Source organism: Bos javanicus, chromosome 4 (assembly GCF_032452875.1).
Source record: "Bos javanicus breed banteng chromosome 4, ARS-OSU_banteng_1.0, whole genome shotgun sequence".
NCBI lineage: Eukaryota > Metazoa > Chordata > Mammalia > Artiodactyla > Bovidae > Bos > Bos javanicus.
The window spans coordinates 84,991,751-86,048,424 of NC_083871.1; the positions used below are offsets into that span (position 1 = coordinate 84,991,751).

General features: G+C 37.5%; 4 protein-coding genes, 3 long non-coding RNA genes and 1 other non-coding gene across 12 annotated transcripts; 3 read left to right on the plus strand and 5 right to left on the minus strand.

Annotated features, from left to right (window-relative positions):
- Nucleotides 1-82,704: 82,704 nt before the first annotated feature.
- Nucleotides 82,705-120,134, minus strand: LOC133246812 (uncharacterized). 3 transcript variants are annotated; one of them, XR_009736185.1, is made up of 3 exons: nucleotides 120,033-120,134; nucleotides 103,118-103,218; nucleotides 82,705-82,805 (listed from the first exon to the last, which is right to left on the minus strand). It is a non-coding gene; the product is annotated as an uncharacterized LOC133246812 (long non-coding RNA). The 3 variants fall into 3 exon arrangements; XR_009736186.1 differs by having other exon boundaries at nucleotides 82,705-83,006; XR_009736187.1 differs by lacking the exon at nucleotides 82,705-82,805 and adding an exon at nucleotides 98,953-99,787.
- Nucleotides 120,135-249,007: 128,873 nt separating this feature from the next.
- On the minus strand, nucleotides 249,008-259,455 carry LOC133246901 (uncharacterized). Its single transcript, XM_061415465.1, has 5 exons — nucleotides 259,337-259,455; nucleotides 258,828-258,948; nucleotides 258,335-258,766; nucleotides 255,298-257,992; nucleotides 249,008-249,344 (listed from the first exon to the last, which is right to left on the minus strand). The coding sequence occupies exons 1-4, from the start codon at nucleotides 259,453-259,455 to the stop codon at nucleotides 257,669-257,671; spliced, it is 996 nt and encodes a 331-aa protein (XP_061271449.1). The 3' UTR covers nucleotides 249,008-249,344; nucleotides 255,298-257,668.
- KCND2 (potassium voltage-gated channel subfamily D member 2) lies at nucleotides 258,730-822,151 on the plus strand. Its single transcript, XM_061414525.1, has 6 exons — nucleotides 258,730-260,568; nucleotides 804,965-805,127; nucleotides 812,319-812,414; nucleotides 813,777-813,869; nucleotides 817,358-817,605; nucleotides 819,498-822,151. Exons 1-6 carry the CDS (start codon nucleotides 259,454-259,456, stop codon nucleotides 819,673-819,675), a joined length of 1,893 nt encoding a protein of 630 aa, XP_061270509.1. The 5' UTR covers nucleotides 258,730-259,453; the 3' UTR covers nucleotides 819,676-822,151.
- Nucleotides 452,205-466,008, minus strand: LOC133246340 (uncharacterized). Its single transcript, XR_009736014.1, has 2 exons — nucleotides 465,879-466,008; nucleotides 452,205-452,378 (listed from the first exon to the last, which is right to left on the minus strand). It is a non-coding gene; the product is annotated as an uncharacterized LOC133246340 (long non-coding RNA).
- TRNAS-GGA (transfer RNA serine (anticodon GGA)) lies at nucleotides 770,137-770,209 on the minus strand. Its single transcript has one exon. It is a non-coding gene; the product is annotated as a tRNA-Ser (tRNA).
- Nucleotides 822,152-856,933: 34,782 nt separating the features above from the next.
- Nucleotides 856,934-923,301, minus strand: TSPAN12 (tetraspanin 12). Of its 2 annotated transcripts, none has more exons than XM_061414526.1 (8): nucleotides 923,211-923,301; nucleotides 922,131-922,266; nucleotides 907,305-907,387; nucleotides 906,068-906,203; nucleotides 883,655-883,729; nucleotides 879,203-879,310; nucleotides 875,011-875,154; nucleotides 856,934-858,564 (listed from the first exon to the last, which is right to left on the minus strand). In XM_061414526.1, the coding sequence occupies exons 2-8, from the start codon at nucleotides 922,194-922,196 to the stop codon at nucleotides 858,259-858,261; spliced, it is 918 nt and encodes a 305-aa protein (XP_061270510.1). In that variant the 5' UTR covers nucleotides 922,197-922,266; nucleotides 923,211-923,301; the 3' UTR covers nucleotides 856,934-858,258. The 2 variants fall into 2 exon arrangements, with proteins under 2 accessions (XP_061270510.1, XP_061270511.1); XM_061414527.1 differs by lacking the exon at nucleotides 923,211-923,301 and adding an exon at nucleotides 922,743-922,834.
- A 21,517-nt stretch (nucleotides 923,302-944,818) lies between these two features.
- LOC133246344 (uncharacterized) lies at nucleotides 944,819-955,872 on the plus strand. Its single transcript, XR_009736015.1, has 3 exons — nucleotides 944,819-947,770; nucleotides 950,120-950,331; nucleotides 954,632-955,872. It is a non-coding gene; the product is annotated as an uncharacterized LOC133246344 (long non-coding RNA).
- A 63,989-nt stretch (nucleotides 955,873-1,019,861) lies between these two features.
- Nucleotides 1,019,862-1,048,270, plus strand: ING3 (inhibitor of growth family member 3). 2 transcript variants are annotated; one of them, XM_061414528.1, is made up of 12 exons: nucleotides 1,019,865-1,020,036; nucleotides 1,020,282-1,020,353; nucleotides 1,023,014-1,023,114; nucleotides 1,024,979-1,025,044; nucleotides 1,035,338-1,035,434; nucleotides 1,037,342-1,037,413; nucleotides 1,038,166-1,038,285; nucleotides 1,038,545-1,038,702; nucleotides 1,039,169-1,039,362; nucleotides 1,041,106-1,041,298; nucleotides 1,042,306-1,042,344; nucleotides 1,045,814-1,048,270. In XM_061414528.1, exons 1-12 carry the CDS (start codon nucleotides 1,020,009-1,020,011, stop codon nucleotides 1,045,928-1,045,930), a joined length of 1,257 nt encoding a protein of 418 aa, XP_061270512.1. In that variant the 5' UTR covers nucleotides 1,019,865-1,020,008; the 3' UTR covers nucleotides 1,045,931-1,048,270. The 2 variants fall into 2 exon arrangements, with proteins under 2 accessions (XP_061270514.1, XP_061270512.1); XM_061414530.1 differs by lacking the exons at nucleotides 1,035,338-1,035,434; nucleotides 1,037,342-1,037,413; nucleotides 1,038,166-1,038,285; ... (3 more) ...; nucleotides 1,042,306-1,042,344; nucleotides 1,045,814-1,048,270 and adding an exon at nucleotides 1,025,599-1,029,094 and having other exon boundaries at nucleotides 1,019,862-1,020,036.
- The last annotated feature ends 8,404 nt before the right edge of the window (nucleotides 1,048,271-1,056,674 follow it).

The window sequence follows — 1,056,674 nt, forward strand, 5'->3', positions numbered from 1 at the left end:
ATACTATATCTGTTTTGGCTTACTTCTCTTAGCATAGTAATCTTTCAGTTCAATTCAGTCGCTCAGTCATGTCCGACTCTTTGCGACCCCATGAATCACAGCACGCCAGGCTTCCCTGTCCATCACCATCTCCCGGAGTTTACCCAAACTCATGTCCATCGAGTCAGTGATGCCATCCAGCCATCTCATCCTCTGTCATCCCCTTCTCCTCCTGCCCCCAATCCCTCCCAACATCGGGGTCTTTTCCAACGAGTCAACTCTTCACATGAGGTGGCCAAAGTATTGGAGTTTCAGCTTCAGCCTTAGTCCTTCCAACACCCAGCACTGATCTCCCTTAGGATGGACTGGTTGGATCTCCTTGCAGTCCAAGGAACTCTCAAGAGTCTTCTCCAACACCACAGTTCAAAAGTATCAATTCTTCGGTGCTCAGCTTTCTTCACAGTCCAACTCTCACATTCATACATGACCACTGGAAAAACCATAGCCTTGACTAGATGGAATCAATAAGAACAGTAGGGGAAACTGAAAAAAAAAAGTATCAATTCTTCGGCACTCAGCTTTCTTCACAGTCCAACTGTCACATCCATACATGACCACTAGAAAAACCATAGCCTTGACTAGATGGACTTTTGTTGGCAAAGTAATGTCTTGCTTTTTAATATGCTATCTAGGTTGGTCATAACTTTCCTTCCAAGGGGTAAGCATCTTTTAATTTCATGGCTGCAATCACCATCTGCAGTGATTTTGGAGCCCCAAAAATAAAGTCTGACACTGTTTCCACTGTTTCTCAATCTATTTCTCATGAAGTGATGGGACCAGATGGCATGATTTTCGTTTTCTGAATGTTGAGCTTTAAGCCAACTTTTTCACTCTCCTCTTTCACTTTCATCAAGAGGCTTTTGAGTTCCTCTTCACTTTCTGCCATAAGGGTGGTGTCATCTGCATATCTGAGGTTATTGATATTTCTCCCGGCAATCTTAATTCCAGTTTGTGCTTCTTCCAGCCCAGCGTTTCTCATGATGTACTCGGCATATAAGTTAAATAAGTGGGGTAGGTTCATCCATATTACTGCAAATGACATTATTTCAATCTCTTTTATGACTGAGTAATATTTCTTTATATATATATATATATATATATATATACACACACACATGTGTATATATTGATACATGTGTATATGAATACATATGTACCATATCATTTTTATCTATCCATATACTCAATACTGTTTTAATATATATAAGCCACATACACTGTTGTTCTCTAAAAACAGATTGGTTGCCAAATATTTTCTCTACTTTTATTATTGCTAGTGTAAGGAAATGTGCTAATTTTATTCATTTATATTTGTATAATTTATTGTGCCTTTATTTTTTCCTTTCCATATATATTTGGTTTTTATCAGAATCATCATTTAAATTTTCATGCTTCAAGAAAAATTATTAAATTATACAATATTAATAATAGGCTTTGTTACCTTGATTTTTATTTGAATGAGAAGAAGTATTTCTCTTATTTTTAACATAATCTCTCCTCATTCATACATGCTCTATACAGTCAGCAAAAAATAGATTGGGAGCTGACTGTGGCTCAGATCATGAACTCCTTGTTGCAAAATTCAGACTTACATTGAGGAAAGTAGGGAAAACTATTAGACCATCCAGGTATGACCTAAATCAAATCCTTGGCAATTATATGGTGGAATTGACAAAAAGATTCAAGGGATTAGATCTGATAGACAGAGTGCCTGAAGAACTATGGATGAAGGTTCATGACACTGTACAGGAAGCAGTGATCAACACCATCCCCAAGAGAAAGAAATGCAAAAAGGCAAAATGGTTGTTGATGAGGAGGCCTTAAAAATAGCTGAAAAAATAAGAGAAGTGAAAGGCAAAGGAGAAAAGGAAAGATATACACATTTGAATGCAGAGTTCCAAAGAACAGCAAGGAGAGATAAACAAGCTTTCCTCAGTGATCAATGCAAAGAAATAGAGGAAAACAATAGTATGGGAAAGACTAGAGATCTCTTCAAGAAATTAGAGATACCAAGGGAATATTTCATGCAAAGATGGGAACAATAAAGGACAGAAATGGTATGGACCTAACTGAAGGAGAAGATATTAAGAAGAGGTGGCAAGAATACACAGAAGAACTATACAAAAAAGATCTTTATGACCCAGATAACCATGATAGTGTGATCACTCACCTAGAGCCAGACATCCTGGAATGTAAAGTCAAGTGGGCCTTAGGAAGCATCACTGTGAACAAAGCTAGTGGAGGTGATAGAAGTCCAGTTGAGCTATTTCAAATCCTGAAAGACGATGCTGTGAAAGTGCTGCACTCAATATGCCAGCAGATTTGGAAAACTCAGCAGTAGCCACAAGACTAGAAAAAGTGTTTTCATTCCAATCCCAAAGAAAGGCAATGCCAAAGAATGCTCAAACTACCACACAATTGCACTCATCTCACATGCTAGCAAAGGAATGCTCAAAATTCTCCAAGCCAGGCTTCAACAGTACATGAACTGTGAACTTTCCGATGTTCAAGCTGGATTTAGAAAAGGTAGAGGAACCCTAGCTCAAATTGCCAATATCCATTGGATCATCAAAAAAGCAAGAGAGTTCCAGAAAAATATCTACTTTATTGACTATCCCAAAGCCTTTGACTGTATGGATCACATCAAACTGTGGAAAATTCTTCAAGAGATAAGAATACCAGACCACGTTACCTGCCTCCTGAGAAATCTGTATGCAGGTCAAGAAGCAATAGTTAGAACTGGAAATAAAACAACAGACTGGTTCCAGATTGGGAAAGGAGTACATTAAGGCTGTATATTGTCTCCCTGCTTAATTAAGTTATATGCATGTGAAATGTACATGCTGGATGAAGGGTACATCATGCAAAATGCTGGGCTGGATGAAGCAAAAGCTGGAATCAAGATTGCTGGGAGAAATATCAATAACAGATACACAGATAACCCCAAGAAATGATAAAGGATGGCAGAAAATAAGAACTAAAGAGTCTCTTGATGAAAGTGAAAGAGGAGAGCAGAAAAGTTGACTTAAAATTCAACATTCAGAATACTAAGATCATGGCATCCAGTCCCATCACTTTATGGCAAATAGATGGGAAAACAATGGAAACAGTGAGAGGCTTTATGTTTGGGGGCTCAAAAATCACTACAGGTGGTGACTGCAGCCATGAAATTAAAAAACACTTACCCCTTGGAAGGAAAGTTATGATCAACCTAGACAGCGTATTAAAAAGCAGAGACATTACTTTGCTAACAAAGGTCCATCTAGTCAAAGCTATGGTTTTTCCAGTAGTCATGTATCGATGTGAGAGTTGGAGCATAAAGAAAGCTGAGCGCAAAAGAATTGATGCTTTTGAACTGTGGTGTTGGAGAAGACTCTTAAAGAGTCCCTTGGACTGCACAGAGGTCAAACCAGTCTATCCTAAAGGAAATCAGTCCTGAATATTCATTGGAAGGACTGATGTTGAAGCTGAAACTCCAGTACTTTGGCCACCTGATGGGAAGAACTGACTCATTGTAAAAGACCCTGATTCTGGCAATGATTGAAGGCAGGAGGAGAAGGGGACAACAGAAGTTGAGATGGTTGGAAGGCATCACCGACTTGATGGACATGAGTTTGAGCAAGCTCAGAATTTGGGGGATGTTCAGGGAAGCCTGCTGTGCTGCAGTCCATGGGGTCGCAACGAGTTGGACACAACTGAGCAACTGAATAGACTCCTCATTCATGACTGCTCTTGGAGTAGCTTTGCAGAAATAATAGACTTCTCCAAAGCATGAACTATTATTTTGAGGAATATCATTCAAATGCAGGAATTTAAAAATAGTGAAAAGTGATAATTTTCAGAAATATTCCCGAGTTTTGCCCAATCTCATTGCAAAGAGTAGTTTGGCTGCTTCTGAAGTCTTTACCACACCAGATTCTATATCTGTTGGTTCCAGAATCATAGAGCAATTTATCTGGAAGCTGAAACCATTTCAGGACACACCAACTTTCAGATTATTGGCTAAGAATTAAAAAATAAAGAGGAGTGAAGTGGGGGATATAAACTAGCCAAGTGTGATAATTTGAGTGATGAAGAGGAGTCTGTTTACAGACTCACTGAGATATATTTTGAGATGTGTTGAAGGAACACAGTTTGGCTGAGGGGGTTGAAAGGAGAGCAGTAGAGCAAAGGGAATTATTTATGAGATCCCTCAAAGCTAGTGGTTGTACATTTATAAAGCCCAACACCCTGAAGCAAATAATACAGAATCTCAGCTATAATAGTACTGAAGCTTTTGAATAGAACAAGAGAAATTTCTGGTGACTGTGCACAGAAATATAAGCTGCAGCATTTATAAAAATCAGCAGGAGTCATTGAAATCAGTCATGAGTTACAATTAATTCTTATGGGATAGATTCTTCCTATATGTGAAGGGGACTAGATACAGAAAAGAGAATTAGTTTTCTGTTTAAGAGCATCATTTTTGTTGTTTAAAAATGATGTGATGAATAGATAAGTATGTTTCTGTATAAATTATGAAGAAATTTCAAAAAAGGACTGATAAAATTCTTGTATGCAATTTCATAAATTTGATAATTTTCATTTTCAAAAGTTTGTATTAGGCTTATTTTTGTTAACCCTTTTTTATAATAAATATTATTTTTATTTCAAACAAGAGAGTAGTGAAAAGAGGTAACATGTTCACTGTGGAAGAGGACCAGTAACTTGTTCAAGGTCACAGTAAAAGACTTAGAAACAAAAGAAGACATTTTAAAATTTTCTTGAGATTTTTAAATAGAGTAGAAAGAAAGGAGTTAAGTGTGACAATTTTAATTGGGCTTTCCTTGTGGCTCAGCTGGTGAAGAATTTGCCTGCAATGTGGCAGACCTGGGTTCAATTCCTAGGTTGGGAAGATCCCCTGGAGAAGGGAAAGGTGCTCCAGTATTCTGGCCAGGAGAACTCCATGGACTGTATAGTCCAAGCAGTCGCAAAGAGTCAGACATGACTGAGCGACCTTCACTCACTCACTCCGGAAGAGAGGAGTTAAGTGTGACAATTTTAATTGAGCCAAGATACGAAACACAGAAAGCCTTTAAATTGGAATGATTACACATACAAAATTTTCTTTCAGTGTTTGTTTCTATGTTCCAGACAGCGGCAGTGGTGAATCCCAGTTTTGTGAGAGCTTAAACTCAGACAGTTTGCAAGACATCTTTAGGTAAAAAGTAATACAAAATGATTTTCAAAAGTTATATTTGATAAAAGATACATATTTAATGAAAATAGATAATACTAAATTTTAAATAACTGACACAAACATAGTAAAATTAAGGAAAAAAAAAAAACTTTAATTTTGTGACACACTATACTTATTTTGAGGCGGGCATAGCAACCCACTCCAATGTTCTTGCCTGGAGACTCCCCATGGATGAAGGAGCCTGGTAGGCTAATCTCCAATATTCTTAAAGACTTCTCTAGTTTTTCCAATTCTATTGTTTTCCTCTATTTCTTTGCCTTGTTCATTTACAATGGCCTTCTTTTTTCTCTCCTTCCTATTCTTTGGAACACTGCATTCATTCGGGTATTTATTTCCCTTTCTCCCTTGCCTTTCACTTCTTCTCTTTCCTCAGTTATTTGTAAGGCCCCCTAAGACAACAACTTTGCCTCTTTGAATTTCCTTTTCTTTGGAATGGTTTTAGATACTGCCTCATGTATGATATTATGAACCTCGATCCATCATTTTTCAAACACACTCTCTACCAGTTCTAATCCTCTGAATCTGTCACCTCCACCATATAGTCATAAGGGATTATATTTAGATTAAAGCTGATCTAATGATTTTCCCTGCTTTCTTCAATTTAAGCCTGGATTTTACAATAAGGACCTCATGATCTGAGCCACAGTCAGCTGAAAGTCTCCTTAGGCCACAGCAAAAAAAATTGCTGAGTTGTGGAAATAGATCAGAATTTAGGGAAGCTAAGGTGGCAAGAATTCACAAGAAAGAGTACTAAAGAAAAGAAATCTACACATAGGACTCTGGCTGAGTCTTTTGATTGGTATGAAGCAGTATATGCTTATGAAGAAATCACCTAAAGCCAAGACACACCAACAGCAGGACACAAATCCCAGATGTCATGAGGGTGCAGCGTAGGTAGAGTGGAGAAAACCTACCAAGATACTACAGATCATATAAAATACACAGAAGCATTATGCCTTATTAGTGGGGCCAAGTTTTACCTAGGAAAGGTTACACTAGTTTCTGGGAGATTAAACATGCAAAAAAAATCACACATTGAAAGGATCAAATCATTTTTAAGTAATGTAACTAAGTCAAAGCTAAAAATATTTCAAAGAATATTACCATCCTCCCCAATATATCTTGCACCAAGTAAAGTTCAAATGTATGCGATTCAATTATTAAACATACCAAAAAACATAAAAATAACAATTATGCACATCAAGAAATAATTCTAGATTTGGAAATTAAAAAAATTATTAGACAGTATAATTATCACAGCTATTTAAAAGATTTCAGTGGTGACGGTAGAAACAAAACATACACATGATAAAGAAATATCTGAAAGTACCAAAAAGACACATATCAAACTTAGAAGAATAAATATGTAACTTTAGAGAATATCAGCTTATATATCAGCTTAGACATTGCATTCAAATAGAAGCTATCCACAATTTTAAAAAACCTGAGCAAACTAAACTGTGTTCCATCAATGATCTATAAGTCGGCATTAAGCATCTTAATATTTGTGTAGGGTCCCAGAAAGAGAAGTTAAGTGTGTGAAGACAGCAGAAAAATAAACTAAATCATTGCTTACAATTTTCAAAAATTGACAAAACCCCTAAACATAAATTTCAAAACCAAGAATTTCAAACACCAGCCACACTAAACATGGAGAAAATCACACCAATACTCATTATGCTACAAATGTTCAGTGCTAACAATGAAGAGGAATCATAAAAGTGGCTGAGAAGAAAGACATATTGTCCAGAAGAGAGAGACATGTCCAAAGGAGCAGAGGCTTACAGAACATTTTTTTTAAATGAAGTAAGCCATTATGTTGTAAAGCAACATCCTTATGATTTTTAAAGAAACTTTCAAACTTACAACAAATAAAGGGAGAAAAGCCATTGGCTGCAGACCAGGATTTTAAGAAACATGAAGTTCTTCAGGTAGAAGGAAAATGATACCAGGTGGACATTCAGGCCTACAGAAAGAATAATTACTGAAAATGATAGATAATGTGGTAAATATAAAATATATTGTATTTAAAGAATCTTACAGAAATTTCAAAGTTTAAAGCAAAAACCAATACTTTTAACAAGTATTGGAGTGTGTAGCATATATAGAAGTAAAACAGTAGGGCAATGATTGTGTGAGCACCAGATTATGCAAAATAGGATACTCTGATACTATTTTACTGTAAATGAAATAATATTGAGTGTTGACTATGATGACTAACACACTATAAGCCCTAATATAACCAATAAAAATCAGAACAAAGGTACAGCAGTAAGAAAAAGCCAGTGAAATAAAGTGGAATGATATAAAACTCAAGCAAAATAAAAAGAGAACAAAAGTAGATGATTAAAATAGAAAACAGTTACTAATATGGTAGGTTTAAATCCAAATATATTAATAATCACACCTTGTAAATTATTTAAACATCCAAATTAAAAGGCAGAGACTGTCAGTTTAGATTAAAATACTTAAAACAACTACTACAGCAAAAGGCACAACCATTTGAATAACCGATCAGTTTAAGAATGAAAGAAGATACTGTGCCTGTATTAGTGGAAATAAAACTAGCCTGGCTATATTATTATTAAAATAGTTATATATGATTGGTGGGAGCAGAAACTGATACAGTCCCTTTGGAAAATATTTCAACAGTTTCTTTTCAAGCTAAATACATAATTATCATTTGACCCAGAAATTGCACAACTTAGCTATTTACCCAATAGAACTGAAAGTATTTTTGCCAAAAAAACTGTAGGTGTTTATACTATCTTTATACATAAACTCCCTCAACTGGAAACAACCAAAATGTCCTTTAAATGATGAATGGATAAGCAGTGTTACCCTCAGACATTAAAATACTGCTCCACAGTAAATCCAAAGTCCAGATTCAATTTCAACATGAATTACATCACAAATGCATTATGCATAGTAACGGAAAATACACAGTGTTCGGATGATAATGTGTTACTTCACATGCAGTGTAATTATACAACAGCATACTTCTACTTCCCCTTATTTTGTGCTTATGTCGTTGTTGAATATTTCACTTCTACATATGCTCACATATCTGTTGTATAAATATATGGGAATGTTATGGCTGAATAATAGCGTAGGTGCACATCTCCCTTTTTAAGAAACTTCTGCTGTTTTCCCAATGAACTGTACCATTTTACATTGTCATCAGAAGTTTGAGAATTCCAATTACTCCAATTTCTACCAGTTTTTTGGTATAGTCAGTGTTTTTTAATTTTAGCTTTCTAGTGTGTTAAATGGAATGCCATTATGGCAAAACTTTGAACAATAATAATATATTAGAAATTATTTGTATATTAATGCAAATGAATAATGATAATATCTTTCCATTTGGCTATGGCCATTAAATATAAATTACTAGGTATAATAGTGAATTTAGCACAGTCACGGAACATACGATTGGTATTAAAAAGTATAATTGCATTTCTATGTATCAACAAAAACACATAGGAAAGAATATTGTATACAGTGCCATCAAAGAAACAAAAATGCAGTGTCAAATATCTGTAGAATAAGTATAAGGAAATGTACGCAAGATCTCACTGAGAACTGCAAAAATTTGATGAGGGCCAAAATTAGCCAAGGCAATTTGAAGAAAAAGAACAAAGCTGGAAGGATTACATTATCAGATATCAAGCCTAAAGCTATACTTTTACAAGTGTTCAACAGAGCATAGAGAGGAAAAAAACATTTAACAATAATCTGATTCTCGACAAAGGGAACACATCAGAGCAGTAGGTGTTTATAAAAATATTTCAGTAAAGTTGCTACATCAATTGGATATACCAGTGAGATAAAAATAAATCTTGGCTTCTACACTATTCACAGGTTTTGCTATTCACACATTGTAAAAAAAAGTTCTAGATAGATTTAATACTTAAATATTATGTGAGAAAAAATTAAAAAACAAGCCTTCATTACCTAAGATAGTAATGAATTTCTTAAGATAAAAACAGTTGGCTATAAAAAAATGTGTTGAAACAACTTAATCTGAAGAATTTCTGTTTATCAAATAATAGCCTTAAGAGTGAAATAGAAGCAATAGTGTGAGAGAAGATATTTTAATAATATGTCTAACATTAATTATATAGTATCTATAATATTACATTAAATTTATCTACAAATAAATAAGTCAAAGAGAGAAAACCCAGTATAAATATGGGCAAAGGATAAGATCTTTTAAAAGCTTTTCACAGGAAAGGATATTTAAGTGGCCAAATAACATGAAAAGATGTTCTACTTCAGAAAAGGAAGTGAAAACTTCATGGTGATACCTCTCCATACTCAAAAAGATGGCTAAATTTTAATTAGTGAAATCTGATAAGGAAGAACCAACCAAACTCTCATATACTGCTGGTGGGAGATACATACTCTGGTCAATACTGGTACAGTTGAACCACTTTATATGTATACTTTATAGCCTAGAAGTTCCACTGTATGTTTATATACAGAGTACTAAAATAAAAATAGAATAATCCTGTAAATTTATCAAAATCTTCAGAGCAAGACTACCTGTAATAATAAAGGCTATTGACAGCAGACAGAAAATTAAATTCTAGTCATTCCACATAATAGAATGTTATATAGCAAATAGAATGAAAGATCCACTGTGTGTAGGAGTAAAGTTGAATCTCATAAACATAATGTTGAGTGAAAGAAGCCAGGCACAAGACAGTGTCTTAAGATTTCATTTATAGGAAGGGCAAAAACAGGCAAAGCTAACCTGTGCTGTTAGAAGTCAGCAGAGTGCTTACCCTTTGAGTGGTAGGAGTGCCTCAGAAAGGAAACACTCAAGGTTTTTCTTGAGCATTAGACATATTCTTTGTGTATATTTTTACAATGCAAGGGATGATTTGCATGGGTATGTTCAGTTGTGAAAATGTGTCTCCTCTTTTCTTTCTCCTCCAACTTTTCTTCTGTTTGCTAAAACAGAACATCGTATGCAGTATAGAAGAAAATGCAATTTGACCTCCTACAGAACATTTGGACATGAGGCATATTATCTGGCAGTTGATTAGTTGGGCTGTAGTGGACTATTGGCTGATCCCTTGGGGTATCAGCTGTGATTGTCTTATGTAATTCAGTTCATTCTCAGAATCACTGATTAGTGGCTCCACGTTCAAAAATAGATATTAGAGGGAGAGAAGCCATTTTAAAGCTCTCAATTATTATCTGTGATGCCTAGCTCTCTGGGATTAAATTTCTTTGTCATATGCATTGCTTCCAGGTAGTTGGCTGCAAAGTAGCTGTATCATAAAACAATCAAAATTATGACTGAATATATGCAGATATTAAGTCCGAAGCATTCAGGCACTTACAGGCCGGTTATCTGGCACCATTATATTCTTAAATTACTAAGTTTTTAGGGTATATTTTAATTATCACAGGTAATTAAAAATTATGCTATCCAGATAAGATTAAAAAATTGTGGCCTATATTACATGGAAAACTCCTTGATACTCTGTATTAGGTTTGCAATGATGCACACATTTCAGTATCATCCTTTATTATTCTTTGAAGTGCTCCTAGATATTGATTCGTTTGGGGTGTTCAGTAAATTTAATAAATAAAAAATATTGAGAGACATACTGCTGCGGTAAGGAAATTTCCTATTTATATACGCATTAACTTAAGTTATGGAGTAATGGATTCTAGTTCGGTTCAAAGGCAAATCAATGTCATACAGAATGGGGCAATAAAACCATGCCCCATAAAACTTTTCCTGAATATCAGCCAAATCATGGAATATTTGGCAGAATTCCTAGAGTTTTCTTGCAGAATACAGCTTTAGAATTTCTTTAAATGCTCATAAGAACATTTAATGTACATGTTGCCAGTAAACTAGAAAGCTTCAATAACTTTTCATTACCCTGATATTCAGAAGCCAGTCATTATTTTCAGCAGCTCCAAACATTTGGATCAGAAAATAAGTTGTATTCTCTCAGAAAACTAGATTTTTTGTGTCATGAGAGTGCGCTACCATAGAGCTCCCATGGTCTGGTCTGAGTAGTCTGAATGAAATGTGGAGATTACTTAAAGCAGTGAGTGGCTGAAACTGAGAAGAGGTGACAAATGAGAATTGAATGGATATAGATTTAGAGCTTTAACCCTAATTTCCCAAAAGTATGAGGCAAGGAAATGCAGATGAATAGAAGATTCTCAAACAACATGGAAATCCAGAACATTAAACAAAATACTTTAAAGAATTTTGAAGAGAACTAGGACAGTTGTTGTACCTGTTGGGCTTAGATGCTCTAGTATCCTCAGAGAAAATGATAGGTTTTAAAAATGGAGTCAGGCAGAGTAACCAAATTTCCATGATTGGAAGTGAGAAATTTTTAAACCCTAGACAGGTGTAAAGAGCTGACTCATTGGAAAAGACCCTGATGCTGGGAAATATTGAGGGTAGGAAGAGAAGGGGGCAACCAGAGGATGAGATAGTTGGATGGCATCATCAACTCAATGGACATGAATTTGAGCAAACTCTGGGAGAAAATGAAGAACTGAGAAGCCTGGTGTGCTACAGTCCATGGGGCCTAAAGGGTCCGAAGAGACTTAGCAACAACAGACACCCAGAAATATTATCATGGTACCTCTAGATGTTGCGTCTTCATTTATTCATGCTACTATTTATCCAACCCTGATTTCTTTTTTCTTTTTACATTTTGCCAATTTATTTTCAGGAGTTCCTATCTGGAAAAAAATTGGAAATTCTGTATGTTCATTTCAATGCCCTACATTCCAGGGCCTTATCTTCCTTGCATCTATTGACTTTATACTACATGTTAGAAATGGTCTCTTGCCAAGTGGTAAGTAATTCATTCAAAATGCCTCAATCTAAAAAATAATTTTTGAACTCCTCTAAGTGGAAAGTTAAAAGTGAGTACAAAATGGACCTGATACAGTTTCAAAGTCCCAGAATCCGATTCTCAATGTCTCTTGTATCAGCTGTAGCATTTTAGTATGTAGTTTTCCTTCTCAGAAAATATTTCTCCTTGTGATCTCAAGAGGACAGCAGCAACAGCTGCTCCAGACCTCACAGGAGATGGAGGAATTGAGAGTGAAGGAGAGGTGGATTTTCACAAGAAAAAAAAAAAAAAAAGGATGTCATCATAAGATCTAGAGGGTATGGCTACTGATTAAAAAAAAACAAAAACAAAAACAAACACCCTAACAACAGTCATAGAGAGCAACAGTTCAGTTCAGTTCAGTTGCTCAGTCGTGTCTGACTCTTTGCGACCCCATGAATTGCAGCACGCCAGGCCTCCCTGTCCATCACCAACTCCCGGAGTTCACTGTAATTCAAATGAATTATTGGACTCGCTAATTTTTCTGTTTTTCCAATTTTGTTAGTAAGCTCATATTCTATGTTAGATCGCACACAACAGTAACTCTTCTCTGGTTTAAGGGCCTTCCTCATGCTCCTGGATTTCCTCTACCTCTCAGCCAACTCTTCCCTTGATCTCAAACTCATTGACCCTACTACCCTGCTCACCATCATTAACAAAACATAGATTTGCCTGGCAGATTCTACTCCAGCTCTCCAAAGTTGATCTAATCTTGACTCAGTGGTATCTTTTGCATTAGTCTGTTCCTGTTTGTTTGGAGTTGTGGTTTCCTTTTTTATTCAAATCCATATTTCTTTTCATAAAAATATACCTTTTTTTTTTTTAATGTCTTTCAGTTCATTCTTTGGTTTTAGGCCAAGAAGAAGAGGCTATAGTTCTATCTACTGCTCAGATTTTCACATTTTGATTCTTATCCATAGCCCTGAAAAAAAACACCACATTCCATGATCATCCATTCCTCCTGAATTGTGAATTGTGGATTCTTTCTTTCTTTCCAAAAATACTATGAGTTTTCTTTGTTGAGATGAAACCTCTGTTTTTATTTACTGGTAAGAGACAATGCTACTAATTGTGAAACTATCTTTCATAACATTCAATTTATTGCTTTAGCATGTTTATTTACCCTTTTGCATATATGTGTTTTACTTTGAAATATGGCTTTCATTTATATTGTGGGCTAAAATTATATCTGTAGGACATTTTAAATTATAGTAAATGTCAAGAAATATTTTTTTTAAATTGAGATATAAGTTTTCAGGAAAGTAGCCATTTTTCAAGGAAAATGTGTTTAGTTATATAAATATAATTAAATTGTTATTATACTTTAGTTATTACCTAAAATATTTGTGTTTTAATTGTCACAGACGCCACTGAATAATGATGTTTAAGATTTTTGGAAAAAGGAGAGATGTGCTTCCATAAGTTCTTTTTTAGCTGGTGTTCTATATTCTTTCCATGTTTGTTCAACTCAGTTCCAGGACAGTTTTTATATCTAGTATTGTGTTCCCACAGCAGGTGGGAGTTCAGCCTACTCATATAGGTGACATTTGTATAGCATTTAAAGCTCAGCTGGTATAATTCACAATATTCTACAGTATAGTTTCTCTTCATGCAAGTATAGTATAGAAGGTACTTGCCAGAGACACTTAATAATTACCTGAATTTTTAAAAGCACAAGCAGCTAACAATACCATTGCAGCAAGTATACAATTATCACACACTGACTAATCCACTTCTGGCAAATCTTCAAAGACCCCAAAATAAATGAGTAATAAATGGAGGGTCTATTGTACTATTTTCAGTGCAGATAGAAAATTTAGTAAGAATTATTATTAATGACACAGGATCACAACTAAAATATACAATTATATAATCCTTTTACAGTGTTAAAATTGGATAAATTATTGACCATTTTATTTAATGAAATTTCTAGTTAACTTAGAATAAAAACATTTTGAAAAGTATTTCCTCTAAACATCATGTGGAAACGGAGATTTAGTAGACTCTTTCTGACTATAACTCTAATATCTCTAATAGATTTCAGAGCAGAATATGCCAGGAGTTCATCTGCATGGTTTATTTACTTATAACAACTATAAAATCATGTCAAGTTTTTTCTGCCATGAAGAAAGTAATTTCTATTTCCTGATTTTGTAGGAAGTATGTCCATAGCCCATAGTTCATCTATGGTGGAATGGATACATTGTTCTGCTATAAAAGACATGTGACAATTATAGGTGACTCTTTTAAAAAAAAAATGTTTATTTTTATTTTTGGTTGTGCTAAGTCTTCTCTGCTTTGTGCAGGCTTTCTCTAGTTGCAGCAAGCTGGGGCTATTCTTCATTGCCATGCGTGGGCTTCTCATTGCTATGGCTTCTCTTGTTGCAGAGCATGGGCCCTGTAGTTGCAGCTTGTGGGCTCTAAAGCATGTTCTCAGTTGTTGTGGCAGCCAGGCTTGGTTGCCCCATGGCATATGGGATCCTCCTGGACCAGGGATTGAACCTATGTATCCTACATTGGCAGGTGGATTCTTACCTGTTACATCACCAAGGAAGTCCAATCATAAGTGTACCTTAATTGTCTTATAAAATGTTACTATTTAAGCTTTTGGGAAGTTGAATATTTGCTAATAAAAATAATTTTGTAAGAGTGAGTTTTGAGAGCCTGTTGGCACAAAAACCCCATCTGCCCAGTTGGGACCACCAGACTTTTCTTTTATTCAGCAAGCTTGAATCAGCCCAGCACAGATGCTTACTTGAGGATGAGAATAGCACTCTTCTCCCTGCAGCCCTGTAAGAGGAGTGTCAAAACAAGCAAACTGGACTATGTTAAAATAAAGCACCCATTTAAATTGTGCCTCCCTCAGGTTTATTATATATATATATATATATATATATATGGTCCATCAATGTAAAGTGTCAACAACTTAGTCACATCACTATTTTGATACATATCAGGAAATTGCTGGTTTGAATTGCTTAGGTTTTCTTATTCAATTGGTGATTTAGGAGAAGACAACTTAAAAGGAGCAACACATTGACCTGAAATATATTTATTTCTGAAAAGGAAAATGGAAGGCAAGGAAATAAGAAATTGAACAAAAATAAACTTGTGTGAACCCTAATGGGATTTAAAAAAATGAGCCATAGAAGGAAGTACTGGTAAAATATCATGTAAGTAAAAACAGTAATTCATTCTGCTTGACAAACATCTTAGAGCAGCAGATGAAAATGTCTAAGTATCTAAGTCCATATGTGTATTTACTCATTTTAGTGAAAGCATATTATTCCCATAGAAACCAGTAGCAGTAGAGTTACTGTTAAATATCATTCTGTGAATAAAGACCAAAGGAATGAAAGAACTATCTGTACCTTTCCAGGATACTTCCAGAACTTTATGGAAAAGAGATGAAAGACATGATAATCTAAAGCCAATTAGACCCTGTTAAAATGCATCTCTTTATTACCGGTTAATGAAAGATAGACAATTATAGCTGATTTGACTATGAAATGGAACCCCTTGCTGTCTTTTTGAAATGTTTGTCAACACTTCAGTGTGAACTCCTCCCAATAAACCATCTGCTTATAATTTACTTGAATCTCATTACCAGCAAGGTGTACCAAATCAGTGGAACAAGCAAGAGGATTTATGTGATCTGCCTACTGAGATACTGTACCTAATATTTCTTAACAAATCACCTCTTAATAGTCACATACCTTAGTTTTATTAATGATGTAGCTGTCTTTTTTATCTAGAAAATAAACAACATGGCACTATGAAATCATGATTTGCCGAATCATGTAGAAATGTACATTCTTTCACGTACATGGTTCCCAAGTACATTTGAGCTGTGTCAGCTGGCCCATTCTGAACTAAAATGTCAACACCCCTACCAATCCCCTTAAAAAAAATTCAATCTTCTGCAGCTAATTGCCATATCAAATGCAATATATCACTGTGTACTGACCTAATTCTCCGATGTTGATTTTTGAAAGCACAATGCTCTTTTGGTTGCAGCCATACTTTAGTTTGTGTCTTCAGTGGAAATCAGTTTCCTTTATCTCCATGAGCCCATTGTTTCTGTATGACTCATGTTACTCATATCATACAAGCTGAGGGCATGGAAAACGGATGATCTCTATATACAGTGATTTGAATTTGGTAGTGCTTGGATTATTAGGAATGGCATAGGCAAGGTAGATGAGACGATGAAAGCATAATTGAAGCACAAGCTGGAATCAAGATTGCCGGGAGAAATATCAATAACCTCAGATATGCAGATGATACCACCCTTATGGCAGAAAGTGAAGAGGAGCTAAAGAGCCTCTTGATGAAAGTGAAAGAGGAGAGTGAAAAGGTTGGCTTAAAGCTCAACATTCAGAAAACGAAGATCATGGCATCTGGTCCCATCACTTCATTGGAAGTAGATGGGGAAACAGTGGAAGCAGTGTCAGACTTTATTTTTTGGGGCTCCAAAATCACTGCAGATGGTGATTGCAGCCATGAAATTAAAAGACGCTTACTCCTTAGAAGGAAAGTTATGACCAAACTAGACAGCATATTCAAAACCAGAGACATTACTTTGCCAACAAAGGTCCCTCTAGTCAAGGCTATGGTTTTTCCTGTGGTCACGTATAGATGTAAGAGTTGGACTGTGAAGAAAGCTGAGCGCTGAAGAATTGATGTTTTTGAACTGTGGTGTTGGAGAAGACTCTTGAGAGTCCCTTGGACTGCAGGGAGATCCAGCCAGTCCATCCTAAAGGAGATCAGTCCTGGGTGTTCATTGGAAGGACTGATGCTGAAGCTGAAACTCCAGTACTTTGGCCACATCATGCAAAGAGTTGACTCATTGGAAAAGACTCTGATGCTGGGAGGGATTGGGGGCAGGAATAGAAGGGGACAACAGAGGATGAGATGGCTGGATGGCATAACCAACTCGATGGACATGAGTTTGAGTAAACTCCGGGAGTTGGTGATGGACAGGGAGGCCTGGCGTGCTGTGATTCATGGGGTCGCAAAGAATCAGACACGACTGAGCGACTGAACTGAACTGAACTTGGTAGGTAGTTCAGACACAGATTCACACTCCTATGTAAATCAGTGATATAAGTAAATATGAGCATTCTCAGAGATCTTTTAGCCAGAGGTTCTTACATGTATTTATAATTACAACATCTGGAGAGGGTTTTCTTTTTAAAAGTTTTATTGTAGTATAATTGATTTACGGTGTTGTGTTAGTTTCAAGAGCACAACAAAGTTAATCAGTTATACAAATATCCACTCTGTTTAGATTCTTTTCCCATATAGGTCATTACAGAGTACTGAGTAGAGTTCCCTGTGCTATACAATAGGTTCTTATTAGAAGAGTTAGACACGACTGAGCAACTTCACTTTCCCTTTTCACTTTCATGCACTGGAGAAGGAAATGGCAACCCACTCCAGTGTTCTTGCCTGGAGAATCCCAGGAATGGGGGAGCCTGGTGGACTGCCATCTCTGGGGTTGCACAGAGTCGGACATGACTGAAGCGACTTTTCAGCAGCAGCAGATTTCTATTTTATATATAATAATGTGTATATGTCAATCTCAATTTTTCAATTTCTCTCTCCTTCCTACTTTCCCTGCTGGTTATTAAAAGGTTTTTATTTATTTATTTATTTTAAGAAGAGTTATTCTGGGGTTGTACCCTTAGAGATCTAGAGACTCTGGATCAATTAACTGTTACAAGGTCTGACTATCTTTATTTCTAAAGCTCCTCAAATGGTCCTTGTGACTGTCTACAATTGGAACCATATTTTAAAGCCAAGTTTTATCTAGTTAACCTAATCCTTTGGTTCATCTAGGATGTGTGTTTGATGTTTACAATATGCCAGGTTTCTTTGCTCATTTGACAGAAGTTTTCCTACTACATGGGTTTATCATGTTAATTATTCTAAACATGAGATGGGAGGATGACTTTAATTTTATACAAACACATGGAAATAAATGTATGTGTGTTTCCCTTCAATTAATATCTACTTAAAAAATTAATTTCTCAAAAATTTGAAATTGTCGCTGGAAGTGGACTTAGAGAAAAATTTTGACCATGTCTAATACAACATTGCCAGACTCTAACTCTTAGTTTTCTGATTAATTCATATTTAGTCACTGGATTTAACAAATAATGTATATAGCATTTAATATCTGCCAACATGTTTTCCTAGCACTTTACAAATGCTGTCTAATTTGGTTTTCAAAATAACCCTATAAATTAAGTGCTGTTTTAATTCCTGTTTGCAGATGAGGAAACTGAAGCACACAGAGAGGTTATTAAGTGGTTTTTACAAGTCACAACAGCTGATGAATATTAGAACCAGGGGATATTCTCAGCTCCTGAATTTAAACTCTGTTATATAGCTAAATTTAACTTCAAAACATAGATGGACAACTTTATAACATTGCAAAGATTAATACAGTTTTACTTTGGAATGTCTAAAACATTTGTCTTTAAAAATAAAAATTGTCAACTTGCATTTAATTTATAAATTAATAGAATTTAAATACATATGATGGCCCTAGCAAATGATCAAAGCTGTTTTCATAATTCAGGTGCAGGTATTCAAAATTATAACAAATACTACACAGGGAGTCAATGCAGAAGGATAAGATCCGACTTACAATTTTCATCTCTTTAGAAATTCTAAATGAAAGGTAGATTTTCATTCTCAGTGGTCAGTAATTGATGTCACTATGATCAAACTGCTGTAAGTTAATGGAGACTCAATGATCTTATTCTAGCATCAAAAGAAAAGAGCTTTTTATCCTCCAAAATGATACTTCTACTTACTTTGTTATTACTGTTTAGTTGCTAAGTTGTGTCCAAGTCTTTGTAGCCTATCAGGCTGCTCTGTCCCTGGGATTTTCCAGGCAAGAATATTGGAGTGGGTTGCCATTTCCTTCTCCAGGGAATCTTCCTGACCCAGGGACTAAACCCAGGTCTCCTGCTTTGACAGACAGATTTTTTTTTTTTTTAACCACTGAGCCACCAGGGAAGCCCACGTAAACTTACACTATGATTTAAATATTTCTCAGAAACCTCTGACATCTAGAATTCTTATTAGTTATTAAAACATATGAGTAAAGAGTATAGTTATTTGAGTAATTCAGGTTCATGATCAGTAGAGTCCAAGTCAAAAATAGATTTTCTTTTCCTTTTCCCAATTCAATTCTATACCCAAATGTATGTATTTTTAATTTAATATATATTTTTCCACAACTGGAATTTTTTCATATAATGATACTGGGCCATTTTCTTTGCCAAAGTGTATATATGTATCTTATTCCACATAACTGGATCTTATATTCCTTTGAAATGTGCCATAAGTTATTACCATGAAAAATAAGTTCTTGTTTTCTAACGTAGTGATGATGTATATAGGTGTTAATATTTTTCAAATGGCCCAGAAGAATATAGAATTCAAAATAAAAGCCTTCATCTATGTAACTGACAAAGACAACCAGTACTAAAAGTTTCAGTATGCAGGTCAGGAAGCACCAGTTAGAACTGGACATGGAACAATAGATTGGTTCCAAATAGGAAAAGGAGTATGTCTAGGGTGTATATTGTCACCCTACTTATTTAACTTATATGCAGAGTACATCATGAGAAACACTGGGCTGGAGGAAGCACAAGCTGGAGTCAAGATTGCTGGGAGAAATATCAATAACCTCAGATATGCAGATGACACCACCCTTATGGCAGAAAGTGAAGAGGAACTAAAGAGCCGTGGATGAAAGTGAAAGAGGAGAGTGAAAAAGTTGGCTTAAAGCTCAACATTCAGAAAACTAAGATTATGGCATCCAGTCCCATCACTTCCTGGCAAATAGATGGGGAAACAGTGGAAACAGTGGCAGACTTTATTTTGTTAGGCTCCAAAATCATTGCAGATGGTGATTGCAGCCATGAAATTAAAAGACGCTTGCTCCTTGGAAGGAAAGTTATGACCAAACTAGACAGCATATTAAAAACCATAGACATTACTTTGTCAACAAAGGTCCATCTAATCAAGGCTGTGGTTTTTCCAGTAGTCATGTATGGATGTGAGAGTTGGACTATAAAGAAAGCTAAGCACAAAAGAATTGATGCTTTAGAACTGTGGTGTTGGAGAAGACTCTTGAGAGTCCCTTGGACTGCAAGGAGATCCAAGCAGTCCATCCTAAGGGAAATCAGTCCTGGGTGCATTGGAAGGACTGATGTTGAAGCTGAAACTCCAATATTTTGGCCACCTGATGCAAAGAGCTGACTCATTTGAAAAGACCCTGATGTTGGGAAAGATTGAAGACAGGAGGAGAAGGGGACAACAGAGGATGAGATGGTTAGTTGACATCACCGACTTGATGGACATGACTTTGGGTAAGCTCCGGGAGTTGGCGATGGACAGGGAGGCCTGATGTGTTGTGGATCAGCACGTTGCAAAGAGTTGGACACACTGAGTAACTGAATTAAACTGAATGTCCATTATTTTATATATATATGTGTGTGTGTGTGTGTGTGTATAGTTTATAGCTACCTTAAAACTGTTTGCTTATCTGTTTTTAAGAGCATTTGTTGATGTACCATCATGAATTAGAATACTTTCATTAATTCATATTTCCTACTCTTTTCACATGTACTATTAGGGGTATTTTTGTAATTACCTCAAGAGTCGGATACAACTGAGCGACTTCACTTTCACTTTTCACTTTCATACATTGGAGAAGGAAATGGCAACCCACCCCAGCATTCTTGCCTGGAGAATCCCAGGGACAGAGGAACCTGGTGGGCTTACCTGTCTATGGAGTCGCACAGAGTCGGACATGACTGATGCGACTTAGCAACAGCAGCAGCATGTTATTTTCATGATTGAACTTTTACATTAAAACATTTCTTGATTTGCAAATTCTAAGCAGGCCTTGATACCTACGTAAAATGTTGCTTTAGCAACTATTCACATTTATTCCTCCATCTTCAATTTTTTCAGTTTTTACTGCATCATTTCCATGAATACATACCTACTATTTATTCTAAAAAAAAAAAAAATAGGTACTGTTCATATCCTCACTTTTCTGCTAACTACTGTTATACTTTTTTTCAGTTTTCAGCAAGATTCCTTCAAAATAGGTGATTATAATTTCTCTTTCCACTCAGTTTATTCATACTCATTTTAAAGCATTCAATCTGATTTATTTTTTAAATCAAAAGGAATCAATGCTAAGAGGTCAATATGTTTATATTTTTTAATGATTACTGATTTATTTGAAATTACTTGATAGATTTTTTTTCTTAATCCATAAAAGTCTATGGTTTTTAAGTGAGTGTTGCATCTATTCATATTCATTATGATTGTTGATTTATTTGGAATTATGTACACTGTATCTTTCTGTTTTGTATTTAACATTATTTTTTGTGCTTCCTTCATTAACCTTCCCTGACTTCCCTTACACTGACTGGATTTCTTTGACTTTCATTTTTCTTGCTCTGTTGGTTTGGATGATATATACATCTACACATTCTTTTAGGTTTTTCCCTTTAAATCTTAACACAAAATACATATATATGCATATTTTCAGTAAATTACAAGGTTGCCTTAATTTTTCAACTTTCTCTTTGCTAATTTAGATATTTCTAATATCTAAACTTAATTTTAAACATATCAAATTGGATTATTCTAATTAAAGTTTTAAAATTATAGTTGTATGGATTAGTAATATACTTTAATGATTTACTTGCTTGTTCTCCTTGGAGGTCATTACTTTTTTTTTTTTCTGTGGTGCTTTTAAATTTTCTTTCTGAAATATATTCATCCTCTGAGAGTTTCTGTACTCTCAGATAAATCAAAATATATTTATTTTCCTAATGAATAACAGGCTGTTATTCCCTTGTAGGGGCTTCCCTGGTGGCTCAGATAGTAAAGAATCTGCCTGAAAGGCAGGAGACCCTGGGTCGGGAATATCCTTTGAAGAAGGGAATGGCAACCCACTCCAGTATTTTTGCCTGGAGAATTCCATGGACAAAGCACCCTGTGCAGTTACAGTCCATGGGGTCACAAAGAGTTGGACATGACTGAGCAACTAATACACACATTCCCTTGTATGTAATGATCCTTAAAGGTTATCTATATTTTCTTTTCTCCCCCTGTGTTTTTGAGTATTTTTGCTCGGAGATCTTTTCTACTCCATGAAGATCTTCCTTCTTGTTTTCAAGATGCAGTCTGGCTTTTATTCAAATATTTAATCATAAGTATTTTTCTTTTTACAGAGATTGTCTTTGCATTTGAAGTCAGCTAAAGTTTTGAGAATATTTCAGTGAAGTATTCTTACATTCATAGTTAGGAAAATATTCAGAGAAGGTAATATTGCATCTTTTACCATGATACAATCTTACATCATCAAAGACACTCAACATACTGAATAAGTTTCCCTGATAATGTACAGCTTATTGAACTGTTTCTTTTTGTACAAAAAGTGCTAGAAAATTTATTTCTTCTGAAGGAGTTAAAGGGCCAGGAACTTTTTTTTTTTTTTTCAGATATCAGTGTCCTTTCTTGAAAGATAACTCTTTTGTCCTCTTCCTCTAAAAAAATAAGCTGAGGAAACTGAATTAAATCACCTCCTATTTCTAGTCTCATTGTCAACACCATTTCTCAGTTTCCTGAGTCTGCAAAAGTCAGTCCGTTAATCACTACCTCTTGTCTACCTAGTTGAACAAATGGAAGAAACTGACCTTGTTTCAATCACTTGAATCACCAATTTATCTTGTATCACCTGGAAATACCTACAAGTACTCTAAGACTTTTCTTTGGTTTAGGATAAACATGTTACTCAGTTCTTTAACTTCCTTCTCTTATTTCATATGGTATCTTCTGGATTTTCTTCATACTGAGTCTCTATCTATAAGCAGGTATGGCAGAATGTATCAGTGTTCCATAGGATTATATATTTTAGATATATAAATATATACAGAAAATATTGTTTGTATCCTTAAAGTCCCAAACTGTTCCAACTCACAGATTTGCTTATTTATTATCCTTAAGTAGAAATCACCCCCTCTCAGAGAAAGCATGTCACTTGAATTATTAACTATACATTTTCAACTTTGAAATATTCTGATTCTTTAACTTTCCCACCCACTCCTCACTTTTCCCCTACCTCCTTCCTATTGTTTATTTTATTCAAATAATGCTTCTCTTTTTCCTTACATAATGTTTGTATAGGAGACCTGTATACTTACTAATATCTCAACTGCTTTTCCTTTCTTCTTCTGTGGCTAGATTTACCTTTACAGATAATTTTTCAGTATTAGAAAAGATAATAAAGCCATGTGATCCTCCACATCTGTGTTTAAACTATTCTATTTTTACTTAACATAATAAAACCATGTAAAACGTTGTCTAAAAATATTGTAGCAGTGTCTGGGGATGATGCAAAACTCTCCAAATGGGTTTTTTATTGCCATCTTTGTGATAAGGAAAAGATTAAAAATTGAAAAAGGCATCCTTTTAACTTTTGCAAGGAATTATTTAGGCAAAGAGAAATATGTTTATATGCCTGAAGTACAGTGCCCCAAAATAATTATTACAATAATAACTTCATTAAAAATAAAAATGAGCTCATTTAATTGAATTACTTGTAATTACAAATCAATTAGAAACACATCCAGAAAGGTTATGGCATTTTTGGGCTTCAGGTTAGATAACTCTCAGCGGAGAGAAAGCTCATTAACAGTTCCCTATTTAAAGATGAAATAAATTAAGACCTAGGCTTTTAAAGATTTAGATAATTTCTTAAAACATTTAAAAAAATATTTAAAGGAATGAATATGAAACAAATTTCTTCAGGATTCAAGGTTAGAATATAGTTCATATCCGAACAGTATACAGCTATGTAGTATAATTCCTAATAAAATTTATTTTTAAATTTTGCACTTTTTCTTTTTTTTGGTCAAAATTACATCTTCTGTCAATAATCCCCAGTTGTCCTGCCATTCAGAATTTGCAACAAATTTAAGCCCTCTATGCCTGTTAACACCTCAAATACTGTTTTGCACTTGTGTGACTCTAGTGAACTGACACTGTATGTGTTTCCTGATCTGTAAAATGAGATTTGTAATAGCATTTGTTTCTTGGTTATTTTGAAAATTAAATATGTGCAAAGTTCAAATTGAAGAAAATTTAGTAATTTTAGTGGTTGCTGCTGCTGTTATTACAGTAATAGTTACTAGTTAATAGCAGTTACTAATAATTAGGCAACAGAGGATGAGATGGTTGGGTGACATCACTGATGCAAAGGATATGAACTTGGGCAAACTCCAGAAGATGACGAGAGAGACAGGGAAGCCTGGCATGCTGAAGTCCCTGGGATCTCAAAGAGTTGGACACAACTTGGTGACTGAACAATAGTAATTACTATTATCTTTCTTAGCTTTCTACTTGTACATTTCCCTTTTTGGTTTGCATATAAAGGACAGTTTATCATCTAGAGCTCCAGTCACAATCCACAATTTCCCTCAGATTCTTCCCATGTATATCTCTCCTCTAATGAGGCTACATCCTCTTGTAACTATTTTATTATCTGCACCTCTGTCATACAATTTTTCCTCTCTTCTACTTCTTTATAGTCCTTTATTTGTGGAGACTGTACAGCTGAGAATTTAAAACTCATTGTTAACTCCTCCCCAACACACACACACACACTTCATTTATCTTCCATGATTTTTTTCTCTCTTCTGAGAATCGCTACCTTTGAATGCATGTGAAAAATGGTAGGTAACTGAAAGGTCAATACTTTGTCTAAAAGAAAAAGCATCAGCAAACAGCCAACGCAGGTTTGGTTTGCTCAGTTTTCATGTCATAAAGACTGATTTTTTAACTCATTGGATTGACTATAAGAAAAATTTAAAGCACCTTCTACCATTTCCCAAGGAGTCTTTTTATAATGAAAAAGAGGGAAAGAGAAATGAAAAAAAAAAAAAAATGCTGGTTAATAAAGGGAAGCTCAGTAAATTCCTCATAATAAAATTCCTGGGCCTTAGATAGGGAAGCATACAACAATATTCTGACGTTATATAGTTCTCTTTATTCTGATTATTTTTAAAATTGGGTTTTCATCATTATGTATGTACTTATTTTAGTGGAGTGGTAGAAGATAAAATATTGGAGGTTGCTTGTTGTCAAATACTGTTTAAATCCTCAAGACTCAGTAATTCTGTGTAATAATAATTCTAATTCTGAACTTTTGAGTCTAAGGAAATGTCTAAGCTTGAAGAGTGCATTCATGGGCGTGTGTTTGTGAGAGAGAGACTCTAAGTTTTAAGTTCTGTGTATTCATGTTTAAGAGAGGAATAGGAAATAAAGACTGAAAAATTTTAACAATTTTTGGTTTATTGACTGGATCTCTGTCAGTAGGCCTTTCCCTGCTGATGTATATGTTAATTTTCTCTATTATTTTTATACACTGTACCTCAGTTTAAGATATATATAGCTTGAATCAAATTGTTTTCTGTAAATGAAAGCAACTGTGACTTATTCCAAGCAGAATCTGTGATTTTTATGGATTAAAAAATACCTAAGGCAAGACAAATTTTAGCAGAAACATAATCTTGTTACTCAATTGATAGTACACAGTCCTGCTTTCATTAACATATTAAAATAGCAATGTTGGTGAAGGTATCCATTGTGCAGTGTTAGAAGTATCCCAAAGTGGAAAGGGCCTGGTCCTGTTCATACCATAAACATGCTTGGACAAAAGTAATGCCAACATATTTTAAAAAGCATCTGATAACATGTAGAGTTAAAGTAGTTGCCAATAATCATTAAGTGGATTTATAGGTTAAACAGCTGGATTATCTTAAAGATATTTGAAGAGAAAGTGTTAAAGTAGCTACATGCAACCCTAGGTTCTGAATTCTCAGAAAGCTGCATGTGTGTTTGTGTGTTGTGTGTGCATGCTAAATCACTTCAGAAGTGTCCCACTCTTTGACACCCAGTGGACTGTAGCCTGCCAGGTTCCTCTGCCCTTGGGATTTTCCAGGCAAGAACACTGGAGTGGGTTGCCATGCCCTCCTCCAGAGGAATCTTCCCAACCCGGGGATCAAACCCACATTTCTTATGTCTCCTGCATTGGCAGGCAGGTTCTTTACCACTAGCACCCCCTGGGAAGCCCACAGTACTCTAAGATGCAATTAAATGTTTTAGAAAATAAAATTTTAGCAACATAAACTCAGGGGAACAGCTGTCTACAATATCATGGAATTACTATTTCTAAAGTTGGTCTTTATTAAAAAATACATTTTTATGTAAGTTAAATTCTCTTTATAAAGCATTAATGGAGAAACATTTCTCCAAATCTACCACCTAGCTATACCCATCATTAATATTCTTCTAAATAGACTTTATCACTTCATGGGAAATAGATGGGGAAACAGTGGAAACATGGCAGACTTTATTTTGTGGGGCTTCAAAATCAGTGTTGATCGTGATTGCAGCCATGAAATTAAAAGACACTTACTCCTTGGAAGGAAAGTTATGACCAACCTAGATAGCATATTCAAAAGCAGAGACATTACTTTGCCAACAAAGGTCCGTCTAGTCAAGGCTATGGTTTTTCCTGTGGTCAAGTATGGATATGAGAGTTGGACTGTGAAGAAAGCTGAGCACAGAAGAATTGATGCTTTTGAACTGTGGTGTTGGAGAAGACTCTTGAAGAGTCCCTTGGACTGCAAGAAGATCCAACCAGTCCATTCTAAAGGAGATCAGTCCTGGGTGTTCTTTGGAAGGAATGATGCTAAAGCTGAAACTCCAATACTTTGGCCACCTCATGCGAAGAGTTGACTCCTTGGAAAAGACTCTGATGCTGGGAGGGATTGAGGGCAGGAGGAGAAGGGGATGACAGAGGCTGAGATGGCTGGATGGCATCACCGACTAGATGGACATGAGTTTGAGTGAACTCCGGGAGTTGGTGATGGACAGGGAGGCCTGGTGTTTTGTGATTCATGGGGTCGCAAAGAGTTGGACATGACTGAGTAACTGAACTGAACTGAAATAGACTTAATTGCTTAGAAGAATTTTAGATTTACAGAAAGAACTGAGGCAATATAAAGAGGTTTCTCATATACCCTATTCTTAGTTTCCCACATTATTGGTATGATACACTTACTAAATTTAATAAATTATTAGTAACTAGTCTATCTTACTCAGCTGTCCTTAATTGTTACCTAATGTCCCTTTCCTATTCCAGGATCCCATCTAGGATAACATTATAATTAGTTGCTATGTCTCCTTAGACTTCTCCTGACTCTGACAACTTCTGAGATTTTCTTTGCTTTTGATGATCTTGCCAGGTTTAATGATTAATGATCATATATTTCATATAATATCCTTCTATTGAGATCTGTCTCATTTTACACTATGATTATGATTTGGGGGAGGAAGATCACAGAGGTAAAATGCCATTTTTATTATATCACCTTAAGGGTACATACTATTGATATTAATTATAACTGTTAACGTTGACCTCAGTCACCTTGTTGAGATGGTATATGTTAGTTTTCTCTACTGTTAAGTTATTCTTGAGGGCTTCCCAGGTGGTGCTAGTGGTAAAGAACCCACCTGCTAATTCTGAAGACATAAGAGATGCAGGTTCAATGCCTGGGTGAAGGAGGATCCCCCAGAGGAGGACACAGCAACCCACTCTAGTATTCTTGCCAGGAGAATCCCCATGGACAGAGGAGCCTGGCGGGCTACAGTCCATAGGGTCACAGAGTCAGACACGACAAAAGTGACTTAGCACACAAGTAAGTTACTCCTGTTCCCTATTACATGCTACATTCTTGAAAAGAAACTCACTCTAGGAAGCCCACACTTAAGCTGCAGACAATTATAACTCTTCGAAGATGTAGAGTGGACATAAATTACTTAGAATTCTGCAGGGGAAATTTTTCTCTTCACCATTTTTTACATTAAGTCATTTATGTACATCAGTATGTACTCATGCATATTTATTTTGGAAAACACTTTTCCTGCTTTAATTGATATGATCATATGGTTGTTATTCTTTATCCTGTTAAAAAAGGTGGATGGATTACATTATTTCATTTTCAGATGTTGAACCAGTGTTGAGGACCTTCAATAAATCTGACTTGCTTGTAGTATATATGTTTTTGTATATTGATAGATTCAGTTTGCTAATATTCCATTTTGTTAGGGGCCAGCGTGAGGCACTCCGCCAGTGGCAAAGGTCATGAGAAAGGAGGCTCAACGTACGCAAAGGCGGGATCGAGCCTCAGGAGTCCTCCTGGAAATCCTCGAGCATGTACCCCCATAACCAGAGCCTGCCTACTTTACTACTTTGTGCTCTCACCTACACCTCTGACTTTATGGGGGGCTGTCCCCCACCACCTCTTTCGGAGAAGGCGTTAACTTAGAGCTCCAGTTAATAAAAACTCCTGGGCGTGACAGGAGTGTTTCAACCTACAAACTCCTCTGAATGTTCTCTAGCCTGCCTGACAGGCTTGTCCAGCCACATGTGATTGCTCACAGCCTCCCAACCGTGAGAGGCACGAGATGCTTTAAACCTTCTAAAAACAAGTTCTTTAGAGAAGTTAGAAAACTATAAGTATAATGGGCTGATTAGAAATTGTATTGGTGAAGGGTTTTTCGTTTGTTGAGCCAATGTTTGTTGCTAAGTCTCCACATCCCCTGCCCTTACACACATTAATGAATATACAGAAGAAATAAGTATTAACCTTTGATATTAATCACGTTAGACCTTAGGCTAAGTAAATTCTTTCTGGTACCTTCGGAAGGTGGAGTCTTTTTTAAGAATAATCACCCCTGGAGAAATAAGTGTCCTGGTTGACTGACCACTGTCACAAGGAGAGGGTCATAAATTGTCAGCAGGCCCCCTGGCCGGAAGATGATGTAACACCCCTAAGACCTCTGTATACATTTGTATGAAGCACCTGACTTTGATAAAAGTCAGGACTGCTGACCCCACATGACTTTTGCATAACATCTCAGTGTATAAAAGTAGACCATGGAAAATAAAGAATTGGGATCAGTTTCTCGAAATACTGGTCTCCCCATGTTGCTCTCTCAAACTCTGGCTGACTTTCCAGAACCCACCAAACTCTGGCTGAGCGCAGAACCCACCAAGCTTACTAATTTTGCCTGGGCTTCTAAGATCCGACCAGGGAGGCTTCAGTGTCTCCTCTCCTTCAGAACAGAAGGACACCTGCGGCCTACGTAAGTGGTGCAAACTTCTTTTCTTGAAGTTTTACTGGTCTCCCGCGTAAACCAAGCTACTCAGCCTCTCTTCTCCACTGAATTTTCCTACTGAGCTATCCTCACTCTATTGCTCTTTACAACTCTAATTAATATCTAATTGAAGCTATTGTATCCTGATCCTCGCCGACGCCGTCCCCGCTTCGAACTCCCTGGATCAGCCGGGGCTGGACCTCGGCACCATTTGTTGTTCAGTTGTTAAGTCATGCCCAGCTCCCCTGTTCTCCATCCTACCCGCCCCTGCCAAGTTTGCTTAAATTCATATCCATTGAGTTGGTGATGCTATCTAACCATTTCACGATCTGCCACCTCTTCTCCTTTTGCCTTCAATCTTTCCCAGCATCAGGGTGTTTTCCAATGAGTTGGCTCTTCACATCAGGTGGCCAAGTATTGGAGCTTCAGCATCAATCTTTCCAATGGATGTTCATGGTTGATTTCCTTTAAGATTGACTGGTTTGACCTTCTTACTGTCCAAGGGACTCTCAAGAGTCTTCTCCAGAACCAGAGTTGGAAAGCATCAATTCTTCAGCACTTAGCCTTTATGGTCCAGCTCTCACATCTATTAATGACTACTGGGAAAACCATAATTTTGACTATATGGACCTTTGTTGGCAAAGTGATGTCTCTGCTTTTTAATATTCAATCTAGGTTTTTCATAGTTTTCCTTACAAGGAGCAAGCAAGCGTTTTTTAGTTTCATGATGGCAGTCATCATCCGCAGTGATTTTGGAGACCAAGAATATAAAATCTGTCACTGCTTCCACTTTTCCCCATTCTGTTTGCCATGAAGTGATGGGGCAGAATGCCATGATCCTCATTTTTTGAATGTTGAATTTTAAGCCAGATTTTTCACTTGGCTCTTTCATCCTCCTGAAGAGGCTGTTTAGTTCCTCTTCATTTTCTGCCATGAGAGTGGTATCATCTGCATGTCTGAAGTTGTTGATATTTCTCCTGGCAATCTTGATTCCAGCTTGTGATTCATCCAGTAGAGCATTTCACACAATGAACTCTGCATAGAAGTTAAGTAAACAGGACAATATACAGCCTTTTTGTACTCCTTTCCCAATTATAAACCAGTCTGTAGTTTCATGTCCTGTTCTTACTGTTGCTTCTTGACTCACATGCTTCTCAGGAAACAAAGTGGTCTGGTATTCCCGTCTCTTTAAGAATTTTCCACAGTGTTCCATTATTTTTAAAAACATCAGGCCTGGTATACTTTATGCTAGATAATGATCAAAAGATTGATTTATATAAATTGATATTAAAATAGTTCAAGAATCCTATGCTGTACTTAAAATCATGTATCTTTAATGTAACATCAGAAAATAAAGTAAAAATAAAAACATTGTGGATGTTCTAATTAAAAACACGTTTTGTGGTGAATAAAAACGTTATTCTATGGATACGAAAAGCAATTATGGAGCACATTAAGACTAGAATCCTTATGTAATGTTTAGCTGTTTATATTTTAAAATCAAGACTTTACTAAGTCCTTAGGAGTCTTACACAGCTTTAAAATTTTTTTCTTTTTAATCTTCAAATTCTTGTTAGTAATATTATTATTACAATGTAACATCTTATAACATCTGTAGTCTGTTAGGTAACCATTTATATTTGTTTATGTTATTGCTGCTGCTGCTGCATGGACTCATATTTGAAGCTTTTTTTCTTCTTGATTTCTTTAATTAGACGATTTCTTAATTGGTTAGAATTTTATCTTCGATATATCAAGGAAGGTTCATGTGTGTTGTCATTCCTGAGTTCTTCGATAGTTGACACTACCTGTTAGCTTATATCCTAAACTTGGTGGTTTAGTTGCTGAATTGTGTTCAACTCTTGCAACCCCATGGACTGTAGCCCACCAGGCTCCTCTGTCCATGGGATTCTCCAAGCAAGAATACTGGAGTGGGTTGCCATTTCCTTCTCCAATCCTAAACTTGGAAACATCTAAATTGCAGTATTCTTAGGGTGCACTTTCCATTATTCGGAGCTTTCCAGCTCTGTTTTTAAGTATTTTATTGTATGAGAAATGTTTAATTCTAGGCTAACTGGTTCTCCTTTATCCAAGATTTTTTCCCATTTGGTGGCTTTCCTCAAACTTGAAGTTCTGTAATGTTTTTCTGTATTATAAAGGATCATAAAGAATGTATGTGATTTATGTCATTTTTACCTTGTACAAAAACCTGTTTCTTGCTGTTTTGAATTTTATTCTCCCAAATGCTATTTTTGTCCTTGATCTGACTTAAGTCTGCAAAGCTACATTTATATCCCATTTTTTCCCTTTACATTGTCTTAGAGATACTGTTTTTAATTAAAACATTATTACACTATTTAAGTATTTAAACTATCAGAATTTTTTTTCTATTTCAGCATCATACAAAGTAGTCTGCCTTGTGCATAATATGATCCATTTACATTAATTAATTTTCATTGCTACCATTCTGTTTCTTCTTTTTTTCTCGCTTGGGTAACATTGTCCACATCTTTTCTTTTCTCTTTGACATATCCTCACTGTAATCTCATCATATCTATATTGTTTGTTTCCCTGCTTTTTTACTGTTTAAAACTGTCATTTCCTGTTTTAACCACATATCTGTAGCCTGAGAACATGGCAGGTAAAGGAGAAAGCTCAAGTGAGCCACGTGCCCTCCTTGTTAGAAAATTCAAACTCTGTTTTGGAATCTGCAATGATGTTGAATGCTCATGCGATGTGTCCTCAGTGCCTGCCATGGAATCTGGCACATTATAGGTGCTCAATAAATGATTGTTGACTGAAAGAAGGAATAAATATCTTAAACCAAAACACCTGTCATGTAACTGAATGGTTATTACCCTTCTGCTACAGATTATTGCCCCATTCATTATATTTGAAATTCACACTTGAATTAGAATTAGGAGGCTCATGCAACGCTATGCAAAACTGGAATTGACACACTGTCACATTCACTCATAATTTATTAGCCCAAGCAAAGCACACGGTTGAGCCTGATACTGGGGAAGAAATATATTTGCCATCCTTAGGGAGGCATTAAAAACACCAGATGGAAAAGGGTGGATATTTCAAAGAAGCAAATAAATATTCAGGAACAAAAATACAATGGATCTTCAATTGTTCCACTCTTTTCATGCAGGCAGCCCTTTCTAGAGCTCACCAGCCTTAATAAATGTAAGGTAAGGACACAGTCTCAGATTTTTATTCTTCTTATTTGAAGCTAGTATTAAGAATTATCTGTCCTCTGATTGCCTGTCCTATGTCCCTCTAGATATTTTAGGCCTCAGTAATCTTGACTGCCAATACTCTTGGCACCTTTTCCAGTTTCTAAAACCATATGTTAGTTTGCTTAGCAGACACTTTTTAAGGGTTTTCTTTATAATGTTTAATTATTTTAATAATTAAAGAAAATGATAACGTGTTATAGTTCACTTCTGCCTTTTGTACATCCATTCAAACTCAAGTTTTGGCCACGGTCTCTAAAGCAATAATATGTAGTCTGGTATTCTTTCATACTACCATCTCTCAAAATTATGACCTTCAGTGTAATATAGCTTTATCCATTGCATAGTTTCAGATACTTAATATATGATACAACACATTATAGATGGTTAGTCTAGTGTTATGGCTCTGTTATTATTTTCTTTATTACCTATCAATATTATTCATATTGAAGATAAAGAATTTTTTTAAGAATTTTATTTATACTGTTCTTTTTAATATTGAGAAACAAAGACACTTAATAAAATTTGCCAGTATTTTAAATTTTATATTAATTTCTTCACATTCTATTTTTTGAAAACCATTAAATCTTTTTAAAAAATGTACCCTTCAATTTAAACATATTTAGATATATAATATTCTTCACATTTTTGCCATGTTCTGTTAAGATCTGTAAGAAAACTGCTAGGTGGTGAGTTATATTTATGCATCAGAGAGTAATCTCAGGACATGTACATAACCAGAGTCTGCACGTTCAGCATCAATTTTTGTCATTTGTCTTTTTGATGGTAGCCTTTCTAAGAGGAAATGTTAGGTTATATCTCATTGTGCTTTTGATTTGCATTTGCCTAGAAATTAAAGATGTTGACCACCTCGTATGTACTTTGTGGCCATTTGAATATCCTTTTTGAAACATTGCCTATTCAAGTCATTTGCCCAGTATTTAATTAGATTGTTTGGTTTTTTGTTATTGACTTGTATGAACTCCTTATATATTTTGGTTGTTAACGCCTTATCAGATATGTGGTTTGCAAATATTTTCTTTTGTTCCACTGATTGCCTTTTCATTTTATGAATGCTGATTGCTAAGTCACTTCAGTCGTGTCCGACTCTGTGTGACCCCATAGACGGCAGCCCACCAGGCTTCCCCATCCCTGGGATTCTCCAGGCAAGAACACTGGAGTGGGCTTGCCATTTCCTTCTCCAATGCATGAAAGTGGAAAGTGAAAGGGAAGTCGCTCAGTCGTGTCCGACCCTCAGCGACCCCATGGACTGCAGCCTTCCAGGCTCCTCCATCCATGGAATTTTCCAGGCAAGAGTACTGGAGTGGGGTGCCATTGCCTTCTCCGATGAATGCTGATACTGCTGTGCAGAAGCTTTTAGTTTGCTTGTGGCCCTTGTTTGCTTTTTCATGTCTTTCTTAGATGTCATATCAAAAAATAGACTGCCAAGATTCATGTCAAGAAACTTTTCTCCATTTTCTTCTAGGACCTTTGTAAGTTTCAGGTCTTATGTATTTGTCTTTAATTCATTTTGAGTTCATTTTTGTAAGTGGTATACAACCTTTTCATTCTTTTACATTTTTCTGTCTTTACTGTTACTCTATTTTCATTCTTTTGCATGTGAATATTCCATTTTTTACATTAAAGAGATCACCTTTTCTCCATTGAGTGTTCTCGGCTACTTTGTCAAATATTACTGAATTTTGCCACCTTGACCATTTTTATCTCTATCTCTTTTATGAATACATTACAGGATATGAATATATCCAGTTATTGTTCTTTCTTTCCAATTTAATATATATTTCTTCACCATAAAGTACTTGAATTTTATAATTATGAAAATGTGGAGGTGTTTGGTAGGTAAAAGTATGTCAGCATTGTTAAAACTAATTGCCTAAAGATTTACAAGGGAAGACACATTTAAAGGCACAATCATTACAGTAATTGCTGCGTTGAATGCTGTGAACTTTCACTATATTATTAAGCAATGCCCTAGAGAGGTGTCATTTCTAACACATGGTTTCTAACATGGCATCTCTTAAACATCTGCCAGTGAATGCCAAATTTATTGAGTATATATTTCTATAATTATGTATTAAATCATTCATAATCAATGAAAACATTATCATTCCAAAATGCAGATCTCATCTACAATCTACTTAAAAGTGTAGAGAATTAGGTTTTAATATCTAGAGCTATAAAATAGCATAAAATAAAATCAAAGAATTTTACTTTGTTGGAAAACAATTTAAAGAGAAAAATAGGATAAGATTATTAAAAGTACAACAGCCACCTGGTTGTTTAAAGTAAATATAAATGACAGAGATTGCATACTTTTAAAAACCAAATGCAATGCCTTTGTCAACTTAAAAATTAGTCACAATCTGAAAGGTGAGAGTTATTTTATTTGGTGGGAAATTAGGACTTCAAGCCAAGGAGGTAGCATCTCAAGTGGCTCTGAGAGACTGCTCTAAGAAGTCAGGAGAAACTGCTCCAAGAAGTCAGGAGAGGAGGGTTATATAGACGTTTCCAACAAAGGGGGCAGATGGCCTGAACATCAAAGATTATTGTTAATTAAGGAAAACCAGCTATCTCAAACTGAGGAATTCTGTTGTTATTGTTTAGTCGCTAAGTCGTATCTGACTGTTTATAACCCCATGGACTGCAGCACACCAGGCTTCCCTGTCCTTCACTGTCACCCAGAGTTTGCTCAAACTCACGTCCATGGAGTCAATGATGCTATCTAACCATCTCATCCTCTGCTGCCCCCTTCTCCTCTTGCCCTCAATCTTTCCCAGCATCAGGATCTTTTTTTTAATATAAATTTATTTATTTTAATTGGATGTTAATTACTTTACAATATTGTATTGGTTTTGCCATACATCAACATGAATCCGCCACAGGTATTCATGTGTTCCCCATCCTGAACCCCCTCCCACCTCCCTCCCCGTACCATCCCTCTGGGTCATCCCAGTGCACCAGCCCCAAGCATCCAGTAATCATGCATCAAACCTGGACTGGCGACTCGTTTCATATATGATATTATACATGTTTCAATGCCATTCTCCCAAATCATCCCACCCTCACCCTCTCCCACAGAGTCCAAAAGACTGTTCTATACATCTGTGTCTCTTTTGCTGTCTCGCATACAGGGTTATCATTACCATCTTTCTAAATTCCATATATATGCATTGCCTGGAAAATCCCATGGACGGAGGAGCCTGGAAGGCTGCAGTCGATGGGGTCGCTAAGGGTCGGGCACTACTGAGCGACTTCACTTTCACTTTTCACTTTCATGCATTGGAGAAGGAAATGGCAACCCACTCCAGTGTTCTTGCCTGGAGAATCCCAGGGACGGGGAGCCTGGTGGGCTGCCGTCTATGGGGTCGCACAGAGTCACACACAACTGAAGTGACTTAGCAGTAGCAGTATACTGAATTGGTGTTTTTCTTTCTGGCTTACTTCTCTGTATAATAGGCTCCTGTTTCATCCACCTCATTAGAACTGATTCAAATGTATTCTTTTTAATGGCTGAGTAATACTCCATTGTGTATATGTACCATAGCTTTCTTATCCATTCATCTGCTGATGGACATCTAGGTTGCTTCCATGTCCTGGCTATTACAAACAGTGCTGCGATGAACATTGGGGTACACGTGTCTCTTTCAATTCTGGTTTCCTCGGTATGTATGCCCAGCAGTGGAATTGCTGGATCATAAGGCAGTTCTATTTCCAGTTTTTTAAGGAGTCTCCACACTGTTTTCCATAGTGGCTGGACTAGCTTGCATTCCCACCAACAGTGTAAGAGGGTTCCCTTTTCTCCACACCCTCTCCAGCATTTATTGCTTATAGACTTTTGGATTGCACAGGATCTTTTCCAATGAGTTGGTTCCTCACATCAGGTAGTCAAAGTATTGGACCTCAGCTTTAGCATCAGTCCTTCTAATGAATATTCAGGGTTGATTTCCTTTAGGATTAACTGGTTTGATCTCCTTGCTGTCAAAGGGATTCTCAAGAGTCTTCTCTAGCACTACAGTTTGAAAGCATCAGTTCTTCAGCACTCAGCCGTCTTTATGGTCCAACTCTCACGTCTGTGCATGACTCCTGGAAAAACCACAGATTTGATTACATTGACCTTTGTCAGCAAAGTGATGTTGCTACTTTTTAATATGCTGTCTAGGTTTGTTGTAGCTTTTTTGTCCAAGGAGCAATCATCTTTCAATTTCATGGCTGCAGTCACCATCTGCAGTGATTTTGGAGCCCAAGAAAATAAAATCTGTCGTTGTTTCCATTTTTTTCCCCATCTATTTGCCATGAAGTGATGGGGCCAGATACCATGATCTTAGTTTTTTGCATGTTGAGTTTTAAGCCAATATTTTCATTCTCCTCTTTCACCTTCCTCAAGACGCTCTTTAGTTCCTCTTTGCTTTCTGTCATTAGGGTGGTGTCATCTGCATATCTGAGGTTATTGATATTTCTCCTGGCAATCTTGATTTCAGCTTGTGAGTTACACAGCCCAGTATTTCACATGATGTCCTCTGCATATAAGTTAAATAAGCAGGGTGACAATATACAGCCTTGATGTACTCCTTTCCCAGTTTGGAACCATTTTGTTGCTCCATGTCCAGTTCTAACTGTTGCTTCTTGACCTGCATACAGGTTTCTCAGAAGGCAGGAAAGGTAGTCTGGTATTCCCATCTCTTTAAGAATTTTCCACAGTTTGCTGTAACCGACACAGTCAAAGGCTGCAGAAGTAGATGTTTTTCTGGAATTCTCTTTTTCTATGATTCAGTGGATGTTGACAATTTGATCTCTGGTTCCTCTGCCTTTTCTAAATTCATTTTGTATATCTGAAAGTCCTCAGTTCACATACTGTTGAAGCCTACCTTGGAGGATTTTGAGCATTACCTTGCTGCAAGTGTCTGGGCTTCCTGAAATCATTTCTTTTCTTTTTTTTTTAAACGTCTCCCTTGCTTAGGGAATGTCTGTAGCCTGACAGCAAGTATTCTTCTTGAAATCCCTTAGAACTCACTGGTTCACACTGGAGGGCTGTAATCTTTAAGTTGCTAGTTCACTTTAGGGAGTGGCAGATGGCTGCTCTTTGCAGGCATTGTTCCTCCTGGACTTTAATTCACTTTTTGGAGGGCTGCAACCATGGATAGTTGTGACACACTTGTTTATTAATATGGTAGAAGATATTCTCTTTCATATGTTAATGAAGGATAAATATTTTTTACAGTTTAGTAAAGGATAAACATCATTTAGGATAAACATTAATTTAGGATAAATTATTTATCTTTAGAAGGATAAATTGTTTAGTTGAGAAGGATATATTATGTTTTTACTGTTTAGTATCACACTCTGTGTAAGATGAATTGTAGCAAAATAAATTCACTCAGTCCAAAACATCTATACTCTTCCAATTACTAAGATTCAATATGTGTATCTCTGAATATAGCTCAATCTTAAACATCACTCAGGGATTTGAGTCTCATGCTGAGGTTACAAGTAGCATTATTTGGAAGATCTGCTTTTAGTTTGAAATTTTCAGTTTGTATTGATCACAGTGGCCTTAATGCCCACCCCCCAACCTCCAGTTCACTAAACTTTAGACAAGCTTCTTACTAACTATAGGCCTCTGACCTCCCTTTACTTATAGCACTTACTTTAGAAGACTTGTAACTGTAAATTCTTCCTCTGCCCTTTTGAGATGTAAAACTTCTTAAAAGCCTCTTGCAAGTTTTACAACCTAGGAATGTTTTTCTCAAGGAATTGAGAGCCATTTATTTGAAATATAATCATCAAAGGTGATAGTATAGGCATGCCTCCCTAGTTTTAGTGTGCTTCACTTTATTGTGCTTTGCAGATACTGTGTTTTTGTTGCTGTTGTTTAACAAATCGACAATTTGAGCAACCCTACATCCAGAAAGCTTATCAACACCATTTGTCCACCACTATTTGCTCATTTTACTTCAGTGTCACATTTTGGTAATTCCTGCAGTATTTCAATTTTTTTTCATGGCTATTATATTTGTTATGGTGATCAGTGATCTTCGTTGTTACTATTGTAATTATTTTGGGGTGTCATGAACCATGCCTGTATAAGTTGGGAAACTTCAGAAATAAAAATTATGTGTCTTCTGACCTCTCCACCAACCAATAGTTCCTCCTCTCTCTTCCTCTCATTGGGCCTCCCTCTTCCCTGAGACACAGCAGTATTGAAATTAGGCCAGTTAGTAACCCTGCAATGGCCTTTTAGGCGTTCAAATGAAAGAGTCCCAAGTCTCTAAATCAAAAGCTAGAAATGATTAAGCTTAGTAAGGCAGGCATATCAAAAGCATAGGCTGGAAAGTAGGCCTCTCGTGCCACTTGGCCAAGTTGTAAATGTAAAGGAAATGTTCTTGAAGGAAATTAAACTTGCCACTCCAGTGAACACAATTATGGCGAAAGGGCCTTATTGCTGTGATATTTAGAAAGTTTTAGTGGTCTGGATAGAAGTTCACACCAGCCAAAACACTCCGTTAAGCCAAAGCACAATCCAGAGCAAAACCCTAACTCTCTTCAATTCAGTGAAGGCTGAAGAAGGTGTGAGAAAGTGGCGGAGGAAAAGTTTGGAGCTAACAGAGGTTAGGTAATGAGACTGAAGGGAAGAAGCCATTTCCATAATATAACGGTGCAAAGGGAAGCAGCAGGTGCTAATGTAGAAGCTTAAACTTATCCCGAAAATCTAGTTAAGGTAATGACGGTGGCTACACTAAACAAGAGTTTTTCAGTATAGACTCAACAGCCTTCTATTGGAAGAAGATGTCATCTAGGACTTTCACAGCTAGAGAAGCGAAGTCAATGCCTGGCTTCAAAGAAGATTCTTGCTAGGGGCTAACAGAGCTGGTGACTTTAAGTCAAAGTCAGTGCTCATTTACCGTTCTGAAAATTCTTGAGCCTTTATAAATTATGCTAAATTTACTGTTCTCTGTAAATGGAACAACAAAGCCTTGAAGACAGCGCATCTGTTAATACCACGGTTTACTGAAATAGAAGCCCCTGTTCAGACCTACTTTTCTTTTCATTGGCAATGCACCTTATCACTTAAGAGCTCTGATGGAGAGGTACAATGAGATTAATGTTGGTTTCATGCCTGCTAACAGATCTATTCTGCATGAACCAAGGAGTCATTTCAGCTTTCAAGTCATGACCTAGAGCATCATCCAGTAAATTTCCACTAGCTGATTTCAGCCCAGAGAAAACCTGTCACCCTGTATTTCACTGGAGTTGACTTTAAACTCAGTTTCAGCCTCTGTCCTCTACCATAGTAGTCTAGAATGTCTTCATTGTGTGATTAATTTTGTCCAGTTCAGTGTAGAATCAACGTTCAAATATTTTAGTAACTTTTGAAGGGACCTTTAACTTAGCTTATTTAGTTGCACAGTGGGAAACAGAGCAAAATAAAATATCTGACCTTGAATAACATCATCTGGATTTGAGTTTGTTCCTCTCTTTGTAAATTATTAAAGGATGCAGTTCATTTTTTCCTGTAATCACCAAGTAAGCATTGCCGCCGCTGCTGCTAAGTCGCTTCAGTCGTGTCCGACTCTGTGCAACCCCATAGACAGCAGCCCACCAGACTCCCCCGTCCCTAGGATTCTCCAGGCAAGAACACTGGAGTGGGTTGCCATTTCCTTCTCCAATGCATGAAAGTGAAAAGTGAAAGTGAAGCCACTCAGTCGTGTCCGACTCTTTTCGACCCCATGGACTGGAGCCTACCAGGCTCCTCCCTCCATGGGATTTTCCAGGCAAGAACACTGGAGTCCCACTGGAAAATCCCATGGAGGGAGGAGCCTGGTAGGCTCCAGTCCATGGGGTCACAAAGAGTCGGACACGACTGAGCGACTTCAGGACATGATGACGATGAAAGTAAAGATGGAATACATATTGTTTTACTAGCATTGCTATGTACTTGATGTTTATATCTCCCACAACATCATAGATTGTAACCTAATCTTCGATGTGCTGCTATTTGGAGGGGGGACCTTTGGTGAGTGAGTGGGTCATGAGGATGGAGTCTTTTTGTGACTTGGATTAGTGCCTTGGGAAAGAGACCCCATCACTACTAGCACAGCAATAAGAGAGTGTTTATGAACCAGGAAGTGGGCCCTCACTGGATACTGAAACTACTGGTGCCTTACTCTTGGACTTCCCCTCCACCAGAACTGTGAGAAATTAATTTTCATTGTTTGTAAGCCACCCACCCAGTTTTTGCTATTTTTATTTAGCAGCCCAAATGGACTAAACACCTTATACTTACTTACCTTTACCAGATTCATTTTTGTTTTTCTTCTAGTGAATAGACTTAGTGATGGGACAGTGTATGATTAACCAGGAATATGATTAAGTTTGGCCTGAACATTGCTTTTAAATGTTTCTTTAAATCAGTGTCTCTGAGAGTAGTATGATTTTCTTAATGTAGTTTGATGATATTTGGCAAAACTAATATAATTATGTAAAGTTTAAAAATAAAATTAATTAAAAAAATTTTTTAAATATATCAAAAAATAAATAAATAAAGATGAATCAATTTAAATAAACTGATTTATGTAAAAAGCATATGCTGATCATCATTCTAAATGGTAAAGCAGAGCTGTTATGAGACTTCATAGACATATCAAATGGCAGTGTATGATCAGCAGTGACAACACACCTTTAGTCTATACATCCTTCCAAATTGAGACGCCTTTGACTTAATACTGATGTTACAATAATTATAATCACATTCATTCATTTACAATTGCTTTGTAAAAAATATTCTGAGTTGAACTGTTTAATCCAGAGCTCCTGCCACTTGATTTTGGTTAGGAAAAGTGGTAAGATAAAATCAGATGATAGGAAAAAGCCCAGCAGTTTTGCCAACATAAAATGAAAATTTTCTGTATTAAAATATCATAAATACTGTCAGTATACAAGCAATATTAAGGGAAATATTCTCAATATAGAAGGCAAAAGATTAATATATAAAGATTTTCTAAAATAAGCATCTTAACCTGCCTCCTGACAAACCTGTATGCAAGTCAAGAAGCAATAGTTAAAACCCTACATGGAACTACTGATTGGTTCAGGATTGGGAAAGGAGTATAACAGGGCTGTCTGTTGTTACCCTGTTTATTTAACTTACATGCTGAGCACATCATGAGAAATGCCAGGTTGGGTGAGTTACAAGCTGAAATCCAGATAGGTGAGAGAAACTTCAACAACCTCAGATACACAAATGATATCACTCCAATGGCAGAAAGCAAAGAGGAAATAAAGAACCTCTTGATGAGAGAGGAGGAGGAGAGTGAAAAAATGGCTTAAAACTAAATATTAAAAAAACTAAGATCATGGCATCTGGCCCCATTACTTCATGGCAAATAGAGGGGTAAAAAGGTGGAAGAAATAACAAACTTCCTCTTCTTGGACTCTAAGATCATTGTGGATGGTGACTGCAGCCATGAAGTCAGAAGATGATTTCTTCTTGGTTGGAAGCTATGACAAAGCTAGACAGTGTTTTGAAAAGCAGACATCACTCTGCTGACAAAGGTCCATATAGTCAAGGCTATGGTCTCCCCAGTGATCACACATGTTTGTGAGAGCTGGACCATAAGGAAGGCAAAGCACCAAAGAATTGATGCCTTCAAACTGTGATGCTAAGGAAAATCAACCCTGAATACTCATTGGAAGGACTGATGCTGAAGCTCCAGTATTTTGGTCACCTCATGCAAACACCTACTCATTGGAAAAGTCCCTAATTCTGGGAAAGATGGAGGGCAGAAGGAGAAGAAGGCATCAGAGGATGAAACGGCTGGATGGCATCACCAGTGCAGTGGACATGAACTTGGGCAAACTCCTGGAGATGGTGAGGGACAGGGAGGCCTGATGTGCTGCAGTTCATGAGGTAGGGCAACTGAACAACAACAAAATAAAGGAAAATGAAGTAATTTATTTTTTAAAAAATAAACTATATTTTTTCAGTAAAACAGAATAAGATATTCAAAGCCATCAGATTTTAATAAAAATCAAAAGGAACTGTCCATCTATCAGATTGAGTCAGGCACAACTTAGCGACTGAACAACAAGGATTGTTAATATATAGTACTGTTGATATTAATAATATCATTTTATGTAAAATGTTGATCTCTAAGAAATAATCCAAATATCTTGCATATATATGTTTACTGCAACGTTGTTATAATGACCACATATTACTATTAATATAAATGACTTTTGAGGGAATGATAAACTATGATTCACTCATTAAAAATAAAAACTGTGAAATCATTATATATAGTTACCAAGAGCAAAGAAATCTAAAATAATGTTCTAGGAAAAGAGATTTTAACAAAAGCAAAATAGTTCAAAATTATGTATAAGAATGTTAAAAACAATTGTTACTATCTACACACAAATGCACATAAATATTCTGTATATTCATATCAAATTTTTCCTGATTGTTACCTATGGGTGGTTAATTTATAAGATTTTAATTTCTATCATGTATGCTGCTTTAGTTCTTGGTTTTTTGTTCTTTTTCCATTGATATGCTGTTTTCTTACATTGTTTTAGTTCTGAAAGAGAGAAAATGTAAATAGCTAGACATCAAAATTATTTCAAAATTTGTTTTAGGAAAGTTTTACATGGGATAAAAATTTCCATAAAGCTATGTTTTTAAAATTCACTGATGGTAAATAAAATAATTGAATTATTATTAATATTTAGATATGCCATTTCTCCATGAAATAATAGCTGATTCATGTCAATGTATGGCAAAACCCACTACAATATTGTAAAGTAATTAGTCTCCAATTAAAATAAATAAATTAATTTAAAAAATTTGGCAGATTCATTTTGATATTTGGCAAAACTAATACAATTATGTAACGTTTAAAAATAAAATAAAATTTAAAAAAAAAGTACAGAGAGAAAAAAATGTTACACCCTTATAATTGTCATACTATTAATATGTAAATTTCTTAAAATTTATCCTGAATTCATCACTTTAGGTGAAATGATCAAAAGAGATATGAGAGTTTACTATGAATTCTTTTTTTGAAGTATAGTTCATGTACAATATTATGTAAATTATAGGTGTACAGTATAGTAATAATTTGTAAAGCTTCTACTCTATTTGCATTTATTATAAAATATTGGCAATATTCCCTGTGTTATACAGTAAATCTTTGTACTTTTTTTTTTAAGATGGAATAGTTTACACCTCTTAATCCCTTACCACTATATTGCTGCTTCCCACTCCTCACTGGTAACCATTAGTCTGTTCTCTATATCTAAGTCTCCTTTTTTGTTATATTCCCTAGTTTGTTGTATTTTCTAGATTTCATATATAAGTTATATCATACAGTATTTCTCTTTCTCTGACTTATTTTACTTAGCATAATGCCCTCTAAGTCCATCCATCTCTGCAAATAGCAAAGCTTCAATTTTTGTGTGTGTGTGACTGAGTAGTAGTCCATTATCTATATATGCCACATCTTCTTTATCCTCTCACCTGTTGATGAACTCTTAGGTTACTTCCGTATCTTCACAATTGTAAACAATGCTGTAGTGAACACTGAGGTGAATATATCTTTTCAAATTAGTGCTTTTTCTTTCTTTTTTTTTTAAATTTTATTTTTTAACTTTACAATATTGGTTTTGCCATATATCAATATGAATCTGCCACAGGTATACACATGTTCCCCATCCTGAACCCCCCTCCCTCCTCCCTCCCCTTACCATCATTTTTCCAAATATTTACCTAGGAGTGTCATTGCTGGGTCATAATAGTTCTATTTTTAGTTTTCTTGAGAAACCGATATGGTTTTCCACATTGGCTGAATCAGTTTCCCACCAATGGTGTCCAAAGAGTCCTTTGATTTCTATATCCTCACCAACAATTCTTCTTTGTTCTCTTTGGTGATAGCCATTCTAATAGGTGTGAGTTGATGCCTCATTGTGGTTTTGACCTGTATTTTCCTGATTAAGGATGTTGAGCATCTTTTAATGTGCCACTTGGCCATCTGCATTTCCTCTTTGGAAAAATGTCCATTTGAAAATCAGGTTGTTTACTTTTTTGATTTTTAGTTGTATGAGCTGTTTACATATTAGTTCCTATCAATGGTAGTTGATGATGACCCAATGGGATGCCATGATCATTCAGTAGCAAAAACTAAATAAAACTCATAGGTCATTTGTTTTATGAGCAATTATATCATTAACTCCTGGAACTTTAAATTTTCTTAAGTTTATTTTTTCATTGGAAGAGAATTGCTTTATAGTCTTGTGATGGTTTCTATCATACAACAAGGCAAATCAGCCAGTTATACATTTATCCCCTCCCTCTTGAGCCTCCCTCCCTTCCCTCATGCCACCCCTCTAGATCATTACACAGAACCTGTCTGAATTCCCTGGGTTATACAGCAACTTCTCACCAGCTGTTTTACATATATGTTGATGCTTCAATACTGAAATTTTTAAAAATGATCATTGTCAAAGAACTTTAAGGTTTGCTTTGGTTCAGAGAAAAATACTAGATCATTCAGGTATGACATAAATCAAATCCTTTACCATTATAGAGTGGACGTGAGAAATAGATTCAAGGGATTAGATCTGATAGACAGTGACTGAAGAACTATGGACAGAGATTTGTGACATTGTAAGGAGGCAGGGATCAAGAACATCCCCAAGAAAAAGAAATGCAAAAAGGCAAAATGGTTGTCTGAGGAGGTCTTACAAATATCTGTGAAAAGAATAGAAGTGAAAGGCAAAGGAGAAAAGGAAAGATATATTCATTTGAATGCAGAGTTCAAAAAAATATCAAGGAGAGATAAGAAAGCCTTCCTCAGTGATCAATGGAAAGAAATAGAGGAAAACAATAGAATGGGGAAGACTAGAGATCTCTTCAAGAAAATTAGAGATACCAAGGAAACATTTCATGCAAAGATGGGCTCAATAACAAACAGAAATGGTATGGACCTAACAGAATTAGAAGATATTAAGAAGAAGTGGCAAGAACACACAGAAGAACTGTACAAAAAAGAGCTTCATGACCAAGATAACCACGATGGTGTGATCATTCACCTAGAGCCAGACATCCTGGAATGCAAAGTCAAGTGGGCCTTAGGAAGCATAACTATGAACAAAGCTAGTGGAGGTGATGGAATTCCAGTGGAGCTATTTCAAATCTTAAAAGATGATGCTGTGAAAGTGCTGTACTCAATATGCCAGCAAATTTGGAAAACTCAGCAGTGGCCACAGGACTGGAAAAGGTCAGTTTTCATTCCAATCTCAAAGAAAGACATTGGCAAAGAATGCTCAAACTACTGCACACACATCTCACATGCTAGAAAAGTAATTCTCAAAATTCTCCAAGCCAGGCTTCAACAGTAGGTGAACTGTGAACTTCCATATGTTAAAGCTGGATTTAGAAAACCAGAGGAACCAGAGATCAAATTGCCAACATCTTCGGGTTCATCAAAAAAGCAAGAGTGTTCCAGAAAAACATCTACTACTGCTTTATTGACTATGCCAAAGCCTTTGACTGTGTGGATCACAACAAACTCTGGAAAGTTCTGAAAGAGATGGGAATACCAGACCACCTGACCTGCCTCTTGAGAAATCTGTATGCAGGTCAGGAAATAACAGTTATAACTGGACATGGAACAACAGACTGGCTCCAAATAGGGAAAGGAGTCCGTCAAGGCTGCATATTGTCATCCTGCTTATTTAACTTATATGCAGAGTACATCATGAGAAATTCTAGGCTGGATGAAGCACAAGGTGGAATCAAGATTGCTGGGAGAAATAACAATAACCTCAGATAAGCAGATGAGGCAGAAAGTGAAAAAGAATTAAAGAGCCTCTTGATGTAAGTGAAAGAGGAGAGTGAAAAGTTGGCTTAAAGCTCAACTTTCAGAAATCTAATAATGTCATGGCATTCGGTCCCATCACTTCATGGCAAATAGATGGGGAAACAGTGGAAACAGTGACAGTGTTTTTTGGGGGTCTCCAAAAAGATGGTGGCTGTAGCCATGAGAATAAAAAATGCCTGCTCCTTGGAAGTAAAGTTATGATCAACCTGGAAAGCATATTAAAAAGCAGAGACATTACTTTGCCAACAAAGTTCCATCTGATCAAAGCTTTGGTTTTGCCAGTGAGCAAAACTGTATCTCATGTCAAAACTACATGTCTGTATCTACATGTCAAAACTGTATCTACATGTCAAAACTATATCTCACATCACATGTATGGATGTGAGAGTTGGACTATAAAGAAAGTTGAGTGCTGAAGAATTGATGCTTTTGAACTGTGGTGTTGGATAAGACTCTTGCGAGTCCCTTGGACTGCAAGGAGATCCAACCAGTCCATCCTAAAGGAGATCAGTCCTGAATATTCATTGGAAGGACTGATGCTGAAGCTGAAATTCCAATACTTTGGCTCCCTGATGCAAAGAACTGATTCATTTGAAAAGACCCTAATGCTGGGAAAGATTGAAGATGGGAGGAGAAGGGGATGACAGAGGATGAGATGGTTGGATGGCATCACCAAGTCAATGGACATGAGTTTGAGTAAACTCCAGGAGTAAGTGATGGACAGGGAGGCCTTCCATGCTGCAGTCCATGGTGTCGCAGAGATTTGCACATGACTGAGCAACTGAACTGACTGACTGACTTGGCTCAGACAGTATGTGGGAGACCTGGGTTGGATATCTGGGTGGGGAAAAATACTCTGGAGAAGGAAATGACAACCCACTCCAGTACTATAACCTCAAAAATCCCTTGGACAGAGGAGCCTGGCAGGGTATAGTCCATGCAGTCACAAAGAGTCAGACATGACTGAGTGACATCACTTTCTTTCCCTTTCATTCTCAAGTAGAAAGAAAGTATTTCTAGTGGAGGTTGCAGTCCATATTTTTTTTGCAAACCATATGCTAAACTCAAGAAACCCTCAATGAATTGCATCCCCTTCTGTCCCCTGGTTTCTGAACAGACTGAATGGCAATAATAGCTAACACTTTTACAGTTCTTATAATAGATCAGATAAGAGTCCAAGTTACATTCATCTTTATTCCTCACAACTGCATGAAGTGACCGGAATTTTATTTTCACTTTATAGGTTAGGAAAGTGAGGAAGAAAGAAGTGGAATAAGTCATCCAGGATCATATTTCTGGTAAGTACTGGTGCTCTTACTTGAATCTGTTACTAGCCTTCAAAGTTTTCTTTCTTCCTTTTTATTTGTTGTATTGATTATGTCTGCCTTTAAGCTGTACTTCAGATATCAAATTTATAAATGAAGACAATGTTCACAGAGCTGAGATATGAAACCAGGCAGTTTGATTCAGAAGCCAGGTTCTGAACCATTGTTTTCACAGGATCTACATTTATGCTTACATATACCTGTCAATCTGTCTGTACTTACATAGAATGTATATGAATATAGGTGCTTAATTTGTATAGCATCCACAAACACATAAATTATTGTTTTCAGAGAAAATATGTATGTACCTTAAAATTTACATTTTCCCCAAAACTAGCTCATTAAGTCAAATGGAGACTGATTCATGGAGTTCATCTTGTTTGTGATGCAGGGCCTATTGTAGGATTGGTTCCTTCACGTTGAACCAGACACTACTTACTATGGCCATCTGGGATCTAAAATCAACAAATCCCTTTTTCCCCAAACAGAAATGGAGAATCTTTTATGAAACAAGAGAGTCATCTATACCCCACTTTTAGGGAGTCAAGTGAGAGTTTTGCCTCTAAGAATCTGTGGTACTGAACACAGCATACTTCTGTCTTAGCACTCAGGGACCTTGGTCATACATGGGTAGGGATTTGTGGTGACAAGAAAGGTGGTATGGACAGTCAACAGTTTTTCAATTTTGCTAAGCTTAAATTTCCCCTGTATAAATAAGCCATCAGGATTAAACACTCTACTGTTTGTAATAAGCTTCTGGTAAATAGTAGAATAGTGAGTCCCACTGAAAATACAGATTACCACAGATTAATAATTACCACCAACTCAATGGCCATGGGTTTGAATCGGTGTGATGGACAGGGAAGCCTGACATGCTGTAGTCCATGGTGTTGCAAAGAGTTGGACACGGCTGAGCAACTGAACTGTACTGATCACCAGTAACATGATCTTTCTTGAAAGGATGATGAATGTGCAAACCTGATAGGTTTAGGGAGAACAGGAGCATAATCTAAGGGCAATGCTGAGGAAGCATATGACTAGGGAGATAAAACTGAAGAACAAGAGCCCAGGGAATCAAAGGGGAACCAACGACCCAGTTCACCCTATCAGCTCAGTTCAGTTGCTCAGTTGTGTCTGACTCTTTGCAACCCCATGAACCACATCACGGCAGGCCTGCCTGTCCATCACCAACTCCTGGAGTCCATCCAAACCCATATCCATTGAGTCGGTGATGCCATCCAACCATCTCATCCTCTGTTGTCCCCTTCTCCTCCTGCCCTCAATCTTTCCAGCATCAAGGTCTTTTCAAATGAGTCAGCTATTTGCAACAGGTGGCCAAAGTGTTGGAGCTTCAGCTTCAACATCAGTCCTTCCAATGAACACCCAGGACTGATCTCCTTTAGGATGGATGGCTTGGATCTCCTTTCAGTCCAAGGGACTCTCAGGAGTATTCCCCAACACCACAGTTCAAAAGCATTAATTCTGAGCTCAGCTTTCTTTATAGTCCAAATCTCACATCCATACTCTCCACTGGAAAAACCACAGCCTTGACTAGATAGAACTTTGTTGGCAAAGTGATGTCTATGCTTTTTAATATGCTATCTAGGTTGGTCCTAACTTTCCTTCCAAGGAGTAAGCGTCTTTTAATTTCATGGCTGCAGTCACCATCTGCAGTGATTTTGGAGCACAGAAAAATAAAGTCTGACACTGTTTCCACTGTTTCCCCATCTATTTGCCATGAAGTGATGGGACCAGATGCCATGATCTTAGTTTTCTGAATGTTGAATTTGAAGCCAACTTTTTCACTCTCCTCTTTCACTTTCATCAAGAGGCTCTTTAGTTCTTCTTCACTTTCTGCCATAAGGGTGGTGTCATCTACATATCTGAGGTTATTGATATTTCTCTCAGCAGTCTTGATTCCAGCTTGTGCTTCATCCAGCCCAGCGTTTCTCATGATGTACTCTGCATAGAAGTTAAATAAGTAGGGTGACAATATACACCCTAGACATGCTCCTTTTCCTATTTGGAACCAGTCTGTTGTTCCATGTCCAGTTCTGTTACCTCCTGACCTGCATACAGGTTTCTCAAGAGGCAGGTCAGGTGGTCTGGTATTCCCATCTCTTTCAGAATTTTCCACAGTTTATTGTGATCCACACAGTCAAAGGCTTTGGCATGGTCAATAAAGCAGAAATAGATGTTTTTCTGGAACTCTCTTGCTTTTCGATGATCCAGCGGATGTTGGCAATTTGATCTCTGGTTCCTCTGCCTTTTCTAAAACCAACTTGAACATCTGAAAGTTCATGGTTCACATATTGCTGAAGCCTAGCTTGGATAATTTTAAGCATCACTTTACTAGTGTGTGAGATGAGTGCAATTTGGGGGGTAGTTTGAGCATTCTTTGGCATTGCCTTTTCTTGGGATTTGGATGAAAACTGACCTTTTCCAGGCCTGTGACCACTGTGAGTTTTCCAAATTTGCTGACATATTGAGTGCAGCACTTTCACAGCATTATTTTGCAGGATTTGAAACAGCTCAACTGGAATTCCATCACCTCCACAACTTTTGTTCGTAGTGATGCTTCCTAAGGCCCACTTGACTTCACATTTCAGGATGTCTGGCTCTATGTGAGCTATCACACCATCGTGATTATCTGAGTCGTGAAGATCTTTTTTGTATAGTTCTTCTGTGTATTCTTGCCACCTCTTCTTAGTATCTTTTGCTTCTGTTAGGTCCCTAAGTTCACCCTATACTTACCGTTGAAAGAGTGGACACAGATGCTGAGATGTGAAGAACTATTTTCATTTTTAAATTCAGCACTTTTTGGAAAGATGCATGAGAGTTGAGTGACAATTCTCTACAACTATAAAAAACACTCTTAAAAATATTTTTAAAAATTTTTGTATAAGAATGCTGCTGCTGCTGCTAAGTCGCTTCAGTCGTGTCCGACTCTGTGCGACCCCAGAGACATCAGCCCACCAGGCTCCCCCGTCCCTGGGATTCTCCAGGCAAGAACACTGGAGTGGGTTGCCATTTTCTTCTCCAATGCATGAAAGTGAAAAGTGAAAGTGAAGTCGCTCAGTCGTGTCTGACTCTTAGCAACCCCATGGACTGTAGCCTACCAGGCTCCTCCATCCATGGGATTTTCCAGGCAAGAGTACTGGAGTGGGGTGCCATTGCCTTCTCCATTATATAAGAATATTTACATTAAAATCTGGAAATTCTCAGGGCTGAAAGTTTATAATTGGGAAGAGATCATTATCAGCCCTTATGGTGAACTCTGTTATAACTGTTATAATATGTTATAACATAACACCATAACAAGTTATGGTGAACTCTGTTATAACATGGCTATAAAAATATCCATGATATAGACTGGCATTATTATCTAAAATCTCCTCTTGTTGCATTGGCAGTAAAAAGTAGAGTGTCCACAGAGGGGTTAGTGTGAGTATTAATGCAAAGTTTAATGCCTTATCTTTTATAAATTGAAAGCAATCAAGACATGAGAAATATGACATATAAAAATAAGCTAAGGATTAGAAACATTGTATACGCAGGTTTTAATACATTTATAAGTGAATTACTACAAAATCTGTCAAATTTTAAATTGACCAAAGGTTATTAGAAGATTTATATATATGCTTGTTATTGCCCTGTTTTTAATAGGAAAACTGCAATCAAAGTAAAATCAATAGACTTATTGCATTAAGATGAAAAGATATCAGTTACTAATTGGAGAGGTTAAGGTAGATCTAGGTATATAGGCGTGGCAAAAAAGAGGTCTAAAGTAAAATAAGTAAAAAAGATAAATTACAGATCTGTGTATGTATGTAAGTATGTTTGTGTATATTTATGTGTGCAACTCGGGCTTCCCCAGTGACTCAGTGGTAAAAGAATCCCACCTGCCAATGCAGGAGATGCAGAAGACACAGGTTTGATCCCTGGGTCAGGAAGGTCCCCCGGAGGAGGAAATGGCAACCCACTCCAGTATTCTTGTAGGAAAACTGCCCTGGACAGAGGAGCCTGGCAGGCTACAGTCCGTAGAGTTGCAAAGAGTAGGATACAACTGAGTGACTGAGCACACACGCATGTCTATAACCGAATATATGGGTTTGTGTGTAAGAATATATGTTAAACTGTGTGAAAGGTGTGTATATGTAGATATATGATAACATGCACCTGTTTACATTTAGAATATTCCTGGAAATATACAAGAAAATGTAAAAATAAATGACATAGGGACTTGAATGGTGACAATGAAAAATCAGAAGATTTTAAATTTCATTATTCCTGAGTTTAATACCTTTTGAAGTTTTTGCCATGCATGTACATATTGTATCTTAAGGTTACTTTAAAACTTTGTTGCTGTTGTTTACTTCAAGAACTTTATATACTTGATTCCTCTCTGTCACATACAATAGTAGAATCCTCATTTCTGGTAGAGAAAAGGACTGGATATTAACCTTAGTTCTGTTCAGGGTAGGCTCAATAAACTAGTGAGAATGAAATGGAAAACGGTACACAATGGAAAAACCAGCAATTGAAGTTTAAAACTTCCCAATTCTGACTTCCTGAGGTATATTTGCCGAAACTTCAAAGGACTGCACAGGGGAAAGAGTGATAAGTGTATCTATAAAAGAAAATAATAGAAATGTACCTGGAAAAAAGAGGACAATTATATTGCATACTAGAGAGAAAGGGATTTTTAAAAGAATAAACTTTTAAAAAAGAAAATAATTATATAAAAATGGCTATCATGGCCCTTAATAGCAGCCCTGGGGAAAGCAGATACCAGTGGCAAAGGCTGTTAAAGTTGATCTCATCAGGTTGATCAGAAAGTTCATGTTTCTAGGAAGAAATGCAACTCACAGCTGTAATTTCTGCTTCCATAACCACTCTACTTCAGACAGAATGGAAAAGTCACTGTTAGGCCTATTCAGGTCATTCCTTCTCTGCCTTAAGGGCCCTATATTGTGCAAAAGGAACATAAAAGAAATTTTGTCTATCTGTCCAGTAGACCATTAACCTTTCAATCAAAATGTTACATTTAAGAAGCAGGGTGCAAAAAAAAATGAAACATATACAAAGCAAAACTACATAATTCTATGCATTCATGTGAATATGAACAAGAGAATACACAGAAAATGATCTAGACATTAAATTCCTCATTATTACCTGTTGAGTTGGGAAAATGAGATTGCGTATTAGATATGGAGAGATATTAATCTGTTTTTTGAATTTTAATAAGATTTTATTATGATTTTAGATGGTATTTTTAAACGTGAATAAAAAGGATAGATGAATAAGGCAATGGCACCCCACTCCAGTACTTTTGCCTGGAAAATCCCATGGACGGAGGAGCCTAGTAGGCTGCAGTCTGTGGGGTCGCTAGAGTCGGACACGACTGAGCGACTTCACTTTAACTTTTCACTTTCATGCATTGGAGAAGGAAATGCCAACCCACTCCAGTGTTCTTGCCTGGAGAATCCCAGGGACGGGGAAGCCTGGTGGGCAGCCGTCTATGGGGTCACAAAGAGTCGGACACAACTGAAGCGACTTAGTAGCAGCAGCAGCAGACAGGCATACTGCAAGAAAGAAAAGTATGATCCATTAAATTTAAGATTTTATCTGGTATTTTTAATCTAGATTTTAAGTTTGAAGAACTCTTACTTTTGAGAAGCTAAATAAAATGTATTATGGTTTTATTTCCAATGCCAATATAGCCACTTTCTTTGATCCTTAAGCCTATAGAAGATAGGTGAGTTTATCTGCTCTGCAAATCACATTCCTTTGTGTTGGGCTACAGTTAATGCTGCAGAGAAAGAATTAGCAACTATCAATAAATCATTACATATATAGTAATTTATATATTTCAATCCAGCCTCTTGTTAATTAAGTTAGTACTTTTTCTCCATCTGTTTTCTGTCTTAGTTCTCAATCGGTTTAAAACTCAGGGGGGAAGAGAGGTGTGGATTAGTGATCCTCTTTCAAATATTTGACATTTAATAAAGTATAATAATGCATATTTTGTCTCCATGGAAAATAAATCACAATTAATAGTATTTTGAATAACAAATATAGCCTCAATGAATTCCCCTAAATAAAATATGTTATTCACATTCTCTAAAATGAAATAACTCTAGAAATTAAGATTGCATTTAAAATTAAAATATACCAAAGAAAATTTGAAAATAAGAATTTTCCTAAATAAGGAAAATATTTTTGAAAAATTAATGTTTGTCATAGCCAAACAAAATTTTGAGTCAGTGAATTAAAAAATCTTGAAACAGCAAACTTTATCATTTTCAGAAAAATTCATGCATCCTAAGTATTCAGAATTGATATTAATATGTTTTTCAGATAAATCACAGAACAATTTATCATAAATTCTGTATCCAAAAGAAGAGAGAGAAGATGGAGTCCTTATCTTAAAGTTATTACTTTTTTAAGGTCTCTTTTCCAAAGTTGTTTGGAATTAGCAAGGCAACAGAATATCAAAAAATTTTTTAAAAGTTAAACTGGCTAAGATTTGTCAAAGCACTTATCTCACCAAATAGTATTCTCATTTCTTTGTTCTTCATTGTACTTCTTTAAACCTAGTTTCTGTTATACAGTGTGAAACCATTTCTGCTTCGAAGTCAAGTCTGTACTCCTAGCGGAAAGCTATAATTGGAAGTGGTCTGTTAAAGTGGTTCTTTAAAGGCAGAGGACTTGTCTTTTGCTTATGTCCATGATTTCTTGAATGTTGGATATTGTATCAGTCAGATTTCCAACATGACCCTCAAACTGAGTAACTGCAGGAAAATTTAATACAGAGACTGTTTTACAGAGATGTGGGCAGGACAAGAAATGAGGAAAACACAGTAGTTGTGGAGTGTCCTAGAGCTAGCCACTGTGGACAAATAACATACTGAGGCTCAAGTGTTGAGCAGAGAATCCCACAGAATCACTCAAAGAGACCTGCCATGCGACATAACATGCCACAGAAGAGACCCAGGGTCCTCCTTATTGTCCTCCCTCCTGGAGCTTCTGCCAGTGCTCTTTATTCTCTAATCTTAACTGAAGCACGAAGGATCTCCTTGGTGAAGTACGTAGAGGTCAGCCTCCCGGGGCATAAAGCTGAAGAGAGAAGATTAAACATGTATCTAGAGGGACAAATAAAATTAACCTGGCTCAGATCTCATGAAAGAGAGGGAACATGTCACAGGGCATTTGGCATCAACACTAAGCCTCAGAACCAACAGACCTACAATGTTTCATCTTTGGAAGAGCATACCAATTCCTTGGCAAGAAGATAAGGTCATGAGGACACTGATGATATTGAACCAGAGATAAAGTTCAAGGTTTTGCATTATATTTGGTTTTCTCAGTAAGCCATACTGAAAAAAATGTTAGCATCGTAATAAAATAGATTCACACCTGAGTCAGGCAATTTAAGCATGCCTTTCACCTTACCCAAGAGAAAACCTTAAAGAAGCACAATGTGAAAACAAAAATGTGACATCCAAACAAGATCTTACAACACACACCACCGGAGGAGGCAACTGTCTATTTCATGTGCCTCAGGCTGACCTTCTCCCCTGCAGTTCTAGGAATCCCTGTGTCTGTCAGAATGGTGGCACTATGCTTCCTTTTTAAAGGAGAAGTTCCTTATAGATGTCATCAGTTTTGAATTCAGTATGAGGTTGCTTAGATTATGCAATGAATTTCACATTGCATTGTATAAATTGATTTAAGGGATTAAGAAATATGTTCATTGGTAAGTATTAATAGGCTTATGAGTCTAAATAAGATAAGCATTATGACAATAATCATAAAATTCCCTGCTTGTTGGAGTATATCTGGGACCAGAATGAAGACCCATTTCTGATCCAATCAGAGATGTGATCCATTTGAGAGTTGTCCTGCTCTACTAGAGTTGACAGTTTCATCCAAACCAAGAATGACTACAATCGTATGTTTTGGACAAAATTCAGGGGAAAGCTGTGGGGATAAGGTGAACTAGTGTGGTATACATTTTGTTTGATGAGATGATGTTTGAGATTCAACTGGAAATCCATTATTTTCTACATCATCTACAGTAAACACTGGGAAATGAATATAATTTAAGATGGGTTACCAAGACAGTCAAGTAATAATCCAAGAGAAGACATTAATAATAATATCATATAAAAAATAAAAATTAAAAAAAGCTTTTTTTTCATTTTTTACTTAAAAGGATATCTGTTGTGTACTAGACACTGTGTTGCTGCTGCTACTGCTAAGTTGCTTCAGTCGTGTCCGACTCTGTGCAACCCCATAGACAGCAGCCCACCAGGCTCCCCCATCCCTGGGATTCTCCAGGCAAGAGTACTGGAGTGGGGTGCCATTGCCTTCTCCAATGCATGAAAGGAAAAGTGAAAGTGAAGTTGCTCAGTCATTTCCGACTCTTAGCGACCCCATGGTTTGCAGCCTACCAGGCTCCTCCGTCCATGGGATTCTCCAGGCAAGAGTACTGGAGTGAGGTGCCATTGCCTTCTCCAGACACTGTGTTAGGCTCTGAGAATACAAAATAAACAAGACAGATAAGAATCTGACCCCATAGAGTTTACACTCAAGTACCCAAAACAGGTAATGAGTAAATAAAACAGATGGACAATAGAATACAAATAATGACATGTAATATGAAGAAAACTAAAGTAGGATAAGGATATGAACCTTATATCAAAGCTATGGTTTTTCCAGTAGTTATGTATGAATGTGAGAGTTGGACTATAAAGAAAGCTGAGTGCTGAAGAATTGATGCTTTTAAACTGTGGTGTTGGAGAAGACTCTTGAGAGTCCCTTGGACTGCAAGGAGGTCAAACCAGTCAATCCTAAAGGAAATCAGTCCTGAATATTCATTGGAAGGACTGATGCTGAAGCTGAAGCTCCAATAATTTGGCCACCTGATGCGAAGAACTGACTCATTGGAAAAGACACTGATGCTGGGAAAGATTGAAGGTGGGAGGAGAAGGGGACGACAGAGGATGAGATGGTTGGATGGCATCACTGACTCAATGGACATGAGTTTGAATAAGCTCTGGGAGTTGGCAATAGACAGGGAAGCCTGGTGTGCTGCAGTCCATGGGGTGGCAAAGAATCAGACACGACTGAGCGACTGAACTGAACTGCAGGATATAAAGTCATGGGAAATTCTGTTTCAGATAACGTGTCAAGAAGCTGACATTTGAACATGAACTTGAATTAAGTCTGAGAGCCAGTTATGCAAATATCTGGGGGAAGACCATCCCAGATAAAGGAAACATCAAGGACAAAGATCTTGAAATGGATTGATAATTGGCATGTTTGATGAACAGCAAGGGGTCCATTGTATCTAGGCATGGGAGAGAAACCAGGACTGATGGAGTGGTAGTCAGGAGCCAAAACATTTAGAACTGTTCAGGCAATAGGATAGGGTTTGAATTTGTTTTCTAAATGTGGAGTGATTTGGAATAAAACAAGGAGATGATCTGAGTGAAAAAAAAAAAAAAAGCAGTAGTCACTCTGTATTGTTTTGAAAGGAAACGGGAGGAAGATTGATTCAGGGAGACCAGTTAGGACATGATTGATGTAGTTTAGATGAGAGATGATGATGATCTTGTATACCCTTAGAACTTGGAGCCTCTCCTATCAGTACCCCTTCCATGTATTAGTTTTATGTCTGTTTTGAAATCAAAACTCTGTTCCCTTCTATAGTTCTCAAATAATCATACAGCTTTTTCACTTAGACATTAGACAGCCAGTTGAAACACTGGGTATAGAAAACATATATAACCTAAATGTGATTTGACATCTGCAATAAGTCTCTGATGGTTTCTCTTATTACTTGCCAAAACATTCCCCAATTACTACTTTGCATTTTCTTCATAAGACTCAGCATCATCTTCTGTCATCTCTAGACCAGCTGTTCTGATTGTGAAACTTCAAATAGTTTCTCTAATCACCAACCTCCCATGACTGTGTTTTAAGTTCTGAAAACAACCTGGGATAAATTTAGAAATCAAGAACAAAGCACATATGAGTCTGTAGGTTTAACAGCTTGTGGCTTTTAATGGCATCTGTCCTCCTGTCTTTGAAAAGCTATTTATCACCACAATTCCCTACTGTACTGTTTTGAAATGGTGGCCTTTTTATCTTCTTCACCCAAACATTTCATGTAAGCAAAATCACTAGGATGAGAATAGGAATATCATATTTGTTAAATAACTGATTTCTGTGTGCTTTGGGAAAAAGTAAAGGTTTCTGGCATCAGATGTTCAGATAAAAGTAAACTCGAGAGTTCTTCCAATACTTAAAAATATTTACATCCAACATTACCAGGTCACATACCACGTTAGACTTTTTTCAGCTTCACACAAGCGTGAACAACACGTGATACATCAGAACAAAGTGGCTGGTGAGATTAAGAGGGTTCATATTAATGGTTTATTCTGTGCCATTGGGTATGAGCATCATCTGTATGGGTTATAATTACGTCATTTGAGAAATTAGAAATTTCAGTTAAACATATTTAAGCTTCCTTTGGAGTATGAACACATACATGTTTTTGAGCAATAAGCAAATACACATTTTTGAGCAGTAAAGTAGAGATCTATCTTATCAGTATTTCATTGGGTGCTTCCAGGTTTAGTTCCCCAACAAAATGATGGACTGAATCACTAAAGGAAAAGGATAGATTAGATCTTTAGTTCTAGTGATTCAGTACAATCCATTATCAAGACAGATTTTTACTTCTGAAGTGCTTATTAAATTAGTAACACACAATACCAAGTAATTTAGCTTGTAATTTTTAATATTTGCACAATGGGATTCTGTCCTATACTTTTAGAAAAATAAATCATCATTTTTACACATTTTAAGGACACAAGTCTGGCAAGATTTTCTTTACAATACGTGATTTTTTTTCTCTCCCAAATGCATTAATAATACAAGTTTTCCTCTCTCTTTTTTTTTTTTTTCCTAGCATCACCACAGTATTGTTCTCTACAGTGTCAAAGTTAGTTTTGTAGCAGTAGATTATAAAACAAGCTAATGTCATCAACATGAGGTTGTTATTGGGCTCAAAATCTTGCCTGTCTGTGGACACATTTCTTTGTCAGGGTCCTGCCATCTCTTTCTCCACAAACTCTGAAATGAACAAGGGAATTCTGTGAAATGTAACGTCACTTACTACCCTTTCACTTTATATTCACTTTGTAGAAACTACTGGCCACATCAATTTACACTATGAATAAAGTCCATATAGTGAGTAATACAGCAGTAGAACAAGGTATTCTAGTCAACCCTTCAGGCAGCTAAACTGGTGAAGGCAAGTATAGATGTGAACACTAGCAGAGAACTGAGTTATTTCTATAATTTTAGAAATAGTGAGCTCAGTTTCTTTTTTACCCAAGGAAAGAATAAATCATCTGTTAGTCATAGGCATAAATGTGTGCAGGTCAAAATTAACTTTCTAAAGCTTCACCCTACATACTCTGGGGGGAGAAAAGTAGAGGACCAATTGAGACAGTGTAAATGATACATGTATTACTATCCATTTCCAATGGCAAGATATATCAATAAGTTATTCAGATAGCAACCTCTCTTCACTTTCTTTTATCTGGTTAAATACAGCACTGGATGCTTTGTTTAAAAAGGTTTTGTTTGGTTTTTCCTTAATCAGGAAGACTTTCTTCTTTTCGTTACACTTGGACACTGTCATGCATTTCCACAAGAATGTGAAAAATACCCTTATTAAATTAGTTCACAGATAAGAGGTATAAAGTAAGAGAATAGAGGGGATATCACCTCTGTAAGCTGCCTTGATTTAGAGTTACCAGATTTTATGGTGATTTCTATGTTAACTTCAGGTTTCAGCTGTCAATTTTACATTGCCTCTCTTCTCTGTACATATTACACCTGTTAGAGCAGAGTGCCAATTATTTTGTACTATAGCTTGTTAGAATTTAGTAAACCTTAAGTATAGATGAAATAGGAGAAATGAGGATTTATGTGATTTATGAATAGGTTTCAAGAAAAACATACCTAGACATTTATTAAAGTAGGTTTATCTGCCTGCATATCTTATTTGAATTGCCATACTGTTTACAGAAACCACTGAAATTAGTTCATTTAGTCCTAAGGCTCATGAAATAATTTGATATAACTTGATTTAGTGAGAAAATGCATGTACTATTTGCTGTCTCTTACTTATTAATGTGTTTGCTTTTATTTGGCTGGGTTTTTTTGTTTTTTAACTGAAAACTGATGTGTATATGTGTTTTACTGATACTTGATGTGGTATTGTCATGTTTCTTTTAATATTTAACCAGAATCATATTTTAATTCTATCAGATAAATATATTTATGCCTTTATTTGTATGGATTATTGATGCATCTATGTGAAATTTTTAAAAAAATTTTCTGTAAGTTTCTTTTGTCTGCCAGCTACTGTACTGCTCCAAATTATTTTTTAGATGCTCATCTTTTTTCAAGGGTAAAATGAGCCTGAAATAAATATCTTAAATATTAAGATATTCACTTAGCTCTTCTAATTGTCTAATTGGACAGTCTTAAAATGAAACTCAATCCATTTATCTTAGCAAATATTAATTTCAAAATCAATGATAATCGTTCGATGGCTCAAATCTCAGTGTCCACTACTAAACTGTTAGTTTTTCTAATTTATAAAATGTTTTGAATTTATCTGAATTAAAAGAAGCATTTTTAAAAGAGAAAGATATGTGTACATAAAATGTGTACATAAAATGAGATGTTCAGGGATACATTTTTGAAATGTTCTTTACCTTGGAGTGGCCTCAGGTGTGCCACTCCTATTTTATGCCCCTTGCTCTACATGTTGAACTGCTCACCTTTTCCTCTTTTTATTATACTCTTAGGTGGCCCAGCTCTCTGAAGTTTGCATGATTTATATTCTCCTCAACATTTATCTCTATGGGCGCTGCTATACATAAACCCCCTCATTCCTTAACCATGGTGCCAAACTGCAGATTTATGTTGGATTTAAGTGCAATACTAAAAGCACCTTTATGTATATCTTCATATGACCATAACTTTAGAACCAAACAGCAATATATGTGTTGTCACAAATATAAAGATTTTTTAATAAGTAAAAACATATTTAATATAAGGATTAGTTTGAATAGCCAAAAAAGAAAGGATTTGTGTACTAAATTGAATGTAAATCCCAGGGTCCAATCTGGGTAATATTTAGTTTCTTAATGTAGAAATACAAACTCAATTCTAATGATAATCTTTCATTACATTTTTATATCACTTGGACTCAAAGTGAATTATCAAACATTTAAAAGACTTTTCATTAGAGTAGATTTTTAACTTAATTTTGCTATAGTTTTTTAATGAATCATCAACTTATTTTTTACATCTCATAACTAGAATCTTTAGAAATAACAATATTCTAAAAATTGATTAGATGCCCTTTACCACCCATGGCCTAGCAGTTCAAGATGGCCATCATTAGATGAATAAGTTTCCCAGTGGCCATAAACCAGAGATAAATTAGAACTCAGAAACCATTTTATTTTTAACATAATTTGATCTCAAAAGGGTAATCTTAATGATAGTATTAAAATGATTCTTAAGACAATTCCAATTAATTTACCATGTGAGCTGAAGGCAAATGAACTATACTAACATGAAGCTAAAAAAAAAAAAAAATTAGAGTTAATATAGCAAAAATTGTCATACTAAAAGCAATTATTATATTTTCAACAGAAACATATTAGAAAACCTCAAGTGACTTGTTAGTGTGTATAACTATGGAACACATTTTTAATAATCAGAAATATGAGACAGATTGCTTTTAAAATTAATATTTATTTGAAATAAATGTGTTATTAGATAAAACTGGTTAAAAGACCTATCCCTGAAATTACTATTTTTTAAAAAATTATTTCTTGACAATTTAAGACTTGTCCTATACCTCAAGAGCAAACACATTTAATATTTAGCTATTTTATTTGGTAATTATCTCCACAGGTCAACAGAATATGAATATACTGTTGTATCAGTTTAAACCTTAACTGTCAGCTTCTTTTGTAAGGTTTTATCATTTTGACTCAATTTTACTCTCTATTTTCCTATCAATATAATTATGCCTCAATTTTTATTTAAAAACATTTAGGTTTTCCATCATAACTTTTTAAATAGTGTTCATTGCTGAGTCTAGAAGATTATCTGATTACATTTCCTTCCTCTGCTGTTCTTGTATTTAAACTGGAGTTAAAATTTGCCCTCTTTTGATTTGGTTTACTTTCAACCTATGAATATCACCCCAGAAAAGCTCTATAAAATGCCTCAATAATTTTTTCATATGATCATGATTTTTTTATCTCATTTTCAAGCATATTTTATCTTCTGAACACCTGACTTGCTGAGACATCTGACCTTCTACTAAAACAGAGTCTTTGTGTTCTCTAGGCCTCTTATACAACTATCATATGGATACTTCCTTTTTTGCCATAGTCTTGGGAATTTTTTTCGTCTGTCTGCTATATGAGATCTCCTATTTCCTTGGTCACAGTTCTATCTTTGTTCATTTCCTTGTTTTGACAGAAATTATCCTTAGGTAGCTTCCTGCAAAATAGACACCCTAGTCAAATATTCTATACTTTGAAAGTCTAAAAATGCTCTTATTCTTTTCTGTTATGGATTAGGTAGTCTGAAGGGATGAAGCATTTTAGATTGTAAGTAGTTTTTACTCAGAATTTGGAAAACATTGTTCAAGACTCTTTCTTCTGCCACATTCGAGAATTAGTGGGAAAGAATCCGCCTTCCAATACAGGAAACGCTGGAGATGCAGATTCCATCCCTGGGTCAAGAAGATCCCCTGGAGAAGGAAATGGCAACCCACTCCAGTATTCCTGCCTGGAAAATTCCATGGACAGAAGCGCCGTGGTGTCGCAAAGAGTTGGACATGAGTGAGCTATTGAGCAAGTGCACAGGTGCGCGCGTACACACACACACACACACACACACACACACACACACTCTCTCTCTCTCTCTCTCTCTCTCTCTCTCTCTCTCTCTGATTCACCACCCTTTGTATTGGACCTACCTTTTTCTGAAATACTTTGGTGTTTGTCTCGTATCAACCCCCTTATTGAGGGATGGTGGCACACTCCAGGGCTACAGGGATATTTGAATATATGACCCCTGACACTGAGAAGAGGAGATTAACACAGTTCTATTAATTTCATTGCTTACAGTCCCTTGGAGGAAGCTGTTTCTAGGAGTTGCACTTGGGTAAGAAACCAGGGGCTGGGGGAAGCAGGCTTTGTTGTACCAAGAGGGATGTGATTGGCTTATTTAAAGAATTGCCTGGACTGACAGGAAACAGAAACTTAGGGATAGGTAGGAACTCTGTCTGACTTCTTATAATGAGGAGGGTTGTTTGGCTAGGGACCCTCATCTGCAGGAGCAGAGCAGGGTGGGGAGCAGCCATTGAGGCAGTCCAGATTTTACAAAATCAAGGCAGTGAATAATATTAAAGTGGGGACTTAAACCCCATTTAGAAACTTCCTCTTTTTATATTCTACAATTTCATGGTTAAAAAAAAAAGTTTTAATAAGAGACTCTTTTTTCATTCCCTGTGCCAAGCATTTTTTGGACCTTGTGTTTCTGAAAATCCATGTACCTATTTCTGAGGTTATTTTAATTATTGCTTTCAGAAGTTTCCATTCCTTTAGTTTTACTTTTCTCTGGTTGAAGTTCTTATAGTTAGATTTTGGATTGCTTCCATTTCTCTACTAATTTTCTAATCTATTTTCTCCTATTGAACATCATCTTATCTTTTTTGTTTGTTTTCCATGAGAGATAAGACTTTACTTTCCTTACACTTATTTTTCTATATTTGTAGCTATTATATTTAAAATACCAATACCTCTTTTTTCTGTTAATGATTTTTAAGTATATCCTATGGACAGAGGAGCCTGGTAGGGCTAGTCCACGGGGTCGTGAAGAGTTGGACCCGACTGAGCAAATTCATTTTCACTTTTTACTTTCCTGCCCTGGAGAAGGAAATGGCAACCCACTCCAGTATTCTTGCCTGGAGAATCCCAGGGACGGGGGAGCCTGGTGGGCTGCTGTCTATGGGGTCGCACAGAGTCGGACACGACTGAAGCGACTTAGCAGCAGTAGCAGCTGCAATACTTCAATAGCTTTAAAGACATTACTACTAATACACATTTTTTTCTTTCATCATTGTCACCATTTCCTTTTTTCTGTTTGCTTGCTTTGTCTAAATCACTCATCCTTAAATGTTGGCAGCTCATTTATATTTACAAATTAGGTACTAAAAATTGATTGGAAGCTCAGTGTACATTGAATTTACTGTAGGGTAGTCAGGTGTCCTGCCTGCATGCAATAAATCTGGCTGCTGTTTTTCTGGATCTGCTTAGGCAAAAGGGCAGCTAGTCAGATATGAACTTAATACAAAAAAAAAAAAAAACTGCATTCCACATTGTGCACCTACATTGGGTATGAAGCCCAGGGACAAATATAGACTTTTCAAGTGTTCAGTTCCTAAGTCACGTCTGAGTCTCTGTGATCCCATGGACTGCACCATGCCAGGCTTTCCTGTCCTTCACTGTCTCCAGGAGTTTGCTTAAACTCATGTCCAGTGAGTTGGTGATGATATCTAACTATCTCATCCTCTGCTGCCCTCTTCTCCTTTTGCCTTCAATCTTTCCGAGTATCAGGGTCTTTTACAATAAGTTGACTCTTCTCATCAGGTGGCCAAAGTATTGGAGCTTCAGTATCAGTCCTTGCAGTAAATATACAAGGTTGATTTTCTAGACTTCCCCCATCTATAATCAACTTCCCACCAAGCTCTCATTTTTTGCATCAGTACTCATGCTCACACAATATCAAGTATGTCAGATCCTGAAGCTTTCCAAACGTTATGCTGGGTTTTCCTTTAGCTCACCCATTCCTTCACCTCCACTCCAACTTTAAGGTAGTTAGGTATGACATCTTCCTCTTTGTGCAGTCTTTTATCATTTATTTCTTCTCTCGTGTATGCAAATACTGTGGGGAAGGTTTGGAGATTTATTGTACTTCCACTGAAAATGTGAGTGTACAGACTTGAATTTTTTTCTCCTGTTTTGATTTTCTTATTATTAAGGGAAATATTCTTAAGGTTAAGATCAAAGATCCTAAATTTCAAAAATAGTGAAAGTGAAGTCGCTCCATTGTGTCTGACTCTTTGTGACGCCGTGGACACCAGGCTCCTCTGTCCATGGAATTTTCTAGGCAAGAGTACTGGAGTGGGTTGCCTTTTCCTTCTCCAGGGAACGTCCCAACCCAGGGATCGAACCCAGGTCTGTCGCATTGTAGATAGATGCTTTACTGTCTGAGCCAAATTTCAAAAATAGCTTTCTTAAAAAAAAAAAAAAGAAAACAACAACAACAACTTTGTTTTATATTGGAGTATAGCAGATGAACGATGTTGTGATAGTTTCAGGTGGACAGCAAAGGGACTAAACCATACACATATACGTGTGTCCATTCTCCCCAAACGCCCCTTCTGTTGGGGCTACCACATAAAATGGCACAGAGTTCCCTATGCCATATGTCGTTGTTGGTTATCCATTTTAAACACAGCAGTATGTACATGTCGATCTCAAACTCCCTAACCCTTCCCCTCATCCTCCCCCCGTGGTGACCAATAAGTTAGTTCTCTAAGTCTGTGAGTCCGTTTCTGTTTTATAAATAAGTTCATTTGTATCATTTCTTTTTGTGCTGTGCTTAGTCACTCTGTTGTGTCCAACTCTTTGCAACCCCATGAACTATAAGCCAGCCAGGCTCCTCTGGCCATTGGGATTCTCCAGGCAAGAATACTGGAGTGGGTTGCCATGCTCTCCTGTAGGGCATCTTCCCAACCCAGGGCTCAAACCTAGGTCTCCCACATTGCAGGCAGATTCTTTACCATCTGAGCCATCAGGGAAACCTTCATTTATTTTTAGATTCTGCATATAAGGAATGTCGTACAATATTTCTCCTTCTCTGTCTGACTTACTTCACTCAGTATGACAGTCTCTGAATCTCGATGTCATCCTTTTCTTTAAACTCTCTGGGCATCACTTTCCATATATTTAAGCAACAAAAGGAAAAATTATAATGTAGACATCATATGACGTGTTCTGGGGGTTAAATCGGAAGATCATTGAAAATAACTGGCTGCGTGGTTAGCATATAGCAGAAGTAGAAGCTAAATGTCATACTGTTGTTTCCATTTTAAGCACCAACAACATCATCTGGAACATTTTCATCATCACTTCAAATATCTTTATTCTTCAGTCTTTCTTCTCCATTTACCTTGCTTACCATTTTTCGTAAATGTAGTCTTTCTATAATAAATGGGAATGACTTTGAATTTCTCTTTATAGTTTCTATGCTTTGAGTGATACTTCCATTGTTTTAATCATTTCCGTATTGTTGATTATTAATACAACCTCACCTCTAGAAATTACCTTTCTAGAAATCCTGTCCTATAATTGACTTTATTCTACCTAAATTTATCTGTCTTTCATTTGCAATTGAAATTTAAAATGATCCCAAACACCCATGAACCCACTATTTTTAAATAATTTGATTTTAACACTTGTAACTTGATGACTTGTTCTCCATTCTTTAAAATCCTCAGATCAAAACCTTAGAATAAACCTTAATTTTCTGAAAACTACTTTTTTGTTTTCATTAGCACTGTCCTATCCTATTTCATTCTTAATTTCTACTTGATTAGAAAATAAGTCTTCAAACTAGTTTAGTCATCTCTATATATCTATATATCTCATTCTTGCAGTCATGCAGAAAACATTATTTCTTCTCTTTTCAGTGTCAAACACTATACCGGCCTCTGTAAATGAGTGCATTAATGGTGCTGTGTGAGGTGTATGGATAAAGTGATGAACTCAAATTTAGGAGTCAGGACTCTTTAATCTACATAAAAGCCTTTGGAAAAAAGAGTTGGAAAATGGTTCACACAAGTCATTCTATGGACAATTACTAAATTAAGCTGTCTTATTCATGTACATACTTCTTCAATAAGTTTCAGTTTCTTCATTTCCTGTCAAGTTAAATCTTCAGCTTGACATTTAGTCTGTTGACAAAATGAGCCAGTCATACTTTCAGCCTTCCTATCCTGGTACATCTTTAGGTGCTTAGACTATTTTCTAATGTACCTGGAACATTAGAAATTTCTTCATACACTATCCCTCTCTCTCTTTTTTTTAGGGAGTCATACTGTCTTTTTTATATCCTAATTTTAAGTATCTTCCTCAAGTTTTCTCCTCTGACAATTCTGCTTGTGAAGCTCTATTTATTTCTTCATTGAAGCATTTTCTGATATTTTCTCCATATTATTCCTGCTTCCACAAACTTTCTTCACTGCATATTTTAATGCCTTTTGTAGTATTTATGGTATTCAGCTTTTTATTATGTCTATACTGGATTGTAAACTACTTGAGAGCATTCCCTTTCGTTTATTATGTGTCTCTCATAACAAACTGTGTTGTATTTAATGTGTTCCTATATCTGTTGATTTATGTTTGATTTTTAATGTCAAGTTAATAATACAGTCTTTCTTCCCCCAAAACAAAAACTTTTCTGGAAGTTTTTATTTTCATAAATATTGTATCTTCAGCAGTTATGCTGAGTTTAACATCTAATTTTTTTTCCCAAGTAAAATAACAATGAAGCTTCTGTGCCAGTATCATTACCTAGTTTCTTCAGAGGTAGGAATTATGATAAGGTATTTGCTATATAAATTTCATCTTAAGCTAAACTGCCAGGAGTCAGAAAAAAAAATTGTCTTCAGAGCTAAGAAGAGTCTCACATTTTTAATACTTCTTAAAATTCATATCTCTAAAAATATATGCTTGGTTTTTGTACTAATTTTGTCCTATTAGACATGTTAAATAATTAATGCAATGCATGGTTTGGTGTATGAGTACATGTGTGTATAACTCATGCACACATTACTATTTTTAAATTACATATAATAACAATACAAAGTGAAAGTGAAAGTGTTAGTCACTCAGTCATGTCTGACTCTCTGTGACCCCATGGACAGTAACCTGTCAATGCTCCTCTGTCCATGGAGTTTTCCAGGCAAGAATACTGGAGTGGGTTGCCATTTCCTTCTCCAGGGGAACCTTCCTGATCCAGGGATCAAACCCAGGTCTCCTGCATTGCAGCCAGATTCTTTACCATCTGAGCCACCAGGGAATACAATACAAAGTCTGTATTAATACAAATCTTAATAAATAATATTCACATTTGTTTCTCTATAACACAATTATGTAGGTAATGGTTAGGAGGTATGTTTTAAAATAACATAATCCATTAAATTTGAAGCTGTTCATAGAGCATTTACATTTATGTACAATTCTCAAGTTCCTATACTGCATAAATTTAACAAGATGCAAAATACGGTTCTGTTTTTGACATGTACACGCAGTAGTTGTGGTGCTTGGGCTTAATTCCTCCACAGCACGTGGAATCTTCCCGGACCAGGGATTGAACCCATGTCCTCCGCACTGGCAGGCAGATTCTTATCCACTGAGCTACCAGGGAAGTCCAAAATGCAAAATGTACTACTTAACTGAACTTCTTAATAGTTATATTTATTATTTCTATATTTGTTACTTTTAAAATGTGTTATTTGCTTTTAATTTATGTCTTTTCCTGTTTCTAACAGAGATTAGTCATGCGTACACACATGTCAGTTCAAGGTCTTCTTTAGGAAACAAATACCTGAATACATATAGAATGGCTTGAGTGAAAAGTCAGGATGCTACAAAAGAAAGGAATGAATGTGTAGTATTTTCTCCCAGTCAACACCTCTCCTGAGATTAGATTTATGCCATTCCATTTGCCACTTAAGAGGTATTTTAGTCATAAGAATGGACGAATATTGTGTCTTTTTCAGTCTCCATTACAATTTCTGTGATGAGACTATGGTATGGAAATGTTAATGTTTTATATATTTTTGACAGTAGTAATGTCCAATTCTATTTTGACCTTTCCAGTGTGATACAGATCGATTAGCTGGGCACTTTATTTCTTCCTTTGTCTACTGCTGTAATAGTCTATTAAGAAAAAAGGGCAAAATGATCAATCAATCAAACTTTCTAATGTTTTAGATAATAGTCCTCCAGTTTTGCCTAGTTAAGATAGACATATATTCATTGTTTAAATATACCCATAAATATATTTATGTCAGCATAGTGTTCTATTATTTTTAATATATCATTAAAATTTTTTTCTTCTGAATTTTAGTTTTATTTAATATCTAATCTCATGGTCTCCACTGCCAGTTATAGAATTTTTTTTTTAAAGCAAGAAAATAGCTTTTAGCTTCTACTTCCTAGGAAGTTGGGTTGCTTTTTTTGACAAAAAGATTTTTCTAGGTATGTTGGACAATGTAGCAGAGTCACGGGTATTATTCAGGATAGTAAAAGATCTTGAGGTTTCTGCACATACAAGCAACATGACCGAACATCTGAATGCATACTTTCAAGTTATTTACTTATGATAATGCAGACAGAGGAAAGAACAATTCAAGTCTCTCCCTTTTGGAGGATCCACATATTACTGTATAGTTTAAACTGGTTCTTATTTGTTTTGTTCAAAGTTTTCTCTGTTGTGAACACCAAACATTCCTCTCTGAAAACTCTATATGCAATGTCAAAATCACTGCATTACAAGTGGGAGAGAGGTTTAATAAGTAGTGTCCTGCTGGGTCTGGCTCACTCTTAAGGAAATCAATTAATAGCAATACAGTGATTAACAGCACTGTAGGCTGGGTTCCCAGAGTCAATAATTTCCATTTTCACCACTGCAGGGATACATAAAAGAAATACAATCTGTTATCCTGAAGTTAAAACTAGTGTTTTTGCCACCTATTTGGCAGCTTTCAAAGCATTGCAAATTATTGAGGGTCACTGCTTATGTAGTCCAGGTGGCTATTATGCTTTTGATTTCCAGTAGGAACATATTATTTGAATATTTGGAACTTAAGTATAGTGTCCACCTCTTTCCAAAGTGAATTTAAAAATGTAATACAGTCTCACTATTTTGGGAGGACCCAGCATGGTTTGAGATGCTATAAACAAAAAGAACTGGAATTTCTTATCTTTTCCCCTGATAACCTTTTGACTTTCCCTCGATTTTTCCAACACAAGGTAGATTACACTGTTTTGTTAAAGAAAGGAGAAGAAGAAAAGGAGTTATAAGCTGACATTTATTTGTGTTTATGTGGAAGCAATGAAACCATTAAACACGTTAAACTCATAAACCTGTAACCCTGGAGTGTTCCCTTCCTAAGTTATCTCAAGAGGAATCTAGGCATCAGCATGATAACTTTGTCTCACATACCATCTATACCCAATGGATAGTCAAGGCTGCATTTCCCCTCCTTACCTTCTCTGCTACCACTGCCTCCTCCTACATTCAACTCATATCTGTCCAGTTCTCAATTTGTGACAGGCACTCTGTCTTGAATTTCACCTGGATTTTTATACCTATTTATGGTTGCTCACTGGAGAAGGCAATGGCACCCCACTCCAGTACTCTTGCCTGGAAAATCCCATGGACAGAGGAGCCTGGTAGGCGGCAGGCAGTCCATGGGGTTGCACAGAGTTGGACACAACTGAGAGACTTCACTTTGACTTTTCACTTTATGCATTGGAGAAGGAAATGGCAACCCACTCCAGTATTCTTGCCTGGAGAATCCCAGGGACAGGGGAGCCTATGGGCTGCCGTCTATGGGGTCGCACAGAGTCGGACACGACTGAAGCGACTTAGCAGCAGTATGGTTGCTCATGCCTCTAGGTTAGCCTCATCCATGACCTTCACATCCCTGCTGTTAGATCATCTTAATGTCTCTAGATAGAAAATTTTAAAGGATTCACGTATCTTTTAAAGTTTGGATCCATAATCATATTCCTTAAAGAATTGGCTACTAACTCCCTCTCTGATAGAATCTTTTTTCTGTCACCTAGAGAATATTTAAAATTACCCAACAATACTAAGAAATCAGATTCTAGACTACATTATTAGCATAAACTAATCTTTATGCTCAGGTTTCATTTAACTGACTTGCCAATCGCTTAATTTCGTTCTACTCAATCTCTTGAACCTACCAATCTCGATTATATATCCCTACTATGTGCCCCCATAACAACTTGTGCTTCCTTTTATTTTAGCACTTATCACTTTGCATTTCTGTTATATGTTAAAAAATCCCAAGGACGGGGGAGACTAGTGGGAAACCATCTATGGGTTCGCACAGAGTTGGACACGACTGAGCGAGTTTACTTTCACTTTCACTAAACCTTTAACTTTGAGATCACTGTAGGTTCATATGTGGTAGTAAGAAAAAATGCAGAGAGATCCATGAGCCCTTTATCCGATTTCCCCCTCTGGTAATATATGCAAAGCATATTACAGCCTGGGTATTGACACTGATATAATCCACTAATCTTACTCAGGTCTACTCAGGTGTATTGGACTGTGTGTGTGTGTGAGCATGCATATTTGTTTATATGCAATTTTAGCACAAGTGTAGGCTTATGTATCATCCCCATGGTCAAAATACAGAACAGCTTCAACACCACAAGGATTCCTCAGTTTCCCTTAGTGTTATTCCCCTCTTTGATTTAACTTGTTCTGATTGCATAATAAACTCCATGAGATTGGGCCTATTGCTATTTAATAAATATTGGTTATTTTCTGGTTGGATGCTTTTGTGTGGTGCCTGTGTATGTGCATGTGTGTGAGTGTTTGGATGGATAGATAAACATATGTATACAAACAAACAAATATAGTTCTTTGAATTTGCTTTTTATTAAGTTGATCTTGATGAAAGTTCTTGTCAATATCTTTGATTTCACATCCAAATGTTTTATTTCTTTTAATATGATAATTGCTATATAATGGTACAGCAGAGCACTTTGTTGGAAAGAGTGTGTGTGTGGTGTGATGCTAGAAATTTGACCCTAAAATGCTTAGTACAAATTGTGGCACACAGAATACAGTGTTTTTGGAAGCTTGGATATCAGGAAATGTGTGATTTAGCACTTCGCATGATTACTGTGATTCACACATATTTGAATTCATGCTAATGCTCTGTGCTAAATTCAGTTAGGTGCCAAGATTTTGAATTTGGGTGCATCCACAATATTTTCCCCTTTTCTGTTTATCTGCTTATTGTGATTGGCGATTACCAGCAGCTGTTGTGCACATTTGCTGATAATAAGAAATGTTTAGAGTTCTGTATCCAGTTTCTCTTGCTTCAAACCTTCTGTGAAAATCAGCTTATCTCCATTTGGCTTTGACTCGGTAAGATTATGTCTTCCCTGTGAGTTTAGTCCTTCCATCATGGGTATAAATCACTGTGATTGGACACACAGAGATGTTGGCTAGAGAGAACAGGCAAGAACAGGGTTCATTCTGGCTCAGTAATTGGAATCAACCCTCATCTCTTACAATAAAGATTTAGAGTTGGTCATCACACATGTTTATCTGTATATCCTTGCATTGTTAACTGGTCCCTGGGTTAGAAGACTTTTTTAACAGTGCTTCTATGAAGAAGATCCAACCAGCAGACAAAATGCTGCAAATGGATGTTCAGAGATTTCTCATATTTGGATGTTAGTGCGAGTATGAGGTTACCAAAGGAAGATTTCAGAGATAGTCCGTAGGCATTCTTCAGTTCCATTTGTACAGTTCAGTCATGATATGTGATCTAGAATGGTATATCTTGAAGCAGAGTCTAAAAACCCACAGTCTTTTATCCAATTCATGTCTCTGTGAGTATATCTGTGCCAGAGTAGATAATACAAGAGTGGCTAATACAGAATGAAACAGATCCATTGATTGAGAGGAAGTGGTAATCTTAATTCATCTTAAGTAACTTCTTTAGCAAAGCTTAAGTTAACATGGAAATTACTTAAGCATTTACTAAGTTAACATGGAAATATGGTTCCCCACACTCAAGTTTTAACAGATTGTATATTAAACAGTTTATCTGTGTCAGTAGCATCTACTCAGTAATCTGAAATACTTCAAATGCTTTTAAAGCCATTTTTGTTTAACTTTAGGTAAATGAGTTTCATTCTGTTAGCTTTAGGAGAAGCAAGGATATTCATTAGTAATTCCATAATTCTCAGTCTGAGAATTATTAAATAGTTGTAAAATTTTCTGCTTATTAATATTACCTGGGAGGCTTTTAAAACCCTGATGTCAGGTAATACCCTAGACCAACTAAGCTGGGCTTATGGGAATGGGACTCAGGCAGCTGTAGTTCTTTCAAAGTTCACAGGAGATTCGAAGCAGCAACCAAGTTTGAAAACCAATGATTAATCAATCATTTTTAGGTAGTCATATGAAAATAGTCATTGCCTCTGCCTTATTGGGGTAGAAGTCTCTAATTTGTTTGCCCATCACTGTCATATTGATATTTTTCATTTGCTCTGCTTTACCATCATAAGCACCCCCCTTAATGGTGAGGTCTAAATATTGACAAAATATTTTGTCAATAATTTTTTTTACAGAATATCTCAGAGTTCTTATTTCTGTGTCCTAACCCATTTAACAAAACTCATGATGGCTTCTCTGTTAGTTTTAAGTATGAGAGGCATATAGTTACATTTACTAAAATGTAGAGAGAACAGTTTGATCTTTGACAAGTGTATGCAATCATGTTCACCCTTCAATCAAGATATGCATTTTCACTGTTCTTACTTCCATCTCCATGCAACGTAGTTTTTAATGACTGGATAGTTTTGGTTTGTATGAGTACATGTATGTTTGTTGGTGTCATATTGATATACATTTGTGCCATTTCTATTTCCTCTAGTATAAAATTTAAAATCAGTATCTACTTACATATATATCTGTGCATATGTACAAAATTTCTTCAGGGTAGATAGCCAGAAGTAGAAATCTTTAGTCAAAGCACATGTATCTATTTACTTTTAATAATACTTCCAGTTTACCATACAATATATTGTTTTAGATGGCAGGCCAGTTTTCCTTCAGGTTGTGGAACTAAGGATCCAGATGATGACCACTCTGACCATGTAGAGCAGGGCTTTACACTGGACTGTGAATGCTGTAGTGTGTTTCAGCAGAGAAGCTGACTTTCCTTCTTACTTATTGCTCCTCCATATTTATTGTGAAAGTACAGATTTAATTTAAGCTTTGCTACTCTTTCCCCAACCCCAGTAACCATGGAAGAATTTCCCATCACTTTGAGTTTAGAAGTTTATTTAGAGGTAAACATAACAGTCCAGCTATTCTTATAGCCATGAGTGGTTAATCTATTTCTCAAGCAGCTCTTCAATTAAGTACTTATACTCAGCTGACTTTTAGTTGTTTCTGAACTTTGAGTTTCTTAGCAGCTTCTATGGCAAAGCCTGTTCTTACTTATGCAATAGTTCTGTTTTGTGCCTGTTTGGGCTTTTTTTTCTTTTCAAAATATGGTATCATTGGAGAAGGCAATGGCAACCCACTCCAGTACTCTTGCCTGGCAAATCCCATGGACAGAGGAGCCTGGTAGGCTGCCGTCTATCAGACATGACTAAAGCAACTTAGTAGCAGCAGCAGCATGGTATCATTTGTTTTCTATTAAGTTCTGTTACCTTTCCATTTCTTGCTTTATTGCTATTATATATTTAAAAGCAGGTAGAAGGAAATAATAAATGCATGTGTCCTGTCTGTCTCCTGCAAACAGAATCCTTATTTTGCCTCTAAGAATCACAACTCACATAATTTCAATAACTGTGATCAACTCATAGTATAGAATACTGAATATCTCCTCAAAATTTTATTCTCTTCCTGAAGCTAATAATCACTATATTATGCTGTTCACTCTTCTTAATCTTTAACACACAAAAAAGGAGCCAAATGTAAAAAAAAAAAATATATATATATATATATATATATCATTTGATTTAAACTATTTGCTAATATTGGTATATTCTTGCTGAGCATTTTTGATTGTTTGTATGTGCATGCCTGTATGGATGGACATCTGTTGGAGTTCAGAGGGAACTTCAAACTAAGATAATCCTTGACTCAGAGTCATGGCTGAAGAATGGATAGTGCTTGATTCTATAAGAAGATTATGCAAACCTTTGCTGCCTTCTCTGCTTTTCTGAGATTCCTGTAACTACCTTTTCTGGATAAAAACATAAAATTAAAAAAAAAAAAAAAAAAGACTCCAGATTCTCAAAATCTTTAGGCACCAAGGCATTTCTGCTCCTAATCTCATTCAAGGTGTGAGAAGAAATGGGGTGGCATTAAAATTGGCTTAGATGAATTGTAACAAGTCACAGTAAAAACACAAGAAACCACTGACTTAAGAGAAAAGCAATAGAATTTAGTGTGTCGGAAGGCCCATTTCCAATTTTTAAATTGTATGTTAATCCAACTATTGCACAAACGTTTTGCAGGAAAGTGAGCATTAATAAAGGTCTTCTTTAATAGAAGATCCTTCTAGATATTTTAGTATTTTGATCATGGCTAACCAAAAAAGAATTTGGGGGTAGGTTTTTTGCTTTCTTTTGATTTGCTTTTGCTTATTTGTAACAAAAAGTAAGATAATGAAATGGGAAGAAATTTGCCTTGGCTTATTTAGTGGCAACCCATAGGACTCCTTCATATGCATAGCCCTTAGACCAAAGGAAGTCAGGGACTTTGACCTTGAATGTGCGTAGCATAATATATACAGCTTGATAAATCGGAGGTCTCCAGAACATCTTGGGAAATTTTAGTAACTTTAGAATCATGACCCTTATTAATAATTTTCCAGTTAGGTACAAAGATATAGAACTATGGCTTATTTATAGGTTTTACATTTTCTAAATGTTTAAAATTTTATGTAAAAATTTTGATAACTGTGCTTCAAAAGAACACACTAAATTCAGCATACATATATGTGTTGAAATAGAGAAAAGTTCAGGTCCAAATTAGGGTGTTATCATTTTGAACCATTATTGTAAGAGTTATAGAGAAGTATTATAAAAACTTGATTTTCACGTATTTGAAATACATGATTAAGAATATTAGGGCACTTCAACCAAAAAGTGGTACTTTAAAAGAACTCTCCATTAAAATAGAACATTTTTCCTGGGTTAATAATGGTGCTACTAGTACTTTTAGGTTGTTTGCAAAGTATAAAATATTATTAACTATAAAGCAAAAATAAATATACAGTTGGTTAATTTTTGACCTTATCAAATGAATTTATTTGATCAAAAAGTAAGTGAATCATATTAATACTTACAGGCTGTTTACCTGTAATATATACATTTCATAAAAATAGAATGAGAACTTGCAGATTCTGTGCAAGGTAGGGTAGGATAAGCTGCAGTAACAAATATATACAAAATGTTAAACACTTAAGCAAAAAACAATGTATCTAATAATCTAGGACTGATATTCCCAGTCAATGAGAAAAGATGTGTGCATGTGTAATAGTTGTCACGGCGAGATGATCATGGGGGTTCTTGCATTTGAATCCCAGACTAATAAAACCTCTTCCGTCTTCAACATGTGGCTTCTCTAAGCAACAGAAACAACAACAATAAAAAAAGAAGGGGAAAGTTTAGCACATTGAAGAGTGCTCATAGGAAATTTTATACGTCTGTCCTAGAGGTAGCACAGAGTACTCCCTTCTCATTACTTTGTAATTTAGTTTTGTAGCCACATTTCGCTGCAGTAAAGGTCAGGATGGTAATCTCTGCAATGTGCCCAGGTGAAAAACAAGAGAAATAGTAAAACAAAAACAAGAAAAACAGTATGTATGATTAACTGATTTCTGAATTCAACTTTGCTTTCTTTATGTCCATGGATCTTAAACACTTGAAAAGACTATTTAGTTTCCTCATGAATATGATCTGTTACTTCTTTTTAGAATGCAACATGCCTTTTAGCTCTTACGTGTTGCATATATGAATATATGCATGTGGACACACACACACGTACACAGATTGATTTTGTACTTGGAAGAAGCCAAATTTGAAAATTTGAAAGGTAAACTTTCTGACTCTAGGGTATTGGTTTGGTTTCCTCTTGAACAATCAGCTGTCCTGCATCCTGCCAAGGTAAGACATGGAGACAGGGAGGTCTTAGGAATGGGAGAAGCTGCAGGATGTGGCCCCAGAAAGAAGCAGCCCATTATGTAATCACTTGTGCTCTAAGTACAGTCACAGCTCAGACAGACTTCCCCTTTTATGAAAAAAGGGTGCTGCCAAACAGTAGAAACAAGGGACTTTTGAGAAATTAGGAGCCCAAGACAGCACTGCTGCTGCCAAGTCAGAAGCAGGTAAAAGAACCTTTGTCATCTTACACAGCTGTGGTTGCCTCCAGGCCTGTTTCTAAAGCTTCTCTATCCTTTGCAGAAGGAATTACGAAGCACAGAGATTTCTGACTGAGCACAGTTAGATTTCAAGGACTTAACCACCTACTCATGAATCATCTTGCAAGAATCTTCATACACTTTGAAGACTCTCCCTTCCATTTTCTGTTTTGCAGTCCTTGAAAGTATTATGCCACAAGCTTGGAACGTTCTCCTTTTTTCTACCTCTGCCACCCCCTCCAGTCTGTTTAGCTGAAAATTGTTTTCTTCAGATCCCAATAGTCTTGATTCTTTGAACATCCTAGGCTGAATGAGCTCTGCCAAGTCAGAGTTGCTCCTTTAGCAGTCTATATTTCACCTTGGAGACAGATGCTGTACTGCCATTGTTCTGTTCAATGCTTACCTTCCCCTATTAAACTGGAAACTTCCTGAGGACAAGGACAATCCACATTACACCACCCAGAGCAGAGCACAGACACCCCTTGGCAATAGTAGGTGCAGTAAATAGGGCAAAAAAAAAATGTTTTGTTATATATCTTCCATGCATGCATGCTAAGCCACTTCATTCCTGTCTGACTCTTTGTGCCCCTATGGACTGGAGCCTACCGTGCAGCTCCTCTGTCCATTGGATTCTCTAGGCAAGAATACTGGAGTGGGTTGCCATGCCCTGCTCCAGGGGATCTTCCTGACCCAGGGATTTAAACTACGTCTCTTAGCTGCACTGACAGGCAGGTTCTTTACCACTAGCACCACCTGGGAGGTAGCATATATCAGTCAACACCTACCATAGACCATTCACATATCTGAAGCAGTTATTTTAACCTACAATTCCAGGAAATTGTGAGGGCTCAGAATTGGAGGTATCCTGCTTTGTTCTGAAATCAAGTGTTTCCTGTGTATATTTCAGTTGACCAAGTACATGAGTGGCCAAGACTGTAGCATACCTGTAGATTATCTTGCTTGTGTATGTTTATGCCTTAGAAGGTTATAAATATGTGAATGGACATTGCAGTTCCATCCGTATAGCCGAAAACAAAAGGTAATTTAAAACAAATATTCCTTCTATGGATCAGTAGATTCACATGTTAAAAAGAGGTCTGCTGCTGCTGCTGCTGCTAAGTTGCGTCAGTCGTGTCCGACTCTGTGCGACCCCATAGACGGCAGCCTACCAGGCCCCGCTGTCCCTGGGATTCTCCAGGCAAGAACACTGGAGTGGGTTGCCATTTCCTTCTCCAATGCAGGAAAGTGAAAAGTGAAAGTGAAGTCGCTCAGTCGTGTCCGACTCTTAGCGATCCCATGGACTGCAGCCTACTAGGCTCCTCTGTCCATGGGATTCTCAAGGTAAAAGTACTGGAGTGGGGTGCCATCGCCTTCTCTGTAAAAAAAGGTCACAGAGCTATAAAGATAAGGTGTTAGGATGGCAGTATGTTCCAAAGTTATAGAAAGGTGACATATCTAAGTATTAATAATTAAGAACATAGATTGTGGAGCCAGATTGTGCGTGTGTGCTAAGTCGCTTCAGTTATGTCCGACTCTTTGCAACCCTGTGGACTGTAGCCCACCAGGCTCCTCTGTCCGTGGGATTCTCCAGGCAAGAATACTGGAGTGGGGTGCCATGTCCTTCTCCAGGGGATCTTCCTGACCTAGGGACTGAACCTGCGTCTCTTATGTCTCCTGCATTGGCAGGCAGGTTCTTTACCATTAGCGCCACTGGGATCTGGATCTCCCAGATCTGGAGTTCAGATCTCAGTCCCACTGCTTGTTTAACTTTTAGGGAGTGATATAGCTTCTCTGTGCAACTAGTTCCCCATTGGTGGTAAAAAAGAATGAAAATAGTATCTTTTATATAGATTAGATCAAACAGATTTTGCTCCTTCCCCAACAACTCATCCTTTTTCATTTGCTTATTAATTTTCAGAAGCATTGTACATAAATATTATTATTTACTTTGGGAAGCATCAACAGAATATGATTTCTGAAATTGTGTAGTAAATCGGCCATTGAAATAAGAACTCTACTGACTTACAAATTCAATATTATTTTTGTTAGATTACAATTGAGTAATGGTTGTATATATTGCAAAACTTAAGCCAATACCATGATTGTATTTTTTTTTAAAGATACCCTATAAAAACTAAAATTTAGGCCTGAGATATTTCATCAAGACTGTGTTCTTACTTTCAGATGGAGAAATGTTGAACAGCACTAATAATATGCAGTAATAGCATTAGCATCTCAAACTAGGAAAACTCTATCACCAAGCAACATTTTGCTTTGTTCAGTTTATTTTTTTCCTAATAAATGCTGATCCATTCTACTTGAATCAAACCTGTAGATAGTGCTTACAAAGTATAATATTTTTCAGTCTTTTAAAAATGAAAGGGAAAAAATGTAGACAGCACACAAGAAAAGCCATTCTTAGTGCTAGCCAGAAAACGTTAGGTGTTAGGTGTGAAATGATGTGTATAATAGTTAAAAGACTATGTTGCAATCAGAATGAACAAGCTGTGGGCATGGATCATAGCAGAGTGGCTCTGCTCTAATATGCTAAAACATAGACCAGTGACATAATTTGCTCTGATTGTGACAATATTGCCTCTTAGTTTACAATTTTATGTAGCACTATTCTGTGGAAGCCTTTAATATTATTTTGAATGCTCTAGAGTTTTCCTATAAGCTTCACATGTATTGCTTAGAATTTGGTCATTGTAATTATAACCTGAAAGTCAATTGCAATATCCTTTAAATTAAGCTTGGCATCTGTAGCTTAGCTACACTGTGTAGAATATAATTCTATTTTTTTTAGTCTAGATGGTCAATTATAGTGTTCTACCACATGCAATCATTGTGATCAGTTTATTCAGGTCTGCTTATAAAAGAAATATGTGATCATCTATGGGGGAGGGGAGCAAATTTTATACTGTGAATCTGAAAAATGTTCCTTCCTTAGTACATAGGAAGGGAGAGATTTGGCTTAATAGTGTATAAATAACATTGGAAAATATAATTACTAAGATACAATCTCAATATTTTGCCCAAGTTTAGCCCAGCCATTTTATAATGCAGACACTATCACCAGTGTCTTACAGTCCAGGCCTAAGATTTCCTTATCAAATATTGAAAAACAAAGTCATATTTTCACAGTTTCATATTCATTGACTGCAGGGGAGTGGAACTATCCATGGTCCTTAATCTATTCTCATGACTGAAATGCCTCATGGACTCTATTTACTTAGTAAGTACAATCCAGTACTGTGTTCACAACCCAGGTCTGCCACTTAATTGTCTTTTTGGGTAAATTACATTTTTACTTTATACCTATTTCCCAAATGCATACATATATAATGTTAACTATAGTATAATGTCTATACCACAGGATTCTGAGGATTAAATAAGCAGGTACTTAGAAAACATTTACCACATGCCTAATAACTTATTGCTTACTAAATATTAAATGTTAGTATTACTGTTTTAAACAAGAAAAAATATATATTAATTCCTCTTTACTAGTATTCTTTCCACAGAACTCCTCTGCTGGGTAGTAAGTAGTATTTCTCGAAATAATCAATATGTGCAAATGTTTTAACTAAATTGATGATGAAATAAGAATGAATATAGGCAAGATAAAATTTCAGGTAAAAGCTTTCAAAAAGAGCAGTTATGTGATGTATCTTAAGTAATTTCACTTTTAAGCAATAATTTATTTTTTTTAAGTACAACATGTAAAACATTAACAGTTCTCTTTTCAGAGGATTAGATTAACTCACAATAAGCATTTAGAATTCTCTATGAACTATTTAATTACTATTTAATATAATGATCTTAACTTTATTACATTATAACTAAGGAAACACACACATTTCCAAGAACTCTTAAATTAAAAGTGTGCATCTGTCAAGTATTTTTTGAAAAGGCAATCAAAATAACTGAGAAACTTATTTTTTATGGATGATATAACCCAAATGCAGATGCAGTAGGACATTCTCTGAATATTCTGGAGTTTAATGACCAATCTCATCTTCATTCACCATTTTTCAACTACTTCTGCTTAAAAGGATAGAAGTAATTCTAAAATCATCTTTCATACAAACACATATACTGCTACAAAATAGAAGAGCTGTAGGAAATGCAAATGTAATACATTTCCTGAGCAAAACATTAGCCCCTTACCTCTGATGTGTCTTCACAGCTTTACCTTTGAAAGGCACTGCCAATTGGAAATCAGCAAACTGTGTGAAATCTTTTTATAGTGAAATTGCACAAAATCCAGCAATTATTAAAGTTAGATAAAATTAAATATAAAAAAAACCTGCATGATAAACAGAATGACACATGATTTTTATATTTATTGGTTGCAGATAACATATTGAAGTTACTTTTTGGCCCTTTCTGTTTGGGATAAAGACCATCATTGACTTTGGGATACTGAAGGATCAGATGTTACCATGCCAAATGGGAAATAGTGATCTTCTTATCCAGAAATTAATTGCCTTTTATAAAACAAATACATTTCACCATAATGAAAAATGTTATATTTCCTGAGCAAATATCTCATAAGTCATTGCAGAAGACCAAGATTTGAGTCAATTTTAGGAGCCATAACGACTGTTTTTTTTTTTTTATTAATTGATCTGTGTATGCCTAAATGGCAACCTACTCCAGTATCTTTGCCTGGAAAATCCCATGGACAGAGGAGTATGGTGGGTTCACAAGTCCATGGGTTCACAAGGCAGACACGACTTAGTGACTAAATAATAACTTCCATCTAGCCATCTCAGTTACATTTTTTTTTTTTTAATGAACTAAGTTTGAGTTAGGGGCATTTTTGTGATTTGAAATCTAGTGCTCTCAGGCAATGGTCAACCAGACAAATCGTTTTAAATTTATTATCACAGAGCATTCATATGTTAAACTAGGTGAAGAAGTGGGAATTTTTACTCCACTCTCAGGATTTAAAGTTTTTTCTGAGGAGTCCCAGCTCATCCCCAACCCTTTCCTACTTCTTAGAGTAAGGTAATGAACTGAAAGTATTCAAGTTGGCAGCCTACTCCCTTCTGATTAGTTCAAAATAAATGGGCTCCTCATCATTATTTTTCCTGTTCAACAATCTATTCAATTCCAGGATTGTGATAATGATGTTTTCTCTTATAGAGCTATTGTGCTACTTAATTAATGTTTGTTACATACTTGGAGATCCTTGGATGGTAGATGATATTCTGGTGCCAAGTACATTATTATTTCATTAAAATTAATGCCAAGATGAAACATAATGTGGAAGGTGATGGCCTGGAAATTATTTCCTATTACCAAGTGGAAAGAATATATTTGTTTGGCAGCTTTCTAAGTACAGTGTAAGCAGGTGCCCACCAGCAGAATGATACATAGAAGAGAAATATTTGATCCAGATAATTTAAATTTTAATTGAATATTTACAAAGTATACAAAGTCTGGGTTTCATTTGCAAAGTGGAGATTCAGACCAATTACTTTGTGAGAGGACAAATAGAAACCTGTAAAAAACAAAAACAAAGTTTCAAGTTAAATCACTAAGAAACACTTACTGTAGTGAAAAAGTGTGAGCCTGTGGTCCATAAGATGGGCTTGAATCCAGGGTTCATCAGTGTTGATGTTGCTTGACACCCAGAAAATCTGTCTGGTTCACTCTTGCATTCCAGTAGACACAACACTGGGCACATACCAGGGACCCACATCTATATGTAAATGAATAAATGTGTTCATGACTTTGGGCAAGACATGTTATAATGTAAATTTATACTACGAAGTATTACAAAAATCAACTTGGATAATATATATAAATGCTTTAAAAGTATGAAAGTGAAAGTGTTAAAGTCGGTCAGTCATGTCCAACTCTTCTTAACTTCAAGGACTGTAGCCCACCAAGCTCCTCTCTCCATGGAATTCTCCAGGCCAGAATACTGGAGTAGGTTGCCATTTCCTTCTCCAGGGGATCTTCCTGACCCAAGGACTGAACCCAGGTCTCCTGCATTATAGTCAGATTCCTTACCGTCTATTTAAAATATTCTATTCTAAAACCTTATTATATAAAATCTCCATAAAATCAAAAATAAACTAATTTACTGACTTAGATAAGGATGCTTTCTATTTACCCTCTCTAGTTTAAATTTCCACTTTTTAGTTTTATGTCATGTACGTTCAGAACAAGCCATACTGTTTCTGACACCACAAAACATAACACAGATTAATTTATAAAATTTTGATTATAAAATTCTGAAATTCACTAACATTTATCTTACAAGACATGGAAAATATAGCCAAGGATAAATAATACATTTTAAATAAACTCTGTTACCACTACTTGGAGAAAATACAGGGGCATTTTCAATGTATTTCTTTCCTCTGCTGCACATATACACACATTCTCACACATATAAATACATAAATACATGCATGCTACATTTTAATTTCATATTCTGAATCAGTAAATATCCTCTAAATATTATTTTGAGTGGTTACTAAACATACTTTATAAAACCATTTATTTAAAAATTAATGGCTTATCTCTCCAGTGTTTAAAATAAATAGTGTGATAAAATGCATATGTGTAAAACTTTCATAACCATTGCTTTTTATTTCCCAATCAATTGATGAGAAATTATTGTTTAAAAGATCATTAATAAAAATTAAATGTTCCTATACAAAATGTATAATAGCTCTCAAGACTGTAAGAATTATACTGCCATCACTAGTTCCTATACTTATGCTTATTGCTAATTTATATTTCATATTTTCTGACATATGTGTCCATATCCTTTGCCCATTTTAGTGTTTTGCTTGATGCCTTTCATTTTGTTCATAATGAATTATATGTAACGTAGAGAATGCTTTTTGTGTAATAAAAACTTTAATCGTCATATATTTTCACATTTGGAACAAAGTGTCTTAGGCAGGAACATGCCTGGAGTGTTAGAAGGAGAGGAAAGTGGTCACTTGAGTGGAAAGGAATGAAGCAGGTAATTTTAAAAAATGATGTCTGAAGTTGGGGATTGAGGGCATATAGGCCTAGCAGGATATGTAACATCATTAGCATTAACTTGAAGTAATGTTGGAAACTATCGCAGGGTTTTGAGGAGAGAAGTCACGTAGCTTTTTAAAGCATGATTCAACTTTGGCCACTGTCTTTTTACAATAAATTTTTATTGGAATATAGTTGATTTACAATGTTGTATTAGCTTCAGGTGTACAGCAAAGTGAATTAGGGAAACACATACATACATCCACTCTTGTGTAGATTTTTTTTTCCATACATCCCATTACAGAGTATCGAGGAAAGTTCCTTGTGCTGTACAGTAGGTCCTCGTTAATTATCTGCTTGGCTACTGTCTTAAGAATAGTCTGTGAAGGAGGCAAAGTGAAAGCAGAAAGACAAGTTAGGAAATACTACAGAAATCAAGGGAGAAATGATGTAGCCTTTACATGATGTAGCCTTTTAAATAGAGAAGCAGTAAAGATGGTAAGAGAAAACCAGGTTCTGGAAATATTTTAAAGATATCGCTAAAAGGATAGTTAATTAGACATTTATTCTGCTGTGATATTGGTGATTATATATACAAGTCTAGATTTCAGGGGGAAAATCTGAATTGGAGATGTAAATCTTAGAATTGCTGGCACAGAAGTAATACTTAAAACTCTGGGAAGGAATGAGATCCCACAAGAAAAATAGGAGAAAAGGAACATGCAGTGAGCTCTGGGCCACTTTAATACTGAGAGGAAAGAAAGGAGGGAAGAGACAGCAAAGGAAGCAGGAAAAAGGGCAGAGGAAATGAGATATGAGGCAAGTCAGGAAAAGTGGAAGGGGAATGGAGAAGAGCATGGGCAGTTGTGACAAACGCTAATCCTCAGGCAAGTGTGCTGATAATTTAACATCTTAGAAGACAGGATCTCCATGTCTGTGGGGCACACACTTAATTGGATTGGGTTTCAGTGAGAATTTGGAGTGGAAGAGAGGAGGGGAGACAAGTCATTCAAGGACTTTTGCTGTAAAATGGGAATAGAACAATGATTAACCAGCAGGCTGGGTAAGTCGGTTCAAGACAAACTCTATATTTTATTTCATACTTAGAGTGAGAGAAATACAATCTACTTGTAAACTAATGAGAATTATCTAGTAAAGAGCTAGGATTTGAATGTGTAAACTAAACAGCAAGAATTACTGTAGCAAAGATCTCAACTAAAAACAGCAGTAAGAAACCTAGTGCAGGAGTACAGAGTTTGGTTTTACAAAGGAACAGGAACAACTGAGTTTTGAGTCACGAAGTTAGGTGCAAATGAGGAAGGTGTGTAGACATGGTAATGAGAGCCTGGGGAAACTGTTCACAGTGTCTGATCCTTATTCCTTGGTCATGTGTTTCCTTGAGTGAACATCCTTAGTTTTTTTTTTTTTTTAAACTTTACAATATTGTATTAGTTTTGCCAAATATCAAAATGAATCCGCCACAGGTATACCTGTGTTCCCCATCCTGAAACCTCCTCCCTCTTCCCTCCCCATACCCTCCCTCTGGGTAGTCCCAGTGCACCAGCCCCAAGCATCCAGTATTGTGCATCGAACCTAGACTGGCGACTCATTTCATACATGATATTATACATGTTTCAATGCCATTCTCCCAAATCTCCCCACCCTCTCCCTCTCCCACAGAGTCCATAAGACTGATCTATACATCCGTGTCTCTTTTGCGGTCTCATACACAGGGTTATTGTTACCATCTTTCTAAATTCCATATATATGTGTTAGTATACTGTATTGGTGTTTTTCTTTCTGGCTTACTTCACTCTGTATAATAGGTTCCAGTTTCATCCATCTCATTAGAACTGATTCAAATGTATTCTTTTTAATGGCTGAGTAATACTCCATTGTGTATATGTACCAAAGCTTTCTTATCCATTCATCTGCTGATGGACATCTAGGTTGCTTCCATGTCCTGGCTATTATAAACAGTGCTGCAATGAACATTGGGGTACATGTGTCTCTTTCCCTTCTGGTTTCCTCAGTGTGTATGCCCAGCAGTGGGATGTAGTCAATTTTACTAATCATTTCCTATAGGATTTGTAGTTTTCACATCTTTCATTAAAAGGTTTTCCTTTATTTGATGTGATTAAAATATATTCCTCAACAGTTCACCCTTGAACAACATGGGTTTGAACAGCATGCTGCTGTTGTTGTTCAGTCATGTCTGACTCTTTGCAGCCCCATCGACTGCAGCATGCCAAGCTTCCCTGTCCATCACCACCTCCCGAAGCTTACTCAGACTCATGTCCACTGAGTCAGTGATGCCATCCAATCATCTCATCCTTTGTCATCCCCTTCTCCTCCTGCCCTCAATCTTTCCCAGCATCAGGGTCTTTTCTAAAGAGTCAGCTCTTCACATCAGGTGGCCAAAGTATTGGAGCTTTAGCACCAGTCCTTCTGAGAGAGCCAATTCCTAGGCAGGTTGATAAGAAGTCTAGGGTCCCTGAGGAGGAGAAAGGGGTCTGGAATTCTCAAGGAAGAAGAAAGGACAAACATCTTTTTTTCCTGTACATTTCTTAGTCTTAGTCACATAAAATGACTTTTTCTTTAAGCCTGGAACTGATGATTACACAACAAACAACTCAGTTTAAACTCTGTACTAAGGATTATATAACACCAATGTATCCTTCTTGAGGACAGTTTCTCCTTCCTGAAAACCTTCTGGCTAATCCTGTTATCCTAAAATGTAAGTTATGGGAGTGGGTCTAGTAAGATCTTTACAACCTGGAGACGTTCTTTTGATTTATTGTAAAAACTAATTGAAAAGTACATAACTCCCTTGCTAACTAACACTAGTGAGGGGGGCACTCTCTGTCCCCTTCTGATGTCTATGCCAGAAGCTTTCCCTGTCCCTTTTTCACTTTAATAAAACTCTGCTACTCAAAATCTCTTGAGTGATCAAGCCTGGTCCCTGGTCTTGAAGTTAACTCTTCTTCTTCAGAGATCACTTCCAATGAATATTCAGGACTGATTTACTTTAGGATTGACTGGTTTGATCTTGCTGCCCAAGGGACTCTCAAGAGTTTTCTTTAACACCACAGTTCAAAAGCATCAATTCTTTCGTGCTCAGTTTATGATCCCAGTGCTCACATCCATCCCAGTGCTCACATCCATACATGATTACATCCATACAGCTTTGACTAGAGAGACTTTGTTGGCAAAGTAATGTCTCTACTTTTGAATATGCTGTCTAGATTGGTCATAGCTTTTCTTCCAAGGAGCAAGCACCTTTTAATTTCATGGCGGCAGTCACCATCTGCAATGATTTTGCTGCTGAGTTGCTTCAGTCCTGTCTGACTCTGTGCGACCCCAGAGATGGCAGCCCACCAGGCTCCCCTGTCCCTGGGATTCTCCAGGCAAGAACACTGGAGTGGGTTGCCATTTCCTTTTCCAATGCATGAAAGTGAAAAGTGAAAGTGAAGTCGCTCAGTCGTGTCCGACTCTTCGAGACCCCATGGACTGCAGCCTACCAGGCTCCTCCATCCATATGATTTTTCCAGGCAAGAGTACTGGAGTGGGTCTAGAGCCCCCCAAAATAAAGTCTGTCACTGTTTCCATTGTTTCCCTATCTATTTGCCAGGAAGTGATGGGACCAGATACCATCTTCACTCTTTGAATGTTGACTTTTAAGTCAGTTTTTTCACTTTCATCAAGAGGCTCTTCACTTTCCGTCATAAGGGTGGCGTCATTCATCTGCATATCTGAAGTTATTGATATTTCTCCCAGCAATCTTGATTCCAGCTTGTGCTTCATCCAGCCTGGCATTTTGCATGATGTACTCTGCATATAAGTTAAATAAGCAGGTGGACAATATGCAGCCTTGACGTACTACTTTCCAGATTTGGAACCAGTCTGTTGTTCCATGTCCAGTTCTAACTGTCACTTCTTGACCTGCATACAGATTTCCTAGGAGGCAGGTCAGGTTGTCTGGTATTCCCATCTCTTAAAGAATTTTCCACCGTTTGTTGTGAGTCACACAGTCAAAGGCTTTGGCATAGTCAATGAAGAAGTAGATGATTTTCTGGAATTCTCTTGCTTTTTCTATGATCCAACGATGTTGGCAATTTGATCTCTGGTTCCTCTTCCTTTTCTACATCCAGCTTGAACATCTGGAAGGTATCAGTTCAATAGCATGGATCTACTTATATGCTGATTTTTTTTTTCTTCTCAGTAAATAGATACTACAGGACTACACATCTACAAAAAAGTAGGAGTAATCTAATTTACAATCTAATTAGTAATCTAATTTGAATTTTAAATATTAGAAATGTATTTGAGGGAAATTACTAGTACTGTCTCATATGTTTTCATTTATTGTGTTTTTTTCCTTCAGTAAATTCCTACACATACTTTGTTAGAGTTATTTTAGGTACTTAATTGTCTATTAATACTGTAAGTGGTATGAAGTGAAGTGAAGTCGCTCAGTCGTGTCTGACTCTTTGTGACCCCGTGGACTGTAGCCTACCAGTTTCCTCCGTCCATGGGATTCTCCAGGCAAGAATACTGGAGTGGGTTGCCATTTCCTTCTCCAGGGGATCTTCCTGATTCAGGGATCGAACCCAGGTCTCCTGTATTGCAGGCAGATGCTTTAACCTCTGAGCCACCAGGGAAGCCCCTTGTAAGTGGTATACTTTTTAAAATTTATTTAGATATCTGCTTAACTTGGAAGAATAATCAGGAAGTCTATATTTATCCAACACCTGCCCCTTGAATAGCTCCTAAGACAGAAGCTATTGCTTTCAAGTCATTGTTCAATATTAAAATGATGGTTCCAGTAGAGTGCAATTGAAAATTTCAATCTGACTCCCAGGTCATAGATTTTTCTCTTTCCCTACCTCTGGGCTGACACATACAATGAAGCCCTGGAGAAGATTATTTTACTCTTCCTTCCTTGTTCATTACTTTCCCAACTTCTCTGCAACTTCTGGTTTCCCTTCCTTCTTCAAAGTAAGTTTAGTGTCAAAGCAAAGAATTTTACTGGACAAAGTTAAACAGGTAAGGACAATTTACTCAAGACTATTGTAATAGAGGTGAGAGGCCACAGCTCAGTCTCAAATAAACGGTTGGAGAGTTTTTAAGAACTGGAGTGGGGAAGTGTTAGGCCACCTGTTTCCTATAATTGGCTCTACCCAAGGGATAAGTAGACTTCATAAGAGGAAGCAGGTTTAAAACTTGGAGCAAGGCTCCAATTGAAATCAGCCTCCTATCATCCCACAGAAACTAGAAGATAGATGCTCTATCCTCCGTGATGACTGCATTTTGAAGGTTGGCTCCCAGGTCCTTCAGAAAGAAATTTTAGGTAGTAAAACTGGCAAGAGGCTTTTAAAAAGATTTACATGTCAATGTGGCAGAGGAAGAATTTACAAGTACACTTTTTTCCTAAAGTAAATGTTCTAAGTAAAGGGAGGTCAGAGCCTTGAGTCAGGAAGAAGCTTGTCTAAAATTTAGTCAAAATGAGTGGAAGATTAAGGCCATCTTGATTAGTGAGTGCACGTTTCTTTTCCCTGTCTTGTGCCTTAGCCAAAATTTAGAGACTATAGGAAAATCCCCTTCTTTCATTTGTAACTTTTTCTAATTGTTTATACTGGTGTTTATAAATACAAATGATCTGTGTAAATTTGTGTATCAGGCCAAAAATTATTTTTTATAAATTATCTTGCTAGCAAATTACGACAGTTTTCCTTTTTTGAGATCAATATTTTTCTTTTTTCCTTAGATGTTTTACTTCCTGTGTTTACCCAAACCTCCCTTATTCAGTATATGCAGGGATAGAAGGCATTCTTTTCTCCTGTCTGACTTTAAAGAGAGTACTACTAACATCTTTAAGAATGGGTAAATTCTGTTAATTAACTCTGCCTGTATTATTTCATTCACTCAAATCAACATTATAATATATGATAGTATCTGGCATAATATGTACTCTCACATTATTTTTCTTTTAAAATATGTTCTTGGATGTTCTTATTTATCCTTCATCATTCTGTCAAATTTAAATCACCATTGGGATTTCACATGTATACATTTGAGTCTATCAGTACAATTTTGCGGATAAAAATCATAGATTTCTAAAACTAGATTATTGTTATTAAATATGTTTTGTGCTTTCTAAAGATTTACTTTTGCTCTTTCTCTCTTATATACCCATGTTTATATTACCTTAAATCAACTCTCCTTTTCATTTTCAAGGATGCATGTTATATTTTGTTTCATTTCATTCCGTTTTTCATGTTATTTATTGTCACATTAATACCCTACATTTAAATATATTAATTATATATTGAAGTGAAGTGAAGTCGCTCAGTCGTGTCAGACTCTTCGAGACCCCATGGACTGCAGCCTACCAGGCTCCTCCGTCCATGGGATTTTCCAGGCAAGACTACGGGAGTGGGTTGCCATTTCCTTCTCCAGGGGATCTTCCCAACCCAGGGATCGAACCCAGGTCTCCTGCATTGTAGGCAGACTTTTTACAGTCTGAGCCACCAGGGATGCCCTTCTTAATTATATATTAATATATCTTACATTCTAATTATTTGTCCTTATTCTCTAGATTATAAGAGAGAGTCCTACAGTTTTCATCTGTAATACTAATTTACATAGTTTTCTTTCAAAATAGACCGCTTTATAACTTTTTAGTTTTCCTTATAATATTTTCATATCCCTATGAGATTCCTTTTCTTCTCTTTATTTTTATCAAAAATTCTCATTATGTTATCATCTTATCTTTTATCTATTCTCTACGGTCAGCATTTTGAGTTGTGAGTACACAGTTATATTTTTCATATTTGTCTTCATTGCTATTCACTTTTCATGTTGGCTTTTTATCAGTTTTATTACAAATTCAAGTGCTCTTTGTTTCCCAGTCTTAAATGGAGAGGGCTCCAGCTTGGCTGAGGTTTTGACATAAATAGAATGGGTAAATTATTTCTGCCCTCCTAATTCTCTGAGTCAGAAAGCAATCTGGATTGTAATATATGTGTACCCAACTGTCTGTTGTTTAAAGTTTATATCTGATATGATTCTACTGAAATTAAAGGGCTTTCATTTTTTCAATGACAAGAATTTATTAGTGGAGTATTTGAAGCAGGATGCAATTCTTTCCTTTTCAGAAACAGCACATGAGCCTCTGAAGCCCCTCACATACCAACACTCCAGCTTTTTCCATCTCTGTCTTGGCTTATGATGGCCTTCACATCCTAGGGATAACAGATCACTGAATGTCTAACTCATTCCTGAGATGGAATGAGAACCAGAGCATTTAATGTAGTCACATTTGAGGGGACTAAGAACAGAATATTCCTGTAAGGTGTATTCATGTATATTTTGGGTGGATGAAGGATCAGATATTTCCCCAGTCTAGTCTGGGAAGATTCGTTTTCTTTGTGATTGCATGGAAATCTACCATCATCATCTTAAAGTTTTTCATTTTTTGCTGTAGGTCTTATGATAGCTCAGTTGGTAAAGAATCCAGCTGCAATGCAGGAGACCCCGCTTTGATTTCTGGGTAGGGAAGATCCGCTGGAGAATGGATAGGCTACCCAGTCCAGTATTCTTGGGCTTCCCTTGTGGCTCAGCTGGTAAAGAATCCTCCTGCAATGAGGGAGACCTGGGTTCGGTCCCTGGGTTGGGAAGATCCCCTGGAGAAGGGAAAGGCTACCCACTCCGGTATTCTGGCCTGGAGAATTCCATGAACTATATAGTCCACAGGGTCACAAAGAGTTGGACATGACTGAGTGAGTTTCACTTCCACTATCTCTGTTATGGTTCAGAACTGTTTATTCAGGGACCTTGCAAATCCTTGTCTGGTGTTCACAGGTTTTATTTAGTATTATAACTCTGTGTCTCTTGCTGTGTTTTCATAGATATTTCAATTGGAGTTCAGTAGCCTCAGCTAGCAGGCATTATTTCAAATTGTACTCAAATTTGGCATTGTTTGTGCTATATATTTCATCAAATCAATAGGTAGCAGAACATCGTGGAAGATTTTGGCAATAGATTGACTGCTGGCCTTTCCTTTTGAGGCTAAAATTTGGGTATTAGTTTATATTTTTACAGGTATTTGAAATATTTTATGAAAAGTAGGTAATGCAGTGTCTAGTAATAGCTTAAATTCTGAATTTCACAGTTTCATTTTTCTTAATCATATTTTCATTTTTATGATCATCAAATAAGCTAACTCACCTTTCCATATATTTTCAAAGTATTTGGTCACAAAAAAGATGTTTTTAAAATACTGCCACATTTAGTTATACTTTTCAGGAGAGAAGTACTTTATATTTCAGTAATAACCTGATGGGGCTTCCCAGGGGATGCTAGTGGTAAAGAACCCACCTGCCTATACAGGAGATGTAAGAGACACGGGCTCAATTCATGCCCTTGAGGAGGGCATGGCAACCTGCTCCAGTATTGCCTGGAGAATCCCATGGACAGAGGAGACTGGTGGACTATAGTCCATAGGGCCACAAAAAAGTCAGACCTGACTGAAGCGACTTAGCACACAAAAACCTGATGGATAATGATATGAATGTGCACTGGCTGTCTTATTTTGGTGATGTTTTCCCAGTACAGTGCAGCCACATAATAGAATTCCATACATCTGCAGACCAGGAGACTACATGTTATTAAACTCTTTTGTGAACAGTTGACATCAAGAAAGTCTCACACTTTTCACCTGTTTTAAGTAACTCACAAAGATATTTGTCACCCAGCTTCTCGGTTCCTAGTATTGTTTTTCTGTCTTATTCTTTTAAAAATAATTGACTCTCACGGATCCTTTCATCTTTTTAAAAGCAGAAGGAGGGGCTTTAAAAGCAGCAGACTGGGCCAAAAGAAAGACAGAATAATGCTTCAAAGGAACAGTGAAGTGCAATTTGAAACTGTGTTACAGCACTGGGAGCTGCTCAAACACAGAAAGTGTGCTCAGGCTTATGAGAGCTGCCTGCATGCACCACGACTCCTCCAGTGACTCCTATGGAAAGTTATAAGCAGCGATGCAATCACTAAATCACAGCTTTGAACCCCAAAGAAGTGTCTCTCTTTCAGGGCAGCGCTACTGATATTTGGCATCAACTTGGCTAGCTTTTGACCCTTTCCTCTCTGACAGACCTCTTATTTATATTATGCCCTCCTGTCTTAAGCGTGCTTCTCTCACTAAAATCACAAAGGAAGGGGAAAGAGAAATATATCAGGGGTTTTGATGCAAGAATCTGTTCAGTGCTCTCTCCTCTTTCCTCAACTCAGAGCCACAGGATAGAGATATGAAATGTTATTAACCACCTAGAAAATATACAGTAGCCACATAAATAAGCAGAAGACTACGTAGATTTTTTTTTTTCTCATGTCCTTAGAGAAAACATGATCTCTTTGTCTGCTGATAAGCAAGAGACACCTGAACACACAGGGCTTTAAATAACCACCACTTGAACATGTCTCACTGTTTTGTGAGGCATAAATATGCACACAGGGATGATTCTTCCATTCCATGCGGCATCAACTCCTTGGTAACTGTATTTTGCTGGCACCTAGACTGATTTCAATGGTCTGTGATTTTACTCATCTGTCTGACAATCTTGAGAAGGAGAAAAGGCTGAAAGCTGAACTCAGCTAGATCCCCCTGCAATGTAATCTTAGGACTTCTCCAGCTCGTCTCCCCAAATAGCTGGCCATCTTTCATGGTGACTCAGACTTCCAAAAGGCTAAGGGTAGCACTTGCTGCATGTTTTAGAGCTTAAACACAGAGTGTCACCAGAGCAGTCTTGAGCCAGGCCACAAGGAGAATAAGAATATACCCAACTCTCAAATGGAAGAACTAAAGAATTTTTGGCATTCTGTTATCCATTTCAGGACACCATGTATTTTTAGGGCTTAGTAATAATATATGGAATAATAAATGTCCTTCACATTAGTTTCATGCATGCACTGAGCTCAGTAGTGTTTACTAATTCAACATTGCAGGTGGCAGACAGGAATTCACATGTTAATACAGTCATTATGTATTCCCTGTCTTGTGTGTGTGTGTTTGTGTATGCAAGCAAGCATGCAAGCCTCCCCTTCTCCACCACTCCCCAAATCATCTGTGTTACAGAATAAATTTGAGGCAGCTAGACTGGATTCCAAAGCATTTTAAAGTGGTCTGTGGTAAGAGTCAAAGAAGATAATTTATCTCTAGGAAACAACATGGCATAAGCACCATACAATCAGCAGTGGGTTAACCAAGTGTTATTTTAAATTATAAGTGAAAAACAAATTGCCAGTGGTTTATGAACCAAGACATAACCTCTCTGAGCTCATCCTCTCTTTTACCCTTAGCCAAAGACATCGGAGGGAAAGGCAGCAAAACAAGAGCTAGTAAAGCTGAAAGCAGCGATAAAAAGAGGGAAATAAGGTACCTGACAATGCTGCTGCTGCTAAGTCACTTCAGTCGTGTCTGAAGCTATGCGACCCCATAGCCGGCAGCCCCCCAGGCTCCCCCGTCCCTGGGATTCTCCAGGCAAGAACACTGGAGGGGGTTGCCATTTCCTTCTCCAATGCATGAAAGTGAAGTCACCCAGTCATGTCCGACTCTTAGCAACCCCATGGGCTGCAGCCTACCAAGCTTCTCCGTCCATGGGATTTTCCAGGCAAGAGTACTGGAGTGGGGTGCCATTGCCTTCTCTGGCCTGACAATAATAGAATAGAATTATTCAAAGGAAAGGAAGTGGGAGTAAAACATGAAAGACAAAGATGAAAGCAAGGGGAGGAAAAGAAAAATATAAGGAAAATGGAAAAGAAAACGGAGAGAAAGGAAGCAATACTAGTTACTTTTTTCATCTCCGATACAGATAATTTGTATCCTACCAGGTATCCATCAACACAAAATGTGCTTTATTTCCATGATAGCTATCTTAAGGTAAATTATTAAGCAGTTATTAGCTAAATATTAAGATGGAAGAATTCTTTGTGGGTTTTTTTTTTTTTGTGTGTGGCCTTTCAAGTACTTGATATAATGCTAGAAATTGTATCAGTTCAGTTCAGTCGCTCAATCGTGTCCAACTTTTTCTGACCCCATGGACTGCAGCACGCCAGGCTTCCCTGTTCATCATCAACTCCCATAGCTTACTCAAACTCATATCCATTGAGTCAGTGATGCCATCCAACCATCTTATCCTCTGTTGTCCCCTTCTCCTCCACCTTCAAAATTTTCTAGCATCAGGGTCTTTTCCAATGAGTCAGTTCTTCGCATCAGGTGGCCCAAAGTATTGGAGTTTCAGCTTCAGCATCAGTCCTTCCAATGAATATTCAGGACTTATTTCCTTTAGATAGGACTGGTTGGATCTCCTTGCAGTCCAAGGGACTCTCAAGAGTCTTTTCCAACACTGCAGTTCAAAAGCATCAATTCTTCAGCACTCAGCTTTCTTTATAGTTCAACTCTCATGTCCATACACGACTACTGGAAAAACCAAAGCTTCAACTAGATGGACCTTTGTTGGCAAAGTAATATCTCTGCTTTTTAATATGCTGTCTAGGTTGGTCATAATTTTCCTTCCAAGGAGTAAATGTCTTTTAATTTCATGGCTGCAGTCACCATCTACAGTGATTTTGGAGCCCCAAAAATAAAGTCTGTCACTGTTTCCACTGTTTCCCCTTCTATTTGTCATGAAGTGATGGGACCAGATGCCATGATGTTAGTTTTCTGAATGTTGAGTTTTAAGCCAACTTTTTCACTCTCCTCTTTCATTTTCATCAAGAGGCTCTTTAGTTCCTCTTCGCTTTCTGCCATAAGGATGGTGTCATCTGCATATCTAAGGTTTTGGATATTTCTCCCAGCAATCTTGATTCCAGATTTTGCTTCATCCAGCCCAGCATTTCTCATGATGTACTCTGCATATAAGTTAAATAAGCAGGGTAATAATATACAGCCTTGAGATACTCTTTCCCCGCTTTGGAACCAGTCTTCCATGTCCAGTTCTAACTGTTGCTTCTTGACCTGCATACAGATTTCTCAGGCAGGTCAGGTGGTCTGGTATTCCCATCTCTTAAAGAATTTTCTACAGTTTGTTGAGATCCACACAGTCATACTGTATGCTTAACATTAAATCCAGGTTACATGAAAGGAAGATAATTCAATCTAAATATTTGTCCAGCTTAGAATGAATGGATCATAGGTATTGGCTTTTTATATCACCTTTGTAGATATCGTCTAAGTAAAGAAATGAAAAAATTAAAATAAGTAGATATTGGTCCTAATTATTAGATAAAAGCCCATAAGGTCATTTTCACTTCCTTGATAAAAACTTGCAACTTGGTTGAGGATATGTCTACAATGAAAAGGTAAGTATTAATATTAACATATATCTAATGAACATCATCCAAAACAAAACAAAAAATGTCTTTTTTTTTCATAATGCACATTTACCATATTCATCACAATGCTTATGACACACACAAAGCCATTATTGCCCTGTGGCATAACACTACCCATAACTGCAGTAACACTGTAACTTGTTTCCAGTCCTTTCTTTTAGGAATCTAAAGTGAGACTGCCATCTTAAGAAAGGCTTTTCTTAGAACCTCAGCTCATTAAAAAAAAAAAAAAAAGTCTACACAAATTTATTCTGGGATTCTAAGGGCACCTTCAGTTGAACATAAAGAACCTCTTATGAGTCTAGCTTAAGAAATACACCACCTCTAATTATACACTATTTCTCTTTTATAATGTAGTATATAAAGTTTAGGAACATATACATCCAAATTGTATGCAAATCCAAAAATGTAGCTTTACAGGCGTTATTATGTATTTGTATGTCTAGTAGAAATGATTCCTGGAATATAGTTATCTTGTTTATATGACCATGATTTTGTATTTGTTTTGTCAGTTTCTGGAATCAATTATAATGTGTATATAAATATTATAAATAGCTCTCATTTGAAATTATCAAATTATAATGGCTGTGTGTGCATGCTACGTCGCTTCAGTCATATCCAACTATTTGAGACCCCATGTACTGAAGCCCTCCCGGCTCCTCTATCCATGGGATTCTCCAGGCAAGCATACTGGAGTGGGTTGCCTTGCCCTCCTCCAGGGATAATGGCTGTATATCAACATTATTAACTACTAGAGAATTTAACTAAAGCCTCTACTTCAAGTGTTTGAGTGTGTGTATACATGTATATGTAGTATATGTAGTAATTTTCTAGGGATGTTTGAAGGTGTATTAGTGCTATAATATTATGTACCTTAGTAGTAGTTTAAAAGTTTATCTAGAGTAATCTACATCAGATATTTCAGAGAAGAAGCAAAACTATAAGAAATACTGTATTTATATAGAACAACAACTATATTGTTCTATTAAAGCTCTTCTAGGAAGGAAGGGTCTCCACTATGTATTCAGACATTTCTGATTTTTCATTGTTTCTGGTTCAAATAAAAACAATCAGAAGAAGATAGATACTTCTTTAACTTATTATATATATTTCTCACAAATTTATTTTCTCCAAAATTCCCTGATATTTGTATACAATATATTTTATATAGGACATTTCAGAAATTGTGTTTTGGGCATGCCTGCCCCCTACCAGGGAGAAGGCAATGGCACCCCACTCCAGTACTCTTGCCTAGAAAATCCCATGGACAGAGGAGCCTGGTAGGCTGCAGTCCATGGGGTCTCGAAGAGTCAGACACGACTGAGCGACTTCCCTTTCACTTTTCACTTTCATGCATTGGGGAAGGAAATGGCAACCCACTCCAGTGTTCTTGCCTGGAGAATCCCAGGGACAGGAGAGCCTGCTGGGCTGCCGTCTATGGGATTACAGAGTTGGACACGACTGAAGCAACTTAGCAGTAGCAGCCCCCTACAAACTGTCAACTTCAGAAGAAATAGCATTGTATTAAAATCTTTATTACGTAATGACTTTCAATTGCAAAATATTCTCAAATTTTAGAATCAAAATTCCTTTTTCTCGTCTTTAAACTCTGAACTTAATTTCAAAATTTAAATATATGTGGGAGAAAAATTGCATGCATAAATGGCTTGTTGACAAATATGAAAATTTAAATATTAATCTAATACTTTCAAGATATTTAAATTAATGTTTAAGTTCATACATATGTATTTTGGACAGATATTGTAGTGTGTATTGTATATCTGGTATTATTATAGGGGCTAGAAATTTAATAAATATATGCTGTTTACATAGTTTTAAGATATGTCCACCTTGAATCAGAGTATGTTCTTTGATGAGATGAAATATTTCAAATATTATTCTTTAATTCCAAAAGGGGCTAACAATTTTTGCAGCTTAAAGAACCAAAACAAATATTAAAATTAAATCAGTACTCCTCTTAAAGTCAGAAAAGATTTGAATTCTCATTTAATCTAACATCTTATTTAATCTACTAATCATTCTACATTATCCTTGATATATAAAAATTCAACTATTTAAGAGCAATCTGTTTTATCGTTTTCAGGTACCTGTAGGGCAAAACTCTTGCTTAAAATTAATAAAAACCTGCTGTTTGTCATTCCCAGATACATGGAGGTGGGGAAGGGGGATGTAGACAACTTATCTAAATTCTAAATATTTATATACTTAAGAGATATACATAATTAATCATTTACTTTTTATTTTAACATCTTTATTTTCCACTGGAATAGAATTTCCACAAGGATAAGGATTTTATTTTGTTGACTGCTGTCCGTCAAACATTTAGAACAGACCTTGCTCACTAAAAAGAAAGGAAAAAAAGAAAGAGAAGTCGCTCAGTCATGTCTGACTCTTTGCGACCCTATGGACTGTAGCCTACTAGGCTCCTACATCCATGGGATTTTCCAGGCAAGAGTACTGGAGTGAGTTGCCCTTTCCTTCTCCAGCCCACTAAAAGGTGTTCCATAAATAACAGATGAACAGATACAGTGTAATAAGTATAAAGGAGAGCCTGGCAGATGCTGTTGAGGAAGCAGAACATTGCCCTGGGCCACGTGACCCACCTGTAGCTACAGTCTTTTTCCAACAGACTGCATCTGTATCCCTTCTCTAACTGAGAGCTTTCTCCAGCACCAAGGACACTTAACTCCCCATGTCAAATACAGTTCTATAATTATGGGATTCATCACTCTAAGAGCTGTGCTCCACCAGTGCAGGACGAGTGTTAGTAGGTAAATGCTGGAGTCTGTTTTCCTCTGGCAAAACAGTCCTGGGGGTTTGTTCCACTGTATTTTTCAGACCTTCCCCACACCCAGAGAGGATTGAGCCTTAGTTGTCCTTATGAGCGACTCCCTTATTAATATAATTTTTATTAAATTTTCTCTGTCCTATTTCCCCCAGATATTCACCTTTGCCTGTAAGGACTACACTTGGGAGAACCCAAACTGTAGACACTTAAGTCATCAATGATATTTCCTCTTGGCAGTAGTTAGTATTACATCAAGTTGAGTTAATGAGCAAGCACATAGGAATAAATGGCTTGTTTGTCTGAATTAGGAAAAGAGCAAATTTGAGAGTCATCAAAATTATGCATTAAAATAACTTAGTCAATACTTAAAGTACAAATAGATTTCAAATATGTTTTGTACAGCAGTGTGCATTTATATTGTCTTTATGTCAGCGCCTGTCACCCTGCTACTTCTAAGTACCTTTCTAAGTTTAAATTGTAGAGAACTCATCTTATAAATAACAAATAGTTTATCATTTCATATTTAATAATTATCTTTCCTGAAGCTTAAATAATTACATTTCAACACATAGTTAAAAACAACAAAATCTTTAATCTTGTATATTTCTTGTCAACAGGGTTTTCAGACTTTGTGTATAAACATTCCAAATATCATTCTGAGTATTATTTGTTTCCAGTAAGTTTTCAACTATGTTTGATTTTTGAAATACCTCTTTTTGAAAATATGAACTTTAAAAAAGTAATATGGAATAATTTATTTTAACCCTAAATGAGGAACAGCAAAACTGACATATGTTTTTACATATATATAACTTAGCAGTGGTACTTTTTGATATTGGGTATGTTTATTTTGTATGATTTTGTAAAGTGATGTAAAATGAGATGTCTTCTCTGTTACCCAAGACATTACCTAATTTATGTGATGAAAAGTGAACAAAAGAGGATTTTACATTTAGTGAGAGATTCTATCTTAACATCTCTCTGTGTATATGCTATTAATATATAAGAAGGTATTATTACAATGACTATGCCGTATTGCTAAGTCAAATGACTATAATGGGTTTGTTGGTGTTAATGTAAAGCACCAGTGTTTGAAAAAGACAGGCAAATTTATTTCACTTTTCTGTACTAGTTCTAAATTAATAGTGTTTACAAGACAATTCTTATAATTCTCTACTTACATTCCACTGACAATCACTTGTGCATTTCACTGCAATGGAAGTGAGACATAGAATCTAATCATGTTACCAGAAAGGAAGACACATTTTGAAGTACGACTCCCTCTTCCCTAAGGAAATGGTTAGGGCTTAGTCACTTACAGGTATAAAATCATTTCATGTAAATTTAGAATTCTTGAGATTGGTATAAGTTTAAAAGACAATATATATTGTATTCATCCCCACTGAGTTTGCTTAGTAAGTTATGTTTGACCAGCTATTATGAACAAAAATAATTAGTAACAGATTACTAATTAATTACTAATTAATTCTTCTAAAATTCAAAGAAGTTTAGAAGTAGAATGTCTCATGTAGGCATGTATAACTGCTTGAACATATATTTATTTCAGAATTATTACAGAATCACTCATTCATAACATTGTTAAATTTTTTTCAAAAGCTGAAATATAGAAATTGCAATTATTGCACATATTCCTCCCTGGTGATAAAATCAGTGGCATTGAGCCCATGCCCAGCAAAGACAGCTTCTTTTTTCAGTGAGCTTATGTGTACATTAATAACATAACAAACAAATAAAAATCCCAAACCCTTGCCTACTGCTACTCCTTAGAGAGTTGAAAATATCTAGTAATTTCATCTTTCAACATAACATAATATGTTGAACAAATTGTTTAGCCAAAACATTATCGTTAGAAACATTTACCTGATCTTCATATTGTCATAAACTTTAAATATTCATCACCATGATTATTAATAATAATTGTCTCAGCCTTTAGTTTCAGAAACATCAGGCTTCTTTGCATTGTTCTAATATGTGGAGATAGAAGAATATATAAAATTGATGATTTACAAAAGAGAAAGCCAGAATGAGTCAACTTGATAAAGTTTCATCTAGCTTAGTGAAATATTTTTGAATAGTGCTTATTTTTGAAAGAAAGTAGGCTAGGCAAGGACATAAAAATGCAAGGTATTTATCTAGTTTACTAGGTTTATAAATTGTATTGTTTAACCATGGTTCTTCTTCCTCACTCTTGCAAAGGTTTCATATGGAAAAAAAAAAAAAAAATATTTCCCACAGACTTTTTCCTTGGCCAGGTAATTTTTTTGACCAATAGAAGGTGGACAGAACAGAGTTTGCCACTATTTCCTTTCACCACCCCAGTTTTTCCATCTTCTACTTTGAGGGCACATCATATGTAAGATACACTCCTTCATACTGGTTCCCAAAGCAAGGAGACATGTGAAGCAATATTGCATCCTGCATCAAAATCTAGCAAAGATAAGCCCAGTAGAGCTCTGAAGAGTCACAACACATTGTTAAACATGAAAGCAAGATAGAAATGCAAGGCATTGTAAATGGCAGTGTTGTCGATTGAAGGTTATGCATGAGTATAATAAAACTTGCCAATACAGACATTGATATCAGATGTAAAATGCTGCCATAACAAAACGTAAAGTATGTGGCATTGACATTAGAGATAAATGGTAGTTAGCCATTAGGCTGCTATTATAGACAGAAAAATTCAACCTGTGTATAACAGTGGAACTAAATTTGATAAAATTCTATCCTGAAATAACTTGGGGTAGAAATGTTCTTAATGGATTTCTGAAGGAGGGCACAGAAGTCCCTTGAGCTAAAGTGATATGTGCTAGTTCTGAGCAGAAACCTTAAGATGCATGGCATGTTTCTATTTACCCTTCTTGCACTCTTCCTTCCTTCATGAAAACCCCAAGTCCCAGATGAGAGGTGTGTTTTCCTTTCCGCAGGGAGGAGGCATGTGGAACTGACTGACTCCTAATACTTACCCTGTAGCCAATCTCAGCAGAATCCAGCAGAGATAATCTCAAATCCCAGTGCACATATCTACATACTAACATGCCATCCCTGGTTTACTTGTCATTATTAGCTTTGTGAACTTAAAGAAAAATGAACAATGTAAGAGTTCAATTTTATTCAGGGTCATGACAATAGCCAAGGACATAGTCTCTCACTAACTCTGAGAGAACTGCTCTGAAAAGTCAGGGAGAGGACCATTTATGTACGGTTTTTGGCTGAGGAAGACACGCATCCAAGCATATATTCCTAGTAAAAGATTACTGCTAATCTCAAGTTAATGATTTTTAGTGATATTCTGTGTATAGGAAGATGTAGTTATCTGGGTTCATTAAAATTCCTCCTCCAATCCATATCAATCTATCTGTGGAACCTGTTTTTCCAAACTACAGAATGCCTTGTCCTGTTTTTCATCCTGAATTCCTTTAAGGGTGTTCTGCTGATTAGCAACCACACAGGTTTCAACTCAATTTTTGTCGAACTAGGAAGTAAAATAATGCTCCTTGGTCTTTGCTTATCCCTTAGTCATCACTTTTACTTTATTTTGACCATTTTCTCTTAGAAAATACCTTATTTCCTAACAGTATTTACTCTTCCACAAAAATAATTGCACATACCTTTTATGGACAGTACCTTTCAACATAAGTTAGAAGTATTTGCAAACAGGATAGATTCTGCTTCATATGCATCCACTAAAATTCTTGTTTCTTGGTTTGATCTAAAATGTTAAAGTATAATCTTAAGTAATCTTCAGTGTGCATTAGGTATCCGCAGGCGTTCTAACTGTATATTTAAATTTTTAAGTGATTTAATGGATAAATTTAAATACTCAGTCTTTCCAGTTAACTTCTCAAAAAAAATCAGAAACTTGATTTGGTTTAAAAAGCATCAAAATATAAAATAATAAGAAAAAGAAACATAGTGTAGAGTTTTTTTTTTCCTAAACTTAATTAGATATCCTAGAACATTAGATAACTTTAGTAAAATCCATGCAATTAGTAATTAACTTGAAATAATCTAAACGTAACCTAAATATAAAGGCTTCCCAGGTGGCACAGTGGTAAAGAACCCACCTACCAATGAAGGAGAGGTAAAAGGCACAGGTTTGATCCCTAGGTCAGAAAGATCCCCTGGAATAGGAAATGGCAACCCACTCCAGTATTCATGCCTGGGAAAATTTCATGGACAGAGGAACCTGGTGGGCTACAAGTCCATGGGGTCACAAAGAGTCAAACACAACTGAGGACACGCTCACAACCTATACATTAGAAAACAGCTTGGCACTTTGTTTCTTTGGCAAGCAATTTAACCTTTATCATTCTTGGTTAAACCGGAAATCTTTGAATGATCTCACGATCACTTTTGGCTACAAGGAATACAGTGAATTAGACACTGTATAAGAGAAGAGATCTACTACACAACTTTGTAAAGAATCCGAGCACTGTTTCACGTACTATTGGGCCATACAGTACACACAAATTTAGGGGGAAAAAACTGAGGTTTTCATCATCTGAAAACTTACCACCATGATAGAAATTTTATTACACAGATATGGCATGACCAATGTAATCAAATAATTAAAATTCATTTTCACTGCCAAATATGTATTAATTTTGTTATTAAAATATTTTGAAAACAAAGTTTTTTCCTTTTCTACAGTAATACTTTTAAATTTATGAAATGATTACACTTGTAATCCATTTAAATATTCATCCTATTATAATTTTGTCTTTATATTGCATGCGTGCTGAATCATGTCCAACTCTTTGCAACCCTATGGACTGTATGTAACCCGGCAGACTCCTCTGTCCATGGGATTTTCCAGGCAAGAATACTCAAGTGGATTGCCAATCCTCCTCCAAGGGATCTTCCAGACCCAGCAATCAAACCCACATCTCCCGCTTCTTTACCTTTACCTAAAGGCAGCTTCTTTACCTCGGAGCCACCTGGGAAGCCCCAGGTTGTCCTGATATTACTGCCCTGTAAAAAAAAAAAAAATATATATATATATATATATTTTAAAAAAAAAAAACTCTGTATTTTAGAGAGCTTTGATATATAAATATTTTTAAGTACTGTTTCACCTAATAGATATATGTCTCTGGGAAATCACTTAAGTTTCTTGTAATAAAGAAATTAGTTATTGGTTTCAGTTAGCACTTTCTGCTAAGTTAGCTGGTATTTGAATTGCATATAATATTCTCATTAAAAGCACACATTAATAATTTATCTAGAGATAATATTTTAGCAGGCAGTGTTTAAAAGAGTTTAATGAACTACAAAATGTTTCACAAATCAGTCATCTATAAATGACTCCTTGAATATTTTTCCTGATTTCAGATTTTAGATTAGTATAATAGTTACGGGGTTTTAAAAATCTCTACAATCAGCCATATGCCTCAGAATCTTTCCAAAGTACTGTATACTAAATCACACTTTTCATGATGCTTAAAAAGGTAAATGTTTTTAAAATGCATGTTATAAGTAGCTATTATGCAGTATTTTAATCTAAATTTCAGGCTACAGAAATACTGGTAATGAGATAAAAATATATAGTTGAAATAATAGTTTCAACTCTTTCTTATAAAATGATTCTTAAATAATTTCTGTATCCATTTTGAGTAACCTGATTTTTCTGAAGGTGGTTTTGTTCCTATATCATCTTTATTTTGGATCGAATCAGTAACTCTTCCACTCAGAATATTTTAAATCTATTAGAAATAGATAAATCTCAACCTATTATTACAGTGCAAAGTGAAAGGAATTCATTTTTGTTTCTATTGCCTTAAATGTTAGCAGTATTGTCACTCATTTAGTTATTATGAATAAAATTCACACACAGCAGAGTATGTAATATAAGTATTATGTGAATATTTGTGCATTTCCATTTCACTGGGAAATCCTCATTTCATCCCCATTTGATCACCGGCATTGTTTCCAAAAGTCCTATTTATTAGTAAAAGTAATTTTATCTTCATACTTAGCAGTGCGGTAAAGAATCCGCCTGCAATGTAAGAGACCCCAGTTCAATTCCTGGGTTGGGAAGTTCCCCTGGAGAAGGAATCGGTTACCCACTCCAGTATTCTTGGACTTGGTGGCTCAGATAGTAAAGAATCCACCTGCAATGTGGGCTACTTGGGTCCGATCCCTGAGTTGGGAAGATCCGCTAGAGGAGGGCATGACAACCCACTCCAGTATCCTTGCCTGAAGAATCCCCATGGAGAGAGGAGCCTGGTGGGCTACAGTCCATGGGGTCACAAAGTGTCAGACATGACTGACTACGCACACACATGAAAAGTAGGCAAAATATTCTGATGCTATGTTGTATAAAGGAGACCAACATATATATATATATATGTACACATATAGGTTACAACAATTCTCAACATGTGTGTGCAGCTGTATTCTTAGAGAAATGTACATGGATGTATGTTTATGTATCAGAATATTATGAAAAAGGGAAAGGACATGCATTTTATTTTTAAATATTAATTGGCTATCCTGGGTCTTAGTTGTAGCCCATGGAATTTTTGATCTTCGGCTGTGGCATACGAACTTTTAGTTGTGGCATGCGCGATCTAGTTCCCTGACTAAGGTAGTCCAGTGTATATGCTTTTTAATAAATAAGGCGGGGTCTATTAGAGTACAAATGATAAAGAAACAGCAATAATGTGTAGTTTTGATGTGTGTGTGTATGTGTATGTTAATCACTCAGTCCTTTCCAACTCTATGACCCTATTCTCCAGGCAACAAAACTGTAGTGGGATGCCATTTCCTTCTTCAGGGAATCTTTCCAACCCAGGGATCAAACCCAGGTCTCCCACAGATTCTGCAGGCAGATTCTTCACCATCTGAGCCACCGGGGTAGCCCTTGGACATACCTCAAATGAATATTTCGAAGCATGCCATCTTCAGAATTGTACTACCTTTAAAACTTACTGCTCATGTAAGACTCAAAGTCTAAATGATTCCAAAAGTCAAAGGTGTTTTTAGTTTAGCCTTATAATTTCTTTACTAATAAGAGTCCTTTACACAATTACTGGGCTTCCCTTGTTGTTCAGCTTTTAAAGAATCCACCTGCAATGCAGGAGACCTGGGTTTGATCTCTCGGTTGGGAAGATCCCCTGGAGAAGGGAAAGGCTACCCACTCCAGTATTCTGGCCTGGAGAATTCCATGGACTGTATAGATCATGGGGTTGCAAAGAGTCAGACACGTATGAGCAATTTCGACATTCACACATTTACTCGGCATTGCATTCACCACTAAGCACACCCAAAGTTCTTTCTTAATCATAGATCTCAAATCTGCATTATTTTTCTATCGCTTTGCTCCCATGTGTCCCACTTGAGCTCAGTCCTCAGAGTGGTCTCTGCTTCTCCCTCCCTCCACCCTCTTTCTTTCTCACTTTTTTTATCTGAGATATTTTATCAAAAGGTTGGTTCCCATGTCCCATTGTTTGGAGTTAGAACCAGTGGCTTTTCAACCCTGAAGAACTTCTTACCCTTCATCTCTGACTGTAAACTGGCCCGTTCCTTCATGTGTTCACTTATACCTTACAATGTGTTTTAAAATCTATCTCATAGAAGCCAGCACACCCTAACAAGTTATGTTCTAAGTCCTGCCTTCGAGATGCTTCTCCTCAAGTGGCTGACCCAGCAAATACATGTTTATTTCCTTATTATTTCAGGTGATGATTTATTAACTCTTGTAGCTTAAAACATGGATTGCCATTTTTTAAATCCCCAATATTAATCCCCCATGTGGCTAAGTCAATGCCACATTTTTGGTTTTTGCCAAGGCAAAACCCTGCTTCAGAAAGTCACTTTCTGTATCCGTTGTGTGTGTACACATTCAGTCATGTCTGACTTTGCAGCCCCAAAGACTGTAGCCCACCAGGCTCCTCTGTCCATGGAATTTTCCAGGCAAGAATACTGGAGCTGGTTGCCATTTCCTACTCCAGGGGATCTTCCCAATCCATGGATTGAACCCATGTCTCTTACCCCTTCTTCATTGGCAGGCAGACACCACCTGGGAAACCCCTCTATGTTAGTTAGGCACCGTATTTAATAATGGGAAAGAAAAACTATTCATCAAATAGCCTTTTTCCTGGTATTTCAATGACATTAAAAAGAATGTTCAAGAACCAGTTATTTTAGGTAAACATGTAGAAAAAGAAAAATATGAAAGGCTGCTTGAGAAGTAATAAGAATGAAATACAATGACGGTGACATCCCCACCCCCCAAAAAAATACAAGATAAATCATCTCTTTAAAATACTTCCATTGCATTTTTTACAATTGCGAATTAGGGGTTATGTTTCCCTAACTAAATCCTCCTCCAGATATCAAAGAAAGATGAAAAAAGATGAAAAAGGAAAGCCTTCAAATAGAACAAAGAAATTGTTTCTTTACTACTGAGCCAACATCTTCACACAATCCTGACTTTTTAGATGAATAATGAATCACAAAGAAGTTTACAAATGAATGATGCCTTTCCCTCTGAATCAAATAAAAATAGAAAACAACTGTAGAATCGAAGTTGTATAAATAACAAGGGGTTAATTAAAAACTAAAGACACCCACAGCATTTTATTCAAGGGTGGAGAGAGTGGCAAGTTTGAGTAAGGATTTCCTAAATGTAAACAGAGGGGGGAAAGGAAACTATTTTGTTGAAATGAGCTTCAAGAAATTGATTTTTACTAATGATAATAAATAGAAATGTTCTCAAGAAGGCAAGTTCAAAAGGTAAATGAGTCCAGGAAATCACAGCCTCATTCAGAAATTATTCCAGCTGTTATTTTCTCCATGTATATAAAGAATAGAAAAAAGAACAATAAACCATCTCAACTCAGATCTACATCATAATGTGAAATTTAAATTCACTGACATGGAAATAGAAAAACAATCAGGATAAAGGTATTTCAAAGATATACTTCTAGAATACAAAATAGAGTAACATCCTTTAAACTATACTTTGCATTTATGACCAACTAAAGCATCAACATTTTATTTGGCAGTAAATGAAACAGATTAGATACTAATGATAGCAGTTAACATGTACAATTATTTTTAATGTTTTATTTACACATTTATTTTTCCATTAGTAATAGTAATACAATACGTGCAATACAGAAAAACAAACCTGTATGTTACCCCAGCCCTGGGTTCTAACTATCTTTCCAGGGGCCACCACTGTTGTCAGTCCTTGTTCATGCTTTCAAAGATGGTCTCAAAGATATTTCAGGTATGTATAAGCATATATGCATATACAGTTATCCACATATGCATGTTTAGACGGGCAAAATGTAGCCCACTGTGCACAGCATTCTGCATATTTATATATATTTAATTTGCAATATATCTTGAAATTTTTACATATGTAAATATGCAGCTTCTGTATTCAATAGCTACATATGTAAGCATATATATGTATACCTGTGTATGACTGTGCTATAGTTATTGTCAGCCTTATAATAATAAAGATCAGATAATACAACTGCCATGTCAGCCGACATGGGATATCTTGATTTCAATTAATATTTCTAACTGCTAAAACATAAAAGGACAACAGTGCCTATTGCCTCACTCTGTCAGAATATATTATCAAAATGTGATTGTGCCTAATGAAACTGTGAAAAATGGCATCTCCTGATTTTAGGTTTTTATTTTTTTATGAATGAGATCAAATACTCATATGTTTGAAAGCTATTTATAGACTTTTAGTTGAATTAACTGTCCATGTTCTTTGTGTTTTCATTACATTAATGGATATATCATGTTGACATTTTGAGTATATTTAAAAATTGGAGAATTTAACCCTTTTTATGTGATATAAGTTGCAAATATATTCTCATTTTTCAACTTGTCATTTTTATGTATTTCTTCTTCATGCAGATATTTTACATGTATTTGAAATTATCAGTTTTCTTTTATGATACCTAGATATTGTATCAATTTGTTCACTCTAATATTATTATAAAATCCGATGTTTTTGAAAGTTAAGATTTAATTTCTCATGTTTAAGTTTCAGATTTATGTAGAAATATGAAATGTGTAAGGTAGTAGAAAAGAATAAAACTTTGATTTTTTTAACTATAGTTGCTATACATTATTGTATATGTATACATTAATGTATATACATTAATGTATGTATTGTATGTATGTAATTACATTATTATTGTAATGTGTATATATACATTATATATTACTGTATGTTTCTGCTGTACAGCAAAGTAAATCAACTATGCCTGCTTCAGGTGAACAGGAAAGGGACTCAGTCATACATATACATGTATCTATTCTCCTCCCATCCAGGTTGCCACAATGAGTTGGGAACTTGGCTTTTTTATGACGACAATCTGTTGTCCCCGTTGTCTCTCTGGTGGCTCAGATGGTAAAGAATCTGCCTGAAATGTGGAAGACCTGCCTCCAATCCCTGGGTCAGGAAGACTCCCTGGAGAAAGGGAATGGCTACTCATGCCAGTATTCTTCCCTGGAGAATTCCATGGACAGAGGAGTCTGGCAGGCTACAGTCCATGGCATCACAAAGCGTTGGACATGACTGAGTGACTAACACTCAACATATATTGAATAATTTTTACCTACTGATACAGTACATTAAACTCAAATATGTTTTTCTAGATTTTCTATTCAGCAGTGTAACACTTAAACATATTGTACTTTGAGTATCAATTTTATTTCAAACTTTGATAAGCCAACATAATGTCTCTTAAGTTTATATACTGGCTTGACTTTTCATGTTTTTTTGTTTGTAAGTTTCTAAATTGAAAAAGTTGGTTTTGGTGTTAAATCCACAAAAATTTACAAACAAACTTAGGGAAAATTAAAATCAGGAGGTTTAAGAGTTCTATCAAAAAATATGGTATGTTTTTCTGTTAGTTTATATAATTTGTGTTCCAGGGTAGCATTTTCTCTTTCTGATGTTGTTTTTGTAGTTGAGCTCAGATTTATATGCAATTGTAAGAATGCTTCTTTTTTGCCAGTTGATATTATGTTTTTTGATCCTTATCCTATTGATGTGGTAGATTACATTAATTGATTTCTGAATGTTAAGCCTGCCTTCTACACCTAGAATTTTTATTTTAAGTCGCTCAGTCTTGTCCTACTCTCTGCAACCCCATGGACTGTAGCCTGCCAGGCTCTTCTGTCCATGGAATTCTCCAGCCCAGACTGCTGGAGTGGGTAGCTGTTCCATTCTCCAGGGGATCTTCTCAACCCAGGTCTCTTGTGGGATTCACCACCCGAGCCATCAGGGAAGCCCAAGAATACTAGAGTGGGTAGCCTATTCCTTCACCAGGGGATCTTCCCAATCCAGGAATCGAACCGGGGTCTTCTTTTGCAGGCAGATTCTTTACCAGCTAAACTACCAGGGAAGCCCCATACCTAGGAAAAATTCCAGTTAATTGAGTACAACATCTTAATACATTTTTGGATTTCGTTTACTAATATCTTGTTAAGTTTCTGCACGTATATTAAAGAAAGATAATAGTCTGTAGATTTCTTTTTTGTAGTGAATTTATTTGCATAGGTATTCATTATTGAATCAGATTACTTAGTAGATAGAGATAGTCATATCATTGATTTCTCCTTATGTAAGTTTTGGGAGTTTGTGTTTAATTCTGTTTCATCTAAGTTATTACATTTGTAGGCATGGAGCTGTCTGTATTATTCTGTTATAATCTTTTGTGGGATTATAGGTTCATGAGGTCAGAAGTGAGAACCCTCTCTCATTTCTGATACTAGAAGTTTGTCTCCTCTCTTCTGTTTACTTGGTTAGACCAGCTACAAGTTTTTCAATATTTTTCACCTTTTCAAAGAATCAGCTTTTAGTGGTGGTGATTTTCTCTCCAGTGTTTTATTGTTTTCAATATCATGTGTTCTGCAGTATTTATTATATCTTTCTGCTTGCTTTTGACTTAAAATTGCTCTTCCTGCTCTAATTTCCTAAGGTGGAAATGTAGACTATTGATTTTGGATCTTCTTTTGTCATATATGCATTCAATGATATAAATTTCCCTCTAAGCACTGCTTTTGCTGCAACCCACAAGTGTTTGTAAGTTGTATTTATATTTCTATTATATTCAAAATATTTTTCTCTTGAGAATTTAAGTCAAATATTAAAATTGTCGCTTAATGTCTAACTGAGGATTTCTCAGCTGTCTTTATGTTATTGATTTCTAGGTTAAATCCATGTGTTCTGAGAAAATTCATTAAGCTGTTTTTTATGGTGCAGAAGGTGGTCTCTCGTGGCAAATGTTCCACATGAACTTGAGAATAATGTGTCCTTTGCTACTGTTGGATCTTGCTTTCCTTAAGTGTTATTTTCAGATAGCAGGAATTTTCTGTAGGAGAGAGTTCCTTTATTCTTTGCTTTCCTCAAACTAGCCGAGAGCAACAACTGTCTGGCTTCTCCCCTGCACTCTGGTTCATCACCCCTGCCTTTCTGCCTCACTGAGGGATTGATTTCCTTCACAATTCCTTGTCTGTGTAATTCCTCAGTAAACATCATCGCCTTTGCTGTAGAATCATCCCAGACCATGCACAGTTATAGCTATTGTTTTATACAACATGAGAATACTCCACTTTTCAGAGATGGAAGATCCTGTTGGTTCTATAGGATTACCTAATCCACAATGGTAAGTAGATCAATATACTGTATCAGATACTTCAAAGAGTTTGTTCAGCAGGGCCACTAATTTACATGAGAATTGCTTGATATTACTCTAATAAGAGTAATTTTCTAAAAAGCATTCTAAAATAAAGTACTTGGAAATGGTATTTTTAATAAATAGCCTAACTAGGTGCTAAATATATAAAAGTTTGGGGAAATGTGTTGATAAACTGCAGGGTACAGAATAAGTAATCAGGAAAAGAATTTGTTCAAAATTAAACAAACACTTTGTAATAATATGCTAATTATAAAACCAACATTTGAAATCACCCATTGTATGTTTTGTATGAAATGCTTGTTATAATGAGTCTAATTTAAAAGAAATTGAGATGCTGATGAGGTAATGGAGCTGAAATGATCTCAGTATTCTTTCTCTTAAGGAAATGTGCTCAACAATCATTTATAAAATGCATATCAACCTCCGGTAAGCCAGGACTGTGGAAGAAAACTATAAATGTGGTAGAAATTAAAACAGCTGGTTCAAAAAGATACCTTTAATATTTACATAATTGTCTGGGACTGAAGTGTATATATTTCAAATGGGTGTTATTTACCTAATAATCTATAAAAAGTCATCTGATCTATCATAGATTTTTTCCTTATGCCTTATGCCAAAGCCTATTAGAGTCCTTCCAGCGAAATATTAAACCGTTAGGTTATAAAACTTACAAATGAGCCATTACTGTCTATTAGGTCAGTACAGGTGCTCTGTATGGGCCATCTCTAGGTTAAAATGGCTTATAATATTTCAGAGATAAAAATATCAAGTCTGTATTACAATGATTTACTATAAAAGATGCTATAAAAATGAAATACATTTTCCAAAAAAAATACTTGAGACATTTTTGAAAAATGTGTAATTTCTAAACTTTTTAAAAAACATATTTGAAAGAATTATTATACAGCTCTGTAAATTTTTTAGAAAAGTCTATATTTATTCAGATGCTATTCTAATATATTCCCAGTTATGTGGGAATAAAGCTGGAAGAATTATCCTAAATTATATCTGAGACTGGAATTCAAGACCACAGATGAAGATGGAGAATTAGCCATGTCTGGAAGAGGAAAAAGCACAGAATTTCAGAGTTCAGAGATCTGTGTTACAATCTGAGCTCTGACACTAACTGTAGAGGCATTTTATTCATTGTGTCCTCAGTCTTACTGTTTCTGAAATAAGGAAACAGTATAATTTCAAAGGACAAAATATGGGTTAGTTAAGTATCCTCAAAACTTTCCTAGAACTCTAATTTTTCTAGATGAAAAAAAAAATTCTTGTTTGCCTAGCTAGCTTATCTATTTCATTGAAATTTTCAAAGACCCAGCTTTAGGGTTTGTTAAGGTTTTCGTTTGTTTGTTTGTTTGTTTTACCTTTCATTGATTTCTTCTAATTTTTGTTGCTGTTTTTCTTCCACTTGCTTTAAGCTTATGGAAGAAATATTCTTATTTCTTTAACCTCCCAAGGTGAAAGCTTAGATTATTGATTTTAGATCAACCTTATTTTCCAGTATATTAATTTCATCCTAAAACATTTAACCATTCCTCTGGCTTCATCCCAGATTTTTATACATTGTAATTTCTCAATTACATACTTCAAAATATTTTACATTATACCTTTGTCTCCTATTAGTAGTAGTATGTTGATTAATTCCCAATTATTTGGAGATTTTCCAGTTATCCTCCTGTTTTTTAGCTCTTGTTTAATTCCATTTTGTCCTGAGAACACAATTCGTATAATTTATGTTTAAAATTTGTCCAGGTATGTTTTATCACTTTGATGGTAGTAAATACTAATGAACACCTGGGAACTTAAAAATAATGTGAATACTGTAGATTCTGCTGCTGTTGGATGGAGCATTGTATAAATGTCACTTAGAACAAATACATTTATATTACTGTTTAGGTCAACTATATACTACTGATTTTCTTTTATATTTGACCAATCATTTCCTAAATGAAAGATGCTGAAGCCTCCAGCTAAAATAGTAAATTTGCCTATTTTATTTCTATCATTTTTTTCCCTCATGTTTTACATTCTTTTTTGAGTGTATATACATTTCGGGTCATTTATTTTCTTGGCTTTTGAACTGTGGTGTTGGAGAAGACTCTTGAGAGGCCCTTGGACTGCAAGGAGATCCAACCAGTCCATTCTGAAGGAGATCAGCCCTGGGATTTCTTTGGAAGGAATGATGCTAAAGCTGAAACTCCAGTACTTTGGCCACCTCATGCGAAGAGTTGACTCATTGGAAAAGACTCTGATGCTGGGAGGGATTGGGGGCAGGAGGAGAAGGGGATGACGGAGGATGAGATGGCTGGATGGCATCACTGACTCTTGGACGTGAGTCTCAGTGAACTCTGGGAGCTGGTGATGGACAGGGAGGCCTGGCGTGCTGTGGTTCATGGGGTCGCAAAGAGTCGGACACGACTGAAAGACTGATCTGATCTGATCTTGGAGGAGTGAACCCTTTATTATTTAACATGCCTCTTTAACTCAATAATCTTTCTTGTTCATAAGTGGGCTTTGTCTGACATTAGCTAATTTAGATTTCATTTTGATTACTGTTAGCATATTTTTCTCCAACCCCTTGCTATCCTTTTGTCTGTTTCTTTGTATTTAAAGTAAGTTACTTTTAGACAAGACACAGGTCTCTTGGACCTTTGTATTTTATCAGTTCTAACAATCTGTTGGTGGTGGTGTTTTTAGACCATTCATATCTAAAGTAATTATCATCATGCTTGAATAAATATATGTCATGTGCACAGCTATTTTCTATATGTCACATTTGTTCTTTGTTTCATTTTCCTCTGCTTTTTCTGTTTAACTTATTTTATAAGATTGTCTCAAGTACACTGCTTTTTAAAAAAAATTTAGTGGTTGCTCTAGAATTTTCAATACAAATTTCTTACTGTTAAAAGTTCACCTTCAGTTAACATTATACTGTTTTATATATTACTTAAGACAGAATTCCCAATTCTTTCCTCTCATTCCTTATAACATCACTGTCATTTCACTTATCCATATGTTATAATCCTCCAAACACTGTCACTGATATTAAAGTAAGCAGGTACCTTTAAGATCAATTCATAATTTAAAAAAATTATCTTTATTTACTCCTTCGTTTTCTTTTTATTGATCCAAGTTTCTGATCTATATTCTTTTCTTTCTGCTTTGAGAACATCTAAAATTTGCAAGGTAAGTCTCTTGAGCAAATACCTCAGTTTTTGTTTGTAAGAGAAAAATCTCCATTTTTGAAGGATGGTTTCAATATATGTGGGCATTTTTCAAATCTTTGTCTATATATTTACTCCATTCTATTCTCTCTCAAAATTTCTGATGAGAAATGCCCTGTAATGTTAAATTTGTTCATAAATACATAAGATTTTTTTTTTCCTTTGGCTGAAGATTTTTGCAGTCTGAAAATAATATTTAGCTGTAGTGAGTTTGGGGGGATTGTTTGTGTTGTTTTCAGTATTACTCTGGTGTTATCTGAGCTTCTTAGTTCTGCGGCTCAGTGTCTGGAATCAGTTTTGAAAACTTCTCACCCATTATTACTTCAAATATTCTTCTGATCTTTTCTCTCCCCTCTACTCTGGCATTCATTAAAAATAGTTTACACATTTGAAATTGTCCCAGAGTTCTTGGATATCCTTTTCTATCTTTCCTTATTCTGTACATGTTTCACTTTGTTGTGTTATAAATTATGAGGAGTAAGCATTCTCGAATATTCCAAATAAATCTTTTATTTTGGTGATGGACAGGGAGGCCTGGCATGCTGCGATTCATGGGGTCGCAAAGAGTCGGACACGACTGAGCGACTGGACTGAATTGGTAGGGAACTATGTTCTGCTAAAGTCCTTTTCCCTGGAAAGTATGCCTTTATTATGGTGAAGGTCTGGACATATTATGTACTGTTACTCCTGTCTTCTCCCTGCCAGCGCCATGAAACATCTTTCTTGGATCCTCAATGTGAGAAATTGGTACATTTTCTAGACATATTGGAGTCTCCCAAAACTGTGATAATGAGGACTTCCTCATTCTCACACTAGTCACATTCAACAATCCATCAAAATTATCTGGTGTTTCTACCACTTTAGGGCTCCAGTATCATCTGCACCAAGTAAGCAGATCCCAGTCATTAGAGCTCTCTGGAAACATCTGTTTCTACAGATTGGGGGTATTGCAACCTCAGTTCTGTGATTTCTTAGAAATCATTGATCTTCTCTTTTCCCTATTTTTTTTTTTTTTTTTGATATAAGGATGGGATAATGATTTCCAAGCTCTTTACATGTAAGAAATGAGATGTAAAGTATAACTAAGTGCTTTTAGCATAAAATTCTTAACTAGGGGGTCCCAGATGGCTGGTCTGTTTTTCTTTTATTGGTATGCCTCTATAAGCCCCATTCAGGAAAATTCTTAGAAAAACAGATCTCTAGAGATTTTATCAAGTTTGGGATCTAGACACCGTAATATTAAAAACTACCCTTGGTGATTCTTTTGTACAACCAGGTTGTAGAAACTAATGTTCTCAAAAATGTTATTGTTGGCTAGAGCTATCAATTTATTATTCTATATTTTCTAACTTTTAAATGTCTAATATATTTTAAAGCAGTTATTATTATCTTAAATAGTCTATTTTCCATTTTTCTTCAAGAATCTGATCCCACAAATTACTATAATCAAACTGTTGGTTGTCATCAGTGTCGCAAACTTGACTGAAATTGAGGTATGGTATCGAGGTACGGTATAAAGGTATCCATTAAAATTCTAGAAAGCCCTTAAAAATGATACATGGAAGTATTAATCAGTTTCCTTAAATGATAGAGCAATCCATTCAAATCATTAGAGGGAAGGAAATACCCAATGACATATTTAAAATTCTGTAGTAGAAAGTGATTTAAATTAATTAGGAAGATATAATTGGGGGTCTAGAAAATTTGATATGTAAAATGAAGTTGGAGACCATGTTTAATATTAATAAAGGAATTCAGATCCCGGAACACCTTTGACCTGTCTCTAATAGTGCAAAACTGAACAAATAGAACCTTGGAGTATTTGATAAATTTCTCTCAAAATTGAGGCTAATTTTGATACAACTTTTATTTATAGATATAAGCAGTATATGTACATTTATATGTTGATAAATATATTCTCTCACAAGATTAAAGTTATAGAAGATTAGAGGAGACTAAGTGAACTAGAAAGCATTATTATTATGTGAGAAGTCTAGATCTGTATTTTCTTCCAAATAAAGTTTCCTGGAAGAGATAAACCTGGAAGATGCTGTTCCTTTGAGCTCTGAAGCTTTCACTCCTGCAGAGCATGTTATCTTTCCCAAAACTTTGATATGAATAAGGGAAAATTTTTAAATCAAAGTTCGGTGCTACTAAAATATTAATATCCCAAAATTCAGAAGCCTGAGCAAGATATGTCGTCACTGGGCCACAATGTATATTAAAAAACAAAAAAAAAAATCTTAGCCAATGACTTATTGTTCCAAATAAGAATATAATAGTAGTATCCTTACCTAAAACACTTAAAGACTCATGCCTTATACAAAGTGCCTAAAATGTAAGCAAAGTGTACTGGTGCTAACACATTGAGCCATTTCCTAGGCAATATTCCTCAAAATAGGGAGTTAGGATGAAACACAGCTGAGTGTTTAAAATAGCTAGATAACAGTATTTTTTCCCCTTCCCCAAATTTCAGTTCATATTTTTCTCATATTGATCTCTGATCCCCTCCACCCAAATTAAATGTATTTTTCCACTGCAGGAGAAATGATATAGTAGGCTTTGTGTGGTTTGCTGCCTACCATTTACAGTATTAACCATGAAAGTATAAAATAAACTGTGAATTCAGTGCATGTTTATGTGTAAACTATCTGCGTTGAGAAGATGCTTCACTTGGTCCCATAGGGTTAGTACAACCTCATTTAAAGTCAGCTTAGCTAGCAAGTAGTCTTCATGTATATAATAAGATTTCTGGTACCCTGGATAAGAATAAGGAGATAAAACTTAAATCATAGTACATGACACTTCAAAAGGTTTTTTATCTCACCTAATTTAAGATTCATAACTAAAGCCAGGCTATGATTTTATTCTGACATTTCATCTGCTTAGCATAAGGAAGAGTCATCATGACCTCAGAATCTGAGCCAGCCACAGCCATCCAGCAATCTAATTTTATACTCAGTAGGCTAGAATATTTTTCATCATTCTGGAAATGTTCTGGTTCATCTAGGAAACACTCGTCTTATATTTTACCTTCTTAAATAGATAATGGAGTAATAGTGATCCTCTAGATTAAGTTTATTTAATGGTTTTAAAATGTAGATTCAAAAAATCTTGTCAATGAGAATAATCCTCTTTAGGTGTTTTGCCAGATGCTTGGTAACAACTGTTCTGTAGTGCAATTTACCCTGAGATATTTGCTTCTTGAAGTTTTCCTGATTAAGTGAATCAGAAGTAAACAGAATGCATTTTATACTCCTCTAAGTTTCAGATTGATGTGCAACACAAATTAAATTACTGTTAACTGCTAAAAATGTTCATTTTCATGCTTTAATTTTAAATTCTTGTGTACATAATACTTTCCCACTGTTAATTTAGCTTTAATCTGATGCAGTTCTATTTAACATATAAAAAACTGGTGACATAAAAATCTATAACTATTTTAAAGAATTATATTTCAAGATTCTGCCTTTTCTGCAGGTAGATGAGTAATACATTTTTGAATGGTGCTATTAATACTACTAAATTCTAAATAAAAATTGAGGCCCACGTATGATTAACAGAAGCATTAGGATACTTTGTGGGCTTTAGGCAGAAGGTGAAAATCAGCAAATTATGTGTTTGTGGGTAAGCTTTCTAAGGAAAAGAGAATTGAGAAAATATTTGATTAAATGATCATGCTTCTAAGAATTACATAGATCTGAAATCCTATAGTCCTTTTTAAAAATATTTTTAAATTCCCCACCACAAATCTCCAAAAAGTAGAATGTTACGACTGAAGCAGAAAATCAGGGAGGAATACCTTCCTAGGATTATCTGCTCATTTCCCCTTTAAGAAGCCCCATAAATATCTCCAGATCACCATAGATTCTGAAAAACTACATTTTTTTCACATTTCTATAAGCTTATCTGCAGTTTTCCCAAATTATTTTTTTTTAGTATTATGTCTCTCAGCAATGCTTTTAGAAGTGTCTCTTAAAGATGATGAGGTCAAAGAGAGTTAAGACACTTATTAATAATGTTTAAAAGGTCAAAATCATTGAGCATGTGAAGCATGAAATAAAAGAGCATTCTAGGGGTATATCTATTAATACCTTACAGTTAAGAGCTGAGTTGGCTTGAAGCATGACATCACTGAAAGTACAGGTATAAAAAGACATAGAAGCTAGCTAACAGACATGCCCTGAACAAGATTAATGGTTCTCCAGATGTGATTTACAGGAAACTGACTGTCCTCAAGGACATTGCTGGTTGTCTGCCAGCCCAGGTCTGTTGAATTAATGTTTAAATTATTGAGTTGGCCAAAAAATTGAACATCTTATGGAAAACTCTGAATGAACATTTTTGGCCAACAATATTTACCTACATCCTGCCTAATTCAAAGGTGACTTGGATTTGAACTTCATACTAGAAGAAAATTGAGTAAATGAGTAAATTAGCTAAGATTCAAAGTATGATACATCCATAGAGATATCACTACTTAATACAGGAGGTCCAACATCATTGTCAGAATTGATATAAAAACTGAAATGAGTTCACAAATGTCTAACATAAGGAAAAATAATTGTTAACTATAGTGTCCATGACATCGTACCTGTCTTCTCAGTACTTACAGTCCAATCTGTGAAACAAATATGCAGTTTCAATCCAATGCCTTATGGAAGCCTATTAGGTCAAAATATGTGGCCTAGTTTAGTACAGTAAAGGAGGGCATGACACACAATGGGAGTGAAGTTCTAGTATCCAGGCAACTAAGGCACTTGTAGTGGGACTAGAGAGATATAGGAGAAGTAGATATTTGCAATATTCAATGATTGCTTTTATATGGAACATGGAAAAATAAGAGAAACCAAGAAAGAATATCTTGGCTGACTGCATATCTTTGGCTGGTGCACTGTTGTCTAAGATTAAGAAACAAGAGGAGGAGTGTGTTCTGAGGAAGGAGAGATGAGTTTCATTTTGGACAAATGGGGTCTGAGGCTGCCCAGAAGAAACAGATCTCTGAAACTAAGGACAGTGAATTTTTCCCTCTGGGTCTTCAAGAGAAGACATATAACAGAGGAAGCAACTTCCTCAAAACAACATTTTTATATAAATAACATACCAAATTTCTTAGGTCATTTCTTATGTATTCCTCTACAATAGTCCAGAAGTAATATTTAAATATAGTTAACTGAGAGCAAATTTAAAGGTTTTTAAAGTATATATCATCCAATGGATGCATGTATATGTATGCCTGAGTCCCTTTACTGTTCACCTGAAACTATCAGAACACTGGTAATCAGCTATACCCCAGTATGAAATAAAAATTAAAACAAAAGTATATATCATCCAGGTAGAGACCTTGAAGGGTTAGGCTGTGGATAATTTTCTTCTCAAAGTCTTTTAGTTATTATAATGGGAACTTCATCTCTTTGGGGACTATTGGGAAAACTACTTTTGCCTCTGCCTTCATCCTTGTAACTATTTATTCTGATTTCTGATTAGTGGAATGACAAGAATCTCACAGCTACTAGTATTCCTTCCTCTTAGTAAGGATTGAAGTGTTAAAGATGACTGTTTCTATGTTATTTTCACTTTTAGGCTAGAAAGAATAGCAAGAAGACATAAGAAAGCCTTCCTCAGCAATCAAAGCAAAAAAATAGAGGAAAACAACAGAATGGGAAAGAATAGAGATCTCTTCAAGAAAATTAGAGATACCAAAAGAACATTTCATGCAAAGATGGGCTCAATAAATGACAGAAATGGTATGGACCCAACAGAAGCAAAAGATATTAAGAAGAGGTGGCAAGAATACACAGAAGACCTGTACAAAAAAGATCTTCACAACCCAGATAATCACGATGGTGTGATCACTCACCTAGAGCAAGACATCCTGGAATGTGAAGTCAAGTGGGCCTTAGAAAGTATCACTAAGAACAAAGGAGGTGATGGAATTCCAGTTGAGCTATTTCAAATCCTGAAAGATGCTGCTGTGAAGGTGCTACACTCAATATGCCAGCAAATTTGGAAGACTCAGCAGTGGCCACAGGACTGGAAAAAGTCACTTTTCATTCCAATCCCAAAGAAAGGCAATGCCAAAGAATGCTCAAACTACCACACAATTGCACTCATCTCACACGCTAGTAAAGTAATGCTCAAAATTCTCCAAGCCAGGCTTCAGCAATATGTGAACCGTGAACTTCCTGATGTTCAAGCTGGTTTTAGAGAAGGCAGAGGAACCAGAGATCAAATTGCCAACATCCACTGGATCATGGAAAAAGCAAGCGAGTTCCAGAAAAACATCTATTTCTTCTTTATTGACTATGCCAAAGCCTTTGACTGTATGGATCACAAACTGTGGAAAATTCTGAAAGAGATGGGAATACCAGACCACCTGACCTGAAACCTATATGCAGGTCAGGAAGCAACAGTTAGAACTGGACATGGAACAACAGACTGGTTCCAAATAGGAAAAGGAGTACGTCCAGGCTGTATATTGTCACCCTGCTTATTTAACTTCTATGCAGAGTACATCATGAGAAACGCTGGACTGGAAGAAACACAAGCTGGAATCAAGATTGCCAGGAGAAATATCAATAACCTCAGATATGCAGATGACACCACCCTTATGGCAGAAAGTGAAGAGGAACTCAAAAGCCTCTTGATGAAAGTGAAAGTGGAGAGTGAAAAAGTTGGCTTAAAGCTCAACATTCAGAAAATGAAGATCATGGCATCCAGTCCCATCACTTCATGGGAAATAGATGGGGAAACAGTGGAAACAGTGTCAGACTTTATTTTTCTGGGCTCCAAAAAAAGGCAGATGGTGACTGCAGCCATGAAATTAAAAGATGCTTACTCCTTGGAAGGAAAGTTATGACCAACCTCGATAGCATATTCAAAAGCAGAGACATTACTTTGCCAACAAAGGTCTGTCTAGTCAAGGCTATGTTTTTTCCTGTGGTCATGTATGGATGTGAGAATTGGACTGTGAAGAAAGCTGAGCACAGAAGAATTGATGCTTTTGAACTGCAGTGTTGGAGAAGACTCTTGAGAGTCCCTTGGACTGCAAGGAGATCCAACCAGTCCATTCTGAAGGAGATCAGTCCTGGGATTTCTTTGGAAGGAATGATGCTAAAGCTGAAACTCCAGTACTTTGGCCACCTCATGTGAAGAGTTGACTCATTGGAAAAGACTCTGATGCTGGGAGGGATTGGGGGCAGGAGGAGAAGGGGACGATGGAGGATGAGATGGCTGGATGGCATGACTGACTCAATGGACGTGAGTCTGAGTGAACTCCGGGAGTTGGTGATGGACAGGGAGGCCTGGCGTGCTGCAGTTCATGGGGCCGCAAAGAGTCGGACACGACTGAACGACTGAACTGATAACAACAAATCATTCCTCATGGAATTCAGGTTTCATAAAATAAGCACGTCTGGATCTGCCTTTTAGATGCAGGTTTGAATGGGAGCCTAATTTATCCCAGTCTCAGGACAAGGTGCGTATGAAACTGTGACTTTTTCTTAGGCTGCCTAAGTAACTGTCCAATTGCAGACCAAATCTCCTTTTGCATAGGTCTCAGATGGATTTTGGAAAAAGTGACAAATCTTTATTTTTGCAGCTTTTTATCTAATCTACTTTTCCCAGAAAGAAACATTTATATTTTGATGCCAATTTAATGTTTGTGTGTTTTAAGTCTTCAAGAATCTGTAGCAGCTGGGGTACAATTTTACCCTCAAAAGAACACACACAGTCTCTCATTGGGATGATTTTTGGAGTATTCAAATACTGAAGAATGGATGGTATACATTTCACTTAAAGTATAGAACAGCATTTTGGTTAGTGTTTCTAAGTGTTTTGGTACTTAAGATTTACTGGAGAAATAATTAAAATGCATATTTTCCAACACAAACCACAGATTCCAGATAAAACAGATTTGGAGTAGAATCCAGCATGTATTCTGAATGGATCCAGTAGAATCCATTCTTTAAAAAGAATGGTAGAATATTCTGATTGAAATATTCATGAATCTTACTTGTAAGAGACAGTTATCAGTTTAGGAGCAAAACAGCAAATGTCTCAAGTTTTTGTTGAATGTTATCCATCTTGGAATCTAAAACTTTACAAAAGTTACATAAAAAAATAACTTTACTCATTGTTAGTTGAAACAGTGTTGCTTATCTGACAAACTGATGGTGATCCATATTGTAGACTGAATAAGAAAAAAATAAAACCATACTTCCCTTAATACTGAGAATTGGAAAACACAAAAAGAGTATGCTGCAATAGGATCAAAAGCCACAGAGTCATAAATTATCGTCTTTCGACTGAGTTTTGAGGAATCAAAAATCAGAAAACATGCATATACTGTTATAAAACTGAGAAAAGATATCAGACCAGAAAATAAGCCAGTTGGTAATAGGATAGAAAGATCCCATGGAGTAATGGAATCATACCCATATTCAGTAATATTCAAAGCAATGGCCAATTTTCACCCTGCAGTTCCTGCTCTAAATCTTTGTCTTTTGTGTGTGTGGTTTGATGCCTATTAATTGTTACATTAAATTCCAAGTTGTTGTTGTTCAGTTGCTAAATCGTGTCTAACTCTTTGTAACCCCCATGCACTACAGCACACCAGACTCCTCTGTCCTCCACTATTTTAGATAAATTGTGTTATGTTTACTTTTTATAAAAAGAGTTAAAATAGATACCTCTCCTGGGCATTGTTTTATATGGTATCAGAGTGCCAAAGAAGGAAATGGCAACCCACTCCAGTGTTCTTGCTTGGAGAATCCCAGGGACAGGGAAGCCTGGTGGGCTACCGTCCATGGGGTCGCACAGAGTCAGACACGACTAAAGCGACTTAGAAGCAGAGCGCCGAAGAATTGATGCTTTTGAACTGTGGTGTTGGAGAAGACTCTTGAGAGTCCCTTGGACTGCAAGGACATCCAACCAGTCCATTCTAAAGGAGATCAGCCCTGGGATTTCTTTGGAAGGAATGATGCTAAAGCTGAAACTCCAGTACTTTGGCCACCTTATGCGAAGAGTTGACTCATTGGAAAAGACTCTGATGCTGGGAGTGATTGAGGGCAGGAGGAGAAGGCGACGAGAGAGGATGAGATGGCTAGATGGCATCACCGACTCAATGGACATGAGTCTGAGTAAACTCCGGGAGTTGGTGATGGACAGGGAGGCCTGACGTGCTGCGATTCGTGGGGTCGCAAAGAGTCAGACATGACTGAGCAACTGAACTGAATCCAGAGACCATGCACTTTATTTTATTCACTTTCTGTTTACCTACAGTGTATATGATATATTAACATGAATACCTTAAAATCACTCAGAATACTTTATTACTATTAATACTGAATAAATAATACATAACTCAGTTTTCAAAATATTGCAAGAGAACTTCTGTTAACTGAATTACCACCTAGTCATTTGCTCTCGTGCATCTGCCTCAGGTGTCTGTCACCATCTTATTATACCTTCCACCTAAAATTGTGGCTTGTTTCTTTAATTTACCCTATCTGTGGGGTAATTCTGAACCTTTCTAGGCATGTTTTTATATTACTCTTGGTTTTCTTCCTTTAATAGAAATTGGATCAGTTGGGATCTATCTAGAAATTGGAAACCACTGTGGTGGTAAAGAATCTACCTGCAAAGTAGGAGACCGGGGTTCAATCCCTGAATGTCAGAAAGATCCCCTGGAGAAGGGAATGGCAACCCACTCCAGTTCTTGCCTGGAAAATCCCATGGGCAGAGGAATCTGGTGGGCTACACTCCACAGGTTGCAAAGAGTCTAACATGACTGAGCAACTGACAATTTCTCCACTTTCTTTACTTTCCTAGTCATTTCTAACAGGAAATTGGTTACGTGGTGGCTGGAAGAGCAAAAATAGGACTTTCTCAAAGAAAATGGAGAATTAATAATTACAAGCAGCAGCTACCACTTTTAAGTCTAAGGGAAAAGAAGAAGAGATAGAGTCGTTAAGAACCTAATAGTTCAGAAAGAGTTGGTCAGAGCGGGTGCTCGGACCTCTGTAAAGTTAACCTGTCTCGGTGCTTCTGCTACCTGGGGTCATACAGTCAGGTTGGTTCTGAAGATGGAGGAAAAAAAAAAATGGAGATTAAAGTTTGTCACTGCTTCTACAGCAACACTAGGGGAAGAGAAGTAGTAAATACTTTCTTTACAACTCCCATATTCCAAGCTTTCTCTGGTTTCTACTGCCTGACCTAAATTAAAGTCAGCTCTCAGTGAAATGAATCCCAGTAACAGAATCAGAGTATAGAGGGTTTAATTTAGTGCTGAGAAACAATAACTTTCACTGAAAAAATTAATCTTTTATATGTGCTTTTTAATGTAACTTATTTTGTACTTCTCATTATAGTAATTAACTTCCCTGTGTGTAATAAACACGTTTTCATTTTAAGACTGTGACAACAAATGTATATAAATTATAAATAAAATTATGATTCTTGCTCAGAGAATTACCATCCTATGCATTGAATGAGACTCTCAAACACAGAGTATTTTATGACTATTCAACTTGTAGCTCCTTGAAATGTTTCATTCTTTTTTGTCCTGCATATGCATTTAAAGCTGTAAATGTCTCTCTATATAGCTTTGCTTCAGCTGCATCTCCTAAGTTTTATAAGCCATGTTATTTTTCAGTGCAAAGTATTTTATAATTGTTATTCCAATTTTTTGACCCATTGGTTTTGAAGTTTATGTCTAATTTCCAAACATTTGAGGATTTTCTAATTATTATGTTGTTGCTTTCTAGTTTAATTCCTCTCGGATAAGAAAATATTCTTTGTATTATTTCAATACTTTGCAATTTGTTTATACTTAAGTGTTTAGCATATAGATTCATTTTGGAAAAGTGCCGCATTGTTACTAAAAATGATGTACATTTTGCTTCTTTTGAGTGTAGAACTCTGTAAATATCAAACAGGACAGAATGGTTATATATATTCCTTACAGCTTTGTGTTAGCCTTTTCTAACAGTTACTAAGATTTGCGTTCATATAACCAAGTGTGACTGGTAATTTTTCTGTTTATTTCTTTAAATTTTTGCTTTTTGCATTTTTAAGTAAATTAGGATTGTTGTATCTCCATTTTTATAAAGACCATTTATCCACATAAAATGTCTTTCCTTTGCCTCTAATATTTCCTATATCAAACTTTTTTTATATTAGTATAGTTATATCAAATTAATTTGGTTAGTATTTAAATATTTTTACAGTATACTTTTTAAAAGTCACTTTCTATATTCTCATCTAAAATGTGACTTTCATACAGATAGGATGGCAGAGCAGAAAGACATGAGCTCACCTCTTCTTATAGTAACATGAAAATCACAACTAACTGCCAAACATTGACCAAAAAATTGCTGGAAGAAAGAAAGTGAAAGTGAAGTCACTCAGTCATGTCCGACTCTTTGCGACCCCGTGAACTGTAGCCCACCAGGCTCCTCCGTCCATGGGATTCTCTGGGCAAGAATACTAGAGTGGGTTGCCATTTACCAAAAAAGATACCTTCCATACAAAGACAAGCAAAAGCTACAGTGAGATGGTAGGAGGAACACAATCAAGATAAGATCAAATCCCATAAATGCTGGCTGGGCAACTCGCAAAATAGAAAATAATTATACCTCAAAAGTGCACCCACAGGTGTGAGTTCTGAGCCCCATGTCAGGCTGCCCAGCCTCAGGGTCTGGCAACAAAAGGAAGAGCCCCTAGAGAATCTGGCTTTGAAGGCCAGTAAGATTTGATCACTGGGATGAGGGAAACAAACTCCACTCTTGGACAGCACCCACAGGGTCTCCTTAGGACCCAGGGCAAAAAGCAGTGATCTCATGAGATGAGGCCAGACTTACCTCCTGTGAAGGAAGGGGCTGGCTGTGGCTCACAGTGGGGACAATGGAACTGGTAGTGGTAGTGCTGGTGAGTACTCCTTGGTGTAAGCTCTCTTGGAGGCTACTTGGTTTTCTAACCAAGACCTGGCCCCACCCAGCAGCCTGTGGGCTCCAGTGTGGGAATGCCTCAGGCCAAACAACCAACAGGGCAGGAACACAGGGCCACCAATCAGCAGGCAGGCTGCTTAAAGTCTTACTGAGTACATGGCTACCTGATAAACATACCCCCGACACAGATTCAATAGCAGAATCTAACAGATAAGGCAGACTAACAGGTAAGTGAGCTGAAAGAGAATGGTGGAGACCACTACTATGGAACATAATAAAGAAAAGAAATGAGTACAGCCTAAGAAATATCTGGGACAACTTTAAATGTACCAATATTCACATTATAGGGGTCCCAAAAGGACAAGAGAGAGAATCAGCCTGAGAAAATATTTGAAAAGAAAATAGCTGAAAAATTCCCTACCATGGGAAAGGAAAAACTCACCCAAGTCCAGGGAATAGTCCCACACAGGGTGAACTCAAGGAAAAACATGGCAAGACAAATACTAACCAAACTGACAAACACTAAAGACAAAGAAAATATTAAAAGCACCCAGAGATTATTATACTAAGTGAAGTAAGTTAGACAAATATCATACGATGTCACATATGCAGAATCTAAAAATGATACATATGAACTTACTTACAAAACAGAAACAGACTCAGAGAACAAAGTTCCAAAGGAAAGGCTGGAGGGAGGGACTGATTGGGAGTATGGGATTGACATGTACACTCTATATTTAAAATAGACAACCAGCAAGGACCTACTGTACAGCAAAGGGAACTCTGTTCCATACTCTACAATAACCTAAACGGGAATGTATAACTAAATCACTTTGCTGTATATCCCTGTAACTAACACAACATTATTAATCATCTATACTACAATATAAAGTTAACATTTTTAGATAAAAATTAAAAAACGTGACTTTAATAAAAATAAAATGGCTCTTTAATGTTTTTAGTCCTTTGACAATTTTTGTCATTTAAATAGATTTCTTTTATGTTTACTTTATTCTGATACAGGTAGACTTAGATCACCATCTTGCTATTTATTATCTAATTGTTCCATGTATTTTATTCTTTGCTAACATCCCTTTGAATAATGAATTATCTTTTACTATTTTATTTCTTTCATGCATATGTTATTTATATTGTTATATATTATTCTTTTCGTGGTTAGCTGCTAGAGATAATTATTTTACCACATCTCAAACAACATGAGAACTTTACAACAGGTCAGCTCCATGTATTGCATTCTGAACTTTGTGCAATTATCATAGGTTATTTGCTTTAAAAATCAAACATTTTCTTCTTTTTCTTTTAAATATAAAAATACTTTTCCAGTTTGCCTACATATTTTTCACATATACTGCTGCTGTTCATTCATTTCTGATTATGAAGTTTCCATCAGAATCTTTTTCTTTCCACATTTTCCCTCACAGGTAATTCCCCAAAAGATTGTCTCAAGTGATAGTTAATTTCCAAAGGAATAGGAAGACCCTACCCAGAAGTTACCTGCAGATCTTGCCTCTCTGTGCATCCCTGCCCACTCCCTTCCTCGTGAAAGATAGGTAGAGTAAAAAAGCATTAACTTTTGTAGCACCCTAACAAAAGAACTGTGCATACAGACCAAAAGAATATTTAATTTAAAAAATCCCAAATGCAAAGAAGAAAGTACAGTCAATACTGAGCAAATATATGAAGAAAGCCAAAAACATAAACATTTTACAGCTGAAACTGAGCAGGACCCTGCAAGTCTTCCTCGTACAAGCCCCTCCGATGTCCCAGACTCTTGTTTGTGGGACAAGCTTTATCTCCCAGGCATCCCTGAGTTCCAAACATAGGCTTAAGCAGTTAACCATTTAAGTAGGGACAGGAATGGGAACAAAGAAGCAACTGAGCAAGGAAGGAGATAGTAATATAAGCAGTAACTTAAACTGTGAGATGGGTTCAGAGGACCTTAACTCTCCTTTAGCAAAATAGATAAGAATGTTCATCAGAAAGTCTTGTGGAGACTAGACTCCCCCACCAAGTGCAAACTGCCAACCTCAAACTTGTAGACTCTGGACTGGTTGGAGTCGGAAGGTTAATAGTCAAGATTTCTAAAACACCACCCTACTACTTCACCACCAACCAATCAGAAAATTATCCATGAGCTGATGACACATCCTGTGACCCTTTTCCCATAACACTGTCTTTAAATAGCCTTGCCTGAAAACCATTGGTGGTTTGGGTCTTTTGAGCACTAACTGCTCATTCTCCTTGCCTGGCACCCTGTAGTAAATGTTGTATTGATACTTTCCTTCACCACAGCCCGGTGTGAGTGGATTGGCTTTGCCATGTGTTGAATGAGCAGACTTAAGTCCTGTTCCATTTGGCACCATATCAACAAATGGAAGTACTTACAAGTTCATAAAATATTCTATCATGGGCAAACAGTTAAATCAATCCCTACATATTATAATCTCAAAGTTTCAATTTGGACCTTTTCTGCTGACTCTACCTTAGAACTTTCCTGTACTAGTTCTTCTTGTTTCTCCAAATTATACCTACTTCTGTCTTCCAGAACAGAGGTGGAGAATTTTACTTTGCCTCTTCAGGGACTTAGATAAGTTTTGATTTTTTGTAAGTGTTCATAACTTTAAAATCTGAAATAAAAGTGATTTGTGATATTTACAATGAATACAGTTTTAAATGAAGTATGACAATAAGACAGAAGAAATAGCCTATCAAAGAAAATATAAACAATGGAAAGTTTTAAATAGTTGTTGAAGTATTTTTGAAATATTAAAAGAGAAGCTGTGCTGCTCTTACATGCTGCTCTTACAGAGTTAAATAGCATATTACTTTTCTAAAAGATCTGTCCAAGGAAATCTATCCAGAGTGTAGCACAGAGGAATTGACAGTGAAAAGTATGGGGAGGAAAGACAAAGGAGGTAGATAAAAAAACTGACATTCTAAATCCTTATAAAGGTGAACAAAGGAGAAAGGAGAAAGGGAAGAAAGCTTCTCCTTAAAGAAATAGAATATACTCCAAATCTGAGGGAAAAGCAGTAGAACAGATTGAAAAGACCAGGAATTGATGGGAAGAAACATACCTACATACAAATAACTATGTGCAGTAGAGCTACTATTAACATAAAAAAGAAGCCTGAACCATCGCCCTCGTTAAAACTTCTACAAATGACAAATGATGGGGATGGTGTAGAGAAAAGGGAATCCTCCGACATTGTTGGTATGAATGTAAGTTGGGGCAGCCATTATGGAAAACAGTAAGGGAGTTTCCTCAAAAAACTAAGAATAGAGTTGCCATATGATCCAGCAATATGACTCATGGGCATATATTTGGAGGAAACTATAATTTAAAAAATATATATATGCACCCTTATGTTCAGAGCAGCACTATTCACAATAACCAAGACATGGAAACAACCTAACAATGTGCATTGATGCATGAATGAAGATGATGTTATGTTTTACATACATACAATGGAATGCCCCTCAGCCATTAAAAACAAATAATGCCATTTGCAGTGATATAAATGGACCTAGAGATTAGCATACTAAGTGAAGTAAGTCATAAAGAGAAAGACAAATACCATATGATATCATTTATGTGTGGAATATAAACTGACACAAACTTAACTATGAAATAGAAATAGATTCATGTAGAGAACAAATTTGTGGTTGCCAGTGGGGAAGGGGGATGGGAAGGGATAGATTGGGAGTTTGGAATTAGCTGATGCAAATTACCATATTTATAGTGAATAAACAGCAACTTTGTGGCTCAGATGCTAAAGAATCTGCCTACAGTGCAGGAGACCTGGGTTCAATACTGGGTGGCAAACCACTCCAGTATTCTTGCTTGGAGAATTCCATGGACAGAGAAGCCAGGCAGGCTGCAGACCATGGGGTAACAAAGACTTGGACATGACTGAGAGACTAACACTTTTAACACAAACAGTAAGACCCTACTGTATAGCACAGGGACCTATATTCAATACCATCTGATAAACTGCAATGGAAAACAATATAAGAAATAAAATATACATAGGTATAACTGAATCACTTTTCTGTACAGCAGAAATTAACATTAGAAATCAACTATACTTCAATAAAAAAAATTCTGAATGTTTTCAGATAAAAGAACATTAAACTTTTAATAAAGCAGAATCAGGGCTAATTGGAAGACGACTGACTAGAAAGATATGACCTTCTTCCTCTAACAAAAACACCAAAATCACAACTATATAACAAAACACTGGAAGCTACAAAAAAAGATATTCTACAACTAAAGATGAAGAAGCCACAATGAGATGGTAGATAAGAGGGGGTGCATGCTAAGTCACTTCAATCATCTTCGACTCTATGTGGCTCTATGGACTGTAGCCTGCCAGGCTCCTCTGTCCATGGGATTCTCCAGGCGAGGATACTGGAATGGGTTGCCATTTCCTCCAGGGGATCTTCCCAACCCAGCGTCTGAACCCTTGTCTCTTTCCTCTCCTGCACTGGAAGATGGGTTCTTTACCACTAGCACTGCCTGGGAAGCCCAAGGAGTGGGTACAGCTGTGTTAAAATCCCATACCAGTGGGCAGTGAATAACCTACAAACTGGAAAATAATTATATCACAGACATTATCCCACAAGAGAGTTCTGAGCCCCATGTCAGGCTCCCCAGCCTGGGGGTCAGGCATCAGGAGGAAGAGCCCCCAGAGCATTTGAATTTGAAGGCCAGTGGGGTGTGATTACAGAAACTCCACAGGACTTGAGGGGAAAGAAACTCCACTGTTAGAAGGCACACAAAACATTCCATGTGCACCACAACCCAGAGAAAAAGAAGTGACTCAGTAAGAGCCTAAGACAGACCTACCTGCTGGTCTTGGAGAATTCCCTGGGGAGGTTGTGGTGGTGGAGTGGGGGACAGCTGTGGCTCACTGTGGGGACAAAGACACTGGTGGTGGTAGTTCTAGGGAGTACTCATTGGCATGAACGCTCCTGGAGGCCACCATTTGAGACCTGGCCCCCACACAATAGCCTGTAGGTTCCACTGCTGGGACACCTCAGACCAAACAGTTGATACGATGAGAACATTGTCCCTAACCTCAGCAGACAGGTGGCCTAAACTCTTCCTGAGCCCACAACCACTTATTAAACACACCATTTACATAGCCATGCCACTTAGAAGACAAGACCCAGCTCTACCCACCAGTGGCCAGGTGCCAATTCCTTCCAATAGGAAGCCTACAGAAGCCTTTTAGACCAGCCTCATCCACCAGGGGCAGACTGCAGAAGCAAGAGGAACCACAGATCTGCAGCCTGCTGAATGGAGATTGCAAATAGAGAGTTAGACAAAATGAGATAGAAAATGTTCCAGATTAAGGAATAAGATAAAACCTCAAAGACCAACTAAGTAAAGTGGAGATAGGCAACCTTCCCAAAAAAAGAATTCAGAGTAATAACAGTAAAGATGAAGCAAGATATCAGAAAAAGAATGGAGGCAAAAACAAAAAAGTTAAAAGAGATGTTTAACAAAGAGCTAGAAGCTCTAAAGAACAAACAGATGAAAAATACACTGGGAAGTATCAATAGAAGAATAAACAACAAGAAAAGATAAGTGAGCTGAAAGAGAGAACAGTGGAATCACTGTTGTGGAACAGAAAAGAAAATGAAAAGGAATGAGGACGGTCAAAGAGATCTCTAGGAAAACTTTAAAGGCATTCAGTTCAGTTCAGTTACTCAGTTGTGTCCGACTCTGCGACCTCATGAATTGCAGCACGCCAGGCCTCCCTGTCCGTCACCAACTCCCGGAGTTCACTCAAACTCACGTCCATAGAGTCGGTGATGCCATCCAGCCATCTCATCCTCTGTCGTCCCCTTCTCCTCCTGCCCCCAATCCCTCCCAGCATCAGTCTTTTCCAATGAGTCAACTCTTCACATGAGGTGGCCAAAGTACTGGAGTTTCAGCTTTAGCATCAGTCCTTCCAAAGAACACCCAGGGCTGATCTCCTTCAGAATGGACTGGTTGGATCTCCTTGCAGTCCAAGGGACTCTCAAGAGTCTTCTCCAATACCACAGTTCAAAAGCATCAATTCTTCGGCGCTCAGCCTTCTTCACAGTCCAACTCTCACATCCATACATGACAACTGAAAAAACCATAGCCTTGACTAGACGGACCTTTGTTGGCAAAGTAATGTCTCTGCTTTTCAATATGCTATCTAGGTTGGTCATAACTTTCCTTCCAAGGAGTAAGCATCTTTTAATTTCATGGCTGCAATCACCATCTGCAGTGATTTTGGAGCCCAAAAAAATAAAGTCTTTTAATTTCATGGCTGCAGTCACCATCTGCAGTGATTTTGGAGCCCAAAAAATAAAGTCTGACACTGTTTCCACTGTTTCCCCATCTATTTCTCATGAAGTGATGGGACCAGATGCCATGATCTTCATTTTCTGAATGCTGAGCTTTAAGCCAACTTTTTCATTCTCCTCTTAACATTTGCATTATAAGGGTCCCAGAAAGAGGAGGGAGAGAAATAGGGCCTGAGAAACTCCTTAAAGAGATATTAGCTAAAAAAATCTTCCTTAACATGGGAAAGGAAGCAGTCACCCAAGTCCAGGAAACACTGAGAGTTCCAGGCAGGAGATATATTTATATATGTATGAATATATAAAGTGAAAGTGAAAATGAAGTCACTCAGTCATGTCTGACTGCGACCCCATGGACTGTAGCCCACCAGGCTCCTCTGTCTATGAGATTTTTCCAGGCAAGAATACCAGAGTGGGTTGCCATTTCTTTCTCCAGGGGATCTTTCTGACCCAGGGATCAAACCCAAGTCTCCTGCATTACAGGCAGGCACTTTACCCTCTAAGCAACCAAGGAAGCTTTATATATATATATATCAGATCAGATCTGTCGCTCAGTCGTGTCCGACTCTTTGCGACCCCATGAATAGCAGCACGCCAGGCCTCCCTGTCCATCACTAACTCCCGGAGTTCACCCAGACTCACGTCCATCGAGTCAGTGATGCCATCCAGCCATCTCATCCTCTGTCGGCCCCTTCTCCTCTTGCCCCTAATCCCTCCCAGCATCAGAGTCTTTTCCAATGAGTCAACCCTTCGCATGAGGTGGTCAAAGTACTGGAGTTTCAGCTTTAGCATCAGTCCTTCCAAAGAACACCCAGGGCTGATCTCCTTCAGAATGGACTGGTTGGATCTCCTTACAGTCCAAGGGACTCTCAAGAGTCTTCTCCAACACCACAGTTCAAAAGCATCAATTCTTCGGCACTCAGCCTTCTTCACAGTCCAACTCTCACATCCATACATGACCACAGGAAAAACCATAGCCTTGACTAGACAGACCTTTGTTGGCAAAGTAATGTCTCTGCTTTTGAATATGCTATCTAGGTTGGTCATAACTTTCCTTATAAGGAGTAAGTGTCTTTTAATTTCATGGCTGCAGTCACCATCTGTAGTGATTTTGGAGCCCAGAAAAATAAAGTCTCACACTGTTTCCACTGTTTCCCCATCTATTTCCCATGAAGTGATGGGACCAGATGCCATGATCTTTGTTTTCTGAATATTGAGCTTTAAGCCAACTTTTTCACTCTCCACTTTCACCTTCATCAAGAGGCTTTTTAGTTCCTCTTCACTTTCTGGCATATATATATAATGCAACAAATAACATACAAGGGAATTCCCATAGGATTATCAGCTGATTTTTCAGCAGAAACTTTGCAAGCCAGAAATGGCATGATATACTTGAAGTGATGAAAGTGAAGAAAGTACAACCAAGAATACTCTGTCCACAAAGACTCTTTCAGATTTGATGGAAAAATCAAAATCTTAACAGACAAGAAAAATGTAGGGGAATTCACCACCAAACCAGCTTTACAACAAATGTTAATGGAACTTATCTAGGCAGAAAAGGAAAGGCTACAACTAGAAATAAGAAAACTATGAATAGAAAAGCTCACCAATAATATACAGTAAGGTAGGAAATCATTCACACATAGATATGATATCAAAACAATCAATTGTGAAAAGAGGAGAGGACAAATGCAGGATATTGGAAATGCATTTGAAATTAAAAGACCAGCAATTTAAAAGTCTTGTTTATATATAGATGGCTATTTTAAAGCCTCACAGTAACTGCAAACAGAAAATCTACAATCCGTAAACACACAAAAAAGAAAAAGAAATCCAAACAAAAACAAAAAAAGAAAAACACCTATAAAACAAATCCAAAAAGATTAACAAAATCACAATTGGAACATACATATCAATAATTAACTTAAATGCAAGAATATCAATGCTGCAACCAAAAGACATAGACTGAATGGATACAAAAATAAGACTGATATACAGGTTGTCTGCAAGAGACTAACTTCAGATCTAGAGATATTTACAGACTGAAAGTAAAGGAGTGGAAAAGGGTATCAAAAGAAAGCTGAAATAGCAATACTTATATCAGATAAAATAGACTTTAAAATAAGGACTACAAGAGACAAGCAAGGATACTACGTAATGATCAATGGATCAATCCAAGAAGAAGATATAATAATTACAAATATTTATGCATCCAACATTGGAACACGTCATTACATACACAAGGCAAATAATAACAGAGGAAATTGATAGTGACAATAGTCGGGGACTTTAACACCCCACATAATCCAATAGGGAGATCATGCAAACAAAATTGACAAGGAAACACAACTTTTAAATGACACATTGGACTAGATAAACTTAACTGATATTTATAAAACATTCCAACCCAAAGCATCAGAACACACTTTCTTCTAAAGTGCACATGCAACATTCTCTGTGTGATAGATCACATCTTGGGGCACAAATCAGACCTCATAAAATTTAAGAAAACTGAAATTATGTTAAGCATCATTTCTAACCACAGTACTATGAGATTAGAAATCAATTACAGGAATAAAAGCTGTAAACATACACAAATGCATGGAGGCTCAACAATATGCCACTAAATAACAGATCACTGAAGAAATCAAATCAGAAATCAAAATATACATTGGAAAAAATGACAACAAAAATATGGCAATCCAAAACCTGTGGAATGCAGCAAAATCAGTTCTAAGAAGGAAGTTTATAGCAATAAAATCCTACCTCAAGAAAGAAAAAAAAATCTCAAATGAACAACCTTATCTTACACCTAAAGTAACCAGAGAAAGAGCAACAAACAAACCCCAAAGTTAGTGGAAAGAAAGAAATCACAAAAATTGGGGCAGAAATAAAAGCAACTAAGAAAACAACAGCAGAGATCAGTGAAACTAAAAGCTTGTCCTTTGAGAAGGTTAACAAAATTATTGGTAAAGACTCCTCAACAAAACAAAAGGGAGAGGATAAATTAGAAATGAAAAAGGAGGAGATACAATGGACAAGGCAGAAATACAAAGGATGATAAGACAATACCACAAGCAACTATATGGCAATATATATTCCAATCACAAGTACTGAAATTGAAACTGAGATGTAAAATCTTCCAATAAACAAAACTCCAGAATGAGATGGCTTCACAGGCAAATTCTATCAAAGATTTAGAGGAGAGCTAATACACATACTTTTTAAAGCTTCCAAAAATTTGCAGAGGAATGAACACTCCCAAGCTCATTCCATAAGACCACCATCACCCTGATACCAAAGCCAAACAAAAATATCACACAAAAAGAGAAAATTACAGACCAATATCACTGATGAACATAGATGCAAAAATTCTCAACAAAATACTAGCAAACAGAATCCAACAACACGTTAAAAGGATCATGCACCTTGATCAAGTGGGATTTACCCCAGGGATGCAAGGATTCCTCAATAAATGCAAATCAATAAATCTAATATGCCATATTTTAAAACTGAAGAATAAAAATCATATAATCATTTCAATAGATGCATAAAAACTTATGACAACATTCAACAGCCATTTATGATAAAACCTCTCCGGAAAGTAGGCATAGAGGGAAACTACCTCAACATAATAAAGGTCATATATGGCAAGACCACAGCAAACATCATTCTCAATGATAAAAACAACAAAAAGCATTTCCTTTAAGATCAGGAACCAGTCGAGGATGTCCTCTCTCACTACCATTATTCAACATAGTTATGGAAGTCCTACTAAGTGAGTGAGTGAGTGTTAGTCAGTCATGTCCAACTCTTTGTGACCCCATGGCCTGGAGCCTACCTGGTTCCTCTGTCCATGGGATTTCCCAGGCAAGAACACTGGAGTGGGTCACCATACCCTTATCCAGGGGATCTTCCCGACCCAGGGATCAACCCAGATCTCCTGCACTGCAGGTGGATTCTTTACTGTCTGACCCACCTAGCCACTACAGTTAGAAGGGGAAAAAAGAAATAAAAGGATAAAGCAATCCATATTGGAAAAGAAGTAAAAGTGTCACTGTTTTCAGATGACATGATACTATACATAAGAAAATCCTAAAGATGCAACTGGAAAACTACTAGCACTAATCAATGAATTTGGTAAAGTTACAGGATACAAAATTAATACACAGAAATATTGTGCATGCCTATATACTAGCAATGAGACAACAGAAAGAGAAATTAAGGAAACAGTCCCATTTACCACCAGCAAAAAAAAAAAGAATAAAGTATCTAGAAATAAACCTACCTAGGGAAGCAAAAGACCTGTACACAGAAAACTGTAAGATACTGATGAAAGAAATCAAAAAGACACAAACCAATGGAGAGATCTACCATGTTCTTGGAGTGAAACAGTCAATATTGTGAAAATGATTATAGTACCCAAAACAATCAACATTTTCAGTACAATTCCTATCAAATTATCACGGCATTTTTCACAGAACTAGAACAAAAATATTTACAATTTGTGTGGAAACACAAAAGACTCAAATAGCCAAAGCAACCTTGAGAAAGTCAAATGGAGCTAAAGGAATGAGGTGCCCTGAGCTGGAACTATACTACAAAGCTATAGTAATCAAGACAGTATGAAACTGGCACAAAAACAGAACTATAGATCAATGGAACAGAATAGAAAGACCAGAGAAAAACTCATATACCTGTGGTCACCTAATCTATGACAAAAGAGGCAAGAATATACAATGGAAAAAAGTCCCACTCTTCAGTATGTAATGCTGGGGAAACTGGACAGCTCTGTGTAAAAGAATGAACATTCTTTTTACACATCTGTGTAAAAAATTAGAACATTCCCTACCATCATATTCAAAATGGACTAAAGACCTAAATAATATAAGACCAGACACTATAAAACTGTTAGAGGAAAACATAGGCAGAACACTCTTATATAAATCACAGCAAGATCTTTTTTTTACCCAACTCCCAGAGTACTGAAAATTTAAAAAAAAAAAAAAATCAGTGTACCTTATTCAAAAGTTTTTGCAAAGGAATTTTGTAAAGGTTTTTTACAAAGGTTTGTAAAGGTTTTTGTAAATTTTGTAAAGGAATTTTGCAAAAGCTTTTGTAAAGGAAAGTGAAGTGAAATCCCTCAGTTGTATTCGACTCTGTGCATCCCCATGGACTGCAGCATGCCAGGCTCCTCTGTCCATGGGATTCTCCAGGCAAGAATACTGGAGTGGGTTACTTCTCCAAAAGTAAAGGAAACCATTAAAAAATGAAAAGACAGCCCTTAGAATGGAACAAAATATTTGCAATCAAAGCAACTGACAAGGGATTAATCTTCAAATATACAAACAGCATATGCAGCTCAATGTAAAAGAAAAAAAGTCAATCCAAAACTGGGAAGAAGAACTAAATACATATTTCTCCAAAGAATACATACAGATGGCCAACAGGCACATGAAAAATGCTCAACATCACTAATTATTAGAAAAATACAAACTGAAATTACAGTGAGAATGGCCAGCATCAAAAAGTCTACCAAGAATAAACGCTGGAGAGGGTGTGGAGAAAAACCAATCTTCTTATACTGTTGGTGGGAATGTAAATTGCTACAGCGATTATGGACAAGAGTATGGAGATGCCTTAAAAACTAAAAATGGAACTACCATATGACCCAACAATCTCAATCTCACTCCTGGGCATATATCCAGAGAAAACCATTATTCCAAAAGATACAGGCACCCCAGTATTCATTGCAGCACTATTTACAATAGCCAGGACATGGACACAATTTAAATATCTATCAACAGAGTAATGGATAAAGAAAATATGGTACAAATGTACAATGGAATATTACTCAGTCATATAAAGGAACAAAACTGTGCCAACTGCAAAGACATGGATGGACCTAGAGACAGTTATACAGGGTTAGTAATTCAGAAAGAGAAAAATATAGTATAATAATGAATATATGTGGAATTTAGAAAAATGGTATAGATGAATGTATCTGCAGAGCAAAACAGAGACACAGATGTAGAGAACAAACATATGGACACCAAGGTGGGAAAGGAGGATGGGGTAAATTGGAAGGTTGGGATTGACATGTATACACTACTATGTATAAAATAGATAACAAATGAGAACCTATTGTAAAGCACAGGGAAGTCTACTCAATGGTCTATGATGACCTAAATGGGAAGGAAATCCAAAATATGGGATATATGTATACATACAGCTGATTCACTTTGCTGTAAAGCAGGAATACAACATTGTAAAGCAACTATACTCTTATAAAGAATTTTTAAAAGAAATATTGACATCATACCAGGCATCTTTTCTCACCAGAACCTTTTGAGACTAGAAATCAACTATAAGAGAAAAACTATAAAAAAACACAATGAATGGATGCTAAATAATATGCTACCAAACAACCAATGAATCATTGAAGACATAAAAGAGTAAATTAAAAAATACCTAAAGACAAAGGAAAACAAAAACACAGTGACCCCAAACCTAAGGGATGCAGCAAAAGCAGGGCTAAGAGGGTGGTTTACAGCAGTACAATCTTACCTCACGAAACAAGAAAAATATAAAACAAGCAACCTTAGTTTTACACCTAAAGCAACTAGAAAAAGAAGAATAAACAAAAGCCAAAGTTAGTAGAAGGGAAGAAATCAGAAAAATCAGTGCAGAAATTGAAAAGATCAATAAAACTAAAAGACGGTTCTCTGAAAGATAACGAAGATTGATAAACCTTTAGCCAGGCTCATCAAGAAAAAAATTGAGTGTTCAAATTAATAAAATTAGAAATGACAAAGGAGAAGTTACAATGGACACCAGAGAAATACATGGAATCATAAGAGGCTACTACCAGCAGCTATATGCCAATAAAATGGACACCCTAGAAGAAATTGGACAAATTCTTAGAAAGGTCCAACTTTCCAAGACTGAACCAGGAAGAAACAGAAAATATGAACAGACCAATCACAAGTAATGAAATTGAAACTGTGATTTAAAAACTCCCAACTGCAATTTTAAAAATCCCCACAAACAGATGGCTTCAGCAGAAAATTCTATCAAACACTTACAGAAGAGTTAACACCTATCTTTCTGAAATTATTCCAAAAATTGCAGAGGAAGGAACCCTCCCAAACTCATTCAAATGAGGCCACCATCATCATTATATCAAAACCAGACCAGGGTACCACACAAAAGAAAATTGCAGCCCAATATCACTGTTGAACATTGGAGAATAAAAACCATATGATCATCTCAATAGATGCAGAAAGAACTTTTTATAAACTTCAACATTCATTTATGATAAAATCTCTCCAGAAAGTGGGCATAGAGGAAACGTACCTCAGTATAATAAAGGACATATATGACAAACACACAGCTTACATCATACCCAATGGTAAAAAGCTCAAAGCATTTGCTCTAAGATCAAAAATAAAACAAGGATGCCCACTTCTCACCACTTTTACTGAATACAGTTTGGGAAGTCCTACCCATCACAATAAGAGAAGAGAAAGAAATAAAAACATATCCAAACCAGAAAGGAAGAATTCAAACCATCACTGTATTAAGATGAAATGATACTACCCATAGAAAATCCTAAAGATGCCACCAGAAAACTATTAGATTTCATCAATGAATTCAATAAAGTTGGAGGGTACCAAATGAATGCACAGAAATCTATTGCCTTCTATACACTAACAACAGAAGAGCAGAAAGAGAAATTAAGGAAACAGCCCCATTTACCATCACATCAGAAGGAATAAATTACCTAGGAATAAAGAAGGCTACCTAACTTCCACAGCAGTTCAGTAGTAAAGAATCCACCTGCAATACAGGAGACATGGGAGACACAGGTTCGATCTCTGAATCAGGAAGATCCCTTGGAGGAGGAAATGGTAACCCACTCCAATATTCTTGTTTGGAAAACCCCATAGACATAGAAGCCTGGGAGGCTACACTCCATAGGTGCAAACAGTCTGACACAACCGGACATGCATGCATGCATGCATGCAAACCTACCTAAGAAGGCTTGAGAACTATACTCTGAAAATTGTAAGACACTGATGAAAGAAATCAAAGATGTCGTCACAAAAAGGAAGGGCATACCGTGTTCTTAAATTGGAAAAAAATCAACACTGCCAATTGACTTTACTACCCACGGCAATCTACACATTCAATGCACTCCCTATCAAATTACCAATGGCATTTTTCACAGAACTAGAAAAAAAAATTTTTTTAATATGTATGGAGACACAAAAAACTCTGATTAGCCAAAGCAATCTTGAGAAAGAAAAACAGAGCTGGACATAGCAGGCTCCCTGTCTTCAGACTATACAACAAAGCTATGGTCATCAAAACAATATGGTATTGCACAAAGACAGAAATAAAGATCAATGGAAGAGGACAGACAGCCCAGAAATAAACCCATGCATCTATGAACTCTGAACTTAACTGGTCTATGGTCAATTAATCTACAACAAAGGAGGTAAGAATACACAATGTAGAAAAACAGCTTCTTCAATATCTGCTTCTGGGAAAACTCAACAGTTACATGGATGAAATTAGAATATTCTTTAACACCATACACAAAAATAAGCTCAAAATGGATTAAAGACCTAAAGGTAAGCCTGGGTATTATAAAACTCTTAGAGGAAAGCATAGGCAGGACACTGTTTGACATATATCACAGAAATAACTTTTTGGATCCACCTCCTAGAGTAATGAAAAATTGAAAGAAAAAAAAAAAACTGGACCTAATTAAACTCAAAAGCTTTTGCACACAAAGGAAACCATAAACAACCCACAGAATGGGACAAAAAAATTGTAAATGATGCAATCAACAAAGGATACAGCTCCAAAGCATAAAATCAGAAATGCAACTCAATATTACAAAAAAAGCAAATGGCAAACAACTCAATCAGAAAAATGAGCAAAAGAACTAAAAGACATTTCTCCAAAGAAGACATCAGGGTCGGATCAGCTCAGTTGCTCTATATGTGTCTGACTCTTTGCAACCCCATGGACTGTAGCACTCCAGGCTTCCCTGTCCATCACCAACTCCCAGAGCTTGATCAAACTTGTGTTCATTGAGTCAGTGATCCCATCCAACCATCTTATCCTCTATCGTCCCCTTTTCCTCCTACCTTCATCTTTTCTAGCATCAGGGTCTTTCCCAATGAGTCACTTCTTCCTATCAGGTGGCCAAAGTACTGGAGTTTCAGCTTCAACATCAGTCCTTCCAATGAACATTCAGGATTGGTTTCCTTCAGGATTGGTTGGATCTCCTTGCAGTCTATGGGACTCTCAAGAGTCTTTTCCAACATCGCAGTTTAAAAGCATCAATTCTTCAGTGCTCAGCTGTTTTTATGGTCCAACTCTCACACCCATATGTGACTACTGGAAAAAACCATAGCTTTGACTAGACAGAATTTGTCAGCAAAGAAATGTCTCTGCTTTTTAATAAGCTATCTAGGTTGGTCATAGCTTTCCTTCCAAGGAGCAAGTGTCTTAATTTCATGGTTACAGTCACCATCTGCAATGATTTTGGAGCCCAAGAAAATAAACTCTCTCACTGTTTCCATTGTTTCCCCATCTATTTGCCATGAAGTGATGGAACCAGATGCCATGATCTTAGTTTTTTGAATGCTGAGTTTTAAGCCAGCTTTTTCACTCTCCTCTTTCACTTTCATCAAGAGGCTCTTAGGTTCTTCTTCACTTTCGCCATAAGGGTGGTGTCATCTACATATCTGAGGTTATTGATGTTTCTCCCAGCAATATTGATTCCAGCTTGTGCTTCTTCCAGCCTAGCATTTTGCATGATGTACTCTGCATATAAGTTAAATAAGCAGGGTGACAATACATGGCTTTGATGTACTCCTTTTCCTATTTGGAACCAGTCTGTTGTTCCATGTCCAGTTCTAACTGTTGCTTCTTGACCTGCATACACATTTCTCAGGAGACAGGTAAGATGGTCTGGTATTCCTATCTCTTGAATTTCCACAGTTTGTTGTGATCTACCCAGTCAAAGACTTTGACATAATCAATAAAGCAGAAGTAGATGTTTTTTAGGAACTCTCTTGCTTTTTCAGTGATCCAGTGGATGTTGGCAATTTGATCTCTGGTTCCTCTCCTTTTCTAAATCCAGCTTTAACATCTGGAAGTTCTTGGTTCATGTACTGGTGAAGCCTGGCTTAGAGAATTTTGAGCATTACTTTGCTAGTTAGTGTGTGTGATGAGTGCAATTGTGCTCATTATACACACATAGTTTGAACATTCTTTGGCATTACCTTTCTTTGGGAATGGAATGAAAACTGACTTTTTCCAGTACTGTGGCCACTGCTGAGTTTTCCAAATTTGCTGGTATATTGAGTGCAGCACTTTCACAGCATCATCTTTCAGGATTTGAAATAGCTCAACTGGAATTCCATCATCTCCATTAGCTTTGTTCATTGTGATGCTTTCCAAGGCCCACTTGACTTCGCACTCCAAGATGTCTGGCTCTAGGTGAGTGATCACACCATTATAGTTATCTGGATCATGAAGATCTTTTTTTGTATAGTTCTTCTGTGTATTCTTGCCAACTTTTCTTAATATCTTCTGCTTCTGTTAAGTCCATACCATTTCTGTCACTTATTGTACCCATCTTTGCATGAAATGCTTCCTTGGTCTTTCTAATTTTCTTGAATTCCTTCTATTTCCTTGCATTGATCCCTGAGGAAGACTTGTTATTATATCTCCTTGTTATTCTTTGGAACTCTGCATTCAGATGGGTATATCTTTCCTTTTCTCCTTTGCCTTTAGCTTCTGTTTTGTGAACAAGTTCAAGAGAAGCTAAAAGCAAAGAAGACATACATATGGCCAACACATATGTGAAAAGATACTGAACATTGCTATTTATTAGAAGAATGAAAATCAAAACCACAATGAGATATCAGCTCACATGCATCTGAATGGCCATCATCAAAAAGTCTACAAACAATAAATACTGGAGAGGGTGTGGAGAAAAGGTAACTCTCCTACACTGTTGGTGGAATATAAATTGGTATCGCCACTATGGAGAACAGTATGGAGTGTTTCCTAAAGAAACTAAAAATAGAGCTACCATGTGATCCAGCAATCCCACTGCTGGGCATATATCTGAAGAAAACTCTAACTCAAAAAGATACATGCATTCTATTGTTCATAGTAGAACTATTAACAATAGCCAAGACATAGTAGTAACCAAAATGTCCATCAACAGATGAATGGATTAAGATTTCATGTGTATATACAATGGAATACTACTGAGTCATAAAAAAGTGAAATTATGCCATTTGCAGCAACATGATTAGACCTGGAGATTATCATACTAAGTGAAGTAAATTAGACAAAGACAAATATGATATTGCTTATATGCAGAACAAAAAAGTGATACAAATGAACTTGTTTACAAAATGGAAACATATTCATGAATTTAGATAACAAACTTATGGTTAACAAAGGAGAAAGGTGTGGGGGAGGGATAAATTAAGAGCTTGGGATTAACATATACACTACTATATTAAAATAGATAACCAATGAGGACCCACTGTATAGCACAAGGAACTGTACTCAATATTCTCTAATAAATTACATGGGAAAAGAATTTGCAAAGTGATACATGCATATGTATAACTAAATCACCTTGCTGTATACATGGAACTGACAGAACATTGTAAATCAACTACTCTAATGTAAAATTAAAAAACAAAACTGCCAGTGTTCTCATTAAAATAAAATCTTTGGAGACAATGAACAGCATTTTAAAAGAGGAATAACAGATTCTATTTCTAAGTAAATATGAGGTTTGAGTGAAAAAACATTTAAACATGAAAATTCTCAGAAACTATATATAACACCTATAAATTCCCAATGGAAGAAATTCTAGAGGACATACTTCTTTAATTCAAGAGAAAGATAATTAGGTTGCAGGAAGAAAATGTGAGCGATGTAGTTAGGAAGGCTAAATTTTTTGGACTTCCCAGGTGGTGCTAGTGGTAAAGAACCTGTCTGCCAATACAAGAGACATAAGAGATGCGAGTTTGATCCCTGGGTTGGAAAGATCCCCTGGAGAAGGGTAAAGCAACTCACTCCAGTATTCTTGACTGGAGAATCCCATGGACAGAGAAATCTGGTGGGCTATGGTCCATAAGGTTGCAAAGAATCGGGCACGACTGAAGCACGTTTGCACACAGATTTTATGTATTAATATGCATAATGGGACAAATTATAAATCTATAAACAAATTTATGTAATCAATAAAGGAAGTGAAGACTGATGGTAAAGATTGATAAAGACTCCCCCTTAGACCAAATTTGACAGAAGATAGCTAAGAGAATGAAAAAAAATGAAAAGAATGATTAGTCATTTGTTTTTTGAGACACAGACTATAGATGCTGATTAATTCTATTTGTACTTGGAAAACATAAGTTTAAATATGTGTGCTAAATACTGAAAAGAGACTTCTGATTCCTGACCATAATGTATAAAGAAAGATTCTCCTACTAAAATATAAATAGTCTTGAATTGAGACATACTTTGTAAAGCATTTGTGGGCTCATAGGAAAATAAAAATAAAAATCACCAGAAAGAACAAAATAAACAAAAAATAAGCTAAATTCAGACTAGGATAATCACTGCAAGTAATTGTTTTACCTTGGTTTAAATGTCAAAAAGCAAGTTAAGCTATGAAATTAAAGCCTTGAGTCTGTACCAAGGTGTGAGAATATTAGGGTAGAACTATCAAAGGTAATAAAGTTGGTCCAGATAAGTAGAATCCTTGTTTCCTGGCAAAAGTAAAAGTAATTTTCATCTAAGCTGAAACTAAACTTGTCTCCAACTCAACTTCCCTGGGTCCCCAAAAGTCCCAGCAGGCACTACAATGCCGTTTGACAAGAGGGACAGTCTAAAGAAGTAGAAACTAGACTGGGATATTAAGGATCACATATCTTTTATTTGAAATATTGACAGAAAAAGCTGATCAGGAAAACACTGCTAAAATTCCTGTTACTGGAAAAAACATTTTTCCTGCAGAGGTCCAGTCAGGCCAGGGGTCCTAAAATGTAAGCCTATCTAGCTTCATGGTTAGTCTGTTACCCTGCCTTCATTCCTGCTCCTCACATACGCTTCCCATCCATGTACACTTCAAGTTAGCCTAGCTAGCCTATCATTGCAATGATACTGGAAGGAGACTAAGTGTATTAATCATCAGTTTGTCAGAATATGTACAGAGATATTCCAATTCAGATGATGTTTATTTTATTGTCCATGGCTTGTAATTGCTTTGCCCTCTGAAACAGAATAGCAAGATCAAGCTCTGACAAGAACATAAAATGGTAGCATAAAGCCCACACTAGAAAAAAAGGAGGCTTAGGTTTTAATGTCATTCTACATACTAGAATGATATTACAATTCTACATACATTTCTAACAAGTACCTTACCTGACTTTTACTGAGTTTTTTTTTTTTAAAAAAACAAAGAAAAGATGCATAAACTGAATGAAGAAAACATTAAGAAACCAAGTATATTTAAAGGGAAAAAAACTCCTATAATGCCAGTTCTTTCAGACATGTTACAAAGAGAGCAAAGGAAGCATGTTATAAGCTCAAATGATAAAGTAGCTGATCTAATAAAAAAAAATTTGAAACAGCAAGGAAGAATAGTTATTGCTGAAATCTATATTCTCACTTTAAACACTGAGGAAAGGGATAAAAAGAATAGTGTGATAAGAATGAGATAATAGGTACAAAGAGACTGATGATCCAACAGAAATGTCTTAAAATGGAGACTACATCAACGGAAATCTTAAAAATGAATTCAGAGAAATGACACAGCAGAATTTCCCTGAAATGAAAAATTGCATAAGTAGATTAAAGATGCCAATTATACCAAAATGAATTAAAAGATAAAAATCAACATTGAGTTCTCTACTGGATGTTAAAAAGGTCATATATTTTAAAAGTATATTTTGTCTAGGTAGAAAAAAAGAAAGCTAACCACAAAGGCAAAATCAGAGTAGACTCAGGCTTATTCATAAAACCAGAAACAGAACAGCAAAATTTTGAAAGCACTGAGGAAATATTGTTACCAAGAAAAATATATTCATACTAATTCTCATTCAAGAATAAAAGCCAAAGTAATATATTCTCAAATATGAAGAAACTCAGAGACAGCATTCATAAGCCCTTTGGGGAAAATTACTTATTGAAATTTAGCTAACCGAGAGACAGTCAAAACATACAATTCAGAAATGAGAAGCCATTTAGAAGAACTGGTGGTGTTTATTCAAATCATATAACTAAAATTTGAAAACACAGAGAACTAAAGAGATAGACCAGAAGTGTAAGCACTGCAAACTTGGACCAGGTCCAGATGTATTCCAAAACACAAAAGTTGTAGAGAGTGAAAGTTATGGTGATAATGACTTCATCTCTGATAGCAGGGAGTTAATAATAAAAAAATTATTATGAAACAGAAATACAATAGAATTATTATAAAGAAATAACAATGCATTATTAGAAAATAGACTTTATGAAGAAATGATTTCAACATCCCCTAGAGCACAACTTTAAAAGTGTTTTTTCTTTCCCTCCTGAACCCGATACAATCAGTCCTTCACTCCTCCTATCACATAGAAACTGCTTTTGCTAACATCACCAATGACCGTGTTGTCATACCCCACAACCGCTTCTCAGCCTGCATCTTATCTGCCCCGTGTGCAGCATTTGACACTTGAATTACACCCTTCTTCTGACAAGACTTACTTTCTTCACATAGGATATCAGAGTATGTCCTGATGTTGCTTTGACCTCACGGCCTACAGCTTTTTAACATTTCAATTAATCTTTCTCATACTAGAAGCTGTAAAAGTTACAGAGTTCCTAGGTTATGTCCTTAAACAACTTCTCTGTCCATACTGACTACTTTGGGAATCATGTGTAATTTCCTCAAAACACACAATGAATTTTAAATTTCTGTATCTAGCCTAAACATGTCCCTGAGTTCTAGACTCAAGTATTCAACCACTTTCTTGACATCTACATGTAGATATCTAATAGATATCTCAAAGTTAACATGTCAACAGTGAAACTCCTGATACCACATCCTACCCCACTCCCCTTTGGTTCTCATTCTGCTCATCCAGTCTTCCCCATGTTAGTAACTGGTAACATTATCTTTTCCATTGGCTCCTTGTTCTCATATCTCATCTCATATCTCATCAAACTCTGATTGTTTTATCTTTAAAAGACATCCATCTTCACTGTAGCTAGTACAAGCCACTATTATCTTCCAACTGTATCATTCCAATGACTCCTTACTGGCTTCCCTGCTTTTATCTTTGTTCCTAAAATCTACTCTCAGCAGAGCAGTGTGTGTTAGTGGCTCAGTCGTGTCCAGCTCTTTGTGACTCCATGGACTGTGGCCCACCAGGCTTCTCTGCCCATGGAATTCTTCAGGCAAGAATACTGGAGTGGGTTGCCATTTCCTTCTGCAGGGGATCTTCCCAATCCAAGGACTGAACCTGAGTCTCCTGCTTGGCAGGCAGATTCTTTACCATCTGAGCCACCAGGGAAGCCCCCAGCAGAGCAGTGAGAAGGAGCCTATTAATATTCAATCATTTTATTTCCTTTTGGGCTCAGAAACATTATATTCTTACCTGTCTCAGAGTAAAATACAGTAACACTTTCTTTGGTTTTTTACCAATGTGAATCTGATTTCCATTACATCTCAGCGTCATAGGTAATAACTTTTGGTCAACTGGAAAGAAGGACTTTTGGAAGGCAAGACTTTGAAAGACCAATAAAGCCACTATCATAGAAAAATATGTAATGGGTAATAAGTAAGCTAAGAAAGTGTTAGTTTGCTGGTTGTTTGTAAACATACTAAATTTTTTTAAGAAAATGAATTATAAATTTGAAGTCCAAAATTCTTGGCTCAAAATCTAACTAGATGAAAGATTTCTCTGATTCTGTGTAAGAATTCAGTGCAGTCATTGCATTATATATATTTTACCAAACTACAGTATCAGCTGAATTCACAGCTTTGAGCAGACTCACATGTGAAAAGAAAGAGCCTGTAAAGAAACATAACAGAGGAGTCAGAGTCTCCCTTAGAAATGGAAAAAACTACTTTATGAGGGTCTTGATACCTTCCCTAAAGACACTGTGATGATGTCTCTAAGGCACTTTATTGGCCAAGGAAAGCACATTTCTTTCTTTACCTACTGCCAAACAACCTCCAGGCTCCTAGAGTCAGAGTCCAGCATTCCTCAAAGGACCAATACAAGTTTAAGCTCCCAAAAAAGTATAAACTCAAATCTCAAGATATCTATCACCTTACATAATTACTACTTTTTGTGGTGAGAAACTTTCAAGTATATATTACTGTTGACTACAGTCATCATGATGTACATTAGATCCCCAGATATGATTCATTTTATAACTTGAAGTTTATATCCACTTGACTATTGTCCCTCCTTTGTACCCATCCCCAACCCTTAACAACCACAATTATTCTCTTGCTTCTATAAGCTGGGCTTTTTTTAGATTCCACATATAACAGAGATCATATAATATTTGTCTTTCTCTGACTTATTTCACTTATTACAAAGGCCTCAAGGTCCCTACGTGTCTCAAGGTCCATACATGTCACAAATGATTTCTTTCTCTGATGGCTGAATAACAAACATCTGTGTGTGTGTATTATATATAGACCACATTTTCGTTATCCATTCATCTGTTTATGGTCACTTAGGCCATTTCCAAGCCTTGGCTATTGTGAATTAATACTATTAATACACTGAACACGGGTGTATAGATGTCTTTTCAAGATAGTGATTTCCTTTTCTTCATATATATATACCCAGATGTGGGATTGCTGGAGTATATGGTATTAATAGTTGTATTTGTTATTTTTTGAGAACTCTCCAAATTGTTTTCCATAGTAGCTGAGCCAATTTACAGTGCATCAACAGAGTACAAGGATTCCATTTTTTTTACATCCTTGCCAGCATTTGTTATCTCTTTTAATAACACCCATTTTAATAATAGGTGTGAAATGATGTCATTGTGGTTTTGATTTGCATTTTCCTGATGATTAGTGATGTTGAACATCTTTTCATATGCCTGCAGGTCATTTGAAATATCTTTGGAAAAATGTCTATTCAGTTCCACTGCCAATTTTTCAGGTTTTTTTTTTTTTTTGCGATTGAGTTGTGGTTTGTTTACATATTTTGATTAACAACCCTTATCAGATAAATAATTTGCAAATTTTTTTCTCATTCTGTAGGCTGCTTTTTTATTTTGTTGTTTTGTGTTTTTTTTTTTTTTTTTTTTCCGCTATGTAGAAGCTTTTTATTTGATGCGGTCCCACTTACTTACTTTTGCTTTTGTTGCTTGTGCTTTTAATCTCATATCCAAAAAATTGTTCCCAGGACTGATGTCAAGGAGCTCCTTCTCTATGTTCAAATGGCTGTTTCTGGGAAGGGATGAGTGTTAGAAACTCCTGTATTACCATTTTTCTGATGTCACCCTTACAGTAGTCTTTTTGTTATAAATGGTTAAGCAGTTTCTAATATTTACATGAAAATTCACAGGACATAGGATAGGCAAAATAATCTTGAAAAAGAAGAACAAATGTTAAGGATTTGCACTATCTGATCTCAGTACTTCCTATAAAATCAAGATAGGGTGGAAATAGTGTAGATATAGACAAATAGGTCAATGCCAAGAACAGAATCACTAGAAATAGAGCCACAGGTAAACAGTCACTTGCTTTTTGACTCAAAACAATTTGATAGGGGAAAAACGGTCTTTTCAAGGTGGTGTTGAAATAGATAAGTGTATAGGAAATAAATGAAACCTCATTCCATAATAAAAATTAATATGAGCAGTATCATAGACCCAAATGTAAAAGTTAAAATAATGCTTAGGAAGAAAGCAAAGGTTATCTACACCCTGAGTTATACAAAGAATTCTTAGGGACAGCACAAAGGCACTAACCATATAAGTAGTAACTAATAAATATGACCTCATCAAAATTTAAAATTTCTATCAAAATAAATTTTAAGAAATGAACAAGCCATAGATTAAGAGAAAATACCCCTCATGTGTCTAATGACCAACCTGTATGTAGAGTATATTTAAACAACCCTAAAACTTAAGAAAAAGTTTGGTACTTTTTTTTTCTGTGATGACTTATGATTAACTGTAAGCTGAATTATGATCATGAGAGATGTCATAAATATTTCATTACCTTTGGCACTATGACTTGAGAACTCCTCCCATTGAGGGGGGCTGGCACTGTGACTCCCATGGACCAATAAAATCCAGGGTAATCATCATGTGCCATTTCCAAATTCATGCACCAGAAAACCTGCCTGGTTCTTCACTCATGTAATTCTGCCTACTTTCCATATGAACAAGCCCAAGCATACAAGTGGGGGATTAAGAGACCACAAGAGGTGATGCCCTTTCACACTTAAGGCTCTCCTAGACCAGCCCAACTTCACTTATTCAGCAGCTGACTACAAATGCATGTGTGAGATCAAGCAAAACCAAAAAGGCACCAAGAGAGCCCATCATAAATTGTTTACTCAAAGAATTATAAGGTAAATAAATGATTGTTTTTAACCATCTTTTTAAAAACTGTCTACTTGTAAGATGTCTACTCATATTTTCTGTTTTTCTTCTTAGAATATTTGCTAGAATTCTCTAATGAAGTCATCTGGGCCTAGATTGTTCTTCATAGGAGCAATCATCCTTATTGACTTGGATCCCCCACCCCCACCCCCACACCATGGGGATATATTCCCAAGAAGTTAAAGCAGAAATAAGCAATTAAAGCAGAGAAAAGCATCACCATTTCCAAGGCAAACTGTTAAATCTCATATTAATCCAAGTCTAGGCCCTAACCACTAAAGCCAAAGAAGATGAAGCTGAATGGCTCTATGAAGACCTACAAGACTTTCTAGAACTAACAGCAACAAAAGATGTCCTTTTCATCATAGGAGAATGGAATGCTAAAGTGGGAAGTCCAGAGATACCTCAAGTAACAGGCAAGTTTGGCCTCGGAGTACAAAATGAATCAGGCCAAAGGCTAACAGAATTTTGCCAAGAGAAGACACTGGTCATAGTAATCACCCTCTTCCAACAAGAGATGACTCCATTCATGGACATGAGCAGATGGTCAACAACAAAATCAGATTAATTATATTCTTTGCAGCTGCACATGAAGAACCTTTACAGTTAGCAAAATCAAGACTTGGAGCTGACTGTGGCTCAGATCATGAGCTCCTTATTGCAAAATTCAGACTTTAATTGAAGAAAATAGAGGAAACCACTAGGCCATTCAGGTATGACCTAAACCAAATCCCTTATGATTATACAGTTGAAGTGACAAATAGATTCAGGAATTAGATCTGATAGATCTGAATAACTATGAATGGAGGTTTGTAACAGTGTACAGGAGGCAGTGACCAAAACTATCCCCAAGAAAAAGAAATGTAAAAAGGCAACATAGTTGTCTGAGGAGGCCTTACAAATGGCTGAGAAAAGAAGAGATGCAACAGACAAAGGAGAAAGGGAAGAATATACCCATTTAAATGGATAGTTCCAAAATATAGTAAGGAGAGATAAGAAGGCCTTAAGTGAACAATGCAATGGAATAGAGGAAAGCAGTAGAACAGGAAAGACTAAGAAAATTAGAGATACCGAGGGAACATTGCATGCAAAGATGGACACATAAGGGACAGAAACGGTATGGACCTAACAGTTGTAGAAGATATTAGGAAGTGGCAAGAATATACAAAAGAACTATACAAAAAAGATCTTAATGACCCTGATAACCATGATGGTGTGATCACCCACCTAGAGCCAGACATCCTAGAATGTGAAGTCAAGCGGCCTTAGGAAGCACTACTACAAAAAAAGCTCATGGAGGTGATGGAATTCCAGCTGAACTATTTCAAACCCTAAATGATAATGCTGTTAAAGTGCTGCACTCAAAATGCCAGCAAATTTGGAAAACTCAGCAGTGGTCACAGGACTGGAAAAGGTCAGTTTTCATTCCAATCTCAAAGAAGAGAAATGCCAAACAAAGTTCAAACTCTCACACAACTGCACTCATTTCATATGCTAGCAAATTGATGTTGAAAAATCCTTCAAGCTAGGCCTTCAACAGTATGTGAAATAAGAACTTCCAGATGTACAAGCTGGATTTACAAAAAGCAGAGGAACCAGAAATCAAATTGCCAACATCCGTTAGATCACAGAAAAAGCAAGGGAGTTCTAGAAAAACATCTACTTCAGCTTCACTGACTACACTAAAGCCTTCGACTGTGTGGATTACAACAAACGGTGGAAAACACTTAAACAGATGGGGATATCAGACCATCTTACCTGCCTCCTGAGAAATCTGTACGCAGGTGAAGAAGCAACAGTTAGATCCAGGCATGGAACAATGGACTGGTTCAAAATTGGGAAAGGAGTGCGTCAAGCTATATATTGTCACCCTGCTTATTTAATTTATGTGCAGAGTAAATCATAAGAAATACCAGGCTGGATGAAGCATGAGCTGGAATCAATACTGGGGGTGGTGGCTTAGTTGCTAAATCATGTCTGACTCTTGTGACTCCATGATCTGTGGCCTGCCAGGCTCTGACCATGGGATTTTCCAGGCAAGAATACCAGAGTGGGTTGCCATTTCCTTCTCCAGGGGATCTTCTGAACCAAGGAATCAAACCTGTCTCTCCTGTAGCTCCAACATTGCAGGCAGATTCTTTACTGCTGAACTACGAGGGACATAGCAAGAAGAGATAAGAAAGACTTCCTCAAAGATCAATGCAAAGAAATAGAGGGAAACAACAGAATGAGAAAGACTAGAGATCTCTTCAAGAAAATTAGAGATACCGAGGGAACATTTGATGCAAACATGGGCTTGATAAAGGACAGAAATAGTATGGACCTAACAGAAGCAGAAGATATTAAGAAGAGGTGGCAAGAATACACAGAAGAACTGTACAAAAAAGATCTTCACAACCCAGATAATCATGATAATGTGTTCACTCACCCAGAGCCAGACATCCTGGAATGTGAAGTCAAGTGGGCCTTAGAAAGCATCACTACAAACAAAGCTAGTGGAGGTGATGGAATGCCAGTTGAGCTATTCAAATCCTGAAAGATGATGCTGTGAAAGTGCTGCACTCAATATGCCAGCAAATTTGGAAAACTCAGCAGTGGCCACAGGACTGGAAAAGATCAGTTTTCATTCCAATCCCAAAGAAAGGCAATGCCAAAGAATGCTCAAACTACCGCACAATTGCACTCATCTCACACGCTAGTAAAGTAATGCTCAAAATTCTCCAAGCCAGGCTTCAGCAATATGTGAACCGTGAACTTCCTGACATTTAAGCTGGTTTTCAAAAAGGCAGAGGAACCAGAGATCAAACTGCCAGCATCCACTGGATCATCAAAAAAGCAAGAGAGTTCCAGAAAACATCTATTTCTGCTTTATTGACTATGCCAAAGCCTCTGACTGTGTGGATCACAATAAACTGTGGAAAATTCTAAAAGAGAAGGGAATACCAGACCACCTGACCAGCCTCTTGAGAAACCGATATGCAGGTCAGGAAGCAACAGTTAGAACTGGACATGGAACAACAGACTGGTTCCAAATAGGAAAAGGAGTATGTCAAGGCTGTATATTGTCACCCTGCTTATTCAACTTATGTGCAGAGTACATCATGAGAAACGCTGGGCTGGAAGAAGCACAAGCTGGAATCAAGATTGCCGGGATATGCAGATGACACCACCCTTATGGCAGAAAGTGAAGAGGAACTGAAAGGCCTCTTGATGAAAGTGAAAGAGGAGAGTGAAAAAGTTGGCTTAAAGCTCAACATTCAGAAAACTAGATCACAGCATTGGGTCCCATCACTTCATGGGAAATAGATGGGGAAACAGTAGAAACAGTGTCAGACTTTATTTTTTGGAGCTCCAAAATCACTGCAGATGGTGACTGCAGCCATGAAATTAAAAGACGCTTACTCCTTGGAAGGAAAGTTATGACCAACCTAGATAGCATATTCAAAAGCAGAGACATTACTTTGCCAACAAAGGTCTGTCCAGTCAAGGCTATGGTTTTTGCAGTGGTCATGTATGGATGTGAGAGTTGGACTGTGAAGAAAGCTGAGCGCCGAAGAATTAATGTTTTGAACTGTGGTGTTGGAGAAGACTCTTGAGAGTCCCTTGGACTGCAAGGAGATCCAACCCATCCATCCTAAAGGAGATCAGTCCTGGGTGTTCATTGGAAGGACTGATGCTAAAGCTGAAACTCCAGTACTTTGGCCACCTCATGCAAAGAGTTGAGTCATCGGAAAAGACCCTGATGCTGGGAGGGATTGGGGGCAGGAGGAGAAGGGGACGACAGAGGATGAGATGGCTGGATGGCATCACCAACTCGATGGACATGAGTTTGGGTAAACTCCAAGAGTTGGTGATGGACAGGGAGGCCTGGTGTGCTGCGCTTCATAGGGTCGCAGAGAGTCAGACACGACTGAGAGACTGAACTGAACTGAACTACAAGGGATATAGCTGAAATCAATATTGCTGAAAGAAATATCAATAACCTCAGATATGCAGAGGATACCACCCTTAGGGCAGAAAGCAAAGGAGACTTCAGAGCTTCTTGATGAAAGTGAAAGAAGAGAGCAAAAAAACTGGCTTAAAACTCAGTTGCAAAACCTAAGATTGTGCATCTGTTCCCACTGTTAAGTCGCTTCAGTCATGTCCAAGTCATTGCAAACCTATGGACTGTGGAGCCCACCAGGCTCCTCTGTCTGTGGGGTTTTCCAGGCAAGAAGGCTGGAGTGAGTTGACATGCCCTTCTCCAGGGGATCTTCCTGACCCAGGGATCAAACCTATGCCTCCTGTAGCTCCTGCACTGCAGACAGATTCTTTACCACTGAGCCACCTGGGAAGCCCTGGTCCCATTACTTCACGGCAAAAAAATGGAAACTAGGACAAACTTTATTTTCTTGGGCTCCAAAATCACTGTGGACTTTGACTGCAGCCATGAAATTAAAAGGTGCTTGTTCCTTGGAAGAAAAGTTATAAGAAACCTAGATAGCATATTCAAAAACGGAGACATTACTTTGCCAACAAAGGTCCATATCGTCAAAGCAATCATTTTTCCAGTAGTCATGTATGGATGTGAGAGCTGGACCATAAAGAATGCTGACCTCTGAAGAACTGGTGCTTTCGAACTGCGATGCTGGAGAACTCTTGAGAGTCCCCTGTAATGCAAGGAGATCAAACCAGTGAATCCTAAAGAAAATCCACCCTGAATATTCATTGGAAGGACTCATGCTGAAGTTGAAGCTGTAATGCTCTGGCCACCTGATGCAAAGAGCCAACTCACTGGAAAAGACCCAGATGCTGGGAAAGACTGAGGACAGGAGAAGAAAGGGACGACAGAGGATGAGATGGTTGGAAGGTATCACCAATTCAATGGATATGAGTTTGATAAAACTCTGAGCGAGAGTGAAGGACAGAGAAACCTGGTGTGCTGGAGTCCATGGGGTTTCAAAGAGTCAGACATTACATAGGGAATGAACAATAAGAAACAATTAAAATACTCTTGGATCACTTTCTCAGCAGGAATCAGGTGGCACACACTCAATTTAGGGTAATCAAGGACTGTTGAATGATGGATCAAATGTGATCAGGAGAGAGAGATCACAAGGGACATTTGAGTTCTCTGAGTTTAGCAGTACTAATACTCCAACCCTGATACCCAAAGGATCAGGGAACAGTGATTACTGGAAACTGGCATAAGAGAGGAGGCGTGCTCTCCTTTTAAGGGATGCCCTCAGCCTAAAGAAACCAGAAAGGGAGCCTCAGCTTTACATTCCTCCCTGCCTTAGATCTTTTGTCACATCTCTAAGGTTGAACTCAATTGGAAACCAAAGAGTGAGAAGCCTATTCATGTGGTTAAATAGGTGATCCTCCCGGAACAAAGAACAAGACACAAAAAAAGGTTATATAATGATGTGGGACAGCAAAATGATGTTACAGCATGTAGAGCACTCAAGAAAATATACATTTTTAATTTATAGATATATTTTTTAATCAATTGATGTATGGATGAATGTTGCTGTGTCAATTGTTGCAGTCACTCTGAAGGCAATTTTGAGGCATTCATTGGCATTTAAAATACTCAATTTTGTATTTCTGAAGTACTAAAAAAGTACAAATGCACCGAGGGCTGAACTCTGGAACAGTAACTAAGAGAAAACTTTGGTCACCATCTGGAATTAGTGTAAGCTTTAAGAGAATCTTTACATCTATCTATTGTTTTCTAAACATTAAAAAGCCATTTTGTATATGTACTGCTTTGATAATGGAAAGAATTTAAATTTTAGAAAAACAAATACACTAATTATACAAGAGTCAAGATAAAATAATTCTTGCCATTAATCATTCCACCCTTGTGGCTTTTAGGTTCTTGGTTGCCAAAGGAAAATGAACAAGATTATATAAGATTGTCTAATGAAACATTCTATTTGAGATGTTTTATTTCTACAAAGCTCCTCCCAGTATTAAATACTGTACCTCTATAAATTCTTCACATAAATTATCATAAATGACAGAAATAGCATTCATGGTACTATCTTATTAGAAGTTTTAATCAAATTGCATAAGCATTCTTCATAAAACATTTTCTTTTACCAAGTAGTTAAAAATATAGACAGTACTATTTGAAGGCTCAGTGAAGAAATTAATGATGTAATCCAAATACATTATATTCAAGTAGTATAATCTGAATAAGAATAAAGATATATTTTCCATTATTTTTATATAATGTATTATTTAAAGTGTTTTCATAATGACAAGTATATAAACTTTACCTTTTTAATACAATAATCTTGCCAAAAATAGTGATCGTCCAACAATAAACTCACTAGAAAAGACCCTGATGCAGAAAATATTGAAGGCAGGAGGAGAAGGGGATGACAGAGGACAAGATGGTTGTATGGCAGCACCAACTCAACAGACATGAGTTTGAGCAAGCTCTGGGAGACGGTGAAGGATAGTGCTGGCGTCCATGGGGTCACAAAGAGTCAGTCACAACAGAGTGACTGAACAACAAACAAAAATATAAATGATCTGTTGCTGTTTTTCAATTATTCATCTTTCAGGTATGGTTAGAAAAATTAATAAAGTAACACATGGACCAAAAAATATGATTTATAACAAAATGAGATAATATGATTTTTTAAATGTATGCACCTCTTCTCACCTTTATCAGTTCACATTTAAGCATTCTTTAATATAATGCGTTTCTAAAATTTAGAGAAGAGATATTTTATACTCATTATACATATTTTGTAGCCTCACCATGGCCGAACTAGTTTTGGCATAATATACAAAAGCAATTATATTTTGATGCCTTTCAAGGGTTTTATTACTGAAAGCACCAGATGGAATTGTTGTTGTACTTATAACATTACTGAGGCATGACTTTTTGTAAAGGGTTGTATTTGATCTGCTTACAGATACCAGAAACACAAGTCAAGTCTAAAAAACACAAATAGGAAAATCTAAAAGGAAATCTGAATAAAAAAGATTATGAATATTTAATCCACAATTCTTGGATTTCCTATAAGAATGATGAGGACTGATTACATTGACAGCCATTTTGGTCAGAATGTGATATTAAAAAAAAAAAATACACACACACATATAGATCAAGGAAAAGAATGGATGGATTAACAAGTGTCCCAAGAAGCAATGCAAGTTTTAGTCCAGTAGGTTGTTACTCCAAGGAGACCTACAAGCAATGGTGAGTCATCCATTAGCAATAACTTTCCGTTTCTTTAAAAATCCCCCTCCAGATCACACCATGTCATTATTCCAGATAAATAAAAAATGAATATTAACTGCATTATTGATGCTTGATTTACCTCTGGATGATGAGGTCAATCTCAACAGTGGGGAGTTTTAACAGAGTCTTGACAACTTCAAGTCTTAGGCCAATGCTTAGGAGAACAAGACTTTTCTGCATGACATTTGTATTCCCACTCTGAAGGCAGAAATTTTTCCTGAAAAATTATTTTACTCATGTAAAATGTGTTATTTGCATTTTCTGCATATGTGAACCCAGTCCAAATAACTTTACAATGCTGCATTATCTTCTCCAATTTGACACAAAAATCACTTCTTAGTCTCTGGGTAGGTTTGTTATAGCCTCTCTTCCTTTGGAGATACAGAGAAGACAGAGATGGCATGTATTTGCCACTGCTTGGTTTTAAATGAATCACTGTATCTGACATCACTTCAGTTCAGTTCAGTAGCTCAGCTGCGTCTGACTCTGCAACCCCATGGGCTGCAGCATGCCAGGCTTCCCTGTCCATCACCAACTCCCAGAGCTTACTCAAATTCATGTCCATGGAGTAAGTGATGCCATCCAACCATCTCATCCTCTGTTGTCCCCTTCTCCTCGAGATAGTTTTTATCCAGATATTACAAAGGACAGTGGATCACTAACTGGCCCAAGGTCAAAGAGAAGGATGGAGTTTTAACCCAGGTTAAAACTGGTTAAAACTCTGATTCCAAAGTTCTTCTACTAATAAGTTACAATTTCTCCTAAAATAAAGCATTGAATTTAGTATTTCAAGCTATAAATAATGTTTTACTGGATTGAATATCTTCCTATAAAAACCAACATCCACCCAGAATCTCAGACTGTGACCTTCTTTGGAATTAGAGCCTTTGCAGATCTAATTACATCAGATGACAACATTATGGATCAGTGTTGTTCAGTCACTAACACGTGTCTGATTCTTGCATGTCCCGGACTGCAGCACACCTGGCTTCGCTGTCCTTCACTATCTCCCCAAGTTTATTCAAACTCATGTCCATTGAGTCCGTGTTGCTCTCCATCTCATCCTCTATCTCCCCCTTCTCCTTTTGCCTCTAGTCTTTACCAGCATCAGGGTGTTTGCTAATGAGTCAGCTCTTTGTATCAGGTGGCCAAAGTACTGGAGCTTCAGCTTCAGTCTTTCTAATGAATATTCAGGGTTCTCCTTTAGGATTGACTTGTTTGATCTCCTTGCAGTCCAAGCAACCCTCAAAAGTATTCTACAGCACCATAGTTCTAAAGCATCAGTTCTTCAGTGCTCACCCTTCTTTGTGTTCCAACTTTCACCTCTGCACATGACTACTAGAAAAACCATAGCTTTGACTATAGGGACCTTTGTCTGCAAAGTGATGGATCTGTTTTTAAATATACTGTCTAGGTTCGTCATCACTCTCCTTCCAAGGAAATCTTTTAATTTCTTGGCTGCAGTCACAGTCGGCCCTAAATGATATCCTTATCAGAAGGTCTTGTGAAGACACACAGACATGGACACATGGCACAGAGGGAAGAAGGTCATATGAAAAAAGAGGCAGAAACTAGAGTAACGCAGCTACAATTCAGGTACATCAAAGTTTCCCAACAGGCCCCAGAAAGTAGGAAGGAGCAAGGAAGGATTCTTCCCTCGAACTTTCAAAGGAAGCATCGCCTAGCCAGTGCCTTGGTCATAAGTGAATAAAGCGGTTATTTTAAGCCACCAAGTTTGGTGCATTTTGTAAGCAACCCTGGAGAACTAAAACAAAGGCCAGTTAACAAAGAAGGTGTGACATTCTTGTCACAGGGCTACTATAAATAAATGTTATTTAATAACTTAGAAGGGGCTCAGAACCTAATATTTCCTCTAAATCATAATTAAAGACAGTAGCCACCAATTTTCTGGTTTTTGTTTCTTCAGATCAGATCAGTCGCTCAGTTGTGTCCGACTCCTTGCGACCCCATGAATCGCAGCGTTACTGTCTTATTTGACTACCACATTCCCCCTGTAGAGCCAAACCCAAGCATTCAATATTCTTAGTGCTCAAGAATTTGTTGGAGAAATGATTTAATGAAAGGTTAGCAGAATTCATCATTGAAATGCCCAGAGTAAATATATGGAAAAGCTGACTAGTTGAAGGCCTTGATAAAATTTTTGACAAAACAATCACAGCCAGTATAGGACTTATGTCATGGACTTTTCCTTTTACATATACAAAAAACGTATAAAGATGATGAAATGGCTAAAGAACTAAACTCCATTTTTGCTCACTGCCACTTGAAAGAATACTTGCCAAAGTGGAAGACAACATAAGAATGGAATATATGGTTTGTGAAAAATAATTCAGATTGCCCCATCTTGGTAAAAGAGAAATTACCAGAAATATCTGCACACGGGAGTCATGTCTCCAAAATCCTCAGTAACTATAAAAACTAGAAAACTAAAACTATTCAATACAAGCTGATAAACTTTCTGCACATTAATATCTAAATTTTAAAGAACTGCAAAAAAAATCATTTGCAATGATGAAAATATCCAAGAATCTACCTGGAAAGATGTGAACTGATTTGAGCTGGCTTCTTATTAAAGAAGCCAATTTCAAGAATAAAGGAAAAGGAGCTCTTGACAGATCCAAGATAGAAGAGGTCCTTTGTCCATTGTCCTTAATTTGGTAATTTATTTTAACAACCACAACTTTAGATCTATCTACATGCTGTATTTTTTTTTTAACTTTTACCTTTATGTTTCAGTCATATGCTTAAGCATTGTGTCTTTCACACCATGTCTTTTCTGTGGTCAGTAAAACATTTTTCTCACCAAGCAAGAGGAAATAAAACCTACAACCTTCGAAACAGGGAGAAGAGATCAGCTGAATCTACTTCTTATATGTTTTATTTTCTTGGTTCTGCTCTTTTGTGAAATAAAGAAAGCTCTTCTCCTCCATCCATATATTGAATTTATGCAGTAGCCACGAGCCCTGCACCGTGCAACTGAACACTTTTAATCAAGAATGAACAAAAAGACTGCGACATAACTGGACATATGACCCAAGAGTCTAAATTGTCTTTGGTTTAGCCCTCTTGTTTCCATAGCTTCTCTGAATCCTGGAAGCTGAGTCTGAGGAGTTGCTAAGCATGGCTGACATTTCACAGGTGTTCAGAGCATCCTTGATATTAACAACACAGGACAAGAAAGATCCACCCTTGTGCACAATGCTGAATTCCACAGAGACAGCTCATTTCCTTTTGTTTTCTAACTTGCCATAAAACACATTTTTTCTACAACTTGGTTTTTTTTTAAAAAAAAGATTAAGTTGTCTGCAGTTGAAAATTAACACAAACACTGCTTATAAATTTATTGAACTTGATTAGATCCTCTCAAGAGTCTCAATGTTTTTGACAATTTAAATAAGAATTATTAAGTGGGTGAATTTGCTCATCTGTTTTGGCATACAAATACTTCCATAATGGAAACAAAGCATTGTATATAGACATTTCCAATAAAATATATCTTTATATAGAAACCATATTAAACAAACAACCAAAATCTTAATAGCAATGTATTTAAATAGAATACAAACTCAAAAGATGTTATACTTGCAACACTTATGAACATGTAACCTGAGGCAAGTTATTTAACCTCTTTGAGCCTCAAATTCTTATCTGAAAACTCTGAGTAGGAAGATATGCCCTACCAAACTTCATGGGCTAATAACCATGTTATTAGAATTAAGTAGGATTTTTTTTGTTGTTGTTGTTGATAATAGTCTCTTATGATCCTTTGTATTTCTGTGTTGTCTGTTGTGATCTCTCCATTTTCATTTCTAATTTTATTGATTTGATTTTTCTCCCTTTGTTTCTTGATGAGTCTGGCTAATGGTTTATCAGTTTTATTTATCCTTTCAAAGAACCAGTTTTTGGCTTTGTTGATTTTTGCTATGGTCTCTTTTGTTTCTTTTGCATTTATTTCTGCTCTAATTTTTAAGATTTCTTTCCTTCTACTAACCCTGGGGTTCTTCATTTCTTCCTTTTCTAGTTGCTTTAGGTGTAGAGTTAGGTTATTTATTTGACTTTTTTCTTGTTTCTTGAGGTATGCCTGTATTGCTATGAACTTTCCCCTTAGGACTGCTTTTACTGTGTCCCACAGGTTTTGGGTTGTTGTGTTCTCATTTTCATTCGTTTCTATGCAAATTTTGATTTCTTTTTGATTTCTTCTGTGATTTGTTGGTTATTCAGCAGGGTGTTGTTCATCCTCCATATGTTGGAATTTTTAATAGTTTTTCTCCTGTAATTGAGATCTAATCTTACTGCATTGTGGTCAGAAAAGATGCTTGGAATGATTTCTATTTTTTTGAATTTACCAAGGCTAGCTTTATGGCCCAGGATGTGATCTATCCTGGAGAAGGTTCCATGTGCGCTTGAGAAAAAGGTGAAGTTCATTGTTTTGGGATGAAATGTCCTATAGATATCAATTAGGTCTAACTGGTCTATTGTATCATTTAAAGTTTATGTTTCCTTGTTAATTTTCTGTTTAGTTGATCTATCCATAGGTGTGAGTGGGGTATTAAAGTCTCCCACTATTATTGTGTTATTGTTAATTTCTCCTTTCATACTTGTTAGCATTTGTCTTACATACTGTGGTGCTCCCGTGTTGGGTGCATATATATTTATAATTGTTATATCTTCTTCTTGGATTGATCCTTTGATCATTATGTAGTGACCTTCTTTGTCTCTTTTCACAGCCTTTGTTTTAAAGTCTATTTTATCTGATATGAGTATTGCTACTCCTGCTTTCTTTTGGTCCCTATTTGCATGGAAAATCTTTTTCCAGCCCTTCACTTTCAGTCTGTATGTGTCCCCTGTTTTGAGGTGGGTCTCCTGTAGACAACATATGTAGGGGTCTTGTTTTTGTATCCATTCAGCCAGTCTTTGTCTTTTGGTTGGGGCATTCAACCCATTTACGTTTAAGGTAATTACTGATAAGTATGATCCCGTTGCCATTTACTTTATTGTTTGGGGTTCGAATTTATACACCATTTTTGTGTTTCCTGTCTAGAGAATATCCTTTAGTATTTGTTGGAGAGCTGGTTTGGTGGTGCAGAATTCTCTCAGCTTTTGCTTGTCTGAGAAGCTTTTGATTTCTCCTTCATACTTGAATGAAATCCTTGCTGGGTACAATAATCTGGGCTGTAGGTTATTTTCTTTCATCATTTTAAGTATGTCTTGCCATTCCCTCCTGGCTTGAAGAGTTTCTATTGAAAGATCAGCTGTTATCCTTATGGGAATTCCCTTGTGTGTTATTTGTTGTTTTTCCCTTGCTGCTTTTAATATTTGTTCTTTGTGTTTGATCTTTGTTAATTTGATTAATATGTGTCTTGGGGTGTTTCGCCTTGGGTTTATCCTGTTTGGGATTCTCTGGGTTTCTTGGACTTGGGTGATTATTTCCTTCCCCAGTTTAGGGAAGTTTTCAACTATTATCTCCTCAAGTATTTTCTCATGGTCTTTCTTTTTGTCTTCTTCTTCTGGAACCCTTATGATTCGAATGTTGTAGCGTTTAATATTGTCCTGGAGGTCTCTGAGATTGTCCTCATTTCTTTTAATTCGTTTTTCTTTTATTCTCTCTGATTCATTTATTTCTACCATTCTATCTTCTAATTCACTAATCCTATCTTCTGCCTCTGTTATTCTACTATTTGTTGCCTCCAGAGTGTTTTTAATTTCATTTATTGCATTATTCATTATATATTGACTCTTTTTTATTTCTTCTAGGTCCTTGTTAAACCTTTCTTGCATCTTCTCAATCCTTGTCTCCAAGCTATTTATCTGTGATTCCATTTTAATTTCAAGATTTTGGATCAATTTCACTATCATTATTTGGAATTCTTTATCAGGTAAATTCCCTATCTCTTCCTCTTTTGTTTGGTTTGGTGGGCATTTATCCTGTTCCTTTATCTGCTGGCTATTCCTCTGTCTCTTCATCTTGTTTAAATTGCTGAGTTTGGGGTGTCCTTTCTTTAATACCACATAAGCTGTTATAATTTTAGCTTTTACCATAGTTCTGTGTTTGCCGTGAGGGCTGTCAGGCGGCTCCATCTTGGTGCCCCACTGCTGTCCATGGGAGGTCATCCTTTTTCTCCCTGGAAACTAACAGAATGCTGCTGGCGAGGCTTCTGGTCATGCACCTAAGTAGGATTTTTAAAAGCAATATGAAATAAAGGTATCCTCAAAATTTATAGACTGATACTTTACTTTAAAATTATTTTTTAATAATCAAGCAATTACATACTTTTAAAAATTCATCAGTGTTAAAAAAAATGCTAAAAATAATAATCTCCTTCTCCACACTTCTTTATCCTACTCTCACTTCCCACATCACCAACCTATGATACTCTTGAGTATTTTGGCTGTTAATTTCTGTATTTCTAAATATGCTTTTATAATTTATTTCCACTTTTATAGTCATAGATTATTGATATTCTGTTATGAATCACTTAGCTTTTGGGAATCTTCTGCTCCCTACTCAGCAGTAAAGAATGCACCTGCAATGCAATAGACATGGGTTTGGTCCTTGGGTCAGGAAGATCCCCTGGAGGAGGGCATGGCAACCCACTCCAGTATTCCTGCCTGGAGAACCCCATAGACAGAGGACCTGGTGGGCTACAGTCCATGGGGTGGCAGAGTCAGACATGACTGAAGCAATTTAGCACATGCACACATGATGTAATACACTAGGAGTAAGTTTCCATACTTGTAACATTTTGTCTAGAGTTATTATTCATTTTGTTTATACCCCTGTAGCTAATATATAATATGCTTTAATAGATCTGTAAAAGCACAATAATTGTTCCAAATGCCCATGTACCTCAGATTCCTTCCATAGCTGTCTTCAACTCTAAATTCACCTGGACAGTTGTCAATATTGGGAACTGCTTCTATGATTCACCTTTGGGAATCTCTTGTTTCCTGAATGCCATCTTTTTAATGTTTCTTTCTTAGCATATTCTCCTGTCTCTTCTAAAAGAGGAAATTATAAAAAATGTACTGTTTTCTAATTATTTGTGTATTTTACAATGTTATAACGCATCCTGTCGCTTGAGTGAACCTGGCTGACTTTAGATCTCTCCTGCTCTCCAACCTCACTGTGCGGTCTCTCCTAAGAGGCTATCAGCAACATTAGGCTGTTGAGTGCTACAGGCCTGATTCACCTGATAAAAACACCCAAAGGCATAGATTCTAGTGCCTTCCAGCATAAACCCTGTCCTTGCAGTGATACAGATAATGTAGCAGACAATGTGAAATCTGATAACACTGAAAAACATCTCACTCACCAGACTCCATGCCAGTGAAAAAAAAAGTTTACAGTACCCAGAAGTTCCCAAATGCACAGGCTGGAATTTATCTATACAAACCATTCTGTACCAGATTTTGACCTTATCTAATTTTCCATCTAATATCTCTTTCAGGATAGGACACAGATCCTGTTTACTTCTCTCCCCAAGTCAGCCTGCTCACCTATAATGTCAAAATATACCGAGTGAGCTGGGTTTTTAGGCTATATTTTTCACATCTCATCACTTCTTATTATATTATGTATCTCTTTAAAATCTTTGCAGAGAAAGAGCACATCCTTTTCTTAATATCTTATAGACAACAGTTGTATTAAATGGAATCCATCTGTTTTTTTTTCCCCCTATTCTCAAAACTTTGGGTTCCATTTTTTAATGCAAACCATTTTAGCCTCTTCAGATTGTTAACATACTTCTAAAATGCTGTTAAGCTGGATTTGCTTAGTAAATTTTATTGTCAATTTTACTCCTCTACAATTTCCTCTCCAAGGTAATGAAATACCTTTAAGGATTTGAAGTCATTATTCCACTGATTTCTAGGACCCAATATTGCTATTCCACTCTGATTCTTAATTTGGATGGCTGCTTGTTGTATCAGCGTGGACTTCACTGAAGCACAGACAGTAAGCAGATCTTTTTTTGAGGGTGTTCAGAAGCTTCAAGGTAAAAGGGTGAAATAAACCATTTAGAAGTAGAAATATCTTTGTAAGAAGACCTGGGGTTTCAATTACTTCCCTATTTTTGCAGTTTTACACTTTAATATTTTATAAGTGTACTAGGAAATAAAATTTATAAACCAAACAAACTGATACAGAGATGCTTATGAGAAAAAATTCTCTTTGGTAGCTAAAGGATTCTGAATTATAACTTAAATACAGAAATGTGATTCCTTAACATAAAACTTACTGTTTATTATTAAAACACAAAATGCCAATCATTCCAGCTAAACTGCAACAAATATGATATCAAGGTCTGCATATTGGCATGCTTTCCTTTCCTGCTTCATGGTAATTACCTCTGCTTATCCATTTCCTTTTCTCATGAATCCAACTCAAATTGTATCTTTGAGCCTAAGACTATTTTAAACAAATGAAGAAAATGTGTAATTGTCAAAATGAACTAAATATAAATATATAATCAAGAAAACTGCCAAATTAAAAAAAATACATAAAAGGACATGTCCAAAATCATATATTGATCATCTGCACAGTTTTACCACACCAGACAACAGGTCAGATTTTAACCTCATTTTCCAACATACTTTCATTGAGTAACAGTGAAGATAAAAGAAATTTCCAAGTTCCTGTCCTTTCTGACCCATTGAGCTGCTCTATGACCTTCCATCTTGACATTGTCGGACCCCAATTTCACAATCTATAAAACCATTCCTGTTAGATTTACTACTAGACCAATCTTCTAGTCTTCAAATACTTTAGAAGAAGAAAAGATGACATATCCATCCTCTCACTTTATAGTATGTGATTCAAAAGAACACATGCTTCTCTGTTACTTATGTCACTCTGTAATCCAAATTTCACAGATTATATTTTTAAATATTTTGATATATTTTATAAAACTTTAACATATTGTGTTAATGTTGATTGAAAAAAGAATCTTCAATCTATAAATTTAAGTAAAGTATAATTAGAAAGTTACAGAAAACATGAAATATATAATGGCCACAATTATATTTCTACAATAAATTTTTCTTCTTTGAAAAAATTTTTATTTTAACAGAACTGAATAAAAAGATAACATCTGGAATTCTCAGTACAAAATACAACATTCATGGACCACTTACATAGACTGGATATACTATTCTCTTTGCAGATATGAGCATTTTTAGTTCTCTAGTAAAATGTATTATAAAGTAAAGAAATTGAAAAGCTTAGTAATAATGAAGATTGGGATTTTACATAACTTTGACACAAAATATATCCAAGTTGAGATGTGCTATCATCTCAACTTCTTTAGTCTTCAGGTCTTTAGATGGCCTTTGCAAATACTGTTTTGGAGACTGTTAGCATCTTCTCCAAGCCTTCTTTGCTCACCCTTCTTCAAAAAATATTGTACATGAATATAGCAATATTGTGAGGGGACTTAAAGATTATTTCAATCATATTTCAGGAATGTTAGTCATTAGATCAGTGTAATTGAATGTTTCAATATTAGCCACTTGATATTGTGATAATGAAAAAGTTGCCTTCAATTTTGTTTAAAAAGTGAAAAATTCACCTTTACATTTATTGTACTTATCAAATTTTTTTCTTTGAATATGAGTCAATATAACCAGATGGCAGGATTGTTAAATTAAGAAGGTCAAAAGGAAGCACATACACATCCTCAGTATAACCACCACTCTAAGGGTACTTTTGAGAAAGCCTTTCTCACTAACCAGAGAAATAGAATTAAGGCAGGCTGAATTCAAATTTCCTTACCCCACACCTAAGAATCTGAAATCCTTACTGTAAGTGGGAAGGGAGCTAATATCTCACTTGTCTTCTTCAAATAATTATAGGCCATTTATTAGAAACCAGAAAAAAGACTTAAAGTCAAGACAGTTTGCTGCTGCTGCTGCTAAGTCGCTTCAGTCGTGTCTGACTCTGTGCGACCCCAGAGATGGAAGCCCACCAGGCTCCCCTGTCCTTGGGATTCTCCAGGCAAGAACACTGGAGCAAGCTGCCGTTTCCTTCTCCAATGCATGAAAGTGAAAAGTGAAAGTGAAGTCACTCAGTCATGTCTGACTCTTAGCGACCCCATGGACTACAGCCTACCAGGCTCCTCCATCCATGGGATTTTCCAGACAAGAGTGCTGGAGTGGGGTGCCATTGCCTAATGTTAAATATCTTATGTATAATTTAGCAGAAGCTGGATTTCATAAAACAACTGTTGGTTGGGACATTAACTGTACATTAATTTTATGGTTAATGTACAGTGAATAAAATATATTTGTATAGAGTATATTCGTACTAATACAAATGCAACATAATCAGTACAACTGAATCAAACAATTGAAATATAGTACAATGAAATATATAACTAATACAATATATTTAGTAAAATAAATTTGGGGAGCAAAACTTTGCATTGAGGAGAATATCTCTGGGTTTAAAGACCTAGAATTATTTCCTAAAGGGTTCCTCTCAAAACATCTAGTTGCAATTTTGTAACCCTAAGAAATAAACTGTGTGTGTAAAAATCAATTTTAATTATGACCTAAATTTGTTTTAAGGGCTTCCCTGGTGGCTTAGTGGTAAAGAATTTGCCTGCCAATGCAGAAGTGAGTTCAATCTCTGGGTCAGGAAGATCTCAGAGAAGGAAATGGCAACCCATTCCAATATACTTGCCTGGGAAATCCCGTGGGCAGAGGAGGCTGGTGGGCCAAAGTTTACAGGGGTCTAAAAAGAGTCAGACATGACTTAGAGACTAAATAACAATAAAATTTGTTTGACTCTTAAATATTCAGGTGCAGTACCCCAGAATCTATATAAAAGAGCTGTTCAACATTTACCAAGAGGAGTGACTATTTCTCTCAAATAGACATTTTAAGTTGTTTGATATTTGTTTAAAATGTTATTCCTTCAGTTCTAATGAGGTAGATGAAACTGGAGCCTATTATACAGAGTGAAGTAAATTAGAAAGAAAAACACCAATACAGTATACTAATGCATATATATGGAATTTAGAAAGATGGTAACGATGACCCTATATGTGAGACAGCAAAAGAGATACAGATTAAAGAACAGAGTTTTGGACTCTGTGGGAGAAGGTGAGTGTGGGATGATTTTAGAGAATGGCACTGAAACATGTTTATTATTACATGTGAAATAGATCGCCAGTCCAGGTTTGATACATGAGACAGGGTGCTCAGGGCTGGTGCACTGGGATGACCCTGAGGGATGAGATGGGGAGAGAGGTGGGAGGGGGGTTCAGAATGGGGAACACATGTACACCAATGGCTGATTCATGTTAATGCGTGGCAAAAACCATTACAATATTGTAAAGTAATTAGCCTCCAATTAAAATTAATTAATTAATTTAAAAATGAAATAAAATGTTATTCTTTATTTTATCCTCAATATTCTACAAATCTCATTTTTTAGATTGACTGGGAATTAAAAGGATTTGCTGCTGCTGCTGCTAAGTCACTTCAGTCGTGTCCGACTCTGTGCGACCCCATAGATGGCAGCCCACCAGGCTCCCCTGTCCCTGGGATTCTCCAGGCAAGAACACTGGAGTGGGTTGCCATTTCCTTCTCCAATGCATGAAAGTGAAAAGTGAAGTGAAGTCGCTCAGTCGTGTCTGACTCTTAGCGACCCCATGGACTGCAGCCTACCAGGCTCCTCTGCCCATGGGATTTTCCAGGCAAGAGTACTGGAGTGGGGTGCCATTGCCTTCTCTGTAAAAGGATTTAGATACAACCATTACACTACCACACACACATACACACACACAAAATATATATATGTAAGCAATGTAAGATTTCATAATTTATTGAGCTAAGATTCACAGGCTTTGATTAAATGATCAGGAATGTCTATCAGTTTAGCAAAATGACTTATACATCAGGTTATTGATTCCTTTATGTTTAACTCATCCAGGCCAAGAATAGGAGTGAAGAGAAGATAGTTCCTGGTAAATGAAATTCCAATCAGCATATTGGTGTTGTTTCAAGAATAGGAGTGAAGAGAAGACAGTTGATGGTAAATGAAATTCCAATTTCAAATAGTGTAGTTTAAGGCTGAATTATCACTTTGCCGTATTTGACCTTGGTGTCTTAGATGGTAGAGAATCTGCTTGCAATGTGGGAGAGCTGGGTTCAATCCCTTAGTCCGGAAAATCCCCTGGAGAAGGCAATGGCAACCCACTCCAGTATTCTTGCCTAGAGAATCCCATGGACAGAGGTGTCTGGCAGGCTACAATCCATGAGGTCGCAAAGAGTCAGATATGACTGAGCAACTAACACTTTCACTTTATTTGACCAAGCAATTAACACATTAAGATACAATATTTTAAATGTGTTGGATGCTTGCCCTCTTGCCATTACATAAAGAATGTCATCAATGCTGCCTACATGGTTTTATCATTTTAATTGTTAACAGCCTCAGAAAAGAGCCTAGCCATCATCTGTCACCTCTATGCTGTATTTCCATCCTGCCCCTTTGTGAACCCCCATCACATTTGGGACACTTCTGATGGAGGGAACAGCACTGTGGCTTTCTTTTCTAGGCATCTCTCTATAAGCAACTTGACTTGCTATTTAGGCTCTAGTATCCTTGCAGAGTATATTTAGCAAGTACATGAGACAATAAATTGTGAGGATTTCTGTGTATTCCTGCTATATAACAGGGCAACAGAAGGCTAAGAAGATTCCAGTTTTATATGATGTACTGCTAAAAATCAAGATTTTTGGAATTGACATGAATCTACATTAGCTCCAGATTACAATTCATGTTAATTGCATAAGATGGCAATTTTGTTGAAAATTTGGCAATATTGTGTAATTTAATCAGTAAGTGTTTTGATTTTGATGAATCTTTATAGATACTTTACAGGGGAAAAAGCACAGAAGCAAAAACCTATTATGGTTAACTAGCTATCAAAAAGGAGTGATTCCTCATCCTTACTGACTGCTGCTGACACCAAGATTAAAGTACTATATTAACATATTATATTAAGTACTATAGTAATATAAAATGGGGTGATAATCTTTAACCTGGGCAAATATTGGGATAGAAAGCTATGTGTTGTCTAGGGTATATTTCTTTGAAAACATTCACATACATACACTCACAACCACACACAATGTCCTATTTAACACACATTACATCTGAAATCTTCATTGACAACAGTAAATAACAAAAGTTTTACTTGAATCAGCAGCTGTCATGAGAAAAAAATTTGTGGATTTCTCCAACATGGAAAGGAAAATGAAAATTAAAATAAATGCAAGTATGCCAAAAAAGATTAATCAAACAAAAAGGTTCCAAATAATTATAGATATATCTCAGGAAGAATCATAATAAATCCCTAGAAATATACAACCTACCCAAACTGAATCATGAAGAAACAGAAAATCTGAAAAAGACTAAGGAGACTGGAATAGTAATCAAACACCTCCCAACAAAGCGAAGCCCAGGACCAAAAGACCTCATTGAGGAAATCTATCAAATATTTAAAGAGAACTGATGTCAATCCTTTTCAAACTCTTCCAAAAATTGAAGGAAACACACCTAAACTCATTTTAGTAGGCCAGCATTATCCTAATACCAAACACAAAGACATTACCAAAAAAAAAAAAAAAAAAAATTACAGACCAATATTCCTGTTGAACTTAAATGCAAAAACCTCAAGAAAGTATCAGCAAACTGAATTTTCCTTCACATTAAGAGGACCATACACCATGACCAAGTGAGATTTATTCCTGAAATCAAAAATGGTTCAATATTTGCAAATGGACTGACCTAATGGTCAACACCGAAATCAGATTGATTATGTTCTTCGCAGCCAAAGATGGAGAAGCTCTATACAGTCAACAAAAACAAGACCAGGAGCTGACTGTGGCTCAGATCATGAACTCCTTATTACCAAATTCAGACCTAAATTGAAGAAAGTAGGGAAAACCACGAGACCATTCAGGTATGACCTAAATCAAATCCCTTATGATTATACAGTGGAAGTGAGAAATAGATTTAAGGGCATAGATCTGATAGACTGCCTGATGAACTATGGAATGAGGTTTGTGACACTGTACAGGAGACAGGGATCAAGACCATCCCCATGGAAAAGAAATGCAAAACAGCAAAATGGCTGTCTGGGGAGGCCTTACGAATAGCTGTGAAAAGAAGAGAAGGGAAAAGCAAAGGAGAAAAGGAAAGATATAAGCATCTGAATGCAGAGTTCCAAAGAATAGCAAGAAGAGATAAGAAAGCCTTCCTCAGCGATCAATGCAAAGAAATAGAGGAAAACAATAGAATGGGAAAGACTAGAGATCTCTTCAAGAAAATTAGAGATACCAAGGGAACATTTCATGCAAAGATGGGCTTGATAAAGAACAGAAATGGCATGGACCTAACAGAAGCAGAAGATATTAAGAAGAGGTGGCAAGAATACACAGAAGAACTGTACAAAAAAGATCTTCACGACCCAGATAATCACGATGGTGTGATCACTCACCTAGAGCCAGACATCCTGGAATGTGAAGTCAAGTGGGCCTTAGGAAACATCACTACGAACAAAGCTAGTGGAGGTGATGGAATTCCAGTTGAGCTATTTCAAATCCTGAAAGATGATGCTGTGAAAGTGTTGCACTCAATATGCCAGCAAATTTGGAAAACTCAGCAGTGGCCACAGGACTGGAAAAGATCAGTTTTCATTCCAATCCCAAAGAAAGGCAATGCCAAAGAATGCTCAAACTACCACACAATTGCACTCATCTCACATGCTAGTAAAGTAATGCTCAAAATTCTCCAAGCCAGGCTTCAGCAATACATGAACCGTGAACTTCCTGATGTTCAAGCTGTTTTTAGAAAAAGCAGAGGAACCAGAGATCAAATTGTCAATATCTGCTGGATCATTGAAAAAGCAAGAGAGTTCCAGAAAAACATCTATTTCTGCTTTATTGACTATGCCAAAGCCTTTGATGGTGTGGATCACTACAAACTGTGGAAAATTCTGGAAGAGATGGGAATACCAGACCACCTGACCTGCCTCTTGAGAAATCTGTATACAGGTCAGGAAGCAACAGTTAGAACTGGACATGGAACAACAGACTGGTTCCCAATAGGAAAAGGAGTACGTCAAGGCTGTATATTGTCACTCTGCTTATTTAACTTCTATGCAGAGTACATCATGAGAAATGCTGGGCTGGAAGAAGCACAAGCTGGAATCAAGATTGATGGGAGAAATATCAATAACCTCAGATATGCAGATGACACCACCCTTATGGCAGAAAGTGAAGAGGAACTAAAAAGCCTCTTGATGAAAGTGAAAGTGGAGAGTGAAAAAGCTGGCTTAAAGCTCAACATTCAGAAAATGAAGATCATGGCATCCAGTCCCATCACTTCATGGGGAATAGATGGGGAAACAGTGGAAACAGTGTCGGACTTTGTTGTTTTTTGGGGGGGGGCTCCGAAATTACTGCAGATGGTGACTGCAGCCATGAAATTAAAAGATGCTTACTCCTTGGAAGGAAAGTGATGACCAACCTAGATAGCATATTCAAAAGCAGAGACATTACTTTGCCAACAAAGGTCCATCTAGTCAAGGCTATGGTTTTTCCAGTGGTCATGTATGGATGTGAGAGTTGGACTGTGAAGAAGGCTGAGCGCCGAAGAATTGATGTTTTTGAACTGTGGTGTTGGAGAAGACTCTTGAGAGTCCCTTGGACTGCAAGGAGATCCAACCAGTCCATTCTGAAGGAGATCAGCTCTGGGATTTCTTTGGAAGGAATGATGCTAAAGCTGAAACTCCAGTACTTTGGCCACCTCATGCGAAGAGTTGACTCATTGGAAAAGACTCTGATGCTGGGAGGGATTGGGGGCAGGAAGAGAAGGGGCCGACAGAGGATGAGATGGCTGGATGGCATCACTGACTCAATGGACGTGTGTCTGGGTGAACTCCGGGAGTTGGTGATGGACAGGGAGGCCTGGCGTGCTGCGATTCATGGGGTCGCAAAGAGTCGGACATGACTGAGCGACTGAACTGAACTGAATACAAGATGGCATGGCAAAGAAAGAAGATCCCTAGTTCACCTCATCTCATAGGTACACAAAGTTACAATTATTTACAGAAAAACTATTGATGAGCAGGACAATCTACCAGAAAAGAACTTCTAAAAACTAGAGATATGAAGAAGGAACCACAAGGAGACAGGAGGAGGAGCAGATTCACAGTGTAGTCAAAACCTATACTTTCTGTTGGATGACTTGCAAATGGAAGAGTAATTACAATTCCAATAGGTTTTTCTCAAGGAGTGGGGAGACTGAACCCCACATCAGGCTCCCCAGTCATGGTGTCATGAACCAGTTAGATGAGCTCTGACAATGTTTGGCTTTGAAGGAAGCAGGGCTTACTTAGGGAAGATCCAAAGGGCTATGGAAAGTAGAGATCCCATTCTTAGAGGATGCACACAAAATCTCATATACTCCTGCCCCTATGATAGAAGTAATTTGAAAGGAGCGTGGGTCAAATGAACCTGCTAATATTGTACAGTCTCCCAAAGAGACAGGAGGGAACTGGAACTCATCTGGGGGCAAATACACTAGTTACTGCCATTTTGGAGAGCTCACTCTACAATGTGGACGCTGGACTAGAAAGTGCCATTTTGGAATCCTCCTTTGAACTTATTAATTTCAGGACACAGCCCTGTGCATGCTAAGTCACTCAGTTGTGTCCAACTCTTTGTGAGCCTATGGACCATAGCCCACCAGGCTCTTCTGTCCATGGAATTCTCCAGGCAAGAATTCTAGAGTGGGTTGCCATTTCCTCCTCCAGGGAATCTTCCTGACCCAAGGATCAAACACATGTCTTTCATGTCTCCTGCATTGGGAGGCAGATTTTTTACCACTAACGTCACCTGAGAACCCAAAATGAAAGAATTAGTCACTCAGTTGTTGTCTGACTCTTTGCAACCGCATGGACTGTAGCCTACCAGGCTCCTCTGTCCATAGAATTCTCCCGGCAAGAATACGGGAGTGGGTAGCTGTTCTCTTCCCCAGGGAATCTTCCCAACTCAGGAATTGAACCTGGTCTCCTGCATTGCAGGCAGATTCCTTACCATCTCAGCCACCAGGGAAACCCACCCCCTACAAACTAACCTGTAGGTTTGTTACTGGGAGGCATCAGGTCAAGCAACTACTGGGCTGGGACACAGCCCCACTCATCAGCAGGAAGGCTGCCTTAGGACCCCATGAGTCCACAGCCACCCACTGACATGTCTGTGACAGCAAAAACAAGACCAGGAGCTGACTGTGCCTCAGATCATGAGCTACTTATTGCAAAATTCAAACTTAAACTGAGGAAAGTAGGAAAAAACACTAACTCATTCAGGTTTGACCTAAATCAAATCTTTATGATTATACAGTAGAAATTACAAATAGATTCAAGCATTGTATCTGATAGACAAAATGCCTGAAGAACAATGGACCAAAGTTTGTAACATTATACAGGAGATGGTGACAAAAACCATCCCCCCAAAATAGAAATGCAACAAGACAAATGTCTGAGGAGGCCTTACAATAGCTGAGAAAAGGAAAGACGTGACAGGCAAAGAGGAAAGAAGATATATATCCAACTTAATGCAGAGTTCCAAAGAATAGCAAGAAGAGAGAAGAAAACCATCTTAAGTAAATAATGCAAAGAAATAGAGGAAAACAATACAACAGGAAGAACTAGAGATCTCTTCAAGAAAATTAGAGATAACAAGGGAACATTTCGTACAAAGAGGGGCACAGTAAAGGACAGAAATGATACGGACCTAACAGAAGCAGAAGATATTAAGAAGAGGTGGCAAGAATACACAGAAGAACTGTACAAAAAAGATCTTCACGACCCAGATAATCACGATGGTGTGATCACTGACCTAGAGCCAGACATCCTGGAATGTGAAGTCAAGTGGGCCTTAGAAAGCATCACTACGAACAAAGCTAGTGGAGGTGATGGAATTCCAGTTGAGCTATTTCAAATCCTGAAAGACAATGCTGTGAAAGTGCTGCACTCAATACGCCAGCAAATTTGGATAACTCAGCAATGGCCACAGGACTGGAAAAAGTCAGTTTTCATTCCAATCCCAAAGGGCAATGCCAAAGAACGTTCAAACCACTGCACAACTGCACTCATTTCATATGCTAGCAAAGTAATCCTCAAAATTCTCCATGCTAGGATTCAACAGTACATGAACTGAGAACTTCCAGATTTTCAAGCTGGATTTATCCATTGGATCACAGAAAACCAAAGGAATTCCAAAAAAAGCATCTACTTCTGCTTCATTGACTATACTAAAGCTTTTGACTGTGTGGTTCACAATATACTGTGGAAAATTCTGAAAGAGACGGGAGTACCAGACCACCTTACCTGCCTTCTGAGAAACCTGTATGCAAATCAAGAAGCAATAGTTAGAACAGGACATGGAAAAATGGACTGATTCCAAATTGGGAAAGGAGTACATCAAGCTGTATATTGTCACCCTGCTTGCTGTACCGTTGTAAATATATATATGTGTGTGTGTGTGTGTGTGTGTGTGTGTGTGTGTAAGCACTGCACATTGTATTTATATGCAGAGTACATCTTGTGAAATGCCAGGCTGAATGAAGCACAAACTGGAATCAAGATTGCCAGGAGAAATATCAATAACCTCAAATATGCAGATGACACCACCCTCATGACAGAAAGTGAAGAGGAACTAGAGAGCTTCTTGATGAAGTTTAAAGAGGAAAGTGAAAAATTTGGCTTAAAACTCAACATTCAAAAACAAAGATCATGGCATCCAGTCCCATCACTTAATGCAAATAGATAGGGAAAAAATGGAAACAGTGACAGACTTTACTTTCTTGGACTCTGAAATCTGCTGATGGTGACTGTAGCCACAAAATTAAAAGATACTTGGTCCTTGGAAGAAAAGCTATGACAAAGCCAGACAGCATATTAAAAAGCAGAGACATCAATTTGTCGACAAAGGTCCATCATGTCAAGGCTGTGGTTTTTCCAGGAGTCGTGTATGGATGTGAGAATTGGACCATAAAGAAGGCTCAGCACCAAAGAATTGATGCTTTCAAACTGTGGTGTTGGAGAAGGCTCTTGAGAGTCCCTGGGACTGCAAGGAGATCCAACCAGGCAATCCTAAAGGAAATCAGTCCTGAATATTCATTGGAAGGACTGAGGCTGAAGCTCCAATACTCTGGCCATCTGATGTGAAGAGCCGACTGATTGGAAAATACCATGATGCTGGGAAAGACTGAAGTCAGGAGGAAAGGGAATGACAGAGGACGAGATGGTTGGATGGCATCATCAACTCAATGGCTATGAGTTTGAGCAAACTCCAGGATATAGTGAAGAACAGGGAAGCCTTGTGTGCTGCCATCCACGGATGACTTAGTCATCCGTGGATGGCAGCACACAGTTTTATCTGACTTTTTGCCATTTTCAAAGAGTCAGATAAAACTGTGTGACTGAAAAACAACAACAATCAAAACCTACCAGAGGGCCCAGGAGCAGTCCCCCATAGCAGCATGCAGTTTCCAGACACAGGGTCCACAGGGCCCTACAGCCAGAAACTCTGGGACTCTGTGGTATCCACCAGTGAATAGGCACCAACCACAATACCCCATGGGCCCTGGACCCATTCAGCAACAAACACACACCAGCCACAGAAATATAGCAGCCCTCCAGCCTGCCTTCTCAAGACCCAGTCAACACACCAGCAGGCCAACCAGAGTCCTAGGACTCCCAGACTCCAGCCTGCCCACAAGCATGCCACTTCAGGTCTGAAATACTTCTGATTCACCAGCAGCCAGCCAGCCATCCTGGGATCCAGCCCCACTAGCCAGTGGGCCAGTGCAAGCTTTGGGATGCCCTGGAATCCAAAGCCAGCCATGTCAGAAGCCAGCCGCACATAAGAGCAGGCCAACAACAGATGTGGGAACACTGCCCCCCTCCCCAGTCGCCCACCCCAGAACCCAGCTTTCCCTGCTGGTGAGCCAGTTCTAGTCCTAGGAACCCTCAGGTTCCATACACCTTGTGATTCAGTCCTACCAAACACTGGTCATCAGCCTCTACACAAAGTAGGGCCTGGCAAGTAACTGGACAGGAGCCAGTCAAACCCACCAGATAACCCATAGTAGTCAGACCACAACGACAGACAGACTCACTCAGCCCACATAGGGGCACCACTAGAGAAGAGAGTGTGCTGATTGGACACATATGGCTTCTTCTATAAAAGGCCATTCCTCCAAGGTCAGGAAATATAACCAACCTACATGATACATAGAAATAAAAGCAGCAAATTAGAAAAAATGAGGGGACAGAGGAATATGCTTCAATGAATGAACAGGATAAGACACTAGAAGAAAAATTAAGTGAAGTAAAGCTAGGTGATCTACCCAAGAAAGATTTCAAAATAAGAATCATATACGTGGTCAAAGAACTTGAGAGAGGAATGGATGCATAAGACTAGAAGTTAGAAGTTTTCAACAAACAGAAAATATAAACAACCAGAGAGGAATAAAATAACTGAAATGAACAATACACTAGAAGAAATCAACAGTAGATTAAATAGTTAAATGATACAGAGGAATAGAGTGAGCTGGAATATACAGAGTAGGGGGAATCAAAGAAGCTGAACAGAAAAAAAAGAATAAAGAATAAAAATATATGAGGACATTTTAAGAGACCTGTGGGATAATACCAAGCATAATAATATTCTCATTATAGGGTAACCAGCAGCAGAAGAAATAGAAAGGGGCAGAGAACATACTTGAACATAAAATAGCTGAAAACTTCCCTAACCTGGGGAAGGAAACAAACATCCAGACCTGGGATGTGTCTCAGAATCAACCCAAAGAAGAATATTGTCTGCCCTCTGATGGATGAGGATAAGAGGCTTGTGCAAGCTTCCTGATGGGAGGGACAGGCTGTAGGGAAAACTGAGTCTTGCTTTGACGGGCAGGGCCTGCTCAGTAAATCTTTAATCCAATTTTCTGCTAATGGGTGGGCCTGTGTTCCCTCCTTGTTAGTTGTTGGGCCTGAGGCTGCCCAGTCAAAGCCTCTGCAGTCCAAGTACTTATGCCAACACTCCGCATCTCCCAGGACTACTGCTTCTGCCCAGTGCCCCTGTTCCAGCAGCAAGCCACTGCTGACCCAGGCCTCTGCAAAAGACCCTGAAACACTCACAGGCAAGTCTGGCTCAATCTTTGTGGGGAACACTGCTTCTTTCCCCTGGGTCCTGGTTGCACACAAGATTTTGTTTGTGACATCCAAGGGTCTCTGGTGCCTTTCCCACAGTTTCTCCTTTATCTTTGGATGTGGGGTATCTTTTTTTTGGTGGGCTCCAAGATGAGTGCATATCCCTCTACTCTAGCATCTTTTACAAGCCTCTTATCCTCATCCATCAGAGGGCAGACAGAAAAAGCAAGAACTACAATCCCATGGCCTCTAGAACAAAAATCACAATCACAGAAAACTAACAAAAATGATCACATGGATCAAAGCCTTAAGAAATTAATGAAGCTATGAGCCACACTGTGCAGGGCCACCCAAGAGAGATATGTCATGGTGGAGAGTTCTGACAAAATGTGGTCCCCTGGAGAAGGCAATGGCAAACCTCTTCAGTATTCCTGCCTTGAAAACCCCATGAACAATATGAAAAGGCAAAAAGATATGAAACTTGAAGATAAGCCCCCCAGGTCAGGAGGTGTCCAATATGCTACTGTGGAAGAGCAGAAAAAAATGAAGAGGCCGGTCCAAAGCAGAAACTTCACCCATTTGTGGAGAGTCTGGTGGTGAAAGTAAAGTCTGATGCTGTAAAGAACAATATTTCATAGGAACCTAGAATCAAGGCAAACTGGATGTGATTAAGCAGGAAATGGCAATAGTGAACATTAACATTTTAGGAATTAGTGAATGAAAATGGATGGGAATGGGTGGATTTAATTCAGATGACTATTATATCTACTACTACTGTGGACAAAAATCCCATATAAGGAATGGAGTAGCCCTCATAGTCAACAAGAGAGTCCAAAATGCAGTACTTGGGTACAATCTCAAAAACGACATAATGATTTCAGTTTGTACCCAAGGCAAACCATTCAACATCATGTTAATCAAAATCTATGCCCCAATCATTTATGCTAAAGAAGCTGAAGTAGAACAGTTCTATGAAGACCTATAAGACTTTCTAGAATTAACACCAAAAAAGGTGTCTTTTTCATCATAGGCAACTGGAATGGTAGAGCAGGAAGTCAAGAGATACCTGGAGTAACAGGCAAGTTTGGCCTTGGAGTACAAAATGAAGCAGGGCAAAGCCTAACAGAGTTTTTCCAAGACAGTACACTGGCAATAGCAAACACCCACTTCCAACAACACAAGCGAAGACTCTACACGTGGACATCACCAGACTGTCAACGCCGAAATCAGAATGATTGCATTCTTTGCAGTCAAAGATGAAGAAGCTCTATACAGTCAGCATAAATAAGACCGGGAGCTGACTGTGGCTCAGATCATGAACTCCTAGTTGCAAAATTCACACTTAAAGGGAAGAAAACTGGGAAAACCACTAGGCCATTCAGGTAATGACCAAAACCAAATCTCTTATGATTATACAATGGAAGTGACAAATAGATTCAAGGGATTAGATCTGGTAGACAGAGTGCCTGAAGAACTATGGATGGAGGTTCATAACACTGTACAGGAGGCAGTAACCAAAAAATCCTCAAGAAAAAGAAATGCAAAAAGGCAAAATGATTGTCTGAGGAGGCTTTACAAATAACTGAGAAAGGAGAGAAGTAAAAGGCAAAGGAGAAAGCGAATGATATACCCATTTGAATGCAGAATCCCAGAAATAGCAAGGAGAGATTAAGAAAAAAAAAAGCTTTCTTAAGAGTATAAAGAAATAGAGGAAAACAATAAAATGGGGAAGACTAGAGATCTCTTCAAGAAAACTGAAGATATCAAGGGAACATTTCAGGAAAAGATAAAGACGAGAACAATAAAGGACAAAAATAGCAAGGACCTTACAGGAGCAGAAGTGATTAAGAAGAGGTTGCAAGAATACACAGAAGAACAATATAAAAAAGATCTTAATGACCTGGATAATCACGATGGTGTGGTCACTTACCTAGAGCCACCCATCCTGGTGTATTAAGTCAAGTGGGCCTTAGGAAGCATTACTATGAACAAATCTAATGTAGGTGATGGAATTCCAGCTGAGCTATTTCAAATCCTAAAAGATGATGCTTTTAAAGTGCTGCGCTCAATATGCCAGCAAATTTGGAAAACTCAGCAATGGCCACAGGCCAGTAAAAGGTCAGTTTTCATTCAAATCCCAAAGAGCCATGCCAAAGAATGTTCAAACTACCATGCAAATGTGGTGATTTCACTTGCTAGCAAAGTAATGCTCAAAATCCTTCAAGCTAGGCTTCAATAGTACATGAACCGAGAACTTCCAGATGTACAAGCGAGATTTAGAAAAGGCAGAGGAACCAGAGATCAAATTGCCAACATCTGTTGGATCATAGAAAAAAGAGAATTCCAAAAAGAAATTTGTTCTTTTTCATTGACTACACTAAAGCCTTTGACTGTGTGGATCACAACAAACTGTGGAAAATTCTTAAAGAGAGGGGAATACCAAATCACCTTACCAACCTGAGAAACTTGTTTACAAGTCAACAAGCAACAGACAGAACCTGATATGGAACAATGGACTGGTTCAAAACTGAGAAAGGACTAGTGCATCAATGCTGTATATTGTCACCCTGCTTTTTTAACTTATTTGCAGAATAAATCATGAGAAACCCCAGGCTAAATGAAGCACAAGCTGGACTCAAGATTGATAAGAGAAGTATCAACAATGTCAGATGTGTAGGTGATACCACCCTAATGGCAGAAAGCAAAGAGGGGCTAAACAACCTCTTGATAAAGGTGAAAGCTGAGAGTGACAAAGTGATCAAAAAACTAAGATCATGGCATCCAGGCTTATCACTTCATGGCAAGTAGATGGGGAAACAATGGAAACAGTTGCAGATTTTTTTTTTCTTAAGCTCCAAAATCACTATGGATGGTAACTGGAGCCATGAAATTAAAAGATGCCTGCTCCTTGGAAAAAACTATGACAAACGTACACATTGTATTAAAAAGTAGAGACACCACTTTGCTGACAAACGTCCATCTAGTCAAAACTCTGGTCTTTCCAGTAGTCATGTATGGATGTGAGAGTTGGACCATAAAGAAGGCTGACCACTAAAGAATTGATGCTTTCAAACTGTGGTGCTGGAGAAGACTCTTGAGAGTCCCTTGAACTACAAGGAACCAGTCAATCCTAAAGGAAATCAACCCTGAAAATTCAGTGGAAGGACTGATGTTGAAACTGAAGCTCCAATACTTTGGCCACCTGATGCAAAGAACTGACTCCCTGGAAAAGGCCCTAATGCTGGGAAAGACTGAAGCCTGGAAGAGAAGTGGTGACAGAGGATGAGATGGTTGGATGGCATCACCAACTCAGTGGATATGAGTCTGAGCAAGCTCTTGGAGATAAAAAAAGGAAAGAGAAGCCTGGTGTGCTGCAGTCCATGATGTCACAGAGAGTCAGACATGACATAGAGATTGCAAAACAACAAAGTGGACTACACCAAGGAACATACACTTTTATTGTAATGGCAAAAATTAGCGATAAAAGAATATTAAAAGCAGCAAGTAAAATCCATAAGTTACATATATAAGACAATTCACATAAGGCAATCAGCTGACTTTTCAGCAGAACCTTGCAGTACAGAAGACAGCAGCATGATAATGTTTAAAGTGATGAAAGGGAGAAACCTACTACCAAGAATACTCTTCCCAGCAAGCCTTCTATTCAAAATTAATGGAGAGATCAAAGTTTTACTGACAAGCAAAAGTGAAAATGATTCAGCACCACCAAATCAGCTTCACAAAAAATACCAAGAGGACGACTCTAAATGAAAGACAAAAAGGCACACTAGAAACATGAAAATTAGGAAAGGAAAAACCTAACTAATAGAAGCAAATATACATTCAGTTCAGTTTAATTCAGTCGCTCAGTCATGTCTGACTCTTTGAGACCCATGGACTGCAGCACGCCAGGCTTCACAGTCCATCACCAACTCCCAGAGTTTACTCAAACTCATGTTCATTGAGTTGGTGATGCCATCCAACCATCTCATCCTCTGTCATCCCCTTCTCCTCCCTCCTCCAATCATTCCCAGCATCAGGGTCTTTTCCAATGAGTCAATTCTTCGCATCAGGTGGCCAAAGTATTGGAGTTTCAGCTTCAGCATCAGTCCTTCCAAAGAATCTTCAGGACTGATTTCATTTAGATAGGACTAGTTGGATCTCCTTGCAGTCCAAGGGACTCTCAAGAGTCTTCTCCAACACCACAGTTCAAAAGCATCAATTCTTCAGTGCTCAGCTTTCTTTATAGTCTGACTCTCACATCCATACATGACCACTGGAAAAACCATAGCCTTGACCAGACAGACCTTTGTTGGCAAAGTAATGTCTCTGCTTTTTAATATGCTGTCTAGGTTGGTCATAACTTTTCTTCCAAGGAGTGTGTTTTTATTTCATGACTGCAGTTGCCATCTGCAGTGATTTTAGAGCCCAAAAAATGAAGTCTGCCACTGTTTCCAGTTTCTCCATCTATTTGCCATGAAGTGATGGGACCGGATGCCATGATCTTTGTTTTCTGAATGTTGAGCTTTAAGCCAACTTTTTCACTCTCCTCTTTCACTTTCTTCAAGAGGCTCTTTAGTTCTTCTTCACTTTCTGCCATAAGGGTGGTGTCATCTGCATATCTGAGGTTATTGATATTTCTCCCAGCAATCTTGATTCCAGCTTGTGCTTCATCCAGCCCAGCGTTTCTCATGATGTACTCTGCATATAAGTTAAATAAGCAGGGTGACAAGATGCAGCCTTGACTGCATCCTTACCCAATTTGGAACCAGTCTGTTGTTCCATGTCCAGTTCTAACTGTTGCTTCCTGACCTGCATACAGATTTCTCAAGAGGCAGGTCAGGTGGTCTTGTATTCCCATCTCTTTCAGAATTTTCAATCGTTTATTGTGATCCACACCATCAAAGGCTTTGGCATAGTCAATAAAACAGAAATAGATGTTTTTCCAGAACTCTTTTGCTTTTTTGATGATCCAGTGGATGTTGGCAATTTGATCTCTGGTTCCTCTGCCTTTTCTAAATTCAGCTTGGACATCTGGAAGTTCATGGTTCATGTATTGTTGAAACCTGGCTTGGAGAATTTTGAGCATTACTTCACTAGCATGTGAGATGAGTGCAATTGTGTGGTAGTTTGAGCATTCTTTTGCATTGCCTTTCTTAGGAATTATAAGGAAAACTGACCTTTTCCTGGGGTCACTGCTGTGCTTTCCAAATTTGCTGGCATATTGAGTGCAGCACTATCACAGCATCATCTTTTAGGATTTGAAATACCTCAACTTGAATTCCGTCACCTCCACTAGCTTTGTTTGTAGTGATGCTTCCTAATTCTTGCCGCCTTTTCTTATATCTTCTGCTTATGTTAGGTCCATACCATTTCTGTCCTTTATTGAGCCCATCTTTGCATGAAAAGTTCCTTTGGTATACCTAATTTTCTTTAAGAGATCTCTAGTCTTTCCCATTCTATTGTTTTCCTCTATTTCTTTGCACTGATCACTTAGGAAGGCTTTCTTATCTCTCCCTGCTATTGTTTGGAACTCTGCATTCAAATGGGTATATCATTCCTTTTCTCCTTTGCTTTTGGCTTCTCTTCTTTTCACAGCTATTTGCAAGGCCTCCTCAGACAGTCATTTTGCTTTTTTGTATTTCTTTTTCTTGGGGATGGTCTTGTTCCCTGTTTCCTGTACAATGTCCCGAACCTCTGTCCATAGTTCATCAGGTACTCTATCAGATCCAGTCCCTTAAATCCATTACTCACTTCCACTGTATAATTGTTAGGAATTTGATTTAGGTCATACCTGAATGGTCTAGTGGTTTTCCCTACTTTCTTCAATTTAAGTCTGAATTTGGCAATAAGGAGTTCATGATCTGAGCCACTGTAGTGGTAATAAATAAACTACATACAATGCTAGCTGAAATGTTATAAGACTAAAGTAGGAAATATCTGAAATATGTAGTGAGGGATATATGAAGCAAAAATATGCAAAGTATGATAACAAAAGCATACATAGGGGTTGGGGGGAGAAATACAAGGTTTTAAAAATGCATTTGAAGTTGAGAGAGGAACAACTTAAATAATCACACACACACTGCTATATATAAACATCATGGTAATCACAGACCAAGTCTATAAAAGATCAACATACAAAAGAAAAATGAATCCAACATAACACTAAAGATAGTCAATAACAAGAGAACAAAAAGAACTACAAAAAGAACTACAATAACAACTGCAAAATTATAAACAAAATGATGATAAATACATATATATTAATTACATTAATTGTAAATTGACTAAATGCTCCAGTCAAAAGACAGAGTGACTGAATAGATACAAAAGCAAAATCCATATACATGGCGCATACAAGAGATTAACTTCAGATCTAAAGAAAGACCAAGAATGAAACTCAGGATGGAAAATGGTATTTCATGGAAATAAAAATGAAAGTAAAGGCAAGGAAGAAATACGTATATAAGACAACTGACTTTAAAACACAAACTGTAACATGTAACAAAGAAGGACATTACATAATGATCAAGGGATCAATTCAAGAAGATAAACAATTGTAAATACAAATGTACCCAAAATAGGAGTACCTAAATACATAAAGCCTGTCCTAACATCTGGCTCAGTGGTAAAGAATCTGCCTGCCAATGCAGGAGAGACAGGCTTAATCCCTGGGTTGGGAGGATGCCTTGGAAGAGGAAAAGGCAATCCACTGCAGTCCTCTTGCCTAGACAATCCCATGGACAGAGGAGCCTGGCAAGCTGCAGTCCATGGGGTTACAAAGAGTTGGACATGACTGAGCTTGCAGGAGAAGGCAATGGCACCCCACTCCAGTACTCTTGCCTGGAAAATCCCATGGATGGGGGAGCCTGGTAGTCTGCAGTCCATGGGGTCACAGAGAGTCGGACACGACTGAAGCAACTAGCAGCAGCAGCAGAGCATGCATGCATGCACAATACATAAAGCAAATGTTAACAAACATAAATGGAGATAATGGTAACACAATAATAATAAGGAACTTTAAAACCCCTCTTACATCAATGGACAGATCATTCTGACAGAAATAAACATTGGCCTTAAATGATACATTAGATGAAATGAATTTAAGGATATATATAGAAGATTTCAGCTAAAAGCAGTAGAATATACATTCTTTTCAAGTGTATATACAATGTTCTCCAGTACTGTTATATGCTAAGCCACAAAACAAGCACCAATAAAATGTAAGAAAACTGAAATCATATCAAGGGTCTTTTCTGACCACAATGCAATGAGCATTGAAATCAAGTACAAGGAAAAATATGCCCCAAACACAAACAGCCTGAAAACTATGCTACTAATCAATGTATCACTGAATATATCAAAGAAAAAAATAAAGTACCTAGAGACAAATTAAAATTAAAACACAAATGAAAATATACGGGATACAGCAAAAGCAGTTCTATGAAGGAAACTTAGAGCAATCTATGCCTACCTCAGGAAATAAAAAATCTCTGATAAACCTGACCTTACATCAGAGGAACTAGGAAAACAACAGGCAAAACCCAAAATTTGGAGAAGGAAAGAAATAATAAAGATCAGAGCAGAAACAAATGAAATGGGGACCAAAAAAAAAAAAAAAAACTAGAAAAGATGAATGAAACTAACAGCTGGTTCTTTGAAAAGAACAAACAAAAATTGATAAACCTTGAGCCAGACTCATAACCAAAAGCAGGGCGTGGGGGGAGTGGGTGCAGATCAATAAAATCAGGAATGAAAAAGAAGTTGCAACTGAAAGAGAAATAGAGTATTGTAAGAGATTACTATGAACCATATGCCAATAAAATGAACAACTTTGAAGAAATGGACAAATTCAGAGAAATGTTCAGTCACCCAAAACTGAACCAGGAAGAGAAAATAAGAACAGACCAATCCTGAGGATGAAAGTGAATCCATACTTCTAAAACTCCTAAAAAACAAAAGTCCAGGACAAGATGGTTTCACAGGTTAATTCTACCAAAAATGTAGAGAAGGGTAACAACTTACCCCTTTCAAACTATTCCAACACTTTGTAGAGAAAAAAATGCTTCCAAATTCATACTATGAGGCCAACAGTGATACCAAAACCAGACAAAGGTATCGCGAAAACAAAAACTACAGGCTAATATCACTGATGACTACAGATGCAAAAATCCTCAACAAAACATTAGCAAATAAATCCGCAATATGTTTAAAGGGTCATACACCATGATCAAGTGGGATTTATCCCAGTTATGCAAGGATGATTCAATATCTGAAAATCAATGTGATGTATCACATTAACAAAATGAATAAAAAGCATATGATCATCTCAATATGTACAGAAAAGTCTTTTGATAAAATTCAACATTCTGTTATGGTAAGAACTCTCTAAAAAGCTTGTATAGGGGTAACATACCTAAACATAATAAAGGCCATATATGATAAACCAACAGCTACCATCATGTTCAAAGGTGAAAGGCTAAAAGCATTTCCTCTAAGATCAGGAACAAGACAAAAATGCCCACTTTTCATCACTTTTATTCAACATAGTACTAGAAGTCCCAATCACAGCAATCAGATAAGTAAAAGAAAAGGAATGCAAATTGGAAAGGAAAAAATAAAACTGTCACTGTTTGCAGATTACATAATATTATACAAAGAAAATCCTAAAGACATCACCAAAATACTACTACTAGAACTTAACAATGAATTTGGTAAAGTTGCTGGATACAAATTAATATACAGAAATCTGCTGTATTTCTATACATTAAAAATGAGTTATTAGAAAGTGAACTTAGGGAAACAACCCTATCTGTATAATCTCATCAAAAAGAATAAACTACCTAAGTATAAATCTGAAGAGATAAAAGACCTGTACTCAGAAAATTCTAAGATGCTGATGAAAGACACTGAAGATAACATCAACAGATAGACAGACATACCAAGTTTATGGATTAGAAATTATTAAAATAATCACACTGCCTAAGGCAATCTATAGGTTCAATGAAATCCCTATCAAATAATCAATAGCATTTTTTTTTTACAGCAATTGAACAGTGATTTTAAAATTTCTATGGAGCCACAAAAGGTTCTGAATAGCCAAAACAGTCTTGAAAAAGGAAAACAGAGGTGGAAGTATTGTGCTCCTTGAGTTTAGGCTATACTGCTACTGCTGCTGCTAAGTCACTTCAGTTGTGTCCGACTCTGTGTGACCCCATAGACGGCAGCCCACCAGGCTCCTCCGTCTCTGGGATTCTCCAGGCAAGAACACTGGAGTAGGTTGCCATTTCCTTCTCCAATGCATGAAAGTAACAAGTGAAAGGGAAGTCGCTCAGTCGTGTCCAACTCTTAGCGACCCCATGGACTGCAGCCTACCAGGCCCCTCCGTCCATTGGATTTGCCAGGCAAGAGTACTGGAGCGGGGTTCCATTGCTTTCTCCATTAGGCTATACTAGAAAGCTTCAATAATCAAAACAGTATGGTACTAGAATAAAAGCAGGCATGTAGATGAATGGAACAGTATGGAAAACTCAGAAATAAATCCATGCACTTATGTCTAATTATGACAAAGGAGGCAATAACAAGCATAAGGAAAGGTGTTTTTGTTTTGTTTTTTTCCCCAATAAATGGTACTGGGTAAACTGGGCGGCTACATGTATAAGAATGAAAATAGAACATTTTCTCACACCGTTGACAAACTCAAAATGGATTAATATCTAAATATAAAACTGGAAACTATAAGACCCTTTTAGAATAAAATATAGGCAGAACATACTTTGACATAATCACAGAGTTTTTTTTTTTTTTTTTGACTCTTTCCTTACACAAAGGAAACCAGAACAAAAATAACAAAGAGACCTAATTAAACTTAGAAGATGTTGTATCACAAAGGAAACCACCAACAAACAAAAACACAACAAATTGAGTGGGGGAAAATTTGCAAAGGATATTACTGATAAGGGATTAGTAGCCAACAACTATAAACAGCTCCTACAACTCAACATCAAAAAACAAAAAACCTGATTAAAAATGGGTGGAAGATTTGAATGGACATTTTGTTAAAGACATACAGATGACCAACAGGCATGTGAAAAGATGCTCAACACCATTAATAAGAAAAATAGAAATCAAAAACACAATAAGATACCACCTCATGCATGTCAGAATGACTGTCATCAAAAAGACCACAAGTATTTGTGAGGATCTGGAGAAAAGGGAACCCTTGAATATTGTTGGTAGCAATGCAAATTGGTGCAGCCACTGTGGAAAATAGTATGGAGTTTCCTCAAAAAACTGAAATTAGAACTATCATACAATCCAGCAATTTCACTCCTGGGCATATATATCTGAAGAAAATTAAAACACAAATTTGAAAAGATATATGCATCCCAATGTTCATAGAAGCATTATTTACAATATCCAAAATATGGAAGCAATCTTAGTGTCCATCAACAGATGAATGGATAAAACTCATGATATATATGTATAATGGAATACTGCTTAACCATAAAAAAAGAATGCAACTTTGCCACTTGCAACAACATGGACGAACCTGAAGGGTATTATGCTTAGTTAAATAAATCAAAAACAAAACTTATGTTATCACCTATTTATGGAATCTAAAAAATAAACAAATGAATAGAACAAAACAAAAAATAGATTCAGATATAGAGAACAAACTAATTGTTACCAGTGGTGAGAGGTAACAGGGGAGGGGCAAGATAGCAGTAGAAGATTAAAAAGCACAAACTATTGCTTATAAAATAAACTACAAGAACATATTATTCAGCACATGGGATATAACTGATATTTTATAATCACTTCCAATGGAGTATATAAGGTAAAAATTTTGAATCACTGTTAAAAACTTGAAACTAATAATATTGTAAATCAACTATGCCTCAATGAAACATAATAAAAAAATTTATTCAATTGATATAAAAAGCATTTGCCAATGAGTATTGTCACCCTGCTTATTTAACTTATATGCAGGGTACATCATGAGAAACGCTGGACTGGAAGAAACACAAGCTGGAATCAAGATTTCTGGGAGAAATATCAATAACCTCAGATATGCAGATGACACCACCCACCCCTATGGCAGAAAGTGAAGAGGAACTAAAAAGCACTTTCTTGATGAAAGTGAAAGTGGAGAGTGAAAAAGTTGGCTTAAAGCTCAACATTCAGAAAACAAAGATCATGGCATCTGGTCCCATCACTTCATGGGAAATAGATGGGGAAACAGTGGAAACAGTATCAGACTTTATTTTTCTGGGCTCCAAAATCACTGCAGATGGTGACTGCAGCCATGAAATTAAAAGACACTTACTCCTTGGAAGGAAAGTTATGTCCAACCTAGATAGCATATCCAAAAGCAGAGACATTACTTTGCCAACAAAGGTCCATCTAGTCAAGGCTATGGTTTTTCCAGTGGTCAAGTATGGATGTGAGAGTTGGACCGTGAAGAATGCTGAGCGCCAAAGAATTGATGCTTTTGAACTGTGGTGTTGGAGAAGACTCTTGAGAGTCCCTTGGACTGCAAGGAGATCCAACCAGTCCTTTCTGAAGGACATCAGCCCTGGGTGTTCACTGGAATGACTGATGCTAAAGCTGAAGCTCCAGTACTTTGGCCACCTCGTGCGAAGAGCTGACTCATTGGAAAAGACTCTGATGCTGGGAGGGATTGGGGGCAGGAGGAAAAGGGGATGACAGAGGATGAGATGGCTGGATGGCATCACAGACTCAATGGACATGAGTCTGAGTGAACTCCAGGAGTTGGTGATGGACAGGGAGGCCTGGGGTGCTGCAATTCATGGAGTCACAGAGTCGGACATGACTGAGCGAGTGAACTGAAGTATAAGCATCACATTAACAAAAGAATAAAAATTACATAATCATCTCAATGTATGCATAAAAATTATTTGACAAAACACCGCTCCTTTCATGATAAAAATTCTCAACCACTTAGGTATAAATGCAATATATTTCAACACAGTAAAGGTCATATATGACAAAACCATAACTATCATCATTCTCAACAGTGAAAAGCTGTTTTTCCGTTAAGATCAGGAACAAGATAAAGATGCCACTCTGCCACTCTTTTCAATATAATATTAGAAGTTCTAGCCTGAGCAATTAGGAAAGAAAAAAAGATATCCAAATTGAAAAGAAAAAATTAAGATTGCCCATTTTCAGATGATATGATCTTATATTTAGAAAACCATAAGGACTTCACCAAAAACTGTTAAAAGTAATAAATTCAGTAAAATTGCAGTATACAACTCAATGCAAATCAAAACACAAAAATTTATTACATTTCTACACTTTGAGGATGAAAATGTATCAATCAATTAATTTTGGTATCTTTAAATGGGGTGTGATATTGGAAATCTTGAATGGAATAGACTGAAGTCTATGAAAACTGAAAGATTTAAAACCTATGGGATATTCCAAAAGTGTCATTTAGGAAGGGAAAAAAAATAAGGAAATTCAACAGCATGATAAAAGGCAATTACTGTAGACAAAGAAAACCATTTATTTTTTTGCGGTCCACTGATTAAATAGTCTAATAATTGTTTAAAGTAATAGTTTGATAAGATGAATAATGAAAAAATAGCCTAACATTAGCACTTATTCCAAAACTTCACCTAATTTCTGCTGCAGTCTAGGAAAGGACTATGCTAAGTAATTTCATTCACATAGGCTAACCTAGGTATGGGGTGAAGAGATCTCTAGTCTTTCCCATTCTACTGTTTTCCTCTATTTCATTGTATTGTTCGCTTAAGAATGCTTTCTTACCTCTCCATGCTATTCTCTGAACTCTGCTTTCAGATCAGTATATCTTTCCTTTTGTCCTTTGCCTTTCACTTTTCTTTTCTCAGGTAGTTATAAAGCCTCCTCAGACAACCATTTTGCCTTTTTGCATTTCTTTTTATTGGGATAGTTTTGGTCACTGCCTTCTATACAATGTTATGAACCACTGTCCATAGTTCTTCAAGGCACTCTATCAGATTTAAGACCTTGAATGTATTTGTCACTTCCACTGTGTAATCATAAGGTATTTGGCTTAGGTCATACCTGATGGCCTAGTGGCTTTCCCTACTTTCTTCAATTTAAATCTGAATTTTGCAGTAAGGACTTCATGAACTGAGCCTCAGTCAGCTCCTGGAAAGACTAGAGATCTCTTCAAGAAAAGAGAGATATCAAGGGAACATGTCATGCAAAGAGGGGTACAATTAAGAACAGAAATAATATGGACCTAACAGAAGCAAAAGATATTAAGAAGAGATGGCAGGAATACACAGAAGATCTATACTAAAAAGATCTTCATGACCCAGATAACCACGATGGTGTGATCACTCACCTAGAGCCAGATATCCTGGAATGCAAAGTCAAGTGGGCCTTAGAAAGCATCACTAAGAACCAAGGTAGTGGAGGTGATGGAATTCCAGTTAAACTATTCCGAATCCTAAAAGATGATGCCGTGAAAGTGCTGTACTCAATATGCTTGCAAATAGGGAAAACTCAGCAGTTTTCATTCCAATCCCAAAGAAGGGCAATGCCAAAGAATGTTCAATCTACTGCTCAACTGCACTCATTTCACAGGCTAGCAAGGTAATGCTCAAAATCCATCAAGCTAGGCTTCAACAGTACATGAACTGATAACTTCCTGGTGTTCAACCTGGATTTAGAAAAGGCAGAAGAACTAGAGATCAAATTGCCAACATTCGTTGGATCATAGAAACAGCGAGAGTTCCAGAAAAACATCTACTTCTGTTTCATTGACTAGGCCTTTGACTGTATGAATCACAACTAACTTGAAAATTCTTAAAGAGAGGGGAATACCAGACCACCTTACTTGCCTCCAGAGAAACCTATCTGCAGGTCAAGAAGCAATACTTAGACCCGACATGGAACAATGAACTGGTTCAAAAATTGGGAAAGGAATATATCAGGACTGTATATTGTCACCCTGCTTATTTAACTTACATGCAGAGTATATCACACGAAATGCCAGGCTGAATGAAGCACAAACTGGAATCAAGATTTCCAGGAGAGGTATCAATAACTTCAGATATGCAGATGACATCACCCTCATGGCAGAAAGTGGAGAGGAACTAAGGAGCCTCTTGATAAAGGTGAAGGAGGAGAGTGATAAAGCTGGCTTAAAACTCAACATTCCAAACACTAAAATCATGGCATTTAGTCACATAACTTGATGGCAAATAGATGAGGAAAAAATGGAAACAGTGGCAGATTTTATTTTCTTAAGCTCCAAAATCAATGCAGATGGTGACTTCAGTCATGAAATTAAAAGATGCTTACTCCTTGGAAGAAAAACTATGACCAACCTAGACGTTGTATTAAAAAATAGAGACATCACTTTGCCAAGAAAGGTCTGTATAGTTAAAGCTATGGTCTTTCCAGTAGTCATGTATGGATGTGAGAGTTGGACCATAAAGAAGGCTGAGTGCCGAAGAATTGATGCTTTCGAACTATGGTGCTGGAGAAGACTCTTGAGAGTCCCTTGGAAGCAAGGAGATCCAACCAGTCAATCCTAAAGGATATCAACACTGAATATTCATTGGGAGGACTTACGCTGAAGCTCCAATATTTTGGCCACCTGATGTGAAGAGCCAACTCATTAGAAAAGACCCAGATACTGGGAAAGATTAAGGACAGGAGGAGAAGGGGGTGACAGAGGATGAGAAGGTTGGATGGCAGCATCAATGGACATGAGTTTGAGCAAACTCTGGGAAGAACAGGGAAGTCTAGCATGCTGTAGTCCATAGGGTTGCAAAGAGTTGGACACGACTGAGTAACTGAACAATAACAATGGGAGTGAAACTTTTTACATCTTATATTTCATGATAGGCCCTAAGTTTAATGCTTAATTGATTTCTATTTCAACTCTGGCTGCTAATAACTAATACTTGGCTATAGAATTTTAAATATTAAATTATCTATTCAAACTGTGACATTAAAATTGATGTTTTTCAACTGATTATCCAAATATATATACAGATACTTCTTAGAATAGTTGTGACCTAATCTAGAGACCCCCTTGATATCTTTTTTAGGTTTAGATAATTCTTGAAAGCAAATGCAAATTATGTCTTAATTTTCTTCATTAAAGTAAAGGTATCACCCACTGGTTAGTAACCAGAATATGAATTTACCAATATCCTAATGATCCATGACAGAAGAAAGCACAGAAATCTGAGGCAATGGCTCTAGAGGAAAACCATCAGAGACCAAACTTGAGCTTTGCCTCTTCCTGTTTATGTTACTTTGGGCAAGTTATTTCACAAACCTGTCCCTCAATTTCCTTGTTTTTTTTTTTTTTTTTTTTTTACATAACTGGCTAATAGCTGTTTTATTGCATAAGATTATTATAAGAGGGAAAATCAAATAATGTACAAAAGTCATCAGAACATTAATATTAACTAACATACTAATTTTGAGTTTGCTATAAGTGGCTCATGTGAAAATCCAAATAAGCATTCTTTGGGACTTCCCTTGTGGTCCAGTGGCTAAGACTCCACACTCCCAGAGCAGGGGGCCCGGGTTCAATCACTGTTCAGGTAACTAAATCCCATATGCCACAACTAAGATCTGGCACATCCAAGTAAATAAATACTTTTAAGATAGCCATCATTTGAAAAAAATAAGGGGAAAAGGGTAGGTAGACATTGTCCTTCCTTCCCCTAAATTTTATTGTTCTCATCTTCCTGCCTCAAGCACATTATGTTAACACCTTGACATTTTTTCTGGATTATATTTTAATATCCACCTTAGTATAAGAAATGAGTAATAAAGATTGCCTAGCCATGCCCTTTTATAAAAATATACATAAAACATCTATAACTAAATAGCAGTGAAATTATTTTTCTTATCCAAATGAAAGAGTATATACTGCCTTTTAACAAGCAATATAATTATATCCTGTTTTTCAGTTTGATAAGTGGGAAACAAGATGTATTGATCAGTTCAGGTCAGTCACTCAGTCATGTCCAACTCTTTGCAACCCCACGGACTGCATCACGCCAGGCTTCCCTGTCCATCACCAACTCCCAGAGCTGACTCAAACTCATGTCCACTGAGTCAGTGATGCCATCCAATCATCTTATCCTCTGTCATACCCGTCTCCTCTCACCTTCGATCTTTCCCAGCATCAGGGTCTTTTCTAGTGAGTCAGTTCTTTGCATCAGGTGGCCAAAGTATTGGAGTTTCAGCTTCAGCATCAGTCAGTCAGTCAGTTCAGTTGCTCAGTCGTGTCCAACTCTTTGTGACCCCATGAACCACAGCACGCCAGGCCTCGCTGTCCGTCACCAACTCCCGGAGTCCACCCAAATCCATGTCCATTGAATTGGTGATGTCATCCAACCATCACATCCTCTGTCTTCCCCTTCTCCTCCTGCCCTCAATCCTTCCCAGCATCAGGGTCTTTTCAAATGAGTCAGCTCTTCACATCAGGTGGCCAAGGTATTGGAGTTGCAGCTTCAGCATCAGTCCTTCCAATGAACTTTCAGGACTGATCTCCTTTAGGATGGACTGGTTGGATCTCCTTGCAGTCCAAGGGACTCTCAACTCTTCTCTAACACCACAGTTCAAAAGCATTAATTCTTAAGCACTCAGTTTTCTTTACACTCCAACTCTCACATCCATATATGACCACTGGAAAAACCATAGCTTTGACTAGACAGATCTTTGTTGGCAAAGTAATGTCTCTGCTTTTTAATATGCTCTCTAAGTTGATCATAGCTTTTCTTCCAAGGAGCAAGCGTCTCTTAATTTCATGGCTGCAGTTGCCATCTGCAGTGATTTTGGAGCCCCCAAAACTAAAGTCTCTCATTATTTCCATTGTTTCCCCATTTATTTGCCATGAAGTGACTGGACCAGATGCCATGATCTTCGTTTTCTGAATGTTGAGTTTTAAGCCAACTTTTTCACTCTCCACTTTCACTTTCATCAAGAGGTCCTTTAATAATTCTTCAGTTTCTGCCATAAGGGTAGTATTATCTGTATATCTGAAGTTATTGATATTTCTCCCAGAAATCTTGATTCCAAGTTTGTGCTTCATCCAGCCTGGCATTTCACATGATGTACTCTGCATATAAGTTAAATAAGTAGGGTGACAATATGCAGACTTGACATACTCCTTTCCCTATTTGGAACCAGTCTGTTGTTCCATGTCCAGTTCTAACTGTTGCTTCCTGACCTGCATACAGATTTCTCTGGAGGAAAGTCTGATATTCCCATCTCTTTAATAATCTTCCACAGTTTCTTGTGATCTGCACAGTAAAAGGCTTTGGCGTAGTCAATAAAGCAGAAGTAGATGTTTTTCTGGAACTCTCTTGCTTTTTTGATGATCCACCAGATGTTGGCAATTTGATCTCTGGGTCCTCTGCCTTTTCTAAAACCAGCTTGAACACCTGAAAGTTCATGTTTCACGTATTGTTGAAGCCTGGCTTGGGGAATTTTGAGCATTCTTTTGCTACCATGTGAGATGGGTGCAATTGTGCGGTAATTTAAACATTCTTTGGCATTGCCTTTCTTTGGGATTGGTATGAAAACTGACCTTTTCCAGTCCTGTGGCCACTGCTGAGTTTTCCAAATTTGCTGGCATATTGAATGCAGCACTTTCACAGCATCATGTTTCAGGGTTTGGAATAGCTCAACTTGAATTACATCACCTCCACTAGCTTTGTTTGTAGTGATGCTTTCTAAGGCCCACTTTACTTTGCATTCCCAGATGTCTGGCTTTAGGTGAGTGATCACACCATCGTGGTTATCTGGGTCATGAAGATGTTTTTTGTATAGTTCTTCAGTGTATTCTAGACTCCTCTTCTTAATATCTTCTGTTTCTGTTAGGTCCATACTATGGACAGAGGTCCGTGACTTTGTACAGGAGGCAGTGATCAAGACCATCCCCAAGAAAAAGAAATGCAAAAAGGCAAAACAGTTGTCTGAACAGGCCTTACAAATAGCTGAGAAAGGAAGAAAAGCTAAAGGCAAAGGAGAAAAGGAAAGATATAACCCTCTGAGTGCAGAATTCCCAAGAATAGCAAGAAGAGATAAAAAAGCCTTCCTCAATGATCAGTGCAAATAAATAGAGGAAAACAACAGATTGGGAAAGACTAGAGATCTCTTCAAGAAAAGTAGAGATTTCAAGGGAACTTGTCATGCAAAGATGGGCACAATAAAGGCTGTATTAATCAGTTGAAATGATATTAAGAGTAGAAGTTTTATAATCTCTACCCTTCTTCAAACACTTTACGTTACTACAATTATAGAAGTTCAGGTTAACTGTCAATGCAGGAGGAATTTAAATTACAAAATTTAGAGAACTACTATTGAGGTAGACTTTTCCATCCTATAGAACTATCATGTCTCCGTACAGTGAAATGTAATCAATTGCATTTACTGCTGCTGGTAAGTCACTTCAGTCATGTCCGACTCTGTGTGACCCCACAGACAGCAGCCTACAGGCTCCTCCATCCATGGGAGTTTCCAGGCAAGAGTACTGGAGTGGGTTGCCATTGCCTTCTCTGTAGCATTTACCAGTAATCTATATAAAAATGTGGGTCAATATCTAATACAATTTGATTATGAAAAGAAATCTACCTAACTCCTCTATTTTTGGTAGCCTGAAAGTCAAATAAAATGAAAAGTCCCTCAGTCTCTTTGCAACTCTTTGCAATTCCATGGACTATACAGCCCATGGAATTCTCCAGGCCAGAATACTGGAGTGGGTAGCCTTTCTCTTCTCCAGGGGATCTTCCCAACCCAGGGATTGAACCCAGGTCTCCCGCAGTGCAAGCAGATTCTTTACCAGCTAAGCCACAAAGAAGCCCAAGAATACTGGAGTGAGTAGTCTATCCCTTCTCCAGAGGGTCTTCCCGATCCAGGAATCAAACTGGGGTCTCCTGCAATGCAGGTGGACTCTTAACCAACTGAGCAATCAGGGAAGCCCCAACAGAAACAAAAAAAGACAGACTGAGGGAGAAGAGAGAGGGAAAGGAGGTGTAGTGAGGAAAAGGGGACGGGAGAGGGGTTTAATGATTCTGTGCAAATACTACAGATCACAGATTCACAGTCAGTCATGGGCAAGGGGTTAGTGGGAGTAGACTATCTTTGTATCTCATTGCAAACTTTCTCAAGAACACAGCCCTTGGGATTATTTTTAATTGGGAAAATACCACATGATTATACATGATTTGCTTTCCATAAGAAAAACATATTTTTAAAAAGTTAAATACATTAAATATAAGCCCTGAGTGTTATACAACTACTGACTCAATTTCTATTTGTCCTTAGTTGGGAATCAGAAAGAAGATTCACTGGATTCAAAACGTACCCAGTTCACATAAATTCAAAGCACACAAATAAAGTAGTATAGCATTCAGCCAGACAGCAGCTGCATCCAGAGTTCTTGAAATATCTCAGGTGCAAATGTTAGGTCCTCTGCCTCAGGAGGAATATTTCATTACAAGAGATGAAGTTGAAGTGCATGGGGACCACTTCAGTTTAGGATGGAGCCTCCATCATCCCTCACTAAACTTTTATACTATTCCAAATAACCCTTGGAGCATGTGCCAACTCATTATAGCTGAAACCCGCCAATCAGAGGTTTAACAATGCACACTTTTGATTCCTGAGTACAGCTGGCTTGATACAAATGAACAAATCAATACTCTACATGTATCTTCACATATAATTGACTAGAGACATATTAATATATCCTTTGTTATGTAAATGTGATTGACCAGAGATGTATCAATATGTTTTTAGACAGTGATACAATTAACATCACAGTGCAAAGTTGTTAAGAGCTTAATGTTCATTATACAACTTACGATTGTCACTATGTCACGTTTTGCTCTGTAAGTTTTCTGTTCCAACCTTGTGTATATTAATGCAAATTTATTATCATAATTTTTTAAATGATGCACTGTGAAATTTCTATTTTCCACAAGCAACTGTAAAAGTGAAAGTCACTCAGTCGTGTCTGACTATGCAACCCCTTGGACTATATGTCCATGGAATTCTCCAGGCCAGGATACTGGATTGGGTAGCCTTTCCCTTCTCCTGGTGATCTTCCCAACCCAGGGATCAAACCCATGTGTCCCTCAGTGCAGGTGGATTCTTTACCACTGAGCCACAGGGGAAGCCACGCCAATAAAATGGACACCCTGGAAGAAATGGACAAATTCTTAGAAAAGTACAACCTTCTGAGACTGAACCAGGAAGAAGCAGAATATATGAACAGATACATCACAAGTAATGAAATTTAAACTGTGATTTAAAATCTTCCAACAAGCAAAAGTCCAGCACCAGATGGCTTCAAAGGCAAATTCCATCAAACATTTAGAGAAGAGCTAACACCTATCCTTCCAAAAAGCTGCAGAGGGAGGAACACTCCCAAACTCACTCTTTGTGGCCACCATCACCCTGATACCAAAACCAGACAAAGATATCACACATAAAAAAAGAAAACTATAGGCCAGTATCACTGATGAAAGTGAAAGTGAAGTCACTCAGTTGTGTCCAAGTCTTTGCGACCCCATAGACTGTAGCCTACCACACTTCTTCATCCATGGGATTTTCCAGGCAAGAGTACTGGAGTGGGTTGCCATTTCCTTCTCCAGAGGATCTTCCTGACCCAGGGATCAAACTTGGGTCTCCTGCATTGTAGGCAAATGCTTTACCATCTGAGCTACCAGGGAACATAGATGCAAAAAACCTCAACAAAATACTAGCAAACCAAATCCAACTATACATTAAAAGGTCATACACCATGATCAAGGGGGATAAATCCCAGGGATTCAAGGATTCTTCAGTATACACAAATCAATCAGATACACTATATTAACAAACTAAAGAATAAAAATTATATGATTATCTTAGTAAATGCAGAAAAAGCTTTCAACAGAATTCAACACTGTTTTATGATTTTAAAAACTCTCCAGAAAGTGGGCATAGAGGGACCCTATCTCAACATAATAAAGGGCATATATGACAAACCCACAGCAAACATTATTTTCAATGATGAAAAACTAAAAGCATTTCCTCTAAGTTTAGGAATAAGACGAGGATGTCCACTCTTGCCACTATTATTCAATATAGTTTTGGAAGTCCTACCATGGAAATCAGAGGAAAAAAGAATAAAAGGAATCCAAATTGGAAAAGAAGTAAAATTGTCAGCTGTTTGCAGATGACATACTATACACAGAAAATCATAAAGATGCCACCAGAAAACTACTGGTGCTAACCAATGAATCTGGTAAAGTTCCAAGATACAAAATTAATACACAGAAGTCTCTTAAATTCCTATGCACTAACAGCAAAAGATCAGAAAGAGATATCAAGCTAACAATCCCATTTACCATTGCAACAAAAATACCTAGGAATAAACTTTAAGAAGGCAAAAGCAGATGAATGGATAAAAAAGCTGTGGTACATATACACAATGGAGTATTACTCAGCCATTAAAAAGAATACATTTGAATCAGTTCTAATGAGGTGGATGAAACTGGAGCCTATTATACAGAGTGAAGCCAGAAAGAAAAACACCAATACAGTATACTAACACATATATATGGAATTTAGAAAGATGATAACAATAACCCTGTATATGAGACACTGATGTATAGAACAGTCTTTTGGACTCTGTGGGAGAGGGAGAGGGTGGGATGATTTGGGAGAATGGCACTAAAATATGTATAATATCATATATGAAACGAGTCGCCAGTCCAGGTTCGATGCATGATACTGGATGCTTGGGGCTGGTGCACTGGGATGACCCAGAGGGATGGTATGGGGAGGGAGGAGGGAGGAGGGTTCAGGATGGGGAACACATGTATACCTGTGGCAGATTCATTTTGATATATGGCAAAACCAATACAATACTGTAAAGTTAAATAAAATAAAATAAAAAAGATTAAAAAAAAAAAAAAGAAGGCAAAATACCTGTACACAGAAAACCATAAGATACTAGTGAAAGAAATCAAACATACAAACAGATGGAATATACCATATCCTTGGATTGGAAGAATCAGTATTGTGAAAATGACTATACTACCCAAAGCAATCTACAGATTGAATTCAATCCCTAGAAAAGTGCCAATGCCATTTTCACAGTACTAGAAGAAAAAAATGCTTTAGTTTGTACAGAAACACAAATGACTCCAAATAGCCAAAGCCATCTTGAGAAAGAAAAATAACACTGGAGGAATCAGGCCCCCTGACTTAAGACTATACTACAAAGCTACAATAGTCAAGACTATATCAATAGTCAAGACTATATAATAACAAGACTATAAGATACTTGCACAAAACAGAAATATAGATCAACAGAACAGGATAGAAAGCCCAGAGATAAACCCACACACCTATGGCACTAACCTATGACAAAGGAGGCAAAACATAAATAGAGGAAAGACAGTCCCTCAATAAGTTTCACTGGGAAAACTAGACAATTTCATATTATAAAAGAATGAAATTAGAAACCCCTAATACCATACACAAAACATAAACTCAAAATGGATTAAAGACCTAAATGTAAGACCAGACACTATAAAACTCCTCGAGGAAAACATAGGCAGAACATAAATTGCATCTTTGACATAAATTGCATCAAGATCTTTTGACCCACCTGCTAGAGTAATAAAAATAAAAATGAACAGGACCTCATTAAACTCAAAAGCTTTTGCACAGCAAAGAAAACCATAAACAAAATGAAATGACAGCCCACAGAATGGGACAAAATATTTGCAAATGAAGCAACTGAGAAAGGATTAATCTCCAATACTTACAAACAGCTTATGCAGTTCAAGATTTAAAAACAAAAATAAAAAAACTGGGCAGAAGACCTAGATAGACTTTTTTCCAAATATGACATACAGATGGCCAATTAACACATGAAATGATGCCCAACATCACTAATTATTAGAGAAATGCAAATCAAAACTACAACAAGGTACCACTTCACACTGGTCAGAATGGCCATCATCAAAGTCTACAGACAACAAATGCTGGAGAGGATATGGAGGAAAGGGAACCTTCTTACACTGCTTGTGAAAAGGTAAATTGATACAGTCACTATGGAGAACAGTATGGAGGTTCCTTAAAAAGCTAAAAATAGAACTATCACATGACCCAGCAATGCCACTACCGGGCATATACCCAGAGAAAGACATAATTCAAAAATACACATGCACCCCAATGTTTATTGCAGTGCTACTTACAGTAGCCAAGCATGGAAGCAACCTAAATGTCCATCAACAGAGGAATGGATAAAGAAGATATGGTACATACACACAATGGAATATGACTCAGCCATAAAAAGGAATGGCATTGGGTCATTTGAAGAGACATGGTTGGACCTAGAGAGTGTCATAGAGAGTGAAGGGAGTCACAAAGAAGAAAACAAATATCATATATTGATGCATATATGTGGAATCTAGGAAAATGGTATAGATGATCTCATATGCAAAGCAGAAAGAGGCACAGAGGTATAGAACACATGGATACCAAAGAGGAAAGGAGGGTGAGACAAATTGGGAGATTAGGATTGATGTATACACACTATTGATACTATGTATAAAGTAGATAACTAATGAGAACCTATTCTGTATCACCAGGGAACTCTACTCAGGGGTCTATAGTGACTGGCTGGCTCAGAAGGTAAAGAATCTGCCTACAATGGGGGAGACCTGGGTTTAATCCCTGGGTCGGGAAGACCCCCTGGAGAAGGGAATGGCGACCCCCTGGAGAAGGGAATGGCAACCCATTCCCTTCTTGCCTGGAGAATCCCATGGACAGAGAAACCTGGTAGGCTACAGTCCATGGGCTCTGAAAGAGTTGGACACAACTGAGCAACTAACACTTTCACTTTTCATGGTGACTAAATGGGAAGGAAATCCAAAAAAGAGGATATAATATGTATATGTATAGCTGATTCATTTTGCTGTAAGCAAAAACTAACACACTATTGTAAAGCAACTATACTCCAATAAAAATTAGTTTAAAATATGAAAGTGTCCCCCTCCCACAAAGGTCCAACTTGTTGACTATCAGGTGAAAGAAAAGAACATATTTTAGAGGAAATAATACCCATAGGACTAAAAAAAAAAAAAAAAAGCGGCCAGTACCTGCAGTCTGCACTTCCAAGTCAAAGCACAGTAAAACACAGCATTTTTGTAATAGACCTTCTGTTCCCCTGCACAGAGGTGCCTGCTATCCGCCTATCACACTCTAATATTAGAATGCTTCAGCAAGACATTTAAAGTTTCAAATAAATGCCTTAAGTACAAAAAACAAAAAATAGTTGTTGATATTTACTCAAACATGGGTGTTTCAACATTCACTTACATAACAAATCACCAACCACAGGTGTTAATTTCTGCAAAAATCCCCGTCAATAATGTGTTAACTCAATACTTTGCAGAAGACAGAGTTACAAGAAAGCAGACCCAGTTATATTGCCAGGTCCTCCTGGAGTTCATACCAAATGAATGAAACACTGAAAACTAAATTCTTAAGTATTTAAGCACTATCTACAGATTTTTATTAATTTAAAATCCCTAGACAAGTTTAACGGAGAAGGCAATGGCACCCCACTCCAGTACTTTTGCCTGGAAAATCCCATGGGCGGAGGAGCCTGGTAGGCTGCAGTCCATGGGGTTGCTAGAGTCAGACACGACTGAGCGACTTCACTTTCACTTTTCACTTTCATGTATTGGAGAAGGAAATGGCAACCCACTCCAGTGTTCTTGCCTGGAGAATCCCAGGGACGGGGAAGCCTGGTGGGCTGCCATCTATGGGGTCGCACAGAGTCGGACACGACTGAAGCGACTTAGCAGCAGCAGCAGCAGACAAGTTTAAACTGAATACAAACTTTTTATTCTGAGTACTTTTTAACATTTCAAACATCCTAAACAGCAAATAAAACATACTGAATTAACAATACAAAAAAGATTTAAAATATATAATTTACATATAAACACAATGTAAGTGTATGTCTTCATTATATACAAGTAAAGTGAAGTGAAAGTCACATCCAACTCTTTGTGACCCCAAGGACTATACAGTCCATAATTCTCCAGGCCAGAATACTGGAGTGGGTAGTCGTTCCCTTCTCCAGGGGATCTTCCCAATCCAGGGATCAAACCTAGGTCTCCCACATTGCAGGCAGATTCTTAACTATCTGAGCCACAAGGGAAGCCCTAGAATAGTGGAGTGGGTAGCCTATCCCTTCTCCAGGGGATCTTCCCGACCTAGCAATTGAAATGGGGTGTCCAGCATTACAGGCAGATTCTTTACCAACTGAGCTATCAGGGAAGCATATATAATAGTTTATAATTTTGCTTATAGCTTTATTTTAGTATCATTTATGGTTCTAGTAGGGCTTCCTTGGTGGCTCAGTGGTAAAGAACCCACCTGCCAATGCAGGAGATGTAGGTTCGATCCCTGGGTCATGAAGATCCCCTGGAGAAGGAAATGGTAACCCACTCTAATATTCTCGCCTTGGAAATCCCACAGACAGAGGAGCCTAATGGTCTATAATCCATGAGGCACAAAAGAGTTGGATAAGATTTAGCAACAGCACGGTTCTAGCAATATGAGTTACATACTTTATAAGTTGCTTGCAGTATTTTTACTAGAAGTTAAAAGAATACCAAATCCAACTAGCCAAGGATCTAAATTATCCATCTACTGATTTTTGGCCAAAATACAGGATTAGGATTCTTTTCCTTTGGAGATTCAAACTGAAGACTCTCTTGACATCAGCCTGACATTTATTTTAATGTTTAAATTGATTAAAATGTATGGTGTAGGCACCCATATCCCAAACACAGAGAAGAAAGTCTAAAAATCAGTGAATCTTCAAAAGCAAGTATTTGTTAAATTGTTATTAATAATTACCTTTTGTTCAACAAGTTTTGCTTTTTGAAACCTAGTTTGAATCTCAAAATATACCTATCATCCATTCCCAATTTTGTTTTACCTTTATTTCAAAATCATTGCCCTAATATCATGATATGTTGACCTGTTCTGCTAGCACTATTAAAATTTTACCTCATTAGCATTTTATGATAATTAATAGTATTGAGGCAGGATATAGAAGAGCCCCAAGTTAAGCAGCCAGAATTAGTCCCCTGTGGACAGGTATCCCCAAAATAACAGGAGCGAGAGAGGAGCTTAGTCCTGCCCAGATAAGAGATAAAAGACCACATATTCCTCAAAGTCAAGAAGACCGTCCTGACTACACATGTACAGAAAGACTCCTTGAAAGTCATAAGAGAGGTGGCATCACTTCATAGTAAGTGATGTCAACCTACCCATAAGCCTCTGTGCTAGAATTCATCTTGGCTAAGAAATGAACACGCACACATAGAGGACTCAGAGTAATGCCAAATACGAACTCAGAACCAGGCAGAGCAAGAGGATTGGCCAAACGAAACCTGGGAGAAATGCCCCATAAAAGTGATTCAAACTACAATGAGGGTGTGACTCTCTGAGCCCATCTGGGTGCCCATCCACACACATCCTTTTTCCTCCTGATATATACTTTTCTTGTTTCTCTACTTTCTGTCTCGATGTGGAAATTTATTTCTACACAGCACATAGGCCAGGGCCTTGTCATTGACTACCAGTCCCTCTTGGCTTAGTGGCTAGGACCGAGTGCTCTCACTGCCGCGGCTTGACTTCAGTCTCTGGCTAGGAACCGAAATCCTGCTTCAAGCTGTTGCAGGTCAAGGTCACCGGACATCAGTATCATTTAAAAAACTCATCTCCTAAGAGATGAGGACTTTGTGTCTTATCAGTTTTCCTTTTTTGAAACATTTGACCAAGGAAACACTTTGATCTCAATATTTAAACTTTTTCATTTTTTCTCACTGTGACAACCAAAGCAATTAACTTTGACTCCAGTATACTTTGTCTTAATTGATATTACCACTACTTAACTGAAACAGTTGTTATTGCTTCTGAAATACTGATCCTGTTATACTCAGTTCCCAGTCATTTCTGGTTCCTGCCTATATCCTATGTTTTTTGTATCACAATTGCCTTCTGTAATCACAAGTACTATTACCTCTTTCTATCTGAGTATTATTAGTCAGGTAAGTAATGTTAGCTGTGTAACCAACAACCCTAAAATCTTGGATGATTAACAATATAAATGTTAACTGGTGGCTGTTGGCTTATGCCAAAGTATAAAATGGTCCCCAAGTGTGGGAAGAAAAGGTTCTAATAAACCTTTGCTTTATAAAGGGTGCAGAATTTCAGAGAGCCTGTATAACTGACGCTTGGCTATTTCTAATATACAGCTTCAAATTCACATCCAGTCAACAGAACAAGGAAAGAACGAGATCGTGGAGCAATTCTTAACTGTCTTTTGCCAGAAGTGACACATCATATCTGCTCACATTTCATTGGTGGCAACTAGTCTTACGACTCCACTTATAATCAAAAGAGCTAGAAAACAATTTATACTCAAGAAAAAGGAAAAGCCAAATAAACATCCGGCCAATCTCTGACACAAATTTCACATAAACATGAATCTTATAGACTCAAATTGTTCCAAATAATGATTGTTTTTATCATTATCATCTTAACACAAAAGCTGCCATGACATTTCCAGTGTAAGCTTTCACTTCTTCCTAAAAAAGATGTTGTCTGAAAAAAAATCCTTTTATTGTAGGCAATACAAATACATAAAAGAACCCTACTGATCTTTTCTATACTCAAGACAGGAAGTCAGCTAAGGTACCAATTCCTTTCAAAAAGAGTAGTAAAATCCAATATAAAGACACTAGGGCTGGACAGGGGCCAGTTTCTGGGTGAGTTTTAGCAGCAACATAATGGAAAATGTATATGTAAGATTATAACTTGAAATTTATTTTTTAAATTTAATATATTGTTATATTATTAACATATTATGTCACTGTGCTTTTTTCAATATAGAAATGGGGTTTTATTGACAAAACTAGGAATTTATACAACTTTGACTGTAGTTACTTTGTACTTCAGGTAAAACCTCTCCAGGCTCAGTTGGGAGCCAAATCAAAGTATTTCCAGGTGAACGATGCTTTGGGTCCAGTTATTTCTGAAATACACCTTTCTACTTATGACTATGATTTGAAAATTGGTCTCACTTCAATAGCTAATAGGCAAACTGTGTCAAAATTTCCTTATAAGATAAATGGTAAATTGTACTAAAGACACACTACATTCTCTTATAAGGAGAACTCAGCTTACCATGCTATCACAAATCGTTATAAAAATCTTAAAACTTTATGTAACTAAATTTCAGGTTTCCAATTCCCTTCACACTTTGAGCGGAAAAGCATCATCATTTATTTTTATTACTGACTCCTGAAATTCTAAGTTATTTTGCGTATTTCATTTGCTGGGCCTTTTCTGTTGCAAAATTCATTCATATGCAGAATTACCCATGATATTCTGAAGAAAACAGGATGTCATTCTCTAAATGAAACACTTGGAAGGAGGAGGGTTATTTCTATTTCAAGCCTCCAGTTTATTTTAATTTATTTTGCTGATGGAGCCAAGATCTGCAAGAACAGTCCCACATTCTCATGCTGATTCTAAGTGCAAAAGTCTACATCATGACCTTTGTATCAACAGACACAATATATCTTTAAAAATAGAGTATTCCAGCTGTATGTGCCAGGGCCCTAGTGGCTTCAAACCTAAACAGATAACATCACTACAGAAAAGCTTCAATCTTGAGGAGAATGGGTTTCGTACAGTTGAATGAGAATTTTTGTGGTTTTTTTTGGTTTTTGTTTTTTTAAAGCAAATGCTGAGCTTAAAATACATTGCCAGAGTACCAGCATCCAAAACAGAGTGAAAATGTATGCCTCAACTTAAGCAGTTTTTGTCTGTCACTCATTTCATGGTTTATAATCATTCTCAAGTGAATATTATCAAGAAGGTGCTTTTATCTCCATCTCCCTTGGGTACCCTTCTGTACCTCCATGAATGACCCTCAGAGGAGCTTTAGAGGGAGACTGCATTTGCTATTCACATTTGATTGTGCAAGTTCCTGCTGCTGCTGCTAAGTCGCTTCAGTCGTGTCCGACTCTGTGAGACCCCATAGACGGCAGCCCACCAGGCTCCCCCGTCCCTGAGATTCTCCGGGCAAGAACACTGGAGTGGGTTGCCACTTCCTTCTCCAATGCATGAAAGTGAAAAGTGAAAGTGAAGTCGCTCCCTGGGATGGGGTCAAATCAGTGATTTAGGAGCCTTCGTCTCTGCTGCTCATGCTTTCTCCCTCTTCTAGGACCACAGAAGACGATAAACAGCCACTAGCACGTTTAGAGCAAGCTATATGATGTCAAAATAATCAAATAGCTGATATTTTTTAGGATATATATTGTCACTGATTCATATGTCCTTGGAGGCCAACATAATTATTGTAAAGGAGAAGGAAGTTTTGAAATTGAGAATGTGGTCAATGCGGGCCAGGGTGCCCTTAAAGTACCTAGCAGTTTGGATGTTTTTCTCAAGGTGGGTAAATAGATATCCAATGCAATATCAATTAACACTGTATATAACATTGTAGAGTTTTCTACGGTTGACATCGCATTTAATAACTGAACCTTCTAAGTTTGATGGTATACGTATTATGTATACTTCTCAGCTGAAGAAAGATTTGGAGAATTTATTAATACGTGATTTATTCCATCTCCAAGTTAGTATGTGCTAGAATCAGCATTTTATAAAACTGATCCTTTGATTCCAAATCTTATGCATGCTTATTGTACTACATTAGTGATTTTGTTTCAGATTATATTCTGCAGTGATATGGATCTCTATAAAGGAATTTTAAGGATCACTCACCATAAGGGGAAAGCAGAGAATCCAAGCCAGTGGGACTGCCAGCAGCATCTTTTCTTGCTTCAATCAAAGCAACCCTGTTTCTATTGCTTAAATTGGTATTTGATGTTAAGATTACATTTGAAATTTTTTTAAAACATCATAATTCCAATAAGTAAACAACACAAACAAGTTTACAATACGAAACATTGTATATGTCATGTACAAAGACTGCTAAAAGTGATTCCTTACATTAAAAGTTCATATATCAAGCTTACCTCCAACTCAAGACTTCTGACTTCAGATTGTGAGATGGATGGAGTGCTGGCTACACCAAGATGGCAGCTCAAGCTTTACCTACAGAAATAGGAACTATAAGGTTAGAATATTTTTGAAAGGCTACCAAATTTATGTATTTATTATCTCTGCTCATCTTATGTAAAGATCAAGTTGTATGTGTTTTAAATTATTAGATTTAGCAAGTGTCCTTGGCACCTAGGACACCAGTTTTTCTATGAGAAAGGTGACTTATCCTTCTATGACAGGATCCTGAATCCAGGCCACAGCTGACTGAATTAAGGTTAACCTCTAATTCAAGTTGGGCCAATTTCATTATCTTCCACAAAAACAAACAAAAAACACATAACTACAGGTAGGTATCTCAAGCTAAAGGTGAATCATATTAATCATGTAGCTACAAAAACTACAAAACGTTCCAAGTTTCTTCTCAAACTTTTCTTTAATATTTCCTCTAATTCCTTGACAATTTTTTGTATTGGGGTATAGCCAATTAACAATGTTGTGATAGTTTCAGGTGAACAGGGAAGGGACTCAACAATACATATACATGTATCCACTCTCCCCTACACCTCCCTCACATTCAGGCCATCATATAACATTGAGCAGATTTCCATGTGATATACAGTAGGACTCTGTTGATTATCCATTTTAAATATAGCAGAGTTTTCATGCCCATCCCAAACTCCCTAACTATCCCATCTTTGGCATTTATTTTTATTGTTTAAGGTAGTTCAAGCTTTTGTACATTTCATGCAAAGATAGGCTCAATAAAGGACAGAAATGGTATGGATCTAACAGAAGCAGAAGATATTAAGAGGTCGCAAGAATACACAGAAGAACTATACAAAAAGACCCAGATAATCATGATGGTGTGATCACTCACCTAGAGCCAGACATCCTGGAATGTGAAGTCAAGTGGGTCTTAAGAAGCATCACTACAAACAAAGCTAGTGGAGGTGATTGAATTCAAGTTGAGCTATTCCAAATCCTGAAAGATGATGCTGTGAAAGTGCTGCACTCAATATGCCAGCAAATTTGGAAAACTCAGCAGTGGCCACAGGACTGGAAAAGGTCAGTTTTCATTCCAGTCTCAAAGAAAGGCAATGCCAAAGAATGCTCAAGCTACCTCACACACTAGTAAAGTAAGGCTCAAAATTCCCCAAGCCAGGCTTCAACAACATGTGAACCATGAACTTCCGGATGTTCAAACTAGTTTTAGAGGAACCAGAGATCAAATTGCCAACATCCATTGGATCATCAAAAAAAGTAAGAGAGTTCCAGAAAAAACATTTATTTCTGCTTTATTGACTATGCCAAAGCCTTTGACTATGTGGATCACAATAAACTGTGGAAAATTCTGAAAGAGATGGGGATACCAGACCACCTGACCTGCCTCTTGAGAAATCTGTATGCAAGTCAGGAAGCAACAGTTAGATCTGGATGTGGAACAACAGACTGGTTCCAAATTGGGTAAGGAGTATGTCAAGGCTGAATCTTGTCACCCTGCTTATTTAATTTATATGCAGAGTACATTATGAGAAACACTGGGCTAGATGAAGGGTGGTGTCATCTGCATATCTGAGGTTATTGATATTTCTCCCAGCAATTTTGATTCCAGCTTGTGCTTCATCCAGCCCAACACTTCTCATGATGTACTCTGCATATAAGTTAAATAAGCATGGTGACAATATACAGCCTTGACGTACTCCTTTTCCAAAATTATCTCTCTGTGAAGCTTACTAAATAAAATCACAATTAAGTGACAAGGATTTTAGGATATTTCAATTCAGTTTCTCTTTTATTAATTTCTACCTCTAATCCATAAATCCATTTCTGTATTTTAAGACCCTTCAGTTTTTATGGTTATTACTCTAAAACATTTGAAAACAGACTACTTAATTTTATAATCTTGTCTCAGATATGATCATGACTGCATATGGGTTTTTATCTGAGTACATACTCTAAGACTTTTCCTAAATGATCAAATGAAGTAAAATCCCTATTTTACACCACACTCTATTAGCAGAAACGTAGACTCTACAAAATGAGTGGCCATATATAAAGGAAGATTTTACTGAAGTTTAAACTTCTGAAATTGTATTGTATTTTGCAGTGTATTATTTTATTAACCTGGGGAAAGAGGACACCTTGCAAATCTTTTAGCACCCATCATTATTGAATTAAACAGACTATTTGAAAAATAAAATCCTCATGGTAAACTGCTGAATTGGACCATTCTGAAAGCCTTCTAATCATTTTTATGGTTTGTTCTTAATAGTTGTACATTACTGCCTTATGTTCCCTTGGTTCATGTACCTATCAATTCATAATTACAATAACCTCTCGCCTGTCCTCCATATCTCTGGCTCTTTTCTTTATTGTCACCCCAAACCCAATTCGACCTATACCAAACTTATAAATTAATCCTCATAAACACTGCATTCTCTTCCCAGCTTGTTAAAATGAGATCAAAGTACTTTTTAAAAAATTAATTTTAACACTTTTGGGAGACATTCAAAGATCTCCAAGTTGATACTAGCTTGCTCAATAGAAACTACTTTTATGGAGCCAAGCATTAATAATGTATTTTCTCTAATCTTTATAGTACACTTGGTTATTCCAGTTTTACAACTGAAGACTGAGGCCTAGAGAATGTAACTGATTTTCCAAAGTGATATAGCTAGTAAGTAGAGTCATCTGTTCTTGGACCCAAGTGTGTCTGAATTTCATAAAATATTTCATTAAAAATAACTTCCAATTTCACATAAATTTGGAAAATAATCTATAAGATCCATCTTTCAAAATCAAAATTTTTATTAGTACATTCACATGCCTCTTTTCATGGTTTCACTAGGGATTTTTTCCTTTGATGGTCCACAGTTGTGCTTCAATATCTCCTCTTTCCACTGCAATGGGTATATGCACTACTCAGGTTTTTAAATAGAGTACTACACACCGTGGTTACTTCAACACTAGCAAATGACCTAGGCATGGCCAATTCAAATCTTTCCTAGGCATTAGAAAAGTTACATTTACAGAGACATTTTTAAATGTTTATGGGTGCTAAGGTCACTTCAGTCATGTCCAACTCCGTGTGACCATACGGACTGTAGCCTGCCAGGCTCCTCTGTCCATGGGATTCTCTAGGCAAAAATACTGAAGTGGATTACCATGCACTCCTCTAGGGGATCTTCTTGACCCAGGGATCAAACCCTCATCTCTGACATCTCCTTCATTGGTAGGTGGGTAATTTACCACTAGCACCACCTGGGAAGCCCCTTAAATGTGTACTGCTGCTGCTGCTAAGTCGCTTCAGTCCTGTCCAACTCTGTGCCGTCCCCAGATGGCAGCCCACCAGGCTCCCCCGTCCCTGGGATCCTCCAGGCAAGAATATTGGAGTGGGTTGCCATTTCCTTCTCCAATGAATGAAAGTGAACAGTGAAAGTGAAGTCACTCTGTTGTTTCCAACTCCTAGCGACCCCATGGACTGCAGCCTACCAGGCTCCTCTCCAGTACTTTGCCAGGCAAGAGTATTGGAGTGGGTTGCCATTGCCTTCTCCTAAATGTGTACAGAACAAAGCAAATAAAGCCAAAGGATATAGAAAGTAAGTAACAGAAACCTCTAGGTCCAAATATGTGTAAAGTAAACTTGACCTTTGAATTTCACAGACAGAAATGACAATGAATTTTTTTTGGACTAAGAAAATTTGAATTGAGGTTCTATACTTGCAATCAAAATAGTCCTGACATAAACTGTAAGATTTATATACCGTCCAATGTACTTTGGCAAAAACTGCACAGTCCATACTAAAAAATAACACTTTTAATTTTCTTCATAACATTGTAGACTTCGATAAGCATTTTTTTTCTGGACTGTGTGGTTTCATTTCTCTGATGTGATACATGTTTAACTACATGTCAAGAAGCTGCTAGGTTTTTTCTTTGTATCATTATATTTGCCCATAAGTTTGATTCATATTAATATTCAGCTAGTTACTACAACCTAATCTTAGATTCTCAAGAAGCTTAGCCCCTGGATGGGATTCTTGATCCAGTAACTAAGATATTCTCAGATGAAACATTTAAGGAGATGAGAAAGACAGGAGAGAGGAAGAAGCCTACAATATGTACATGCAGATGAAATCCACCTTCAGCCTAATCTGATGAGGAATTCTAAGCAGAGGAACATCCACAGGGCCATCTTATCCTGAAGCAAGTTGTCTCCTACACTTTAAGGGGAATTCTAGGGAGAGGAGTTTACCTTCAACTGTTAGTAGCCAACTCTCACAGGACCTGGGAGATGGGTGATCTCAGATCAGGAAAGGAGATCTTAGCAAGGCAACTGCAGTCTACCACAACCACCAACTGCCTCCTAAACTGCACAGTATAATCTAGAAAGAACTCAAGTGTTACAATCAGACTGAATTTTTTTAAGTTAAATCCAGTCCTTGAATTTCTGGGTTAACTTGAACAAGTTAGCTCTCATCTACTGGCCTAGGAAACTCCCTTTGTCATGACTTCGCTGTTCTTGTTCAGTCCCTAAATCTTGTCCAAATCTTTGCAACCCCATTGACTGCAGCATGCCAGGCTTCTCTGTCCTTCACTATCTCCAGGAGTTCGCTCAAACTCATGTCCATTGAGTCAATGATGCCATCCAACCATCTTATCCTCTGTTGTCATCTTCTCCTCCTGCCCTGAATCTTTCCCAGCATCAAGGTCTTTTCCAATGAGTCAGCTCTTCGCATCAGGTGGCCAAAGTATTGGAGCTTCAAGCATCAATCCTTCCAGTGAATATTCAGGACTGATTTCCTTTAGGATTGACTGGCTTGATCTCCTTGCAGTCCAAGGGACTCTCAAGACTTATCCAGTACCACAATTAGAAAGCATCCATTCTTCAGTGATCAGCATTCTTTATGGTCCAACTCTTACATCCATACATGACTACTGGAAAAACCATAGCTTTGACTATATGAACCTTTGTCAGCAAACTGATGCCTCTGCCTTTTAATATGCTATCTAGGTTTGTCATAGCCTTCCTTCCAAAGGGCAAGCATCTTTTAATTTCATGCTGCAGTTATAATCTGCAGTGATTCTGGAGACCAAGAAAATAAAATCTGTCACTGCTTCCACTTTTTCTCCTTCTATTTGTCATGAAACGATGAGATCAGATGCCATGATCTTAGTTTCTTGAATGTTGAGGTTTAAGTCAGCTTTTTCACTCTCCTCTTTCACTTTCATCAAGAGGCTCTTTAGTTTCTCTTCACTTCCTGCCATTAGCATGGTATCAAAGTTGTCATAACTAGAAGTAATGTATTTGAACCTTTTTCATATGATAGGTGCTCAACAGCTAGTAATTGTTAATATGTACATTTGAAAGCAAGCACTTGGTGCCTTTTTCTAATCTCTACCAATTCAGAGAACATTTGATATATACAAATAATTTTAAATAATTTAAAATTTTTGTTATAACTTCTCGCCCCCAAAAAGGTCAGGTGAGGTCATATACATAATAAATGTCAAACTACCTTACAATCTTCATTCTTACACTCTGTCCTAACTCAAACCACAAGCAGCTTCCCCTAAAGTTGTAGTCATTCTTTCTTCTACAATACTCCAAGCTACCTCCCAGAAATGGCCTTACTTGGCCATTTTGAATTTTTCCTTTTGTATTAGTTTACAAGGTCTACCATAACAGATTCCCACAAGCTGTGTGGCTTAAAATGTATTCTCTCACAATTCTGGAGTCTGGAAATCTGATATAAGACGGCTGTCTTCTATATTTCTTCTCATGGTCTTCCCTGTGAGATGTCTGTATCCTCATCTCCTCTTATTAGGACACCATTCATGTCAGATTAGGGACCACCCTTCTTATCTCGTTTTAACTTAATTACCTTCTTAAAGTCCCTATCTCCAAATAGGGTCACATTCTGAGGTACCAGTGTTAGGACTTCAACATCTGAATGGGGGAGGGTACATGAGTTCGGCCTTAACACATTCACTTGTTTGTAGCTAATATTTACCAGACACACCGTTCTTTACAGTGTAAATCCTACTGGCCTTTCTGGCTTCCTGACACTGCTTGTTGCTCTTCAAGGTATGTGTCCAGTAACTACTCTGGCAAAGTACTCTATTGAGTACTTTTCGGGCAGGTAAGAGTAATATGAATGGTCATGAATTAACATTTCTATCACATTTTATTTAAAAAATTAGTTAGAAACATATCTTACCATCAAACATATCATTGAGATTCATTATTGATAATAATAATGTTACAGCAGGCAGTGGTCATCTTACCAGAGATGTGAGGGCAAGTTGAAAGAACACTTACTTTGTGAACCTGAGATTATTAGTTGAAGATAATACGATGACTTCACTTTCTCCTCAGTCAAGGTTTTGGTTTTATTTAATTTCAAATTCAGAGTAGAACATAGACTGAACTCTTAGAGAGATGGTATTTACTTTATAAATGTAGAGCTCTTGCAAACAGATATGGTTACTAGAAAGAAAATTACTAGATCAAGATTCTGTTTGCCTGTACATCACACATATCACATCACAGTTTTAGAGAGCTTAGTGTTGTGTTTGCCTCTAACTGCTGCCTGAACACAGTGTCAGGGCTGGACAAACACAGGTCGAGGAGAAGATGGCTGACATTTTTGTAGTAGAGAGTCAGCTGGTGGGCTGCCTACCAGGCAAAAGGAGTCACTTGTCTACTGAGAATCATGTATCCCCCAACTCAGAGAACTGGAAATCACAGTTGAAATAGCCTTAGGTTCAAAGTCAAGAGCCAGATAATGAGGTGATGGGAGGTATAGGCTATAACCTTACAAATTATTTAAAACAGAAAGAGAGAAACTTAAGACCAGTTAAGATTTTTATTTAACTCTCAGTTCTATAAAGAACATATTCATCATATTTTCTTATTATTTAATAAATAATTTTCCAAGATCTGCCTGATTACTGATAAATAACCCAAAGCTTTCCATTCCTTTCTTTTGTTCCAGTATGAATTTTTAAAAATGAGCTCAACAGCTCAGAACCTTCAGAGTCATCATTAACTTACCAGTCTTTATTTATTAATGTTCCTTCCTGACATCTTGTGCTCCCTTGTATCTCAAGTATTTGTAAAATTCTATTCTCTTCAAACCCTTTGGCTACCATGAATTATTTCTGCCTTTTCCTTGTACTGAAGACACAAATAATGTAACATATCTTTAAGTTTCTTTTTTTCCTTTCTCCTATTTTGAATATCAGCTTTTATTAAAACAGAACCACAATCAGATTTTTATAAGATACTAATGCCTAATAGTGCAATTTGTGATAATATATTTTCAGACAACCTGGAAATATGTAAACATAAGACCTATGTAATTTATGATGGATATATCTGTATATATTTATACATAATGGTACATTCACATGTTGGTGACATTATATACTAATACTAGCAATATGCTAGTAATATTTGACAAAGTATTTTAAGACAGATCCTAAGTCAATTTTAAAGTATATTTTCTGTAGGAATTAATCACAGAATATAGGAACTAATCATTATATTTAGTTGGCAACTAAATGTAACATGCCATTCTGAAAGAATATAGAAAAGGGACATTAGAGAAAAACTAGTGAAATCTGAGTAAGTACAGAATTTAGTTAACAGAAATGTACAGTGTCAATTCCTTAGTAGTGACAACCATACCACAGTAACATAAGTTGTAAACAATAAGAACTGGGCAAGGGATAAATGGGAACTTCTGCATTACATTTGCTACTTTTCTGTAAGTCTAGTTATCTTAAAAATTTTTATTAAAAAAGAAAAATATACATATATTTTCTGGAGTGGTGGTGTGTGCCACCTAGATTCCCCTTCTAGCCTAAAGCACACCTTCCTCCAGTTGCTGGGTGGGTTGGCTACTGTCAGGTCTTAGCTGATTCCATCTCAGGTAATTGTTCTCAGCTGAGAAGAATATACTTGTCCAAGGTCCTATCTCCTCCTGAAGGTCAGTGTGCAGCCAACACCTGGTTGATCCTGGGATATTAATAGCTGGTGCCCTTACTTTGAGTTACAGCAAACTAAAATACTGTTCCTTCAGCCTAGAGCTCCCCAAGGATAGACTGAGACCTATGGGTTTACATCACAGTTCAGTTCTTCTCTATTTAATCTTGTTTTCCTTTACTCTTCCACAGATGTTGACCCTGAGGGTAGTCCCTTATAAATTTTTAGCATAAAAATTTTTGCTTCATAATCTATTTTGCAGGCAAACCACCATAAAACTGTTGTTACCAGGAGTGCTCCAAGGAAGCAGGCTCTAAAACAGAATGTTAAAATCAGATCACCCAACAACCAGGTACACAGTGCTATCCCCATCGGTTGCAGGCAGTTGAAATGCAACTGTTAAGCTTTGTCAATAGTTACTGTCTTTTTTTGGTGAGATAAGACATATACACTGGCAGCTATAATATTTAAGTTCCTTGGAAGAGCAAGTTATAAGAACAATCCTACCTTGACAACTCTTACTGGAGGAAGACATTAAAAAGTAGGTGACTAATCACTGAATCAAAGTGGGTGTGCAAGGCAGAAGTCCTCTTTAGTAGCATAAAAAGACTCATTTCCTATAACCAGAGACCAGTAAAGGTAAGGAAGAAACCCACGACTTAATTATGAAAGGTAGTAGAGTTCCTACGGAGGAGAGGAAAAAGAAATCTAAAAAATTAGACCAACAATTCAATGTAATTCAATATAAGTAGCAAAGTTCAGGAACAGTTAACTCTTAGCCCCAACTACACACCCCACGTTTGCTATACGGAGCATGCTTGGGACAGATGGAGTAAAACTTGGCTTGAGGAGAGTACACTGAACTCTGTCTGGACCTGCCAAAGTGGCCCACTCCTTACTGTTAGAGGGTAGAGCTACTAAAGCTACAGCAGAAGCTCTGGTTTTCAAGACAATATGTGTACTCTTTCACTTCCCCTCATGGCCAACCACTATTACCAAAGCTATGTCACAACATGCTTGGGGATTGGGGAAGTACTGGGCATTCTCCTAAGAAACAAGGTATTATGCTTTGGCAGGGATCTCAGGAAACAGTATTACACATACTGCTCTTGAAGCATGGAGAAAGTAATGGTCCACCCTAAGTTAAACAGAAATACCTGTGGTAGACACTGAAAGGATCAAAACACTCGGAAACAGGCATGTTAGAGTACATATGCTGTGTAAGGCTGGAAAATCCACTAGTGATGCAAGAACTTGAAGAACCAGAATGGTACAGAATGCACTAGTGAGAGGAACACAAGCAAGACTATAAACCACAAAGGTTGTTGACACTTGTAACAGGCACAATTGTAATATGTCATAGAAATAAGCTCACTGATAGTAACATGGATTGTTCACTCCCTCTCCCTCATACCAGAGACCAGATGGAAGTATTTAACCAGTGAAGCAAAAAGAATTACCATTGTCTTAATAAGAGATGAAGTTGGCGTAAAAGCCAAGAAAGCTGATTGCAAAGAGGTATGGATATAGTTAATATTCAGTGTCCCTAGGATCAAAGTTGGACAGGCAATGAGGTCATTGTCCAGTTTATATAATAGATGGGGAAAGAAGGGGAGAGTGGAGAGGGAGGTGGAGGTTGAGGAGATAGAGGGTCCAGATACCCATGGCATTTAGATAGATACCCATGGCATTTAGCACTGTTGCACTCATGGGGGTAGAGTGCAATCTCTATCACCAGGTGACAGAGGAGGGAAAGTAGTAAGCTTTGTTCAAAAGCTATGATTAAACCATAATCAAAGCTATGGCTTTTCCAATAGTCATGTATGGGTGTGCGAGTTGGAGCATAAAGAAAGCTGAGCACCGAAGAATTGATGTTTTTGAACTGTGATGTTGGAGAAGACTCTTGAAGAGTCCCTTGTACTGCAAGGAAATCAAACCAATCATTCCTCAAGGAAATCAGTCTTGAATATTCATTGGAAGGACTGAAGTTCCAATATTTTGGCCACCTGATGCAAAGAATTGACTCTTTGGAAAAGACCTGATGTTGGGAAAGATTGAAGGCAAGGAGGAGAAGGAGATGACAGAGGATGAGATAGTAGAATGGCATCACTGACTCGGTGGATATAAGTTTGAGTAAGCTCTGGGAGTTGGTGATGGACAGGGAAGCCTGGCGTGCTGCAGTCCACGGAGTCACAAAGAGTCAGACACGACTGAGCTACTGAACTGAACCGAGGTGGGTTCCACATGTGGAAAGTGCTCATGTGCTCAGTTGTGTCTGACTCTTTGTGACCCCGTGGATTGTAGCCCATCAGCCTCCTCTGTCCATGGAATTTTCCAGGCAAGCATACTGGAGTGGTTGCCATTTCCTTCTCCAGGGGATCTTTCCAATTCAGAGATTGATCCAGTATCTCTTGTATCTCCTGTACTGTCAGGCAGATTCTTTTACCACTAGCATCACCTAGGAAGCCCCCCAAAACAGAAGGGTTTTATTTGTTTTTGGTGTGTCGCAAGACCACAGGGCATGTGGGATCTTAGTTCCCTGACCAGGACTAGAAACGAAGCCCCCTGCACTGGAAGGCAGAATTTTAATTACTGGCCCACCTGGGAAGTCCCCGCACTAGGAGGCAGGCTAAAATGATCTGCTGCTGTACTTCTGCCCTACCCAAGACAGCAGTAAGGGGACCTCTCCTATTGAATAAAGCTTCAGGCAGTATGCTTAGTTGTCATCTTGTGAGGGGACCCAAGATTAAAACACTTAAGACACGCAGTAACAAAAGACGGGTTTTTGGACCATGCCTAGAAAGAGAAAAACCTGAAGGCCAGGGATAAGGAGGTGCCAGGATTAAGCATGTGGAAGGCGCCAAAGAAGCGGGAAGAAAGAGTGAGGTTCTTTATATTTCTTATTAACCCCTACCAGAGAGTATCCACTACAAAAGGGGCACTCAACAACCAAGGGGACAGAATTACCTGATCCGTTATTCTGACATGATCACCAACCCGTGACATTGTCTACCCCACGGCAGGCATGTTAGGTTCACAAAAGACTCATGGTGGTAAAAATATGCATGGCTCCAACCGCCTAAGTTCCTGCTCAGCAAAGCTTATGTAGCCACTACAGTTGCTAAACGTCCAACTTTTAGCCAGAAACATCAACCCTATGTACTAATGTGGCATCCTACCTAAAGGAGAAGAATCCGCCGCTTGATGTTATCAAACCAGGTTCCTCTGGCTCCACACGGCAAGCCAGCCGAAATGCCAAGACATCGAGGTTTGCTGCAAAGCGCAAGTTTACTCGCAAGGCAATCAAGCCAGAAGACTGGAAAACAAGTCTCAGTTGGAGAAAGGTGCCACGCGATTGTCTTTCTGGGCAGGCGTAACTAAGCTAAAGGTGGGGCTTTTGAAAAGTCAACAAGCACCGACACTTGCGCATGCCCAGTTGAAGAGCCGGTGGTCCTATCCTGTCTTAAGCAGTTCAGCTGAAACTAAACGCAACTGATTTGAAGTTTCTAGAAAACAACTCAGGCGCACATCTTATTATTTAGCCTACCTGCTCTTTGAAAGACGTAAGTCTTCAAAGATGTTTGATTAGTAAAGGCAGGTGAAATGGATTTAACCCATGGTTTCAGTGCCACGTTAATTACACTCAACTCCTTCCACCCCGAAAAAGCCAACAGTTAATTTTGGACAGAAAGAATACGTATCTAGGCATACATTTGCCTTTTTCATACCACTATTTTAAAAAGTAAAAAAACTATTTAATCCGCTAATAGACCCAGCATGACACTGCCTCGGACTTGGACTAAGGAACCATTTCATGGCAAAGGGGTGCCATAGTACACACATGACCACTGAATTCCCTGGTCTTATCAGATATCAAGGCCTCCCAGCAGTTCCTGACCTGCTGTGTCCTCAGAGGGTGGAATATATATATATATATCCAGCAGCCATGCATGGGACAGATAAAAAAAAAAACAAAAAACTATAACCTCAAGCACTTACATTATTATTTTAAGAAGGATTAAGTATATTCTCAATGTTGAAAACCTAGAAAGAAGAGGGGCTTCCCAGGTGCCACTAGTGGTACAGAACCTGGCTGCCAATGCAGGAGACATGAGAGGTGGGTTTGATCCCTAGGTCAGGAAGATCCCCTGGAGTAGGGCTTGGCAATCCACTCCAGTATTCTTGCCCAGAGAATCCCATGGACAGAGGAGCCTGCCTGGCTACAGTTCCTAAGGTTGCAATGAGTGGGAATCAACTGAAGCAACTTAGCAGCAGCAGAAAGAGTGATGTTTTTCAACCTTGAACTCTTTAACTTAACCATTTGTCTGTTCACCTTGCATCACTAGCTTTCCATATTTGCATGGAAATCAAAGGACTGAACAAAGAGAATACAGCACCAAAACAGCACGTACACACCACATAAGACACTTACCATCCTAAACTGGTTTTTCTTACTTGAAACACATTGTTGCTTAATCAAACCTGGACTTGTCTTAGAGAGACAGCACTGTGCATCTGTGAGATGGGAACCCATGACTCTAGGTTGACCCAGGAATCGAGAATCTTAAGAATATCAAAGAATACAAATGTTTTCACATGAGCTCTTCACAAACCAAGAAGTCCTTCAATAAGGAAAATCTGGCTTCCAGCAACCTGAGTAGCTTGTTTACCATATATGGGTTGATCATTGACTAGCCAATCAACTTCTGCCAAGTTTGAACTTCCCCTAACTCCTTAAATTTTATCCCAACCTTGGATGGAGGAGACAGGGTTGATGATCCCTGCCTCCTGTCTCTTTTTGTCTATCAACCTCACAATAAAGCTATCACTTTTCTCAAAAGCAAGTCCCATAGTATTGGCTTCTAAGGGCTTCAGGGAGCAAGCCTTTGCTAGGAATCCACAGCAGGAAATAGTCTCTTAGGAATAGGTGACTAAGGTTGCATGTTAGAGCCTTATTTATACACAACAATGTTCATATTTGTTTCAATATTGACAAACTGGAGTCAGCCTAAACATCCATCAATAGGGAATTAGTTATATAGGATATGGTATATTTACATGATGGATGTATTCTAAATGTAAACGGCAGTCATTTCAAATTTTTTTTTTCTATTGACTGATTTCCCCAGATTATAGTTACTCATAGCACCTAGCCTAGAACACAGGACATTTACTGTCTAATCCAACGAGCTATTGCCCATACAGTATTTGTCTTGATCTCCTTATATAGAACACGCTAGCACCATTGGAGAATGCAATGGCACCCCACTCCAGTACTCTTGCCTGGAAAACCCCATGGATGGAGGAGCCTGGTGGGCTGCAGTCCATGGGGTCGCGAAGAGTCAGACACAACTGAAGCGACGCAGCAGCACCATCACTCTCCCATCCACAATCCATTACCTGTTCTTCCAAATTATTTACTTTAGGTTGAAAGATGTAATCAAGTCCTGATGTATGTGCCTATAATTCACAAATGTTTAATATATGCCATTGTTAAGAATAAATACATTTTATCTTGCTTTTAAAATATATAATGGCATAATTATCACTTATAACATTTTGTAGAAAATCAGAATAAACATAAAATGTAGCATAGTCTGATTTATAAACATTGGGTATTAACCATAATGGGCTTCCCATTATGGCTCAGTGGTAGAGAATCTGTCTGTGATGCAGGAGACCTGGGTTCAATTCCTGGGTTGGGAAGATCCCCTGGAGAAGGAAATGGTTACCCACTCTAGTATTCTTGCCTGGAGAAGTCCATGGACAGAGGAGCCTTTCAGGCTACAGTTTATGGGGTTGCAAAGAGTCAGACACGACTGAGCAACTAAGATTTTCACTTTCATTAACCATAATATGATAAAACTTGGTGTGTACATTTGTTGGGTACACCCCACAGGCTTTGTAGGGCCCAGCATCAAAACAAGTATCAAGACTGATGGAAGAGTCTGGATTCAGCAAGAGACATCTGTGACTTAATGAATAGGGGACCTTACATATCTGAAGCAGGGTCCTGGAACGACACTCCACTGTATGCAGCAGATGACGGGCAGGATATGGTGTCTGACTTTGCTTGAGGTGGGTGGAGATTACCCGTTACAGGGGAATTGATTTCAAGTGGGCGCATCAATGGGTTTCCCAGGTGGCGCTAGTGGTAAAGAACCTGCCAGCCAATGCAGGAGACACAAGAGACACAGGTTTGATCTCTGGGTTGGGAAGATCCCCTGTAGGATGGCATGGCAACCTGCTCCAGTATTCTTGCCTGGGGAATCCCATGAAGAGAGAAGCCTGGCTAGCTACAGTTCACAAGGTCACAAAGAGTCAGATGCGACTGAAGGGACTTAGCACTCAGGCACTCATGCACTCACACAGGGGCTCATCTGTTGCCAGGGAAACCAGTAGAGGGACATGCCCGCCCATTACCTCCCCTTGATAAGAACAATCACCAGCTAGGGCCCGGGGCAACTACGCAGGATGGTCAGTCCTGTGCTCAGGGTTTAGGTGAAGCAGGCACTCCTCTGCCAGGGGATGTACTGAGGACAGGAGAACAGTCATCCTGAGTGGCCTGACCATACATTATTTCCTTCTTATACTTTTCCATATTTTTCAAATAATTTTACAATTTTATAATCTGAAAATAAGAGCTACATTAAGACAAAATAAAGAAAAGTAAGCAAGAAAGAATGCAAAAAATAAAAAAGTTAAATGATATAAAGCGCTATCCCAAATCTCTTGTGTACCTGATTTGAAACATTTTAGAGGTTTTTAGAAATAGTTTTTCTTTGTTGAGCATATTTCAAAATCTCTAAGTGAATTGAAGTAAATAACATTTAGCCTAAATGAATGCTAGCAACGTTGTTCTCCAGGGAACAAAATTTGCTTGAAGAAAGGCAGGGTCCATTAGGATTTAGAAAGAACACACAAGTTAGTACACTAGGCCAAACAGAGGCAGAAATTGCTTCTAAGGCCTGCTATTGCCTCCTTCAATCTCACTCCTCCTGGTTCTTTGTTAATTTACCCATGAAGTGGATATGAATATTTGTCTTTCTCAACACTCTTTCTCAATTAACAAGAATTAAAAGTCTACCTTGATATATATATAGATATAGATATAAATATATGAAAGAAAGGACTTACATCAGGCAATTTATTACTTAGAAAGCCACTTTAGTTAACACTTTTCTGTGTTCTACCCAAGTGATACAGCTACATTAAAGACAAAGCCATTCCCTCCAAATTTAAACAGTTGGCATAAATAAATAATAAATCTATAACGCATTGGACTTGATGTGTGATAATTATGTGCCTTCTCTTTTCATGCAGCCATATCAAAGAGCCCAGTCATTCCCTGTTTTACCTCACCATTTACATGCAGTAAATTACTTCAATTTCTTGGCTCATTTATATAGTTAACAAATCTTGGTATACTAATAAATACTGTCTGTTACCTGAATTGGAGAAGGAAATGGCAACCCACTCCAGTGTTCTTGCCTGGAGAATCCCAGGGAGGGCGGAGCCTGGTGGGCTGCTGTCTATGGGGTCGCACAGAGTTGGACACGACTGAAGCGACATAGCAGCAGCAGTTACCTGAATAGCCACATTAAAGCTCAAAATGGCTTTGAAATTGCTACCTATATTAAAACAAGCCATACAATCAGAAGGCAAGGGAGTGGTTGTTTAATGTCTAATATATTTCATCATATTTTAAATGAGTATATGCCCAACAGAAAGCCATTAGCACACTCAAAACAGGCTATACTTTAAGGACTGTTTATAGAGGGGTTATTTACAAAGCGTGGGAATTGGGAAAGCAAGGCTAGTTCAGTAAACTGGTTAGTAGTAAGCTTGGAGATCAGAGGGAGGAAAAGACTAGTAACTAGAATCTGGGAGGAAAGTGTCCTACAGAATCAATAGCCTTGGGAACAATAGTCATCTTCCACTGAGAGGCAGCCAACTCAAGGCATCCTGGCAGGAGCAAAGCCACGTCACACTCCCTGGTCTCACCCTCCTCCTTCTCTCTAACTTCCTTCTTTGCTTGCCCATGATCAACATCCAATCTGATACAGAAGGTAAGAAAGCTTATAGATACAATCTATAAAGTTCAACTTGCCAAGACAGAGAGATGAGGAAGAGCCTGATATGTGTACCTGGAGGTCAGAAAGAAAACATTCCACATGATCAGTGAACTTTTTCTCCTTCAAATTGAATGTAAAATATAATGATATTAATAATAACAGCTTATATTTGGGTAGATCTTTAGTTAGTTTAAACATATGTTATCTAAACAGAGAGTTCAGACTTGCTTTTTATGATCTCTTCATCCACTACAACGTGAAATGATATTCAGGATGGAATTTCATTTTCTAGAGGCTCATCAATTCAAAGCCTCCTAGATTCCCAAGAATAAAGACATAAGATAACTTGTTTTATATGTTCAATCATTTAACCAGTGAAGAAAAGTCGACACATTTTAAGGCTCAGTTTTAATTTCTGTCAAAATTATTCATATTAATAAGTCAGTTATATAAGGTTTGCGGTGAAAAATAGTGGTTCCCACCTCCACACTCGTATTTACAAAAAGTGGGAGTTTTTGTAACTCCCACTCTTCTAGAATTTATCTTCTTTGTTCTACATAACATTCTTGTAAAGTGACTTTTTGATCATTTAATTTCAGGTATTCACTCATTAGTTTGCTGGGGTAGCTGTAACAAAATGTCATAGAGCTGGTGGTTTAAACAACAGAAATTTATTTTGTCATCCAAAGAACAGAGCCTGACTGTCGGGATTCTAGGAGACAAGTCAGGGAAATGAGGGGATGATGACTGCAATTTTTTATGCTTTTATTTCCTTAACTCTCTTGCTTTCTGTACAATACAACGACCCTTGCTTATCCTCGTGGGCACCTTCCAAAGGTCCTGCTGTTGTACCTGCTTTTCTCAGGGTCTGGGAAGTCACTCCAGCTATGAAGAGTAGAGGAGGGTTCTATGACTCTGACTGCTTGTAAAACAGATTTAAAGGAATTCTCCTTTCAAAATCCTCCCACTTTCAGAGATACCTGGTCATAACAATTTCTGAGATTTTGGGGGTATTATGTGATACAAGTGTGATTATTTCTTGGTTTTTAGCATTGCTGGATTAATTCTCACTTTTGACAATATGCTGAGTAATTTACCACTTAACTTTGCATTTCAGCTTTGAAAATTATCCTGCTCAAGTTTTTTTTTTTTTTTCCTTTTCTCTTGACTGTGAATTTGTGTTAGCCATTACATACTTTCATTGTTTTAGTGGGTTTTCTAGAGAGAGCAAAATTATATGTGATCAGTCTGCCAACTTTAACTGAATGTCCAATATTTTTTTCTTGCTGTTTTCTTAAGAACTAAATAAATTCATAGTTAGCAAAATGCTAAAGCAATATTGCACTCCATTCAGCAACCATCATCAATGTTATATTTTATTACTAATGCAACTAAGATTTTTTTTAAGAGGGTTAAATTGCTCACAAACTCATTCTGCTTCTTTTCCTTACTTACTTCATTTCTAAAATGCAGCAACTCATATTTTCTGATAACATAACCAAATCATTCAGAATTACTGACCTGAAGCTTAGTAAATATAAACTGTGACTTGGTTCTCTTTTCTAATACTTTTTCATTTTCTTTCCTCAAAAATATACTTCTGCTCTGACATCACTTTCTTGGATCTCAGTTTTTTGGCTTTTTTATAGTTCTTTTTTGAAAATTTGCCACTTCTTTGTGTTTGATTTTCACTTATGTATGGATGATGTCATCACATGTATATCCCTTTCCCTCATTGGTCATTCAACTTTATATTCACAAGACTTACGTGATGTTGCCATATTAAAAATAAGCTATTGAATACATAAGCATGTCCATACATTAACCCTTTTTATCTCCCAGGATATGTATCTTTCCCTATTTCTCAATTGTCCTTTAAGAAACTATCATGTTTCTGATTATTGAGGTTAGACAGTAGACTTCTTCCTGTCTCCTTCATTGTTTTGCCGCATCTAATATGCCAATCAATCCTACCATATCGTTCTTTAAATAACCTCAAGATTTCTACTTCCTCTGCTTTCTTGGTATTGCTATTCTCATTCATCTGCATGTCATAGAAATCTGTATTCAGTAAATATGAGGCCATTTAATAAATTTGTATTGTATTGTCCAAATGATAGATTTTGCACATACAATAATCCAAAATGAATGCTGGAAATGTTTCAACCCAAATTAAGGTAAAACCTGCTTCTATTAATCTACATAAGTATCACAATATATTGACATCTGAAAGTGAGAGGAGAAAAAACAAAGTGAGTAAATAGTGTTTTATTACTATTACTACATCATCGATTTAATTCATAAGGACTTTGGAAAACACTTTCCCCAATATCTATTAAGGTAAAAGCATATTAATATTTATTCAACATTGATTAGTTTATTTAGTACGTACTATGTGTTAGTTGTTGGCTGGGTTTTGGTTTTGCTTGGTTAACAATACAAATTTATTATTTTTTTTAATCTTTTTTTTTTAATTTTATTTTATTTTTAAACTTTACAATATTGTATTAGTTTTGCCAAATATCGAAATGAATCCGCCACAGGTATACCTGTGTTCCCCATCCTGAACCCTCCTCCCTCCTCCCTCCCCATACCCTCCCTCTGTGTCGTCCCAGTGCACCAGCCCCAAGCATCCAGTATTGTGCATGGAACCTGGACTGGTTAACAATACAAATTTAAATAACGAAATTAGAATGTGACTTCTTCATGTTCAAGGTGAGCAGGTTGACAAGGTTTTATACAACAGAATATGATAGTGCTAAAATAGAGGTAGGGACAAGGCAGATGGGGATTGAAAGGGTGCGATTTTAAACTACATCCAACTAGGTCTTGGACTTCCCACATGACGCAGTGATAAAGAATCTACCTGCCAAGCAGGAGATGCAGGTTCAATCCCTGGGTGGGGAAGACCCCCTCGAGGAGGAAATGGCAATGCATTCTACTATACTTGCCTGGGAAATCCCATGGACAGAGGAGCCTGTCCTCTGGGCTACCATCCATGGGATCACAGAGTCAGACAACACTGAGCAACTGAGCACGCGTGTAACTAGGTCCTGCTGTTAAGGAAGTCTTCTCAGAGGAAGAAGCACTTTAAATGAGTATGGATTATTATGAGAGGACCTTCCACAAGAAGACATCAAATAGACAGGATGACATGTTTAGGAAGCTGTGTATTAATTATCTTTTTTCACAATTCATCTTTGTATTAGGATAGATCACAGCTCATACTATGCACTGATTAAAATGATTTTGAAAATGCATTGCTTTTTATTAATTTAAATGGATGTACCATACATGTTAATTTAAAAAAAACATATACTACGGGGTAACTAACACCCTTGGTGTTTTGATAGGTATAATTCACCATTGTTCTTGGAACTATGCTTTATATACTGTAGTTCCCTCCTTCTGAATGATGAATATCCCTGTTGAAAATGACTGAGAGTCATGCAAATGGCACATAATAGAACAGTCTGTACAGTATGTATGCAAAGCAGGCGGCTTTGTAGAAAGAGCTCTGAACCAGAAATCAAGAAACCTAAGTTCTGTTTCCAGACTTCTCTCTAATTAGCTGTGTGACCTTTTTAGAATCAATTATCATTTCTGTGTCCTATGTTCTTAATTTAAAGAGTGACTTGCACCAGATAATGACTACGATTCTTTTCGGCCAAGTTATATATGTCAGTAAAATGACAAATGGACAATTCCCCTTGCCTCTCTTCCTTCATAATTGTGTCTGGCAAGGTTTGACCTTTGTTTCTAAGGTCAGCACAGAAGCCAATTTGTCTCTCTTCTCTACTCCCATAGAATTGTATTTCTAGCTTTCGTAAAATTCAGTATAGAATACAATTTAGCATATAGCTTCCGGGGCCAGACGGCTTGTTTTTTTTAACCCAGTTTTGCCACTTACTAGCTATAAGATCTTGGAAAAGTTTTCTTAATCTTTCTGAGAGATTATTTTTATATCATCTATGTATTTGTTAATTTGTTTCTTCAACTATTTATGGGTATTCCAATACTACCTACTTCATAAAGTTGTGAGATTGAAATGGGTTAAGGCTCTAAAAGTGTTCAGAAGAGGACTTAGCATAGAGTAACTGCTCAATAGATGATAAATTATTATTACTTAAGATATTGACAGTCCCAATAACACTCAGCCTACGCCCTACAAAAAGAGCTGGTAAGAGACAGGACAAGTAAAGAGCTATTCTTTTGCAGGATGAAGTAAAATTTTGTCTTCTTTTGCTCTGTAGCACAGGCTTCCCACATGGTGCTAGTGGTAAAAAACTCACCTGGCAATGCAGGAGGCATCAGGAAAATTCCCTGGAGAAGAGTATGGCAACCCACTCCAATGTTCTTGCCTGGAGAATCCCATGGACAGAGGAGCCTGGCAGGCTACAGTACATAGGGTCACAAAGAGTCAGACATGACTGAAGCAGCTTAGTATGCATGCACCCTCTGTAGCACATGTTGTTTATTCTATTAGGTGTTTGATAAAGAAGTGTAGAATCGTTCACCTCTACCATACAAACACACACACACATACACATATACACACACAAAACTGTGAATGCGGCACTGATTTCTTTGTGTCCCTTATAGCATCTAATAAATTGTCTTCATCTCATCCTTCATCCCTATATGTGAGGCAAAGCTGGGAAATATAATTAAGTGAACAGAACCATCTATATAATCTGTGGGCCCTAGTACAAAATGCAAATATAATCTGTGGGCCCTAGTACAAAATGCAAAACCTTTGTTCAAAAACATAAAAAGTTATTAAACAATAAAACTCTTTCTTCTGCCTACTTTCTCTGTTCATGCATATGCACCATGTTGCATCAGATTTCAGTTGAAAAGCACCAGTTGAAAGATAAAATGAAGAATTTCAAAACAGTTACAGGGACAGAATTAAGGCAGAGAATCAAAATCTGCAAATCCATACAGGTGAGATTCCCAGAAGGATGAAGTTTACAGCTGAGAGAGAAGAAGTGAGAAAGACAGAGACAGAGAAAGAGAGAGAGACCAAGAGATGGAAAGAAAGAAGACAGAATGAAGGGAGAGGGAGCTGATTAAGGTATTCCCTACTCCATAATGTAGGGACTAAAAGGGACTTCCCTGGTGGCTCAGATGGTAAAGCGTCTGTCTACAATGCGGGAGACCCGGGTTCAATCCCTGGGTTGGGAAGATCCCCTGGAGAAGGAAATGGCAATCCACTTCAGTACTATTACCTGGAAAATCCCATGGACAGAGGAGCCTGATAGACTACAGTCCATGGGGTCACAAAGAGTCGTACATGACTGAGCGACTTCACTTTCACTCCATAGTGTGAAACCACACCTATCAATCTAGTGCTTTAATATTGCCAGTCTTGTGTTATCAATGATAATTCACAGGGGGGAAAGATATAAAATTGAACCTAACCTGTAGCATATTAAGTTCATCATGTAGCTCCTCCATTTTTTAATGGTTCGCCAAACACATTTGGGTAAAACTCTAAGCTTCTGAAATGGTTACAGCACTCTGTTGATCTGAGCCTGTTCTACTACTCTCTCTTGCATCCTACCATTTCTTCCTATTTCACTATATTCCAAGCACACTGGCTTCCTTGCTGTTGCTCTAAAATGTCAATCATCCTCTTGTCTCCCTGTTTAACATTTTATCTTATATCAGCCTGGAATATTTTTCCCAAATGTTCATATGATCCATTCTCTTACTTTTCTCTTATTTCTTAATGTACTCTGATTAACTGGTGCATATTAGAGGGGGCCCTTTTTGATATTCGTAGCCAAAACATCTTTCTTTTTCCCTCTCTGCCTCTTTCTCTGTCACTGTCTGTCTCTCCCCACTCCTTCTTGGTTCATCTCCTTTGTAGCATTTATCACTACCTTTCATGTCTATACTTTTTAATTTATCTATCGCCTTTTCACAGTAGACTATAAGTTCCATGAACCCAGAGATGTTACATTGTTCATTGCTATACCTCCATTACATAGAACCCTGTCTACCATGTAATAGATGGTCAATAAATATTTGGGGGTATGAAAAAAGGTGTGAAGTAATATAGTCTATAGTCACTAGAGCTATAAAACAAAGAGAAAAAGAGGTAAAAAATATTTAGTTAATATTAAGTATCAGATCCTGTGAGAGATATGTATGCCATCTACCTTAATAAAACTTAAAAAAAAAAAAAGTAAACCCAAAATAACCATAAGGAAGGAAATAATAAAAGCAGAAATCAACAAAAATGCAAATGAACAAGTAATAGAAAAAGACAATGGAAAGACATTTCCTTCAAAAATCCAGAGTTTCTAAGCCTGTAGCTAGAATTATCAAGATAAAAAGAGGTAAGACACATTTCAATATCATAAATGAAGGTTAGATCATTACAGAGCCTACTGCATTGAATGAAATATATATAAACACTTTTATGTCCAACAAACATTTGATTAACTTTAATAATATAATTTCCTTGAATGACATACACTACTATACAGCCAAAGTTTATTCCATATAAGACAGATGTAACAGCATTATATCTACTTAAAAAGTGAATTTTTAGTTAAATCCTTTCTCACAGAGAAAACTTCATACCAAGAAGTCTTCACTGGTGAATTTTATCAACATTTAAGGAATAAATAATAAAAACCCTATAAAATGATTGTATAACACAGAGGAAGAGAAACTTCATTTTATGAGACCAGCATTATCTTCATAGCAAAGCCAGACACAGTCAGTGTAAGAAAAGAAAACTGAAGATCAATAGCTTTAATGGTCAAGGGTACATAAATCTTTGTTAAAACATTAGCAAATCTTACCCAGAATCATGTAGCAAGGAAAATAAACCATGAAAAAGTATTTTGGTATGGCATGTTGGTTTAATATTCAAAAAAATAATAGTATATTTTACTATATTATTAGAAGAAGAAGTATATAGTATATTTTACTATATTTATATAGTATATATAATAGTATACTTTACTATATTATTAGAAGGAGAAAAATATTTTTTCAAAAGGTACAGAATTTAATTTCAAAAATTGAATATCCATTCATGATAAAAAAAAAAAAAAAAAAAAACACAATTCCCAGCCTATTAAGAATAAAAAGAAATTTCTTCAACCTGGTAATGGTACTCTAGGAAAAATACACTGCTAACATCATATATAGGGGTAAAAGACTGAATGGTTTTTCTCTAAGGCCAGCAAGATGGCAAGCTTATCCATTTTTGCCACTTCAATTGAACACTGTGTTAGAGACTTAAACCACTGCTCTAAGGGAAAAAAAATTAAAATTTTACAAGTTGGAAAAGAATTACAGTCATTTTTATATGCAGACCACAGCAACATTGAAAACCTAAATCAGTTAGTCAGTCAAATAAGCAAGCAAGTGATAAAAAAGCTTGTAGAATACTTAGCTTAGCAAGGTTGCATGACACAGATCAATGCAGACTAGGTTGTGTTGGCATATACTCGCAAGGAACAACTGGAAATGAAAAAAAATTTTAAAAACACTTTACACTAGCATTCAAAGACATAAAGTAATTAGGCATGAATTCAAAATATCCTGCAGCTTACAAAACACTGCTGTGAGAAATTAAAGGAAACCTAAGCAATGGAGAGCTATACCACATTCATTCACCATAAATTGTCAATTTTTGTCAACTGATCTATAAATTCATTGTGGTTTCAACAAAATTTCTATAGTCTTTTATGTAGAAATTAACAGTTTGATTCTAAAATTTATATGGTCATATAACAGATCTGCTATAGACAAAAATGTTTTGAAATTATGAACATGGCGGGAGGACTATGACTACCTGCTTTTGAGACTTACAAGATTTCTATTATAAAGCTACTACTGTAGTCAAAGAAGCATCGTACTGATGCAAGGATACAGGTGTAGATGAGTGGAATGGGACAGAGAATCCAGAGATGGACTCACACATATGGCTAATTAATTTTCAAAAGTTACCAAGGGGCTTTAATGGGAAAAAAGAAGTCTTCAATGAAAGGTCCATGAACAAACTACATATTCATATAGAAAAGAATAAACTTTGACCCTCATCTCATGTAATACATACAAATTGACTCCAAATGAGCCACAGACCTAAATAAAAAAGCTAAAACTAAAATAAAACTTAAACAAATATAGGAGAAAAACTGTAAGGTTTGGGAATAGGTAGAAATCTGTTAGAACAGAAAAAGCATTAACATGAAAAATAATTAAGTTGAACTTCAACAAATGACAAACTCTTTGAAAGGGTCTATAAAGAAAAGGAAAAGGCAATCAATAGAGTAGGAGAGGGTATGCGCAATACATGTATCAAACTGAATATGCATAATGAATACTTTTTTAAATGTTACGAGTGAAAAATAAGTAGCTAGCCCAAGCAAAATAGGCAAAAGATTTAAATAGAGGTATTGCAAAAAATTTTATCTAAGTGGACAAAAGGTATATAAAGATAATATACATCATTTGTTATTAGAGAAATGCCAATAAATCTATAATTAGATACCAATACATACTCATTAAAATGGCTAAACTGTAAAGATTTACCATCCCAACTGTTGGTGAGGTTGCAGAGCAATTAGAACTGAATGAAGGAAAGATATATTCCACAACCACTTTGTAAAATATTTTTGACAATTTACTGAATAACTAAGCACATATATCATAAGTGTTAGTCGCTCTGTTGTGTCCAACTCTGTGAATCCATGGACTGTAGCCTACCAGGAGCCTCTGTCCATGGAATTCTCCATGCAAGAAAACTGGAGTGGGTAGCCATGCCGGATCAAACCCGGGTCTCCTGCCTTGTAGCCAGATTTTTTACTGTCTGAGCCACAAGGGAAGCCCCCAAATTATATATATCAGTACATGTGTATGTTTAGATGCTTAGTTGTGTCTGACTCTTTGTAACCTTATGGACTGTTGCTCACCAGGTTCCTCTATCCATGGGATTCTCCAGGCAAGAATACTGGAGTGGGTAACCATTAAATCTAGCAATTCCAACATTCTAGGTATTTATGCAAGAGAAATGAAGAGGAAATGAAGCTGTATGTCCCCAAAATACTTGTAAACAAATTTTCCTAGGACATTTATTCAGACATCAAGTACATGAATTATGACTGCTTTTATATGAAAATTTGAAGAGAGAAATATAATTTATAATGAAAAGCAGATCAGTGCTTTTCTGGGGTTGATTTTATGGGTTTGAATTGACTGGGAAAGTACATGGGAAACATTTTTGGGTACTGCAAGTATTCCATAGTTTGATCGTGGTTACTCATTAAAATACATATTTATATGGAGAAATTTTATTGTATGTACATCAAACAATTTTATTTCAGAAAAATTTCAGGATGTGTTTTTTGCATATGATCTTTTAAAAATATTTATTTTTATTTATTTGGCTGCAACCAGTCTGCAACAGGCATGTGGGGTCTAGTTTCCTGACTAGGGATTGAACCCTGGGCCCCTTGCATTGGGAACAAAGAGGTTAGCCACTGAACCTTCACGGAAGTCCTGCATATGATCTTAAACGAAGCCAGTTAATCATCTCTGAATTTATCACATTCTTTCATATCCTGTGGTGTGAACTCTACCTAGACAAATCCTGAAGCTGAGCTAGTCTTCTGAGCCCTGTTCTCAAGCATCCTTCTCTTTACTAAAATTTCAAGATGCCTCATAATGGAAGCCTCCAACTTGTGGAGGAAAAAAATCCTTGTCCTCACATATAGCAGTTTTTCTGCTATCATTTTCCTCTGGAAATAAATTTGCTGATATCAAAGTTTGTATTTAGAAGATATACTCTGTTTAAGCTAGTCATGCATGCCACTTTCAATGAGAATTATCTGATTGAATATTTTAAAAATGGCAATGCTTAGAACTCTCGAAATGACCTATGATTATATTTTATACAACCTGAAAAATATTTCAAGGGGATTTAGAAAGATTTATATGGAAATTCTATCAAAAATATAAATTTAAACTAGAATTATTTTTAAATGTTTTCCCCTTCTTTCTACTCCCAGAAATTACCTCCTTTGCTGGGTCCATAAACATGGTATTAATCATAGGGCAATATAGTCTAGACAAGTCATATAATTACTAATCAATTTCTTGTATAAAACATTAACTTTCACTTTATTTCCATCAAGTTAAAGATATCATAGTATTTTTTTAAATGATCACATTTGCCCTTATTAGAAGTGCTTGCACTATAAAAGTCAAAACTCGAGTAAGTTTTACTGATACTCCATCAGAAAATGATGTATGGATTAAAATAGAATATATCCAGTTTTATACCCCATAAAAGTGAGAACCACATGATATGTGATGCTGGCTGACTCTATAGCATGTTATCTAGACAATTTATTGTGATGTCTAGCTGTATGATGCACATGTTAAAGTGACCTTGTTGGACTTTGTGGCTTACAATCTTCTGTATTTGTTTACACATCCAATTAAAAATCTTTGGTAAATTAAACATTAATCATGATTTTCTTGTTATATATTTTAAACATTTACATTTATGACTTAGTATAACATCCACTTGTTCAATTATTCAAACTCCAACATTGTCATTTTGGGTATTATAAATTGCAGAAGTTTTATTTTATTCAAATAAGTATAAAATTGTATGTAGCTAGAGATATCCCTATTGGCTGTATATATGAATAGGCTCAACAGCTTAATGTAATCCCTCTAAAGACTATAAAACTTTGCCCAGATATAAAAATTCAATAATGAGCATGTTTTATAAACTGAAATTGATGAAATAATAGATCTATGTAGAGTCTAGATACTTTGTAGCTTGTTACTTGAAAGTCAAATCCCTTTCCTTCCATAAAATATATTTCTTGATCACAAGCGTCAATCCACTAACAATATTCATGTATATAAGAATAACGCCACCAGAGTAGTGAGGAAAGAGAAGTACATAACAATCTGATGAATTTGGAAAAGTATAGCATCACCATCCCTAATTCCAATTCCAAGTAATATAGCTAATTATACAGCAGAAATTCATATACAAGGAATGTTTAAAAATTAAGCTGGTGAACTATTTTTATAGTGCCATTTAGTTTCCTCAATCAATTCTGAAATCTTTCATTAATATCTATGCCTATAAACATGTCTTTAAAATGATTGATAAAGTCAAAGTTCTTTTAAGATGACATTTTACTACCTTTTTGTAACTTAGCTTGTGTTAAATTATGTTTAGTCACTTAATGGTTCTCATGGTTTTCTTTTCTCAAGGAGTGATAAGGAGTGGAGAGCATTAAAAAAAGCTCTCTTTATGGGCAGAAGACAGCACCTACTGTGGGTCTATCAAGTGAGAGGCAAAGATATTAAATAAATTGAATCCTATTCCATCCTTGAAGAATTTAAAACAGGGTAAATACTATCATAGAGATATAAGGTTCTATTGGAATAAAGAGGAGGAAGCTTGCAGCTAATGGTTTTGATGACATACCTGAGTAAGAAATTACCAGATAGAAAAGGAGAGGAATGGCACTTACAGCAGAGGATCCAGAAACAACAACAAAGGAATACAAAGGAAATCTGGAAATGGCAAACATTCTGACAACATATGTCTGTGCTGGTGGTCGTTCAGGGTTATGGGGAGGGACACGCACAGATGTCAGGAAATGAAATGGAACCATTGCCTGGACTATGGTAACTGTATGACCTGGATAATGATCTCTTCAAAGTTCAGCAGACAAGTGAAGTAAATGTCTTGTTTCATTTTTCTAATTTCCAACAGATCACTGTGCACCGCAGACCTTGTGTATGCATGTTCAGTCATGTCCGACTCTTTGTGGCCCCGTGGACTATAGCTCTCCATGCTCCTCTGTCCGTGGAATTTTCCAGGCAAGAATACTGGAGTAGGTTGTCATTTCCTGCTCCAGGGATATTCCCAACTCAGGGATCAAACCTGCATCTTTTGCATCCTCTGTGTTGGCAGGAGGATTCTTTACCACTGCGCCACCTAGGAAGCCACTGTAGACTTTGGGTGGAGGGAAAATTTGTTGGAATCTCCCTGGCGATTCAGTGGTTAAAACTCCATGCCTCCATTACAGGGGGCAAGGGTTCTTTAGGCCAGTTAGGAGACCACGGACTTGGGCCACACGGAAAAGAAGAGTTTATAGAAAGAATAGCAATGAAATGGTATGCATGCAAGGACTTGAGAGTAATTTTATACTTTGTTATAAGCACGTTATCTTTACTTACCAAAGTAGCTAGTAAACTTTTTATTGACTCAATACAGAGACACTATAAGTACTTCAGTTCAAATTCTTACTTTCCCTATTCAATTAAATTTTCTCATACAGCCAAGAACTACATTCTTACCTCAGGAAGAAATGCTTTTTTTTTTTCTCATCAAAGTTTTCCACCTCATTATCTAAAAATGACTCATCTTGTTAGGGTCACTCACATGCTAATACATCATTATGCTTGTCTTCATTTTCCCACCTAGGACAGAATTTATTTCTCCTTCTTTGCTCTTTTTTGTATTACTTATACCTTCTGTTCTAGCTTTTATTCTTTTTGTTATATTTATTATCACATAGAATCCTCCAGGGTGGGGATCATGCTATGTTTGACCATCTGTGACACGGATTTCTTTGATCATAAATATGGGATAAATGTATACTGAAAATAACTGAGTCAAACTCAACCTTAATTTTTATAATGTTATCTTTGAGTGATAAACTGCCATGTGATATGTTATAACACAGAATCCCTAGTCTATGATTCGTGTGGGCATATTCACCTTTATTCAATATTATACACAAAAGAGAAGTGTACCTTTGAATTCCATCTATATATGTAAGAGTTAATTTTTGTTCTCAAATATTTGCATGTACACGCTTTCACATTTATTATAATATTATAATGAAGAGTTTTATCATAACATCTAATTTTAGATTGATTTATTCAAGTTATCATTACTACTAACAGCAAACTATTGGTCCCATAGAGTTTTACTACATTTAAACATTATTTCAATGCCTAAAATAGAACACTAGAATGAAGTTTACTCTTGATTGGACCATAGTTTATTGATAAGACTTTGAGTTATGAGTCCTAACAAGTTATTCTAACTGTACCTCCATTATATAGGCTATTTTGACATAAGACCTTGATTTTTTTTAATTGTCTTTAACATGTAGTCATCCATTATTTCATAAACACAACAATACTTTGTATGTCAAAAATAGGATAATATTTTCCCATACATTACAATTACGATAGATTAGACTTTTCAAAAATGGCTGGAACAATATTTCTAGTCCCACACAATCTTCTAGAATCTTGCCCTTCTTCCATCAAAGGTTGGAGTCTAGGTTCCATTCACTTGACCTTGGAAGAGCCTGTTGAGGAAATAATGAAGTAGACTGGCTCCGTGTGACAGCCAAGTTTAGATATCACAGCAATAAAACTTCTGTCTGGCTCTTGTGTTGGATGCCTGCCCTGGGAATCCAGCCATCATGCTATGAGGAAGACCTGACCACATGGGGAGGTCTGCATGTCTGAGCCCCCACCCAACAACTAGCACCACCTGTCAGCTAAATGAGTGTATGTCACGTGGCTTAGAGATGAGCCGTCCTGGCCAAGCCCTAACCGCATTACAGATTTAGGAGCAAAATAAAATTTTTGTTATTTGAGACTATGAAGGATTGTCAAAAAGGAATAGTCACATGAACAAAGGTAAGTAAAGTGTTTGTAAGAGGTACATTTTGCATTATAGAGCCTTTCCTTGGAATGTGAATGTGACCTCCAGAACAGCAGTGCTTGCTTGTTTGCTTGGCTTCTGTATTCTTGGTGCTTAGAACAGGACTTGGCTCAGAGTATTTAGCACATAAAGTAATAATAAATTTTTGATGAGATCTATATAAATCAAAATAATAAAGGCTTTTGGAAAACATGAAATAAAAAACTTTTGCAAAGTGAAATTTGTCAGAATGTTTTCCAAATTTATGAAAATGTTACTACACTTAAGAATTAGCAAAAAAAATTTTGGGGTAATTTAGAGCCATAAGAATCTCAAAATATAGCACATACCCTGTTTCTCACATTCAATTCTTGTTTTGTTTCAAATATGCACTTATATTGACCCTCAACAGTATGGCTAATTTGGTATACCAATTTTTTATTTAGTTGTGTGTATTTATTCATTTAACATTTTACTAATACCAGAGATACAGGAATTTATTTAATATATCAATACGTATTTCATATGTTCTTTCAAATATCAGGTAATACCTGTAATTTTGATTCAAAATATGCTATTATTCACCCCAAGGCAACTATTCTTCTGAATTCTTGATTTGTAATATACGTTGGAAGGTAGGTGTGTCTTTCTTAAGGTTTTCTCCTAGAGGAAAAGTTTCTGCAGACATTATCCAGCCAAAGGTCCAGATTCAGCTGTGTTTTTCACTTTACTGACTTGATGCAAAGCATATCTTCTCTAAACAACACCAGGCTTTAGGGAAAATTTCCCTAATATAAAAAAATGTTTTATTATTTACTCTGCATTGTGATGCAGAACTCATTCCAAGTGTGATCGACAAGCAGGAACATTAACTAAATAGGCAGAAGCACATAAAAATCAGTGTGAGAAAAATTACTGAGTAAAAAGTCACTGAGTATAATATTATTAGGCATTTTACATTTCGGTACTGTATATTTACCTATGATGAATCTTACAAACCTCCCACAAAGATATTCCAGTATGTTCTAAAAAATAGCAAAATTATTCATTGATTCTTGTCATTTATAATCACTAGGCTCAGTAAACTCAGAGGAAATTCTGTAATTTAAGTATTTTTAAACTGAAATTTATTAAAATATCATAAACCATTATTCTATTTATAGAATTTATATATTGGACAGAAAGAAATATTTATGAAATAATATAAACTCTTATTAAATAGCTTTGGTTTTTACTTTATTCAAATAATTATCTAGATACAGTCACTATGTTAAAATTTGTCAAATGATGAGATTTGTGTTTTACAAAAACTAGAGATACTCTACAGTAAATGTTAAATTGCAGATTTCATAATGTTTCACTTTGAAACTATATCCTTTGGAAGTCTTTGGAATTAAAAATATAAAATAGCAACATCAAAAGCCTAACACAAATGGTTTTAGTTCTAACCCACTGCTCTTTTATATATTTTCCAAAGGTGGCCCAACAAAGAATTAAAATGAAGAGCCCTATTTTTCAAAGACAAATATTTAAGAACCTTACTCATACAGACATTGTATATCATAGATATTATATTTTAAATTGTTAATACAGTATTTCATATTGCATATAATGCATAAGTGATAAATTTCATTTCATAGATGTATTATATTTTGAAACACATAGGGTGGGTCTTAAGCTAACAAATACCCAAAAGGATGTAAAACAAAATGCTAATTTCACTGGGTAAAGAATGACAAATTTATTGCCTTTTCTAATATTTATCTGAATTATGAAAAGGATAAAAGTAAAAGTGTACCACAGTCTATTATAAGGGACTACTAAATTGAAGAGAATTTCAATGATTCTCTTTTTGAAAATGTAGAATACCAAATAGCTAATGGGTTAGTAGTTTTCCAGACCAATAATTTACAAATAATAACATAAGTAATATTTTACTCAGAAGTGTGAATAAGAAGGATAAAAACATATCCTCTTTCACTTTCCCAAAAGGATTCAACAATTGATTGAATCCTTCAAATTTATTTATTCTCATCTTGAATACTTCCTAAAATATTAATACTAAATAGAAAGGCTTCTGAAATTCACCTTCTGCTTATATTTTCTGACCCCACTTTCCTTAAACCTTCTGCTTAGGAAACAATCCATGAGTTGTAGATCCCACTTGATTCCCATTTCAATACTTTTATTTGTCTTTTTTGTTGTTGTTGTTGTTGTTATATTTTCTTTCCAAAAATCCTCTCAATGCCATCTTCACTTGAACAAATTTGACTCAGAGACCTTAAAACTAAGTTCAAGGGTGTGCTGGGTGTCCCCAGGGCCACTGCCACTATTTCGGATTGGCTGGAAAGATTCACAGGAGACAGGAGATAGAGATATTCACCGCTAAGATTTATTAGAGCAATGGAGTTAGACTACATGGCTGCATCATATGGGGAAAAGGCACAGTGCCTGAAGGAGTCCAGTTTTTTTCTGTCTCTCAATCCCATGAGGTGGCACAGAATGTCCTCTTTTTCAACTAACAAAATGCCCGAACATTTGTGTGTTGTTTCTACTCAGAGAAGCCCATGAGAGACCTAGTTGGGGGACTGGTCATGCAGGCACACTCTGCCTCAGTCCAGTTCAGTTCAGTCACTCAGTTGTGTCCGACTCTTTGCGACCCCATGAATCGCAGCACACAGGGCCTCCCTGTCCATCACCATCTCCCAGAGTTCACTCAAACTCAGGTCCATCGAGTTGGTGATGCCATCAGGCCATCTCATCCTCTGTCGTCCCCTTTTCCTCCTGCCCCCAATCCCTCCCAGCATCAGAGTCTTTTCCAATGAGTCAACTCTTCGCATGAGGTGGCCAAAGTACTGGAGTTTCAGCTTTAGCATCATTCCTTCCAAAGAACACCCAGGGCTGATCTCCTTTAGAATGGACTGGTTTGATCTCCTTGCAGTCCAAGGGACTCTCAAGAGTCTTCTCTAACACCACAGTTCAAAAGCATCAATTCTTTGGCGTTCAGCTTTCTTCACAGTCCAACTCTCACATCCATACATGACCACTGGAAAAACCATAGCCTTGACTAGAAAGACCTTTGTTGGCAAAGTAATGTCTCTGCTTTTCAATATGCTATCTAGGTTGGTCATAACTTTTCTGCCTAGCATGTATTAATATTCAAGACTCTCAGATAGGAAAAAAATGTGTTCAGCATAAAGCATATGGTTTGCATAGTCTAGGCAGAATGAACTTTCATTTGTTAGCTACTGACTGGGGGCCAAGTTTCCACATGCCAATCAAGGGCCAGTCTTTTCAATCAGGCCTTTGTAAAGATGACATCTCAGATTTGCTATGATAAGTCTTGTTTGCACATGAAGTAACCCCTGAAGATTTAATTCCGATTTCTGGAGAGGTAGATGCTGATCTTAAGTGCTCTCCCTGGATATCTCAGTATTTCCTACTTTGGAGTACCATTACATCTAGCCGTCTCACCCATTTTACTCCAGATACATTTTTACATGAAGCCTAGAAAATACTGAGCACTTAATAAAAGTGCTTAGTAAAGAAAATGTAAATAATTCCTGTTGGCTCAGATGGTAAAGAATCGGCCTGCAATATAGGAGACCCAGCTTCTATCCCTGGATCAGAAAGATCCCCAGGAGAAGGGAATGGCTACCCACTCCAGGATTCTTGACTGGAGAGTTCCATAGACAGAGGAGCCTGGCATGCTGCAGTCCATAGGGTCACACAGAGTTGGGCGCTACTGAGCACCTAACTACTACTAAGTCCCTTTACTTTAATGTCTGTATAGTCCATCCCCTTTCTCTTCTGAACAATTTATCCCTAATATTAAGTAAGACTGGATAAATATATGTCCATGTGTCAGGTGGAAAGGAGGCTGGCTGAGCTATGGTGCCCTCAAGCAGGGAGTTGGAAGTAAGGAAGGATTCCACAGGGTAGGAAAACTTGCACAAGATGTTGGAGCCCAACCATAATGAGATATTCCTATGGAGAGGTAACCTGACATGTAGTGTCCCAGCCTAGAGCGGTGACTAGGGCAGCCAGGCAAGGCGCGGAACGGTGGGGATGTGTGGGGGCAGGGTCCAGGAGAGGATCTGACATCTTGGGGCAGGGGTAGAGGGGCCACATGCGGTAGGGGGTGCAGGTAGGCAGTGGCAGCAGTGTCTGGTAGAAACTATTGGAAGATGAATGGGGAAGAGTGGCAGAAAAGAATGATTAGCTCCATAAAGGAGGATCAATAAAACAAATAAACATACCTAGAATAATGAGAGATAGGACTCATGTTCTTTAACCAAATAGTCCACTGATTATTTTGATAAAAACATACTCCTCTGTTAGGGAGAGAGAAGTAAGGAAATAGAATATGAGTACCAGTGAAATGTATTAGGGCTCTTGATTGCTAATAGGTTCTTAAAGTTTTTTATTTTCCCTCTTTCAAGAGTAAGTCATTGCATCTAAGAGAACTAGAAGTGAAATTAGAGATTTGGAAGAGATATTAGTCTCCAAATGTTTAATATCAAAAAATAAACTTGTAGAACCAGAATCATAAACTTGGGTGTTCCATTAAGTCACACTATCTTCTGCATATAAAGCTTACTAGGACATCTGTCTGAACACACCTGTGGGGAGGGTAGCTTCTTTCCCTGAATAAGTTTTCCTTCCCTGTTTTTCATACCTATTCTCCCAATCACTGGTCTCACAGTTGGCAGCACATATCTTTTTCTCCTTAGTTTTCCATATTCAACATTCAAATAATCATATATGTGGTACAATTTTTTTTTCATAATTTGTCTTACGTCCACCATTCACTTACTTTTTATTGTATACTTTATTTGGAGTAGCTAGGGTATTTTTTTTTTTTTTCTGTTGGTCTTTTCTAACTTTCTCCTGCATGTAGCTAAAATGAAATAAACATATTTGTTGTTTTATCCTTAAAACAGTCATAGAACTAGACACAGTCAAAAAGTGTTGAAAAATCTTTTCAAACTCCTTTCTCCTCTAATTTCGCAGTTTCTTTTCCATGCAAGCAATATCTACGTCCCACACAGTAACTTCACCTCTCATCATGCATTATCCAAACATTTTCATATTTCATGTTTTAAATGTGTTTATATATCATAAAATATGTTTTAAATATTTATGTAATTCTTCACGCCTCCTTCTTACCATGAAATCGTCTGCTAGGGTAGAAAGCTAAGCTTTCCAAAATGTACTATCTGGAGTAGATTTCATATTTCAAAAAAAATAATACTGAAAATTAGACACCTATAGATGAAAACATAAAAGGAAATTACTTTATAAAGCATTCCAAGCTTGCTACCCTCCCCAAATCTATACTCACAGAACTCTTTAAAGTCAGTAGGAGTTCTGCCCCAACAAAGGCTTCATGCAAGGGGAAAAGAAAAAGAATTTAAACATAAATAAATAGAACAAACTTTAATAAGCTCTCTCAATAAGTGTTTACCTGAGGGACTGGAACAGCTGCAATGTAGAAACCTGTTTAATAACACTCTATTAAATAGTCTATTTAAATTAAAATCCAATGCAGGCTAAGTTGTAAACAAACAATATTTACATAATATCAATTTCTAAAAGTAGGGTAATATAGTGATCTTCTATTAACCAAATTTTTAAAAATATTGTATTGTTGTGCTTTTCTTTTCATTCTAATACTTTGAATGATTTATTAACACCAACTCTATAATTGTATATAGAAATAATGAAGCAAATATACTTTGTGTAGCAAAGTGGCTTGCTGGAGCATATCAAGTAGTTTTAAAGAAAGTAAACAAATTAATTGCCAATTTTCTCACAGAATGTGGTTTCTTAAATGATGAAAACCTTATAAGACTTTAAGATTTTCAACAGCCATGAACTACTGAAGACTAATTTATCTTCTTTGCCAATGTTAGTAACATATGCAAGAATTTACTTTTTTCCAGTTTCAGAAAAATGAGACTTTTGTTTTTCCGGAAACTTCACTGCTTCTTTCTCATTTGTAGTCACAATTCTAAGTTTATGGCACTGGAATTATTCCATAGCAATTAATCCAAAGTTATAAATATGATAATAAATCCAAGAAGTAAATTTATAGGTTCCTTCTTATCTTCCCTCTTTTCCCATCTTTAACAAACAGTTTCTTAGAATAAAACACTTAGGGAAAATATTCTGAAGTGAAACTAACAAGCAAGGTTATGTTTGAATTGAAAGAGATTTCCATGCTCTTCTTTTTCATCCCAGATATCAAACTTCACCTGAGGGCAGGCTGATCTTGAACAGCTTGGGTCATGCTAATGTCTAACTTGGTGTCTTGCATATCTTAAGTGACCTGTAATAACACCGTGCTAAAACTGATTTTTTCCCTCTAATTTGTTCTCTGCTTCTTCAACCATAGGAACAACGTGCGCTTCACCATTCATGAGATCATGAATATTTTAATAACAAAAGTATATTCTGTATATTAAAACAACACCGTGTTCCTTCTTAATGATGGCCATCCCATGAGGCAGGATTGAAGCTGTAATATGAGGGTTAGATTTTGTATATCTATGTTCAAAATCTGCTGCCTTTTTGGAGTGCCAATCACATGGAATGTGACGGAGTCTCAGGGCAGCACTGCAGGAACTTGGAAAGTCTAGTCCATTTTTATCAGATAAAATATATTTAAGATTTTCTGTATCTGAGGAATAAAGCTTCTGAAATGGGTTATTTTTAATGGGAGATGTTCAAAGTCTAAAACCTATAAAGGGGACAATCCTTTGAAAAGGACTTTGAAAAGGACTTTGATGGTACTAATAAAGGGGAATAGAAGTTAAGCTCAGGTTGCCAACTTATCTTTTTAATAGTGCTCCAAAAAAAGGCACAGGGTCATTGCCCTTTCCTTGATGACCATATTCTAGGGACACTGTGAGGTATTTGAAATCTCAAGTATGTTTTAGACATTTAACTAGCTTTACCTGTGCTGTGACTTTCTTATGTCCCCTGCATCTTCGTAGTGTGTCAGGTTTTATTTCTCTGAGGAATAAAGGCCAGAGAGAGAGACAGCGTTAAAGAGAGACAGTGGTTTTGTATATCTTCCACTGAATCAAGAATCCGAACAAAATCATCATTGAAAAAGTACCTGGGCTAAACACAAAATAATATGGAGCCCAGAAATTAATACAGATAAACTATGTATTTTATATGGAATCATAATTTTTGTGAAATTTTGTAATTTCTATCAAATGTTTGAAGGTGAAAACATTTATTTTTTTCCCTAATATTTAACACTAAAACAAATGTGTTGCTTTAAGAAAAATAACATATGTGAAATTTGAAGTTGCTAGACCTTAAGATCTAACTCACAAAATTTCAATTACACGCTAAAGGTTTTGCTTATTTTTCCTGTTTATTGAATTTCTTTCTTAATTCAGGACTTTTTTTTTTTTCTAATAGGAATGCTGCTGCTGCTGCTAAGTCGTTTCAGTCGTTTCCGACTCTGTGCGACACCATAGAAGGCAGCCCACCAGGCTCCCCCATCCCTGGGATTATACTATATTAAAATAATCTAATACAGGGTTATTTGGAAATGGGTAAAGGTGGTCAGAAGGTACAGACTTCCAGTTATAAGATAAATAAGTCTTGGGATGTAATGTACAGCATGATGATGACAGTTAATAATACTGTAACATATATTTAAAGGTTGCAACAATACAAATATTGTATATTTGAGAGTTGAGAGTTGGACTGTGAAGAAGGCTGAGCACCGAAGAATTGATGCTTTTGAACTGTGGTGTTGGAGAAGACTCTTGAGAGTCCCTTAGACTGCAAGGAGATCCAACCAGTCCATTCTAAAGGAGATCAGCCCTGGGTGTTCTTTGGAAGGAATGATGCTAAAGCTGAAACTCCAGTACTTTGGCCACCTCATGCGAAGAGTTGACTCATTGGAAAAGACTCTGATGCTGGGAGGGATTGGGGGCAGGAGGATAAGGGGCCGACAGAGGATGAGATGGCTGGATGGCATCATGGACTTGATGGACATGAGTCTGAGTGAACTCCAGGAGTTGGTGATGGACAGGGAGGCCTGGTGTGCTGCGATTCATGGGGTCGCAAGGAGTCGGACACGACTGAGTGACTGATCTGATCTGACCAGAACAAGAAAAAAAAAAAAAACACTAACAACATGTGGTGATGGATACAAACTAAATTGAAAATTTTATTGTGGAGATAATTTTACAATATATACATATATCATATTATATATGTCAATCATGGTGTACACCTAAAACTAATACCATATATACGTCAATTATATGTCAACAAAAACACTGCATGCTCAGTCATTTCAGTCCTGTCGACTCTTTGTGACCCTATGGACTGTGGCCCACCAGGCTCCTCTGTCCATGGAATTCTCCAGGCAAGAATACTGGAGTGGGTTGCCATTTCCTTCTCCAGAGGATCTTCCTGATGCAGGGCTTGAACCTGGGTCTCCTGCATTGCAGGCAGATTCTTTACCATTGAACCCCCTGGAAAACAAAACATTAAAATAATCAAACTCTTACAATGGGTTGTCAGAGAAGAGGTTATAAGAATGTAGTTGGATATACTAATCTAGATATTGCAATTTGTTTACATCTGTGGAAGGTTAGCATAACTGGTTAAAATATGGGATGAACAGATGCAATGCTCCCCTTCTCCATGGTCACAGACGGATTTCCTGTCCTGGCCAGAGACCTCCCAGAGATGTGCCATGGGGGATGAGTAAGGTAGTATGTACCTGTCTGTGCAAATTCATCATCAGTATGAAAAACAACAACAAACTGGCAAAGAGAATTAATTATTGCAGATATTGTTGTGTTTATAGACTTAAAGGAATATGTGATTTAGGCTTAGCAGACCTGGAAAGGAAAACTGTGATTCAGATGTAGAATATAATGTTTGAAAAATCTTGAGTTTTGTTTCTTTTTGGCTAAAATAAATATAAGAATAGCAAAGCCCTTTTAAGAGTCAACTACAGTATGTACATTGAGAAAGCTTTTTTTTTTTTTTTTAATAGCCATACACATTTGTCTCATTGTTAATCTGTTTTCCATTTTACATCTTGGTATTAGGTCAGCTTGATTCTCTGACTCTTTTAGAGAGTTATAATAATCTATGGGCTTCCCTGATAGCTCAGTTGGTAAAGAATCTGCCTGCAATGCAGGAGACCCCGGTTTGATTCCTGGATCAGGAAGATCCACTGGAGAAGGATAGGCTACCCACTCCAGTATTCTTGGGCTTTCGCCTGCAGTGCGGGAGACCTGGGTTCAATCCCTGGGTTGGGAAGATCCCTTGGAGAATGGATAGGCTACTCACTCCAGTATTCTTGGGCTTCCCTTGTGGCTTAGCTGGTAAAGAATCCTCCTTCAATGCAGGAGACCTGGGTTTGATCCCTGGGTTGGGAAGATCCCCTGGAGAAGGGAAAGGCTACCCACTCCAGTATTCTGGGCTGGAGAATTCCATGGACTGTGCAGTCCATGGGGTTGCAAAGAGTCGGACACAACTGAGCAACTTTCACTTCACTTCATAATAATCTATAATGGAAAAAAGTACATATTAACTATCAATTACTCATTCATTCACTCAATGAACATTCACTGTATTTCTACTGTGTGCCAAGTTCAATGGAAGATACAGAGGATATAGAGATAAAAAACCACTGCCTTCCCTTAAAGAAGTTACAGTCTAGTGGCTAAGGACAAAAAGGAAAGACACAGACCTTAGCTAAGCTATTACTGCCTTTGATGAGCACTTGAGGTGGACATCATTTTGAAGAGATTAGGAAACAGTTGCTGGAGGATGTGACACTCAAGGTGAGTACTTGAGACATGGGAAAGAGATTCATGAATCAAGACCCAAAATCAAGATAAAATACACCCAAGTGTGAAAACTAAAAACAGCTGAGCAAGACCATGACTAAGCTAATATTAAGATAGCATGAGATGAGGCTTAGCAGTAGAAGTTGAGACCTTGAAGGGTTATATTCTCTGCTAAGGTCTGATTACTGAAAAAGATGGAAGACTATTAAAAGGGGTAGTGACATGATTATAACTGCATTAAAAAAAAAACTAAATAGAAGACAGACAGACTGCAAAGGAAGAAATAATATTGATCCTATCTTCAGGTAACATGATTGTCCACATAGAAAACCCAAGAACTAATAAGGAAGTTCAACAAAATTGCAGCTAGAGATCAATTCACACTAACCAATTGCATTTCTACATACTAACAATGAACATATAGAAACTGAAATTTAAAAAATAACAATACTATTTACAATTGCTCCAAAGAAAATTAAATATTTAGTTATAAACATAATGGAACATCTACAGGATCTGAAAATGCTGATGAAAGAAACTGAAAATAAGAGACCTAAATAAATAGAGAGACATACTGTATTCAAAGATTGAAAGACTCAACATGGTAAACATGTCCATTCTATTAAATTGATTTATAGTTATAATGCAACATCTATTAAAATCCCAGAAAAGTGTTCTGTAAACTTAGACAAGTTAATTCTGAAATTTATATAGAAAGACAAGGACCTGGAATAACTAAATCAATTTTGCAAACGTATAATTAAGTGAAAGGAATAACCTGACTTGAGATTAAGAGTTACGATACAGCTATGGTAATCAGGAAAGGGCTGTGTTAGTGAGGGGATAACACATATCTGTGGAACAAAATAGAGAACCTGAAAATGAACCACAAAAATATACCCAACTGATTTCTGACCAAATAGCAAGAGCAATTTGATACAGAAAGGATACGTTTTTCAAGAAACTGTGTTGAATATGGACCTCTGCTCAATGTTATGTGGCAGCCTGGAAGGGAGGGGAGTTTGGGGGAGAATGGATACATGAATATATATGGTTGGGTCCCTTTGTTGTTCACCTGAAACTGTCACAACATTGTTAATCTGCTATATCCTGATACAAAATAAAAGGTTAAAAAATTAAAAAAAGAAATGTTGTTGAAGTAACCAACTATCCATAGGCAAAAAAAAAAAAAAAAAGAATCTTGCCCTTACACAAAAAATTGACTCAAAAATAGGTGGATTTAAAGTGTAAGACTATAAAACATTTAGAAAAATATAAGAACATCTTTAGAAACCAGGTGTCAGGTTTAAAAATAATAATAATTTTAAAATCCATAAAAAATATAAAAAGTCATTTATATTGTTCACTCTGTTTTTATGTATATTCACAATTTGCATAATAAGATTTTGCTTGCTTTATAAAAAGGAAAATTTGATAAATTGGACTTCAACAGAATTAAAAAAATCTTTTTCTTTGGGAAACACCTTTTGATGAGGATGAGGAGACAAGCTATGGACTAGGAGAAAATAACATATCTGGACAAAGAACAATTATCAGAATATATAAAGAGCTCTCCTAAGTCAATAGAAAAAAATAAAAAAGACACCAAAACAAACAAGCAATCCAATTAAAAAATGGACCAAAAAAAGTAACATACATCTTGCTGAAGAATATACAGATGGAAAATATGCACATAAAAATATGTTCAACAAAATTAGCCATTAGAGAAATGCAAATTAAAACCACAATCAGATATCATTACCCACTGTCAGAATAGCTAAAAGAAAAATTAGTGATGATGCCAAATATCAGTGAGGATGCTGAGAAACCTTACTGGTGGTGTATAAAATGACACAGTCATTCTGGAAAAGATTATGGAAGCTTCTCACAAAACTAAACATATACCCATTACAGAACCTAGCAGTTGCACTCTTGATTTTCCAAAGAATTGAAAACATGTTCACACAGTGACTTGTACATCAATGTTCATAACAGCTTTATGCTAAGTTGCTTCAGTCATGTCTGAATCTTTGCCATCCCATGAACTATAGCCCAGCAGGTAACTGACCCAAATGTCCTCCAGTAGGTGAATGTTTAATCAGAGTGTGACACTAGTCAGCAATAAAAAGGAATGAGCTATTGACACATGAAGCAACCTGGATGGGTCTCAACATAATGGGACTGGGTAAAAAAGACAATCTCTAAAGTGTACATATTGCATGATTTCCTTCATAGAGGATAAAACTGTATGGACCTAACAGAAGCAGAAGATATTAAGAAGAGGTGGCAAGAATACAAAGAAGAACTATACAAAAAAGATCTTAATGACCCAGATAACCATGATGGCATGATCACTCACCTAGAGCCAGATATCTTGGGGTGTGGAGTCAAATTGGCCTTAGAAGCATCACTATGAACAAAGCTAGTGGACGTGATGGAATTCCAGTTGAGCTATTTCAAATCCTAAAAGATGATGCTGTGAAAGTGCTGCACTCAATATGCCAGCAAATTTGGAAAACTCAGCAGTGGCCACAGGACTAGAAAAGATGTTTTCATTCCAATCCCAAAGAAAGGCAATGCCAAAGAATGTTTAAACTACTGCACAATTGCACTCATCTCACACACTAGTAAAGTAATGCTCAAAATTCTCCAAGCTAGGCTTCAACTAAACTTTGAACTTCCAGATGTTCAAGCTGAATTTAGAAAAGAGATAAAAAAAAAACAAGAAAATTCCAGAAAAACATCTACTTCTGCTTCATTGATTACACTAAAGTCTTCGATTGTGTGGCTCAAAACAAATTTTGGAAAATTCTTAAAGAGATGGGAATAACAGACCACCCTACCTGCTTCCAGCAAAATCTGTATGCAGGTCAAGAAGCAACATGTAGAACTGGACTTGGAACAACGGACTAGTTCCAAATTTGCAAAGGAGTACGTCAAGGCTGTATAATGTCACCCTGCTTCTTTAACTTACATGCAGAGTACATTATGTGAAATGCCAGGCTTGATGAAGGACAATATTATTGGGAGAAATGTCAATAACCTCAGATATGCAGATGATACGACCCTTATGGCAGAAAGTGAAGATGAACTACAAAATTGATGTAGGTGAAAGAGGAGAGTGAAAAAGCTGGTTTAAAACTCAACATTCAGAAAACTAAGATCATGGCATCTGGTCCCATCACTGCATGGCAAATAGATGGGAATACAAAGGAATGAGTGAAAGACTTTATTTTCTTGGGCTCCAAAATCACTGCAGTGACTGCAGCCATAAAATTAAAAGACACGTGCTCCTTGGAAGAAAAGCTAAGGCAAACCTAGATAGCATATTAAAAAGCAGAGACGTTACATTGCTGACAAAGTCCATCTAGTCAAAGCTATACTTTTTCGAGTAGTCATGAATGAATGTGAGAGTTGGACCATAAAGAAGGCTGAGTGTCGAAGAATTGATGCTTTTGAACTGTGGTGCTGGAGAAGATTCTTGAGAGTCCCTTGGACTGCAAGATCAAACCAGTCTATCCTAAATATAAGCAACCCTGAATATTCATTGGAAGGACTGTTGCTGAAGCTGAAGCTCAAATATTTTGGCCACCTGATGTGAAGTGCCAACTCACTGGAAAAGAGCCTTGATGCTGGGAAAGGTTGAAGCCAGGAGGAGAAGGGGACAACAGAGGATGAGATGGTTGGGTGGCCTCACTGACTCAGTGGCCATGAGTTTGAGCAAACTCTAGGAGATGGTGAAGGACAGCGAAGACTGGTGTGCTAAAGTCCATGGGGTCGCAAAGAGCTGGACACAACTGAGTGACTAAACAACAACAGAGGATAATAGATTAGTGATTGACAAGAGATACCAAAGGGGGAGTGAAGGAGATGGTTATGGCTGTGGTTTTGTGGATCCTTGTAATGGAAATCTTCCGTATGTTTGTTGTGATGGTGTTCACATAAATTTACACCTGAGGTAAAATTAGAAAGAACTAAGTATACACACATAAAAATGAATGTATGTAAAGCTGATGAAATCCTTATAAAGTCCATGAATCCTATCAATGTCAACTTCCTGGTTGTGGAATTGTACTATAATATGCAAGAGGTCTGGAGAAGGCGATGGCACCCCACTCCAGTACTCTTGCCTGGAAAATCCCATGGATGAAGGAGCCTGGAAGGCTGCAGTCCATGGGGTCGCTGAGGGTCGGACATGACTGAGCGACTTCACTTTCACTTTTCACTTTCATGCGTTGGAGAAGGAAATGGCAACCCACTCCAGTGTTCTTGCCTGGAGAATCCCAGGGATGGGGAGCCTGGTGGGCTGCCGTCTATGGGGTCGCACAGAGTCGGACACGACTGAAGTGACTTAACAGCAGCATGCAAGAGGTCACTTTGGGAAGAAACTATGTAATAGATATAAGGGAAACCTATCATTTCTTACAGCTGCATAAAAATCTATAATTATCTCAAAATAGTTTTACAAAATCAGTCAAGGAGCAGTATAGGAATAGAATGGTAATGAGGGTGGAATACACAAGGGTCACTGGATGAGTGTGCGTGTTTTTAGGAGGGAAGTACTGAAAAACAGGACATGAACTATGATGCCTGTCAGGTTTCTTTCTTGGACTTTACTCACCCAAGGAGAGAAAACAGGAGTAGCTGACTCAAGAAGAAAAGTGATGAATTCAATTTTGATTTCGCTGAGTTTATTTTCTGTCAGCCAAGCACAGTATGTAAAATGTAATACAAGGAGGAAAAACAGGAATTTCTGGAGAAGAGAAAAATATACAGTCTTTTGCTGGAATTTTTTATGTATACTCTTCACATAGCATTTCAACACATGAATGAATATTAAAATATCAGTAACCTGTATATCACAACAGGGGAATTTTTGAACTTAGATGCAAGAGTAAATATATAAAAGTATCTGTGGGGATCTCAAAAGATAGCTGAATAAAATGAATTGCATATCCATTATGCAATAAAATAAAAAGGAACTGAGTTACCCACTATATGCACCAAGTTCCCCATCGATGTTCAGAAGTATTATTCTGCTTAATCCTCATGATAGGCCTCAAAAGTTGTTTTGTTATCTATATTTTCTAAGCAGAGAAGTTAAGTCATTTGCCAAATGAAACAAAGCCAATGAGTTACTTCTCAGGCTAGAATTTGAATCTAGATGTGTTTGACTTCTAAGCCCATTAACTCTCCACTATCTTAAGAAGCTTGTAGAGAGTGAGGGAAGCAGATCATAAAATCTTAAAAATTGCAGTTGTGTTTAGTTGCTCAATCGTGTACTTCTCTTTGTGATCCCATGACTGTAGCCCACCAGGATCCTCTGTCCATGGGACTTCTCCAGGCAAGAAAACTGGAGAGGGTTGCCATGCCCGCCTGTGGATCTTCCCAACCCAGGGATCGAACCCAGGTCTCCCGCATTGCAGGAGGAAAATTGCAGACTCCATATAATGGCTTATTTAGGAGGTTCGTTGGGTTAAACATACACATTTAGATTTGTAAGTTCAGTTTCCTACAGGGAAATTTTAAAGGTTCTATTTAGGTCACCTGCTTCATCTCTAAAGGATGGCATGCTAATTTGGCATCAATTGGTTATTCATGATTACCCATTCTCTGGATGCACCTGGCATGTCTGGCTTGGAAAGGGGTTAATTTTTGTCCTAAGCCCTAAGTAGTCCTAACAACAACAGCCCCTTCTTTTGATTATTTTCCCGTTAACAGGTCAGATGATTGTTGTTTTCAGGTGTGCAGGCTATATAAATTCCTTAACAATCATCTTTCAGCTCAACTAAGGCAAACAGAATAACAGCAGAGGTCTTCAGTTCTGTATTCGCAAATTTACATGCTATGTTAGCTCCGACTTCATTAACTACTAACTAGGGATACCCTAAGCCTCTACAGCAGTAAGCAAGATTGCAATCTTTGCATCTCTACAGAAAACCCTGTGCACTGTGAGGTTTGTTTTTCTTCTTCTCTGGTGATTTTCTATAGACTCTGTTGTTTAGTTCACAACTTTTCTTTGAGGTATTCTGTTTCAAAATTTCAAGATTGAGACATCATGCCTAAGATCTCCAGGGCTTGAAAGTTGATTCAATTTAAGACTATACATCACAGTCCAATCTACTTATTTCGCAAATCAAGAACAGTCAAACCAAATCTCGAAAAGGTAATTTTCAGGCAGAAATTGGGCGTCTCTCCTTAATCAACATGTATGAAGCCTCACTGTTTCCAAACACTTTTATTATTGTTATTCCTCAGTTAATCTAGCTTTAATTTTGAAAGGCATTTCAACGGAAACTCTCCACATTCCATCCCATATCCATCAAAATTCAGGGCAGACGTGAGTAGTGTATCTCCTAGAAATACTAAAAAGGTGGGTGGTGGGTGGATTTGAGGATATCAGCGTGATCTGATGCGCTGTTGGGTCAGTTCATTTTGATTCTTCACCTTTCTAAAGCGTCCAAACCTGAGGTGTGGGTTTAACTTCTCGCCATTCCCGCCACCTAGTGGTTGTACATGTTATATGTTTGGTTTTAAGGAAGATGCCTAAATGACTGGGGGGCGGGGTACACGAAAAACACAACGCTTGGCCGCGACAATTTCCTAGTCTCTCACATCACCTACCCCTCACAGGGACAGCTTTAACTACTTTAACCATTTCAGATCTGTACTCAGAGAGGCGCAGAGAGAATGAAGGGGACGCGGACTCGCGGAGACGCATGTCCTTTGACGCTGACATTTAGAAAAGGGTTCTAAATCCTTCCTGTCATTTGCAAAGGACGGGAAAAGGAGTTGTGGCGAGACCTGGACCGAGGTGACTGTCTGACTTTTCAGCAAGTTGGACAGATGACATATTAACTCCTGCAACGTTAACGTCTGGTGTGAACAAATAAAGACGGGAAAAGCACTTAAAAATTCCGCCGCGGGGCTTTGCAGGTCTTGCTACCCAGTAGCCCTCAGAAGACAGCCAATTCCTGCGCGTTCCGCTCTGCTCACTCTCCTTCCCAGCTTCTCTCTCTCTCTCTCTTTTTTTTTCCCACGCTCGCTCGCCTTGAACCGGGACCCAGGCAGGCAGAAGCAAGGCGTCGGTCCCCTTGCTCCTCTCCTCCACCAAACCACCGCAGCCGAGCGCGTGAAGCTTCCCTTTGTTCAACGAGGCTCCGCTCTCCTCCCCAGCAGATCCACCTGGACGCTCTCCCTCGGTGACATTTTTGCGCCGGGGCTGGTGGGTGGCTGGGGTGGAGCGAGAGGAGCCCGAGGGGGCGGGGGCGGAGAAAGGTCAAGCCGAGGGAAAGGCAGGAGACGCCTTTCATAACCTGCGTGGCGGGGAGGGCGCGCGGTTATTTATTTATTTTCTCCTTATTTATTGATCGCACGAGCAGAGCGGCGCGGGGAGCCCAGGGGAGATGCCGGACCACCCACTGGCGGGGAAGCAGCGAGCCGCCCTCCCGCGCCCCCGCGCTACCGAGCGCCCCTTGCCTCCGCGCTCCGGCGTTTGCCCGCGCCGGCCGCGGCTCCGCCGCGCCGCCGCCACCCGCCCGGCCGCCCCGCAGCCCAGCCGCCCCGCCGCCCCGCGCCGCGCCGCTCCGGCCCCGGCCACCGCCGCGGCGCAGTAAGTTGGCAGCAGCGAGTCCCCTCCGTTCTCGCCTCCCCCGCACCTTTTGAACTTGTTGCTGCTGCTCGGCTCGCCTGCGCCTGGCTTTTGGAAGGTGAAAAGGAGGAGGGAGGCACGGAGTGATGGGGGAAGGGGAAGAAGAGCTCGCTTGAGCTTTATTTATGCTCCCATCGGCGCGTCGGCTTAGGCTGTTCGCGAGCTGCTTTCTCGGGAGCCCTTTCCGGGTGCACGACGAGGAGAAAGTCTCTATGCAACTCAGCCCCGGCGCGCACTTTGCCAGGTATGTACCGCGGGAGAAGCGAGTTCCGCGCGGAAGCAGATGCTGCTGCCGCGGCAGCGGCGGCGCCTGCCAGCTCCCGGGCGCTGTAACTGTCACACTGTACCTGAGCTGAACTTGAAAAGAGAGTGAAGGGGAGATTGGGCGAGCGCTTTCAGCAGAACCCGGGGGGTGCTCGTAGACGCGGGGAAGGAGGATCTATACTAACGGCCCCCCGCAGTCCGGCCCACCGCCCAGCACCTCGTCTCTGCAAATATACGGCCCGAGGAGTCGAGGCGGCCACCGGACTCCCCAGGAGACGTGGGGCAGCGGCTGGGACCGCATCTTGGAGGCTACTACAACAGGTCGCCTTTTTGAGACTCCTTTGGCGGGAAGGGCCACTTGGAAAAGGGAAGGTTTGAAAGAGCTGAAAGGGAGAGTGGAAGGGTTCCCTGATTCTTCAACAGAATACCACTCAGTGACTGTCCTTGTCTCTATTCTACACAACACATACTGACCCCACGTTATCCAGACTGTGTCGGGGAAGAAATCAGAGACACCTGTTTGAAATCAACTGCAGCATCTAAAGTCACCTGTGTACTTATTTGTGCCAAGGCTGGCCCAGTCCAACTGCTGGAAAGGTTTGGTTAGGTTCTGTTGGGCGTGATTATTAAGACATTGTATTTCCCCCTTCCTGTTACTCCAAAAATATTACCTGTCTTTGAGGGAACTTGCCCTTTTGCGAACTGTGACTTCCATCAGGAGCCCTCCCTTGAATAAGGCTGATACGTCTGGACCACGTGTCTCAGTAGTGTTTTCTTTGACGGGCAGAAGTGGGTGATTGTGGCTACACTGAGGGAACCACTGTAGACTTGATTGCCCTTCCGGCACCTGCTTGAAGGAACCATGGCGGCAGGAGTAGCAGCGTGGCTGCCCTTTGCAAGGGCAGCTGCCATCGGGTGGATGCCTGTGGCCTCGGGGCCCATGCCAGCTCCCCCGAGGCAGGAGAGGAAAAGGACTCAAGATGCTCTCATTGTGCTAAACGTGAGTGGCACTCGTTTCCAGACATGGCAGGACACCCTGGAACGCTACCCAGATACTCTGCTGGGTAGTTCAGAGAGGGACTTTTTCTACCATCCGGAGACTCAGCAGTATTTTTTTGACCGTGACCCAGACATCTTTCGCCACATCCTGAATTTCTACCGCACTGGAAAGCTCCACTATCCTCGCCATGAGTGCATCTCCGCTTATGATGAAGAATTGGCCTTCTTTGGCCTCATCCCAGAAATTATTGGCGACTGCTGTTACGAGGAGTACAAGGATCGCCGGCGAGAGAACGCAGAGCGTCTCCAGGACGATGCTGACACGGACAACACCGGCGAGAGTGCGCTGCCCACCATGACCGCTCGGCAGAGGGTCTGGCGGGCCTTTGAGAACCCCCACACCAGCACCATGGCCCTGGTGTTCTACTATGTTACCGGGTTCTTCATTGCCGTCTCAGTCATCGCTAATGTAGTAGAAACAGTGCCATGTGGGTCCAGCCCGGGTCACATTAAAGAACTGCCCTGTGGTGAGCGGTACGCCGTGGCCTTCTTTTGCTTGGATACAGCCTGTGTCATGATCTTCACAGTGGAGTACTTGCTTCGCCTGGCGGCAGCTCCTAGCCGTTACCGCTTTGTGCGAAGCGTCATGAGTATCATCGACGTGGTGGCCATCCTACCATATTACATTGGGCTGGTGATGACAGACAATGAGGATGTCAGTGGAGCCTTTGTCACACTCCGCGTCTTCCGGGTCTTCCGCATCTTTAAGTTTTCCCGCCACTCTCAAGGCCTGCGCATTCTGGGGTACACGCTGAAAAGTTGTGCCTCAGAGTTGGGCTTCTTGCTCTTCTCGCTCACCATGGCTATCATCATCTTCGCTACAGTTATGTTCTACGCTGAGAAGGGGTCTTCGGCCAGCAAGTTCACCAGCATCCCTGCTGCTTTCTGGTACACCATCGTCACCATGACAACGCTAGGGTAGGTGCCATCAAGGGAAATGGGATGGAGGTTAAATATGTGATTGTTGTGCAGATACTAAGTTTATATACTTATTCAGAGCAAATAATCTTTCTCTTTCTTAAATGGTTTTAGGAAAATATTCTTTAAATGTTTTTTAAGAACTCTTTTGATCTATGAAATGAGTATGATACAGTGATTGAAGTGTTTAGGGAGTTGCTGGCCAGTGTTGAATATTAATGCTTGAAAGTGATAAATACATAAAGTTTAAAATTCCTGAACATAAAGATCATTGATATTATATGTATGAACACATAAAATTACAGTGAAAAACACAAAATGTGTGTCCAAGTAAAGGTATGAAAATACAAACTATGTATTGAAATGCCTAGAAAGTGCTTCGGTGCATTGAAATGAAAAGTTTGCATGTATATTTGAAGTATTATTTTCATATGAATACTTTGGCATACACTTTCCCACTAAGAAATATAATTCTCATTTTACAGCATTTTAAAACATAGATTATAGATATTATCAAAGGATTTTGTGATACATATGCACATATCCATCATATGCATTTTCATCATGGCTGATAACTTATGCAGTGTTTTAGAATATCAGAACTGAAACTGATCAACTCAACAAAATGCAGTGGAATGATATTTGCAACATATTTTAAGATTTTAAGTTCATAGTTTCAAATAAAGAAGCAAATGACTTATCCACACATTTGTAAAGAAACTGCAGATCCCATCAGGCAATGGGCCCATGTCCACACAGAGGGCAAAGCAGTAGCTGATAGATTGATGGTCACCAAGGTCTGGTTGTATAAGGGAATTTAGCGTCCTGATTTCCTTCTAGAATTCTTTTCTTCATTATTTTATTTGGCATTAATAGTGCTTTGCAACCAAAGGGACATATTCTGAATTAATATTGTTCTTTAAAATAAAATTTAAGCTAGAATTAAGATTTTTAGATGATTGAAGAAAGATACGACATTATTACTCGTGTTAATTAAACTGCAGAACAATAGCAGCATTTATATGTTAGAGAGTATGGTAAAATAAAATGATAAGATCCTTTAACTTTTATGAGTTCTTAGATAAGCCAGGCTGTGATGTTAGTGCCATTTTTTCTTCAGCTCTATGCTGCTTTTCTTGCATAATTAATCAGTTCAATAAGGATTTGGTAATGGCTGTAAGAAAAGAAGTTATTCCCAAGGCTGCTTTTTAAATTTTGTGTTTCAGCCTAATTTAATTGCCTTCTTTAAATGACAGTGTGGTTAAAGTCAACTTGATTTTATTAGACATATTGTATTGAACAGAATTTCTCATGTTGTTCTATAGCTAATGGAATATTTTAGATGTGATGAATTTCTGGCTAAGTTAAGAAATTATGGTAAAGTAAAATATAGTGACTTATGGTTTTGATTTAGTCTCACATATTTTTGAAGACCTACTGGTGGATTTGTAAAAATGAATCAGTGAAAATTCTATATCCAATTGTTTATATTTTCCTTTTATCTTGTTGGTAATTTTGGGACACATTTTGAAGAAGATGCAGAATACCTTAGCACTGTAGGTGCTTAGTTCTAACCCAGAGGTTTGTTGTGTTTATGTCATTTGAAGTCTGTATTAAGGGCAGTTGGATAGTGTAAATTACTAGAAGAACTTCAGATGAGAAGTACACATGAGTAAAAAGAGGACTCTATGTTAAGAGGAAATGAAAGAAGTATTAAAAGGAAATATATTTTAAAAAATTAGGTGTCTCTGGCAGTGTTTTTCATGAAGTATCAGTAAATCATTTTAATACTAAATGCCCTCTACCTGTTTGAATATAGGCATTATTACAATGAATGTTGATGAGGTGCTAATTTCATCTGGCTGGAAAGTTTTAGTCCAGATATGAAAAGTTAGTATTATTTTAAAGCTTCTTTCCTGAAATGACTTTCAAATTTTTATTTTATTTTGAAATTTATTTTTGTTTTCAGGAAAAGATAAGGAAATGTTAAGCATTAATGACAATTTTTGTTATATAAATAAAGTGCTCAGAAACCTCTACTTTTTGAAATGATTTGAGAAACTAAATCAATGTGCCTGAGTAAAATCTATGAAATTGTTTCAGTTTACAGGTTCTTTATGTTACTACATAAGAAAAGTTAAATAAACACACTTTCTCAGAACTTGGAAGCAAAAGGGGAGTCACTTTTTAGATTTAAGTTCCACTCTAGTTGAAAATTTTAATTTTCAGGAAATTAAGGTATTAATGATCCTGATGAAATATAGCACTCTAATTTTTAAGATGTAGAAATGTTGATGCAATGAAGATACAATCCATTTATTGGACAACATATATGAACATTTAACAAAGCATATGCTTTATAATATAGCAAAGTTTCCTCAAAAAATGTCTTCTGTTTCTCATCAAAATAGATTTATAATGTATTGTACTTTCCTGAAGAAATAGATTTAAAAAAAAACCCTGCCTTTTTGGTGTCTTAACTTTGGTTGCATTGTGACTCAACAGCTTTATTTAAGAGTAGAAAATATTCAACAAAGCCATTACTTGAATTTATTTTTTACGCTGTAGTCTTGTGTGATGAAGTGTAAGATTCAAACTTTTTGGAAAATATGCAGTAGTTGAAGATAAAATCAATCTGTGTCTGATAGATGACCAGGAATTTCCCATTACAGTGTATGAGCTCTTTTACGTGGCTATTATTTTTAATGGAGCTAATGTTCATCAATTAATGATAATAGAAGTGAAAATGGAATCTTAGACAGTGGTTTTCAAAAGTTTAGTTCATGCAAACATTATCTACATAAGAAGAAAGAGCCAAGAATTTGTAATATGGGACTGGCAAAATTATCTGTTACCCTCTCAGGTCATTTTAGGCAATATTCAGGTGGTTTTTAGGTCTGAAGAAATGAGTGGGGTTTACTATTGTGTATTCAGCTAATCATTTTAATCCTGAAATAGCAAATATCTGATTATTCTATATTTTATCCATGCTCATTATATAAGTAGTTAATTAATTTGCCAGTAAAATCAATACTTTATAATTTTAAGCCTACCTACTTCCTATTAATTAAGTTCAAAATATCAAAAGCACAGTTTTCAAAATGAATGAAAGAATGTCAGAAAAGGTGTGTGTGTGTGTTGTTGTTTTTTTTTAACAATGTTTAAATCGAATGGCCCTATATGTCTCTTCCTCCATACCATGGAGGAATTCCATGCTCTTTCTGAGCATACTTGTTGACCTACATGGGGCCCTGATGACCTCTTAACTCTCCTGCCTCCCTCTTTTTCTGTAATGTAATCTCTAGTTCCTACCCTAAACTGCTTTGGGCAAGTAAGAACCTGGAACTCCTCTCTTGTCTTAATGACCTCTGGACTGTAACATACCATTGTCGTTTCTCAGCGGGAACCAGGGATGAACGTCTCCTGCTTTGGTAGGTAGATTCTTTACCGCTGCGCCACCTGAAAAACCACACGCATGAATATTGCTAAGTGAAGGTTACTGCTCAGTCACGTCTGACTATTTGCAACCCCGTGGACTGTGCCGGGCTCCTTTGTCCATGGGATTCTGCAGGCAAGAATACTGGAGTGGGTTGCCATTTCTTTCTCTAGGGGATTTTCCCAAACCAGGGCTTGAACCCAGGTCTCCTGCCTTGCAGGCAGATTCTTTGCCATCTGAGCCACCAGGAGAGCTCATAATGTGTTAATCAAATATGTCTTTACAAGGTGCAGGGGAGGGTACCAAAATTTATATCTTTTGGTGAAGAGCTGTGCTGTGAGTAACATCCATTTTTACTTTGGCATACTACAACACATTTTTACAAAGTTCTTTATAGATTATGTTACTTGAGAATTGAAAATGAATTTATAAAGAAATGTAGAAAATGTGATATATATTCCTCTTTTAGCATTATGGGCAACCAAATCTTAAGTGTATACATTTTGTTCTAGTCACCATCTGAATTAGAGGTAATATTTGACATGAGGTATATATTTTTAAAAAGTGTGTATTTACCCATCTTTCTGCATTATTTTCTAAGAGCATTTTTTTGGTTGTTAGACAAAGATATGTCAGGAAGAGATGATATATGTATTCTGGGTGCAGCATCCTAGAAAAGGGATCATTTTCTAATTTTCAGTGGGTCTGATATGATATTCTTTTTTCTTTTCAGGATTTCTTTTTAAAGTACAGATAGACTTGATCTTATACATATTTTATTTGTTTAGTCACTTCATTTAATTCTGATGTCATGCAGTTTGTTTTTGTGTAAACTTTCCTCCTAATTTTACTCATCTTTGAAGATGAATTAAAGAAGTTCAAATTTCTTATTCCCTAGTTTCTGAATTATTGGTGGAAGGAAATTTAGATGTTATCTATTTAAAATTCATCATTTTACACATACAAGATTTTTTTTTGGGCCTGCTCATAATTACACAGTTAATATTAGTGGTACTTTCTGAAATTTCATTTGTTACTCTTTTTATTCTCTCAAGACCTTAAAACATTATCTGCTGCTAAGTCGCTTCATTCGTGTCCGACTCTGTGCGACCCCACAGACAGCAGCCCACCAGGCTCCCCCGTCCCTGGGATTCTCCAGGCAAGAACACTGGAGTGGGTTGCCAAACATTATCTAGGAATGTGCAATAATAATTATCTGGGGATTACTGCTGATGCTCAGAGATAAGAAAGGAATAAATTTATTCTTTCCTGCATTATTTTAATGCATTTCTCTCCTAGTGCTACTCTCTATGACTCACGTTTTCCACATCTCTCAGTATCACTGCTAACTCTACATTTATTCATACTACTACTGCTAAGTCACTTCAGTCGTGTCCGACTCTGTGCGACCCCACAGATGGCAGCCCACCAGGCTCCGCTGTCCCTGGGGTTCTCCAGGCAAGAACACTGGAGTGGGTTGCCATTTCCTTCTCCAATGCATGAAAGTGAAAAGTGAAAGTGAAGTCACTCAGTCATGTCCGACTCTGTGCGACCCCATAGACGGCAGCCCACCAGGCTCCCCCATTCCTGGGATTCTCCAGGCAAGAACACTGGAGTGGGTTGCCATTTCCTTCTCCAGCATTCATTCATACAGTACTGGAATTCATCATGAGGCGCCCAGTTGACACAACACAAGCATGTATTCTCATCTGGTGAACTATTAAACCATTTGAGGAAAACCTACTTAATGGTGAAATTGTACCTGGCCTGATGGATAAGAAAGTAAATCAGTTATTTTGCCTGAGTTATCTAAAAAAGAGTTTGCCTGTGGATTGTTAAACACTGTACAGTTTAACTTCTCTTTCACTGAAAGAAGGGGAATGGTGAAAAGAACTTCCCTGAAAAGGAGGTATTGTTCTTCTGAGCTGTAAGAATAATTTTGCTCTTTTTTCCCCCTACTCTCGATATGTCTTATATTGTCTTCTGAGCATGAGTGTGTGTGTATATATATATGTATATGTATATATATATGTGTGTGTGTGTATATATATATATATATATATATATATATATATATATATATATATATGTAGGCATTGTTTTCCCACTAACTTCAGCTGCTACATTTGATGGTGTGGGGTATGGTCTGGTATTGAAGAGAAACTCAGGGTGAAACGCCATCTCTACATGTCTGTGTACATCTGCCTTTCTCCTTGTGTTAGTAGATTCCATTGGAATTTTTTGTCCTTTAGTTTTCTCCTTTGAGAGCCAGCTTTTACACTGATCTTCTCCTTGAAGTCTTCTCAGCCTCTCAAACTTACATCATCTGTAATTGCAATTACACTTGACAGTAGTAAGTGCTATTTGGGGGGATATAATTTATGGTTTTATACTTTGCTCACCTAACTACATTGAAAGGCTTTTGAGGTTTGGGTCTGTACCTTTTGGAGACTTGTTACCTGTTTACTCTGTTGATGATCATTCTGTGAGAGGATATGTGGACACCATGGAGAGCTCCTTAGTCATAACTCATACCATTGCAGCATTATCAAGAGTCCACTAATCTAATCTTATGCTTTGTTCCATGTTAAAAAAAAAAAAAAACAAACTTGAAATTTGTTATTTGAACACTTTGTCTTTGGATGTACTACAATCCATCCTTTTAATTTTTCTCTTTTAACTAAGGAGGGCTGTAAGTCATTCTTATCTGCAAAGTTAGAGTTAAAAGCTGTCAATGGCTATTTCCTTAATCAGTTTGGTATCTGGTGAAAGCTGGGTAAATTGCAGATGGCTCCGGGAAGCATATGGAAATATGTTATAATGTACGTGAATCTGTGCAGAGATGTACTGTCTTCTCTTTCAGGCTCAGTCTCTTTCTAAAGATGAGTAACTCAAGGGGCTCATGGGTCAGAAAGATACCTAGATGACAGATACTTAGTCACTAGAAAGGTATTCTCTGTCTTGGTAAACACAAATTGGACTTTTTCCCTTTATTTAGGTTCACTTGTAACATGGAATTGTTTAAAAACAGAGAACTATTGTCTGTAAATGACATATGAGATAAATATATTCTCTATTCAGGAAGAAGTTCTCATTCTAAGTGATTAAAAGGTGGGTTTAAAGAATGTAAATATACGTGTAGATACTTATTCTGGTACGGAACAATCAATTTTGTGCTGAAAAGTTTGACAGATCTGTTATGTAAAGAAGATCCGAATCATAAAAGTGTGGGGAGAGGAGGGAATGAGTTATCAGAAGTTAATAATGAGAAAAACATAACAGAAAACAGTAGGATGACAGTTGAAATAATGTCAAATAGAATGGGAAAGTTTTGTTCTAAAAGTAAAAGGTCTTGTTCCTTTTGTTCTTACGTGGGCCTCATTCTTCCATCTTTCTTACTTTCTTCACGTTTAAGAACACCAGGAACAGTACTTTTGGAAACTCAAAGTCTTACCAGTTATTTATGCTCTCAGGAGATAAAAATGTGACTCATAGGGTTCAATTACATTTAATAGATTTCTGCTGATCACTTGCTACCTGTCAGTGACCATGGCAGTAAGCATAATAGCCAACTTTCAGACCTTAGGATCTTAGGAGAAGCAGAAAGTGAATACAAATATATAATATAGTTCCAGGCAGTGGTGGGTGCTATAAAGAAAATAAGGATAGGAAGTATGCTATTGTGGATAGGGTATAGTAAAAGCCTTTCCAAGGGTGATGATGGCTTTTTGAAAGGATGAAGAGGGTCCTCTGAATATCTGGATGAAGAGTTTAGAAGAGAGAAAGGAAGTACCAAGACTGCAAGGCAGGAGGAATCTTGGTGTGTTCTCCCTAAGGCTGTAGTTGAAGCAAAGCGAGGGAGGATCTTAGGAACAAATACTATCTGAAAGGTAGTTGGGATGACATGACGTAGGACATCATGGACCATAGTAAAGACTTTTTGGATTTCATTTGAGACATAATCAGGAGATATTGGGCTTCCCAGGTGGCGCTAGAGGTAAAGAACCCACCTGCCCATTCAGAAGACATGGTGATGCAAGTTCTATCTCTCGGTTAGAAAGATCTCCTAGAGAAGGACATGGCAACCCACTCCAGTACTCTTGCCTGGAGAATCCCCATGGACAGAGGATCCTGTGGGCTACAGTCCATAGGGTCGCGATGAGTTGGACATGACTGAAACGACTTATAACCCACGCATGAGGAGACATTAGAGAGCTGTGAGCAGGGTAGGAATGGGATATGGTTTCTGTATTAAAATAAGCCCAAGCCCTGAAACATTTAAAATCTTAAAATACTCATTTTAACATTAATTTATTTCCCATGTATAAATTCTCATTCTTTGCTAGATTCATTATACTTACCTTAACTTAAAATTTATATCCAATTATTCATGAGATTTTCCAGAAAAATGGAGTACTTTATGAGTGCATGATTAAATTCTTCCTAGCTGACAAAAATAAATCTAGTTCAAATGAAAAACTGAAATTCCACATTTTAGCTGAAAAGACAAAACTGGTTCTCAATAGAAATGGAACAATCTGGGAAATGACTGAGGATAATTCTTTATTTTGAATATAGATTTGCAGACTTAGAGTTGTCAATGCTAATGTTAGTGTTTAAGAATATCACCTACACTTTGGATTCTATTTAAAGATTTTTCATTTTTTTTCAGTCTTGTATAGGTACCAACCTGAAATACATATATCATCTTCAGGTGTTTTGTTATTTTTGTGAGTTTGAAAGTAAAAATGGTTTACGTGTCTTGAAATCTGTGAAAATTGCCAGAGGATATGTATTTTTAACCCAAGTTAAATTGGAACCAGCTTGTAGCAAATGTATAATGAGAATTAACAGAGGCATTGCTTTGTTGAGAAACACTGTGTTACAGAGTAAAACATAATTATGAATGGATAATTGGAGAGAACTTGGGTTTGGAAGAACAAGAATTGGATTAACAGCATAAAGGTATCTATCTATCTATCTTTCCATCTATTTGTCTATCTCCCCAATAAGCAACTTGTGAAAATACTTCCTGTATCTAAGGGAATTCAGTGTGTCATCTCACTTGGACATGTTCTTTTCATTAAAACATCTGCCTTCCAAATAGTTCTGCATCCTACCCAGAAGTTCTATCCAAGAGATTTGATTCCTGGTGGAACAAACTAGGACTCATGGGGGTATCACAAAGGAAAAAGTCCTGGTATTTACTTTTCTTTGCCTGTGGTGAAAGACAATCACACTCTCATTATTACTATCTTTTGTATATTTTTAATGGAGAACTGGTTTCCTTTCACTGTGCTACAGAAATTAAGCTTTCTAAAGCTGTATCAATATTAATGCATTTTGGAGAAAAATCCTTATGCATATTTTGGATAACACTTTGGGACTTATGAAAATGTTTCCAGTTCTTACCAAATGTGGTGCTTTGGAAATGAAAAATAAGCATATGTATTTGTATTCTTAAATTAGATGGACCTAGTCATTCCATTAGACATTTTGTTGGGTCAGAAAAGAATGTGCTTATGGATTCTCCCTAATGTCTGATTTTCTGCTTTAGTAAAAAGGTACTAAAATCATGGAATTTTGAGGTACAGGGCTCTTTAGAAATCATCTTGTAGATAATTCCTAATTTCCTTGAAGAAAATAGGAAAAATAGAACTAGTTAGTGGAAGAACATAAGCTAGATTTCTGGGGAAACTATTGAGGTCTAATGCTCTTTAGAGCGCAATACACTGGAAGTCTTTTTCCTCCATATTTCTTTCTCTTTAAATGAAATATTGCAAACAAAATCAGGTAGTATATATGCAGACTTAAAAAGACCTTAGATAATTATGGCATTTCATTGTAATATAAATAAAACTTGTTACTTTCAGTGACTTCATATTATATATATGTATGTATATGTTATATGTATATTTCATAGTCCTCCATTAGATTATAAATTATTTATGTAATAATATATGAAATATATATTTGTATCTATATATGAATGAAGGGACTATGAACTGGTAACACAGATAAACAAATTCATGTAATAAGTCTAATTTTTTCATTCTTATCTTGGTAATGTGCTAAATTACCAATTTGCTAATCTGTTAAATCTTGTTGAAACTAAAAAGAATTCATTATTGAAGTTTCAACTTTGAATTTAGACAGTTATCTAAAGAGATGATTTTGTTGTTTTAACATCAACAATTTTGAAAACAGGCTATGAAATCAGTGTTAAATAATTTGCTTGACTTGTTTTGGTCTAAAGAGCAGGAATTCAAAATTTGAAATATCAGATTCATTTACATTTTGCTCCAAAAATATTAAGGTATGTTTTATTCATTAAATGAAAATACATATTAAGATTCAAATTAAATAATACTTTAAAATGTTTTTCAGTTCAGCATTATATATCATATTTCGAGGTGATGTTCTCAAGCTTATTTAAATAGTACATTTCTATTCTGAAAATCATAATAAAAATTGTGGTTTTTTTTCCCCTAGAATTATTAAGGGGACAACAACTCCTTTAATTTCATCAAATTTTTGACAATTAATATTCTAGAAATTTAGTTAGTAAGCAGATACTTGTAACACTTTACAGAAAATCTTCAAGATGAAGCTAAGTTGATAAATTATAACCAAGGAGCTTACATGTCAATAGAAGAAACATTCAATTGAAGAAAGCTAAATGTTTGATACAAATAGCTTAAAGAACTAGTCCAAGATGCAATGCTTTTATTCTGCTTTAGGTGCACAGAATTTAACTAGTTATTACCCTTTTGCATGACATACTTCTGTCATTCATCCATCATGGTCCTCCTTATTATTTTATTTAATAACTTTTATTCGTGTAATATGCACAGGTGAACATACCACCAAACAAAAGCTATTTCATTGGTATTTACCTGAATCTAATCATAAGCACCTCTTCTCTCCATTTTGTCGCATTGTCTTTCTGTACTATAGGTAGTCATTATTTGAAATTATCATTCTGAAAGCTGTATGTTTAGTGGAGGTTTTATTGACTTTATAAAAGAATATCTTGCTATGTGCAGTCTTTTTGGTTCTTTCATGCAATATTTTGTTATTTAGGTTCATCCATGTTGTTGCCATGCATTATAATTCATTTTTGGCTGCTATAAAATATTTTATTCCATTGTGTGAATATACTACAATTTATTCAACCACTCTGTTAATGACATTCAGTTTGATTCTGAGTTTTTCAGAAGGGTGCTGATTTGCAAATTGTTGACATGTACAGTTATCTCTCCTGTGTATATAACTTGGAGTGAAATTGGTAGGTTACAGGTATGAATGTACAACTTTGAGGGATAAATCCAGATTTTCCAAAGTTGCTGCATTGATTGGTACTTCCACTAGCAAAGAGTAAACAAAAAATGTAAATAAGTAAAATTTCCAAAAAGACAATTTCTATGAGGCAGTGGGACCAAGTGAGGAGAGGAAGATACTGGCTAAAATGAAGACATTAAGGATTTTTTTCAATTGATACTTCTGCTTTTACCTTGATCTTTTTAAGATAAGCAATGATTATCATTGTAGCAATTATAACTTGCATTTTATTCAACTCCATGACTTGTGGTTGAATTCTTATTTTTTCAGCCTAAGAAGGTCTACACATTACATTCATATTTTCATAATGTAAAATATTAATTTCTATGTGTTTGAACTCAAGACCAACCATATCCAAGTCAATAATATGAAAAAATGAAACCTGAAAATACCTGACTAGGCTTTGGTTCACTCATCCTTGTGAAATTAAAAATGAGGATTGAAGTTGATATTCAATTGATTCTTCTGATGTTTCATAGTATTTTATAAAATGTTACATATGCTAAGAAAGTAGTCAAATCCTCTCTATTCACATTATCCAATTTATCAGAACTTTGCTGTAGTTAGAGAAAATATGCTAATTTCAAGGCTTCTCAGACATTCAGAAGGGGATACATCATTGTGAAATAGGATATAAGAATAAATGGCAAGAGGAAATTACTTCCATTTCAGGAAATTCTTAATTATGGAAATTAAGTGAATATTATTTCCAACCCTTCATAGATAACTTTGCAACTTCTTACATGTTTTAAATGAAAGACAATTGTTTTGAAAAGCTTAATGAATTTACAGTGTATACATGTTGAATTTTTTTTTAATATAGCAATTATGCTTTAGGCTTTAAAAATTACATGAATTTGATATCAAATACCAGAAATACCAGAAGATATCACTGTAAATATGCTAATAATAAAAGAATGTAATTTAGAAAATTACTATAAACTTTTATTTATGAAAATAGGGTACTTTATTAAGGATTGACATAGTCCTAGAGTAAAGTGCCTATTGATTTCTCAAAGAATTTTATTATTTTTGTGTAAAGAGTCCAAATACCTTCAAAATCACCTAAATGAAAAATAAGATTATTTTATTTCAAAACAGTTGAAAGGAGGTGATTTTTTAAATCAGGTAGCAAATTTTGGCACTATATACTGAAGCATTTTAAGCCAAACTTTGCATAAATTAATAAATCACTTTATAGACTATTCTTTTTTTAATTCTGTCTCCTTGTTATTTCCCACATTATTCAGTGCCCAGTTTCAGGATCTATATCCATTGTTTTAAATATTACTAAAAATATGTCTGAATGCAAAATGCTCATATACATTTCAGAAACACAAACATATGCTATGCTATGCTAAGTCACTTCAGTCGTGTCCGACTCTGTGCGACCCCATAGACGGCAGCCCACCAGGCTCCCCTGTCCCTGGGATTCTCCAGGCAAGAACACTGGAGTGGGTTGCCATTTCCTTCTCCAATGCATGAAAGTGAAAAGTGAAAGTGAAGTCGCTCAGTCGTGTCTGACTCTTAGCGACCCCATGGATTGCAGCCTAAGAGGCTCCTCTGTCCATGGGATTTTCCAAGCAAGAGTACTGGAGTGGGCTGCCATTGCCTTCTCCAACACAAACATATATGTCAATACAAAATGTACAGATATGTATGTATTATACACATTTGCATATGTTGATGTACACATACCTTCTCCTTTTATTTTTCTGGAAGGACATAAAATGAACTATTGATAATAAAACTTTTAAGAAGTCTGGACATGTGGGATATAGAAAGAACCATTTTATATTTCATGGTGTACCATTTTGTATTAAAATTTTTTTTTCATTAGCATATAGAATTTCTCTTAGAAGAGGGCTTTCTAATGATATTTAGGATCTTTTTTTTTATAATTTTATTTTATTTAACTTTACAATATTGTATTGGTTTTGCCATATATCAAAATGAATCTGCCACAGGTATACATGTGTTCCCCATCCTGAACCCCCTCCCTCCTCCCTTCCCATACCATCCCTCTGGGTCGTCCCAGTGCACCAGCCCCAAGCATCCAGTATCGTGCATCGAACCTGGACTGGCAACTCGTTTCATATATGATATTATACATATTTCAATGCCATTCTCCCAAATCATCCCACTCTCTCCCTCCCCCACAGAGTCCAAAAGACTGTTCTATACATCAGTGTCTCTTTTGCTGTCTCATATACAGGGTTATTGTTACCATTTTTCTAAGTTCCATATATATGAGTTAGTATACTGTACTGGTGTTTTTCTTTCTGGCTTACTTCACTCTGTATAATAGGCTCCAGTTTCATCCACCTCATTAGAACTGATTCAAATGTATTCTTTTTAATGGCTGAGTAATACTCCATTGTGTATATGTACCACCGCTTTCTTATCCATTCATCTGCTGATGGACATATAGATTGCTTCCATATCCTGGCTATTATAAACAGTGCTGTGATGAACATTGGGGTACACGTGTTTTCATATGTTTCTATATAAAAACTTTACAAATTTTATTTAAAATTAAATCCCTTCTCTTAAAATAATCATTTGATAATTCACTCAAAAATGGTCTTTAGTATATAGGACGATAGAGTCAAGCCAACATGGATTTAAACACAAGCTTAGCAATGTTGATCAAGTTATGTTAAACTCTACCTGAGATTTCCCATCTACAAAAATAGGTTAGTAATATCTACCTGGTAGGACTTTTATAAAAATTCAATGTAGATATGTAAAGTTCTAAAACATTACCTTCTACATAGATGCTATATGAGGAATTATTATAATATTATTATTAAACATATGATATTAAATGTAATATTACATATATATATTTTTTGCAAAAGAAGAAATAGTAAAGGAGCAGAAGGAAAGTTTGGGAAGGTATGGTATGTCTATGGCTTTGATGATAGTAATGGTTTCATTGGTGTATATTTATCATCCAAATCATTAGAGTTTGTGTATATTGAGTATGTATAGCTTCAGAGAGAGAGAAGGACAGGCAGGAAGAAAAGCAAAGGGAAAAAAAAAAACTCTTAATGAAATAAAAGAATAAGTCTCTAGTCAGTTATCCAATAAACAATTAGGCAAGAAATGACTACTGAAGATGAGGAGTTATTAATTGAAGACACACATTCAATCAGGAGACATTTCCTATTTAGAAGCTGGAATTTAGATTTACCATATGAAACTTTTTGTCATTGAAAACTCAACAGTTAATACATTTGATTACCAAATAATAAAAATCCTGTGTCTCTGGTAAACTTGTTTTGATATTATGTACTTAATTGAGCTCACCTTTATTATTTAATACTCTGCCAACTTTTAAAGAGGATTTGAAACAGTTTACTCTCAAATGGACCAAAAAGATTAAATAAAACAAGTGCCAAGTATTAAAGATGAAGGGGAAATGATGGAGAACAAAAAGTCCTGTTATATAAAGCTTTACCAAGCATAAATTCAGCTCTGGACTTCCTGGCAGCCAAAGAAAGGAGGGGAAGTGTAGCACATTTTACAGCTCTGTTTAGCCAAGAAAGGAAAGTATCTAACTTCATGATCAGTTGTTTTAGAAGAGTAGAGCCCAAGAAAAATTTATCATGTGATCTTTATAAGCAGGTTATTTAACAACATAATGAACAGTATCTGCACCAATGACTTAACAAAGTATTTAGAACTATGTTTGAACTGACCATGTATTATACACATCTTTATAAGAAAAGTATATAATAGTATCTTAAGAATATGAAAGTATTTTCAGAGGAAATATAAACTATATAATAAAGTATATTGCTTCTAGATAATTATAAGATTCATTTGTAAAATTTATAAAATTCTGAGTGATGGAAGACCGTAAGAATTAGGACCACCTGGGACACTCAGGAAGATCCTCTGGAGAAGAAAATGACACCCTACTTCAGTCTTCTTGTCTAGATAATCCCCATAGACAAGAGGAGTCTGGTGGGCTACAGTCCATAGGGTCGCAAAGAATTGGACATGACTGAAGCAACTTAGCACACATGCATGCACAGGACATTTAGAAAAATGTAGCTCCTTAGCAGTCACCTAAAACAAATAATGTCTGGAGGTGGAAACTGTGACAACTGCATTTTCACTTCTGTCATGAAATATTAACAACCAGTGATCTGGAAGAATGTATGTTGAGGATACCTCCCATAGTTTCATCCACCAATATTACTGACCTTGAGCTGATTTTTGAAAGGAGGTAAAAACACACTGTTTAAAACAATGGATCCATGGATGAATTCAAGTGTATTTCTAATAGGCAAGTGGATTTAATTTTTAAATAATTTTGTAAATTCTCTGTAAATAAGGGAACACTGAAAAATGACACTTTGGTCCTTGTTTGTTCATTGTACTGGCCTGTCAGGCATCAAGTACTTAATATCCTTTATGCATTGTATGCATACTCTTTTTCTTAAGAGAAAAATAGCTTTTCATTGGCCTGAAGAACTTTATTGCATTTCCTTGGTGACAAATAGGTGGCATATATTTGTAAGTATGCAAAGTTCATCATATTCAGTTCAACTCACTCGTGTCCAACTCTTTGCGACCCCATGAATCACAGCATGCCAGGCCTGTCCATCACCAACTCCTGGAGTTTACCCAAACTCATGCCCATTGAGTCGGTGATGCCATCCAACCATCTCATCCTCTGTCGTCCCCTTCTCCTCCTGCCTTCAATCTTTCCCAGCATCAGAGTCTTTTCAAATGACTCAGCTGTTCACATCAGGTGGCCAAAGTATTGGTGTTTCAGCTTCAACATCAGTGCTTCCAATGAACACCCAGGACTGATCTCCTTTAGGATGGACTGGTTGGATCTCCTTGCAGTCCAAGGGACTCTCAAGAGTCTTCCCCAACACCACATTTCAAAATCAACAATTCTTCGGTGCTCAGCTTTCTTTATAATCGCATGTGAATTCTTACTTTCATCTTTTGTCCTTTGTCATTCCTTCCGGTTGGGATTTGGGCTATGGAATTTGCATTAAGAGTAACTTGTAAGAGGACAATAAAAACTAGATTTGGAGGTGAAAAAATCAAAACAAAACCAAAAAATAGTGATCTAGATGAAGAAGCAAAAGTGATAGTTTTCAATATTAGCTAAACTAGCACAACTCAACTTTTAGAAAACTAAGATCATGGCATCTGGTCCCATCATTTCATGGCAAATAGATAGGGAAACAATGGAAACAGTGACAAACTTTATTTTTTGGGGCTCCAAAATCACTGCAGATGGTAACTGCAGCCATGTAATTAAATGACACTTGCTCCTTGGAAGGAAAGTTATGGCCAACCTCGACAGCATATTAAAAAGCAGAGGCATTACTTTGCCAACAAAGGTCCATCTAGTTAAAGCTTTGGTTTTTCCAGTAGTCATGTATGGACGTGAGAGTTGGACTACAAAGAAAGCTGAGTGCCGAAGAATTGTTGCTTTTGAACTGTGGTGTTGGAGAAGACTCTTGAGAGTCCCTTGAACTGCAAGGTGATCTAACCAGAAAGAAAATCAGTCCTGAATATTCATTGGAAGGACTTATGCTGAAGCTGAAACTCCAATACTTTGGCCACCTGATGTGAAGAACTGACTCATTTGAAAAGACCCTGGTGCTGGGAAAAACTGAAGGAAGGAGGAGAAGGGGACAGCAGAGGATGAGATGGTTGAATGGCATCACCGACTCAATGGATATGAGTTTGGGTAAACTCCAGGAGTTGGTGATGGGTAGGGAAGCCTGGCGTACTCTAGTCCCTGGGGTTGCAAAGAATCAGACATGACTGAGCAACTGAACTGAGCTAAAACTAGCAAAAGTAGTAGTTATGTATGTATATATATGCATGCATGCTAAGTCGCTTCACTTGTGTCTGACTCTTTGTGACCCATTGGACTGTAGCCCACCAGGCTCCTCTGTCCATGGGATTCTCCAGGAGTACGTTGTCATGCCCTCCTCCAGGGAATCTTCCTGACCCAGGGATCAAACCCGTGACTCTTACATCTCCTGCATTGGCAGTTGGGTTCTTTATCACTAGCACCACCTAGGAAGCCTATATATATATGTGTGTGTGTGTGTGTGTGTGTGTGTGTGTGTGTGTGTGTGTATATATATATATATAAAATACATGGATAGAAATTCAGTAACCTTCAATGTGGGTGATGAATGGATTCTTTTTTGTAAAAGCCCCATCCTATCTTGTACCAAAGGACAAGATGTTGTGGCTAATGGCCATTAGTCCTAGCATTCTGTAGAGTAGCTGGAATGAAGACACAACTGCATCCTTTTGGGAGTTTGAGATTGTGAGCTTTTAAAGTTACTGATTTCCTAAACTCTCAGGAGTGGCTGGCCTGATCTTTCCTCAGTGTGGACACAAGTTAACTGACCAGTTGATAATGAACATAAGGAACATGGAGTCTTAGATCTGGGTCTCTGAAGAAGGGAAGAGCTTATGAGAAGCCAAGACAGCACCCAGTATTAAGTCATTCTAAATCTCATGAGACCAGAATTTTCTTTAGGTACTTTTTTCTCCTTTTTATTCTTTTCTTTTTCTTCTATATAAGCAGAAAATTGGTTCAGAGGATTTACTTTCCAAAGAGGATAATTTTTAATCACATGTTAGGAATTTCAACTGTGGAGAACCTAAAGATAGAAAACAAATTACTAGTGCATTCTTAGATTATAATTGAGCATAAGGAAAGTTTTATGTAAAAATTCAGAGAATGACTGATTTGATGTTGAGGTTTTTAATTGGCTTTTCATGGCTGCTGGCCTGTCCAAAATAACTTTATGTTCTTTCCTGGTAAATATAGGAAAGTATGTAATAAACCTTTTCACATGAGGTGTGGATGCAAAGAGAACATACTTATGAAAGATTGATTGAGAATTCCTATGACAAGGAACTGAAATTTTCTTCCTGCCTTGGAGGGTGCTGTCTGATTGGCTATGAATACAGGATTTCTTGTTATTAACTTTAGTTAAAAGAGGAAACTTTTGGTCAAACCTTATGATTCAGTGATAAAAGTCTTGATAATTGTAAACTCATGGAAACTTGAAAGTCACTTTGTCAGGATTAAGAGACTGGCTTGACATTTCAAAATCTTAATTGGAAGTGAGATTAGTTAGATGGTGCAGGTTTATTCCAAGTCAGGTAAATAGGAAAGACAGTCTTATAAACCCTCCATAATGACACTTTTCCTATACAGAATAGATGTGGGAAGAGAGAGAAAGGGAAGGAGAGAGAGGGAGAATATGAATGAATGAATGAATGAATGAGTGAGTGTGTAAGGAGATAATTTGATTCCTGTAATGGGGCAAGGGAAAGTCTAGATTTATTGACAGGAGTGATAAGTGAAAATAAGTAATTATTTAATTAAGTGTGAGAGAGGAAACCAAAATAAGGCCTCTCCTTTAAAAACATGTTTAATTCAAATGGCTATAACTAGTATCTAAAAAAAAATTAAGCAAATTATTTTAGTTAAAATAGGAAACTGGAACTGAAAACAATAGAATATATTTGAGAAATAGGTCTGAATTTTGATATGAAGTTCTTTTAGGAGAATATCAGAATATATTCAACAGAAATTCATGTTCCGAATCAGGTATCCCAGTAAAAGGATCTTAGGCTTCTATGGAAGATTTGAGCCAGACATAAATATCAACCAAATATCACACATGTCATCCTTCAAAGTTCTGACCTGCTATTGAAATCTGAAATATTTAAAAAAATGGATTTTAAAGTTTTAATCCAGAATATATTTTAATCGGGTCTATAATATTTTCACCTTAGTTTTAGTTGCTTTAGAAGAATCTGTTTAATTGAAGAGCTACACATGCAATTTATTCTTAATAATTTGTTTCTGACCTCACATTGTATTTCTGTTTATTTGTGGTGTTCCTAGGAACCAATTAAGAAAATACCCAGGAACCTATAATGCTCTACTTGTAGCCTTGTTGTGTTTAAGGTGCTTCACTATGCCTGCTGACAAAAGTTCTCTCTTCAAAGAACCTCAGACTTTAGTTGAAATCTCCCCTGCAGCTTTTATAACAATGCCTGGAACATTGTTTTGCGAATTGCAGATGCTGAATAAAGATTTTTATTCCTTTTTACTGTAGAGTTAAGTTTCCAACTCACTTTAAGTACTTGTATCACTCACAATACTTTCTAGCTTCTTCTGTCTCAGCTACATATTCTCTGACACACAGATATCTGCATATAGAAATAAAAATCCCACAGATGCAAAAGTTCAACATACATTAAAAAAATTACACTTGAAATAAATGTCTAGAGTTTTGACACTTTTTAATATGATGATTTATTCCTTTGTAAAACTGTTTTCCAAATCCGTATTCACTTTCCTTAACCTTCTAAAGTAATTGTCTACATTTCTATATTATTTTCTCATCTCTATGCTGTTGGCTCCTAGCTATACTTATCTATCCTGGGCCAGTCTTCTGAGCTTCAGACAACAATTTCCAGATTTATGCTATCAGGAAATATTATGGTCTTGGTTTTTATAGACAGCATAAGAAGTGGCCATTAAGAGAATATTTCCAATGTAATGGAAAACCATTAGATATAGTATATTTTCTAGCTAGCACATTACTCAACATCCCATATACTAACAGCTATAGAAGTGTGTATATATATATATATTTTTTTTTTCTTGTATGCTAACTTGATTAGAGTTTAGATGTTTCCTGTGTGACTGATGAGAAGAATTTTAAGGCACATGCAGGATCACCAGTAATGTATGCCATGGCCAATTAGTGACATTGGCCATAATGGGGAATTGAGGAGCATTTCTTACCTGGCATAAGCAGCCTCAGTGGCAGAAAAATGCAGAGTATATTCTGGGCACAGCGCATAGATTCCTTTGGCACTCAAATATCTGTTGAATGTTGACTGAACAAAAATCTGGAATCATTTGTCACATTTTAAAGCTTAATAAATTCTGCTGTGAATGAATTTGAAAGTAATTATTGTAACACAAATAACAGTCCCTTCACTTGTAAATTTTATTTGTTCTAATATTTGTACTTTTACTTTTCTCATGTGTTTTGACCCTCATAGGTGATAAATATCCCTGGAATAAATGGAAATGAATAAAAAATGTTTTTATGAATGCATAAAATTCTATTCATATTTGCAAAATTGGAGAAGCAATTCTAGCAGGAGAATGGAATAGAGATTGAATTAGATGGCATTTGAATCTTGTTTTATGGTTGTAACACTTGAGCATCCCAAATAATCTGTGATACATAACATATGACTTTATCTCTCTGTAATGTTATTCTCTGTAACTATCTCTCACCATCACCTTAGCATTGGTATTTATTAATAATCAATTGAAACTGGTGTACATCAAGTTTTGCATACAGTTGAATATGCTGGAACATTATTGTGTAACAGAAACAAATATGGTGCCCAGAAAAACAAATCCATAGTCATATACAAAACGTAGCAAGTAAGCATTAGAATATAGATGTCAGTTAACTCAATTTATTAAGTATCCCTAGGTGCCAGAGAATATACTTGGCACTATGAAGAAAAGATAAGTATGAGAGACTAATTTCTGTGCAGAGCTGGAATTTTAAATCCTGGCTCTTCTCACTGGCTGACTCTACAGAGCCTGGATACAGTTTAAAGATACATTTGTGTTTGCCTGGTATAAGATGTGTGAAGAACTTTTTAATCCTCTGAAATGAGCGATTGTTTGCCTGGGTTGGAAAGAACAAGAGTCAACCCTCAATTCTTGTAGTCAAGTCAGAGACTATGGAGTATATGAAATTGCAAGGATATTTGAACACAGTTATTCTATCATGGTCTCCTTTCCTCCTTTGAGGCCTGTCCTAGTCGATAGGAAAGAATGGCTAGGCTATATTAACGTAACTTTTGAGTTGATTTCTATAGCTGTTGTTTTTCTCTTAATGTTTTTGTTGGTAAAACATAGTTGGTATTTGCAATCTTAAATCCAAATGGACATAAGATTGCCTATGTCCCTTGTAGTTTTAAATAATGCAAAACATAAATTGATAAATAATTCAGTGTGTGCTTGCTAAGTCGCTTCAGTCATATCAGACTCTGTGCAACCCTATGAACCACAGCCTGCCAGTGTCCTCTTTCCATGGGATTCTCCAGGCAAGATTACAAGACTGGATTGTTGTGCCCTCCTCCAGGAGATCTTCCCAACCCAGAGATTGAACCTGAGTCTGTTCAGTCTCCTGCATTGGCAGGCGGGTTCTTTACTGCTAGCGCCAACTGGGAAGCCACTTAATTCTGTATCACAATGCTAAACACAAATTGATAAATAATTCAGTATCACCATTGAGAATGTTATAATATTTGCTCTCTAAGTATGTTGCTTAAGAGATAAGTATGCTGAAATATATTAAATGTCTTTAAATGTTCTAGTTGTATTTTGAAGGACCCATTTCTTTGATAAGAGGGCAATTCATTTAAATATTACTTCTTGATTTTCTTAGTGCTTTTACTCCCTTGGTTTGAGTTAAGTGAGAGTTGTCGAACAGTACTTATTTATGTTCTTATAGAATCTTGAAGCTAAAAACTTCCTTGTAGGTCATCTGGCTCTAACTTCTACCAGTCAAAAGCCCCTCTTCTTAATATATTCTATTTATATGGACTTCTATGAAATTTTTGGAATATTCTGTGTATTTGGAAGTTTAAGACCACCCGATTCTTTGCAGCACAGCTCATGTTTTATCAAGTTTTAAAAACTGAGCTGACATGGGACACCTTTCTGTATCATCCATTTAGTCAAATTAGGTTTTAGAGATTGAACAGAGTATGTTTTCTTTTTTTTCCCCTTATAATTTATATATTTTTGGTTGCCCTTGGTCTTCCTTGCTGCATGTGGTTTTCCCTAGTTGCAGGAGTGGGGGCTCCTCTCTGGTTGTGGTGCACGAGGTTCTGGCTGCAGTCAGTGGCTCCTCTTGTGGACACAGGCTCTAGGGGCGGGCTCAGTAGTTACCGCGTAGAGGCTTAGTTGCTCTGCAGCGCTTGGAATCTTTCTGGACCAGGGTTACGAACCTGTGTCTCCTGCATTGGCAGTCAGATTCTTATCCACTGTACCATCAGGGAAGTCCCCAGAATATGTTTCTTTTTCACATTCTTTCCAGGGCTATGCTTGATATCACTGAAGAGTGATATCAGTTCCTCCATAGGCTTTTCTCTGCTGGGGTGAACTTTCTTAAGTCATTCAAACTTTGTCATGTTATGTGATTTCTGGACCCTCTCATTGCCTTGATCTCAAATCCTCTAAAGCTGATCTGACTGGAAGAAAGTACATTGAGATCATGACCTGCAGTGACACTAATACTGTGTATCTCTGAAGAGGGCCTTAATGCAATGACTTGTATCGATCTTGTGGTAAAATAACAGGTCTTTTATTTTTACTTGAAATGCTATAAAACCTTTCTTTCTTCTCTTTCCTTATACTATTTACTACTTGAGCATAAATTCTACCAGATTTTTAGAATCCTTGCTAAATTTCATTCTGTGAGCTAATAAAAATGCATTGTTTGAGTGTTACCTAGCTACATGGCTCAAACTTCTCCATGTGTCTGTTTAATTATATTATAAAAATGAAACAGAACACACAATAGACAGTGTTCTTCTGGAAAAGCTATAAAGGAGTCCACCTCCCTGGAAGTGTTTATCCATATCATTGTACCTGAAGGCATCCATCTAGTGCAGATAGATACTTAGAATCCGGTAGGGCTGGGAGAAGAGAAGCAGAGAGTATATTAAAAATCCTAATTGAATTGTTCCAGCACCCACGGGCTATTCTGGTTCTGTTTGACCAGCAGCTGAGGTTCATTCAGATTTCTGGTGATTTTTCCCTTTACTTCCTAGGAAGATCATCAATAATGAGCCTATTAAGTCAACTGAGATAGAAAGAGGAGAAGGGTCAGACACATGCAGCTTTCCTTATTTGATCAGATTCATTCCGAGGGATAAAAAATGGAGACCATCATCATTATCACCATGACAGAAGCTCTCATTTAATGAGTCATTACCCCGGGTCAGGCGCTGCAATCAGTTCTGTTTTACATACATTGTTTCTCATTACATGTGATTCTACAACATAGGCCTTACTTTTATTTCACAGATATACAAAATGTGACTTAGAAAAAATTGATATTAATTCTGTCTCCAGAACATGTACACTAAGCACATTGGTGTGGAAATTATTGACATTTGTCAAATAACTAGTAGTAGGAAGGTAAACTGCTTTCCTAGAGGTAGAGGTGCTGTAGAAAAGGCTTGGTTCAAAGTGCATCAGGGCCAGCAATGACAAAACTGCATTTCCTTCTCTAGAAGTGTATTTACGAAGACTGTTAGAATGTTCCAAGCATGTTTTTTTGTGATTTGTAGTGTTCCTAATTGGAGTCACTCAGGATGAAACAATCCTTAGACCACAGCCATTCTAAAATAGTTTACTGAAAAGATGGGTAGGTTGTGGAATCTTGCTTATCTTTTAGCCTAAGGAAAAATCTTCTAAGATGTTTTCTTACATCTTCTGTTTGAAGTTATCATCCAAGCATCTTTGAAATAATACATTCCTGGCTAAAATATACATTCAGTACAACAGAGAGGATTAACTATGTCACTACTTTAGAAACAGACTTTATGTTGTCTGTAAGAAGTTAGACTCTCATCTGACTTGCTTGTTATTGATAACGTGTTGCTTTAGCTCTAATGAACATATATTAAGTCAGAAAACTATGTCAGCTGACACTCAATAAATGGACAAACAATATTTTCAACAATATTCATCTCTTTTTTTCTTCCTGGAATTAATTTATTACATTCTATCTCATTTGTAAAATCACTAGATTGTTCAGATCAGATCAGATCAGTCGCTCAGTCGTGTCCGACTTTTTGCTACCCCATGAATCGCAGCACGCCAGGCCTCCCTGTCCATCACCAGCTCCCGGAGTTCACTGAGACTCACGTCCATTGAGTCAGCGATGCCATCCAGCCATCTCATCCTCTGTCGTCCCCTCCTCCTCTTTCCCCCAATCCCTCCCAGCATCAGAGTCTTTTCCAATGAGTCAACTCTTCACATGAGGTGACCAAAGTACTGGAGTTTCAGCTTTAGCATCATTCTTCCAAAGAAATCCCAGAGCTGATCTCCTTGAGAATGGACTGGTTGGATCTCCTTGCAGTCCAAGGGACTCTCAAGAGTCTTCTCCAACACCACAGTTCAAAAGCATCAATTCTTCAGCACTCAGCTTTCTTCACAGTCCAACTCTCACATCCATACCTGACCACTGGAAAAACCATAGCCTTGACTAGACGAACCTTTGTTGGCAAAGTTATGTCTCTGCTTTTGAATATGCTATCTAGGTTGGTCATAACTTTCCTTCCAAGGAGTAAGCGTCTTTTAATTTCATGGCTACAGTCACCATCTGCAGTGATTTTGGAGCCCCAAAAAATAAAGTCTGACACTATTTCCACTGTTTCCTCATCTATTTCCTACAAAGTGATGGGACCGGATGCCATGATCTTCGTTTTCTGAATGTTGAGCTTTAAGCCAACATTTTCACTCTCCACTTTCACTTTCATCAAGAGGCTTTTGAGTTCCTCTTCACTTTCTGCCATAAGGGTGGTGTCATCTGCATATCTGAGGTTATTGATATTTTTCCCGGCAATCTTGATTCCAGCTTGTGCTTCTTCCAGTCCAGCGTTTCTCATGATGTACTCTGCATAGAAGTTAAATAAGCAGGGTGACAATATACAGCTTTGACGTACTCCTTTTCCTATTTGGAACCAGTCTGTTGTTCCATGTCCAGTTCTAACTGTTGCTTCCTGACCTGCATACAAATTTCTCAAGAGGCAGATCAGGTGGTCTGGTATTCCCATCTCTTTCAGAATTTTCCACAGTTTATTGTGATCCACACAGTCAAAGGCTTTGGCATAGTCAATAAAGCAGAAATAGATGCTTTTCTGGAACTCTCTTGTTTTTTCCATGATCGAGCGGATGTTGGCAATTTGATCTCTGGTTCCTCTGCCTTTTCTAAAACCAGCTTGAACATCAGGAAGTTCACGGTTCACGTATTGCTGAAGCCTGGCTTGGAGAATTTTGAGCATTACTTTCCTAGCATGTGAGATGAGTGCAATTGTGCAGTAATTTGAGCATTCTTTGGCATTGCCTTTCTTTGGGATTGGAATGAAAACTGGCCTTTTCCAGTCCTGTGGCCACTGCTGAGTTTTCCAAATTTGATGGCATATTAAGTGTAGCACTTTCACAGCATCATCTTTCAAGATTTGAAATAGCTCAACTGGAATTCTATCACCTCCACTAGCTTTGTTCGTAGTGATGCTTTCTAAGGCCCACTTGACTTCACATTGCAAGATGTCTGGCTCTAGGCAGTGATCACACCATCGTGATTATCTGGGTCATGAAGATCTTCTTTGTACAGTTCTTCCATGTATTCTTGCCATCTCTTCTTAATATCTTCTGCTTCTGTTAGGTCCATACCATTTCTGTCCTTTATCGAGCCCATCTTTGCATGAAATGTTCCTTTGGTATCCTTGATTTTCTTGAAGAGATCCCTAGTCTTTCCCATTCTGTTGTTTTCCTGTATTTCTTTGCATTGATCGCTGAAGAAGGCTTTCTTATCTCTTCTTGCTATTCTTTGGAACTCTGCATTCAGATGTTTATATCTTTCCTTTTCTCCTTTGCTTTTCACTTCTCTTCTTTTCACAGCTATTTGTAAGGCTCTCAAGACAGCCATTTTGCTTTTTGAATTTCTTTTCTATGGGGATGGTCTTGATCCCTGTCTCCTGTACAATGTCACGAACCTCATTCCATAGTTCATCAGGCACTCTATCAGATCTAGGCCCTTAAATCTATTTCTCACTTCCACTGTATAATCATAAGGGATTTGATTTAGGTCATACCTGAATGGCCTAGTGGTTTTCCCTACTTTCTTCAATTTAAGTTTGAATTTGGCAATAAGGAGTTCATGATCTGAGCCACAGTCAGCTCCTGGTCTTGTTTTTGCTGACTGTATAGAGCTTCTCTATCTTTGGCTGCAAAGAATATAATCAATCTGATTTCAGTGTTGACCATCTGGTGATGTCCATGTATAGTCTTCTCTTGTGTTGTTGGAAAAGGGTGTTTGTTATGACCAGTGCATTTTCTTGGCAAAACTCTATTAGTCTTTGCCCTGCTTCATTCCATATTCCAAGGCCAAATTTGCCTGTTACTCCAGGTGTTTCTTGACTTCCTATTTTTGCATTCCAGTCTCCTATAATGAAAAGGACATCTTTTTTGGGTGTAAGTTCTAAAAGGTCTTGTAGGTCTTCACAGAACCATTCAACTTCAGCTTCTTAAGTGTTACTGGTTGGGGGATAGTGTTGGATTACTGTGATATTGAATGGCTTGCCTTGGAAATGAACAGAGATCATTCTGTCGTTTTTGAGATGCATCCAAGTACTGCATTTCGGACTCTTTTGTTGACCATGATGGCTACTCCGGTTCTTCTGAGGGATTCCTGCCCACAGTAGTAGATATAATGGTCATCTGAGTTAAATTCACCCTTTCCAGTCCATTTCAGTTTGCTGATAGTGACTTATAAAATAAAAAGGTATGATTACAAAGTGTATATTTATAAAGACATTATCATGTGACTTAAAATTTAGAGCAACATACATTTACATTATAATGAGCATCTTAGCATGGTTTCCTAGTTTACTAAAAATTAATTAGGACTTGATTAAATGCCATTCCTATGATAAAAAATTTATAAAAGTCATAAATGCGGTAAAGAATATTTGCAAGGAAAATATACTTGTTAGGTAAACACTGCAGCCTGTGTTGTACATTTAACTTCTTTACATTTCTATTATATATACTGTATCTATGTACATAGATATGTAAACATGCAGACATATATATAAAACATATTTGAAAGGCATCTATGTTTATTTATCTTATGCTTTCTCTTCTGTATTAATAACATTTAGAGGTCAGGACTTGTATCTAACTTAATTTGATCTAATATGTTCTTTTGCTGATTTTTATGTTGGTTTTGATTAAAATATGCAGTATATTATTTATAAAGGGAAATTATCTCAGTTTGGAGATAATGATTTTCAATATGTAGCACTAAGAATTCATATTGATGCCAAGGAAGCAAACTCAATAAAATATCAGTTTAGTTCAGTGTTGGCTGCAAGAATATTAAAATGTTCTGTTTCAGTAACTATTATAAAATATCAAGATTCTATTCTTTCCTTTATTCAGCAAGCATTTGAATGCCTACTCTGGACATGCTCTTACTAAGTGTTAAGGATACAAAGATGAATGAGGCATAGGTTCTGCCTTGAAGACATATGCTATAGTGTAATTTGTCTCTCTCACAATACACACACACACACACACACACACACACACGTGCTTATATTACAGTGTGAATGGAATAAAGGGAATAACAATAAAGTTATGCCAGGGAATTGTAGGAGACTTGGAGAGGGACAGCTGATCTAGCTGGGAGTCTCAGAGACAGCTGCTTATAGTGAGTTTTGAATAAAATATATAAGAAGGAATATGAACTCTTAAAAGAAATGAGGATGGAGAATGGGAAGATCATTATAGTTGATGGGGATAACAAAAGCAAAAGTCTAGGGCATTTTAGCAGTAATACAAATATTAGATATCATAAGTTCAGTAGGAGAAGGCAATGGCACCCCACTCCAGTACTCTTGCCTGGGAAATCCCATGGACGGAGGAGCCTGGTGGGCTGCAGTCCATGGGGTGTCGAAGAGTCAGACATGACTGAGCGACTTCACTTTCACTTTTCACTTTCATGCATTGGAAAAGGAAATGGCAACCCACTCCAGTGTTCTTGCCTGGAGAATCCCAGGGACGGGGGAGCCTGGTGGGCTCCCGTCTATGGGGTCACACAGAGTCGGGCACGACTCAAGCAACTTAGCAGCAGCAGCAGCAGTTACTGTGCTAATGGTTTTACATGGATTCTCTAGTTTTTGTCTTACCATAACTCTATAGAGATTTGCAATTTTTATTACTATTTTTCAGATGAGATAGCACAAACTCAAGAGTCCAAATATAGGAAAGTTAAGATTCAAGTGCAGGCATCCTGATTTCAAAATTCCTGCTGGCAAGCACCTTTATACAATCTTGACTTTGGGGTTGGAACACTTCCAGTGCTATAGAGTGGCTATAAACTGTTTCTTTAAAAATGATTCACAAGTGGGCTGGACCCCATACAGTGAGGGTTTATGGAAATTTTTGAGGTAAACACTGAATACTCAAGTATAAACTAAAACAATTGGACTTTTTCTAATGCACAATACTTAAGATTTAATTCTGTTTTCCACACATTTAAAAGGTTGGCATAACTCTTCTAGTGCTGGAGAATTTATCTGTAGTCATTCAGTCTCCTCTTCATAGGTCAGGATTATATTCATGTACAGTATTGACAAGTGTGTTGCATTTGAAGTTGACATTTCTTCCAATTTTGGAAAGCTGTGTTTTACAAGCCATGTTCTTCCAACTGAAGTGTTTGAGGTTATAGTTCTAATTGTGACTTTTGTCCCATGAAATTTTCAAAAAGATTCAACAAGCTGGATCTCATTAAGTTGAATTTCTAAGACCATGGAGAAAGGAAATCTCTATTTCTATTTAATCTCTTAAAAATGAATATCTGATTTCAGATAATTCTCCTGAGAAACACTTTGTCCTAATAATTGGCTCCATATTATCCTTCACTTTTACAAAAGCCTAACTCAGTATGTGTCTATAGTGTGATCATGTGGGAATATTAATTTTTTTGAAAAAGTTTCAAAAAGTCTATAGTGAAGTAGTCTAAGAAAGAATTCTTTATAAGCATCCTAATTATCTAAGTGGTGCTCATCACATAAATTTGGAAGAATACTTTAAGTGTAATACTGTGCTATACATAGTTACTGAGAGATGCAGTTTTCCAGTAGTTAGAGAAATGAAGAACCAAACATATGAAGTAGTCTTTGGATCTGTTGAACTTCCCTGGTGGCTCAGACGGTAAAGTGTCTGCCTACAATGCAGGAGACCCGGGTTCAATCTCTGGGTCGGGAAGATCTCCTGGAGAAGGAAATGGCAACCGACTCTAGTATTCTTGCCTGGAGAATCCCATGGATGGAGAAGCTTGGTAGGCTACAGTCCATGGGGTCGCAAAGAGTCAGACACAACTGAGCTACTTCACGTGGATCTGTTGGCTAAGGTAGAAAAACCCAGAGCTAGACCTGGAAAAGAGGCATTGTTACCAGGAGCCAAGAAAGAGCAATTAGAATTCCCAAACACTAAACCTTTCATCCAGTTAGTAATTATTTTCTAAGAATTTTTTAAGCTGTTAATTTTTTAGAAGTATAATTTTGATATGGTAAGGAGACCTGATTTCATTGTTCTTTTTATTAGTGAAAGCTCTTACTTGACATTTATATTTCTGTGATGCCTCTGTTAAATCAGATTAGTTTTAAATAACTTCCCTGCATCAGTGTTATTTTTCAGAGACTATTTTTTAAAATATTTCTATTCATGGCTGTTTTATGAATAGCTATCATTTCCCATGGATTTCAAGCCTGCAGGCCTCTAACTGAAGTGTTTTGGACGTTTTTGGAGATATTTTCTCTTTGTTCTGTTGAGTAAACATTTCACAATTAATACTCTTTTCAAGTGTGTTGATATACAAAATTTTAGTTCAGTATTGTCCAGTAGAATTTTCAGTGATGATGGAAATATTCTATATCGTTTGTGTTCAAAAGAGTAGCCACTCTTTTGAGCACTTGCATTATGGCTAACATGACCAGCAGTTGCATTTTAGTTGTTGTTGTTCAGTCACTAAGTTGTGTTAGACTCTTTGCGACCCCATGGACTGCAACACACCAGGCTCCCCCATCCTTCACTATCTATATTTAATTATTTAAAATTTTAAAAGTCACATGTGGCTAATAGCTATCTTGTGTAGAGCACTTCTAGTTACTATATATTAATTGTACATTTAACTGTGACTAGTACATTTTTGTATTTCTAAAGATGTATATTTGAGATATTAATTTAGACAAGCAAATGCATCATAAAAAGATCTATACAAAGGTGGCACAAGCTTCTACAAGGACTATCCTCTCCCTGGATAACTTTCTTGTAAAATTAGAACAATCGCCTAAAAGGGAAACTCATTGAAATAGAGTACTCCAGCCATGCCACTGTGCTACGATGTTGTTGAAAACAAAAATAAGTTTTCACGTTGAGAACAACCAGAAATATGAACTATAGCAGTCCACTGACTAAAATTTTCTGGCCGCTGATACTTTTCAGTCTAGCTATTTAGTGATTGATGAGTTCGTGATGTTAAATTGAATATTCAGTGTGATTCAGATGATAAATGATTGAGAGTACTTCCTTATCCAGCCATACATTTCTGGTTCCTGCTAATAAACTCTAAAAATAAATGTCGAGAGCCAGCACAGAAAAGGACATTGATTTAAGCGTTTCTTTTAATTTCTGCTTTAATGAATTCAAAACAATAAATGTTAGAGCAGACTAGGGGATGTTTCTCTCAAAGCCTAATCTTGGAGAAACCACACAGAGGATTAAGATCCATTTTTGTTCTGCTCATGTATGTTAATAATAATTGAGCACTGCTATTAGGAAGTGTAACTCTTAAGCTGTGTTTGATATGGCTACTGACTCTTGATCCAAGAGAAAGGGTTGAGGACAGATTCATGTGTTAACGCATCATACATCGTTCAGCCTTACTTGTATTACTGTTTGGTTCTCTTTCATCTGTTTCCTTAGTAAAAGTTTGTACCGTCAGTAAAAGAAACAGGTAAATGCCATTCATAAACGTAAATAAATGAGTCAAAATATGTGAGTTAAGAGCTTGATAAAGAGTGAGACTGTCATAACTTTTACACTTTCATCCTTCTCTGTGTGTGTGAGAGAGAGAAAGGGAGAGAGAAACTTGCATATGAAAATTCTCCTGGATATGTGAGGTTTTCACTATCTTGTTATATTAATATTTACCCAGTTTTAAACACCAAATTTGTATAGTTTAGACTTAAGTTTAGCTACGAGTAACAGAAAATGAAATGGCTTAAACAAGAGAGACATTTATTTATTTCTCAAATAAAGTCAGTATTCCAGAGCTGTTTTGGCTATTTCTTTATCAGAGACACAGGCTTCTTTTATCAAGTTCTCTATCAAGTTCAATACATGGCTTCTACCTCATGATCAGGTGGCTAACTGAGCTCTTGATATCACATCTGCATTCCAGAGAGTAAAAAGAAAAGGAAAATAAAAATCCTTACATTAGATGCCTTTTAAGAAATTTCTTCCTAGTTTCCATAGGCAGTTTTTCTTTATAGGCCTGATATGAACTGAATGGTCTAGTGGTTTTCCCTACTGTCTTCAATTTAAGTCTGAATTTGGCAATAAGTAGTTCGTGATCTGAGCCACAGTCAGCTCCTGGTCTTGTTTTTGCTGACTGTATAGAGCTTCTCCATCTTTGGCTGCAAAGAATATAATCAGTCTGATTTCGTTGTTGACCATCTGGTGATGTCCATGTATAGAGTCTTCTCTTGTGTTGTTGGAAGAGGGTGTTTGTTATGACCAGTGCATTTTCTTGGCAAAACTCTATTAGTCTTTGCCCTGAACAAACAGCGATCATTCTGTCATTTGTGAGATTGCATCCAAGTACTGCATTTCGGACTCTCTTGTTGACCATGATGGCCACTCCATTTCTTCTGAGGGATTCCTGCCCGCAGTAGTAGATATAATGGTCATCTGAGTTAAATTCACCCATTCCAGTCCATTTCAGTTAGCTGATTACTAGAATGTCCACATTCACTCTTGCCATCTCTTGTTTGACCACTTCCAATATGCCTTGATTCATGGACCTGACATTCCAGGTTCCTATGCAATATTGCTCTTTACAGCATCGGACCTTGCTTCTATCACCAGTCACATCCACAGCTGGATATTCTTTTTGCTTTGGCTCCATCCCTTCATTCTTTCTGGAGTTATTTCTCCACTGATCTCCAGTAGCATATTGGGCACCTACTGACCTGGGGAGTTTCTCTTTCAGTATCCTATCATTTTGCCTTTTTGTACTGTTCATGGGGTTCTCAAGGCAAGAATACTGAAGTGGTTTGCCATTCCCTTCTCCAGTGGACCACATTCTGTCAGATCTCTCCACCATGACCGGCCCGTCTTGGGTTGCCCCACGGGCATGGCTTAGTTTCATTGAGTTAGATAAGGCTGTGGTCCTAGTGTGATTAGATTGACTAGTTTTCTGTGAGTATGGTTTTAGTGTGTTTGCCCTCTGATGCCCTCTTGCAACACCTACTGTCTTACTTGGATTTCTTTTACCTTGAGCGTGGGGTATCTCTTCATGGCTGCTCCAGCAAAGTGCAGCCACTGCTCCTTAACTTGGACGAGGGTTATCTCCTCACCACTGCCCTTCCTGACCTTCAACATGGGATAGCTCCTCTAGGCCCTCCTGCGCCCGCGCAGCCACCGCTCCTTGGACATGGGGTTGGTCCTCCCGGCCGCCGCCCCTGGCCTTGGGTATGGGGTTCGTCCTCCTGGCTGCCACCCCTGGCCTCGGGCGTGGGGGCTTGGGGTAGCTCCTCCTGGCCACTGCCCCTGACCTCGGATGCAGGGTAGCTCCTCTCAGCCGAGCTTAGTGCACCGAAGTGTGCCGGTTGCAACCGCCTGCGCTTATTGACTATGCCAAAGCCTTTGACTGTGTGGATCACAATAAACTGTGGAAAATTCTGAAAGAGATAGGAATACCATACCACCTGATCTGCCTCTTGAGAAATTTGTATACAGGTCAGGAAGCAACAGTTAGAACTGGACATGGAACAACAGACTGGTTCCAAATAGGAAAAGGAGTACATCAAGGCTGTATATTGTCACCCTGCTTATTTAACTTCTATGCAGAGTACATCATGAGAAACGCTGGACTGGAAGAAACATAAGCTGGAATCAAGATTGCCGGGAGAAATATCAATAACCTCAGATATGCAGATGACACCACCCTTATGGCAGAAAGTGAAGAGGAACTCAAAAGCCTCTTGATGAAAGTGAAAGTGGAGAGTGAAAAAGTTGGCTTAAAGCTCAACATTCAGAAAATGAAGATCGTGGCATCCGGTCCCATCACTTCATGGGAAATAGATGGGGAAACAGTGGAAACAGTGTCAGACTTTATTTTTTTGGGCTCCAAAATCACTGCAGATGGTGACTGTAGCCATGAAATTAAAAGACGCTTACTCCTTGGAAGGAAAGTTATGACCAACCTAGATAGCATATTCAAAAGCAGAGACATTACTTTGCCAACAAAGGTTTGTCTAGTCAAGGCTATGGTTTTTCCAGTGGTCATGTATGGATGTGAGAGTTGGACTGTGAAGAAGGCTGAGCGCCAAAGAATTGATGCTTTTGAACTGTGGTGTTGAAGAAGACTCTTGAGAGTCCCTTGGACTGCAAGGAGATCCAACCAGTGCATTCTCAAGGAGATTAGCCCTGGGATTTCTTTGGAAGAATGATGCTAAAGCTGAAACTCCAGTACTTTGGCCACCTCATGTGAAGAGTTGACTCATTGGAAAAGACTCTGATGCTGGGAGGAATTGGGGGCGGGAGCAGAAGGGGACGACAGAGAATGAGATGGCTGGATGGCATCACTAACTCGATGGATGTGAGTCTGGGTGAACTCTGGGAGTTGGTGATAGACAGGGAGGCCTGGCGTGCTGCAATTCATGGGGGTTGCAAAGAGTCAGACACGACTGAGTGACTGAACTGAACTGATATGACCATGCCTCCCTGTGAGGAAGCAGCTTGCTAATCCAGGGGTTTTTGACAGAGGAGATGAAACATTTAGGTTCCAATAATAAGATTTCCTTTTGAAGATTAATGTTGAAGTAGAATAACTTTCCTGCCTAATTGTAGAAATAGACTGTTATTTTGGCACATAGTAGAACTGTTTATGATATGTACAAACCTCTAAATGAAAATCCAGAACTGGCTATCTGTTGTAGCAAAGTTAGCATTAAGAAAAAGCCACAGTAAAAAGTGGCTCAGATGGTAAGGAATATGCTGGCTATGCAGGAGATCTGGATTTGATCCCTGGGTTGGGAAGATCCCCTGAAGAAGTAAAAGGCAACCCACTCCAGTGTTCTAGCCTGGAGAATTCCATGGACAGAGAAGCATGGTGAGCTACAGTCCATGGGGTCACAAAGAATTGGACTCAATTGAGCGACTAAACATTTTCCGTTTCTTTCTCACACAGGAAAAAGAGTTGGTTCCATTGAGGGAAACAAGTCCAGGTCCTAAGAAACACACTTCTTTTAGACAATTTGGGAAAGATTCACTTCACTAGATTAAATTAACTTAGAATGGACTAAATGGACTAATTCATGTTAGTAGGACATTTATAGTTTTGTAATTGCATTGTATTTTGTCCAGAAAATAAGAGGCAGATGATAAAACTTAAACTAATGATGAACTCCTCAGAGCCAAAACATAAAAGAACTAAATGGTGTTTCCACAACAAGGAATCATAAATTCATATAATATCCTTGAGTTCTGGACTTGCATTCTGATGCTGGCTTAGCAGAAAGAGAATGAACTAACAGCATTTGTATTGCTATTTAATAATACTGGTATAGGTTTTTTTTCATTTAGAAATTATCTGAAGCATAGTGTTTATCCTTAAAGTATACAATGAACATGGATATTACTCAAGAAAAAAAGAACACTAAGTAGTGAACATATACTAAAGGTATATTTTCCTTTTGATCAAATTATTTGTATAGTGACAGTTGCACTGTGAATATTCTCACAAATTTAATGAAACAGATTATTATGTTAAATGAAAGTTTTAATTATCATCCAGGAACTTTAACAGCTAAAATCTATCCTCCCCCATATACTTCAAGTTCACCAACCTTATGATACCAAAAGATCAACTTCACATTAAGCACAATAGATGCAGTTTCTGTGGCCCACATTACTTTCTGAAGGTTCGTGGAATGAGTTCACTTACTTAAAAGAATAAGGAAAAATGAAATTTTAGGTCAAAAATTTTTAGTAATTGATATCAATGTATTTATATTTATGCCAACACAGTTATAAAATACCACTTTTAATTATTTTAAGGGAGAGTGGGGTTATAATGTCTCCTTGGATAGCCACATAAGAATCTGAAGAAATACCTCCACTGGACATGAAAAATTGCATATAACAATCATACAACACATAACAAACAATAACCAAAGTTTCTATAATATTAAGTATGGAACCAATGCTATTATGTTTTATATTAATTAACTCATTGAATCCTTACAGCAAGCTTCTGAGGCAAGTATTGTTGTTATAATCATTCCTATTTTGTGTGGTTGATGTTACTCTTTCACAAGATTTAGAAACAGCTGCTTCTGAGCATGTAAACATAAAAATGCACAACCACTACATTAGTATCTGCTCAGTAAAGCAATGAAGCAGAAGTAGTCATCAGGTGAATGTTGAATTTCTCCTGCCAGATTTACCAAAGATCTCATTTTTTGGGTGCATTACCATCCAAAAGCTTAGAAGAGGCTTTAAAGGTTTTTTCTCTGCTGCTGCTATTGCTTCTGAGCTAATGAAATTTAATAAATTTCTGCCAATTTATTAAATCCTGGAATTATTTTCTTTATAAATAAGTGCCACCAAACTACCACCATGTTGGCTCCAATTCTATGGCAGCTCAGTTTCTTCAGAGGAATGTGGTATGGCAACCTCTGAAATTGTATGATTCCACTGTTATTTTTGCTGGCAATAGAATCTGAGTTTTACCAACTTAGAAATTTTGCTTGAATTATGCACATAAAGGTAGCATTTGTATAAGCTAAGATTCAAATAGAGATTATATAAATTGACAATATATTTTAAATTAATTTATTTATTTTAATTGGAGGCTAATTACTTTACAATACTGTAGTGGTTTTTGCCATACTTTGACATGAATCAGACATGGGTGTACATGTGTTCCCCATCCTGAACCCCCTCCCACCTTCCTCCCCATCCCATCTCTCAGGGTTGTCCCAGTGCACCAGCTTTGAGTGCCCTGTTTCATGCATCAAACTTGAACTGGTGATCTATTTCACATACGGCTCCAAAATCACTGCAGGTGGTGATTGCAGCCATGAAATTAAAAGACGCTTACTCCTTGGAAGGAAAGTTATGACCAACCTAGATAGCATATTCAAAAGCAGAGACATTACTTTGCCAACAAAGGTTTGTCTAGTCAAGGCTATGGTTTTTCCAGTAGTCATGTATGGATGTGAGAGTTGGACTGTGAAGAAAGCTGAGTGCAAAAGAATTGATGCTTTTGAACTGTGGTGTTGGAGAAGACTCTTGAGAGTCCCTTGGACTGCAAGGAGATCCAACCAGTCCATTCTCAAGGAGATCAGTCCTGGGTGTTTTTTGGAAGGAATGATGCTAAGGGTGAAACTCCAGTACTTTGGCCACCTCATGCGAAGAGTTGACTCATTGGAAAAGACTCTGATGCTGGGAGGGATTGGGGGCAGGAGGAAAAGGGGACGACAGAGGTTGAGTTGGCTGGATGGCATCACCGACTCGATGGACATGAGTTTGAGTGAACTCCGGGAGTTGGTGATGGACAGGGAGGCCTGGCATGCTGCAATTCATGGGGTCGCAAAGAGTCAGACACAACTGAGCGACTGAACTGAACTGAACTGAATATATGTGTTTCAATGCTAGTCTCTCAAATCATTCCATCTTCACCTTCTCCCACAGAGTCCAAAAGTCTGTTCTTTACATCTGTGTCTCTTTTGCTGTCTCTCATATAGGGTCATCATTACCATCTTTATAAATTCCATATATATGAGTTAATATACTGTATGGTGTTTTTCTTTCTGGCTTACTTCACTCTGTATAATAGGCTCCAGTTACATCCACCTCATTAGAACTTATTCAAATGTGTTGTTTTTAATAGCTGAGTAATATTCCATTGTGTATATGTACCACAGCTTTCTTTATCCATTCATCTGCTGATGAATTTCTAGGTTGCTTCTGTGTCCTAGGTATTGTAAACAGTGCTGCGATGAACATTGGGGTACTCGTGTCTCTTTCAATTCTGGTTTCCTCTGTGTGTATGCCCAGCAGTGGGATTGCTGGGTCATATGGCAGTTCTATTTCCAGGCTTTTAAGGAATCTCCACACTATTCTCCATAGTGGCTGTACTAGTTTTCATTCCCACCAACAGTGTAAGATGGCTCCCTTTTCTCCGCACCCTCTCCAGCATTTATTGTTTGTAGACTTTTTGATAGCAGCCATTCTTACCTGTGTGAGACGGTACCTCCTTGTGGTTTTGATGTTCATTTCTCTGATAATGAGTGATGTTGAGCATCTCTTCATGTGTTTGTTAGCCATCTGTATGTCTTCTTTGGAGAAATGTCTGTTTAGTTCTTTGGCCCATTTTTTGATTGGATCATGTATTTTACTGGTATTGAGCTGCATGAGCTGCTTGTATATTTTTGAGATTAATTCTTTGTCAATTGCCTCATTTGCTATTATTTTCTCCCATTCTGAAGGCTGTATTTTCACTTTACTTATAGTTTACTTCACTGTGCAAAAGCTTTTAATTTTAATTATGTCCCATTTGTTTATTTTTGCTTTTATTTCCATTACTCTGGGAGGTGAGTCATAGAGGATCCTTCTGTGACTTATGTCAGAGAGTGTTTTGCCTATGTTTTTCTCTAGGAGTTTTATAGTTTCTGGTCTTAAATTTATATCTTTAACCCATTTTAAGTTTATTTTTGTGTATGCTGTCAGAGAATGTTGTAGTTTCTTCTTTTACAAGTGGTTGACCAGTTTTCCCAGCACCACTTGTTAAAGAGACTGTCTTTTCTCCATTGTATATTCTTGCCTCCTTAGTCAAAGATAAGGTGTCCATAGGTGTGCAGATTTATCTCTGGGCTTTCTGTTTTGTTCCATTGATCTATATTTCTGTCTTTGTGCCAGTACCATACTGTCTTGATGACTGTAGCTTTGTAGCATAGTCTGAAGTCAGGCAGGTTGATTCCTCCAGTTCCATTCTTCTTTCTCAAGATTGCTTTGGCTATTCGAGGTTTTTTGTATTTCCATTCAAATTGTGAAATTATTTGTTGTAGTTCTGTGAAAATTACTGTTGGTAGCTTGATAGGGATTGCATTGAATCTATAGATTGCTTTGGGTATTATATTCATTTTCACTATATTGATTCTTCTGATCCATAAACATGGTATATTTCTCCATCTATTTGTGTCATCTTTGATTTCTTTCATCAGTGTTTTATATTGTTTTGTAGTTTTCTATACATAGGTTGTTTGTTTCTCTAGGTAGATTTATTCCTAAATATTTTATTCTTTTTGTCACAATGGTGAATGGAATTGTTTCCTTAATTTCCCTCTCTGTTTCTTCATTGTTAGTATATAGGAATGCAAGGGATTTCTGTGTATTAAGTTTATATCCTGCATCCTATATTTGTTGATTAGCTCTAGTAATTTTCTGATGATGTCTTTAGGGTTTTCTATGTAGAAGATCATGTATCTGCAAACAGTGAGAGTTTTACTTCTTTTATAATTTGTATTCCTTTTATTTCATTTTCTTCTCTGATTGCTGTGGCTAAAACTTCCAAAACTATGTTGAACAGTAGTGGTGAGAGTGGTGTTGTTCCTGACTTGAGGGGAAATTCTTTCAGTTTTTCACCATTGAGGATAATGTTTGCTGTGGGTTTATCATATATGGCTTTTATTATGTTGAGGTATGTTCCTTCTGTGCCTGCTTTCTGGAGGGTTTTTGTCATAAATGGATGTTGACTTTTTTTCAAAGGCTTTTTCTGCATCTATTGAGATAATCATATGGTTTTAATCTTTCAATTTGTTAATGTGGTGTATCACATTGATTGATGTGCAAATATTGAAGAATCCCTGGGATAAAGCCCACTTGGTCATGATGTATGATCTTTTTAATATGTTGTTGGATTCTGTTTGCTAGAATTTTGTTGAGTATTTTTACATCTATGTTCATCAGTGGTATTGGTCTATAGTTTTCTTTTTTTGTGGCATATTTGTCTGGTTTTGGTATTAGGGTGATGATGGCTTCATAGAATGGGTTTGGCAGTTTACCTTCCTCTACAATTTTCTGGAAGAGTTTGAGTAGGACAGGTATTAACTCTTTAAAATTTGTAAAATTCACCTGTGAAGCCATTTGGTCCTGGGCTTTTGTTTGTTGGAAGATTTATTATTACAGTTTCAATGTGCTTGTGATGAGTCTGCTAAGATTTTCTGTTTCTTCCTGGCTCAGTTTTGGAAGGTTATACTTTTCTAAGAATTCATCCATTTCTTCCAAGTTGTCCATTTTATTGTCATATAGTTGCTGATAGTAGTCTCTTATGATCCTTTGTATTTCTGTGCTGTGTGTTACGATGTCTCCATTTTCATTTCTAATTTTGTTGATTTGATTCTTCTCCCTTTGTTTCTTGGTGAGTCTGGCTAATGGTTTGTCTATTTTATGTCTCTTCTCAAATAATCAGCTTTTAGTTTTGTTGATTTATGCTATAGTCTCGTTTCTTTTTCATTTATTTCTGCCCTAATTTTTATGATTTATTTCTTTATACTAACTTTGGGGTTCTTCATTTCTTCTTTTTCTAGTTGCTTTAGGTGTAAAGTTAGGTTATTTATTTGGTTTTTCTCTTGTTTCTTGAGGTGAGTTTGTATTGCTATGAACCTTCCCCTTAGCACTGCTTTTACTGAGTCCCATAGGTTTTGGGTTGTCATGTTTTCATTTGTTTCTGTGCATATTTTGATTTCTTTTTTGATTTCTTCTGTGATTTGTTGGCTTCATTCAGAAGTTGGTTTCATTCACACATTTAGAAGTGTGTTGTTTAGCCTCCATATGTTTTTATTTTTAATTAAAGTTTTTTTCCCTGTAGTTGACATCTAATCTTACTGCACTGTGATCAGAAAAGATGCTTGAAATAATTCAAAGTTTTTGAATTTACCAAGGCTAGATTTATTGCCCAGATGTGATCTATCCTGGAGAATGTTACATTTGCACTTGATAAAAAGGTGAAATTCATTGTTTTGGGGTGAAATGTCCTATAGATATCAATTAGGTCTAACTGGTCCATTGTATCATTTAAAGTTTGTGTTTCCTTGCTAATTTTCTGTTTGGTTGATTTATCCATAGGTGTGAGAGAGATATTAGAGTCTCCCACTATTATTGTGTTACTGTTAATTTCCTCTTTCATACTTGTTAGCATTTGCCTTATATATTGTAGTGCTCCTATGTTGGGTGCATATATATTTATAATTGTTGTATCTTCCTCTTGGATTGATCCTTTGATCATTATGTCGTGTCTTTCTTTTAATTAATCAACAAAAATAACAGAAATTGTGCTGCCATCATATTCTGCCTAACCCCCCTGATGCTTCCTTGAATAAGAGAACAGGGCAAATTGAAATAGGTTACTCAGCGGATATTTCTTACTAAAATACATGTTTGCTAGAATCGTATGTATAATTTCAGTATTACTGTATTATGTTTTTCATCTCTAAATACAGCTTTCAGTTACTCATTGGAAGTTAGAACAAATTCTGCACAGGTAGTATTTCAACACATTGCTATAAGATTCTTTCTATATTATACATTTATATACATATTACAAATATATAACACAGAGAACTATTTACCTAGTTAATTTATCTACAATAGCTAGTGTCATTAGTGAAGACACCCTGAAAGTTCAAAGCTGTTCTCTTACAACTTATCTAGCTGTATTATTACTGTAATAAAATGAATTACTGCATATTCTATGTACTTTAAATAATTTTAATTAATACACTAAGCATACTATTAAAAAGGGTCTTAAAATGTTTTATGTATGGTTGAAATGTTTGGGTCTAAGAGAGTGATATAAAAACAGCTTGTTAATTTTATTCTACCAGAAAATATAATGTCGTCTTGTTAGAACTCTTGCCCAAACTGTATTTAAAAGTGTCTTTCTGAACTAAGAAATATATAATCTTTTAACCAGAAACCATCCCAAGACCATAGACAGTTTATCAGAATAAATCATACATTTGAAGAGCTTGAATAGATTTTAGAGGTCATCTCATCTAATGCTCTTATTTTACATATGAGAAAAATGAGATGCCAAAAGGTGAAGTGATCTTTACAAGGTCACTCAGTTGTTTACAGGCAGAGATAGATTAGAAATAAAAACAAGCTGTTAGAACCTCAGTCTCCTCATTCCCATCCTTTATGGTACCTTTTGTTTCCTGTGCTACATGTTGTACAATTCAAAGTTCTTTTTTTAATATACTTTACATTGTTTGGCAAATACGTATTATAAAGAAGAGATGAAAGATGGTTATTATGAGTCAAAATGATTTGAGATTTGCCTTTTGGCAATAAACTTTCCATAGATTAAAATGGGAGAGATGAGGAAATTACTTCATAAAAGAGGTATTGTAGTTTCAAAAAAGAGTAGATAATGAGGTTTATTCCACAAGATCAATGATCAAACTCACATATAGTTGTAAAAAACAAGCTAGTCTTACCTCTGTGGATTACGAAACAACAAAATTAGTGATTTTTTCCCACAGAAGTTGAAAATTTCTTTTCCAAATAGAGCTACTGTTTACTTATTTGGAACAAGAGGTTTTAGAGGTTAAAGATCAGATCATTAAATACTTGTCCTTGAAAACTCAGAAAAGGCATTTCAATCAGGCTTTCACATCCATGGGTTCCATCACTGACTGTCCTACGTTATTTTATTATATATAAGGGACTTGAGCATTCTTGGATTTTGGTATCCCCTGGGTTTTGGAACCAAGTTCCCAAAGGTCCTGAATATAAGTTTGCTTATTGCTTCTGGATATTCGGCCAAGAACAAAATTTTGATTTTGGCAGAATTAGGGGAAATGGCTTTTATGACTTCAACTTCTTTTTGGATGTATCAAGATTTAGAATTATTTTTTGGATATTCATCTGGAGCAGGAGAAAATAAGTTCAGTCTGTCTTCCTAGGCATCCTAAGGTGGGTGAAATAGAAAATGTACCTTTCTACTTTCATTCTGAATATACACACACACACACACACACACACACACTCATATCTCTCTTCAGTGTGTCAGTGTCTCTTTTAAAATAACACCTGCACAAATGAATAACTAAAAAATTGATCTGTCCAAGAAAGGGATCCTTTTTTCTCTTAGGAATGTTGGGAGGATTAACTATTGTAATATATGTAAAATAAAGCACTTAGTCAAATGCCTGGAACAGAGTAAGTGCTCAATTACTGTTATTAATTGTGGTTGTGGTATTACCTTTAGCTGTTGAGTTAATAAGGCTTTTTTTGTATGGCACTAAAAGGTATTCTGAAACAACTGGGCCAAATTTTACTTGCACCAGCCATGAATGAGAATGCTCATTTTATCTGTGTTTACCCTATCAGCATAAATGTATACTACTTTTTTTTATTTTTATTTTTTTGCACCTCTGATACATAGTTAAATATAAAATAAATCCATTTAATCATAGCCAAAATATAAGTAATAATGATTCTATCCTAGGAATAGGTAGGAGAAGTTCAGTGTCTTGAAATGAACATGGCACATAGAAAAAATAATGCCTTTTAGAAAGATGGTTATTGAGAATTTTTGTTTGTTTGTTTGTTTTTAATAATGTAAGGAGCAAACTGAATGACACCTATTTTTTTCTTGGTAAGATTCCACATAGATGGAGGCCTGTTACAGTATTCTCAAAGTGTGGTCCTCAGACCGGCAGCACTGATGCCATCATCCGGGAACTTTTTAGAAATGCAAACTCAGCAGGGCATAGCCTTTAAAAGAATGAGATAGCCATAGGATATAACAAAAACTAGGACCACCTAGGTCCAAGATGGTGGAATATTCGACTTCCAGTTCACCTTGGGCCTTATCAAGCGCTCAGTGTAATACATCAGCATAAGCTATGTGACACACCCACCATGACATGACAGTTCCAAGGCTGATCATCAAAGACCAAAAACTGACCACCAAAGACCAAAGACCTGGAAATCTCTGCCTCTTCCCCAAAATAGTTGGAATAATCCTCCCACTCATTGGTGGTGGTGGTGGTGGTTTTTTAGTCTCTAAATCATGTCCGACTCTTGTGACCCCCGTGGACTGTAGCCCACCAGGCTTCAGTGTCCATGGAATTCTCCATGCAAGAGTACTGGAGTGGGTTGCCATTCCCTTCTCCAGGGACTCTTTCTGACCCAGGGATCAAACCTGGGTCTCCTGCATTGCAGGTAGATTCTTTACCAACTGAGACACTAGGGAAGTCCCACTCATTAGCCTATGAAATTACCTAGCTCATAAAAACTATGCCATATTTTAGAGCCACTCTCACCTTCTGAGATGGTTCACACTCTGTCTGTGGAGTGTGTTTCTCTCTAAATAAATCCACTTCTTACCTTAAAAAAAAAAAAAAAAGAGAGAGAGAGATAAAAGAGAAGAAATGCAAACTCATATGCCCCAGCCCCTCCCCTACCCCCAAGATGATCTACATTAAGAAGTCTGGGGGCAGAACCTATCAATCTATGTTTTAAAAAGCCCTCCAGCTTATTTCGATGCTCCTTAAAGCAAAGGACCACTAATATATAAAAAAGGCCTCTCTCAATTTTTTTCCTTCCATGTCTCACTTTCAGTCTCCTTCCTTTTACCGCTGTCTTTTCCTCTCTCTCTCCACCTATCTCCCTTTTTCTCCCTCCATTCTGCCCTTTCTGTTCCTCTGTCCTCTCTACTGTGAATAGGTGGTCGAAAGTAAGCAGTGAATTATTCTGAAACTAGAGAAGAAGACTAATTTAAACTAAATACTCAGCTGATAATTAAACGAGCCTGGATAGAAGTGCCTGTCTCCTTGCATTCAGCCCCACATTCTTTTCACTGTGCCACAGTCTGCTAATAGGTTGAAATGCTCTTGAAGAAACCTCCTTCTATTGTCAATATTATTGTCCTTGGAGACATCGTCTCCCTGAATATAATAGAATTTCAAAGCTTACTGATTTAATCTTTCATGCTTCAGATCCAGACACTGTGCTATATTCTAGGTGAAAGATTGCTATTTCTTTATTATTAAAGGAGGAATTGTGTCTTCCTAGCTATAATTAGTTACATCAGCCTTCACATCAAAAGGGTAGTAATTTTCTGAACCAGAGCTTTGAAAAGTAGCAAGAAAATAATTTTACAAGTGTCTTTTTCAAGAGCATGAAAATTATGAGGCTGTAGGTTCAAACTGTTCAGTTGAAAATGTGTCCAAGTTAAGCCAGACATAAATTTGAATTCTCTTTTTTTCTAGTGGCCCTATGTTCCTATGACATTTTATCTTACCCTGAAGGCTTCATGAGGAGTTGATTAGATAAGTAAAAAAGTAGACAACCTGTAATAAAGGAAATTAAGTAGGTGACATCTTCAACCCAGAGACAATAAGGAATTTTTTCTTAAATCTTAATGAAGCAATGATAAAGCTGTACGTGATTTTCTGCTTCCCACTTTAGTCTCTTTTATTCTCAACCATAAGCTCATTGTTCTCCAAACTGTTCCACTTGCATTTTCCTGCTCGGAATCCTCAGTGGCTTTGCAGAGTCTATGGTTCATAGCTATCCTCAACCCTCCAAGTAGTTCCTCTCTTGATTTCGATCTTCAAGTTCACTTTCCCTAAATGAGACCAGTCTTGTCTGTACCAAGTGTAGCCCAGGTTTTCCGGAAGGCATCCTGTAATAAACTTTCTTACTGCCAGCTTAATTTTGATTTTATGAGGAGGGTCTTAAATTCTGAATTTGAATGCTTTTTAAGGGCCTAACAACTGATAGCAGATCAGTTTCTGAGACTACTCAAATTCATCTTTGGCAAGGCTCTTAACATATATAAGAATGGTTCAGTTCAGTTCAGTTCAGTCAGTCGTGTCTGACTCTTTGCGACCCCATGAACTACAGCACGCCAGGCCTCTCTGTCCATCACCAACTCCCACAGTTTACCCAAACTCATGTCCATTGAGTCGGTGATGCCACCTACCATCTCATCCTCTGTCGTCCCCTTCTCCTGCTGCCTTCAATCTTTCCCAACATCAGGGTCTTTTCAAATGAGTCAGCTCTTCACATCAGGTGGCCAAAATATGGGAGTTATAGGTTTGAATATTTCCTAACTACATGTTAATACAATTGAATATTTAAGAAAAATCAAAGTGACTATTATTAGTTCACAAATAATATTCAGCATCAGAATTACAAAAATGTATATGTACTGAATATCCCCCAGAGTTTTGTACCCTAGTCTTTCATACAAATTGTGAATCTGAGCCAATACTCTACTCCAGCCCTGGCAAAAAATAAGATATTTTTTCTTAGAGGAAATTAAATTGCTTTTTAAAGAGTAAACAGTATTTCAGACCTAAGCATCATTTGGTCGCTGTAAGGTTTTGATTACAGTCAAAATATATTCATAGGTTCACTTTTAAAACACCTACTGTGTTTAGGATTAGGAGTAAGTTTTCATGTCTTATATATTTCTTCCACTAGATTTTTTTTTTCGCCAAATTTTACGTCATTAGATAACAAGACATAGATCCTTTGGAGAGCTTCACTTTTTACATGAAAAATAAAATTTCACAGCAAATAAAGGGAGCATAGATTATTGTAACTACTCTTTTCCTTGCACTTATTCCTTTTAACAGTGGAAATTGTCAGCAAAAAGTGAATGTTCTTCAAAAACAGCACATGAGAATTTCTATAATTATTCTTTTACAAGGTGGCAAAAGTATACGAATAGGGGATAGTGATGTACCTACCTACCCTGGTGCATCTCTTACAACTTTTCTATAATGTGTACTGATGCAGTCTTCTCTCTTGAGCATAGTGCAATCATAGTGTCATCGCATTTGGGTTAAAACTACAGCACAATATCTTTCTCTTCTTCATCTTGAAAATAGTTTTGAGAACTGACAATTCAATATCTACCTTGTTTCTGAAGTGAGACCGTCTTCCCAGTAGTAGAAGAAGGTTGAACAAGTAGAGAGAAGTGTTTAAACATGCCTGTGCTGTTAGGTATCTGTTGTAGCACAGCATGCATTACTCATGTTGCGTGATCTATCCTGGAAGCATGTCTCAGACAACTGAGTGCAGCATATCCATGTGTAAAATATTGGAGTCACTTTATAGAACAGAAGCAAGCTTTAATAGATGCTGCACAAGTTTCTAAGACCAGACACCGTGAAGATTCTCTGGGCTATTTCATTAACAAATTGTATCTCTGCAGCCTGCATTTCTCTACTTATTTATTGAACAGATAATAGGAAGTAACTACTTTCTTTGTGAAGTCATAAATAATATGGCAGAAGGATATTAAATGCACTGAGATGTGACAGAAGAGCTAAAACTTGTGGGTTTTAGAATTTTATGATGCAACCCCCCTTTTTTCCCCCACAAGAACATGTAAAGTAAACAGATATATTTGAGTTGTTTACGTGGGCAATTACCAATTTAACATTTTAGCTGTTGAAATTCAACTCTCTTAAACCCAAAGCTGCTTAAACTTTTTCCTAGAATATCACTTGCTGAAGGACTTTACTAAAGAGAAAAAGAAAGTTATCCCTTAGCATCATCCATAGTTCAGCTTCAAATGGTATAAAACCTTTTATGATTATAAAGGTGGTTTTATGTCCATGCCTCTCATAATCACTGTATGGCTCCTATAAAGGTGATGGGAGGGCACTGGCTCTTCTGGTCTAACATAGCTTTATCCTGTTTACTGAAATAGTTCCAAGCAGTACCATGCCGGGATGATACATTACCATCCTTATTGCTGTCAGCACGAGAGTTCTTTTGGTTTGTCTTTCGAGGGCTTAGTAGGAATGTACAATTATTTTTTAACAGTAAGTGAGCAAAAACTCAAAGGTAAAATTAGAGAATTAAGAGTTCAGGGAGCATAGGCATTATGTTTTTTATTATCAAAATTATCTCAAGTTCTATTGGTCCATATGATTTGTTGGTTCAGACATTGTTTTTATTTGTTACTGATCGCTGAAACATGTCTCAGTTTCCTTATCAAGAAGTCTTAATTGTTTTGTCTAAAGAAGTACAGGGCAAGAGAAAAATGGCCTCGGAGACAGATACATCTCAAGTTAATTTTGTGTTTGACCAGTTATCAGCTGTGTCAATGGCTAATTACTAACTTCTCTGAGACTATTTCCCTACCTGAATATGACAGATAAAGATTTCTAGTTTGCAAATAAACTTGAAAATAATTATCTCTTTTCCTTTCTAAGACCTTATTAAACTGAATATAAAGCCTGGGTGACAACTAATGAATGTTTATCATATGTTTTTAAGGACTGGGAAATGTGTTGTTATTCAATTGCTATGTTGTGTCTGACTCCTTGTGGACACTGGTAGATGACCCACTAGATCAGATATGCTGAGAGCTAAACGTTTTCTACAGAGAACACCAACAGAAAACAAGGCAGTGTGGTGCGCTTCAGGAAGCCATGCAGCTCAGGAAGTTGAAATACTCTGTATTTTGGAAGAAATGAGTGGAGAATGAGTTAAAGGTCTTTCCTGAGAATGATTCTTGAGAATCCAAAAAGATGATGCTGTTCAAGTGCTGCACGCAATATGCCAGCAAATTTGGAAAACTCAAGAGTAGCCACATGACTGGAAAAGGTCAGTTTTCATCCCAATACCAAAGAAAGGCAATGCCAAAGAATGCTCAAACTACTGCACGATTGCACTCATCTCACATGCTAGTAAAGTAATGCTCAAAATTCTCCAAGCGAGGCTTCAACAGTACGTGAACCATGAACATCCAGATGTTCAAACTGGATTTAGAAAAGGCAGAAGAACCTGAGGCCAAATTGGCAATGTCCATTGGATGATCAAAAAAACAAGAGTTCCAGAAAAGTATCTACTACTGCTTTATTGACTACACCAAAGCTTTGACTGTGGGGATCACAACAAACTGGAAAGTTCTTAGAGATGAGAACACCAGATCACCTGACCTGCCTCCTGAGAAATGCAGGTCAAGAAGCCACAGTTAGAACTGGACATGGAACAACAGATTGGTTCCAAATTGGGAAAGGGAGTTCATCAAGGCTGTATATTGTCACCCTGCTTATTTAACTTATATGCAGAGTACATCATGAGAAATGCTGGGCTGAATGAAGCACAAGCTGGAATCAAGATTTCTGGGAGAAATATCATTAACCTCAGATGTGCAGATGGCACCACCCTTATGGGAGAAAGTGAAGAAGAACTAAAGAGCCTCTTGATGAAAGTGAAAGTGGAGAGTGAAAAAGTTGGGTTAAAACTCAACATTCAGAAAACTAAGACTGGATGCCATGATCTTAGTTTTCTGTGTATTTGAAGAATTTTCTACAATTTCTTCAAATCTTGTTTCAATTGTTACTTGTGTAAGTCCTTTTCTGTTTGCAGAGCGTATGAAACATTTCAGGGAAAGGGAGAGAGACAAAATGAGAAAGAGAATAACATGAACAACACACAGTGTTAATTTTAGGATTAAGAAGAGCTTTAAAATGTGTACATAAAGGATAAATGATTTATCTGAAGCTAAGTCACTTGAATTAAGCTAAAATTTTAAAAATTGTTTATCTTTTATAATAGTAAATATATTAATAGAACTTATAGTTATCTTTTAGTAGCACAGCATATATTATTTACAGTTTCTAAGGACAATGAAGAACAGTTTAACTTGATTTATCCTACATTATATTAATGTTTTCTTTAAAATAAATTTTTCTTATTCATAGATAATTGACCCCTGTCGGTATTATTTGCAAAAAGCTCACTTTGATATCTGGCTTAAAACATATAGAATGAGACAAGCAGAGGATTGAGTTTGTTTTTGTGCCTTTATTTCCCCCCTATAGAGTTTACTGCTAGTATATGTAATTGTCTTTAAATAATGTGGTTAAAGGAAAGCTAGTGTATATTATAGAAAGTTAAAGTATATTTTGCAGTTTGTATTTTGCTTGGTGGATGGGTACCTTAGACTCTTTGTATTCTTACTTTCATAGCATGTATACTTTTTTCTTTTTCCTTTTCTTTATTTAAGTTCCTGGTAAATAAAGCATAGAGGCATCCCAAATCCTCTTGTTAGCAGAACTGTGCTCTTTGGGAATTTTTGCCAATATATCCATAATTCTTAGTTGAAGTTTCAAGAAGCTGAATAAGAATGCCTATTTTAAAGATATTTTAAGTGTTTTATAGATAATTATTCAAGTGGCCTTTGTTATAAGGCAAAATCACAGAGAACAATATAAATATTTAAAATATGTCAGAGTTTCCCATTACAGTGATAGTGTGATTTTATTAATTATAGAGTAAATGGGATAGAATGGGATCTTTTAATTTGAATAAGACTTGGTAATAAGCCCAAAGTTCTAAACTGCCTTCTTTTAGTAATAGCAGTGACTGATTTTGGTTGAGTACTACAATATTACAGTAACTATCCTGAATGGATTATTTCCTTATATCCTTAGAACTCTCTCTCTTTTTTTTTTTTTTAACTGGAGTATAATTGCTGTACAATGTTGTGATAGTTTCTGCTGTACAACAGAGTGAATCAGCTATGTGCTGTGCTGAGCTTAGTCGCTCAGTCACGTCCAACTCTTTGCGACCTCATGGACTGTAATCCACCAGGCTCCTCTCTCCGTGGGATTCCCTAGGCAAGAATAGTGGAGTGGGTTGCCATGCCCCCCTCCAGGGGATCTTCCCAAACCAGTATCGACCCCAGGTCACCCACATTGCAGGCGGATTTGCTACTGCCTGAGCCATCAGGGAACTATCCTCTCCCTCTTGAGCCTCCCTCCCACCACTGCCATGCCTCTAGGTCATCACAGAGCACCGAGCTGAGCTCCCTGCACTATACATCAACTTCCCACTAGATGTGTGTTTTACACATAGCAGTGTATATATGTTGATGTCACTCTCCGAATTCATCCCACTGTCCCCTTTCCCCACTGTGTCCACGTGTCATTTCTCTACATCTGTCATACAGAGTTAAGTAAATCCTTAGAACTCTTAAGAGACAGTGATTTCTTTTACCCACTATTTTTTAGATGAGTAAATGATACAGAATTGTAAAGCAGTTGCCAAGTTCATACAGGTAGAACATGATGGTGTAGAAGATATTTAGAATAGATATTTGATTCAGCTGTGGATATTTAAAAATTCCCATTCATGGGCGTGGCAATGAACATCTTAACATACAACCTCAGACAATTACATAGAGGCTTAACTAATTTTCCCAGGTTTTGCCTAAATATGAGCATTATCATCATGGGAATTACAGAAAGTAAACTCAAAAGAGTGGATATTGACAGTGGTAAGGATAGTAACCACAGAATAAAGTTGAATAAATGAATATATAAATGGTAAATGAATAGGTGAATGGGTCTTCTTCAACTATTTCAAGAATATCCAAAGGAGCTCTTTTGTTCTTTTTATTTTTTGATATGATGGGATCCTTCCCAACATTTTCACAAATCTTGGGCTTCCAAGTCTGATGGCATTACCTGATCTAGAAGGATCTAACATGGCACAGGGCAGTTAAAGACATTCTAAGGGCTTTTCCACTGCAGAAATTTGAAAAAGTGAATTTACTGATGGTAGTTTGTTGATCATTTGGAACTTTATTAACCAATGCTGCACTCAGGAAGCCAGTAATTGTCTGCTTACTTACAAATTTCCATTTTTCTTTGTGATCCCATGAAAACTTCACTGAAAATAGTATATCTGGTTCAGCAGAAGATTGGATTGACGGGAACATGCATAAAGATGCTTGTGGATTAGAAATTTAGCCTCAATTACTGCTGACTAGGGTAGTTATCTTACATGAATTAATAAAGATAGTTTTTTTAATCGTATTACTCTGAAAAATAGTGTATTTCTGTTGTATATGTGTATACATGTATGCATGGAAATGAGATAGAAGATGTATAGCTTGTTCCATTATTAATGTAAGGACTTTCAGGGACCAAAGCGGAAGTGAAATTCGCTCAGTCGTGTCCGACGCTTTGTGACCCATGGACTATATAGTCCATGGAATTCCCCAGGTCAAAATACTATAGTGGGTAGCTTTCCCCTTTTCCACGGGATCTTCCCAATGCAGGGATCGAACCCAGGTCTCCTGCATTGCAGGCAGATTCTTTACCAGCTGAACCAAAAGGGAAGGGACTAAAAGCATTTGTCTTAAATGTTTTCTTGTGAAAAGAAACATTACCAAAATTTAAAAAAATACATTGTTGTAATATTGACTATAGAGAGCATAGCAATAATTAATTAAACTCCAACCACATTTTCTATCAGTTCTGTTTTTCCTTTCAATAGTAATTACAAGACATGGATGGCAAAGACAGGGAAAATTCCTGAAGCTGTAGCAGCTGGGTCTTTGTTGAATGCCTCTTGGCTTCTAAATTGCTTCTAGGTCTGTCCCTGCTGGTGGAGTGCCTAAGTTTAGTTGTTCTTCAGAAAACTCTGCTCAAGATGTCTACAGGGAATTTTTTGTAAATTTAAAGAACAGTGTCCTTCTTTGGAAACATGCAATATTTTTAGAATCTTGTGATATTATATTGTAAGACATAAGCCAACAGTTTACACATCCCTGTCCAGGAAGCTGAATAATAAGTAATCCTGGGAATTTAAACTTCTATTTTAAGCCTCTGTAAAGATACTCTCATTTCTTTTGTATAAATTCAAAAAAAGCAGAGTCTGATCTTTGACTCATTTCAAAAGTATCCCTATACTAGGAAAAAAAAAATGAACAAGTGCAAGTGGAAAGAGCCCTATTCAGATTGAGTGAACTTATTTCCAGTTTTTTTGTAATTACTTTTGTGGAAGGTTATGGATAACATGGGACATTATTTATTTTCCAAATACATTTTTTTGTGTGTGCTACTTGTCAAGCAGATAAGACCAAAGACCATATGGACCTTTTTTTCTTTTTCCAACTCTTGGCTTAAAAGGCTAATTAGTAAGATGAATGATTTATAGACAGTATGAAGGAATAAATGCATAATCAAATTATTACTTAGTAATTCTTTGGCATTTCATATATTTTATTCTGATTATTCCACAACAACATAAAGAAGAAATTATAAATCCCATTTATGCATAGGGAACCAGACTTTAGAGGCTTGACTGGTCATTCATTCAGCTAATATGTGTTAGAGCTGGGATAAGCAATGGATGTATAAACAACATAAAGAATGCCAGAATAGTTACAAATTTGTTTCCTGTATATGTTATAATGCAAACCACTATATAATTATAGCCAAGCACAAAGATATATGATATGTGGTTTGAAATTCATAATAATTTCTACTAAAATACAAGTAATCTATATTAAATATGAAAAATAATGAAATGTTATTATAAAAAGTTGAGTGTGTTAAATTAAAACTGCATCTGTCTATTAGCTACATTGGAAGCTTATGTCATAGAGCTCTTTCTTTTTTTTTTTTAATTTTATTTTATTTTTAAACTTTACAATATTGTATTGGTTTTGCCAAATATTGAAAGAATCCGCCACAGGTATACATGTGTTCCCCATCCTGAACCCTCCTCCCTCCTCCCTCCCCATACCATCCCTCTGGGTCGTCCCAGTGCACCAGCCCCAAGCATCCAGTATCGTGCATTGAACCTGGACTGGCGACTTGTTTCATATATGATATTATACATGTTTCAATGCATTCTCGCAAATCATCCCACCCTCTCCCTCTCCCACAGAGTCCAAAAGACGGTTCTATACATCAGTGTCTCTTTTGCTGTATCGTATGCAGGGTTACTGCTACCATCTTTCTAAATTCCATATATATGCATTAGTAAACTGTATTGGTGTTTTTCTTTCTGGCTTACTTGACTCTGTACAATAGGCTCCAGTTTCATCCACCTCATTAGAACTGGTGCAAATGTATTCTTTTTAATGGCTGAGTAATACTCCATTGTGTATATGTGCCACAGCTTTCTTATCCATTCATCTGCTGATGGACATCTAGGTTGCTTCCATGTCCTGGCTATTATAAACATTGCTGCGATGAACATTGGGGTACACGTGTCTCTTTCCCTTCTGGTTTCCTCAGTGTGTATGCCCAGCAATGGGATTGCTGGATCATAAGGCAGTTCTATTTCCAGTTTTTTAAGGAATCTCCACACTGTTCTCCATAGTGGCTGTACTAGTTTGCATTCCCACCAACAGTGTAAGAGGGTTCCCTTTTCTCCACACCCTCTCCAGCATTTATTGCTTGTAGATTTTTGGATCGCAGCCATTCTGACTGGCGTGAAATGGTACCTCATAGTGGTTTTGATTTTCATTTCTCTGATAATGAGTGATGTTGAGCATCTTTTGATATGTTTGTTAGCCATCTGTATGTCTTCTTTGGAGAAATGTCCATTATCATCACTGATAGTCACAAGTTTAAGGGAAACACACACATGATCTGATCTGCAGAGAATATGAAAAGTACAATAATCAAAAGATACATCAAAGTAAATTGTCAATTTATTAATCAATCAAAGCTTACTCCAATGAATTGCCTTGTAAAGGGGGACAAAAGCATTAGTAAGATTTATTTCAGGCCCATGCAAGCCTTAGAGAATTGAACCTTGTTCAGCATTTCATTACAGCTTCTGCTGTTTCCTCTTCTTCCTTCCACCACCACAGATACATGCTTAACTCCCACTCACAAAAGCAGAGTTTGAGCAGACCCAGCATTTTCTGTGGAAATGGATGAATTCACAGGAAACAGTGTTTGAGTTAATAATTATTACACTTTAATCTGAAAACTCCTGATGATGTGTAGTGTGGGAGGCTTCTCAGGGTCTCTAGAAATTTAAACCTTTACAGGTTACTTTCGGGTGACACAGCAAGATGAGAAACAGTGGAAACCTATGGTACTTGAATTTTCTAAAGCAACGTGGAAGACTCAGAAGCAGAATGGTATCTGAAACTGTCCACTACTACTCCTGCAGTGAAACTCAATGTCCCTTAGCAAGACATGGAAAATAGCACATTTATTGGCTCTGAAATATTTGGCACGTTTTGGTGTCACTCTTCCGTTCTGGAATAGTCCCTTAAGCCCCAGTATGTGGGGGTCACTCTGACTCTGATAGTGACCCCTCGATCACCATGTTGTAGATCACTGTTACAAATGAAAGGAAAGTCAAACAGTGAAATATTGAGGGTCTTGTTTTGTGCTTTTTCCTTGAAAGTAAGTATTTTGGCCTTTTTAAAAAATACTTAGTATTTTTGAATTAGTGATTAGCTTCAATTTGGGGGTAAGCAGATTACTAAGAATCCAATGATAGTATACATTTTAGAACAGACAGATATTTAAGTCAAAGGAAAATACATGCAATAAACTATGGGTCTTTGGTATCTCTTAGCTGTTTGGTTTATATTGAACCAATGGCTTTTGTATATTTGTTGTATAAATATTTATATATATATATTGTGTTTAATCCTTGAAGAGGTATTTCTAGACAAGAACATCCAGTTATAAGATAATTTTGATGATATTTTAAATACAATGACTGTTAACATAATATTTATAATTTCCTTTTACCTTTATATATTCACATAAATCACCCAGTTAGGTAAATCTTTAGGTAAAATTTAAAATAATATTCACCTTAAACATTAGCTAAATTATTATCTTACTCCCAGTGAAAGTGAAGTCGCTCAGTCGTTTCTGACTCTTTGACCCTGTGGACTGTAGCCCACCAGGCTCCTCCGTCCATGGGATTCTCCAGGCAAGAATACTGGAGTGGGTTGCCATTCCCTTCTCCAGGAGATCTTACCGACCCAGGGATCGAACCCAGGTCTCCTGCATTATAGGCAGACACTTTACCGGAATAAACAAATTTAAGCTACAATCTTTGAGTGAATTTCAAAGACTAAGTGATCTCATCAATGATTGCTTAGAAATTATGTTTCAACAGAGATTAAATAATGAATGAATAGAACCTCAATTTTACTCCAAAGTAATAGTTAAGTTTTATTCTCTTAAATAACATGTGGGTTATGACAGTGGACAGTTTGGGAAGTATAGCAGTAAGTTCAAAATGCTGAATTATGTGACATAGTACTCAACTGGTAAACAAATGTATTAACCTGTTGAAACTAACTTTAAAAAATTTTCCAGACTCTGAGAGCTCACACATCTAATCTTCTTTGTTTTTCACCGCTGTCAAGTGGCATTTATGACCAACAAGAACCTATTCTAATTTGTAGCTGACTGAGAAATAGCAAATGTTGGTAAAGAGCTACAAAGAAACTTACTGCGTTCCCTATGACCAATGAGTTTCATGGTGCTGTCTCCCGAAATGATGGGAGAAAAAGTCTTAGAATTGTTCATTGTTATCTGGACTTCTCATATCCAAGAAGAGTGAACATGGAGATAGGTAATGCTGATACATATTCTTAGATAGGGCTTCACTGGTGGCTCAGATGGTAAAGAATCCACCTACAATCCGGGAGACCTGGGTTCGATCCCTGGGTTTGGAAGATCCCCTGGAGGAGGGCATGGCAACCCACTCCAGTATTCTTGCCTGGAGAATCCCCATGGAGAAAGGAGCTTGGCAGATTACAGTTCATGGGGCTGCAAAGAGTTGGACACAACTGAGCTACTAAGCACACACTTGCTTAGACTTCTTTCCCTAACAGTACAAATCACTAGGAGAAAGAAGTTATTAGGACAAATACGGTTTTAAAAGTAAAACACAGATAAGTTGGTTTCTCTAGATGTTACATCATTGTGTTTCTTTATAATGGCAACAATTCTGATCTATTTTTTGACTTTCATTGTTATAAGAACTGCTTTCAATGGGATTGCAGAAAGTATGTCAGATCTCAAGACATTTTAGCTTTAGTATTTAGATAGACCTACCTAAGTTGAAGACTAACAATTCATTACTGAGAAGTGACCATAGCATAAATGAATTTTTGATCTCTCATAGTTGGAGAAAATGAACTTTGTGAATTAGTGTCATGCTTAAAAAGTTTATATAGCACTTTTCCTCTTAGGGAAACTTTAGCAGTGGTGTTTTCTCAGCTCTGTTTATTAGCGTAAATTTCTGAGGGATAGTAAATGAGCATATGTTGGGATTTTATTATATTTGGCATGGATTTCTGAAGCTTTCCTCAACATGTTAGAAATTAGATGGTTTAACAAGATCTGTAAAGTTAGTAAGAATTAGAATTACCAAATCATTGGTAGGTGAGATGCAGAAAGTCAACTAGAGAAGTCAACAGACTACTTGATAATCAGAGTATGAGAGCACATTAAACATTAAGACTTCCTGACAAGCCATTAATCAGAAGAGAATATGTGCACTCACCCAGTTCTGGGCAGGTTCATCGTAGGAAGTGGGACAGACTAAGTACATAGCACACAATCTGCTAAAACTATCTCCTAGAATAGTTTGGAAGAAATAAGAGCAACACAGTGTTTTTTTCTAAAACTGTCCAGATTTCTGTCTCCTACTTAAATCTTCTAAGACTCAGTCTTTCGGTTCATCGTGCCTGATGCATACGTACTTGATGGCACAAGCCTATCCGATATTTCTAACCAACTGCTCTCTGTGTCTGTTTTTCTTTTGCACTTTCACCTAAGCTCCTATGCATGCCAATTTGTGTGTCTGTGTACTCAGTTGTGTCTGACTCTTTGCAAGCTTGTAGATGGTAGCCAGCCAGGCTCTTCTGTCCATGGGATTCTCCAGGCAATTATGCTGGAGAGGGTTGCCATTTCCTCCTGTAGGGGATCTCCCTTGACCCAGGAGTCGAACCCTGCATCCCCGACTTTGGCAGGTGGATTCTTAACCACTGAGCCACCAGAGAAGCCCATCTATGACAATACTTGATGCTTATAATTAGCTTTCTTCAACTCGAGGAAACCTAGCAGCTGTCACATAGCCTCACTGATATATTTGTTCCCCTTTTTCTCCAGTGCTGTCACAGTTATTATAGTTCATGAACCTTGATGTCCTATCAATTGTGCAGCACCAGACCAAGAAATCTAGCCCCTGCAAACTGATGAAAAATAACTAAATCATTTGTAACATTGTCAAAACACAGTTTTTACAAATGCATCAAAATTCCAAACATCTGAAAGGAGTTGCTGCTGCTGCTGCTGCTAAGTCACTTCAGTCGTGTCTGACTCTGTGTGACCCCATAGATGGCAGCCTACCAGGCTCCCCTGTCCCTGGGATTCTCCAGGCAAGAACACTGGAGTGGGTTGCCATTTCCTTCTCCAATGCATGAAAGTGAAAAGTGAAAGTGAAGTCGCTCAGTCGTGTCCGACTCTTAGCGACCCCATGGACTGTAGCCTACCAGGCTCCTCCGTCCATGGGATTTTCCAGGCAGGAATATTGGAGTGGTTTGCCATTGCCTTCTCTGGGTAAGCGTACCTTGAAACAAAACAAAACAAAGTATAAGATAAATGCATAAATACATCAATAATTGGTGTATGTCTTTCTGAGGGGAGAAAAGTTGGAAATATTATTTGTTTATTCCCAAAGTTTAAATATATCCATGGTTGATAAAGTCATAGTATGTTATAATAGAAAATTAAAAGTATCTTCAGTTTTAGAAATTTAAAAGTTAAAACCATATCCTTTTTCATCTGCCTTAATATGTCTTGCAAGATATGGAAATCCATGTGCTCTGGTTTCCATACCACTTTTCCTTGTACCTATTAAAATTCCAATTTTGCTTTGAGAGAAAGAAAAGTGATTCCACTTTTAGGATTATTTAGCTAGCTATGTGATGCAAAGGCAATTTTCAGATTTACATTCTTATCACTGCTTCTGTAAGCTCAATTATTTTAACAAGGTCTTTCCAATTTCCCCTAATGTTTTTCATAACTACCTCAAGCTTATGTTTAAATCAAAACTCATTTTTGAAATAACTTATTTCTCCTAGACTTCTGAAGCTTTCAGCATCGTACTTGTATGAAGTTCCTGTTACTACCTATGAAATACAGTATACAGATTTTCTTTTTCCCCAGTTGGTTTATTTGAGCTACAGCCAAAGTAATTAATGTAAATTTTAGTTTTACATTTAACAGAGTATTTTCAAATCAAGATGATGTATTAGCTTCTTGTTCTGGTTACTATGAAGAAGAACTAATGACATTTTAAAACAATAAAATTTCCATTATATATGATAATATAGCATGTACGGATGTGAGAGTTGGACCATAAAGAAGGCTGAGTGCTGAAGAATTGATACTTTCGAATTGTGGTGCTGGAGAAGACTCTAAAGAGTCTCTTGAACAGCAAAGGAATCAAACCAGTCAATCCTAAAGGAAATCAATCCTGAATATTCATTGGAAGGACTGATGCTGATGCTGAAGCTCCAATACTTTGGCTGCCTGATGTGAAGAGCCAACTCATTGGAAAAGACTCTGATGCTTGGAAAGATTGAAGGCAAAAGGAGAAGCGGTAGCAGAGGATGAGATGATTAGATAGCCTCACTGACTCAGTGTATGTGAATTTGAGCAAACTCCAGGAGTTAGTGAAGGACATTGAAGCCTGGCATGCTGCAGTCTGTGGGGTCACAGAGTCAGACTCAACTGACTCTTTAGTGACTGAACAACAACAACAGCATGCTAAACAGATTCGAGGGATCTGCTTTACAATATAGTACTTACAGTTAATTAACAGTACTGTATTGCACACTTCAAAATTCGTTAAAAGAGTAAATCTCATGTTAATTGTTCCTAGCAGGGGAAAAAAATAGTCTATGGGTAAAGCCTTATATTTGGCAAAGTAATGATATAGTTTTTTATTGTACTAAATTATTGTACCTTATGTCCAAATTTTAAAAAATCAAATTGTGACATGCTACTTGCAGATCATTTTTGTAAGTCATTTATATATTCAGTGCTTTATTGAGCAGAAATATTCAGTTCAGTTCAGTCTCCCAGTTGTGTCTGACTCTTTGCAGCCCCCATGGACTGCAGCATGTCAGGCCTCCCTGTCCATCGCCAGCTCCCAGTTTAGTCAAACTCATGTCCATTGAGTCGGTGATGCCTTCCAACCACCTCATCCTCTGTCGTCCCCTTCTCCTCCTGCCTTCAATCTTTCCCAGCATCAGGGTCTTTTCAAATGAGTCAGTTCTTTGCATCAAGTGGCCAAAGTATTATTATATATCTCAAATTTCTGAAAAAAACAGTTAGGACTACTTTTATATCAATCTGTTTAATGATGAATGGTAGATGTTCTGAGAAAAATAAAGCCATCAAAAATGACATCACAACCTCTAAAAATGCATTAATTATAAATTAGATTATTTTTACATTATTATTTCATTAACCTTTAAAGTATTTCAACACAATTTATACATGTGGTACCTACCTAACACACAGCAAGTTTGTGTCCTTACTTGTAATTACATCCTTCTCCAAAAAAAGGAATGTGTATGTTATGCTTTCAGCATTCAGCTGTGCACAGCCTGGATTATATATTTTCACTGAGAGCATCTCACTAATTAAAAAAATACTCTTTTACCGTATTTGGTCCTAATATGACTTATAAGTTACAAGTTACCAAAGATTTAAAGTTAGGTTTAGGGTTGTGCAAAGTGAGACAGATTGGTTTTCATCTTCAACTTCATCCCAATTTGATTTGTGCAAATCTGTCATTTGGCTGAGATTATAGTACATGGCTTAGAAATTAAATTGCCTTTGGAGATTATTGCTACTGTGCATGTGTAATTAAGTGTTCTCATTATTGTCTATAAAGCTGTACAGACCTGTGGTTTTATGGGAAGAGTGTAAAGCCAATGATTTCAAATCAATCAGTTGGAGAATTCTGAGATGTTCCAACCACTAGTTTTGTGAGAAATTTTAAGAAGCACAATCATCCTACAGTCAGCCTGGAATGACATAAAGTAGTAAAAACTATGCCATATTAATTAAACAAGGATTCATTAAGCACCTGCTATGTCTTTTCCCACTGTGTACTCTAAGGTGTGAGGGCTGTCATGAAAGATGTAGGAGAGCTAGGGAATGTTAGATGTGAGAAGAACTTTAGACAAAATCTTGGTCCAGTTTTCTTACTTTATTGTTGAGACCTAGAAAATGTGAGTGGCTTAAGCTCTCGCATCTAAAATTAGTGTCAGTACTAGAATTAGAACACACAAGAGAAAACACAATTAAAACAAGTGAACCTAAGAACTCAGAGTAGGTGTTGGGTTAACTATAAAGATGTGGTGGTGGTGGTGTGGTAATGCGTGTGTGCTCAACCGTATTTGACTCTTTCTAATCACATGGACTAGGAGAAGGCAATGGCACCCCACTCCAGTACTCTTGCCTGGAAAATCCCATGGATGAAGGAGCCTGGAAGGCTGCAGTCCATGGGGTCGCTGAGGGTCGGACACGACTGAGCGACTTCACTTTCACTTTTCACTATCATGCATTGGAGAAGGAAATGGCAACCCACTCCAGTGTTCTTGCTTGGAGAATCCCAGGGATGGGGAAGCCTGGTGGGCTGCCGTCTATGGGGTCGCACAGAGTCGGACACGACTGAAGTGACTTAGCAATAGCAATCCCAAGGACTATAGCCAGCCAGGCTCCTCTGTCCGTGGAATTCTCCAGATAAGAATACTGGAGAAGGTTGCCATTTCCTTCTCCAGGGGATCTTCCAGAACCAGGGATTGAACCTGTGTCTCCTGCATTGGCAAGCGGGTTCTTTACCGCAGTGCCACCAGGGAAGCACTGACTAAAGATAGTGAAGTGTAACTGTTCAGATTACAGAGTGATGCCATGGAAGGAGCATCAAGGGATGTTTAAATATAGTATTTGGTTTTATTGTTATATCTAGATCATAGTCCTTTTTCAGATGCGATCATTATCACTGATTTCATATGAAAGATGAATTATCTGTTGATTATTTCATAATGACCAAAACATGTGCTGAATTAACACTCTGTAGTACTTTACATCTAACTGTAACAGCAACACAACATTCTCATGTTTCTGCAGCATACCTGTATGCTCTAATGGCTATGCTTGCTGCTCATTTGACTTGGAAATATCTTAAAATAACTTCCCGGTGGTCTAAATCCAGAGGTTGTGGACTGAATAAAAGCTGATGAGAAAGTCTTTCAGTGGTGTATGTAATGTTTTTAGGGCTTCAAGCTCTCTTTTAGGTCTTATATTGAAGAAAATGGAAACACTTTTTATCAATCTACCAAGTAAAATTCATAGTCGATACTAGCATGCCAAATTCAAAAGATGACTTTCAAATATTTGTATTGCTCTTTGTGAAAAATGCTTTAAATGCTTATAAACAGATCATCCTTACTGTATCTCTTAGCAACCTGGAAATTAAATGAAATAACCTTATGTCTACATATGGTAGACTTTAAATTTTGTAACAATCATTGGTGTTTTAAATTATTCACCTATAATTTAGAGACATGATGCTGTTGTTCTCATCCCTGCTAGATAGTTTTCCTTTCACTCACTATTTTTTACTCTTCTCGTTCCCTGTAATGTTACTACATGGACACATCAGAGCATTTAGTTTTTTATTTTCTGAGCTATGGTTCCCTTCCATAAAACTAATTAATAGAGATGATTCTAATACCTTTCTTTCTGAATGAACCTTAAGTTTCTGTTTCATCTTTTTCTTATTTCTTATAAGGCTGTAAATATAATCTCTGGCATTTCTCCAAAATCAGCATGGAAAAACATGGGAAAACCTATATAACTATGTTTTTTTAAAGAATAAATTATAGAATAGTAATACAGTATACCAAGTTTCACTTTTCTTAAAAATCTAAGCCAAAAATAGGACAAAGACCTTACAATTCACTATGCTATTCCATCAACTTCATACATTACAGTAGACTTTCTTATTAACATCAAAAATAATTGGCATGGGCATTTACATTTCTTCATAAGGTGCAAAAGCTTTTCAGAATATTGGTTATGAAACTGAAAGCAAATGGAATATTGAAGCGAGTTCTTACTCTGCTTCTGAAGGTTTGCTTGCTTGCTAAGTTGCTTCAGTCATGTTGACCCTTTGTGATCTCATGGACTGTAGCCCCCTACCACCCCTCTGTCCTTGGGATTCTCTAGGCAAGAATAATGGAGTGAGCTGCCATTTCCAATAAAAAACACTATAGTTAATTCATCTAAATTTGCCATGTTTTTGTACGTTCTTCTTACTTTAAGCCATTGAAAGAACAAAATGATGTCAAAATCACTTGGGAATTATTTTTAAAATATATTTTAGATAATTGTATTGCTAAATCAACACTTTAAATGTTTCAGGAAACTACAAATAAGGCTTAATATAATTATATTCTTGATTCCATGAAGTCTTACAGTATAAATATTTTTGCCCTCCATTTTATATAGAAGTCATAGAATCAATATTACAGTGCACGTTTCATGCTATATATTCTAATTAGCATTATGTTATCTTTTAAGTTATGAAGTATTTTCTTAACACTCAGATTATAGTTGGTCAGCATTAAAATGTCCTGACATCAACTCCAATGTGTGGAGAAGGGTGTTCCCCCCACCACCCCAGGTACATCAAGCAGTGCTCCAGACATCATCAGGGTGGCCTACGGACAGATTCCACAGGTTAGGGAGAAATAGTAGAAGACTCTTTCCCCCACTTCTTTTGATGCCAGGTTCACGCTTGGCATCATCTGTATGACCAACTGGCTGTAAATCAGGTTCCCAAGACCCCCTCTTTAGGTATGATTAGTTTGGTAAGTAGCTCGCAGAACTTAGACATTTTTCTTACTAGTTCACCAGTTTATTATAAAAGAATTCAGGAAAAACCAGAGGGAAGAAAGAGATGTTTAGGACAGGTATGGGGATAGGTACCAAGTTTCCATGCCCTCTGCAGGTACACCCCTCTCTCTACATCTCCACGTGCTCACCAACCCAGAAACTCTTCAAACCTAGTCCTTTTGGAGATTTTATGGAGGTATAATTACAAAGATATGATTGTTCAAATCACTGGCCTTTAGTGATTGAAGTCACTCAGCCTTCAGCCACTCTCCCCTCCCAAGAATTCAGAGGGTGGTACTATAAGCTCCAACCGTCTGATCACAATATCAGTTTCCAAAAGTCATTTCATTAACCTGGCAAACAAAAGACACATTTATCACTCTGAACACTTAGGAGATTCCAAGGGTTTTGGGAGCTGTGAGCTAGGAATCAAAGAAGAAGACTGAATATATATGTATAAGAAATATATTTTGGTCATCTGAATAAACAAATATATATTTTTCTTGTAAATCACAATATCACAGTATTAAATATTAAAGTACATATGTTGCTTTAGGCTGCTGGTGCTGCTAAGTCGCTTCAGTCGTGTCCGACTCTGTGCAACCCGATAGATGGCAGCCCACCAGGCTCCCCCGTCCATGGCATTATCCAGGCAAGAACACTGGATTGGGTTGCCATTTCTTCTCCAATGCATGAAAGTGAAAAGTGAAAGTGAAGTCGCTCAGCCGTGTCCAACTCTTAGCAACCCCATGGACTGCAGCCCACCAGGCTCCTCTGTCCATGGGATTTTCCAGGCAAGAGTACTAGAGTGGGATGCCATTGCCTTCTCCTTGCTTTAGGCTATGAAAATACAAATGTAAGAAAATACTTTTAAAAAATTTTAACAGGAAATATGCTGAAATTCAAGTTTGTTGAGTCAATCAGCCTGCCTGAGTAATTCTGTCCCACCTAGAGCTCCTTTGCCATTTGGTACTATCTGCATAATAACAAACATTGAATAGTTTTCGAACTGCATGTACCAGGCACTGAAAGTACACAGAAGATGAGTAGCTGACAGACTCATAACATAGTAAGATAGGTGTAATAATGGCCGACTGCACAGACTGTAGCCTACGAAGCTCCTCTATCCACGGGATTTCCCAAGCAAGAACACTGGAGTGGGTTGCCATTTCCTCCTCCAGGGGACTTTCCTGACCCAAGGATCAAACCTACATTTTCTATGTCTCCTGAGTTGAGGGCGGATTATTTACCTGCTTAGCCATTGGAAAAGCCCCTTATATAGAGATACACAGGTATTGAAAAGAAAAGAGTAATCATATCTGTAGAGAGAACTTAGAATGAATATGACCCTGCCAGGTGTTCGAGATTGGAAAGAATATCCAGGGACTAATAGATGCAAAACCCAGAAGTATGAGAATTTGGTATGTCTGTGGTTCATTGTGTGCATGTGAAGCTTATAATGCAATCAGAGTGAAATCATGTAGCTGCAAATTAGGGAGATGCCTTTCCACTCTACGCAAGGACTTCAAGTCACTCAGGAATTTCAAATCAATGTGCAGTGTCGCTGCACATTGGAAAACTGATTGAAGTGGGTTGAAATTGAAAGCAGAAAAGTTAATTAAGAGTTTATTGTAATGGCTGAAAAGGAAGGAAATGAGTGAAGATTGTAGTAAAGGAGAGAGGCACAATTAGGAAGTAGAAGCAAAGGGATATAGTGACATCCTGAAAATGGGAGTTGGAGGGAGGAAGGTAATCATTCTGCCTCTGACCTGTGGGGGAGAGCAAGATAAAGAATGCAAGAACAGCAGGTTTGTTGAAGATGAGAAGTTTGTTTTTGGATGTTAAATGGTTTGTGGAAATGTTTGGTACCTATAACACAATATTTTATGAATGAATAAAGGATTGTTCAGTAAGCATATGTTGCTATGCTTAGAATCTATATCTGAAGTGTAGTGTTTGAAAGGGTCCACAGTACCTTCTGTTGATAAGTGCTATCATTTCCATTCACATATGCATACATTCATCAGTTAATTTGTTCAAGAGATAGTCATAGATTTTGCTGGGTAGCCATGTTTCTGCTTAATCAAAAGCCACAGTCTAGCCTTCTACTATTTTAACTTAGCAGAATATACTAACAGGTAAACTAACAATTACAGTGCTCTGTGGCTTACTACATTGGGGAATGGTAATTTGTTGTTTAATTTGCATGTATGTGATTATTAGGACAAATATTTAAATAATTATTACCTAGTGCTGTTTCTTCTGTCTATGGTTTTTCTGTCTGTATCTTTTGACCATCTGTTTGTTGAAAAGCAACAGTTTAAATATCATTTGACTAGGTCCTTTATTTTTGTAATATTAATAAGCTTTGTTTATTGAAAATGTTATTGTCCATATCATATACTTGATTATTATTTGTTGTTTTTTTCTATTATTAAGACCACAAGAATGTGTTTGCACTTTATTTTTTTTAATTAATAATTTATTGTTGGTAAAAAGACTGGTTAGAGGTAGTTTTCAGTAAAAACCTTTATAAGACCTTGCATCACAAATATACAGACACTATAAAAATTGTGTCAGGGAGGTTTTGGTTCTAAACAATTCTGCAGAAGGTCCTAGTTACACTTTCCAATAATGAAAAATGTTTATAATCAGGTATCTCAGAGATGGTGATGACGCATGTGACCAACCTTGCATTGTGCCTCGAGAGAATATGCATATCCACCTTTTTTTCTTCCATTCTTTAACTTTTCTTTCTAGTCCATTTCTTCTCATATACATCTACTGTTCTAGTTAAGTCCGACACACTCTCTTTTCCATACTTCAGTAATATGTCTTGGAAAGAGGAAACCAAATTTTGGATATCTTTCTGTGCTCCCTATCACAAATAATCACTCACACAGTAAGTATTTATTTGGTATAGCATTCTGGAGATGTTAAGATATATAAAATATGCTTAAAGTTCATTACAGAAGCTCAGAAGTTCTGTTCAGTTCAGTCGCTCGGTTGTGTCCAGCTCTTTGCAACCCCATGGACTGCAGCATGCCAGGCTTCCCTATCTATCACCAACTCCCGTAGCTTACTCAAACTCATGTCCATTGAGTCGGTGATGCCATCCAACCATCTCATCCTCTGTCGTTCCTTTCTCCTCCCACCTTCAATATTTCCCATTCTTTTCCAATGAATCAGTTCTTCACATCAGGTGGCAAAGTATTGGAGTTTCAGCTTCAGCATCAGTCCTCCCAGTGAATGCCGAGTTCCAGAGAACAGCAAGGAGAGATAGGAAAGCCTTCCTCAGTGATCAATACGAAGAAATGGAGAAAAACAATAGAATAGGAAAGACCAGAGATCTCTTCAAGAAAATTAGAGATACCAAGGGAACATTTCATGCAAAGATAGGCACAATAAAGGACAGAAATGGTATGGTCCTAACCATAGCAGAAAAGAAGCAGAAAATAATAAGAGGTGGCAAAAATACACAGAAGAACTATACAAAAAAGATTTTCACGATCCAGATAATCACGATGGTGTGATCACTCACCTAGAGCCAGACATCCTGGAATGTGAAGTCAAGTCGGCTTTAGGAAGCATCACTACAAACAAAGCTAGTGGAGGTGATGGAATTCCAGCTGAGCTATTTCAAATCCTAAAAGATGATGCTGTGATAGTGCTGCACTCAATATGCCAGCAAATTTGGAAGACCCAGCAATGGCCACAGGACTGGAAAAGGTCAGTTTTCATCCCAATCCCAAGAAAGGCAATGCCAAAGAATGTTCAAACTACCACACAATTGCACTCCTCTCACACACTAGCAAATAAATGCTCAAAATTCTCCAAGCCAGGTTTCAATAGTATATGGACTGAACTAACAGATGTTCAAGCTGATATTCGAAAAGGCAGAGGAACCAGAGATCAAATTGCCAGCATCTGTTGGATCATCAAAAATCAAGAGAGTTCCAGAAAAACATCTACTTCTGCTTTACTGACTATTCCAAAGCCTTTGACTGTGTGGATCACAACAAACTGGAAAATTCTTAAAGAGATGGGAATACCAGACTACCTTACCTGCCTCCTGAGAAATCTGTATGCAGGTCAAGAAGCAATTGTTAGAACCTGACATGGAACAATAGACAGGTTCCAAATTGGAAAAGGAGTATGTCAAGGCTGTATTTTGTCACCCTGCTTATTTAACTTATATGCAGAGTACATCATGAGAAATGCTGGACAGATGAAGCACAGGCTTGAATCAAGATTGCCGGGACAAATATCAATAACCTTAGATATGCAGATGAGTCTACACTTATGGCTGAAAGTGAAGAAGAACTAAAGAGCCTCTAAATGAAATGAAAGAGGAGAGTGCAAGAGTTGGCTTAAAACTCAACATTTAGCAAACTAAGACATGGCATCCGGTCCCATCTCTTCATGACAAATAGATGGGGAAACAATGGAAACAATGACAGACTTTAATTTTTTGGGCTCCAAAATCCCTGCAGATTGTGACTGCAGCCATGAAATATAAAGACACTTGCTCCTTGGAGGAAACGTTATGACCAACCTAGACAGCGTATTAAAAAGCAAAGACATTACTTTGACAACAAAAGTCCATCTAGTCAAAGTTTTGGTTTTTCCAGTAGTCATGTATGGATGTGAAAGATGGACCATAAAGAAACCTAAGCACTGAAGAACTGATGCTTTTGAACTGTGGTGTTGGAGAAGACTCTTGAGAGTCCCTTGGACTTCAAGAGATCCAACCAGTCCATCCTAAAGGAAATCAGTCCTGAAGCTCAGAAAACGTGACATTTGTAGTAATGAGAAAAGATGAGTAGGAAATTGCCACTAAAGTATCCAGAAAAATGTAAATAAGGATATTACAAGTAGAAAGAATAAGTTCATTGTGTATATGTACCATAGCTTTCTTATCCATTCATCTGCTGATGGACATCTAGGTTGCTTCTATGTCCTGGCTATTATAAACAGTTCTGCAACGTTGAATCAGTTCTAATGAGGTGGATGAAACTGGAGCCTATTATACAGAGTGAAGTAAGCCAGAAAGAAAAACACCAATACAGTATACTAACGCATATATATGGAATTTAGAAAGATGGTAACAATAACCCTGTATATGAGACAGCAAAAGAGACACTGATGTATAGAACAGTCTTTTGGACTCTGTGGGAGAGGGAGAGGGTGGGATGATTTGGGAGAATGGCATTGAAACATGTATAATATCATATATGAAACAAGTCGCCAGTCCAGGTTCGATGCACGATACTGGATGCTTGGGGCTGGTGCACTGGGACGACCCAGAGGGATGGTATGGGGAGGGAGGAGGGAGGAGGGTTCAGGATGGGGAACACATGTATACCTGTGGTGGATTCATTTCGATGTTTGGCAAAACCAATACAATATTGTAAAGTTTAAAAATAAAATAAAATTTAAAAAAAAAAGAAAGAAGAAATTCATAGATTCCTAAATTAAATGCTAAGTATTGATATATTGCCTGGAGAAGAGAATGGCAGCCCAGTCCAGTATTCTTGCCTGAAGGAGTCCATGGGGTCCCTGAAGGAGTCCATGGGGTCGCAAAGAGGTGGACACAACTGAGCGACTAACACTTCACTTCATTGATATTTTGGAGGCAATAGATGATTCTGGTTGGCTGGAGAACTGTACACATAGAAGAATCCATGCAGGGAAAGGAAGGTAACCTAGGTCAGATTGTGAAGGGTTTGTTGTGCCTTACGAAGAAATTTTAATGTTCTTTTGGATTTTTGTTTATTAGACATTGAGAGAGGCCAAGCATTTAAATCAGGAGAATGATATGAATAGACATTAAACGTTAAAAGGTGTCTCCTTTTATATGAGAGGGGGTGACTGAAGAAGAGAGATGCTGACATATTAATACATAGTGATTTTACCTCTAGATGGAGTTTTTTAAACTATCTTATTCATGCTGTGTGTTTGTATGTGCTTGTTGTGATTTCTGAAAAATGCATGTTGAGTATGTGTGTTTTGTAGGGAGGATTGGAGGGTGTATCATAAAGATGCAGAACTTTTATAGAAAGTACATCAAACTTAGACAGTTTTAGTGCCTAAGTTTAGTTTAGTGCATTTAGACAGTTTAGTGTCTGTGTTGATGAAACGTGATTGTTGAGTATTGAGATGGGGGCATCTCCTGAAGAGGAACGGGAAGATTAGAGTCATTTTTCAGCTTTAGAATTCTGTTGTTGAGTCCAACAACCATGTTTTATTTATTTACTTTTTTTCATTATTATCAGTACTTTCAAAAGATAATTACTAGTAACAGAGGGAAGTCTGTGTAAAAGGAGTTAACGTAGATGCAGTTGCTGAAATGTAGGTTTTAAAAATTGAAAAAATACTGGAATTAGTAAAGTGTATGCTAGCTATTGATCTGAAAATTAACAATGACTAAGATTAAAATAAGACAGCATGAAAAGCAAGTATTTTTCAAGCAGCACAGTGGTAGGGTTTTGTGTTTTCATTTTGGGCATGCAAACTATGCTTTTTTGTGAAATTTTATATTTTCAGAAATATAAATGATACATTGAGTTTGAACAAATGAGTATAAGAACCATTTTAAGAATATTTTTTTGAGCTGAGGAAGATACAGATATCGGATAAGAGATTAAGAAATAGAAAAAGGTAATTTGGACAGTAAAACGAGAAAAATAAGGCTGATGGATTAGTTTAATCCACACTCTAGAGATTTTGAGATCTAATCTATTATATGGCATTTCTAAAAGGTGTTAAAGAGAAACTATCGGACAACATCTTGAATATCTGAACTAATCAGTTACTGGAGAAAGGAACTAGATAATGGTAGGAGGCAGTTCATGGTTAATTGTTCCTGTTTTATTTGGTCATTCTTAAATTTTTCAACTTAATAATTTGGCAAAGAATATTTACTTTTCTAAGAACCAACTCCCAACTTTTATTGTAAACCTGGATGAGAACCAATCTAAATTCTCCGTTTTTACCATTAATAAGTTTTTGTTTCTAAGTAAGTTCTAATGAGGTGGATGAAACTGGAACCTATTATACAGAGTGAAGTAAGCCAGAAAGAAAAACACCAATACAGTATACTAACTCATATATATGGAATTTAGAAAGATGGTAAAAATAACCCTGTGTACGAGACAGTAAAAGAGACACTGATGTATAGATCAGTCTTGTGGACTCTGTGGGAGAGGGAGAGGGTGGGGAGATTTGGGAGAATGGCATTGAAACATGTGTAATATCATGTATGAGACAAGTCGCCAGTCCAGGTTCGATGCACGATGCTGGATGCTTGGGGCTGGTGCACTGGGACTGCCCAGAGGGAGGGTAGGGGGAGGGAGGAGGGAGGAGGGTTCAGGGTGGGGAGCACAGGTATACCTGTGGTGGATTCATTTCGATGTTGGGCAAAACTAATACAATATTGTAAAGTTTAAAAAAAAAAAAAAAAAACTTAGGTGAAATGAATCAGTATTGCAGTGAAAAGTCTTTTAAAAAAGGGTAATTGAAATCAATAAAGTATATAAATTAGTCTAGTTAATAACACTTTTTATGTCAAATATAATCTACCTTTATAGGCTTATGAGTTTTAGAACTGTAAGAAAATTCAACATTGAGTCATTCTCGATTATATACTTTCAAGTGGGGAAACTAAGACCCAGGGCTACTACATACCTCACATAAGATAGCATTACCAGATAGTGACAGAATTAGGAGAAGATCCAACTTCCGTTGTTTGTGGTTCTTCCTGACACACAGCAAGGACATGTATGTCATATGTTAAAGTTTAGAGTATTTTAAAGGAAACAGTTCATAAAGCAAACAAAAGTACTTCTAGTTATTATAATGTAACTTTTATCTTGAGATTGTTATTCTAGTTTTGCATAGATTAAATAAGATGCTATTTATACTTCACATAACTTATCCATTTAAGGAATCCTTTTTTTTTTTTAAATTTTGCCACTGACACCATCTAACATTTAGACAATTTCTGTATCTTGTTCTCTGGGTGTTAGGTCACTGTAGGAATGAGAGATGGGTTCTGTGATGATTTAGACAGGTAGAATGGGGGTGAGTGGGAGGGAGTCTCAAGAGGGAAGGGATATATGTATACATGTAGCTGATTCACATCATTGTACAGCAGAAACTAACATGACATTGTAAAGCAATTATACTCTCGTTTTAAAAATTAAAAATAAAGTTGATCAAACATACCTAAAAAAAAGCAATAAAAGATGGCACTCTTCTCTTGGTTAGCTAGTTAGTTGTTGTCTGTGATTTGAGCAGAACTCAGTAGTATTATTGGCCCCAAATATATAATGACTTTCTCTTTTAGTAACAGGTAATGTGTTCCAATAAATGAGTTTTATCTGTTGGATCAATGAATACTTGGCTTTTTATCTTGGGCTATTAAACTAAAAGTTTTAAACTAAATCCTGGATGTTACAAAAGTAATTTTTTATATAAAATAACTTTCTGATTTATAATGCAAAAATAAAACTGTTCTGAAACAAAGTCATTGATCAGCACAATGGCTTTGATTAGTAGGTTCAAATAATGACCTGGAAGAAAAACTGTTAGTATTTAAAAATAGAATCAGCCATTTGAAAATAGCAATGTCAGTGAGTATGAAATCATTGGTGATTAATATTGACATGGCGGTGTTGGCATGTGCTACGATGAGGTGTTGACCTTTGGTCATAATGGAGCCCAATACTCACAGTAGAAAAAGAAAGTGACATCTAAAGGGAAGTGGGAGAATAATAGTTCAATTACCAGGGAAATTAGGAACTCTAGTTTTCAAACTTTTTCTTAATTGCACAAATTGATTTCTTTGAAGATAGGAGTTTGATAAATGACATGGGGTTGGACCCACATAAAAGCTTATAAATGAAACCCTCTCTGGTCACATTCTATTTTCTTATGTTAATATATTATTAAAATATTATCTGTATAAGCATTTAAATATTTATGTTAAGTAAATATATGACTGTTTATTCATATGTTGAATATGTACTTCCTTGATTGGGAAAGACCAATACAGAACACATTCATGCACAGCTGCTGCCTTCTATTCTTTTGAACTGACTGAGAAGAGCACTCTGATAAATTGAATGTATCCTTTTTAGTACAGTTCATTAATAAATGTTTCATTACTTTATGACAGAGTGGAATAGAAAAATGACTCTTGTTTTATACTTTGATCGTGGACATCTGGTCAAAAAAAAAAGTGGAAATTTCTGACTTATACCCAAATGTTCACAAGGAAAGTGATTACATATAATATTTACATTAATCTATTTCTTTAAGTGATTTGTTTAGTCACAACAATATGCATAAGTGAACATAAACATCCATGTATATTTATCGATATGGAAGTAAAATCAAGAATAATTGGTGGCCTACTGCTGTAGGAAAAATGGATTTTATTTTGTCTTTAAAATGGAGAATTGGAAGAACTCTTCAAGAATGTTTTACAGATAATTAAAATCATATTCTGCCAGACTCAGAATGTAAAATAATGGATCAGAATAAATATTTATTCATTTTGTTCTTCCACATATTCTGCAAATATGTATTCAGAGCCTATGTGTGTATCTTCTGTCTTGCCTGCAAGAATGTAAACCACAGGAAAACAGTGACATGGTTTGCCTTGATCACTGCATTATACCCTGTACCCCTCACTGTGCCTCAACAGCAAGAGACAGTCAGTAAACACAGATGAATGAGTAAGTGCCTGGTACTGAACTGCATGATACGTATATGGTGGTGGTGGTGGTGTAGTCACTAAGTTGTGTCTGACTCTCGCAATCTTATGGACTGCAGCCCGCCAGTCTCTGTCCATGGGATTTCCCTGGCAAGAATACTGGAGTGGGTTGCCATTTCCTTCTCCAGGGGATTTTCTCAACCTAGGGATTGAATCCACGTCTCCTGCATTGTAGGGGGATTACCACTGAGCCACCAGGGAAGCCCTATGATAGGCAGATGCCGATGATCAAAACAGATCTATTCGACTGCCTTAATGTCCAGCTGAGGGACTGAGGTAGATGAAAACATCAAATACTTATATCAATAAATATTTAGTGGCAATTGTGTTAAACACTATTAAGGAAAAAAAATGACATTTTTTTTTCAGTTTTGTAAATGTTTGTTCAGTCACTAAGTTTTGTCTGAATCTTAGCAACCCCATGGGCTGCAATACACCAGTCTCCCCTGTCCTTCACTAACTCTCCTGGATTTTGTGTAAATTCATGTCCATTGAATTGGTGATGCTATCTAAACATTTCATCCTTGTCTCTTCCTTCTTCTCCGGCCCTACATCTTTCCCAGCATTAAGGTCTTTTTTAATGAGTCCGCTCTTCGCATCAGGTGGCAGTTTCGGAGCTTCAGCTTCATATATCTTCCAATGAATATTCAGGGATGATTTCCTTTTGGACTGACTGGTTTGTTCTCCTTGCTGCCCAAGGGAGTCTCAAGAGTCTTCTCCAGCTCTACCAAAAGCATCAATTCTTCCATGCTCAGACTTCTTTATGGTCTAACTCTCACGTCCATTCATTACTACTGGAAAAACCATAGCTTTGATTATATAGACCATTGTCAGCAAAGTGATGTCTCTGCTTTTTAATACGTTGTCTAGGTTTGTCATAGCTTTCCTTCCAAGGAGCAAGTGTCTTTTAATTTCATGGCTGCAGTCACCTTTACTCAATGGCTTTGGAGCCCAAGAAAATAAAATCTGTCACTGGTTCCACTTTTCCCTTTCTATTTGCCACGAAGTTATGAGACTGGATGACATGATGTTAGTTTTTGAGTGTCGAATTTTAAGCCAGCTTTTTCACTTTCCTCTTTCACCCTCATGAAGAGGCTCTTTTGCTCCTCTTCACTTTCTACCATTAGAATGGCATCATCTGCATGTATGAGGTTGTTGACATTTCTTCTGGCAATCCTGATTCCAGCTTGTGATTCATTCAGCCTGGCATTTTGCATGATATACTCTGCATATAAGTTAAATAAGGAGGGTGACAATATATAGTCTTCTCATACTCCTTTCCCAATTTTGAGCCAGTCTGTTCTTCCACATAACGTTCTAACTGTTGCCTCTTGACCCACCTACAGGTCTTTCAGGAGACAGGTGTGGTGGTCTGGTACTCCGATCTCTTTTAAGAATTTTCCAGTTTGTTGTGATCCACACAGTGTAATCCACACTTTAGTGTAATCAGTGAAGCAGAAATAGATGTTTTTTTCTGGAATTCCCTTGTTTTCTCTATGATCCAATGAATGCTTGCAATTTGATCTCTGGTTCCTCTGCCTTTTCTAAACCCAACTTGTACATCTGTAAGTTCTTTGTTCATGAACTGCTGAAGCCTAGCTTGAAATATGTCACTTTGTTGATAATTAATTTCTCTTCCATGTTGTCATAAAATATGCATTGTCATAAATCATGCATTCTAAGTTACTTACATTTAGGCTCAAAAGGAGAAGAGATAAAGAATATGAAATCTATGACATTTCTGGCAGTTTATACTCTAGAACTAAGGGTGTGAATTTGAATATTGTCACCTCTGGTGACCTATTGTCATAGAAGGTCTTTTGAGATTGCAAGTGGTGTTACACAGGAGCTGCATCAATCCTTAAAGATACAGATGGCCCTACATGAGTTTTTGCACACCTCAGGAGGGAAGGCTAATGTTCACTAAATTCAGAATGTGTTTGCAACTGTTTTGATCTCCACATTTATCTAAAATATTTCCTGTATAGACTACTTAACATTTAGAATTCCATCTACCTCTCTTCTTGTGTCAAGAATTACTCTCCCCAAACTGTAAATAGGAAGATTTACTATTTTAAGACTAAACTTTGTTTGCTAGAATAAATCCCAAATTATAGCATCTAAATAAATTTATGAACTAATAAAATTATAGGGAATGATCAGTTTTAATATGAGGCACAAAATACACTGTTTGACACTTTATAGCTTTCCTTGTTATTCACTGAGAAAAAATGTGCAACTAAATCTTGAAAAACCTGTATGCAAGTCAGGAAGCAACAGTTGGAACTGGACATGGAAAAACAGACTGGTTCCAAATAGGAAAAGGAGTACGTCAAGGCTGTATATTGTCACCCTGCTTATTTAACTTATATGCAGAGTACATCATGAGAAACACTGGACTGGATGAAGCACAAGCTGGAATAAAGATTGCTGGGAGAAATATCAATAACTTCAGATATGCAGATGATACCACACTTATGGCAGAAAGTAAAGAGGAACTAAACAGCCTCTTGATGAAAGTGAAAGAGCAGAGTGAAAACGTTGGCTTAAAGCTCAACATTCAGAAAACGAAGATCATGGCATCTGGTCCCATCACTTCATGGGAAATAGATGGGGAAACAGTGGAAACAGTGTCAGACTTTATTTTTCTGGGCTCCAAAATCACAGCAGATGGTGACTGCAGCCATGAAATTAAAAGACGCTTACTCCTTGGAAGGAAAGTTATGACCAACCTAGATAGCATATTGAAAAGCAGAGACATTACTTTGCCAACAAAGGTCTGTCTAGTCAAGGCTATGGTTTTTCCAGTGGTCATGTATGGATGCGAGAGTTGGACTGTAAGAAGGCTGAGCACCGAAGAAGTGATGCTTTTGAATTGTGGTGTTGGAGAAGACTCTTGAGAGTCCCTTGGACTGCAAGGAGATCCAACCAGTCCATTCTGAAGGAGATCAGCCCTGGGATTTCTTTGGAAGGAATGATGCTAAAGCTGAAACTCCAGTACTTTGGCCACCTCATGCGAAGAGTTGACTCATTGGAAAAGACTCTGATGCTAGGAGGGATTGAGGGCAGGAGGAGAAGGGGATGACAGAGGATGAGATTGCTGGATGGCATCACTGACTCAAGGGACGTGAGTCTGAGTAAACTCCGGGAGTTGGTGATGGACAGGGAGGCCTGGCATGCTGCGATTCACGGGGTTGCAAAGAGTCAGACACGACTGAGCCACTGATCTGATCTGAAGATATCTCACATTAATAAATGTAGCACTTTTCTGCGTATGGGCTCATTGAAATCATTCATTTGATTTGCATTTTAACTGTCTAGGGCCTATATCCTGTTTTTCTCCATCCTGAATCCCCTCAGGATTCGCAGATGGGTGTGGCTGCAATGGCAGATGGCTTGACTGTTGCAACATCCTTTGTTTACTGATATGACAACATTCTTCATCTACATTGAGTTTATTAAACTCTGTTTATCATAAAAGAATAGAAAATATGCAAACTGAGAGTTTTGAAAAGTACTTTATAGAGATGATCACTCTTCCTATATGAGAATTCTGCTTTTTGAAAGTTTTAAACAAAACCCTTAGGTTTTTTTTTTTTTCAATTGAAACTTTCTATCCAATAATGTGGTAAAACTCTAATTCAAGTCTTTATTACTCTGAATAAATTTTATAGATTTCATGGGAAAAAAAAGCCAAGAGCTAGGCATGTGTTGTTTTTTCCCTAATTATTTATATTTGTTATTATAATGTGTGATTTTTAATTGTCTTGTAACTAGAGATATAACCTTTTAAAAAGCAAACTCTTTCATCATATTTAAGAATTTGGGGGATTTATTTTTTAATTGAATTTATATGAAATTTGTGAAAATATCAATTATATAACATGGTCAAATTCCCATTGAGTCCTTTCTTCCTTAGGTGAGTTTGAGAGCATGCCTCAACAACTGGGTTCCTAAGTCTTCAGATTCAGTGTTATTTCAGATCTCATGGAGCACATCCTAAGATCTGTCACTAATAATCACCCACTAACACATATATCTTCATGTTTCTCAATTACGTCCTCTAATTTTTCTTTCTGCTACAGTTCGTATACTTTATTTGTATTTCATGATTCAATCTCATGGCATTTCCAACTGGACCTCCTGGTAACATCTTGCAATAGCTCAGTCTTTATTGATAGAGTCTTCATTGTTTATTTCCAAAGAATACAACACAGATCTTATGAGGTTTTATAAAAATGTTTCTTAAGTGCTTCAGTAGTCATAGTCATTATTCATTTTTTAGTCAACATTTGATGATATTTTTCAGTATTAACTTTGTGCTATGTTCTGTACATTATCTCCTTTAATTTTTAGAGCCACTATATTGAGTAGACACTATTATTGTTCTCCCTTTATATGTGAGGATGCTGGTGCTTAGAGCAATTAATTTGCCAACAGCCACACAGTATAGCACAGTGGATAAGAAGAACAAGGACTGAGGGCAAGCTGCCTGGGTTCAAATCCCAGGTCCACCTCCTTCCTGTTATTTGAGCTTCCCTGGTAGCTCAGGAGGTAAAGAATCACCTGCAGGGCAGGTGAACTGGATTCAGTTCCTGGATTGGGAAGATTCTGTGCAGAAGGGAATGGCAACCCACTCCAATATTCTTGGAGAATCCATGGACAGAGGAGCCTGGTGGGCTGTAGTCTATGGGATCCCAAAGAGTTGGACATGACTGAGTGACTGACATTTTCACTTTCACACAAGTTCAGTTCAGTCAGTTCAGTCGCTAAGTCGTGTCCGACTTTTTGCAACCCCATGAATTGCAGCATACCAGGCCTCCCTGTCCACCACCAACTCCTGGAGTTCACTCAGATTCATGTCCATCGAGTCAGTGATGCCATCCAGCCATCTCATCCTCTGTCATCCCCTTCTCCTCATGCCCCCAATCCCTCCCAGCATCATAGTCTTTTCCAATGAGTCAACTCTTCGTATGAGGTGGCCAAAGTACCAGAGTTTCAGCTTTAGCATCATTCCTTCCAAAGAAATGCCAGGGCTGATCTCCTTCAGAATGGACTGGTTGGATCTCCTTGCAGTCCAAGGGACTCTCAAGAGTCTTCTCCAACACCACAGTTCAAAAGCATCAATTCTTCGGCACTCAGCTTTCTTCACAGTCCAACTCTCACATCCATACATGACCATTGGAAAAACCATAGCCTTGACTAGAGGGACCTTTGTTGGCAAAGTAATGTCTCTTCTTTTCAATATGCTATCTAGGTTGGTCAAAACTTTCCTTCCAAGGAGTGTCTTTTAATTTCATGGCTGCAGTCACCATCTGCAGTGATTTTGGAGCCCAAAAAATAAAGTCTGACACTGTTTCCACTATTTCCCCATCTATTTCCCATGAAGTGATGGGACCGGATGCCATGATCTTCGTTTTCTGAATGTTGAGCTTTAAGCCAACGTTTTCACTCTCCACTTGCACTTTCATCAAGAGGCTTTTTCGTTCCTCTTCACTTTCTGCTGTAAGGGTGGTGTCATCTGCATATCTGAGGTTATTGATACTTCTCACAAGTGGTTATTGATATTTCACATGAGTTGTAAATAGCAAGTTGGGAATCTAGGATTATCTGTTTCCTAAGTAAGTATGCTTCAGAACTGTGCTGTGAATAGATGGATCTGTTTGATTATAGCATCAATAACAGACATTTTACCTTAAATAATGAATGTATCAATGAATTTATTGATCAGTCAATTGATGGATGAATCAGTGAATCAGTGAGTGAGAGAATTAGTACATAAAATGCATACTTACTGAAATATGTCTCAACAATAAGGAACGACAGGGAATATTATCAAGAAATGTGAAAATTTAATCTATAGTTTGCTTATCTGTCATTTCATATTTTGCTTCTAAACTTAAAAATAAGACAGTAATGTTCTGAGCCTTTGTATAAGATGCATAGACATACTACAATCTTAATTTTCCCTCGAGTATTGAATATACAAATACATTCAAATTTGTTTTAGTTATATGTTCTTTAAATGTGAGTCTTCCCTGGTGGCTCAGATGGTAAAGCATCTGCCTGCAATGCGGGAGACCCAGGTTCGATCCTTGGGTTGGAAAGATCTCCTGGAGAAGGAAACGGCAACCCATTCCAGTACTCTTGCCTGAAGAATCCCACGGATGGAGGAGCCTGGTAGGCTACAGTCCATGGGGTCGCAAAGAGTCGGAAACAACTGAGTGACTTCACTTTCACTTTCTTTAAATGTAAATTATGTAAATTAACAGATGATATTTCAGTAAGTATGCATTTAATATTTGTGAAACTCAGCTTTCAGTACTTTTTAAAACATCATACTTTTATCTCACTAAAGTCATCTGGGAAATACCATAAAAATATCTCACTATAAATTGTTCAGTTGGTTACTTATTTGCCCTGTCATAATTCAGTTATGAATCCCTTTAACCTAGCTAATGGTGACTGCAACCATGAAATTAAAAGATGCTTACAGCCTTGGAAGAAAAGTTATGACCAACCTAGATAGCATATTGAAAAGTAGAGACATTACTTTGCCAACAAAGGTCCGTCTAGTCAAGGCTATGTTTTTTCCAGTGGTCATGTGAGAGTTGGACTGTGAAGAAAGCTGAGCACCGAAGAATTGATGCTTTTGAACTGTGGTGTTGGAGAAGACTTCTGAGAGTCCCTTGGACTGCAAAGAGATCCAACCAGTCCATTCTCAAGGACATCAGCCCTGGCATTTCTTTGGAAGGAATGATGCTAAAGCTGAAACTCCAGTACTTTGGCCACCTCATGCGAAGAGTTGACTCATTGGAAAAGACTATGATGCTGGGAGGGATTGGGGGCAGGAGGAAAAGGGGACAACAGAGGACGACATGGCTGGATGGCATCACCGACTCGATGGCCATGAGTTTGCGTGAACTCTGGGAGTTGGTGATGGACAGGGAGGCCTGGCGTGCTGAGATTCATGGGGTCGCAAAGAGTTGGACATGACTGAGCGACTGAACTGAACTGAGCTGAACCTAGCTAATGGGCAGCTACTGCAATATATTGTCATGGAAATAAAATAATATCATGTTGTAAGACAAAACTACAAGATAATGAAAAAATAACTAACTTAGTATTTATTTATACCCACACATACTTTCTGATTCAGAACCTTAATGTAAATGTTCCTTGACATTTCAAAATGAAATTTTATCTCCCAAGAATTCATTCTGATGCTATTTTCATGAAAATTTCAAAATTTAATGAATTTTAAGGAAAGAATTCTTGCTTTTTCTGATAGAAAATGATGATTTTTGTCCAATAAAATGAGAACATATATGTTTGAATCATCATGTTGTCTTTTCTGAACTCATCTCCTGCTTGCTCAGGTCGTTTTTGACAATGAGTGAACTATTCTGAGCTCCAGAATTAGCAATGATTTGACAAAGAATTCTTTTAAATTATTCTTAAGCTGGCCACTTTGGGTTCAAAGTAACTGTTTCTGTTTCGGGAGTAAAGGAAGTTTTCTCTGCTGTTACCCACACAACTAAGAGGTGTTTTGTTTTTGTTTTGTTTTGTTTGAGTCCAGTGAATTTCAGAATTTCCAAAACTGTAGAAAATGCTTGCTGATTGTGCTGCAGGTTTGTCCAGGACTCATGTTTCACTATTCACAACTTTAAAATTAGCATATATTGCAATTTATTTTACATCCTAAATGATTAAATAGAACTCTCTGTTAATATTCACTACTGAGTACTGGTGAATTTGTTAGTTTCTTTTGTTTTACTATAAATAAATCAAGATCTATAGAGAGAGAATATTGAATATTGATCCAATATCTAGAACTATATGACCTGAGTTGAAACCCCAGCTCCTAATTCACTAGATAGGTAAACCTTGGGCAAGTTACTTAAACTTTTTATGTATTAAGTTTCTTCTTTGAAATGAGAATTGCAAAATATGTACAGTTTTTGAAAAAACAGGAGTCCATCTATTTTAAATATGAAAATGAGTGCCTGGCATATTAAAAAAAAATCAGTAGGTATTTGCCAACATTACTATTCTTCATATAGGCTTTTTTTGTCAAACACAAACATGAAAGCTGCTGAAATAAGAAAAAGACACAAGAAACTGGTCATTTACTCATATCAAAAATGATAGATGAGTTCCATTTTATGGTGTGAAAAATGATAGAACAATTACACAGGTGCAGATGAATTAATTTATGTAGATATTTGGCTATTTCATTATTTTTATGCTACTGTTTCTAAATAAAGCATGGTATTTTCAACACCTTAGAAAGGATTTTAAAAATAGATTATAAAGCATCAATGTTGTTAACTATGTAAAATCCACAGACAAACCTAATTGAAATTAAAATGAGGAATAAAACAGGTTACAAACTGATCTGAAAATAAAAAAAAATATTAAATTGCAAATAATATTTTAATGAAAATTTCACTGTGTTACTTGTAATCAGCTTAATTAATTTTCTTTCTTCATCATTTTTTTAAGATTTCAAAGCAATATAGCTTCCTGTGTTTTAGCTTTTCATACTATGAGAGTTAACAGACATATAGCATGAAACATCTAAGGAAGTAACATTTTTCCAGATTTAAATGTTAACCATATATCTTATTGGGCTTCTTTTTAGTATTAGAGGTAGCTAGTAATATTCAAATAAATTAATATGTTTTAATTATAATTTAGTTATTTTTTTATGGTTCAGATTTGTAGTGAAAAAGGATCAAGGTAAAGAATATTTGCTTTTCCTCTTTTTACCTTATCCTTTTTTTAAAAAAATTCTGTTTTTAATAGTTGAATACTTTTATCTTGATAGTTTTCAAAATTGTTTTGTCCTTGCCCTGGGATCTGAAGAGTGCTTTTTCATTATGAAAAAAGATATATATATATATATATATATATATATATATATAGAGAGAGAGAGAGAGAGAGAGAGAAGTATAAAAATATGTGTGTAGTTCAGGGACGGATTAGATAGGTCAGGTAGATTTTGCTGCTATTTTCTCTATTAGAGGAATAACAGAAAACTGTTTTTGCTTTGTTTTAGCTTCTGTAATGCATAAGTTAATTGAATAAATTAACAAAGATTATAAAGTAGTAGCTATGCTTATATTTATATTCTGTAAAAACATATAAGAATTTGTCATGTTAAAAGAAAAAATGCCAGCATAATAAATTATCTTGTGGTTCTTCAGAAGTAAGTGAAAGAACCCACAGAACCCAAGAGCCATGCTGATATTTGCCTGCATTTAAGTACCACATTCTGAGATTTTAGAATACCTAGATTTTATACCATTCTTTCTAGCCACAGGCATTTCTTTGCTTTTTTTTTTTTTCTTCTTTTAAAATGTCTTTTGTGTCCCATTCTCCTGCTTTATTTTAGTAACTTTACTCCATTATAAGCAATACCTGCTGCAGTGTTATTAGGAAAGTATAAAGTAGTAAACAAGTTAATACCAGAGGCAATTATCTTCCACCAAATTAAAACAAGAATAAAATAATGATAAAATAGTAAAACAATAATAAAAAAATAATGAAATAATAATTTAAAGTATCAGAGAAAGGCAAATATCCACTTGTGGAATCATGTTAAAATGTTCCTAACTTTAAGCCAATTATTACAGCTTATCAAAACTGATTTTTCAGCACTTCCTAATGTGAGACATAAGGCAGTTTGCCAAATATATTTTATTCATGCTTAAAAATCAATGATACATTTACAAAGCAAGTTTGAGGGGACTGATTATGTGGAGTAAGAAAAAGTAGATGTGGCTGACATTTCTTGGAAGGGTCTTTATTAAATGTAAGAAACCCAAATGCAGTTAGCGTTTCATTTAATCAAGTAGTGTTTCCAGTATAAATGAATAGCTATTGAAGCCTTTATATCCCGTACTTTTTCTTAAATGCTTCACTGAATGTTTAATACCCTGACATCCCAGTTTGGAGCTTATTTAAAGGAGTCTTTCATAAAACTTGGGACAGAAACCTGCCCTAGATGACCACATGGGGAGTTGTACAAAAGAGAAACAAATTATAAAAGCTCAGTGTTACTTGGTGTCTTAAAATTTCTCTCTTCCCTCTTTCTCCCTCTTTTATTTTACCAAAAAAAAAAAATGGTATTAATTACTGATCTACTTTAGCTTATGGAGCCTAAATTTGACAATTTTACATAAAGTTTCAAATAAAGTCATTTTATAATAAGTGAAAAGAGAACTTGACAAATCTGAAATTAAGCCATCAGAAATTTGCCCAACATAATAAAGATAACTTATTTAGCAGGTTCAAAATCATTTCACTTCACATGCTATTATAAAATTATGTAAATCAATACACACATCCAGATTTGTTGTGAATGGTCTTTGCTGTTTTTGGTATCTTCTAGACTTTATCTTCCTAACAATCACTCCTTATAGTATTGTCTTATAATCAGAAGAGCATGGGACTGGAGAACAAATACCTGAATCTGATTCTGTTTTAGTCACTTACTTACCATGTTATTCTGATATGTTAAGAAAACTGAGGTTCTGCAGGATTGTCTTAAATTCTTCATAGGTTTATTGCAAGAGTTAATGGAAATATCATTTGTTTTCAAATTAGGAAGGGCTTATAGTAATCAGATTATTATAATGATAGATCAATTGATGTAATTATGTTCAAATGTTTTTTCACTACTTGGCTGGGTCTTATGAAGTCTGAGTTTCTTTTTCCACACAGATCAGCCATCCTGCAGATGGTTTCTGTCAATCATCAGAAGAAAAAGATGATAAAAGATGGGCAGATCCTTAGAAAGTCAACCCCATTTGTTGAAAAGCAACCCAAACTTTTCAGTTTGGGTCAGACCAACAGTCTCTATGGAAGCACTTTAGAACCTTTGCCTTAATGGCACAGTTGGCAGGATAAGAAAAAGAAAATTTTAAAGTTGTGGAAAGAATTTATATATTTTTCCAGATTGTAATCCACTCATTACATAATTTTGACTGAAATTTAATCAATTATAATTATTCTTTCATTTTGATCAATACAAATATTTTAACTAGCTAATTCCATTCATAATAACACTTTGGTACTGGATTCAGTAGAATAGCTATTAGCATGAGTAAAAAGAAATTATTATTGCCAAAATTATACTTTATATAATGTATTTATAGACAGTCTTCAAGGACCATCTTCTAAAGTACTTTTCAAAACATGTCTTAATACCTTAGATCTTTACAATTTGTTAGTTTAAAATTTTTTATTTTTAAATTTCATGTATAGTCATTTTTATCTCATGTAAATTAACTACAGTATTAATTAATGTTATATTAATTTTGTCTACTGACAGAATTCCATGCTATGGTATAAGGGTAGAAGGAAACTAGATAATAGATCTGGTTGACATTTTAAGCTGTTAATACTTTTATTTTGGGATAATAGATCTAGTTGACATTTTAAGCTGATAATAGATCTAGTTGACATTTTAAGCTGTTAATACTTTTATTTTGGTTTTCTGTTGCAATGGACAGTTCTTTAAGAGGAACAGAGGAAAACCTAGGTGTAGAAGAAGAAAGAGGAGGTCATGAATCTATATCACAGGAACATCAAAACAGGTCAAACAGCCATGGCAGATTAGACTAAAGAATAGAATATTTAAGCAACAAAATAGAAATTTTGAAATAGTTGAATAGATGCCATTTTGAAGATTAATGGTAGTTATTCTACCTATTTATAAAGGCTAGAACTAATGGCAGTCAGTGGTGGTTCCAGGATCATTCATTTCATTTTGTGTCTTTGGAAAAACAGAATTTTTTAATCAGTTTAATCACATATCTATAGAATTAGTTGCTTTCTTCTTCTGATCATTCTCATTTTTGGGGGCTAGGTCCACTATGTTTCTGTAGTAACACATATGTGTTCTCACTAGTGGGATGATAATTGTTTCTGACTTGAAGAACGTGCATTTCAATCAAGGCTAGAATAAAAGTTAACCTTCTGAGAACCTGCAAACAAACCAATTGATGATACTCAGTAAAACCATACTTTCCATAATTTAGTGTTTGTCCTAAGAGTCTCGGCAACTTGGTTCATGTGTAAAAAGGTGTGCAAATGTTCCACTTTGAACTTGCCTCTAAGAGGGAAAAAGGATTAGGCACCTCTCTTCTTCAAATTCTGTGTCCTGGGGTTAGTAGTAGAAACATTTATTTGTGTCACTTTGAGGACCTACCATGCTAAAATATCGTGACTTCTTCCTAGTATGTAGGTTTTTTAGGCATACGATTTTAATCTGTGCTTCTGTAAATAAAAACTAGCTTTTCCCTTTTTTCCCAATTCTTTTTGCCAGAGTAAGGATACTGTCACAGTTTAAGACCTATTCTCCAAGGTGAATGTGCCAAGTGCTAGATTGGAGGTGACTCCTTGAAGACTACAGCCTGCCTGTGCTAAAGTGAAATGTGAAAGTCGCTCAGTGGTGTCTGACTCTTTGTGACCCCATGAACTTCCCGATCAAGTCACACCCCTCCTCCCATTGAAGAAGTGAGGGATGGGAGAGTAGGATTGAGTTTCAAGAAGCAATACAAATAGGAGACATTTATAATGACCTTGGTAACAAGTCATGGTGTATCTGTGTCTTTTGTATGTTAGTCACTCAGTTGTGTCTTTGCAACTCCATGGATTGTAGTCCACCAGGCTCCTCTGTCCATGGGATTCTCCAGGCAAAGATACTGGAGTGGGTAGCCATTCCGTTCTCCAGGGGATCTTCCCCGCCCAGGGATCAAATGTGGGTTTCCTGCCCAAATCATTGCAGTTAGATTCTGTACTGTCTGAGCCACTAGAGAAGCCCAAAACATTTGGCCTCGCCCCATAGCATGAGGGATCTTATTTCCTCAACCAGAAATTGAACCCACAGCCTCTGCTTTGGAAGTTTAAGTCAACCACTGGACCACAAGGTGGGTCCCATGTCTTTATTTTACTTTAATTTGTTTTCCCTTCCCTTTCTTGGCAGCAATAATGTGAAGATTGCCTTTTAAAGTAAAACTCCCCCAAAGTTACTGCATTAGAAGCACAATTTAATTGCTACATTCATTTTAATCATGGGATTTTTCCTATTTGGCTCAAATAATTAATCATACTTAGGGAAGCACAAAGAAGCAATATCTCAACCAATATTGCTAAGAGGTAAAAACTTATCCTAATGTAAACTCAAAACTATCTATTCTGATTATTTTTTTTTCCAACCCTATTGTTTAAGATGGGGCTTTCCTGCCAATGCAGGAGACACAGGTTCTATCCCTGGGTCAGGAAGATCCCCTAGAGAAGGAAATGGTAACCCATTCCAGCATTCTTGCCAGGGAAGTCCTATGGGCAGAGGAGCCTGGCGGGCTACAGTCCATGGGGTCACAAAAAAGTGGGAGATGACTTAGCAACTAAACAACAACTTGTTTAAGACAGGATAAACATAGTTATCCAGTATTTTTGCCTGGAAAATTCCATGGACAGAGGAGCCTGGCAGGTAGTCCATAGGGTTGCAAAGGGTTGGGCACGACTGAGCGATATACACACACACACACACAGAGTTACTTTTTTTTTTTTAAAGTTCCCATCTCATTCATTTGTCACAGGAAGTATTTAATCAGAAACCATCAAGGCTTTGTCAAGAATATTATGTAGTTTCTTTAAGGACAACAACAAGGGTAACTATATTGAATAATGGCTGTATCAATTTCCAAACCTTAGAATATACAATTGTGTTAATAGTAACCCTGCTCTCCCATTCCAGATTCCTAACCTAAAACTTCAAGTAAATTGTGCATATTGACATCCAAAGTAGTTTCACCTCCTGTTTTGTTTGTGTGTGTGTGCATGTGTGTGGCTTATATGTTAGTCTGAGTTCTTTCCAGGCCCCTTGACATAGTCTGTCTTGCCCTTACATGTGTAACTTCTTCCCTAGGAAGATGTTCTTTGAAATCAGGTTCTATGAATGGTAAATATGTTTATGTCTATCTCCTACAGTTCAGTAGCATAGGGATATACTTAATGGCAATAATATTATTGTAAAAATATGCAAGTAATTATACAAATCATTCATATTCTGAGTTTTGATCAAACCAATATATGCTTCTCTATATGTAGAGGGAGTTAGAGTTATTGCAGTTCTGAAGTTAAGTACTTTTGTGAAACAATCAGTTTACTAAACGTAGAGGGCAGACAGGTGAGAAACTATTTCCCTTAAATGTACAGTTCACCCAGTGCATTATTACCAGGTATGATGCTTATTAAAATCTCCAAGTAGTGGAGGTTGGAATTGGAATGACAGGAGCCTAGATCTATATTTTTTTAAGGATTATAGGACAATTCTCATGAACACTAAACAGACAAAATAAGCACTGATCTAAGAAATTGTTTTCTCTCCAGCAAGGATTTGTTTACAATCCTAAACTCTGTTTTCCCACATGAACAGGCACGATTAACTATGCCTCATGAGTAATTTTGTTAGCACTGTTTGCTCTGCTTTGTTGGTGGTGTGCTCTTTGTGGAACTTACTAATAAGGAAAAGAAAGAAAAATAATAGGTGTCCTCAAGAGTGAACGTACTTACCATACTGCAGAGTGTGGCCCATATCTTTAAACTAGTGTCTTACTTAGCTTTTCAATAATATAATACTATTTTTATTCACCTGACTAATCAATGGTGGTTCTTTTATTTATTTAACTTTTGCAGGTAAGTCATTTATTTAACCTTTGCAAGTAGGTCATTTAAAACACTAAGGATATTCTGAATGAATTTCCAAGCAGGTAGTAATTTTTGCTGAGTTGGGAAGATCCCCTGGAGGAGAGCATGGCAACCCACTCCACTATTCTTGTCTGGAGAATCCCCATGGACAGAGGAGCCTGGTAGGCTACAGTCCATGGGATTGCAAAGAGTTGGATATGACTGAGCAACTAAGCCCAGAATAGTAATTTTTGCAATTGGAGTTGAAATTATTTTTTAATCTGTTCAAGCCAAGATCGTCAAATCTAATGTGTATATGATATAAAACATTATAATCTACCAAAGATTTGATTTAATGTGGCTCTCTGCACTTTGTGTACATAACGAAGCAATGCAAAGTACTAAGAAGAACACTGCAGTGAAACTCAGGAGATCTGGGTTCTGTTGGTGAGTTGGTTTCTGAATGTCTTTCACTCTGTTCCTCCATCTGTAAAATCAGGAGGTTGAAATACATTCCAAATAAATTCCCTTCCTGTTCTAAAGTCATATTTCCACTTAACTTTCAAGACCCAAGAAACTAATATGCATTTGTGTATAAATTATATATAAATAAATGCATGTGTATTTTATACACACACACACACATATAAAATGACAAAACAAGAGCACACGTAGGTATAGAGTTTGGAAGAAAAATATTCCAGAGAATCAGTTTATAAAAATTTTAATGAGATGTATTTTTTGTTTTGAAAACAAAATTTTTCAGTTTTCTAACACGGTAACAAGAACTTGCTCCTTCTGATAAATGATTTTTAGACACTGTGTTCTTTTGAAGTTCCTAGAAGTTTTTATTGAGCTGCACAGAATAAAGTCTATTAGAACATGATATGCTGTAACATGATGCATCAAAAGTGTCAAGCTGTTTTACATTTCAGAGTCTCACAGTAATAAAAAGTGTCCTTTTATCCGTTAAATATAACATCTTTACAGAAGAACACTGATAGGAAGAGCTTTAGAAATTTGAACAGCTTAATGATACCACTGAGCACATTGAGCTTGTTATTCACGATGACTGTATTGTCTTTAGGCATCCTAATTATGACTGTTTCATTACCTCTTATAAGTTTATTACTGTATTATTCATTTGTATCATAGTGTGTGACAATGAGCAGAAGTCCAAAACATAATTAAAATATGAAACGCTTGCACAGTTCAGACATAATGTGTGGGTTTTGTTTCTTTTTATGCCTCTTTCTACTCACCTTGTAGTAGAATGTATAGTGAAAAGTGATATAGTCAGTCTTTACTTGAATTATTTGGGGAGGGAAACTTTAAAGGGCTTTGTTTTATCTATATTATTTATGTTCTTGCTTTCATTTTTGTCTTCATCTTTCTAATGTAAAGCTGGATTTCTTAGAGTGTTATACAGTGGTGTTTTCAAGTTACCAGTAGAATTATCTACCTCAGATACTTTGTGAATTCTCTTCCCCTAGGCTTAGCATTGCTTGATGGTACTGTCTTATCAACCTTTTTGCCTGATAATGAGAAAACTGACAACATAAGTTCAATTTTAAAATGTGTGTTTTTCAAGTGTGTTTTTTTTTTTTTTTTTTGAGGTGAGGATTGTCTACATATACAAGTTCTTCATAGTATTTTTAAATTGACTTCAGTTATATAAATATTTTTAAACTGCCAGTTATAAAGAAGCATCTGGTTTATTCAGTAAACATATATTTAAATACACTAAAGGTTTTCTATACAGAGCTGAGTGTGATGAAGGGCTCTAGCCTAGTAGGCAAATGACCTGGTTTCAGATTCTGTCATTCCTACTTTCTTTAATTGCTGTAAAATATTAGGCAACATTAACCTTGAATTTCAATTTTCTCATTGCAAACTATGCAAAAGGTCTGCCATTACTGCAGTATTCAGGAATAGACTAGAAAATTATTATGGGGAAACATGTAGAAGAGACATAAACATCACATGCCTGATTGGATTATACCTTGAAGGTTGGTCACAATTTTGAAAGTCTGTTATTCTGTATAGAGAATTATTAATTATCATTTAGATGTATATTAGCATCATATTTCAATTCTCAAGGATACATTTCTACTTCTCTGTAGAACTCTGTGTGATGTGTGTATGTCTGTGTCTATTTGTGTGTAGAATGTCAGTTTGACTAAGCTTATACTTCATTATTTGTTCCTTTATAATTTTACATATTTATTGTACACTTGCAATGTGTCTACACTATTCTAGGCACTAGGGTTTCTTTAGGGGAACACGTGTACATATGGACACTCACAAAATATTTAAATAATTGGGAAGTAATAAAGCTATGGAAAACAAAGCAGAGCTAAGGAGAAGGGAGTTGGTTTGCATTTGCACTTAAATGGCCAAAGTCGATGTCATTGAAGAGGTGTTATCTGAAGTGGTTCAGAGGAATAGGCAAGCAAATATCTGGAGAACATCTCAAGAGAGAGGTATACTAGTGCTAACCTGTAGAGCGTAAGTATGTGTTCGGTGTGTTCAGTGAGGAGGTCAGGTGGCTGGAGGTGAATGAGTGAGGGAGCAATTAGCTCAGAAAGGAAGTGAAGCTGTTCTCGTAGTCACTGTAGCGCCTTCTTGACGCTTGTACTGACTTGAGTTTCACTCTAAGAAGAGGAACTAGTAGATGGTTTGGAGCAGAGGAAAGATTTGATCTGATTTAGATTTTACAAGGATCACTGGATGTTGTATTGAAATCATTTGCACATAGATGGATGTGGGAAAACCAGTTGAGAGATGATTTCAGAATCATTGGAATAATAATTGTGGCTTGGCATCAGTGTGGTACCAGTGAAAATTTTCAGAAGGGTTCTGGATATATTTTAAGATACTGCAACAGGATTTCCCCCAAATTGAATATGAATGTGAGAAGGGAAAAATCTGGAATGAGGCCAAGATTTATTTTAGCAACTAAGAGGATGGGTTATCCATTTAAATGAGAGAGAGAGGAAAAAAAAAAAAAAAAAGCCTGAGTGGAATAGGTTTACAGGACAAAAGAATGAGAAGTTTAGTTTTGTGCATGTCAGTTGGAGATATCTATTGACAACTCAATTCATCTGACATGTAGGTAGTTGTATATATGAGTTTGAGGTTCAGAAGACATGTCTGAACAAGAAGTATAAATTTGGGTGCTGAAGACTTATTGCTGTTATTAAAATTTATCTGCTGATTGAGGTCATAGTGTAGTGGATGCAGACAGAGAAGAAGAGAGAATAGAAGATTGAAATCTAGGGAACTCTAACATTAAGAGATCTGGGAGAAGAGGAAAAACCAACAAAGATTGAGATGTAAAAATAATATTGTTAGACAAGAACCATGGTAGTGTTATCATGGAAACCAAGTGAAAAAAATATGTCAAGCACAATGTACTTGCTGTTGATTAGTATGATAAGAACTGATTAGTATGATGCTATCTCAAGATATTTTGCTGCAAAAATGAGATGATAATCAGTTATAGCTGTTAGGTGAAATGGGGTTTAAAGGACGATTCTTTTAAAATGGGACAAATAACCTTTTTGTTGGTGGTGATTTTCTATACTACATAAAAAAATTAATAATGCAGAGAAAATGGAATCAATTCCATTGTCCAGTTATTGGATATATGATGGAAATCGCGTTTAGTGCACAAGGGAAGGTTTTAGAGAGGAGTAAATACCATTTATTTATGGAAACTTAAGAGAAAGCAAAGTATATGGGTTCAATTGTGGTGGACCAACCTAGACAGCATATAAAAAGCAGAGACGTTACTTTGCCAACAAAGGCCCGTCTAGTCAAGGCTATGGTTTTTCCGGTAGTCATGTATGGATGTGAGAGTTGGACTATAAAGAAAGCTGAGCACTGAAGAATTGATGCTTTTGAGCTGTGGTGTTGGAGAAGACTCTTGAGAGTACCCTGGACTGCAAGGAGATCCAACCAGTCCATCCTAAAGGAAATCAGTCCTGGGTGTTCATTAGAGGGACTGATGTTGAAGCTGAAACTCTAATACTTTGGCCACCTGCTGCGAAGAGCTGACCCATTGGAAAAGGCCCTGATGCTGGGAAAGATTGAGGGCAGGAGGAGAAAGGGACGACAGAGGATGAGATGGTTGGATGGCATCACCGACTCAATGGACATGAGTTTAGGTAAACTCCGGGAGTTGGTGATGGGCAGGGAGGCCTGGCATGTTGCAGTCCATGAGGTTACAAAGAGTCAGACACGACTGAGCGACTGAACTGAACTGAACTGACATGTGACTGTGAGGTTTTCTGGAGCTTCTTTCTAGTCATTTCAGTTTTCTCAGTAGAGGCAAAGCAAAGCTAATTAACTGGGAGTATTACAACAGAAGTGCTGGAAATTTAAGAATAAAGGAGAAAGTATGAAGTCCTTCATGGGTGGAGAGTACATGTACTAGTGAAATATGCTATGATTGTGGGCAGCCCTCAGCGTCCTCAAGCACTTTTTCAAATTGAATTTAACGTGAGATCATTTAGAATTGCTGTGTGTTTCTGCAGGCATATTTAGCTGCACAAGTGTAGGTGTTGAAGAGGCAGAGAGTTAAATCCAAATAGGACTGTAATTTTGCCTAGTGAAGGGAGTTGAGGGACATTGAAATGTGTGTCATTCAATTGATTGAAGATCCCAGTGGGCAGATGGCTTGAGATACTGGAGCAAATGAGCTGGAAAGAGGAGATGATGGTCAGAGAACTGGATGCATAAAACAGATTGTGAAAGTATGGGTATTACTTGTAATGAATAGATCTAGAAATGGCCATGGAGTTAATTGGCTGAGATAACAGGGAGGACAAGATATTTAAAAGAAAGAAGATTAAGCAAGCAAGAGGCCACATGTCAAGAAGGATCATATAAGTATATACTGAAATTGTCAATAATTAAATCAAGAGTCATGTTGGAAAGAGTGACCATTAGGCAGGAGGTAAAATAGTTAGGAGACTTGGAGGAGTTAATTGGAAAGTCATTAAGTGACTGGAACAGTGAAGAAAATGGGCCATATAATCTGATGGCAGGAGACTAGAAGCCAGGATTCATAGGGAGAAGAGGAGAAAAATGATATAGAAAGGATCATCATAACGCGAGTGGCCATCTTTCAGTGTGACCTTTCATAAAAGGCAATTTCTTACATGAGTTTTAAACTTTTTTTCTGTCCAGCTTGCGTTGAAACTCACTGAAATAGTTATAACAGTTTGAACTTTGATATTGATATTTAGAATAGAGAAGAATAGTATTTTGAACACAAAGTGTCATGAAAAAGTACATAGGTGAGAGAGGCTGGAGAGAATTCTGTGTTAGAGAGAAGGATGAAGGAATGACGGAGGGGTGGGCTCCGGTCACGCTCTGCCATCGTGAGTGGCGTGCTCTTCATTAGGTGTTTCACCTCTGCATTGGGGGTAAAAATAACGGCCTCGCAGAGCCCTCGTGAGGGGTAAGTACAATGATTTATGTAAAGCACCTGCCACAGAATAAACCTTCAATTAATATGTGTTCCCTTCTTTAAAGTAGAGATTCAAATATTGAACATATTTACAAGGCACTGGAACAAAGATAGAATTCTGAGGGAAATAATTTCTATTTCTATCACAACTGATAAATGATTCATGAACTCATTCATGTACCAACTGTGTGTTATTTCAGTGACTTGAGAATGTGCTCATGGACTCTTAGAGATTTCCTTTTTTGATTTTCTAGCTTTATATGACTTATTATAATACCTATAGAGAATAACAATCAGAAGAAAATCTGGCCATGATTCTCTTTTCTAGTGAATACTAAACCAAGTGTCCCTTTTTTGTTTTACTTTTTAAAATTATGTGGATATATACTATATATTATGTGATCATGGAACAGTATGTAAGTATATACAGTAAACATTTAGTATTTTGTAATTAAACAATTAGAATATTTTATGAATAATGGAATGCATATGACTGATAATTTGTTGTTCAGTTGCTAAGTGACTTTTGTGACCTCATGGTCTGTAGCATGCCAGGATCTTCTGTCCTCCACTGTCTCCTGGAGTTTGTTCAAATTTATGTCCATTGAGCTGGTGATGCTGTCTAACCATCTCATCCTTTGCCACCCCCTTCTCCTTTTGGCCTTCAGTGTTTCCCAGTTTCGAGATCTTTTCCAATTAGTTGGTTCTTCACATCAGCTGAATGAGAATAGTATAACTTTAAAGACAATATGCATTTGTGATTAAAAATATGCTCATGTTGAATTCCATGGACGGAGGAGCCTGGTGGGCTACAGTCCACAGCAAAGAGTTGGACACAACTGAGCGACTTCACTTCACTTCATGTTGAATAAATGCTATAAAATAATTGTAATCGCTTATATACAGAATTTCAAAAAGCTTTGAGATACATTCTCAGTCATTTAAGATCAACAAGGGAAGTAAAATATCACCCAAGAAAAACAAAGATTCCATATAAAGTTGTATATTGTGTCAGAGGGAGGAGCTTCATTCCGTGTCTTCATTCATGGAGGTATTTAGGACCTTTGACATCACCTCAACTGTTATAGTCCTTGTCAGATCCTCTGTGTGTAGCTGGTAGAAAAGTTCAAAGGAAGAAAGCACATGAAAGATTGTAAAAGTCTTTTTATAGGTCAAGCCTCAAAGTAGTTGAACATCATATTTGCTCACATGGCATTGGCCAGAACTAGTCATAAGGTTCACCCCAGTGCAAAGAGGTTGGACAATACAGTCTAAACATGTGGCAAGAAGGAGAATGTGTATTTATGGGTGAACTAGCTGGTCTGCTCTGGAGCTGCTGTATTACTAGATGTTATATTAGAAGTTAGGTATGAACTCTGTGGTTCAGCAAAAATGTAGAAAATGGATAGGTCATTTTAAGCTATCTGAATACTAGGTAGTAGGTAATGCTTCACAGAAGATAAGGACAATCCAGGTAGGCCTTGCAATGCTCAGGAAATTTGGTTTGTTGGGAAAGGGTCCATTCTGTTTTTCAAGGAGAAAATAGCAATGAGAGTAGAAATGAACTTGCAGTACACTTCAGCAGTGAAATTCATCTGAAGGGGAAATTGGCTTCAATTACTAAGGCATAAGAAATCCTCATACATATTTAGATAGGATAGGTAAGTTGACTAGACTAATGTTTATATGGGATACTGAAATGAGAGATGGTGTGATTATTGAGAAGCTGTATTTGTGGTTATGTTATACTGAAGGTAATATACTATTGACAATATGTTTAATAAAGTTCATAGCAAACACAAGTGTAATCCTCAATTCTAAAGCTTTAATTTTGTTTTAATCTGAATAAAGAACTATTTTAACATGATATTCAGGATAGTTTCTTTTTATTGAAATCACTGTATAAGCTGATGAGGATTTATGTTTATTTCCAGGCAAGGGTTTAGCACCTCAGCTATCATTTTAGATACTACTAGATCCATAATTTTAGACTTGGAAAGAACTTTTGAAGTAATCTAGTCTTAAAAAGTCAAATGACCTTTCTAAAGCATCACAGTTCATCCTAAATCTACATCTGGATATAAGTCTCCTAAATTCTGCAGTTTAAGATTATTATGAAGGAAATCATATTTTCTATTGTCTTAATTATAGCAACTGAAGTGTGCACATCTTACGTTGAAAGGGTCTTGACTAGATTGTCCTATTACTTTGAAAAATAGCTTAATTTAGCTGCAGTTTAAGGAAAAATAGAATAACTAATATGGCACACAAGTGGATATACATTAGAAAACAAATTATGGAGAACAGACTATACCGCCTACTCAGAACTGAACCAGACAAGATAAAGCATGTAAGAACAGATATTGCAGTAATGAGAGCACAGCTGTTTAGGATTTGACGGAAATGTGGGAGACATTATTCATGGAACAAAGAAAAGAAACTTAAGAGAACAGCTTTGAAGCAGCACCTTCATATTTAGCCTCATATTGCATATTTTACATATTTTAATCATATCTCACTTCCTTCCAAAATAGATTTGAGATAGTTTATAGGAAAATAACATTACGATAGCTTGAATGCAAGGATATAAGTGGGGTTTGGGGTATTGGGATAATAATACCAGATTTCTTATACTAGGTTACTAATGCCATGGGTAAACTTTTATTAGGACAAACTTTTGGCATTTAGCTTCTTGGCATTCACATCAAAAAAGAAGAGCAAACTTACAATTTTTGGTAAAATAAGATATTATTCAGTAAAAAGAAGGAGCAGCTGGGCTTTTATCCTCCAATAGTTCTGATCTCTAAGAAGAAATTATTTTGTAATTATTTAATAAGGCAGTTTTACAAGAGTTAGCTTCACCATCATCCTGTAAAAGAATACTAAACTTTTATTTTTTGCCTGACTCTCTGTTGAATTCTTTGGACACAGATGAACAGGAAGCATCCTTACCCTTAAGGAGCTCACAGATAGTAAATAGGTAGTAAACTCCATCAATGGGTTATTTGTAAGCCATAATGGGAGCCCACAGGAAGGAGTGGTCGGCTCAGCCAAAAGAAGAAAACCCCATGTGGGAAGAAATATTGAGTTGATCTTAAAGTATGAATAGATCAAATGTTAAAAGAAAAATGAGCAGGACTTTCTCTTATCTGAAAAAATACATAATTTTGTGCAGGTATTTTTGAGAGAATCTTTGGAGAACCAAAACAGTAATATTCAGATGTTTAAACTTTAGGAGAACTGGTTGGATAAAAAGTACTAAAATTTGAGGAATGGGTGTTTGATTGATACCTTTGACCTTATTTAAACATAACTGGTCATATATTTTTCACCCAGTAGTATGATTTTCTGTTATATAAGTTGTAAGATTGAGACGTTTCCTGCTTTTAAAATGAAAGTCTGGATTATTTTTAATTGTGTTAAAATGTATATTACATTGAATTTGCAATTTTAATCACTTTGTGTGTTATTGTTTTGTTCAATATAAATTTAAATTATTGTGCACCAAGTCTCCAGAATTTTTTCATCTTGCAAAACAAACTATATCCACCAAAAAACAACTTTCAATTTTTAACCTCACCATTCCCTGACAACCACCATGATGCTTTCTATGAATCTGACTACTCTAGATCTCTCACATAAGTAGAATCATAAAATAGTTTTTGATTGGCTTATTTCATTTAGCATAATGTCCCCAAAGTTCAGCCCTGTGATCAGAATCTTCTTCCTTTTAAAGGCTGAATGATATTCTAATGTATATATATTTGTTGTTGTTTAGTCACCAAGTCATGTCTGACTGTTTTCTGACTCCATGGATCATAGGCTGCCAGTCTCCTCTGTCCATGGGATTTCCCAGGCAAAACTATTGGAGTGGGTTTCCATTTCCTTCTCCAGAGGATCTTCCTGACTCACGGATAGAACCTGCATCTCCTGCACTGACAGGTAGATTCTTTACCACTGAGCCACCTGGGAAACCCATTGTATATATATACCACATTTTATTTTATGGATATGGAGAAGGCAATGGCACCCCACTCCAGCACTCTTGCCTGGAAATCCCATGGACGGAGGAGCCTGGTAGGGTACGGTCCATGGGGTTGCTAAGAGTCAGACACGACTGAGCGACTTCACTTTGACTTTTTACTTTCATGCATTGGAGAAGGAAATGGCAACCCACTCCAGTGTTCTTGCCTGGAGAATCCCAGGGACGGGGGAGCCTGGTGGGCTGCCGTCTATGGGGTCACACAGAGTCGGACACGACTGAAGCGACTTAGCTTAGCTATCCATGGATATATCTACCTTTTAACTGTTATGAATAGTGCTGCTGTGAATATGGGTATACAAATATTTTGTAGAAACCCTATTTTCAGTTCATTTGAATATATACCTAGAAGTGAAATTATTGAATATCTGGTAATTTTAGTTTTAATTTTTTGAAGAATTAGTATACTATTTTCCATAGCAACTGCACCACTAATAGTGCAGAAGAGTCCCACTTTCTCCACATTCTAACATTGATTATTTTATTTTTTCCGATAGTAGCCATCCTGATGAATATAAATGACTTTATAAGTGGTTTTGATTTGCCTTTTCCCAGTAATTAGTGACGCATGTTTTCTTATGCGTCTTGGCCATTTGTAATCGTCTATTAAAAAAATGTCTATTCAAGGTCTTTGTCCATTTTTAATTGAGTTATTTGGTTTTGTTTTATTGAGTTTTGGTTCTATATTCTAAATATTAATAACTTTTATATCTATGATTTACAAATATTTCCCCCCATTCTTTATGTTGCCTTTTCGTGCTGTTGATTGTGTCACTCAGAAATGTTATTTGAAGCAACTCAAAGGAAATCCAGTAGTTGAGATGTTCATGGATAGGGAAGGAAAACCTTTGCCCTAGCAGGCAAATGAGAATTTAAGATACTAATTAATTCTGTTTTAAAATATGGGTTGTTAATGCTCATCTTGACAAGGATGAGATTATTGTATTTAAGTCCCTAAATGCAGCACAGATTATGCTGCCCCATGGCATATTTAATAATAAAAAAAAGACAGTTTAAACTGCAAAATTTAAATTTTTCCAAGTATGAGAAAAATGTATACTTACTATGAAAGGAAATAGTTTCTTCAAAATTTGCTGCTTTTATCTTTCATCTCTCTCTCTTAGTCTCTCTCCTTCTTTGTTTCTGTATCTCTCTGTAAATTTCTTTAAACTGTTCCTGCCTTACTGGTGCCTTGGTCTCTCTATTATGAAATCTAGAATATGGTCTTGATGAAAATGTGAGAGAAGCTTCCTTTTAGATATTTCACTGACTGCTATGAGCAGTATTAGTAATACAAGCTGTCATTTCTGTAGTACATACTAAGAGTGGTCGTATGCTCTGCTCTGAAAAGGAGGATAGAACAGTTTATTTCCCAAATAGTTAGTTCTCTCCAAATATTTAGTTCAATGAGGAAATTTGAGGCAATACAACTGGATGAAATATGTTTATGGCCTTCAGTGTTTACTATTTCTGATTGAAACTATAGGATGAGTGATATTTACCCAAATAGGTAAGTCCAAATCTTTACATTGTTTGAATTTTCCCAAGCCAGGAATTGGACTGGGGACTCCTGAAGTTGTTTCTAAGAGGGTTTAAACTCAAAAATGTTAACTAGCTCTATATGATTTGTAGCTTTGATGATTTTCCAGGTCTTTTTTTTTTTTTTTAACCTTCCAATATATAGTTGTTAAGCTCATAATTTGAGTCTCTAGCCCTTAAATACTCAAGTAATCCTAACAGGTTTGGGGCTATGTATACACAGTTATGAAAACAAAGGGACCTTGTTCTTACCCAGCTATTTAACATCTACATCTGGGCCCTTCACTTATATGGATTTGCAGACTCAGTGGCAACTTCATTAAGGAGCTGAATAACCTCAAGAAGGAAGCCCTTATGTTTGCCACTAAAAGGTACATTTTCTAGATGAAGATAAATTGGGAATTATTGAACACTATAATGCTGCCTCTTTGATTTCAAATATGATGATTTCTCTTAGGTATCCCACAAACCACCATTCTACAGAATGAAGTGATTGTTATAGATTAGTCTAGCCAGTTTTCTTCCTGTTATGGACTGAATGTGTCCCCTCAAAGTTTCTTTGTTGAAATCCTAACCTTCCACGGGGATTGGTGGTAGGACATGAGGGCATTTTGGAGGTAATTAGGCCATGATGGCAGAGCCCTTATACAAGGTACACCAAAGAACTAGCTTGCCACTTCCACCACATGAGGTTATATCTGCTGCCACTGCTGCTAAGTCACTTCAGTCGTGTCCGACTCTGTGAGACCCCAGAGACGGCAGCCCACCAAGCTCCCCTGTCCCTGGGATTCTCCAGGCAAGAACACTGGAGTGGGTTGCCATTTCCTTCTCCAATGCAGGAAAGTGAGAAATGAAAGTGAAGTCGCTTAGTCGTGTCTGACTCCTAGCGACCCCACGGACTGCAGCCCACCAGGCTCCTCCATCCACGGGATTTTCCAGGCAAGAGTACTGGAGTGGGGTGCCATTGCCTTCTCCGGAGGTTATATCTAGAAGGTGCTATTTGTGAACCAGAAAGTAGCCTCTCTCCAGACAACAACTGAACTGTGAGAAATAAATTTTCATTGTAATAAGCCACCAGTCCATGGTATTTTGTTATAGCGGCCTGAACAGACTAAAACACCTCCCTAAGAGGGCTAACAGGAAATGCCCACTCCAGTATTCTTGCTGGGAAGTCCCATGGACAGAGGAGCCTGGCAGGCTATAGTCCATGGAGTTTCAAGAGTCAGACATGACTTAGAGACTAAGCCAGAACCAGAAGAAGGCTAACAGAGGCTTGGCTTCTGGAGATGCTGGCATCATTTGAAGTCTTTCTGAATTGAACTTTAAGAAGCCATTGCTGATCCTGTTACTAAAACCTCTCATGATTATTTTGTTGTTCAAATGATGTTAAAAGATTTAAAAGGCTCTCAGTTTTGAACCAAACAAACTAGGCTCATGTGCCTAAACAAAGATAATATATATCTTGCTAGGTAAAACTCCAGTCTTCTTATCTGAGTCAGGAGTTTAGCACTAACCATTTTTGTGCATGCAAAGTAGCTGAGAAATAGTTCCTCTGTTTTGAACAGAGATCAGAACAGCTAGCCTGCTCTATCCTCAATAAAACTGATCAAAACATACTTGACAACCTCATTGTAAGTTAAAGCAGTCTCCCAGATCCAGCATTCTTTCTAACAAAGAATATGAAAGACCAAAGAGAAAGGGTCCTGTCTTGCTGCACCTTAATAGATGCTGCTTTACCCATTATTAAAGATATGTTTAGACACTTCCTTGGAGGTCCAGTGGTTAACACTCCATGCTTTCAATGCAGGGGATACAGGTTTGAACACATGCCATGTGGTATGGACAAAAGTTTTAAAAAAGGTATGTTTAGGGATTAACCGTATCTTTATTTTTTGGATATAAGACTGTGTATTTCTGAGTTTTTGTGTATTTATTAAACTGTTGTTTCTTAGTTCCTATAGTTTACTAGAGTGTCCTTACAGAGACGGATGTCATGCCTTACTCATCAGTATATCACTGGTGGTAGAGTAGGACTTGAACATAAATAACCTACCTAGAGAGTCCATAATAATATACCAAACACTTGATAAATATTTGTTGAAAATGTGAGTAAACATGTTGGCATATATATTTGTGTTATAGGTTCCAAAGAATAATTTTAATTGACCCACTCTAGAATTGGCATCATTCCACTCTGCTAACATCTCACCATGTGTCCCGTTTATGGCAAGTATGCCATAACCTATTTCTCAATTTTCTTAAGAAATTCAATTTTGTTCTTCTACATCCACCTGAAGATGACTCACCATGCTTTCCTGAAATCTCTCATGGATTAATTAGATGAATATCTCACACTGTGTGTGAAATACAAGACCATCACCATCACCACCATCATCACCACCACCACCACCATCACGACCACCATCAGGACCACAATCACCATCACCAACACCACTTCACCATCATGTGTGATCTACACCCTATCCACACACATGTGCACACACACACACACTCACATACATGATGCTTTCCTAGGGAATGTGAACATTTTAATGGTGTCTTTCTAAATTTAATCCACCTACCTTCAGTGTTTAGGCCAGAGAAGTAAATATGAGTAAAATAGCCGAAAGTGCAGCCACTCGTCTCAGGTAATATCTTTGGATGGATGTTCACTGTGGAAATAACTTGATTTTTATGGTCTTTTTTTTTTTTTTTCTGGAGTGCATAGTTGCTATGCTGGTTATGCAAATTTGCCCTGTCACTAAATCCTTTTCATGGAACTTTACTGTCTATAAAGGGGAGCTTTTAAATTTCTATATTATTGAAGATATCATGCAAGTTAATTTATTTGACAAATGTTTTTGAACAGCAATTATAGCCCAGATACTGTTCTGTATACTTTATCACTGAGCAAAAACCCTGCAAAGACTGTGACCCTATTGGGGATTTAATTTTAAATTTTGTTTATCAGTTATGTTATTGTTTCTCTATCTTTTACTGTTTTTAGGCTGTAGTTCATTATACACATCATAAAAACAATGAGATCTTAATGTTATATATTATTCTTTCCATCAAGTGCTTTTTTAGTGCCTTTAAAAATGCAATAGACAGTAATTGAATTAATTATATATATGACAGGTAGATACACTATATTGTATATAAATGTGTCTCTGTTATTTAATGGATAAAAAGTTTTTATAACCTGATATAACATTATATAGATAAGATTTTTACAGATTTTGCAGGTATATAAAATAATACTATTTATGATGTAATTTTATCAGTGTTTATAAAAACTACTAAATTATTAAAGTTTTCATCCTTTACCATCAAGTGAGGTTCTCTAAGTGTTCCATACAAGAAAACAGGCATCATTTTTATTGTTAGCATAGTTCATTTTCTCAACCAGTTTATTTTGTTTAAATTGCAGAATCTCATGCTAATACAGTGTTAAGATTACAGATTTCAACCTTCATAACTTAATAAAATGAAAAGTTAGAGTTTTAATAACAGCATTAATTTCCTTATATTTCTTAAGCCTTATAATAAATTATACATTTAGAACACTAACCAGCAGTACCGGAATTATATATAATCAATGTTGGACAAGTTAATTTTACTAGGAGGATCTAAACTTTCACATTCTCCAATTTGTTTTTAAATTTACAGCTTTATTAGTGCCCTAATGGAAAGATTTTGCATTTAATTTTCTAATTTTTATGAAGCAGACAAGAACAGATAATAAAGGTTGAAAAGTTGATCGTGATTATTTCAGCCTGATGACTATTTTATTAGATAATTTAGAGACAACCCTGTGAATTTTTAATCAGTGTGTTTGATTTCAGAATGCTTATGCTTATAACATGTCCATGATAGTTCCACCTTGGTTTCTTAGAAAATTTCAACTTAGAGACAGATTTCAATTCACCTGATAGCCTGTAGCCGAATACCTGTTACATGTTGCAAGTAAAATTAATTGTCAAGTCCTAAATTGGCATTCCATTCATGCTTTCAATTTGACAGGTACTGATTTAAGCAACATACATTCAGTTCCACTATGTATATTTAATTGTTAAATCACTTATAAACTTCAACAACGTAAAATTGAATCCAAACAAATAGCTACCTTAAGCTGGTATATTCCTACAAAATGTTGTCATAAAGTTATTTGAATGTAGTTATTAAAATAAAAATGGCTTTTAATTATCAATCAAATGATATTTTTTATAAAAATCTTGTGAATTATCTACATTAAGTATGCAAATTATTCTATTATGATGGAAAAGACATAGTTTTTTAGAAAGCATTTCTATGCATTATGCATTACATATGGTTTAAGCTTTATTTTGTATTGCATATTACAGTTTGTATTTTATGTTACCTGTGTTTTATATAGTGTATATTCACGGCTTATTGTGTCCTATGTTATGTATATTATGTATCATAGTTATATTTTTTAAAATTTACTCATTGGTGTAAGTGGGACCACCTAAAAAAATCTGAGAGAATGCACACACACACACACAAAATCCAAGATTATGATCGTCAAGGACTCTTTCTAGGTGCCCAGCAGTGTTGGCAACAAGCAAACACAAAGTATACTGTAAAGAAAAATTGACAATGTGATTTCATGTTTTTATTTATTGACTCTTGTTCAGAGTTCAGGTGCTTGTCTTCAGGTTTGTGGATTTCATTTTTATTTTCAAAGTTCAGATAAATATAGATCTGGTAGGCAGTTGTCTTTATTGTTTGATTTGACATATTCCAAAAATTTTATGCTGAAAAATATATCTCCACCTGTCTGCCATGAACACAGCTAACTCCTGGTTCCATATTCTCTGTCATCTTCTGTAACAATGGTTATTAACCTTATCTGGATCACAGACCTCTTTTGAGGACATGAAGAAAGCAATAGACATTCTTTCCATACATGCTATCCAGTGAAAATGACATATATATATAACTTAATGAGTTTTATACGTCCACTCTACCCTTCCTCAAGCCAATCAGTGGACATGTGATGACTTGCTTTTACAAGTTTTTAGAAGGAATATGTTTGGATTTTTCCAGTTGGGGCAATCTGTCAGCAGGTTAATCCTAGTATATAATTTAACTTGTATATGTTTATATATTACAGTATATTTATATCCAGTAATTAGAATCTTCAAGAATTGAGACATATGACAAAAAATTCAAATTCAAAGTCTACATTTGTAGATAATTCAGAGAACACTTTGCAATCATTACTGATAATTATTAAGCAAAGAGTCCCTTGGACAGCAAGGAGATCCAACCAGTCCATCCTAAAGGAAATCAGTCCTCAATATTCTCTAAAAGGACTGATGTTGAAGCTGAAACTCCAATACTTTGGCCACCTGATGAGAAGAACTGACTCATTTGAAAAGATTCTGATGCTGGAAAAGATTGAAGGCGGGAGCAGAAGGGGACGACAGGGGATGAGATGGTTGGATGGCATCACTGACTCGATGGACGTAGGTTTGAGTAAACTCCAGGTGTTGGTTGGTGATGGACAGGGAGGCCTGGTGTGCTGCAGTCCATGGGGTTGCAAAGAATCGGACATGACTGAGTGATTGAACTGAACTGAACTGATGTTTCAGGGGCTTTCCAGGTGATGCAGTGGTAAAGAATCCTCCTTCCAATGCAGGAGATTCACGTTCAATCCCTGACTCAGGAAGATCCCCTGGAGAAGGAAATGGCAACCACTCCAGTGTTCTTGCTTGGAAAATTCCACGGATGAAGGACTCTGGCAGGTTACAGTCCATGGGTTTGCAAAGAGTCCGATAGGACTGAGCATGGATGCACACATTCTTCATGTTTCAAATGCAGTTCTACACCCTCGGATAAGTGAAGATAAGTTTCTAACTTCAAGGAAATCATAATCTAGGAGTGAGAAAGACATGTCAGATAATGTTTACAGTAAAGGAAGGATTTTAAGGAGGAAATTGACAAAATAATCATCCTTATCATTTATTAAAAACTCACTAGATGTCAGGCTGTGTGATAATGCTCTCTGTGAACTTACTTAGATAACACTCTATGGGAATTATCTCATTCTGTCTTTGCAACCATGTGTGATAAATACTTTTACTAATTTTTTCTTTCATAAAGGCAAAAGTGAAGTTGCTCAGTCATGTTCAACTCTTTGTGACCCCATGGACTGTAGCCTATCAGGCTCCTCTGTCCATGGGATTTTCCAAACAAGAATACTGGAGTAGGTTGCCATTTCCTTCTCCAGAGGATCGTCCCCACCCAGGGATTGAACTCAGGTCTCCTGCGTTGTAGGCAGATGCTTTACCTCCTGAACCACCAGAGAAGTCTTTCAGAAAGGCAAAAGTATAACAAAAAGAGCCTGAGTAATTTGCCAAGGTCACTCAGCTAGGAGGTGGCAGAGGAAGGAATTGAGCTTGATTTGTTGACACAGAGCCTCTATTTCTCAATATTGCATCATCAAAATTTGTAACTTCAGTAGGAAAGTAGAGGTTGAATAGAAGGAGATTAGGGGAAGAAAACTAGTTTTAGGGCAGGTTTTTTTTTGAGATACTGAAGGCTTGAACTAACTCCATCTTCATAGTGTTAGAAATGATTATATAAGACATTGGACTTGATTTTATATATAAACAGTGAAAGTGTTAGTCACTCAGTTGTGTCTAACTCATTGTGACCTCATGGACTGTAGCCCACTACTCTCCTCTGTCCATGGAATTTTCCAGGCAAGAATACTGGAGTGGGTTTCCGTTTCCTTCTCCAATATGTAATCAGTTAAGGAGAAAAAAATCAAGAGTGACTACCAGGTTTTTAGCTTGAGTGACTTGTGTAATGATGGTGTCAGAGACAGGAAATAAAAGATGAATAGCATGAGGAACAAAGAAGAAATATGACCAGTAATCAATTAAGATTCTTGAAATAGCAGTACCCATAAGACATCTAGTGGACCCTTGAACATACGGGTTAGGAGCTCAAGAAAGGGTTTTGAACTTGTGTAGGGCCCTCAAATTATGTTCCACAGCCACCTAGGGGGTCTCTAAGATCACTCAGGGAATCAATGGGGTCTGACACTCTAAATAATGTCTTAAGTCTATGTCTTTTTTCACTGTCTTGATATTTGCATCGATGCTGCAATAATAATAATGAATAGAGGTGCCTTAGCACAAATGAAGGCAGGGACATCAAATTTTCACATTCTTCATGCCATATTTTCACTGCTTAAAAATAAAGAGCCAGTTTCACTTAGGAATGTGGAAGCAGTAATTAGCAATATTAATCTTAGTAAATTTCAACCTTTGAGATTTTAATATTTAAATATTTTGTGTGATTAAATGGTAAATATTCACAGAGCACTTATGCTTCAAACAAAATAGTCTGCTTGTCTTGAGAAGAAATAGTGCACGTGCTCAAGTGGCAGACTGAAATAGCCACTTTTTTCATGCGATACCATTGGGTTTTTTTGAAAGAACAATTGCTATGCCTCCTGTGATTACTGAGATGTGTGTATTTGGCAGATATTTCTTCAGAAAAGAGTGAAGTGAGCCTGTCATAATCACTACCATTAATTTTCCAGCTTTCTAATACATAAGAGACTTTTATGATAGTGTTGGTGGTGATGTTGACTTGTGGGTTGTTTTTTTTTTATATTTGGTGTATAATGAAATGTGACAACAGTTGAAAAATGAATATAACTCAGGGAACTGTGTTTTACAAATGACAAATGTCCAGTGCAGGATGTTACAAAATTATGCATGGGCAAAAGGTGAATTTAAAGCACAAAGTATAGGAATGGATTTTAATGTAAAAGAATATCAAAAGTTCATTGATGGGTTTTCCAATTCCACCTTGGAACTACTTTAAGAAACTGCACTTGTCACGATTTGGTATGGTATCAAAAAAGAATATCCACAATTATCTAAGAATGCTATTAAAATATACCACCTTTTCCCAAATAAATATCTTTTTTTAGGCAGAATTGTCTTCATATATTTCAACCAAGAGAACATATTAATAGATTGAATACAAAAGCAGACAGGAAAATCCAGCTCTCTTCTGTTAATCTAGTCAGTAAAGAGATTTGCCAGAATGAAAAACAAAGAGCCACTCTTTTAATTTATTTGAGAAAGTATAGTTATTTTTAATGATAAAGATGTTATTTATGTGAGCAGATAATGAGTTTATTATTGCTTTTTTAAAGTAATAAAAAGTTTAAATTAAAAAGTTAGAGTGTATTGGTTGATTTAGAAGTGGTTTCACTCTCAGTTCTAACAGAAAAGATATAGCTCAGCCACTCGCCATTCCCTGAGGTTTCTTTTAGATAATCTTGTGTCCCTTTGCATATGACTTCCATTGCAGAAATGTGTCCATACACATAAAAATCATGTGACTAAGGAGATGCTTATTTGATATAGGCACATATACTTTAAGGGAATTTTTATTTTGCTTTGGTAACTTTAATTAAATATATTGTAGACAGAACTCATAGCATTTTATATATTAGATATAAATTTTGTAAACTGCAATACTCTTTAGCTTATATATGTATCCAAAGGAGAAGGCAATGGCACCCCACTCCAGTGTTCTTGCCTGGAGAATCCCAGGGATGGGGGAGCCTGGTGGGCTGCCGTCTATGGGGTCACACAGAGTCGGACATGACTGATGCGACTTAGCAGCATGTATCCAAAATATATTCAAATGAATAATATTGAGCCATATTTTTGAAAGAAATAAAGAATTCTTCAAGTCAGTATCCTGATAAATTTAATCATTCTTCTTAAACCTTATCCATCTAAACAACGTCTTCTTTGCTTCATTGTGTATGGAAGCTCACATGTGTCTTCTAATAAGAAATTCATACAGCAGAAGCCATAGCTTTATCAATTTATATAGTTATTTATAATTTTGAGAAACATACTTGATAATATTTCTAAATCCTCCATGAAAATTTTCTTATAATAAATGAAAATATTTCTTATTGCTTGAGAAAATCTGCATAATTAATTTGTACTTAGGTACTTGGAGAACTTGTTTTTGTTTTTTAAATTATTATAGTAAGGAGCTTTTAAAATGTTACATTTTAGAGGTAAGAGCTGCTATATATCAAATAATTCATTTAGATGAGGAAAAGTTATAAGAAAGGACAAATTTGTCTCAATGGGAGTATGAATTCTGTAATTCCTATGTGTTAACCTTGAACTGAGGGAGGGCGCCTAATTCTATATGCCAACTCCAAATCAGTGATACTCTAATGGAAAACTACTGAGATGTTATATGCTCCCTGAGCAGATAGAATGCCATCCCTGGTGATTATATAATTATAACATTTTTTTATAAAGCCATGAAATAATGTGTGCTCCCAGAGGTATGCCATTAATATCATACAAACTATAATTACACTGCTGAGAGTAGCTGCTTTAAGGATAAGAGCAAATAGTAAGCTCTTTCTTTATAAATATAAAATCTTAATACACTGTAATGGAAATTCTATATCATAGATAAATAGTTTCAACGACCACAAGTCCTACAGTAGTGAATAATGACAATAGGTAAGAAATGAGATGATTGTAAAATTGAAATTCTGTTGCCATGATTTAGTTGAAAATAGTTGATCAAAATAGAGGACCCCAGTTTGCCTCACTGTTTGGGTATAACCAAGTGTGGAATGTTGGTAAAATCAAGAAATAACTAAAATGGAAGGAGGAAAAAAATTCACGATTTTCGTTTCCTCCTCCTCCCTTGCTATCGGCTCCTTTTTGGCTTGTCATATTTTCTTCTCCAGCATAGACTAAGAATCTAATATTTCACAGTACTCTCACTGTCTCTGTGTCTTCTTTTATTTTGGCCACTTTCTCCAGACTGCTCTCAAGCTCCATGTGAATCCAGTCATTCTCTTTTATTTCCAGGCTAGTTAGCATTGCTGGAAAGAATTACATGCTCCTGTGGATAGATATCTATAAAAAGTTAGGGTAACAGACCACATTGTGCTTTTCAGTACTGCTTTGCCCCTAGTAAGCTCTTTATTTATTTATTGTTATTGTCTCTCAACATCTATCAGACTTCTCATAATACATTTACTGCCTTTTGTCATCTTTATTCTTTCCCTAATTTATTCTTTTTCTAATTGTACTATGTAAAATTGTCAAAATAGCCAACATTTATTAAGCAAGTGTCATCAGAAATTAGAGTCAGTGCTTAACAATTTCTTTTAATTCTAACAATAGTTGAAAGTTAAGTGTTATTATCCAATTTTTAAATGATTAAATTGAAGACCACCTACACAGTTGTTAACTAGAGGAGCCAGGATTCAAAGTCAGGGTTTTATGACTCCCAAATCAAAATCATTTCCATTACAGTGCACTCTCCCTGTTTTATACTGGGATTCTTAAGTGATTTTAACACTCCTGGTCTAGCAGTAGTTTAAATCTTCCTTAAAGAGAACTTTCCTCTGTAAGAATCTGAAATTCACTCATTTGTGCATATAAACATCTAATCATCTAGTATTATTGCAGTGAATCAAATACCCTGAGCAATATAAGAGATTTTTTAAAAAATTGGATAATTTTATTTTCTGCCCTGGAGAGCATCAAAGTCAAATAAGGGAGATATGTAAAGTATTCAGTAAGTACGAGTAGTATGTTAATTTTCCAGGGCTGCCATAACAAAATATCCCAAACTGGATGTATTAAATAAAAGAAATTCCCTCTCACAGTTCTGTAAACTGTCATCCAGGATCAAGGTGTTTGCAGGTTGGTTTCTCTTGAGGCTTCTCCCCTCAGGTGCAGACAACTGGCTCCCTTCCCTACCCTCATTTGGCCTTTCCTCTGTGTGTGTACTCCTGGTGTCTCTTGCTCTTAAAAGAACACCAGTTCTAGGATTAGAGACCTACCCTTTGACTTCATTTAACTTTAATTACCCCTTTAAATACATTGTAACCCTTTTTGCTACAACAGCAGGAGCTATTCTGTGGCGTAGGTAATTAAAAAGAGAGAGAAAGTGATCCTCACTAGTCACAGGTGGCATTCATTCATTGTTCTTTAGTGTTTCATCTTTCCCATTGTGTGTCATAAGGGATGGTAGTGGTATTTTACAAACTGGAATAAATCAGGTTATGATACTCAGCGCTTTCTATAATGGAACAGATTGAGCTCTGTCCGAAGCCTACGTTATAAATAGCAACTTTGGAAAAGATTTTATACGCTGTGCTTAAATAGTTTCATGAATTTTCTGCCAATAAAGGTGCCTCTCCTCTCTTTGTAACAACACATTCTGTACAAGTAAAGTTATCCGACAGTATATGAGAGGATGGGAAATTGTTTTATATTCACCTCTCTGGTGACCTTTTAAACACAGCAGGGCTTATACAATAATCAGTGTAGGCCACGGAATGTTGGATGTCTCTAAGCATTTCAGATATTGTAAGACTTCATGATATTTTAAGATCTTCACAATGTTGAGTACCTGTACAATTAAAAACTATATAATGTTACATCTATTTTGTATAAATGGCAAGGTAAATTTTCATTCTCATTGTTTCCCTTGTCTTTTCCATAAAAATAATGGCCAGTATAAATAAGGAACCAACCTAGACAGCATATTAAAGCAGAGACATTACTTTGCCAACAAACATCCGTCTAGTCAAAACTGTGGTTTTTTCCAGTAGTCATGTGTGGATGTGAGAGTTGGACTTATAAAGAAAGCTGAGCACCAAAAAATTAATGTTTTTGAACTGTGGTGGTGCTGGAGAAGACTCTCAAGAGTCCATTGGACTCCAAAGAGATCCAACCAGTCCATCCTAAAGGAAATCAGTCCTGATTATTCATTGGAAGGACTGATGTTGAAGCTGAAACTCCAATACTTTGGCCACCTGATGCAAAGAATGGACTCATTGGAAGAGACTGATGCTAGGAAAGATTGAAGACAGAAGAAGGGAATGACAGAGGATGAGATGTTTGGATGGCATCACTGACTTGATGGACACGAGGCTGAGCAAGCTCTGGGAGTCGGTTATGGACTAGGAAGGCTGGTGTGCTCCAGTCCATGGGATCACAAAGAGTCAGACATGACTGAGCGACTTACTGAACTGATAAATAAGGGAAGCAGACTTTAAGAACTTCTCCTTTGATAATGAAAGTGCTTAATTTGGGAACAAGTTCTGCTCAGAAAAGATTTTAACCAGAGAATGTAAGTGTGGAAATTATGTTAATATGGCCTTTTCCTTTGGGGGCAGTATAACTCCCCATGCAGAATTCTGGTTTAGGCTACTGAGGAAGATGGTAATGATTTCTCACACCAGCTAGCTCATTTCCCTGTGTCAGTTCAATACAATATATTTTACTGACCTTTATTATGTATTAGATCTCTGATAGGTCTTGCAGGGAGAGGACAAAGGGGTACCTGTCTTGATTTCAAGAAACTATATAAGGTTGTCTTTAGTCTAATAATTTTTCTGAACAAAGATTTCCAAAGACATTCTAGTAGAGATAAAGTTTATCAAAGTCTTCTCCACCCACCCTTTATTTTACTATATGTTCTACACTCTTGTCACATCATATCATACTTTAATCTCTGATATGGAAGCTTTGGAAGGCTATCAACTTAAATGTTACAGAAATTTAACAGAGTATACCCAAGCTCTGTTAAAAGATGATGCCTTTGTACTAATATTATTTAGCTTTATTTGACATTCACTTTGAAAGTAGACTGAGTGGCTCTAAATAAATTTTTAATTAAGAATCTGATTTAGATAATTTGGGACAGCCTGAAGCTTAATTTCTTTTCCCTGTCTCATTAACTCTTTTTTCCCCATGTCCTTTCTTCATTAAAGGAAATGTGATTTGGTGCTTACACTAAATATTGATGCTGTCATTGCATATATTTCAATTTAACAAGACTTACATTTTGGATACAAGGAAACAATGAATGGGGCATTTAAGTAAATTCACAATTTTCAAAAAATGGAAATCTCTTTTTATCCATTTTACTTCATCGAAGACTTAAAACAATGTGTTCATTTTGCTTTTTCTTTTTCCACTTTGTGTTATTTTTGAGCCTAATCTGTGTAAGCAACAGGTAAGATTTGTTTAAAACATTTGTGCAGACAATATCATATATCTTTGTTTGACCTCGGACCTGGGGTAGCTCTTCTCGGCCGCCGCCCTGACCTTGGGAGAGGGGTAGCTTAAATGAATTACTGCTACTGCTAAGTCGCTTCAGTCGTGTCCAACTCTGTGCGACCCCATAGACGGCAGCCCACCAGGCTCCCCCGTCCCTGGGATTCTCCAGGCAAGAACACTGGAGTGGGGTGCCATTGCCTTCTCCTAAATGAATTAAGTTCAGCTCAAATACCCACTCTCTTTCTATTGACACACATTTATTGGTAGGCCTTTCACTATTGGACATTCATTGTGGCAGGAAAATCCATGCTTGTCTGTGTGACTACATACAGGTTTGGTGGTGCTTACATAATCTCCAGAGTGGTCCCTCTTTTTGACTGGCACAGTAACCTTTATCCCTACAGGTTGAAAGTTCCCATGTAACCTGAGTGTACACTGAACACCTGAATTAAACCATGAAACTAAGGGCTGCTTAATGAGTTGCCTTTAGGCCACCCTATCCTAAAAATTTTCCTATCTCACTCTGGAAAATGGAATAAAAAAATCTTTTTCACCCCTTGGCATGAGCAGAGCTCAGGCCCTAGAATTAATTTCTTATTGCATTCTAAAGATGAGACCGCTTCTCTTTTTTTTTTTTCTTAATGAATATAGCTTAGAAATAAAACATAAGTTAATTTCTCAGTAGATTATCTGCCTACATTAAGTTTTCAATAAATCACCTTCCTGTGCTTAAAAGGACAATTTGTAAAAGCCATTGATTCGGGGCTGGAGACTTGGGATTTGAGGCGTTCAGGACAGATAAGAATGAGAAAGACCACTGCACAGTGAGTGAGCTGAATGTTAAGTATGTGTGTGAAAATCAGAGAGCCATGATCGAAGACCGAAAAGCAGAAAGGCAGAATCAGAAGTGCTGGAAAACACAGCTTCAACATTTGTACATACTGATTTGCTATAATCTCATTAATCCTTATTTGGCTCATTAATGTAATGAGAGAATCTGGTTGAAAGGAAATGTCAAAGTAAGTTCTAATTCTATATTAAAGATTTTTGTGTGGCTGTTCAATTACCTTGAAGAAGTCTAGTTTATTTCTATACCATCAGAACTATGTAGAGGTATGTACAGTTCCTGAAAAATCTAGTACTTTCTTTGTGAATTCCATAAACATTATGGCTGTATGAGGATTTCCTAAAAGTGATATGGGAAGTACAGCAGCAAAATGATAACCTCACCAATAGCCTTCCATTTTATGTAACTATGTCTGTACATGCGAAGTCGCTTCAGTTGTGTCTGACTCTTTGTGACTCTATGGACTGTAACCCCCCAGGCTCCTCTGTCCATGGGATTCTCCAGGCAAAAATACTGGAGTGGGTTGCCATGCCCTCCTCCAAGGGATCTTCCAGACCCAGAGATTGAACCCGCCTCTCTTACCTCGCTTGCACTGGCAAACGTGTTCTTTACCAGTAGCACCGCCTGGGAAGCCCTTCTATAACTATAGGAATTTATAACTAAATCTACACAGTGTTGTCTCCCTGGGTGGTATTTAAGATATCATTTATTTTCAATTGATCCTAAATCCTTCCCGATGAAATTATAACTAAATGTGTACTAGAAGAAAGTTGCTGCTTTCTTAAGGAATTTAAGTTCTTAAGAAATTTTTTTTTTCTAGATTATGATCGTCCAGCACTTGCTCCATAAATAATTTTTTTGGAACTATTGTAATGTCATGGTCTTTATATAGCCCAACTCTACTCATTTAAATGTCTTTAAAAGTTAAAAGTTACTTATTTTTTCCTGGTTTCAATCTGAGACCATCCTACTAGTATAAACCATTTATTTGCTTGATGGTTTACAATCCATCACCCTGTTCATCTTGAGGTTAACTGAAGGTCTCAAAAAGCATTTAATTAGAAAAGGAAGGAAAAGAAAAAGTTTTGTTTTCAAGGCCAGCAAAGTGGTGACCCTATGCTAATGGTCTGGTATTTAATTATATTTCCAAATAAAAATATGTAAATCGACTGTGAATGTTGCAGCATATGAATAATGGCAAAAGCAGGAAAACAACGGAGAAGCTGTGTGCTCTAATAGCTTACAGGATCTCTGGGTTCTAGCTCTAACTCCGTAATAACTAGATGGCTGACCTTTTGAAAGTCATTTATCCTCCCTGGGCTTCAGCTTCCTCAAGTATAAAATAAGAGGTTGCTGTAGATTCTGCGTAAGTTTCCTAAAGGTCTTTAATTCTCTGACATAGGCTATATATATTATGGCTTCCTATCAGGACCAGTTCAACAAGGAAATACATCTTATCTTTGAAAACTACACACTATATTTTCTGCCTTTTCATTGAGTACTTCCATAAGTTGGACCAATGGTGTACAGAATCAGGAAACATCCGAGTGGAATATTTTCCCAATAAATTATTAATTGGGACATAGAGGGGGAGGGGTGAAAGGAGGGAAGAGAGTTGTCTTTTAGGGTGACTCTGGTATAAATCCTTGAGTGCCTAGTAAATTTCTTTAACTGCATATGCCCAAACTGAAACTTCTGATATTCTACACAAAATCTCCTTTAGTTGCATCTTAGCTATCTCAGGTGATAGATATCACATCCTTCCGATTTCCAGGTGAAACATCTTGGAGGCATCCTTGATTCCAAGCTTTCTCACATCCCACCGGTTATCTATGACTTTTTGTTCTAAATGTATCCAGAAAACAACCACTTCACATTGCTACCACACTGGTCAGAGCCATTGTCATCATTTATCTCCATCATCACACCCACTTAACCAGAATCTCTGCTCAACCCTTGCCCCATTTTCAGTGGCCAGAGTTCTCTTGTCAAAACCTGAGTTTTGTTTCAGAGATGTACTGTAGCTTCCCATTTGAAGCAGAGTAAAACCCAAAGTCCGTATAACAGTTACCACAGCCCTACATGATCTTCTCCCATTCTGACAGTTTTTCCTGACATCTCTTTGCTTTTCTGCCTTTCTGGTATGTCTCTGCAAGCTGTTGCTCTTGATCGGTCTGCCCCAGCCTCATTGGCCTTCTTACTGCCTTTCTTATTCCTGGAGAACATGAAGGACCTTTGTATTAACACTCACTACTCCTTTGACTGGAACACTTTTTCCCAAATGCTAACTGTATCACCTCCTTTAAGATTCTGCATTATTGTGTTATTGAATCCTGCCCCTCAGTTTGGTTTGTTCACTGATGCATCCTGAACCATCTATTGATAGAACAGGTCCTGGCATAGAATAAGGTACTCGGGAAATGTGTGTTGATGTATTAATCTTAACTGCTGTACTTCTACCACTGCAATTTGTCTTACCGTCTTAGTTGCTAATCTCATCCACATCCATGGTGTGCCTAGTTTATAAATCGAACCCTGACATCAGCTCTGTACTTGGTTTTGCCTAATTCTCTTGGTGGGGGGTGGGGCACTTCACCATTGCCCAAAGTGCCATCCACAGCTATGTACTAAGTGTTCTCCAGAAGAAAAAAGCTTAGTTTAGTAAATGGAGGCCTTTTTGATACTCAGGTTTCTCTGGAGAAACACAGCGAGGAAAAGAGTAGATCAACTTTCAAAATAAAACCATCCTCAGACTAGGAGACACACCTTAAGGCTAGGAAAAGCTGAGATGATGATAGGAGGATAACAGAGATTGTAAGAAGCGAAATAGAAAAGGTACAAAGTACACAAAGAACATATCGGAAAACATAGTTGATATTGTCAACAAAGGAAAAAAAAAAGAGGCATTTAAAGATGTAACAAGATGGTGATGTTATGACAAAGCTAAGGTAAAATTCACAGCTGTTACTCATCTCTTTGTATTTAGCTTTGAGATAGCAAGCCAGGAAGGAGGGAAGGAAGGAAAGAGGTGCTAAATCAAGAGTACTAACTGACATGGCCGGCTTTTGAGATGTGTCCTGAACCAAGGAATCACTTTTCGACTTGGGGAGCAAGAAGAGTTCAAGGCTAGGTAGACAAGTGAGGACTGGGTATTGTATCAGATCATAGTGATCAGGACTCCAAGGAGAAAGAAAACTGAAAGGCCCTGTACCGCACAGGCCGGAGGTCCGTGTGTCAGTTAGGGATCTTGTTCCTTTCTTCTGTCTCTACTTAGTGCAGAAAATGCAGGTGTGTGTTTGTCCTGGGTTTGGTCAGTACCCTTGACAATCCTGTCTTCATCTGAGAAAGGTAAGGGCCGAGGTGCTGGGCCTGTAGGGGATGAATGCAGTGATGAGAAAACTACTGACATGTCAGTTGTGCAGTTACTACTTTTTATGCCCTTGGTTAAGGCTGTAGTAAAAGAAGGAAATGGAAAATGCCACCTGCAAGAAAAGAAAAAAATGAGTTTTTTTTTTCAAACTGGGTGCACATGTTCTAAACAGAAGCTCTGTGTACATTATTAATATACATTTCTGTATGTAGGGAAAACACGTGTTTAGGTGAATCATTTGTGTTAATAAGGCAGCCATGGGGATCCTCACAGTGCTGGTTAACCTCTCCTTCTCAAGGACCTCTGGGACAGCCCAGCCTGGGAGACTTTGCAGACAGCAGACGGAGCATGACACGGTGGCATGGTGAGTGACAAGTCAGGAATCTGAGCAAACAGGGCCAGAAAGGACGGAAGCAACCACTGTTACTGAGCCTTGGACATGGTAAACTGGTAAACTGCAAAAAGCTGCCTTTGTCTCTATAATCAGTGTGTGTGTGCATACGTGCTCAGGTGTGTCCAACCGTATGCTACCCCGTGGACTGTAACCCCCCAGGCTCCTCTGTCCTGGGATTCTCCAGGCAAGAATACTGGAGTGGGCTGCCATACCCTCCTCCAGGGGATCATCCCTGCCCAGGGATAGAACCTGCATTTCCTCCGTCTCTTAAATTGCAGGCATATTTTTTACCCACTGAGCCACCTGGGGAGCCCCTTTACACCCACAGCTGAAAAGAAATCAAGCAGCAGATCTGAGAGAATTCAGCAGTGGGCCTGTTGTTACAAGAGTTACCACCTGGGCTTCTCCCCTCAGGCTGGTTTGGTCGATTTTCCTGGTGGGTAACTTTGAGTTGAAGAGAATGAGTCGCTGAGGGTGGCTCCACCTGCTTCCACTTTGCAGACCCACACCACTCTGCAGATTCTGAACACCATTCCCAGACTAGTGGAACATAGTCCATAAATACATGCAGATTCTAGAAACTTCCCATAGTAAACAATTGTGTACCCAGGCAGGGCCCCTGTGCTGGGTTTGATACGACATTGTGACTCCATGAAAGAGGAAGAATCAGAGTCCAGAATCACCTCCTGGTCTCTCACATCTTTCAGATTCTAAACTGAGTGAGGGCCAACAGGTGGAGGGGGTAACCCTTAGACATATCGGTAGGTTTAAGGCACATATTAGTGCCTGGGCAGAGCTTCATGAGTTTAATTTCCATGCAAACTGGTTGTCAGACACTTTATTGAGATGGACAGAAGGAACCCTCATGCAACCTTCCTCCTAGGGCTTCCTGCCTTGGCCTATCAACTGCATTCTACCTTGAAGCCCCACTTATTAATAGCTCTTTCCCACTTATTAATAGCTCTTTCTTTCTATATATTCATTATATATATAGTGAATCTCATATATATATATATATATATATATATATATATATATATAGTGGGAGTCTGTCCCACTACTTTGGCAAGAGTCACATATGCTTTCAAAACAATTATTAAGGCCATTGTTTTTCCTCCTAGTATAACACACTGCACATCGTAGGTGCTCATTAAACATCTGTTGACTGTTGGCCTCTTTTGTTTATGTTTTGAGGAGTATTTTGGGATTTGGCATTAACATTCAAAAATGCCACATTGATTTAGTCCCTCATGTGTCAGAAAATTCAGATGTGGTTTGTGGGATGAAGTGATTGCTATTCAGTACAAATTAGAGCTTTTTATTCTAACTCCAGTAAACGTATGTGTTTAAAAAAATATATTTTTAGTTTGCAATGTGTGATTGCATAATGGAGGCCTAGTAATTTTTTTTCATTAATATTCATTTCACTTAGCAGTTCTTTTTTGTGTCTTTGTTTCTGACTCAAGCTGTGGTTCAGTGTGTTAAAATGACATTCCTTAAAAGGAAGTTCTATAGCAGACTCTTAAATAGGCGATCCCCACCCCTGTACCTCTGACCCGCCTGTGCCTGGGGCTGCTTACTTGTGTGGGGTCAGTGGATTCACCTCCTGTTTTACAGGTGTGTTAACAAAGCTTTGTTATCAAGCAGACCTCCCCACTACCCCCGGGGTCAGCCCTTCGTGGAGAGCCAATCTGGTGCAGAGGAATCAACAGCAGGCTGAGGTGTCTGTGATGTAGGTGTCTACACCAGAACTCAAGGTGTGAACTCAGATCACTTAACCGCCCTGAGCCTCAGTTTCTTCATCTGTAAAGTGGGGATGGTAAGTCTTAGATTCGAAACTGAGCCTGGCACATGGCAGTAAATTATCTTATTGTTCATGGAGCCCACGTGAACGTCATTGGGTGCCTGGCTGCTGCTTCAGCTGATTCATTCTGGGAGTTAAGTTATGTCTACCAAAGCCAGAACTCTCAAGTTCTGAGCAAAGACAACTCCCTGAAATCTGAGTATGGGGCGACACAGCAGGAGCCAGGGCAGTCTACAGAGAGGGAAATGAAAAGCAACAAGAAATGCACCAGAGACAGCACAAAAGATAAAAATGCTACAAAGAATGCCTGCTGGAGAAATGGTTAATACACTCAGCCATATTTGTGGCCAGGACAATCACACCATAGGAATACATTACCTTGTCCTTAGTAAATGTAGAACCAAGTACAGGAAGGCACCAGGAGGGCAGGGAAAAGCATAACCAATAACGATCAAGAGCAAGAAATGATAGGGTGGCTAGTTTTCTCCTGGCTAGGGAAGATTTGCCATCTCTCTTCCTGGAGCCATGGCCAAAGCCAGGCTCACACTTTTCTAGTAGATGTGTAATTAGATGAAAAGCTTAATTTAGCAGTTTGATAAATTCCATTAGCAGTTTATCTAGGGCATGTAATTAAGCCATTTTCAAGAAAATTCTTTTTGGCTAAAGTCTCCAGTTGAGGATTCTAGTGGAAGATGGTTCATAGAATACATTCCCAAATCCATGAAGATTCTAGAAACCTTCTGGACCAGACACTAATGTAACAGTCAGGGCTGGCTGTACTAAATTTTGTATGACATTCCAAACTAGATGAAGTGGGTACAATCAGAGAGTCCAGAATCAAATCCTGGCTCTGAAATTACTATGACCTTGGGTATGTTATGTCTGTGTTGCTGCTCCCTCATTTAGAAAGAGTGGGTGATAATAACTGCTGTATAGAACCTTTGGGAGAAATGTATGTGGTGCTGTATAAATGGCTTAGCAGAGCACAGCCCAGAAGAGTGAAGTAGAGAATTAAACCAGAAAATAACAAAAAAGAGCAGCAGAAAAACTGCCCAAGTGGAGAGGGCATCTGATAGCAAGACCACTGTGCAGAAGAAGGAAATGGAGACACAGGAATATCATGGGACTCTCTGGAGCCAGGGTTAATACCAAACCCTGTCAGCTGGAAGGATGAAAAAAGTTCCGGTGATGGTGGTGGTAATTGCACAACACTGTGGATGTTCTTAAAATGCCATTGAACTGTACACTTAAACATGGTTCAGTTCAGTTCAGTCGCTCAGTCGTGTCTGACTCTTTGCGACCCCATGGACTACAGCACGCCAGGCTTTCCTGTCTATCACCAACTCCCGAAGCTTGCTCAAACTCGGAAATTTTATGCTATGCATATTTTGCTCCAATAAAAAAAGACCAAGTTAAAGAAACCTTGTAAATATAGTTGAAAAAATAAAACATAGCACTTTGTACTAATTTAAATAGGAGTGACCTTGGGTAGTTTATCAACTTTTTTGTCTGTTTCATCTTCTGTTCAATTAAGTGGAATAATAGTTGTTAGCCTCACTCATCTCTCCCTCCTTCCCTTTTTTCCTTCTTTCTTTCTTTATCCTAAGAAGTGGATGAGACAATACACAGGAAAGCACTTTAAGAATTCAAAATGCGGAGGACTTCCCTGGTAGTCCAGTGGTTAAGATTTAGTGCTCCCAATGCAGGGGGCATGGGTTCGATCCCTGATCAGGGAACTAAGATTCTGCATGCTAAGTGGTGCAGCCAGTTTAAAAAAAAAAACTAAAAAAAGAATTCAAACTGGTATATAACCTCAAGGCATGATTTCGGTTTCTAGGGGAAGATAGGTTAACAGCTATTGAATGCGTGTTATGTGGCAAGTATATATTTTGTGTTTATAATGCATCTGTTTATAATATTTCATATTATGATATATAGTTTATAAATACTGTTTCATACATGGTGGTTATTGTATTTTTGCTATCTGGGATCCATGGAAGTAAAGGGATATATTTAAGGTCAAAGCATAAATAGCAGAATTTAGGATTCGTACCCTGGTGTGCCTGATGTCATTCTGCCAAACTTGTTTCCTGTGGTTTTTAGAGAAGCAGATTCATGAGGTGAACCAAAGGGCTCAAGGCAGCTGGGGCTTTCCTGTTCTATTCTGACAGAATATAATGGCTACTCTTCTGTTTTCTTTGAAAAAAAAAAGATAAAGGGGGTCTGAATAGCTTCTTCTCTGGGGTAGAGCTGGGAGATAATTTTGGAAATGGTGTTTCTTTTTCCTGATGATATTAGCATTACTGCAGTATCTCATCACGAGGATCCTGAAGTTTTAATAATTGTTCTAAAGTCAGTGTTAAGGAAGTGCCTCGATGGGGAATTTCAGGACATGAATAATTTTTAAAAGCCCCACAGATGATTCAAACAGACCTTCCTTGCAATGAGAATGTCTATTCAGTGGTTTAAAGCATTTTTTAAAAAGCGGAGCGTGGGGAGAGACCTTGCAAAATTTTAGAAGTGTCATTCTGATTACTAAATAGCTATGGGTTTGCTTTTCTGAAGAAAGCCCAGAGACTCAGCTTGTAAGGGTCAGTTCATTTCAGAAAATAGTGATCAATTATTTTCATAATAATTTTCAAAGGAACACGTAGCAACGAGGACACAGCTGTTAACAGCTAAATCTTTCTCTTTCATTGTCCTGTCAAGGTGACCAGGGAAGGGTCCCATCAATCCTGACAAATACCTGCTTTAAAGGTTGAAGTTCCTTTGGGATCTTTGTTGCCAGAATGTAAAAAGACCTGGGATAGTTGTTTTATCTGATACTAATTCAGCTGGGCAAGCCATAACCAGGCGTGTCACATCCAAATGTCTGAACACACTGCTCATCTCCCGCCGTGATGGGGCTTGGATTGTAGTACTATGTCCAGGTTCATTTGATCCAAAGCATTTCAGCTTTAGCTTTTGCCTTTCACTGGCCCCAGTGAAAGAAATCTCCACAATGTAAAGGTTAAAGATTTCTTAACCTTTAATAATTTGATTATATTACTCTTCAGGTTCTTCTTGCAGATCCAGAGATTATTTTTCATTGTTAGTGGTGAAACTGCTAATTGTTAGTTGAGAATAGGGTAAAGAATTTTTATTTTTAATGAAACTTCATTGGGTATCAAGGTATTGTTTGACAGTTTAAGTATTTTTTTATGTGGAAGCCTAGTTAACTACACTGAAAGAAATCAAATCATGTATCCTTGATGTAAATTTTAAAAGTCTACTTAAAGTGCTTCTCAGTAAATGTGAAAATGACCAATTATCTTTGTTATTCTAAAGGTTAATTTTGTCTACTAGAGGAATTCTGATTGTAACTTAGGAATATTTGATAGCATTTTTATTTCTAATAAAATGTACAAATTTATCCCAAAGTATATAAAATCTCTATGCACTCCATTTGAATTTTCAAAAGCAATCATTTTTACTAATTCTCCTTTATCACTTTTGTTAGTAATATGAAGGTGTTTATAGGAAATTTGACTGCAAGTCAGATCTCTTAGATGTAATTATTAATTTCCATTGAAACCTGAAAGGGGAGAAAACTATAATGGAGACAGAGAATACTTTCCTAGAAGATGAAGGACAGAAGTAAATTAAAGAAGGCATTGCAGAGAAATTGAACCACTAAGTTTCTCCTGAAATATTTTTGTTGTTATTTAGTTGCTAAGTTGTGTCACTCTTTTGCAACTCCCTGAACTACAGCCTGCCAGGCTCCTCTGTCCATGGGATTCTCTAGGCAAGAATACAAGAGTGGGTTGCCATTTCCTTCTCCAGGGTATCTTCTCAGCCCAGGGATCAAACACAATACTCCTGCATTAGCAGGCACGTGTCCTTTACCACTGAGCCACCAGGGAAGCCTCAAATATTTTTACTTCATCAGATTTCAGTTATTCATTGTCCTTAAAAGGTTACACTGAGGACAACCTACAGCTGCTCATTTCCCAATAAAACTGGAGTTCCTGACTGGACACACTTAAGTATGTTGACAGGCACTGCAGCAGAGGCCGTATTTGGTGCTGGTTTTATTATTTTTGCTCCTTCTTTGATCCATGTACTTGAGCTAGAGCTTGAGAGTCAACAGTACTTTGGAGGTTGAGGTAAATTGGTTAAAGCAGAAAGGAATTTTGAAAAATATAACTTCAAGTTAATATTTCATTAGGATCAGTTCAAACTATCCAAATGTGCACCAACCCGCTTTGTTGTTGCTTCAAAAAAAGAAAAAATCCACAAACAACTTGCAAAGCATGTGGCTAATTAGTTATCTCATATTTTGCTTCAGTTTATTTTCAGCTCTGTGAAGTTAGAAAGATGTCACACCAGTGACTTGTTTTATAAGAAAAAAGGCACTATTTTAATCTTCAAAACACAACAGCTTGCGGGGGTCAATCTTTTAAAGTATATGCTTCACTGGTTGCAATTATTAATCAGTTTCCTTCAGGAAATGTATGAAATTAAATATTAAAGTAGAGATCTAAACAGTGCTCCAGTCTCAGGGCTTCTGAGAGCATGATTTTCTTATTAGCCTGAAATAACTGACCTTTCTCAATCTAAATGTAAAATCTGCATGTATATGAAATCCTTATTCTGTCTCTACCTCATCATTTGGCCTTTATTTACCTTTTTGTAGGCACAGTTTCTTAAAAAGTTTACTTTCCATGATGGCATAGTTAACTGCTAAATAAAGATTTTGTTTATAAAAAAGAAGGTTTCACATTATGCTCATTTTGATGTTGTTTCATTCAGCTAACAATATTTATTTACTGCCTATTCTGGGCTTCCCTAGTGGCTCAGATGATAAAGAACCTGCCTGCAATGCAGGAGACCCAGGTGCTATCTCTAGGTCGGGAAGATCCCCTGGAGAAGGAAATGGCAACCCATTCCAGTATTCTTGCCTGGAGAGTCCCATGAACAGAGAAGCCTGGTGGGCTCCAGTCCATAGGGTCACAAAGAGTTGGACATGACTGAATGAGTAACAAACGTAACAAGCATTTACCGTGCCAGTCACTATTGGAATTGCTTGGAATCAGTGAACAAAACAAAGGACCCTACCCTCATGAAACTTACATTTTTATGGAAGATAAAATACATGAATATTAATCGTGCATCATAAGCAAATTACATGGTGTGTTAGAAGGCGATAAGTGCTGTGGCAATAATAAAAAAGAAGATGCAGGCGAGTAAGTGGAGTCATGAGTGCCAAGTGCATGTGGGGATGGAACAGAGAGTTGCATTTTAAAACGGATGATCTGTTTGCCTTATTAGGCAGGTGACCTTTGGACAAAGACTTGAAGGAAGTGACGACCTTAGCAGTGAGAATACTTTTGAGGAAGAACATTCCAGGCAGAGAGAGAAGCTGGAACAAAGACTCAAGAGCAAAAGCTTTTCCTGGAGTGTTTAAGGAGCAGCAGAAGACAGTCTGGCTATAGTAGAGTAAACCAGGGAGTGGTCTCAGGAGATGAGATTAGACAGGGGCCAGAGGGTTGTGGACCTGTGCAGATCCTGGGCATAATTGGTCATGAGAGGAGCTCTGAGAAAAATGAGAAGCTACTGCCACGTTTTGAGCACAGAGTGATGTCATCTGATTTATTTGGATTGTGGATACTGTCCAGAAATTGAGTCAAGAGGAATTTCTACTTGATTAGAATTGAGTTCAAAAAGATGCACACTTATATGTTTTACCTGTGAAAACCACAGATATCTTGGTAAATAATATTGATAGCAAATAATAATAGTAATAGCTATAGTCATAGTAAATATTAATATACAAAGCATTGCTCTATGTCAGATACTTCCTCTGTTTTACATGTGCAAATGCCATAAATTTTCACAACTCTCTTTTGGGTGTAAACTGTTATTCTCATTTTATAGAAAAGAATGTGAGGCATAGAAAATTAAGTTCCTTACCCAAGATCACAGAGCCAAAAAGGGACGAAGTTGAATTTAAATCCAGCATTACAGAATGCCTTGCTCATAACCTGAACTTCTTATGTGTTGATGCAAAGATTATTTATAGGAGAAGCCCCAAATAGGAAAAGGTAAATGAATGCTTTCAAATTGTGGCTGGAGAAGACTCTTGAGAGTCCCTGGGACAGCAAAGACATCAAGCTAGCTGATCCAAAAGGAAGGCAACTTTGAATATTCATTGGAAAGACTGTTGCTGAAGCTGAAGTTCCAATACTTAGGCCACCTGATGCGAAGAGGTGACTCATCAGGGAAAAGACCCTAATGCCGGAAAGATTGAAGCAGAGGGAGAAAGGGATGGCAGAGGACAAGATGGTTAGATGGCCTCATCGACTCAATGGACATGAATTTAAGCAAACTCTAGGAGACAGTAGTGGAGAGGGCAATGGCAATCCACTCCAGTACTCTTGCCTGGAAAATCCCATGGAAAGAGGAGCCTGGAAGGCTGCAGTCCATGGGGTCGCTAAGAGTTGGACATGACTGAGCGACTTCACTTTCACTTGCATGCATTGGAGTAGGAAATGGCAACCCACTCCAGTGTTCTTGCCTGGAGAATCCCAGGGACAGGGGAGCCTGGTGGGATGCCATCTATGGGGTCTCACAGAGTTGGACATTACTGATGCGACTTAGCAGCAGCAGCAGCAGCAGACAGTGGAGGACAGAGGAGATTGAAGTGATGCAGTCTGTGGGGTTGCAAAGAGTTGGACACAACTTAGGAACTGAACAAAAACAATGAATAGCTCTGAGTGTAGAATGAATCTTATTGAGGGTTCAGGATGGGGAACACGTGTACCTGTGGCGGATTCCTTTTGATATTTGGCAAAACTAATACAATTTGTAAAGTTTAAAAATAAAATTAAAAAGAAAAAAAGAAAAAAAAAGCACACACAAAAAAAGAATGAATCTTATTTTGCTTCTTTACAAGGAAAAAATTACAAAGCGGAGAAGTATTGACAGGGCTGAAGAGGAGTAATTATATTACTAAAGATAGTAATATCTTATGTCTGTGTTGTGGGGACAAGTCTGGTGTTATAAATCTCAAGAGCCTGCAGCAGTTTTACTCCTTACTATTATCATTCTAAGGAACGATAAGGAACGGCCCTCATTTGGGACATGTCTGTGTTATAAATAATGGCAAAGAGAATATGCCAGGCCATAGGCTGCCTCTTAAGTCTGTTAGGTAACAGACACACATGGCCTCTGCCCACCTTTCATTGGCCATTGCAAGTCACATCACCACTCCTGAGCTCAACAGAGCTGTGCTATATACACATCCCACAGGAACAGGTCCCATAGAATGTGACAAGAAATAGTGAGGAGATTGTAATCTACCACAGTGGCACTGACTTATTTGAATCATGCTTACATACTTTGTAGCTGCTAACCTGCTGGCATTTTCTAAGGCTGGACCAACCTATATATAAAGTAGTACACAGCACAACTAATGGATTCCTTGGGTTAGGAGATCTCTTAGTCTATTTAAATCGGTGCCTAGGCAGAAAACCATTGTGAAGAAGAGCGGAAGTTTTCCTGATCAGGGCTCAGTGGGGGAAAGGATGGGAGACGTGTTCTTCTGGATTTTTCTCAGCAAGTGGATTGTAAGATTCCATGAAATCAGTTTCTTCTAAGGAAAATAAAAATAGCATACTCTAAAAGGTTGGGAGACAGGTAATCTGAGTTGCATCCAGCTGTATATATCTCATGAAGGGAGAGAATTAGTTGGACCTAAAATAAACTTTTATTCACTATCTTATCTTCTGCTTTCATTAGAAGATACATGTAGTATCATAATGTATCAATTTGCACATTTCTTCCATGAAATGTTTGCTCCTAAAAACAAAGCCTTGGTAGTCAGTCAGAATTCATGAAATGAAGAAGTGAATGAATGAATGAAATGACTAACTTGAAGCCAGGTGACTTTATTTGATCAAGGTTGTCCTAAAAGCAAGTGATATGCCAATGGTTCTAATAATTTAATTTTTGCTTTTGATGCTTCACTTCATAGAATCTTTCTAAGATTTTTTTTATAGAATGCAAGATTCTTTAACTTCTGTGGTACTTTACAATTTTCAAAAATTTCATACATGGATTTCATATAATTTTATAATACACCTTTTTACCCTGTCCCTGTGCTGCCCCTCCTGCCTTCCTTCTCTTCACTTGTAACCACTAGTTTGCTCTCTGTATCTGTGAGTCTGCTTCTCTCTTTGGTTTATTCACTAGTTTGTAGTATTTTTTAGATTCCACATGTAAGTGATTATGGTATTTGTCTTTCTCTGTCTCTACACTTAGTATAATGCCTTTCAAGTCTATTCACATTGCTGCAAATGGAAAAATGCATATATATCTATATATATATATAGATATGCCACATCTTCTTTATTCACTCATGTGTTGATGGACACTTAGGTTGTCTCCATATCTTGGCAATTGCCGATAGTGCTGTTATGTATGTCGGGCTGCATGTATCTTTTAGAATTCATGTTTTTGGTATTTTTGGATGTATACCAAGGTGTAGAATTGCTGGGTCATATGGGAGTTCTGGTTTTAGTTTTTTTGAGAAACTTCCATACCATTTTCCACGGGGGTTGCACCAGTTTACATTCTCACCAACAGTGGAAGAGGGTTCCATTTTCTCGACTTCCTCATCAACATTTGTCATCTGTGTTCCTTTTGATGATCACCATTCTGACAGGTGTGAGGTGATATCTCATTGTGGTTTTGATTTTCATTTCCCTGATAGTTAGTGATATTGAACATACAACTCAACATCAAGCAAACAATACAATTAAAAAATGAGAAGAACTGAATAGACATTTTTTCCAAAGAGGACGTGCAGATGGCCTCTCCAGGAAATCATGAATGGATCTATACGATTGATTTTCCTCCACAAAGTTGAACTGTGCACTAGAAGGTCTTTCTTAGGAATGGGACTGCTCAAGGGGACGTAGCCACTCTAGAATGTCATAAAAAATGTGTTCTATATATCAGAGAACATGTGTTTTTTTGTTGGTTAGTTTTGTTTTGTCCTTTCTGAGTCTCTGGTATTATTTTAGATATCAGTTATAAGCTGTGTGATAGAAATTTTCTTGAGAGTTAGGATAATTTTAAGATATTTTTAAGAGAGTAATTTACCCTGTTTATTTCTTGAATTAATTATTTTGCTAAAGATTCTCCAGTGTTTAAATATTCTACTAGTTTTTCTTCAAACATCATGCTCCCTATCCCCTCATTTCTTATGAATCTAGAATTGCTATAAATCAAATTGATCTGAATAGTGGAAAATTTGGAGTTTTCTCATGAACAGTTACTTTGAAATTTTAATATCACTATTTACTATTCTACAATGCAATGAATAAAGGTTAATATTTAAACATCTGAATTCCTTTTTGTAAAATAATTTACTTCTATATACCTATGTATATGTGTCTATATATGTATATGAACTACATTGTTTCTCTTTCTTTCTTTTTTTTTTTTTTCAGATGAAAATATCCTCCTAGTTTGTAGATCCAGGAGAAAAAGGCACAACATTTGGAATGATCTTCCACTTTTTACAAACAAAAAACTCACTTATTGATCTGTAAACCCATTTTGTAACACCCCTCATTTCTTTTCCTTTTTTAAAATTTTAATTCTAGAACTTTTGCCCAAATAGTCCAAACTTTGAGTGGGAATTTATCTTTTTCTTTTACTGATAAACTTCTTTTGTGATAGGTGTCCTTTTCCATAGAAGAACAGGACTGCTAAGTTTGGCACTGTCAAATACCCTGGAATCAAAGCCCTCTGCTCAGTCTCCAAAATGGAATAGCTGCCACCAGCCTTTCAGCTTTAAGCCTTTATGAACTTGGACTTCTGGGACACAAGTTAGAAGTCTGTCAATTGAATTCCCTTTATAAAGTTTTACTCTAGTTAGGTGCCCTTAGCTTCATTTCCCCTCAGGGATCCTGTGACTTCACTAGAATATTCTCTGAAAAAATTGATACCTTTCAGTGACTTGTGCCTGAGTCCTGTTGGAATTTTCAAATTAGTTGCCAGTGCTCTGGCACTTCTTTCCTTCCCCTAGTTAATTATTAAATTCAGGCAGTAATTTACTCGATTTTTATAGAGCTTGTTTCTACCCTGGCAGTTTTTCATCTTATTTTTGCCTTCCTCTTATCTCATACTAGGTTTTTTAAAATATAACATTGATTTACTTTACTTCCTTTTTCTCCTATAAAGAAGGTAGAAAAATACAATGATCTGATCCTTTTGCTAGGTGGAGAACAGAACTCACACCTAGGCCCTGGTCTCATTTCTGACTGGTGTTAATCGGCACATTTCAATCCAGAATAACCAGTGTACATGTATCATCTCAAGTTAGAAAGCAGGAGATTCTTCTATAAGAAGTGATTCATAATGAAATGTAAAAGCTCTTTACCACCTCCTTATAATTGACTTAGCTTTCACTTGCTTCTTCATTTTTGAAAGTCATAATGCACTTAATTGTTCTTTAGGCCTGTTGGTGCTACTGTAAGGAGGGACCTTTCACAGTTTCTGGGTTTCATCAAGAGCTATCTCCACACTGGGAAGAAATGTTCATGAGTATAAACACTTCAAGCTTTAAATATTTAAGTGAAAGTGAAGTCGCTCAGTCGTGTCCAACTTTTTGCAACCCCATGGATTGTAGCCTACCAGGCTCCTCCGTCCATGGGATTTTCCAGGCAAGAATACTGGAGTGGGTTGCCATTTCCTTCTCCAGGGGGATCTTCCCAAACCAGGGATTGAACCTGAGTCTCCCACATTGTAGGCAGACGCTTTACCAACTGAGCCAGCAATACCTTCTTAATTTTAAACTTTACATCTATTGATAGATTTAGTAATACACAAAATTTAAAATCCTATATGTTAACAAAACTTATTTTACTGACTTTTTCTTTAAACATTTATTTGTGTGGGTATTGCTGGGAAGGAAAATAATTATCTCTCTACTCTTCTAGGTTCTTGGCTGAGACCACACCCTCAGCTCTAAAATACCTTCTCCAACTAAAGACAAGAGAGGATGTTGTGGGGCAGAGAGCCAGTTATGGGAGGTTTTCAGGTGATAGCACAGTAAACAAAGGTATGATTGTTATTTAGATTTAAGTCTATACCTTCTCCATTGATAAGAGTTTCTGGAGATTCAGCCATCTTCGTCTTCTGGTCTAGAAGGGAAGACACCTTTACACATGGAACTTTCCCTTATAAATGTAAATGTCTTTTGCAAAAGGGTAACTTTTACTTGGTATCCTGTGTCTTCTCTTTCTTAAAAAATAAATGACCAGCTCAAGATGATCCCTATGCCAAAGAGATATATTTTGAGGTAACAAATTCTGCTCCCCTTCAGTATCAAGTTTCAGCTCAGAAAAATACCATGGAAAATTTGATGACAAGTTTTCCTGTTCACTATTGAAGAATTTGCTGGTGGCTCAGATGGTAAAGAATCTATCTGCAGTGTGGGAGACCCAGGTTCAATCCCTGGGGCAGGAGGATCCCCTGGAGAAGGGAATGGCAATCCACTCCAGTATTCTTGCCTAGAGAATTCCATGGACAGAGGAGCCTGGTGAGCTACAGTCCATCGGGTCATAAAGAGTCGGACACAACTGAATGACTTAACAGTTTTCACAGCATTGAAGAATTAAGGCAGTGCCATTCAAATTAAACAATTCTGTAGTTTCTCTGAAATCTCATGAAAATGAAATATAGACAGTGATTTTATATTCTATAGTTCTAAATTTTCTGACTAGTGTAATAAGGCCAGAAATATACAACAGTTGAAATAGTTCATTCTACTACTAGCTTATTTGTGGTTAAAAAAGTTTTCATAGTTAGCATAGTTTTGTTGAAAGAGCAGATTGAAAGTATTTTTAAAAATTGTCTACAATTGCCTTTTTGAGTAGGTTTTTTTCTTTCCTTTTTCCATCTATCCTGGAGGAGAAGCCTGTCTGTTTTAGCCTGGGATTACATTTTTTTTTATTAAATGTAATTTTTAGCAATTCTTCATCAATATATAGTTGTTTGACCTGTATATTTGTTTATTATTACTTCAGTGGGTACTCCTTAGTTTATTCAGGTAACAAATATTTAAACAAAATTTTAGAGGGAACTAAAAGGTAAAGTATTTGTGACCAAAGATGTTGTACTGTAAATGAGCATTTTATGATTCTGATTTGGTTATGACCTGGTTTACTTCCTCATACAATATAGTTTAGTGTGTGTACAGTTTAGTGTGTGGGTTGAGAAAGAAGGCAGATTTAGACTAAAGGTTAAGATAATTAATTATATCCCCTATTACTGTTTTAAGATGTTCCTTAGTTGAATTACTGCAAGTTCCTCCATATAGTTCTCTCTCTGCCCTGTGTCAATTTCATCTTCCAAATTGCCAAGAAGTTAAGCTTCTTAATATATACTTTGATCTTAATTAAGAGACTTTCTTTAAAGATCACACATTGCTTTTCAGATAGAATTTAGACTGTGTAATGGGCAACCTGTGTTCTTTCTTATATAGCCTCTGCTTTTCTTTCATCCTCAAGGCCTGTAACACATCTTCTGAATTACTAAAGCACTTCTCCTAAAAGCACTTTGCCCTTTGGCATTTCCATACCGTTAGACTTTGTGTTTCTTTTGTCTGGATGAACATCTCCCCCTTCAACTACCCTACTGTATTTTAACAGTCCTTTAAGATAAAAGTCTGCTAGTTGAGTCTGTCTTCCATATCCCCAAACGTGAAACCCACATATAAGTAGGGCCAGCTGTACTGTGCCACTTTATATCAGGGAGTGGAGCATCCATGAATTTTGGTATCTCTGGGGTCCTAGAATACAGCATGGGGATCTAGGAGCCAATTCTTCCCTCCACTGTATTTGTTCTGATGATCTTCACCAATCCTCATCTATTCAGGCCAAAGTACTAGCTCTTTTCAGGATTTGAAGACCTTGCACCTTTCTGAAAAAGAAACGTATCCCTGCCTTTTAATCATTCCTCACATCGGAAACTAAGCTTATTCAGATGAGCAGTCACTTGCCTCACATCTGACTCTGGCAGAGGGCTGGGAACCTATTAGATGCACGACACATGCTTTGGTTTTGTTTTCATTTTTTATTTAGTTGTTTGATGAGTATTCCACAAACTCTGAATTAAAATCTTGAAAGTCTCTTAGACTATAGTATTTATGATTTGTGTAAATACTCTTTGTTTCCAGTGGAACATACATTTTTGAAGGAATAAGTAAAACAGCTATATTTTCTTCACCAAACACTATTAACAATAGCATCTAAGTAAGAATTATTAATTGAGGACTTCTGTCCATACCACTTCTAACCAGAATATCCTTGGCAATTCAGATTCCTTCTGTCTCCTATATGTAAAAGCTGTGTGGCACATTGCTTATCACATACCATGCAAAGTCTTTTTAGAAGAAAGACTCATTGTTCAGTTCTATTCCTTGTCAGTTTAAACGTACCAGAGCAATGGAGATATGCCTTTTCAATATGGTACGTGAATTTATACCAAGGCTTGATAACTGAACTGTCGGAAATCCTGAATTCATCAGAGACTGCATTATTTTTATGTAGATAAAAAGATATAGTTCTCCACTCTATTACATAAATTGTCATCATAATATTACAGTTAAAATTAATGAACCATTCTCTGGCATTTGAAAAGCCAGTTATCATAGAGTTTTCCTGATGAAGCTCAAGTTTATAAATGAATTAAGTCTGTATGGTTGTTGCAACAATCATGAACTTATTTTTCAACATTATAAAATAACGCCTTTCTGCCCCCAACAAAGGCTGGCATGACCTACAAAAAGTAAACAAGTTTTATTTAATCAAACTAAGTTATATAGGGCTTTAAGGGAAAAATAATCCTATGAGGAATATTAATTGTCATAGCAAATATTTCTTACTTAAATGTGAATATTTGCCTTAAAACATACTTTGTTTTTTCTACCCTTTAATCAGTCTCAACCAAGCATGCACACTGCCATACCCTTGGTATATATGACTGTATGTCGAATTACATCATTTGATATGCCTTTCTTGTCTCTCAAATAAGAAACTGTCTTTTACAGTATCAAGCAATATTCTCAGTGACTTTTATATATATTCCATTAATTTTAGATGAATTTCAAGTTTCAAAAGAAGGCTGTTGACTAGGGGGAAGGTCACACAACATGTGAGCTAAATACCCAGTTACAAATAAATAATTCTTGCAAAAATCTTTTATCAGCTTTTGAGGAAATGCCAGATCTTCTTTGCCTTATTAAGAGAGTATGTTATTGAAAAACCTCATTTATGTTCACTGAATGATAATTGGCATCTCCCTATTGTTATTTTTAAATATTTCTCTTATTTTTATATAAAAATAAATATAGTTAAATACAAAATAATTTGTAACAGGGATATAAATATAAGAGAAGTTGTTATAATTTGTATATATATATTGATATAAGCATTCTATTAGAATCATTAGATCAGAAATATCAGGAACTCTGAAATATTGAGTTTGAGTCTATTGACACCATTTATATCAGTTCATTAGCTAATTCTCTCTGCCTTTCAAGAATCACGAAAAACTTTGGCCTCTGTCAGTTGTAGCTTAACTGGATGCTAAAATGACAGCATTAAAAAATTCAGCAATACTGAGTTTTAAAGAAATTTTTACATGTTTATTGTTCCTTTTAAATGACTTTGATGACTTACTAAATTTTTTATTTTTGTCCAGCTTATCTGGTAGTATGGGCAGAAACTATAGCTCAGGTATTCTCTCTCACACAGGAGATGTGCTTTTTAATGTATGTCTTCTATTCACAGTGTCTCTTAATATTTTGACTTAAGTTGAAGTGAGGATGTTTTCAAATTAGAGTTAGATTTTTTGGCTAACATCAGATGTGGTACTGAGGAAACTGAAAACTTGGGTTCAAATTCTAGCTCAGTCATACATCAGCTGTGTTTTTAGACAGATCACTTACCTTCTGTAAAAGTTAACTTTGTCCTCCTAAACCTGAAAGTAATCATCTTAACTTAATTCCCCCTGAGAGGTTTTAGAAGGATCAGAGAAATATGGGGTATAGGTTTAATTTTTTTTTTCATCATCACACTGATTTTGTCTTTATTACTTTTACAATTTGAAAAAAAAAAAAAACCCTGTGTACACCCGTGGAAGATTCATGTTGATGTATGGCAAAACCAATACAATATTGCAAAGTAATTAGCCTTCAATTAAAATAAATAAATTTATATTAAAAAAATAAAAATTAAAAGAAAAGAAAAAAAGAAGAGACATTTAAAATTCTATTTTAACAGGATTATTAGCTTTTAGGAGGTATTGGTTTTTAAAGCAAATTATATGTAGATGAAGCATTTGTCATAGAATGTTACAGTTCATTCCTTAATTTGGTGCATTGAAAGTACATCCAGAGAAGGCAAACAACTGCAGGTTGATGGACTCAAGATTATAAAGCCAGGAGGGGTTTATGTTAGGATTGGTAAAGTTTGATTTTTCCCATCCCTTGACTAGCTCTTTATCCTCTTTAATTTCCAAAATCAGTGAGCAATATGTTAGTAGTTTTCCTAGACATGACAGTTTTTAAAAATACCAATTTTGTATACCTGGCATTCCCTACTCACTGACCTTAATAAAGACAGGAATGTATAGGGTCAAGGCAGTGTATTAAGGGGTCAAATGTAAGTTTATATTCAGGCTTGCCACTAAGATTCTTAAACTCCCTGTCTTATTTGTATTTATGAGTGGGGTCCAGTATATTTGTTTTGTATTATTTTTTAAATGGCACATATTTTAGGACTTTATAGTATTCTATTTCCATGGCTTTGCCTATACTATCCTGTCTGGAATGATCTTACCCGATCTGTCCACCTAGAAAACCTCTGTATATCCTTTCCATTTTATCTCAGAAGGTGTGGTGTCCTCAGTTTGCCTTCTGTAATGCAGTCAGACAGCTTAGGTGTCCCTCTCCATATGCTACCCTACATATGAGATGTCACCCCCTCTAGAGCTGTTATTATTGGTTCATTTTTCTTTTATTTTTTGCTTACCCTTTTCCCAACTAGACTTTTAGAAGTCTAGTATACTTTTAGAAGAAAGAGAATGACGCATAGAAAGTACTAGATAATTACTTAGTAAATGAATGAATATAAGAAACATCTAATATATTCTGTATTTGTGTGTATATATATGTGTGTGTGTGTATATATATATATATATATAAAATTTGAATTTTAAAATAAGACTTTAAAATCATTTATATATGCAATAGTTAAAAATGTATCTTATGATTACTACATGCCATGATTTCCATTTTTAGGAATAAAAAGAAGACTAGTTAAAAGTGCAGAAATACATCAAAAAACACATATTATATTGCTTTTTTTCAATAAGTACAAATTTTGACAAAGATATTTGGAATAGAAACTTTAGACCAGCAATCACAAGTTTGTATATCTCCTTTGATTAAACTAATATCAACTGAAATGAAAGTTTTTTCCCCATGGAATATTTTGTGGGAATTAGGAATAAACTGCCTTTTAATTAAGGTATCTCAATAAATGGTACATCTATATCAGAAATTTCTTTAGTGGCCCTCCATTGTCACAAATATAGATCTTAAGTAAATGTGTGTTTGTGTGTGTGTGTGTGAGTGTGAGAAAAAGAGAGAGAGTTAGTCACTCAGTCATGTCTGACTCTTTGTGATCCTGTAAATGCCAGGCTGCTCTGTTCATGGGATTTTCCCAGGAAGAACACTGGAATGGGTATCTATTCCCTTCTCCAGGATATCTTCCTGACCCAGAGATTGAACCTGGGTCTCCTATATTGCTGATGGATTATTTACCGTCTGAGCCACCAGGGAAGCCCTTTTAAGTAAATACAGTAACTTAACTGAGTACAATATGATGCAGTATAGTAATTGTATAAGTCTTGCATTAACTGTAAAAGTTGCTTGAAATAATAGATGTTTTTATTAGGAAAAAACTACATGCAAAGCAGGTTTATAGAAATTTGATTTTTTTACTGCATTACCTAACCCTATAAATCTTTTGGTATAATCTGCTTTCACATAACTTTAAGAGCTCACTATTAAGTAATAGCTCAAAAATGCCAACATCTCAAAAATGTGGCAAGAAATATAGAAAGTTTCCTTGAATGTTTTGCCTTTTTTTGTTGTTTGACTCTTATTTCATAAAGAATATGTAATGTCATATACTAGAACTATTCTAAGAATCATTACAAGAATGATAAAATCTTAGTTGTAATATTGCTTTTCTCAGTAGCAAATGGCTCATATCTTCTGTAATCTAGGCAGGAAATTTATATCCATGTTTAAGAGGAGAACTCATTTGTTACTGCAAATATAATAAAACGGAAATAAGTGGCCAGGAAATTTTAATAGTTATTTAAAAGGAGGTAGATCTCTACCCATGCATATTTTTGATATAAGAAAGGTTTAGTGTGCTTTTTCTTCAAGGTTAACTCTTTCCTAAGAATGGAGGAAGAAAGATGATTCTGACATATAGCATAGTCAAGGAAAGCAAGACAGTGTATTTTCTATGAACCATGGAATTTCCAATGTCAGTAATGTAATTGAGTTTGAAAATGCCACTGATAATATTTTGGTTTTTGGCATGCAGCCATGGAAGAAGTCCTTCACCCATATATAATAACCTGTGTCAGGGAAATAAAAATGATTGCTGAATTATTATTATTACTCTTATTTTGTTGATGAAATAGTGGCACAGAAAAATTAGATAAGGTGTCATACTATAAAGTCACAATTGATCAATTTTAGCTTAAGTTTCATGACCCTAGCTTCCTTGCCAATTGACTATACTGCTTTCAAAAATGATATGTTAAATATTGTTTATTTCAATGAAATAAAATATATTCAAAAGTCTTTGGGTGACTTCCAAAGAAATTTTAAATTGGCCTTTCTTGAAATCATCCTTAAAATACCTGGACACATAATCCATTACTGTCTTGGCCTAGAAGTCTTTCTAAAAGATTTGTTTCTTATTCCTCCTTGTTGAGTACACATGAAAGTGAACTTTCCAAATGTCTTGAGTTAGATTATATGATATTCTGCCCAATAAAATGTAATTGGGGGAAATATGTGTGATGTGTGGGCAGGGGCAGAAAACACTACTAGCCGAGCCTCTTGTCCAAATGGGGGATGCACAAAGTCAAGTTGACCTCATGTGTCACAGGCACAGTAGTCCTAGAGTATTGCAGACATCAAGTCTATATCAATCAAATATAAATTTTTCATTGACACTAATTATGATGTTATGATACTGAGCTTTGGTGGGGGCGGGGTTTGTTTGTTCCCAGAACATAATGTATACTACCCTGACATATATCTTACTTTCTGAAGGAAATATGATATAGGATAACTGCAATAAATGTGTTTACTATGTGAAAATATGAATTTATGAGAAAAGAACAAGATGGCAAACATCATAATGCCAGTTCAAATTGTAGATAGCTTTTAGAAATAATTATTGCACACAGAAAAGGACATCAGTGGTCATAACTATTTTATATGGGAATATTATAAAATCCTTACTAGAATTGCTTTACCAACATCATCATATACAGTACTATAAACAGGACCAGTAAGTCACATGTAATCATGTGACTAATCTGTGTTTTGTGGGACAGTGCTGTCTTTGTTATTCGTATATGTCTTTCCTCTACTCATTTATAAAGTACTGTATTTGTTCTAAGGTGAGTAGAGGACCTTTAGGTCAGGGGAGTGTGGGGATGATAAATTGGTGCCTGACAGCTTAAGGCCTGATGTGGCTTCTGGTGCAGCACAGATTCCTTAGTCATATAACTTTGGGAAATAATTAAAAAAAAAAGCTAAAGAGTATAACACAGGATTTTAGAGCTACAGACTTACTACTGATATTACACTAAATATTTTTGTAAAGAAAATGCCCAGTTTTATATTGGCACTGACTACTTTAGAGATGAATCATGGCCACGGTATATATAAAAAGCTGATAAAGAAAAATAGTATAAGTCCATTCCCCAAATCTAAACTGAGACAGCATTGTGGCCTACAACATATAACCAGATTTGCAGATTTATGTATGTGTATATACATTGTTTGGAGAAGGAAATATACATTATTAAAATTGTTTTAGATGCTGCTGCTGCTAAGTCGCTTCAGTCGTGTCCGACTCTGTGCGACCCCATAGACGGCAGCCCTCCAGGCTCCCCCATCCCTGGGATTCTCCAGGCAAGAACACTGGAGTGGGCTGCCATTTCCTTTTCCAATGCATGAAAGTGAAAAGTGAAAGTGAAGTCATTCAGTCGTGTCCAACTCCTAGCGACCCCATGGACTGCAGCCTACCAGGCTCCTCTGTCCATGGGATTTTCCAGGCAAGAGTACTGGAGTGGGGTGCCATTGCCTTCTCCAGTTTTAGATGCAGTTATCTCAAAAGCACTGATTTACCAACAATAGTGGTTTAATTAAATGGATTAAATTGCAAAATGATTTCTCAAGGAATTCTCAAAAGCACCAAAGATTTAAAGGTGTTAAAGAAAGTTTGAAGATATGAAAAATTCCCAGAATATATTGCTAAAGAAATCAGGTAACAAAATATTACACATAATACAATTCTTATTTCTTGAAGGTAATTATATACTATAATTGGTTTTTGCTCATGGGAAATGATTTCAAGTTTCATTGTTAATAATATGATACACAATGAAAATAAAACGTGTCAGATTTATTTGTGGCTACATTCTGCCAAATTCTTTATTATCATTTTAGTTTGATATAATGGGAGGGATAAAAGAAAGCCTTTTTTTAAGTGTTAGATGGAAAAGTAAGTAGTAAATTAGTGATGATGGAATAATACTTAGAAATGTTTATAGTTTCAGATATATCTGAGGAAGATTCAATTGTCCTCAGAAATAAGATCCTCCCAAATATTAGCCAGAAATATAGGCAAGAATTGGGCTTCCCAGGTGGCGCTAGTGGTAAAGAACAATCCTGCCAATGCAGGAGACCTAGAGACATGTGTTCAATCCCTGGGTCAGGATGATCCCCTGAAGGTGGTCACGGCAAAATTATGAGTAAATGGTTTCTATGATGTATAATTGTAAGGTTTGATTAGATTGAAATTTTCTTTCTGGTAGAAAGAATTCTTAGGTATGTTAAAAAATTATATGTAAATATGACTATGCCATAAAATTTTAAGGAAGAAAAAAGAAGAAATTAGTACTTTCTTGTTTGGTTTCCCTAAAACTAAACAATGATAAAAGTCTAATGCATAAGTTTAATACTTATAGAAATAAGACTATAGTCAGTGGTTTTATGTGATTTACTTACTTGACTTTATAGTTTGCCTAGAATCCAATCAACTTTGTCATGCTGAACACATTTTATTTTTCCTTAAGTAGTTTGAAGAATATGTTTAGCTAATTATGAAGCATATTCCAACTAGGAGAAAGTTTTTTTTCTTTCTATTTTAATTTAAGAAAATAGGGAAATATTTTAAGATCTAAAAATATCCAATATTACTTTCCCCAGATAATCTCATTATCTGAATATGAGTCCAAGACCCTAATTGGTTAAATATTGATTAGGTCATTTAAGAGCACAAATTAAAATTTTATATAGCTAAATTTCCATGCTGGGTACAAAAACATGGTAAACTTGTTAAGCTACTGGAAGACTGCAAGCATAGAAAAGCATTCTATCTATTTTAGAATATTTATAACACATTTTTTTGTCCCAAATGAAATAACAATGTTTAGCACTAATAGAATTCAAATACAAATGTAATAACTTGGTAATTTTTTAAAGTCTAACTGCCACATGTTGTTGAAATTTCACTGTGGAACAGAAATATCTGCTCTATTATTCCTGTAAACTTATTACTTTTTGCTACTCTGAGTTAATGACTAAAATTAATATGCAGATATACATGAGTATCTTTCCATGAGTATATTTTCTCATCCTTCCTTTTTTTCTTCTACTTTTATTGAGATATAATGGACATATAGTATTTCATATGAGATATAATGGACATATAGTATAAATTTAAATGGGGTGTCCCTCATAGCTCAGTTGGTAAAGAATCCACCTGAGATGCAAGAGACCCCGGTTTTATTCCTGGGTTGGGACAATCTGCTGGAGAAGGGATAGGTTACCCACTCCAGTATTCTTGGGCTTCCCTTGTGGCTCAACTGGTAAAGAATCTGCCTGCAATGCAGGATACCTGGGTTCGATCTCTGGGTTGGGAAGATCCCCTAGAGAAGGGAAAGGCTACCCACTCCAGTATCCTGGCCTGGAGAACTTCATGGACCGTATAGTCCATGGGGTCCCAAAGAGTTGGCCACAACTGAGCGACTTTCACTTCACTTCATTTCATAAGTTTAAAGTGTATATGATTTAACTTACAAATATCATGAAGTGATTATATGATTCATGAACATTCACCATCTCATATAGATATAAAATCAAAGAAAGAAAAACCTATCTCCTTGTGATGAGAACTTTTAGGATTTATTCTCAATTTTCATATAGTATAACTTACAGCAGTGTTCATTGTATTACTATTTATCACTGTTGTGTATTACAGCTCTGGTACTTATTTATCTTATAACTGGAAGTTTGTACATTTCAACTACCTTCATCCACTCTCCCCACTCCCATTCCCCACACACTGGCCTCCGATAACTACAAATTTGATCTCTTTTTTATGAGATTGTGTGTTCATTTGTTTTTGAAGTATAATTGACCTACAACACTATGTTAGTTCTTTGTACACAACATAGTGATTTGAAATTTCTGTACATTTCAAAATGATCACCACTGTAAGTCTAGTTATCATTCATCCTGACTTTCATGTAACCAGAAAGTAGTGGCTAAGTAATAGTCAAATTGAAGTATATTGTAGTATTAAGACTTTGGGGATATTACTAAAAAAACCCCTATGGAAGCATTCCAAGGATTACTCTTGAGTTATGTTTTAGATCATCTTTCTATGTTCCTCAAGAATATTTGGTTTTAATAAATAGTGTATATTATACATAATCTTTCTTTTTTCCCTCATACTCAGAGTTTTCATATTAGCAGAGTCACTCAATGGATGTGTTTGCCAGCCACACCATGGCCATCGTCTCAAATGACATTACCCATCTGCCCATTAGTCACATCTAGGTTTTGTATTTTTTTAATTTTTTTGAACTTTGAAGCATAGCCTGTTAACAGTGTTGTGATGGTTTAAGGTAAACAGTGAAGGGAGTTAGCCGTGCATATACATACATCCGTTCTCCCCCAGACTCCCCTCCCATCCAGGCTCCCACATTGCTTTGAGCAGAGTTACATGAAGTCATATCTCAGTTTACGGCTCTGACCTGCGTGATTCTAAGGCATACATGCGGTTTTGTTTCTCTTGAAGAAAATATTTTAAGGGTGTAAAGGTTCAGATGTCATAGAATTGTCCTGAAATTTATTTTGAATAATATCCTACCACTTTTTTTTTCAGTAAAATCATTTTCCCTTGAATTCTTAATGCATTATTTAAAGCTTATACTTCATTTTCTTTTCCTTTTTTCCTTGTTTTTTTATCAAGATTTTCTTTTTATCTTGTTACTCTGTGTCAGCCAACAGATCTAATATGCAAAGTTTGCTTTTATACTCACATTTATTCCTTACTGAATAAATAAAGAACTTTTCAGCACATTATGGTTATTTTTTGGAACAGTTTACTTGATAAATGTGAAAATATTAAATTTTTTTCTTTTTTGATTATCAAAGAGTGATTATTTAAACTATTAGAGGCTATTAAGTATATATATGAAACCAAATAGTGTTTCATGTATTAAGCACTAAATGCTCTAAAGTTTAGTCAGAAATCATGTATTTGTTGACATATGATGGCAAAATAAGGGACAGGACTTGACTTTAGCAAAACATCATTGAATATGTAAAAACAGACAAGCAACCTTTGGTCCCACATTTGATGTGTCAGTATAGAAAATGTATAAATATATGTGCATACACACACATACACACAGATGTGTGTACCATATTACCCTCGTATGTCTCATCTCAGAAGAAAAACTAACAATGCAAAGCTTAATTAAAGAGACATTCTCTGGCAGTATTAAATAACCTTTAATTATTAAGAAGACAGCATTTTACCTTTTCATCTTATATTCCAGATCATCATATATGCTGGCTTATATGTAAATTAAACCATATTAGTAAAACTAGATCTATCTACATTACCAATAGATTAAATTACATGAGGCTAAATGTAACAAAGTTTGTATATACAGATCTTCTTCAACTTATGTTGGAATTATGCTAATGAAAGTTGCTTCAGTTGTGTTGGACTCTTTGCAACCCTGTGGACTGTAGCTGCCACACTTATCTGTCCACGGGGATTCTCCAGGCAGAATACTGCAGTGGGTTGCCATGCCTTCCTCTAGGGGATCTTCCCCACCCAGGAATCGAACCCTCATGCATCCCTTATGTCTCCTACATTGGCAGGCGGGTACTTTACCACCAGAGCCACCTGGGAATCTACTTGTATGTTGTACAAGTATGTTGGAGTTAATACTCAATAAACTCACTGTAAGTTGAAAAATATAAGTAGAAAATGCATTTTAATACACCTAACCTGAACATCATAGCTTAGCCTAGCCTGCCTTGAAAGTGCTCAGAACATTTATATAGCCTACAATTGGGCAAAATCATTTAACACAAAGGATGATTCATAATAGAGTGTTGAATATCTCATGTAATTTATTGAATACTGTTCTGAATGTGAAAAACAGAATGGTTTTCTGGATATAGAATGGTTGTGAGTGCATCCGTTGTTTATCATTATGATTGCCTAGCTGACTTGGAGCTGCAGCTCACTGTTGCTGCCTTGCCTCATGAGAGTATCATACCACATATTGCTAGCCTGGGAAAAGATCAAAAATTCAAAATTTGAAGTATGGTTTCTACCTCCTTGCTTTCACACCATCATAAAGTTGAAAATTTCCAAGTTAAACCATCATAAGTCAGGGACCATCTGTATTGCATTCTGCTTCTCAGTTATGTATCTATTGATAAGTTTTATAAATCTTATATAAACAGGGAGCAAAAGACTGTCAACAAGTTAATATTTAGATAGTGGTACAGTAGTAGTTGCTGCTAGGTCTCAGTACAAATTGCTCCCCTTCCCTCCATCCATATGCATAATTTCAGTATGTATCTGATACTCCTGTGCCTGCATAACATGCTCTATAGTTTTACAATAAATTTTAGTGATACTATTTTTTGAAACTGGACATGTGTGTCAACTATCTATTGCTGCATAATGAACCACCCCCAAAACTTCATCACTCAAAACAAGTCACTCATTTTGCTCATGGGTCTGCTCTTCAGGCAGGATTCAGCAGTTAACAGCTGGTCTATGCCATGGTGCTCACCTAGGGCATCTGCACTGAAGGAGGGGGCTGAAGGAGCCATGTCCAAGATGATGCATTCATGTGATTCTTGGGCTGGTTCAAGTATACAGAGTACTGCATACCACTGGAAACTGTCCACTAGTTGCTGCTGCTGCTAACTTGCTTCAGTCGTGTCTGACTCTGTGTGACCCCATAGACAGCAGCCCACCAGGCTCCCCCATCCCTGGGATTCTCCAGGCAAGAACACTGGAGTGGGTTGCCATTTCCTTCTCCAGTGCATGAAAGTGAAAGTGAAGTCGCTCAGTCGTGTCTGACTCCACTAGTTGACTTGACCTAAATCTCTTTTATAAAGACATACAAAATCTTTTAAGAACTTTGATTTTCCTGCCTGGAAGGTATTAGGCACAATATAGGTAACAGGCTAAGTGAATCTTTGCTTAAAAATAACACTCCTAGCCATTCTGAGAGCAAAATTCAGAACTGGTTCATATCACTGCTACTCATATTCAGGCAGTCAAATCTTAATAACATGGCCATATCTACCAGACAAGGCTGGTAGTGTAGTCTTGAGCAGGGAGTCCTTATGCCTAGCCAGAACTCTATTCTTGTACAAGAAAGAATGAATTTTTAGTGAAAACTAGCAGTCTTTCATAAATTCCCAGACTAATTACTCTTTCTTTTGTTTATATAAAGTAAGCAAAGATATTTGTACATAATTTCACTTAAAGCATGGATCCTACCATTTTGTAAGGATGAGTTTTTCTAATACAGAAATTCCCTATGTATCTCTGAATATCCCATGCCTAGATCTATGCCTTGAAAGAAAAAAAAAAGTGGTTGCTTAATAAACATTAGTTAAATGGCTGAATTTTCCAGCTTTCAAAATATCCACATTATCACCAATTATATTTGTTTACTCCCAAAGTAAGGAGACTTAGTACATAGATGAATACTGAAAAGGGGCAAATTTAACTTCTAATTTGGAATAGAAGAAAGACTACTCAATTCTTCCAAATTCTTAGTCAGTAAAAAAACAGCTATCAAAGCCAGTAACTCTGGCAGAAAAAAAAATGCCCAGTTCCAAGGGATTTGATGTTTTCGTATGTAGACTCATTACTGTTCTAGAAATAGCTGAACTGTGAGCAATGCCTAGCCAAAGACAACATTAAAGGTTTTGAGGAGAGAAAAGTTGTCTTGATATACACAGTTTCATTGGTCCTGTACCAGTATTTTCATATGTTTCTCCTTTCCTTTACAATTATAGCTCAGTTGGCTGGTGCACTGGTTTCCAGTCGTTCTGCATTGAGCTATTTTCATTCTAGCTCATAGTTATTTTCAGTCTCACCTGGAAATGAGTGCAGTGACCACCTGATGATACCGCTTCCATCTAGCCTTCTTTGTATTCCAAGATGGAGCACACGTTATTTTTGGTTTGACACTGCTTTGTATTGATTCTAAGAATTCAGTGCAAGACTTTCCTTTTTTTTTTTTTTTTGTCTAGCCTCAGGAGTCTGTCAGAATGACATAGCCATTAAAATGTAGGTTTGACAGTAGCACAAAGTCAGAAGCATTTGTACATTGTTTATGCCAGGAGTTGCTGCACTCAGATTTCAACTTGGAAGATGACTCTAGAATAGTTCAGGATATAGAAGTATTTCTGAAGAGTTAAGCATATTTATTTTTATGTTTGTTCCACATCCATTTGTGAGATGTTTTATATGGTCACATGTAATTAATGTATCACAGGTTAATAGTTTCTCTTGCCAACACCTTTCTCCTCTGGCCCTGGCTGCCTTCTTGCCTCTCCCTCCTCAGTGGCTCTTCAGAGCACAGAATGATCTAAGATTCTTCCAGTATTTCAGGGTTGACTGAAAACCACAGATGACCCCAAGGAGTTCCATGAGAAGGGCTCAAGTAGAAAGAGTAAATACAGATCCAAATATTCCTTGGTACTTAGTTAGGAATTCTTCTTAAAAAGGCAAAAGAGTTAAAATTAAGGCATCCCTTTCTTTTATATTTAGGAATTCTGAAATCTTTGTGGGATTTAGAATGTTTTTAAATCTAAGAAATGCAAACCATTTACATTTATAGTCTACTGACAAATGCTGACATTTCCAGAAATTTCACTGTTGAACAAAACGGCTGATCACCCTTACCTCCCCATAAAGAAGTGTGCCTAACATTCTTAACATTATCTTAACATTGCTTGTATTAAGCTGCTTGCTTTCCAGAGATTTCTTTGAAGGAAATGGAGAGGAAGATATTGAGAAATTATATTCTACTTAACATTTCCATAATCCTCAATCAAAGTATGACAGTAATTAAAGTGTATTTCTGTCCTTACCAACTTCAGTTCTTTATTCAATGTAATTTTTCCAGGGAGGCCATTCTAACTAAACTAAATTACTATGCCCATTACTATAGGCTTTATTTTTCTTCTGAGCACATGTCACTGTCTAACACACTATATACTTTATTTGTTGTCTTGTTTGACATCTCCCTTCCCCCACTAGAACATAAGCTCCTTGAAAGTAGTGACTTTTGGTCTTTCTTGACTATTGGCTAGATTCCCAACAGCTAAAGCAGTATATGCCACATAGCAGACTCTCAATAAATAGTTGTTATATGAATAATTGAATGACATGTTGAATAAATATGTATATTATTTTTACTAAAAATTCCATGTTATTTATAAGATTTTCCAATTTATTGTCAAAGAATTTTGGTATTATTGACATTTATGTTACTTTAGTTTGACTCTTGAAGTAAAGATGATGACATGGGAAAATTGCCAAAAATAATAGAAATTATAATTGTTTTATTTTCTAATGGGCAATTTAATGAAGAGTTTTAATATTTGTAATTATCTTTACATTTGAGTAACTTATTTTTTTGCCTGTAGGTCATTGCATAAGCCAAATGGGGACTTTTGCACTAAATCTAAGCACATGGTTCTCCTTATAGCTATAGCCCCCTCCCCTGAGTCTTTTCATTATGCAATCTATTAAGATAGCAACATGAAATCCAAGTTTTATTTTATAAATTGATTAGGAAAATAATTCTTCAAAATGTCCTTTTGTGAATGACAAAGATAGGGAGACCTTGATCACAAGAAGTTTGGAGAAAATGAATATTCTCTTTTAACTTGTATCCTTTAACAGTTGAAGATTTCCTTTTTCAGTAAGCTTTGAAACTTCTCTTTGTTTTAACATTATAAACCTCTCCCTGAATTACTGTCTGTCTTTTCTTAATAGGATACTAGTGATAATAGATTATTATTTTTGCAATTATTATTATTACTATCACGAATGATAATTTTGTGATGTTTTTGATCATCATTACAGATGAATAACAGTCATCAACATACATTTATATAATCAAAGAAAATATATGAGATTCTTAGGCTAAAACTGGGCTTGTCTTGTGGCTCAGCTGGTAAAGAATCCACCTGCAATGCTGGAGACCTGAGTTCAATCCCTGGGTTGGGAAGATCCCCTGGAGAAGAGAAGGGCTACCTACTGCCTGGAGAATTCCATGGATAGTATTTTCCATGGAGTCACAAAGAGTCAGACACGACTGGGTGACTGTCACTTTCACTTTAGGCTAAAGTTCTCAAGTAAAATTCTCAACGAAATTAGTGTTAGTTGGCCATTACCTGTTTTCCATAGAACTCGATTATTGTAAATGTGTTTAGATTTTTAAAGTTTTGATATATTTAACTTTTTTAATTGAACAGGTTATCTTTTAAGTGTTTACTAATTATTCTAGGATAAATGGAAGTTTAAAGCACCCAGTATCTATTTCAAATTATTGATAAAGTAGAAACTTTTATGGTGATACAGAAATTAACCCCTGCCCCTGGGAAAAGCATCTTTATATAATTGAATAAAAGCCAACTTTTAAATTCAACTGTGTAGAGTTTTCTAGGATCAGTAAAATATACCTGCTGATGCAAATGAGAGTGTAGGAAGAAATATTTTGGCCTAACATCATCAGTATAATCCATCGCCTATGCCTCAGTGCCAACATGAGGCATTAGTATGCAAAGTAGGTGCCCAATAAGTATATGCTGAATGAATGAATGAGTGTGTGCATAAATCTCCTTTCCTCAGTAAGATAGAGGCCTGGGTCCGTGACTCAGATTGTGGTAAGAAAGGGCTGTGATAAAGGTGGAAGGTAAGACCTGTTTGTAGTTTTAGGGAGGGGACCTAAGGGAACCAAAATTAAAGCCCAAGCCAGGAAATTTGGGAATAAAAGGACAATTGGAAAACTTTAAATCCATGGGAGCTGATTGAGAACAAAAACCACCCCAGTGAAGGTTCTGCTATAGACGTCAGTCCAGGTGGACTAGAGCAAAGCTGTTTATATGGGCTTCCATGGGCGTGTTCTCAGAGATGTGAGTTTGCTCTACAGTAATTCTGTTTTTGAATGAGTGATATTTCTTTCTAATCATCTAAAATAAATAAATATAAGCCTATTTCTTGATGAATATATATGTATATATATTCTAGAGTTTATTAGACTTCACTCCTTGCTTTATAATTTTTATGTACAAAATATTGCTTCCATGTTGTTCTATTTAATTATCTAGGGCTACTGAGAAAAGAATACAAGTAGACGACACATAAATAATGCATTTTCAGTAAAGAGAGGCCAATGACCTTAACCCACACAGTAGAAATAAGAATTTACAGTGTCCATTAAGGAAAGTTATTGAACATAACATGTTCAATAGGGTGGGCTTAGTGGATTCAAAGGTTTAGTGGATTCAAAGGGCTTCCCTGGTAGCTCAGTAGTAAAGAATCTGCCTGCAGTGCAAGGGACACAGGAGGCACAGGTTAGATCCCTGGGTCAGGAAGATCCCCTGGAGAAGGAGTGGCAACCCACTCCAGTATTCTTGCCTGGAGAGTTCCATGGACAGGAAGCCTGGCGGGCTTCAGTCCATAGGGTCTCAAAGAGTTGGACACAACGGAAGTGACTTAGCACACACAGTCGATTCAAAAGGTATATAAGATAGCAGTTACTTAATTTGCCATGTGCTAAAAATTATTCAGTTTAAAAATCATCCTTTAACCTAATTTGTTAATTTCATTTAGAATTAACTTGTATTTGTGTTGGTTTCACAGTTTTGTTTTTAAATTGTAGCATTTTAGTTATTTTAAGCTTATGACAATTATAAGCAGAAGGATTGTTTAACATAGATTTATATTTATATAGTTGTGCAGTATAGAAACAAACTTCTCCTGGGTTGTTGAAGCATTAAAATAAAGGTATTTTTCAAGTTTCAGTTTGAGAAGTGGAGTCATGAGAAATTTCTTCAGTCAGCTATTAAGGAGAGAGAGCTGGTTTGGAATTTTAATCTCATTATAAAATTCACAATATATATTAATATTATCTCATTATATATTATTTGGTAAATGGATCAAATGTTTATTTCCTATTATAATATTTAAGTTGGCATTAACTAATAAGGTAAAAATGAGCACATTAGCAATTTCTCAAACCAAATATATATTTTTTATTGATGTATAGTTCATCTACAATGTTGTGTTGGTTTCAGGTATACAGCAGAGTGATTTAGTTATATACACACATGCATCGCCTCTCTTTTAGATTCTATTCCCATATAGGTTATTACAGGGAATTAAGTACAGTTCCCTGTTCTTCACAGTAGGTCCTTATTAGTTATCTATGTTGTGTATAGTAGTATGTGTTTGTGTCAATCCCAATTTCCCAATTTATCCCTCCTCCCAACCATACTTTCTACATTACTTTTCTTTGATTTGATTTCATAAATATAAGGTGTTATACTATCTACTAATTAAAATATAAAAATATATGATACAGAGTTTCTAAAAATGGCATATTCCTTGTTTCTAGGGATACATTCCTTGCGATGATCATTCTGATCACAATGATGATGATTGCTATAGCTTAAGGGGAATTTACCACCTACTAGTGGTGTGGTTTATGTTATATAATCAGCGCTTATATATTTTACCTAGTTTAATCCCCATGGTAGCCTCATGAGAAAGACATAGTTATCATTCCTGTCTTATAGATAAGAAAAACTGAGTCTTTCAGAGCTTAGATAATTGAGCTAAGGGCACACAGTTTTTGCAAAGTGGAACTGGATGGGATTCAATTTAATCCCTAAGCTATATAATTCCCCTCAAAAGTTATATTAAAGCATCTTTATGTTTAAGATCCAGTATTAAATAATATAATAATGTAAAGATAAGTAACTAGAAGATAGTTATGACTTTTAGTTTTCTTCATTTTGTGTATCAATGAATATGGCTTTGTTCATAATTTTTTACTTGTTCAGTAATAGATACAAATGAAGCCTATTTGTCATTCATTATTCCCTGGGTAATTCACATTTAAAATTTGCATAGATTGGAAGTGGATGATATTGCCAATATCAAATATAAAAAACTTGGTTTTTAGAATGTTTTAAAAGAGGATATTTCTTAAAGTTAGACCTATTAATATTTTCCAGATTTACTATGTGGATATTATGAGTAATTTTTTCCTTATATTTAATTTGTTCTCCAGGCTTTTTTATGTAAAAAGGTATTTATCACAACAAAGCCAGTGATAACGACTTTGAGAATGATTTTCTTTCTGGGATGATTTCTTTTGCAATTCTAGAATTGCTCCTCCAGAACTGTCAAAAGTACCATTACTTCTCTTGTAATGTTTATGTTAATATTAGTTTATAGGTCAGAGGTGATGTTGTCATTTCACATAACTACTGTATTTGTTATGGTTTAGTTGCTAAGTTGTGTCTGACTCTCTTGCAACCCCATGGACTATAGCCCACCAGTCTCCTCTCTGTTCATGGAATTTCCCAGGCAAGAATACTGGAGTGGGTTGTCATTTCCTTCTCCTGGGGATTCTCCCTACCTAGGGATTGAACTCGTATCTCCTTCATTGGCAGGTGGATTCTTTACCAGTGAGCCACCAGTGAAGCTCTTTAACTACTGGATATAGAATACTAAAATTGATGTATACAAATATCATAGAATTTAGAGATGTTTTATTAAACCTAAACTATTTGCCAATCTGTCCTATGTGGATTCCAGTGGTAAGAATACATATTTAAAGCAAATATCATTTTTATATTAAATTTATGTTTATTACCATACTGTGTTTCATTCAGTTTTTTCTTCCAAACTGTAATGGAGATGTTTGATACTCAGTATGAAAAATGAGTTAATAGGGTGAAGTTTGATAGTCTCAATTTCTCTTATTTTGTTTTCTGAACTGTCCACAGTACCCAGACTTTTTGAATTAATGGACTTTGAATTAATTTCCCATCTAATGAAACTATGTGACCCTGAAAAAGATTTAATTTCTTTGTGCCCTAGGATACATATATATAAAAAATGGGAGATAAGAGTACATAACTATCAGACTTGAGAGAATTAAATCAGATACCAGTATGTTACCATTTCCTTCTCCCACTCCAGTATTTTTGCCTGGAGAATCCCATGGATGGAGAAGCCTGGTAGGCTACAATCCACGGGGTCACAAAGAGTCGGACACGACTGAGCGACTTCACTTACTTACTTACCAGTATGTTAATTGCCTGCCATAATACCAGGCTCATAGAGACTGTGAATATTAGTTACTTTTACCTAATAAGTACTGAAAAAATCATTTAAAATTATTTACTTTTAATCTTAGATACTGTCACAAGGAGAGATTTCTTAGTATCATCTAGAAATTGACTTTCACTTCTCTTTAAGCAGGTAAAATGCACACATGTACTGTTCAAAGTTTTACCTAATGTTTGCAATGTTTAATGTACTTTCTTTCCTCTTTATTTTGTATCAGTATAACCCTGATGACCTGTAGTTTGTTTAAACATCACATATCCTATGAGATTTGATTATGGAAATTTGTGAGAATATAAGATTTTGATATTTCAGACCAATTACTTTGTTTTGGTGCTTAAGTTACTTAAATTTTTTTTTCATGTGATGATTTTGTCAGCACCTCATTGAAATATCTCCAGATAAAGCCATTAAATCACAGGGTGATTAAGGTGTATTCTTTTCTATTTGTAATGCATGAAATTTATTCTTAGAATTTCTTACAATTCCACTGTGTTTAGTAATCCACAGATTATTCCAATAATTTCCAAAATTCTCCAATCACCATAAACTTCAAATGGTGAAATTTCTGGAAGGGAAGCAACTTTTCACGTTACTTGTAAAAATGTATGATTTCATAAGGGAAACAAATATGATAAATTAATATAGGCAGATAATATATTCTGTTTTAGGACATAAATAATCATTCTAAGTATATGCTATAATGAATTTGTAGGAGGAAAAATAACCAGGAATGAAAGAGACTCTAGTGACTATCTGTTAGATCTTCCTGCTGTCAACTCACCACTTAAACCATCTAAATCAAATGAAATGTTCATATATGTCTTAAGATTAATGTTGCTTTGACCTGCCTTTGACTGAATGAGAAGGAAAGTAGTTTCTTTTAGCTTTATTGGAAGCAGATAGATTCTTCTTTGGCTACTTGATTGTCAGAAATATGCTGTCTTATGTCATTCAAATTAAGGATGCTGTTTATATTCTCCATTAATGAAACTCTCTTACTTCTAAGTCCTCAAACTTTGGTGCTTAGCTATGTGGGATTTTATCCTAAAGATTTCTAGTTTCATATATTACTGCAAGGTCACATTATTTCTGCAAGAATTTGGCTTTGTTTGTATTTTTTAAAAATCTTTAATGTATGGTGAACTCAAAAAAATTATTCCACATTCTTTAGTTACAGTTTTACATTGTACATGGCAAACATATTTGAGACAGTTTTCAGTAACTGTTCTAATATTTAATTTCAAACTCAAGGTTACTCAATATAAGTAAATGTTAACTAGTAAAATGGCTCCAGTTCTTTGACTTCTTATTTAATATTTAAGGTAGAAACTTAACATTGGCTTGGATTATTAAATAATTAGATTTTCCAGTGACATAGAAATTGTATTTTTTTTTCCTCCCTAACCACAGTTGCACAGAATTTGTACTCTATGTATGTAAGTTGCCTATTTTACTTGGGTGTACTTTTTATGTTCACTTACAACTTCCAACAGAGCAAGTTCCAGAAGTTCAGCCATACATTGAGGTAAATAGTTTACCCAGATTTAATAGCTGAACTTCCAAATATAGTCAGATTAATAGGTTCAAGTCCATAGTCTGATCTGGCCACATGCAAGCAATTACTTGTTTAATTTGATCCATGTACATAGCTAAGTTGGTCAGTGTCAAACCCAATATTTACTCTTTGACCTAAATGTACATTCTGTATTGGTCAAATTAATTATAAGATCAATTGGTTTTCCTCCTTATTGTTGAGGATATTATGTGAAGCTCTGTTTAGGGCTTCACAGAGTCGATTGGTATGCCTCAGCTAATAGTTTCCTGATTTATATCCTCAGGGTCAAGAAGTGTTTTTTATGTTAAATGTCCGTGACACTCTGCTGACTTAGCCTGGAACAATTCCAAATGATTTACTCTTTGGGATGGCTGCTGCTGCTGCTGCTGCTGCTGCTAAGTCTTTTCAGTCGTGTTCGACTCTGTGTGACCTCATAGACGGCAGCCAACCAGGCTCCCCCGTCCCTGGGATTCTCCAGGCAAGAACACTGGAGTGGGTTGCCATTTCCTTCTCCAATGCATGAAAGTGAAAGTAAAGTCTCTCAGTCACGACCCCATGGACTGCAGCCCACCAGGCTCCTTGGTCCATGGATTTTCTAGGCAAGAGTACTGGAGTGGGGTGCCACTGCTTTCTCCGTTGGGATGGCTATACCAGTCATATTTTAGCATCCATAATAAGACTTTATTATATGATTTATTTTTCAATAGAAAATTAGTCATCTAACTTGAATTTATATTTTTCACTGAGTTTATATTTTTAACTAACTAGATTATTATTTGTGAGTTTTTATTAACATCAGGAAATGGTGTAACTTCCAGCCAACTCAGTTAATTAGACGGTAAGTATTCAGTATTCCTGAGTTTAATTTAGGTTTTGTGTGTGTGTGTCTTAATATAACACTCTAAATAATTTTTGTGTGTTTAACAAGTGTGAGCCATTAGTCATAGGGTGATTCAGTGGCAAGAGCAAGACACTTTCAGATCCATCTCTGACACCCTATGGAATACCATGACCATGTTATAAAACAGACCAGACATTAATGGGATTTTGTTATCGTTATTTTACTGAATGACCTGTCTTGCTAAATTATTTCACTGTTCTATTTTATTAGTAGTTAGCATGTCCTCTAGGCTCTGGAAAGTCAAGCTATCCACATTTAATTATTTTTCATTTTCTTTAAGTTAATCTTTCTGAGCTATTCCTGTGTTACTTATCTGATTTTCTTCCTTAGTTTATCTACAGGTTGCTAGGAATGAAGACCCTGTGTCTATGTATGCATTTTATTCTCCATTTGACTTTACTTTGTTGAAAGGTGATATAGCAGTCAATATAAAAGTGCTATTTTAACAGCTAAAGTTAGCTAAACTCAAGTTCAATTTGGAGTCTTCTTATTAAAGTCATTCACCAAAGTAGAAAAAATCATTTTAATAAGATTCAAAACACACCCAAGAATATTGCTAAAGACCCTGGTATGTAAGACTAGATATTTTTAACAGATTCCCCACTTATTCAGTCAGTATTTGGTACTTCTTTCCCTTATTCCACTGTTACATGTAAGGTTTTTTGACTACAACTATAATACAAATACAATACAATACAAAGTTAGAACATTCTAACATATGTGTTTCTTTCTCTTGTATCATGGTCCTATTGGGTGATGGACTTTAAAGTTCTCAGTGGTAGTGCTATAAAAAGTCTCTATGTTTGTCAAGTTTAACAGTGGTCCTCATTTTCTTTAAAATGTGCTAGTTAACAACTAAATCCTAACTTTGGTTAATCTGTTTACTTGGTGACTGAGGTCAAACCTCTAATGAAAGGCAATGGAATGAATATTCAAGTTGTAGTTTTAGCATTTCTGTTGGATGGGTTTACTTAAATAATCCTACTGTCCTGGTAATTTGTATCTGTAAGAGTTTGAAATGAGTATAAGGTGCTCTTAGCTATTGCTTCTTTTTTTGTTTATTTTAACTCTATATGAGCAAATCAAGGTCATTTATGGAAAAACAGAAACAGAGAAAGACATATAGACTCAGTCATTTAAAAACTGCTTTGAAGGCACAGAGGTCATTAAGGATAAAATAATAACCAATTTCAATAGTAGAGGCAACTCTATTATTAAAACTGAGTGTGAAAACTTTCTACAAAGGGAAAATTTATTGGCAGAAAAAGACATGCATAGCAAATATCATAATAGTGTGTTCAAATAATCATGGCAATTGATATGACACCCACAGTCTTCAGTATATTCCAGATGGGCAAAGAAGAAAAAATAAACATTATTATCTATGTATTTAATTGATGTTCATAGTGATTTGCATGGTAGTTTTGACCACTTTGGCTTCATTGCTGTGGTTCATCCTTCTATATTTCTGATTGTTTTACTTCCCTAATAGAACCACCAACCAACCAGACAACCACCCAGGAAACCAACCTATCTATCTTCTTATCTACTGCCTCTTGTATAAGCAAACAACAAATAAAAATGTTCTATGGGAAACAAACTAACAAGTGAAAACAGTCTCTAGCTCTTTATTATACAGGATGAAATGAAAATTCGATAGTGTGTTTTGTTCCGTTTTGCTCATTTTTCTTTTCCACAATTACCTCATGTAGTTCTTAGGGTCAATACAAAACCAAATGCAAAGGACTCTTCACTCCTTCCGCCCACGGACTCTGCTGTGCCTCCAGTGCCTCTGCTTTTGCAGCTTCTTTTGGTTTCCTTTGCCATCAGCTCAGCCTAATTCAATTTAAAGTCCAATTCATCTCAGTTCTCTGACCCTTTCCCCTCCTGTGCTGTGCTTAGTCATGTCCAACTCTTTGCAACCCCATGGACTGTAGCCTGAGAGGCTCCTCTGTCCGTGGGGATTCTCAAGGCAAGAATACTGGAGTGGTTTGCCATGCCCTCCTCCAAGGGACCTTCCTGACCCAGGGATCAAACCTGTGTCTCATTCTCTCTCCTGCTATAGAAGGCAGGTCTTTACCACTTGTGCCACCTGGAATGAAGTGAAGTGAAAGTTGTTCAGTCATGTCCAACTCTTTGTGACCCCAAGGACTATACTGCTGTTGCTGCTAAGTCACTTCAGTCGTGTCCGACTCTGTGCGACTCCATAGACGGCAGCCCACCAGGCTCCCGCTGTCCCTGGGATTCTCCAGACAAGAACACTGGAGTGGGTTGCCATTTCCTTCTCCAATGCATGAAAGTGAAAAGTGAAATTGAAGTCACTTAGTTGTTTCTGACTCTTCTCGACCCCATGGACTGCAGCCTACCAGGCTCCTCTGCCCATGGGATTTTCCAGGCAAGAGTACTGGAGTGGGGTGCCATTGCCTCCCCTGATGGAATTCTCCAGGCCAGAATACTGGAGTGGGTAGCCGTTCCCATCTCCAGGAGATCTTCCCAACCCAGGGATCAAACCCAGGTCTCCCGCATTGCAAACAGATTCTTTACCATCTGAGTCACTGGGTAAGCCCAAGAACACTGGAGTGGGTAAGCTATCCCTTCTTCAGGAGATCTTCCAGACCCAGGAATTGAACTAGGATCTCTTGTGTTGCAGGCAGATTCTTTACCAACTGAGCTACCAGGGAAGCCCTTTCCCCTACTACTTCCCTACATTTCCACTGTTGCTGCTAAGTCACTTCAGTCGTGTCCGACTCTGTGCAACCCCAGAGATGGCAGCCCACCAGGCTCCCCCGTCCCTGGGATTCTCCAGGCAAGAACACTGGAGTGGGTTGCCATTTACATTTCCATACTACCTTGTAAATACATATGTTTGTTCTTAGGCACTGCTTAGTGGCTAGAATTTGGAATATGTGGGGGAAGTAAAACATCTTGGTCATTGTGAAATTAGCACAGTATTAACACCTATTGGACTCTTAACCATAGGTTATTTAATGAATAAATGAAAAGAATGAAGGAAGGAATAATATGGTATGTGGAAGTCACTCAGTCATATCCAGCTCTTTGTGACCCCATGGCCTATATAGTCCATGGAATTCTCCAGGCCAGAATACTGAAGTGGATAGCCTTTCCCTTCTCCAGGAGATCTTCCCAACCCAGGGATTGAACCCAGCTCTCCCACAATGCAGGCAGATTCTTTACCAGCTGAGCCGCAGGGGAAGCCCAAGAATGCTGGAGAGGGTAGCCTATCCCTTCTCCAGCAGATCTTCCCAACCCAGGAATCAAACCAGGTCTCCTGCATTCATTGTATGTTTATTAATAATTTAAAGTTACCTGGGGGCTCTTGTTAAAGTTAGCATTTATCATACATCTATAATTATTTTATGGCATGTGGGGCATATTTTTATTAAAGTTATATACACATACACATTCTATAGTGCTTGGGAAAATAATAACCAATTTTTAATCTCTTACATTAAAAGATATGATTTGCTTTCCAATATATGAAGAAACATATTTTGGCAAGCATGGGGGCCACTTTAACACCTTCTCAGTAAGAATTCTCTTTATAATATTTCCTAAATATTTGCCATAGTACTTCCATTTACAAAGAGCTAAGTATTTTTGACCTTAAAATAGGATGCATCGGAAGGGATACAATCATTCTTTTACCCTTCATGTTTTTTCTTCTACTAAATTATTCATTTGTGATCAGGGAAAACGTGAAGTGTGACCTGATTTCTAAGAGCATTTTATTTAGTAGAAATTATGTAGTAGGTCTTACACCTCTGAAGATCCTTGCAACATAACATCTACTTTGATGGAAAACTGATTTTATTATCAAACATGAATGCTATTTAACACTTACCATTTTAATTATTTGATATATTATAACTTTAAAAATTTAATTTTTTCTTTTTAAATTCATTCTCCAGCATTTTCTCTTAAATGTCTTCCTGTACTCCACAGTGTATATTTTATACAAATGTCTTTCAAGCTAGTATATACACTGTTTTGTAATTCATTGTCCACCTAACTATATAATAAACACTTTCCCATATGATGAAATATTCTTCTATATTATGCTGGTTAGAAATCTCAGATAGTTCAGTTAAGCTTCTCAGTCGTGTCTGACTCCTTGTGACCCCATGGACTACAACATGCCAGGCTTCCCTGTCTGTCATCTACTCAAAATCATGTCCATTGAGTCGGTGATGCCAGCCAACCATCTCATCCTCTGTTGTCCCCTTCTCCTCCTACCTTCAATCTTTTCTAGCATCAGGGTCTTTTCCAGCAAGTCAGTTCTTCGCATCAGGTGGCCAAAGTATTGGAGCTTCAGCTTCAACATCAGTCCTTCCAATGAATATTCAGGACTGATTTCCTTTAGGATTGATTGATTGGATCTCTTTGCCATCCAAGAGACTCTCAAGAGTCTTCTCCAACACCACAGTTCAAAAGCATCAATTCTTTGGTGCTCAGCTTTCTTTACAGTCCAACGCTCTCATCCATACATGACTACTGGAAAAACCATAGTTTTGACTAGATGGACCTTTGTTGGCAAAGTAATGTCTCTGCATTTTAATATGCTGTCCAGGTTGGTCATAACTTTTCTTCCAAGGAGCAAGCATCTTTTAATTTCATGGCTACAGTCACCATCTGCAGTGATTTGGGGCCCAAGAAAATAAAGTTTCTCACTGTTTCCATTGCTTCCCCATCTATTTGCCATGAAGTAATGGGACTGGATGCCATGATCTTAGTTTTCTGAACGTTGAGCTTTAAGCCAACTTTTTCACTCTCCTCTTTCACTTTCATCAAGAAGCTCTTTAGTTTTTCACTTTCTGCCATAAGGGTGGTGTCATCTGAGTATCTGAGGTTATTGATATTTCTCCTGGCAATCTTGATTCCAGCTTGTGCTTCATCCAGCCCACCATTTTGCATGATGTACTCTGCATGTAAGTTAAATAAACAAGGTGGCAATACTTCTTTCCTGATTTGGAGGCATTCAGTAAGTGATAGCAATAATAAACATTTGTTATTATCATTGCATTTAATAAACAACCGTACTAAAACTCATCTCAGTTCTTTCCCCTCCATAAAGTCTTCGTTTATCATTTCCTCTAAAGCCAACCTCACCCTTTCTGAGCTCCTTGCTTATATTTTCTTTTAATATCCACCATTCTTTTACTGAGATGATAATATATATGTCTTTGTCTCATCCAGTATATTGGATATTAGAGCTTTATTTATCTTGTATCCTCTTTAGTGTTGGCTATCATACAGAGTAGAGACACAAAATTTAAATATTTTATATATAACACAATACTTAATATTTTCACAGTGTATGTAGTTCAGTGGAAACTATCAGAGCACTTGTAATACTATATAGTCTCCCTTTCACACAGTGGGTTCTGTGGGCAGAATCTATTGTATATTCATCATGCTTACAGTGTGTTAGAAGGAAAAAAGTTAGATCATGGGCTTCTTGCCCTTGAAAAAAATTGAGTCTTGCTTTCATTATTTAAAAAATAAATATTAGATGTCCTTTCACTTATGTGATATGATAGAAAACCTTAAATCTTTATATAGCCTTGTAAGTGTTATATTAAAATATCCCATATTTTTTAGAACCTCATGTAACTCAAACATCTGGAAAAACCTATTAACAAATAATGTATAGATTTGTCAAACGTGTTTTTTTATACTGTCATTCTTCCCATAACAATTTTTGCATATATCTTTCTAATAGGTAATTTGAGCCTAAACTGATTATGTAAATTAAAATTTCAGGGAGGCTGTGTCTATGAAACACTAACAACTCAATCATATTATCTCAGAGCATTATTAAGCACCTCACTGAGTAGGAGCAAAAACAGAGGTCAAGGCATTTTGGTTGTCTTAATGTGGTGCTTCTGTTTTGATTTTTTTTAAGTTACAGCTGAATACAACTGTTTTTTATATTAACAGTGATGCCTTTGAAAAATATCTAAATGCATCAGGGCTATACAAAAGGAAAAACACAGTGATGTCATTGGAAAAAAATTAAGGAAACATTTTATCATTTTTTTAAGTGTGTAAAGTAGAAGGAAAACAACTGGCACCCAAATAAAGGAAATTCATGTTATGAACACATGCAGCTGTCAAACAGCAACATTCCAGAACATCTAAACCTTCCACATACTTAGAGGGCTCTGTGCTTATTTATCACAGAACCTGTAATGCTCTGTTTCTGTCTTTTATTGACTTTCCCTCTGGAAGACATTTCATCCTTTTCAAACCATCTTTACACTCCCAGAGCCTACCTAGTACCTGGCACATGGAACCAATTGTTGTTTATGGATTCAATTAATGAAGTAAATAATTATTTAATTAATTAAAGGATGTCTGTGCTTTCCAAGGATTTTCAGACTTTCAGTGTGGAGAAAAATTATCTGCAAATTTAGTTTTAAAGTGTAATTTGATAACTTCTGCACACATGGATTCTAATTCTATATGTTATATAGCCTAAAAGAGTGCATTTTAACAAGGTCACCAGTGTTTCTGACTCAGGAGCAAGGATCAGTCTTTGAAAACATTGATAGAATATCATTCACCTGATTAAGAACTCTTCCTGATTCAGGTAAGTTTTAGCAAAATCACTGGACCTTGTTCACTGATTGAGAGGATCACAGTGAGTGAGGATTGAATATAGTGTAAGAAAAGGCCCGAAGGGCTCATTGGGCACAATGGTGAAAGCCTTTGCTCAAACTTTCCCCAATTCCATGTCTGTTAGATTTGTGGGATTTGAATGAATAGGAAGTAAAGCCAAAGACAAACTTGAGAGTGTGGGCAGACTTCAGGACATCTTAAGTATCCAGACAAAGTCTAGTCTTCCAGTTGAGCTGCACTGGGGTCACTATCCAATGGTTCAAGCCAAGAAATAAGCAAGGAACAAAATCTAGGCCAGATAACCAACAAGCATCTCATCTCAAGATATAGATCATACAAGGATATTGAGACCAGGAAACTCTGAGTATGACTTCTGATTCCTAAACAGACCCTTTCTTCCTCAGTTGCTGTTTTAAGTTCACTTTCTCAGTGTTACCTGATGGGAGCTAGCAAAGTATCTGCTGCTCCCAGCACTGAGTATACTTCTTAGGTATTGGCCATGGTGGAAGGATAGATTGTCTAAGTGTTTATACTATCAATTCGTTAGAATCTTTGAAAAATATTGCTCAAATCCTTGGACAGTGAGTCACAACTGATACATCAGCATCTCTGGGGAGCACACAGTAGGAGTTGGCTTCTGAGCGTTCTTTAGGTGGTTGGTTCAGATGGTTGGCCTGGTGTGAGAGCCATTACTTTGAAAAGCCTCCATAGGCATTTCATTAGTGAAGAAAATTTATTGTATCTATTAGGAGTCATATCTCTCTGCCCCCATCTTTAACCACATATTTCTGCCTCTTGCACACACCTCCTCTCCTTATCTGGCTCTTAGGAGTCTTCTGTTCAAAATTACTTTGTCATGAGTCATTCTTTCTAACCTTCTAACCATAATAATAATTTCCTCTCTTCCTTTTCTAGCAATTTTCAGTCTAAAAATTTATTTTTCTTTCCTTTTATTTCCTCTGCACAATTTATATCCTAAAGCACTTTCAAATTACATGTCATAATGTCATGTACTCTTCCCCCTTCCATTTTTTCATGCATACGCACATAGGTAGCACATTAGCTGACTTACATTTCTAAAAATAATCAGGGGCCAGTGACTCTGTGTGAACAAGTGAGCAAGGTCATTATTAACCTTAAAATGTAAGAATAAAGTTACAAAATAGGAAAGTTGCTTAGAAAATGGAAAATAAGTTCAGAATTTAAGCAGGACATCTAAGATGTTTTATACTCCAACTTGTTTTAACAAGATTCTACTCTTTGTAATTCATTTATAGAATGGTTATGGCCTCCCATTGAGTCTGTGCTCCCATTTATTCAGCAACTGTAAATAATGACCATCAGCAAAGCTTTTGAAATCTTCAGATAAAAGGAACTAAATTAAGGCAGCTTCCTGTGTGCATCCCTTTCTCACAAAATGGATGTTGACTGGAATACAGAAAGCAAGGAACAGCAAGCACAGTATAGTGATCTTAGCAACCTAGTGTAGTCTAGCTTTTGAGAGCCATAGATGCTTCTTTTCTATGTACTAACAATTGCTTTTTTTTTTTTTTTTTAATAAATACTGTTTTTCTTAATTGGAATGTGGTATAGTGGGTTTTATCTAAAGATATGAGAGAGATCAGAAAAGGCAATATCAAATCAATTACATTGTGTGGATTAATGTCACAGTAGTTTCTTCAGTTATTGCAAGCTGGTTTCTATTTTAAGGTTATTAGTCATGTACTGTAGTACCTGAGAGTGAAAACTTTCATTACCATCCAAAGATGCTTCATTTTGTTGCTTAACAGGGAAAATTTTGATAAATAAATTCCAGCATAATTTTTTTCTACATTCCTGGGAACTTAAAATGAACTTATAATTTAAAAAATTATATACAGATTATCTTTTTTGCATAGTTTACTTTTACAATCTACATATTTTAAATTATTAGACCGTTGAGTTTGTAGTGGATGATGTTATAATGTTAATGAAGTGCTTTGTAAAACCTTCTCTTGGTATTATAGTTGAGTTATGGAGATAGTACTTACTACTCAGGGCAAAGGGTGTCTAATTAAGTCAGTGTGATACATACAATTGGAAAAGATTGCTTGAAATATCAGTTGAGCTCAGTTGTTCAGTCATGTCCAACTCTTTGTGACCCCATGGACTGCAGCACGCCAGGTTTCCCTGTCCATCACCAACTCCTGCAGCTTGCTCAAACTCATGTCGGTGATGCGATCTAACCATCTCATCCTCTGTCGCCCCTTTCTCCTCCTGCCTTCAGTCTTGAAGTATAGAATATACTTAATGTAGATAACAATGGATTTGCAGTTAAAATGTTATATTAAAGCTCTTTGTCATTTAATCACTCTATTATATCTGATGATGTCAGTATTCAGTACTGTAGAATGCATAGCAAAAAAACAATGTTCTTTACTAAGGTCAAGTTATTGCTGGACATCATATGGGCTATAAGAAAAGGAGACATGTTCTCAACCTTCCAGGACCTCAAAATGCATTTGAGGGATAGATAGATAAAAGGATAGGTAAGCTATATGCTTTTGTTTTCAGAAACACACATCTCACACTCCTTATTTTTCATACAACTCAGCTGACAATTATTTATATCTTTTAGGCTCTCCTATTCTGTAGCTTTAAATAGTTATTTAAATTCATGAACTTTTGTACCTCAGAGAAGATGCATTTGCTTGGTTTTTTTGTATTTGTTTTCTATAACAACTTAGGTATTGTGGATAAAGCAAAAATCTATTAAATGCTAAAGTGTTCATTTTATTCCTCATTATCATTTTGTTATTATAGGATGTAAGCATTTTTAAGTGCACTGTTTATTTCCTTGATGTCTTAAAAAAGAATAAATCGAGGTGTTTTTTTTTTCTTTTTTTTTTTTTTCTGTTTAGAGGTGTCATTATGTGCATCTTGGTTTGTGATCATTTCAAAGTAAAATTGTCACTGTTGAGTGGATATGATGGAAATCTCTTGGTTTCCTGGAAAAATGCATTATTGATCTACCTTTATGTCATTTTTATTTTTTCAACTAAAAATGTGTGAGGCAGTTACGTGATTTCCTGTGCCTTTTCTACTAAATGACTACTAAATTAATAAGTGAATCAAAGGCTAAAGCATACTCCTTCCAAGGGGTAATTTCATTCTGTAGAAAGCTATCAACTTTATTATTGGTATCAATGATTCTTAGTTTGTCAGTATCTTTGAAATGTCATCTCATAGTTCCTCATCACCAATGTGTAAGATCACCTACAACACCGCAGTATTCACCCTATCTTCTATAGCACTTGCTTTGATTTTATTTCCAGTGTAAAAAGGAGAAGTATTTTTAACTTCTGTAGTTTTTGATAGAAAATTATATTTTTAAGAGTGGAGAGCTGGAGAGTTTGCAGAATTTTTGTGACATATTGAAAAGTTAATAAGATTAGAAATTCTATACTTAATAGTATGGCAATAAGAAAATTAATAACTACTTGATAATGTCATTTTACCCTGAAATTTTTTCATTCCTAAATTACATTTGTTTTTTGAACATTCCAGGAGTTAGATTGTTTTAAAAAATGAGTTTTCTACAAGATTCATGAAATTCTTTTAAAGCCTCAAGGTTTTGCTTGCTATCTTTGTTTAAATGTCTGATGTAATTATTTCATTTCAAATGCCAAAGCTTGATTCTGTGACTAATACAACTTAGTAAGCTATATCTGCTGCTGCTGCTGCTAAGTCGCATCAGTTGTGTCCGACTCTGCGACCCCATAGACGGCAGCCCACCAGGTTCCCCCTGGGAATCCCTGGGATTCTCCAGGCAAGAACACTGGAGTGGGTTGCCATTTCCTTCTCCAATGCATGAAAGTGAAAAGTGAAAGTGAAGTCACTCAGTCGTGTCCGATTCCTAGCGACCCCATGGACTGCAGCCCACCAGGCCCCTGTCCATGGGATTTTCTAGGCAAGAGTACTGGAGTGGGGTGCCATTGCCTTCTCCGAAGCTATATCTACTTGTTTGCAAAATGAGGTTTTAGTGAATGCGGTAGCAATAGTTATGGTCCCCCCAAAGATGCCTACATTCTGATCCTCAGAATCTATGTGTATGTTGTGTTACATGACAAAGCACTGACCTTAGCATAAGTAGGTTATCTGTATTATCCTGCTGGGCCAAGGGTCCTTACAAAAGGAAGAGAGAGTCAGTAGAGTCAGAACTAGAGAGGGGGTCCTGAGAAAGGCTCAAATCATTGCTGGTTTTGATGCTAGAAGGGAGTCATGGCCCAAAGAATAGTGGGAGTCTCCAGAACCTGAAAGTGAAAGAAAATGGTTTCTTTCCTAGAGCCCCACAAAGCAATATCGCCCAGTGAGACCCATTTTCGGTTTCTGACCTCCAAAAGTGTAAGATGATAAATTTGTGTTGTTTAAAGCCATTTGTGTGTGTGTGCTTAGTCGTGTCCCACTCTTTGCAACCACATGGACTGTAGCCTCCCAGGTTCCTCTGCCCATGAAATTTTCCAGACAGAAATACTGGGGTAAGTTGCCATTTCCTCTTCCAGGGGATCTTCCTAACCCAGGAACTGAACCTGCATCTCCTGCATCAGCAGGCAGATTCTTTACTACTGAGCCATCCAGAAAGCCCTTAAGCCAACAGGCTTAGGTAATTTGTTACAGCGGCAATAGGAAGCTGTTAAAACAGAGTACTGGAGTCAAAGATAGGAGCATTCTCATGATGTTTCATGGAGAGTCAGTCAACCAAAATTGCTGAATTCCCATATCTTGGTGATTGTGTGTAGGGTACCTTTCTGAAATATTGCCTTGTTCAGAATCTTTGTACAGTGCAAATAGCTACACATGTTGAGGCCTAATGCAGAGACAGGGTAGATGAACGACCGCTGCACTGACACATCAACATTTTCCTGTATTTCTTTTTAAAAGTAAAATTGTAGAAATTCATCTTATTTCCGCTCATGTTGACTTTTCAAGTTACTAGACATCAAGTTAGAAGTCTTGTAAACACTCTCTTCCTGTAATATTCCTGTTATGAAATAGTATAGTCACCTAGCTTAGTGTTTCTGTTCTGCTGCTGCTGCTGCTAAGTCGCTTCAGTCGTGTTTGACTCTGTGCGACCCCATAGACGACAGCCCACCAGGCTCCCCCGTCCCTGGGATTCTCCAGGCAAGAATACTGGAGTGGGTTGCCATTTCCTTCTCCAATGCAGGAAAGTAAAAAGTGAAAGTGAAGTCCGTCAGTCGTGCCCAACTCTTAGCGACCCCATGGACTGCAGCCTACCAGGCTCCTCCATCCATGGGATTTTCCAGGCACGAGTACTGGAGTGGGTTCTGGCATGTAATAAAACAGGCCATGCTGCCAACTCTGTGTTGTGGCTTACCGTGTCAGGATGGAAATGCTTTAAGCCTTCAAGGACTACAGTACGGACAAGGCTTTGAAACAACCAAGGTACAATTAAGTTGGATCTACAAATGCAGGCTAGCCATAGACTGAGAAAAAAATAATATTTAAAAACAACTGCAGTGACTAAAAATGCCAGTTGGGAAGTAGACCTTGACTCAGTTAAGGATAAGCTCCTCTCCCCACAACCCTTCTTTAATATCCCAAAACTAATTTATCTCCACAGATGAGAACCAGGAGAACTCTGAACCTGGAGTTTGGAGATTCACCCTGAAGTATCTAAAGATTCCACTTTGAGTCTATATATTGGTTAAGCAAGGTTTTTCAACCTCAGTCCTACTGAAATCCGAGTCAGATAATTATTGTTGGGGGGCTGTCCTGGGAAGTCAAGGATGTTAAGAATATCCATGGCCTCTGCCCACTAGATGTCACTAATGAACCCCTGTGTCAGTCGCTCAGTTCAGTTCAGTTGCTCAGTCCTGTCTGACTCTTTGCGAGCCCATGAATCACAGCACACCAGGCCTCCCTGTCCATCACCAACTCCCGGAGTTCACTCAGACTCATGTCCATCAAGTCAGTGATGCCATCCAGCCATCTCATCCTCTGTCGCCCCCTTCTCCTCCTGCCCCCAATCCCTCCCAGCATCAGAGTCTTTTCCAATGAGTCAGCTCTTCACATGAGGTGGCCAAAGTACTGGAGTTTCAGCTTTAGCATCATTCCTTCCAAAGAAATCCCAGGGCTGATCTCCTTCAGAATGGACTGGTTGGATCTCCTTGCAGTCCAAGGGACTCAATCATGTCCAACTCTTTGCTACCTCATGGACTGTAGTCCACCAGTCTCCTCTGTCCCTGGAATTCTCCAGGCAAGAATCCTGGAGTGGGTTGCCATTTCCTTCTCCAGGGGATCTTCCTGATCCAGGGATCAAACCCAAGTCTCTTGTGTCGCCTGCATTGGCAGGTGGATTCTTTACCACTGTACCAAAAATAAACCCTTACTCTGGTTCTAACAGCCACCATGGTTTCCAGATGTTGCTAGCTATCCCCAAGGGGCATCACCACCTCTGATTGAGAACCATGGGCTTGCAGTTCTTGAGCCATTAACCTTGTTTTCTGCAATGAGACTCCACTTCAGTAGTTGGGCTTTGTCTTAACAGCAGCTTTCTAGGTACCTGTATTTATAGCCAGAAATGGACAGCCCCAAATTTAAATATTGTATTCTCCCTGTGTTGTGGAATATGGAGTCGCAAAACACACCTCAGAGGACACTCAAGATAGTCAAGTACAGTTTATTATGCCAGCAGGTCCAAAGGGAATCAGTTCCCAACAAGGACCCTGATGTTCCTGAGAGGCTGTTTTATACCACCTCCCCTCCACTATGTGACTGGTTACATGTTAGCAACCTCTTTGCTGTATATGATTGACTTTTACAACAAGTAGGTGCTAGGAGAACAAACAATTAAGATTAAAGGAGGGGAACAATGATTATACATCAAGGGGGGGATGTCTCAATGGTAAATCTAACAGGAGCAGCCTGACCTCAACTACAGTCTCCGTTTGCCATCTGTAGGGAGGGAAGTCTCCAGGAGACTGGGCTTTCACTAGCAATGGTTTTCTCCCTCTGGGGCAGGGTTCAGGCCCAGTTCACATCCTGCCTTTAAGATGGATGACAGCTTCAAGATGGAGTCTCTCCTGCTTTCCTCACACTGGCCCCAATACCTGAATCTCAGTCACCGTGAAAATCATATTCTCAGCTACAGTATCCTCCATCCCTCCTCTCTGCACATGAACCATGTTTGTGTAAAACCTCTCTGATAAAATATTCTACCTTGCTAGATTTTACTCATTGACTTCTGGAGGCATCTTCCCCAACTGAGCCAGCCTGATGGATACCTATAATTTTTTCATCCTGTTGATCTGTAGTTTGTCCCATTCTACCAGAACTATGCATCTTGCAGTCCAATTTATTTTAAAAAAGCTATCTATCCTCATCTCATTTTCACACAGAGACCACAACCAATAGTTGAGACCAGGATAACAAATAAGACTATTTACAAGTAACAGAAACCAAATAGAGAGAGCTTAAGTAGAAAAGCAATGCAAAGCAAAGCAAGACAAAAATGGGGAACTGATAAAATATCAAGTATCTCAGAAAATCAAAACAGGCAGAATGACCTCAGGATTGCATGCAAGAACTGGGAAGTGGTCAGGCATCCTGCTTTTGTCTCCATCTCCTCCACATCTTCTTGAGTTTCTTTTTTCCAGCTGTCTGGCTTTCTCTCATGCACTGTCCTCATGTCAGAATGGTGAGCCAAAGCTCCCAAGAGTTTGTAAGTTCTCCTTTTCGGAGATTAATCCAAACCAAACTCTACATTTGTGACCACACGTGTGTGACAAACACTTCTCACTGCCCGGTAAGAAGATGCCCCAGAGATGACAGCCACAGATCAATTCAGAAACTTACCCAAATTACCTGGTCACCAATGCAGAATAAATTCTCTATTTTTAAATATAATGTTTATGATTGAAAACAATTCCTCATGCAGAATTTTAATTGTATGAAAGCAATTAAAATATGAACATGTCCTCTTAGGGAAAAACACACATTAGAATAATTATGTATCAGCACTCATTTCACAGTTTATTTAATCAAAGAGACATTTTAAAGGCAGTTTTGCCTAGATACAAAAAAATGTTTTCTGTTAGGGAAATAGAAATTTAATTTTCTTCTGCATACAAAGAAATAAAAATATTAAGATATTTGAAAAGAATTTCTAAGGGTTTTTGCTCAGTGTTCAGACTCATGTGAAAACAGAAATCTATTTCTAAGATAAAAAAGGATAATATAACCTTTGTGTGAAGCTACGATGTTGATTTTTTTCTTTCTGTAAAGTTTGTTTGGTCAGACCATGCTTGAAAATTTATGTTTCAGCAGAGAGCAAAGAAGGAAATTTCAATGTATTAAGACAAAAACCTGGGAAGTTGGGACATTTATGTTTTCTTAGTAAGGAAGCTCTGCTTTATTTTCTGACAAGTTCACTGACAGAGCTTTAGAAGTAACATAACAGTATCTGCACTTACCTGTCAGCCAGGAATGAATCATTCTTGAATTTACTAAAAATGACATGATCAACGTGGCATAGTAACGAACACTGGGGAGGGTTTTAAGATACCATGTGGCACCAGAGCCTCTCATTAGTGCCATGGGTCTGATCACTTATTAGTACATGTCATTTTTCTAACCTTTACAGCATTGCTGGTAGGATACAGCAAACACTGCATATCTCTACATTTGTGACACGTCTTAATGTCACATCTCTTAATAAAAAATACCATTTATAGCTTGTTAAATTTTCTAAACATGTTTTAAAGATGATTAAATGGTGTAAAGCAAGGAAAATGAGAAAAATCGATAGATTTTGTGAAAAATAAGTATGCTAATACACTGAATGGGAAGAAGTGCTTGTTTCCTGTCAGTTCTTCTGTCCTGGTGAGGCAGCATCCGATAGGGGCAAGAGCGGGTGATTCAGGCTAGGATTCGAGACCCAGCTCTGCCAAAAATAACGTTTCTCTTAACTTCTCTTAGATACTTTTTTGATCTAGGATATAGAAAATAGGATATAGGAAAACAGTTATATGAATCTTTTATTATTACACCTGACTTTTTTTTTTTTTTAGGGCTTTTTCTGAATGTTTTTTCTAGTATCCCTCTCTCTCCATTGATAAATCAAATAACAAGTGTCAGGCGTGGTGATAGGCACCACAGGTAAAATCAGGGACTTCATTGTATAGGTGTAAAGATAATATTGTGATATGTCAGTGGATTCATTCAGCTCCAAATTCATATTTGACTGTATAAAAACTCTTTGGGGAATGAATTTAACAAAGTTTGAATGCTGTTTATTTGTGGTTAAAAAGATGATAGAGAGAAGGTAATGGATTTGTGATTTAAATGCCTCCACCTGAATTTCATAAGTTAACAGGAGAAAGTGAAGGATCCATGTTTTTTCAAAAGGATCAGAAATAAAAATATTTAGTATAGCTTTAGTATTTTAAAGACCAAAGCATTTTATAAAAATTGTGCAAAAGTAACTGTTGGTGGGAATGCAAACTAGTACAGCCACTATGGAGAACAGTGTGGAGATTCCTTAAAAAACTGGAAATAGAACTGCCTTATGATCCAGGAATCCCACTGCTGGGCATACATACTGAGGAAACCAGAAGGGAAAGAGACACGTGTACCCCAATGTTCATCGCAGCACTGTTTATAATAGCCAGGACATGGAAGCAACCTAGATGTCCATCAGCAGATGAATGGATAAGAAAGCTGTGGTACATATACACAATGGAGTATTACTCAGCCATTAAAAAGAATACATTTGAATCAGTTCTAATGAGGTGGATGAAACAGGAGCCTATTATACAGAGTGAAGTAAGCCAGAAAGAAAAACACCAATACAGTATACTAATGCATATATATGGAATTTAGAAAGATGGTAACCATAACCCTGTATACGAGACAACAAAAGAGACACTGATGTATAGAACAGTCTTTTGGACTCTGTGGGAGAGGGAGAGGGTGGGATGATTTGGGAGAATGGCATTGAAATACGTATAATATCATATACGGAACGAATCACCAGTCCAGGTTCGATGCACGATACTGGATGCTTGGGGCTGGTGCACTGGGACGACCCAGAGGGATGGTATGGGGAGGGAGGAGGAAGGAGGGTTCAGGATGGGGAACACATGTATACCTGTGGTGGATTCATTTCGATATTTGGCAAAACCAATACAATATTGTAAAGTTTAAAAATAAAATAAAATTAAAAAAATTAAAAAGTAAGTCCTGTACATTATTTGTTACTTGTACTTCTAAAGTTAACATTTACCATGTGCTACTTCAAAAGTCTATCACTGCTGATACCTCGTGTGGCAAATCCCAGGGGATCCTGACTATCTTCTGATATTTCCTCAAGGGTGATTTGTAGTTGGGCAGGTCCAGTAGGCTGAGTGGAGCAGATTAATATGAATATAAACAAGGATTAGAAACAAGAGTGATGTAAAATACATCTTACTCAAAGATGGCATCTTATTCTGATGACTTGCGAAAAATGCAGAATAATTTTTAATTTTCAGTTAAAGAAAAAACACATTCTATGTATATTTACATAAATGTTTCAAGTAAAAGGAGTAAACAAGCACTAAAATATATCGGTTACATGCATACCATTATAAGGTTCTATCTGCCAAATTTATAACAATAAATGTCACCTTCAAATCAAAATTAAGAGAACAACAGGCTTTTTTAAAAGTCTGATTTGTCAGGTAGTTACTGAACTACCTGTCATCATATGACTAATTTGTCTTTCTAAAGGCAGAATCATGACAGATATTAAATGTAGAATGAAGGTAGGAGTATTCAGTACTTTTCAAGGTAGTGGTTTAGACCTCAGAAAACTCCTGGGGAAATACCATATGCTAGTGTGGCTATACATTGCATTGAGAGTTTATTGGTTTCTGCCATGGTATGGTAGGTATTGGTTAGTGATGAAAGTGAAGGGAAATTCATTTGTTTGTAGCTTTCGTTTTTCAGTTGTGTGCTCTCTGGTAGATGTATTTGTCTTGCAGAGGCAGAAAGGTGTTACTTTAGAATTCAGTTCTAATCACATAAAAATATCTTAATGTAATCTATTTGTTCTCCAGTGGAACAGGAGAGATATAAAATATCTGGTGAAGTAACTATGACGCATCAATAGTTAGTCATAGTCGTAATGGATGAAATTTGCCTTTACTTCTTGAATACAGTTATTTTTCCCTGTCAAAGAATAATTATTTCAAATAAAATTCAGAGCTCTAGCTTTAAGATATGCATTATTTCTTCTAGGAATCTTAAAGTCAGCCTAGTTTGCACAACATAAAATATGTAAATTCCCCATCATTTGAAATTCTCTTTCACTGCATTAATATAAAAGCTTATGATTTTAGTAAATCCCTTCTGCTGGTTTAGAAGCAGCAACAAAAGATGAGTCATACTTGCCCTGAGTGAATAGGAAGAGAATCCAGGTATAGGTCAAAGTGTTTAAAGAAATTTTTTGAAAAGCAAACTTACGCATGGTAAACATTTAAATAACTTCTAGTCAACAGCAGAAATATGTGACAAAGTAGTGCATGTTAATTGCAAAAGTTATGACTTAGGCAATAATTGCCAAGGAGTTCACAGGAAAAGATCACTTCATTGAGGAGGTGAGCCGCACATTTAACCACAGGTAGGAACTGAGCTGAGAAATGAAGGATGGGGTCAGGGCCAGAGAGGCCTTCTTGTCAGAAAAAATGCCCAGAGCTCAGGCAGAGAGATGAGAAAGTAACATGTCTTTTTAGATAAGAGTGAGCATGGATATATGAAGAGCTTCTATATGGAATGGAAAGGCTAGAAAATTAGCTTAGAGTCAGAGAATAATATCTTTTGAATGTCTGGTTAAGTGGTTTTGATTTTATCCTTCAAATAAGTATTTTCCAGATCATAGTCATCAAACAGTTTTATGATATGCGATTGTTACTCCTGGGGAAGGAATAAAGATAGGAATGAAGCTTAGAAGTTCAATGTGTTTGGGAACTTCTCAATTAAAAAAAGTAAGCAACTTTCCATACAACCGATATTCATATAGCCCTTAGTATATTAATGTGCATTGTGAAACTATGAGGATACATCTTCAGATATGCTAGAAATTTAAAAGAATTTGATATTATTGAATAGTACTGTATGAAGACACAAAGGTGAAGGGTGAGGCTAGAAAGTTATACTGAAGAGTTTTCACTTGATCATCCAAGTTCTTGATTATGTAGGTGATGGGGAGTCAAGGGAAGGTTATAGGAAGATTATCATATTCAGATTTATACTTTTGAACAGTCATCCTGGTAACAAGCCAAGAGATTCCTATAATTGCTTATTTAAGTAAGGGGGACCTGAACCAAGGAAATAGAAGCAGAAATGGACAAAAAAGGTCAGTTCAAAAATATTTAAGGAATATAATCTTAAACTCCTGACTATGAAGGTTACAAAGGAGTTAAGAATGAATGTTGAACTTGTAACTCTGGAGATTGAGTGAAAAGCAGTATCAGTAATCAATTCAGGGAACAAAAGAAGAGCTGAATGGGATGAAAGAGAAATAATGCAAGGAGACAAACAGTGAGATATATCTGTGGTGGATGTTGGGTTTGTGGTCCCGGTAGTATAGCCAGAGAAATCTATCAATGAGATAATCAAACTTACATTTCTGGAACCCAAATATGGATTCTAATAGGAAGGAAATCTAATTTAGAGATAAAGATTTGCAAATCACTGCATGCTGTAACACATGTGAAGACATGGGAGGTGATGAGAACACTTAGCAGAACAATAGTGAAGACTGAAGGATCACCAAGGATATCATCTGAGAAAAAAAGAGATTAAGACTAGAATTACCCAAACATGGTATTAGAAATTATTTTATAGTCTACTGCTGTTCAGTTCAAAACCAGACTTCCTCATTATTTCATCAGTTAGTTGTGATCATTGCCCTCTCTACCTACACACACATGCACACACACACAGAGTTTAATGTTCTTATTCACTGAGGAGCATACTCAGATACAGGGCTTCCCTGGTGGCTCAGATGGTAAAGCATCTGCCTGTGATGTAGGAGACCTAGGTTTGATCTCTGGGTTGGGAAGATCCCCTGGAGAAGGAAACGGCAATCCACTCCAGTACTTTTGCCTGGAAAATTCCATGGACAGAGGAGCCTGATAGGCTACAATTCAAGGGGTCGCAAAGAGTCAGACATGATTGAACGACTTCACTTTATACTCAGATACAGATTGCTTTCTTTTTTCCCCTTCTTTCTTTATTTGAATGATACTGTAATTGTTACAGTGCTGTTTGTTGAGACAACTATCCTTTCTCATTGAATTACCTTGCTTGTTGCTGAAAATCGTCAGACCACATGTGTAAGGGTCAATTTTTAGACACTATATTCTATTCCATTTCATTAATGAATATGCCTTCATCCTAGTATTATGTTTGTTTCTATAGCACCACACAATAGCATTGTACTGAGTCTTTAAATGAAATAGTGTAATTCCTCCAAATATGTTCATTAGAATGCTTTTGGCTATGAAAGGCCCTTAGTAATTCCATGTAAGTTTAGATTAATTTTGTCACTTTTTACAAAAATTCCTTCTGAAATTTTGATTGATATTTCACTAAATGTGTAAATTAATTTGGCAAATATGCATCTTAATAATATTGTGTCATCTATTTCATGAACACGGTACATCCCAGCACTTACTTATGTCTCTTTTACTTTCAGCAGTGTTCTGTAGTTTTCAATGTAAATATCCTGAGCATATTTTTTATAAGTTTATTCCTGTGTATTTCATGCTTTTAGATATGACTATAAATGGCATTTTTAACTTTAAGTTTTTACTTGTCTGTCATCCTTGAAGAATGTTGAGACAGTACGTGTGGGGAAAAGCACACATCTTTTTACTGTTACTTTACTTTATACCTGGTTATATGTTAACTAGTTAAAAACAAACAAACAAACAATGTTTTTTACTTCTGTATTTTCATAGTGCACGATTAAGTATTATATAATGTACAGGTTATATTACTTATTATTTACAAAAGAAGAAATTGAAGATTGGAAATATGTGCCATTCTCAGAACTATAGAAAAAGTGGTAGCAAATGGTGTAGCAGCACTTGGGCCTTGTGAATCCTGTCTCTCTCGATTGTTCTATTTTCCTCTCAGGTTACCTAGTTAGGACTTTTGCAACTTGTGTAACTAATTGCATCTTTCAAGAGTTATATATAGATAATTATTTCTGCCTGAATACTATCTAGCAGCCAGTGATCAGTAGGTACAACTGGATTAATGTGTTTTACTTCTAACACTATCATACTACATTTTATTTTTTATTTATGTTTTCCCTGGTCCAAAAGAATATTAAAAACAAGGTTTCATTATCATTGCTTAGTCAGGAGTCAAGTAAAAATGGATTGATTTATAATTATTTAATTCCATTATTAGTAGACTTTAGAACTGAGTCACTGAGAAGTTACACATTTAACTCATGCAAATAAATAAAAATTAAATTCAGAATTATTGAATTGGCATGAACATAGTTTTAATATCCTACCTCTGTCTAGGTAATCGGTGATGGTGGTCTTTTGATTGGGTTGTTCTCAGTTCTGCTCCTGTGTATTCAAAGTCTTGATGTATCACTTCCTTATATGTATTGCAGGGAGAGCTTAAGAATCTTACTACACTTTACTAGGTTTGTGACTCACCTGTTACCAAGACTTTTTTAGTTGGATTCACTTTTCCTATTCCTTTTGAAAAATTCATGTTTAGTACCTACACTAAACCGCTACTTGTGGTCTCCTACATAGTTTCCTTTTCTGTAATTTCTGTTTTTCTTTTCTGAGCCTGAAAATAACTGTGGCTGATGTCACTCTATTCTGAGCTCACCACTCTGTGTCATAACCAAGGATCTTTTTATGTTGCTAGCCTTTTCTAAGACAATGCATTCATTTTGGAAATACTTCTTTACACCAGATCATGTGTTTTTCATTCACATGTTCAATATAAATTCCCTGCTTTCAGTTAGTTCTGTTGAAATCCTAACCTATGAAAAATCTTGGAAATTTCTTGATATGATATAGAAAGGGAAAGTTAAGTTGCTCAGTTGTGTCCGACTCTGCGACCCCATGGACTGTAGCCTATCAGGCTCCTCCATCCATGGGATTTTCCAGGCAAGAGTGCTGGAGTGGATTGCCATTTCCTTCTCCAAAGAGTAATAATTGTGACTACTGGCACCATCCTCCCAATTCAGTAATGAAGAAGAATGTTTATTTAAGAAGAAAAACATTTAAAGGAAGACTTAACATTCACATCAATATGGACCGTGTTGATAGTGGCTAGTTTATAGAAATCTGCTGAACAATCCAGTGAAATGGTAACATGCTCTTTGAGTAAAGTAAAAGTTTGAAGAGTTATTGAAGACTGGAACATTATCTGCAGCACCAACAGTTTTTCAACTAGGAAATAACTAGAAGTAGAAGAATTTTAAGGTGCTAAACAAACCATAGTTTTTTATAGGTTTGTCCAGATATGTCTACATTTGCAATTTATTAGAAAAATATGTGGTTAATTTTTGACATTTCTTTGATATATAATATCAATAATCGTTCATGTGTATTTATATACACATGTATACATGTACACTCATATATCTAGAGAGAGAATAATCTCAAACTATTCAGTACAACATAATGAAATTATATTTCAGTAGCAATTTGATCCTTTTCATGTAAGTTATCCTTGAAATTCTGAAGAAGCATTGTACTACAGTTTATAATAAAACATCAAGAAAAAGTTCTTCAACTTAATAGGAAAAGAGAAATTCATGTTACTGCCTGTTAGTTGGCATTTTCTCTCTGAATATTTTAAATAAATGCTTCATGTTAGGTGATTAACATTAGCTAGCTAGGGGTTTTTCTCTGTGGAAGACTTAGATAAATCAATGCTTCCAGGATGATTTTTTGGCATTATAATATATAGTACTGTTTTATTCCTTAAACTGATTTATTATGTTTCAGATATTTCCTAAGGCAATTTCCTTTTTTTCTGAACATGTACAGTGAGTTAATCTATTAGACTGAAGTTCAATTTTTTCCTCTTGTACTAAATCTGATGATGTTATAATTCTCTCCTGCTAGGGAAAAAAATCTCCTGCTTAAAAAAAAAAAAAAAAGGCAATATAGGGTGAAATCCTCTATTTGGAAAGCTTTATCCTTTATCATTCTTAATAATTTTTTAAATTTCATATTGGGAACAGTCTAATCATGCCAAGCTTTAAAAATAACAATAACAAAGTTTCATTCTGATAGTTCATTTATATCAAAAATATGGTTCCAGAGGCAGAAACCAAGACATTGTATTTTAAAGTAGTTTAAACAGATTATTCTACTTTCAGCTAGATCACAAGCCATTTAGGGTTTTTCCAAAAAATTTTCTTCCAATAATTACCAGTTTTCTAGTTACCATTACCTCCATTTGAGTATTTCATCACTGTGGATCATTTAATTAAATTTATTGAGTCCATTTACTTCCTTTTTCTTCTGCAACCCAGTTCCTGCAGTGATGGTGCAGATTGGTGTGAGTTACCCTCACGATACCCTATTTGGTAGAGTCTATTGCCTCATTTTGACCTCTTCATCTCCCACAAATTTTCTGCCATGATTCAGGCAATCAGTCTCACAGCTGTGCTCTATATTTATCCCTCAGAACCGTATCACCTCCACTAATTTAAGCATTTTACTTTGGAAGTATACCTTTAATTATTGAAATAACCTCCATATAACCTCCACATGTGGAGAAGGAAATGGCAACCCACTCCAGTATTCTGCCTGGAGAATCCCAGGGACAGAGGAGCCTGGCGGGCTGCCGTATATGGGGTCGCACAGTGTCGGACATGACTGACTCAACTTAGCAGCAGCAGCAACCTCCGTATGATGATTTCCCACTTCATCATTACTTCAGTTTCCTTAGTGCTACTGTAATTGTCCTTTCTTCATTCATCAGCTTGGTTGTTGAAGCACCCTCACTTCATCATTCTTCCACCCTATCAGGACATCCAGTACCTTCTTATCACTATCAGATATCTCTCCTTATTGATTACCTGCTCCCACTCTTTCCTTCTATTTTCATTTTTCTTCTTAACCAGCTTGAATTGCATGGATCATAATGTCACTATCCCTAATTCCATTGCCCCACTGGCTTTAACCTTCTGATCATAAAAATCACAAACCCCTGATGAAGGCAACTATTCGTTTTATGTGGCCTGTGTCTGTACATCTGGGCTCAGCCAGATACAATAATAATACATGTCAAATTAGTGCATACATTACTTACACACATGATATGTAGTGTATATGAATTAACTCAACTGGACTATTATTGTCATAAAATCCTACTATATTTTTTTGCTCCTACCTTCTGAAAATATTACTTCAAGCCTGCTCTATTCTATACAAATTAAATCTAAATTTATAGGCTTAGTCTAAGGCCTGCCTTTCCTTTCTATTCTATATTTCATTGTAGGCCAGTTAACCCAGTGAATGGCTTCAGCTCAAAACCAGTTGTTCATGCCAATGACTCTGATTATATTTCTAACTCATTCCTCTCCTGACCTCCAGAGGAGTGTATCAGATCTCTTCTAGATATCACCTGTTAGATGTTCAAAAGCACATCACATTCAGCGTGTTCCAGATTATACAGTATTACACCCCTGTGCTCCTTCTGTGTTCCATCCCTTAATGGAATGGACAGTCCTCTTCCTATTTACAAAACTAGAAAATTAGAATCTGGAGAGTCGTTCTGAACATCTTTATTTCTTTCAGTCATTATTCAAATCATTAGCAAGCCTTGTCAAATATGTTTGAGTCACTCCCTTTCTGAACATCACCCACATTGTCACACCCAGGTATGTCTTCTCTTGCCTGGATTGCTTCAGTAGTATCCTGTCTGGCCTGCCCATGTCTTTTCTTAGGTGTCTATCATTTTTTCTGTAACAGCCAGAAGTTGTTTGAATTATTAATCTTTCTTAAAACTGTTCTACCCCATTTTGTGCTACATCTGCATTGGCTTTTATCAGTTTATTTCATGTGTCAACCCTCTGTCTGCCTCAGGGCCTTTGCAAATACTCTTGCCTCTATTTCAAAGGTACCCCCTCCCTGTCCCACTTTTCTCCCCCACCCCACCCCCCACCTTTGCCTACTTGTTTTTATGCTCTTGGCTCAAATATCACTTCATAGAAATCTCCTTGACACTCTAGATAATATTAATTTCTTGCAATTGACTTTCACAATAACTTATAATCATTTTCCATAAAATCTGGCTTAATAACTCTAAGTATGTATTAAAATAACAGTCAATTTCATGACAATCAGTTCAATTCATCAAAAGATTTCTTAGTGTCTACTTTAACACCAGACCAAGTCTGTGCTCTTAAAAATCTCATAATCAGAGAAATCACACACATTTTTAAAATTAAGCAAAACAGTACTTTCAAAGAGTAATACAGCCCTTCTTTTGATTGAATGAATGTTTCCTTTGTAGCTTACGCCAGGCACAAAAGAAAAACACAACCTGGCACTAAAGGGACTTAGACTATGAGGGAAAATGTTTTTAAAAATTATAGTGAGCTATATATCATGCAGATATTAAGAAAGCTTTCTGATAAGGGAAAGGTCGAACATGCTGATAAGTATTTTAAAGTAAATACCTTCCTAATAGGATATCTAGTACCTAAATCCATGCAAATCATAGGAAATGATTGTGGCCCCTCTCCCCATGCCCCACTCCCCCAGGCAAGAAAAAGTTAAGTCTGTGAGAATGAAATCTCAGAGGGACTTATACAAAGTCATACATTTGCTTTTCTTGGTTGTTGGAATAAATCTGAGCTAATCATAGCCCATCCCCCTCATCCTTCCAAGTTTTTCATTTTTTCAGATGACTGAAAAGATTTATTGAGACCTTCCGGCTGTTCATTCCCTAATAAAGTTCTCCCTCAGTCATCCTGCTAATTTGGTTGACTGGTCTATTTTTAAAAATTAGCAGTTTTCAGAAACAGCCTCCAGTATTGTGGCTATGAAAAATCTGTTGAGAAGAAATAAAAGGCTAAAACAAAATCTAATATGTAAGCAAGTATAAATTTTTTGGAATGATATACGATCCTGTGTTGTGCCACTTTAGTCCCTGAGGCAGGAAAAAAGCAATCTGGTTTTCTGAAACATTCAAATTTCTCACCTAAGCTCAACTAAGAATACATCATTACGGGAAGCAGAGTGGAAAGTCACATTTTATCCTTTAATTTACAGTGTCTCAGTGAGAACAGCACAACACAGAATCCAAAGTTTAAAGAAAGAAGATCTGGCTTATGGTGGATATAAACTTAATTTCTTTGAACCAGGTATCCAGGCCCTGCTGTGTAGATTTAACACTGAGCGTTCTAAGACTTCTTTTACTGGCCTTTTATAAATTTCAGAAATATATGTAATAAATGTTCAGTTAAAAGAAACCACTAAATAGCCACTTGGTAAAAGCTGATCCAAGAAAAGATTTCAGTTGGATTATGAAGTGTTTTACTTGTTTTAAGATAGAACACCTTTTTTTTTAAGATTGTCTTTCCTCTAATACAAAAGGTCAATTCTACTTTCTACCTCAGTTGTGATATTAATCTCTCCTTTTCTTTCTAAATCCTATTAAGAGATCTTAGAACCTTGACTTTATCATCTTAATGCCAAGATCTTGGCAAGCATTTATCTAGATATAAACAAGGATGCCTTTCAGAAGGTTATATTCACATTGTGATAACGAAGAAAGGGGCTCATACATAAATTACAATGATATCACAAAGTGTAGTGTTTGGTTAAGATTTATAAAGCACCTTTTATTATTTTCCCAACCCAATAAGCAAGAAAAGTTAAGGAGAATTTATCTTGTGATAAAAAGATACACCTCAAGAACAGACTACTTTCAGCAACCAAAGTCTGCCTTGAACTGGATTTAATTTGTATCCAAAACACCAACTGATCTCTCAACCCATAGAGCTTATCAGAATCACCCTGTACAGGAAAGGGGTGGCTTTTAGAAATACCCATTCCCCAGATGCCTGACATGCAGAGATTCTAATGAAATTGGTTTCTAATGAGACTCTGGGAAAAATTGAAGGCAGGAAGAGAATGGGACAACAGAGGATGAGATGATTGGATGGCATCATCCGCTCAATGAACATGAGTTTGAGCAAGCTCCAAGAGTTGGTGATGGACAAGGAAGCCTGGTGTGCTGCAGTCCATGGGGTCACAAAGAGTCAGACACAACTGAGCAACTGAACTGATACTGAATGGGACCCTGACATGGGTAATCTTTGATTAGTTTACCACGTGATGCTTCTGTTCATCTAGGCTTGAGAATCACTGGCTTCGCTTGACCTCAACTCACTACTCTCAATTGAGCAGCAGCATTCAGGCTAAAGAAACAGCTTTGAGTAACTGAACTCTGAGAATGCTATCTAGCCTCCCACCCATAAGGGGTTGGACTCTTTTTTTCATTTAATTGTTCCACCAAACGAATCCATTGCTTTACTATCCTAACCATTGCTAAAATAGGCATTAAATTATTCAGGCAGGCAGGTCATTCGGTGAAAAAAGAAATCATGAGTTAAATCACTTGCTTAGCTAATTGACACTTTCTCTCTGCTGAAAATTCAGTCGATTGGCCTTCCCTAAATCCTCTGTTGGTGAAATAATTTATCATTGTATCACTGAATCCCTCTGCCTTTTTAAAATATATAAGTGAATATGAGTGACTCCCTGCATTATATTTTCCTCTAAAAAGTCTTGTTCCTGTTGTCAAATTGGAACATATTGTACTTCCTATATATATCACCCACAAGTCATTTTTAAACCTGGATCACTGTCTATCCTGAAATAAAAGGGCTACTACCAGGGAGGGGCAACTTTTTCCTCCTGCAGCTCTTAAAGCTTCAAATTCCCATCTGCTATGCATTGCTGAAGGGGCTGCTAATGAATTTCTCATAGCTTCTGCATTTTTAGGAAGCAAAATTAAAATGACTGGTCAAAGAAAAAAAAAAAGCCCTTTATTTGTAAGTGATGTCTGTTAAATTTCAGCATATTTAGAATGCAGATGAATCCCATTTGTCCTGGCAACATGTTACAGGCATTTGTATATACAAAGGATTCTCCTTTTAATGCAATTGACTAAGCAATAGGATCTAATATGAAGCCTCTCTTGGAGCTGGAAATGGCAGTGGTAGGAGGTTTTATACATGCAATTGACCCTGGAACAACATGGGTTTGAACTGCATGAGTCCATTAATGGGAGGGTTCTTTTTAAACAGTAAACACAACAGTGCTACATGTCTGCCACTGGTTGAATCTCAGGGCTGAACCTCAGTTACAGAGGAAGCACAGCACATGGATCTTCCTCTGTGCAGGGGACGGCTCCCCTAAACCCTTCATTGTTCAAAGGTCAACTGTAAATGTGTGTGCATGTGCATGCGTGTGTGTGTGTGTGTATGTCAGGTGGTGTGTTCTTTTCCCTCAGTGTGGTCTCCTCACAGCAAAGATCTGAAATAATGGACCAGTGGTTCAGTTACATCTCAAGGTTTTATTAAGCAGACAGCAAACATTACACCACAAAGAGGGGAGGGCTGGCTGACCCAAAGAAGCGGCCTCAACGCTACTGGGCTTCCCTTTTTCTTACTTTCTGTCTCCTCCCACTGGAGCCTGATTGGTTCTGTGTTATGAAGATAGGGCTCATACTTGCCATCAATCAGGGATGTGTTTTTTTCCCAGAAGTTACCACTCTAGTCCTGGAATTTTTCCTATGTTCTCTTTCTCCAGGGCTTTCTTAACCATCATTTTGGACTCACCTTTTTTCTACTGACTACCTAAGATACACACACACACACACACACACACACACACACTCTCCCGCCACACACGCACGTGTATTTAAGGATATAGAAAAAGTTAAAAATACTGTAAAAAATTGATGGCTACAACTTATAGTCGGGATCTCAGAGTGAATTCCATTAATCATCAGTGTTTTGACTGATTTAGAAAAAATAAACATGGCTGGCCTAAGTAAACTTCCCTGCCAGAAAAAAAATTTTAGAAAGATACTTTTTCTCTCCCCTTCCCTAACCCCTACTAACTAGACCCTGAGCAAAGAATCAGGAAGTTAAGGTCATTAGTTTTGCATAATGGTAAAAATACAGTTCTCTGAATTTGAGTTCTGGCTTTGTCAGTTTCTTGCAGCTTGGCCTTAAGGAATTTTCTAATTTAAGTTTCTTTTTTAAAATTTACGTTAGGGTTGTTATGAATACTATACAATTAATGCATTTAAAGCCTATAGTTAGTGCCTTGCATAGAATAATTTCTCTGTGATTAGTAATGATAAATATTGCACTGCAAGAAAGATATTTTCATAAGTAGACATTATACCAATTTTACTTTTATAATATTCAGAGATTTAAAATTACAGAAAACAGAAACAAAGAATTTATTGGAACACAGTACCTCTTTGCAGTTAGGAGGTTAGTAGAGGAGACTTATTATAAGATTGCGTGGTTGGTTTAAAGGGCTCAAGAATTATTTGTAGAATTGATGAAAATAGGTCTTGATAGGATGGGAAGGAAAAAGGAAGACTTTGGCAATGGTGTATCTCAAAAGAGCAGTTTCCCAGGCACTTAATGAGATGAGCTTCACTTAACTAGTTGCAAGCCAATCATACATACACTGCATGCTCAGTAGTCAAGGACAACTTCAGTAGAAGAGATGTGTATCCATCTGGAGTGGAGAGAGAAGTGTCTCAAAAGACATTTGATCAGCCTGCAAGTAGACAGTGAAACAAAATCCATAATCTTGTCATCTGTCTTTTGATGACTAAGGAGGTGGGATACACTTTCATTTTCTGAGTATAGATAAGAAGGAAAAAATAATGTCAAAAAAAAATATAATGAAGACCAAAGGAAGAGAACACTGTCCTCAAAATGATTTCTGACATGTATATGCCATTGAAAACTATTAACATAGGAATCAAGCATTCATTGTATAATTTGACATATATAAAATCATGAGCTTTGTGAGACAGAAATGTATAAGAGAACAAATTCAAGTGCTGAGTGATTTTGTTACAGCAATAACAATATATTATACTATTATTGTAATTATGGTTAATTTAGTGACAGGTATTTGATCCTATAAAAATAAAATATATCAATAAAATACATAATGGTAAGAATGAGATATGACTAACATATGGAAGAATGAGATATGATTGACACATATTCAGTTATGAGATTGTACTTGACACTACTAGATTTCCTAATCGTAGTATGTGCACTTCAAGGATTTGCCACTTTAGTTAGTGACAGGTGTGGCTAACGGAGGGGTGATGCTTAGCCAACAACAATAATGTCAGTGTCCTTTATGTGTGAATTGAGCACTGTGATCATATTGTCATAATAATTGTAAATATAGATAATTATCTCTCTGTTAGAGATGATGAAACTTTGGGTCAGAGAGCTTAGACAATTTATTTTGCATAGAAGTCCAGGGCAAAGACCTTGTCTCTTGTCTGTGGCCAGGAAACTTTAGCCTTTCCTGTCAAATGACTGCCCACATGACATCCCTGCTGAAAATCAGGTTTCTATTTTGAATATAGAAGAACTGGACATGTTCATCACAGCACTGATTTGTAAGGAAAGCAATGTGAAAGTGTTTAAAACATTTACCATATATTATTGGGTCTGACCTTGATGACACTAAGAGCCTTTTTCCAAAACTCCACTGATGATTGTTCATTTTCAGCCAGGTTTAGAGCTTACTGTTTATAAATGCTATTTGATGAGAACCTGACATGAACCACCTTGATCTTAGTTTACAAAGAATTCCTGTTTTTAGTTAGGACCATATGAATACCAGTCATCATCTCAGGCTGCTCCCTCATTATGGAGGTACCACACTTTGAATTGCTAGGCTGGTCTAATTATAGCCTAGATAGCAAGGTAGAACTCCTCCATGCACAATCTTGGAACCAGCCAGCCCAGCACAAATGCTTCTCCCCAGAAAAGGGGTGGGAGCTCTGGACTTGCCCTCACTTTTTAAGGAGTTGTCACGGTGAGGGCACCACCTGTCAGAAGCGGCTTCTGGGAGATTCAGTGTAGAGAAGCAGCAGGATGACTGTGTGGTAGAAGGCTGTTTAGTACATCCTCCCTGCACAATCTTTAGGAAAATTACTAAGTTCAAAGTGCTAAATGTAGAAAAAGAGTGAAGGGGTGGATCCTCTCATCTGGGCTTGGCATATGTACCATGGTTGGAGTTTTGCATACTCTAATACAGATATGCCAAAATCTGTTCCCTCTTTATGTTCTAAAGTGATCTAAATATCCTCATGAGCCTTGCCATTCTGGCTGGTTGAAAATAAATACAAGGTTCTCAAGCTTTCCTTATTTAAAACCTTTTGTTGTTGTTCTTCAAAACATTTCGAAACAGTCTCAAGAAAATATGGGATCAATTCAAATCCAAAAAATCCCACTCAATGCTGTTTTTCCCTTTTCTCCCTCCTTCATCAGTGCAGTTATCTTTATGAGACTGGAAAAAGGATCTGTTTTCCTAGGGCTAACTTCTGAGTTTGGACTGGTTCTACCCTCATGTGTTATGGTGAATCATGTTGTTGGGGTGCCCTTCTCTGGCCTTGGTGACTGCTGAGGCATTTCTGTCCCTCTTTGCTTTTCATATGTTACCTGTTAGTAGCCTCTAATGCTAAAACTATCCAATGAGGATAACCATAATGTTCTCATTCTTCCAAGCTGGTTCTCTGGACTCTGCTTCTTTAACTAATGCTATAAACCTGAGGCTAAGATCCTTCCTCCATCCAGGCTCCTGTTTTGGGTTCCCTAGTCTGTAGCTTTAGGTCCTTGGTTACTCTGCTTGCTGTGAATGTAGCTACTGGGCAACCCTCTAATCTTCGACTCAGTTTCTCCCTCCCTGTACCCATTGGGACCCTGTGAGATTTGGGAAATTTTTTCTACTCCAGGAGTCAACATGGAATGCTTAGTTGTTCAGTCATGTCTGACTCTTCGCAGCATCATGGACTGTAGCCCACCAGGGTCCTCTGTCCATGGAATTTTCTAGGCAAGAATACTGGAGTGGGTTGCCGTTTCCTCTTCCAGGGGATCTTCCTGACCCAGGATGGAACCTGCATCTCTTTTGTAGGCAGGCAGATTCTTTACCACCATGCCACCTGGGAAGCCCCAAGACAGTATATCAGAGTCAATTCACCTCACTGCTCAGGGATGTCATTATCCCCAGTATCTGCCACCCAGTCTCAATCAGAGGTGGAAGAACAGGCTCAGAACAGTTTGTCTCAATTGGCTATTTAATTTTAATAGTAAAGGACTGGTTAATAATAACAATGTATCACAAAATCTTCAGAAGGAAAATTTGTGAACCATTTATTTTGTGTGTAGCCATTCTAAATTATTGGTTTTTCAAACCAGTACTTTTCAGTGGAAACAGCTTGACCAAAAATTTGTCATAGACTTCAAGACCCACTGCTCAGGGATGTTTGTAAGAGCACACTGAAGGCATTCTGTCCTAGGACTGATTCTTTGTTGATGCTTCCCACAGACATTTCTGAATTGTTGCTATGTATGTAGCTTGTGGTCTACTGTATACAGGACTTCTCTCAGAAGTGTGCAATCATTGTGGGTTACACCTTTAGAAAAAGATACAAATCTTTTGCCACGGGATTTTCCCAAACTCATCTGGTTAGTCTTCACCACCTTATAGCTTTTAAATGGAGACCTTAGTGTCAGAGCTCTTAATTGACTTCTCTGCCTCCAGCTACCTCCCCTAGACCAGAGGGCACTCAGTTCCTTGATGTCCTCTTTCACAGAAGTCTTCCTGTTAGTCTTGTTGCCTCGTCTAAAAGTAGTGTGGGCCCTTCTTTCTAACCTGAGACCATACATTTGGAAGGGTTTTTGGCAAATATGATTTATTCATTAGCTCAATACTGTTTAAAAGATTTCCCTAGACTCTGAGGGAGGCAGTTCTTTGGAGATATCAGAAGTCCATTGTCAGACTACACCTTCAACTTAACCCCTAAAGTAAGAGCATCCTGCTGTCTTAAATATCAGTCTCACAGATCACACCTAAATTGATATTTGAGTTTGTTGTTTGTTTTTCTCCCAGAAAGCCGCTTACAGAGTCTCCATATGTTCTAAGCACAAGAACCCCCATCTAAGATGGAAGACAGTTGAAACTGAACTAACTTGTCTTCCTTTACCCTCCTTGACAGACAGGAAATATTTCTCACTCTCAAAGAACCTATTACCATGTTGGCTGGCTCTTATAACAGAATGATACATTTTATCACCTTGTTTACTAACCCTTCCTGTTCTGGTACATACTGCTGGCATTTTAAATTTTGGCTTTCTATCAAAAGCAAACTGCTTCTTATAGTGATTTTGCTCTTTATTTTCTATCAGAGTATTTGAACTCTACTTGAACACAATAAAATATAATAATTTTGGATATATTAATTCCCACATTCTTTTAAGATAAACTTGCTTGTTTCACACTAAGCTTAACTATAAGGCACTTTTCTTAATTCTTCTCATGGATAAAAATATTTAAATGCTGTGTTTGTGCTCAGTCATGTCTGAGTCTTTGTGACCCCCTGAATTATAGCCCACCAGGCTCCTTTGTCCTTGAGATTTCCCAGGTAAGAACACTGGAGTGTGATGCCATTCTATTTCAGGGGATCTTCCTGACCCAGGAATCAAACCCAAATCACCTGCGTCTCCTGCATTAGAGGCAGATTCTTTACCCACTGAGCCACCTGGGTTTGCTTAGTGCTCAGCCATGTCCGACTCTTTGCAACCCCATGGTCTGTCCATGGAATATCTCTAGGCAAGAATAATGGAGTGGGTAGCCATTCTCTTCTCCAGGGATCTTCCCAACCTAGGAATAGAACCCTGGTCTCCTGTATCACAGGCAGACTCTTTACATCTGTGCTACTAGGGAAGCCACCTGGGAAGCCCATTTAAGTGGTAGGTTATCCTATAGGCTTCTGAGAAAATGGTTAATTACTCTGTGTTTCTGAAGTTCTCACGGTATCTATGCCATTGACAAACTGTAATGTCTTCTGTTGATATCGATGCCAAAGTTAATGTTATTTCAATGGAAACTTGACTCTCAAGTCAGTGGAGCATTGTAACTATGCAGCTTTGGGATCAGAACCTTGGGAATTCAAGCCCTAGCACAGCCACCATTGGGTTTGTAACTCTGTGCATGTTAATAATGTCTCTAAAGTTGTCATTTCCAAATTGTAGATGGTATTAACCTCTTGACGAAACTGAATGAAGCCCACATGAGATAAAACATATGAAGAATCTGGTTCAACATAAGACCTATAGGAAAAGAGTGAATATGTTATCCAGTGGTTTGTCAGATACAATTCAGAGCAACTAATTAAGATGATGCTATCACATTGCCTTGCAAATCAATCACAAGTAATTAAAGTGGTGGGATATTTTGGTCATAATCTCTTCTGTTAATGGTGGTGACGCCTAACCCTGAAAGCTAAGAACGGATGCCATAGGAAGAAAGATGCATTTGATCTGGAGGCTTTTTTTTTTTTTTTTGTAATGTCTCTGGAACTAGGTCCCCTCTTTAATAAACAATCCATCCCTACAGATGGATTTGACCTCATCTTTCATTTCATAAGCAGAGACCAGAAATCAGCCCCATATAGGAAATCTGAACCCAGCTACTAAAGAAAATAATTGGAAGTATCAAAGTAAATGGAATTAAAAATAAATTATCAGCTTACTTGGCAATATTTGTGAAGTCAGGTTTAATCTACCACTTAATCTAAAGGCAAATAAGTGAAGGACAGTTTTTTTTCTCCACATCTTTAAGGCTGAGCTAACTATTTTGTCCTTCAGTGTGGCATGCATCTTGCTAGTGTACTTCCACAGTTAATATCTGCTGCTATCACAGATTTGTCTTGAAAAAAAGAAAACATTGCAAGACAAAGTTTACTCAAAGTGGGGACAATTTGATTCAATTTTTCTAGTAAAACTTCACAATTGTTTCTCTCTCCTTATTGTTTTTCAAGGATGGATATAATTAGTTTTCTTTGTATGGCATATTTGTATATTGTTTCCTCTTCTTTATGCTCTTCTCTGCTATGTTTATATTTATGTAACAGGTGCAAACTGAGCATATAATGGAGGGAAAAACACAGTAATAAACAATAATATCTTGGCTTAGCCCCTCCATCTAGGTTGCTAGAAATTTATCTTGCCCTATTCACTCTCATTATAAAGAACATTTTGCAACTTTGCAAAGGGATATTGGAATGAAAATACACACATACATGCACACAGACAGCATTCTCAAGGCCACAGATTTGTAATTCTTGCAGGAGGCAATGTTTCTCAGCATCTATTCAATAAACAACTATCTGTGGGGTAGTTAATATCCAAAGGAATATGGCATACAGTGATGAAAGAGTTGAAGCAAACACTTGAATTCTGCCTTCATGTTGACCCCAGGGCCAACATCACCTATTTAATTTGCACCTACCACTGCTATATGTTCTAGCTACTTTTATACTGAAGACATTTTCTATTTTCTGTCACAGTATTGTCTCAGTAACTTAACTCTCCTAAGATTCTCTCTTTGTTATTTAGCACAGCAAAATCTCACTGTGAGTGTGCTGCAGAGCCCCATCCCGTGATTCTATACTGCACCATTCCCCCAAGTCACACTGTCGTTTTCAGAGATATACTGGAAGCACATTAACCCTGACCCTATTGCCTGGCTGTATCATGTTTCCCCCTGGCTTGTGAGGAGCAGGCAAAATGAAGTGATTTTTCTCAATCACTTCATCTGCTACACCATTCTTTTTTATTCCTTTTTAAATTCCCTACTAAATTTCAGTAAACTTCTTTTACATTCTTCTGTCTCTCCCTTATAGTCTTCCTCCCTTCCTGTTTCATTTTCATTTTTTATAACTTGTCAATTTTATTTTGGAAGTAAGAGAATGACCTGCATATAGTACTGACTTTTGTTCAGTTACTCAGTCGTGTCTGACTCTTTGCAACTCTATGGACTGCAGCATGCCAGGCTTCCCTGTCCTTCACTATCTCCCAGAGGTTGCTCAAACTCATGTCCATTGAGTCAGTGATGTCATCCAACTGTCTCATTCTCTGTCACCCACTTCTCCTTCTGCCCTCAGTCAGAGTCTTTTCCAATGAGTTAGTTCTTCGCATCAGGTGGCCAAAGTATTGGAGCTTCAGCTTCAGCATCAGTCTTTCCAATGACTAATCAGGGTTGATTTCCTTTAGAATTGACTGGTTTGATCTCCTTGCTGTCCAAAGGACTCTCAAGAGTTTTCTCCAGCACCACAGTTTGAAAGAATCAATTCATCAGCGTTCAGCCTTCTCTATGGTTCTTGTCTCACATCCATTCATGATTACTGTAAAAACTGACTTATCTATTTATATGTAAATTATCTTAGGTGTATCAATAATGGATTGTAGTTTTAAAATTAATAAGAAAGTATCTCCTAGGTCTAAAATGAAAAGAACACATAATTAGGTTTGTATTCAATCATAATGCTTCAATGAATGAAGGGAAGAAAAAAATAAAAATTAAACTCTATTTCTTATAATATTTACTTATACTGAAATATATTCTCTACATGTCAACCTACCCAAAATATAAAATCTTATCCAAATTTCATTTTCATAACACTTGTATGTCTTAAAGACAAGGGTATTCATTTAGTAAAAATCAAATGGAAGAAAGAATTTAGAAATTCTTCATGTTCTACAAAACTTCTATAACACTGAAAATTGATTTACATGTTAGCATTTTCAAGATGCTGATGATCGATTTAATTTTGGGCTTGACTCTTAAAACTGAAATTACCAAGCTAAATTTAAATGTTGTAATCATCTTTCCTGCAGCCGTAGAATACACTACTCTCTTTGGAAAATATTGTAAGGGGCAGTGTACTGTTTGTTTACAGGTCTCCCTTGCGTTTATAATATGACTTCTTTTAAGTGGAAAAAGCTCCATGGGAGATACCTTCATTGTCAAGTGTACATGATGAATACAGAAAAGTCCCAGTTTGGCATTTTAAGCTAGTCATGTTCTCTCGTTTGCTTTGATGTAGAGAGTGGCCTCTGAGCAAATCCCCCAGTGTCTCCCAGTGCCTTTGTCACAGTTTGTTTCATGTTTATTTTACCTAAGTCAGTGTCATTGGATGGTTTTGATCATAAACCAGCATCTGCTAATATTTCACACATATTTAAATTACATAAGGACCCCAAATTCCTAGGGTATAGCACATAATTCGCTCAGCCCTTTTCCCACATATTCTGCCACAGTTCAGGAATGTCCTGTTGTAAGCAGGGCCTTGTTACTCTGCCCCGTGGGCTGCACTGCACACTCAAACATCATTCAGCGGACCAGAAGTCTTGATGAATTTTAGTCTGAACCTTAGACTGACCACTTTTTGTCTCCAGATGAGAAAACTCTTCAGACCATTAACATCCACAAATGGGAAAGACTTAGCTGGGCAAATCAACATTTCACCCACTATTCTAAGCAATGCCATGTGCTACCCTAGCAATGCCAAGGCTCCAGTATTAAGGATAGTAAATTGTGAACGAATTATTAAAAGCTGGCAATGAATGTGTATTTTTTACATGTGAAACAAATCTGAGAGTCTAAGAATAGGAAAATGTGTGAGAAAATCTTTATCCATTTTTGTAAGAACTTTTGTATGAAAGAATTCTTTGAATCTGTTAAAAAGATAATACTGATACATTTTAATTAAAAAAATTCAGATTCTTTTTTTGTTTGCTGCTAGAATAATTTTTACTTCATTGGTGTTGTGTCTCTTTTCTCACATAGTTATAGAGAAATATATATATGTATATATTTTACCATATTTATAGAGATACCAGTTATCTAATAATGGAAAAAGACGCCCATCTCTCTCTCTCTCTCTTTTTAGTCTTTGACATGTCTGAAAATCTTTCAAAATTGTACATTTTTGTAACATGTATCCTTCTGTATGATCATACAATCACCCCTGTTTCCATTTTGTATAACAATGAGCTGAATTATAAGGTAAATCTGGCAAGCTCTAGGTACTTCAGTTGGTTTACATCTTATTTGAAAATGTTGGGAATGGAAACAGTAAAAATATTAAGCAATACCTATGAAATTCTCAGAACTATATTTTTCAATTTGAATGATATACATACTGGAACATAGGGCATTTAAACAAAGTGCATTTATCATATTCTAATATGGGTATCAACCCATTCTTTAAACATCTCTACAATTAAAATTCTATAAAACCAAGTCAACAGGTAACTGCCTTAGTTGATTGTGTGACAACTACTAACAGTATGCTGCTTAATAGCTAACAGGGGCTACATTCTGTGGAGCAATCGATTCCAATATACTGTAATAAATGCTATGATAGAAGAGGTACAGATGCTACTGAAGCAGAATTGAACAATGATGAAGTGTCGAAACAATAGCATTAAACGGCAGGAACAGAAAGTGAATATCATGAGAAAAGAAAGAATTTCATTCAAAAAGGATAACATATGTGATGACTAGGAGTCTGGAGAGAAAAAATATGATATTTAAGAAACTGAAGATATGCTTAACTTTATCATGAAGTTTGATGTAGCTGTGGTAAATGACAAAAGAGGAAAAGGTTAAGAGGGTCCAATTAGGAAGAATCAAACTATGAGAAAGCATTTGGGACTTTATATTGAGGGCAATGGAGAACTACTAAAGAACTATAAGTGAATTAACTCTGGCTCTAGGAGGAGGAGTAAATTGGAAGGAGACTGGTGCAGTGCATAACATTCAGGCGCATATTGAAATAATTTGATTGAGAGGTGTTTTCTGAACTAAATAAGAGCATTGGTGATGGATTTTCAATCAAAAGAAAAAAGTTGAAATTAATTTATAACTTGATTTCTTACCTTTAAATGTAGACTATAAAAAGAGCACAGACACACCTGAAACATTTCTTAAAAGTCCTCTGTGTAACTATGTTTTATATGTAAGCTAGTTTGTAAGGTCAGATTCTATAGTATAGAAGCTCCTGTTGCATATAAAATTTTGTATGGTTACATAAATGAATAAATCTATGTCATTTAGTTTGCCAGTTATGAGGATGTGCATTCACATTTATAATAAGTAGTTAATCTAAAATGTGAGACTTAATAGTATTGAGTACTGCCCTGCTAGAGTTAATTGTATACAGGTTCTAGGAAAAATAAAAGATGCTGGAGGCTAAAAAAAAAAAAAAAAGTCCTCTGTGTGCTTCTAAATTTGTAACCTCTATTCCTTATGATTCTCCAACACAACCAAACTCAAAGTGAGGTTCATTGACCTCTAGGGTTCCCCCAGGACATTTCTGGGAATTTACAAGATCAAATCTAATTTCATATTATTAAGATGTTATTTTTTCCCTACTGTGTTGGTCTTTTTACTAATGATGCAAAAGCAATGTTTGTAAAACCCTTGATAGTTTTGTTATAGTCACTTGTGGTCATTATATTCCTCACTTGCAAAAGAAACCTTTAAAAGCCAGTAAATTACTAATTTTAATAATTAGTAATTTAATTAGTAATTTCAACCCTTGGGTACTCATCTTTTTAATAATCTTGTGACCAAATGGGAGAGGTGCAAGAAGAACTTGCACTCCATATAAACTGTCTCAGGGAGGGGAGGTAGAAGGGAAAAAAAAACTTCATGTGGTTGTCTTCAGTTGTGAGCTGAACTAGACAATTTTTTCTTTGAGCTTCATCGTTACCTGAAAGAGCAAGACAGACAAACTTGTGATTGTTCAGATTTGGTTGTCTGGCTGACATATCAAAAAATGAATAAAATGAACCCTTCATGTAAAGAAAAACTACTGACAATATTTGTTACCAATAATAAAATTCACATTTTCTAGTGAAAATCAGAAAGTTGGAAAACTCGTGTCTGTCACTATAAGATTGACATCTAATAAAGACATTCTTGATGGGACTGGAATATTTTTTAAGTATGACTTTTTTATTTAGTATAATGAAATATGTCAACATTTGGAAAATCTGTCTCAATGAATTAATGTTTTCCAAATGACCTAGATATGATTTCACAAACTTATGTGTAGATAACAGATCCATTCAAAGTGAAAGCTGAACCAATGGATTTTAATGTTACAGAGTCCATCTCACTGATGGGTGTGTTTATTTGCTAGGGCCGCCATAACATAATATCACAAACAGGATGGCTTAAGCCACAGGAATTTGTTTTCTCAAAGTTCCAACCATTGTTTGTCCAGCCAAGATCAAGGTACCAGCAGATTTGATTTCTCCTGAGCCTTCTTTCCTTGACTGGCAGATGGCCATCCTCTTGCTGCATCCTCATAGGGACTTTTTCATCCCTGTTATCTCTCTCCTTTTTATAAGGTTACTATTCACTTTATAGCAGAGCTTCACACTTAAAACCCCGTCTAATCTTAGTTGCTTCTTTGAAAGCTCTATGTCCAAAAACAATCACACTGGGGTTAGTGCTTCAAACATAAATTTGAAGGGACATGATTCAGTTTATAACAATCTGTTTTTGGATTCCATATTGAAATCAACTTTTAAGCATCTACCACTTCCCAAGTTTTGGTCTAGTACTGAAGCATATCCATAATTATCTGATAAAGCTGTTGAACTATTATTCCCTTTTTCAAATATATATTTTTGTGAAGCCAGATTTTCTTCACATACTTTAAACAAAACAGAGTATAAGAGATTGAACGCATATATCCAGGTGCCTATATTAAGCCACACATTTGCAAAATGTACAACAATGCCTCTCTCCCACTGATTGTTTACTTTTAAAGATATTTATCATAAAAACATGCTCTATAAATATCCAATGGAATTTTTTCTATTATTTTTAATGCATCAATACTTTTTATCTTAATATCTAGCATGATTAATATCTGTAACCACAATGCACATAAACAAAAGCTGTTTTGGGTCCTCATTACTTTCTAAGTGTCTGAAGGGTTATTTGGACCTAAAGGTTTAACATCTACAGCTTTAGAATATCAGCACAGATGTTAGCTATGAGACTTTATAACTTGTGGTTACCCTGAAGATGATTCATCAAAGTCAAAGAACAAGTTAGAAGAAATCGGCAACCGATTAAAAAAAAAAAATATATATATATATATATTTGCCTGAGAAATACTTGTATTTAAAGGTCAGGTAGAGAAGAATGAGCTGGTAAAGAATGAAAGGAAGACCTACATTTTGTGAGGTGCTATACTGAGATCTAGGTACACTGAAATAAGCAAAACAAATGTGGTCCATGCTTCCACTGAGCTTACAGTTCAATGGAAAAAGGGGGGGAAATTTTGGGGGGAGAGGGGCCAGGAGAGGTTTTAGGAGGGAGAGGTGAGTATTGATTACTGCAGAGAATACATTTAGCTAAGGACAAAAAAGTACTCCCCATGGAGTCAAGGGGGTTGGTCGTGGTGTGCTTGTTGAAAGCAGAGTTAGTGGGAATGGAATGGTTACAACACCCTGAGGATTCTGCCTTTTTAGCATTCAGAAAATGGGTCATCATCCAGTCCTCTCTCAGATGAGAAAGGAGGACTGTCCAGTCTTTGAGGGAAGGAAAGTTTCTGGGTTAATCAGCCTCATCATTAGTGTTTGGTGCCTATCACCCTACGTTTCTCTCACTTTAATCACCGCTCCCTCTCTCTCTCTGTCTTTCATAAACACACACACACACAAGCACACACAATCCTCCATTCACAACTGTTCCTGAGACCTTAGATTAGGATGCAGTGGTAGGAGGGTTATTACTTCATTCAACAACATAAATCCCTGTTGATCAGTTCTAATTCCTAAAGCCCATGGCCTCAGGATGAATCTACATTTAATGCCACTAAATGTATGCTCATTCATCCTAGATGAATCCTAGAAGACATCTCCTGAATCAATCAAAACATTAATATTTTCACTATGACAGATCTTCAAATATTTAAAGACAGTCATTTCTTATCCTTTTAGTATTTTGTTCTTCAATGTAAATATCACCAATTCTTTCAAGCAGTTCTCATTTGACAAGATTTGTATTACTGCATTCATCCTGATAGCTTCCCTCAAGACATATCTTGGTATGTTAATGCCTCTATAAAGATTGCTCAGATTGCATTCTGTATTTCTTCAGGTGTGTTTACAATTATACACGTACATTGGAACTATTACACCTCTTGACATAGAAACTACAGTTTTTTTTAATAACTTAAAGAAACATCATAAATGTACATTTACTTGTCTAGTGTGGCAAGGATAATGCCATGCTAGACAAGGATGATGTTTTGTAGAGACATATAAAATGGAATACCATTCATACCTTATATATATATATATGTGCGTGTGTGTGTGAATATAATATACATATACTTGTATATGTGCATACTTAGCATTTTTAGAGAACAATTTCAAAATAGCTTTTAAGAGAAATGAAAATAGTTGTAACATTTTGCCAAGTAACACCATTCCTGATAATTGATTTTATAGGGATAATTTTAAAAAGGATAACCCCTCTGCCATTGCCTGAGCTTGAACATCTTTGTCTCTGTCCTGGAGAATTGTTCGTTTCATCTGCAGTCTCTTCCTTGTTAGTCTGTCTACTGCTTCATTCCCAGACATGTTATTCTAAGTCCCAATTTAGTCATTTCACCTTTCTACTTCAAAACCCTCCAGTGGTTCCCCATCAATTGCAAAGTCAAATTTCCTAACTCGATTTCCATGGCCTTTCACAGTCTGCATCCTGCCTGTTTCCATATCCATCTCCTACTCCCATCTACCCCTCCAGGCTTCAGTCATACGGTGGGTGGGTGGGTCTTATACCTCCAGCTCTGACCTTTTAGAGGATGCAGGAAGGTGACTTGAGGAGGGTGAGAAGAGGATCATAATCAGTATTATCTGAAAGTTTTTCAAACTGTAGGGGTCCCTCTCCCATTTCTCAGAAATACTCATATCCCCCAACCAGAGGCGGGGACCCCTTGTTGAGCGTCGTGGCAGTGTTAAGCCATTGTGAACAGAGAGTGTCATGTCCTTTGGTTGAATTAAAATAGATAAAAGATGGAGCAGCACTGCTCTCCCTGTCTGTGTGCCGTGTAAAATCCAAATCTCTTCAGAATTCTGTTCAAATATACCTTTTCACTGAAGCTCTGTCTTCTATCACCAGGGGTTCCATACACATTGTATTCATTTGAGCTGTATCAGACAGCTATTATTTGGTCATTTTTAGCCCTCAGGACACTCAGTGTAATATGGTTCAATCTACTAGCAGATCTCTGAGCACATCTCTCACTGCATTTAATCCCTTGTTTATAAATAAGTCTGTCTCCCACTTTGTTACCTCTGGAGCATAGAAAACACATTGTATTCCTGATAGCCAGCACTATTACCCGGCTTGTAGTAAATGCTCGAAAAATGAGTATTGGATGAAATGATCATGAATTTAAATATATATATAGACGAATACTCAATGGTAGAAGTAATATGACATTTTATAATCATCAAAATTAGTTCAGTATTGAGACCATGAGCAAACATGCAGTACTACTTGTAGTATAACAACAGGATTAAAACATAAGATGGTTTATGCAAGTAGACAAAGTTTGAAAAAAGCATGAAATGTTAAGATAAGTGTTGAGATTATGATAATTTTATAATTGAGAAATTATGTTCTTTTAACTTAATATTTTTAAAAGAAATGCATTTTTAAGTTTTGGTTAAATACAGGTGGGGTTTCCCTGGTGGCTCAGATGGTAAAGAATCTGCCTGCAATGTGGGAGATCTGGGTTTGATCCTGGGTTGGGAGGATCTCCTGGAGAAGGGAATGGCAGGCCACTCCAGTATCCTTGCCTGGAGAATTCCATGGACAGAGGAGCCTGTCAAGGTACAGTCCATGGGATCATAAAGAGTTGGACGTGACTGAGCGACTAACACTTTCATTTTTAAATACAGGGTTCAGTTCAGTTCAGTCGCTCAGTCATGTCCAACTCTTTGAGACCCCGTGAACCACAGCACGCCAGGCCTCCCTGTCCATCACCAACTCCCTGAGTTGACTCAGACTCATGTCCATCGAGTCGGTGATGCCATCCAGCCATCTCATCCTCTGTCATCCCCTTCTCCTCCTGCCCCCAATCCCTCCCAGCATCAGAGTCTTTTCCAAAGAGTCAACTCTTCGCATGAGGTGGCCAAAGTACTGGAGTTTCAGCTTTAGCATCAGTCCTTCCAAAGAACACCCAGGACTTATCTCCTTTAGAATGGACTGGTTGGATGTCCTTGCAGTCCAAGGGACTCTCAAGAGTCTTCTCCAACACCACAGTTCAAAAGCATAAATTCTTCAGCACTCAGCTTTCTTCACAGTCCAACTCTCACATCCATACATGACCACAGGAAAAACCATAGCCTTGACTAGACGGACCTTTGTTGGCAAAGTAATGTCTCTGCTTTTGAATATGCTGTCTAGGTTGGTCATAACTTTCCTTCCAAGGAGTAAGCGTCTTTTAATTTCGTGGCTGCAGTCACCATCTGCAGTGATTTTGGAGCCCCCCAAAATAAAGTCTGACACTGTTTCCACTGTTTCCCCATCTATTTCCCATAAAGTGATGGGACCGGATGCCATGATCTTTGTTTTCTGAATGTTGAGCTTTAAGCCAACTTTTTCACTCTCCACTTTCACTTTCATCAAGAGGCTTTTGAGTTCCTCTTCACTTTCTGCCATAAGGGTGGTGTCATCTGCATATCTGAGGTTACTGATATTTCTCCCAGCAATCTTGATTCCAGCTTGTGTTTCTTCCAGCCCAGCATTTCTCATGATGTACTCTGCATAGAAGTTAAATAAGCGGGGTGACAATATACAGGGTAGGCATGTGTCATACCATTTGCTTACTGTTGAGGGCCTAGAATGTTATGTCTTTACATCTCCTTACATTTTCGTTATTCAGGTGTGTTATAGATGATCAACAACTGTTTGTTAAACAAATGGAAAATTTAAGTGCCCAAAGGTTTAGGTAAGGGAAAAATAGCTAGAAAGTATTTGTTAAGGGATTCAAGTGAATCAAAGCTAGACTTGCTTCAGTCGCATTTAGAAGAAGCACTGGTGAAACAATTAAAAATGGGTCCAGAGCTGTTGGAGGTCCAACTCCCTCAGATCCCGGACCTGTGTCCTAAAGGTGGTGATGAGGTCAAGCTTCCTAGGAGAGTTTAACTAAACCACAGGAGGGATCTACCAGAGAAAAGATAGCAAGTTCTTATTAGTTTTACTTTTTTCCTTTTCTCCTTTTGTGCAGTAGGTAAAACTACCAAAAGGAAAAAAAGCAGGAGTGTCCATGCCTGGAATTAATCTCTTTCAGTGCTATCAGTGTAGAGTTTTCACTGAAGCCCAGGGAGGCTGACAAATCACACTCCTGAGCTGCGGTTGTTAGCCCTTTCTCTCGTAAGCAGGACCTTGTAGCACTTGGGTCTGAGCACAGGCTATGGTTCTAGGAAACACCATTTCTTCTTATTTTTCTTTCCTTTCTTGCATTTTACTTATTTTTCTATCCCAATTTTCTCCTCTGTGAATCATGCAGGAATTCATATGCAGTGAACTGAAGAAGAAACTGTACTAAAAAGAGAAATGGTTAAGCCAAGAGCTCCTATTCTGGTTTGGAGTTTATTGCTTGTTTGCCTTTGGACAGTGGCCTCTTGTGGGGACACAAACTATAGAGATTGTTAAAGCTCATGGGTCCCAATGTGATGCTTTGACCTAATTAGTTTATTTTCACTGCTGTGTAGAAAGATCTTAGAGGAAAAAATAGACCTTTCCAGGTGTGAGCTATTACCCTGAAATAGCATTTCCCACCTGTGTTCATCTGCGATCATTGTCCATTAGTAGATGTCAGAGGACACATTGTCTTCTACTTAAGACTCACAGGAGTGGCAGAATTTAAGAAAAAAGAAATGAGATGTATTTGCATCATAGGAAACTATTGACATCAAATCTTTAGGAAGAAAACATGAATAATGTACTGAATATTAAAATTCATATATATAGACAATAAATTTTAGACTGTCTACCTTCCTATTCCTTATAGTTTGCATTATGTTTTCAAAAGCTTGTGTTTCTTAAACTTTGAAAGTAACTGGATATACAGGAAGGACAGCATCTCATTTTTACAGAAAATAGTATAAAGCACAAGGTAATGATGGGTGTCACAAATGGAGAAGCTTGGTAAAAAATGAATTGTGCATTCATACAATTTAGAACCAATCTAACCTTAGACTGAACATTAGTAATAATAATATTAATAACAACAACAGAATTCAGGAGAAATCTAAATAATTAAATTGAACTATAGTTCCTTCTGGAATATATAACACTTGTGTATACACTATGGCTGGCCTCAATGGAATCCATCATCTCTACCCTTTCCCTTTTTTCCCTTTCTCAGTCAAGTATGTTGGTTCCATATTTGGGCAATGGAAGTGTTTTCTCAGCTTTCTTTAGCAGACTTTGCTGCCCCATGAAGGTGCTGTGTGCTATATTAAGGAAAATTAAGATCCAGAATTTAGATCTGCAGCCATGTGATACTTGGTCTAACTAGATGGAAATGTTAGGAAATTACACTTAGAGTATGAGGGCTGAAATGTTGATCATAATAATTTAAAATATGACTACAGACTTGAGAAGTACAGAGCTTAAAAGGAAAAGAGACACACAAACAATAAAAAAAAGGGAAGACCGTCAGATTTTATTATACTTCTGAGATGGATAAACTATTGTTGTTATATATAAAAAGATTACATTATTTCCAGTCAAAATTAGCTGTCATCATTGTTGACAAGTTTAAGGGGAGTACAAAAAAAAAAAAAAAAGTAGAGAGGAAACCCAGGGTAGAGTAGACAAATATTCTCATGGTTGATATTAATATGTACAGTGATTTAGGAATGAAGGGTAGTCTATAAATAAAATAATGATGATATGTAGTTTAGTTAAGAAATATAGAGTAGGAGATAAATAAAATAATTAAGTAGATTATGTTAATACAATAATTAGAATGCAGTATTTGATTAATAAGAGTTGTCCTATGAGTCATTTACAAACTTGTAACAGAAAGAAATTTCAGTGTATAAGCTCAGGTGTTCAAGTATGCAAGAAACAGTTTTCTATATTTTTCTCTAGCTGAATTTAATTTGTATTCTGGGCCCCAGTTCCATCAAGTGGCAGAAACTCAATCTCAATCAGCTTTCCCCGACTCTCCTCCAGGACTGTGTCTACAAATTGCCAGGTGGGGGGCCATCTGGCCCTCCGTGTCATCAACTGTCCCTGCTGGCACCCGCTGAGACGTCCTTCTTTCAGTCTGGTCTGTGGTCACTGGTCCTTGCAGGTTGCCACTGCAGCCTCCTTGTCCTCATTCCAAGGACACATTCAGTCTGCTGGCTCTCTCTGCATTTTTTGCTGGAGAAATTTTGCTTCTCCTGTCCTGCCCTAGGCTAAGGACAACTCTGTGAGCTGCTCTTAGCCTACATGCCTACTCAAGTCTTGCCTTTAGAGAGTCCTGATTCATTTGAAGTTTTTGTCATTATTCTCCCAACACTGGGTTTATTCCGTGGACATTGATAAAGCAATCATCGTTTCTCAGCAATGTCTCAGTGATAGCTAGACTCTTCTTTTTTGCCTCTCACTTTCTTTTTCTTCCTAGCCTATGGAATTTTGCCGTGGAGAGGGAGCTAACATAGGAAAACAGCTTTTATCTACACTTTCTGCATTCTTCCAAATTGTTTGGGTTTTGAAACTCAAAATCCTATGGCTATATTTTATCTCATTTTATTTCTAGCATGTTGGTCACTAATTGATACAATGAGAATGAAATATTCTAACTACCTGAATTAGGGGAAGGAGCATAAGATTAAAAAAAAAAAAGTACCAAAAAGAGAAGTCACGTTGGTAATATGATAATATTCTAACCTTCTAGAGCTAATTTTCAAGTAATCAGATAAAATTAATTAAACCTGTATTATGTATTTACATATATGCTACAGAACAGTATGGTAATTCATTTCACCTGTTTCTTATCAGATACTGAACAATACAGAGAATATGTTTCTAGATTTGAAACTATTGGTTTTTTGTACTAACCATTGGAAACAAACTGAAGCCATCACATTAGACTGCAGGTCTGTGTTGTCAGATTCTGAATGGCTAACAAATGTGACCCAACTTTATCCAGTAATAAAGTTTGGAGTGCCCTTAGGGATACATACCTCTTAGGTAATATTTCCTAAAAATCACTTCTCTGACTTGATGAATTAGAATTTAAAGAGAAGTGATTATGGATTGTGCTACATAGTGAAAGTCTGGAAGATTTGACTTTTAATGATCATGAAAGGTAAGGTATTTATTTTGGAAGTCAGATGAGCAGCTTGGCAACTTATTATGAAGCTGAAGGGACTTTATAGAGGACCAGTCCACCTCCAATCAAAAGTGTCCACAGGCAGCCTCATTTTTTCCAGGAACAATTTAGGATTTGTGGCAGTAGGGGTCAAGTGCTTAATTTAGTACCCACAATCTTGTAGATATTAGTAATAAGTGAAAAATTCAATCTAGATGTTATCATGAGTTGGTCATAGTGGTGGAACAATTTCCTTATGCTCTCCTGGAACATCTTATGCTCATTGTTAGTATTCTTAGTGTATCCACTTGATAACAATGTGTTCAATTTCAGTCAGTTCAGTTGCTCAGTCATGTATGAATATTTGCAATCCCACAGACTGAAGCACGCCAGGTTTCCCTGTCCATCACCAACTCCAGGAGCTTGCTCAGCCTCATGTCCATCAAGTCAGTGATGCCATCCAACCATCTCATCCTCTGTCGTCCTCTTCTTCTGTCTTCAATCTTCAAACACTAGCATTAGGGTCTTTTCCAATGAGTCAGTTTTTCACATCAGGTGGCCAAAGTATTGGAGCTTCAGCTTCAGCATCAGTCCTTCCAATGAATATTCAGGACTGGTTTCTTTTAGGATTGACTGGTTTAATCTCCTTGCTGTCTAAGGGACTCTCAAGAGTCTTCTCCAACACGACAGTTCAAAAGCATTAATTCTTTGGCACTCAACTTTCCTTAAGGTCCAACTCTCACATCCATACATGACTACTTGAAAGACCATACCTTTGACTATATGGACCTTTGATGGTAAAGTAATGTCTCTGCTTTTTAATATGCTGTCTTGGTTTGTCATAGCTTTTCTTCCAAAGAGCAAGTGTCTTTTCATTTCATGGCTGCTGTCACCATCTGCAGTTATCTTGGAGCCCCCCAAAATAAAGTCTGTCACTGTTTCCATTGTTTCCCCATCTATTTGCCATGAAGTGATGGGACCAGATGCCATGATCTTTGTTTTTTGAATGTTGAGTTTTAAGCTAGTTTTTTCACTCTCCTCTTTCACTTTCATCAAGAGGCTTTTTAGTTCTTCATCGTTTTCTACTGTAAGAGTAGTGTCATCTGTATATCTGAGGTTATTGATTTTCACCCAGCAATCTTGATTCCAGCCTGTGGTTCATCCAGCCTGGCATTTTACATAATGTTGAGTTCAATTCAGTTCAGTTGCTCAGTCATGTCCAACTCTTTGTGACCCCATGGACTGTAGCACACCAGGCTTTCCTGTCTATCACCAACTCCCAAAGCTTGCTCAAATGCATGTCTATCAAGTCAGTGATGCCATCCAAGCATCTCATCCTCTCTTGTCCCCTTCTCTTCCTGCCTTCAATCTTTCCCAGCATCAAAATCTTTTCCATTGAGCCAGTTCTTCGCATCAGGTGGCCAAAGTATTGGAGTTTCAGCTTCTGCATCAGTCCTTCCAATGATATACTCTGCATATAAATTAAATAAGCAGGGTAACAATATAGTCTTGATGTACTTCTTTCCCAATTTGGAGCCAGTTCATTGTTCCATGTCCGGTTCTAACTGTTGCTTCTTGACTTGCATACAGATTTCTCAGGAGGCAGGTAAGGTGGTCTGGTCTTCCCATCTCTTGAAGAATTTTCCACAGTTTGTTGTGATCCACACTGTCAAAGACTTTAGCGTAGTCAATGAAGGAGAAGTAGATGTTTTTCTGGAATTACCTTTTTTTTTTTTAATGATCCAACAGATGTTGGCAGTTTGATATCTGGTTTCTGTGCCTTTTGTAAATCCACCTTGAACATCTGGAATTTCATGGTTCATGTACTGTTGAAGCCTAGCTTGGAGAATTTGAGCATTACTTTGCTAGAGTGTGAGATGAGTGCAACTGTGTGGCAGTTTGAACATTGCCTTTCTTTGGGATTGGAATGAAAACTGACTTTTTTCAGTCCTGTGGCCACTTCTGAATTTTCCAAATTTGCTGGTATATTAAATACATCACTTTAACAGGATCATCTTTTAGAATTTGAAATAACTCAGCTGAAATTCCATTACCTCCAATAGCTTTGTTCTTAGTGATGCTTCCTAAGGTCCATTTGACTTCACACTCCAGGATGTCTGGCTCTAGATAAGTGATTACACCATCCTGGTAATCTGGGTCATGAAGATCTTTTTTGTATAGTTTTTCTGTGTATTCCTTCCACCTCTTCTTAGTATCTTCTGCTTCTGTTAGGTTCATACCATTTCTGTCCTTTATTGTGCCCATCTTTGCATGAAATGTTCCCTTGATATCTCTAATTTTCTTGAAGAAATCTCTAATCTTTCCCATTCTATTGTTTTCCTCTATTTCTTTGCATTGATCACTTAGGAAGGCTTTCTTAACTCTCTTTGCTATTCTTTGAAACTCTGCATTCAGATGGGTGTATCTTTCCTTTTCTCTTTTGCCTTTTGCTTCTGTTATTTTCTCAGCTGTTTGTAAGGCCTCCTCAGACAACCATTTTACCTTTTTGCATTTCTTCTTCTTAGGGATAGTTTTGATCATGGCCTCCTGTACAGTGTATGAACTTCTGTCGATAGTTCTTCAGGCACTCTATCAGGTCACATTCCTTGAATGTATTTATCACTTCCTCTGTATAATTGGAAGGGATTTGATTTAGGTCATACCTGAATGGTTAGTGGTTTTCTATTCTTTCTTCAATTTAAATATGAATTTTGCAAGAAGGAGTTCATGATATGGGCCGCAGTCACCTCTGACCTTATTTTTGCTGACTGTATAGAGCTTCTCCATCTTCAGCTGCAAAAAATATAATCAGTCTGATTCCAGTATTGACCATCTAGTGATGTCCATGTGTAGCATCACCTATTGTATTGTTGGAAGAGGGTGTTTGCTTTGACTAGTGTGTTCTCTTGGCAAAACTCTGTTAGCCTTTGCTCTGCTTCATTTTGTACTCCAAGGCCAAACTCCCCTGTTACTCCAGATATCTCTTGACCTCCTACTTTTACATTCCCGTCCCTTTTGATGAAAAGGATATCTTTTTTTGGTGTTAGTTCTAGAAGTTCTTTTAGGTTTTCATAGAACTGTTTGACTTCAGCTTCTTCAGCTTTAGTGATTGGGGCCTAGACTTGAATTACTGATTTTGAATTGTTGGTCTTGGAAATGAACAGAGATCATTTTGTTGTATTTGAGACTGTACCCAAGTAGTGCATTTCAGACTCTCTCGTTGACTATGAGGGCTACTTGATTTCTTCTAAGGGATTCTTGCCCACAGTAACAGAGATAATGGTCATCTGAATTAAATTCGCCCATTCTGGTCCATTTTAGTTCACTGATTCCTAAAATGTGGATGTTTACTCTTGCCATCTCCTCTTGGACCACTTCCAATTTACCTTGATTCATGGACCTAACATTCCAAGTTCCTATGCAATATTGTTCTTTACAGCATCAGACTTTACTTCCATCACCAGTCACATCCACAACTGGGCATTATTTTTGGTTTATTCGGCTTTAAATAAAATCTTTCATATAGATCAATTCAAATAATGTTTGTCAAAGATAAAGACATTAACATAAGGTATAATATTTACATAATATAGATAGATAAGGGAGGAAGGCAAGAAATAAAAGACAGGAGAAGGAAGAAAGGAAGTCATGGAGGACGAAAGAAGGTAGGAAGGAAAGGAAAGAAGGGGTGTGGATGAATGTAGATGAATATTTATATCTTTAGTGAAGAATTTAATAGGTACTAAGAGAAGTTTATTTTTATCACGGCCACTTCTTGATCAAAATAGTAATAAAACCATGTAAGATGCATTTTAAGAATTACTTAAGTCCAATTAAATCTCAAATACCTTGAAATTGTAAAGTCCTACATTAAAAAATATATTTTGAGACTAAAAAGTGATCTTGTAGAACATCTCTCTGTCTGCCTTGATATGTGTATCATTAAAAATCAGATTTTATTGTGTACATGTAACCTGACATAAATTGTTTTTATTCATTTTCAGTTTATTTATATACAGTTACTGAAATTATAAACTGTATTATATTGTTTTAAGGAGATTTCCCCCCATAATATTCATGCAATATTCAATTCACAGATATTTATTAACCTTCTTATTCAGGTCAGAACCTTGATCTAGAAATTTAAATCTTGTTCAGGGTGTCTGGGTCTTAGTTCAAGAAGGTCAATGGTGGAATAGCCATGCCTGATGCTGCTTTGTTCTGTATATGAACTGTTGGGCTGAGAGAATCAAGTCTCCACTTATTTAAGAAAGCAAACATAATGTTTTGAAAAACACTGAACTTTGAATTGCCTTTTAGGGAAAATTAGGGTGTACTGTTCTTCAAATATATGTTGTAGGTGCCATATTTAAGGAAATAACTGAAATAGATTTTTCTCAGAATCTAGAGTCAACCAGTTACAATAGGATTTAAATTGGTTTTGAGTCAGAGGATCTTCAGATAGTGTTTTATTTTGAAATATGTAATCAAAATAGTAGTTTTCAGAAGAATAATTGAGTTCCAAATTTAGCTGCATCTTCGCTCTATAAAAGTAAATAGATACATTAATGTGAATTCTAAGAAATACTCGATTTGCCATTCTTCAGCATCAGTTCAATAATCATTTACACATCATTACCAGGTAAATACTAAATATTAATTGAATCCCCGTTCTGGGCTGGTCAGCATGGTAGACCTGGGTATAAAATTAATGACAAGGCCTCCTCTTCAGAACTTATAATCTTGGTTTTTATATGCGTCTTTCTTCCCCACAAGCTCTCTCCTGAAATTATACCATAAAAATTTACCTTCCTCATTGGTTCACCAGGTATTTCCTATATACTAATTTTTAGGGAAAACATAAACCTTCTCATGAGATTTGAATGTACTTAGTTCCTGCATAGCCTCTTCTGTGTTCTGTCTTGCTTGCTGCCATGCCAAGAAGGAATGTGTGTGTGATGTCAGGGTGTTTTTGTTCCCTCTTGGAATCTCTACTGAATCCAGAAGTTAGAATGGCACAAATAACATTCATAATTCAAACTCTTTTAAATATAATCCAATCTTTGAAGGTTCAGAAGGCATAGGGGTTTTATAGTGATGCCTTCATCATTATGAAACATTATTTTTAAATCTCCTGTAGATGTACTGAGTGTTGGATAGTGAGGAATTCCATTTGGTATGTCACCAGATAAATCATACCAAAGTGTAATTGAATTCTAGGATTCCTGAAATCCTATTTACTTTCAATATAGAATTATATTCATCGAGTATAGAAAAAGAAATTCTTAAGCTAGTTCTGTGATTTTGGTCATTCCTCCTTAAAAAATTGTTGAAAACAAAGATTAAACTTCATACTCATGTTCCAGGGAAGGAAGAATAACAGGAATACAATATAATTTAATCTTTGACTTTTAGATGAGGCTGTTTACAAAATTAAAACAAATGGCTAGTGATTTCAGATGAGAGATGATGAACACTTTTCAGAAATGCAAGAATTTATTTCATTTTATTCATCCAGGTAGAAAACAAGGTTTTCTTTAGTTACTTGTAGGTTTCTGAATTCACTTTGCTGTATAGAAACTGAGTGAATAAAAACAGGTAACAAAATACTAACAAAATATTTTGAAAGGAGAGTAGTTAACCTAAAATGTGTACTTTGCATTTCTACCTCTCACTTATTTTCATTCGTATTTTTCCCAGAGAGGGGCACTTCCAGAGTTCCCTGTATAAGCAGATCCCTACCTGACTTCTGACACACTGAACTGTGCTCATATAAGCCTCCTCCTGAAATGAGGAAATATTTGTTGAATCTCAGAGTTTCTGTAATCCCAGTTAGCTTTAATATATTTCTGGGTTACATCTTTTTCGGATTTTTCTTCTCTGAAGATATGTCTAATTATTCTGTCTTTGCAAAAAAAAAGAAATATCTTAATGAAGGACAGATTTTCAATAAACAGGTAACCAAAAGTGCTCAAATGTTGAGGGTATCCTTTTCCTGTGACTATAGTAATCCTTCAATTCAGTGAAAAGTAGGCAGAACATTTATGCTATTGATTCATCTTCCAGTACCCACACTGATGGCTGCATGGAAATAAAATAATACAGGAGCACCTCACATTATACTACAGCTAGTGATTTCATGGAAGACAAGGTACATCAAACCATTTGCCTAGTTTTGGAAAGACAGGATTAGTTCATGAGGGAAAGGATAATTTTATAGATATTTTGAAATTAAACAATGTTTCTGCATGTAAATCCTTGAGTCTTTTCTTTGAAATTGTGTCCAAGCTATTAAACTTTTCTGTTACACAGATTACTCACCTATTTTAATAAAATATGCCTAAAACCTGTTAGAATAAAATTAGTGTGAAATTTAATAATGTGATTAACATCAAAGGTATGTATGTGGCACATGGTAAAAACTTAATACATATTTATTTTATTTGTTGCACAACAAGTGGGCACATCCTATTCACTTTGTTCTTCAGGAAATAGCTCTTTGGTTTTGAGGCTTGTTTATTGAAGTAGGGGTTGACTTTTAATTCTGTGAACAAATGGCAGGATGAACTTTGTTTACTTTTCCTTTATGTAGAGTGAACATGAACTCTATAATAGTCTGTAAGACAATAAATTACTTGTAAAAATAAATGGGTATCTAACAGGAAACCCAGAGAAAATGGAACAGAAAAATTGTCTTTTATACAACATGTAATTATCCTGCCAGGGGTCTTCAACCTCCAGGCTGCAGACCAGTACCTCCAGTCCCAATAGCAATGGCATTAGATTAGAAATAAAATGCACAACAAATGTTATGTACTTGAATTATCCCGAAACCTACCCCCCACCCCCAGTCCATGGAAAAATTGTCTTCCATGAAATCAGTCCCTGGTGCAAAAAAAGCTGGGGACCTAGATGATTTTCCTACACCTAGTTGGAAAATGAAACTTCTCCATCTTTGACTGCAACCTGTTATCTTAGTTAGACAACAATTAATTGCTAAGTGAGTTTAACAAATGACTAGTTACAGAACTAAAATCAACTAGGGAAATACCATGGTGCTTCAAGGAATAAGCTCATCAGAAAATATATGTGCTCAAAATTTATGGTTACCACACTCTGCCCATGGCTATAAATTTCTTTCTGGCTATTGATGTAAATTTGTGTAAACTGCCAGCAAGTTGGGGCTTCCTTGGTGGCTCATGGTAAAGATCCACCTGCCAGGAGACTTGGGTTCAAACCCTGGGTCAGGAAGATACCCTGGAGAAGAAAATGGAAACCCAGTCCAGTATTCTTGCTGGGAAATCCCATGGACAGAGGAGCCTGGTGGGGGTTCATGGTCACAAAGAGTTGCATTTAGCAACCAAGCATGCACACACGCACCAGCAGGTTGGCAGTCAGATGATATCCAAGCAAGTTCTTCCTATTTTCCACTTCTTATCTTTTCCCTTTGGTTCACTGAATGGGAAACCCATTTAGAATCAAGGACAAGGCCCAATTCTGGTAAAAAGTACCACAGACCCTGGCATATACTTTCTTCTGATCCAAACAGAGACTGCATACCACAGCTCTTCTCCTGATTCCACAGAGGAAGTTCAGAAGTTCCAGTGTCACGGGACACTGCCTATCAACAAAGAGACTCTTCCACCCACTGTACTATGTGGAGCCCCCATTAGCACTAAAAGAATTGAAGGAAGGGAGACCTCAGGATTGTAGTGCATGAGTTTAATGCAGCCAGCATTTACACTGTGTACCTCCAGCATGGTCATGGTTAATAACATTGAATGTGAATGCCTGTAGGCTGGTGTGCTCTTCCTAGTCAACTGCAGTCCATTCTGAAACCTGTTATCTTGAATTTGTGGATTTGTCTTTGCAACTCTTGATACAGAACCAAGAGTTACAAACTCAACTCCTTCTTTTATTGCATTAAATAATTAAAACTTTCTTTAATTGAGAAGGAAAGTAATAAGTGGAGACATTACAGAATCTAAAATACCAAATGCTATGCCAAAAAAAAAAAAAAAAGTGGGAACCTAAAAGTCAGCAGAGTGAAAGAAGAAACTAGCAAATCCATTTTGAAGCAACATGTAATTAACCTATTGAACATCATGGTTTATATAGTTGGAAAGGATTAATTGCTGGGCGTTTTTAACATGACACACATCAAGTAATTTTTATAGAGATTTATCTAAGAAGTCGCAGAACATTTTCAAGAACACAAAACGGCTTTGTGACTGGTTCCAGCAGCAGACTGTACATAGCCAGCAGTTCCTCTGTACAGTGCTGGCTGGTGTGGTTGGCCATGCTTGCCCATCATTTCCACCTTTTGTGTCAAAACAGACAGGAACAAACCATCTTAAGCTATGTGAATTTTTAAAGACAAAGTAAAAGAAGTAATTTAAGGTCTATAAATGTTTTCATGATTATTAACTGGTTGCCATTATTTTGTTCTGGGAAAGAAGTAGTGTGTACAAGAGTGTATATGCAGAGATGTGCATGCTTGTGTGTTTATGTGACTCACTCTGTCATATCCAAGTTTTTCTGGGCGAGTGGCTCTTAGTCATGAAGCATGGGAACTGTGTTAGGTCTAACAGACAACCTCAGGTGTGTAGCCCCAGAGCAGCAGCTCCTGTACTTGCTTTTAACTGCTAATCAGGGTAAGGTGTGCTGCTGAAATTGCATTTTTGACGCTTGCTTTCCCACTATCTCCCTCAAGGCAATGTTATTGTGACAGACCAAAGAGTAGGGGAGAAGAAATTCTGGCTTTGAAAGATTGATAGAATTTTCCTCCCCTTTCAGGTCCTAAGCACTCAGAAAAACTTGAATATCTCACTGGTTAACGATTTCCAAATGGGAAAAAAAAAGAGATTTCCTATGGAGGAAAGGGATATGAGTAAGATTAGAACCATAGCCTCTTTCCTTGGAGAAACTGGCTTTGCATCACTTCTCTCCTATCCCTTCTCACTGCCTATAAACTCTACCTAACACCTGCCCATGGGCAATTTTTCCCCAACTCACCTCGCCAATAAGGGCCAAAGTCTTCTTGTTGAATTGTGATATTCCTTATTCTCAGTGGGCTTCCCCAGTGGCTCTGCTGGTAAAGAATCCATCTGCAATGAGGGAGACCTGGGTTCTATACCTGGGTTGGGAAAATCCTCTGGATAAGGGAACAGCTATCCACTCCAGTAATCCAATATTATTCTCAGTACTTACAAAGACTCATCGTATCTTTCCTCCATTACAAAGCTTTTAAAAACATCCCATTGTCTACCAATTGAGGCACACTTATTTCCATGGCATTTGGTGTCCAGTGTGATGTTGGAACCCACTTTCCAATTTTGTCTTTTGTTGCTTATTTTCATAGACTATATCCTTCAGCTTTTCTCAGATAGATTGCTTTGGTATTCTTGTAGGAGTGTTTTGTTGTGGAGCACTAATTAAATAGCCTTTAACCTCCTTGGGCTTTTAACCTCCTCGGGCTTCCCTGGTAGCTCAGCTGGTAACGAATCTGCCTGCAATGCAGGAGACCCTGGTTCGACTCCTGGGTTGGGAAGATGCCCTGGAGAAGGGATAGGGTACCCACTCCAGTATTCATGGGCTTCACTGGTGCCTCAGAGGGTAAAGAATCCACCTGCAATGCAGGAGACCTGAGTTCAATCACTGGGTTGGGAAGATCCTTTGAAGGAGGGCATGGCAACCCATGCCAGTATTCTTGCCCAGGGAATCCTCATGGACAGAAGAGCGTGGCAGGCTAAAGTCCTTGGGATCACAAAAAGTCAGACATGATTGAACAACTATATATATATATATATATATATATATATATATATATACATACACACACACACACACACACACACCTGCTTAGCTTTAGTGCTGTTAACACCAACATCACCTCTCAAGTCATAGTGACAAACAAAAATGCCTCACCTATTTCTGAACCTTCAGTAAGAGAGCTTTACTATCCTTCAAGATGAGATATGCTCTTGAACTTCACTTGCCTTCATTCCTTATTCATGCTGTTGCCTTGGTTTGAAATGTCTTCATAGCTAACTCATGATGCCTTAATGAAATCACCTCAATTCTTAGTTCAAAGAGATTTCACCTTCCTTTTGAATTCCCAAGGCAATTCATATTCATTGAATGCCTACACATGCCAGGCAGTCTTGCTACTTGCTTTATATGCATTATTTCCCCTTAACTTTGTCCTTCCTGGTTCACAGTGAGTGATATTGAAACTTACTTCACAAAGGCCATCCCTCCTACCTCTTCCATCTTCTTCTCACCAGAGGGCAAGTTAGAGCTTAAATCTAAGCTCTCTAATCTTTTTAGACGTCTAACATTCAGCAGTTTCTATCCTAGATATGAAACACCATTTATTAATTTTCATAAAGGCAATATATTGACTTAGTTCTTGCCTAGACTTGCCATTTTCATATCTTACCCTCTGTAAGGATCCCAGCAGAGTACACTGGGATCTCAAAACAGTCTCATAAAAATGCTTGCTATAAAAATCTGGACTCTAAAAAAATGACTAATGAATTCCAATTTCCAGTGTTTATTTTATAACCCAGGGAAGTTCAAAAGAGTCAAAATCCAGGATATCTGATCATTGGTCTGGGATGAGGAAGATTGGGTGAAAACAGCTGAAAAAATTAAAACTAAAGAAACATAATGAAATTAGCTTTACCTTTTCAAACGAATACATAATAACAATGTAATACTCTAAAACCAACATAAAATGCCAGGAAAAATTTGATATTTTGAGGATGTTAATGGGTAACAATTCAGAGCACATTAAGAGGGGCGACTGCACAATTTCCATTACCATCAATGAAACTAATATGGTAAAATTCACACATATTGCAGTGGAAGCATGACCTCAACTGTCACTGGACATGTTACTTTTTGTGGTGTGTGATTTTCTCCTCTAATTTGAGGCAATTTAATTTTCTGCCCACTTCACAGAGAAATGTCAGGCTGAATGACTGGAGCATTGATGTTGAACATCTTTCTTCACACATTGTATTTACAATAAAACTGATTCTGTTATCCTTGATAACACTAAATAAAAAGCAAAAGCCACAGTATTCCTTAATATATACTCACCTTTGAAAATCAGAATTTGGACACACATTTTAGTCATACTTGGAAAATAGTAGGAATTTGAAAATTTAAAAACAAAGTTTTTTGTGAACAAAGAAGAAAATTCATTATTGAAGAACAACAAGACAACAATATATTAATTGTCTGACTGTAAAGTTTTAGGATTAATGATATATTGGAAAAGTTTCAAAACTTTGATTCTATGTTCATTTTAAAATTTTTCATAAATCAATTATGGAATAGTGGTTAAAAGGACAGTCTCTGAAACCAAACTGTTCACAGACTGATTCTACTGATAATCAGCTCTGTCATCTTAGATAAATTATGTAACATTTCTGGGTCTCAGTTTCCTTAGTGATTAATTGAAAGTATTAGAATTCCTACCTCTTAAGATCATGAAGTTAAAATGAATTAATACCTTTAAAGCACTTAGCTCCTGGGGATGGCCAGTAAATGTTCATTATCGATATTATTATCATAAATATGAAACATATTATATTGGAAAAAACAAGATAAATTCTCATATTTCTTTTATTTTTATGCTCTTTTAAAATATATTTGATGTGATTATTCTATTTTACTCTATATTAGGGAAAAGGATATCAATATAAACATGCTATATGAATAATGATTTTAGAGGACTCTTAATTCCTAACAGTCAGTGAATAACAAAGAATGGGACTTATTGACTAATCCAAATACTATTTTTTATCTCTCTCTCTGCCTCTCTTAATCCAACATAGCTATTCGATCCAATTGCCTGAGTATAGGGACCATTTCTTACTGGATTCTTCATTTTTATCATGTAACTCTGGCTTAGCACATAGTCGGCATTCAGTAAATATGAATCCAATTCTTTTCAAGATAAATATTCCACTTTTTTTGTACATTTATCCAACTAGCCAGTTCACCCAACCATCCTTTATCATGGCCTGGGGCTTTTCATCTTTAATCTTTTCCATCAGAGGAGCCATTTGAGCTCCATCACCTCCTGATTCCTATATACTGCTCTTAGTACACCCTGGAGAAGGCACTGGCAACCCACTCCAGTACTCTTGCCTGGAAAATCCCATGGACTGCAGCCGGAGGAGCCTGGTAGGCTGCAGTTCATGGGGTCGTGAAGAGTTGGACGGGACTGAGTGACTTCACTTTCACTTTTCACTTTCATGCATTGGAGAAGGAAATGGCAACCCATTCCAGTGTTCTTGCCTGGAGAATCCCAGGGACGGCGGAACCTGGTGGGCTGCCGTCTCTGGGGTTGCACAGAGTCGGACACGACTGAAGCGACTTAGCAGCAGCAGCAGTTCACCCTAGTCTCTGTCTCCTTAACACTCACAACCATATTCAGTGCAACAGTATTTAGCCCTGTTTATTTAGTTTCATGGTAAATTTGACTCTTCAACTAGATCATATGCAATTTAAGAGCAGAGATGAATATGATACTTTTTTGTGACATTTTATAGTTTCATTAGAGTGTAATTCTTCCAATCTTAAAGGAAGAGTTGCAATATTGCATTTGTATATTATATGTTTATGCTACTGCTGCTGCTGCTGCTGCTAAGTCGCTTCAGTCGTGTCCGACTCTGTGCGACCCCATAGATGGCAGCCCACCAGGCTCCCCTGTCCCTGGGATTCTCCAGGCAAGAACACTGGAATGGGTTGCCATTTCCTTCTCCAATGCATGAAAGTGAAAAGTGAAAGTGAAGTCACTCAGTCATGTCTGACTCTGTGTGACCCCATAGACCCCCCCAGGCTCCTCTGTCCATGAGATTTTCCAGGCAAGAGTACTGGAGTGGGGTGCCATTGCCTTCTCTGATATGTTTATAAATACACACAAATATATTATCATATGAAGTAGAGGAGTTAAGGAAAGATTCTAGCTTCTAACTCAGGGACACTAAATGAATATGTATTTCCCTTTTACGCATGGGCCAACGACAAGTTGGCCCTGTATGTATTCAACTTCTGCTACTATGGGAGATGCAGGATAGCAAATAAAATACTTTAAACTTTACTCTGAGTCTAATACAGCTATTAATCAGTTATAGACACCCTTAACATTGAATTAATGTAATTTCACAGGCCATTCTAATTTGTTCTACATCTCTCAAAATTTGATGTACCTAGTTCTAAATCTGTAAAGATTCAAAGAAATTCAAAATTATAATGCAGCTAATCAAATAATGCAGTGTTTCACTATATAAAGTGTAAGCAAATGTTTTATAAGCAATAACTAAATTAATTAAGGTAGACACTATTTTATCCCCATAAATATAGGTGAAGAAACTGAACTGCCCACCAGACTCCTCTGTCCAGGGATTCTCTAAGCAAGAATACTGGAGTGGTTTGCCATGTCCTCCTCCAGGGGTTCTTCTCAACCCAAGGACTGGACCCAGGTGTCCCACATTGCAGGCAGACTCTTTACTGTCTGAGCCACCAGGGAGGTCCGAAACTGCAAGAGGTTAAATAATAGTCAAAATCACAGTTTGGAAATGGATGAACCAGAATTCGAACCTAGGAATTTTGGCCCCCGAGCCAATGTTGTAACTACCTTGCCATATTGCTGGCAGACCCCGTAGGTTGCCTACACAAAGCCTCTGCCCCCCAGATCCTTTCTGAGACCCATTCTGTGTGATAGTCACTTTCTTGATCTCCCTGAAGGCAAGGATGGATTATGTAACCTAGTTCTGGCCAACAGGATTAGAAGAAATGCCTTCTGGGTCTTTAATTTTCTACACTGGCAAAAAAATAAAAAGACGTGTTAAAAGAGGCCCAGTTTCTTCCCTAATTTTAGATATTGATGTGTGAGGATGTAATGCTTAGAGCTTCTGTAGCCATCTCGCAACTGAAAAGAAGGTCAAGAGAATTACAGTGTCACTCTGTGGTTGTACATATCTAGGCTTGTGTACTAACCCTGGACCTCCTTCCTTATGAATAGCTTATACTGTGAGAGTAGTAATTCTTTTTTTTTGCTAAAGCTACTTTTTGTTGAATATTGTTAGCTACAGTTCATATCGTCCTAGTGATGAAAGTATAAATCGCTGATTTATTCCACTCTTAGATCTTGTCATAAAATATGACATTTTTACTTCTAATCAGCAAGATTAGTATTCCCATATGAGTATTTATGAGCATCTTATGTTCTTTCAGGTTTTCATATAGGTATGATTGTATTTGTAAGACTTTTTTTCCTTTATATACCAATTTTTTATTCTTGGCCAAATATGAAACTAATGCAATAATTTTATTTTTTCCAGTTTACTTTTTACTAATTCTAAAATTAGATCACCACCTTTGATTCATGAATTACTAGCTTGAAAACATGTTTTAAATTCCACTGACAAATTTGACAAAGAAAACCTTAATTTTTAAACTGTGGATTCATTTGAATTATTTGACTTTTTTCATATCATATAATAGTAATAGTTAGCAAAATGAAAGTATAATTCAGTTTCATTTCCTTCTTTATATTTAAGTTGAACTTAAACTTGTGTTATGTTAGCCTCTGTCATATGAACTTCCCCAGGCCCCTCTCACCTAAACAATCAATCAGACAGGAAGAAACATCTTTCCTTCAGATTTAAAAATTTGGTTTTCAAAGGATACCATACATGTCCACTTTGCCTCACTGCATCTCCCTGATCAGATTGAAAGTAAGAATTAATCACGATGCATGATACTGGATGCTTGGGGCTAGAGCACTGGGACGACCCAGAGGGATGATATGGGGAGGGAGGAGGGAGGAGGGTTCAGGATGGGGAACACATGTATACCTGTGGCGGATTCATTTTGATATTTGGCAAAACTAATACAATTATATAAAGTTTAAAAATAAAATAAAATTAAAAAAAATAATAAATAAAATTTAAAAAAATCAAAATAAAAAAAATAAAAGATTTTAGATTATCTGTAAAAGAAGGTAATATAGTCTCAGTTTGCTTTAATTTTTTTTTGCTTGTTTTTAGAAAACATTGATTCATTAACAGTTAAACATTTTTGATATTTGAAAAATACATCTTTATTTAAGACTAAGAGTTTAATTTTATTGTGATAAGTTAGGGTGTGAAGACAGATTTATTAGCATTAATAGAAGTAGATTCAAAATGTTGTAAACCATTAAGAAAAAAAAAATTATTCCTTAGGGAGTATTTCAACTGAAAGAAGCAAAAAAAAGAGCTTAGAGAAGCCTGCAGTTTAGTCTGTAATTTACCTGTAGTGCCTGACAACTATGATGTCAGAGTACATAACACCACAGCTTGTTGGGCTCATTTCAAATCTGCATCTGTAATGACAAAGTGCCATTTTCAGCTGTTTGTGAATAAGATCATTGAGCAAGACTCAGGTTTAGATATATCACTGCAACCACTCTCTATAATATGAAATTTTGAAAAAAAAAATCAGAATTCCTACAGTGGGCTGTCATAATAGTATCCTCTAAAGATTCCATTGCATGTATTGCTTAAATACATGTGTTCAGTTTAAGTGAAGAAACTACCATTCTCCACCTAAGTATATAATAGGATTTCAATAAAAGTTGGTTGATTCGAATGCATGATCTGATTTTGACGTACCAGGAGAAGAGACAGAAGAAGCAAAACTGGGCTGAGAGTGAGTATAAAATCACCTAAAGTTACAGGCTCAAGGTCATATTTGAGCTAGAGGACATTTCCTTCATCTCATATTTTCATAAAGAGGTTAAGACTTCCCATCCACTGCCTAGGAGAGAAGATATTAAAGTGAAGGTTTCTGATACCTCTTCCTACTTAGCCTTGCCTGGAGAGGAGATGGAGGGATTTACTTGCGGGTGAGACTGAGGACCTAACATGCATTGGGCCATGCCCCAAGAATGGGTAAAATTTCCTTTAACTAAAAGTTGAAAGCAATCCTCTGTAATTCCCTTCCTTCTCATTCTCTCCTCTTCCTTCTCATTCCCTCTTTGTTTCTCTCTCTTGCCTTTTTCTCAAGCAGTGCATTTTCCCTCCCCCTTTGCTTCCTATTTGCGTGTATCTCAGAACTTTTCCAGAGACCATTTGGTTTGAGGTAGGAGGCTGTTTTCTATTGTTGTATGTAACAATAGCAAAGCCAGTGCTGTATCAGCTTGTCACGTGGCTCTCAGTGTCTGCTCACAGTTGTTTGGAATCTATAGGAGGAAACAGGTCGACTACTTGGCTTACATTAGTGTTCAATAAAGCACTAAGTCCTAGGGAGCATCAGCTCTCAAGAAAAAAGTATGTTTAGACAAAGTCTGTGGACAGAATCGGAAATTTAAGTGACAGGCACTTTTGTGTAAGATATCAGTAAAAGTTTTTTTAGCTTATTTAGGTGTTTCTTACAAAAATTAAATACTAAAAATAATAATAGGTATCATTGATGATTATATTATTATAGGCCAAGTGCTGTACCATGTGTTATATATTTTTATATCAATTATTCCCTATAACTTCAAACTATAGATTGACAAACTCCTAATAATAATAATGACTAATACTAAATAATAATGACTACATTATTATAATGTTTCTATAGACTGGTAAAGTTCAAATGAATAACATAAGAAGATTTATATGAAACAGCTAAGCTCATGGCAAAGGTGATGTCATTTCCCCTTCCAACACCATTTCAGATTTTGCTGATCAATCACAACATAATCAATATGCACTGATACAGAGACATTGAATACATTTGCCGTCTTCATGCTGTCATAACCCCAGATGGGTCTAAACTCTCGATTTCCTATGATTAGTTGCCACTTAGACTCCTATAAATCTCAGTGGCTTAGAAGAATTTTCCAAATAGTAGGTCATAAGTGAGGCCTGTGTGTACTGATGAATCAAGAGAATCATTTTCAGTACTCTCTCTGTTTTATGAACTGTTCAGATAATATCTATATCTGAAATTATCTAAACTACAACAGATAGAACTTTGTGCTCAGTTGTCTGACTCTTTGCAACCCCATGGACTGTAGCCCACTAGGCTCCACTGTCCATGGGATTCTCAGGCCAGAATACTGGAGTGGGTTGACATGCCCTCCTCTAGGGGACCATCCCAACCCAGGGATTGATCCTGTATTGGTATGCAAGTTTTTTACCATTAGCCCCACCTGGGAAACCCTGGCATATGGTAAACACTCACAGATACTTTTCAAATACGTGACTGACTAAAGATCCCAGTTGAAGGATAGAAACACAGACAGATTTCCCTTTGTGCCATAACTTTTTCTCCTTGTGTCTTTTAATTTATTTTCCTAGTAATATAACTTTAGAATCTTTTATTTGAGTATATTTCCATCTCCACCCTTGTGAACTCATAGTCCAAGAATCTTCCTTGTGTCCCAAATAAATACCATCATTTCTTGTCCTCCAGATAACAGAGATAAAAGATTTAGGAAATAGTGTACTTAATAAACAGGCTGCATCTTCTACTTGTTTCTTTTTCAATGCCTCCTTCCTTTTGCCTCTCTCTGATAATAATTCTCATCCAAGAACTTAATCTAGGCAGAAGAGAATGTTTCCTTGTTCAAACTTGGGTAAGGGAAATTCTTTTCCTAAGTGTGTCCTAGGCCACCAACTTCCTCTATAGCTAAGTGTAACATTACTATCTCTGTGTATACTTGAAGAGGAACAGTTAAAATTTTACATAAGCTCCTGCTCCTTCTGCCTCTGTAACCCAGCTTGCTCCTTGCAAAGTCTAGATCACGTAGGTCTCAGAAAGTGGGAACTCACAATACTTGGAACTGCAGCTTAACTCACTCACCCTTGTCCTGCTCTTTGCAATCACCCTAGTCCCTGCAAACCCACAAACCTGCTTTATCATGCCTGTCTGTGTATAAAAAACTGTGTAACCCCTTTGTTCGGGGTTCAAATCTTGGAGTGTTAACTCCTCTGGGCCCACAGGCATAATAAACCTAAGTTCTCCAGCTCTCCAAGTGTGGTGCTTGGTTTCTCAAGAATACTGGTTTTGTTAGGGGAAGCACACTGATTGAAACCGCCCACCCTGGCCAGGCACCATAGTAATAATTTGCATGAGTTGTTTTACGACAGGAGGTCCTGGTAAGGAATACGGAACTAATAAGCCACCAACAACTGGAAGAGTTCGGGAAAGGTCAAAAGGAGACACCACATGTCCGACCACCTCCCAGAATCCTTCTCTCTGTCTTCCATCTTGGCTGAATAAGGCGTGCACCACCAGGAAGGACTCTGAGTCAGAATAATTGGCTAAAGACAACCTGGAAACTAATCCCATCACCATAAAACTGGAGACTGTGAGCCATGTTGCAGAGCAGTTCTCCAGGGTTCCCTTACCCTGCTGCTCTCCACCTGGGTGCCCTTTCCCAATAAAATCTCTTGCTTTGTCAGCATATGTGTCTCCTTGGACAATTCATTTCCAAGTGTTAGACAAGAGCCCATTTTCGGGTCCTGGAAGGGGTCCCCCTTCCTGCAACAGTTTCTGCAGCACACTTAGTTGAGCTCTCCTTAGAAAATTTTATTAAATGAAAACTATAGACCAGGCACCCTTTAGGAGCTTTTAAAGGTGTTATGTAGTTTAATTCCAATAACAATATTAGGGCTGTAAATTCTTACCACCATACTACAGTTTAGAAAAATGAAGTTGGACAAAAATAGGCAGCGTGCCTACAGTCAGCTATCTAGTGATGGAGCTTACATCCACTCACATCATCCTGACTCCAGCAATGATTCTTTTTCTGCTGCTGCTACTGCTAAGTTGCTTCAGTCATGTCCGACTTTGTGCGACCGAATGGACGGAAGCCAACCAGGCTCCCCCGGCCTTGGGATTCTCCAGGCAAGAACACTGGAGTGGGCTGCCATTTCCTTCTCCAGTGCATGAAAGTGAAAAGTGAAAGGGAAGTTGCTCAGTCGTGTCCAACTCTTAGCGACCCCATGGACTGCAGCCTACCAGGCTCCTCCATCCACGGGATTTTCCAGGCAAGAGTACTGGAGTGGGGTGCCATTGCCTTCTCTTTGCAAATATTTCTTTGTGTTTCCTATAATTGCAAGTATCTTTTCTTTCATCAAGTGTCTCCTCTTTCATCATTCCAGTTTTATTCTCAGTCCCCAAAGACATCTTTAAGTTACTAAACAGCTTAAGAGAATTTGTTTCATCACCAGGACCTTGTTTTTTTCTTTTTTTTCTTTCATTTTAACATTTGTAATTAGAATCTGGAATATAAACCACAGAAGCAGTTATCCATTTTGAATCCATGAAGGGAGGTAAGTTACCAAAAAAGCTAAAAACAGCCTGTGGAAGTATCAGAGGCATTTATATACTGATGCTGATTGTTAGCGTGCTGATACAGTACGCTAACAAGACACTAGAAACAATCACCGTAATTTGAGGGTTCAGCATGCCTTTGACCACTTTCTTTCATTCCAAACAAAAAGCAGCACAAAGAATACAAAAAAAAAAAAAAAAAAGATTTAAGAGGCTTGACACTCTTCTTTACAAATTCAACCAAGACAAGTAATTCTTTTTCTTATAGACTATCAGAAAAAATTAATACCTTCCTGGAGAGTTGAGACATGTTTGTTTTACTGCTTTGATACATGACTTGGGGGAAAAAAACGTTCTACTCCATGCTTTATTGTTAAACCTAACATCTGACTTTTGTTCTGCAGACACCCAGCACTTTCCTTGTTCCTGGATGCCAGAATACTTAGGAGACAATGTACTGCCCCAAGCCTCCTTGCTGGAGGTTATGGTGTCATTAGCACCTTCTGATCCAGGCACCCCTATTTAAAGAACTCCTGCAGCTCCTACAAGGATTCGTACCATTGACAGAATAGCAGCTAATTAGCTTTGGTGGTTTATCAGATGCCACTGAGGTCACTCACTTCTGTCCTCTTTGTGGAAAATATTCACAAAAGCAGGTGCCTTTTTCACTATGACTCCTAGTGTAAATTCTAATTATGTTTTTTCTCACATTAAAACAATAATAACATTTCTTCCATCACTGCTGTTACCTTCAAGCTGCTGGATATTTCAGATATATAGCTACTGTGCCTTACCCTTTCCCACCCCTCCTGGTTCATTTTTCAGACACACAGATGCTTTCATCAATGCTCTCTTAAAACCTGCTTGACTCTTTCCTTATCATTCATGTTATTCTTTTCAACACATGTATGGTTCTAGGTATTTCAGAAGGTTACTAAATATTTGAGCTGCTGTTTGAAGTTATATAATTGACAGAGACTTTACTAACTGTCAGAGTTTTCTAAGAGATGCAGGATACTTTTTCAAACAAGACTATAAATATGTATGTAGATTAATGGAGATTGTGTTATTTTTGTAATATAGAATGCTATTTTTTGTTTTTTCGAAAAAATAAAGATTTCTGCCCTCATTTAATTCATCTTTTGTTTACCTTTCTAAAATCATAATCTTCCCACTGCAGTACTTGTAGTTTTCCATTGCAAATTTAACAAATAGTGAGTATGCTTAGTAAATTCATGAAATTTTTAAATGTCCTCAAGAAAGTTGGATCCTTACACACTTTCCTTTTTAAAAATAATCAAAAAGATGATTATTTTCATCCATCTAAATGGAAATTAAGGCACTTAGGATATTAAAAATTTCAGAAATAAAATGGTAAGATTAAGTTCTTCTTACAGTGGAATGGGAGAAGAAACTGGCAACCCACTCCAGTATTCCTGCCTGGAGAATCCAATGGACAGAGGAGCCTGGCAGGCTACAGTCCATGGGGTCGCAAAAGAATCAGACATGACTTAGCAGCTAAACAACAGTTGAATGGAATATGTAAGAAAGTTCTGATAAATTTTTAGTATTGATTCATCTTTCTACAAATAATTTCACTAATGCTGTTTCCTTAGCAGATTTCAAAATGTATTGTACAAGAAAAAAAAAATCCCAAGAAAAATGGATTTTTTTTTTTTAGTTTGGTATGCAGTGGTCTACAGAGTTAAAGTCTTTAGCAGATAACTTAAAATTTGTTATCTGAAATGAAATCCTATAAACAAAGATTTTAAACCTGATAAAATTAACACAAACAGAGTATCAACTTTTGAAAAGAGGAAAGTCCAACATGAATACTCACCACTCAACTCTGGTATGGAGTCTAGATTCTGAGATTCATTCAGCTTTGCTTTGTTGAGAATAAATTTGCTGGTAACTGAGCATTTTAGAGCTTAAATAGTGAAAACTCTTAAGTGTAATGAGTCTCTGGCTGGGGAGAAATATCACCATTTCTAATAGTGCCGTTGTAGTAGAATAATACTTAATGATTATGTAAACTCCTAAAATGCTTTTGCAAATGTGTCAATCACTTAAATAAAAGAGTATACACTTTCTACCTTGACTTCTTTCTCTTGTTGGCTTAAATAATCATCTACCTTTTTACTTTATTCTGTATTAAGTAATAACAATCCCTATTTTATCAGACAATGTGCAGCTCTTTTCCATGAAAAGAAATAACAAGGATATAACCAATAGAAAGGTATAAGAAAGGAAAAAACCAAACTTTTCAAATGAGCACCACAATATAAAACCATACCACTGTAATCGATTTTCATGTTTCCAGTGGAGTGTACAAATATTGAAAGTAAAAATAAATGAGTATACTAGTTGTTTCTTGCTCTGCTTTAATCCTGTTTTTTGTTTATGTATTCACCCATATTTATTTTCTTACCATCTGTATGACAAACTAAGATAGATCGTGCTGCTACTAGTTACAAATCACAAAATCTCAAAATTTAGCACAACACAATCTTATTTGTTATCCTGTGAAGTCTTTTGAAGTTCAGTGAAAGCATATAACTTACTAGTTTTTTCTTGTATCTACTTTTTAAATAGAATCTTTCCCATATAGGCTCATATAATTAAATCATGATTTAATTTAAAATTTTGACAATATATTGTACCCTTCAAGACAGAGGAATTCTGTCTTTTCAACTGTAATGATATAATTTGAAAGATTGTATTAATTAAATCTCTCAGAGTAAATGCAACTGATAATATTATTAAAGGCCTCTTTTTAAAAGTTATTTTAGGATTTTATTTTTTACATTTGTAATCTCTATAAAGTCAGATCCATAGGTGTGTAAACAAGCAGTTAGTATTTCTTTTTATTCTTCAAATTACTTTGTATTGCAGAGTATTACAAAGAGCACAGTGTGATAAGCAGAATTCCTCTGTGATTTTGGGTCACTCTGTCTGATTCCTTCCCATTTTGATATGACCTAGTCTAAAATGAGAGACACATTCTTTAAAGTGGCTAATCTGTACAGTTTAAACAAAATCATTCAGCTATCAGTCTTCTCTCTTTACTTTTGGGTTGTAAATTACAGGTTGAATTTACCAGGAGTCACAGTATTTGATTTACAGAAAGAAACAAAGGAGGCCTCTTTGATTGCAACCTCTTTTACCATTTATATCTTGGTTTATAAAAATTGAAGGTGACATTGCTGATTATATTACTCCAAGAAAGGGACCGCTGGTCATGAGTTGAACTTTTTCACCAAGCACATAAAATCTTTGCATATAGAAAATAATGCCTTTCTATTCTTGAAAGGTAAGGAAGGATTGAGGCATAAATATTGTAGTAGAATATCCTGACCAAATTCATCTGGATGTTGCAAAGGTTTTTCATTTCTTTCTCTTGCAGTTGAGCCTGTTTTTTCAAGAAGAGCATGTACAGAGCCACCCCCAAGCATATCAGCACTGCCTGGTTTTCCCTTAGCTGTCAATTAGACTACAGTGCTATATCAAATTGAGTTGTCAGGGGTCCTGGCTCTGGCTGAGTCTTGCAAGCTAGTTGGATAGTTTGATTTGCCTAGTTAAGGTTATAAAACGTCCATTTCCACAGAGCCAAACCAATAGTATGACTATTTGTCACATGAAATTTTTTATCTCATTTGCTTATTTATTCCTTAGATATTACATGAATAATACACAACGCCTGCCTCTAGGAGACTTCAAAGCTACTGGTTGAGGGAGTAGATACATGTAGTGGTGGTTTAGTAGCTAAGTCATGTCCCACCCTTGTGACCCCTAGGACTATATCTCATCAGGCTCCTCTGTCCATGGGGACTGGACAGAATACTGGAATGGGTTGCCACTTCCTTCTCCATGATACATGTAAGAATCATAATAGCTGTTTGAACTATAGTATAGAATAGGAGTGATTCATTCATTGAGACAAGCTGGAGCTTGCTTAGGATATTAGTTTTGTTTACTGCTGCCTAGCATGTCACAGGAAATTAGCAGGTTAAAACAATAACCATTCATTATTTCACAGTTCTCTGGGCTTGACATTCCAGTGGGTTTGCCTGGATTTCATGTTCTGGGTCTCACAAGGCTGGCATCAAGATGTCAGCTAAGTTCAGCTCTTATCTGATGGATCTGAGGAAGAAGGATCTGCTTCCATGCCAACTCAGGTTGTTGGCTGAACCCAGTTCTCTGTGGTCATAGGTCTAAGCTCCTAGTTTCCTGGCTGGCTGTCAGCCTGGGGGCCACTGATTGCTCCAGAGGCCATCTGCCTTCTTTATCATTGGGTCTCCTTCATCTTCAAATCTGGCAATGGCATTTAAAGTCCTTATGCTACTTACATCTCTGACTTTTCCCTTTTGCTACCAGCCAGAAGAACTCATCGGGCACAACTGAGCGACTTCACTTTCACTTTTCACTTTCATGCATTGGAGAAGGAAATGGCAACCCACTCCAGTGTTCTTGCCTGGAGAATCCCCGAGACAGGGAGCCTGGTGGGCTGCAGTCCATGGGGTAACACAGAGTAGGATATGACTGAAGCGACTTAGCAGCAGCAGCAGCAGCAGAAAAACTCATTACTTTTTAAGAGCTCATATAATTAGATTAAACCTACCTACATGATCTCTTATTTTAAAATGAACTGATTAGTAATCTTAATTATAAGGGCAAAATCCCTTTGGCCACTTAAAGTAACATAATCATTGGAGTAACATCAGGAGGCAAAGGTCATGTGGGCCATTCTAGAATTCTGCACACTAAGTTCAAGAAGTCTTTTTATAGATCTAAGGTTGAACCCAGCATTTGAGAGAGGAAGGACAGAGACAACGGGACATTAAAGTTTAGGTCATATTGTGAAGACAACTGGGAAAGTCGAGTGTGCTTGTATCAAAAAAGTCAGGTGATACTCATCTTGGATTCTTATGGGGTAATATTGTGCAGTTTTATAGATTTTGACTCCTGTGCAGCTAAGTGCAAATACCATATGGCAGACTGTGTAATAGATGTATCAAGAGAAGGATACAATAAGACATAGAGAATGAGCACAGAAAAGGGGCATCTTACTCAACTCTCAGCAGATGGAGGTATTCAGAAAGATTTCCATGAAGAAACTTGAACTGAGTTTTTAAAAATAGGCCTATTATCCAGGTAAGTGGGTGGCGATAATGAATGGACCATGAAGAAAAAAACAAAATATCAAAGAGGGAAGAAAGTGGTATGTGCATAAGAAAGAATATGTTTCAATATTAAACTGAGGAGATCAGTTTGTATATGTTCAATTGGAGGTGTTTGAAATGAATAGAGATGCCGGCAATGGCACCCCACTGCAGTACTCTTGCCTGGAAAATCCCATGGACGGAGGAGCCTGGTAGGCTGCAGTCCATGGCGTCGCACAGAGTCGGACACGACTGAAGCGACTTAGCAGCAGCAGCAGCAGCAGCAGTCACTTAGACTTCTTTGTCTGAAGTTTGGAGGTAGTACTGGCTAAATATAAAGATATGAGCGTCACTTGTATATTGGTAGTATTTAAAGTCAGGGGTTTGAAAGAGTCATCCCAAAGGAGAACGTACAGGTATAGGAGTCAAAATCAACGCACTGTAGTAAAGGATTAATGGGAAGTGATAGAGTAGAAAATATGAGTGGAGACTACTCTTTCAAGAAGCTTGGCTTAGAGGAAAATACACGCTATAATATTAAAGAATGATGTATCTTCTCAAACAGGGCTTTCTCAACAGCCAGTAGACATTTGGGGAGGCATAACTTTGTTATGGGGGGCTGTTCTGTGCATTGTAAGATATTTAACAGCCATCCCTGAGCTCTGCCCACTGGATGCCAGCAGCATATTTGTGATGATCAGAATATCTCGTGACAATCAGAATATCTCCAAGCATTGCCAAATACCTTTGAGGGCAAATTTATCCCCAGTTGAGAACCATTGCTTTAGAAGGCATTCATTTAAAATAAGCAATCAGTAAGTATAAATGCAATTAGAAGAGGATGAGATTGAATATTAAGAGATCCATTGGGGAAAGAAAAACAGTCTGTTGATGGGATCGTTGGGAATACAAACATTTAAAGATGGAGGAAAATTTGGAGAGTAACACTGTTTACAGGATTTGGAGGAAAACTGAAAGAAGCTGCCAGCCAATGATATCATAGCCTGTGATATTCTCATTATCAGATATTTTTTTAATGAAAACAATTGTCTCTGTTGCTAGCTGAAGACAGTTCTCCCACTTGAGTCCTGGATTCCCATTGTTCTCACTTCCTTGAGATCATTGCTTTAGCAATACTCTCTTACTCTTCCTCAGCAACAAATTGTCCCTCTCTATGGATTATTTCTGTAATAAAAATAATTCAAGATTCTGTGAAAAAAGCCCTTGAACTCACAGACACAAAAGGTAATGTGCGTTACTTTCTTATTGCTGCTGTAACAAATTACCCCAAATTTAGTGTTTGCTGCTACTGCTAAGTCGCTTCAGTCATGTCCGACTCTGTGCGACCCCATAGATGGCAGCCCACCAGGCTTCCACGTCCCTTGGATTCTCAAGGCAAGAACACTGGAGTGGGTTGCCATTTCCTTCTCCAATGTGTGAAAGTGAAAAGTGAAAGTGAAGTCGCTCAGTCATGTCCGACTCTTAGCGACCCCATGGACTACAGCCTACCAGGCTCCTCCGTCCATGGGATTTTCCAGGCAAAAGTACTGGAGTGGGCTGCCATTGCCTTCTCTGAATTTAGTGTTTAAAACAATGCAAATTTACTTTCTTACAGTTTTCAAGGCCTAAAGTCTGAAATGAGCAATATGCGGTTAAAATCAATGTGCTGTGCTCTTCTGAAGGCTCTAGGGCACAATTTGTTCCCTTGTCTTTTCCAGCTTCCAGAGTAGGCCTACATCTCTTGGCTCATGATCCCTTGTCTGTCTTTAAAGTGCATCACTTCAACCTCTGCTTCCATCATCCCATCTCTTTCTTATGACTTTGACTTTTGTTCCTCTGTCTTAGAAGGATCTTTGTGATTACACTGGGTCCAAGTAGATAATCTAGGATAATCTTCTCATCTCAAGGTCTTTAACTTTATCACATCTCCAAATTCCTTTTTGCCATGTAAGGTAACATACTAAGAGTTGCCAAGTGTTAAGATGTGGACATATTTGGGTGGTCCTACTCTTTAGTGAAAGAAAGACTGTGAAGCTATGATAAGAATTACTGTAGGTTAGATACAGGGAATGGAGGAGGAAGAATTATATTTTCTCTGAAAGTAAATCAAACCTTGGTCATGATATGTGAAATAAAAGAGATCAGCCTATCCATCTGTTGCTTGACTCTCAAGATTGTTCCAGAATAGGACCCATGCCCTAAAGGAAGGGGTAATAAATCCATGGTGGTAGCTAATGTTCACTCCATTTCATTCTCATTTTTATCAATCTACTAGAAAATTTAGCAGTTTAGTTTCTGGTGCATTTGGAGGCCATCAGGTATTTTTTAAATGCAGCCTCTCAAGAAAATGAAGTTTCATCAGAACCATCTCAAGTCTACATTCCCAAGGAAGCTGGGTGGCAGACCCAACCTGCTTAGGATACACATTCCATGCAAATGTGTTAGGGCCCAAATGCTACTGATCTGAGATGGTCAATGGAGGTTGCATTATGGCTGTGCCTTCTATCATTAGCAATATGAAATTTTCAATCTGTTTACTTCCTCTTGTCACCTGAGATCATTTTCATAATAAGCTACACAGAACACCTTCTACTAAGCACTGACTCTGGAAAGGGAACGATTGTAACCAGAAGTGGGTGTTGATGCCTAATACATGTAAATGTAGCAAAAAACCATTAGACAATGAAACTTAGCTCCCAGATGGTACTACCATCTGGAACATAAATCCATGAAGGTACTTCTGTAGTATTTTTGTAATGAAAAATCAGGCCTTACTGAGAATTTTTAATGGCTACTTATGAAGTTCACTGTTAGCGTTAGTGTTGATAAATGACAATTATGCATGTATGTATAAACTTGCATTCATCAAGGTGGGATCTGGAAGCGTTGGGCCTCTGTTAAATAAAAAGTGTGTTCTAAACTAATTGGTCTCCGGGAGAATGCACGCAGCTGGTTTAGTAACCGGGGTGTGAAACATTTTAATTCCATCTAAGTGCAGAAAACAGCATTTGTCTATTAGGACTTTTCTCCTTGTTTTGCATTTAAATCCCTCACAAATATTAACTAAGTACTTTACTTAATTCTCTCTTACATTCTCATTTCACAGCTAGATGAATAAGAGAAAGACAATTAGTGATTTATTTGCAGCTTTAAAGTAAATAACAAATGGAGTCTCCTTGCTGTAATATGATTTTCTCTAAAGCAGATAGGAAAATGAAGATGGCCTTGTCTGAACACTGTTTAAGAAGTGTCCTTCTTAATGTCATTACCTTATCTGTAATATGCATCTGTAACATCCCTCAGACAGTACTGTAATAATGGCTCTTTCCACTGATTATTTTCATGGAAACTCCCCAATTTATACTCATAACCTTCCTTTTTGGAAAAAAAAAAAAATCAAGTGACTTCTACATAAAAACTTAATTTTCTGTAGATATTTATAGAAATTGTATTCTTTTATGGATATTTAAAAGGTCACAGCCACCACAAGCCTATCTATATGCTACAACTTTATTTACATATTTATGTACTCTTTAACATTGAATTGGTTCCAGTGTTGCTGTTTTCTACAGGATGAGAGTTGAAGAACTTTAGGGCTGAATTTCAATGTGATCTGCCTGAGAAATGAGCAATAAACAGCAGACAGATTGATTTCCTAGAAACCTGTCATAATGAGATTGCACAGGATATAGGCCCAGCTTCAGGCTTATTCTTCATTGATCCCTGACTGAAAGCTAGAATACAGCTGACCATGAAATCTTACTTGTTTGCATATTAGAGCCCACTTGGGAAACGTGGCCCCTGGATGATAATGACAAATTCTGGAAAAATCTTTATGTTCATGGCATGTATAGATACACACACACATACACACACACAAAATGTGCCTCTTATCTTCAAAGTTCCCCTCCCCACCTTACGTCCCTATATTTGAAAACTAAATTGAAAACTTACTAACTTTTGATCCATTATGCATTTTATTGGTATAAATTCCTCAAATGCCAAGCCTGAGTAATTCACAAAACAGAGATGAATTGGATTCTCTCATTTGTGAAGCTCGGCACTTCATCTTTGTCATACCTATAATGGAATAGGTTTAGTTATTAGCTGAATATAATCTTATAAAGATGTGTATTTGAAGGTAAAATGGAATTCCTGTTTTCATCCATGAGTGGCATATTTAAATTCTGTTCACAGTGAAGTGCTACATATAATTTCATTTTAGAATTTTAAACGTCTTTAGTTGATGCTTAGCTTTTTAGCATTAAATATGTCCTGCGTGTTCATTCTTAGCTCCCTGGTGCCAGAAAACTTCAACAAAGGGATATGGGAGAGTCTAACAACACTAATATTGTTAGGGAAATCATCATTAGTCAGTGCCCTTTCAGCAGAAGAGGATTGGGAACTCAAGTCCCATTTCCGTTTCTGTCTGTTTTTAACTGCCAGATGCATAGGATATTTCCCCAGAAAGGTTCAGTGGACTATGACAGAGTCAAAAACCAAATTAGCAGCCCTAGACTGTCTCCATGAACTGGGGTGAAATATAGATCAGCACAAATGTCTCCCCTCTTCTCTGTTAGACCAATTGTTTGTATTTTTCTGATAAAAACAATTATAAATCTGATATGAGTGTGCTAAACTGAAAACTACCAAAATAACTGCATGATGCCAGTGTTGGTATTACTTAAATCAGAGGCTGAAAATCTATATTCTGGTTCATAAAAACCAGAAAGTAACAACACTGAATTTTTAGGTCCTATTACTAGTATAAAAATATCACACTTGGCATTTTGGTTCATTATACAGATTAAGAATATTGGTTGAGAATTGCTCTGAAATCTGAAATTATGACCAGTCACTTATCCTTGATGATAGAGGATATTGTAAAGTTTCACTTCATATGCTGACTATTGAGCTTTAGATCCCTAGAGTGACTTACTATCTGAAATGGTTACCTTTTAATAAATAACAAGATTGATACTCCTTCCATAATTGTGTATGATAATTGGTATACATAGTACTTCTCTTCCTAAGAAACACTCATGCAATCACAAAATAATAAAGCTCAGACCTTGCTTTGCACCATTTTACCATTACCACTGTCAGCTATATCTACTCAAAAGAAAGAGATTAAAATGTTATTTGCATTGTTAAGTGAGTTAAATTTTAGCTAACTAAGAATATCCAGAAGTCTGGGACATTTATCCCTGAAGTCTCCAACTTCCTTTTTCACTTAACTAACACGCACTTTAATGTAAGTGCATTCCATGTGCCCTGCCAATCTGTCTTTTCTCTAGGTAAGCTAATGCCAACTTTTAAAATACAGATTAAGAAGGTTTATATCCTAGCTCTAAAAACCTAATAATTTAACATAATTTTGTCAAATTTAACCATGCGAAGGCTATTCTTTCCATCATAGGCTATTCCTTTCACATGTCTCATCAAATTTCCATGAACTTAAAATAGAGAGTGTGGTTGTTCTTGGTGATGTTGTTGGTTGTTTGCTGTTGCTTTCAGAATAATGGTAAATAGAAATGAGAAGCAACTCAATGACCTTTACTTCCCTTCCACAGCCTAGCGAGTTTAGAGTTGATGATTCTGTAAGAATTAATAAATTTGTCTAGAAAAGGCATAAAATGGAACTATCATAGTAGACAAGAGGGAATAGAGAAGGATGGATGTCATGGTAACTCAATACATCTGTTATAATATCATAAATATACTATTATATGACTATGTAATATACTATATAATTAATTGATGTAGTTAATTACATACAATTTACTAATTACCTATTACATATGTAATATAGAATGTAGTTAAAATGCATCCAACTTTCCTTTTGATTGAATTCATGTTGTTGGTAATGCCTCGAAGTTGCTTAAACTTCAATGCATTACCTCACAATGTGTAAGTTGGTCACAGAGTTTAATAATTTCCTGTATATGTTCCATTAACTTAAAAAAAGGAAAATTGTGTGTGTGTGTGTAACATCAAAACCATAAGAAATTATAAGTGAACCATCAATTAATAAACATGGAAGGCATTGGATTTGGTTAATATGCTGATACAATTTAATGTAAATAACTGCCGCAATGAACTACAGGCAAACTGTACTTAATGCTACATGTATATATACACATTATATATCAATCATGTGAATAAAATAGTTTTTGATTGTGCTGCTATATTTTAATATGATAGGAAAGACTGTTTTTGATTGTGCTGCTATAATTTAATATGATAGGAAAGACTATGTTTCTTCATCTGTTAGCAGTACTCCTTGAGAATCTACTAGGAAGTTAGTATCTTTTTAGCCTCACTATTAACCTATCCTCAAATTAAAGATATCATTCTTTTTCTCATATTATAAATCCTCAAAATAAAGATAAATCACTGGGCAGATGTACAAATAATAATAATGTATTGTTTTCTTGACTGGGATTATACATTCCTCCAAATGTTTAATTGGAGGAAAACAATTATTTTTAGAAATCTTCAAATTAAGCCTAAATAGAAAATACATGCTTGGAATATATTGACACCACAGAAATGGAATCACTTGGATACTGCAAGGTACACCTTTTTTGACTTGGGTAGCATTCTAATAATGAGTGTCCAGAAATTTGAGCTCTTTGCTGTCACCATCTGTCCACTTCATTCAGAGTCAAGCTATTTAATCTCTCTGAGACTTTAATTCACTATGACCTCACAATCACCATCCTCAGGGACTATGTCATGAGGAGACTAACGATGACAAGATAACATTAGTCTTTCAAAAGTTAACCCTATTGGATAGGATCCTGAATTTTGCTCTCAATTATAAAATATCAGAGCCCATGTCAAATATTCTTTGCAATACTTTTTAAAATGAGTAAAGTGTTAGAGCGAGTTGTAGTAATATGGTAATATTCAGTAAAACAAAGTGTAGGGAAAGAAATCACATACCTTCACCAGGGTGGACAATCACAATGGTAAAATCTTCAACAAAGCAACAATTAGACTAGAAGAATAAATATGTGTCGTGTGCCGAGTATTTCCTCAGTTAACCCTCACTATATTACTATATTTATTACCCTATTTTAGAAATAAGGAAAACTAAATTCAGATAGGTGATATAATTTACATGAGATTGTAGTGCTGCCGGGTGGCAAGTGGGTGGGAGGTCTTGCTAAAAGGAGTATGTCAGTATAGTGTGACCTCAGGGATGAGTGGAAAGCAGGCCAGGGAAAAAGGCCTCTCAGAAGAGAGAGTACCTGGAGTAAAAGAATCCATTGAGTCACAGTGGAAAGTACATGGATTTTACAATAACACTGTGCTTGTAGCAAATCCCTGTCATCAGCTTGTGATCATGGGCAATTTATTTTATCAGGACTCAAGTTCTTGTAAAATAGAAATAATAACATATTTCTCATAGGATTATTGTGAAGCTTGAAATACATATATGGAGAGACTCACACAGACACTGGTACTGACAGACACACACAGTTTGTTTTTTATTTGTTTATTTGATTTTTTTTTTTTCTTAACTTCATGGAGGAAGCTTGGAATCTATTGAAAAGTTCAAGCTTTAGAACAACCATAACTAGACTCTGCAAACTAGACTCCTAAAACTTAGGAATCACAAGGATACAGAATGCTGTGAACAATGGGAAATCCAAAACTGGCTCTAATTTTATAATTATATTGTTTGTGAAGACAAATGGTGATGCAGGAAAGACACTCAGAAAAAGCTACAGCTGTGAACCTGGGAATCAACATAAGGCTGAAATCCACAAGGTTGAAATTACAAAATCCTTTGTAAGAGTTGATGAAGGATTTTTAATAAAACTAAAAATCAAAACCCAAGAGAAATCCATATGTGAAAATGTAGATGATGATAGTTAGGAGTTCCCTGATAGCAAGGATGGCTGGATCCTGACCCGGAAAGCCTTCCAATCACAATCAGCCTGGAGTCCAGCCTGCATGAGGCCAGCATGCAGCCCCCAGGTTTGCATGGAAGCAGTGCTGAGGTTCAGATGAGAGCACCCAGGGATGGAGGAAACTGGGCTCTGAGGTACATGTGAGACCTGGGTATGGAGCATGTGATGGAGCTGGTGGTTCATAGAATGCAATCCTAAGCAACAATCAAGTGAAGTGAAGGTCGCTCAGTTGCGTCCGACTCTTTGGGACCCCATGGACTATATATACAGTCCATGGAATTCTCCAAGCCAGAATACTGGAGTGGGTAGCCTTTCTCTTCTCCAGGGGATCTTCCCAACCCAGGGATCTAACCCAGGTATCCCACATTGCAGGTGGATTCTTTACCAGCTGAGCCACAAGGGAAGCCCAAGCAACAATGGGTTGTGCTTAATTTAAAGGACTGAGCCTTCCATGGCTCCTCTTATGGGGAATAATATATCTGTTGACAGCAATGAAAAGCATCATTTTTGGAAGGCATTCATGTCAGTTTCATGATGCAGGGGAGCTGCAGTTTCTCTGACTGAAAGAGACTCTCCACCATGATGCTTCAGCTGAGTGTTTCTAACCACTCAGCTTGCTGCTCCAGTGCCATCTTCTTTTAAGGGCCTCCTGTGACCAGTATACATAATAGTTCTTCCTCCACGCTCAGTTATTTTTGTGTCAGGATAGCAAATGTCACTCAATACCAACTCATGCTTAGAAGTAATGTAATTTCTGTTTATGTCATAATTAACCTGCTGCTCTGTCGCTTCAGTCGTGTCCGACTCTGTGACCCCATAGACGGCAGCCCACCAGGCTCCCCTGTCCATGGCATTCTCCAGGCAAGAACACTGGAGTGGGTTGCCGTTTCCTTCTCCAATGCATGAAAGTGAAAAGTTAAAGTGAAGTTGCTCAGTCGTGGCCAACTCTTCGTGACCCCATGGACTGCAGCCTACCAGGCTCCTCCTCCCTCCAGGGGATTTTCCAGGCAAGAATGCTGGAGTGGGTTGCCATTGCCTTCTCCATAATTAACCTAGCTTCCTTTATGCTTAACCTATGCAGTGGTTAATTAAAAAAACAAACAAACAAACAAACAAACTTTTAATCTAACCAAAAATATTTTTTGAATTTAGTAATTTTAACAATGTGGAGGGATATTCAGCGTTTATGGCTAGAAGTGCCCAGTCTTCAACTAATTTTCCCTAACTCTGCTTCCCTTCCCTATCCCTGGGTATATTGGGGGAAGGAGGAGGCTTTGTGACCATATCATGAGAAGGAAGATTCAGTATTCCCGGAAGGAGTCCTCAGGTCTTTGGGACCTCAAGGTATTATTCTTTATTTGACAAGTTGATGCCCATCCTGTATTTACACTTGACTGAAAGCTGTAGTCATGTAACTAGTGATGTGGCTTAATGATGCTCTTTGCCATGACCCACTCATCTCAGTGGTCCCTTCACTATGGCACTCCATGGTTTTGTTGCATCTTGTTGTTAACCCTAGCTTGGGTGATGCCCAGTTCTTTCTATGAAGCCACTGTCCCAGCTATTTTTCGTGGTGTCCTCCACCCACAGATTCACTGGCCATTGCTTCTAGGTGGGTGCTATGGATGCCATATGGGAATGGAGGTCTCCCTGTGCCTGACTGTTCTACTCTGCCACGTTCACATGAGGGCATCAGAGTGCACTGGGGGTCATTTGAGGGTGGCTTCTCTTCAAAATCCTTAATGAGGAATAGAAACAAGAGAGTTCTGTGCCCTTGCTGCTTCCCCAGCTGTCTGACACCCCCTAACCACTATCTCCCCACCCCAACATTGGTGATCTTGATGTAGTTTCTCCAGGGAAAGAGGGTGGGGGAGTTAAGATCATATGCTTCTCTATACATATTCTCATTCTAACCCTTGTCAATCAGGACCTCTGTCATCTGCTCACCTCTGGGCTTTCACTTTTGATCATAAAGGACCTGGCTTTAGCTACGCTAACTGAGCACTGTACATTTCATTCTTTGAGAACTATTGCTATAAGAAATGCCAATTCCTTGTTGACGTTTTTGCTCAGAAAAGTCTTAGGTGCAGAAAGGCAAAGGTGGGACTAAAAGGGATTAAGAGTTTCTAAATATTATGCTCTTAAGAACATGTAGCCTATTCCATAGCAAGCAGTATTTGAGATCCTTATACAGACTCTACTTAAGGGAAGAGGAAATGACAGAGCAGCACCCTGAGTGTATCAGTCCCTTGACAAATGTTAGTTTATCTGTTCCCCTGATACACTAGAATATATTCCTATGTATTTATGTAAGTTTCTAAATATTATGCCCTTAAGATGGAGAAGGAAATGGCAACCCACTCCAGTATTCCTGCCTGGAGAATCCCATGGACGGAGAAGCCTGGTAGGCTACAGTCCATAGGGTCGCAAAGAGTCGGACACGACTGAACGACTTCACTTTCACTTTCATGCCCTTAAGAAGCAAGAGGTAATTACATTTCTATTTTCTTCAATTACACCCAGGGTGCTGCTCTGTCATTTCCTCTTCCCTTAAGTAGAGTCTGCATAAAGATTTCACATACTGCTTGCTATGGAATAGGCTACATGTTATATCCCTTTAAAATTTCATTTGTATCTGAAAATTTGAATAACTTTTAAAAATGTCAAAGCCTTTTAATTTACATTTCCCTATGAGATCCTCACAGTAGCCCTGTTGGTGTGGAAGAAGCTTGTTGGTAGATCTGTTTTGGAAGTAGAAGCTGAGGTTCCCAGAATTTAAATGGCTGGTTCCAATGTCAAATAACAGAGCATGGTGGATGAGAAATAAATTGCAAGGAGGGAATGTCATCTTGCCCTTCTCTTCCAAGCTTCTTCGTGTTCTTATAGCATTAGAGTAAGTGATGGAATGTTTAATGTGCCATTAAAGAATCTGCCTGCAATGTGGGAGACCTGAGTTCAATCCCTGGGTTGAGGGTTTGAACCCTCAACTTTATCCCCTGCAGAAGGGAAAGGCTATCCACTCCAGTATCCTGGCCTGGAGAATTCCATGAACTGTGTAGTCCATGGGGTCACAAAGAGTCGGAGACGACTGAGCGACTTTCACTTTTCACTTTCATTTTTTATCTAAGTTGTGTAGTATTGTGGCAATAATGTTGCCAAATGCTAATCTTAGTACATATCTGACCAATTTACTTAAATTTGGTTAAAATTAAGGACAGAAGAGACAAAATATTATAGAGTTCCCACGAAATCAAATTCTGTTACCTCAAACCATACACTGATAAATGCCATTAAATGGTTTTAGGAGGATGCAAAATGCAATAAGTTTTCAAAGGTGAACATTTATCATCCTAAGAAATGCTCCTTAATTCCACTAGAAAAGAATGTAGTTTTCAGAAAACAGTTGCTTTATGAATGTTAATCTTTATTTCTGTGAGGCCTCAGCTATATGTTGTTGAGTGCATACAACCTAGGGAGAAATTATCTCATCTGTGTTAATAGTTCCTATCGGAGAAGGCAATGGCACCCCACTCCAGCACTCTTGCCTGGAAAAGCCCATGGATGAAGGAGCCTGGTGGACCACAGTCCATGGGGTCGCTAAGAGTCGGACACGACTGAACGACTTCACTTTCACTTTTCACTTTCATGCATTGGAGAAGGAAATGGCAACCCACTCCAGTGTTCTTGCCTGGAGAATCCCAGGGACTGGGCAGCCTGGTGGGCTGCCGTCTATGGGGTCACACAGAGTCGGACACGACTGACGGGACTTAGCAGCAGCATCTGATGAGGTTGTCATGAGATTTAAAAGACATAAGCCAACTTTAACAGTGCCTGGCACAGAGCTGTACTAAACTATAAGCTCTTGAAAGCAGAAATTCTAGTCTGTTTTCTTTACTACTGTAATTCCAGTGTCTATAACAGTACTTAACCTAGAAATATACTTTAATATTTATGTCAATTAATTGAACAATTTTATTTAATCAAATAGGCACTGTAGACAATGTGAAGCTGATCAGCCCATGCCATTGTTTCCTACCATGAATGCTTTAAGTCTATTAGCACTTTAGATTTGACCTGCTCTTCCGCACATTGAATTGTCGTTTTTCTGGTATATGGTGTGTGCATGTGTGTCTGGGTGGGGAGGGTGAGGTAGGAAGTTTAAGTATAAAAGCACTAGGAAATAAGGCTTTTATACATAACCTTACTAATCGCATCCTTACTTCTCCTTTCAAAATATCTATTATACTCTTCCTCTTTTCAAAAGAAATTTGTGCCGACTGATGTTAGAGAACAATACAATGTGATAAAACAGGAGGAAAATTTCGTTCAGTAAAAGGAAAAGAAAGAAATAGCTAAACCATACAAGCCATTGCTATTTGAGCATCACAATGGCCTCAACATTTGTACAGCCCTTAAATTTTACAAATGCCATCCAGCAGGGCTAGCCTCATTTCATGGCTAAAGTGGTAAGTGAGTAGCCATTACACAGGACATTTTTGAGTAGTAGTTAGATTGTTCCATAACACCAGCTTATTTCTCCCTCTGTCCTAACATCAGTGTATAAATGTTAAGATACCGATATGTGAGAGAGTAGCTACATGATAGCTTGAATTTGTTTAGAGAAAGAATTGCATGGAAATGTACTAAGGAGGTAGGTCTGAATAAGGCACTGCAGGCAAGCGTGCTGGACACATTGGGATGGCATTTATTTAGAGCTGACCAAATTAGAATAATATAGGGCCTACAGAATATTTTAGAAACCTTGTTGGATACTCCTTATTTGGGTTCCACACTTGTAGGGTGAGATCCGCATAAGTATCTTTAATTATTAGAAGACACATAGCTTGAAGTCAAAACTAATAGTAAGAATTGCTTTTTTAAAAAATTCTGGTCACTGTTATCTCCATTGATCTCTCATCGCTAGCTTTTCTCTTCAAAATGTTCAGAGTGGAATCTATCCCTTTAAATGAATGCTAAGAATATAATGCTGTTTATTATAATAATTATTTTACATTTATTTGTCATGCATTACACATGAATTCATCAACAATTATTACAGATTAATTCATCAAAAATTTGTAGCAAAAATAACAAGAAATAAACTTTATAAAGTCTGTTACATTTATAATTGCTGTGCTGTTAGGATTGCCATTTCCTTCTGCAGAGAATCTTCGTGATCCAGGGATCACACCCATGTCTCCTGCATTGCAGGTGGATTCTTTACCACTGAGCCTCCAATGAATGTGTTAAAACATACTACTAGTATAAAAGATACTGTGGTATCATATTAAATATGATACTTTTAAAGTGTGCTTTTATCAATTATAAATTTTCACTATGTCATATATTGAAATTTGCCTTACATCATCTGTAAATTGTCACTTAGTCATTCTAGCAACACAATTGATATCAACAATCAGTTCAGTCACTCAGTTATGTCTGACTCTTTGCGACCCCATGGGCAGCAGTACACCAGGCTACCCTGCCTATCACCAACTCCCTGAGCCTACTCAAACTCACATCCATCACGTCGGTGATGCCATCCAACCATCTCATACTCTGTCGTCCCCTTCCCCTCCTGCCTTCAATCATTCCCAGAATCAGGGTCTTTTCCAATTGGTCGGTTCTTCACATCAGGTGGCCAACAATTGGAGTTTCAGCTTCAGCATCAGTCCTTCCAATGAATATTCAGGACTGATTTCCTTTAGGATGGACTGATTGGATCTCCTTGCCATCCAAGGGACGCTCAAGAGTCTTCTCCAACACATCAGTTCAAAAGCATCAATTGTTTGGTGCCCAGCTTTCTTTATAGTCCAACTGTCACATCCATACTTGACTACAGGTAAAACCAAAGCTTTGACTAGACGGACCTTTGTTGATAAAGTAATGTCTCTGCTTTTTAATATGCTATCTAGGTTGGTCATAGCTTTTCTTTCAGGGAGAAAGCATCTTTTAATTTCATGGCTGCAGTCACCATCTGCAATGATTTTGGAGCCCCCAAAATAAAGTCTGTCACTGTTTCCTCTGTTTCCCCATCTATTTGCCATGAAGTGATGGGACCAGATGCCATGATCTTCGTTTTCTGAATATTGAGTTTTAAGCCAACTTTTTCACTCTCCTCTTTCACTTTCATCAAGAGGCTCTTTAGTTGTTTTTCATTTTCTTCATAAGGGCGGTGTCATCTGCGTACCTGAGGTTATTGATATTTCTGCCGGCGATCTTGATTCCAGCTTTTGCTTTATCCAGCTCTGCATTTTGCATGATGTACTCTGCATATAAGTTAAATAAGCAGGGTTACAATAAACAGTCTTGACGAACTCCTTTGCTGATTTGGAACCAGTCTGTTGTTCCATATCCAGTTCTAACTGTTGCTTCTTGACCTGCATACAGATTTCTCAGGAGGCAGGTCAGGTGGTCTGGTATTCCCATCTTTTAAAGAATTTTCAGCAGTTTATTGTGATCCACACAGTCAAAGGCTTTGAGTTAGTCAATAAGGCAAAAGTAGAAGTTTTTCTGGAACTATCTTGCTTTTTCAATGATCCAGCAGATGTTGTCAGTTTGATCTCTGGTTCCTCTGCCTTTTCTAAATCCAGTTTGAACATCTGGAAGTTCACGTATTGTCGAAGCCTGGCTTGTAAAAACTTCGAGCATTACTTTGCTAGCATGTGAGATGAATGTGATTGTGCGGTAGTTTGAACATTCTTTGGCATTGCCTTTCTTTGGTTTGGAATGAAAACTTTTCATTCCTGTGGCTACTGCTGAGTTTTCCAGATTTGCTGGCATACTGAGTGCAGCACTTTCACAGCATCATCTTTTAGGATTTGAAATAGCTCAACTGGAATTCCATCACCTCCACTAGCTTTGTTCATAGTGATGCTTCCTAAGGCCCACTTGACTCCACATTCCAGGATATCTGGCTCCAGGTGAGTGATCACACCGTCATGATTATCTGGGTTGTGAAGATCTTTTTTGTATAGTTCTTGGTATTCTTGCCACCTCTTCTTAAGATCTTCTGCTTCTGTTAGGCCCATACCATTTCTTTTGTTTATTGTGCTCATCTTTGCATGAAATGTTCCCTTGGTATCTCTAATTTTCTTGAAAAGATCTCCAGTCTTTCCCATTCTATTATTTGCCTCTATTTCTTTGCACTGATCACTGAGGAATGCTTTCTTATCTCTCCTTGCTGTTCTTTGGAACTCTGCATTCAAATGGGTTTATCTTTCCTTTTCTCCTTTGCCTTTAGCTTCTCTTCTTTTCACAGCTATTTGTAAGGCCTCCTCAGACAACCATTTGCCTTTTTGCATTTCTTTTTCTTAGGGATGGTATCAACAATAAGTTCTACTCATTTTTACACAAGGAAAAAGAAAAACTTGTCAAAGAAGTAACATTTTCAGTTTACTATAGGGATGTGACTGGAACCAAGTTTTGTTACTGTTTTCATTTTTTCTTTATGCCAGAAGCCCATGGAAAAGTGGAAATAATTTATCCTTAACTTGCGTAATGAATCATGAAAAAAGATGTCTCTTTCCTGACGTAATATGAAAAATAAAGAACTTAAATTTAAATATCTGGTGATCTAGGCAAAGGTTTGCTTAAATATTTTTAAATAGTATAATTATAGCTCTAAGAAAAAATTGAATTGGATTAAAAGCCCTACTAACAATTTATATTTCCAACTCTATAACAATTTCTTTTACTGGCCTCTGGCTATAATGTTTTCTACCAGACTCCAGAAACAGGATATTTTATCCCTTTTTTAGACAATCCAGGAAAATAACCATATGAGGATTTTATAATTATATCCAAGTAAAAAAGAAACTTGAGCCTCTCTTATTTAATAATGTATTAAATATTAAACCATTAATATTTTTCTCCCTCATTATGCATTTTTATAGGAAGGATAGTACCTTAGAGGAGTCTTGATTCAAATGATAATATTCATTTGAATTTGATGCTAACCAGGGAAATAAGTATTTTCTGAATTTTTGCTGTAGGGAACAATTGAAACAAATGTATTGAAATTCATGACTCATACTTGACTACAGGCAATATCAACTTAAAATTCAAGGTTGTAGTGTTCCAGATGTGTTGCGAGGCTTCATGCATACAATTTCATCAACAAGAGACAAAAGAAGAGCAAAACCTCATGAATTTTTTCCTAGGAAACTTAAAATACATTCTTTTCATGTGCAGCTGTATTGGTATTTGTTTATTAGAAAAAATTTAAATGTATGTTACACATTTGTTTGTTTTCATTTCACATGTAGAACGTAGAGTTAAAGCAGTATTTCAATATTAATTATAGATTTAGTAAATCACTCTTATCTACTCAGATTTACCATTAAATGTATTCTAGTAGAATATCTATCATATATACCTGTATGACAATATGTTAAGATAAAAATTATACTAGATGTTCATAAAATTTCAGCTTTTTTGTGTAATAAAATATCCTAATATTTTTAAGAGATATATTATAAATCATTCAAATATATTTTTTATCAACTCACGCATAAAATGGTATTCTCTTCAGCTTAATTTTGAAATACTTTTAATTTAGTGAATTTGTGAACTTTAAAGACAAGAAAGAAGTACAAGTATATAGAGTTACAAAAGAACTAGGAAAAACATATTTAACTACAAATAATTTTTTACCACCTAAAGCAAACCATAATGATCCTCAAAACATATATCATTATTTTTTAAAAATTACTTTATATATGAGTTATTTCAAAAAAAATTTTTTTTAATATTCTGATTTTTTCAAGGGCTTTCTAAAATGTTTATTCTGATAATTCTGTTTGAATTTTCTATTTGATTTTCATAAACACCATTGTAAAAAGAGAAAGAATCGGAATATAGTACTCAAATACAGAAGGGATATATAAACCATTATTACATGGTAGTGTTGGCATGGTGATGAAGGCTGATATCTGCCCAAAACATAAATTTCTGTGCTCAATTGTCAAGAATTTTATTCATAAAAAGACTTTAAGGTTCAAACTGATAATATTACCATATCTTATTGTTGACTATTTTTTTATTTGATCAGTTTTCATGTGGTAATTAAAGGATTACATTTAATATTACTTATAATTAGGTCTGTGCATATGCTAAATTTTCTTTCACCATTCAGAAGGAGGATGTTTTAACACTTAAGATCTGTAGATGACTGCTATACAATAAAAATACATAATAGAAATTACAAACCATTTGCAGAGTGTTTTTCCTTTTTGATAAATACATCATTTGAAAACTTTACAAATACGTTGACAAAACCCCTAGAAGACACATGGTAGAGACACATTGTCAATTAATGATTGCATACTATTTTTAAAAGCTATTGATATCATTTTAGTAATATGATATGCTATAGGAATTTGTTTTAAAATACCTCAGGAAAATTATAGAGAGAGTAAAGTGAATGGGGCAAAATCATGAAAACTGTTGAATCTGTTTGATGATTTTATGAGAATTTGGCTTATTTTTATCTCTACATTTCTATGGTTAATATATTCAAGAAGTTTATTAAAAATATCTTTTTGACTATGAAAAGTCATAAATTTGTATTATGTAAGCATTTGTCATTTTTGAAATCAGATTTAATTCTCTTATCTCTGTGCTAACTTTAACATTTCTAACTTTAGAAATACATGGGGAAAATATGTCTTGAGTTCTTTTTGGTCATTAAAATAAACTCTTTGTGGCATTTTTTGGACATCTAAAAAAGCATGTCCAGAAAACTCTTAAAAATCTGTAAATTAAAATCTTTTCTTCTTAATTTTTTTAAAATTGGAAGATAATTGCTTTGCAACGTTGTATTGGTTTCTGCCATACAATAACATGAATCAGCCATAATTATAAATCCCCTCCTTTGTGGGCCTATTTCCCCGCTCTTCTTACGTTTAAAGGCCAAATTGACTTTTTTCACATTTTCTTTTTTTTCCCATTTCAAATAGCTGTAAATTTGCAGTTCATACATTACTCACATTAGTTCTAAATGTGAATCTAAGGAACATTGATCATCATATTTCTTGGGTGTAACCTATAAGAAAGTGTGAAAGTGAAAGTCACTCAGTTGTGTCTTACTCTTTGCGACCCCATATAGTCCATGGAATTCTCTTAGGTCAGCATACTTCAGTGAGAAGCCTTCCCCTTCTCCAGGGGATCTTACCAGCCTGGGGATCAAACCCAGGTCTCCGGCACTGCAGGCAGACTCTTTAACCAGCTGAGCCACAAGAGAAGCCCAGATATACTGGAGTGAGTAGCCTATCCCTTCTCCAGCAGATCTTCCCAACCCAGGAATCAAACTGGGGTCTCCTGCATTGCAGGCAGGTTCTTTACCAACTCAGCTATCAAGGAAGCCCATATAAACTTATTGTCTTAGGAATAATCACTGGATAACTTAATTGCATTAAGCCACACAGTTGATATAATCAAGTCTATTTGGCTAATCTTGCTAAACTTGAAACTACCATAGTCTTGGGGCAGTGATGTTTAGTTGCTTATCTGAAGCTCTACTCTTTTTTCTCCTTACCTTATTCACAGTAGTCCTCCATTGAACTAAAGAAGCTATTTCACAGGCTCTCTTACAGCTATAGTTTGAGAAACAAAAGTTAGGCAACTTTCAGGAAAACTTTTGAAGAGAGAAAACATACCTTTCTCTGTATTATTTCAATGCTTCTCTAAAGATAGATGACGTTCTCTAACTCAAACTGCCATTTGGGAGCATACCCTATACTCTAGTGACTGCGTTGAATTTTTAATAATAATAATTACTGGCATTTATTGAGTATTTGTGTTCTGAGAACAGTGATAAATTGCCATGGTTAACAGTGATAATTACTTATAATGAACATTACCTAAATTATTATTAATTTAGTTATATTAATAATAATTGCAATTCTTATGTTATTATCTTCATTTAACATGTGAGAAAACCAAGGCTTTGGAAGGTTAAGTGGTTTGAGAAAGTTCACAGCATTACTATGAGGTATAGCTGAGATGCAAACCCAGGGATATCTAACTTGAAAGTTTAGTTTCTTCAACATTGTGCTGTAGGGATTTTCAAAGTAAAGGCTTTATATTTTATTTAAAAACTGACATTAAAAAAACCTTTCATTAACCTATTTTACTTACATGATCAGAGACTTTAAGAAGACTGTAGTATTTGCATCAGATCTTGAAAAGTATGTGGCTTTCAGCAAGGGGAATATTGAGGAGAGAAAAAAATACAAGAAAAGGAAATGTGATGATTTAGAATTTGTGCAGATTGAGTTTGAGATGCCAGAATGACAGAGGAGGACATAACCAGCAGGCAACTGAAATATGAATCTGGATCCTTCAGTTTTTTTAAAAAGTCAATGCCAGACATACAGGTCAGAGAGTCATTTGCTTAAAAATGATATTTTCAGTAGAAATATCTGGGATTATCTGAAAGGAATAGTAGAAAGCTGAAAGAAATGAACACTAGTGAAGAGTTCTTGAAAACATCTACATTTAGAGAAAGGGAAATAAAGAAGGTAGCAATGGTAACTGAGAAGATTCAGAGACATGAGAGGACTACAGTTATGAACTTGCAGTGTCAAATTAGCCAAGGAGAGAAATAGTGAAAGAAAGAAACAGTGGTAGAAAATGTTATAGATACATTCAGTAGGGCTGGAATTCAAAAGTTGAAAATTAGATATCTGTAACCTTGAAGAAAGGAATTTCAGTCTAGCAAATGATTGTTACTGATGAATAAATTTAGTTAAATAATCAAACACAACAGGTGTAGAATATTGTTTCTAGAAGTTTGATAAAATGGAAGAATGGGTATGATCAGGTCTCTGAGTGGGAAGAAGAATCCAGAGAAGATGCTTTTGTTGTTAAGGTTATATTTTGTTTTGATAATTTTTTATTTTTATTTTTTTTGTTTTGTTTTTTTGTTTGTTTGTTTTTTAGGGGTTTTTTTTTTGATAATTTTTTAGCATGGAAAATTTAAAATGTGATAGCTGAAAAAATGTTTAAAATGTTGTAATGTACAAGAAGGTTCCTTTTTATCCACATCCTCCCCAGCGGTTATTGTTTGTAGCTGTTTGATGATGGGCATTCTGACTGGTGTGAGGTAATACCTCTTTGCAGTTCTGATTTGCATTGCTCCAATAATTAGTGACGTTGAGCATCTTTTCCTGTATTCATTGGTGATCTGTATGTCTTCTCTGGAAAAGTGTCTGAATAACACAGGGAGCCCAACTTGGTGCTCTGTGATGAGAGAGGTGGGAGAGAGAGGAGGGAGGCTCAAAAGGGAGGTCGTATACATATAATCATGGTTGATTTGCTTTGTTGTATGGCAGAAACATTGTAAAGCAGTTTTCCTCCAATTAAAAACGATAATAAGAAACTGAAAAAAAGTTTTAATGTGAAGATAAAAAAAAGACAAAGTAAGTATTTATGAGGTGCAAGGTAATTCTTGGATATGGAAGTGAGGGCAAGGCTAGTGTAGACAAAGGACACTCTGATGTGACTATTATAAATCTTGATTTCTTTTTGAGATTTTGTTATCAGTTAATCCTTCATTTCTGCTTCTAGATTTGGAAAGGTCTTATACCTATCTTACGACTTCAGGGAGATGGTCAGCTGTCCCTTGTCCTCTTGAGGCCACCAATTGTGGAATTAATTTCCATAATTCTATAAAGGATTCACACCTGCTTTATTTTATGCAGATACATAATGTAGTTTTGGAGAAGGCAATGGCACCCCACTCCAGTACTCTTGCCTGGAAAATCCCATAGACGGAGGAGCCTGGTAGGCTGCAGTCCATGGGGTCGCTAAAAGTCGGACACGACTGAGCAACTTCACTTTCACTTTTCTCTTTCATGCATTGGAGAAGGAAATGACAACCCACTCCAGTGTTCTTGCCTGGAGAATCCCAGGGATGGCGGAGCCTGGTGGGCTGCCGTCTATGGGGTCGCACAGAGTCGGACATGACTGAAGCGACTTAGCATAGCATAGCAATGTAGTTTATTACATAAGAGGAGACGTATACGTCTCTAAAAAGCAACAAATTTCTAATATGGAATGCATTTCTGCTGAAATACATTCCAACAAATACTTTTTTTCCCTAAAATTAAAATGGTCATTTTCAACATTACCAGTTGAAATTGCTTATTATACTTTTAATACTTTTTTCATTTTAAGTGTTTTTTAAAAATTTCTTTTAGATAACATATAATATGCATAATATAAAGTTCTTGCAGGATCTCCAATTAAAAGATGGAATCTAGTATTTATATGACCATTTTATTTTACAAACTTGTCAAAATTTTATAGTTTTGATAAAAGCTAGCAATATGAGAGTTTTATACCTCTGGGTACTTTTTTATTCATAGTAAAATGAATTATACACATTATTGAATGAATGAATTATACACCCTATTTCTAAGATCCAGGCCTACCTATATTCTATGTGTATATATAAACACACACATTTTCATGTACATATATGTGTGTTAGTCACTCAGTCACGTCTGACTCTTTGTGACCCCATGGGTACTAACCAGCCAGAGTCCTCTGTCTATGGGGTTCTCCCCAAAGAGAGTGGAGTGGGTTGCCATTCCCTTCTCCAGCAAATCTTCCAAACCCAGGGATCGAACCTGGGTTTCCTGCCCAGGTGGATTCTTTGCCGGCTGAGCCACCAGGGAAACTCTATACATATATGTATAAAGAAAAATTAAAACAAATTTAAAATGTTTTGGAGGCATTTTAGTAAACATTGTGAAAACTTCTAAAGTTTATGCTTTTAGGTTTTGTGTTTTTGTTTTGGATGAAATAGAAAATAATCTTTCATTTCATGTAATACTTGTACCCATTAACATTTGTTACAATAACTGGTGTGTTTAGTATTATATTAATGATGAAATTACTGAGGTTGTATTTTGGATGTTATTTCTCTACCCTGTAAAACTTTCATCTAAATCTCAAATCCTAAAATGCCCAGGGTTAATTATCCTAGAGTAACAAAATCTCCGTTGTCCCTTCTAATAATGCCAAGAAGTTGACTCCATGGCAACATGAAATATCAAAGTGTAGAAATGGAAATATGGTTCCTGAATAGGAATCTGGATAATGACATGTGACCATAGCTTTTCATAAAGCACAAAAGAGGAGAAAAGTAGTCCTTGATTTGCTCAGACAGAAGAGTGACCTCAAGGTGTTTCACAGCAGACTTGCCTTGACTGGATTTCCTATGGACAAAAGATGTACTCTATATGCAGAAGACACTAGACAGTTTTTTTAATCAAGTAGGAAATATAGAAAAGAAAATTGATAACAATTGTCACCTCATCAAAGATACTGTTTATTCCGTTTTTTGTAAAATAATCACCTGAAGATCCCTCATGGTGTTCTTCCTAGCATTTGGTATGACTACACGCTGTTCCTTTATTTTTGTATTTTCCATCTCCGTTCTCTAGAAAATAAGCTACACAAGAGGAGGGACCTTGTTTGTGTTGTCCACTGCTTCTTGTGTGTTTGAGTGCTCAGTCATTCAGTCATGTCCAATTTTTTGTGACCCCATGGACTGAAACCCACCAGGCTCTTCTGTCCATGGAATTTTCCAGTCAAGAATCCTGGAGTGGGTTGCCATTTCCTTCTTCAGGGGATCTTCCTGACCCAAGGATGGAATACACATCTCCCACACTGCAGATGGATTCTTGACCACTGTACCACCTGAGAAGCCCTCACTGCTTATTTACAGCCCGTAACATACATGATGTGTTCAAAATAATTTAAATGCATAAATGAATGAAATGAACAGATCTGAATGATTAGAATTCATTCACCCATGAGTATTTTGATGTATATTTATATTAACATAATAATTTGTGAAAAGCTAAATAATTATAAGCTATATGGTAATGAAAATGAAAACTATACCTAATATGTTTGAATGTTATCAACACAACCTTTGAAATGTATTTCTAGGGTAAAGCTTTTTTTGTAAAAAAAAACATTAGATATGTTTGTTATTAATGGAAGATATGTGTTTAACTCTTCCCCCCATCAAGGAGGCCTACCATGGTTTTAATAACATAAAATAAAAAGGCACAAAACTAGAGAAGTCAAAGAGAATATGAAGAACAATGATGAATGAGAAATATCATAGAGATTTTGGAAATTCAAGAGTGGAAGAGAGGAATGATAGTTAACAGACCATAAAACATGAAACCTAAGGCTTCAGAAGGAAGCCAAGAGGGTATGAGGTGATTAATGTTGCAGAACTCTAGAAAAAAACACTCAAGAATTGCAGGTACCAAATTCTTCTGAAGGTGGAAAGGTAAGGTAAGACTGATTGATTACAAGTTAAAATGGGGAGGAGTTAGCCAGCCAACAAGGGTATTAGGATTCAGAGGTTTCCATGCCACAAAGTGGAATCAGAGTACCATTAGGTAGATTCATGGACTCCAGATGGAGGTAGAGCTTTGAAATGAACACAAATAAAATGAGTGAAAATGTCCATGCTGAGTGGTGAGAAATAGCAGGCTTCTTTCTGTGACTGGCCCACTTCTTTTTTCTAGTTTGGCTAACTCACAAATTATGTGAATCAGTTACAGTAATTGAAACAATGCAAAAGGAAACTGTAAAATGCTACTACCAATGCTGTCCTTTTAAACATATATATAAGCTCTAAATATATGGGGCTGGAACTTGAGGAATGCTAGACATTAAAAAGTAAAATCAATGTTAACTTTCAATCCCAATTTAAATGAATTGAACTATTAAAAAATCTAAGCTACAAAGGAAACACACTACCACAGAACAATTTCAGTGCTCTTGACTGACATAAGCAAATTGGAACTATATGAAGAATCAGTGCTGCAAACGGCTTTGAAAGCCATAAATTGTAAAATCAATACACTAAGCTACTGGAAGCCAATGTGAAAAGCACAGTGCAGGAACACTCGTGGTCAGCCTCACTCCCACCAGTGCCTGGCATCCATTCTATAAATTACATTTCAACAGGTTTGGCTTTCTTGCCAAAGAGGCCTTCAGCTCTTACTAGAAATAAGGACTGTTTTTTAAGTAAAAGAGAAAAAAGAAACATACCCTTAATATTAGAGCAAGAAACAATTTAGCTCTTAATATCAGAAACTGAGCTAAGTCACTCTTTTTTGTACAACCAAGTGCCGAAGTCCAAATGGGAGAAAAATGAGCAACTTTTTGAAAAGTAGAATATCAGGGAAAATTAAGGAATTGGAAGACATGAGCTAGAATAAGAAAAATAAAGAGGGAAGAAAATTGAATGTCTTTGTCTATCTCCAATGTCACTAAATTTCACCAAATCTAAACAATAGATTCGACTGCATGGGTCATGCAGGGTCTCCCTAAGCCTTCTCCATCTACGAGTTCATGTAGAAACTCTCTGGACAGTATCACCATCACTAAACCTGATGGCCTTGAAAAGGCAAGGTAATGAAATACTGAAACCATACCTCACCTCAACTGCCTAGACTTCACCTCAGTTAAGACCTTTTTTCAAGTAATATGGAAAAGGTCTAAAGATTTTACATATCAAATACAAAAACAGAATCAAAATTCATTATCCATTAAGCAGACGAAGAATGCACAGTTAAATAGAGGCCCAAGATAGTACTACCAGTGGCTTTATAGTCACTGAAGGACTAGAAGTATATTGTTTAAAATATTTGTGAAAATTGTATTTAAATATTTTATGTAACTATGTATTAATAGTTTAAAAATATTGTTTGTAGAAGATTATGTTATTTAAACATTAAAATAATATTTGTTAATATACAATAAAGTTAGTTCCTTTATTTGGAAAAACAAATGTTACCCTCATGCTTTTTATTTAAGTTATTTCATGTTTTTTTTTTTTTTACTAATTCTATATTCCTTTCATAAATTATCTTTTCAGTCCATTATTCTATATTTGAAAAAAAAAATGAATTTAAAAGCATTATGTCCTTTAAATAGAGTAATATTAATTGGAAAGTCAAATTAATTACTTGTGACTTATTTTAGGTATCTAACATGCTAATTAAAGCCAAAGTATATTTTCCAGACTTTTTCAAAAATAAGTACATATTCAATAAGTGACTGTAAATAATCCGTCCAATTTTCCCCAACCATTTGAAAGTGTAGAATGTTAGATCATTAGGATAAATCAACAACTACAGCTAAATGTTAACAAGTATCCTGATTAAAATTACCACTCTGCTAGAAATAAATTCAGCCTTTCTACATATATATTAATATTCTGTATATTAAACATAAGCCAAAATAATCTTATATTCCCATCTAGAATAGTTTTAATAGCTAATAAATCATATCTGAAATAGCATAAATAGAAATGAATTCATATATAATAAAAATGATCTATATATCTTTAGATTGTTTTATTTTTGTTATAAGTTGTATGTGTGTGTTAGTTGCTCAGTTGTGTCTGACTCTATGCGACCCCATGGACCATAGCCTACAAGGCTTCTCTGTCCATGGGATTCTCGAGGCAAGAATACTGGAGTGAATTGCCATACCCTTGTCCAGGGGACCTTGCCTACCCCCAGGTCTGCTGCATTGCAGGTGCACTCTTTACTGTCTGAGCTACCAGTGAAGCCCATAATTATAAGTTAGTCTCTTTAACTAATATATGAATGACTCAGATATGGATATAAATCATATATGTTTATATGTTAACATTTGTATGTCAGATGTATACAGTAGTATATACATTAAAGATTAATAACCTAAATAGAATAATAGGTCTATTGTTTTGTTAGTGAATTTATTTCTTGTTTTTCTTTTGAACGATAGACATTTATACAATTAACACAAAGTCATCACATGCTCTAAATAAGTAACTTTCAGAGAAATTCCACATCCACTTCAAAGACCTACTCCTCCTATCCCTGATGGATCATCTGACTGCTGACAGAGTTCCATACAGTTATTTTTTCATGTTGCATTAATAGCAATTTCAATAGAGATGAAAGTGCTTTTATTTCAGTTATTATTCATTTAATCAGTTATTAGAATCAGTGTTAATCTGAAAAATGGTGGTACTTTATGTAGTTAAAGAAAGCACTAGGCTTCTTGTCCCATCCTAAAGGGACATAGAAGGAGATTTAAAGCAGTAAACACTGTGGATCCTGTAACTTTAGGAAATTAGTGAAGATTACCTAACTCTATGTGTGCTCTATGATACTTTTGGCCTTTTATACAGTTCATGAGGTTCTCATGGCAAGTACACTGGGGTGGTTTGCCATTCCCTCCTCCAGCAGATCACGTTTTGTCAGAACTCTGTGCTGTGACCCATCCATCTTGGGTGGCCCTGCTCATCATGGCCCATAGCTTCATTGAGTTGTGCAAGCCCCTTCGCCATGACAAGGTAGTGATCCTTGAAGGTGACTGCAGCCATAATATCAGAAGATGATTACTACTTAGCAGGAAAGCGATGACAAACCTAGACAGTGCATTGAAAAGCAGACATTACTCTGCCGACAAAGATCCCTATAGTCAAAGCTATGGTGTTCCCATGGGTCATGTACGGTTGTGAGAGCTGGACCTTAAAAAGGCAGAAGAATTGATGCCTTCAAACTGTGGTACTGGAGAAGACTCCTGAAAGTCCCTTCGACAGCAGGGAGATCAAACCAGTCAATCTCAAGGGAGATCAACCCTGAATATTCACTGGAAGGACTGATACTGAAGCTGAAGCTCCAGTACTTTCGTCATCTGATACGAACAGATGACTCATTGGAAAAGTCCCTGATGCTGGGAAAGATTGAGGACAGAAGGAGAAGAGGGCATTGGAGGATGAGATGGCTGGACAGTACCACCAATGCAATGAATGCAAACTAGGGCACGTGAATGTGAAGGTTAACTCTGGGAGATGGTGAGGTTCTGGGAGCCCTGGCGTGCTGCAGTGCATGGGGTCATAAAGAGTCGAACACAACTGGGAGACTCAACAAAAGCAATGATAATTTTGTCAGAAATACAGAATATATCTGAAAGCATTTTAGATGGCAACTCAGTTTAACACTCACCGTTGTCGATGAACCAGCCAGATGAGCAAAAAAATGGGCAACCAGGCAAGTCATCTTGTCATCCTATAAACAAAGGAGCACCTTTATTAAATTACACTTAAAACCTAGGCTTTTTCAAGGCACCTGGATGAACCCTAGGAAAGCTACCAGAATGCTCTGTCTCCACAGCTTCCCCGGGCAGAGAACAGTTGGGCTTAGAGCATATAACTCCCAGGAATCAGAGATTTCAATAATAATCTAGTGTCTGGAAACTTGGCTGTAAGTAAAATTACAATTTCATTTTCCCCAAAATCTCATTTATACTTAGCACTTCTGTCAAATGTAAATTTAAACAGCATACACGGTAGTACTGCTACCCTTCTGTGTTATATTATATAGCATTATGGTAGTTGCACTCATATAGCATTTAAACTCATTTCTACTTTGTGATCTAGGTACTCAAGAGAACCCAATCCTAGATATTATCTTAGCTAATTTGTTGTTAACAAAGCATACCAGGATTTTAGTTTCTAATACACTTTTAACTGAACTTTGGTATTAATGTTTTTGTTTTAATCCTATATATTTATTTTATGCATTTTAGAACTCTATTCAGAAAAGGAACCCATGTATTTTATAAAAATTCCAAAGGTGTGCATGGCGCATAAATAGTGAAGATGCTCAAAATGCAGACTGCAAGTTAAGTAGCCGCACCAGATCATATCAAGTCTAAGGTGTTGAGTGATTTCTATGCCGTGCCTCTGTGGCTCTATTCTACCTTAAGCAGTCCCTGGAAGATTGCAAAAGTGCTTAATAGCCACAAAGGGATTTGCAGTGATTGGATGAAAGAATTATTTACAAAAAACAAATATGGATAGCTCAGGAAATAATATTTCTCTCCATATTCAGCATTAGTCATCACCATCTGGCATAAAATTGCTAAAGCAAGCAAATCTGTCATCTTGTTGCTGAAGTTATACTGAGGTTTTGAGAATGACTGGGCAAAGTACATAGGCCACACGTACAAACCAGAATGAGGGACTTAGTGAATGCTAAGTTGTTGTTCTTTCGCTAAGTAGTGTCCCACTCTGTGAGCCCATGGACTGCAGCACACCAGGCTCCTCTGTCCTCCGCTATCACCTGGAATTTGCTCAAATTCATGTCCTTTGAGTCAGTGATGCTATCTAACCATCTGAGAATCCCTTGGACTGCAAGGAGATCGAACCAGTCAGTCCTAAAGGAAGTCAACCCTAAATATTATTGGAAGGACTGATGCCATGTTCATCACAATAAGATTGTGAATCATGTTTAAGAAACACATATCTCATGTTGATGTATGGCAAAACCAATACAATATCGTAAAGTAATTAGCCTCCAATTAAAATAAATAAATTTATATTTAAAAAAAAGAAACACGTATCACATGTCAAGTGTTGAGACAAGTGAGTTGATGATACCATGGGAAGCTTTCTTATTGGGTAAGCCTATGTTCCCTGGAATGGAAATGTTTCAATTTATTATAGGACAAGTAGCATTTGGGTGCCCACAATGGAAAGTCAGTAATGTGTCATTCCTACAGCGATAGGATAGACATATGATTACAGACATTCTAGAAACAAAAGAAAAGTTTTCCAGTATTACAGAAAGGTTTTTCTTTCTTTTGAAGAGATGGAATACTGTGGTTGGTAGCATATAATTCATAATTAAAGGTAACTTCCTTTTATGTTTCATGGAACTATAGTAAAAAGTCTTACCTAATGCATATGGGAATAATAATCTAGATCCTTGGTACATAACAGATCAAGTATGGTGCATATTCACAGTAAATAATTATTATCTTTAAGTATTAAAGGCATAGGAGTAATATCATATCTTAGCAAAATATCTGTGTATTTATTTCAGTCCTATAAACCCTTCAACTGATTTAAAAAATGAATTCTTGTAATTCTGTCATCTCTTCATTTTTAATTTTAGTTTTAGTTCTCATTTCATATATTTAAAAATTTAGAAGCAGCTAGGAAATGTTTCAGAGAAGGCAATGGCATCCTACTCCAGTACTTTTGCCTAGAAAATCCCATGGACAGAGGAGCCTGGTAGGCTGCAGTCCATGGGGTCGCTAGAGTCAGACACGACTGAATGACTTCACTTTCACTTTTCACTTTCATGCATTGGAGAAGGAAATGGCAACCCACTTCAGTGTTCTTGCCTGGAGAATCCCAGGGACGGGAAGCCTGGTGGGCTGCCGTCTATGGGTCGCACAGAGTCGGACACGACTGAAGTGACTTAGCAGCAGCAGGAAATGTTTGAAAACTATTTATGTGATTAGTTCAATTACATAATTAATATAAATAATTAGAACCAGCAATCACAGTTTGTTATGTTTTAATAAGGCTTCCCTGATAGCTCAGTTAGTGAAGAATCCACCTGCAATGAAAGAAACCCTGGTTCAATTCCTGGGTTGGAAAGATCTGCTGGAGAAGGGATAGGCTACCCACTCCAGTAATCTCAGGCTTCCCTTGTGGCTCAACTGGTAAAGAATCTGCCTGCAATGTGGGAGTCCTGGATTTGAACCTGAGTTGGGAAGATCCCCTGGAGAAGGGAAAGGCTACCCACTCCAGTATTCTGGCCTGGAGAATTCTACAGACTGTATAGCCTATGGGGTCACAAAGAGTCGGACACAACTGAGCAACTTTCACCTCATGTTTTAATAAAATATCTATAATGCTAAGAAATTTTATGTAACAGTAGAAATTTTATTATAAATCTTTGGCCTTTTAAATCACACCTAATCAAATTTTTAAATCTATAGTGCTATGTAAAATAGCTGTTGCAATTTCATGCTCTCAAGCAGGAAACTGTCTTCATTATACCTTACAGAAGTTGCTTGCAGACATCGGTATTTTCTTGACCACATTATTTCATGGCCATCAATCAAATAAGCAATTCACTTCTCTAGATCTTGGAACATTTCAGTTCCCCACTATACTTATGAGACTCTACTAAAAAGTAAGATATACACGCAGATAGAAAATTATATATTATACATAGTAACTAAATTATGACATAATGTGCGATTTAGAAAGAAAGTCTTAAGGTAGGTGAATTTCTTGAAGTACGTTATAGATAAGCCACATCAAAATTTGCTAGCATCTCTCTACTAAAACATTGTTATAAATACACACATATATATGCATATACACATATGTATATAAATGTGCTTAGAAAGAAGCCTGTTCCCTTCCCACAGCTTTCCTATCCCATCATGCTATAAGCATCCTATAGAGTAATTAGTATTTTTCGTAATGATTTAAGAAGAAATTTTAGCAAAAGAAACATGTCCTCTGCAAAAGAGAGAAATATATATTTGAACCACAATGATGATCATTGGGGATTTAACAGTAAAGAAGGAGTAATCCTTCAAGGAATTTAAAGTTTAATAGGCAGAGACCGACATCTAAAGAAACAATATGTGATTTCATAAAGAATTAATGCAAATACAAGAGAAAGAAACAAATAGAAAAATTGACAAAAGACATAAACAGGCATTTTCTTTTCACATTAGAACAAACACAGAAACACCGTAAACCTATAAAAAGATTCTCAATACTATTAAAAATAGAATATATATGCAAGGAACAATATAAGTTTTTGAAGGTTTAAAAATCAGCAAACAGTATACTGTTTAGGGAAACATATGTGGGGTAAAAGCTACATCTTAAAGCACTAAAGTCATAAGATAAAGCTTAGCATAGCTGTTTCTTTTGGTGGGAAAGATGGAAGATGCCACTTAGAAGACGCAAGGAGTGTCAAGAAGCAGTACTGTCGAGACATAAGTTAATTGATGAGTTTTCAGGTATACTGTATCATTATAATGTCCTGTAGTATGCAGTACATAGGCTGGTTTTTTTCCTACATATTATGACAACATGTTTAAAGGGAAGAATTTAAATAAGGTATTTATGTCACCTTCTGAGGCTGAAGGCAAAAGGAGAAGGGGACAGCCGAGGACTACATGGTTAAATAACATCACCAATTCAATGGACATGAATTTGAGAAAACTCTGGGAGATAGTGGAGAACAGAGAAGCCTGGTGTGCTGCAATCCATGGGGTCACAAAGAGTCCGACATGACTTAGCAACTGAACAATTTATGTCACGTGAAAATGTGTCTTTCAAAGAGCAATATTTAGAAAGCATGGCAGAAGACTTGCCATTGTGAAGGAGAGAGAAATCACCTGGAAAAGCTGTATTTAGATCATGCACTATTATAAAAAATAAAAATTAGGTAAGGCACAGCTCTTTATAAGAAAACATCTCATGGCTTATGCACAGTTTTTGTTTACCTTAAAAATACATTAATGCTCCAAGGAAATGCCAATTTAGACAATTCTAAAAATATCCAAATTCCCTACTAAATAGCCCTGCTGTGGAAGCCAAATGATATTTTAATCTTCTAAAATATGGTTGGGGATGTATTCTGACGCAGTTGAAATTCTGCAGAAATTTGTGTGCCTGGCATGCTATTTTATTTTTCAGTGCTTTAGACTAATGCATTCTTAAAGGAAATGATTATATCACTGCATGTTAAAGTGGATAACATGTCTGAAAATAGTCAAAATATATGTAAATCAGTATTTCAAGTAGGACCTAATGGAACCATTTATACAGGCTTGTTGAAGTTTGACCCATAATTGTGATTGTACCAGTGTGTTGTCAATTTGACTTCCCACTGCTAGTTGATCACCAGAGGACATAAATAGCCATGGAGTATATAATTGGTGCTGTGTTGCCATAAGTAGTTATTTAAATTCAGCTTTTCTCTACTCCCCTGAAATCATGTGCATTAGTAATAATAAGTAGATTCTTTGGAAATATAATCAAATCTTTAAAATACATTTGTTTCATTTTTCCTTCTCCCTAATATATTAACCTGGAAACCCCTCATATTTACATTTTATAAAAGCAAACATTCAAACCTATTCTACAAGCAGTGGGAAAATGTGGGTTGTTTTTAAACAAACTATGTTTTGAAAATTAATGAAATCAAACATCCATTTCAAAAACAAAAATACTGGCGACCCACGCTTGGATATTTTAAGACAGGACAGAGTGACAAATGTTTTTTAACCAATTCAATATGACCCAGCTCTTTGATGAGACCTGCTTTATTTTGGTGAGATAAGAAACAAGCCTGTCAAACCAATTTTCCCAGGTCACTGTGTCCCTTTCAATCAGGAAAGTTGGGGCTCTAATGTTACTGACCCAGAACTAGGCAGATTGTTCATTAGCATAATGGCTGATCACCCTAATGCATTTTAATGCCATTAACTTTTCCCTGTTCCCAGGAAGGAAAAGAAAATGTGGATAGTTACAATTTTAGATTTGTCATGGGTAGATTTTTGGTTGAGATTCTCTTTTCCCTGTATTTCATAGACTTAGTCACTCATAAACCTACTGCACTTCTGGATAAGGTCAAGATAGATAGACGAATTACTAGAAAAAATGAAGACAACAGTCCAAACTACTCTGTGTATGCTTAATTGCTATTAAGCATTGCCGTTATAGCATACAGCATTTGCTCTAATGTCCTTGCTCCACCCGCCTTAGGAGGGATGTCTACCTCAGTTGAGGGAAAAGCAAAGTCTCAAATCATTAACACTTTCTTTCAGGCAGCAAAAAGAACAAGAATTTCCTAGGCTTTGAGGAAATAAAATGTTCTACCTGTTTAACAGGCAGTGTACCAGGGACAGGCAGGAAAACTGTGACAGAGACAAAGAAATTCTGGAAGGGGATAAATTCACACAAGAGAGGCCAAAATCAAATTACTAAAAGTTCAATATATACTGGTGGCGTCAGAACTGATTTCAAATAAGAGGGAATCATTTCCAAAGGTTGTGGGAATCAAGAAGGCAAGACCCACGGCTTTTAGAAGCAATAATTTAATCAGATGAGGAAAAGGGATCTCTTCTGGTGAGAGAGCTCCTTGGGCAATAGCCATTCTATAAAGCACCTCACTCTCCCTGAGAAGTTTCCTTGGTAGATACATGTTGGAGGACTCGGATCTCTCATCTCAGACTTAGTTGATATGGTCACTGCTGGTCCCAGTTGAGGCTACAGGTGGTATCAGATGAGATGACCACGTATTCTAAACTGAATTGCTGCTCTGCAATATGTTGCTGCCACCTGCTTCTTGAAGCTTTTCCTAATCCCTGCCCGCAGGCTTTGACTTTTCTTTTCTCCAAATCTCTGTTGTACTTGATAGCAGATTTCATTCTCCGGTTTCTGTTTTCATTATTTTTGTCTTATCTTACCTATAAGATGTTAACCTCCCTAACAGTGGTGGGGAAAAAAAGTGAAAGTGTGAGTCTCTCAGTCCTGTCCAACTCTTTGTGACCTCATGAACTGCAGTCTTCCAGGTCCTTGTGCATGGAATTCTCCAGGCAGGAATACTAGAGTGGGTTGCCATTCTCTTCTCCAGGGGAGCTTCCCGACCCAGGGATTGAACCTGGGTCTACTTGCATTACAGGCAGATTCTTTACCATCTGAGCCACAAGGGAAGCCCTAACAGTGGAATTCCAGGTGTAGTACTTAGTGCAATCACTTGTTAGCTGGAAGAAAATGCATGGAAGAAAATGCATTACCCAGCTTCATGAAAAACTATTAATGTAGCATAATGATGTTGATGATGGCATTTGAATTTGTCCTGGTTCTTTTTTAAGATAAAGATAATTTACAAGAACTGTCATATATCCGAGACTATAATAATATCCTTTCTCTGTTAATTGTTATGAGTAGCATGTAAAAATACTGATTAATTATTCTCTTTGTTAACCAGACTGAAATGTGAAGTAAAAATAAAGGATGCTGCTAACTTTTAGAGATAAAAATAATAAGCACAGAAGAGCACACAGTTCTATCAAGATCTCTTTAATTGCTTTATCATTAATTGCTAGAAAGCTCCCACGGTTTCTTTCAAGTGATGTATATTTTAAGAGATCATCTTGCCCTTAGGGTCCCTTTGAAGAGTCAATATGGCCACAATTGGAAAATGAAATTATTCACAGGGCAGCATACTGCTCAATCTTGGCAAATTTTCTGAAAGAAGTGAATCCTTCAGAATGTTTAAAAGATAAGACCTAACAACTTTTTTCCCGTAAGATTAAGTTCCTGTGTTTATTTAAGTTGTTGTTGTCTAGTCCCTGCCATGTCTGACTCTTTTGCGACCCCATGAACTGTAACCTGCAACATTCCTCTGTCCATGGGATTTCCCAGGCAAGAACACCTGAGTGGGCTGCGATTTCCTTCTCCAGGGGATCTTCCTGACCCAGGGACCAAACCCCTGTCTCCTGTACTGCAGGCAGTCTTTACCACTGACCACCAGGTTGTGTTAATAGGTTTTAAAAAGACAGAGATTTTGATTTCCCTTGTGTCAGGAGGTAAATATGACTCTGCTCCACAAAGTCCTCAGGGACCCAGGCACCTTCCGTTCATCCCAGGTATAACCATCCTCCTCACATTCCAAGGTGGCAGGTGTAGCTCCATTCATACACTCAGTGTCTATGGACAATGGGAAAAGTGGTCAGGGTTGTAGCACTACTGTGTTTTAAGTAATGCTCCCAGAAGCGCAGAAGCACAGGACATTTTTTCCAACTGCATTTTTTTTTAATTTTATTTTATTTTTAAACTTTACAATATTGTATTGATTTTGCCAAATATCGAAATGAATCTGCCACAGGTATACATGTGTTCCCCATCCTGAACCCTCCTCCCTCCTCCCTCCTCCCTCCCCATATCATCCCTCTGGGTCGTCCCAGTTCACCAGCCCCAAGCATCCGGTATCATGCATCAAACCTGGACTGGCGACTCGTTACATACATGATAGTATACATGTTTCAATGCCATTCTCCCAAATCTTCCCACCCTCTCCCTCTCCCACAGAGTCCATAAGACTGTTCTATACACCAACTGCATTTTATTGACCAGAATTCATTGCATAGTCAAACTTAATGCAGAAGAACAGGAGAAAGTAGTTTTACTTCAAATATGTCCTCAGGTAAAACTCACGGGTTTGAGTCTGGTGGGAGAAGTGATACAGATGTCAGAAGACCCCTAGCACCACTGCCACAAAACAGTACCCATTAAAAAGAAGGTTTTTAGAGAAATGAATGAATGAAACGAGTAGAAGAAGCAACAAGGTCTTCATGAATTTTGCAATTTGCCATGAAGCTTCTTATTTAATAATCTCTTTGAGGAGATCTCCATTGACCAACGTTTTGTAAGTCTCAGATACCACTTTCCTTGAGGTAGGCCTCTTATAAGGCACAGTAGCTCCCAGGGGCTATTAAAAGAGCATTTAATAAACCAAATAAGAACAATACATTAAAAGGCACCCTGGAAACTCAAGCATGTTAATGTCTACCCACAGGAAATAAATTTTGTCTGAAAGACTTAGGCTGCTCAGTGTGTAAATTTTTTTTTTTTTTTAATTGCTTGCAAAGAGGTCAAATGGATTGCACTCAGTACTGTTTCCTAGCATGGTCACTTGAAGATATGAGTTAAAAGTATTAATATATTATACTATTCATTTCCTAGGAAAATTTTTCTCTGGGACTAGTGCAAGAAATCTGTGATTTGACTTGCACTCAAAATTATAGGCAGGAAGCAGTTCATTCACATGAGCCATGTATCATAAATTATATTCTAATTGCCTAACCTGTCAAGTTTCTATACTGCTAAATATTCAGCTGAAGCAAAGGGAAGAAAACCTCATTATATGCTGAGCTGTATTTAAATGGATTCTCTGATAAGGGAAATTTTACAAAGCCATTTCCAACAGAGTTATGGAAATTAATGAATGTTCAAAATATATTCATGTATTTTATTATAAGTAGATTGTAACTCAATTAAAAACAAATCATAAATAATCTATATTATCCTTTTATTTTTATTTTATATTTAAAGTTCCAAAATAAAGGGGAAAACCATACCCTTATTTTTATCATCAGTAGCAAAAAGCCATTTTATTTCTGATTTTATATGCTGTATTTGGGGTCTGTACAAAGTACATTTTAAAAAGTATAGTCTTAATTTTAAGAACTAAAGCCATTTTCAAGTAATAATTTTCATCACAGAATTTCTTATAGTGTGGCACTGTTAATCATTCTGTTTTCTTTATCTAGAATGTCCTTCAATTTGCTCCACTCCTCTCTGCCAATGTCCCCTCCTCATCACACACCTTTCTGAGAGAAAATCATACTTTTAGCATCCAGTTTACATGCTATCATGAAAATCTTTTATGCCGTTTCCACCTAAAAGCCATGCCAACCTCTTCTACCCTCCACAAGTACTTGTCTGGTCTATCATACAGCACACACTTTTATGGTATAGAATCCTGACTTAATCTTTTCCCTCCTGTTAGATGACTCATTTTTGAGCACCAGATCTGTATCTGATTAATTCTGGTTCCACCACTTGTCCCCAGGTAGCACAGGATACCTGGCACATGTTTAATGCTCAAACAATGAATAGTTGTAGATGTAGAATATAGCAACACTTCAATAAATACTGGATTATATTGTCATTTTCATTACATTATGTTTTCTACATGGACTTTTTTAGTTCCAGAGAGTTGATTCACTCTGTTTGTTATCAGTGTTTTACTAGTTACCGTTCTCAGAGATCAGAGAAGGTCTCTAACCTGCATTTCTAGAATTTTTTGATGTGACTTACAAAGGTGGTACTACTGGTGAAGAATCTGCCTGCCAATGCAGGAGATGCAAGAGACGCAGGTTTGATCCCTGGGTTGGGAAGATCCCCTGGAAGAGGAAATGGCAACTCACTCCAGTATTCTTGCTGGGAATAATCCCATAAACAGAGGAGCCTGATGAGCTACAGTCCATGGGGTTGCAAAAAGCTGCACACGACGAAAGCAACTGAGTATGCATGCACAACAAAGTCCAGAGATGGAAAATGATGATTATTTTATAGTTCACCAAATGCTAGCAAGGAAGGGCCCTGCTAGGGACAGCCTCTATTTAACCCATCATCTCCACAAACCATCTTAAACAAGTCAGTGTTCTTATACTTAAATACTTTGCTTTTCCATAGCTGGATTATCAGTTATAAAACTGATATTGTACTGTATTATCAATTATAAAACAAGCTGTATTACTTGTTATTTCGTCTCCCATCAAGTAATAAAAGTACAGTATGTTTTCTGAAATATCTGACTTGATACTAAGCCCTCATTCTAGGATGCTGCTATTGCTTCCTCACTCAGTCTTTTGTGACTCTGTGGACTGGAGCCCATGAGGCTCTTCTGTCCATTTAATTTTCCGGGCAAGAATATTGAAACGTTCTTGAAAATTCCATGAAGAATATAACAATGCCCAAGTGTTAGAAATTCTTGGTGCTTGTACTTCTTTGAAAGGCTTCCAAAGAAATGTTGTTCTAAATAAGAAGTTAAAAAACCTTTAAACAACATCCTAGGGTGATTCAATTAAAAAAATGAACAAAACTGAATAAACCAGAGAGTCTAACAAACAACAATAACAATAGCAAAATAAAACAAAAACTCAAGTTTCTGTAACTTTTCAAATAAGGACAGAATTTCATCATTACATAATTTAAGATTTTGCCTCACTCTGATGCTGGGAGGGATTGGGGGCAAGAGGAGAAGGGGACAACAGAGGATGAGATGGCTGGATGGCATCACTGACTCTATGGACGTGAGTCTGAGTGAACTTCGGGAGTTGGTGATGGACAGGGAGGCCTGGCGTGCTGCGATTCTCAGGGTCGCAAAGAGTCGGACACGACTGAGCAACTGATCTGATCTGATAGATAAACTTTACTTTTTTAAAACATATGCATCTATGAATTATGATGAATATTAGTTTTAAGTATTATTACTAACAGGGTTTTCCTGATGGCTCAGTGGTAAAGAATCTGCCTGTGAAACAGGAGACGTGGGTTCGATCCCTGGGTATGGAAGATACCTTGGAGTAGGAAACAGCAACTGACTCCAGTATTCTTGCCTGGGAAATCCCATGGACAGAGGAGCCTGGTGGCTACAGTCCATGGGGTTCCGAAAGAGTCAGACAGGACTTAGTAACTGAACAACAACAGTATTACTAAGAACATTCCTCTTTAATACCAAAGCATCTCTTTTCGTTCTCTTGTACCACAAATAATGGTTAAATTTGTATTTGACTTCTGCCTAGAATTTGTTCTTTTTGCATCGAAAATAAATGTAATGCTAAACTCACTTTGTTTTGTAAGAACTCATCAAATTTTAGCTTAAAACCTAAAGTCATGCTTTCAGTATAATTTTCAAGTAAGATTAGTTGCTCCAGAATCTGTTTCTGCATGTTCTTTATTTCTTAGTTGCGCTTGTCTTTATACTTTGACATATGTCATCTAGGGGAACAGACTCACAGCACAGTAATGACCTTGCCAAGGACCAAGAGGTGTGTCTTAAAGAATTACAATCTCTTGTAAGTCGATTTATGTGATTACTGTGTAAAACTGAACTTGTTCAGCAATGATGGATGGCAATGCTGCAGGTATTGACTGATCTTTAGAAATATTTATATGACAGGTCCCTTAAGGTTTTGTACATTATGGGAGCAAATAAATGCATACAGAGAAGGAATGAGTTGTGATTCAGGTTCTTAAGCAATGCACTTAATTATCATATTTCTTCCATGCCATCTACAGAGTATTTGCCAGTGTAGTAGAAGCAAGTGGCATGTAAATAAATGCCCTCTGCCCTTTCAGAGCATCATCTTTGTAAAAACATATATGATTTTGCAAAAAACAGAATTATTTCTTCGTGTATAGATGAAGAATTTAAAGTAAAAATCTACTTGAATTATTTAGCTTCTAAACTCAGCATGCTCTCTGATACATTTCCAGGCTGGGAATTGCAGACGGACACAGACACACAAACATAAGAAATTCAGTCTATGCTGACAATTCTACTTTGTTTAGGGAATCCCAACTCTAGTATATGAGATCATGTGTTTCCTTCTGTGGCTTTTTGTATTTCCCTAGGTGATTCATATCTTTAAGTATCTTCATTTTTAAAATTTAATTTTCCATTAAATATTCAGATGACTAGAAGAAAAATGTCTTGACAAAGTTAAAGTTTTTCAGAACATATACATTAAAAATGTTTCATTGAATCAATTAAACAAAGGATAGTCACAGAAAAAAATCTGTAAAAATTATAAAATGTTTTTAAACAGGGCTTTGAATGAGCTGGATGAATGCGTTATAATTAAAAAGCATCTTTATTTCTGTACCTACTATACTTTTAAAATTCACTCAGTGTGTGGAAGTCTCTAGCCAGTGGCTGAAATGTAAGATGCCCCTAACTACTATCTTGGTTAGTAGCAAACTCAGTCCCATGTAGCAGTCAGTTCCCTATGACAATCCCAATACTGATTTAAGAGTAAATTGTTTCATCCCCCAAAGCTGAGGCCTGATAATGGTTGACTACTGGATCTGAGAAGGAAATGACAACCCACTCCCAGTATTCTTGCCTGGGAAATTCCATGGGCAGAGGAGCCTGGCAGGTTATAGCCCATGGGGTCTCAAGAGTTGGACACGACTGAGCTACTAAATAGCTACTAAATAGCTCCAGTCTATTGGACTGGAGAATATAAGAAATTGCCTTTCCTACTACCTTCCCCTCTCCCAATCTTTCACTCCTTTTTCCACCCTATGGTGAACTAAAATTTCTGACTTCAGCAGAGTCACAGAAGGATGGAGAGAGGCAGGCAGAGAGCAAAGGTAGAGCACCTGCTAATATGACTGCCCCTTCCCTGAGCCTCACAGGTATTCAGACTTTCTCATGGGCCATTTAACCTGGGGTCTGTCATCCAAAGTTCCCTCAGTCTGGGTGAAGGTTTCTCTGTTCTAGCTGGTTGCTTCCTGTTTCAGCAGCAACTAAGACTTCACCAATCCACTTCCAACTTTGGTTGGCTGAGGTGCTTCTATCAAAACAGGACTCTGTCCTCCATTTCTTGAACAAACCATAGGAACTAAAGGTAATTTGAACACAGCAGCCATTCTTCAGTCTAGCACCAAAGCGGTGAGCAAGCTTCTTTGCTGTTCGTTCTTCTGGCTGGAAGTTGGACCCTGGTTCTTTGTAATCTCCTGGTAGCTCAGTTGGTAAAGAGTCCACCTGCAATGCAGGAGACCTGGGTTTGATCCCTGGGTTGGGAAGATCCCCTGGAGAAAGGAAAGGCTACCCACTCCAGTATTCTGGCCTGGAGAATTCCATCGATTCTGTAGTCCATGGGGTCGTGAAGAGTCGGAAGTGACTTTCATTGTCACTCTGCAAGGAAACACATAAAGGTTTTCCAAATGGTCCATTAAAATATTTCTCTCTTGACATGCACCGTCTCTTTTCAGAAAACTCTGCTGTGTAAACATCCCATTTCATGGTCACCTTTCTAACCATGTTACATGCTTAAAGTAGGAAAGGCAAAATTGGTTTTTCAGTTTTAATTTATCTATTTTGAATATTTTGCAGGATACGTCCTCTTACTTATCTGCTATTGATTGCCTGAGGGTCTAGGCTGATATCCATTTTAAAATCTTGTTAATATAATTTTGGGCTTCCCAGGTGGTTCAGTGGTAAATAATCCACCTGCAATTCAGGAGATACAGGTTCAATCCCTGGGTTCAGAAGATCCCCTAGAGATGGAAACAGTAATCCACTCCAGTATTCTTGCTTGGGAAATCCCATGGACAGAGGAGCCTGGTGTGCTACAGTCCATAGGGTCACAAAAGAGTTAGATGTGAATTGGTGACTAAACAACAACCAATGTAATCTCTTGCACTATAGCCACTTAGCAGTTCCTTTGCAAGCATCCTAAAATGAATCAAATTCAGAGAAGAAAGAGAAAAAGAGGGGGTTCCCATGTTCAATGCATATCTTGAGGTTTTTCTCCAATTCATACTTTATGAAATGGAAATTAAACAGCATATCCACGATTGTTGTTCTTCAGTCGCTAAGTCATATCTGATTCTTTTGTGACCCCATGCTGGGGAGCAGGGTCTGCAGCATGCCTACTTCCTCTGCCTTCCCAGTCTCTCCCTGACTTTGCTCAAATTCATGGCCACTGGGTCATTGATGTTATCTAACCATCTTATCCTCTGTCTCCCTCTTCTCATTTTGCCTTCCATCTTTCCCACCATCAGGGTCTTTTCTAATGAGTCAGCTCTTCACATCAGGTGGCCAAAGTATTGGAACTTCAGCATCAGTCCATCCAATGAATATTCAGGTTGATTTCCTATAGGATTGACTGAGGCTCAGATCATAAACTCCTTATTGCCAAATTCACTTAAATTGAAGAAAGTAGGGAAAGCAACTAGACCATTCAGATCAGTTCAGTCACTCAGTTGTGTCCAACTCTTTGTGACCCCATGGACTGGAGCAAGCCAGGCTTCCCTGTCCGTCACTAACTCCCGGAGTTTACTCAAACTCATGTCCATTGAGTTGGTGATAGCATCCAACCATCTCATCCTTTGTCGTCCCCTTCTCCTCCCAACTTCAATCTTTCCCAGCATCAGGGTCTTTTCCAATGAGTCACTTCTTTACATCAGATGGCCAAAATACTGGAGTTTCATCTTTAGCATCAGTCCTTCCAATGAATATTCAGGACTGATTTCCTTTAGGATGAACTGGTTAGATCTCTTGCAGTCCAAGGGACTCTCAAGAGTCTTCTCCAATACCACAGTTCAAAAGCATCAATTCTGTGGCACTCAGCTTTCTTTATAGTTCAACTATCACATCCATACATGACTACTGGAAAAACCATAGCTTTGACTAGATGGACTTCTGTTGGCAAAGTAATGTCTCTGATTTTTAATATGCTGTCTAGGTTGATCATAACTTTTCATCTAAGGAGAAAGTGTCTTTTAATTTCATGGCTGCAATCACCATCTGCAGTGATTTTGCAGCCCGAGAAAATAAAGTCTCTCACTGTTTCCATTGCTTCCCTATCTATTTGCCATGAAGTGATGGGACCAGATGCCATGATCTTAGATTTCTGAATGTTGAGTTTTAAGCCAACTTTTTTACTCTCCTCTTTCACTTTCACCAAGAGGAGCTTTAGTTCTTGTTCGCTTTCTGCCGTAAGGGTGGTGTCATCTGCACATCTGAGGTTATGGATATTTCTCGAGGCAATCTTGATTCCAAGTTGTGCTTTATCCAGTCCAGCATTTTTCATGATGTACTCTGCTTATATGTTAAATAAGCAGGGAGACAACATACAGCCTTGACTTCCTCCTTTCTCAATTTGGAATGAGTCAGTTGTTCCATGTCAAGTTCTAACTGTTGCTTCTTGACCTGCATACAGATTTCTCAGGAGGCAGAGAAGGTGGTCTGGTATTCCCATGTCTTTAAGAATTTTCCACAGTTTGCTGTGATCTACACAAAGGCTTATTTAAGTCTGAATTTGGCCATAAGGAGTTCATGATCTGAGCCACAATCAGCTCCCGGTCTTATTTTTGCTGACTGTATAGAGCTTCTTCATCTTTTACTGTAAAGAATATAATCAATTTGATTTTGGTATTGACCATCTGGTGATGTCCATGTGTAGAGTCTTCTCTTGTGTTGTTGGAAGAGGGTGTTGGCTATGACCAGTGCATTCTCTTGGCAAAACTCTTATTAGCCTTTGCCCTTCTTCATTCTGTACTCCAAGGCCAAATTTGCTTGTTACTCCAGGTATTTCTTGACTTCCTACTTTTGCATTCAAGTCCCCTATAATGAAAAGGACATTTTTTGAGGGTGTTATTTCTAGAAGGTCTTATTGGTCTCCATAGAACAGTTCAACTTCAGCTTTTTCAGCATTACTAGTCAGGGTATAGACTTGGATTACCATGATCTTGAACGATTTGCCTTGGAAACGAACAGAGATTATTATTTCGTTTTTGAGATTGCACCCAAGTACTGCATTTTGGACTCTTTTGTTAACTATGATGGCTATTCCATTTCTTCTAAGTGATTCTTGCCCACAGTAGTAGATATAATGGTCATCTGAGTTAAATTCGCCCATTCAAGTCCATTTTAGTTCACTGATTCCTAAAATGTCAATGTTCACTCTTGCCATGTCCTGTTTGACCACTTCCAATTTGCCTTGATTCATGGACCTAACATTCCAGGTCCTATGCAGTTTTGCTCTTTATAGCATCAGACTTTACTTCCATCACCAGTCATGCCCAGAACTGGGTGCTGTTTTTGCTTTCACTCTGTCTCTTTGTTCTTTCTGGAGTTATTTCTCCACTGATCTCCAGTAGCATATTGGGCTCCTGCTGACCTGCGGAGTTCATCTTTCAGGTGTCACCTGACCCTAACCCTAACCCTAACCCTAACCCAATTCCAGTTGAGCTATTTCAAATCCTAAAAGATGATGCTATGAAAGTGCTGCACTCAATATGCCAGAAAATTTGAAAAACTCAGCAGTGGCCACAGGACTGGAAAAGGTCAGTTTTTATTCCAATCCCAAAGAAAGGCGATGCCAAAGAATGCTCAAACTACTGCACAATTTCACTCATCTCACGTGGTAGAAAAGTAATGCTCAAAATTCTCCAAGCCAGGCTTCAACAGTATGTGAACCATGAACTTCCAGATGTTCAACCTGGATTTAGAAAAGGCAGAGGAACCAGAGATCAAATTACCAACATCCATTGATTCATTGAAAAAATAAGAGTTCCAGAAAAACATCTATTTCTACTTTATTGACTAACTCAAAGCCTTTGACTGTGTGGATCACAACAAACTGTGAAAAATTCTTCAAGAGATGGGAATACCAGACCACCTTATCTGCCTCCTGAGAAATCTGTATGCAGGTCAAGAAGCAACAGTTAGAACTTGACATGGAACAACTGACTCATTCCAAATCAGGAAAGGAGGAAGTCAAGGCTGTATATTGTCTCCCCACTTATTTAACTTATATGCAGAGTACATCATGAAAAATGCTGGACTGGATTAAAGCACAATTTGAAATCAAGATTGCCTTGAGAAATATCAATAACCTCAGGTATGCAGATGACACCACCCTTATGGCAGAAAGTGAAGAAGAACTAAAGCTCCTCTTGGTGAAAGTGAAAGAGGAGAGTGAAAAAGTTGACTTAAAACTCAGCATTCAGAAATCTAAGATCATGGCATCTGGTCCCATCACTTCATGGCAGATAGATAGGGAAGCAATGGAAACAGTGACAGACTTTATTTTCTTAGGCTCCAAATCACTGCAGATGGTGATTGCAGCCATGAAATTAAAAGACACTTTCTCCTTAGATGAAAAGTTATGATCAACCTAGACAGCATATTAAAATCAGAGACATTGCTTTGCCAACAAAAGTCCATCTAGTCAAAGCTATGGTTTTTCCAGTAGTCATGTATGGATGTGAGAGTTGAACTATAAAGAAAGCTGAGTGCCAAAGAATTGATGCTTTTGAACTGTGTTGTTGAGGAAGACTCTTAAGAGTCCCTTGGATGACAAGAAGATCCAACCAGTCCATCCCAAAAGAAATCAGTCCTGAATAGTCATTGGAAGGACTGATGTTCAAGCTGAAACTCAATACTTTGGTCATCTGATGCAAAGAAATGACTCATTGGAAAAGACCCTGATGCTGGGAAAGATTGAGGGCAGGAGAAGAAGGGGACAACAGAGGATGAGGTGGTTGGATGGCATCACTGATTGATGGATATGAGTTTGAGTAGACTCTGAGAGTTGGTGATGGACAGGGAAGCCTGTCATGCTGCAGTCCATGGGGTCGCAAAGAGTCTGACAAGACTGAGTGACTGAAACGAACTGACCTGAACTGAAGTGAGAATTGACTGATTTGAACTCCTTGCTGCTCAAGAGATTCTCAAGAGTCTTCTCCAACAACACAGTTCAAAGCATCAGTTCTTCAGTGCTCAGCCTTCTTTGTGGTCCAATTCTTATATCTGTACATGATTCCAGGAATAAACATAGTTTAGGCTACACTGAACTTTGAGGTCAGAGTGGTGTCTCTGCAATATTTGTATGGCCCAGATCCAAGATGAAAGAAACAACAATCCAGACAAATACTACAGAGTTGATGTTTTAAAACTTGAGATTACAAATTCATTTCTAAAGTAGAGAGTGGAAAGCTGTGGCCAAGAATACACATGAGACTCATGTGTCCTCTTTCAATCCCTAAGACTCGAGAGATTTTCTACGTACGTTTTTTAAGCTTTGGCTCTTTTTTCCACATCCCTTCCTTTACCTGTACGTTTCCTCCTCTGTTCACCTTTCTGCCTGCTGTCCTTTGCTTCTCTTTTTTATTTCCTTCTGAAGATGATGCAAACTTTTCTGCAGTGTGGCTCATAATCCTTCAGTTTCCTCTACTAAATAGTCCCTTCTTGATTCTGAGGTCCCCAGCTATTTAAAACTGAAAAGACATCCAGATGGTCACACTTCCACACAGGGTATCCGTTTTGTATGCAGGTTTATACAATTTGGAGTGGGGAGCAAACCACAGTAAGCAGTAGAAATAAAATACAAAATAAAGAATGTAAAATTAAGTTCGAGACCTTGGAAAGGACCCCTGCAAGAGAGGGGCCGTGAAGCTTCATTAGCTTTGCAGCAAGTCCGCCTCTGCATCCAAATATAAAAAGCCTTGAAAAATCTTTTGCTCTTTCCTTCTGTCTTTCTAAAACAGTCATAATTAGTTAGCTGCTTCCCTATGTCTTTCCCCTAGGTTATATAAGAATAAATAATGAAGAAACTTGTTCGTTCAGATCTTCAAGATCTGATTCGTATGTGGGTGTTAAATATAAAAGCTACATCACAGTAATTAAGTAACTCTTTTTGGAATGTGCAAATATATTGTAGTGTACAAAAACATAATTTTGGCTCATTCAACACCCTCACACTTATATAACTAGTAATGATGCCAAAGTAATATTACTATGTCTCTTAAAATAATTCTTTAGTTCAAAACATGCAATAAATAGAATATTTTTTTGAGTTCTTAGACAGTTCCTTATTATACTAACAAAAGTATTTCAACATAGTAAAATATGGAAAGTGTTAGCTTTCTCTTGTTTCATTATTATTTTATATAAACCTTAAAATATAACCTCAAGAATATAAACCTATTTTTATCATCCATTGAAAAAAGCCTTTATGTCGCTTCTTATTGTAAATAACTAAATTTACAATGCTTGTCCCTTGTGTTATATTTGATGGCAGTTAATTGTTAGTTGGTTTTAATTATACATCATAGTCTTTGTTCTGGAGACAATCCAAAGAGTAGATCATCTTGGTGTGTAATTTACTGAAACAGTTTCTAGGCAGGCTGCCATACTAAAGACCATGTGGTACAATTGTCATTAAAATTAGAAAAATATTGGTATACACGTTTGAATTAAGGATTAGGGGGTGGTTCTATAAATTATGGAAAACTCAGCAAAGTATTATGAAGGTTTGAGTTCAGCCAAAGGCCTAATTTCTAAGTATCATTACAATACACAGGTATACTTTTTCTACTTGTGGTAAGACTTTGATGATCACTCTTTCTGCTGGTAGAATTTTGCATCACTCATGGATATTGATATACACTTTTTTAGCAGGTGAGTAGGTGGGTAAATATTGTTGGCATCTGGATATTGGATAAGATACTAAGAAATACTATCCTGTTATAAAATATAGGACACTCTAGCTTTTTAAAATAAAGGGCCCAGATTCTGGTTAATATTTGTTAAAGGTAACATTTTTCCCAATTTAAAAAATAGTAAAAGTGCTCAGGCATTATTTAATGTCATAAATTTATTCTCACAAAGTGTAAAACAGCTACTCTGCTAGCTACCATTGAATAACATCATTAAATGATATTTTATTGTTATTATTTTATTTTTTTGAAACTCAGTAAAAATATGTCAGGCAGAGACTAGCATAATCTAGCTGAAGATAAAAACACTAGACGCTCTTTTGAAATAAAAGACGTGTCTTCTCATTCCTTCTTCCTTTTGACATCTATCTTAGGAATCTTCAAAAACAAATCTCAGAGCAGAGAGCGAGAGAAACAAAATAAGACACAGAAACAGAAGTTGGGTTTGCTGAAGTAAAGCACTGAGCTGCAAATACAAATACAGTAGCAGTGAGCTACAAACTTAGGAAAATATAGAGAAACTTCATGCTTGTAATAAAATAACAAAAAATGCATTTTGGGTTTGTTTTTTTTTTTCTAAAGTGGGATTTTATCATATCAGTGAAAAATCTAAGTTTCAATTAAGTCTCTTGCCCCTGACCCTGTGTCAGCGCACATCCTCTCCAGCTCTGACCGTTCCTCCACCAGGTCAACCTAAACCCAGGGAGCTGTTTGCATGATGTATGAACAGCCAGCAGAGTGGTAAGCATTCTGGACTCAGTCAGTGTAATAGATAAATGAGAAAAGCATACTGATGAAGCAGGGTCGTAAGGACCAAACTGCTTTCTCATATCTAATTTTACCCACCATTCAGTGTCTGGGTGCTATTCGTCCTTTTAACACATCTAATTCCTTGTTTAACCTTGTATGGAAAAAAACACATTTGTCATTAAAACCTATTTTCTCATCAAGAAAAGTAAATACCTTATTTCCTTTTGAAGTTTTTATTTATTATTTGAATTTAATAAAAGAATTTTTAAAGTCACTTCTACATTATATTTGCTACCAATACTTTAAGCTGTTTTTTTTTTTTTTAATTTTAATTGGAGGATAATTGCTTCACAATATTGTGTTGGTTTTTGCCATACATCAGTATGAATCGGCCTTATATATATGTGTGTCCCCTCCATCCAAAGAGAAAGAATGACTATCTTGCCTTCTCTTTCAAAATTCTATTTTTTAATTGTTTGTTTTCCCACAAAATTTGGAAGTAAATAGAAATACACTAAAAAAAAAGTATCTATATTTTAAGTGAAAAGTATGGGGCTATTGTTTTATTCAATAAATATTAAGCTCAATTCATGTGCTGGGACATGTGCTGGATGCTGGGTACACAAAAATAAATACAATTCCTGCCCTTGAACAGCATATATGCAAGGGCAATGGCTGGTTAATTGGATTAGAACAGCATACTAAATGATGCCAAGATCATAGATTCCACTTATGGACCAATTAGCTTGTCTTTGTTCTATGGCCATAGATTGCATACAGATAAGATGCTTTCATGGGTTTGTGCATTTGTACTCTATCTCTTGCCAAAAAGAACTTGAAAGAGCATCCAGCAAAGATATATAGAGTACAGAAACTTGGTGAAAGATAATAGAAAAGGTTTTTTGAGACTGTATTTCATAAGGCTATTCAAACTTACAAAAAGATGTATTTCAATTTTAGCCTATGAAACACATTGAAACTGAAATGTATTGATTAATTCAGCGATCTGGAAAATACTTAAAAATGTAAGGTGGTTTTAATAGAGTAAAGAAATTCAACAGTTCCCTCAAGGAGATCAAACCAGCCCTTATAAAGGAAATAAATCCTGAATATTTACTGGAAAGACAGATGTTGAAGCTGATGCTCCAGGACTTTGCCCACCATTGATGCTAAAGCCACTCACTGGAAAAGACCCTGACACTGGGACAGATTGAAGGCAAAAGAAGAATGGGGCAGCAGAGGACGAGATGGTTAGATAGTATCACCAACTCAATGGATATGAGTTTGAACAAACTCTGGGAGACAGTGAAGGACAGAGGAGCCTGGCATGTTGCAGTCCTTCGGGTCGCAGAGTTGGACATGACTTAGCAACTGAACAACAATAAATTCGTTTATTAGAAACCAAACCTTAAATATAGACTCTAAATTTAGGATAACAGATACAAATATCCAAAGATAATAACTTGAAGAATGAGAGATTTCTTAGTTGTAGCTAGACTATCTATAAACAAATTGTCCTCACTAGAGTTATTAAGTCCTTTTTAATTTTATTATTTAATTACTATCTGCTATTATTTTCCTGTCTTTAATTATTGTGGAAATCATAATAATCATAAGTTTATATATTCATTTGCTGAGGAATCCCACAAAGAAGAAACTAAGGATGGAATTTCTGATAAATAATCAGAGGCTGGTATCTCTGCATTTCTGTATATGTTATATATTACATAATCATTGTTTTATAAATTGGTTCAGTTAAATTTATCTATTCAAACTGGTTATTCAACAGTATTTAGTAAAACCATACATGATTACAGACCTTATTTTTTCATCTTTTAATAAAATGCATTAAACATTTAGGAAAATCATTTTTCTTAGTCTTGTTCTTCCAGAGCAGGAACGTGGAAAGGAGAGGGAGATTTAGATGTCAGAAAAATAAGAGATCCTTTTATGAACAGGATTTCTACTTATTTATCAAATTTGTATTGTATGGTAACATCTGTTGATTTTTCTGTACCCACATACATGGCAAAGACTTCTGATTATCCTGCATATCAGAAGTTCTGGCTAATGGGTTGTAAGCAGAAGTCGTAAGTGTGCAGCTTTCCTTATGTCCATTCCCCTTCCTCCTCTCTCTTGAGTGAAATGCATTTCTGATGACTGCTTCTTCAAAAGTTATCTGAAATATGAGGAGGCCTTGAGAAGGGGAGCCTACATGTTATAGAGTATCAAGGAAGAATGTGTCTGTATCCTTTTTATCAGGGGCTTCTGTCAGTCCTACATCTCTTAATTGTGGACTTTCAGGTGAGAAAGAAATACGTTCTTATCTTACATAAGACACTGGATTTTTCTTTAAATATTTTTTTACTAGCATTTCAAGTGTTGTTAGTGGTAGAGAACCTGCCTGCCAACACAGGAGACGCAAGAGACATGGGTTTGATCCCTGGGTTGGGAAGATCCCCTGGAGGAGGAAATGGCAACCCACTCTAGTATTCTTGCCTAGAGAATCCCATGGACAGAGGAGCCTGCAGTCCATAAAGTCATAAAGACACAACTGAAGTGACTTAGCACACAGGCAGGCATGCACTAGCATTTCAAACTAATTATACCTAACATATAAAAAAAGCATTTTTGACATAACATTGCAGTATTACATGATATGTTTAAGTTGATTTTCATAAAAATAAGATCATTGGGAGTAAATGTCAAATATGTAAAAGTTTATCTTGAAGCTTTGATTTAACAGTAAACTTTTTCTTTTTAGCATTAAGAGGCTGAATCTAGATTGGTACTGTAATTATTTTAAAGAAATTCAGAGTTTTGCTTCCTTATTAACCACAATGCAAATCAAGGCACATTTCTAAGATTTTTAATTAGTCTTTTATTTAAGAAAACAAAAATCATAAACCGATTTGGTCACTTTTTCCTCTTTTTTTTAAAAATTCTTAATAGTTTATAGAACAAATAAAAATTGTTTTTCATAATTAGAAAGATCCCTTCTCTTATGTTTATATATTTTGCTGATATCCACAGTTTTACATTATATCAGAAAGCTAACTTTAAAAAATCGATTGCAATATATTTCTGTTCTCTGGGTATATGAGATTTCCAATCAGAAATGAGTATTTAACATTATCTGAAACTCTAAACAAGAACTCTATTTTTTTTTATAACATCCAAAATGAAGTGATAGATTTTGAAGAGTTCCCACTCAAAGGAAGTTGCCAGAAAGATGGTTTCAAGGAAGGTAGCAGTAGATATAATTCTTGCATTCATTCTGCCCTCTGGCTGCCATATACTACATATTCACAGTAAGGTAGAAAGAAAGAATGTAGTGTTTAAAAAATTAAATTCTGTCTTTCAAATGATTACTCTAGCAGTCTTTTCCTAGTGGTCTTTCAGAAATGTTCTAAAAGGAAGCCATGGTGGCGGATGTTATCTACACTCATCGTGGTGATCATTTTACAATGTATATAAATATTGACTCATTATGCTATACACCTCAAATATGTTACATGTCAATTAAACCTCAATAAAAAATAAATTAAAAAACAAAAGGAAGCTGAAGTAAAAATAAATATGAAAAAACACAGATGCCTCAAGTTCCACAACTGCCTATTTTATCTGTTTTGTCAATTGCTTTAAAAATTGTTCCTAATGGTCTATAAAATCAGTGATCCAAACTATAGAAAGCTTGTGTGCCACAGGAATTGTATATGTGTTATGCCAACTTTGTGGCATCCAGCAATACTAACACCAAACCTAACTAGATGAATCCAGTTTTATCCTCTTCCAAATACATACTTTCAGGTTGTAAGTTACTGTCTATGATTTATTTTTTTCTTCCAATAGTCTCTTCCAAGCTCAAACTGTTTTTGCCCTTCTGTTTCCAGAGAATGGCAGTAATTAACTATTAGGTGAAATATAGGATATTGATAAAATACTAAACATTGATAAAATATTAGAAATAAGACGTATATATGATTTGCATGTGATGAAGTGGGAAAACATGAAAGAGATGTTTCTGTCAAGAAGTTTTCAAATCAGCCCAAGTATGTATTAATTAACTTTTCATTTTACTTGTCATTATATTTATAATGTAAAAATATTATAATCACTGTCAGCACCAAGATGAATCCCAAGAAAAATGGCTACTAAATGTAATGTGGTAACCTAAATGGGATCCTGGAACAGAAAAGAGCATTAGGTAAAAACGAAGGAAAACTGAATAAATTATGAGCTTTAGTTAATAACAATGTATGAATAGCTATTTTATTAATTTTAACAAATATACAACACTAATGAAAGATACTAATAATAAGGGAAATTGAGTGTGGAATATATGTGGGAACTCTCTATATGCTGCTTTTCTTATGTTAATGTAAAGTGGTTCTAAAATAAAAAGTGCATTTAAAAAATATATTAAAATATTATGTTATCTAGAGATAGACATTCAAAAAGAATCTCTTGTTTAGGGTTGGATTCTCAATTCAATTTAAAAGTGTCACAAATATTGAACATTTTAGTTCTTTTGGCAACCTGGAGAGGTTGTATAGCTTGTTGATGTTCAAATGGCACCTTAATTTTATGTCGTTTACTGAACGACAGGCAGGTTGGCAGGTTCACCCAACATATTACTAAGTTACCTCAATGCCACTTTTTATATTGTGTCAGTGTAATGCAAAGCAATTTCCAGCTTCAAAATTACTTGCGAACTTATATTCATTTACTTAAAATGGATTTTGCCTCTTTCTCAGGAAATAATTCCTATCATTCTTTCAATAAGATATACAATACCTACCTGGGACTTAGTATGTGACACCATCTGGGATGACCTTTGGTTCTTTGTTCTAGCCAAACATTTGCCAAGACCAGGAGCAGCAGGATAGGTGTTGTGGTGTGAATGCTCTCTCTCTTAATCCCTTACATACTTTATGGCCAGGAGAAGGCAATGGCCACCCACTCCAGTGCTCTTGTGCCGGGGTCCAGCCCGGGTGGATCCAGGGAATTCGAAGTGGGGACGGCGTTGGCGAGGATCAGGAAACAACTGCTTAATTAAACATTAATTAAGGATATAAAGAGTAATAGAGTGAGGATAGCTCAGTAGGAAATTCAGTGGAGAAAAGAGACTGAAATAAGGATAGCTCAGTGAGGAAATTCAGTGGAGAAAAGAGGCTGAATAATTCAGCCAGAAGGTGAGAGAAAGACCAAGTTTCGGCGAACAAGGCCCACACTTTATTTTCCCAAGTAGTTTTTATACCTTAAATTATGCATAGAGGATAATGGGGGAAGGGGTAGAGTCATGCAGTAAGCCAGGCTTTCTTCCTGCAGACTTATCATATGCAAAAGTTTAGGTGATTTGCATCATCTTCTGGCCTGGAGGCCTGTTAACATTTTAAGACCCTTTCTTCAGAAAACTTATTTTTCTTTAAAGGTGATTAGTCAGGCGCCACCCTCCAAAAGCATTAGATAAAGTTGCATTCCTACAGAGCAAAGGTGTGGTGGGCTGTAACAAGAAAAAGAATTAACTCAAGGGTCCCAGGTTACAAACATTAAAGCTACTACTTACACCAATTATATTAATCAATACACTGCCAGGGACACAGCAGGTAAGGGATATGGAAATTTAGCAGCAAACATTGGCCCAACAAGTGAAAATCCCTTCACCAATACAATTTCTAATCAATCTTTTAACTGCTCAAAGGAATCTGTATTTAGACAGTTTAGAACATCTCATGCCTCTCACAGTTGGGAGGCTCTGAGCAATCACATGTGGCCGGAAAAACCTATTCAGGCAGGCTAGAGGACTTCCAAAGGAGTTTGTAGGTTGAAATACTGTCACACCCAGGAATTATTAACTGGAGCTGTAAGCTAACTCTTTTTTCAGAGAGAGGTAGTGGGGGACAGCCCCCCGTAAAGTCAGAGGTGTAGGTGAAAGCACAAAGCAGAAAGTAGGCAGACTCTGGTTTTGGGGGTAGATGCTCGAGAATTTTCAGGGGGACTCCTGAGGCTCGATCCCGCCTTTGCGTATGCCAAGCCTCCTTCCTCATGACCTTTGTCATGGGTGGAGCTCCTCACGCTGGCTCCTGGCAGTGATAGAATTCCAGTTGAGCTATTCCAGATCCTGAAAGATTATGCTGTGAAAGTGCTGCACTCAATATGCAATATGCACTCAATATGCAACATGCCGGCTCCTGGCACTATTGCCTGGAAAATCCCATGGACGGAGGAGCCTGGTGGGCTGCAGTCTATGGGGTCGCTAAGAGTTGGACTCGACTGAGCGACTTAACTTTCACTTTTCACTTTCATGCACTGGAGAAGGAAATGGCAACCCTCTCCAGTGTTCTTGCCTGGAGAATCCCAGGGATGAGAGCCTGGTGGGCTGCCGTCTATAGGGTCGCACAGAGTTGGACAGGACTGACATGACTTAGTAGTAGCAGTCATAAAACCCTAGAGACAGTCAGTCTCTTTCTCCTCCATCATTCTTTGTGCTTCAGTGTTTGAAGTTTAATGTTTATGTTTTCCTATGTAACAAAAAATTCCCTTGTATACACATCCCTAGCACTAACATTCAGGCTAAGCAGCCTTGAGTCTTTTCTGGCTTCAAAGAATCCCCCAGTCAGCAAAATAGGTTGATATTAGCATATGAAATACTGCATGTTCTAGCTGTCCCAGACAACCAGGCAGGTCTAAGCACTCCACATGTATTAAAATTCACGTTTAACAAACTTTTTGAGGTTGGCACTGTTCTTAATTTTACAGGAAGAGGAAGATGAGGCCAGAAGTTTTTAATTCACTTGCCCAAGATCACAAACCATTAAGTACTGGAACCCGATTTTCAATCCACAGTACCCTAGATCCTGGGACTTTCCTGGTGGCTCACACGGTAAAGCATCTGCCTACAATGCAGGCAGACCCGGCTTTGATCCCTGGGTCAGGAAGATTCTCTGGAGAAGGAAATGGCAACCCACTCCAGTACTCTTACCTGTAAAATCCCATGGACGGAGGAGCCTGGTGGGCTACAGTCCATGGGGTCGCAGAGTCGGACACGACTGAGCGACTTCACTTTCACTTTCACCCCAGATCCAAATTCTCCACTGTACACCACCTTTCAGAATCGTGTCAGTGCTTGAAACTATCAAAAGAAGCCTTGTTGGGGAATGTAAAGACATAAATCCAAGCCAAACCTTAGCTGGAAGTACTTAAAACACTTTATCTCAGTTTATTCATTGATAAATATATGCGATTTAAGTAAATGCCAGTTTCCCAAAGGTTGGTTGGAGGAAGGGACTATTTGACACCCCATCTTTTAACAACCCTCTCCATGACTTTTGAAAATTCTCCACTCAATAAGCACTAAATTCTTTCCCACATTCAAAATTAGTTGACAACTAATTAAATGTATTAATTTTTAGAACATTTTAAGATGTTGGGCATAATGTTCACAAATTACAGATTTAGCCATCCTAAACAGGTTTTCCTACTTTATCCTCTGTCCCCTGTAGCAGTTATCCACACAGCAGCTAGGAAGTCTTTGCAAACCTTAATCACACCCCTATCCACACTTTCTAAAAGCTTCCCATTTTCAGAAAGAAAGAAAAAAAAAAAAAACAACACCAAAATCCTAAAATGCTCTTTAATCCTAAAATACCTCACCTAATGCATCACCTGCCCCCATCTCACACACATACACACACACTTCCCGGAGCTTCTTCTAACTACTGACTCCCTTGCACACTCTTTCCTTACCACTCTTGGTGGTGGTTTAGCGGCTAAGTCGTGTCCGACTCTTGCGACCCCATGGACTGTACCCTGACAGGCTCCTCTGTCCATGGGATTCTCCAGGCAAGAATACTGGAGTGGGTTGCCATTTCCTTCTCCAGGGGATCTTCCCAACCTAAGAGTCAAACCTGGGTTTCCTGCATTGCAAGCAGATTCTTTACCGACTGAGCTATGAGGGAAGCTATGAGATAAGCCTTACCACTCTTATCCCCTCATTATTTTTTTACACGTCAAGAATACTCCAACTCAGGGCATCATATTTCTTCTCTGAAGAGTGTTTCTTCACCTGGAAAGCTCTATGGCTCATTCTCACTTTTTTCACATCTCTTCTAAAAAAATCACCTATATAAAAGAGCGTTTCCCAAATCCGACTCGCCCCATGCATGCAAATCATTGTTACCATGCTCTACTCCCCCCCCCGCCAAAAAAAAACTTATCACCATCCAACACCCTTATACACTATTTTATTTTATTTTTAATTTATCCTGTCCCCCAAGTATGTAATCTTCTTGAGGGCAGAGATTACTTTTGTTTACTGAATATCTCCAGCACTTGGTCCCTCATAGGTGTAAACTACATATTTGTTGTGTGACTAAATGAATGAATGAATCTAAAAAGTATGATATGCCTTATGCAGTGTGTAGTGGGATACACTTATCAATCTATTTTCTTTTCTTCCTTGGCGATTTATACATCCTAAGAATGATTTCTACACTATTTGAATACAATAAGCTGTTACTATCTCAATTTCAGCACAGGAGAGACATATGACAACTTTTTTTACCTTTTTGAGTTTGTGTCCTCAACTGTAATATGGGAATAATAACAGCTATCTTGCAGATTTCAGTGAGGAGACAATACCTAGAAGATACTAATTTAGAGTTTTATAGAAATGTCAGGCTAATATACAGCTGTTCATCATGGAGAACATTTGTGACCATGACAGAAGAGGAGCCCAGACCAGCCTGTTTGTATTATGATAACAGCGCCACCTCCCCACTGCTTTCCCAAACCTGGCACCTACGGAATTTCTTTAATTATGCTTGCTTTTCATTCAGATGATGGGAGCAACCTGAGATAAATTGCCTTCGCCCTAACCTAGGTGTGTGAATTACCCACCACAATTATTTATTCATACCAATGCCTCCCTTCATTGACATTGAATAATTGAGTGTTGATTGTATTCAGGAAGATCAACAATCCCATAGTACAGTTCACTTTTCAAAACAGAATTCACAACCTTCAAATTAATAAAGAAGAATTAATGCATTTCAAAACAATGCAAGTGCAAAATTTTTATCTACATTGAAATTTGATAATGATATTGATAAAAATTATAGATTAAAGATAAATATTGATAGAAAACTAAGAAAGATTTTTGATGTATGTAGTTGCTTATTTTGTTATAAATATTAGATACTAGAGATTAAAGCATTAAAATTTTAGTATGTATTATGGTTAGTTTTTAAATTTTTAAAATTTGTTAATAAACAAAAAATTTATTGTATCTGTTCAGCTACATTAGCATCCTATTAACTTCTTCTAACCTTCAGAAATTAGGAAAAGGTAGCAATTATACTCTTATCAATTCGCTTTAGAATCAACCAATTAATCATTCATTGCCCATGGCACTAATAAGTTATTAGTCTTGTGGGGACTCATTATAAGGAGCAATATGTAGACAGGTTCATTTAGATAATCTTTTCTGAATGTTGATGAGGTTATTTGTAGATGATACATGCATGTTAGGATCAATTTTAACAAATTACTGAAGGTTTTCTTTCTCCTTTTTTAAAAAAGCAGAAAGGACAGAGACTGTCTAAATCAACGAACAATTACAGTTTTGAGATATCTTTGAAGTTTCTTTAAAGTGAATGAATGGAGCAATTTTCTAGTGAAACCCAGTTTTTGTATCTTAGTCTATTAACCTGAGCAGCTCACAAAATTCTAATGATGTGTACACACATTCTGAATCAGGTGTTGTGAGATGCGTATTTGGAAGGTTTTAACTATAGAAGACTTTGAAGCCAACCAAGACAGGTAATCAGTAGTGACATTGCTTTACTATTTTTCTACCTACTATTTTTCTACCCCCCCACACACTCACACACACATTTATTTTTATTATCTTAATTCATTTCACTTTTAAATTCTTTTTGCCACTTACAATTCAGATTTAGGTTGTATCCATGTGAGGTTAAATAATTTAACATTTTTAGAGACTCAGGTACTCCATTCTTAAAAAACAAGTTATTGGACTAATTTATTTCACTGAACTAGCCTTCCAGTTTCATTAACTTAATGGAATTAACCAGTGGCTTTGGTTGGTGAACACAAGGTAAGTAGTTCAATATAAAGATATAGAGAAACCAGATTGTAGTTTAAATAGTTTTAGCACTTGGGAGTTATTTTTTACTAATTTCCAGCTCTTTGTCAACCCGTTTGCACATGTGAATATAGAAAAATGCATCCTTAAGGTAAAAATCACATTTAATGTAGACATTTTTATTTTAAGAAGGCAATAAAGGGATTTAAAATATCCATCCAAAGGTCTTACAAGCTAAACTTACTTATACTTCAGGAATTGTTTTGAAGACAACTTGATTTAAACCATACCATTACTCTAGCAAAACACCAAGGCTGACATTTAATGCATTGTTACTAACAATTTAAACTCACTAATGAGTATTAAATGTGAATTCATTAGTAATAGTGGCCTAGACTTGTCCTTGAATGCTCACATGTTGCTTCCTTTGAGGTCAGTGGAATATATGCTAGAAGGATTAAGCAGCTGATAAAAGGATTTATTTTTTCTGTATAGCATACTCATGGAATAGAACTTCTTAGAAAATATGTTGCAAATATAAACAATATAAGCTAGATCTGATTTTCACAGCCAAACCTGGTATGATTGACGGTTTTGCTTATGACCAATGACCTGCTCATATTCTTACCTGTCCACACCAAAAACCCAAAAGGCAAAGAATGCTTTGTAACTGTCAAAAATATGAAAAAACTGTCAAAAGAACATGAAATCAGCTGTGAAGCAAAAGTCGTGGTTCAGTTTTCTCAAAGACAATATATAAATTGCAAATGTCCAAATTATAAGCACTCCACTAATGCATGTCACACTGCGCCCAGGAAACTGAGACCTTACTCATAAGATTTAAATCAAGCATTACTTAAGTATAATTGATAGTCGCATCTAATATAACTATTTATTAAGTATGTTTAAATAGGACATTCTAGTACCCAATCATGTAAAAAAAAATTAACTTACAATTTACTCTTATTGCAACCAGTTAGATAGTGAATGTATACTTCCACATAAGTTATTGAAGTCAGGAAGTTCACTTCTTTTTAAAATGTATTCTTTTGTTCAATTTTTAAATCTGTTGTTCTCTTGTTACATTATTTTATGAGATCAAAAGGCCTCCAACCAGTACTTTGTGTTTTTTTGCACAAAGAGACAGGTAGTTTTGAGTTGTTCTCACTCTTTCTATTTGCTGATGCTCTTGCCGCCCCCTCCCCCTCCCCGGGCCCCAGTCAAAATGACCAGCTCATTTCCCCCTGATTGGCTCCTCCTGCTTTCCTATCTGCCACTTCCTCTTCTATCTTCCTGACCATCAATCCCAATTCATGTCAGACTTCTCATTCACAGTGCAGTGGAAATACATGTGTTTTGTGGAGCCTCCCCTGATCACTGCATCTGGAAGTATTTATTCCTTTCTCTAAGTTTTTATTGCTCTGTTAGTCAGGATCCAGTCAGAAAAACAATCCATTCCATTTATTTTGCCAGAGAGAATTTAATTAAGAATTTGTTTAAACAGGTATAGGAGGGCAAAAGGAGAAGGGAACCCTGACTTTACAAAGAGACAGTAATTGTAGGAAAAGATACCACCCCTAGAGCTGGGAGAACCTAGCCCTAGAGGTTATGGTTATGAGAACCTAGAATTTTAGAGGAAGTCCCCCTGGGGCTGGGCCCCACATCTTCCGGAGGGGACATCTTCTGCCATGGCTGGTGCCTCAGAAACTCAGAGGAACTCCCCCCACAGAATGAGGACTGAATTCTGAGAATGAGGTATCACAGCTGGCTTCACAGATTGAGGGGAAAATGGAATATGGAACGAATTAATACTCTGAGTCAACTGCTGAGATGATGTTGATAGGTGTGCTTAGTCACTCAGTTGTGTCTGTGTCCGACTCTTTGTGACCCCTTGGACTGTAGCCCACCAGGCTCTTCTGTCCATGGGATTCTCCAGGCAAGAATACTAGAGTGGGTTGCCATGCCCTCCTGCAGGGGATCTTCCCAACTCAGGGAACGAACCCAGGTGTCCTGCGTTGAAGATGGATTCTTTACCATCCGAGCCACCAGAGAATCCCATGTTGATGTTGATAGGGAAAGGAAGGAAGAAGGTAAAGTGCCATCTCTCTTCTCCCTTCTTCAATCATCTACTCTTTTGATTGAAGAAAACTAACAGAGAGCCAGCTGGCAAAGGAGAAGCTAACTTCAGCATAACAAAATAGAGCAGAAGGGCAGATTTGAAACTGAGACATAGTAACTAAGTAACCAGCACTTTAGCATTTTAATTATACCTCTTTCAAATACTTAGCATTAGCATTAGCATTCCTTCTAATATAGTGTTCTAGATTATCTTATCTCCTCTCAGTGTCTAAGGATCCTTGAGAATGGTATGATTCATATCTTGATCTTTCAGATTTCAATTAATAGTGTTGGATAAGTGAACTCTCCCAAATCAAAGCCTTTTCCTTTTCAATTGTAAGTACTGAATGTTTCTTTATAAAGGAAGATCATAGAAAATTAGTTTTTCTTTTCTTTGACGCTTCAAATAATTTTTCTAGGATTTAATTGAGTATTCGTATGATAATACATATATCCAAACAAAAGCAGACAAGAGTCTTCTTTTTAAAATTAATCTTTTAGTAGTCTGTATATAAATTAGGCAAATATTGCTTCAATTTCACAAGAGATGAATTGTTTCTCAGTTCAACCTTGCTGCGTTCTCCTGTCTCTACTAAGAGAGAGAGCAGAACCCAAGAAAGAGACACTGACAGTGTTCCCGAAGATGAGCCAAATGAAGAAGGAGCTGTTAGGATAGGGCATCAAAAAGTTGGAGAAGAAACTGGGGTTCAAGATGAAGATCTTTATGCTACTCTCATCCAGAAATGATTTACTGGTGAAAGTGAAAGTCAATCACAGAGTGAGTGTGACTCTTCATGATCCTATGGACTGTAGCCTACCAGGCTCTTCTGTTCATGGAATTCTCTAGGCAAGAGTACTGGGGTGGGTTGCCATTCCCTCCTCAAGTTTACATATGTATTGCTTGACTCTCCAAGTACTGCAGAGTTAGCTCACAAAGGGGAATCAGCTGAACTCTGTTAATTTAAATGGTCTGTATTTAACTTGACAGAAAATGGGAACTCTGCTGTTGACCCACAAATGCATATCTACTTATACAAAATACACATACACAGACTCAAACCTATGGATCATTACATGTTACACTTCAGAGATTCAGGAAGGCTTCTTAATGCATAGAAAGATTTTACAATGAGATATTTCCTCATCAACTGAAGAAGTGTTGCATAAAGTTCTATATAAAACTCTAGAAGTCCTGATGTTATTCTGAGAGGTATGAAATCAGCCTTATAACTTCTTGTCAAAATTTTATTCACTCGAAAGGAAACCGTTTGTTCCAGTGTAACAATTTTATGTATGGTATGTCAAGTTCTGACCTACAGAACAATGGCAAACTAGGAATTGATTGTTCATTTTACAAATTATTGACTCTACAATTACTTTTATTAATGGGACCTCATTGCATATACAAAAAGCAATTCCATTTATCACAACTGGATTTGCACACAATTTTTCAGATAATGATTTTTTTGTGTGAGTTGATCTGTGCAGCAGGAGGCACAGTCATATAGTTAAATCTGATGAGAGTTAGACCCTGTTAATGATATACTCAATATTCTTTTTTTGAAGAAAATAAGGAAACTATTATTCTCCATATAGTTGTTGAGTCAGAATTGCATCTTCTAGAACTGTTTCTGTAACTGTTGCTCACAAATACTATCCATAGCTGAAGTTCAAGTTATAATTAATGTTAGTAAGCTGTGAAGTGTCAGCAAAATCAGTTTATTATCTGATTGCTTAAATAAGCAGTGTAGCATAACAGTAAAAAAGCAGAGGATTTGTGTTAAAATACAGCCTCCTTCACTTACTAGCATGTGATCTTAGCAAATTATTTCATTTATTCGAACCTCTCAATGTTTCTTAGGTTTGTTATGCAGATTTAAAAAATTTTGGAGCTCAGGTATTTAGCACACAACTTCAATACAGGATGGCTATTATAAAAACACTGCTATTGTCAAATTTAACCATTTTTTGTACGTCTTCATTATGTATTTATGCATGAACAACTTATAAGATACTCATTTCAGGAGTGCATTTAAATATAAATCCTCTTGTATTTCATAATGATTTTCAATATTATTAAGCTCTCCTTACCCGTAACCTTAACGTCCTGGTCAAATAGCTCATTTAAAAAAAATCTGTGCTAGTATTGGCTAGGGCTTCCCACATGGCTCAGTGGTAAAGAATCATCCGCCAGTGCAGGAGTCACTAAATTGTGTCTGACGCTTGGCCACCACATGAACTGCAGTAGTCCAGGCTTCCCTATCCTCCACTATCTCCCATAATTTGCTCAAACTCATGTCTATTGAGTCAGTGATGCCATCCAACCATCTCATCCTCTGTTATCCCCTTCTCCTCTTGCCCTCAATCTTTCCCAGTATCATGGTCTTTTCCAGTGAGTCAGCTCTTTGCATCAGGTGGCCAAGAATTGGAGCCTCAGCTTCAACGTCAGTTCTTCCAATGAACATTCAGGATTGATTTCATGTAGGGTTGACTGGTTTGATCTCCTTGCTGTCCAAGGGCCTCTCAGGAGTCTTCGCCAGCACCACAGTTCGAAAGCATCAATTCTTTGGCACTCAGCCTTCTTTATGGCCCAACTCTAATATCCATCCATGACTACTGGAAAAATTATAGCTTTGACTGTTAGGCTTCTTTCAAAGATAATATGTTAAATCAGCAATTTTGTATAGTTTTTCTCCTTGTATCATCTGGAGAATTTTTACAGTTCTTAACTTCATTTCGGCTCAGTAGAGTTCCCCTAAAAATTGTCACTACACTAAACCATCTGCTAAAATAAAGTTCAGGAATGAAGTTACATATACAGACTATTTTCATTCACTCTACAAACATGTGGATATGATGTGGGAAAATATCATTATAGTGAGTCTAAATTTTCTTATATTTGTTATATGGGTAAGAAATGTGGAATCTGAGGTAAATAAATAAAAGCTGAAGAACTGAAACAACTCTTTGTTTTCTGTGATAGTACTCTGCCATAGATAGATCATGACTTCCAAAGATTCCTACATTCTAATTTTGGACCTTGTGGATATGATACTTCATGTCACAAAAGAGACTATAGATGCCGTTAAAATTAAGGATATTATTAATTATCCAGGGAGTCTCAATATAATCACATGAGCTTTTAGAAGCAGAGTACTTTCTCTGGCTGGAAGAAGAAGCAATGCCACAGAAGAGGAAGACTGAGAGCTTGGAAGCTTGAGACAGACTGGACAAGCTGTTGCTAGTCTGTAAAGGGAGGGGCTAACATGGCAAGGAATGCAAATGGCCTTAAGAATCTGAGTGACTCTTGGCTAACAGCTATCAAGGCAAGAGGGACCTCAGCCCTTCTACAAGGAACTGATATCTGCTCATAACCTGGATGAGCTTGGAAATAGATTCTTCTCCAGAATTATAACTTACCTGGACTTCTAACCTTAGGGAACTGAGATAATAAATTTATATTATTTTAAACCACTAACTTTATGGTAATTGTTAAAGTAACAGTAGAAAATTAGTATATATATTTCCCCAGTTGTCTTTAATATGAAAAGTGTTATTTCTATAACAGAGCAATCAGACAAAATAAAGCTTTTTTAAATACTAAAATCTATTCTTATGTACTTGGAGTTTTACCATCAAGCCTGATTTATTACTTCATATTTATTTAAAATAGTTTCTAAAATCCTTATGTGATTGAAGTTAATGTAATATTTATGCAATCAGAGTTAATGTTAAGACATGTAATGACTTTATCAGGTAAGCCATGAATGTAAATTACAAATTATCATAATTATTTAAGATCATAATATTTTCTTGGTGAAAATATTTTTTCAAAAGTAATGGTTGCTCTTATTAATTTTGCAAGTATACTTTCACAATGAATTTGTTAACAATAGTTCTTTATAATAAATAAGTAATAATAGTCATTTAAGAATAAAAATAATTCCAACATAGGTAGAAAATCCTTGTATAAATGGTTTAGCCTGCCATTTATGCATAATACAAGTTAGCAGAGGATATAGTATTTAACGAATATTGCCATTTCAGTAACCCCAATTCTAAGAATCTATTTTAATGAAATACTTCTAAATATGAAAAAGTTATGCATAAGGATAGTCATTACAGTGTCATTTATGATAACAAAAATACTTAAGTGAACTAGGTGATAGGGAAATGTTTACCCAAATTCTGGGATGAAATGCAATGAAAAATGATGCACTTATATAAAAGACAGCTATGAGTATATAGAAACTCATAAGATTATGGTTTTAAGTGAATACATTAAAAAATATGTTATTAAGATTATAATTACTTAAAACTTTTAATATTTGCAAAGGAAGACAATATGCACACATATTAATACTTTTATGAATAATGGAATCATGGTAGTAGCTCTTTCATTTGTATTTTCAAACAATTTATGGTTACATAATTTGTGCAATTTTATTTACATGTGTTAAAAATAAACATCATACTTATTTCTTGAATCCTATGAGTCTGATTGAAGCCTTTCTTCTCATATAATTCCATAGCTTGATGGAGTCTGAGCTTAAACAGGAATGAATATTGCATATTCTTACAATAAAGTATCAAAAAAAAAATCTTGAAAATGAAGGAGAGAAAAACTGACCCTTTACATTTTGCTCATAGAAATCAGTAGGAGAGCCATTCTCTCCAGTTCATCTTCACCAGTCCAGGTCCAGGCTACAGCACCAGGCACCTTGTCTTCCTTCAGTCCATTTCTCACAGCCCAGTGCAGTCAGAATGATGGATTTCAGCAGGAAATCTGCTCACATTACCTTGCTTAAATTTTCTAATAGCTCTTCTTAGCTCTGAGGCTAAAGGATAAAATTCTTTGCTAACAAAGTTGAGCATGGCCTTCCCCCACCAGACTTTCCAACTGCTTCCCAAGCCCTCACATTCTCACACTCTTCTCTTTGGCTACATCATCCTTCAGACATTGTCCCATACACCGCAGTCCTTTATGCAGGCTCTTCTGCACCACTTTGTAATCTGTTTGTGATATTAATACCAAATTATCCTTCAGATATCAGCTCTAACATGTGCATTACAGCTCAGAATCTATTGTTATGGTATATAACATGAGCCCTTATCTAAGGCTCATTTCTATGGACTGCTTATTTAATCAGTTTGTAATTATACTTTCATTTTTTAAAAGATTTGATTACCTGTCTCCATTAACATATTGGAATCACTAGGAAGATTAGGTCTATCTTTGTTACTTTGTTACTGGGGTGCTAAGAACAGTGACATATAATAGGTGCTCAATGAACATTTTTCAGTGAATAAATGAGTGAGTGAGTAATGGGAAGTGACATTATAAATTAGTTCACAAATAAAATAAAAGGCACCTTTAAATAAAAATCAAATTGCCAGTACAGTATGGCAAATGAAGGTGCCAATGGACTTCGAGAATTATAGTTTCATTGGCAAAGAGCATTAATGCATAAATGAGTCCATCAATCTGGCTTAGTCTAATTCATTAAACATTTGAATCAACAGGTTAAGTCTTCATGTTGTTTTTCAAATAAATCAAAATAAACCTTTTGATTCCAACTTGGCTTTTGAAGTGATTAGGTTTACAGGAAGAAATGTGACGGCAATAAAACATGAATGTGCTAGCTCAGTTGTCAGTTGTGCTCGTGTAAATCAGTAAGTTAATATTCTGATTTATGTAAAATTTTTCATATGTAACCCTGGCCCAAGGAAGTAGGGCTCTTTCAACATGAGGACCCTATTAAGTTTTGGGATTTGCTGGATTTCACTCTAATCCTGAACTGCGAAAGGTCTACCTAACAAAGTTACCTTATAATTTTTTATTGCATATGGTCAACCAGCCTTTCCCAAACCATGTGTGGTCATTTATAATATATTTTAATTTAATATGCCAATATCCATTGGCTTCTGCACAAGATGAGAAAAAAATGCATATATATGTATATGAAAATAGAAATATTTGTTTAACAAACACTTCCTAAAGGTGATAGAGAGATGAAGAGAGTTCTTGCCTTGAGAAAGTTAGAGGCAATAAACATGAATCACTGAAATAAAAGAAAATGCAGTAAAATAAACTACAACTGTGTATGTGCTCAAGGAAGCTTATGAAAAATAATAGAGAATATATAATTTCTGAATGAAGACGTGTGATGGTAACTAGATTATGTGACAGACATGAGGCTAAAGTTATTTTATTTTACTGGACAAATGATGAACTAAACCAACTACACATTTAATTTTTTATTGGTGATAAAATGCCAGCAAATGAAGGAAAGATGAAAATGTAGAATTTAGAGCATTCTTTTTTAAAAAGCAGGATGAGAGAGAGAGAGTTTGGATATGTATACTAGATAAGATAACTGTAAGTGCTATTACAAATAATCTCCAGCTTTTAATGGATACACATATAGAAGTTTTTTGGCCCTCATATGTCAAGGTTTCCTCCATGTGGTGATTCAGGAACTCATGTTCCATCCATCTAATTTTACCATCCTCTTCTGCATTTAAGTAGTTGAAGAGAAAAGAGAACGGAGAAGGTATGCCCACTTCGTGAATACTCTGTCCATATTCCATTACTAGAATCTAGTCATAGGATCAAGCTTGGATGCAAGGTAGGATGACTGGGAAATGTAATCTACAGATGACACTGTGGAAAGAGCGTCATTAAATGACAGTAGTTTTCTACCAGTTAAGCTCTGTGAAGTTTACATTGATGCACATGAAAGCAAAATTTATAATCTCAACACCCTCACATATAGAATACTATAGAACACATATAGAATACTATAAAGTCAGTGAAAGGAAAATAAATATTTTCTACTTTAAAAAACTGCACCCCTAAATGTGCAATTTTCAGTTTCTAGAAAGCATGAAACCTAACAGCTTTACTCTTAGGGTGCAATATAAGGTGGTCAATTTCAGGAAATCATTTCTACGGTTATATTCCAAATGTTGCCTTTAATTTTCACTTGTAATTATGAATTACAGAATGACAGAATGATTACTAAAGCAACTGAGCATGCTTCTTTTACTATATCATATTTACTTTATAAGCATGATTAGATAATCTTAAATTTGTAGAATATTTTTTCCTCCTTGGACTTTCAAAAATTTTAATGCATTGTTTTTTATTAAATAGTATAAGTATTTAAACACTGAGTCACATGCAGCAAAGGAATAGGTAAAACAGAATTTTTAGATATATTTAATTAGTGTTTTTTGACATTGATTTCCCAGTATCTAAATTGAGCATAATAACATATACCTCAAATTCTCCAAGCCAGGCTTCAGCAATACGTGAACCATGAACTTTCAGATGTTCAAGCTGGTTTTAGAAAAGGCAGAGGAACCAGAGATCAAATTGCCAACATCTGCTGGATCATGGAAAAAGCAAGAGAGTTCCAGAAAAACATCTATTTCTGCTTTACTGACTATGCCAAAGCCTTTGATTGTGTGAATCACAATAAACTGTGGAAAATTCTGAAAGAGATGGGAATACCAGACCACCTGACCTGCCTCTTGAGAAACCTGTATGCAGGTCAGGAAGCAACAGTTAGAACTGAACATGGAACAACAGACTGGTTCCAAATTGGGAAAGAAATACATCCAGGCTGTATACTGTTACCATGCTTATTTAACTTATATGGATAGTACATTATGAGATACACTGGGCTGGAGGAAGCACAAGCTGGAATCAAGATTGCTGGGAGAAATATCAATAACCTCAGATATGCAGATGACACCACCCTTATGGCAGAAAGTGAAGAAGAACGAAAGAGCCGCTTGATGAAAGTGAAAGAGGAGAGTGAAAAAGTTGGCTTAAAGCTCAGCATGCAGAAAACTAAGATCATGACATCTGGTTGCATCACTTCATGGCAAATAGATGGGGAAAGAGTGGAAACAGTGCAGAGTTTATTTTTGGGGGCTCCAAAATCACTGCAGATGGTGACTGTGGCCATGAAATTAAAAGATGCTTACTCCTTGGAAGGAAAGTTATGACCAACTTAGAGAGCATATTAAAAAGCATAGACATTACTTTGCCAACAAAAGTCCATCTAGTCAAGGCTATGGTTTTTCCAGTGGTCATGTATGGATGTCAGAGTTGGACTGTGAAGAAAGCTGAGTGCCAAAGAATTGATGCTTTTGAACTGTGGTGTTGGAGAAGACTCTTGAGAGTCCCTTGGACTGCAAGGAGATCAAACCAGTCCATCCTAAAGAAGATCAGTCCTGGGTGTTCATGGGAACGACTGATGTTGAAGCTGAAACTGCAATATTTTGGCCACCTGACGCAATGAGCTGACTCATTGGAATAGACCCTGATGCTGGGAAAGATTGAAGGCAGGAGGAGAAGGGGACGGCAGAGGATGAGATGGCTGGATGGCATCACCAACTTGATGGACATGGGTTTTGGTAGACTCCGAGAGTTGGTGAAGGACAGGGAGACCTGGTGTGCTGTGGTTCATGGGGTCGCAAAGAGTCGGACACGACTGAGTGACTGAACTAAACTGAACTGAACAGATACCTCAGAGGACTGTTACAAGATTCAAATGAAAAGAACATTAAAAGTACTTTATAAATACAGTATCTAGCTCTACCTGTTTATGTGTGTGTAGGTAAGTAGTTTGTTTATGTATGCACACATACACTTATCAGATCAGATCAGATCAGTCGCTCAGTCATGTCCGACTCTTTGCGACCCCATGAATCGCAGCACGCCAGGCCTCCCTGTCCATCACCAACTCCCGGAGTTGACTCAGACTCACGTCCATCGAGGCAGTGATGCTATCCAGCCATCTCATCCTCTGTCTTCCCCTTCTCTTCCTGCCCCCAATCCCTCCCAGCATCAGAGTCTTTTCCAACGAGTCAACTCTTCGCATGAGGTGGCCAAAGTACTGGAGTTTCAGCTTTAGCATCAGTCCTTCCAAAGAAATCCCAGGGCTGATCTCCTTCAGAATGGACTGGTTGGATCTCCTTGCAGTCCAAGGGACTCTCAAGAGTCTTCTCCAACACCGCAGTTCAAAAGCATCAATTCTTCGGTGCTCAGCCTTCTTCACAGTCCAAACCTAGATAGCATATTCAAAAGCAGAGACATACACTATAGGCACAGCTAAAATGTAATGGGGGATTAGAACAGCAGAATAACCAATTACTTCCAATTAAGTACATTAGAAGAAAGGCCTGTTTTCTTAGATGCATCTTGATATCCCTCTGCCCGTATCATCAGCCAATTAGTGCCTGAAGGCAAATATTGCACCCAACAGACTCTTGGGGTGCCATCCGCCTCTATTATTTTATGAAAAAGTAATATCATAATAATGTGTAATTACATTTTACACACAGAGTTACAATTCACTATTTCCAATCTCAGCTTCCACTTTGTTTTTTTTTTTTTTTCCCAGCTTCCTTCTGGGACTCCACCTCTCACTCTTCCTAATCTCTCTTCTGTAGCTTTATTTGCCCTTCTTGTTCTCAGCCTGTTGTTAGGAAGTGAAATTATTTTCCACTCTAGTCCTCTGTGTTGGCTTTCACTTGGACTTTTCTGAAAAGATCTTGTGTAAGCACTATTCAAAAATCCAAGTTAATCTACCCAGTTGGACACAGGGTACAGAATTAGAACAGAATGCACAGACTGATTCCTGAAACCCAGGATTTATGGCATGACCATGAGTGAATCACTTAATCTCATCAGGCTTAGGCTAAAGGAATTACCTTAGTTACTCATTTCAGGATAGAGAAATTGAAAGATCAATGGGATAAAATATGTAAAGTGGTTTTTGGAAAGAAGCAGAGGGGTAAACAAGAATTCTTTGCATCCTCTCCTGCTTTTCTAAATGAATTGCTCTAATGTCTTTTTGTTATGATTGCCTTGTAGGTGGTTCACTTTCACATACTGCTGCAAATCCTAGGAAAAGTGGTCATTCAGTGTAAGTTAGAATAATAGTACTAAAAATTACCCCTGCTGGACCAGAGAGGGTAAATAAAAGTCATGAATATTCAGGTTTTCTATGTTCTAAATACCAATTTGATAGAAATGTTTGGTAAGGTTAGAAAAATCACATTGTGATAAATCTCAGGTTCTGTGTCTCTAAAATCTGATAAATTTAGTGCTGGTTTCAATAATAATAAAACAAATCTCTATAAAGTGCTCTTTTATGGATATACTAAATAATAAAGGGACTCCTTGTATTCTGCTATTTTCAGTAATGCTTCTTGGCTTCAATACTTAGATATACATGTCTTTTTTATTTTTATTCTGAATTCATACTGTTTTTCAATAGACTGTGCCTAAATTGGAGCACTAGAGAGAGAAAAACCCCAGAGCCTATGTAGGTGAATCATTCAGATGAGGAGGAAAAAAGAGTCTCCAATCCGTTGGATTCTGGAGTACCAGGAAATGCCTTTTAAATGCAGGCTTTTGTAGTTCAGTTCAGTTCAGTTGCTCAGTCATGTCTGACTCTTTGTGACCCCATAGACCACAGCATCCTAGGCCTCCCTGTCCATCAACAACTCCCAGAGTTTACCCAAACTCCTGTCCATTGAGTTGGTGATGCCATCCAACCATCTCATCCTCTGTCATCCCCTTTTCCTCCTGCCCCCATTCCCTTCCAGCATTGGGGTCTTTTCCAATGAGTCAGCTCTTCACATCAGGTGGCCAAATTACTAGAGTTTCAGCTTCAACATCAGTCCTTCCAATGAACACTCAGGACTGATATCCTTTAGGAGGGACTGGTTGGACCTCCTTGCAATCCAAGAGACTCACAAGAGTCTTCTCCAACACCACAGTTCAAAAGAATCAACTCTTCAGTGCTCAGGTTTCCTTATAGTCCAACTCTTACATCCGTACATGACCACTGGAAAAACCATAGCCTTGACTAGATGGACCTTTGTTGGCAAAGTAATGTCTCTGCTTTTTAATATGCTGTCTAGATTGGTCATAACTTTCCTTCCAAGGAGTAAATGTCTTTTAATTTCATGGCTGCAGTCACCATCTGCAGTGATTTTGGAGCCGAAAAAAATAAAGTCAGCCACTGTGTCCACTGTTTCCCCATCTATTTCCCATGAAGTGATATGACCGGATGCCATGATCTTCGTTTTCTGAATGTTGATCTTTAAGCCAAATTTTTCACTCTCCTCTTTCACTTTCATCAAGAGGCTCTTTAGTTTTTCTTCACTTTCTGCCATAGGGTGGTGTCATCTGCATATCTGAGGTTATTGATATTTCTCCCAGCAATCTTGATTCCAGCTTGTGCTTCCTCTGGCCCAGCATTTCTCATGATGTACCCTGCCTATAAGTTAAATAAGCAAGGTGACAATATACAGCCTTGACGTACTCCTTTTCCTATTTGGAACCATTCTGTTGATCCATGTCCAGTTCTGACTGTTGCTTCCTGACCTGCATACAGGTTTCTCAAGAGGCAGGTCAGGTGGTCTGCTATTCCCATCTCTTTCAGAATTTTCCACAGTTTATTGTGATCGGCATACAGTCAAAGGCTTTGGCGTAGTCAATAAAGCAGAAATAGATGTTTTTCTGGAACTCTCTTGCTTTTTTGATGATCCAGAGGATATTGGCAATTTGATCTCTGGTTCCTCTGCCCCTTCTAAAACCGGCTTGAACATCAGGAAGTTCACAGTTCACGTACTGCTGAAGCCTGGCTTGGAGAATTTTGAGCATTACTTTACTAGTGTGTGAGATGAGTGCAATTGTGTGGTAGTTTGAGCATTCTTTGGCATTGCCTTTCTTTGGGATTGGAAGGAAAACTGACCCTTTCCAGTCCTGTAACCACTGCTGAGTTTTCTAAATTTGCTGGCATATTGAATGCAGCACTTTCACAGCATCATCTTTTATGGATTTGAAATAGCTCAACTGGAATTCTATCACCTCCACTAGCTTTGTTCATAGTGATGCTTCCTAAGGCCCACTTGACTTCACACTCCAGGATGTCTGGCTCTAGGTGAGTGATCACACCATCGTGATTATCTGGGTCATGAAGATCTTTTTTGTACAGTTCTGTGTATTCTTGCCACCTCTTCTTAATACCTTCTTCTTCTGTTAGGTTCATACCATTTCTGTCCTTTATTGAGCCCATCTTTGCATGAAATGTTCCCTTGGTATCTCTAATTTCTTGAAGAGATCTCTAGTCTTTCCCACTCTATTATTTTACTCTATTTCTTTGCATTGATCACTGAGGAAGGCTTTCTTGTCTCTCCTTGCTATTCTTTGGAACTCTGCATTCAGATGGCTGTATCTTTCCTTTTCTCCTTTGCTTTTCACTTCTCTTCTTTTCAGAGCTATTTGTAAGGCCTCCTCAGACAGACATTTTGCTTTTTTGCATTTCTTTTTATTCAGGATGTTCTTGATCCCTGTCTCCTGTACAATGTCGTGAACCTCCATCCATAGTTCATCAGGCACTCTGTCTATCAGGTCTAGTCCCTTAAATATATTTCTCACCTTCACTGTATAATCATAAGGGATTTGATTTAGGTCATATCTGAATGATCTAGTGGTTTCCCCCACTTTCGTCAATTTAAGTCTGAATTTTGCAATAAAGCGTTCATGATCTGAGCCACAGTCAGCTCCCAGTTTTGTTTTTGCTGACTGTAAAATATGTTTAAAACACAGAGCCACATGCAAAGCTGAGGGAAGCCAAATATTCCCTACCCCAATCTGGCAAGGTTTAGAGTCATGGTTCTACAAACCATCAGCTAGAGCTGAAACATTTTCACAAATGACTATATTAGACTGGACCATAAAAAATAATATATTGGTAGGGACAATTCAATGGGTGGAGAACAACCCTGATTGCAAGGAACACTTGTAAATCTTGCAACAGATACACAGTTCAGGTTTACTACTGTCTGTTTCCCCCCTCCTCATCAGCTAGGTTGGTAGGATCATAAACCTAATCACTGATGTTAATTCACTTTGCCTGCCGACACAGCTGCATTTTTCTAAGACTTGACACAGGAAGTGATTTGAGTATGTATGGATTTTACCAATCTGCCTGTCTAATCCTGTGGTGTAAACTGTAACTTTAAAGTTTCCTTGAATCATCATTTTCAGCACTTACATCTTTAAAGGCACCAATTTATTGTGTGCTTCCTAATATTACTGGTTTTTAAATTCTTACAATAGGCTTCCCGGGGTGCTAGTGATAAAGAACTTGCCTGCCAATGAAAGAGATGTTAAGAGACGTGGGTTCAATCCCTAGGTCGGGAAGAGGGAGGAGGGAGGCGTGGAGGAGGGCGTGGCAACCCACTCCAGTATTCTTACCTGGAGAATCCCATGGACAGAGGAGCCTGGAGGGCTACAGTCCGTAGGGCCGCACAGAGTCAGACGTGACTGAAGCAACTTAGCACAATAGTTAAGTATAATTCGTATGATAGTTAACCAGATTGGTGCATTATTCCTATATGTAAATTTGAGCTGCCTAGACCACTAGATATAAAACAAATGTAGGTCCGGTCCCTAGCTTTCATTCAGGGTCTCCTCAAATGCCACGTCTTCCGCAGAGACTTCCCTGGTTCATGCAGAGGGAAGATTTAGCTAGCCTGAAATTACCATATTTCTCCTATGAAGCCGGTTACTTCTCATCTCATATTATAGATATGTGTACGTCTCTTCTACTTGTCTATAAAGTTCTGGAAGTTCAAGACTATGGTTTATTCATTCTTTAGAGAAAACAGAATGGTGCTTCCTACTGCCTATAGGATAACCACCAAACCTTTATTGTAGTTTATAAGTAGAGTGGGCATAGCATACATCTCATCTCTTTAAGTGAAAGGAGGCATTGCTACTAATTACTTCTGTGATAATAAGTATAAACTGCTATTGTTCTGAGAAAATTGGAGTGTATATCTGCTATACTTCCATGAGTTCTTCATGATTTGGATGGACATTGCTTTGATTTCCAGACTGATTCTCCATCATGCTCTCACATCCACTCTGAATGACAGCCATGCTAAATTATGTGCAGCACACCACAGGTGCAGCGTTCTCTCTCCCATCTAAACCTCTGCAGAAGACTCAGCTGAAAAGGCAGTTCTCTGTAATCTTTTCTCAAATCTCAGAAAGAGCTTCAGCCTCGTAGGACTGTGTGCAGATTCTGATCATCTTTTCTTTTTTTAATACTTTAAAATAGTTTTGATTTATTTTCAGTACATCATTAGTTATGTGTTTAGAGAATTATTTCTTTTTAAAAATTAATTGTAATCCAAACAGGGCCCAAATAATTACATTCTGGTCGGAACATAAAACTAGAACATAACATCAGTTCAGTTCAATCGCTTAGTCATGTCCGACTCTTTGTGACCCCATGAATTGCAGCATGCCAGGCCTCCTTGTCCATCACCAACTCCTGGAGTTCACTCAGACTCACGTCCATTGAGTCGGTGATGCCATCCAGCCATCTCATCCTCTGTCGTCCCCTTCTTCTCCTGCCCCCAATCCCTCCCAGCATCAGAGTCTTTTCCAATGAGTCAACTCTTCGCATGAGGTGGCCAAAGTACTGGAGTTTCAGCTTCAGCATCATTCCCTCCAAAGAAATCCCAGGGCTGATCTCCTTCAGAATGGACTGGTTGGATCTCCTTGCAGTCCAAGGGACTCTCAAGAGTCTTCTCCAACACCACAGTTCAAAAGCATCAATTCTTCGGTACTCAGCCTTCTTCACAGTCCAACTCTCACATCCATACATGACCACAGGAAAAACCATAGCCTTGACTAGATGGACCTTTGTTAACAAAGTAATGCCTCTGCTTTTCAATATGCTATCTAGGTTGGTCATAACTTTCCTTCCAAGGAGTAAGCGTCTTTTAATTTCATGGCTGCAGTCACCATCTGCAGTGATTTTGGAGCCCCCAAAAATAAAGTCTGACACTGTTTCCACTGTTTCCCCATCTATTTCCCATGAAGTGATGGGACCAGATGCCATGATCTTTGTTTTCTGAATGTTGAGCTTTAAGCCAACTTCTTCACCCTCCTCTTTCACTTTCATCAACGGCTCTGTAGTTCCTCTTCACTTTCTGCCACAAAGGTGGTGTCATCTGCGTATCAGGTTATTGATATTTCTCCCAGCAATCTTGATTCCAGCTTGTGTTTCTTCCAGTCCAGCGTTTCTCATGATGTACTCTGCATATAAGTTAAATAAGCAGGGTGACATATACAGCTTGACGTACTCCTTTTCCTATTTGGAACCAGACTGTTGTTCCATGTTCAGTTCTACCTGTTGCTTCCTGACCTGCATACAGATTTCTCAAGAGGCAGGTCACGTGATCTGGTATTCCCATCTCTTTCAGAATTTTCCACAGTTTATTGTGATCTGCACACAGTCAAAGGCTTTGGCGTAGTCAATAAAGCAGAAATAGATGTTTTTCTGGAACTCTCTTGCTTTTTTGATGATCCAGAATATATTGGCAATTTGATCTCTGGTTCCTCTGCCTTTTCTAAAACCAGCTTGAACATCAGAAAGTTTACGGTTCATGTATTACTGAAGCCTGGCTTGGAGAATTTTGAGCATTACTTTACTAGCATGTGAGATGAGTGCAATTGTGCGGTAGTTTGAGCATTCTTTGGCATTGCCTTTCTTTGGGATTGGAATGAAAACTGGCCTTTTCCAGTCCTGTGGCCACTGCTGAGTTTTCCAAATTTGCTGGCATATTGAACATAAAATCACATGGCATCAAATCCGACTTTGAATTTTATATCTGAAACTCCAATACTTTGGCCACCTCATGCGAAAAGTTGACTCATTGAAAAAGACCCTGATGCAGGGAAGGATTGGGGGCAGGAGGAGAAGGAGACAACAGAGGATGAGATGGCTGGATGGCATCACTGACTCGATGGACCTGAGTCTGAGTGAACTCCGGGAGTTGGTGGTGGACAGGGAGGCCTGGTGTGCTGTGATTCATGGGGTCGCAAAGAGTTGGACACAACTGAGTGACTGAACTGAACTGAACTGAAAGTGACCAATGCATGACGTTTATACCCTGACTCACCTAATAATGTTTAATACAGTGTTAAAAGATAAGCAGTGAAATATTGGGTTGGCCAAAAAGTTTGTTTGGATTTTTCCCTACAATCATAAAGAAAAACCCAAATGAACTTTTTGGCCAACTGAATACTTGTAGATGGTCACCATCTGCCCTTTAAATTGAAGCCCTAACATTTCAGATGTGGTAAACTGTGTTTGTTATTGTGCTATCCCTACTATCTATATTATATATTAACTTTGGTTAACAAAAGCTGTGTTCTTTAACACTGAGTACTCAGTCGCTCCATCGTGTCTGACTCTTTGGGACTCCACGGCCTGTAACCTGCTAGCCTCCTCTGTCCATGGAATTTTCCAGGCAAAACTGGAATGGTTTGCCATATCCTACTCCAGGGGATCTTATCAACCCAGGGGTAGGGCACACATCTTTTGTGTCTCCTGCACTGGCAGGTGGATTCTTTACCAACTGTGACAACTGGGAAGCCTTTAAGGTTAACTTCGATGTTATGGCTCTATTATAACTGTGCTTGGTTTCTGCCATTAAAGAGTATTGTGCAGAAATCCAAGGAGACAAAATTTTATGTGTGTTTTGAATAATGAAACAGATTTCCAGATATCTCAGAACAAATTAGTCTTACTTTGTTGAGTAAATAAATATTTAAAATACTAATGACTTTCTCTTGGTAGGTAGTAATCTGTATATGTATGTTTATGTATCTTTACATGGACAAACAGTTTAAGATATATAGAGATTTTTTTAAGCTGACATGATTTTTACATAAAAATTATCATATGCCAGATTATACCAATTCAACATTCTGAGACATATCAACAGGAAGCAGACACTGATATTCTTGGTAAGCCCCCAAAAAAGAAAAAGATATTGTTGTATCAAGAGCCCTGAAATAGAAAAAATATAGAAATTTAATTTAAAAATTGTTGAAAATCAATATTTTTGAAATTATAAAAATTAAAGTGTCAGCTAATGTCCAAAAGGGCAAAATCAGAGGGAACTAACAAAATGTACTAAAACAATAAGACAGTAGGAGCTGAGAAACAGGAGTTGAGCCTGATAGTAAATAATAAAACATGTAAAAATTACATTGCTTTTTCAGTTTTTGTTTCAGTACCATACTAGCTTTTAAAATATTTTCTAAAATGCTTTTACTTTGAAGCTTAGTCTTCAGGCTTTACTAAATATGAATATAACCTCCATTTATTTAGAAATGTAACTTCATTTTCCATAATTACCATCCTAACTGCTATTCCAGTAGGGCTTTGTTAATTCAAACTAATGACAGGGAGACAATTGCTGAATTTTTGCAAATTACTAAGTATATGAACAAATATAATAAAAGTCATGGGTACTTCATCTGAGGATGTACTTTATTCATTTAGCTTGACAAGTTTAGTATAGCTCTTAATTATTCTGATAATACTGTGCATATGCGTGTGTGCTCAGTCGTGTCCAACTCTGCAACCCCATGGACTATATATAGCCACCAGACTCGTCTGTCCATGGTTTCTCCAGGCAAGAATATTGAAGTGGGTTGCCATTTCCTAATCCAGGGGATATTTCTGACCCAAGGGTCAAACCCACATCTCCTGTGTCTCCTGCATTGGCAGGTGGATTCTTTGCCACTGTGCCACCTGGAAAACCCTCTAATATTACTGGGACCAGCCAATATCCTGATGAGTATTCTTAAAATATAAGAGATGCTTTCTTGCCAACAAATTGCTTCGGTTTAGCTAGCCTAGGATTTCAAATTATGCTGCTGCTGCAGCTAAGTCACTTCAGTCATGTCCGACTCTTAGGGACCCCATGGACTGCAGCCTACCAGGCTCCTCCATCCATGGGATTTTCCAGGCAAGAGTACTGGAGTGGGTTGCCATTGCCTTCTCCGCAAATTATGCTAAGAGATAAATAATAGTATTTTCTTGGGAGTGTATTCAACATTAGGATAGCAAAGCTGTTACATACTATAACCTGTCTTTGAGGACCTCACAGTCTAGTATGACTTAGAACTTGCATTTTTTAAAAAATACCTAACACTTCATTTATTTCTGAACTCTTCTTTGGTCATTCTAACTTAATGAGGTATACTTATAATTTGTCTTGAACTATGTTTTAGGCTAAAGGGCATTTATCTTTTGTTACTTACCATTGGTATTAGCATTAGTTTTATAGGATAAATTCCCAGAATTTGGGAGACTTCCTAAATATTTCCCTAAATGTTTATCTGCTCTTCTGTACAAATTCAAGCTATCACTTGAAGAAAACCTTAAAATTATATCTATAAACTATGATTTGGGGAATAAGTTTTAAAGTTTAGACATCCAGAATGGAAACTGAGATTTTTAGATTCCAAACCTAAGTCATAAAATGTACCCAGGCATGAGACTTACCCACTTTGAGTCCCCAGAATTTTAATTAGTTTCTGAATTCTTACCTTACTTTCTGGGAATGTTTTTTTATTTTATTTTTAGGGCACTAGCTTGTATTTGAATGCTATGACTGTTTAGTCTTAAATCAGCATAATAGAAGCTGGTGTAAGTTAAATAACTTCAAAATTCCTGCTTCCAATTCTGAGGGCACAATTAAGTATCTGGCAGGAAATCCTAGTCTTTTTCCCAGGGAGGCACACACACTTGGAGAGTTTAAGATTTTGCAACATTTGAATTGACTCACAAATCTCTCTACACCCTTTATATTAATCTTGCAACATTAACATTATACAGTCTTTACTCACGAATGCAAGTAAACACCATGGGCCTTGTGTAAAGCCATTTATCCATTCAGTAATCATTTTGTAAATTAATGAGTGAAAAAATGAAAACCTATCATAATTGTAAATTAATGAGTGAAAAAATGAAAACCTATCATAAGTGCCCTATTGACCCATACTACCTCAGCAAAGCCAAACTGAGACTTCTTATATTCATTTCTGTGCACATGATCCTGTCTGATTTCTCCTTTAGAAATGTTTTCAGCTTTCCCATGTTAATAACCTCATTATAGCATAATCGTGTTTACTGTGTTATTCTAATACTCATAGTCTAGACAAGCATGTTTGCTTCCTCTTCTCCGTCCTTTCTACTCTCCTAACAGATAATCGCCTCTAATAATCCTGGGATTTCCCAAGGTCTCTAAAGCCTTACCCACAGGAAAATAAAAGTCCCTGCCTTTTTCTTGAGCCAGCACATTCTCACTAGATCATGCTTCTTATCATGCTGACATATGAGTGTAATCTATACACTGTCTTTTATGAATGTTTATGAATAATTCAACCAAGGTACTTTCTGATTCTGATCCATTTCAGAATTCAACTAATCAATATTGATTGCATATTATAGAAACACGGTAGAGTGTAGAACAAGAAATGGATCCCAACTATGAAATCTATGTAGCTTTGAGGGAAAATAATTCCATTAAACTCTCCTGAAGTTGTCTTTCCATGTACAAAAGGAAGGTTATACTCGAAGGTAAAAATGAAGGATGTAGATGTTACCTTACAATAAAATTTTTAAGGAAGTATCTTATTCTTTGTTCTGATTGTACCTAACAAAGAACTCTAGAGTGCTCATTACCCCCACACACCCCCAAAGAAAATAGATTTTAATTCATTTTAGAAATTTGACAAAATCAGTATCATATTTTGATTTTTTTCAACTTTTGAAAATATCATGTGTCCAATAGACCAATCAAATAAATGACTTAGAAATGAAACTTATTGTAGAGGGGAAATATTTAATTAAATCCTTAAATATTAAGGTTTGATAATTATTCATTATAGAAAATGGATATTTAAATTGATAATTGTCCCGATTCTTAGCTTTTAAATGCCAACATATTCATGCTGGACATGCTGCTGCTTCTTAATTTTTCTTTTTTGGAAAAATTTTTTTCCATATTTTTTAAATTAAATTTTCTTAAAATTTTTTGCTTCTTTTTTTTTTTCAAAAAAGGGATCTGATTTTTTTCAGTCTTCCTATTTCTACTGACATCTTATTGACTCTCAGAAGAACAATAAGCTGAACCCCCAGGTAATGCTCCAGAAACAATTTTGAGAAGGTAAAATCTATTTCCTATACCTAAGAGCACATAAATAGTTGACTTTTATTCAATAATAATAGCAACAGACCATTTCAACTTTCATAACCAATAGAGCCCATGCTAATATAATGAAGTACATCAGATTCACTGAGTAATTATGATGGCACTTTATCAGCTCTGAACAAGGTGCTGGCAGAGGAGTCCCATCGATATATTTACCCTGATATACATTGTTATGCAGTATGCAATAAATTCTCTATTTTATAGTCTTCTGGGAACTGAGGGAAATGATTCAATTAGCAAGAACACGTGAACTGGGGGAAATTAAATCAACTTTAATAAAAACATCTATAAAACATGTTGCAAGCAAAGTATAGTGGTCATTAGGGGCCTCATTCCTGGAAATCAATAAAACATTTCAAGGGTCATATTTTTATAACATCTTCTTGCATGTTAGTTGGACTCAGTTCAAGGGCATCCTGAAAACTGCCAAAAACCTGAAGGCTCCTGACTTCAGGGACCCTGCATCTCTAAAGGGGTTGCTAGGTATGCATTCGCCCTATGCATGGAGCTGAGCCTGAGAGAGCACCACAGCAAGTGATCTGTGAATTTAACTTAACGTCAGCTGGAAACTCTTGCAAGAAAAGTGAAATTCGTGAGATTGTTTTGTTTTTCCCTTAAAACCCAAGGATTCCTTGACCAGAAATGGTTTTCATCTATTTTTACCTATTCAGATCCTACTCCTTCATGACTGTGGGAGTGTCCGTGCTTTCTATGGCCTCGTTATACATATATGTATTTTTGCAACTTTTCTAAAATGCCTGTGTATTTGTAATTGCCATTACAAAATAAATAAAATAAAGCATATTTGAAAGATAGCAAAAGTTCAAATATGTACATGTCTTCTTTACCGCTTCCTGCTTCCCCCATCTCCATTTTCAACTACTAGCCTCTCAGGTAATTGCTGTTTTCAGCCTAGTATGTATTCTTCTAGAAATAAGTTATACATATATGTATGTATGTATACACACACACACATATACATATGTGTGCTAAGTTGCTTCAGTCATGTCTGACTCTTTGCGACCCTATAGACTATAGCCCACCAGGTTCCTCTGTCCATGGGATTCTCCAGGCAAGAATACTGGAGTGGGTTGCCATTTCCTACTGCAGGGGATCTTTCCTACCCAGCATTGAACTGATATCTCTTCTGTCTCCTGCATTGGCACGTGGATTCTTTACCACTAGTGTCATCTGGAAAGCCCCGTGTATGTGTGTGTGTGTGTGTGTGTGTATTCCTGCCATCACATATATATTCTCTATAACTGATGTAACATTTTATGTATTATTCTGATATTTTTTCACTAATAGTATATATACCACATTCTTTTAACAACTCCATTTTATTATCTATAATGTATATACTATATTTAACCACTGTTTTGGGTGAATGATTTGACTTTTTTCTGACCCCAAGATTGTACATGTTTCTCTAAAATTATCTAGTATATTTATATATTTTTCTTTTCAGTTAATATTTTTTAATAATCAGACTTTTTTGTATGTAATGAGATTGCCTTGATATAAGCCTAGTTTATTATTCCAATACATTCTACTAATAATTCAGTCAAAAGCCCATGATCCTTTCCCTTTTTCTCTTTCAACTGCCCCCACCTCCTTCCTCCAGGCTATAGACTTTGAGCATTGAGATTTCTTCAAGGAAACTGAGTAATGTTGGGAGCCATGTCCCTCTTCCATGTTGAAACGCAGATTTTTAACTCTGGTGGAACTTGTACTCAGTGTCTTCCAAGCTGAGTGATATCTTCTAGAAACCCTTCACAGTCTGCTTTGTTGAAGGCACATCCTCCCCATTCTAAGAAAAATTAGGAAGAAATTGGCTAGCCCAATAGATATAAACCAAAACAGTCCGTTCATAGACATATTCTTCTATTTCTTCTGCTGCTTCAGATATTTTGAGAGTCAATATAGTCAATCAACCATCTTAAGCCAGTAGCTTGTATTACCTTTATAATCAGTGCAAGTTATAAAAAAAAATAAAAGCTCTATGCTTCTTTCAGGGCCAATTCAGGGGGCCATCTGTCCCTAAAGCATTTTTTTATCCTACTTCTGTTCAGATTGACTTCTTTTTTAGTGGTTTCTAAAGTTTTTTCTTAAACTTCTACTGCAGCATTAATTGTATTCTTTATTGTCTTATGTCTTTCACTTGGGACCCTTGATTAATTAAAAATCAGGACAATGACTAAAATATCTTTACATTAGCAGCCACACTCATAGAAAATATCAGGATATGTTTATTAAGTGAATACATGGAGGACCATATGGCATATCTCAGAAATAGGATAAGTAATGCATGCTAAGGAGCAGATAGGTTTGTAGAACAGGGGTATTTATCCATCTGATTTGATCACAGAGAATTGCTGTGACCTAATTGTGGGAAATGATAAAATAAATACATTTTAAAATGTAGCTGTGGTTTTTATTATTGTGCTACACAATAACATATTACAACAATTCAGATATACTTACTTTTCTCTGTGATTTTATTACTTTTCTGCTACAAAGACAAACATTGTTCCAATACTTTCAGACCCTCAGGGAAGGAAGAATGATTTTCAAAGTAGTTTATATAAACATGACTCTTTAAACTGGATCAGGAAAGCTTCCTTATAAATGACAGCAGTCATAGAATTTAGACTCTTCAACTGCAATATTAAATTAAATTTTCAATTCTTCCTAGCTGTGAAGAATGATTTAGAGGTTAGATTGGAAAGGAGAACTTGTTATATATGTAGAAGAGGTTTTAAAAGTGATTCATTATTGAAAAAAATAAATTGATGACATTTTATTGAATAGAAGGTCACTTAGCAATGAGCTCTTTCAGTTTGGGCTCCTTGAGTCAATCTAAATATACAGTTTGGGCAAAACATTAATTCACTGTCATGTAAGGTATTGTATGTCATTTAAAAAGAAACAAAATTGTGATAGGAGTAAATATCTTCTTTTATTATTCTTTGGACTCTATCCATCTTAATACACTAAGACTAGCCAGCACCTTCCAGAACACGGAACAGAAATTGGCTCGCCTTAATGAGATAAACCCACAAGAAAATGAAACAGAAAGATGACGCAAACTTCCCTGAAATGATACCACTCTTCTCCTATGCAACCATGGCTACAGTATTACAAAATGTTTCCACTCCATGCTGTTGTCAGCTGTTTCGTACTAATACATAATGGTAACCCTTGCTCCAATTTGACTGCCATTCACAAGTTCACTGTTCCTTAGCATTGACCTATGTGGCAAACAAGAGTATAAAGTTGTGGGATTTGTGGGAACCTTCAAATTGACAAACATCTTTATATTTTTTAAGATTTTTCTTTATGTGGGCCACTGTTTTAAAGTCTATTGAATTTGTTACAATATTGCTTCTGTTTTATGGTTTGGTTTTTTAGCTGCAAAGCATGCAGGACCTTAGCTCCCTGATCAAAAGTCAAACTCGTACCCCCTGCACTGGATGTTGAATCTTAACCACTGGACTGCCAGGGAATCCCCAACCAATATCTTTATAAACCTCTTTAGCTAATTATCTCCTATAATTTTTTTTTTTTTCCTGTTAGCGACTAATATCGAGCTTCCCAGATGCGACAGTGGTAAAGAATCCGCTTGCCACTGGGGGAGCCACAAGAGACATGGGTTCTATCTCTGAGTTGGGAAGATCCCCTGGAGGAGGAAATGGCAACCCACTCCAGTATTCTTGCCTGAGAAATCCCACGGGCAGAGGAACCTAGTGGACTCTAATCCCTGGAGTTGCAAAGAGTCGGACGAGACTGAGCACACACAGCAACCAACACAGAAGTCAACGCCGTAAAGATAGATATTGTGAGTTGACGTCTCCTAAAGACAGTATTTAGATAGATTCTCTGCTGAGTATTTTTCCTCCTTGGCTATTGGCAGCTTTCACAAACAAGGGACTCCAGTGAAGGTGGTGTCCAGCAAACGTGCAGTGAATGCATATCTGGGAGCCCGCGAACCCATTTGGAAACTACGTCTGGGCCGTACTCTCAGTCTTCTTTCATATCTTCCCTTCTTACCTTCCCACAAGTGTCAGTTGTACTAAAATTTGAGGCTAGACAGTGTCTACGTTAGAGCTTAAGTGAGCAAGATGTTCTCGTAGTGGCTTATTCAGCAATGAAACTGAGTCTCTGAATTATTGAAATGTAAAAGATGAGGAGCTATTTCACCTTCACCCTGTTCTCTTCTAGAAAGCTTTTCATGGCAACCCTCCAGCTGCTTTTCTTCTAGTGGAATTTGAAATGCTCTATTACCTTGGCTAAGTTTCAACTATGTCAGTAAAATCCCAGAGAGCAAATCAAGCTTAGCAGCTAAAGTGCCTTTCCTAAGTAAATATACCGCTGACCCCCAAATGTGAGAAGAAACACCTACCAGTAGGATTATTCCACAGTCAGTTTTAATAAAGGCAGCCATTTTCTTGTGCAGGGCATTCCACTGTTGAACTCGGTTTAAAGGAGCCGCCAGTCTCCCTAAACTGAACTCAGCTCACGGCAATACTTGAGGAGTGTACTTCTTGAGCTGCAGGCATGACCACCACTACACCAGTCACCAGTGTAAAATGCCAGAAACATGCCTGAAAAGGGAGCTCATCCGTGTTCCCCTAAGAAGCCATCGGGACCAGTCAGTTCACCATATCATACATCTTGGATAACTTCAGCCTCTGTAAACAGCCCCTTCCTTTCTCTTCTGAAACAAACTACTCAAAGCATGTGGCTTCTGATGGTTACATCCGCCACTTTTCTTAGTAGTGCTAAGTAACATTGTCTTCACTCTCAAAGTCATCATTGAAATTACCTGCTTTGTATTTCATCACTTTGGGGGATTTCATGAAGGTCTTCCATCTAACATTCACATCCTAACAAGTTGTGTTTTTATCCCATCTTATGAGCCCGTTTCCAGGGTCTCCCTAGAGCTGGTCAGTATCAGTCATTGGAGGCAACATCTCTAAAATCTCATTTTTAAATATTTCACAGTCTGACCACCACTCACCACCTCTCCACCTCACTTCTATTAGCCAAGCTTTAGCCATTATTCAATCCCATAGGAACCTGCAATTCATTGACACTACTCAGGTTTTACTGTCCCTCACCCCCACTTAACCTTCCTCACTGCCCTTGTACGTATCTTAGATTACATGACTCACCATTATAATTGTCATTCCTTTGCCTACCCTCTCTTGTTCTTTGCATGTTTTTTTTTTTTTTCTTTTTTACCTTATCAAACTCACCTGTCAGACTTGAGCTTTTGTTAAAAATCCATTTCTCCTCCTACTGCCAGCCTACACTGTGCAGTGAACATGGTTGAAGAAACTGACAGTTATACTGACAGATGTTAAATTTATGGCCACAGATTTATGACTCAGCATTGCCCAGAAATCCTCCTGCATTTCTCTAGTCAATCCATGCTCCCACACTCTGAAATAGCTATTTGATGCCTTCTCTTCTCTCCTCAAACCTCAAGTGCCTCCTCCCTCATCCTAACTTTTTCAGCTGATTACCTTTATTTTTATATCCTTTGAAGAGAAGCAATCAGATGATAACTTTCTAATTGGCCCACCACAAATCTACCAACCTTCTTTATTTACCTATATATCAGTACTTCTGTTTACTCCTACTTTAGTGGCTGAACTGTCCCTGACACCATTGAAATCCAGCAAACCAAACTGTATCCTCCTCTTCTCATGCACTCAAAGTCTTGCTCTTATAAATAATTTCACTTTTTTCCTGCACCAGTTAACTGATTGTTCTCATCAGCATACAAATGTTCTGAAATATTCCCACCTTAGGGAGAAAACTCCTTTGATCAAATATCCCTCTCCAGCTGTCACCCTTTATAGAAAAACTCCTCAAAAGGTTTGTTTCTATTACTTTCTCTCTTGATATTTTTATAGATGTGCTTTTAAGCCCACTTTGCTTCTGAGTTCTCTTTCCTGGGTCACCAGGAACATCAACCCTGCTTACTTCAGTGGTCAGTTCTCAGGTTTCGTTTTATTTGATAGCTGCTTTGACATAGTTAATTTACTCCCTCCTTTGCAAAAGACTTTCTATACTTGGTTTCCATGCCACAACACTTTTCTGGTTTCTATCCTATTTGACTAGCTCCTCTTCTAATCACATTTCTTGGTTCTTTATTCCCTTCCTAATAAATGTTGGAGTTTTGCAGCTATCTGACCTTGGGCCTCATCTCTCTTTAATCCACATTCACTCTCCAGATGATCTTATCCAGTCTTATGGCTTTAAATATTGCAAAACCTCTCAGGCCTCAAGCTTCATATTCTCCTGAGTTCTGCTTGCCTGTCCAACAGGCATATCAAACAGAACCCTTGATGTATGTGATGTGCGAATGGAGTCATACTTTTTAAGTTTATTTCTAAAAACCGGAGGGAAGACAAAGAAAAGTGGTGATTCTTGCTAAATCTATGCAATGATTGTATCAATATCAATTATGTTTCAAATTTTCCCTATAGTTTCAACGCATCATTTTTTATTAAAAATAAAAACTATTTTCACATTCTTTAAAAATATCAAATATCAATACCTGTCAACATGTGACATGGCTACAGAAAAAATATATCAAACAAATAGGCTCACATCTAACCAAGTTATAAAGTATAGGCAATAAACCTTTAAATCACTGAAACCTGAGCTAGATTGTTATTTTTAATATCCTAATACAATGGATGATATAATTGATATATCAACATAATTGATGATATATAATTGTTACAGTATTCTAGTTCTAAAATCTTGTATTCTTTTAATGAAAAAGCAGATGTCACAAAGATAGTTGTGACCTATTAGTTTGAGTAAAGCAGGGTTAAGTACTGACAACAAAACTTGAAAGTTGCCCCCTAGCTGAGATACAAAGATAATGTATTCCTTTCAGATTATTACAAAAACAAAAGATATGCAAGATTACTGAACTTTAGTGGCAGGATGATGTAGAAAAGAAGCATAAAACAATAGTAAGAACATGATTAAAATTTGAATGAAATATATTAGTTGTGAAAATTTACAAATAGAACAAAAGACTCATTAAATGCAAATACAACTCACACGCACATACATTCCCCTGGAAAGATACGATGTGCATGTTTATAGTAGTTTACAGATGAAAAGTTGACTCATGATATTGCTGTCTTCTTTTTACTACCCTGTATTTTATATTTTTGTTGGTAAATATTCATTATTTTCATATCAGCAAAGGTTAATAACAGTACATTATTTAAATAAATTACAGCCCATCTTTAAAACCTTAATCTCCATATATTTACAAAGTATTTCACCTTTAATTTAAGGACTTTCAAAATCTACTGCACTTAGCAACTTTCCAGTCATTTTTATGGTTTATAATGTGAAAAATGCTCCAACTAAAGAGATCTGCCTTCTGATCTTCAGGCATTGTGCAGGTTTTCACCTTTAGCTAAACTTGTAATGCCTTCAAGGTCCAGCTCACATTTCATTTCCTCCATGAACCCTTTGAGACCATTATAACCTTTAGAGATTATTCTCACTCTAGATTCTAAGAGCATTTTCTATATACTGTTCAACTTGTCAGAAGACAAAGGACTTCTGACAGTTTTTAAAATTTAAGTAATTGTGTTCCCTAAGTATTTGACATTACTAAAGAAACAAAGTAAGTAACCTGCATCAAGCTGAGAGCTCTACCTACAAAGATCCTTAACAAATGTTGGTATTATTCTAAAGGATGATATGCAAGCTAACATAAATCTATTACTAATGTTTTAAAATAATTTATATTAAACCAAGACATGTATTTGTTTAACCGAAGATAAATTTAAAATATGTTGGTTTTATGAAAAATGGGTCATATAACTAGATAAGTTGATCTTCAACATCCCATTGTTACTGCTTCTTGTCCAGATCTATTCATAGTCCCTTCCATCTTGACATATAAATGTTTCTACAGCTCTCTTTGCAGTCCTTTATCCACTGTAAGTATGGGGAGTTAATAGCTTGATATCAATTACATAATATAACTCTTGTTAAATGATAACTGATGCAGAATAATTAAGGGTCTTCTTTGAAACTGACTAGTTTGAAAAGGATTGAAAAATTCCAGTCATAAAAACAGAGTGGTAAGGCCAAGAAAAATTCTTCATCTGCTTGATGCATTGTCATTCCTAGCTCAAACATTTTGAAAAAAAAATTGTTTTGTTTGACAACATTCCACAGTAGTATAGAAAACAAATATTAAGATGTCTCTTTTATGAATCTGTTGTACAGAAGATGTCCAAATAATTTATGTACATACACCCCACTCAAGGAAGTGAAGTATAGTAATTCCACGCCCTTGAATGTGGCATTAGGACTTACTTCTTAATAGTAGAATATGGAAGGAGCAGGGCATAACTTATATTGGAGTAATGTGTAAAGCAGGACCTCAGCTATGTGATCAAGGCTCACATCTTCAATGTTAGACCTACTGATAGCATGTACCATTATAGGATTTAATAAGAAGGGCATTTTACTTTTGTGGTTTTCCTCTCCCAAACCCTAACTTCAGTCTAACCACAAGAAAAACAACAGACAAACCCAAATTGAGGAACCCTAAAAAATACCAAGTGATATTCCTCAAAACTGTCAAGGTCATCTAAATACAGAAAATCTGAGAAACCACTCCTGTATAAAGGAGCCTAAGGATACATTATGGCTAAATGTAAGGTGGTATCTTAGATTGCATACTGGAACAGAGCAAAAAAGGGAAAAAAGCAGCTAAATCTGAGCGTAGTGTGGGCTTTAGTTAATAACAATTAACCAATGTGGGTTTCTTAATTGAGGCGATTCACTATAGTAACGCAAGATGTTAGCAATAGTCAAAACTGGGATAGGTATAAATGGGGTTTCTATCTTTGCAACTTTTCTATAAATCCAAATCTATTCTAAAATAAAAGTATTATTTAAATTATAAAATGTCTTTTGTACTATCCACTATAAAGTAACATTTAATGTTTACCGGAATATACCACATCAAGTACAGTGATACAAGAAATAATTTTTGATCTTTGGTATGTAATATTCTTTAAATGAAAATGGTGCTGGTTAAAGAAGAATTGTTCTAGAAAGTCATTCTATGTCTCCAGCAAGATTGTGTTTTATGTATAGTCTTTGGTTTTAAAGAGTTATAACTGCTACAAATACAGTTGAAATACATGTCTCAATAAATAAGAGGGAAAGTGGATGAATCCTAGTAAAACCTGACTGTTACAGTAATCTTCTGGAGAATTATGGGCCGTTCTATATCCTTTGGATGTCTCCATTCTTCTGTAGCTAAAGCATGACTTAGTTCCATCATTATTCCCCTTCACAAATAACAATATATATACATTCTGTGTGCTTGTCTAATCTGGTGTATGTAGTTCAAGAATGAAGACTCATTCTGCTGATTTGTATACTTTGAGCCATAAAGGGTTTAATAGTATTTTCTCTCTGCACTTCCATTCCAGTTTCTGGTTTCTTTGAGAAAAGGTAATTATTGGGAGTCTCTCACAAAAACCTTTACTTAATAGGTGTTTTGTGCAACAATTAGATGAGGCGGTGTTGTTTATTTCTAGTAGTTTATTTTGGAGCTGGGAGGTAACAGAGTTCACTTGCCATAGAACCTTTATTATTTAAAGGAAGAAACTGTGGCAAAAAGGGGTAGATGATTTACCTAAGGGTACATAGTACATAACACACATATGCATAGTTCATTGCAAAGCATGTACTGTACATCTTATTCCTGCTATTGTTCTAACATACTTCCCACAAACTAATATTCACAGCTGTTTTTTCCCCAGTGTTTTTGATTTTAATAAAGTTATTTAAATGTGTAGTTATCACAGTTTCTTACAGAATATGTTGATACATTTCTGACAAGTGAAGTAACCATTTAAAACTGTACTGTATCATTCGTGGATGATAATAGGATATACATTCATTTATATTCTATATATTAACCCACAGCAGGATGAAGGATCCAACTGGAGACAGTCTGTGATCCTCAGAAGATCTTCAGCATTACTTGTGTTTTTTTGTGTGTGAGTGTGTATGCATGTGTATGTAGCACAGCTGAAAGGTAATTGAAAAATATACAGTCTAGTAATTTTGTATTTCGCTCATTTTTGTGCTAGAGATCCCCAGGCAATGTGGCCACTAGTTAAGCTAGTCACCCTTTGAAATTATTTTGTAAAACAAACAATTGTTATATGTAATATAAGTAATGTATATCAATTATATAAATTATAGGTAAGAAATCCATACATATAGGTAAGAACAAAGATGAAGATTATTATAAAAAGTCAAATAAATATTTAGATTATCAATTGATAGCTAGTATTACAGGATGCATATACACATATCTTTAAATTCATCTTTTCTTATAAACAGTTCATTTGCATATTTGCCTTAGGAATTCAGGGACATCTATGGAAACTATCTGGATTTGGTTGGCAAAAGCCTCTAGCCGTGTGAAACCAAAGTCACCTCTGAAGAAAGCTTTATGGCTTATGATCAGTTTGCTGATTCCTTGTGCTGTACTAAGTAACTTCAGTTGTGTCCAGCTCCTTATGAACCCATGGACTGTAGCCCACCAGACTCCTCTCTGTTCATGGGATTCTCCAGGCAAGAATACTGGAGTGGGTTGCCATGCCTTCCTCCACGGCATCTTCCCAACCCAGAGATCGAACCCACATCTCTTACATCTCCTGCATTAGCAGGTAGGTTCTTTACCACTAGCGCCATCTGGAAAGCCCTGCAAAGGTTTGCTGATTCCTTACAAGGGTATTGATGTCTGGGTTCCATTTGATAGAAATTCTTGCCAAGGAACAGTGAGCACAGGTGTAGAACCAAGGAAGGAAGATGGGGAGATGAGATTCTTAGAGACACGGACTGGCATCCCCTGTATAGTTCCCAAGGCTATGACTCAGGTATCATCCAAAATGGAACTTGATGATGGGAACCCAGAAACAAACTTTGGCTATGAAGCCTTGACTTGAGCTGGTGGATAGCATAGTGAGACATCCCTATTAACTCTGAACTCCTAATAGCACAGCTCAAAGACATGTGGCACATCCAGAGGTGAAAATAATCGAATGTCTTCAACTAGAAGAACAAGGTTCCACCATAGTGAACCCAACAGAAAGGACTTAGAAATCAAACTAGCAAAGGCATCAAATGAAATTATATTCTTGTAAAATGTTTCAGCAGTAGATGTTATATAACAAGTTAAAATGCTGTTTAAGCTTACCTTATGATTTAAAACTGTCAAAACCTCTTTAAGACTATTTTTATAAATTGTGCTGTTTTAATATGAGTGCATAAGCATTGATAGATCTACGCATTAATGATGTACTTTTTGTATAGGCTTTAAGCTTCATGTCCTAATATAGTTATTTAAATATTCTCCAGCTGGTGTGAGAAGCACCATTTATAGCAACTTTTTGTCATACCTTGTTGATATATATTAGTTTTGACTGTGTTTTTAAAACATGTCAAAATTTGGGAGTGACATTACATTTTTTTCTTAATTAGAGCCTCAGACATTTGGATGATGCCAAAGTCTTAGATAAATATTCATATATGGAGTAATGCTCAAATTTTATACACTTTGTTAGCAGGCCAACTACAAGAGTATTTGTACCCAAGAAAGCTGCTTCCTGGTAGGATATCTGTGTCTGCACAGGCAACTTTTGACCACTATAGTAGATAAGTTGATCAAAATATAATCAAATTCATCAAAATAATATGTTGACTTTTTTGACTGACTTTCTTGAATGGGATTGACTCTGCTTCACTAAATACAGAAATGATAACAGCTTTCATTGGTCAGTGACTGAATTGGCTAGTATCTCTCTATATAGCTAAAACATATTTTATGTGCAAAATAGTTAACATACTGACTTGATAGTTTCAAAATCACTTGAAATTATTTTATTGTTTTTATAAAAATTCATTCAATATGGTAGAACTCAGGACAATATCGCTCATGTATCCTTTCTCCACCCCAGCCTATGCTCTATTTTTACTTTTTCCCAATACATCTTTCAAATGCAGTTAAAAAGATTAATGGAAAATAAAGAACCATAAAGTGCTACCTATTATTAGATTCAAAAGTTATACAAGTACTCATCAAATTGCTGTTAAATTTCTAAATCTGTACTCTCAATTTCTGTCCTTATCTCAACTTAACGTTGGAGGAAGCGGAGAACCCTAGCTCCTTTGAGTACCTCTGTTTTAGAATAGATCTGTTGTTCCCCAATCTGGCTAATGATTAGAGCTACCACTGGGAAAGCTTTATAAACGAGAGATATCCTCATTGAATGCATTTATTCAGATGATGGAGGAAGTGGGAGCACTTCCCATTTAGATAGGAGTATAAAGTGCATCATCTACGCACACAAAAAACATCTACCACAGAACCTCATGAAACAGAGAAAAACTGGAGAGCTTCCAAGTTCAAATTTCAGAATTCTCAGTCTGGAGGAGGATTTTCTGAGCTCACGCGTGAGGCTTGCATGCTGTAAGCACATAAGGCCCATCAGTTGGCAGCCACCAGGATAGGCCATAGTCCTGGATCTGGCCTTTCCAGTTGCTCCTGGTGACAAGCCTGGAAGCACCAGATGACCTGAGAGTAGGAAGAGGAACTTGGCCTCAGTGGTTTGCACAAACACTGGGACGACCCAGAGGGATGGTATGGGGAGGGAGGAGGGAAGAGGGTTCAGGATGGGGAACACATGTATACCTGTGGCGGATTCATTTTGATACATGGCAAATCCAATACAATATTGTAAAGTTAAAAAATAAAATAAAATTTAAAAAAATTTTTTTGTGATAAATATTCTGGTCAGGAGGAAAGAGAAATGGGCCAGATTATGTCATTAATCATCAAAATTGTATCTACATGTATATATTTGATGATAAATTTACAGGCATCTAGGGCAATTCATTTGAAGGTATTTTATAACCAATGTCATATTGGCTCTTCTATTTAGCATTTTTCTGTATGAGGAAGGAAGACATCATTATAACACTCTGAATGTTCACCTTAAATACATGTACCATTTTATAATCGTTTATTGGTTTAAAGAGATGTTTTTTGTGACTTAATTTTGATTAAATATTTCAGATATTTTGATATTGGGAAAGTGAACGTTACTCAGTCATGTCCACTCTTTGTGACCCCATGGACTATACAGTCCATAGAATTCTCCAGGCCAGAATACTGGAGTGGGTAGCCTTTCTCTTCTCCATGGGATCTTTCCAAATCTGGGATTGAACCCAGGTCTCCTGCATTGCAGGCAGATTCTTGACCAGCTGAGTCATATATCAGGAACATGGGTCAATTATTTGTTCACTCATGCTTGTGCTCAGTCGTTTAGTAGTGTCCAACTCTTTGCAACCCTATGGATGCGACCCTATGGACTGTAGCCCGCCAGGCTCCTCTGCCCATGGATTCTCTAGGCAAGAATACTGGAGTGGGTTGCAGTGTCCTCCTCCAGGGCATCTTCCCATCCCAGGGACTGAACCCATGTCTCCTGCATCTCCTGCATTGGCAGGCAGATTATTTACCACTGAGCCACCTGGGAAGCCCCTATTTGCTTACTGCTACTTGATAAATTAATGGAGTTAAAAATATAACCCGAAATTTCAGATTCTCAAGACTCAGTGCTCTGTTTGAAAAGCAGTAAATAAATCAAAGACAGTGTCAGCATCAGCCATCAAACAATAATATCAATATATTTGATTACATTCCAATTCATTACAGTAAGCACTTATCATACATTGGGTAATTTTATTTCATTTTCAAATGTCAGCACCTTTTAAGAAATTTTTAAAGTCAGTTTTATAACTGGTTTTGGGAGAAAGAGTCACAACACTTGACACTGTTCACTTGTATAATTATTTTATATTATGAGAGTGAAGCAGTTTTGAAAGAAGTTGATCATTCCTCTCTAAATAGCACAGGATTTCTAATGTATTGATTCTCCATAACTGTGAGAAAAATAATAAAACTACCCCAATAAGTGTCCTAATTTCTAGCACAGCAACAACATCATGTTATTAAAACCTAATGTGACATTGTTTTAAGTAAAATGCCCTAACCATCCACCATCTTTTTTTCAGTTCACTTCAGCATATTTCCACATTGTTTAATGAAATGTGTCCTGTTAGTGGAATACTTTTATTCCTAAATATAGACAGATATTTACCTTTCCCAGTAATCTGTTGATAGCATCTAATACAATTTGGAGGCCAGAGCACGTGGAAAGCATGACTTAATGTTGAAAAGTTGTCTGTTGTAACAACATTTTGCAATAGGATGCAGTGAATGGCTTCTATTTATTGCTCACTTGCTATGTGTCAGGCAATGTAATAAATAATTCTAGCTGTTATAGCAGTCCAGCAAGGCGAGGATTGTCCCTGTTAACCCAGGCATTTGACCCTACTTTTTCATGACCAAAGTCAATTTTGATAAATTTGCATCCAGAAAAAGATAACACACAGGGGCGCACACGTACATACACACACACACACACACACACACACACACAAATGCTGCACTCAAGAATTTAAAGTGGATAGGTTTCTAAATTTATTTTTTTCACTGCATAGTGCTGTTTATTGTAGAAATTATGTCCAAACATATGAACTTTAAAAACCAAAGATAGTTGTCTAGTATACAGGATGCATCCTATATATGTACTTCCTACTGATTCTCAAAAATCTGCCAGTTCCTTTTATTTTATCTTTCTTTCTAAGCCAAGGTTGCATAGTCCATTTAAGTGTCTAATTTGAAAAGAAGCCTGGGAATTTTTTCTCACCCAGCCTGCCTTCTGAATGATAGACATCATCAAATGCAACTGACATTCATTTCTGATAAGAACCTACATTTTAGACAATTATTATCTCCTAAAAAGGTGTCCCTTTGTATGAGCTTTTTGGTGGCATGTGTAGTTGGGATAGACCATCATTCTAACTAACTAATCTGAAAAACTGAGTCAATAGAGAAGGAAGTGATGATCCCATGACTCACAAGAAAGCAAATATTGGTGATCGCTGTCTACCTTATCAATTTGAGTTGTGGATTTCCATAGCTAAAAGCATTAGCATTCACATGGAAATGTTTACTCCCCTCTGAACTGGCTACCTTCAAAAATAGGTTTTGATTGAGACAGGAGCATATTGTGAAAAATAAATTTCTCAAGGAATAATATTCTATGTTAATGCAAATTATAATAGGTTAGGAGCAGTAGGAAACAGGAAAGCAAAAAAAAACAAAAAACAAAAAACTGCAACTGAGAAGATTAACAGAAATTCTAAGGAATGGCTCATGCTTGGATGCCATCCCATAATAGACACAGCCTTATCTTTTACACAATTTTGAGCAAGGATGTCATTTACTTTATAGGTACTCTTTAATATTTTCACAACAATGGAAATACAAAAATACAATATCATCATTAAAACATCTTTTTCATTTTATCCTAAATAAATTTTATTTAAGGAACTGTTTTTAAATTAATAACCATTATAAATTAAGAATCCCTATGCAACCACAAGATACTGGAAATGTTTTCATAGACAATACATATCAATCTAAAATTAGCAGTGGCCTCTTGACCTTGGCTTTGTAATTGGTTAATCCTTAGGAAAAAATCTATGAATCATGGCTCCATCTACAACATCATTTTAACTATGTCAGGATCAAATTCTCAGCACAAATTTTGCTCTCTTGCATTTCTGTCCTTGATAATAATTACACGTGTTCCCACAAACTCATCCTCAATAGCTTTTGCTCATTTCTTAATTCCTCAGTGACTGAAAAAGTTGAAGTTCAAAAATCACCTGATTTTCTCGGAAAGTCAAATGATAAGCAATGATAAGTGCTGTTATGTGTAAGTCTGCTGAGAATTCCCTAAGTTATCTTAGAAATAAGAACAAGTCTGAATATCAAAAAATAGAGATAACTCCTACTTATAGAAAGCCTTTGAGGATACTCAATACTCTTAGTTCCTTCATGGTTCTGAAAACTACTTTAGAGACCTTTTCCCTCTCTCCTATCCAAGCAAACATGGCCATGGATGTAAACTGAATATTTAGATTCCAATCTGAGACATGTCTTTGAAAGGAAAAATGTCTTGCAAAAGTAACTTGATTCAGGCTGTCATTCTGTGCAGAAATTACTTCTACCTCCCACCCATCAATCTCTGTATTTCTATGTGCCTACCCTGAAGTAGTCGGGCACCAAGAATGAGAGAGTAGAATTGAACAAGGCAGATATCCATCTTCCTAGTCTGCCCTCATTGAAGTTCAGTCAGAACTAAGAGAAAAGATTGGAGAACTTTGACTTATGCAGAATTATTTGAACATTTGAGTATTCAACTATGTCTTACAGGTGTTAAGAAATAACAAAATGGGGATTAAATACCCAAAGAAAGATTTTCATTGTGTAAATTACAGGCAAATGTCTTCCCTGAGTCTATAAAGTTTTATTCTTTAAGACAAACTATTTGCCAAGTTAAAGTTAAATAGAAAGAATCAGAATAATTCCTATATAAATTACCTTTAAACAGAAGTATCTCTTTCAGTTTGTTTGTTTTTTTTCCATTGACCTGATTTAAATTTCAAGTATAATCTGTGTAGAGTCTCTTTGCATCTCCAGTTTGCAGATAGTAGGTCAGCCAGCACAGGACTAATACACTAGTAAATGAAATGTAGGGTTTAGTAAGCATGACTTTGAAAACAAGGTAGAAGTTATTGGTGTTGAAGCAGTTTAAAAAAGTACTCAGGGTTATAGAAAAAAATGTCATTCAGAAAATAAATGAATAGCATGTTCTAACCTCTCATTTTACAACTGCTGTTACCAAGAAAACAATCAAATTTGGAATAAATCATCCTTTGACTAGCAAACCATTAGAGCTCAAAAATCATTGTTTTTAGAATTCAGCATTATTAGCTTCTTGACTCTCTGAACTGACCATATACTGACAAATATACTTAAAGTATGGGAAAAAACATAATCTACAAGGAGAGATTGCACAAGAAATTTAAATAAAACATCCAGAACTAAAATATACAATAACGTATTCACAATATATATATATATGTTTAATTTTCTTCCCCAAATTTTGGCAAGATAAACATCAAATAGCAGTCTTCTGACCTCTATCTCTGCCTCCCAGTAGAACCTGACAATTCAGGAAAGTAATGATCTCTACTTTGAAAATCAAATTTGTTAGTAGGCCCCAATACAAGTTTATTGAACACCAGTTAACCCCATTAATGCAACAGTGCAAAAGGGTTGGAAGAAGGACATGAGTAAAATGGGGGCATCAGCAGTAAATACTCTTTTGTTTCCTTGAATTTGGGAGACAGATCTATTGAAACTTAGCAATGTATGTGAGAGAAATCATTTTATATGTACTTTTCAAAGTAATCCACACCCATTATTTCACTTGATTCCCTTAATAACACTGTGAATTAAGGAAGGTTTACCTATTTCTGTATTTGAAATTGGAAATCCAGAATTCAAAACATTTATTTTCCCCAAATCTCATGACTACTGAGTCATAGATGCAAAAGTAGAAGTCACCAGGTTCATCTGACTGTAAGTTCAGGTCCTTTTCTTTTAAATCCTCTGACACCTGGAAAACATCTCCTTCCACAAGTTCACCCTGACAGTATCAAAATTGGAAGCTGGACAGTTAGCTTGTTAAACTCTTGGGCAATAAATAGTTCATTGAGTACTCAAAAAGATTATTGTCTACATGGATAAGAATGCAATACAGGATACAGATTTAAGTTAACATTTAGCACAGTAAGAGAAATTATCCATTTTACATCAGTGTCTAGTATAATATGTACTTCATGCTATCTACAATGCAATGTTAAAAACAAATCTTACATCCTTGAACATTGTTTATGCTCTCATGTTGTGGCTTCTCAGTCAATATGAAATGATATTTATATTTTTCCCATTTTCATCTTCTATTTCACTCTTCCCATGAAATCTAGATCTGTTGTCAAAATCTGAAATGACAACAGCCATGTTATAACCAATGTTCTTCAGTAATTATAAACTGTTAAGCACTGGTACCAGAGTCAGAATCATTATTTGAAAACAAAATATGTAATATGCATGAATTTATGAGAAATTCACCTGAGTGCTCAATAGTTATGTACAATTTAAATCTTCCTTCCATTCAAATAAAACGAGAGCTAAAAGGCCCAAGACAGATAGGCAAATTGTGAATCAGTCAATAGCCAGCCTCAGAGTTGCCAAAATCCCTCGGACTTTCACCATGAACCTCAATAAGAGCTCAATGACTGAAATCATTGTCCATTCTGCTCTAATAGTATCTGAAGAACCTCTGCTTCTGATTTCACTTTCTAAGAAAATGGGTTTTTGTGGGTCATGTTGTCCCCGAGCCTCCATTTTCTTTTCAGTTTTTACAGCAAAAAAAAATCTTCCCTTTTTCTTATTTCTCTGGCAAAATGACAAAGAAAGACTCAGAGATATGGTTGTTGCAGTCCTGTAGAAGCTATTAGAACTCTCAGTTGCCTCTGCTTTTTCTTTCTGTTGTTGCTATTAAAGAGTCCAGTACATCTAGGGGTGATATGGATTTCAAAGTCAGCCTGAGGATGTGGATGAATTATTCACTCATCTTAAAAAAGTACTTTACTTAAAATAACTCTAGGCAACTAAGAATTATGCTGTTCTTCTATATTTAATTTTAAGTACAAAAAAAAAAAAAGACTAACAGGTTCTTCCTGAATGTTCTTTGTATCGTCAATAGTATAGAATGTCATCACATGATTGATGAAACGTGAATACTGACTTGAGACTTGAGTAATACATTAAGAATGTGAGGCAGTCAGCTTTGTTCACCTTTATGCGTCCTACGGATTTTTAGATACAGCCTTTTCAAGGATGGAAGGAGGCAGCAGTATTTCAAACAGAGCTCTGGCCTCAGATTCTGTCACAAATAAGTGTGACAGTGACCAAGAGGCCTAAATTCTTGGGGACTCAGTTTCCACATTTCTGTATTGAAGCAGCTGTTCCAATGTTATGACCTTAAAAATGCTTCCTCGGTGCTATAAAGAAAAGATGCCTCCTCTAGTCAGCACCTGGGTGCTTCCGAGAAACTGCTGAGAGAAATGACCGGTAGGATTTCCAATAGAGCATGTGTTTACCTGGGTAATTGCCCCCTAGTTCAGGAACCAGAGGAGGAGTCTGGAGACTCATTCAGAATAATCAAGCTTTCTCTTCTGTGGAAGTCTACTTTACTTGTGACTTTTTCATAGTGTGAAATTTTGTGTCAGAATGAAACTGTCCCAAATCACAGTGTTAGGTGGAGGGGAAGGTATGGAAGGAGAAGGTAGAAACTTATTCCTGACTGGATGAACTAATTAGAAGCACTGCTACTAGGGAGGTGAGCAGGAGTCTTCCTCAGTTTAAAATGGTGTGATCAGTTTCTATGTGGGGTGAGTTAGGAGAATCTGAAAGCCCAGCATCCTCCAGAATGGCCCCCCTTCCAGCCTGCCTTTATATTCCTACCCAGCACACCTTCCCCAGAGAGACTTATTTCTTTGAGATCAAACAAGGGAAGTCTTGCCTCCACAAAGCTCTTAGTGGGAAAGCAAGGTTCCACATCAGTACCTTAGCAGTATATGCTCATTAAATATTTGTTGAATGAATGAATTAAAAAGAAATGAAGGAATGGGGCTCTTGTAGCTTTCCCTTGGGAAGTATACTGTCAGATTCAGTCATTTTAGCAGAGCCTGCTGAAGGGGAACTGGAATAGAAGTTATATTTCAGTGAGAAAGAGAGGGGGTTGTTACTGGTGGTGGTCAAGTTCCATGGCTACATGGTGCTAATGAAGACTGTATAAAGGGCTGGACCAGAGAGGCTGCCAAGGGAGGTGGAGAGCCCTGGACAGGAGGCAGAGTGAGGGACGCACCTTGGAGAACTGACCACAGATGAACATCTAGCTCAGTGACAGTGTGACAGATTTTGTTCCTATCACCATTTCTGTTTGGTTGTGGCATTCAGATGTCATCTTTTTTTTTTTTTTTTTATTAACTAGACTTTGAATTCAAATGAAGCACTCAGTTTCAGGAATTGCATTTTAACAGGGTTGGTATCTCAGGGAAATCTGACCCTATATCCATTAAGATGCCAAAAGCCACAGAGACAAGGCTGACCCTTTTGAAGTGAAAGCAGAAGCAGCGTGTCAGCATTAGACATGGAGATCCTAAAGGGAAGGTACATTCATACTGCATTATATTTGAGCCATGTTGGAAATAAAAGGCATGCCATTTTTAAGAGGACCTCTATCCCATCTCTTTCTGTTCTGTAGATCAGTCATCATTTATAGAAATTAGCCATTTTCTAGCGAGGACACAGGGGGGAATATATAGGAAATTGAATGGGAAGAGGACAGAGAGAAAGCAGACAAATGAGAAGAGTCATTCTCTGCAAGCCTCACAGCACACTCCTGCCACCAAGGCTGTGTCTTTGCACACTTGGCATTTGTGAGTTGACTAACACTGCTATAGTGTATCTATTATGACTTAACTGACATGTTGCTGCCAATTACAGCTAGAACCCTGTAGTGGGTTATAGATACAAATAACATTTAAGATAATTTCTTTCCTTGATACCTGGAGGAATTGTGAACTCAACAGCAGGTTTTCCCTTTACTCTAAAAGCATTCATCCTGCTAACTGAGTAAAATAGCTATTTTTCAGTTCATGCTGAGTTTTAAATGTAATGTGTTATAAGATGTTTATTCTCTCACCGATTAGCTCCCATTATCATTAATGGGAGTTGCCTGAACAAGTGCTCCATGAAGAAGTGAAAATATTATCTTCTTAGGCTGCTTTTTAGGGAGATGCTTTCTTTGAGTGAATTCTTTTCTTCACCTCAGCTCTCCTAAGTGTGACATCCTTTGTTGTCCTGTCAGATTTTGTTTTTTTTTTTTTTTTTCTGTAGTATTGGCAGATAGCACAGAGAGAGCCATAGCAAAAACGATTATAATCAAGGACATAGAGATAATAAAGATGAGATGGAAGAGAAGATGGAAGCATGGATAATTCAGCAATCTTCCCCGAGTGCACAGCCAGCCTCGCACAGAGCTGGAATTAGAAGCTGCCTCTGCAGAAGAATGTTTTAGGATTGCAAGGTACCTGTCTTCTCATCCCCCACCCCATTACCAATTCTCATGGGTTCTGCCTGTTCTCTTGCCTTTGGGGGGAATGATACTAAAATTGGAGTTACTTTCCTTTTCTTTTTTAAAGTTTAAATACCCTAAAAAGCAAAGTATATTATCAGCTGATTTAGTAAGGTAGGCGGTGAGTAGGATTACTATCCCCATTTTACAAACTGAGAAAAATGAAGTAAACACAAGATTCAATGCCATTTCAGAAATTGGTCAGAGATGATTATCTCTTAGCAGGATGATCAGAAACAAAATGGTTAGAATTATCCCCATCACTTCGTTACCTATTTTGCTTGAAGCAGAGAGACCCGCAAGGTGTGGCCAAATGAAAGCAACAGAATGAATGATACTCAACTGGTCAGACCTCACTGCAGGCTGATGGATCTGCAGATTTGCCAAATGGTATTTGACTGTACTTGATTCCATTTCATGTTAAGAAATAGTAAATGGTTTTGCAACCAAGCACTTTGTAGTCAACCACAGGAAGCGCCACTGTTTTGTATTCACACATGCTCATCAGGGTCTCCGGGGAGCTGTTTCAGGATAAAACATGCCTTGATAACTCTCTGCCTCTAGAGTAGGAACAATTTGCCTTTATGTTTGTGGAATCTCCCGATGAGTCTGAGAGAAAGCAAATTCTGAGAAAGGAAGCAAAGCAATAAGTCACTTTCCTATGGACTTTCCCACACATGAATGGAGTTGGAAAGACAACCTTGAAATAGTACTTCTCAAATGGAAATACCTCAATTTATAAGATTAAATTGGGGTGTTATAATCAGCAGCAGACCAGCTCTAAGGAAGGGTAGTGTTGTGTTGAAATCCCATGAGGAGCAAAGAATAAAGATAATTTGCAATTATTTATTGTAGAGAACTAAAGATTGATAAATGCCAATCAATATTCAAGTACAATAAAAGGTTTTCTATTCATTAAGATATTTTAATAAACTGGCAGGACTCTAATAAAGTTATTCTTTATGCTATGCTTAAGTGAAAGACTCTAAGAAAGAAAGGAGATGGAATAGTTACTTGGAAATATTTGAATGATTTCCACTCTCAGTGGGCATATAAAAATTTCTTCTAAAATAAATCTATATAATTATGAACCATTCCTATCTATCAAAAATAGATCCCTAAGAACCTCTAGTAGTGAAAAGCTCAGCACATAGCTTCCTATCTATCAGTTCCTTTTTTTGTTCATATATATTTACTCATTCATTGATCAGTTTTGCCAGGCCCTGAACTAGGTATTGGAGATATAAAATTGAATCACACAAGGTATGTGGAGAAAATTTGAAATTGAATTCTATCTGGTGATAAGATTGTACCTGTGAATCAGGGCTTTTTATGGAATATAACTCATCAGATTTTTCTCAGTGCACAGGAAGACACACCATCACATTTGTTTCATTGTGAGTTAGCTTTCACACTTAAAAATATTGCCACGGAATACTATTGTAAAAGCTGCATGACTTCTCTTTAGCTAAACTAGGAGAGTTCTAGATTTTTTAAGGTACTCTTGCTTTTCCTCTTATCAAACTGTGTCTGTGCTATAAAGGATAGATAGCAGCGTCTAATCACCGTGGCCTGTAATCTGTATATCCAGTCATTCATTCATCTAATATTCATTAGATGTTTATTATGTGCCAGGCACTCACTGTACTCAGGTACTGAAGAAATGAAGATGAATGAAACAAAATCCTTGCCCTCAAGTAGCCTCTGGAGTTAAAGCACCTCCAAGAGGATGTCTGATAACCAGGAGATAGAATGATAGTACTGGGTACAGAGCATTTCTCTTTGACCTTTTTCAGGCATCATAACAACTCAGGTTGACACAAGATACAAGAAACCCAACGAGAAACAGATTCCCAGAAAATGGACTGCAATCACTCTCTACCCTCAAGGGAGATAAAAATCTTATATAAGTATATGCAAATCCTAGAATGCAACATTTCCTTATAATCCTATATATGTGAATTATGGTAAGCTCCAAATGTATTAAAATTTCAGTTTTACTACACTGAAAGAATTCATAAAAGTCACTTTCTATTAGCTTAAGAGAATGGGCAGTGTTTTTGTTTATTGGATATAAAGGACTAATTGTGAAAGAATTTTAAAATCCATACTTTTTATACCTCGTCTTACATATTCCTGCCATTAGCCACCCCTCTCAACACCTTATCCTTTTGTCTGTCATTTTTTGAACCTCTGCTTTGCCTTTACAACTGGGTGTAGGTTCCTTGACTGTGTGGCTCCTGTACCTACTACAGTATACTCTGTGCACTGGGTACTCAATATGCTGTTTCTGCTACTGCAGCTGCTGATGAGGTTGATAAATTAACATCTCAATCCATCTCTAAATAGAGAAATGGCCTGCATCTGTTGGGGATGATTTTAGACCATCCTGTAGCACAGAGATTAGATCACTCAGCAAAGGAAAATGATTCTCATAGTACTTATTGACTGAGGGGAGATGTTTAAAGAGATGGGCTGAAATTAAGTACAGGAGAAAAGGAGATTCTAGCAGCTTTTTACACCCACATTATATGGCTCAGAGAATGGTGTGAATGTCAGGTGGGGAGTAGGGGGGGGCATCCTCGATGTTGCAAATTTTCCTTCTCTTCCTTAATAAAAGTTTATTATGCAGATTGCTTAGGGAAAAACTGGAGCTCTTCTGGGTCATCTCCTCTTGTGACTTACTGACCTTGATAAGCAGCTCATACCCTATGGGCCTTTTTTTTTAATGTGCTTCGGGTGGGAATTACTGGTATTTTGTTATTACTCCCTACAGAGTTAGCCTACTTTCCTGCTGAGCTGGAGAGGATTCAAAAATTAGTTTTGGCCACAAGTACACACCAAAGAGTAAAGAGTAGCTAAGGACCCAAGAGGCAGTAACTGGAGTTCAGAGAATTAACTCAATTATATATTTTAGAGTAAATACAATATGTCCTTCTGCTACTGTTATTGAACCATACTTGAATCCATTCACCCATACACAGTAAAGCCAATTTGCTGATGCTGTGTTTTGGTAAAGGGAAGTATAGTGTTTGTTGTAGGTACTGAACAAGGGGTATGAGACAACTAATCTCAAAAAATCCAAACTCTTCAGTGGCTTTTATAGAAGAGTTTCTAAGGGCAGAATGAGGGAGAGGCGTCTCAGAGTGTGTGATCAGCTTGTGTACAAGTCTCTGATTGGTTGATGGTGGGGAAACAGGGCAGTGTGGCAGAGGTTATTATCAATTCTCTGGCTCCAGCTAATCTTGTGGCCATATACTCATAGTCATTATGTAGTTAACTTCTTACGTTTAGTGGGGGGTTAACGTCCATAAAACAACTTGGGAATGAACATTAGATATTTTCATCTGTGTACCTCAGGGAGGGACTGACGATTCTGTGACTGCCACATGACTGATTTACTATTTCAATTGTTACCAGTCTTCCTGGCCCCATTGCTACTTTTGTCCCTACGTGTTCATATCCTTTCAATCATTAATTCTTGAGCCAGGCTTTTGTGACTTGCGGGAGGCCCAGGAGACTACAGATTTTCTACAAACAATAGGTAGGCAGAGACCGTAGCAGGGGTGGGAAGGCTCCTTAGGGTCCTGCTCAATAACAGTAATCCTGGCCAGTTTCACATCATCTCCAATATCAGTCAGAGCCATGGTTCTCAAACATTAACTGGCATTGATATCATCTGAAGGGTTTATAAAAAACTGCTGGCATTTATCTCCGGAGTTCCTGGTTTAGTAGTTCTGGAATGAGGCCAAGAATTTACATTTCTAACATTCCCAGGAGATGCTGAGTCTTAAGACACATTGAGAAACCCCCTGCAATACAGAAAGAAGAAAAGACATTCTCATGGATCTTTGGAGTTAAACACAGAATGAAACCTGGCTAGCTGTGCTTCTTACATGACATGTTTTACCCTCTCTTCTTCATGGAAGAAGACTTCCTTCATTTCTCTTAATCTCTTTCCTCCATTTATTTATATAATTAAAGGCAACAGTGGAGCTAAGAAGGAAACACCAGGAATCTACAAAGTCCTGATTGTGTAAATATATGGTGCTTTTCTTTCATTGTAATGTGAATTTAAATGTAAATGTGTGCCAGGGAACCACAGTGTTGTACAGCTACCCAGAGATCTGCAGGTCCTTCATCCTCCCATTCTCTCACAGGGACAATGATGCCACACATTCCAGGTGTCTGCTGACCCCTGGTGGTTGGTGACGCCATCCCCTATTTCTACACTGAGTTTTAGAAAATAACCTACGGGAGGATTATGGTTCAGGGTCATGATATACCATAATGACATTGACCAATCACTTTCAATTTGGGGAAAAAACATGGACAGGTTAATTATTTTTTCCTGCTTTACATTTTCTTAGTAGAAAGTAACAATGATTGGCAAAATCTTCTACTCCATGAAAATCAAATCTGTCAGGTCAACATCTTACAAATTCAAGACAGTGAGCTTTCTACAAAATCCAACTGTTTGCTCAGGATTTAGCTTCTTAAACTGTAGAGATTAAAATCTGAGTGTAAAGGAGGCTTTGTGTGGTTTCAAAGAAATGTAATTTAAAGGCAAATTTAAACAGGTGTACGATGTAAATCAAGTGTGAAGATAATGACACTTGTTTCAGGGGACATTTAAGTTGGATTGTTTCCAATTGAGTTGCTCAATATTCTGAAATATGAGCATATCTGCTAGAAAATTCACCATGTTTAGTACATAGTTGTTAAGTGAGTGTACCTATAAACAAAATAAAGAGATTTTTTTTCTATAGATAAAGAAAATAGCTTAAAGTGCATTTAAAATACCATGTTGTTAGCATTAAAGAATTATAACTTGTAATATTTTAAAGGGGGGAGTTTAAAACTGAAAAGGAGAGCATTGGAAATGACTGACACTTGAGCAGTTCTTGAATTCAAGGCAGACATGAATAGACACATGAATTACATGAGTGCTTAATTGTTCAGTCATGTCGGACTCTTTGGGACCCCATGGACTGGAGCCTACCAGACTCTTCTGTTCATAGGATTCTCCAGGCAAGAGCACCAGAGTGGGTAGCCGTTCCCTTCTCCAGGGGATCTTCCCAACCCAGGGATCGAACCTGGATCTCCTGCATTGCAGGCAGACTTTACAGTCTGAGCCTCCAGGCAAGCCCCATGTGAAGTACAAGAGAGTGCTGATTCCTTATACACACGCTTTATACCATCATCTTGTATGTGACTTTAAAGAGATCAATAGTAAGTAGAAAATATAGTAAGTTCTCTACATACAAACAAGTTTCATTGTGAGAGGGAGTTTGTAAGTCCAATTTAAGTTCTACAAATTTAGCTCAGGGACCCAACTAACACAATTGACTATTTAGTCTGTCAGTCAATTCAGTCCCTCAGTCTTGTCCAGTTCTTTGGAACCCCATGGACTGCAGCACGCCAGGCCTCCCTGTCCATCACCAACTCCCAGCGTTTACCTAAACTCATGTCCATTGAGTCAGTGATGCCATCCAACCATCTGTTGTCCCCTTTTCCTCCCACCTTCAATCTTTCCCAGTATCAGGGACTTTTTCCGTGAGTCAGCTCTTCACATCAGGTGGCCAATGTGTTGGAGTTTCAGCTTCAACATCAGTCCTTCCAATGAATATTCAGGACTGATTTCCTTTAGGATGGACTGGTTGGGTCACCTTGCAGTCCAAGGGACTCTCAGGAGTCTTCTCCAACACCACAGTTCAAAAGCATCAATTCTTCAGTGCTTTCTTTATAGTCCAACTCTCACATCCATACATGACTACTGGAAAAACCATAGCCTTGACTAGACGGACCTTTGTTGGCAAAGTAATGTCTCTGGTTTTTAATAAGCTGTCTAGGTTGGTCATAGCTTTCCTTGCAAGGAGTAAGTGACTTTTCATTTCACAGCTGCGGTCACCATCTACAGTAATTTTGGAGCCCAAAAAATAAAGTCAGCCACTGTTTCCACTGTTTCCCCATCTATTTGCCATGAAGTGACAGGACCTGATGACACGATCTTCGTTTTCTGAATGTTGAGCTTTAAGCCAACTTTTTTACTCTCCTCTTCCACTTTCATCGAGAGGCTCTTTAATTCTTTTTCACTTTCTGCCATAAGTATGGTGTCATCTGCATATCCGAGGTTGCTGATATTTCTCCCAGCAATCTTGATTCCAGCTTGTGCTTCATCCAGCCCAGCATTTCTCATGATGTAGTCTGTATATAAGTTAATATGCAGTACTGTACTGTAACAGGTTTATACTTTTCACACAAATAATACATAATAAGCAAACACAAAAAAATTAATAAAACATTTTTCACCTTACAGTATAGTGCCTTGAAAAGTACAGGAGTGCAGTACCACGGCTGGCACACAGGGGCACACTCGCATCTTTGAAAGTTCGCAACTTGAAGGTTCGTATGTAGGAAACTTACTGTAGTGACCCCCCTAAAAATCTTGCAACACTATTTGTTGTCCTTCCATTCCTCCACACTTTAAAAGGGAAAGACATAATGAACACTAAATTGAATATATTTTCCTGGTGAGCCACAGAGAAGGAATCTTTACAATGAATAATCTTTAAATCAAGGACTGGCTTGATGCCCCCGAGCCCACTACACACAGAGAGCCTCCTATTTCAAGCAGCTTAAGGCGACCCATTATTCTGCTGATAACATTAGGAAGGAGAAAACAACAGAAGCTGTGAGGAGGCTTGCCTCAAGGAGCACGGAGACGTGTGCTGGGGGGAACAGAAGGGCCTGACTATGTGGACACCGTTGCCACCTAGAAGGCTCTCCCTTCTTCAGAAAAGCTTAATCCTTAGCCAGGAATTTGATTCTGTTTTATCACTATTTCAAAGTCTTTTTCTGGGAAGGTTCTTTTAGGATTTCATCAGATACGTGGCCATTTTGCTCTATTCACTATGACATTTTATTTTATTGGGATGCAAAATGAGGACTTGCTACTAAAGCACAGATTTGTAAGAGAGAAGATTTATTGCACACATGCACAGAGAACAGTATTACCTGAAAAAACACGTACTGGCAAATGTCCTAGACTTACAATATTAATAAAACAGATTTACCCATATAATAGACATGAAATATAAATCGCTCTAAGGAATTTGTGGCATATTAACATTGCATAAAACCAAGTTTCCTTGTGTAGAGGTCTACTGTTTTCGTCCCAGTTGGAGATTTTACACTGTTGTTCACTAACAATTTTTACAGAGGTTGCTGTGCATATTGTTAAATTGATGAGTGTGTTAATCTGTGTTGTTTCTGTTGTTGTTTAGTTGCTAAGTCCTGTCTGACTCTTTTGAGACCCCATGCTGTAGAGGGGGCAGGCTCCCCTACAGCTCTATAGCCCACCAGGCTCCTCTGTCCATAGGATTGCTCAGGCAAGAATATTGGAGTGGATTGCATTTCCTACTCTAAGGGATCTTCCCACCCAGGGATCGAAGCCACGTCTCTGGTGTTGCAGGTGGATTCTTTACCACAGAGCCACCTGGGAAGCCTGTGTTAATCTATAAAAGTCCCCAGTTCTTGAAGTTTGCAACCTAGTATTTCATTTCTGAATCTTGCAAGTTGGCAGCTAGTGTTTCATTTTTCCTGTATGTGAGACAGCACATCACTTGTTCCTATCAATGAGAAATACTTTCCGGAATATTTTATGTCATTTTTAATTGTATATAGATATCTTTAAAACCATGTGTAAAGTGATGGTATAAAACAATTCATATAAGTAGTAGCTAAGATTCTCTTTCATGTCTTTAATCATTCTGTTGGTATTGCTTGCACCATCATTTCCCTCTTCCAACACAAAAGCTCATGTTCTCCAAGAAATACTCCTAAATCTTTCAATGCCTACATTTTTTTTGTTTTTATTCCTAATAACCTTCTTACTGTACTAATAACATACAACTTTCCTACCAAAATATATTATACTTTTCATTGATTTGCATGTCTCTCTACCAATAGCCTAGGTTCTTTGAGAGGTTCAGAACTGTGTTTTCTGTTATTCCTGAATTCCAACTCCAGAACATTAACACTTAATAAATACCCAGTAAAAATCCTTTGCATAAAATTTCAGGTTAACACCCAGAGTAATCCTAGTTTCTATGACAGTTGTAGAGGCAACTGAGAAATAATGAGCAATTAAAAGAGACTAATTCTTATTCTGTGGTATATAAGTACCACAATCCTGAAGAAATATAAGATTTGAATATCTGCAATTGTCCTAATTGGCTAACTTTCTGTGACCTGGGTTAGAAAATTAACAGTATAGGCCTCTTAAAATTGTTATTAATGTTTCCCCCTGATGCTTTTACTACTACTATTTTTCTATAGCACTACAAAATATTCAGAGGCCTTTAGAAAATCATCACATAGATCTTTATGGGATGTTTCATTATGTTTTCATATAGTTGGGAACTCAACAAAACGGTATACATACCTAAAAAATTATGATCTGATTATTATAAGCTAAGATTTTATTCCAGAATTAAATAATAAAATAACCAGAAAACTGTGCAAGGGAGAGACTATAAATGGCCCTGATGAATCACAAAAGGAGAGGCGCTGCAATCATAGGTAGGGGGGTAAGACATTGGAAGGACAACTATCACACCCTTAAATTACAGCATGCTTGGTGACATTCACAGCTCTGAAAACCTTTTCCTCCTACACACAGGCACTCCCTCATCCTAACTGTTCACCCCTAGAATGGAAGGGGACATTAACACCTTATTTTCAGCTCAGAATTAAATTAATTTTATCTATCTGTACATCACTTGGAATTCTAGGAAAAACTAAACAGGAGCTGTAGGATATATGGGAACAACTAATTAGTTGCTCTGTTTCTTACAATATCTTCACTTGAATGATTCTCTCATTGAAAATAATGGTCTATGTCCTATGGTGAAACAGATTGAGTCAGCTGTTCCCTGAGTTTTTCAAGGGATAAACTGATGAATTTGTTCTTTATTTGCAGGATAATTTGGGCCTTAAATTTCTATTTTTCTATAATTGTCTTTTCCCTCAAAAGCTCTACCCTGTTTGTCTATGTAGACTCAGCCTCATCGGGTGAGAAGCAGAAGCAAATATTACAGAGATCATTATATCCAACAGGGCACAATAACGTAAAGGTAGGAGGTAGTCCAAAACATCATGTCATCAGGTCTTGGACTACTTCCAAGATAATAGAAATTATCTGAATAGATAGATAAGTGAATGATAAGTCATATAGCCAGAGTTCACAGAGTAATTTTTGTTTCTTTGCATTACTAACATGTAGAACTAAATAAGGACTTCCCAGGTGGCACCAGTGGTAAAGAACCTGCCTGCAGATGCAAGAGATATAAGAGATGTAGGTTTGATCCCTGGGTTGGGAAGATCCCCTGGAGGAGGGCATGGCAACCCTTTCCAGTATTCTTGCCTGGAAAGTGGGACGGAGAAGATTGGCGGGCTACAGTCCATAGAATCACAAAGAGTCAGACACAACTGAAGTGACTTAGCACAGCACAGACCCAAATATTGGTTAAAAACATTGAAAATGTTGCTACATTCCTCAGAAGTTGAGTCACAAGAATGCAGTTAGCCTTCAGTGTATAACTTTATTCCTTGATAAGTGATGAGTACTCTTTCCCTTTTACAGCTGAGAAACCAAAGGCTCAAGCAAACTAGAAAATCTCAACATTGTGCAGGCAAAAGGAGAAGATCTGACTACCTTGAAATGGTACTGAAGAATTTATTTACAGGGCAACAATGGAGAAACAGACATAGAGAATAGACTTATGGACATGCAGAGAGGGGATGAGAGGTATGGAAAGAGTGACATGGAAACTTACATTCAGTACAGTTCAGTTCAGTCACTCAGTCGTGTCCTATTCTTTGCGACCCCATGGACTGCAGCATGCCAGGCCTCCCTGTCCATCACCAACTCCTGGAGTTTACTTAAACTGATGTCCATTGAGTCAGTGATGCCATCCAAACATCTCATCCTCTGTTGTCCCCTCTTCTCCTCCTGCCCTCAATCTTTCCCAACATCAGGGTCTTTTCAAATGAGTCAGTATCAAGTGGAGTACTGGAGTTTCAGCTTCAACATCAGTCCTTCCAATGAATATTCAGGACTGATTTCCTTTGGGATAGACTGGTTGGGTCGCCTTGCCATCCAAGGGACACTCTAGAGTCTTCTCCAACACCACAGTTCAAAAGCATCAATTCTTCAGCGCTCAGCCTTTTTTATAGTCCAATTCTCACATCCATACATGACTACTGGAAAAACTATAGCCTTGATTAGATGGACCTTTGTTGGCAAAGTAATATCTCTGCTTTTTTAATATGCTGTCTAGGTTGGTTTTAACTTTTCTCCCAAGGAACAAGCGTCTTTTAATTTCATGGCTGCAATCACCATCTGCAATGATTTTGGAACCCCTCAAAATAAAGTCTGCCACTGTTTCCCCATCTATTTCCCATGAAGTGATGGGACCGGATGACATGATCTTCATTTTCTGAATGTTGAGCTTTAAGCCAACTTTTTCACTCTCCACTTTCACTTTCATCAAGAGGCTTTTGAGTTCCTCTTCACTTTCTGCTGTAAGTGTGGTGTCATCTACATATCTGAAGTTATTGATATTTCTCCCAGCAGTCTTGATTCCAGCTTGTGCTTCTTCCAGCCCAGCGTTTCTCATGATGTACTCTGCATATAAGTTAAATAAGCAGGGTGACATTATACAGCCTTAACATACTTCTTTCCCAATTTGGAACCAGTCTGTTGTTCTATATCCAGTTCTAAGTGTTGCTTCCTGACCTGCATACAGATTTCTCAAGAGGCAGTTCAGGTGGTCTAGTATTCCCATCTCTTTCAGAATTTTCCACAGTTTGTAGTGATCCACACAGTCAAAGGCTTTGGCAAAGTCAATAAAGCAGATGTTTTTCTGGAACTCTTTTGCTTTCTCGATAATCCAAAGGATTTTGGCAATTTTATCTCTGGTTCCTCTGCCTTTTTTAAATCCAGCTTGACCATCTGGAAGTTCACAGGTCACATATTGTTGAAGCCTGGCTTGGAGAATTTTGAGTATTACTAGCGTGTGAGATGAGTGCAATTGTGTGGTAGTTTGATCATTCTTTGGTATTGCCTTTCTTTGGGATTGGAATGAAAACTGACCTTTTCCAGTCCTGTGGCCACTGCTCATTTTTCCAAACTTGCTGGCATATTGAGTGCAGCCCTTTCACAGCATCATCTTACACCATAAGTAAAATAGATAGGCAATGGGAATTTTCTGTATCGCTCAGGAAACTCAAATAGGAGCTTTGTATCAACCTAGAGGAGTGGGATGAGTAGGGAAATGAGAGGGAGGTTCAAAACAAAGGGGATATGTGTATACCTATGGGTGATTCATGTTGAGGTTTGACAGAAAACAGTAAAATTCTGTAAAGCAATTATCCTTCAATAAAAAATTAATTATTATTTTTTTTAAAAGGAAAATACCTGGACTCAGGATTAAATATCAGCCACCACTCTTAAAAAAAGATTTACCTTAGGGACTACCGCCTTTGTTATTTTATCTCCAGTTAAGGACTGTGCTTTCTAAATGAAGAAATTTATGCAAATGATCTGATTGGAAAGGAAAAGGATCCTCATGAGAAAGTGGGATAATTTGCTTGAAATTGAGACTGTTGGATAGTCATGGCTGTGAAATAAGTGTGCTATGGAGCACAGGGTAGAATCCAGTCTGTGATATCATGAGTTGCTCTATGCTAGCATTTGATTAGTCACTTTCCTGGTGGCTCAGATGGTAAAGAATTTGCCTGCAATGCAGGAGATCTGGGTTTGATTAGAGGAGGCTGGTGGCTTACAGTCCGTGGGGTCGCAAAGAGTCAGACATGGCAAAAAGCATTTAATTTTAGTTAACTGTGATCCTTGAAACTTGATTTGCTAATCTTCCACATCCAAATTTGAGTTTATGAATTAATTTTCTAGTGACATCAATCAGAAGATTAATCAATACCTTAATACATTGTAACTCTGATCACCTAAGGAGGTATTGCAAAATATCCACAGTCCTTGGAATAAAAAGTTCTCAGATAAAGGGCAATACTAACATAAAATAAACAATTTAATACTGCATTCAAAATAGCTTTCCATGGACCATGATAGAGCTGGAATGACTTTCCTATTCATCTATTGAAATCATAAGGTGACTGTCTTTCATAAAAAATAATTTTAAGCAAACGGTGCATGTGGGCCAAAATTGTTGAGTCGTTCTCAGTTAAAATTTAGCATTAATATGGCTGACTCATAAATAATTCAACATTGATATAAACACTCCTGATTTTCACAGGAAAGTCTTTTTCCCAGGTCCCCAAAATCATTTTTGCAGTCCATTTTTATTACACAAAACCTTGCCATAGATTAATCAGCAGAAAGAAATTCTAGGTATTCAGTAGTTTTAAAAGGCTACATTTAAAAGACTTGCTACTTGAAGTAGAATGATGAATAAAATTTGATTTAAAATATTTGCCTTTTAAAAAACCTCCAGTCAAATAACCAGTGGGAAAAGTGACAGGAAATTATTGGAACTAGTCATTTTATAAAAGCTACTATCATCTTAAATTATAAGAATTCAGTTTCTATAGATTATTTCCTACGCTCAAGGTCAAAACAGTGTGGTAAAGGGCTTAAGCTAAAAATCTTTTACCTTTTGGGGAGAGAAAGGTTTTGTGTTAGAAACAGATGCAAATGAATGCTAAGACGGGGGAAATCTTACAGAATTGCATTTAAAAAGCTGTCTTTTAGAAAATTCTTTCTACCGGCTTGTCTCAGTGAACAAATAAGCAGCAGGCTGAGAAATCAAGATCATTAGTTTGATATCCCCCTGCCTGAAATTTTCCACATGATGTGTTTCTCTCAATGTCTCATATTTGAAATGCTGAATAATTGCTCAAATCTGTTAAAGCCATAAATGTTAAAAGGATCATTGGATAATTCTTGTCCAACTTACCAATTTTAGTAGAGAAGAAAGTGCATCAGAGAAGCTGTATATGATCTGCCCAATGCTATAAAAATAACAGGACACATTGTGGTCAGTTATTACGCTAAATGTTGATTAGCCTGTAAACCAGCCATGGTGGTGGTGGTGGTTTGGTGGTTTAGTTGCTAAGTCATGTCCAACTCTTGCAACCCTGTGGACTGTAGCCCGCCAGACTCCTCTATCCATGGGATTCTCCAGGCAAGAACACTGATGTGGGTTGCCATTTCCTTCTCCAGGGGATCTTCTAGACCCAGTAATCTAACTGGGGTCTCTTTGCACTGCAGGCAGATTCTTTGCCAACTGAGCTACTAGGGAAACCAACCAGAAGTACTGTCAAATTGCAGCAGCTTTACAAAGAGTAAAACTGATTAACAAACACACCAGGACCTCCCTGGTGGTCTAGAGGTTAAAACTTCACCTTCCAATGCAAGGGGTGCAAGTTTGATCCCTATTCGGGGAGCTAAGATCCCACATGCCTTGTGGCCAAAACAACAAAACATAAATCAGAAGCAATATTGTAACAAACTCAGTAAAAGCTTTAAAAATGGTCCACATCAAAAAATCTTTAAAATTAAATAAACAGAAATATACCAACTTGTGCACAAATATACATGCTTGTGCACAAATGATCAATCTTTCAAAACAATTACTTTAAGAGGATACACAAACATTCCAATGATTGCAAAAAAAAAAAGAGTTTTGGAGACCTCATTTGGAGCCAGATCTTCCAACATTTACACATGTGTTTAGTTATTTCTTAACAGTGATTGAGAGTCTACTACACACTGAGTATCTCAAATAAAGATATAAAAGCCATTATGTCCTTGTTCTTAAGGACAGCAGTAGAAGTAAAGATGGACACAAGGAGAATGAGTAGGAAACACTGTCAATCAAACTGGAAGATTGATACGATTCAAGGCACACAAGAAAGGTGGAAAGAGTGAAGGTAAATAATAACTTGCATTCACTGTATCAGGTACTGATTCAAGGATTTATGAAAATTAATCCTCAAGCCAACATATGAAGTATAACTGTTTTCATCTTTATTTTACAGATGAGGAAACCAAGACTCAGATATAATGAACTTGGAATTTCCCAAAGTCACAGAGCTGGAGTATGAACCCAGGCAGTTCAGCTATAGAGCCCACAATTTTCATTACTAAACTTTTACAGAATGGTTTTGACGGCTTAAGTAGCTAAGCAGATGGAAGTATTTCTGAAGTATACTAGGTGTGAAGAAGTCCAAACAGAATTATGAGGAAGGGAGAAAGATAATGTGTTTTTTTTTTTTTTTTCCAAGTTTGGACAGACTCAGGAAACTGCTTTGAGTCAGGCATTTTTACAGTGGTCAGGGCTGCATTTTTCTCTAGGAGTTATCAACACAAAGGTAGCCACCTAATGGCCAACGTTGTTCAGACAGGTTATACTGAGTGATAAATGAAGTTCTCTGAAGTTCAAACACCCACATTTAAGGAAACAGAGCAGAAAATAAACTAGCAAAATTGAATGAGATGGAAACATCAGAAAGAAAAAGAATAAAACATGAGAATACTGTATTAAAAATTTAAAGATTAGAACATGTTCCACAGTGTCAACTTCAAAGGCAAGTCAAGAAGTTGAAGGATGAAAATATAGCCACTGAAATTGAAAACAGGAGGTATTGAGCAAAAAGTAAAAAAACTGTTGTGTTGCATGTTGAACCATGAGTTTGCAGTGGTCAGGAATTAGTTGTGAGATGGACTTCTTGTTGAAAAATATTTATTGTGAAGAGAAGAAATAGTTGGGGTTGAGGGAAGCAAAAATGGGTTTTTTGCCCTGAATAATAATGTCCTGATTTTTATATAAAAAGATGTAAGTTGTTCTCTCACATAAAAAACAGGCTTTTAATTATATTCAAAATAAAAGAGTCTCTTAAAGAACAATTATTTGGCATCATTTGAGACATTAAAAAAATAAATTGCAAACTCTAAGATTAATGCCATAAAATAAAACAGATAAATTTTACAAATGTACATAGCAGAAACTGCACTAAAGATCTATCATGAGCAAATACAGGCAGAATCAGAAATGATATGAGGAACAAAAGTAAAGATGTCAATTTCAAGATAATGAAAGATACTATATGCCAGTAATAGAGTCCATGAGATGAAGTTCCATTGTGAAAATGTATTTGGGAGCTATACTAATATTCAGGAAAAAACTTCAGCCTATCAGCAACATGAAAAAATCTGAAAAGTCAGGCAGTATAAAATGTGTATATTCTTAGTTTACCTGAGACCCCAATCTAGCTGTTTATTATTCACCACCATTAGAGGTTCTAATATTACAAGTGGTTCTCTAAAATAGAACCCTAGCATATCTGTTAGAGGAAAGCTCAATATAATTATTTTCCCTGGTAATCAAAGAATTATCCTTTGAGAAAATGCTGTCTCTTAAAAGTTGAGAAAATGGTACATGAACCTATTTCTAGGGCAAGAAAAGAGACACAGACGTAGAGAATGGACGTGTGGACACAGGGTCGGGAGGAGAGGGAAGGACAAATTGGGAAAGTAGCATTGATATATATATATATATATACTACTATAAGTAAAATACAGCTGGTGGGAACCTGCAGTATAGCGCAAGGAGCTCAGCTTGCTGCTCTATGATAACCTAGATGGGTGAGATAGAGTGGCGGGTGGGAGGGATGTCCAGGAGAGAGGGGATATACGTTTATATACAGCTGATTCATTTCATTGTACACAGAAACTAACACAGCAAACGTTCTTGCCTTTCCACTGTTAGGAAGGATATGCACTTAATAAAGTTAAAAATAATTTAGAAGAAAAATACTTAAGTAGTGACAGGCTTTTCTCTTAAGGAAAAAGCCTTTCCTCCTGAATTTCCTACCTCAGATTACAACACTGTTCCCTCAATTGCCCAGCATGTGAGAGATCCTTCTCGACTCTATTTCCCTGTCACCCACATCAATCACTAAATCCTTTCCATTCTATTCCCTTTTTATAGGCTACATCAATCTATCATCTGTTACTCCAGTGTCCCTACTTAGACTTGAATTATCATTTTTTAAGCCTTCAAACTGGTCATACTGCCTTCATTTCTGCTCCTTCCCAATCCATTCTTCGCATAGGGAGGGATCATTTTAAATGTAAATGTAATTTCCTCAGTGTCTCGCCATCACCAAAAGATTGAAATCCAAATTTGTCAGCATGATGTACCAAATCTTTAATGATCTGATTCATGTTTTCTTTTACCTCTACATTCAGGCCACACTTAACCACTTGTACTCTTTCAAATAGTCCAGACATACTCCTAACTCCAAGCCTTTGTAGAAACTCTTCCCTCTGCCTGGAATTCCTTAACTGTAGCTTTCCCGCTTCTTTACCTGGCTAACCCTCTACCCTTCCATTTGTCTACATAGCTGTGTTCCCTTTCAGGAATCCTCCCCCTCCCCCTTATCTCCCAAAGGTGAATTAAGTATCTCTTATATACTCTCCATGCAGCCCATAATTAGCCCCTTGGAACATTTGTAAAACCACATTAAAATTGCCTGTTTATATATTTATGTTTCTACTTGTAGCTAACTTAAGGATAGACAGCATTTCTTCTATACTTTTAGATATATATTACCAGGAAAAAAGTGAGTAAATGAAAATTTTCTAAAACCCTCATTTTTGTGTAATATGAAAATATGTGAACAAGTAACTTTCTCTCTGTAAGCCTCTGTTTTGCTTATCCATAAAAGCACAGGATCACTGAAAAGATCAAAAGGGATACTTAAGCGAGAACTCATTAATAATAATAAGGCAGATATCTAATGTGTGCTATATTATTGCATTTTGTTGTTGTTGTTCTTGTTACTGGTCCTCTGTGAAACTGATGCCATGGATACAGCTGCTTTTATGATCGCCTTGAGACAGCACTCTATATTCTTCTCCATTTGCAGATCTGGGCTCTCCCATCCACATTTTGACAGCCCATCCATCAAAGGATTCCTTGGAGAAAACCACAACAGTAGCCCATGGATTAATAACTAGTTACTAAGAGTTTGCATCAATAAATTAGAGCTGTTTGATTAATAAAGATGTTATTCAACAAGGATATAAATGCATATACTTCTGCCATACAGTTCTTAGTAGAGTATAATAGAATTAGATTTAACCTCAAACTCATCAGAATTAATTTAACTCTTTGGGGTTTTCTCTATAGAATTGCTTGTGGTTGAAATTTTTAACTCAGGAAGTTTTACATGCATTTAGGAAAACATGTAAAAATCAAAGGAACAAATGTATTTTTATAAAGCATGAGAAATGTCAAGCTTATCTCTAGTAGTCCTTTTGTAGTTGTGTAAGGCCTAAAACATCTGATTCTCAATTTTCAGTGTCTAATTATTACCTAACCTAAGATTTATAATAAAATATCTAATTAATACTCCTACTGCTAGAAATTCTGATTCAGTACTGTAGTTCAGGGCTGAGGAATTTGCATTTTAATGAGAACCTCAGATGATTTTGATACAGGTTTTAATCAGTTTATCCTTTAGAATCCTCTCTACAAAATGTGCCCAACTTTGTTCTTATTTTTAATCGTACTTAATATATTATTGAACATGCCTGTTCACACAGAGTGATGTTTGTAGATGCTTGCAGTGGGGATGAGTTCTCATTTTCAAGATTTATATTCACTCATGCTCAATTAAATTTCAATACCAGGCGGCTCAGTGGTAAAGATGGAGAAGGCAATGGCACCCCACTCCAATACTCTTGCCTGGAAAATCCCATGGACAGAGGAGCCTGGTGGGCTGCAGTCCATGGGGTCTCGAAGAGTCGGACACAATTGAGCTACTTCACTCTCATTTTTCACTTTCCTGCATTGAAGAAGGAAATAGCAACCCACTCCAGTGTTCTTGCCTGGAGAATCCCAGGGATGGCGGAGCCTGGTGGGCTGCTGTCTATAGGGTCGCACAGTGTCGGACATGACTGAAGCGACTTAGCAGCAGCAGCAGCAGCAGTGGTAAAGAATCTACCTGCCAATGCAGGAGCCACAGGAGAGGCAAGTTCGACCCCTGATTCAGGAAGATCCTCTGGAGTAGGAAATGGCAACCCACTTCAGTATTCTTGCCAGGATAATCTCATGAACAGAGGAGCGTGGCAGGCTACAGTCCATAGTGTCACAAAGAGTGGGATGAAATCGAGCTCTTATGCAGGATAAATAATGCATTTTTCTTACATTTTAATGGAATGCTATATATTATGATATAACTATTATCATGTGACTATTATCCTGTTACTGGGATTGTATTAAAAAAAAAAAATAGAATGGAAAGGCCTGAACTGGACACAAGAAGATCTGCCTTGTCACTGCTTCTGTGAGCTTAATCAAGGCACCTCATGGTTGTAGACCTCAAAGTCCATATCTGAGCAAGGAGTTTGTACTAAATGCTCTTGAAAATGCTTTTCAGATTGAAGGCTATAACATTCACATTTTAATTTACAAGTAAAAGATGTTTATATCTGACAATAGCTCTTAATCTGAGTTGAGTGAGAAATAAATATGGGATATTTTCAAAAGCATCATGGCATTATGTATCTTATGTTTCACTTATAGTCTGCCCATCACAGAAAAGAAGGAATAAGACTTAATAAAAATAGACATTCTAGGACTGTAACAGCCCCTCTGGTTGCCTCTTCAGTTAAGGGACTGGTATCAAGGCCATATTGAATATCCATCCAATGAATAAAATTATCAGCTCATAATATAGTTGTGTTGACAGCTTTTCTGTGAAAAGCCTATTTAGGATCCAGTAAGTTCTAACACAGTTGGTTTAGGGACTTTTGTTTGTAAGACTCTTTCTGCCTAGGTGTGAAGTCATGGATCACTTTCTAGACAAGAATGAGAGTTCCTGAGATTCCATAATTTTTAAGATGAAATGCATGCTTGTCTGTTAAATCAGGGGGAAAAAGAGGCCTGGGATTCTCTTCTTATAGTGTTCCTTCTTTGAATAATAAAAATATGACTCTGTATTCTTACAGAATACCTGAGAAGGAATTTGCAAGACTGCTTCTGTTCTATTTAGAAAATCAAAGTCTGCATTGTTGACAAATATTTTTTAACTTTCGGAAGTTCTGTCAAGGTGAGCATGATTAGTCGATTTTCCAGTGATCCACAAGGATTACAGAATTATTCTCTAATTCCTAAGTACACAAGCCATCCTATTCATCAAAGGAAACTTAAAGGTCTTAATATTGAGGGCTCCCAGACCATAAGAGTTGTATCCAGGGGTTAGCTGATGGTTGTCATGGACAGAAAGAGCCCCTGGGAACTTTTAATACTAAAATGGTTGCTTTTGCTCAGGAATATGTAACTTTTTTTTTTTTTTTAATCTTACTGACATGTGTATGCTGAGGGTACTACTTTGTCATTTGTATTCATCTACTCTGAAATAGCAGAACACTGTATGGCTGAGGGGAAAGGGAAAGAATTAATTGGGAAAAGACACATTGTTTTCCTTATTGTCGCAAGTTACCTGGTGTAATGTAACCTAGAAATTTATATGTCTTTTAAAATATTTCTGTCACTTCTTTAGCAAGAATTTCTATTACTATTTTATAAGACCTCCTGAGGCTCAGGGACATTTAACAAATCAACAGAACAGAATATATACATACACACACATATATATAAACACATAAAATTGTGGTTTCCAAACTTCATTTCCATATATATATTTTTTTGTTCTTAAGACATTGCTCCTTCTTAATATTTAAGTTATTCATCTTTTCCCACATGATTTTCATAAAGAACTTTATACAAATAAATTTAAATACATTTACATTTATGCCTAAACCTCTAGCACTTGGCTAAGATGTTGGCTCACTTATGAAGCTTATGATTGTATTTTACTAATGAGTGCATTGAAAAACACTAAACAGTTTGTTTGTGTGTAAGCCTGTTTTGCATTTTTAGAAACAGGAATTTCTTTTTCATCAGTGCATCTATTATCCAGCATGTCTCTGAGGAAAAAAATCCTGTAAAATAATACCCATGTTCTTGTTTTTGTTGTGCTGCTTGTCTATGTTCAAAGACCATTGGAACCAACCCTTTTATTATCTCTTCAGCAGTCACAGTGATTGCTATCCTTCTACATAGAATATGAAGGTTCTTCTTTACAAAAGCTCTGTAATAGATATAACCATAGTCTGATCTGTGAAGAGCCATATATAATTGCATATACTTAATGTAATTCCTTAGTAATCCAGAATTTCAATAGAAATCATATCCAGTTTATCCACTTGATACAAACGACTGCCTCAGATATAGATGTTTTGAAATCCATGTATCTTTCATCTGAAAAAGTAGCCAGAGATCTAAGAAGAAAATAAATCTGTCACAATTTTGAGCTCAGAAGTTGATTTTCTTTCAGGTATACTTACAAAGCTCGAGCTCTAGTCTTCTACTTTAGATGGGAGTATGGTAGAGCCCTCCCAGAATTTCAGCTGCCATGGTGAGGACATCCCATAAACTTCTGCAATCCCTTGTCTTTATATGCAGATATTTTCAGAGAAACACCAATACTGAAAATGAGTAAATGCTTTTCTCCTCTCAGTATAAAGTATCACTTATAATTGCTTCTTGACACAATAATTATGCAGTATAACATTTTCATTAAGATTTATATTGCTGCCTGCAAAGCTGGTTGCAGATATTAAATCTTGCACACCGACATCATATGTGCCATCATGCTGGTAAAGAAAACCAATGCTTAGGGAATCAAATGAGATATCTATAGGTCAGATCACAATCTGTAGGATCAAACCAGGTTAGCACTCATTTCTTTCATCTTTCCAGTTACACATAGGTTGCACCAATGATGCATGTGGTGCTCCTGGAGCACTACAGGAGCATATACATGCTCCTGCATATAGGATTAATTTAGCGTTTCCCTATGTATGTTCTTGGTAATAAACCTACATAAAAAATGGTCAATACAGATCAGTTTCCAATTTAATGCATTGCAAAAATATCCAGGAACATTTACATAAGCCTTTCCAACATAAGTGGAGGAGCTAAGTTTAATGACTTTGAGGCAGGAAACAAATAAACCCTTTTCTAACCCTGAAGATTAATACTGTAGAAAATTCAGTGGGGTTACATGAAGACTGCTCTGTATTAAACTAAAAATCACAGACTTTAAGCTCCATAAGTATTTTGTGATGAATTAAAAATAATTTGACTCTAGAACTACTGAGTTTCTAAAGAGACTGACTAGATTCCAATTTATCCTTAGCAGAATGTAAATTCCCATTATTAGGATAAAGACTAATCAAGTAAAAAGTCTTATTGAACCTCAGATAATTCAAATGACTATAAAAGAATTAGAAATTAAGTGATTACAATTTCTCTCAAAACACAAGTGTATCTTACTTTGGGGCAAGTGAAAAAAGTGAAAGTTAAAGTCACTTGGTCCTGTCCAGCTCTTTGTGACCCTCATGGACTATACAGTTCATGGAATTCTCTAGGCCAGAATACTGGAGTGGGTAGCCTTTTCCTTCTCCAGGGGATCTTCCCAACTCAGGGATCGAACCTAGGTCTCCTGCATTGCAGGCAGATTCTTTACCAACTGAGCTAGCCAAGAAGCCCACTTTTAGGTAAAGGTTTTCTTAAAATCAAACCCCAAGACTTCCAAAGAGTTACTTAAGAAATGTGACAGATGTCCAATCATGGAACTCTGGCTTTAAAGTACAATTAACAATCAAGATTAGAACACCTAGATGAGTGTTGTGAGATGAATTAGCACTTGAATTCTGGGCCAGGCTATCTGATCTCTAACATTCCTTTATTTTTTATCTTCAAGTTACTAAGCTTCTCTGTGTCCTCAAGCCCCTTACCAATAAAATGGTGACAATGAGATCTACCTCTTGAAGTTATTATGAAGATAGTAGTATAGTGTGTTAGTCGCTCAGTCATGTCCAGCTCTTTGTGACCCCATGGACTGTAGTCTGCCAGGCTTCTCTGTCTGTGAAATTCTCCAGGCAAGAACAGTGGAGTGGGTTGCCATTCCCTTCTCCAGGGGACCTTCCCAAACCAGGGATCGAACCCAGGTATCCTGCATTGCAGGCAGATTCTTTACCATCTGAGCCATGAAACAAGTTAATTTAGTAAGTGCTGTGTAAGTATTTGCTATGGTAAATGTCATGAGGATTGTTATGAATGATTTGATATTTTGGAATTGATTATTCATCCAATATGTTATAAAGGCAGGACATGTCTGGTTTTTCTTAATTTTTTGTGTCCCCTGGCACTTCCTGGATAAATGCTCCATAACTTTGGCTGAATGAATGAATGTATCTTTCACTTCTGGTCACTCTATTTCTCACTAGCACCACCAAAAGATAAAAACAGGAAGTGAATAGGAATAGAGTAAAAAACAAAATGTTAATTTGGGGGCATAGTTCTGACTTTAAGTTCATCCAGGAGGACATCTGTATTAAGTACACTTATTTCTCAATTTATTCATGCTATGCTCATCTCTTTCATATAAAAATATTTTTGAAGTGACCACACTATATGCTCTAGTTACCATCTTCCTTATCTATAATAATACTGAAGAATCTTCACACATAAGAGGAACCTCTAATTTCAGACTTGATTCCTTGATTGCTTTAGTTCCTGGATTAATGATAAGAGAAGCAGAATACCCTCCAGTGCTGTGTTCTACAATTTCTAATTGTTAATTATTGCCTCTGAAAATTATTTATCTAATTATTTCCTGATTGCATCCCCTTATTTATAAATAAAGTTTAATAATCCAAATCACTTACTTCACTTTGGGCGATGTCATTATTAGTACAAATCAAAATTAAGAACCCAGACTGGAATATGAAACCTGAGCCTTCTGCTTGTTTACCACCTTTGGCCAACACCCTCATCACACACACACACACACACACACACACACACACACACACAGGCACGCACAATGCTCCTGCATCACCATAAAGAAACACAATCCATATTTTAAAAAAACAAACTAACTTTGCATTAGTAAATACAAAATTCTGCTATAAGGGAAAATTTTCTTGTTTTCCAGTCATATACCCAGCAGGTATTACTTAAAGTTTACTTTGGGGAATAGCAAAACATTTTTTTTAGCTTAAGTAATCTTCCTGGTAAAACAGTATAATATCTCACCAAGGTGATTTTGTAAACTCTTGTTTATAAATTGAGATTCTGTGATAGAGGACAGTGGAGGTGGATGTGTAATTGGAGAGCTTCTGCGCTGGGCCACAAGACTGACAGGTTGATTGAGCTGTAATGGAGGCAAGGGACCTTTCAGGCGGGGGACTGATTTTTATTTGACAAATGCTAATGATGGTTGAAAAAAGATCACTGAAACACTCCCAGCACTGTCTCTGTTAGGTAATAAATTAAGGATGTTTAGAGAAGTGCCAGTCTCCCTCTTTGTGTAAATACTTATTTTAATTGGTGTTCTCCCTACCTCTTAACCTTTGTGTAAATAATTTGTGTTTGTTAGAACATAATTTTAGAATATCTGCATGATATAAGGAAATAAAATTTTTAGAAATTAGCAATTGATTTCGAGTGATAGTTGTTTTCCATTTTCTTCAATTTTTCTTTATTTCAGATAATCTTTGTATGATCTTTTCTCTTGTGTTCTCTCAAAACAATTTATTGCTAAATCCCATAATATCCTCTTTTATACCAATGTATAAATAATATATTATTTTTCTCACTAAAGATGCTTCTCAGTTAAAGATTTGACCATTCTTGGATTCATTATAGTTTTATCTGTATTATAGTTTCCTCACATTTTTACCTTCATCTTCAGATTTCTTAAAATTCCAATCACCAAGCAACATTTCTTTCAAAAATATAACACCACCAGTCCTGTTGTTTTTTAAAAATTTTATTTACTTATTTTAATTGGGGCTAATTACTTTACAACATTATAGTGGTTTTTGCTATACATTGACATGAATCAGCCATGGGTGTTCATGTGTTCCCCATCCTGAACCTGCCTCCCACCTCCCTCCCCATCCCATCCTTAAGTTCTTAACACCAAGTAACATTTCCTGTCCTGGCTAATATCCAAAGTGGCATAAACAGTTGGTATTTCCTAAATATGTCTTGTGTTAGTAATGTTAAAAGGGTTTGAAAAATAAAAGTGCCACTGTGAGACAAATACTGCTGTAACTGCAGATTCTAAGGACTTACACTCCATTGCTCCTACACCCTGTTGCTCTTATCTTGGCTTCCTTAACATTTCTGTGACCACACTCATCCACACCCTTTCCTCCACCACCCACATCTCACCCCACCTCACAGCTTCGCCAGAGCAGAGCCTATAACTTCCTCTCCATTGCCACTCACATTCAGATATTTATGACGTGGTTGATGTATGGACTGTTTGTCCCCAGGCATCTATGCTTCACTCAGCCTTTCCTATATTTAGCCCTTGTTTGTGACTAATACATCTATCTAGATTTACAGCTTTGAATTGAACAGAGAAGCTGAAATATGAATAAAATAGAGAAAAGGATTTAGAAGGACATTTTTAGCTTTAATAAATGAATTAAATTGAATTCAGATAAATAATATGGAATTCTGCCTCCACTTGGGCACAGTTTTTAAAACTCTGTGCAAGGCATAGAGCAGTGACGTAGTATGGGTTTGAGCGAGGGAAGGAAGAAGATAAGGAAAAAGCAGAAGGTAAGGCAGCTTGGCGGTTCTTTGAATCAGTTTCTGGATTGAGGGCAGACTAGCTTTTTATGCCCCTCTTGCTCCACTCTAGAAAAATGGACAGGAAACAATTTCGGTTGAGGTTTTTATTTTATGTAAAGTATCATAGCAAGAAATGACTCCTTAGGGTTCCTTTGCATGTTCAACATCTGCCTTCTCTTTAGAAGCTACATAACTCTTTCTCAATGAACCATCTTCCACAATATGTAGTACCTAAACATCTGGCTAAGTAAAACCAATTACACTATTAAAAATAAACCAGGATTTGCCAACAGCATGATCCATTAGCCTACCCTTCCTCAAAGGCAGACACTAGTACTCCAAGGACAATCATATGAATTTGCTGGTTATGTTTTTCACGTAGAATATTTCTCTTTGTTTTCTCTGATGCCAATGCACTCAATCTCTTCTCTCAGAAACCTGTTTAGAGTGGTAAAACTAGGGAATACTGACTGAAAGGGAAACAATAGTAACAGAAATGCTTAGCTTCCTAACCAGGATTTTCCAGCTCTGTCTTCACGACCAGTTCCTTATTGGTGATGTTTTTCTGCTTTATCTTCATCCATTTGTCACTTAAGTAAATGAAAAGAATAATTTCCCTAATTCTTATCATACAGGCTTAGGTTGAGGATGGATCTGTTGCTTGATTTTTCCCACCAGTACTATGTCTGCGTTTTGGTTTTTTTCAGGTAGATTAAAATACAGTTCATTGATTGCTTAAGAAATGTACAAAGACCATTTGATCAAATATGTTTTTACATTAATATGAGAGTGGTTAATGTGTAGGTGCATACGCTGTGGGATTGGACTGGAGAATGGATTTTCAATGCAATCTCTTCTGTCACTATGTGCAAAGACAGTGCAGAGGTGTACAGATCCTCTTCACCTTCTCCTTGTGATTGCACGAGAGCACGTGAGAGAAGATCTTATTGCACATCACTAGCCTGGTAAAAGATCAAAATTCAAAAAAGTTCAGTTACGACTAAATTTGTATTACTTTTGTACCATTGCAGAGTTGAAAAAAAATCATAAGTCAAAACCTCATAAGTCTAGGAACATCTTTTTTATTAATTTTTATTGGAGTATAGATGATTTACAATGTTGTGTTAGTTTCTGCTGTGCAGAAAAGTGAATCAGTTATACATATACATACATGTACCTACTCTTTTCTTATATTCCTTTCCTATCGAGGTCATTAAAGAGTACTGAGTAGAGTTCCCTGTGCTACACAGCAGGTTGATATTAGTTGCCTATTTTATATATAGTAGTGTGTATGTGTCAATCCCAGTCTCTCAATATATCACTCCCCCCTTTCACCCTTGGTAACCATAAGCTTGTTTTCTACATCTGTGACTCCATTTATGTTCTGTAAATAGGGTCATTGGTATTAATAACATTGTTTAGTTTCCCCATATAAGCAATATAATATGATGTATGTCTCCTCTTACCTCACTCAGTATGCAGTCTCTAGGTCCATCCGTGTTGCTGCAAATGGCATTATTTCATGTTTAATGGCCGAGTAATATTCCATTGTACATATCTACTACATTTTCTTTATTCATTCCCCTGTTGATGGACATTTAGGTTGCTTCCACGTCCCGGCTATTGTAAATAGTGCTGCAGTGAACATTGAGGTACTTTTATCTTTTGAAATTATGGTTTTCTCCAGATATATAAGTGGGATTGCTGGATCATATGGTAGCTCTATTTTTAGTTTTTTCTGTACTACCATAGAAACAAAGCACTGCTGTTTAGGAGTGTGTTTATATGGTTTGTATGTGGTTCATTACTCATACAAATGCTTATGTATACATCAGAGAATGCATTGACTTATTCAGTGTGACAAACTACTATAAGTTCTATTTAAAACCTCTGATAAAAACAGTAAAACTTGATTACTTTAATCTCTCACAACAGGTAAATTTACATATACAAGAAAATTGGGTCACTTATGTTGCTCAACTTTTTTCACTATTTTTTGTTTTATATTATGTATTTCTAATCATATTTCAGGTGCAATTGTAAAGTGGTCGTTGGGAAAGGTAGCCTCAAGTACCATCTTCAAAGTTAGACTGAAATGTTGGAAGTCTATCAGAAATGCAGAAGGAAACAAACTTCCAATCTTAGCTCATCTGAAGTCCCCATAGCACTGCAAATTTAAGTGACGACTTTTCCTGAAACAGTTGTTCTGCCACTTGCAATTTTCCCCCCTTAAATTTATTTGACAATTACTGTTCTTACTCACATAACATGGGCTGCTTCTCCTAGTAGTCCAGTGTATCTAAAGACTTTTTCATAACAAATGAAGGGAAAGGGTTTGGAAAATACATCTTCAGTTTGACATTTGGAGAGAGGTTTCATTCATATAAAAAAAGGCTTTGGGATTCTATCAACTTAAGAGTAATGGAAATGCAAGCCTAGAATAGTAAATAAATATCTCTGTCAGAAAAAGAAAGAGACTTTTGCATAGCTGGTACAATCACAAGGCCAAAACTTTATATATAGTCAAGTGACATACCAAACAAACCCTCAGCAAGATACCAATTCTGTAAAAGTCCACTTTGATAAATTACTTAGAAGTTGTTCTGAAATTAAATCAAGAAAACAAAATTTAGGATCCTGTGAGAAATCCTTTCTTCACTTTCCTGTATAATGTTATCATTTTAAATAACTTAAATTTGGACATTAAAAATATTTGTACCTTGCACCAGTGCTTTGATCTCTGTGATTTTGCCTCTGTGTTAGGCATTTTAAGAGAGATGAAGTGAAAGATCCTCTTAGAATGAGAAAAAAATAAAACTAATTAAAGTAAATCCTAGGAAATATTGAGGTTTAAGATCCTTGACTTTTTCTTGTTCTTTCATGGGTTACTACTACCACTAAGTCACTTCAGTTGTGTCCGACTCTGTGCGACCCCAGAGACGGCAGCCCACCAGGCTCCCCCATCCCTGGGATTCTCCAGGCAAGAACACTGGAGTAGGTTGCCATTTCCTTCTCCAGTGCATGAAAGTGAAAAGTGAAAGGGAAGTTGCTCAGTCGTGTCCGACTCTTTGCAACCCTATGGACTGCAACCTACCAGGCTCCTCCATCCATGGGATTTTCCAGGCAAGAGTACTGGAGTGGAGTGCCATTGCCTTCTCCATTCATGGGTTAGAGAACAATATTTGTATTTTTCCATCACAGAATTTAAAATGTGAACAAAAATAACACTGTTGATAGATGTTTATAATGATGTTAAATGTATTCGGTTTTAAAATCTGAAGGACTTTCTTTTAATTGCCTCCAAAAGAATTGATTTTAGGTGTACATCGACCAAGGTAGCGAGAACTCAGTCAGTCAAGTGTGTTGTGACTGTGCAAATGAACACTTGAATTCTTGACAGCAGCCAGGTTCTACATACCATGCTGCTGTTGCTGCTAAGTCGCTTCAGTCATGTCTGACTCTGTGTGACCCCATTGACGGCAGCCCACCAGGCTCCCCCGTCCCTGGGATTCTCTAGGCAAGAACACTGGAGTGGGTTGCCATTTCCTTCTCCAATGCATGAAAGTGAAAAGTCAGAGTGAAGTCGCTTAGTCGTGTCCGACTCTTAGCAACCCCATGGACTGCAGCCTACCAGACTCCTCCATCCATAGGATTTTCCAGGCAAGAGTACTGGAGTTGGGTGCCATTGCCTTCTCTGTCTACATACCATACATGAAAATAAAAATGAAAGGTGATTAAAAATAGTAATGGCAATACTTGAGAGGGAACACATGATAGCAAAAATGCCACTCAGTAAGGCCTTTGGTTACAATATATGATAAATGACCCAACCATTTAAAAGGAAGAGAGAACCTGGGTGTTAAGTAAATGGCTATTGTAGCAAAAGGACGAAGTATCAAGGAACTAAAATGAATTCTCAAAAACTTCTAGACGAATGGCTCTCAAACTTGGCTGCACATTTCAATCACGTGAGGAGTATTAAAAAATACCAACTACCAAAGCCTGGGTCCTTCTCTCAGAGAACTTATAATGCTGGGAGATGGCCTGTGCTTGGGGATTTTTATGGTTTCTAAGTGATTCTAATGTGGCACCAGATTACAATCCACTGCTCTAGACTGTCTCTCAACTGTGTTCAATCACTGCCTCTCTCCCTCATTCTTGCTCTTTCTGTCCAAATCAACTTTTGCAATACAGATAATAATAATTCCATCTCTGAAGGGGCTAGGAATGATGGTTTTCTGGAGCTGTTTTTCTTTGAAGTATCCAAAATTTCCTTACTTAGAGTCAGATCAGATCAGATCAGTCGCTCAGTCATGTCCAACTCTTTGTGACCCCATGAATCACAGCACGCCAGGCCTCCCTGTCCATCACCAACTCCCGGAGTTCACTCAGACTCACGTCCATCGAGTCAGTGGTGCCATCCAGCCATCTCATTCTCTGTTGTCCCCTTCTCCTCCTGCCCCCAATCCCTCCCAGCATCAGAGTCTTTTCCAATGAGTCAACTCTTCACATGAGGTGGCCAAAGTACTGGAGTTTCAGCTTCAGCATCATTCCTTCCAAGGAAATCCCAGGACTGATCTCCTTCAGAAGGGACTGGTTGGATCTCCTTGCAGTCCAAGGGACTCTCAAGAGTCTTCTCCAACACCACAGTTCAAAAGCATCAATTCTTCGGCTCTCAGCCTTCTTCACAGTTCAACTCTCACATCCATACATGACCACAGGAAAAACCATAGCCTTGACTAGACAGACCTTTGTTGGCAAAGTAATGTCTCTGCTTTTGAATATGCTATCTAGGTTAGTCATAACTTTCCTTCCAAGGAGTAAGCGGCTTTTAACTTCATGGCTGCAGTCACCATCCGCAGTGATTTTGGAGCCCCAAAAAATAAAGTCTGACACTGTTTCCACTGTTTCCCCATCTATTTCCCATGAAGTGGTGGGACCGGATGCCATGATCTTCGTTTTCTGAATGTTGAGCTTTAAGCCAACTTTTTCACTCTCCACTTTCACCTTCATCAAGAGGCTTTTTAGTTCCTCTTCACTTTCTGCCATAAGGGTGGTGTCATCTGCATATCTGAGGTTATTGATATTTCTCCTGGCAATCTTGATTCCAGCTTGTGTTTCTTCCAGTCCAGCGTTTCTCATGATGTACTCTGCATAGAAGTTAAATAAACAGGGTAACAATATACAGCCTTGACAAACTCCTTTCCCGATTTGGAACCAGTCTGTTGTTCCATGTCCAGTTCTAACTGTTGCTTCCTGACCTGCATACAAATTTCTCAAGAGGCAGATCAGGTGGTCTGGTATTCCCATCTCTTTCAGAATTGTCCACAGTTGATTGTGATGCACACAGTCAAAGGCTTTGGCATAGTCAATAAAGCAGAAATAGATGTTTTTCTGGAACTCTCTTGCTTTTTCCATGATCCAGCGGATGTTGGCAATTTGATCTCTGGTTCCTCTGCCTTTTCTAAAACCAGCTTGAACATCAGGAAGTTCACGGTTCACATATTGCTGAAGCCTGGCTTGGAGAATTTTGAGCATTACTTTACTAGCGTGTTTGATGAGTGCAATTGTGGGGTAGTTTGAGCATTCTTTTGCATTTCTTTGGGAGAGTCAGTCCTTACTATAAGATGGATCCCATTCTTCACTCTTATAAAGAGATATTAGTATCAATAAATAACTACTTATCAAGAGTCTCCTAATAAAATGATTCTGATGGTTTAAAATCTGTACACCTTGCCATATGGTGCTCAGAGTTTGGGGAACCTTCAGTCAGGAGAATATGCTTTTATTCATCCCTGAATCTCAAGCTGCATTTGAACAGAAGCAAGCTGATGACTTGGTATCAACACATTATGGATAAGTATACCCCTAACTCTCATACCCTTGGAAAAATCTTTCCCCATCTCTTAACCCAACTTTCTCATTTCTAAAATAAATGAGTTTGACAGGGTCATCTAAAGTTCTTAACAATTCTCATATTGTAGATTTCATTTCTTTTCACATCTTGGTGATTTTTTTTTCCTTTGTATAGACACACGTGTATTGCTATACTACTCAACTAGGATCATGATATATATAAAGTTTTGCATCCTCATTCTCTCAGAACTTTGTATCATGGCTGATTAGACTCTGTCATGCTTATTGTGGCAAACAGCAAAAGTTTAGAATAAAAATATTTTCAAATATCATGCAGTTTTAAACAGTGTTATGTCTTACAAATGCTACTGTTAAACATTTAGGTTGACTCCACTGTTTTTGTATTCATAAATAATGTTAAGAGGAAAAACTCTGTGCCTTTGATTACTTCTAATTATTTCCTTGGGCTAGGTTCTCTGAGATAGCAATTTCAAAGAGTATGAATACTTCTGGAGTTCTTTATTCAAATTGGCAAACTGCATGTCAAAAAAAATTTGTTTGCAAATGTAAAATCTTCTAGCAGCATGAGAAAGAGCACCCGACACCGTACTGTCACAGAAATGAATTGTCTTTTTTTGTCAGTTGTATAAGTAAATGGAAGATTTACCTCTAAACCTGTTTTCTTCTTTCTCCCAAAAAATAGATCACTCTATCCATAGGCCAGTAGTAGAAAGTGAGAAGAATCCACAGATGATGACAGCCTGATAAAGATCGATGTGTTTACTATATAATGTCTTACTGTTCAAAAAAAAAAAAAAAGGGATCTTGGTGCCAATATCCAATATATGAAAATGCAATGATGACTTTTTTTAATGTTAACATTTGGAGATTTTAAATGATCTGTTTCATATTTTAAGAGAAGCTAAATGTTAAATCTGAGAAGAGAGGAAAGAACAATAATAGTATAGTTGAAAGGTCATTTTGATTTTTTTCCTTTTAATTTTTGTCCATAATTTATTATGAATGTGCAATTGTAAAATATGTTTTTCCTGGAACATAAGTCATTCCTACTATTCTGCAAATTGGCTTTCTCTTGGCTGCAGAAATAAGAATAAAGAGCTACTTGCCTTCCATTTCAGCCCATGCTGACCAACACTTACTTAACTATGCCTTCCTGGACTCTTTAAAAAAAAAAGCATTTTTCAGAAAAACATCTTTCAAATAAGTTTTATTCATTCAGGAAAAATCCTCTTGTGAAGCAATGAAACACCAACTTAAAATTCAACCCATTTTATATTGCCATAAAAAATGCTAATTCAGCACGTTAAATCTTATTACTTATGGTTGCTCCACAAACCTACAGTTAGCCAATAATTGCTTTGTAATTATTTTCTATCCTCAGCAAGGTGAGATATACCATTCAAGAAATAAACTTTATGAAATCTACATTTGTTCTTATAAAATGAAAACTATCCCTAGAGATCCACTCCAAAATGGGCAATTTAATAAAGATGTTTTTCCAAAGATGTACAGAGTCCATATATTTCTAATTTTGTTTTGAGTTAAATAAAGAACATTTATTTTAACTATAATAGACCAGAAATAAACTATAGAAGGAGTATAGTATAAAATTGGGCAATTTCCCTCTGTGCTAAATATGCTAGAGTGGAAGAAAAGTTAAGCATTGAGACAATGGCAGAGGGGACCTAGACTTGAGTTATGGTAACAGATCTGGGAATGCCCTCAGTGGCCCAGGACTGGACATCTTGACTTCATCTTTGAGAAGCATTTGGTTAAGAAAGAGTCTTAGAAGTCCTCAATGTTCCCTTGAATATACCCATACCCATATATAGCATTTCACATGACAACCCCACTGCCTCCATCCCATTTCTTACAGATATTAAGCAATCCTTCTGTTACTGTCCAAGTTTGCATATCAGTAGACCATAACCATTATCAGTAGGGCAGTGAAACCTAAAGGAAAAGAATAAGAGAAAGCTACTCCAGTGTACTCTTGCCTGGAAAATCCCATGGATGGAAGAGCCTGGTAGGCTGCAGTCCATGGGGATGCTAAGAGTTGGACTAAACTGAGCGACTTCACTTTCACTTTTCACTTTCATGCATTGGAGAAGGAAATGGCAACCCACTCCAGTGTTCTTGCCTGGAGAATCCCAGGGACGGGGGAGCCTGGTGGGCTGCCGTCTCTGGGGTCGCACAGAGTCGGACACGACTGAAGTGATTTAGCCGCAGCAGCAGGTGGTACAGAAAACAAGTGAACTGTCCCTCCTCTTCTCAATTCTCTCCCCTCCTCCTACCTTTGTTCCTTCCTCTTTCCCAGCTCCCTCCTCCTTCTCCTCCCCAGGCCAACAGATAGCAAAACAGATTTGAAACTTGAGAACCAGCAGAACCCACTGATCAGAATTAGGACAAGGAATCTTCTAAGTGATCATTATTCAGACAGTCTCTCATTGTTTACAAATGCCTGCCCCTGTTCCAAATGTCTAATGTTTTCTTTTGATTCCTGAACACATTTGCAATTCACCTTTTCTTAGAACTTGTATTCTATTAATAAGAAAGACATAGTTTTCTTTTAAATTATAAGAAGCCATATTTTATTTTTGACAAGCTACTTTAATATCTTACGCTGTCTGTTTTGTAATTTGCAACCTGAATCTGAAAATAACTTCCATATAACTTCAGTGTAAGGGCTTGTTTTAATTCTGACACAATGATCAACTTGAAAAGTACTCAAAGGAAGATCAAATAATAAGGATAGCTCTGCAAAGAATCTTAAATTCAATAGAAGACTGGCCTAAACAATTTTTATATTATATATCCACTGTAAAAATTTATATATTGTTTGAGATGACATATAGTAAAATATACTCTGTAAGTCTCCTAAATTGAAACTTGAAACTAAAGCTTCTGAGAACTCAAGATAAATGGTTCCTAATGTAATACCTTATTGAAGTCGTGAAGTTGTGTCTGACTCTTTGTGACCCCATGGACTGCAGCCCACCAGGCTCCTCCATCCATGGAATTTTCTAGGCAAGAGTACTGGAGTGGGTTGCCATTTCCTTCTCCTCACAAGGCAGTTTTCTAAGCTTATTCATACTGTTCTAAACAAATTTGCTAAGTGTGACAGTGTCAGCAGATCATAGTTTTTAGAGTCAGTTTAAGTAAAAGTAAATTTATAGTTTGTTTCTCACTTGCTTGTAGAAGCCCTATGGAAAATATTTTCTGAGTGTGATAAAGTTTATATCGCAGGTGGCCCTTGAAACAAACAGAGCCTTGCCCCCAGTTGTGCTGATATAAAGATGTTTGGATTTAACAGAAGAGCCTAGGACAGAAAGATCTTATCCATTTCTACCTTAAATCATCTTATCTCTCAAGAAAGAGAAATATATATCCTGATGGGGATATAATTAGAGTATAAAAGAGGAATGAAATACAATAAAAGGAGCCAAAATAGCAATGCTTCAGTTTCTATCGATGGGGAGAGAAGCAATACTCCACCTACATTTTTTCATCACAGAAGAAAAATGTGGCTTGTAACTTTAGTATTCTGTTCAGAAAAGTAGGCATGATGAACAAGCAGGAGGCTATTTGCCTGGAATACAAAATTGACAGATCTTAACAATTTACCAAAATGGAAAAGCAAAAGAAAAGAAAACTCTGGGTTCCCTTAATGTTTAAGGGTAATACATATCACTCTTCATCAAGAAAAGCAGTATAATTGCTTCCTGCCTTTCTCTGTGGACTTTTCAGAACCTGGTCCATGGCCTCTCCTAGCCCCAATTCTGCAGCAAAGTTCATCACTCCCTTAGTGCTGCCCCTCCGATATCCAGACGCTTCTCCATCATAATAAAACCAATACAATATTGTAAAGTAATTAGCCTCCAAAAAATAAATAAATAAATTTTAAAAAAATTAAAAATTAAATAAATTAAAAAAAAATCATGTAACCCTTCTACTAGCTCCTGTTCAATTTTTAAACATTATTTCTAGCAAGTTTAACCTTTTCAATGAAGAGTTTTGTTTTACCATCATATTTACCCTCATCATTCTAATATTCTGCAGTGAAGCTTCTGTCTTCATCCTGTACTGAGATTGTTATAAGGATACAAAAACGGTCATCTGCTCCTTAAATTAGTCTGTGTTTTCCTGCACTGTTCTACTGCCTTTTCTGTTATTGGCCACTCCCTGCTTCTGTCACATGTTAGATTCTGTCACACTGCAAGGACTTGAGTCTGTTCCAATCCCTCTGACCACTACTCCTCCACCTCTTTTGCTGGTCTTTCTCCATCCATCCTTTCTATAAAATGGGCTTTTCCCTCAAGATATGTACCATTTCTCTCTCTCTCTCTTTTTTTTTTTTTTTTTTTGCATTTTCTTCCTTAGAGATCTTATCCCTTATCCACTCCTAAACTTCCAAGGATTAAATCAATGTCTCTGAAAATTTTTAAAGGATAATAAAAATATGAATTTAATTAATTAATTAAACCTGAAAGCATCTCTTCATATTCTCATCAATTTTGGGCTTATCCTTGGCCTCAATCTTAACCCATAGGGAATTTTATTTTTACATAGTTTATTTTCTTTCTTTCTAGCCTCACATTCAGCTCCTATATAACCCATAGAACTTTCAAAATGACTTCAAACAGTTTTCTTAGCTTTTAACTTACTCTCTTGTCTCTTGTTCTATCTGGTTTACATTCTGTCAATCTCTTTGTATGTGAGTATGTGTTCTGTGTGTGCCTATCTATTCTTTCCCAACGTCGCTGTAAGCTCCTGAAGGGCAGAAATCATATTATGTATTTGCAGTATAACCTATAAAACTAGCATATTATTCATGGTTCATGTTGAATAGATACTTGTAACCATGATGATAATTGATAAGAATTTAGTCATTGGTGGGGCTTCCCTAACAGCTCAGTTGGTAAAGAATCTGCCTGCAATGCAGGAGGTCATGGTTCGATTCCTGAGTCGGGAAGATGCGCTGCAGAAGGGATAGGCTACCCACGCCAGAAATCTCAGACTTTCTTTGTGGTTCAACAGGTAATGATTCCGCCCGCAATGCGGGAGACCCTGGTTCGATCCCTGGGTTGGGAAGTACCCCTGGGGAAGGAAAGGGCTACTCACTCCAGTATTCTGGCCTGGAGAATTTCATGGTCTGTATAGTCCTTGGGGTTGCAAAGAGCTGGACATGACTCAGCGACTTTCACTTTTATTAGTCATTGTTTCGGAGAGTGGATAAGGAATATCCTGTACCCTTTCCTTCCTTACTTCAGACCTCTACTCTGATCAATATACTCCGCACCATAGGACCACTCCAAGTTCATCACCATTTCCTCTAATTCTTCTTTTATTTTTCTTTTTATTTTATTGAAGTATAGTTGATTGACAATGTTGTAATAATTTCAGGTGCACAGCATGATTCAGCTATATATGTGTGTGTGTGTGCATATATATAAATATTCTTTTTCAGAGCCTTTTGCCTTATCAATTCAGTTCAGTCGCTTAGTCATGTCCGACTCTTTGCGACCCCATGAATCGCAGCACGCCAGGCCTCCCTGTCCATCACCAACTCCCGGAGTTCACTCAGACTCACGTCCATCGAGTCAGTGATGCCATCCAGCCATCTCATCCTCTGTCATCCCCTTCTCCTCCTGCCCCCAATCCCTCCCAGCATCAGAGTCTTTTCGAACGAGTCAACTCTTCGCATGAGGTGGCCAAAGTACTGGAGTTTCAGCTTTAGCATCAGTCCTTCCAAAGAAATCCCAGGGCTGATCTCCTTCAGAATGGACTGGTTGGATCTCCTTGCAGTCCAAGGGACTCTCAAGAGTAACATTGAGTATAGTTCCCTGTGCTATATAGTAGGACATTTTTGGTTATCTATTTATATGTAGTAGTGTGTATATGTGGAGAAGGAAATGGCAACCCACTCCAGTGTTCTTGCCTGGAGAATCCCAGGGACGGGGGAGCCTAGTGGGCTGCCGTCTATGGGGTCGCACAGAGTCGGACACAACTGAAGTGACTTAGCAGCAGCAGCAGTGTGTATATGTGGAGAAGGCAATGGCACGCCACTCCAGTACTCTTGCCTGGAAAATCCCATGGACGGAGGCGTCTGGTAGGCTGCCGTCTATGGGATCGCACAGAGTCGGACACGACCGAGTGCCTTCACTTTCACTTTTCACTTTAATGCACTGGAGAAGGAAATGGCAACCCACTCCAGTGTTCTTTGCCTGGAGAATCCCAGGGATGGGGGAGCCTGGTGGGCTGCCATCTATGGGGTCACAAAGAGTCGGACACGACTGAAGCGACTTAGCAGCAGCAGCAGCAGCAGTGTGTATATGTTAATCCTAACCTCCTAATTTATCCCTCACCCCCTTTCCCCTTTGGTAAATATAAGTTTATTTTCTGTGTCTGTGAATCTGTTTATGTTTTGTAAGTAAGTTCAATTGTATCTTTTTTAATTCCACATAAAGCAATATCATATGATATTTGTCTTTCTCTGTCTGGCTTACTTCCCTTAGTATGGTAATCTCTAGCTCCTTCCATGTTGCTGTGAATTACGTTATTTTATTCTTTTTTTATGGCTGAGTTATATTCTGTTGTATATATGTATATAATATATAAATACCTGTTGTATATATATATGTATACTGAACATTCATCTTTCAGTGGACATTTAGGTTGCTTCCATATCTTGGCTATTATAAATAGTGTCACAGTGAACACTGAGGTGCGTTCTTCTTGATGACTATTTTATTTCCCAAATTTATATTTAAAAATATGAATTTTTTTTATAATGTGCTTTATATTATTGATATTGTGTTATTCAGTTTTTTAAAATTGAACTATGAACTGTTGAACTAGAGAAAATATGTATATATACACACAGTTATGTTTATACATGCAGACACAAAGATATATGTATATGTGTAAATGTGTGTATATTATATTTTGTATCAATATTATTTTGCTAGTGCTGCCATAATAAAGAACTACAGACTGAGTGTGTCTTAAATACCAGAAATTTATTTTCTCCCAGTTCTGGAGGCTGGAAGTCTAAGACCAAGGTGTCAGCAATTTTGATGGCTTGTAGACGACAGTCTTCTCCACGCTTTCCATGGTCTTCCCTCTGTATCTCGTTGTGTCCAGATTTCCTCTTCTCATACGGACAATAGTCAGATTAGAGTCTACCAAAATGACTTTATTTTAACTTAGTTGCTTTTTTAAGGATTCTTATCTCCAAATAGTCACATTCTGAAATACTGGGGATTAGGACTTTAACATATGAATTTGGGGATAACAAATTTCAGCCGTGTGTGTGTGTGTGTGTGTGAGGGTGTGTGTGTGTGTGTGTACAGTGATGTAAACCCAAATTAAAAAAAAAAATTGAGACAAGGATGTATAGGAAGACATTAAGCTTTGAAGAAAAAAAAAAATCACACAAGAATTTAATTAGCCAACCAGACTGATGTCTAAAGAATTCAGCTGGGAAGGTGTCAACCCCAGGGCATCAGGGAGGTTATCAGATTCAACAGTCTCATCTCAGAAAGAGAAGGAAGTGGCTAATAGATCCAGTGGAATTTCAGAGGGTGTTAGTCATTTCAGTTTTTATTCCCTTGAGAAATTCTCATGAAACTGAGGTAAATATCTGGAATGCACAATTGACAGAGACATATGGAGTGCATGCTTTACTCATATAAATAAGCTTCCTATCCTCTTCGGGGGCATACATTACATTCTGAATTACCTCACAGCACATATGCTGCCCTTGTGTATCAACAGCTTAGCCTCCCATGCAGATCCATTTCCTGAAACTGTCCCCAGACATGGGTCATTTATTGATTGTGTTTGGTCATGGCTTTTACTGATAAGTTTTAGTTTCACATTCAGGAGGCTCTTACAGCACATTTGAAAGTTTCCTTGCTGAAATCCCTGTTGTTATTTCTTAGGTGACTCATGTTGTAATTTTCCAACCTGACTCTCTTAACAGAAGAAACGCTTTCACTCAGCGAAAATGGATTTTATGTTCAATGTCATTCTAAACTATCAGTGAAAAGGTTGAACATGTTAGTATTTGAAATTGGGACACATTGGGAACAATATAAAGGGATCCTGTTTGGGAATTAGCTCCCTGAAGAACATTCTTGCGCAGCAAAGACTCCCCCCAATACCCCACAAACTCTCATAGAAACACAATACAACTCTCGACAGTCCCTACTGGTTATCCTCAGGACATGAACCCACTTTCTTCCACATCTCCATGCAAGACATTCTGCACTGTGCAGGCACACTTTGCGTGAAAGATGAGATATTTGCCAACACAAAATAAAGGCTGAAACTGTGCCATTGTGTTGAGCTTGTTAAAAATACCTTATTAGTTCTCATGGTCAGCCCTGAAATAAAGAAAGCAATCGATGACAGAAAAAGAAAGGAACCACAGGTAGGATTTTCTTGGGATATTTGTGTGAGTTAAAGCTGACTTTTTTCATCTGGCTCAGCATAGCCTTTGCAGGATGGCAGCATTTGGGTTGGCAGGACTTTTTTCAAACTGCGTGTACCTCAGTGTTCCTGATACATACGTAGTGTGCCTGTTCTTCGGAATGACCAAGTATGATAGCGGCATTATTAATGATTGCTTTTTGTACACGTGAAGAGCTGGGAAATTTTAAAGTTATGTAAATTCACCTCAGTGGAGACATGTCTAGCTCTTAGATGACTCACAAGGAAACATGGAGGGAAGAACATAGAAAAAAGGGGGAAAGATGGGGAAAGTAAGGAATGTACTATAGTTGACAAAGGCTTAATGTGGTCCAATTTTAAATTCTTAAAATATATGCAAAAGGGGAGAACTGTGAATGTACTCACTACACAGGCACAATGTGGGTAGACAGAGTAAATAGAGGAAAGATGCCAGAGCTTTCTAGAGGAAGCTAGGGTCTGAAATTAAGGTAGAGTGGAAGAGGGTTGGATTGTAACATATATTTAAGGAGATAAGAGATCATTCTCCAGGCAAGAAGGGGAGAAAGGAAGGTAGGAAAGTAGAAGGCAAGTGCCATTCATATAAGCAAGTAAAGAATAAATTCCAGGGAGCAAGGCAGGGAATCAAGAAGCTGGGCCAGGGAACTAAAGACAAGACTTGGTTAGTGATACTGTAACTGGGAGTGGGGTCTGGCTTGCCCGAGCCTCAAAAGCCAATAAAGAGGCAAGACTGATGGAAAGGAAACTTTGATTTATTTTGGATACCAGTAACTGTGCAACGGGTGGAGGAGGGGAAAGAATCTAAAGGCTGACTCCTCCCCCACTCCTCTGAAAATCATTATGCAAGAGATTTATAGGTGAAGGGAGGGGGGCTACATGTAGAAACACCACAGTCAGCGCTGACAGTCGTCTTTCAGTTGGTTATGTGGTGGTCTGACTAGTGTTTATCTTGATTGTTTTAAGTATAGTTAAGCTTCAGTTTCAGAGTTGGTTTGATTCCATTTCTTCAATACAAATTCTCAGAATTGTGGCGGCTTCTGCTATGGCTAAGGCCTGGTCAGTATGAGTTAACTTCTTCCATCCTGTGGGGGTTTTCATATCTACGAGACAGCTCACAGGATATAGTTATCTATAGCTCATGAAGAGGAACTACAGGTCCTTGACTGAACTATTATTATTTAGTCATGTTGGACTATTTTCTCTTGTTTCTGCATTTTCTCACTTCTCTGATTAAGCTTATTCTTTGGCTAACATTTTTCCACAGACAAAAGGCAGGTGGAGGACATGGGGTGGGGACATAGGGTCTTGCTCCATTTTGATACAGATAAATGCTTAGCTGTTGGAACCAGGGACCTCTACCAAAAGCGATATTTGATAGCAATGGCAATGAAACTTAATCTCTTAAATGTTCATTTCTAGTAAATTAGACAATTTTCCCTGATGTCTTTGAGCCATCACTACCTATTCATGGAGTCCACATTAATGAGAAAATTCCCAGATTCCACTGGGTTGAATTGGCAGCTTTTAAAGATTGATTTTTTAATAGTCATATTGCTCAGTCCAGGTCAATGTATAAATTCTGAGCTCATTTGTGTAATCTTTTCTCAAGAAATATACCACAGTCTACTCTCCTTGATATCTATATGGGCTTTTTTCCCCCAGTATAACTATTATATAGTCAGATTCCTAAATATATTAGCTAGCGTACAGTATAAAACATACAGTGATTATCAACACACAAAAGTGTGCACATAGTAGCTTCGTCTTACAATATAATGACATTATACCTTCTTATGAAAATCACACTTACATATTCCAAAGTTAGACTAGTGATATTGGCTCTTATTTAGTTTTTTGCTGAAGACTTTTTCCATTATTATTTTCTCTATTTAAATACTGAAATGCTCATCATTATTGTATTTTTTCTTTGTTTCTGTCAAAGGAAAAAGCAGTCTTTGGTTACACTTAACGTTCACCAAAATCTTTTAGAAGATATGGTGTTGTTATCAAAATTACTATAAATTGAAGTATCAGAAATTGTCAGGTACAAGTAAAAAATGTTCTGTCACTTTTAAGCAGTTGATTCTCTCTTTTCTGTGCTGTTATAATTCTGTACAACTGTACATTTTGTAGACTAACTGTCAAAGAGCTGAAGATGTATTATTAGCGATTTGCAGTATTTTATTGTTAAGATGTTCACTGCTTTCTCAATGGTTTCCTGACTTTCAGAGGATTTTTTTTCTTCTTCTTCTTCTCATTTCCTACCAGAGTAGCATTTTAAGTAGATGTTATAAATCTCTGCCAAAGGCACATTCATAGCCCTGCTTGAATGGTTTCATTTAGGCTAAGACTACCCTTACTTTTCAAGTCTCTTCAAGATCTTTATCATGATGAAATAACACTTTGTTTTCATTCAGTAATCAAGCACAACTTCCTAAGCCCCCCAAATAAATATAGATGACTTCTTTGATTTTGGAATAGATCCAATACTATACCACATTATTAAATTAACTTCAATTTTCTATTTGAAATCCATCATGGGTTTTTAGTGGTTTTTTTTTTCTCTTAAGGCTAGAAGAGTAAAATCTCTGAATATATATTTTTAATATGTCCACTGTTTTAGCTCTATAAATCAAATACCCTTGATGCCCCAATGTTGTAAACATTTTTCTGTAAAGGCAAACAGTTCTGGTATCTTGTTTTGCAATTTAAGTCAAACGTTTTGTAGAATGCTAGTGATGAGTGTGGCATGTTTTTTTTAAAGCTCCCAACACCTCTAATTTACCCCACAGTTATTTCTCTTCTTTGTATTAAAGATTTGTATGTATTAGCATTGTGACACAGGGCAAAGAATCTTCAGGTGTTTGCTTTTAATACTCAAGGTAGTATACCAAATCTAGCAGAGACCTGTGTTGAATCAGATTCAAAATGGAAAGTGGAAAATAGAAATCTTTCCCAAATTCTATTTCTAACTTAGCCAGACAGACACCAAGAATACAATTTATTTGAAAGATGTCATAATTTTTCAAAATTTTAGCCTCAAGACAGTTATATACTATTCTTCTTGATCTAGGTTTCACAGTCAGTAAGAATGGTTTATTCATGTGGTCATAAGTGACAGGAGAATGCATATCATAATGAGTTACAGGATTTTTTTTTCCAAGTGAATAGAACTTCTAAAAGATATGTCTATCTTCTGGGAAAGAAAAAAAGTCAAGTGAATCATAGGTGATATAACCTGTCTCGTCAACGTTTCTTTTGTAACATCAGTCACTCTTTTCTCTCCATATAATGATGAAGAACAACCACTTTCAGGTTTATAAAATCTCCTATCTTCATGATATATCAGTCTCATGAAGTATTACTCTGCCTTTATAATAATGCATGAGGTCCATATTACAGCTCCTCCTGTGTGCTGTCACATATCTTCTTGTAACTTTAACTTTTTAGTGTTTCAAACAGATTAAAAAAGAATTTAGTAGTATCACAAATGCTAATCTATAGGCAGCTCTGATAGATTTTGTAGTAGACTCAAAGGTTCTCTAAAGTCTGAGACCTGTGTTTAGAAGCCAAGGGTATTTCACATGGACTTTATTGTACTTTGTTTTTAATTAATTTTTATGGGAATATGCATGCTTAGTCACTCAGTTGTGTACAACTGTTTGCAACCCCTTCAACTGTAGCCCTCCAGGCTCCTCTGTCCATGGAGTTTCCCAGGCAAGAATACTGGAGTGGGTTGCCATTTCCTTCTCCAAGGGATCTTCCTGACCCAGGGATTGAACCCATGTCTCCAGCTTGGCAAGTAGATTCTTTACCACTGAGCCACCTGGGAAGTCCCCTATTTTATTTATAGTAGTAGTGTTAATCGCTCAGTCATGTCCATATGTATATGTCAATTTTAATCTCCAAATTTATCCCTCCTTTCCTTTCCTCCATGGTAACCATACGATTGTTTTCTACATCTGTAATTCTATTTCTGTTTTGTAAATAAGTTCATTTGTACCAGTTTTTTAGGTTTCACATATAGTTCAGTTCAGTTCAGTCGCTCAGTTGTGTCCGACTCTTTGTGACCCCATGAATTGCAGCATGCCAGGCCTCCCTGTCCATCACCAACTCCTGGAGTTCACTCAAACTCACATCCATCGAGTCTGTGATGCCATCCAGCCATCTCATCCTCTGTTGTCCCCTTTTCCTCCTGCCCCCAATCCCTCCCAGAATCAGGGTCTTTTTCCAATGAGTCAACTCTTTGCATGAGGTGGCCAAAGTATTGGAGCTTCAGCTTTAGCATCATACCTTCCAAAGAACACCCAGGACTGATCTCCTTTAGAATGGACTGGTTGGATCTCCTTGCATTCCAAGGGACTCTCAAGAGTCTTCTCCAACACCACAGTTCAAAAGCATCAATTCTTTGGTGCTCAGCTTTCTTCACAGTCCAACTCTCACATCCATACATGACCAGTGGAAAAACCAAAGCCTTAACTAGACGGACCTTTGTTAGCAAAGTAATGTCTCTGCTTTTGAATATGCTATCTAGGTTGCTCATAACTTTCCTTCCAAGGAGTAAGCGTCTTTTAATTTCATGGCTGCAATCACCATCTGCCGTGATATAAGCAGTATTTAAATGGCAACCCACTCTAGTACTCTTGCCTGGAAAATTCCATGGATGGAGAAGCCTGGTAGGCTGCAGTCCATGGGGTCACAAAGAGTCAGACATGACTGAGAGACTTAACTTTCTCTTTCACATGTACTTTAAAAATATGTTTGTATTCATATTCATTTCTGAGTAGTAGAATATCAGTCAGAGAAAGGATATTCTCTTTGTCTAATATATAACAAATCTGCTTTTAACATGTGTGCTCCTCTCCTTAGCTGAATGTTTATAGTTATAATTTGGACATGATTCTTTGGTCCTTACTGTAATAAAAACTCACATGAAATTTAATGAGATTTTACCAAAGTAAGGAATTAATGACATTTCTGATTTTAAGTGCTTTTCTTATTATTTCATTATATATTAAAAGGTGTATGGAAGGTAATTTAGAAGTCCATATCTCACTATAACTTGCATTTTGTAATCCTGATTCCAGAATTAAAGTGATGGAAATGATAGTGTGTCCCTTTGAAGGGCATAGACAGTAATCATTGGCAAAAATAATCAGATCAGATCAGATCAGATCAGTCGCTCAGTCACGTCCAACTCTTTGCGACCCCATGAATCGCAGCACGCCAGGCCTCCTTGTCCATCACCAACTCCCAGAGTTCACTCAAACTCACGTCCATCGAGTCCGTGATGCCATCCAGCCATCTCATCCTCTGTCATCCCCTTCTCCTCCTGCCCCCAATCCCTCCCAGCATCAGAGTCTTTTCCAATGAGTCAACTCTTCACATGAGGTGGCCAAAGTACTGGAGTTTCAGCTTTAGCATCATTCCTTCCAAAGAAATCCCAGGGCTGATCTCCTTCAGAATGGACTGGTTGGATCTCCTTGCAGTCCAAGGGACTCTCAAGAGTCTTCTCCAACACTACAGTTCAAAAGCATCAATTCTTCGGCACTCAGCCTTCTTCACAGTCCAACTCTCACATCCATACATGACCACAGGAAAAACCATAGCCTTGACTAGACGGACCTTTGTTGGCAAAGTAATGTCTCTGCTTTTGAACATGCTATCTAGGTTGGTCATAACTATCCTTCCAAGGAGTAAGCGGCTTTTAATTTCATGGCTACAGTCACCATCTGCAGTGATTTTGGAGCCCCCCAAAATAAAGTCTGACACTGTTTCCACTGTTTCCCCATCTATTTCCCATGAAGTGGTGGGACCGGATGCCATGATCTTCGTTTTCTGAATGTTGAGCTTTAAGCCAACTTTTTCGCTCTCCACTTTCACTTTCATCAAGAGGCTTTTGAGGTCCTCTTCACTTTCTGCCATAAGGGTGGTGTCATCTGCCTATCTGAGGTTATTAATATTTCTCCCGGCAATCTTGATTCCAGCTTGTGTTTCTTCCAGTCTAGCGTTTCTCATGATGTACTCTGCATATAAGTTAAATAAGCAGGATGACAATATACAGCCTTGATGAACTCCTTTTCCTATTTGGAACCAGTCTGTTGTTCCATGTCCAGTTCTAACTGTTGCTTCCTGACCTGCATACAAATTTCTCAAGAGGCAGATCAGGTGGTCTGGTATTCCCATCTCTTTCAGAATTTTCCACAGTTGATTGTGATGCACACAGTCAAAGGCTTTGGCATAGTCAATAAAGCAGAAATAGATGTTTTTCTGGAACTCTCTTGCTTTTAATAGAGGAAAGTAAGTATGTAAAATTTATGTATATATGTACGGATGTGACAGTTGGACTGTGAGAAAAGCTGATCACTAAAGAATTGATGCTTTTTAACTGTGGTGTTGGAGAAGACTCTTGAGAGTCCCTTGGACTGCAAGGAGATCCAACCAGTCCATTCTGAAGGAGATCAGCCCTGGGATTTCTTTGGAAGGAATGATGCTAAAGCTGAAGCTCCAGTACTTTGGCCACCTCATGTGAAGAGCTGACTCATTGGAAAAGACTGATGCTGGGAGGGATTGGGGGCAGGAGGAGAAGAGGACGACAGAGGATGAGATAGCTGGATGGCATCACGGACTCGATGGACGTGAGTTTGAGTGAACTCTGGGAGTTGGTGATGGACAGGGAGGCCTGTCATGCTGTAATTCATGGGATTGCAAAGAGTCGAACATGACTAAGCAACTGAACTGAACTGAACTCAATATGTAAATATACATAAACCTTAATATATATAATTTATATGTATACATATGTATGTAATAAATACACACACACACACACACACAGAGGACTCCTTAACTCTATCAATATGTCACAAGTGAAGTGGTCCAGATGAAGCCATTGGCAGGAGACTGAGTTCTGCCATCAGGGGCAAAGGCCCTCAGGAGCTGGTTTAGTTCTAGGCTATCTCAGGATTTGCACCCAAGGCTCTTGAGGAAACAGTAATGAGCATGTTGTTCCTGAATGGGTCCCTCAGAATAGAATCTGGGTCCCTTAGGCTAGAATCTAGGATCAGAACCTCAGAGACCAGTTAGTTTGGAATCATCTTAAAACTGAATCTAATAGGAAGTTACCAATAGAAAACAAAGCAGAGCACTGCTCACCCCCCTATTTACTGGAAAGGATGATTCTCTTTCACAGCTGCAGTCACTCACCGCCCTCCTCTTGACATCTGTGGGCTTCGGAAATACAAGCTTGTGAAGAAAACTACATTAACTCACCAATTAAGATGAAAACTTTAAAAGGGGTTGTAGGATGGCATAGCAAAATAGAAACAGGAAGAGGACTGAATTAATTTTGTACCATCGTCTAATGTATATTTTTAAATTATCCTTATCTAATTTCTTTAAGTTTGGAACCTAATTATCCATGTGCCTATCCATGTGCCTATCTGGCAGTATTTTTTTCAATAATGTTTCACGTAGCAATATTGTGGGGTTTTACAGTATTATCTCTTGCAGCAAGTTTGAAAGACCCAAATTAAAATGTCACAAAACAAAATAAAGTATGTGTGATCATAAAGCAAGGTCACAACACATTCATCAAAAACACCTTCTCCTCAACTAGCCCAGAAGCATTCTTCAGAGGACACAGGGTGAAACCAGCAAATATTTAACCCTACAATTAGGAGCTAGGCTCTAATTTATTTGGGCCTATTATATAGCTGACATTCCTAGGCCTTATTTATTTGCACAGTGCTGAATTCAGGCATGCAGTAGCTCAAGAATCTTTCCTTCTAAAATGAGAACTTACGTTAACATAAATGATGGACAATAGATTTTCAGTGTACATTAGACTCTGGACTAGGATATGGTAAATTGATGGTGTGATATAAATAGCTGAGGTGAATGATGACTATGCATGCTGCTGCTGCTGCTAAGTTGCTTCGGTCGTGTCCAACTCTGTGCGACCCCACAGATGGCAGCCCATAAGGCTCCCCTGTCCCTGGGATTCTCCAGGCAAGAATACTGGAGTGGGTTGCCATTTCCTTCTCCAGTGACTATGACTATGCATAACACAAGAATAAATAGAAATTTTGACTTTAAAACATAACTCTTAGTATGTTTTAGTGTATAATATACTAAATATGTTTAGTATATAATATACATAAGCATGCTTTGAACTGTGGTGTTGGAGAAGACTCTTAAGAGTCCCTTGGACTGCAAGGAGATCCAACCAGTCCATCCTAAAGGAGGTCAGTCCTGGGTGTTCATTGGAAGGACTGATGTTGAAACTGAAACTCCAATATTTTGGCCACCTGATGCAAAGAGCTGACGCATTGGAATAGACCCTGATGTTGGGAAAGATTTAAGGCAGGAGGAGAAGAGGATGACAGAGGATGAGATGGTTGGATGGCATCACCAACTCAGTGGACATGAGTTTGGGTAAACTCCAGGAGTTGGTGATGGACAAGGAGGCCTGGCGTGCTGCAGTTCCTGGGGTTGCACAGAGTTGGACACGACTGAGCAACTGAACTGAACTGAACACATAAACATATTGAAGAATTTAGTGGACTATTTTGGGAGGTGACACTGTAGACTTTTTAAGCCATAAACCAATAACATTTAACAACCATTTTCTACAAGCGAAAGCATTTGCAAGGGGACAGTGACTATTGAAGTGCTTTCCAGTTCACTAAGCCTAAAATCCTCAAATGCTAGGACAAGGTAGCAGGCAATAAAATAAAGTTTATGATTGTTACTTTTGTATTTTAGCACCCATTTTAATACAAAAAGTTTGCCTTTTATGAGTTCAATTTCTTTTAAAATAACTTATTCTCTTGGAAAAACAAAAGCCACCATTTCTCTCCTCAGTGGAGAACTGGAAACTTTACAAGTGAATTCTATTAATTCAGCTGTCTTTTCTGGGGTCAGAACTTGGGCACATTACTTGATCTCACTGTGCCTCAGTTTGTTCCTGTGTAGAATGGAGATTGTAATAGTAGTAACTTCCTAGAGTTGACTGGAAGCTTGAGTGGAAGGATCTAAGTACTGAATATACAGTTTTATTATTATTACCGTTATTATTATTATTGTCATTTTATATATTACTTTTAGTCAGAGAGAAGCCTCTGAAGTTTACCTCTTGGTTGTGTTCCTTAGTTTTCATAAAGGTTCTTACCTTCGTCCTCTTCACAATGGGTTGTTTCTCTCTTGGATCAGTCACCAAAAATACACAGATTCTTGTCAGAGACTTCAGCCTTCAAATCCTTGCTGTCAGTTCTTATCAAAAGCCTGATTGTGGTGAATATGAATGGGACATTAAAGCTATGTGTTCCTTTATTGGAGGGATTCTGAATGTGAGGAATATAGGATGCTGCCAGGTCTTTAATTTTATAGATTTTTCATTATGGATATTGCAACTGTAATTTTGTGTCTGTATTTTTGGAGGGAGACATTCCAATCAAAGCTTTCATCTGATTCTCAAAAGGATAGGTGGCCTCAAAGACACAATTTTTGTGAGATATTCTGAATATTCTGATTCTATCTTTGTATCAATGCAGGTCCTTATAAAATTATATATATAGACTATATAATTGATAGTTTGGTCTTTCATAGAACTTTTAACTGAATTAGATTTTGGTGTTATGTCATTGTCATCTGGTTTCAATGACATTTATTCTGTAGATCTTCATTTTGCTTGACCTTTATAATAACTTTCACAATAATCTTGTTATGGGGACTTGATAAGAGAAATATCACTTATGCCTCAGTGTCAGAAAAAAATCTGAAAAGCTGTCTGTGTTTATCTTACAAGAAAAGTAAATATTTTTTTTTCTTGGACTGTTAGAAAATCTCCACTGCAATTTATACACAGGTTTCCCATGTTAAATTAATCTTATTTACCTGCCATTATTCTGCTTCCTCTGACTTTCCCACTCATTTTCTTTGAAAAAGTAAAACATGAGTAGCGCTTTTCCTAGTATATATCACCAACCATTTTTGAGGCCTTTCAGTAAAGTTATGCCTCAGATTTCCACCCATACGGTTGTGATTATAAATGAAACCCTTTTTTACAAATTCAGTGACTGCTCAGAAGATATTTGGGGATTTTAGGTTAAAAACCTGTCACAATATTAAAGTGTACTCTTTTGTAGCTTGCTTTATCCTGAGTTATTGCTAGGTGAATGTCAAAGTAGCAAAAGAATGGATTGGCCTACAAAGGAAGACAGCATGTTTCAGTAGGCAGGGCCCTACTCCTGGAGTTGGAAAACTGATTCCAGTCTAGGCTCTAGGACTTCAGGGAGAAGTTTATCCTCTCCAGGAGTAGAAGACATTACCACTACATTTATACACCTCATGAGATTGTGTTAAGATAAACAAAATAATAGATAGCAGAACGCGTTGTGGAAAATACTATAGAAATACAAAGTACTGACACAAACTATAATTTGAGGAGGTAGATTTATTCAACTTTCTTGCCTAATGAAGAATCACAACCACACTCCACCCTACCTCTTTTTTAAGATTTTTTTTTTTAATGTGGACCATTTTTAAAGTCTTTACTGAATTTGTTACAATCTTGCTTCTGTTTTATGTTTTTTGGATTTTTTGGCCCTGAGGATTGCGGGAGCTTAGCTCCCCCATCAGGGATTGAATCTGCACCGCCACTGGACCGCCAGCAAGTTCCTCAACCTTATCTTTGAACCTGTGGTTAAAGAACTCTCAAACAATATAAATTTAGTTAGTCTTTCATTTAGTCTGCCTTCATCATCTATTATTTATCAGATCTTGGGCAATTTTCTGAGCCTGCCTGTCCCTCAGTCTTCTCACAGCTTTTTGAGAGGATTAAATGAGATAATGCCCTCTGGAATAAATGGAACACTCTCTGCATAGTCTTTTCCTTTGTGGTGAAGTATGAGAAATCTTAGCAATTGTTACTAATACGTAATTCCTTTGCCTTGTCCTTAGAGTTAATGGGCTTCCCTGGTGGCTCAGAGGGTAAAGCGTCTGCCCGCAATGCTGGAGACCTGGGTTCAATCCCTGGGTTGGGAAGATCCCCTGGAGAAGGACATGGTAACCCCACTCCAGTATTCCTGCCTGGAGAATCTCATGGACAGATGAGTCTGGTGGGCTCCTTTGCCTTGTCCTTAGAGTTCATAGGCATTTCAAAATGAAAGCCCATTTCATTAAGCTGAAATATAATGTATACACTAAAGTTAAATGGTTGCCAATACTAGCAACTGGTGGCTGACAAGATTTTATAAACAATAATTAATGAGATCCTAGGCACTGATTAAAATTTAGTGGAAAAAAGTGTAAATTTAAAAATTGCCGTTCAAAGTGTCCTTTTATTTTAACAGCAGTGGATGCAGCTGAGGGTCTTTAACAAGGCAGCTGTTACGTGTTTATGATGTCAGGTGTGTTCATTCACCAAGTACACAGTCCAGGTGTAAACACAACTCCAACAAAATACAGTCCTGTAACAACAGAGCCATGATCCCCTTCCTCCGTAACAATTGTTACGGAAGGGGTGGAAGGATTTATTGTAGTTTTAATTACATACAAAGTTTTAGAGAAAGTGAACCAAGTTTCTTGTAAAATCATAAATTATCATCTTCAGTATGCATGCCACAGCCTTTTTTCACAATCTCTTTATTGCAGCTGTAATATAGTTGGAACAATTATATAAATTGTAAAGACCAGAAAATATTAGTGTGTCTAGGTCTAATAAAAGTAATTTCATTTTGATCTGAAGAAAATTAAGATGCATAGTCATTAAAGTGCTTCTACTGCAACTCAAAATTTCTTCATAGTATTAATTTCTTATAAATGTCTTTTATGAAGATATTTATGGATTTTAAAAGGAGATGGGAATGATTAGTGGAATTGCAACATGATCTTGACAAACACTCTTGATACTAATATTTTCTGGGAGGCCGATGAGTTACCTGTTGTCAGTATGCATTGAGAAATATCAAATATTACAAGCAAACATTTTTTGTTAAAGTGTTCACAGGAAACGGCCATTTCAAATACCAGCAAAAACAGTTAGTCTATATAGGAATAAATATAAAATGCTTTCAAAAACATTTTGTGCAAACCTTGTTTAGTTTAGCTAAGCAGCAAGATGAAATGAAAAGCTCCTACCTATCAAATATTCCTTCCCAGAGCAGAATTGGAACCCAAATAAGATGCAATATGTGACAGCTGATCCAATCACAAGCTAATTTAGCTCTTCATTGTTGCTAAAGAATTCTTGATTTGGAATAGAATAGCCTCTTGATTGATTCTCCAAACAGAATTAACTTCAAAATGCACAAACAAGTAGCTAAGTAAATTTCTCTACTGGATGAGGTCCATAGGCATTGTCCTTTTATATGCTGGAGGAGAATGTCACAGAAGTCTTTCAAATGTAGACTCCCTGTCACTTTCCACTGTTATTAAGACCAGGTCAAATGGTTAATTTGATAGGAAAGCCACTTCCTAGCCACAAATATCCTCAACGATAGTAGCCAGGTATGAAAAATTCATCCAAACAATTTCGTCAGCTAGGAACTTACCTACCACAGGACCTATTACTGATGTTCTATGACCAGAGATCTATTAAATCACAAAATGGAAGGACATTGTTATATATATATATATATATATATATATATATTCTTTTTTTTCTTTTAAATCAGACATAAATAAGCAAAAGATGTAACCAGACCATTACCTACACCCAAAGTACAAATGTGATACCACAGAAACCAAACGTTTCTTCTCCAGTTCTTTCCCCACTTCATTAGAAGTGTAATCAAGACTTTTGCCTGCAGTCTTCCTCTCCACTCAGTTATTCTATGAGGAGGGCAAAGGGAGGTTTGCTCGCATATCACAGAGCAGCATCTCTGCTTGAATGCCCACAGACCACTGTTGCCTCTGGACAGCTGCCCACACCACAACCAGCCTCCACCAAATGGCCAGCTTTGTCACTCATCTCTGTAACTCATGGGGGTCTGCCACTTTTCATAACCAAGTAATTCACAGGGCAGAGATTTTGGAACAGTAATACATGAGGGTATTTTCACAGGAGGCTCCAAACCTCATTGAACATCAGAATCATCTTATATATGCTTTTAAAAATAGATTTGGGAATCTCACCCCCAACCAACCTAACATGAAACTCTAGAAGCAGATCTCATGACGATGGAATTTGGAACAAGTTCCCCGCAATAAAGGCATTTAGTCAGGGTGCAAAAAATAGTTGTTAATTAATAGGCAGATAGTACAACCTCAGTATACAGATTGGCTTTTGGAAATTAACAGTTTGTACCACAGCCTGTTTCTTTCTGCAGTGGAACACCTACTTCAAAGCCCCAAACATACAGGGAGAGTTAAAGAAGTCCTCAAACGTTTAATGACTATCTGGTGGTTGGTGCATCAGAAGTCCACACTCTACCTCTGGAGAGAGATGTTGCCTAAGACTCCCGAACACCAAGCAGAATAATCTCACTTCTGTTCCCATGAAATCTATAGTAGAAATCAGTAATTTAAAAATCCCCTTTAAAGAAATTGTTATGTCATTGCTAATACCTCAAAGATACATTGGGGCTTAGAGATTGCCAAGCCAAAACAATCTCAATGATATTATTTAATCCCCTTCTTTAGAACCCATAGAATAAAAACAATTAAACTTTTAAATGATCAAGTGAATTTCCCTTGAAACTACAATGTGAATTTCTCAAAAGGTAGAGTTTGTACCTGTGAAAGTGAAAGTCACTTAGTCGTGTCAGACTCTTTGCAACCCCATAGACTATACAGGCCAGAATACTGGAGTGGGTATCCTTTCCCTTCTCCAGGGGATCTTCCCAACCCAGGGATCAAACCCAGGTCTTCCACATTGCAGGTGGATTCTTTACCAGCTGAGCCACAAGGGAAGCCCTTGTACCTGTAGCACCCAGCAGATATAAGGCTCTGAAATAATATGATCTGAAAGGAAGGAAGTGAGGGAGGAAGGGAGGAAGCAGAAAAAAGAAAGGGAGCGAAAAAGAAAGAGAATCTAAGAGACAGAGTGAGGGATCACTGAGTGAATGAATGAATGCCTTGTTAATACTGACCTTATGTCTGCCTTTTTGGTAATCTTTATGAAATCAGAAGATAAAGATTCTCACCCTCTTCATTATAATGACATTAAGTGTATTTTTCCAGATAGCCTTTGATATGTGCGACCTTGTCTCTATTAATTGTGTTTCTCAACAGTGTAAGGCAGGCTGGGTCTAATTTTCCCTGAAGAATTCTTTTATAATTATGTAAACTTTGAGGCTTTTTAATGAATTAAATATTAGCCAAACTATTACCAGATTGTTATTCATGTATGGAAAGTATGGTATCAGCCAATATATGCTTAGAAAGTAACAAAGCAGAGATATGGTTCCAAAAATATGAAGGATAAATATGCATATTAGCAGTAGGAAGTTTTATGTTAATAGAGACACTAACATTTTATGTTAGCAAAAATTACACAAATGCTGTGTTGTAGATCCTGTCATGCAAGTTTTTCAGGTAAAGAAAGGCACAGAAAGGGTCAAAATCTCCATCAAGTCCAACCCACCAATCACATGTGTCAAAACCCTATTTTGAACTCAGTGTGTTTGACTTCAAAGCTTATGTTCTTTGGAGGTAAATATTATTAGGAATCTGGATGAGGATTGAAACTGTAAATAATACTACCAAATAAATATTTACTGCATCACATTCTGTTTGCTATGTGTTAGTTCCTGTGTAATCACTACCTAATCAAAAACCGGTTAGATTTTATGTCTACCCTAAAGAATTCTACAGTCTCCACAGAAGGATAAAACGATGCTTATGTGACTAACCTACATGCTGTTAAGCCCTGAGAAGTTAACATATATTTAGAAATTCTGTATGCCAAGCACTGTACTGACCACTCTATGACAACCTCAGAGGAAATTCAGAAAACTGAGACTGAGAGACAGGAAGTAATTTGTCCAAGACTGAAGTTCAAACTTAGACTATTTCTGGTCCTCTTGCCCTTAACTATTGTATTTCTTCCCAGGTTAGAAAGTAAAGAGAGACTGAAAGAAGGGAGAGCGGTTAGGTTACTGCAATAATCCACATGAAAGATGATGAAGACCTGAACTAGAATGGCAGCAGTGGAATTGGAAAGGAATTAGGTGAGAGACACTTGAGAGAGGAGAATGAGAGCCCTCGATGCCTAATTGGATGTGGAAGAGGCAGTGAGAGGTATTGATAAGAGACAGGGAGGAGTCACAGATCAAGGGCTTTAGACCAAATGAAGAGACGAATGGTATGTCCTTAACAAAAATAGAAAATAAGGATCGAGAGAGGTTTGGAGGGAGGAGAAATGGGTTTAACTTTTAAAAACTTTTTTGGAATGATTCTTTAAGTTCTGTAGTGCTTCACAGTTTTTAAAAGTTTCACACACATTATTTCATATAGTCCCATAATAACCTTTTTTCCCCCTAATCCCTCACCCCTGTATTGCCCTTCCTCCCTTCCTTCTCCCCACAGGTAACCACTCGTTTGTCCTCTCCATCTGTTAATCTGCTTTTTCATCTTCTTCACTAGTGTGTTGTATGTATTCAATTCCACACACAAGTGATATATAGTATCTTTCTCTGGATTTAACTTTTGACATGTTTAGTTCAATTAAAAAATGTGTCCTAGATGCAATGATTTCTAATCTTTTAAGACACAGAAATAAAAATGTCCACAAATATAGATTGAGCAGGAAAGTCTGCTGTTAAAGATCTGCTATCTATCCTATTTGCAGTGAAGGAATGGAGATGCAGATATGGACAAAGGACTTGTAGACACAGTGGTGGGGGGGGGGGAGAGTGGGACGGATGGAGAAAGTAGCATCTACATATATACACCACCATGTATAAAATAGATAGCTGGTGAGAAGTTGCTATATAATACAGGGAGGACAGCCTGGCTCTCTGTGATGACCTAAATAAGTGGGATGGGGGAAAGGGAGGGATACCCAAGAGGGAGGTGACATATGTATAATTATGACTGATTTGTAATGTTGTATGGCAGAAACCAGCACAACATTGTAAAGCAATTTTCCTCCAATTAAAAAGATGCTATCTATCACATATGGAAGGGCACACATATTGTTTAGCTTCCTTTAATGAAACTCCATCACCAAATAAAGGGTATTCCTCATTAGAGTCTTATATTTCTGGGAGGTACAGCACTTCCTGGATCTTAACAGTCTCTGCAAGTCTCATTACATGTTGATTGACAAGAACCTCAGTTCAGTTCAGTTGTTCAGTTGTGTCCAACTCTTTGTGACCCCATGGATGGAGCATGCCAGGCTTCCCTGTCCATCACCAACTCCTGGAGCTTGCTCAGACTCATGTCCATCAAGTCGGTGATGCCATTCAACCATCTCATCTTCTGTCATCCCCTTCTCCTCCTGCCTTCAATCTTTTCCAGCATCAGGGTCTTTTCCAGGGAGTTGGTTCTTTGCATCAGGTGGTCAAAGGATTGGAGTTTCAGCATCAGTCCTTCCTGGGGACTACCTTTTGGGAAAGTGAAATAAACTAAAACATTTCCACCCTGAAGGTCCTGGGAGAGTATCCCCACACTTAACCATTGTTTTTATTTTAAATTCTCAGGCTAAACATTATTTGGGAACTATAAATACTTTTCAGTTTGATGAAGTTGAGCTGGTCAGTCTAGTTTCGAGTTACTGTGTTCTTCTTAGAAGACAGCCTGTACTAAACTGCTAGAAGCTATGATTTAGATATAGAACATCATCCTCTGTCCCTCAGGGACTCTTCTTTCAGTCAAGAGGACCATCTGGGTTTGGTTTTGTAGATTTGTTCGCAGATACTAAAAACTGCCTCCCCAAAAGCATTTGGCCTCCTGGGAACAACATTTTTTTCTCCAGAGAGAGTGCTTCAACCCCAAACCATTGGTACTTCTGGTTTTGCAGTAAAAGGTTTTATTTATATTTCTTTTTTATTCATAACTATCTAAATGAAGTAGTTTCGTTGAGGGGGGAAAAAAAGGTTAGTCTTTCCTTTATGACTTAAATTTTAATATGATTGAATTTTGTGTAAATACTCAGGAACATTGATGGAAATACTTATTAACTCTAACCCTAAAATATCAGTAGTTCCTTTTATTACTGAATAGTTATCTTTGTGCTCGACAAGTTTAATGCATTTATGTGATAGCTCCATATTTATTGTTAAATTACCATTTCATACAGGGAAGACACATGGATTATGTAGTTTTTTATATGGGATTGCTAAGTTATTTGGTAGTTATATGTTTAAGAATCTGACAAGCTTTTCCAAAATTTGTCATGCTGACAAACCATGGATGAGTGTTTCAGTTGCTTCACTCTCTATCAGTACTTGGTATTGTCAGGTTTCTTTCACATGGGTGGGGAGAAAGTGGGGGTTATTTTCATCTTAATTTTATTTTCACATTAGTCAAATAGTTGTTCAGAACTTTTGCTCATTTTTTACAGTTGGGTTGGGTGTTTTCTAATTATTGAGAATTGAGAGTTCTCTGTATGTTCTGGATAAAATTCTTCTATAGTGTTATTTTCCTGCAAATATTTTCTCCAAGGCTCTTGCTTACCTCTTTCTTTTCTTAAATATCTTTTACAGAGAAGAGCTTTTAATTTTTATGAACACCAACTTATGTGTTTTTATTCCATTTATGATCATGTTTTTAGTGTCAATGTAATGAAATTGTTCATTTACCCAAGGTTATGAAGGTTTTTTTTCCTTTGTTTTGTTTTACATATTTTGTTGTTTTGTGTTTTAAATTTTAGGTCTCTGACCCATTTGAGTTAATTTTTTACATGGCATGAGGTATAGATCAAGGATAATTTTCTTTTAATCTGGGTGTCATTGTTCCAGCAGTTTGTTCCATTTATTTTTCCATTAAATTGCCTTTGAGTCTCCATAAAAGATAAATTGTCAATGTATGTGTGAGTCTATTTCTAAACTCACTATTTGGCTTTATTGATATATTTGTCTATCCTTTTGCAAATACTACAGTCTTGATTACTGTAGCTTCATAGTAGGTCTTAAAATCAGATAGTGAGTCCCCTAAATTTGCTTTTCTTCTTCAAAATTATTTTGACTATTCTGGATTCTTTGCATATCCACATAAATTTTGGAATATACTTATACCTTTCCATAAAATATTCTGCAGAAATGTTACTGAATCTCCAGACAAGTTCTGAGAAGAACTGACATTTTAACAATATTGCATCTTCCTCAGTGTATTTCCCCACTTACTTAGGTCTTGATTTCTTTCATCAATGTTTTTTGGTTATTAGCATTCAAATCTTGCACATTAAGTGAAATTTGCAGTTATATACTTCATGCTTTTGAAGTAAATGGTGCTTTGTTTCAATTTCCAGTTGCTAGTATATAGAAATGAAATTAATTTTTGTATGTTGACTTCGCATCTGGCCACACTGCCAAACTCACATATCAGTTCTAGTAGGTTTTATGAAGATTCATTGATATCTATATAGATAATCATAACCCTGTGAATAGAAATTTTATCTCTTTGTCTCTGATCTGTGTGCCATTTTTGCTTGCTTCATTCACTGGCCTTCTACAAAATGATGAATTGGAATGATAGGAGCAGACATTTTTACCCTGTTTTTGATTATAATGGAAAAGCATGCTGCTGCTGCTGCTAAGTCGATTCAGTCGTGTCCGACTCTGTGCGACCCCATAGACAGCAGCCCATAAGGCTCCCCTGTTCATGGGATTCTCCAGGCAAGAACACTGGAGTGGGTTGTCATTTCCTTCTCCAATGTATGAAAGTGAAAAGTGAAAGTGAAGTCGCTCAGTCCTTACTGACCTCGTGGACTGCAGCCTACCAGGCTCCTCTGTCCATGGATTTTCCAAGCAAGAGTACTGGAGTGGGTTGCCATTGCCTTCTCCAGAAAAGCATATAGCCTTTCCCAATTAAATATGGTGTTTCACATAGATTTTCAGTAGATGCCTTTTCCTAGGTTGAGATAATTATCTTCTATTTATACATTGAACGTAAACGTGAAGTCACTCAGTTGTGTCCGACTCTTTGTGACCCCATGGACACCAGGCTCCTCTGTCCGTGGGATTTTCTAGGCAAGAGTACTGGAGTGGGTTGCCATTTTCTTCTCCATGGAATCTTCCCAAACCAGGGATCAAACCCAGTTTGCCCGCATTGTAGACAGACGCTTTACCATCTGAGCCACCAGGGAATTTATACATTAAGAATTTTTGTTATGGAATGATGTGATTTGTGTCAGCTTTTTTTCCTGCATCCATTGAGATTATCATATGGTTTTCATTTTTCTTCTTTAGTGTATAAATACTGTGCTTCTTTACTTAAAGAACTTTGTAAGGGTCCACATTGGATAATCACAAGATTAAAGCATTATGTCAGAGGATGGAGTTTCTTTCCTGAAGTTTACACAGTGCATATTTATGAGGTTAAATCAGACTTCAAACATTCAATACCACTTCACCCTTCTGTGTACGCTGAACAGATAGATACTGAAAAGCCTTCTTGGTCTCATTAAATCCTAAAGAAATTATCCAAATATTAATTTTTAATAATTCAGTTCTCTTTTAAGTTAAAGTTTAGAATATCTAAAATTATTATTCTGGCTAAGATTAACAGAATTAAATGTAATTCTATTAACTCAGAGGTTTATTGGATGTGTAACATATTCAAATTTATCTCATTGGAGTGAGTTCTATTGAAACCTTCTATTAACAGAGAATAGATATTTAAGAATGTCAGCATTTCCAAATGGATCTCAAACTTCATTAGCTTTTAATTTCAGATAATCTACTAACTGTTCATTCAAAAGAAAACTAGCAGACTGTGCAAGTAAATTGTAAATTGAATTTTCAAAATAGAGGGGACTAACAATGACGTGTCTAATTACCAGATGAGCATCATTGCTTATATTAAGACATCATCTGCCATTACTTATTAGAGATTTGGGAAAATTGATTATAAATTTCCTTTATTCCTAATTCTAAGTAACTTTATATATGATTTTCAAGTTTAGCATAATATGCAGAAATTGAAAATATCTTAATGTGGTTCATGAATTATTTCAATGAAAGTTTGTTAAATTGAACAGTTAGATAAATCAATGAATCATGTATCATTTTACTGAAAAATGTAAATATTCCGTTATGAATAATTCCATAATCTCTGTCCAATTTTAGTTTTAAATTTTTGTATTTATATATTTTTATTGAGTCACCCTTTATCTGGTAAATCAGATACATTTTTTTAGTACTACATAGTCAATCAGTAAGTACTTAAATAGATTTTTTTTCCTATGCAAATTCTTCTGCTAGGTGCTACAAATGCAAAGATAAATGAAGGCTAGCATGTGCCTTCTTGGAATGAATTTATGTGCTATTCGACTGAGTAAATTAGATTCATAAATAATAGTTAAAATATTATAAATACTTTCAGAGTAGGGAATGCATTATATTTATGCATGCGTGTAGCTATTGTGCTAAAACTGAATGTTGCATTACATGCACTCACAGGCCTGATGCTGCAATAGTAGGACTCTAAACAAATATGGAGACAACACAGAGGCTCTAAAGACCAATTCTTCTCTAAACAACAAAAAATAATCTGTTTAGAGGAGATGATATTTGAACAGAATCCCATGAGTGGGAGAAAGAAAGTCGAATAGTAGAATGGCATAAGCAAAAGTCTCTTCATGCTTGTAAAGTAGTGTCCAAGACTCAACTGACTCTACCATGTAAGACAGTGGTTGCAGAAACTGGCTTTTAACAAGAGCTAACCTGTGGACAGGGAATGGAGATTTAGTCTTTTCGCTTCAGTTCAATTGAGTCACTCAGTCATTTCCAACTCTTTGTGACCCCATGAATCGCAGCACACCAGGCCTCCCTGTCCATCACCAACTCCCAGATTGACCCAGACTCACGTCCTCGAGTCAGTGATGCCATCCAGCCATCTCATCCTCTGTCGTCCCCTTCTCCTTCTGCCCCCAATCCCTCCCAGCATCAGAGTCTCTTCCAATGAGTCAACTCTTCGCATGAGGTGGCCAAAGTACTGGAGTTTCAGCTTTAGCATCATTCCTTCCAAAGAAATCCCAGGGCTGATCTCCTTCAGAATGGACTGGTTGGATCTCCTTGCAGTCCAAGGGACTCTCAAGAGTCTTCTCCAACACCACAGTTCAAAAGCATCAATTCTTCGGCACTCAGCCTTCTTCACAGTCCAACTCTCACATCCATATATGACCACAGGAAAAACCATAGCCTTGACTAGACGGGCCTTTGTTGGCAAAGTAATGTCTCTGCTTTTGAACATGCTATCTAGGTTGGTCATAACTTTCCTTCCAAGGAGTAAGCGGCTTTTAATTTCAGGGCTGCAGTCACCATCTGCAGTGATTTTGGAGCCCAAAAAAATAAAGTCTGACACTGTTTCCACTGTTTCCCCATCTATTTCCCATGAAGTGGTGGGACCAGATGCCATAATCTTCGTTTTCTGAATGTTGAGCTTTAAGCCAACTTTTTCACTCTCCACTTTCACTTTCATCAAGAGGCTTTTGAGTTCCTCTTCACTTTCTGCCATAAGGGTGGTGTCATCTGCATATCTGAGGTTATTGATATTTCTCCCGGCAATCTTGATTCCAGTTTGTGTTTCTTCCAGTCCAGCATTTCTTATGATGTACTCTGCATATAAGTTAAATAAGCAGGGTGACAATATACAGCCTTGACATACTCCTTTTCCTATTTGGAACCAGTCTTTTGTTCCATGTCCAGTTCTAACTGTTGCTTCCTGACCTGAATACAGATTTCTCAAGAGGCAGATCAGGTGGTCTGGTATTCCCATCTCTTTCAGAATTTTCCACAGTTGATTGTGATGCACACAGTCAAAGGCTTTGGCATAGTCAATAAAGCAGAAATGGATGTTTTTCTGGAACTCTCTTGTTTTTTCTATGATCCAGCGGATGTTGGTAATTTGATCTCTGGTTCCTCTGCCTTTTCTAAAACCAGCTTGATCATCAGGAAGTTCATGGTTCACATATTGCTGAAGCCTGGCTTGGAGAATTTTGAGCATTACTTTACTAGCATGTGAGATGAGTGCAATTGTGCGGTAGTTTGAGCATTCTTTGGCATTGCGTTTCTTTGGGATTGGAATGAAAACTGACCTTTTCCAGTCCTGTGGCCACTGCTGAGTTTTCCAAATTTGCTGGCATATTGAGTGCAGCACTTTGACAGCATCATCTTTCAGGATTTGAAATAGCTCAACTGGAATTCCATCACCTCCACTAGCTTTGTTCGTAGTGATGCTTCCTAAGGCCCACTTGACTTCACATTCCAGGATGTCTGGCTCTAGGTCAGTGATCACACCATCATGATTATCTGGGTTGTGAAGATCTTTTTTGTACAGTTCTTCTGTGTATTCTTGCCATCTCTTCTTAATATCTTCTGCTTCTGTTAGGTCCATACCATTTCTGTCCTTTATTGTGCCCATCTTTGCATGAAATGTTCCCTTGGTATCTCTAATTTTCTTGAAGAGATCTATAGTCTTTCCCGTTCTGTTGTTTTCCTCTATTTCTTTGCATTGATCGCCGAAGAAGGCTTTCTTATCTCTTCTTGCTATTCTTTGGAACTCTGCATTCTGATGCTTATATCTTTCCTTTGCTCCTTTGCTTTTTGCTTCTCTTCTTTTCACAGCTATTTGTAAGGCCTCCCCAGTCAGGCATTTTTCTTTTTTGCATTTCTTTTCCATGGGGATGGTCTTGATCCCTGTCTCCTGTACAATGTCGCGAACCTCATTCCATAGTTCATCAGGCACTCTATCTATCAGATCTAGGCCTTTAAATCTGTTTCTCACTTCCACTGTATAATCATAAGTCTTTTTGCTTAGGATCCACTTCTCTGCATAAATGCAAATGGCAGCTAAAGAAATCTAACTATATATTAAGTTGTATATTATAGGACATATTAAGATAGCAACAAAGTGTTATTTATTACAACAGATTCTTAGCACTGCAAAGTCACCCTGATCCATCCTTTCTGCCTCCTTCTCTCAAAAAGCCCCTGTAATAGACCACTACTCAGAACATTAAAACTTCTCACCAACAGTGAACCACAGTATCCCTTGGAACACATAACCCCTTCTCACTTAGCTAATTTACAGGTTCACCTGTTCACATGTAAGGCCAGTATAGAAATCCATTTGGTGATTTTTGCAATTTGATCACCTTTAAGAAGTAAATAAGAAATTTTCCAATATAAAACTGTCTAGTGAAGATAAGAGCATATAATTTAGGACACTCAGCAGCAGACAGTGTTAGTTATTGCTGTTCCCTGTGTGCTGAACAAAGGCTGCAGAGCTCTGTTCCTACTGACGGAATTATGGCCTCCACTTCAAGCTTTTTGTGGTACAGATGTAAATAATGAAGTCATATAAACAACAATAATGGAAAATTTCAACTTCCTCTACATTTTTGAAATTTCCTCACTGTAGAGAATTCATGGATGTTAAATAGCTTATCATGGAAAAAGATTCAACCTCAGTGATTCTCTAAATGGATCAAAATTCCTGGTTTTAGAATGCATCTGTCCACTCTTTTTTCCTTCAAATACACCACTAAGCTTTCATGCACTTTTTTCTTGTTTGTTTTCTTCTTGGTCCTCCTGCTTCAGCTGCAGGTAATCTAGCCAGTATGACCGGACCCCATGACCCAACCTCAACATGAGGAAGTTATGGCAGAGCAAAGAATTGATGCAGGTAACACAGAGGAGGGTGCCCCTCTTAAACTACAGTAATGGAACTTGAATTCTTTTCCAGTCTTTGAACTGTTTTATTATGTGATAGATTACGAATTTCAAACCTAAAACTCTCAGGGGATATGTGAACAGAATCCCCTTTAGAAATTTGTCCTGCCCCCCAAAACAACCATCTCAAATCTTCTGAGGAATGAACGTCCAAAATTCAGAAAGACATCCCTGAGAATGTTACATAGCTCATCATTTTCTTCTCCAGTTGTTTCTATGGAAACAGTTCAGAGGAATTCTTGAAATAAAGTAGAGCAGATCAAAATAAAGACTCAGATTCTTAAACAGTTTGTGTGAGTATTACTCTAGAAAGCTATTAAAATGCTCCCTTCCACCCGTGAGAGAAAGATGAGCAGAAACTCAACACAAATTATGTGAGGCATTCAATTATTATTAACCTCAAAGAAGAATTTAATAGAGCAAAACAATTCCTGGAAAAAATTATGTAGTCTACATATAAGTTTGATGTAATAGAGAGAACATTCCCTACACATGGAACCAGAAGACATACACTTTCCCACTCAATGACATATGACCTGCTTGATTTTGTGTAAATTCTTTGAATCACCATCTCTTCATTTGTAAAATTAGAGCTTAATAGAGTATGGATTTCCTATTTAATGGGTTCGTATGAAGTTCAAATATAATAGCAAAAGTGGAAACACCATTTATAGCTCCTCAACTCAGAAGGAGCCTATGATAGGTGTTCCTATTTTAAAATTTTTTGGCCTATGGCACATGTGACCTTAGTTCCCCAACCAGGGATCAAACTGGCACCCCCTTCATTAGAAAACAGAATCTTAACCACTGGACCACCAGGAAAGTCCTTCTAAGAACAACTTCTCAAATATCCAAGTGGACTGCTCATGTGTCAAACCCCAGACCAGACAATTCCCAGGAATCAGGTTGTCTTCTTTTCTGAGGGTGAATGTGATTCTGAATTCATTAACATACTCTGAGTACACAGTTAAGGTTTTGGGCTGGTGTCCAGTCCTGCATTTGATATATCTTATCTGTTTTGCAGGACTGTGATGAGTGGCACAATACTATAGAAAAAGCAGGTGGTCATTAGTGAGACAAGCACAGGCCCACTCATGACCCCACACCTATTAACCCTCTGTGGCTTTCACCTCCTATTCTTTTTGGGTAGAGCCAGACATCATATCCTGACTTTCTCCAGACCCACCACAAATCCCGGTGTTCAAAGTTTCTCTGTTCCTTGTCCTGTGAAAACTTATTTGCAAAATGTTCATCATAGTGAATTTTATCTCTGGTGGCAAAGTTGGAGTTGCAGATTCACCTGCCTATAATAAGAAATACAATGAATCTTAAGATTTAAGAACTTAAAAAAAAAAATTATGGGAAGTGGTATATTATATGGGCTTTGTAATTAAGTAAGCCTGAATTCAGGACCCCATCTTATTATTTTTTCACCCATTTGTCCTGAATCTTAATAAACCTCAGTTTCCATAGCTATAAAATGGGAGTGACCCTTGAGCCATACCTAACAGGATCATGTAGTTAAGTGCAATATAAAAAAAGGCAGTGTAAGACCTGACGCCTTTAATGAATCAGATCAGATCAGTCGCTCAATTGTGTCCGACTCTTTGCGACCCCATGAATCGCAGCACACCAGGACTCCCGGTCCAACACCAATTCCCGGAGTTCACTGAAACTCACATCCATCGAGTCGGTGATGCCATCCAGCCATCTCATCCTCTGTCGTCCCCTTCTCCTCCTGCCCTCAATCCCTCCCAGCATCAGAGTCTTTTCCAATGAGTCAACTCTTCGCATGAGGTGGCCAAAGTACTGGAGCTTCAGCTTTAGCATCATTCCTTCCAAAGAAATCCCAAGGCTGATCTCCTTCAGAATGGACTGGTTGGATCTCCTTGCAGTCCAAGGGACTCTCAAGAGTCTTCTCCAACACCACAGTTCAAAAGCATCAATTCTTCGGCTCTCAGCCTTCTTCACAGTCTAACTCTCACATCCATACATGACCACAGGAAAAACCATAGCCATGACTAGACGAACCTTTGTTGGCAAAGTAATGTCTCTGCTTTTGAATATGCTATCTAGGTTGGTCATAACTTTCCTTCCAAGGAGTAAGCGTCTTTTAATTTCATGGCTGCAGTCACCATCTGCAGTGATTTTGGAGCCCAAAAAACTAAAGTCTGACACTGTTTCCACTGTTTCCCCATCTATTTCCCATGAAGTGGTGGGACCAGATGCCATAATCTTCGTTTTCTGAATGTTGAGCTTTAAGCCAACTTTTTCACTCTTCACTTTCACTTTCATCAAGAGGATTTTGAGTTCCTCTTCACTTTCTGCCATAGGGTGGTGTCATCTGCATATCTGAGGTTATTGATATTTCTCCCGGCAATCTTGATTCCAGTTTGTGTTTCTTCCAGTCCAGCGTTTCTCATGATGTACTCTGCATATAAGTTAAATAAGCAGGGTGACAATATACAGCCTTGACGAACTCCTTTTCCTATTTGGAACCAGTCTGTTGTTCCATGTCCAGTTCTAACTGTTGCTTCCTGACCTGCATACAAATTTCTCAAGAGGCAGATCAGGTGGTCTGGTATTCCCATCTCTTTCAGAATTGTCCACAGTTGATTGTGATCCACACAGTCAAAGGCTTTGGCATAGTCAGTAAAGCAGAAATAGATGTTTTTCTGGAACTCTCTTGCTTTTTCTATGTTCCAGCAGATGTTGGCAATTTGATCTCTGGTTCCTCTGCCTTTTCTAAAACCAGCTTGATCATCAGGAAGTTCACAGTTCACATATTGCTGAAGCCTGGCTTGGAGAATTTTGAGCATTACTTTACTAGCGTGTGAGATGAGTGCAATTGTGCAGTAGTTTGAGCATTCTTTGGCATTGCCTTTTTTGGGATTGGAATGAAAACTGACCTTTTCCAGTTCTGTGGTCACTGCTTTTTTCCAAATTTGCTGGCATATTGAGTGCAGCACTTTGACAGCATCATCTTTCAGGATTTGGAATAGCTCAACTGGAATTCCATCACCTCCACTAGCTTTGTTCGTAGTGATGCTTTCTAAGGCCTACTTGACTTCACATTCCAAGATGTCTGGCTCTTGGTCAATGATCACACCATCGTGATTATCTGGATTGTGAAGATCTTTTTTGTACAGTTTTCTGTGTATTCTTGCCATCTCTTCTTATTATCTTCTGCTTCTGTTAGGTCCATACCATTTCTGTCCTTTATCGAGCTTATCTTTGCATGAAATTTTCCTTTGGTATCTCTGATTATCTTGAAGAGATCCCTAGTGTTTCCCATTCTGTTGTTTTCCTCTATTTCTTTGCATTGATCACTGAAGAAGGCTTTCTTATCTCTTCTTGCTATTCTTTGGAACTCTGCATTCAAATGTTTATATCTTTCCTTTTCTCCTTTGCTTTTCACTTCTCTTCTTTTCACAGCTATTTGTAAGGCCTCCCCAGACAGCCATTTTGCCTTTTTGCATTTCTTTTCTATGGGAATGGTCTTGATCCCTGTCTCCTGTACAATGTCACGAGCCTCATTGCATAGTTCATCAGGCACTCTATCTGTCAGATCTAGGCCTTTAAATCTATTTCTCACTTCCACTGTATAATCATAAGGGATTTAATGTAGGTCATACCTGAATGGTCTCGTGGTTTTCCCTACTTTCTTCAATTTAAGTCTGAATTTGGCAATAAGGAGTTCATGGTCTGAGCCACAGTCAGCTCCTGGTCTTGTTTTTGCTGACTGTATAGAGCTTCTCCATCTTTGGCTGCAAAGAATATAATCATTCTGATTTCGGTGTTGACCATCTGGTGATATCCATGTATAGAGTCTTCTCTTGTGTTGTTGAAAGATGGTGTTTGTTATGACCATTTACTATTATTCTGTATTATGTACTATTATTCTGTTAGTGATTGCTGCTATTCTTTTTAAGTGAGCCTTGACAAGGATGGTTTACATTTTCTGTCTTTTTAGTTTGGTATTTTTAAACTAAGGTGGTACTCTCTTCTTTCAGAGAATCCAATTTAGATTCAGTGTTCTCCCTGGCAATTAAAGTAGAAGCAGGTGCTCCTTGCATTCTCTTGTCTGGAATATGCCAAAGTTTGATTTATTTTTATTTAGATAATTATGCTTTAATCATTGTGGAAAACAGACTGCATACCTTTCAGTACTGTATTAAGTACAGAATATAACAGAAAGAATATCTTTTATGGTGCATCATTTTTCAGCTAACAATTATAAAAAGAATGACATTGATAAATGTGACCTCTTAATCATTCCAACATACCTTTGACATAGGTAGAACATTACTGCTTATAATACATATAAGAAAATTATCGTGCAGATTATTCCTACTCTACCCATTTGAAATTTACTTCTCTCCTGAATTTCAGGCAATTTTTGAAATGGCATCAATGCAAATTTTGGTTCTGTTTTTTATTATTACAATCATTGATCTCTCCACATTGATACATATAGGTGTACATCAGTGGTCTTCAGCAGGCAACTTTGACCTCCGAGTGACAGTTGTCAATGGCTGAAACAGTTGCACAACCATCATCTAATTCCAGAACATCTTTTTCATCGCAAAGGAAACTATACCCATTAATCGTCACTAAGGCCCTCTCTCAAATCCCTGGCAACCTCTACACTATTTTATTTTGTCCCTATGAATTTGCCTCTTCTGGATATTTCATGTAAATGGGGTCATACCATATGTGGCCTTTTGTATCTAGTATCTTTCACCTAATGTAATGTTTTCAAGATTTATCCATGTTGCAGCATATATTGGTACATCATTCAGTTTTATGGCTGAATAATATTTCATTATATAGTTATACCACATTTTGTTTATCCATTCATCAATTGAGAGACATTTGGCTTGTTTCCACTTTTTGGATTTTATGATTAATTCTAGTATTAACATTCATATACAGGATTTTCTGTGGGCGTATCTTTTCTGTTCTCCTGGGTATATAATTAAGAGTGGAATTGATGTGTCATATAGTAACTCAATGTCAGAATTTGGAGAGACTGCCAAAGTGTTTTTCAAACTGTCTGCAACATTTTACATTTCTACCAGTAAGGATAAGGGTTCCAATTCCCCAAACTCAACCAAGACATTATTTATCATTTTTTAGAGCCATCATACTAGCTGTGAAGTGATGTTGATTTTAATTTTCTTTATGGTTAATGATGTTAAGCATCTTTTCCTGTGCTTATTGGCCATTTGTATATCTTCTTTGGAAGAATGACTATTCAAATCCTTTGCCTATTTTTAATTGAGGTTTTTTTTTTTTTTTTGTCTTTACATTATTGCATTGTGAGCATTATTTACATATTTTATATACAAGTTCCTTATCAGATATATGATTTGCAAATATTTTCTTCCATTCCATAGACTCTCTTTTCACTTCCTTGATAGGGTCTTTTGAAGTGCAAAATTTTTAATTTTGATGAATCCAATTTATCTATCTTTTTCTTTTGTTGTCTATGATTTTGCTGTTATATCTAAGAAACCACTGCTTGATCAAAGATTGTAAAGATTTTCTCCTATATTTTCTTCAGTGAGTTGTACTGTTTTAATTCATCTATTTAGATATTTGATCTACATTAATTTTTTTATATAATGAGCATAGAAATCCAGCTTCATTCTTTATCTGCACATGGATATACAGCCATCCCGCTACTCACTGAAAAGACCATAATTTCCCAGTTGAATTGACATGGCATTCTTGTGGAAAAATCAATTGACTATAAATATGAGAGTTTATTTCTGGACTTTTAATTCTGTTCCATTGATCTGCATCTATCTTTATGCCTGTAGCTCACTGTCTTGATAACTGTAGATTTGTAGTAAGCTTTAAAATCATAAAGTGTGAGTCTTACAATTTGTTCTTCATTTTCAAGATTGTTTTGATTATCTTAGGTCTCTTGCATTTCTGTATGAATCTTAGGACAGATTGTCAATTTCTACAAAGCAGCCTGCTGAGATTCTGATAGGGATTGTGTTGAATCTGTAGATTAACTTGGAGAATTTTGCCACTTTAGCCGTGAAAACACAGGATGTCTTTCCATTCACTAGGCGTTTAATTTCTTTCTATGAGGTTTTGGAATTTTCAGTGTATAAGCCTTATGCTTCTTTTGTTAGATCTAGTCCTAAATATTTTATTCTTTTTGAAGCCTCTTATAAATGAAATTGTTTTCCTCATTTTGTTTTTGGTTTGTTTATTGCTAGTGTATAGAAACACAGTTGACTTTCACTATTAATTTTATTTCCTTCAGTCATCAGAACTCATTGTTTGGTTCTTTGTTTATGTGTGTGTCTATGTATGCATGCCTGTGTGTATTCCTTAGGGTTTTCTATTACAGGATCATGTCATCTGCAAACAGAGATAGATTTACTTCTTCCTTTCCAATTTATATATCATTTATTTTTTTTTCTTATCTAATTGTCCTGATTATAAACTCCAGTAAAATGTCTTTTTCTTAATCTTGGGGAGAAGCTTTCAGTATTTCACCATTAAAGACAATGTTGCTGCTGCTCCTGCTAAATCACGTCAGTCGTGTCCAACTCTGTGCGACCCCATAGACGGCAGCCCACCAGGCTCCCCCGTCCCTGGGATTCTCCAGGCAAGAATACTGGAGTGGGTTGCCATTTCCTTCTCCAAAGCATGAAAGTGAGAAGTGAAAGTGAAGTCGCTCAGTCGTGTCCGACTCTCTGTGACGCCATGGACTGCAGCCTACCAGCCTCCGCCATCCATGGGATTTTCCAGGCAAGAGTACTGGAGTGGGGTGCCATCGCCTTCTCCAAAGACAATGTTAGCTGTAGATTTTTCATAAATCCCCATTATTAGGTTGAACAAGTTCCCTTCTATTCCTGCTCCTGCTGCTGCTAAGTCGCTTCAGTCATGTCCAACTCTGTGCGACCCGATAGACAGCAGCCCACCAGGCTCCCCCGTCCCTGGGATTCTCCAGACAAGAATACTGGAGTGGGTTGCCATTTCCTTCTCCAATGCATGAAAGTAAAAAGTCAAAGTGAAGTCACTCAGTGGTGTCTGACTCTTAGCAACCTCATGGACTGTAGCCTACCAGGCTCCTCCATCCATGGGATTTTCCAGGCAAGAGTATTGGAGTGGGGTCCCATTGCCTTCTCTGCTTCTATTCCTAGTTGGAGACATATTTTTTATCATGAAAGAGTGTTGGATTTTGTCACATAGTTTTCCTCCTCTATTGAGACAATCATGTGTTCTGCTCCCTTAGTTATTGATGTTTTGTATTACAGTAATTACTTTTCAAACGTGAAACTAACCATGCATTCTTGTCAAACTGCTTGCTTTCACTGTAATTATAGGGCTAATGGTTCTAAAGGCTCCTATGAAGCTGGGAAGAATAGACTGGAAATATGTGAATTTAAAACATGTAAAGCTCACCTATGGAGATTCAGCCATTCTTTTCTTAGAATAAATGCTTTCTAGATTATTACAAGCCTTTGGTTATTTTCCAGACTTTTGTAAAAGTCTATTTTGACAACTTTTGTCAGCATTGTCATTGTTCTTATGAAGGTGAGGTTTTCAGAGGTTCTACCTTATCATTCCCACTTCCACCACTCCATTAATGCAATCTTTTACAGAAAAGTTTTTTCTTCCAGTTTTATTGAGACATTAATGTAATCTTAAGGATAGCATTGAATATTTCTGAATATTCCATTTAAAATATCTGTAGGGTAAGACACCTACAGACTCTCAATTTTACTTTCTGGTTCTATCTACTCTCTCATAAACCATGTTATTACTTATCTCTGTTAGTCCCTTTATCCCAGGTAAACATTCATCCATTATATTAATTTTTTCATTATTTATTCAGTAAATTCTATGCTTAAGGCACTGTGATAGACTGTTTAGTGTATACAAGATTATTCTCAGTGTGATAAATAAGACCTGTGTAACTAAAATATAAGTCAAACATGATAAATGTTTTAAAGGGATACAGGTAATGGGATTTAAAATAAGGGTTAAAAGATACTGCTTTCACCTTGGAGAATAAATAGGAGTGGTTCCGCAGAGGCTGTGCTGCTTGTTTTAGACAGTGTGTGAATAGAGGTGAAATGTGCAAGATGGGGCAAGATGATTTTAGACAAAGGAAGCAGTAGAAACAGGGGCATGGACTTTAAGAAAACACTAGTCCCAGCCAGGAAAACGGAAGTAGGTCTGCTTGAGTGTTGCTTAGAGTCTGAAAGAAAATAGTGACAATTAAGGTTAAAGAAAGATTAAGCCTAGACTAACTAAGCAGTGCATTTAATCAGTCTAAGGAATGTGGATTCTTTTTTCTGTAGGAGGCATAGTGCTGTTAAAGATTACATGATTAGATCTGTACTCCAAAAATCTCATTATTTATACATCTGTAATAATTGAGAAATTTAATTGAAGGATATACTATGATCAAATATAATTTAGCATCAAGATAAAAGCAGTATAAAAAGATGGAAATTATTTTTAAAAATCTTATGTATGGATGTGAGAGTTGGACTGTGAAGAAGGCTGAGTGCCGAAGAATTGATGCTTTTGAACTGTGGTGTTGGAGAAGACTCTTGAGAGTCCCTTGGACTGCAAGGAGATCCAACCAGTCCATTCTAAGGAGATCAACCCTGGGTGTTCTTTGGAAGGAATGATGCTAAAGCTGAAACTCCAGTACTTTGGCCACCTCATGCGAAGAGTTGACTCATTGGAAAAGACTCTGATGCTGGGAGGGATTGGGGGCAGGAGGAGAGGGGGACGACAGAGGATGAGATGGCTGGATGGCATCACTGACTTGATGGACATGAGTTTGAGTGAACTCCGGGAGTTGGTGATGGACAGGGAGGCCTGGTGTGCTGCAATTCATGGGGTCGCAAAGAGTCAGACACGACTGAGTGACTGAACTGAACTGAACTGAAAATAGCATAGAATGCAAGATAAAGAGGGGATGGAGACACTAGCTTCCTGATTATTTTGTAACTTACTTGTTTTAGATCTGTTTGCTTTATAGAGGTTCTTAGAACCAGTAATCTTTCATTACATGTATAAGCACAACTAAAAGTCCCAGAAACAGGATACCACATACAAATAACATTATCCAGGCATTCCTTCCATTTGCAAGTATATGGAAAGGTTTTTAATGGTGTTGCCACATTTTCTATTCACAAGACACTTTTAGTTTTTCCAGCCTAATTTATGGTACCTCTGATCCCAGCACAATAGATTATTTGCTGATCATCTTTTGTTTGACAGAGTCAAAAACTGAGCTCCAATATAGTCTTCAAAGTCCCATTTTAAATTTTCTTCTGTTATTTCACTTCTGCTGGTTGGGCTTCCAGCAATTTTCTATTCTTTACTCCCAGCCCTTCGGAGTTAGATGGTTTCCAGTAGTTTATTCAATCAGCTACATCATCAGGAAGACTAGTAGTCTTTTAACAGTTAATGTCAAGTATTACCAGCAACTCCTCCAAATGCCTAAGTTGAAAAATTTTTCACTGTTTGATCTAGTAGCTGATACCATCAATATTGCAGACTTCCAAAGGCCTTGTCAGCTTTCATGATTAAATTCCTTTGTAAAAACAACAAAAACAAGTAACTTACTAATTATATAGTGTGCCCTCTGACAAGTTACCTGTACACAGACTAGTTGTCTATTACACAAAGAAAATTTTACTCTTTATTGAAACTTTCCCTACATATGCTCAGGTATGACCTTGGTTTTCAGCAGGTTTTAATCATCTCAAAACACTATGCTGATCATGCAAAGAGATTCATAATATTCCGAATATTTTTCTTACTCAGTTAAGACTGCAGTAGTACAAAAGCTACTGAATCACTCTCTTAAGGACTTTGATAACATCCATAGAATATTAAGTTGAGGGAAATATATTCTATAATAAAGCTTCCATTTCCCTCATGATGTTTTAGAGCATATTAGATTGACTGAAATTGCTAGCCAACATTTTTCACTTTCATTGATGAGGAGAGGTTTGAACAGCACTCAGTCAACCCTGACATAACTGTGCACACGATTTGGAGTAGCTTTGGGAACTCACTTAATATTTCTTGGCAGTCAGATCTACTGAGGCCTTGCCGGAATCTGATACACCAATATGGTCAAACCAACACTGGGAAAGACTAATGCCTATATTGTGTACCGGTAGTATGGATATCTTGACGTCACCTGCTATTTTTCTATAATTGCTGTACAAAAAGAAAAATTGAGTTTGAGTTTTGTGAACTTTTGAAGTTTAAAGTCACTGACAATTTTGTAGCACAAGCCATTTCTGAAGACTCCTCCAACCTGTTGTGTTTACAATGGGAAAAGTTAAGGCCAAGACTTCTGATTAAAGTTTAAGGGATCTCCTTACCACTAGATCTCTTCCATACAGGTCCAGCTACATAATTTTCAAAATAAAAATGCCAAGCTTCTTGTATAGAAATTATTTTTGAATTTCAAGACATTTACCTGAACTTTAAAACAAGTGTGGTGGCGGTGGTGGTTTAGTTGCTAAGTCATGTCCAGTTCTCACAACCCCATAGACTGTAGCCTACCAGGCTCCTCTGCCCATGCAATTTTCAGGCAAGAATACTGGAGTGGGTAGGGCTGTTCTAATTCTAGGACCCTGTTTGATGGCACAGGTCACATGCTCCTAGAACTGCCCTTCCTCCTTTTGACTATGAATGCAGAACAATATAAAAACATTCTGCCTTGGATTTACGTTCACATTCTACTCATAGAAATGCTAAATGTTTAAATATACAGTGCTGTTTTGTAACAGTTTGGAAAGAGTATAGTAATTATCCCATAAATAAACACACAGCTATTTGAGTGCCTGGGTTTCAGGTGGCTCAGTGGTAAAGAATCCACCTGCCAATACAGGAGACACAGGAGATGTGGATTTGATTGCTGGGTCAGGAAGATCCTCTGGAGGAGGAAATGGCAATCCACTCCAGTATTCTTGCCTGGATAATCCCATAGACAGAGAAGCCTGGCAGTCTACAGTCTATGGGGTCACAAAGAGTCGGACATGACTGAGCAACTGAGCACACACAGATATGTTATCATACTTACTTAATACATAACCCCAGATACTCAATGGAATGGGTGACTAAACTGCTGAAGATGTCCAACTGTATTACAGAAAAGATAATGAAAGTATGAGGCAGGTTTCGATAGCACCTCTTAGCCACATCAGCTATACTTCTTGGTCTCCCTGAGAATTATGGAATCATCTTTGAAACATTTCAAGAATAAGAAGCCAGATTCCTCCTCAGAAACTGAAAACATCACAGCACTAGAACCAGGTGTTTCATGCAGGGTAGCTGGGTTTAACAACCTCCATCCCCAAAAGCAAGAGAAATGAATTTCCTGGACTAGTGATTGTTCCATTCTAATATGCACGTGAATCACTGGGGATATTGGTAAAATGCAGAGTCTGAGTTATGGTGAAGGGGGACCAAGATTCTGAATTTCCTACCAGGTGTCCAGAGATGCCTGTCCTGCTGCTCTGCGGACTATACTTGAAAGGCAGGGCCCTGGAGGAATCAAACAATCACCTGCCCAGAAATAAACCCAGGACAGCTGTGCCACTATGCAGTCACTCTTCATGAGGAAACTACTTTCAGGGCTTTGTATAGTCATTCTGTGGTTATATCATTTTTAAGGAAGCTGTTTCTCTCATTTTTAAAAAAATATGTCTTCATACTAAAGGGGAACATAATAGGATGCTCTTCATCTGCTCATCTTGTTTCTATTGCTTTTTTATGTAGATACATGTGTATTTTCAGGATTGTGAAGCAGCCTGCCCTTTTATCCTTTCCACCGACTCAGCTCTTATTCTTAGAACTCTAAGCTCCCACCTATCAAAAGCTTCTTCCAATATCAGTTTCTGAAAACCCCCATCTTGCTACCCCAAAGAAATCACACAAGATTTGTATGCTTTAGTTTGAGTTTTAGTTCTATCATTGTTGTTTCATTGCTAAGTTGTGTCCTACTCTCTGTGACCCCATGGATGGTAGCCCTCCAGACTCCTCTGTCCATGGGGTTTTCCATGGCAAGAATAATGAAATATGTTGCCATTTCTTCCTCCAGGCCATCTTCCCGATCCATAGATTGAACGGCATCTCCTGCATGGCAGGTGGATTCATTACCACTGAGCCACCAAGGAAGCCCAGTTCTATCCTTAAGGGAGGATAAGGTCCTGCAGCCATCTGGAAGTAGAGAAAGGTGCCATTAAATGAAAGCCAGTGGGAGACAAGATTGCTCTGATGATGAATATCTGGGCTCCGCTATGCTTTGTTGGTTTCCCAGGTGATGCACTGGTAAAGAATCTGCCTGCCAATGCAGGAGATGCAAGAGATGTGGTTCACCCCCTGGGTCAGAAAGATCCCCTGAAGGAGGAAATGGCAACCCACTCCAGTATCCTTGCTTGGAGAATCCCGTGGACAGAGGAGGCTATAGTCCATGGGGTTGCAAAGAGTCAAAAATGCCTGACCAACTAAGCATACACACATGTGCTTTATTACTTAATAAATTCCAAATAGTTTCAGAGGATGTTTCATGATTATACACATAATTTGCATAATTTCTGTGTGTTTCTACAACATGAGGCTACAAAGAGTTTTTATCAATTCAGAACTTCATGTTAATAAGAAACAGAATCTTAAAGAAAACAGGGGTGGCCAACCATGACCTTTCAAGGCCATTTGCATCAGTTCATAGACCTCCTCTGGCCCAGTCATGGAAGACTTGTAACTTGGTGCTTCCCTGGTGGCTCAGAGGTTAAAGCGTCTCCCTGCAATGTGGGAGACCCGGGTTAGATCCCTGGGTTGGGAAGATCCCCTGGAGAAGGAAATGCCAACCCACTCCAGTATTCTTGCCTGGAGAATCCCATGGACAGAGGAGCCTGGTGGGCTACAGTCCACAAGATTGCAAGGAGTCGGACATGACTGAGCGACTTCACTTCACTTCACTTCACCCTATATTTTCAGGGGATGTCAGTTAGCATTGAAATGAGTTTTTACCGAGAGGATGTGAATGGGTTTGGGATATTTATTTGGTTAGATTTGGGGTGAAAAGCACTGGGGAAAATTGTTCTCAAAACTCCTGTCTGTGTCCAGAAGACCATCATTGAATTGTTCAGATTAGAAAGGAACTGATGAATAAAGTTGCAGAGATTAAAACCTGAGAGAGAGAATTAAAAAAAAAAAATTCTGTTCTCCACAATAAAGTGAAAAACAGACTTTGTTCCAAGATGAGTCACCTGATAAGATGACCTTGTAAGACTTCCTTTTAATGATATTTGAAACATCCCCACAGGTTACAAAACCCTGGACTCATCACAGGGCTCTTGCCTATGCTTGCTTGAGAAAACCACTAACATAAGTTAGAAGAGAAAAGGATATTTCATAGGAAGAAATCTTTGGCCCATACTGTTTATTTTTTTCCTCTTTTAAAATATTTTTTTTATGCAGACCATATTTAAACTCTTTGTTGAATTTGTTACAATATTGTTTCTGTTTTATGTTTTGTTTTTTTGGCCTCAAGGCATGTGGGATCTTAGCTTCCCAAGCAGTAATCGAACCCACACCCTCTGCTTTGGAAGGTGAAGTCTTAAACTACTGGACTACCAGGGAAGTCCTGGCCCATGGTACTTAGACCACACAGGTGCGGCCGTGTACTAACAACTCTGTTGAATTTACTCTTACCAAAAAGACAGCATACAACAAATCTGGGTTCTCCAACCACTGAAATGCGCCTGATCCAAAATGAATGCAGCAAGTTGGTTCTTAAAGCTTTCTGAATCTCCCCTATAGAATATTTAGCCGAGAGCTCTCTGTACACAAAATATGTCTTTTGTGAATTGTTGCCTACTAATGAGCAGATAGAGAGCTGTTGTGCCATTGCTAATTTGTCCCTGAATTAGGATATAAAGAATTGATAAACAACTCAGGCTGAATTTAAACAAGCAACTATATCAGAACAAAACACCGCAATTCATCTTTCAAATCCCCTCTGCCCTAACACTTAAACTTATAGTTCATGAAATAAAGAGGTAATTTACACTTTAGTTCCATCACCCTGTCTCCTCATGACACTCATTTTGTGTACACTAGTGTTTCCCATTAAATAAAGTAATTAAGAGTCATTCAGCAGTGAAGGAAATACATAAGATGTTCTGCTAAGGAACTGAATTATGAAAGAATATGTAGAAAAATAAAACAGCCCTGTCTGTTTCACTGCACTGTATGAGACGCATATTTATTTTGCAAAGTCTTTCATACTATTCCTCAAATAATTAAATTTTACCCCTTTTCGACTGTTGCATTGAATACTCAGTTATTGCATGCACACATTAAGATCCCAGGTCTTCATGACTCACTGAGTAAAATGTAAGTCCTAAGAAACATGCATTTCAATCATGGAGGTTAGTTCTAGAAAGAATGAGCCCCTTCTTATTGGATGTGTAATGAGTTTTGGTTACTAGCCTTTATAACTTTTTAATCTATCAGAAACTTGATAAACTCATGAACACTGTAATCACATGTGTCTCATTCAGTTACTTCTTTAGGCATTTGAAGAAGGATGTTAAAATTGAATTTCCACTGATAAATTGGAAGAGGGTTGCATGTTATTCTCAGACCTTGTTTCACAAATCATTTCATAAATTCAAATTGTATTTTTTTAAACTTGTTCATAATTAAATTGTAAAATAAATGAAATTTCAAATAAATTGTTCTTTACAGAATAGTATGCATATGAGTTTAGGAAAAGCAAAGACAGCCATAGAAATTGAGAGGAAATTCAATGCTTTGTATAGTAGAAGACCGAATGTTTACCTTAATTTTCAGTTCCTTTTGGGAGGCCATAATCTGGGTTTGAGGGACATATATGAGCTATTACACAATGACTCAAAACAAACAAACAAACAAAAAATGGCACACCACAGTACCACCAAAGGTCAATTGGTCTGCTCCATGCTTGCAGGTACCCGGAAAATGAAAACCTCAAGAAAGGAAACTTGCAACCATTTACACAATTAAAGACAGTCATGATTTAGCATTTTTTGCTTTTTATTTTCCCTCCATAATGAACAAATTCCTTTTCCTTGAATTGCTCCTTACATTATACCGTGATGTAGGAGGGGAAATTCTGGCTGGGGAGGCAGGTATTTAATTTTACTTATGAGATGTTTTGTCATTTTTAGGAGTAGAATTACAGTCATTTCTATATCTTCTTGATTGTTAAAATCCCTAAAAGGCAGCTCCTTCTTCACAAAGTTGAATTCCATATTTCATATCCCAATACCTTTAAATTATGTATACTCCTATTGTTGTTGGCATCTAAAATTTATTTGTATATAACATGCTTTTTAGGTAGACAAATCTCTAATAAAGCATTTTAACCTTTGGAGTAATTTTTTTTAAAGATTGTACTCAAAGCTAAGTGCCTCAAACAGATGGCACAAACTGTTTCAATGGAGACTCATTTTTAGATTTGCTTGATTTGAACCTCAGGACCCTTTCGTCTATAATAAAGTCTATAGAAGTAAAAATCCACCTCATCTAGTTTTATTTGCAGTTGTAGACTCTGCTATTTCATTCAATTCCTTTGCCAGAACTCTTCCAGATTTTACCTCCCAATATCCTTTCCCCATACACACATATTCTTTCCCACTTATATTTATATGTTCCCCAGCTAAACTCAATTAAAATGTGATGAACATTGGATTAAAACTTCATTTAGTAAGCTAATGTGTGCCAGGAGATAGTCAACATCACAGGAGAAGTATGGTAAAAATGTTTTTAGTGTATTGATTTTTTTCTAATGTTAAGTAATTATATTCAGCACTTTGTACTAAAATGCACAAGAATACCTTATGGAGAAAATGTTTTAAAAAACATTGGCATAGTTTTTAAAATAAAACAAGATACTTCAAAGAAACTTCCAGAGGGAGGTATTTACCATTTTCTGCCTATGAGAAAATGTGGTGGAAAAGTTTAATGAGTACAATATTAGGCATACTATGTTATACCTTGACCTTTCCTTTTCAAACAATATACACTAGCAATTTAACTGCATTCATCATAGAGTTTATTATAGAATTCACAGTAAGAGGAGATAAATAAAATCATTTTAATAAACCTTCATGGACAGATGAAGAAATGAAGTCCCTGAAAACTTGAATGATCTTTTAAATCAAATTCACACAGCTAGATATCTACAATAACCACGTGAGGATTTATAACCCTGACCCTAGCTCATGTTTTCCCAACTACTCCATAATGCTTCATAGACATGTTTGTTATACTCTGCTATTGCTTCAGAAATCCAGAAAAGAAGGATGACTTGGCCAAGTCATCAGTGACAGAAAGTGGCCTTACCATTGAAGTCCTTCACTGAAATCTGACTCCAGGATAATTTATAAACAGAATTTGGATTGGCAGATAAGTTTGTAAACCCCACTGAGAGGGGCACCATTTCTGAGGGCCAGTGGTCTATTCTAATGATCAAGATATTCTCTTGCAGAAAGTGTTTGTTAGGCTAGCCCAGGGAAATAATAATAGCGAAGACGGCCAGTGGTCTAATTATTCTAATGGTCAAGATATTCTCTTGTAGAAAGTGTTTGCTAAGCTAGCCCGGGGAAATAATAATAGTGAAGAAGGCCAATGAATGTTTTATTGTCCAAAGGAGAAATACTCTCCCTTTCAAAGCAGTATGCCCATTGTCTTCCTGGAGGCTGACACTTGTCACTTTCCTGGATGTATCCTTATCTGATAAGGGGCAACTGCAGCTCAGAGTGACAGAATGCTAAAGTGCTGCTGTTTCCTCCCAACAGCCAAAATCTTCTCAATGTTGTTTATTGTTGTTGCTTTAGCATTTCCCCTATAATTCCTGCCTGTGGTTACCAGAATTTAGTTCTATATAAATCACCTTTTTAACCATTCTGCTATTGTAGTAGAAAATAGGAAAGAGTAAAATGTAGCAAATAATTGCTTCTGCAGGGCCTAGGTTTCCTAGAATGATAGCTTCATAGCATGATCTGAAGTTGTGAATTTTTCAGTGAGTTAAAGTAAATAAATTTTCAGAGATAATGGTGAGAAATACCCGAGATGTTATTACACTGGATATCAAGTTGGTTCAATAGATCAGCATGACTGAAACACAATAAACATTATTGTTGAAGAGTTGTGACAGAACAGAGATATTCCTGTGTAATTTTGGAAGATTTTGAGTGTCATTCTCATCTGAGTCCCTCTGACTTTATTCAGTAGGTTAAGGGAAATATAAACAGTTTGGAAGAAATAAAACGATAATATGCTCTAGGAAGATAAACCTGGTAACAGAAAGAGGGTGGGAAGGTAGCGATAACCCAGAAGAGTGGCACATTTATGTTTATGCTTGGTCTCTCAGTTGTGTCTGACTCCTTGTGACACCATGGATTGTAGCCCGCCAGGCTCCTCTGTCCATGAATTTCCCAGGAAAGAATATTGGAGTGGGTTGTGATTTCCTACTCCAGGAGATCTTCCTGACCCAGGGATCGAACCTGCGTCTCTTGTATCTCCTACATTGGCAGGCACATTCTTTACCACCTGAGAAAGCCCAGGGAGGCATTTACCCTTTGCAATAATATAGATAAAAAACAATGATACTCATTCAACAAATATGTGAGTATTTTCATGCTCCAGATTCTGTGTTTTGGTACTATGATGGGAAAATAGACTAATATGACTGTTGTCTTTATGGAGTTTACTTTTCAGTATCCAGGAATAGACAAAAAGAAAATCTAATTAATGCTGGGGAAAATAAACAAATACACAAAATATAAGGTGACCTAGGACAATATACTATAATATGCTGAACAATGGGGGTTCTAAGAAGTTGGTATGTCAGCTAATGTGATCAGCGGGAATCTCAACACAACCACTGCAAAGAAGATATTCAGAGGAATAAGGAAAAAGTTTTGCTTGTCCAAAGTACTCAGAGGGGATCAGGGCAATTGAAACTTAAATGATTCTGGAGAGACCAACAAGGACAGGAGGGAAGTAATCATTAAGAGCCACTAGTGAGTGAAGTGAAGTCGCTCAGTCGTGTCTGACTCTTTGCGACCCCATGGACTGTAGCCCACCAGGCACCTCCATCCATGGGATTCTCCAAGCAAGAATACTGGAGTGGGTTGCCATTTCCTTCTCCAGGGGATCTTCCCGATCCAGGGATCGAACCCAGGTCTCCCGCATTGCAGGCAGACGCTTTAACCTCTGAGCCACCAGGGAAGCCACAGGAGGTGGCAAAGACAGGATTTCATTCTAAGTGAAATAAACTGCAATTGAAAGGATAAGTACAAGAGAACCTCATGCTTAAATTAAGATTGACTTGGTAAAAAGGATCACTTTGCTGCTGTGTTAATACTGGTTTGTGGGAAGGAGGTAGAAAAGAAGAGGTGAGATGGTAACTGTTGGAATGATGTGAAGGAGGCTTAATAAAAATAGACAGGAAAGAAGTTGTTGGATTTGAGATTTCATTTTGTGGATAAATTGCTGATGATTCAGAGTTGTATGTTTAGAAAAAGGGAGTAATACCAGATATCTGGCTTCAGAAACTGAATATATTTATTGAGAAAAATGGGAAGGACAAGTTGATTATATTTTGGTTGTATTAAGCTTGAGATGTCTGGAAACATCCTCAGAATGAGAGAAGTATCATCACACATGTGATGGTCAAGGGACCAGGAGATGTCATCCCAATTTCAGTGGTTATAGAGCCTCATCAAACCCTACACTCAGGCAGTTCTCTTTGTCCCCCTGTTTGTAGGACAGAAACACTCACGTGGAGACCCCTGAGGAGGTTCAGACACTCTTTTTTAAGTCACATCAACTATGCTGAAATGAACATTATAGCAGCATTAAGAGTATATCCCAAAGGAGATGAAGGGCTTTTTTGTCTCATTTGCCTATTGTTAAATGCTTTACAATGCAGTGTTGTCATAGAAGAAATTTTATCAACATTATCAGAGCTTACATACCAAACAAGTTCTTTCCCTTCAAAGCAACCCCTTTAGGAGGCTGCATGACATTATTTCTGGAAACTTCCTTTGAACTTGCCTTAAAAGGAAAGAATACTTTTAAATAACAACAAGTTTTCTTCTCTATCAGATCAGATCAGTCGCTCAGTCGTGTCCGACTCTTTGAACTAATTTTCAGAAACAACCAACATTTCAATAAGCAAAGTATGGTATATAAATTGAGGATCAAAATTAGACAAGGTTATAAAGAGACTATAAATTAAATAGACATATTTTCCCACATGGCTAATAACTGACTGAAAAAGACAATTACAAAAGAAGAATTACAGAATAATTGAAAGTAGTTGAGCTTCCCATATTGACCCTTGGTTTCTACATAATTGACATTTTCTTGAAACCTTAATACTTCAGAATCATACCAAACATTTCAACAGATAACACTAACTAGAGTCTATTCCTGTGAGATGCTTCACCTTCATTCCACATATTCCTAATTACAACCAGCATTAGCCACCATCTATTGCAAAGATGTTTCTATTTAAATTTATATGAAATGCAAAGGAACGTAAGTGAAAGTTGCTCAGTCGTGTCAGACTCTGTGACCCCATGGACTATACAGTCCTTGGAATTCTCCAGGCCAGAATACTGGAGTGGGTAGCCATTCCTTCTCCAGGGGATCTTCCCAACCCAGGGATCAAATCCAGGTCTCCTGCATTGTAGGTGGATTCTTTACCAGCTGAGTCACAAGGACAATACTAGAGTGGGTAGCCTGTCCCTTCTCCAGGGGATCTTCCCAACCCAGGAATCAAACTGGGGTTTCCTGCATTGCAGGCAGATTCTTTACCAACTGAGCTATCAGGGAAGCCAAGGAATATAAACCCTTATCTAATAGGTTGAGTTCTGCTAGCCATTGTAAAAAGGCAATTTAGCCTTGAGTGACTCTTTGTAAAGGGTTCTCTGTTTCGCTGTAATTCTGAATCTTTTTCATACATATTGTCAGGGAAATTGACAGGCACATTGTGAATTTCATGAATTACACCCAGACCTGGAGAATTTGACCTTTACTAAAATTAGTTTTACAGTAAAGAATTCTGCTCTGTACCACCTGAGCCTTTTTCCCACAATGGAGACACTACTAATGACTCTGAAGATTTCTCAATGGGTTGCAGCAACCAGCATTTAATCTTATTACAGCAAACAGCACCCTAGAGTTAACATGTGAAAATTCAAGGGAGTACATCTTAGTTCCAATCAAGGATCCTCCAGGGTGACCCAGTGTGTAGTGTACCAGTCCACTACTAAGAATTCAAGATATGCTCAATGTGGCAGATTCCTAGATTACAGGTTTTGAACCAGCCAACTCCAGGTTGTTTCCTGTTCAATGATGAAATTTACAAAAGAGTTACTGTCTAAAGAAGTTGCCATAGTTTCAAGGTCAAGTTGTATCTATTTTTGCTTTTCTGATTCTTGTTGTTGTTTTGAAATTTCCCTCAGCCTTGACTTCTGTTTATCCTTCACTGGATTATATAGAATATCAGGGCAGTCTTTGTTACATTTGTTTTCAGTGTATGGTAGAGAGCAGATTATGAATAAACATTTTTGTGGGAGGGAGGAAGGGAGCAGGGGAGGAAGTTAAGTTTACTGGATTTCAGAGGCTTGAAAAAAATTGTGACCTGGAATCAAAAGGCCTGTATTAAAAATCCTATTTGCCATTTAAAAACTAAGTACTCTAAGGGAAAAATTATTTTCTCTCATTACACACTAATTTCTGCAACTAAAATTTTTGAATACAGTTTGTACCAATCTATAAAGGCTGTTGTAAGGATTAAATGAGATAAAGCATATAAAGTTGTTAGTATAATGTGCTGTGCTTAGTTTCTCAGTTGTGTCCAACTCTTTGTGACCCCATGGACTGAAGCTCGCCAGGGTCCTCTGTCCATGGGATTCTCCAGGCAAGAATACTGGAGTTCGTTGACATGCCCTCCTCCCGGGATCTTCCCAACCCAGAGATCAAACCCAGATATCCCTCAATGCAGGTGTATTCTTTACCAACTGAGCCACCAGGGAAGCCCTGTTAATATAATAACTGTGTGCCATTATAATTGAAAATAGTTCTATATATTTTAGCTTTTATCTTGAGGGAATATTATGAATTCATTCCAGAATCTGATGGATATGGACCATCTCCTCAAATAATTTTCTGGCTTTAACAAGCTCTTCAAAACTGTCCATGTGTAAGAACTGTTCATTAAATTTTAGTCACTTTCTTCAGCTCCACATCATGACTCAGTGAAGTAAAATCTACCTATTTTATAAGGACCAGTCACATTTTTAAGGAGGAGAATAGAATAAAATATAAAATAGGATGTATCTTACATCTTATTTAAATATGAAAAACAAAGGTAAAAGTTTCATGAAACTTTGTTTCAGGTATTTGTGTGTGTGTGTGTGTGTGTGTTAGGTTTTTCTATAACTTGCATTTTTCAAGGTGGGTTACACTAGAGCATCCTTCAGACTCTAATGCCTAATTATCTTCTTAGCCCTTCTTGTTCTTAGCTTCTCCCAGTGTCCTTGATTCTCAGCCCTTTCTGTTTATCATTCTATCTTGTCTCTTTGCAAACATTTGAGTGCAATGTACACATGAAAGTGACCAGAGGGTTAATCATTTTAAAAATGAATTAACTAACTGCAATGATCATTGTATATTAACCGCATCAGCCGCATAAATGTCGTGTTCAGAAGATAAGACGTATGATGTAAATTCCAGGAGTGCCATGTAGATGACTTATTCTAGTTTCCCTGTAATACTGCACTTAGGCTTTGACCTGGGAGCGTGTTAAACCTGAAATGGATATAACAAGATGCTTCTAGCAACTATGTTCTTCTAGATAACATCCAAATCACTGATTATATTCCACAGCTTGACATGTTACAGTCAAATTTTGCTATGGCGTGATACCTTATAACGAAGCTGTAATGAACGTGTGCTCTAGATGTTTGGAATGAAATTGCTTTAAGCTGATTTGTCCACTTTCCAATCTTGGAACCAGAATCAAACAATGAGTCAAGTGACTCTTCTGTAAAATGTAATTCCATTTCTACATTTAAAATATTTTCTATTTAAATTTTATACAATCATAGAAGCCTTAAAGTTTTGTAGATGATGTAGACATCATCTAAACTCTTTGTCTCAGTGGTCATTAATCTAATTGTCTTCTTCCTAAAAAATTACCTCATAAAAGAGGATAGTTTCTCACTGAGTCTAAACTGAATTATAGCTACATTAACTTTACGGTCCTTAATTATAAACATGTATTATTTGGTGCAGAAGTTTATCAATTATTAATATATAACATTTAGTATTTGTAAGAATGTCATTGTTTCATAAGGAAAGACATAAAAATATTTCAGAAGAAAGTGCAAGCTTTTGTGTCTTCCTCTTAACCTATATTTTCTCTAATTATCACATTAGTCATTGATTTATAGTGAACTAGGATTGGCCTTTTTAGTTACAGTTTAGTTTCGTCTAAATGAACTTCAGTCGGCAACGTTTTGCTGTGTTTCAGGCTAGAGACATCAGTTAAGAAACACATTAAGTATTTCTTTCTGATATCCTCTGTGCTCACATTGAAGATTTTAGGAAGATTTGCTAAAAGAATTCCAGAAGTTGAAGGTCATTATTTACTGACTACCTCTTATCTTAGATGTTTTTTCTATGACTAAAGAATGAAATAGGTGTCATATGATGAAATGAAAACATGACTAAACTTTGTACTCTAACATCACCCGCCTTTTGTACTAAGGATATGGATGTGTCTTGAGGGTAAACAGCTTCAGTAAGCTTCAAAACATTAATGTTCCAGATGTGTGACTTCATATATTAATACACTATATGAATAGTTGAAACAAAACAGCAGCCTGTTCATACATGAATTCAAGAAATCAGAAAACCAACCAGTGGTGCAATAAATATTATTTTGTGCATGCAAACTTAGAAAATATAATTTACAGGCATGAAATAGAATTTGTAACAATGGCAACAGAAACTAAACAACCAGAATATAGTCACATGAGATGGTTCCTTAAAGAGCATTAACTCAACAGTCAGGAAGCCTTAATTTTATTTTTCTTATTGTCATGACGATTCTTGGCTTGTTGTAATCTTTTGAAAACTGAACATCAAATTATGAATTTGTGGAACAGAAATACAAAAGCAGGATTCATATTGGTCCTATTCAAGATCATATGTGGGAGCCAAGAGGCTAAAAAGGATTTGTTTTGCAAAAATTTCAAGCTGTGGATTTATTCATAAAACTAGTATTTAGGCCACATAACTATCCTTCTTTTAATATCTTAAAATTGAACAATTCTAATTATGTGAAGAAAATTATTAAGTCACCTCAAATGATGAGATTCTTGAAAATATTTTTTCAGAACAAAAATAGTAATATGAATTAGGAAAACAAAATGATAATTAAGTAGCCTTTAAAAATTAGTATCTTGAGTTTTTCACTTAAATACTATCATTCATCCTCTCATATGAAAAACTGTCAGAATTCTAACTGCAAAAAAAAAAAAAAAAAGCTCTGTTACTGTTAAGAGGAATTCAGACATTTCCATTTCTTTACAATCTATAAGTCCTCATCCATGAAAGAATATAATCTGAAGATCAGACTCAACATTGAGAGCCGACACCATGCTTATCTTGCTCACTTCTGTGTCTCTAGCACAGTTCCTAGTAGTCAGTTCAGTTAATATATTTTATCCCTGTATTTTGAATAAATGAAAGAAAAATACTAACTCTAGGAAAACTGAACATGATTTTAAAAGTGTTTGTGGTTTTAATACAGAAGAAAAACATTTCTCCTCCGCATTTTTCCCCAAAACATTCTATTACAAAAGACAATTTCTTGGGAAAACTAAGTGAATGTGTTTCAGTTTTAGCCCAGGAATTTGTAAAAACTCATGATTTTAAGAATTAGGCTTCTTCTCTCCTCTGATAGGAAAAGGGATAATTGATACCCTAAATCATAAAGTCTTGATCCAGATAAGTTAACCAATACTGAACAAGAAAACACCATCTTTGCAAAGGTCTAGATCCTGGGCAAAGCCAGGCTCATCTTGGGTAAAGTTAAAAAAGGAATTTTAACATACCTATATGGGTTTCCCAGATGACTCAGTGGTAAAGACTCTGCCTGCAATGCAAGAGACCTGGGTTCAATCCCTGGGTTGGGAAGATGTGCTGAAGAAGGAAATGGCAGCCCACTCCAGTATTCTTGCCTGGGAAATCCCATGGACAGAGGAACCTGGCAGACTACAGTTCAGAAGGTTTCAAAAGAGTTGGACACAGCTTAGTGACTAAACAACAACAATGGTTTCTTGTCACCTTCAGCCTCTCTGATTCTGCCTCGTTATCCTTAATCTTTCACATTTGCTTCTGTTAAACACATTGAAGGATGAAGTGCCAATTTTTGCGGTGATTCTGGAGACAGTGCACCTGCCTGTTTGCTTAACCCAGAGACTCTCAAATACGGGTTAATACATTCTGAAGTCTGTGATAAATATTTTTAGTTATCATAGTAGCAAAATTAAACAACATGGACAGTAAACAAGCTTTTCATTAAAGTATTTTTTTTTTATTTTAAGATCTGCTCTTTATTACAAAATACAGTTTCTTTGATAAAATACCAAGAATACTGGAGTGGGTAGCCTATCCCTCAGATGAGGCGATGGCACCCCACTCCAGCGCTCTTGCATGGAAAATCCCATGGACGGAGGAGCCTGGTAGGCTGCAGTTCATGGGGTCACTAAGAGTCGGACACGACTGAGCGATTTCACTTTTACTTTTCACTTTCATGCATTGGAGAAGGAAATGGCAACCCACTCCAGTGTTCTTGCCTGGAGAATCCCAGGGATGGGGGAGCCTGGTGGGCTGCCGACTACGGGGTCACACAAAGTCGGACACGACTGAAGCGACTTAGCAGCAGCAGCAGCAGCAGCCTATCCCTTCTCCAGGGGATCTTCCCGACCCAGGAATCAAACCAGGGTCTCCTGCATTGCAGGCAGATTCTTTACCAACTGGGCTATCAGGGAAGCCATTTATAAAGTAATGCTGATATTAAATGTTAGGTTGTTTTTTACTAAAAAAAAATTAATAAAGTTGGAAAATTTTGTTGTCACCAAGAACAAATAATTCAAAACATGTAGGCAGCTGGTAATATTCAATAGAAAAACACATTCGGAGACTGAATAAAAAGAAGAAAAAGAGAAAATGTTACATAGTTTAATGCAAGAAGGAAATAAGATTAAAGGGGTGAATTTCAGTATCTCCAATTATAACTGTCATTGACTGTTGAAGGCAGAAGGTCTAGAAGTGCTATGAATGCAATCATTTCCTTTTTTGTTCATCTTTTCTGAAAGTCCTGCTGTCTCTGATACTTCTGTTATGAATAGAATTCAATTATATAAAAAAAATGAAGGAATTTATTTTGGAGAATGAAACTAGCCTTCTTTATCAAATACTTGTTTCTTTATTTGACTAACCTGTTTAGACCTGACCAAGTTATAAAGAAAACTCTTACAGTATACTCTATATGCTGTACTAGACTATAAGAAAAAGAAAATGCCACTTATTCCAAAATAAATAATCCTCTATTTAAGTCAAGTGCTTATTGCCATCTTATATTGGATTTTAAGCAACTTAGAACTGATGTGTCTGAGTTTGTTTTAAGAGCACTCAACATATGTTAAGCCTCTCTAGAAGAATGGTTTAATTATTAATACATAAACTTAAAAGTTTAGAGTTCATGAAAACTAATAAATTTGCAGTTACAGGATTCTTTTTTAAGAGAGGGAGCCTGATGCTACTTCAAAATAGATATGATAATTTCTCTATGGGATAATTGAATGGGAGTTTTTACCCAAAGATTATTTACCAAGGATTATTAGGTAATTAAATTAACTAATTAATTAATTCATGTAAAATCATTATGTATAGTATTATCATTTCCATTAATAAGTAAGCAAATACATTAATAAAATATATTCTACTTTTCCACTGTATTCAAGAGATTATAGTGGAATCATGTAATACTCAGGCTAATTTTATTATTTTATTCTCTCAGGTTTTCAACTTATCTTAACTAACCTAACTCTTCTATTTCCAGGCATACGTACACACACACACACACACATGCACACACACTTTAGGCCCCCTTTCTTTATATTGAGACATTTGTGGCTAAACCAAACCAGTGTATGCCTATGTTGTCAAAATTGAAAAAAATAATCTCCTTTGGACATTGTTAATTTTCAGATACTAATGTAATATTTATTTTGTACCTGCAATCAGTCCTAGAGCAGAATCAAAGAGAAATAAATGTAAAAACTTGAAAAGTCTTTGAAATCAAGTTTAAGAAAAATAGAATATTCAACAGAAAACTAGTGTGTGAGTAATGATATAAATGACAAGTTTAGGGAGAGGAGTGTCAAAAGGAAAGAATTGAGAAAATAGACATGGATTTAAATCCTGACCTGGACAGTAGCTAGTAATCTTTTAAAATCCCTCCATTTTTCATGCATGAAATGAGGATACTAATAACTACAGAGCATGATCATTATGGTGATTGGAAACGAGGCACCTTAAACGTCTAGCACTGGACCAAGCATATGCACAGAGTCAGCAAATAAGTGTTTATTATTAGTAATGATACTTCTAAGAATGTGTGTGCTTAGTGGCTCAGTTGTGTCTGACTCTTTTACAAGCCCATGGACCCATCAGGCTCTCTGTCCATAGGGATTCTCCAGGCAAGACTACTGGAGTGGGTTGCCATGCCCTCCTTCAGGACATCTTCCCAACACAGGGATCACACTCAGGTCTCCCCCATGGCAGGCAGATTACTAACTGAGCCACCAGGGAAGCCTAAGGATACTGAAGTGGATAGCCTATCCCTTCTCTAGGGTATCTTCCCAACCCAGACATCAACAAACCGGAGTCTCCTGCGTTACAGGCAGATTCTTTACCAGCTAAGCCACCAGGGAAGCCCACTTCATAGCATAAAGAGTTGGATTTGTATTTGGTTGTGATCTTTCTCCCTTCAAACTATCCCTACTCGGGACACTTTGTTTAACTTCTCTTGTGACCCTTATGTTCACTCTGCCTTGATTATTTTAATGCTCCATAATTAGTCAGTGATCTGTATGAGGGCAGGTATGATTTGCTCATGTTTGCATCCTCCACTGTGGAGTTCCTCCAACTTTAATCTAGTGAGAGATCTAATTAATCTTGCCATGAAGACTCAATCCTGGCTCAGTAGGTCACGGTAGGATTCTGGGATTCTGCACTGTCAGCAATGCTTCTGGTTCCTGTGACCTCTCTTTTGAGTACCGTGACCCTACAGCACTTATACCACTACTTTGTATGTGGAAGACATTCAATAATGTTTCTTGAAATAAAAAGATACTTTGAAACACACAATTTAAATTGTCAAGTTAATTACAGAAACAATCATTTGGAAGATGTTCAGAGGAATGAACTGCAGGAAATTTTATGAGTATTTGCCCAGGTTGTAAAGAAATATAGAAATACGAATGGTCAGAGTGAACAGCAAGCAATTCTAGGCTTGAAGAAGAACATGAGCCAAATTGTGGAGAGGGCAAAGCACAAACAGGGTTCCTAGATTAGTACAGCCAGTGTGCCCGAAGTGTAAGGTTTAGTTTAGAATGAAAAGAAGTTGGAGCATGTCAGTTGATGCAAATGTTTGACTAATAAGCAATGAACAAATGTAGAGTTTTTGAGCTGCCTGTAAAGTGATCATTATGTTTTTAGGAAAGTTATTCTTGGTGGTGATGTGTAAAATGGTTCAAGAGAAAATGGAAGATGGGAGGTTCAATGATTCTTAACTCAAGCTTCTAACTATAAAATTCAATTAAGCTTCCAAGATTTAAATTTGACATCAAATAAGACATCCTTACATAGCATTCCTTTTGCTATGTTAAATCACATTTTAACTAACCCCAAACAAAATTAGAAGAATCAGTATAATTCAGTCTCAAGATAAAATTGTTTCATGGATCCTTCTACCAAATAGAACACATTAATTATGATGCAACTTTCCTGAATTTGAGCACCTGCAGACTTTTTAGATCTTCAACAACTTTACCACCAAGAAGAAAAACTACAAAAATAACTTATGGCATTTGATTGGGAGACTCATATTTTGGCACATATTGTTATTATTCTCTTGTATTTAATAATGTTATTAAACAGCTAATACATGGAATTACTAATAATCCATGGGAGAGTAAGCCAGTCAGATATTTTCCATAAAAAATTAAAACATAAAAAGAGAACATGGCATTATCTAATAATATATTTAATGAAAGGAGTAGTCATATTCGAGATAGCAGTTTTATTATATTGTAAAAGAATCAACTCAAGTGTTGATCAAATTTATAAAGTTCACAGTTGAGAAAATCACTCACTAATGTATATCTAAAAGCATCTAATTTCAATTTTGCCCATTATGTGATTCATTTCCCTGGGGGGGAACTAAAATGAAACTTGGCCTATATTGTATTGTTTTAACATCTAACTATAGTATATAGCTGCCATAAAATTAACTGAACAGTAGCCCTCATAAGTAATGTCTAAGATCAAGTGATTTAGCATATTGCATCACTTAGAACCAATGAAGCAGAGTAAGTAATTGGCAGAAAAGAATTTTAAAAAACATAGTAAAATAGCGAAGCAAGACTGCTGCCATTAACAGAAAAATGTAATGATTTCATTAAAGACAATGCATGCAGTCTCCATTCCAATTTTCCCATCTCTGGATTTTTCTTAAGCTTTGCAAAGATACTATCTACTATCACACAATTTTTAACTTAATGTAAATGTAAAATAATATATTTTAGAACTTTATTATAGGTTTCTTATTTATGTTGCAGTGTTCCATATACAGTATAGATATTTCAATTGATTTCTTGCTCCCCTCTTTCCCAATCTAAGACAGAATCATTCATTTAATTCAAAAAGAAAACTTCTCAAGGTAAGAATCCATTAATTCATATACTATATGAGGGAGAAAAATTTATTTTACTTATAGTGAACTCAATAGAAGTCATGAAATGTAAAGATTATTGGAATGAGACATATCCAGAAGCATATCTATGCTTTACAAACTGTGAAATATGACTTGGAAATTCATGTTAATTACTTTCTTCTGAGAAAGTTGGGGGAACTGTGAATGTGTTAGACAAAAGCAAGAACAAATACAAGAAACAAAAATTTTGGATTCATTGCTGATTTCACTTTTGCATTTTATCACTGATTATGATAAATCCTCAATATTTTGTCCTAACTGAAAATTGAAAAAGAGACATTTTAAACTACCTTTATAAAATTTCTCTGGGAGAATATAATTTTAAATATGAAGGAAATGGCAAGCCACTCCACTATTCTTGCCTGGAGATTTCCATGGACAGTGGAGCCTGGCAGGCTACAATCCGTGGGGTTGCAAAGAGTCAGACATAACTGAGTGACTAAAAATAAAAAAAAAAAAAAAGGATATGCTAAGGGACAAAGAGACACTTCAAATTTTGTGACTTTTTAATCTAAATCAGGAACTTATTTTCCTGATTATTTTTGTAACAATGCTTATACTTATAGCTTTGCTTTAAGTTTAATATCACTATTAAGAATGTGTGTTCTACACTAATATTTAATCTTTTCTTGCATTTTCTGTTTTATTGCCTTATAAGTAGTTAATAAATTTGTCTGATCTACTTTTATTTCTACATAAAAAACCAAACTCTAAGAAGAATATTTGTGTGCTAGATATATAATGAAAAATTTATTGAAACCTTCCTTGCCATGAAGCATGATAGTGGGGAATCCATAGAAAAAGGGTATGACCTCTTTTTTTCAACTATCATTTAATCCTTTTGAGATGTAACAAGGATTCATAAAAGTAAATGCCAATTATCATTCTGTGTATTTCTAATGAAATGTAGGTTAAAAGAGTAATCATAGCTAGGTGGGACTAACCAAGGTGATCCTGAGGTTAATGAGTTTTGTGAAGAGTTCATGGGTGGATAGTTGTAGTATGAGTACCATCGTCAGTCAACACTATTTATTTCCAATGATAGTACCAAAAACCGGCATATCTCTAAATCGGTCCATATTTAATGGCACCACTCTTTTTTTTTGAATACTGGAATTTATTTAAAAATAAATGTTACTGTAGCTTCCTCTGTACATTAATATTTAACCATCTTTAAGATTCAAAAGCTGATTAATTGTGTGACCTTGGGCAAATCATTGCCTTTCTGTTTGTAAGATTTTCTTCCCATTTTTCAAAATGAAATTATAGTTTTTGCCCTATGCAACCCATAATGTTCTTTGAAAGTCCAAATGAAGCTCACAGTAAATATGTTTTAAAAAGTGTGGTACACAAAAGAAATATATCACTGTGAGACTCTCTTATGGAAAACCTCATGCTTGTTTGTTCATGATCCTCAAGTTCCCATCTGGTCCTGTGATACACGCTAAACAAAGCCTCTGTCTTTTTGAGTTTGTCTAATATTCTATCTAGAGCTGGCCAACATTGACTCCCATCTGTACACAGAACAATTTTCATTATATATACCACAAAGCTATTATATTCTGATATAACTTTGAGTAAGCATTTGGTACAGTAGTGACCTAAACAGAACTGGAAATTGAAGGCACTGTTTCCACGAATCCTTATTAAGTATCTGCAGTGTGTCCAGCTTCACAATTGTCATGGGGATACAGAAAAGACTATGCCTATCTTTCTGGGTCTTTTCAAATAGTTGAAGAGAAAAACAAATGAACATAGGTTAACATCCTATTTTCAATATGATTATTTAAAAAATGACTAAAGGAGAAATATTTATATATTTTAGCAAAGAGGTATTTGATTTAAAAGGTTATAGTAGGATTAGTGAGGTTGATTTATGTCAGTTTTTCAAAAAATGTCTATTTTAGAAGTAAAATTCCTATTAAATATTACCCACTATAGTTTATTTCAGCTCTAAAAGAATTGTTCTTTAATTCGATTCACTTGACTATGCCCTTCTATCAGTCATATTAATAAGCTTTTCAGAGAGCTTAACTCTTCTATGGAATTAAGGTAATATGGTTGGTCTATGCTGTAGTTTAAGGTGGAACGTTAATGGCAATGTCCCAAATAGTTTAATCAAAGATTTTCATGCATATAGAATTATATATACCCAGTGTGCATGTACATTTATAACCAATTACATATAATATTAAAATCACCTATAAGTGTGTTAGAAATAGGTGAGGCAACCATCCACTTATTTGCAGACACCTAATAATTGCTGTTTCCTTTATGTCTTTGGTAGAGAAGTCTTAAGGAATCCAAAGTCAAAACTTGAATCTACAACAGTTGGCAATTTGAGAAATTAAAGAAAAATATTTGTTAGTCCTGAAAGTTTGATATAAAAAATACACACTGGTTCCAGAAATCTTTGACCCTGTAGATATAATGGCATATATACATGCATACATGTATACATATGCTTCCCCTATGGCTCCTCAGATAAATAATATGTTTGCAGTGCAGGAAATACAGGAGACACGTGTGCAATCCCTGGGTCAGGAAGATCCCCTGGAGAAGGAAATGGAAGCCCAGTCCAATATTCTTGCCTGGGAATTCCCATGGACAGAGGAGCCTGGCAGGCTACAGTCCATTGGGTAGCATAGAGTCGGACATGACTAAGCTACAGTTACATAAAACCATTTTATCTATATGTAGATATAGATATTTTAATCTAAGAAGCACTGATGGCAACAAATGTTCAAATATATGGAAAGGAGAAAAGCCAGATTATAAGACATCAATCCATTATAAAGCACTAACTACCTCAAATTATTAAGACAGAGGTTTCAATCACTTCTTTTCATGAGTTGAGAACAAGGTGGGGAAGCTAAAAGTATAAAACCAAACAAATGCACAAGCCAAAAATCCATGCTATTTTCTGAACACAGAGTGGAACCCAGGCACTCTTAGAGTTACTGCATCAAACACAAAGAGAGAAAATCAGTGCAGACATTCCCCAAGCTCAAGGGAATGTGCACATTACCAGACACTGAGGCAATGTTAGCTATGGTGCTGCCAACCAACTGTGACTGTCCCCACAGGAAATCCCTTCTTAGGTAATTTCAAGTTTTTAATAACTGTTTTTCCAGGTGAATAAGTCAGACTTCGAAGCAAGGTACATCTACATACTTGTAATTGAAAGGACTAAGAATGTCATTTCCCTTGGCACCTACCTGTCATAAATAAGAGTACCACTAATGAAATCAGAACTAACAATCTCCCTGTTGGGGAAAAATGTTTCCCTAATATGCCTAGGAATTCTAGAGGCTATATAAGGAGCATATTCCGCAAGCTCAAGTACCCAGTTCCAGCCACTACATAAATGGATATCACCCCAAGGAACTTCTATAATTAAATATGTATTTACCACAGTCTCTACACCATCACTCTGTGCAACTTTTCTGAATTAATTCAATAAATTTTTGTTGTGCTCCTACTTTGTGCCCGGCATTGTTCTTATGTGCAGGTAAAACTACAGTGATAAACCAAAGTCTCAGAATTCAGGGACTTCTATTTTAGATAATGGGTGAGGATTATGTGATGAATATGATGAAACTATTAAGAAAAATGGGTGGGGTAAGAGAACAAATGATATAGGAGCTCATGGAAGAGTGTCTGATAAAGTATTATTTCAGGAATAATTTAAATTAACTAAAAGAAAGAGCCATGTGCATATCTGTGAGAAGAATTTTCAGAACAGAAGTTGTTCAAGGGCCCAGGAGCAAGAAACTGCTCAACCTATATGAATATGAGAAAGAAGGCTCAGGTTCGTCTAGAGAAAGAAAAGAGGACAGGATGAATTAGGGTTGGAGAAGACAGTGCAAGTAAATGATGTAGAACTTGTAAAAACCATGCACAGAACTTTTGATTTTACTTTGAGCAAGGTCAAAATTAATCAGATGTATATTTTAAGTGAATTACTCTGCTCATTGAATGATAAATGTATGTAAGGAGCCAAGATGGAAGTTGTGCATTAGTTGGAAAACTATGACAATAAATAGTACAGGTGAGAGCTGGATGGCTTCCATTGGTATGGTAGCTGACGTGGTTAGACTAAAGCAAGATTCTAGATATATTTGAAGGCTGTTAGATGAACTGTGGTATGTGTGTGACAGAAAGACTAAATAATGATTCTAAAGTTTTTAGTCTGAACAACTGGGATAGTGGAACTATGTTGGAATAGATGGGTGGAAACGAAGTTTGGTTTTCAACGTAGAAAGTTTGAGATGTCAACTGAGCATCTAAAGGGAAATGTTAACGAGGCTGTTGGATATAGGAGTCTGGAGTTCAGAGGAGAAGTTGGGGCTGAAGTTTTAACTGTGGGAGTCATCAGTGTACATAAAATAATTAACAAAGAGGGAGTGCACCAAAGGAAACAAGTGCCAGCACTGACATTTAAAGAAGGTAAGACAGTGAGCCAATGAGCATATGATCTTGGTATTTCCCTCACTGAAGGAGAAGTTCTCAAAGAACAATAAATCAGTTGTTGTGCTGTGTGCAGCATTAGTAGATAGACATGTACATAGGCAATTAGCAAGTCACTTTCATAATGACGGGGCAGACCCACGCATTATTGATCCCAATACACTGAGACAGTTACTCTTTGGCCAATGCAAAATCATTAACATTTGGGAGATTATCAAGGCAGTGTAGTGTCTTATAAAAAGAAACATGATTCAGAATCTAGGTGTTATAGACAGTGATGTAAAGAATCACAGTTGCTGTTGCATTTGTTTAATGTACAAAAAGTTTTTTTTTTTTTCTCATGCTATCCAAAATTTTAGATGTCAGTTTCCATTGCTCTAGTTATAGAAATGAATATTTCTGTGTTATTCAAGCAAGTCTATCTATTCTGACATGAATGGCAGAGAAACTGTTATACCGAAAGTTCAGGTCAGTTTTTCCCAACAACTTGTTTTAAATGCAAGGAGATCCAACCAGTCCATTCTAAAGGAGATCAGTCCTGGGTGTTCATTGGAAGGACTGATGCTGAAGGTGAAACTCCAATACTTTGGCCACCTCATGCGAAGAGTTGACTCATTGGAAAAGACTCTGATGCTGGGAGGGATTAGGGGCAGGAGGAGAAGGGGACGACAGAGGATGAGATGGCTGGATGGCATCACCGACGCAATGGAGGTGAGTTTGAGTGAACTCTGGGAGTTGGTGATGGATAGGGAGGCCTGGCGTGCTGCGATTCATGGGGTCGCAAAGAGTCAGACACGACTGAGCGACTGAACTGACTGAGTGACAGACTGTTTTAAGTATTTTTATAAAGGCACTGTTAGGAAGCATAGTAAATAAAAATATCCGTATAATACTAGTTAAATTGTTTCCTACTGCTTGTATCATTGCTTATATCTTATTGCAGAATCATTAGGGAAATCTCAAACTACTTCAATGATAATTATGGTATCTCTCTTAAAGGGTATTGACTCATACGTATTTTTCACGATATGGTCTTCTAGGATAAATGACATGAGTTTTTAAATATTTAGGTTAAACTTTTGCATTTTCATTTGTTGTCCTGTTAATATGAAAATTATTCTTGCCAGAAGCAGACTACAATGATATTTTAAGGAAGAAATTGAAATGAGGTATATGTGCCTGCTAATGCTATGAGAATAGTGCTAACTACGTCTGCTAACTAAATCTGCAAATTAGAAAATCTTTGGTTTAGTGATCACAGCAGCCTTAAGGATCTGCAGTTTAAAAGAGATTAGATGTATTTCTAACAACTGTTTCCAAAGCTGTTGATAGAAAAGGAAATAAATGCCTATTATCTTGAAAAATGTCTGAAAATTTTTTCATGGTAATATTTTGATCCTTTTTTCATTTGGATGACATTGAATCAAACATAGGGTATCATAAAATATCACTTTTGCAAGCTTAAATAATATATTCTTACAATCTATCAACTGAATCATTATCTATCCAACTCTTTTTTCCTGAGATCCTGACATACTTGTCTAGAACTAAAACCATGAATATACTAAAAAGTAGCCTTGCATTTAGATAGTTTTAACATTTCCATTTGAGGCCCAGTGATTTTTTTAAATCAAAACTAGAGTCTAAAGTTATTGAAGCTCATTACTTTGGAAAGGCTTAAAATAATGTAAATGTGAAAGACCACATTAAAAATGTAAGCTTTTATATTTTTTTTCACATTTTAGGAAGATACACAGAGAAATCAACATTAGAGTTTTCCTCTAGCAGGAAATACAATTGCATAGTCTACTGGATACAATGCTTTCTAAAACACTTATTTAACTATTTTTTGGAGTTGGAATTCTGGACAATATTTGAAAGGAATGACTATTGTTTGGACATAGATTACCTTCTATAGCTATACATAGAAAATATTAAAAAGTAACTTTATGTGTGCATAATTCATTTTATCAGTTTCTAATAAAAGCATCAAGTACCAATTAATTAACCTAGAAATGGAGATTATAAATCCTTCATTATACAAATGTATAAATTCTCTTTTAAAAAACTCTTACAAAGGAACAGAGAAAGATTAAAATGATAGATACCCTTTGTGGTCAATATTGTCCTCATTTTATTCATGTCTTCACTATGTTGTGGATTTGGAAAATCTAGCCATTAGGGCATCATCTCAATTTATGACGTCAGGGCTTCCAATTTGATTGCAGGTTCTTGTCATTACTCTAAGACCTCCATTTTCTTGGAGGATAAATGGATTCCTATATATTTTTGAGATCTCTCTGGGACATAACGTGATTTCTGTATGATTAGAGAAAAGCAGTTCCAGTAAATTGTATTCATGATGCACCATCTGCTATTAAAGTCTCCCGACTTTCTATTTCTTAAAAAAAAAAAAAAGGTACAGAATATCTCATAATTCTGCAATTTGCTATCATTAGGATGTAATTTTAGCAATATATATGCACACATGCTGAACAGTGAGAAACAAGGGCATACTTCCAGAAAACAAATAATTCTGTCTTGCATTTGTATATACTTTGCATCTAAGAAACTGAAAGTGGTTAAAATAAATGCAAATTTAAAGCCAGAGATAACAACCTGTAGCTTACAGTTACTGCTTTCTTTAGAGAGGTGAAGTACATCACATACAGAACAAGTAACTGGCTCTGTCTAGAATTATTTGAAGAGTGAGTTGAACATTCTGAATATATATATATGCCTTCCCTGGTAGCTCAGTCAGTAAGAATCTGCCTATAACACAGGAGACAGGTTTAATCCCTGGGTCCAAAAGATCCCCTTGAGAAGGGAATGGCAACCCACTCTAGTATTCTTGCCTGGAGAATCCCATGGACAGAGAAGTCTGGTGGGCTACAGTCCATGCGGTCGCAAATAGTCAGACATGACTAAACCACTAACACACACACACACACACACACATTTACTACTGAAATATGGAAGTGTTTCCCTTTCATTACAAAGTGAGAAAAAATATTATTTGACCAAAAATTCCCATACCACACCTGTTTTATTTATTTGATTTTACTAAATAATAATAACCATGACTTATTTATTGCCTTCTTTATAATATATGTCTACATAAATTAACCCATTAAATCATTACACCATCACTAAGTGTTGTTATTTACCATCTCACAGATAAGGAAATAGGTATGGAAATTTAGGTAGCATGCCATAGATCACACAGTGAGGATCTGAGGTTAATATTCTGCTCTACTACCTTTATTTTTTTTTTTTTGAATAATTATTTTATTTTTATTTTTTAATATAAATTTATTAATTTTAATTGGAGGCTAATTACTTTACAATATTGTATTGGTTTTGCCATACATTGACATGAATTGGCCATGGGTGAACATGTGTTCCCTATCCTGTACCTCCCTCCCACTCCCTCCCCATCCCATCCCTCTGGGTCATCCCAGTGCACCAGCCCCGAGCATCCTGTATCATGCATCGAACCTGGACTGGCAATTCATTTCACATATGCTAATATACCTGTTTCAATGCCATTCTCCCAAATAATCCCACCATCGCCCTCTCCCACAGAGTCCAAAAGACTGTTCTATTCATCTGTGTCTCTTTTGCTGTCTTACATACAGGGTTATCGTTACCATCTTTCTAAATATATGCGTTAGTATACTGTATTGGTGTTTTTCTTTCTGGCTTACTTCACTCTGTATAATAGGCTTCAGTTTCATCTACCTCATTAGAACTGATTCAAATGTATTCTTTTTAATGACTGAATAATACTCCATTGTGTATATGTACCACCGCTTTCTTATCCATTCGTCTTCTGATGGACGTCTAGGTTGCTTCCATGTATAGAAAACTATAAAACACTGGTGAAAGAAATCAAAGAGGACACTAATAGATGGAGAAATATACCGTGTCATGGATCGGAAGAATCAATATAGTGAAAATGAGTATACTATCCAAAGCAATCTATAGATTCAATGCAGTCCCTATCAAGCTACCAATGGTATTTTTCACAGAGCTAGAACAAATAATTTCAAAATTTGTATGGAAATACAAAAAACCTTGAATAGCCAAAGCAATCTTGAGAAAGAAGAATGGAACTGGAGGAATCAACCTGCTTGACTTCAGGCTGTACTACAAAGCCACAATCATCAAGACAGTATGGTACTGGCACAAAGACAGAAATATAGATCAATGGAACAAATTAGAAAGCCCAGAGATAAATCCACACACCTATGGACACCTTATCTTTGACAAAGGAGGCAAGAATATACAATGGAGAAAAGATAATCTCTTTAACAAGTGGTGCTGGGAAAACTGGTCAACCACTTGTAAAAGAATGAAACTAAAACACTTTCTAACCCCATACACAAAAATAAACTCAAAATGGATTAAAGATCTCAATGTAAGACCAGAAACTATAAAACTCCTAGAGGAGAACATAGGCAAAACACTCTCCAACATAAATCACAGCAGGATCTTCTATGACCCACCTCCCAGAATATTGGAAATAAAAGCAAAAATAAATGGGACCTAATTTAAATTAAAACCTTCTGCACAACAAAGGAAACTTAAACCAAGGTGAAAAGACAGCCTTCAGAATAGGAGAAAATAATAGCAAATGAAGCAACTGACAAAGAATTAATCTCAAAAATATACAAGCATATCCTGCAGCTCAATTCCAGAAAAATAAATGACCCAATCAAAAAATGGGCCAAAGAACTAAACAGACATTTCTCCAAAGAAGACATACAGATGGCTAACAAACACATGAAAAGATGCTCAACGTCACTCATTATCAGAGAAATGCAAATCAAAACCACAATGAGGTACCATTTCATGCCAGTCAGAATGGCTGCTATCCAAAAGTCTACACACACCTGGAGAGGGTGTGGAGAAAAGGGAACCCTCTTACACTGTTGGTGAGAATGCAAACTAGTACAGCCACTATGGAGAACAGTGTGGAGATTCCTTTTTTTTTTAGATTCCTTAAAAAACTGGAAATAGAACTGCCACATGACCCAGCAATCCCACTGCTGGGCATACACACTGAGGAAACCAGAATTGAAAGAGATATGTGTACCCCAATGTTCATCTGATACCTTTAGAGGTAGCCTTTGAACTAAGAAGGACTCTCCTTCTGGAAGTCTGCTGATTAGCTGCTGTCTACTGATTGGCTGTCTATAGTCTGTTTGCAAAGAGACACCAGGATTACCCCATCACTGACCAGGACTCATTTTATTTCACTACATTAATGTGAATCTCCAATCTTTGTATAAGGAGGGACTTTAAAACCTGCAGAGAATCTTAAACTGTTAGTCAAGCTACAAGAAAAATAATTCCATTTGTAACAGCACACTTACAGGCTTGATTATCCAATGTAAATCACATAGATAAAATTTTGATTTATTGTCATTTCAAGTATTGAGAGATATGTCTTTTTTCCTTCTCAGAGAAAAGAGAAATTGAGAGGCTGTAGGGTTAAGAATGTCTCTCTCTCATTTTAAATTAATTGGCAATTTTCTCTTAGAACTAGTTGCTCTTTCACTGGAGCTGTGAAAAGAAGGGTTATCAAATTTCTGTTTTTTGGCAAACTTGGCAGGTAGATCTGAAGAGACTAGTCTGTTAATCTGTTTGACTAGACTAGACTGTTAGAGGAAGCTATTTATCGATGCAGAGAAAATCATTTTTCAAGCACATTAAAGCCCAACCTGAATCTGCAATGTATTTATATAAAGAGAAACCAACTCTAATGCTAGAATTTAATGGGTGGTCAAGAAAGATGCTGTTTCCTATGGCATGCTGTAATATTAGAGTCAAACTTAAGTAAGCACAGGGTTATTGGAATTATCTCATTTAATTCTCCCCTAGAACTCATGAGGGTTATTATTTCTCCTTTTACAGATGAAGAAATTGAAGTTAAGAAAATTTAAGTGCTTTATCAAAATTACCTGAAGACTGTGGGCCCAAGACTGGAACCCAGAGAATTTAATTCTATAGCCCATGTTCTCAACCATTTTACTACTCTGAATTTATCATATGGTATAAATAAGAAAACTAAGTAGTCTCTTCTGACAAAATAGCAACTTTCACATTATGGTCAAGAAAATCTATAGCCTGAACTTCCATCAGCCTTATTAGAGAATATGTTAAGTTTTATATTGAGTAACATAGCAAGGATTTCAATCTGAGCATTGGGCATGCATTTTGAAGCTATTTAACATAAGGAAAATAAATTATCATATATGCATGAAAATATATAGTTATAAAGATAAAGTAAACTTTCTAAATAGTACCTAATATTGCCATATCCTTGACATTTGTAGAATCTTTTTATTTTAGACAATGTAATATTGATCTAATAGATAGGCTACAAAATTTAAAGCTACAAATTCTAGACTTGTAATCCAGCCTTCGGTAAGAAACGCTTTTCAACTCTTTGAGCCTCGGTTTCTTTGTTCATAAAAAGAGGGTATTACACAAGCCATAACAAACATTAATTGAATAACAATACTTATTATAATGCCTTTTTACATCAAGATTTTGTTTATAAGTTTAAGTGAGAAAGCATGCTGTAAACACACTAAAATTTGATCCAAACATTGGAGAGTATTACTTTTCAATTCTGTCCCTACTCGAATGTCTCAAACACATTTCTTACTTAGTAAGACCAATACTGAACTGCTCCATTCACCATGTTTCCTGACACAGGGATTGGTACTATATACACCGGCTACTCAATCCAGAACCCTGGGTGTTATGCTCATGATAGACCTCAGCTTATTTGCCACATCCTGTTCTTCACCTCATCTGTTAAATGAACCCCAGAGAGCTCCCAGAGCTATCCACCATAACTTACTGCCACCATCATTCCTCATCTGACACTTCTGGTAACTCCTAAGAGACTCCTCACATTTTTCTCTTGCTCGCCTCCTGTCTACTCACTTTGCAGCCAAAGTGAAACTTTAAAATTACAAAAGTGACCATGTTACCACACCAGCCATAGGGTGAAGTCCGTCCATGTTGAGATCTCACGACTCTCGATTCCCCCCAGTCCATCCTCACCTCAGGCTGCTCCCCAACCTCCAGATCTGGATATCAGCAATTTTGGAATTTGCTGCAAAAGTACCTCATAGCACCTCTTCCTCACATCTTGGCCACATGATGCTACTGTCTTATCCTGAAATAGACTTACCTATTCTTTACTTGTATTATCCTTGTTGACCCTCAGAATCTATTTATTGACATCATTCCTTAACAGGGAATTTCCCAACCCCTCAAACCAGGTTAGATCCTCCTGCTAGCCGGACTCTAATACCTTCTACTTCCCTGGTAAAAATACTCATGACATTTAAGTTTCTTGTTTCATAAACTTGCCTGTCTTGTTCACATCTGTAGCCCTAGATTCTAGAGCAGATCATTCATAAATATATTAATATTTAAAAACTGTGTGATATAACAGAGAAATGAATGGATAAAATAATACTAAACATTTGGTTGGCTAGGATAAGAATCAGCATATCTCATCTTGAGACACATTGGAAGGACTAAGTACTGGCTGTGGGTGTTACCTTGACTTGTCAAGATTATTAGTGTCTCATTATAAAGTTTGAGGGCAAAGAGAGTATCTTATTCTCTTTATCTTGAGAACCAGAAGATGTTATGAACATTATAAGAACTACAGAAACATTCATAGATGTAAGGGATGAGGTGAGCTTCTTTGTTAAAATATGAAAGAATGAAAATGCAACAGAGGTAACATAATGAGATGAGTGTTTGTTACTTTCCTCAGAATAGACAATAGGAGCATATATGCTTATTCCAGGGATGCCTCCATTTTCATGATACTTGAGATTATTTTTTTAATTATATTTGGGTTAATAAAAATTTTCTTCATAATATCTTTAACAATTTTAAGTATTTGAGCTTCAATTATATTTTTGAATTTTTAAACCATGCAAATTTAAGAGCTGTGAATGGTGAGTATAATTGCAAAGGTAAAATATTGTTTTTGAGATTAAGGAAAAAAGAAAAATAATGAAACTGAATTTCTTGGATGACTCTTAAACTAGGCTCTCCAAGAAAAATTCTTAGAGTTTCAAAAACATTTAAAACAATGGAACATGAAGGCTTCAAATGACAATATTTTTTTGCTTACCCAGGGATGGGTATATTTATTTAAAAATAAATTTCTGGACTAAAGGCATTTATTATTAAGCTTGAAAACACAGCTGTGGTCTTTCTATTTCAGAAGTCACTATCTTCTGTTTGAGTAAAGTGGTTTCTAGGCCTCATTTCTAATTCTACAGCTATTCTCTTAATTGATGGATTTATTTATTCACTGATATATTTAGCAAATACACAGTGATCAGAAATTATCTGTTAGAGATGGGATATGCAACAATGCCCTAAAAAAAATAATCTTACTTTGGGTAGTGGGAATTTGGACAAGATCCAAGATTATAACGACTGACAACAGAAGTCAAGGCACATAATATCATTATGGAAGTTTAGTGAAAGGAAGAGCTCAAGCTAGCTGCAAAATCTTCATTATTGTTATATAATAAGCATTCTTTCTCATTATGAAATATTTATGCTTATGCTAAAGAGTCTAGACCATGTTTCTTTGTATTTTAATAATGCTTCATGGGCTATGTTTGCTGTGGATGCTATTATTTTTTGCATAATTAAGTAATGAAGCAATTAGCACAGCAGGCACATGTCAACTAGATAGTGGTTAAAATTTGTGATTAACTAGATTTTTTTGCTGTGTTTGCCAATATCCTCCTTCTTATCAAATGAAGCTGCACTTTTCTCACTGTGAAAAGACTGAGTTCCCACACAGTTGAAGCTTTGCCTGGATAAAAATGCAGCTAGATGAGATTTAGCAAAATGTCTTGATGACATGAAAGAGAATATGAAAGAGCTCTCTGAATATCTGTGAAGGAAAATACTAAGAACATCATTTAGGTTAAAAAAAATAACATAATAAGCATTTCGCAAGATAGCTCAATTGGTGGCTCACTCCTCTGTAATCCACCTGGTAGTAACACAGTTCTTCATTTCTTTTACATGATGCCTAAACACCCTCTGGCAAGTTGACATCCAAATACTCTACTGTTAAGGGCTTTAGAAAAGGCAGAGGAACCAGAGATCAAATTGCCAACATCTCCTGAATCATCAAAAAAGCAAAAGTTCCAAAAAAAAATCTATTCCTTCTTTATTGACTATGCCAAAGCCTTTGACTGTGTGGATCATAATAAACTGTGGAAAATTCTGAAAGAGATGGGAATACCAGACCACCTGACCTGCCTCTTGAGAAATCTGTATGCAGGTCAGGAAACAATGGTTAGAACTGGACATGGAACAACAGACTGGTTCCAAATAGGAAAAGGAGTTCATCAAGGCTGTATATTGTCACCCTGTTTATTTAACTTATATGCAGAGAACGTTATGAGACACGCCTGGCTGGAAGAAGCACAAGCTGGAATCAAGATTGCTGGGAGAAATATCAATAACCTCAGATATGCAGATGACACCACCTTTATGGCAGAAAGTGAAGAGGAACTAAAGAGCCGTTGATGAAAGTGAAAGAGGAGAATGAAAAAGTTGGCTTAAAGCTCAACATTCAGAAAACAAAGATCATGGCATCCAGTCCCATCACTTCATGGCAAATAGATGGGGAAAGAGTGGAAACAGTGGCTGAATTTATTTTGGGGGGCTCCAAAATCACTGCAGATGATGACTGCAGCCATGAAATTAAAAGATGCGTATTCCTTTGCAGGAAAGTTATGACCAACCTAGATAGCATATTAAAAAGCAAAGACATTACTTTGCCAACAAAAGTCCATCTAGTCAAGGCTATGGTTTTTCCAGTGGTCATGTATGGATGTGAGAGTTGGACTATAAAGAAAGCTGAGCACAGAAGAATTCATGCTTTTGAACTGTGGTCTTGGAGAAGACTCTTGAGTCCCTTGAACTGCAAGGAGATCCAACGAGTCCATCCTAAAGGAGATCAGTCCTGAGTATTCATTGGAAGGACTGATGTTGAAGCTGAAACTCCAATACTTTGGCCACCTGATGTGAAGAGCTGACTCATTTGAAAAGACTCTGATGCTGGAAAAGATTGAAGGCAGGAGAAGAAGGGGATGACAAAGGATGAGATGGTTAGATGGCATCACCCACTCAATGGACATGAGTTTGGGTAAACTCCCGGAGTTGGTAATGGACAGGGAGGCCTGGCATGCTGCAGTCCATGGGGTTGCAAAGAGTTAGACACAACTGAGCAACTAAACTGAACTGAATTGAAGGACTTGCCGAACTATGAACAGGAAACCTGGTACTTACAAATTCTATTTTTGTGGCTCCTTTATGTAAACTTGCAGGAAAGAGAACACGGTTTATCCAGAATCAAGATCTGCCCTATAATTTCATTCAACAGGCATTCCTTATGAACCATTCCATGTGAGCACTTTACTCTCGGAGCCAAAGATTAGTAAGAAGTTGTATCTGCCCTTGAAGAACATACAGTTTAGGCAAAGTAAGTAATTAGATTTGCTTCAGAGTTAAGTCATGTTTCAAAACACGTGTCATAACTGCCAAAACATGTTTGCTAAATTTTGATGAGTCCCAGTTCTTGAATTGGGATGAGATGGCTGGATGGCATTACTGACTCAATGAACATGAGTTTGAGCTAACTCCAGGAGATGATAAAGGACAGGAAGTCTGGCATGCTGCAGTCCATGGGATTACAGAGTCAGACAAGACTGTGCAACTGAACAACACCACCAACAGTTCTTGAATTGAGTCTTCATAACTTGCTATCTGGCCTCTTTTTTCTTTCCATAGACTTCAAAAGAGTCAAATTAAAGAAGAAATTGGAAAGGATAGTATAAAGGGTTCAGACATGAAGGCTGAAAATCAAGCTCCTCCTCTGCTTCTTACTTGTTGGATTAATCCAAAACTTCATTGAGTCCAAAATACATGGATGATAATGCTAACTGTGCTGCCAAAGTACAGCGGGTTGTAACCAAACTCAAAATAGATAAAGAATTTAAAATGGATACTGTTTTTCTTCTAGTTTTATTGAGATATAATTGACACGACTGAGTGAGCGAAAGTCACTCAGTCGTGTCTGACTCTTTTCAACCCCACGGACTATACAGTCCATGGAATTCTCCAGGCCAGAATACTGGTGGGTAGACTTGCCCTTCTCCAGGGGATTTCCTCAACCCAGGGGTCAAACCCAGGTCTCCCACATTGCAGGATTCTTTACCAGTTGAGTCACAAGGGAGCCCCAAGAATACTGGACTGGGTAGCCTATCCCTTCCTCAGCAGATCCTCCCAACCCCAGAATCAAACCGAGGTTTCCTGCATAGCAGGCAGATTCTTTACCAATTTAGCCGTCACAGAAGGCCTATAATTGACATGGAGCACTATATAAGTTTAAGGTGTACAACATACTTATTCAACTCACATACATCATGAAATGATGACCACAAGAGGTGAGCATCCACCATCTCATATAGACACAATTTTAAAGAAATAAATTACTTTCCCTTATGATGAGAACTCTTGGAATTTGTTCTCAATAACTTTCATGTATAACATATAGCACTGGTAATTATCACATTGAACATTCACGACTGGTACTTATTTATCTTAAAATTGGAAGTTTGTACTCTTCAATTATCTTCATCTAATTCCCCTTCCCCCAAACCCAGCCTATGATAACCACATGTCTGATCTCTTTCTGTGATTTTTGTCTGTTTCGGAGAGCTTACCTCATAGCTCAGTTGGTAAAGAATCGCCTGCAATGCAGGAAACCCTGGACCGATTCCTGGGTCGGGAAGATCTGCTAGAGAAGGGATAGGCCACCCACTCCAGTATTCTTGGACTTCCCTTGTGGCTCAGCTGGTAAAGAAACTGCCCACAATGCAGGAGACCTGGGTTTGATCCCTGAGTTGGGAAGATTCCCTGGAGGAGAGAAAGGCTCCCCACTCCAGTATTCTGGCCTAGAGAATTCCATGGACTATATAGTCCATGGGATCTCAAAAAGTCATGACTGAGAGACTTTCACTTGTCTGTTTTTTAAGTATAATTGACCTACAATACTATGATAGCTCCTGGTATACAATATAGTGAATTAATATTTCTATACATTTCAGAATGATCATCATGATAAATCTAGTTGTCATCTGTCACCATAAAAAGGTTGTTGTTGTTGTTCGGTCCCTAAGTCATGTCCCACTCTGCTACCCCATGGATTATAACATGCCAGTCTCCTCTGTTCTCCACTATCTCCCAGAGTTTGCTCAAATATATGTTCACTGAGTCAGTGATGCTACCTAACCATCTCATCCTCTGTTGCCCCCTTCTCCTCCTGCCTTCAATCTTCCCCAGCATCACAGTCTTTTCCAATGAATCATCTCTGCATCAGGTGACCAAGTATTAGAGCTTCAGCTTCAGCAACAGTCCTTCCAGTGAATATTCACAGTTGATTTCCTTTAGGATTGACTGGTTTGATCTCCTTGCTGTCCAAAGGACTCTCAAGGGTCTTCTCCAACGCTACAATTCTAAAGCATCAATGCTTCAGCACTCAGCCTTCTCTATGGTCCAACTCTCATATCTATAACATGGCTACTGGAAAAACCATAGCCTTGACTATATGTACCTTTGTTGGCAAAGTGATGTATTTGCTTTTTAATATGCTGTCTCAGTTTGTCTTAGCTTTTCTTCCAAGGAGCAAGTGTCTTTTAATTTCATGACTACAATTACTGTCCACAGTGATTTTGGAGCCCAAGAAAATAAAATCTGTCACTGCTTCCACTTTTTCCTCTTCTATTTTCCATGAAGTAATGGGACTTGGGGGTTCCCTGGTATCTCAGCTATAAAGATTACACCTGAAATGCAGAAAACCCTGGTTCAAACCCTGGGTCACAAAGATCCCCTGGAGAAAGGATAGGCTACCTACTCCAGTATTCTTGGGCTCCCCTGGTGACTCAGATGGTTAAGAATCTGCCTACAATGCAGGGTTCGATCCCTGGAGTGGGAAGATTCTCTGGAGCAGGGGATGCAACCCACTCCATTATTCTTGCCTGGAGAATGCGAATAGACAGAGGAGCCTGGCAGGTACAGTCCATGGGGTCACAAAGAGTTGGACACAACTGAGCAACTCAGCACACACACACACACAATGAGACCAGATGCCATAATTTTAGTTTTTTGAATGTTGAATTTTAAGTCAGTGTTTTTCACTCTCCTCTTTCACCCTCATCAAGAGGCTCTTTAGTTCTTATTTTCTTTCTGCCATTAGAGTGATATTATCTGCATACCTGAGGTTGCTTGATATTTCTGCCAGTAATCTGGATGCTAGCTTGTGAGTCATCCAGGCTGGCATTTTTCGTGCTGTATTCTACATGTAATCTGGGTAACAATATACAGCCTTGAAGTATTCCTTTCCTATTTTTGAATCAGTCCATTGTTCCATGTCTGGTTCTAACTGTTGCTTCATGACCCATGTACAGGTTTCTGAGGAGACAGGCAAGGAGGTCTGGTATTCCCATTTCTTTAAGAATTTTCCACAGTTTGTTGTGATCCACACTCAAAGGCTTTAGCATAGTCAGCGAAGCAGAAGTAGATGTTTTTCTGGAACCCCTGGCTTTCTCTACAATCCAACAAATGTTGGCAATTTTATATCTGTTTATTCTGCCTCTTCAAAACCCATGCTGCTGTATATTTCATACCTGTGACTTATTTATTTTGTAACTGAAAGTCTTTACCTCTTAATCACCTTCACCTAGGTCTCTTTCTTTGAAAAATATTATTCTTATTCAAAGTTTTTCTTTACGATTTTTGCATTTCTCAACTATTTCTAGGCAACTGTCCACTAAAGGAGTAAGAAGCAACTCCGGTTTGATTCTTTCATTGGGCGTCAACAATAGCATACAAACACAGAAAAGATTTTGTTTCTGTCCATTTCTGACGTAAGCATTAACCCAGAACCACAATCTATCTAGCTGTTTCAATGCCCATTTTATAATATAGATAAATAGATTAACTTGATGTAATCACTATTTAGGTGAAAAAGTCTTTGCTTTTGGTAACTTGGGGCTTCCAAGATGGCCCTAGTGGTAAAGAATCCACCTGCCAATGCAGGAGACATAAGAAACACAGGCAGGTTTGATCCCTGGGTCGTCAAGATTCCTTGGAGGAGGGTATAGCAACCCACTCCAGTATTCTTGCCTGGAGAATCCCATAGACAGAGGAGGCTGGCAGGTTACAGACCATAGGGTTGCAAAGAGTTACACTGAAGGACATGTACAAAGGACACAGCTAAGCGATTAAGCACACGTAGACACACGCATGGTGACTTTTTACTAAGTCACAGTTAGAAAATATGTCTTCCAAATTTCTTAACATAATTAAAATGCTTGAAGTGTCTTTATACCTTAGTCTGGAGAGTTTGATAGCCAACACAGAGTTCTGGAATCTATTCGGAAGAGATTAGCTCCTGGGTGGCTTTTGCTGAGAGTTTGAAAATAAAGACCCAGTGGTATGCCTGCCTGCCTCAAAGCTAAAATAAATATAAAGAGGCAGGCATTGGAAAATAACCATTCTTTAAAAATATAAACACAACTGACATAGGAAACAGTAAAACTGAGATATCAGGTCATATTGGCTTAAGTGACAGAGGAGAAATAAGTGTCTGCAGTGAAGTTAAGATCAGAGCAAAATTTTGACAGGTTCATTTTGGATTAGGGCCTTCCCTCAGAATTTCTGGGTTGTGTGCTGCTAAAGAGCCTACATGCTCTCAAGCTTTTTTATGTTGCTGATTACATCCAAAACAAAGCAATGGGAAGCTATAAAATATCTGCAATGTGGACTCTCCATGACTGCCTCTTTACCTGACCTTTCAGAGACTTAAATCTGTAAGATACACTCAACCACAAGCCAAATGAATGGCAGACATGGTCAGGATAGTAGATTTAAGATGACTTCTAAGTGTACCTCTAGAGCCTCTTGATGAAAGTGAAAGAGGAGAGTGAAAAATTTGGCTTAAAATTCAACATTCAGAAAACTAAGATCATGGCCTCTGGTCCCATCACTTCATGGCAAATAGATGGGGAAACATTGGAAACGGTGACAGACGTTATTCTTTTGGGCTCCAAAATCACTGCAGATGGTAACTGCAGCCATGAAATTAAAAGACGCTTCCTCCTTGGAAGAAAAGTTATGACCAACCTAGACAACATATTAAAAAGCAGAGACATTACTTTGCCAACAAAGGTCTGTCTAGTCAAAGCTCTGGTTTTTCCAGTAGTCATGTATGGATGTGAGAGTTGGACTAAAAAGAAAGCTGAGCGCCACAGAATTGATGCTTTTGAACTGTGGTGTTGGAGAAGACTCTTGAGAGTCCCTTGGACTGCAGTCAGTCCATTCTAAAGGAAATCAGTCCTGAATATTCATTGGAAGGACTGATGCTGAAGCTGAAAGTCCAATACTTTGGCCACCTGATGTGAAGAACTGACTCATTTGATAAGACCCTGATGTTGGGAAAGATTGAAAGCAGGAGGAGAAGGGGATGACAGAGGATGAGATGGTTGGACGGCATCACCGAATCGATGGACGTGAGTTTGAGTAAGCTCCGAGAGTTGGTGATGGACAAGGAAGCCTGGTGTGCTGCAGTCCTTGAGGTCACAAAGAGTTGGACATGACTGAGCGACTAAATTGACTGAACTGAGGGGTATGTCAGTTCCATAATAGATGCAGTTAGGAAACTAATTTGCAGGGAGTTCCCTGGTAGTCCAGTGGATAGGAGTACATCTTCCAATGCAGGGGAAGCATGTTCAATCCCTGGTTGGAGAACTAAGATCTTCCATGCCACGAAGCAACTAAATCTGCAACTGGAGAGCCCACACACCACAAGTAAGATGATACAGCCAAAAATAAATAAATATTTTAAAATACTAATTTTCAAAAAGGAGAACTTTCCCTGACATCTGGGGAGAGATGTGGATTCTCTGCATAATTAATAACTGGACATTTACTTTGTAAACTTTCAAGTTTATTTTCTTGAGTGTTCTATTTCATGTAAATCCTAAAAGGGCCCTTTGGACAGAATATGATATTAGCCCTTAGGAGAGGGATAGAGGTGATGTATGTATAGTTCTCAGTGTGATGGCGAATCATTTCCTCCCTGAGAGTTTGAGAATAATAGGTCCTATTTGGAAACAGTGCTTTCACACTGAGGAGGCTCATGTACCTCCCTCTACTTCAAAATGGAAAGTGCTGTCTGGAAATCAAAAGAGTCCTTGCACCCAACAGGTGCTTCATGCATCCTTTAGGCTTGTATAACAATGAAAGATACCATTAAAAGTGCTAGGTATAGATTATCTACAATCATGCCCCACCCCCCACCCCACCCCCACCCCCACCTTGAGAGAGAGGGCTTGTAGTATTCATGTGTGTGCCTGTGTTTGTGTGTGAGTGTCTGGAGGGAAGGGGGAGACAGAAATTGATTTATGAATATGAAAAACAAAAATATGTAGGGTATCACTTTGCCAGATTCCTCTGTAGAGATATTCTGCTGCAAATGGTTTTTAAGCTTATTTTCCCAGAATGAATTTTATAGAACAGTTTTCCTTTGGTGCCTCATTTATACTTGAAAGAACTTCAAATACTAGCGTGCACACAGGATTACTGAATACGGCCTAGAGAAAGAGATAACGGCAGCAACTTTGATGGCATTGATTTGGGGAAGAGATCTCCTTCTTGGCAGCAGAGGACAGAGAAAATTCTATTATTTTTTCTGACTTTATTCAGAGAACAAATACAAGTGAAAAAGAGTAATTCTGAAACAGCACAGAATCAGGAGGCCTGCTTTTGTGGTGGGATCTTAGGAAACTTTTCCTTTCAGTATGATACATTTTTAAGTAAAAGAGAACAAAGCTTAAAAAAAAATAATGCTGGTCTTTTTATAGTGGATGAAATTATTCCTTCCAAGAAGAGGCAGGACTATGGACCTCTGTCCCTTTGCTTTAAAATATGCTACCATCAGCTCTGGCAAGGAACAGTACAAACTCGTAATTCTCGCATTCTTCTCGTGAACGCTGGTCATTTGCAATAGCATGGGCATAGTGGCTTTTTAAGGATACCTGCCTGTAATGCTGAAATACTAGACACATCAATCAGTTCAAACTCAGGTAGGAGAGATATAAGCAAACTTCACTCCAGTCTTCAGTAGCAGATACAAGTAAAGAATGCATCTAATTCAACTCACCCATCCTTAAAACTGAACAGTGCGTCTGCCTGCTTTGTTATGTGTTTGAGTTAACCAGAGTGAGCATTGAAAACTAAAAAATACTTCACACAAAGAAATTTTTCTACCTCCTGGGTGGAGTTTGTTTCAATAGCTTAACATTATTAATATCCCATTGTATATTTAAATATATTTTGTTTACCTAATAATCTTAATTCTAAAAATATAAAAAGGTAAATGTTCTGTAGAATTCTCATGCACATGCATATGCATTGCACCACCTCTGCCACATTCATTTTTCAGACTTATGGATATTTTAAATGTAGCTTTTTTAATAACATTGAATGCTTTCAAAGATTGATTATTCAGCAGTATTTCTTCCTTCCCTCTGTGGTTTTAGCCTACCCTGTGGAGTGTGTTGATGAAAAGTCTTGTAATATATTGAGCCTTCACTGGAATTTATTGTCCTTTTTAGATGACACATATAAATATCCTAAATGAAATGTTGGCGCCGCCATCAAAGTACTAAAATATGTCATCATTCCCCTCCAGCAATTTCATATTTTACGTGTATTTGATGTTAATGTGAATGTTATATTCGGGCTTAATAAATATATGGTAAGAAGAAAAGTAAATGTCAATAGGATCCTTGAACTCTTTTCATTAAATGGTTGTGTTGCATAAAAATACATCATAAACATAAGAGGCATCATAAATCTTATTTATCAATGGTTTATAGTTCCATATATTTAAGTGATTTATATTTGTATAAATGTATATTTCCATAGAGAAAAGTCTAAAGTTATAATGCAAATATATAAAAACATGTCTCACAAAAGAAAAAAGTTTTATGTTCGTTGCTTTGTGAATTTGGTTATTACTAACAGCTCATGGTATAAATCCTTCATTTGGCTTCTTGCTCTGAAAGATATAGCCCAGTCATTGGAGCCATCTAGCTGAGGGCCAGGTTGGTGATATGATTTGCATTTTTCTGTGTGGGCTATGTTTCTCATAGGAGGATTACAGAGTGAAGGCAAGGGAAAGAAAGAGAGTTGAGAAATGCCCCTTCTACAACGAATATAGAATATCTAATTACCTAGAGAATTAAAATGGAATCTGATTGAGGTGCTCAGGGCTTCATCTAGGCCAACTGCTTAGTTAACCTGGTAGATCCAATTACCTTGACTCTGTAGATCTGGCATCAGCTCATTAGGGGCTGTCATTTAGCAGCCCCCAGCAAATTCTAAACTGTTGAACCCAAGGAGAAAACACGGGGAAAATAAGATGGTCTTTCTGGGATGGCTGTTCCAAAAGGCCCTGTGCCCTCCCAGTTCCCTAGAGCAAGCAGGAAAGATTTCCAAGCAAGCTTTTCCCTTTTAGACACCAAACTAATCTGTGACCTTGTGTAAATCACATTGATCATGGACATTTTTCTCCATGTTATCTGCCTCTCTTTTCCACTGGGTACCTGAATCCCACTGACTTTAATAGGATTTGTGAGTGGGTATCCCAGGAGAAAGGACCACCAGATGCAATGGGCTGATAGAAATATCAGTGTCACTGCTTCATATCCATGCAATGACATGAAATGAAAGAAGACATTATTAATGTCATTATTATATCACTGAATTGGATATTCCTTGTAAAATAAAAGCTCCACCCAGCCCAGTGACTCAGTAGGTAAAAAGAATCTGCCTGCAATGCAGGAGACCTGGGTTTGATCCCTGGGTTAGGAAGGTCCCCTGGAGAAGAAAATGGCAACCCACTCCAGTATTCTTGCCTGGAGATTTCATGGACAGAGGAGCCTAGCTGACTACAGTCCATGGGTTCACAAAGAGTCAGACACGGCTGAGCGGCTGAGCAAATAATAATGTCATTATTATATTACTGCATTGGATATTCCTTGTAAAATAAAACTTTCCTGAGAATTTTTTCTTATTTTATCCATTTGATTGATACTTAAAAATCCAATTGCAAAAATTTTTTGGAAAGTATGACCAGTGTTCTGCATTATGAAGTATAAAAATGAAAGATAATGGTAGGAGGGGAAAAGAAAATGTTCACCTACTAACATGTAGCCTGAAAAATCAGCCATTGTCATTCACTAAGAAGATTAGCGTTTGTAGAACTTCCCTGTCCTGATGGTTGCTGGGATTTTGATGCCTAATTTAACTTCATATAACACAAATATTACTGAATCAGAATTTATTAAAGTACTTCTGAATGTTTGCTCTGGAAAGTGTCTTTCTAAGGGGCTTCGTTTTTTTTTTTTTTTCCATATCTTTTCGACAATTGGCTATTTCCAGGTGTTTTTGTTTTTTGAATCCTTTCCCTATTTGTATCACAAAAAGATCCCAAGATCAAAGATACTGATCTTACGCTCAAAGAGAAATCTACAACCAGATCTGTCCATTCATCTAATTAAAAAAATGCAATTTTTATTGTGTAAAAATTTTAATATATGGATGTCTCAGTGGTAAACAACCTGCCTACCAATGCAGGATATGCAGATTCAATCCCTGGGTCAGGAAGATCCCCTGGAAAAGGAAGCAGAAACCCACTTCAGTATTCTTGCCTGGGAAATCCCATGGACAGAGGACCCTGATGGCTACAGTCGATGGGATCACAAAAGAGTTGGGCATGACTTAGTGACTAAACAACAGCAACAACATAAAATACACATAATTTATATACACTATTTTGTATATTAAATGTTTGTATTTTATAAAATATCTTTATATAAATTTTATTATATAAAATACTATGTGGCTTTCATTAAATACTTTCAAGAGAAATAAAGATACTTTGATGCATTTTAACAGCCTTTTTTCTTTTCTGTTAGATATTCCACCTTTTAAGTCAGGAACCATGTTTTATTATAATAATGAACATTTACAAATCACCTCAGAATTTACAAAGTATTTTCACATATATTATCTTTTTAAATATAACTATCTGTGTATGAAACAGTCATTATAGGTTAAAAAACTGGTTCTCAAAGAGGTTGAGTGTTTTGCCAAGGTTATATATCTAGAAAATAAAATGCTAAGACTTTAAACATGTTTTGTGATTCCAAAATTGCATGTGTTTTTTTCCATACTATACATCAGAAATTCTGTAATAAAACTTTCACTCTTTGAAAATGATAACTTTCGTTCTATGGCATGCTGCAGGTTTCAGAGCACAATATTCCATAATATCTGTCATAAAAATCCTTCCAAACACAACTAGCTTAACCTTTGCACAGTAAGTGTGAAACAAAGTTTGATAATTAAAGGAATAATAGATTGAGTAGTATATATCAGAATTTTTTACTGAATAAGGCATCATCCTCAAAAGCCTTTCTGTATTTCACTTATGCTTTTTTGTGCCTAAGTAAGGAACTAAGAATATTAGCCATGGGAAATGCAGTTTTAATCTCATGAATTATATTAACATAAAAAGAAAATGTAAAAGTAGGCTTAATATGATAGGCTGTGATTTCTGAACATGATCATAGAATAAGAAATATACTGATTTGTAAAGTTAACTTCATCATATAGTATTAAAACTTCCATATATTTGTCAAAACTATTAACTTAGAACATCAAGCTCTGTTTCGGTGTGTATGACTTGATCAAAGTAGTATTTATATCTTTAACTGTGCAATGTTTTATTTTAAATGTCTATGAGGGCTATTTGGGAAATAGAACACTACATCAGGATCAGAGTTTGGGCTTCTCAACAAATGAGAAACCAAAGTCCTTTTTAACACCAAACATAATTGGAAGACTGACAATAATAATCACAATTTTTTTTTCAAAAACTGATGTCAAATATACTTCCTATTTTATATTACACACATGGAACACTACAAAATAATCATACAAAATACTTTATAGAGAAATTTTAAATACTGTTAGGAATTTCCAGGTTGGCCAGTGGTTAGGACTCTGTGCTTTCACTGCTGGATCCCAGATTCAATCCGTGGCCAGGAAATGAAGATCCTGCAAGCTGCACAATATGGCCAAGAAAAACTTTAGCCATGAGTGAAACAGAAAAACATTTACTACCTACTCTCAGAAATAGAGCAAGTTTACATAGCATATTCATTTTTTAGTGATAGAAATCCAAGGAATCTTTAAAATAACAATTTTATAATACAATGCTAGTATAATACTGTTAGTTTTCTATGTTATTATTAGCTATTTTCAGGGCATATTACTGGGGAAAACATAAGTAATCTAGGCTATTTCCTCATGTTATCTTACTCAAAACCATCTCAAAATTAACTGGTGAAAGTATATATGTTTCTAAAGTGAGATATATTTAAATGTTGACTAACGCATATCCTAGTTTTTAAGAAACTGAATGAAATCTCCTTAGGGACACAATTATGATGTCTGAGAGTTTAGAGTAATATTTAAAGGGTAAGACAGGAATTTCAGAATATTATATACTGAGAAAGATAATATGGTAAGTGTTAGATGACTATTAAATACGGGAAAACCATTCATTTCAGGGACATTCCTGTTTTTAGCTCTCCTGGAAAATATATTAGTCACACACAGAACTTAGTTCCATTTCTGAAGCCCAGAGATTCTAGCCAGGCTCTATTAACAAATAAAATTTGATGATTCGAGAATGGTAGATGCTGTAAATGATAAACCTGTTAGCTTTTCAAAGGAAACTGCTTGGATAAATGATTTAAAAATCAATTTCCAAACCCCTAAAAAAGAACAAAGTGCCAGGAAATGGCTGTATTTAATTTCTATATTAATTTGATGTAATATACATCAAAGCAAAGAAATCATTGGCAAAGATTTTATTTCTGGTCAAAATGACAGCATCCAGTTTTGTCTCAACTAAATAAAATGTTCCTTATAGGCAGAAAATGTTTGTCTTTCCCACAAAGATAGAGATATACACATCACAAATACTCACATCATAATTTCAGGATGGCTTTAGGTTTTGTTTACTGATAAATGCTCATTACTATCTGCCTGGAGAGGCCAATGGACAGAGAAGCCTGGTGGGCTACAGTCCATAGGGTTGCAAAGAGTCGGACATACTGACATGACTTAGCACACACATGCACACATTAGAAGCCACGTCCTATCTTTGGAATTAATTAAGAGCAATTTTACTTATGAGTAAGAACTACAGAAATTATTTGTGCATCTAATATATAGTCCCTCTCCTAATACACATGAAACTGCAAATAACTTTTGTTGAGGATTCTTATAAACCCCCTTCAGTCAGTTCAGTAGCTCACTCGTGTCGGACTCTTGCGACCCCATGGACCGTAGCATGCCAGGCCTCTCTATCCATCACCAACTCCCAGAGTTTACCCAAACTCATGTCCAGTGAGTCGGTGATGCCATCCAACTATCTTATCCTCTGTCATCTCCTTCTCCTCTTTTTCCAGCATCAGGGTTTTTCCAATGAGTCAGCTCTTTGCATCAGGTGGCCAACGTGTTGGAGTTTCAGCTTCAACATCAGTCCTTCCAATGAACACTCAGGATGGACTGGTTAGATCTCCTTGCAGTCCAAGGGACTCTCAAGAGTCTTCTCCAACACCACAACTCAAAAGCATCAATTATTTGGCACTCAGCTTTCTTTATAGTCCAACTCTCACATTCATGCATGACTACTGGAAAAACCATAGCCTTGGCTAGACGAAACTTTGTTGGCAAAGTAATGTCTCTGCTTTTTAATATGCTATCTAGATTGGTCATAACTTTCCTTCCAAGGAGTAAACATCTTTTAATTTCATGGCTGCAGTCACATCAGCATTGATTTTGGAGCCCAAGAAAATAAAGTCTGTCACTGTTTCCATTGTTTCCCCATCTATTTGCCATAAGGTGATGGGACCAGATGCCATGATCTTTGTTTTCTGAATGTTGAGCTCTAAGCCAACTTTTTCATTCTCCTCTTTCACTTTCATCAAGAGGCTCTTTAGTTCTTCTTTACTTTCTGCCATAAGGGCGGTGTCATCTGCATATCTGAGGTTATTGATATTTCTCCCAGCAATCTTGATTCCAGCTTGTGTTTCTTCCAGCCCAGTGTTTCTCATGATGTACTCTGCATAGAAGTTAAATAAACAGGGTGACAATATACAGCCTTTACGTGCGCCTTTTCCTATTTGGAACCAGTCTGCTGTTCCATGTCCAGTTCTAACTGTTGCTTCCTGACCTGCATACAGATTTCTCAAGAGGCAGGTCAGGTGGTCTGCTATTCCCATCTTTTGAAGAATTTTTCACAGTTTATTGTGACCCACACAGTCAAAGGCTTTGGCATAGTCAATAAAGCAAAAATAGATGTTTTTTTTTCTGGAACTCTCTTGCTTTTTCGATGATCCAGTGGATGTTGGCAATTTGATCTCTGGTTCCTCTGCCTTTTCTAAAACCAGCTTGAACACCTGGAAGTTCACAGTTCACATATTGCTGAAGCCTGGCTTGGAGAATTTTGAGCATTACTTTGCTAGCATGTGTGATGAGTTCAATTGTGTGGTAGTTTGAGCATTCTTTGGCACTTCCTTTCTTGGGATTGGAATGAAAACTGACCTTTCCAGTCCTTTGGCCACTGCCGAGTTTTCCAAATTTGCTGGCATATTGAGTGCAGCACTTTCACAGCATCATCTTTCAGGATTTGGAATAGCTCAACTGGAATTCCATCACCTCCACTAGATTTGTTCGTAGTGATGCTTTCTAAGGCCCACTTGACTTCACATTCCAGGATGTCTGGCTTTAGGTGAGTGATCACACCATCATGATTATCTGGGTCATGAATCTTTTTTGTACAGTTCTTCTGTGTATTCTTGCCATCTCTTCTTAATATCTTCTGCTTCTCTTAGGTCCATACCATTTCTGTCCTTTATCGAGCCCATCTTTACATGAAATGTTCCCTTGGTATCTCTAATTTTCTTGAAGAGATCTCTAGTCTTTCCCATTCTATTGTTTTCCTCTATTTATTTGCATTGATCTCTGAGGAAGGCTTTCTTATCTCTCCTTGCTATTCTTTGGAACTCTGCATTCAAATGGGTATATCTTTCCTTTTCTCCTTTGCTTTTTGCTTCTCTTCATTTCACAGCTATTTGTAAGGCCTCCTCCGACAGCCATTTTTCTTTTTTGTATTTCCTTTTCTTGGGGATGGTCTTGATTCCTATCTCCTGTACAATGTCACGAACCTCCGTCCATAGTTCATCAGGCACTCTGTCTATCAGATCTAGTCCCTTAAATCTATTTCTCACTTCCACTGTATAATCGTAAGGGATTTGATTTAGGTCATACCTGAATGGTCTAGTGGTTTTCCCCTCTTTCTTCAATTTAAATCTGTTTGGCAATAAGGAGTTCATGATCTGAACCATAGTCAGCTCCCAGTCTTGTTTTTGCTGACTATATAGAGCTTTTCCATCTTTGGCTGCAAAGAATATAATCAATCTGATTTTGGTGTTGGCTATCTGGTGATGTCAACAGATGTAGAGTCTTCTCTTGTGTTTTTGGAAGAGGGTGTTTGCTATGGCCAGTGCATTCTCTTGGCAAAACTCTATTAGCCTTTGCCCTCATTCATTCTGCACTGCAAGGCCAAATTTGTCTTAGTGGTTGTGTTTACTAGCTGGAATTTGATCCTAAGTATATAGAGTAGGATCAGAATCTATTTTGGCCACATTTGTTTTGACAGTTAACAGTATCTGGACCATGATAGACAATGAATATTTGTTGAATGGATTTACAGTTACTCTAGTTTATGTGTTGCTGTGTCTGTGTGTATTAGTCACTCAGTCATGTTTGGCTCTGTGACCCCACGGATTTAGTCTGCCAGGCTTCTCTGTCCATGAATTCTCTAGGCAAGAATACTGGAGTGGATTGCCATTCCCTTCTCCAGAAGTTGCTAGTTTGCATTTTTCGGCTTCTCTGGTGGCTCAGTGATAAAGAACCCACCTGCCAATGCAAGAGACGTGGGTTCAATCCCTGTGTGGGGAAGATGCCCTAGAGGAGGAAATGGCAACCCACTCCAGTATTCTTGCCTGGGAAATCCCATGGACAGAGGAGCCTGGTAGGCTGTAGTCTATGGAGTCTCGAAAGAGTCAAACATGACTTAGAGACTAAACAACAGCAACAACAGTTTGCTTTTTCCTTGTGAAGTTGTTCTAATTCTCTGTAAGCTATGTATATGTCCTATATCTGCCTTGAATCTCTGTGCCTACTGCAGTGATATGCATTCAGGAGGGCACTTGTGATATGTTGTTAAATGACTCAGGAAATTGGTTTAGTAAAACAAATATAAGTTCAGAAGTAGTTCCAGTCCTCACAACTAAATGAAGAGATTGAACGGAACTGTAGCCCTGGGCCCCATTGCTATAAAAGTCTGCCTGTCAGCTGGCCACGTGAAAAAGGTCATGCTGATATATGGTTTTGTGTCCCATGGCTGAATATTTTACATTCATTTGTATAAAGCTATAAACTCAAGGGACACTTAGCAAGGCCCATTTTCCTCCTCTTTTAGGAAGAACTGGAAGCTCTCGCATTTAGTGAGAAGAAAATAGATCCCCTCATGTAAGCATCCACCACCAGGATGTGGCTTTGTCACCTCTGTGTAGATCTGGACCATGAGATTACTTCTGTAACAATAGGATATTAAACTGAGATCTGCTGGAATTATTTTACAGTCCAGACATTTTCCTATGACAATCTGACCCAAGATTTTCTTCCTATAACCACATGTGACATATTTAACAGAGCCCAGTAAGTGACTTTTTTCAAATGATGAAAAGAAACTTAAAAATTATTCACTCCACAACAACCACCCAATATCACTGGCATTCTTGATGGTCTGACTCCTGCCTGGTTCATGCCTGCCACCATGATAGCTCCTGAGTGTGAGTGAGAGAAGTCACTCAGTCGTGTCCAACTCTTTGCGACCCCATGGACTGTGGCCCACCAGGCTGCTTTGTCCATGGATTCTCCAGCCAAGAATACTGGAGTGAGTTGCCATTTCCTTCTCCAAGGAAGGAGCTCCTTCCTAGTTCCTACTTTTCCTGTTTTCCAAGAGCTCAGACTTGTTTGCTGTGAGATGCAATCGTGGCCAAAGATGTCTTTTAAAAAATTAGTTCTTTATTAATGACTTTGTTGATTGTGATTTGAAATTAGACATTTGACTCTCAGTTTTGATTATTGTGTATTAAGTCAGATCTTTCATTAACCTTTCTTTCTGATTTCTGTCCATGCCAACATACAATAACAAACATTTTTCACTCCAATACTCTGTGAATAGTTGCATAGCTTCCTTTTTATGGAGTGGTGGGGTTGGGGGCGGGGGGCGGTGAGAAAGGAAGAAACTAGAGCTCAGTTTCTAAATAAGGAAGCTATTTAAAGCAAAATACAAGGGAATATATAGATATTCTACCGGTGGGGAAAAGAATTAAATAATTTTGTTTTCATCTCAGTAAAAAATTAAAAACCAAATTACTACAAACCATATCCCTTTAGACAACAGTAAGAAAAGTGCATAGTTTTGCAAATCAAAATATAAGTCTCGCTGTGATTTTTGAACTTCCCTTCTTGATTTTATTTATTCGTGTGTGTTCAATCTTATAGAAAGACAGCTCACAGAACCATTTTATTAAACTTTCAGATTCATTTTTCAGATATACAGAGTTTTAAGAAACAGCCTAAATGATAAAGTATTCATTGAAAATATTAGGCCAAGAGTATTGCTTTTATCTGAGGCATTTGAAGTAATAATCTCTATACTACCAGGTCTTGAACTTGACTTCCCCTACAAGTTATATGTTTTCCATTTTTAGCTCTACCCTTACACAGTGATGTGCCCACTTTATTGAACATATCTGAATTCAAAGGTTTGTGATCTTAATTTGCCCTCAGTTAAGCATCATATCAAGCTTTAGGGCATAGAGTTTGCTTTCGGTGTATCAGCCCTAGGCTGCCTGACTGCCGTGACTGCCACTGAACTGAGCTCTCTGTGGCTAGCTACACAGGTGAGGATAGTACCTTTAGTTTTCAATACTTAAATCATAACATCCATGGCTAAAAGGAAAGCAGGAGGATATCATCACCATAGGCAGTCCCTGCCTATACCACTGTTCCTCAACAACCCATGGACCATGTGCCATCATTTTTATTTCACTCCTGATAAAACTGTTTGCCTTCTGTGTGTCCTACACATCAAAATTTCTCTCACCTTTCCCACTCCCTTTACAAACACATGAATGATTTGTTAGGAAAGCAGTCTAATTAAATGTTTGTTATCATATTGAAAATAAAGCTCTTTTTATTTCTAGTTAAGAAAGCAAGAGTTTGTGGAAACATTTGGGTGTGGGGGAAAAAGAGGTTAATTCTTTTCATTTACATGAATTATTTACCATTAAATCCTAATTGTCTTTCAGTATAATACTATTAATATACTTCATTAAATATTTGTCAGATTAACTTTGTTGTAAGTTTCCTTCTGTTTTAATATTCAGTTCTGACTATATGTGTATGTTTGTGTATGTACCATCTGGTTTTATACTTTTATGTTCACCTAGCATGGAAGACTAGTTCCAACTTTTAATTAATTTAGTGGAAACATTGACCAGAATGTATAGATTTTTATTCACATACATATGCTACATATAGACTTAGGTATGATCATGAATATGGCTATGGTTCTTTTGTGTATATGAATAGAGATGCATACAGAAATGTTGCCTTCTTTAAGCAGTCATGTATAAGTACAGGAATATTATCAATGGCATATAAACTAATTAGCCATTAGTTACATTTTATTTTTTATTGAATGCCTAAGTGGGTGAATGATTTCATACTTCTAACAAAAAATATGATTAAAGTATCATTTTCTTCTCACCTAAATTACCATCTGTTTATCTAATGTTTTGTCACCAAGGAGAGAGAGAGAAAACCTGATGGCCCATAGTAGAGGCTCAATAAATATTTACAATTAAAGTAATGAATAAGTAAAGATATTCCAAAGTGGCACAGTGGTGAAGAATCCACCTTCCAATGCCGGAGAAGCCAGAGATGCAGGTTCAATCTCTGAGTTGGGTAGATCCCCTGGAGAAGGGAATGGCAACCCTCTCCAGTATTCTTGCTTGGAGAAGTCCATGAACAGAGGAGCCACACAGGCTGTATCCATGAGGTTGCAAGGAGTCAGATGCGACTGGAAATGCGTCTACACACACACACACACACACACACACAAACACACAGTAATGATCACAGATTGGGATGAGTTTGTATGAAGTAAAGTGAAGTGAAGTCGCTCAGTCGTGTCCGACTCTTTGTGACCCCATAGACTGAAGCCTACAGGCTCCTCCGTCCATGGGATTTTCATAGTGCAGATCAAAAACAAAAAAAGCAGAAGAGGGACTAAAAAGATAATAAAGATAAATGGGTGCTCAACTATGGAGTACCATGGAAATGGAAGCAAAAACTAAATGCAGAGTAGAAGTAGAAGGAAGAAAGAGAAAAAAGTTAAGGAATATATTTTACTAGAAGGACATGGAAATAGAGAAGAATGAGGAGACAGACAAGAAGTGAAAAAGCAAGAGCACAGTTACTGAAGGATGGAGGGAGAAAGAAGAAGGATCTGGAAAGGAGCAGAGAAGGCCCAGCAACACATGTGAGCAAACACAAGCAGAGTGGAATTCAGACAGTGCAGAAATGCAAAGGATAGCTTGATATAAGACAAAAGGAACTAGGCCACTGAGTTAACTCTTGAGCTTCCAGTATGTATTTATGACTTTGGGTTGCTTTTAAATTACAAATTTGGCATCTTCCTCATACTTTAAAAATAACAAAAATTGATGAAGATTAACAGGCCTAAAAGCCCTGAAGAATTAGGCTTCCATATGTGCTATGTATACAGTTTACTACGGCAACCCTAAGACATAACTCGCCTATGTATTTCAACTGGAATAGCATTTTCTGTTTATGGCTACTGTGGTTTTTATCACTTAACTTACATCTCTTAGTAATACTACAAAGTTATTGAAATTGTATTTTAATTTCTTAAAAGCAAATTCTTCCTGGAGATGACATTCATGTAATTAAAAATTAATAATCACATTAATGAAATTTTGTTTAGAAAATTGAAATGCAACTCATAAAAACAAGAAGTTTCATGGACCTGTTGACCCTGGAAGGAAAGGTCTTAAAGATAGACTTATCTTAACCCCTCATTTAAATGTTGAAGACAGTGAGCTACAGTTGTTAAAGGGATACTCCCCGAAGGCATGTAACTAATTAGACATAGAATTGAGTAGAACTCAAAATTAGACTTATTTTCTTTGTTACAATCAAGATACATACTCTTGTGATTTTTTTTATATAGTTCTATATAATGGTGCATAGTAATGCACCATTACTCACACATTAGCATTGATAAGATTTTTTTAATCCTATGGCTTTTTTTTTTTTTTTTTGTACTATGGAGACAGTAAAAAATTGGAATACATTACAGAGAAGAAAACAATCTTCTAAGATAAGTAAGACATAATGTTCAATGGATAAATAATAGGATATTCCAAGAATGTTTACTTTATGTAAATAGTTGGAGAGAAACAGAGAGGGCCAGGGAAGGAGAAAGAGACCTAATAAAGTATCTTTTCTCAGAAAGACAAAGGTATTTCATTGAGGAATAAAGGAAATTAATCAACATTGCACTTAGATTGAATTGTTTCATATTTGTGTTCATAAAAATAAAATAAAGAAAAATGGATCATCAAAATTCCATTTGACTAAGGTTTCATATATGGAGTGTGACCTTTTAAAAGAGTAATGAAAACCATCAGAATTTGGGGGAAGGGGTCATAAATATTTTTAAAACTTTCCTGGTCTATAGAGATTATTCAAGACTTCTGTGATAGTCTTGTCTAGTTTGCCTAACCGTGTCATACTCTTATGGGGCAAAGGGGAATACCAATATACTTCATACTGGAGTTGGCTTTTTGGTTATATTGATGGTCACACAACTGGAGACTGTGACTAATTGTGTTATCATGGTTTATTAGTGTGGGTAAGAATTCAGAATTAACAGTTAATTCAAAAATCTCATTGAGCTGTGACTTACAGACCTATAATGAATAATACAAAATGAATAGCATCTTGTTATTTTGACAACAAGCCTATCAACAAAGCTTGATAGGCTTTGTATAGTGCTTTTATATTCACAATTTTTATAACACTGTTTAAGACAAGTAGGAAAAATCTCAGTTTGAAAATGAGGTTAGACATAGATGAATTTATTTGAAATGTGGTGTTGGAGAAGACTCTTGATGCCTTTGACTGCACGGAAATCATACCAGTCCATCTTAAAGGAAATCAGTCTTGAATATTCATTGGAAGGACTGATGTTGAAGCTGAAACTTCAACATTTTGGCCACCTGATGCAAAGAACTGACTCATTTGAAAAGACCCTGGTGCTGGGAAAGACTGAAGGCAGGAGGAGAAGGGGACGACAGAGGATGAGATGGTTGGATGGCATCACCGACTCGATGGACATGAGTTTGAGTAAACCCTGGGAGTTAGTGATGGACAGGGAGTCCTGGTGTGCTGCAGTCCATAGGGTTGAAAGAGTCGGACACGACTGAGCAACTGAACTGAACTGAACTGAAATTAATATAGGAAGTCTGTTTTGAAGTTAGGATTAGAATCCATTTCACTTAATTCCTAGCTTAGAGCCTCTTCCATCCAGCAGAAGATGAGCCCCAAGAAGGCAGGAATTTTTTTTAAGATTTACTTACTGCTGTATCTCCACCAAACTGCTGGGCACATTGTGGGAATTCAAAAAGTTCATGTTGAATTAATGATAAGTCTACATCATTCTGCTTCTCTTTGGTATCTTGGTTGCTTTTCCTAAATTTTAAGTTTGAGGTCATAAATCATTTTAAGACAAATGATTTATTCTGGACACCTTTACTTCCACCTTAACATTAATATCATTTTTGAGTCTTTCTGAAAGGAAAACATTTGGTCCCCATGAGCACCTTACACATTTCTGATTTTATCAATCTTCTAATGACTCTGCTGATTTCTGGTGAATCATATAGTTCAATTCAGTTTTCAAAGCTGTTGGAAATCTGTTAGTTTTAATGTAAGATACATTATCTCTTTACCTCCCAAATTATCCAAAGCCCTCCCATGACAAATAATGTAATCTATGAGAAATGTATCGGAGCAGGAAAAATAAACAACTAAAAGGGTAGAAAGAATGTTCAGTTCCAGATGCCCTCATGCCTCTTGACTTTAGCTGTCTGTATTTCTCAGTGATTACAAAAACAGAACCAAAAAACTTGGGGCAAAAAAACCATTGTTAACTCATAATTTAGAGACTGTGGTAGTAGAGATAACTAATCAGAAGTCCAGATTCCCTCATGTAGTCCAAGAGAATGGAACTTGAGAACTAAGAAGACATTTTTAAAAATGATCTTAATTGAATCACATTTGGGATAAATGGAGATGTATCATCTCTATGTGGTTCCATGAAGTGAAGTGAAGTGAAAGTCGTTCAGTCATGTCTGACTCTTTGCAACCCCATGGATCATACAGTCCATGGAATTATCCAGGTCAAAATACTAGAGTGGGTAGCTGTTCCCTTCTCCAGGGGATCTTCCCAACCCAGGGATTGAACCCAGGTCTCCCACATTTCAGGCAGATTCTTTACCAGCTGAGCCAAAGGGAGGCCCATGTGGTTCCACAAGCTACCTCTTAAGGTTGGTGTTTGGAAGGCTCACCACTTCAAAATCATTCCCATTTTGACACTGATTTCAGTTCTTTCTGCTAAAATAGGAAACTAGGCATAACTTGAGTTTGGAGAGAGGAAAAGACTAAGATACCATACCATAAAAGAAAAACAACTTTGCAGTTTGCCAGAACGTTTTAAATTTCCTCATCTTGTTATAATTTTTACCTCTTCTTCTTTCTCCTACTGATTAGCAGGAAAATTTAGTGTATGAAAGATGTATTTTTGGTGACAGCAAGAACAGAGATGATTGGAGAAACTTACTCTCTCTATAATCATTGTTCATGGAGAAGAACCACCAGGGAGAGTGTAATAGTCAAAGCTCAATAAGGGAAAGATTTGAGATCAAATCTCAGTAATTCTGCAGAACTTGGATAAAGGGCCACTTGGTGATCTCAGTAGGGCCTGAGAGATATCTTCCATAGTTCATTTATTCCCCAGAAGCAGTATCTTGTCTTTCATCCAAAGCTTGGATTTGGTGTCTGAATGTCTTAAGACGTGAACTCTGCCTTTACAACTAACTAGCCATGTCACCTAGAATGAGCTTTCTCTTAAAGATGTCAATTAGTTTATCTAAAATGATAATATTATTTACATCATATATTTATTGTGAGGATGAAAGGAGATACTGCTCAGCATCTATTAATTCATAATACTCGATTGGTCAAAAGGTTCATTTGGATTTTTCTGTAAGATTTTATGGAAAAACCCAAATGAACTTTTTGGCCAACCCAATATAAGCAATAGTTAACACATTTACTATGTAGCAAGTGGTATGCTAACTACTGAGGATACACAAAGTCTTGAGTTCCTGACGTGAAGGTCTCACAGCTCAGCAAAGTTGCTGAGAGGTCAGCAGATAAACACAATGAGAAGGGCACACAGTGAGAAGGGGCACAATGTAAATAGAGCACTGTGGGAATTGTCTGTGGGAAGGAAGAATCATTAGCTTTGCTTGGGGAAAGTTAACAAGCAAGAGACTTGAAAAAAGGCGTGTTTTTGTGTATATTCCATCTACCCAGCTTTAAACTGTGCCTTAAATGCAGTCAGAGCTTTTCCAATTCCGAGTGCTCTGTACTTTAGAGACATATGCTTCATATATGGTTTGTGCTCAAAAATGTTTCTGATCAGCAATTATTTTAATGCCCTTTCCCATTAAGTTGTATTGTATTATTACAGGGGAGGCAGGGGTGATTGAAATCTCTCACATGGTTCTACAGCCAGTTTTAGTAGCAAATTGTGCTTGATTCTTTCTTCAAATCCTAGGATGACTAAAGAATGCAGTTATTTCCTACTTTCAATGAGAAAAAAAATTTTTAACAGAATGAAAAATATATTTATATTTAATTAAGCAGATGTTGACTAGAGATATAGTACTTTCTATAGAATACCCTATGAATGTGAGGAATAATAGATACTGTATCCATTGCTGGTCGGCATGTTAAATGGTACAGTTTATATGCAGAGTGACTTGGAAATATCAACCATTATTTATAATTCACAGAATATTTGATTCAACAATACTAATTCTAAAAATGTATTATACAGACATATTGGCCATCAGTGAAGTAACGTATGTATAAAGATATTCATTGTAGTGGTTTTAACAGCAAAAGGTATGAAATGACATAAACGTTCAATTGGTAGTGAATGGGGTTTTTTAATTATTAGATAAATTTGAGCATTGTATGAATGTACATTCAAACAGTTACATAGAATGTAATTCTATGCAGTGGTTAAAAACAATCAGATGACACAATAGGTACTGATACAATGTCAAGCAAAATGCAAAGTGCACAATAGTGTGTATAGTATAAAATAATTAATGCAGAAAGATATAACTAGGTTTATAGATAGTTTTGAATATCACTCCAGATAAATACATTACATTTGTAGATTCTTGTATATTAGTAACTATCCCTAAAATGATAGACAAAAAATAGTCACAATGGTTACAAGGGAAGGAGAGAAAACTGAAATATCCACATATCATTATATATACTTTTGTTCTCTTTGGACATGATGTGTATATATTACCTACTCAAAAAGCACTAAATGAGTTAACAAAAAAAATACATAAAACACAGAATGTGTTCCCAACCATATTTATAAAAATTTTCATGGAGGTAAGTTTTTCTGTAAATTCATGAGCTATACATGTTAATTCATTTTTATATTTATGTAGAAGAAAGTTTGAACTTTTTTGTAGTGGAAGAATATTTTTAAAATTCTCTAGGTTACTTTCTCCCCCAGGAAGTCAATAAACTTCAATTACTTTACTCCACAACAAGCAGCATCAGCTATAAAAAAAGGAATGAATCCTATATTTGATAGTATAAATGAGGCATAATAATCAAAGGGAAAATACTTTTGAAAAGAAGAATGTGTAAGCTAGTGGATCCTTGGGACACCAGCCGTAATTTACACACCATTACTTATTCAGGGTTGCATTCCTAATTACTCCTTGAAAAAAAAAAGATAATTATTATACTGTGGTGATTACTGCTTCAATCACATAAAAGAAACAATGCTGATATAGGCACATCTTAAAGAACTATAACTCTAGTCTGTTGATAAAATTATTTATGTACAATATTTTAAGGGGAATATGTTAATAGAAAAAAACACATTTCTTAAAGGAGCATTGAGTTTTCAGTAAACTCTTGTGCTCAAGTTTTTCCAGAAAAAGTACGTAAAGTCAGTTTAATACTAGATTCTAATTGTTCATGACCTACTAGATTTCTCACTGACATTTGTTAAAGAAACATTATTGAACCATGTACTTGAAGATTATTAAGATGATAAAATTTATGTTTTTTTTTACCACAATACTAAAAAACAAAATTAATGTAAGATTGGAAAAATGGAAAAGGAGAGAAAAAATTTGCCTTTTTCTTGTGAATAATTATCTATATTCTAGTTAGAAAAAGTCTAAACACAAACATTAATATTTGCCTAAAATTATAATTGCAATTTTATATCTCTATGTATGTATATCTAATCTAATCAATCTAATTATATAAAGCAAAGCTAAAAAAAGAAAGACTATTGCCTTGATGGCACACATTCAAATCACAAACTCTTCTGGGGTTTTAGCTGTTTAAAATTACATTTAATTCATAATTTGCAGAAGTATTTTAATAAAATGGAGGGAATTTAGTATTGCATCAACTCTATTCAGTTACAGATCATCTATAACACATATTTAATACTTACTGTTGTTCTATACTAGCATGTATTTCTTCCATGACTGATCTGGCTTTCCTGGTCATCAGTTGGGATATATTTATAAATACTTTTTTTTTAAGTTGAGAGTTAAGTTTTATTCAGCAGGCAGAGAAATGGGGTATCAGTAAACAAAGTGTGATACTGCCATATCAGTAAACAAAGTATCAGGCGAGTGTATGCTCCTCGGTTCTGTCTCCTCGCAACAAAAATTTGGGGTGACAGACATTAAAGCCCTCAGCGTGTCACAGCTCTCGGGTCTTGGACAGACCGTGTTATAGCTCTCAGGTCTTGAGCGGACCCTGTTATAGCTCTTAGACAAATCAGTGTTACAGCTCAGTGTTACAACTCTATTTTATTTAGATAATAGCAGGAAAATCTCGGAGAAGGCAATGGCAACCCACTCCAGTATTCTTGCCAGGAAAATCCCATGGACAGAGAAGTCTGGTAGGCTGCAGTCCATGTGGTCGCGAAGAGTCAGACGTGACTGAGCGACTTCACTTTCACTTTTCACTTTCATGCATTGGAGAAGGAAATGGCAACCCACTCCAGTGTTCTGCCTGGAGAATCCCAGGGACGGGGGAGCCTGGTCGGCTGCCGTCTATGGGGTTGCAGAGAGTCAGACACGACTGAAGCGACTTAGCAGCAGCAGCAGCAGCAGAAAAATCTATCTTCAAGGCGTCAAGGCATGTCAACCCAAAGACTTGAAGAGAAGAGCGCCCCAGCTTGCGGGAGAGAGTGTGTGTGAGAGAGAGAGAGAGAGCGAGAGAGAGAGAGCCCTTTGGCTCCTCTTTTTATGTTTTTTTCATCCCCCTGGGCCTGCCCTATGCAAATTGGGCTTAGCCAGGAGTGCTGTTCTACCTGAAGTCCTCACTCTGGTCCTCAGACCTTATTTTGACCTTCCTTTGTTCTGTTTTCGCGGGCTTTTCCCTTCCTCGTCTTTTAGCCACCGCCATTTTGGACTCCTGTTTTCTATTCTATCTACCTAACAAAAGGATGTCACAGTCATCAGGGTTTGCAGCCATCACCGATGGTGAGCTGGTGAGCCCTGAGAGAACACAGGAAGTAAAGAATACCTGCCATCTAGCAACCATCAGACTGCAGTCACTCCCTACAGTGACTCTCTGAGAAGCTCAGAGTGTGCAAACAGGATAATGGCCCCAGATAGCTGAGGTACACATCAAAGGAATGATTTCAGTGAGCCCAGCCTCTTGCATCTTCCCATTCATAGAAAAGCACTAAATTCCTTAACTTGAGATAGCTGGTATTCCTTTAACTCATAATAATCTTTCAACATTCAGACTACCTGCCCTTTATTGTAAAACTTTTGTATAACCTGCTCCCCACCTTCATGTCCTTGGAGCAGTTCTCTCAGGGTTACTTAAGATGCTACCCTGTGGGCTCAAAGTCCTAAAAATTCCTGCCAAATTAAACATAACTCTCAATTTTTAGGCTATGAATATTTTTAAATTCCACAGACATACTGAGAACTTCAAGACTGGGAAATAGCATCTTGAGTAATCCTGAGAAAACTGCTCCAAGGAGGCAAGGGGCAGAACTAGGACATACAGGAGTTTTCTAATAAAGGGAAGGTAGTAAGAACAAAAGATTACTGTTAATAAAAGAAAATTAGATATCTCAAGCTAAAGTATTTAGCATTTTTCAATATATGGGAAGATTCAAGAGTCTGGGCTCACTGAAATCATTCCTTTGATATTCACCTTAGCTATCTGGGGCCAGTATCCTGTATTTTCACATTCTGAGTTCCCTCAGAGCTCACCAGCTTACCTGGTGGCTGGAGGCGGCTGTAGTTGCTGATAACTATGACATCCTTTGTTTACTGATATTGCAAGCAATGTTTCATTTCTCAGTTCCCCCTCTTGGTCTGAAATTTGATCAATGTTTGGGAGACATTTCATGACCAGTTTTTGTCCCATGTTATAAATACAATTTTTCATTAATATCCTAAGTCAAACAAAATTCAGAAGGTGAACATGAGGAAAATACTTACTTTTATATTCTAGAGGCCAAAGAACGTTCGTGCTTTTTAGATTATGCACATGACTGCATCTTTACATTCGGAGAAGGCACTGGCGACCCACTCCAGTACTCTTGCCTCGAAAATCCCATGGTAGGCTGCAGTCCAAGGGGTCACTAAGAGTCGAACACGACTGAACGACTTCACTTTCGCTTTTCACTTTCATGCATTGGAGAAGGAAATGGCAACCCACTCCAGTATTCTTGCCTGGAGAATCCCAGGGACGGGGAGCCTGGTGGGCTACCGTCTGTGGGGTCGCACAGAGTCAGACACGACTGATGCAACCTAGCAGCAGCAGCAGCCACATCTTTACATTACTGTGGACTAGACTTGACTTATAGATATTTAACCAAATGAACCATAGAAAACTATTTCCTTTCACCATTTGTCACTGTAAAGTGTATGTCTAAATCTGAAATGGTAGAAATGGAGCTTTCCTTACATTTTTAAATACACAGGGCTGAGATTAAATATTTAGAATTCATATCCAACGGTATCTATGATGTATTTTAATAAGGTCATGAATAATGAAGTAATTTGATACAATGTGAGAAAAGCTGTGAAGTGTAGCATTCAAGTGATATTTATCTATAAGCTGTATCCATTTTATGATTCTCTTTTCATAAATTTTACTTCCACTTGTGGAGTTGTGTGGCACACTGGCTAATTAATATGACTTATCCTGTGGCTAAGCAGGAATGTTTTTCACTTTTCCTTTTTCCTTTACCTTGTGCAAAATTATTATTCCCCTCAGCACCTCATCTATCTCTCCCATTCACCCTAGGGAGTCCCCCGTGCAGAACAACTAGGAGGTGTATATGGAGGAGAAACAATCTGGCAGCCTCATCATAAAATGTGATATGTTAGCTATTTCCCTTTCCAAGGGACCTATCCAGCTGAGACTGTATGAGGCCTCGGGGCCATACATGCAAATACAGCACACTCACATCCCAAGAAAACTTTTTGGCAAAAAGACAGAGAGAAATGCCTCTTCAACCGTGCTTTCACAGAGGGGAAAGCATTCTGTTTTCTGGAAGTTTGTCGTGTCAGAGAAATAAACAGCTATAGCCACGTGGCAAGAAGAGATATTTTTACTGGACCAGATATGCATAGAAATGGAATTCAGTTCCATGCATTCTTACTGCTGATTCTGGGAAGATTTTTCATCTCTAATACACAAAGGCCATTTTGAAAAATTGAATAGGGTACTGTCAAAACAGTAAAAAATAATTTGAGCATATGTTATTAGAGATAGATTGTTTTTGCCCATAGCAGATGTGAAAACAAGCATTGATATACAACATATCAAATTTTCTCTTTCACGTTATGGTACTGGCCCTCATTTGGGCCCATAGCTGGTTCTTGGTAGACAGGAGGATTTTACTGTTAGTTTATATTCATTATGCATGTGCTTTACCTTGTGACTTATTTTCACTATTTGATAGACTTACATAGGTTTATATAACCTGATTTTACTCTTGACCAGTAAAACACATTCTGAAGGATCTTACTAATATTCATGCTTAAGCTTGTTATAGAACCAAGAGAAGCTAACTGGCCTGGACATTGGTTAACCTAATACCAAATCCATTTTCCACCAAAATTTGATCAGTACCCCTAATCAAGCTCATGTGATATTATAGACAAAAGGCATTTTTTTCAAGGAGAAGAGCTATCAGTAGTATTAGTTGTAAGTCCTAGACAAGCAAGAAATTGAATCTGCTTGGTTCCTACTCTATCCCCAATGTCATAAACTGTTCAAATATTTATATTCTTTCATGGTTCAGATGCCAGACCTCTATGCCAAATCATCCCCAATACATGAAACCATATGAGTGATTTCACTATTTTAATCAAACAAAATTATTCTGGCAAATATTTATGATATACATAATGTCTACCGGGTGACTTGTCATTTAGGCATAAATGACATCATGTAAGTGATCAAAGTTAGCATTATTTAAAGTAACCAAATCAGTTGTCTTTTATGTTATTCTCCCTTCATTGATCAGTTTTCCCAGGTTTATTTTCAGCCGTGGCTGTCTTCCCTGATATTATGTGAAATTAAGTCATTATCTACATCAGCAGCACCATCCAACATTCAAACCTTAAGAGAAAAAAGTCCTGACTCTTGACCTTCAAACACCCAGGGGTTACTTCTCAGAGTTCTAGCCCCAGCACAGCAAGGTGTTTTCTTTGTTCCAGGATTCAGCCTGAATAATTATTATAATCCTCTCATTGCCTCACATTAAGGTACTATATGAAAGTAAAAGTGTTAGTTGCCCAGTTGTGTCTGACCCATGGACTATAGACCACTGGGTTCCTCTGTCCATGGATTCTCCAGGCAAGAATAGTGGAGTGGGCCCTTCTCCAGGGAATCTTCCCAACCCAGGGATCGAACCTGGGTCTCCTTCACTGAAGTCAGATTCTTTACCACTAGTGCCACTTGGGAAGGTACTATATGACAATATATTAAAATGCTTTAAATGAAAGTGTGCTCTTTCCACATGCATTCACTCAACAGTTGTCCAGTATAGTACATGATAAGCATTGTGGGATGGCTCTACAGCAGCAGGAATATATTAAGTAGTGAAAAATTATGAAGATGAATAAAACTGAATCCTTCCTTCAAACTTAAATACCAGTAAGAGAGGTGAAATATGTGCAGGGATTGGAACCTTCCTGACATTGTATGAAATAATCCTCAATATATAACTAATGGAATGAGTAATGACTTCTCCTGTTTTGACTGCTAATAATAAAAATACAATAAACTGGGTGGCCTATAAATGAGAGACATGCATTCCTCATAGTTTTGGAGGCTGAGAAGTCCCAGGTCAAGGCATTAACAGATGCAGTGTCGGATGAGGGCTCCTTCCTGGTCATAGATGACCATCTTTTCCTTGTGTCTTCACATGGCAGAAGGGGCAAGGGAACTCGCTGGAACCTCCTATAAAGGCACTAACCCCACTCATGAGGGTTCTGTCTGCATGACCTAATCACCCCCTCCCCAAAGCTCCATTTCCAAATACTGTTACATTGGATCAATATATAAATTTTTTTAAGAGAAAGCCAACATAAACATTCAGTCAATAGAGGTAATTTTTGCTAAGATAGGGATTTATAAAAACAGGATACCTAAGGTAAATGCTGGAAAGGGAGAGGTATTCTACTACGTTTTTTGGAGAGATGGGAGCAAAGAAGAGTATTACAACTTGTGAGACTTCCCAGTACTCCTCTGGCCCTGCCGTGTTTTCATTTGTGGAAAAGTATGCAGAAGGTTTGTGTATAGCTCTAAGATGAGGGGATCTGAGCCTCCACATGTCCTACAACTAAGCCGATGGGAGACCACTCTCTCAAACGCTTTATTAACACAGCTCTGAGTTATAACTACAGCTGTAAGATGATACAATCACATGGACTCCCTGATCAGAGACCTTAATCCAACAAGCATGTCAATAAAGGCACCACCTGCAAAGCAGTGTTTCTGTGTGGAATTATGTGACGTATTTAAATTCTGTCTATGCAAGGGTGGAAAATGACTGCCAAATGCATGGTTGCCTCCTACATTTAAATTGCAATTGTGAAACTTTTCTTTGATTAAGATGTTGTAGTGTTGATTACATACCATGAAGAGAATATAGTAAGTAAATTTGCGACTGTCCTTGTACGTCAATCCAATGAGTCATTGAAAGAGAAAGCTAATTTCGACAAGGCAAATATAGCAAAAGAAAGATTACTGTTGGATTTTCTTGTTGCTTCGGAGATCTGTAGGAAAGATTATCACCCCCTAGAGATTCTGTAGGTTCCTTGTAGGTGAGATATTATGAGTGGCTGTGGTTGATACAGTATGTTCACAAGGTAAGTAACTTCTTGTTGTAGACATTTCCTCCTACTACAACACATGGGTAAGGCATACGTAAAGTCATGTTATTCAGATTCTATTTTCTTTTTTTTTTTTGAGTTGGTAACTGGTATCCAGGAGGAAAGCACGTTTTGACTCTCATTGCCCCTGAAGTTTTCCTTCCAGTTAAAAGCAGTGAGCATTGTACAGAAAGTCTTTTGATTAAAATGCATACATGCTTTTCTTTTAATTTTCAAAAGAGAAACAATGACTGATCATGTGAAGAAAGCTTCTTAACCAAGAAGAATGTCTTTTCTCTAAATAAAACAAAAGTAGATATGAAAAGGAATCTTCAATTAAGAACGGATCATTTCTTTCCTGTGTGTATCATGATCTCCTATTTCTTTCCAGTTGGTTGGATTTCAATAGAAATAACTTTTATGTTAAGTTTGCTTAGCCTTAATTTACTATAGAAACTCAAACCATGCCATTATTATTGGTTAGGATAGGGCTGTCAGTGTGGCCTTGAAAAACCATTATATGCAAATGTGCAAACACAGATCATTATAATATGAACTGAGGCTTGCTTGCATACAAAAGTATCAATGGTATTAGCATAGCCAAGGATATCTTGTAAAGGTTCTGTAGTTTCTATTAAGAATACAGAATTCTTGGATTCTATTGAATGATGAATTTATTTTAAAAATGTGTTCATGCCATATAGCTTTTTCCTACCCACCATATAAAAATGAAACATCCAAGAGACTTTTTTCCAAAAAATGAGGAGGTAAAAGAAGGAGGGTTTAGTATCACAGTCTTCCAATCCTATTTTATATGGGAAACATTCTCAAATATTTAGACGAGGTTTTTAAAAATCAATACAGTTTATAAAGCAAGTGGACTCAAAAGGTCTGAACCTAAATGATAATTTTGGAGGAGTGGAGAGCAAAGAGGACTGATCCTCCTAACTCTCAGAATGACTGATCTGTACCACTCCTAGAAGCAGAGACAAAAAGCTCTATTTATTTAAAAAATGATTATGAAGAAGCAGGATTTTTTTTTTAACACAAAACATGCAACGGTGCTTCTCGTCATGATACTTATGGCCACATGACACTTACTTTAAGCCTCCTGAGGCTTAAGTGTGTGCATCCTCAAGTCGTGTCCGACTCTGTGACCCTGTGGACTGTAGCCTGCTATACTCAGGGTACGATTTCTATAATAACTTATTGAAGGAAGAAGGGGAGAAAAATGGGAAGGAAGGAGGGAAGAAAAGACAAGAAGAAAGAGGAAGATGTACGTCATAAAAAAATACAGGCTTGGCATCAGCATTTGTAAGTCGTCTCTATAGGTTTTCAAGTAGTACTACAATCATTGTGTGCCAAGGACAATTATGTTGATGAGAAAATGGAACTCATGAACCCCTTGTTCTAGCCCTAAAACTTTGATTCCATTTAATCTATGACTTTTCAGAAGCCTTAGGTATCACATTAGTGATTCGGTGATTATTCTAAGTCAGAGAACGCTGTAGGAGAGATATTTGGAGGTAGGTAAACTCCACAGGACTTCCCTGGTGGCTCAGATGGTAAAACGTCTGTCTACAATGTGAGAGACCTGGGTTCAATCCCTGGGTTGGGAAGATTCCCTGGAGAAGGAAATGGCAACCCACTCCAGTACTCTTGCCTTGAAAATCCCATGGACGGAGGAGCTTGGTGCAGGCTACTTATCCATGGGGTCGCAAAGAGTCGGGCATGACTGAGCGACTTCACTTTCACTTTTCACTTTCTAAACTCCACAGTGGGCTTCTAGTGGCTCAGCGGTAAAGAATCTGCCTGCAATGCAGGAGACTCAGGTTCGGTCCCTGGGTCAGAAAGATTCCTTGAAGGAGGACATGGCAACCCACCCTAGTACTCTTGCCTAAAGAATCCCATGGACAGAGGATCCTCACAGGCTGCAGTCCATAGGGTCACACAGATTCGGAAACAAGTGAAATGACTAAGAAGCAACAGCAGCAAACTCTGCAATAATTTTCCAATCAAATAGTAACAGAATAGTTAGTTCTCATACTCTGGAAAAATATAAGAATATCTATCTTCAGAGATACTGAATGTTATATTTAATTATCATTTGTTCCAGATTACTGCTTTTTCTTGAAAAGATCCTTGAAGCCATGTTTTAATTAGTCAAAGTTTAAAGCTCAGGGACCCCAAATGCTGATGTTTCCAGAAAAGTTGAGTTTTGTGTGGATGGCAGTGACACTGCCATTTAAGTTCATAAACTTAAATCCTTTTTCTATTCAGATTTTAGAGCAAACAAGTGGATATTTAAGGGGATGATGGAGTGGAAAGAAATAAGTTTTGTGTGTCACGATAATAAAATAATTTATTGAGTAATTACTGAAATAATCTAATTTTTTTTGAGTTGGTTGGTTAATGAGTTGATATTTATTTGTCTTTCTGTAGTTCTACATAAAAAAAACAAACAGATATTTCAGTTGAACATGACAACGTCTACCTCTCTCCAAGGCAATACCCACACTCAATTTGTTTTACACTTACAACTTTACTTGATATGTCAATGCACTTTCCATTATCTTAAATTGAGTTAATTCCTCATTAACCATTTTACTGAGTTGCATGCCTATATAGCACAAAAACAGATTCAAGACCCCTATTTTCTTTCAAATATTGCCAACAGCTTTTATTCCTTCAGGATATGGAGGAAAGGTGTTGTGTTTGTCTGTGGACTTGCTAGCAATAAAGCCAACATAAAATTACGTAAGGAGGAAGAAGGAAGATTGGGAGGCTTTTCTGTGCTGCTTTTACTAATCTAAACGGAATCACTGGAGTCATTTACTTTCCATTCTCTTTATGATAATTGACTCACACAGCCCATCTCTTTTTCTTCAAATAGCTCTGAGATGATCAAACTAGATTAGATGTTTCTGTGGTTGTGTCTTATTTTATAAGCACCATTATTCAAATAACAAATGGGAAAATCATCCAGAAGCTTGCATACCCAATCAAGTATAAAGTTGCAATTGCTCTATTAGTAATTACAGATAGTATTTCAAATATTGGCCACATTTTTGCAAATAACTGAATATGCTAAATATTAAGTTCTTGATTAAACAAATAAAATTTCAAGTCAACCAGAAAATAATAGTGGAGGGGAGGACAGAATTATTAAGAAAACTATTACAGAATACAAGTAATTTGAACAAGAAATTTGAAAGGATTGTATTTTAAAAGATCAAACAGGTTTGACGGTTATTCATAAGTGACTGCATAATGCTGGTCTAGCATTACATCACAAAATATTTTTGATATTGGATCAATGTGATAATTGTTAGTCATACATCTAAATATGCCATTTGGCAGGGTGCGGGGGGTGGTGCAGGAAAGGAATATTAAAGAACATTGTGACCTGTGACATTAAAAGGCAGAAATTACTTAAAAGGACCATGATCAACAAGAAAAAAAAATATGAATTCCTACAATATAGGATGGACAACTGTAGTTGGTCAATTTTGAATATGCACTATGTGCCAGGTACCCAACTAGTGTCTAAAAAGTGCTAAGATAAAAGATTCAGTTAATTTGCTTGAGGAATGAATGTGCAATCTAGTACTTATTAGAACAGTGCAATTCTGATAAAACAGGGCCACGAAATGTAAATGATAGTTTAGGTCACCGGTGGGAATTTCAGATTAGAGTTTTACTTCTCTATTTACTCAAGGGTAAATTAGAATATGTGCAAGTGAGAATGTCCCCATTTTCCTGGTTGTAGTCCAGTGTGACATATTTGTAAGCCCTTACGGAATCATCTCTAATGCCTACCATCTGGCCCAACCCAATCTTGCTAAGCTAAGTCAGCACAGTTAGTCTAACTCTTGACCACTAGGTCCCTCCACTTTATCTAAGAGCAAGCTCCAACAAAGGATAATCCTTCAATATGTCTGTTTTTATTTACCATTTACATGTAGTTCTCTGGGTATTTAATAATTCAAGACAACAAAAAAGCACCAATACTTAGGAAATTAACAGTAAAGAAATTTTAGGGTCAAATTTACTCAATAGCTGTCTGATGTTCTTTTTAGCTACACAGAGGGAGAGACAAAAATTGGGAAAAGAGTAGAAGGAAGAAAGAAATAGAGAAAAAAGACTAACTGAATCCTGCAGAAGACTTCATAAGAAGAAAATATATAACAAGCTGAATTCCCATCAACTATCTTTTACTTAGGCATAAGGTGACAGGCTAATTTTAAGCTTAGCTTCTTTTTCCCCTAGTAGAATACGACTCTTGCTATAGCAAAGACCATAGGCTTTGATTTCTCATTTTTAATTTGATAAGGAAAACCTTTATGGTGGCTAGTTATAGGAATGTGGTCTAGTAACAAAGATGCCTAACTTTGAAGGACTTCTAGATTCTACTAAAAACTGTGGATCTCCCCAGAAAAGTGCAGATACACATCCTATATATCTTCAAAGTGGTCTCAGAATTCTTGCAACCATCAGTGAATATAGTTTATCTATTTTAAGTGCATTTCCAATCAATTAATTTACAGTAATGAGAAAGAAAATAATGAACTTTATTTTGGATAGAGGGATAGATAGATAATAGATAGATAAATAGCTATTGCGTTGGCCAAAAACTTCCTTTGGGTTTTTCTGTAAGATGTAATATATATATATGCATATATACATATATACAAAGTAACATAGTAAATCCTGGGTCAGGTGAATGCATGCATATAATAAAAACCCTAAGAAACATCATACTGGATGAGATTAATGGGTCTTCAGCCCCATACTCAGTTTCTAAGAGTGATGTTAAGAAAAAATTGGAGATCATGAGAGTTACCTCATGATTCCCAATTTATGTAAAATGTTAAAATCCTCTCTAATCTAAATATCTCTAACATTTTCACAGTTACCCAGTTTCTGTCTCTGGGCTTACCTGGTGACTTATTTGGTAAAGAATCCACCTGCAATGCAGGAGACCTGGGTTCAGTCCCTGGATTGGGAAGATAGCAACCCACTCCAGTATTCTTGCCTGGAGAATCCCCATGGACAAAGGAGCGTGGCGGGCTACAGTCTGTGGGGTCGCAAAGAGTTGGACACGACTGAGCAATGAAGCACAATTTCTGTCTCTACAGATGTTCATGCAGCAGATGTGAACATGTCTGAGCTTCTCTTTATTGAACTTCAGAAAAAGAAGAAAGAAATAAAAAGGAAACAAAGAAACAGCTGGGCCAGACACATCACTCCACTTTGACCTCAGCTTCTTTCCCTGACAAAAAGCACAAATACTCTTCTCAGATATGAGATGATGACACAGAATACCAAAGATGACATGTGGTGCCAAAGTAAACTTATTGTATACCGACAGCCCCAAATAGAAGCAGAAAGTGCCTTTAAATATGTCAGTAACTAGGAAGTTTTTTTTTTTTAACTATGCCCAAATGACCCAGAGGAAGAATATATATATTAAAATATGTGTCTCTTATGTCACAAAATAAAATCAAAATTCACTGAAGCACTCTTATATAATGGCTTACTAAGGGGAAAATGTGTTAAAAATAAATTTCTCGTGGGACAAAGTTGCACATTTAACCAGTGTTCCTATATTATCAAAATGAATGGATTTTCTTCCTTGAAAAATTTCATACATCAATAGTAACATAGAGTTCAGTAATTATCTTCTGTCTTTTCTCCTTCTAACATGGTGTGGTACAGTAATTCTTCTCTGTCAAGATGTAAAGTCACTGGGACTAGAACCGAAATTAACATACATTTCACATAGGTCATGATCTGAGAATATCTTTTTTTTGAAAAAGTGAAAAGAAATAGGGGCAGGGGGGTGGAGGAGGGAAGAGGAAAGATTTCCTGAGAAAGGAAAGTCATTATTTCAATAGGCCTTTAAAATAATTATCTCTGCATTAAAAAATGCCAAAAACAAATTCTAATGGATTCTAATAGTCCTTTTAGAAAGTGTTTCTGATTTTTAAAATGTTTCTTAACATAAAGCAATCAGGTACCTAGTTGAATAGTAAAATTACATTGTATCGGTTTCAGGATATTAGTTCAAGTCTAATAAAATTTTAATAGAAATATGTTTGATGACTTTAACTTACTGCTGAATGAATAGCACTCTGCAGGATTTGATAGTATATGACTCGAGAAAAGATTATTAAGAAGATGTATAATGTACTTTTATAAAAGATATTTGCAGGAAACCATTAGATGATACAGAAAATCAATAATGCCCTAGTGCCAATTTCAGCAACATTAAAATTACAGAGCTCGTTGATATTTATGATGATAGAGCTACCAAATCATTTCATTTTTATCTTTCACTACATTGGCATTTCTCTTTATTATCTAAGACCAGTTGCAAAATTTGATCAGTTCTTTTTAAAAGTGTTTTGTAGATGATCCTGTTTCTAAACAGCTCTTCTCAAAGAACTTGAACAGTCCATTCTTTCTAGTTCAGCCTGTAAATAGATTAGTAAAGCTCTTTCCTTTTAGGGAAGCCATAATAATTATAAAATATTAAGACATTTTAAATGGATCTTAGCAGAACTAACTAAATAGAATTTAATAAACAGAGTTACTCAGCTTTCTTTATTTGCCAGAGGAAAAAAATAATGAGAGTCTAACATTATTGTCTCCCATGTGTAAAACTGAGGTGATAGTAATAATAATGAATTTTCCAAGAGGAGAATTCTATTTAGGCTACAAATAAATCTTTTGAGTTTCATCCATGCCCTTCCCTAAGGTCGCTCAAATTATCATACAAACAGGATATGTCATACAAACAGGAGCTTCCATTTACTTGGCGTCTGAAGTTACTCTGAGTTTCTCTAAACTGCTAGAACGTTATCACCAGTGGAATTTACATAAATTTATAGAACTAGGAGAGAAAATAATGGATATGGTGAAATACTATTTTGGTCATTTGCTAACTTGGTGCTCTGGCCATAGGAAAATAGAAACTATTTGACTACATATCTCAGTTACTGAGCTTCTCCATAAGTAAGAAGGCACAAAGAGATAACCCACTGAAAGGCTGTCTTTATTTTCTATCTGTAACAAAAAGGACAAGAAACACTTTAATGATTTTCCAAACTCTGAGCCTTTCTAGTTGTAGAATATAGAAATAGCAACTGCCAGAGGCAAAATCTTCACACAGGTGGCTTTCATGAATTGTGAAGTCCGTGACACTTTTAAGAAACTGGGAGAAACCTTTCAGATCTTATCTGTACTAAAATTCTCATGAATCATCCTTTTCCATAGTAATCAGTCTGGTATAGTCAAAGTAATACAACCTCTTTTTGTTCAACTCCAGATCCACAAACATACAGCATTCCAGTTATCTCAAACTGGATATCTTATAACTTCCCCAATATCAACATGTTCAAAATTAAATTCACTGTATTTCCCACAAAATCTGCTTCTCTTGTTTTATTCCCATTCTGATGGTAAGTATCTACATTTAACCAGTTGCCCAGCCAGAACTCTGAGAGTTGTCATGTACACTGAGTTTCTTCAGCCACTATTCCTATTTGTGTTACATCTACAGAGCTCGAAGTCATCCTCCACATCATTATTTCACACTCAAGTGCTTCATCAACCTCCGGACCAGTCCCCTGTCATGTCTCACCCTGCTCTAATCAACTCTTTGCTCCACAGCTGGAAAGGGCTTCAGTTCAGTTCAGTTCAGTTGCTCAGTTGTGTCCAACTCTTTGTGACCCCATGGACTGCAGCAAGCCAGGCCTCCCTGTCCATCACCAACTTCCCGGAACGTACTCAAACTCTTGTTCCTTGGGTCGGTGATGCCATCTAACCATCTCATCCTCTGTCATCCCCTTATTCTCCCACCTTCAATCTTTCCCAGCATCAGGGTCTTTTCAAATGAGTCAGTTCTTCGCATCAGGTGGCGAAAATATTGGAGTTTCAGCTTCAGCATCAGTCCTTCCAATGAATATTCAGGGTTGATTTCCTTTAAGATGAACTGGTTGGATATCCTTGCTGTCCAAGGGACTCTCAAGAATCTTCTCCAACACCACAGTTCAAAAGCATCAGTTCTTCAGCGCTCAGCTTTCTTTATAGTCCAACTCTCACATCCATACATGACTACTGGAAAAACCAAAGCTTTGACTAGATGGACATTTGTTGGCAAAGTAATGTTTCTGCTTTTTAATATGCTGTCTAGGTTGGAATGGACTTACCAAAATGTAAATCTTATGATATCATTCCCTCGTTGTAAATCTCTCAATGTTCCTGACAGCCTACAGAATAAAATACATCTTCATAATGGCATAAAATGTCCTCCATGACCTAGACACAACATCCAACATCATCTGCATTTCCCGATCTATATTCTAGGCATCCTGAATTGCATGTTTTTGAACATTTCTTTCTCCTTCCTCCTCCCCTTATATAGCCTTCCCTTCTTTACCTGCCTAACTCTGATTTTCCTTTCGGAGCCAACACAGATAACACATGCAAAATGCCTTACTTAAATGACCTGCCATTGGCCAGCCTAATCTAGGTGTCCCTCTGCTGACATCCAAAAGTATTTTATTTATATTTGTCCTATAACAGACTCTACCTGAAAATCTAAGGCACTCGATATAAAGTCTGAAAAAAACCTTGAATTTGTATCATAGGGTTTCATATGAGTTCAATCAATATAATTTGATAGAATAATAAATCAAGGAATGAGTATATGAGTGCAGGTTTAGGCATGTTAAAGTTTATCTAGAATTTCCTGAGCCATCAGTAGGCCTGGTTATAGTTTATGTGTTTGAGAATTTTTTAGACAAATATTTTCAGATAAACAACCTAATCCAGCCAATTATTAAGTTTTCCTTTCTCCTATTAAAAAAATATAGCCACATCTTAAAGGTAATTTGTTGGTGTATCTTCCTAGTTCTATAATTGCATAAACTTGTAGTTTCTTGGCCATCCACATGTGCCCACAAGGCTCAAGGCCCTCAAATGCAATGTTAGTGCAGTTTACTTCTAGTCTACCAGAGGTATGTGTATGGGGGGAGGGCTTTTCTTTTCTCAAAAAAGTAAAATAGTAAAGTGCATCTTTATAATAAATTCAAAATAAATGCATCTTCAATATACATCACTTTCAAAAACAAATTCTTTATTTTTATAGAAGTTTGATGCCTGTTTACTAACTTGATCTTATTCCAGCCTTGATTAGAATTTCTAAAAAAGAAAACTTTCCCTACCTGTAGTTCTTTTTTTTTTTTGGAAATTTGAATTTATTTCCTCCTTTTCTTACAAGTCTTTCATCAAATCACATTTCATCTATCTAGTTAATTAGAATCAATACAAAATTTTAACTCCATTAACACTACTGAAGCCTGCTAACTCCTAGAGTTTTTAACCTGATGATTCTTGAGTTGCTAGTTTTTTTCTGTAGTGAACGCATGCTTTCGTGCAACGTATGTTTGAATCTCTGGAATATTGGAATATATATAGGAATGAATCATAGAGAGTTCCCATATGCCACAGACCTGTTTCCATCTCAGATCCCTGTGCCTGCAGCCGGAACTGTAGATGTCAGGAATGAGAACAGCCTCAAAGTCATTGTGTTCTCATAATGCTTTGCTTATTCCTCAATGATTTCATTTATCATGGTATTATAATGAGCTATATAGCTGCTGTCCCCTTGACTACTCTGTAGATTATCTGAGTGTAGCATCCATTTACTCACTTTTCTATTCTCAGCACCAAAACAACATAGCATTTAAGGATGCTCAATAGGTGGTTGTTGTATTGAATTCTTTTGGCCAGTTGCTTTTTTTATTGCCAATGTTGAAACGATTTTATTTTATTTTTTCGTGAAGTCTTGTGTTTAAATGCTTCCCTCTCTTTTTGCCATTAAATGGACTCTTATCATTAGCTGAAACATAGTTTGGATGTATTTCACTTTGTTTAATTGCAGTTTGGGTATTGCTTAGTCTCACCGTGCTCAGCTCTGCATCATTGAATTTAACACATTGACTTAGTTTCTAGACGTCTTTAAATTGTATGGATTGTTAGTCTTTCTCAGTAGTAGAGTTACCTGTAGCATTTTCTTATTTGGTTTAACACTCGGTTCATTCATTTCAGATTATAGGAATTCTAAATACATTGACCACAAACTCATATTTCTTTAATAACGTCTTGAATATTATCATCAGATTCATTTGAAGATAAATGTTTCAAGATATAACGATGAGTTAAGAAGTGAGCAAAATTCCTGATCGATTATTTACATTTCTCTTGGGAAATACTGTATGTATATTTGCCACAGTAACCAGACTTATTTTCTAGTTTTCTTCCAACATTTACTTCCCTGTGTCTCTTGCTATTTCAAAATGCAATACTAAAATGCTTATAAAATCAACTGTTTGGTGATGTAGGATAGAAAGTAGAAAAGATATATCTGGATGACCACAATCAACATTAGAATTTAAAACGGTACCTTCTTTTAGTGATGGACAGGGAATCCTGGCATGCTGCATTCCATGGGGTCGCAGAGTCGGACACAACTGAGTGACTGAACAAAACTGAACTGAACCTTCTTTTAGAGGACTTATCTGTAGTAATCAAATCTGTTCTATTTTTGAAGGACAGAAACCTGAAATCATGAAGTCATAACTAATTGAGTCCTGATTAAATAAGCATTTTGTTAATCCAGTGGGTAATCACTATGGAAAAATCAAGCAATACATGATCAGAGTAAGTTGAAAACTGCTATTCTTATCTTGCAGACCCTGACAGTGATCAGGCTGCCAGGATTTAAGAGCACAGCATGACTATCTAGCAGTGTTTGAAACTGAATAAAAACAGAAATCATAGCTACTGGACCTAACAAAAAATGTTTTTCAAGACTTGATATTTAGTGACAATAGAGACAGTGCTACCAAGACAACATCTGTGAGTAAATGGAAATGTACTTCATTTATTAATACATGTCTGATATCAGAAGGCAGCCAGTCACCTTGGAAAAAATCATTCCCAGGGAAGAATTAGCCAATAAGCCAAGAACTGATAAGATCCAGGGAAGGATGATGAAACAGACCATCTGTGAGTCCCAAAGACTCTCTATCCAGCTAGTTGTTGTGAAATAGTTAAGGACAGAGGTGGACCTGCTATTGAGTGTTTATGACCATATATAATCTGTGGTTAAAACTCAAGTACATATGAAGTATCCAATGTTGATCTGAATGTTACTTTAAATTATATAAATTTGAATAGCCAGAAGATAGAATATAGGAACTCCCACGTCCAGAGACATCAAAACTGTCAATGAGATGAGGTCTGTCAGTCTTTGGGATATCATCTCCAGTTGTTATATGTGATTTCAGTTTTTTCATTTTCATTTTCAAAATGCTAAGTTATTGCAAAGACTAGCCTCTGAAGAAAAGATTGTAGTCTAAGTTGACTAATGTAGGCTTGTGTTTTAAAAGGCGATTCAAGCTTGTTTCTAGGTGAGTAAGACTATGTATAGAAAGTGTTATTTTAGGGTTCATGAAACTAATAGGTAGTCCATATGCTTTAATCAGTGTTCCATCTATATATTTTATCAGAAATATAATCATTAATTTGTGAACCATTTTGTTGAATTCAGTGAAATAGATGGCTTTAATGAATTGAGACCAAGGCTGATCCTTCTCTCCATTTATTGAAAATAGGCATTTTCTGAACAGAACAGAACACATGTACTGTGTTAGTATGGGTTATATTTAAACTTCATTGTGGTTCATGAATATTAAATCTAAGATGGTTAGGGGGATCTGACCTTAGTAAGAACGTTACTTAGATTTATACCAGCAGCTAAATAAGGATTGTGCATTTCCAATTCCCTGTTCATTTGATTGCATAGGACTTAGTTTTACAGTTTTTAATTCTCTAGAATTCTTCTACCATTGATACATATGATACATAATACAAACATATATGTGTGTATATATATATATATGCATTTTAAGATTTTATATTTATAGTCATTGATATGTATATATATTCCCTCTCAATAAGGGCATACTGTGAATATAAAAGCCCAGTTGTGTGTGTGTGTGTGTGTTAGTTCAAAACACCTTTCGGGACTTGATCCAGTTGTCCTTGGCTTTAGAACTAAACATGTAAGGTAACAATACTTTCTAAAAGAATTTTAATGCTTTTAAACCTTAAGTCTTTCTAAAGTACTAAATCTTGTAGAGAATATACACAGATGACATGACTAGGCAGTTACAAAGCTTTTACAAACAGTGAAGTTTCCCTACTTGTATGTATTTCCATCCTGTATGTATTATTCCATCTGGTGGTCTACCCTGAAGCTTCGTTTTATCACCCTACTTGTCCTGTAAAGTTTCTTGAGATTTTTATTGAAAGAAACAATGCAAATGCTAATTAGTTATATTTTTCATCATAATCTCTTTTTTTATATACTAAAGGAGTCCTCTTCCTTTTCTGTGCCTGCTTCTATACTCTACTTCCACTGAGTTTCACAGCCCCAGAGCTATCATTTTTAGGCTTCTAATATTGTTTTCTGTTCACAGGGCTTAATAACTACTTTTTAATGGATTTTGTTTACCTTAGAGGCAGGCGTTTTGGGAAATTCTGCTTACAATAGGGCAGCATTAAAAACTTCTATGTGGCTTTGGGGGCTTCTTCCCTCAGAAAATTAAAATGGTTTACTCTTTTGACTGCAAGAGGAATGGAAAGAATTCCTTTTAAAATGAGACACTTGGAATTTGAAAGGGATCACAAAAGAAGACAACCCTGCATTCATTTAAATATAGAGACAGCACATTTTATGCACATAATTAATTTAGTTCCTTTATTATTATTTTATTTATTTATTTTTTTTTTTACCTACTAAAAGAGAGGGGCTTCCTTCCTGGCTTGTTAAGATTCTGCCTGCCCATGCAGGAAATGCAGTTGAATCCCTGGGTCAGGAAAGTTCCCTGGAGAAGGAAATGGCAACCTACTCCAGTATTCTTGCCTGGGAAATCCCATGGACAGAGACCCTGGTGGGCTACAGTCCATGGGGTCTCAAAGAGTTGAACATGATTAGTTCCTTTATTTTTTTTCACCTGCTTGAAGAAATTGCAGCCTAACCAAGCACTAGAAGTGAAAGCTCCATTGTTCCACTATGAATAACCATGGAGTCCAAGCTGTACATCCTTTTAAAATCTTTTCATTTTAAACTTAAAATTTTCATCATTTTTGTCCTTCATTTTAAGGACAGTAGTTACTAACCCATAGAAGAAAAAGTATTGAGAGGATATGCTATGCTATGCTAAATCACCTCAGTGTGTCCGACTCTGTGCGACCCCATAGACGGCAGCCCACCAGGCTCCCCCGTCCCTGGGATTCTCCAGGCAAGAACACTGGAGTGGGCTGCCATTTCTTTCTCCAATGCATGAAAGTGAAAAGTGAAAGTGAAGTCCCTCAGTCGTGTCCAACTCTTAGCGACCCCATGGATTGCAGCCTAACAGGCTCCTCCATCCATGGGATTTTCCAAGCAAGAATACTGGAGTGGGGTGCCATTGCCTTCTCCAATTGAGAGGATAGTTATCATCTATAGCAAGATTTCATAGTACAAACAAGGCCCAAACAGGAAAGACACTGTTAGAGAAAGTTGAAATACAAAGAAAAAATATATTTCCCCACCTCCTTAATATGTGTTTGGAAAGATAAGATTAATAGAAATGAGCATTGTCTTCATTTTCTTTCCATCCTCTGAACTCCTGGACACATTACCAATATTTCTTTACCACATTTACTATCTGCCTTGTTTTAGTTCAGAGAAGGCAATGGCACCCCACTCCAGTACTCTTGCCTGGGAAATCCCATGGACAGAGGAGCCTGGTGGGCTGCAGTCCATGGGGTCGCTAAGGGTTGGACACAACTGAGAGACTTCACTTTCACTTTTCACTTTCCTGAAGCAACTTAACACTTAGCACTTGTTTTAGTTACTACTATGTATACATGTTATATCTCTGATTCTAGACTGTGAGGCCATGAGGGCAATGGTTTGTGCCTATTTCATGCAGATATGATACCAGGCAGCATGCTTTACAACAAAAGGCACATAGCAAATACTCAATGAATGACTAAAACAAATTACAAGGCAAAATAACTCATACTCAGTGCCACACACATGGGATCTCTGACCAAATGTCATATTACAGAGTTTTTCTCTGGCCACCAGTCTGTATTTTTCTCCAGGCATGATCTCTCTCTCTCTCTCTCACCATTCAATTTTAAAAGTTATTACTGCTGCCTTTCACTCTATTAAATATTAATTTATTTTCAGTCAAATCCAATACTGAGTAAGCTCCTTGGAAGAAAGAAATTTTCTATCCACTGTTGTGAAAATAGTTTCCTTTTAGAGCATTCAGTAAATATTTGTTGAATAGATAAATGAAGAGATAAAGTTATAGTAGAAAATTATAAGTTTAATTTTAGATAAAATGGATTTAAGGCACTGACCAGATATTTTCAGTAAACTCTGAAACATGAGATCAAAAAGAGCAAGTCTCTCCCATGGTCTTGAGGTCCCTGACCATGTCAATGTTGTACTACTGTTATCAAGTCCAAATTCACTGTACTCACAGCATGACATGTGGATGAATCTGAGAGACAAGGTGTTGAGGCAAGGAATACAACTTTATTGGGAAAGGCGGCTGACAGAGAAGATGGCAGACTAATGTCTCAAAGTAACCACCTTGTCGGGGTCTGGAAGCAAGGTTCTTTTATAGAGTAAGAGCGAGAAGGAACGAGGAATTAAAGTCAAAAGGCAGAATGGAGAAGGAGAGGCAGTGAGGAAGTAAAGTAAAAAACATCTTCAGTCTTGCAAAACATCTCCAGGGAGGACCAGTCTTTGGAAGGGATGTGTTAATCTCTTCTTTTTTGTAGCCATTTACAGGTGGGCAGGGTCAGATTATCTCTTTAAGAGCTGAACAGGCACTTTAGTTTAAACAGTCAGTTAGGGCTTCCCTGGTAGCTCAGCTTGTAAAGAATCCATCTGCAATGCAGGAGACCCAGATTTGGTTCCTGGCTGGGGAAGATCTGATACCCACTTCAGTATTCTTGGGCTTCCCTGGTGGCTCAGATAGTAAAGAATCCACCTACAGTGCAGGAGACTCCGGTTCGATCCCTGGGTTGGGATGATCCCCTGGAGAAGGGAATGGATACCCACTCCAGAATTCTGGCCTGGAGAATTCTATGGAGTATATAGTGCATGAGATCACAAAGAGTTGGACACCACTGAGTGACTTTCACTTTCATTGTCAGAGGGGAAATGTCCTTTGATGAAAGCAATCATATGTATATGATTATAATAATAGCAATGAAAAGCAGGTCAAAGAAACAGTTTCCAACATGCAGTCAGAATTGGTTTTTCTCTGTAACGCTATGTGTTGGCACAGCTGTTGGACATCAGTAATGGTATACTTTGCTTGTTAGTGCTTTAAGGTGAAACAGCTACTTCACATTAGAGGACTGAGATTAGTTTCACATTTTGAATGAAGTATTCATGGCTAGTGTGTGTGGATCACAACAAACTGGAAAATTTTTCAAGAGGTGGGAATACCAGACCACCTGACCTGCCTCTTGAGAAACCTGTATGCAGGTCAGGAAGCAACAGTTACAATGGGACATGGAACAACAGACTGGTTCCAAATAGGAAAGGGAGTACGTCAAGGCTGTATATTGTCACCCTGCTTATTTAACTTATATGCAGAGTACATCATGAGAAACACTGGGCTGGAGGGAGCACAAGCTGGAATCAAGACTGCTGGGAGAACTATCAATAACCTCAGATATGCAGATGACACCACCTTATGGCAGAAAGCAAAGAGGAGCTAAAGAGCCTCTTGATGAAAGTGAAAGAGGACAGTGAAAAACCTGCCTTAAAACTCAACATTCAAAAACCAAAGATTATGGCATCTTGTCCCATCACTTCATGGCAAATAGATCGGGAAACAATGGAAACAGTGACAGACTTAGTTTTGGGGGGGGGGCTCCAAAATCACTGAAGATGGTGACTGCAGTCATGAAATTAAAAGACATTTGCTCCCTGAAAGAAAAGCTATGACCAACCTACTACTACTACTACTACTAAGTCACTTCAGTCGTGTCCAACTCTGCGACCCTATAGATGGCCTCCTACCAAGCTCCTCTGTCCCTGGGATTCTCCAGGCAAGAACACTGGAGTGGGTTGCCATTTCCTTCTCCAATGCAGGAAAGTGAAAAGTGAAAGTGAATTTGCTCAGTCGTGTCCAACTCTTAGCAACCTCATGGACTGCAGCCTACCAGGCTCCTCCGTCCATGGGATTTTCCAGGCAAGAGTACTGGAGTGGGGTGCCATTGCCTTCTCCATGACCAACCTAGACAGCATATTCAAAAGCAGAGACATTACTTTGCAAACAAAGGTCTGCCTAGTCAAAGCTATGATTTTTCCAGTAGTCATGTATGGATGTAAGAGTTGGACCATAAAGAAAGCCGAGTGCCAAAGAATTGATGCTTTTGAACTGTGGTATTGGAGAAGACTCTTGAGAGTCTCTTGGACTCCAAAGAGATCAAACAAGTCCATTCTGAAGGAAATCAATCCTGAATATTTGTTGGAAGGACTGATTCTGAAGCTGAGGCTCCAATACTTGGGCCACCTGATGTGAAGAGCTGACTTTGGAAAGTACCCTGATGCTGGGAAAGATTGAAGGCATGAGGAGAAAGGGACACCAGAGGATGAGATGGTTAGATGGCATTACTGACTCAATAGACATGAGTTTGAGCAAGCTCCTGGAGTTGATGATGGACAGGGAAGTCTGGCGTGCTGCAGTCCATGGAGTTGCAGAGTCGGACACAACGGAGCAAATGAACTGAACTGAACTGATTCATGGCTAGTGTATCTCAGGCTATGTAAACAAGCAGTTCCCCCAAAATGGCTTATTTCAAAGTGGCATTTGGATGGCAATATGGCCCCTAATGAGTTCACTGCCTAGGACTATTATTTCAGAGCACTGGACTGAAATTAGGAGTTCCAGGACCTTCATTGCTACTAAATAATTGTGGAACCACAGATTTCTGTGGAACCTTAGATTTCAGTTCTCTCTTCTCTGGATAGAGGTATGGAGGGTGTAGAGATAGCATACTTGGATTTAAAATTCTTTCCAGTTGTACTGCTTCTAAATTCTTTTCTCATTGAGGAAGGTTTGGATAGAGTAATGGGGAAGATGAGGGAAAAAAGCAGACTGATCATGTTCTTACTAAGCACATTTATTCAGCAACTACGATTTTTCACCTGTGCTTACATCTGGTGACATTTCTGTTAGAATTATTTAAAATGTATCAGTAACAAATAATTTCTATATCCGACTATAAAATGAAGGCACAATCATTATAACTTGTGCTTTCTACTAAATTTTTTTATCAAGAAGTTACTTCTATTCAATTTTTCTTATCAAACTATCCTATACATATAAACGAGTTTGGGGCTACATAATTCCTCTCTATCTTTTGGGTATCACTGTTTACATTTTTATTGTTGACTGTCAAGAAACCTATTTGTAAGCAGTATTGATTAAAAATAAACAGGTAGGGTATGTAAATGCTGGTTTTATATCAGAAATTGGGGATCATTCTTAATACCATATGGTAAATACCCTTTACTGAATGTCTGTATCAGTTCAGTCCAGTTCAGTCGCTCAGTCGTGTCCGACTCTTTGCGACCCCATGAATCGAAGCACGCCAGGCCTCCCTGTCCATCACCAACTCCCAGAGTTCACTCAGACTCACGTCCATCGAGTCAGTGATGCCATCCAGCCATCTCATCATCTGTCGTCCCCTTCTCCTCCTGCCCCCAATCCCTCCCAGCATCAGAGTCTTTTCCAATGAGTCAACTCTTCGCATGAGGTGGCCAAAGTATTGGAGTTTCAGCTTTAGCATCAGTCCTTCCAAAGAAATCCCAGGGCTGATCTCCTTCAGAATGGACTGGTTGGATCTCCTTGCAGTCCAAGGGACTCTCAAGAGTCTTCTCCAACACCACAGTTCAAAAGCATCATTTTATTTATCTCAATAACATAATTAGGCTAACTAAGCAACTAATATTAACTTAAAAATAATTAAATGAAACTCCTCAAAAGGTACAGTGTAACTTTTTAGGTAGATAATTGTACAATGGACAAGATACTGGTTTTTAAAAAATGATAAAATCCTACATAATGTAATGAGTATAACTTAGCTTTGATTGCAGTTTGTTGTATCATTTTCAAAAATATAGTCTCAAAACCTGCTAGAACATAAGCTATCATAACTTGAAACAATTCATTTCATCAATGCAATAGTTACCTTTCCTTACTTTCCTTGATCTAAATTAAGAAACATAAACATAATTTTATAAGATTTCTAAATGTTTTATTCAAGTGCATTTTGTTTTCATTGCCTCAGTTATTTATCTCAGAGATATGTGGAGGAATAAAAGATAATATTAACAAATATGAGATCCATAATACATATGTTATTGCAGATAACAAATCAAATTATCAGGACACTTAAAAATTTTAAATTAGCAATCTTTCAGATACATTTTTAGTAATGGTCACTTTTCCTAATTAATAGACTGCAAAGTAAAATAAAATCTAGGACAGTGAATTGGAATAACATATTGGGACTTCCCTGGCAGTCCAGTGGTTAAGACTTTGTCTTTCAATGTAAGGAGTGCTGATTCAGCCCCTGGTCAGGGAGCTAAGATCCTACATACCTCATGGCCAAAAAAACAGAACATAAACAACAGAAGCAATATTCTAATAAATTCAATAAAGACTTTTACAAAATGACATGTAAAATGGGTTAAGATTCCTGTGAGGTGCTTTTCCTTCTATGAAGCATGAATATATACAAAAAGCACAAAGATTCCATGGAAGCAACCAAAAATCATCCCAATTATCCACTCATGGTAAAAAAACTGTTCCTACTGATTAGCCATTTTAATGATTATTAAAAGATACAGCATTCTCTTTTATAACAACACCATACAGCTAAAGCTGAGAAAGGGCTTCAGGAATGAAGCTGTGGCTCAGAATTATGTGAATGGGGAACATGGTTGTATCAGTTAAGATTATTTTTTAGCTATGTGCTACACAATGCCTAGATAGAGTACTTTAAGAAATAGTGAATTATTGTCTCTCTCTTAACAAGAACTCTGGGGTTAGGCTGTTCTGTGTTTGACTTAGCTTAATAATGTCTGTTCCACTTTTCTGCTCTGTCTTCATTTGGTGTGCTGGTGATTTCCCTACTTAGGGTTTTAAGGTCCCTAATAGCTCAGTTGGTAAACAATCCATCTGAAATGCAGGAGACCCTGGTTTGGAATAAGCAACCCACTCCAGTATTCTTGGGCTTCCCTTGTGGCTCAGCTGGTAAAGAATCCGCCTGCAATGTGGGAGACCTGGGTTAGATCCCAGGGGTTGGAAAGATCCCCTGGAGAAGGGAAAGGCTACCCATTCCAGCATTTTGGCCTAGAGAATTCCATGAAATATATAGTAATGGGGTGGCAAAGAGTTGGACATGACTGAGCAACTTTCACTCACTCACTCACTCAATAGCAGCTATAAGCACCATGTCTCCATAGAACAACTTCCAAATGAATAGAAGGGCCAGTCTTCCCAAGTTTTGGAGCTTCTAGCAGACTCTCCAACTCTCCTGTTGGCCAAAACTGCTTCACTTGCTTATCTCAAAGCCAATTATTGGCAAAGACAAATGGGCTTGCCATGGCTTACTTAGACAAGCTATTGGTTTATCCCATGAAACCTGGTTGGATGCCTCTTTTTCAGAGAAAAACATTATCTCATATGTGAGCAAAATTGGACTTCTTTAAGGAAGAAGAAAGACATATGGCTGCAGAAAAAGAAAATATCGATATCTGCCACAAAAATTGAATATGAGTGCAATTTTTCAAATGAAAAATATAATTAAATTCTGACTTTCAGTCAGTCCTGAAAGTAGAGACACTGACGAGATTACTTCCTCCCCCTAGCAATTGGAGTCAAGTTTTATATCAAACACCAAGCATGGTGTCTTTCGTTCAGCACGTGTTTGATGAATAAATGAAAAAGTCCTATGGTTTGTTGAATTGCTTTCTCTGATGATGGCACTGCAAATGGAGATGAACGAGGAACTTTAGTCTACTATCGACATACTAGTTGGCATTTCTTCAACAAGTCAGCAAGAGGACACACTAATAATGATGAGTGCCCTAGAAACTCTGTAGGATATGGGGTTGAAAGATGTCCATGGAACTCAGAAGTGCTTTATCCTCTGTGCAAAGGGATAACATCAAGAGAACTAATTGGAAAGATACTGGTAGCATTTTCATAGTTGGTGAAAGAAGCAGATGCTCAAATGTGAAAAGTTCTATTTTCTAAGATACTTCACAAAAGGGATGATGATTTAAACTATTTAAATAATATTATAACTGGCATGTAATATATGCACACTTTGAACATGTATAGCACAATCAGGACATTCTGTACTCAAAGAAAAAAGATGACTGAGGAGATTGAAAATTTGAGAATAACAGTGTAATCAATGACAGGATCCAATGAGTAGAGGTACGACAAAAGCGAGTTCTTGTACAGAAACTTCAGTAAAATAGAGGATAAGAACTCTGAATAAAAGTTAAATCCCTTTGATATTTGTTTAAGAAGAAAAAGAAATTAGAAGTGGAAATAACACTTTAAACATTCAGCTGACTTGAGAGTTGAGACCTTAAATGCAGATGGAGTAATGGTAGGAATAGTGAAGTAAACACAGATGATTCCATTGCAGCTTGTATAAAATTATTTTGTAATTTTTTTAATGTTTCTATGGCTTCTTACTTGGGCCATTGGGATAATAGGAGGCATTTCCAAATAGAACCTTAATTTAGTAAAACAGTTGTAATAAGAAAATGGAGTACTTTATCATTACCTAAAAGCAAAAGGGATATTGCTCATTAACCTGAAAGCCTCTGTCAAGACAAAGCCTAAGTTTATACAAAGGCTGAACTCTGTGTGCACGCTAGCGTGGAGTCGTCTTACACCTGGGGCCTTCAAATATAGCAAGTTCTTCTTTGCTAACATATGTCACATGAAGTTCAGGTTAGCACACTGCATTTCAGTCCCTCGGGCTTTGTGGCTTATATAACTCCATATAAGTAGAAGTCATTTTTAAGGAGCTATAGATTAATAAAAAAATTATAAGAAGCACTCCTAGAATATCCCAATAGAGTATCTGAATTTACCTCTTGATGATGAGATCTAGCAGACTGGCTAGTAGTTTTCATCCTGTTCCCATTAAGAAATTAAGAGGTTTTGCAATTCTAGCCAACTTTCAGCTACACAGGAACATACATACTCTGTGTAGACTCTGGTTAGTTAGTTTGATGGACTTCCCTGGTGGCTCAGCAGCAAAGACTCCACCTGCAATGCAAGAGACGAAGGTTGGATCCCTGGTCTGGAATATACCCTGGAGAAGGAAGCTGCAACCCATTACGGATTTCTTGCCTGGGAAATCCCATGCACAGAGGAGCCTGGCAGGCAACAGTTCCTGGGGTTGCAGAGTTGGACATGACTTAGCGACTGAACAACAGCAACAGTTACTTTGGTAGATCTTCTCATAGATCTTAAGTCTCAGAAGCAATTTACAGTAAGGCCCAGAGGCAGCAACACAGATGAAGGCTGGGAAGGGGGGAGTCCCTGTGTGTGTCTAAACTAAGACGAGGGCAAAGGTGAGACTCTGTCACTCCACTGCAGGGAATGTCACCTTTAACAATTTCGTTGTTAAAAATTGAGCAGCTGACTCAGCACTGAGAATGTGTACACTCTGAGGGTTCTTCAGCATCATGAGACCTGTCATGGCCCAATATAGACACTGATGTAAGAGCTTGTCCAAGTTCTCACAAACATTTCTTAATATCAGATTACATGTCTAGGGACAATTATCTGACAATATGTGTGGAACACTAGGAAGTAGCTATGATGATATCACAGGCCACAGTGTCAGTTGGCAGAATTTGGAGGTCTGAGATAAATGCACGATCATACAGCTGAACACAGAAATTTCCAAATTCAAGGGTTGCCAACTCTTGCTTTACAATCTATTTGTCACTGCCGAATCTGGTCTTCATCAGCATTGCAATGTCAACTCCGTATCTGCTGTCACAAAAGCAGCTACATTTCTACTCCACAGCTTTATTTGAATCCTGATAAAGTATGTTTTATTCTACATAAGGAAGAGAGCTCTTAGAAAAAGCAGTTTCTGAGGAACATTGTGACAAGCCAATTGTTTGTTGTTTTGTTTTGTTTTTTTTTAGATTTCTTTCCTCCTAAGATGAAGGAAAAAGGGCTGCCTATCTGATTGGAAGAGAACCTTTCTTCCCCATTCCCTTGGTAGTCAGATGTTGTCCTATTAAAACTTGTTTCTACCTTTCCTCTGAGTCCTTTATAAGGAAAAGAAGCAGGAATCCCTGGGTCTCAGAGAACATATGCAAGACACTGCAAAGATTAACGATTCATCTTCTCATCACACATGCTCTGGTATTCAGCAGAAAGCAGAATTTAAAAACTTTCTCTCTAGCAAAGGTCAGGATATTAGTCTCTGAGGGATATATCCTAGAGGATCTTTACATCAAGCATTTTGCATTTCTGGAGCCCCACATAAGAATATCTGGATTCCGAATAAGATTCAATGATCAGATCAGATCAGTCGCTCAGTCGTGTCCGACTCTTTGCGACCCCATGATTCCCAGCACGCCAGGCCTCCCTGTCCATTACCAACTCCCAGAGTTCACTCAGACTCACGTCCATCGAGTCAGTGATGCCATCCAGCCATCTCATTCAATGATAAATCATAATAAACAATATTCTAATCAAGGCACACAAATACATAACCCTTACAGTCAGTGAAACTGGAATTGAAGTTTACCTTTTAAAATACTTCACCTTTTTGTAACAGTTTCAGTTCAGTTCAGTCGCTCAGTCGTGTCCAACTCTTTGCGACCCCATGGATTGCAGCATGCAAGACTTCCTTGTCCATCACCAGCTCCCGGAGCTTACTCACTCATGTCCATCAAGTTGGTGATGCCATCCAAGTTCTCAAACTCTGTCATCCCCTTCTCCTCCCGCCTTCAATCTTTCCCAGCATGAGGGTCTTTTCAAATGAGTCAGCTCTTCACATCAGGTGGCCAAAGTATTGGAGCTTCAGCTTCAACATCAGTCCTTCCAATAAATATTCAGGACTGATTTCCTTTAGGATGGACTGGTTGGATATCCTTGCAGTGCAAGGGACTCTCAAGAGTCTTCTCCAACACCATAGTTCAAAAGCTTCAATTCTTTGGCACTCAGCTTTCTTTATAGTCCAACTCTCACATCCATACATGACTATTGGAAAAACCATAGCCAGTTGTAACAGTTTACTTCTTTCAAAAGAATCTCTTTTGTTATTGAGGTTCAGCTATTTAATTGTACTTTTAATAATAAAATAAGGGTAGACAAATCAATATTGCAGGTAATGGAAAGCATTTAGCATTTATTTCAGAGTGGGTAGGCTGAATACCTACTGAGACTTGGAAAAAGCATTCTTGAATCTCAGCTTCAGATAAGTCCAATGATGAATGTGACTTTCTCAAAACTTAGGGCTGCAAAAACTAAAGCTTTACCATGTAACAGATATAGTTATCCCTGATTTATATTTAACATAAGAAATTGCAATTGATTTATATGTCATTTTAGGTAAGAGTTGCTTAAAGTATACCAAGAGTTCACACACTTCTTCTATAAGATCCCAGGGAATAAATACTTCCAGTTTAAAGACCTCACACACTCTGTGGAAACTACTCAACTCTGCTGTAGTAGCATGAAATAAATCACAGAAAACAGACAAACAATTGAACATGTGTGAATTCCGGTAGCACTTTATAGGCCTTGAAATTTGAATTCCATGCCATTTTCTTGTATTATGAGTTTCTTTTTTTTTTTTTCAGCCATTTAAAATTTTAAGAACCATTTCTAGCTTGCAGGCTGTACAAGAACATGAGGTAGATGGAATTCATCCATGGGCTATAATTTGCCAAACTGTGCTCTATAGATGGAGATCTTCCCAGGCCCTGAAGGTCTGCCATAGAGCAATGAGAATTCATTGCCCTCATCTCTGGGCTTCTGAAAAGTTTGTCATTCTCAGTCTTTGTTTCATTTTGAGACTCCATCTTCATTACATAACATAATTTTTGAAGAAAAAAATTTAAAGAGTAGTATTCAAGCCTGGTTATGATTTTTAAAAAAGAACTACCTGCACCTCTGTGAACATGCTTTGTCTGCATTTCCTGATGTTAATGCTCTCAAAAAAGAAAGATCTTTTATAAGACATAGCATGAGGAAGGGAAGTCTTACCTCCTGTATGGCAATAGTCACATCTTGAATATGAAGGAAAAAGCAGGGAAGTGGTTTGCAGACGGGATAACTCAGTGATGTATCGAAAGGCAGACCCTACATAGTCAATCTTCTCTTCCAACTGGTGCCCTCTCTGCTTTGCCATTCCTCCAGAAGCTAGAGAGAACCTTATTAAGGTTACTATCCACACACAGTGTCATTATATTACAGTCTTATTTTTATGAAAAATGGAACTGTGAGTTGAAACATGCATAGTGGTGAACCTAACTCAGATATTGTCATTGCATTTTCCCTTCTGGACAAGAAAAATACAAGATGGGACACAAAATGAAAAATTCAACAAGTACCATACAGAATACCATGAGACATTGGTACTATTTTCCTTTTCTTTGTCACCAATTTTGAATCATAGTGATAATACTTCAAGAAGTTCAGTTCTCCTTTTTTAAACATTTGCCCCTTAGACACATACATTGAAATAGGTGTTTTGTTTTGTCTCTGGACTAAAATAGCCTCAGCTCAATAATCTCATTTTGTAGTTTGCTCTATTTTTGTTTATAAAGAGTGTGAGTCTAAAATCACCATCTGTATAATTTGGACCTAATACTTACCTGGAATATATATAATAAATATTCAGTCATCAAATTTATGATGCAGGTTGCCCCTCATTTTATTTTTAGATCAATATTCTGGTTTAGTAATTATGATTTATATGAAAATTTGTTTATAAATCATCACTATCCTTCTCTCTAAAATTACCTGGATAATATACTTGAAGATTGCAGTAAGCTGCTTCTTTCTAACATGAAGTTTATGTAAGTTGACTTCATTTTGTAGCCCCCTACCCCTTTTTTTCTCCTTAGAGAAATAAATGAGAGTAGGAGACTAACGTCTTTTTTATCTTGGGATTATCCTCCATTAAGTAAATTCCCCAGAGCAGCCTTCAGATAAGTAGCAGAATTCCTGGTCCTTTGTACCAGTGGAAAGGAATGGAAGAGTTTGAAGGTTATATACTAGTGGCCAGCTCTTGAACCCTTTTACCATTAGCCAAAGGGTGTGTAGTAGTTCTATTCAAATCAACAATGCTTCTAGATACTTCCTGATCTTCACCTTCAAAGTACAAATTTTTTTACCTAATTCTGACTTTGGAAAATATTTCCTTCTTAATAGTAATTTTTTATCAAAAATGAAAATTATTTCTTTTTAGTGACAGACATCCAGTAGACAAGTATATTCCCTGGTACTTGTCCATGAAGAGCTAGTATATTATGCGAGTATGAGACATGCAGAAAAATACCTTCTTTAGAATGACTTTTAAGTTGGCCTTCTTCTTTTTTAAATAAAAACACTTACATATGAATATGATTATATTACCTTTTCATGTAATACTTCTTAAGAAGGAAAGGAAATCCACAAATAACTCCCAGTAGGTCTTGATGACATTTAAATAAAGACCTAAAGGCCTTGAAATCCCATGGACAGAGGAGCCTGATGGGCTATAGTCCATGGGGTTGCAAAGAATCGGGCACAACTGAGCAACTAACACTTAACTTAAAGGCCTTGAAGAGAATTTCAGGAAAGTACAAAAGCTCAGAAACAGTAGCATGTCTGGGATTGGTGAAGAATAACATGGAGGCCAATGGGCAGCACTAGTACAGGGAGTGGGAAGGGCAGGGAATTAAGTGGGTGTCAGATAATGTATGTCTTGTAGACCATCCCAATGATGGTCTACCCAATGATGGTTTGGTTTCATCCTCAGTGAAGTTGGAAGACAATGCAGACACTATTGATACTATGTATAAAATAGATAACTAATGGGAGCCTACTGTATAGCTCAGGGAATCCTACTCAGTTCTCTGCAGTGACCTAAATGGGAAGGAAACCCCAGAAAGAGGGGGTATATGTATATGTATAACAACCACTTTGCTGTACAACAGAAACTAACATAATATTGTAAAGCAACTATCAGATCAGATCAGATCAGTCGCTCAGTTGTGTCCGACTCTTTGCGACCCCATGAATCGCAGCACGGCAGGCCTCCCTGTCCATCACCAACTCCCAGAGTTCACTCAGACTCACATCCATTGAATCAGTGATGCCATCCAGCCATCTCATCCTCTGTCATCCCCTTCTCCTCCTGCCCCCAATCCCTCCCAGCATCAGAGTCTTTTCCAATGAGTCAACTCTTCGCATGAGGTGGCCAAAGTACTGGAGTTTCAGCTTTAGCATCATTCCTTCCAAAGAAATCCCAGGGCTGATCTCCTTCAGAATGGACTGGTTGGATCTCCTTGCAGTCCAAGGGACTCTCAGGAGTCTTTTCCAACACCACAGTTCAAAAGCATCAATTCTTCGGCTCTCAGCCTTCTTCACAGTCCAACTCTCACATCCATACATGACCACAGGAAAAACCATAGCCTTGACTAGACGAACCTTTGTTGGCAAAGTAATGTCTCTGCTTTTGAATATGCTATCTAGGTTGGTCATAACTTTCCTTCCAAGGAGTAAGCGTCTTTTAATTTCATGGCTGCAGTCATCATCTGTAGTGATTACTCCAATAAAAATTTACTTAAAAAAGAGACAATAAAGGATTTTAAACAGAGCAGTAAAAGCCATCAGACATTTCTAACATCAGGGTATCTCTGGCTACTAGACTAAACTTGACTGTGAGGGACAAGGTATAAGCAGAGAGACTGATAAAAAGGCTATAATGATAGTCCTGGAGACAGAAGATGGTGACTTGAGCCAGGGTGTTGTCAGAGGACATGTAAAGAAGAGAGTGGACAGTAAGTATATTTCAGATGTTGAGCTGACATTGTTTGCTGGTAGACTGCACACTGAGTGAAAGAGAAAGTCTAGGATTGCTCTGAGATTTGGGGCCTGAGCAACTAGAGGAGTGATGCTGCCTTTATACTGAGAGAGACAGAGAGCAATAGAACCAGAGCAGAGAATTAGGAGTGGAGGTTGGGACATGTTCATGTTGAGATGCTTACTGGACATCAGATGGACATGACGTATGGGATGTTGGATATGTGAGTCTGGAATGCGAGGACAAGATCTAGTTTGGGCATCACCCGAGTATTAATGTTAGAAAGCCACTCCATATGATCATCAATATAATATGAATATAGAAGAGAAGTGCTGCTGGGGCTAAAGCTGAGTGATTCCAGTCCAAAGGGGTCCATGCAACATGGAGGCTAAGAAGCAGAGCTCAGTTAGGAGAATCAGCAGAACTTAAGGTCCTGAGCCAAGTGAAGAAAGTGTTGCCAGGAGGAGCATGTGTTCACTGTGTGAAATGCTGTGACTGGACCCAGGGAGACCAACACTGTGAATTGACCTTCAGCTCTAGCAATTTAGAGGACATTCAAAGGAGCGATTTTGGTGAAGTAGTGGGGAAGAAAGTTTAATAATGAAAGGAGATACACGATGGGTAGCAATTCTTTCAACGAATGTTGTTATAAAGGGAAGGAGGCAGCCAGAGAGGGAAGTGGAGTCAGGAAAGGTTTTTCTTTTGTTTGATGATGGGGAATTAGAGGAGAGAGAATGTGTGTGTGTGTGGTGTATTATTACAGGAAAGCCACCTCCTAGAGCAACAAAGATCACCACAGCTCAATAATCTACTCCAGGGACTTCCCTAGCGATCCTGTGGTTAACACTCTGTGCTTCCAAGGCAGGGGCATGGGTTTGAGCCCAGGTTGGGAAACTAAGATCCCACATGCTGTGTGGCCTGGCCAAAAAATAAAATTATAAACAACAGCAACAACAGAAAATACTTCCTTAAAAAAGTAATAATCTACTCCAACGATGACTTCTGAAATGATGACCCTTGTGATCATCATTGATGATCATTGATGGCCCTATGATGCTTTGTGAATCATTTAACTCCAAATTTCCTATTAAAGATCCTCGGAAACTAACTTTTCTTTCCTCTCCCAGTTTTGGCCATAAAAATAGTCCCTTACTATAATTAGAGTAAAAGTTATACTAGATTATGTTTCTGTTAGTGATTGGACCCACGTTCCCCAGCCTTGACAGACAAGGACAAGTGAGGAAAAGAGATTTCCCAGGTGCTGTCCTTTAATAAAAAGTTAATTTTATCCCAGACTGCAAGACCTCCTGCAAGGAACCCATCCCTTCTAGGATTAACTCAAAGAGAATTATTATCCAATAAGAGAGAGCCTTGCTGCTTGGGACTGCTGACTTTTGTCACTTCCTGGCAGGAGGTTTTATGTAGATGGGGACTTTGAGTTCTGTATTCTGTTCAAGCCACAGGGCTTGGGAGAGAATTCAGCCCCTACAGGCATTCCATACTGTGAAGCTGCCTCAGCTCTATTCATTACAATGGAACTCCTACAAGCGAAGAAGCTTTATTTCCTATTGAGTGGTTGTAATGTGATTGAACACAGAGTTTCTGGGCAGCCGACTGTTTTGAACTCCGAAGTACATTTTCCCCTCAAAGGAACAAAGGAATGTCTATTCATTTAATCAAAGGAAGAGTAAACCTATAAAAGTCTACTAAAACAACTACTATCCTGGAAAAATGAACCAAACAAGCATAAGATACAAACATAGAATAGAAGTGTGTTTGGTTGTTATGTCTCTTATACATCTTCCTGATTCCAGAACTGCAAAATACTGAAGTATCAGCATTCATACATTTTTCAAGATCAGTTCACCAACACAGATGCATTTACATTTTCTGTCAGCTTTTTGAGTTCTATTCTAGCATAGTCTGTTTTTCTGTTTATACTTACAGAAAGGGGAAAAGGAAAAGATACTAGTAGCCCTGTTATTCACTCTCATAATGCCATCCACCTCTGCTTTGTACTTAATAGTCATAATTCTTTATGATCACCATGTCCTACTTTGATTAAAGTTTGTCTTTTTGGTTTATTGGGACTTCCCTCATAGCTCAGTTGGTAAAGAATCTGCCTGCAATGCAGGAGACCCTGGTTCGATTCCTGTGTCAGGAAGAACCCCTGGAGAAGGGATAGGCTACTCACTCCAGTATTCGTGGACTTCCCTGGTGGCTCAGCTGGTAAAGAATGCCTGCAATGCAAGAGACTTGGGTTCAATCGCTGGGTTGGGAAGATCTCCTGGAGAAGGGAAAGGCTACCCACTCCAATATTCTGGCATGGAGAATTCCATCGACTCTATGGTCCATGGGATTGCAAAGAGTCAGACATGACTGACCTTCACTTTCTTTCTTTTGGTTTATTAGATAGTGAATAGGTAAGGGCAGGGATCACATTGAGGCACCGACTTATCCTCAGTGATAAACATCATACTTAGCAAATGGGAAGTGGTTTAAAAATATTTTCAATAGATAATGAAAAAAGAATGAGAGAAAGGAGGGAGAGGAAGAAGGAGAGATAAAAAGGGGAGAAGAGAGAAAGGAAAGAAGTAGGGAAGTAAAATGTTGGGTTGGCTAAAAAGTTCATTTGGGTTTTTCCATAGCATTTTTTGGAATAGATTCCAAGAGCTTCCCATGTGTGATTATTGCATGTCTAGCTCAGCATTAGCTATTCTATATACCATCTCAAAAATCAACCCTCACAGAAAAGAATTATCATTCCCATTTCACAGAAGGAAAAACTGAGACTCAGAGAAGCTAAGGTCTCACAACCCGCAAGTGGCAGCTAGAACAGTATCCTATCTACTTCTCCAATGCATTTATCCACCTCTTTCCATTCTATTCTCCCGGGACAATGGGGAAGCAATATGACAGAGAAAGGCCAGAAAGGAGATAAAACATCACAACATATGAAAATGGACAAACGTGATCTTCTCTGTCTACTTTCTAGGAATTAGACTCAGAACCAACTCTGGGCAACCCATGTTGATGCCTCCTTTCCCAAACCCGTTTGCGCTGGTGCCTCCAGCTTGATGCAATTATCATCTACATTTCCCCAAACTTTAAAACTTGGTCTCTGTGTCCTCTCCACATTTTGGTAGAGCAAGCCCATGCCAACTTGATATTTTAGAGGCTAGCCCTTCATGTTGGACACCTAGACCTGGGTATAGTCCTCACAGGTGGGCTTTACAAAGTATTTTATGTTCATAAGAACAGTGTGGTCTGGTGCCTGGAATTCATTAAGTCAGACACAATCTATAAATAAATGACTTGTAAATGGTTTCTATTGGAGATGACCATATATACATTCAAGTTGGAGGACAGCTATCTTTTCTTTTATGAGCCAGGCCAGAGATAATGTCAAGTCCAAATTCAGCTGCCCTCTGTTCCAGTAGGCAATAGACAGATTTTCCATAATAATTTCCTATGGCCTCCAATGATTGGAAAAGACTAGGACTAAAGTGAATGAGAAGGGCCACTGCAATTCTAGTACTTGTTGATGTTACTACCCATCATAATGCCTAGGTTGCTCAGATGTTTGCCCTTGTCCTGTGCTGGTTAATATATGCTTATGAAGTTAAAAGCTCAGCATTGAGCAAGTTCAGAAGTCATGACTTATTGTTCCAAGGAAGAAAGTCTCTGTAAAATTTCTGTTGTTGTTTTCTGTTGTGTTATATGAGTTCCTTGTATAGTTTGGATACTAACCCCTTATCAGAGGTGTGGTTTGCAAGTATTTTCTCCCATCCCATAGGTAGCCATTTCATTTTGTTGATTGTTTCTTTCGCTATGTAGAAGCATTTTAATTTGATGTAGTCTCATTTATTCTTTATTTAGGCATCATATGCAAGAAGTTACTGTCAAGACCTATGTCAAGGAGGCTTTTGCCTATGTCTTCTCCTAGGATTTTTATGGTTTCAGGCCTTGCATTTGAGTTCTGAATTCATTTTGTGTTAGTTTTTGTGAGTGGTATAAGGTAGGGGTCTCATTTCATTCTCTTGCATGAAATATCTGATTTCGCCTATACTGTTTATTGATGAAACTATCTGAATTAGCATTTTTTTAAATAATCACCAAGTGTGTGTGCCTTCAAGTGAAACTATAATGAAGAAAAAACAGAAAGTGCCGTGTACATGTGTGAACCTAACAAATGCATTTATTGATGATAATGATAAGAACAGTGAAAATGGAAATTTCATCTTCTTAAGCTTATTCATGGAGCACTGCATTTAAAACTCTTTATTTATTTTTGATAACATTTGAGATCAAAATACATATAAACTATTTCAGGGTAGAAGTTTACTAGTTTATAAATGGAAGTTGATTGACCACAAGGCCATAAGTTGATTTCAAAAAGAGGTGTAAAATGAAATGCCAAAGTAAATCAAAGAGTCAACTAATCCTCATACAAGAAGTACCACTTACTGAAGTCCCATATCATATCAATCCTTTTACTTAATAGTCTCAGTGGAAACCACTTCTGGGGGCATCAAACAAGGCAACCAGCCAGAAATGTCATTATCCCAAGCAACATTTCTATTTCATAAAGCTAGCTAACTCAAACTGTAATTTATCTTTAGAAAAATCTGGTTTTATCTTTCCTAGACAACCCAATATGATGCTGTTTTCCATATGGGTTGCAGACATTCTTGGTTAGAACTGAATGAGTAACAGGAAATCCTTTCACCATATATATATATATATATATATATATATATATATATTTTTTTTTTTTTTTCCCTCAGCAGAAAAAAGTTTGGCTAGGCTGAAGGATAAATTACAATTTTATTAAGGGTTCCAGGACCAAGTTTAATCATTCTCATTGCTAATTAGGAGCGGCCAACAAAGACCCCACCCAACATATAATACTTTAATGGAAGTATGTGGTGACCTCCTGGGTCATTTTTCCATATTAAAGTTGGTCATGTTGCAAAACTGTGAACTGAACTGAAACTTTAAATTGTCTTGTTTGATCCGTAAGTGAAATACTCCTAGATTCTCAAGCAAATATAATTACTTAAATATTTGAAAAATACATTTATATTCATTTGCAAACATTGACATTGTCCCTTTTTTAAATGTTGAGCATATCCTGTTTTGTAGAGCCTTGAACTGCTGATTCAGAGGAAATGTTATCATTTTCACATAGGGCGAGAGAGTATTGAGGGGATAAATCTTCCCTAAGTGCTGATAAATGAGTGAGTTTGCATTCTAATTACAGATATAGTTTATGTGTTTCCTCCTTTCAAATCTCCAGATTACCACAAGGTAAAGTAATCAGAGGAAAACTTTTTATACTGCACCCAATAATTTTTTCATTACTTAACTAAGCATCTTTCCCGTGTTGATTTTGAGAATGCCAGCCTCTAAAAATTAATAATTTTTCCACCTAGATGAATAAAATAATCCCCCTTTAGATTTATCTCTGTGTGAGAGGAATTTTTATTATAATTATTTGTTTCAGAAGCTGCAAAGAGCTCCAGGATATTTTAAAAGAGCACAGAGATACCTCATAATGAAGAGTCCCTAGTCTTATATGCTAAACAGGTTTTAACAGCTTTTGCAGAGTATAAATTTTTCCTATAGACTCTAATATGTAAGTCATGCATGTGGTGATATACAGATGATCCTTTAGAGGGATTTCATAAAAACGTGAGAGCATGTAAAATGCAAAAGAGTAAGGAAGCAACAGATTTATCCCCGTAGACCAACTGCAAGAGAATGAAAAGTAAAAGCTGAGAGGCTCTTGACAGGCTAATGGTAAGAACAATGATCAACAAAGCTGTGAAATATAGTTAAAGTGTAAGTAGCCTGCCTCTAAACAGTAAAATATAGTTAGCAGGGCCTGAGACTGATGAAATATTTTCAGCATCATGTATCAACTGCTCTCAAATAAAATTACTGGACATTTTATAAAATAATAAAGAGCTTTTGTTTATAGTCCATCCAGTTGTGGTTGTGGGTTTTTAAATATCACTGTATTTACACTCTGAAAACACATCAAAGAGTAATTATTTAGGTTACCCACAACTCTCATATTTTAGGGAAGAATATCTGTCTATGTAAATTGACTTTAAAAATATATTTAGAATCAGTTTGTTTATCACAGAGCAACTATTGCAGGTTACTTGAGAGCATGCAGGCTTCAGCTACACCATCCTGCTGGACGTAAGTTTCAGCCCTCCTGCCTGCTAGTGGAAGCAGTGACAGATTTTTCTTGGGCTTCAAAATCACTGCAGATGGTGACTGCAGCTGTGAAATTAAAAGATACTTGCTCCTTGGAAAGACAGCTATGACAAACCTAGACAGCATATTAAAAAGCAGAGACATCACTTTGCTGACAAAGGTCCGTATAGTCAAAGATGTAGTTTTTCCAGTAGTCATGTATGGATGTGAAAGTTGGATCATAAAGCAGGCTGAGCACCAAAGAACTGATGCTTTTGAATTGTGGTGCTGGAGAAGATTCTTGAGAGTCCCTTGGACTCCAGGGAGATCAAACCAATCAATCCTAAAGAAAATCAACCCTGAATATTCATTGGAGGGATCGATACTGAAGTTGAAGTTCCATTAATTTGGCCACCTGCTGCAAATATCTGACTCATTGGAAAAGACCCTGATTCTGGGAAAGACTGAAGACAGAAGGAGAAGGAGGCAGCAGAGGATGAGATGGTTAGATAGCATCACCGACTCAATGGACATAAATTTGAGCAATCTCCGAGAGACAGTGGAGGACAGAGGAGCCTGGCGTGCTGCAGTCCATGAGGATGCAAAGAGTCAGACACAACTCAGGGACTGAGGGACAACAAGTGATGATATCCTAGACAATTTCCTAAACCTCTCTGTGACTCAGTTTCCCAATTTGTTAAGTGATATTCATCATCATCATCTACCTTATAAGGTTGTTATGAGGATTAAATGAGACTATACATATAAAACTGTAAGTAACAGTGCCTGGCATGCCTTCAGTAAATGTCAGCTATTCATGACTACCATGAGTTATGAACTAGTCCACATGCTATCTCAGCTTGAAATAATGGATGAAGTCATTCGTGCAGAAAATCATTCAACAAATATTTAGTGAGTGCCTACTGGTACCAGGCTGTAGATTAATTGGCTAACTTTAGAATAAGTCCAAATGTCAGACCCAATAAGTGGGCTAGGTTTCTAATCACGGTTACTCTATGATAGGAATTTGGTATTGGAATCTGGCATGTATGTCTTCCTCCTCCCCAAGAAAACAATTGTGTTTTGGGTTCAAAATAGAGAGAAACAGGAAAATACTACTATCATTCTTCTGTAGTTGTTTCCTCTGTGTGTGTATGCTTGGTCACTTGGTTATATCCAACTCTTTGTGACCCCATGGACTGTAGTCCACTGGACTCCTCTGTCCATGGGATTTTTTAGGCAAGAATACTGGAGTGGGTTGCCATTTCCCCTTCCAGTGAATCGTCCCAACCCTATAGAGGCAAAGAACAGCAGTGCAGGAGAAGGAAAATCCCCCAGTAAGGTGAGAAATATTTCCAGGCAGAAATGAAACTTGAAATCAGTCTTAGAGGATGAATGAGTTTTTCAAGGTAAAGAGGGATAGGAAAACAAGAATGTTATCACCCAAAAGAGAAAACACTGGTGGAGGGAGAGGTGGAGGCAACAGCTTGACATTTAGGTGGGTGAGCTGAGTCTTAGATTTGTAGATTTTTTCACAATTACAGAAATACAACTCTAAACTTCAGGAAATAGAATGTACAATTATGAGTCATCAGAAAATAGGTAGCATGTGCAGTGACAGAGAAAGAAACTCAAGATAGAATCCTAAGAAAACCAACATTTCAAGCATGGTGGGAGAGAAAAGACACAGCAAATTGAGAATAAGGGGTGGCTACTAAATTGGGAGATTCAGGACCAGAACTCCCACAGAAGCTGGGAGTTAAAAGTGCTTCCCAGGATGATGTTAAAAAGAGAGGCAAATGCCAAAGGTTGGTCCAGAAAATTTATGTTAGAAAAGTCTCGTCAAAGTGAGGATAAAGAGTGAGTTTACACTAATCTTTCATTAAGTTTATCACTAAAGGAAAAGACAGTAAAGTAGATGGATACTGAGTGGTGAGAAATGGTGTGTTTTGTTTTGTTTTTCCATTATGTGTATTTACTGCAAATAATGAGCCAGTAGAAAGGGAGAAGCTTCACATGGCTAATTCATATCAGCCTAACTACACTTCAGAAAAGAACACTTTCCTTTAAAAAGAACACTCAAAGTTATCTGTACCCATAGTAACTCTTTCCCACTAGGTAGCAGCATGCCTTGTGGAAGTAGTGGGAGACATGATCCCAGAGTGATAGCCTGTTCAATTGACAAAGTCACATTTTTATTTATGGCCATCATATGAAATTATGACATGATAAATATGCTACGTCTTAGTTTTTTTGTTTGTTTGAAGTCAATATTCCATTTTGATATGATCTTACAACCATGATATAGATCATAATTAGGCCCCTGTCAACGTGCAAACTTTTAAGCACTTAAAAAATACCAAAAAGAAATGGTAGTTGTGTGATGTGATGGAGGTGTGAGCTAATGCTATGGTGGTAGTCTTTTTACAACATAAAAATTTATCAAATCAACGTGTACACCTTAAACTTATGTTTAAGTTTAATACATAACATGACAATGTTATGTGTCAATTATATCTCAATGAAGCTGGGGAAAAAGTACATAGTGAAAAAAGTTATTTTGTATTGCTTTAGAATATAGTCTTGTGATTGTACACTCTTAGTTGCTATACTGATATACTCAAGGCACAGTAGGGCTACACAAAATATTAAAATACGTTTTGAAAGTCTTACTATTTTTAATGATATTGGAATTTTAAAAGTACTATATAGGAAAATAAAGCAAGTTAATATGTTATATTTATATTGTTAAGGTCCAAGATTTTTCAATGTAAAAGAAGAGAGATACTATTATGAAATCAAGAGATTAAATAAAACCCATATAATGATAAAAAAAATACAAAAATTAATTTTCCAAAGTTGACAACAATTTTAATTAGATTGGCAAGGTCCTCAGTGAATCAAACAAATCAATACTTTCAGTTCTGTAGATGTAGCACAAAACTATCTTAGGATGGTTAAGACTAATTTGCTTTATTAAATGTTTACTGAATGCAAAAATACATGGTTCCGCGGAGTCATAAAGGAAGAGACAATACTTAATAAAAGTTAAAAAAAAAATTCAGGTAACATCCATTATGTTATGTATCAAGACAACAAACAAGATAAGCATGCAACTTAAACAAGATAGAAGTATTTTTGACCCTTACATAAAGGAATAAAAGAAGGATGTAGAAGGCTGATATAGACTCCACGAAGTCTAGAGACAGCCTCCTAGATCACTGCTCCCCCATCCTTACGATGTGTTCTTATCCTCACAGCCAAAGAAGGCTGTGAGAGTTCCATCTATTATATTTATATTCTGGGCAGTAGAAGGTAGAAAGGGGAAAAATAAAGATATTTCCTTTCCTATTTAAGGAAAGTTCCCCTGAAGTTCTTTCTAGCATATGTGCATTTATTTCACTGCTCAGAACTTAGTCACATGATAAAACCTAGCTGAATTATTGCCTAGTTGAAACACTGCAATGCATAGCAAAAAAATTAGGGTCCTGCCCTCCTACATTGTTGGTGGGAGTGTAAATTGTTGTGACTACCTATGGAAAACAGTATAGAGATTTCTTAACAAACTAAAAATAGAGTTGGCATGTGATCCAGCAATTCCACTCTTGGGCATATAACCAAAGAAAAGTCTAGTTCAAAAAGATACATGCATCTCACTTTTCATAGAAACACTATTTACAATAACCAAGACATGGAAGCAACCTAAATATCCATGGGCAGATGAATGGATAAAAAAGATATGGTACATATATATAGTGAAATACTACTCAGCCATAAAAAAAAAATGAAATAGTGTCACTTGCAGCAACATGGGTGGGCTTAGAGAGTATCATACTACAGGAAGTAAGTCAGAAAGAGAGACAAATATATGATATCATTTATAGGTGGAATCTAAAATATGATACAAATGAACTTATTTCAGAAACGAAAACAGGGTCATAGACATAGAGAACAAATTTACGATTACCAAAGGGAAAAACAACAGGTGGAGGGATAAATTAGGAGTTTGGGATTATCAGAAACAAACTACTGTATATAAAATAGATAAATACGAAGCACAGGGAACTATATTCAGTATCAAGAAATAAAACATATATCACTGAATTACTTTGCTGCACATAGAAACAAACACAACATTGTAAATCAAGTTTGCATGCGTGCACGCGTGCTAAGTTGATTCAGTCATTTCTGACTCTTTGCAACCCTATGGATTATAGCCTGCCAGGCTCCTCTGTTCATGGGGAGTCTCCAGGCAATAAAACTGGAGTGGTTGCCATGCTCTCCTCCAGGGGATCTTCCTGACCCAGCAATCAAATCCGCATCTCTTATGTCTCCTGCGTTGGCAGACAGGTTCTTTACCACTAGCATCACCTGAGAAGCCCATAAACTATACTTCAATTAAAAAAAAAAAATAGTGTACCAGTTCTATTAGTGATTAGCTATATTGGCTCTATAGAAATCTCTGCCATACTGTTCTACCCGCAGTGAAGCTTCCAAAAGATCCCTCCTTGCCCAGCAGGGAATGAGATGAGAAGCAAAGTAGGCTCTAGAAGAGTTTAGGGTAGAAATCAGGATGGCGAATAGGTCATGTTCTAAGAGAGCTCATATTCCTAAGTCAATTGCCTGGAAAGTTTTGGTAGTCCACTTTGTGATTGTTCTCTGTCTTAGCTCAGTTAATTCTAATATATCCATGAAAAGAATGGAAAACTTGGCCTCAAACATGGAATGGCAAATTTCAATGTCCTAATTGGTCCAATGATTAGGGGGCTAAGTTGACATTCTTGAGAAACTCTGGAATGGCTGCTATAAAAGAGAAAAAGCATCTGAACATGTAAAAAAACATCTGAAATTTTCACACATGCCACTTTTCACTGGAACGTGAGCTGGATACAACCATCAGGGCCATCCACTGAATTGAATGGGCAATTCAGTGATAGCTGCCTCTGCTGCACATATGGAAAAGGAAATGGCAACTTGCCTGGAGAATTCCATGGACAGAGGAGTCTGGCGGGCTACAGTCCATAGGGTCGCAAAGAGTGGGACATGACTGAGCGACTAAGCATGCACTGCTCATCAGCAACTTCCTTCAGGAATTATCCAAGGTCAGTGTTCTTCCATTCTTACTACTGCATGACAGGAGTCAGCATTTAGCCATCAGCATCCAGATGGTGATATTCAGAACCTTGGCAAACTCCCTTTCAAAGGTTGTCATCCCTCATGAAGTTGCTCAGTCATGTCTGACTCCTTGTGACCCCACGGACTGTAGCCCACCAGGCTCCTCCATCCATGGAATGTTCTAGGCAAGAATACTGGAGTGGATGCCTAGCTGAGTATTGAACTCATTTTTTTTCCACTTTTTACAGTTAAAATTATTTGGAACAATGTGGCTATGTTGACAGAATATTTGGCTGCCAATTTTTTCTTTCAGATAGCTACAACTGAAAAAAGACCTGAGCCTGCTCATTGTAACATTCAGAAGGACAGTGATCACACAGCACTAGAACCTAAATGGGGCCCTAAGTACAAGAAAGAGAAAAGAAAGTTCATCCTCAGGGTGAGAAATTGGATATTTGTTAGAGGTACATGGGACTTGCAGAAAAGTGCTGATACATTGCAGGTGGCACTGGTCGCGCTGTGGTGTCAGCAGCGTCACATCGGCAGGTCAGATCGAACTTGCACGGTAATCGACAAGGGCTCGGACATGGATGGCAAAAAGCCAGGAGCAAACCATTTCCCAGAAATCCCACCTTGTAGCTACACAAGGTCGCTTTATTTCACCACTAGCCTAGCACACTTGTCTTATGAAGCTTTTGACAAAATACTATGTGCATTTTGGGGAAGCATCCACATCTTTGGTGATTTCCCTGGCATCTTTCTGTAGCCAATAATAAAAATAGCAATAGCTAAACACTTATTGAGTTTTTACTGTATGCCAGGCACTGTGCTAAATTTATATTCATTTCATCTCATGTAATAATGGCAGTTGGCCAAATACTATCCAGGCCTGTCTACTTTCCTTCTAATAGAATCCTGAATGAAAAAGTCTAGGTAAGGAATATTACCTTTCATAACCTCTATCTGTTTATTTGAGAAGAACAAAAATCAATATCAAGTGTAATCAACCATAACATATCCAAGTAGCAATTTTTAGAAAAAGGCACTTCTAAAATATCAGAATTTCATAATAAATTCTGGTTTGTTTTTGGATGATGCATTATTCAGGATGATAGAATTCCCAAGATGATCTTTTTCCTAAAGGCTTACATATGCCTTATAAATCCTTGAACTTCAGCTTGAAATGCAGAAGTGATTCTTAAATCTTAAAGCCCGGGTCAGGTGTGTTATTTTTATAATGTATAATGTATCTCTTCTTCAAAGGCTATTCCTGCTCAATGAGAAAATTCACAGTCTTGAGTATTTATTTACCAAGGTTTCTGTTCAAGGAATATTTAAAAGCTGTTGACCAGGTCGTTGATTTCAATGCAAGTCATAATCATTTCACAGTAAGAAAAGAAGCACAAAAAGATAAGGGCATAACACAAGCCATGTTTAAATGCCCACATTTTGAATCTTATATATATACAAACTTCAACAAAATTCATAGAGTATTTGCTATTTGTAGTCAACCAAGATCTGTGTTAAATACTATTTTGCCCCTTATTACTTGAGTGACCACATGTAAGTTACCTAATTTACCTAATTTATCTAATTTTATTGTCCCTATGCATATCATACTACACTATGCATGGATTAGAAATAATATATGTAAAACACAGCAGGTGCTATTGATAGCAAGTATTACTCTCATTTTCCAGTTTTTAAATAATCTAAATGACATAAAGAGTAAACCCTTTAAAATGAATAAACATGTGGAATAAAATTTAAGACACTTTTTAAAGGAATTTAAATATTTAAATGTATTTAATACTGCCTATTGATATTTTCTTTTGGAATAAAACTGTAAAATATTAGATGTGAATTTACCAGAGGTAGATAGTGCCTCTGGTGGTAAAGAGCCTGCCTGCCAATGCAAGAGACATAAAAGACAAAGGTCTGATCCCTGGGTTGGAAAGATCTCCTAGAGGAGGAAATGGGAACCCAATCCAGTATTTTTGCCTGGAGAGTCCAATGGGCAGAGGAGCTGGTGGGCTTCAGTCCATGAGGTTGCAAAGAGTCAGACATAATTGCAGCAACTTAGCATACACAATAGTTTTTATTCAAGGGAAAACGATTCTGAGCTATGACTGGGATTCTTGTACACTATCAAAATAGGCAAAATTTAATAGAAGGAAACCAGGCTCTGCTTCAACACTTATTTAGGAACTTTGAGCTGTACCACTTGTAAGAAATCAATGACCTTAATGTAAAAATGAGGGGTTGAATTATACAATCTCTATGGCTTCTAACATCCAAATGTCATATGTTCGAAAGCACATAAAATTTCACCAGCAGAAATTAATTCCTTTGACTTTAGACACTGGTAGGTAGTGTGATATAACAGATAGAGGTTAGTTTGAAGTCAGCAAAGCTGAGTTCCAGCCCAGCTTTGCTTTCCAGTTACATGATCTTAGCAAGTTATTATCAACTCTGAGGCTATTTTATCCCTTTTAAAATGTGGATGATAGCTACCTGCTGAGGATGTTGTGAACATTAGAAATGATGTTGATATTCAATAATTTACAGTATTCTATAGTCCATGGAATTCTATACAGTCCATGGAATTCTCTAGGCCAGAATTCTGGAGTGGGTAGACGTTCCTTTCTCCAGGGGATCTTCCCAACCCAGGGACTGAACCCTGATCTCCCACATTGCAGGCAGATTCTTTACCAGCTGAGCCACCAGGGAAGCCCATTCAATAATTGTGGTGGCAATTCAATTAATCACAGCTATTATTTTCCAGAGTCCTCCAGTAAAATGCAAATTCATTGAGAAGGATGATTTTTTTAGGACACTTTTTTTTAATCTACCTGGAAACAAGAAACCACTCAAGTCCCAATAAATGAGAGATGTGAAGCAGGGGTATCAGGATGTTTCAGAGAGACCCATGGATCTCAAGGTGGAGTATCTTGGAATGGAAGACTGAAAAGGAATAAGGGTCTTACTCTCTGCCCTTCTTTATCTCTACTCACATGATATTTCCCCTTCTGCAATATCTCTCTTCTTTTCTTTACCCTTTCCCGCCTTAGTATCCACAGCTCCTTGGAGCCCTCTTCTATCTCTTTTATCCCCATGTATGTATGTGAGTATGTGTGTGCTCAGTTGTGTCTGAATCTTTGTGACCTCATGGACTGTAGCCCTTGGGGCTCCTCTGTCCATGGAATTTTCTAGGCAAGAATACTGGAGTGGGTTGCCATTTTCTATTCCAGGGAACCTTCCCCACCCAAGGATCGAACCTGCATCTCTTGTGTCTTCTGCATTAGGCAGCAGATTCTTTACCACTGTACCACCTGGGAAGCCCTTTATCCCCATAAAAATTTCCTTATTGAATAACCTGTATTTCACGTCCAGCTGAGGAATAGAATGTAAAACCAGTAGGTGGTGTTGTGCAGTTCACAGTTCAATCTATGGAGTGTAAGAAGACCCTTTAGAATGGGGATGTAGTAGAGGGTAGTACTCCATCATAAAACTAAAGGTAACATTAAATGCTTGTCACCATAACATTAATTTTCTAATGAGATGTATACAGTTGAAGTAAGGATGGATACAGTTTAGGGGGGGTGCTGAAGCAGGTAATTTTGAGGACCCTTTTAAGGCAAACATGCAAAACGAATGAAACATTTCATAGAAAAATATTTGTTTAGAATTATGAAGGTATAGCAAATTATATACTTTAAGAAAGTAAAAAAAAAAAACATAAATATTACAAAATCCAGAAAATATATCTATGAATTAATCTTTTAACACACATCTGTTAATATTTTTCCCCATATTTTTAGGTTGCATACTTACTGCACACCTCCTTGCTTAATAATAGTATTTGTAGTATTTTCTCTTTTTATTAGCCATGCCTCAGGGCATGGTGTGTGGAATCTTAGTTCTTCAACCAGGGTTTGAACCCATGCCTGCCATATTGGAAATACAAAGACTTAACCACTGGATGACCAGAGAAGTCCCTGTAGTATTTTCTACAGAGAGAATATAAACAGAATTTAGTTTTTGCTACAGCATGGATGATCAATAGAGAAGGCAATGGCAACCCACTCCAGTACTCTTCCCTGGAAAATCCCAGGGACGGGGGAGCCTAGTGGGCTACTGTCTACGGGGTCACACAGACTCGGACACGACTAAAGCGACTTAACAGAAGCAGCAGCATGGATGGTCAAAGTTAGGCTTTATTTCATTGATAGGTGGTATGCATAAAAGGCTTCCCTAGTGGCCCAGATGGTAAAGAATCTGTCTGCAATGTGGAAGACCTGGGTTGGATCCCTGGGTCAGGAAGATCCTCTGGAGAAGGGAATGGTTACCCACTCCAGTATTCTTGCCTGGAGAATTTCATGAACAGAGGAGGCTGGTGGGCTACGGTACATGGGTTCGCAAAGAGTCGGACACTATTGAGTGACTAACACACACACATTTATGCATCAGTTCAGTTCAGCCTGTCAGTCATGTCCAACTCTGTGACACCATGGACTGTACCACGCAGCACAACAGGCCTCCCTGTCCATCACCAACTCCCAGAGCTTACTCAAACTCATGTCCATCGAGTCAGTGATGCCATCCAACCATCTCATCCTCCATCGACCCCTTCTCCTCCCGCCTTCAATCTTTCTTAGCATCAGGGTCTTTTCAAATGAGTCAGTTCTTCACATCAGATAGCCAAAGTATTGGAGTTTCAGCTTTAGCATCAATCCTTCCAATAACTATTCAGAACTGATTTCCTTTAGAATGGACTGGTTGGATCTCCTTGCAGTCCAAAGGACTCTCAAGAGTCTTCTCCAACAGCACAGTTCAAAAGCATCAATTCTTCTGCACTCAGTTTTCTTTATAGTCCAACTCTCACAACCATACATGACTATTGGGAAAAAGGTAGCTTTGACTAGACAGACCTTTGTTGGCAAAGTAAAGTCTCTGCTTTTTAATATGCTATCTGGGTTAGTCATTGCTTTTCCTCCAAGGAGCAAGTATCTTTTAATTTTATGGCTGTAGTCACCATCTGCGGTGATTTTGGAGCCCCCCCAAATAAAGTCTCTCATTGTTTCCCCATATGTTTGCCGTGAAGTAATGGGACCAGATGCCACGGTCTTAGTTTTCTGAATGTTGAGTTTTAAGACAACTTTTTAACTCTATTCTCACTTTCATCAAGAGGCTCTCAGGTTCTTCGCTTCCTGCCGTAAGGCTAGTGTCATCTGCATATCTGAGGTTAGTGATATTTCTCCCAGCAATCTTGATTCCAGCTTGTGTTTCCTCCAGACTGGCATTTCGCATGATGTACCCTGGATATAAGTTAAATAAGCAGGGTGACAATACACAGCCTTAATGTACTCCTTTCCCAATTTGGAACCAGTCTGTTGTTCTATGTCCAGTTCTAACTGTTGTTTCCTGACCTGCATAGAGATTTCTCAGGAGGCAGATCAGGTGGTCTGGTATTCCCATCTCTTTAAGAATTGTCCACAGTTTGTTGTGATCCACACAGTCCAAGGCTTTGGCATAGTCAGTAAAGAAAAAAATAGATGTTTTTCTGGAACTCTCTTGCTCTTATGCCCAAAGGGATGATCCAACAGATGTTGGCGATTATCTGTGGTTCCTCTGCCTTTTCTAAATCCAGCTTGAAATCTGAATGTTCATGGTTCATGTACTGTTGAAGCCTGACTTGAAGAATTTTGAGAATTACTTTACTAGCATGTAAGATGAGTGCGATTGTGTAGTAGTTTGAACATTCTTTGGCATTGCCTTTCTTTGGGAAAACTGACCTTTTCCAGCCCTGTGGCCACTGCTGAGTTTTCCAAATTTGCTGGCATATTGAGTGCAGCACTTTAACAGCATCATTATTAGGATTTTTAGGACACTTATGCATAAAACCTATTTATTGCTTATAGTACTATTACAGGCTTGTTTAGTAAAAAGGCAAGATTCTGTCTTTCCAGAAGTGTAGCTGAGTACAATTCTGCTTTAAGATTCCTATTAAAAGTGTATGATGCAATGTACCCTGCATTATCAATTCTATCCCCAGCAGGAGAGAACTTGTCTTTCACTTTGCATTAATGGGAACTGAATCTTTCGCTTCTTAGTTTACACATGTGATGACTGACAGAATTTTCCTTAGACTAGTTCTGGCTAGTCTAGGAGAAATACACCTATTTCTGTTCCCAGATGATGCAGAACATATTTCTATATTGATAAAGATTGTAGCCTTGTACCTGTGGGTGAGGTACTGGATGACTGACACAGAGGGTGGTAGGTATATACCTGCAAATAATCCCTACACCAAGACAGCGATGACAATAGTAACTATTCTCGGGAGTGGCTATGAATCCCATAAATGTAGCCCACTAAACTCAAACTAAATGTATACCCAGTTTAATCCTTTAGTCAGATCCTAACGTGCTCCAACACTCTCTGACCATAGGGGAAATATGAAGGCAGGAAAGTAGAAGTAGAAAGAGATAGCAGCACTAGTCTATAGACATACAATAATTGACTCTATAAAATTAAACAAATATATACTTGACACTGTGGACACATTGGTAGGCCCCTTCCCAGAGCCCTGAAGTTCATTTGCCTTTGGTGGGGGTGAGCAAGGGGTTGTCGAGCACCAAGGATGCGGCTGAGGGACAAGGCAGGCTGCAATAGGACACCTTTCCATCAGCCTGAGGGCTCTGGATGATCAAGGGAGGAAGCGGTAAGAGAGCTAGTGATGAGGAGCACAGTGACAGCAAAGACCACCTTCCCCATCACAGGATTTTGCCCGGGGACAGTTCTATACTTGCCAGCCTTTCCCAGATGTTTCTGCTTTGGCATGAAGCTAGCTAAGTTGACCTCAGACCTGGGATTCCACCAGGGAAGGTGACAGGGAAGAGCCTGTTTTCAAATAAAAGAGGCATATGGGAGATGATAATTCCATGATTGGCAGAAAGGGAGACACAAAAGTGACAACTCAAAGAGAAGAAAGGCACTTTTTCTTTTTTCATTTTCATAACAGTTGCTAAAATCAATGACATGTAAAAGAAAACTAAAGACAGGAAGGAGAGACCTTCGCTAGCTTTCTTTAATTGAAATGCTCTTATGCCCAAAGGGAAGTGTGCTATCACAATTATAATGAAACAAAACTGAGTCCGACAGCGTATAGATTCAGACCATGAACTACAGCCTCCCAAGTAAATTCATTAGAAACTGATATGCATGTATAAGAAAGAGCTTGGAAACAAAGACAGAATGAACAAAATGGAATCCTATTCCATACTTAAAGTGAAAGTGAAGTTGCTCAGTCGTGTCCGACTCTGCGACCCCGTGGACTGTAGCCTACCAGGTTCCTCCCTCCATGGGATTCTCCAGGCAAGAGTACTGGAGTGGGGTGCCATTTCCTTCTCCAGGGGATCTTCCCAACTCAGGGATCAAACCTGGGTCTCCTGCATTCCAGGCAGACGCTCTAACCTCTGAGCCACCAGGGAAGCCCATTCCATACTTAAAGTTCAGCTAAATATCATTAAAGGAGTGACTATGTCCATAATGACAGAGAAGGCAATGGCATCCCACTCCAGTACTCTTGCCTGGAAAATCCCATGGATGGAGGAGCCTGGTAGGCTGCAGTCCATGGGGTTGTGAAGAGTCGGACACGACTGAGTGACTTCACTTTCACTTTCCACTTTCATGCATTGGAGAAGGAAATGGCAACCCATTCCAGTGTTCTTGCCTGGAGAATCCCAGGGAGGGGGGAGCCTGATGGGCTGCCGTCTACGGGGTCGCACAGAGTCAGACACGACTGAAGTGACTTAGCAGTAGCAGCAGTATGTCAATAATGAACCTTCTAGAAAAATATTTACACACATACTGCCTAATATGAATGGATAATGAGGATAAGGCAAAAAAAATCAACTTTTAGACAGGCTAGTGTCAGCCTTCTAATAATGATAAAGCTCTCTTGTGTTCACTGTGGACTATTATCAGGACTGTCCTGATGTTTTTATGTGTATCAGATAGTCTTCATAAATGCCTTATGAGAGAGGTATTTTCATTTCTTCCTTTGATCAATTCTTTTCCCAATTATCTCCTCCTCATGTCTCAACTTAAGTATTTACTACCCAAAATAAATTGGGTCTCAATACCCTCCGGAAAAGGCAATGGCACCCCACTCCAGTACTCTTGCCTGGAAAATCCCATGGATGGAGGAGCCTGGTAGGCTGCAGTCCATGGGGTCACAAAGAGTTGGACATGACTGAGCGACTTCCCTTTCACTTTCCACTTTCATGCATTGGAGAAGGAAATGGCAACCCATTCCAGTGTTCTTGCCTGGAGAATCCCAGGGAGGGGGAGCCTGATGGGCTGCCGTCTACGGGGTCGCACAGAGTCAGACACGACTGAAGTGACTTAGCAGTAGCAGCAGTATGTCAATAATGAACCTTCTAGAAAAATATTTACACACATACTGCCTAATATGAATGGATAATGAGGATAAGGCAAAAAAAATCAACTTTTAGACAGGCTAGTGTCAGCCTTCTAATAATGATAAAGCTCTCTTGTGTTCACTGTGGACTATTATCAGGACTGTCCTGATGTTTTTATGTGTATCAGATAGTCTTCATAAATGCCTTATGAGAGAGGTATTTTCATTTCTTCCTTTGATCAATTCTTTTCCCAATTATCTCCTCCTCATGTCTCAACTTAAGTATTTACTACCCAAAATAAATTGGGTCTCAATACCCTCCGGAAAAGGCAATGGCACCCCACTCCAGTACTCTTGCCTGGAAAATCCCATGGATGGAGGAGCCTGGTAGGCTGCAGTCCATGGGGTCACAAAGAGTTGGACATGACTGAGCGACTTCCCTTTCACTTTCCACTTTCATGCATTGGAGAAGGAAATGGCAACCCATTCCAGTGTTCTTGCCTGGAGAATCCCAGGGAGGGGGAGCCTGATGGGCTGCCGTCTACGGGGTCGCACAGAGTCAGACACGACTGAAGTGACTTAGCAGTAGCAGCAGTATGTCAATAATGAACCTTCTAGAAAAATATTTACACACATACTGCCTAATATGAATGGATAATGAGGATAAGGCAAAAAAAATCAACTTTTAGACAGGCTAGTGTCAGCCTTCTAATAATGATAAAGCTCTCTTGTGTTCACTGTGGACTATTATCAGGACTGTCCTGATGTTTTTATGTGTATCAGATAGTCTTCATAAATGCCTTATGAGAGAGGTATTTTCATTTCTTCCTTTGATCAATTCTTTTCCCAATTATCTCCTCCTCATGTCTCAACTTAAGTATTTACTACCCAAAATAAATTGGGTCTCAATACCCTCCGGAAAAGGCAATGGCACCCCACTCCAGTACTCTTGCCTGGAAAATCCCATGGATGGAGGAGCCTGGTAGGCTGCAGTCCATGGGGTCACAAAGAGTTGGACATGACTGAGTGACTTCCCTTTCACTTTTCACTTTCATGCATTGGAGAAGGAAATGGCAACCCACTCCAGTGTTCTTGCCTGGAGAATCCCAGGAACGGGGAAGCCTGGTGGGCTGCCGTCTATGGGGTAGCACAGAGTCGGACACGACTGAAGCGACATAGCAGCAGCAGCAGCAGCAATACCCTCCCCAGTTTTCTTTTTCAAAATATCTTCATATTTTTTAATAGCCCTTATCCGAATGTGTAATTATGCACTTATTTTTTATCAGTTTAATTTCTGTCTTCCTCTCTACCATGTAAGTCCCATGAGGGTAAAGAAAGTTACTTGTGTGCCTCACAGAAGCACAGTATGTTCAATAAATATAGGTTAATTAAATAAGCTCAATAAAGGTTAATTAAATAATTAAATGATGAGAAAACTGGAGCTTAGAAAAGTGAAGCCATATCCAAGTGGCAGAACATGATTTAAATCAAGCTCTGGGTGACTTCAAAACGTTTGAAATTAACCACTGTTATACCCTGCTCATGCCAGCTAGGCTACATAATTTGCAGAACTGAGTGCAGAATAAAAATTTGAGCCTCTGTTCAAAAAGCAAGGGAAAAAGTCCCTTAAAAACATTAAAATGCAAAGCTTTGTCCCTTCTTCCATAGTTTATCTTCACTTGTAATTCTTTGCTACTTATTGTGATTCTAAGTAAAGAAAACTTACTTTAAATTACTACCATGAATTTTATTTTTCATCTTTACACTGGGCAATATCAGTGTGAAATGCAAATATGAATATTCCCCTTATATGCAGAAACAGCAAAATTACATAGTTCATATTTCATAATTCAAATACATATGCATATTTTGGTTTTATAAGAATAGTAGAGATGCTAAACAAAATTAACTCAGTTGTTTTTATGTACCTTCATGATTATGTTCTCATTATACCCACATTGTCTACCGAGCTTGCTGATGAGTGAGGAAGCCCTGAGGGAAAAGCTTTGGGTTGCTCCGGATTGCCCTGTCTTTCCCCTTTCCTTCTCGTTATCTTCCCCATAAGTGGTCAGCGAAGGAGGAAAAGAACAGGAGTAAAAAGGGGTGTATGTGGTGAAGGTTCTTTGCTTGTTCATGTTTCTTAGGATGCCATTCCTTCTTTCTATATTAGAACCACATTCTGGTTCAAGAGGAAAGCGTGACTTTGCAGGGCTGTGAGCACCCCTACTTCCTCAGGCGGGGATGTAATGCTCAGAGCAAGATGTACTTGCTCTGTCTTGCTGAACTCCCACATAGTGTGTGTGGATCCCCCAGGAGCCTATGCCCATGGGACGTGTTATATGCAAATAGAGCAGCAAGAACAGCTGACTCCCAGGCTGTGTGCAGCTCCTCTGCTCTTGCGTGTGCTCCAGCATCCCACAGGATTGCACTTACAAAACACAATCTCAGATGGAATTAAGAAGAATTTCAAGACGGCAGCAGCAGAGCATTAAACCCAGCAGGGGGCCTTTGTGAGCACATGACCTTGTGCTCATGCAAGGTCACACACCTGTGAAGCCGGCCCTGTGCACTCCGTGTGTCTACTGTGTTTTGCTGCTTAGTACCTGATGGCACTTTAATCACACTCCAGATTCACAATAATGAATCATTATAATAAAGATCCGGAATTTCAATATACTATGAGGACAAGGAAGAATGACAAATATTTCCTAAGCCTCTTTTCAAACTCCTATTGTAACTGATAAGGAAAGCACATGCATATGTTTGCACACCAGGAATAAGGAATTATTTTTATTTGCAGACATTTATAATTGCTTTGCCATTGACTGAGCTATTAAATATTCAAATCTGAGCAGGGAGCAGGTAATTTAGTGCAGCAATATTTTCTCCTCTGTCTCATTATAAAAGTTGAATAAAAGTTAAATTATACAATAATGCAATTGCAAATATTTTAGCCAGGAGGGCATTGTACACTTCAGTCCCTTTGAAAAGAGAGACAATGATAAACAAAGTTAATTATCATCTCAGTCCTTTTAACCTGAGTTGATTTTGCATTTTGCCTTCAGTGTCCCCTGATATGAATCCCAGTTCTGAAGGCAAGTGCTCCAAACAACAAGTTTTCTTATTTACCATCGTAACTTGTGACTGTCTTGGCTTAAGCAGCCATAATAAGATTGGTACTCAGACTGTATCAAGAAAATTAACAAACTGAGGATTTTAGCTCTGTTTGACAGATGGGAAAATTTAGTCTCATCAAGGTTAATTCACACCCAGGCTACACGGCAGCAGTAGCATTTGCACTCAGGTCTGGCAAAACATGCATCCTTACCTGATCATTCTTGCTGCACTCACTAAAGCAAGGGAGATGGCAATGATAATATCTGTATGGTTTTACAAAACTAGAGATATTGTGCACTTTTCCCCCCTCAGTCTGAGTTTTTAATTTACATTAATCAGTTAACCATGTTCTTAGGTAAGTTTTTTGTCTGTCTACACTGTTTCTCACATACTTTCTGCTTTTCTGCCACTACTTTTCTGAAGATATAAATAAATTGAATATTTCCTTAAAGTGAAACTGAAAATCGCTTAGTCATGTCAGACTCTTTACGACCCCATAGACTATACTGTCCATGGAATTCTCCAGGCCAGAATACTGGAGTAGCCTTTCCCTTCTCCAGGGGATCTTCCCAACCCCGGGATCCAACCCAGTTCTCCCGCATTGCAGGCTGATTCTTTACCAGCTGAGCCACAAGGGAAGCCCAAGAACACTGAAGTAGGTAGCCTATCCCTTCTCCAGTGCATCTTCCCGACCCAGGAATAGAACCAGGGTCTCCTGCATTGCAGGCAGATTCTTTACCAATTGAGCTATCAGGGAAGCCCATATTTCCTTAAAGTGAAAGTGAAAAGTGAAAGTGAAGTCTCTCAGTCATGTCCGACTCTTTGCAACCCCAACTAGGCTCCTCTGTCCATGGGATTTTCCAGGCAATAGTACTGGAGTGGATTGCCATTTCCTTCTCCAAACTATACCACAATTAGAAAATTTTGTACCAAACATTTTCCTAGTTCATATATATGACACAAAAATATAAAATGTAGATTAAATATTATATTTATATACTTTTATATATTGTATGTCACATTCAATGCTTATATAAAAATGATAAATTATCAGTTGTCTAAAGTTCAATCCCTGGGTTGGGAAGATCCCCTGGAGAAGGAAATGGCAACCCACTCCAGTACTCTTGCCCAGAAAATTCCATGGATGGAGGAGTCTGGTGGGCTACAGTCCATGGGGGTCTCAAAGAGTCGGACACGACTGAGTGACTTCACTTTCACTTTTCACTTTCACTTTAAGAGATATCATATCTTCTCATCAAAGATACTGATTTTAGCATTTGATAACAGATTCAAAATACTGATTTCATCAATATAGTGCATATGTACATTTAGATCGCTGTTTATATTCCACATGTTCTGTAACATTTATTATTTATTCAGTAAAACTGAAGGTCAGTATATGTTAAGCAATGAATTTAACATTGGATTTAAATGACTTGTATATACTTTTCCAGGAAGCCTAAAATAGTTCAATGTCTGTTAGCTATAAAGATATTCTTGTCCAAACTTAATTTAAGGAGCACCAAAGAAATTGAAAGAAATTATATTTTCTTATGAAAACGACTAGTACCAGATAGGCCATGGAGAGGGTCATGCCACCAGCAGGGACCCAGTAGGATTCCCTAAATTAAATTACATAAGAAAGTAGCCTTTCTTGTCACTGAGGATTTGACACAACTCCCCTGGATTTCCTTAGGAATAAGTAAAAAATTTTAAATGCTTTTCGTGTTTTATACAAGTTTTGTTCAGATTCAACTAAGAGAATATTCTGGTTCTCATACTTAAGGGTTTAGTTTCTGGGCAAAAGGAGTTCATAACAGATTTTTCAGAATGAGTTCATTTTTTATTTTGGTTCATTTTAATATGAAGGATCACCAAGATCTGTATTTAAAGTTAGGAGCACAACTAATTTTATTTAGTCTCAGGCCATACTCAGACAACACAAGAGACAAAAAATAAAAATATATAAGCTAAAGTGGACAGCAAAAGAGCTGATTGTGTAACAAAGACTCTAAATAAGGTTAGGGAAAATTAAGAAGACTGAGTGCTTGCGCTCCAGAGTTGGCAGCTGATGTCCCAGGTGCTTCCTCCCAACTGAAATGATTAAAAGTCGATGTGATCAGGCAGAACCAAGGCTTTTTGCTCTACAGTTTGTCAGCATGGACGTTAAAAGGACTGAGATTAAAAGCACTTACTCTTTGGTTTGTTGTTGTTGTTCAGATGCTAAGTCGTGTTGACTCTTTGCAACCAAGGGACTGCAGCACAACAGGCTCCTCTGTTCTTCACTGTCTCCTGGAATTTGCTCAGACTCATGTCCACTGAGTCAGTGATGCTAGCTAACCATTTCATCTTCTGCCACTTTGCCTTCAATCTTCCCCAGCATCATGGTCTTTTCAGTGAGTCAGCTCTTCACATCAGGTGGCCAAAGTATTGGAGCTTCAGCGTCAGTCCTTCCAATGAATATTCAGGGTGGATTTCCCTTCCTTGCAGTCCAAGAGACTCTAAAGAGTCTTCTCCAACACCACAGTTTGAAAGCATCAATTCTTCTGTGCTCAACCTTCTTTGTGGTCCAACTCTCACATCCGTACATAATTACTGGGTAAACCATAGGTTTGACTATATGGACCCTTGTCAGCAAAGTGATGTCTCTACTTTTAAATACATTTCCTAGGTTTGTCATAGCTTTCCTTCCAAAGAACAAGTGTCTTTAATTTCAGGGCTGCAATCACCATCCACAGTGATTTTGGAGACCACGAAAACAAAATCTGAAACTGTTTTGACTTTTTTCCAGTCTCTTAGCCATGAAGTGATGGGACCAGATGCCATGATCTTCGGTTTTTAAATGTTGAGTTTTAAGCCAACTTTTTCCACTCTCTTCTTTCACCTTCAAGAGGCTCTTTAGTTGTTCTTCACTTTCTGCCATTACAGTGGTATTATCTGCATTTCTCAGATTGTTGATATTTCTCCTGGCAATCTTCATTCCAGCTTGTGCTTCATCCACCCTGGCATTTCTCATGATGTTCTCTGCATATAAGTTAAATAAGCAGGATGACAATAAAAACCTTTCTGTACCCCTTTTCCAGTTTTGAACCAGTCTGTTGTTCCATGTCTGATTCTAACTGTTGCTTCTTGACCTGCATACTGGTTTCTCAGGAGACAGGTAAAGTGGTCTGGTATTCCCATCTCTTTAAGAAGTTTCCACAGTTTCTTATGACTCATACAGTCAGAGGCTTTAGCGTAGTCAATGAAGCAGTAGACGTTTTTTCTGGAATTTCCTTGCTTTCTTTATGATCCAGTGAATATCTGAAATTTGATCTCTGGTTCCTCTGCTTTTTCTAAACTCAGCTTATACATCTGGAAGTTCTCAGTTCACATATTGCTAAAGCCTAGCTTGAAGGATTTTGAGCACAACCTTTCTATTGGGCTTCCCTTGTAGCTCAGTTGGTAAAGAATCTGCCCGCAGTGCAGGAAACCCGGTTTGATCCCTGGGTTGGGAAGATCCCCTGGAGAAGGAAATGGGAACCCATTCCAGTATCCTTGCCTGGGAAATCTCATGGGCAGAGGAGCCTGGTGGGCTGCAGTCCACCAGGGGTCACAAAGAGTCAGGCATGACTGAGCAACTAACACTTACTTACTTACTTTCTATTAATAGTATGTGAAATAACCTCAATTTTGCAGTAGTTTGAACATTCTTTGGCATTGCCTTTCTTTGGGACTGAAATGAAAACTGATCTTTTCCAGTCTGTGGTCACTGCTGAATTTTCTAAATTTACTGACATATTGAATGCAGCACTTTAACAGTATCATCATTTAGGATTTGAAATAGCTCAACTAGAATTCCATTATCTCCACTAGCTTTGTTCATAGCAGTGCTTTCTAAGGCCCACTTGACTTTACACACTAGATTGTCTGGCTCTAGGTGAATGGCAACACCATTGTGGTTATCTGGGTCAATAAGAGCTTTTTTGTATAGTTCTTCTATGTATTCTGGCCACCTCTTCTTAATCTGTTCTGCTTCTGATAGGTCCTTACTGTTTCTACCCTTTATCATGCTCATCCTTGGATGAAATGTTCCCTTAATATCCCCAGTTTTCTTGAGGAGATCTCTAATTGTTCCCATTCTATTGTTTTCCTCTATTTCTTTGCCTTGTTCATTTAAGAAGGCCTTCTTATCTCCCCTTGCTATTCTCTGCAACTCTGCATTCAGTGGTGTATATCTTTTCCTTTCTCCCTTTCCTTTCAGTTCCCTTCTTTCCTCAGCTATTTGTAAAACCTCCTCAGACAACCACTTTGCCTTCTTGCATTTCTTTTTCTTTGGGATGATTTTTTTTCACTGTCTCCTCTACAGTGTTACATGACTCTGTCCATAGTTCCTCAGGCTCTCCATCTACTAGATCAAATCCCTTGAATAAATTCATCACCTGCACTGTATAATCATAAAGGATTTGATTTAGGCCATATCTGAATGGCCTAGTGGTTTTCCCTACTATCTTCAATTTAAGCTGAATTTTGCAATAAGGAGCTCATTATCTGAGCTATAGCTTCAGGTCTTGTTTTTGCTGACTGTATAGATCTTCTCCATCTTCTGCTGCAAAGTATAATCAATCTGATTTCAGTATTGACCATCTGGTGATGTGCGTGTATAGAGTCATCTCGTGTTTTGGGAAAAGATTGTTTGATATGTCCAGAGTGTTCTCTTAAAAAAGATTCTATTAGCCTTTGCCCTGCTTCATTTTGTACTCCAAGGCCAAACTTCCCTGTTACTCCGGTTTCTCTTGACTCCTTAGTTTTGCATTCCAATCCCCTATGATGAAAAGAACAACTGTTTTTTTGTTGTTTGTTTTTTTGGTGTTAGTTATAGAAGGTCTTGTAGGTCTTCATAGAACCATTCAATTTCAGTCTCTTCAGCATTAGTTGGGGCATAGACTTGGATCACTGTGATGTTGAATGGTTTGCCTTGGAAATGAATGGAGATCATGCTGTCATTTTTGAGGCTGCATGCAAGTACTGAATTTTGGACTCTTATTGACTATGAGGGCTGCTTCACTGAATCTGATTCATACTTGTATCCATGGATTCTATTTAACTTTTTAAAATATTTGTTTTGTTTTCCTTTGAAGTTTGAATTTCTGAATTGTGTTTTTTTCAACTTAGTTTTATAGTCTAGGAAAAATATAAATGAACAAAAGAATATTAGATAAGGAGAGCAAACAGAAGTCCATAATGAAAAGTGCAAAACATTTTCACCCAAGAAAGTAAATTTTATTTGATTTTAAAATAGAAGGAAATTTAAAAAATAAATACAATAAAATAGAAGGTAATCAAAAGAAATGGTTCTCTTAAACTGAAAGTTCGAAAACCAGCTACAGGTCCCTGAAGTGATGGCTGAACCTAAATTTCCTGAAGGGTACAGATTCAGGATATACCTCCATTTCCTTCTTGAAAGACATTTATTCCACCGACAAGGTCCAGAGTACTAGGTTCAGATTTTAGCTCTGCCATTGATAAGCATACATGGCATCTCCTTGCAACTGGCATCATTTGTAAAAAGAGTCAAAAGACCACATGTAAGCCCCTGGAAGAGTGTGAGGTCAGGCCCACCTACACCTCACTTCTTTTGTGATTGTCCCTGCAGATACTTAGCCCTTTTAATCCTACTTTCCTTTATCTGCAAAATAAGGGTAGTAATAATACCTCCCCAATGATGGGATTATGTACATTTTAGAAATATGATTTGTAAAATGCACCAACTCTTCTCCAACAGCAGAGTCCACCTGGATGAGATGATTTAGAATATAACCCCCATCACAAATTGGAAAGTAGAAAGAGTGAATATGCTTATCCCCACATTTTGCAGAGGAGCGGTCTCAGGTTCGGAGAAGGCAATGGCACCCTACTCCAGTACTGTTGCCTGGAAAATCCCATGGATGGAGGAGCCTGGTAGGCCGCAGTCCATGGGGTCACTCAAAGTCGGATACTACTGAGCAACTTCACTTTCACTTTTCACTTTCATGCATTGGAGAAGGAAATGGCAACCCACTCCAGTGTTCTTGCCTGGAGAATCCCAGGGACCGGGGAGCCTGGTGGGCTGCCGTCTATGGGGTCACACAGAGTCGGACATGACTGCAGCAACTTAGCAGCAGCACCAGCAGCAGTCTCAGGTTAGATTATTCACTCCATGTCCACAAATCTGGAAGGAGACAGGTCTGAACTTGACTGCAGGTGTTCTGACTCCCTGTCTTGTCAAGATTAAAATAAAATATCTCACAATCTTGTTGCTTCAAATAAAATTCTGTCAACTGGGAAACACTAATAAGGGGTATATTATGCTAGTGTTTGATAATCAGCAATGGTGGATTCTTATTTTTAGCAAAATCCATGCAGATTTCACCCCTTGGCAAATGTATGCTCAGAGATGGCCATGACTCCTGACAAGAGTCACCAGAATAAACCCTTATTCAAATGTTCCTGTCATCTCTCACTAATCTGAAATTTAACTGCATCTGTTTTTTCCTGAAATGAACTAAAGTGCCAGCTGGGACTCAAAGACCTTATTGTCATTGGGAGATTCTGCTATAAGGTTATTAGTTATGTGAACTGCACAGCTAAACTGTGAGGGAAAGGACTTTAAAAAGCCTGGATAGTGGTGATGTACTCCTCTTGGTTTGGTTAGGTTTAGTTTTTCTGGAATATGTATGTATGTATATGTGCTCAGCCATAGGGACTCTGTGACCCCATGGACTATAGCCTGCCAAGGTCCTCTGTCCATAAGATTCTCCAGGCAAGAATACTGGAGTGAGTTTCCAGTTCCTCCTTCGGGGTCTTCTTAACCCAGGGATTGAACCCATGTCTCCTGTGTCCCCTGCAATGCAAGCAGATGCTTTACCACTGAGCCACCAGGGAAGCTCTAGTCCAATAACAATATTAGCTTGATAGCAAGCATTTTTTCTGTATGATAGCTTATTCCAGGAAAGCTCTAGAATTAAAATAGGTTTTTACTCATATCCGGAGAGTAGTAGATCTTTTACTGTGCTTTCTTGAATACTTAGATTATTATTTAATCTCTAATGCTAAGAGATAGTGAATACAAGAAAATAAAAAATTTGATACATAATTCTGAATCCTATAGTCATAGGACTATAAGCTAAAGGACTTATAAAGGACTACTAAACAAGCTCACATGTTTTCTTCCTAAAAATTGTCCTTTCCTTCCTTCATGCCTCCCTTGAGAATGGTACTAATATGTTCAATCCTCGAGAATTTTAATTTACCACCTAAAGTTAATCAGATAAAGCTTCTTTTATATGATAAGGAAGTTCTGACAAAGAAAGCAAATTACTATTTCTGTCTGATTATGTAAGTAAAAACATGTGTTGTTATAAATACAATGCAATTAACATGTAAAAAATGTTCAGTTATAATTCATAGATTCATTTTGTTATAACCCAGGATGAGCCAACATTGTGCCTGCAAACGGCTATCCATGGAAACAATTAATTACATTGATTTGGTTTGCCAGTTGCTATTTCTCATCTTTAAACTCTTTTTACCCCCAGAATTGTATACTAATTTGTAATCACACAAATTTAGCAATATTCAGATGCATTTTGTCTGCTCCTTCTGTATTATCAGTTTTCTCACATTTAATATTTATGGTACTTACCTTCCCCTCAGAGGTATGTTCTCATATGAAATAGAAGATAAAAATGGAAAATCTCATCACAATAGCCATTTATAACTTTTGGGAATTGAGACATCTTTCTGTTAAGATTTTGAGTTTATAACAAGCACCCATTTTTAATTAGAGAGCAGAATGCCATATATTAATTTTTCATGTGAATTAAATATAAATTAAATCACAGAAAAACTTTTTGGAAACACCAAATAGCTCTTAGGATAATTAAAGTCTTACTGGGATACTAGGAATCAATGATTGTAAATCAAGAACTTAGAGCATGAAGATGATGCAGACCAAATATACCAAATAGACCTCTCATTCAGCTCTCTGGCTTTCTTTGGCATTCACCTTTGGGGCATTAGAGACGGAGCACTGCCATAACTGAGCAAACGACTAAAGAAAGAGGATCTTGACTGATAGAGGTCGTACTGTGGACTCATGTCTCTCTGCTTACTAATAGCAGGGATTTGGCAGAGTATTTAAAGTAAGATTCTCTATCTTGTCCCAAAGTTAGTTCTACCTTGCTTTTTGGTTTGTTTTGTTTTATGTGTGTGTGTGTGTGTGTGTTTAAATATAATTGTTAAGGTTAGCTTATAAAAAAAACAAAATTGGTAGTTGTGTAGCCTGGTAAAGTGAGATTTTTAAGGTTTGTTGTACTTCTCTGCAATTACTTGTACTTTTCACATCCAATTATGAAAGAATAGAAACTATTGCTACACTTAACTCTCTGCTTCCAGTTAATAAATCATAACTGCTGGCTGCTGAATGATTTTTCAAAAAAGATATAAATAATGTCATTTCGATCCCTGGGTTAGGAAGATCCTCTGGAGAAGGAAATGGCAACCCACTTCAGTATTCTTACCTGGAGAATCCCATGGACAGAGGATCCTGGCAGGCTAGAGTCCATGGGGTCACAAAGAGTCAGACACAACTGAAGCAACTTAGCACGTACTTTTGTTTCTTAGTAGAAAAGTTGTACAGTTCAGTTCAGTCACTCAGTCATGTCTGACTCTTGCGACCCCATGGGCCACAGAACCCCAGGCCTCCCTGACCATCACCAACTCCAGGAGTTCACTCAAACTCATGTCCATTGAGTCAGTGATGCCATCCAACCATCTCATCCTCTGCCGTCCCCTTCTCTTCCTTCCTTCAATCTTTCCCAGCATCAGGGTTCTTTCAAATGAGTCAGTTCTTCTCATCAGGTGGCCAAAGTATTAGGGTTTCAGCTTCAGCATCAGTCCTTCCAATGAACATTCAGGACTGATTTCCTTTAGGATGGACTGGTTAGATCTCCTTGCAGTCCAAGGGACTCTCAAGAGTCTTCTCCAACACCACAGTTCAAAAGCATCAATTCTTAGGCACTCAGCTTTATTCATAGTCCAACTCTCACATCCATATATGACCACTGGAAAAACCATAGCCCTGACTAGATGGACCTTTGTTGGCAAAGAAATGTCTCTGCTTTTTAATATGCTGTCAAGGTTGGTCATAATTTTCCTTCCAAGGAGCAAGCATCCTTTAATTTCATGGCTGCAGTCACCATCTGCAGTGATTTTGGAGACCCCAAAAATAAAATCTCTCACTGTTTCCATTGTTTCCCTATCTATTTGTCAGATGCCATGATCTTAGTTTTCTGAATATTGAGCTCTAAGCCAACTTTTTCACTCACCTATTTCACTTTTATCAAGAGGCTCTTTAGTTCTTCTTCACTTTCTGCCATAAGGGTGGTGTCATCTGCGTATCTGAGGTTATAGATATTTCTCCCTGCATTCTTGATTCCAGCTTGTGCTTCATCCAGCCCAGCCTTTCTCATGATGTACTCTGCATAGAAGTTAAATCAGCAGGATGACAATGTACGGCCTTGATGTACTCCCTTTCCTATTTGGAACCAGTCTGTTGTTCCATGTCCAACTCTAACTGTTGCTTCCTGACCTGCATACAGATTTCTCAAGAGGCAGGTCAAGTGGTCTGGTATTCCCATCTCTTTCAGAATTTTCCACAGTTTATAGTGATCCACACAGTCAAAGACTTTGGCATAGTCAATAAAGCAGAATTAGATGTTTTTCTGGAACTCTTTTGTTTTTTCAGTGATCTAGCAGATGTTGGCAATTTGATCTCTGATTCCTCTGCCTTTTCTAAAACCAGCTTGAACATCTGGAAATTCAAGGTTCACGTATTGCTGAAGCCTGGCTTGGAGAATTTTGAGCATTACTTTACTAGCGTGTGAGATGAGTGCAATTGTGCGGTAGTTTGAGCATCCTTTGGCATTGCCTTTCTTTGGGATTGGAATGAAAACTGACCTTTTCCAGAAAAGTTGAAAAGAGGTTAAAAGAGCACCTCACGTGCATCATAAGAAAGATTGTAGAGCTTAACATTAACGCATGGTTCTGTAGCTCCACATCTTTAGTTAATGGTACCATGTTTTAGTGGGGCTTCCCAGGTGGCACTAGTGGTAAAGAACCTGTCTGCCAGTGCAAGAGACATAAGAAGACACGGGTTTGATCCCTGGGTCCAGAAGATCCCCTGGAGGAGGGCATGGCAACCCACTCCAATATTCTTACCTCAGGATCCATTGGGCAGAGGAGCCTGGTGGGCTACAGTCCATGGGGTTGCAAAGAGTCGGACTGGGCCGAACCTACTTAGTATGCACGCACACCATATTTCAGTAGGTACATAGTGATGAGTCCTCATAGGCACCAAAATGTTCCCTGATTACATTAAAACCAACATGTAGCTGTCTGTGTGTTTCTTTTTCTCACTTGCTAGCTTTCCTGAAAGCCACCTATCTTGTGTGAGTTTTGTCATTAATTAATAATTACGGAGTTAAACTTATATCTTAGCTAATCAGTTTGGTTTTTGAAAAACTATTTTGTTTTAAATGTGAAATTTGTTTGATAAATAATTAGCCAAGAGAACTTTCCTACTTCCCTACTCACTTAGTAAGCCTAGGCAAAATTCCACACAAAATTATATTTCCAGGCTAGCAGGAGCTCATAATTACCTAGATTCACCCTTATTTCAAATCTTCTGTAATCTCTGGGTGTTTCAACAAGAAAGTGTCATTCAGATGATAAAAACTTGTTTCCATATCTTATTCCTTCTAAAATATAAAATAATTAGCATCAAACTGTGTATAAACAGTAAATTAAAAACCATGAATAGAGTTAGAAAATTATATTAAAACTTGTTTTTTCTGGTTTCATTTAATCAAATTTCATTTAAGGAAAATGAAACATGTTGGCCACATTCCTTTTTTTGGCTTCCCTAGTTTAATTTGCTTATTGGGTTCTTCACTCTCTTCTTTGCACAGAGCAAGGTTTCATAAATGCATATTGACATGCCCACTGTAGGCTTATACGGAAGGGCAAATTAATCCTCCATTGTGTAGCAGTCAAGTCCTATTTAGTGGTTTGTCTACAAAGATCAATACAGGGTCTCTAAGGCATAATGGCTGGCTCCATTCACTCCTGCTAGACAAACAAATGCCCTTTTAAAAGTCAGTTCACGAAAAAAGCTTTTTCTAGGCACAACCAGCCCTAGGTAAAACTTTCAAACAGTCCAAGTTTGGATTTCAGTGCTGCAGGCTTCATTGCTGGGCCTGATTTCCATATTTGAACCATTTTTTCCCCATTACAAGTGCCTTTAAGAAGCGGTTTGATACATAAATTTAATCCCAAAGAGATACAAATGAGTTCAAAGGCTTAATGTGTTAGCACTCTCAAGAATAGTTGTATTTCAGCCAAGAGAAGAGTTCTTAGGCAGAATAAGTCTCTATGGTGGAATTCAAGTAATTCAAAGAGCATGAGAGACAGGAAGTAGCCAGGAAGGTATCTGAGCATGGTCATAGGCAGGGACTTACTCCACCTGCTTATAAGACCATTCCTGCTGCTAACACTTGTCGGAAAGCCTCTCATTATTAACATATTCTTTCTCTTTATTGTTTGGCTCACTCTTTTTTTAGCCTTCTAGACTCAATTCCAATCGACCTACTTTCCAAATACTTGTGGGAGTATTTCTCAAGTATGCTCAACTCCTGATGAATCCCAGAATTCTTCTTGTTACAGTGGTAATCATTGCATTATTATTTCCTATGTAGCCTCTCTCCCTACTAGAAGTCACCTAGAACAAGGTCTGCCTCTTTTAGTCTCCCTCTGCCTTCCCAGACTTAGCAAAGTGCTTGGAACACAATAAATTTTCCTCCTACCCACTGTACCCCAAATTAGATAAAGAGTTGGCTGCCACCAGACAATCAATCCATTTCCCCTTTGATCTGCTGCACACTCATTGACACCAGGCTTCCAGTCGTGGGTAGAGTGGGCTATGATGGGAAGGGCAGATGAGCTGGGAAAACAGGGGCTCCTCTATTCTTCCCTCCTAGAAGGTACATTTCCTAAAGTCAAGAATTACAAAATATTTGAAGAAATATGTATGACAGTATTGAGGAAATATTTCCTTGAATGATTTCAAGCTCTTCCACAGGAAAACAACACTTAACATTTCCAAAGTGAGTTGATTACACAAAGAATGGCCCCTCTAAGTCAGAGGTTGATAAGATACCACCCACAAGTCCAACACAGCCTATCTCCTGTTTTTGTACCACTTGTGATTTTAGAAGACTATTTACGTATTTAAATAGTTGGTGATGGGTTTAGTCACTAAGTCATGTCTGACTCTTTATGACCCCATGGACTATAGCCCACCAGGCTCCTCTGTCTACAGGATTCTTCAGGAAAGAATATGAGTGGGTTGCCATTTCCTTCTCCAGGGGATCTTCCCGACCCAGGGATTGAACCTGGGTCTCCTGCACTGCAGGCAGATTATTTACCGACTGAAACACCAGGGAAGCCCATTTATTTAAATTGTTAGGGAGAAAAATCAAAAGAAGAATATTTACTGGCACAGAATTATATGAAATTCAAATTTCAGGGTCCATAAATTAAGTTTTTATTTATTTATTTATGAACACAAATTTTTATTGGATTATAGTTAGCCTATTCATTTATGGATTCTCTAGGGCTGTGTTTGCACTTTGAACAGTTGTTATAGAAGCCACATGTCCTGCAAGGCGTAAAATACCATCATCTTGTCCTTTACACGAAGAGGGCTCTAAATGAGCATATAAGGAATAACGTGTGTGTGTGTGTGTGTGTGTGTGTGTGTGTTTCCATGCACACGTGTGCTCAGTCACTCAGTCATGTCCAACTCTTTGCCATCCCATGGACTGTAGCCCACCAGGCTCCTCTGTCCATGGAACTTTCCAGGCAAGAATACTGGAGTGGGTTGCCATTTCCTACTACAGGGAATCTTCCCCACCCAGGGATCAAAATGACATTATTTACATCTCTTTTGAAAAATAGTTCAGACACAGTTGCCTATGAGGAAAAGAGATTCTTCAGGGTTGAATAGAGAAAACCATTGGGACATCCCTTCTTAGTGTGAATAGTAGAGGTATAAACAAGATAATTAATGACATTTCCAGTAGAAGTTAGATAAAACAAAACATTGCAAACAATAACCTCAGGCATCTTGGAGGTAAGAGAAAAAAATACACAAGTATTTAGAAACCTGAAATAGCAAGAGTTCAGTTGTTTATTTATTACTCTAACTTTCTTCCTCAGCTATAAGATCTTTGGGGAAGAAAAAAGAACCAAGTATTGAATTTATTATCAGTACCTCACTCATTATAGGAACTTTATAAATTTTTGAGTAAGAAAGGGAGAGAGAAAAGAAAGGAAGAAAATAGATTTAAGAGGAGCATTTGCTTTTAGCTTTTATCATTCACTTTAACTTATTTTTTTCTTTTTTATATGTGGAAGTTCACTACCTTAAGTGCTTTTATCCAAGCAGACAATTTTATTTGTATGCATAAAACCACTAGCAAATGTATTAAAGAATATTTCAAGGAATGTTACTCATGCTGTTTCAAGTTTCAGCCTCATTTTCTCAAAGTGAAAAATCAAGCACTGTTGATCACATACTGACTGCTCTTTGAGGTTAAGGCCCTGTGTTATAAAGGCTTTAACTCTACAACTGTAAATAGAGTTATCTTAAACACTCATTAGTGGTAGAAACAGCAAGCTGTCAAACAAATTTTAAGAGACTATTCTAGCTATCCATGTTAATGACATCTATAATGGAACCACTATATTCTTTCTTGTTTTTAATTTAAAGCACACATTGTATATTATCATTTTATTGCCAAAACCCACATCCACAATCTTATATTCACTTTTAAACATAAGAATATTTTTTCTGTACTCAAATTTATAACTAACAGCCAGGCTCTATCATGTTTAGCTGTAGACTTTCATTACTATAATAAACAACAACAACAAAAATAACAACAACCAAAGCAGATGCTTCTGCTACAAACAGCCTCACAAACAACTAAATTGTGGAACTCTCTTCATCTGGGAAGGCAATTTGTTTTTACATCTCTTCACCTGCCTTTAAAATATGCTTTAATTTATTACAATGGCATTCCCAATGATCTGCTGAAGGATGCAACTCTGAAATGATTTATTCTAATGAAGAGCCTCTTGTCAGCACTTACTTACCACGAGGCTTGGAAGGCCCAAGGGACCAGATATTATTACATACTGTGCCCAGTATCATACAAGTAGAGCATTTTACAATCATCAGATCTAATTGGACATCTTTATGAGATTGCTTTATGCTTGGCATTTTTTTCCCCTCACTCTGTCCAAACGGACATTTTGGTTCTTTAGTTTACAGTGGGTTGAAACACACACCTTTGATAGAAACTGAAAAGCCTCAAGCCTGCCCTAGCAGGAGGTCCGACTGCCCCTTATTCCTTAAGGTAGGAAGCCTGATGTGCTTATGACATTTCCAAAAGCAGGATGACATGACATGACACATGGCACTGCTATGCAGAGAGGTTCTATCAGTCTGACTACCAGGATTCTAATTCTGGTCAAATGTAATTTGCTGCTTTTAGGGGAGTTCTGGAGTCAGTCAACCAAAAAGCAGGTCTGTGTTTGGGTCGTAATAACTTGAAATCAGGATGGACCTTAGCAGTGTGCTGTGGTGAATGCACAGAGACCTGTTTGGAGGGGAAAAGCCCTAGCTTCAAGTTGGATTTTGCCTTTTATTAGCTAGACCCTGTGTGTGCATGCTAAGTCTCTTCAGTTGTGTCCAACTCTCTGCGGCCCTATGGACTGTAGCCCACCAGGCTCTTATGTCCATGGGATTCTCCAGCCAAGAATACTGGAATGGATTACCATGCCCTCCTCCAGGGGATCTTTCTGACCCAGCGATCGAACCTGTATCTCTTATGTCTCCTGCATTGACAGGAGGGTTCGTTACCACTAGCATCACCTGGGAAGTCCTAGCTAGACCCCATTGTTGTTCAGTTGCCAAGTTGCGTCTGACTCTTCACAACCCCATGGACTGCAGCACACCAGGATCCTTTGTCCCTCACCATCTCCCCGAGTTTGCTCAAGTTCACTTCCAGTGCATTGGTGATGCCATCCAACCATCTCATCCTCTATTGCCCTCTTCTCCTTCTGCCTTCAATCTTTCCCAGAACCTAGTGGGCTTCATTTCCCAGGCTGGCTTGTGATCTGATGTTCTGCAGGGTTGTCCAATGGGAGATTGGAAGGGGATGGGAGAGGAGTCAGGTTTCCTTCTTTGCATCTTCTAAGGCAGAAGCTAACCCTCTTCAGTGGCTCTTTCTTCTCAGAGGCTCTAAGGACCCAGCTTCCATCAGGAATTTGCTCTTGAGGTCAGCAAGCTTTCTCTTCCTTTGCCCCTGGATCAGGAAGATCCCCTGGAAAAGGAATGCCTTCCTTTTCCTGCTACCACCCCCTGGGTTAACCTTTAGTCCTGTCTCTGCAAATCCACCACCCCACCCCAACCCACCCCCATTGTCTGCTCCCCCACCATGAAAATAATTCTGTTCATTAAGTCCTTTCTCTTGTAAATACTTGAGGTGGCTTCTGCTTTCCTGCGTAGACCTTGAATATAAACAGTAGTATTTTAAAAGTAAGATATTGTGCCTATAATCTAATCTCATTTCCAGAAGATTAACTAGATAGGAAAATGCAAAGAGATGTAAGAAAAGTATTAATATGCTTGGAATGTGGGATATATTCTGGAATTTTTTAAACTTTAATTTCTAGTTTTAACTTATTTTTACATAATTTGTTTCCTCTTTTCCTTAAAATGAAACCTCAGGCAAATAATATTTTATAGAATTTCTTCTTAGTTGGTTTATGTTTTAACAGGTGCACCTTTTTGTTTCATTTTAAATTGTTTAAGCTAGATCCTATCAGAATGCAAACACAGGTGAATTTTCATACTGAAATCTGACCAGTTAGGACTATAGGGATAGAGACATGTGTTTATTTAAGATCCTTCATTTGTGTTTATTCAGAATAGGCCTTAACTTACATAAGTAGTAGAAAAAAAATGATCATTTATACAAATGAGCTTACATACAAAACAGAAAGAGACTCACAGACTTAGAGATGAACTTATGATTCCTGAGGGGGAGAAAGGATGGGGTAAAAAATAGAGAGTTTGGGATGGACATGTACACCCTGCTATATTTGAAATGGATAACCAACAAGGACCTACTTTATAACACGTGGAACTCTGCTCAATATTATGTGGCAGCCTAGATGGGAGAGGGGTTTGGGAGAGAATGAACACATGTATATGTATGGCTGAGTCCCTTCCCTGTTCACCTGAAACTGTTACCACATTGTTAATTGGCTATACTCCAATACAAAATACAAAATTTTAAAAAAGGTCTAAGTTATATTACTGGATACAAGCTTTTTTCCCCTCTGCCTATTATATAGATAAAACATAAAAAGTTTTAACATGTAGCATTGTGCCAGTAGGGGAGAAGGCAATGGCACCCCACTCCAGTACTCTTGCCTGGGAAATCCATGGACAGAGGAGCCTGGTAGGCTGCAGTCCATGGGGTCGCTAAGAGTCAGACACGACTGAGCGACTTCACTTTCACTTTTTCACTTTCATGCATTGGAGAAAGAAATGGCAACCCACTCCAGTGTTCTTGCCTAGAGAATCCCAGGGACGGCGGAGCCTGGTGGGCTGCCATCTATGGGGTCGCACAGGGTTGGACACGACTGAAGCGACTTAGCAGCAGCAGCAGCAGCAGTGTGCCAGCGGACTTGATTAGACTTGAAACATGTCTAATAATTAATTTATAGCAATTTTTCACCATCTAAGTTTTTTAAAAGGATGATTGTGTAATGAGGGGTGGGTGTTTAGTATTTTGGGGAAACATGTAACTATTATATCCTTATCAAAGTCATTAAATAACATAAAGCAGAACTTCCTTAAATTTGCTATACATACAATTTAGGCAATTAATTATAAATTTTAAAATTTACTGTTAAATTATAAAATTTAAAATTTGCTATACATACAACTTAGGCAATTAATTATAAATTTTAAAATTTACTGTTTCTTACTGTTAAAGAAAAAAGGATGATTTCATCAATGCTTTACTATCCTGAGAAGAGGTGAAAGAATCTAAACACAAAATGAATATAGTATCTTCATTCAATTGTAGGAAATAACTTTGCCGCACATTGAACAGAATAGAATTGTTCTCCAAAAGCATTTCTAATGTAAATATAGGTCTTTGGAGTCTCATCAAAATCAAAGTTTGTTTAAGGATATAGAAACTTTCTAGGTTAAATTGAAGACCAGAAATGCCTGGCTGTCTTTTGGAGGTTAAATCACAGCTCCTCCAGTCTCACTTCCTTTTGTATTTAAACAGCTGTGACTATTTACATGAGGCATAATTGTATTAAATAATTTATACTTAAAGAATATTGAAACTTTTAACAGGAAAGAAGTAGCTTTCCTGGTCAGTGACCAGGCTGAGTGATGCATAGATAGAGAAGTTACAAGGCAGGCATCCAACCTGGCTGTATGACTTGGAGAAACTACTCCATGTTGATGAGCTCCAAACTGAATTCTCACCTTCCCTACAAGACAAGAGAAGCCCAGCCTCTGCCCATGGTCAGCTGAGTGAGGGGTGCCAGGCCATTCCTGGGATTACCTTTAGATAATACAGACAGAATGTGCCCCTCCTCCCCAAATTCACTTGTTAAATCCTAACACCCAGTGGGATGGTATTTGGAGGTGGGGCCTTTGAGAGGTGATTAGGTCATGAGGGCAGAGCCCTCATGAACAGGATTAGTGCCCCAAAGAGCTCCTTCCCTCCTGCTGCCTGGTCCTCACAAAAGGCAAAAGAACAGCCATCAGTGACCGAGGAGGTGGGTTCTCACCAGACACTAGAGGTGTCAGCATCTTGACCTTGGACTTCCCAGCCTCTAGATGGCAGCAGTGACACAACTTGTGTTTGCAGCATCACCATTTCCTGAGACGCTGCAGCTGCCAAAGCAGAACCTGACTCACTAAGCACATCTTATCTCCAGTATAATTAGAGCTGTGTGCCTTCTTTTCTGTAAAATTTAAGAACTAGATAATATGTGGCAAAATTATTAAGCCTTCCTGGGCAGAATTAGAAACAAAAGATGTGTTAGGTCATTATTGGATAATCTATAAGTAATTTTTAAAGTAAGGCTCAAAATAAAATATGTAAATACTTGAAGACATCTCAAAGGTACCTTGAGGCCTATAACAGCTAACAGGTCTTAGACTATAAACTCAGGTGGAAAAAAATAAAAACTTTCACAATAAACATCTTCACTTCATGCTTTTATTTTGCCCAACTGAATTCTCCTCTAAGACTTAGGCTTCAAGCAAACTCCTGGAGACCAACTCCTCCTTCTTCCCATGACAAAGGCACTTAGGAGTCTGAATGGATTGTAAATAGTGAATAATTTTGGTGGTGTTAGATATCAGTGGCTGGTTATAAGAAAACAGACTTAACGAGCAGAACTGTCCAAATGGCTTTGGGATTTGTCTCCTTGGGTGGCAGCCTGCAGTGTAGCAGCAGTGACTTGGAAACAGGAACAGTGGGGCACTTCCTCCAACAGATTTACCTTTCAAAGGACAGGAAGAGATGGAAGCAACAGCAGAAGGTAACTGAAGAAAGTTCCCAGTGTGAGAGTACCTCTGACAGTGTTAAAGATGAAACCCCTTGGGATGCACAACCAGAACACAAAAAACTATGAAAACTGGTGACATCAGCCCACAGCCAAAATGATCAGGTATTCGCTGGGACCTTGACTTTGCTTGAAGTATTAACTATCTTCTGATGGAAGACAAGCCTATCTGCTCCAATATACTCCCAGGGCATAAGCAGATAAACCTTGTTAAGAAAAATGGGCACCAAACAATGACATTTTCAGAGAACTGATACAATGCTCACTATCTAAGATTAGCAGCATCCTCAAGTAGAATACAGAGATGTGGAAAGACTCAGCCATCTCCTAGGATGACATGTGAGATTCAGAGAAGCATGAGTCATATTTGTTCAACTTGTTGGGCACTTGAGGATTGCAAAATCTGTCAAATTTGAGGGGGTTTGTATTTTGAAATTCTGGCTGGATATACGTTGGTTAAGCATGTGACAATGGAAAGTGGGTAGGAACTGAAAAGTGTCAGGTCTCTTGACTTCTCTGTTCATGTAAAATCATGTAGGTTAAAAATAATTCCTCTGGGTATAAAAAGTAAGGTTAATTGACAGGGTAGAACTAGGTTATTCTGGGCACATCATATAAGTATCTGAAGAAGAATTTAGACAAATTGAGGAGATGAGTTGGTGCTGGGTCTGGAGAAGAAAAGGAAATCTGGTTAAGAGAAAATAAGAGCAGGAGATGTATACTCACCTTCACTCCCTCCCATTATTTATTGTTTACCATCAGGCTCTCCCTGGAGGATTTATTTAAACCATAAACATTTATTGAGTTTCAACTACTTGCTCAGCTCTCGGACAAGGTCTGTGCTAAACTGGGTTTATAATGATGACATGATCCTTGACCTACTGGACCTCCTAGTTTAGTGAGAGAGAAAAGACCTGTACAAAACTAATTGTGCTTTATTAATTGCCAGCAACATGGGAGGCATCTGAGACAGAGGATATTACTTTTATTGGACAGAGAAACTTGTCAAGAAATTCTTCAAATAAGAATTGATGCTAGAGCTTTATCACTGAAAATTAGGAGTTCACCCAAAGGATTTATGCAAAGGGGAGTATTCTAGAAATAACAATATATACAAAGGATAGAAGAATGGAAGGATTCCTCTAGTACATTCCTAGTGCATTTCAGTAATACAAAGTTATTTGCTGTGATTACAATATAAGGTTTGTGGGGTGAGCAGTGGAGGATGGGATGGGAGAGTCATGAAGAACTGGGTGTATCATGCTAAGAAGCTGGAGCTTTTTCCTGCAGGTGATGGAGAGACAATGAAGGCTTTCATGCAGGAGAATGACATGATCAGACTCTAAGATATGTGAGAGTGAAAGGATAGCTCCAGGCAACAAAGACTAGGCTCCAAAAGCAGGGGAAAGTATTTCCGGTGGTCCCACAGCTGGGCAAGCCAGCTCCAGGTGTTTGGTTTTGTTTTGTTTTTCTATATGCATGCTCACAATAATCAATGGTACATGTATTTTCATAGCTTTTTAAAAAAGAAAGAATACAGTATGAGAAAGTGGGCTCTGACAAGAATTCTTTGAAAGTTAAAAAGAAAAAATTTTCTTTAAAGATTTGTAAAGGCTTTTACTAATGATACTCACTTGGGTAACATGTTTTATCAGTATACTGGGTCACAATCATATGCTTTATTTGTAGCCTTTAAAGTATCATTTGATCATATAGTAGGCTAAAAACAAGAGAAAACAAAAGAAGTCAGAAAAAAAAAAATTGTGTTTGAAAGAGGCACAAGCTGGAGAAAGGGTTAGTAAGCCCTACTGAAATCTCATGTTGAGAGCTTAGTGCATAAACGGGAATAAATGTGCTAAAAGAATCTCCCTCATCTCCTCAGTTTTCCCCTTTAATTTCCAAACCTGGTCCTTTAATTTCCCCTAATTTTTTCACTAAAAGTCTTGGCTAAAGGGCTTCTTATTGAAAATAATACTTTAGTGATATCTCACATTACAGAAATTTACTTCTCTTTCTACAAGAAATAGAACATGCTGTCAGAATTCTGGTCCCTCTTTTTGGAAGCACCTTAAAAATAGGTAATCAATGAAACTGGTAAGGTTTTTGTCTTGTTCAACTATTTCCAGAGGAATAAAATGCCCAAGATATATCCTAAATATTGAATGTGTGTAGGCAAAGATAAGGAATCGGTGCAGGCAATTTACTGGAAATACTTCTCTCTCTTTCCTTCAGTTTGTGAAAACCAAAAAAGATCCTGGTTTCTACTTTCATTTAGGCTTTTATGCCCCCTAGTGGATATATGGTATTTCTGCAGCTATAAAATAATGCTGTGATTTTTACAGCATTTCCTTTGTGCAGTGTGTGTTCAAATTGCTTACACTGACAATTGATATGCCCTTAAATAATCAAATTATAAATTTTGAACATTATTTGGAAACTCCACTTGTGATAATTCAATAAAAGCTTCAAAAATTTTCAGTAAAATGCCTATGAAGACTGAGACTATCATGGAGTTCCCTGACTCATCTGAATTTTATCCATGAGTTCCTTAAGAATCCATGGACTCCTGGCTAGGAACGTCCAATAAAGGGAGTGTGGGGTTATGCTAAGATTATTAATGTTGTAAACAGTAGAAAAAGAAAAAAAGAAAGATACGCTTTTTAAAAATAGCTCAAAATTTTGGCTTCAATTTAAAGAAACAAGAGAGTACACAGATTACTTGAAATAACTATATATGTTAGATAATCCAAAAAAATATCAAACTTTCTACACAGCCAGGATAGTATAGTGATTGATCCTACAGGAAGAGAGGTGGAAGCAAAATCAAGGCAGCTCTTTTTAGGCAAACATTGATTTTAACATGTCAAAGAGAAATCTGTCTATTGTCAAAGTAATAGCAGGACCCCTCTGGCAAACAAGTTCTGTACCATAAGCAGGTGTTATATAGTAACACTTTTTTTAAGCTGTTTTTTATTTGCAAACATTGCAGCTACCATAAAAATTATCCATCAAACTGTGATCCTTATAGAATAATAAGTTGATGGCAGAAAAATTCATGAATAACATAGCTACTGAGACCCTAAGGGGTTGAATTATTAGTTAAGAAGTGATCCAGCTTCCAGGTTAGAAGAAATTATTTCTCAGTCTAACTCAGAAGAGCAGTCAGATCTAGGAGAAAAATTCAGACACAAAATCAGTAATTACAACACACACAGACACACACACACACACACACACACACACACACCTATGCACATACACACACATAGCTAACTGCTTTCACAAGGAAGTTGTTATACATATTACTTATATTCCTCTAATTATTTTGTTACACATCTTAATCCATTTGGGCTGTTATAACAAAATATCACAGATTAGGTAGTTTATAAGCAACAGAGTTCTGGAGGCTGAGAAATCCAAGGTTATGGTGCCAGCAGATTCTTTGTGATGGTCGGTGAGCTCCATTTCCTGGTTCACAGACAGCCCTTCTTTCTGTATCGTCACAAATCGGTGGGACTAGGGAGCTTTGTGGGGTCTCTTTTTATAAAAGTATGAAGCCCATTCATGAGAGCCTCACCCTCATGACCTAATTATCTCTCAAATGCCCCCCTCTTAACATCATCACAAGGGACATTAAGATGTCAACTTATGAATTGTGTGTGGGGATAGTGAGGCATTCAAATATATCATAATCATAGCAGGTATCTATTTTTCAGATGCTTCCCTGATGGCTCACTGGTAAAAAAATCTGCCTGCCAGTGCAGGAAATTCAGTCAGGAAGATTCCCTGGAGAAGGAAATGGCAACCCACTCCAATATTCTTACCAGAGAAATCCCATGGACAGAGGAGCCTGGCAGGCTACAGTACATGGGGTTGCAAAAGAGTTGGACATGACTTAGCAACAAAATTTTTCAGATACTTGTATCCCCAAATCTTGGTTTATGTCTGATATGAAAATGTCAGGGTTTTTTACTCTAACATAGTAAAATACAGTCTTTATTGAACCAGCACCTGCCCTATACAACGTACAGGATGTTCTGGACTTCAATGCAGCTGCACAGAGTCCATTCACTCTGTCTCTGATAACTAGCAATTTAAGACTTTTTCATTATAAGGAAGAAAAAAGGAGAGTGAGTTTGAATTACAGTAAGCATCAAGGTTTATTTTCAAATCAGCATTTCCTTCCTGTTATACGAAGATCTGTTCTACCTTTATAATTATTCACAGAATTCCTGGGTTTTGTTTTCTTTCTTGTTATCCATGGGAAAGAGTTTCACAGATGGAAAGTCATGCCTTTGCTGGGGAGGTTTGCCTTATATAACATTTCTTCTTTATCCAATGAGCCTACATTTATGCTCTCCAAACGAAAAGAGAAGAAAAAAATAGAAGCTATATGAATAGGACTAGGAAGCTAGCAGTATTGTGTTCGCACTGTGTAAAAAAAATTCAAGGAAATTGTTCTCCATTTGAGATCTAAATGTATTTAGTCATCTGATTTCTGGAGAAATGCCAAAAATGGAAAGTTTGAGTAGATATTAGTAAAATTTGGTTTGCAATGTATTATGCTTGAAAATTATCCACGTTCGCATCTATTTCAGTATTACTTGATAAATTGGAAAGATAAATGGACAAAGGATAGATGATATATTCATTTGATTGTCTTAGTTAACAAGATTTACCACTGTTTGATTGTCTATGTTAACAAGATTTACCACTTTTTTGGCATTGAGTGCATTCCAGAATTCAAGTACTTAGCATGAAAGTTTTGGATAATATTTGAGATTAAAATCTTCAAGAACCAATGACTGAAACTATTCTTGAGAAATTGGTCCTCCACTCAATATGATCTTTCACATATGGCAAAATATTTAATTTTAACCAAGTATTTTAGGGGGCTGTAAGTACATATTTAGAATTAACATTTTATGTGAATAATACCCCTATATTGTACCTTTTAACTGATATAAGGAGGAAAGGGAGCAATAAACATAAAGTTTGGGGGATGCTCAGGGTGAAAAAGGAGCAGAAAGAACCTACGGTGACTCTCTATGGTAAATGTAGGAGAAAGAAGGGAAAGTTAGAAGAAAGAGAGGAAAGCAGATGTATCGGGAAAGCGTCCCTTCCATTAATAAAGTTCAAGTCTGCTCATTTTTCATTGTGTAAAATTTATTGATAGTTTTTCTTTTATATGATGCTATTCTCTCCACTGTTTTCTTCTTTCTTACTTGACCTTAGAGGCCTCTTATAGTCTTTGAATCAGTTTTATTTACATATAGAAAAAAAAAATGTCTCTGTGGAAACAAAAACACATCTTTGTAATGTTCTAATGTAACTGTTTTAGGAAAATGGATTTTTGAAGACTTGAGACCTAATATAAAAATCTGAAGAAGACAGAAAGAATAGACTATATAATACTTTTGGGCTTAGCATAAATGTAAACATCAGGAGTTGGGCAAAGTGAGATGTGTTTTTATATGATAGAAAATAAAATACCAACCATTATACAAGTTGTCTAGGATAAGAATAATCATTAAAAGATGGGCAGTATTGTAGGCAATATATAAATTTTAAAATGATCATTTAGCCACTATAAGTGTCACCTCTCATGAGGAAGCTTTCTCTGCTAAGCCTTTCTTCCACTGGATTTCAAAGAGATTACTCCTGAGGTCTGTAATGCTGTTTAGCTTCTTAGTAAGAATTGGAGTTTGAATACTCCAGTAGGAATAGGAATAGAAACAAAGGAAAGCAGCTGGTTTTGCTAGCAAACTGTTTCCCTTCCCTACCAGATTCTATGCCCAATTACAAGTTTGCAATAAAAATTACCTGTTTCAATTCTCAAGGTCATTCCCAAGCAAGCATGCATGCTAAGTCACTTCAGTCATGTCCAACTCTTTGCGACCCTATGGACTGTAGCCCACCAGGCTCCTCTGACCATGGGAGTCTCCAGGCAAGAATACCAGAGTGGGTTACCATGCCCTCCTCCAGAAGATCAGCCCAACCCAGGATCAAACCCAGGTCTCTTAGGTCTCCTGCACTGGCAGATGGGTTCTTTACCAATAACACCACCTGGGAACCCCTTCCCAAGTGAGAAGAGAAACCAAATGGACAATATAAGAACATATACAAATCATACTGTGCCTTTTCCATGATTCTCCAACACAGTCAAGCTAATGAAAGGTGCTTTGAATATTAAAGATATCAATAGCAGTTTAATTGTAAAAAGGAGAGAGGGGTAGGGAGTAGAACAGACAGAAAAGTACATTTAGTGCCAAAGGGCGTGTGGACGGAGGCAGCAGGTGTTCCTTTGGGATCACCCAAGCCTTGGGCTGCCCTTACACACATAATCACAAGGCTGCTTGGTCTTAATATCCTGCCCCTTCTGCTTCCTTGTGCTTTCGCCATCTTCCATGGCCTTGAGGATCATCTTAATTTTCTTTGTTTTCATTGATTTTTGGTTCCACTGGGTCTTCGTTGCTGCTCGTGGGTTTTCTCTGGTTGCAGCAACTGGGGGCTACCATTTGCTGTGGCGCATGCGCTTCTCACTGTGGCGGCTTCTCTTGGAGCACGGGCTGTAAAGGACTGTTGGGCTCAGTAGTTGAGCACATGAGCTTAGTTGCCCTCAGCATATGGAATCTTCCCAGTCCAGGGACTGAACCCATGTCCCCTGCATTGCCAAGCAGATTATTAACCCTTGGACCACCAGGGAAGTTCCATCCTAATTTTCTATTATGTGGGAAAGATCTGTGGAACCCAGGAGTAAAACATTGAGAGGTGTTCCCACCAATGAGGATTTTGTTCTCCCTGCTTCTTCCCACATAATCATAGCACACTGGCCAGTCGTCTCAAGCATTCGCTTATGCTTTCTTGACTATAAAGTAAATTCGGATTTAGAAACAAATATGACAAAGGCAAATAATAGATACAATTGTATTTGATGCAGATTAGCAGAGCTTTATGGCATTAAACCACCCCTTTTTTGTCTATTACCTCTTTTCCCTTATGCATCCTTCTAGATGGGAATTTGCTAACTTTCAGCAAGCTGGTTCATACCCTTACGTTTCCCCCTTTTGTTACAGTACAAACAAGATATTTCATTTTACCCGTCTTTTCCCTCTGAGTAGTAAGTTCACTTTCTGCTTTATTTATTCAAATTATAATCTCTGCTGCTAAGTTGCTTCAGTCGTGTCTGACTCTGTGTGACGCCATAGACGGCAGCCCACCAGGCTCCTGTCCCTGGGATTCTCCAGGCAAGAACACTGGAGTGGGTTGCCATTTCCTTCTCCAATGCATGAAAGTGAAAAGTGAAAGTGAAGTCGCTCAGTCGTGTCTGACTTAGCGACCCCATGGACTGCAGCCTACCAGGCTCCTCCATCCATGGGGTTTTCCAGGCAAGAGTACTGGAGTGGGGTGCCATTGCCTTCTCCGAAATTATAATCTCTATTTATATTCAAAAAGGATTTGCAGTGATTATTTTTCTAGTTGAATCCCAGACACCTCATCAAAAATTTCTTTCCCATGGAAACCTGCTTTATCAATTGGCCCAGCATCTCTTTGACTGAATCCCGTAGAATCTATTTTCTCCCTTCTTTTAGGTGCAGCCTTTCTGATAGCATGATTACCCCCACCCCATCACCACCATCAGCTGCCAACTGAGTTTACTAATCCCCACTCTTCTTAACATCTTACTGAGCTTTGGGTTCAGCCAGCCCTTTATTTTTTCTAATAATCACAAGTATGCTGGCCCTGCCTGCAGGATGATATAATGAGCCTAAAATTTTAAAAACTAGTTAAGAAATAGTAATTTTAAAAAATCTCAGAGAGGCAGGAAAAAGTATATGATGGATTCATTTAGTTATTTTACTTATATTTTTAAAGGTTTACTTTAATTACATGGACTTAATCTGTATCTTCTCTGGCTATAACAAATAGTTAGGTTTTTATTTACTTTCTCTTCTGAGAGACTTTGAGATCTTAATTGCTAAACATTAAAATCAAATCTCTGTTTTGAAAAGCAGCTTTTATGTATGCATGTACATATGAAGGGGATGTGTGTTAAAGACTTCTTCAGAGCCCACGCATAGTCAGTGCAAAAGGAAAGAAGATATTTATAAACCATGGCTGGGTACTCAATGTGATCTGTGGCAAACATGGTATAAAAAGTTAATCTTCCACTGATATATCCTTATGGCAAGAAAGACCCCAAGCCTTTTATGCTCACCATCTACATTCGTTTAGTTTTGATTGTTTCCTTACTAACATCATTTTCAGATTCTGATTTAGCTTCCCTGATGGACTATGGAAAGAGGTCCTGTTTCACATGGATGCAGTCTGTTTCAAGTTCTTGGGCTGGGTTGTTTTGTTTTGTTTTAATGTAAATCAATTCTGTCATATTGATGCCAAAACCGTGTATGAATTTCAGTTATAGTGAATTAGCTCAACTACTGATCAAATACGGACAAGAGTGAATCATTGGGCCTTCAAAGCAAAAGACCAGAGCCTGGAATAGGGTCAGCAAATGTGGTGCTGGTTAGTACAGCCTGTGGTCACTCTCAGCAGCCTGTCCTGAGCCAGTTCTGCAATTTCCATCTCCGCGTGTATATGTGTTAGTCACTCAGTCGTGTCTGACTCTTTGCAATCCATGGACTGTAGCCCCTCAGACTCCTCCATCCATGGAATTCTCAGGGAAGAATAATGGAATGGGTTGCCATTCCCTTCTCCAAGGTATCTTCCTGGCCAAAGGATTGAACCCAGGTCTCCTGCATTGCAGGCAGATTCTTTATCATCTGAGCACCATATTGACATATAAATGCCCAAAAAACAGTGTTAATTAGAATGACATGTCCTAGATCACTCTTCAAGTTAGAGTATCCCCAAGTACTCCCAAAGTCCTTGAGTCTGGATTCCAATATCTGTGCCTTGTTTCTAAGGACTAAACTCTCAGTGCACTGAGCACCCCAAAGCCCTGAAGCAAACAGGGAGTAGTTGGCACTTCAAAGGTGCAGCCGGGTAACTTCTGCAATGCTATAACAGATCTCCTTCTTGAAACTAATAGAATGTTTTGTGTCACTTATATCTCAATAAAACTGCATATATTCAATCGATAGGTTGTACACCTGAAACTAATATAGTGTTGCATATCACCTGAAAGTGAAAGTGAATCAAAGTCACTCAGTCATGTCTGACTATTTGCAACCCCATGGACTGTAGCCTGCCAGGCTCCTCCTGCCATGGGCTTTTCCAGGCAAGAATACTGGAGTGGGTTGCCATTTCCTTCTCCAGGGGATTTTCCCAACCCAGGGTTTGAACCCGTGTCTCCCTCATTGCAGGCAGACTCTTTATCATCTGACCCACCAAAGAATCCCTAATACCAGGCGTATTACCTATATTTCAATAAAAAAAAAAAAAAACTCCTCCTTGTCCCCTTCCCCAACAATGAACTGTTAGAAGAACTCTGTATCAATAAGGTAGTGAAAACATATTCATTTAAGTAATATTTAGGAAGAACTTTCTGTGTGCTAGTGAGATACAAAATAGAATAACTGCAGTTCATCAAGGTTATAATCTCATGTCAGCAGAGTATGTGGGGAGCCAAGGAAATTGTTTCACATTAACAAATTAGAAAGTTTCATGTGTTAATAAGTCCTTTAAAGGTAATCAAATGGGAATATGTTTTAGGGAAAGACTTGGGTGAAAAAATAATACCGCTATGGGGAATGTGGCCAGAAAATAACTTCTGGAAGAGAGACATTTAAGTCTCAACCTGCATAATGATGATCTAGGGGCTTCCCATGTGATAGGAAATCAGATGGTCAATGTGGCTGGAAGACGGGGAGCTGGATGGAAGACAGTGTGAAATATAGCCAGAAACTAACTGAAGGATGTAGGCCTTTGGAGACAAAAGTAGGAACCTGGGTTTATTCTAGTTTCAAGTTTATTAGAAGGTTTAAATAAAGTAGCAGTAGCCCAAACTCCATTTTTAAAGCCATAACCCTCGCTGCTATGGTGGTGTGAATTGTAACTTGTAATGGGGCAAATGTAGAAAAGAGAATTCAAGTGAGAAGTGGTATCCCTGGCTCTGGTTGAGGAAAGAGACCCAAATGGAATATAATTTGGTTTGGTCAGAGTTAACAAGGCTAGCTGAGTAGTGAGATGCATGGACTGAGGATAGGGTGGTTTTTTCAGTGTTGATATGAGCAATTGGGTGGTTTGTGGTTCCATTTAACTAGAAATGGTAGATTGCAAGAGGAATAGATTTGAAGGGGCTAGAGGAAGCTAGGGAGAAGGCAATGGCATCCCACTCCAGTACTCTTGCCTAGAAAATCCCATGGATGGAGGAGTTTGGTAAGCTGCAGTCCATGGGATCGCTAAGAGTTGGATACGACTGAGCTACTTCACTTTCACTTTTCACTTTCATGCATTGGAGAAGGAAATGGCAACCCACTCCAGTGTTCTTGCCTGGAGAATCCCAGGAACGGGGAAGCCTGGTGGGCTGCCGTCTATGGGGTCGCACAGAGTTGGACATGACTGAAGCGACTTAGCAGCAGCAGCAGCAGCAGAGGAAGCTAGGGAAATAAGAGTTCCTTTTTGGCTAATTTAAGCCTTAATAGGCTCTTAAACATCTAGTGGTAGGAATAATCAGAGCAGAAATGACTGAAGAGATGAGTGTGATTTTCAAGACAAACATCAGAGATATCAATGTAAATTAGTGTGTCAGTAGCATATAGACAACAAATATGATTCCAGGAAATCCTGGAATCTGCCTGCAATGCAGAAGATCCCAGTTCAATTCCTGGATCAGGAAGGGATAGGTTACCCACTCCAGTATTCTGGCCTGGAGAATTCCATGGACTGTATAGTCCATGGGGTCACAAAGAGTCGGACCCAACTGAGTGACTTTCACTTTCAAAGTACAGATAGTTCAAGCTATGGGATTGGATAAAATCACATAGGAAGAGGGTTAATACTGAGATGATAAGAGCCTGAGACTGACATTACTCTAAGATTTAGAAATCAGATAAGAGAAAAGGAGGAGCCAGAAAAGGAGATGGAAAAGTAGCAGCCAGTGAGGTAGAAGGTCACTAAGGGAATGTGCTAACCCTGAAGACGATAGAAAGTATTTTAACTAAAGAGAAAATCAATCAAACATAAATAAGAGATTAAGTAAGATAATCATGGAGAAATGGCCATTGTATTTCATAAATGAAGATTAATGGGACCTTGGAGAGTTCAAGTTTTTAAGACATTATATCTGATGAAAGGAATGTGATGTACCACTTTTTCTATTTAAATTTCATAACCACTCCATTGTAGAAAAAAAATTAAGTGGAAAAGAGTGTTATCTAGACTATAACATTCAGCATGGAAATAGTGACCATAAATAAATGTAAAGAACAATGCCATGTAATGTAAAGGACAAATCGAATAGCTCTCATTACATCATCTGGCTTAAAATATTTTAAGAATTTAAAATAAATTTCTAAGTTATTATAAATTAAAGCAATCTCTAAATGTTAGAATCCACTTCTGCAAGGACAAAAGGTAATTTTTATATTCAGATATTCATGATGCCTGGATTATTGAAGTCTTAAACCATGTATGTTTTAGCCATGAAGTAGAGATGTGTGCATGCCTGCTAAGTCGCTTCAGTCTTGTCCGCTTCTTTGTGACCTGATGGACTGTAACCTGCCAGCCTCCTCTGTCCATGGGATTTCCAGGCAAGCATACTGGAGTGATTGCCATGTCCTCCTCCAGGGGATCTTCACGACCCAGGGATTGTACCCATGTCTCTTATGTCTCCTGCATTGGCAGGCGGGTTCTTTACCACTATTACCACCTAGGAAGCATGAAGTAGAGATAGATTGGTCCAAAAAATCACTTGACTGGAAGCTAAAAACTATTTGTAGAAGATGGAAATAACTTTCTGTGACTTAAAACAATTTTTTTTTTCTATTCCAAGGTATGGTGACATGGTACCGAAAACCATAGCAGGGAAGATTTTTGGTTCCATCTGTTCACTGAGTGGAGTCTTGGTCATCGCTCTACCTGTCCCAGTGATAGTGTCCAACTTCAGTCGGATCTACCACCAGAATCAACGAGCAGACAAACGAAGAGCGCAAAAGGTGAGTATTCAGTTCTGTGCAACCATGATTTAGCATCTCCCACTCTGTAAAGTGAGCTTTAAAATCCCTTACTGGCTATTCAGTGTTCTGGTTTGGGTCGATAGTTGCATCAGTCAGCACAAGCTAAATTATACTACAGTAAAAAAGAAGCTTAATATCTTAGTGACTTAAAGACAAAGAGTATTTCTTAATCATGCTACAGATTACTCTGGTGATAGAAACTCCATCTTAACAATGTACATCTGCAGTCATCAAGCAGAGGTAAAAGGACATGATGAATCACAGCCTGACCCAAAAGCTTCCTCTTGGAAGTGGGCCAAGTCACTTCCATCTCTATTGCATTAACCCAAGTAAGTCGCTTGGTCACGTGTAACTTTAGAACTGGCAGAACTAGATAATCCTACTATGCAACCACAGACGAGAAGAAAGAAATATTTGGTGAGTAGCACTAATGACAACAGTAAAACCAATGATAGATTCTTGGCAAATTTTATTAGAATCAGATTTGTAGATCTGATTCATTTAGTCTCTGTCCATCAGAGATCAAGCTGGTTCCAGTAGACTGGGGCTATTAAAGGGCACCAAAATATGTCTCAGATGTCCACCATAGTTGACACAGGAAGTAGGAGAAATCTGATCATTAGTAGCTGAGTCTTATTTTTGGCCCAGCACCTTACTGTTTCTTTGAACTTCACATCAATGACCTCATCCATCTCAGAGGAAACAGGTTGCATATGCATCCGTGAAATGGAGAAAACAACACCTACCTCACAATAAGATTAAGATTATATGCAAATGTATATAAATCTACATAAGCATAATATAATGCTATTTATTGGTGGCTTCCCATGTGCGAGGTATTGGCTAGATGTTTTAAAAATCATGTAGTCTTCATAGCAAGTCTAGGAGTTACTTACTATTACTATTTGTACTCATAGATGAGAATTCTAAACTACCCAAAATTTGAGAAATTCCAAGATTACATACCTTACAAATTGGAAATCTCTCATTCAATACAAGGCACCTGGCTCCCAGGTTCATACACTTAAACACTATAATAGATATCTCCCAAAAAAAGTTAACTAAAGGTGAGCACATAGCCTCTCCCCATTCTTTGTTAAAATAATCACCTTGAGAGTCAGAGCCCTTGTTGCTTAGAAATAATTATGGAAATCTTTTATAGTTTCCTTAAGGCTATGGAGCTAGATTTCCAGGATTCTTCATGGATACTGTATCATGTCCTTTAAGAATAGATTTGTTTTTTTTTAAATATCCATAAACTGTGACTAAAGTGGATGCACAATCTAGATAGTGTGGTGTAACTATAAAATACCACGAGAGATTCTCGTGCAGTTCGTAACTAGCTTTGTAGGTAATTCTAGAACAAGGTTTTAAACATGTTTTTAGACAGTGTTGATGCCTTTAGTAAAATAAAAAGTATACTTTATACTTCATACAGTATACAGTATTGTTGTTGTTGTTGTTTAGTCACTAAGTCATGTCTGCCTCTTGCAACACCATGGACTGTAGCCTGCCAGGTTCTTCTATCCATGGCATTTCTCTGAAAAGAATACTGGAGTGGGTTGCCATTTCCTTCTCTAGGGAATCATCCTGACCCCACAGAATGGAACCTGTGTCTCCTGCATTGTCAGGTGGATTCTTTACCACTGAGCCACCAGGGAAGCCCCATATAAAGTATAAAAATCTCATATAAAGTAACTCTTTGGAAATGCAAGTTAATCAGTGTGGCCACACAGCATGTTGTCCGGAGAATTTGTTTTTATCCATTGTCAGAGATCTGCTCTCTTTAGCAAGAATCACTCTTTCTGCCTTGTACTTTCTTCCTTTACAGAATCCCCCATTTTTTGGACAAGCATCTAGTCTTTAGTTATTGTAGAGAATGATAGTAAATAAAACTGGCAATCCAATAAACAAGGAGGAGTAGAAAAAGGTACCCTCTTGGGCAATTGTAGTCTCCTGTGGGGCACACTGTTCACAAACAGAGATGGCGAAATTTTGTCCACAATCAGCCTCCGTCATGCCTTGTCACATACCACAGCTTTGTCTCTGCCCACACACTACAATCCCTCTACTGGACACACAAGTGCATTGTTTAAAATAACAGAAGTCTGGGCTTTCCTGGTGGTTCAGTGGTAAAGAGTCCTCCTGCCAATGCAGGAAGATCCCACGTGCTATGCAGCAACTAAGCCCGTGGGCCACAACTACTGAGCCTATGCTCTAGAGCCCAGGAGCCGCAACTATTGAAGCCCGGGTGTCTTAGAGGGTGCTCAGCAACAAGAGAAGCCACCACAATGAGAAGCCCCAGAACTGCAAGCAGAGAGTAGCCCCCACTCTCCGCAACTATAGAAAAGCCCACATGCAGCAACAAAGACTCAGAACAGCTAAAAATAAATGAATAAATAAAAATTATTTAAAAACAATAACAGAAATCCTGCAAAAGCTTAGCTCTCCAGCATCCATCCATCTCCCTTCTAGAAATTTCTTCTTTAGTATGAGCTATCTATCATTCATCTTCTGAACACCAAAAAAAGAGCTACCTGCATGAAAACTGTAGGAAATACAAATATGATTTTCAAATAAACCAACATTCAAAATATATGTATTTTTTAAATTTTGTCATCTGCAACAAGCAAATCGATAAAGAAAATCTTAGAATATTTGAGAAGCTTTTCTATCTAAATAAATTTAAAATGCATAAATAAATATGGTATTTAAAAAGAACACTAAATTGAAAAGTATGTTGTATGAATTTTTTAATCTTTAAAGTATCTCTATATTCTAAGTTTCTGCCATAATGAGTGAATTTTACATACTGTAACTACTAGAATAATTGGCTTAATAAAGTCAAATATAATAACTTAAAGTGACAAGTTCAGTAAATAGTCTGTGACCAATAAACTGAACATAGTTATCCAAGAAAGAAAGATGAATATGTAACTAAATAAGTCACCAAAGGATATTTTCTATTTTCCTTCCCAAGAAATGTCTTAAAAAATAATAAACATTTATTAGGCTAAAATAATTTAGATTTATCTGAAACTGGGTGATTTGACAAATATCAAAGTTATGCAGAAATAACCAGCTAAATTCAGTCAAGTAAGATGTCCATTCAGTAAAAAGTAGCAGTCAAGCTGAATAATAAATAATATAACAAAATGCTTTTGAGGCCAAAATTTTTTATATGTAATCCCACTGCCAGCACCAAGCTCAAGCAAAAACTTATACAAAATAAAAAATAGGTATGCAAACAATACTGTACTCAAAGTTTTAACCACTTTGTGGAGGGTTTAAGTAAAAAATGAGAATCTTGCATACCTGCACTTTCCCTTTTCAATTATAATAGCAAATGTTCAGTATCTCAAGAGAAATCCTCTTCTACACACACACATCCCAGGATAGAATGACAGAATATGAAGAGACACTTAATCTCTTTTCTTACTCTCTTCAGATTTCTGAATCTTACTGTCCCAAGTCCTGCATTCTCAGTGAAACCTTCCCTTAGCAGTCATTTCTCTCTTTCTCCCAAATCTTATGTCACTTGCTATCTCTAGTCTCCATTGGACAATTCTGTTTGACTCTATTTTTTTAATTAATTTATTTTTTATTGATGGATAATTGCTTTACAAAATTTTGGTTGTTTTCTGCAAATCTCAACACGAATCAGCCATCAGTTCAGTCAGTTCAGTCGCTCAGTCGTGTCCGACTCTTTGTGACCCCATGAATCGCAGCACGCCAGGTCTCCCTGTCTATCACCAACTCCCGGAATTCACTCAAACTCACGTCCATTGAGTCGGTGATGCCATCCAGCCATCTCATCCTCTGTCGTCCCCTTTTCCTCCTACCTCCAACCCCTCCCAGCATCAGAGTCTTTTCCAATGAGTCAACTCTTCGCATGAGGTGGCCAAAGTACTGGAGTTTCAGCTTTAGCATCATTCCTTCCAAAGAACACCCAGGGCTGATCTCTTTCAGAATGGACTGGTTGGATCTCCTTGCAGAATCAGCCTACATATACACATATCCCCTCCCTTTTGAACTTCCCTCCCATCTCCCTCCACATCCCGCCCCTCTAGGTTGATACAGAGCCCCAGTTTGAGTTTCCTTAGCCATACAGCAAATTCCTTTTGGCTATCTATTTTACATATGGCAGTATAAGTTTCCATGTTACTCTTTCCATACATCTCACTTTATTTTTGACTTTTATCTTTTCATGAATAGTATCTTCCTAGCCGAGGTTTAATATGTCTTGAGAGCAGGTACCATGTCTTGCATTGTGATGCCTTATACTTATTTCCATTTATCAATCTCCTATTTCTGATCTTCTGGTTGAAGGCTAGCATTCAACAGACATTTAGCATGGTGCTCCACAAGACCGAGTAAACCAATTAACTTGTAGTATTGTATGTAGTAAACCAAAAGAAAAGTCGTGAATGAAACCAGTTCTTTTTCTAACACAGTACCTGACTATTGTGGCTATTCAGTCACTAAATGGCTATTCAGTCACTAAAACTCAACTGTTTCTTTTTTCCTCAACTTAGAACTACTTCTGCAGTAGTGATTTCTGTAACATGTAGGTTTTCTGTTATGGAAAATATGTCATTTTCCTTTGTCGGAGGGTATCTTTGAGTAGTGTGTGTGTCTCATTCATGAAAGAAAGTAATACTTCTTAATACTGAGCCTAATGCTTGGAGAAAGACATAGGTGAGACTAGTAACTATGATATAGGTAATATAATTACATGCAGTGGTTGCAAAAAAAAGGGTGGGGAAGAGGAAGGTCAAGGGACGAAGGGAAGCAAAAAAGGCATTGAACGTTCCAGGACACCAGTGAGACTTTAGGATTGATGTTTCAACCATAACCCCTTTCTGGAAACCTAATGTATATTTCTATTACTTATTTCTGAATTATTACATCAATTCTAAATCATTTCCAAATGTGCTTGTCACTTCCTGTTGTTTTATTGTCTGTCCTGAAATCCTGGCTGCACACCACAGCTTTTCAAATTAAACATTTTCTACCTTCCAATTTCATTCTCAAGCATTGTCTCAGTATTTTGAGTCATCTAAACGCTGTCGTGCCAACAAACAGTGAAATTTGTCTAGTTTTCGCATCACTTATAAAATGATTTTTGTACAGAGTATTATTTTAACCTGGAATTGGCACACAGGAAGAAGAAATTCACAGAGGAAGAGAGAGGGGGTTAGGTTGAAGCCAGATGCTATCTTAATGCTTTTTTGAGAGCTTCAAACATCTCAGTGTTACTGTCAAATTCTGTGGGTGTTGGTAAAAAGGCACCTTGGTACCACTTTGGAGGGAAGTTTGGTAAAACCTAGCAAACGAAACACATGCACGCATACCCTTTGACCTAGGAATAGTTCTACTTCTCGAAATTGCTGATCAGCTCATCATGACGTTCCAAGAAGGCAGCATTGCTGGTAGTAGCAAAAAAAAAAAAAAAAAAAAATGCCTTGAAAATTCATTGTGATTGGTTTGCTACCTAAAGGATGCTTCATTCCTACAGCCGTATGTTATACAAGCATAAATAAATGAGGTGGCTCTATATGTGGAGATATGGGAGGAGTCCAACCTGTACTAAATGAAAACAGTTGCGTGCAGAAGGCTGTGTGGCAAATCATCCCAAATGAATAAAAATGTATGGATGCATACTTATGAATATATATATATATATTTACTTTTATTTGCCTAGTATATTTCTGGTAAATGTCTCTAGAAATTTTGCCAGTAGTTGACTCTGAACGACAGGAGTAGGTAAGCCCAGAGAGACTTTTGTTTTTCACGTACTTTTGTAGTGTCAAAATTTGTATCATGCGGACATGTTCATTTTCCATTTAAAAAATCTAGATCATTAAAATTGTTTTGTTAAAAAGAAGATTCCGGGATTAGAGACTGAGATGGTCTCCCTCTGGTTGTTTAGAAAAAGCAAAAGAGTCATTGTAGGGTAATTGTACAAGTTCTTACCCAGGTCATTCCAGTCGCTTCCTGAATACACTTGCTAGACATGTTTAGTATGGACAGAATGGTCACCAAATAGTGCTCCCCAGGAAGCAAAAACCAGACCCTTACCATGAAAGTCTGGGACATATATAGAACAGCAGATTTAAAGTAGAATGAACTATCAAAGTCCAACCAGTAAACAAAGATAAATTAGAGGATTTTTTTTTAAGAGAGCCCTTGTTTTTTGGTACAGGGACTTCATTGGCCAATTGAATAAAAATAATTGCAAAAACAAATTTGAAATTCAAGGATGCAGATTCAACTGAATAGCCTTTTTTTTTTTTTTTTAAGAGGGACTGAAGGAAGGAAGGAGAGAGGGAGGGAGGAAGGCAAGAAACAGAGAGGAGAAGGGAAGGAAGGACTGGGGAGGAAAGGAAGAAAGAGAACGGCAGTAGGTTCCTGGAACTTAATTACTAAATTTAAAAAGAACATTAGTTTAAATGAAAAGAAGTTGGCAGCTAGTTTGCTGGGTCTTTATTTCACTAAGTTACTCAGATTGGGATAAGTGAAAATACAAGTAAGACTGCTATTTTTCTTGGTGCAATTGACCAGAAACAACACTAAAATAACTTGAAATTGAAGTGCAAGTCCCTCAGTCATGTCTGACTCTTTGGGACTCCATGCACTGTCCATGGCATTCTCCAGGCCAGTATAGTGGGATGGGTAGTCTTTCCCTTCTCCAGGAGATCTTCCCAACCCAGAGAGCGAACCCAGGTCTCCCACATTGCAAGCAGATTCTTTTCCAGCTGAGCCACAAGGGAAGCCCAAGAATACTGGAGTGGGTAGCCTATCCCTTCTGCAGGAGAATTTCCCAACCCAGGGATTAAACCGGGGTCTCCTGCATTGCAAGCGGACTCTTTACCAACTGAGCTATCAGGGAAGCCCTGAAATAACTTAATCTTACTGTAAAACCTTAATTACCTTAATTACCTAAATTCTTACCTCTAAACTCCAAAATAAGTCATCAATCTCAGTGATAAATGTTAGCCAAAATCAAACACTCAAATGTTGAAAGTCTATTTTTCAGTAGTTAGTGTGAAAAGCTGGTATGCTTTTTTAAATATGTGTGCTGACAACAGGATTATATAAGCGTGCAATCAGTGTTTTAAGAAAACCAATCATAGATCTTAGGAGGATATTGTTTTTTCGCTCTTACAGAAAGCCAGACTGGCCAGGATCCGGGCAGCCAAAAGCGGAAGTGCAAATGCTTACATGCAGAGCAAACGGAACGGCTTACTCAGTAACCAACTGCAGGTATAGTCAAGAATTTCTCTTCTTTTAATGTTCAGCTTATTGGTGCAATATTGATTTAGTTCTACTTAACCGTGTAATTTTATTGTGAATAATTATGAAAATGGCTCCGAAACAACAAAAGTGTCATTTGTTAATGTAACCTCGCCCTGTACCATCTTATTGGCTGTAGGCTAGAAGCTGGGATATGTCATACTGCCAGTGAGTCATGATTCCCATTCATGATCAGGCAGTATTTGGCACTATCTCGTGTACACATGGGGAAAATTCTCAACAGTTAAAATACTTAGGTTTTTTTATTTCAAACTTAGGTGTGTTCCTTAAAGTTCATTTGGGTGTCGATAGGAGGGGTGATGTGATATCTTGTTTTACAGTAAGTCCCCTATATACCAACAAGTTCTGTTCTGAGAGTGCATTCATAAGTCCAATGTGTTCATAAGTCCAACAGGGTTAGCCTGGATACCCAACTAACACAATCGCCTGTATAGTACTGTACTTTAATAAGTTTATAATCCTTTACACAAATAATAAAAAACAAACACAAAAAATAAAGAAAACATTTTTAATCTTACAGTATAGCTAGCACCTTGAAAGCGTATACAGTTGTACAGTACCAGAGCTCGCACACAGGGACTGCATTGAGTGAACAGGCGAGAGTTTTGACTGGAGGAGGGAGAGGCATGGGAGATGGTAGAGCTAAAGAATCGTCAGTAATAGGAGTTGGAAGGCAAGCTGCAATTTCACTCACACCTGGATTTGATGGCACAAGTTCTGGTTCCTTGCTGGAACCAGATGTACATTTGAATCTTTGAAAGTTCACAACTTGAAGGTTTGTATACAACCAACTTACTGTACTTCTTACTGAAGAGGGAACATCATTCAGTGTTATGAAAGTCACATAATATAAAATGTAATTTGAGAAACTTAATTTTCACCTTAAAACTTTCTTTTAATATTTAGGATCCCAATCATCTTTACTTGCATAATAGCTTTTGTGTAGGTGAGCATGATGTGGTTTCAGGATTATGTAAGTACTAGGCTAAAAATTATTATCCAAAAATAATGGCTCTCAGACTTTCAAAGGTAACTGGGAGATGAATGAGTAAAAGAGAATTACATTTTCAATTCAGGGAGGCAAGTCTAAAAGCCAAGACCACTAATTTGATGAAAATGTAAATGATGATTATCAAACTCAAAAGGAACTCTACATTTGATCCTTTTCGGTTTTAAAAAAAAAAAGTAAAAATAAAATACTGCCATTTAATCTCAGAAAATAGGCCAGATCTCTCAGTAGAAATATGTAGCTGAGATTCTCATTGTTTGCAAATAAAAGAGAAAGCCCTTCTGTCTTCTCTCTGTTAACAGTCCTCTGAGGATGAGCAGGCCTTTGTTAGCAAATCTGGCTCCAGCTTTGAAACCCAGCACCACCACCTGCTTCACTGCCTAGAAAAAACCACGGTAAGGAAAAGGCAGGACTGCCTGCCCCTGCAACTCAGACAGTAATCCCATTGGTTTCTGTGAATATTTAAGGTTTCCAAGTGTGATTTCAATGTCTGCATTACTGCAAAACATACTAAGCGTCCCCCCCAAAAAAAAATCCACAATAATTGAAATTACTTTGAAAGGCTCTAGTGACATTTCAACATAGAAAGTATTTTATAGACTTATTTAAAATGTTATTAACTTTAGGCTAAAACATCAGTTGAATGTAGATAGAAAGTTGTGTTCTAATAGCTGACTGCAAGTTCTATAAAATATCTTTTCCTGCTTCTTAAAATGCTGATTAAACAGAAAAAAATAATGAAGTTTAAGTGTTCCTGACATCTGGGAAAAGGGAATAGCAATAACAAAATAGAGAATAACTGAAAATAAACGTTTCTTTCATTCACAGGTATAATGAACAGATAGACAATAAAAACTATGTATTCTCTTAAGAAAAATGACACGTTTAGTTACTGGTATACCCCTAGGGCCTGAGGATTGAGTCTGCATTTCTTCCCTTATAAGCTCCCAGTTGGACCTCCTCTTTAACAAAGGCATCTGTTTCTTAGATAGGTTGTCAAAAGGGATCACAGTCTGTGACCACAGAGCAGAATAAAATTTTCACTGTATTTGAATCGTCTGCTTGTCCATTCACCAGAGACACATATTTGTAGTCAATTCTGACATATTGTTCATCCATGTATTCATTTACCTATATAATCTTTCAACCAATATGTATTTCTTGCCTATAATGTATCAGACAGTCAGCCAGACCCAAGATACACCATGAAGTCAAGTATGACCTCTGGCCTACTTGAGCCTCCAGGTTTGGGACAAAATATGGATGTTACTAGAGAAGGACAATAAGCAAGGAAAGAAACAATGAGGCCCCAGTGGACTAGGGGCGAAGAAGGGGCAGCCAGAAGGTACAGGATCGGGCAAGGCTTCCTGGAGAAAATTGAGTTGAGACCCACAGGATGGTTATGAGTTAGTTAAGCAAAGAGATGAAGGGGCTAAAAGTAGGTGTAAGTGCCTGGAGAAGACTGGAACTTGGCCTAAGAGGAAGGAAAGGACATTGAGGGTTGTCAGAAGGAAAGAGGGTACTACGTTGCAAGTATTATCGAGTCCAAGTTCACTCTGCTCACGACATGACAGGCCTATAAATTGGAGACGAGGTGTTGAGGCAAGAAATAACAACTTTATTCAGAAAGTGGGCAGACCAAGAAGATGGCAGACTAATGTCTCAAAATAACCATCTTATCAAAGTCTGAACGCCAGATTCTTTTATAGAACAGAGTGGAGGGAGATGAGGAAGTAAAATAAAAAGCCTATTAATCTTGCAAATATCTCCTGGAATGGTCAGCTTCAGGGAGGGGATATGTTAATTTCTTCCTTCCTGTACCAGATGGACAGGGTCAGGATGTCTCCCTCAACAAAAGCACATTGGTTTAACATTCAGGCAGAGGGGCAGGGTTCCCCAAGTCAGGCCATTATGTATAGACAGTATCATTTTGTAAACAAAAGCAACAGGAAGCAAAGGTTAAAGAAGTAGATCCAACATGGAGTCAGATTTTGACCTTTCTTATAACACAAGGGAGGAACAGAGGAAGTCAGTGGGCAGATAACCTTGGGTTTTGGAGGCACGTAAAGAACTTTGATCTTTATCTCATAATAAATGGAAAAATATTAGAAAGTTTTAAACAAATATTACTGGTTACTGATTATATTAGTATCTTAAATAAAGTTCTATATTAGGATAACTTTGAAAGTTAAATGACAACACTAATCAAATTTATTTATCCTTACCATTTTTTTTCTTTTTATTTTCATTTTTTGACTATTTTACCTTTTGTGAAAGTGTTAGTTGCTCAGTCGTGTCCAACACTTTGTGACCCCATGAACTTTCATTGCAGGCAAATTCTTTACCATCACAGCCACCAGGGAAGCTTTTTAGGGCTATTTTAATCATAAATTATGTAACACTAAATTATTATTAACACTAAACTGAATTACTAATATAGTTTACATGGAGCTACCTACTCCAGAATATGTGGTAACCTGTCACAGAATGGCTTCTTCCCTTCCAATCACTGATGAGATAAATTAGAATGTCATGCCTTATAACTTGTATATTGTGTGTGAAATGTGCATGTAAGAGAAGAAAACAGAGTGTGAACAATCTGTTCCTTTGTAAGCAATAGTTTTTTCTATAAAAATTAATATTTAACATGAAATTCTGTCTTAGATGATCATAGTATCCTCTGGACTTTAGAATGTTAAATTTCATTTACTGCAAAATGCTTATTTTAGCAAAGAAGTGGCAAAATGAATAACTAAAGCAATCTATTTCCTATTAGCCAGCAATTTCCTTCCATTGTTTTACTAATATTTTTGGATGAGAGGTGGTTAAGTGAAATTTGGCATGAGCAAAACGTTCCATTATAAGACTATTCCCACCCACACAAAGAAAAAAAAATAATAGTAGTTGAAAACATTCTTAGTAGTTCAAACCAAAAATGTTTTATCCTTTATTTCTGAGGTTAAAGTCTTCCATACATAATTTATGGGCCAATTCTTTATTAAATATTTTAAAATTAAATTTTACACTGTGTTTCTGTATGATGTGCTATGTGAAATGATGTCCATCACTGATGACTTCTGGGTTATAAGAACATAGGTACAGATCATGGGTCCAGCCAGTAATATATTACAAAGATAAGAATGGAGACCTCAGAAGTTCAGTGTTAACCACTTCTAGGTCAAATATAAAGTAATACATTTTGATAAATATATTTTACTTATTTAATAAGTCATAGTTTTCTGTACACTGGGAATTTTAGAGGAGCATCTAAAGAAATGGGAAATGTCTTCGTTATCTCATTTTTCTGATTAAAAAATATTTTCAATCCCATGTGAAAGTATTTGCTAATATGTAACAGACAATCTTACTTGGAACATTCTATTAAAATAGTCTCTCTATCATAACTTCAGTCTGTCAATTTGTTTAAAAAATAACATACATGTAAATTTGCACATTCCCTATGGGTTTTATCTATACTCATTTTTGAGTATTTTAATATTTAGTTTATAACTTCCAGATTGTATGTTTAAATTAGTAAATGATATTTCAAATAAAGTTAGTCTATAACGGATGCTAAATCAGCCTGTGTATATCAATCTCAGATTCTAACTGGAGAGATATTATTTTCATACAAACGACAACATGAAGCTTTGCTATTCTAATTATTATGAAAATGGTACTTTTTTTACCCATTAGATAGTCTAAATGTACTGTGGGCATATTTGAGTTCTAAAAAGAAAGCTATTCAAATCTTTTTTTTTTTTAAGGTAAAATGTGATAATATTGTAAGTCAACTATACTTCACTAAAAATAATAAAGAATTTTTTTAAAAGTTAAACTGTGTTTCTGTGCTTTCTCCACATTTCTTACTGCTACGAAATAGAATCACGAATTTGTGGATGAACAAGTCTTTGAAGAAAGCTGCATGGAAGTTGCAACAGTTAATCGTCCTTCAAGTCACAGTCCCTCTCTTTCTTCACAACAAGGAATCACCAGCACTTGCTGTTCAAGACGACACAAAAAAACCTTCCGCATTCCAAATGCCAACGTATCAGGAAGCCACCGAGGGAGCGTGCAAGAACTCAGCACGATTCAGATTAGATGTGTGGAGAGAACCCCACTGTCTAACAGGTACCTGAGATTAGTTTGTGTGCGTCCACACACCTGTGCTGTTTTTCAGAGCACATCTGCACCAGCTGTCACGCTGTTACTTCTGTGACATCTAAATCCTAACTCCTTGGGTTTAGAATGAGACAAAACTGATCTGAAACAAGTAGGAAAATCGATCTACTGTAATATTCATGAAGAGGCAAAGACAGTAGCTAAATCAGTACTAAAAGAGTAGAAAGAAGATAAGAAGGTCAGGCATTCACAAATATATTTCTACCTCTTCAACCTCACAACTTTGTCTTAAGCAGATACCTCTCCACTTAGGAGTCCCCTAAGTAAACATGAATGACCTGAAATTTAGGCAACACAACCACAAGTGACAAATTAACATTGATATGATTGTAAGGTATTCAATACACGCCAAAATATATCCACACAGTCATTGTCACAGTGAAAAATAAAACTATGCCAGAAGGATCTTTTGAATCAGTATATGGTTTTGATCATGAAGGTATTTTGGGCCTCAACAAACACAAAAACCAATCCAATACCAAAAAAAAGGTAAGTGAAACGTTCAAATGGTTTACCTCTGGTGAGTTTATGGATAATTTAAGTGTATTTTTCTATTGGCATTTTCCCTTTGCTTCTCTTTATATGTCACTTGTTTTGACCATAATCATGCATGTGTAATAATAAGTAGTACATTTCAACCACGTAAGTCATTAAAAATATCAATTTCTGCCCAAATGATTTTCCTTTGCTCTTCGAATTAAAAAGCTTACCATTTCAGATTAACAATCCATTAATTCAGTCCAACTTCTTTGTTGACATCCAACCATCTTTGGAAAGTCTAGACAAGATTCTGAATTCAGGCTCTGTCAATTTTATGTAATCAGATGTTTCTGGGATCAGAATGTTAAATGTTGGAGCAATGAAGATTTCTGTCTCTAAGATAGTCTACCTGTATGTTGCTTTACATTTATTCCAGAACAAGGTAGGAAATGGAGTAGTGTTCAGGAAAAAAAAAAAAGAAAATCTTGGGACACAAAAATCTTGTTTCCTATGAAAAAGAATAGTTTAAAGCTCCTACGTCTACACTCCTTATCCCTTTCCCTTACACCCCACCCCCGCCTCCCACACAGAGTATATAACTCATGCAAAAATAGCACTGGGGAAAACTTTTAAGTATTGATAATGACTAACTTGAGTTCTTAATGTTTGCTGTCACTAAGTTGAGAGCTTTAAGGGCATCCTGTATCCCAAAGATACAAGATAGTAAAGTGACTCTGGTCCAAAGAATTAAGATATATCCACAGGGTATGTCCCCTTCATTATCATTGTTGTTTAATCACCATGTCGTGTCCAACTCTTTTGCAACCCCACAGACTATAGCCCACCAGGTTCCTCTGTCCATGAGATTTTCCAGGCAGGAATACTGGAGTAGGCTGCCATTTCCTTCTCCAGAGGATCTTCCCAATCCAGGGATGGAACCCGCATCTCCTGCATTGGCAGGAGGATTCTTCACCACTAGTACCATCTGGGAGGCCCATCCCTTTCACTATGGCATCTCAGACTTCTCAGAGATCCTGTCATAAAGAAAACTCTTTTACTTTGCTAGCCTAGGTTTTCTAAAACTCACCTGATCCTCTTTTTTGCATTCTCAAAGCAGGAAACACTTTGAGAAACACTAATTGAACCACACTGAGCTGGCTTTTAGACATTTATTTGATGTTAATGCCCTAATGTTCACGTTAATTTATCTTAAGCTTTGGTGTTTCATTTTTCTTAATTATGGTGATTGTTTTTAACCTTTTAAAATGTTACTGATAAACATGAAAACATATATTCTTTAGTTGTAAGAAAAAAAATTTAAGTAAACAACCTTCTTTCTTAAATCTTTTCTTCCTCATCAGCCGATCCAGTTTAAATGCCAAAATGGAAGAGTGTGTTAAACTGAACTGTGAACAACCTTATGTGACTACAGCAATAATAAGCATCCCAACACCTCCAGTCACCACCCCCGAAGGAGATGACAGGCCAGAGTCTCCTGAGTACTCAGGAGGCAATATCGTCAGAGTGTCTGCTCTGTAAGACAATTGGAATCAGGTTCAAGAGAATTTGAGCCCTGGCTGTGGAAAGAGAGTCCCAATGTGGAAGAAAGAAAAAATAATAAACACTCTGCAGATGAAAATGACAAAGCAAGGAGGTTGGTAATGAAACAAACACAAAGCTTTCAACCTTGTGGATGGAAATAAAACCACCAAATGGCATTTCTGGACAGAGTTTGACCTGTTATACAGAGAAATAAAATAGTCTGTGGCCCTTTGACTGTGAATGAGCACAAATGAAATGCCGCCTATTGATGCTTCTTATGACCAGAACTCTTTTTTTAATAAAATAAATCTTTGAACATAATGTTCCAGTTGAATGCAAAACAAAAAATATGGAAAACATTTTGATAAAAATTTTTCCTGTTAAAACCATGAACATTGGCGATGATGAAGATGATTACACATTAAAAAACACAAACACACAACACATTTGTATTGACTGAAGGAAACCATCATAATGCATGCTAGAATTCTTTGGAGCCGTTATCTCAGTTTCCTTATGTTGTCTTCAGAATAGGCATGATAAACTATACTAGTAGAAAGAGGGAATTTCTGTGCACTTACAACAAGCTGATTGTTCATGTTCCATGGTGGGCTGTGCAAATAAACTCCTTTTAGAACTGCAGTATTTCTCACGGGGATGCTCACTAGTACATCTAAAGTGTTCAGATAGTTCAGTACGAATCATTGTTTTACCTTGCACCTAGATACTGTTACAACTGCAATAATTAATTGTACACTTGTTGTATCAGGAATCAGGATATTTTTGTTGTTGTATTTCCAGATCTTCAGAGATACATTAAGAGCCACATTCCATAGAAAAACTTCTGGTGTGGCCAGGTTTTAGATAACCTTTTAATAAAACCCTTGTGCCATAAACGTTTTCCTGTAATATTGTTTGGTCCACTGTATTCCTGTGACAGTGAATTATTTGTTCCTGTATTTCTATAGCACCTTTCTATTGGGTTTATCGTCATCTACTAGACTAACGTTTTGTAGTTCCAAGGAATTTCCTACTTTTGTATTCCCCGACAAATTATCTTATCAGCAGATCACCATCATCTTCAATCCATTTGTCAAGAATTAGGAAAAAAAAGGAGTTGACATCTGTGAATTATCTCTGACTTTTTGCTGTTATGGAAAAGCCCAGATACTGTATACATCATTGTATGTTTCATGAAAAGAATTGGCTGGGACTAATATCACAGAACCAGTAATCCCAGACTCTCACATGATGTATTATTTATTTTGCTTTAGATCTCAAATACGTTTTGAGAATAACTAATGTGAATTGAAATGCAGAGATAAACTGGAGTGCTTTATGTAGCAGTATTTGATGAAAGCATGCTTTCTATGCCATTGAGGAAGGCAGCACAGATTTGTCTCAGAAAGGTTCCTGTTTATTGCAAGGAGCAATTTTTCTCCTCTAAATCAGGAGGACAGGATTTTGATGATGCAAAATTGATCTCTATGTACATTTAAGTGAAAAGTCTTGATATCTTTTCACCTTTAAAATATATCAGCAGACATGTCTGCACGTGACAATGTAAAAAAGTTTTATGTCCAATGAAAAGTTTTGTTCATTCCAAACCACCACTGTAAGGAATGAAGTTTAGCTTCAACACATGGAAAGAGTAAATAATTATCCCTCTACTATAGAGATTTTAAAATGCTTAATCATAATTTATCATAAAAAGGAATTAACCCAACCATTTTCAAGTAAAGCCAGAAATTCTTGCTTCCCATTTCTAGACTAGCTTCTAGAACAAAGCTGTGCACACAGTAGATTTATAAACACTTGCTGAGTGAAAGTCAGATAAACTCTACTATCTTTAGGGAAAAACTGGCTTTATACCTAGTATGTCTTTTTAAAAGTCACTAATCTTCCTGAAGTGTGAATATTAACAATTATATTAACACCTGCCTCATGTCACTTTATGCTTCTAGAGCAAATATATAGTGAAACTTCTTTGATGGCATTTGTTGAAAAACTTTTTAAAAAGTAGGTTAAACAAAACACAATCAGGAATACTTAGGTCTTTATTCCCAATAAAAAGTTCTATTTTCATGTTCTTAATATTACATTTTAAAATGCAGTTAGATTACTTCCGTTGACAATTTTGCCTCCTTTTCAAGTTATCATTTATCCAAAACTATTAATTTCTTTAGACTTTTGGAAAAGAAAAAAAAACTTTTTGGTGTTTTAGGTGATTTAAAAATATACTGTGTTGGTGGTGAATGACTATTGATGACTGTGTTAAGTGCATCTGTATTGTAAGTGAAATGTAATTATTTCTGTGTACCATATGGAGTAACCAAGGTCATTGTTTTTGACAATTTTGTTTGAAATTCATATATCTTATTTCAAAGGATAGCATAATATCTGCATTATGCTGGAAAAAAATAGACCTTTGGAGAATACTCAAATAAAACATGTGCATGCTTGAACAGGACAACATGGTTGACTGTTGCCCTTTTTTTTAAGACTTCCTTCTTTTCCAAAATCTAGTATGTACTGCCCTCTTCATACATATTTTGGGAAACCTGTAACGTGGACACACTCAAAGAACCCATCGATTGTGAGTGAAACAAATCTACTCTAAATGGTGGAGATAATAATTTTCTGCCAGCATTGGGAATTTAGGCAGAGGCTTCAGTAGAAAAGTTACTATCATTTAAAGATAAAAGAGCGCCACTATTTTAAATGGTCACTTTTGGAAATATCTTGGCAACTACACCTCCATAGCTGGAGAAGGGAATGGCAACCCACTCCAGGATTCTTACCTAGAGAATTCCATGGAGTGAGGAGTCTGGTGAACTACAGTCCACGAGGTCACAAAGAGTCAGAGACAACTGAGCGACTCTCTCTCTCTCTCTCTCTCACACACACACACACTCCTCCATAGCTACTAACTATGATAATGTAAGTATATTGCTTGGTTTTACTAGTTATTAAGAAAAAAGTAGGGTTGAAATCAGTTGATTTTTTTGTATAGGATATTTTCAAGTAGAATGCTTTCTTCAGTGTGTGACCCACAGTTATTAGTCTGTACCCTAAATGCCACTTGCCTCTTAGAGAGTGTGGACCAGAGAGAAGACTGATGCCTGAACTTTATGTACTTCTTGATCATCACTGCCTGAGTTAAGCAAAGAGAAGCTCTGGGGTAATAACTTTGGTCAAAACGCAGTTAGATTTTTTTCCCCAAATATTTATTTTATTTATTTGGCTGTCCCAGCTCTCAGTTATGGTACCAGGGATCTCTGACTTCATTCTGGCATGGGGAATCTTAATTTGCGGCATACAAACTGTTAGTTTCAGTAGGTGGGATCTAGTTCCCTGGTGGAACATCAAACCCCAAGCCCCTGCATTGGGAGCCTAGGATCTTAGCCACTAGACCATGAAGATTCTTAGTCAGACTCTTTTCTATCTATGGAAAGAGGTGATTTATTTGTATAGTTATATGTGCATGTGTTTGTGTATTTATATTTCTATATATACATACAGATTTTTTAATTCTCCCTTTATTTTTTTTTTAATTTTATTTTATTTTTAAACTTTACATAATTGTATTAGTTTTGCCAAATATCAAAATGAATCCGCCACAGGTATACATGTGTTCCCCATCCTGAACCCTCCTCCCTCCTCCCTCCCCATACCATCCCTCTGGGTCGTCCCAGTGCACTAGCCCCAAGCATCCAGTATCGTGTATCGAACCTGGACTGGCAACTCGTTTCTTACATGATATTTTACCTGTTTCAATGTCATTCTCCCAAATCTTCCCACCTTTAATTCTCCCTTTAAAAATACACATATACCGATGGTTTCTGTTCAATAGGGGACCAAAAGCAAAAAAATGTTAAGAGATTATTAGAAGGACAAAGAGTAAATCATCGAGTACCCAGAGAGCAACTAGTGATTCTCTTGATAGATAATCTCCATTTTTCTCTTATTATTTTCCTTTACACTCTTTGATTTATTGAGATGCTAATCTTGCATTAAAAAGATTTAACATGCCTCCCTATTCCTTCAACTCAGTTACAGAGTTGGCCTGGAAACAGCCTCCAGGGAATTATACCAATGTCAGTCAACCACATTGCTTAAAAAAATAAAAAAGGTCTTGATTGATGCCTCTTGAGTTTTACAAGAAAGGCAACTCCTCTTCCCTAGCATGTTATTAAAGTGTTTGTTTGATTAACTCATGTGTTCAAGAATGGTTGTTGGTCAGCACTGTGTAAACTTCATCAGAACTGTCAACACAATCATGTAGGCACACTATAATTTTTTTAAAAAAAATAAGAGTTTAAATTATCCACTGGAGGTGGCTGTGTTTAGGGTGGTAAAACAGTCTCCAAAAAGTAAGTTTATACTTAAAAGGAATTTTGACTTTTGAATACCAGATTTGCTTAAGACAATTATAAAATATATGTTGTGTCTAATTCTTTACAACCCCACAGACTGCCCCCTGCCAGGCTCCTCTGTCCATTGGGATTCTCCAGGCAAGAATACTGGAGCGAGTAGCCTATCCCTCCTCCAGTTGATCATCCAGGACCAGGAATCGAACCAGGGTCTCCTGCATTGCAGACAGATTATTCACCAACTGAGTTATCAGGGAAGACCCCTCCTACTCCAGAGGATCTTCCCAATCCAGGAACTGAACCCACATCTTTTTGCGTCTCCTACATTGGCAAGTGGATTCTTTATCACTGCACCGCCTTAGAAGCCCTATAAGATATATCGGTTTGGTTCAGTTCAGTCGCTCAGTCGTGTCTGATTCTTTACAACACCATTGCCTACAGCACACCAGGCTTCCCTGTCCTTCACCAAGTCCTGGAGCTTGCTCAAAATCATGTCCATCAAGTCAGTGATGCCATCCAACCATCTCATCCTCTGTCATCCCCTTCTCCTCCTGCCTTTAATCTTTCTCAGCATCAGGGTCTTTTCCAAGGAGTCAGTTCTTCTCATCAGGTGGCCAAAGTATTGGAGTTTCAGCTTCAGCATCCATCCTTCCAATATATAAGATATATATGTAAGCCATTTATACATATATATATATAGAGAGAGAGAGAGAGAGAGGAGGAGAAGACCCAGGTTCAACCCCTGGGTCAGGAAGATTCCCTGAAGAAAGGATTGACTACCCACTCCAGTATTCTTGCCTGGAGAATCCCATGGACAGAAAAGCCTGGCAGTCTACAGTCCATGGGATCACAAAGAGTAGGGCACAACTGAGTGACTTTCACTTTACTTTATAATATTTTATATATATATATATAGTGAAATACCTTTAGTGAAAATATTAGATCCATACTGTACATTCTAATCCTATGATCTTTACTGCCTGCCATATCTTTTCCCTTCTTTCTCTTCCAGCACTAATCATTCTTTAACTAGATTATTCTCCCTCTTCCCCTAATCACTTTCTTTTCTCTGTTTTCTATGAAAATCCACTATGTAAGTACTATTCATTCTGTTTATCACTCAGGTCATTGGGTACACAGGATGGACTACACATTGTGATAGATCCTGGAGAAATAATGATTAGGAATCCAAACCAAATAAGTATTCTCCTTCCTGCCACATTGACAGTCATTTTCCTACTTAACCTCCTGACAATATCTCTCCAACAGAGTTTACATCAGATAGTGTTCTTTGAAGTATTTTCTAAAATCTTCACATCACATTATTAAAATCCTTGTTCTGTAGGCCATGGTCCTCTTTCTATGGAGGAATTGAGGAGCAGAAAAAGAGCACGTGTGTATTTCTGAAGAATGGAAAGCAAGACAAGGCAAAGCAAACAGAAAAGGAGGCAAAACTTCACCTTTATGATTTAAGCATTGTAAAAATACAGTCTTTTCCAAGTATACACTCTGCTCTTCCTTCCATAGTTTCAAAAGATGTGAAGAAAACTATTAAATGATGTATAATTTTTAATTAAACCATGGAGATCTATTTTATAGAAATATTGAGGCAGCTATCTCTTCTCTCCAAGTAAAACAGAGTTTATTTTAAAAATGGGGGGTAGGAGGAAGCCTAATTATATCCCTGCTCTAATGGCTGCAATTTCATTATCAAAGAGGATCAATGTTTCCTTCCACTTTCTTTGATCTAAATTTTTTTTCTTATCTTGCAAAATGTGCTATGAATTACTATTCCTGATTGACTATTGGCAAATTAAAATAAAGATGGAACCTAGCTGGGAAATACAGTACTGTCCTAGTTGACAAAGATTTTCTAACAAGGCCATATCAGCACAGCAAACACACTGAGTTAATTTTCCAGGAACAGAGAGAATTATGTGTTGGAGCGTGCATCATCTCTCACTCGTCCCCCTTTTTGAACAAGGCCTGCCAACATTCTCAAGGTTGCTGATCAGGGCTGTAGTCACATGTACAGCAACTAATTGGCCCATAGTCCACATCCTAGAGGCTTATAATAACACAACAGCAACGTTTTGGAATTAAGGTCAAACCCACAATTCCCACCCTTCATTATCTTTTGCAGCTTCTTCAAATTCCTGCAGGCAAAACCTCTGGAGGATGATAATGAAATGCCTATTGGCATTTAGTTCCACATGCAAAATAAGGCACTGAAAGATTCACTCAGATAGGCAAAGAGATGGCATAATTCAGTATTCCAAGTAAATATAATACAATTAAAATATTCTTGGATTTTTCCATCCTCATAAAGAAGTCCAACATTTTTCTGCAGGTAGTTGATAGCTTTTATTTTCTCCAAATAAAATAGAAAGCTTCAATAAAGGTGTAAACATGGGCATTTGATTTATATGGAACTGTAGAAAATTTAATGTACCTTTTAAAATGGTACTTGGGATATAACTGCTTGTCATAAAACTTCTTTGAGTTTCATCGTTTGCGTGTTTTATGTTCCAAAATAACAGTGGCCTATTAATAATCTCTTTACCTTCCACCTCAATCTTTCCTTCCCTGTTTCTCAAAAGGTGAATGTGTTATTTCTTTAAACTATTGATATTGTGTCCAAAACTTCCTTTATATGAAAAATTAAAGTGCAATATGATTAAAAAGAAATGTATAGAAAAAATAATATTATATATGGCTGTTGTTTTCAAATCCTAACATGATAAATTACAAAAATTTGCTTCAATGAAATAGTAAAACTTCTCCAAATTGTCTTACAGAAGGAGAGAAATTTTCATTTCTGTCTTTTTCCCATGTAGGAATACACAGTAGATAAAGTATGATATAAAAATCAAGCTATATTTTGAACAGGAGACATATATAATATCAGACAGCTCTGCTAGCATCTGAAACAAAATGCATTTATTCATCCAAGTGTGCAGGAGCCAACTAATGAGAGACTAAGAAAGAAATGGGGCTATGAGTGACTGGAGGAACCTGAAACTATATGGGGTTTGAAAGATACAAAATTTGAAGAAGCCGAAGAATTCAAAATCACGTCAATTCCTTTTACTACCTTACCTAGAATTCAGGTCATTGGCAAAGATTCTGGGAATTTAGTTCAATTACACTGCAACTGTTTACTATGAGATATAGAGGATCAATTTTGTATGATTATCTGAAATTAATGCAAGGTATTTCACTCACTATCTATAGCCTCAAGTTGTAATAAGTGTCTCAACAGAAATTTAGAATGAACAGTAAAATGATTATAATAAACTCAATTTAGGACAATAATGTTAAGGCAGTAAGACAAAAGAGTGAGATTACAAATGCTTCAGTTTTTGGTGTCTAAGTATCTCTGATTCTGACTAAATGTGTTTCTATAATAATCCCTGAACATAGTCAACATTTAAACACAAATGAACTTTAGCATGACTATCGTTCATTTTTAATTAGCTGTTATTTCCCTTCTCTATTCCTTCTCATAATGGAGTAAAATATCTTTAATGACCAAAATACTTTCAGAACACAGCCTCAACAGTTTTTCACAATATAAGAGAAAGTCAAAGGGCCAGCAGATGTGGATTTGCTCTCTGGTTTGGGAAGTTCCCCCCGAGAAAGACATAGCAACTGACTCCAGTATTCTTGTCGGGAAATCCCAGGACAGAGAAGCCTGGCAGGCTATACTCCATGGGGTCGCAAAGGGTCAGACACGACTTAGCAACTAAACAACAACAAAGAGAAAGTCGAACAAGTTCCCTTAAGCATCCAGTGCATTTATCATAATAGAAACATGTAAAGCAATATAAAATATTACTATGAAAACATAAGTTTTTAGGACATTTCTTGTATATACATTTCTATTTTTAATCACAGATTACTATAGAATTTATGCAGTGGTTTCCTTATGAAATCTTTTGCGTCTCAGATAAAACTCAGGAGACAAAATGTGGCAGGGAGAAGACTGAAAATACACACACATACACTAACCCTTATGGCAGAAAGTGAAGAACTAAAGAGCCTCTTGATGAAAGTGAAAGAGGAGAGTGAAAAAGTTGACTTAAAGCTCAACATTCAGAAAACTAAGATCATGGCCTATGGTCCGATCACTTCATGGCAAATAGATGGGGAAAGAGAGGAAACAGTGGCTGACTTTATTTTGGGGGGCTCCAAAATCACTGCAGATGGTGATTGCAGCCATGAAATTAAAAGACACTTACTCCTTGGAAGGAAAGTTATGACCAACCTGGACAGCATACTAAAAAGCAGAGACATTACTTTGTCAACAAAGGTCCATCTAGTCAAGGCTATGGTTTTTCCAGTAGGCATGTATGGATGTGAGAGTTGGACTATAAAGAAAGCTAAGTGCAGAAGAGTTGATACTTTTGAACTGTGGTGTTGGAGAAGACTCTTGAGAGTCCCCTGGACTGCAAGGAGATCCAACCAGTCCATCCTAAAGGAGATCAGTCCTGGGTGTTCATTGGAAGGACTGATGTTGAAGCTGAAACTCCAGTACTTTGGTCACCTGATACGAAGAGCTGACTCATTTGAAAAGACCTTGATGCTGGGAAAGATTGAAGGCGGGAGGAGAAGGGGATGACAGAGGATAAGATGGTTGGATGGCATCACCGACTCAATGGACATGGGTTTGGGTGGACTTCGGGAGTTGGTGATGGACAGGGAAGCTTGGCGTGCTGCCGTTCATGGGGTCGCAAAGAGATGGACACAACAGAGAGACTGAACTGAACACACACACAGAGGCAGAATGTAGAGTTCCATTCATTTTATCGCCTGATATGTTTTAATGAAATGTGAAAGGAAAGTTTTTCTTGCCAGTAGTCATATCTTCGGGCATTTTTTTTAAATCTTTGTTGATTGTAGAAATTATAATGTGGTAATGTCTAGGCTTTTTAAACAAATCTTCTTGAAAAGAACCATCACGGTTAGCATTCTTAGGATTACTAGACAACATTGTCTCTTTTCCAAACTTCAAAGCTTAGAATGCCTGAAACTGCAGGTTAGCTGGAACAGGGGGAAAATAAAACAGCAACAATTTTTAGTATACACATGTAAAGGGGAAACTCATTGCTTTTTAACTTGCAAATGTGTTGAGAATCTGTCTCTTTTAGGATAGTTTGAAGTAAAGCAATAGATAGGTTTCCAAAATTTTTAATTCATTTCTTGGCTAAATTTGTTTTCAATTTTAAAGTAATTTTATCTGATATTAAAATTGTGAAAACCAAGCTATCCCTGTATTCTATTACCATGAAGTTAAAAAGAACACTAACAACTTCAAATCCTCACTTACAAAATGTATCTCTGAACTTCTGCCCTATTCTCCCTACTTTTCAAGTGACTAAACCACTTTGTTTGGACTTTATAATTTATAAGATTCACAGAGGTATACACATGCCCACATTCTCCAGTCCATGTTAATCACTGTATATAACACTATTGTGGAGAACTGGGGACACCCCAGAGGATGGAAGCAAAGTCCCCTTACTCAAAGGGCACATTAGATGCATCCTGAATATTAAACAGTGAAGATGCAACTCAAGAAAGTTGTTTTCAGCTCCTTTAATTGATAGTATAATGCAGCTTAAAACTGTGTAAATTTCAAGAGGTTTTTCTAAAAAGGAAGTGGATTTTTTTTTTAAGGGATGAATCTTGCATTAAACTCCAGCTATAACAAAAATAGTTCTGCAGAAGGGCATAATGGCTCTCAGGCTGTACAGGTAGCCATTCTATTCATTCCTTTTCTTTGTGAGCACATCTTATGTTCCATGCAGTGTATTAGTACCTGGGATAAATCAGTAACAAGATCCTACCCTTGTTGGCATTGTAAGGGAGGAAAAATCATTTTCCCTCTACCCTTGTGAATTCTTGGCTCAGATCCTTTGATACAAAACACAGATTAACAAGAGAAAAACAATCAAAGAAAAATAAAGAAGTTTATTAACCTGTATGTTGTTTTTATTTTTTTGTTCAGTCACTAAGTCATGTCCAATCTTTGCGACCCCATGGACTGAAGCATGCCAGTCTCCTCTGTCCATGGGATTCTCCAGGCAAAAATACTGGAGTGGGTTGCCATGTCCTTTTCCAGGGGATCTTCCTGATCCAGGGATCGATCTGTGTCTCCTAGGGCTTCTGCATTGCAGGCAGATTCTTTACCCCTGAGCCACCAGGGAAGCCCCGGGATCTCTTAGGGGAGAGTGAATGATTTTTAGAAAAGGTAATTGGGCCCTTAGAAGAACAGATAGAAAGTATAATTGTTTATGACGAAGTGTGTCTGGGTATGGTGTTAACTGCAAGTCTTCTCTCCTATAGCAACAGTCAGTCCACCTTGGTTGACAAAATGCCTGGGGTGAATTGATGACAAAGGAGTTGCTTTTGGAGCTCTATCTTTAAGCAGATGAGATCAGTTCAGAGCACATCTCTCCCTGCCTTTACTGTTTTTCAAGTGCCTACAAAAAGTTCCCAAAGTCACTCAGTCATGCCCCAGTACATGAGACCCCATGGACTGTAGCCCACCAGGCTCCTCTGTCCATGGACTTCTCCAGGCAATAATACTGGAGTGGGTTGCCATTTCCTTCTCCAGGGGATCTTCCCAACCCAGGAATTGAACTCAGGTCTCCAGCATTGCAGGCAAATTCTTTACCAACTGAGCTATCAGGGAAGCTGAATGTCTAATACTTTGTGATCCTATGGACCATAGCCCATCAGGCTCCTCTGTCTACAGATTTCTCTAGGCAAGAATACTGGAGTGGGTTGCCATTTCCTCCCCAGGGGATCTTCCCAAACCAGAGGATCAAACCTGCGTCTCCTGTATTGGCAGGTGGGTTCTTTACCGCCAGTGCCACCTGGGGAGCCCATAAAATGTTCATATCAGCCATGAAATGGTACGGTGGGGAGAAGTTGAGGGAGACTTAACATGGTGTTAAAGAAAAGGCCTCTAGGAAAAAGCATGTGGGACATGCAGAGGGAAGAACCAGACACACACAGAACATTCCAGGCCTAGGAAGCACATATACCTTTGTCTTTGGAATTTTAAGAATCAATCTATTTGATTTCAGTAAAGTTCATGGGTTTTTATTTTTCCCTTCTACTATGTCTTATTTCAGGCCTTTATAGGATCTAAAAGTTGGAGGCCAACTTTTTCTGGATATTTTAAAGAAGTCAACAGTTTATCATTTTTGGTTCCTATGTCTTTCCCTTTTGTATTTAAGTACTAACACAAAGGTCTTCCAGTAAAAATGACAAGTAATATTTATTTATAAAGCAATCAACTTGAGCCATCCATCTCAAGTCTCTGCAACAACTCTGGAGTTAGAAAAACCATTTTCCAGGCTAGGAAATGGACTTTACCTGGGTCACACCACCAGCAAATGATTAAGATGTTATTAAACCTGAATCTGCTACAAAACCCATGCACTTCCCCCTCGACCACAGTCTCTCCTTATGTTAATTGTAAAACTAAATAGTATCAAATCTGCATGTAATACACAATTCTGAATTTCATCATTTAAAGGCAATAAATCTAGGCACATCTTGTGACTTGCTTATCATACCTGTACTACTATGTTTCCATCAATGAAATGACTAAGGACTTGCACCAACCACAATTCTTTCCTTCACTTCATTAATTCAATAAATGTTGATTAAGCATTACCCTGCTCAATGCTTGAAATAAAACAAGGGACAAGACAAATGATTTCCATCATCATAGTATTTTCATCCCGTTGAAAAGACTATCACTACGCAAATCAATACACGGATAATATATAATTTCAAATTGTTAAGATTCAAGGTCCAGAAAAGTTCTTTTTGAGGAAATGACATTTACTGGGGCTCAAAATAGGGAAGTGGGAATTATCTCAAAAAGGGGGATAAAAACATTCCAGGCAGCCCCTAGAAGCAAAATTGAAATTCACAGGTAGAAAAGCCCTTAAAACGTTTGAAAACCTGTTAGAATGGCTGTGTGGATGAGCCACAGTGTGTGATGGGGGATTGAACACAGCTTGGAAGTAGACATGGCAGAAGGTGTCTAAATTTATAGGCCCTTCCACTTAAGGATCTTGGACTTTGTCCTCAGTCCACTGGGAAATCATGAAGAGTTTTGAGCAGAGGAGTGACAGGAACCAGTTTGTGCTTTTTAAAGATCACTCTAGTTGCTGTGTGCTGAAGAATCAGTCAGAGAAGCAGGCAGCAAAGGAGGCAGGAAGTCTAATTAGGAACCCATTTCAGTAACTGAAGTGAGAGATGAGGTGTGGCTGATGTAGAGTGGTGTCTGAGAGAACTGGATGACTTAAGAAATAGTCTGGAGTTAAAGTCAAGGAGACTTGGTAGTGATGAGTGTCAGCATGAGAAAATTCTAAGAAAACTACCAATTTCTGATTTCAATAGCTGAGTGGAAATGTCATTTGCTGAGACAATCAGAAGTGTTGCTTTGAACATGTAAGGAAAGGGGATAAATAATAAGAAGGAGAATTGATAAATATTTATTAAATGTTTACTATATGTTAGGCACAATTTTTAAGTGTTTTAAATGTATTCATTTAACTGTCATCAGAAAAACCCTACGAAGCTGTGGAATTAAAACATATTCACAACCCAAAAGTTGAGAGTTATGCTTTATTTGATGAGAATTTTTAGGACTTCAAGCCTGGGAAACAGCATCTCAAGTAATCCTGAGAGAACTTTCTGATGAGGTGAAGAGAGGATCCAGGTTATATACAAGGTTTGCAACAAAGGGCAGGAAGTCTGAACATCAAAATCATTGTTAAGTAAAGAAAACCAGATAACCCAAGTTAAGAAATTTAGTGTTCTATGCATGAGAAGTTACATAGAACTTGAGTCTTTCTGACTCAAGAGTCTGGGTTCACTGAAATCATTTCTTTGATATGCACCTCAGCTATTTGGGGCCAGTATCCTGTGTTTTCACATCCTGAATTTCCTCAGGGCTCATGGTGGGAAGTTGCTACAGTCTGATGGCTGCTAGATGTTCTAGCCATCTAGGGAAGGTGTTCCTTCCCTCCTGAGTTCCCTCACGGCTCACCAGCTCACCATCCATCATGGCTGCAATTGCTGGTGACTGACATCTTTGTTTACTATGACAGGACTAACATTCCAGTTCTCAAAATACATACTAGTACTTTCTTCTAATTTATAGACAAAAAAGCAGAATTTTTGCAAACTTACATAAAGTCACACAGCTTTTTGACTCGGACTCTGAATCCTGAATACCTAATAACTCTAAGGTCCATCTAGTCAAAGCTATGGTTTTTCCAGTAGTCATGTTTGGACGTGAGAGTTGGACTATAAAGAAAGCTGAGCGCAGAATTGATGCTTTTGAACTGTGGTGTTGGAGAAGACTCTTGAAAGTCCCTTGGACTGCAAAGAGATCCAACCTGTCCATTCTAAATGAAATCAGTCTCGAATATTCATTGGAAGGACAGATGCTGAAGCTGAAACTCCAATACTATGGCCACCTGATGCGAAGAACTGACTCATTGGAAAAGACCCTGATGCTGGGAAAGATTGAAGGCGGGAGGAGAAGGGGATGACAGAGGATGAGATGGTTAGATGGCATCACTGACTCAATGGACATGAGTTTGAGTGAACTCCAGGAGTTGGTAATGGACAGGGAGGCCTGGCGTGCTGCAGTCCATGGGGTTGCAGAGTCGAACACGACTGAGCTGAGGACTGAACTGAACTGAACTGAACAACTCTAGGGATCTCTCTCTTTGATCTTTAAGTAAGCAGTCAGATACAGGAGGGAAGTTACAGCACAAAAGAGGATTCATTGCACTTATTCACCAAGGAATCAGCATCACAGAAGAGGTATTTAAATTCAAGAGTATGCAACAGAGTGTAACATAAGAGAAGGATCCCTGCAATGATCTAGGAAGAGCTAGAAAGTAGTCTGAGAAAAAATAATCAGTGAACAAGAGGAAGCAGGGTGAGTGTGGAGGATTTCAAGACAAAGAGAAGGGGCAACTCACTGAACACTGCTAACATGCCTAGTAAGGTATGAAGTGCAGGTGTTTGGACGATGTGGCACCGGAGTGGGCATTATTCAATTAAACCAAAGCCCATGATGTGACATGAGGAAAACAAAAGCTACACTGTATTAGACACTTGAACTGGAGAAAACATTCTGGAACTCCTTCCCTCCAAAGCACAGCTCAAAGATGAAGAGATTTCTGAGAAGAAATGGGATAAAAGGGAAAGGTGTGTGTGTGTGTGTGTGTGTGTGTGTGTGTTTTCATTTTCTCAACTTAATGGGATATAAGATGACATGTTCCAATATTGGTAAGAAAGATCTAGTAGATAGAAAAATAAAGGTTGAAGTTTCAGGGAAGGGAAGAGAAATATGGAGAGTGAAGAAAGAGTGGCATGGAATCAGAGTGCAGGAGAAGGACAAGACACTGCAAGGGAGGATGGGAGGAGGTGGCTTCCTGTGGGGCACCTCTCTAATGGTGGTACTCTTGTAGTCGTGTTGTAACAGACACGGAATAGTTGCTGAATGTGCTACATTGCTGTCCTCTGTTTGTGCTCCCCAAGGAATTACTGTGTCTCATGGGAAAAAGCATGCCCTTACACTGCTCTGAATAAAAGGAGGAATGACTTTACTCTGAAGAGCACCCAGAAATCTCTGAAGCAGAAAGTCATACCAGGCATGGATGGCACTCATATATACTTGGGGAAAACGGACTTTTTCATGTTTCTTTTTTCCCCTTACACTTCTTCTCTGTGCTGTCTCTCATTCCCCAGTGTTGCCCAGTCCCGAAGATGAGAAGGAATCTTTGTGATCCAGGGAGATCATTCAGGAAGTGGCACCTGAGTCAGCAAGCTGCTACCCTACCACCCAAGGGGCCGTGGGTCTCATTTTCTGAGCTCCCTACACTCGGTCTTATCTCTGGCTGTCTTCACCAAGTGCTGGGAGGAATATAATCTAATTATCACAACTCACAAAAAGATACAGATGATGGATGCAACCCCCAGGAGATTTGCAATTGAAAAGAAACCACTTAAACTTAATGCATCTCTAGAGAAATATTAATATTGAGAGAGAAGATATCTGTGGTCCCTGAGTTTTCTCAAGGGAGCAGTCTATTCTGCCTAATCTACAGGGTCGATCAAGATGGCCCTGTATATACCAGTCACACCAGATACACATGAGAAGGCACACACACACACACACATGCATACACTCAGACACATTTCCAGACACATACTAACAACACATTGAGACACACATACATTATACACACCCACACAACATGCACACAAACACACATACACACAGATACAAGTGCCCACACAGTGTATGCTGACATACCTAAGTACCGTGTACAGTGACGATCAGTGTCACTGGTCAGTGAGCAGGGACAAGAAAGTGTACAAAATTCTAAGTCAGAGCAAAGAGTTTGGGTTTATTATTCTAAGTGGCTTTCTAAGTATAGAAAGTCATTATGTGTTTTAAATGCAGGTGTGATAAAAACTGAATTTATTTTCAAAGTGCCATCATGGCTGGGCTATGGAGAATACTTACAAGGACCAAAGAAGAAACAGGGAAACCTCTTAGGAGGCAATTGCCATGGTCCAGGTGAGAGGAGAGCTGACTTGGACTAGAGTGAGAACAGTAGAGATGGAGACAGTGGTAGACCCAGGAAAGACACTGAGCAAAGTGCCAACAGAACTTGCTGAGGGATTAGACAGGAGGTGGGGAAGAGCTTAAACAACTGGGTGGATTTACTGAAAACGGGGAGGCTGGGAGAATACTCTGGAAGCAAGAGTTCTGTGAGCCGTGGTACATTTTAAATTCTTGTGATCCTTCCGGAAATGTCAAGGAGAAGTGGATGTACAAAACCAGAACTACAAAGAGAGATCAAGGCTGGAGACAGAAACATAAGAATTGTGAGAAATAGGGGTGGAGTTTGAGATGGTGCGAGAGGGTGTTGGGAAGGTGAGTGTGTGCATAAAGAAGAGCTCTGAGCAGCCAGGGACCCTCCAACATTTCAAGGCAAATGAAGAAGTTGGGACAGCAAAGAATATAGAAGAAACTGTTTAGTAAAGGATGACAAATACCACGAGTTTCCCCGGTGACTCAGGGATAAAGAATCTGCCTGCAATGCAAGAGCTGCGAAAGACACAGTTTCAATCCCTGAGTCGGGAAGATCCCCTGGAGGAGGAAATGGCAACCCATTCTGGTATTCTTGCCTGGAGAATCCCATGGACAGAGAAGCCTGGTGAGCTACAGTCCATGCGGTCACAAAGAGTCAGACATGACTAAAGCGACTTAGCAGCCTCAGAAATATGTGAACCACCTGAAAAAGAATCTGTCTACTTTATGTGCTTTCTCCTGCAAAGCTAATTTGAGCGAGGCATTGTTGTGGTTCTAAGGATATGTCCAAGAACTCTTTGATACTCCCCCTTCCAAGAAGTAGAGCTGAATTTCCCTCCCCTGTGTGTGAGCAGCATGTAACTTCTAATTTATTGGATCTGGCAAAGTGATGGGCTATGATTTCAAGATCAGCTTATAAAAAGATGGCAGCTTCCATTTTGGGTGAGCATTCTTGCTCCTTCTCACTTTCTCTCTCTCGGATCACTTGATCTGAGGTGTGTGTGCTCCGAGGTGACTGACACACAGAAGACCTGAGGGCTCCGGTGGACAGCTCATCTCAACTTGCCAGCCATTTAAGTGAACCAGCTTGGAACTGGATCCTTTGTTCCCAGGCGAACCTCCAGATAACGGTTGCCTCATCCAATGTCTTCATGTGAAAACCTGAGCTAGAGCCATCCAATCGAGCAGCTCTCAGAAATTATGAGATAATAAGTATTTGCTGTTTTAAGTCATTAAGTATCTTTTATTAAATTGAGATATAGTTGGTTTACAATCTGGTGTTAGTTTCAGGTGTATAGCAAAGTGACTCAGATATATGTCTATAGACATGGATATAGAATTATATATTTTTTCATGTTCTTTTTCCTTTTGTGGGCATGCGAAGTATCTTTAGTCGTGTCTGACTCTTTGTGACTCCATAGACTGTAGCCTTCCAGGCTTCTCTGTTCATGGGATTCTCCAGGCAAGAATACTGGAGTGGGTTGCCATGCCTTCCTCCAGGGAATCTTCCCAACCCAGGGATGGAACCCACATCTCTTGCATCTCCTGCTTTGGCAGGTGGGTTCTTTACCACTAGCACCACCTGGGAAGCCCTTTATCCTTATAGGTTATTACAAAATATTGAATATAGTTCCTTGTGCTATACAGTAGGTCTTTGCTGATTGTCTGTTTTATATATATTAGTGTGTGTATGTTATCCCAAACTCCTAATTTATCACTACGCTTCTTTCCCCTTTGGTAAATAAGCCATTAAGTTTTAGGCTTAGCATGTTAAAAGCAATAGATGACTAATGACTCAGCATAGAGGACAGAATATGCTGTGTAACTGCTGCTGCTGCTAAGTCGCCTCAGTTGTATTACAGTATTAATTATTCATACTGTAATATTACAGTATTACAGCCATTGTGTAATAACTGTGTGTAATAAGCTTCCCCTCTACTGCTTTACTCCTAAGAGAAAAAAAAAGTCAAATATGCTAAGTGTATTTGCTGCTGCTGCTGCTTCTGCTGCTAAGTCGCATCAGTCGTGTCCGACTCTGCGACCCCATAGATGGCAGGCCACCAGGCTCCCCCGTCCCTGGGATTCTCCAGGCAAGAACACTGGAGTGGGTTGCCATTTCCTTCTCCAATGCATGAAAGTGAAAAGTGAAAGTGAAGTCACTCAGTCGTGTCCGACTCTAGCGACCCCATGGACTACAGCCCACCAGGCTCTTCTGTCCATGGGATTCTCCAGGCAAAAGTACTGGAGTGGGGTGCCATTGCCTTCTCCGAAGTGTATTGATCGCATTTTTTGTCAGCACAGGAATGAGCCCTTGTGGCATGCATCTATGTGTGGGTAACATCTTCCGCCTTCAACTATTTTGGTCAAAGTACTACCTACCTGAATCAGTATTCCTGGTGATGAAACACTATCCCTTAGAGTCAATACACTGTGTGTTTCATAAAGGATTTCCAAAAGAAGTTGCTATAAACATTATCAATCTCCCTAAAACTGGAAAGTCAAGACCAAGAGAACACAGAGAGAGTAAAGGAGAATGAGGAGTCAGTGAGATGTAAAGCAAAATCCCAGAAGCCTGGTCTCTACCATCACCTGGCTGTGAGACTGGGAATATGTATTCAGTCTTGTTCCTCAGTGTCTCCATCTCTGAAATGAAGTTCTGCTCATGTCCCATAGTGATGAGAGGGTTAAATAAAAGATGTGAAAAGTCCTTTTAAATGACAAGGTTTTGGGATAATCCTATCTACTCCCTCTGCTAGTGGTGTGTGAATAGAAATAGCTGGATAGAGGTCAATGGTTTGTTTGAGGAGGGAATACATTTATTCAGGTGACCCTAAATGTTCCTCTTTCAAATTGTTCATATATTGCATGAGCTCAGCACATTTTACTCCAAAGTACACGTTTCTCCCCAAGTGTCTCAGTGTAGCTTCATACTCCTGATTCAGCTATTCTTCTATTTCACTTTTATAAGTGGTTATTAGAAGCTTGCTCTTACTCCTCTTTGAGAATTCTCAGTCCAAGCTATTTTATTGAATTAAAGACACAGAAAATCTCAGGGAAGTGCTGTCAATTCTGGTTGGGTTAGCTAGTGTTTTCAGCATCAGTTTCTATTCTCCTTTCTCTCTGTTAAAATCATTAAAAAGAATCAGTCATCACAGCAGTCAGTGGTAAGCAGATGATAGTGTTAAAGGCCACGTACACATAAAACCCACACTTCGAGATGAAATGTGTATAAACAAAATATATGTGCTCTTGCTTGGCTATTGCAATAACTGTGGCATCAGACTTAAATTTTTCTTTTTTATTAGCTTCTTCCTCTCCTAACCTCTAGTATAAAGGAGAAGGGCATTCCTAGGAGAAGTGCCTGGTCTCCAGGAATGAATGAATAAAACGATCATAATGGCAAGATTGACGCATCTAACTACTCAAAGAAACATGCAGAATTATCATCTCTTCATAAAAAATTTTGAATTAGAGCATCAATTTCATCTACTTCTGTCTTTGTCTTCTTAGAGGTTAATTTTTTGGTGATCAATTCTTTTTAAGGGCTTTTATGTTGAGAATTACTTTTCCAAACACCTGCAATGTGATCTGTGCTTACAAACATACTTACTTTCAACCATTGGCTTCATTTTGATTGTTTGAGAGTTTAGGATATTTTTAATATGAAATATTTTGGAAATACTGAAGAATAGAAAGAATAAACAAACAGTTGTGTTCTCACTACTGAGATGCAACAAATGTTAATGTTTTGCTTTGTTTGGTTCAGATATTTTTATTGTTTTAAAGAAAAAAAGCATTAAAATGGCAGGTGAAGACTTCCAGCTTCCAGTTTCCTTCTTCGCTTTTCAGATACAAACCTAAGATTTGTATGTTACACTGACAATTTACTTTTCAATAGTTGTTATATCTGTATCTATATATGTGTGTGTGTTTATAGGTATGTATAGTATTATACATGCAATTTAAATGAAGTTGAGATACCAGATGTCTTTGGTATATTGTAGAAGGACACATTCAAAGATTTAGGAAGTCAGGAATTTGGAGTGAATTTATCATGTGTGTCCCATTCACCAAACCAGTAAGTCTAATCCAAGGGAGTGTTTAGAAATTATTACATTTACCAATGCATTGAGAAATATACTATCTGCCTGCCAATACAGGAGATGCAGGAGGCACAGGTTTGATTCCTGGGTCAGGAAGATCACCTGGAGGAGGAAATAGCAACCCACTCCAGTATTCTTACCTGGAAAATCCTGTGGACAGAGGAGCCTGGTGGGTTACAGTCCATGGGGTTGCAAAGAGTCCCCCAAAACAACCAAGCAACTAAGCATCAACAACAACCAAGAAAAGGACAGACCTCCTAAAAAGCTCAGGGTGCTTCAAGCCAGTGTTGATGTTGAGAGATGCTCCCTTTGAATTGCACTCACACATTAAGCAACAGCAGGAAGTGATGAAACACATAGCAGGATTCGAGCAGTAATCAAAAGTGTTTAATCCACGAAAATCTTTGTGAGTGGCTCATTGATTATGGTGTTCCTAGAACAAATATATTTGAGCACTGGATAATATAAGAAAGCCATTTTTAATCTTTAATTCTTGTGAACAGAGTCTTGACTTTGACATCACACAGAGTCACAACTTGTCACTCAATTTCTAAACTTGAGCCAGCTTGTAAACGTGCCCTATAAATGAAAGGAGAACCAGATTCCCTTAAGGATCTCCCTTGCCACACCACCACAAGAAGTTCATGTAAATCTTCTGCCTTTAGTTTCCTAAAGCAACCTGATGTCATTTACTATTGTGACTGTGCCATGGGGAAAGAGGAATACTCTTCAGACATTATTGAACTGGCTCAGAACTAACACTAATTCTGGAAGTGTGGCCCTACTCAGGGGAGGGACTTAAGGAAGTCAGTTCAGTTCAGTCGCTCAGTCATGTCCGACTCTTTGCGACCCCATGAATCACAGCACGCCAGGCTTCCCTGTCCATCACCAACTCCCAGAGTTCACTCAGACTCACGTCCATCGAGTCAGTGATGCCATCCAGCCATCTCATCCTCTGTCGTCCCCTTCTCCTCCTGCCCCCAATCCCTCCCAGCAACAGAGTCTTTTCCAATGAGTCAACTCTTCGCATGAGGTGGCCAAAGTACTGGAGTTTCAGCTTTAGCATCATTCCTTCCAAAGAAATCCCAGGGCTGATCTCCTTCAGAATGGATTGGTTGGATCTCCTTGCAGTCCAAGGGACTCTCAAGAGTCTTCTCCAACACCACAGTTCAAAAGCATCAATTCTTCAGCGCTCAGCCTTCTTCACAGTCCAACTCTCATATCTATACATGACCAGAGGAAAAACCATAGCCTTGACTAGACAGATCTTAGTTGGCAAAGTAATGTCTCTGCTTTTGAATATGCTATCTAGATTGGTCATAACTGTTCTTCCAAGGAGTAAACGTCTTTTAATTTCATGGCTGCAGTCACCATCTGCAGTGATTTTGGAGCCCAAAAAAATAAAGTCTGACACTGTTTCCACTGTTTCCCCATCTGTTTCCCATGAAGTGGTGGGACCTGATGCCATGATCTTCGTTTTCTGATCAACGACCTACACTAAATGGAGCTGAGAAGCCAGAAAGCCTTTATTATAATACAGAGAAAGAATGCAAAAATTAGACCTCATGGGTGTGAACTCATCTGTGCAGTTTCTGAATATAAATCATGCTTCAACAACAGAAAATATATCCACTTCAGCTGTTTGATCTATGGAGTAAGGACTATAAAGCAGGAAGGATCAAATGAAAGTGATTGGAATAGCCCCCTCCCTTCAAAAATCACCAGGAATATGTCAGAAACAGGTGCCAGTATCAAATTTGAAAAGTAAGTGGTGGAGATTTCCACCCAATCCATTTAATTCACCTACATGGTTTGTGCCAAAGACACATGGATCTTGTACACTTACATGGACTCTCATAAAAATAATCAGGTAGTGTTGCCTCTTGCACTGTTGGTCAAAATGTGATTAATAGCATGCCACTATAAAATGTGGCAAATGCTTTTCCTCTAGACCAATTAGTAAAGACCAGAGAAGCAGTTTGCTTTTATGTGGCCGGGCAATACTAGACATTCCATTTATTAATTCAGGGCTTTCAAGACTTTGTCTCCTCTGTGGTAATCAAGTTCCAGGGAGCTTGATCATCTGATCATCCCACCAAACATTATGGATGCTATTTTGGTGATATCATTCTAACTGACCCTGTAATTCAATGTGTGTGAATAACAATACATGGGAACTAAATTCCTGCAAGTTGTCCTTCACCTTGACGAATATGACACCATTTTCTCAGCAAGCAGTCCTCTTTAATTTTTTAACTTTAACAAATGTTGGGGGGTATAGTTGCTTTATAATGTTGTGTTAGTTTCTGCTGTACAGTGAAGTGAATCAGCCATATGTATACATATATCCCCTCCCTCTGGGACCTCCCTCCATCCTTCCCCATCTCACCCCTCTAGGTCACCACAGAGCAATGAGCTGAGCTCCCTGCGATATGCAAGAGGTTTCTACTATCTGCTTTATACATGGTGTGTATATATTTCAGTCCCAATCTCCCAATTCATCCCATTTTCCTTTCCTTACCAATACCCACACATCCATCTCTACGTCTGCTTCTCTATTCCTCCCCTGCAAACAGGTTCATCTGCATCATGTTTTTAGATTCCATATATATGAGTTAATATATAATATTTGTTTTTCTCCTTCTGACTTACTTCACACCATATGATAGATTCTAGGTTCATCCATGTCTCTACAGATTCTTTATTTTGTCCCTTTAACTGAATTTTAAAAAAAATGTTTCTCCTCAAAAACCTCCCTTAAGTAGCCTCTCTTTCATGACGTGCTCAGTTTTTTCGTAATTTTCATGCCATTTCTTCTCTGCGTCTTTCACTAGTTGTACTTCTCCAACACACACGCACAAAATTATCACTCAGTCTCTGTCATCGCTCATCATGTCTTCACAGGGAATGTGCTTTTGTGTCAGAATCCATGAGGAAAGAGGACTCCAGTCTAGAAATTTTGAGTAGAAAGATATTTAATACAGGGAATTAGAAGCATGCCCAACTTAAGGGCTGAAGGAAGCAAAAGTCCAGAAGGTGCCCAGAAGTCTAGAAACGATTGCTCAATTACCATGAGGCTCTCAGTAAGAAGTCAGATTACAGCTGCCTCAGGAACAAATGAAGACGGGGCCTTCTGAACATCATAAAAATGGCTCTTATTGGAATAAGCTACCCTGAAGCCACATAAGAAGGAAATTTTGAGGAATGAGCACCATATTTCTTTCCTATGAAAGATAGGAGAAGGAAGAAACAGAGGCACTGCTGAGTTAACAGAAGACAATCCCATTGTTTTCAAGGCTCTAAGCTCATCACTATTAAACATCTTGTCCTTTAAGAACCTGACTTGGTCATGACAATCTCAAACTTGAATCAAAAACAAAATCTTTACCACAGTTCCGCCTTTTCTTCTCCTCTTCTGTATCTGGGACTCTATTGTCCTAAATTTTGAGTTCCAAATCAGGAAGTCAAAATTTGTTTGTTCTTCACAATTTGTGAGATTCATGATTTTTTACTTTCCGTAATTGGCTTTTCTTTTCTCAACCATGTTGCAAACATAATACTTCAACTTATCATTACCCAGTTTCTATTGTCCTACACTCAGGTCTCCTAGCCTTCAGATATTTTTCTTTCAGACTGTCCTGCATGTTACACAAATGTAAATTTCAAAAATAGGGCTCTGCTGATAAAAATACTTGTGGGGTTCTCCAATGCCCTCAGAAGCCTCAGAATTAAGTCCAAAATTCATATAAGGCCCTCCATTATCTGACCCAACCTACATCTATGTTTCCATCTTCTCTAATCATAAAGGGCTTCTCTCTGCAGGAGACACACACGATGCTGACACCCATCTCTTTGATTTTCATAATGGCCCTGACCTGAAATATCCTTCTCATTAAAACTTGCTTCACCACAAATACAATTTTTCCATGATGCACCAAAACTTCAGCCTACTTTGATGTCTTGCTATTTCTGAAATCCTATATCTGTACCACACACATTGCATCTAGCCTTACACTCTTTTTCAGGGTTTTAAATCCAATTCACAGATTAATGAGTACCTTCAGTTGCCAGAAACTACCAGGCACCAGTTAACAAGTCCATGTCCATTTGCTTGATCTCTCAATTACACTGTGAGTTCCTTGAGGCAGGGATTATAACATATATATATATATATATATATATATATATATATATATATATATATATATATATTCTGATCTTCACAGTGTCCAGCCCAACTTATTCTACATAGCAGATGTTCAATGGGTTTCACTAAACTGAACTGAATTGGTCTCAAACTTGGCAAGAGAAAAATAAGAAGATGAATTCCACAGAAAATGAGGAAAGATTAGAAGGGAATTAGGAACCATCATTAGACATCTGATTGTCAGATTGATTCATATTGAACCTCAGCAGAATAATAGCACATTATACCTTCATCACAGCAATTTTCGTCTCCAATTTTGTCAGAGGACAGCTTTCCAGAGGGAAATAGATTTTTAAGCTATGCATGTATGGAGAACTTAACAACACAAGAGCAGTTAAATTCTCACACACCTCATCCATAATATATAAAAGGTAATAGCCCAAGGCTTAATTTTTAATTCTATGCATCTATTTTTTCTCCCATTTAACTGTTCGAGTTACCAGACCCTGCCCTTTGACAAGCATTTAAACAATGAATTCTACAACAGGGGTAAACTTTCTCCTGCCTCAGTAAGTAACAGATGCTGTCTGTATTTCTTTACTAGATCAATCAAAGACCATTATTTATAGACCTATCTTGTTAAACCTTCTTTTAAGAATAAGGAGAAGAATACATTCTGAGAGTATGGTAGAGATATTCTGGGTTGGAGCAGAATGAAATCCCTGAGGAGTGGAAGAGAGGCTACATCTGATTGCTTAGCTTGTTGCTGAATCATTGCAAGGTCCCAACCTATCAGGCTTAATAGCTGGCTCAGTATTTGATTTATTCAGTTCTGATGAGGCAAAATTATCTTAAAGTATAGCAGGAGAGGGACTTCCTTTGCAGTTGAGTGGTTAAAACTTCACCTTTCGATGCAGGGGGTGTGGGTTCGATACCTGGTCAGGGAGCTAAAATCCCATATGCCCTGCAACCAAAATACAGGACATAAAACAGAAGCAATATTGTAACACATTCAGAAAAGACTTTTAAAATCATCCACATCAAAAAAATCTAAAAAAAAAAAATTAAAGCAGGAGAAATTATTCCAAGTTCTAATAAACGATTAATGACTAGACACGAGGGTTCAAAAATTGCTCAAGTGGTTAATGAAGAAAACGTCAGCGATGCTCAGGGCATGACTGCGAACATACAGTTCAAGTAGGAGCGAGGTAGGAAGTGAACCACAGCCCAAACAGGCCAGTAGGGACCTAGCCTATAGGAAATGGGGTTCAAGCACTGTCAGAGCTTGAGATATCTCTTAAATTTCCTAGCATCCCCATGACAGTCTCCTCATGCCCATGTGTTTTCCCTCCCTCCATGTCCTCCCCAAAGCAACCACTGATCTGCTTTTGTCAGTATAGATTAATTTGCATTTTCTAGAGCTCTGTATAAACTGAATCACATAGTATGCACTATATTTATAGTTTGGCCTCTTTCATTCAGCTTAATTCTTGTGATTTTTACTAATGTTGCTTTGAATATCCATGCATACACAAAGGGAAAAGGAATATGTTTTGGTACCATATCTAGGAAATTACCTGATCTGAGGTTACAAATCTTTTCCTATGTTTTTATAGAAGTATTGTTTTTCAGTTGTATATTTATGTGTTGTTTTTTTTTGCATAAGTGATTACTTTTATTCTTTTTTTTAATTTTATTTTATTTTTAAACTTTACATAATTGTATTAGTTTTGCCAAATATCAAAATGAATCCGCCACAGGTGTTTGTGACCAGTTTTTAATTATTTTGTTCATGGTCTGAGGCATGGAACAAAGTTGAAGGGGGAAGTTTTATTTGTTTTTGTGTATGGATACCCAATTTGTCCAGTGCTGTTTGTTGAAAGTAAAGACTATCCTTTTACCACTAAATTGTCTTTGCCACTGAATTGTCTTTGTACTTATGCTCAAAATCAATTGTTCTTATATATGTAGGGTTCATTGCTAGACTTTTTACTCTGTTTCATGACTCTATTTGTCTATTTTGATATCAGTACCACATAGTCTTGATAGCATTATAATATTCTTCAAAATTCTGCAGTATTTATCCTTAAAATTTGTTCTTCTGGTACAAATTTTTAAAAATATTTTAGTTCTTTTGCATTTTCATATGAATTTGAGAATTAGCTTGTCAATTTCTACATGAACACTTTCTGGGATACTGATGGAAATTATATTGAATCAAAAGATCAACTGAGGACAAATTATCATGTTAACAGTAATAATCTTTCTGATTCAGGAACATGCTATATATCTTCATTTACTTACGTGTTACTTAATTTCTCTCAAAAATGCTTTTTAGCTTTCAATGTATAGGTCTTTCATATCTTTTTCATTCCAAGAAATATCTTTTAGTATCAAAGTGACTGAATTGAAATGAACTGAAAGTGAAAGTTGCTCAGTCGTTTCTGACTCTTTGTGACCCTATGGACCATAGCCTGCCAGGTTCCTCTCTGTCCATGGAATTCTCCAGGCCAGAATACTGGACTGGGAGCTGTTCCCTTCTCCAGGGGATTTTCTCAACCCAGGGATCAAACCCAGGTCTCCCACGTTGCAGGCAGATTCTTTACCAGCTGAACCATCAGGGAGGCCGAAGAATACTGAAGAGGATAGCCTATTGCTTCTCCAGTGGATCTTTCCAACCCAGAAACTGAACGAGGGTCTCCTGCATTGCAGGTGGATTCTTTACCAGCTGAGCTACAAGGGAAGCCCTTTAGTATCTTAATGTGATTATAAATCCATGCTCAGTTAATCATGTCTGATCCTTTGTGACCCCATGGACTGTAGCCTGCCCAGCTCCTCTGTCCATGGGATTCTCCAGGCAAGAATACTGGAGAGGGTTGCCGTTTCTTCTCCAGGGGATCTTCCCTACCCAGGGATTGAACCTGTGTCTTCTGCATCTCTTGAATTGGCAGGTGGATTCATTAACCTACTGAGCCACCTGGGAAGTCCATAATTATAAACGGCACTTTTCAATTTCAATTTCTGGTTATTTCATGGGGTCGCAAAGAGTTGGACACGACTGAGCAACTGAACTGAACTGAACCGAATATATAGGAAATAATTTAGTTTTTCATTTTGACTTTGTATTTTGCATTCTTCCTAAAATATCTTCTTAATTCGAATAGTACTTTTGTAGATTTCAATGGATTTTCTATAGAGACAATCATGTGGTATACAAATAAAGAAAATCTGAATCCTTTTTCATTCTTTTTCTTGCCTTGTAGAATAAGAAAAAAGTCTCATGTATTTACTCATGTAGTAGCCCCTCTATTATCCTTTGACATCTCACGTATGGTCTGTTGACAATGGATTTTTTTTCAGCTTTTGTATGTCTGAAAAAGTTTTCACTTTATCTCATTGAAAAGATTTTTCTATGGGTAGAGAGCTCTAATTTGATAATTTTTTATTTCCACACAAGATATACATTATTCCACTGTCCTCTAGAATACATTGTTTTGTCATGAAGATGCTTGTTCCTCTCTACATAAAGACTGTTTTCCTCTGACCTCTTTCAAGATTTGATTATATCGTGCCTTGATGTAATTTTCCTTCATGTTTTTGTGGTTGGAGTCCTTTTATATTCTTGGATATTTTAAAATCAAACTTGGAAATTTTTTCTAACATTTATTCCAGTCCTTCTTTTGCCCCTTCCCTTTGAGGACACAGGGTACGTGTATGTTAGACCATTTGAACTTGTCACAGTTCAGTGATGCACTTTTCAGTGTTTCTGATTGTTTTCTATCACTGGTTTCTTTTTTGCATCATTTATATTGCTATGTCTTGAAATGCGTTAGTCTCTTCTTCCTCAGTGACTAGTGTTCTGTTAGTTCTATCCAGCATATCTTTCACGTCACACTTTATAGTTTTCATCTCTAAAAATTTCTTTATTAAAAATATCTTCCCATCTCTGCTTCATTTTTTAACACATGGAATACCACAATAATTATTCCTTTAATACCTTTGCTAACTTTAACATGTATTCTGGATCTAATTCAATTTATGTTTTTCTCTTCACTTAGGATCATATTTTCTTGCTTTTTAGCTAATCATCTTTGACTGATTATCAAATTTTATAAATGTTCTCTTTATGCTCCAGCAAGGAGACCTTTGTATTTCCTTAAGTAGTCTTGAGCTTTGTTCCAGATGTACTTATAGTATGTGGAAACAGTATGATAATCTAGGGTCTTACTTTTATGATGTATTTGGTGCCAGTAGAGTCATATTAATTTGAAGGCTAGCTATTCTCCACTACTGAGGTGAGCCTTTCTGAGTACTCTACCCACTACGCTGTGAATTATGAGATTTTGTAGTCTGGCTGGTGAAACAGCACTATTCCCAGCCATATGTGGGCACCAGGCATTGCTCTAATTCTTTTGAATATGTTGAACACTCAAAGGGGACAGTCTACATATCCATCAGGCTTTTTGTCTGTGCATCTCTCTCTTCCATTACTCAGTCCTCCAAACTCATAATGCCCTACTCTCCCTGTATTCTGAGCTCCATTTCTTCTCATTGTGGAGTTCCCTAGGCTCTACTTAGATTCTCCATCCTTTTGCCACATCCTGGAAGCTCTCTCAAGGCAATGAGTTGGGAAAACTGTAGGACTCACCTCTTTTGTCACCAGCCTCATAGATCACTATCCTTTCTTGTCTGATATTCAGTGTTTTAAAATCCATGTTTCAAATATTTTGTTCAGTTCAGTTCAGTTCAGTCGCTCAGTCGTGTCCGACTCTTTGCAACCCCATGAATCGCAGCACACCAGGCCTCCCTGTCCATCACCAACTCCTGGAGTTCACTCAGACTCACATCCATCAAGTCAGTGATGCCATCCAGCCATCTCATCCTCTGTCGTCCCCTTCTCCTCCTGCCCCCAATCCCTCCCAGCATCAGAGTCTTTTCCAATGAGTCAACTCTTCGCATGAGGTGGCCGAAGTACTGGAGTTGCAGCTTCAGCATCACTATTGTTGCTTATATCAGGCAGGAGGGTGAATTTGGTTCCTGTTATTCCATCTTGGCTGGAAGCAGAAATTCTATTTTACATTTTCAATGTTGATAGCAATAGACTAAAGAATTTCTTTTCTTATACAAACAACGACAGTATGCATACCTTCCACATATTTAAACCAAAATAAAGTTTTAATTAAATATATTTAAAGGACTCTAACTTGTCCTTTTGATAATATCTATCAAAAGTGAATGTGTCACACATATACGAAACAAATGAATGTAACTTTTGAATATATACACACAAAATCAGGAAAAAGTACAAGTTAGTAAAATTTAGTAATATATTAAATTGACAATATACCATGACCAATAAATTAAAAATAACTTAGGAAATTTGTTACCACAATGTGCTCAGTTGCTGTCATGTCTGACTCTTTGGAATCCCATGGACTGTAGCCCACAAGGCTCCTCTGTCCATGTAATTTTTCAGGCAAGAATACTGCAGAGGGTTACCATTTTCTACTCCAGGGGATCTTCCTGACCCAGAGATTGAACCAGGGATTAAACCTCTTACATCTCCTACATTGGCAGGTATATTCTTTACCACTGAGTCACCAGGAAAGCCCCCATTTCACACTTGATCTTAGTCAAAACAGCAAGAAGCCATAGCCCTCTTATAATGCAGTTAAGAGCATAGACCTTGAGTTTTAAAAAAATCTGTTAAAATCCCAACCCTATCATTTACTGGCCATATAATTCTGGGCATGTTTTTTAACATCACTGATCCATACTTACCTTAGCTTTATAAAACTGACCTCATTGAGATTACGAGAAGAATAAATCAAACACTCTGATGTACTTAGCAAAAAATTTTGGATTACCACATTTATTTTTTAAGTTGCTTTCTGGAATTTGCATGGAAATTGCAACATTAGTAGTGATCCGCTCCAACCTCCAGCTCTCCAGAGATTTCTTCAAGGATGTGCACTCAGCTTTTACTCTGTACACTCCCAGTTAAATAAATGTAGATTTAAAAGTTAAAGGATTGCAAGTTAGGCATAAAAGCATTTTATAAATCTAAGATACTATTATATGATTAGACCACAAATACAATTTGATAGTTCACTCAGACATTAGTAAGACTTGGCTAAGCTCTAAACACATTCTGCAGATCCAATCTACATCCATTTATAGCTAAATAAGTATTTAGCCTTTGATAACCCAGTGTCCCATCTCACTCAAGAAGAGACGATATCCTTTAGAGCAGTTTCTCCTTCTTGGAATCATTTAGGACAATAGCTTTTGATTCATTTAACCGACTCACAGTTCATGCATATATTAATTCACATACATAGTGATTTATAACATACATAAGAAACACTATCTAGGCTTATGCAAAATGCTGAGTGGGATACAAAATGGCATAATATTTTGTCTCGTGAGACCAGAAATATAAAGAAAAAATGTTATCAATGAAAAATAATATTATAAAATGGAAAATGCAAGGAGCAGAGTAGCAACAAATAAATACTGAGCTCAGAGAAGGAAGGATGGCTAAGGGGTGGAGTGGTCAGGGAAAGCTTCAGAGAGGGAGTGGCTGCTGCACTGGGACCTGAAGGTTGAGAGCAAGGTGAACTATGGCGATGATGGCATGTCAGGGAAACACCATAAGGTGAGCAAAGACAAGGCCAGGATGTGTGGGATGGTGGAGGCAATGAGGGAACCGTGGTTGACCCATCTGGTGGTATACAGGGACAAGTGGGAAACGTTTAGGGGATAGGTTTGGAAAAAGAAGTTTAAGTGGAAGATTTTATTCTGTAGACACTTAGGCATGCAGCAGAGATGGCTGCTGCTGCCGCTGCCGCCAAGTCGCTTCAGTCGTGTCCAACTCTGTGCGACCCCATAGACGGCAGCCCACCAGGCTCCCCCGTCCCTGGGATTCTCCAGGCAAGAACACTGGAGTGGGTTGCCATTTCCTTCTCCAATGCGTGAAAGTGAAGTCGCTCAGTCATGTCCGACCCTCAGCGACCCCATGGACTGCGGCCTTCCAGGCTCCTCTGTCCATAGGATTTTCCAGGCAAGAGTACTCGAGTGGGGTGCCATTGCCTTCTAGTGGACTCAAATACCCACTTGCCTCTCCTTCTATGGTCATCAAACTTCCTGGCTTAGCTGGATACATGGGTCTCCAGAACAAAGACTGTTTCCCACTCACCCCTCCAGCCATGATACGTGAATGAAAGCAGTGTGGGCTTCTGCGCATGTCCTCAAAGGAAAGAGGCGAGCCTCCTCCCCTTTCATTTTTCACTTTCCCCAGCCTGCCACCTGAATTGTGGAAGTCGAGTGTGTCATTTGGGACCCGGTGAATAAGGGGAGCATGGCACAGCACGGTAGCAGGAGAGGAGTCTGACACTCTGACATCCTCAGGCAGCAAGCCTCAGGCTACTCACACACATGTGTTTATAAAGTCACTTCTACTTTGTGTAGGCCACTGTGTATTACACCTATAGTGTGTGCTGAGCTATTGCTTCCCTGCAGTCCTCACTTAGCCAGGCAAGCCCTAGGATGGCCAGTCGCCTCTGAGGCTCGTTGACCCAGTGTGCTATAGAAATGACTTACACACTTCCGAACTGGGAATCTCTGTCTTAGTTTAAACAGGGAATCCCTGGAAGTGTGTAAGGAAGTGACATGCTAAAATTGTGTTTTATAAGAATTTGAGCAACACATCAGTGTTACCTGGAGCTAGAATTGGGGACTGGAAGAATTTATAGCAAAGGGACATGATAAAACTCTTTGAGATGATGAAATATTCTAGATCGTGATTGTGGTTTTGATGATGAGTGTGTGTGTGTGCATGAGTACGTATAATATATATATGTATGTTTGTCAAAACTAATACTTGTATGTGTGTGTGTGTGTGTACCGTGCTTAGTTGCTCAGTCATGTCCGACTCTTTGTGACCTCATGGACTGCAGCACGCCAGGCCTCTGTCCCTCACAATCTCCCGAAGTTTGCCCAAGTTCATGTTCATTGCATCGGTGATGCCATCTAGCCATCTCATTCTCTGACACCCTCTTCTCCTTCTGCTTTCAATCTTTCCCAGCATCAGGGACTTTTCCAATGAGTCAGCTGTTCACATTAGATAACCAAAATACTGGAGTTTCAGCTTCAGCATCAGTCCTTCCAATGAGTATTCAGAGTTGATTTCCCTTAAAATTGACTGGTTTGATCTCGTCCTTGAGTGTGTGTGTGTATATATATATATATATATATATATATATATATATCCTCAGTAAAACTGAGTAAAGAAATTAAGTTGGCTGTGTGTGCAAAACAGATCAGTGGGAGGAGACAAGGGGTGGGGAGAACAGTTTATGACTTCAAACAAAACTTTAGATCATTTGAACTTGCTCTGGGAATATAGTGGGAAGAAGGAAATCATTAGACAAAAAAGTCATTTTGAGGGAAGAAGTAACAGAATTTGGAGACAAACTGGTCCTGGAGATACTGATTCACATGTGAGAGGATCTGCCTTTTCTATGTGAAGCATGAGCTAAGCTTGCCCACAGGCTGGTGAAGATGCCACATCACAAAACTGAGAGCGAGGAAGATGGAGGGCCACACTTACCACTTAAATATATTTTCCAGTCTCTCCTAGTCTTTTTTCATATGTAAAATGAGGTTAACGATGATATGGATTTTGGAAAAGTTGTGAACAGCAGAGAGAAAAAAAATGTGCAAAACACCTAGCAGCTTCTGGCCTGTCACCTGCTAGGCACCCATGAGTGCATGAGACTGAGAATAGCTGTAATAATCACATATTATAATAGAAAATAGGTGAGCTTGCAAGATGATACTGAAGACTATCCATACGTGTTTCTAGGAGGTGGTTGAACACTGTCAATGTTTGTGCACATGAGGAAATAAGACCTTGGCTATTAGGAGAGACAAAGTCACTGGTAAATCACAGAAAGATAGGAAGTGGGGTCAGGTAAGGCAACATGGCAGTTGGCAGTATTGTTTCAAAAGGAGGCGGCTCCATTTGCCACAGAAGATTCAGTGGTGTGTTCATTTCTCTTTTCTTTACCTCCCTTGACTCACACGCAGATGTGGGAGTTGAAACAAAAAGATCTTGTAGCATGCTGCTTAAGATTCCCGTCATACAAGATTTGGTTCTCAGCCCATTTTCTGTCAGGCTTCCTGAGATAGGAAAGCAGTGCATAAAAATTCTCAGGCTTGAAGTGAACTCTCCTGAGCTCCAGACGGGAATTTACAGCTGCCTGTAGACACTTCCATCTGCATGTCCTGCAGGCATGTCCAACCCAGCATGTCCCAAACCAAATTAATTACCTTCCCACACACTGGTTCCCCCCTCCAGTGTTCTGTCTAGGTTAATGCCATAGCCAATTTCCCAGGTACAAAATCTAGACATTTCAGTCCGTTCACTTCTCGTCTCATAACCTGCAAGATCAGTCTGCTGTCATCTTTGTGGATTCGCCCTTTTGTCGTTTGTGCCCTGCACTCCGTTGTTTGACTTCCATTGCCCTAGTGAGGTTTCTGCTGTCTCCTGGAGTACGACAACAGCAATTAGCCTGGCCCTCTCCAGAGGCTTCATGTCCAACTCTTTGCGGCCCCGTGGACTGTAGCCTGCCGGGCTCCTCTGTCCATAGAAGTTTCCAGACAAGAATACTGGAGTGGGTTGCCATATCCTATTCCAGGGGATCTTCCTGACCCAGGGATCAAAATTGCAACTATTGTGTCTCCTGCCTTGGCAGGCAGATTCTTTACCACTGCTCCATCTGGTGGCAGATGAGTTCTTTACCACTTAGTGTCACCTGGGAAGCCCTTCAAGAGACATTAGGCTCCTGCAACTCCAAAGCACTCCTTAATGGATACCAGCGAAACGATGGCCCACCCCACAGAGCTGTGTAATGGATGTACCTGTGCCCCTGTTCCCAGCTTCTCAAGTGGCTAATCCAGTTAAATTCCCCAAGCACAAATCACTTCTCTTTCTGAAAATACTTCGGTAACTCACCACTGAGTTCACAGAACGAAGTCCCCAAACCCAAATTTCTTCCATTTCCTTTTCCCATGGACTTCCCTCGTAGCTCAGTTGGTAAAGAATCTGCCTGTAGTGCAGGAGACCTGGGTTCGATTCAGTATTGGGAAGATCCCTTGGAGAAGGAAATGGCAACCCATTCTGGTATTCTTGCCTGGGAAATTCCATGGACAGAGGAGCCTGGCGGGCTACAGTCCATGGGATCACAAGAATTGGACACAACTTGGCATCTAAACCACCACCACCTTTCCCATGGTATCTCTTCAAGCTTTCTATGCTCCATCTATGTACCTTGAATGGCAGGCCCTGTCCTTCAAGCAGTGTAACTAGTTTCTCCCAACACTTTCAACACCATTTCCACCTCTTAGAATTTTTTATGACCTGGACATCTTTTCTTACCTTCTGTATTGGAGTATAGCTAATTAACAAGGTTGTGATCGTTTCGGGTGGACAGCAAAGGGTTTCAGCCATGCGTATACATATATCCTGCTGCTGCTGCTGCTAAGTCGATTCAGTCGTGTCCGACTCCGTTGCGACCCCATGGACTGCAGCCTACCAGGCTTCTCTGTCCATGGGATTCTCCAGGCAAGAACACTGGCTGCTGCTGCTGCTGCTAAGTCGCTTCAGTTGTGTCCGACTCTGTGCAACCCCATAGACGGAAGCCCACCAGTGGGTTGCCATTTCCTTCTCCAATGCATGAAAGTGGAAAGTGAAAGTGAAGTCGCTCAGTCATGTCTGACTCTTAGCAACCCCATGGACTGCAGCCTACCAGGCTCCTCCATCCATGGGATTTTCCAGGCAAGAGTACTGGAGTGGGGTGCCATTGCCTTCTCCTACATGTATCCACTCTCCCCAAACTTGCCTCTCATCCAGGCTGTCACAAACATTGAACAGAATTTCATATGCTATATAATAGGTCCTTGTTTGTTATCTGTTTCAAATATAGCAGTGTGTACATGTTGATTTCAGTCTCCCCAACCATCCCTTTATCCCACCCTTCCCCCTGCTCCATAGTAACCATAACTTTGTTCTCTAAGTCTGTGAGTCCAAATAATGTAAATTTTTAACCTCAGAGTTAGTGGCTCCTGGAATATTCTGCTCGAGCTAGCTAAGCTCCTCTCTTCCTTCCTGACTCAGGTTGCAGGCCACCTTCTTCATCTCATATTCTTAAGCAGGGCTGCATTAGCTGCGTATTCTTCTATTATTCTCATTGGTGGCTATTACAACCAGATTTTACAATGCAAGAGGACAGATACCATCTCTTATTGTCATCTCTGAATCTCCAGGACATTTTGAATTGACTATTCACCAGTCTGAAAATAATCTTCTTAATTTCTTACTATAAGAAATAGTTTTTTTTTTTAAATAAAGCTTTTACAAATAGCAAAGAAACAGCTATTTGTTTGCAATGTGCCCAGTGAATTCCCTCAGCTCCACTGTATTAAATACACTTTTTAAAGTCCCTTGCAGTTTTATTATTCCAGGTGCACTGCAACCATAAGAAGCCTTTGTGGTCTACTGCTATAAATGTCATTTGGCCCCATTAAGCAGTGTATAAGTGCATGAGGTGATTGTCTAAATTTATGTCGAGTATTCTTGAGACTATTAAGTCAGGTAATACATCAAAACTTTAGAAATTAATTTTATATATTTTGTTGTTGTTGTTGTTTTTAACTGAGCTCAACATAACATATGCTTGTTCTTTCTGTGACTGTAAGATATTTCAAAAGAGAAGTAGCTAAATTAGACTAATAATAAAATTTAGTAGCTAAATTATCCAAATAATTCAAATAATACAGCTGTCTTAATTACTTGGCATTTTAGGTGAAATTATAGGAAGCTGAGGTGTTGAAGAAATTAGAAAAAGGGATACTTATGTTTTTGTTTAATTTTTTAATATTTTGGACCACACTATGCAGTATGTCGGAGAAGGCAATGGCACCCCACTCCAGTACTCTTGCCTGGAAAATCCATGGATGGAGGAGCCTGGTAGGCTGTAGTCCATGGGGTCGCTAAGAGTCAGACACGACTGAGCGACTTCACTTTCACTTTTCACTTTCATGCATTGGAGAAGGAAATGGCACCCCACTCCAGTGTTCTTGCCTGGAGAATCCCAGGGACGGGGGAGCCTGGTGGGCTGCCGTCTCTGGGGTCACACAGAGTCGGACATGACTGAAGCGACTTAGCAGCAGCAGCAGCATGCAGTATGTGTGCTTCCCAGGTGGCACCAGTGGTAAAGAACCTGCCAGCTAAGAGACGTAGGAGATGAAGGTTCAGTCCCTGTGTTGGGAAGATCCCCTGAAGGAGGACATGGCAACCCACTCCAGTGTTCTTGCTTGAAGAATGCCAAGGACAGAGGAGCCTGGTGGGCTACCGCCCATGGGGTCGCAGAGTCAGACACGACTGAATTGACTTAGCACACATGAAGTATGTGTCATCTCAGTTCCCTGACCCATAGTTCAAACCCATGTCTCCTGCAGTAGAAGTGTGAGTCTTAACCACTGTACGATCAGGGAAGTCCTGGGGATGCTTATGGTTCTGATTGAGCAAGTTATCTACTCAATTTTTATTTAAGTTATGGTAAACATGATATTTAGCAGTTGATTTCAAATATTGTATTCCTTAGGCTCCTTTTCTTCAGAAAATTACTTTAAGAAACTGGGATATGAAAACACTGAGAAGATAAATTGAAATAAATGGGCATATTTTGTATTATATCAGACAACTACATTATTTATCATTTAGCTTAAAAAGAAAACTTGAAAAGTAAATGGGCATCTTTTTGTCATTTTTCAGTGAAGATACATATTCTTACAGAGTAGCTTTGGGTTTTAGAGATAGTTATTATTACTTTATTCAATCATGTTGTCTCAGATTTTCCCCCTTGCTAATATTTTGAATGGTGAAAGTGATTATAAAGTATAAAAATTAGACACAGGCAAATTTTTACTCTCTAGAAAATATTTATTGACACATTTTAATTTCCTTTCTATTTTCTGAGAAATAAACATAATACACAAAATACAGTAAAATGCACTTTTCCCATTTCAAATAAATATAGTTTACTCTTGTAAAAAATTTAATAATCTGTGTAATTCACCACAGTATCTTAATCAGTGAAATAAGGCAAAGAAAACCTCTAGCTAAACTGTCACTTACTTTAAGATTCTCTTGGCTTTTTGCTAGAGAAAAGGAAAACTATTCTCTGTAGAATTATATTGAGACTTGGAGACTGCTGCTTCTAGTTTGGAGAAGACAAAGATAAGTTCCTTTATAAAGTGTTTAGTGTCAAAATGAGTCTCAGTTTGGCAGAAGGATAATATCCAGGTCTTTGCTGAATGAACTAAAGTTATATGTAAACTTTTTCTGTTAATACTTCCTAGAAACTAGACTGCATTCTGAATTATAATGATTCCTTTGTATCACATGAGTAATTTTTCAAAATTAGTGGTTAAGTATTTAAGTTAACACTTATGTATGTAATATAAACCCAAGACAGAATGTTAAATTTAGCTCTATTAACAGGAAAGGTTAAAATAATGGTGCTATACACTATGGATTTATCCTTTTCACAATTGTTATTCTTCATGTTATAAGAACTGAAATCTACTGAATTATACAGAATTAACACAGACTCAACACAGACTCATATACACATATATCCCTGATCAGTTTGAGACAATGTTATAGTTTGCTCTTGTAAGTAGTAAGAATACTTTTAGTAACCAGCAAAAATCACATTTAGGTAGTCACCAATCTTCAGAGTGTACTTATGTATAATCTATTTCTCCTCAAAAGAATATATCACCAAGTAATAAAAGTCATTAGTACTGTCTAACTTCCTATGTTAGCAGTTATTTGGAACTTTATATACTAGTAAGCTTATGGAAGTAAATCAAACTTTACTGTAACTCCAACTCCACCCTAGCATGTTTCGGCACATTTACATGGATGCAGAAATGCTGGTCAAACTCTGCCAAAGCATAAACCTCAAAGCATAACTGTGTTCAGTAAAAATCTTACACAGGCTATAAAGTGGGTATTAGATCCGTCCTCAGCATTACAAAAGGTATCAACTATTGTCCAGGTGGTGCTTTATCATATATGGAACTTTTCCCACTTCCTTTCAAAGAGTGGAACGTTATGTGCTTGGGTATCCTTTTATGGCAACATTTTCATTTCTACACATTTCTGAAACAGTTAAGTGTGTGTTCAAAAAATTCACAAGTCCAGTAAAATAAATTTGTGGTTTCCTTCTTTGACAGTCTCTATAATTCCTCCATCTCAAAATGTGTGTTAAAGCTGTTCGCCATGGATGTGTGTTCAAAGATCCTCGACAGGCTTGGTTTCAACAGTTCCACTGAATGACAAGGCAGATGCTGAGTGGTGTCATTCTTCAGAGCCATCATTTGGTCTGTCCCAGGCTCCCGCCTGTCATAGTAGAGAGCCCAGAGCAGCGTAATGGTGAGAATCATGGCCAGGATCTGTGTCACTCCAATAGAGATCCCCAGAAACCTCAGCACCTGCAGCTGTTTGGTTCCTCTCAAAAAGGAATACATTTTCTTCCCACAACCCTGTAAAAGAAATAATATGGTCAATATTCCTCTCACTGTGTTACAGAGGATCAAAATAGTGAAAAATAAAATCATCCATCAGTTAGTGGAACCAAACAACTTGAACTACAAACTTTTAAGATAGTGACTCTCAAGAGGGAACCCCTGTGAGCCGCTGGATTGGAGACAGAGGTGTGCATTCTTTGAAAATAAATTTTAATTATTAAAATAACTGCCTTCTTGTTTCCTTCCCCAGCTTCTATAAATAACTCAACTAAATCAAGGGAACCAAGGCTACTGAACCAGCCTATTGTTAATTTGTGGATTATAGTAGAGGAGAGGAATACATAATACATAACTCTTAAATTTCCAAAGACACTTATAAGTAACTATACCCTAATAAGTCATTACTTGTAAGAAATAAAAATCATGTAAAACTAGTCACAGACACATTTCAGTAACTACCTTTTCTGGTATACCATGTAATGCAAATTAACAGCAAAACATTAGCAAAGTTTTATCAATTTCACCAAAAGTGAAGTTAAAATATTTATAAGTAATACTATTGATACTTAATACTGCTTTAATAAAATAACTTCTCTATTCATCTTACCTAGTTAATACACACACACAGACACATACACGCACGCACACACACACACACTGAGAAACCAAAATAGATGACACAAAGACAATCACCGACATTCAGGTATTTTTCAAAGAGTTTCACTCAGGTAATTCATCAGAACTCACTCGTACTTATGCTTATATGTAATTCTAACATCCTTATATGACACCATATAGATCATGAACTTCAGAGCCAGAATTCTGAATTCAAATCCCTGCTCTGCTATTTATAAGCTTTGTGACTTTGTTCATGTTACTTAATCTCTCTGTGATTCAGTTTTCTTGTATGAAAACATGAATGATAATAGGGCCGTCCTGTTTGTGATCTTGGGGAAATTAAATGAACAAGCACAATTAAACACCTAGAATATGATCTCATATATAGTAAGAGCTCAGTAGGGATCAGATTTATCTGGTATATCAGCCCACAGAAGATTAGAAAGCACAAATTAAAAGAGCTGCAAAATCTATGAAAAGCAGGTATTAATGGACAAGTATGAGTACAAAACTTTTTTAGAGAATAAAACACCAAAAGCATGGCATTGTGTTCCCACTGAGTACTGATGAAATAATCCTTGCCCACCTGTAACAGCGAAGGTGGGGGTCACTGTTTCTCAAGACAGTGAAGTAACTATCCAAAATGATGTTTGCCACTGAGACTTTAGATCATGACTCTCCTCATGATGCAAAAAAATCTTTAACATAGTTTGGAAAGAGGCACATCAAAACTACTTAAAAAGGTTTAGCTTCAGACATTTGGAAATTAACATCATTGCTGAGTAATGCAGCACAGATCATCATATCCATCTCCAAAGAAATTGATATAAAATGGCTTTGCATGGTTTAGTTGACTCCTCAACTATGTTTTCAGTACTTAGTACAAAAATGGATCTTTAATGAATAAAGAACAATTAAAATAAATTCCACAATTAAAGGTAAACTACTCAAGAAATGCATATGCTAATGATACAACCCTGTGAAATAAGTCAATTATTATTTGATGTTTACCTTTTCAGCAGTCTCTGGTGCTTAAATTTTACCCATATAGTTCTTCCCATTGGCATGTAAAGATCTCCCATCCCTTTAGACTAACTCACTCTAAGCTGAATAACTATGCAGAAAAGGTAATACTTTTTAATTTGTGATTAAAACAAAGCAGAAATCGACTATGCTTCATACTCTGGCATCCAGTAAAGTCTGTTTCAATTTTATTTTAAACAGCCACATATACCAAAACAAAGATACAGTAAATTATATTATCTAGGATATTTGGGAATGTGATATATTAGATAACAGTGAATGTTCCAGAGTGGGAGGGGAACTTAGAAGTCAAAAAGTTCAGCTTTTTAATTTGTAAAAATACGGCTAAAAAGCACTTCTAGAGTAACATCCACAAAACTGGCAGAAAAAGGACCTCTGAATAGCCTGTCCCCCATATAAGCAATGAAAGCACTACAGAAAATTGTCAGAATCAACTTTTTTTTGAACTCTGGAAATTAACCAAATGCTTGCAGCAATCTGAGGAGCATTTATTCAAGAGAAGCACCTGAATCTCAGTAAGAACAGCAAGCTTTGTGGCATTTTAATGTGCTTTACTCCCATACCCCTTCCCCAGCTCTGCAGGAGCCTTGAAAATAAACAACCCACAATTATGGTAAAAATCAGTGGTCTGGCAGCCACCAAAGGCAACAGAAAAGGGTTGGAGCTCCTTCAAAGACCCACTGTCAGAGAACTGTCATTATTTGTCCTATCTGGTGGTTCCCTGAAAGAGCTCACTAGCAAAGCTGTCTTTATTTGACTTGACTTGCAGTTCAACCTGGGCAACAGAATTTTCCCTCTGGGGAGTATTTGTCAAAAGCATTCACAGGTAACTGCTCAACACTGAGGCTGCCTGAGGCAGTGGATAATAGTTGCACACAATGGGCTAGTCAAAAGCCGAAGGGGAAAAACTGGAGAATGTGAAGTCCTTTGTGGTTTTGGCAAAGCTCTGACATATTTGCAGGGATCTAGAAAGTTACACATGTGAGTAAGATTATGCTCAATCCCAGGACTGTGCACATGTTCAAGAAAGAACTAAGAAGACCCTAAGATCTCACCTCTGGCTCATATTAATTGAGGCTCTATGATTCCTCAGCAAAGTCTGGAAGACTTATTGGTTCTGGGAATCTAAGGAAACCTCAGTGGCCACACAAGAAAATGCAATAACATATTAAGACAATCCAGGCTGTCATGAATGGGTTTGGATCCCAGTGAAAAAATGTTTTCAGTTCCGCCCAAAAAAGTGGACATAGGATTGTATCGTTATGGCTCATAGTCAGGACCTGGCCTCCTTAGAGATCACTGGACTGGAAGATTATCTCCATGTCAAGGAGGGTAAAGGTGGTTTATTCAAAGCAAAGGCCCTAGTTAGACTCCTCAATTTTTTTAAAAATTTTATTTTATTTTTAAACTTTACAATATTGTATTGGTTTTGCCAAATATCAATTTTTAATAAATAAATCAGCCCTATTACTTCTTCATTTAGTTTACAAAGATAACTCCCAAACTAGACAGAATGTAAGTATTTAGTTTAGTACTAAGTTTGTCATCAGAATTTATTAAATTACAGTTTGTCCTTCTCTATCAAAAACCCCTCAAAAAGAGATGTTATCTATAGACTCTTTAAAATAAATAAAACCAATTTCCATCTCTAGGTACTTCAATTTATATCTAAATACCACACCAGACTACCAAATTCTGCCATGCTGCAATATATTAACCTGTGCCCTTATGTTTTATTTTCCACTGAAGTGTATTTCAATGATATTGAAGAACACCATAAGAAATTACTCTATAAAAATTTTGAAAAATAATACTGAAGGTATTTTCCTAGGTATTTTAGAGTGGTAGATATAAAACTGCACTTGAGCAAATACTTTAGAATTTTGCTCCCTTTGAAAAACTGGAATACATGCCCTCCAAACATTAAAATGATCCAGACGATTATGTGTCGTTTCACCCGGGCTTTCAGAAAGCTCAAGGACAAATATGAAACTAAACCACAGTAATCCCATTTGCCTTCACATCAAGCATGTCCAATTACTCTTTCTTTAATCCTGGCTTTCTACTGCTATTTATGTATTTTTCCCTTCCAGTTTTATTGAGTTATAATTCACACAGCACTGTGTAAGTTTAGGGCATACAACATAATAATTTGACTTACATATATCATGAAATGATTATCACAATAAGTTTACTGAATATCCATCATCTCATATAGATACAAAAGAAAAGAAAAAGAAGAAACATTTTTACATTTAAGAGTTGTAATGAGAACTCTTAGGATTTATTCTCTTAACAACTTTTATATATAACACACAGCAATGTTAATTATATTAATCATGTTCTACATTACTTCTCTAGGACTTATTTAGCTTTATCCAATAAATAAATCTTATTTTTATTATTCATCCATTGTGCCTTTTTGTTGTATGTTGCATTAAATCATTTAATAAAAAATATACAAAGTGTAAACATATAAATAAAGCACAAATCCCTCTACATTGTGTATAATTTAATATTTCTTTAGTAATTCAGGAGGCACTGTAAAAACTTGCAGCCTATTAGGTATCACGCTGAATTTCAGAGAATTGCTTACACTATTACTTAAAGTTAAGGATTAACTTTCCAAATGAATATTCTTCTTCTTGGAAAGAGAGTATTTTTTTCAGATTTCTGTGTACAATATGATTGTCTGCCTCAGCCACTCTCTGAATTCTTCATAGAAACAGCTCCGGGTTTATGGCCTATTCTGCAACACCCTCTTCAAAGTAGTTCAGTCTGAATACAAGTTGTGAGCTTATTTTGAGCCAGTCAAATAATCATGAATAAGATTCACACTTTTCAGTGTAAACTTGGATTTTTTTGTTGAAAAGCAAGACACTAAGTCTAGAGAATAAAAAATATAAATGTGTCTCTATATAATCTATTCAACTATTCACAGATATTTAGTTGCACAAATAAACACTGTTGAGTGTTTGCTGTTGAGTGAGACAAAAAAGGAAACAGAAATGTTAGAGTTCAAAACTGCATTCCATTTCACAAAGACTCTTTTACTCACAATAGGAAAGAACTAAATTGCATTTATTTGCTTTTCTCAAAATAAAATACTGAGTTGATTTACCTTGAATATGTTTTCTTCCTAAATAAAGCCATGTTAGCACTGCATTAATAACCTCAGATAATTCAAAGGTATGGAATAAGACAAGCTGGCTAACCTACTTTGCTTGCTGCAATGTTAAAATTCTGGTCAACTGTAAATAACAACACTACCTTTTTATCAGAGAGAAATCACTAATCCCTGTATTTCCTGGAATCTATCTGAAGGCATGTCAAGATGCCTTACTTCACTTGAGGAAATTATACACTTGAAATTATTCTCTGATCAAGCTCCAAGATGAGTTTCTAAAATTAGAAGAACTCCTGTGGCTTTTCAGTACTCAATATTCACAGGCCACATCAAAAAATTAAACAGACTTCCAATGTGCTTATGAAGATAAAGTATAAATAAAATCTAGGTGCCAATACATGCCAGTATTGATATCTTCATAACCTATTTTTCATAATAAACATAACTCCCAAGTATGAGATGACAGTGTTAATTATCAAGTACAAATAAATAACATTCAGTCCTATTTATTTTAAAATTGAAAAACTGAGTGATAGCAGTTAATGAGTTCATGAGCTTTAAAGAGGTTGGAGCAAAAGTTCTCCACTGATAAGCATAAGCTCTGCAGGAAAATAAACCCGTCCTTAAAAAAAATTAAACAGCAAGTAATAAAATTCACTACAAGATTTTCTGTTTTGTTAAGAGTAAAGTTACTCACACCCATACACAGGAAAAGCAGTAGAAAAAGTCTTCATGTATCTCAAAAAAACCCACAGACACTTGTATCTTATTTCATCTTCACAAGATCCCTATTAGAGATGAAGAATCCCAAGTTTAAAAGACTACATTTATTGAACATCTGTCATTTTTACCAAAAATATGAGGGTGAAAGAGGAGAGTGAAAAAGCTATCTTAAAGCTCAACATTATAAAAACTCAGATTATGGCATCCAGTCCCATCACTTCATGGCTAATAGAAGGGGGAAAGTGAAAGCCGTGACAGATTTTATTTTCTCGGGCTCCAAAATCACCGTAGATGGTGACTGCAGCCATGAAATTAAAAGATGCTTGCTCCTTGGAAGGAAAGCTATGAAAAGCTAGACAGCATGTTAAAAAGCAGAGACATCAGTTTGTGACAAAGATCAGTATAGTCAAAATTATGGTTTTTCCAATATTCATGTACAGATGTGAGAGTTGAACCATAAAAATGGCTGAGTGCTGAAGAATGGATGCTTTTGAATTGTGGTACTGGAGAAGACTCTTGACAGTCCCTTGGACAGCAAGGAGATCAAACCAGTCAATCCTAAAGGATATCAACCCTGAATATTTATTGGAAGGACTGATGCTGAAGCTGAAGTTCCAGTACTTTGGCCACCTGATGTGAAGAGCCCGCTCACTGGAAAAAGACCCTGATGCTGGGAAAGGCTGAAGACAAAAGGAAAAGGGAACTGCAGAGGATGAGATGGGTAGACAGCATCACTGACTCAATGCACATGATTCCAGCAAACTCCAGGAGACAGTGAAGGACAGAGGAGCCTGGTGTGCTATAGTCCATGGGGTTGCAAAGAGTCAGACATGACTTACTGACTGAACAACAAGTGTTAGAAAACCCAGAAGGTAGTATTCTCCCTAGGAAGGTGAGGTGCAGGGGCAGATGTTCACTGTCTGAGCAGAAAATGTATAAATACAAATTGCTCATTAGATGTCATCTCTCACTGGGCGCTTTTGTCCACCTAAATGTTTGTCCTTAAGAACTGGAAAAATGTGAAAACGAAATGAGAAACCACATGAAGTCCCCAAAACCTTGATCTAAAATCTACCTTCAGCCAACACAAATAGAACTAGAAAATGCATATTTTCCTGCCATTACTAGCAAAATTTAGGGCAATTTGGTTAGTTAAAAATCTAATCATGAGTCACTATTTTTTCTATTTACCCTAATAAATGTTAATAAATTCCTGTTATTATTGTCATTTGCTACCACCATGCATTGAAGATTTGTGTTTATTTCATGTCAAGTGATTTGCTAAGGGTTTCTTAGTAGCTTAATTTAATTTTTTTTAATTATAATGAGGCAGATACTACTATTATCTCATTTGATGGATAAGGAAATTGAGGTTTAGAAGTGAAAAAATCTACACTCAGCTTGCTCCTCACCATATACTCCACATCTTGAAATTTTAGTGACTAATACAAGTATGGGCTTTGGAATCAAATAGATCTGAGTTCAGTCACTGACTAGCTCTATGAAACTGGACTAGGGCACTGAACCTCTCTGTGCCTCACCTTTCTTATCTGTAAAATGGAGATAATGATACAGCACCTTCAAATAAATGTTATAGGGCTTATATATACATTTATATAACGTACATAAAATGCTTGCTCAGAGAGTTCTATATGTGACTCTATTTGAAAAACCCTATGTGTCCTTTTCAATCCCTAATTTACTTTGACTCTCAGCTATTACTGTAGTATATATTACAGACAGGCACTATTTGAAGGGTTGTAAACATGCTAATTCACTCACATGAGATGGGTATTTGTTATCTTCACTTTAAAGGTAATAAAAGTGAAGCACAGAGAGGTTAACCCAAAGAGTCTAGTTTGGAGACTAGCCTTAACCTGAACCATGGTTCCTCACTAAGGAAAACTCATTCCTAAAATCCTCTCCTCCATTGGCTTTCAGGACACTACTTTCCATTTCTTCTCTACCTACAACAGGTGTCTTCTCTGTCTTTAAGTATTGCCATTCCCCAACTTCTGTCCTTTGCTGCATATATTACGCCATCTCTTTGTGTAGTTTTATTGCCTCCTACATATTGATAACACCTGGAAACTGTTAAGACATCCCACTTGCCCTAGTCTGTTCTCCACTCTCCTAGCATAGCATTTTCTACAGGAACATAGCCTCCTATCCAGAGACCACACTTACCAGCCTTCCTTGCTGCTAAGCACAGTCTTGTAAGCCAAGGGAATGTGTGCAGAGGTGCGGAGGGTGGAGCTTCATGCATTGGATGTTCCCCGTCCTACTTCCTCCTCCTCCCCACTACTGCAACTTAAGGAAAACAGGAGCAATTGTGGAAGACAAATGTTTAAAAAAGTGACTGTCTAACCACCTAAGACCCCTGGGTAAACCTGTACAATAGGGCTGCCTGGCAACCTGGACCAGCTGGCTGATCTATGAGAGAGAAACAGAGTTCTACCTTATGCAAGCCATTGTATTTGGAGCTAGCACTTTCCTAAATAGGGCACACAAAACCCAGATCTCTGGCTGAATTCTGTCTCCTGAGCTTCATACTTCCTAGTGGGTTTCTGCACATGGAAGCCCTGACAGGAACCTTAAGCTCAGCATTTCCAAAATGGAGCTAATCAAATCCTACTGCTCCCCTCAACAAATGACTTCTTCATCTCTCCAGAGCCCAAGTCAATGTCAAGCATCCTGTCCTTGCAGCTTCCCTGTCACTCACTCCCCACACCCACCCCAGTCATCATTCTATTCATTCTCCCCCTTTAACTATCTTTCACATTCATTCCCTCCTTGCCCTCCTCAAAGGCACACCTGAATTCCAGCCCTTATAATCACTCATGTGAATTACCTGCACAGTTCCCTACCTGATTCCCTTCTCACCCCATCAAGACACAATTCTCACCTCCACTCAGACTCCACAAAGCCAACCTAATGATTTTTTTAAAGCATAAATTTAAAATTGTCACTCTGTGAGGTACTTTCTTAGGTCAAAATATTATTATGGCTTTCTATATCGGTACCTTCTAAAGGCAAAATTTGCAAGTCTCTACTAATAAAGCACAGGAGGAAAAATAAGTTGAATGGTGAATAGGTAACAGGAAACTCGCCAGTGACTATATTGAGACAGAGAGAGAAAGGAAAGAAGGCATTTGTATACCCGAAGCAAAACCGGCAGAACAGTTCAAGACCTGATTAGATCAAGCAAAGCTTGAAGATAAAAGGAATTTCCACCCCCACCAAGCCCAAACTGGTCCTGCAAGGCTTGGATGATAAGACAGCTATCACCCCAGGTCCCAGTCAACCCCGATCCCTGCCAGCAGTTAACGGAGGAGATAATGAAGTCAGCAGAGAAGCACGAGGGAGTGTCTTTGCCTTTATATAAAGGAGCCCTGAGAATGGAACTTCTTGGGGATATTCCATCTAAATAACCACGGAACTTGAAAAGCTTCCTACCATTCACCGTTCAGGCAATTCTATGTATGTTTATCTGAAAATGGCACTTCATCATTAATAAATCAGCATCCCATAACTACTCTGTCCTCAGCTTTACTTTCCTAACAATGCCTCAAATTGGTGAACTTGTTTGTCTTTTCATCTGGCAATTACTCACAGACTTCAGGATAAAATACACGCATTAGCAGGACATACAGGGCTTTTCATAAGTCAGCACCTGCCCTGTCCAGCCCTTCCCATGCCCCCTGCACCCACTGGGCTGTCCTGCTTCTAGCTCTAATTCTGCACCATTGCCTCTGCCTGAAAAGTCCTTTAGGGACCCAAGCCACCCACATGTTTTTCAGCACCTGGCTAACATTCACTTAGCCTTTAATAAGACTGGAGACCCAGTATCTACTACCTGCTCTGTGTGTTCTCACCGCACAACTCCATTATAAAGACAGTGGCATGAAGAACCGCCCACCCAGTGTCAGGCTTCTTCCCATGCCCCAGGTCAGGATCATCTCCTTCCCACCTCTTTTCCTAGTCACTGACGGGAGGATCATTCCTTCACAGATTTAACCAATTTCACAGTAGTGCAACTGGATGGTACCTGGCCAAGGTTCTAAGCTGTTACCTCTTCCTTCCTGCCTTGGGTTCCTTTTTTCAACACTTTCCCCTAATTTTGTTTGGGGCATGGCAATTTACCTGGTCCCGAGAAGAATCCTACTAGCAGCACAACAGCAGGATGAGCTAGGAAAAAAATAATCCATCCCATACCTAGGTAGAGCTTGCCAGAAGGCCACACCCCCATTCCCCACCCCGTCCTTCTGTACCCACAACACTCTGTCATCTTTCTTCCTCTGGTTCAGAAGTGCTGACATAATATTTATGTGTGTAGGATGCTGTGTGTGAAAATCATAAAATTAAACTTCTATTAGTCAAAGCAGACACATAGGACTGACTCACCTTTCTAATTCTAACAAAAACGTTGGCAGGAGAAGAGTATTAACAAAGAGAGTTGAGGGCTGAGATTACTGCCCCTCCCCAGAAAAAATGTACATAGATTATAAAATGAATATCATTTTCAAGGACAGCAGGGTGCAAAGAAGATGGGTGGGGCCAGGACCTCCAATCCCAGGAAGGCTGAATTCCTGACTCTCAGCTCACTGAAAGGTTAACACACAACTGGGAGAAAAGCCTCAAAACAAGCCATCTCACATGATCACCATGGCTGCCCCCACCTTCAACTTAGGGGAGCATCTCTGCATGTCCGTTTGCTTTCTGAGAGGACTGCAGACCTAGACACATCGTTATCATCTCCGTTCTTTTTCCTGCAAGTCTGGACTCAGAGAGAAAGACACATCCCCTTCATATCCATACCCCTCAGGCTCGTGCTTAGTCGTGTCCGACTCTGCAACCCCATGAACTGTAACCCAGCCAGACTCTTCTGTCCATGGGATTCTCCAGGCCAGAATACTGGAGTGGGTTGCCATTTCCTCCTCCAGGCGATCTTTCTGACCCACGGATCGAACCCAAGACTCCTGCATCTCCTGCATTGCAGGCAGATTCTTTTACTGCTAAGCCAGCGGGGAAGCCCTGCCCTCCTCTCTCTCTCTATTTATATAGAGAGGTTTTCTGTCACTCAGAAAAGAAACAACCAACCATCTAAAAAGGAAGAAATGGTTTAGGGCAAAATTATTTGCCATAAAGGAAAGTATTAAGAATATTTGATATTCAAACCCAATACCACAGGGAACTTGTTAAGATTAAAGGTCTAAAGAAAAAGTGTCTAAATGGCACACAGCTTCGTGGAAACCAGCTCACCGTCTGGCCCTTGCATAACCTCTGTGAATAACTAATTTTCTGAAGAAGCAGTCCATCTCTGAACAGTTGTCTTTCTCCTAACTACAAAACAAAGGATTGTGTCTTTGGACATATACTTTACTTGACTCTCTCTCCCTCTTGCTTGTACATTTGAGTTGGTCCTTTTGAAGTAGGGCCTGTTGTTAGCATGTTTAGCTCCATTTCTTTTTCTTGAGGTGGCACACAGAGGATAAAAATGCTTTTTCAATTTTTTTTGAGGAGATGTTTTTTCTTCATTTTCTGTCTGAGATAGCAAGCACTGTAACTATTCCCTACAACTGTGTTTCTTCACACTTTTAGGTATATTGTCTCTTCCCGAGAAAAGCTGATGAAAGCTATGGATACGGGTCGCTGAAAAATGCATGCAAAATATCAAAAATAATTACAACAGTATCACTTTTCTCTTGAAGCCCATCCAAGAGTTGGGCTTGGGGTAAGGTCCCTGGGCAAGGAGTAAGAAGTCCCTATTTTACCCAAACTTTTAACTCTACCAGCCTTCTTTAGTCTTCTTTCTCTCTTCTTATTCTCCAGTCAAGTCTAGAGCTCTAGTAGCTGACAGGATGGAAAACTCAGCAAGGGAGAGAAGGAAGAGATGCATCTTAGTCCTGTATTTTACCAACTTAAACTCTGATGTTTCATTGAAGCCAAGTCTCACACCTAATATTTAGAGAGTGTGATTACATTAAAAATCAAATTAGAGGGTAGGAAGTAGTCAGGAATCTGTGGTCCAGCCACCTCCAGGTTGAAGGAAGGGTAGCTTTTACACTTGCAGTTTTCTGGGTGAAAAGATACTCTTCAAAAGATCTTTACCAGGCCAAATCCTTGCCACCAACTGGGCTAGGTTCAAATGTCATCTCCTAAGAGAACCTGTTCCTAAACAGCCTGTCTTAAGTAATCCCTTCATAGGGCTTCCCTGATAGTTCAGTTGGTAAAGAATCCACCTGCAACGCAGGAGACCCTGGTTTAATTCCTGGGTCAGGAAGATCCACTGGAGAAGGGATAGGCTACCCACTCCAGTATTCTTGGCCTTCCCTTCTGGCTCAGCTTGTAAAAAATCTGCCTGAAATGCGGGCAGCTGGGTTCAATCCCTGGGTTGGGGAGATCCCCTGGAGAAGGGAAAGACTACCCATTCCACTATAGTCCATGGTGTCACAAAGAGTTGGACACGACTGAGTGACTTTCACTTCACTTTCACCAAGAAAGTCATTCTTCAGCACATGGCCCTGTTGAGAGTCTTTAAAGTGCTTTTCACCACTTGAAATGATCTTTTACTGCTATTTTTTTCTTGTTAAATGTCTAACTAGAATATATGTTATACTGCAGGAGAACTTTTTGTCTCCAACATTCTCCACTATATCTTCAGCATTCACAACAGCACTTGGAAACCAGTAAGCAAAACTTTTGAATGAATGAATGGGACAGAACCAAATTGATGTTCAGAGATATTTTCATCTGTGAATTTTTGAATGTATACTTTTATACAAGTGGATAGCTCATTACAGATATTTGAGGAGCTGTGTGCCAAACCAAACAATACCTCTGATAAAAATGTTTTTAAAATGTGTGATTACTGCTCTATTTCCACTCTGTCATTTTTCACAGATTTCAAATATGTCATAAAATATTATTGGGTCAGGGACCATGCAGGCCACCAGATGGTTCAGAATGATTTATTTCCTTGATTTCAGACTGCTGAAGAAAGATTGCAGGAAGAAAGTCAGTTCTTATCTCTAAGCTTACAGAATATGAAAGATAAAAGGGACCTTGAAGTTCATCTAGTCCAGATTCACTCTTAATTTAAAAATCCATTCTACCCACCAATGACATAGTTATCTGACCTTGACTTTAATATTTTTAGTGATGAGACACTCACTGTTTTACAAGAGAACCTTTATCACAATTGGACGGATTTTGATGAGCAAGGTCTTCCTTCTATTGATTCAAAATTTCCTTCCTGTAACTTCTGGCCCTTGGAGCAACAATGAATAAGTCTAGTTCCTGTTCAGAATGATGAACTTTGAAATATTAGGAGACATCAAAATATCTCTTTTTAGTACTTACTATTTCAGAATAAATTTCCTGAATACCAATAGCTGTTCCTCACTTGTTTACCCTTTTAGACCCCTCATAGTTCAGGTGGATGATCTCTGGGAACAATTTGGAAATGTTCTCCAGGGCAGAGAGGAAATAACTCTTATCTTTAATGATGGATTTAATTGTATTTGTGCCATAAAGCTACTAAGTTATCCACTTTTGTACGTCAGCTATACATATAATTATGTGCTATATCATTATCAATATCAGCATCTGTTATTAATTATAAAATGCAAATGCAAATTACTCTGATATAATGAACCTCTATCTCTGCTGGAAGTCTGTCTCAGACTTCCAGAGAACATCTCAGAACTGATAATGTCAGCTTGCTTTGGAAAGTCTTTGATGAAAATACGAAAAAAACTTTTAAAATAATATGGATCATCAATTGGCCCATGCACAATAGTGTAGCTCTTTTTAATCTTAAAATTCATGTAACAGCAATTATAGACATCCTGAAGTAAAGCACCATTAAAATACTACCAGCAAAAGTGAATTGCCTTTTTAAACCAAAAATTTTCATTAAATATTTAATTAATTGCTTCTCAACTAAGTAACAAAATTGAAGTGAATCTGTCCATATTCAGATTTTGTGGGAAGATATGGCAAATTCATCCATGTTCTGTCATTCTCAAGGGTAAATATTGGTTATAATCATATTACTAGTATTAATCACCAAAGAAGGTAGAAATTATTATATATGTAGCCCAATAATTTCCCATATTGACTTCCTACTCCTAAGAATTAACAAATGGATTAGACTAAGTTCACACTAGGAACACTGATAGGTTTCAACTCATATGTCTACATTCACATCTATTCTGTAATCATCTGGGGCTTTTTATGGATTTTGGTTTTGGATTTTATTCTGAATTTTTTTTTTTTAATCCCAGGAGGCAGCACTCCCTGGGGCTCACATTCCAATAAGTAAATGTCTGTCTATAATCATCTGTTTTGCTTTTTTTTTAAACCTAGTGGTGAGTTATAATGTCTTCGAATATCCACAATTATGTCTGCATTTACTATTATCTTAGAAATATTTAGCACAACCTCCTGTTTTATGAAATCAACAAGACTTTAACTATTGAACTTAGGTGACCATCCCTACTACAGATACCAACCAATATTCAGCTTTCACCCCCCAAAAAAGATGTAGGATATCACTGAGGAACTCAAGAGACACTGAACAAATAATTCTTTGTTCAATATATCTTGTATATTCTTTTCATTCAAAGCCAAAATGCTACTAAGCATAATATGCTTAAAATGATAACATCTAAACACAGTACTTCCAAGTAGTGTGGGGCATGACTACAAGTATTTTGATTATTCTTTAAAATAAACAACCTGAGTTATTCAGCTGCTTCAAAAATTCTCAGCCCCTCCAAATTCATATGTTAAGGCCCTAATCCCCAGAACCTCAGAATGTGATCTTATTTGAAAATAGAGTCTCTGCAGATAGAGTTAGTTAAGATGAGGTCATAGCAGGGAAGGATGGGCCCCTGGTCCAGTGTGACTGGTGTCCTTATGAAAAAGGGAAACTTGGAGACAAATGCAAACAGGGAGACTGCCATGTAAAGATAAAGGCAGAGACGTGGGTGATGCTTCTACAAGCCAAGGAATGCCAGTGATGGACAGCAAACCACCAGAAACTGAGGGAGAGGCACAGAACAGATGTTTCCTCACAGGCATCAGAAGGAACCGACCTTGCTGACACCTTCATCTCAGACATACAGCCTTTAGAACTGTGAGTGAATAAATATGTTTTGTCTAAGCTACTCACACTGTGGTACTCTCCTACCTTAGGAAGACTAACACAATTCTGAATCTCTTAAAAATATTTGGCACTTCTCTCTGTGGCATGTCTTCAGAGCCCAAAGAACTTTATTTTGGATATCTTAAATGTGACATAGCCTTGTCCTCTCATATGAATTTTTTAACAGCCAAAAGTTACTCATATTTAAGGTATGTATGAGATGAAGCATTTGTATGGGTAATCCAGCATCTTTTTCAAATTTGTTAATTTACACTATAAATTAATAAAACTGATTTTCTCTTTGTGTATCTTTACAACTGACTTTAGCAAATGGCCTAAAAGGTGTTTGGAACAATAATAGTATTTCCAGGGAAAAACAGATGTGTGTTGTGTGTATATATTATATTATGAATGGTGTCAATTGTTATTTTTATGTTAAGATGATTTGTGGTACCCAGATGCTTGACTGGTGAGGTATCTGGGAAATGATCCCAGCCCATCAGCTGGAGCAGCTTCCCGGCATCTGATTTACGTTTTGAGCCTCCATTCTAGATCAAGACTATAAAACCTTCTGTAAAGATGTTTATATCTGTGTGGTCCTACATAGGAACTGCTAGCCCCAAGTAGCTGTGGAGCACTTAAAATGTGGCTAATGCAACTGAGCAAATGCAATTTTTATTTGGTTTAATTTTAATTGAAATAAGAACATGTAGCTATTGGTTGGTAAAGAATCCACCTGCAATGCAGGAGACCTGGGTTCAATCCCTGGGTCAGGAAGATCCCCTGGAGACGGAATAGACTACCCACTGCAGTATCCTTGGGCTTCCCAGTGGCTCAGATGGTAAAGAATCCACCTGCAATGTGGGAGACCTGGGTCCAATCCCTAGGTTGGAAACATTCCCTGGAGGAGGGCATGAAAGCCCACTTCAGTATTCTTGCCTAGAGAATCCCCATGGACAAGGAGCCTGGCAGGCTACAGTCCATGGGGTCTTGAAGAGTCAGACATGACTGAGCGACTAAACACAGCACAGCTATACTAAGCACAGCACAACTATACTGGAATGATGTAGTTCTAATTTTAACTTGAAAATAGGATTCCCTTAATGAAGTTTGAAAGTCACCATTAAAAATGAAGGAATAAGAACGATTCTGCTAACAAATGAATAACTGATGATTCCAATAAATTCTCCCAGAAAACGTAACTATGAAAGTTTCTTGGCCACTTGATAACTGATTTGAATCCTAGTGAGCATCTGTCATTAAACCAGCTAAAACTAACATCACTGATCATTAACCAGCAGGGGGACCTGAAGACTTGAGGATAGCATTTTCTCTGGGGAGTGGAGAGAAACACACAATTGTGTGTGTGTGTTTTGTCATTTTGTTTTGTTTTGTTTGTTTTCTTCCTCTCCCCCACTCCCATGTTTTAGTATATACGGAAGCCCTAAATACCTATTCTGCTCAGGAACTCCAAACCTTGTCTTCCTGAAAATCCAGAGTTAGTCACACACTCTGCATGTCTATTTTAAAAGCACCCTTAGGAGACGGCAATGGAGCTTGGTTCTAGATAACACAGTTCAAACTCCAATTAATTCTAAAACCTAATCTTTCCCAATTTTCTCTGTTAAAATGTGATCAGTATTCAGACTTTTATGTTTACTTTTAGCTTGGTTCCCTTTCTTCACATTTCAGAGGAAAAAATATTTCAAGTTCTTCATATTTAGATAGAGGAGGAAAATTGCACTGGCCCGTTGTTGGTTCTTTACTTCCATGATAAGTGAATGACACAGGGCCCTACCTCTTGGTAGAGGTCACTGAGATCTTCCTGGTGGGCCTGTCTGGAACATCCTGGGAATTCCCTAACACAGCAGGAATCCGGGGGCCAGTCCATCTCTGTCATTTCCAGCCAGTCGGTGAAATAGACAACGCCACAGCACTTGAACTGCAAAAGAATGACCGGTCAGGCTCAGAAACAACAAAAATATTTTCTTAACTTTTGGGAGATTAAACGTTAGATTTCTTAAATTTTTGCACCCAGAGCTGAAGTCACTTCTGTCATCACCTAATGATATGTGCACATTCTATACTGACAACAGAAATGTAGAAGAGGACTTCATAATGGAACAATTCTGAACAATAACGCCCATAATGCACGAAGACAGATCAGGCATGACTGAGACTCATTCCCCAAGTGTAAGCTCCTCTACAAGTGATCATAGAGCGATAGTATTAATATGCATACTAACAAAACAAATAGCTGAAATCATGCATTTAACATTAAGCCTCTAGCTACTAGGGAATAGTTGATCAATCTGTTTGCATATTGCCTAGTTACCGACTTAACTGCTTCACAAATTCAAATATTATACTAAATGTTTCTGCAATCTCTGTAGAAAGATTTTTGGCCAACAGCCCACATCACAAATATTACCCAACTTGAGTTCATTAACCACTAAATTTCCAAAAGTTTCTGAGATATAAACATAGGTTTGGCCGACAAAATTTTATTCAACTGAGTGAGAATCTTGAAAAAAGCTGTCATATCCTATCACCATAATCTCAGAAAAAATGATGTGCTTTTAGCTTGAATAAAGTTGGGTTTAAGACAAACTAAATTGTCTTTTTTTTTAAGTCTCATTTCACCAAGTATTAACAAAAACTTTCTCTGGCCAAGGTTTAGAAACACTGCTTAAGGACTGCTTAATTTAGATTAGATTCAGAGTAATTAACTATGAAAACTTTCTGCCCTTGGGTAGAGGAGGATTACTCTTCCATACAGTCAGAAAGAAGGACTATACATGAGCAGTCACTGAGAAGAATTCTGCCAAGAGCAGCTGGCTTTGAAAATCATGTGGACCAACTGATCAATCTGTGTTCAGGATTAACTCTGCATCATAAAATATCACAACCCACCATTTCAAAATTTATCTAAAACAAACTTTAAAGAATTCTGAACTTCTTTTGTGAAATGAAACAAGAGATGATTTAACATGTTTTCAGTTGTTTAAACATCTATTTTGAAACAGAAAAAAAATCATCTTGAATACTATAAATGATGAATCACTGATGCTATGAGTAATATTAAATTTTCCAAGAAACTTGAGAAAAAATTTTAGTATTTTCATTTTATATATTTTTGTCTAAAAGATACAATTATGCCACAAATATCAGAAATTAAGGCAAACATAATTTAATACCATATATTTCACCTGTCATTAAGTATCCATAAAAACACACACATAGTAGAAATGACCACTTTCTCAAAATCATAAACTACTACATTTCCAGGTTAGTCTTTTTACATCCCTGCATGCAGAGGAAACCTACTTCTCATTTCCTAACATCGTGTGTTTTTCTGTGTGATGACAGGAGGACAGTTCTGGGAACACTCTGACTCCATCCACAATGGAACAGTCCATTTATCTGGCCTTGTCATGAAGTGAGGGGCTGCACAGAAATGACTTTTCCAAATAATTTAAGCATTTCATGTTTTGGACCAAACACTTTTTTATTTTAATAAGTCACTGAGATATTGTTTCTTTTTACATAATTGTTTTTCTTCATCAATAGAAGATACTGAATTGATACTGAAATTCTTCCTGAGAACTCCCTTATGACACAAACCCATTCTTAAGCCATACATGACTATGGACTACATCTCCTTAGACTATTCCTGCCTCCTGTAGAGTCACATTGTGAGATGGAATCACTTCTCTAACATGTTGTCAACTGGAAAATCCCACCACCATTTCACATAAGCAGAACCAGATGAACAGGTCAAGTAAGTTACCAAGATCACCAATCAGTGAGTGATGGAGCCTATTCATTCCCAAGCCTGTACTCCCACCTCTATGTTAAAAAAAAAAATACATTTTTAGCATCAGTTTTTTTAAAAAATATTGAATAAACATCACTAGGTCTCAAGTGAGTTTCCACTAAAGTGAGATGCATGCCTAAACCACACTGAATGAAAAGTCAGGAAAACTGCTGCCTGACAAGGTTGCTCTCAGCTCTACAATTTATTTTGGGAGAAGAGTGTTATCAGCTGAACTGTGTCCTCCCGACCCTACCAGCAAAATTCATGGGGTGAGGTTCTAACCTCCAGAATGTGACCATATTTGGGAAGAAATATCCTTACAGAAGTAATTTAATTAATCTAAGGTCACAAGGGTGGGACCTAGTCCCATATGCTGCTGTTTAGTCGCTCAGATGTGTCTGACTCTTTGTAACTCCATGGACTGTAGCCCACCAGGCTCCTCTGTCCATGGGATTCTTCAGGCAAGAATACTGGAGTGGGTTGAAATTTCCTCCTCCAGGGAATCCCATAGGACTGATGTCTTTATAAGAAGGGGAAATTTAAACACAGAGGGAAGATGACACAAAAGAAGACACAAGGAGATGACTTTGGCCATCTACAAGCCCAGGACAGAGGTCTCAAAAAAAAAAAAGCAATCCTGCTGATGCCTTGATCTCAGACTTCCAGCCTCCAGAATTGTGAGACAATACATTTCTGATGTTTAAGCCACCCAGTCTGTGGTACTTTGTCATGGATGCAGCTCTAGCGAATTAATACAAGGGCCTTTGAAAAACTCTTCCAGGAGGCCCAGAGGTCTTCCCCACCTCCTTTTGGGTGAAATAGGCCTACGAGATGGAGGAGAGAACTTAATATACAACAAATCCAAACACAGGAGCGCTATTGTTTGCAGTGCTATACAGTCTACCTAAGTTGGATCCCTCTTTGTACCATTAGGGGGAAAAAAAACACCTCACTTTATTTTTTGACTTGGAATATCATGGTCTACAACACAAATCTCAGAAAATAAAGAGCTCTGGGAAGCTCCCATTCAGGGCAGTAGCTGAACAGAGCTTACTATAAATTCCCCACATGCTTCATTTATTTTCCCTTCACATTGCTTTTAATACAGAGGAAAAATAAACAAACAAAGTCAGGAAGCATTTAAATAAACAGGAAATCTGTGCTGCAATGATAATTTTCACCATCTCAACAACTGTAACACAAAGAGCCAGATTTGGAGTTTACCCTGGACTTGAACCTCTGCCCATATCCAAGACAGAGTGACTGAGCAGAGAGCAGGACACCTATTGTGCAAGACACTGATCCTCAAACACTCGGAGCCCAGGGTTAAATGACATGAACAGAAAGAGATATACTTGGTCACCTGAGAATCTCACTCCAATCACGAGGAAACTGCTTGGGAGAAGAATTTTGCTTGAATCAATGGTTAAAGTAACCAGATTTTAAGCAACTAAATATAGTCCCTCTTTGAGAAGATAATGGGATGAGGTACTATATGCAAAGTAAGTACAAAAACCTAAAAGCACCTAACTTTGTAATGTTATTATTAACAATCATAAGCTAAATGAGATCAAACTCAGGATCCCATTTAATTTTCTCAACACCCAGAAGAGACAGGTGCTTTTATTATCCCCATTTTGCAGATGAGGAGACTGAGGCTTAAAGAAGTTAAGAAAATTACAGAAGCTCATGTAATAGTAAGCAGCAGAGCTAGAATTTGAAGGAAGGTCTTTGTTTCTAAAAAGCTATGCTTTTAATGATATACTGAGTCCTAATTCCCCAATGAGACCCATTATTTTAAATTTCTTAATGGTGTTTAAATTATAGGAGAGCTCTAAAAATCATGAAAAATGATCCATTCAAATACAGCTTGGGTAGTTATCAAGGAATTGTCATTAAAAAGGGAAAATTTACAGTAGTTTAGCAAAAGAGCTTTAAAAAACTTTAAAATATACGTGAACCATGTGAAATGAAGGGGAAATGATGTATATGGGAAGAAAAGCAGGGCATAGAGCTACTTCAAGTACTTCTTGATAAAGAACTACACCAGTGGTAACTAAATCATGGGCTTAACTGCTCAGCACAGAGAAAATGACCAAAGCCAAAGCTCTGCATACTCATGAACATGTGCCATTTATTCCATAACCTCTACCTTAGAAAATGTAGCACTTACCTCTCTCTGAAAAAAATTCCAAGCATGAGTAAGCCACCGGTATCTCGGTAAGCCATAATTTGTCATTCTGGCTTTCAAAGTGACCATGTCTGACCACTGAACTGGAACCTAGAAATTAAAAGAAACAAAATATCAACAACTCTAACATTCAAACAGCCACATTCAGACACATATATGTTTACATATTCACAAACACAATCACTCATAGACTCATCCACATATACTTACTTGGAATATACTGCAGTTGACAGATACTATCTTAAATTTATATTTGTTTGTGGTTTAAATTAACTCAGGGTTATTAAAAACTTAGTGAATAATCTCTACATGTGCTAAATGAGGAGTTACTTCATACTAAGCAAAATAATGTGAAATCACTTAATGCCAATATCAAGTTTAAGGAAATCACAAACAAATAAGCTATGTGTTCTATGGGCTTCCCTGGTGGCACAAACAGTAAAGAATCTGCCTGCAATGTGTTCTATAGATACACCTGAAGAGCTCCTAATAACAAACGATCCCTGCTGAAAAATGCCCTTTGATTTGAGTATATAATGCTATGAAATTGTTCTTTGAAGTGACTGCAGATTATGATACTAAAATAAACAGAGAAGAATTAAGAACAGAAAGAGTTTAGCTCAAGTCAAGCCTCATTCCAGAATAACCTTGTAAATACATTTTCAAGAATTGGATTTTAGAGGCAATTAACAGAGTTTAATCACAACAGAGCTTCAGGTACACAATACAACAGCTGGCAAGAAATTTAGTTTCAGCATATCATGCTGTGATTTTCTTATAGCTGGAATTTGATTTATTAAAACATTGTTTTGAATTTTTATATCTGTCATGAGAGACATTAATCTATAGTTTTCTTTTAATCTCTTTGTCTAGTTTTTGGCATCATGATAATGCTGGCTACATAGAATGAGTTGGAAGGTATTTCCTCCTCTTCAACCTTTTTGGAAGGGTTTGTATAGATTTATCTACAGTGCCACAGGAGAAATGGGGTCACACAAATCGTAGTCTCTCCACACCTGTGGTATTAAAGTAACTCTTAGGAGACTAGACAGACGTCCACATCTGATCTATAGGGCAATATGAACTGGGCTTAGTTGAGCAAATTTGACACTAATTCAAGATTCATATCTTTTTGAAATCTTATTTTTAACAATAGTAATATCAACAGTAGTTTAAATATTCCTGGCCACAAAAAATCTTCATTTTGTTCCTTTGTTAATTTTCATTTTTATTACTTGGAAATGCACAATACAAAAGAAAACACCCCAACATCTAGGCACACAACTTTGTTCCCTAAATAATGAGTTGATTGGGTATTCTTTGTGTTCATATGGTTTCAACAAAGTTCAGAGAACTAACCAAAGTTCAAGCTACTTCCTATAAATTCTTATTATTTCATATCCTTTGAACATAAAATAAATGGAAGTGAAATACATTCTCTAGAAATGTATGATTGGAAGCAGTTAGTATTATTGACAGATTTTATCTAGAGAAGGAATGATGAATGGGAAGTGAATATGTATAAAAAACAGAAATAATGGGGAAATAGGCTGTCTGACCCCAAATATCTTGATTCGGTTATTGCTATTGTTCAGTCAGTAAGTTGTGTCTGACTCTTTGCAGCCCCATGGACTGCAGCACGCCAGGCTTCCCTGTCCTTCATTGCCTCCCAGAGTTTGCTCAAAGTCATGTTCATTGTGTCGATTGCCATGTTCATTGCCATGTTCACTGCCATCCGACCATCTCATCCTCTATTGCCCCCCTTCTCCTCTCGCCCTCAGTCTTTCCCAGGATCAGGATCTTTTTGGTTATTAGATCTGGTTATTAGAACAGTCTTATTTTTAATTTATTTTCCAAAATAAATATAAGTTGTTTCCCTCTTGTGACCACAATCCATCTGAGACTAAATATAGCAAGAAACAGAGGAGGTCATTGAGGTTCTGGCACAAAATGCAGTGATCTGGCCATGAAGGAAAACACACACGTATATTGGCTTCTTGCGTGGAACAGCTAAGAGCACAAAGCCCATTCTATGTAAAGGCTGGGTTCTGCAAAATTTGGCAGCTAATAAACCTTAATGGCACTTTTCATTCACACTGCTATTAGTGCAAAAGCAATAAAAAAAATTCTGACAAACTTTTTTCCTAAAGGACTACTTTCCACATTTCTCTTTTAAACAGCCCTTATTTTATCCTGGTGACTTAATGGAGGGGGGAGGAGATTTACACAAGCAAAACAGTGATGTATGCTTCAGCTGGCACAGCAGTGTACACCCATGCAGCACCACTGTGATACTAAGAAAATATTTGCCAATGACCCCTTCATAGAATAGAAGAAAGTACCTAAAATACATACATTCCTTTCTGTCTCCTCAAGTTCCTTAGAATTACATTAGAGTCCAAAGATTTCCTTTCAAATACTTAAATTAATTCATTTCAAACTCATTGTAACTTAGGAAATTAATCAAATATTAATATGACATACACACTATGTAAACCATTTTTAAAATCCACTAGAAAGTAAACTCACTTTGAAAACCTTTTAATTACCAAAAAAGAACAAAAATGTTGAAATGAGGCCATCAAGAATTATATAGTTAAGTTCGGTCACTCAGTCGTGTCCGACTCTGCAACCCCATGGACCGCAGCACACCAGGCTTCCCTGTCCATCACCAACTTCTGGAGCTTGCTCAAACTCATGTCCATCGAGTTGGTGATGCCATCCAACCATCTCATCCTCTGTCCTCCCCTTCTCCTCCTGCCTTCAATCTTTCCCAGCACCAATATACTGTATAATTACTGTATAATTTATGAGAATTATATAATTTACTATCTATTCTTAAATGTTAAGGAGATCCATGTGTTTTTTGAAATCAGAAACAATTAATGACACCAAAACTGAGTCCCTGGACCCAATTACCACTTCACTTCCTTAACAAACCAAGTTTCTAGGGATAGTGTGAAAATATGATTTTCAAAGACAGCAAGAGCCTTTCTATTTTAATGGGACATTTTGTTTTTAAGATAGTGTTTAACTTTATATTAAACTAGCTAGAACCTGCCCTGACTTTTCAATTTTTAACAGAGAAGAAAATAACGATAAATTCCCTCTTCTTCCTGAGAGTTGTCACATATTGAAAGCGTGAGTATTTTCAGAGGGGTTCAGAGGTGTGGCAGTGCCAAAGGGCAGCCTACGTGTAAGCTGAATTATGTAGAGTAGCCACTAGGCTGTAATTATCACTTAGTATTAAAACAGAGTCACAGTACAGTTGCAGATTCAACATAGAACCTTTAAAAACTGCATCAGTACCAGAAATGTCTTCAATTTTCTCACACAGCTCCCAAAATGCCTCTCAGAAACGTAAAAGAATTTTCTCTTCTCAAGAGCTCTTAGGGGCTTCCCTGGTGATCTGGAGGTTAAGACTCCACGCTTCCACTGCAGTGGGCAAGGGTTTGATCCCTGGTCAAGGAACTAAGATCTCACATGCCACACAGACAAATAAATACATAGTAAAAAATCAAACAAACAAACAAAAAAGAGCACTCTTAAGTTTTTAAATGTTGAAGACTCATCTGGAGAACTTGCCACAAATACAAATACCCAGTCCCCGCCTTTCCCTCTATTCCAATTTAGCAGGTCTGGCCTACAGACTTATACTGTGCGTTTTAAAGAATCACTCTGATGGACTCCTGCTATACACAACCCAAAGACTACATGTTGAAAAAAGCATCATCTTCCTGAAATAGAATTCTTCTATGAGGCTCAGAGTAGGCAGCCTTCACAGACATACAAAGGTGCTCAACCTCACTGATAATCAATGCACCAATTTTTACCAATGGAGTGAGCAAACATTAAAGAAGTGATAATGCCCAGTGGAGCAAAGGTGTGAGTGGTAAACCAAACATGGCTGGTAAAACCTTAAGGTTAAGAAACTCTCATTCTCATTCATTCTTAACGCACACTTCTTAATTTGGAAGAAGACACTTCAGCTTGCTGTAAATAGAAGGGCGTGTTTCCTAGACATCAGCCTACAGCTGAAGTCAGCATTTTACAAGGTTTTCAAGTAGCTTTTCAAGATTTCTTAAGACCTGTTGCAAATGTGAACATTTCCTATTATTCACTCAGAACTTCATAAAATTGTTCAAGAACATATATTATTTTGGTTTATTATATCCATATCTAAGCAATCTGTGGAATTAAAGACATGTATTGGAGTAGAGAAAATGAAATATTACAAATTACACTTTGGAACTAACTGTGATGTAGAGACAGGAGAGAAAACATTACATTTTAGAAGTATTGGGAGTATGCATTGTGACAGAAAGCATAAACATTCAAATTAATAACCATGTACCTAACAAATCCAGAGTATCTGATTTAAAAGGCTGAACAAATACTGTTTCAGAGTGTGGTTATATTCCATTTTGAACTCACCATTATTTCTTGTTCATATGTCCAAACACCACAAGCCAGTTCTACACAGAAAATGACAAGTAAACTTCCAAAATACTGTAGGAGAACAGAAAATGAATGCTGTTAGGATAGAATCAAAGTTAAATACAGTCATTAGAGACAAGCTAAGTATTATTCAGTGTTGTTCACCCAAAGAACAAGAAACCAGAGACACATATTCAAGAAGCTCCCTCCCTAGGGAGCAGATGGGGAAAATTTCAGCAAATTTTGAGGCATCGGCAGACAACATTCAATACTTACCTAAGTGGGTCGTTTGGATAGTACTCCATTTATCAAATGCTTTTATAATTAATTCTCTCAACAGATAACACTACCTTATTTTACAAATGAAGAAATTAATGAGAAAGTATACAATATGACTTGCTCAAGAACATGCATAATAAATTTTAGAGACCTAGACCACTGCACGTGTTCTGTGTGCTGTTCCTTGCCACTTCTCCAGTCAAGCAGGTCACTTTACAGAGTAAATAGTAAAAGGGTGAGAAAGAATGGGCTTTCTGAAAGTTCACTAATTCCAGCAGAATTAAAACAACTCCACTGGACTTTCTAGTGGTGCAGTGGATAAGGATCCGCCTGCCACTGCAGGCGACATGGGTTCAATCCCTGGTCTGGGATGATTCCACATGCCGCGGAGCACCTAAGCCCATGTGCCCCAACTACTGAGTTCAAGCTCCAAAGCCTGCAAGCCACAACTACTGAGCCTGTGTGCTGCAACTACCGAAGCCCACATACCCTACAGCCAGCAAGCCACAACTGCTGAGCCCATGTACGGCAACCACAGAAGCTCGTGCGCCTAGAGTTTGTGCTCTGCAACCAGAGAAGCCAGGCCAGTCATGGAAAATTTGTCTTCTCTGGTGCCAAAAAGGTTGGGGACCATTGCTATACAAAAGATAAAGTAATATTTTCTTAAAGAGATTCCATTTTATAAGTCCTTTTATTTTCAGCCTATGTAGTATTTCTGGTCAGTTTCAATCTACTCAGATCTCATTTCCAAGTACTGCCTTACTTTGAAGATTTTAGCCTTAATTAGAAGAAAATTCGTGAACACAGTACTCCAAGTCAGTTTTTCTCCAAATTTACCTTAATACTTAAGAAATGTCTGCTGCTGCTGCTGCTGCTGCTAAGTCACTTCAGTCATGTCCGACTCTATGCGACCCTATAGACAGCAGCCTACCAGGCTCCCCTGTCCCTGGGATTCTCCAGGCAAGAACACTGGAGTGGGTTGCCATTTCCTTCTCCAATGCGTGAAAGTGAAAAGTGAAAGTGAAGTCGCTCAGTCGTGTCCAACTCTTAGCGACCCCATGGACTGCAGCCCACCAGGCTCCTCCATCCGTGGGATTTTCCAGGCAAGAGTACTGGAGTGTCTAGACATGAACAATATCATATCTTCACTTTATATTACAAAACAACAACAACAAATGTTCAATAACTATTTTCTAGGTAAATGTTCTTATCTTTAATAAGACCCTAGGAGAAAGTGAGAGTCCAGAAAAAAAAAAAAAAAATTACACTATGATATACTTTTGCTTTCTCAGATCTCCAACCTAAGTTTTGTCCAAAACTGACTTCCGGTTAGGGTTAGGATGAGATAAAACCATCCTCATATTGATCATTGCACAGAGAATCACTCAGTCACTTTTAGTTTAAGGGCTGGATCTAAGAGCAGCATTTATAAAACCTGGTGTTAATCCATAGTTTACACAGAACAAAACCAGCAAAGAATTCAGCAACAGCTCCTGCTGAGCTTTGTTATGGTAGGAAGTGTACATACGTATCACATTTCACTACAAAACCGTCTGTTGTCCTCAACATTATTGGAACATTAGTGGATCTCTCCTAATGATGTCAACCTGTGTCTCTCCAGCTCTTACTCTCCCCCACACACATGCTGTGCTGAGATGATCTGTACCAATCACATTTGCTTCCTTGGTGGCTCAGACAGTAAAGAATCTGCCTGTGATGTGCGAGACCTGGGTTCAATCCCTGGGTCTAGAGGATCCCCTGGGGAAGGGCATGGCAATCCACTCCATTATTTTTGCCTGGAAAATTCCCATGGACAGAGGAACCTGGAGAACTACAGTCCATGGTGTCACAAAGAGCTGGACACAACTAAGCGACTAAGCGCACAATTGCATTTGCAGAGTAACTCTTGCCCTCTTCCTCTACAAATGCTGTCCTAGAAGGGTGGGAAAAGCTCTGAATTTGGAGTCAGCCGATAGCAGTTCAAACTCAGCTCTGAAACACTCTGATCTCTGGAAAATCATTCAACTGCCCTGAGTTCAGTCTGCTCATCTGTCTGATGAAGATAAAAAGAAAGTCTTCTTCACTGTCATGATCTGATTTGACACATGGGAAAGCAGTTGGGAAATTTTAAATTTTTGAGTTTGTAAAGCATTATACAAATGCTATTCTGAAGTAGTTTTTGAAATACAATCCCATATGGACTTGTCCTTTCCTCCTGGATTTGCCGTTAATTCCCTGCAGTGTGCTGCAGTTTCTTTCTCATCATTGTTTTCCAGTATTTCATCTCTTGTTCTTTATCATTTTATGTTTCTCCTCCCCCTTGTGTAGCAGAGCTCCTGTACATCAGCTCTCAGCGGCTTCAGCTTTTAAACCAGTTGGCTGCCTCACCCACAAGTCACTGTGCTCACTAACCCGCCAGACCATGGGTTCTGGCTGGCAGGGATCTTGTTCATAAACATTATTTTATCCTCAGTGCCTAAGGAGCACCTGTCACACAGCAGGTATTTAATAAATGTCAGTGGGAATAATGATCAGCTTACTAACTGAGGAAAAAAAAAACAATTTCAGATTTCCTTGAATTTCTCTGGCTAATTTAAGCTCTGAGTTTCTTGTTAACATTTGACTCCCCTTGACTTCTGCTTACACATTTCTATTCTAAATATTGCCTCTCTGTTTTACTACTTGTCTTTTTGGAGGATTATCCTATGATAGTTCAGTACACCTTTAAACATTTAAGACAATTTACATAGTTAAAGAAAAAGGAACCATATGCAGACTCTCCTCATCTTTCCTGAGCTTCTATCAACTGGATATTTTAAATAAATAAACTCTGAAGAAGTGTATTTATACAAGGGACTTAGAATACAATTATTTGCATTAACAAACTATTTTATTTGCTTTAAAAATGATTTGATATGACTTTCTTAAAAGAGCTAAGTTCTACTGCAAGCTAAATTTGTGTTCTATGAATAAGTTTTATCCCTAAACACATATTCATGAAAAAACTGCATCAAGTAAAGCAAGCTAATAATAAGATACACCTTCAAAATTATGCAATTAATTAATGATTTTTTTCACTAAATCTCTAAAGCTGAGACTAACTACCTTTCCGTTAAAAAATAAGCGTCCTCAACTGAGTTAGATAATAGAAGATTAGGTAAAACACTGTAGATGAAATTGCTTTGTTGACTTTTTTCAACTCTACAAATGTAAGAACATGAGCTTCGAGATAAAATAGACTGGCTTCAGATTCTGGCTCCTTTACATACCAGTTGGTTGACCTTGGGCAAACCACTAAGCCTCAATTTCCTCATCTGGAAAATGAGAATATTAAAATTACCTTGCAGTGCTTCACCAAGGATTTGGCCAGGTAAAGAACTGCCCCATAGGAATCATTACCTAAAGGGTAGCTATTATTAACCATATCCTGGTATCTATTAGAAAATAAACTCCAGGAGTACAAGAAGTACCATTATGTTTTAAATACTTAACACACTGCCTGGCACAGAACACATACTCCATGAATATTTCTTTAATAGATGTAACTATGATTGGAGGATGACAGCAAGTAAAACTGCTTGTTTCATCCTAAAGACAACCAGCCACTTCCACTAGAGAACAGCTAATCCCCCAAGTTATTTGGTGAAATCTTTAGCAAAAATCCCTGTCCACTGAGAATATAGCTGGTATTTTTCAAAACATCTTTATTAGGAAACTAAAGAAGGAAGGGTGTGGAGGGTGGGGAACTCGACTTCTTTTTTCAAAATACTGAAATCAATTCTTCTGTTATTTTAAACAAAGGTTGGCCACAGAAGGGCAGGAATGGCACAGTTTACTAGTCCCTTTGTCTCTTGGAAGTATTTGAGGAAGAAGGTAAAGGCATGGAATCCTGCCTTCCTATTTAACCCTTCATGACTTGTAAATAAACACATCCTCCAAGAGAAATAAAGGGGATTCATTTCCCTTATTAAAGATTATCTCATCTTATTACATGTGTACAGACAAGAGAGTAAAATCTCAAGGAGGTCTTTTCTTAAACAAATATTGATTTATAAAAATAAGCTGGTCCCCTGACACTTCCCCCACTCCCCAGAATTTCCCCCTAAAGAAAGTAGGTTAAATACACGCCTTTATCCCTTTTCTCTCTTGAAACTTCACTTCAACAACAGTAAAGGGATATTTTTAAAAGACTTAAACCCAGAGATAAAGGAAAAGAAGACAATAGCAAGCATATTTTGGAAGGTACAAAGCAAATAGATGAATAGCAAGTTTCTCAGCAGTCCCCCAAAGCTGAACGCTTAATCGTCAGTGGAGAAAGCTGGGAATAACCTGATTCATATACAGAGCCCCCCAGATGCTCATGTGCTGGCAGCCCTGGTATGGGCATCCACTTGTGGAAGTGGACGAAGGTAGAGCTAAAAAGAGGATGATGTGTTGAAAACTTGTTTAGGAAGAAATTAGAGCCCTCTGGTCCCCTTCTCTACTATGTAGCTGAGTGACTACCCACCCCTACCAGTACAGAAGTTAAAAGATGGGGTGTTATTCTGTGGAAACAGTAAAACAGAGTCTCAAAATTGGGGACACTAAGTATAGCCGAGGATAAAGGAGAATACTAGAAACAGAATAGTTCATATTTAAATACTTTTCCCACAAAGGTTCAAAACCAAAATAGCACTGGACTTCTCAGTAAAATATTGGAAGCCCGAGGCAGCAGAAGAATGTCTTCAAAATTCAGAGGGAAAAATTATTTCCAACCTTTAATTCTATAGCCATCAGAATTAACATATAAGGGTAGCAACATGGACGGACATGGAGATTATTGTACTAAGTGAAGTAAGTCGGACAGAGAAAGCCATATATCTTATCACTCATATGCGGAGTCTAATTTTTTTTTAAAAATGACATAAATGAACTTATTTACTAAACAAAAACAGACTTACAGGTATCGAAAACAAACTTACAGTTACCAAAGGGAAAACGTGGGGAGGAAGGATAAATCAGGAGCTTGGGATTAATACACACATACTACTATATACAACAGATAACCAACAAGGACCTACTACACAGGGAACTCTACTCAATATTCTGTGATAACCAACATGAGAAAAGAATCTTAAAAAGAATGAATATATGTATATGTATAACTGAATCACACTTTGTTGTGCATCTGAAACTAACACAACATTGTAAATCAACTGTACTCCAACAAAAAAAAAAATTTTTTTTTTTTAAAAGAACATGTAAGGGTATATAAAGCCATTTTTTAGGCAGGCAGTTTTTTAAAAACTGTATTTCCTATGTATGTTTTTTCAGGAAATTACTGGAAGGTATGCTCCCTAAAATGAGAGACTAAACAGAGCAGGACAATGACCTGGATTCCAGGAAACAAGGGATCTAAAACAAAAGCGAGGCAAAGGAAATCTCAGAAAGGTGGTCAAGGGATATCCCATGACGGCAATAGCTCCAACAGTCTAGACTGGGTCTAAGACACACTGAGATTTCTTTAAAAATAATCATTGATAGACTACCCCAAATATTTGAATATACAAGGAGAAAACATACACCAGAAGAAGTTTAGAGTTAGAAATATTAATACATGAAAAACAAGGAGAGTTATTAATCCCCCCCCAAAATCCAAAGTATTATTCCAGAAAGAAAAGGTAAACCCAATAATTTACCTTGCCCAACTGTGAATAACATTTACATAGTCATGATCATGTAAACACTGTTCTAACCAAAATGATATGTCTGTGTTGAGGGGAGACAGGAAGTATCCATGGTGGGGGAAGGGGTTTGCTGAGGGCAGGAAAGGATACCAGTTCCTCCTATTCCATAGATGTCAATGGATAGACCCTTAAAACTAGAAGAATGAAAAGAGTTACATTAAAATGTGATGTAAAGACATGGATGAAAATTTCAAGGGAATCTGCTAAAACAAAAACTGAAAGTCGTTGCTTCTTTCTTTGGAGTGTAAAATGATAAAGGTGGAGGACTACTATTTTTCATAAGAAGCATTTTAGAATTAAATTTACATTTTGTGTATGAAGCACTCTGATAAAAGTAAAAATAAAATTAAACAATAGCCCTGCCCCTGACAACCTGGAGATCAAGATAAAAAGGCTGGTAGCTGGAGGATTTAATATGTTTTGTATAGAAAAGGTTATTCAAAAAGGCTGAAAATTTTAAGTAGCTCAATTATACTTCATGCTTATTGGGAGTAAAGGGGGTGATTGACAGAAACTTATGCTCAGGTGATGAAACACCTTATGCTAAATGTACCTTCACTAACTGAAAATAGGGATGCTATACAAAATACAAAAGGTGTATATTTAAATGTAATTTGGGCTTCCCAGGTGGTACTAGTGGTAAAGAGCCCATCTGCCAATGCAGGAGACATAAGAGATGCAGGTTCCATCCCTGCGTTGGGAAGATCCCCTGAAGGAGGGCACGGCAACCCACTCCAGTGTTCTTGCCTATGAAATTCCATGGACAGAGGGGCCTGACAGGCTATGGTCCACAGTGTCACAAAGAGTCGGACACTACTGAAATGACTTAGCATATATGCACACAAATGTGATTTACAAACTCCCAGACGTCTCTTTCACTAGACCCTATTTGGAAATTTGAATCTCTCCTGTGATACTGCTTATTAAAACCACACATACAGTCTATTTAAATCAGTGTGAGCTGGATTATTTTCTATTCTATATTTTTTTCTATTTCTATTTTTTCTATTCTATATATTTTAAATAAAGTGAATATATTTTTATATTCAAAATATAAAATATAAAAATAAAATATTGAATATTTTATATTCAAAATTTTGAAGCTTAGAACTCTGTGTTAGGGGCAATTTTGTTCCATGAGAGAGAGGCTTGGATTTAGTTTATTTGCTCAAGAAACATTTATGTTTGTACATATAATCAAGTACTATAAATACATAAAGTTAAAAGTATATAGAAGTAGGTAAAAATCAAGTATTCTTACACATATATGCATATATACAAATGTATGTGTGCTTATTATGCCAAGGATGTATGTACATTATATGTTATTCTTCAATAAGTATTGCAAAAATATAATTAGCTGTACCTTTGAAAGAGAGAATGGAACTAGATTCACTGAGAGACAACAGAATGCTCACAGCACAGTTACTGCAGCCAAGCATCCTGAATTCAGATACTGACTTGACCACTTAATAGTTGGGCATATCACTTAACTTTTCTGTGTTTCTGTGTCCCCATGTACAAAAAGGAAATAACAACAATGGGAACCTTATAGTACAGTTGAGAGAATTTAATGAGCTGATACATGTAAAGCACGTACAATAGTGGTTGGCAAATAGTACATGTTATATCAGTCATGTTGATGGTGATGTTAACAATACCTTACAACCCATCACCTATAGATCCCAACTACTGAACACACATACATACAAGTACATGCTCCCATGGGTGTTTACAAATGCTTTCTTGTCTTTGAACTAAAACACCATATTCTCATCTTTGAACTTATTCAGTAGGGGAAAAAAAGACTACCAATAATATCAAAATTTTAAGGATAGCAAAAATATTCCTTTTTCCCTCCACCTAATAGAGTGGAAACAGTGTCAGACTTTATTTTGGGGGGCTCCAAAATCGCTGCAGATGGTGATTGAAGCCATGAAATTAAAAGATGCTTACTCCTTGGAAGGAAAGTTATGACCAACCTAGATAGCATATTCAAAAGCAGAGACATTACTTTGCCAACAAAGGTCCGTCTAGTCAAGGCTATGGTTTTTCCAGTGGTCATGTATGGATGTGAGAGTTGGACTATGAAGAAAGCTGAGCACCGAAGAATTGATGCTTTTGAACTGTGGTGTTGGAGAAGACTCTTGAGAGTCCCTTGGACTGCAAGGGGATTCAACCAGTCCACTCTAAAGGAGATCAGTCCTGGGTGTTCTTTGGAAGGAATGATGCTAAAGCTGAAACTCCAGTACTTAGGCCACCTCATGTAAAGAGTTGACTCATTGGAAAAGAACCTGATGCTGGGAGGGACTAGGGGCATGAGGAGAAGGGGATGACAGAGGATGAGATGGCTGGATGGCGTCACTGACTCGATGGACATGAGTTTGAGTAAACTCCTGGAGTTGGTGATGGACAGGGAGGCCTGGCGTGCTGCAATTCATGGGATCGCAAAGAGTCAGACACGACTGAGCGACTGAACTGAACTGAACTGAATAATGCCTAGTTAAAGGCACAAATGCTGCCTTAACTGCTATGTCAAGTTCCTGGACAAGTTACATCAAAAATTCCACCTCCTCTTTTCATGTTTTGAACTTACATTAAGTCAGTCAGATCAGCTTTTTTTAAATTAATAGTAAAATTAATTTTTGTTCTTATTCATATTTTGCAATTTTTATAATGAAATACAGTGCCATATGGCCAATGACTGCTTAACAGTTCTTTCATTGAACTTTCATAAAAACACTAATAAATGAAATAAGCATTACTTAAGCTTTTATATAAAATATTTCAAATACTTTTTACTTTGGAGAAAACAGACTCATTTAATTTTCTCATTTCTAACTTCTTTCAATCTAATGAAAACAAGAAAGCAATCTGCCTTAACAAAGCCAATCAATGTAATGAGTGGTAATATTTATTGAGGATATTAAACTTTATAAGCAGTTGAGAAATATAGGAAAAGATACATTCATTACGAAGAGCCTTTTTATAAGAAATATGCTCTATTAATATAAAACTTGGCCTCATCCTATCCAGTTTTATGGACAGAGGACTCTGAGATATATACTATCTAAAGGAAACAAAGAATCCTATATCCAATGTACCATAAATAGTGTGTGCATGTGTGTGTGTGTGTGCACTCAGTCATGTCTGACTCTTTGCAACCCCATAGACTGTAGCTCACCAGGCTCTTGTGTCCACAGAATTTCCCAGTCAAGAATACTGGAGCCTACTCAGTAAGAATACCATTTCCTACTCCAGAGGATCTTCCCCACCCAGGAAGTGAAACTGTGTCTCTTGCGTCTCTGGCACTGGCAGGTGGATTCTTTACCACTAGTGCCACCTGGGAAGCCCTACCATAAATAGACAAAATAGTTATTCTCCAAACTGTTTTCCTGGAAAAGAATTTTTACATTAAAGCAAAACTGTATGTCTTTCTCGTAAGTTTTTCTGTGCTGGCAAGCGGATAATCAACTACATATCACAGAACTCCTCAGTGAGGATATATTTCACTAAGCAAAAAGTAAAAATTATAAACATTGTAAAAGTTACTTTAATCTGCTAGCCTCTTAATTTATAAGTAAAGACTCAGGTTTTTTTCTTAAGTAACATTCAACACAATTTAAAACCACCAAAGTCAGATTTGCTTATCTTGGAAAATGAATACAACCTGAGACTCACCTCTCTGCAAATAAAAACTATTTTAAAATATAACATACTTGACCAGACATTTGAATATTTTAAAAACATGGTGCCTTTGGACTCCTACTTACATACTACGTAACCAACAGTTTTAATAAACAAAAAGTTTGATGAAAGCCTGAATTCACTAAATGATAAATGATAAACTCCAGTCTCTACCCTGTCAAATGCTAAACTCTGCAAGCTTTCAGTGTTAAGTATCTCTGTGTCAGTTGTTTATTTTTCCTTTCCCAGTGATTGGAGGTTTAAAAATATTATATTACTTATAGTTAGTAAATAAGAGAATTCCACTGCCAAATATTTGTACAAGATAATGGAACAGCCGACATTCTGTTAAGAATCCACCCGGATGAAACTAACAGTCCAAGAGCACTTGTGCTTAGAACACATCCCTACACAAAGCCTTTGTTTTAGCCAAGTCTCAAAACGATGTCATAGCAGACATAGGCTTGGTACTTTCTGAAGGCCAATTATTCACCACGCTTCATGTGTCTTTACAAAAATTTCCCAAAAAAAGGCAACATTAAATTTCCTTTCTTTAAAGAATCATAAGTGAGATGAGTTCAATCTAGTTGAGAAAAAGCTAGAACCATACACCAGTTTTTGAAGAAATAAAGTCTTGTCTTTCTTGAGCCCATGCAGAAAAGTGAGCTAAAGTAAGAAAGTGATTGGTAAGCTGTGGTCCTTTGCGCATGTTTATACTTGAGTAAAAATATAGAAAACTTTTTGTAATAATGTATCTTAATTTACCCTCCTTTCCATCTTATTGACACTGGTAATTGATGAGCTAGTTTCTCTATCAGAGATGCTAGTGAAGTTCAGATTAGTAGGTGTTTGCTTCATACGCAGTTCAAACCGCGAGACAGAGAAATGCGTTATGCCAGGATCAGAGGGACTCGGCCAAGGGCTATGGGTTCTCAGGGTCAGTGATGTATATCGTGACAGGTAAACCATTAAGGGTGAGACAATAAAGCAACTGGTCTCGCTAGACGGGTCACCACATATATAGTTTCTGCTGCTTTGTAAGCCAGGTCAGCTAAAGTCTACAAGCTCGGCCCCATTGCAAATGATTTACAGGGTGTTACTGGTCTTAGAAGAAGCTGTCTCTATGCATTACTGGGCTGTTCCTCACAATGCGAGACAGGGGTCTCCATCACCAGAGCCTGGAGGGAAAGTCCAGAGGAAGTATCCCAAGGAACACAAAGGACGCTAGGCTCGATTCAATCCCAGTCACACCTCTCACTCAGACCCAAACATGGTCAGATCCCCTGCAAACACCAGAGGGCCAGGAGTCATTACCACAGGCATCTTTAAGACAACATCAGTTAGAGTAGGATAAGAGATTGGAAATTCTAAGAGACTTATTAGATAAAAAGAGAATACATACTTTACTATCTATAATAACTTTTAAATTGATCTATATTTGCAAAATTATATTCTAAATCACATTCTTTGGCTTTACCTTTATTTTCAAACAAGATACACATTTTAACTTATCTTTGCACATTTTTCGGAAAATCTCAAGCCAACTTGTTAAAAGAGTTTTAACAGAATCCCCTGGTGGTTCAGTGGTTAGGGCTCCACGCTTCCACTGAAGAGGTGACAGGGTCAGTCCCTGCTCAGGGAACTGGGGTTTTCGCAGACTGCATGGCAAGGCCAAAAAAATTTTTTAAGAATATTAAAGGGGAATGTATTCTTTAAATTTTATAAATTCATGAATACAAATATTTATTACAAGTGAAGAAGTTTATTGTTTTTGGGGGGTTTTTTTGATAAATCTACTCGAGTAAAAGTACTTTGTTCCTGAACCAAAAATATGTATTTTCCTTTTTAAAATAATAAAATGTAAGAACACAAGCCTGTCTGTCCACAGTCACGCTTAAAGTTCAGGGAAAGAAAATCATATGTGAATAATGATATAATTACAAAATTTTCACCAAAGTGCCCAAACACCAGTAATAGAATCTAATTGGTGAAAGACACAATTTAATAGCACAAATTACAGATGAATTTTTTTAATGCATGTTTGTTATAACAAATATTTTAGTTATAAGAATGTTAAAAACTTGAGATCCTTGAAGACCTGCTTTTATAGACAGACTAATAATAATTTGAAAGGTCCCTATCCATTATCATTAGATAAGTGCTTCTAACGTGCTTAAAAATTTTGTTCTCAAACAAGTTAAGCAGTTCTGTAACAATCCTCTGCTACTAGTCAACTGTTTATGGAACGTTTTTTCCCCTGAGTCTGGGAAACTGTGGCAGCATTCCAAAGAACTACTGTTCTGACCATTCCACAAGAGCCCTTGTCTGGCTGGTCTCCCTGAGAGCACCCTTGCTGCACACCCAGTTTCCTGGTGCCTACTTTAGCTTGATATGACTATAACTTTGCTATTAAACCTGAACTCAAAACATCCAGAATAATAAAATTTTTATTTCTGATGTACATCTGTGAAAAATTTCTAAAACCTTAGCTAGACTGCCCCACCTGAAAACCTTTATTCCTTCATTAGTAAAGGCACATTGATAGAAGAAAAATACATCTTCCATTCTCTCTTCTATCATTAAAAAAGTTTCTCTAAATGCCAAGTCTGCTTAGCCCAGAGCGGCAGGATTGGGTAGCAATCCCCCGCTGGGTAAATGAGATAAGAGCCCAGAAGAAAGTAAGAAGGGATACTGTTTCAGGGTTATGTGGCAAAAGATAGAGCAGATCACATCACTCTTCAGCTCCCCAAACTTCACACTGCAGAGTATATGCACAGGATATTCAAGACATCCCCATGATTTGGCTTAAGTCACACAGTCAAGTCTTAGCCCTGCATGCCTGGCACACATCTCTCCAATGACCTACACATGCCCTTTGCCAAGCACTCCATGAACTTCTGAATCTTATCACAATTACTCTCTCCACTAGCCTTTCAACTCCTCAAAGTCCCTTGCTTCCCCAGCAAAGGTCTTTCCATCAACCTTTGCCCACCTCTGCCCATGATTCACCGGAATTCTGCCTTCCCCCTCAGATCTCAGTTCAAACGCTTCCTCTTGTCGCTATTAAATACTTCCCATAGAAGAAGCTATCTATCCTTCCTCATAGTGGTTGTTGTTGTTTTTAAGTACTTAAACAACACAAAAAAGAGCTTTTAGAATTAAAGTATTTTAATTACAAAACAAAAACTTCTCAGGGTCTCCTTAAAAGTTATCAGTCCATGTCTTCAACTCAGCTGTGTAAACTCTGCACAGAAACTGGAAAATTTATATTTTAAATGGTTGTTTCCTAGAAGAGTCACTGAACAGATTCATATTTTTACTTAATTAGAAACAATTTTGACATTGGATATATAATCTAATAAAATTCCAGTATTCTAAAAGATGTTTCTGAAATGTCTTCACAGCTGTGACCATACTGAGAAAATGCATAGCTTCCAAATTATAAAGTTTTACAGGAAAGCCTGGTGTGCTGCAGTCCATGGGCTTGCAAAGAGTCAGACACGACTTAGCGACTGAACAATAGCATCAAAAACTGAAATAATATGGTAATCTAAAGAAAATTCAGGGATAATCGCTTATTTCTGAATAATTCAAATATATTGCTTAAGAGGAATACTAAGTGATACAACTACAGTGCTTATATACTTAAAATTAGTGTTTCTGTAATGTGAGCTGAGAAGATTCATCTTAATTTGAGCACATCATCAGAGCCTGTAATCACCCTGTATCTGAATAAAGAAGGAAATGGGCTCTTCCCTGGTGGTTCCCAGTGGTTAAGACTCCAAGCTTCCACTGCAGGGAGCACAGATTCCATACATGGTCAGGAAACTTCCCTGGTAGCTCAGCAGTAAAGAATTTGCCTGTCAATACAGGAGATGCAGGTTTGATCCCTGGGTTGGGAAGATTCCCTAAAGAAGGAAATGACAACCCACTCCAGTATTTTAGCCTTGGAAATCCCATGGACAGAGGAGCCATGGAGTCACAAAAGAGTCGGATGAAACTAAGTGACTAAACCACCATCACCTACTGGCAACTAAGCCCCTGCATGCCACACAGCATGGCCAAAAAGAAAAAAAAAGAAAGAAAGAAAGAAAAGAAAAATTCACATTTTTCAGATATTGCATACAAGTAAATATTAAACTTCATTTTTCCAGAAAGTCTTTCTAAAAGTTATTTTCCTCATTATAGCTTCAACAATTCTTAATTCTCTCATCTTTTGTGTCATTTGCTTGACTATTGATTTAGCTCTATTGCCTAAGTCTTCTAGACACTGATATGATTTCAAATGAATAGTTACTGCTCCACCCAGGCCAAAGGAAGTCAATAGCAAACGTGAAAGCAGAAACTCTACACAATTGCTGAATTAGCCTCAAGGGAGCATTTGCTGAAATCACCCTTTTAAGAGCATGTGCTGCCAGAGAAATATCTGTCACTGAACTCCACACAGACTGGGGACATTCACCAAATCGATGGGTATAGATTTATATCCCTTACATTTAGCCAAAGCTATCGCAAATGTATATATTAAGAAACAATATATAACAAAGCTTAAAATGCTTACTATGACAGAGTATACCTAAATTATACCAAAGTCAGAAATACAAAACCTTGAGCCATTCATACTTCAAACCCTAAAGTAAGCAAAAAGTCCAAAGAACACTCCAGATCCTGTCACAAAGACCACCACTAAGGGCAGGAATATCATGACATTTCCTTTCAAATACATTTGCTTATGTGCTTTCCTGGGGTATAATTAGAGGCAATACCGCCAGCTTCATTTAAGAAACCAAGATATGCAAACTGAGCCTCTGGATGCAGAAATGCCTGCATCATCTTTGGTTTCCTCTGACTGAAATTTTTGTGAGTTTAACAACTAAATTTTAAAACTACAACTTTAAAAGAATTCTAGTTAACATGTCAAAATAAAATGCCTATATTGAATGGGATATGTGTCTATTAGATTAGAAACACATAGATACTGAATAATATCCTGTTTCCTGATGTCAAGTAATACAAACATTACTATCATGTGCAAAAATACTATCTCAGCAAGATATGCTGAATTCAGCTGTCTTCCATCCAGTCCCCAAAGTCTTGGTCCAGACCCCATCCATGCTTCCAAGGACTAGGGGTTGTGCTCAGTTGATCAGTCATGTCCAGCTCTTTTGTAACCCCATGGACTGCAGCCTGCCAGGCTCCTCTGTCCATGGGATTTCCCAGGCATGAACACTGGATTGGGTTGCCATTTCCTTCTCCAGGGGATCTTCCTGACCCAGGGATCAAACCCAGCTCTCCTACTTGTGTATAACCACTAACCATCCTTCCCAAAGCCTCCATTCCTAAATGTTATCATTTCATCAAATGCTAGACACACTCACTGACCACAGTCCAAGGGAAAACATTAGACTCTCCTACAAAGATCTTCATGGTCTTCAGACTACTTCAACCACTTTTCACTGACACCATAGCCACCAGAATTTCTAAGTTTTGCCTAAACTTGCCATGTTCTTTCACAGTTCTTTTTTTTTTTTTTAATAAGAAATGCTTGTTTAATGTGGTTTGTTTTCTTCTTTTTTTAATTAATATATTTATTTTAATTGGAGGCTAATTACTTTACAATATTGTAGTGGGTTTTGCCATACATTGACATGGATCAGTTGACCCTGAGGGATGGGATGGGGAGGGATGTGGGAGGGGGTTCAGGATGGGGAACACATGTACAAGGTTCTGTATCTTTGCACACAGTCTGCATGTAACTTCCCTCCTCCGCCAGAAAACTCTTACACACTTTCAACATCCAGCTCAAACAAAGACTCTCCTGCAAAATCTCCTGGAAACCTCCAGCTGCTCCTTATTCAGGGTTCCCACACTAATTTATTTATAACTTTAATGGTCTATTTTGCTTTTTTATTTTCTTTGCAGTCTCCCATTTCATCTCTGTATCTCGTGTTTATCACAGACTGGGTACTCAATATATGTTTACAGAGGGGAAAAGGAAAGAGAGGGGCAGAAAAGAGGCAAGAAAGGAAAAGAGAAGCTGTCTGATTCTTTGATAGGATAAGGGAGAACTAAGGTTGGATTTTTAGAATTCCTTTTGTAATAAGAACATTAAAATATTATATACCTTTAAAAGTTGAATGACTACTGAATACGTTAGAATTATAGATGAAGCATATTTAAGTCTTATAGAAGTTATGCCAGCAATTAATTAAATATATTCCAGTCATTGGGTGGTGGAGTGAAACATGTACAGACTTTGAATGTAATTTGTATCTAAATGCTGATGAAAGCAACTAGCAGCTGTGTGTCTTTGGGCATCTTACTTTCCCTCAGTTATAAAATACATCTAACCATATAAAGTTGCTATAAGTATTTTCTGAGAAAACAGAGCGAAACTCTGGGCAGATGCTGAACATGTAATCAATGATATGATGGACCTTGACTTAGAAATAAAGGTACTAGGCTATCAACCAAAACTATTAGCAGATAATAAAGATACTTAATTTAATAGTTTAATTTTAACTTAATAGGTTATCAGTAGCATTATCACTATTAAATGTGTAACTACTTGAAAGAAGAACTTTGAGTCTGTAGGAAATTAACTCCAATTTAAAGATATTCCAGTTTTGCATTATGATTTTAAACAACAGAACACTGAGGATGGTTTATTTCTCCATGGCCATTAAAAATGTACTTGATTTCCATCAAGAGAATCATTTCAAATCTGGTGCAACCACTGGATATTTAAAGAAAGTTTAAAAGTGCTTCCACATAATCACTAGCTATGTGAAAATTCTCTGGGATAATAAGGGTGAAAAAAAAATAAAACCTTTCCATTTATATATAAGGTACTGATCTTACACATGTGAGATGCATGCAACTTAATTTCTGACCAGGGCCTGACAAGTTGTGGGTTGCTGGCAGTCGAGTACATATTAACATCACACTCTGACAAATGACAATCTCCTGATGGTGACATTCAGCTGCTGTCGATATTGTAAACACGTCTGTTCAACCTGTTTACATTTCCCTTGAGCTGGCACCGCTTTCCTAATGCCTATGTTAATAGCAAGGTAGAACTGCAATAACAAATGAATTACATTTAGTCTACAGCTAAAAGCCTTGGGAAGTACCCATCTAAAGCTTAAAACCAATTTCCATTTAGCTTCGGTTTCTCTCTAAAATAGAAAAGAAGTTCTGCTACTGAAATTACTTTGAAAGTCATGGCACATTCAAGTTTATCTTCTTAGTCATTTTGGCTTGTCTTCCCAATATAATTGGGATTTAATTACTCATAATCTCTTCCTACAAATACATCGAAGTTTCTGTTCTGTGACAGTTTCACATTTTTAAGAACAAATCTGGTTACAGTAGGGTTGCTAACTTCAGGAAATAAAAATACAAGATGCTCATTTAAATTTGACTTTCAGATAAGAAAATGTTTTAGTAGATGTATATCCTAAATGTTCCAAGGAAAATACTTATACGAAAATATTATTCGTTGTCTAGCTGAAATGCAAATTTAATTGTATGTTTAGGAAACTTAAATTAGGGTGTTTTAACAATTTGTACCTATAATTCAATAGAAGGGTCAAATTCTTGATCACGATTCTCAATCAATGTTTTCCTACAGATGGCCTCTTAGCCTGCAGTTGTTTCTTTGGGGGGTCGGGGTAGGAGTCGGGTAGAGGGTAGGAGAGTTGTAAAGCTTCTTCTTGACCAGTCAGATGAATAATGGCATTTTGACTTTGACTTATGCTTAAGTAGCACCATCGCCCAGTTGTCAGCTCTTTTTTTAGTAATCATTCAAGAGATACGGCAGCTCTCAGAGATACAAGTTGTCTTTAAAAAAAGAAAAATGTTTCCTCCTCTAAGATAGTTTATGGGTCTTAAAAGTGAAGCATGATTTTGAATACAAGGAAGTGCACAATTTGGATTGAACGTATTGGGCTTTCTTAAAATTTACAACTACAATTAAGGAACCTTCCAAAGTTTATTTTTAATTAGGATAAAAAGCTAAAGGACACAAAAGAAGAAACCATGAGAGTTGCCTTGCAAATATTTGCCAAAGACCTAATAACCCATCATAACCTGCATGAGTGCTGCCCCACTTTAACAAGCCACTATTGTCTGAACCTATCTAACAGCCAGGTTCCTGCCTGAAAATCTCATCCATCATTGTCTTCCAGACACCATCCTTCATGTGATGTGCTGACCACTTCTACTCACACTGTTCTAATTTTCTGGTTATTATTTGAGTTCATAAAAAAATTATTAAAGCAATAGGCAAGATGAATGGTTCATATTATCAAGCTGTTTGTAGTCTGATAATCTGGGCTGGTTATAAAAAAGGAAATTTATAATAAGAGAAAAGCACTGAACTTCAAACGTTGAAACATGTCTGTTGGAGACCCTGGTAAAAGCCCAATGAGAATGGACTTGGCAGTCAGAAACATGGAGGTATGAATCAAAGCTTTACCTGTTAGTGCTGAGTGACCTTGGACATATTAATAAACCTCTCTGAACTTCGTTTATAATTATCTATCTTAGATGATTGTTGAGTTTAAAATGAAAGATTTATAGAAAACATTTTATACAATGTAAGATACATAATCCATATTAAACTAAGATACTTAAGTATTTAGGAAAAGGAAGCAATTAAAGAGCAAAATCCCTGGAGAAGGAAATGGCAACCCACTCCAGTATTCTTGCCTGGAGATTCCCATGGACAGAGGAGCTTGGCAGGCTACAGTTCATGGGGTCGCAAAGAGTCGGACATGACTGAGTGACACACACACAAAGAGTAAAACAGTGTCGTGAAGGTGCTACACATATGTTGTTAGAACTAGACTGTGATGGTCTGAATACCATATGCTCCATTTATTAGCTATGCAAACTTAGGCAAATAATTAAACCAATCTGTGCCTCATTCCCTTACCTACAATATGGGAATAATTATCTATCTCAGGCTCAGACGGTAAAGAATCCATCTGCAATGCACGACACCTGGGTCCGATCCCTGGGTTGGGAAGACCCACTGGAGGAGGGCATGGCAACCCACTCCAGTATTCTTACCTAGAGAATCCCCATGGACAGAGGAGCCTGGTGGGCTACAGTCCATGGGGTCGAAAAGAGTCAGACATGACTGAGTGACTAAGCACAGTACATCTCATTAGAATTGTGGAGAGGACAAAACTGTTTAATTAATATAAAACTCTTTATGTAAATCTATACAGCCTGTAAGCCTTACGTTTTGTCAGTACTTGAGAAAAGTCAATTACTTTTGATTATCATCATCATCTTCATCATTATTACAATTTCAGGAGGCACTATTTCAGACAAACTGTAACAGGCTGTTAGTACTGAAACAGAAGTATTAGAAGAAATCCCTAGCTAAGAGAACAGCAAGAATAAGGGCAGGAAAGAACACAGCCAGAAAAGTTCATTCACGGATCAGAAAATCCAGTTGGACCAGAAAATAATGAAGTAAGAAAGCTAGAAGTGACAGATGAAAGTTTGATTGCAGAAGAGTTTGATGCAAGACTAAGGTGTCTCTAAACACTTCATTACCCCATCAAGAGTCTTTCAGGGTTTTGGAAAACAGGAGTAATGTGATCACTGTAGCATTATATTAACCTTGCAGCACTGACTTGGGGTAAATTAGAAAGAGACAACAGAGGCAGGAAGTTTAGTTAGGGGGCTATGAAGTGTTTCAGTAAGAAGTCAGAAGAACCTGATCCTGGGCATTCCAAATGAGAATAGAAAAGAAGGCACACAGGATCCGAAAGTTGTAGAACTAGAACCTTAAGGGACTTGGCAACTGTTTAGAGAAAGAGGCTATGGAAAGAAAGCCAGAGGGGAAGAAAAAAACTGTCCGAGAAGCAGGTTAGTTATGAGCAACAGGTAACTGGGACCTAAGACTGCAGATCATTCTTCAAGCAAAGGATAGGTTGTGCTGGGTCTAGACAGGAAACTTGCTAGGAGGAGAGAAGCAGCCTGATGTGAATGGGGGAAAAACCGCCACAGACAGTCAAGGGGAAGAAACGACCAACGTGCGGATGGCAGCCATGGACATGGGGAACAGCGATGCACCAAAAGCTGCTTTATGGAAAAGAGTACATCCACTTTTGAACTGTGGTGTTGGAGAAGACTCTTGAGAGTCCCGTGGGCAGCAAGGAGATCAAACCTGTCAATTCTAAAGGAAATCAACTCTGAATATTCATTGGAAGAACTGATGCTGAAGCTGAAGCTCCAGTACTTTGGCAACCTGTGAAAAGAGCCGACTCATTGGAAAAGATCCTGATACTGGGAAAGACTGAGGGTAGGAGGAGATGGGGGCGACAGAGGATGAGATGGTTGGGTAGCATCATCGACTCAATGGACATGATAGAGTCATGTCAATGCACACTATCTTCTTCTCCAGAAGATAGGAAGGACAGGGAAGCCTGGCATGTTGCAGTCCATGGGGTTGCAAAGAGTTGGACACGACTGAGCGACTAACAACAACAACCAGGCAAAAGGACAGGGGATGGGATACAGCATCATCAAACTACTCCAGTCATCCTCCTGAAGGGTGGGCTGATCCCTTGGGATTGAGCTTGGAGCTCTTCTCTAGCCTCAGTACTCACAGTAAATCTTACTAGAGGTCTCTTCAGACAGTAGTGAAACTGTCTATCCACTGTGTATAACCTGGTCTGATGGCAAAGGTTAGTAGTGCCTGTATTCTCTGAAGTGTTTGAAGAATGAATGAATGAACAAATTACCATCCCCTAGAACCTCAGCCCTCCATGCTACCTTTGCATCATAAGGTTCTTTCAGCATTACAAACTAGCTCCTATGCACAAGTCTCTATGATTCATCCTGCCCCAAGGAGAGCCCAAATTACCTTATTTGTCAAATTGTTTTACTTTCATTCAAATTACCTAAAGGAATGCATAGATGGTTTTCAAAATATATTCCTAAAAGTCTTTGAGATTCTATGAAATACGTTATCCTACCCCTCCCCATCCCACAGTCCAGGAACCATCCAGAATCATACAAGTTGGGAGAAGGAAGAATCATATTAATAGTAGCCAGACCTAATGACTGTATACATGGGACATCATTGTAAGACTGTGGTTTTAGAAAATGATTCTGAGATTTTAAGTTTCAATACTATATCCATCCTTTAAACTATGTTTTATATAAGTCCTTTATTTTATGTTTAAATTATTATCCAAATTTCTTAAATTGCAACATAAGATTCCAAACCCTTCCACCTCCTTTCCCCTGAAAGAACAATGACATATTATAAATAAAATATAATCAAGATCATTGTATATACCAAAGTGGACAGAAATGAGGATATGGGCATGTACCCCTTCTCTGAGGGTAGTTCATTTTCTGCAGCATTTTCTGTTTTCCAGTCACGCGACCTGAAGAGTCATCATCCATGAAGCCAAGTAATACATTAACACAGGTTGTTCCTGTGAAATGCAAAGCTTTAGTTTAGCTTCACACTAAGATTCTGTTTTAATGGGCTTGGGACAGAAGCCAGGAGAGCCCTGGTGTGCAGAAGCTGGCTCCGGAATGAGAATTTGTGCTCATCTCTCCCCAGCTCTGCATTCAGCAACACTGTGTTGGTAACCTAAAATTGACCATGCTGGGAGTATTTACACCACAGAAATCTTCAAATGCTACAAATCAGGGCTTTTTTCTGCTCAGGTATCTAGCATATCAGCACACCACTAAAAAATTTTTTTTTAAGTTCCCTATAAGAAATGAGTGCACAGATACCATTGAGAACTACTGCAAAGAAAGGGATATACTCAATAAATTGCTTTTGTAGGAATCTGAAGTGTCCGCAATTACATGTTAGCAGTCTCAACTACCTGGTGCCATTAACATATTTTATACACTCAATGAGCTTCAAAAATCTATGTGTAAACTGTATTTTAAATGTTTCATATTAAAGGGGGGGTTGCTCATTTCTAAGCTAAAAATCTAATCATAGATTTTGGAATCATAGAAATGGAGTACTAAAGGGAATTTAAGAAGTAATTTAATCCAATTCTTCCCAAATTAAAAAAAAAAACTAAGATTATGGAAACTGAGGCTTACTTCTTTTCACTAACCTAGGTAAAGGTGCTTGGTGCTTAGTCACTCAGTCGTGTCCGACTCTTTGTGACCCCATGAACTGTGGCCCACTGGCTCCGCTGTCCGTGGGGATTCTCCAGGCAAGAAAACTGGAGTGGGTTGCCATATGTAAAGGTAGCACTAGGATTATGATGCCTTTCTCTCTGTTACGTCACCACCTGAATTCCATATGGGTTTAAGTGGTGGGTTTGTTTACAACAAGAAAGGAGAGAAAGAAACAGAATTCCATGATTACATCTCAGTTCAAGTCCCAAAAGGCTTATTGGAGTGGTAATAAGGTCCCTGACACTAGAAAAAAAAAACTCATACTTTCAAATGAAAATGTCAACATGTGGCCTGAGTGAAATAATTAAATAGTGTACATATTTCTACACCTCATCTTCTGAGTACAGCAAACACTTGTACTGACATCATTTCTCATGGAAAGAACACTTCCTTTCTCACAGGATGTTGAACAATGACCACAGATTAGGGAACTGCTCTCACAGTTCCCTACGTATATAATCTCCTGCACTGATGAACCAATAATACAATACCGGTTGGTCTCTTTAACCACAATAAGGATGAGATATAAACACCATACCCATGCAAGTAGTAACAGATTTCTTTTCACTGTTCCACAGTATCCTAACATCCCCACGATGATTAGGAAACAGCAAACGGCAATCATGACCGGATGAACCACAGGAAAGTAAGTCAAAATGACAGCCTCCTCTACCCTGAAAGAAGAACAGAAAAGATGGTCGAATAGCAATATCCCATCTCGCTTTCTGCACACATAAGCAGATATTCTTCTATGATACTTTCATTAAGTCTTTATATTATAAATAGAATAAAAAGGCACCCAAGACATAGCACAAGACACAACTGACTTGTGCACTGTGCTGTCACCAACTTGCTTGTTTGTTTCATGTTTTATCTTGTTTGGTTTAGTTTTTTATACAAGTGGTACAAAAAAAAAGAAAAAAACTTCCCATCTCAGCTCATTTAAAATATATTATAAGATAGGGACCTACAGTTTAAAAAGTCCATTTAATATTAGCGCCGAAGCCTTAACTTTCATGAGGAAACCACATGAAACGTCAGTATTTCCCAGCTGAGAAGACTCTCTTCTCTGATCTGGGACTCCGCATGCAGTGTGCACTTTTCCAAAAATATGAAACACTGCTATGGAAAGGGAAATTGGTCTATATTATAAAGAAGGGAGGGAGATGCCTTCTCTGCTCAAAAACCATGAAAAATGATTAACTAGAGCCTTAACAGTAAGAGTAATAACTAGGATAACAGAAAAAAGACCATTACTAAGTGCTTACTAAGCTCCATCCTGTTAAGGACTTTACAGAAATCCTTAGGAAAATTCAAAGAGGTATATAATTCCTATTCAGAGATGAAGAAAATGAGGCTCAGAGACATTAAGTAGTTTGCCATTTGTGATGTTAGTGGATTAATCCTTGAAATTGGGTAAGAAAATGACATGCAGGGTTTGGTTTTCATTAGCTCAGGAATATGAAGGCAAGAAAAAGTTGGCAATTATTTTCTTAAGGAAAAGTAGCTGTGCTGTCCATTGTAACAAATATGGCTTGGTTCAAACACTTCCAGGACAGGCAGGTGGTATTACCATAACCAGAGGTGTCCTCTACAAACAGCAGTATACCTTAATGAAAATTCTAGAAAATCCAAGTGTTACCATGGGCAGGAAAAACTTTCCAAATGATCGGGGGTGAGCACTACCATCTAAACAGCTGAGGGCAAAGTTTCTTAGAAATTAGTGTCTGAGGAAACCCTGATGAAAGAATTCAATCATTAATTATAAAACCTACCTTGTTTCTGCAGTTAAAGTCAGAACATTATTTAGGTAGTCCCTCATCCAAGCAGACACAGCCAACACGCTGATGGACATTAACTGTGGGTAAAAAATTACAAATTGGTGACCAAGAAGTTATTCATCATGCTCTGCAGGACTTATAACAAAATATTGAGGATTTTATTTACATAATTATTATGATTTTTCCTAACGACCATTTACCACCTGTTGAAATTTACTTTTACTATAAATATCTGCCATTCTGTTTTGTAATTACATCATAGCCACTAAATAGAATGTCACTAAATAGGACACGGAGAGCTGAACTATTAGAAAGACCAGGACAGGAATTTCACAGAACAACTAAATTATCAAATGTACAAGATGAGCCTAAAATACATCATATGTAAAAGCAAGGAAGCAATAAAATACTACTGATGTCCAAAAAGTTACAGGCACTAACTTCAAAGGACTTCCACTGGCTAAAGTTAAACAATTTGGCCATCAAAATAATACATAATAATAACAACTGCAATGGTTAAAACATCCAATACACTAAAGTCTACGAATTCACAAAAATATTTAAACAAAACTCACTAAACAGCTTTGGAGGATATTAGATATTCAACTCATCATTCAGAAAACTGATAAGAATCCAATGTTTATTCAATTTTTCCCATACAAACTAGAGAAAGAATCAAAGACTTAATGAAAGTTTTTACAGAAGAATATCAGCTAATACGTACAGAAAGCAAGATAGAATATCACTATTTGACAAGCTTTTCTGAAATAATGGCTCTCTTGGCAAAGATCCTCAATGACTGCCAAAATTATCAGGTCAGTGGCTCTCAGTCCTGTCTGTACATCAGAATCACCCAGGACACTTAAAAAAATTGCTGAGCCCAAGTCAACCCTGAATAAATTCTTGGAAGTGGAGCCTGTGCATCAGAAGTGTGTAAAGGCTGCACAGATGTTCTAATAGGTAGTACAGGGCTGAGAGCTACTGCATTAAGTGAAAAGGGACTGATGGGGACTTTTTAAAAAATATTCATTGAATTTATTTATTGGCTGCGCCAGGTCTTAGTTGTGGCACACAGGATCTTTAGCTGTGGCTTGTAGGATCTAGTTCCCTGACCACAGATGGAACTCCATCTGTGTTAGTCTTAGCCACTGGACCACCAGCCCTGATGGGGACTTTTAGAATGGGGACATAAAATACCAGATGCCCTGATCAATCTTAACATCACAGAAAGAGACAACAGAGATAATATCTCCCAATGTGATGCAATCAGAAGTACTCAAAGATACTTTTGAGGTATTTTTACCAAAAAGTCAAACGTGAATCTAATCAAGCCTCAAGCTCTAACTATCAGTTTACAGGAAATACAAAGAACAGATTTAAACTTGTTAAATGCCACCATGGGCATGCAATCAACAAAATAAAAAATGTAAGAAATTTTACAGAACAAATGATCTGGTTTCTTTAATTAAAAAAGCTGGGTCATTTGTAGAGATGTGGACAGACCTTGAGTCTGTCATACAGAGTGAAATAAGTCAGAAAGAGAAAAACAAATAGCATATATTAATGCATATATATAGAAAAATAGTACAGTTGAACCTAGTTCCAGGGCAGGAACAGAGACAGATGTTGAGAATGGGCATGTGGACACAACAAGGGAAGGGGAGGGCAGGATGAATTGGGAGATCAGGTTTGACATAAATACACCACCATGTGTAAAACAGATAGCTAATGGGAAGCTGCCGTATAGCACAGGGAGCTCAGCTCAGTGCTCTGTGATGACCTAGAGGGGTAGGATGGTGGGGTGTGGAAGGCAGGCTCAAGAGGAAGGGGATATATGTATACTTACAGCTGATTCACTTTATTCTATAGCAGAAACTAATACAATATTGCAAAGCAATTATACTCCAATTAAAAAAAAAAGCTGGCAAGTGGAATAAAAAGATGGAAGGTGAAACTGTTTTAACTTAAAAGAGATTGTCCAAGGCCATGTTGACCTGGTTTGGATCCTGATTTAAATGAACCAACCACAAAGAACCATTTATGAGATGATGGGGGATATTTTAACATGACTGGGTATTTGAAAATATTAGGAAATTATTATTTAGTATTGTAGATATGACAATGGTATTACTTTTTTAAAAGAATCTTTATGTTTTAGAGATACATGATGAATGGTTTAAAAAACAATCATGATGCATGGGAGTTAAGTGGGAAGTGGAGATTGTGTGCATAAATGGGGATTAATTATACTGTGCTCTCTACTTCTGTGTGTTTTAAATTGTCCATAATTAAAAAAAACAAAATTAAACAGCTACTATCTAGAATATGTTCAAAATGAGTCTTCCTGGGAGGTTTTTCTAAGAGCTGAAGGTTAAGCCTAAGTTCTAAAGGTCTTTCAGAAAATTTTCTCAAATGTGCCTTACCTTAAGTGCAATACAGTGAATTTCAGCTTAATTTGATTTTTAATAGTTTCTGGCATCTTAATGAACATTAAGTACCATTATGTTAGAAGTTTTCTTTAAATGCTGAAATAATGAACATACAAGACAGGAATGAGTCTTTACTGACTCAAAGAGTGGCCATAAAACATGCTTTCTCAATAAAGGCTCCCAGGTAAGCATGACACCTGGAGCTCTGTGACCTCTTGTTCAGTGAAACATAGTCACCTGCCTGGAAAATCAACTGGTAACCTTATGTTGTCTTCATTTAGCTGCAAATATAGTAGATTCCCCCCTTATCCAAAGAGGATATCTTCTAAGAAATCCAGTGGGTGCCTGAAACCACAGAGTGTCTCAAATCCTGTATGTACTAATGGGCGAGTAGCAAATGCAGCACGGCTACGTGGACAAAGGGATGAGCCACATCCTAGACCTGACAGTGGGAGGTTTCATCCTGCTTCTCAGGACCACATAAAACTTATGAATTGTTGATTTCTGGAATTTTCCATCTAATATTTTAGGACCACAGTTGACCATGTCTGACTGAAACTACAGAAAATGAAACCGAGGGTAAGGGGAACTACTTCATTTACCTAGCACCAACCATCTGCCTTGTATTCTCTGTATCAGAGTCTCAGACCCAAAAAATGTATAAAAGTAGCAAGATCCCAGCCTCTGTGGAGCTTCTAGATAATTACAGTGTAAAATGTGACATGAAAACCTGTTCAAGGTCTTGCAGATTCTGAATGGTAGAGCTGGATTCAAATCCAGGCCTTCATCTCTGAAGCTTCAGAGTTAGTCACTAACTACCTTCCAAATGCAGAAAGAAGCATTATGCTCCACAAACGGGAGGAGCTTCAATAGCATGGAGGGTTTCTTTTTCAAAAGGGGTGGGGAGCAGGGAGTAGCACGAGGATCATCTGTCTGTAATGCCCAGGCTCAGTCTGAGCATCCGAACAACATTCTTTGCTGAATGAAGGCTCAGGGCTCAATGGCCTAAAACAGGTTAAGAACCTCTGGACCACAGCTCAGAGGAGAATGAGGCCAGTTATTACCATCCTCAAAAATGCCTTGTATGGGTTTCCCAGGTGGCTCAGTGGTAAAGAATCCACATGCCAATGCAGGAGACACAAGAGACTCGGGTGCAAGCCCTGCATTGGGAAGATCCCCTGGAGTAGGAAATGGCAACCCACTCGAGTATTCTTGTCTGGAGGAGCCTGGCAGGCTATAGTCCAGGCTGTCACAATGAGTGGGACATGACTGAGTGACTGAGCACATACAGGCCCACTTGTGAACACACACACATTACCACCCTCATCCCTGTTGGGAGTGAAGAACAGATTGTAAACCTAATAAAAGTTCCCCAGGGGCTCTGTCACAGTGTATTAACTGTGCTTATAGCTCCTGCAAACTTGATGCTTTAACATCTGTTCTACATGCTCATGCTGGACACATCTTGGTCTGGACAAACCGATAATATGCCTGAGTCACCTTGCCTTGGCCACCTTCTACCTGACCTTAGGAGGAGTCCTTCTCCAAGGGACATAGCTTTCATTTTTAAATACAAACCAACCAATCCAGAGTGCACACTCCCAACCACTCCTTTATCGAGCTCTTTCATTCCAGGCCACTCTACACCTGCCCAAATCACCACAAGGTCCATGTGCCAGACAACTAGGGAGAAAGGCTGCTGAAAGTATTCAAATTAGCCAATCCGAAACCTATTTACCCTGCCTTGCCAGTTCCTTCTTGAAGAAGCCCCAGTAAAAGTACTTGCCCAGTGCCCTTCTCTCCCTGCCTCGTGATGGACCCCATGCTTCCCCTCTTGGCCCACCATGAGGAGAACTGTACTCTGTCACTTGGGATCTTCAAGTATAACACACAACGTTTTCAATGACAGTTATCTTCTGATCTGTTGACCCTGAAGTGAAGTAAAATGAAGTGAAAGTCTCTTAGTCGTGTCTGACTCTTTGCAACCTCATAGACTGTAGCCTGCCAGGCTCCACTGTCCATGAAATCCTCCAGGCCAGAATACTGGAGTGGGTAGCCGTTCCCTTCTCCAGGGGATCTTCCCAGCCCAGGGATCAAATCCAAGTCTCCTGCATTACAGGTGGATTCTTTACCAGCTGAGCTACCAGAGAAGCCATTTTCAATGACAGTTACCTTCTGATCTATTGGCTTTACCAGTCCTCAATAATCACAGAACCTATTACAACACACAGAGCTAGCAGGGGACCATAAACCATTTGATTAAATCTGAGGCTAAATGGTCTTCCTCTACTTGGCTATATGTGGGTGTTCAAATAACTTATATGTTTAAGGAGGTCAGGAAATTCTACCATTGTGCCATTTTATTTATTCACCTTAATTCTTTGGCAGTTATTAATAATCCTCTCTTCTACCATCTTCAGAATAATAACTGATACTGATTTCTCCATGTTTTAATTTCTCACAGTCTATTGAGCCAATTTTCAATTATCATAGCTCTAAGACAGCTATTAGGGCTTGTGGCTCAGACAGTAAGGAATCTGCCTACAATTCAAGAGACCTGGGTTTGATCCCTGGTCAGGAAAATCCCCTAGAGAAGGGAATGGATACCCACTCTATTATTCTTGCCTGGAGAATTCCATGTACAGAGACCACAGTCCGTGGGGTCACAAAGAATAGGACATGACTAAGCAACTAACACTTTTACTTTCAAGAGAAGTAGCAATAAATTATCAGATTTTTCATTTTGTATAATATAGTATCAGTGGCTGTCATTATATAAACAGTACTTCCATTCATAACTTCCTTGGAGAAGGGAATGGCAACCCACTCCAGTATCCTTGCCTGGAAAATCACATGGACAGGAGCCTGGTGGGCTGCAGTCCATGTGGTTGCAAAGAGTCGTGCATGACTGAGTGACTAACATCCATTCATAACAAAAATGTTTTTTCTAAAAACAGCATATTCAAAAACATTTCTAATATGGTAGAATGGTTAAAAGCATGGTTCTGAAGTGATTCTTTCTTTCAAAAAATATATATTGATCAGCTGCTCTCTGTCAGGCACCGTGCAATGAACTGGAGATATGTTGATTGGCAATAGCAGGCACCCTCTCAAATCTATGTTGAAATTTTATACTAAGTGAAGAGTTCACATGTTAGTCAACTCATGAGAGACATAAACGTGTAACTGTAAACTGTAATTAAGTAAGAGGAAGGAATAATATGAGTTACTGTAGAAACTCATTTTAGGGTGGCTGACCTAGTCCATGGGGTCAAAGGGCCTTCTCCAGACAGCTAAGATCTAAAGGATAATTATCAAGTTCATTAGGGAAAGGGAGGCTGAAAAGAACATTCCAGTCAGAAAGAACAGCAAGAGTCCCAGAGTGGAAGGCAGCAGGATATGTTCAAGGAAGGGAGACCGGCACAGGGCAGGCATGAAAAGCCAGACAGGGGCCAGATCACGGGTCCTAGAGGTCACTGTTTGTACGTCATGTGATGACAATGACCATGTGATGCCATTGAATCCAAAAGTCTTGGTTTGAATTTGAGTTCAGCTCTGCTCCTTTCCATCTTCATGACTTTGGGTGTGTCACTTAACCTTTCCTAAGCTTCAGTTTCCTCCCATATAAAACATTATAATAGCAAGTCCGACTTCATAGAGGATTCCAGGGATGAAAAAAGAGCAGGATTCTTTTACATACTATCTATTACTATCTCAAGCCACTTTTGACCTCAGGGCTTTCTCTTAATCTTTCTCAGTTTAGGAGACAACTCCTCAGTTCAGTTCAGTTCAGTCACTCAGTCATGTCCGACTCTTTGCGACCCATGAATCGCAGCACGCCAGGCCTCCCTGTCCATCACCAACTCCTGGAGTTCACTCAGACTCACATCCATCAAGTCAGTGATGCCATCCAGCCATCTCATCCTCTGTCGTCCCCTTCTCCTCCTGCCCCCAATCCCTCCCAGCATCGGAGTCTTTTCCAATGAGTCAACTCTTCACATGAGGTGGCCAAAGTACTGGAGTTTCAGCTTTAGCATCCTAAATCAGTTCAAAAATGGAATCTTCCGCTATGTGAAGGTCTAACAAATGGAGGAAAAAGGCAGACTTTTCCATCTACTTAACTAGAACCATCTACTGAAATAGAACCATCTACTGAACTTCCACAGCCATTCTTGGTTCTGACATCTCTAAAACTGAACTCGTCTTCATTCTTCTGGAAACCTGTATGTCCCTCCCACTGTTCTTCCTTTCTCAGTAAATGGTATGATCAATGCTTCAATCACAGTCACTGGCACCTTGGCAGGCAGCCTGAACCTCTCCCTCTTCCTCAGTCTACATCTCATTACTTTCAAGTCCTGCAGATTGTTCCTGCAACACGCCTCGTGAATTCCTCCCCCTTTCCTGCCACTTCCGGCTAGTCCAGGCCCTCAACCTCTTGCCAGGCAATTATAATCCTCTTACAATAGGACTCTCCAGTTCATGGATTTCACCTCAAATTCACCCTTCAGTTAGCTTTATAAAATGCAAATCAAGTTCTTCTGCTTATAAACCTCTAATAGCTGCCCCTTATGGCTCCTTGCCATCGCTCACTTCTACTTCCTCCAGCTCTCTCCTAGAGAATAAGTTTAAATTCTGCAGCAGACACACGGGGCCCTCTCCAGTTACCCTTTGACCTCTTCCTTCAACTTATTTCCTGCCAGCTCCTTCCCACACACATTCTGTCCTCGTATGACCAAAGTCCAGCTTCTGCTTCTCTGATATGTACCACTGCAGACCTCCTGAACCTATGTCTTTGTCCCTGTTGTTTCCTCTGCCTAAAATGCAATTCTGCTCCAGCCTGTCCATCTCAGGAGCAGAACAACCTTATCCTTAAAGACCAGCTCAAACATGAAGCTTTTCTCCCAGCTCCCTCCTTACCCAGAGTCAGTGTTCTTGTCTAGACTTCAGAGCACTGATCTACTGTTGCCTTACCCACCCATCTCATCCACTAGAGGTCACAGACCACTGCCTCTAGCTTCCTCTCACAATAGAGTACCAGGCCCAGTAGTGAGACCTGCTACATGTTAGATGAATGAATGAGAACATAATTAAAGGAAGATGATTTCAACTTGTCAGATAAGCTAACTAATGGAGAAGCTCAGCAAAATCAGGAGATGCTTTAAGTAGAACCGAGCTTTCTATCACTGGAAGTTTTCCAGTAGAGAGACGCTTGCCACATTACATGATCAAAGATTTATATATCAGGTCAGAAGCTGGCTTAAGTGTTCTCAAAAGTCCTTTAAACTGCAAACGTCATATTCTACTTGGCTCAACTGCTTTCTATCACTGTAGTTATCCAAGTGTCACAACTGTGCATAGAGTTATCAGGCAAAATAAATAATACCAGCACAAGCTTGATCTCATAGCAAGCAAGCAATTCTGAAAAGAAGCTGCTTTTTATTGACATTATTTCCAGCCATGTTAAGTGTATGAGAACAGTTCAATTCTTGGAACGATTTTACTCACTAGGGTTGAGAAAATAATAATGGTAACAATGAATACAGTATATATTATAGCAAGAAACCAAGCTAAAATGAGATTCGGTCACCTCAGTATCTAATCCTGATGTTATTAAATCCAGAAGGACAAATTATGCAAGTAATTTAGGACTCCTTACTAATAATGCTATTGTCCACTAATTTTCCAACTTAAAATAATTCTTCAACTGCCATTCATGATGACTAATTAGTGCATTGTAGTTATCACATGTAGCAAGGTTCATAGCTCCTTACATCTTCTCCAATATAGAAAAATATTACCTGTAGTTCAAGGAATATTTAGAAAATAACACGAATATTACTTTTTTAAGATTTTTTAATGTGAATAATTTTCACAGTCTTTATTGAATTTGTTACCATATTGCTTCTGTTTTCTGTTTTGTTTTTTTTGGCCACAATGCATGTGGGAGTTAGCTCCCTGACCAAGGATCCAGCCTGCACCCTGCACATCGAAGGCAAAGTCTTAACCATTGGACCGCCAGGAAAGTCCTCACAAATATTACTCTAAAGAAATATATTTAATGTACTACTTGGCAGGTCCTTTGCCACCTTCTGTCTTGCAAAAACATTTAGAAAATGTGAGCTCTCAACAAATATTTATAAAAATGAAATGTGCTATGTTGCTGATACATTCTGGCTTTGCTTGAATCTAATCATGTAAAAAATGAAAATCAGGTTTTCTAAATCAGAATTTATTATGAAATGTATATGTATAGTTTCCACCAAATAGTAAGGTCACAGTCAAAAAACAGCCATTTTCATCCTTCAGCTGTCTGACACACATAATATATAATCTCATATAAGGTGACAGTAACACCAGTCATTTCTGCTCCAGGCTGACAGATGTCTAAAGCCTCCTACCTAAACTTCTCTTTTTATGTCAAATCTGTTAGCAGAGAGCAGAATTGGGAATAGAGACCAGGAACTTAGTTACATTTCTGTCTCTACAGAGAACTTGGACAAGTAATTCAAACTTTTAGAAACTCTGTTCGCTCATGTTGAAAATGAAGAAATTGAACTAGGTGCTCTTAAAATTCCCTTTTTTTCTTAAAAAACAAAAAGACTCTAACTGTTATTTATTAAAATGTAAAGGTAAATCAATTTTTGATAATTTGGAAGCTGGTAGCCCAAGGCAAGGACTTCCCAGGAACATGCCCATTTCATGTTTCCAGGCCTGCTCCCCTCTGCTTTTTAATCAGTTCACGCCTCAACCAGCTTCCCTTCTAGCGCTGGGGGCAGCAGCAGAAAAGAGCAAACAGATAAGACTGTTGGTAAATGCTGTGAAAGAGTAGGCATTGTAAATGATGGCTGAAATGAGTTCCGGAGATTACTTGTGGGCATCATTTAAGCATGAACATCTGCTAATTAGGCCTGAATAAATCAATAGCACCTTGGAACTGTGCTGACTAATAGTTTCTATAGATCATGTTGCCCTGCAGACAGGTGACCATACATCCTGCTCTGACCAGGATGGCTCCGCTTTGAATCCCTGTTATCCTGGCATCATTATCAAGAGAGACGATCCCTTTAACTTAACTATCAAACTTGGCCTGATTTCCACAATAAGTGAACCGGTTACTCCATAGACACTGCAGGTCAAAGAAAGGGGAATGGCCTTGTTCTACACCATGGTTTCTTCAGAGACATAACTGTGACTGTTCTGAGTGGAGATGATGAGTGAGGGGCCTATGAGTCCAGTTGGCAGCAAGACTGTGCCCCAAAGAAACCTCCACGCCCTTCTCCTTGAAACGCTTCCTTAAGAAGCATGCAGTGGCCTGTCTTTGCTCAGCTCAGCCAACTGCATTAAAAAAAATTGTATTAGCTTTGCCCCTGAGACTAAAGTTTATTTAATGTTTATTTTTAAAAAGCACTGACATTTCTTGGAGGGCTCCCCACTATTCCTTAGGAAGAGTTAAAGTAAACTGGAATGCCTTTCATAGTATAAAGCTGGGCGGATGGCGAGGGGGATGGCATCAATTTTAAAAGTAGTATTTTCATATGACCATATAAATGCTGTGTGAATGCAAACACCCACTTGCCAAGAACCTCTTTAGGGTCTTCATGGGTCAAACACCTAAGATTCACTACAGAGAGCTGGAGAAAAAGAAGCCAAACATAAAGCCTTCTGTTTTTTTCATCTAGCTTGTATGGATCCCAAAAGTGTGAACCAGATTTCCTGTCTACTTTTTAGGCTTTCTTTTATAAGCTTTTTTTCATATTTCACCAAGAGTAGTTCCTCTCTCTTGCTACTATCTTTGGTAATGGTAACAATGGCTCCTATCTGCTGGTGAGAAAAGAGACTTTAATACAGATGGGATATTATACTTATAGAAAATAATAAACAAACTTGTGAGGAATGTTGTGTTCACCAATTTCAGGAATTTCCAAAAAGAACATATGCATTCATATTTCCAATAGCAGAAAATTATCGTCTAAGAATGGCAAACACTCATACGATAAAGCCACAGAACTTGTCTTTAAAATGGAGGAAAGCTTTCATTTATGAAATAATATGTCATTTAGAAAGGAAAAGTGTGATACATTTGAGGTTAAAATAACCCATTTCCTTGCTCCATCGTGGCCAGAACGTGAATCATGGTCTCAAAAGAGCTCTTCGGGCAGTTTGTTCACATTCCCTCTGTCTCATGTGCTCTTCCCCATTACAAACCCACAAAACTCATGACAAACCTCAGGGGCCCAGATCTTTCTGCCCACCCCAATACAGCGGAACCAGTCTCATGCTTCTTTAAGTAAAAGAGCCACTCAACAGATGGTAAATCAAGGTGACCGGATACATAGCAATGAATGAATGTGGTGCAATTGTGATCCTGAATACTCTGTGAATTGCTTCCTCTTAGACGGGTCTATCTATACCTCCCACTTAACAATTAAATATGCAAGATATAATTTTACTGAAACAAATCAGCTTGATATCCAACTCCCGGAACACAAAACCAAAATTGTATAGGTCCTCAGTGTTTTTCCAAATAAATTTATTTTTCTTTCCTTAAAATTCTTGTTTGGTAGAGAAGAGGAGAAGATATCAGTATAGTAGAAGTGAATAGCGGAAAAGTCTACATTAAGTGCTAGTCTATGTTTATTGCTTCCCTGGCGGCTCAGCAGTAAAGAATCTGCCTGCCAATGCAGGAGACTTGGGTTTGATGCCTGAGTTGGGAAGATCCTCTGGAGAAGGAAATGGCAACCCACTCCAGTATTCTTGCCTGGGAGATCCCATGGACAGAGGAACCTGGTGGGCTATAGTCCACACGGTCGCAAAAAGTCGGGCACAACTTAGCGACCAAAACAAGAAATGCTATGTGAAAAGTAAAAGGATATAGCTTTTGATCCCAAAGGTAACAACAGCAGTTATCTCAATCCCACAAAACCAGACACCAGAACAATCATTCTCTCTATCCTCATGATAAACTCAAGTTCATGCCACACTGGTTTGTTCTGCTTTTAATTTCAAAAGAACTAAAAGCAAGGATTAAAGCCTTGCTCCTCCAAGTTCGGCACTCAGACCAGAGGCAATGGCATCACAGAGGGGCTTTTAGGAATGCAGGCTCTCAGGCCCAACCCCAGAGGTACCATATCAGAATCTGCATTTTAATAAGATGCCCAGGTGATTTGTAGGCACGTGGAGGTTGAGAAGCACTGCTGTGGAGGACTTGGAATGAGCAGGTGGACAGCTAATCCCTTCCTACTGAAGATGTTTACTTCTCTGCTGCAAATAAATTCACCACCAATCCCAACAGTAAAACTTTTGCTGCGCTTAAAGAAAAAAAAAAAAAAAAAGACTTTGAATCTGCTCTGCTAACTTACTAACAAGTGAATGAACTTCTCTGAGTAACATCTCTTTACTACTCCCTCCACTTCCATTTTTCATGGCTATTATGAGAATTAGATGAGAAATTAGCCTCAGGATGTCCAGGAATGTTCCCGGCACAAGGAATAAAACTGCTTCTCATTCAATAAAGAAATATAGGATCTGCAAACATTGCTTTATCATTGAAAGAATGACATCAATGTTCCCAAAGTTAGTGTATATGTTTCATACAGCTCCAACAAAACTCCCAACAGATATTTTTAATTGTACAAAACAATCTTAAAGTCCATATGGAAAAAGAAACCTTAACCAAGATAAGAAAGGCAGGTGCTTTAAGAGAACACAAGAACAATATATATATATATATATATATATATATATATATATACATATATATATATATATAATTCAAGAGAAAAATTCTACTGAAAACATACAAAACTCTATTTATATAAAATGATTTGTTTATATAAAGTGATGCTCAAGCTTACTGCTAGTGGAGGAGGAAAAACAATAAAGTAACAGTGAAATAACATTTTAAACTTTTCAGATTGGTGGAAGTCAAAAGGTGTCATAATACCAACAAGATGGCAGCAAATAGTTGTGTACCTATAATGGAGTATATGGGTACTTTTATTTCTAGGAGATGGATTCCCAGGACAGAATTACTAGATCAAAGGAATGCAGGAGTGGTAGAAACAGTAGTAGTATTAATCATAACAATAACAGTTACTACTATTACTACTACAATGACTATTACTAATACAATGATTCCTTTGACTCAACTGGTAATCTTATTACAGTAAACTATTACGGAGCATCATTATGTAGTAGTAGTAACAACTGCAGGTACTACAACTATTATTGCTACTGCTACTACATCGATGGCTCTTATTAAGTAGCACCGTCCAAGTACTTTATGTATATCAACTCTAATCCTTCCAACAACTCTAAAATATAGGAACTACCATTCCTATTTCACTGACTAGGAAACTGAGACACTAAATATGCCTGGCAAACATAGTAAGAACTACATAAATATCAGCTATTTGGTTGTCATCATTACATATCCTCTCACATAGCAATCCCACTCCTGCAACTCTAGCCAAATGAGAAAAAAACAGCCTAATAAAAAATAGCAAATATGTACCTGAATGGGTATATGTGGACAGGTATGAGAAAAGATATTTTCTCATGAAATAAAGAAAAATACTGAGGTATGCACACTAGGCAATTAGCACATATTATTCTGGTGGCAGAGAGATGATATTTGGAGAACAGAAGGGCTAGAGAAAGGGGGAAGCAATTTCAATAAATCAAAACATGCACAAGGAAAGTGAGAGTGTTGAAGGACCAGATAACAACAAAGAAATAACATTCTACATTCTTTGGGGACACAAAGAGCCGTGGAGGAGTTTAAGGAATAGGTGTTTTAAATTTCATTACTCAGAAGGGCAATATTTTTGTTAAATGATTTGAATCTCCCCAACACATACACAAGATACAAATTATTGAGAAAATTGCCAAAAAAATTATTCTTTGTTGAATAAAAAACGCCCTAGTAATTCCAAGGTTCAAACACAGTGCTCATCCAAGTAAAGGCCCTGTCTAGGGGCAAGAGAGCCAAGTTCTGCTCCTGGCACTGTCACCAATGGGCTATTTGACCTTTGGCAAGTCACTAACCTACATTTATTTTTCTCATACCCAAAGTAAGGAAGTTCAACAGATCATCTTTAAATTCCCTTTTAGTTATAAAAATGTGATGATTCTGTAATTAAAAACCATAAAGTAGAAAAGTGAAAAACTAGTAAACAGAAGTAACCGTTATTGCACATTTTAGAGACACAGTGTTAGAGATCTTAATACTTTATAGGTAAGCAGATAATTTAATGACCCACTTAAATATGTACATTTTTAGAATTAAAAACTGCAATAAGATCAATTAGGTATTTTACATTTCCAGGTGGCAAATATGCTTTAATTTTCATGTTGAGAAAAAAAACGTTACCTGTTTTGATATCTTTCCGATTACTTGCAGAATTAAGGCTTAATTTGTCACCTTAAAATGGAACCATCCATAAGTTCAACCAAAATGTCATCCTCTAGAGACCATATGTCATAACCGAATGCAAAAAAGCTGCTCAAGCCCAGCAGGTCAGCCAAATAAACACATTACTCATTAAAAATTCCAACAGAACATTCTGAATATAAATTACTAATAGAATACAAATTTGGCACACACAAAAAAGTATCTGCTTAAGCATGACAGCTTCTGAAATCAACACTTTTAATTTTTATAGTTTCCTCATAAGTTTTGTAAATAACAATGTGATTATTAATAACACTTAATGAACATTTACGCCTGGCTGCAAAGCATAAAAAGTCACTAACTCAAAAGGCATAAAGATTTCCATGAGCTTGTTAAATTTTATGTATTTTATTTCCTTAAATGGTTATGGGATTTTCCAAAAGCATACACAAAATTCCTTAAAACTTTGCCAACTTAGAAACAGTTACATGAAAACCACCTTTTCAGACTATAAGGAATCTCCTAGAAAACTCTACGCAGTCTCTTAATAGGATATCTGGGTATGAATTCCTACAACCGAAAAAAAATAGTAAGACTTCTTGCTCCAACCAAATTTTATAGGATGACGTAAGGAAACAATTTATGGCTTGCACGGTTATCTGAAATTCCTGAAAACAAGCAGTTCCCTAAGTAGTATGTCAAAATTTTCTTATCTACAAGCACAAGCACGTGCATTTATTTATATCCCTAGATTAACTTCAAGTCTAATTTTACTGCCACTAGTATCCAGGGGTGGATTTCTTTTTTCTAATTACAAATGGAACTTGAGCTAGATCAAAGGCATTTAAAGGTCAAAATATACTTCTGCGAAAAATACAGGGTGTGATCGCATGTAATTAATTAATGCTTAGCCATGCCCTTTGGCGCTTTATGTGGTGGCTGCAGGAAGCCGAGTCCAGCCGTCCCCACCTGTTGGTGCAAGTGGGCTGCTTGACTTACCCAGAAGAGCAGATTGAGCGCGTAGAGCAGGCAGCGCAAGCACTTCACAGAATCTTCTCTCGCCATCGTGAGCCCCAAGAGAGAGAAGCCCCATCCTTTCAACACATCCTACCCCGACGGGCTAAACAGCAGCGATCTGCAGAGGGCGGGGGAGAACAGGAGACTCCTAACCACCGCGCTCCCCAACCCCCGCCCATCTCTCCTCTGTCAGCCCTCAGCCCGGTCCAGGGTCTGGTCCGAAGCCTATCTCATTCTAGACATCGTTTCATGGCAAATCACTTGTTAAAGTTATAATAGTAACCTAAACTTCCCAAAGTTCCAAACTGGCTTCAGATAACACCTGCTGGGGAAGAGAAAAGATCGTCTCCCTAGATGAATGAATGCGCGCACTACATTTGCGTTCTCAGGAGACACGCGGCGGTGTCCTCTGCATTCTGATGAGACGCTCTTTAAAATCTCCCTCAATCCACACCGCTCCTCTGGGACAGCTCTGCTCCGAGCGGTCCCGAAGGTTGGAAAGCACACCACCACCCCCGGAGATGTCACAAATGCCGCCCGAGACATCGAAGGTGCGAGTGCCCCTCTCACTGGGACAGTTCCTGCGCCCCCCACCTCCGCAGCCCCTTCCGCATCCCGCAGCTCCGGTGTGAACACGGGCCACTGGAGGGGGCGCAGCGCTGAGCTGGGATTCCGCCCGGCGACTAGGGTTTCTCTGGGAGAATGTGAGAAATGATGTTTCGGCCCCGGAATGATGGATTAGTCGGGGGCGGGGGGCGGGGAGGGGCGCAGGGGAATTAGGGCCGGTGCAGCTGTGCAGACGCCGGCTTAGTCATTCATGTCCCCCCCTCCCCCGGCCCCGACCCGGGTCCCGGCCGCGACCCCGCGCTCCCAGCCGCCGGAGGAGCACAAAGCCCAGCGCGGTCAGCGGCCCCACCACCCCGGCGCGCGCCCCCGGCAGGGCGCGCGGGGAAGCGCGGGCGGCTGGGAGCCCCGGAGCCAGCCTCTAAGTAGTTTAGCACACAGCGCCCGCGGGCTGGCGGGACAGCGGGCAGGAAGGACGAGAGACGCGCGGCCACTCACCGTCCGCGCTGGGCTCCGCGCCCCGATCCCGCCGGGGGACAGTCTGGGAAGCGCGGCGGGGGCTCATCGGGGCAGGGGTGCTCCTCCCGGACAGCCGCAGGGCTGCATTGGCTCAAACTGGAGACGCTGCCTTCTCTTCCTCTCCCCCCGTCCCCCCCGCCGCCGTCGCCGCCTCCTGGGAAAAAGGAAAAAAAAAAAAAGTCCTGGGCAGCAGTTGCTGGAAAGTCTCTGCTAAGCCACCTCCCAGCGCCGCTGTCCCTCCCAAGTCCACGCCAAGTCCGGACGAGGCAGCGGCGGCGGCCAGGGCCAGCTGCACGCACTCTCGGCGCATGCTCGGGCCGCCGGCCGCCCGGCCGCGAGCCTAGTGGCTGTTTCTTGTCCCCTAGCCAGTCGCGAGCCCCTCGAAGGGACGCCTCACCTTTACGCGGGCCAGAGAAAGCTAAAGCCTAGGCGCTTTGAAAACGTTCGCGCAGCAAGCCCCTTTAAAATGGTGGTGTCGGAGGAGGGGAGGCTGGGTTATAGCCATAGGGAAACAGGCTTTTATTATATGAAAATATTTGTGTTTGAGAAGGGGGGTGGAGTGGCCCAGCTTAGTTCCTGCAATGAGAAACTAGTTTTCACAACCTTTCGAGAGCCACCTCCTGTGATTTGTCACTAAGGTGGTGCCCTCTACTCCTTCTTATTGCTTTGTTGCCCTCCCTGAGTTTAAAAAAAAAAAAAAGAAAGAAAACAGTTCTTTCCCACTTGCATAATGCACTCAGAGCATTTACTTACACCCCAGGGTAGGCATGTGGAGGTCTGACACCCGGAATAGGAAGAATGCCTTTAACCCTTTCACAAGTAGCCCAAATTTTCCAAAGGTTTCTCGCAATAAGATTGAGTTTTAACTGGGTGGTTTATCTTGAATTGTGTACAGTAGTGATGGGTTTTGAATTTTTTTTTAACTAGAAATTTAGGAAATCTTACTAGGGGAAACTGTACTTCCAAACGTGCCTTCTCCTTTGAAAGTTAAGAAATTTCACATGTAAAATACTATCTAATTTTGATGTTTTATGCTTTGTAGTTCACATTTCTGATGACTTCTGTGCACATTGTGTGGCAAATAAAGTTTCACTAACAAATATGAATTACCTAAAAATATAAGCAGTATCTTTGAAGAAACCTAATAATAGGAGTCCTCCTTAAATTTTCTTCAGAGTAGACATGGAGTAAAATGGAGTCCTACGTCCCTCATTGCCTGTCTAGCATCAATTGCTACATGACCAGGGTAATGAAGAGACACACATTGTCATTTGGATAGAAGTAAAATTAAGACCCAAAGAGAATTTGAGTGTCCTGGGTTATGGGAGGAAAAGTCTTGGCAAGCAAGTGGCTAAGCTGAGTGTAAGGCAGCAAGCTTCAAAGAGCACAAAGACAGCCATACACTCCAAACACCAAGAAAATGTCCAGTCACCCATCAGATGAGGCTAAGTCTGGCCACAAAGTATCTTCTGGAATCACAGCGAGGAGCAAAGCAACCCTCTTTGATCCTCAGTTACTGCTCAAATTGGGATGTATACAAGTTCCAAGCAGAGGGCCTGGAACCACCCGCCATCTGAATGCTGTTGATGCCACGCATTCCTCTGAGTGACAGAAATATCCCCACCACGAGGGGAGTCTATGACTGCCACTAAAAATGATGGAAAGAGTGCCAGTCACTCCCAAGTCCCTGAACAGAGATACTCTTCTCTTTCTAGAAAGCAGGAAAAGTATCTTTCAGATTCATCAATCTGGGCTTCCCTGGTGGTCCAGTTGTTAAGAATCTGCCTGCCAATGCAGAGGACAGGGGTTTGATCTCTGGTTCTGGAACTAAGGACTTCCCTGGTGGCTCAGATGGTAAAGCGTGTTGCTTACGATGCAGGAGACCTGGGTTTGATCCCTGGGTCGGGAAGATCCTCTGGAGAAGGAAATGGCAACCCACTCCAGTACTCTTGCCTGGAAAATCCCATGGACAGAGGAGCATGGTGGGCTACAGTCCACTGAGTTGCAAAGAGTTGGACATAACTGAGCAACTTCACTTCACTTCACTTCTGGAACTAAGATCCCACATGCCCCAGAGCAACTAAGCCTAAGCACTATAACTACTGAGACCGCTGTCTGGAGCCCACACACCACAGCTAGAGAGTAGCCCCCCTTCTCCTCAACCGGAGAAAGCCTAAGTGCAGAAACGAAGACCCACCACAGCCAAAAAACAAAATAAATAAAATCTTTTAAAAAAATATCTTAAACCTATAAAGGGCTCCAGAATAATAAAATTTTAGAGGAAGATGATTTAGAAGTACATATCCCACCCTCACCTCCACCTGCTTTTAGTAAATGAGGAATATAGAGCCACGAGAAGCTTTAAAAGTTACACCTCTAATGAATCAGATTCCAAGCTAAAATCCAGAATCATATGCTCTAAGTAGTTCAGTGAGTCTCAAAATCGCTGTGTATTAGAACCACTGAGGTAGTTTTGGACAAACCCAAATACTCAGACTATAACCCACACTAATTAATTTGGAATCTCTGAAGATGTGGCCTGGTCATCCAGATTTTTCAAAGTTTGCAAGGTAATTTTAATCTGTAGCAAAGTTTGAAAACCCCTGAAGCTAACACTCTACAGATGCCTAAAAACTAGCAAAGGAGTTTCTTCAGGTTCAGCTGGATCAAATCCCTCACCATGAAATGATACCTGGGATTATTTCTATAAATTAAGAAGAAGACAGAGCTGCAATTCCTGTTCTAATATTCCTGAAGAATGGTTTATACAAGTCTATGGATCAACATCTCAGTAGAGGAGCCCTCACCATATTTGAGGCATTGCAGAACTGGTTAGTTTTAATAGCTTAAGTCTGACCATACCTGCCTATAACTGGTACCACTCAACTCTCATTCTGCCTTTTGGAATCCACAGCACAAGCAATCCTTCTCCCATCTGACAGTCATTCGACTCCTTGAGGGCAGCTGCTAGGCCCTCCCACTCCAAGTATTCTCTTCTCTGGGATCATAGAAGCACAGTAAGACTTGACAGCTGTGAAGCTGTCATTCTGTCAGCTCTACATTTTTCTCCGTGAGAATAGCTACAAGGGTAGAATAGAAAAATCCCCAGTGGGCATGATGGTTTGAACATAGAATAACACACGAATAAAGAGGTATGATCTGTTTCTTGCCCACCTGTGAAGTAGGAACCCAGTTTAATGGTTGCGTACGCTTCACTCAGTACCTTTGAGTGAAGGTACATATGGCACTTACAGTGCCATATGCTGAAGAGACTGAGGATAAGATGGGTCCCTGTACTTCCCCCTGGTAGCTCAGATGGCAAAGAATCCTCCTGTAATGCAGGAGACGCAAGTTTGATCCCCTAGAAAAGGAAAGGGCCACCCACTCTAGTATTCTTGCCTGGAGAACTCCATGGACAGAGGAACCTGGTGGGCCACAGTCTATGGGGTTGCAAAGAGTCAGACACAAATGAGTGACTAACTGTTTCACTGTCTGCCCTTCGAGAAAAGACAAAACTCTTCAGTGTGGAAAGCAATAGCAGTCACTATTTACAAGCAATCATATGTGTGTTGTTCCTAGCTCAGTTCAGTTCAGTTTAGTTGCTCGGTCATGTCCAACTCTTTGCGACACCATGGACTGCAGCACGCCAGGCTTCCCTGTCCATCATCAACTCCCAAAGCTTGTTCAAACTCATGTCCATAGAACTGATGATGCCATCAAACCATCTCATCTCGGAGGCGTCATCTCCTTCTCCTCCTGCCTTCAATCTTTCCCAGCATCGGGGTCTTTTCCAATGAGTCAGTTCTTTGCATTAGGTGGCCAAAGTATTGGAGCTTCAACATCAGTCCTTCCAATGAATATTCAGAACTGATTTCCTTTAGGATTGACTGGTTGGGTCTCCTTGCAGTTCAAGGGACTCTCAAAAGTCTCCTCCAACAACCAAAAGCGTCAATTCTTCAGCACTCAGACTTCTTTATGATACAATTCTCATATCCATCCATGACTACAGGAAAAACCATAGCTTTGACTAGATGAACCTTTGTTGGCAAAGTAGTGTCTCTGCTTTTTAATATGCTATCTAGGTTTGTCACAGCTTTTCTTCCAAGGAGCAAGTGTCTTTTAATTTCACGGCTGCAGTCACCATCTGCAGTGATTTTGGAGCCCAAGAAAATAAAGTCTGTCACCGTTTCCATTGTTTTCCCATCTATTTGCATGAAATGATGGGACCAGGTGCAGTTATCTTGAGTCCTAGAATTTTCTTAACAGTGCGAGAATTTCTTTGGTATAATTGTTCTGCAGTTTATGGGTCATCTGCTTGGCAGCTCTATGGTGGGGCTAATGGCGATCTCCTCCAAGAGGGTTTTGCCACATGCTACATGGGTCCTTGTGCACACAATGTTTTTTTTTTTTTTTGAGCCCTCTAAGCATCTCTGGTGGGTATGGGGTTTGATTCTAAACATGATTTCACCCCTCCTACCATTTTGTTGGGGCTTCTCCTGTGCCCTTGGATGTGGATATCCTTTATTTGGTGGGATCCAACATTCTCCTATTGATGGTTGTTCAGCTGCTGCTGCTGCTGCTAAGTAGCAGCAGTCATGTCCAACTCTGTGCGACCCCATAGATGGCGACCCCATAGATGGCTCTTCTGTCCCTGGGATTCTCCAGGCAAGAACACTGGAGTGGGTTGCCATTTCCTTCTCCAATGCATAAAAATGAAAAGTGAAAGTGAAATTGCTCAGTTGTGTCAGACTCTTAGCGACCCCATGGACTATAGCCTTCCAGGCTCCTCTGTCCATGGGATTCTCCAGGCAAGAGTACTGGAGTGGGGTGCCATTGCCTTTTCTGGTTGTTCAGCAGTGAGTTGCAATTTTGGAGTTCTCACGGAGAAAATGAGCACATGTCCTTCTATTCTGCCATCCTGGTTACCTCTTGTGTTGCTTCTAGAACTGGAACAAAACTCACTAGCTAAGCAGTAAGGTAATACAAGTTCTTCACTCCACAAGGCAACTCATTTGTCCATATCTTATTGTGCTCTTTCTGCTCAGATTGTGCAGAGGGAAGGAACTGCATAGGTATTTTGGTAGGGTGAGTGAGTTTCTATTGCTTCTTGGTATAATACCCTCACAGTATTCCTTGGATGGTTCTTCACAATTAATACAGGAAAGAGATCTAATATGTTTTGAGAAGTATTATGTGTCTGATGTTCTCCCCAGGTGGCTCAAAGGTAAAGAATCTACCTGCCAGTGTGGGAGACACAAGAGATGCAAGTTTGATCCCTGCGTCAGAAAGATCCACTGGAGCAGAAAACGGAAACCCACTCCAGTATTCTTACCTGGAAAACTCCATGGACAGAGAAGCCTGGTGAGCTACAGTCCATGGAGTCACAAAGAGTCGGACACAACTGAGTGTGCACGTGCACACACACACATGCACACAGGTGCCTGACATAATAAGTGTTCTCATAAACTATCTTATTAATGCCTCGTAATGACATAGTTGGATACTGAGACTATGAGAGCTGATTTCCCCAGGGCCATACAGGTAGTAAGTAAAGAAAGTGAGGTTCTAAGATGGGTCTGATTCTTCCTAGTGTTACCCTTCATTACAATACTATTTCAAATTTGGGTGGAAATTCACTGATGATCCTCAAGAAGAAAAATATTCTAGACATTTTATTAGTTCTTGAGCATATGAAGCTGTTTCAAATATGTATACTTAAACTATGACTGGAGAATCTACTTTCACTGTTTACTTCTGAAAGAGTATACTCAGTTGGACCCGAGAATAGCCTTTCAGCACTGAATTAAGTAGACTTCGCTCAACTATAAGCTTGACAAATAAAATGCAGGATTTGCATTTCAGATCAACAATAAAAAAATTTTGGCATAAAGATGTCCCAAATATTACATGGGTCAAGTATCACACTGGACATACACATACTAAAAAAGTATTCATTGCCTATCTGAAATTTAAATTTAACTGTGCATCCTGCATCTTTATTTGATAATTCTGGCAATCCTATGCAAACTAAATATTCAATTCAAAGTGCCACAACAATAAGGATATACATAAATATATTATTTCACAAATCCAAAAATAACCATCCATCACATTAGCAATGACATCAAGGAATCAACTCTTTTACCACCGAACTCTTTGATACACACAGTGTGTCAGCTAACATTCTTGGGCTTCATCTTCTCATACTCACATGCTGCTGCTGCTGCTGCTGCTAAGTCGCTTCAGTCGTCTCTGACTCTGTGCGACCCCATAGATGGCAGCCCGCCAGGCTCCGCCATCCCTGGAATTCTCCAGGCAAGAACACTGGAGTGAGTTGCCATTTCCTTCTGCAATGCATGAAAGTGAAAAGTGAAAGTGAAGTCGCTCAGTTATGTCTGACTCCTAGCGACCCCATGGACTGCGGCCCACCAGGCTCCTCCGTCCATGGGATTTTCCAGGCAAGAGTACTGGAGTGGGTTGCCATTGCCTTACAAGATGACTGTGCAAATCCAGGCATTATGTACAGGTTTTACTTTTACAGAGGGCATAAGCTATTCCCACCTATAAGGGCTCCCTTATACTCAAGGAGCCCTCTCCCAGAAGTTTTGCAACAGGTTATTCCTTATGATTCATCAACTAGAACCCTATCACATACTGATGCATGCACAGATTATTGGTGAGGATATGGGTCTTGACTTGTTTAAAGAAATCTAGATGCCTTTCCTCTGCCTGGGGCAATTCTCTGAAGCACATGGTCAAATGGAAGAGGGTAGATAACTGAAAATAATCAGATTTTTGAACTGCAAGGTGGAGAAAAAAATGGGTGCTGCCATTTTTTCTCCTGTTCACTGCTGAAATCCCAGCTTTCAGCCAAAAATGTCTGCGGTCCTACTCAGCAAAGATGCTTAGTTCCTGAAGCAGGAACATCCTGGCAACCGCAAAGAACCCTAAGAAAATTCAGATCACATCATTTCCATCCCATGCCATCAGCTTCTATCCTGTATCCACATTTACCTTTGTAAACCATATGACTGGATAAAGAATGGTCCAAATTAGTACCCTGGTATAAACTCCTAGAAGAATTTCCTCAAAGTTTATCCAAACCTCATCCTCTGTACACAGTTCAGGATTTGGACTCATTTCACCAGCTGTCATTGGTACAAATAATCGAATCCTATTCAATAAATATTTATTTAATTGTTAGTACAAACTCAGAATTGTGCCAGGAGATACCAAAAGTTCTAACATAATTTTGAGTCTCAAAGAACTTGTAACATCATTAGCCTACTTTCTCTTCAGAAGGTCAAACTTACAGAACTTAAGAATTCTTTCCCTTTGTAAAAAGTCTTAATTGACAGTTCTTTAAAACAAGCTATAAAGAAAAGGAAGGAATGTAGGTTCCATTTACAAACAGGCGCCAAGCGCTATTTTTCTTAGAAAGATCCCTAAGGAATAATTCCATTATCTTGTGACACCAGTTTCTTTTCACATCCACAATACAACTAGAAGAAAGATAAACAAATATTTATCATGAATACTAGACATCTGTCTTCATCTGCTACCCCTTCAATTCACTTATTGTTTTTTAAAACATTTAGGTTCCTCCAACAGTACATTCATAAAACATTTATTTATTTACACCAGATACAAATATTTAAGTTTTAAAATTATTTTCAGTTAGCTAATCCAAACTCTTGAATGTCCTCAGCTTTCATATATAAACTATTTTATGCAACAAAAAGAATTGTGGTTTTGTGATTATAATTCAGCCTTTATGAAAGTTTTATCATTGAAATTTAGACTTTCTATTTTTATGTTATTATTTGTGTGCATATATATTAGCCATAACCATGTGTGGCAAATTAGAGATGTAATAAATTTTCATTTCATATTTCATGGTATGAATGTGTGAATTATTGACTGAAAAATAAGGGGGGGAAAAGTGCATTCCTGCTTTATTTCAGTGATGATACTGCTTTTTTTTAATTGCCAAGAACTAACAATTGCCATTATGTTTTACTATCTTTGTATCGTTTGTATTCTTTCTTAGAAAGTAGTCTCAAATGATTACTATTCATAGTAATAAAGAAAAAGATATCATGTCAGGGACAAAAGTCATCCATACATAACTCATATAGGTAGTTTTAATAAATTACAAGAGTTTTTACTATTAATATATTTCTTAGCTTTATCAGGAATGTTACTAACTAAAGCTGGAAAGAAAAAAAAAAAAGACTTAGGGTATAATATGTTTGTTTTAGAAAACTCACACATATTTTCCAGAATGACTACTAGGAATTAAATTCTGTATTTTCTATTGCGAGTTTTATATTGATGGTGTTTTATAAGTCTCTGCCACCTTAGCACTGGGTCATAGAAAGGAACCTTGTAAGTCTGCCAGTGTGAAGATGAGTTGGTTCTCCCTTCAGAGAAAGTGGCTTCAAACGTAGCAGCAGCCAGCTTGGGCTGCAAGGCTGATCAATATTTTAATTTAATTAATCAATATGTTAATTTAACTAACTTTCCTTAGATGGGGCATGAAAATGAGACTGTAACAACCAAAAACTTATGCTATTTAAGTTTATTCTCTGTCTTGAAGCTTCCCTGTTAGCTCAGTTGGTAAAGAATCCACCTGCAATGCAGGGGACCTGGGTTTTATTCCTGGGTGGGGAAAATCCCCTGGAGAAGGGAACCCAATCCAATATTCTTGCCTGGAGAATTCCGTGGACAGAGAAGCCTAGCAGGCTATACAGTCCATGGGGTCATGGAGAGTTGGACGTGACTCCGTCTTGCACTTTTCTTTCTTTTATGATCCCCAACTTCCATGTACACTAAGAACACTAGAAATCATTTCTCATCATCCTTCCTCCACACCCCTCACTGTATTCAGGCCAGTGTTGCCAACTCTCCCATGAATGGATCCCGTTTGTTGCCCATCCAGAGTTTCACAGCTCCTTGTTCAGTTATGGGAGCGGACGGGGATGGCCAGAACCTAAAAACTAGACCAATCAATTAGGGTGTGACTGGAACTGGAGTGAAGACCCATCAAAGGGCAATGTGAATTCAGGCAGCCAAGCGGAACCAAGTATGAAGGGAATGTGTTGGTGGGGGCGAAGTGGAAATCTCAGCAGGAAGACAGATGGCAGCATCAGAGAGGCTCAGCAAATGGTCCCAGGCAGGTGCCCTGGCAGACAGACAGATTCAGTGACACAGGAGTTGGGCAACAAAAACATGGAAATGTTCCCCAAAGGCAGGAAGAGGACCCCCCACTTCCACCGCACGTATGTCAAGGTGATAGAGCCCCTCTCTGCCAAGACTCCATCAGGTAAGCTTGGTCCACGGAGATGAATGCAGTTTCCTAGAAAAACATGATTCAAGCACAAGAACCACAGTCCCAGAGAAATTCCTCTAGTTTCTACTTTTAAGAGTCACAATGTTAAGATTAGAAAAGCTTGTGGTTTCTGGATTAAGGGCTGAGGAGTTGGCCCATTATTCAGAGGCAATGACAGCCACTGAAGGGTTCCATGTTATCAGAAGCATTAACATAACCAACAACAGCAGGGGTTTAAAGTCAGACCTGGATCAGAATGCTGGCTTCTCTCTTGCTGGTAATGTGATAATGAGCAAATGACCTCACCTCCATAAGCCTCAGTTTCCTTATCTGTATACCTACCTCCTAAAGTGGTCATCAGTATTATTCATATGTGAGGGGCCTAAATTTAGCTGGGGTTACACTGTCCTTTGAGGTTTAAATAGAATAAGCTGAGCCTCTTTCCCGCAAGCAGTGGGTAAACTTGTTTTCCCTTTGCCATTTCTTGGGAGATTGCAAAATGGCTGTCTGGGGAGGCCTTACAAATAGCTGTGAAAAGAAGAGAAGCAAAAAGCAAAGGAGAAAAGGAAAGATATAAGCATCTGAATGCAGAGTTCCAAAGAATAGCAAGGAGACACAAGAAAGCCTTCCTCAGCGATCAATGCAAAGAAATAGAGGAAAACAACAGAATGGGAAAGACTAGAGATCTCTCCAAGAAAATTAGAGATACCAAGGGAACATTTCATGCAAAGATGGGCTTAATAAAGGACAGAAATGGTATGGACCTAACAGAAGCAGAAGATATTAAAAAGAGGTGGCAAGAATACACAGAAGAACTGTACAAAAAAGATCTTAACTACCCAGACAATCACAATGATGTGATCACTCACCTAGAGCCTGACATCCTGGAATGCCAAATAAAGTGGGCCTTAGAAAGCATCACTATGAGCAAAGCTAGTGGAGGTGATGGAATTCCAGTTGAGCTATTTCAAATCCTGAAGGATGATGCTGTGAAAGTGCTACACTCAATATGCCAGCAAATTTGGAAAACTCAGCAGTTGCCACAGGACTGGAAAAGATCAGTTTCCATTCCAATCCCAAAGAAAGGCAATGCCAAAGAATGCTCAAACTACTGCACAATTGCATGCATCTCACACGCTAGTAAAGTAGTTCTCAAAATTCTCCAAGCCAGGATTCAGCAGTACGTGAACCGTGAACTTCCAGATGTTCAAGCTGGTTTTAGAAAAGGCAGAGGAATCAGAGATCAAATTGCCAACATCCGCTGGATCATCGAAAAAGCAAGAGAATTCCAGAAAAACATCTATTTCTGCTTTATTGACTATGCCAAAGCCTTTGACTGTGTGGATCACAATAAACTGTGAAAAATTCTGAAAGAGATGGGAATACCAGACCACCTGATCTGCCTCTTGAGAAACCTATATGCAGGTCAGGAAGCAACAGTTAGAACTGGACATGGAACAACAGAATGGTTCCAAATAGGAAAAGGAATACGTCAAGGCTGTATATTGTCACCCTGCTTATTTAACTTCTATGCAGAGTACATCATGAGAAACACTGGGCTGGAAGAAGCACAAGCTGGAATCAAGACTGCCGGGAGAAATATCAATAACCTCAGATATGCAGATGACACCACCCTTATGGCAGAAAATGAAGAGGAACTAAAAAGCCTCTTGATGAAAGTGAAAGAAGAGAATAAAAAGTTGGATTAAAGCTCAACATTCACAAAACGAAGATCATGGCATCTGGTCCCATCACTTCATGGGAAATAGATGCGGATACAGTGGAAACAGTGTCAGACTTTATTTTTCTGGGCTCCAAAATCACTGCAGATGTTGATTGCAGCCAGGAAATTAAAAGATGCTTACTCCTTGGAAGGAAAGTTATGACCAGCCTAGATAGCATATTCAAAGGCAGAGACATGAGTTTGCCAACAAATATTCATCTTGTCAAGGCTATGGTTTTTCCAGTGGTCATGTATGATGTGAGAGTTGGACTGTGAAGAAAGCTGATCACTGAAGAATTGATGCTTTTGAACTGTGATGTTGGAGAAGACTCTTGAGAGTCCCTTGGACTGCAAGGAGATCCAACCAGTCCATTCTGAAGGAGATCAGTCCTGGGTGTTCTTTGGAAGGACTGATGCTAAAGCTAAAACTCCAATAATTTGACCACCTCAGGCGAAGAGTTGACTCATTGGAAAAGACCTTGATGCTGGGAGGGATTGGGGGCAGGAGAAAAAGGGGACGACAGAGGATGAGATGGCTGGATGGCATCACCGACTTGATGGACATGAGTTTGAGTGGACTTCAGGAGTTGGTGATGGACAGGGAGGCCCAGCGTGCTGTGATTCATGGGGTGGCAAAGAGTCAGACACAACTGAGTGACTGAACTGAACTGGGAGATTCTTGGGATGTGAGAAGAAGGAGAAACAGTCCTTCCAGAGTTCTGTATATAGAAGGTCACCTTCTAGAAGGTTCTGAAGGTCATCTTCTCATCCTGTGCGTGCTTTTGTCTTCTCTAAAGGACAATAAGGTTAAAACATCTGCCAGCAATATGGGAGACCTGGGTTCCATCCCTGGGTCAGGAAGATCCCCTGGAGAAGGAAATGGCAACTCACCCCAGTATTCTTGCCTGGAGAATCCCATGGATGGAGGAGCCTGGTGGGCTACAGTCCACGGGGTAGCAAAGAGTCGGACACGACTGAGCGACTTCACTTCACTAAAGGGCAATAATCTTCAGCAAAAGAGCCTTTCCCCCTCAAAATATCACTAGCACAACCGTCTGTTCGTAGCTGTCTTTGACTGAAATCCCAAAGAATCTGAGAGGACTTCTGCAGCAGCATCACATAGATGGCAAAAACAAATATTAGAAATCTTGTGCTATTCTGGCACTGCTCATTTTTTCCTAGTTGTCTTTACCTGGAGTTTCCGTGTTGACTGACCCCACCTTCTCTGTACTGTTCTCCCACTGTTTACATTCCAACCCCAAATTCCTGGTCACTTCTCATGCAAATGACATAGCTATCTTTTTTATTTTATTGTCTTCTGTCACATATGGTTTTAAGAACTGGGCCATTTAAAGAAGGCAGAATGCTGAAGAATTGGTGCAAACTTCAGGAGATGGGGAGAGACAGGGAAGCCTGGTGTGCTTCTGTTCATGGGGTCCTGAAGAGTCAGACAGGACCTGAAAAACAGCAGTCTTCTGTCAAACTATGCTCTAGAGATCTCAGCTTTCAGACAGTTTTCTTCCTAAGGGACATTCTGGTGCAAGGCAATCAGCAAGAGATTCACAGCCCATGTAGCAGGTAGATAGCTTTCAGAAGAGAACATGGAATTAAGATAGCTGGGAGGAGTCATTCTGGAATCAGAAAAAAAAAGCAAACCCTGACCCTGGAAACATCCTTCCAAGAAGCCACATTTTGATTGGATTAGGTTGTAGAGGAATATATTCCTGGTTGTTGTTGTTCTTTAGTTGCTCAGTCGTATCCAGCTCTTTGCAACTCCAGGGACTGCAGCACGCCAGGCATCCCTGTCCTTCACTATCTCCCAGAGTTTGCTCAAGCTCATGTCCATTGACTCAATGATGCCATACAACCATCTCATCCTGGGATTCTTCAAGCAAAAATACTGGAATGAGTTGCCATGCCCTCCTCCAGGGGATCTTCTTGACCCAGGGAGCGAACCAGCATTTCTTAGGTCTCCTACGTTGGCAGGTAGGTTCTTTACCACTAGCCACCTGGGAAACCTGCATATGCCTGGCAGCATTATTGAAAACCATATAAGAAACAGTGAGGACTTCTACAGTGGTCCAGTGGTTAAGACTTCGCCTCCCATTACAGGGCTTGCAGGTTCCAACCCTGTTTAGAGCGCTAAGATCCCACATGCTTCATGGCCAAAAAGCCAAAACATAAAACAGGGGTTTGTTATAAAACCCCCAAAGCAGTTTTATAACAAATTCAATTAAGACTTTAAAAAAATGGTCCACATAAAAAAAAAAAAAAGAAAGAAAGAAAGTGAAGCAACAACAGGCAATTAGTGGAGTTTATCAGCTGGTGGTGTCAAGAACGGAGTAGAAGAGAACCCAACGAGCCCCACTGCCAGGCTGGTGGGGGCACCCAGAGCTGTGTCTCCCTGAGCAGCAATATGAGAGGCTTAACACCATGGAGGAAGATAGACTTCTCTCAAATAAAAGATCCAGCCAGTCGCTCAACAAACAAACAAGCAAGTAACAGTCACAAGCCCCAACGTGGGAGGAAGTGACCAGTACCTAGAGTTGTTACAGTGAATTATCTAAAATACCTAGTTTCCAACAAAAAATGTGGAGGCCTGAAAAGAAACAGGAAATTGTGACTCATATACCAGGGGGAAGAAGCAGACAACAGAAACAGCCTGTGACACTGACCTGATGTTGGGGCTAACAAAAAAAGATGTCAAAGTAGCCATTATAAATATGTTCACAGCACAAAAGGAAGTATGACTAGAGAAGCACAGGAAGGTATGACGGCAGTGTCACATCATGGAGATAATATCAGTAAAAAATAACGAAATGGTAAGTGTTCTAGACTCAATGACACATTTTATATTTATACATATAAATAGATCATATATAAACAAAATATGTATAAACAATACATGATATCCATGAAATGTGTCCTATTACATATAGGAATACAATTGTAAAAAATTGCCAATAATAGCACAAAAGAGGTGGGTAGGAGCAAAACTATAATGGACTAGGCCAAAGACTGTTGTGATAAGGTAATAATTTTTAAAAAACAATTTTACTGGAATAAAGTTGCTTTACAATGTTGTTTTATTTTATGTTCTACAGCAAAGTGAATCAACCATATGCATAAATATATCCCCTCTTTTTTGGATTTCCTTCCCATTTAGGTCACTATAGAGCCCCAGACAGGGATCCCTGTGCTATACAGTAGGTTCTCATTAGCTATCTTTATACACAGCTGTATATACATGTCAATCCCAGTCTCCCAATTCATCTCACGCTCATCCTTCCCCTCCTTGGAATCCATTCATTTGTTCTCTAGGCCTGAGTCTCTATTTCTGCTTTGCAAATAGGTCCATCTGTACCATTGTTTCTAGATTCCACATATAAACGATATTATTCAATATTTGTATTTCTCTTTCTGTCTTCATTCTGTATAACAGTCGCTAGGTCCATCCATGTCTCTGCAAATGGTACCATTTCATTCCTTTTTATGGCCGAGTAATATTCTGTTATATATATGTGCCACATCTTCTTTATCCTTGCTGGACACTTACATTGTTTCCATGTCCTGGCTATTGTAAATACTACTGCAATGAACATTGCCGTGTGTGTATCTTTTGGGATTATGGTTTTCTCTGGGTATATACCCAGGAGTATGATTGCTGGATCATAGATAAAGTAATAATTTTTAAAATATAGAAAGGAAAGATGGAAGGATGGGAAGAAGAGCAGAGCGAAGAAGGGATTCCTCTGTTCTGCCTCATCAGAGATCTTGACACCAGCCCTTATCTTCCTTAGCAGTTACTTGTTAAGTTCCTGATCCCCACTCTGGTGCTAAAACAAGCTGGAAGGAAGGCCAAGTCTATTTGCTACCAGAGCTTTTGAGCTTCCCTTTGACCCTAGCTGTGGCCTATCTCTATTGGCCTGACACTTGATCCAGAACTAACTATGGGCCCCTGCCTTCTTTCCCTACCTGACATTCCAATTTCAATTCTTAGTTAGAATCAGAAATTCTCCCATAAAGCCTGTCTTCTTGCCTAGGCCCTAATACTATTCTTAATCTCTTTCTCAAGAAGCTAGATCTAGCTCCCTATATTTCATTTGCATTCTTACTTTTCTAGGACCCTTTGAGAATGGACCTTTAAACTACTACAGTGCTCTGACTTACTCAACTTGGAATTTTCTTGATGTTCTTCAACTCTCTCCAACCCTATCAGCCCCCCATGACTCTAACCACACTCCAAGCACATGCATGCACACATTTACTCACCCATATTGCTGGACTTTCTTGGATACTAAAACCTGCAAGAAGCAAGTCTGGGTCTGCCTTGACCATTCAGACATACACCTCAAACCCCAGAGCTGGGGCACTGTCCCTGGCTCTTTCCTAGACTGACCTGTAAATATTTGATGGCTTTTGTGTCTTTGTGTTTGTTTGCTTAAACTTGCCTGAGTTTAACAGTTTAACAGTGAATATTTTAAAGTCTCTTTTCAGGGTGGCTCTCATAGCTTTTAAAAATGAGCAAGTTATTAGCTTCACTCCTGAGTGAATCTGTGACAAAACCGTCTTCTAACTGTCAGGCTGTTTTTGTTGGTTTGTTTGTTATTTTAGTCACAGTGAGCCTGCAACATAGCTCTTACCTGCATCTTGCTCTCTTTATTGTCAGAAGCAAAGGAAGAATCTTCTACTCTACTCTGGGCAGAAAAATTCAGAAGAAGCAAGATGACAGAATGGAACTCAAAGTAAGAAGAAATACACCCTAATAAGGGTCTAGAAAAATACATGAGCTTTAGTGTAAGGATTTCATGATATCTGTTTTTGCATAAGGTGTGTGTGTACATGTGTGTGCTTTTACCCATTTATGTTCTGTGTCATTAAAGTTCGAAGATCAGTAACTCCAGTCATAGAAGTATTACTGAACTAACCTTTTGAAAAAAGTCTGTGAGAAAATATTTGAAGGAAAACTTGCTTCTTGCAGATTATAATATTTCCAAATCTTCAAGCCTATCGGGTGAGTGAAATGACCAGGGCACTAGGAAACCCAAGATGAGGTTCTCATCCAGATTTTTCCTGAGCCAGGAAACCTAGGGCTGTTTAATGGCTCTCTGTCTGGACAGACAGAGTTTTTCATCCCTCAGTTCAGTCGCTCAGTCGTGTCTGACTCTTTGCAACCCCATGAATCGCAGCACGCCAGGCCTCCCTGTCCATCACCAACTCCCGGAGTTCACTCAGAACTCACGTCCATCAAGTCAGTGATGCCATCCAGCTATCTCATCCTCTGTTGTCCCCTTCTCCTCCTGTCCCCAATCCCTCCCAACATCAGAGTCTTTTCCATTGAGTCAACTCTTCACATGAGGTGGTCAAAGTATTGGAGTTTCAGCTTTAGCATCATTCCTTCCAAAGAACACCCAGGGCTGATCTCCCTCAGAATGGACTGGTTGGATCTCCTTGCAGTCCAAGGGACTCTCAAGAGTCTTCTCCAGAGGCATTGAGGCAGCGAGCGCAGAGACGGCTTTAGGGGTGGAGATGCTGCTTGAGGAGCCCGCAGATAAGTTTTTCTATTAAAAAAGATAGGCATTAGTGTATTTCTTTAGGGATTATAAGTAGTGAGAATACGGAGATACTGCTTTGCATTAAGTTCTTAGATAAATTTTAGGGAAAATATGAAGACTTAAAGAGTAGTTGGAGAAAGGAAGAGGGAAGAAAAAAGATAATTTTAGAACCTGATGGAGGTTAAGAGCTGAAATTTTTTCATGGAGTGAAAAATTTAAGAGAATTGATGAGCTAGGACTGCAAAGTCTGGATTTTTTTTTTTTAAGCCTTAACTTGAAGGGCAACCTTTTACCTTAACATTAAAACGTTGGGTTACGTAAATCGAACCTAAACGTTTTAAAAGGTTGAGTTGTAGATGATTAAAATACTATAAAGGCCATCTTAAGATTTAACTGAAGGTGGTTTCAGAAATAATGCCTTCAAATTCACGGCGCAGTAAAAATGGCGTCATTTGAAGCCTGCTTGATATTAAGGCTTTGTTTGGCTGAAGTTGACGGAAATATTAGGAATGGTAGGAAAGAAAATTGGAAGTTTGAAGTGGAAAATTCGGAAGACAGAAGTACAGGAAGGTGAAGAAAAAACTAGAGAAGATAGAGATACACATTTTAGAAGACAGAAAACCTGAGCCTAGTAAGTAGGCAGAAAAAAAGACAAATCTAGGAGAAAATTGAAAATACGGGCGAGTGCTTAAGATAGAATGAAAAGAAAGCTATTGGACGCAAACATACAAGATAGACGTCCAAAAATTTAGATAGTTCAAAATCAATAATGTTGGATAAATTACAGGAACAAAAACTAAGGAAATTTTTATAGCCAATAAGAATTTATTGTAAAAGCCCATCAACTTATTTCTGGTGGTGCAAAAGTTAGATCTCAGAAGATGAGGGTTTTTTTAAAACTGCTGTAGACCAGGACCAACTTAGAAGAAAATCCGGAAACTAGGAGAGTCAGTTTAAAATCTCAGCAAAAAGTTACTGAAGGGGACTGAAGTAACTTAAAAGTTAAGAATGTATTTGGAAGAGTTAAAAATCTGAAAGGCTTAAATGCGGTAGCGTAGTTTCCTTTGGAAAATGTAAAGGACTTTATAAGTGAATTAAATTGAAGAGCAAGAATAACCATCGAGTTATTGGACTTTGAGCTAAGATGAATGTTTAAATCCTGAGGACTAGGCGCTAAATAACAGCTGACGCAGGTGCTACGCAGAAGTGGATTCAGTGAAGCTAGGAAGGCAGGAGGGGCAGACAGGATTCGGAGTCAGTGTTGGTGAAAACTAGGACTGAGGAGCCAGCGGCAGTTCGTGAAGATAGGAAAGAGAAGCCCGGGAACCAGTGCGACTTGGTGAAGGAAGCTAGGAAGAAGGAGCGAGTCCTAACGATTTGGAGGTGAAGCTAGGAGAGGATTCCAGGAAGGAGGAAGCCAGTGCGGTGTGGTGAAGCTAGCGTGCGGCTTGGCTTGGCAACCACGCGGAGGCGGCGAGCAGGCGGAGTGGAGGATACATAGAGGATCCTAGAGCAGCAGCCCAGTGTACGAGCCCCGCAGGGAGAGCCAGTGGTGTGGTAAAAATCCGTGAAGTCGGCACTATCGTGGGTTTTTTTTCTCCTGTAACTCAGTATGGTAATATCTCTTATTAAATTTTCCTAATAGTAATGGGGGAGTTGTGTACTTAAGCATAAAGGGGATTTTATTACGGGGATGTAGGCCGGTTTTCGGGTGTCGTAGGTTTCTCTTTTTCAGGCCTATTTTCTCATGCATCTTGTCTGGAGCTTTTGAGGGCAGACTTCAAGGCCCGGAGGAATGGTAGGTGGCACGTGTTCTTGTTTTTAACCAATATGAGGGATATCCTGAATTTGGTAGAACAACTGTGAGACAACTTCAGCAAGCTTTGTAAACAGATTTTATATTCAGTTTGGGGGTAATGAAGCATTTCAGTTTTGTGAGTAGAGGGCCTACCTTTCTTTCCTCACCCTGTATTTTAAAAGTCTTCTAAATATGTAGCTTCGGTGTATAATTCTGGGCGGGGGGAGTTTTTTTTGGGGGGGAGCAAACTATGTTTTGAGTTCTTTTCCCTTTAGGTCTGTCTAGAATTCCAAAGGCAAATGACTCGAGGTAACAGGCGAAAAGAAAATCCAATATCAGGATAATCAGAACACTGCAGGTTTACAGTTATAGAAACTCTAGCACAAGCAGCTTTCACTTTGAGGTCTGTGGCGCAGCTGTCCATTGGAGTAATGGCTGGTAGTTTATTCTTTTTTTCCCCACCCCTTTATTAAATATTTTTATAAAGTACGTAACTGGTTATTTTTACTTAAATATTTTGGGGGTGGTGTGAACAGGGAAGAGGGTGGGGGAGAAACTTTTTTTTTCTAAGATTTTCCACAGATTCTATAGTACTATTGACAAACTGAGTTAGAGAAGGATTGTACTGCTACGCTGTTTGGCACCAACACCTTCAGGGATTGGAGCAGCTTTTTTCCTTGGAAGAGTATTCCCAGTGAAGCTGAAATGTACAGCCCAGTGCAGCTTTGGTTCATATTCAGTCATCTCAGGAGAACTTCAGAAGAGCTTGACTACGCCAAATGTTGAAGTTAAGTTTTCAAATAACGACTTTTAAGATACCTTTATTAAAGGGGAGGGGCAAATTTTGGCGATTTATAGTTGGCAGTGGCTTGTGATGATTGGGATGGGGGGGGCGTGGGTTTAGGTAATTGTTTAGTTTTTGATTACAGATAAACTCATGCCAGAGAACTTAAATACTTAAGGTGGAAAAACTAAAGAAATCTCAACTTCCAAGTTGGCAAGTAACTCGAAATCCTCTGGTTCTGTTTTGCCCCAATTTTTGAATTTAACAGATGGGAAAGTTGATGAAGATTCACTGGATTTAAAAGAGTAGGGCTTGGGAAAGGAAAATGACTGGGGGTTGGTCTGGCCCTCTGCGCTGACTTAGATAAAAACTTGGGGAATTTTTTTTAAATGGTAAAGTTCGGATATAGTAGTGTGTGGTTCTCTCTTGGAATATTTTTCAGGTGATTTAATAAAACTTAATACTACTATAGGAGCTTCAGAGCAAAGGACATGGCTTAATGATCCTGAAGGGATTTCTTCTGGTGGTAGCTTTTGTATTATCAAGTAAGATTCTTTTTTCGGCTGTATATAAGCAAGATTGTTTGGTTTATTCTTTTCTTTTTTAGCGTAGGAAAAGTTTGTTGTTAAGGTATGCTTCAAAATTATTGTTAATTGTATTTTGAATTTACATCTAAGCCTTGTAAATCACAACTGATAAGAGGGGGTGGGCTTTTGTTGATGAGGGAGGGGAAACCTTTTTTTTTCTGTAGACTTTTTTCAGAAAGAAAAAGACAAATCGAAAAAAAAAAAAAAAGAAGAGTCTTCAACACCACAGTTCAAAAAAGCGCTCGGCCTTCTTCACAGTCCAACTCTCACATCATATATGACCATTGGAAAAACCATAGCCTTGACTAGACGGACCTTTGTTGGCAAAGTAATGTCTCTTCTTTTGAATATGCTATCTAGGTTGGTCATAACTTTCCTTCCAAGGACTAAGCGTCTTTTAATTTCATGGCTGCAGTCACCATCTGCAGTGATTTTGGAGCCCAGAAAAATAAAGTCTGACACTGTTTCCACTGTTTCCCCATCTATTTCCCATGAAGTGATGGGACTAGATGCCATGATCTTTGTTTTCTGAATGTTGAGCTTTAAGCCAACTTTTTCACTCTCCTCTTTCACTTTCATCAAGAGGCTTTTTAGTTCCTCTTCACTTTCTGCCATAAGGGTGGTGTCATCTGCATATCTGAGGTTATTGATATTTCTCCCGGCAATCTTGATTCCAGCTTGTGTTTCTTCCAGTCCAGCGTTTCTCATGATGTACTCTGCATAGAAGTTAAATAAGCAGGGTGACAATATACAGCCTTGATGTATTCCTTTTCCTATTTGGAACCATTCTGTTGTTCCATGTCCAGTTCTAACTGTTGCTTCCTGACCTGCATACAGATTTCTCAAGAGGCAGATCAGGTGGTCTGGTATTCCCTTCTCTTGAAGAATTTTCCATAGTTTATTGTGATCCACGCAGTCAAAGGCTTTGGCATAGTCAATAAAGCAGATATTTTTCTGGAACTCTCTTGCTTTTTTGATGATCCAGCAGATGTTGGCAATTTGATCTCTGGTTCCTCTGCCTTTTCTAAAACCTGCTTGAACATCACGAAGTTCACGGTTCATGTATTGCTGAAGCCTGGCTTGGAGAATTTTGAGCATTACTTTACTAGCATGTGAGATGAGTGCAATTTTGCAGAGTTTGAGCATTCTTTGGCATTGCCTTTCTTTGGGATTGGAATGAAAACTGACCTTTTCCAGTCCTGTGGCCACTGCTGAGTTTTCCACAGCATTCTATAAACTTCTTTCATTTTAATATTATAGTTCCAACATTGAACAACTGGATCACATATTTTAAAATTCTGTCCTTTTGAGTTTTGACAAAAATTACTATCCATGGTAGGTTTTTTAGAAGCAAAATATTCATAACCTGTCATCCTTTACTTAAGTTTAAACATTAAGTGCTGATATGGGGAAAGTCCTTCAACTCTATTGATAACAATAGTTTGGTGTTTTGGTATTATAACAAACCACTTATTGTTCCATTTTGGACCAATTATTGGACTTATTTGTTTAAGCCCAAAGTTAGGTACATAATATTAATTTACATGTTATCTTTGGGCTTCCCTGGTGGCTCAGATGGTAAAGAGTGTGCTGCAGGGCCGGAGACCCTGGTTCGAACCCTGGGTCAGGAAGATCCCCCCGAGAAGGAAATGGCAATCCACTCCAGTATTCTTATCTGAAAAATCCCATGGATGGAGGAGCCTGGCAGGCTACAGTCCATGAGGTTGCAAAGAGTCAGACACAACTGAGTGACTTTACTTGCTTTCTATTGGTTAACAACAATCTCCTGCTTCTAAGAGGGTTTGGAAATTGTGCTTGTGTTACATAAATCAAATACTTATACTTCCTCTAGGTGTATCTGGCATTATAAGTGTTAAATTTGCTTTCTTTCTTATTCTTCTTTTATCTTTCAAGTCTGAAGATGGCTGTGAATTAAAACATGCAATTGTATTATGCATACTCATTCATACTTAGTGCTATAATTTTTTAACTTTGGACATTCATAGAAGGTATAATTGTAGTTTATTAATCTGTGCTAATTAATAGTTACTAATTTTCTCCGTTCATTCAGATTCAAGACCGTCAATCATAATGCATTTAACCCACTATTATTCAAGATAAAAATGGCAATATTATATGATTTTTGTGATTTAACAGTCATCACAAATAATTAGTACATCAGTAATCATTCATAGCTCAGTATAAGTACATTTGAAATTCTCAGTTGAAGAGAACGAGAGAAAGTTCTAATTTTCAAAAGATATGTTTTCTGTTAAATGGTAGTACCAAGTGTTCTGGAATTTTCTTTTACCACACAGATAATAAAACTGCAATCATTTGGACTAGAAATATCAAACTCATTTCAATAACTGGTTCATTAAGGCACACTTCCCACTTTGCATGTTGCATCCCCTACTTGAATACTGAAAAAGAAACAAAATGCACTCTGATGAAAACAACAATTATAATACAAAAGAAATCAGTAATGCATCAGAACAGAAAAGCATGGTTAAAAGTAGGCTTTGGCTGCAATTATCCTCCATTTGAGAAATTTTCTTAATGTAAAAATGATAAGGCAAATCATGAGTGTTCATGATTAGTTTAATTAGTTAGCAGCACTAAGGCACATTTAATTTAATCTGTACCCTTTTTATATACTCTAGTCTAAAGACCTTAACTATAGAAAGTCTGAATATTTTACCACTTTAAACCTTTTACAGTATCTACATCATAAAATCCTTCTTATATACCCTTAGCTCGAAATCCCACAAAACTCCCCCGGACCAGTTTCCCAGATTATGCTTGGTTGTTTGTGCTGAAACATTACAAGAGGAGGAAAGCATTAAGGAAGCTGGTGTGACTGGAGTTGGAACAGAAAAGGAATGAGGGAGGGAAGGAAACAGGAAAAAGGAGCAGAGGAAGAGATCTCGGGGGAAGAAAGGGGAGGAGGTTGAAATAAGAAAGAAAGAAGAACCAGAAAAGGAAGAGTTAATGAGATGGTTGAACAGGAGAAAAGCAGGAATACAAAGATGGTTTTACACTCATATCACTCATTGCTGAGCCAAGCCTATTTTTACCTATATATCTATGATCCTGGCATTAGATTTTTTTTTTAAATCATCCTTTTCCCTCTGGGATAAAGCATCTGAAGATAGGACTATGATTCTCCAAAAGAGAAAATTTTCCAAGTTCCCTAATACTCTAATAATTTTTTTCCATCCTCCCATAACCAGGGAAATTCTGAACAACTCAACAAGACTGAGAGTCTGTCCTCTTTCCCAGGATCCTGTGTTCTTGCTTCTCTCTGGAAAGTGTATGCATAATCATTCAGTCGTATCTGACTTGTCGAAACCCAATGACTGTAGCCTGCCAGGCTCTTCTACCCATGGGGATTCTCGCCATGCCCTCCTCCAGGGGATCTTCCCAACCCAGGGATTGAGCCCAGGTCTCCCACATTGCAGGTGGATTCTTTACCTTCTGAGTCACCAGGGAAGCCCATGAATTCTGGAATGGGCAGCTTATCCCTTCTCCAGGGAATTTTTCTGACCCAGGAATCGAACTGGAGTCTCCTGCATTTCAGACAGATTCTTTACCAGCTGAGCTACCAGTAAAGCCCTCTGAAAATGTGGCCCTTAATCAACAGAGAGCTAAAGGATGCTAAGAATAGCCTGGGCTGGAAAGCAACTTAATGTGTGTATTTTTTTGGATGGTCGGGACATCCACTCTGTTTAGACATGCTAACACAATAGATTTGCCTCTGAATTAGTTTCTTCCCCTGTTTGCATCAATGGCAAAAAAAAAAAAAAAAATCAATCTTTCCTATTAGTAATTTTAAAAGTAATTTATGATCAGTAGTTTATTTGCTATTCTGACTAGCTTTTTAAAAACTATGCTTAGAAAGGCTGTGCTAAATGAGCTCTTCTCAAATCTTTATGTATAAAGATTCAGATATTTCAAGTGCAGCTGTACATTAAAACGTTGTTTATATATATGAATGAAATCTTGATTTGTGACCTGTAAAAGCCATTTGATAATAATTCAATTTTGGTAAGAGATCTGAAGTAGAAATTCTCAAAAGAAGTAGTTTTAAAAGCTTGTCTATCACCAAAATTAATGTGTAGTAAAATAAATGTGCAATGAATGATCAAGGAAGCAAGCTCAGATTCATTATTGAACTGAAATATTAAAAAAAAAAAAAAAAGCTGCACAACCTTGTCAAGTTTTCAAGAGGGAGGGAACATTTGGGAACTCATGTATAATTTCATCAGAGTTTATATTCATCTGGCAAGCATGGATATGGCTCTACTGGTCATTAAAATATTAAATGCTTCTGAAATCACTGCTGCTCTGAGTTTTGACTCCCCAACCATCCGGCCCACTCTCCCACAAGCTTGGCACCATCTAGAAAATAAAGCATTAAATTTGGGGCAGCGTTTGCCTGCCAGGATCTATGGAACATCCATTCCAGTTTGTTGTTGTCTGGACCATAATGGTATTAAGTATTTCAAGTGCAACCTCAATGCTCGCTGCCGTTTTTCATGGATATGAAAGGATATATTTGCAGTGGGAAGGAATGATAACCATAGTCTTCTGTTTGTTTTTAAACTGCAAACTTTTATACACTTCTTTCTTTCAGTGAGGTCCAGCCTATCTCCGTCAGTCCCTGGTGAGAACTTGTTCTATATACAGGCTCCAATGTGGTGAATCAACTTCCATTGTCAATTTTGTGCTGCATTTAAGTGAGCTGCTGCTCCTGATGATGTAAGCATGACTGCACTGCCCTTGTGTCTCCCTTCTTCTTATGTTTTTTTCCCCCTCTCCTCTCTTGGTTGAAGTAGAAGAAGGTGTGCTTGTGGAAGGTTGAGCTAGTCCTCCTCCAGCCAGTGTAACAATGTATTTACTAGGTTCATGATCACAGCGATTTGTGATCACAGTATTTTCCTGTGCAAATTTTCATGTGAATTTTTGAGTTAGTTTCCTGCTGCAAGCTTCCTTTGGATCTGGATTGAAGATAGTACTTCTAACAGAGATCATCTCTCCTCACTAACAATTACGTGGACAAGTCTAAAATGAAACAGCTTTCGGCTTCCGTGGTGGCTCAGTGGTAAGAATCTGCCTGTCAATGCAGAAGACCCGGGTTCAACCCCTGGTCCAGGAAGATCCCACATGCCACAGAGCACCTAAGCCTGTGTGCCACAACTACTGAGCCTGTGCTCTAGGGCCCAGGAATCACAACTACTGAGTCCATGTGCTGGAACTACTGAATCCCAAGGGCCCTAGAGCCCGTACTCCATAACAAAAGAAGCCACAGCAATGAGAAGCCTTTGCACTGCAGCAGAGAGTAGTCTTCTCTCTCAGTAACTAGAAAAAAGCACTGAAAGCAATGAAAATCGAGCATAGCCAAAAATAAATATAGAAATAAAAATGATAAAAAAATAAAATGAAACAGCTTTCTCTCCCCTTTTCAAACTGAGTTCCCTAGGATGAGGACCACCATGGAGAGAAACCCCTTCCTCCTCCAGAGACATATCTCAAAGGCCTTGGTTAAGTTGCATTGTGTCCAGGTGTATCACCTCACTTCTAGAAGTTAAATACAGCCTTCTTGGCACCATCTAGGTTTGAGATGGTGTTCATTTTGATCTCCATCACATACACACAATGTGAAGTGTTAGTCGCTCAGTCACATCTGACTCTTTGCAACCCCATGGAATGTGGCCTGCCAGGCTCCTCTGTTCATGGGGATTCTCCAGGCAAGAATACTGGAGTGGGTTGCCATGCCCTCCTCCAGGGGTTCCCTGGGATCTTCCCAGGGGATCTTCCCAACCCAAGGATCAAACCCAGGTCTCCTGCATTGCAGGCAGATTCTTTACCTTCTGAGCCACCAGGGAAGCCCCATTCACACAATCGGATGGGCTATAGGAACCTACTTCCTTTCTCTATCTTCCTTACTACATTGAGCGTCTTCTCAGTTATTCTTAATTGTTCCATCCTAATCAAAAACATCGCCCCCCAAACTGAGTTTCTAATTTAACTGAAAAAGCCCTGAGGTACTGAATAAAATAGTACCATTTCTTCTTTCTGCATTTAGTGGAAAAGTATTTTTTGTTTTGTTTTTTTGGCTGATGTAAACTCTCATTTCTAATTCCTCATTTTGTTTTGTCCCTCTTCTCTGAGGTGAAATGACTTGGGGTAAGAAGCGACTGAACATTGAAGTGTCACATGAAACTCTCCCTTTTCCACTCAGTACTAATGAAAATATTTGCCTTCTACTTAACTAACAGGTCTTTTCTTTAAAACTTGCTGAACTTGTTTTTTAACTTAGTGACTTCAGTGCAGAGTGTAACAGGGACGCTTTAGATTTTCATCTCTTTCATTCCTGAGAGAAGAAAGAAAGGGGAAAAAAGTTCCCAAACTTACAGGCCAAATCAGAAGATTGAAAAAAAGTTTCTTAGTTCATAAAATAAACATTCAAACCTCTCATTGGCTCATGAAATTATTGCTTTCCACTATTTACCAAAAAAAGCACTTACTATCACAGATATAATAGATGCAAATTGCCAATATAGCTTTATTTTATTTTATAATAATATGGAAAGCACAAATAGGAATGATCATTCATCATGAACATAAATATAGCACTTTGGAATATTAACAGAAATATTTATTTATTTCTAGCTCAAATTGAACATATAGAATACCCAGCTTTTTTTAACTCTAAAAATATCTCAATTCTACCTGGAAATGCCCTTCTGTAAATCTAGCCATGCAGTTGTAAAATATTGGTAAGACATAAAGGCATATAGTGTCAGCATAAGATTATTTTAAAATGTTTCATCTATTCCACAAAATTATTCTGCTAAAGCTAAATAAATAGTCATCAAATTACTACTCAGAAGAGTCAGCAGCTGCTTCTATTTAAGGCTTTCAAATATGTCTCTACTGTCCCCTTCTTACTCTGCTAAATTAACCCTGGAAAGAGACAGTGGGATCAGTTTCAAGAGTCCTTTCTCCCTGCAGGGCACTGGGGGGATGATGGAATGGGGAGCAGCTGTATTTCCTGAGCCCACTCTGGTCCTTCTCGTTATTTTTCTTCTTTTTCTTTTCCTCCAGTCTCCCCACCACACCCTTGTACCATCTCAATTAGTTCTCAAGCTTTAAACTGCATTGATATCTTGATGACTCCTATAAGTACATCTCTAGCCCAGAACACTTCTACTGGGAACTCCAGTTTCTAGCATCCAACCAGCTACAGGTTATGTCAAGTTCATATGTGCATAATGGAGTTCTTAGCGATGGAACGCTACATCACTTCTGAACAAGCGGTAAGTGGGATCACCATTCATTTCCACTCTAATGGAAAGTTCTGTCAATTCTACTGTAAAACACACTGCAAATCTGTCTCATTTCCTGCACTCAATGCTACCCACCTAGTCAAAAAAACTGCAGTTTCTCAAGTGGGATACTTCCTCAGCCTTTGCCACACTGATATTGGCTCCATTCAATCTACTCTCCAGAAAAAAAAAAAAAAAGTAGAAATCACTGTCTTCTTATTACAGAAAAGAGAAGTGAGGTTCCTGACAGTAAATAAATTTGTCCAAGGCTACACGGCAATAAAGGATAGAACTAGAATTTTAAGCTAGGTGAATCACCTCAGAGGTTCAACAATTTATCCCATTTCATAAACCACAAAACTGGTCCAGCTAGTTCAAATTTTGAGTTCTTTTTACTAAATTATACTGCTATTCTATATTTAAAGGAATAAGGACCAGAGGAACACTTTTTTGGTCTTCAAAATTAAAATAGACCAGAAAACTCACACATGCATACTATGTGTCTATGTTTATATATATACATGTTGTTCCATTTAAAAGGTGACTTTGGGGACTCCCCTGGCTGTCCAATGGTTGAGCGTCTGTGCTCCCAAAGCAGGGGGCACAGTTCCATCCCTGGTCGGGAAACTAGGACACTGCATGCACACCTTGAAGTCTGAAAAAAAATTTCCTAATAAAAGGTGGCTTTAGACAAAGACTTAATTGAAAAATAGTGGATTTCAGTAAGATTGTTAATGGAAGAGCTCTTTTCCCTTTCATATAGCTTTCTTTAAAAACCTTGCTTTTTTTGCATCCAAATATTCTCAGCAGCTTTGATCTCTTTCTATCTCTCTCTGCCTCCTGGATCATTCTATTTGATTCTTTTAACATTGTTTACAGTTGGATACTGATATAAAATGCCCCTTTCAGAATTTCAGCAACCACAACAGTATGTAGAAGACAGCATTTTTTATGATTTCCATAAGAGTTTTAAAGTATAACATTTTGCCTGGAATAATCATGGTTGGGGACAGGATTTTAAAAAAAAACACAAACATCAACTGGTTATAGGAAAAAAACTAACACTAGGGCATGTGACTGGTGAATGAAGGAGACCTTAAGGAATTAAGTAGGCAGCCAAAAATCTATGAGGACAATTGCTAGGCTTAGGGATTTTTCTCACTCCAATGGTGTATGGGATATGTGATCTCTGGGAGATTGTGTGAGGCCAGAGCTCCAACCCCATGAAGTCTGAAGTTCGAGTTTTTGCAGGGTATCATTTACACCCTGCAGATCATCGCCTAACATTGCACAAGGGTCTTTGGAGCCTCCGTTTGGCAGCCAGCCATGATTCACTGCAGCAGCATATTGTCAAGGCAGCTGGCCCTTCATCTGCACACACACAACACACACACATACTCAACCCACTGCTGAAATTAACCCTTTCTCACCTAACAACACATACACTCCCTCGTTTTTACACTACTTATAAAAATCACATGTATTATTCCATTGAAGACCAGTTGTCTACTGCCTCTTTTCATATAATATCTCTAAGCTTTCTAACAACCATCGAAGGTGGATATTATCATTTTCAATTTACAGATGAGAAAATTAAGAGATTGAATACCTGGTCCAAGGCCTCAGACCTAGTATGCAGATGAACTCTAATTCATACTAACATCTGTCTGGTTCCAAAACTCTCCTGCCATTGATAACCAGTGATCTATTCATGCTTCACACAACAAGACCTAGAGAAGAGGCAAAAGCTCTTTTGAAGTGCAAAGTCATGAAACTCATTAGGAAGTTAGGTAAATTACATTACTAAAGTTTCAAGTCTGTCTCCATTATTACCAGAGCTTACTTGCTTGAGAACCATAAGAATCAATGATTACCCAAAGTGTGTGCTTTAATCATTAGGATACGTCATACTTTAAATACTCAGTACTTCAAAGAAACAACTTATTTTAATAAGGCACTAAATAATGTTGTAGAAGTCCCAGAAAAGGAAAGGACTTGGCCATAATGTGGTCAGAATGTAGTAGATTCAAAGTTAGCTGTCTAACTTTCAAAGGGCCATCCTAAGTTGGCATCCTCTAGTGAATTTACCTAATCTAGACATTGACCTCAGGAGAAGGCAAAGGCACCCCCACTCCAGTACTCTTGCCTGGAAAATCCCATGGACGGAGGAGCCTGGTAGGCTGGAGTCCATGGGGTCGCGAAGAGTTGGACAGGAATGAGTGACTTCACTTTCACTTTTCACTTTCATGAATTGGAGAAGGAAATGGCAACCCACTCCAGTGTTCTTGCTTGGAGAATCCCAGGGACGGGGAGCCTGGTGGGCTGCCGTCTATGGGGTTGCACAGAATTGGACACAACTGAAGCGACTTAGCAGCAGCAGCAGCAGCAGCAGACATTGACCTCAACTTTTTGATAGCAGGATTTTGATCTGTGCCTGACACTAAAAGTGATTCCTACTGAATGAGAATCTGCGTTCTTCCAGATTGGGTCCCAGGTGGAAAAAAATCATTAATAGACTGTTAGTTAAAAAGTAATCAATTTAGTATACTTAAATGTAAAAGATGCTTACTCCTTGGAAGAAAAGTTATGACCAACCTAGATAGCATATTGAAAAGCAGAGACATTACTTTGCCAACTAAGATCCGTCTAGTCAGGGCTATGGTTTTTCCAGTGGTCATGTATGGATGTGAGAGTTGGACTGTGAAGAAGGCTGAGCGCCGAAGAATTGATGCTTTTGAACTGTGGTGTTGGAGAAGACTCTTGAGAGTCCCTTGGACTGCAAGGAGATCCAACCAGTCCATTCTGAAGGAGATTAGCCCTGGGATTTCTTTGGAAGGAATGATGCTAAAGCTGAAACTGCAGGACTTTGGCCACCTCATGCGAAGAGTTGACTCATTGGAAAAGACTCTGATGCTGGGAGGGATTGGGGGCAAGAGGAGAAGGGGACGACAGAGGATGAGATGGCTGGATGGCATCACTGACTCGATGGACGTGAGTCTGAGTGAACTCTGGGAGTTGGTGATGGACAGGGAGGCCTGGCGTGCTGTGATTCATGGGGTCGCAAAGAGTCGGACACGACTGAGCAACTGAACTGAACTGAACTGAAATGTAAAAAGGGGCTTCCCTGGTGGCTCAGGTGGTAAAGAATCTACCTGCAATGCAGGAGACCTAAGTTCAGCCCTTGGGTAGGGAAGATTCTCTGGAGAAAGGAATAGCTACCCACTCCAATATTCTTGCCTGGAGAAGGCTATGGTCAGAGGAGCCTGGCAGGCTACAGTCCATGGGGTTGCAAAGAGTTGGACACAACTGAGCAATTAACTTTATATGTAAAAAGGGATTTGTTCTTCTTTGCAGTTTTCAGTTCATTTTATAAACCTTATAAAAAACCATGTAGAAAGATAACATTTTCACAGTCCCTTTAAAGGAGGTCTTTAGTTGCTATCTGGACCAGTTATAAATCTTGTTAATTTAACTCCTTTTAAACATTTTAAGCTGCCCTAGTGCATTTAATATGCTCATTTTTTTCCTATGCATACATAAATTATCTAACAAACTTGCTCAAGTATTTAAGCAATACTTAGAAAATCAATAACTGAATGTTAAAACTGGTTTCAAGTTTTTTAAATCTTCAAATACTTTTATAAAATTAATTATATTCAGTCTAGACACATGATCCTCTATCACTTCTTAGTTAGGCATTTTAAAACAATGTTACAAGGTTGACCTGTTTTTCTAACAGGTTAAAGCCTCTTAAGCATTACATCTACTTAATATAGCAAGTATGCACACTTTAATTAATATAAAAGTATTAATATTACATTTTGGTTCTTTTCAACATTTCTACAGTTAATTCTACACCTCCCAGATATGAAAACTTTACCACAAAGGAAACATACCATCTCACACAATTTTGAGGGTTACATCCCCATAGCATTTTTGGAGCTGCCTACTCATCTGCTCAGTGACCTCAAACAAGTCCTGGGATAAACCTGGATCCTGTCTGTGACAGGGCTAGAATGTACTGAACTTGGTAGATTACAGAAGTTTATAATAAGGACTTCCACAGTGAAAGAAAAAAACTTCATGTGGCTCATATCCATTAGAAGTGAATCACATTCAAGTCAGGTTAGAGTCTCTAACTTCTGCAGGTGGCCTTGCTTCTCAGTTGGATTTTGCTTTCCTGAGTTCTAAGACAAGTAAAGGTATTCACATCTAGGTATAAAAACATTGGATTGTAAGAAAGAGACGAGGGCGAAGAAAGACATCTCTCTCTTCCATCTTCTCTTACTAGATAAGACATTTCTCCTCCTGTGGGAAGAAGGAACCAAGGAAAAGAAAAAACAACAGGATGTCTCTTCAGGAATCCTTCTCAGTTCTACCTACACAAGAGGGAATAAGTGCCCTGTGAGCCCTGGCAACAACCATCTTCACATGAGGAATTGCTCTGCTCTGTGAAAGGGCTGGAAAAGGTTAGATCAGGACAGCATCTACCCTGATGAAGTCAGGATGGTACAGCCCATGACAAAGATTCTCATTTTCCCACATTTCTATTGAAGATCAATCACTTTTCTCACCTGTAGTTGTTTTGTTTTTTTTATGTTCTGTTAACATAAAAAATCTAGTTGATGTCAAATCTCATGGGCCTGAAAGCTTTCTGCCTTTCAAAACACTCTACATGTCTCTATTCTCATCCATTATTATATCTCAATCTTAATTCCCTCAATTCCAAATCCATGAAGGATAACACAGTCCCACCAGAATCATAAGAGAAGTACTGAATAGACTCCATGGAGATAAAACCCCACCACAAGGCAGACAGGTTCTTTTCTGTTACATTCTCCTGGGAACTTTCATTTAAGAGTAGTAATTGCTTTCTTTTTATAGATATGTCTAGCTTGCAGTTTAATTTTTTAAAATTAAAAAAATAATTGTTTAGTAATAAATACATGAGTGCTGAGCTTATTTTTAAGCAGTTCAGAACAGTCACTCAGTCATGTCCAACTCTTTGTGACCCTGTGGACAGCAGCACACAAGGCTTCCCTGTACATCAAGGAAAGGGACTTTTATTAAAATAAAAGTCAAAAAACTGGTTAATTCTGGGAGTAGAGGTGGGGAAATGAAACTGGTATGGAGCACAGGGGACTTTCCAAGTACAGTTAATCTGCATTGTTGGGTACAGAGGTGTTTCTTGTTATTATGCATACACTAGTTATATATTTTAATATATATGAATAGTACATTTCAAAAATAAAAAATAGCTTATTCATGATAAAAATGGCAAGTGTGATGATTCCATTTATGTAAAATTTTATGTATAGAGTTTATGTTTAAAAATAGAGATGTTTAAAATAGCAGCCATCAAAAAATCAATAGATGATCTCTCCAGATGGGGAGATTTCAGATGGGTTTTGGTTTGTTTATATTTGGAAGTTTTTTGCTGAATTGTTCTCATAATATTCATATAATTAGAAAAACCAATAAAATACCATTTTCATTGTGAACCAAAAAGAAGCATGTCTTACACACAAAAAATTATTCAAAAATTGTACATGTAGCATTGCTTTTTCATATTTATTTTTAAATTGTATTTGGAAGCATTTTTTTTCTCCAGTTGAAGAAACAGTAATATCTGGTATATTGTGTGTTCAGTTCAGTTCAGTTCAGTCGCTCAGTCGTGTCTGACTCTTTGCAACCCCATGAATCGCAGCACGCCAGGCCTCCCTGTCCATCACCAACTCCCGGAGTTCATTCAGACTCATGTCCATCGAGTCAGTGATGCCATCCAGCCATCTCATCCTCTGTCGTCCCCTTCTCCTCCTGCCCCCAATCCCTCCCAGCATCAGAGTCTTTTCCAATGAGTCAACTCTTCGCATGAGGTGGCCAAAGTTTTGGAGTTTCAGCTTCAGCATCATTCCTTCCAAAGAAGTCCCAGGGCTGATCTCCTTCAGAATGGACTGGTTGGATCTCCTTGCAGTCCAAGGGACTCCCAAGAGTCTTCTCCAACACCACAGTTCAAAAGCATCAATTCTTTGGCGCTCAGCTTTCTTCACAGTCCAACTCTCACATCCATACATGATCACTGGAAAAACCATAGCCTTGACTAGACAGACCTTTGTTGGCAAAGTAACATCTCTGCTTTTCAATATGCTATCTAGGTTGGTCATAACTTTCCTTCCAAGGAGTAAGCGTCTTTTAATTTCATGGCGGCAGTCATCATCTGCAGTGATTTTGGAGCCCAGAAAAATAAAGTCTGACACTGTTTGCACTGTTTCCCCATCTATTTCCCATGAAGTGATGGGACCAGATGCCATGATCTTTGGTTTTTGAATGTTGAGTTTCAAGCCAACTTTTTCACTCTCCTCTTTCACCTTCATCAAGAGGCTTTTTAGTTCCTCTTCACTTTCTGCCATAAGGGTGGTGTCATCTGCATATCTGAGGTTATTGATATTTCTCCCGGCAATCTTGATTCCAACTTGTGCTTCTTCCAGCCCAGCATTTCTCATGATGTACTCTGCATATAAGTTAAATAAACAGGGTGACAATATACAGCCTTGACGTACTCCTTTTCCTATTTGGAACCAGTCTGTTGTTCCATGTCCAGTTCTAACTGTTGCTTCCTGACCTGCATACAAATTTCTCAAGAGGCAGGTCAGGTGGTCTGTTTATATGGGTTCAAATCTCACTTCTGGTACTAAAATCTGTATTATTTTTCTATTGCTGCTGTAACAAATGACTGTGAACTAAATGACTTAAAACAGCACCAATTTATTGTCTTACAATTCTAGAACTCAGAAGTCTAACACAGATCTCCTAGGTTGCAATCAGGATTTTTGCAAGGCTGCATGCCTTTCTTGAGTTCTACAAGATCATACATTTCTTTGTGTTTTTCAGCTTCTAAAGACTATACATACTTGGTGGTTTATAGCTCACTTCCTCCATCTCTCTAACCATCCTTCCTTACAATTCTCTGCTTAGCCTGAGAGGTTCTTAAAAGGACTCAGATGATTGGGTTGGACCCACTTGGATAATCCAGTTGTCCCCATCTCAAGGTCCTTAAGATTAACTGTATCTTCAAAGTAGCTTTATCCATGTAAGATACAGATAGTAACAAGCCCCAGGAATTAGACAGGAACATGTTTGGGTGGCCATCATTCTGCCTAAGGTAGTTGGCTTTGCAGATACAGAAATGTAATTCTGCTAATTCTCTGTTTATCCATATATAATTTCCCTCTAATTTAAAAAAGATACATAGAGAAAGTTCTTTTATTCGTCAGAAAACATATAATCAAATGTGAGCATAAGCTGAATTTATTAAAAATAACTTCTAAATGAAAAATGGAAACCATTGTTTACACTTGAAAGTGTGAAAGACTCAGTCGTGTCTGACTCTTTGCAACCCCACGGACTGGAGCTCACCAGGCTCCTCTTTCCGGGGAATTCTCCTGGCAAGAATACTGGAGTGGGTAGCCATTTCCCTCTCCAGGGGATCTTCCCACCCCAGGGATTGAAGCTGGGTCTCCTGCATTGCAGACAGGTTTTTTACCATCTGAGCCACCTTATGACAGTCAAAAACTAGGTAATTTTTTTAAATGTCAAATAAAGTAAAATCACATAAATCCTGAAAGCCCGAACTTTATAATTTAGGGATTTAATAAAATAAATTTTCTCCAATAAACTTTTAAGAAGACAATATAATCAGACTGCCACAAAGCCAGAGTAAGAATTATTGTACATATTATATATATATACCTCAGCCAGGGTTAGCTTTCCAAATGGTGACTGGAATGCCAGTGGGAGCTCATCACTGCACCCTATTCAGACCACCCCTTACACTCCATCCATCACTTGTGTTGAAAATTCCTCCAAGAGAGATTCATTCCTTTGGGTTCAAAACCTCTATTAAAATGCCAGTACTTAGAATATAAGCTAAATATTAGCAAAAACCCTGGCCTGGATTTGTTAAAAACTAGCATAAAACTTGACATTTGAGAAGAGAAGTGCACCAGAGAAAATCTACCAGAAGGTTGGAGTGGTTTATTAAAATGGAAACTACAACATCTAATTTTCCTTATTTTTCTAATTTTTAATGCACCATCATTTATTGATAATAAGAAAATCATGTCAAAAAATTTAAAAATAGATTAAAAATTAAAATTAAAATTTCTATAGAAATAGAGAAAATTTTATTAAATTTTAAAATTTATATATAGAGAGAAAATTTTATTAAATTAAAAAATAAAATTAAAAATTTTATGTATATAGACATTTTTATTAAATTAAAAATAAATGTCCTGACCAAAGAGGACAGTGATAAGGGATTCTTGATGAGACAATATGAAATCTAGATGCTACTTTGAAGAAATGGAAACAAATGTATGCAGCCTTTCATAAATCATTGATCATATTTATGCCTAATGTTCTGTAACATTTTCCCTATAGTGTCAGTTTATTCATTTTAATAAGAAAATAACTGAAATTAACACCAAATGCCCTATGAAAATACTCAAACAAGGACATTACAAGATTACTTCTGCTTCTCCTCAAGAGTTTGAAAGCTTTATATCACTCAGTAGCATATTTCATTTTAAGCAGCCTCGTCTACTTTCATCTCTGTGCTATGTATAGCACGCAGGACTATCTTCATAAGATCAAAGGGAAACTCACTGTACTTTATTTACAAAGGCAAATTTAATGGGTAACCAAGGTACTTATTTTACTAAACTGACTAGTCCCTTTGAACTACTATCTCCACTGATCCTCAGACTATGCTCAAATGTGGAGAAGGCTTCCTTGAATCTGGAAAATGTTCTTAGCCTAATTGGTGCAATTTCTTTGAACTGCATGCCATGGATCTTACTAGGCTGTAAGTGTACAAGAGAGGTTCCTTCAGGACACACAAGTGCTAAAATCCTTTCAAAAACAAAAACCAAAACAAATGAAAAACACAGAGACACTGCAAGATCGAAACTTTTTGATCTTAGAATCAATAGCAGACAAGAATAACTCCTTCCAAAGTCCATGATTATGATATTAGTAGTTTTCACAATAATTGGCACAGTTCTCTATGTGATTTAGCTATGGGATAACTTATAATGCTTACTTTTACATTAAGTAGAAAATATGTTTGTTCTGTGTGTAACATTGATATCAATGCAATAGTGAATATATGTCAAACAAAACATTACAATAGTAAATAATATAGATTTAGGAGTTTTACATTCCAATATACCAAACAGAAAGAGTGATTTTGCCTAAGTTACGAGTGTCTCTGAATGTCAGATTTTTTACCTTCAAAATAGGAAGTCCCTTTTTGTGATAGACATCTGCTCACCAGAATTTCTGAGTCTCCTGCTTTGAGGTACATGAGGAAATTGCATTCTGTTCCCCATTGAAGTGACACAGACTGATGTAATTCACTTTGGCCAATGAAATGTGAATGCAAGTATATATAGTATGTCATTTCTGGGAAGACGCATTAAGTGGCATTATGAAACTTTACAAAGTGTCTTTCTTTTCAATTTAGAAGAATGTATCGATATGATATGGAATGGCAAATATGAGTCATCATGTGGAAAAGGCTGCCTTTCAGAATTACCAAACCTAGAATCTTGCTGCATTTAAGCCGCTGAGAGCTGTTATCACAGGATAACCTACTCTATCCTGACTAAGCATCTTTGTGAGATTAATGAAATGATGAAGTCAATGCTATATGTATATACAAACCACCTACCTGAGTGCTTAGCACATTTTAGTTGATTAACAAGCACTCCTTCTTTTCCTTCACTTTTTCTTCAATCTTGGGCATTTTTTAAAATGAGACTGCTTTTATAAGCTTACAGTAATACAAAATTAATAGTTTCCCTCTCACTTTTTACTTTTTTTTTCCCTTTTACCTTTTCACCTCTCTTGCATCTTTTTGATGATTCATAGCAACCATCTATTAGGGGCAGAGGTAAAAAAGTACTTCATAAAACCACTTTCTCACTCCTCATAGTGGCAGTTTCAAGAAAGAAAATTTGAAGATTGGTTAAAATCACCTGCAACTGCTATTTCTGTCTTCCAGAAGCTTCAAGCGGATTCCTCTCTGGTTATTTTCCTTTGATTCTCTCTCCTTTGACTACTTCTTAAGAACCATGGCACTTCAGAAGCGCATTTCCCATTATGTTTCCTTCAGAATCAGAAGTTTTCTTGGTCTAATTGGTCTGAGACTTAGCTATACTTTTGTTTAAATTATCTTGGTCTTAAATTGATTTTTTTGAATGTGGACCTAGAAAATGAAAGCAAAAACAAACAAAAAAAAGAACAAAACAATTTTTCTAGCTCAGTGGATTCAAAAATGAGCTTGAACATACTTTATATCATTAATGGTCAACATATGCAGACCACTGATTTTGTGCCAGGCCCTTTGCTTGAGTACTTTGCAGGCCACCCTTTATGTAATCTCCTTCACAACCCTATGAAGTAGGCACCGCAATCAAGAATGATGAAGCTGAGCTTACAGAAACTAACTCATCAACATCTCTGCATAGAAATGAGAGGAGAAGAGGCAGGTGTCCATGTGATTAGAGTCTCCCACCAGGCCATTCTGTAAGTTACCAGAGCCTATGCTGTAGACATACAGGAGCAGATCTTCCTAAATTGATTTCTTACATACCAAGCACCACTTGATAACTGCATCACATCCCACCTTCTTCCATAATAAATGGAATGCCTACAATTATATATAGGAATATAACATGCAGAGAATATTTGTATCTCTAAGTTTCCTGGAAAGCAAAGGAAGGAAGAAGACAAGGTACTTTTATTTTCTCTTTGTCACCCAAGGTTGCAGTAGCAATTATTTGCTTATTATACTTGGGTTATTTACAGAAAACATTTACAAGGAGATTTTCAAATCTACATCTATCGAATTACTGAATATGGTTGGATAGATGATATTTATGAATGAAAGTTTATAAATTCGTGAAGATCATGAATATTTATGAAACATGGAAGTCTGATCCTTGTCTCTCAAAGTTCAGTTTCAGAAGGGAAAATCTCTGAAATATATACTAGATTTTGTTGTAATTGCGTAGTTGTGGTCACTTGGTGTGATGAGGAAGAGAATACCACAGCTCTACTTTTCCTTGCAGAATACTTCCATTTCATTCCATGGTTAATTTAAGATGCTATAGAAAATCATCTCTAGTGCCTTCTACTTCCTAACCTCAACCTTCATTTTTACTGTAAGAAGGTGGCTTACAGTGCTTCAAAAGTTTTGATATAGGAAGAAAATATTACATATAACAAATCAAGCGAGCATGACAAAAATCAAGAAGCAATTGAAAAGTTCCAAATGTAATTTTCAGATTAGCAAATAGTATTGCCTTTAAAATGGCAACTAGCTTCTTTATTTTCCCATATCATCTTTATTGCAATTTGTAAATCTCAATTTGTGCATATATATATATACACACATATATATGTATTTGTGCATATATATATATATATATTTGTGCATATATATATATATATATATATATATATTGGAGAAGGAAATGGCAACCCACTCCAGTTTTCTTGCCTGAAGAATCCCATGGACAGAGGAGCCTGGTGAGCTGCAGTTCATGGAGTCACAAAGAGTTGGATACGACTGTAAGTGACTTAGCACTAGCATCATATATATATATATATTCATGGAAATTTTATAGATATAAACTTCTTGAAAGTCCACCATTCACTTGATTCAATTTAAAAATACTAATTCTACAGAGATCAACAGATTAAATGGGAGAAAAATATTTGGGGCTAAAATGTGCCATATAGTTTCATGTCATTTAATATAGATGAATAAATGTTCATTTGAATCTAAGTTTATGTGCCAAATCAGAAGGAACTTGGGAGGACATCTTGTTCAGCCTCTAGGCAGGGGAGTCTTTAAATTACCAAAAGCAGTTAGTTATTAAGAACTCTTGCTTGATTAGCCATAAATTTGCTGTAGGGAAAAGAGGTCTAGATGAAATGAGGAGAAAGCTGCTGTTTGCTCAAATAGCAATTTTAATTTTAATTTTGCTAACTGTCGGTAAATTATAACAGGAACACGTGTTTATTATAGCAACTGAGCCAAGCAAAAGTTATACAAAAATAGAGGAAGATACACTACCTCATGTTTTAAATACCTTTCTGCCCACATACCTTCTGCAGAGGTAACCTGCATTTCCACATGATCACACAAACCAGTGCAAAATCACAGCCGCTCTCTCCTTCTCTTCTCTTTCTCTGTCTCTCTCTCTTTCTGTTTCTGTCTTTCTCCTTCTCTCTCTCTCATTGACACATACTCACAGGTTTTGTGAATTGTTTTAAAAAAATAGAGTAACACTATATTCATTAAATGCAGTCGGATGTTTTCCTTTAAAAATGCATCACATACAGCAAAGAAAACAATAAACAGAATAAAAAGACAACCTACAGATTGGGAGAAAATATTTGCAAATGATGTGACCATAAGAGATTAGTCTCCAAAAGTTACAAACACTTTATGACACTTAACAGCATCAAAACAAACAACCCACTCAAAATATGGGTGGAATACCTGAATAGACATTTCTCTAAAAAGGGCATACATAGAGCCAATAAGCACATGAAAAGATGTTCAACATCATTGGTTATTAGAAAAATGCAAATCAAAACTACAATGGGATATCACCTCACACCGGTCAGAATGTCTATCATCAAAAATCCCATAAACAACAAATGCTGGAGAGGGTGTCAAGAGAAGCGAACCCTCCTACACCGTTGGTGGGAATGTAAACTGGTACAGCCACTCTGGAGAACAGTATGGAGTTTCCTTAAAAAACTAAAAATAGAATTACCATATGACCCTACAATCCCACTTCTGGGCATATACCCAGAGGAAAACATGATCCAAAAGGATATGTGCACCCCAATGATCATTGCAGCACTGTTCACAATAGCCAAGTCATGGAACCAACCTAATTGCCCACCTAAAGAGGAATGGATAAAGAAGATGTGGTGTATATAAACAATGGAATATTACTTAGCCATTAAAAAGAATGAAATAGTGCCATTTTCAGCAACATGGATGAACTTAAAGAGTGTCATACTGAACGAAGTAAGTCAGACAGAGAAGGGGAAATATTGTATAATGTCCCTTATATGTGGAATGTAAAAGAAATGATACAAATGAACTTACAGAAAGAGACACACAGACTTCAAAAACAAACTTATGGTTGTTAGTGAGAAGGGATAGTTAGGGACTCCGGGAAGGTCATGTACACACTGCTGTATTTAAAATGGATAATCAGCAAGGACCTATTGTATAGTACATGGAGCTTCGCTCAGTGCTGTGTGCCAGCCTGGATGGGACGGGGTTTGGGGAGAGAATGGATTCATATATCTGTCTGGCTGAGTCTCTTCACTGTTCACCTGAAACTACCACAACATTGTTAATTGGCTATACCCAATACAAAATAAAAAGTTTAAAGTTTGAAAAAAATACATCATATATGTGCCTCTGAGTCCATAAATACAAATAGAATTCATACTTCTGAGTAGCTGTGTTGTGTGGAAGTACTAAAATTAATTACCCATTCTTCTAGTAATAACACTCAAATTGGTATAGTTTTAGACCATTAAAATCTTTCAATAAATATTCTCATGTGCAAATATTTACAAACTGATAATATTTATTTCTATATAATAAGTTCTTCAAAGTGATTTCAGCCTAATTACTATTTTTTGCAATAAAGATTTCAGGTATTAATCCCAGATCTGTGAAATCCATGGCTTTCTAAGCAACTCACCTACAGCTAGTTTGGTTATAAGTATTTCCCTTAATGACCAATTTGTCTAAAACAAATTCATGGTAGACCAAGTAAGCTCTTCATTTTACTCTCTTTCTTTAAATATATGCTCAATATTAACTTTGTGGGAGAAAGTAGTTTTCAACTGATGATAAATAAAACCAGCCTTAGCTTCAAAAGAAAAAATTTGTATTATATATCCTGAATATCACAAAACTCCTAATTTTTTGTAATTGACTTTCATTTATAAATCCTATTCCCATAATTTTTAAATTTATATATTTTTTCACCATGAAAGAATTTCTCCAAAAGAACTCATCAGGAGGCATGTTAAAAGTTTGTAAGCTTAGTTAATAAAATACATCCTTTTATTTTCCTGGACTTGCTATGTATTTATAGAGTTAGAGCATGGAGATTTAAAACAGAAAGAAGAAGTTAGAAAGATATTTACTAAGTCAAAAAGTGTGATTTCTTAATGTGGGAAATGTAGTGGAGTGAAGTATAATATGGTATATTGGTGTTTCTTCCTTGGGGTCTCAATATATATGTACACATATTGATGCACTATTTTTTTCATTTACTGAAACCGTTATGCACAAAGCACTGGATGATATGGTGTACTACACAGCTGAGAAGACATAGACCCCATCCCATTAACACATAGATATTAATCTCTCCCATTCCTCTCCATTGCCTCATATAGAGCTGATTGAATTTGGTCTTGGCCAACAGCTGTTAGAAAAAGCATAAACTGTCCTTCTTTTATTTTATGCATCTTGATCACTTTGTCATTAAGTTGTCTTTCACCTAGCTAAAGATCTTCTGATGCCTATCATATTATTTGATTTTTTTAAAGAGCAAAGATAGAATGATTTTAATAAATTATATACATACTATATATACATACTGAGGGCAACTGAGTCCCAAATGGATCAGACCTAAGTCACCGTGGTAAAGAATTCTTAGATGACAAAGATATTAGATAAGAAATATTTACCTATACCTTGATCATAGGTAATACATTGCATGTTAAGGAAAATATCTCCAAGGAAACTATACTGTAGTGCTTTGATAGGAGTTTCTTGTTATACCATTGTCATTTCTATGAATTCATCCTCACTCAATTTGATATTTAAGAAGACAAAAAGAATAAACTAACTGTTTAGAACAGTTTTCTATAATTACCAAAAATTGGAAACAAGCGATATCACCTTCAACTGATGAATGAGTTAACAAACCATGGTATACCCATCAATGGAATACCACTCAGCTATTCAAAGAAATACACTTCTGATAAACACAAAAACATCAATGAATCTAAATCTATTATGATAAGTTAAAAAAAGATCTGACTCAAAAAGCTGCGTAATGTCTGATTCTATTTACATGGCATTCTGAAAATGGCAAAACTACAGGGACAGAAAACACATTAGTCATGGGTTTTGTATACCAGGGACTCAGTCTGAGACAAAAGGATAATGACATAAGGTGCATAAGTGAATTTGGAATGAGGGCGGAACTGTACTCTATCTTGACTGCAGTGCATTTTTCAAAATGCAAAAAGAATGATTTGCATTATATGCAAATTATACCTCAATATAAACCAAATACCACCACCATCAAAAAAGAAAAATATTTTCCAGTAACTGCAAAATATTCTCTCATTAAGTGGAACATACTAACTCTACAAAAACCTAATGTATTAATTTATATGGGTTGCCCTAAGGTGAAAGATATAGTTATAATTTGAGACAGAACATTTTTTGAATTTAATTCACAAATGCCTACATAAACATGATCTAAAGCCCATATGTCTGCCTGTTTAAAATTGTATGTTTTGTACAGCATAAGCAGAAAGTTGATGGCTTGGCAGCTGTTAGCTTTTGTTCGGTTTTCACTATTTGATAAAATGGTAAAAAATTTTTGTCAGAAGTAGCAAAAAGGTTCTAATTTTATTAAATAATTAGTTTTTAAAATAATTTTTCAAATTGGAAATTGACCAATCTTATGTCATAGTTTTTAAAATAAGGGAATTAATAATAGTATTTAAATCAAACATATATGACAATTTTAGTAACAGAAAAATAGACTCTTTCAGGAGAAACTAATATAAAATATATATAATTTTTGTACATTGTATATGTGACTGTATATGTGATACAAAAGACATGTACCAAAAAGGTACTTGTTTTATAAATCTGTTAGGAAAATAGAAATATCACTTTAGAAAGAAATATGTCACTCAAATGACTCGTCAATGCCATGTTAACCACAGAGGAGAGAAGTAGTCTCTCACTCAGTGGTGACGGAAATAACCGGAGTAACTTATAGATCCCTTATACTGGTGGACTCTGTAGAAGGTCTCAGTCTCTCAGGGCTTGCAAGTCCTAATCCTTCACTGAGAATCTAAAGCCCTTTACCTCAGAATGGGAGCTGAGAAGATCCCCATCCATCAGATTAAACCCTCGTACTCAAACCTATCTCAGCCTACATAGAATGTCACAGCCTTGTATCCTCACAAGAAGTGGAAAATACTGATGTAAGCCAGAAAAATTCAGTGTAAGAAAATACTATGGATTTGAGAATGGCCTGGCTCCCTACTGAATAGAGATATAGAGGTCATAATCAAGTGTCATGGTGGCATTTATTCTTTCCAGAAAAATCATGTACAGAAGGAAATTGGAAATGGGAGAAATAGAAAGACTAACGGAAAAGTAAGTTGCCTTGAAAAGCAAAACTAGAGACAAACAGACACGGTCTTAGTAAAAGAATGACCAGAGTGAGAGATTATGCTTCTAGTTCAGCTGAACAAAGGTGTCTCCTACCCACAAGTGTTCTGTTTGGAGAACCTAAAGCCTCTGGGGTTTGAACTGCTTGCTCTCAGGAATAAAAGGATAACTTGTGACTATATCTCTCCCTTAACAAGGGTTCCTAAAGTTGTGATGGTGCTGTAGTGGTGCCTTAGCCAAAAGGCAGGGGTCAGAGCTCTGCACCTGCCCAAGACTGAGAAAAGACCAAGAACTCTCTGTAAAGCTATTCCACAAACTCCTAACTGTCAAGGTAGAAAGTCATCTTGCTAAAAGTGATTTTTAATTAAAATCAAGACTGAGGCAAACGATTGTATTTTTGAAGGTGTGTGATGAGTAACTTGTGGAGCATACCTCAGGGAAAATTTCTGATGGGGCTACTGTGGAACTTCCCAGGAGAATTAGGAATTTGAGTGTAAAGAAACTCTTGTCAGAGAGAGTAGTTGACTAGTTGGGTTGACTAGTCTACAATCGTGGAAAAGCAAAAACTTGGGGGAACACGGTTTTTTGTTTTTTAGTATTTCTCATATGCAGATAAATTGGTCTTACCATCTTCGGAAGGGTTTAGTTGTGTAAAAGAATTGAAAGGAGAAGAAATTTCCAATAACAAATTATGTGTTTATAAAATACATTACAGACAAAACTGGAGGAAATTTTATATCCATTATCAAAAGCCCAAAGAAAACAATAGAGGTTGACTTTGTGTTTGGAACTAATGGAAAGGGTAAACTCAGGAACAGCTCAGTGTTCACCCTTTGGAACCAGACAGTTGGGTCACAGAACATGGGTTCAGATAACTTGTCCAATTTTTACTGACAAAGATTCCCTCCATGACTGAAATTTAGTCAGGCTCTTCTTCACCTAGACCTTGAGTTTTGGGCTTCAGTGTTCATCCTTTAATTTCTAATTTTAGCAAGAATCCTGCTAAATGGGTTTAGGCAGAATTCCCCTTCCTGCATATCTGATCACCCTTAACATCAAGTTCCTCATCCTTCACCATTCCCCAATTTCTGTCAGATCGCCCTGGCCTGACTTTCCCCAAGAATCCTATTAAATCAGTGTAGCTAGAATTCCCCCTTACTCCTGATAGTTTCCCACAGTAATTTTCCATCCACCAATCCCCAGGCTGCTCCCTGGAAAAAATTCTCATTTTTCCAGGTTATATTCAAAATTCAGCCAGTTCTGTGCTAAGGTCTTTTTCACCAATTGCAATAGCTTTTTTTTTTTTAAAGCTATTTAATTGCAATCTGTTTTTATAGCCTTAACTACCATCCAGCTCTGGTTTTTCTTTGACACCTAGCTAATGGGAAGGGTACTCTACACTAGATGTTGCTGTTGGAGAACAGAGTTTGCAAAACTCTCTGGGCTAGGCCTGATCAGGCACTTCTCTGAATAACTGCTTCTCCAGCAGGGCTCACCTGATACTTATTCAATGCTGTGGTTCCCCTACAGCATTTATGGCATTAAAAGTCATTACAAATTTGAGATTAGCACAGTGGTAAAGAATTCACCTGCCAAAACAGAAGATGCAAGAGAGATCAGGAAGATCCCCTGGAGGAAATGGCAACCCACTTCAATATTCTTGACTGGAAAATCCTGTGGACAGAGGAGCCTGACAGGCTACAGTCCACAGGATTGCAAAGAGTCAGACGTGACAGAGCATGCAGACATACATAGATACACACTATTATAATAAGTTATAAATACAGACACTGGAAGCTAGGCTCTTTCACTGTGGCTAGATCTCTTATCAAACTTACTCAGTTCAGACTGCGGCAGTATTCAAGGTACATTTTGCTTGAGCATCCAGGCCTTCACTAATTATTTTTAAATTACAGTATCTTTTCATACAGTTTCAGACTGAAACTGCAAGGCTCAAATAGGAAGTGCCATCAACTCTTTGTATTTAGCAGAGGGAAATGTGTTATAAAAGTATCTTATTGCCACCTTTTTTGTTATGCCATTAAGTGTATGTGTGTGTGTGTGTGTGTGTGTGTGTGTGTGTGTGTGTAATAGAAAGAGAAAAACAGAGACAGGGGAAGACAGAGAAGAGCACAGGACAGGCAGTCACATCTTCATATAGGTCTAGTTAATTGTAGGTTGATGTGTCTGTGTGTTTGAAATCTAAGTGTGGAAGGAGAGACCAAACTCTGGTTGAGATGAACAATAAAATTTATGAAAAATAAAATTTTCAAAAACTACAAAGTAGCTCCCTATCCATAGAGGCCATGTCTTTGAAAATTCCTGTCTAGAAGAATGTAGAGTTGAGAAAAATAGAGTAAGTGAAGTCAGAAATTAACCAATTAAAGCTGTTAGACTTTTATATTCAAGACACAAAGCAGAAAATAAACTATTATCATGAAGGATATGATCAATGACAATTGATGAAAACAAGTTAATAATTTGATCTGTACTGTGCTTTGTTGTTCACAACCCAAGCCTCTATGAAGACTCCATCTCTTCGCTGCAGCTTCAGCAAGATACATGCACAGCTGTTGGATTAAACTGAGGGTGTTTGTACAGGCGAATGAACTGTTTATAGAGTCATAGTCCACAAGGTTCAGACCCAGATCAGTAATGGAGTCACAACCAAAGAGATCATTTTAAAGTAATTTAAACTCTTCACATACATTTCTTAAAATCCATGAAGGCAGCATATTTCTACTGCAATGCTTAAAATTCTCCTTCCCCATTTCATCAGCATCATTCTCATATCGTAGTTTCCATACCCCTCCTTCCAAAATTCCTCTGAAAGTCCTCCATGAAAGTTTTAATCCTCAAGCCACTCTAGTACTCAAATTGTTCTCTTTGGGCCCACATTTCTTCTTTTAATAGTTCATCATGAAAGTTCCAAAGACAAGAGAAACAAGACAGGACCTCTTTTGGAGATCAGTAGAACTGTGGTGGTGGGTCCAGAGGGATAGGGAACTGACTAGATAAAGCTAGAATTTATTTTCATAGATAAGAGGGGGGAGAAAGGCCAGTATCATCCATTGTTTAAGAAATTAGCCATCTTTGGTCTTCCCTGGCAATCCAGGGGTTAAGATTTCACCTTCCAATGCAAGCGGTGCACATTTGATACTTGATTGGGGAGGTGGAAGATAGATGGGAAAACAGTGGAAACAGTGTCAGACTTTGTTTTGGGGGGCTCCAAAATCACTGCAGATGGTGATTGCAGCCATGAAATCAAAAGATGCTTACTCCTTGGAAGGAAAGTTATGACCAACCTAGATAGCATATTAAAAGGCAGAGATATTACTTTGCCAACAAAGGTCCATCTAGTCAAGGCTATGGTGTTTCCAGTGGTCATGTATGGATGTGAGAGTTGGTCTGTGAAGAAAGCTGAGTGCCAAAGAATTGATGCTTTTGAACTGTGATGTTGGAGAAGACTCTTGAGAGTCCCTTGGACTGCAGGGAGATCCAACCAGTCCATCCTAAAGGAGATCAGTCCTGGGTGTTCATTAGAAGGAGTGATGCTAAAGCTGAAACTCCAATACTTTGACCACCTCATGCGAAGAGTTGACTCATTGGAAAAGATCCTGATGCTGGGAGGGATTGGGGGCAGGAGGAGAAGGGGACAACAGAGGATGAGATGGCTGGATGGCATCACCGACTCGATGGACATGGGTTTGAGTAAACTCCGGGAGTTGGTGATGGACAGGGAGGCCTGGTGTGCTGCAATTCATGGGGTTGCAAAGAGTCGGACACGACTGAGCGACTTCACTTTCACTTTTCACTTTCATGCATTGGAGAAGGAAATGGCAACCCACTCCAGTGTTCTTGCCTGGAGAATCCCAGGGACAGCGGAGCCTGGTGGGAGGCCATCTAGGCGGTTGCACAGAGTCGGGACACGACTGAAGCGACTTAGCAGCAGCAGCAGCAGGGAGGCCTGGTGTGCTGCAATTCATGGGGTCGTAAAGAGTCTAACACGACTGAGCGACTGAACTGAACTGGACTGAACTGAACTGAACTGGGGAGGTAAGACCCCACATGCCCTGTGGCCAAAAAACCAAAACATAACACAGAAGCAATATTTGTAACAAATTCAATGAAGATTTTAAAAAAATTGCCATCTCACATTGAGAAATCTTTTTTGTTTTCTTATGCAAATGTTTAATGATTTCCTGGCTTAGGGATGTTGTCATTTACATGACAATCCCCGGCTTATACTTTCATGTCCTGGTATTGTATCTCTGATTCATCTCCACCAGCTTTTTTTTGTCTATGACCCAGTTCACTCACACCTCTTCTAAGGACTAAGTTTTCTTCTCTTTAACATTCAGTATCTTTTCCAAGCCTGAATTGCAAAAGAAAGTGCACTTACTCTTCTATTTGACCTCTTTTTCACTTCATTGATTTATTATCTATTCTTTTGTATTTTCTATTTTTATTGAAGTATAGTTGATTTATAAAATTATATTAGTTGCAAGTATACAACCTAGTAATTCTATGTTTTTATAGATTACACTCCATTTAAAATTACTTCAAAATAGTTATTCTATTTACCTGTGCCCTACAATATGTCCTTGTTGCTTATTTAATTTATGCATAGCAGTCCGTGTCTCTTAATCCCAAACCCTTATCTCCCGGCTCCCTGCTTCCATCTCCACTAACCACTAGTTTGTTCTTTATATCTGTGAGTCTGTTTAAGTTTTGTCATATGCATGCATTTGTTCTATTTTTTCGATTCCACATATAAGTGAGAACATAGAGTGTTTGTCTTTGTCTAACTTATTTCAATAACATGATACACTCAATATAATGAAATATTACTCAGCCTATAAGCTTATTCTTTAATTATCAAAAGAGTAATTTGAAAAATCACATATTGGCTAATTTACATGAATATATAAATAAATTTTAAATGCTTAAGTTTTGCCGAAGGAGAATTTTTACTGGGAAATGACTGCTGTATTTCTGCCTTCATTTATTCAAGTAAACTCTCAACCCAGAAGATCATGTTTTGTTCAAGGCATTATTGCATGACTTGACCTTGGCTTGTACGGTTTGCTATGTGTTTCTTCTGCTCGCTGATTGCAAATGTCCCCTTTCAGCTTACTGCAACAGCTGCTTCAACATCCTGTTCACAGCGGTGTTAGATTGCATCAAGGATCACTGAAATGCCAGAAGACTGGCTGTGGTCCAGAATCTTGGTAGTGGTGATATTATCTGGTCATTTTAGATAAAGTATGGCTTCAATTGATGGTGATGAAATGTATTAAGTACAAGATAACAGTAATTATGACAAATGAGATCTTAAAACAAAATGTAGCAAGTCACAATCCGCTGCTGTTCTTTAGACCTTTAGTTTGGTTAGGAATCCGAAGCCAGGGTCACAGATTACACTGCCGTCCAGCCCAGCTGATTCTGATGAACTGTTTCACGTAGTGCACCAATTAACAGTGCATTCTGTCTGAGTCTGTATGTAGTGATAGCCTTAATTCTAATTTGGCTGATACAAATGTTCAATGCATGCAGTGTAGCAGTGATCCAATGCATGCTACATCAACCTTCAAAGTAGTTGTTTAATGTTCAATAAAATATCCTGAACCAGTTTTTCCATAATTGCTTCCATGCTTTGTGTCATATGCCCCTGGAAACCTGGCCAAAACATTGCATTTTGTATTTATCAATGCCTGGCCTGGCAACTTCTAAGAACTCTGCCAGTCAGAGAAGCTATAGTTTGGATAGACACTAATTGTGATCATCTGACTCCCGTTTTGAGAATGTGAATGCAACAAGAAGGCTGCAGCTAGTAAAAAAAAGAAAACAACAGAAGTAGACATTGGTACAATAGAAGCGGTGGAGACAAAGCTTTGGGAGAATGGGACTGCACAGTCCACGTCCAAATAAAGACTGTCATTTACTAATGCTTCATGCAGGAAGGAACAAGGAGGCAGCCGAAGCTGAAGTTCCTTGACTGGCCTTCCTAGGGATTATGGCTTATATTCATCAAAAAGTTGATGAATTTTCTTTTACAAAGCACCTTGATCACAGCAACATCTGTGATGCTGACTTTTGAAAACCTTTTTCCAAATAATAAAGAAATTGGGAAAATGTCTAAAACATTGTAAATGAAATAGTTACATGTTATTTCTTAATTTTTGTGGTAAATACACATAACCTAAATTTACCATTTTAAACATTTTAAAGTGTACAGTTCAGTAGCATTAAGTGCATTAATAACGTTGAGCAAACTAAGGAGGAGCAAGGCAGAGATGGGTAAGGTTAGTTTGAATAACTTCCTGCCCACAATTTTTATTGTTTTACAACCAGGGCTTTTGCTACTAAGCAAGACTTAAATCTCAGCAACCTCAGATATGCCGATACCATTCAAATGGCTGAAAGTGAAGAGGAACTAGAGAGCCTCTTGATGAGAGTGAAAAAGCTGGCTTGAAACTCAGCATTCAAAAAACTAAGGTCATGGCATCCAATCCCATCACTTCATGGCAAATAGAAGGGGAAGAACTGAAAGCAGTGACAGATTTTATTTCCTTGGGCCCAAAATCCACTGTGGACTGTGACTGCAGCCATAAAATTAAAAGACACTTGCTCCTTAGAAGAAAAGCTATGACAACCCTGCTACTGCTGCTAAGTCGCTTCAGTTGTGTCTGACTCTGTGCAACCCCATAGACGGCAGCCCACCAGGCTCCCCCATCCCTGGGATTCTCCAGGCAAGAACGCTGGAGTGGGTTGCCATTTCCTTCTCCAATGCATGAAAGTGAAAAGTAAAAGTGAAGTCGCTCAGTCATGTCTGACTCTTAGCGACCCCATGGACTGCAGCCTACCAGGCTCCTCCATCCATGGCATTCTCCAGGCAAGAGTACTGGAGTGGGGTGCCATTGCCTTCTCCAATGACAACCCTAGACAGCATATTAAAAAGCAGAGATATCACTTTGCTGACAAAGGTCCATATAATCAAAGCTATGGTTTTTCCAGTAGTCATGTACAGATGTGAGAGTTGGACCATAAAGACGGCTGACCACCAAAGAATTGATACTTTCAAACTGTGGGACTGAGGAAGACTTGAGAATCTCTTGAGCTGAAAGGAGATCAAATCAGTCAATCCTAAAGAAATCAACCCTGAATATTCATTGGAAGGACTGATGCTAAAATTGAAGCTCCAATACTTTGGCCGCCTCATGCGAAGAGCCAACTCCTTAGAAAAGACCCTGATGCTGGGGAAGATTGAAGGCAAAAGAAGGAGGGGGTGGCAGAGGGTGAGATGGTTAGATAGCATCACCAACTCAATGGACATGAATTTGAGTGAACTCCAGGTTATAGTGAAGGACAGAGGAGCCTGGCATGCTGCAGTTCATGGGATCTCAAAGAGTCGGACACGACTTAGTGACTGAAAAACAACAAAGACTTAAAACTGCCATTTAAGAAATGTACTTGTGATAATTAAACTACTTATTACTTGACTTGTGGCCTGTTCTTATCAAACTAAAGACTAAATGTAATTTTGAACCTAAGACTGTGCTGAAAAATATAGTTCTTGATCAAACCCACTTGGTTCATATATATTTTAACTACATACAAATGCATATATATAGTCATTCAGGAAAAAAATCAAACTCAAATATTTTCTATTTTTCCAATAAGTGCTTCATTTTGTAAAATCAAGTGCTTTTTATTTATTTGATGGGAAAGCACTCATTCAAACAATCATAATTAGGGAATTAGAGATTTTTTAAACTATCCTTTTAATTGTAAAAATTATGTTTTTAAGAGTCATAGTGCTAAAGGGTTCTTTTGAGAGAATATGTCCTGCATCCATAAAGCAAAGATAACTCCCTGTATTAGAACTGTGAACATTTATACATATTCAAATTTCATGTCTATTCAAACACATTTTTAGGGGTGGGTGACACTGAAGCATTTGCAGTTTTGAGGCTTAGTCTTCCTTTAATCTGGAATAGCGCCCCTGCAGTTTTTTGATTTGTCGTGTTTTGTTTTGTCTTGCATGATCCTGACAATGTTTAAAGACTCTAGCTAAGTTACTTTGTAGAATATTCTCAGTTTGGGCTTGTCTGATGTTCTTCCACAATTAGATTCAGGTTCTACATTTTTGGCACAAATACTACAAAAGCAATGTTGGGTTTTTCCAAAGCATCGTGTCAGGAGGCATATGCTATTAATTTGCCTCATTTCTCTTAATATTAGCATTCATTATGAGTTTAGGTAGTATCTGCCAGATTTCTCAAAATTATTTCTCTTTTAACAAATACCAAAGTATTTGAGAGGAGATACTTTGAGACTACTTAGATGTCCTATTTCTCATCACACTGGTATCCATTTGTTCTTGTATCCACTCATGATTTTGGCCTGAACTGATGGGTGCCAAACGGTTACTTTCAAACTTTACTATTGCTTCAGCATTTCACAGTTGAGATTTCTAGTTAAGTTTTGCCTCCTCAGTCTTTTGTCATTCCCAGATTTGGTTAGTGGGAGCCCCTTTAAACTGGTTCCTAAGGACAACTTAACTCTTTATTTTGTCTAATAGGAAAGACATGAGATGGATAGATGTGGTATAATAAAAAATATATTTGATCTTTGTCCTTAGTTTCTGACACAGAGATTCTAAAACTCTTGGACTGAGTGATGTGAGTATCTTTTGTTATTTATAACAAGCTTTTTTCCACCATACCTGTCTTCTGCTGAGATGACTTGGCAGGCCCATAGATGGCTTCCAAATAAGGACTAATCACAAGAAAATGCAAACAGGTAATGAGAGAATAGGGCTTCCCTTGCTTCCCTTGTGATTCAGCTGGTAAAGAATCCACCTGCAATGTGGAAGACCTGGGTTCAATCCCTGGGTTGGGAAGATTGTCTGGAGAAGGAAAAGCTACCTACTCCAGTATTCTGGCCTAGAGAATTCCATGGACTGCATAGTCCATGGAGTTGCAAAGAGTGGGACACGACTGAGCGATTTTCATTTCCACTTTCAATGAGAGGATAAGGACCTTCAGCATCAACCTTCAACTTCCAGGCAAGGGAGAGGGGCTGGAGACTGAGTTTAATCATCAATGGCCAATAATTTAATCAGTCACATTTAAGTAATTAAATCTCAACTATTCAAAAAAAAAACATACAACTAAACAACAGAGTTTGGAGAGCTTCCAGGTTGGTGAACAAACTGAGGTGCTGGGAGGGTGATGTGCCTGAGAAGGCATGGACACCCCCTGCCACACCTAACTCTTGCATCTTGCCTAATGGAGCCCTTCCACGTGGATGTTCTTCTGTCATATCACTTATCAGTTCAGTTCAGTTCAGTCGCTCAGTCGTGTCTGACTCTTTGCGACCCCATGAATTGCATATCACTTATAATAAGCCTTTAAGTGTAAAAATGGTCTATTCCTGAGTTCTGAGAATTCTAGTTCATTCTAGTGAATTCTTGAGCCTGAATGAGGTGGGGAGTTGTGACAGTTTCACAATTTGCAGCCATGTGAGACAAAATTGTAGTTAGCCTGTGTCCATGAGACTTGGAACTGGTGTCTGAGGTGAGAGAAGTCTTGTGGAAATCAATCCTCATGTCTGTAGCTTGCTATGTATTCTAAGTCACTGCAGTTAGGTTCAATTCTTTGTGACGCTATGGACTATAGCTTGCCAGGCTCCCCTGTCCATGGGATTCTCCAGGCCAGAATAAGGAGTGGGTTGCCATGGGGCTTCCCTGGTGGCTCAGACTGTAAAAAGTCTGCCTGCAGTGCAATCCAGGTTCTATGCCTGGATTGGGAAGATCCCCTGGAGAAGGGAATGGCTACCCACTCCAGTATTCTTGCTTGGGAAATCCTCATGGACAGAGGAGCCTGGTGGGCTATAGTCTATGGGGCCACAAAGAGTCAGACACAGCTGAGTGACTAAATCTGTAGAGTCTGATGGTAACTCTGGGTAGTTAACACGAGAATAGGATTGAATTGTAAGACACCCAGTTGGTGTCAGAGAATTGCAGAATTGCTTGATGTCTGAAAGACCATGGACCCGGTGTCCTAAGAGCTGGATACATAACATTAGTTTCTAATATTTATCTTAAATAACAAAACTTCTGGATAAAAAACAGGTCTAGGATGAAAATAACCTCATTATTTTCATTCCTTTCTCCTTGTTCCCTGTTACTGTTCAGGGTTGTTGAGGAACAGTAACAGGGAAACAACGAGAAAGAAATGAAAGGAAGACAGTAGGGAGCTTCACTTTTCACATCTGGTCCTCTGATGTCCTGATGTCTCTTCGGCTGTTCTCAGGATCTGATGATCCTCCCACGTCTTCACCAAATTGTCATGGAAAATTAGATGACAGAGTCCAATTTTATAGCTGGATTTCGTCAATCACAAGTATGTAAAAATGAGAGAGACACTCACAAGCTGGATGTGACTCCTGGCCAAACCTCATTTCCTTAATTGGACTTGCTAGAAGTGCAATTTATATTCAAAAATGAGTCAAGGGATTTTCTTTAGGTACATTAAGTCATAAAGCAAACTGTTCATGGCATTTAGGCTAACTTATGATAAGTTAGCAAACTTGGAGAGTTACATAAAAGAGTGCTGATAATGTGTTTTAAAAGTGGCCACAGTATGTTTGTCCAGGGGAAATGAAACACAAGGATTTCATCAGTTCATTGAGCTCATAACTACATATACGATTATGTAGTTTTGACTATTATGGAGATTGATTTCTTCTTCTAGAGAAGAGAGGAGCCTGAGTCCTACAATGAACAAGACATTACACAAAACAGAGCTACTTTTAAGGGTCGGGTAAAATTGCTGTGGTTGTTATTAAAACATAATGGCCTCTAAAGAAAGTGTCCTGGAATGGAAAGGACAGAGTTTCCCTAATCATCCCCAAATTTTCTGCTCCTAGAGTGATTGTTGCACTCCTGCTCATTTACAGAAAGCTGTTGGATTATCAGAAGATTAAATGATGCCACTTTGGTTAATCAAATTTAAGTATATGTGATTGGTTTTCCATACCAAGCTCCTCTTGTTCCTATAATACACCAGACAAGCTCTTCCCTAGGACTTTTTACTCTCTGTTGCCTTTACATAGAACATTCTTCCCAGAGGTATCTGCCTAGATTAGTCACCTTGGGCTGTTATACATATAAAATGCCATATGCTGCTGCTGCTGCTAAGTCGCTTCAGTCGTCTCTGACTCTGTGCGACCCCATAGACGGCAGCCCACCAGGCTCCCCCATCCCTGGGATTCTCCAGGCAAGAACACTGGAGTGGGTTGCCATTTCCTTCTCCAATGCATGAAAGTGAAAAGTGAAAGTGAAGTCGCTCAGTCATGTCCAACTCTTAGTGACCCCATGGACTGCAGCCTACCAGGCTCCTCTATCTGTGGGATTTTCCAGGCAAGAGTACTGGAGTGGGGTGCCATTGCCTTCTGCAATGCATGAAAGTGAAAAGTGAAAGTGAAGTCGCTCAGTCATGTCTGACTCTTAGCGACCCCATGGACTGCAGCCTACCATTGCCTTCTCCGAAAATGCCATATACCGGGGGCTTAAGCAACAGATATTTTTATTTTTCACAGTTCTGGAATCTGGAATGTCTGAAATCAGGTGCAGATTCAGTGTCTGCTATGAATCCCTTTCCTGATATGCACATAGCTACTTTCTGTTGGGAGAGAGAGAGAAAGAGAGGCCTTTGGTCTCCTCTTCTTTTATAAAGGCACTAATTTCAACATGCAGTCTCCACACTCATGACCTTATCTTAACCTAATTAACCTCCCCAAAGCCCTACCTACAAATCCCATCACACTGGGGATTAGGGACTTCAACATATGAAGCCCCATTTGGGCGGACACATTAAGTCCATAACATAATTTCTAAGCAAGTTTTAATTGCTCCAGGTGAGCCTACTTCCTTCTTCTTCTTCACTTCTTATTGTCCACATTTTCATATGATCTTTCTTTGATTATCCCTTCCTAACTCTGAAGGGCAAATGGGTAAAAGGCCAGCTGGATTCAGACTGTGAGCTTAGGACTAATGGAAAGGAAAGGGAAAATATTTCAGTTCCTTTCTCCCAGCCTTTTCAATTTTTAATTCTATGGGCTTTGAGAACACTGCACTAGAAATTACCAGAAGTAAACTCATGTAGCTTGCCCAACGAGCTGTTACAGGAATTTTTAATGAGAAATGTTATCTCCTGTGAATTTCACTGAACCACTGAAATACAGTCTAATAATATCTTCTAAGGATATCAACTTTAAAGCAGGGAACTACTTCTTAAGAAAATGTCTTTTGCTATGTTTTAATGTATATTAATGTATAATATGTTTAACATACTTAATGTATGTTAATGCAATTAAAATTACAGCAAATAAAATTAGTCACAAGATTTACACTACCTATTGTCCATTTATTCTAAAATATGCATTTAGGATAATTTTAGGTCATTAATTATTGTTTATTCAGGTTTTGAAATTTAATATCTGCTCAATAATTCTGCAAATCAACATACAACATATTTCATTTACATAATCTGCCTTTTATTTGTAATTTCTGTTTTAGAGAATTAATAAACAATATTTTGTTCTAAAAGTAACAGATGAATTACCATATTCCTTGTATATCTGCTTATAGAATTCTATGATTAATCATGACACTCTGGTTCAATCAGTTATATAATTATCATTTTACCACATTCTTGTGTAAGTATCCTGGCTTACAGATCTCTGTGCCATTGATTATTTCACTGTTATATAAATTCTTTTATATCAAGGAAAACCCAAACTTCAATAAATAAGAGTACAAGAAACCCATACTTCAATAAACTAAGAGTACTTATTTTAACAAATGCAAACAATAACCTCCTAAAACTTTTCTGTTAAAGTAAACCTGGAGTAGAGAGTCCCAATCTATGGCCAAGTAAAAATAACCTTAAGGAAAACAAATGGAAAAGTACAGCTTGGAAAACAAGAATTTTCATAATTATTGTTAACCATATAATATACATTTCCATGAAGTTAATGTTTTTCTCCTATTTCCACACATATTTTATCCAAGAGAAGGGTATAAAATTCCTACTGACTTTGAAAAGGCTTACACTGACAAGTGTAATGTTATTAAACTTCAAAGTGAAAGTTGCTCAGCTGTGTCGGACTCTTTGTGACTCCATGGACTGTAGTCCATGGAATTCTCCAGGCAGGATACTAGAGTGGGTAGCCTTTCCCTTCTCCAGGGGATCTTCCCAACCCAGGGATTGAACCCAGGTCTCCCACATTGCAGGCTTATTCTTTACCAGCTGAGCCACAAGAGAAGCCCAAGAATACTGGAGTGGGTAGCCTATCCCTTCTCCAGCAGATCTTCCTGACCCAGGAATTGAACCGGGGTCTCCTGCATTGCAGGTGGATTCTTTACCAACTGAGCTATGAGGGAAGCCCTCATTAAACTTCAAAAGGGGCAAGCAATCCTCTAAGTTCACCAACAATTCACTGAGAATAAAACTGTTTACTAACTCCTTGACGATTTAACTGAGAAGTATATTTTAGTTGTACTTGCATCTTTTGGGTTCTTGTCTCACTGAATGGTGAAGACTAGGAGTGGCCAGAACCAGAATTTATAATAAATCACTGAAGCCAAAAAGACAGGCACAGGCTCATCTAGTTGTTGGAAAATAGAGAAGCCCAGTTCAGGAGACATAAGATAGTGTCTAGTATTGGACAACAGATCGTATCCTTTTACTGTGTGGTAGGCAGACCCTAGAGCTTCCCAGGTGGCACAGTGGTAAAGAATCTGCTTGCCAGTGCTAGAGATGCAAGAGATGGAAGTTCAATCCTTGGGTCAGGAATATCCCCTGGAGAAGGAAATGGCAACCTACTCTCATACTCTTGCCTGAAAAATCTCATAGACAGAGGAGACTGGTGGGCTACATTGTTGGACACGACTGAGCAACTGAGCACACACACCCCCAAGGATTCTCATCTCCTGACAGTCAGTCCCTTGTATATTCTCCTCCCACACTGAATCAGGGCTGCTATGAATGACAAACAGAGGACAGAGGTGACAGTGTGGGACTTCTGAGGTTGGTTTATAAAGGGCCCTGAGGCTTCTGCTTTGTTCTCTTGTATTGCTTGTGCTGAGGGTAACCAGCCATTATGCAGTTAGGAACACTCTAGATCCACGAATCTTGGAAAGGTCCATGTGGAGCAAAACCAAGATTTGCTACCAAAAATTGGTACCAATTTACCATCCTCGTGAGACAACCTTCTTGGAAGCAGGTCTCCCAGCCTCCAACAAGCCTTCAGATGACTGAAGGCAGATATTCTGACAACCTCCTGAGAGACCCTGAAACAGAATTGCTGCCTGTCAAGAGTCCCTTGGACTGCAAGGAGATCCAACCAGTCCATCCTGGAAAGGAAATCAGTCCTGAATATTCATTTATCAAGGACTGATGCTGAAACTTCAATACTTTGGCCAACTGATGCAAAGAGCTGACTCATTTGAAAAGCCCCAGATGCTGGGAAAGATTGAAGGCGGAGAAGAAGGGGACAAGACAGGATGAGATGGTTGGATGGCATCACTGACTGAATGGGCTTGAGTTTGAGTCAACTCTGGGAGTTGGTGATGGACAGGGAGGCTGGGCGTGCTGCAGTCCATGGAGTCACAGAGAGTCGGACATGACTGAGCAACTGAACTAAACTGAACTGACTGAACTGAAGCAGCTCTTCAATTCCTGACAAAGAAATTGTGAGAGACAGCAACTATTTATCAGTGTTTGAATTGATGCTTTTGAACTGTGATGTTGGAGAAGAATCTTGGGAGTCCCTTGGATTGCAAGGCGATCATTCCAGTCAATCCTAAGGAAATCAGTCCTGAATATTCATTCAAAGGACTGTTACTGAAGCTAAAGCTCCAATACTTTGGCCACCTGATGCAAAGAACTGACTCACGGGAAAAGACCCTGATGTTGGGCAAGATTGAAAGCAGGAGGAAAAGGGGATGACAGAGGATGTGATGTTTGGATGTCATTGCTGACTCCATGGACATGAGTTTGAGGAAACTCTGGGAGTTGGTGATGGACAGGGAAGCCTGGCATGCTATAGTCCATGGGGTACCAGAGTCAGACATGACTGAGCAACTGAACTGAACTGAAGTCACTAAGTTTTAATTTGTTGTTAAACAATAAATAATGCATATTCCAATCATTATAAGACAATAAAGAGGAAATCAGGACAGTAACAATCAATTAACAATTCAGCTTGGTTCAGTCACTCAGTCATGTCCAACTCTTTGCAACCCCATGAATTGCAGTACGCCAGGCCTCCCTGTCCATCACCAACTCCTGGAGTCCACCCAAACCCATGTACATTGAGTCGGTAATGCCATCCAGCCATCTCATCCTCTGTCATCCCCTTTTCCTCCTGCCCCCAATCCTTCCCAGCATTAGGGTCTTTTCCAATAAGTCAACTCTTTGCACGAGGTGGCCAAAGTATTGGAGTTTCAGCTTCAGCATCAGTCCTTCCAATGAACACCCAAGACTGATCTCCTTTAGAATGGACCGGTTGGATCTCCTTGCAGTCCAAGGGACTCTCAAGAGTTTTCTCCAACACACAGTTCAAAAGCATCAATTCTTTGGCACTCAGCTTTCTTCACAGTCTAACTCTCACATCCATACATGACCACTGAAAAACCATAGCCTTGACTAGATGGACCTTTGCGGGCAAAGTAATGTCTCTGCTTTTAAATACGCTATCTAGGTTGGTCATAACTTTCCTTCCAAGGAGTAAGCGTCTTTTAATTTCTTGGCTGCAATCACCATCTGCAGTGATTTTGAAGCCCCCCAAAATAAAGTCTGACACTGTTTCCACTGTTTCCCCATCTATTTCCCATGAAGTGAGGGGACCAGATGCCATGATCTTTGTTTTCTGAATGTTGAGCTTTAAGTCAACCTTTTCACTCTCCACTTTCACTTTCATCAGGAGGCTTTTTAGTTCCTCTTCACTTTCTGCCATAAGGGTGGTGTCATCTGCATATCTGAGGTTATTGATATTTTTCCCGGCAATCTTGATTCCAGCTTGTGCTTCTTCCAGTCCAGTGTTTGTCATGATGTACTCTGCATATAAGTTAAATAAGCAGGGTGACAATATACAGCCTTGACGTACTCCTTTTCCTATTTGGAACCAGTCTGTTGTTCCATGTCCAGTTCTAACTGTTGCTTCCTGACCTGCATACAGGTTTCTCAAGAGACAGGTGAGGTGGTCTGATATTCCCATTTCTTGAAGAATTTTCCACAGTTTATTGTGATCCACACAGTCAAAGGCTTAGGCATAGTCGATAAAGCCAAAATAGATGTTTTTCTGGAACTCTCTTGCTTTTTCAATGATCCAACAGATATTGGCAATTTGATCTCTGGTTCCTCTGCCTTTTCTAAAACCAGCTTGAACATCTGGAAGTTCACGGTTCAAGTATTGCTGAAGCCTGGCTTGGAGAATTTTGAGAACTACTTTGCTAACGTGTGAGATGAGTGCAATTGTGTGGTATTTTGAGCATTCTTTGGCATTGCCTTTCTTTAAGATTGGAATGAAAACTGACCTTTTCCAGTCCTGTGGCCACTGCTGAGTGTTCCAAATTTGCTGGCATATTGAGTGCAGCACTTTCACAGCATCATTTTTCAGGATTTGAAATAGCTCAACTGGAATTCCATCACCTCCACTAGCTTTGTTCATAGTGGTGCTTTGTAAGGCCCACTTGACTTCACATTCCAGGATGTCTGGCTTTAGGTGAGTGATCACACCATCGTGATTATCTTGGTCGTGAAAATCTTTTTTGTACAGTTGTTCTGTGTATTCTTGCCATCTCTTCTTAATATCTTCTGCTTCTGTTAGGTCCATACCATTTCTGTCCTTTATCGAGCCCATCTTTGCATGAAATATTCCCTTGGTATCTCTAATTTTCTTGAAGAGATCTCTAGTCTTTCCCATTCTGTTGTTTTCCTCTATTTCTTTGCATTGATTGCTGAGGAAGGCTTTCTTATCTCTCCGTGCTATTCTTTGGAACTCTGCATTCAGATGGGAATATCTTTCATTGAAAGCACAAGGGTCACTGTGAAAGTGACTGAGATCTGTGGCACAAGCTCACAGTTACATTAGCACCAAGGACTTTAAGAAAGAAATGCCTAAATACATCCTATTGAAAATGTGCTTTGACCACAGTAGTATGGGGGAGGGAAAGTGCAGATGAGAGACTAGCAATTTATGGAGAGAAATATAAGCCTAAGGCTCTGAATTAGTCATAATAATAAGAACTCTTCTAACATCTGTATAGTATAAATATAAATAAAAATTATTCCACTTGCTGTTTCAGATGGAACTTTAATACAATTTCTATGAGTCATGCTCCTCTTTGTCCTGACCTCTAGTCCTGAGTTTGGGCTTTTTTTCCAAGAGTTTATTTTAAGTCATTGTAAAACAGGAACTATTTTAAAGTCACAATTTCTTGATCTGTAAATTAACAAAAATTTACAGTAAGAGTGTTTGATTCTTTTAATTCCTGCTGTGTTTATAAAATAGAAGTATTTACAAAAACAATATATTCCTTTTGTGTTTTAAGTTTCAAGGAAATTAGTTGTTACTTTCTGAGCTTCCCAGGACCTGCTAAATGGATTGCACTCTCCAAAAATCACCTGGATTTTTAAAATACTCTTTACTCTGTTTCTCATTCAAACATCATAGTGTCCTATTCTCACTTAGCTGTTAAGAAATAATGAATAAATTCATTCTTAAAATACACTCATTTCTAACATCTCTCAAGGGATAGGTATTTTTATAAGTATAAGAACACATTTAATGGTGGTTTGTTTACAAAAAAACAACTTTTGGAAGGAAAGCCTTCCCACATAGACATTTTCCAAACCCTGCATGAGCTCAGGCCTAGGTGTAAGTGAGGATCAGCAGGGAATTAATATTCGAACAAATGAGGACATTTAAACCAGTTAAGCTTTGGAATAAGGAAAGAGTGACACAGAGTTGTGTTAATTCAAGTCATAGAAATTTTCATTCCTGCCTACCTTTCTCCACAGACCAGCACTTAAGGAAATTATACTCTTTATACACCTAAAAATACAATGGAATATAAACTAACTTCCTCTTCTCTCCCTCCCTTCCTCTTTCTTTTTCTCTTTCTTCTATTTTTTATTTTTTTGCCTACCTTCACTTTAATGTACAAACTTGCTCTTTGATTTCTATCAAAAAATATTTAAAAGGCTGTTTAAAACATATTTGGAGTTTCTGGTTACCATTAATTGAATGTTTACCACATGGTAGGTATTATGCTAAACTTTTCATCTAAGGTAGTCAAATATGTATTATCACCCTCACTTAACAAATAGCGAAATAAGAGCTTGGAAGAGAGAGCAAAGAAATGACTTGTCAGTGTCACAGTGACAGTGTAAGTTACCCCTGGGATTGGTTCCCAGGTCTGCGCAGTTCCAATGTCCATGATTTTCATGACTACACTATAAGCTTGGGGGAATGTAGCTGTTGTAGTGCTTACAGATGTCAGGCCTTCCTCTGAGAACTTTATATTTAGCTACTCTTTTATTCTTCACAATAGCCTTATGAAGTAGCAACTATTAACCCCATTTGACAGACAAATAAACTGAGGCAAAGAGAGACTAGTAATAGTCAATAAGTTGTGGAGAAGATATTTGATCCCATGCTGTCGAATTCCTAAGCACATACTACAAATCAATACATCAACAAAAGTTAAAAGATAAAAAAAAAGCACAGTATACTTTGAAGACACTTCAAAACATTCTAAGAAAAATTAAAGTTAAAATTTGTCTCTAAATCTATTGTCATAGCAATAAAAGCAATAAACAATGTCTTATCAACAGCTTCGAATAAGAATCAGAAGGGACTTCAATTCTTTAGAAGGACTGGTGGTTCAGTGACTAAGACTCCCTTTGTACTCTCAGTGCAGAGTGCCTGTGTTTGAAACCTGGTCAAGGAACTAGAGTTTGCATGCTGCAACAAAGATTGAAGCTTGCTTATGGCACCACTAAGACCCAGTGCAGCCAAATAAATTTTAAACCAAAGCAAAAGAATCAGGCCTTGGAGACATTTCATTATTTTAATAATTCAAAAGTAAGCTTTCAAAATTGGATTATATTTTTTGAAAGGTTCAAATGCTTTTTATTTTTTTAAGATTTTACTTATTTTTATTTTATATTGGAATATAGTTGATTAACAGTGTTGTCTTAGTTTCAGAGGTACTGCAGAGTAATTCAGTTACACATAGATATGCATTTATTCTTTTTCAAAATCTTTTCTCATTTTAAGTTACTAGAGAATGTTAAGCAGAGTTCCCTGTGCTATTTATAAGTACTTATTGGTTATCTCCTTTAAATATAGCAGTGTATACATTTCAATCCCAAACTCTCAATCTGTCCCTCTCCTCCATCCTTCCCTCTGGTAACCATAAGTTTGTTCTCTAAGTCAAGTCTGTAGGTCTGTTTCTGTTTTGTATGTAAGTTCTCTATCATTTTTTAGATTTCACATACAAGTAATAGTGTATATTTGTCTTTCTCTGACTTACTTCCTTTGTATGGTAGCCTCCAGGTTCATTCACGTTGCTGCAAGTGGCATTGTTTAATTTTTTTTAAATGGCTGACAGTATGTATACGTGCTACATTTTTATTCATTCATCTGTTGATAGATATTTAGATTGCTTCCATGTCTTGTCTATTGTAAATAGTGCTGCAGTGAACCTTGGGATACATGTATCCTTTCAACCAGATTTTTCTCCATATACATATCTCGGAGTGGGATTCAAAGTTGCATTGTATTTTAATTCATTTAAAACAATTGCAAAGATGAGTCTTCAAAACTTGTGTCTTTCACTGCACACACAAATAAAACATTATGTTAAAATTGATCTTTTCAACTTTCACTTGTCTAAGGGTTGATAATTGTTAAAGACCTTTATGCTAACAAGAGTAGATAATGATAATGTAAGTTAATTCAAACAAATTTTTGAAAAATGGAAATTAAATGGTTAAAAGCTGGTAATGGCTTTGCAGACTATAAGAAAACAAAAAGGAAATTATGACTAATTCAGCTGTAAATTAAATGAACTAAAAGAGAAAGTCTGTATTTCTTTAAATCTGGGCTAAAAGTCAAGTTTGAAGATACATGGAAATTCCATTTTCCTGTTGGTGAACCAAGTAATGAGTAATTTTGATTTTGAAATAGATAAGTTGACACCCACAATTTATTTCTTTGCTTAAAAGTAGATGCATTATTTAAAGTAAATTTTTCCATAAGAAAGACATATTCATGATAAAGAACTACTTAATCAATATTAATCATCATCAAATTGCATATATTGATATGACTGTCTTTAAGAGTCTGCAATGAAGATGGTTAACATGCTTACTATTGAGAAAAGAATGTATGACTGCATAACGCTAAAAAGCAGATTGTGTGTCATTGTGTGTTTATCATGTAGGCAGGGAAGGGAAGGAAGGAGGAGAGAGGAGAGGCACGGGTCCTACTGGAACTAAGTTTATGTAACTGGTTAAGATTTTAAGAGAAGTTAAAAGATTTTCTTTACTGACCTTGATTTTAAAGCTCTGAGTTTTAAAGGAATGAGAAGGAGAATCCATTTGAACAAATAACTCTTCAAGAAAGAAAAAAAAAAACTCTGAAAAGATAACTTGAAACGTTATGGATAGACATAGGTCATCATGAACTCTTATTCTACTAGATTATACTTCATGGTGTGAATGGGAGAGAGAAAGAAAGCAGTTCCTTCTATGCAGAAAAGTTAATTGGGAGCACTCATAAGGGAAAATCATGTCTTATGTTTGATATATCAGCTGAAATATATCCAAAATACTAAATCAAGAGCTGGAGTTAAGAAATCGGGGAGATTATACTTGACTCTGGAGATTTGAAACTAAGAAAGGTTCATGGTCAGTGATCTCCTTTAATGTAAATGAGAAGGAGTTAAATAGAAATTATTGCTGCTAGGGAGAAAACAATTTTTTCAATATCTTGTGCTTCTTAAAACTATGCTCTAAGTCTAGTTTTCTTGGCAAATCACTTAAAAAAAAAAAGAGGAAACACTAAAAACACAAAACAAAAATGTGATCAGAACTAAATGTCAACATGCTTTTCAAATCATGAGTGAAGTAGAATACATTATTCTTTAGATTAGCTGTAAAATAATAACCAACTAGATACACGAGGCATAGTTAAAATTATTCAATAAAGGCTGAAAGAAAAAAAGCAAACAAATATTAATCATGCGGGGAAAAGTGAGTTTTATGATATTAATATTGGGCAATTACTAAGTCAAAGCAAAAAGCATTAAAGAAAAAATATACTTTAAAATAATAAAAAATACAATTATAGTAAATATCTCTAAAGGATCTTTATGCACCAAAAAACAGCTTCAAAATTTAAAAAGCCAAAACTGTACCACAGTGATGCCAAATTACCACAACTTTTCAAAAATTCCTTTAAGCATTTACAAAAATTTACCATTTGTTAAGCTACAAAAATTCAATAAATTCTAAAGTGTAGAAACAAACACGGGGCAAATTGTTGTTGTTGCTCAATCACTAAGTCGTGTCTGACTCCATGTGACGACATGGACTGCAGCACGCCAGGCTTCCTCATCTTTTGCCATCTCCCAGAGTTTGCTCAAACTCATATCCATTGAGTCAGGGATGCCATCCAACCACCTTGTCCTCTGCTGTCCCCTTCTCCTCCTGCCTTCAGTCTTCCCCAGCATCAGGGTCTCTTCCCATAAGTCGGCTCTTCACATCAGGTGGCCAAAGTACTGGAGCTTCAGTTTCAGCATCCGTCCTTCCAGGGAATATTCAGGGTTGATTTCCTTTAGGATTGACTGGTTTGATCTCCTTGTACAAATTATATGATCACAAAGTAGTAAAATTAGAAGTCAACAAAAATAGAAAACAACAGCAATATCTGGAAATTCGAAATCTTCTGGTAAAACAATATCAAAATCAAAATTTTATAATGTTTGCAATGTATAGTAATAAGAATGAAAAATAAAGCACTGCTTAAAGGAAATGCTAGCATTATGCACATGCATTGCTACACAAGAATGAATAAAAATAAATGTTTTAATCTTGAGAATTTAGAAAGGAGCAATCAAATACAATGAAAAAGAAAAATTGTTCAGTAAGATTTTTGGTTGAAACAATATATATGAAGTCTGATAAATTTAGATAATTAATGAATTTTTCAGAGGAAACCTTAAGTAGTTCACCAGCTCTCTGGCAGGACCTATGAACCAAGCTTAGAAGCTAAGACCAATATAGAACATCACAGCACTACAGTCACCACTGCTAAGTATGGGAAGTGGAGACTGTACCACTGGCTCTGCAAGTTGCAAGCGTTGGATGTGGACACCACCACCCTTATCAGAATGAATCCCTCATAGAGTTGGCGTCATCATTAACTTCTAATTTCTGATTTGGTCCACATTGGGTTCATCTTATGGGCAGAGCTGAGATCACATACTGAAAGGAAATCTGGGAAAGCAATCATCTACATGGCTTTTATTCTCGTAAGATAAAGAATTCCCTAAACATAGGCAATACATTCAAGACAAATCAAAAATATGACAAATATCACCACAGCCCCCAATGCATTAGCTTCCCAACATTGCACACTCTTTTTCCAAAGCTGAACTTCTGAAAATAACATCAATAAGAGCAACCTAGGGCTTCCCTGGTGGCTCAGTGGTAAAGAATCCGCCTGCCAATGCAAGAGACTTGGGTTGGATCCTTGGGTCAGGAAGATCCCCTGGAGAAGGAAATGGCAAACAGCTCCAGTATTTCTTGCTTGGGAAATTCCTTGGACAGAGGAGCCTGGCGGGCTACAGTCCATGGGGTCACAAAAGAGTCAGACATAACTTAGTGACTAAACAACAAAAAAGCACAACCTAAGATAATGCAACACAATTACATTATCTCCTTCTATCACTGAAAACAAATTCACCCTCTACTTAAAAAGAGACCCTCTAAAATCTTATAAATGACTACATCTAAACCAGCAGATGGGCTTCCCTAGTCAGATGGTAAAGAATCTGCCTGCAATGTGTGAGACTTGGCTTCAATCCCTGAGTCAGGAAGATCCCTTGGAGAAGGGAATGGCTACCCACTCCAGTATTCTTGCCTGGAAAATTCCGTGGACAGAAAGGCCTGGCTGGGTATAGTCCATGGAGTCACAGAATCAGACACAACAGAGCAACTAACACTTTCACTTTTCAAGCCAGCAGAGTCAGGCTAGAGGTCAAATATTTGGGAAGAGGGTCACTCCCACTTGAATTACATTCCAGGGCTCACATATTGGAGAAGCAGCACTATAAATGGGTCCCCGGTTTAGAGCAAATAGTGTATCCTATAAGATAGTACAAGAGATCTGAATCTTCAACTGGCCATTATACTAATCCACAGGGACGAATTCTTTTAGAATTGTTCTTAAGACGTGTGAATCCCATGATTCAAAACTGACTTTATTCCCTAAGGAAAAACTCACTGCCATTCTGACTTGGAAGATTTCCAGTATACTCACTCTATCACAAAGTTGGCTGTTGCTGTCAAATTTGACACATAGTTGTGGCAGTGACCAACTCAGTCTTGATGAGAAAAGTTCTTGTGGTTGAGCTTAGGCAAAATCTCTGTCCTTGCCACAGTGCTCACTGATATCCACAAAACTGAGTATCTTGCTCATCTAATTATGGAAAGTTTACTTTGCCACGGAGGTCTTTTGTGAACGTGCATACGAGACACAAGTATTCTCACGTGTTGGATCATTACCCCAAACCCTTTATTACCTACCTCCCCAACCATCTTTTTCCGAGTTCCAGATCATTTAGTCAAACCATTAGGCATATCTGTAAACTGACATATCTAACTACCTTACCTTCAGTGTTCCCAAGCCACAGTTTTTTAATTAGCATTACTTCCATTCTGTTCAGTCTCCCCAGCCACAGCCTGTCACAATGTTTCATCTTTCATTTGACTTTATCACAGGAGGAATTCTCAGTAGCATGATGACATCACAAATAGATTTAACACCACCCCACTTATCACTCTCTGACCAGTTAATAACCAATTTCAAAATTCTATTTTAAGAAGATGTTCTTTAGGGTTGCTTCTGGTACCAACAGTTTCAGCTTGGGTTTTCCAGAAAGCAGAGCCTATGGTTAAATGGAATTATACTATTCCTATACCATTAAGAAACTAACATATGTGCTAAGTCGTTTCAGTCATCTCCAACTCTTTGCAACCCTATGGACTGTAGCCTGCCAGGCTCCTCTATCCATGGAATTCTCCGAGCAATGGAGTGGGTTGTCACGCCCTACTCCTGGGAATCTTCTTGACCAAAGGATTAAACACACGTTTCTTACGACTCCTGCATTAGCAGTTGGATTCTTTACCACTAGTGCCACCTGGGAAGCCCATTAAGGAATTATTCTGTTATACTATTCCATTTATTAAGGAATAAAATCTGAGGGAGTAGAGATAAGAGAAAAAAGGCAATGTGGGAAGGAAGGAGAGGGGATAGGAGAATGAAATTTTTGACCTGGCCACTGCTTTTAGTCAAGAAGTGTAAAAAAAAATACATTCCCAGATAATCATTTGGTGGTTGGGAGGTGAAAAAATCCATTAGTTGCTGTCTTTCAGTGGTCAAAGATTTTCCCCATAGTTCATTAAGTGCTCTGAAATTCTAGGGTGTGCATGCAGAGGCGTGATCATAGAGCAGAAGCAGGAACTAAGAGGCATGCAGCATGGGCTGGAGATAAGAACTGCACAGTATAGGTGAAAGGGATGAAGCACATTGTGTGAACACCATGCACAGCCACCTGTCTGGTTGTGCAGTGGTGAGGTCAGCCAGTGCTCAGGCAGCTTAGAACAGATGACATCAAGGGCTCTGAAGTTGTTTATACACAGTGTCTGATACGCAAGGACCCTAAAATATCTGTAAGTTCTTGATATTCAGGTCTTGGCAATGAAGCGTTAGCCACTCAAAAGTGTCCAACTCTTTGCGACCCCATGTGCTGTAGCCTGCCAGTTTCCTCTATCCATGGGCTTCTCCAGGCAAGAATTCTGGTAGATAGCCATTCTCTTCTCCAGGGGATCTTCCCAATCCAGGGACTGAACTTGGGTCTCCTGGATTACCATTTCTTTACCGTCTGAGCCCACCAGCGAAGCCCATCTTGGCAATATTATTTCACTAATATAGTGAGCCAAGATAATTTCTAGTAAGATGTTGAGATAGTCACTGTCTCTATGGATCATATTGTGGCATGGAGCTAAAGTAAGAAAGGTGCACTGTTATCCCTTCTAGATGAAAGGTAACTTCTGATGTTCTCACTTGAGATATAGAAAAAAGCATTCACAGATTCAGTAGCCGCATACCAGGTGCTGAGAGATGGACTGACTGTCTCCTGGAAATAGACCACATCTGAAACAACAGTAGCAATTAGTATTACCACGGAATTAAACTTACCCAAATCTGTTTTCATTCTTGCAAACAAATTTTTCTTTGGCTAAGTGACAGTTTGACAAGAATCACAAGCACTAAGCATCTAACTGCGGCTGCTACAAAGTTGATTCAGTCATGTCTCTGTGCGACCCCATAAATGGGAGCCCACCAGGCTCCCCTGTCCCTGGGGCAAGTGAAAAGTGAAAGGGAAGTTGCTCAGTCGTGTCCAACCCTTAGTGACCCCATGGACTGCAGCCCACCAGGCTCCTCGTCCCTGGGATTCTCCAGGCAAGAACACTGGAGTGGGTTGCCATTTCCTTCTCCAATGCATGAAAGTGAAAAGTGAAAGTGAAGTCGCTCAGTCATGTCCAACTCTTTGAGACCCCATGGACTGCAGCCTACCAGGCTCCTCTGCCCATGGGATTTTCCAGGCAAGAGTACTGGAGTGGAGTGCCGTTGCCTTCTCCGAAGCACCTAACTACTCCTTAATAAATAATTATGAAACTATTCCTAGGTGTCAGGTACTTTTTTGAGCAATGGGAGTAAAACAATGAGCAAAACAGGCAAATATCTTGACTTTACCGAGTTTATGTATTTGAGAGAATGAAGGCAGAAATCAAAATGAATAAATAAAATAATATACTTCATATATAAGATTGTATATTTCATGTATACATATATGAAAAAAAGAGAGGGAGAACTTGGTTGGGGAAGGAGTTGGGAAGCGGGGGGTGGGGTTGACATTTTATATCCAGTGGCCAAAGAAAAAGTGTCCCTGCGAGGGATGTAATTTGACTGACGTTCACAGAGTTGGAGGAAACAATAAATAGAAAGACCATTAGATAGAAGCATGACTGGCATGTGTAAAGAACAGTAAGGAAGTCTTCATGACTGCAGTGTAGTGAGCGAAGTGAGAAGACAGAGCAAAATGACAATGGAAAGGCAATAGGACCAGTCACTTTGGTCTGAAACAACAGTAGCAATTAGTATTACCACGGAATTAAACTTACCCAAATCTGTTTTCATTCTTGCAAACAAATTTTTCTTTGGCTAAGTGACAGTTTGACAAGAATCACAAGCACTAAGCATCTAACTGCTGCTGCTAAGTCGCTTCAGTCATGTCCGACTCTGTGCAACCCCATAGATGGGAGCCCACCAGGCTCCACTGTCCCTGGGACAAGTGAAAAGTGAAAGGGAAGTTGCTCGGTCGTGTCCAACCCTTAGTGACCCCATGGGCTGCAGCCCACCATCTGGGTCCACTTGTGGATCATTGTTAATTCTTGTCTCATTGGAGGGTTCTGAGCAGAAGAGAAAAATCATTTGCCTTATCATAAAGATAATTCTGCCAGTTGCATAGAGAATGGACCCTAGAGAGGAAGGGGGTGGGGAGAAGCATGGAGCCAGTTCTCATTCTATTACAGTCACACAGAGAGATGATGGTAAATTTTCCCAGGCAGACATCTTTCCACTTTTAATGGTAGAATTCATCTTTCTGACATTCCTGAAATGTATATAATTTTTGATAACTGTAAATTTTAGGGGGAGAGAGAGAGTTTCCACTTGACCCTTCCTACTACTGTTACAAAATGGATATCTTCCCAGTTGCTCAATAGATCTATTTCAACATTATATTATGGAACAAGGGTAATTATCCTAGACTGAGTTCAGAGCACCACTGGGCCCACTGGGAGGCAAAGTCAGTTGAAAACTCTACTAATTACATGAATTCTATAAGCACTTACTTTCACTTGTGGATCATGAAAATTCTTCGTACCCAAGAATTGACAATTAGTTGAGAGAACTATCCACTAGCCTCATAATAGTTAAGTGTATTCCCTTAAGTGCCTGTTGTTTCTTTGGGAAGGTTAGTAAGAAAAGTGATGTCACTGGTTCACAATGATGTGAGGTCTCTTCTCCACTGTTCCAGTCTCCTCTTCACTAAAGGGATTCTAGGTATTCTAAACTGACTGAGGTCTTGGAACCTAATGAATGCATGCTGAGTCCCTTCGGTCGTGTCCAATTCTTTGAGACATATAGACTGTAGACTGCCAGGCTCCTCTGTCCATGGGATTCTCCAGGCAATAATACTGGAGTGGGTTGCCAGGCTCTTCTCCAGGGGATCTTCCCAACCCAGGGATCGAACCCAGGTCTCATTATGTCTCCTGCATTGCAGGCAGGTTCTTTACCACTAGTGCCACCCAGGAAGCCCCTTGGAATGTAATACAGGGCTTCCAATCAAGCTCCTGTTCTCTAGACCTTGAGTTTAAGGTTATAGAGAATAAATAGTACCTTCAGGTGCGTGCTGCCCATCTATTTAATATACCAGGACCTAACCAACAATTAGCCATCACCAAAGATCTTTGCAGGTTAGATCATTCAGATTACCATTCAAACCCTGGTGGTTATTAACATCAAACCCATTCTGCCCCTAGTAGTTAAATGCCCTATTTGAATGCTCATGCTGCTTTGGATTCCAGCATCCCCATTGTAATCAAAGAACTCAGGCCAACTGCATCATTTATACCAGCATTCCAGGTTTACAGAATATTTTTCTAGAGTATTTTTCAAAGTTAGTGGTGCTCTCCTCATAAATACGTTTCTCCGTGTCTTGGTAAAAGGGAGATCTTCTGGTCCACAAAGCAGACAAGATTAAGGGGACAAAATCACATTTGGTAAGTCCATTCCAGCCTTCCTGTTTAGATTCTTCTCATAAAGGAACAGTGACATTTCAACTTCATTAAATCTAGGTTACTGTTAAATACATAGTCAACCAGTCAGAGAACTACTCCCAACTGCTTATCTACATGAACCCATATACAGAAATCCAGCCTTACCTAAAATTGTTTCTCCCTTTCTACTTTAGTATCTTCACACTCTCTTTGAAATTCTATTCTCCCATTTTCTATATAAATTAGCACAATGTTGCAAATGTGGGCAAGTTAGCCTTTTCTTCAGTTTAACTTGATTTAGTCTCTGAGTCAGGCTGGAATTTGATCCTACATGTCCTTTTGAAGACAATCAGAGGAAATGCCAGTGAGAGATGAGCAGACTAGCTTCCCTTGAGAGGTAACTGTCTCAGGAATGGTCAGTAAGGGATTTTCAACTAAGGCAAGAATGTCCTCACTTTACCACAAAAGGAGGATTTGTTTTTTCTGGCAGCGGAAGCTAAGAAAGATTCAGGAATTGAGGACCTCTGAGTCATCAGAAACTTCCCACAAGACCCCATTCCTATTCTTCCTACCCTACTCATTTTTAAACAACAACAAAAAAAATCGTTTCACTCACACAAGATCTGGTAGGATTGTGAATTTCCCTGATGCCACAATCCTATAATTTGTAGAATCATATTTGGAGTTTACTGATTACAAAAATAAAATTATTTTATCACAGTCACAAATTCGTTAGAATTCCTTGAGAAAATAATTTAGGAGTTTTATATATTTTTTAACTTCTCCAGCACAGTGGTGAAGCAAAGAGCATATTATTTTAGAATTCCTCATGACTTCCAGGCTGGAGACAAACATAATCCTAATATCAAAACATACATGCAAAAGACTAGAAAAGAAAACTAGAAACCAATAATCCTCATGACCTGAGACACAAAAGGTCCTCAAAATATTAAAAAATCAATTCCATCAAAATATAGAAAATATTTCTGTAGTATAATCAGGTGGGGTTTATCCCAGGGATGCAAAGTTGGTTTAATCTTCAAAAATCAATCAATGAGGGAATTCCATGGTTGTCCAGGAATTAGGATCCTATGCTTCCCTTGCCGGGAGCATGGGTTGGATCCCTGGTGGAGGAACGAAGATACTGCAAAAAAAAAAAAAAAAGAGAGAGAGAGAAAAAAAAACTCAATTAATGACATTCACTATGTTATCTCAGCAAAGGGGGGAAATTATATATAATATGACTGGATTTACAGAAAGTATTTGACAAAATTCAACACCGATTCACAGTTTTGTAAAACAGTTGTCAACACTACTGGGAATAGAAAGGAAGAACTTCTTCAATTGGATAAATGCTACCTTCAAAACTCCTACTGTCATCATAATTGTCATCACATTTGGGCTTCCTTGGTGGTTCAGATGGTAAAGAATCCACCTGCAAAGCAGGAGACCTTGGTTCAATCTCTGGGTTGGGAAGATCCCCTGGAGGAGGACATGGCAATCCACTTCAGTATTCTTACCTGGAGAATCTCCATGGAGAGAGGAGCCTGGTGGGCTATAGTCCATGGGATCCCAAAGAGTTGGAAATTGCTGAGTGACTAAGCACAGCACAGCACAGCACCATCATGTTTAATATGAGCAATTGATCACACAGGGAATGGCAAACAACTTCAGTATTCTTGCCTTGAGAACCCCATGAGCAGTATGAAAAGGCAAAAAGATAGGACACTGAAAGGTTAACTCCCCAGGTTTGTAGGTACCCAATATGCTACTGGAGATCAGTGGAGAAATAACTCCAGAAAGAATGAAGAGATGGAGCCAAAGCAAAAACAACACCCAGTCGTGGATGTGACTGGTGATGGAAGTAAAGTCTGATGCTGTAAGAGCAATATTGCATAGGAACCTGGAATGTTAGGTCCACAAATCAAGGCAAATTGGAAGTGGTCAAACAGGAGACGGCAAGAGTGAATATCGACATTTTAGGCATCAGCAAACTAAAATGGACTGGAATGAGTGAATTTAACTCAGATGACCATTATATCTACTACTGTGGGCAAGAATCCCTTAGAAGAAATGCAGTACTCATCATAGTCAACGAAAAAGTCCAAAATGCAGTACTTGGATGCAATCTCAAAATGACAGAATGATCTCTGTTCGTTTCCAAGGCAAACCATTCAATATCATGCCCTGACCAGTAACACTGAAGAAGCTGAAGTGAACAGTTCTATGAAGACTGACAAGATCTTCTAGAACTAGCACCCCATAAAGATGTCCTTTTCATCATAGGGGACTGGAATGCAAAAGTAGGAAGTCAAGAAATACCTGGAGTAACAGGCAAATTTGGCCTTGGAGTACAGAATGAAGCAGAGCAAAGGCTAATAGAGTTTTGCCAAGAGAATGCATTGGTCATAGCAAACACTCTTCCAACAACGTAAGAGAAAACTCTACAATGGACGTCACCAGACGGTCAACACCAAAATCAGATTCATTATATTCTTTGGAGTCAAAGATGGAGAAGCTCTATACAGTCAGCAAAAACAAGACAGGAGCTGACTGTGGCTCAGATCATGAACTCCTTATTGCCAAATCTAGACTTAATTGAATAAAGTAGGGGAAACCACTAGACCATTCAGGTATGACCTAAATCAAATCCCTTATGATTATAGAGGGGGAGTAAGAAATGGATTCAAGGGATTAGATCTGATAGAGTGCCTGGTGAACTATGGATGGAGGTTTGTAACATTGTAGAGGAGGCAGGGATCAAGACCATCCCCAAGAAAAAGAAATGCAAAAAGGCAAAATGGTTTTCTGAGCAGGCCTTAAAAATAGCTGTGAAAAGAAGAGAAGCTAAAGGCAAAGGAGAAAAGGAAAGATATAAGCATCTGAATGCAGAGTTCCAAAGAATAGCAAGAAGAGATAAGAAAGCCTTCCTCAGTGATCAATGCAAAGAAATAGAGGAAAACAACAGAATGGGAAAGACTAGAGATCTCTTCAAGAAGATTAGAGATACCAAGGGAACATTTCATGCAAAGATGGGCTCGATAAAGGACAGAAATGGGATGGACCTAACAGAAGCAGAAGATATTAAGAAGAGATGGCAAGAATACACAGAAGAACTGTACAAAAAGATCTTCATGACCAGATAATCATGATAGTGTGATCACTCACCTAGAGCCAGACATCTTGGAATGTGAAGTCAAGTGGGCCTTAGGAAGCATCACTATGAACAAAGCTAGTGGAGGTGATGGAATTCCAGTTGAGCTATTTCAAATCCTGAAGGATGATGCTGTGAAAGTGCTGCATTCAATATGCCAGCAAATTTGGAAAACTCAGCAGTGGCCACAGGACTGGAAAAGGTCAGTTTTCATTCCAATCCCAAAGAAAGACAATGCCAAAGAATGTTCAAAGTACCTCACAATTGCAATCATCTCACAACATTAGCAAAGTAATGGTCAAAATTCTCCAAGCCAGGCTTCAATAGTACGTGAACTGTGAACCTCCAGATGTTCAAGCTGGATTTAGAAAAGGCAGAGGAACCAGAGATCAAATTGCCAACATCCGCTGGATCATTGAAAAAGCAAGAGAGTTCCAGAAAATTATCTGCTTTATTGACTATGCCAAAGCCTTTGACTGTGTGGATTGCAACAAACTGGGAAATTTTTAAAGAGATGGGAATATCAGACCACCTTACCTACCTCCTGAGAAATCTGTATGCAGGTCAGGAAGCAACAGTTAGAACTGGGCATGGAACAACAGACTGGTTCCGAAAGGAAAAGGAGTAAGTCAAGGCTGTATATTGTCACCCTGTTTATTTAACTTATACACAGAGTACGTCATGAGAAACGCTGGGCTGGAAGAAGCACAAGCTGGAATCAAGATTGCCGGGAGAAATATCGATGGACATGAGTTTGAGTAAACTCCGGGAGTTGGTGATAGACAGGGAGGCCTGGTGTGCTGCAGTCCATGGGGTCTCGCAAAGAGTCGGACACGACTGAGCGACTGAACTGAACTGATTGCTTAGCCTTTACAACTAGAAATAAGGCAGGAACATTTTCCTTACTAATACTTTTAACATTCTAGGGATTCTACTCAGTGTGAAAGAAAGTGAAAGTCGCTCAGTTGTTTCCGACCCTCTACGACCCCATGGACTGTAGTCCACCAGCCTCTTCTGTCTGTGGAATTCTCCAGGCAAGGATATTGGTATGGGTGGTTGTTCTCTTCTCCAGGAGATTATTCCAACCCAGGTACTGAACCCAGTTCTTCCGCATCACAGGCAGATTCTTTACCATCTGAGCCACCCAAGAATACTGCAAATGGGTAGACTATCCCTTTTTCGGGGATCTTCCTGACCCAGGAATCACATCGGGGTCCACTGCATTGCAGGCATCTGCCCAGTGTAATTGAGGACAAAATAGAAAAGACAACTTAAATAGTCTACATTAATTTTCTAGGGCTTCTATAACAAATCTCCAAAGACTGGGTGGCTGAAATGACAGAAATTTGTTTTCTCCTGTTTCTTTAGTCTACAAGACCAAAGTCAAGGTGCAATAAGGCTGGTTACTTTTGGGGGTGGTCTGCTCTTTGTGTGTCTGAGTCTAAATTTCCAGTCATATTTGATTAGAACCCACCTTAATTCAGTTCAGTTCAGTCGTTCAGTCGTGTACGACCCTTTGCCACCCCATGAATCGCACCACGCCAGGCCTCCCTGTCCATCACCAACTCTCGGAGTTTACTCAAACTCATGTCCATCGAATTGGAGATGCCATCCAGCCATCTCATCCTCTGTCATCCCCTTCTCCTCCTGCCCCCAATCCCTCCCAGCATCAGGATCTTTTCCAATGAGTCAACTCTTCGCATGAGGTGGCCAAAGTACTGGAGTTTCAGCATCAGCATCATTCCTTCCAATGAACACCCAGGACTGATCTCCTTTAGGATGGATTGGTTGGATTTCCTTGTAGTCCAAGGGATTCTCAAGAGTCTTCTCCAACACCACAGTTCAAAAGCATCAACTCTTCGGCACTCAGCTTTCTTCACAGTCCAACTCTCACATCCATACATGACCACTGGAAAAACCACAGCCTTGACTAGACAGACCTTTGTTGGCAAAGTAATGTCTTTGCTTTTTAATATGCTATCTAGGCTGGTCATAAATTTCCTTCCAAAGAGTAAGCGTCTTTTAATTTCATGGCTGCAATCACCATCTGCAGTGATTTTGGAGCCCAGAAAAATAAAGTCTGACACTGTTTCCACTGTTTCCCCATCTATTTCCCATGAAGTAGTGGGACCGGATGCCATGATCTTCGTTTTCTGAATGTTGAGCTTTAAGCCAACTTTTTCACTCTCCACTTTCACTTTCATCAAGAAGCTTTTTAGTTCCTCCTCACTTTGTGCCATAAGGGTGGTGTCATCTTCATATCTGAGGTTATTGATATTTCTCCCAGAAATCTTGATTCCAGCTTGTGCTTCTTCCAGCCCAGCGTCTCTCATGATGTACTCTGCATATAAGTTAAATAAACAGGGTGACAATATACAGCCTTGATGTACTCTTTTTCCTATTTGGAACCAGTCTGCTGTTCCATGCCGAGTTCTAACTGTTGCTTCCTGACCTGCATACAAATTTCTCAAGAGGCAGGTTAAGTGGTCTGGTATTCCCATTTCTTGAAGAATTTTTCACAGTGTATTATGATCCACACAGTCAAAGGCTTTGGCATAGTCAATAAAGCAGAAATAGATGTTTTTCTGTACCTCTCTTGCTTTTTCCATGATCCAGAAGATGTTGGCAATTTGATCTCTGGTTCCTCTGCCTTTTCTAAAACCAGCTTGAACATCTGGAAGTTCACGGTTCACGTATTGCTGAAGCCTGGCTTGGAGAATTTTCAGCATTACTTTACTAGCATGTGAGATGAGTGCAATTGTGCAGTAGTTTGAGCATTCTTTGGCATTACCTTTCTTTGGGATTGGAATGAAAACTGACCTGTTCCAGTCCTATGGCCCCTGCCGAGTTTTCCAAATTTGCTGGCATATTGAATGCAGCACTTTCACAGCATCATCCTTCAGGATTTGAAATAGCTCAACTGGAATTCCATCACCTCCACTAGCTTTGTTCGTAGTGATGTTTTCTAAGGCCCACTTGACTTCACATTCCAGGATGTCTGGCTCTAGGTGAGTAATCACACCACCGTGATTATCTGGTCATGAAGATCTTTTTTGTACAGTTCTTCTGTGTAATTTTGCCACCTTTTCTTACTATCTTCTGCTTCTGTTAGGTCCATACCACTTCTGTTCTTTATCGAGCCCATCTTTGCATGAAATATTCCCTTGGTATCTCTAATTATTTTGAAGAGATCTCTAGTCTTTCCCATTCTGTTGTTTTCCTCTATTTCTTTGCATTGAAGAAAGGCTTTTACCTCAATTTAAATGAATTACGTCTGTAAAGACCCTATTTGCAAGTGGAGGCACATTCTCAGGGGATTAGGACTTGGGAATTTGGGGGAGATAATTCAGGCCACAATATTTCTTTTGTTCACAAATGATATGATTATCTATACAGGAAATATTAAGACATTTACAAGAAAAAAAACAAAAACAAACTTATTACAGCTAAGTAAATTTAGCAAGGTAACAGGATATACAGGATATATAGTCAGTATTTTAAAGTTAATTATATTTCATATACCAGTTTAAAAGAAAGGCATATTCTAGGATGACAACTGTGTAGGAAGCTCAGACAACAATCAGTACCAATTAGTGAAGTGAAATGAAATGAAGTCGCTCAGTCGTTTCCGACTCTTTGCAGCCCCATGGACTGTAGCCCACCAGGCTTCTTGGTCCATTGGATTTTCCAGGCATGAATACTGGAGTGGGTTGCCATTTCCTTCTCCAGGGGATCTTCCCAACCCAGGGATCGAACCCAGGTCTCCCACATTGTAGGCAGACGCTTTACCGTCTGAGCTACCAGGAAAGCCCAATTAGAGTAGAATATAAAAAGAGAGAGATAGTATGATTGTGAATTAAAGGTGGTTGAAGATTTCATATAAGAAAAATAGAGAAATAATTAGAAACTACAGGGATGGGGGTTGGCGAGGGGGAAAGGGCTATAAATAACAATCTATGGTCCAAATATAAAACTAAGCCAAAAATGGTATGATTTTGAGCACTTTGTGATAGTCGGTCAGTCGTATCTGACTCTGGCACCCCATTGACTTGGTGAAGTGTTATAAACTGGTAATAAAAACACTTTCGATTGTCCCCACAGTTGCAACGTTGGACCTCTAAGGAAGAAAAGCTTCTTTGCCTAAGAACTAAAACAGACTTTTATTGTCCTAATGATTTAAATGTTGTTTATTTTTAATCTTTTAGTGTCATCCTAGAGACATCAGAGAAGGCAATGGCACCCCACTCCAGTACTCTTGCCTGGAAACGCCCATGGACGGAAAAGCCTGGTAGGCTGCAGTCCATGGGGTTGCTAAGGGTAGGACACGACTGAGTGACTTCACTTTCACTTTTCACTTTCATGCACTGGAGAAGGAAATGGCAACCCACTCCAGTGTTCTTGCCTGGAGAATCCCAGGGACGGCGGAACCTGGTGGGCTGCCGTCTCTGGGGTCGCACAGAGTCAGACACGACTGAAGCAACTTAGCAGCAGCAGCAGATACAATGGAAGGAAGATTAGTCTGTGGTTACAAGGCAAAACATATTAACAAATATGACAATTTAACAATACACCTGCAGAAGGTGGGAAACTGAAGGGGAGGAGTCAAGACAGAAAACAAGGTGGGCACACTAGTGACTCCTTCTTCCAAGGGAAAAGTCCAGAGATGCTTGCACAAGACGTTGGAGTTAGGATTAGGGTTGTACAGTTTTAGTGTATATCTAATTAACATTACAAACATAGCCAATGAAAGAACAATTATTTATCAAACCCTGAAAGTAAGGAGGGAGTGTAAGTGTTCTAAATTTTCATCTTTTGTATTGAAAAGACAATATATCTTACCCAAAATTAATAATTTAAGAACTTTATAAACATGAAATTTTGAGTTCCCAAGGCAACTACTAGAAGAACTAAAAACAGAAAGAGTATTTACCTCCAGAGAAAGGAAGAAATCTGAGGAAGGACAGGGCAGAAGTCTGTTGCACTGTATTCTAAGCTACTTTATACCATTAAATTGTTACCACATACAGGTGTTACTCTGAAAAAAATCTACATGCAACTATCAACTATTCCCTTCATTTCTATCTACAAAATTTGGGGACAACTGAATGATCATTTAAAAAAGAGTTATTTTAGATTGCCTCTCTCATTTAATAATTCGAAGCCAAACTTCAGATTGTTTAAGCATATTAATAAAGAAATCTTAAGATAGCTAGAAGAAAATGGAGTGAACATTAAAAATCTTAAAATGGAAATGCTTTTATTGCCACATAACGTAGAATTCTGAAACCATAGTGAAATATTGATAGATTTGATGAAGACTGGGAAGATTCCTAGTCTTTTATTATATCATAATTTTTATTACAATGAAATTAATAAGAGTAAGTAATATTATTATTAATTTTTCTAAGGGGAAGTATGATGTTGAGTACAAAAAAATGGACTATCTCAAACCCTCTTTGATTTTCTGGGTTTTTTGATGACTATTTATTAATTTGGAAAAAATAAATATATATTTTAAAAGTTCCTTGAATATATACAATCCAGTGAGAAGAGAATAAATGTGTCTGAATTTCATTAAATCAACTGCAGAAGAACATATGCTTTGGTAAAATGTGATGGGCTTGGCAGTTCCCAGAAATAAGTTATTAAATACTGGAATAGTCTACCAAAAAAGTATCATCAATTATACATTCATATAATACATGAAATACATTTCATTTTCTTAATATTTAGGTGCCATTGATCATTTTTTTGTTTGTTTGTTTTTTTTAGTGAGTAAAGAGTTGCAAGTGTCAGTGCTCAAGATATACACTAAGAAGTCATGGGTTCTACATTTTTGGATCTTTTATTCTAAAATGTCTACTACAATTTTGCATAAAATGTGATGATATTTTCATCAAAAATGTAAAGTTATTTATTTTTATTGATCTGCTCCTGCTATCACTTTTGTTTTAGGGACTAGAGAAGTAGAAAAAGGAAGAAAACTATGGAGGACGAATGGTAATATAATATAAAACTTTGTTTATCACTGCCCTCTACTGTACAACTTTCTCAAACCAACACTGTTTGGTTAAGGAGACAATAATGTTACTGACAAGCATGGAACATTGACCCAAGAAGTCTGGGAATTCAATGACAACATCAGTCTGCAGCAGGTTTTCTCAAGCTTGACATTTGGGACCTGCTCACTATTTGTTACCTGATATCTCAGACAGTAAAGAATCGACCTGCAATGCAGGAGACCTGGGTTCGATCCCTGGGTTGAGAAGATCCCCTGGAGGAGGGTATGGTAACCCACTGCAATATTCTTGCCTGGAGAATCGCCATGGACAGAGGAGCCTGGCGGGCTACAGGCCATGGGGTCACAAAGAGTCAGACGTGACTGAGGGACTAAGTGCAGCACACTATTTGTTGCAGGTGGCTCTTCTGTGCACTGCAGAAAGTTTAGCAGTAGCCCTGGCCTCTACCTACTAGATGCCAGTAGTACTACCCCAAGTCATGACAATTAAAATGTCTCCAGACATTACCAACTGTCCCCCAGGGCACAAAATCACTTCTGGTTGAGAACCACTGGTCTGCAGTTTAGCAATCATATCTGTAACATAGTCTTGTTATGAATCAAGGCCCTAGGCATCCAACAATGTTATGTGTTCCAAGGATCCACTTATAATCTATATGACAGAGAAACTTCCTTGTTTACACCATTAGTTCAGCCCTAAAATCACACTTGTTGAGCTAGATGAGGAGGCAATTCAAGTGGTAGCATACGGCTATTCGCGCCCTTCCTCTCAGCATCACGCCCTCCCGTTATTAGCACACAATCCGCACAGTGTGAGAATTCTATCATTAATTAGTCCTGAAGCCTGAACAATGTTTTCCCTACCTTAGCCGAACTTAGCATTTTGCATGTTGCCCAGTGTTCCAGGATTTCACTTGGCAAATAATCCTTTCCTCCTTGTGTTCTTGACCTCATTTCCTATTTGTGTATCTGCTTCCCCCAGATCCTGACCTCTATGTGTCTGACCCGAGGCTGATAAAGAGACTAGGTAACGAGACCAAGAATCCTGACTGTTTCCTTTACTTAATGACTTGGCTTGGTATTTTGACTCCTGGATACCACTTTGACACTGTAGGCAGCACAATTCAGCGTGAAGGTTTTTAGAGAAAAAAACTGATGATTTAAAAAAATAGTTGGCAGATATGTGCTCAGTTTTATAGATCTTGGGAAAAACTGGGGAGGCAGACACAACACACTACAAAGGTTACCCATCTGATCGGTTTTATTTCCCTCTCATTCTGTCTCTTCATATATATTTTTGATTACAAAATAATTTTAAAACTTTGGAAAATGTATAAATATATGTAGAAAATACAGTCACTTCTATTTTCACTTTTGCTCAGAAATAATTACTAACTAAAGTAAATTCAAGTCTAAATCTACATGTATCTCTGAGTGTGTATGGATCCATCCACATACACTTTTTTTTTAATTAAAGGTACTATCATATTTCTGCTTTATTGACTATTCCAAAGACTTTGACTGTGTGGATCACAATAAACTGTGGAAAATTCTGAAAGAGATAGGAATACCAGACCACCTGATCTGCCTCTTGAGAAATTAAATGCAGGTCAGGCAACAACAGTTAGAACTGGACATGGAACAACAGACTGGTTCCAAATAGGAAAAGGAGTTCGTCAAGGCTGTATATTGTCACCCTGTTTATTTAAGTTATATGCAGAGTACATCATGAGAAATGCTGGACTGGAAGAAATACAAACTGGAATCAAGATTGCCCTGAGAAGTATCAATAACCTCGGATATGCAGATGACACCACCCTTATGGCAGAAAGTGAAGAGGAACTAAAAAGCCTCTTGATGAAAGTAAAAGTGGAGAGTGAAAAAGTTGGCTTAAAGCTCAACATTCAGAAAACAAAGATCGTGGCATCCGGTCCCACCACTTCATGGGAAATAGATGGGAAACAGTGGAAACAGTGTCAGACTTTATTTTTCTGGGCTCCAAAATCACTGCCGATGGTGACTGCAGCCATGAAATTAAAAGACGCTTACTCCTTGGAAGGAAAGTTATGACCAACCTAGATAGCATATTCAAAAGCAGAGACGTTACTTTGCCAACAAATGTTCGTCTAGTCAAGGCTATGGTTTTTCCTGTGGTCATGTATGGATGTGAGAGTTGGACTGTGAAGAAGGCTGAGCGCCGAAGAATTGATGCTTTTGAACTGTGGTATTAGAGAAGACTCTTGAAAGTCCCTTGGACTGCAAGGAGATCCAACCAGTCCATTCTGAAGGAGATCAGCCCTGGGATTTCTTTGGAAGGAATGATGCTAAAGCTGAAACTCCAGTACTTTGGCCACCTCATGAAACGAGTTGACTCATTGGAAAAGACTCTGATGCTGGGAGGGATTGGGGGCAAGAGGAGAAGGGGACGACAGAGGATGAGATGGCTGGATGGCATCATTGACTCGATGGACGTGAGTTTGAGTGAACTCTGGGAGTTGGTGATGGACAGGGAGGCCTGGCGTGCTGCGATTCATGGGGTCGCAAAGAGTCAGACACGACTGAGCGACTGATCTGATCTGATCTGACTATCATATTTCGCACAGTATTTGTAACCCATTTTTAAATTAATACTTTATAGTGTATCAGGTGCATGCATTCTAAGTCCCTTCAGTGGTACCTGACTCTGTGACCCTGTGGACTGTAGCTCAAAAGCCTCCTGTGTCTATGTGATTCTCCAGGCAAGAATACTGGAGCAGGTTGCCATGCCCTCCTCCAGGGGATCTTCCTGACTCTGGGATCAAACCTCAGTCCCTTATGTCTCCTGCACTGGCGAGTGGTTTCTTTACCACTAGCGCCCCCTGAGAAACCCAATGTATCAGGCGTGATCGCCAAAATAATTAACAGCCCATAGAACAGAGGTTGGTCTCACCTGAGTGAGATTATTCATTCATAACTACATAATAAGTGAGGCTCAGAGAGTCTAGTAGGAAGAGCCAGGGCAGCTGGGGTGGTATGGAACACTCTGGTGGCTCCAAGCAGGTGCTCTTTTCCAAGCAGTAGAAATATATCAATTATTTATTATTTTAATTAAGAGTTCTACTTTTTTTTTTTTTTACAACAGTGTTAGGTTCACAACAAAATGAGGGGAAGGTACAGAGATTTCCCACATACTCCTTGCCTCCACTTGTGCACATCCTCTCCCAATATCAACATCCCCCACCAAAATGATGTTTGTCACAACTGATTAATCTATACTGACACATCTATACTGACTGAGTGAGTAAAGTCACTCAGTCATGTCTGACTCTTTGCAACCCCATGGACTATACAGTCCATGGAATTCTCCAGCCCAGAATACTGAAGTGGGTAGCCTTTCCCTTCTCCAGGGGATCTTCCCAACCCAGGGATTAAACCCAGGTCTCCCGCATTGCAGGCAGATTCTTTACCAGCTGAGCCACAAGGGAAGTCCATACTGACACATTGTAATCACCCAAAGTACGTATTTTGGAGAAGGCAATGGCACCCCACTCCAGTACTCTTGCCTGGAGAATCCCATGGATGGAGGAGCCTGGTAGGCTGCAGTCCATGGGTCGCTAAGAGTCGGACACGACTGAGCGACTTCCCTTTCACTTTTCACTTTCATGCATTGGAGGAGGAAACGGCAACCCACTCCAGTGTTCTTGCCCAGAGAATCCCAGGGACCGGGGAGCCTGATGGCTTGCCATCTATGGGGTCGCACAGAGTCGGACACGACTGAAGTGACTTAGCAGCAGCAGCAGCAGCAACAGCAAAGTATGTATTTAAAAAAATATGGTTCACAACTTTTGATGTTGTACGTTCTAAGGATTTGGAAAGATGTATAATGACCTGTAATGACACGTTTCCATCATTATATTATACAGAGTATCTTCACTGCCCTTGAAATCCACCTATTTACCCTTCCAGTCCCCCCCTGTAATCCCTGGCACCCACCAGGCTTCTTAACATTGTCATACTTTTGCCTTTCCCAGAATGTCGTAGTTGGAACCATGCTGTGTGTAACCTTTGCGTGTTGGCTTCTTTCACTTAGTAATATGCCTTACCTCCTCCACATCTTTTCATGGCTTGATAGCTCATTTCTTTTTAGCACTGAATACTACTCCATTTTCTGAATGTGCCACAGTTTATAAGCCATTCACTTACTGAAAGACATCTTCGTTGCTTCCAGCTTTTGGCGACTCTGAATAAAACTGCTATAAACAACAACGTGCACATTTTTTTGTGTGGATATAAATGTTTGACTCAGGGATCAAACCCTCATTTCTTACATTGGCAGGTGGATTCTTTATCATTGAACTGCCTGGGAAGCCCCTTGTTAGCTACCTATATAGCAATAAAAACATGATATATGATGGCTAGAAAGTACCTGAATATTTGGATATCTTATCCACTACATCTTTATTTTGGTCTCCAGCACTTTTTCCTTCCACTAAATCTAGACCTTCACCATTCTTCAAAGGACCTTCAGTTCTCAATCAAACTTGTGTAAATTCCTCTTGCTGAATAACTTAGTAGCATCTCCCAAATTTGACCATTTGGGACCTGAACCATTTCAGTTCACTTCAGTTCAGTCGCTCATTCGTGTTCGACTCTGCTACCCCAAGAATCCCAGCACGCCAGGCCTCCCTGTCCATCACCATCTCCCGGAGTTCACTCAAACCCACGTCCATTGAGTCGGTGATGCCATCCAGCCATCTCATCCTCTGTCGTCCCCTTTTCCTCTTGCTCCCAATCCCTCCCAGCATCAGGGTCTTTTCCAGTGAGTCAACTCTTTGCATGAGGTGGCCAAAGTACTGGAATTTCAGCTTTAGCATCAGTCCTTCCAAAGAAATCCCAGGGCTGATCTCCTTTAGAATGGACTGGTTGGATCTCCTTGCAGTCCAAGGGACTCTCAAGAGTCTTCTCCAACATCACAGTTCAAAAGCATCAATTCTTTGGCACTCAGCTTTCTTCACAGTCCAACTCTCACATCCATACATGACCACTGGAAAAACCATAGCCTTGACTAGACAGACCTTTGTTGGCAAAGTAATGTCTCTACTTTTGAATATGCTATCTAGGTTGGTCATAACTTTCCTTCCAAGGAGTAAGCGTATTTTAATTTCATGGCTGCAAACACCATCTGCAGTTATTTTGGAGCCCCCCAAAATAAAGTCTGACACTGTTTCTACTGTTTCCCCTTCTATTTCCCATGAAGTGATGGGGCCAGATGCCATGATCTTCGTTTTCTGAATGTTGAGCTTTAAGCCAACTTTTTCACTCTCCACTTTCACTTTCATCAAGAGGCTTTTGAGTTCCTCTTCACTTTGTGCCATAAGGGTGGTGTCATCTGCATATCTGAGGTTATTGATATTTCTCCCAGCAATCTTGATTTCAGCTTGTGCTTCTTCCAGCCCACTGTTTCTCATGATGTACTCTGCATAGAAGTTAAGTAAGCAGGGTGACAATATACAGGCTTGACGTACTCCTTTTCCTATTTGGAACCAGTCTGCTGTTCCATGTCCACTTCTAACTGTTGTTTCCTGACCTGCATATAGGTTTCTCAAGAGGCAGATCAGGTGGTCTGGTATTCCCATCTCTTGAAGAATTTTCTACAGTTTATTGTGATCCACACAGTCAAAGGCTTTGGCATAGTCAATAAAGCAGAAATAGATGTTTTTCTGTACCTCTCTTGCTTTTTCCATGATCCAGCGGATGTTGGCAATTTGATCTCTGGTTCCTCTGCCTTTTCTAAAACCAGCTTGAACATCTGGAAGTTCACGGTTCACGTATTGCTGAAGCCTGGCTTGGAGAATTTTGAGCATGACTTTACTAGCGTGTGAGATGAGTGTAATTGTGCGGTAGTTTGAACATTCTTTGGCATTGCCTTTCTTTGGGCCACTTACCAGACTGTATTTATAGGATTTCCCTAACTATCTGCTTCTTTTATCAAGATGTACATTCTGTAAAAGCAGAAACAGTGTTATAGCCATATTTTGTATCAGTGGTATTTGCTGTTTGATAAATGTTCACAAAAATGAACTAAATATTATTCTTTCTCAGGTTCTCTAGGAGCCTTATTTATTGATCACATTAATATTTAGGACTCCAAATGATTTTTTTTAAATACAGAGCATCATGAATTACCATATTACTTTCAGTTTCCCTCTGCCTACTCTTCTGTGCTAAGTTTCGTCAGATGTGCCTGATTCTTTGCGACCCTTTGGACTTTGCCCACCAGGCTCCTCTGTCCATGGTATTCTCCAGGCAAGAATACTGGCATGGGTTGCCATGCCCTCCTCCAGGAGATCTTCCCAATGAACCCGCATCTCCTGTGGCTTCTGCATTGCAGGCAGATTATTTACCACTGAACCACAGAGGAAGCCCCTGTTCTTCTAGGCAACTCTAATTAAAAGCCACTTTGGAAGTCAATCAACTCTTGTATCTGAGAGTTTTTGAAAATGTTCTTTTTAGAAAATTCTCATCAGCATTCCATTCTAGTTATTTAAATGACCGCTGGAATCCTATTTTCTTCACAGAGTTTAGTAGTTAGCAATAATGATAACTTTATCTTGCTCTCTCTGGTTGAACTTGGAAACTTATGAACTTGTGCTTGATACTCATGAATTCATTTATTCAATAATTCATTACATCTTTATTAAACTCATATTACCTTCAGATCTGTGGATCAACAGATGAATAAAACATGGTCTTTGCCCTTGAGGAATTCCAAATTAATAGGGAGGCAGGCTCTATACTACAGTGTAGTGAGTTTCATAAGATATTTATGTACAGAGTGTATAAAAAAAAGCACTGTATTGTCATGTTTCCACATTCAATTTCTTGAGAGGTAGGAATACCCTAAGTTTAGAAAAATGTTTTGCCCCTAGTAGCAAAATAAGACTTCCTAAGTCTTTAATGATTAAAAACAAGATTTATATTAAAATAAGAAAAAAAAACTTGACTTCTCCAAACACTGCTTCTTGTCAATATCATAAGGCTACTTTGTGATAAACAAGAAAAGAAAAGCAAAAGGAAAATATTTTAAGGTTTTCCAGCACTGTTAAATATCCGTACAGTCACTGAAATGTTTTCATGCTGTAACATAAAGAGAAGATGCTTGATAATTTATCTTTATATTACCAGTCTCACAAAAATGAATATTAGTGCACCTAAGGCTTTCAAAATCAAACACAGAAAAGTAGTTATAGACCATGATGTCATTGTGCATAATTACATTTATATCCTACTGTGAGAAGCCTCTAAGTAAGTGTTCCAGCATACCTAACACCTGGAGCAGATAATTTTCTTAATATACTCCCCTTTCTTAATAATTTAAGAAAATTATTTTCAAAAATAATAATTAAATGAAATAAATAATGATAATGTCCAGAAAAGAAATCCAGACAGTATACGTTCTTTTATTAAATTTCATTATATAGTCATGCTCGTAATGAATAATTAATTTTACAGTGAAAAGGAAAGAAGTAATGGCTTAATCCCTTTTAATTACATTTAAGCATTTTTTGAAAAGGGAAAACATACTGGTGTGTTGCACGAATAAAGAACTACATTAAAATGTAATAGCACTGAAATATCAAACAAGAAAGCTAACAATTTTAAAAGAATACATTTCAATTTTCAAGATATTATTTAAATTCAGGAATGTTTCATGTATGAGCTAAAATTTGCATTTTACAAACAGAAATACTACCCCAGCAGTTCACAATTTCACTGTTTTACATTTAAAATACAAATGAAAACTTCAAGTGATCATATAGAATTACATAACTGAATAATTCAAGTTCTGCATCTTTGTGTTTATAAACCAGCATGCTTTCAATGTTTATTTCCGACCCAGTATTTAACAGGAGTATGTAATGCCAATTATAAAAATTCAACCATAACTTCAGAGATTGTTTAGAACTTACACCAACAAAATATTTTTTCAGGGAGAAATGTTTTATCACTGACATTGTTTAGACTCACTGGCACATTGTGACAATAAAAGCAGATTGCAAAAGTCAGTTTTATTATTTTTAATCCTCCAAAGACAATGCTCCCTCTTATTTGCCGGCTCCTGTTGTAATGCCCTTGGAATAGAACTTACTGGACCATTTACTTAATGGTACTGTCAATTCTACAAATAATAGTGTTTCATGGTTATACTTCTGTACTAGACTCCGTGCTAGGTACTCTTATATGTTACTCTTGAGCCTCACCACAGTGTAATAGGGCAAAATACCCTTCTTTATTCTTATTTCAAGGGTGAAGTAACAGTCTTAGGAATATTGAGTAACTTGGCTCAGGTCATAAGAGCAAATAACAGAGACAATGTTCAAACACAAGTCTGTCTGATTGAAAAGCCGTTACACCTAATAGTGCTTCCGTTTATTCATCAAAAAGTAGGAATTGAGTGACCCTGGGAATAGAGCAGTGCTTAAGAAACAGACGTGGTCAGTAACATGTTCTGATTAGTTAAGCACCTCACTTTCCACAGCGGTGGCCACTCTCCTGTGTCTCATCGCCCTATATTAGTTTTACCTATTCAGAAACTTCACCTCCATGAGTATGAGTCATAGAGTATGTACACTTTAGTGTTTCCATTTTTTCCTATTCTTTCTGGAACTCTTAGCGATCAGGTATTGACACTTCAAGACTGATCCTCAAATTTTCATATCTTTTTCTCTTTTTCTTGTTTGTTCTGCTTTCTGTATTGATTTCATCAATCCTGATTTCCAAGACTTACCTTTTTAGAATTCCCCTGCTTATTTCATCTGGTATCAATCTCTCAGAGTCCTCATTTCCTTAAGTGAGTTGTTACATTTGAACCTGAGCCCATTTCCAACAGAAGTTCTTCTTTGTGTCTGAGGAGCAACCCTATTGGGTACTAGTGTATCTGTCTCCATATGAACTCTCTCACTTTTCAGTGGGCCAGACCCATGCTTACTACCTTGTTAAAGGGTCCCTGCATTTTGTGGAGAGTCTCAATTTGGACTCTACCCTCATGCAGGGGTGTAGGTCTGGGGTCTGTCCTTGCCTGGAGAGTCCTGGGGACGGGGGAGCCTGGTGGGCGCCGTCTATGGGGTCGCAGAGTCGGATACGACTGAAGCAACTTAGCAGCAGTAGCAGCAGCCTTTTCACTTATGATTTCAGGTGGATGGTTGGCAACCTTCTTTGCAGTTTGACACCCAGGAACCAGGTCAGGAAAGTAGAACCTTCTTTAACGACATCTCTTTAGTAAGTATTGAGAGTGGGAATGGCTGGAAACATCCATAGGTATGGAATGTAAGACTATTGCCCTATTGCTTGGACTTCCTTGCTGGCTCAGCAGTAGGGAATCCCTCTGTGGGACTTCCCTGATGGTTCCTGGATAAGAACAAACTGTCAGTTTCACAGAAGCAACAGCCCTTTGAGGTCACCGGCTTTTTGCAAGATGGTTAGTTTTCAGTCAGCTCAGTCACTCAATCCTGTCCAACTCTTTGCGACCCCACGGACTGCAGCACACCAGGCTTCCCTATCCATCACCAACTCCTGGAGCTTGCTCAAAGTCATGTCCATCGAGTTGGCGATGCCATCCAACCATCTCATCCTCTGTTGTCCCCTTCTCCTCCTGCCTTCAATCTTTTCCAGCATCAAGGTCTTTTCCAGTGAGTCAGCTCTTCGCATCAGGTGGCCAAAGTATTGGAGCTTCAGCTTCAGCATCAGTCCTTTCAATGAATTTCCAGGACTGATTTCCTTTAGGATTGATTAGATTTAGCTCCCTACAATCTATGAGCTGAAGCCTGTTTTTAAAAAATGATAATGAAGACAATTTAGGTGATGTAAGAAAATGTTATTTAACACTTTTTGAAGTGGACCGTCTCCATTTGGAGAACTGCATAATGAGGTTGAAGGCAGGAAGCTTTTGTAAAGTGAAAAATAAAGAACAAGGAAGAGGTTAAATATCAGTAAAAATATCTAATCTGCTGGGGCCACATAGTCAAGCTTGCTTGGTTGAAGGAAATACATATAGAGCCCACAATGGGCTTGGGTTTTGGGGATTGGCTGACTGGATACACTGTGTTTATGGTCAAGCAGAACATTTACAGGGACATGAAATATGTCTATATTTTAGTTTGCAGATACAGCACCCATGGAAGGAGTGGCTCCATCTTTCAACTAGAAATTTCATTTTCGCTCTGCTACAGTCAGAACTCCACCACCCATCAATTAAGGCAATAAACTCTCTAGTTCTTTCTGTTCCAACTTTTGCTCACTATTCTGAGTTGATGCTTCATTTCCAGCACATGAGGGTTTCAAGCTTTTTATCCAGAATTTCCAGTTGTCTTGAAGAAATGATCTTGTGACAGCTTCATAACCAATTATCCAACATTCTGTTCAGTATTTTCCCTCTCCCATGCACTGAACCCTCACTTAGCAATCCTCTCTGCAGTGTCTTCTTAATTCTGCTCCCATTAGTCACCTGCCATCCTCTTCCTCTCCTCTTCCCCAGATTCTTCCATCACAAACACCCAGGAACCAGGTCAGGAAAGTAGAGCCTTCTTTAACGACATCTCTTTAGTGAGTATTGAGAGTGGGAATGGCTGGAAACATCCACAGATATGGAAAGTAAGACTATTGCCCTACTGCTTGGACTTCCCTGCTGGCTCAGCAGTAGGGAATCCCTCTGTGGGACTTCCCTGATGGTTCCTGGATAAGAATCGCCTGCTAACGCAGGAGAGACGGGTTCAATCCCTGATCCAGGAAGATCCCACGTTCCACAGGACAACTGAACCATGTGCCACAAGTAGAGAGTGGCCCTCTTCTCACCACAACTAGAGAAAGCCTGTGTACAGCAACAAAGACCCAGAGCAATAAAAAATAAATACAAGAGTCTGCCTGCAATGCAGGAGACATGGGTTCAATCCCTGGGTTGGGAAGGGTTCAATCCCCTGGAGTAGGAAATGGCAGTCCACTCCAGTAGTCATGCATGGAAAACCCCATGGACAGAGAAGCCTGGTGGGCTACAGTTCATGGGGTCCCAAGAGTAGGACATGGCTTTGAGACTAAATCATCACCTTATTCTCTGCTTATAACTGATCTAGTAAATGGCTCAATGGATTTTAAAGATGTAAAATTAGAGAAGTCTTATAAAGATAGCATTTTACTCTATTATAGAGGTCTATCAGGGAGCATATATTGATTGGCACAAAGTGAAGAAAATATCTCATTTCAAGTTTTACTAGCAAGTTTTCAAGATGATAGTTTTCTTTGTAAGACAGGGAAGCAGCAGAACCTTAAGCCATAGGCAAAGCTTCCCCTGAGGACATGCTATATGAAGAATTTAAATTTTCCTTTGTCTTGGACTCCTGTCCAAGACGGTCATGTTGCATCTGCTTTGAACCTCTTCTGATTCCTTCTACTTAGCCTTCAGTGCAGTCTTCTCACGTAGCCTTTCTTGAACCAATTCTCTGAATTTAGTATGACAGTAGCAACACAACAGGTGAGTTCTAGGTGGTGTCCAGACGCAAAATCAGCAGGGATCTAACGCAAAGCTAAGAGTAGAACAAAGGGGCATCTGCATATGGATAACTTACAAGGGGTCTTAACAGTCTTAATGATGATGATAAAGAAGCTGTCATTTATTGTATAATATTTCTCAGGCATTAACCTAAGTGCTTTGCATGGATGGTATTATTTCAATCTAACACTCCTATAACTTTGTTACTATTGCTATTTCTGGTTTACAGATCAGGAAACAGAGGCACAGAGTGTTAAAATAACTTTCTCAAGATCACACAACTCATGTTATCAAAAGTGACAGAGAAAAGGAGAAAAAGGCAAGGAAAAAAACAGAGCTTCTCTGGAGTATCTCAGCAACAGGAGTTTGTGGACCACCTATTTATTGTGTTGAAATTAATGCAATTCTGTCACTCTGACATCAGTTTTCAAGCTTCTTCATTCCCAATTTAAAATCCCAAGAGAATGCATCTGATAGGTCCGGCTTTGGTCTGTTCTTGGTAAGTTAATAAGCTCTAATCAGCTGTACAGTAATGTAATACAGATATGGTCATCCCTATATAGAAGGGGCCCTTCCTAGAAATGCAGTAGTGGTTGTTAAGTGGGCAGCTACTCCAAGTAGTATCTGTTATATGAGTTAATGATGTAAGAAGCTATGACATCTGTGTACAATTTTCTGCAGCTGATACATGGTCAAGAATAATAATTACAGTCATTACATACTCTTGGTATAAGATAGGCTCAAGGATGTATTGTACAATATAAGCAATATAACCAATATTTTGTAAAAATATAAATGGAAAAAACTTTATTTTATAATAAACTATAAGTGGAAAGCAACCTTTAAAATTGCATGAAATAAAACATTAAAAAAACAAATATCAAATCATACATTGTACTCTTGAAAGTAATATGTTATAAGTCACTTATGCTTCAATAAAAAAAGAAACAAAGAAAAAAACCAACAAAAATCACATCCATTAAATAAAATACATAGGGTGTAAGTGCTATAATTTTTTTATTTCTCTGGAGTGGTGGATATATATTGACTGAATTGCAAATGATATATTATCTCTGTTTCCTTAATATGGAAAACTCCCTGAAGAAGCTCAAATTAACCTGAAATGATGGACTTCTATTTCTTCAATTTTTGACAGCATGTTCTTTCAGCTAATTGTGAATGAACCACCTGCTGAAAACAACCAAAAATGCTGGGTTAAAAAATCAAATAAATTGATGTACTAGTAACAAGTGAAGAAAATCTCACAGGGGATAAAAAGAAAGGCAGCAAGAAAAATGAAAGCATACTGAGAAGTAAGTGAGGGCCAGTGGGCTTCATGCCTGTCTTGATCAGGGGACTCCAGAAGAAAAAGTCTCCCTTGAGAATCTATAACAAGCCACTTTGATTTGAGGCCCAAATTCATTCAATCTGTACAATCCAATAAACCTCAAGTGGATAATTTAATCTGGTACTAGAATTGATGGTGCCTCCAAGAAATTTACAGAAGCAAATTCTAATAATCTCTAGGAAAACTTAGTTTTAACTATGCTGCTGCTGCTGCTAAGTCGCTTCAGTCGTGTCCGACTCTGTGAGACCCCATAGACGGCAGCCCACCAGGCTCCCCCGTACCTGGGATTCTCCAGGCAAAAACACTGGAGTGGGTTGCCATTTCCTTCTCCAATGCATGAAAGTGAAAAGTGAAAGTGAAGTCACTCAGTCGTGTCCGACTCTAGCAGCCTACCAGGCTCCTCCGCCCATGGGATTTTCTAGGCAAAAGTACCGGAGTGGGGTGCCATTGCTTTCTCCGAGTTTTAACTATGGCCTGTAAGAATTTCCAGTTACAATCCCAGAAACACACCACAGAGTCACAGATAATAACCCACAAGGAGGCAGACACCATGTGCAAAAGTTAGGAGAAACAGCAAACAGCACAAAAGACCCATAACATTTTCAGTACTGGATTTAACAGAGTACTGCTGCTGCTGCTGCTAAATCACTTCAGTCGTGTCCGACTCTGTGCGACCCCATAGACGGCAGCCCACCAGGCTCCCCAGTCCCTAGGATTCTCCAGGCAAGAACACTGGAGTGGGTTGCCATTTCCTTCTCCAATGCATGAAAGTGAAAAGTGAAAGTGAAGTCGCTCAGTCATGTCCAACTCTTAGAGACCCCATGGACTGTAGCCTACCAGGAACCGCAGTCCATGGGGTTTTCCAGGCAAGAGTACTGGAGTGGGGTGCCATCACCTTCTCCATTAACAGAATACAGACTATTCTTAATTTGTATAGGAAATTAGAAAATGGCAGAAAAAGAGAAGCAAACAGAACTCATAAAACTAAAAAGTGTTTGAAAAATTTGAGATGGACCATATAAAAGAAAGGCTAAGAGAAATGGAGGATAAAGTGAGAAATTCTTACCAATGTCCTATAGATGTTCTAAGATATAATGGAGAAAAATAAGAAATAACACTAAAAAGATAAAGGGTGGGAATTTTCTATAATTGTTGCAGGACATTATTCCTGAGATTTAGAAATCCTCTTAAATCCTAAGCATGGTTAAAAAAAGTTTGTGTGTGTGTGTGTGTGTGTGTGTGCTTTCAAGGCAAGAGAAAGGGAGGGAAGGAAGGAATTCAAACCTAGATTCACCACTGTGAATTGCAAAAATATAAAAAATGTCTTAAAAACAGCCAGAAGAAGGAAGGGAGGGAGGAAGATTTAAGTCGCTAAATCCTGTCCGACTCTTGGAACCTCATGGACTGTAGCCCGCCTGGCTCCTGTGTCCATGGGATTTTCCAGGCAAGAATACTGGAGTGGATTGCCATTTCCTTCTCCAGGGGATCTTCCTGACCTAGGAATCGAACCCAAGTCTCCTGCATTGCAGGCAGATTCTTTACCAACTGAGCTATGAGGGAAGCCCCAGATTTTAGATAAAAGTACAGAAAATAAACTAGGTAATTCTCATTGAGACTCAGGTAAATTTCCTTCGCGATTCACCAATCTGACAGGTAACTCTCCTGATTAAGAACTGTGGAAAAGTCTAGTGTATAAGAAAAAGGAGGGAGAAAAGAAATGCAAATACATAACGTGTTTCAGCTCCAATATGAAAAACAGAAATAGAATATTAAATTATGAACTAAAGACACATTTCCCTGGGGGGAAAAAAAGTTAAGTAAAGACAGGTGAAAAATAACAATACCCAATCTCTATTGAGTGTTAACGTTTTTAAGAAAAAGGAAACAAACTCAGCAGTGAAGGGCTAAATATAACACGGTTGAACAAACGCGGGAAGTAATCGAAAGAAAAAGACAACGTCCGGGGTGACAGACGTTTAATACAGTTTATTTATTCAACCTTATATAGTTATTGCAAAAATAACCCATTAGATATTAAGACATCATCCGTTATTCCTGGTTGCTCACTTTTTTTCCCGTGAAGGTGTACGTATATGTCAATTACATTAGAATGAAGACGAGACGGACCTCAAAATACAGTGTATAACAGGCTATCGAGAACTATTGATGCATCTTTCAATACAGGAAATATTTATTCTATGTTCTAAGTGTAAACTATTTTAGTTATACGGTAGCCAACCAGACGTCCCATTTGTGTATTTGGGACTGTTTACTGAGGATACATTCCAGGAACGAGCTCTGTTTTAAACAATCCCAATTGCCCGAACTTTGCTGATTATTCTAGCGTTAGAACCTTCGCCGTCTGCCTAGCACTACTTGAAATCCATGACTCACAAACGTCGGGGCATGGAATCACAGCAAGAAAGAACAGGTGAAAAGTTCTTCCCAGTTGTGTTCTGCAGGAGCATACAACTCCCGTCATCCCCCGTGAAAAAATCAACAAATAAATAGCGGCACCGCATTTCAGATTCTGCTGCGCACGGCTCGCACCGGCGCCTGGTTTTTGTAGTTTCCACGTGGAGAACTGCCAGCAAGTTCAAGCTTGTTGGGGAGGGACTAAAACTACACTTCCCACAAGGGCGCGGGGGCGGGGTCCAGTCGGTTGCGTCATTGATTCAGCCAGCCAATGACCGCTCCGGGCGGCGGTGAGGCAAGCGCCGTCAGGCGCCAAAGTGCCTTTTTTTTTCTTTTTTTTTTTTTTCCGCCGGAGCCGAGCGGGTGCTGCTAGCGGAGGCGCCATATTGGAAGAGACAAAACTCCGGCGACAGCGAGTGACACAAATAAACCCCTGGACCCCCTCGCTCCCCCAGCTCTAAGGGCCACGATGTTGTACCTAGAGGACTATCTGGAAAGTGAGTGGGCGGCGCTGGCTGGCCCGTCCGGGGTACCTGCGGGCGGGTGAGGGCGGGAGTAGACCGGCTGGCGGGATGGCGGGAGGGAGGGGGAGGCGGGGGATGTTTCTTTCTCACGGTAACTGGCAGCCTCGTTGTGGGCTGCGGGCTCTCTCGACCCCCCTCGACGCACGCACACACGCAGTGACGTAAACGCGTACTTTCGCCGTTGGCCTCGCCCCTCTGACGGAATCTCCTTTTGACAGTGATTGAGCAGCTTCCAATGGACCTGAGGGATCGCTTCACTGAGATGCGCGAGATGGACCTGCAGGTGCAGAGTAAGTCGGCGCGTTTGCCCTTGTTCGCTGCGCGCGTTCAGTGACAGACTTACGTGCCATCGACGTCAGCGGCTCTGGTGTTTGGCTCTCCTCCGGCTCATTCGCTAGTACAGAAGGAGTTGTCAAAAAGAACTGGCAATGCCAAATCTTGCCTCTTCTGTCTACCACACTACTTTTCTCCTGACTTACAAGAGAAGGTGGCATTAGAGCACGTATGCTCCTTTCTCGAATTTGGGACTGTGCAATAAAAGTTTCTGTACTTTTTTGAGAATGTAGATACGATTTAGTGCACATCGGCATAGATGTTGCGAAGATTTTGACTTGAGACTTTATGTGTAGAACATAGATTTCAGCATTTATATTTTTGTTAAAGTTGATGCTAGGCAAAATTCAAGAGCGGACAACACATAGAAGCAGAGGTTATATGTAGTTATTTAGAGACTGTGGTGAACTTGGAACGTCCCATTTGAAAAGTTACACGATAAAGGATGCATTCTCAACTGTCAAACAGTATGATAGTTTGTCAGTCAAAATGGGAAAGGAAATAAAATTTTACAGTAAAGCTTCTTGTCTGCTGTAGCAAAATTTTTTATTTTTCTTTTGGTTATAGCTTGGTGGTCAGGATACTTTTTCCCTAAAATAACCTTGCTGTTTCACAGAGCAGTATTTAGTTTATATGGTCATGTTTTTGATTTAGAGAGGGTAGAGAATAAATAACTTTAGAGGTAACAAGGCAAAATTTTGAAATAAGAAAACAGCGCTCAGTACGCTTGGAGTCCATCATGCTCTGAAAGAACCTCACACACCTTCCCCCTTTGTGAAATGAGTATAATATAGCTGATCCAGCTGTCTTGTAGAGATACTATATTAAAAATTAAGAATGTGAAATGAATGATGTGATACGTAATTAAAGTGTATAACCCAGTGTACTTTGTTGGCTGCGTGTCACTCCTTTGGTTCGGAAAAGTGTAAGTACTCCTTAACTGTTTAAGGGCTATTCCTGCAGAAGACATTTTTTGATCCCCTGTGTTCTAGCTGTATTTAGACTATACATAGAATTAGGTTTGAGGTAAATTTCTTGTGCTGACAGATTTTCTTAGAAAAGTATAGTTAGGGGAAGATCTGGATTTTGGGGTGTGATAAGGAGGAAAGGAGTATCACGGAAAGCAATCAGAGAACAGAACGTTCCAGAGTGGGAATCTTGAGGTAGCTAAGAACCTGTCCCCCCACTTCTCTACCACCGCTGCACACACTTCCATACCCATTGATCATGACTTTTCTTTTCTCAGCCTCCTGTTGGTTTTATGTGGTACATAATGCAAGGTGATACATCATGGAAGTCACCTTTTGTTCACATTATAGTGTAAAAGTCTGAATTCTGTATTTCTTCACCTTGCTCACAAAATTCATTTTAACTTTAATGTAATTGAAATGCTAAACATTTGCTAAAGTGGTATTTTCTACAGGATGGAGCATAGTCATCAGATAGATCTGAGTTCATTTTAGGGCTTAACTGACTTAATTCATTGGCCTTAACCACATTACCACTTCTGAGGGATTTTTATGGTCTTGAGGATTAAAAGAAATACACATAAATTAGAATGTTTAGTACCTGATACAAAAGTGGGCATTCAATAAAGGGTAGTTGTTATTTTGTACTTTATATCACAAATGTTAAGTTCTCTAACAATTTCGACTTGATTATATAAATCAGAGGTTTTTTTAAACTAGCATTTTTTACAATAATTAGAATTGTCTAAATTTAATAGGTATTACGAATTAACAAGAGATACCTCTTTGTAAGGTAAGAGATGCACTATTGAGCACTGCAGATCTCCCAAACAATATAGTAAAAACTTTTCCTCAGTTTACCCAGCAACAAAATCCCTTTACTTTTTTCTCTTTTAGCATAGAAATGACTGTTCTTAGCACACATTTCAGAAAAAAACTTACTTCAGATAAATAATATTGTATATGTGGTGCTTAATGGTATATAACAAAAGGTTAAAACATTTTTATCACATTTTCTTATTGAAAGAAAAGTGAGGATTATCTAGTAGTGCTTTCAATAAGAAATTGTGTTTGGGCACATCTGCCTGACTTAATACCATTAGTTTGTGACCCCAAGCCTGTACTAGCCAACAACTATGGGATGGAATCTATATTTGGTGACTGCTTTGACTATCAGAAACAGTTTTGAAGTAACAAAAATAAATTTTCACTAGGGGAAAATTATAACTTTTACTAAGGTAATTAGTAAATTATATATATATTACACTTATATTTATAAAGTACACTTATTAGAGTATATATTTACAGTATATTTATATTAGAGTATAATATATATTTATTATTGCATAAAGTATATTTATATTATTACAACATGACATATTTAAATTACAGACCAAGTAAAAGAATGTATGTGATCAGATATTTTACAAAATAAATTGTCAGTAGGGAAAGTTATAATTTTTCTTTACTAAGATAATTAAGATATATTTATTAATTTTATTAGAACGTGACATATTTAAGTTACAGACCAAGTAAAAGAGTGTATGTAGTCAGATATTTTCACATCACATCTTTCTTCACATCAAAGCATGTATATTCAGTGTATGAGTTTGGTCATCTAAATATGAAATGTTTTTATTATGTCCTAGATGCAATGGATCAGCTAGAACAAAGAGTCAGTGAATTCTTCATGAATGCAAAGAAAAATAAGCCAGAGTGGCGAGAAGAACAAATGGCATCCATCAAAAAGGTGTGTTCAACACTCTGGATGATTTATCTGTAAATTCTGGAACTCTTCGAGGAAGATAGGGGATTCCCAGGAGTCACAATGGTAAAGAATCCACCTGCCAGGAGACCTAAGAGACTCGGATTTCATCCCTGGGTCAGGAAGATCCCCTGCAATAGGAAATGGCAACCTGCTCCAGTATTCTAGCCTGAAAAATTTCATGGACGGAGGAGCCTGGCAGGCTACAGTCCATGGGGTCACAAAAGACTGAACACGACTTTCAGCAGTTGAAAATTGGACATGACTGAGCAACTGAGCACAGCACAGCTGAGGAAGATATTTTAATATTAAATAGTTTGGGGGATATCAAAATGAGGAAAAGTTATCAATAGCTCTTTAGAATTTTAAAATGATGTACAAAATTAAAAATGATTCATTACATTTTAGAGCTTCAGGTGTAGGAACTTTTAAACATTGAAGCATTTTGGTAATTTAGATCTATTGGGTCGGCCAAAAAGCTCATTCAGCGCATAAAATGTTATGGAAAAACTCGAATGACATTTTTGACCAACTCAATATAGTATCTTCCAATTTGGGCAACAGACTGGGATGAAAATTAGCAATCTTGAAGCATATTTCATATATTGCTAAGTACCTACGTTGGCGGAATCACAGGAGAACAGAATCCTGACAAGTTTTGTAGTACTTAGAGCTCCCTTCCAGATTAGAATGAGTAGCAGCTCTCCCCTCAAGGTTTGCTTTAAAGATACGATCTAGTTAATTTGGGGACATATTGGAAGAACGATCTACAAGCCCTGGATTTACTCATGACTGCAGTTTGACTTTGTGATGTGGGACATGTCCTTTAATATCTCTGAGTAATAATGGCTCTCTTACCCTTAACCTTCATAGAATTGTTCAAGAATCAACTGAGAAAGAAATTTGGAAACTACTGGTGTTATTTATTTTACCACGTGGAGGGAATATTACTCTGTTAGGAACAAAAACTTGAGAATCTTTTATAGAATTAACCCTGACTTGCAGGATACCTGGAGGCCCAAGTGTGTGTGAGTATAGACATCACACATATACATCTTAAGTCATTCATCATCCCTTTTTCCTACTAGGTTTTTGGTGTAGCACAGCTTGGATATACCCTAAAAACTCTTGACACTTCATGGAAATTCATAGAATTTAAGAAAAAATAGTTTGCTTTATACTGGGGAGAATTGATACCTAACTTAAAATGAGAGTTATAGAACAACTGCATAATGGATGTGCGGGTCAGAAGCCTTTCAGTAGTTGTTTGTAATAAGTTTTAAAAATGGAGAACGTAAATACTCTTTACAAATTAGATGAATCCTAAATAACATTTATTTTTAAAGAAAAATAATTACTCTTTGGCTCACATAATTTTTACTAGTATAGCTAGACTTGGATGGTGTTTATTTGTTATCTCTTTTCTCTTCCTTTAATCCTTGGTTGTTGTCTAAAATTTCTAATACTATCTCATCCCCACCCTATCCCTAACTGTATTTTTTATGGCTCTGTATAATGTGTGTTCCTGAGTGCTTAGTCACTTAGTCATGTCTGACTCTTTGCAACCCCATGGACTGTAGTCCACCAGGTTCCTCTGTCCATGGGATTCTCCAGGCAAGAATACTGGAGTAGATAACCATTCTCTTTTCCAGGGGATCGTCCCAACACAAGGATTGAACCTGGGTCTCCCTCATTGCAGGTTGATTCTTTACCATCTGAGCCACCAGGGAAGCCCTGTAATGACTGACAGTGATAACAAGCCATGATAATGAAAATGCAGTTATAGGTCCTGGATACACAGATTTTTAAATTATTAATTTGTTCCTGAAACATGAATGTTTTTATTCAGGATTACTATAAAGCTTTGGAAGATGCAGACGAGAAGGTTCAGTTGGCAAACCAGATATATGACTTGGTAAGTAAAAATTAATAGCCATAAGTATTTGAATTATGGATTATGTTTTAAATGATGTTGACTTAAATGTAATAGGAAGGACAGACTAAACTGAATTACTGCTCTTTTGATTGCATTTAACTTCAGAGTTCACTGTCCACTTTTTGGTTTCTTTGTGGAAGAGAGAGAGTCCACAGTCAGTAAGTTAAAAACCTTACATTTAGCCATATCTACGTCACTGTAAGATTGTAGCTGATGTTAGGGTTTTTTGGTATTAAAATAGATGTTTAACTTTATTTTACTAATTTTTATCTTCTTAAGGTAGTGTGTTTACTTGTCTGATAAATCATCTTGAGATTGTTTCTGTGGCAGAACACACCTAAGGGGATTGTGCTGACAGTTCTTCGTAGTCTGATTAAAATGAAAAAGGGACTTATTTGAATCTCTTAATAGATAGTACTCAGCTGTCTATTAAGTGATATTCAGTAGATAGTACTCCAGCAACTGGCACATGTGGCAAAACTGGGAAATACAAGATTAAATAAACTTAAAATTGTTTTTCTTTTTTTTAACAGTAGCAGCAGCACTTCTTAACGATTGAAATCACTAAGAAGATAGATATATGCAATATTTCTCAGGCTGTTATAGTCTTTTTTTTTTTTTTTTTAATGTATAGCATCTCCCAAAGTTTATGTTTTAGGAAATACTCTTTTTTTGGTTCTGCCTCAAAGCAAGTTAAAGCTGGAGACAAATGCTTCCTTTTGATTTGCTTTAGCATATTGATTCATATCTTATTTTTGTCTTGTCTGGGTACAGTTTTTTTATTGAACGGGTACACGTTAATATAGGTGTCATTGGTGAGCAAGACACAGATAAAAGGTGCATATCCCGTACGCTATGCATTGTGAGTGCTATACTAAACTAGAAAATATATGTTGTGTAAAACCACAGAAATGGCTAATTGCTTTGATATAGTGAAAATATTTTAATGGCTATAACGACCTAGGCTCTTTTGTTCGTACAGTTACTCTAAAAACAGTTTCATAAAAGACACTGCCTAAAGACGGGTAGAGTGGGCTGGTGGCTTGATTTATGGTGGAATAAACCCAAATAAAGTTCTTAATTGTTTTGGTCTTGAATTAAGTCTATAAACATAGAGAAAGACATTATATTTGAATACAAGGCTAATTTGTTTGGTATCATTCTTCCTCACATATAGTGACTAGTTGTCAATCTTTATTTAAAAACTACCTGCTTTTTAAACCATGTAGCTCTTTGATTCTAATCTTTCATTTCTATTTTATTTTACTACTTTTACACCTTTATTAAAAGTATTTCATGCATTTAGAAAAAGAATATATAACAAACATATGCTTTTTAAATGGGTGTATGTATCCGTCTCTTGTTTACAAACCACACTGTTCATCGACTCTGTACTTGGTGTACTGGAGTTTTATGTAGGTACAGTGGAGGAATGAAGAGTAAATGTTATAAATGCTCCTGACCTCAAGTTACCTAGTTGGGAAGATGCCCACAGTAAAATGGAGAGCCTGTTACAGAAACATATTAACAAATAAAGATGAATACATTTGGATATTAAAGGGATCTGGTAAAGATTGAACTAAATCAAGCAGAGTTACTGTTGGCTTCTTAGAGGTATGAGATGAGTTTTGAACAGAATTTATTTAGAGCCTCAGGCACCTGGATTCAGCATAGTATTGAGGGGAAAGCATTTCACTAAGAGGTCATGGAAAAACATAGAGTGAAAATAAAAATTAGGAGTTTTATGAGGGAGACGGATTATTTAGGCTAGAGATTGAAGTAATAAAAAATGATGTAACAAAGTGAATGCAATGTAATGAATGGGTTACAAACCAAGGACCCATAATGGACTCATGCAAATGTGAATTCAGCCACTTCACTGACAGCAGGAATTTGGAAAATTGATATAATCCTGGAACTTCAGTTTCCTTATCTGTAAAATCACAGAATTGATCTGTGCCTTCCAGTGCTCTCTGGGTCTCTTTCTCTCTTTCAACAGAGAGAGATAGAAATAGACAAATATAGGTACATCTGTATACATATATACACATATCTACATCTGTCTCTGTATCTCTTACCTGTCTGTATCTCTTATCTGTCTACACACACACACCCACACCCACCCACCTCATAGTTTGGCAGATAGTAGATCCTCACTCTTTAATAAACTCACTTCATCTCATTTCTCTAACAAGTTTTCTACTTTCCTGAAGCCACTGCATCCCTTTGAGCTCTGCCAAATTAAACCTGTTTTTTTTCCCCCCATTCCCTCATGATTTATTTCTAAGACTGCCTTTTGCTTTTTCTCTACTCTTTCCTGTCTCTGTCCCATCCTTTCCCTCCCCTTTCCTTTCTTTTACTCTCCCCCCGCCCTCCGCTTTCTCCTTATGTCTCATTAAATACTCATTCCATGTGACCATGATATCCTTATTATATAATCCATCCTTCTTGAGATTTTATGTTAATTCATCATCCTCCCACCCTCATGGCCTTTCTCAGTCTCCTTGGGTATCGCTCAGAGTGGTTGGTGTTTGAAAGGGTTCTGTCCTTGACCTTTATTGCTTGTTACTCTGTTCTCTTGGTTCTCTTGTAGAGGTAATTTCCTCTCATCTTCATCCCCAGCTCCAGAGGCCGATGAGACCAAACGCCACACGGTAAAGCGTTGTTCTGTCAAATGCCAGTTTTCCTCTCGTTCCCACTCCCCACTCACCACCCAAGCTGAGAAACATGTTTCCATTACTTTTCCACGTGAACACTTAGCTTTAGCAATTATACCATAATTATTCTTCAAGTTCAGACTTCTCCTCTGAGTATATTCATCTTTATCTGAGAATTGCTAGGCCCTGGAAGTCATCGTGTTAACTCTTAGCTTCTTGTTTTACTTCTCTAACATCATTTCTCATGAATAAATAATTGTTAAAATGTTAAAAATCAATTATGCACCCTCATTAAATTCCTATCGCATTTAACATGTGGAAGGTTAGAGTGCTCTGTGCTGCAGAGGTGAGTGGACAGGATATAGTGTAAGTGTCAAAATACAATAATTTTTATTTACAGATCTTCTACCAAATAAACAGTGATACTTCTGTCTGTACAGTTCTACATAGTGGGAGAGTATAACTTTCACTCATTCAGCAAATATTCATAGATATCCAGATATGAGTGGTCACTGGTGCAAAATGGGCAGTAATGATATAGCTGGACAGTGAATAGGGCAAACTATTAAATAAAGATTATTGGAGACTTTGCTAAGGGCTATGAAGGAAATAAACATTGTGGAAAGAGGGGGAAAGAGTGAATAACCAGTGGAGGCTATGAAGAGTCTGCTTATCAGAATAAGCATAGTCCTAAGGAGGTGACCTCTGAGGTAGTTCTTGGAAGGTGAGAAAGAGCCAGCTATGTGACAAGCTTAAGGAAGAACATTTCAAGCAGATGATGGACCAAGTGCAGTGTTTTAGGTGGGTCCTCCCTGATTAAACCGGGAGAGAGGCCAGTGTGGTTGGTGTGTCATGAAGAAGAAGAGAGGTATGAGAGGGACATGCGAACCCAACACTTGCAGGGCTTGAAAGCCAGTGCAGCAGTGTTCTTAGTTTCAGAGCAGTGGGAGGCCAGTGAAGGATTTTAAACTGAGGCATGGAATACACTTTAGAGAAGACTGTATGTATGGCTTTGCCTAAGCATATTACTATGACAGTGTAAAGTAAGCAGGTATTATTTTTACAGCTTTTAAGATACAGCATCTGAGTATAATTAATTGTGTTTGATTCTGCCTCTCAGTGTTTTCTATAGCACAGTATTTAATTGTATTCTTCGTTATTAAAATAGCTTATTTACTTTTAAAACTGGTAGTAAATTTTTTTTATTTCTGTGACCAGCACCGTACTACTTCATTTATTAAGGGAAAACAAGAGACCACATAAATATCCACAAATGAAGAAATTTTGAAATTAGACGTTTATTGAAACAAACGAATACTTTAAGTAGGCTTAGTGGAATTTGACTAACAGACTGAAAAAAAAAAAACAAAAACCTATCTTATTAAAATAATTTCCTTCTAGAATCCTGATACTCATAGTCATTAAACACTTTTTTGTGTTCCTCAGCCAGATGTCACTGTCATAAAGCCATATTAGATTACAATACCTAATAAAGGTGATTTATATATACTGTGATAAAGCTTGAGCTTTTTGTGAATGCCTGAATGGTTTTAGCAGCCTCTTACATTGCTAAATACCCTTGAACTTGCTCCTTTTTTATATCCTGGTTTATTCCTCAGATGATTATATTTCAGGCCCACATCTTACCTATAAATTTGAGAATTCCTCATCTGATACTCTAATTAAGGAAATATATTATGTGAGCTTGACCTTTTGATTTGTCTCCTATCCTTATTGTGTTTTAGGAGAATGATTAGATGTAGTTTATGTGCTAAGGCCTAAGTATTTGATTCACCCTAAAGGTAGATCAAATTTTTATCCAGTTTAAATATAATTCAGAATGTGAAGAATCATTTTCATGATAGATCATCAGAGAAATAATTTGCCATCATTCCTTTCTTCTGCAGTTTACCCTCCTTATTCGCTGTTACTCCATCTCTTCATGAATAGAAATTTATCGCTTATTGCCATGGTTTTTAACTTAGAATATTGTAGACTGAGTGCTCATTGGGAAAGGGCAACTCAACATCTAACTTTCACAATTTGTCAGTGTTGGAAGCCATAAAATCATGGGAAAACTTTTAAGAAGCTATATTTAGTTCAGTTTGAGTCCATCAGGTAACACATTTTGAAATTTGAATATTGGAAAACTGGGAGAGACAAGAGAGAAAGGCTAAAGGATTACAGCTCTATGCAAAAATAATTAAAGGCTGAGGATTTATTTGTTTTATTCAGAGGCGAAGTGTGACTTAAATGTTTTTGTGATTTTAAATATGTTGAAAAATAATCTTGACAGAATTCCCTTTGTCTCTGGAAAGCTCAGAAGGATAGTACATTTAAAGTGGTTATGCTTTGGGGTTGTAAGATATGATTTAGGGTTGTAGAATAAGGAAACGTCTGTGGCTGGCATTTATTGACATTAACTGGGGGACAAATCAATAATTAGGCTTTGTGGTCAGCCTTGTGTTAGAAACCTATAGTTAATGGAAAGTTTCTCAATTGGCTCAGTACCCTGTTTACTACTATAAATCAATCTTAGCCATCTTATAGGGTCAGGTGGAGGGATGGAATAACTTAGATTCTTGATTTACCTTATACCTGTGGGGCTGTTATGGTGATCAGCTAGGATTGTGGGGTTGACCACAATGTTTGTTTGGATTTTTCCAAACGGTGATATAGGAAAACCTGAAACGAACTTTTTGACCAACCCAATAGATAGTAATAGCTTTCAGACATGTTCAGCTCAGCTCTTGCTATGACTGTTTAATACTGTTTTAAATATTCTGGTGCTTTATAGCTAAAGTTAAATCTTGTGATCTGCTTCCTTTCCAGCTTCAAATTTGATTTAGTACAGTAATGGTGAATTGAATAAAAAGAATTCTCATTGTCTGATAGTTGCTTATAATAGTAATCAGTTCGTAATCTTTTTTAATCTACCAGGAGGTAGGACTGATTGGAACCTATCTTACAAAACTCCCCACCACGGTGTGATTGAGGCTTTTCTGTCTTTGTTTATTTTAATCATGAATTTGGTTTTTTGAGTTATTAATTCTTTGGGTCCCATTGCTTTTTCTGAGGTATCTAATACTGGGAATTCCATTGTTATTTCCATATTTTCAAGTATCAGTTCAGTTCAGTTCATTTGCTCAGTCGTGTCCAACTCTTTGTGACCCCATGAATCACAGACGCCAGGCCTCCCTGTCCATCACCAACTCCCAGAGTTCACTCAAACTCATGTTCATTGAGTCGGTGATGCCATCCAGCCATCTCATTCTCTGTCGTCCCCTTCTCCTCCTGCCCTCAATGCCTCCCAGCATCAGAGTCTTTTCCAACGAGTCAATCCTTCGCATGAGGTGGCCAAAGTACTGAAGTTTCAGCTTTAGCATCATTCCTTCCAAAGAAATCCCAGAGCTGATCTCCTTCAGAATGGACTGGTTGGATCTCCTTGCAGTCCAAGGGACTCTCAAGAGTCTTCTCCAACACCACAGTTCAAAAGCATCAATTCTTCGGTGCTCAGCCTTCTTCACAGTCCAACTCTCACATCTATACATGACCACAGGAAAAACCATAGCCTTGACTAGACGGACCTTAGTTGGCAAAGTAATGTCTCTGCTTTTGAATATGTTATCTAGGTTGGTCATAACTTTTCTTCCAAGGAGTAAGCGTCTTTTAATTTCATGGCTGCAGTCACCATCTGCAGTGATTTTGGAGCCCCCAAAAATTAAGTCTGACACTGTTTCCACTGTTTCCCCATCTATTTCCCATGAAGTGATGGGACCACATGCCATGATCTTCGTTTTCTGAATGTTGAGCTTTAAGCCAACTTTTTCACTGTCCTCTTTCACTCTCATCAAGAGGCTTTTGAGTTCCTCTTCACTTTCTGCCATAAGGGTGGTGTCATCTGCATATCTGAGATTATTGATATTTCTCCCGGCAATCTTGATTCCAACTTGTGCTTCTTCCAGTCCAGCGTTTCTCATGATGTACTCTGCATAGAAGTTAAATAAGCAGAGTGACAATATACAGCCTTGACGTACTCCTTTTCCTATTTGGAACCAGTCTGTTGTTCCATGTCCAATATAATAAACGTTATTAGTACTGTCTTTAATATAATTAAGTGGCTCTTAAATGCAGAGATGGAATGGGTTAGGGAGGTATGTGTTAGGGAGGTATTCTTCATTTCACCCCAACCCCTCCCTCCCAACTGAAATTCTAACACTTGTCTTCTGTACTGTCTACACCTATGCAGGCATCACCTCTTTATACCATCTACATCTGTGACAAAAATGCTTTTTTGTTTTTGTGTCTCTATACATTCTTTAGTTCCTTATTACTCCTTCTTTCCATCTATTTGAAGACAGTCCATTATTCACTAACTTATTCATAGCTCCTTTATGCTTACAAGACCCCAATATTATGTTTTCTCTTTATGTGTGACTTCTGACCCTTTGTTTTCTTTTTGTTACGTCTAGGAGACTATTTGTTTATACTGTTATGTTAAAAATCTTGTATAAATCTTGATTTGTTAGTTAAGTGTTAATTCCTGTGAAGGCAGGGATTCTCTCATTCTTCAGGTATTGTCCATTTACCCAGCGCCATGCAACTAAAAAGCCTCTTGATTAAAATGAAAGAGGAGAGTGAAAAAGCTGGCTTAAAGCTCAACATTCAGAAAACGAAGATCATGGCATCTGGTCCCATCACTTCATGGGAAATAGATGGGGAAACAGTGGAAACAGTGTCAGACTTTATTTTTGGGGCTCCAAAATCACTGCAGATGGTGATTGCAGCCATGAAATTAAAACACTCTTACTCCTTGGAAGAAAAGTTATGACCAACCTAGATAGCATATTAAAGAGCAGAGACATTACTTTGCCAACAAAGGTCCATCTAGTCAAGGCTATGGTTTTTCCAGTGGTCATGTATGGATGTGAGAGTTGGACTGTGAAGAAAACCGAGTGCCAAAGAATTGATGCTTTTGAACTGTGGTGTTGGAGAAGACTCTTGAGAGTCCCTTGGACTGCAAGGAGATGCAACCAGTCCATTCTAAAGGAGATGGGTCCTGGGTGTTCTTTGGAATGAATGATGCTAAAGCTGAAACTCCAGTACTTTGGCCACCTCATGCGAAGAGTTGACTCATTGGAAAAGACTGATGCTGGGAGGGATTGAGGGCAGGAGGAGAAGGGGACGACAGAGGATGAGATGGCTGGATGGCATCACCGACTCGATGGACATGAGTTTGAGTGAACTCCGGGAGTTGGTGATGGACAGGGAGGCCTGGCATGCTGCAGTTCATGGGGTTGCAAAGAGTCGGGCATGACTGAGTGACTGAACTGAACGGAACTGATGCACACAGTAGGAACTCAGTATTTATTAGTAATATAGTTGTAGGTAAGAAAGGTGGTGGAGTATTTTCATTGCATTAAGTAGACTTGGAATTTAAGCATGAGTATTTTTTCTGATTTCCCTTGAGATTAAATTTTGACAATGTAAGAGATATTCTTGAATAAGAGGTCTGTGTTCATACTTTATTATTGAAAGGCAGTTCCATTAAAGGATGCTCAGTTACCTGCAGGTTCTTTGAATAGGAGCGTGTGTCTACAATATAGATGTGACCCTGCTGCTGCTGCTAAGTCGCTTCAGTCGTGTCCAACTCTGTGCGACCCCATAGAAGGCAGCCCACCAGGCTCCCCCGTCCCTGGGATTCTCCAGGCAAGAACATGAGTGGGTTGCCATTTCCTTCTCCAATGCATGAAAGTGAAAAGTGAAAGTGAAGTCGCTCAATCGTGTCCAACTCTAAGCGACCCCATGGACTGCAGCCTACCAGGGTCTTCCATCCATGGGATTTTCCAGGCAAGAGTACTGGAGTGGGATGCCATTGCCTTTTCCGAGCCTATAGGATTTTAAATATTGTAGAGCTTTTACAAAGCTCTGAAAAATAACACGTGTGTGAAGCTGGAAGGAGAATTGGGCTTATGAATTAATTGAAAAGTCACAAACCAACATCTCAATGATTGCTGTTTATATATAAAATATAAATAATAATACAATATTTTTATGTTTTTTCAATTTGAATTATATTACTTTCAGTTAAGATATTGGCTCCTGCATGTGGAAATTCAGAAGGCAATGTTAGGTATAAACAGTGAAGCACAATTTGTTACAAACAGATCAGAGTTAAGTCTTGTTTCTGTAATGCATTAGCTATTGAATTTGCAGGTGTTGCTTAACCTTTCTGAGCCTAGTTTCTTCACTTATGAAATGGAGACAGTACTAGCCTACCTCAAGAGGTTTGAGCAAGGACTAGAAAACATAGTCCTTTTAATGCACCAAACACATTTCCTGGCCTCTAACACCCACAGATTGTCTTTTGGTACTCTTCTTCCCTACCCCCTCACTTACATACACATTATTTCATTGACAGTCTTACTTAATTTTTTGCCTTCTGATGTATGGGAGACATTTTGATATTTGTAAGAAAGTTACTCTTAATTATGACAGTGATTAAGAGGGACATTAGAATTTGAAAAAAGGTATTGCTAATAATATGACATGAATATTTTTCAAGACTTTGTTTTTTTTTTTGGTTTGACTTCAAAGCAGTAAATTTGAAAAAGTATTGAGATATTTAATATTGCTGCTGCTGCTAAGTCACTTCAGTCGTGTCCAACTCTGTGCGTCCCCATGGACTGCAGCCTACCAGGCTTCTCTGTCCCTGGGATTCTCCAGGCAAGAACACTGGAGTGGGTTGCCATTTCCTTCTCTAATGCATGAAAATGGAAAGTGAAAGTGAAGTCGCTCAGTCGTGTCCAGCTCTTAGTGACCCCATGGACTGCAGCCTACCAGGCTCCTCCATCCATGGGATTTTCCAGGCAACAGTACTGGAGTGGGGTGCCATTGCCTTCTCCATATTTAATATTAAGCTTAAAAAAATAAATGAAGACTTGTTGTTAGTTTGAGGTATTATAAAATTTTCAGAAGTCAGTCCAAACATCTCTAGGTGAATGAGAATATACAATTTTGCCACCTTAACCAAGTGCGACAGTATTTCAAGAAAACCATTTTGACCAAGCTTTTTGTGGAATGGAACTTTCTGGCTAAAAGCCCTTTTTGTTTCAACTCTTTACATAAATGTTTACAAGTATAATGGTATGCTTTCCTGCCTTAGAGAAATGTATGTGTAAAGTATAGGAGGCTCTTTGTTTGTAGACTGAGGATCTTTCATTCCTTACTGTAAGTAACAGTTACTATGGTCTGGCAGTGTGGATGGTCTTGTTATAAGGAGGAGATTAGGCTGAAAGTAATCCCAAGGCATATATGAAAAGTTTCCTATGCCACCCACCCCTCATCTTTGCTTATGTTTCATAGCCTACTTCCTCCAAACATTTTCTGACAAATTGCAATTCTGGTTTCTTAAAATGTATTCAAGGAGACTTGGGAGATATTTAGCCTAGCAACCTCATTTTATAGAATAAAAACCTATAGTGTAGGTTAATTGACTTGCTCAAGGATCCAGAGCAGATGCACTAAAAGAAGCAAAATTTAGGTTTCCTCATTAAACTGACACTTTAATAGTGTCCCAAATTGTGGTGGTTATCTTTGATCTTCTTTGAAACAGGTAGATCGACACTTGAGAAAGCTGGATCAGGAACTGGCTAAATTTAAAATGGAGCTGGAAGCTGATAATGCTGGGATTACAGAGATACTAGAGAGGCGTAAGTAAAATTTACAATTTTCCATCACCATTGGGCAATACATGTGCACATCACCGAGGAGACACTGGTTCTGCAGAGACTTCTCAGATCCTGCTTCTAGGTGGATGGTGGCACCTGGGTGGGATCACTTGGTCCCCAGCAGTTGGACTGTTTGGGTTGTGGATACTTGGAGAAATTATATATCATCCACTCGCTCTGTATGACGATAACATATTAAGTCATTTTCTTTTTTTAATAATGTACATATGCCAGTAAGATGAATGGTAGGAACAAAGATTTAAAGAAATGCAAGCATCTTAGAAACAAGTCAATCATCTGGCATTACATGGTTTGTTTAGGCACTTATGTGTTGAGGAAAATGGTTATTTTTTGTTAAGAACTTCCTTAAAGCTTTCCCTCAATTGTGCTACTGAGAAAGATTTTAATGAGTTCTTCAGCATCTCCTCTTTTTCTCAAAGAAGTCTTTCCTAAACTTCTCTTCTCAGTAAGAAGCCATTTTCATGTTTCTCTGCAATGCATGTGCACGTCACCGAGGAGACACTGGTTCCGTAGACACTTCTCAGATCCTGCTCCTTGGTGGACAGAGGCACCTGGTGGGATCATTTGGTCCCCAGCAGTTGGACTGTTTGGACTTGATCTCCTGCTATAATTTACTCTTATCATTCCTAGGGTTTAACTCAGGAGATTTCCCCAAAATGGAGACATGAGCTCTGTTTCTTGAACGAATTTAGCTCTTCAGCCTAAATAGACAGTGTCCATAAAAGCAGATGGTGCCATGGTAAGCCCTGAGTAGGCACTCACTAAATGTTAGTTGAATCAAGTCAGTATTATGGCCGATTTCTAATATAATTTAACTAAAGGTTCAGGCATCTTTTTTCTTGGTACATATCAGTAGCAAGAACATATACCTGTTTCTACACATGGATGAAAGGTTTCTTTAGAGTGTTAGGTTACATATATCTCTATTCATATACTCTCTACAGGTCAGCTAGGGCACAACCACACATGAATCCTTGGTACAATAGTTGCATTTTTGTGTTCAAAAATAGGTCCATCACTTTAGATGATTATCTAATTTATTTGTGATACTTCATTCCAAGGGAATCCTATCTGAGGATGATAAGTATCTTGAGACAAAATAAAATGTTTTGTTTTCTTGAAATGCTGATAATAGCTGTGAGTAGCAGTAAATCCATGCCTATTCAATACCTCAGGGAGGTTAATGAAGCATCCTCTGTAAGGACACAAGCATATGAAAGTCATCAGATCAAGTTATGAAAACTGCTCCACCCTGTGCCCTGCCATAATTTCATCTCAAGGGACCAAGATAAACTGAGGACATTCTTTAAAAGTATTTTAAAACTTGGAGGTAGAGATCTATGCATCACTTTTCACAAGCAAAATCCCTAACTTCCCTTAGAAGTCTTTATATTCACATATCATTTTAATGATCAAAGAATTTTCTTTCCTATAGTAATGTCCCATCACCTGATACTTTAGGATCTCCCATTAAAAGGTCTTCAACTCGGTTAACACTAGGTTGAGTTTTTCAGGTCTCATCAGTAATGAAATTATAACATCCAATTCATCCACTTATGTGGTACCAAATGTGGTGAATTCCTTAGCCAGACATTAGCATGCCTTGACCCATTTTGTACTTAAAGGTGAATATTAAAAAATGGATTACTTACTGTTTAGAAAGAGGATAAGATTGGCGCAGGGTAAAATAGGCAGTGATGACCCTCTATTGTGTTTGACTAAAATGGTACAGGCATAGACATCAGAGCTTGCTGGTCCTCTGCTGGTTAAGGGTCCACAGTCCTGTAGCTGATTGATGTGTAAAGTTCTCTGGTGACATCTCATGGCAGTGTATCTCTGTGCTTATCTCTCTTTTTTTGGTTTTTTAGGATCTCTGGAATTAGACACTCCTTCACAGCCAGTGAACAATCACCATGCTCACTCACATACTCCAGTGGAGAGTAAGTTTGATTTAGGAGAGCTAAAATCTTAAAAACAATTAAAAATTCATTGTATCATCTATATATTCTCTTTCATTAGCTCTGCACAACCGATTGAGAAACAGATATCCTCCTGTTTCTTTTATCTTGTGAGATACAGTTTTTCATTGCAACTACTGGCAGATTTATCTTCTTCATTTGGGAAGAGCATATTTGATTTGGGAACAGGTAGTCTGTTTTCCCTGGCATTCTCAAAGGAAGAATGTGTGGTAATAACAGCAGGGTATACTCTCTAGATACAAATAACCTGTTTCTCTCTAGGGAGTGTTCTTTTTCATCCTTTCTCAAGTGCTTAGCCTACTGTTGGCATATAATAAAGTCTCAAATGGTTGAGTTAGTGAGTAAATGAATGGTTTAGTCAGATGCTAGCTGACTAGATTGACTGTATTGATGCCTTTTTTTGACAAATCAATTTGATATGAAAAGTTGATTGAAAAATATTTTAAATTGTAGGTAATGTTTAAAAAAAAAAAATCTCTCATGTTATATATGAAACCAGTATGCATCATGGCTTACTTCGCTGCTTTGCTACTGAAGTTTTTTAAATGTCTGAGCAGTCAGCTGTTAATACGACATGTGGCACAAAGAGTTCTATTTCTCTTGTCTTCTCAGAAAACATAATGTTGTTTTGGTTTATAATCAGATGAATGTATTATGCCTTGCCCATAGTTCTCTAAAATTTAAAAACACATGAATTCTTTATTTATATTCAGAAAGGAAATATAACCCAACCTCTCACCATACGACAACAGATCATTTACCTGAAAAGAAGTTTAAATCTGAAGCTCTTTTATCTACCCTAACATCAGATGCCTCTAAGGAAAATACTCTAGGTAAGTTTATTATCTTAAATGTGATTGTTTTCTTTTTTGGTTTTTATTAAAATAAAGGGGAATGACAGCATTTAAGGTTAATTATACAGATTCTTTACCTGGTTAGAGTCTACCGTAAGAAGAAGAAAAAAAAAAAGAAAATTTGTGACATGAAATTTTTAATTTAGTCATTGTATCTGTGCTGAGAAATAATATACTTTAAGCTCACTGACATTTTGTTCTGTCTAACCATTTTCATTCCTTCTTTAATTCTACACAGGTTGTCGAAATAATAATTCCACGGCGGCTTCCAACAACGCTTACAATGTGAATTCCTCCCAACCTCTGGCATCCTATAATATTGGCTCCTTATCTTCAGGAACTGGTGCGGGGGCAATTACCATGGCAGCAGCCCAAGCAGTTCAAGCTACAGCTCAGGTAAAAAAGAAAAGGTTTAGAAATGGAATGTTAAGTTTTGTCTGAATCCTTGGCAGACTCTAGCAGAAATAACTTGATGTGAACAAAAAGAGTTTTCTTGCATTGTATAGTTTCATTTTTAATCCTAGTTTTATGATAGCTAATGTTTAAAGCTGGGACAATACTTTATTCTTTCTTCCCGTTCCAGGGCTTTCTCTGTAGCCTTGGAACTTAGGTTGCCTTGAGTTTGTTCATTTCTGTGCTGGCTATCATCTATATTCCGAATTAAGTTACCCATCCTGTAGTTACCTCGTAACTGGGTAAAAACTGATCGTAAATCTTTATGTAAAATATCTTAAATTACAATGATGAACATAATGGTTTAAAACAAAATAATATTAGATAAGCCAAAATAATGCTGTAAATAGACAAAAGAAAATGTGCATATTTATATGTATTAATAATATCAATGACTGCCTTTTTTAAGATGAAAGAGGGACGAAGGACATCAAGTTTAAAGGCCAGTTATGAAGCATTTAAGAATAATGACTTTCAGCTGGGAAAAGAGTTTTCCATGCCCCGGGAAACAGCTGGCTATTCATCATCATCTGCGCTCATGACTACATTAACACAGAACGCCAGCTCATCAACAGCCGACTCAAGGAGTGGGAGAAAGAGCAAGTAAGTTTTATTGTTATAGTAGCTCATACCTTTACTGAGTGTGCAGACTACCTAGCATCCAGCTGGGCTTCCGTGTAGTAAACAGAGGCAGCTTCCCAAATGGCTCAGTGGTAAAGAATCCACCTGCCAAACAGGAGACTTGGGTTCAATCCCTGGGTCGGGAGGAAGATCCTCTGGAGTCATAAATGGCAGCCCACTCCAGTATTCTTGCCGGGGAAATCCCATGGACAGAGGAGCTTGGCAGAATATAGCCGCTGGAGTCACAAAGAGTAAGGCACGACTCAGCACACAGACACACACACACATGCATGTATTTATATAATGGGTCAGGGTGAACTCTGGGGAGGTGGGAAGACATGACATTTACTTCACAATGACTTACCTAGAAAGAGGTAAAGTCCTTAAAAAGTTCTAAGAAACCTTGATTTTTCTAAAGTCTTGAATTGGGGTTATTAATAGATGACCTCTCATTGCTTTCTTTTGTTCATTAAGATAAACCATTAATGAAACCTTTTCTAACTTATAACCCCTTGTTCTGCCATGTGTTTTCTGGTCTTCATTTTAATTAAGAACAAATTGTCTTAGTCCTTGATATTATGTCTCCTAAATTGAAATTATGAAAATATCCCTAGATTTTGTAGATACGAGTCTTAGGATGATTGTATGAACGCATACATGTGAAAGGGGCTTTGCAGGTGGCGCTAGTGGTAAAGAACCTGCCTGCCGGTGGAAGAGACATGAGAGACGTGGGTTCAATCCCTGGTTCCAGAAGACCCCCTGGAGGAGGGCATGGCAGTCCACTCCAGTGTTCTTGCCTGGAGAATCCCATGGACAGAGGAGCCTGATGGGCTACAGTCCATAGGATCATAAAGAATGAGACATGACTGAAGCGACTTAGCACACATATGAAAACTTAATAGCATTTGGCACCATCTTTCCAAAGTACCTGCATGTGTTAGGTGTTCATACATAATGAGAGTTCAGTTGCTAGTCCAAAAGAATTATATCATAATTGTATCAGTTTATTTTTAAATATATTTTCTGTCAGTAAATGTTATATTTTCTGTGTTCCTGTGCTTCCTGTGGATGAATCTCTAAAAGAATGATCAATGTAGAGTTACCACAAAAGTGCTAAATATCTAAAAATTCATTTAGTGACCCAAATTTATTATAACTGCTGATGATAAAGTTTCATATTTTTAAAATTTGTTAGCATATGTATAATGGTAAATTTCTTGTGGATTTTAACACACTCTGCTTCATGTTCTACATAGGTGAGTATTCCCATATCAGATGATGGTTATCATTTTCATCAAATGCTTCCATGTATTTGTATTTTTGATTCTAATCAAGAGTATTCAGTTTGCTTAAAAATACAAAGAATGTCTGTACGGAAGCCATAACTAATACTAATTCTTAAAAGGATGGCCTACTCTTTAAACAGCGGTAAGAAGTAACAGATTAAAAGTTTATTCTAAAAACTTTGAAATATTTTAAAAGAATTTCCTTTGAATATTTTTGTTTTCCAGAAAACAAAATCTGAAACAAAAATAAGCTATTATGAAAAATGTTGCTCTTTTTGCTCTAAACACTTGTGCTTTTACATCCATTTATCAGATGGCTTGAGTGTTAAAGAGTATTTTGTATATTTACTGTTATTTCATTTCATGCCATTAATTAGAAGTTACTCTCAATTAAGTTATTCTGGATGCTGAGCAAATAAAACTGATACTGCTTTTTCAGAAACAACAACAAGTCTTCAAGCCAACAGTCATCATCTTCTTCCTCCTCTTCTTCCTTGTCATCATGTTCTTCATCATCAACTGTTGTACAGGAAATTTCCCAACAAGCAACAGTGGTACCAGAATCTGATTCCAACAGTCAGGTTGATTGGACTTATGACCCCAATGAACCACGATACTGCATTTGTAATCAGGTAAGAGTCTGATGTGTCTATAGAAGCATAATCTGAATAAAATAGGAAAAGAGCTGTTTCATTTTTTTAGTGTTCTTTTTACTCCAGTAAAATACCTTTGGTTTTTTATTATATCCTCTTCCTGCTTCTGATAAAAAGACATGTTCATGATGACTGCAAAACCGTCTCAAGAAGACCATTGTAAACTGTCTTCTGGGATGCTTGGTGGAAATGATGAATGAGATTTCTATGAATACTGTGTCACACTCTCTCTGATCCCTCTCATTTTGTGCTCTTCGGAGTGCTAAGATTTTCTGTCAGAGTATAGAGCCACTTAATATATTGCACAGTGGAATTCTTTGCTGCATATCTAGAAATAGATAAATACCAAAAAAGGAAAGCCAGGGAAATCCTTATGTCTTTAATTATAGGTAGGTTGTTCCACTTTATGAGGAAATAAATAAGGCTGAATATTAAAATCTTTAAAATACATTTAACTACTATGTTAGAGACCCATCTTCTTGTCCTTGTGCGTTGGTATCCACATACTCTCCAGCTAGTGATGAAAAGCAAAAAGAAAAATGAGAAATGACATGTAATAAACAGATAATTTAGAAGTTTCAGTAAAATAGACTACTGACTGCAAAAATATATATGACCGAACATGACCCAAGAAAAAGTAAAAAAAAAAAACTTTATGTTGATAACCAAGAAAGAAACTTAAAATCTTTATTAAAGGAGCCACTCAAAAAATTGACTCTTTTGTCAAGGTAGTTTATAGAACAAGTTTTTATAGACTTTCAAAGAGCATGTAATTTCTCTGTTATCCTGCTGTACACCCCTGCCCCCAAAAATCCTTCAGAAAAAAAAACCCATAAACTGTATAAGGCTACATGCCCTGTTTCTTAACTCAGTTGTATATTCTGTGTATTTCCCTCTATTTTCTTTACAGTATCATAAACAGTTATTTGAATTTAGGTGCTTGTTAATATAGTCATAATAAAAATATTTAATTTTCTTTTAACTAGGTATCCTATGGTGAGATGGTGGGCTGTGATAACCAAGATGTAAGTATTAAATTTTTCTACTTAGGAATGAAAAAACAGGTCTCACCTTATTGTTACTGGAATGTATATTTTTTGTTTAGTGTGTCTCTCAGTCTAAGGAAACAGGTTTGCAGTAATGTTAATTATATTAAGGCTGGAATATTCCTCCCCCAAATAAGATAGTGTCCCTTAATGTGTTCCCTATTTTAACTTTTTTAAAGCTAATTTTATGGTTTTATGTGCAGATTACATTTCTCAAAAGGCATCAGGTTGTATGAAAATTAGAAACACCCTTTTTCCCTTTTGCCAAAGAATTCTGTGTTTGCTAGGATTTGGTTCTCTTATCACAATGAAGAATTGGAACTTTAGAGCAATACTTTCAGGAAAAATGATGCAAAGGTGAGGCTTCTGATGTGGGTTATTGTCCTCCCATTAGAGTGTATTTCCTGCTGTGTTCTGCAGGTGTCAGCCAGTAAGAGCCATTTCTGATATTAAAAAATAAGGTTTGGAAGAAAAGAATTCCTGTTTACTTTCCTTGAAGCTTATTTTGAGTTAGAGATATGTTTTTCTTGAATGCTGAGAATATTTTTGTCTAGTAATTTCCACTCCCTTCTTACTGTCACACTGCTTAGCTCCCTTTTGTCCATGTTTTCCTCCAGGGAAGTGACAGAAGCCTGAATTCTAATAAAGGGCTAATCAATAATGTCAGGCTGCTAAGGTTGATAATAAGAGTTTAAAATTTTAAAGCAATTTGAAGATTGATCAGAGTTGACACACAGAAGTGTGTACTTCCCTGACCTGCCAGGCTCCCCATAACACGGTTCACATAGAAAAGGCTCTCCTTCCACCTCCCTCTGCAGACCCACTTGTGGGCTGTTCATGATGACTGCAAAACCGTCCCAAGAAGACATTGTAAACTGTCTTCTGGGATGCTTGGTGGAAAAGATGAATGATATTTCTATAAATACCGCATCACACTCTCTCTGATCCCTCTCATTTTGTGCTCTTTGGAGTGCTAAGATTTTCTGTCAGAGTATAGAACCGCTTAATATATTACACAGTGGAATTCTTTTCCTCTGCATATCTAGAAATAGATAAATGCCAAAAAAGGAAAGCCAGGGAGATCCTTACATCTTTAATTACAAATAGATTGTTCTACTTTATGAGGAAATAAATCAGATCAGATCAGATCAGTCGCTCAGTCGTGTCCAGCTCTTTGCGACCCCATGAATCACAGCATGCCAGGCCTCCATGTCCATCACCAACTCCCGGAGTTCACTCAGACTCACGTCCATCGAGTCAGTGATGCCATCCAGCCATCTCATCCTCTGTCGTCCCCTTCTCCTCTTGCCCCCAATCCCTCCCAGCATCAGAGTCTTTTCCAATGAGTCAACTCTTCGCATGAGGTGGCCAAAGTACTGGAGTTTCAGCTTTAGCATCATTCCTTCCAAAGAAATCGCAGGGCTGATCTCCTTCAGAATGGACTGGTTGGATCTCCTTGCAGTCCAAGGGACTCTCAAGAGTCTTCTCCAACACCACAGTTCAAAAGCATCAATTCTACGGCACTCAGCCTTCTTCACAGTCCAACTCTCACATCCATACATGACCACTGGAAAAACCATAGCCTTGACTAGACGAACCTTTGTTGGCAAAGTAATGTCTGTTTTTGAATATGCTATCTAGATTGGTCAGAACTTTCCTTCCAAGGAGTAAGCGTCTTTTAATTTCATGGCTGCAGTCACCATCGGCAGTGATTTTGGAGCCCAGAAAAATAAAGTCTGACACTGTTTCCACTGTTTCCCCATCTATTTCCCATGAAGTGATGGCACCGGATGCCATGATTTTCATTTTCTGAATGTTGAGCTTTAAGCCAACTTTTTAACTCTCCACTTTCACCTTCATCAAGAAGCTTTTTAGTTCCTCTTCACTTTCTGCCATAAGGGTGGTGTCATCTGCATATCTGAGGTTATTGATATTTCTCCCAGCAATCTTGATTCCAGCTTGTGTGTCTTCCAGCCCAGCATTTCTCATGATGTACTCTGCATAGAAGTTAAATAAGCAGGGTGACAATATACAGCCTTGACGAACTCCTTTTCCTATTTGGAACCATTCTGTTGTTTCATGTCCAGTTCTAACTGTTGCTTCCTGACCTGCATACAAATTTCTCAAGAGGCAGATCAGGTGGTCTGGTATTCTCATCTCCTTCAGAATTTTCCACAATTTATTGTGATCCACACAGTCAAAGGCTTTGGCATAGTCAATAAAGCAGAAATAGATGCTTTTCTGGAACTCTCTTGCTTTTTTGATGATCCAGCAGATGTTGGCAATTTGATCTCTGGTTCCTCTGCCTTTTCTAAAACCAGCTTGAACACCAGGAAGTTCACGGTTCACATATTGCTGAAGCCTGGCTTGGAGAATTTTGAGCATCACTTCACTAGCGTGTGAGATGAATGCAATTGTGCGGTAGTTTGAGCATTCTTTGGCATTGCCTTTCTTTGGGATTGGAATGAAAACTGACCTTTTCCAGTCCTGTGGCCACTGCTGAGTTTTCCAAATTTGCTGGCATATTGAGTGTAGCACTTTCACAGCATCATCTTTCAGGATTTGGAATAGCTCAACTGGAATTCTGTCACCTCCACTAGCTTTGTTCATAGTGATGCTTTCTAAGGCCCACTTGACTTCACATTCCAGGATGTCTGGCTCTAGGTCAGTGATCACAACATCATGATTATCTGGGTCATGAAGATCTTTTTTGTAGAGTTCTTCTGTGTATTCTTGCCATCTCTTCTTAATATCTTCTGCTTCTGTTAGGTCCATACCATTTCTGTCCTTTATCGAGCCCATCTTTGCATGAAATGTTCCTTTGGTATCTCTGATTTTCTTGAAGAGATCCCTAGTCTTTCCAATTTGTTGTTTTCCTCTATTTCTTTGCATTGATCGCTGAAGAAGGCTTTCTTATCTCTCCTTGCTATTCTTTGGAACTCTGCATTCAGATGTTTATATCTTTCCTTTGCTCCCTTGCTTTTCACTTCTCTTCTTTTCACAGCTATTTGTAAGGCCTCCCCAGACAGCCATTTTGCTTTTTTGCATTTCTTTTCCATGGAAATAAATAAGGCTGAATATTAAACAAAATCTTTAAAATACATTTACCTGCTATGTGAGAGACCCATCTTACTTCTTGTCCTTGTGAGTTGGTATCCACATACTCTCCAGCTTAACAAAAATTAATGATTTGTGTTCATTATTTTAAGATTATGGGAGTAGATTACATGAAGCTCAGAGTTAACAAAGATGCATATAACTTTTTGTGTCTCCATTTCCTCATCTCTGAACCCTACCAGTTGGACTAAATGATCTATAAAGCCATCTCCTAGATGTCTAAGTTCTGTCTCCATCAATCTAATTATGAATATTTAATCTGCTGGGCGGGCATGTTTTAACATACTTCCTGATCTTTTACTAAAAACTACTTGGCGTTTTTGCATTCTAGTGCCCCATAGAATGGTTCCATTATGGATGTGTTGGATTGACAGAAGCCCCCAAAGGAAAATGGTACTGTCCACAGTGCACCGCTGCCATGAAGAGGAGAGGCAGTCGGCACAAATAAGGGAGGCCATTTCGTTTGTGGAAGAAAAAAGCTTCAACATTTTATATAGGACTTTAAAAAAAGAAGAAGCAGTGCATTTGCAGGCAACCACTTAAAGGATTTACATAGACAATCCTATAAGATCTTGAACTTAAATTTTATGGGTTGTATTTTAATAATGTAAGTAAATTATTTATGCACTCCTGGTGTGCTCCAAATATTACTCCAGTTAGCCTTGGATTATTTCAGTGGCCAACGTATGCAGACATTTGTACTCCTCAACCATTTTCTCCAAGTAATGGGCATTCTATAATGTAGACTTCAAAGAATTCCAACGATGAAGATTTTAAGAAAAGTATTTTATATTCAACAGGTATGTTCTGCTGCATGTACTGTACTCCAGAGCTGTTATGTAACACTGTATATAAATGGTTGCAAAAAAAAAAGTGCTTCTAAAAAGATAATGGTTTTTTAAATGCCTTTATAATAAGCTTTGTTTCTTTGTGAAACTAAATTCAGCGGGCTGAAGCAAATGGTTCATGTGATAAAGTGGGCTGATGTCCTCTAGAGTACCTGGGTACATAAACAGAAACTCCTGTAGGTAAAAACGAATCTGGGCCATTAGTCTTTATATGTTTCTGCATCCAGACAGAGTGCAGTTCATGAGGGTGGGGTGGGAGGGCTGAGGGGAAAGGGTGTTAAAGTGATAACATTTTTATACCAAATGTGTTTATTTTTTTGTGCAAGTAATCCTTAAAATTGGAATTGTATTAGGTGTTAAAATAAAGTTTTTAAAAAATTACTTGTATTTATACTTTACACACTTAATAATGAAAATTTCTTAATTCCAACTAACTTCCAATTTTCATAATCTCAAAAGGACAGAGGCCCAGGACACAGAATGCTGCGTAATCTGTTATGTCTTTAATAATGCTTGGAATTTGTGATACAGAAATAAGGAAAAGACATTTTTATGTAAATGTGAAATGCAAATGTATTTTTCTAGAAGATCCCCCTGGCTTTACCTTCAGTCTAAGGGACATGAAAGAAGTCTAATTACAGCAGACGAACGGAAATAATCATTATAGTTGTTTTGACTTGAGGCACTGTGGCCAAACTGAAGTAGAGAGACCCCTTGGATTGGAGCTTAAAATTCAGTTCTCTTTTTGCTTTTACCACATGTTGGTATGCCAGTTAATTCACTTCTTTAGTCACTCTGGCCCTTATTAAACCAGGGTGATGCCAGCTTCAGGATGTCTGTAAGCAATCCTGAAAGTTTTATTCTATAGGTGCTATTTAAACTAGAAATTTTGCATAGTGGAAGTTTTATTTAAGGTATAATATTGAGTCTGGTCGGTAGAAAAATCCTTAAAACTTTAGAAATACTTATTATGTCATATTTCTTTTATATTGAAATGTACTGGGCCCATCAGATTTATGTTTTAATCAAAACCACTTATGAGCCTCTTAGAACTTATATAGAAAACTGTAAAATCTATGCAATGCTACCCAAAAGGGTATGGATTAGATAGGGGATTTTCAAGGTCTCTTCCAGCTTCGAGATTCCACAGTTCTGAGCTGCTGCAGTCTAATTTTATAACTGGACAGCCCATAAAACTAAGTTAGGTTCATTTGTGGGTACTCATGATTTCATGATACTCAGTATTTTCTTGGAGATTTTATAAACCCTAAAGAAATAATATATAATGTAGTATTCAATTAGCTTATTAGCATGTTGCCTGGGGATGCTCAATGGTATTGTTTAATCTTATACATAATGACTTTTCTAAACTCACTGTTTTATAGGAATTGGTTCAAGGAAAAAGCCTTATGTACAGCCTTATTTTAAGAGAGAGTTCTTGTCAGAGTCAGGAACATCCCTGTTTCCAGCTGCTATAGCTAGTCCCTTTCAGTGTGTGAATTCCACTATTTAACCAAATCACTCAGAAAAACATTTTGACAAATTTTAAGCTCAAACGTTGAATATTTTGAAGCGTGTATAAAGACGTAAACAAAAATTTTGTGCAATTATTTAGTAATGGGTGGAACCTGTTAATATCTGAGATCTATATAATGGGCCAAACATGGAACTACCTCATCGAAAAAAAAATGTGGCCAACTATTAATAATTCTTTGTGACATTTACATCAAGGGGTATATGAGCATTTTTGGTATTATACACATTCAAAATCTTTGTTGTACAAAACTCGTGTAACAGTTGGTGGCATAAGAAAAATCCGAATGTGGGTTCACAGTTTATAGGTGATGAAAATTGAGGCCTTACTGCTGTGGAGTGTATATTAAAATGTTCATGGTGACACATTTGAAGCAATAAATGGCTTAATGAAATGCCTAAACGAAGCTGAGTGTTTGATAAACGTACAATCATTCTTTTTTAGGGCAGTTCATTTTTTTTAGTCTTTTATCCTTCAAAGCAAATTCCACATATTTTAGATTTTTAACCGTCTTTGTTTTGTACAATGTTAGTGCCCTTTGTCCTTAGACCTCAGCAATAGTCTTCTTGACATAATGAATTATTTTAGACTTAGAAAAACAAATGTCTAATATACCATAAGGGGTAAGATTCTCTTTGAATGTGTAGACATTGCAGTGTTTGCCTTCAGCTTTCACATTAAAAAAAAAAAGTCTTTCAACAGGAGGGTTTTAAGAGAAAAAAGAATATCCTCAAAAATGTTCATTTTTATAATCAAACGTTAAGCATTTAGATGTTGAGATTACACAGATGAAGGTATTTGTGTGTGTGAGGGGTGGGCGGAAGAAGTGGGAAGGATGGACATGTTAATGAGTAATTGTTGTATTTTAGTAAGTGCTATCAATGGATGTACTCATTGTTCTAGGAACTGTGAGAAATTTAACTTAAGAGCTATTATTTAAATAAATGATGCCTAAAAACAGATGGTTTTCCAGGCAGGTGAAATGGTTTTAGAGTCATGGACATTCTGGGAATTTAAAAGTCGTCTGAAATGAGTAGATGTGGTATAGGGAAGTGTGCTGACAGAGGAGGAACCTAGAAGCTGAGTGAAAGTCTGTTCATGAGCCATGAATTCATGAGAGTCTGTTCACTGTGCCATACAGTTGTTTGTCAGTGGGAGTAGTGATAGCAGTTACATATTGTCAGTTGAATACTTTCTGATTATTTAAGTTTAAATCATGGCACTTTTCTTACTGAGATTATAAGCTAGAGATGACAAAATTAAGACTAAGTCTTGCAAATGGCTGTAAAATTCTAAATTTAAGGTGAATCTTTTCTCCCAATTTTTGAAGCTACAAATCAGAATTGTTCATCAATTCATCAAATCATCAAGATTTTTAGGTTTCCCTATTTAGATGGTAAAATATAAATTATTAAAACAGATTGTAATTTCTGACCCAGGATCTTAATATTTCATGTTTTGATTTAGCTACAACAGAAGAAATTTAAAGTGAATTAAAGATGAAATGACTTCAGAATTGTTTTATGTTTAATTGAAGTTTGATAAAAGAGAGATAACCTCTTCTGGCCATTTCCATTTTAAAGTAGTCAGTCATGTATACCTTATAAGTCAGTATTTTAACTTAATAAATAACTTTAGTAACACATTATTAGAAGTCTAGACATTAAAATGTTTATTTGAAATAAATTTAATAATTAATAAATTTTTCAGAGCCTTTTACTTTTATCACTCCTGGCAAAGGAGACTGTAAAGAGAACATTACAAGATTTCAAGGTGATCCAGTGGTTAAGACTCTGGGCTCCCAATATAGAGGGCCTGGGTTCCATCCCTGGTGGGGAAACTAAAAGCCATCATGCCACCTGGTGCGACCAAAAAAAAAAAAAACCAGAATATATATATATATATAGTCATTTTTCTGCAGCTCATTATAAATTCAGAAGCCAATGTGAGAAGTGAGCTTGAGGAATGTGTATAGTGTGTGTGTAGCTTATTCTCATCCCTCACTTCTACTGGCCTGTTAATGACTAAGAGTAATTTTTCACAGGAAGGTGTATACTTGCTAGTCTTTAATGATAAACTATTTTAAAAGCATTCATAAGTTTAATATTGCTGTAGGAAAAAACAATAACCGTATTTTAATTATTTTTGCACCGTTAAACCTACTCTACTATAGGGACCTTCCATGCTAACATATTAAAATAAGAACAATTATAATTGGTACTAGGTAACTTTAAAAAGCTATCTAGGTCAAATGGAATACAAGGGACCAGGCGGAAATATTTCTAAATAACCCTGAATATAAATAGGAGTCAGTTCATTAGAATGGTTTTGCCTATCTTATAACTAGCCTAATGGAGGCTTTTAATGTGACCTCCCTAGTATGTTCCACTAGAACTTATCGATTTTTTATTTGTATCCTTGATGAATTTGTATATTTATCTTTAATATGACAAATAATTATTTTCTTGAATAGTTGGAGGCATTGATTCTAAAGATAATTTTTTCATGGGTTTCCAAGTGTACCAAAAGATTTTTTCACTTTTCCAATGGTTGTCATTTGTAAGTGTTTGAAAAAGAATCCCCTTATGTGTTGAAAATAAAACAAAAAATAGGCTTATATATAAGAGAAAATATGATTTAAATATAGATGTAATCTTTTGACTTTGTGTGGTATACATGTAACCAAAGAACCATACTCTGTCAAAGAACATTTCCTTCTTAGTCACTTAGATTAGCTAAATGAATGCCAGCCTTCATTGGAGTAATAAGACCAAACCTATCCCCTCCCATCCCCCATTACACACATCAGTCTTTCAGGGAACAAACAGCACTGGAAAATTTTTAATACTTTTCATTTTCTGAAAACAAAAATGGATGATTGAACTGTGGTTACATTTTAAAAAAGAAAACAAGCTAGTTATGTAGTTATCTTGAGAGAATTTATCATAATTTCCAAGGAATATTATGCTGTAAATCAGCAGAAAAGAGGAATGAAATTTTTAATTAATGTAATTTGATTGTATGATATTTGTTCATGTTTTATGTATTAATTGATAAAAGCTTGGGAATTCTGGCTGTATGCCAAAATGTAAGTTGAGAGATACAATTCTTTGCTTTAAATATTTACCATTCTACCTATGTAGAGGATGTGAATCTTAAAAGCAAACTTCGAAGGCTGCAAGGAAATGATGTGCCCAAATTACATTTGTTTGGAGGAGCAGCATAATTACACATTCAAGAAATGGTTAAAATCCCAATGGAGCTAATTGTGTGATTGCCACAGGGACTATTCTAAATGAGGTAACAGACCATTTTTGGCAGCCACATGGAAAAGTTGTGTAACAAAGCCTTCCTTTGGTAAGTTTTAGTCTCCCAACCGTAGCGCTACTGACATTTTTAACCAGATGATTCTTTGTTGTGGCGTGCTGTCACGCGCATTGTGGGATGTTCAGCACATTCCTGGCATCTGCATAGGAGATGTCAGTAGCATCTCCCCTGGGTCCACAAGTTGTGACCACCAGAAAAGTCTCTAGACAATGCCAAATGCCCCTTGGGGGACAAAATTACCCCCACTGGGTTATATGTTACCAAGATGTGAAATATTTCTTGTGGGAAAATGGCAATGATATGGAAAAATATGTGAATTTATGATGTATAAACCTTATGAAATGGGAATTTTTTAATTATTCACAAAAAGATGCTGATAGATGCTACAATAATAGGAAAGTGAGTTAAATAGTTTCAGTCAGCAGTTTCTACTGTAAAGAGATATAAGTATACTAGTAGTTAGAAGGCAGAACAGAATATGATTTAAAAAAAGTCATCTTGGATACTGGTGCAAGCATATTCAAAATGCCTATGGTGACAGAAACTTGTGAAAAATAGAGTGACGGGTCAATAACTACGGAGAGCTGGAGAGAGTACATCCCATGGAACATCCCATTTCAAAAGGGCACCCGCAAGTGTGGTCATATGGAATATCCAGGAGATTTATATGCTCAGAAACACTGGTCCGGTGGACAATTTAAAATGATAAGCCCTTACTCTGGAGGGTGAAGTCTATCTGGACTGTTTTGTTCATCTAGGAATTTAGAGACTATAGAATGTGTCTGTTCAAACAAACATGAATCAAGGAAAAGATAGAAGGAAAATGAAGATTTTCACTCTAGTATTTTATTTCCATGTGTAAACTGAACAAATGCTGTGCCTGAGGGAAGCCTCTTCTACCCTAATGCAATTCCCGGATATCTGCAAACCCTGAGCTCACCATTTAGCGGCCTAGAGTGGTTTTAGCCTGTAGTGGTTTTAACCACTACAAAGGAAGAATTTTTTTTTTTTTTTTAATGCACAAAAAGCCCCATAAAGTTTCAGTGGTCTTAAGCTGAAATCCATAGATTTGTACGAAAAAGTGACTTCATATAATCATTAGGAGAGAGTCAATGGAACTGAGTTAAAAGGAAAAGCCCTGATGCTGGGAAAGACTGAGGGCAGGAGGAGAAAGGAGTGACATGGCACAAGGTTGGATGGCATCGTCAACTCAATGGACATGAGTTTGAGCAAATGGGGAGATGGTGAAGGACAGAGGATCCTGGAGTGCTGCAGTCCATGGGATTGCAAAGAGCTGGACACTACTTAGCCTCGGTACAACAAAAAAATTTTTAATGTTGACTGCATTAGAAATTGCAGAAAAATTGTAAGTCTGTTTTAGGATTTCTGTTCATAGTCCTCCAGCATATCAAGAACCAGACCTCAGCCTAATTGCAGACTGAACTTTCGGTTTTTCATTATCATGAGCGGTAGATGGAAAGTTCTAAAGACAGGTGAGAGGACGCATGATCCTAAACCTGATGTAAATTAGTGCTCTGTGTTTATGTGGCTCTGGGAGATAACACACGATCAGGTGTCTCTGCACAGACCTTAAACCAGTGCAGCATTTTCCTGCACAAGGACAGTGAAGGCACTAAGGCAAGAATATGACATTGCACATGGACTTTTCTGTTCAACAGTCTTGCATTTTGCACCTCTGAGAGTAACCCCATAAACTTGACCCACGTTATTGTCCCCATGGACTGTAGCCCACCAACCTACTCTATAGCGATTCTCCAGGCAAGAACGCTGAAGTGGGCTGCTATGCCCTCCTCCAGGGGATCTTCCTAACCCAGGGATTGAACCCAGGTCCCCCGCATTGCAGGCAGGTTCTTAACCATCTGAGCCACTAGGAAAGCCTGTTATTGTACTTATCCTTCCTAAAAAAAAAAAAAAAAAAAATATTTTGCTTTGTGAGTTTACAACTAAAGATAGTGGTAATATAACAGTATATTCAGATAATCATAAATAACGGGCTTCCTAGTCTGACAGTTACCATAATATCTTCATTAATAAAAGATTTGGGGAAGGAACTTTCTGGATTCCTGTCTACAGATGGCTAAATAAACCCTTTAACTTAGAAATTATAGCCATCCTTGATCAGAACCAAACTCTCCAGTTTTATCCTTACTGTGTGCATGCATGTTTTGTCGCTTCAGTCTTGTCTGACTCTTTGCAACACTATGGGCTTTAGCCCACCAGGCTCCTCTGTCCATGGGAGTCTCCAGACAAGAATCCTGGAGTGGGCTGCCATGCCCTCCTCCAGGGGATCTCCCCAACCCAGGGATCGAACCCATGTCACTTATGTCTCCTAAATGCCACCTGGGAAACCCTTTATCCTTAGTGGTCTCCCACTAAAACCTAAAACCTTCAGCAGTTGAAATATTTGTGACTTTTCAAGGTCAAGTTGAGAAACTGCCACTTTCCTGAAGCTTTCCTTATCACCTCTCAAAAGAGGTGAGCTCCTATAAAGCAATTATCCTTTGGTAAAAAGTAATTAAAAAAAAGAGGTGAACTCCTGATTATGATTCTTCATGGCACTTGACTTATCTCCACCTTAGTTGTGGCTGGGATTGTCATATGTGCACCAGCCTCTTTTCCTTTTCCTCATATTCCACCTCAGATTCAGTTAGATGGGTCCATATGAGCGGGCTCAGAGCAACAGAATGTGGGCCAAAGTATATATGCCAATTTGAAGCTTGGTCCCAAAAGACCTGTCACATAATTCTCCATGCCTTTATCATTTTTCATCTGCTAGTATGATTCAGAGGATCTCAGTGGGTATCCAAGATTCTAGAATATGGAAAGTCACTGGGTGGAAGGACCTTTGGTACAAAATGTCTTAATAGAAACTGACACTGGAAAATGATATAAGTGCAAAATGAGCTCCTGTTATGTCAAGCCACTGAGATTTCATGGTTACTTTTTATAGAAGTTACCCTATCCTGACCAATTTGCCTTTGTGTTTATTATATATTTTAGTCATTTATGGTATTTGTCAAATGTTTTGTGTTTTCCACATCACCTGGAATGATGTTTTTACATAGTAAAGATTAAATATGTAGTTCATGATTTAAAAGCATCCTGTTACATTTGGAGCTTATGGGGCAAGTTCCATAGTCAGTATTAGAAGAGAGGTGGTAGGAGCTAGGAAGAGGTCAGACAAATCCTCTAGGGCGGAGGTACTGGAAAGTGAGTACCCAGGCGTGGCTGACAGAAACCCCAGAACTTAACTCACAGCATCACCACTAGTATGTATACCTGGATTTTACATCATAATAGTCAGGAGCCTTCTTGAACGAGAAAGCCTTGCAGGAAACCAAGAGGGCCCAGAATCTGAAGATTTCCTCTTCTTATCAGGATACAACAGAGAGGAAATCCATGTCAAAAATATATCCCTATGAGCACAACCTTGGAGCCTTAGGTGACCTTTGAGCTTGGCAATCACTGAAGTCCATATTTTATGACTACGCTGACACTCAAAGAGAGAAATGACTTTCCCAAAGTTCCTGATCAGATACTGGAAACTTCTCTATTAGAGATAGCTTTATTCCTCTAGTTTACAAAATAAAGCAATTTTTAAAGTAACTTTTTCAAACAACAGCTATTAAATTCAATCTCCCCGTTCACCTCCATTTCATACCCAAACCAAAATGAAACATATGTTTGATAGAAGAGTATCTTTTGTGTTGGAGAATTTTAAAGAGGAAGACTGCTGGTCCAACCTTGAATTTATAGAATTCTAAAAGACCTGCCACTCTATTGGCCCAGGTTAATGCTGCTTAAATACAGGCCCTTGAATACTGAAATGATTTAGGAGAAGAGGTACTTTATGAAATTGTATGCACAAAAACATTCACTCTGAAACACTGCCAGAATCCACAGGTTCATATACAGTTTCTGCTTCTACTGCTCTCACTGAACCAATTTACTCTCTGTCTTCACTGTTCCCTGTTCTGATGCTTCCAAACTCTAACACATGCTACTTCACCTTCCATCACAACTAGGGCATCAATACCTCCCACCTGTAGCCTCCACCTTCTACTCACTCCCATCTTATACTTGCTCTCATTTTCCCAAACCAGCATCGACCACCCAACCCCACTTCACAGAATAAAGGAAAGATGACTAAAACCAAGTGCTCATGTTTGCTTTGGAGGCTTATCCAAGAGGCCCATTATTTGATAATTATCTATTCATGTATCTGCCACCAAGACAGATCCTGAGCTCAGCCCCAGGATCAAAGACATAACAGCATGCATTCTTCCAACACATGTGTACAGAACTCTTATACATTCTGTCATCTAGTCACTCCAACAACACTTCAAAGGAAGCACTCATATTATCTTCATTTCACAAAACACTTGTTTAAAACCAGTGATAAGAGGCAGTGCCATGATTCTACCCAGATTGGGGCTACCTCGAATGTTGTCAATGGACTCCCTAGTCTATGTGTGTCGTTTTTTCCACCTATTCTTCCTACCATCCCACTCTTAACTATCTCTTTTCTCACTTCTGCAGATACTGTTTTATTTACTGTCTTCTCTCACTCCCTCAGACTCAGTGGTTAAAATGGAAAATTGGGATTTTCAATCTGCCGGTATCATTTCTAAAACACGAATTTGCCATCTTCTTTTTGATTCCTGTTATTTGAAGTTTAGCTGTAAAATTAACTATGCTGTTGTCTTTCACTTCTCCCAGCTCAAAGACAATATGATTTTAGCATCTGGTTTGTGCTTTCTCTCATAGCCTGTACTCAACAATTTAATGATGCCCCAAAATAACAGTGTTCTTGCCTGGAGAATCCCAGGGACAGGGGAGCCTGGTGGGCTGCGGTCTATGGGGTCGCACAGAGTCGGACACGACTGAAGCGACTTAGCAGCAGCAACAGCAGCAAAATAACACTTCAGGTTCCTCATACTCAGTCTTCAGACTTTTTGCCTTGATAGAAATACATGTCCATTCCTTTTCATCTACTGAAGAACTTGGTGTCAGCTTGGATCACATCAACACAGGGACAATTCCAATTTAGAGATCTCATAACTCCTACTGTCTGTCAAATTACATTGCATGTACCAAAACTATATCTTCCAATACTGCTGTTTAGCTGTTTCCTCTTCATACTCTCTTGGCTTCTAAAAGTCGACTGCCCCTTCATTTTCCTCTGTGCCTTCATTTGTCATGGGATTGAGGACTCTGAATCTCTAAATCAAGCAATATTAAACACACTGGAGGGGATATATGCAAGGGTTTGAGGTAAATCTAGCTTTAGTGTGAATGCTTATTCTCTGAAGCTTTAACGTGTTCAAGTATTGGTGGTCTCTTAAGCTAGAAGAGGAGACGCCCCAGTCTCTGAATCTATAATAGCGAGGCACCCGTAGGGGGCGCTCCGTCTCACAAAATATAAGTGACAGGAGCGTGCCTAAAGGGATAGGATCACTTAA

Excerpts from the sequence above, each read along its gene's own strand:
- ING3 (XM_061414528.1), top strand. The coding sequence starts at position 1,020,009 with ATGTTGTACCTAGAGGACTATCTGGAAA. Across the intron at positions 1,037,414-1,038,165 it reads CTCACATACTCCAGTGGAGA|AAAGGAAATATAACCCAACC; the intron begins GTAAGTTTGATT and ends ATTTATATTCAG. Across the intron at positions 1,041,299-1,042,305 it reads GATACTGCATTTGTAATCAG|GTATCCTATGGTGAGATGGT; the intron begins GTAAGAGTCTGA and ends TCTTTTAACTAG.
- KCND2 (XM_061414525.1), top strand. The coding sequence starts at position 259,454 with ATGGCGGCAGGAGTAGCAGCGTGGCTGCCCTTTGCAAGGGCAGCTGCC. Across the intron at positions 805,128-812,318 it reads ACAAACGAAGAGCGCAAAAG|AAAGCCAGACTGGCCAGGAT; the intron begins GTGAGTATTCAG and ends TCGCTCTTACAG. Across the intron at positions 812,415-813,776 it reads TACTCAGTAACCAACTGCAG|TCCTCTGAGGATGAGCAGGC; the intron begins GTATAGTCAAGA and ends CTCTGTTAACAG.
- TSPAN12 (XM_061414526.1), bottom strand. The coding sequence starts at position 922,196 with ATGGCGAGAGAAGATTCTGTGAAGTGCTTGCGCTGCCTGCTCTACGCG. Across the intron at positions 879,311-883,654 it reads CATATGAACAAGAAATAATG|GTTCCAGTTCAGTGGTCAGA; the intron begins GTGAGTTCAAAA and ends TTTAATTTCTAG. Across the intron at positions 875,155-879,202 it reads GGAATTTTTTTCAGAGAGAG|TTCAAGTGCTGTGGCGTTGT; the intron begins GTAAGTGCTACA and ends ATTCTTTTGCAG.
- LOC133246901 (XM_061415465.1), bottom strand. The coding sequence starts at position 259,455 with ATGGTTCCTTCAAGCAGGTGCCGGAAGGGCAATCAAGTCTACAGTGGT. Across the intron at positions 258,949-259,336 it reads CTGAGACACGTGGTCCAGAC|TGGCCCTTCCCGCCAAAGGA; the intron begins GTATCAGCCTTA and ends CCCTTTTCCAAG. Across the intron at positions 258,767-258,827 it reads CCGCCTCGACTCCTCGGGCC|ATCCTCCTTCCCCGCGTCTA; the intron begins GTATATTTGCAG and ends CCGTTAGTATAG.